General features: G+C 34.0%; 45 protein-coding genes and 2 long non-coding RNA genes across 66 annotated transcripts; 25 read left to right on the top strand and 22 right to left on the bottom strand.

Moving 5' to 3' along the window:
* Positions 1 to 42,760: 42,760 nt before the first annotated feature.
* Positions 42,761 to 43,098, top strand: LOC135132995 (uncharacterized). Its single transcript, XR_010281130.1, has 2 exons — positions 42,761 to 42,949; positions 43,007 to 43,098. It is a non-coding gene; the product is annotated as an uncharacterized LOC135132995 (long non-coding RNA).
* An 85,131-nt stretch (positions 43,099 to 128,229) lies between these two features.
* LOC135132291 (runt-related transcription factor 3) lies at positions 128,230 to 174,495 on the bottom strand. 2 transcript variants are annotated; one of them, XM_064060329.1, is made up of 5 exons: positions 174,002 to 174,495; positions 164,793 to 164,906; positions 145,798 to 145,917; positions 134,118 to 134,330; positions 128,230 to 129,432 (listed from the first exon to the last, which is right to left on the bottom strand). In XM_064060329.1, the coding sequence occupies exons 1-5, from the start codon at positions 174,417 to 174,419 to the stop codon at positions 128,825 to 128,827; spliced, it is 1,473 nt and encodes a 490-aa protein (XP_063916399.1). In that variant the 5' UTR covers positions 174,420 to 174,495; the 3' UTR covers positions 128,230 to 128,824. The 2 variants fall into 2 exon arrangements, with proteins under 2 accessions (XP_063916399.1, XP_063916400.1); XM_064060330.1 differs by having other exon boundaries at positions 145,798 to 145,902.
* Positions 174,496 to 214,052: 39,557 nt separating this feature from the next.
* LOC135132203 (L-dopachrome tautomerase yellow-f2-like) lies at positions 214,053 to 215,657 on the top strand. Its single transcript, XM_064060205.1, has 4 exons — positions 214,053 to 214,377; positions 214,424 to 214,687; positions 214,738 to 215,201; positions 215,250 to 215,657. Exons 1-4 carry the CDS (start codon positions 214,110 to 214,112, stop codon positions 215,592 to 215,594), a joined length of 1,341 nt encoding a protein of 446 aa, XP_063916275.1. The 5' UTR covers positions 214,053 to 214,109; the 3' UTR covers positions 215,595 to 215,657.
* A 13,807-nt stretch (positions 215,658 to 229,464) lies between these two features.
* On the top strand, positions 229,465 to 231,746 carry LOC135132405 (segmentation protein Runt). The gene is made up of 3 exons (XM_064060484.1): positions 229,465 to 229,972; positions 230,800 to 230,967; positions 231,071 to 231,746. The coding sequence occupies exons 1-3, from the start codon at positions 229,525 to 229,527 to the stop codon at positions 231,553 to 231,555; spliced, it is 1,101 nt and encodes a 366-aa protein (XP_063916554.1). The 5' UTR covers positions 229,465 to 229,524; the 3' UTR covers positions 231,556 to 231,746.
* A 55,166-nt stretch (positions 231,747 to 286,912) lies between these two features.
* On the bottom strand, positions 286,913 to 288,769 carry LOC135131834 (pyruvate kinase-like). The gene has a single exon (XM_064059684.1). It carries the CDS (start codon positions 288,767 to 288,769, stop codon positions 286,934 to 286,936), a length of 1,836 nt encoding a protein of 611 aa, XP_063915754.1. The 3' UTR covers positions 286,913 to 286,933.
* Positions 288,770 to 316,373: 27,604 nt separating this feature from the next.
* LOC135132339 (kinesin-like protein Klp10A) lies at positions 316,374 to 318,254 on the top strand. The gene is made up of 3 exons (XM_064060408.1): positions 316,374 to 316,430; positions 316,529 to 316,642; positions 316,690 to 318,254. The coding sequence occupies exons 1-3, from the start codon at positions 316,388 to 316,390 to the stop codon at positions 318,246 to 318,248; spliced, it is 1,716 nt and encodes a 571-aa protein (XP_063916478.1). The 5' UTR covers positions 316,374 to 316,387; the 3' UTR covers positions 318,249 to 318,254.
* Positions 318,255 to 327,212: 8,958 nt separating this feature from the next.
* On the top strand, positions 327,213 to 327,455 carry LOC135131833 (uncharacterized). The gene has a single exon (XM_064059683.1). The coding sequence runs from the start codon at positions 327,213 to 327,215 to the stop codon at positions 327,447 to 327,449; it is 237 nt and encodes a 78-aa protein (XP_063915753.1). The 3' UTR covers positions 327,450 to 327,455.
* Positions 327,456 to 327,767: 312 nt separating this feature from the next.
* LOC135132149 (macoilin) lies at positions 327,768 to 346,630 on the top strand. 2 transcript variants are annotated; one of them, XM_064060125.1, is made up of 7 exons: positions 327,768 to 328,008; positions 328,370 to 328,819; positions 335,624 to 335,863; positions 335,920 to 336,274; positions 344,958 to 345,239; positions 345,443 to 345,749; positions 345,796 to 346,630. In XM_064060125.1, exons 1-7 carry the CDS (start codon positions 327,929 to 327,931, stop codon positions 346,008 to 346,010), a joined length of 1,929 nt encoding a protein of 642 aa, XP_063916195.1. In that variant the 5' UTR covers positions 327,768 to 327,928; the 3' UTR covers positions 346,011 to 346,630. The 2 variants fall into 2 exon arrangements, with proteins under 2 accessions (XP_063916195.1, XP_063916196.1); XM_064060126.1 differs by having other exon boundaries at positions 327,769 to 328,008; positions 344,958 to 345,197.
* A 3,839-nt stretch (positions 346,631 to 350,469) lies between these two features.
* Positions 350,470 to 353,339, top strand: LOC135132512 (activating signal cointegrator 1 complex subunit 2). Its single transcript, XM_064060634.1, has 9 exons — positions 350,470 to 350,653; positions 350,699 to 350,773; positions 350,820 to 350,879; positions 350,926 to 351,252; positions 351,299 to 351,711; positions 351,758 to 351,943; positions 351,990 to 352,136; positions 352,243 to 352,770; positions 352,823 to 353,339. Exons 1-9 carry the CDS (start codon positions 350,567 to 350,569, stop codon positions 353,298 to 353,300), a joined length of 2,301 nt encoding a protein of 766 aa, XP_063916704.1. The 5' UTR covers positions 350,470 to 350,566; the 3' UTR covers positions 353,301 to 353,339.
* Positions 353,340 to 353,391: 52 nt separating this feature from the next.
* On the bottom strand, positions 353,392 to 367,647 carry LOC135132226 (HEAT repeat-containing protein 6). The gene is made up of 8 exons (XM_064060241.1): positions 367,462 to 367,647; positions 367,177 to 367,413; positions 366,434 to 367,132; positions 360,948 to 361,135; positions 359,808 to 360,896; positions 359,453 to 359,762; positions 353,709 to 353,924; positions 353,392 to 353,659 (listed from the first exon to the last, which is right to left on the bottom strand). The coding sequence occupies exons 1-8, from the start codon at positions 367,609 to 367,611 to the stop codon at positions 353,414 to 353,416; spliced, it is 3,135 nt and encodes a 1,044-aa protein (XP_063916311.1). The 5' UTR covers positions 367,612 to 367,647; the 3' UTR covers positions 353,392 to 353,413.
* Positions 367,648 to 371,439: 3,792 nt separating this feature from the next.
* On the top strand, positions 371,440 to 523,321 carry LOC135132977 (G protein-coupled receptor kinase 1). The gene is made up of 14 exons (XM_064061195.1): positions 371,440 to 371,807; positions 414,890 to 414,966; positions 426,911 to 426,984; positions 474,336 to 474,437; positions 481,691 to 481,765; positions 481,982 to 482,043; positions 482,164 to 482,215; positions 498,597 to 498,954; positions 499,009 to 499,150; positions 499,201 to 499,375; positions 499,434 to 499,534; positions 499,584 to 499,746; positions 513,056 to 513,463; positions 520,841 to 523,321. The coding sequence occupies exons 1-14, from the start codon at positions 371,695 to 371,697 to the stop codon at positions 521,003 to 521,005; spliced, it is 2,067 nt and encodes a 688-aa protein (XP_063917265.1). The 5' UTR covers positions 371,440 to 371,694; the 3' UTR covers positions 521,006 to 523,321.
* On the bottom strand, positions 523,144 to 528,488 carry LOC135131832 (uncharacterized). Its single transcript, XM_064059682.1, is given in 14 exon segments — positions 523,144 to 523,448; positions 523,497 to 523,700; positions 523,753 to 524,076; positions 524,125 to 524,340; positions 524,386 to 524,739; positions 524,945 to 525,097; positions 525,167 to 525,169; positions 525,236 to 525,303; positions 525,349 to 525,703; positions 525,748 to 525,936; positions 526,001 to 526,530; positions 527,823 to 528,086; positions 528,162 to 528,378; positions 528,423 to 528,488. Coding segments are annotated over 14 exon segments (3,042 nt in total). The 3' UTR covers positions 523,144 to 523,349.
* On the top strand, positions 524,735 to 526,646 carry LOC135132978 (UDP-N-acetylhexosamine pyrophosphorylase-like protein 1). The gene has a single exon (XM_064061196.1). The coding sequence runs from the start codon at positions 525,068 to 525,070 to the stop codon at positions 526,517 to 526,519; it is 1,452 nt and encodes a 483-aa protein (XP_063917266.1). The 5' UTR covers positions 524,735 to 525,067; the 3' UTR covers positions 526,520 to 526,646.
* A 228-nt stretch (positions 528,489 to 528,716) lies between the features above and the next one.
* Positions 528,717 to 529,235, bottom strand: LOC135132135 (cytochrome c oxidase subunit 6A, mitochondrial-like). Its single transcript, XM_064060101.1, has 2 exons — positions 529,097 to 529,235; positions 528,717 to 529,021 (listed from the first exon to the last, which is right to left on the bottom strand). The coding sequence occupies exons 1-2, from the start codon at positions 529,203 to 529,205 to the stop codon at positions 528,783 to 528,785; spliced, it is 348 nt and encodes a 115-aa protein (XP_063916171.1). The 5' UTR covers positions 529,206 to 529,235; the 3' UTR covers positions 528,717 to 528,782.
* Positions 529,236 to 529,279: 44 nt separating this feature from the next.
* On the top strand, positions 529,280 to 529,702 carry LOC135132136 (gem-associated protein 7-like). The gene is made up of 2 exons (XM_064060102.1): positions 529,280 to 529,388; positions 529,439 to 529,702. The coding sequence occupies exons 1-2, from the start codon at positions 529,280 to 529,282 to the stop codon at positions 529,648 to 529,650; spliced, it is 321 nt and encodes a 106-aa protein (XP_063916172.1). The 3' UTR covers positions 529,651 to 529,702.
* A 57-nt stretch (positions 529,703 to 529,759) lies between these two features.
* LOC135132021 (uncharacterized protein CG7065-like) lies at positions 529,760 to 544,912 on the top strand. Of its 3 annotated transcripts, none has more exons than XM_064059936.1 (11): positions 529,760 to 529,882; positions 530,204 to 530,310; positions 530,646 to 530,954; positions 531,003 to 531,173; positions 531,222 to 531,498; positions 531,609 to 531,852; positions 531,920 to 532,313; positions 532,374 to 532,771; positions 537,857 to 538,439; positions 538,492 to 538,740; positions 543,776 to 544,912. In XM_064059936.1, exons 2-11 carry the CDS (start codon positions 530,245 to 530,247, stop codon positions 544,808 to 544,810), a joined length of 3,726 nt encoding a protein of 1,241 aa, XP_063916006.1. In that variant the 5' UTR covers positions 529,760 to 529,882; positions 530,204 to 530,244; the 3' UTR covers positions 544,811 to 544,912. The 3 variants fall into 3 exon arrangements, with proteins under 3 accessions (XP_063916006.1, XP_063916005.1, XP_063916007.1); XM_064059935.1 differs by having other exon boundaries at positions 531,558 to 531,852; XM_064059937.1 differs by lacking the exon at positions 530,204 to 530,310 and having other exon boundaries at positions 531,558 to 531,852.
* A 2-nt stretch (positions 544,913 to 544,914) lies between these two features.
* LOC135132041 (ragulator complex protein LAMTOR4 homolog) lies at positions 544,915 to 545,495 on the bottom strand. Its single transcript, XM_064059960.1, has 2 exons — positions 545,387 to 545,495; positions 544,915 to 545,339 (listed from the first exon to the last, which is right to left on the bottom strand). The coding sequence occupies exon 2, from the start codon at positions 545,330 to 545,332 to the stop codon at positions 545,054 to 545,056; it is 279 nt and encodes a 92-aa protein (XP_063916030.1). The 5' UTR covers positions 545,333 to 545,339; positions 545,387 to 545,495; the 3' UTR covers positions 544,915 to 545,053.
* Positions 545,496 to 550,707: 5,212 nt separating this feature from the next.
* On the bottom strand, positions 550,708 to 553,330 carry LOC135132031 (amyloid protein-binding protein 2). The gene is made up of 5 exons (XM_064059946.1): positions 553,055 to 553,330; positions 552,663 to 553,009; positions 552,393 to 552,617; positions 552,011 to 552,346; positions 550,708 to 551,827 (listed from the first exon to the last, which is right to left on the bottom strand). The coding sequence occupies exons 1-5, from the start codon at positions 553,184 to 553,186 to the stop codon at positions 551,158 to 551,160; spliced, it is 1,710 nt and encodes a 569-aa protein (XP_063916016.1). The 5' UTR covers positions 553,187 to 553,330; the 3' UTR covers positions 550,708 to 551,157.
* A 55-nt stretch (positions 553,331 to 553,385) lies between these two features.
* Positions 553,386 to 554,254, bottom strand: LOC135132040 (type-1 angiotensin II receptor-associated protein). The gene is made up of 4 exons (XM_064059959.1): positions 554,123 to 554,254; positions 553,932 to 554,078; positions 553,702 to 553,885; positions 553,386 to 553,650 (listed from the first exon to the last, which is right to left on the bottom strand). The coding sequence occupies exons 1-4, from the start codon at positions 554,159 to 554,161 to the stop codon at positions 553,526 to 553,528; spliced, it is 495 nt and encodes a 164-aa protein (XP_063916029.1). The 5' UTR covers positions 554,162 to 554,254; the 3' UTR covers positions 553,386 to 553,525.
* Positions 554,255 to 554,404: 150 nt separating this feature from the next.
* Positions 554,405 to 555,869, bottom strand: LOC135132037 (ribokinase-like). The gene is made up of 6 exons (XM_064059956.1): positions 555,769 to 555,869; positions 555,532 to 555,712; positions 555,353 to 555,485; positions 555,022 to 555,306; positions 554,849 to 554,976; positions 554,405 to 554,799 (listed from the first exon to the last, which is right to left on the bottom strand). The coding sequence occupies exons 2-6, from the start codon at positions 555,582 to 555,584 to the stop codon at positions 554,481 to 554,483; spliced, it is 918 nt and encodes a 305-aa protein (XP_063916026.1). The 5' UTR covers positions 555,585 to 555,712; positions 555,769 to 555,869; the 3' UTR covers positions 554,405 to 554,480.
* On the top strand, positions 554,600 to 558,944 carry LOC135132036 (short-chain specific acyl-CoA dehydrogenase, mitochondrial-like). 2 transcript variants are annotated; one of them, XM_064059955.1, is made up of 7 exons: positions 554,600 to 554,690; positions 557,365 to 557,461; positions 557,518 to 557,663; positions 557,715 to 557,973; positions 558,018 to 558,308; positions 558,356 to 558,525; positions 558,567 to 558,944. In XM_064059955.1, exons 2-7 carry the CDS (start codon positions 557,425 to 557,427, stop codon positions 558,864 to 558,866), a joined length of 1,203 nt encoding a protein of 400 aa, XP_063916025.1. In that variant the 5' UTR covers positions 554,600 to 554,690; positions 557,365 to 557,424; the 3' UTR covers positions 558,867 to 558,944. The 2 variants fall into 2 exon arrangements, with proteins under 2 accessions (XP_063916025.1, XP_063916024.1); XM_064059954.1 differs by lacking the exon at positions 554,600 to 554,690 and having other exon boundaries at positions 557,282 to 557,461.
* LOC135132039 (uncharacterized) lies at positions 556,018 to 557,208 on the top strand. The gene is made up of 5 exons (XM_064059958.1): positions 556,018 to 556,420; positions 556,466 to 556,632; positions 556,678 to 556,756; positions 556,805 to 557,014; positions 557,063 to 557,208. The coding sequence occupies exons 1-5, from the start codon at positions 556,136 to 556,138 to the stop codon at positions 557,135 to 557,137; spliced, it is 816 nt and encodes a 271-aa protein (XP_063916028.1). The 5' UTR covers positions 556,018 to 556,135; the 3' UTR covers positions 557,138 to 557,208.
* On the bottom strand, positions 558,912 to 561,229 carry LOC135132025 (hexamerin-like). Its single transcript, XM_064059941.1, has 3 exons — positions 561,108 to 561,229; positions 560,097 to 561,061; positions 558,912 to 560,044 (listed from the first exon to the last, which is right to left on the bottom strand). The coding sequence occupies exons 1-3, from the start codon at positions 561,193 to 561,195 to the stop codon at positions 558,986 to 558,988; spliced, it is 2,112 nt and encodes a 703-aa protein (XP_063916011.1). The 5' UTR covers positions 561,196 to 561,229; the 3' UTR covers positions 558,912 to 558,985.
* Positions 561,230 to 561,418: 189 nt separating this feature from the next.
* Sec6 (Secretory 6) lies at positions 561,419 to 563,796 on the bottom strand. Its single transcript, XM_064059940.1, has one exon. It carries the CDS (start codon positions 563,663 to 563,665, stop codon positions 561,437 to 561,439), a length of 2,229 nt encoding a protein of 742 aa, XP_063916010.1. The 5' UTR covers positions 563,666 to 563,796; the 3' UTR covers positions 561,419 to 561,436.
* Positions 563,797 to 563,974: 178 nt separating this feature from the next.
* Muc (midline uncoordinated) lies at positions 563,975 to 566,334 on the top strand. 2 transcript variants are annotated; one of them, XM_064059951.1, is made up of 6 exons: positions 563,975 to 564,375; positions 564,453 to 564,807; positions 564,862 to 565,060; positions 565,115 to 565,451; positions 565,561 to 565,860; positions 565,908 to 566,334. In XM_064059951.1, the coding sequence occupies exons 1-6, from the start codon at positions 564,257 to 564,259 to the stop codon at positions 566,035 to 566,037; spliced, it is 1,440 nt and encodes a 479-aa protein (XP_063916021.1). In that variant the 5' UTR covers positions 563,975 to 564,256; the 3' UTR covers positions 566,038 to 566,334. The 2 variants fall into 2 exon arrangements, with proteins under 2 accessions (XP_063916021.1, XP_063916020.1); XM_064059950.1 differs by having other exon boundaries at positions 563,976 to 564,375; positions 564,862 to 565,451.
* Positions 566,335 to 566,389: 55 nt separating this feature from the next.
* On the bottom strand, positions 566,390 to 590,105 carry Brun (brunelleschi). Its single transcript, XM_064059938.1, has 7 exons — positions 589,820 to 590,105; positions 588,513 to 589,661; positions 587,719 to 588,456; positions 577,836 to 578,817; positions 577,445 to 577,776; positions 577,186 to 577,393; positions 566,390 to 566,636 (listed from the first exon to the last, which is right to left on the bottom strand). Exons 2-7 carry the CDS (start codon positions 589,627 to 589,629, stop codon positions 566,447 to 566,449), a joined length of 3,567 nt encoding a protein of 1,188 aa, XP_063916008.1. The 5' UTR covers positions 589,630 to 589,661; positions 589,820 to 590,105; the 3' UTR covers positions 566,390 to 566,446.
* Positions 590,106 to 590,165: 60 nt separating this feature from the next.
* On the bottom strand, positions 590,166 to 592,454 carry LOC135132027 (ATP-dependent DNA helicase PIF1). Its single transcript, XM_064059942.1, has 2 exons — positions 591,621 to 592,454; positions 590,166 to 591,559 (listed from the first exon to the last, which is right to left on the bottom strand). The coding sequence occupies exons 1-2, from the start codon at positions 592,339 to 592,341 to the stop codon at positions 590,373 to 590,375; spliced, it is 1,908 nt and encodes a 635-aa protein (XP_063916012.1). The 5' UTR covers positions 592,342 to 592,454; the 3' UTR covers positions 590,166 to 590,372.
* A 188-nt stretch (positions 592,455 to 592,642) lies between these two features.
* LOC135132029 (tRNA (uracil-5-)-methyltransferase homolog A) lies at positions 592,643 to 594,748 on the top strand. Its single transcript, XM_064059944.1, has 7 exons — positions 592,643 to 593,044; positions 593,090 to 593,242; positions 593,292 to 593,455; positions 593,504 to 593,908; positions 593,962 to 594,193; positions 594,236 to 594,425; positions 594,488 to 594,748. Exons 1-7 carry the CDS (start codon positions 592,703 to 592,705, stop codon positions 594,715 to 594,717), a joined length of 1,716 nt encoding a protein of 571 aa, XP_063916014.1. The 5' UTR covers positions 592,643 to 592,702; the 3' UTR covers positions 594,718 to 594,748.
* Positions 594,720 to 596,428, bottom strand: Shps (sheepish). The gene is made up of 5 exons (XM_064059681.1): positions 596,309 to 596,428; positions 595,841 to 596,265; positions 595,569 to 595,792; positions 595,085 to 595,525; positions 594,720 to 595,032 (listed from the first exon to the last, which is right to left on the bottom strand). Exons 1-5 carry the CDS (start codon positions 596,421 to 596,423, stop codon positions 594,720 to 594,722), a joined length of 1,518 nt encoding a protein of 505 aa, XP_063915751.1. The 5' UTR covers positions 596,424 to 596,428.
* Positions 596,429 to 596,864: 436 nt separating this feature from the next.
* On the top strand, positions 596,865 to 604,139 carry LOC135132245 (juvenile hormone esterase-like). The gene is made up of 6 exons (XM_064060268.1): positions 596,865 to 597,109; positions 602,118 to 602,243; positions 602,302 to 603,007; positions 603,062 to 603,394; positions 603,446 to 603,578; positions 603,633 to 604,139. Exons 1-6 carry the CDS (start codon positions 596,894 to 596,896, stop codon positions 603,814 to 603,816), a joined length of 1,698 nt encoding a protein of 565 aa, XP_063916338.1. The 5' UTR covers positions 596,865 to 596,893; the 3' UTR covers positions 603,817 to 604,139.
* Positions 604,140 to 608,451: 4,312 nt separating this feature from the next.
* Positions 608,452 to 615,863, top strand: LOC135132032 (juvenile hormone esterase-like). The gene is made up of 7 exons (XM_064059947.1): positions 608,452 to 608,664; positions 608,708 to 608,833; positions 608,881 to 609,586; positions 609,634 to 609,812; positions 609,857 to 610,004; positions 615,486 to 615,618; positions 615,669 to 615,863. Exons 1-7 carry the CDS (start codon positions 608,488 to 608,490, stop codon positions 615,796 to 615,798), a joined length of 1,599 nt encoding a protein of 532 aa, XP_063916017.1. The 5' UTR covers positions 608,452 to 608,487; the 3' UTR covers positions 615,799 to 615,863.
* On the bottom strand, positions 615,824 to 623,515 carry LOC135132023 (centrosomal protein of 131 kDa). Its single transcript, XM_064059939.1, has 7 exons — positions 623,436 to 623,515; positions 623,275 to 623,391; positions 623,096 to 623,228; positions 617,880 to 618,707; positions 617,605 to 617,833; positions 617,452 to 617,556; positions 615,824 to 617,402 (listed from the first exon to the last, which is right to left on the bottom strand). Exons 1-7 carry the CDS (start codon positions 623,493 to 623,495, stop codon positions 615,878 to 615,880), a joined length of 2,997 nt encoding a protein of 998 aa, XP_063916009.1. The 5' UTR covers positions 623,496 to 623,515; the 3' UTR covers positions 615,824 to 615,877.
* Positions 623,516 to 623,680: 165 nt separating this feature from the next.
* On the top strand, positions 623,681 to 924,619 carry LOC135132035 (TWiK family of potassium channels protein 7-like). The gene is made up of 6 exons (XM_064059952.1): positions 623,681 to 623,818; positions 633,433 to 633,630; positions 896,456 to 896,632; positions 915,708 to 915,950; positions 915,997 to 916,282; positions 924,146 to 924,619. The coding sequence occupies exons 2-6, from the start codon at positions 633,435 to 633,437 to the stop codon at positions 924,549 to 924,551; spliced, it is 1,308 nt and encodes a 435-aa protein (XP_063916022.1). The 5' UTR covers positions 623,681 to 623,818; positions 633,433 to 633,434; the 3' UTR covers positions 924,552 to 924,619.
* LOC135133075 (uncharacterized) lies at positions 896,829 to 897,455 on the bottom strand. 3 transcript variants are annotated; one of them, XR_010281142.1, is made up of 3 exons: positions 897,372 to 897,455; positions 897,129 to 897,324; positions 896,829 to 897,072 (listed from the first exon to the last, which is right to left on the bottom strand). It is a non-coding gene; the product is annotated as an uncharacterized LOC135133075 (long non-coding RNA). The 3 variants fall into 3 exon arrangements; XR_010281143.1 differs by having other exon boundaries at positions 897,129 to 897,319; positions 897,372 to 897,452; XR_010281144.1 differs by having other exon boundaries at positions 897,129 to 897,297; positions 897,372 to 897,449.
* On the bottom strand, positions 902,357 to 904,413 carry LOC135132028 (glutathione hydrolase 1 proenzyme-like). The gene is made up of 6 exons (XM_064059943.1): positions 904,346 to 904,413; positions 903,772 to 904,299; positions 903,289 to 903,724; positions 903,055 to 903,245; positions 902,773 to 903,013; positions 902,357 to 902,725 (listed from the first exon to the last, which is right to left on the bottom strand). Exons 1-6 carry the CDS (start codon positions 904,348 to 904,350, stop codon positions 902,363 to 902,365), a joined length of 1,764 nt encoding a protein of 587 aa, XP_063916013.1. The 5' UTR covers positions 904,351 to 904,413; the 3' UTR covers positions 902,357 to 902,362.
* Positions 924,620 to 933,793: 9,174 nt separating the features above from the next.
* LOC135132081 (kinase suppressor of Ras 2) lies at positions 933,794 to 956,086 on the bottom strand. Of its 3 annotated transcripts, XM_064060010.1 has the most exons (12): positions 955,799 to 956,086; positions 955,479 to 955,749; positions 955,101 to 955,430; positions 944,807 to 945,097; positions 944,374 to 944,759; positions 944,100 to 944,217; positions 943,834 to 944,057; positions 935,323 to 935,682; positions 935,137 to 935,270; positions 934,951 to 935,085; positions 934,773 to 934,902; positions 933,794 to 934,713 (listed from the first exon to the last, which is right to left on the bottom strand). In XM_064060010.1, the coding sequence occupies exons 1-12, from the start codon at positions 955,946 to 955,948 to the stop codon at positions 934,561 to 934,563; spliced, it is 2,682 nt and encodes an 893-aa protein (XP_063916080.1). In that variant the 5' UTR covers positions 955,949 to 956,086; the 3' UTR covers positions 933,794 to 934,560. The 3 variants fall into 3 exon arrangements, with proteins under 3 accessions (XP_063916080.1, XP_063916079.1, XP_063916081.1); XM_064060009.1 differs by having other exon boundaries at positions 943,834 to 944,217; XM_064060011.1 differs by having other exon boundaries at positions 943,834 to 944,217; positions 955,203 to 955,430.
* A 5,025-nt stretch (positions 956,087 to 961,111) lies between these two features.
* On the top strand, positions 961,112 to 962,810 carry LOC135132675 (peptidyl-prolyl cis-trans isomerase sig-7). The gene has a single exon (XM_064060841.1). The coding sequence runs from the start codon at positions 961,312 to 961,314 to the stop codon at positions 962,755 to 962,757; it is 1,446 nt and encodes a 481-aa protein (XP_063916911.1). The 5' UTR covers positions 961,112 to 961,311; the 3' UTR covers positions 962,758 to 962,810.
* A 4,543-nt stretch (positions 962,811 to 967,353) lies between these two features.
* On the top strand, positions 967,354 to 975,664 carry LOC135132070 (prohormone-2-like). The gene is made up of 4 exons (XM_064059997.1): positions 967,354 to 967,576; positions 968,614 to 968,697; positions 974,592 to 974,916; positions 975,059 to 975,664. The coding sequence occupies exons 1-4, from the start codon at positions 967,459 to 967,461 to the stop codon at positions 975,483 to 975,485; spliced, it is 954 nt and encodes a 317-aa protein (XP_063916067.1). The 5' UTR covers positions 967,354 to 967,458; the 3' UTR covers positions 975,486 to 975,664.
* A 10,058-nt stretch (positions 975,665 to 985,722) lies between these two features.
* Positions 985,723 to 986,863, bottom strand: LOC135133010 (ankyrin-1-like). Its single transcript, XM_064061235.1, has 3 exons — positions 986,826 to 986,863; positions 986,207 to 986,779; positions 985,723 to 986,165 (listed from the first exon to the last, which is right to left on the bottom strand). The coding sequence occupies exons 1-3, from the start codon at positions 986,860 to 986,862 to the stop codon at positions 985,750 to 985,752; spliced, it is 1,026 nt and encodes a 341-aa protein (XP_063917305.1). The 5' UTR covers position 986,863; the 3' UTR covers positions 985,723 to 985,749.
* Positions 986,864 to 986,924: 61 nt separating this feature from the next.
* Positions 986,925 to 1,000,823, top strand: LOC135132033 (mitogen-activated protein kinase kinase kinase 7-like). 2 transcript variants are annotated; one of them, XM_064059949.1, is made up of 8 exons: positions 986,925 to 987,105; positions 987,161 to 987,460; positions 987,510 to 987,689; positions 987,738 to 987,989; positions 988,842 to 989,063; positions 989,201 to 989,276; positions 1,000,246 to 1,000,436; positions 1,000,489 to 1,000,823. In XM_064059949.1, the coding sequence occupies exons 1-8, from the start codon at positions 987,025 to 987,027 to the stop codon at positions 1,000,711 to 1,000,713; spliced, it is 1,527 nt and encodes a 508-aa protein (XP_063916019.1). In that variant the 5' UTR covers positions 986,925 to 987,024; the 3' UTR covers positions 1,000,714 to 1,000,823. The 2 variants fall into 2 exon arrangements, with proteins under 2 accessions (XP_063916019.1, XP_063916018.1); XM_064059948.1 differs by having other exon boundaries at positions 1,000,243 to 1,000,436.
* Positions 1,000,824 to 1,009,598: 8,775 nt separating this feature from the next.
* LOC135132126 (forkhead box protein N2-like) lies at positions 1,009,599 to 1,024,754 on the top strand. Of its 2 annotated transcripts, none has more exons than XM_064060088.1 (4): positions 1,009,599 to 1,009,726; positions 1,016,064 to 1,016,455; positions 1,023,199 to 1,023,705; positions 1,023,759 to 1,024,754. In XM_064060088.1, the coding sequence occupies exons 2-4, from the start codon at positions 1,016,147 to 1,016,149 to the stop codon at positions 1,024,236 to 1,024,238; spliced, it is 1,296 nt and encodes a 431-aa protein (XP_063916158.1). In that variant the 5' UTR covers positions 1,009,599 to 1,009,726; positions 1,016,064 to 1,016,146; the 3' UTR covers positions 1,024,239 to 1,024,754. The 2 variants fall into 2 exon arrangements, with proteins under 2 accessions (XP_063916158.1, XP_063916159.1); XM_064060089.1 differs by lacking the exon at positions 1,009,599 to 1,009,726 and adding an exon at positions 1,010,177 to 1,010,524.
* A 157-nt stretch (positions 1,024,755 to 1,024,911) lies between these two features.
* On the top strand, positions 1,024,912 to 1,028,111 carry LOC135132125 (RINT1-like protein). The gene is made up of 9 exons (XM_064060087.1): positions 1,024,912 to 1,025,109; positions 1,025,171 to 1,025,567; positions 1,025,617 to 1,025,852; positions 1,025,911 to 1,026,084; positions 1,026,135 to 1,026,528; positions 1,026,578 to 1,026,803; positions 1,026,858 to 1,027,192; positions 1,027,253 to 1,027,776; positions 1,027,835 to 1,028,111. Exons 2-9 carry the CDS (start codon positions 1,025,436 to 1,025,438, stop codon positions 1,028,046 to 1,028,048), a joined length of 2,235 nt encoding a protein of 744 aa, XP_063916157.1. The 5' UTR covers positions 1,024,912 to 1,025,109; positions 1,025,171 to 1,025,435; the 3' UTR covers positions 1,028,049 to 1,028,111.
* Positions 1,028,112 to 1,028,373: 262 nt separating this feature from the next.
* LOC135133013 (nuclear RNA export factor 1-like) lies at positions 1,028,374 to 1,040,759 on the top strand. Its single transcript, XM_064061238.1, has 10 exons — positions 1,028,374 to 1,028,543; positions 1,028,595 to 1,028,845; positions 1,028,892 to 1,028,978; positions 1,029,025 to 1,029,459; positions 1,029,516 to 1,029,625; positions 1,032,194 to 1,032,230; positions 1,032,280 to 1,032,693; positions 1,040,089 to 1,040,262; positions 1,040,316 to 1,040,449; positions 1,040,496 to 1,040,759. The coding sequence occupies exons 1-10, from the start codon at positions 1,028,492 to 1,028,494 to the stop codon at positions 1,040,593 to 1,040,595; spliced, it is 1,794 nt and encodes a 597-aa protein (XP_063917308.1). The 5' UTR covers positions 1,028,374 to 1,028,491; the 3' UTR covers positions 1,040,596 to 1,040,759.
* Positions 1,040,760 to 1,040,836: 77 nt separating this feature from the next.
* Positions 1,040,837 to 1,110,251, bottom strand: LOC135133015 (glyoxylate reductase/hydroxypyruvate reductase-like). 4 transcript variants are annotated; one of them, XM_064061244.1, is made up of 6 exons: positions 1,109,838 to 1,110,251; positions 1,041,951 to 1,042,063; positions 1,041,782 to 1,041,903; positions 1,041,539 to 1,041,728; positions 1,041,037 to 1,041,491; positions 1,040,837 to 1,040,979 (listed from the first exon to the last, which is right to left on the bottom strand). In XM_064061244.1, exons 1-6 carry the CDS (start codon positions 1,110,219 to 1,110,221, stop codon positions 1,040,861 to 1,040,863), a joined length of 1,383 nt encoding a protein of 460 aa, XP_063917314.1. In that variant the 5' UTR covers positions 1,110,222 to 1,110,251; the 3' UTR covers positions 1,040,837 to 1,040,860. The 4 variants fall into 4 exon arrangements, with proteins under 4 accessions (XP_063917314.1, XP_063917312.1, XP_063917313.1 ...); XM_064061242.1 differs by lacking the exon at positions 1,109,838 to 1,110,251 and adding an exon at positions 1,109,401 to 1,109,495; XM_064061243.1 differs by lacking the exon at positions 1,109,838 to 1,110,251 and adding an exon at positions 1,108,719 to 1,108,766.
* Positions 1,085,279 to 1,093,677, top strand: LOC135132942 (serine/arginine repetitive matrix protein 1). Its single transcript, XM_064061161.1, has 4 exons — positions 1,085,279 to 1,085,299; positions 1,089,378 to 1,089,537; positions 1,092,433 to 1,092,640; positions 1,092,707 to 1,093,677. The coding sequence occupies exons 1-4, from the start codon at positions 1,085,279 to 1,085,281 to the stop codon at positions 1,093,587 to 1,093,589; spliced, it is 1,272 nt and encodes a 423-aa protein (XP_063917231.1). The 3' UTR covers positions 1,093,590 to 1,093,677.
* Positions 1,110,252 to 1,110,632: 381 nt separating the features above from the next.
* On the bottom strand, positions 1,110,633 to 1,112,756 carry LOC135133014 (pyruvate kinase-like). Of its 2 annotated transcripts, XM_064061239.1 has the most exons (6): positions 1,112,381 to 1,112,754; positions 1,112,105 to 1,112,328; positions 1,111,240 to 1,112,058; positions 1,110,966 to 1,111,188; positions 1,110,761 to 1,110,917; positions 1,110,633 to 1,110,713 (listed from the first exon to the last, which is right to left on the bottom strand). In XM_064061239.1, exons 1-6 carry the CDS (start codon positions 1,112,484 to 1,112,486, stop codon positions 1,110,701 to 1,110,703), a joined length of 1,542 nt encoding a protein of 513 aa, XP_063917309.1. In that variant the 5' UTR covers positions 1,112,487 to 1,112,754; the 3' UTR covers positions 1,110,633 to 1,110,700. The 2 variants fall into 2 exon arrangements, with proteins under 2 accessions (XP_063917309.1, XP_063917310.1); XM_064061240.1 differs by lacking the exon at positions 1,110,633 to 1,110,713 and having other exon boundaries at positions 1,110,757 to 1,110,917; positions 1,112,381 to 1,112,756.
* A 319-nt stretch (positions 1,112,757 to 1,113,075) lies between these two features.
* Slob (Slowpoke binding protein) lies at positions 1,113,076 to 1,129,339 on the bottom strand. Of its 4 annotated transcripts, XM_064060596.1 has the most exons (7): positions 1,129,256 to 1,129,296; positions 1,129,095 to 1,129,162; positions 1,128,972 to 1,129,042; positions 1,122,306 to 1,122,491; positions 1,121,958 to 1,122,258; positions 1,121,431 to 1,121,909; positions 1,113,076 to 1,113,268 (listed from the first exon to the last, which is right to left on the bottom strand). In XM_064060596.1, exons 2-7 carry the CDS (start codon positions 1,129,146 to 1,129,148, stop codon positions 1,113,163 to 1,113,165), a joined length of 1,197 nt encoding a protein of 398 aa, XP_063916666.1. In that variant the 5' UTR covers positions 1,129,149 to 1,129,162; positions 1,129,256 to 1,129,296; the 3' UTR covers positions 1,113,076 to 1,113,162. The 4 variants fall into 4 exon arrangements, with proteins under 4 accessions (XP_063916666.1, XP_063916665.1, XP_063916667.1 ...); XM_064060595.1 differs by having other exon boundaries at positions 1,129,095 to 1,129,339; XM_064060597.1 differs by lacking the exon at positions 1,113,076 to 1,113,268 and adding an exon at positions 1,120,334 to 1,121,257 and having other exon boundaries at positions 1,129,095 to 1,129,339.
* Between the last annotated feature and the right edge of the window lie 367 nt (positions 1,129,340 to 1,129,706).

The following is a 1,129,706-nucleotide window of genomic DNA, read 5'->3' as shown; positions in this document are numbered from 1 at the left end:
TCTCGGTTTCTAGACTTCTTTACATTTTTCAGTTCTTCATTTCTTGGATTTTTGTGTATTTCAGGTTTTTGTTTCTTCAAAATTTCAATTATTTAAATTTTCATTTTTCGATTTTTCGATTTTTTGTTTTTTTGATTCCTCAATTTTTCAGTTTTTCGTTTCTTGAATTTTTCCATTTTTTGATGTTGCGATTTGTCGATCTTTCGATTTTTGACTTATCGGTTTTAGATTATCGATTTTTCAATTTTTCGATTCTTCAAAAGTTTTAGATTTTTAGAGATCTCACTTTTGCGGGATTTAAATTTTTCGGTTTTTCTATTTTTAGATTTTTCGATTTTTCGACTTTTTGATTTTCTGATTTTTCGATTTATGGAATTTTGGCTAATCCGAGTTTTCCATTTTTCAATTTTTTGACTTCTCGGCTTCGATTTTTCAATTTTTTCAAGTTTCATTTATTCGATAATTCCATTTTTCAATTTTTCGATCTTTTAAATTTTAAATTGTTAGATTTTTGAATTTTTCAATTCCTCAACTTTTCAAAATTTCAGATTCGGGATGTTTCAGTTTTTCTTCGATTTTTCAATTTTCCAATTTTTCGATTGCTGACTTTTGCGGTGTTCAGATTTTTCGATTTTTCGATTTTTTGATTTTTCGATTTTCGCTTTTCCGATTTATCGATTTATCGAATTTTGGCTAATTCGACTTTTCTAGTTTTCAATTTTTCAACTTTACGACTGCGACTTCTCAATGTTTTCAAGTTTCATTTTTTTGATAATTCAATGTTTCAATTTTTCTAATTTTTCTTTTTCGATTTTTTGAATTTTAAATTTTTATATTTTTTAATTTTTGAATTTTTCGAATTTTCAATTTTTCAAAATGTCAGTTTTGGAATGCTTCATTTTTTCTTCGATTTTTCAATTTTCCGATTTTAGATTTCTCACTTTTGCGGTCTTTCGATTTTTCGATATTTCCATTTTTCGATTTTCCGATTTTTCAATTTTTTGATTTTTCGATTTTCCGAGTTTTCGATTTTGGATTTTTTTATTTTTCAATTTTTCGACTTCTCGACCCCGATTTCTCAATCTTTTCACGTTTCAATTTTTCGATTTTATCTTTTTTGATTTTTTGAATTTTAAATGTTTGGATTTTTGAATTTTTCAATTTTTCGATTTCTCAATTTTTCAAAACTTGAGTTTTGGGATGTTTCAGTTTTTCTTCGATTATTCGATTTTCTGATTTTTCGATTCTCCAATTTTTCAATTTTTTCATTTCTAAAGTTTCCGTTTTTTAATTTTTCAATTTTTTGACTTCTCGACTCCGATTTATCGATCTTTTTATGTTTCAATTTCTCGATATTTCAATTTTTCAATTTTTCGATTTTTTCTTTTCAATTTTTGAATTTTTCACTTTTTCGATTTCTCAAGTTTTCGAAATTTCAGTTCTGGGATGTTTCAGTTTTTCTTCGATTTTTCAATTTTCCGATTTTTCGATTTACCGACGTCTCAATTTTTCCTCAGTTCAGTTTTCGAATTTTTCAATTCAATTGATCGATTTTTCGATCACTCATTTTTTGGATTTTCCAATTTTTCAATTTTTCAATTTTTCGATTTTTTAAATTTTAGATTTTTTCAATTATTCGATTTCCCAATTTCCCGATTTTTTATTTTTTCGATTTATGAATTTTTGGATTTTTCAATTTCTCCATTTTTCGGTTTTTTGATTTTTTCATATTTCCGATTTTTCAATTCTTCAATTTTTCGACTTCTCAATTTTTTAAAATGTCAGTTTTGGGATGTTTCAGTTTTTCTTCGATTATTCGATTTTCTGATTTTTCGATTCTCCAATTTTTCAAATTTTTCATTTTTAAAGTTTCCGTTTTTTAATTTTTCAATTTTTTAACTTCTCGACTCCGATTTATCGATCTTTTCATGTTTCAATTTCTCGATATTTAAATTTTTCAATTTTTCGATTTTTTCTTTTCAATTTTCAATTTTTCACTTTTTCGATTTCTCAAGCTTTCGAAATTTCAGTTCTGGGATGTTTCAGTTTTTCTTCGATTTTTCAATTTTCCGATTTTTCGATTTACCGACGTCTCAATTTTTCCACAGTTCAGTTTTTGCATTTTTCAATAATTCGATTCTTCAATTGATCGATTTTTCGATCTCTCACTTTTTGGATTTTCCAATTTTTCGATTTCTCGAAATTTTAAATTTTTGATTTTTCAATTTTTCAATTTTTCGGTTTCTCTAGATTTCGATGCTTAATTTTAAAATTGTTCAATTTACCGATTTTTCAATTTTTCAATATTTCGATTTTTTCTTTTTCGATTTTTTAAATTTTAGATTTTTCGATTTTTGAATTTTTCAATATTCGATTTCCTACTTTCCCGATTTTTCATTTTTTCGATTTTTGAATTTTTGGATTTTTCAGTTTCTCGATTTTTCGCTTTTATTGATTTTTTTCAGTTTTTCGATTTTTTAGTTTTCGATTTTTTGATGTTTCGATTTCTCAAATTGTAAAATTTTTTAATCCAAGTCTTGGATTTTTCAAATTATCGATTTTCCGACATCTCTGATTTTCGATTTTTAAAATTTTTCGGCTTTTCGGTTTTTCGATTTCTGGATTTCTTAACTTGTAGATTTTTGAATATTTCAATTTCTCGATTACTCAAGTTTTCGAAATTTCAGTTCTGGAGTGTTTCAGCTTTTCTTCGATTTTTCAATTTTCCGATTTTTCGATTTACCGACGTCTCAGTTTTTCCTCAGTTCAGTTTTTGAATTTTTCAATCCAGTTGATCGATTTTTCGATCTCTCAGTTTTTGAATTTTCCAATTTTTCAATTTTTCAATTTTTCGATTTTTGAATTTTTCGGTTATTCGATTTCCCAATTTCCCAATTTTTAATTTTTTTCGATTTTTGAATTTTTGGATTTTTTAGTTTCTCGATTTCTCGCTTTTTTGATTTTTTTTTTGAGTTTTCTGATTTTTCAATTTTTCGATTTTTTGATGTTTCGATTTCCCGAATTGTAAAATTTTTTAATTCAAGTTTTGGATTTTTCAAATTATCGATTTCCCGACATGTCTGCTTTTCAGTTTCTCGAAATTTCTGTTTTGGGATGATTCAGTTTTTCTACGATGTTTCAGTTTTCCGATTTTTCGATTTCCCAATTTTTCGACATTCCAGTTTTTAAATTTTTCAATAATTCAATTGATAGATTTTTCTATTTTTTAGTTTTCAATTTTTCAATCTTTCGGTGTTTCGATTCCTCCATTTTTTCATTTTCCGATTTTTCGACTTTTAGATTTTTTGTTGTTTGAATTTATCGATTGTTCAGTTTTTCGGTGTTTTCACTTTTTCAGTTTTTCGATTTTCTAAATTTTTCGATATTTTGATGTTGTGATTTTTCGATATTTCTACTTCTCGGTTTTAGATTTTCGGTATTCAATTTTTCAATTTTTCCAAAATTTTTAATGTTTGTATTTCTCACTTTTGCGGTGTTTAGAATTTTCGTTTTTTTAAATTTCAGATTTTTCGATTTTTGAATTTTTCAAATTTTCGAAATTTCAATTTTTCTTACATTTTTCAATTTTCCGATTTTTCGGTTATCCAATTGACCGATTTTTCGATTTACTTTTTCAATATTTCGATTTTTTAAATTTTCCGTTGTTCGATTTTTCAATTTTTCAATCTTTCGGTATTTCAAGTTCTTCATTTTTCAATTTTTTGATTCTCCGATTTTTCGACTTTTAGATTTTTTGGTGTTTCAATTTCCCGATTTTTCAATTTGTCGATTTTGATTTTGTGTATCTTTAAATTACAATTAATAATCTGAGGTCCTTCATTGGTCAATGCAAATTCTAGATCTACCGCATCGATCAATTTTAGGTCGCGTTTTAACAAATTGTTAAAATAATCAAACTAAACAATTCTTTTGACGTTAACTGCACTAATTTTGAATTTGTAAATAGAACTATTCAAATTAAAACAATTCATTAGGTCTTAAGATTATGGGGTCTAAATTCAGAACGATCTAAAAATAATAAATTTTTAATGAGAAAACTGCAGATTTTGAGTAGAGAAACCACTGTGTATACTAAACGTAACTCTAAGAGTGACACAATGAATTAAATTTTGCGAATTAGAGTGAATTTTTGGTTTAGTAGCCATTGTCCAACACAAAGTCTAGATCTACCAAACGTATCAATGTTTCGTCCCGTTCTCAAGAGAAAAATATAAACATTTAAAATTATTAATATGAAGGTCATGAATGAGAAAATAAACGCTAAGAAAATTGGTTCAAGATATGTTACTTCGACAGAACTTCCCTCGCTCCTAAACTACACGATTGTAATAAAGTCACAAATCCACAAGGTAAGTTGATTGATTTATAAGTATTTGAACAGAAGTAAGTAGGTCAGAGAAGCCATTTACGATAACAAAGTAGGTTATGCACCAAAAACGTCAAACACTAGCCTACTTTAGGCGTTAGCACGTAACTAAAATCTCTCTTGGGTTGTGGTTCCAGTTTTATTCCATTCGTGTGAACACCCGTCGCCTACCACGCGTCCCGCTACCCATTATTAACAGCAAAAGCCATCACTTTTTCACCCACTTCACCCAAAACCTCTATCACATCCCACCACTTGTACTCGAAAAACCTAAAAGGCTGCCGCTTCAATAATTGGCCATTTACCTCCGCCCGCATGAATTTTTGATCGAAATTCCCTCCGACAAGACTATAAAAACTCCCTCGTAGGTGTAAGCGAGCATCCCGAAACAGAGACAGCACCACTATCCATTAGCAAATTGCAATCCATCCATGGTTTGATTTAGGACACCGTACTTTTTGCGAAGCTTATTAGGTTAACATAGCCAACTTTTCCCTCCGGCTGATATAAACCGGGCACGGCTCGCCGCTAACTACTCGCTAATTTGTTTGTTTTTCCACCACCGACATCCCCGCCGCATCATCGACGCCGCCTCACTTTTCGTACAACTCCATCTGTTCGGTAAACCTGTATAGAAACCATACGCGCAGACATAATCGATCGGAAACGGTGTCGATCTTCGCTGCTCGATATTATTGGACGGTTCCACCCCCGAAGTCCTCGAAATTATAAATCGGGGCCGAGGGACCAACACAAATACGTATTTAAATTAAAATATTTACAAAAGCAAATGAACGGCGCTGGAAGAGAGCGCCGTTCCTTTGACGAGGCCGGGGCGGGGGCGGGAGGGGCGCAGACATGCAAAGAACTGAATTGTTTGAAGAAAGACCAAAGGACGCAACTTGACAAATTCGGTTTGCATTCCTGCTCGGAATTTCCGCGTGACTTGGAATGGTGGAGCTGCGGGAGCCCCCGAGATTTATCATTTCAACCCCTTGCTGATCGAAAAGGGAAATGTATTGAGTTGCGTTCGGGCGGGACGGCGGGCGGGGGCGGGGGCCCATCTAATATCGGAGGAGTCGGGTTTTATTTGGCAAATTTGAAGACAGTCGTGGGCGGCGAGGGCTAATTGAAAAAATTGGTCTAAAGAGTTTAGACAGTACTTCCCTCGCTGTCGGAAACTTGACGACTGCATGCCTATTGTGTTTTTTTTCTCATTACATTTTTGTAGTGGGAATTTAAAAAAAAATTGCGATGACGTCATCAACATTTTTGCAAGGACACGTATATCAGTTGGGATAGATGTAGTGTAATACTAAGAATAAAATTATTATATTCTCAAATTTTCGGGAAAATGAATTGGGTCGTTTTGAATATTGATTTGTAATAATCAATAAAATAACGAAACAATTTACTCACGTATACGTATTAGAGGCAACTGAAAATCGTGCATGTATAAACATTCTTAATTTAAGATGACAGGCGTAACAGCATACGTGAGAGTCAAACAGAGAAACTGTAAACAAAACGACCATCGGTTTTATTGCTTCGACTTCCGCTTATTATATAAAACATTGGGTTTTATTTTAATTCTTGACGGTGAAATTCACAATTGGTTGATTATAAACATGTCTATTTCACATTCGCGGAACCAAGTGAGCGCATAAAACAAATGCAGGTCTGTAATGTTAAAGTCGATGTAAATAAGCGTGCTACCCTTATGTTTCAACCGAGTTTTTCCTTTAACAAATTTTGTGTCTACCAAATTGGGTTGGTTGGGGTGTAATACTAATAATAAGTGTTGCCTTTAATTTAATCAATAAAATAAATTGACTTCATTAATTTTTTTGAACCACCTCTTAAGAAAATCTAAAAAATATGAATGGAATGATAAATCACAAGTACAAACTCATCATATTTTTTGCATTTTAGATAGGATTTATTCAGCAAAATTTAAGGGTGACGTCATAAATTTTTTTAGGAGGGATGAACAAATACATTTTGAACAAAAGTTTACCATGCTTATAATAACTTTAGAATATTCCCAAGATTTCAAAGCATTCGGTTTTGTAATTCCTGATTAAATCGATAAAATAAATTCACGCCTTCATTAATTTTTTTGAGTCACCCTGCATATGCAAATCCAAAAATATGAATGATAAATCACAAGTACAGACTCATCATATTTTGTACATTTTAGATACGATTTATTCGGCAAACTTTTGAGCTGACGTCATCAGTTTTTTGTAGAAGATAACCAAATATATTTTGACTAAAAATTTATTATGCTCTTTATAACCTTAAAACATCTGCAAGATTTCAAAGAATTCGGTTTTGTAGTTCCTGATTAAATCAATAAAATAAGTTTACGCATTCATTAATTTTTTTGAGTCACCCTGTATATGCAAATCGAAAAAATTTGAATGGAATGATAAATCACAAGAAGAGACTCACCATATTTTGTACATTTTAGATAGGATTTATTCAGCAAAATTTTGTGGTGACGTCATAAATTTTTTAGGGGGGACGACCAAATACGTTTTGATCAAAAATTTACCATGCTTATGATAATTTTACAATATCTTCAAGATTTCGAAGCATTCGGTTTTGTAGTTCCTGAGTAAATCAGTGAAATAAATTTACGCTTTCATTTATTTTCTTGAATCACCCTGTATATGCAAATCCAAAAAATATGAATGGAGTGATAGATCACAAGTACAGACTGATCATATTTTGTACATTTTAGATATGATTTATTCGGCAAATTTTCGAGCTGACGTCATCAAGTTTTTGGAGGGGATAAGCAAATATATTTTGACTAAACATTTATTATGCTCTTTATGACCTTAAAACATCTACAAGATTTCAGAGCATTCGGTTTTGTAGTTCCTGATTAAATCAATAAAATATATTTACGCATTCATTAATTTTTTTGAGTCACCCTGTATATGCAAATCCAAAAAATATGAATGGAGTGATAGATCACAAGTACAGGCTCATCATATTTTGTACATTTTAGATATGATTTATTCCACAAACTTTTGAGCTGACGTCATCAAGTTTTTGGAGGGGATAAGCAAATATATTTTGACTAAACATTTATTATGCTCTTTATGACCTTAAAACATCTACAAGATTTCAGAGCATTCGGTTTTGTAGTTCCTGATTAAATCAATAAAATATATTTACGCATTCATTAATTTTTTTGAGTCACCCTGTATATGCAAATCCAAAAAATATGAATGGAGTGATAGATCACAAGTACAGGCTCATCATATTTTGTACATTTTAGATATGATTTATTCCACAAACTTTTGAGCTGACGTCATCAAGTTTTTGGAGGGGATAAGCAAATATTTTTTGACTAAAGATTTATGATGCTCTTTATAGCCTTAAAACATCTGCAACATTTCAAAGCATTCTGGTTAGCAGATTAAAAATTAAATTTCAAAATGTTGTTTTATAATTTTGATTTTTTTTCCAAAAATCTGGACGTTTCGGGTGAAAAGTCGATTCAGAGTTGTAAACTACATGTGTAGGACTATGTTATTTTATACAATTGAAAACCCATTTACTATGTACAATTTTGAAGTGACGTCATCGCATTAGTGGTGGGGATGATTAGACAAATTTTGGTTAGCGTTTTACCATCTACATGATATTCTTAATATAAGTACAAAATTTCACAACAATCGGTCGAGTACTTTCGGAGATTATCTGTCTAATAAAATCCGGGACAACAGACGGACAGACGGACAGACGGACGGACAGACAGACGGAAATGGGAGACCTATTTCTTCGTCTTCTAGGGGTCATGAAAGATCGAGAAAACGTAAAAGTAGAGAGTCGGCCGACGGACTCGATTACAATACTTCCTTTGCTTACGCTCGGGAAGTAAAAACTGTGTTCGAATCATAGACGGTGGCGTTACCTATCAGGCTGACCGCAGACAGACAGAAATCATAAACCTCTTCTCTGTATTCAGCGAGCTCCCAAAGTTAAGGAAGCCTCAGATTAGCTCTTCCTTTATTCATTAAGTAACGCTCTCGTAGTAAAAACTGTTGATGTACTCCTACTTCAAGAACAACGTTTGTAAATTTTCCAACGACATAATCCCTCTCCCACGCCAAAACGGAGCACCCCAAAATTTATTTTTTTAATAACGTGAAACTCCTAAATCCCTCTCCTCGCGACGTGCAAAAACGCAGCAAGGATAAATTTGTCAAGAGACGCACTTAAAAAATTATTAAAGCCGAAAGGACACTAATTGAATTCATTCCAGTTCTCATCTTGATTATGTTGATTTAGAGAGCGAAAAAAAAGGCGGAAAAATCCGCCTTAACTCTGATTAAACCTATTCAAACAGCACTCTTTGTTTACTAATTGCTTAACTGGCATCGAGGGTCAGGAATATTAGTAGCTCTGGGTTATTTTAAATCAATATGACCGTGTAAGGGCGGAAAGGTCCCTCGAGTTTAATACCGTCAAAACAATCGGCTCTTGCCTGAAGAAATACCGATAAGTCGGGAGAGTGTTGGCTTAAGGCCGCGGTTGATAAGGTGGATAATTAAAGTTCTGTTGCTGGCTTTCCACTGATTGGTCAAAAATTGTGTAAAAATCGGGGCTGCAGGATCAAGCTGGTCAATAAATTCCTGAAATCCAATCTAACATGAGTTTAAGAATGTAAAATCGATGTTACAGCATCTATTTAAATAACCGTGAAAATTAAGTGCAAAATTTTCAAAATTTTTCCAAAAAACTGGCTAAAATGTGTTCAAACCATTGAGAATTGTTATCAAATTGTAGATAATTTTTCGCTAAAAAAGAATCTTCAATCGTCGTCAATGCATCAATTTAAATAACCTTGAAAAGTGTGTCTAAAATTTTCAAAATTTTTCCAAAAAAGTAGTTATAATGTGCTCAATCTATCAAAAATTGGCGTCAAATTGTAAATAATTTTGCATTAATTAAGCATAGAAAATCACTGTTGCTGCATCTTTGCAAATAACGGTGAAAAGAGAGTCTAAAATTTTCAAAATTTTTCCAAAAAAGTGGCTAAAATGTGTTCAATCCAATGAAAATTGGTGTCAAGTTGTACATAATTTACTGCTAAATAAGAATCTGAAATCGCCGTCATTGCATTCATCCAAACAGACGTGAAAGTTGAGTCCAAAATTTTCAAAATTAAAAAAAAAATGGTTAAAATGTGTTCTATCCACTGAAAATTGTTATCAAATTGTAGATAATTTTTCGCTAATTAAGAATCTAAAATCGCCGTCACTGCATCTATTCAAATAAACGTGAAAAATGAATCCAAAATTTTCAAAATTTTTCCAAAAAAGTGGTTAAGATCTGTTTAATCCAACAAAATTTGGTGTCAAATTGCAGATAATCTTCCGCTAATTAAGAATCTGAAATCGCCGTCACTGTATTCATTCAAATACATGTTAAAAATGAGTCCAAAATTTTCAAAATTTTTCCAAAAATGTTCTTAAAATGTGTTTAATCGATCGATAATTGGAGTCAAATTTAGATAATCTTCCGATAATTAAATTCTTGTAATGGCCGTCATTGCATCTGCTCAATTAAACATGAAAAATGAGTCCAAAATTTTTAAAATTTTTCAAAAAAAGTGGTTAAAATGTGTTCAATTCACTGAAAATTGGTGCGAAGTTGTTGTTAATCTTCCGCTAGTTAAGAGTCTGAAATCGCCGTCACAGCATTCGTTCAAATAAACGTGAAAAATGAGTTCAAAATTTTCAAAATTTTTCCAAAAAAAGTGGTTAAGGTTTGTTTATTCCAACAAATATTGGTGTCAAATTGTAGATAATCTTGCGCTAATTAAGAATCTGAAATCACCGTCATTGCATCTGTTTAAATAGCCGTGAAATTTGAGTGTAAAATTTTCAAAATTTTTCCAAAAAAGTGATTAAAGTATGTTCAATCGACTGAAAATTGGTGTCAAAATGTAGATAATCTTCCCCTAATTAAGAATATGAAATTGACATCAGAACATCTATTCGAATAAACATGAAAAGTGAGTCCAAAATTTTCAAAATATTTCCAAAAAAGTCGTTAAAATGTGTTTAATCGAGTGAAATTTGGTGTCAGATTGTAGACATTCTTCGGCAAATTAATGATCTGAAATTTTCGTCAATGCATCTACTTTAATAACTGTGAAAAGTGAGTCTGAAATTTTCAAAATTTTTCTAAAAAAGTGCATAAAATGTGTTCAATCCATTAAAAATTGGTGTCAAATTGTAGATAATCTTCGGCTAATTAAGAATCTGAAATGCCCATAATTCTATCTGTTCAAACAAACGTAAAAAATAGTCTAAAATTTTCAAATTTTTTTCAAAAAAGTGGTTAAAATATGCTCAGTCAACTGAAAATTGGTGTCACATTGTAAATAATCTTCGGCTAGTTACAAATATGAAATCGCCGTTATTGCACCAATTCAAATAAACTCGAAAACTGACTCCAAAATTTTCAAAATTTTTCTAAAAAAGTCGTTAAATTGTGTTTAGTCGACAAAAAATTTATGTCAAATTGTGGATAATCTTCCGCTAATTAAGAATCAGAAATCGCCGTCACTGGATTTGTTCAAATAACCGTGAAAAGTGAGTCTAAAATTTTCAAAATTTTTCCAAAAAACTGGTTAAAATGTGTTAAATCCACTGAAAATTTTTGTCAAATTGTAGATAATCTTCCCCTAATTAAGAATATGAAATTGCCGTCAGAGCATCTATTCGAATAAACATGAAAAGTGGGTCCAAAATTTTCAAAATTTTTCCAAAGAAGTCGTTAAAATGTGTTTAATCGAGAGAAATTTGGTGTCAGATTGTAGACTTTCTTCGGCTAATTAAGAATCTAAAATTGTCGTCAATGTATCTACTCAAATAACCGTGAAAAGTGTGTCTAAATTTTAAAAAAATTTCAAAAAAACTGGTTTAAGTGTGCTCAATCGACTGAAAATTGGTGTCAAATAATGGATAATCTACCGCTAATTAAGGATCTGAAATCGCCGTCACTGCATTCGTTCAAATAACCGTGAAAAGTGAATGTAAAATTTTCAAAATTTTTCCAAAAAAGTGGTTTAACTGTGCTCAATCGACTGAAAATTGGTGTCAAATAATAGATAATCTACCGCTAATTAAAAATCAAAAATCGCAGTCACTGCATTTGTTCAAATAACCGTGAAAATTGAGTCTAAAATTTTCAAAATTTTTCCAAAAAAGTGGTTTAACTGTGCTCAATCGACTGAAAATTGGTGTCAAATAATAGATAATCTACCGCTAATTAAAAATCAAAAATCGCAGTCACTGCATTTGTTCAAATAACCGTGAAAATTGAGTCTAAAATTTTCAAAATTTTTCCAAAAAAGTGGTTAAAATGTGTTCAATCTACTGAAAATTTATGTCAAATTGTAGATAATCTTCACCTAATTAAGTATATGAAATTGACGTCAGAGCATCTATTCGAATAAACATGAAAAGTGAGTTCACAATTTTCAAAATTTTTTACAAAAAAGTAGTTAAAATTGTGTTCGATCGAGTGAAATTTGGTGTCAGATTGTAGACTTTCTTCGGCAAATTAAGAACCTGAAATCACCTTCACTGTATCTATTTAAATAAAAATGAAAAGTGAGTCTAAAATTTTCAAAATTTTTCCGAAAAAGTGGTCAAAATGTGTTCAATCCAACGAAAGTTGGTGTCAAATTGCAGATATCTTCCCGCTAATTAAGAATCTTAAATAGCCGTCACTCCATTCATTCAAATAGATGTTGGAAATGAGACCAAAATTTTCAAAATTTTTCCAAAAAAGTCGTTGAAATGTGTTTGATCGAAGGATAATTGGTGTCAAATTGTAGATAATCTTCCGATAATTAAAATTCTGAAATAGCCGTCATTGCATCTGTTAAAATAAATGTGAAGAATGAGTCCAAAATTTTTCCAAAAAAGTGGTTAAGATCTGTTTAATACAACAAAAATTGGTGTCAAATTGTAGATAATCTTCGGCTAATTAAGAACCTGAAATCACCTTCACTGTATCTATTGAAATAAAAATGAAAAGTGAGTCTAAAATTTTCAAAATTTTTCCGAAAAAGTGCTCAAAATGTGTTCAATCCAACGAAAATTGGTGCCAAATTGTAGATAATTTACCGCTAACTAAAAATTTGAAATCACTGTTATTGCATTCGCCCAAATAGACGTGAAAAATGAATCCAAAATTTTCAAAAATTTTCAAAAAAGTGGTTAAAATGTGCTCGATTCACTGAAAATTGGTGCCAAGTTATAGCTAATCTTCCGCTAGTTAAGAGTCTGAAATCACCGTCAGAGCATTCGTTCAAATAAACGTGAAAAATATGTTCAAAATTTTCAAAATTTTTCCAAAAAAGTGGTTAAGGTTTGTTTAATCCAACAAAAATTGGTGTCAAATTGTAGATAATCTTGCGCTAATTAATAATGTGAAATCACCGTCATTGCATCTATTTAAATAACCGTGAAAATTGAGTCTAAAATTTTCCAAATTTTTCCAAAAAAGTGATTAAAGTACGTTCAATCGACTGAAAATTGGTGTCAAATTTTAGATAATCTTTCTCTAATTAAGAATTTGAAAAGGCCGTCAATGCATCTATTTAAGTAAACAAGAAAAGTGTGTCCAAAATTTTCAAAATTTTTCCAAAAAAGCAGTTAAAATGTGTTCAATCCAACGAAAATTAGTGTCAAATTGTAGATAATTTACCGCCAATTAAGAATGTGAAATCGTCGTCACTGCATTCACACTAATAGACGTGAAAAATGAGTCCAAATTTTCAAAATTTTTCCAAAAAAGTGGTTAAGATCTGCTTAATTCAACAAACTTTGTTGTCAAATTGTAGATAATCTTCCTCTAATTAAGAATTTTAAATCGCCGTCACTGTATTCATTCAAATAGATGTTAAAAATGAGTCCAAAATTTTCAAAATTGTTCCAAAAAAGTTGTTAAAATGGGTTTAATTGATCGATAATTGGTGTCAAATTGTAGATAATCTCCCGATAATAAAATCCTGAAATCGCCGTTATTGCATCTGCTCAATTAAAGATGACAAATGAGTCCAAAATTTTCAAATTTTTTCAAAAAAAAACGGTTAAAATGTATTCAATTCACTGAAAATTGGAGCGAAGTTGTAGTTAATCTTCCGCTAGTTTCCGCGAGTTTGAAATCGCCGTCACAGCATTCGTTCAAATAAACGTGAAAAATGTGTTCAAAATTTTCAAAATTTTACTAAAAAATTGGTTAAGGTTTGTTTAATCCAACAAAAATTGGTATCTAATTGTTAATAATCTTGCGCTAATTAACAATCTGGAATCACCGTCATTACATCTATTTAAATAACCGTGAAAAAAGAGTCCAAAATTTTCAAAATTTTTCAAAAAAAGTGGTTAAAATGTGTTCAATCCACTGAAAATTGTTGTCAAATTGTAGATAATTTTCCGCTGATTAAGAATCTAAAATAGCCGTCACTATATTCATTTAAATAGACGTGAAAAATGAGACCAAAATTTTCAAAATTGTACCAAAAAAGTAGTTAGAATGTGTTCAATTCATCGATAAATGGTGTCATTTTGTAGATAATTTTCCGCCTATTAAAAATCTGAGATTACAGTCACTGCACCTATTCAAATAACCGTGAAAAGTGGGTCTAAAATTTCCAAAATTTTTCCTAAAATGTGGTTAAAATGTGTTCAATCCGTTGATAATTGGTGTCAAATTGTTGATAATTTTCCGCTAATTAAGAACTTAAATCGGCGTCACTGTCTTCATTCAAATAGATGTTAAAAATGAGTCCAAAATTTTCAAAATTTTTCCAAAAAAGTTGTTAAAATGTGTTTAATCGATCGATAATTGGTGTCAAATTGTAGATAATCTTCCGATAATTAAAATCCTGAAATCGCCGTTATTGCATCAGCTCAATTAAACATGAAAAATGAGTTCAAAATTTTCTCAAAATTTTTCCAAAAAAGTGGTTAAAGTACTTTCAATCGACTGAAAATTGGTGTAAAATTTTAGATAATCTTTTTCTAATTAGGAATCTGAAAAGGCCGTCAATGCGTCTGTTTAAGTAAACGTGAAAAGTGAGTCCAAAATTTTCAAAATTTTTCCACAAAAGTAGTTAAAATGTGTTCAATCCAACGAAAATTAGTGTCAAATTGTTGATAATTTTCCGCTAATTAAGAATCTTAAATTGCCGTCACTGTTTTCATTCAAATAGATGTTAAAAATGAATCCAAAATTTTCAAACATTTTCAAAAAAAGTTGTTAAAATATGTTTTATCGATCGATAATTGGTGTCAAATTGTAGATAATCTTCCGATAATTAAAATTCTGAAATCGCCGTCATTGCATCTGTTCAAATAAACGTGAAAAATGAGTCCAAAATTTTCAAAACTTTTCAAAAAAAGTGGTTAAAATGTGTTCAATTCACTGTAAATTGGTGCGAAGTTGTAGATAATCTTACGCTAATTAAGAATCTGAAATCGCCGTCACAGTATTCGTTCAAATAAACGTGAAAAATGTGTTCAAAATTTTCAAAATTTTTCCAAAAAACTGGTAAAAGTGTGTTCGATCGACTGAAAATTGGTGTCAAATTGCAGATAATGTTCCGCTAATTAAGATTCAACAGTTGCCGTCACCGCATATATTGAGATAACCGTGAAAAGTGAGTCCAAAATTTTCAAAATTTTTCCAAAAATGTGGTTAAAATGTGTTCAATCGACTGAAAATTGGTGTCAGATTGTTGATAATCTTTCGCTAATTAAGAATCGGAAATCACCGTCACTGCATCTATTCAAATTAACGTGTAAAGTGGGTCTAAAATATCCAAAAATTTTCCAAAAAAGTGGTTAAAATTGGTATAATCGACCGAAAATTGGTGTCAAATTGTAGATAATCTTCCGCTAATTAAGAATATGAAATCGTCGTCACTGCATCTATTCAAATAAATGTGAAAAGGGAGTTTAAATTTTTCAAAAAAGTGGTTAAAATGTGGTCAATAGCTGGGCTCACTTTTCACGTTAATTTGAAAAGGTGTCGTGATTGAGATAATTCCCAAACGTATAAATACTGATTAATTACAAAAGAAAAACCTGAATGTATAAGAATAACATAATACACTTAAATTATGTACCAAACTTTGGGAAAAAAAATCGTCACAAAACAATGAATGAATTAAATTTTGCCTTGAAACACAAAAAAACAACTGAGTCAAGCAGTTCCCATTCTACTTTGGCATTTTCTTCGGTCGCTCAAAAATCTTATGTATTTTCGTATCAACCCGTACGAGCAGTAATATATCGGGGGTGGCTTGAGGCGCATTAAAGGCAAACACAGATGAAAAGTAATCACATCAGACGATCGTCGGCAGCGCGACGAAACAAAAAAATATAAGACAAGGGAGAAAATCTCCGCGTCGGTTTCTCGTTTCTCATCAAACATTCATCGTTTATTAATACAAGAGGGGCGCAAAATGGCGACAATGGATTCCAACGGGGTGAGATCGAAGGTTCGCCATCAATCAGATTGATAACAAGCGGAAGTGACGTAACCAACACCTCCAGCAGCTCCAACAAAAGATCGCGTTGATGGATGAACTAGCAGAAATCACCTCGCCATTGTTGATAACATGATAAATCTGCTCCGAAACGAAAATGAACTTTTCTGGAGAAGGATTAGGCGAATTCCGGGTAATTTCGGTGTAATTGAAAAGCGCGTGTTCGGGTTTTCTTTTTGTAATTAGACCGGAATTGTCCTAAACGCGTCGACGACCCGCGAGTTTCCTTTTTCTAACTTCGTGAAGCCGCCCCCGCCCCCGGCCAATCAGCAAATTCCGCTTCGCAAAATTTCAACATTACAAAGCTCGGGATTTTTTCCCAATGATCCATTTAATCCCGATTGTAGCGCGACTACCGAAAATGCACTAAATCGTTCCGCACTCAATTTACAGTTCATTCAATTCCAACCCTTTCTTTCGCTGAGACAAAGAATTCAAATGCATCCCCCGAAGAATTGGACCACTTTAAATAATTGTTATTCTTTGCTAATGTTCATCGGCGGAGATTAAACGAAAAAAAGGGGCTGAAGCGCCGCCGCCCACCGCCCAGGACCTTCAATTAGACCGCATAAACCAACCTGTCCGACGCGGTAATAACAATAAAAGTTAACGACCCTTCGCAGGTATTCGCTTAATTTTAATAGGGCTCTTTTGGCCGGTGTCCTCGTAAAGCAGGGACGCATTGTCTTCGTAATGGAAACTATTTTAACTACTTTGGCTTCTTGGCGATTAGCAGGGCGCCTTTAATAAGTCATCGTAAAATTTTATTGATCCTTAAACCACCGTTTAAGGGTTGTAACTCATTCCCGGCCGGAGCGGGCCAGAAAAAATGGATTTTAATTACGCGGCGATCCGCTTTTTATCGACGAATGTTGGGGTGCTGCTCGGAGGGATGTTTTCGCTAATTACTCAAAGGCTCTTCGCATTTTCAGACTTTTCATAGAGCTCATTTCGCACTAATTAATTAATAAGCGGATTTTTCGGCCCGATATCGCAGCGAAAATCCTTCCGCTCGGAATAAAATTTCTTCCCTAGACATAAGTATATTCTTGGTCATAATCCTAACGACCAATCTTGCGAGAGTGAGAACTGGGAAGCATCGCTCTAAACGCGCCCATTAAAGCGAACATCAAAGCCGACCTATAATAACCCAGAATTACCATAAAGAACTAGGAATCCATATTTGAGGCAGTTTGTTGGCGCCCGCTACTCATATCTCGTTTCCGGCGTTCCAATAAATCGTTCCGTTGTCTTCTAACAACAGCAATCTAGTTAAAACATAGGAATGACCAGGAGACAACCCATAACTGCGGATAATCTCGATGGCCATCAATAAGTTTCACGAAGATTTCATCTGAGGGTCAGCGGATTCCGTCCTATCTCATCTCGAACTAGGAGTATCTGGCGTCTTTATCTGGAAGAGGCCACTTTAATACGGTCAGTTTAATATCGAGTGGATCGGCGCAAGTTTTATCGATTGCTGGCCAGAGACGTCTTCGGAACTTCACGAGCTCGACCAGCGAAAATTCTGGACGGAAAAATTACAACGGTGCTGAAAATAGTAATCATGATATGTCCAATTACCATTTATAACGTTTCAGTTTTACGATTTTTCAGTTTTGAAATCACTCATCAATTTTTCGACTTTTGAAATTCCTATTTCTTGATTTTTCGACTTTTCATTGTTTCGATTATTTCAATTTTTTGATTTTTCAATTTTTCAATTGTTGACGCGTCTAAATTTCTATTTTTCGATTTTTCAATTCCTCGATAAATCGATATTTTGATTTTCCCACTTCTCGATTTCCCGAATTTTTCAGTTCTTCAATATTTCAATTTCGCTGGTTTACAATAATTCGATTCTTAAAGTTTTCGATTTTTTTTGACACTGCAGTTTCTGGATTTGTCAATTTTTCGATTTTTCAGTTTCTCCGCTTTTCGAATATTTAAATTTTTGGTTTTCCAAATTTTTGAATTTTTGATATTTTGACCTCTGGGTTTTGTATTTTTCGGGTTTTCTTTTTTCGATTTTTGCAAGTTTTGTTTTTTCAATTTTTCAATTTTTCGGTTTTTAAATTTTTCAATTTTTCCATTGATCGAGATTTCGATGTTTTGATTTTTTCATTGTTCGATTATTCGTTTTTTCAGTTTTTCGATTCTTCAAATTTTTTTCATTTTTTAATTTTTCTATATTTTTGTTTTGGGTTTTTCCAGTATTTCTAGATCTTTCGATTCTTCGTCATCTCAGTTTTAGATTTTTCGGTTTTTCAATTTTTCAATTATTAGCTCTTGAATTTTTCGATTTTGGTCGATTTCGATTTCTCAATTTTTTGGTTTCTCAATATGTATTTCGATTTTTTGACTTCTCGACTTTTCGACTTCTCGATTCGTCGATCTTTTAATTTTTTCAGTTTTTTAATTTTTCGGTGTTTCGAATTTTAAATTTATCGATATCCCATTTTTTCGCCATTTCAGTTTTGCAGTTTTTCAATTTCTCGATATTTTAACTTCTAAATTTATAAAGTTTAAAAGTTCTTGGTTTCTCGATTTTTTAATTTTTCAGTTTTTCGATATTTCTATTTTTTCAGTTTTTCGAATTTTTAAATTTTAGATTTTCCAGATTTTTGAAGTTTCGATTTGTTAACTTCTGGGTTTTCTATTTTTCGGTCTTAAATTTTCCAATTTTCCTATTTTCTAATTTTTCAATTTTTCGATTGATCGAGATTTCGATGTTTTTCGTTATTTTAGTTGTAGGTTTTTCAGTTTTTCCGATTTTTTGATGTTCTGATTTCTCGATTTTTCGATTTTTTGACTTCTCAGTTTTAGTTTTTTCGCTTTTTAGTTTTTTAAAATGATTTTTAATTTAAAATTCTGTAATTTTTCAATTTTTAACTTTGCGATTTTTCGATTTTGGTCTGCTTCGAATTCTCAATTTTTCGATTTTTTGACTTCTCGACTTTTCGACTTCTCAATTTGTCGCTTCGTGATGTTTCGTTTTTACGATGTTTCAGTTTTTCAATTTTTTGATGTTTCGATTTTTCGATTTTTCGACTTTTCGATTTTACAATTTTCCAATTTTCGTCGATTTTTCAATTTCCCAATTTTTCGTTATTTCAGTTTCGGAATTTTTCAATTTCTCGATTGTTCAGAAGTTCTTCAAATTCTCAGTTTTCCCATTTTTTTTCGATTTTTTAAGTTTTGTATTTTTGATTTCTAGATTTCTTTTTTTTTCGATTTTTCGATATTTTAATGTTCGATTACTCGATTATTCAATTTTTCGATTCTTAAATTTTTTGATGTTTCAATTTTTTAATTTTTGATTTTTCCATATTTTCAGCTCTTCGATTTTTCAATTCCTCCATTAATTGATTTTTGATTTTTCCATTTACTTGTTCGATTTTGCGATTTTTTGATATTTTAACTTAATTATATTCTTAAAATTTAAAATTTTTCGATTTCTCGATTTTTCGAATTCTCAGTTCTTAGATATTTCTATTATTCAGTTTTTCAAATTTTTAGATATTTTAGTTTTGTTTTTTTCAGTATTTAGATTTTTCGGTTTTTCAATTTTTCGATTTTCAAAATATTTGATTTTTCGTCGATCGACGTTCTCAAATTTAAAAATTTCCAATTTTTCAATTATTAGCTTTCCGATATTTCGATTTTGGTCTATCTCAATTTTTCAATTTTTTGCTTTCTCAATGTTTTGATTTTTTGACTTTCCGATTTGTCGATCTTTTGATGTTTCTTTTTTGCAATGTTTCAGTTTTTCAACTTTTTGATGTTTCGAATTTTCCCAAATTTTTCGTCATTTCAATTTTGGAATTTTTCAATTTACAGAATGTTCATGTTTTGGATTTTCGATTCCTCAGTTCTCGTGTTTTCTATGTTTCGACTTTTCAATATTTTTGAGACAATAAAAAACATTTTCGATTTTTTATTTTCTCAATTTTTCAATTTTTCGATATTTTAACTTCTAAATTTATAAAATTTGTCAGTTCTCGATTTCTCGATTTTTCAGTTCTTCGATATTCCTATTTTTTAATTTTTTCATATTTTAAAATTTTTGATTTTCAAGATTTTTGATGTTTAGATTTTTTCGGTTTTCAATTTTTCGGTTTTAAATTCTTCAATTTTTCACTTTATCGATATTCTAATTTTTCGATTTCTTGATTGATCGAGATTTCGATGTTCCGATTTTTGTAATATTTTATTATTCGATTTTTCAGTTTTTCGATTCTTTATTTTTTCCATTTTTCATTTTTTCGTTATTTTAGTTTTGGGTTTTTTCAGTTTTTTTGTTTTTTTGATGATTCGATTTTTTGACTTGTCAGTTTCAGATTTTTCGGTTTCGGTCTATTTCGACTTTTCAATTTGTCGTTCTTCTGGTGTTTCGTTTTCCCGATATTTCAGTTTTCCCATTTTTCGATGATTTGATTGTTAAATTTGTCGATTTCCCAATTTTTCTCAATTCAGATTTTTCAATTTCTTGATTGTTCGGTTCATCAGATTCTCAGTTTTCCGATTTTTCTTCTTTCGATTTTTTAAATTTCGGATTTTCGATTCCTCTATTTTCCTTTTTTTCGATTTTTCGATTTTTTAATTTTTCGATATTTCGACTTTTCGTTTTTCAGTTCTTTAATTTTTCGATTCTATAGTTTTTCGATGTTTCAATTTTGCAGTTTTTGACTTTAAATTTTCAGTTTTTCGATTTTTCAGTGCCTCGATTTCGCTCGATTTTCGACTTTACGATGTTTCAGTTTTGGGATTTTGCAATAATTCGATTGTTTAATTTCAATTTTTCAGTTTTCAATTTTTCAATTTTTCAATTTTTCGAGGTTGCAATTTCTCGGTTTTTCAATATTTCCATATTTTAACTTCTAAATTTTTAAAATCAAAAATTCTTTGATTTCCCGATTTTTCAGTTCTTCGATATTTTATTTTTCAGTTCTTCGAATTTTTAAATTTTCTCTATTTTCCAAATTTTTGATATTTCGATTTTCTGACTTCTGCGTTTTCTATTTTTCGGATTTTCAATTTTTCGATTTTTGAAATCTTTGATTTTCTCAATTTTTCAGTTTTGTGATTCAATTTTTCGATCTCTCGGTAGATCGAATAATCGAAAAATCGAGAAAATGAAAAATCGAATATTCAATCGAACAATCATTAAAATCGAAGTTTCGATCTATCGAGAAATTTTTGATTTTTAATTTTTGAAAATTTTCAATTTTTCGGTTTTTCAATTCCTCGATTAATTGATTTTTCGAGTTCTCAATTTTCCGATGTTTCAGTTTGCGGTTTTACAATAATCCGATTTTTTAACTTTTCCGATTTTTCGACTTTTCACTTTCCGGTTTTTTACTTTTTCTTCGATTTTGTGATTTTTTACATTTTACATTGTTGAACTTTACAATTTTTCAATTTGTTCATGCTGCCATTACTCGATTTTTCCATTTTTTGATATTTTAGCTTCAAAATTTTCCGATTTTTCGATTTTTCAGTTCTTAGATATTTCTATTTTTCAGTCTTTCGAAATTTGAAGTTTCAGATTTTCCAAATTTTTTATGTTTCAATTTTTTAACTTCTGGGTTTTGTATTTTTCGATTTTTTTCAATTGTCGGGTTTTTAAAATTTAAAATTTTTCAGTTTTTCGATTTTTCGATTTTTCGACTTCTCGATATCAGATTTTTCGATTTTTCAATTTTTAGATTTTCAAAATAATTCATTTTTCGATTTTTCAAAGTAGCGATGTTTTTTAATTTAAAATTTTCCAATTTTTCAGTTTTTAATTTCTCAGTTTTCCGATTTGGCCTATTTCGGTTTCTCAATTTTTTGAATTCTCAATATCCATTTTTTGATTTCTCAATTTGTCAATCTTTTGATGTTTCGTTTTCCATTTTTTCAATTGTTGGGCTTTTAAAATTTAAAATTTTTTAGTTTTTCGATTTCTCGATTGATCGAGATTTCAATATTTCGGTTATTCGATTTTTTTATAAACTATTTATTTATTTATTTTATTTATTTCTCAATGTTTCAGTTTTTCAATTTTTCGATGTTACGATTTTTTCATTTCTGGGTTTTTAGATTTTTCTACTTTTCCGATTTTCGATTTTCCGATTTTCCAATTTACGATTTTCCAATTTTTCATCATTTCAGTTTTGGAATTTTTCAATTTCTCGATTGTTCAGTTCTTTAATTCTTCAATTGTCAAATTTTCCTTTTTTTGACCTTTTAAGTTTGGATTTTCGATTCCTCAATTTTTCGGTTTTTCGATTTTTCGACTTTTCAAATTTTATTTCTATTCCTCGATTTTCGGTTATTAAAATTTTTCGTTGTTTCGATTTTTCAGTTCTCCGCTATTTCTATTTTTCATTTTATCAAACTTAATTTCTGATATTTCAGTTTCTTAATTTTTCAATTTTTCGATTTTTTTAAATGTTAGATTTTTCAATTATATATAAAACAATAATAAATAAAGTATGACAATCCATAGAACGGTCTTTACAAAAAACAGTATAGTTGATGGGAAAAACAACCAAAATGACAATGGATTGTCGCCCCTGTCGATTGTTATTTTTTCGGTTTCGCGTCTTTCTAGTTCGACCGAGATCAGCTAGACCCCCCGCCTCCGCCTCGTTAATCCCCCTGGCCAGAATTTGACCGCGAGCCGTGCGAGCTTATCGCCACTTCCCGAAAGTTTAAAATTCAGACGAATCGAGTGCTTTTTACCGGACAAGGGAAGTGAATTTACAATTTGGCTACGAGGATCTTTTTACATCATCGCCAGCTGTCCATCCCCACTGGATTTGTAAGTTGATTCCGGCTTTGTGAAAAGGGACGACAAGTGAATTTTAATACGGCCGTGTCTTTCTTCGGCTCGAGCCCCGAAAATGACAACTCGTAAAAAAAGAGCCCCGACAAAGTCTGATCGAATAATTAGACTGCGATGGCCGCAATAAAATTAGGAATTCTCTTCGGGCTTTGGACGTCGGTTGCCAGGCGACGCTGGCCCTAACATCGATACGAGGATGTTCGATTCACAGATTAGACCTATTTTACACATTTCAATTGCTAATCGGCCCTTCCGGATTATGTACATATGCACTTTCTCACCGCCGACGACAAATGTTAACGCAATTACCCAAATTGGGGGAACGCGGCCTTCGAAGACCGGAAGAAGGTGTCACGAGGTGGAATTTTTGAAACTAGAAAAACCAAGGACACGGAATCACTCAAATTCGTCCTTTGGACCTTCCAGGTCGACTGACTTCTGTATCAGACAAATAAAAATGCTAAAATAGATATGTCGAAGTTACAAAACTTAAACCAGGGCCAATAGCAAGACCGGATTTAATTCTATCGTTTGTCTTTTCCAAGCCACTAACAACCTAAGAAAATCGAAAAACGAAAAATCAAAAATTGAAAAATTTCCAAAATTTTGAAATGTTGATAAATTCAGAAAACGAAAATTTGAAAACACGATATCTTTAAAAACCGAAAAAAAATGTAAAACGAAAATTTGAAAACACGATATCTTTAAAAACCGAAAAAAAATGTAAAATTCAAAAAATCGAAAAATTGAAAAATCAAAATTGAAAAAAATTGAACAATCGAGAAATCGGAACTTCGAAACACAGAGAAAAAATTAAAAATAGGAAAATCGAACAATTAAAATATGTTCCACCTCTGGTGAATTCAACACTCCTAATTATGCAAGCAGCTATAGTGACAGTTTTTGTGAGACATCAAATATTTTTAAAATAATCCATGGATTATATTTTGTTTTTTCCAAGCCACTAACGACCTTTTTTAATTTAATCCTAAAAATCTTCAGGTCATGATACTATAAAAGGATATGAGAAAATCGAAAAATTGAAAAATTCCCTAAATTTTGAAATGTTGACAAATCGAGAAAACGAAAATTTGAAAATACGATATCTTTAAAAACCGAAAAAAAATGTAAAATTCAAAAAATCGAAAAATTGAAAAATCAAAATTGAGAAAAATTGAACAATCGAGAAGTCGAAAAAAAAAAGGAAAATAGAGGAATCGAAAATCCGAAATTTAAAAAATTGAAACAAGAAAAATCGGAAAATTGAGAATTTGATGAACTGAACAATCAAGAAATTGAAAAATCTGAATTGAGAAAAATTTGGAAATCGGCAAATTAACAATCAAAACATCGAAAATTGGGAAAATCGGGATATCGAAAAGTCCAAAAATCGAAAAATCGAAACATCGAAACATTGAAAAACTGAAATATCGGGAAAACGAATCATCCGAAGAACGACAAAAAACGAAGTCGAAATAGACCAAAACCTAAAAATCTAAAACTGACAAGTCTACAATTGGAAACATCAAAAAAACGAAAAAACTGAAAAAACCCAAAACTAACATAACGAAAAAATGAAAAATGGAAAAAATAAAGAATTGAAAAATTAGAAAATCGATAAAGTGAGAAATTGAAGAATTTAAAACCGAAAAATTGAAAAACCGAAAAATAAAAAACCCAGAAGTTAAAAAATCGAAGCATCAACAATATTGAAAATCCAAAATTTAAAAATTCCAAAAATTGAAAAAATAGAAATATCGAAGAACTGAAAAATCGAAAAATCGAGAAATTAAGAACTGTCAAATTTTATAAATTTAGAAGTCAAAATATCGAAAAATTGAAAAATTGAGAAAATACAAAATCGAAAATGTTTTTTATTTTTTCAAAAATATTGAAAAGTCGAGAAATAGAAAAAACGGGAACTGAGGAATAGAAAATTCAAAACATGAACATTTGAGAAATTGGAAAATTCCAAAATTGAAAAATTTGGGAAAATTCGAAACATTGCAAAAAGAAACATCAAAAGATCGACAAATCGGGAAGTCAAAAAATCAAAACATTGAGAAAGCAGAAAATTGAAAAATTGAGATAGACTAAAATCGAAATATCGGAAAGCTAATAATTGAAAAATTGGAAAACTGTAAATTTGAGAACGTCGATCGACAAAATCGAAAAATCAAATATTTTGAAAATCGAAAAATTGAGAAACCGAAAAATCTAAAACCGAAATGACGAAAAATCAAAAGATCGAGAAATCGAAGAATCGAAGAATCGAAACATTGAAAAATCGAAATACTGAAAAAAAACTCAAAACTAAATTATCGAGAAACTGAAAAATGGAAAACAAATGCAAAATGGGAAAACTGTGTCAGACAAATAAAAACCTTTTGTCTTTTCCAAGCCACTAACGACCTTTTTTAATTTAATTCTAAAAATCTTCAGGTCATGATATTATAAAAGAATCTGAGAAAATTGAAAAATTAAAAAATCCAAAAATTGAAAAATCCCCAAAATTTTGAAATGTTGACAAATTGAGAAAACGAAAACTTGAAAATACGATATCTGTAAAAACCGAAAAAAAATGTAAAATTAAAAAAATCGAAAAATTGAAAAATCAAAATTGAGAAAAATTGAAAAATCGAGTAATCGGAACTTCGAAACACAGAAAAAATTAAAAATACGAAAATCGAACAAATAAAATATGTTCCACCCCTGGTGAATTTAACACTCCTAATTATGCAAGCAGCTATAGTGACAGTTTTTGTGAGACATTAAATATTTTTAAAACAATCCATGGATTCTTCCAATGCAATTCAATTATTAATTGTAACAATAATCATCTGGACTTCATTTTTCCAATCTTAATTATTGTTCCTTCTCTTGATTAGTTGAGGAATATCCACAACATCCTTCTCTAAGAAAGAACACAATGATTAATTATTTCTCTGTCACATTTTTTTCTTGATCGAACTGTTTTCAGGGGTTTAGAACGTGAAAAAAGTTGCAGTTTTATCACAGAAAAGGGAAAAAAAATTCTTCTAGCGAAAAATGTGTCACTATTTACGTCAACGTTCACAAAATCTCTCCCCCCACCCCCCGTGACGTCATCCCTTTTTCGCCGGGAGTAAAACTACAAAACGCTTGCTCCTCAAATACCGCCACTTTCGCAATTTCCTCTCTCAAGTATCTCCCTCGCGAAAAAAAAACGAGACCCAGTTGGCCACCTAATCCAATCATCCTCCCTCGGCGTCCTCCTTATTGATTTAATAAAGAAATGATCGGCAACAAAGCGCGCCTAATTATCAGTGTAGATGACGGCGCATCCCCGGAAAAATCGCCCCGGACTTAATTCTTCACGTTCCGGGATTTCCGCCTTGGAAATTCGGTTTGGTATCGCACCGCACGCGCCATTAACGAATTTGAAAAATATGCCCTCCGTTATTCCGAGGGAGAAGCTGCCGCTTTTCGCGGAGCGATAGTTACACGAAAATAGTTTCGGTTATTTCAAAAATTTAAGGGCGCGCCGGATGTACAGGAAAAAGCAATCTTCGGACGCGTCAGAGGCTTTCATTATTCAAAATTGCTTATTTTAACGTGAAATGTTAACGAGGTTGTTTGAATTATGGAGGAGGTAATTAAAGGCGAAATGAATTATAATAAGGTGCACAAAGGGGCGATTGGTGGGTCGCTCGTTAGGCGCGAAAGAACAAGGACCTGGGTTTGTGCTGGATGGGTGCCATGGTTACCTTGCGACATACATAACAAAGAAACACCAACCCCCAACTTGACTTAACCTGACGTGATCTGACCTGACCTGAGATTATAGACAATCGACAAGCGAATTATGCGAACTTTCCACCCGGATTCTGCCAAAACCTTTCCTCCACCACCATCAAAACAATCGCCATTAGCCAGCTAAAGAACTAGCAATAAATCGTCCGACTAATACGAAAAGTTAGCTTTATAGTCGCGGTCGATAACGCGGGAAATCAAATTTCCAAATAACAAATATCCCACTTCTGAGTTGTTTGTCGGTGAACCGACCATCCGTCCAGACTGTGACTTTCCTGTCGTTCCGACGGCGGGCGCGCCACCGTCTAACCCCGTCAACATTTAAGATAAGGGGTTCGGGGCCGATTGGTTGTAAGATCGAGTGCCGGCCATTCGGTGACCCCTCCGAAAATACATTATAAGGGTCCGGTTTGATGTCCGTTCCAGTTTTTTTACAAGCACCCTTTAACAAATGATTTTTATTAGGCGCCGGCGGCTGCGTGCTGAAAATTTTATATGTTTATTTAAAAAAAGAGGCGAGGATCGGCGGCGGTTTTTGCGTGTTGGCGGAGGCCTGCGTCTATATTATTTATTTTCCGACGGAAACGTCACCTTCTTTTGTAATGTTTCTGCTTTATCTCTCGTAAAATGTGCTCGGTTGGATACGGACTTGATTCTTCTGCATCTGCGACCCTTAGAAATATAACAATATTTTCGGGAGTCGCAAGGGATGCGGAGCTCATTTCGGGTTAGGGCGGGGGCGGCGGAGTGGGAGCGGGCAGGTAGGGTGGTTGCAATAGCGGCGAGGTCAAAAGGGTGTAGTGCGTTTACTGAAGAGATGGAGTGATCACTAAATTTCTTTGAGATCTACATTTATTTTATCATTTTACAGAATCAGCGAACATAATCTTCGTTAAAATTAGATATTTTACTAAATTGTCGGCCGAAAAATTTTTCCTTTTGTCTGTTAGGACATTTTTATGCCTAGACACGCTGTTAAAGGATAATATTTAAAATTAGAAATTTCAGTGGATTTGGTTTCATTTTTAAATCTTTCTCTACATTGGATTTTCTACAAGGTTAAGCTCTTCGTACCCGGTACTTTTTTGTAAAAATTTCTGTTTTTTTTTTAATCTGTAGGGACCTCGGAAATCTCTGGTGCCTTGGGTTTGAAAAAAAAAAAAAAACTCGAGAATTTTAGAAATTACTGTTTTTTTCTAAGAATTTGAAAGAATTTCAGGGGCTCCAAGGTTTTAATTGTGGAAGATTTAGAGGAGTCCCTAAAACTATTCGTGTTTTCTTTTTGAAATTTTGATAAAAATTTCAGGGACCACTTGCTTTTGAAATAAAACGGAAAGTGTCTTACAAATGTTTAAAACAACTTGAAAAACAGATTCTTAAGGGTCTCTGGTGTCTCGTTTAGAAGGATTTAGAAGAATTTCGCTAACCCCTGATGTTTTATTTTTCGAAGAATTTGAAAAAAGATTCTCCGAAATGTCTGTTTTTTTTTTAAGAATTTGAAGGAATCTTGGGAATCCTAGTGGGTTTTTTTTTCTGGAGAATTTGAAAGAATGTCGGGAATCTTCGATGTCTTGTGTTTCAAAGAATTTGAAAAAATCCTTGGTTTCTTGTTTTTGAAACAACAAAGGAGATTTTCAGGAAATATTGTTTTTTTTTTGAGAACTTGAAAGAATTTCAGGGACTTTAAGCGTTTTATTTTTTAAAAAATTTGAAAAAAAGATTCTTAAGGGTCTCCGGTGTCTTGTTTTGACAGATTTAGAAAAATTTCGCTAACCCCTGGGGTCTTATTTTTGGAAGAATTTTAAAAAATATTCTCGGAAATTTCTGGTGATTTTTTTTTTAAGAATCTGAAAGAATCTCGGAAATCCCTAGTGTTTTTTTCTGAAGAATGTGAAAGAACGTCGGAAATCTCCAAAGTCTTGTATTTGAAAGAATTTGAAAAAATCCTTGGTGTCTTGATTTTGAAAAAATAAAAAAGATTTTCAGGAAATATTGTTTTATTTTTTGAGAATGCTTCAAGTGTTTTATTTTTGAAAGATTTAGACGAATCTCTAGAACCCCTGCAATTTGAAAAAAAATTCTTAAGGGTGTCTGGTATATCGTTTTGAAAGATTTAGAAGAATTTCGCTAACCTTCGAGGTCTTAATTTTGAAAGAATTAAAAAAAGACTCTCGAAAATTTCTGGTGATTTTTTTTTTAAGAATTTGAAAAAACGTCGGGAATTTCCGATGTCTTGTGTTTGAAAAATTTGAAATAATACTTGGTGTCTTGATTTTGAAAAAATAAAGGAGATTTTCAGGAAATATTGTTTTATTTTTTGAAAATTTGAAAGAATTTCTGGAGCTTCAAGTGTTTTATTTTTAAAAGATTTAGAAAATCTCTGGAACCTTTGGTATTTTATTTTTGAAAGAATTTGAAAAAAAGATTCTTAAATGTCTCTGGTGTCTTGTTTTTTAAAATTTAGAAGAATTTCGCTAATCCCTGGGGTTTTATTTTTGAAAAAATTAAAAAAAAAGATTCTGAGAAATTTCTAGTGATTTTTTTTTTAAGAATTTTAAAGAATCTCGGGAATCCCTAGTGTTTTTTTTTTTTCTGAAGAATGTGAAAGACCATCTAGAATCTCCGAAGTCTTGTATATGAAAGAATGTGAAAAAATCCTTGGTGTCTTGATTCTGAAAAAATAAAAGAGATTTTCAGGAAATATTGTTTTATTTTTTGAGAATTTGAAGAAATTTTAGGGGCTTTAAGTGTTTTATTTTTGCAAGATTTAGAGGAATCTCTACAACCCCTGGTGTTTTATTTTTGAAAGAATTTGAAAAAAAAGATTCTTAAGTGTCTCTGGTGTCTTGTTTTGAAAAATTTAGAAGAATTTCGCTAATTCCTGGGGTTTTATTTTTGAAAAAATTAAAAAAAAAGATTTTCGGAAATTTCTGGTGATTTTTTTAAGAATTTGAAAGAATCTCGGTAATTCCTAGTGTTTTTTTTTTTCAGAAGAATGTGAAAAAACGTCGGGAATCTCCAAAGTTTTGTATTTGAAAAAATTTGAAAAAATCCTTGGTGTCTTGATTTTGAAAAAATAAAGGAGATTTTCAAGAAATATTGTTTTATTTTTTGAGAATTTGAAGGAATTTCGGGGAGTTCAAGTGTTTTATTTTTGAAAGATTTAGAGGAATCTCTAAATCCCCTGGTGTTTTATTTTTGAAAGAATTTGGAAAAAAAGATTCTTAAGTGTCTCTGGCGTCTTGTTTTGGAAGATTTAGAAAAATTTGGCTAACCCATGGGGTTTTATTTTTGAAAGAATTTAAAAGAGGATTCTCGGAAATTTTTAGTGATTTTTTTAAAATGATTTGAAAGAATCTCGGGAATCCCTAGTGTTTTTTTTCTGAAGAATGTGAAAGGACGTCAGAAATCTCCGAAGTCTTGCATTTGAAAGAATTTGAAAAAATCCTTGTGTCTTGATTTTGAAAAAATAAAGGAGATTTTCGGGAAATATTGTTTTATTTTTTGAGAATTTGAAGAAAATTCGGGGACTTCAAGTGTTTTATTTTTGAAAGATTTAGAGGAATCTCTAGAACCCCTGGTGTTTTATTTTTGAAAGAATTTGAAAAAAAGATTCTCAAGTGTCTCTGGTGTCTTGTTTTGAAAAATGTAGAAGAATTTCGCTAACCCCTGGGGTTTTATTTTTGAAAGAATTAAAAAAAAAAGATTCTCGGAAATTTCTGGTGATTTCTTTTTAAGAATTTGATAGAATCTCGGGAATCCCTAGTGTTTTTTTTTCTGAAGAATGTGAAAAAACGTCGAGAATCTCCGAAGTCTTGTATTTGAAAGAATTTGAAAAAATCCTTGGTGTCTTGATTTTAAAAAATAAAGGAGATTTTCAGGAAATATTGTTTTATTTTTTGAGAATTTAAAAGAATTTCAGGAGCTTCAAGTGTTTTATTTTTGAAAGATTTAGAGGAATCTCTAGAACTCCTGGTCTTTTATTTTTGAAAGAATTTGAAAAAAAGATTTTTAAGTGTCTCTGGTGTCTTGTTTTGAAAGATTTAGAAGAATTTTTCTAACCCCTGGGGTTCTATTTTTGAAAGAATTTAAAAAAAGATTCTCTGAAATTTCTGGTGATTTTTTTTTAAGAATTTGAAAGAATTTCGGGAATCCCTAGTGTTTTTTTTTTCTGAAGAATGTGAAAGAACGTCGGGAATCTCCGAAATCTTGTATTTGAAAGAATTTGAAAAAATCCTTGGTATCTTGACTTTGAAAAATTAAAGGGGATTTTCAGGAAATATTGTTTTATTTTTTAAGGATTTGAAGGAATTTCAGGGACTTCAAGTCTTTTATTTTTAAAAGATTTAGAGGAATCTTTAGAACCCCTGGTGTTTTATTTTTTAAAGAATTTGAAAAAAAGGTTATTAAGTGTCTCAGGTGTCTTGTTTTGAAAGTTTTAGAAGAATTTCTCTAATTCCTGGGGTCTTATTTTTGAAAGAATTTAAAAAAGATTCTCGGAATTTTCTGGTGATTTTTTTTTAAGAATTTGAAAAAATCTCGGAAATCCCTAGTTTTTTTTTTCTGAAGAATGTGAAAAAACGTCGGGAATCTCCGAAGTCTTGTATTTGAAAGAATTTGAAAAAATCCTTGGTGTCTTGATTTTGAAAAAATGAAGGAGATTTTCAGGAAATATTGTTTTATTTTTTGAGAATTTGAAGGAATTTCAGGGTTTCAAGTGTTTTATTTTTGAAAGATTTAGAGGTATCTCTAGAATACCTGGTGTTTTATTTTTGAAAGAATTTGAAAAAAAGGTTATTAAGTGTCTCTGGTGTCTTGTATTGAAAGATTTAGAAGAATTTCGCTAACCCCTGGGGTTTTATTTTTGAAAGAATTTAAAAAATGATTCTCGGAAATTTCTGGTGATTTTTTTTAAGAATTTGAAAGAATCTCGGGAATTCCTAGTGTTTTTTTTTTGAAGAATTTGAAAAAATTCTTGGTGTCTTGTTTTTGAAAAAATAAAGGAAATTTTCAGGAAATGTTGTTTCTTTTTGAGAATTTGAAAGAATTTTAGAGGCTTCAAGTGTTTTGTTTTGAAAAATTGAGAGGAATCTCTAGAACTTCTGGTGTTTTATTTTTCAAAGAATTTGAAAAAAGGGTTTTCAGTGGGTCTCTGGTGTCTTGTTTTGAAAAATTTAGAAAAATTTCGCTAACCCCTGAGGACTTATTTTTGAAAGGATTTAAAAAAAGATTCTCGGAAACTTCTAGTGATTTTTTTTAAGAATTTGAAAGAATCTCGGAAATCTCAAGTGTTTTTTTTTTCTGAAGAATTTGAAAGAACGTCGGGAATCTCCGATGTCTTGTTTATTGTCTTGTGATGTCTTGATTATTTTAATTGATATGTCTCTGTTTTTAATTTTTAATTAATTTTTAATTTTTAATTTGTTTTGTGTCTAATTATTTATGTAATGTAATCGATTACTTTGCTATGACGTGCAAAAATGTATACATGTTGTATATGTTTTTATGAAATATATTATTATTATTATTATTGTTGTATTTGAAAGAATTTGAAAAAAAATAAGAATTTTCAAAAAATATTGTTTTTTTGAAAATTTGAAAGCATTTCAGGGGCTTCAAATGTTTTATTATTGAAAGATTTAGAGGAATCTCGAGAACTCCTAGTATTCAAGTGTTTAATTTTTGAAAGATTTAGAGGAATCTCTAGAACTTCTGATGTTTTATTTCTGAAAAAATTTAAAATAAGTTTCTCGGAAATTTCTGGTGACTTTTTTTTAAGAATTTGAAAAAATCTCGGGAATCCCTAGGGTTTTTTTTTCTGAAGAATGTGAAAAAACGTCGGGAATCTTCCAAGTCTTGTATTTGAAAGAATTTGAAATAATCCTTGGTGTCTTGATTCTGAAAAAATAAAGGAAATTTTCAGGAAATATTGTTTTTTTGAAAATTTGAAAGAATTTCTGGAGCTTCAAGTGTTTTATTTTTAAAAGATTTAGAAAATCTCTGGAACCTTTGGTATTTTATTTTTGAAAGAATTTGAAACAAAAATCTCGAGCATGTTTGGTTTTTTGAAAGAATTTAGAAGAATCTCTGGAACTCCTGGTGTTTTATTTTTGAAACAATTTGAAAAAAAATTCTTAAGGGTGTCTGGTATCTCGTTTTGAAGGATTTAGAAGAATTTCGCTAACCCCCGAGGTCTTATTTTTGAAATAATTAAAAAAAATTCTCGAAAATTTCTGGTGATTTTTTTTAAGAATTTGAATAAATGTCGGGGATCTCCGAAGTCTTGTGTTTGAAAAATTTGAAAAAATCCTTGGTGTCTTGATTTTGAAAAAATAAAGGAGATTTTCAGGAAATATAGTGTTTTTTCGAGAATTTGAAAGAATTTCAGGAGCTTCAAGTGTTTAATTTTTGAAAGATTTAGAGGAATCTTTAGAACTTCTGGTGTTTTATTTCTGAAAAAATTTAAAATAAGTTTCTCGGAAATTTCTGGTGATTTTTTTTAAGAATTTGAAAAAATCTCGGGAATCCCTAGGGTTTTTTTTTCTGAAGAATGTGAAAAAACGTCGGGAATCTTCCAAGTCTTGTATTTGAAAGAGTTTGAAATAATCGTTGGTGTCTTGATTCTGAAAAAATAAAGGAAATTTTCAGGACATATTGTTTTTTTGAAAATTTGAAAGAATTTCTGGAGCTTCAAGTGTTTTATTTTTAAAAGATTTAGAAAATCTCTGGAACCTTTGGTATTTTATTTTTGAAAGAATTTCAAACAAAAATCTCGAGCATGTTTGGTTTTTTGAAAGAATTTTGAAGAATCTCTGGACCTCTGATGTTTCTATTTTTATTTTTTTGAATAATTTGAAAGAATCAGGATAATTTGTTTTTTGAAAGAATTCACAAAAGAATTCAGGAGCACCGTTTTTTTTCAGGAAGATTTTGAAAGAATCTCAGGGGTCTTCATGCACATTTCGACCCATTTTTGACGATTTTCGAAATTTAACTAATTAGTAGATTTGTGTTAACCTAAGTTTAATTCTAATATTTCAAAAGAAAACGAAAAATGATAATATGGCGTTGAAAATCTTGCTCTAAATTATAAACGTTTAAGTATATTTTAGAAAGAATTGCTGGTTGCATTTAGGTCAACAAATGGCGCTTAACTCAAATTTGTCTGTCGTACAACATTCCACCTTAACGTGATAATCCCGATATGTGAACCGTGCTCGAAAATAGTTTTCAACTTTCGGCAAATAAACCATCACGTAACCATCGCGACGCTAAATGCCCTGCATCTCGTCATACCATTAAAATAACAAAGTCTGCAATGTTGTTAATGGAATGTTAATTATGATGCCGGTGACACATTGTAGCGAATTCCAGCACTTGCGCGCACGATATGATCGGTCGGCCCCTGAAAACCAGCCACAAACCCCCAAAACACCCCTAAATATTAGCGATGAGTTCATATTTGTTGCATACCTTCGTGCATCCGGCGACAAATATGCATTATCGGCGTTACCCCAACTATAAATTCGCCGGAAAGATCGATCCGCGCCGAGAATTCAAAATTAAAAAAAGCGTATTATATTCGTAGAATTGTTATTGTGGAGCGCTTCAAGGACCTGCCTTAATTCCAACATTCTTCTCTCATTGCATCAACGATCTCTCGTGCGTGTCAAATGTGTAACCTACCGTTTAATAAACCTGTTGTCGCCGCGCTAATTTCGTAAAAAGCCCAGCACCAACACGAAACAATCAACCGGAAACTGCGCCAGCCAAGTTTGTTTAATTGACGTCAAAAGCGCCCTCTGCGGAGCAATAACCTGCGTCTTAATTACCCTCTAATGAACACCTCATTCCGTGCCCGCTTTCTTACTCTTTATTGCTTCGAGCATACAACTAACTTATGTATATTGATTTATATTGTTATTGTTATGGGAAGGGTGAACGGGAAGTTGCCCTCAGCAAACTTCCGCTGTTTTGGGGTACTTAATTACACGTGTTAGAAAGTTGAAGAGATAATGAAGGGTCGTTAGCGGGTAAGCACTTTTCAGGTTTGAACGGTTTATTCGATTTTTCAGAAGTTTCACATGGTTGGCGGTTAAGACGTGTAGATGATTTCTTCCTCGTAGTAGGAGTAGTCGGAGTTGTTGCTGTTGGTTGAGGGGGATGTGTTTTCTAAAAGTTTGCTAAGTAATTGTACTTAATTAAGTCAGGGAATGTGTACTTACGTGCTACGGTTAGTTGTAACATTAGCAATAAAATTAGTAGATTGATTATGGTGTTTTTCATTTTGTTTGTTTGATGGTGTTTTGTTTAGTGTGACTTGTTTTAATACCGGGGGAAATTTATATGTTCTGGTGGAGATAACGCAACTCATGTTTTATCCTCCAGTCACTTTGTTATCGGTTTGTCTTATTTTACTAGGCTGTTTCATTTATCGGATGTATTTATGTGTTTTGTCCGACTGTAGGTTAAAAGGTGACTAATTCTACAAATACGATTGTCATTTCTCATATTTGCACTCCAAATTTTTATTTCGGTGTAAAATGCTTGTTTTAGACGTTCTCCAGCTATACTATACCTAGTTTTTAAAAAATAACGTACTCCTACACGTGTCGTTTATGAATCCGTATTGAGTTTTTACCACATTTCTGGAAAAATGCAAAATTAATTTTGACGTTTTTTAACCGAATGTTTTGAAAATGCAAATGTTTTAAGGTCATCGTCGCATGACTCCACAGTTGTGTTTTTCAATGCATTCAGTTTCTATCATTGCTTATACAGGGCGACCCAAAAAAATAATGAGCCAATCAAGAGGTTTCACCTTCTTTAAAAAAGACATTTAGGGACCCCGAGAAGGTTTCTTTAAAAAAAAAGACAGTTTGCTTCACCGAGAAAATTTTAGAACCTTAAAAAAGACAGTTGGGGCTCCTTAGAAGGTTTTTTCTTCTTTAAAAAGACATTTGAGGCTCCCGAGAAGATTTCTTTTACTTAAAAATATAGTTTAGGCCCCCGAGAAGGTTTTACAATCTTAAAAAACACAGAAAGTTTCATTTTCTTTAAAAAGGACAGTTGGGAATTCCGAGAAGGTTTCTAAAAAAAAAACAGTTGGGCCCCTCGAGAAGGTTTCACATTTCAAAAAAAAAGCAGTTGGGTCTTTCGACAGGGTTCATCTTCTTTAAAAAGAACAGCTGGGATCCTCGAGGAGGTTTTAGAATATTAAAAAAGACAATTGGAACCTCCGAGAAGGTTTCATCTTCTTAAAAAAAAAAAAACAGTTGGAGTTCCTAGGAAGGTTTCATCTTCTTAAAAAAAAAAAAACAATTGAGACCCCTGAGAACGTTTCACCTTGTTTTAAAAAAGACAGTGGGGGACCCGAGAAGGTTTCATATTACTAAAAAAAGTCAATTGGGCTCCCCGAGAAGGTTTCACGTTCTTTTTGAGAAAACGTGAAAACCTTCTCGGGGGTCCCAGATTCTTTTTTTTATAAAAAAAGTGAAGATTTCTCTTCTTTAAAGAAGCTGGAATTTTTCTTGGGGGCTCAATTGCTTTTTTTTTTAAGAAGATGAAACTCTCTCGAGGGCCCAAATTGTTTTTTTTTTTAAGAACTTGAAATCTTTTCGGGGACTCAACTTATTTTTTAAGACAGTAAAACCTTCTCGGGCACTCAAACTGCCTTTTTTTTAAGAAAAAGTAACCTTCTCGAGGGCCCCAATTGACATTACTAAAGAAGATAAAACGTTCTCGGGGACCCAAACTGTCCTTTTTTGAGAAGAAGAAACCTTCTCAGGGGCTTCGATTGTCCTTTTTAAAGAAAATGAAACCTTCTCGCAGGGCTAAAGTGTCTTTTTTTAAGAAAAAGAAACCTTCTCAGGAGGCCCAATCGTTCTTTTTAAAGAAGATAAAACGTTCTCGGGGACCCAAACTGTCATTTTAAGAAAAATAAACCTTCTCAGGTGCACCAATTGTTCTTTTTAAAGAGGGTGAAACCTTCACGGAAGCCCAAAGTGTGTTTTTTAAGAAAAAGAAACCTTCTCACGGGCTCCAGTTGTCTTTTTTTAAAGAAGATGAAACCTTCTCGGGAGCCCAAATTGTATTTTATAAGAAAAAGAAACCTTCTCAGGGACTCCAATTGTTCTTTTTGAAGCAGATGAAACCTTCTCGGTGACCCAAAGTGAGTTTTTTTTATGAAAAGGAAACCTTCTCGGGGACCCAAAGTGTCTTTTTTAAGAAAAAGTAACCTTCTCAGGGGCTCATATTGTCCTTTTTGAAGCAGATGAAACCTTCTAGGGTGCAAAAAGTGAGTTTTTTTTTTTATGAAAAGGAAACCTTCTCGGGGGTCCAAAGTGTCTTTTTTTAAGAAAAAGTAACCTTCTCAGGGGCTCCAATTGTTCCCAACTATATTTAAGATAGTAAAACCTTTTCAGGCACCCAAAGTAGTTTTTTTTTTTTTAAGAAAAAGAAACCTCCTCAGTGGCTCCAATTGTCCTTGTTGAAGCAGATGAAAACTTCTCGGGGACGCAAAGTGAGTTTTTTTTTTATGAAAAGGAAACCTTCTCGGGGACCCAAAGTGTCTTTTTTTAAGAAAAAAAAACTTTTTCAGTGGCTCCAATTGTTCTTTTTGAAACAGATGAAACCTTCTCGGGGGCCCAAAGTGAGTTTTTTTTATGAAAACGAAACCTTCTCGGGGAAAAAAGTGTCTTCTTTTAAGAAAAAGTAACCTTCTCAGGGGCTTCAATTGTTCTTTTTAAAAGATGAAACCTTCTCGGGGGTCCCAACTATATTTAAGATAGTAAAATCTTCTCGGGTAACCAGTGTTTTTTTTTTAAGAAAAAGAAACCTTCTCAGTGGCTCCAATTGTCCTTTTTGAAGCAGATGAAACCTTCTCAGGGGCCCAAAGTGACTTTTTTTTATGAAAAAGAAACCTTCTCGAGGACCCAAAGTGTCTTTTTTTTAAGAAAAAGTAACCTTCTCAGGGTCTCCAATTGTCCTTTTTGAAGCAGATGGAACCTTCTCGGGGGTACCAACTATATTTAAGATAGTAAAACCTTCTCGGGTAACCAGTGTTTTTTTTTTTAAGAAAAAAAAACCTTCTCAGTGGCTCCAATTGTCCTTTTTGAAGCAGATGAAACCTTCTTGGGGGCCCAAAGTCAGTTTTTTTTTTTTTATGAAAAGGAAACCTTCTCGGGGACCCAAAGTGTCTTTTTTTTAAGAAAAAGTAACTTTCTCAGGGTCTCCAATTGTCCTTTTTGAAGCAGATGAAACCTTCTCGGGGACCCAAGTGTGTTTTTTTAAGAAAAAGTAACTCTCTCAGGGGCTCCAATTGTTCTTTTTGAAGCAGATGAAACCTTCTCGGGGACCCAAAGTGAGTTTTTTTTATGAAAAGGAAACCTCGGGGAACCAAAGTGTCTTTTATTAAGAAAAAAAACCTTCTCAGTGGCTCTAATTGTCCTTTTTGAAACAGATGAAACCTTCTCGGGGACCCAAAGTGAGTTTTTTTTTATGAAAAGGTAACCTTCTCGAGGAAACAAAGTGTCTTCTTTTAAGAAAAAGTAACCTTCTCAGGGGCTCCAATTGTTCTTTTTAAAGAAGATGAAACCTTCTCGGGGGTCCCAACTATATTTAAGATAGTAAAACCTTCTCGGGTAACCAATGTTTTTTTTTTAAGAAAAAGAAACCTTCTCAGTGGCTCCAATTGTCCTTTTTGAAGCAGATGAAACCTTCTCGGGGGCCCAAAGTGACTTTTTTTTAAGAAAAAGAAACCTTCTCAGGAGGCCCAATTGTTCTTTTTAAAGAAGATAAAACGTTCTCGGGGACCCAAACTGTCTTTTTAAGAAAAATAAACCTTCTCAGGTGCACCAATTGTTCTTTTTAAAGAGGGTGAAACCTTCTTCGGGGCTTAAAGTGTGTTTTTTAAGAAAAAGAAACCTTCTCACGGGCTCCAATTGTCCTTTTTAAAGAAGATGAAACCTTCTCGGGAGCCCAAATTGTGTTTTATAAGAAAAAGAAACCTTTTCAGTGGCTCCAATTGTCCTTTTTGAAACCGATGAAACCTTCTCGGGGCCCCAAAGTGAGTTTTTTTTTTATGAAAAGGAAACCTTCTCGAGGACCCAAAGTGTCTTTTTTTAAGAAAAAGTAATCTTCTCGGGGGCCCAAAGTGAGTTTTTTTTTTTATGAAAAGGAAACCTTCTCGGGGACCCAAAGTGTCTTTTTTTTAAGAAAAAGTAACCTTCTCAGGGTCTCCAATTGTCCTTTTTAAAGCAGATGAAACCTTCTCGGGGACCCAAAGTGTGTTTTTTTAAGAAAAAGTAACCTTCTCAGGGGCTCCAATTGTTCGTTTTGAAGCAGATGAAACCTTCTCGGGGACCCAAAGTGAGTTTTTTTTTTATGAAAAGGAAACCTTCTCGGGGAAACAAAGTGTCTTCTTTTAAGAAAAAGTAACCTTCTCAGGGGCTCCAATTGTTCTTTTAAAAGAAGATGAAACCTTCTCGGGGGTCCCAAAGTGAGTTTTTTTTATGAAAAGGAAACCTCGGGGACCCAAAGTGTCTTTTTTTAAGAAAAATAACCTTCTCAGTGGCTCTAATTGTCCTTTTTGAAACAGATGAAACCTTCTCGGGGACCCAAAGTGAGTTTTTTTTTTATGAAAAGGCAACCTTCTCGAGGAAACAAAGTGTCTTCTTTTAAGAAAAAGTAACCTTCTCAGGGGCTCCAACTGTTCTTTTTAAAGAAGATGAAACCTTCTCGGGGGTCCCAACTATATTTAAGATAGTAAAACCTTCTCGGGTAACCAGTGTTTTTTTTTTAAGAAAAAGAAACCTTCTCAGTGGCTCCAATTGTCCTTTTTGAAGCAGATGAAACCTTCTCGGGGGCCCAAAGTGACTTTTTTTTATGAAAAGGAAACCTTCTCGAGGACCCAAAGTGTTTTTTTCAAGAAAAAGTAACCGTCTCGGGGGCCCAAAGTGAGTTTTTTTATGAAAAGGAAACCTTTTCGGGGACCCAAAGTGTCTTTTTTTTAAGAAAAAGTAACCTTCTCAGGGTCTCCGATTGTCCTTTTTGAAGCAGATGAAACCTTCTCGGGGACCCAAAGTGTGTTTTTTTAAGAAAAAGTAACCTTCTCAGGGGCTCTAATTGTTCGTTTTGAAGCAGATGAAACCTTCTCGGGGACCCAAAGTGTCTTTTTTTAAGAAAAAAAAACCTTTTCAGTGGCTCCAATTGTCCTTTTTGAAACAGATGAGACCTTTTCGGGGGCCCAAAGTGAGTTTTTTTTATGAAAACGAAACCTTCTCGGGGAAAAAAGTGTCTTCTTTTAAGAAAAAGTAACCTTCTCAGGCGCTCCAATTGTTCTTTTTAAAAGATGAAACCTTCTCGGGGTCCCAACTATATTTAAGATAGTAAAACCTTCTCGGGTAACCAGTATTTTTTTTTTAAGAAAAAGAAACCTCAGTGGCTTCCAATTGTCCTTTTTGAAGCAGATGAAACCTTCTCGGGGGCCCAAAGTGACTTTTTTTAATAAAAAGGAAACCTTCTCGAGGACCCAAAGTGTCTTTTTTTAAGAAAAAGTAACCTTCTCGGGGGCATCAAGTGAGTTTTTTTTTATGAAAAGAAATCCTTCTCAAGGACCCAAAGTGTTTTTTTTTTTTTTTAAGAAAAAGTAACCTTCTCAGGTTCTCCAATTGTCCTTTTTGAAGCAGATGAAACCTTCTCCGGCACCCAAAGTGTGTTTTTTTAAGAAAAAGTAACCTTCTCAGGGTCTCCAATTGTCCTTTTTGAAGCAGATGAAACCTCCTCGGGGACCCAAAGTGTGTTTTCTTAAGAAAAAGTAACCTTCTCAGGGGCTCCAATTGTTCTTTTTGAAGCAGATGAAACGTTCTCGGGGACCCAAAGTGAGTTTTTTTTATGAAAAAGAAAGCTTCTCGGGGACCCAAAGTGTCTATTTTTAAGAAAAAAAAACCTTTTCAGTGGCTCCAATTGTCCTTTTTGAAATAGATGAGACCTTCTCGGGGGCCCAAAGTGTGTTTTTTTTATGAAAACGAAACCTTCTCGGGGAAAAAAGTGTCTTCTTTTAAGAAAAAGTAACCTTCTCAGGCGCTCCAATTGTTCTTTTTAAAAGATGAAACCTTCTCGGGGTCCCAACTATATTTAAGATAGTAAAACCTTCTCGGGTAACCAGTGTTTTTTTTTTTTTTTTAAGAAAAAGAAACCTTCTTAGTGGCTCCAATTGTCCTTTTTGAAGCAGATGAAACCTTCTCGGGGGCCCAAAGTGACTTTTTTTTATGAAAAAGAAACCTTCTCGAGGACCCAAAGTGTCTTTTTTTAAGAAAAAGTAACCTTCTCGGGGGCCCAAAGTGAGTTTTTTTTATGAAAAGTAAACCTTCTCGGGGACCCAAAGTGTCTTTTTTTTAAGAAAAAGTAACCTTCTCAGGGTCTCCAATTGTCCTTTTTAAAGCAGATGAAACCTTCTCGGGGACCCAAGGTGTGTTTTTTTAAGAAAAAGTAACCTTCTCAGGGGCTCCAATTGTTCGTTTTGAAGCAGATGAAACCTTCTCGGGGACCCAAAGTGAGTTTTTTTTTTATGAAAAGGAAACCTTCTCGGGGAAACAAAGTGTCTTCTTTTAAGAAAAAGTAACCTTCTCAGGGGCTCCAATTGTTCTTTTTAAAGAAGATGAAACCTTCTCGGGGGTCCCAACTATATTTAAGATAGTTAAACCTTCTCGGGTAACCAGTGTTTTTTTTTTTTTAAGAAAAAGTAACCTTCTCAGTGGCTCCAATTGTTCTTTTTGAAGCAGATGAAACCTTCTCGGGGACCCAAAGTGAGTTTTTTTTTTGAAAAGGAAACCTTCTCGGGGACCCAAAGTGTCTTTTTTTAAGAAAAAAAACCTTCTCAGTGCTCCAATTGTCCTTTTTGAAACAGATGAAACCTTCTCGGGGGTACCAATTGTCTTTTTTTTTAAGAATATAAAACCTTCTCGGGAGTCCCAATTGTTTTTTTTTTTTTAAAGACGATGAAACTTTCTCGGAGATTCCAAATATTTTTTCTCGCGTTGCAGACTGCTTTTTTTACGAAAAAGAAGCCTTCTCAGGGGCCTCAATTGTCCTTTTCGAAATAGATGAGACCTTCTCGGTTGTCTCAATTGTTTTTTGTAATTAGGGTGAAACCTTCTCAGGGGGGCCTATTGTCTTTTTTAAAGAACGTGAAACTTTCTGGGAGTCCAAACTGTCATTTTTTTTCTAAGTTGAAACCTTTCATTTTTCTTACACTATGACTTTTTACTCCAAAAAGAATATATCAATATATAAAAAAAGGAAAAACAAATTTTATAAATTTTCAGAGAGGTAGGATTAGTTGGACTGTACTTCAGGGGCAAGAGAAATTCTGTCGAAATAACTTTCGACTATTTTTTTTCACTTTGGACAACGAAAGTTCTTGGTTTTTCTAGCACAAACGACGTCGCATTTCCGACTTATCCTCCTTCGTATTATGATTATTAAAAAAATTGATCAGTTCAAGTAATCGGTTCGCTAGTTCCGAAGTCAAAAAAATCCACCGCCGCCATTCGTTAAGTGCGCCCCATTATCCATCGCTCACATTACATATTCAAAAAGCTCCTTCCCCCCTGCGTCCCATTTCCGTTCACTTTCTCAGTTTATTGACCCAATTTCCGGGCGCTCTATCATTCCGGGTGAGTCTGTGGAGTGGTATCGCGGCTGCTCGGGTTCATATCTGGGTCTGAGGTGGCCATGAAGGGGTGGCGTTGGCGGTGTCGTGATCCCAGGCGGCGGCGGTCGGTGGTGGCGGCGGGGCGCAACGCCTTAACGCGGTGTCGACGACAGCTGCTCCGACTAGCGACAGATGTTCTCAGCAGGCCGCCCCAGCGAACCGAAATATAAATACGCCGCCGCCGCGGCCGCCCCCGCTCGCTTCATATAGAGGGAAAAATTAAAGATGTGGAGGGCATAAATCGCGCAGAGGGTGATGACAATGTACGAAAATAGAACAATAAAATGGTGGAAAGTTGCCTGGAAATATACAGTCAAATGTTTGCATAATGGAGGGGGTTCGTTTATGGTGTATTGTTTTGTTTTATTGGGTTTTTTGCATGGTTGAACAATGAATTATTTGGTTTTAATTGGTGGTAATGTTTGGAGTTGACACAGAATTTATTTTTATGGAGGTTTTATTTATTGACGTTATGATAAAAGGAGGCGAGGGTTTTAAACGTTTATAGTTTATGTCGCAAAGTTAAAAGTAGGTTGATGGGTGAACAATTGAATATGTCGCTAAAATTTAGGGTTTTTGCCATTTTTGTGTTGGTCTTGGCCATGCTGTGGGGCCAAGTTGTCGCACAAGGTAAGGTTTTTTGGCAAATAATTTTAATACGAATTATATTTAAAGATGTTTTTTTAGATAACGTTAACAACACAGGTCCTGTTACGTTTCCACCCAATTAAACGTGGCGCTAATTAAACCACAACAAAAATAAAAAACTTATAATTCTATATTTTATCGTTTATATTTTCAATCTCCGTCTTTCAGTTTCTACAAAAAGTCTTCACAAATCTGGAATGAAGTTATCGATTTTTTTTCTTAAAGAAAGAGTTTGGGACCCGAGAAGATTTTATAATTTTAAAAAAGTTAATTGGAACCCCTGAGAAGGTTTCACTTTGTTTAAAAAATGACAGTTGGGTTCCCCGAGAAGGTTTTACAATACATATTGAAAAAGACAGTTGGGACCCCTGAGAAGGTTTCATCTTCCCTAAAAAGACAATTAGGGCCCACGAGGTTTTTTTTTTAAGGACAGTTTGGGACCCGCAAAAGGTTTTATAACCTTAAAAAAGATAGCTGGAACTCCTGAGAAGGTTTCACCTTATTTAGAAATAGACAGTTAGGGTCCCCGAGAAGGTTTTAGAACCTTAATAAACACAGTTGAGACCCCTGAGAAGGTTTCACATTCTTACAAAAAGACAGTTGGGACCCCTGGGAAGGTTTCACATTCTTACAAAAAGACAGTTGGGACCCCCGAGAAGGTTTCACAACCTTAAAAATGGCATTTGGCGCCCACGAGAAGGTTTTACATTTTTAAAAAAGCTCGTTGGGACCCCTGAGAAGGTTTCACAGTCATAAAAAAAGAGATTTGGCGCCCCCGAGAAGGTTTTACATTTTTAAAAAGACAGTTGCGATCCCTGAGAAGGTTTCAGATGCTTACAAAAAGGCGGTTTGGAACCCCCGAGAAGGTTCCGCAGTCTTAAAAAAAGACATTTAGCGTCCCTGAGAAGGTTTTACATTTTTAAAAAAGACAGTTGGGACCCCCGAGAAGGTTTCGCAGTCTTAAAAAAAGACATTTAGCGTCCCCGACAAGTTTTACATTTTTAAAAAAGACCGTTGGGACCCCTGAGAAGGTTTCACAGTCTTAAAAAAAGAGATTTGGCGCCCCCGAGAAGGTTTTACATTTTTAAAAAAGACAGTTGGGACCCCCGAGAAGGTTTCGCAGTCTTAAAAAAAACATTTAGCGTCCCCGACAAGGTTTTACATTTTTAAAAAAGACAGTTGGGACCCCCGAGAAAGTTTCACATCCTAAAAAATTCCATTTGGCGACCCCGAGAAGGTTTTACATTTTTAAAGAAGACCTTTGGGGCCCCTGAAAAGGTTTCACAGTCTTAAAAAAACAGATTTGGCGTCCCCGAGAAAGTTTTACATTTTTTAAAAAAGACAGTTGGGATTCCCGAGAAGGTTTCACATTCTTAAATAAAGACATTTTAGACCCCCGAGAAGGTTCCGCAGTCTTAAAAAAAGATATTTAGCGTCCCCGACAAGGTTTTACATTTTTAAAAAAGTTGTAGTTAAAAATGCAGTTTTTTAAAAGAAATCCATAAACTTGTCCAATTTCAATGGGCCATTCTTGAAAAATGGTAGGAATTATCCAAAAAATGAAGTCGAAAGTAACTTCAGGAGATCGAAATGTAGAAGAAAATGCCTATAGTTAATCTTCGAAGGTGACTGAAAAATGCCAAAACTTTCGTGATTGAAAAACTCGGGATTTTAAAAAATTGTCTAAAAATCTTAAATAAGTTCTAGAATATAGACTTCGACGTCCTGATTTTAAAAATATTACTTATTACTCTTGTATTATCGGGGCAAGACTTTAGAAATATGCGGTTTGGAATGCAATTTTAAAAAAAAAAAAAATTCGAAAAACTGCTCATTTCTATGGGCGATTCTGGAAAAGCGGTAGGTGTTATGGAAAAAATGAGCCCGGAATAACTCCTGGAATTCGAAATATGAAAGAAAATGTCTTTAGTTAAGTACCGAAGATAGTCAAAAAATCCCAAAGCTTTTCCAAAACATCATTTTAGTCATTTTTTTGGAAACATTTTGAAAATTATATTTCGATTTTCGCAATTTTTCAGTTTCAAGTTCCCCAATTTTTCAGTTTGTTAATCCTTTAATGTTTAGATTTTAATTTTTCAAATTGTCAATTTTATGATTTTTCAATAAATCCATTTTTCGATTTTTTAGTTTTTGAATTTTTATTTTGATTTTTCCTTGTGCAAGTCTTTTTTTTAGTTTGAAATTTTTGGATTTACAAATTTTGAATTTAAAGTTCTAAATTTTCGAATTTTTCGATTTTTTTGATTTTCCGATTATTGGACATTTCAAGTTTTTGTTTTTTTGAGTTTTATCGATTTTTCATTTTCTTGATTTTTCATCAATTTTTAGATTTTTAATTAAAGAGACTGAAGAAATTGAATCCTATAATTTGTAAGTTTTAATTTTTCGAATTTTCAATTTTGTTTTTTCATTAAAAACATTTTTCAATTTTTTACTTTTTTGAGTGTTATTTTACTATTTTTTGATTCGCAGCTTTTCAATTTCAAGTTTTGAATTTTTCGATTTTCCAATTTTTGCGATTTTTAATTTTTTTTTTTTTTAATTTCTCGATTCATAATTTCTCTTTTTTTATTTTTTCAGTTTTACAATTTATAGATTTTCTAATTTTGAGATTTTTTTTTGTATTTGCAATTTTAGAATTTAAATGTATATTAAAATTTTTCAAATTTGCTATTTTTTGATTTTTCGAATACTGGAAGTTTTAATTTTTTGTTTTTTCACTGGTATCGAATTTTCAGTTTCTTAATTTTTCTGTTATTCATTTCGACAATTTTTGAAGTTGTTTTATTTATAAATTTTTCGATTTTATAATTTTTTGATATTTTTATTACTAGATTCTGAAATTTTTTGATTTTTAAATTTGTAGATTTTTAATTATTCAAAATATCGATCTTTTTGCCGATTTTTAGTCTTTCTTTTTTTCAGCACAAAATTTTGGATTCATTTTCTAATTTTTGATTTATCGAATAAAATTGTCTTTTTTATTGTGAAATTTTGAATTTAAAGTTTTAAATTTTCCAATTTTTCGATTTTTTGATCTTCCCATAATTGGGCATTTTGAGTTTTTCTTTTTTGAATTTGATCGATTTTTCAGTTTCTCGATTATTCAATGATTCATTTCGTCAATTTTTGAAGTTTTGAATTGTTCAAGGAAGATTTCAATTCGTTTAAAATAAAAAAATACAACTGAGGCCTCTGAGTAAGTTTCACCATCTTTAAAAAAATTTCGAAATCGATTTCATTTCTACAGAAATTCCTTAGCTCTTGAAGTTTAGTCCAACAAATCTGGCTTATTTAAAATATTATAAAATACAAATACTAGGTACTTAAAAATTTTTGGGATGACAGAAAAATGACCTCCAAGATTTTCTGGCCCCTACTGTATTTTAACCAGAAAACCAACGGGAAACGTGTAGATATTCTCTAAAATATATAATATATATTATAAATTGTCGAGATGACGTCATTCTATTTATTGTTGGTGGAGACGTTTAGCCAAATTGTGGTAAAATTTGATAACAATCGGTCTAGTAGTTTCGGAGATTGTCTGTCTAAAAAATCCAGACAGATGGAAACGGAGACCTATTTTTTCGTACTCTAGGGATCATGACACGTCGTGACAATATAAAAGCAGTCCGTCGTCCACTGGACTCGATTACAACACTTCCTTAGCTTACGTTCAGTAAAAATATTTTGATTCAGAGTTGGCTATTACACGTTTTGAGAAACATCCTAAACATTTCCCCTTCTGCGACGACGTTATCCCGCCCTAATGGCCCAATTTCCGAAAAGTCCCGTTTTTGCCGCAACACTCGCAATTAAAATAATCGGCCCGATTGACCGGAAGTGCGTATCGGCGTCACGTGACCGGTCCTGCGGCCACTTCCATTGGCCAAATCGCGCCATAATCACGTCGCCGTGATTCGCATCGGCAGCACTCTCCTACAATTTCTTTCGTACGTAACACGATGCGACCTGCGGCCGGGGGCGGGCGCCGCCGCCGCCAAAGAAACGAATAATTGTAGTCATTTATTTGACGCGTTTGAATACGTGTGGGGCGGCGGCAGACGAGAGGCCTCACAATTGCGTAGCGCGCAAATAAATGACAATCAGTAGCTCATTGCGCCTTAATGAGAAATTGTTCGAAATCTTTATAGTATATTGCAGGAGGCTTTGAAATATAACCCCTATTCGCGCGAGGCACGGCCCGGATGACCCCTACGTCCAAGCACATAGGGTCGAGAATCGCGTTCGCACCATATAAACATATTCCGCTCTGTACGAGACGTAAAGCTTGGAGAAGCCGGTAAAAGCTTAGAAAGCTGCCTGAAAGCTCGTGCTGTTAATTAATAATTACTGACAAGTTGCTCTTCCTTTGCCTTAGTCCGTTCTACTGTCGGTGCGAGGCTGCAATTAAGAGCTGATTTAATTAACAGTTTGCCGCACGGTTGCTCCCTTATAATTTAATAGCCGACGTAAGAAGCGGAGGATGTGGGTCAGACGCAGGATAAAGATCAGCGGCGGCATTATTTTATTATTTTCTTTCGAGACATCCAAAAATTTTGCTCTTTTCAGTCGCGACGGGTAGCAGGCGGATTCATAAACCACACATACAGGAGTAAATAACTTTATAAAATTTAACCTATATTTACGTAAATACAACATGAACACACTAATAGAAGTTGCTTTCAGGTCTTGGATCTACCATCATCTGTACCATTGGTTGCTGCACCACATTCTCCCTCACCGTGGGGAACAACACCGGCCCCCTGTCGTCACCTAAACCCCAAAACAATAATAACAATAATAACCGTAACCCACCAACTTACTCTGCGCCCGGACGTAGAAAAAGCAAGCGAACAGCACCAATGCCACGATGAACTTGTACATTTTGCCGTGTTTGTACGTGTTTGTACTAAGGGTAAGTCTTGATCGATGACTGACAAGCTCCTGTTCGTCCGAAGCTAAATATAGCGATCGACGAGGCCAAGACATTTTTTGAATGAATCGAACGGTAGTAACCTTCAGGAGTTATTGATGATTATGCGGTCATGTGCTGAATGAGAACTGATCTAGAAAATAGTAATAACCCTGTAGAAAGGTAATAACATAAAGCTATTATTTTCTAATTAGCGGGCAATGGAATATCGCACACGTGACTATGCTAATTCGAAAAGGGAAAAATGTCGGCGGTGCTGTGAATGTCATTGTCTTTGAAAGTTTGGTGTCATTGCAGTTAATTGGCGGAGGTAACGGTATGTCGGTGCGCCGCCGGATACGGTGTGAAGATTTTGAAAAAACGGGTGAAAGCTATTTTTGTGCTTAGTAGGCGGAGAAGGAAAATTGTGTGTGGAAGTGTAGGTTTGGTGTTTTAAAAAATAGTTTTCGGGCTCCGCGTTAGGATCGTTATTATTTTCTATTAAGATGAATGATCACCGTGATGGATTTTTTTGTATAAATTATGTAGGGTTAAATATCAAAGTGTGCTGATATATTTTTTTAAGTGTAAATGACATTGGAGCCTTGAAGGAACTGGCACTGTTAGCTTTTTTTTTCCTTTTTTTCCATTTTATCAAATTTATCGTGAGGCTAACCTAATTAATAATCTACAAATTACTTCTAATTACCACCTTAACGTTTGTTAATTTATGCGTTCTTACTCCTGCAACCATTATCTGACATTGATAAACTAGTGTGACTTTATTATTTATCGTTTCTTTACAAAAAAGTGAAGTTTAGTGTATAACAATTTGCATATTGATAACTGAATTACTAAATTTATTGAAAAATTTGGGTTTTGGAAAAATTCTCTAAAAATTATTAGAAAATTCTGTTATATAGACTTCAACGTGCTGATTCCAAAAATATAGTGTTTATATAGCATCGGGGCCAGATTTTAGAAATATTTAAATATACATATTAGGTGTTATCGAAAAAGTAAGGCCGAAATAACTCCTGTATTTTGAAATAGACGGGATAATATCTATGGTTTTTCCAAAATGTCGTTTTAATCTTTTTTTTTTGAAAAATTTTGAATTTCCCATTTTCATAACTTTTCAGTTTATTAATCCTATAATTTTAGATTTTCAAATTTACGATTTTTTTACAAATATATTTTTCGATTCATCAGATTCTCGTTTGTTATTTTTTCAGTTTTACAGTTTGTAGATCTTCTATTTTTTTGTTTTTAAAGTTTTTTTTATTTTGAATTATTTGGATTTGCAATTTTGGAATTTGAAGTTTAAACTTATTTAATTTTCGAATTTTTCGAATTTCCGATTTGCGATATTTAAATGTCATTTTGATTTTCGCATTTTTTCAATTTATTAGTCATATAATTTTTAGATTTTAGTTTTTTGAATTTTCAATTTTATCGTTTTTCGGTTTTTTACTTTTTGGACATTTATTTTGCTATTTTTTGATTCGCGGTTTTCAATTTTAGGTTTTGAACTTTGCATTGTTTTAAATTTTTGCGAATTTTAATTGTTTCATTTTAACAATGTTTTCTAAGGAAATTTTTGGATTTGCAATTATTTAATTTAGATTTTAAAATTTTTGAGTTTTCCTATTTATTGATTTCTCAGTTACTGAAAATTTCAATTTTTTTTTCCATTTTTGACGATTTTTCAGTTACTTGGTTTTTCAGTAATCATTTCGACAATTTTTAAAGTTATGGATTTATTAATTTTTTGATTTTAAAATTTGTTGATTTTTAATTAAATAGTTTAAAGAAATTGTATTTCGATTTTCGCAATTTATCAATTTCAATTTTTAATCCTATAATTTTTAGATTTTAATTTTTCGGGATTTTTAATTTTGTTATTTCAATAAATCCATTTTTAGATTTTTTAGTCTTTGGATTTTTTATTTTGCTACTTTTTGATTCATAGTTTTTCAATTTTAGGTTTTAATTTTGGAATGTTTTCTATTTTTGCGAACTTTAAATTTTTGTTTTTTTTAATTTTTCGTTTTATGGTTCCTTGTTGTTTCCTTTTTCAGTTTAACAATGTATAGATTTTCTAATTTAGATTTTTTTTTAATTTTTGGATTTGCAAATTTTGATTTTGAATTTTAAAATTGTTGAATTTTCATGTTTTTAATTTTTCAATTACTGAAAATTTCAATTTTTTTTTTCACTTTTATGGATGTTTCATTTTCTTGATTTTTCAATTTAATATCAATTTTATACATTGTCTTATGTTAATTTCTCGATTTTGAAATTTTCTGATTTCTGAATTGGTAGATTTTTAATTAAATAAATTGAAGAAACTGTATTTCGATTTTCGCGATTTGTCAATTTCAGATTCCTAAATTTTTCAATTTTTAATGCCATAATTTTTAAATTTTAATTTTTGGAATTTTCGAATTTATGTTTTTAATTTTTTAGTTTTGGATTTTTATTTTGCTATTTTTGATTAGCAGTTTTTTAATTTCAAGTTTTAAAATTTTCGATTTTTCAATTGTTGCGAATTTTAATTTTTGTTTTTTAATTTTTCGTTTTTTGAGTCTCTTGTTTTCTACTTTTTGAGTTTTACAATTTATAGATTTTCTAATTTTTCGTTCATTGAGTTATTTTTTTTATTTTGAAATTTTTGAGTTTTTGTCAATTTTGAATTTGAAGTTTTAAATTTTCGAATTTTTAGTTTTTTCGATTTTCCGATTATAAGCATTTCAAGGTTTTGAATTTTGGATTTTATCCATTTTTCAGTTTCCTAATTTTTCGGTTATTCATTTCGTTAATTTTTGAAGTTCGAAGTTTTCAATTTCGATTTTATAATTTCTTGATTTTGATTTTTTTGTAGAATTTTAATTAAATAAATTAAAGAAACTGTATTTCGATTTTCGCAATTTGTTAATCCTACAATTTTTAGATCTTAATTTTTAAAATTTTCAATTTTAAGTTTTCTCAAGAAATCAATTTTTTCATTTTTTAGTTTTTAGATTTTTATTTTGCTATTTTTTGATTCGCAGTTTTTCAATTTCAAGTTTTAAACTTTTCGATTTTTCAATTGTTGCGAATATTAATTTTTGTTTTTTAATTTTTCTATTTTTGAGTTTCTTGCTTTGTTACTTTTTCAGTTTTACAATTTATAGATTTTCTAATTTTTCGTTCATTGAGTTATTTTTTTTATTTTGAAATTTTTGAGTTTTTGTCAATTTTGAATTTGAAGTTTTAAATTTTTGAATTTTTAGTTTTTTCGATTTTCCGATTATAAGCATTTCAAGGTTTTGAATTTTCGATTTTATCCATTTTTCAGTTTCCTGATTTTTCGGTTATTCATTTCGTTAATTTTTGAAGTTCGAAGTTTTCAATTTCGATTTTATAATTTCTTGATTTTGATTTTTTTTTTTTGTAGAATTTTAATTAAATAAATTAAAGAAACTGTTATTTCGATTTTCGCAATTTGTTAATCCTACAATTTTTAGATCTTAATTTTTAAGTTTCAATTTTAAGTTTTCTCAACAAATTAATTTTTCGATTTTTATTTGGCTATTTTTTGATTCGCAGTTTTTCAATTTTAATTTTTGAATTTTTTTCTTCGATTCAGTTTCTCGTTTTTTACATTTTCAGTTTTACAATTTGCAGATCTACTAATTTCCCGTTTTTTATTATTTTTTTTTTTTAATTTGAAATATTTGAATTTGCAATTTTGGACTTGTGAAACCTTCTCGGGGGTCCCAACGGTGTTTTAAAAAAATGTAAAACCTTCTCGGGGGCCCCAAGCGTTTTTTTTAACAAATTTTATAATTTTCAGAGAAGCAGGATTTGTTGGACTGTCCTCCAGAAGCGAGGGAAGTTCTGTCGAAACAACTTTCGATCAGTTTTTTTAATCTCTTTTCACCGCAAATATAATAAATTTTAATAATTGTCGCACCTTCGTGATTTTTTGCCACCCAAAAAACTGTCCATGCTCGCCGCCCCCACTAATCACTCTCCGCCGCCGCCGACCTCCGCCCTGAAAAAATCTCGGCAATTACCTTCTCCTCCCGCCAGAATCCGCGAGCGATTTTCCCTTTTTAAAAATTTGCATCGGAAGTGTCTATACGGAGGTGTATCAGAAGGCGGAAACGCGAGGGAGCCTCGCATCCGCTAAAGACTCGGCTGGTTTACCTATAAACTACCCTTAATTCCGACATCCCTCTAAATTACAATCCCCATTCTTCCAGCTTACTTTATTTTCCCTTTACCTCGCAGGGGTAACTAAATAACCGGCCCATTATGCCCTGATGGAGGGCGCGCCGAAAGAGGCCCTTTTTACCAGACGACATTAGATTCCCCAATCCCCGATGCGCAATATATGATCCTGCAGAACTGCCGGATTTACATATACATGTGTTTTACGGACCAATTGCTTGTGTTTTGGGCTTCGCTCTTTTGATTTTAATTTCGTTTTATGGCTCTAAATCTTTGTTTCGAAGGCGGCGAGGAGGGATTTTATTATACGGGACGGCGGCGGTGTCGCGTGCAGGAAGGAATATTTTATGGTTTCGGAGGCGAGGTGTAACTTTTTATGTTAACGACATCACACTGGCTGGGGAAATTAGTCACCTTGGAGAGGAGATACGACAATGAGACTTCTTGACATTTACCACTATTATGTTTATTTTCAATTAACATTTAAACATACTTTTGTTAAATAAACCTAAATACATGTTTTTCGTATTCATAACCTTATCAAGTCGCAGTAAAAATAGAAAAATAGTGTACAGTCACAAGTGTTCGAAATCTCTAAAATTAAAATGAAAGTGTTGTTACTTTTAATTTTGGCCGCATCTATACTTGCCGTATCTCAAGCATGGACGTGTAAGTCATTTATCGCTGATCTCGCTTGCCTTCATTATTTTAATCCTAGATTATGACGACTACTACGACAGTGATGAAAGTGAAAGCAATGAAATTGAAACAACCACACCTAAAAAGGTAGTTCCTACTCGACAGTCATTTTTTAGCCGCATTAAACATTTTTTTGGATAAATATAAAATATTTTATTTTACTCTGTTAAAAATAAAATTTTGTTACTAATTTTACTAGTGTTTTTTCGAAAAATAATTTAAAGCTCACGTGACTGGAATTGACGTTGTTTGGCCTTAACCTAATAATAAAGAACTCGTGTTTACCCGAAATGTTGAATATTCATGACTGTTTATCTTTATGGTCTATAAGTGTAAGCTTACAAAAATTGCTATTTTCTAAGTTGTAGACAACTCGAGCGAACACGATGAAACTCCTTTTTTTGATATTTTTGGGAGTTTCTGTTTGTGTTGTGGTCAACGGATGGATAGGTGGTGAGTTTCTGTCAACTGATTTTTTTTAAATGGAATTTTTAGATTATACCGACATACCTGAATATGAAAGTAACGATTGTACACAAACTTCAAAAAAATCAAGTGCTGGAAATATTTTGCCTCAGGTCAAATATGTGTGTGGGGTGGTTATCATAGTCAAATATGTTTTACACGCATTTATATATTAAAGAGTATGTTAATAAACAAAAAACTTGACTAAAATTTATTTATTCGCCCCTCCAAAGAAGCAGTGATGTTATCTCCAAAAATTATTAAAAACTGTGAAAATATACATTTTACTGGAATTCTATTGATTTGTCAATCAGTATCCAAAATTCAACCAAATCCAAATCCGTCAAATTTTCAAAGAAATGTGTTTTAACCGTATCCATTTTCATCCATTTCGACCTCCAGAAATAATTTTCAGCCTCATCCTTGGATAAATACTACCATTTTTCCAGAGTCACACATTGAAATAGGACGGTTTTTTGTTTTATTTAAATTTGTTGTTTTTTTGTTTATAGATTTTCCGTTTCTTAACTATTCCATTTTTCGATTTTTTATTTTTTTCCGATTTTTGGAGTTTTAACTCCTTTCTTGTCGTAATATAGAACACGTATAAGCGTCGGTGTCGGTGTCGGTCTCTTTCTTCAGTTTTTAGATTGTACAAATTCTCGGTTGTTTGATTTTTAATTTTTCGAATTTTCCGCTTTTTAATTTCTTCAATTTTACAATTTTTACACCATGATTACAAGAGAACATTGAAAATAGCGCTGCACCTGAAAAAAACGTCTTTGCGAAGTAATTTAAGATTAGGGAAAATAATCCAAAATTGTGTACTTGAATAGGTACATGTTTTTTTGTTGAAAAGGCGAAAAATTAAAAATAGAGAAAATGAAAAATTAGAATTCAGATTTTGAAAAATTAAAAATTCACAATTTTAAAAATCAAATACATAATTAGAAAATGGAAAAGTTAAAAAATTCAAAACTTCAAAAATTGACGAAATGAATAATTGAAAAATCAAGAAACCGAAATATCGATAAAAACGAAAACACAAAAAACAAAATTCTTAACCCCGCAAGAAGGTTTTACATTTTTAACAAAAGACAGTTGGGACCCCCGAGAAGGATTTACATTTTAAAAAAAGACCGTTGGGACCCCCGAGAAGCTTTCACATTCTTAAATAAAGACATTTGGCCCCCCGAGAAGGTTTTACATTTTTAAAAAAGACAGTTGGGGCCCACGAGAAGTTTTCGCATTCTTAAATACAGACATTTGGGTCCCCCGAGAAGGTTTTACATTTTTAAAAAGGACCGTTGGGACCCCCGAGAAGCTTTCACATTCTTAAATAAAGACATTTGGCCTCCCCGAAAAGGTTTTACATTTTTAAAAAAGGCAGTTGGGACCCCCGAGAAGGTTTTACATTTTTAAAAATGACAATTGGGACCCCCGAGAAGGTTTCACATTCTTAAAAAAAAATACATTTGGCGCCCCCGAGAAGGTTTTACATTTTTAAAAAAGACAGTTCGGACCCCCGAGAAGGTTACACATTCTTACTAAACGACAGTTGGGGCCCCCGAGAAGGTTTTACATTTTTAAAAAAGACCGTTGGGACTCCCGAGAAGCTTTCACATTCTTAAATAAAGACATTTGGGCCCCCCGAGAAGGTTTTTCATTATTAAAAAAGAGTGTTGGGACCCCCGAGAAGCTTTCACATTCTTATTTAAAGACATTTGGGCCCCCCGAGAAGGTTTTACATTATAAAAAAAGACCGTTGGGACCCCCGAGAAGCTTTCACATTTTTAAATAAAGACATTTGCCTCCCCCCCCCCGAGAAGGTTTTACATTTTTAAAAAAAACACTTGGACCCCCCGAGAAGGTTTTACATTTTTAAAAAAGGCCGTTGGGACCCCCGGGAAGTTTTCACATTCTTAAATAAAGACAAATGGGTCCCCCGAGAAGGTTTTACATTTTTAAAAAAGACCGTTGGGACCCCCGAAAAGCTTTCACATCCTTAAATAAAGACATTTGGCCCCCCGAGAAGGTTTTACATTTTTAAAAAAGACAGTTGGGACCCCCGAGAAGGTTTCACATTCTTACTAAACGACAGTTGGGGCCCCCGAGAAGGTTTTACATTTTTAAAAAAGACCGTTGGGACCCCCGAAAAGCTTTCACATTCTTAAATAAAGACATTTGGCCCCCCGAGAAAGTTTTACATTTTTAAAAAAGACAGTTGGGACCCCCGAGAAGGTTTCACATTCTTACTAAACGACAGTTGGGTCCCAAGAGAAGGTTTTACATTTTTAAAAAAGACCGTTGGGACTCCCGAGAAGCTTTCACGTTCTTAAATAAAGACATTTGGGCCCCCCGAGAAGGTTTTTCATTATTAAAAAAGAGTGTTGGGACCCTCGAGAAGCTTTCACATTCTTAAATAAAGACATTTGCCCCCCTCTCTCCCCCCGAGAAGGTTTTACATTTTTAAAAAAGACAGTTGGGACCCCCGAGAAATTTTCACATTCTTAAATAAAGACATTTGGCCTCCCGAGAAGGTTTTACATTTTTAAAAAAGACAGTTGGGACCCCCGAGAAGGTTTCACATTCTTACTAAACGACAAATGGGTCCCCCGAGAAGGTTTTACATTTTTAAAAAAGACCGTTGGGACCCCCGAAAAGCTTTCACATCCTTAAATAAAGACATTTGGCCCCCCGAGAAGGTTTTACATTTTTAAAAAAGACAGTTGGGACCCCCGAGAAGGTTTCACATTCTTACTAAACGACAGTTGGGGCCCCCGAGAAGGTTTTACATTTTTAAAAAAGGCCGTTGGGACCCCCGGGAAGTTTTCACATTCTTAAATAAAGACAAATGGGTCCCCCGAGAAGGTTTTACATTTTTAAAAAAGACCGTTGGGACCCCCGAAAAGCTTTCACATTCTTAAATAAAGACATTTGGCCCCCCGAGAAGGTTTTACATTTTTAAAAAAGACAGTTGGGACCCCCGAGAAGGTTTCACATTCTTACTAAACGACAGTTGGGTCCCAAGAGAAGGTTTTACATTTTTAAAAAAGACCGTTGGGACTCCCGAGAAGCTTTCACGTTCTTAAATAAAGACATTTGGGCCCCCCGAGAAGGTTTTTCATTATTAAAAAAGAGTGTTGGGACCCTCGAGAAGCTTTCACATTCTTAAATAAAGACATTTGCCCCCCCCTCTCCCCCCGAGAAGGTTTTACATTTTTAAAAAAGACAGTTGGGACCCCCGAGAAATTTTCACATTCTTAAATAAAGACATTTGGCCTCCCGAGAAGGTTTTACATTTTTAAAAAAGACAGTTGGGACCCCCGAGAAGGTTTCACATTCTTACTAAACGACAGTTGGGGCCCCGGAGAAGGTTTTACATTTTTAAAAAGACCGTTGGGATCCCCGAAAAGCTTTCACATTCTTAAATAAAGACATTTGCCCCCCCCCCCCGTGAAGGTTTTACATTTTTAAAAAAGATAGTTGGGATCCCCGAGAAGGTTTTACATTTTTAAAAATGACAATTGGGACCCCCGAGAAGGTTTCACATTCTTAAAAAAATACATTTGGCGCCCCCGAGAAGGTTTTACATTTTTAAAAAAGACAGTTGGGACCCCCGAGAGTTTCACATTCTTAAATAAAGACATTTGCGTCCCCCCGAGAAGGTTTTACATTTTAAAAAAAGACCGTTGGGACCCCCGAGAAGCTTTCACATTCTTAAATAAAGACATTTGCCCCCCCCGAGAAGGTTTTACATTTTTAAAAAGCCAGTTGGAACTCCCAAGAAGGTTTCACTTTCTTAAAAATAGACATTTGGGGCCCAGAGAAAGTTTCACATTTTTAAAAAAATTGGTCGCAAGTTGTTTGGATAGAACTTCCCTCGCTCCTGAAGTACAATTAAACATATCTAGCATTTTCATCAACACGTATATATCTACTTGGATTGGTGCATTAGTGTATATGTAATACTAAAAATAACAGTATTGTATTCCCAAAATTTTCTGGGAAAATGGAGTGAGCCATTCCTGATCCCCTGTATAAGCAATTCCAAAAAATATCAATGGAATGATAAATCACTTCGTCATGTTAGAAAATCATTACAGTACAATAAATGCAACTTAAATATTTACTGTCAGAACGTTAGGGAGTCTTTCTCTAGCCCCGCCCACCCGCTCTTTATTTTCTTAGGAATAGGTCATATGCTAAAATCAGTTCTATCTTCGCAAGTAATAGCACCGCCCACCCGCCCTTTATTTTCTCAGAAAGTATATCACTTGACAACAGCAATCTTATCTCAGCATATACTAACCCCGCCCACCCTCCCTTTATTTTCTTAGAGACTAGGTCCTCTGCCAAAATCAGTCGTATCATGGCAAGTACTAACCCCGCCCACCCACCCTCTTTTTTCTTAGAGGATATGTCATCTGCCAAAATCAGTCTTATCATGGCAAGTACTAGCCCCACTCACCCGCCCTTCATGTTCTTAAAGAGTAGGTCATTTTCCAAAATTATTCTTATCTCGACAAGTAAGTACTATCCTTGCGCATCCGCCCTTTAAAGTATGTTATTTAACATCAGTCTTATCTTAGCAAATACTAACTCCGCCCACGCACCCTTTATTTTCTTAGAAAGTAGGCAAAGATCTGGACGTTTTGGATAAAAACACAACACGGCTTCATAAACTACATGTATAGGACTATGTTATTTTATACAATCTAAAGCCCATTTACTATGTACAATTTTGAAGTGACGTCATCACATTGTTCGTGGGATAGGATTTTAGTTAGTGTTTTACCAACTACAGTATTCTACAGATATTAGATTTCTTCATGATATAAATACAAAGTTTGGCAACAAGTGGCTCAGTACTTTCGGAGATTGTCTGTCTAATAAAAATCCGGGACGGCAGACAGACGGACAGACGGACAGAATGAGCGACGGTAACGGGAGACCTATTTTTTCGTACTGTAGGGGTTATTAAAGGTCGAGAAAACGTACAAATAGAGTCTGCCGACGGACTCCATTACAAAAAATTGAGTTTTAATAAAAACTTAACTGAATTTCTTTATTTTTCCAAACAGTTTTGGATATTTCAACAATGTAAGTTTCGATGCCTCCAGGATTTTGAGTATTCTTAGTATAATATCTAATTTATACAATTTTAAGAATAAATTATTAATTTTTATCGAAGATTCAGGTTTCCAAAAATAACGATTTCAGCATATTTTGGAAATCAAGAAATCGTTCTACCACTTTTAAATTCTCAGGTCTTTAGAAAGGGCTGAAATATTTTTAATAGCAAAATTAAACATTATTTATATCTAATTTCGTTCTTTTTATAAGTTGTAGGTTTTTAATAAATTTGTGATCATGACTTTTTGTCCAAATATCTGTATTATTTTTATATTTTAGAACGTTCAAATATTGTTTTTTTTTTTTTAATAAAAATTTATTCTTATAATTTTGGGGCCAGTTTATAGAATATTTTTATAGAGATTAAGTTAATGGTGCATTTAAGGAGGTGCAGGATCGGTCACATGGTATTAATGCCGCATTGAAAATTTAACTGCAATGAAATATTTAAATGAGCTTAGAGAATTATATATAATATTTCAAAGCATCCGTTTTTGCAGTTTCAAAGTTAAATTAAAAAGTCTAGGGTGAAAACTGATGATTAGCCAAATTTTGGTTAGCGCTTTGCCATCTATATACCATTCCTAATCTACATATAAAATTTGACAACAATTGGTGCAGTAGTTTTAGAGATTACGCGCAATAAAAATCACTTTGAACCATTTTTGATGGTATCTATTTTTTGCAAACCATGATTTTTCATGTGGATTTTTATAAATAAATAAAACCCTTATCCCCTTTGTGTTTGACGATAAAAATCCCTAAATCCCCTCCCCGCCGCCGTCGGAATTCTCCCTCCGCGCTCAGATCTCATCTTGTTTTGTTGATAAACAATAATGAATTAATAAAGGCGTATGATATTAAGTCGGCATAAATTTAGTCTGATAAAGGGTATGGAATCATAGGAGCGTAAACAACGGAGACAGAATTAGGGAAAAGGGGACAGGCAAGGATAAGGGATGAAAGGCCGAGAACGCGGGAAGAGCAAGGGGTCGAGGGATGTAGCTCAAGCGACAATAAATCAAGACTTGGATTTAATTAAATCTTGCATTGAAGTTACGCGGGTGGCCGCTCGCCGCGCTGCGGTGCACGATAAAGATGGAGCACCGCCTGACGGAGAGGGATTATTGCCTTTTTACGGCACGACTACGACAGATTAGCGAACGGGTAAAGACGGACCTGATAACTTTATTGCCACATAAGCGGCGGCGACGATTACGCAAAAAACACCCTGTATGTCTGATAAAGTGCCGCCTCTCAAAGACTTTCGTTACCAACGCCCCCGCCCCCGCGATCTCCATATATCCGATCCCGGCTTCGGAATTTTTGATTTCCGCATCTCCGACGCTCTCTAATTATTATCCACGGCTCACCGCCCCCGTTAAATCCGAAAAATTCCGCCTTATTTATCCGTCTGTGCTCCCCCATCTGCGATATTGGCAATCAGTTAAAAAGTGGCACAAGTATTAGCAAGATCAAAGTTATTTGGTCAATCGCTTCTCGTTGAAGACGTCTCGAGACATCAAAGCCGTTCGGCCGGGCTGCGTATCCCGAGATCCTCAAAAGGGCTGAAAATCCCTAATAAATTCTCGCATCCGCTTAAGATTCCCGGAGTATGTCCGCGGCTAATCAACACCCTCGCGCCCTCGCCGGCTTAATTGAGGCTTTGATTTATAGAAGATTTGATCTGCGTCTGGCTGCAGGTCAAGAGGACGAGGATAAGTGGGGAGATATATTGCAACTCCTTCGTCCATGCATCATCCTCTCCTGAGAGCGCGGAATGATATATGCGTCGGGGAGCAATTTAGCAATTGGACTTGCGAGACGCATGGGCCGATTGGTACAACGTTTGGGGCATTAATTAAGACAGCGGCTGAGTTATGGATTCTTGGGAGGATACTTGGGGCTTCTGCTACTCACTCGCAACAAAAACATCAACAGTCGTCAGAGAGAAAATATTCAAGATAATCAAGCTAGAAACACAGAACTGATATCCTGAACGGGTTCATAGACAACTCCTAACCCAATTGTGTGAAAAACAGAACTGGCAACGAATCATCAAAATCCTCAAGTTCGGCTAGGGGAGAAGAACAGAACTCGGTGACAGCAAGTACGTTGACATTAACGACATAAGTACCCCGGAGTACCCAAACCTTCGACTAATCTTAAATAGTCAGTTACAAATTTGACCTCTGCTTCGTACACCACCGGTATCCGACAAAAAATCTCTGACAATGTTACCCACCAAGACCCAGAGTTCTACCACTACTCAGTGACTGTCACCAGTACTACCTCTAGTAAGTCAAAGTCGTACCCCCGTCAAGCACTAAAGCACTCTATTTATTTTATTATAAATTAAGTGCCAATGAAATATTTTTAACTTGAATGGAGTTCTTCATAGACAACCCATTTTACAAGATAGTACTAGTGTTATTTTCGTATGACACTTTGTGACAGTTTCCAATGAAATTCGCACCTTTATCAAAGTCCTGAGTACCATTCCTTCCCCCCCATGTGCCTAAATCAGGGGTGCCACTTTATTAAGACCCTAGATTCCAGAGAAGTGGCACCGAAGACATGTCGTCGCCTGAGAACTTGTTTGATCTACAAACCAGAGCGCTCTTAGGCCAATGTCGACTTTAAGCGTGCAGAAGCGATTTGGTTGATTTGGACTATAATTTTTTGTACATATTTAGATGGTTTTATTTTGTATGATGTTGTTACGAAAGAACCCATACGCCGCCCCGGAACGACGCCTATGGGTTCTAGTATGTACGGAGATGATGACTCATCGGCGGCGTTCGTTAAAGAAAAGCCTAGAAACGGCAGTCGCGATGGACAATCAAGAAAGACCTCGACTGTGGAACTTCTAGAAGGGAATTATGGCTTTAATTTTGCTCCGGAATTATTTTGTACATAATCGCTGTGTATTTAGTCGTGTACATTTGTGTTACTGAGAAATAAATTGTTGAGTTTTACACACGCCGATTTTTAGTCACTGATCAATCGTAACAACACTTGGAAAAAAAAATTAAAAATTTTGAAAATTCGAGAAATCTAAAAATCGAAAAATGAAAAATCGAAAAATCGAAACCCCAAATTTGAAAAATGGAAAAATTGAAAAATCGGATGATTGAAAAATCGAAACATCGAAAAACTGAAAAATCGAAAAACCGAAAAGTTAAAAATGAAAAATTGATAAATCGGTTTGAACAATCACAACAACCAAATCTCGATAAATCGAGAAATAAAAAAATTTAAAAATGGAAATATTGAGAAATGGAAGATCAAACGATCGAGAAATCGAAAAATCGAAATATCGGAGAACTGAAAAAAAAAATCTAGAAATCGAAAAATCTAAAATTTATAAATAGAAAAAGTGAAAAATCGAAAAAGTAAAAATATCGACACAGCGAAAAATTTAGAAGTCAAAATCGAAAAGTGGAAGAATTGAAATATTGAAAAATCCCAAAACCGAAATATCGAAAAAACTGAAAAATGAAAGAAAAACTGAAGTATGGAAAGACTTAAATATCCAAAAGGTAAAAATCTAAAAAGTTCAAAAATTGAGAAATCGAAAAATCGCAATTAAAAAAAAAATTGAAAAATCAAAAACCTGAAAAATCGAAAAATTGAGAAATTGAAGAACTAGAGAATCGAAACAGTCAAATGTCAAGAAATGGGAAAATCAAAACATCGATTAATTGACGATTCGAAAAATTGAGAATTTAGAAAGTCAAAAATTGAAAATGGAAAAATCGAAATATGTATTTAAAAATCTGGAAAATTGGAGACGACAAAAGTTGAAAAAACGTAAAACTGGAACATTGGAAAATTGGAAATCGAGAAATTGTATAATCGAAAAATTGAATAAGAAATAATCTGAAAAATCCCGAAACTGAAATTTCGAAAAATTGAAAAATGACAGAAAAACTGAGAACAGAAAAACTGAAAAATCTAAAAAATAAAATTTCCAAAAACTGAAAAATTGAAAAATTGAGACATCAAAAAGGCAAAAAAGTGAAAAATTGAAGAATTGAAATGAAAAATCGAAAAACTGAGAGTTTATAAGTATCAAATTTGAAAAATTAAAAAATCCAAATATTTAAAAATCAAATTGAAGAGCAGAAAAATTGGAAAAACGTAAAATTGAAGTATCAGAAAATTGGGAATTCGAAAAATAAAAATCGTAAAATTGAAAAACAGAAAAATTGTAAAATTGGAAAATTGAATATTCAGTAAAATGAAAAATCCCAAAACTGAAATATCCAAATACTGAAAAATTAAAAAACTGAAAAATTGAGAAATCGATAAATCAAAAATGTGAAGTCGAAAAATTGAAACCTTCAAAAAATCGAAAAATTGAAAAATCAAAAATCTGAAAAATCCAAAAATTGAAGAATGGAAGAACTGGAAAATCGGAAGAGTCGAAAGTCAAGAAATGGGAAAATCAAAACATCGATTAATTGAAAATTCGAAAAATTGAGAATTTAGAAAGTCAAAAATTGAAAAATCGACAAATCGAAACATGTACTTATTTAAAAATCGGGAAAATTGAAGAGGACAAAAGTTGAAAAAACGTAAAACTGGAATACCAGAAAATTTTAAATCGGGAAATTGTAAAATCAAAAAACTGAATAATAAATAATCTGAAAAATCCCAAAACTGAAATTGGAAAAACTGAAAAATGAAAAAAAACTGAAGAATGGAAAAACTCAAAAAATCTCAAAAATGAAATATCCAGAAACAGAAATTAAAAAATTGAAAAATTGAGAAATCGAAAAGGCAAAAAAGTGAAGTGGAAAAATCAAAACCTTAAAAAATTGAAAAACTGAAAAAACAACAACCGAAAAAATTGGAAAATTGAAGAATTGAAATGAAAAATTGAAAAACAGAATTTATAAGTGTCAAATTTGAAAAATTTAAAAATCGAAATATTTAAAAATCGAAAAATTGAAGACCAGAAAAATTGGGAATTCGAAAAATGCTAAATCGTGATATCGAAAAACTGAAAAATTGAGTATTAAATAAACTGAAAAATCCCAAAACTGAAATATCCAAAAACTGAAAAATGAAAGAAAAACTGTAGTACGGAAAGACTTGAATATCCGAAAGCTAAAAATCTAAAAAGTTCAAAAATTGAGAAATCCAAAAATCGAAATTAAAAAAAAAATCTAAAAATTGAAAAATCAAAAACCTGAAAAATCGAAAAACTGAAAAATTGAAGAACTAGAAAATTGAAACAGTCGAATGTCAAGAAATGGGAAAATCAAAACATGGATTAATTGAAAATTCAAAAAATTGAGAATTTAGAAAGTCAAAAATTGAAAAATCGAAAAATCGAAATATGTCGGAAAAATTGCAGAGGACAAAAGTTGAAAAAACGTAAAACTGGAACATCGGAAAATTGAAAGTCGAGAAATTGTAAAATCGAAAAATTGAATAATAAATAAATAATCTGAAAAATCCCGAAACTGAAATTTCGAAAAATTGAAAAATGAAAGAAAAACTGAAGAACAGAAAAGCTGAAAAATCTCAAAGACGAAATATCCAAAAACTGAGAAATTAAAAAATTCAAATTTGAGAAATCAAAAAGGCAAAAAAGTGAAAAATTGAAGAATTGAAATGAAAAATCGAAAAACTGAGTTTATAAGTGTCACATTTGAAAAATTTAAAAATCGAGATATTTAAAAATCGAAAAATTTAAGAGCAGAAAAATTGGGAATTCGAAAAATTCAAAATCGTAAAATCGAAAAATCGAAAAACTGAAAGATTGTAAATGAAAGAAAAACTGTAGTATGGAAAGACTTAAATATCCAAAAGTTAAAAATCTAAAAAATTCAAAAATTGAGAAATCCAAAAATCGAAATTAAAAAAAAATCTAAAAATTGAAAAATCAAAAACCTGAAAAATCGAAAAATTGAAAAATTGAAGAACTAGAAAATCGAAACAGTCGAATGTCAAGAAATGGGAAAATCAAAACATCGATTAATTGAAAAATTGAAAATTCGAAAAATTGAGAATAAAAAAGTCAAGAATTGAAAAATCGAAAAATCGAAATATGTCGGAAAAATTGCAGAGGACAAAAGTTGAAAAAACGTAAAACTGGAACATCGGAAAATTGAAAATGGAGAAATTGTTAAACCGAAAAATTGAATAATAAATAAATAATCTGAAAAATTTCGAAACTGAAATTTCGAAAAATTGAAAAATGAAAGAAAAACTGAAGAACAGTAAAACTGAAAATTCTCAAAGACGAAATATCCAAAAACTGAGAAATTAAAAAATTCAAATTGGAAAAATCAAAACCTTAAAAAATTGAAAAATTGAAGAATTGAAATGAAAAATCGAAAAACTGAGTTTATAAGTGTCACATTTGAAAAATTTAAAAATCGAAATATTTAAAAATCGAAAAATTTAAGAGCAGAAAAATTGGGAATTCGAAAAATTCAAAATCGTAAAACCGAAAAACTGAAAAATTGTAAATGAAAGAAAAACTGTAGTATGGAAAGACTTAAATATCCAACAGTTAAAAATCTAAAAAATTCAAAAATTGAGAAATCCAAAACTCGAAATCAAAAAAAAAATCTAAAAATTGAAAAATCAAAAAAACTGAAGAATGGAAAAACTGAAAAATCTCAAAAATGAAATATCCAGAAACCGAGAAACTAAAAAATTGGAAAACTGAAAAATCAAAAACCGAAAAAATTTGAAAATTGAAGAATTGAAATGAAAAATCGAAAAACTGAGAGTTTATAAGTGTCAAATTTGAAAAATTAAAAAATCGAAATATTTAAAAACCGTAAAATTGGGGAGCAGACAAATTGGAAAAACGTAAAATTGAAGCATTGGGAATTCGAAAAATTGAAAATCGTGAAATTGAAAAAATTAAAAAATTGTAATATCGAAAAATTGAAACCTTAAAAAAAATCGAAAAACTGAAAAATCAAAAACCTGAAAAATCGAAAATTGAAGAACTGGAAAATCGGAACAGTCGAAAGTCAAGAAATGGGAAAATTAAAACATCGATTAATTGAAAAATCGAAAAATCGGAAATTTAGAAATTCAAAAATTGAAAAATCGAAATATGTATTTAAAAATCATAAAATTGAGGGATACAAAAGTTGAAACAACGTAAAACTGAAACATAGGAAAATAGAAGGCTATAACATCCTGAACGGATTCATAGACAACTCCTAACCCAATTCTGTGAAAAACTGGCAACGAATCATCGAAATCAACGACGTTCTTCATAGGCAACCCATTTGACAAGATAGTACTAGTGTCATTTTCGTATGGCACCGAAGACATGTCGTCCCCTGAGAACTTGTTTGATCTACAGACCAGAGCGCACTCAGGCCAATGTCGATTCTAAGCGTTCAGAAGCTTTCTGCGGAAAATAGTTGTTTGGTCGGATTTTATAATGAACAAGTGAACATTTTCGGTACATATTTAGATGGTTTGATTTACAAATATAATACCACGTGATAATCCAATGAATTTTTTTGGGGGGAAATGTAGTTGTTTTTATGTTTTGGAAACATTGTCTTCTACTTTGTATAGATTTTTAAATGTTTTTAGTGACGAATTTTTGTGCTTATTTTCGATACATTGTATGATATTGTTACGAAAGAAACCCATACGCCGCCCCGGTACGACGCCTATGGGTTCTAGTATGTACGGCGATGATGACTCATCGTCGCTGTGTATTTAGTCGTGTAAATTTGAGTTACTGAAAAAAAATTAAAAATTAAACTAATCGAAATTTTGAAAATTCGAGAAACCTAAAAATCGTAAAACAAAGATGTCAAGAAATCGAAACAAAAAAATCGTGAAACCAAAAAATTGGAAAATAGAAATTTCGAAGAATTGAAAATCGAAAAATTGAAATAACAAAAAATGGAAAAAATGAGAAATTTGAAAATCTAAAATTTAAGAACCGAAAAACGAAAAATCCAAAAATCGAGACTCCAAATTGAAAAATCGAAAAATTGAAAAATCGGATAATTGAAAAATCGAAACATCGAAAAACTGGAAAATCGAAAAACCGAAAAGTTAAAAATGAAAAATTGATAAATCAAAAAAATTAAAAGTTGAAATACTGAGAAATCGAAAGATCAAAAGATCGAGAAATCGAAAAGTCATCAAGTCGAAAAATCGTAATATTGAAGAACTAAAATGAAAAACCTAGAAAACGAAAAATCCAGAAAATTTTCCGATATTCCAGTTTTACGTTTTTTCAACTTTTGCCCTCTTCAATTTTCCCGATTTTTAAATAGGTATTTCGATTTTTCAATTTTTCAATTTTTGATTTTCTAAATTATCAATTTTTCGAATTTTCAACTAATTGATGTTTTGATTTTCCCATTTCTTGATTTTTGACTATTTCGATTTTCCAGTTCTTCAATTCTTCAATTTTTCGATTTTGTAGGTTTTTGATTTTTCAATTTTTCAATTTTTTTAAGGTTTTGATTTTTAGACTTCACTTTTTTGATTTTTTAATTTCTCAACTTTTGGATATTTCAGTTTTGGGATTTTTCAGTTTTTCTTTAATTTTTCAATTTTTCCAAATTTCAGTTTTGGAATTTTTCAGTTTACTTATTATTCAATTTTTCGATTTTACAATTTTTCAATTTTACGATTTTTAAATATTTCGAATTTGACTTTTATAAACCCTCAGTTTTTCGTTTTTTCATTTCTTCAATTCTGCTTTTTTTTAATCCTTTTGGTTTTTAATTTTTCAATTTTTTAAGGTTTTGATTTTTCCAATTCACTTTTTTGATTTCTCAATTTTTCAATTTTTGAATTTCTCAGTTTTTGGATATTTCATTTTTGAGATTTTTCAGTTATTCCATTCTTGAGATTTTTCAGTTATTCCATTCTTCAGTTTTTCTTTAATTTCTCAATTTTTCGAAATTTCAGTTTTGAAATTTCTCAGATTATTTATGATTCAATTTTTCGATTTTAAATTTTCCGATGTTTCAGTTTTACGTTTTTTCAACTTCTGTATTCCTCAATTTTATGATTTTTAAATATATATTTCGATTTTTCGATTTTTAAATTTTTGACTTTTCTAAATTTCCAATTTTTCGATGTTTTGATTCTTCCATTTTTTGACTTTCGACTGTTTCGATTTTCCAGTTCTTCCATTCTTCAATTTTTCGATTTTTCAGATTTTTGATTTTTCAATTTTCCGACTTCACATTTTTAAGGTTTCTAATTTTTCAGTTTTTGGATATTTCAGTTTTGGGATTTTTCAGTTATTTCATATTCAATTTTTCGATTTTACAATTTTTCAGTTTTTCAATTTCACGATTTTGAATTTTTCGAATTCCCAATTTTCTGATGTTTCAATTTTACGTTTTTCCAATTTTTCTGCTCTTCAATTTGATTTTTAAATATTTGGATTTTAAAATTTTCCAAATTTGACACTTTTAATTGAAAATTCGAAAAATTGAGAATTTAGAAAGTCAAAAATTGAAAAATTGAGAATTTAGAAAGTCAAAAATTGAAAAATCGAAAAATCGAAATATGTATTTAAAAATTGGGAAAATTGAAGAGGACAAAAGTTGAAAAAACGTAAAACTGGAACATCGGAAAATTCAAAATCGAGCAATTGTAAAATTGAAAAATTGAAAAATGAAAGAAAAACTGAACAGAAAAACTGAAACGAAATATCCAAAAACTGAAAAATTGAAAAATTGAGAAATCAAAAGGCAAAAAAGTGAGAAATTGAAGAATTGAAATGAAAAATCGAAAAACTCAGGGTTTATAAGTGTCAAATTGAAAAATTTTAAAATCCAAATATTTAAAAATCAAATTAAAGCGCAGAAAAATTGGAAAAACAAAAAATTGAAACATCAGAAAATTGGGAATTCGAAAAATTCAAAATCGTGAAATTGAAAAACTGAAAAATTGTAAAATCGAAAAATTGAATATGAAATAAACTGAAAAATCCCAAAACTGAAATATATATATGAAATAAACTGAAAAATTAGAAATCGATAAATCAAAAATGTGAAGTAGAAAAATTGAAACTTAAAAAAAAAATCCAAAAATTGAAAAATCAAAAACCTGAAAAATTGAAGAATGGAAGAACTGGAAAATCGAAACAGTCGAATGTCAAGAAATGGGAAAATCAAAACATCGATTAATTGAAAAATTGAAAATTCGAAAAATTGAGAATTTAGAAAGTCAAGAATTGAAAAATCGAAAAATCGAAATATGTCGGAAAAATTGCAGAGGACAAAAGTTGAAAAAACGTAAAACTGGAACATCGGAAAATTGAAAATGGAGAAATTGTTAAATCGAAAAATTGAATAATAAATAATCTGAAAAATTCCGAAACTGAAATTTCGAAAAATTGAAAAATGAAACAAAAACTGAAGAACAGAAAAACTGAAAAATCTCAAAGACGAAATATCCAAAAACTGAGAAATTAAAAAATTCAAATTTGAGAAATCAAAAAGGCAAAAAAGTGAAGTGGAAAAATCGAAACCTTAAAAAATTGAAAAATTGAAGAATTGAAACGAAAAATCGAAAAACTGAGTTTATAAGTGTCACATTTGAAAAATTTAAAAATCGAAATATTTAAAAATCGAAAAATTTAAGAGCAGAAAAATTGGGAATTCGAAAAATTCAAAATCGTAAAATCGAAAAACTGAAAAATTGTAAAATCGAAAAATTGAGTATTAAATAAACTGAAAAATCCCAAAACTGAAATATCCAAAAACTGAAAAATGAAAGAAAAACTGTAGTATGAAAAGACTTAAATATCCAAAAGCTAAAAATGTAAAAAGTTCAAAAATTGAGAAATCGAAAAATCGAAATTTAAAAAAAAACAAAAAATTGAAAAATCAAAAACCTGAAAAATCGAAAAACTGAAGAATGGAAGAACTGAAAATCGAAACAGTCGAAACTCAAGAAATGGGAAAATCAAATCATGAAAAATCGAAAATATGGAAATTTAGAGAAGTTAAAAATTGAAAAATCGAAAAATCAAAATATGTATTTAAAAATCATAAAATTGAGGAATATGTACAAAACTTGAAAAAACGTAAAACTGAAACATCGGAAAATTGAAAATCGAGAAATTGAAAAATGGAGAAATTGTAAAATCGAAAATTTGAATAATAAATAATCTCAGAAATCTCAAAACTGAAATTTCGAAAAATTGAAAAAATGAAAAAAAATTGACGAATGGAATAACTGAAAAATCTCAAAAATAAAAATTCCAAAAACTGAAAAATTCAAAATTTGAAAAATTGGGAAATCAAAAAGTCAAAAAAGTGAAGCGGAAATATCAAAACCAAAAAAATTGAAAAATTAAAGAATTGAAGAAATAAAAAATCAAAAAACTGAGAGTATATAAAAGTCAAATTTGCAAAATTGAAAAATCGAAATATTTAAAAATCGTAAAATTGAAGAGGAGAAAAATTGGAAAAACATAAAATTAAAACATCGGAAATTTGGGATATCAAAAAATTGAAAATTGAGAAATCAAAAAATAAAAAAAGTGAATTGAGAAAATCAAAACCTTAAAAAATTGAAAAATCAAAAACCAAAAGGATTGAAAAATTGAAGAATTGAAGAAATGAAAAATCGAAAAATTGAGGGTTTATAAAAGTCAAATTTGAAAAATTTAAAAATCGAAATTTTTAAAAATCGTAAAATTGAAGAGGAGAAAAATTGGGAAAACATGAAATTGAAACATCGGAAAATTAGGAAGTCGAACAAAACAGAAATATCCAAAAGCTGAGAAATTAAAAAATTAAAAGAGTGAACTCTAAAAATCAAAACCTTAAAAAAAAGAAGAATTGAAAAATCAAAAACCTGAAAAGTCGAAAAATTGAAGAATTGAAGAAGTGGAAAACCGAAATGGGAAAATCAAAACATCGATTAATTGAAAAATCGAAAAAATGAGGGTTTATAAAACTCAAAAATTGAAAAATCGAAATATTTAAAAATTGTAAAATTGAAGAGGAGAAAAATTGAAAAAGCGTAAAACTGAATCATCGGAAAATTGGGAAATCGAAAAACTGAAAATTGAGAAATTGAAAAATTGAGAAATTATAAAATTCAAAAGTTGAATACTAAATAAACTGAAAAATTGCATAACTAAAAATTCAAAAAATTGAGAATTCGGAAGTTGAAAAAGCAAGAAATCGAAAAGGGCGGGTGGGCGGGGCTAGTACCTGTTAAAGTAAGACCGATTTTGGCAAATGACATACTCTCTAAGAAAAGCGAGGACGGGTGGATGGAATTTTTCAAAAATAGAACACCAAAGTTTCCCAAAATTGTTTTACATACTTAATTTACAAAAAAATCTCTAAGCACTCCCAGAATGGGTATCCAAGAATCCTCCGAATTAAAAGACTTTTTCCAATTCATAAAAAATAAAACACTAAGAGCTCAAAAAAACACCAGATTCCTTTAAATTTATCCGAAAAATAACATCAGGCCATTTTCCAGACACCTGGTATAAGTTGTGACCTGATCTGACCTGACCTGAGCCGCCATGACCTAACAAGCATCAAGACTTTAGACTGATTTTTCTGTGTCGCTTTTCAGTAGCCTCGTTAGTTGCCTTAACTATTTTCGTACTCGTAACGTTCATAATCACTAATTCAAAAAAAGCTCAAACAGTTTAACGTGACATTTCGCCAACAATGATTTTATCACCGCCCAAGCGCAACTAAACAAACAGCCTTTATTCCCGGCACACCGGCACCCTTCAACCAAATCCCGTTCGCGCCCTTCCTCCCATTAGTTACCACCCGACCATGTGTTGCTCCGTAAAAATAATTTACGAGCGCTTTCGACGCGTCCATATTTTCTTATCTCCAAGGTAATGTTTCTTGTATCGGGGACCGCTCGCCCGGCCCTAAATATGTAAATAACTAACCCATTCTTTCCCGAATCGAACAGCGGCATTTAAGAGGAAGCGCTCCGTAATTTCCTGTTTTTAATACACGCCGGCATTTTTTATCGGCGCCGCGTCGCAAAAGTGGAAAGTTCGCAGGTGGGGCGCGCCGCCGTCTGAAGACGAGCGGATTTATTTAATTAGCACTTCGCTCCCCCAGAATTTAATGCATGATAATGAATATATGATAAGGGTAGGCTGTATATTTACCAGGTCGGTTCAAGTTGCTCTTTTGGGAGTTGAATTCAATTGCAACCCTTTGAAATGCGTCTTCGGCATCGAATTACCGCCCCCGTCTTCGCAGCGGCTTTGAAACCCGACGCACGATACTAATTAGGACGACGCCGCGACGCTGGCATATTTCAGGGCGGGGGGGAAGATGACCATGAAACAAACAACGCGACGCTGGCGAAATTTCAGGCGAGAATGGTGGCGCAGCTCGCTGCGCTCGCTGCAATGCGCCACTTTTCCGATACCACTTATATGTTTTTATATTTCCAATAACACCACCACCGTATTTCACCCCCCGAATTTTAATTTCGCCCGACGATATTTCTTGGCACTCTTTTCGAAACGCCGTAGTTTGCATACGTTATCGTGGAGCTACCACAGTGTCTAACCACCAGCCGCCAGAATGAACACTCTCCCAGCGGAACAGTGCAGAACGTCGGCCCTTCGGCGACGATTCACACTCGACAGAGCCACTCCTCGAAACATGGGGTAGTTTTTAATTAAGGCGACACAACGAGAGCGTTAAGAATTCCTGGGATTCCAGACTGTTTTAATTGTGTTACGATTAGTCGGCTGTCCTTTTCGGGGCTCCAAGACGCCGAGGTTGCGAGAAGGAGGGCTGGAACACACATAAAGAAGAGCTAACGAGGAATTCCAAGAAATGCAAATATGCATTTAATTAGCGTTATTAAATTATAAATTCGGACGGTCGACCAGAGGGTTGTTAAGTAACCGACGGCGGGAAGGGGTGGTGAGGAGGGAGGGGGGGTTGTTGCGAAGACGTGTACTTATTAGCTAATTTTTTCTATTTCACGTGATTTTTGCTACATGTGGCGAGTACCCTCGTCTGAAGAAACGGACTTAAGAAAACCAACTAGAGGAGGTATAACAACATTTTATTTTTTCTATGATAATTTCAGTCAGAATTTTTCCTTTTTTTGACGTTTGCCATCACGTGGTTTTTGACAGAGATACACACCAGAAGTACTTGACCATGACAATGATAATTTTTTATAACATAACGCACTCCCCCATTTCTGGTTTATGAATCAGTGTTAGTCTTTACCTAGAAATCCTTATTTTTGAAAAGAATAGAAATAAATAACAACATTTTACACTTTTAGTAACAAAATCGAGTGCTTTGAAATGTTACAAACGTTTTAAAGTTATTATCTTAAAATTTTGTCGAATAAATGTTATTTAAGTTTTTAGATTTCCCCCTTTTTCGAATTTTCAGTTTGTCTGCTTTTTTATTTCTCAATTTTTTAAGTGTAGATTTCCCAGTTTTTCGATATTTAAGTTTTGGGATTCTTCAATTTCGACTCTTCAATTTCCCGATTTTTCATTTTCGTAATTTTCAATTTCCGAAGTTCATTTTTACGATTTTTCAGTTTTTCGTTTTTTAAATTTTTTAATTTTTGACGTTTCTAAATTTTCAATTTTCGATTTGTCATGTCCTCGATTAATTGATTTTTTAATTTTTTTTTCCTTGATTTCTCGACTTTTCAATGTTTTCAGTTTTTCCATGTTTCAGTTTTGGGATTTCTTCATTTTGAGAATCTTAAATTTTTCTTCAATTTTTCCACATTTCAGTTTTGGAATTCTTCAGTATCTCGACTAGATTTTCCGATTTTTTACTTTTTTGGTTTTTCCATTTTTCAATTTTTATAACTTTTATATTTTTCGATTTTTTTAAGCCCGATTTCTCGATCTTTCAATTTATCGATATTTTAATTTTTCAATTTGTGAAATTTCTTGATTTCTTGATTTTTTACTTTTTTCGATTTTTAATTTTTCCTTTATTTAAACTGTTAGGTAAAAAGATTTTCCGTTTTTTGGATTTTTTGATGTTCTAATTTCCAGATTTTTCAATTTTTCCATGTTTTTTTTGAATTTTGAAAATTTTGCGATCTCTAAGTTCTTGGATATTACGGTTTTTTCTCGATCTTTTGGATTTTCGACTTCTCGATTTTAGATTCTCAGTTTTTCAATTTTCCGAATTTTCTATTCTCCATTTATCGAGAGTTCGATTTTTCGTTTTATCGATGTTTTTTGGTTTAAAACTTTGCAATTTTTCAATTTTTAACTTTTCGATTTTGGCCCATGTAGGTTTCTTAATTTTTCGATGTTTCGATTTTTTTTTGGTTCTCCATTTTTTCCATTTTTCGATTTTTAGATTTTTGATATTTTAATTTCTTAATTTTTCGATTTCTCGATTTTTCAATTTTTAGTTTTTTTTGATGCTTCGATTTCCGAATTTTTCGATGTTTTATTTTCTCAATTTTGAAAATTTTTTATTTTTTGATTTCTCAATTTTTCGGGTTCTCGATTTTAGATTTTCGGTTTTTCAATTTTTTTATTCTTCTATTCTCCATTTATCGATATTTCGATGTTTCGGTTATTTAGAGTTCGATTTTTTGATTTAAAATTTTTTATTTTCCGATTTTTCGATTTTGGTCTATTTAGATTTCTATATTTTTGGAGTTTCAATTTTTTAGTTTTTCTATTCTTCAATTTTTCCATGTTTAAGTATTAGATTTTGAAATTTTTGAGTTTTTAAATTTCTCGATGTTTTATTTTTTCAGTTTTGAAAATTTTTGACTTCGATTTCTCAATTTTTCGACTTTTCTCTTCTTCGTTACATCGTTTTTTTTTCGATCTGTCGATTTTTCGACTTCTCGATTTTAGATTTTAGGTTTTGCTATTTGTCGATTTTTCAATTTCAGATTTTTGATTTGTTTTTGCAATTTTTCGAATTTTTGCAATTTCAATTGCTCAATTTTTCGATTTCTCAATTTTTTACTTTTTCGTTTTTCATTTTCAATTTTTAGATTTTGAAATGTTTCAATTTTTAGAATTTTTTAAGTTTCGATTTCCAGATTTTTCAATTTATCAATGTTTTTTGGTTTAAAATTTTTCAATTTTTCAATTTTTAAGTTTCCGAGTTTGGCCTATTCAGTCTTTTTAATTTTTCGATTTTTGAGTTTTTCGAATTTCCAATTTTTTTCATTTCAGATTTGGAATTTTTCAATTTCTTGATTTTTCAGTTTTTCGATTCTCCATTTTTCCATTTTTCAATTTTTGGATTATAAATTTTTCATTTTCGATTTCTCGGTTTTTCGATTTTTCAATTTTCAGATTTTTTATGTTTCGATTTCTCAATTTTTTTTAAATTTTTAATTTTTGGATTTTTCTATTTTCTGATTTGACGAGGTTTCGATATTTCTATTTTTTATTGTTCGATTTGTCAATTTTTTTTAAATTTTTGATTTTTGGATTTTTAGATTTTTCAATTTTCTGATTTGACGAGGTTTCGATATTTCTATATTTTATTGTTCGATTTTTCGATTCTTTGGGTTTGAGCCAATTGATTTTTTCGAATTTCCACTTTATCGTTGTTTCAGTTTTTCGATTTTTAAATTAGGTATCTCTAGATTTTTTTATTATTTAATTTTTTGATTTTTCGATGTTCCGATTTTTCAATTTTTCGATTTCTCGACTTCTCGAATTCTCGCCTTCTCGATGTTTCAAGATCTCGATTTTTCAAATTCTCAGTTTTCAATTTTTTACCTCTTCGATTTTCCAATTTTTTGATGTTTCGATTTTTCAATTTTCTATTTTTTCAATTTTTCAAGTTCTTAACCTTTGGATTTTCGACTTCTCGATTTTTGATTTTCTGTGTTTCCATTCTTCGATTTTTTAATTTGTCGATTTCTCCATTTCTCCGAGATTTTGATAAATTTTTAAATTTTAAATTTTGGATTTTCGATTTTTGGGTTTTTCAATTTTTCGATTTTTTGACATTTCAGTTTCCCAATTTTTCGATTTTTTGATTTCTGGACTTTTCGATTTCTCGTCCTCGATTTTTGATGTATCCATTTGTCTATGTTTCAGTTTTTGAATTTTTGGATGTTTCGATTTTTCAATTTCTCGATTTTCCGAAATTTCGACTTTTCGATTTTCCATATTTTCGGTGACCGATTTTTGACTTTTTTAAATTTACAATTTTCCTGTATTCCAGTTTTTCGATTTCTCGATGTTTCGATTTCTCAGTTTTTCGATTTTTCGATTTTCGGCCAACCAAACTTTTCGAATTCCCAATTTTTCATCGTTTCAGTTAGGGAATTTTTCAATTTCTCGATTTTTCAGTTTTTTGGTGATTCAATTTTCCCATTTTCCAATTTTTCAAATTAAATTTTGGATTTTCGACATCTCGACTTCTCGGTTTTTCAATTTTTCGATTTTTTATGTTTGGATTTTTCAATTTTTTGGTTTCGTCTCTTCGTTTTTCGAATTTTTGATTTTTGGATTTTTCGATTTTGCAATTTTTCGATTTTAGATTTTTCGATTTTTCAATTTTCCGATCTTCCATTTGACGAGGTTTCGATGATTCTATTTTTTTATTGTTCGATTTTTCAATTTTTTGATTTTAGGCAAATTGTTTTTTTCGAATTTCAACTTTATCGGTGTTTCAGTTTTTCGATTTTTAAATTTTCTAGATTTTTTTATTTTTTCGATTTGTCGATGTTTCGATTTTCAATTTCTCGGTATTTGAGTTTTTCGATTCTTCAATTTTCCATTTTATCAATTTTTCAAGTTTTTAACTTTTGGATTTTCGTTTTCTTTTGATCTTTCGACTTTCCGATTTTTGATTTTTTGTGTTTCCATTCTCAATTTGTCGATTTCTCCATTTCTCCGAGATTTTGATAAATTTTTGAATTGTAAAATTTGGATTTTCGATTTTTGATGTATCGATTTGTCTGTTTCAGTTTTTGAATTTTTGGAAGTTTTGATTTTTCAATTTCTGGATTTTCCGAAATTTCGACTATTCGATTTTCCATGTGACCGATTTTTGAATTTTTCAAATTTACAATTGTGTTCCAGTTTTTCCATTTTTCGATGTTTCGATTTCTCAGTTTTTCGATTGTTCGAGTTCTCGTTTTCGATCCTTTGAGTTTCGATTTCTCGATATTTCAGTTTCTGAATTTTATGATGTCTCGATTTTTCAATTTTTTCAGTTTTTCATTTTCTCGACTCTTCAAGTTTTCATTTTTTCGATTTACCAATTTCAAATGTGGCATTTTTTAATTTCTCGGTATTTCGGTTTTTCGGATCTTCAATTTTCCGGTTTTTATTTTTTTTTTAAATTTTGTGTTTTCGATTTCTCAATTTCTCGTTTTTTCGATGGCGCAGTAAAGAAATAATTCAAGTTCGTGGTGGCTTTTCTAAACAATTCGGCTACTTGAATCCAATATTTGGGGCCTTCCCTTTGGCGAAATTTTGAGTCAGGTGTCTTGAAATATGGATTTGCAATTATAAGCCCTCGCCTCGGGCGCACTTTATGATAAATATTCAACAGTGTTTGCTGTGTACACCGCCTCTAAAATTATCCATCAAGTTGTAAGTTCGCGTTAATCCCCTAACACACATCAGAGTTGGCCATACTCCGTCTTAATCTTGAGCGTTGCCATGAATATATAAACCCTAAAATGCTCGTATAAAGACCATCCCGTCTCATCTATGAGAATGGTCTCGGAGAAAAGGAAAACTCCAGCGCGAAAGTTACCGTCTAATAAGCTTGTTTGTGCTAAAGAGGCGGCCGCCTTTTACTGCTCCTTACTAATTTTAGACCATTTGCTTATTAAAATGGGCCCGCCTTTAGTTTTATTTTCTTTCCCGCTCGCTCGGCTCGTGCTTTATGGCTCGCTTAACGGGAAAGAATCACCTTAAGTGGCCCTCGTCTCCAATTACGCTGAAATTACTCGAGTGTGTGTGTCTGCGCTGTTTGTAAACATGAGGCGATTAATCAAATTCCGATCTGTTGGGAGGTTTAATGGACAGGGCTTCGCTCACGATTTTAATAAATGGTGTTATTAGCGAGTCACGGGGACTTGTTAAAAAGTGTCGGATGTTGGCGAGCCTGTCGACAACAGATGCCGATTTGTTTCATTTTCTTAGCCGACAGATATCAATCCATCTTTCTCTGTTGAGATCCTGATGGGGCGATTAATCACTTTCGGGGGCGACAAGTATTGCTTCAGATCGAGGTGTAATTAAGTAAAATAGGTATTTTTAGGAGCGGGAGGCGGAGGAGGCTCGAATTGCGCCCCTACGCGAAAAGCCACCGAGTCACAGTGTAGGGGTGGAAAAGTAGCCTCTAGTGTCTTTTCTTATAATGGTTTAATTAAATTTCTTAGAGGATGGCACTAGCCCCACCCGTCCACCCTATATTTTCTTAAATAATATGTCATTTGCCAAAATCAGTCTTATTTTAGCAGGAACTAGCCCCACCCACCCACCCTTTCTTTTCTTACATGGTATATCATCTGCCAAAATCTGTCTTACCGTAGCAGGATCTAGCCCCGCCCACCCACCCTCACTTTTCCTAGGTTGATTATCATTTGCCAAAATCAGTCTTATCTTAGCAGTGACTAGCCCCGCCCACCCACCCTCACTTTTCTTACAGGGTATATCATCTGCCAAAATCTGTCTTAACTTAGCAGGATCTATCCCCGCCCACCCACCCTCACTTTTCCTAGGGCGATTGTCATTTGCCAAAATCAGTCTTATCTTAGCAGTGACTAGCCCCACCCACCCACCCTCACTTGTCTTATTTCGAGTACTCGTTTCTTTGATAACGGCAACCGTTTTTCCGGAATCGACCGTCGAAATATGGAAATTTTTGAAAATCCCCAAAAATTTCGCGTTTCGTACCGATTTCTTCGAAAATGTCGCTCCGCGACCATCAACAAGCTATATTTTTGGAATCAGCACGTCGAGATCTACATCCCTGAATTTTCTCAGAATTTTTAGACGACTTTTTTAAAAGTGAAAATTTTTCAATGGTCCCCCCTTCTTCAAATTTCGCCAAAATTTTGACATTTTCGAAACCTAACTGAGTACATTTTCTTGTAGATTTCGAGCCGTAGAACTCACTTCCGATCTCGATATTTAGATAGCTTAAACCGTTTTTCCAGAATCGAAGGTTGAAATATCGAAATTTTTGAAATTTCGATTAATTAGGCATTTCGTACCGATTTCTTCGAAAATGTCGCTCCGCGACCATCAACAAGCTATATTTTTGGAATCAGCACGTCGAGATCTACATCCCTGAATTTTTTCAGAATTTTTAGACGACTTTTTTAAAAGTGAAAATTTTTCAATGGTCCCCCCTTCTTCAAATTTCGCCGAAATTTTGACATTTTCGAAACCTCACTGAGTACATTTTCTTGTAGATTTCGAGCCGTGGAACTCACTTCCGGTCTCGATTCTTTGATAGCTGCAACCGTTTTTCCAGAATCGACGGTTGAAATATCGAAATTTTCGAAATTTCGATAAATTGGGCATTTCGTACCGATTTCTTCGAAAATGTCGCTCCGCGACCATCAACAAGCTATATTTTTGGAATCAGCACGTCGAGATCTACATCCCTGAATTTTTTCAGAATTTTTAGACGACTTTTTTAAAAGTGAAAATTTTCCAATGGTCCCCCCTTCTTCAAATTTCGCCGAAATTTTGACATTTTCGAAACCCAACTGAGTACATTTTCTTGTAGATTTCGAGCCGTTGAACTCACTTCCGGTCTCGATTCTTTGATAGCTGCAACCGTTTTTCCAGAATCGACGGTTGAAATATCGAAATTTTCGAAATTTCGATAAATTGGGCATTTCGTACCGATTTCTTCGAAAATGTCGCTCCGCGACCATCAACAAGCTATATTTTTGAAATCAGCACGTCGAGATCTACGTCCCTGATTTTTTTCAGAATTTTTAGACGACTTTTTTAAAAGTAAACATTTTCCAATGGTCCCCCCTTCTTCAAATTTCGCCGAAATTTTGACATTTTCGAAACCTAACTGAGTACATTTTCTTGTAGATTTCGAGCCGTAGAACTCACTTCCGGCCTCGATTCTTTGATAGCTGCAACCGTTTTTCCAGAATCGACGGTTGAAATATCGAAATTTTTGAAATTCCGATAAATTAGGCATTTCGTACCGATTTCTTCGAAAATGTCGCTCCGCGACCATCAACATGCTATATTTTTGGAATCAGCACGTCGAGATCTACATCCCTGAATTTTTTCAGAATTTTTAGACGACTTCTTTAAAAGTGAAAATTTTCCAATGGTCCCTCCTTCTTCAAATTTCGCCGAAATTTTGACATTTTCGAAACCTAACTGAGTACATTTTCTTGTAGATTTCGAGCCGTAGAACTCATTTCCGGCCTCGATTCTTTGATAGCTGCAACCGTTTTTCCAGAATCGACGGTTGAAATATCGAAATTTTTGAAATTTCCATAAATTAGGCATTTCGTACCGATTTCTTCGAAAATGTCGCTCCGCGACCATCAACAGGCTATATTTTTAGAATCAGCAAGTCGTGATCTACGTCCCTGAATTTTTTCAGAATTTTTAGACGACTTTTTTAAAAGTGAACATTTTCCAATGGTCCCCCCTTCTTCAAATTTCGCCGAAATTTTGACATTTTCGAAACCTAACTGAGTACATTTTCTTGTAGATTTCGAGCCGTAGAACTCACTTCCGGCCTCGATTCTTTGATAGCTGCAACCGTTTTTCCAGAATCGACGGTTGAAATATCGAAATTTTTGAAATTCCGATAAATTAGGCATTTCGTACCGATTTCTTCGAAAATGTCGCTCCGCGACCATCAACATGCTATATTTTTGGAATCAGCACGTCGAGATCTACATCCCTGAATTTTTTCAGAATTTTTAGACGACTTTTTTAAAAGTGAAAATTTTCCAATGGTCCCCCCTTCTTCAAATTTCGCCGAAATTTTGACATTTTCGAAACCTAACTGAGTACATTTTCTTGTAGATTTCGAGACGTAGAACTCACTTCCGGCCTCGATTCTTTGATAGCTGCAACCGTTTTTCCAGAATCGACGGTTGAAATATCGAAATTTTTGAAATTTCCATAAATTAGGCATTTCGTACCGATTTCTTCGAAAATGTCGCTCCGCGACCATCAACAGGCTATATTTTTAGAATCAGCAAGTCGTGATCTACGTCCCTGAATTTTTTCAGAATTTTTAGACGACTTTTTTAAAAGTGAACATTTTCCAATGGTCCCCCCTTCTTCAAATTTCGCCGAAATTTTGACATTTTCGAAACCTAACTGAGTACATTTTCTTGTAGATTTCGAGCCGTAGAACTCACTTCCGGCCTCGATTCTTTGATAGCTGCAACCGTTTTTCCAGAATCGACGGTTGAAATATCGAAATTTTTGAAATTCCGATAAATTAGGCATTTCGTACCGATTTCTTCGAAAATGTCGCTCCGCGACCATCAACATGCTATATTTTTGGAATCAGCACGTCGAGATCTACATCCGTGAATTTTTTCAGAATTTTTAGACGACTTCTTTAAAAGTGAAAATTTTCCAATGGTCCCCCCTTCTTCAAATTTCGCCGAAATTTTGACATTTTCGAAACCTAACTGAGTACATTTTCTTGTAGATTTCGAGCCGTAGAACTCATTTCCGGCCTCGATTCTTTGATAGCTGCAACCGTTTTTCCAGAATGGACGGTTGAAATATCGAAATTTTTGAAATTTCCATAAATTAGGCATTTCGTACCGATTTCTTCGAAAATGTCGCTCCGCGACCATCAACAGGCTATATTTTTAGAATCAGCAAGTCGTGATCTACGTCCCTGAATTTTTTCAGAATTTTTAGACGACTTTTTTAAAAGTGAACATTTTCCAATGGTCCCCCCTTCTTCAAATTTCGCCGAAATTTTGACATTTTCGAAACCTAACTGAGTACATTTTCTTGTAGATTTCGAGCCGTAGAACTCACTTCCGGTCTCGATTCTTTGATAGCTGCAACCGTTTTTCCAGAATCGACGGTTGAAATATCGAAATTTTTGAAATTGCTATAAATTAGGCATTTCGTACCGACTTTTTCGTAAATGTCGCTCCGTGACCATCAACAGGCTATATTTTTGGAATCAGCACGTCGAGATCTACGTCCCTGAATTTTTTCAGAATTTTTAGACCACTTTTTTAAAAGTGAAAATTTTCCAATGGTCCCCCCTTCTTCAAATTTCGCCGAAATTTTGACATTTTCGAAACCTAACTGAGTACATTTTCTTGTAGATTTCGAGCCGTAGAACTCACTTCCGGTCTCGATTCTTTGATAGCTGCAACCGTTTTTCCAGAATCGACGATTGAAATATCGAAATTTTTGAAATTGCTATAAATTAGGCATTTCGTACCGACTTTTTCGTAAATGTCGCTCCGTGACCATCAACAGGCTATATTTTTGGAATCAGCACGTCGAGATCTACGTCCCTGAATTTTTTCAGAATTTTTAGACCACTTTTTTAAAAGTGAAAATTTTTCAATGGTCCCCCCTTCTTCAAATTTCGCCAAAATTTTGACATTTTCGAAACCTAACTGAGTACATTTTCTTGTAGATTTCGAGCCGTAGAACTCACTTCCGATCTCGATATTTAGATAGCTTAAACCGTTTTTCCAGAATCGAAGGTTGAAATATCGAAATTTTTGAAATTTCGATTAATTAGGCATTTCGTACCGATTTCTTCGAAAATGTCGCTCCGCGACCATCAACAAGCTATATTTTTGGAATCAGCACGTCGAGATCTACATCCCTGAATTTTTTCAGAATTTTTAGACGACTTTTTTAAAAGTGAAAATTTTTCAATGGTCCCCCCTTCTTCAAATTTCGCCGAAATTTTGACATTTTCGAAACCTCACTGAGTACATTTTCTTGTAGATTTCGAGCCGTGGAACTCACTTCCGGTCTCGATTCTTTGATAGCTGCAACCGTTTTTCCAGAATCGACGGTTGAAATATCGAAATTTTCGAAATTTCGATAAATTGGGCATTTCGTACCGATTTCTTCGAAAATGTCGCTCCGCGACCATCAACAAGCTATATTTTTGGAATCAGCACGTCGAGATCTACATCCCTGAATTTTTTCAGAATTTTTAGACGACTTTTTTAAAAGTGAAAATTTTCCAATGGTCCCCCCTTCTTCAAATTTCGCCGAAATTTTGACATTTTCGAAACCCAACTGAGTACATTTTCTTGTAGATTTCGAGCCGTTGAACTCACTTCCGGTCTCGATTCTTTGATAGCTGCAACCGTTTTTCCAGAATCGACGGTTGAAATATCGAAATTTTCGAAATTTCGATAAATTGGGCATTTCGTACCGATTTCTTCGAAAATGTCGCTCCGCGACCATCAACAAGCTATATTTTTGAAATCAGCACGTCGAGATCTACGTCCCTGATTTTTTTCAGAATTTTTAGACGACTTTTTTAAAAGTAAACATTTTCCAATGGTCCCCCCTTCTTCAAATTTCGCCGAAATTTTGACATTTTCGAAACCTAACTGAGTACATTTTCTTGTAGATTTCGAGCCGTAGAACTCACTTCCGGCCTCGATTCTTTGATAGCTGCAACCGTTTTTCCAGAATCGACGGTTGAAATATCGAAATTTTTGAAATTCCGATAAATTAGGCATTTCGTACCGATTTCTTCGAAAATGTCGCTCCGCGACCATCAACATGCTATATTTTTGGAATCAGCACGTCGAGATCTACATCCCTGAATTTTTTCAGAATTTTTAGACGACTTCTTTAAAAGTGAAAATTTTCCAATGGTCCCTCCTTCTTCAAATTTCGCCGAAATTTTGACATTTTCGAAACCTAACTGAGTACATTTTCTTGTAGATTTCGAGCCGTAGAACTCATTTCCGGCCTCGATTCTTTGATAGCTGCAACCGTTTTTCCAGAATCGACGGTTGAAATATCGAAATTTTTGAAATTTCCATAAATTAGGCATTTCGTACCGATTTCTTCGAAAATGTCGCTCCGCGACCATCAACAGGCTATATTTTTAGAATCAGCAAGTCGTGATCTACGTCCCTGAATTTTTTCAGAATTTTTAGACGACTTTTTTAAAAGTGAACATTTTCCAATGGTCCCCCCTTCTTCAAATTTCGCCGAAATTTTGACATTTTCGAAACCTAACTGAGTACATTTTCTTGTAGATTTCGAGCCGTAGAACTCACTTCCGGCCTCGATTCTTTGATAGCTGCAACCGTTTTTCCAGAATCGACGGTTGAAATATCGAAATTTTTGAAATTCCGATAAATTAGGCATTTCGTACCGATTTCTTCGAAAATGTCGCTCCGCGACCATCAACATGCTATATTTTTGGAATCAGCACGTCGAGATCTACATCCCTGAATTTTTTCAGAATTTTTAGACGACTTTTTTAAAAGTGAAAATTTTCCAATGGTCCCCCCTTCTTCAAATTTCGCCGAAATTTTGACATTTTCGAAACCTAACTGAGTACATTTTCTTGTAGATTTCGAGACGTAGAACTCACTTCCGGCCTCGATTCTTTGATAGCTGCAACCGTTTTTCCAGAATCGACGGTTGAAATATCGAAATTTTTGAAATTTCCATAAATTAGGCATTTCGTACCGATTTCTTCGAAAATGTCGCTCCGCGACCATCAACAGGCTATATTTTTAGAATCAGCAAGTCGTGATCTACGTCCCTGAATTTTTTCAGAATTTTTAGACGACTTTTTTAAAAGTGAACATTTTCCAATGGTCCCCCCTTCTTCAAATTTCGCCGAAATTTTGACATTTTCGAAACCTAACTGAGTACATTTTCTTGTAGATTTCGAGCCGTAGAACTCACTTCCGGCCTCGATTCTTTGATAGCTGCAACCGTTTTTCCAGAATCGACGGTTGAAATATCGAAATTTTTGAAATTCCGATAAATTAGGCATTTCGTACCGATTTCTTCGAAAATGTCGCTCCGCGACCATCAACATGCTATATTTTTGGAATCAGCACGTCGAGATCTACATCCGTGAATTTTTTCAGAATTTTTAGACGACTTCTTTAAAAGTGAAAATTTTCCAATGGTCCCCCCTTCTTCAAATTTCGCCGAAATTTTGACATTTTCGAAACCTAACTGAGTACATTTTCTTGTAGATTTCGAGCCGTAGAACTCATTTCCGGCCTCGATTCTTTGATAGCTGCAACCGTTTTTCCAGAATGGACGGTTGAAATATCGAAATTTTTGAAATTTCCATAAATTAGGCATTTCGTACCGATTTCTTCGAAAATGTCGCTCCGCGACCATCAAGAGGCTATATTTTTAGAATCAGCAAGTCGTGATCTACGTCCCTGAATTTTTTCAGAATTTTTAGACGACTTTTTTAAAAGTGAACATTTTCCAATGGTCCCCCCTTCTTCAAATTTCGCCGAAATTTTGACATTTTCGAAACCTAACTGAGTACATTTTCTTGTAGATTTCGAGCCGTAGAACTCACTTCCGGTCTCGATTCTTTGATAGCTGCAACCGTTTTTCCAGAATCGACGGTTGAAATATCGAAATTTTTGAAATTGCTATAAATTAGGCATTTCGTACCGACTTTTTCGTAAATGTCGCTCCGTGACCATCAACAGGCTATATTTTTGGAATCAGCACGTCGAGATCTACGTCCCTGAATTTTTTCAGAATTTTTAGACCACTTTTTTAAAAGTGAAAATTTTCCAATGGTCCCCCCTTCTTCAAATTTCGCCGAAATTTTGACATTTTCGAAACCTAACTGAGTACATTTTCTTGTAGATTTCGAGCCGTAGAACTCACTTCCGGTCTCGATTCTTTGATAGCTGCAACCGTTTTTCCAGAATCGACGATTGAAATATCGAAATTTTTGAAATTGCTATAAATTAGGCATTTCGTACCGACTTTTTCGTAAATGTCGCTCCGTGACCATCAACAGGCTATATTTTTGGAATCAGCACGTCGAGATCTACGTCCCTGAATTTTTTCAGAATTTTTAGACCACTTTTTTAAAAGTGAAAATTTTTCAATGGTCCCCCCTTCTTCAAATTTCGCCAAAATTTTGACATTTTCGAAACCTAACTGAGTACATTTTCTTGTAGATTTCGAGCCGTAGAACTCACTTCCGATCTCGATATTTAGATAGCTTAAACCGTTTTTCCAGAATCGAAGGTTGAAATATCGAAATTTTTGAAATTTCGATTAATTAGGCATTTCGTACCGATTTCTTCGAAAATGTCGCTCCGCGACCATCAACAAGCTATATTTTTGGAATCAGCACGTCGAGATCTACATCCCTGAATTTTTTCAGAATTTTTAGACGACTTTTTTAAAAGTGAAAATTTTTCAATGGTCCCCCCTTCTTCAAATTTCGCCGAAATTTTGACATTTTCGAAACCTCACTGAGTACATTTTCTTGTAGATTTCGAGCCGTGGAACTCACTTCCGGTCTCGATTCTTTGATAGCTGCAACCGTTTTTCCAGAATCGACGGTTGAAATATCGAAATTTTCGAAATTTCGATAAATTGGGCATTTCGTACCGATTTCTTCGAAAATGTCGCTCCGCGACCATCAACAAGCTATATTTTTGGAATCAGCACGTCGAGATCTACATCCCTGAATTTTTTCAGAATTTTTAGACGACTTTTTTAAAAGTGAAAATTTTCCAATGGTCCCCCCTTCTTCAAATTTCGCCGAAATTTTGACATTTTCGAAACCCAACTGAGTACATTTTCTTGTAGATTTCGAGCCGTTGAACTCACTTCCGGTCTCGATTCTTTGATAGCTGCAACCGTTTTTCCAGAATCGACGGTTGAAATATCGAAATTTTCGAAATTTCGATAAATTGGGCATTTCGTACCGATTTCTTCGAAAATGTCGCTCCGCGACCATCAACAAGCTATATTTTTGAAATCAGCACGTCGAGATCTACGTCCCTGATTTTTTTCAGAATTTTTAGACGACTTTTTTAAAAGTAAACATTTTCCAATGGTCCCCCCTTCTTCAAATTTCGCCGAAATTTTGACATTTTCGAAACCTAACTGAGTACATTTTCTTGTAGATTTCGAGCCGTAGAACTCACTTCCGGCCTCGATTCTTTGATAGCTGCAACCGTTTTTCCAGAATCGACGGTTGAAATATCGAAATTTTTGAAATTCCGATAAATTAGGCATTTCGTACCGATTTCTTCGAAAATGTCGCTCCGCGACCATCAACATGCTATATTTTTGGAATCAGCACGTCGAGATCTACATCCCTGAATTTTTTCAGAATTTTTAGACGACTTCTTTAAAAGTGAAAATTTTCCAATGGTCCCTCCTTCTTCAAATTTCGCCGAAATTTTGACATTTTCGAAACCTAACTGAGTACATTTTCTTGTAGATTTCGAGCCGTAGAACTCATTTCCGGCCTCGATTCTTTGATAGCTGCAACCGTTTTTCCAGAATCGACGGTTGAAATATCGAAATTTTTGAAATTTCCATAAATTAGGCATTTCGTACCGATTTCTTCGAAAATGTCGCTCCGCGACCATCAACAGGCTATATTTTTAGAATCAGCAAGTCGTGATCTACGTCCCTGAATTTTTTCAGAATTTTTAGACGACTTTTTTAAAAGTGAACATTTTCCAATGGTCCCCCCTTCTTCAAATTTCGCCGAAATTTTGACATTTTCGAAACCTAACTGAGTACATTTTCTTGTAGATTTCGAGCCGTAGAACTCACTTCCGGCCTCGATTCTTTGATAGCTGCAACCGTTTTTCCAGAATCGACGGTTGAAATATCGAAATTTTTGAAATTCCGATAAATTAGGCATTTCGTACCGATTTCTTCGAAAATGTCGCTCCGCGACCATCAACATGCTATATTTTTGGAATCAGCACGTCGAGATCTACATCCCTGAATTTTTTCAGAATTTTTAGACGACTTTTTTAAAAGTGAAAATTTTCCAATGGTCCCCCCTTCTTCAAATTTCGCCGAAATTTTGACATTTTCGAAACCTAACTGAGTACATTTTCTTGTAGATTTCGAGACGTAGAACTCACTTCCGGCCTCGATTCTTTGATAGCTGCAACCGTTTTTCCAGAATCGACGGTTGAAATATCGAAATTTTTGAAATTTCCATAAATTAGGCATTTCGTACCGATTTCTTCGAAAATGTCGCTCCGCGACCATCAACAGGCTATATTTTTAGAATCAGCAAGTCGTGATCTACGTCCCTGAATTTTTTCAGAATTTTTAGACGACTTTTTTAAAAGTGAACATTTTCCAATGGTCCCCCCTTCTTCAAATTTCGCCGAAATTTTGACATTTTCGAAACCTAACTGAGTACATTTTCTTGTAGATTTCGAGCCGTAGAACTCACTTCCGGCCTCGATTCTTTGATAGCTGCAACCGTTTTTCCAGAATCGACGGTTGAAATATCGAAATTTTTGAAATTCCGATAAATTAGGCATTTCGTACCGATTTCTTCGAAAATGTCGCTCCGCGACCATCAACATGCTATATTTTTGGAATCAGCACGTCGAGATCTACATCCGTGAATTTTTTCAGAATTTTTAGACGACTTCTTTAAAAGTGAAAATTTTCCAATGGTCCCCCCTTCTTCAAATTTCGCCGAAATTTTGACATTTTCGAAACCTAACTGAGTACATTTTCTTGTAGATTTCGAGCCGTAGAACTCATTTCCGGCCTCGATTCTTTGATAGCTGCAACCGTTTTTCCAGAATGGACGGTTGAAATATCGAAATTTTTGAAATTTCCATAAATTAGGCATTTCGTACCGATTTCTTCGAAAATGTCGCTCCGCGACCATCAACAGGCTATATTTTTAGAATCAGCAAGTCGTGATCTACGTCCCTGAATTTTTTCAGAATTTTTAGACGACTTTTTTAAAAGTGAACATTTTCCAATGGTCCCCCCTTCTTCAAATTTCGCCGAAATTTTGACATTTTCGAAACCTAACTGAGTACATTTTCTTGTAGATTTCGAGCCGTAGAACTCACTTCCGGTCTCGATTCTTTGATAGCTGCAACCGTTTTTCCAGAATCGACGGTTGAAATATCGAAATTTTTGAAATTGCTATAAATTAGGCATTTCGTACCGACTTTTTCGTAAATGTCGCTCCGTGACCATCAACAGGCTATATTTTTGGAATCAGCACGTCGAGATCTACGTCCCTGAATTTTTTCAGAATTTTTAGACCACTTTTTTAAAAGTGAAAATTTTCCAATGGTCCCCCCTTCTTCAAATTTCGCCGAAATTTTGACATTTTCGAAACCTAACTGAGTACATTTTCTTGTAGATTTCGAGCCGTAGAACTCACTTCCGGTCTCGATTCTTTGATAGCTGCAACCGTTTTTCCAGAATCGACGATTGAAATATCGAAATTTTTGAAATTGCTATAAATTAGGCATTTCGTACCGACTTTTTCGTAAATGTCGCTCCGTGACCATCAACAGGCTATATTTTTGGAATCAGCACGTCGAGATCTACGTCCCTGAATTTTTTCAGAATTTTTAGACCACTTTTTTAAAAGTGAAAATTTTCCAATGGTCCCCCCTTCTTCAAATTTCGCCGAAATTTTGACATTTTCGAAACCTAACTGAGTACATTTTCTTGTAGATTTCGAGACGTAGAACTCACTTCCGGCCTCGATTCTTTGATAGCTGCAACCGTTTTTCCAGAATCGAAGGTTGAAATATCGAAATTTTTGAAATTTCCATAAATTAGGCATTTCGTACCGATTTCTTCGAAAATGTCGCTCCGCGACCATCAACAGGCTATATTTTTAGAATCAGCAAGTCGTGATCTACGTCCCTGAATTTTTTCAGAATTTTTAGACGACTTTTTTAAAAGTGAACATTTTCCAATGGTCCCCCCTTCTTCAAATTTCGCCGAAATTTTGACATTTTCGAAACCTAACTGAGTACATTTTCTTGTAGATTTCGAGCCGTAGAACTCACTTCCGGCCTCGATTCTTTGATAGCTGCAACCGTTTTTCCAGAATCGACGGTTGAAATATCGAAATTTTCGAAATTTCGATAAATTAGGCATTTCGTACCGATTTCTTCGAAAATGTCGCTCCGCGACCATCAACAGGCTATATTTTTGGAATCAGCACGTCGAGATCTACGTCCCTGAATTTTTTCAGAATTTTTAGACGACTTTTTTAAAAGTGAAAATTTTCCAATGCTCCCCCCTTCTTCAAATTTCGCCGAAATTTTGACATTTTCGAAACCTAACTGAGTACATTTTCTTGTAGATTTCGAGACGTAGAACTCACTTCCGGCCTCGATTTTTTGATAGCTGCAACCGTTTTTCCAGAATCGAAGGTTGAAATATCGAAATTTTTGAAATTTTGATAAATTTGGCATTTCGTACCGATTTCTTCGAAAACGTCGCTCCGCGACCATCAACAAGCTATACTTTTGGAATCAGCACGTCGAGATCTACATACCTGAATTTTTTCAGAATTTTTAGACGACTTTTTTAAAAGTGAAAATTTTCCAATGGTCCCCCCTTCTTCAAATTTCGCCGAAATTTTGACATTTTCGAAACCTAACTGAGTACATTTTCTTGTAGATTTCGAGACGTAGAACTCACTTCCGGCCTCGATTTTTTGATAGCTGCAACCGTTTTTCCAGAATCGAAGGTTGAAATATCGAAATTTTTGAAATTTTCATAAATTAGGCATTTCGAACCTATTTCTTCGAAAATGTCGCTCGGCGACCATCAACAAGCTATCTTTTTGGAATCAGCACGTCGAGATCTACATCCCTGAATTTTTTCAGAATTTTTAGACGACTTTTTTAAAAGTGAAAATTTTCCAATGGTCCCCCCTTCTTCAAATTTCACCGAAATTTTGACATTTTCGAAACCTAACTGAGTACATTTTCTTGTAGATTTCGAGCCGTAGAACTCACTTCCGGTCTCGATTCTTTGATAGCTGCAACCGTTTTTCCAGAATCGACGATTGAAATATCGAAATTTTTGAAATTGCTATAAATTAGGCATTTCGTACCGACTTTTTCGTAAATGTCGCTCCGTGACCATCAACAGGCTATATTTTTGGAATCAGCATGTCGAGATCTACGTCCCTGAATTTTTTCAGAATTTTTAGACCACTTTTTTAAAAGTGAAAATTTTCCAATGGTCCCCCCTTCTTCAAATTTCGCCGAAATTTTGACATTTTCGAAACCTAACTGAGTACATTTTCTTGTAGATTTGGAGACGTAGAACTCACTTCCGGCCTCGATTCTTTGATAGCTGCAACCGTTTTTCCAGAATCGAAGGTTGAAATATCGAAATTTTTGAAATTTCCATAAATTAGGCATTTCGTACCTATTTCTTCGAATATGTCGCTCCGCGATCATCAACAAACTATATTTTTGGAATCAGCACGTCGAGATCTACATCCCTGAATTTTTTCAGAATTTTTTGACGACTTTTTTAAAAGTGAAAATTTTCCAATGGTCCCCCATTCTTCAAATTTCGCCGAAATTTTGACATTCTCGAAACCTAACTGAGGACATTTTCTTGTAGATTTCGAGACGTAGAACTCACTTCCGGCCTCGATTCTTTGATAGCTGCAATCGTTTTTCCAGAATCGAAAGTTGAAAAATCGAAATTTTTGAAATTTACATAAATTAGGCATTTCGTACCTATTTCTTCGAAAATGTCGCTCCGCGACCATCAACAAACTATATTTTTGGAATCAGAACGTCGAGATCTACGTCCCTGAATTTTTTCAGAATTTTTAGACGACTTTTTTAAAAGTGAAAATTTTCCAATGGTCCCCCCTTCTTCAAATTTCGCCGAAATTTTGACATTTTCGAAACCTAACTGAGTACATTTTCTTGTAGATTTCGAGCCATAGAGCTCACTTCCGGTCTCGATTCTTTGATAGCTGCAACCGTTTTTCCAGAATCGACGGTTGAAATATCGAAATTTTCGAAATTTCGATAAATTAGGCATTTCGTACCGATTTCTTCGAAAATGTCGCTCCGCGACCATCAACAGGCTATATTTTTGGAATCAGCATGTCGAGATCTACGTCCCTGAATTTTTTCAGAATTTTTAGACGACTTTTTTAAAAGTGAAAATTTTCCAATGGTCCCCCCTTCTTCAAATTTCGCCGAAATTTTGACATTTTCGAAACCTAACTGAGTACATTTTCTTGTAGATTTCGAGACGTAGAACTCACTTCCGGCCTCGATTTTTTGATAGCTGCAACCGTTTTTCCAGAATCGAAGGTTGAAATATCGAAATTTTTGAAATTTTCATAAATTAGGCATTTCGAACCTATTTCTTCGAAAATGTCGCTCGGCGACCATCAACAAGCTATCTTTTTGGAATCAGCACGTCGAGATCTACATCCCTGAATTTTTTCAGAATTTTTAGACGACTTTTTTAAAAGTGAAAATTTTCCAATGGTCCCCCCTTCTTCAAATTTCACCGAAATTTTGACATTTTCGAAACCTAACTGAGTACATTTTCTTGTAGATTTCGAGCCGTAGAACTCACTTCCGGTCTCGATTCTTTGATAGCTGCAACCGTTTTTCCAGAATCGACGATTGAAATATCGAAATTTTTGAAATTGCTATAAATTAGGCATTTCGTACCGACTTTTTCGTAAATGTCGCTCCGTGACCATCAACAGGCTATATTTTTGGAATCAGCATGTCGAGATCTACGTCCCTGAATTTTTTCAGAATTTTTAGACCACTTTTTTAAAAGTGAAAATTTTCCAATGGTCCCCCCTTCTTCAAATTTCGCCGAAATTTTGACATTTTCGAAACCTAACTGAGTACATTTTCTTGTAGATTTGGAGACGTAGAACTCACTTCCGGCCTCGATTCTTTGATAGCTGCAACCGTTTTTCCAGAATCGAAGGTTGAAATATCGAAATTTTTGAAATTTCCATAAATTAGGCATTTCGTACCTATTTCTTCGAATATGTCGCTCCGCGATCATCAACAAACTATATTTTTGGAATCAGCACGTCGAGATCTACATGCCTGAATTTTTTCAGAATTTTTAGACGACTTTTTTAAAAGTGAAAATTTTCCAATGGTCCCCCCTTCTTCAAATTTCACCGAAATTTTGACATTTTCGAAACCTAACTGAGTACATTTTCTTGTAGATTTCGAGCCGTAGAACTCACTTCCGGTCTCGATTCTTTGATAGCTGCAACCGTTTTTCCAGAATCGACGATTGAAATATCGAAATTTTTGAAATTGCTATAAATTAGGCATTTCGTACCGACTTTTTCGTAAATGTCGCTCCGTGACCATCAACAGGCTATATTTTTGGAATCAGCACGTCGAGATCTACGTCCCTGAATTTTTTCAGAATTTTTAGACCACTTTTTTAAAAGTGAAAATTTTCCAATGGTCCCCCCTTCTTCAAATTTCGCCGAAATTTTGACATTTTCGAAACCTAACTGAGTACATTTTCTTGTAGATTTCGAGCCATAGAGCTCACTTCCGGTCTCGATTCTTTGATAGCTGCAACCGTTTTTCCAGAATCGACGGTTGAAATATCGAAATTTTCGAAATTTCGATAAATTAGGCATTTCGTACCGATTTCTTCGAAAATGTCGCTCCGCGACCATCAACAGGCTATATTTTTGGAATCAGCATGTCGAGATCTACGTCCCTGAATTTTTTCAGAATTTTTAGACGACTTTTTTAAAAGTGAAAATTTTCCAATGGTCCCCCCTTCTTCAAATTTCGCCGAAATTTTGACATTTTCGAAACCTAACTGAGTACATTTTCTTGTAGATTTCGAGACGTAGAACTCACTTCCGGCCTCGATTTTTTGATAGCTGCAACCGTTTTTCCAGAATCGACGGTTGAAATATCGAAATTTTTGAAATTTTGATAAATTTGGCATTTCGTACCGATTTCTTCGAAAACGTCGCTCCGCGACCATCAACAGGCTATATTTTTGGAATCAGCACGTCGAGATCTACGTCCCTGAATTTTTTCAGAATTTTTAGACGACTTTTTTAAAAGTGAAAATTTTCCAATGGTCCCCCCTTCTTCAAATTTCGCCGAAATTTTGACATTTTCGAAACCTAACTGAGTACATTTTCTTGTAGATTTCGAGACGTAGAACTCACTTCCGGCCTCGATTTTTTGATAGCTGCAACCGTTTTTCCAGAATCGACGGTTGAAATATCGAAATTTTTGAAATTTTGATAAATTTGGCATTTCGTACCGATTTCTTCGAAAACGTCGCTCCGCGACCATCAACAAGCTATACTTTTGGAATCAGCACGTCGAGATCTACATACCTGAATTTTTTCAGAATTTTTAGACGACTTTTTTAAAAGTGAAAATTTTCCAATGGTCCCCCCTTCTTCAAATTTCGCCGAAATTTTGACATTTTCGTAACCTAACTGAGTACATTTTCTTGTAGATTTCGAGACGTAGAACTCACTTCCGGCCTCGATTTTTTGATAGCTGCAACCGTTTTTCCAGAATCGAAGGTTGAAATATCGAAATTTTTGAAATTTTCATAAATTAGGCATTTCGAACCTATTTCTTCGAAAATGTCGCTCGGCGACCATCAACAAGCTATCTTTTTGGAATCAGCACGTCGAGATCTACATCCCTGAATTTTTTCAGAATTTTTAGACGACTTTTTTAAAAGTGAAAATTTTCCAATGGTCCCCCCTTCTTCAAATTTCACCGAAATTTTGACATTTTCGAAACCTAACTGAGTACATTTTCTTGTAGATTTCGAGCCGTAGAACTCACTTCCGGTCTCGATTCTTTGATAGCTGCAACCGTTTTTCCAGAATCGACGATTGAAATATCGAAATTTTTGAAATTGCTATAAATTAGGCATTTCGTACCGACTTTTTCGTAAATGTCGCTCCGTGACCATCAACAGGCTATATTTTTGGAATCAGCACGTCGAGATCTACGTCCCTGAATTTTTTCAGAATTTTTAGACCACTTTTTTAAAAGTGAAAATTTTCCAATGGTCCCCCCTTCTTCAAATTTCGCCGAAATTTTGACATTTTCGAAACCTAACTGAGTACATTTTCTTGTAGATTTGGAGACGTAGAACTCACTTCCGGCCTCGATTCTTTGATAGCTGCAACCGTTTTTCCAGAATCGAAGGTTGAAATATCGAAATTTTTGAAATTTCCATAAATTAGGCATTTCGTACCTATTTCTTCGAATATGTCGCTCCGCGATCATCAACAAACTATATTTTTGGAATCAGCACGTCGAGATCTACATCCCTGAATTTTTTCAGAATTTTTTGACGACTCTTTTAAAAGTGAAAATTTTCCAATGGTCCCCCATTCTTCAAATTTCGCCGAAATTTTGACATTCTCGAAACCTAACTGAGGACATTTTCTTGTAGATTTCGAGACGTAGAACTCACTTCCGGCCTCGATTCTTTGATAGCTGCAATCGTTTTTCCAGAATCGAAAGTTGAAAAATCGAAATTTTTGAAATTTCCATAAATTAGGCATTTCGTACCTATTTCTTCGAAAATGTCGCTCCGCGACCATCAACAAACTATATTTTTGGAATCAGAACGTCGAGATCTACGTCCCTGAATTTTTTCAGAATTTTTAGACGACTTTTTTAAAAGTGAAAATTTTCCAATGGTCCCCCCTTCTTCAAATTTCGCCGAAATTTTGACATTTTCGAAACCTAACTGAGTACATTTTCTTGTAGATTTCGAGACGTAGAACTCACTTCCGGCCTCGATTCTTTGATAGCTGCAACCGTTTTTCCAGAATCGACGGTTGAAATATCGAAATTTTTGAAATTTCGATAAATTAGGCATTTCGTACCGATTTCTTCGAAAATGTCGCTCCGCGACCATCAACAGGCTATATTTTTGGAATCAGCACGTCGAGATCTACGTCCCTGAATTTTTTCAGAATTTTTAGACGACTTTTTTAAAAGTGAAAATTTTCCAATGGTCCCCCTTCTTCAAATTTCGCCGAAATTTTGACATTTTCGAAACCTAACTGAGTACATTTTCTTGTAGATTTCGAGCCGTAGAACTCACTTCCGGCCTCGATTGTTTGATAGCTGCAACCGTTTTTCCAGAATCGACGGTTGAAATACCGAAATTTTTGAAATTTCGATAAATTAGGCATTTCGTACCGATTTCTTCGAAAATGTCGCTCCGCGACCATCAACAGGCTATATTTTTGGAATCAGCACGTCGAGATCTACGTCCCTGAATTTTTTCAGAATTTTTAGACGACTTTTTTAAAAGTGAAAATTTTCCAATGGTCCCCCGTTCTTCAAATTTCGCCGAAATTTTGACATTTTCGAAACCTAACTGAGTACATTTTCTTGTACATTTCGAGCCGTAGAACTCACTTCCGGTCTCGATTCTTTGATAGCTGCAACCGTTTTTCCAGAATCGACGGTTGAATTATCGAAATTTTTGAAATTTCGATAAATTAGGCATTTCGTACCGATTTCTTCGAAAATGTCGGTCCGCGACGATCAACAGGCTATATTTTTGGAATCAGCACGTCGAGATCTACGTCCCTGAATTTTTTCAGAATTTTTAGACGACTTTTTAAAAGTGAAAATTTTCCAATGGTCCCCTTCTTCAAATTTCGCCGAAATTTTGACATTTTCGAAACCAAACTGAGTACATTTTCTTGAAGATTTCGAGCCGTAGAACTCACTTCCGATCTCGATTCTTTGATAGCTGCAACCGTTTTTCCTGAATTGAAATATCGAAATTTTTGAAATTTTTATAAATTAGGCATTTCGTACCGATTTCTTCGAAAATGTCGCTCCGCTACCATCAACAAGCTATATTTTTGGAATCAGCACGTCGAGATCTACGTCCCTGAATTTTTTCACAATTTTTAGACCACTTTTTTAAAAACCTGAACGATACACAGTTGATTAAATTTTGGTCAAATATTGTCGGATGCGCCGGTTCCGCGTTTTTCTCTAGATAATTAGGTCTTTAATTGCGCCGGCTGCAATAAAAGAATCCTCGAAAAGAGTTCTTTTTCTGTCGGTTCCTGCAGCGTCCACCCGTCATCCTCCCCACGCAATCGCCCGTGATGGATCCGTGCTTGAGCTTTTGGGCAATTAGGCCTCCGCTCCATCTCGCATCGTCTTTAAAAATAATCCATTCCCCGGGCTCATTTATTATTAGTAAAGGAGAGCAAAAAGCATTTTTACATTAGCCAGAAAGCCAGCTGAATATGTAATCAGATGCCAGTGAGTGAAGCCAAAATCAAAAGAAGTGCTCTTAAATAAACATGAGATGCGCCGTTAAGAATAAATCACTTTTTTTCGGCAGGAGGAAATTCGGCCTTCAATCCGCGTCTTGACTCGGATCGATCCGCCATTAAAAACGCAAAAACTCCCCGCTTTGTTGCACATACACGCCGGATTAAAAATCATGAAACGGGGGATCGTGACAGAAGCGACGCAATTACAAATCCCGTATTATCCTTCCCGGATTCTTCCGGCTGCCACTTAAGGAGAATTAAAAACTAAGCGAGCTACGTCGAGATCAATGCGCGTTCCATGGCAACCCTCAAAGTCACTTAATGAAACAAGATTTTTCACGACGGAGCACCCGGATTTTTGGCGGAAACGGTTAATTGGGCGTGCGGGAAAGTTCGTCTAAAAACTAATAAGTGGACGAAATTTTATTTATAATTTAACTAATTGAAATCGTAAATTTTTTTCCAACAACACTACTTACGACCAGTTACAAACAATATTCCTCCCCTTCCAAATTACCAATTTCCCCCACCCCGCCCGATCAGATTAGACCGTCGTATTTCAGCAAAACGTGTTAAATGAGTAGGCCTGGGATCGTATCTGGAATCAATTTATGTTGGCAATATTGCATATTTGTGTTTCTTCCGGGAGATCCAAATATCAAGGCAGCTCGAAACCTCGGCTTGTGAATATTACATCGCGCGAGATGTACCAGTTTTTTATCGCCGCCGCCCCCACGATCCCGCCGCTATTATACATTTTTCCGAAATGATCGCTCCTTTAATTTCGGGAGTAATGGACGGTGCGGACGGAGTGGAGTGCTAATTTGGTTTTCTAATATTTCGTTGCGTTTTGTATTTAGCGACCTGCAACCCTTCTCATTAATTAGTGTAACTCCACCCGAGGGACTACTGATTCCTCCCTTTCTTAAGGACGCTTAATATTAAGACGCCCGACAAATGCCGACGCGTTGCGCAATTTTCACCTGAAGAAGCCGGATGGCACATTTGGTGGCGGCGATGGGGGCGTGGGCGGCCGCAGGGAGGGGGCGGCAGATTTCGGCACGACTCGGGGGAGAAGTGGCGGTGCACCCACTTCCCGGGTTTGCGTTATGTACGACAACAACAAGAATTTAGTTTTTTCAATGCTAAATAAGTATTTTTCTAAATTTTTCCTCTTGTTTGTTAAGACATTTTTATACCTAGAGTGGGTTGCATTTTTTAATGCCAAGCTCTTGGTACCCGGTATTTTTTCAAAAGTATCTATCTATGGCAAAATGGGTTTTTGTATAAGCCAAATTATGTTTGAGATGCTTTTATTGGACACTGTGGAGTCAACGAATCTTTCTTTTTCTCGTCAAAATGATCGCAATAATATATTGCCGCTTCTTGTTAGAACAGGTTCTGGAGACAGTGGATCCTCAAATGAGCTTTAAAAAATACTTTCTTTACGTTGGAAATTAAATCATTGACATCTTCATGTTGAATCCGGAGAACTTCAGCTACTAATTTCGCTCCTTGGTCAGATAACATATGAACAATTCATCACAATTGAAGTTAGGGCGGGCGGGTGGGGCTTATTTTTAACTTTTTTTTTTCTTAACATATATTCATATATAATATCCCTTCTATATCAAATTTTGTAGGTATATTAAAAATATGATGTATATAGTTCAACCAAAATTTGGCTAATCATCCCCACCAACAATTTGATGACGTCATTACAATGAACTGTATTTTAAAATGATTTAAATGTTAAACAAAAATATACTTCTATGCTTGTAGTGTACGAAATCGCTTTCAGTTTTTTTCGCTAAACGTTCAAATTTTCGCAAAATTATTTGCAAGGTATAATAACGTTATATCGTATTATCGAGGAGAACGACGACCTTCGGTTTTGGGTTCGATGCTTTGATCATATAAGTAAGCTCGTAATGTTTCCAAATTTTTATCATTTTTTCTAAAAATTAGTCATCAGTACTTGCTAACATAAGAGTGATTTTGGCAGATGACATACCTTCTAAGAAAAGACAGGGTGGGTGGGTGGGGCTAGTACCTGGTAAGATAAAACTGATTGTGGCAAATAGCATATTCTCTATGAGAAAAGAGGGCGAGTGGGCGGAGCTGGTACTTGTTAAGATAAGACTGATTTTGGCAAATCACATACCTTCCAAGGAAAGAAAGGGCGGGTGGGCGGGGCTAGCACTTGCTAAGATAAGAGTGATTTTGGCAGATGACGTACCTTCTAAGAAAAGACAGGGTGGGTGGGTGGGGCTAGTACCTGGTAAGATAAAACTGATTGTGGCAGATAGCATATTTTCTATGAGAAGAGAGGGTGGGTGGGTGGAGCTAGTTCCTGCTAAGATAAGACTGATTTTGGCAAATGAAATACCATCGAAGAAAAGAGAGGGCGGGTGGGCGGGGTTAGTACCTGCCAAGATAAAACTGGTTTTGGCAAATGAGATCCTTCTAAAAAACGAGAAAGTGGGTGGGTGGGGCTAGCACCAACTAAGATAAGATTTTGGCAAATGAGATACCCTCTAAGAAAAGAGAGGGTGGGTAAGCGGGGCTAGCACCTGCTAAGAAAAGAGTGATTTTGGCAAATGAGATAGCTTCTAAGAAAAGAAAGGGGGGGTGGGCGGGGCTGACACCTGTTAAGATAACAGTGATTTTGGGCAAATGACATATCTTCCAAGAAAAGATAGGGTGGGTGGGTGGTGCTAGTACCTACTTGCTAAGATAGAAATGATTTTAACAAATAGGGCATCCTCTAAGAAATTTAATTGAATCATTGTAAGTAGAGAAACTACTACTACTCCAAAGCACTTTCAAATTTTGGCAAACGTGAATGCCTAGAACTTTAAAACTGTTTTAAATTAAAAAAAAAAAATAGAACACCGAAGTCCCCAAAATTCTTTTAAATAATTTACAAAAAAAAAAATACTCCATGGGCTCTCAAAATGATACACTATGGGTACCCAAGAGCCTCCTGACTGAAAAAAAATCATTGCGGCATTCAAAACTTCTTCAAATTCATAAAAAATAAAACAGGAAAAGCTCAAAAGTTCATCCAGTAACAAAACACTAGATTCCTTTAAATTTATCCCAACTAAAACACCAGGGGAGCTAAAATTAACTGCGAACATTTCGAACATAGGGTTTTGAAAACTTTGACAATTTTTGATAGATCAAACATTTTAAACTGAGTGTTATTTTTTTTATTAATTTGGTGTCATAAAAACATTTAAGAAAGAACGGTCAGCAAGGTACTTAGTTTTTATTATAGTAATTTTCAAGATCTCCCTCTTAAAGTAAATTAGTGTGAAAAAATAAACCACTAAAAGGCGAGCGCAACGAGCACGTTAAGGATGTTTCAGTTCCAAAGACATCACTGATCAGAAACAAACGTCAAACTCACATTTTTAGAGAATAACAAAATTTTTCTTAAAGATTTAGGAATACATGAATAATTTTTTAAAGTACCGTTTAAAGTGGTCACTGCGTTCCCATTTAACTCACATTTTTAGAGAAAAACAAAATTTTTCATAATGATTTAGCAATGCATGAATAATTTTTTAAAGTACCGTTTAACGTGGTCGCTGCGCTCCCATTTTAAGTCTTCTTACTTAAGTGAACTTCCGAAAGGCGAGCGTAGCGAACATTTTCAGTGATCATAAACACTCTTCAAATTAAGGTACCTAATATTTTTAAATTTTTGACTCTTTTTTCAAGCTTTTTTTGTCCCCTTTTGTTGTCTCCTTGTTTATCGTTTTTTTTTTCCTTTTTTGTGCCGTTTTTGTGTCACCTTTAATTTTGTTATCATTTTACTGTCGCCGTTTTTCCGTCTTTTTCCTTACAAAATGAAAAGAATCTAAAATCTGCCCTGTTTTGAAGTCCGGTGATTTAAGTTAAAAATTATAGACTGATTTTCTTCGTTTCCAATTTTTTTTTTTTATTTTCGAATTAATTTTACATTCTATCTATCTATCCGGTTGTGAAAAGTTATTTTAAGATATTTAGCAAAATCAGTTTTATCTTATCAAGTACCAGCTTCGCCCACCCGCCCCTTAAAGTCTAGAAGTTGACATTTGACAAAATCGGTCCTATCTTGCCAACTACTAGCTGCTAGAAAGTATGCCATTTGGCAAAATCAGTCTCATCTTGGCATATATTTGCCCCGCCCACCCGCCCTTTAATTTTCTTAGAAGCTACATCATTTGCCAAAATCAGTTTTATTTTGCTAAGTACTAGCTACTGAAACTATTTTATTTTTGTTTTACCTATAATTTTTCTTAAGGTGCCCTCTCTAGGCTCCCTTCCCCTACCTATATAATAGCAAAATTGTTCTTAATAATTTAGCTTGTCAAGAAACCCAACAAATATATTTTTTAATTACATCTGAACGTGCTCGCTGCGCTCGCATTTTAATCCTTTTTTTTTTCAGGTCACAAAAATGCAGGAAAAAGTTTCAGGGACGTTTTTGGGGTTAGAAAGTAATAATAAATTTCTAAACTTAAAAAGACACACCCTTAGAATAGGATCGCAGTGAGAACATTTAAATTGCTAAAGTCAGATTTTAGCAGATAATCACAAACAGGTTATTATCAGAAAACAAAATTTTTTTTTAATTGTTCAAAGAACCGGAATTTGTTGGACTGTGTACTTCAAGGGATAGAGAAGTTCTATTTAAATAAAACCTGGACGTGCTCGCTGCGCTCGCATTGTAGACGTTATTTTTGTTTAAGTTTCGTCTTAGAATTATTCAAGAAAGACTTTTAGCGATGTTATTGTTTGGGTTAAATTGTAATAATAAATCTCTAGATTTTAAAACACACCCTTATAAAATAAATACATTTTTTTGGAAATAATTTAGCTTCTCAAATACAGTAGTGAACTAAATACTTTTAATAACACTTGCACATGCTCGTTTCGCTCGCATTGTATTTTTTTTTTACAATTTAGTTTCATCCAAATGCTTAGAAAAGAATTTTAGAGAAGCTTTCTAAACAATAAATCTCTCTATAATTCAAAAAGAAACTTATAAAATGCGAGCGTAGCGAGCACATTCAGGCTGCTGATTTTTTTTTTAATTAATTTGGTGTCATAAAGACATTTAGGAATGAACGGTCAGCAAGGCTACTTAGTTTTATTGTAATAATTTTCGACATCTCCCTGTCAAGGTAAATCACTCTGAAAAAATCAACCACTAAAGGGCGAGCGCAGCGAGCAGATTGAGGATGTTGCAGTTGCAGAGACATCAGTGATCACAAACAATCTTCAAACTCACATTTTGAAAGAATAAAAAAATTTTTCTTAATAACTTAGCTTCTCAGAGATACCAATAACTAAGTACATGAATAATGTTTTAAATTACCCTTCAACGTCCTCGTTGCGCTCACATTCTCAGTCTTCTGAAAGGCGAGCGTAGCGAGCATGTTCAATGATCATAAATAATTTTCAAATTCATATTTTTAAATTTTTGGCCCTTTTTTCGAGTTTTTTTGTCCCCTTGTTTATCGTTTTTTTTCGTCTTTTTTTTGTGCCGCTTTTGTATAGCCTTTAATTTTTGCTGCCTTTTTGTACTTAATTTTTTGGTATTGCCTTTTTTTAGAGATTACAGAGTAAATCATTTGCCAAAATCAGTCTTATCTTAGCAAGTACTAGCCCCGCCCACCCACCCTTTATTTTTTTAGAAAGTAGGTCATCTGCCAAAATCATTCTTATCTTGACAAGTAGCTGCCAAGCTATTTTTTTCAAAACTACCTATCTATGGGAAAATGGTTTTTTGTATAAGCCAAATTTTGTTTGAGATGCTTTTGTTGGAAACAGTTTTGAGCATCGACGATGCATTTTGACACTGTGGAGTCAAATTCCATAATAACCTAAAATGTTTCATTTAATTTAGAATTACACAACAAAATTATGAATAGCAATAAATGAAGCTTTTTTATATCGTCAAAATGATCGCAATAATAAGTATATATATTGCCGCTTCAATCCATGAACCCCATATTGTCAGAACAGGTTCTGGAGGCAATGGACAATCCGGTAAGGCTTGGATCCTCAAATGAAATTTTCTATGTAGGTATATTAGAAATATCATATAGATGGTTGACTGTTAACCAAAATTTGGCTAATCATTGCCACCAATTTGACCACCTTATTCCAATGAATCGTATTTTAAAATGATTTGAATGTCATACAAAAATATATGTACTTCTATACTCGTGGTGTACGAATCCGCTTTCAATTTTTTCGATAAACGTCCAAATTTTCGCAAAAATATTTGCAAGGTATAATAACGTTATATCGGTTCGATATCTTGTGCACATAAGTAAGCTCGTAATGTTTCCAAATTTTGATCATTTTTTCTAAAAATTAGTCATCAGTACCTGCTAAGATAAGACTGATTTTGGCAAATGACATACCCTCTAAAAAAAGAGAGGGTGGGTGGGCGGGCCTAGTGCCTGTTAAGATAAGACTGATTTTGGCGAATGACGTACCCTCTAAAAAAAAATAGGGTGGGTGGACGGGCCTACTACCTGCTAAGATAAGACTAATTTTGGCAAATAACATATCTTCTAAGAAATTTAAATAAGTTATTATAAGAAAAGACACTTCTTTTTTACACTAGAGGCTCCAAAGCACTTTCAAATTCTTTTCAAACAGCAATACCTAGACCCTTAAAATTCTTTTAAATGTTACAAAGAAAAGACGGGGTCCAAAAATGGAACACCGAAGCCTCCAAAATTCTTTTAAATAATTTACAAAAAAAAACCCTCCTTGGGCTCCCAAAATACACCATGGGTACCCAAGGGCCTCCCGAATAAAAAGAAAAACACTGCGGCATTTAAGACTTCTTCAAATTCGTAAAAAATAAAATACTGTAAGCTCAAAAGTTTTTTTCCAGTTCATTCAGCAACAAAATACCAGATTCCCTTAAACGTTAGCACCGCCCACCCATCCTCTGTTTTCTTAAGGGTATGTCATTTGCCAAAATCAGTTTTATCTTGACAGTCACTAGCCCCGCCCACCCGCCCGGTATTTTCTCAGGGCGTATGGCGTTTTCCATAATCAGTCTTATCTTAGCAAATACTAGCCCCACCCACCAGCCCTCTATTTTTTCAGAGGATTGTCATTTACCAAAATCAGTCTTATCATTTTTCAAAGAACCGGAATTTGTTGGACTGTACTTCAAGAGCGAGGGAAGTTCTTTTTTATCAAACCTGAACGTGCTCGCTGCGCTCGCATTCTAGACGTTATCTTTTTTTAGTTTAGTGTCAGAATTATTCAAGAAATATACTTAGCGAAGTTATTGTTTGGGTTCAGTTGTAATAATAAATCTCATAGCTTCCCAAAGACCGTAGAGAACTAAATACTTTTAATAACACTTGCACAATTTAGTCTCATCCAAAAATAATTTTAGCAAAGCTCTCTCAACAATAAATCTACCTATAATTTAAAAAGAAATATTTAAAATGCGAGCGTAGCGAGCACATTCAGCCTGCTGGAGCCTCTTTGACGTTAGTATTCACACACATTTCCAAAACTGATCATTTTTAACAGTAAAAAATTCTTACATTAATGATGTTTCCCAGAGGAATACCGACGAATAATTTTGAATACCACCTAAATGTGCTCGCTGCGCTCGCATTCCGAATGTTCTTTATTCATTAATTTGGTGTCATAAAAACATTTAGGAATGAACAGTCTGCAAGGCTACTAAGTTGTTATTATAATAACTAATTTTCAACATCTCTCTGTCAATCACTCTGAAAAAAAAGGGCGAGCGCAGCGAGCAGATTGAGGATGTTTCAGTTCCAGAGACATCAGTGATCACAAACAATCTTCAAACTCACATTTTGAAAGAATAAAAAAATTGTTCTGAATAACTTAGCTACTCAGAGATACCAATAACTGAGTACATGAACAATGTTTTAAATTACCCTTCAACGTGCTCGTTGCGCTCGCATTCTCAGTCTTATTTAAATGAACTTCCGAAAGGCAAGCGTAGCGAGCATGTTCAGTGATCATAAATAATCTTCAAATTCATATTTTTAAATCTTTGGCCCTTTTTTCGAATTTTTGTCCCCTTGTTTATCGTTTTTTTTCGTCTTTTTTTTGTGCCGCTTTTGTATCGCCTTTAATTTTTGCTGCCTTTTTGGACTTAATTTTTTGGTATTGCCTTTTTTTAGAGTTTACAGAGTAAATCATTTGCCAAAATCAGTTTTATCTTAGCAAGTACTAGCCCCGCCCACCCACCCTTTATTTTTTTAGAAAGTAGGTCATCTGCCAAAATCAGTCTTATCTTGGCAAGTACTAGCCCCGCCCACCCACCCTTTATTTTCTTAGAAAGTAGGTCATCTGCCAAAATCCTTCTTATTTTGGCAACTACTAGCCTCGCCCACCCACCCTTTATTTTTTTAGAAAGTAGGTCATCTGCCAAAATCAGTCTTATTTTGACAAGTACTAGCCCCGCCCACCCGCCCTTTATTTTTTTAGAGGTCATGTTATTCGGCAATGAGTCTTATCTTGACAAGTCCTAAAACTATTTTTTTATAGTGTTTCTTACTTCTTTTGGCAAAATTTATCACTAAAGAAATCTGACCTGACCAAACCTAATCTGACCCGCCATGACCTGACAAACATCAGGTGACCACTCAAACTGTGAGGGAAGTACCGTGTAAATTCTATAGACCGTCTTTTCTTTGTGCCGTTTTTGTGTCACCTTTAATTTTAGCTGCTTTTTTGGTCTTTTTTGCATCGCTTTTTGTGCCGTTTTTGTATCACCTTTAATTTTTGCTGTCTGTTTGGACTTAACTTTTTGATGTTGCCTTTTTTAGAGTTTAGAGAGTAAATCATTTACCAAAATCAGTCTTATATTATTAAAAGTACTAGCCCCGCCCACCCGCCCTTAATTTTTTGAGAAAATAGGTCATCTGCCAAATCAGTCCTATTTTGGCAAGAACTAGCCCCGCCCACCCGCCCTTTATTTTTTTGAGGTCATGTTATTTCCCAACATCAGTCTTATCTTGGCAAGTATTAAAACTATGTTTTTAATACTTTTTCTTACTTCTTCTTTTGACCAAATTTATCACTAAAGAAATCTGACCTGACCTGACCTGACCTGACCCGCCATGACCTGACAAACATCAGGTGACCACTCAAAATGTGAAGGAAGTACTGTGTAAATTCTATAGACCGTCTTTTTTGTGTCGTATTTGTATCGCCTTTAGGGTTTTTTGGATCGCTTTTTTTTAGAGTTTTTGTTGTCATTTTTCTGTAGCCTTTTTTTTGGCTTTTTGTTACAAAATAGAGAGAATCTAAGATCTGTCCTGACGTGAAGTCAGGTGACTGATTTCCCTCCTTTCCAATATTTTTCTAACATTTTCGAATTAATTTTACATTCTATTGTGAAAAGTTATAGAACAGGGAATCAGCATGGTTTTTAAATTGTAAATCAACAACAACAAACATTTAGCAAAATCAGTCTTATCTTAACAAGTACTAGCCCCGCCCACCCACCCTTTATTTTCTTGGAGCGTAGGTATTTTCCCAAATTCAGTCTTAGTTTTAGCCCGCTTTAGGCTCCCTTCCCCTATATAATAGCAAAATTATTCTTAATAATTTACCTTGTCAGGATACCAATAAATAATTTTATAAATTACACCTGAACGTGCTCGCTGCGCTCGGATTTTAATCATCTTTTTTCAGCTTTAATCTCACAAAAGTACAGGAAAAAGTTTCAGCAACGTTTTTTGTGTTCCAAAGTGATAATAAATTTCTAGACTTAAAAAAACACACCATTAGAATAGGAGCGCAGTGAGCACGTATAGATTGCTAAAATCTCACTAATTTTAGCAGATAATCACAAACATTTTTAGAATTCACAATTTTAGAAAATAAAAAATTCTCTTATACTTACAGAGTTTGGTTTATTTAACTTTTTTGACAAAAATTATTACCAAAGAAATCTGACCTGACGAAACCAAGCCTGACTTGACCCAGCATGACTCAAGTCACCGCTCAAAGTGTGAGGGAAGTATTGTATAAATTCTATATACCGATTTTTTAATAGGTAATTAATAAAATTACCTGACGGATCATTGATAAAACATGCCACTGATACAATATTATTTTTATCTATTACTTATTTATTATATAGGTATAGTAAATTTCTTATGATGGTCTTCTTTATGAAATAAGGAAATTAGTTTGCTTGGTATCTTTAGTAAGATTTTTTTTATTTTTTTATTTTTCAAAAATTTATATAATTTATGTACTTAATTAATTTCACAACTAGTTTTCCCATTTGAAATGTGCAACATTAATAATAATTTATACTCACAATTTTCCCACAAGCTTTACAGAACAATTCGCCCTTTTCTATTTCAAAAACGTCTTTGTTTTTCGCCAAATCCCTTAACTTGTCCTTTAAAGACAATTTGACTAAGCATTTTTAAAAATGGCACAAAATTCCAGATGATAAAAAATTTTTAAAACCCACCTAGCTGTGAAATAAAATTTGTTTTTTGATGGTTTACGCAGAAAAATAGATTTGGGTCATTGAATTGTCTTCATTTTGCTAACGGAATTCTCCTGACCCTTTAACCCAAAACTCGGGTTGTATTATCTTTCTTTACATTACCTACCGTAAATAGTAAATATAACCTTCACAGGAACATGTACCTAGGGGTTTAGAAAATTCAGATTTTAGAACAAAATAGTTATAATACACAACTTTCATTCAAATTGAAAGTCATTTCCGCTAGAATCCGCTCTTTATATACCTACAAGTATATAAGTGGCCGAGAAAATCAAAGTTGCGTCCCCAAATTATCGACCCTCCAGCAAATTTCTCCAATCTTACACCGGATCTTTGTCCCGTCCAAACCCAACCGCGTCGCAGCAGGAAGGACTTCCAATAAAAATGTAATAATCGACCACATGCGTAAACCGCAAGGAAATCAACCAATCAGTGCGACGAAATCAAACCGCAGCCACGCCCTGCTAACCGCAAAACCAACCGCAAGACGAGGTGCGTCTAGACGCCAATTTACCTCCGTCTTAATTCGACGGCCGCATCAAACCGAATCGAACGAAAAACCCATTGGCCAAGACCAAACAAACGCGCATCGAAAACACATATACTTGCACCTAATTACGTCACGGGCCCGGCGACGCTCCTAATTAGGTGGACGCAGCGCTCTCTGGTAAAGAAGGGGCGAACTCGCGAACTTCTTAAAGATTTTCAGAGGACGCAGAAGAAATGCGTCTTGACGCCGCCTCAAGGACGCGAAGAGGCGACCTTCGGGCGGCGGCGACGACTCACCAAAAGCAACCGACGCGCGTGGAAATGGGGCGGCGTTTTTGGTGACGATTTTTCTGGTTTCGGAAAATGCGGCCGTGGCTCGGGGGCGGCGAAACAGAAAAGTGCAGCGGCAGCGCTCGCAAAAAATCAATACGGCCGGAGGCGGCCGAGCGGGTCCGATCGCGGCGTGGAGCGCACTTTTCCATCGACGTTTGTAAGAAGTGCTGTAAGAAAAGTGCGAGTTTGCGTTTCTGGCGGCAGAGTGCGCCGCCGTCGCGAAAAAAACGCCTGCTGCGATGAGGAATTTTGCGGTTTCTTTGAATGGTTCCGTTTGAAGATGTATCGAAGGCTGTCTTTGTTCTTGCCTGTGTTGAAGTGAAAAGGGTTTATGCTCGAATAAGCGAGTTATTGAAATGTTGCGTTGATTTTAGATTCCAAGGAAGCGTAAATTAATTTTAGAATAAGGCGCTAATTAAATTTCGTTGAGTGTGTATAATGGCAGACGACGCGTTCCGATACGTGTGCCTGATAAAATTAGGGCGGGGATTGGGGGCTTTTTTCGGGGTTTAGTATGAAACGGATCGCTGAAAGCTGAAAGAACCGTTTTTGAACGTTGGAGATAATTCCGGTTTTGACTAATGCTAAAACTGAGTATTTCAGCTGAAAGTGAAGTCTTCAAGCTCTCTCCTAATTAAAACATTATGTATTGGCGTAATTTGGAATCGAGTCTTCTTTGGAAATCAGTTGGCAAGTCTGATAAATGTCAACAAGTCACAATGTAAAAGCAAATTATATATTTAAAATGGCTATTTAGGCAAAATATAGGGTGATATTTGTAATCTATATGACAAAGTTTTTAATTTAAAAAAGTCGATCTATAGAATTTATCTACACAGTACTTCCCTCACACTTTGAGCGGTGACCTATATACTTAATGTTTGTCAGGTCATGGCAGATCAGGTCAGATATCTTTGGTGATAATTTTTGTCAAGAACTTAAAGAAGCTAAATTATTTATAACAGAATTTTTATTGTTTCAAATTGTGACTCCTAAAAACGTTTGTGATTATCTGCTAAAGCTGAGGAGACTCTAAGAATATAAACTAAATTTTTTAAGTCTAGAGATTCATTATTACTTTGGAACCCAAAAAAATGTCGCTGAAACTTTTTGCACTTGTGAGAATAAAAGTGAAAACGATGATAAAAATGCGAGCACGGTGAGCACGTTCAGGTGTAATTTAAAAAAATATTTATTGGTATCCCTGACAAGCTAAATTATTTAAGAATAATTATGCTAGTATACATAAAAAGGGAGCCTAGAGCGGGCACCTTGAAAAACAGTATAAAAAAATAGTTTTAGCACTTGCCAAGATCAGACTGATATTGCCAAATAACAAGAAAACAAAGGGTGGTGGGCGGGGCTAGTACTTATTAAAATAAGACTAATTTTGCTAAATGGTTTTTTTTAGTCTAGGGATATATTATTACTTCGGAAGCCAAAAAACGTAGCTGAAATTTTTTCCTGCATTTTTGTGAGAAGGAAGCTGACAAAAGACGATTAAAATGCGAGCGCAGCGAGCACGTTCAGGTGTAATTTATAAAATTATTTATTGTTGTCCCTGACAAGCTAAATTATTAAGAACAATTTTGCTAATAGATATAGGTATAAAGGAAGGAAGTCTAGAGCGAGCACCTCAAGAAAAAGTATAAAAAAAAATTAGTAGGTACCTACGTGGTAAGATAAGACTGATATTGCCAAATAATATACCCTCTAAGAAAATTAAGGGCGGGTGGGCGGGGCTAGTACCTGCTAAGATAAGAGTAATTTTGGCAGATGAGATACCTTCTAAGAAAAGAGAGGGTGGGTGGGCGGGGCTAGTACCTGCTAAGATGAGACTGATTTTGGCAAATCACATAGCTTCTAAGAAAAGTGTAGGTGGGGGGGTGGGGTTAGTAGCTGCTTAGATAAGACTGATTTTGGCAAATGAGATACCCTCTAAGAAAAGAGAGGGTGGGTGGGCGGGGCTAGTACCTGCTAAGATAAGAGTAATTTTGGCAGATGAGATACCTTCTAAGAAAAGAGAGGGTGGGTGGGCGGGGCTAGTACCTGCTAAGATAAGACTGATTTTGGCAAATCACATAGCTTCTAAGAAAAGTGAAGGTGGGGGGGTGGGGTTAGTAGCTGCTAAGATAAGACCGATTTTGGCAAATGAGATACCCTCTAAGAAAAGAGAGGATGGGTGGGCGGGGCTAGTACTTGCTAAGGTAAAACTGATTTTGGCAAATGGCATATCCTCTAAGAAAATAAAAAGCGGGTCGGCAGGGCTACCACCTGTTAAGACAAGACTGATTTTGGCAAATAACATATCTTCTAAGAACAGAGAGGGCGGGTGGGCGGGGCTAGTACCTGATAAGATAAGACCGATTTTGGCAAATGAGATACCCTCTAAGAAAAGAGAGGGTGGGTGGATGGGGCTAGTAGGTACCTACTTACCAAGATCAAAATAATTTTGCCAAATGGGAGCGCAGCGAGCATGTTAAAGGACAGGTTAAAAAAGTATTTATGAATTGGTGTTTCTGAGAAGCTAAAATAATTAAGAACAGTTTTGTTATTCTTCAAAAATGTGAGTTTGAAGATCGTTTGTGATCGCTGACGTCTCTGGAACTGAAACATCCTGAACGTGCTCGCTACGCTCGCCTTTCAGTGGTTGATTTTTTCAGAATAGTTTACCTTGTCAGGGAGATCTCGAAAATTATTAAAATAAAAATGTTGAAAAAGTGAATCTTGAAACAGTTATTTTTTTTTAAGTAGGTAGGTAATAAGTCTATATTTAGGCAGCTTGGCTGAAATTCTTTTTAAGCATTTTTGCATTAGATAAATTGTAAAAAAAAGATTTAGAATGGGAGCAAAAGGAGCACGAGCAAGTGTTATTAAAAATAATTCGCTACTCTCCTTGAGAAGTTAAATTATTTATAAAAAAATGTATTTGTCGTATAAGGGTGTGTTTTTAAAATCCAGAGATTTATTATTACAAATGAGCCCAAACAATAACTTCGCTAAGAGTCTTTCTTGAATAATTCTGAGACGAAACTTTGAAGAAACAACGTTTAGAATGCGAGCGCAGCGAGCACGTTCAGGTTTTATTTAAAAAGAATTTTTCTCGCCATTGAAGTACAGTCCAACAAATTCAGATCCTTTGAAAAATTAAAAAAAAACTGATTTCTGATAACCTTTCAGCATTTGTCATGGTCGGTCAGGTTAGGTTGGGTCAGCTCAGATTACTTTGGTGATAATTTTTGTTAAAAATTAAAGCAGCTAAATTATTTATAAAGGAATTTTTTATTGTCTAAAATTGTGAATTCTAAAAATGTTTGTAATGATCTGCTAAATTTAGGGAGATTCTAGCAATTTAAACGTGCTCGCTGAGCAAAGTCATTTAATAGATAAGGTTGCCACATTGGGATGCTACGTCACAAGGGGCTCAATCAAGTGACCGCTTCTACTTCGCAAATTTCAATCCTGTGTAAAGAACAATTTAATAAACCTCAAGAAAAATGTTCTGCTGCCAGTAGAACTTGAAAATAACAAATGTGACACTATTATCTGATTTTTTTATGCAAAAAAATCTGAAAATCTGCATTTACTGGTTTACTGTTTTCTTTCTAGTAATATATCAAAATATTTCATTTTAGCTTAAACACAAATAAATGTATTATTTTTTTTTTTTTTTAGGCAAACACCACTTTAATTCACTGTAATATTAAACTTGTGAAAATATTACAACTAAACATTAACACTACTGGTAAGTAAAAATACATAAAATTTTATAATAATTTTTATTTACATACTACATCAAACAGTTTTAGCTAATTTTTTAAATTTTTTATACTTTTGTTCATTTTCAGATTTATTATTTAATTCTGCTTAAAGTTCTCTGTTTTAAAAAAGTCCTTGTGATTTCTTCTGGGAGCTCCACCATATTTTTTAACAAATTGGTCATCCGAGTAACAATTTTTTTCTTAAAACGAACCAAACGTCAGAATTAGCGGTACAGATCGTACAGATTAAAGGCATCAGCTGATCGGTCACACCAACTCAAAATTACAAGTTACTAAAAATTCCCAAGTAATACCAACCTCATTTTGACGTCACATGGGGCTGACACCTCTCCTCCCCCGTAAGCGATTTTGCCCACATACTCGTACTTGCTCGCTGAGCTCCTATTATAAGGATGTGATTTTTAAGTAGATAAAGAGATTTATACTATGGAACTCAAAAAATGTTGGTAAGACTTTTTTCTGCACCTGCCTCAAAATAAAGCTGAAAAAAGACGATTAAAATGCGAGTGCAGTGAGCACGTTCAGGTGTAATTTAAAAAATTATTTATTGGAGTCCATGACAAGCATAATTATTAAGAACAATTTTGCTGTTATACCGGGTGTCTGTAAAATAGCGAATTAACTATCCCCTACGCTTTTAACATTCAAGTGGTAAGTCTAAGAAAAATAGTAAAAAAATTCCTTCTCACATTTTGGTGGAGTTATAATGATTTTAAAATTGGATCTTTTGCTACATTTAACAACTATACACATTAATTATCACAATAACTAGTATTACTAGTAATACAACTTTTAGTTAATACACTTGTGCAAAATTGTTATCCAAAAAGAAGTAAAAAATATAGGTACTTATTATTTTAATAGAAAATGATAAAAATTCAATAACGTTTCGAAAAAAAGCAAAACCAATGAGAGACACACGAGATTTTTTTGTAAACTATTTGAAACAATTTTGGGGGACTTTGGTGTTTTATTTTTGGAAAATTCTGACCTGACTTGTTTTTCAGTTAATTTTAGAACCCCGTTTTTCTTCTGAAAAATTTAAAACAATGTTGAGGTTCTAGGTATTTCTGTTTGAAAGTGCTTTGGACCCTTTAGTATCTTTTCTTATAATAATTTAATTAAATATCTTAGAGGATACGTCATTTGCTAAAATCAGCATTATCATAGCAGGTACTAGTTCCACCCATCCGCCCTCTATTTTATTATAGGATACGTCATTTGCCAAAATCACTATTACCTTAGTAGGTGCTAGCCCCGCCCACCCACCCTCTCTTTTCTTAGAAGGTATCTCATTTGCCAAAATCAATCTTTACTTGCCCCGCCCACCCACCCTCTCTTTTCTTAGAAGGTATCTCATTTGCCAAAATCACTTTTATCTTAGCAGGTATTAGCCCCGAACACCCACCCTCTCTTTTCTTAGAAAGCATCTCATTTGCCCAAATCAATCTTCTCTTACCAGATACTAGTACCACCCACCCACTCTCTCTTTTCTTAGAAGGTATCTCATTTGCCAAAATCACTCTTATCTTAGCAGGTATTAGCCCCGCCCACCCACCCTCTCTTTTCTTAGAAGGTATCTCATTTGCCAAAATCACTCTTATGTTAGCAGGCATTAGCCCCGCCCACCCACTCTTTGTTTTCTTAGAAGGTATTTCATTTGCCAAAATCACTCTTGTGTTAGCAGGTATTAGCCCCGCCCACCCACCCTCTCTTTTCTTAGAAGGCATCTCATTTGCCAAAATCACTTTTATCTTAGCAGGTATTAGCCCCGCCCACCCACCCTCTCTTCTCTTAGAAAGTATCTCATTTGCCAAAATCACTCTTATGCAAGCAGGTATCAGCCCCACCCACCCACCCTCTCTTTTCTTAGAAAGTATCTCATTTGCCCAAATCAATCTTCTCTTACCAGATACTAGTACCACCCACCCACTCTCTCTTTTCTTAGAAGGTATCTCATTTGCCAAAATCACTCTTATCTTAGCAGGTATTAGTCCCGCCCACCCACCCTCTCTTTTCTCAGAAAGTATCTAATTTGCCAAAATCACTCTTATGTTAGCAGGCATTAGCCCCGCCCACCCACTCTTTGTTTTCTTAGAAGGTATTTCATTTGCCAAAATCAATCTTCTAGTACCATCCACCCACCCTCTCTTTTCTTAAAAGGTATCTCGTTTGCCAAAATCAATCTTCACTTGCCCCGCCCACCCACCCTCTCTTTTTTTAGAAGGTATCTCATTTGCCAAAACCACTCTTATCTTAGCAGGTACTAGCCCCGCCCACCCACCCTCTCTTTTCTCAGAAAGTATCTAATTTGCCAAAATCACTCTTATCTTAGCAGGTATTAGCCCCGCCCACCCACCCTCTCTTTTCTTAGAAGGTATCTCATTTGCCAAAATCACTCTTATCTTAGCAATTACCGATGACTAAATTTTTTTTATACATAATGTACCGCCATTTTCCAGACACTCGGTATAGTAAAAAGCAGTGGTGTAAATGACATTAAGACATGTAAAGGAGGTGCCGTCCGCAGACATTTAGACAATATGAAGTATATTCAAAGCAAATAACCAAGACGAAAAAAATTATTATCAGTTTACTTACTTAACTTCGATTGTTTATGTTTATACATCAAAAGAATAATTATCACGTAGAAATTTGTTTAATTTGAATAATTTGCCTCCTCGAAACAGAAAAGTAAAATTATTAATTAAGCCACGATAGAACAAAATCTTTTGAATATGATTATTATTATTCTTATTTTATCATAATAAAATGAAGACGTGAATGAGATTTGATCAATAATAAGTTTTTAATAAACTTTAAAAAAATGATAAAATTTTATTTTATTTGATAAAATACATTTGAAGCACACAACTAACGGGATAAAATGTCTTTCATCACTAGGTAATAGCAATCTGAAGCTCAAGTGTTTAGGTACTCGTAATTTAAAACAAATAGCGATAACGCCTGTCTAGATTGTATACGTGAGAGTGAAACAGAGAATCTAAACTGAAAGATATTTTCTACGATTTGCAATAACCGGATCACACTCCGATGGTTCAGACTTTTTTATTGCTCCTTCTCCGCTTATTAAATAAAACATTGCTTTTTTATTTTGATTTTCCATATTGTTTAATTCAGATTTGGTTAATTATAGTTTGTCTAAGTCTAGGGGAGACAAAAATAAACACGTTCGTATTTTTACATTTTCAACAAAATCAAGATATATTCGTAAACCACTAGTGATTATCCAAATTTTCGTTAGCGTTTTACCATCTACATGATAGTCCTGATACACATATAAAATTTAACAACAATCGGTCTAGTAGTATCGGAGATTATCTGTCTAAAGAAATCCAAACAGACGGCAGACAGACAGACAGACGGAAACGAGGACCCATTTCTCCGTAGGAGTCCATACGTCTATACGGAATTCTACGTCGAAGTTTGAAGTCTGGTTTTCCTTTAAAGAACCGAAGCCGTAATTAACCAATAAAAACCGTTAAATGTTAGTTAATCTGCAATAAACGACGATTTAGAAGTCACTTTACGCCTGCAAGCACCGTAACACAAGAAAAGCATTCAGCTCTTTCCACTCATTTGCTTTTTATGCAGTGTTTATGTTTCGCTTATTTATCTTTAATTCATACACGAAAAATGCTTGTTTTTCCTCTTTCATTTTTCGTAGCCACAAAACACGCTTTTTAAGGTTGTTATGAGATACTTCGGCTAATAACGGTTCCCAAATATTCGTAAATTTAAAACTCGAGTAAAATTTTACTCACCTAATTGCACGTATCAATGACGTGCAAAAAACGCTAAAAACAAAGCTGAGAGCGTTTCACCCGCTCTTTTTATACTTCAACGCAACAATTTCTACAAGTCTCCGTAAACTAGAAAAATCGAAAAATTGTCTGCATTATTTTCATTCATCACAGGTCGCAAAAATGCCATCGATTTCGCGGAATGAGGTAATGAGTGTGTCGAGCCGGCCCTCCCTTCGAAAAAAATCGCTCAGCGAGGGTAGTAATTTGGGTGAGCACGTGCTGGTGTCGAACTAAATGTCTCATTTCCACGCAGCCAGTATATTAGGTTTAATCGACATTTGGATGGCCATTATAGCCTACTAATTAGTGGTGGCAGGTGTACCGTATAGCGACCAACAGGGGCTGTAAAATCTGGATACGCAATTACATTACTATACTACGACGGGATGAGTTACAGTCGAACGCCGGCATTATTAACAATTTGTTTATTCAGTGCATGTGCCAATATGGCCGCCGAAATGCGCTATTTGGCGTCAGTGACGTCACGGGAATGGTGATGGGGTTTTTTGCTCTGCGACATGGGTTTTTCAGTCTAATTTTGTATGTATATTAGAAATATCGTGTAGATGGTTAAATGCTAAGCAAAATTTGGCTAATCAACAATTTGATGACGTTATTTCAATGAATTGTATTTTACTCCTATACTTGTGGTGTACGAATCCGTTTTCAGTTTTTTCGTCAAACGTTCAAAAACATTTGCAAGGTATAATAACGTTATCTTAGAAAATCAAACCACCTAGCTCCCCTCCACAAAATTTCTTAATAAAATCCCCAAAGCAACTTGGAGCCAAAGCACAAACACAACCCGAAATTTTTCTCCCATTCCGCGGCAACAAGTTCCACTTCCCCTTCAGACATGCATCTCCATCCCGAAGTTCGCAGACAGCTCCATACCCTCGTTAACCCGAAACAAAAACCAGAAACTTTCTCAATATTTCTGCTCTCTCCATAAGACCGTGCACAAAGCCTGTTTACACTCCCGTAATTTGTTGCGGCATTTACTCAAAACGCGTCAGGATCTGAAGGGGTCGCCGTCGCCCCCGCATTCCTTTATTTTTCGTTCGTTCCGTTTTTGCTTTGAGTTCCGTTGTCCCTTTTCTACTTTTCGCCACAAGCGGTCAATTCCGGAAAAGTTCCGCGGCGTTATTCGTTGAAAGGATCTCGCTGCCGTTTCACTTTGTTTTTATCCGGAAACTCGGCGAAGAGAAATTCCCCGAATTGCGAGCAAATCATCTGAAGTATTTATGTAACAATTTTAATGCATAGTTTTAAGTTCGAAGGATGCCGAAGCGAGCAGACCGGATTCTTTGGATATTTATTTATCGTTGTTTATTTGGCGCTTGTTGGCGAGGCTTTTTCGAACAGGTGCGGAAATGCCGGCTTGAACAGAGCGGCCGGATGGAAATTGTTTCGGGATATAAATTTGGGTTATGTGTAGTTTTCAATTTGAGGGACGATTTTTCCAAAAAGGATAAATGCTATTCTTTGTGTGAGGCTTTAGCTGGCCTCTCAGTGAATTTCAGGTATTTTCCAAAGATATTAAAAAAAAAGTCAAGTCACTACTGTCACTTAATTTTTTAAAATCAGAGATAGAGTGTTCCACGCAGATGCTAGTCCTTTTTTACGGCCAATAAAAACTGTCCTATTTCATTGGGTGATTTCTGGAAAAATGGTAGGCGTTATCGAAGGAATGAGGTCGAAATCTACAAAAAATATATTTAACTAAATTTCGAAAACGGTCGAAAAGAATTGAGCTTTTGAGTCAGGTCAGGTCATGTCAGGTCAGGTTGCCTAAAAATCCCCAAAAAATTCTTGGAAATAGGTGTACATTTGCTGATTCAAAAAATATACCGTGTTTATGGTGGCAAGCAAGATTTTAGAATTTAGAAATATCCAAAATTTTCATAACATGAAAAATTGAGTTTTCGAAAAAGTACCTACCTAAAAATTCCCAAAAAATTCTGAGATATAGATCTCGACGTGCTGATTCTAAAAATATAGCATGTTTATGGACACGGAGCAATATTTCAGAAATATCCAATTTGGAATTAAATTTTTTTGAAAATCCTGAAAATTTGGTCTTTCCAGTTGGCGATTTTGGAAAAAATTGTAGGACTTATCGAAGAAATGACGCTGGAAGTAAAATCTTAGAGGTCGAATCCTACAAGAAAATGTCTTTAACTCGGTTTTCAAAATGGTCGAAAAAGGGTCAAAAATTTTCATATGAAAAATTGAGCTTTCGAAAAAGTTGCTTAAAAATTTCAAAAAAAATCAAGGACATAAATCTCGACGTTCTGATTCAAAAACTACAGCGTGTTTAGGGTCCCGGGACAGTATTTTAGGGACATCTGCTTCGAAATTCAATTTTTTTGAAAATTCTGAAAATTGCAACATGGTTGGCGATTCTGGAAAAATAGTAGGAGTTATTGAAGAAATAGAGCCGAAAGTAACATCCAGAGTTCGAAATCTACAAAAAAACTGCTTAAAATCTATTTTCAGAGTGGTCGAAAAGGGGTCGAAATTTTCATAAAAGTGCAGTATTTAAAAATTAATCGTTTGTAAAAGTTGCCTAAAAATTCCAAAAAAATTCTTGGATATAGATTTCGATGTACTGATTCGAAAAATATAACGTCTTTTTGACACCGGAGTATGATTTTCGCTCAAATTTTTCAAAAATCTCAAAATTGCCACATTTCGGTTAATGATTCCGAATCCAACTTCTGGAGGTCCAAATGTACAAAAAAAATCTCTCTGGTTAAGTTTAGTGAAGGTGGTGGAAAAATTCGGAAATTTTCACGAAGATAAAATTTTTGTTTTAAAAAAGTTGTCAAAAAATCTTCAAACAATTTTTTAATATAGATTTCGACTTGCTCATTCCAAGAATACAGCGTGTCTATGATCCCAGAAAATTCAGTTTGAAATATAATTTTTAAAAAATCGAAAAAACACAATATTTCTGTAGCCCCACCCGCCCACCCGTTCTTTATTTTTTTTTTTCTAAAATAAGAAGTAAAGTTTATAGTAAATAATACAAAAAATTTAGAATTCGCGCTTTTTTTAACAATCTGCGTTCCATTATTTCTCTTTGCACTCTATCAAAGAACATATAATTAACCCCGCCCACCCACCCCGCCTCTATTTCAGTGATTAATTTTATCTAATCAGAGTGAAAGGTAGACCTCAATTGAAGAGAGATAAAATCGTTAGAATGAGAGCAGCGTGGGTGGGCGGAGCTAGTACCTGCTAAGATAAGGCTGACTATGGCAAATTAAATACACTTTAAGCAAAGAGAGGGCGGGTGGGCGGGGCTAGTATTTGTTAAGATAAGATTGATTTTTTTTACTTTGTTTACATTCTAATTCTATTTGTTTCCACTCTCAGTCTACGGAAAAATATATAATCAACCCCGCCCACCCAAGCTCCTCCCACTCTACAGAAGAATATACAATTAACCCCGCTCACGCTCCCCATTTGACTGATTAATTTTATCTGCTCTGATTGAAAGGTGCATCTTATACTAAAGAGTAATAAAATTAGTCGTTGCAGGAAGAAGAGGGCGGGTGGGCGGGGCAAGTACTTGCTAAGTTAAGTCTGATTTTGGCAAATGACATACCCTCTAAGAAAATAGAGGGCGGGTGGGTGAGGTTAGTATTTGTTAAGATAAGACTGAACAATATTAAGAATAATCACAGGAATGAAGAGGGGGTGGATGGGCGGAGCTATTACTTGCTTATAAAAATAAGACTGATTGTGCCAAATTACGTGCCCTCTAAGATAAGTTAAGATAAGACTGATTTTGATCAATGACTACAATATATAAAAATTTCTTGAATGTTTAGATTTTTTTACTTTTGGGTTTTTGTATTTTTCGATCTTTCAATTTTTCGGTTTTAAATCTTTCAATTTTCAATTTTCCGATTTTCTAATATTTCGATTTCTCGATTAATCAAGATTTCGATGTTTCGATTTTTTTATTGTTTGGTTATTATTCGATTTTTTAGTTTTTCGATTGTTTATTTTTTTGTTTTTCAATTTTTTGTTGTTTCAATTTTGAGTTTTTTTTTTATTTTTTCAATTTTTTGACTTCTTAGTTCTAGGTTTTTTAATTTAAAATTTCCTATTGTTTCGTTTTCTCGATTTCCAGTTTTTCAATTTTTCAATTTTTTGATGCTGCGAATTCTCGATTTTTAAAATTTAAAATTTTTGGATTTCTCGATTTTTCAATTTATCAGTTCTTTCTATTTCTATCTTCAGTTTTTAGAATTTTTAAATTTTGGATTTTCCAAATTTTTGACGATTCAATTCATTTGGCTTCTGGGTTATGTATTTTTCAGTTTTTCAATTTTTCGATTTCCAAAGATTTCGATGTTTCGATTTTTTGATTGTACGATTATTCGATTTTGCAGTTTTTCGATTTTTCATTTTTTCCATTTTTGAATTTTTCGATATTTTAGTTTTGAGTTTTTCAGTATTTCGAACTTTCAATTTTTTGTTTTTTTGGTGTTTCAATTTTCCGATCTTTCGATTTTTCGACTTATCGATTTTCGATTTATCGATTTTTCAATTTTTAGATTTTCAAAATATTCGATTTTGCGAAGTATCGATGATTTTATTTTAAAATTTTCCAATTTTTCAATTTTTCACTTTTCCGATTTTGGCATATTTCGGTTTCGCTATTTTTTGAATTCTTTTAGGATTGTCCATTTTTCGGTTTTTGATTTTTCAATTTTCCAAGTTACGATTTCCCAATTTTTCGTCGTTTCAGTTTTGGAATTTTTCAATTTCTCGATTGTTCAGTTCTTTAATTCTTCAATTGTACGATTTTTCTTTTTTTTTATATTTTAAGTTTGGATTTTCGATTCCTCAGTTTCTCGGTATTTCGATTGTTCGACTTTTCAAATTTTATTTCCATTCCTCGATTTTCCGATATATAAACTTTTAGTTTCTATTTTTCAGTTCTCCGATATTTCTATTTTTCAATTTATCAAAACTAATTTCTGATTTTTCAGTTTCTTAATTTTTCAATTTTTCGATTTTTCAAGTTTTCGTTTTTGTCGATTGATGTTTTTTAATTTAAAATATTCCAATTTTTTAATTATTAGTTTTTCGAATTTTCTATTTTGGTCTATTTCTCAGTTTTTTGGTTTCTCAATATTTCAATTTTTCGACTTCTCGATTTGCCGATCTTTTCATGTTTCTTTTTCTCGATGTTTCAGTTTTTCAATTTTTCCATTTTTCAATATGTATTTCGATATTTTAACTTTAAATAGTTTTTAAAATCTAAAATTCTTTGATTTCTCGATTTTTCGGTTCTTCGATATTTCTGTTTTTCAGTTTTTCGAATTTTTAAATTTTCTCAATTTTCCAAATTTTTGATATTTTTCTTGATTGTTCATTTTTTAATTCTTTGATTTTCCTAGTTTTCATTTTTCCAATTTTTCTTTTTTTCAATCGTTTAAGCTTGGATTTTCGGTTTCGCAATTTCTCGGTAGTATTCACTGGAATGAAGAGGGGGTATATGGGCGGAGCTATTAACAAGTTAAGCTTAGCCCCACCCACCCACGCATTTTTTTCTGAAATAAACAATAAATGTCAGAGCAAATAGTAAGTATACACAATATTAAGACTAATCTCTGGAATGAAGAGGAGGGTGGGTGGGCGGAACTACTGCTTACTTATAAAAGACGTTTTTTTTTTAATTTTTTTTACATCCTAATTCTATTAGTTCCCAATGTAAGTCTACGGAAAAATATATAATTAAACCCATCCACCCACCCTCTTACCACTATACAGAAAAATATGTAATCAACCCCGCCCACCATCCCCGCCTCCATTTCACTGAATTTTGTCTGATCTGATTGAAAGATGCATCTTATACTGAACAGTAATAAAATTAGTCATTAGAGGAAGAAGAGGGCGGGTGGGCGGGCCTAGTACTTGATAAGATAAGACTGACTTTGGCAAATCACATACCCTCTAAGAAAATAGAGGGTGGGTGGGTAGGTGGAGTTAGTATTTGTTAAGATAAGACTGATTTTGATAAATGACTGAACAATATAAAGAGTAATCACTGGAATGAAGAGGGGGTGGATGGGCGGAGCTATTAAATGCTTATAAAACACTCTATAAAAAAAAGTTAAACTTAGCCCCACCCACCCACCCATTTTTTTTTCTTCTGAAATAAAAAATAAATGTAGCAATTAGTATCGCAAAAAAAGTACGATTAGAATCTTTTTTTTTTTTTAACAGCCTATATTCTATTACTATTCCCAACCCCCAAGCCCACCCTTATTTGAATGATTCATTTTATCTAGTCCGAATGAAAACTGGATCTTATACTCAACAGAAATAAAATTGTTAGAAGGAAAACAACGCGGGTGGGCGGAGCTAATACTTGCTAAGATAAGATGACTTTGGTAAATGACATATCTTCCAATAAAATAAAGGGTGGGTGGGCGGGGCAAGTACTTGCAAAATAACACTGATTGTGTCAAATTACATGCCTTCTAAAAAAATAGAGGGTGGGTGGGCGGGGCTACTGGTTGCTTATAAAAGACTCTTTTTTTCTCCTTTTTTACATCGTAATTCTATTAGTTCCCACTTTCAGTCTGCGGAATATTGTTTAATCAACCCCGCCTACCCACCCTTCTCTCACTCTACAGAAGAATATGTATTTAGCCCCGCCCACCCTCCCCGCCTCCATTTCACTGATTAATTTTACCTGCTCTGATTGAAAGGTGCATTTTATACTGAACAGTGATAAAATTAGTCGTTAGAGAAAGAGGAGGGTGGGTGGGCGGGGCTAATACTTGCTAGAAAAGACTGAATTTGGTAAATGACATACCTTCCAAGAAAATAAAGGCTGGGTGGGCGGGGCAAGTACTTTCAAGATAAGACTCATTGTGTCAAATGCCCTCTAAGATAAGTTAAGATAATTCTGTTTTTGGTAAATGACTGAACAATATTAAGAGTTATCTCTGGAATGAAGAGGGGGTGGGTGAGTGGTTTATAGCTTACTTATAAAGGACTGTTTTTTTTACTTTTTTTACATCCTAATTCTATTAGTTCCCACTCTAAGTCTTCGGAAAAATATATAATTAACCCTACCCACCCACCTTCCTCCCAATCTTCAGAAAAATATGTAATTAATCCCGCCCACCCTTCCCGTCTCCATTTTACTGATTAATTTTATCTGCTCTCATTGAAAGGTACATTTTATACTGAACAGTAATGAAATTAGTTGTTAAAAAAAGAAATGGGTGGGTGGGGGGGACTAATACTTGCTAAGGAAAGACTGACTTTGGTAAATGACGTACCTTCCAAGAAAATAAGGGTGGGTGGGCGGGGCAAGTACTTGCAAAATAAGACTGATTGTGACAAATTACATACCTTCTAAAAAAATAGAGGGTGGGTGGGCGGGGCTATTGGTTGCTTATCGAAGACTCTTTTTTTTACTTTTTTACATCCTCTATTAGTTCCCACTCTCATTCTGCGAAAAAATATATAATCAATCCCGCCCACCCACCCTCCTCTCACTTTACAGAAAAATATGTAATTAATCCTGCCCACCTTCCTCACCTCCAATGCACTATTTAATTTTAACTGCTCTGATTGAAAAGTGCATTTTATATTGAACAGTAATAAAATTAGTCATTAGAGGAAAAAGAGGGTGGGTGGGCGGGGCTAATATTTGCCACGAAAAGACTGCCTTTCGTAAATTACATACTTTCTAAGAAAATAAAGGGTGGGTGGGCGGGGCAAGTATTTTAAGGTACAACTGATTGTCTCAAATTACATGCCCTGTAAATAAGTTAAGATAAAACTGTTTTTGGTAAACGACTGAACAATATTAAGAGTAATCTCTGGAATGAAGCGAGGGTGGGTGGGTGGGGCTATTGTTTGGTGCAATTTATATAGAACAGTAATAAAATTAATTAGTCGTTAGAGGAAGAAGAGGGCGGGTGGGCGGGGCTAGTACTTGCCAAGACAAGACTGATTTTGGCAAACGACGCTAATAAAGTAAAAAGGGGATTACACTGATAAACACTGGAATCTAGACAAAACGCTAAAACTAACCCCACCCATTACGTCCGCTTTTGAATTTCATTGGTTTTTACTTCCCGAGCGTAAGCAAAGGAAGTATTGTAATCGAGTCCGTCGGCCGACTCTCTACTTTTACGTTTTCTCGATCTTTCATGACCCCTAGAAGACGAAGAAATAGGTCTCCCATTTCCGTCTGTCTGTCCGTCTGTCCGTCTGTCCGTCCGTCTGTCCGTCTGTTGTCCCGGATTTTATTAGACAGATAATCTCCGAAAGTACTCGACCGATTGTTGTGAAATTTTGTACTTATATTAAGAATATCATGTAGATGGTAAAACGCTAACCAAAATTTGTCTAATCATCCCCATCACTAATGCGATGACGTCACTTCAAAATTGTACATAGTAAATGGGTTTTCAATTGTATAAAATAACATAGTCCTACACATGTAGTTTACAACTCTGAATCGACTTTTCACCCGAAACGTCCAGATTTTTGGAAAAAAAATCAAAATTATAAAACAACATTTTGAAATTTAATTTTTAATCTGCTAGCCAGAATGCTTTGAAATGTTGCAGATGTTTTAAGGCCATAAAGAGCATCATAAATCTTTAGTCAAAAAATATTTGCTTATCCCCTCCAAAAACTTGATGACGTCAGCTCAAAAGTTTGTGGAATAAATCATATCTAAAATGTACAAAATATGATGAGCCTGTACTTGTGATCTATCACTTCATTCATATTTTTTGGATTTGCATATACAGGGTGACTCAAAAAAATTAATGAATGCGTAAATATATTTTATTGATTTAATCAGGAACTACAAAACCGAATGCTCTGAAATCTTGCAGATGTTTTAAGGTCATAAAGAGCATAATAAATGTTTAGTCAAAATATATTTGCTTATCCCCTCCAAAAACTTGATGACGTCAGCTCGAAAGTTTGCCGAATAAATCATATCTAAAATGTACAAAATATGATGAGCCTGCACTTGTCATTTATCACTACATTCATATTTTTTGGATTTGCATATACAGAGTGACTCAAAAAAATTAATGAATGCGTAAATATATTTTATTGATTTAATCAGGAACTACAAAACGGAATGCTCTGACATCTTGCAGATGTTTTAAGGTTATAAAGAGCATAATAAATGTTTAGTCAAAATATATTTGCTTATCCCCTCCAAAAACTTGATGACGTCAGCTCGAAAATTTGCCGAATAAATCATATCTAAAATGTACAAAATATGATCAGTCTGTACTTGTGATCTATCACTCCATTCATATTTTTTGGATTTGCATATACAGGGTGATTCAAGAAAATAAATGAAAGCGTAAATTTATTTTACTGATTTACTCAGGAACTACAAAACCGAATGCTTCGAAATCTTGAAGATATTTTAAAATTATCATAAGCATGGTAAATTTTTGATCAAAACGTATTTGGTCGTCCCCCCTAAAAAATTTATGATGTCACCGCAAAATTTTGCTGAAAAAATCCTATCTAAAATGTACAAAATATGGTGAGTCTCTTCTTGTGATTTATCATTCCATTCAAATTTTTTCGATTTGCATATACAGGGTGACTCAAAAAAATTAATGAATGCGTAAATTTATTTTATTGATTTAATCAGGAACTACAAAACCGAATGCTTTGAAATCTTGCAGATGTTTTAAGGTTATAAAGAGCATAATAAATTTTTAGTCAAAATATATTTGGTTATCTTCTACAAAAAACTGATGACGTCAGCTCAAAAGTTTGCCGAATAAATCGTATCTAAAATGTACAAAATATGATGAGTCTGTACTTGTGATTTATCATTCCATTCATATTTTTGGATTTGCATATGCAGGGTGACTCAAAAAAATTAATGAAGGCGTGAATTTATTTTATCGATTTAATCAGGAATTACAAAACCGAATGCTTTGAAATCTTGGGAATATTTTAAAGTTATTATAAGCATGGTAAACTTTTGTTCAAAATGTATTTGTTCATCCCTCCTAAAAAAATTGATGACGTCACCCTTAAATTTTGCTGAATAAATCCTATCGAAAATGCAAAAAATATGATGAGTTTGTACTTGTGATTTATCATTCCATTCATATTTTTTAGATTTTCTTAAGAGGTGGTTCAAAAAAATTAATGAAGTCAATTTATTTTATTGATTAAATTAAAGGCAACACTTATTATTAGTATTACACCCCAACCAACCCAATTTGGTAGACACAAAATTTGTTAAAGGAAAAACTCGGTTGAAACATAAGGGTAGCACGCTTATTTACATCGACTTTAACATTACAGACCTGCATTTGTTTTATGCGGTCACTTGGTTCCGCGAATGCGAAATAGACATGTTTATAATCAACCAATTGTGAATTTCACCGTCAAGAATTAAAATAAAACCTAATGTTTTGTATAATAAGCGGAAGTCGAAGCAATAAAACCGATGGTCGTGTTGTTTACAGTTTCTCTGTTTGACTCTCACGTATGCTGTTACGCTTGTCATCTTAAATTAAGAATGTTTATACATAAACGATTTTCAGTTGCCTCTCATATTACACTGATATTACTAGACAGCGGATTTCTGTCGGGCTACGTCACGATTATAGGTGGGGACGCGCTGGATCGCCGGGACTCAGTAGCGGGTGATAGATAATCACTGAATTTAATCAGTACTAATTCCATAAATATAATTAACGATTTATTAATCAAACGGCTAAGTAAATGAGAGCGGGAATTAACAGCAGAGTGCAACGAAACAGCGTTATTCTAATCTCAAATAAACGAAGTGCAGTCCGTAACTGCAATGAATTCGCATCCCGTACGAGCCGTACCGAGTTTGGCCTTGCCTAACCGGACAGAAATTCGCTCTCTACATATTACACACCGACGTCGTATACGTGAGTAAATTGTTTCGTTATTTTATTGATTATAACAAATCAATATTCAAAACGACCCAATTCATTTTCCCGAAAATTTGGGAATACAATAATTTTATTCTTAGTATTACACTACATCTATCCCAACTGATATACGTGTCCTTGCAAAAATGTTGATGACGTCATCACAATTTTTTTTTAAATTCCCACTACAAAAATGTAATGAGAAAAAAACACAATGGGCATGCAGTCGTCAAGTTTCCGACAGCGAGGGAAGTACTGTCTAAACTCTTTAGACCAATTTTTTGATTAGAAATTCAAAGTGGCCCCGCCCACCCACCCGATTTTCCTTGTGGTCACTCATTTTATTGGTCAAAAAAGGGGTTTTATATTGATAAACATTTGAATCTACACAAAAAGATAAAACTAACTCCATCCACCTCAGCTTTTGGATTTCATTGGTTTTTTTGATTGGATGAAGACTGAATTTTATTATGTCAAATGGCCGAACTAGACTTACAAAATTCAAGGTGACCCCGCCCACCCACCCGGTTTTCTTTTTGGTCACTCATTTTATTGGACGAAAACTACATTTCATATTAAATAACAGTGGAATCTAGTAATCTAAACGAAAAGGTAAAACTAGCCCCACCCACGTCCGCTTGTGAATATCATTGGTTTTTTGATTAGAAGAAAACTGAATTAAATTTTGGCCCCGCCCACCCACCCGGTTATAATTCTGGTCACTCATTTTATTGGACAAAAAAGGGATTTTATATTGATAAACATTTGAATCTAGACGAAAAGGTAAAACTAACCCCATCCACCTCCGCTTTTGGATTTCATTGGTTTTTTTGATTGGATGAAGACTGAATTTTACTATAAAAGACTGTTTTTTTTTTTATTTTTTTACATACTAATTCTATTAGTTCCCACTCTAAGTCTACGCAAAAATATATAATTAGCCCCGCCCACCCACCCTCCTCCCACTGTGCAGAAAATATTTAATTAACCCCGCCAACCCTCCCCGCCTCCATTTCACTGAATTTTGTCCGCTCTGATTGAAAGGTGTAACTTATATTGAACAGTAATAAAATAGTCATTAGAAGAAGAAAAGCGTGGGTGGGTGGGCGGGGTTAGTATTTGCTAAGATAAGACTGATTTTGGCCAATGACATATCTTCCAACAAGAGAGAGGGTGGGTGGGTGGGGCTAGTACTTGCTAAAATAAGACGGAACAATGTCAGGACTAGTCACTAGTAAGAATTATCGAAATAACTTCTGGAAATCGAAATGTATAACCACTGAATGTGGCTTTCCATTATTTTCTGTGGTAGAAATAGCAAATTAATTTTGTAAAAAGAGAGATAGAGTGTTCTATGCAAATGCTGGTCCTTCCCTGACAGAAAAGACATCAACACAGTTAACGAAACTCCTAGATATTTATTTAAGTTTAAGATGGACTTACCTTAGATTCCTTATTATAAACTTCACACTGTAGCTGAGAGAACAGAAGCACGCACTATGTTTTACGCTGAAAAATTATAACCTTTTTTTTTAAGAAAAACGTACAAATAGTTTTAATATCTTTAGAAGCACTGGTGTAAATTTTCCTTTGTTTGGATTCGAGGGATGCGAAATGAGCACACCAGATCCTTTTGTATATTTATTTATCGTTGTTTATTTTACATTTCCCAACAGAAATTGTTACGTAACAGGTATTATAATGCTGGCTTTATTAACTCGCTTTTTACACAGGGACTAAGCATATTGTACAGGCTTAAAGCTATAACGGCCACGATTAGTCGACGTCAGTCGAGCAAACATGTGGCTTTCTCTGTACATGACATGTCCTAACTTATACACTGGGAGATATACAACAGGGTCTTAGCCTAGACTTATCGATTGCACATCGTTAATTGCACAGGGGCGGCCGACGGCCAATTCAGGTAAAGGGCAACTCTTAAATTCCCGGCCATAAATTTGATTTTATAGGTAATTTGTACACTGGCAAGACTGAAATATGACTAGCTTTTGTGAGTTCGTTACTAGAGAACGGATTGCGTTTAAATCGTTAAACTAGTATGTATGAAAGTGTCAATTCTCACTTAAGATTCAAAAAAACCAAAACTGTGTGTATATTTTTCTATTTAAACGCAACCCTATCAATTTTTCCCTCAGAATATATGCACGTAGACGTAAACTCCTCCCACCCGCGCCTCGCCCCGCCCCGTCACTATTGCACCAATCACATCACTAGTACGGCCGCCACACCACCGCGTCGCCGCTCTGTCCCGGCCCCCTCTGCCCCCCGTTCGTCGTCAGGCGCCCGTCCTCCTGGCGCGCCGCCGCCGCCGCGCACGTGCCGTTGTTGCTCAGGAGCAAATCCGTGCTGCCGTTCATCTGGCGCTGGTTCGTCGTGCTCAGCTGATCCATCACGCTCTGGAGGTCGTTGTGGCTCTGAGCCGAGTGCGAGTGCAGCGAGTGGAAGTTGTGGCTCTGGTTGGCCGCCGAGTAGAGCTGCGAGTAGAGCAGGCTGGCGGGCAGGACGGGGTAGAGGGAGTTGTTGCAGTTGCCCGCCGAGTACGACGCCGACGTCACGTTCTGGTGGAGGGGGAAGTTGGCGGTGTTGTGGTTGGCGCCGAGCGCGCTCTGGGAGAGCAGCTCGTCCTGGACGGGGCTCTCGGCGGCGCTCGAGTTGTCGGAGAGCGAGCGCGGCCCGGAGAGGGGGAAGTCGGCGTGGTTGGAGGAGTAGCGCGGCACGAGGAGGGAGGAGCCGGCGGACTGGGAGTGGTTAGCGTGCGGCTGGGAGGAGACGAGGCCGAGGTGATGGTCGAGCTCGCTGGCGGAGGCGTCGGGGAGCACTGAAACAGACAAAGTGACTATTAGTTGGGGATTTTTTTCAGTAAAAAAAATATGGCTTGGAACAACTTAGAAATTGTTAAATAGTTTCATAATAAAAATAATAATCATGGAAAAATTTCACTTTTGGAAATATTTTTTTGTTGAAAAATTAAAAATCGAGAAAATGAAAAATTAAAAATCAAGAAAATGAACACAAGGATCGAGAAACTTTAAAAGTTTAAAACTAAAAACTGAAAAATGTAGAAGTTGAAAAAACAAAAATTTGAAAAATTTTAAACTGCAAATCAAAAAATTGCAACGTTGGAAAATTGATGAAACCAGAAAATTGGAAAACTGAAGAAATGAAAAATTGAAAAATGGCGACAAATAAAAAAAAAAGAAAACTAGGAAAATGAAAATCTGAAAATTGTAAAATCCAAAAATTTAAACTGAAAAATTGAAAACCGAAAAACTAAAAATCGGAAGAATGAAAAAATTGAAGAAATGAGAATTAAAATATCAAAAATTGAAATAAAAAAAATCAAATGGCTAAACACTGAAAAATTAAAAAATTTAGAATAGAAAATGGAAGATTATGCGGAAAAATGAAAATCATAAAAACGAGGAAATGAAAAATTGAAAAACAAAAAAAAAGCAAAGGAAAAACTGGAGTAAACGAATAATAGAAAAACAAAAAATTGTTAAAATCGAGAAATAAAAAATTGAAAATTCGAAAAATTTAAAATTGAGATGTCGGATAATTGCAAATAAAAAATTGAAAATCTGCAAATAATCTGAAAACACGGAAAATAAATCGAAAAATCGGAAAATAAAAAAACAGACACTGAAAAAACGAAAATATGACACATTTTAAACTGAAAACGCAAATCAAAAAATACAAAAATCGAAAAATTGCAATGTTGGAAAATTGATGAAACCACAAGTTGAAAAAGTGAAGAAATGAAAAACTGAAAAGTGAGAAAATAAAAACAATAAATAAATGAGAATCAAAATATCTAATACTGAAACAAAAAAATCAAATAATCATAAAAACGAGGAATTGAAAAATTGAAAAAAAATCCAAAAATTGAGAAATTTTAAATTGCAAATTGCAAAAAAATTGCATTATAAAATTCGAAAAACAAGAAAAATCGAACAATGGAATGAAAAATCCGAATACGAAAATTCGAGAAACCGAAATCGAAAACTTGAAAAACCAACAATTTAAAATTGAAAACTCGAAAATTTTAAAAATTTGTTATTTGAAAAAGCAGAAAATTGCAAACTGTGTCACTGAAAATGGAGAAATATTAAAAAATTTAAAAATTGAAAAACCAAAAATTTAAAATTGAAAATTGGAAAAATTCAAAATCCAAAAAATCGAAAAAATGAAACTGAAAAATCAAAATTTCCAAATAAAGAAAAATCAAAACATTTTAAACTGAAGGGAACGCGAAAATTACATCGAAAAATCAGAAAACAAAAAATCAAAAAACTGAAAAATTTAGAAATTGAAAAAACGAATATCTGAAAAATTGTAAACTGAAGACTCGAACAACTGCAAATCAAGATATACGAAAATCGAAAAATTGCAGTTTTGGAAAATTGGCGAATCGATAAGTTAAAAAATTGAAAAGAGGAAAAAAATTAAAAGTGAGAAAATGAAAACCTGAAAATTGTAAAATCGGAAAAGTGAAACTAAAAATTGAAAACCGCGAAACTTAAAATCGGGAAAATGAAAAAATTGAAGAAACGAGAATTAAAATATCAAAAATTAAAACAAAAAACAAACCAAATAAGAAAAAATTGAAAAATTAAAAAAATAGCGAATAGAAATTGAATTATAATGAAAAACGGAAAAATTGAAAAAAGGACAATTATAAAAACGAGGAATTGAAACATTGAATAAACAAAAATTAAAATATCTAAAAATTGAAAAGTTTAAATTAAAAACTTACAACAAAAAACTAAAAACTAGAAAAATCGAACATTGAACTGAAAAATCCGAATATGAAATGAAACTCAAATGGAAAATTTGAAAACCCAAAAATTTAAACTGAACGCTGATAAATTTAAAAAATTCGAATTTGAAAACCCAGAAAATTCCAAATTGACCAACTGAAAATATAAAAACTAAAAATTGAAAAACCAAAACTGGAATGACGCAATAAGTGAAAAATTAAATATCACAAAACAGAAAAAATAGAAAATTTAAATTTAAAAATTAAAAAGTTGAAAAATCGAACCATTGAAAAATTTAGAATTGAAAACTTGAAAAATTGCCAAGCAAAATCTGGAGTAAACGAAAAACCGGGAAGCAAAAATCGTTAAAATCGGCAAATAAAAAATCGAGAACTCGAAAAGTTTTAAATTGAAAAGTCGGAAAATTGCAAATCAAAAAAATGAAAAACTGTAAACTTAAAAAAAATTGAAAAATTTTAAATTGAAAACACGAAAAATAAATCGAAACATCCAAAAAATAAAAAAAACAAAAACTGAGAAAACGAAATACTGAAAAATTTAAAGTTGAAAGAAACGAAAATTTGAAAAATTTTAAACTGAAAACTCGAACAATTGTCAATCAAAAAATAGGAAAATCGAAAAATTGCCATGTTGGAAAATTGATGAAATGAAAAATTGAAAAACTGAAGAAACGAAGAACTGAAAAGTGCAAAAAAGAAATAAAAAAGTAAATCTGAGAAAGTGAAAATCGAAAAATTGAAAAAAGAAAAACTTAAAATCGAGACAATGATTGAATTGAAGAAACGAAAATTAAAATATAAAAAATTGAAACAAAAAAAAATTTGATAGTTAAAATTGAAAAATTTAAAAATTGCGAATTGTAAATGAATTAATTGGAAATCTAGAAAAATCATAAAAACGAGGAATTGAAAAACCGAAAAAACGAAAAATTAAAATGTCTAAAAATAGAGAAGTTTCAAATTACACACTGATAATGAAAATCGAAAATCTAGAAAAATCGAACGATGTAATGAAAAATTGCAATATCAAAATACGAGAACCTGGAATCAAAAACTTGAAAACCCAAAAATTTGAAATTGAAAATTCGAAATTTGGGAAAGCAGAAAATTGCAACTTGAGCAAATAAGAATGGAAACACTGAAAAACCGAAAAATTCAAAAATTTAAAAGAGAAAACTTGAAAACTTGCAAAATAAAAATCGAAAAAAGAAATCATCCAAATAATGAAAAAATCAAAACATTTTAAATTGAAGGAAACGTGAAAATTAAATCGAAAAATTAAAAATAAAAAATAAAAAAACAGAAATTTAGAAGTTGAACGAACAAAAATTGGAGAAATTTTAAATTGAAAAATTGAAAAAATAAATAAAACAAGAATTAATATTGTGAAATTGGAAATTTAAAAACTTAAAAAATTGAAAAACAAAAAATTGTCTGTCGCTTTCAATTCTAAATTTTTCAATTTTTCGACTTTCTAATTTTTCCATTTTCTCGATAATTTTGTAATTCTTCAAATTTTTAAAAAACTCAAAGAAGGAAAAATTAAGATTTTTAAAAATAGGAAAATAAAAAAAAATCAGTGGTGGGAAATTGAGGAAACCAAGAATTGAAAAACTGAAGGAACGAAAAACTGAAAAGTGGAAAAAAAAATTAAATTAAAACTGAGAAAGTGAAAATCTGAACATTGTAAAATCGAGCAACTGAAACTGAAAAATTGAAAACCGAAAGACTACTAAAAATCGAGAAAATGAAAAAATTGAAGAAACGATAATTAAAACATCAAAAACTGAAACAAAAAAAACAAATATCTAAAAATTAAAAATTTAAAAATTGAGAAAATCATAAAAATGAAGAACTGAAGAACTGAAAAAATGAAAAATAAAAAATCCAAAAATGGAAAACCCGAAAATTTTAAAAATTCGAAATTTGAAAAAGCAGAAAATTGTTAGAAAATTGCAAACTGAGCAATTGAAAATGGAGAAACTGAAAAATCAAAAAAATCAAAAATTTAAAAGTTGAAAATTCAAAATTATAATATTGAAAATTCGAAAGATTGAAAATTCAAAAATGAAAATCTCGAAAAATTGCAACGTAAAAATTTGCAAAAAAAAAATCGAAAAAAGGAATCATAAGAAAGAAACTCAAAAAATAAATCGAAAAATCTGAAAAATTACACAATCAAAAAAGTGAAAAATTTAGAAGTTTTTCGTCTATGGCTTTACCAATTTGCGTTTTCGATTTTTCAATGTCTCGATTTTTTCGAGTTTTCAATTCTAAATTTTTCAGTTTTTCGACTTTCGCATTTTTCATTTTTCTCGATTTTTTAATAACTTAGTAATTTTGTAAAAATTCAAACACAGATCCCTAAAATTCCCCATATTTCCTAATTTGGACCTCCTAAATACGAATCCAATCTCAAAATTGACCCATCTTTTCATTTTCTCTCTGGAAACAATACCTCGAACAAACCTGCAAAAACCATAAAAAACCAACAGAGTGCTGTGCATTGGAAAACCCGATCCGCCCAAACCCATAAACGCATCACCCTGGCCCCCTTCCAGAAATATCGAAAACACCAAACGTCATAATTCGCACAATTAAAACCGTGCATTGGCAAACATTCAAACTTTTATGACCCCATCCGGATTTAATAGCCGAAACGTGTTTACACGTTATTTACTATTTTTCGCTACAAAAAAAAAAAAACATTTCAACATACTCACATGAGCTGACATTGGACGTTGAACCGAACGCGTCTTGCGTCGACGACTGGTCCGGCGTGGCCCCCGAGAAGCCCAGGGCCGGAGTGTTGAACTGCGACGCCGTGGGCGCCGCACAGGATCCCAGCGTGCTGGGGGTGAAATAGGGTGAGTACGCCCCTGCCGCTCCGTAGCCCCAGTGCGAGTTCGTACTGCTCAGCCCGAATTGCGGCATATCTGAAAAAAAGCGGCTACAGCAAGGTGGAAAATAAGAGGTGGGGTCGTTCCACCAGCATACTGCGTGACGTATAACTATATGAAATTTCTTAAAAACGTGGCGTAATTTAGGCGGTCGTTGCGAATTATGATAAAACAAAGTCAAGGTGGTAGGGGACAGGTGGAATCACGACCCTTGCACACTTGATTACGTGTGAACGTAGCGTTAAAAATAACGGACGCTATTGGAATTATTTTGCGTGGGGTAATTTCTGGGTCATGTGACGGCAAACAATGACACCGGGACACTTGATGAAACGCAATGCCGGTTTTATGTGCAGTATTGTCGGCCATAAACAGCACGCAGAAGTGAATATTTGTCGATAATTTGCGAGTATTCCAATAACGTTAACAAAACAAACGATTCGAAAAGTAAAGCAAAAAGCAATTAAGGGTGTGGGGACAAAAAATCTGCACAAATTTTAATTTACCGAAAATCGAGTTAGCTTTGAGAAAAATGACGGTTGACGTTATGACATTTTTTGACAGTTGTTAAAAATTGTTATGCCTAGTTCCTCTTGAAAGTTTCAATATTTTTTGTAATAATGGAACACTTAAATGAAAATGATCGCCGATCTGTGATTGCCGAATTTTATAGAAGGCATATGCATTTAAAAAAGTCATTCACCGTTAATCACTTCTTCCAAATGGGGATGTCAAAAAGGACAACTTATAGCATTTGCAGAAGAGTAGAGAATGGGAATTCGGTAGAAAGACAAGTAGGAAGCGGAAGACCAGCAAGAAAAATGCCCCAGAAGAAGAGAGAAGCCTTAGTCAATCAAAGTCACGGTAAACTTGGTGTTTCACTAAGAAAGCTTGGACGTAAATTTAACATTGACAAAAAATATGTTAGCAACATATTAAAGGAGAATAATGTCAAACTTGCAACGCGAAAATCCGCCCCCAAATATTCAGAAAAACAACAGTTGGAACAAAAACGAAAATTAAGGCATCTTTTTGAATCCGCTTTTTCACCCTCAAATGGAACTGAAATAATCATCGATGACGAATCCTACTTCACTTTTGATGGTAGCGATACTGCTAACAATATACATTTATATTGCAAGGAAGGAGAAGAAGTAGATGATAAAGTGAAATTCAAACGTCATAAAAAATTTCAGTCCAAGTTGTTGGTCTGGTTGGCCATTTCTTCACGTGGACATTCGACTGCGTTTATTTGCCCATCTGGAAATTCTGTTAATGCAGATATTTATGAAAAACAGTGCGTTAGGTCTCGACTTGTCCGCTTTATAAGAGAAAAGCATTCGGATGGCAATTTTGTATTTTGGCCAGACATGGCAACAGCTCATTACGCAGCTAACGTTATTGCTGCATATAATGAGTTAAACATTCCTTTTATCCCTAAGGACAAAAATGTTCCCAACGTACCTCAACTACGCCCAATTGAACGTTTTTGGAGAAACCTAAAGAGGAATGTGTACGAAAATGGATGGGAAGCGTCGACACATGCAGAATTAAAGAAGCGTATACTGCTGGAAATACGGCAAACAAAAATATCGGCTTTTACAAATTTAATGCGCCGTGTTAAAACAAAAATTCGTAAAGCAAGCAGATATGGTGCAGATTGTGTTCTTTAAAGTTGTTGTTATAAATGTTGTTGATCACGTTATTAATACCTGGTTTTATAATACAGCTATTGTAGTTTGAAATTTGTGCAGATTTTTTGTCCCCACACCCTTAATTCGTTTTTGCGGGTTCGGATGGATTCAATAACATGTGGACAAAACACAGGTCTGATAGGTTTTATAAAAACGATAGGTCTGGTGGAGAATGACAGAGCTGCGGGTGGCACGGTCGATATGCTCATCAACTATATTACCCACACGGACAAAGTACACTCGATGTCGATACGGCAGTAGGCGTATTAACATACAAACCCGTTTTCGATGGGAGGAAATAAATGTTGACGAATGGATTATAAGGAATCAGGAGCAAAAAAATGAAAAAAGGTTTTTAAGAAGACGGCCCTCTATACGTAAATGTAGTGGAGCTCGCGAAACGAGCGACACGTTACTTAAATTTTTACTAACATTTTTGATCTTTTTAAAGTGTAATATAGGTGAAGATAAGCTTGATAAAGATTTTATAAGTATACTAATCGAGTCCATCGGGCTACTTGCAACTTACATGTTTTCTTGACGTTTCATTCCCATCTGTCGGTCTGTTTGTCGTCTGTGTGAATTTTATTAGACACATAATCTCCGAAACTACTGGACCGACTGCTGTCAAATTTTGTATGTATATTAGGAATATTATGTAAAATCTCTAACCAAATTTTGCCTTATTATCCCCACCAATCAAACCTTATAATTTTTCTAAAAAATTTTTCAATTTCTCGACTTTGAAAATTTTCAGTTCTTTGTTTCTTCAATTTCAGGATATATAATTTTTCAATTTTGTAATTTTTCGTTTTCTCAATTTTTCAAGTTCTTGATTTTCAATTTTTAGATTTTTCAAAGTTTTTATTTTATATCTTTTCGTTTTTTCATTTTTTTTTTAGTTTCATAATTTTGCAAATTTTTGATTTTCTGATTTGGAAAATTGAAAAATCGAGAAATGGGAAAAGGAAAAAATTAAAAATCGAAGAACTAAAACATTCGTAAAACTGAAAAAATGAAAAATTACAAAATCAAAAAAGTACAAAAATGAAGAATAGCAAATCGAAGAACTGAAGAAACGAAAAATGGAGAAATAAAAATCGAGAAAAATTAATGAATAGAAGAATTGGAAATAAAACGCGAAAACGATAAATTGGAAAAATCAAAAATTGTAAATTAAAAAAATGATAGAATTGTCAAAATTGTCTTTGATTTTCAATATTTCGATTTTTGAATTTTTCGTTTCTGCAATTTATCAAGTTTTTGATTTCGAATTTTTAGAATTATCAAAGTTTTTATTTTAGGCTTTTGTTTTTGATTTTTCAGTTTTACAATTTTTAAATTTTCGATTTTTTGAATAGGAAAGTTGAAAAATTGAGGAATTGGAAAATGAAAAAATTAAAAATCGAACGACTAAAACAATCGTAAAACTGAAAAAAGGAAAAATTGCAAAATCAAAAAAGTGGAAATTCGAAGAATTGCAAATCGAAGAAACGAAAAATAGAAAAGCAAAATTCGAGAAACTTAAAAACTGAAAAAAATTAATGGATAGAAAAATTGGAAATAAAACGCGAAATCAAAAATTTGAATTCAAAAATTAGAGAATCGCCAAAATTGTCTTTGATTTTCAATATTTCGATTTTTGAATTTTTCGTTTCTGCAATTTATCAAGTTTTTGATTTCGAATTTTTAGAATTTTCAAAGTTTTTATTTTAGACTTTTGTTTTTCATTTTTGATTTTTCAGTTTTACAATTTTGCAAATTTTCGGTTTTTTGAATAGGAGAGTTGAAAAATTGAGAAATTGGAAAATGAAAAAATGAAAAATCGAACAACTAAAACAATCGAAAACCTGAAAAAAGGAAAAATTGCAAAATCAAAAAAGTGGAAAATTGAAGAATAGCAAATCAAAGAACTGAAGAAACGAAAAATGGAAAAATAAAAATCGAGAAAAATTAATGAATAGAAAAATTGGAAATAAAACGCGAAAACGATAAATTGGAAAAATAAAAAATTGTAAATTAAAAAAATTATAGAATTGTCAAAATTGTCTTTGATTTTCAATATTCCGATTTTTGAATTTTTTGTTTCTGCAATTTTTCAAGTTTTTGATTTCGAATTTTTAGAATTTTCAAAGTTTTTATTTTAGGCTTTTGTTTTTGATTTTTCAGTTTTACAATTTTTAAATTTTCGATTTTTTGAATAGGAAAGTTGAAAAATTGAGAAATTGGAAAATGAAAAAATTTAAAATCGAACAACAAAAACAATTGTAAAACTGAAAAAAGGAAAAATTGCAAAATCAAAAAAATGGAAATTCGAAGAATTGCAAATCGAAGAAACGAAAAATAGAAAAGCAAAATTCGAGAAACTTAAAAACTGAAAAAAATTAATGGATAGAAAAATTGGAAATAAAACGCGAAATCAAAAATTTGAATTCAAAAATTAGAGAATCGCCAAAATTGTCTCTGATTTTCAATATTTCGATTTTTGAATTTTTCGTTTCTATTTTTCAAGTTTTTGATTTCGAATTTTTAGAATTTTCAAAGTTTTTATTTTAGACTTTTGTTTTTCATTTTTGATTTTTCAGTTTTACAATTTTGCAAATTTTCGGTTTTTTGAATAGGAGAGTTGAAAAATTGAGAAATTGGAAAATGAAAAAATGAAAAATCGAACAACTAAAACAATCGAAAACCTGAAAAAAGGAAAAATTGCAAAATCAAAAAAGTGGAAAATTGAAGAATAGCAAATCGAAGAACTGAAGAAACGAAAAATGGAAAAATAAAAATCGAGAAAAATTAATGAATAGAAAAATTGGAAATAAAACGCGAAAACGATAAATTGGAAAAATAAAAAATTGTAAATTAAAAAAATTATAGAATTGTCAAAATTGTCTTTGATTTTCAATATTCCGATTTTTGAATTTTTTGTTTCTGCAATTTTTCAAGTTTTTGATTTCGAATTTTTAGAATTTTCAAAGTTTTTATTTTAGGCTTTTGTTTTTGATTTTTCAGTTTTACAATTTTTAAATTTTCGATTTTTTGAATAGGAAAGTTGAAAAATTGAGAAATTGGAAAATGAAAAAATTTAAAATCGAACAACAAAAACAATTGTAAAACTGAAAAAAAGAAAAATTGCAAAATCAAAAAAGTGGAAATTCGAAGAATTGCAAATCGAAGAAACGAAAAATAGAAAAGCAAAATTCGAGAAACTTAAAAACTGAAAAAAATTAATGGATAGAAAAATTGGAAATAAAACGCGAAATCAAAAATTTGAATTCAAAAATTAGAGAATCGCCAAAATTGTCTCTGATTTTCAATATTTCGATTTTTGAATTTTTCGTTTCTATTTTTCAAGTTTTTGATTTCGAATTTTTAGAATTTTCAAAGTTTTTATTTTAGACTTTTGTTTTTCATTTTTGATTTTTCAGTTTTACAATTTTGCAAATTTTCGATTTTTTGAATAGGAAAGTTGAAAAATTGAGAAATTGAAAAATGAAAAAATTAAAAATCGACCAACTAAAACAATCGAAAAACTGAAAAAAGGAAAAACTGCAAAATCAAAAAAGTGGAAAATTGAAGAACAGCAAATCGAAAAATTGAAGAAACGAAAAATGGAAAAGTAAAAATCGAGAAACCTAAAAATTTGAAAAATTAATGAATAGAAACATTGGAAATAAAACGCGAAAACGATAAATTGGAAAAATCAAAAATTGTAAATTAAAAAAATTATAGAATTGTCAAAATTGTCTTTGATTTTCAATATTTCGATTTTTGAATTTTTCGTTTCTGCAATTTATCAAGTTTTTGATTTCGAATTTTTAGAATTTTCAAAGTTTTTATTTTAGACTTTTGTTTTTCATTTTTGATTTTTCAGTTTTACAATTTTGCAAATTTTCGGTTTTTTGAATAGGAGAGTTGAAAAATTGAGAAATTGGAAAATGAAAAAATGAAAAATCGAACAACTAAAACAATCGAAAACCTGAAAAAAGGAAAAATTGCAAAATCAAAAAAGTGGAAAATTGAAGAATAGCAAATCGAAGAACTGAAGAAACGAAAAATGGAAAAATAAAAATCGAGAAAAATTAATGAATAGAAAAATTGGAAATAAAACGCGAAAACGATAAATTGGAAAAATAAAAAATTGTAAATTAAAAAAATTATAGAATTGTCAAAATTGTCTTTGATTTTCAATATTCCGATTTTTGAATTTTTTGTTTCTGCAATTTTTCAAGTTTTTGATTTCGAATTTTTAGAATTTTCAAAGTTTTTATTTTAGGCTTTTGTTTTTGATTTTTCAGTTTTACAATTTTTAAATTTTCGATTTTTTGAATAGGAAAGTTGAAAAATTGAGAAATTGGAAAATGAAAAAATTTAAAATCGAACAACAAAAACAATTGTAAAACTGAAAAAAAGAAAAATTGCAAAATCAAAAAAGTGGAAATTCGAAGAATTGCAAATCGAAGAAACGAAAAATAGAAAAGCAAAATTCGAGAAACTTAAAAACTGAAAAAAATTAATGGATAGAAAAATTGGAAATAAAACGCGAAATCAAAAATTTGAATTCAAAAATTAGAGAATCGCCAAAATTGTCTCTGATTTTCAATATTTCGATTTTTGAATTTTTCGTTTCTATTTTTCAAGTTTTTGATTTCGAATTTTTAGAATTTTCAAAGTTTTTATTTTAGACTTTTGTTTTTCATTTTTGATTTTTCAGTTTTACAATTTTGCAAATTTTCGATTTTTTGAATAGGAAAGTTGAAAAATTGAGAAATTGAAAAATGAAAAAATTAAAAATCGACCAACTAAAACAATCGAAAAACTGAAAAAAGGAAAAACTGCAAAATCAAAAAAGTGGAAAATTGAAGAACAGCAAATCGAAAAATTGAAGAAACGAAAAATGGAAAAGTAAAAATCGAGAAACCTAAAAATTTGAAAAATTAATGAATAGAAACATTGGAAATAAAACGCGAAAACGATAAATTGGAAAAATCAAAAATTGTAAATTAAAAAAATTATAGAATTGTCAAAATTGTCTTTGATTTTCAATATTTCGATTTTTGAATTTTTCGTTTCTGCAATTTATCAAGTTTTTGATTTCGAATTTTTAGAATTTTCAAAGTTTTTATTTTAGACTTTTGTTTTTCATTTTTGATTTTTCAGTTTTACAATTTTGCAAATTTTCGGTTTTTTGAATAGGAGAGTTGAAAAATTGAGGAATTGGAAAATGAAAAAATTAAAAATCGAACAACTAAAACAATCGAAAAACTGAAAAAAGGAAAAATTGCAAAATCAAGAGTGGAAAATTGAAGAATAGCAAATCGAAAAATTGAAGAAACGAAAAATGGAAAAGTAAAAATCGAGAAACCTAAAAATTAGAAAAATTGATGAATAGAAAAATTGGAAAAATCAAAAATTGTAAATTAAAAAAATTATAGAATTGTCAAAATTGTCTTTGATTTTCGATATTTCGGTTTTTGAATTTTTCGTTTCTGCAATTTTTCATGTTTTTTTTCGAATTTTTAGAATTTTCAAGGTTTTTATTTTAGACTTTTGTTTTTCATTTTTGATTTTTCAGTTTTACAGTTTTGCAAATTTTCGATTTTTTGAATAGGAAATTTGAAAAATTGAAAAATTGGAAATTGAAAAAATTAAAAATCGAGCAACTAACACAATCGAAAAACTGAAAAGACGAAAAAGTGGAAATTCCAAGAATTGCAAATCGAAGAAACGAAAAATAGAAAAGTAAAATTCGAGAAACTTAAAAACTGAAGAAAATTAATGGATAGAAAATTGAAAAAAAACGCGAAATCGATAAATTGGAAAAATTAAAAATTTGAATTCAAAAATTATAGAATCGCTAAAATTGTCTTTGATTTTCAATATTTCGATTTTCGATGTATATTTCGTTCTTTCGTTTTTTTAATTTTTCGTTTCTTGAATTTTTTGATTTTTTAGTTTTACAATCTTGCAAATTTTCGATATTTTGAATCGGAAAATTGAAAAATCAGGAAATTGGAAAATGGATAAATTAAAAATTGAGGAATCAAAACAATCGAAGAAACGAAAAATGGCAGTCACAATTGGGAAACTTAAAAATTTTAAAAATTAATGATTACAAAAATTGGAAAAAAATTGCGGAAGCGATAAATTGGAAAAAGCAAAAATTGTAAAATCAAAAATTTATGAAATCATCAAAATTGTGAAGTCGAAAAACTGTGCCATTGAAACAACGAAAAATTGAAAAATTCGAAAAATTGGAAAAATGGAATAACGAAAAAATCTAAAATTAAAAAAGTGAATTTTTTTAAAAAACTTTTAATTATTATTACATATTTGAAAATTTAAATATCCAATATTTGTAAAATCGAAAGATTGAAAAATTCAAAAATAAAAACTCGAATTGTCAAAAAACTGAAGAAAACAAAAAAAATTAAAACTTGAAAAATTGAAGAAACGAAAAATTGAAAAAATAGAAATTGAAAAAAGGAAATATTAAAAATTCCAGAATTGAAAAATCTAAAAATTGAAAATCGAAAAACTGCAAATCGAAAAATTGAGAAATCCAAAAATTGAAAAAATTCACATTGAAAAAATAAAGAAAATGAAAAACCGAAACAAAAAATTTCAAACCTTTAAAATTATAGACTGAAAACTCGCGAAATTGAAAAACTGCATATCGAAAAATTTTAAATTTTCAAATTGGAAAAAGAAAAATCAAAATCAAAATGTTGAAAAATCTAAATCAAAACGTTGAAAAATTTAAACAACGGAAATGAAAAACCGAAACGAAAAAGTGCAAACTCGTAAAATTAAAGACTGAAAATTTGCAAAGTCTAAAAATTGAAACATTCAATATTTGTAAAATTGAAAAATTCAAAAATTCAAAAATGAAAACTCGAACTGTCCTAAAATTGAAGAAAACCAAAAAAATCGATAAATTGAAGAAACAAAAAATCAAAAATCGGAAGATGAAAGAACGAAAAATTAAAAATTGAAAATCGAAAAACTGCAAACCGCAAAAATTGAAGAATCCCAAAAATTCAAAAACTTCACATTGAAAAAACGAAACGAAAAATTCCAAACTTGAAAAATTAAAGACTGAAAACTCGCGAAATTGAAAATCAAAAAATTGCAAAATTCAAAAATGAAAACTCGAACTGTCGCAAAATTGAAGAAAACAAAAAAAATGAAAAATCGAATGATTGAAGAAACGAAAAATTGAAAAAATTGAAAATTCCAAAAATTGAAAAATTTCACTTTGAAAAAATAAAGAAAATGAAAAACCGAAACGAAAAATTGGAAACTTGGAAAATTAGAGACTGAAAACTCGCGAAATTGAAAATCTAAAAATTAAAACAGCCAATATTTGTAAAATCAAAAAATTGAAAAATTCAATAATGAAAACCCGAAAAACCGTAAAATTAAAGAAACAAAAAAAAACTAAAAATTGAGGAACGAAAAATTGAATAAATTGAAATTGTAATAATCTAAAATTGGTAAAATCGGAACATTGAAAAATGGAAAAATTGAAAAAATAAAGAAAATAAAAAACCGAAACAAGAAATTTCAAATCGAAAGTTTGAACAAATGATTAATTTAAGAATTGAATATTTGAAAAATTAAAAACTGAAAACTTGAGGAATTTTAAATCGAAAAATTGCAAAATCTAAAATTAGAAGAAACAAAAAAAAATGAAAAAATTGAAAAATCGCAAACGAAAAAGTGAAGAAACGAAAATCTGAAAAAATTAACTTGAAAAAACAAAAAATTATAAAATTGAAACGAATAAATGAAAAATTGAAAAAATGAAAAACTGAAACGAAAAATTGCAAATCGAAAAATTGAAGTAATGAAAATTTGAATTATCGAAAACTTGAAAAATTTCAAACTCTAAAAAGTGAAACACCCAAAATGTGTAACGAAAAACTGAAAATTTTAAAAATAATAACCCAATTTGTCGTAAAATGAAAGAAACCAAAATAAAATATAAAATCAAAAAATTTAAGAAACGAAAAATTGAAGAAATTGAATTTGTAAAAAACAAAAAATGTTAAAAACATTGAAAAATCGAAAAATTGTAAAAATAGAGGAAAAACCAAAAGGAAAAATTTCAAATGGAGAATTTGACGAAATCAAAAATTTAAAAAACCGAAAAATTGATAAATTAAAAATTGAAAACTCGAGGAATTTTAAATCGAAAAGTTGCCAAATTTAAAATTTGAAGAAACAAGACAATGAAAAATTTAAAAATCGCAGATGGAAAAACTGGAGAAGTAAAATTGAAAAAAAAAGATAAAATCGAAATACTGAAAAATCGAATAAATGAAAAAGTAAAGAAAACGAAAAATTGCAAATCGAAAAATTGAAGAAATGAAAAATAGAAAAACCCAAAAACCTGAAAAATTACAAAATCTAAAAGTGAAGCACCCAAAATTTGTAAAATCGAAAAACTGAAAAATTTATAAATGAAAACACTAACTGTTGTAAAATGGAAGAAACCAAAAAAAATTAAAATATTGAAATTGTAAAAAACAAAAATGATAAGATTGAAAAATCGAAAGATTATAGAAATAAAGAAAATAGAAAACCGTAAGAAAAAATTTCAAATCGTAAATTTGACGAAATGAAAAATTAAAAACCGAAAAATTGAAAAATTAAAAAGTTAGGAATTGTACAAAAGTAAGTCTAAACTCCACAGATGTAATTCTGATTGTTTGATATGGGGACATGTTTCGTTGACTAACTGTCTTCATCTTCAGCCTCATTTTTTGAAATAAATTTTGTTAAATTTTACGTATGTTTCTCCTGTGGTGTGGATGTCAGTTTGATATAAAATTAAAAACTCGAGGAATTTTAAATCGAAAAATGGCAAAATTTAAATTTTGAAGAAACAAAAAATAAAAAATTGGAAAATCGTAAATGGAAAAATAGAAGAAACGAAAAGCTAAAAACAACGGAAAAACATCCAAAATTTGTAAAAGCGAAAAACTGGAAAATTTTAAAATGAAAACCGGAACTGTCGTAAAATCAAAGAAACAAAAAAAAAAGAAAATAAAAAAAAAATTAAGAAACAAAAAATTGCAAAATCTAAAATTTGAAGGAACGAAAAAATGAAAAATTATAAAATTAAAGTATTGAAAAATCGAATAAATGAAAAATTAAGAAAATAAAAAACCGAAACGGAAAATTACAAATCGAAACAAAAAAAATTGTGTTTATGTAAAAACTACTTTGTTAAGTTTAAAAAAAATGCAAAAGACTCACTTATTATGAAACAAATGTAGAATGTTTTTTGAAACCACAGACACACCTTCAGACTCCTTAACTAAATTTTTTTCACCTAATGTTAAAATTTTGAGCTTCAAATTTCGACTGGAACTCAACCAAACCAAAAAGGTGTTGAAATCTCCCCAGACCGGATTTTCCGCCCCAATCCTTGAAAAAATCCACCCCGCTGTCACTCTCCAGCCTGGCTCCGGCGCTAATTTAATCATGCCGCCGCTTTTTTCCTAATTGTTTTTAATTATAATTCGCCGCGAGTGTGGCGGCGGCGCGGGGGCGGACGCATCCAAACAGAATCCACTAAATCTTACGATCTCATTTCCGGCCACCCCTTTTATTATTCCACCGGGAAAAGCACTCCGAATGAAAACAAAAACTCATTCATTACAGCTGTAAACAGAAATGCAAACAAACTAAATGATTTGAATGCAAAGTATTTAGCGCTCAGCCGCATCCCGGACTCGGTTCGACCGGATCGCGTTTTTGCCGTTTTTGAAGGAGGAGCAAAAACTAATAAATACCGGACTTACTGTTGCAGTTTCCGATTGGCGGCATCCTGAAGCCCGACAAAGGGTCCGATGCGGCGAAAGGAAAGGGCCGCTGGCCGAAAGCGAAATGAAATTGCTGCTGCTGCCCTAAAAGAGAAAGCACTATATTAAAACTGAGTACTGTCCTGCTCTAAGGTTGTCGGGGGCTCCGGAGATCTGAGGAAACAAGAACAACGAGGTACTGAATTTGAGAAAAAAAAAAAAAACGATAAGGGCGGGTTACGCTGGAGTAAGTTTGGGAGATCCGGTAAAAAGCGGGAAAAAAGGGCTGGATGGGGTGTGTGCAGTATAAATCATAGAGCTCCTGGCAGCAGCCGTCGTGTGGAGCATTAAGAAACCGCAAGACTTGTACGCCAGATAGCAACTTGGCAAAACTTTGTGCCAGTTTGTTCTGAATTGCTACAAACTTGCTGCAATATTAGTTCGCTTCAACCTTAAAAGGATACACTTGCGAGCGGGATCGCGTGTACATACCGAGAGGCCCTTCTAAACACGTACATGGGATTAGTTGTCCTGCAGGATATCATGTTTGATGGGTTGGGGTTTTTGAGATTTTCGTGCTGGGTGAGATGAAGGTCCTGGTTTTTGTGAAGGTTGAAATCCTGCTCAAATGTGCACTTTTAACGCTCAAAATTTGGTTGTTATATGTTTTAACACTTCTACTACTGGCCTCCACATTTAAATGTAAACTTTGTTAGTGGTATTTATTTGAAACAAAATTCCTGCTGAATGTCAACAAAATTCCAGCTGGATATCCTGGTCGGACATTTTTAATTATTATTTTATTTACTGCTGGCACCATTTTGCCCAGCAGGACACAGGAATTGAATGTTTTAAAAAATATTTTAATAAAGTAGCAGGAATTCGGGCATATATATATGGTGGACCCTGATTTGCAATTTAAAATTTACTGCAAATTAAAGATCTAAGTTAAAAAGTAAAAACAAGAAAACTGCAGTCATTACAAAAAAAAATCCTGCTAGATGTTTTCGTAGAGCCTCAGCAGGATAATAATGATGCTTACATAAAATTTTTAAATAAAAGCAGGAATTTTACTATATAAAATAATTTCGTTTCAAACACAGAAAATTATTTTTTTCTAATATGTAGGGACTTCAAAATAGAAATTGCAGGAATTCCCTTCTATATGGTGGCACTTGATTTACAATTTAAATCAAAAAGTTTTGACGTTTTCCCTGCCAATTTATTACACAGTAAAAAATTGAGTTGAAATATTAAAACAAGAAGAATACGGTATTCGATAGAAACAGAATTCCTGCTGGATATCCTCGTAGGGCTAACTTTAATTATTATTTTTATTTGATTTATTTCTTGCAACTCTCCAGAAAAACATTTTTATAGAATAGCAGAAATTTTGCTCTATAAAATAATTTTGATGCTCAAAATTTGGTTGTTAATATATTAAAACAGAAATTTGTATTTATATATTCGAAACAAAATTCTTGCTGGATGTCAACAAAATTCCTGCTGGATGTTCTCATTGGGATAATTTTAATTATTAATTTATTTACTAGCAGCACCATTTTTCCTAGCAGGAGGTAATTGGATACTTAGGAAAATATTTATATAAGACAGCAGGAATTTAACCGTAGATATAAAATAATTTCGTCTCGGACGTCAACACAGAAAACTGTTTTTTCCAATATGTAAAAATATTCAAAAATAAGTTGCAGGAATTCCCTTTTGTGTGGTACCACTTGATTTACCATGTAAAGCAAAAAGAACAAAGGTAGAATTTTTCCCTTCAAATTTAAGTTAAAGAAAAATTAAAATTCCTGCTGATTCCTGCTGGATATTCTCGGAGGGCTAATTTGAATTCTTACTTTTATTTCATTTAGTACTCGCACCATTGTATCCAGCTGAACAAATTGGATGTTTAGAAAAATATTTTTATAAAATAGCAGGAATTTTGCTTCATAGAAAAATTTTCTAACTCAGTTCAAACACAGAAAGCTATTTTATCGTATGTATACCTAATTTTGAAAAATAAGTTGCAGAAATTGGGTCGCGAAAACGATATTTGTTTTAAATAAAATTCCTGCTGGATGGTCTTGTAGGACTAATTTTAATTATTATTTTTTATTTTTATTTCATTTACTAGTGACACCATTATATTCAGCAGGAAGTAATTGGATGCTTATGACAATATTTTTTATAAAATAGCACGAATTTTGCTCCATAAAATAATTTCGTCCCGGATTTAACAGAAAATTATTTTTTCCAATATGACAGGTCCTTCAAAAAATAAGTTGCAGGAATTTCCTTATTTTGGTAGCACTTGATTTACCATTTAAAGCAAAATTATTAAAGGCTAAAGAGCTGAGTTAAAAATATTAAAACAAGAAAACGGTTTTCGTTAGAAACAGAATTCCTGCAGAGCTAATTTTAATTATTATTTTTAATTTATTGAGTTCTCGCATCATTATATTTCAGCTGAACAAACTGAATGCTTAGAAAAATATTTTTATAGACTAGCAGGAATTTTGGTTTATAAAATAGCAGGAATTTCAGTTTGTAAAATAGCAGGAATTTTGGTTTATAAAATAGCAGGAATTTCGGTTTGTAAAATAGCAGGAATTTTGGTTTACAAAATAGCAGGAATTTCGGTTTGTAAAATAGCAGGAATGTTGGTTTACAAAATAGCAGGAATTTCGGTTTATAAAATATTTTTGTCACTCGCTCCAAACACAGAAACCTATTTTTTCGTAAGCATACCTAATTAGTTTACAGGAATTGCGGATTTCAAGAAAACTGTAGGTTTTTGTTTTGAAGAAAATTCCTGCTGGATATTCTCGTAGGGCTAATTTAAATTATTATTTTGCATTTTTGTTTTACTCACCACTGGCACCATTATACTCAGCAGGAAGTAATTCGATGTTTAGAAAAATGCTTTTATAGAATAGCAGGAATTTTGCTCTATAAAATAATTTCGTCACACAACAAAATTCCTGCTGAATATCCTCGCAGAATTTATTTAAATTATTACGTGTATTTTATTTAGTACCGACATCAATATATAGAGTTGTACATAATTGGATGTTTATAAACTTATTTATAGCAGGAATCTAGCTCTATAAAATAATTTCGTCACACGGTCCAAACACATAAATCTATTTCTCCGTACGCACTCCTAATTTCGAGAAAAATAAGTTTCAGGAATTCGGTCATTTATTGAGGATTAAAAATCTAAGCTTAAAATAAAACCAAAAAAAAATATTTGCTCTAAAGAAAATTCCTGCTGGATATTCCCGTAGGGCTAATTTTAATTTTTATTTCAAAATTTTTTTTATTTGCTTTATTCTATTTACTAAAGACACCATAATACTCACCAGGAAGTAATTGGATTCTTAAGAAAATATTTTTATAAGATTTAGAGGAATTTAACAGTATAAAATTATTTCGTCTCGGACTTCAATCACAGAAAGATTTTTCATTCAAGTTTATTGCAAATCAAAGAACCGAGTTCAAAAGATTAAAACAAGGAATCCGTATTGGGTAGAAAAAAATTCCTGCTGGATATCCTCGCAAGATTAATTTTAATTATTACTTGTATTTTATTTTTTACTGGCATAAATTTATACTTACATATATGTACATAGTTGGATGTTTATAAACTTATTTTTATAGAATAGCAGGAATTTTGCTCTATAAAATAATTTCGTCACACGGTCCAAACACAGAAACCTATGTTTTCGTACGCATACCTAATTTCGAAAAATAAGTTGCAGGAATTCGGTCATTTATTGAGGATTAAAGATCTAAATTTAAGATAAAATCAAAAAAATTCTATTTGTTTGCAAGAAAATTCCTGCCGGATCTTCCTGTATGACTAGTTTAATTTTTATTTCTCTTTTTTTTATTTAGTAGTGGCACCATAATAGTCACCAGGAAGTAATTGGGTTCTTAAGAAAATATTTTTTTAAGATAGCAGGAATTCAACTGTATAAAATTATTTCGTCTCGGACTTCAATCACACAAAGATTTTTCATACAAATTTATTGCAAATCAAAGAACCGAGTTAAAGATATTAAAACAAGAAAACAGTATTGGGTTGAAACAAAATTCCTGCTGGATATCCTCGCAGGATTAATTTTAATTATTACTTGTATTTTATTTAGTATTGGCATCAATATATACTTACATATATGTACATAGTTGGATGTTTATAAACTTATTTTTATAGAATAGCAGGAATTTTGCTTTATAAAATAAATTCGTCTCAACCATTTAAAAAAAATAAGTTGCAGGAATTCCATTTCATGCTTTATTTAAACAAGAAAACGGTATTTGGTAGAAACTGAATTTTTTTAGCACCATTATTTTCAGTTGAAAAAATTCGAAAATTCGATTTTTAGAAAAATGTTTTTATAGAATAGCAGGAATTCTGTTCTATAAAATAATTTCGCCACGCAGTCCCAATACAGCAAATTATTTTTTTATGTGTACCTAATTTGAAATTGCAGGAATTCGGTCAATTATTGTAGATTAAAGATCTAAGTTTAAAATAAAATCAAGAAAAGTAGAATTATTTCAAAGAAAATTCCTGCTGAATGTTCTCGAAGAACTATTTTAAATTATTATTTTTCAGTTTTACTGCAGGCACTATTATACGCAACACGAAGTAACTGAATGCTCAACAAATAGTTTTATAAAATAGCAGGAATTTTACTCTATTAAAATAATTTCGTCTCGGATCTCAAACACAGAAATTAATTTTTTCCAATATGTAGAGATTTTCAAAAAATAAGTAGCAGTAATTCCCTTTAATGTGGCAGCAGATCGCAAATTAAAGAGTTGAGTTAGAAAAGATTAAAACAAGAACACGGTATTTGGTAGAAACGGAATTCCTGCTGGATATCCTCGAAAGACTAATTTTAATTATTACATTTGTTTTATTTAGTTTTAGGACCATTATGTTCAGTTGAAAAAATTCGAAAATTCGATGTTTAGAAAAATGTTTTTATAGAATAGCAGGAATTCTGCTCTAGAAAATAATTTCGTCACGCAGTCCCAATACAGGAAATTATTTTTTCATATGTGTACCTAATTTTGAAAAATAAGTTGCAGGAATTCGGTCAAATATTGCAGATTAAAGATCTAAGTTTAAAATAAAATCAAGAAAAGTAGAATTATTTCAAAGAAAATTCCTGCTGGATGTTCTCGAAAAACTGTTTTAAATTATTATTTTTCATTTTTATTTTAGTGACGACAAGCACAATTATACTCAGCTGGAAGTAACTAAATGCTCAACAAATATTTTTATAAAATAGTAGGAATTTTGTTCTATTAAATAATTTCGTCTCGGATCTCAAACACAGAAAGTTATTTTTTCCAATATCTAGAGATTTTCAAAAAATAGGTTGCAGGAATTCCCTTTAAAGTGGTAGCAGATTGCAGATTAAAGAGCTGAGTTAGAAAAAATTAAAACAAGAAAACGGTATTTGGTAGAAACGGAATTCCTGCTGGATATCCTCGCAGGACTAATTTTAATTATTACTTTTATTTCATTTAGTTTTAGCACCATTATATTCAGTTGAAAAAATTCGAAAATTCGATGTTTAGAAAAATGTTTTTTTACAGAATAGCAGGAATTCTGATCTATAAAATAATTTCGTCACACAGTCCCACTACAGGAAATTATTTTTTTCATATGCGTACCTAATTTTGAAAAATGAGTTGCAGGAAGTCGGTTAATTATTGCAAATTAAAAATCTAAGTTTAAAATAAATCAACAAAAGTTTAATTGTTTGAAAGAAAATTCCTGCTGGATGTTCTGGAAGAACTATTTTAAATTATTATTTTTTATTTTTATTTTAGTGACTAAATAGCAGAAATTTTACTCTATAAAATACTTTCGTCTCGGATCTCAAACACAGAAAGTTGTTTTTTCCAATATGTAGAGTTTTTCAAAAAATAAGTTGCAGGAATTCTATTTAATGTGGTAGTAGATTTCAGATTAAAGAGCTGAATTAGAAAAAATTAAAACAAGAAATCGGTATTTGGTAGAATCAGAATTCCTGCTGGATATCCTCGCAGGACTAATTTTAATTATTACTTTTATTTTATTTAGTTTTAGCACCATTATATTCAGTAAAAAAAAATCGAAAATCGAAAATTCGATGTTTAGAAAAATGTTTTCATAGAATAGCAGGAATTCTGTTGTACCTAATTTTGAAATGTTCCTACCTAATTTTGAAAAATAAACTGCAGGAATTCGGTCAATTATTGCAGATTAAAGATCTAAATTTAAAATAAAATTAAGAAAAGTTTAATTGTTTAAAGAAAATTCCTGCTAGATGTTCTCGAAGAACTATTTTAAATTATTATTTTTCACTTTTATTTTAGTGACGACAAGCACAATTATATTCAGCAGGAAGTAAATACCAGGAATTTTACTGTATAAAATAATTTCGTCTCGGACCTCCAACACAGAAAGTAAGTTTTTCCAATATGTAGAGTTTTTCAAAATATAAGTAGCAGTAATTCTCTTTAATGTGGTAGCAGATCGCAGATTAAAGAGCTGAGTTAGAAAAAATTATAACAAAAAAAACGGTATTGAGTAGAAACGGAATTCCTGCTGGATATCCTCGCAGGGCTAATTTTAATTATTACTTTTATTTTATTTAGTTTTAGCACCATTATATTCAGTTAAAAAAAATCGAAAATTCGATATTTAGAAAATGATTTTATAGAATAGTAATATAATTTTGAAAAATAAGTTGCAGGAATTCGGTCAATTATTGCAGATTAAAGATCTAAGTTTAAAATAAAATCAAGAAAAGTTTAATTGTTTCAAAGAAAATTCCTGCTGGATGTTTTTGCAGGACAAATTTTACTAGTGACACTATTATATTCAGCAGGAAGTAACTGAATGCTTAAAAAATATTTTTGGAAAATCGCTGGAATTTTACTGTATAAAATAATTTTGTCTCGGGGATCAAGCACAAAGTAGCAGGAATTCCTTTTTGTGTAGTGGCACTTGATTTGGAATTTAAAGCAAAAGGTAGAACTTTTCCCTTCAAATTTATTACAGATTAAAACGCTGAGTTAAAAATATTAAAACAACAAGCACGAAAACGGTATTCGTTAGAAACCAAATTCCTGCTGAAAATTCTCACAGGGCTTATTTTAATTATTACTTTCAGTTTATTTAGTGCTCATTGTATCATTGTAAAAAAATATATACAAAAGCAGGAATCTCAGCTGCGCCTCCCCCTAAAAACACACCGCCGCCCCCGCCCGCCGCCCCACGTCACTCTGTCAGCGCCAGAATATTCCGCTTTAATCAGGCCCCCCGTAATAAACAGCATTAAAATTACACAATAGCTGCGACACATAATCAACCATGTAAAATAATTACGGCAGGAAACGTTTCGCACGAAATAATTACATTTCCTGCGAGTATATATTAATTAACGTCTGCAGCAGTTGGTATCAGCAGGAGGTGACGGAGTGTAGCAGGACGAGATCTCCGCCACGACAGCTGGACACTTTCCTGCTGACAAGTATTAGATTGGCGGTCTGGGGTGAGAAACGAGACACTTGCGACCCTCGCTGAAAGGTTTTCGCTGCAGGAGAAAAAGTTTAATTATAGGACGGAGTCTTGGACCTTTTTTCACCTGTTGCGCCCGAGATAAGGGGAAAACGGCGTCTTATTTACTGGCGCATTCTTCACCTTAAATAACTCGGTGTTGTGTCTAAGAGCTGCAGGAATTCGGGGTTTCGAGTGCGGCAGGAATTTGATTTTTACGTCGACAGAGATAACTGAGGGTTCTTTGTTATTACTTGAAAAAATAGACAAAATGTGAGGTGATGGAAGTTCGGGTTTTTTGTGGAGATAAGACTATTCTTCTAGCTTTGGGGGATTAGGAAAAAGTGGAGTGGAACGGGAGTGAATATTCATCACGAGAATTTGCCTAAATTCGCAAGAGCTCTACAGCTGAATTAATGAATTGAATTGGTTGATTAATTAATTAGAACCAGCTCATCTGCGCGTGTTCGGACCCTTTTCCAACTATCCTGCTGAGGATACTTCATTTACATCAATTCAAGATCATTACAATAGACTCCGTGGGATGCACCAGCGGTTGCGGTGAAAAAAACTGGAGGAGGGATTCCATTTCAGGTAATGGCAGCAGGAATTTTCAACTTCCGCGTTATTAGTTTACGCAGCAGGAATTTTATAACAAAACTTGTACATAATATTTCAATCATCGTCGAATCCTTGTCAAGACTTGAACACAAAAATAATAATAAGCTTAAGAGCTCGATTTTTGCGGTTTGCGCCATAAAGCTCCCCCCAGGAAATTCCTGCTGCGTCGTTTTCGAAAATTTCCCGCCGCCGCCCGCCGCAGGCCACCAGCGGCGGGCGATATAAAAATTACGACGGCCCGATGCGAGCTGCCAACGTAAACACCGTAAAATTTCAAGAGCAGGATGGGCTTTGTGGATACATTTCAAAGGCGGTGCCGCCGGATTCGGAGGTTCTTAATTGTGTTAAATGGCGGAAAAGTATGGGTACATGCAGGCTGCGAGGGTAGCGAGACAAAGAGACCCACCGCAGCCGGAAAAAATGGAAAGGCTGACGTTTGATGGGAGTTTTAAGCGTTCGGGTGGCTCGGGTGACATGCACCATGTGGACGGAGTTAGGCGTCGTGTGCGTGTGAAAAATAAACGAGAAGTGAGATGTTATTGTGACGGAATATGGCACGTTGATGCATGTTTGGAGGGTTGTGCGGAAGGAGACGTCAGGTAGTTGGGGTTTGGGAAGGAGTATGGGATTTTTTGGGGACGAATTTGGGGTTTTGTTGGAGATTGAAATTATTTTTTCTATAGCAGGAATTTTTGTCTTATTAATATTGATGCACATATACTTACTTAAAACCAGCAAGAATTTCATTGATTAATTTTATAAAGAAGTAGTGGGTGTATACTAAATTTCTGCTAAATGGGATATGAATTTTTCAGTTTGCAGGAATTTCACATATTGTGAACAGTCTTCTAATTTTCAGTCTTATTATTGTCAATGCATTTTAGTAAGTAAATTGTAAAATTTAGCTTATTGTGTTTACAGTCGTCTATAACCTTCCTGAACAAGAAACAGCAGGAATTCGAGAATTGAAATGGTTGAAATAGTCATGTTTTGTATTTTAGAACGGCAACTCTTTATTTAATACACAGGTTAAATATTTTTTTTTTAAATCTGTACTGCTGCTATAACCTGCAGGAATTGACATTACTAGAATTGAAATTTAGGTCCCTCAACTTTGTTCAGTGCATTGATATCTAAAACCAGCAGGAATTCTGACATGCAGAATTTAACTGTAACAAACATCTAAAATATTTGTTCCGAAAAATGTATTTTTCCATGTCGCCATATATCAGATTTCTTCAAAGAAGAATAAATTTTTTCAGTTTGCAGGAATTTTACTAGACTATGAACCGACTTTTATAATTTTCAGTCCTATTAATTTTAATCCATTTTAGTAAGTAAATTGGAAAATTTAGCAAATATTGTTTTCAAAATCGTCCAGAATTTTCTTAAACAAGAAACAGCAGGAATTTCAGAATTACAATCGTTGGAATTGTCATGTTTTTGTGTTTTTTATCTAATATTTTGCAGCGGCAACTCTTTTATTAATACACAGCATTCATAAAATAATTTTTAATTTTTTATCAAATTTGAGTACTACTACTATAAGCTGCAGGAATTGAGCTTAGTAAAATTGAAATATAAGTGTCTGCCGTAGAAAAAAGTATATATTCCATGCACTTTACTCATATGAGTCCTCCTCGACTTTATTCAGTGCATTGATATCTAAGATCAGCAGGAATTTCGAAATTCAGGATTTAATTGTAACATATTCATTAATATTTAGTCCAGTCCTGTGTGTAAAATTGTCACAAGAAAAAATCAGATAAAATATTTGTCCTAAATATGTATTTCTCGATGTCCGCACATACAGATTTTTGCAAAGATGAAGAGACATTTTTCAGTTTGCAGGAATTTTACTAGACTGTGAACCGTTTTTTATAATTTTTAATCTTATTAATTTTAATCCAGTTTAGTCAATTAATTGGAAAATTTAGCAAATATTGTTTTCAAAATCGTCTAGAATTTTCTTAAACAAGAAACAGCAGGAATTTCAGAATTACAATCGTCGGAATTGTCATGTTTTTGTGTTTTTTATCTAACATTTTGCAGCGGCAACTCTTTTGTTAATACACCGGATTCAAAAAATAATCTTTAATTTTTTATCATATTTGAGTACTCCTATTATGAGCTGCAGGAATTGAGCTTACTAAAATTGAAATATAAGTGTCTGCCGTAGAAAAAAGTATGTATTCCATGCACTTTACTCATATGAGTCCTCCTCGACTTTATTCACTGCATTGATATCTAAGATCAGCAGGAATTTCGAAATTCAGGATTTAATTGTAACACATTTATTAATATTTAGTCCAGTCCTGTGTGTAAAATTGTCACAAGAAATAATCAGATAAAATATTTGTCCTAAATATGTATTTCTCGATGTCCGCACATACAGATTTTTGCAAAGATGAAGAGACATTTTTCAGTTTGCAGGAATTTTACTAGACTATGAACCGTTTTTTAAAATTTTTAGTCTTATTAAGTTTAATCCAATTTAGTAAGTTAATTGGAAAATTTAGCAAATATTGTTTCCAAAATCGTCAAGAATTTTCTTAAACAAGAAACAGCAGAAATTTCAGAATTACAATGTTTGGAATTGTCATGTTTTTGTGTTTTTTATCTAATATTTTGCAGCGGCAACTTTTTTATTAATACACCGGATTCATAAAATAATCTTTAATTTTTTATCATATTTGAGTACTACTACTATAAGCTGCAGGAATTGAGCTTACTAAAATTGAAATATAAGTGTCTGCCGTAAAAAAAGTATATATTTCATGCACTTTACTCATATCAGTCCTCTTCGACTTTATTCAGTGCATTGATATCTAAGATCAGCAGGAATTTCGAAATTCAGGATTTAATTGTAACACATTCATTAATATTTAGTCCAGTCCTGTGTGTAAAATTGTCACAAGAAAAAATAAGATAAAATATTTGTCCCAAATATGTGCTTCTCGATGTCCGCACATATCAGATTTCTGCAAAGATGAAGAGGCATTTTTCAGTTTGCAGGAATTTTACTAGACTATGAACCGTTTTTTATAATTTTTAGTCTTATTAATTTTAATCCAATTTAGTAAGTTAATTGGAAAATTTAGCAAATATTGTTTTCAAAATCGTCTAGAATTTTCTTAAACAAGAAACAGCAGGAATTTCAGAATTACAATCGTTGGAATTGGCATGTTTTTGTGTTTTCTTATCTAATATTTTGTAGCGGCAACTCTTTTATTAATTCACCGGATTCATAAAATAATCTTTAATTTTTTATCATATTTGAGTACTACTACTATAAGCTGCAGGAATTGAGCTTACTACAATTGAAATAGAAGTGTCTGCCGCAGAAAAAAGTGTATATTTCATGCACTTAACCCATATGAGTCCTCTTCGACTTTATTCAGTGCATTGATATCTAAGATCAGCAGGAATTTCGAAATTCAGGATTTAATTGTAACACATTCATTAATATTTAGTCCAGTCCTGTGTGTAAAATTGTCACAAGGAAAAATCAGATAAAATATTTGTCCTAAATATGTATTTCTCGATGTCCCCACATATCAGATTTTTCAGTTTGCAGAAATTTTACTAGACTATGAACCGTTTTTTATAATTTTTAGTCTTATTAAGTTTAATCCAGTTTAGTAAGTTAATTGGAAAATTTAGCAAATATTGTTTTCAAAATCGCCTAGAATTTTCTTAAACAAGAAACAGCAGGAATTTCAGAATTACAATCGTTGGAATTGTCATGTTTTTGTGTTTTTTATCTAATATTTTGCAGCGGCAACTCTTTTATTAATACACCGGATTCATAAAATAATCTTTAATTTTTTATCATATTTGAGTGCTAATGCTATAAGCTGCAGGAATTGAGCTTACTAGAATTGAAATATAAGTGTCTGCCGCAGAAAAAACTATATATTTCATGCACTTTACTCATATCAGTCCTCTTCGACTTTATTTAGTGCATTGATATCTAAGATCAGCAGGAATTTCGAAATTCAGGATTTAATTGTAACACATCCATTGAGATTTTGTCCAGTCCTGTGTGTAAAATTGTCACAAGAAAAAATCAGATAAAATATTTGTCTTAAATATGTATTTCTCGATGCCCGCACATATCAGATTTTTCAGTTTGCAGGAATTTTACTAGACTATGAACCGTTTTTTATAATTTTTAGTCTTATTAAGTTTAATCCAGTTTAGTAAGTTAATTGGAAAATTTAGCAAATATTGTTTTCAAAATCGCCTAGAATTTTCTTAAACAAGAAACAGCAGGAATTTCAGAATTACAATCGTTGGAATTGTCATGTTTTTGTGTTTTTTATCTAATATTTTGCAGCGGCAACTCTTTTATTAATACACCGGATTCATAAAATAATCTTTAATTTTTTATCATATTTGAGTACTAATACTATAAGCTGCAGGAATTGAGCTTACTACAATTGAAATAGAAGTGTCTGCCGTAGAAAAAAGTATGTATTTCATGCACTTTACTCATATGAGTCCTCTTCGACTTTATTTAGTGCATTGATATCTAAGATCAGCAGGAATTTCGAAATTCAGGATTTAATTGTAACACATCCATTGAGATTTTGTCCAGTCCTGTGTGTAAAATTGTCACAAGAAAAAATCAGATAAAATATTTGTCTTAAATATGTATTTCCCGATGCCCGCACATATCAGATTTCTGCAAGGATGAAGAGACATTTTTCAGTTTGCAGGAATTTTACTAGACTATGAACCGTTTTTTATAATTTTTAGTCTTATTAAGTTTAATTCAAATTAGGAAGTTAATTGGAAAATTTAGCAAATATTGTTTACAAAATCGTCTAGAATTTTCTTAAACAAGAAACAGCAGGAATTTCAGAATTACAATCGTCGGAATTGTCATGTTTTTGTGTTTTTTATCTAATATTTTGCACCGGCAAATCTTTTATAAATACATCGGATTCATAAAATAATCTTTAATTTTTTATTATATTTGAGTACTACTACTATAAGCTGCAGGAATTGAGCTTACTACAATTGAAATAGAAGTGTCTGCCGTAGAAAAAAGTATGTATTTCATACACTTTACTTATATGAGTGCTCTTCGACTTTATTCAGTGCATTGATATCTAAGATCAGCAGGAATTTCGAAATTCAAGATTTAATTGTTACACATTCATTGATTTTAGTCCAGCCTTGTGTGTAAAATTGCCACAAGAAAAAATCAAATAAAATATTTGTCCTAAATATGTATTTCTCGATGTCCCCACATATCAGATTTTTCAGTTTGCAGGAATTTTACTAGACTATGAACCGTTTTTTATCATTTTTAGTCTTATTAAGTTTAATCCAATTTAGTAAGTTAATTGGAAAATTTAGCAAATATTGTTTTCAAAATCGTCTAGAATTTTCTTAAACAAGAAACAGCAGGAATTTCAGAATTATAATGGTTGGAATTGTCATGTTTTTGTATTTTTTATCTAATATTTTGCAGCGGCAGCTATTATATTAATACAACAATTTTGTAAAAAAATCTTTAATTTTTTTTTTCATATTTGAGTACTATTCCTATAAGCTGCAGAAATTGAACCTACTGAAATTGAAATTTAAGTGTCTTTCCTAGGACACTTTTTCCTAGAAAAAAGTAAATATTTCATGCGCTTTATTTATATGAATCTCCTTCAACTTTTTCCAATGCACAGATATATAAATCCAGCAGGAATTTCGACATTCAGAATTTAACTGTAACATATTTATTAATATTTCATCCAATTTCACTGTAAAGTTCTCATGAGAGAAAATCATCTACAAAAAAGTCTTTTTCGAAGTCGGCATCTATCAAGTTTCTGTGAAATGGAAGAGAAATTTTCAAGTTTGCAGGAATTTTTCTAGAATGTGAGCCGTTTTTTGGAATGTGCAGTCTTTTTACTTTCAACGCATTTTAGTTCGTAAATTGTAAAACTAGTAAATATTGCGTCCACAATCGTCTATAACTTTATTAAACAAGAATCAGCAGGAATTCCAGAATTATATTCATTGAAATTTTCATGCTTCGGTGTGTTTCACATATCATTTTGCAACGGCAACTCTTTAGTTGATACAACGGTTTCATAAAAAAATCTTAAATTTTTTTTTATATATTTGAGTACTGTTGCTATAAGCTGCAGGAATTGAACTTCCTGAAATTGAAATTTAAGTGTCTTTCCTAGAAAAAAGTAAATATCTCATGCACTTTATTTATATGAACGCCTTTTAACTTTTTCCAATGCGCAGATATATAAATCCAGCAGGAATTTCGACATTCAGAATTTAACTGTAACATATTTATTAATATTTCGTCCAATTTTACTGTAAAGTTCTCATGAGAGAAAATCATCTACAAAAAAAGTCTTTTTCAAAATCGGCATCTATCGAATTTCTGCAAAATGGAAGAGATATTTTTAAGTTTGCAGGAATTTTTCTAGAATATGAACCGTCTTTTGTAATGTTCAGTCCTATTACTTTCAACGCATTTTAGTTAGTTAATTGTAAAATTTGGGAAATATTGCGTCCATAGTCGTCTATAAATTTTCTTAAAGAAGAAACAGCAAGAATTCAAGAGTTATAATCGTTGAAATTGTCAAGCTTTTGTGTGTTATATATAAAATATTTTACAGCGACGACTCTTCTACTAATATTCCGATTTTATAAAAAAAACTTAATTTTTACTTCCCGAGCGTAAGCAAAGGAAGTATTGTAATCGAGTCCGTCGGCCGACTCTCTACTTTTACGTTTTCTCGATCTTTCATGACCCCTAGAAGACGAAGAAATAGGTCTCCCATTTCCGTCTGTCTGTCCGTCTGTCCGTCTGTCCGTCTGTCCGTCTGTCCGTCTGTCCGTCCGTCTGTCCGTCTGTCCGTCTGTCCGTCCGTCTGTCCGTCTGTCCGTCTGTTGTCACGGATTTTTATTAGACAGATAATCTCCGAAAGTACTCGACCGATTGTTGTGAAATTTTGTAGTTATATTAAGAATATCATGTAGATGGTAAAACGCTAACCAAAATTTGTCGAATCATCCCCACCACTAAAGCGATGACGTCACTTCAAAATTGTACATAGTAAATGGGTTTTCAATTGTATAAAATAACATAGTCCTACACATGTAGTTTACAACTCTGAATCGACTTTTCACCCGAAACGTCCAGATTTTTGGAAAAAAAATCAAAATTATAAAACAACATTTTGAAATTTAATTTTTAATCTGCTAACCAGAATGCTTTGAAATGTTGCAGATGTTTTAAGGCTATAAAGAGCATCATAAATCTTTAGTCAAAAAATATTTGCTTATCCCCTCCAAAAACTTGATGACGTCAGCTCAAAAGTTTGTGGAATAAATCATATCTAAGATGTACAAAATATGATGAGTCTGTACTTGTGATCTATCACTCCATTAATATATTTTGGATTTGCATATACAGGGTGACTCAAAAAAATTAATGAATGCGTAAATATATTTTATTGATTTAATCAGGAACTACAAAACCGAATGCTCTGAAATCTTGCAGATGTTTTAAGGTCATAAAGAGCATAATAAATGTTTAGTCAAAATATATTTGCTTATCCCCTCCAAAAACTTGATGACGTCAACTCGAAAGTTTGCCGAATAAATCATATCTAAAATGTACAAAATATGATGAGGCTGTACTTGTGATCTATCACTCCATTCATATTTTTTGGATTTGCATATACAGGGTGACTCAAAAAAATTAATGAATGCGTAAATTTATTTTATTGATTTAATCAGGAACTACAAAACCGAATGCTTTGAAATCTTGCAGATGTTTTAAGGTTATAAAGAGCATAATAAATTTTTAGTGAAAATATATTTGGTTATCTTCTACAAAAAACTGATGACGTCAGCTCAAAAGTTTTCCGAATAAATCGTATCTAAAATGTACAAAATATGATGAGTCTGTACTTGTGATTTATCATTCCATTCATATTTTTGGATTTGCATATGCAGGGTGACTCAAAAAAATTAATGAAGGCGTGAATTTATTTTATCGATTTAATCAGGAATTACAAAACCGAATGCTTTGAAATCTTGGGAATATTTTAAAGTTATTATAAGCATGGTAAACTTTTGTTCAAAATGTATTTGTTCATCCCTCCTAAAAAAATTGATGACGTCACCCTTAAATTTTGCTGAATAAATCCTATCTAAAATGCAAAAAATATGATGAGTTTGTACTTGTGATTTATCATTCCATTCATATTTTTTAGATTTTCTTAAGAGGTGGTTCAAAAAAATTAATGAAGTCAATTTATTTTATTGATTAAATTAAAGGCAACACTTATTATTAGTATTACACCCCAACCAACCCAATTTGGTAGACACAAAATTTGTTAAAGGAAAAACTCGGTTGAAACATAAGGGTAGCACGCTTATTTACATCGACTTTAACATTACAGACCTGCATTTGTTTTATGCGTTCACTTGATTCCGCGAATGTGAAATAGACATGTTTATAATCAACCAATTGTGAATTTCACCGTCAAGAATTAAAATAAAACCCAATGTTTTATATAATAAGCGGAAGTCGAAGCAATAAAACCGACGGTCGTTTTGTTTACAGTTTCTGTGTTTGGCTCTCACGTATGCTGTTACGCCTGTCATCTTAAATTAACAATGTTTATACATACACGATTTTCAGTTGCCTCTGATACGTAGGTATACGTGAGTAAATTGTTTCGTTATTTTATTGATTATTACAAATCAATATTCAAACGACCCAATTCATTTTCCCGAAAATTTGAGAATATAATAATTTTATTCTTAGTATTACACTACATCTATCCCAACTGATATACGTGTCCTTGCAAAAATGTTGATGACGTCATCGCAATTTTTTTTTAAATTCCCACTACAAAAATGTAATGAGAAAAAAAACACAATAGGCATGCAGTCGTCAAGTTTCCGACAGCGAGGGAAGTACTGTCTAAACTCTTTAGACCAATTTTTTGTTATATTTTAGTAATACTGCTATAAGCTGCAGGAATTGAGCTTGAAAATTAAGTGTCTCTCTTAAAAAAAATTAAATATTTCATGCACTTGATTAATATGAGCCCTCTTCAGCTGTTGTCCATACACTCGAATCTGAAACCAGCAGGAATTTCGACATTCAGAATTTAACCGTAACACGTCTATTAATGTTTCGTCTAATTCCTCTGTAAACTTGACATAAAAGAAAACCTTCCACAAAAAAGTGTGTTTTTCGAAATCGGCTTCTATCGTATTTCTGCAAAATGAAAGAGAATTTTTCTTAAGTTTGCAGGAATTTTACTAGAAAATTAACCGTCTTTTGTAATGTTCAGTCCTATTACTTTCAACGCATTTTAGTTAGTTAATTGTAAAATTTGGGAAATATTGCGTCCACAATCGTCTATAAATTTTCTTAAAGAAGGAACAGCAGGAATTCAAGAGTTATAATCGTTGAAATTGTCAAGCTTTTGTGTGTTATATAGAATATTTTACAGCGACAACTCTTCTACTAATATTCCGATTTTATAAAAAAAAATAATTTTTTGTTATATTTTAGTAATACTGCTATAAGCTGCAGGAATTGAGCTTGAAAATTAAGTGTCTCTCTTAAAAAAAATTAAATATTTCATGCACTTAATTAATATGGGCCCTCTTCAGCTGTTGTCAATACACTCGAATCTGAAACCAGCAGGAATTTCGACATCCAGAATTTAACCGTAACACATTTATTAATATTTCGTCCGATTCTTCTGTTAACTTGTCATAAGAAAAAACCATCTACAAAAAAAAATGTATTTTTCGAAATCTGCTTCTATCAGATTTTTGCAAAATGAAAGGGATTTTTTTTAAGTTTGCAGGAATCTTACTAGAAAATTAACCGTCTTTTGTAATGTTCAGTCTTATTATTTTCAACGCATTTTGGTTAGTAAATTGTTAAAATTTGGGAAATATTGCGTCCACAATCGTCTATAAATTTCTTAAACAAGAAACAGCAGGAATTTCAGAATTGCAATCGTTGTAATTCTCGTGCTTTTGTACGTTTTATAGAATATTTTACAGCGAGAACTCTTTTACTAATTCCTCGGTTTCATAAAACAAATATTTTTTTTTTGGTTCATTCGAGTACTCCTGCTATAAGCTGCAGGAATTGAAGTTATTAAAATAGAAATTTAAATGTCTCTCTTGGAAATGTAGAGACAATTCTTTTTAATAGGTACCCACCTGAATTTTTTATTGAGTAAATTTCGATAAATTGCAGGAATTGAGTTCCCTAAGAAAACATGAACTTAAATATCTGATCCACTACACAATCGTATTGTTAAATGCAGGAATTGTAAACCACCAAGAATTTTTTCAATTTTTTTTTCAGCCCAGTTAAAAAATAAGTTATCAATCAGCAGGAATTTTTCCGAACAACTAAACGAATGAATTATCGCACGACTACAAACCACCAACGTGATGTCAAAGCAATTAATCAGCAAAATACGCAGTGTAATTTACGTGTTTCAATTGCAAATTGCGGCCATGTTCCACCTTAATATTTGACTTGAATGCATGGATTTATAACGTAACTAGCATTGAATCGATCGTTTAATACCTAGTTTTCAATGAAATATTCAGTGTGGAAAATCATGCCGCCGCCGGACGATTGATGTTTATCGCCTGCCTAAACCCAAAGCACAAACCCCAAAAGTGTTAATTTGAAGCTTCACAATCCCAAATTCTCAATTTTTAGAAAGTTAATATAATGTCACTTGTCGTCACATGAGAGCGGCATTAATCGCACCCCACTCACTTGTTTTCGACCTCGGCTCCCTGGGCCCGTCCACCGTGACCTTGATCGCCTTGTTGTAGGTGGCCACCTGCGGCGGGCTCGTCGAGACCATGATCGTGAGCGTGAAGCTCTTCCCTGGAACAAAATCGAAATCGAATTAGATCCCTCGGAGGCGGCGTAGCGTGTCGGCGGCGGCGGCGGTCCGGGCTAGTTAACACTTACACGAATGCCGGAGGTGGCGGCTTAAAAGCGGCTAACCGGGGACCTGACCGCGAGCCGGGTTCGTACCAGCCGGCGGCCGGCGGCGGTGGCGGCGGCATCGCGTGACGCTCTCACCGACTCCACTCCTGCGGTACACCCGCGCTGTTATGTGCACCGGCCGGCGGCACGCGAACGTCTCGTCATTTTTCCGACAAGTGTGTAGGAAAAACGCACGGGGGCGGCGGACGAAAATCGATGCGTTCCAACTTGGCCGGGATGGCGGTGGCGGTGTGTTTGAGGTATCACACAAACCCTAATGGCCGGGTTAAACACATCAAGTAGTGTGCATTTTTCAGCCAGGGGCGGCGCTTCCCGGAATATTTTCCAAAAAAACGGAAATCGCGGAAAAAGGGGATTTCGCTGAATTAGTCGCAGAGTCGTCAAATCCATCAAGGTGGAATCGCTAATTCCGGATTATCAGATGATTATTTCAAGCCCGGGCCGTCTCCCGTTAATTACTTCTCGGCGTCTCCAGATTGTGCCCTTATCTCGAAGATATCTTCCAGTTTGTCAATGATTAATGGTCCGGAGGCGGGAGATGTCGCGGTGATGGGGTTATATCGATTCGTTTTGCGGAATTAAGCCGATCTAATCATCATCGGAGGGAGCATTAAAATTGATAACGGCACAAAGTGCATTAGTAAAACCAGATTAAACAAAAAGCTCTGAAAAAGGAGCTTCCACCGGCAATGATCAAAATAAATATTGGAGAGAAACACACACAAAGCCGGCCAGTAATCCGGTCGACCAACAAGCGGGAGCCTAGTTCATTTCACCATGTAAAACGCAATCGATTATGTACACTTTTGGATTTATTCGGCGGACGGTTTAATGAGTTTCGCGGTGCGCCGTACTGCTGAATACAGGGGCGGGGAACGCGACGGGACAACACGCAGGACGGCCCAGAGTGGTCGCAGGAAATTTAAATGGAAATTCGGACCAAGGGACGGGTTAGACGTGGACATGGGGGAGGCGGCGGACGGACTTGAGAGGAATCTACCGAAATCACCAAGAAAACTTTAATGTCGTTATTTCATAGAGAAGACCATCATAAGAAATTTACTATACAAAAAAATAATATTGTAACAGTAGCATATTTTATCAATGATTCTTCAGGTAACTCTATTAATTATTAAAAAATCGATATATAGAATTCATACAGTACTTCCCTCACACTTTGAGCAGTGACCTGATGTTTGTCAGGTCATGGTGTTGTTGATTTACAATTTAAAAACCATGCTGATGTTCTATTCTATAACTTGTGTCGGTGTCGGTGTCGGTGTCGGTGTCCATGTCGACGGTCTATAGAATTTACACAGTCGTAACACAGTTGAGCGCTCAACTGATGTTTGTCAGATCAGGTTTGATCAGGTCAGATTTCTTTAGTGATAAATTTTGTCGAAAGAAGAAGTAAGGAAAATTATTAAAAAAAATAGTTTTAGTATTTGCCAAGATAAGACTGATATTGCCAAATAACATGACCTCTAAAAAAATAAAGGGCGGGTGGGCGTTTTTTGAAAAATAAATAAATAAATAAATAGTGTTGTTGTAGATTTCATGCCAAAAAAGCTTAATTTTGAAATTTTTTGTGTCCTCAATTTTCGATTTTTCAATGTTTCGATTTTATAATTTTTTGTTTTTCCAGTTTCAGTTGAATCAATTAATCGTTTTTTTTGTTTTTGGATTTGCCATTTTTCAATTTTTTTTTTATTCAGTTTACGTCTTCGAATCTTCATTTTTAAATTTTTCAGTTTTCCGATTTTCCAACTACATGAGTTTTCAATTTTACCATGTTTCATTTCTTTAATATTTTGAATTGCAATTTTTCGATTCGGTTTTTTATTTTCTTTGTTTTTAAATTTTTCGGTTTTTCAGTTTTGTGATTTTATAATTCTTTTTTCAATGTGAAAACTTTCTATTTGTGGATTTTCCAATATTTAGATTTTTTTTCGTTTTTTTCCAATCTTAGATTTTTAATTTTTCAATTTCAAAAATTTAGAAATATTCGATTTTACAATTTCCCTGTTTTCCAATTTTTCGTTTCGATTCTTTTTTCTTGTTTCCAATTTTCCGATTTATTTTTAAATTTCTCATCTTTTAGTTTTTCAGTGTATCAATTTTTCGTCTTTCAGTTGTTCGATTTTTCAATTTTTCAACGTTTGGAATTAAAAAAATGGAAAAATTGCAAAACTGTAAAACAGAAAAATCAAAAATGAAAACTGAAAAATCTAAAACTTGAAAAATTGAAGAAACGAAAAATTCAAAAATCGAAAGAATAAAATTAAAGACATCGGAAAATCGGATAATTGGAAATCCAAAAATTACAAGTTTGAAAAATGAGCAATTGAAAAATCAAAGATTGAAAATTTGAAAAACTGAATTAACCAAAAATTATTAAATCGAAAGAAACATTGAAAAAAATAAAAATAAAATAATAAAGCCAGAAATTGTAGTAGAAAATCGTAAAAAAGAAAATTAAAAATTGTGAACTTGAAAAAACCGGGAAACGACAAATTGAAAAATTAAAAAATTAAAAATCGAGAAACTTTGGTTTAATTTTAAGTTTAATTAAGCCCCGCCCACCCACCCGTCCGTTCTCTCTTTTTTCTTCTGAAATAAGAAAAAAATTTTTAGACATCCTAGATTCTACTAGTTTCCATTCCCATTCGACGGAAGAATACTATTAGCCCCGCCCACCCACCCTTCTCCGTTTCAGTGATTTATTTTATCTGGTCGGAATGAAAGGTGGATCTTTAGTATAAAAAAAAATCCAGGGACTGAAAAATCAAAGATTGAAATTTTGAAAAATTAAATTAACGAAAAATTATAAAATCGAAAGAAACATTGAAAAAATAAAAAGGAAATAATTGTAGTAGAAACTTGAGAAAAACTAAGGAAACGAAAAATTGAAAAATCGAAAAATTAAAATTTAAGAAACTGAAAATCAAATAATGAAAAATTGCAAAACTGGAAAAATTGAAGCTGAAATAACAAAAATGAAAAAACCGAGACATATACATTGAAAAAATTAAAAAAAAATGATAAAAGGAGAAATTGTGGTAGAAAACCGGGAAAACGAAAAATTAAAAATCAAGAAAGTTTAATTTAGTTTTAAGTTTAACTTAGTCCCGGCCACCCACCCGTCCGTTCTCTTTTTTTTTTAATAAAAAATAAATTTTTTCGACATCCTAGATTCTATTAGTTTTCCATTCCCATTCGACAGAAGAATATTATTAGCCCCACCCACCCACCCCGCCTCCGTTTCAGTGATTTATTTTATCTGGTCGGAATGACAAATGGTGGATATTTAGTATAAAAAAATCGAGGGACTAAAAAATCAAAGATTGAAAATTTGAAAAATTAAATCAACGAAAAATTATAAAATCGAAAGGAACATTGAAAAAATAAAAAGGAAATGAAAAAATCGAAAATTGTGGTAGAAAATTGAGAAAAACTGAGGAAGCGAAAAATTGAAAAATCGAAAAATTAAAATTTGACAAATTGAAAATCGAATAATGAAAAATTGTAAAACTGAAAAAAATTGAAGCTGAAATAACGAAAAATTATGAAGCCGAAACAAAAAGAAAATAATAAAACGAGAAATTGTGGCAAAAAATCGGGAAAAGGAAAATTAAAAATCACGAACTTGAAAAACGGAGGAACGAAAAATTAAAAATCGAGAAACTTTAATTTAATTTTAAGTTTTAACTTAGCCCCGCCCAACCACCCGTCCGTTCTCTTTTTTTTTTCTTCTGAAATAAGAAATACATTTTTTAGACATCCTGGATTCTATTAGTTCTCATTCCCATTCGACACAAGAATATTATTAGACCCGCCCACCCACCCCGCCTCCGTTTCACTGATTTATTTTATCTGGTCGGAATGACAAATGGTGGATATTTAGTATAAAAAAAAATCGAGGGACTGAAAAATCAAAGATTGAAAATTTGAAAAATTAAATTAACGAAAAATTATAAAATCGAAAGGAACATTGAAAAAGTAAAAAGGAAATAAAAAAATCAAAAATTGTGGTCGAAAATTGAGAAAAACTGAGGAAACGAAAAATTGAAAAATCGAAAAATTAAAATGAGCAATTGAAAATGCAATAATGAAAAATTGTTACACCGAAAAATTGCAAAACTGAAAAAATTGAAGCTGAAATAACGAAAAATTATGAAACCGAAACAAAAAGAAAATAATAAATTGGAAATTGTGGTAAAAAATCGGGAAAAAGAAAATTAAAAATCGCGAACTTGAAAAACGGGAAAACGAAAAATTGAAAAATCAAAAATCGAGAAACTTAAATTTAATTATATATATTATTATAAGAAATAAATTTTTCGGACATCCTAGATTACACTAATTTCCATTCCCATTAGACACAAGAATATTATTAGCCCCGCCCACCCACCCCGCCACTGTTTCAGTGATTTATTTTATCTGCTCGGAATGAAAGGCGGATTTTATACTAAACAGAAATAAAATCGTTAGATGAAAGCAGTGCAGGTGAGCAAAACAAAACTAATTTTGGCAAATGATAGAACCTCTAAGAGAATAAAGGGTGGGTGGGCGGGGCTATTACCTACCAAGGTAAGACTGATTTGAGCAAATAACACTCTCTAAGAAAATAGAGGGCGGGTGGACAAGATTTTTATTTTTATTAAAATCTCCTATTTTTTTTTAGAATAGCTATTTACACTTTAACAATAAAAAATTATGTAAAAACTCTATGATAATTTCTGTGAAATTCATATATCAACGTTTTCAGAAATCGGGCGGGGCTATTATTTGCTTATAAGTATAAGACTCAGTAAGGAAAAGTTAGCCCCGCCCACCCACCCCTCTGTTCCGTTTTTTTTTCTTCTGAAATAAGAAATACATTTTTTATACAAGAAATTAAGTCTTTACTTTTTTATATAAAACAGTTACGATTAGCGCTTTTTTACGTTTTTCACATCCTAGATTCTACTAGTTTCCATTTCCATTAGACAGAAGAATATTATTAGTTCTTCAATATGAAAATACTGACATACACAAAACAAATTTTACTAAAGATACCAGGCAAACTTTAATTTCCTTAAGCCATATTTTGTCTTTTTTACTTTTATTTTTTTTACTTGATAAGATAAGACTGATTTTGATAAATGACATATCCTCAAAGAAAATAAAGGGTGGGTGGGCGGGGCTAAAACTTGCTAAGATAGAACCGAACAGTGTTAAGAGTAGACACTGGAATGAAGAAAGGGTGGGTGGGCGGGGCTACTGCTTGCTCATAAAACTAGAAAAAAGCTAAACTTAGCTCCGCCCATCTCTCTTCCCCATTTCACTGACATTTTACTTCTCGAGCGTAAACGAAGGAAGTATTGTAATCGAGTCCGCCGGCCGACTCTCTACTTTTACGTTTTCTCGACGCTTCATGACCCCTACCCCTATTGTGTTGAGCACAAGTTTAAATTTTTTGAAATTGTAACTCTTAGGTGGATATTTACTTTTCTCCCATAAGCTCTTTTTCTTTAAATCTCGACGTTTTCGGCAGAAATTTAATCATTTTAATCGTGTTTTTCGAACAAAATGCAAATTTAGAACGATTCTTGAAGCATTAAAATTTTCTATAAATTCGATAAAATGCACAAACCATGTAAAATAATTTCACTCTTGGCTGTTACAGAGATTTGTCTTTAATTAAGAGCCAATGAAATTATCACTCATTTTATTGGTTGTGGATTTTATATTGACAAGCAATTGAAAACTAGACAAAAAAGTCAAAATAACTCCACCCACCTCCGCATCTGGATTTTATTGGTTAATTTTATTCAGTATGAGATAAAAATTGAATTTGGTACATATTGTGAAGTACTTGCGAAATAAGACCTCTAAGAAAATAGGCGGAGCTACTATTTGTTAAGATTAGAGTGATTTTGGTTATTGGATGAATAATCTCTGGTGGGTGGGGCTATTGCTTGCTTATAAAAGACTTGGTTTTTTACTTTTTTTACATCCTAATTCTATTAGTTTCCACTCTCAGTCTGCGGAAATATATATAATTACCCCACCCACCCTCCCCGCCTCCATTTCACTGATTAATTTTATCTGCTCTGATTGAAAAGTGCATTTTATACTAAACAGTGATAACATTAGTTGTTAGAGGAAGAAAAGGGTGGGTGGGCGGGGCTAATACTTGCTAAGATAAGACTGATTTTGGCAAATGACACTAATAAAATAAAAAAAGGATTTCACACTGATAAACGTTGGAATCTAGACAAAAAGCTAAAATTAACCCCTCCCATTATGTCCGCTTTTGAATTTCATTGGTTTTTTGATTAGAGGGACAGTTAATTTAATTGTGTCAAGTAGTCGAGTCTACGCTTAAAAAAATTTAAAAAGTGGCCCCGCCCACTCACCCGGTTTAATTCTGGTCACTCATTTTATTGGACAAAAAGGGGGTTTTATTATGATAAACATTAGAATCTAGACGAAAAGGAAAACTAACCGCACTCACCTCCGCTTTTGGATTTCATTCGTTTTTTTGATTGGATAAAGTCTGAATTTTACTATGTCAAATGGCGAACTAGATTTACAAAAATTAAAAGTGGCCCCGCCCACCCACCCGGTTTTTTTTTCTGGCCAATCGTTTTATTGGACGAAAATTGCATTATATATTGAATTACAATGGAATCTAGTAATCTAGACAAAAAGCTAAAAAAAAATTTCAAACACTGTTAAAGAACTTTTAACACATTTAACGGTTATAGGAGACACAATTTTCAATAATATTTTTGGAATTTACTTGATATTTCTGCCGTTGAAAATGACAAAATCTAATTTCTAAAAGAATAAAATACTTGCTCATTTTCCTCTCTTTATATTCTAATAATAATAATTTTTCATGAATTAACGAACAAAAAATATTATTTTTTATATCTATAGGTACTTGTTAGTGTTTAAGACTTCATCGAGGAAAACCTTCAAAAACCTGAAATCGCGTTTCATTTACTCGACCTTTTCCATCAAATCCACCCCCGAATTTCCACCAAATCAGTTCTTCACGGTCCACACACCCCACCCTCACCACCCCCCTCCTCCTTCCACCCCCAAAACCCCCAAGACGTCCGTCTTATCGAAATCTTCCCCGGCCTCCGGTGACTTGAACGCCAGCAAAGAAAACCCCCTTCGCGATTTCTCCGTCGGACTACTGCGCGCATGGCTGAAAAATGGAAAACCCGCCTCGCGGAAAACCAGCTTGTCGCGGAAAAGTGTCAACAGATTATAAAAGTTAATCCGGCGTAAAATGAGCTGTTTGTCTGACGGCAGGCACCCTTTTCATTTCTCGTCACGAAATTAAACCGACAACTCGACTGATACGATTCCGTTTAAAAATAAAGTTTGAGCAGGGATTAGCGCAAAACGGACGTTTTTCCAGCTGTTGACACAACCGGAGCGCCCAATCGGGCCGCGACCGGACTAATTGCCCGATAAGCTCCTGGAGGCGCCCTCAATATTTCACAAGAAACGCCTGCATTTTGAAAAATTCAGCGCGAGGGGGCGGACCTGTTGCTGCGTATTTTCCACGAAAAAACTGATAATTAGCCGGATTATTCATGGGGTCGAGGGCTGATCAATGAGAGCGTGAATTATTTAAATATCGTGCATACACGAGGCGCTGTTTCTGGCGGTGGTGGCTCAAACAGAGTTAAAAAGTGGAGATGGCCGGTTTGATTACGCAGATCAAAGAGTAGTGGATGTGATTGGAATGCGCTTCGGAATGACACGTCAAATGTGTGGTCGATAGATCAAAGGGTTGAAAAATGCACAACTAAATAATCAGTTATTGTGTACAATCAGCAATAACCATTACATGATTAAAAGCTTTGTCGTGGAAGCTTTATATTAGGATGTGAATTGAATTGCGGCTTGTTTAAAAATGTTGGGCTTGCGGTCCGCCGCACCATTTCGCGCATACACAAGATGAACTTGTAATAAATCCGGCCAACGTTTTGGTTTTTCCGGGGAATAAAAAAATGGGATGATTATACAGACTTTAATTTTAATTTTTATTCCAGATTTTTATTTTTGCTAAGTCAAGGGTCCGCTCTCAGCTCGGTACGATTTACAATTTTCTATAGTGACGTCGCGATGTGTATAAATTATGATTTTTAAAATATATTCAGTCCAAGTTTACATATCGCTAATGCATGAGAACTTTGCGCTTCATATGCGAATTAGCGGAGACTTTGCATACATAAACTCCATTAAAATGTTATTTCAGGCTTTAATAAGAGCAAAAGTTTCAGCTCGTGTGAGTGGAAACTCGTCTAGATTTTAAAATCGTCACGTGGTGCATACAACGGGCACTGTTTTAGTCGTTTTGGTTGGTTTACAAGATGACAGATAAATTTCATTTCGCTTTAACCGGTGATGCTTATAATCTGAACGTGCTAATAGTCGAATTTTTTCGAAGTATAGACATAAAAAGGCGAAGTTAAACATGTACTGAGAAATTGAGATTTGTCCTACTACATTTTAAGAATGTGAAACCTTCTCGACGGCACCAAGTGTCTTTTTTTTTAATAAGGTAAAAGATTCTTTTTTTTTCTAGTAACGGAGCTGTTCAAGGTTTTGGTTTAAGTCCACTGCTAATGACAATTTTCTGTAACGAGTTAATCGTGTACACTATTATGCAATTTGGCTAAACACAAGAGGAATAGCTAGGTGCATAGATTAGATCCCTGGGTTATAATTTCCTCGATATTCTCTATTAGAACGATATAACCTAAACTCGTTGGAGAAGTTGTCAAGAAGTTTGTGCTTGTATCCCGTTCGACGGCACATTTCGACTCCGCTTTCCGGCGGCCATGTTTCTTAAATGGCGGTTATAAAATGTAAATTGTCGAAGAAGTGTGTTGGTTTAAGTTATGGTCGTCGCGGTGTCAACAAGTGTCCCGTCGCCGCCTCCGTCGGCGTGAACTCACCTCTTCCGCTCCTTCCGACGAACCTCAAATCGTTGAACTTGGCCACCTGGTTCTTCATGACCGCCGTCGAGTTCCTCAGCTCCGCACAGTAGTTCTCGTCGTTGCCCGCCCGCACCGTCACCACCGTGCCGTCCCCGACGTCCCCCAGCGCCACCACCTTGAACGCCACCGGCAGCGTCTTGTTGGAGCGCCAATGCGGCGGCAACACCGTGCACACGAACAGCGGACTCCCCGTCCGGATGAGCTCCCCCGGGTGCTCCGAGAGGAAGTCGTTCAGCGTCCTCTCCGCCAGGATGTCGGACGTCATCTTCGTGTAGGTGTCGTTGATGACGCTCGTGCCCTCCGGCGAGGCCGCCGCCCCCGGCGCCGTCCCCGAGCCGGCCGTCAGGTGCATCGTGGGGTTCCACTCGCCGAACATCACCGCGCCATCGTCGGCGGACCCGCGTCCCGTTGCCAGGCAACGCACCGTCGAGTCCGTGCGGTAAATGCCCACTTCTCGCACTACATGTCACGCGTGCACTATTCGCCGCGAATTTGCCCAAACTAAAGGCTTTAACAGTGTGTTGTTGATTAACTACCGAAAACACGCGGCCGCCCCCGCCGCCCCCCGCAAGACAAGGATAACCGGAGACACGTCGCGGTTTGGCCCGCACTCTTGCGCTTGATAACCCTTCGTTTATCGCGACAGAGACGCACTCCGGCCCGACGGGGACGCCCTGCGCCGCCCCACGGGCCAGACGGAGACGGAGCGACGCGATTAAAGCTGAAGCCAACGTAAAGGGGTACGGACGGGAGAGAGACGGGCGAAGCGGGCCCGGCGAGCGAGAGGGAGAGGGCGAATTTGCGGTTGCGGCGGGCCGGGCCTGGCGGTAATAAAGGAGCGAACTATATAAATTGGCGTAGGAGTGACAAGAACGCGGTTTGTCGAAGGCGGCGCACGCGTCACATATGCTGGATGGGCGCCAAACGCGATCGCCGCCGCCGCCGCCGACGGACCGACCGGCATGTGCTCGTCTTCGCTGGCGGCTAACCGGAGATGCCGTCATCCGCCGCCGACGCCGCCGACGCGACGAGCACGAGGTCGTGCCGATGGGGTTGCCACAACCGCACTGTTTGTGTGTGTCGGCGCGGGCGTGCGGCGACGCGTGGAGGTGGAAGGATAAAAATGGATAGGTGAATGAATGGGACGAAATGTAAACATTTTTTGCGGCGGGGGCGGCTGGACGAGGGCGCGAGATCGCCGCCGCTTTGTTAATGGCAGGGGAGCGATGAATGGACGCCGACGGAATTTTCTACGATTTCATAAATAAATCAACTTTTTCGATTTTCGAACGATTTTCAAAATTTTGAGTAATCTTATCAGAGACGTAACGTAGAGTTAATTGATAAATTTCATCATTACTCTAAACAGCGTTCACACAGGCTAACTTGACACTCAGCACATTTTTATTAAGTAGATTACGACATCAAAATTTTGGTGTGAATGGATGAACAATTTTTGGTGGAAATTTATCAGGCACAGTTTAGAATTCTTTAAAAAAAAACACTCCTTTAAATTCTTTAAAAAATAAATCACTAGGGATTTCAAAATACTAAAAATTTTCAAATTTGATTTTTGCTTTTATTTTTAACGAATCTATAAAAATCGATATTTCTTGTAAAAATCACGCGACGAGGACGAGGGAGCCGACAGGGGGTGTAATTTGCCGAAACCAGTCTTAACGAGTTCGCGAAACCGGAAATATGTCTCTTCGATTATTAATTATTATTATTAATTAAAGATGAATAATGAGTGGTTTCTGAAAAAAGTCTTTTGGTTTGAGCTGGATAAAGTGTTAAAGTGACGTTTAAACGGTTTTTGAAAAACATTCTTCTCTTCTTGTGGTAAGTTTGTACCGCATGTGTTTTATTACGATTTGTACAATTAAGTACATCACAAACACTTAGAAATCAGGCAAACAAATACAGAATCTTGGAAAAATTGTAAAATTTAATTTTGTGGATTTAATTTTTTTATAACCCCTATAAGCTAAAATAAAGAACTGCCTACTGTAAAAGTAGATAAAGGAGCATGCTATATAGATGTTTCAAGTGCATTTTTCTGTTATGAGTAATTTTAAAAAAATGGTCGAAGCTGTTTCGAAAAATTATTTGATGTATATGCAATTGTTATGTAGACGAGGCTCAACATCTCCCTAGATACGATCCTGTCTAAAAGTGACAAAATATGAAAGTACCAAGTCGCCCTATAGACTCGGTTACTATACTTCTTTAGTTTACGCTCGATAAGTAAAACAACTTGAAAGTGTTTATGTTTACACATCAGAAGAATGCCACGTGGAAATTAATTTGATTTGAATGAGTTTGTCACCTCAAACCAGAGGATTAAAATGGTTAAGTAATTCTTATTTAATCCTTATTAAATCAAGACATTTGTATTTTCGGGAAAATGGGGCGACTCGTTAATTTGATTAAAAAAAAATGGGAGAGTGATTTAATATTTTCTATCTTGGTACAGAATAATCCGATTTAAACAATAAAAAAATGTATAATAATAATAAACAAAATCAAGATATATGTTCGTAAACTTCAAGTACATTCCAGTGACTACCCTTAATATTGTTCAGTTCTACCTTAACAACTTTTAGCCCCGCCCACCCACCCTTTATTTTTTTAAGGGATATGTGATTTACTAAAATTAGTCTTTTCTTATCAAGTTCCAGAAACGCCCACCCGCCCTCTATTTTCTTAGAAGATATATCATTTACCAAAATCAGTCTTATCTTAGCTGCACTAGCCCCGCCCACACACGCTGCTGTCATTCAAACGATTTTATCTCTGTTCAATGGAAATCCACCTTTCATTCTGGCTACATAAAATGAATCACTAAAATGAAGGCGGGGTGGGTGGGCGGGCTTAATTATTATATGTTCTTTTGTAGAGTGGGAATAGGAACTAACAGAACGTAGACTGCTAAAAAAAGAAAAACACGCTAATCACAATTTTTTTGTTATACTATGTGATGTAAGATGTACAGGTAGGAGGCGGGGCTAAATTTAATTTTTTTCTAGTTTTATGAGCAAGCAGTAGCCCCGCCCACCCACCCCGTCTTCATTTCCAAGGACGACTCTTAATATTGTTCAGCCTTATCTTATCAAATACTAGCCCCGCCCACCCACCCTTTTTTTCTTAGAGACTATGTCGTTTACCAAATCAGTCTTACAAGTAGTAGCCCCACCCCCTGTTTTCTACTTTCTCCGAGGCTATGAAATTTGCCACAATCAGTCTTATCTTAGCAAGTACTAGCCCACCCACCCTTTAGTTTTTTAGAGATATGTGAATTACCAAAATCAATTCTATCTTAGCCTTTACACCCGTTTTTTATCTTCACAAGTACTAGGCCCTCCCACCAGCCTTTTCTTTTCTTAGAAGGTATGTCATTTGCCACAATCACTTTTATCTTAGCAAATATTAGCCCCGCCCACCCACCCTTTGTTTTCTTGGAAGGTAAGTCATATTCCAAATCAGTCTTATCTTATCAAATACTAACCCCACCCACCCACCCCGCCTCCATTTCAGTGATTAATTTTATCTGCTCTGATTGAACGGTGCATCTTTACTGAACAGTAATAAAATTAGTCGTTGGAGGAAGAAGAGGGTGGGTGGGCGGGGCTAATACTTGCAAAATACGACTGATTGTGTCAAATTATATGCCTTCTAAGAAAATACAGGGTGGGTAGGCGGGGCTATTGGTTGCTTATAAAAGACACTTTTTTTTACGTCCTAATTCTATTAGTTCCCACTCTTAGTTTACGGAAAATATATAATTTGCGTCCCACTCTACAGAAGAATACATAATTAACAACGCCCACCCACCCCGCCACCATTTCAGTGATTAATTTTATCTGCTCTGATTGAACGGTGCATCTTTACTGAACAGTAATAAAATTTGTCGTTGGAGGAAGAAGACGGTGGGTGGGCGGGGCTAATACTTGCTAAGAAATGACTAACTCTGTAAGAGACATACCTTCCAAGAAAATAAAGGGTGGGTGGGTGGGGCAAGTACTTGCAAAATACGACTGATTGTGTCAAATTATATGCCCTCTAAGAAAATACAGGGTGGGTAGGCGGGGCTATTGGTTGCTTATAAAAGACACTTTTTTTTAATTTTTTTACGTCCTAATTCTATTAGTTCCCACTCTTAGTTTACGGAAAATATGTAATTTGCGTCCAACTCTACAGAAGAATAAATAATTAAACCCGCCCAGCCACCCCGCCTCCATTTTAGTGATTAATTTTATCTGCTCTGATTGAACGGTGCATCTTTACGGAACAGTAATAAAATTTGTCGTTGGAGGAAAAAGAGGGAGGGTGGGCCGGGGTTAATACTTGCTAAGAAAAGACTGACTTTGTAAGGGACATACCTTCCAAGAAAATAAAGGGTGGGTGGGCGGGGCAAATACTTGCAAAATAAGACTTATTATGTCAAATTATATGCCTTCTAAGAAAATACAGGGTGGGTGGGCGGGGCTATTGGTTGCTTATAAAAGACACTTTTTTTACTTTTTTACATCCTAATTCTATTAGTTCCCACTATCAGTCTACGAAAAAATATATATAATCAAAATCTGCCCACCCACCCTCCTCTCACTCTACAGAAGAATATGTAATTAACCCCACCCACCGTCTCCGCCTACATTTCATCGATTAATTTTATCTGCTCTAATTAAAAGGTGCATCTTATACTGAACAGTAATAAAATTAGTCGTTAGAAGAAGAAAAGGGTGGGTGGGCGGGGCGAAAACTTGTTAAGAAAAGACTGACTTCGATAAATGACTTACCTTCCAAGAAAACAAAGGGTGGGTGGGCGGGGCTAGTCCTTGCTGACATAAGACGGAACAATATTAGGAGAGATCACTAGTAAGAGTTATTGAAAAAAGATTTTTTTGTAAAGTAAGAATGCTAGGTAACCAATAGAACGTAGGTTGTTAAAAAATCGCGTTAATCGTAATTTTTTTGTTATACTATTTGTTATAAGATTTATTTCTTATATCAGAAGAAAAAAGTAAGAGAACGGGTAGGTGGGCAGAGCTAAACTTAACTTTTTTTTGCAATATGGAGTCTTTTATAAGCAAGCTTATCAAGTACTAGCCCCGCCCACCCACCTTTTATTTTCTTAGAAAGTATGTCATTTACCACAATCAGTCTTATCTTAGCAAGTACTAGCCCCGCCCACCCACCCTTTATTTTTTTAGAGATACGTGAATTACCAAAATCAATTCTATCTTAGCCCTTACATCCTTTTTTTCTTAAAGGGTACGACATTTGCCACAATTAGTCTTATCTTAACAATTACTAACCCCGCCCACCCACCCTTTGTTTTCTTGGAAGGTAAGTCATATGCCAAATCAGTCTTATCTTATCAAGTACTAGCCCCGCCCACCCTCGCTGTTCTCATTCTAACGATTTTATTTTTGTTCAATATGAGATCCATCTTTCATTCGGACTAGTTAAAATAATAAATCACTGAAATAGAGGCGGGTGGGTGGGCGGGGTTACTTTATGTTATTTGTAGAGTGGGAGTGGGGTGGCAACTAATAGAACGTAGACTAATAATAATAAAAAAAAACGCTAATCGTAATTTTTTTGTTGTACTATTTGTTATGTTACTTTTTTTGCGTTCTAATTCTATTAGTTTCCACTCGCAGTTTACGGAAAAATATATAATTTGCGTCCCACTCTACAGAAAAATAAATAATTAAAAACCCGCCCACCCACCCCGCCTCCATTTTAGTGATTAAGTTTATCTGCTCTGATTGAACGGTGCATCTTTACTGACCAGTAATAAAATTTGTCGTTGGAGGAAAAAGAGGGAGGGTGGGCGGGGTTAATACTTGCTAAGAAAAGACTGACTTTGTAAGGGACATACCTTCCAAGAAAATAAAGGGTGGGTGGGCGGGGCAAATACTTGCAAAATAAGACTCATTGCGTCAAGTAAAGGGTGGGTAGGCGGGGCTAGTACTTGCTGAGATAAGACTGATTTTGGTAGATGACTTAGCTTCCAAGAAAACAAAGGGTGGGTGGGCGGGGCTAGTATTTGCTAAGATAAGAGTGATAGTGGCAAATGACATACCTTCTAAGAAAAGAGAAGGCTGGTGGGCTGGTTAAGATAAGACTAGGTAGTTGTGGCAAATGTACCCTTTCAGAAAAAAACGGGTGTATGGGTGGAACTAAAACTTGCTAAGATAAAACTGAACAATATTAAGAGTAGTGACTGAAATGAAGAGCGGGTCGGTGGGTGGGGCTATTGCTTGTCTGTAAAAGACTCTGTAGGACAATGTTAAACTTAGCCCCACCCACCCGTTCTCTTTTTTTTCTCAAATAAGGAATAAATCTTATAGCAAATAGTATAAAAAAAAATATATGATTAGCGTTTTTTTTCTATTTTTATTAGCCTACGTTCTATTAATTCCAATTCCCACTCAACAAAATAACATATATAATTAACCCCGCCCACCCACCCGCCTTCATTTCATAGATTCATTATTTTATCTAGTCCGAATGAAACGTGGATTTTATACTCAACAGAAATAAAATCGGTAGAACGAGAACAGCGCGGATGGGCGAAGTTAGTACTTGCTAAGATTAGGTAGATTTTGGTAAATAACGTACCGACAAAAAAAAGTTGGGTGGTAAAATTTGATAAAATGGGACTGAACAATAATAAGAGTCGTCAATGGAATGAAGAAGGGGTGGGTGGGCGGGGCTACTGTTTGCTCATAAAACTAGAAAAAAGTTAGACTTAGCCCCACCTACCCACTGCTTTTCTCATTTTTTTTCTGCTGAAATAGAAAATAAATCTTATAGCAAATGGTAAGTAAGTATATCAAAAAAATTACGATTACCGTTTTTTTTCATAACAGTCTACGTTCTATTAGTTCCCATTCGCACTCTACCAAAAAACATATAATTAACCCCGCCCACCCACCCCATCTCCATTTCAGTGATTCCTTCAATCTAGTCCGAATGAAGCATGGATTTCAATTGAACAAAGATAAAATCATTAGAATGAGAACAGCGCGAATGGGCGGAGCTAGTACTTGCTAAAATAAGACTGATAGTGGCGAATGACATACCTTCTAAGAAATTAGAAGATGGGTGGGCGGGGCTAGTACTTGATAAGCTTGCTTATAAAAGACTCCATATTGCAGGAAAAAGTTAAGTTTAGCCCTGCCCACCTACCCGTTCTCTTACTTTTTTCTTCTGATATAAGAAATAAATCTTAAAACAAAAAAATTACGATTAACGCGATTTTTTAATAACCTACGTCCTATTGGTTACCTACCATTCCTACTTTACAAAAAAATCTTTTTTCAATAACTCTTGCTAGTGACCTCTCCTAATATTGTTCCGTCTTATGTTATCAAGGACTAGCCCCGCCCACCCACCCTTTGTTTTCTTGGAAGCTAAGTCATCTACCAAAATCAGTCTTATCTTAGCAAGTATTAGCCCCGCCCACCCACCCTTTATTTTCTTGGAAGGTATGTCTCTTACAAAGTCAGTCATTTCTTAGCAAGTTTTAGCCCCGCCCACCCACCCTCTTCTTCCTCCAATGACTAATTTTATTACTGTTCAGTAAAGATGCACCGTTCAATCAGAGCAGATAAAATTAATCACTAAAATTGAGGCGGGGTGGGTGGGTGGGGTTAATTATTTATTTTTCTGTAGAGTGGGACGCAAATTATATATTTTTCCGTAAACTGAGAGTGGGAACTAATAGAATTAGAACGTAAAAAAAGTAACATAACAAATAGTACAACAAAAAAATTACGATTAGCGTTTTTTTTAATTTTTATTAGTCTACGTTCTATTAGTTCCCACCCAACTCCCACTCTACAAAATAACATAAAAGTAACCCCGGCCACCCACCCACCTCTATTTCAGTGATTTATTATTTTAAATAGTCCGAATGAAAGGTGGCTCTCATACTGAACAGAAATAAAATCGTTAGAATGAGAACAGCGAGGGTGGGCGGGGCTAGTACTTGATAAGATAAGACTGATTTGGCATATGACTTACCTTCCAAGGAAACAAAGGGTGGGTGGGCGGGGCTAGTAATTGTTAAGATAAGACTAGTTGTGGCAAATGTCGTTCCCTTTAAGAAAAAAAGGATGTAAGGGCTAAGATAGAATTGATTTTGGTAATTCACATATCTCTAAAAAACTAAAGGGTGGGTGGGCGTGGCTAGTACTTGATAACATGCTTGCTTATAAAAGACTCCATATTGGAGGAAAAAGTTAAGTTTAGCCCTACCACCTACCCGTTCTCTTACTTTTTTCTTCTGATATAAAAAATAAATCTTATAACAAATAGTATAACAAAAAAATTACGATTAACACGATTTTTTAACAACCTACGTTCTATTGGTTACCTAGCATTCTTACTTCACAAAAAAATCTTTTTTCAATAATTCTTACTAGTGACCTCTCCTAATATTGTTCCGTCTTATGTCAGCAAGGACTAGGACTAAGTACTAGCCCCGCCTACCGTTCATCTTCCATTCAGACCAGAAAAAATGAATCACTGAAATAAAGGCGGGGCGGGTGGGCGGTGTTAGGCTGTTGAAGAAGAAAAAAAAAGCACTAATTGTTGTTTTTTTTTTAATATATTCTGTATTTTTTTGTTAACTATCATGTATTCAGCGTAATTACTCTTAATTAACATGGTTTTGTCAAGGTGCGGTCCATTGTCTCTAATTTAACGGTGAAAACTCTGTGTTTGTGTGATTTCTCTAAAGCTTTCCAAAATTTTGCTTTGATGGAATTTTATTTACAAACTCGTTATCAGTATGGAGTACCACAAGGGTCGGTCCTCGGACCGCTCCTCTTAAATATATATGTTACAGCTAATATCCGAAATACGTTATTATGCATAATAACTAGATATTTTAGGAATTATGCGTAATAACTAAACTTGTCAGTTATTATGCATAAAAACCGGAAACATTAGGAATTATGCGTAATAACTGAATTTTTCAGTTATTATGCACAATAACGGAAACGTTTAGGTAATATTGATAATAATTAACAGAGGAACAGGAATTAGGCATAATATTAGTCATTAAGTATATTGCCTAATAGGCCAGGGCCGATAATTTTTGAGAACAAAAAAATTTAGAACAGGATGATACCCATTGGAAAAGGAAGAAAATATAACAAAAATAAAAGGAAACATCATTTACGGGCGATCTGAGGTTGGGAAGTGGAAGAGGGTGAGCTTTTAAGGGTAGAAAACGGTTTATCGCGATTTCTGGCAAAACTACAAGTCCTATCGAAAAAAATTAAATGGCAAAGTTCTAGGTAATAAAAGGATCTACAACTTTTGTATTTAGACTTTTTTTAAATAACCTCAAAATTTATGTGAAAAATGCAAATAACTGAGTTTTTGCTTTTTTATTTTTATATCCCACAAAAAAGTTTTTTTTTCACGAAATTTGGTGAAAACTTACCTATTTATCTCCCAAAATCACTGTAATTTTTTTGATTCAAAATATTTATTTTTCTCCCTTATTTTGATTTAATATCGAAAAACCACTTTAATTTTCAATCGAAAATTCTCACGTCAAAATGTTTGCTTTTTTAAAAAAATCGGTGTGCTTTTGGTTCGTTGAAATCTCTACTTTCTGATGGTGTAAAAAAGTATACATTACTCTGGCAAATTTTCACAGGAAATCCAAAAAAACGAAAAACTCGAATTCGAATTTTTTTTTTATCATGTAAAATTTTGAGCTGTTTATTAAAATTTACACTTAGTGTAGTAACTTATTTGGTTGTTAATTATAGTAGTATATTTCGATTTGCAATTTTTTAATTTATCAATGTAACATGAAATATTACGTTTTTCGAGTAATTAAAGTGTACATTTTAATAAATAGCTCCAAATTTTTGAATTCGACTTTTTTCGTCCTTTTGCATTTCCTGTGAAAATTTGCCATAGTAATGTGTAATTTTTTTTACACCTTCAGAAACGAGAGATTTCAGCTAACAAAAAGCACACCGATTTTTTTAAAAAGCAAATATTTTGACGTGAAAATTTTCAATTGAAAATTAGGGTGGTTTTTCGATATTAAATCAAAATAAGGGAAAAAAATAAATATTTTGAATCAAAAAAATTACAGTGAGTTTGGGACATAAATATGTAAGTTTTCACCAAATTTCGTGAAAAATTTTTTTTTTGTGGGAGATAAAAATAAAAAACCAAAAACTCGGTTATCTGCATTTTTCGCATAAATTTTGAGTAAAGAAAGTGTTAATACAAAAGTTGTAGATGTTTTTATTACCTACAACTTTGCCATTTAACTTTTTGCGATAGGACTTGTAATTTTGCTGGAAAACGTGATAAACCGTTTTCAACCCTTAAAAGCTCAGCCTCTTCCCCTTCCGGACCTCAGATCGCCCGTAAATTATTTTTCCTTTTATTTTTGTTATATTTTCTTCCTTTTCCAGTGGGTATCATCCTGTACTAATTTTTTTTTCACTTTTTACCATTTTCAAAGGCTTAGAACATGTCCAGCTGATTTCAAAAAAACGGGACAAGATGAGCAATTCAGGTTCTCATAGATCGAAAAGCAATGGGAATATGACGTTTATATAACTGTAATTTGTCCTTTTTTTTTTAAATCAACTGTACATGTGATATGTAGGGGAAAGCGAGGCAGGGTGGGTAGCTTTTTGGAAAATATTATGCATAATTCCTGTTCCTGTGTTGGTTATTGTCAATATTACCTAAACGTTTCCGTTATTATGCATAATAACGGATTTCGGATATTAGCTGTAACATATACATAAACAAGATCACATAAGAAATTACATCCAAATATGTTGAGTTACATGCAATAATAATGATAATAATAATAATATTAATAATGATTAATGCATGTCGTTGCTGAATGCCGGTCATTTCCGGGTCAGCGGTGGCTTCTAAAAATAATAATAATAATGGTAATAAATGCGTTAGGACCCGATTTTTGCGATTAAGAGTAAAAAACTGGGGTTTTATAGGGCTCAACCTTGGAGAGGGCCGGCCCCGAAACCAGCCAAAAGTGTACAACACCTCGTCGCCAGACCGCCCACTCCTCACCATTTTTCCGCAGAACTCTTCGTGCTTTATTACTGCGCCACAGCCAACCGCCCATTTTCCCCAAAAGAAAACATTCCCCGAACTTATGGCCCATAAACCCCAAACAGCCACCGATTCGGAGTTCGCTTAAAAAATCATAACGAAGCGATCTCGTGACAGTCCGTCGTTCCGGCCACCCCCGGCCGACCTCGCCTGCTTACCGACCCTTCTCTAAAATTATCCAACTCTATGCATAATGAAATCGGACGTGGTGTCGATGGCGAAACTAAAGGATTCTGGACAACATCTGCGATTTGGGAAACGAGCCGCATTATCCGTTCTTTAGCGGAGGCCGGCACGCCAAATCCGATCTTAAATCAAGTCTGAATAAGACTTTAAAGCTGCATTTTTGTGCAGCGTGTCCACCCCAGCGGTTGTTAGTTTAATTACTGGGGTAAAGCGGCGGCCCGGCCGCCATTCGCGGCGAGCGGACAATTACCCCGACTCGAGAAAAACCCCCGCGTGATTTTTCTCGTCTCGGAAAAATCGGCCGCTGGATTGAACGCCGACGGTTTTTTGTTCGCGGCCGCCCCTCGTACTTTCCGCCTCCATAAATAGCGCTCGTTCGTGTGGGCCGTCACGTGACCTCGCCCCATTAAACATTCACCTTCGGCTCGCGGAATCCCGGAACGGTTAATTTCCCTAAACAGCGAATTATAAAATCTCTGTCTAAATTATGTTTGTAATAAAACCCCGGCGGCGTTTCGCCTCGTCGCGATGAGGGTTCGGACGTAAAGTAAGGGCGGATTTAACCGGCCACTGTCCAAGGGGTGAATATATGAAGCAAGGGTTGAAAAGTACACTGTTAGTGGGAACGGCTTCTGCTGGAAATTCCGGAGGAGCGGCGGTATTCCTTGGAGTTAAAAATAGCGGCTTCGTTCGGGGGCGGTTTTTGGCGCTCGGAGATGGGGAGGATGGGCAGATAATACTTTGCAGCGGAGGGGTGGAAACGGAAGGGTCAGCACGATCGGGGTCTTGGAATTAATATACGACTTGCGCCGCGGAATGTCGTATATTTGGGGTAATTGCACATACGTCATGGGTGTTGTTTGCGTGGGGGAGGGGGCGGATATTGAAAGGGGGAAGAGCTGGTAACGAGGGTTTGAATCCGGCGAGGGCCGAAAGGGCTAAACGGCGAATCCGAAAACGAACTTTGAGCAAAATTAAATCAATAAAATTTAAAAAAAAATCATTTATTTACCAGTTTCTACAACAATAATTGACACAATAGCATTAATTATTAAATTAAAATACGTTACTTTGTCAGTCGAAGATTTTCAAATGATTCTATGATGTTTAACAGACAAAAATGAGGAAAAAACAGAAGACAATTTCTTTGGTTGATTGAACTGTTTTCAGGGACTCAAAACCTGAACAAAGTTGCAGTTTGATGTATAATACATCTATATTAATATTAGTCTATCATAAAAAAAAGAAAAAAAAAGTTATACATACTTCCTCTAGTGAGTCCCATTAAGACATAGACCTGAGAACTTGTTTGATCCACAGACTAGAGCGCACTCAGGCCAAAATCGACTCTAAGTGTTCAGAAACGATTTGATCTATAAGCAATGTCCTGTGATCTGATACACATCCTAACCGAATTTTTGGACTTTGTAATTTCTTAATTTTTCAATTACTCGATTTTCAGTTTTTCGGTTTCTCAATTTTCCGATGTTGCAGTTTTACGTTTTTGAAATATTTCAATTTTTGACTTTTATTAATTGTCAATTTTTCAGTTTTTCAATTCTTCGATTTTTAGATTTTTCAGGTTTTTGATTTTTCAGTTTTTCTATTTTTGAAGGTTTCGATTTTTCGACTTCACTTTTTTGATTTTTCGATTTCTCAATTATCCGATGTTTCCATTTTAATTTGTTTTTCGATTTTTCATTAATTCAATTCTTCAATTTTTCAATTTTTCAATTTTTGATTTTTCGACTTCAGTTTTTTGACTTTTTCATTTCTCAATTTTTCACTTTTTTAGTTTCTCAGTTTTTGGATAGTTCAGTTTTAAGATTTTTCAGTTTTTCCATTCTTAAGTTTTTCTTTAATTTCTAAATTTTTCGAAATTTCAGTTTTGGGATTTTTCAGATTATTAATTATTCAATTGTTCAATTTTATAATTTCGCAACTTTTCAGTTTCTTAATTTTTTATTATTCGTTGTTTCAGTTTTACGTTTTTTCAATTTTTTTCCTCTTCAATTTTACGATTTTTAAATATTTCGATATTTCAATTTTCCGATTTCTTGACTTTCGACTGTTTCGATTTGAAAGTTTTTCGATTCTTCGATTTTTCGAATTTTCGAGTTCACTTTTTTGATTTTTTCGATTCCTGAATTTTTCAATTTTTTAATTTCAGTTTTTGGATATTTCAGTTTTTCCATTCTTCAGTTTTCCTTTTATTATTCAATTTTTCTCCTCTTCAGTTGTACGATTTTAAATATTCCGATTTTTCGATTTTTCAACTTTTGACTTTTCTAAATTCTCAATTTTTTGATTTTTCAATTAATGGATGTTTTGATTTTCCCATGTCTTGACTTTAGAGTGTTTCGATGTTCCAGTTCTTCAATTTTTCAATTTTTCAGTTTTTTAGTTTCTCAGTTTTTCGAAATTTCAGTTTTGGGATTTTTCAGATTATTAATTATTCAATTGTTCGATTTTATAATTTTCCAATTTTTCAGTTTCTTAATTTTCTATTTTCCGATGTTTCAGTTTTACGTTTTTTCAATTTTTTTCCTCTTCAATTTTACGATTTTTAAATATTTCGATATTCCAATGTTTGACTTTTATAAACTTTTCGATTTTTCAATTAATCGATGTTTTGATTTTCCCATTTCTTACTTTCGACTGTTTCGATTTGAAAGTTTTTCGATTCTTCAATTTTTCGAATTTTCGAGTTCACTTTTTTGATTTTTTTCGATTCCTCAATTTTTCAATTTTTTAATTTCAGTTTTTGGATATTTCAGTTTTTCATTCTTCAGTTTTTCTTTTATTATTCAATTTTTCTCCTCTTCAATTGTACGATTTTTAAATACTCCGATTTTTCAATTTTTCAACTTTTGACTTTTCTAAATTCTCAATTTTTTGATTTTTCAATTAATGGATGTTTTGATTTTCCCATTTCTTGACTTTAGACTGTTTCGATGTTCCAGTTCTTCAATTTTTCAATTTTTCAGTTTTTTAGTTTCTCAGTTTTTCGAAATTTCAGTTTTGGGATTTTTCAGATTATTAATTATTCAATTGTTCGGTTTTATAATTTTCCAATTTTTCAGTTTCTTAATTTTCTATTTTCCGATGTTTCAGTTTTACGTTTTTTCAATTTTTTTCCTCTTCAATTTTACGATTTTTAAATATTTCGATATTTCAATGTTTGACTTTTATAAACTTTTCGATTTTTCAATTAATCGATGTTTTGATTTTCCCATTTCTTGACTTTCGACTGTTTCGATTTGAAAGTTTTTCGATTCTTCAATTTTTCGAATTTTCGAGTTCACTTTTTTGATTTTTTCGATTTCTCAATTTTTTAATTTCACAGTTTTTGGATATTTCAGTTTTGAGATTTTTCAGTTTTTCCCTTCTTCCGTTTTTGTTTCATTATTCAATTTTTCTCCTCTTCAATTGTACGATTTTTAAATATTCCGATTTTTCGATTTTTCAACTTTTGACTTTTCTAAATTCTCAATTTTTTGATTTTTCAATTAATTAATGTTTTTTTTGATTTTCCCATTTCTTGACTTAGAGTGTTTCGATGTTCCAGTTCTTCAATTTTTCAATTTTTCAATTATTTAGATTTTTGATTTTTCAATTTTTCGTTTTTCAAGGTTTCGTTTTTTCGATTTCACTTTTTTGACTTTTTCATTTCTCAATTTTTCAATTTTTTAGTTTCTCAGTTTTTGAATAGTTCAGTTTTAAGATTTTTCAGTTTTTCCATTCTTCAGTTTTTCCTAAATTTTTAAATTTTTCGAAATTTTAGTTTTGGGATTTTTCAGAATATTTATTAATCAATTTTCGATTTTATAATTTCCCAATTTTTCAAATTCTTGATTTTCAATTTTCAATTTTACGATTTTTAAATATTTCGGTTTTTCAATTTTTAACTTTTAAAACTTTTCGATTTTTTGATTTTCCGATTTCTTGACTTTCGACTGTTTCGATTTGAAAGCTTTTCGATTCTTCAATTTTTCGAATTTTCGAGTTCACTTTTTAGATTTTTTCGATTCCTCAATTTTTCAATTTTTTAATTTCAGTTTTTGGATATTTCAGTTTTTCCATTCTTCAGTTTTTCTTTTATTATTAAATTTTCCCCTCTTCAATTGTACGATTTTTAAATATTCCGATTTTTCGATTTTTCAACTTTTGACTTCTAAATTCTCAACTTTTTTATTTTTCAATTAATCGATGTTTTGATTTTCCTATTTCTTGACTTTAGACTGTTTCGATGTTCCAGTTCTTCAATTCTTCAATTTTTCAATTTTTGGGTTTTTGATTTTTCAATTTTTTTTTAAGGTTTCGATTTTTCGACTCCTCTTTTTTGATTTTTTCGATGTTTCAGTTTTAGGGTTTTTCAATATTTTGATTCCTCGACGTTTCGATTTTTGACTTCTGGATTTTTTGGTGTGGCAATTTTTTTACTTTTTTGATTTTTCAGTTTTTCGATTTCTCGATTTTTCATTTCAGATCTTAGATATTTCAAATTTTCGATTTTTCAATGTTGTGATTTCCCGATTTGTCAAGATTTGGATGTTATCGATTTTGGTCTACTTCGATTTTTCAATTTTTCGATTTTTTTAAATTTTGGAGTTTCGATTTGTGTTTTTCGGTTTTTAAATTTTGGATTTTCAAAATTTTTGAAGCCGATAATTGAAAAATCGAAAAAAGCGAGTAATCAAAAAATCGAACGATCCAAAAATTGAAAATTTAAAACTAAAAAAATTGAAGAAGCGAAAAATTGAAGAATCGAAAAACTGAAAAATCAAAAATTTTAAAAATCCAAAAATTGAAAAATCGAAAAATCGAAAGATCGGGAAATCGACACACCAAAAAACTGAAAAATCTGACATTTAAAAATTAGAAAAATGAAGAAATAGAAATACTGAAAAACTGAAAAATCGAAAAATCAAAAAATCTAAAAATTTAAAATTTAAAATATAGAAAAATTAAAGAGTGAAAAATTAAAAAATCGGGAAATTGAGATATCAAAAATATCGAAAAATCAGAAGGTCCAGAAATCGAAAAAGTGAAAACTTGAGAATATCGAAAAATTGAATCTAAAAACTGAAAAATCCCAAAACTAAAATATCAAAAAAATTGAGAAAATTAAAAATTGGAAAATTGAAAAATCAAAAAACTAAAACATCCCGAAAAATTGGGAAATTTAAAAATTGAAAAACCTAAATATCGAAAAAAATCAAAAAATCTGAAACTTGAAAAGTCGAAAAATTGAAAAACCGCGAAATCAAAACATCGAAAATTTGAAAAACTGAAATATCGAAAAGTCGAAAATGAAAAATTTTAAATGAAAAATTTTAAATTAAAAATTACCAAAGTAACATCAAAAGAATCGATAAAATGAAGAATTCCAAAAAAAAATAAATATCGAAACATCCAAAAATTTAAAAAAAGTCGAGAAATTGAGAAATTGAAAAGTCGAAAAATATCGAAAAATGGAAATACCCCAAAATCGAAAAACCCCAAAGTTAAAAAAAAAAATTTAAATTTAATAAAATATCGATAAATAGGGAAAGCGAAAAATTGAAAAATTGAAAAACTGAAAAAACTACCATTTAAAAATTGGAAAAATTAAGACAGAAATATTAAAGAATTGAAAAATAAAAAAATCGAGGAATCGAGGATTCCAAAAAATTAAAATAATAGAAAAATTGATGACCAGAAAAATTGAAAAATCGAATAATTGAGATACCAAAAAATCAAAAAGCAGAAAATCCAGAAATCGAAAAATTGGAAAATCGAGAAAAATTGAAGAATCTAAAAACTGAAAAATTCCAAAACTGAAACATCAAAAATTTGAGAAATATAAAAATTGTAAAATCGAGAAACCGAAAAATCGAGAAATCGAAAAATTCTAAATTTAAAAAATCCAAAATTTGAAAAATTGGAAAATCGAGGAATCAAAAAACTAAAAAATCGAAAAATCTATCACTTAATTAATAAGCGGAAAAGTCTAAAAATCGAGAAAAGGGAGAAATAAAAAAATCGGAACATCCAAAAATTGAAAAAATGGAACATCCAGTAATAAAGAAATTGAAAAGTCGAGAAAAAATAGAAATAACCCAAAACCGAAAAATCGAAAAGTTACAAATTGATAAATTGCAAACTTAAACATAAAACATTGAAAAATTTAAATAAAAAAAATCGATAAATGGAAAAAAATAAAACATCAAAAAATTGTGAAATCTAAAAATTAGAAAATCAAAAAACGGAATAATCAAGAAATCGCAAAATTATAATTTTAAAAATTGGAAAATTACGGAGTCAAAAAACTAAAAAATGGATAAATTCCAAAACTGAAATACGAAAAATCTAATAATTGAAAAGTTGAAAAGTCGAAAAAGCGAAAAGAAATCAAGAAATCGAAACATCCAAAATTTGAAAAACCGAAACATCGAGTTATAGAAAAATTTAACAGAAGATTTTTCGGTTTTCAATTTTTTTAATTATATATATATATATATATTTCGATTTCTCAATTTTTCGGTTTTAGGGGTACGATTTTTTTGTATCGATTTCTTGCCATCTTTGTTTTGTCGATTTTTACAATTTTTCGATTTTTTAGAGTTGTCGATTTTTCAAGTTTTCGATTTTTCAAAATTTGGAATACTTTAATTTTAATTTTTTTTCTCGGTGTTAATATTATACAATGTATCGAAAACAAACACCAAAATTTGTCACTAAAATCGAAAAAAAAAATTTTAAAATCGAAAAATTGAAAAATCAAAAACTGACAAATCGAAGAACTTGAAAAGCCGAAAAGTCGAAAAATTGAACTGAAACATCGAAAAATCGAGAAATACGTCGAAAAATCGGAAAATCGAAAAGTTGAAACTGAATAATTGAAAATCAAAAAGAGATTTGAACAAAGCGAGAAATCAAAATATCGAGACATCCAAAATTTGAAAAACTGAAACGTCGAGAAATCGAGTCTTATTTAAATTATAATTTCTCGATTTTTCAATTTTTTGGTTTTAGGATTTTCTTATGTTTCGATTTCTTGACATCTTTGTTTTTCGATTTTTAGATTTCTGGATTTTCGATTATTTTAATTTTTCATTTTTTTTCTCAGTATTCATTTAAAAATTCATACAAAGTAGAAGACAATGTTTCCAAAACATAAAAATAACTACATTTTCCCGAAAAAAATCCACTGGATTATTACGATTTCAGCAATATTGTTAATTTAAAACGTTTTGATAGTAAAAAACACAATTACAGTATTCATTCTTAGTTAAAGAAAAAAATAGTTGCATGTCAAAATCGAGTGAAACATGTGACACGTGGTGTTATATTTGTAAATAAAGCCATCTAAATAAATTATAGTCCAAATCAACCAAATCGCTTCTGAACGCTTAGAGTCGACAATGGCTTGAACACGTTCTGGTTTATAGATCAAACAAGTTCTCAGGCGACGATATGTGTGCGGATTTGTGCCTGCATATATATTATCCTCTATATCCATTAGACTCATTAGAGAAATAAATCATGTAGGCCGGTGCCGAAGTGTGATCTCCTAGCCACCTGTGTTTACCCAAGATTTGGAGGTGAACGGCACGCTGCCAAAGTCGCTCTAGACAAAATAAAATAAATAAACCCCGATGAATTACGTGTTGTTGGCCACCCTGTAGAGTGGAAACACGTGAGTTGCCCAACTTCCGGATCGGTGGGTGGTCGCCAAACCTTCAGATGTTTCCGAGTTATTAAACGAGAACAGATGGCGCTGTGCGAGGTGGCTCGATTATGAAATTAATTGGGCGATCAGTGAGGTTTTCTACGATTGCGGAGTTGGTACGCGTGGGACTTGACAAATTGCTCTGATCCTTATGGACCATTTATTTTAGTTGTGAAATGTGTCATTTTTAGCGCGACTTTGCCTTGCCGCCTGTTGAACACGTGACAAATTGGGTTTTAACGAATTGCGAACACGGCTAGGGGAAGGAAAGCCGGGAGAAAGTGACCCTTTATTTACTTCGGGGATTTTTATTTCGGAGGTTGTCACACGATGACAAATTTATATTCGGCGGTCTACGTTTTCGCAGCTCTGTGCTCGTTCATTTTCTTTGATTTCTTTCAATCGGTTGGCAGGCCTGCCCCGGCACGTGCTCAAAAATTAACGCCGATGTGTCACGTACCGCTGCATTATTCATCGCGGAGTAGGCCGTGAACACGTCCTTTGGACAGATGGTCATGTGACTGCAAAGTGGACACGTGCTTTATTGGCATCGATTTGATTGGAGGAGCGCGGAAAAATTCAGTCGATACGTAAACCAGCGGCATGCATGACATGTGTGTCGTGTTGCGCCGCCGTTGCACAGATGGCGCTTGATGCACAGTTTTTTCGTTGCGTGGGGGAAAGGGGTCGGGCGGCGGGAGCGAGGCGGTCGGTCTAGTTTGGGTTTGCGATTTGATCTTTGGGGGTTGCGGGTCAGTGTTACCAACCGCCGGCAGGCGGGGAGGGGGCGGGAGCGTTTATGACAGTTTGTAGTTCTGGGATTCCGAGAAAATAAAAAACGAGACGGGGTTTGAAATTGGAAATTAAATGTGTCGAACGAGTGAATAAAGGACGTTTTACGCATTGTGCGATATATATTAGAAAACAATTTTCGAAGGTCAACTCGACAGAACTTTCCTCGACTATGAATTTTAAAAAATTATAAAATTTGATTTTGCGGTTTTCGAAAAATCGAAATCCGAAAAGTTGAGCAATAAAATGTCGAAAACTTGAAAAATCCAAATTGAAAAATTCCCTAAATTGAAATATTGAACAATTGAGAAATCCAACACTTGAAAAATCAAGAAATCTGAAAATAGATGTCGAAAGATTTAAGAATAATAAAACCGAAGCGTCAAGAAAGCGAAACAACAAAAAATTGTAAAATCAAAAAATTAAAGATTTGAAAAAATCAAAAAAATGAAAAATCGAAGAACTGAAAAATCGAAAAGTCGACAAATGGAAAATTCGAGACAACGAGAAATCAAAAGATAATTTAAAAGTCGAGAAGTCGAAAAATATCGAAAAATAGAAATGACCCAAAATCGAAAAATTCAAAATTTAAGACTAAAAAAATCGAAAAACTGAAAAGTCAAAAATTTTAAATTTCAAAAAATTGAAAATTAAGCATCGAAGAACTGAAAAGTCGAAAAATCGAAACAGTGAAAATTGGAAGTTTGAAAAATTGAAAAATCTAAAATTAAAAAATCGAAAATCCGAAAAATGGAGAAATCGAAAATTCCAGATTTTAAAAAATCATAAAACTGAAAAAGTGAAATATTGAAAATCAAAAAACTAAAACATCCAGAAATATCCAGAAGTTAAAAATTGAAAAATTAGAAAAATTAAGAAATATAAAAATATTAAAGAACTGAAAGAGAAATGGAAAAATCTAAAATTTAAAAAATTGAAAAATTAAAATATATAAAAATTGAAGACTTGAAAAATTGAAAAATCGAGAATTTGAAATATCAAAAAAATCGAAAAAGCAGAACATACAGAAATTGAAATTGTGAAAAATAAAGGTATCGAAAAGTCAAAATATCGTAAAATTGGAAAATAGAGAAAAAGTCAAGAATCTAAAAACTGAAAAATCAAAAAACTAAAACACCAAAAAATTGAGAAATCTAAAAATTGGAAAATTAAAAAATCAAAAAACTGAAACATCGAAAAATTTAAAAAATCCAAGCTGAAATCGTAGAAGATTGGGAAATCTAAAAATTGAAAAATCGAAACCCAAAAAAACTAGAAAATCGAAAAATCTAAAACTTGAAAAGCCGAAAAGTCGAAAAATTGGAAAACTGAAACATCGAAAAATCGGGAAATAGAAAAGTTGAAAACGAAAAATTGAAAATTAAAAATTAGAAAAAATTAAAAAATTTAGAATAAAAAAAAATCAATAAATTGATGAATTCTAAAATGAAATGACGAAAAATGTTGACCCTGGAAAAATCGAAAAGAGCAAGAAATCATAAAATCGAAACATCAAAAAATTGAAAAACTGAAACGTTGAGAAATCGAAAATTTGAAAAGTTGAGAAGTCGATATAAATATTGAAAAATAGAAATACCCCAAAATTGAAAAATCCAAAAGTTAAAAATTGAAAGATTAAAAATTTAAAGCTAAAAAAATGAACACTGTTAAATTTAAAAAAAATCGATAACTAGGGAAATCGAAAATATGAAAAATTGAAAAATCCAAAAATTTTAAAAATCGAAAATTTGAAAAACCGAAAAATCAAAAACAGAGAGGTCGAAAAATCGAAAGTGAAAAATTAAAATATAGAAAAATTAAAGACTTAAAAAATTGAAGAATCGAGTAATTGGAAAATCAAAAAACCAAAAAATTTAGAAATCGAAAACTTGAATAGGAAAATTGAGGAACCAAACAACTAAAAATTCTATACATTGAAAAATTCCAAATATCGAAAAACGAGAAATGGAAAATTCGGGACGTCGAAAAATCGGGAAATCGAGAAGTCGAAAATGAAAAATTGGAAATTAAAAATTACAAACATTAAAAATTTCAAAAAAAAAAATCGATAAATTGAAGAATTCCAAAACTGAAATGGCGAAAAATTTGGAAATTGAAAAATCGAAAACTAATAATCCGAAAGGCAAAAATCGAAAAAAACGAGAAACAAAAAATCGATACATCCAAATATTTGAAAAAACTCGGGAAATTGAGAAATTGAAAAGTCGAAAAGTCGAAAAATATCGAAAAATGGAAATACCCCAAATCGAAAAATCCGAAAGTTAAAAAATAAAAAATTGAAAATTTAAACCTAAAAAAATGAAAAATTGAAAATTTAATAAAATATCGGTACGTAGAGAAAGCGAAAATTTGAAAAAACTGAAGAATCAAAAATTTTAAAAATCGGAAAATTGAAAAACCGAGAAGTTGGAAAATCAAAGGATGGGGAAATCAATCGAAACATTAAAAAACTGAAAAATTTAAAATTTAAAAAAATGAAAAATAAGAATATAGAAAAATTGAAGACTTGAAAAATTCAAAAATCGAGAAAAATTGAAGAATCTAAAAACTAAAAACTGAAAAATCAAAAAATTGAATAATCTAAAAATTGGAAAATCAAAAAACCGAAAAATCGACAAATCAAACATTTGAATTGGAAAATTGAGGAACCAAAAAACTAAAAATTCGATACATTGAAAAATTCCAAAACTGAAATTACGAAAAATTGGGAAATTGAAAAACTGGGAAACTAAAAAATCGATAACTCTAATAATCCAAAAGCCAGAAATCGAAAAACCGAAGAAAGCGAGAAACCAAAAAATCGAAACATCCAAAAAAATGGAAATACCGCAAATCGAAAAATCCGAATATTAAAAAATGAAACATTGAAATTTTAAAACTAAAAAAATGGAAAATTCAAAATTTAATAAAACATCGATAAATAGAGAAAGCGAGAACAAACAAGTGAAAATCAAAATTTACAAAAAATTAAAAAATTTAAAATCAAAAAAATCAATAAATTGTCGAATTCCAAAACTGAAATGAGGAAAAATTGGGAAATTGAAAAAATCGAAAAATCGAAACATCAAAAAATTTAAAAAACTCGAGAAATTGAGAAATCGAAAAATTGAAAAATTGAAAACTGAAAAATCGAAAATTTTTAAGATCGAAAATTTGAAAAACCGAAAAATCAAATACTGAGAAGTCGAAAAAGCGAAAGATGGGAAAATCGAAACATCAATAAACTAAAAAATTAGAAAAACTGACAAATAGAAATATTGAAGAAATCGAAAAATCTAAAATTTAAAAAAAAAATAAAATATGGAAAAATTGAAATATCAAAAAAATCGGAAAAGCAAAAAATCCATAAATCGAAAAAGGGAAAAATCTAGAAATTTTCGATGTTTTGATTTTTCAGTTTTCCGATTTCTCAATTTTCCGTTTTTTCGATTATTCGACTTTCCGTTTTTTCAATGTTTCAATTTTTCGAGCTCTCGAGTTCTAGTTTTCTCGATTTGTCGATTTTCCAATTTCTCAAATTTTTGTTTGGTTGTTCATTTTCGATTGTTCGAATTTTCAATTTTCGGTATTTAGATTATTCGGTTTTTCGATTTTTCGAATTTTTATTTCGATTTTTCGATTTTTGGAATTCTCAGTTTTTCGTTTTTCTTTTCGATTTTGGATTTTTGAATTTTTCGAGTTTTCGAAGTCTCAGTGTTACGTTTTTCTAATTGTTAGATTTTCGGAATGTCCAAGTTGTTTTTTCAATTTTCCTGATCGATTTTTGATTTTGGAATTTTTGAAATTTTTATTTTCGAAAAATTTGTTGTGAAATTCTAATTTTTTGAAATTATTAAAAATTACGATATTTCAATGGACGACTCTGGAAAATGGTAGAAAATGAATAATGGAAGAAATGTTGGAAAAATTTCACTTTTGAAAAAACTGAATAAAAATCACCAAAAAATTCTGGGATATAGATCTGGACGTGCTAATTTAAAAAATACAGAAATGTTTTCGAAATAGTCGGTTTGAATTTGAAATCGGGAATAGAGTGCTGTACGCAGACGCTGGTCGTATCACCTTCCCAGATAGAGTCCTCACCGCAGATGCCAGCCTTTCTCTCCTAATTCCCGTTCATTATTGATTTTCGATTCAGTCGGCCGCTGCGTTTTTCAGCCCAGTGGTCGTCATCGATGTTTTTAGTGGAATTGCATGTCAACTCAATAATGGATGGCGCGCTCTAAACCGTTGTATATTTTAGAGGAGTTTAGTGTGATTTTGTGTTATTTTGGTTTTATTTACCGAGCTAACTGCGCTTAATATTCATGCGGTTTAGTGTAATTTGTGTTGACGGTCTCTTGTCAGGCGTGCAGTCGTCCTTAACTATCGCGTCCATTATTAACTCTAATTCACGTTTCTGTTATGAGCGCGACCATAAATAAATAAATCGCCAATCGATTAGGGATGCATCTGGCTTGAAAAATGCACACGCTGACTTGGTGCGACAACAACGCTCCGGTGTTTCTCGGTTGGCGACCCTGGACTGCATTGTGCTCGTCCTCGCAATCTTCTGCTTCGGTGCGTCGATTGTGCACTCGCAGAAACATCCACGGGGGACGAAGAAATGTTTGCGTCTGAGTTTCATCGCATTTGCATTAATTAGGGGATGCAGTGCGAGCATTTATTATTATTATGACAAACAATACGGTGCAGTCTTTTTCACCACTCTGTACACTACAAAGCGGGTTGGCAACACGTAAATGAAAAATAAAAATCCCCCGCGTTGTCACTTCCTGGGAGTGATGGGCAGATGCTCTCCGGAAAAATTCATCGCGAACGTTGAGCCCAATTAAACCCAATTAAATGGTAATAAATGATTTCGGACGTTTACAACCCTTTACCATATGTCCGTTGGGCGGACGCTTCTCTTAAATTAATGCCAGGATCCTGGAAATGGGTCAACGGGCTACAAATGCCCGAGACGTAAAGCCCACTAAAAATTCCTAATTATTATTTAGAAGCGCACCATTAAACACGTGCGACGTACCATTTGGTGGCCGAAGGTCTCGACATGCATGTTTGGTTGCATAACTCGGCATAATCCATCTCGAGATGATTTTCTTGTTCTTTAAGTTTTATTAAGTTTTTCGATCAATCTATCGACACGAGTACCCCAAGAGCGATGCGTCAGGTTTACCAATCGCCATCCATATTCCCCTAGGTGTCAAGGCGCACCGCTCCGGCCGCTTCTCATTAAAACACTGTCCAAGCTGCAATTAGTTTCACGGACTACAAATTGCGTTATTCGTCTTTGCCATTCCGCAGTTTAAATCGTTTAGGTGCCGCCGTCGACATCGGCTGATCGATTCCGGCAGTCTTGTGTGTGTGCGATGGGGTTTTTGAGCTCGTGTTGTTGGCCGCCGGAATCACCCCCGGGGTGGGGCGGCGAGGGCGCCCCCTGCGGTGGGTAACTGGCCAGCGTGCCCTCATTAGCGTGTGCGATTCGGGAAGGGTACAGTTTTATCATGTGTTGCAGGGAATGTGGGGCGGAGAGATTTCGAACGGGTTATCGGCGGCGGCGGCGGGATTGTCACCGCCGCCATCGTCATCACGATCGTCATTATTTTTACTTCCTGAGCGCAAGCTGAGCGTTTCATGACCTGTAAAGTGCGAATAAAGTGTCTCCCGTTTCCGTCTGTCTGTCTGTCTGTCTGTCTGTCTGTCGTCTGTCTAGATTTTTATTAGACAAATAATCTCCGAAACTAGTAGATCGATTGTTGTCAGATTTTATATGTGTATTCTGAACATCATGTAGATGGTAAAACGCTAACCAAACTTTGTCTAATCATCCCCACCAATCATGTTATGACATCACTTCAAAATCCTACATAGTAAATGAGTTTTAAATTGTATAAAATATAAATATCCCCTCCAAAAAATTGATGACGTCACCTCAAAATTGTGTAAAGAAAAAAGTCAAATCGAAAATGCTGGATATATTTCATTGTATTTTAGGTGCGAGGAAAGTTCTGTGGAAACAACTTTCGACCAATTTTCTTCTCAATTAACCTATTTTTGAAAAATTGAGAATTCGAAAAAAAATCGAGACACCGAAAAATGCAGAACCAAAAACTTGAAAAATTGAGAAATTGGGAATTCGAGAAATTGTGAAATTGAGAAATCAAAAAAATTGAATTCGAAAACACAAAAAATTGAAACAAAAGCAAAAATTTGGAAAATCAAACAATCTAGAGATTGAAAAATCGAAAAATCGACAACTGGGAATTCGAAAAATCGAAAATCTAAAAATCGAAATCGATATATCTAAAATTGAAAATTCAAACAATTGAAAAATGAAAAATTGAGAATTCGAGAAATTGAAAATCGGCAAATTGAAAAATGCAGAATCAGAAAATGAAGAAATTGAGAATTCGAAACATCGAGAAGACAAAAAACTAAAATTCCATTACTCAAAAAATTGAAACACCGAAAAAACCAAAAATTAAGAATTCGAAAACCAAAGAAGCAAACATTTGGAAAAATCAAAAATCGCGAAATCAATAAAAACTCGGAAAATTGTAAAAGCTTGGAAATTCGAAACACTGAGAAATCGGAAAATCAAACAATTGAACAAACGAAACACCCACAATTTGAAAAATCGAAAAATTCAGAAAACCGCAAACAATCGATAAATCAAACAATCTAAACATTGAAACACTGAAAAATCGAGAACTGAGAACTCAAAAAATAAAAAAAAAACGAAAAATCGAACATTGAAATCAAAACAATCGGAAAAAACGAAAAATCGAAAATTGACAATTCGAGAAATGGAAACATCGAAAACTGGAAAAATCCAACAATTAAAAAGCGAAAAGAAAAACTAAAAACCTGAGAATTCGAAAAATCGAAAAACGAAAATGAAAATTCGAAAAATACACATTTTGAAAAATGAGTGATCGAAAAATGCAGTCAGAAAATGGAGAAATTGAGAAATCGAGAACTCGAGAAATCGAAAAATTGAACATTCGAAAAATCGAAAAATTAAGACATTGGAAATTCGAATAATCGAAAAATGCAGAACCAAACAAAAAATTGAGAAATTGAGAAAACTAGAACTCTCGAGAGCTCGAAGAATTGAAACATCGAAAAGACGGAAAATCGAACGAAAAACTGAAAATTTGAAAAATCAAAAAGTCAAAAATTTGAAAATCGAGAAATCGGGATATTGAGAAATCGGAAAACTGAAAAATCAAAATCGAATAAACGAAAAAATAGAGAAATTGAGAAATCGAGAAATTGATAACGGAGATATGAAAATGTCAAAAAATGCTGAATCGAAAATTTAAAAAATTGAGAAATTGGGAAATCGAGAAATCGGGAAAATATTGAGGAACTGAGAAATTTACAATTGGAGAACTCGAAAAATTCAAACATTGAAAAACCGAAAAATTAAACAATCGAAAAACGAAAACTGAAAAATCAAAAAATTGAAAATTCGAAAAACCGCGAAATCGAATAATCTAAAAGTCAAACAATTAAAAAAACGAAAAATTGAGAACTGGAAAAATCGAAAAATCGATAAATCAAAGAATCCAAACAGCGCAAAGGCGAAAAATCGAGAATTGAAAACTCAAAAAATCGAAAATCGAAAAAAATAGTAAAATTGAGAAATTGAGCAATTGAGAACTCGAGAAAACGAAAAATTAAGGATTCGGAAAATTAAAAAATTGAGAACTCGAGAAATCAAGAGATTGACAATCGAGAAAGAGAAATTTCGAAAAATGCAGAACCAAGATTTTGAAAAATTGAGAAATTGGGAAATTGAGGAATTGAGAAAACTAGAATTCGAGAACTCAAAAAATGGAAACATCGAAAAACTGACCAATTGAACCACCGAAAAAACGAAAACGAACAGAAATCCAAAAAAATCGAAAAAAAATTGAGAATTCGAAAAATCGAGAAAGTCAAAATTGAAAAATGCAAAATCGGAAAAAAATAAAATTGAGAAATTTGGCAACTGATCACCCGAGAAAACGAAAAACCAAAACATTGAGAACTCGAGATATCGAAATGTCGAAAAATGCAGAATAAAAAATTTGAAAAATTGAGAAATTGGGAAATCGAGAAATCGTGAAATTTATTGAAAAATTGAGAAATGTATAATTTGAAAACTCGAAAAATTCCAAACATTGAAAAACCGAAAAATTGAACAATCGAAAAAACGAAAACTTAAGAATTCGAAAAATCGAAATTTCGATAAACCAAAGAAACAAAAGTTTCAAAAATCCAAAAATCGAAAATCCAGAAATCGAGAAACTGAATACTCGAAAAATTGGAAAATCAAATAATTGAAAATTCGAAAAATCGAGAAATCGAAAAATTGAAAAATGTAGAATCAAAAATTTGAAAAAAAACTAGAATTCGAGAACTCGAAAAATTGAACAATCGAAAAAATGAAAACTTAAAATTCGAAAAATCGAAAAAGCTAAAATTTCAAAAATCCAAAAATCGAAAATCGAGAAATCGAGAAATTGAGTACTCGGAAAATTGGAAAACCAAAAAATTGAAAATTCGAAAAAATGAGAAATTGAAAAATTAAACAATTGAAAAAACGAAAAATTGAGAATTTGATAAATCGAGAAATTAAAATTCGACAAATTGAAAAATGCAAAATCGGAAAATAGCAAAATTGATGAAAATGGGCGAAAAGGGACGAAAAAGGACAAAATAGGACGAAAAAAGACGAAAAAGGACGAAAAGGACGAAAAAGGAAAAAAAGGATGAAAAGAACGAAAAGTAGGATAAAGGACGAAAAAGGACGAAAATGACGAACAAGCATGAAAAAGGACGAAAAAGGAAGAAACAGGACGAAAAAGGACGAAAAAGGACGAATAGTAGGAAAAAGGACGAAATGGACGACAAAGGACGAAAAGGACGAACGAGGACGAAAATGACGAACATGGACGAAAAAGGACGAAAAAGGACAAAAAGACGAAAAAGTAAAGATTTTAAAAATCTAAAAATCGAAAATCGAGAAATCGAGAAGTTGAGTACTCGGAAAATTGGAAAACCAAAAAAGCGAAAATTCAAAAAACCAAGAAAACGAAAAATTGAAAAATTAATCAATTGAAAAAACGAAAAATTGAGAATTTGATAAATCGAGACATTAAAAATCGACAAATTGAAAAATGCAGAATCGGAAAATAGCAAAATTGAGAAATTGGGCAATCGACAACCCGAGGGAAAAAAAAGTAAAAAAACTGAGAACTCGAGAAATCGGGAAATTGATAGTCGAGAAATCTAAATGTCAAAAAATGCGGAATCAAAAATTTTGAAAAATTGAGAAATTGAGCAAACGAATAAACGGATACTTAAGAATTCGAAAAATCAAAAAATAAAAATCGCCCATTGAAACATATTAATTTTTGGAATTAAAAAAAATAATGCATAACCTAATATTTCGAAAATGTTCCTCCCTGAAGATCAGCACTCTACATTTTTTATACTTTTGGAATTAGCACGCCTAAATGGTGTCCCATAAACGCCGCCTCCGACTAAATCGAAAATCAATAATGCAACTAATAAAACGAGAACGACGAGCATCTGCGTTGAGCACTCTATCCCGGAAGTCGAGCGGAGGGGCAACGACAACCATCTGCGTCAAGCACTCTATCCCCGATTTTCAACCCAAAGACGCAAAATTTTAGTTTTTTGCGTCCGTGCGGGTAAACACCTGACCCACGCATGCATGAACTCCGGCAGCGCTCATCAAGAAAGCAAATAGAGGTAGTTTTTTCGTCGACGCAAATCTGTGTTTGCCCTGTTCGATGATTCCAATTATTTTCGAGCATCCTTGCACAAAAAGCACCATAAATCCCATTCTTCTTGGCCTAAGCAAACAGAAAAATCGGCGGATCGCAGACAATACGCCGCCTGCAATCCAGGTCGGATTTTTTGGGTTGACAAACCGAAGTATAATGGATTAAGGGCCCGTTAACGAGGACAATCGAAACCTCGAGGACTCTCCGAGAAGAACGGAAACATAGAAACTCAACCGTTTCGGTTCGGACATAGTCAAGCGTGAAAAGGCGAGGGGATGTTTTCATAATATTTTTTATGCGCTGGTAGCGCCCATGTGCGAAAGTGGATGGTCGTATATCAACAAGCCGACGTGTGCCCACTTGGCTTTGTCCAACGGTTGGAGTCATTATCGCCCTAGGGCGCGATACGAGCTTATAACACACATTGCGTAATTGTCAATTTTTAGCTGCTAGAAAACGAAAAAGTAGGACCTCCATTTGCGCGTGAGAAAAATGAAACGGAACACTAAAAACCCGCGATCCGTTTTCGTGCGCGTTATTCACACATGTGTGAGTCCGATTCTCAATTCTCCCCGTGCCATATTTTCCATTTTTAATGGAAACACAAAACCGGTGAATACTTAAAGAATAAATCAAGTCCGGGTAAATATTGAAACAAGTCTTCCGCTACTCCAGTTTCAAATAGGAATGTTTGCTTACTTTATGTTATTGAATCGGATTTTTATTTGGGCCGAGAACCCGGGGCTGTTAGACGGTGAGTGTTTGCTCAAGTAGGGGGCTGTTTGAGGGCCATTCTGGCCGGGACGGTCGGTCCACAGTAGCCGAATGTTCATAAAAGAAAATGCCGCAAGCCCTTTAGTTTTGGTAGTAGGTAACTATTGTATCAATTGCGAACAATTGGAGCGGAGTCTAGGGGCGAAGGGAGGGTCGTTTGAGCTCGCCGAAAGTAAACGGAGGATGTCTTGAGAATGACCAGGGTAATATAGTTTTATTACATTATAAAACAATATAATGGGGCGGATGGTGATGGTTTATGGGGGGTGAAAGCGGCGGCTGCGGTCGCCGGGTATTTGGGGGCAGTAAAATTCAGGTGCTGAAATCTGGGACGCGGCCGGGTTCCCAGCGGTAAACGGTTCCGAATTTAAAAAAAATCGGCAGAAAGTTGTGTAAAACAATTCCTGCTTCTTTTAAAAATTATAAAAATAGATTTTGAGAAATTTTACTAGTTGGGGCTCCGAGGTTTTACCTTCTTAAAAAAAAACAGTTGGAATTCCTGAAAATGTTGCTCGGAACTTCGCTCGCCCCTGAAGAGGAGCTCAATAATTTTCGGTTTTTCAAAAATTATTAAAAAAAATATTTTCTTTTTATAATGATCTCTGTAAAGTATAAAGCAGTGGCTTAAATGACACTCCCGCAACTTTTTTGACTTGAATTTTCAGTTCTCCAATTACTCTATTTTTTGTTTCTTCAGATTTTCGATTTTTCGATTTGCAATTTTTCGAGTAGGTAATCCAGTTTAAATTTATCAGATTTTCAGTTTCTCATAGCTTTTGAATTTTTTGATTTTTAAATTTTGCAATTTTTTGTTTCGATTTTATATTTTCTGCATTTTTTCAGTTATTTATTCCAGTGTTCCAATTTTATCATTTTTGTTTTGTCAATTTTAATTTTTTCAATTTTTCGTATTTTCAGTTTGTGGATATGCGATTTTGCAATATTTTGACTTAAAATTCTCTAGTTTTCAGTTTTTTGTTAATAATCAATTTTCCGATTTTTAATTTTTCGTTTTTTCAATTTTAGAATTTTCAGTTTCTCAATTTTTCATTTCTTCAATCTTTTAATTTAGGATTTGTCGTTTCGGCTTTTCTTCGTCATTTTTTCAATTTTTCGGTTTTACAATGTTCTGATTGTACAAGTTTTCTTTTTCCACAGTTGAATTTTTTTTCCGTTTTCAATTTCTCGATTTTTCAAGTTTTAGGTTTTTCAATTTTTCGTTTTTTCACTTTTTGATTTACAATTTTTCTAGTTTTTCTTTAAGTATGTATCTAATAATTATGATTTTGAAAATTTTTCACTTTTTTAATTTTACAATTTTAGAATATTTCTATTTCTCAATTACATATTGGATTTTAAATTTTTTTCATATAGGTATTCGATTTTTAATTTTTCGTTTTTTCGATTTTTCAATTTTTATTTCTTCAATTTTTTGTTTTAGCATTTTTCGCTTCGGCTTTTTCTTTATTTTTTTCAAAATTTCAGTTTTACAACATTCTGATTTTGTAGGTTTTCTTTTTTCAATGTGAAATTTTCAATTTTTGGATTTTTGCAAATTTTCGATTTTTCAGCTTTTAATTTTTTAATTTTCCGTTTCTTCAATTTTAAATTTTTCTTAGTTTTCTTTTTCAATTTTTCAATTTTTCAACTTTTAATAGATCTTTTAATTTCTCGTTTTTTCAATTTTAGATTGTTTTGTTTCACGAATTTTAATTTTAGATTTTTCAATTTCACGATTTTTCATAAGGATTTTTAGTTTTGGTTTTTTCTTAATTTTTTTCAAAATTTCGGTTTTACAGTGTTCTTGTTTTAAAAGTTTTCTTTTTCAATGTGAAATTTTTGAATTTTTGAATTTTTGAATTTTCAATTTTCTTTCATCTTTTAGATTATCTAATTTTTCGTTTTTTCAATTTTAGGTTTTTTAGTTTCCCGATTTTCAGTTACTCAATTCTTCAATTTTTGCTTTAGCATTTTTCGTTTGGTTCTTTTTCTTTGTTTTCAATTTTCGTTTTTACAATGTTCTGATTTTATTAGTTTCCTTTTTTCAATTTGAAAATTTTCTGTTATTAAATTTTTCAGTTTTTCGATTTTTCTACTTGCAGATTTTTTAATTCTTCATTTTTTCAATTACAGATTTTTCGCTCTTTTGATTTTTCAGTTTTTCGTCTCTTCGATTTTTTGATTTAGGATTTTTCCTTTCGGTTCTTTTCTTTTATTTTTTCAAAATTTAGGTTTGTATGTTCTGATTTTATAAGTTTTCTTTTTCAATCTGAAATTTTTCAATTTTTGGATGTTTCAGTTTCCAATTTTTCGATATTTTACGTTTTAGATTTTTTAATTTTTGGTTTTTTCAATTTTAGATTTTTCAGTTTCACGATTTTTCAATTTTTGATTTAGGATTTTTCTTTTCGGTTTTTTTTCTTTATTTTTCTATTTTGCGGTTTTACGATGTTCTGATTTTATTAGTTTCCTATTTTCAATTTGAAATTTTTCAGTTTCTCCATTTTTCAGTTTTCATTTGGTCAATTTTTTAATTTAGGAATTTTCGTTTCAGTTTTTTTTTATTTTTTCAAAATTTCGGCGCTACAGTGTTCTGATTTAATAAGTTTTCTTTTTCAATGTAAATTTTTTTAATTTTTGGGTTTTTCAGTTTTCAATTTTTCATCTTTTAGATTATCTAATTTGTCGTTTTTTCAATTTTAAATTTTCTAGTTTCACAATTTTTCAGTTACTCAGTTCTTCAATTTTTGATGTAGGATTTTTCGTTTCTGTTTTTTTATTTTTTCAATTTTTCGGTTTTAGAATGTTCTGATTTTATTAGTTTCCTTTTTTCAATTTGAAATTTTTCAATTTTTGGATTTTTCAGATTTATCGAATTGCAATCTTTTCGTTTGGGTTTTTTAAGTTTTAGATTCTTTAATTTTTCATTTTTTTTTGATTTAGCATTTTTGGTATCGGTTTTTCTTCATTTTTTTTTAATTTTGGGTTTACAATGTTCTGATTTTGAAACTTTTCTTTTTTAAATGTGAAATTTTTCAATTTTTGGATTTTTCAGTTTTCAAATTTTCGATTTTTTATCTTTTAGATTTTTTAATTTTCCTTTTTCAATTTTAAATTTGTCAGTTTTACGATTTTTCAATTTGTCATCTTTTCAATTTTTGATTTAGGGTGTTTCGTTTCGGTTTTTTCTTTTTTTCATTTTTTTTCGTTTTACAATGTTCTGATTTTATTAATATTCTTTTTTCAATTTTTCAATTTTTCAACTTTTACATTTTTTAATTTTTCGTTTTTTTTTTATTTTAGATTTTTTAGTTTCACGATTTTCAAGTTCTCATGTCTTTCGTTTTTGATTTAGAATTTTTAATTTCGGTTTTTTTTTTATTTTTTCAAAATTTCGGTATTAAAGTGTTCTGATTTTGGTTTCTTCTTTCAATGTGAAATTTTTCAGTTTTTCGATTTTTCAATTTTTCTAGTTTTCATTTTAAACTTGTGTCTAATATTAAGTATAATTTTTTTTTTATTTTTTCAATTTTAGGATTTTAGACTTTTTCCATTTTTCAATTATGGGATTTTAAAACTTCTTCATTTATTCGATTTTTCAGTTTTTAATTTTTACTGTCTCGATATTTAATTTCTTAATTTTTCGACCTTTCATTATTACAGATTTTCAACTTTACCGTCTTGATCATGCTATAATTTTTCGGTTTTAAAATTTTTCGTTTCATTTTTTTTTATTTTCTGTTTTTCAATGTTTCAATTTTTCATTTCTTCAGTTTTTCGATTTGCAGTTTTTCAATTTTCCGCTTTTTTGATCCGATTTTTAAATCGATTGCAAAAATGATTTTACAAAATTTTGAGATGACGTCATCAAATTTTTGGAAAGGATGAACAGGTGAATAATGAGTTAAGACTAACAGTTTGTCATATTTTGTAGTTGCTAGGTTAAATTCCACAATTTTGCTGTGCTAAATAGAAAACCGGAAACGGGAGACCTACTTTTTCGTATTACAGGCGCCGTGAAAACAGTTGTTGCTCCGTAGTCCCAGGACAGGCGTCTGCGTAATTTACAGCCCAATTTAAGAACGTACTAAAGGAGGTTGTCGCCGGCGCCGGTACGGCACGGGAACACAAAACCCCGTCCGGCCCTGCCCTCACGTGGCTCGGGCGGCCAGCCGAGCACGCCAGGCCGGGTCCAGGGCAAATATTGACACGTTCGGTAATGAACGGATTCGTGGCTCTTAGTGGGAGCTGTCAAACGGTGTCGAACGTCGCGATCAAACACGTCGATTTTGTGTTATGCAAACGAGCGTCGGTCCGGCAAAAAAGCGCACAATGAGGGAGGAAGGGTAATAATAAATGAGCGGGTCCTCGACAGGCATCACTCTCTCAGACCATTACCTAAACGGAAGTTCGCCTTTATGTGTGGGTGTTCGTGCTAACCTGCGCTTCCGGTTGCGCCCATGTGCGCTCACTATCATTAACATCGTATCACTCATGCCCACGATTTTTACCTAATTTATTTACGGGCAATTATTAGGTCGTTACGGAAGGGTGGAACGAGGGGAGCGGAAATCGCGCTGCGAAAGTCGCCGTTTTGGTTACACATACACTCGTTGCCTCAGTTGGCTGTGCTTTCAATTTTTACTTACCGAGAGTAAAGTAGGCTGTACTTTTGCGTTTTCTCGACTTTTCGTGACCCCTAGAGGACGAAAAAGTAGGTGTCCGCTTTCGGCTGTTTTAATATAATCTCCGAAACTACCAGACCGATTGCTGTCAAATTTTATATGTGTAGATGGTCAAATGTCAAACAAAATTTGGATAAAGTTATGTACTAGCCCCGCCCACCCACCCTCTGTTTTCTTAATATAAAATAAATAATTTGAATTAAGGACGAGTCACCCCAATTTCTCGAAAATGTGAAGAATACGCACGTCTTTATATTAATAATAATAATGTTAATAATAATAAACTTAAAATTATAATATTCAGAATATTTTGTTCGATTGTGGTTTAGTTAATAATTTTAGTCCTGTTTTGAGGAGACAAACTCATTCAAATCAAACTAATTTCTACGTGACATTCTTTCGATGTACAAACATAAATAAATACTTGAGCTTCAGATTGCTATTACCTAGTGCTGAAGGACAAGGGGTGTTATCTATTGCCTCTGGTTTTTACTTTACAGCGGTTATCACAAAACAAAAATCGTAAAATCAAATTTTATAATTTTTGAAAGAGCCGGATTTGTCGGATTATATTTACATCCTTCGACCAGATCAAAGGTCGTCTCGTGTCTAATTTTTTTTTGTCACTTTTTATGTCACTTTTCCGTGAACCTTTTGGTAGTATTTTTGTCACTACCTTTGCTTTTCGCACTTCGTTCTCCTGTTTTTTGTTGCCTTTTTCATCATTTCTGTTGTTTCTTTATCAATTTTTTTTAGTTTTTTGGTTGCCTTTTTTGGTGTGTTTTGTCACTTATAAAAGTGATGAATGAACATGAAATAATGAATAATCATTGTTTCTTTTTTGTGTTTTTGTCGCTTTTTATGTCGCGTAATTTTTTAACATTTTGTCGCCTCTTTTCCGGGTTTTTTGTTGTCTTTTCTTCCACTTTTTTCCTTTTTTTGTTGTCGCCGTTCAATCAATTTTTGTCATTTTTGTCCCTTCTTTACTGCTTTTTGGTCGCTTTTCTAGTCTTTTTTTATTTTTTCTTGTAGTTTTTTCCTCACTTTTTCATCGTTTTTTTAATTTTCTTTTATCGCCTTCTTTGTTCCTTGATTTTTTGGCGCTTTTTTATCCCTTTTTCCCTGTGTCATTTTTCATCGTCTTCTTTATTGTTTCTTTATTGCCTTTGTCTCTCACTTTCGTTGCTTTCTTTGTGACTTTTTTCGCTTTGTCTTTAATTGCGTTTTTTGATGTTTTTTCTGTTGCCTTTTTTTGCCTCTTTTTTCGCTTTTTTATCCCTTCTTTTCGTCCTTTTTCTTTCGTTTTTTTGACTTTTCTGTTTTGATGATGATGTTTATTAACGGTCAAAATTTTTTTAGTTTTGTAGTGTTTTCGTCTCATTTGTTTATTATCGCCTTCTTTTGTTGAATTTTTTCCTCATCCATTTGTTGTCTTTAATTTTGCTGTTTTTTCCTTTGTTTCGTTTTTCGTTCCCTTTTGGTTGGCCATTCTCTCGTTTTTTTGTCATATTTTTGTCGTTAGTTTCTTTATTAATTCTTGTTCCTGGTTTTCTCAATTTTTAATCCCCTTTACTTTTGTTGCCTTTTGCGTTCTTTGTCCCTTTTTTTCGTTTTTTCTAGATTTTGCGTCTTTTTCTGACACTTTTTGTGGCCTTATTATCTGCTGTTTTTTTGTCATTTTTTTAGTAGCCTTTTTTGTGTTCTTTTTCACTTTTATTAAATAATTTTTGTCGTTTTAGCACTTTTTTGGTGTTCTCTTCTTTTATCGCTTTTTATGTCGCTTGATTTTCTAGCTTTTTTGTCACCATTTCTATTTAACGTTTTCTCAAATGTCGTTTTTTGTGGTTTATATTATTATCACCTTTTTTGCCCCCTTTTTTGTCATCTTTGTTTGTTTTTTTTTTTGATCGCTTGTTTCTTGTCGCCTTCGTCTCTTGTCGTTTTTTTCTTCATCTTTTTTTTCTTTGCTTCTAAATCATTTTTTGTTGCCTTGTTTTTATTAACTGCGTTTCATATTGTTTTTTTTTCGTTTTTTCATTTCTTGTTTTTGTATTTTTTGTCGCTTTTCTAATCTCCTTTTTGTCACTTTTTATACTACTTTTTGTCGCCCCTTTTTATTCCTTTTACATGGCTATTTTTTACTATGTTGCTTCCCTCTTTTCCGTTTTTTTTGTTGTCTTTTCTTCCACTTTTTTCCTTTTTTTGTTGTCGCCGTTCATTCAATTTGCGTCATTTTTTGTCCCTCCTTTACTGCTTTTTGGTCGCTTTTCTAGTCTTTTTTTATTTCTTCTTGTAGTTTTTTTCCTCATTTTTTCATCGTTTTTTTTTTTGCTATCTTTTATCGCTTTCTTTGTTCCTTGATTTTTTGGCGCTTTTTTATCCCCTTTTCCCTGTGTCATTTTTCATCGTCTTCTTTATTGTTTCTTTATTGCTTTTGTCTCTCACTTTCGTTGCTTTTTTTTGTGACTTTTTTCGCTTTGTTTTTAATTGCGTTTTTTGATGTTTGTTCTGTTGCCTTTTTTGCCTCTTTTGTCGTCTTTTTATCCCTTGTTTTTCTAAATCTATTTTTCTCTGTGTCATTTTTCATCGCCTTCTTTATTGTTTTTCTGTCTCCTTTGTCATTCATTTTCGTAGCTTTTTGTTTTTCTTTTGTTCCTTTGTTGCCTTCTTTTCGGTTTTTTATTGTTTCTTTTAGTCTCTTTTTCTATTGCTTCTTTGACACTTTCCTTGGTTACTTTTATATGATCTGTTTTGTAGCGTTTTCGCCATAATTCTTTTTTATCGTTTTTTGTAGCTTTTATTGCTGAATTTTTTCTTCTCCTTGTTTGGGCATTTTTTGTCGCTTTTTTTATGTTGCCTTCTTTATCAGTTTCCTGTTTTTTTGTCTTTTTTTGTCACCTTTTTATGTCACGCTTTTTCTTTTTTTTTTCTTTTTTTTTGCAGTATTTTTTAACCTTTGTTTACTAGCTTTTTCTTTCGTCTTTTTTTAATTCTTCTTTTTGGACTTTCAAGCACTTTTTATACCTTTTGTCTTTTTTCCATTTTATTCTTTTGTTTGTTGTGTCTGTTCATTTTTTTTTGTCTCTTCTTCGCCGTTTTTTGGTCATTTTCCTACTCTTTTTTTATTTGTTGTCGCTTTTTTCCTCACTTTTTTATCGCCTTTATTTTCTTCCATTCTTTTGTCGTCTTCCTTGTCCCTTATATTTTTTACTTTTTTAAACCTTTTTTTTACTGTCATTTTTCATCGCCTTCTTTATTGTTTGTTTTTCTGTCGCCTTTGTTCTTCATTTTCGTTGTATTTTTTGTTGGCTTTTTTGTAAGTGTTCTCGCCTACTTCTTAATTGCGTTATTTGTTGTTTCTTTTTTGCCTCTTATTTCGTTTTTTGTGTCGCTTTTTTTTAACACTTTTTTTTGTTGAATTTTGTTCTCCTCTTGTTTTTGCGCATTTTTTTCTTCTTTTTTTTTTGGTATTTTTTTTGTTGGTTTTTTTATCACTATTCTTTTTTGTATTATTTTTGTTGTCTTTTTTGCCACCTTTTTATGTAGCTTTTTGTCACGTTTTTTCTCTTTTTTGTTGTTTCTTTGCCATATTTTTTAACATTTCTTGAGTAGCTTTTGCGTTTGTCTTTTTTAAATGCTTCTTTTTGGATCTTCAAGCGCTTTTTTGCGTTTTTTGGTTTTTCCCACTTTATTCCTTTTTCTGTTGTCTCTGTTTATTTTTTTGTCGTTTTTTGTCTCTTATTTACCGTTTTTTGGTTGCTTTTCTACTATTTTTTTATTTCTTCTTGTCGTTTTTTCCTCATTTTTTGTAGCTTTTTTTGTTGTCTTTTTATTTTTGTCTTTATTTTTGTTGGATTTTATGTCAGCTTTTTATGTAGATTTTTTATGTTTGTTCTCTTTATTGTTGTCTTCTTAATAGCGTTTTCTTTCGTCTTTTTTATTGCATTTTTGTGTCTTTTAATGACTTTTTTTGCGTCACCTTTTTTCGCTTTTATTGTTTACTTTTCTTGTCGTTTTTCATGTCCTGACTAATTGTTAATCGCCAGATTATACATAAAATCTTACATGTATTGGCTGAAATAAATATTTATATTTATTAATAAGGAGTTATTATTAGATGTTAAGATATTTAAGAATCTGAATTTGTTTGGTTATACATATTTCACGACCAAGGGAAATTCTGTCTAAAAACGTTTTTTTTTTTTCCATTAGTATTCTGTTCCCATTTCGCGATCCGTCAACAATAACAGAAGTCCATTATTACCCACAAGCAAATTAATTCAATTCTTTTAAAAATCCTCGCATTTTATTACCCAACGCCTCTTATAAATCCGATTAATAAACACAATTTCGCAATTTATTTACAAACAAACCTTGGTCGCTAAATATTCAGTTGTATTTCCAACCTTCGAACTTTCCCCGTCGCTGCACCCTAAACTTTTGGCAGCCACTCGTACGAAACAATCGCCCCTTTATCTATGCCACTTGATCTCAGGGTAATGCCGTGTAGTTCTTTATACATACTGATGCAACGAATGGATCGATGCCGCTCCAGCTACATAATTCCCCATTAAACTGCAGCCAACTTGATCCGGCTAAACTATTCAAAAAACTCAAGGCCACAAAAGTACCACTCGTTCAATATATTACATAAACTAAAACGCATAATCATTGGTAATTATGTACACGATCAACAAGTTCAAGGCGAAGATGATGCCATCACGACTGAGTAGTACCGTAAGGATAGTGGAAAATTTAAATTTAAATCGTCGTTGTTTACTTAAAAAGAAATCAATCGAGGAGTGTGGTACCACATGACTAAAAAAACTGGAAAATTTAGTGGTACTGATTGATAACAGATTTCCAAATAGTAACCCCACTATCGGTTCTGGGTAACCAAAGTCGAAACGAGTCAGTTGATTAGTACCACTCTATCAGTGCACACAGCGACCATGAACTTTTTAGCGTCACTTCTTATCCTACTTGGTACTTTTTCCGTAATTTCAACCCGAGGGTTACGGGAAGAATTCACCTGGAGTCGCATTTCGTACGACTGGCCTGCAGGCACACCGCCACGCTTCGGGGGCGGCGAAATCTCGTTCCCGAGGGGCAGGTACGACCGGACAACTGGACGGACCACCACAAGGCGCTCCAGTACTTCTAGACCAACGGGCAGCACCACCTCCAGACCTGACACAAACGATGCTTATTACATTTACCGTAAGTACCACCGTGTGTCCAATAGGTGTGACGGTACCCGTTGTAGAGAACAACATCCCTATGGGTGCCAACGTCTGGAACGAGAAACTCTTCATCACGGTACCGCGTCGCAGGGTTGGGGTACCATCCACTTTGAACTACATTTGGGTGAATAGTTCGCAGCACCATAACGTACCGTTGAAACCGTACCCGGATTGGGAGAGCAACTCGTTGGAAGCCAGTGGGGATAAATTCGTGTCGGTGTACCGAGTGGCGGTGGATGGGTGCGACCGGTTGTGGTTTGTGGATACGGGACGCATCGAAACACCCGGTACGACCAAGGTACGACGGTATAATTGGTTTTGATGGCTTCGGTTTTAGGGAATCCGGATCAAATACAACCCATTGCTTTGGTGATTATGGATTTGAAGACGGATCGGGTACTTCAAAGACACGTTTTTAATTCGTCGGTACTACGATCTGGAACGAGTTTAGCGAGCGTTACTGTGGATGTGGAGGACGACAAGTGTGGCGATGCTTTTGCTTATATACCAGATTTGGGAGGGTTTGGACTTATCGTTTATAGCTTGAGGGAGGATAGAGCTTGGAGGTTGAACCACAACTACTTCAGTTTTGAGCCTGTAGCTGGAGAGTTTATGATCGGAGGGCACCGATTCCAATGGAACGATGGTATTTTTAGTATAGCTTTGTCCGACTTGAAGTCCGATGGGCACAGAGACGCCTATTTCCACTCCATGGCTGGGTTTAACCAATACAGAGTGTCGACGAGGGTTCTACGAAACGAAACTCTATCCACAAGGTCGTACCACGATACGGATTTCGAGGTTGGTACTTCTCGGGGGTAACAAATAGTACTTAAAATTGAATTGTAGCACGTTGGTAGCCGCGGCCCCCTCTCCCAAACGTCATCGTCCGACTTACACAAAACCCATGGTATTCTCTTCCTGGGTTTAGTCAACCAGAACGCTCTCGCCTGCTGGAACATCGCCACTCCGCTTTCAGACATCTCCATCGTCCACAAGAACGACGAAACCATGATTTACCCCAGCGACGTCAAAGTCTCCGGCGATACCATCGTGCTTCTTACCAACACCATGCCCGTGTTCCTGTATGGTACCCTCGACTACGACCGCACCAACTTCCGGGTCTGGGTCGAGTCCGTGGACATGGCCATCCGAGGCACGAAATGCGACAAGTCCAGACGCTCTAAATCCTGAACTTGAACCAGAACGTTTTGTATTATGTATTTTTTTTTAATTTGGATTAAAGTCTTCGCTTTTTGTGTGTGCATTGATTTTTGCGCCATAAATCGGGAATGAATCGGACGAGTTTAGTGAACGATATCCGATCACCATAAAACTGTCTCTATCTTATTCGATTCCGGTAAAACCTCAGTAAAACAGTGCATAGTCTGCGAAATCTGCTCATATATCGCGGGCCAATCTTGATCCCGGCTTTTGGCTTACCAGAAATCGCGCCCGGAATGGATTCCTCCGGAACTACAAGAAGAGAGGTTTTATTGGGAGGATCGATTCGGCGGGGAGAGGAAAAACAAAAGTGCAGGTTACGTAAGATTTAATCGGAGTTGGAGGAATAAATAAGGAAATTTTGTTTTTGAATATATTAAGTGGCTCAGATAAGTCGTGACACAAAAATAGTGATAAGTTCTGGAATTAATAGTGATAAAGTTGTTATTCTTTAATGTTGATGATAAAAGTGTCGTGTTAGTTTGCCGCTCGATTTAAAATGCGCTGAGATGTAGCTGTGTAGTTTTGTGCCGCCTTTCGTTAAAACTTCTTTTATGTTATGCATGGATGACTGTTTCCGTCCAACTCTAACTAGAATTTGTCTAATTATCGCCAGTAAAACTTGGATGACGTCATCTCAAGATATTATGCACACAAAATAACATATTCTGTATTTGTGCTTTATTAGTCCGGTTATTTTTTACCTTTGAAGTCTAGATTTTTAGAAAAAAAAAAATCAAGCCAAATTATAAAATCGATTGCTCTGAAATTTTGCATTAAAAAAAATTTTGTTTTTTTTGTCGTCTTTTCGTCGTCCTTTGTCATCGTATTTTTATTACCTTTTTTGTCACTGCTTTTCACCTTTCTCTAGCCACTCTCTTGAGGCCTTTTTTACATTCTATAATCTTTTTTTAACCTTTTTCATCTTTTTGTTATTACCTATTTTTGTCTCCCTTTTAGTCTTTTTTAATGCTTTTTTGTTTTTGTTTTTTTATCGTTTCTTCTTCGATTTTTTTGGCAATTTGTTATTTTACTTGCGGCTTCGTTTTGTTTTATTCTCTTTTTCACCTTTTATTTTGTAAATTATTTTGACGTGTTTTCAGGTTTTTTAGTAGCATTTTAAATGTTTCTCACCGTTTTTTGTCCATTTTTGTGAAGTTTTTGCTACTTTTTTGACTTCGTTGTCTTTTTTGTCGATGTTTTTGGCTGTTTTTTAATTACATTTTTTGTCGATACTTTCTTTTTGTTAATTTCTTTGCCGTCCTTTCTTTATTGTATGTTTTATTCTCTTTTTCATGGTCTTTTTTTAAGCCTTTTTTTGTTTTTTTGTTCGTTTTTCTCCTGATTTTTTTCGGCAATTTTTTATCATTACCTCTTTTTCGTCGCTTTGTTTTGTTCTATTTCGTTCTTTGTCTTTTTGGTTTAGTTTTCTTTCTGACTAATTTTATTATAGTTTTTATTTCCCATTTTTTGCCGTTTTTTCACTCTTTCTTGACACAATTTTTTTATTGCTTTTCTCTTTTTTGTTTCTTTTTTACCGCTTTTCTTTCACCTTTTTCCCATTTGTATGGTCTTTTTTTCAACCCTTTTTTTTTGGTCGTCTTTTTCTTTTAATTTTTATTTTGCAATTTTTTGTAATTCTGTTCTTCCCACTTATTTTGTTTTTTCCCTTTTTAGTTAATTTTTCTTTGACGAATTTTAATTAGTTTTTAATGTTTTTTATCGTTTTTATTCCCTCTCCTTCTGGACTTTTTCCACATTTTTTAGCTTTCTTTCTCGTTTTTGGCGCCTTTTTTTTACCCTTTTTTTGATCTTGTTATTTACCGTTTTTTAACGTGAATTTTTGTGGTCCTTTTTTTATTGCAATTTTTGACGCTTTTTTTGACACCATTTTTTGATCACGTTTTTCCCTTTTTGTTCTCTTTTTCATTGCCTCCTTTTTGCCTTTGTTGTATTTTTTTACTTGCCGCTTTTTTGTTGCCTTGTTTTGTTCTATTTTGTTTTTTGTCTTTTTACTTTAATTTTCTTTATGACGAATTTTATTAGTTTTTTAATTTTCTTGTACCGTTTTTATTCCCACTTCTTCTGGACTTCTTCCACATTTTTTGGATTTCTTTGTATCTTTTGTCGTTGTTTTTTGGCTATTTTTTATCACATTTTTGTCGATACTTTTTTTTTGATATTTTTCGTCCCTTTTTTGACACCGTTATTATTAATCGCTTTTTCCTCTTTTTGTATCTTTTTACGGCTTTCTTTTGTCTTGTTCTCTTTTTGATGGTCCTTTTTTACCTTTTTTGATCGTTGTTTTCTTTAATTCTTTTTTGTCCATTTTTTGCAAATTTTTTTCTTGCCGCTTTTTTTTGCTTTGTTTTGTTCTAATTTGTGTTTTGCCTTTTTACTTTAGTTTTTTTTTGACAAGTTTTATTAGTTTTTTAATGTTGTTTTATCGCTTTATCCCCCCTTTTTCTGCACTTTTCCCACATTTTTTGGACGTTTTTACAGTTTTTGCTGCCTTTTTTCACCCCTTTTAGGACACCTCATTTTTTCGTCTTCTCTTTTTTATTTTTTTACCCTTTTCTTTTTCGTCTTTTTTGTCACTTTTCTCCTCTCTCTCTTTTTGGTGTTTTTTTTGTTGTTGCATATTTTAGCCGTTTTGTTTTCTGTTTTTTATAGATTTTTTTTTGGAATTTTTGTTTTTTTTTTAAAGGAGACGAAAAAAGGTTGATTCCCTTTTATATATATTTTTTTGTTGCCTTCCTTTTTTGTCTTATTTTTGTACGCTTTTTTTGGTGTATTTTTATCTATCTATCATTCTTTTTTTGAGGATTTTTTGACGTTCCTTCTTTTGACATTTTTTTGTCATCCGTTCTATAGCGTCTTTTTCGCGTTTTCTTGCCGCTTTTTTTGCCCTTTTTGTTTATTTTTTATCGCTTTTCTTTAGTCTTGTTCCCTTTTCATGGTCTTTTTTTAAAGCCTTTTTTGCCTTTTTTGGTCATTGCTCCCTTTTATTTTTTTTGCAATTTTTTTGTAACTTTTTCTATTTTCTTCTTTGCCTTTTTGATCTAGGACTAAGGACTAAGGATTAAGGACTAAAAACTAAGAACTAAGGACTAAGGACTAAGGACTAAGGACTATGGACCAAGTACCAAGGACTAAGGACTAAGGACTAAGGACTAAGGACTAAAAACTAAGGACTAAAGACTAAGGACTAAAAACTAAGTACTAAGGGCTAAGGACTAAGGACGAAGGACTACTAAGGACGAAGGACTAAGGGCTAAGGACTAAAAACTAAGGACGAAGGACGAAGTACCACTAAGGACGAGCGACTAAGGACTAAGGACGAAGGACTACTAAGGACGAGCGACTAAGGACTAAGGACGAAGGACGAAGGACTACTAAGGACGAAGACTAAGGACTGAGGACGAAGAACGAAGGACGAAGGACTAAGGATTAAGGACTAAGGACTAAGGACGAAAGACTAAGAACGAAAGAGTAAGGACTAAGGACTAAGGATTACGAACTAAAAACTAAGGACGGAGGACTACTAAGGACGAAGGACTACTAAGGACAAAGGACTACTAAAGACGAAGGACTAAGGACTAAGGATTAAAAACTAAGGACGAAGGACGAAGGACTACTAAGGACGAGCGACTAAGGACTAACGACGAAGGACTAACGACCACTAAGGACGAAGGACGAAGGACTACTAAGGACGAAGGACTAAGGACTGAGGACGAAGAACGAAGGACGAAGGACGGAGGACGAAGGACGAAGGACGAAGGACGAGGGACGAAGGACGAAGAACGAAGGACGAAGGACGAAGGACGAAGGACGAAGGACGAGGGACTAAGGACCTTGGACTAAAGACCTTGGACTAAGGACGAAGGACTAAGGACGAAGGACTAAGGACGAAGGACTAAGAACTAAGGACTAAAAACTAAAGACGAAGGACGAAGGACGCCTATTTTTTTAGTCCTCTCTTTTTATCGTTTTTTTTTTAACTTTTGTCTTTTTTGTTTTTTTTTGCATTTTTTGGCCGACTTTTGACGCTTTTTTGACATCATTTTCTTTATCACTTTTGCTCACCTTTTTTGTTTCTTTTTTTGTCACCGGTCTTTCATCTGTCTTTATTGTATTTTTCATGTTTTTTTTTGCCCCTTTGTTCAGCCGCTTTTTGGGGCATTTTTTAATTGGGTTTTTAGCCTGTTAATATTTTAGCCTTTTTTTGTAATTTTTTTAAATCTTTTTTTGGCATTTTTGTCGCTTTTTACAGCTCTGTTTTTGTTCCGTTTTCTTCTTCGCCTTTTATTTTGTTTTTGTCCATTGTGGATTTTTCATCGCTTTTTTGGACTTTTTGTCTTTGTGTTTCGTTGCACCTCTTTTTGTCCCCTTTTTTATAATCTTTTTTAAGTTGCCTGTCTTTTTCGCCTTTTCTTCATCATTCGTTAATTCAGAATTTTTTCGCCATTCTTTTAATGCTTTTTTTGCGACATTTTTGTCGCTTTTTTTTCATTCTTGAGGACTTTTTTGACGTTTTTTTTTACTTTGTTGGTCGTCCATTTTTTTTTGTTGCTTTGTGTTGTTCCATTTTCTTTTTCACCTTTTATTTTGTAAATTTTTTGGCAAATTTTTCACTGTTTTTATTTGGCGTTTTTTACTTTTTTTACCGTTTTTGTTTTATTCCATTTTGTGGACTTTTTAGGGGCTTTTTTAACTTTTTTCATGTTTTTTTAAATTATTGCCGGTTTTTTTCGCTTCCCATTTTATTACGTGGATAGCCTAGATACCCAAAAAACAGGAATTGTTGTTTTTATATTTAGGAAGTGTTATTTTTAATAAATGTAATGTTTCAAGTAAATTATCAATAATAGTTAACAGTTGCAAATAAATAGTTAACTATTCTAATAATTTGTTATGAGTTCTTGGGATATGACTAATAATTAATAAACGACAATGTTTAAAAAGTAATTTGCATAAGAATGTAAATTAACTATTTTATGAAATTATAGTTAATAATAGTTAGCTGTAAGAGCAATTTTTTACAATTTATTATAATTTGACACTTTAATGCTGGTTACTAAATATTTTGACTGAGAATACAATTGAACCAACTATTTTGACAAGTGTGGTTTATCTAAAATTAACTATCACACAACTATTTATTATTTATGTTGTTTTCAGAAGTTATAATATGTTAAGTTGAGGGTAGAGCATACAACCTTCAAGCGTTGAACTAATGCCAATCACCCAACAAAAAAAAAATGATTAATTTAATTATAATAATTAACTGCAGCAAAGCTAGTACAAATCCGAGCTGACGTTTATTTCAAGTCCAATAATAGTTAAACTAAATAACTTAGAAATTTTTATTCTAAGCAACAAAATAACACACAGAGAACAGAAAGTAACGTACACAAAACGCAGTTTCCCCTCTGCAAACTTTTGAGTACCTCTGCGTCGTCTGCGAAACACCGCCGAGGATGTTCCTTGATAAATGCGAAGATAAGGCACCAGTTTAGTGTAACAATGCGGCTGCGGAGGTATCACGGCTCTGTCGTCCCCCATTGATCACGAGATTGCGATCCTCAAGCGGGAATTGATTCATTTTGGTACACCAAGACTTTATTCGCTACCTTCTTTAAAACCGTTTCCGTCCTAACGAAAAAATCGCCGCCAATGCATACCAAACGCGGAATAAAGAACGCAAATCTGCGACCCCGTCCGGAATTTCCCTCCCTCATCCGTTAATTACTCGGCGTCTTACATTAGTGGAATTGAAAATGCGGACGTTTCCGGCCTCATTAACAAAACAACGCAAGCATCGGAAAAAAGTGCCATCCCGGAAGAATCCGACGCGACGTCACCGCCGCCACCGTAAAAACCCTAGCTGACGCAAGGAATATTTGATGTGTATCCTCCTTCCGGAGATCTGTTAAGTTCTGCCTTCTCCGGAGAGATCGCAAGCACTGTCAGATAATTAATTCATGTTTCTACCCAAGTTGGAGAGGCTTTCGATCATCCAAACTAAACAACTAATTCGGGAGAGGGGGAGGGTGGCCGGTTCATCCCCTTTATGTTGATCTGTTGCTTTGGTCGGTTATTACACTGTTTGTTGCGTGCGGGACGGAGAGGAGCGGGGCGGAAAGAAAATCTCGGTGATTTATTCGTCCTTGGTATTAGAAAACGTTTTTGGTGATGGATTAATGGGTGTGGTGTGATGGTAAAGTTGACCTAATTTGCTTAGCAAAATTTTAAGATCACGTCATCCAGTTTTTGGGGGGGATGGTTTGTCATCTACAATTTAAGAAGTATCAGTTCATGGTTTAGAAGATTGTTTTGTTCTATTTTTTCATATTTGGATTCTGTTACCCCACCTAGTATTAATTATAATTTCTTAAAATAGTTAATTTTCATTCTTGTGCATTTTTTTTTATTATGTTCTAAAAATTCATGATAAATTGTTAGAATAGTTAACTATTTATTTGCAACTGTTAGCTATTATTGATAATTTACTTACATGGGTGGTTAGAAATGAAATTTCGTAATATAAAGAGCTTAGTATTTCAAGGTTGTTACAAGCTCTACCCTCAACTTAATATTAAATATAACTTCTAAAAATAACACAAAAAACAAATAATTGTGTGATAGTTAATTGTAAATAAAGCACACAGCTGTAAAAATTGTTGTATCAATCTTTTGACAGTTAAAATAATAACTACCCTTAACGCATAAAATTACAATAAATTATGAAACATTGCTTTACAGCAACAAAATATTAACTATTATTTCATGAAATAATTGATTCTCTGATTTATGCAAATTATTTTTCACATATTGTCGTTCATAAGTCTTATCCCAACAACTCATGATACAGTTTCAAAATAGTTAACGATTTATCAACAACTCTTAGCTATTATTGATAACTTATCTAGTTATTTTAAAATGAAATTTGCCAATACAGATTCAAAGCATCTAAAGTTTTTGTAAGCATTGAAGGTTATAATGTAATAATATAACTCCTGCAAACAAAATAAATAAGAAATAATTGTGTGATAGTTAATTTTAGATAAAACACACTCATGTAAAAATTGTTGAATCAATCTTGTTATCAGTTAAAATAGTGACCAGCGTTAAAGTATCAAATTATAAAACATTGCTTTTACAGCCACCGAATATTAACTATAACTTCATGAAATAGTTCATTCTCTGTCGAATGAAAATGTTTTTTTTTTATATTGTCGCTTGTTAGTCATACCCTAAAAACACATGATAAATTATTAGATTAGTTAACTATTTATCAACAATTGTTAGCTATTATTGATAATTTAGTCATTAAGAAATGAAATTTGCAATACAGGTTCAAAGTATCTAAAGTTTTTGTATGCATTGAAGGTTATATGTTCTAGTCTCAATACAATAATATAACCCCTGCAAACAAAATAAATAAGAAATAATTGTGTGATAGTTATTTTTAGATAAAACACACTCATGCAAAAATTGTTGAATCAATCTTGTTATCAGTCAAAATAGTAACCAGCCTTAAAGTATCAAATTATAAAACATTGCTTTTAGAGCCACCGAATATTAACTATAATTTCATGAAATAGTTAATTCTCTTACTTATGAAAATGATTTTTTTAATATTGTCGTTTATTACTCATACCCTAAGAACTCACGATAAATTGTTACAATTGCGAACTATTTATCATCAACTGTTAGCTATTATTGATAATTTATCTAGTTATTTAGAAATGAAATTTGCCAGTATCTACAGATGCAAAATATTTAAAGTTTTTATAAACATTGACATTAAAGTAATGCTTGAAAGTTATATTTTCTACTCGCAATATAATACTATAACCTCTGCAAACAAAATAAATAAGCAATAATTGTGTGATAGTTAATTTTAGATAAAACACATTCATGTAAAAACTGTTGTATCAATCTTTTTATCAGTCAAAACAGTATCCAGCATTAAAGTATCAGACTATGAAACATTGCTTTTACAGCCACCGAATATTAACTATAATTTCATGAAATAGTTCATTCTCTTTTTTATGAAAATTATTTTTTTTAATATTGTCGCTTGTTAGTCATACCCTAAGAACTCACGATAAATTTTTACAATTGTTAACTATTTATTAACAACTGTTAGCTATTATTGATAATCTAGTCATTTAGAAATGAAATTTGCCAATACAGATTCAAAGTATCTAAAGTTTTTGTAAGCATTGAAGGTTATATGTTCTACTCTCAATATAATATTATAACCCCCGCAAACAAAATAAATGAGAAATAATTGTGTGATAGTTAATTTTAGATAAAACACTCATGCAAAAATTGTTGAATCAATCTTGTTATCAGTCAAAATAGTAACCAGCCTTAAAGTATCAAATTATAAAACATTGCTTTTAGAGCCACCGAATATTAACTATAATTTCATGAAATAGTTAATTCTCTTACTTATGAAAATGATTTTTTTAATATTGTCGTTTATTACTCATACCCTAAGAACTCACGATAAATTGTTACAATTGTTAACTATTTATCAACAGCTGCTAGCTATTATTGATAATTTAGATATTTAGAAATAAAATTTGCTAATACGGATTCAAAGTATCTAAAGTTTTTATAAACATTGGCATTGGAGTAATGCTTCAAGTTTATGTGTTCTACTCTCAGTATAATATTATAACCTCTGCAAACAAAATAAATAAAACATAATTGTGTGATAGTTAATTTTAGATAAAGCACACTCATGCAAAAATTGTTGAATCAATCTTGCTATCAGTCAAAATAGTAACCATCATTAAAGCATCAAATTATAAAACATTGCTTTAAGAATCACCGAACATTAACTATAATTTCATGAAATAGTTAATTCTATTTCTTATGAAAATGATTTTTTTAATATTGTCGTTTATTACTCATACCCTAGGAACTCACGATAAATTGTTACAAATGTTAACTATTTATCAACAGCTGCTAGCTATTATTGATAATTTAGTTATTTAGAAATGTGATTTGCCAACACAGATGCAAAGTATCTAAAGTTTTTATAAACATTGGCATTGAAGTAATGCTTCAAGTTTATGTGTTCTACTCTCAGTATAATATTATAACTTCTGCAAAGAAAATAAATAAGACATAATTGTGTGATAGTTAATTTTAGATAAAACACACTTATGTAAAAATTATTGAATCAATCTTGTTATCAGTTAAAATACTAACCATCATTAAAGCATCAAATTATAAAACATTGCTTTAAGAATCACCGAACATTAACTATAATTTCATGAAATAGTTAATTCTATTTCTTATGAAAATGATTTTTTTAATATTGTCGTTAATTACTCATACCCTAGGAACTCACGATAAATTGTTACAAATGTTAACTATTTATCAACAGCTGTTAGCTAGTATTGATAATTTAGTTATTTAGAAATGTAATTTGCCAACACAGATGCAAAGTATCTAAAGTTTTTATAAACATTGGCATTGAAGTAATGCTTCAAGTTTATGTGTTCTACTCTCAGTATAATATTATAACCTCTGCAAACAACATGAATAAAACATAATTGTGTGATAGTTAATTTTAGATAAAACACACTCATGTAAAAGTTGTTGAATCAATCTTGTTTTCAGTCAAAATAGTAACCATCATTAAAGCATCAAATTATAAAACATTGCTTTAAGAATCACCGAACATTAACTATAATTTCATGAAATAGTTATTTCTATTTCTTATGAAAATGATTTTTTTAATATTGTCGTTAATTACTCATACCCTAGGAACTCACGATAAATTGTTACAAATGTTAACTATTTATCAACAGCTGGTAGCTATTATTGATAATTTAGTTATTTAGAAATGTAATTTGCCAACACAGATGCAAAGTATCTAAAGTTTTTATAAACATTGGCATTGGAGTCATGCTTCAAGTTTATGTGTTCTACTCTCAGTATAATATTATAACTTCTGCAAAGAAAATAAATAAGACATAATTGTGTGATAGTTAATTTTAGATAAAACACACTCATGTAAAAATTGTTTAATCAATCTTGTTGTCAGTCAAAATAGTAACCATCATTAAAGCATCAAATTATAAAACATTGCTTTAAGAATTACCGAAGATTAACTATAATTTCATAAAATAGTTAATTATTTTTCTTATGAAAATGATTTTTTTAATATTGTCGTTCATTACTCATACCCTAAGAACTCACGATAAATTGTTACAAATGTTAACTATTTATCAACAGCTGTTTGCTATTATTGATAATATAGTTATTTAGAAATGAAATTTGCCAATACAGATTCAATGTATCTAAAGTTTTTATAAACAATGGCATCGGAGTAATAATTGAAGGTTATATGTTCTACTCTTAGTATAAAATTATAACCTCTGAAAACAAAATAAATAAGAATTAATTATGTGATAGTAAATTTTAGACAAAACACACTCATGTAAAAATTGTTTAATCAATCTTGTTATCAATCAAAATAGTAATCATCAATAAGGCATGAAATTATAAAACATTGCTTTAAGAATCACCGAACATTAACTATAATTTCATGAAATAGTTAATTATTTTTCTTATGAAAATGATTTTTTTAATATTGTCGTTAATTACTCATACCCTAGGAACTCACGATAAATTGTTACAAGTGTTAACTATTTATCAACAGCTGCTAGCTATTATTGATAATTTAGTTATTTATAAATGTAATTTGCCAACACAGATGCAAAATATCTAAAGTTTTTATAAACATTGGCATTGGAGTAATGCTTCAAGTTTATGTGTTCTACTCTCAGTATAATATTATAACCTCTGCAAACAAAATAAATAAGACATAATTGTGTGATAGTTAATTTTAGATAAAACATACTCATGTAAAAATTATTTAATCAATCTTGTTATCAGTCAAAACAGTGACCAACTTTAAAGTATCAAATTATAAAACATTGCTTTCACAGCAACCGAATATTAACTATAATTTTATGAAATAATTAATTCTCTTTCTTATAAAAAATATGTTTTTAATAATGTCGCTTATTAATCATATTCCAAGAACTCATGGCAAATTTTTAGAATACTCTTACCTATTATTAACAACTTAATTAGATATTTATAAAAGATTTTTTAATGTGGATTCATTGCATCTAAAGTTGTATTAACTATCAAAACGTCAGGACTGGTGAAGGTGTAAAAATCGCAACAAAGTATCGTATGAAAGTTAATTTTACTCAAAGCTCGCATATATAAAAATTGTGTCTAAATTATTGCCAAAGAAAATAATTGAATATCAATTATAGTTACATAAAATATATAACTGCCATTTATTTAGCTAAATCTGAACTTATCGTTAATTAACAATAAAAAAACTAGTTATGTCCGTAACGTAATGTAATGAATTACGTGGACATTAAAGACTAATATTGTTAACAGTTAAAAGTAAAATTTTAACATCAAGTAGCAAAATATAGTTAATTATAAAACTGACAAATTATATTTTAACCCAAATTTAGAATTTCTGAATTAACTATTGAAATAGTGACAATTGTGTTTCAGCTAGTTATAGCCAAAATATACTGAAACAAAACGTAATTTTTTATGTTTACGTTGATTATTTTTTATTTATTTTTGATAGTTATAATGATGAAACTTTTGTGCAATTGGCCGCTGAAATACTAATCTCTGCATAAAACTCAAAGGAAATGTTACATTTAACACTAGTGTAAATGATAATATAGCACGTAATACATTTAATAATTATAGTTAAAACTCGAGTAAAAATTGTTACAGACGCATTATAGGACGAAACTGCAGTCCATTATCAAACATATTTCTCATCACTGTTTTAGCAACACATTAACTACATATAATTGATTAGTTATTTATAGATAATGTTGTTCCCTGCTACACCAATCTGTTCACAACTTGTGATCTACTTATTTTTTTAATTACTTTTATTCGATAAACCCAACTCGGAACTAGCACACCGCCAACTTCTAAAAAAAAATCTTTCGCAACTTTCGATCCATTTCGCAACCGTTCCTCCATTAATAGGGTGAGAAAACTTTACTACCGCTATATCGTTTTTTAATGTTTCGGCCAAAATTAATCACATATACACAACTGCTAATCCAAGGTAATCCGGCCCAAAATAGATTTTACGGCCCCATAGTTTCCCCCTGTCTTCCCAAATATAGCCCGTTTACTTTTTCATCGCGCCTTCACACAAAATTCGCCCTCTCAAAACAACGAAAAATCAATCACGGCCCCAACAAACGAAAAAGCACAACACATGTGTAAAACATTACGTCATATCCAAACGTCGCTCATTGATTTATCCTTCAAGGGTGAAATGCAGCTTGTCGTTATTAGTAATCTCGCATTAAGGGTGTTTTACCCCCAAATCTTCCCCATAAAAAACACTCCCGGATTTATGCGAATAAATCTGCCCCTATCGATTCCGCACGTCACGAGCCACAAAAAAAACACGAAATCTGCACAGCGCGACAGGGGGCGAGTTTGGGTCATTTCCGATTTTTCGTTTACAGGAGTGACCTTCATTTATGTAATTATTAATCGATTGGAATAAAATTCAGTGCGTGATCGATTCACGCACGCCAACTTTAAAGAATAAAATAATTATAGTGAAATAGTCGCGGTTAGCTGCGATCCCGGAAAAGCGCCGAAAAGCGTCCCAGCCGTCGTTGCAGTCGTCTGGATCTCATCGCATCGTCTCTGAAAACAACCGAAAGTAGCTGAGTGGAGTGGGGATGAGGGGGTGGCTTGGTGTGTGGCATGTCAGGGGAGGGACTAACCACGGCTAGGCCTCAAAAACCACGTCTGGGATTGGCTACGTTGCGTCTCTGTCTGGCGCGAGGCGAGGTTGAGGGCGTCCTTGTCGCGCCGAAACAGAAGCACATCGAGCATCGCTCGCTCTCTGTCCCGGTTACACCTCAACAAAACCCAACTAGCTTTCTTCATCACCTCATTTGGATGCGCCAGGGGCGGAGCGGGGATTTTCGCGGGCCCCGGGAAAAATCCGCGCTGTGACGCGGTTTGGGATCGATACAGCGGTTTGTTTATTCCAAAAAAAAAAAAAATGGAAAATTGATTTCGAAAAAAACTGAAAACAGAGTGTTTAGAAAAGATGCGACTTGATTAATTAATTAATTAATTATTGGAATTTATGCGATATTTGGTTGGTGCTGCAATATGAAATTGGGTAATGATAAATAGTTGGAATTTTTTTTTTTAGAAATTTTGTTTTTTTGGGTGCTAACTACAGTAATCACGATTCATTTTGATTTTTAATTACTAATTAAGTACGGTTAATTGCGAAAATTATAATTGGGGTTCTTGCAAGGTAATTGGAGTTTGGTCCGGGGCCCCGCGTGCATCGGCCGCCGGCGCCCAGTCCGGCCCTGCCCCCGGCTCACTCAATGTATCAAATCGTACGTCTCACTTCAACAACCGCTCTCGATCCCCTGATCTCTGTCAAATGCAAAACTGTATCACCTCTCGCTTTCGTGCACGCAGCCCCCGTATTTTTTCTCCTTCTTCTAGTCAACAAGACGTCGTCCGTCCTCGTCCGCATCTCCTCGTCCGGCTCGCTCCCTCTCTCTCCTCCGCTTTGTAAAAGTCGGACCCCAGCAAGGGTCACATCTGTCCCTTTCTATCGCCCATTATAAGGCGACAAATCACATCGCTCTCTTTCATTCAACGTACCTATTTATGCCCCATAAAAACTACCCTCCTTCGGTTGGAGCGGGGGTGCTAAATATCACCGAACGGAAAAAGTTCCCAATTCAGTCCGACACCGGCAACTCCAAGTGCAGCACCGTTTAAAAATAGCGCGTCAGTGTGACGAGTGAGTGCGGCACCCATGCATTTGCCCATCAACGCCCAGACCCCGTCGATCATGGACATGTACACAAGCTTGCAAGAGACCCTGCAGGAGTACCACGGCGAGCTGGTGCAAACGGGCAGTCCGGCGGTTCTGTGCAGCGTGTTACCCTCGCACTGGAGGTCCAACAAAAGTCTACCCATCGCGTTTAAAGTAGTGGCTCTGGACGAAGTACGCGACGGTACCACGGTCACGCTCAAGGCGGGAAACGACGAGAATTACTGCGCGGAATTGAGAAACTGTACGGCAGTGATGAAAAATCAAGTGGCCAAATTCAACGATTTGAGGTTCGTGGGCAGGAGCGGCAGAGGAAAGTCCTTCACGTTGACCATCACCATCAGCTCGGACCCGTATTACCAAATCGCCACGTACAACAAAGCGATCAAAGTGACGGTGGATGGGCCACGGGAACCGAGGACCAAGTCGAGTAAGTACTTGTATAGTACCCATAATGGAATAGTGGCACCGATTTTGTAACGAGAGTGGTGTGTAAAAGGAGCGTGCCAAAGCGGATCATCGTAGCTGCAATAGTAACCGAGATAGTAACAGTGCTAACTTTAGCACCATTGCAAACGGGGCTATCCGGAAGATTTTTGAAAGCGGCAAAATCGCACTATTAATAAGAGGGCCACCGCGAATAAGAGTGCGGGCGCGGAACCAGTCAACAACCCACGATAGACCGGTTTTTAATTTTCCAAGTTTAAAAAAAAATAAAAAAATTGCTTTTGGTGCTACGGAAACGGATTTTTCCTACTGGAAACTTTGTCAAGTGTTGTAGAAGTGTCTATAATTTCGATTGACGCTAATTTTTTTATCGTGGGGTTACTTTCGCGTTTTCAAAAATTTCCAAAAAAGTGTTTCGTTTCCGATTTTTGTGACTCTCGCTTCGTTGAGAGTGCTAACCGGCCCGCGGTTCGCATCTTCCGTGTTTCCCACTCGCCGGCAATTTCCCGCTAATGTTTAATAAACACATCTAAACCGTCCCATCAGCATATGTACAAAGTAAACAAATAAAAACGGTAACGACTTTCTGGTTTGTCGGCATATTAAGTATAGTCAACAGCCGTAAAGTTTTTACGGTTATCGCAATCGAATTCAAACATTTAAATCAGTTTTATTGGACATATGCTCGACATTCGGGTAAATTTAGTATCAGAATAAAGCCAAGAATAAAACCGTTGTATAAACACCCCTGCGTTCTGGTTGCGTTGCGAAAGCGCTGTTTACAACCCTAAATTTACGATTTTTTTACAGGTTACCAATATGGGTACGGCTTGCCGGGGATGCCTGGCGGCTTCAACCCCTTCCTGCTCAACCCCGGCTGGCTGGACGCCGCCTACATGACTTATACGTGGCCGGACTACTTCAGAAGTAGGGCTAACGTTCCGGCTCAAGCGAATTTACACGCGTCCTTGATTAAAGGTAGGTTCACAGTGCTCAAAAAAAAATTTGAGCAAAAAGTGCTAAGTCGAAGTGAAGACAAAACTCCACGTTCTCCAGATTTTTCACCTCTTGTTTTTTCCAGGTGCCACCCAGCTGCCGCCCAACGGCGACTTCTACCTGCCCCCGCAGCCGCAGTTCCACCCGCCGCCCAACTTCCTCCCGCCCAACGGGCTCGTCCCCCAGCTGCCCCTCAACGAGCCGTCCCTCCTGCGGCCGTCCCTGGGTCCCATGGACCAGCTCAGCCTGCGGATATCGCCCGTGTCCAACAGCCAGAGTCCCACGGCCCAGGAGACCAAAATCCACTCGACCGTCGACCAGTCGACGTCAGAAAACTCGGACGACGAGGACATCGACGTGGTGAAGTCGGCGTTCGTTCCCATCAAGCCCGGGACGCTGATCCTGCAGGAGGTGCAGCACCCGGACTCGACTGTCCAGGATAAAGAGCTGAAGAAGAGCGAGTTGAAGGCGCCGAGTGCCAAAAGTATTAAGAGTCTGGTGGAGGAGAAGAGTACGAAGATTCACGGGCAGGATATCACGGCGGCGAAGAGTGTGTGGAGGCCGTATTAGGGTGGTACCGGTGCAATATGTATATTTGTAAATAGGGTAATTTATTGTAAATATGTACAGGTGGGGTGTAAATAGGATGTGTTAGGGCTTGGAGAGTTTAAGAGAGTAAGTACTGCAATTGTGATAGCAGGTACTTAGAGGTACTTATAGACTTTAGATATTTTTGTACAAAATGCTCCTTTATAAGGGTCTAGACGAGAATAAAGTCATTACTGCCAAGTGAGGGAAGTGTTTGATTTTGGGGGTTGGGTGGAGTGGGGTTTTGTGGAAGCGGAGTACCGACGGTAAGTACTTTTATTATTTTTTTAATTATTTTTTATTTCTTTTGTTACTGATTTATCAGAAACAATCTACTTAAATCGTGTTTTAAAAGACATGAAAACAATCATGGTAGTACCTGGAAAATTTTAATGTTTAATAAAACCGATTTTAAAATGTATATAGTGTGATAAAACTGATCGAAATTTTCCAAAAAAAAAAACAAACTAATTTTAAAGTGCTTCAGTTAGACTTGATTGAAAAGATTTTGTTGTTATGGTACTACACATCATATTTACTTTTGCTTTTACGATTAAAGCAATAATTTATCAAATTTAAGTACCTAGTAAAATGTTTTTATTATTTTTGTTCAAAGCAATTATTTCAAGGAAAATTTGTTTGATTATAATAGTTAAATTTTCTATGCAGTAGTACCAAAAGTTTTTTTTTTGAGTTATTTTTTATCTATTAATTAATTATATCATACTTGCTACCCTTGCGCTTTATCGGAAACTAATAATGTGTTTATTTAAATGATAATTTTCTAGAGAAACGAAATTTCTATTTAAAAAGGGAAGTGTTTAAATAAATACAGCATATCTAACACAAAATTTAATTACTCTTTATTTCATAATCATAATATATGTCGACTTTTACACATCAGGATTTAAAGACAGGAAGTACTGAAGTACCATTTTTGATTCTGTAAAAATAAAATCAACGAGTTCTTCTAAAAAATTGATAACATTATACAACAACAAAGTACTTCTGGAGAATGTTGTGTCTTAAAAAAATAGGAACGATCATGGTACTACCGGAAAATTAATGTTTAATAAAACTGAATCTAAAATGGAGATAGTGTAATAAAATGGTTGGGAATTGAAAAAAGAATAGTTAAAAGTACTTGAATTGAGCATTGAAAAATGTTTGCTATCAATGTGGTACTCCACATTATACTTTCTTTAAATGTAAATATAATAAATTATTTTTACTAATTCAAGACTGAAGTATGTAGTAACCATGCTTTCACTAGTTTGTTTCAAAGCAATAATTTCAATGAAAATTTGTCTGATTATGGTGGTACCAGTAAAATTTTGCATCAGTAGTACCAAAAGTTAATTTTTATACGTTGTTTCTCGAATCGTCGTAAACTAATACTGGATTTTAGCAGAAAATTCAATAAAACTGGTAAAAAACGAAGTAGTACCAGTTGTAATATTTTTCTGGAGGGCAAAATTTCGAATCAAGTAGGACAGGGTTTAAAAAATAATACAGCAAATCTAAAATGCTTAAGACACAAAATTCAGCAAATTAAGTTATTCATTAACATTAAAGGCAAGAAGTACCTAAATTACTATTTTTAGTTCTGTTAAATTAAAATCAATAAGTTTAAAAAAAAATTATAACATTGCACAACAACAAAGTATTTCTTGGGAGTATTTCTTGTGTTTTTGAAAAAAAAAATAGGAACGATCATGGTAGTACCTGGAGGATTGATGTTTAATAAAACTGAATCTAAAATGGAGAAATTGTGATAAAATTGTTGGAAATTTTGAAAAGAAATATTTGAAAGTACTTAAATTAGACATTGAAAAGATTTTGTTCTTAATGTGGTACTACACATAATACCTCTTTCTAATTTAAATAAAACAATTTTTTTAATCAAGAAATAATTCTGAGATTTAAGTAGTAACCACGCTTTCATTATTTTTAAGACAAAGCAATAATTGCATTGAAAATTTGTTTGATTATGGTGGTACCAGTAAAATTTTGCATGCAGAAGTACCAAAAATTAATTCGTACGAGTAATTTCTTGAATTATCGGAAACTAATAATAGATTTTAAAGGAAAATTTTGAAAAACTGGTAAAAGACGAGGTAGTACCACTCGTAAATAATATTTCTGGAAAACGAAATTTCCACTCAAACAAGGCAATATTTAAAAAAATACTACATATATATAAAACGACGCAAAATTAAGTTAATGTTAAGTTAAGTATTTCTTGGAAAACGTTGTGTTTAAAAAAATGATAACGATCTTGGTAGTACCTGAAAGATTAATGTTCAATCAAACTGAATCTAAAATAGAGATATTGCGATAAAATTGTTGGAAATTTTAAAAAGAAAAATGTAAAAGTACTTGAATTAGCGATTAAAAAGATTTTGTTTTTCATGTGGAACTACACGTACTACTCCTTTTTAACTTAAATAGAACATATTATTTTTACTCACCCAAAAAATAATTCTGGGATTTAAATAGTAACATGCTTTCGCTATTTTTGTTACAAAAGAATAATTTCAATGAAAATTTGTTTAACTATGGTGGTACCAGTAAAATTTTGGATGCATTAATACTCAAAACTAAATTTGTTTAAGTTATTTTTTTTATAATCGGAAACTAATTGTAATGAATTTTAGTAGACAATTTTTAAAAACTGGTAAAAATCGAGGTAGTACCAGCTGTAATATTTTTTCTGGAAAACAAAACAATATTTTTATATAAAATGGTTCAAACACAAAATTAAGTTAATGTTTATTTCATGAGCATAATGTATGTCGAGGTTTAAACAACAGTACTTAAAGACAAGAAGTACCTAAAGTACCATTTTTGGTTATGTAATAGTAAAATGAAGAAGTTTTTCCAGAAAAATATAATAACACTACACCACAACAAAGTAGTTCTTGATAAAAATTGTTGTTTTTGAAAAAAATCTGAGCGATCTTGGTAGTACCTGGGAGATTAATTTTTAATAAAACTGAATCTAAAATGGATATAGTGTGATAAAATTGATGAAAATTAAAAAAATCTGATTGGACTTGATTTTGTTTCTGTTGTGGTACTACACATAGTACCCCCTTTTAATTTAAATAAAGCGAATTATTTTTACCGACTCAAGAAATAATTCTGAGATGTCAGTAGTAACCACACTTTCACTATCTTTATTATAAAGCAGTACCAAAAAGTAATTTTTTTTAGTTCATAATGATAATTTTGAAAATCTACAGTGAAAGATGAAATAGTACCAGTTGTTATATCTTTTCTGGAAAACGAAAATTCGAATCAATCAGGGCGGTGTTTAAAAAATACAGCATATCTAAAATAGTAAAGACACAAAAGTAAGTTAAAGTTTATTTCGTAATCATAATATATGGGAAGTTTTGAACATCAATATCTAAAAATAAGAAGTACCTTAAGAACCACTTTTGGTTTTATAGTAAAATAACCACGTTTTTCTAAAAAAAAGATAAAATAACACAAATAAATATTTCTTGGAAAATCATGTGTTTTCGAAAAAATAGGAACCATCAAAGTAGTACTTGGAAAATTTTAATTTGTAATAAAACTGATTCTAAAACGGGACAGAGTGTGATAAAACTAAGGAAATTTTGTGTGAGAAATCTCTAAAAGTACTTCAACTAGACATTAAAAAAATGTTGTTTATACGGTACTACACATCGTATTCCTTCTTAATTTAATTAAAATAAATGACTTAAATAGAAATAATTCTCAAAGTTACGTGGTTAATAAGCTTTGATTATTATTTTTATTACAAACCAATAATTTAAAAGAAAATTTGTCCAATTATGGTAGTACCAGTGAAATCTTCATCCAAAAGTACCAAAAAGTAACTTTTTTGGGTTCATTTATAATTTATCGGAAACTAAAAATATGTTTAAATGATAATTTTGAAAATCTACAGTAAAAGATGAAGTAGTACCAGTTGTCATATCTTTTCTGGAAAACGAAATTTCGAATCAATCAAGACGGTGTTTAAAAAATGCAGCATATCTAAAATAGTAAAGACACAAAAGTAAGTTCATGTTTATTTCGTAATAATAATATATGGAAAGTTTTGAACATCAATATTTAAAAATGAGAAGTACCTTAAGAACCACTTTTGGTTTTATAGTAAAATAACCAAGTTTTTCTAAAAAAAAAGATAAAATAACACAAATAAATATTTCTTGGAAAATGATGTGTTTTCGAAAAAATAGGAACCATCAAAGTAGTACCTGGAAAATTTTAATTTGTAATAAAACTGATTCTAAAACGAGACAGAGTGCGATAAAACTGAGGAAATTTTGAGTGTGAAATCTCTAAAAGTACTTCAACTAGACACTAAAAAAATGTTGTTACTATGGTACTACACATCATATTTCTTCTCAATTTAATTAAAATGAATAACTTAAATAGAAATAATTGTCAAAGTTAGGTGGTTCATATAATTTTATAATTATTTTTATTACAAACCAATAATTTAAAAGAAAATTTGCCCAATTATAGTAGTGCCAGTGAAATCTTCATCCAAAAGTACCAAAAAGTAACTTTTTTTGGTTCATTTTTAATTTATCGGAAACTAAAAATATGTTTAAATGATAATTTTGAAAATCTACAGTAAAAGATGAAGTAGTACCAGTTGTCATATCTTTTCTGGAAAACGAAATTTCGAATCAATCAGGGCGGTGTTTAAAAAATACAGCATATCTAAAATAGTAAAGACACAAAAGTAAGTTAATGTTTATTTCGTAATCATTATATATGGAAAGTTTTGAACATCAATATTTAAAGATAAGAAGTACCTTAAGAACCACTTTTGGTTTTATAGTAAAATAACCAAGTTTTTCTAAAAAAAAAGATAAAATAACACAAATAAATATTTCTTGGAAAATGATGTGTTTTCGAAAAAATAGGAACCATCAAAGTAGTACCTGGAAAATTTTAATTTGTGATAAAACTGATTCTAAAACGAGACAGAGTATGATAAAACTGAGGAAATTTTGTGTGCGAAATCTCTAAAAGTACTTCAACTAGACACTAAAAAAATGTTGTTAATATGGTACTACACATCGTATTCCTTCTTAATTTAATTAAAATGAATGGCTTAAATAGAAATAATTGTCAAAGTTAAGTGGTTAATATGCTTTATAATCATTTTTATTACAAACCAATAATTTAAAAGAAAATTTGCCCAAGAATGGTAGTACCAGTGAAATTTTCATCCAAAAGTACCAAAAAGTAATTTTTTTGGGTTCATTTTTAATTTATCGGAAACTAAAAATATGTTTAAATGATAATTTTGAAAATCTACAGTAAAAGATGAAGTAGTACCAGTTGTCATATCTTTTCTGGAAAACGAAAATTCGAATCAATCAGGGCGATGTTTAAAAAATACAGCATATCTAAAATAGTAAAGACACAAAAGTAAGTTAAAGTTTATTTCGTAATCATAATATATGGGAAGTTTTGAACATCAATATTTAAAGATAAGAAGTACCTTAAGAACCACTTTTGGTTTTATAGTAAAATAACCAAGTTTTTCTAAAAAAAAAAGCTAAAATAACACAATTAATATTTCTTGGAAAATGATGTGTTTTCGAAAAAATGGGAACCATCATAGTAGTACTTGGAAAATTTTAATTTGTAATAAAACTGATTCTAAAACGAGACAGAATAGGACAAAACTGAGGAAATTTTGTGTGCGAAATCTCTAAAAGTACTTCAACTAGACACTAAAAAAATGTTGTTACTATGGTACTACACATCATATTTCTTCTCAATTTAATTAAAATGAATAACTTAAATAGAAATAATTGTCAAAGTTAAGTGGTTCATATAATTTTATAATTATTTTTATTACAAACCAATAATTTAAAAGAAAATTTGCCCAATTATGGTAGTACCAGTGAAATCTTCATCAAAAAGTACCAAAAAGTAACTTTTTTGGGTTCATTTTTAATTTATCGGAAACTAAAAATATGTTTAAATGATAATTTTGAAAATCTACAGTAAAAGATGAAGTAGTACCAGTTGTCATATCTTTTCTGGAAAACAAAAATTCGAATCAATCAGGGCGGTGTTTAAAAAATACAGCATTACTAAAATAGTAAAGACACAAAAGTAAGTTAATATTTATTTCCTAATCATAATATATGGGAAGAATATTTAAAAATAAGAAGTACCTTAAGAACCACTTTTGGTTTTATAGTAAAATAACCAAGTTTTTCTAAAAAAAAAGATAAAATAACACAAATAAATATGATTCTAAAGCGTGACAGAGTGTGATAAAACTGAGGAAATTTTGCATGAGAAATTTCTAAAAGTACTTCAACTAAACATTCAAAACATTTTGTTAATATGGTACTACACATCATAGTCGTTCTTAATTTATTTAAAATAAACGACTTTCACTGAGTAATAAATATGTATTTCTCAAATTTAAGTGGTTAAAATGCTTTTATTATTATTTTTATTACAAACCAAAATTTAAAAGCAAATTTGTTCGATTATGGTAGTACCAGAGAAATTTTCATCCAGAAATACCAAAAAGTAATTTTTATGAGCTATTTTTTTATTTATCGGACACTAGTAATGTGTTTAAATGATACTTTTTGAAAATATATGGTAAAAGACGAAGTAGTACCAGTTGTTACATTTTTTTTCTGGAAACGAAATTGCCAATCGACGTATTTAAAAAAATGTAGCATATCTAAAACAATGAAGACACAAAATTAAATTTATGTTTTAGTTTTAGACTTCAATATCTAAGAATAAAAAGTACCATAAGTACCACTTTTGGTCCTGTAGTAGTAAAATTAATGAGAATTAAAAAAAATGGATAGAATTACACAAGTACATAAAAACTGAAAAATGTTATTTTTGAAATGTTTTCAAGAACAACATTTGGAAACTATCATAGTAGTACCTGGAAGATTTTAATATTTAAAATTAAAAATTCTAAACCGAACATAGTGTGATAAAACTAATAGAATGGATAGATCTGAGATTTTCTTTTACCATTTTATTGAAAATTTGTTTATGTGTGGTGGTACCAATCAAATTGTGCATGCAGTAGTACTAAAAATTGATGTAAACTTAGTTCAAAGCTCATCAGTGATGGTCCTAACTACACAATAATTTAAAACGTATTTAATTGTTATTAATTTGAAGAAAAATCGAAGCAATATGGCCACAGTACTACTCAGGGTATAGTACCACACCCGTACGCAATTTATAGCCTGTGTGCATCTCCGCTTATAAATGCCGTCCACTCCAGCCACGTTTCAGCAACATGCATTATTCACAAATTTAGTACCCGCAGTACCACCCATTACCGCACCGCAGCCCATCCGCCGCCCCCATAACCGTCCATTCTCGCACCGAAACTGCAACTTTGTGCCACTCGCCCATCGAAAAGCAATTTTAACCTCTTCACCTGCAAAACTAGTAATAAAATCAATACCCAACAGCACCGTCTCGTAATTTTCCGCTCTCAGTTTTATGACATTCGCGTGAATTCCTATGAGGTGTCCGTCATACTGTCCCACCGTAACGAGGTCCACCCCGGCCCCACAAAAGCTCCAGCCGTCCATGAAATTCGATGAAATGTGACGGACCGCGCGCACATGCGACCACGCGACCGATCAACCGATCTCTGAGTTTTTGCAATCGAGCGATCCGCAGCAAAAAAATTGTACACTACGTTTTCATTATCATTATTATTATTATTATTTATGTGGGAGTTGTAAATCAGAAAATGTGACGCTGCGTCCACGCGCCCGATCCGGCGCCTTTCCCCCGAAAAGTTTTTTTATTTTAATAAGGGCCCCCGCTGGAAGTTTTGATACGTGTGCACCGGAGTGTGAACGCATAAAAGGGCTGCGACATAAACACACTCGGCGACAGCCCCCATTAATCATACGCGGAGGACTCGGGGGGCCAAATGCGGACCCGATCGACTCATACACGAGGAATCACAGCTGTTACTCGCCCTATTGTACGCTTGTTCACCGACTTAGCTAAATATATAGGGTGAGATTTGGGATTTATGTCCAGATATTGATTTATCGCACACCCCCTCGAAGCCACCGAAACGGGAGACAATCGGAAGAGTGGATGGGGGCAGAGGGCAGTTAGGGTTGGAAGCGGCGGATTAAGTCGGCGGGGTGGTACCTGTCGGGTACGGGTTTGGATTACTCAAGTCGGGGTGTTACCGCAAAGACGAATTTGATGTGTCGAGATTGGGGAAACAGGTACTGAAAAATTGAGTCGGTACTGTAAAGTGTATTTGTTTATTTAGAAGTACCGTTGGCTGGCGAATCGACTAAAAAATATGTAGCTGTGTCATGTTATTATAGTTAATTATTATTAAAAAAAAATCTGTAACTTTTGAAAAACCAAGTGTTTTATGTAATATTTCAAATTATTATATAGGAGTACCGTTGGTACTTTTCTTCCATGAAACAAACAACTAAGCCACTGAATCTTATTTTCGTCGAAAACTTAAAAATTCTGTATTACGCAATTTTTGGTCGGTTTTGTAATTAATTATTCACATGTAGTACTAATACAAGGACTGAAGCAGAATTCAATAAGAATATTTTCTCTTGATCTGTTTACGTAGTTGTAATTTTTTGATCTAGAAATCTTACTTCTCAAAATATAAAAAATCAAAAAAATGGTACCGGTACTATCTCATGTTTTGTCATCTCTTCACACTTTTTCACATAAACAGATCATAAGTTTAGAAATAAATCAAAAAGCGACCCATAAAAACCAAAAAGTACGACAAAAATAGTAAGTAGTACCGTAAAATTGAAACATGAAAAATCAAGTAATCGAAAAATTGAGAAGTCGCCCAAAATCGAAAAATTAATCTTTAAAAAATTCTAGATTTTTAAAAAATCAATAAACTGAAAAATTGACAATTTTTTAAAAAGTTGAAAAATCGAAAATCAAATAAAGATCGAGAAATCGAAACATCAAAATATTGAAAAATCTCAAATTTCAAAATTGGAAAAATTGACAATTAGAAAAATCGAAGAACTGCTTAATCAAAAAAATAGAGGAATTGAAAAATGTGTCTCTTAAAAAATGGAAAAATTAAAATACCGAAAAATAATTAATCGAAAAATCCCAAAATTTAAACATTGAAAAATAGGAAAGAAACCCTAGAAATTGAAAAATTGGGAAACTGAAAAATTGAAAGATCAAAAAATTGAAATAACCCAAATTGCAGAATTCTTAATTGAAGAATTTAAAATAAAATGGATAAATCGAAAAATGGAAAAATTGAAAAATTGAAAAATTAAAAAAAAATAAAAATCGGAAAATTTAGAATTTTAAAAATCTAAAACTGAAAAACTGAAAAATCGAAAAGTCTAGAAGCTGAAAACTAGACTAAAATCGCAAAAATTAATCATTGAAAAATTCAAAAGTAATAAAAATTCGATTAATCGAAAAATCGAAAATTGAACAATCGCAAAATCGAAACATTGAAATCTCGAAAAATTGAAAACTGAAAAATTTTAAATAAAAAAAACAATCGAAAAACTGTACAATCGAAATCTGAAAAATTGGAAAATTTAAAGGAAATTGAAAAATCCAAAAATAAAATATTTTCAAAAACAAAAACCTGAAAAATGTAATACAAAAAAGTCGAACAACCGAAGGATTGAGTAATCAAAACATCAAAAAATTGAAAAACCTTAAATTTAAAAATTGGAAAAATTAAAATATCGAAAGATCGAAAAATCGCGAAATAGAAACGTCAAAACTGAAACTTTGAAAAATTGAAAAGTCGACAATCGAAAATTTAAAAAATCGAAAAATTGAAAAGTGAAAATCCCTAGAAATCTTAAAAATTGAATAATTGGAAAACTGAAAAATTGAAAAATTAAAAAAATTAAAAATCGAGAACTTGAAATAGCCCAAAAGCGAAAATTTCTAATTAAAGAATTTAAAATAATAAAAAAACTAGATAAATCGAAAAATCGGGAAATTGAACAATCGAAAAATCGAAACGTCGAAAAACTGAAACATGAAAAATCAAGAAATCGAAAAATTGAGAAGTCGCTCACAATCGAAAAATTAATTTTTGAAAAATTCTAAATTTTTAAAAAATCGATAAATCGACAAATAGGGAGATTGAACAATCGAAACATCGAAATCTCGCAAAATTTAAAGATCGATAAACTGAAAAATTAACAATTTTTTAGAAAGTTTAAAAATCGAAAATCAAATAAAGATCGAGAAATCGAAACATCAAAATATTGAAAAATCTCAAATTTCAAAATTGGAAAAATTGACAATTAGAAAAATCGAAGAACTGCTTAATCAAAAAAATAGAGGAATTGAAAAATGTGTCTCTTAAAAAATGGAAAAATTAAAATACCGAAAAATAATTAATCGAAAAATCCCAAAATTTAAACATTGAAAAATAGGAAAGAAACCCTAGAAATTGAAAAATTGGGAAACTGAAAAATTGAAAGATCAAAAAATTGAAATAACCCAAATTGCGGAATTCTTATTTGAAGAATTTAAAAAAAAAATGGATAAATCGAAAAATCGAGAAATTGAAAAATTGAAAAATTAAAAAAAATAAAAATCGGAAAATTTAGAATTTTAAAAATCTAAAACTGAAAAACTGAAAAATCGAAAAGTCTAGAAGCTGAAAACTAGACTAAAATCGTAAAAATTAATCATTGAAAAATTCAAAAGTAATAAAAATTCGATTAATCGAAAAATCGGAAAATTGAACAATCGCAAAATCGAAACATTGAAATCTCGAAAAATTGAAAACTGAAAAATTTTAAATAAAAAAAAACAATCGAAAAACTGTACAATCGAAATCTGAAAAATTGGAAAATTTAAAGGAAATTGAAAAATCCAAAAATAAAATATTTTCAAAAACAAAAACCTGAAAAATGTAATACAAAAAAGTCGAACAACCGAAGGATTGAGTAATCAAAACATCAAAAAATTGAAAAACCTTAAATTTAAAAATTGGAAAAATTAAAATATCGAAAGACCGAAAAATCGCGAAATAGAAACGTCAAAACTGAAACTTTGAAAAATTGAAAAGTCGACAATCGAAAATTTAAAAGATCGAAAAATTGAAAAGTGAAAATCCCTAGAAATCTTAAAAATTGAATAATTGGAAAACTGAAAAATCGAAAAATTAAAAAAATTAAAAATCGAGAACTTGAAATAGCCCAAAAGCGAAAATTCCTAATTAAAGAATTTAAAATAATAAAAAAACTAGATAAATCGAAAAATCGGGAAATTGAACAATCGAAAAATCGAAACGTCGAAAAACTGAAACATGAAAAATCAAGAAATCGAAAAATTGAGAAGTCGCTCAAAATCGAAAAATTAATTTTCGAAAAATTCTAAATTTTTAAAAAATCGATAAATCGAAAAATAGGGAGATTGAACAATCGAAACATCGAAATCTCGCAAAATTTAAAGATCGATAAACTGAAAAATTAACAATTTTTTAGAAAGTTTAAAAATCGAAAATCAAATAAAGATTGAGAAATCGAAACATCAAAAAAATGAAAAATCTCAAATTTCAAAATTGGAAAAATTGACAATCAGAAAAATCGAAGAACTCCAAAATCAAAAAAATTGAGGAATTGAAAAATTGATCTCTTAAAAAATCGAAAAATAATCGAAAAATTCCAAAATTTAAACTTTGAAAAATAAAAGTAAACAAATCGAAAATTTGCAAAATCGAAAAATTGAAGACTTAAAAACCCGAGAAACTGAAAAATTGGAAAACTGAAAAATTGAAGATTTGAAAAACTGAAAAATCAAAAAATTGAAATAGCCCAAAATTGAAGAATTTAAAAATCAAAGTTTTAAAAATCTAAAACCGAAAAACTGAAAAATCGAAAAGTCTAGAAGCTGAAAAGTCGAAAAATCGAAAAATTGGGAAATTGATTAATCGAATAATTGAAAAACTGAAAAATAGGTAAGTAGAAAAATTGAAAAATTAAAATAAAATGAAAAATCGGGAAAACCAAAAATTTTAAAAATCTAAAATCAAAAATCGAAAGATTGAGAAGTCGAAATGTTGAAAAGTCAAAAACTGAAACAACGAGAAATCGAAACGTCAAAAATCGAAAAATCGAAACTTCGAAATCTCGAAAAATTGAAAAATCGATAAACTGACAAATTTTTAAAAAGTTGAAAAATTGACAAACAGAAAAATCGGAGAACTAAAAAATCGAAAAATAGAGGAATAGAAAAATCTGTAATTTAAAAAATCGAAAAATTGAAGAATCGAAACATGAAATAACCAAAAAATCCAAAAAATTGAAAATTCGAAAACCTGAGAAATCGAAAAATTGAAAAATTGGAAGTGAAAAATTGAAGAATTGAAAAACTAAAAAATCGAGAAGTCGAAAAATCAAAAATTGAAATAGCCCAAAATCGAAAAATTAATAACTGAAAACTGTAAATAAAAAAAAAACAACCGAAAAGCTGAACAATCGAAAAACTGAAAAACTGGAAAATTTAAAGAAAACTGAAAAATCCAAAAATCAAATATTTTCAAAAACAAAAAACTGAAAAATTTAATATAAAAAAGTCGAAAGCCGGAGGATTGAGAAGTCGAAACATCAAAAATTTAAAAGCCTAAAATTTAAAAATCTGAAAAATTAAAATATCGAAAAATCGAGAAATCGAAACGTCAAAACTTAAACTTTGCAAAATTGAAAAGTCGACAATCGAAAATTTAAAAAATGGAAAACTGAAAAATCGAAAAATTGAAAAATTGAAAAATCGAAAAAATGAAAAATCGAGCCTAAAATCGAAAATTCCTAATTAAGGAATCTGAAATAATAAAAAAAACTGTATCAATCGAAAAATCGGGAAATTGAACAACCGACAAATCCAAACGTCGAAATCTAAATAAATGGAGAAATCGAGTACCTGAAAAATTGAAAAATCGGTAAGTAGAAAAATTGAAAAATTAAAAGAAAATGAAAAATCCGAAAACCTAGAATTTTAAAACTAGAAAATTTAAAAAATCGAAAAACAAAAATCGAAAGATCGGGAAAGTCGAAAAATGGAAAAGCAGAAAAGTCGAAACATTAAAATATCGAGAAATCGAAAAATTTAAATAGCCTAAAATCGAGAAATTAATTATTGAAAAATTCAAAATTTCTAAAAAATTCCGTAAAACTACACAATCGATAAATCGAGAAATCGATTACTTGAAAAATCAGTAAGTTGAAAAATTGAAAAATTAAAAAAAAGATCGACAAGTCAAAAATTTGAAAAATTGAAGTATCGAAAAATCGAAACATGAAAAATCGACAAATCGAAAAATCGAAAAATCGAGGAATTGAAATCGCCTAAAATCAAAAAATTAATCATAAAAAAATTCAAAATTTTAAAAAATAAATCTAAAATTTCAAAATTGACAAATGGAAAAATTGGAGAACCGTAAAATGAAAAAATAGAGAAATCAAAACTATAATTTAAAAAATCGGAAAATTAAAATATCGTAAAATTGAAGAATCGAAACTTCAAATCATCAAAAGACCGAAACTTTGAAAAATCCCAAAACTGAAATTTTGAAAATAATTAACAAAATCGAAAAATCTAAAAATTGGAAAACTGAAAAACTGAAAAATCGGGAAATTGAAATAACCCAAAATCCAAAAATTTTTAATTGAAGAACTTAAGAACGATAAATCAAAAATTTGGGAAATTGAAAAATCGGAACGTAGAAATCTCGATAAATCGAGAAATCGAATAATTGAAAAATTGAAAAATAGAATGAACAATTGAAAAATTAAAAAAAATGAAATATCGAAAAAACCTATAATTTGAAAAATAAAACATTTGAAAAATCTAAAACCGAAAAATCGAAAGATCGAGAAGTCGAAAAGCTGAAAAGTCGAAAAATTGGAAAGTAAAAGTCGAAAAATTGAAAAAAACCGATAAATCGAAAAATCGGGAAATGAACAATCGAAATATCGAAACATCGAAACCACGAAAAATCGATAAACTGAAAAATTGAGAATTTTTTTGAAAAACCGAAAAATCAAAAGATCGAAACATCAAAAAATTTAAAAATCTAAAATTTCAAGTTTGGAAAGATTGACAAACAGAAAAATTGGAAAATTTAAAAATAAAAAAATAGAGGAATCGAAAAATCTATAATTTAAAAAATCAAAAATTAAAATACCAAAAAATTGAAGAATTTGAGAAGTCAAACAATCGAAAAATTGAAATAGCCCAAAATAGAAAAATTAATAGCTGACAAATTTTAAATTAAAAAAATCCATAATCGAAAAACCGGGAAACCGAGCAAACGACAAACTAAAACAAACATATCTCGATTTTTCGATCACGAGAAAGTAAAAAACTGAAAAATTAGAAAATTTAATAGAAATTCAAAAATTCAAAAATCCATAATTTTAAAAACCAAAAAATTGAAACATTAACAAAAATAGAGAAAACGAAACATCAAGAATTTGAAAAATCTAAAATTTAAAAATTGGAAAAATTCTGCCAAAAGGACGCAAGATTGGTGGTATCGTGGAAGTTTTGAATATACTTTATACCTATAGTTAGTTGCAGCTGTTGTCGAAACGTGGTAAATAAAAAAATAAAATTATAAAAGTGAAATATAACTTTGGCAAATTATTAAAAGGACGCAATATTGATACATAGGTGTGTCTATACATGTATATGACATAAGAGCCACAATTGCTTTTGAATAATTATGTCAGTCATTTGATTCAAACGCACACCATCCTAATGAGCCAAATTGGCTCCCGCTGGCCTCCACATTTCAAATTAAAACCCAATTACGCCACTATCCTTAATCAAAATGGCACGTTTTGTCCCATCTCTATCCGACCACTCCGCCTTTTTAATTTCGAATAGCTGCCACCGATTTTTATCAAAGAGATCCCAGACACCGACACGAAAAACGTAGCGCTTTAATTAAAAAATTATTAAGTGTTCTGACAGTGCGAAATGTAGTAATGAACGGACACGCTGCAAAAATCGCACGTTACTCAAATTTAAAATAAAATTAATTGAAAAAATAATGAATATTCATAAAAGTTTCATTGACTGACACGTTTCGCACTTCAAAATAAATTGCTCAAATCTGCTGTTGTATTTTTTAGTGTCTAGACGATGCAATTTTTATAATAAATTATTACTAGCATGCATATTTCATTTTTAGAGTTAGTTGTCGACGCGAAAAGGAGTGACGTGGTCCTTCGAGCCGGATATAGGTAGCGAAGAACGAAATTCGAAAGTTTTGTTGTCGGACGAATCGTCAACGCCACTTACAAACTGCGGGGTTGCATGTTTCATATTGGTCCTTCGAGCCGGATCGTCAAAAATCGCCCCCCGCCGGTCGAAATCACGGCCCTCCGCCCCAATTATCGGATCGCGCCGAACGAAAACAAACACACGGCAGCGAAAATTAGCAAAGCCGAACACAAAAACAGGAGCAAAATAACGCGGCGCAAAAATCGATTCATTACAAGCGGGCAAAGCCGCCGATATTTGCAGGGTTTGATTGGGCAGGTAGCCTAACTTGATTAGCGATTAGGGCGATTGTGACGCGAACTCAAAGGCGTAATTAGCAGGGCGGCTCGGCGAGAGCGGGCCGCCGCCGCCGCCCCCGGAGCGTGCACGCGACGGAGACGGGCGCTGCCGACGTGCCGCCGCCGGACGCCGATGTTCGGGAACGTATAATCACATGTTGTGCTCCACCGACTGCACACTGCCGGCGGCGGCGATTCTGCCCCTACGGAGGACCTTTATAAAGGCCAATTTTGGCGTGAATGCGTTTATTAACTCGCCAGAAACCGCGGACCCTGTTAAAATTCATGTGTAGTGTGGATATTTTGTCACTTTTATTAAAATAAAAGCAGCGGCGGCGACTATTTTTACTTAGTACGACGTTTCGTGTCGTCTAGAGTCCGGAAAAAGTGGTCTTCCGTTTGAAATTCAACAATATTTTTGCTAGCGACGATCTAGAGCGTTTGTTTTTAGAACGCTTGACAGGGGATTATCGTCCGAAAAATTATCATCGCAAAACTAAAAATCCGCCCGAAATAACCGCACCTCCTGCCAAAATATCTGGGAATCGAACCAAAACGCAAACCCGACCACAAGTCCGCTATTTGGCGTTTTATTAGCCGCACACATTTCACCCAACTTTACTCAAATTCTCGCACCGATAAACCAAAAATAGCCGATTATTCGCGACTTCCTCCCGAAATAGCCCCATCCATAACCGTGCTTTGACAAATCCTCAAAAATCCCGTTCTCACGGCCCGGATGAATGGCCCCGAAGCCATCTACACACCACAGAAGAGCCCAACAAAAACATTAATAAATCAAAACGCAAGAAAGCGTTGCGTAAGGTCAGAAAGCGGTGAAAGAAACGCGGAGAATGGAGTTTTGAAGTGAGGTGGCGAAGTCGGAATTTCTGCATGGACATCCCAGGTTCTATTCGATTCCTTTCCGGTGAATTGAACCGCAACGCGTAATGAGATTTATTATCGAAGGAATCTCCAAATATTTATTTAGGGGGTGACATTTGCTACAAAGGAGTCGACTCGGGCTGGAGGCGCTCAATGGGCGAATTTATCGTCGGAGATGAACACTTGTGCCGGCTTGAATGGAGAATGAAGAAGTGAATTCTTGAAAGGAGAAATTAAGAAAGGATCGGGGACCGGGTGCTGAGTATTTCGCCAGGAAGGCAACATATCACGCTAAAATAATGTAGTAGGACTTAATCCGTTCATGCTACACATGCCCCCAGGAATTAATATTACAATTTTGGCGATTAAACGTTATTTACAAACATAGTCCCAATTGTCTATGAATCCGTGTTCTAGACAGCCAGATTTTTGAAAAATCAAAATTGTACAGTTTTTCAACTTTCGATTTCTCCATTTCTCGACTTTTCGATGTTCGATATCTCGATTACACAATTTTTCAATATTTCAGTTTTAAAATTTTTCGACTTTGCTATTTTTCTATTTAACGATTTGTCAATTATTCGATACATTCATTTTTTAAATTTTCGATTTTTCGATTTTTCAATGTCTCGAAGTGAACATTTTGGCAAATTCGAAAATGCTTCAAAATATTTGGGTCTAACATCAAATTTTCAAGGTATCTAAAAATTTGTCTTTAGTTTTGGGGGATTTAGGCCCGACAAATGGCAAAATAGACGCAACGTCTGGTTTTCTTTGAGATCTACATTTATTTTGTTATTTTACATAATCCGCGATCCTAGTTTTCGTTAAAATTTGCATCACAAATTAGATATTTTTTTTATCTTAACAAATACTAACCCCGCCCACCCGCCCTTTATTTTCTTAAAGAATAGGTTATATGCCAAAATTAGTTTTAGCTTGTCAAATACTAGCCCCACCCACCCGCCCTTTATTGCCTTAGAGAATAGGTGATATGCCAACGTCAGTTTTGTCTTTCCAAGTAGTAATTATTTGAATTTGACGTGATTTTTATCCTTATAAAGCTCTTAAGTTTTGGAAATTTCAGACTATTGAAAAAGCTACAATTTCTAAAAAAAAATTGTGAAATTTCTGAAAAAATCCGGGGGACTTTGAGAGAAACGAAGAGAAACCGATAGAATTTGGAAGAACACTAGATAAATATGAAAAAATCCAAAAGAATCCGGGAGAATCTGAAAGAATATAGAACAAAACGAGAGAATACTAAAAATTCCAAGAGAATCTGAGAGAATTGGAAAGACTCCAAAAGAATCCGGATGAGTCTGAAAGAATCTGAGAGACTCCGGAAACATTTGAAAATGACGCAAAAACCCGAGAGGACATGAAAGAATCGCGAGAATACGAGAAAATGCTAAAGAATAGGGAAAATCCAAGAGAATCGGAGAGAATTCGGGATAATTCGAGAGAATCCGAAGGAATTTGGGAGAATATGGAGTAATGCGAGAGAACACGGAAAAACATGATAGAATACGAAAACATCCAGACGGATGGGTGGGGCTTATCTTTTTTTTATTTAAAACATATAGTTTTCTTTGAGCAACACTATCACTGAGGAACACGTTTCACATGGTAATTCGTGTAGAAAAATACGGATTTTGCAGTTAGGCTCCGCCCCCTCCCAACTAACGTCGAACAAAGAAAAATCGTCACAATTGAGATAGGGTGGGTGGGTGGGGCTTATGTTTCCTTTTTTTTTTTCTTCTTAACATACATAGAGTTTACTTTAATACAAGAAACTATAAACTCTCTACAAATTTGTCCTTTTAAACATGTTTTCAGTTTCTTGTCGTGAAAAAAAGTACATACATATTTTAAGAAAAAAAGGCAAAATACAAACCCCGCCCACCCGCCCTCATCTCAATTGTGATAATGATTTTATTCGTTGTGTACCGAAGGGCGGAGTTTATTGCAAAATGTTTAAGAAACTACCATGAAAGCATGTTTTTAAGTAACATGTTGTTGAAAGGAAACTATATATGTTAAGTAAAACAAGTCAAACATAAGCCCCGCCCGCCCACCCCAGTCTCAATTATGACGAATTTTTCATTGGTTGTCAAACCGAGGGGCGGAGCGTAATTGTAAAATCGATGTTTCCCCACAAAAATTGACCATTTTAAACGTTTTAAATATATTGTCATGAAAAGATTGTTACGTTATCCAGAAAAAAAGCAAAATTTAAGCTCCACTTATTCACCGCTGTGAAATTCTAGAAAATTGTTATATTTCATATTGTAAATTGTGAAAAAATGGTGGCAATTTTTCAGAAAATGTCAAGACGAAAATAACTTCTAGAAATCAAAATGTACAAAAAAACTCTTTAGTTAATTTTCGAAAAAATGTATATTGAAAAAATTGAAATTTTGAAAAAGTTACCTAACAATCCACAAAAAAATCTGGGGTATAGATCTCGATGAACTGAGTCCAAAAACATACAGTTTTGATGGTTTCGGTTTAAAATCTGCGAAATATTTGCTATGAAAATCCCGTTTTTTAAAATCCTATAAATTGTTATTTTTTATGTTGTAAATTCTGGAAAAATGGTCGCCACGAAATGTACAAAAAATCTATTTTTAAAAAAGTTCTCTAAAAATTAAGAAAAAATTCTGGGATCCTGAACTCGGCGGCTGATTTGAAAAACATTGAGTTTCAATAATCCTGGATACAAATTTGCTATAGGTATATTCGATAAGAAAACCCAATATTTTTAATTTCTAAAAAATTGTTATATTTGATATTGTTAATTGTGGAAAAATTGTGTCAAATTTCCAAGAAATGAAGACGAACAAAATTTCTGGAGATCGAAATGCACAAAAAAAAACTCTTTAGATAATTTTCGAAAAAGGATAAAAAATTTCATTTTGAAAAATTGAGCTTTAAAAAAGCTACCTAAAAATCCACAAAAAATTCTAAAATGTCTATGCACACCAGATGATAGGATTAATTTTGATATTCGCGGATCAAGATTTAAGAAATATTTGGTTTGAAAATCAAATTTTTTAAAAATCCTAAAACCTGCTACATTTCGTATTGTAAATTCTGGAAAAATTGTGGCAATTTTCGAAGAAATGAAACCGAAAATAACTTCTGGATAATTTTCGGAACTGTTCGAAAAACAATCAAAAATTTAATTTTGAAAAAATGAGATTTTGAAAAGTCATCTAAAAATGCACAAAACCAACGTCCAACAAAGAAAAATCGTCACAATCGAGATAGGGTGGGTGGATGGGGCTTATGTTTCCTTTTTTTTTCTTCTTAACATACATAGTCTTTACTTCAACACAAGAAACTGAAAACATGTTTAAAATGGTAAATTTTATCCCCCACACTTCTCTACAAATTTGCCATTTTAAACATGTTTTCAGTTTCTTGTCGTGAAAAAAAGTATGTACATATATTAAGAAAAAAAGGCAAAATACAAACCCCGCCCACCCGCCTTAAGCTCAATTGTGATAACGTTTTTATTCGTTGTGAGCCGGAGGGCGGAGTTTATTGCAAAATTTTTAAGAAACGACCATAAAACATGTTTTTAAGTAACATGTTGTTGAAAGGAAACTATATATGTTAAGAAAAACAAGTCAAAAATAAGCCCCGCCCGCCCACCCCAATTTCAATTGTGATGAATTTTTCATTCGTTGTCAGACCGAGGGGCGGAGCTTAATTATAAAATCGATGTTTCCCGACAAAAATTTACCATTTTAAACGTTTTAAATATATTGTGAAAAGATTGTTACGTTATCTAGAAAAAAGGCAAAATTTAAACTCCACTTATTCACCGCCGTAAATTGTGAAAAAATGCTGGCAATTTTCCAGGAAATGAAGACAAAAATAACTTCTAGGAATCAAAATATACAAAAAAAAAACTCTTTAGTCAATTTTCGGAAGTGTTCGAAAAAATGTATATTGAAAAAATTGAAATTTTGAAAAAGTTACGAAGTCTCGATGAACTGATTCCAAAAATACAGTTTTGATGGTTTCGGCTTAAAATCAGCGAAAAATTTGGTATAAAAATCGTGTTTTTTAAAACCCCATAAGTGGTGATATTTTATATTGTAAATTCTGGAAAAATGATCGCCACGAAATGTACAAAAAAAACTCTTTTTAAAAAAGTTCCCTAAAAATCCACAAAAAATTCTGGGATGTAGAACTCGACGGCTGATTTTAAAAACATTAAGTTTCGATGATCCTGGATAAAAATTTGCTAAATATTCGATAAGAAACCCAATATTTTTAATTTATAAAAAATTGTTATACTTGATATTGTAAATTGTGGAAAAATTGTGGCAATTTTAGAAGAAATGAAACCGTAAATAACTTCTGGAAATCGAAATGTATAAAAAAAAAACTTTAGATAATTTTCGGAACTGTTCAAAAAGGATCAAAAATTTCACTTTGAAAAAAATGGGCTTTAGAAAAGTCACCTAAAAGTTCATAAAAAATTCTGAAATATATACGTACACGACATGATTCAATTAATATAAAATCTTGATATTCCCGGATCAAGGTTTGAGAAATGTTTGCTATGGGTTAAAAAAATGAACAATTTGGCAAAACCGCAGAAAATTCCAGAAAAATTTTGGGAGATACATTTCAACGAGCTATCGTATATTACAAAAAAATACACGTTCTCTGAAACGAAATAAATGTTTTCTCATTACAACATCCACAAAGTAACGTTTTTGAACAACCCAATCGGCTTAATTTCCCTTGGCATCGTTTCCATACGCACTACATATCCACTATTCCACAGAAGCGCCCCACTAAACCCCAACTCACAAAACGGTCCACCGCTTTGGTCTAGCGGCTTGCCCTGCTATTATTATTAGCAAACTTGGTCGAAATTCGCAGAGGTAACACCACTCGCAAGCCGACCCTTCGCACCTGCCAAAACCGCCCCCGACACCCCCTCGATCGCCTCGCCGCCGCCGCCGCCGTCCCTCCGCCCCAGCGCGCGATTTTTCCGCGAAAAAACAACCGGCCTCCAATAGACTCACTTAGCATACACCTCATCTTGTTCCTCGGGATCGCAAGGGTCGTATTTTCCCCATCTCGGCGTGTACCCCCTAATGTTTCGTTTCCCTCGCACATGACCCCGCTGAAGTGATTTGATTAACAATATGTGTTATACTAGATCTGAAGTGTTCGGGATTGATAGACGGAGAAGGGGCTGTTTGTACGGTTTTATTTATTAAGGGTGTAATCATGGAAGTTTAGCGTGTTGTTTTCTCAGATAAAGAATCCCGAGTTCCGGCGACTTCATTAAAAGTGAAACGGTTCGCAGTTCCCGGTAGTCTCCAATTAGCTCATAAAATCACAGACGTATAGAAAACGAAACGAGATTTACGGCGGTTGTCAGTTTCGCCCAAATTTCTATTTCATTAGGTCAACCATAAACCAGTATTGGGACACTTTTGGCCAGGAAGAGTCGTAAAGTCGTTTGGAAAGTAGGTTAAACAGACCCCCGTTGGCACAATAGCGGACTGTTGACGGACTCACTTATTCTTCTCACAGTTGAATTGATTATTTACAGTTTTACTTTCCGTGAAGATGATCGATGTATGAAATATTGGCGTTTTTGTGCGTCCGTAGACAAGCCATAATGGGTGCGTACGAGGAAACGAACCTCGACGGGTGTAAACAAGAACATCGCTTAAAAAAACAACTTGATGGCTTTGACAAATTTCCCACGTCACACTCGTCATACCCATATGGGTGCCCTAACGCGGTTTGTCACGGTTTAGGAATTTTTATTATGGTTGTTGGATTGGAAGGGGCTGGATTGAAATGTTAGTTTGACGTGTGACTATGGGCAAGTGGGGAGAAAGTAGAATACTTACCTATTTCGATCACAGAATATTCTGTCTATTCGAAAATTATTTTAACCGACTTTTTTCTACTCATCCTGTATATAACATCACAAAATAGTATAATGTGATGATATATCCAGACACTAGTTTTTGCCTATTTGGATAATTATTTTTGATCATGAGTGTCATTTTTGCATTTTTTCGACCTATCATACTTTTTTCAGCCTATTTTAATTTTTCTGCCTGTTTTGTACAATAGCACTGTTTCTTGCGAAGGTCACTTTTAATATTTTCGGTACTATGAAGAAAGATAATTTTAATACTTATTAAAAAAACGGTCTATATTTATTGTCTAAAAGTGTGAATTCTAAAGTGTTTGTAAGTATCTGCTAAAGTTGGGGAGAATCTAGCATTCTAAACATGCTCGCTGCGCTCGCCTTGATTTTTTCAGAGTAATTTACTTTGACAAGGAGATCTCGAAAATATTATAATAAAAACTAAATAGTTTGCTGACCGTTCATTTCTAAATTAATTAAAAAAAGAACATTCCGAATGCGAGTGCAGCGAGCACATTTAGGTTGTAATCAAAATTATTCGTCGGTGTTCATAATTTTTCAGTGTTTAAAAAATGAATCTTGAAAATGTCTGTGAATACTAAAATAAAAGAAACCCCATCATCCTGAACATGCTCGCTACGCTCGCATTTTTATACTTTGTTTTTTTAAAGTAGTAGGTTTATAGAGATTTATTATTTAGACATATTATATTAACATACAATTCGTTAAAATGAGGTCATCAAATTGTTAGTGAGAATGATTAGCCAAAAATGATACTTCTAATTTGACAGTTTTAATGTATTTACAAAATTTTGTCTAGTGTCTAACAAAAATTAAGACACTAACTAGACAGACAGACAGACATACAGACCAACGGACAGACAAACGGAAACGGGGAACTACTTTTTTAGTACTGTAAAGGTCCTGAACTTCTAAAAAACATAAAAGGGGTCATTCGTCCTATGGACTCGATTACTAACTACACTTATCCTACGAACATCGACGAAGACTATTCATTTAAAAAAAAATAAAGGGTGGGTGAGTGGTCGGGGCTACTATTTACCTGTCAGTTTTATCTTAACAAATACTAGCCCCACCCACCCGCCCTCTCTTTTCCTATAGTGTATGTAATTTGCCAAAGTCAGTCTTATCGTAGCAAGTACTAGCCCCGCCCACCCACCCTTCATTTTCTTGTAAGGTACATCATCTACCAAAATCAGTCTTATCATAACAAATACTAGCCCCGCCCACCCGCCCTCTCTTTTCCTAGAGTGTATGTAATTTGCCAAAGTCAGTCTTATCGTAGCAAGTATTAGCCCCGCCCACCCACCCTTCATTTTCTTGTAAGGTACATCATCTACCAAAATCAGTCTTATCTTAGCAAGTACTAACCCTGCCTACCCGCGTTGTTCTCATTCTAATGATTGTATTTCTGTTCAGTATGAGATTCATTCTGGTTAGATAAAGTGAATCACCGAAATGAAGGTGGGAAGAGTAGGCGGGGATAATTATATGCTCTTATTAAGATCAGACTAATTTTGGCAAATTACATACCTTCCATGAAACTAGAGGGTGGGTGGGCGGGGCTAGCACTTGCTAAGACAAGACTAAGTTTGGCAAATTACATACACTCTAGGAAAAGAGAGGGTGGGTGGGCGGGGCTAGTATTTGTTAAGATAAGACTGATTTTGGTAAATAACTGAACAATACTAAGAGTAATTATATATACTAGCATGAAGAGGAGGTGGATGGGCGGGGCTATTGGTTGTTTGTAAAAAACTCGGTAAGACAACGTCAAACTTAGCCCCACCCATCCACCCGTTTCCTCCTTTTTTTCTCTCCTGAAGTAAAAAATAAATCCCATAGTAAATAATATAACAAAAAAAAAATACGATTAGAGCTTTTCTTTTGGTTTTTTAACAGATAACGTTATATTCATTCCCATTCCCACTCTACAAAAGACATGTAATTAACCCCACCCACCCACCCCTTCTCCATTTCAGTGATTCATTTTATTTGGCCTAAATAAAAGACAGATCTCATACTTAACAGAAATAAAATCGTTAGAATGAGAAGAGCACGAGTGATTTTGGTAAATGGCATACCCTCTAAGAAAATAAAGGGTGGGTGGGTAGTTAGGGCTACTACTTACCTAACAGTCTTATATTAACAAATACTAGCCCCGCCCACCCACCCTCTATTTTCGTGGAAGGTATGTCATTTGCCAAAATCAGTGTTATCTTAGCAAGTTCTAACCCCGCCCACCCACCCTGCTTTTTCTTATAAGATATATTATTTACCAAAATCAGTTTTATTTTAGCAAGTACTAACTATGAAATCCACTTTTCATTCTGATTGATAATATGAATCACTGAAATGAAAGTGGGTAAAGTGGGCGGGGCTAATTATATGTTCTTATTAAGATCAGACGAATTTTGGCAAATGACATACCTTCCATGAAAATAGAGGGTGGATGGGCGGGGCTAGTACTTGTTAAGATAAGACTGATTTTGGCAAATCACATACACTCTATGAAAAGAGAGAGCGGGTGGGCGGGGCTAGTATTTGTTAAGATAAAACTGATTTTCGTAAATGACTGAACAATATTAAGAGTAATTACTATAATGAAGAGGGGGTGGATGGGCGGGGCTATTGCTTGCTTGTAAAAAACTGAAAGAAAAGATTAAACTTAGCCCCACCCACCCACCCGTTGTCTACTTTTTTTTCTCCTGAAGTAAAAAATAAATCCCATAGTAAATAATATAACAAAAAAAAATACGATTAGGGCTTTTTATTTACATAATTAATTCTCATTCCCACTCCACAAAAGAACATACAATTAACCCCGCCCACCCACCCTGTCTCCATTTCAATGATTCATTTTATCTAGCCTAAATGAAAGATAGATCTCATACTGATTTTGGTAAATGACATACCCTCTAGGAAAATAAAGGTTGGGTGGGCGGGGCTAGTACTTGCTAATACAAGACTGATTTTGGTAAATGACATACTCTTGAACAAAATAAAGTGTCGGTGGGCGGGGCTAAAACTTGCTAAGATAGAACTGAAAAATATTGAAAATAGTTACCGGACTGAAGAGAGGGTGGGTGGGCGGTACTACTGCTTGTTCATAAAACTAGAAAAAGGTCATCTTAGCCCCACCCACCCGTTTTCTTTTTTTCTTCTGAAATAAAAAATAAATCTCATAGCAAATAGTATAAAAAAAATACGATTAGAGCTTTTTCTTTTTTTAACAGCTCATGTTCTATTAATTCCCATTCTCACTTTACAAAAGAATATATAATTAATCCCGCCCACCCACCCGTCTCGATTTCAGCGATTCATTTTATCTAGCCTAAATAAAATCGTTGGAAAGTCGGGTGGGCGGGGCTAATACTTTCTAAAGTAGGACTAATTTTGATAAATGACATACACTCAAAGAAAATAAAGGGTGGGTGGGCGGGGCTAGTACTTGCTACGATAAGACTGATTTTGGCAAATCACATACCTTCCACCAAAATTGAGGGTAGGTGGGCGGGGCTAGTACTTGCTCAGATAAGACTGATTTTTGCAGACGCCATACCCTCTGACGAAATAGCGGGTGGGTGGGCGGGGCTAGTACTTGCTAAGAGAATACTGATTTTGGCAAATCACATACCTTCCACCAAAATTGAGGGTGGGTGGGCGGGGCTAGTACTTGCTCAGATAAGACTGATTTTTGCAGACGCCATATCCTCTGACAAAACAGCGGGTGGGTGGGCGGGGCTAGTACTTGCTAAGAGAATACTGATTTTGGCAAATCACATACCTTCCACCAAAATTGAGGGTGGGTGGGCGGGGCTAGTACTTGCTCAGATAAGACTGATTTTTGCAGACGCCATATCCTCTGACAAAACAGCGGGTGGGTGGGCGGGGCTAGTACTTGCTAAGAGAATACTGATTTTGGCAAATCACATACCTTCCACCAAAATTGAGGGTGGGTGGGCGGGGCTAGTACTTGCTCAGATAAGACTGATTTTTGCAGACGCCATATCCTCTGACAAAACAGCGGGTGGGTGGGTGGGGCTAGTACTTGCTAAGAGAAGACTGATTTTGGTAAATGACATACTTTCACAGAAAAAAACTTTCTAAAATAGAACTGAAAAATATTTAAAGTAGTCACCGGACTGAAGAGAAGGTGGGTGGGCGGGACTACTGCATGTTCATAGAAGTAGAGAAAGTTAAACTCAGCCTCGCCAACTCTTTTCGCCATTTTATTGAATTATTTTATTTAGTGTAAAATGGGAGTTGACTTCTATTTTGACAACAGGAGGAATCTAACATTTAAAACAAAATTGTTAATGACTTTATCCAAATTAGTAGAATGACCAAGAGACAAATGCTTGACTGAAAATGCTTGCAAATGTATCAACTATCAGTTGAATGCTGTCCAGGAATTGATTCTCAAAAGTCACTGCAGGGGGAATGATCGCAATATTTTTTTTTTTGAAAAAATTTTAAAAATTTTTGGGGTCTCACTTTACATTTACGCTAATAAACATAAATAAAATGAATAAGAATTCTTAAGAAGATACTACTAATCAGCGCTAAGTGCGTTAAACATATTATAATCCTGTGAGAATATTTTTTTTGGGATTTTGAAATAGCGCGTGATTACTCATGGATCTTTGTTTCAGAGGAATACATTTATTAAAGATTGAAGACAAAATTATCTGAAGATTTTGAACTTCCTTACTGTGGGTATACGTTTTGTTAGATTGATCTACAACTTGTCAAAATCTGCTTTTGTAAGCGAAATATTTTGGCACTATTGAATCCTTATAATTTTTCGATTTTTTTCCATTTTGTTCATCCGCAGAAGACCGAAATTCCGCATCTAGTTGTCGTGGCATGTACGTCGAAATAAACGCGCATCGTTTTCGCCCATTTCAATGTATCAAAAACGTATTAAAACCCTTTGTGCGTCTCGTTTCATAAAGGATACAAGAGACCGGAAGCCGAAGGTGGCTAGATGTGTGGATTAAACAAAGCGACAAAGCTGTCTCAATCGAGCGATTCAGCCGGGTAAAATATGACACTGTCGGATTTGGATCTTGTAAGGCCGACGAATTAAAAAGGAAACACGAATGAAAGGGTGCGATTTTATTTCGTCGTGTTGGCACTTCTGTGGCCGTCACGATATCAACAGCCTTTGAGCTGCTCCTTGTATTATAACAGCGCTTTTATACACTGTCATGACGATTGTTGATGATGTGAAGGGGCTTTTTTCATACCGTTCTACATTTAGCGCTAATACGAAAAATTAAATTAAATTCGGACAGGCGCACGGAAAGCTCGCGCCAGCCGGCTCCCCTGCATCTCATTTCCCCGAAATCTCTTTCATCGTAACGACGCCGTCATTGTTTCCTGCGACTCGCAGACAAGGGACGCGCATTGTGAGTGCTCCCCTCGGATGGCGGTCCTTCCATACCCGGTCTTGGCCGAGGTGGTTGCTCAGTGGGAACGTTGCGGCCTGCCCTGGGGCGAGCGTCCACGCGCCCCAAATCCGCCACCGACTCGGTCTCACGGGGTGACTCATGTGCGATGGGGATCTGAATGCGCCGAGATCGCCCGATATCGCCCCACGAGCAATAATGAAACACAACAGAAGCCGATCCGGCGGTGCATATTAAACGCGAGATATTATTTCTCGGGGGTTAATTGGACGCAGGGGCGGCGACTGGACAGATTTTGGACCGTTTTGACGATAAATGCGCCTTTGGATTTCGTTGTTTGGGGCTGAATGAGGTGTGTACAGGTGTTTATGGCTCGGACCTTGAAATTACCTCGGCGCGTGGAGAATTCTTAGCTGGGTTGTAAATTTTGAAAGTGGGACACGTCCGAACACAAATGGCGTATTCATGCTGGCAGCAATCAGCCCCTAATATATCTCCTTGGGCCCGGTGCCGTCATGATCGCTTGTCTTGGGGTCTACGGTGAATATTTGCATCAACAAACGCCAAAATGAACGATTAGAAAATAGCAAAAAATCTTAAACACAAATGTGGCACCTCGACACAATAGCTCAAACTTTTCAAAAGGTCATTTTTTTCAAAATGAAATTTTTTATCCTTTCTCGAACAGCTCTGAAAATTATCTAAAGGTGTTTTATACATTTCGAAGTCCAGAAATTTTGTTCGTCTTCATTTCTTGGAAAATTGACACAATTTTTCCACAATTTATAATATCAAATATAACACTTTTTAGAAATTAAAAATATTGTGTTTTCTTATCGAATATTTAGCAAATTTTTATCCAGGATCATCAAAACTCAATGTTTTTAAAATCAACCGTCGAGATCTATACACCAGAATTTTTTGTGGATTTTTAGATAACTTTTTCAAAATTTCAATTTTTCCAACATACATTTTTTCGAACACTTCCGAAAATTATATAAAGAGTTTTTTTTTTGTACATTTTGATTCCTAGAAGTTATTTTCGTCTTCATTTCCTGGAAAATTACCACCATATTTCCACAATTTACAATATGAAATATAACAATTTTCTAGAATTTCGTGGCGGTGAATAAGTGGAGCTTAAATTATGCCTTTTTTCTGGATAACGTAACAATCTTTTCACGGCAATATATTTAAAACGTTTAAAATGGTAAATTTTTGTCGGGAACATCGATTTTGTAATTAAGCTCCGCCCCTCGGTCTGACAACGAATGAAAAATTCGTCACAATTAAGACTGGGGTGGGCGGGCGGGGTTTATTTTTGACTTGTTTTACTTAACATATATAGTTTCCTTTCAACAACATGTTACTAAAAACATGTTTTCATGGTAGTTTCTTAAGCATTTTGCAATAAACTCCGCCCTTCGGCTCACAACGAATAAAAACGTTATCACAATTCAGATGAGGGCGGGTGGGCCGGGTTTGTATTTTGCCTTTTTTTCTTATTATATGTACGTACTTTTTTTCACGACAAGAAACTAAAAACATGTTTGAAAGGGTAAATTTGTAGAGAAGTGTGGGGGATAAAATTGACCATTTTAAACATGTTTTCAGTTTCTTGTGTTGAAGTAAAGGCTATGTTTGTTACGAAGAAAAAAAAAGGAAACATAAGCCCCACCCACCCACCCTATCTCAATTGTGACGATTTTTCTTTGTTCGACGTTGGTTTTGTGGATTTTTAGGTCACTTTTCAAAATCTCATTTTTTCAAAATGATATTTTTGATCCTTTTTCGAACAGCTCCGAAAATTATCCAAACAAGTTTTTTTTATACATTTCGACCTCCAGAAGTTATTTTCGGTTTCATTTCTTCGAAAATTGGCACAATTTTTCCAGAATTTACAATACGAAATGTAGCGGGTTTTAGGATTTTAAAAAAATTTGATTTTCATACCAAATATTTCTTAAATCTTGATCGGCGAATATCAAAATGCTATATTAATCCTATCATCTGGTGTGCATAGACATTTTAGAATTTTTTAAGGATTTTTAGGTAGCTTTTAAAGCTCAATTTTTCAAAATGAAATATATTATCCTTTTTCGAAAATTATCTAAAGATTTTTTTTGTTCATTTCGATCTTCAGAAATTTTGTTCGCCTTAATTTCTTTGAAAATTACCACAATTTTTCCACAATTTACACTATCAAATATAACAATTTTTTAGAAATTAAAAATATTGGGTTTTCTTATTGAATATTTAGCAAATTTTTATCCAGAATCATCAAAACTCAATGTTTTTAAAATCAGCCGTCGAGTTCTACATACCAGAATTTTTTGTGGATTTTTAGGGAACTTTTTTAAAAAGAGTTTTTTGTACATTTCGTGGCGACAATTTTTCCAGAATTTACACTATAAAATATCACAATTTATAAAATTTTAAAAAACGGGATTTTCATAGCAAATATTTTACAGATTTTAAACCGAACCCATCAAAACTGTATGTTTTTGGAGTCACTTCATCGAGCATTTTTTGTGGATTTTTAGAAAACATTTTCAAAATTTCAATTTTTTCAATATACATTTTTTCGAACACTTCCGAAAATTGACTAAAGATTTTTTTTTTTTTGTACATTTTGATTTCTAGAAGTTATTTTCGTCTTCATTTCCTGGAAAATTGACACCATTTTTTCACAATTTACAATATGAAATACATATAACAATTTTCTAGAATTTCGTGGTGGTGAATAAGTGGAGCTTAAATTTTCCCTTTTTTTGGATAACGTAACAATCTTTTCACGCCAATATATTTAAAACGCTAAAAATGGTAAATTTTTGTGGGGAAACATCGATTTTACAATTAAGCTCCGCCCCTCGGTGTGACAACCAATGAAAAATTCGTCACAATTAAGACTGGGGCGGGCGGGCGGGGTTTATTTTTGACTTGTTTTACTTAACATATATAGTTTCCTTTCAACAACATGTTACTTAAAAACATGTTTTGATGGTAGTTTCTTAAGCATTTTGCAATAAACTCCGCCCTTCGGCTCACAACGAATAAAAACGTTATCACAATTCAGATGAGGGCGGATGGGCGGGGTTTGTATTTTGCCTTTTTTTCTTAATATATGTACGTACTTTTTTTCACGCCAAGAAACTGAAAATATGTTTGAAAGGGTAAATTTGTAGAGAAGTGTGGAGGATAAAATTGACCATTTTAAACATGTTTTCAATTTCTTGTGTTGAAGGTAAAGGCTATGTTTGTTAAGATGGAAAAAAAGGAAACATAAGCCCCACCCACCCACCCTATCTCAATTGTGACGATTTTTCTTTGTTTGACGTTGGTTTTGTGGATTTTTAGGTGACTTTTCAAAATCTCATTTTTTCAAAATAAAATTTTTGATCCTTTTTCGAACGGCTCCGAAAATTATCTAAAGAGGTTTTTTTATACATTTCGATCTCCAGAAGTTATTTTCGGTTTCATTTCTTCGAAAATTGGCACAATTTTTCCAGAATTTACAATACGAAATATAGCAATTTTTAAGATTTTTACAAAATTCGATTTTTATACCAAATATTTCTTAAATCTGGATCCGGGAATATGAAAATGCTATATTAATCGAATCATCTGGTGAACATAGACGTTTCAAAATTTTTTGTGGATTTTTAGGCAACTTTTTAAAGCTCAATTTTCTCTAAATGAATTTTTTTATCCTTTTTCGAAAATTATCTAAAGAGTTTTTTTTGTTCATTTCGACCTCCATAAATTTTGTTCGTTTTCATTTCTTGGAAAATTGCCACAATTTTTCCACGATTTACAATATCAAATATAACAATTTTTAGAAATTAAAAATATTGTCTTTTCTTATCGAATATTTAGCAAATTTTTATCCAGGATCATCAAAACTCAATGTTTTTAAAATCAGCCGTCGAGTTCTAGATTCCAGCACAATTTATAGGATTTAAAAAAACAGGATTTTCATACTAAATATTTTGCAAATTTTAAACCGAAACCATCAGAACTGTATGTTTTTGGAGTCAGTTCATCGAGATCTATACCCCAGAATTTTTTGTGGATTTTTAGGTAACTTTTTAAAAATTTCAAATTTCGTATACCTACTTCCGAAAATTAACCAAAATTTTTTTTTGTACATTCTGATTCCTACAAGTTATTTCCGTCTTCATTTCCTGGAAAATTGCCACCAATTTTTCACAATTTACAATATGAAATATAACAATTTTCTAGAATTTTGTGGTGGTGAATAAGTGGAGCTTAAATTCTGCCTTTTTTCTGGATAACGTAACAATATTTTCACGACAATATATTTAAAACGTAAAAAATGGTAAATTTTTGTGGGGAAACATCGACTTTACTATTAAGCTCCGCCCCTCGGTCTGACAACGAATGAAAAATTCGTCACAATTGAGACTGGGGCGGGCGGGCGGGGCTTATTTTTGACTTGTTTTACTTAACATATGTAGTTTCCTTTCAACAACATGTTACTTAAAAACATGTTTTCATGGAGATTCTTAAGCATTTTGCAATAAACTCCGCCCTTCGGTTCACAACGAATAAAAACATTATCACAACTGAGGTGAGGGCGGGTGGGCGGGGTTTGTATTTTGCCTTTTTTTCTTAATATATGTACGTACTTTTTTTCACCACAAGAAACTGAAAACATGTTTAAAAGGGCAAATTTGTAGAGAGGTTTCAGTTTCTTGTGTTGAAGTAAAGTCTTTGTATGTAAAGAAGAAAAAAAAGGAAACATAAGCCCCACCCACCCACCCTATCTCAATTGTGACGATTTTTCTTTGTTCGGCGTTAGTTAAGAGGGGGCGGAGCTTAACTGCAAAATCCGTATGTTTCTAAACGAATTACCATGTGAAACATGTTCCTCAGTGATGGTATTGCACAAAGAAAACTATATGTACTAAATAAAAAAAGATAAGCCCCACCCATCAGTCTGGATTTCCATTCGTTGTCAGACTGAGGGGCGGAGCGTGATTGTAAACTGCATGTTTTCTGTTTTAAACATGTTTTAAGTTTCTTGTTGCGTAAAGAATACTGCGAATATTAAGAAGAAAAGGCGAAATATTATTATTATTATTATATACATAAATTTTTGACCTTTCCACAAGCACGAATGAAAATTTTCAAAAAAATTGCATTTGTTAATTTCTGAATTTCTTTCAGGTTCTCTCGGATTTTCTCGGAGTCTCTGGGATTCTTTCGAATTCGACCTGATTCTCTCGAATTCTTTCCAATTCTCTTGGATTTTTTAGTATTCTTTCGAATTGTTCGCGGAGTTACGCGGATTCTCTTTTCTCCGATTTTTTTGGATTTTTTCAAATTCTTTAGTATTCTTAGGTATTATATCGGTTTCTCTTTGTTTCTCTCAAAGCACTTTTTTTGGATTTTCCGGATTTTTTCAGATTCTCTCGAATTTGTTGAATTCTATCAGATTTTTTCGTATTCTATCATGTTCTTCCGAATTCTCTCGCACTACTTTATATTCTCTGAAATTCTTTCGGATTCTCTCGAATTATCCAGAATTCTCTCCGATTCTCTTGGATGTTTCCGTATTCTTTAGCATTTTTTTTTATTCTCGTGGATTTTTTCATATCCTCTCGGATTTTTGCGTCATTTTCAAATGTTTCCGGAGTCTCTCAGATTCTTTCAGACTCATCCGGATTCTTTTGGATTCTTTCGAATTCTCTCAGATTCTCTTGGACTTTTTAGTATTCTCTCGTTTTGTTCTATATTCTTTCAGGTTCTCCCGGATTCTTTTGGGTTTTTTCATATTCTCTAGTGTTCTTCCGTATTCTATCGGTTTATCTTCGTTTCTCTCAAAATCCTCCAGATTTTTTTAGAAATTTTACAAAATTTTTTTTAGAAATTGTAGCTTTTTCAATAGTCTGAAATTTCCAAAACTTAAGAGCTTTATAAGTATAAAGATCACGTGAGATTCAAATAATTATTTGAATCTCAAATGACCTTTACAAGTATGGAAGTTTGACAAGTTTTCTCCTTTAACATTGTGTGATGTTGAGAGATCCTTTTCTAGGTATAAAAATGTCCCAACAGACAAAAGAAAACATTTTTCTGGCGAAAATAAAAAAATACAAGTAGTAGTACTTGCCCATGTAAGACTGATTTTGGCAAAGGACCTATACATATTCTTTAAGAAAATAAAGGGCGGGTGGGCGGGGTTACTATTTGCTAAGATAAGACTTGTTCCGGAACATCCACACGATATACTTTTCGATTTAGCTCGTCGAAATTTATCTACCACAATTTTACTGGATTTTTCTGCAATTTTGACAAAAAGTTCATTTGTAACACCCTAGTATTTTAATTTTTTTAATTTCTTCAAGCACCACAAAATTATCAAAAAAATTACGTTTGTAAATTTAGACTTGTGGAAGTTTTTCAAGAATTTATTTTTTACGAAAATCCAGCAAATGTATTTTTTTATGAAACCTTCCCGGTGGCTCCAAATTTTTTTTTTATGTTAAACCTTCTCAAGGTCCACAAACGTATTTTTTTTTTAATGTGAAACCTTCTCGGGGGTCCCAACTGTCTCTTTTTAAGAATGTGAAACCTTCTCTATTTGTTGGACTGTACTTCAGAAGCCAGGGAAGTTCCGTAGAAATAACTTTCGACCAATTTTTTCGATTAAAAACTGTCACTTTCCGACCTAAATGAAAAATTCTGGCGGTCTTGTCAGTTGTGCAACAAGGCAAAAGTCTCGATCTTGCCGCCCCCGCCTTTGTTTATCCGCCCCTCGGTGTTAATGAAGCGCCCCCGGCCCCCAATAATCCACTTAAAATTCTGCGGTCGCTTCCGTTTTAATTGGATTAAACGAAGCAGGAAAGAATCGGCGATTGCCGCGAAAACGGGAAATCGAGAGGGCCCTCCATTTGTTCGTTGTCTGCCGGAAGCGGCGGCGGCGGCGGCGGCGAACTCTTTCAAGTGATAAGTAGCTAATTTGTTAAACAGCCGTTTCATCCACTTATATCCCCGGATTTATTACGGGGCGAAGACAAAACAAGGCGCTTAAGAAAATCCCGAGAGCTGGATAATTGATTCGCGTCTGACGGGGGCTCGTTCCACTCTTTGGAAATCACCACTTCCAATATTCAAACCACGAACTCGGCGAGCGATGCAGAAATTTTATTTATTTGCCCGCAGCAAGAGTGCTTCTATTATCAACTCAAAGAAGATATAACCAATTTATTCGAGTGGGAAGAAGTTTATTCGATTCGGGGGCTCCATTTGCGCGCCAGAATTTAATAACTTGCTACTTTTAGGGAAAAAGGATCGGACACGACTAAGACAAGAACGAATTTTCGAAGCAGATTCGAGTATACGATCTTGTGCTTCTACGGGACACTGCTTTCAACGGATCTTTGACTAAAAACCCTACGGTTATAAATTTTTCAAAATTGGAATTGCGAAATGACAAATTGAGAATGCTATTTTTGCATCCGTTTAAAGTTTTAGGGTTTCACGGCGTGCAGAATTTGCAGCCGGGCTCTAAATTTTCCCCTAGGAAAATCGTAAAAACCAGCTTTTCACACTAAACGAGCGCCCGTGTAGTAGCCACCAGGTTTTATGAAACCAAATTAAAATCAGAGAGGATCAATATAGCTCCATTGCTTGCATTAGCCCGTTTTATTGAGTAGATAGTTAATGCAGTGTTGTTTTAATTCAATCAGAAAACTGACGGAAATCATAATAACGCTGCACGCAACAGAGCTTTCATCGGACATGCGAAACGAAAAACAGAAATTGGCGTTTCGTTTCTATGCGAAAAGTTGCAACTTTAATAAATAACCCTCTGGAGTGGAAAGAAGTAGAGCACTCCACTTAACCGCTCGGTCACATAATCTCCAATAAAGTGACCATAGTTCCGAATAACTGCAACCGATAAGGCTAAGAACTGTACCAAACTGGTCCCACATCTAAACGGTCCATCTCTGCGAAAATTTCCTCAAAGTTTGACGCTCGGACACGGTCTGGGTTGAAAATTACTACCACCCTGGGTGACGTGCAGACAAGTTCGCTCGAGGACCGTCTCCAGCTTATCTCCGTCCATTTCACATCAAGTGAACTGGGATTAAAGTTTTGGACGTTGTCCGAGCTTTTATTTTATTTTGATTCTTATTTTATTTGGTGGAAGAAGTAGTATGGCGCTATAAAGGGGTCGGAATGGACCGTTGGGGACGCAGCGCAGGGGCGGACTCCAGAATAGGAAAATAATAATAATGGTGATTATTTGTGTCATAAAAGCGGAATTATTTTTGACGCAAAGTGCAGACTTGGTGGATCTTTAAATGTCACATCGTTTTGACTCTTCTCCGACCTCACCGACGGCGAAATCGGCGCGATCATGCACGTCCTGGACTTCTCCCCGATGAAGGAGTCCCGGAGGATCTTCGTCAAGATGCTCTCCCGCCAACAAACTCTTGTTAAAATCGGCGCCTTCGATTCTCGTCGGCTTGTTAGACTTGGAGTTGTCAGCACCACGTTCGTTCCCGGCCAAGTCAATCAAAGAAAATTTGCCTTCGAGTTGTCTGGTGTTAGCCCGACGAAGAATTATCTGGAAGACGGCGTGGGACCTCGACGAGTTGGCGTTAGCGGACGTTTGTCCCCACGTCCTCTCCAGACTACCTTTCTTAATAAAGTCCATAATGTCGTCGACTTTGTTGACGGTGCGTTCGGTGAGACCCACCACCTGCACCACTTGTTTACCATCCTCTAACACCCTCAGTCGTTGCTTCTTGGCAAGGAGGTCATAAGCGATTTTGCCGTAGATCTCGAAGAAGCTTGCCGACACCACCAGGTTCTTATCACAGTGAGGAGGTTGGCAGAGGAATTTGAAGACGTCAGCGGCGACTAAAGCGTAGATGCCGTTTTTGAAGTTCTGCTGCTTGTCTTTGAACTCGCCCCCCATGGTACCTTGTCTTACCAGCCCCCGTTTGACCATGCGCGAAGCACGTAGCCATTCCCCCTCGAAGATGGTCTTCACCTAAGGCTGCGCTGTGAAAGTTTGTTTACATTGGCGGTGGGGTTGCGGATTTTGTTGTTTCTGATGGAGAGAAAGAACGAGTTCATTGGATAACTAGATACTTTTATGTTTTCTCGACGTTTCATGACCCCTGATTATTTATTAAACAACTCCGACTTGTTTTTGAAGTGGTTTGAAAGAATCTCGGGGACTCCTTGTGTTTGGTTTTGACGTGGTTTTAAAGAGTCCCAAAGATACCTTGCCTTGTTTTTGAAGTAATATGAAGGAATCTTGGAAACTTCTTGTGTTTTTGAAGTGGTTTGGAACAATCTCAAGGACCACCTTTGTTTCGAACTTGAAGTGGTTTTGAAAGAATTTCGGGGGCTCCTTGTGTTTGGTTTTTGAAATGGTTTGAAAGAATCTCAGGAGTCCGTCGTCTTGTTTTTGAAGTGATTTTAGAGAATCTCAGGGATTCCTCGTCTGGGTATCGAAGTAATTAGAAAGACTCTCGAGAACTCCTTGTGTTTTTGAAGCGGTTTGAAAGAATATTAAGGACCCCTTTTTTGTGTATTTGAAGTAGTTTGAAAGAATCTCACGGATCCCTTGTCTTGTCTTTAAAGTGGTTCGAAAGAAGCGGGGTGGGTGGGCGTGGTTAATTATATGTTCTTTCGTTAAAGGAAACTACTAGAACGTAGGCTGTTTTGAATTTGAAGTAGTTGAAAGAATTTCGAGGATCCTTTCTGTTATATTTTTCAAGTTGTTGGAAGAATCTTAGGGATTCCTTGTCTTGTTTTTGAAGTATTTTGAAAGAATCTCGGGGGCCCCTTTGTTTTGTTTTTGAAGTGGTTTTAAAGAATCTCAGGGATTCCTTGTCTTGTTTTTGAAGTAGTTTTAAAGAATCTCAGGATCCCTTGTCTTGTTTTTAAAGTAATTAGAAATAATCTCGGAAACGTCTTGTTCTGTTTTTGAAGTAGTTTGAAAAAAATCTAATATTGTTCAGTTCTATCTCAGCAAGTGATTGCCCCGCCCACCCACCCTCTAGTTTCTTGGAAGGTATGTCATTTGCCACAGTCAGTATTATCTTAGCGAATACTAGCGCCACCCACCCACAAATCTCAGGGATTCCTTGTCATGTTTTTGAAGTAGTTTGAAGATTGTCAGGGATCCCTTGTCTTGTTTATGAAATAATTTGAAAGAATCTCCGGGACCCCTTGTGTTTTGTCTTTGAAGTGGCTTGAAAGAAAATTAGGGACTTTTTTGCTTTATTTTTGAAGTAGTTTGAAAAAATCTAACATTGATCAGTTCTATCTCAGCAAGTTATAGCCCCGCCCACCATCCCTTCATGTTCTTAAAGAATAGGTCATTTACCAAAATCAGTTTTATCTTATCAAATACTAGGCCCGCCCACCCACCCTCTGTTTTCTTGGAAGGTATGTCATCTGCCACAATCAGTCTTATCATATCAAGTACTAGACCCGCCCACCCACCCTCTGTTTTCTTGGAAGGTAGGTCATCTGCCACAATCAGTCTTATCTTAGCGAATACTAGCTCCACCCACCCACCCTTTATTTTTTTAAAGAGTATGTCATTTACCAAAATCAATCTTATGTTATCAAGTATTAGCCCCGCCCACCCACCCTCTGTTTTCTTGGAAGGTATGTCATCTGCCACAATCAGTCTTATCATATCAAGTACTAGACCCGCCCACCCACCCTCTGTTTTCTTGGAAGGTAGATCATCTGCCACAATCAGTCTTATCTTAGCGAATACTAGCTCCACCCACCCACCCTTTATTTTTTTAAAGAGTATGTCATTTACCAAAATCAATTTTATGTTATCAAGTATTAGCCCCGCCCACCCACCCTCTGTTTCCTTGGAAGGTATGTCATCTGCCACAATCAGTCTTATCTTATCAAGTATTAGCCCCGCCCACCCACCCTCTGTTTTCTTGGAAGGTATGTCATCTGCCACAATCAGTCTTATCTTATCAAGTACTAGACCCGCTCACCCACCCTCTATTTTCTTGGAAGTTAGGTCATGTGCTACAATCATTCTTATCTTAGCGAATACTAGCTCCACCCACCCACCTTTTATATTCTTGAAAAGTATGTCATTTACTAAATTCAGTCTTATCTTAGAGGTACTAGCTCCGCCCACCAACGTTTTTCCCATTCTAATTTTTTATATCTATTCACTTGAGATCCACCTTTCATTCGGACTAATTAAAATGAATCACTGAAATGGAGGCGTGGTGGGTGGGCGTGATTAATTATATGTTCTTTCGTCAAAGGGAACTACTAGAACGTAGTCTGCTTTGAATTTGAAGTACTTGAAAGAATCTAGAGCACCCTTTGTATTATGTTTCTGAAGTTGTTTGGAAGAATCTTAGGAATTCGTTGTTTTGTTTTTGAAGTGGTTTTAAAGAGTCTCAGAGACCACCTGTCTTGTTATTGAAGTAATTCGAAAGAATCTCGGAAACCTCTTGTGTTTTTGAAGTGGTCTGAAAGAATCTCGGGGGCACCTTTGTTTTGTTTTTGAAGTGGTTTGGAAGAATATCAAGAACATCTTCTGTTTTGAACTTGAAGTACTTTTCAAAGAATCTCAAAGACCCCTATTGTGTCTGATCTTTTAAAGTAGTTTCAAAGAATCTCGGATACCCATTGCGTCTGGTTTTTGAAGTAGTTTCAAAGAACTTCGGGGGTCTCTGTATTGTTTGGTTTTTGAAGTAGTTTTAAAGAATCTCGGGGACTCCTTTTGTTTTATTTTTGAAGTGGTTTGCAAGATTCTTAAGAAACCCTTTTGTTTTGAATTTGAAGTAGTTTACAAAGAATCTCAGAGACCCCTATTGTGTCTGATTTTTTAAAGTAGTTTCAAAGATTTTCGGATACCCCTTGTGTCTGGTTTTTGAAGTACTTTGAAAGAACTTTCGAGATCTCTGTGTTGTTTGATTTTTGAAGTGGTTTTTTAGAATCTCGGGGACCCCTTTTGCTTTATTTTTGAAGTGGTTTGCGAAATTCTTAAGAAATCATTTTGTTTTGAATTTGAAGTACTTTTGTAAAAATCTTTGGGACTCCTTGTGTTTTGTTTTTGAAGTGGTTTTAAAGAATCTCAGGGATTCCTTTTCTTGTTCTTGAAGTAGTTTGAATGAATCTCGGGGATCCCTTGTCTTGTTTTTGAAGTAGTTAGAAAGAATCTCGGGAACTTCTTTGTCTGTTTTTGAAGTGGTTTGAAAGAATCTCAGAGATCCCTTGTCTTGTTTTTGAAGTAATTAGAAAAAATCTCGGAAACGTCTTGTTCTGTTTTAGAAGTGGTTTGAAAGAATCTCGGGGAATCCTTTTGGTTTGTTTTTGAAGTAGTTTCGAAGAATCTCAAAGACCCCTTTTCTTTTGCTTTTGAAGTGGTTTGAAAGAAAATCAGGGGCTTTTCTTTTATTTTTGAAGTAATTTGAAAAAAATCTAATATTGTTCAGTTCTATCTCAGCAAGTTACAGCCCCGCCCACCCACCCTTTATTTTCTTAGAGAATATCTCATTTGCCAAAATCAGTCTTATCTTATCAAGTACTAGCCCCGCCCACCCTCCCTCTATTTTCTTGGAAGGTATGTCATTTGCCACAGTCAGTCTTATCTTAGCGAATACTAGCGCCTCCCACCCACCAATCCCAGAAATCCCTTGTCTTGTTTTTGAAGTATTTTGAAAGAATCTCAAGGATCCCTTGTCTTGTTTTTGAAGTAATTTGAAAGAATCTCGGGGGTCCTTTTGTTTGGTTTTTGAAGTGGTTGGCAAGAATCTTGAGAACCCCTTTTGTTTTGCATTTGAAGTAGTTTTGAAAGAATCTTGGGGTCCCTTTTTTTATTTTAAGTAGTTTTGAAAGAATCTCGAGGACCCCTTGTGTTTTGACTTTTGAAGTGGTTTGAAAGAATCTCGGGAACCTCTTGTGTTTTTGAAGCGGTCTGAAAGAATTTCGGGGGCCCTTTTGTTTTGTTTTTGAAGTGGTTTGGAAAAATTTCAAGAACCCCTTTTATTTTGAATTTGAAGTAGTTTTCAAAGAATCTCAGAGACCCCTATTGTGTCTGATTTTTTAAAGTAGTTTCAAAGATTCTCGGATACGCCTTGTGTCTGGTTTTTGAAGTACTTTGAAAAAACTTTCGGGGTCTCTGTGTTGTTTGGTTTTTGAAGTGGTTTTTTAGAATCTCGGGGACCCTTTTTGTTTTATTTTTGAAGTGGTTTGCAAAATTCTTAAGAAACCCTTTTGTTTTGAATTTGAAGTACTTTTGAAAAAATCTTTGGGACTCCTTGTGTTTTGTTTTTGAAGTGGTTTTAAAGAATCTCACGGATTCTTTGTCTTGTTTTTGAAGCAGTTTGAAAGAATCTCAGGGATCTCCTTTCTTGTTTTTGAAGTAGTTGGAATGAATCTTGGGGACCTTTTTTGTTCTATTTTTGAAGTGATTTGAAAGAATCTCAAGAATCCCTTGTCTTGTTTTTGAAGTAATTAGAAAGAATCTCGGGAACTTCTTTGTCTGTTTTTGAAATGGTTTAAAAGAATCCCTTGTCTTGTTTTTGAAGTAATTAGAAAAAAACTCGGAAACGTCTTGTTCTGTTTTTGAAGTGGTTTGAAAGAATCTCGGGGAACCTTGTGGTTTGTTTTTGAAGTAGTTTCGAAGAATCTCAAGGACCCCTTTTCTTTTGCTTTTGAAGTGGTTTGAAAGAAAATATGGGGCTTTCTTTGTTTGATTTTTGAAGTAGTTTGAAAAAAATCTAATCTTGTTCAGTTCTATCTCAGCAAGTTTTAGCCCCGCCCACCCACCCTTTATTTTCTTAGAGAATATGTCATTTGCCAAAATCAGTCTTATCTTATCAAGTACTAGCCCCGCCCACCCACCCTCTAGTTTCTTGGAAGGTATGTTCTTTGCCACAGTCAGTCTTATTTTAGCGAATACTAGCGCCACCCACCCACCAATCTCAAGGATTCCTTGTCTTGTTTTTAAAGTAGTTTGAAAGAATCTCAGAGATCCCTTGTGTTTTGTTTTTGAAGTGGTTAGCAAGAATCTTGAGAACCCCTTTTGTTTTGAATTTGAAGTAGTTTTGAAAGAATCTTGGAGATCCCTTGTTTTGTTTTTGAAATAGTTTTGAAAAATCTCAGGTATCCCTTGTCTTATTTTTGAAGTAATTAGAAAGAATCTCGCAAACTTCTTGTTCTGTTTTTGAAGTGGTTTGAAAGACTCTCGGGGACCCCTTGTGTTTTATTTTTGAAGTTGTTGGCAAGAATCTCAAGGACCCCTTTTTTTATTTTAAGTGGTTTTGAAAGAATCTCGAGGACCCCTTGTGTTTTGATTTTTGAAGTGGTTTGAAAGAATCTCAGGGATCCCTTTTCTTGTTTTTGAAGTAGTTTGAATGAATCTCGGGGACTTTTTTTGTTCTATTTTTGAAGTAGTTTAAAAGAATCTCGGGGATCCCTTGTCTTGTTTTTGAAGTAATTAGAAAGAATCTCGGGAACTTCTTTGTCTGTTTTTGAAGTGGTTTGAAAGAATCGTAGGTATCCCTTGTCTTGTTTTTGAAGTAATTTGAAAGAATCTCGGAAACTTCTTGTTTTGTTTTTGAAGTAATTTGAAAGAATCTCGGGGACCCTTTTGTTTTGTTTTTGAAGAGGTTTGGAAGAATTTCAAGGTCCCCTTTTGTCTTGAATTTGAATTATTTTTGAAAGAATCTCAGCGGTCCTTTGTGTTTTGTTTTTGAAGTGGTTCGCAAGAATCTTGAGAATCCCTTTTGTTTTGAATTTGAAGTAGTTTTCAAAGAATCTTGGCGATCCCTTGTTTTGTTTTTGAAATAGTTTTGAAGAATCTCAGGTATCTCTTGTCTTATTTTTGAAGTAATTAGAAAGAATCTCGGGAACTTCTTGTTCTGTTTTTAAAGTGGTTTGAAAGACTCTCGGGGACCCCTTGTGTTTTATTTTTGAAGTTGTTGGCAAGAATCTCAAGGACCCCTTTTTTTATTTTAAGTGGTTTTGAAAGAATCTCGAGGACCCCTTGTGTTTTGATTTTTGAAGTGGTTTGAAAGAATCTCAGGGATGCCTTTTATAGTTTTTGAAGTAGTTTGAATGAATCTCGGGGACCTTTTTTGTTCTATTTTTGAAGTGGTTTTAAAGAATCTCGGGGATCCCTTGTCTTATTTTTGAAGTAATTAGAAAGAATCTCGGGAACTTCTTGTTCTGTTTTTGAAGTGATTTGAAAGAATCTCGGGGGCTCCTTGTGTTTTGTTTCTGAAGTGGTTGGCAAGAATCTTAAGGACCCCTTTTTTATTTTAAGTAGTTTTGAAAGAATCTCGAGGACCCTTTGTATTTTGATCTTTGAAGTGGTTTGAAAGAATCTCAGGGATTCCTTGTTTTGTTTTTGAAGTAATTTGAAAGAATCTTAATAACTTCTTGTTCTGTTTTTGAAGTAGTTTGAAAGAATCTTGGGGATTACTTGTTGCACTTTTGTAGTACACCCAAGAAAAATTCCTCGTTTCTCACTGGTGAGAAGTTTGCGAACCGACTCGATTCCTCCTGGTCCGACTTGTCAACTTGGTCTTGTGGCGGTGCTATTTTCCGGTGAAAATGCGAATTTCGAGCGCTGCGTCGAGCCCCGGAGCGCCGCTGTATTATGCATGTAAAGGGCGTCAGTCCGGGCATTCCGGGGCCGGTCAGGTGGCATCGGCTCGGCGGCGGCGTCCAGTCCTGAGGCGCTGCCGCTCATTAAGTCACGGAAGCCGGGCGCTCGCAATTTCCCATCGCCAAATTAGGGCCGTGACCGGAGTGCACGCCGCCGGAATGAAGAAATTGTCTCCTCCGCCGCCCCCGGCCTCCATTGTGCGTAGATGCTGCAACGTTGCACTTTTCGGCGCAATCGACGCCACTCTGCGGCTACCTGGCCGCCGTAAAAAGCGGCTGCTTTATTGCGGGGAAAGTCCGGCCGGATTGCCGGTAATTATATTTAAAGTAGGTTGGGGTGGTAAATCATAACTCGCTTGTGAAAGCTGACCCCTTTAATCGGAGCCCGAGATGGATTCTGAGGGAATTTTATATTTTTATTGCTCTTTGAAATGTGCCGACCGGTAGCGCGCGAGCTACTGCTCGGGACCGACGATTTTATGTGGGGGCCGTAAAACTACCCAAGTTCAAAAGTTTTATTAAGCTGGACAGGGTGGCTTTTTTAATGGGGCACGATTTATAGCGTTTGTTCAGTTTTGCAAACGAAGGAGATGACAGCGGGGCATAATAAAGTTTTATTTACAAGAGGCCGGGACTGGATTTTTTAGATTTGACTTTTTACGGGAGAAATATAATAATCAGATGAAGTAGTTCGTAGTTCTGGCTGTCCATCGCGGCCTCGTCGGCTCCCTTTGTCCCTTGATCACTCCGCCCCGTTAAGAAGCTACCATCCAGAGCGTAAACACCGAAAGGGTTAATCCAATTTGCCTCCTTTGCGGATTTCACTAAACTACCCAAACATACACTTTCATCCTGTTATGACGACAGAGACATTATTAACCGGCTGCCAAACATCGGCCCCGAAAAATCCAGGTATAAAACCTCCGTTTGCCATTAGACACCCCTGGAACTCGATATGGGTAATTCGCCTCTAATGGCTTATCCTGAACAGAATTACATCTAGTCGAAGGGCATTATGCCAGCATCTTAATAGACACCTTAGGCTATCTAAGAGTCATAGGGCCCTGCGCCCTTCATAACCACTCGAGCAATCAGGATCTTATTGCGTCATAGTTGCTCCCTTCGACCTTTAATAGACCGTATCTGCTTAATAGCGGACCAAGTTTGGACATCTAATCGCACTTTCACTTTTTCGGAGAACTAACGGAATTGCACAATTTTATGGCAACCCTTTCGGTGGGGCTTTTCGGGGACAAAAGTACGGTTTTTTAGAGGGGTTTTATGGGGGCGAACGGTAAAAAAGTGGATTTTTAAAGCCGCAATAGAAAAACTATAATAAATCGTGCTTTATGGTCTAACTGTATGAAGAGACCCAGCTAGTTTTTGTGCTATTAAGTTGTCTTTGGGGTGATGAAGGCGGATAAAAGGGTTTTACTTTTCAACGTTGTAAGGAATGTCCATTTATTTTGTTATTAATTTCTACTCTCTTATTTTGAGCTTCCACAAAAGTCTAACCTGAATCCTTTTTGTTTCTCAATTTTATCAACGATCTGAGTTATTTCAGAAATTTCGGAATCCTCGCTGAGTCAAGTCTTAGAATTTAATAATAAACTCGATATTTTGAAAGGTGAATCTATAAATCATTTTAATATTCAAATTTGAGAATTAAAAGCCGAGTTGATGAACAAAATCGGAAAATTCCAAGAATTCATTCAGATACAAAACATTTCGGTTACCAAATCAGATGTTTTACATGTAGACCATATCCCAAACATTGATAAATAAAAAAGCTAAATTACATCAAAGTTACAAAAAATGGAAACTTACAGGATTATAATATATTTAATGTACTTAAGGTTAATATCAAGTATTTTCTTAAGGATGCTAATGCTAATTTTGAATTTAAAAAAAAAAAAATATAATGATGTTTCAGAATCAATTCCTAGACAGCCTTCAACTGGTAGCCAATTCAATTCCCATTACACTAAACAAAATAAGTCAGTGAAATAGAGAAAGAAGGTGGGCGGGGTTGAGTTTGGCTTTTTTTATGCCCCGCCCACCCACCACTTTTTCATACCAATTACTACTCTTAATATTGTTCAGTTCTATCTCAGCAAGTTGTAGTACCGCCCACCCACCCGTTATTTTCTTAGAGAATATGTCATTTACCAAAATCAGTCTTATCCTATCAAGTACTTGCTGGAGTTTTTCTTGGGTATAGTACAATATGTACAAATATATCAAGAATGCAACAAGTAACCTAGTTTGTAGCTCATTTTCTTGAAAAAAAAAACAGTTTTTCTTTTTTCGTTTATTGGTGCTCGGCCCTCTAGCCGAGAGTATTTACTACTTCAAAAAACAAACATAAAAGGTTCCAGAAATTCTTTCAAAAACAAAAAAAAACAGTTAAAAAAAAACAAAACAAAATATATCCCTGAGATACTTTCAAACTACTTCAAAAACAAGACAAGGAACCCCTGAAATTGGTGGGTGGGTGGCGCTAGTATTCGCTAAGATAAGACTGGCAAATGACATATCTTCCAAGAAACTAGAGGATGGGTGGGCGGGGCTAGTATTTGATAAGATAATACAGATTTTGGTAAATTATATATTCCCTAAGAAAATAAAGGGTGGGTGGGCGGGGCTATCACTTGCGGAGATAGAACTGAACAATATTAATTTTTGTTCAAACTACTTCAAAAACAAAGCAAAAAAGTCCCTAATTTTCTTTCAAGCCACTTCAAAGACAAAACACAAGGGGTCTCCGAGATTCTTTCAAATTACTTCAAAAACAAGACAAGGGATTCCTGACATTCTTCAAACTACTTCAAAAACATGACAAGGAATCTCTGAGATTGGTGGGTGGGTGGCGCTAGTATTCGCTAAGATAAGACTGATTGTGGCAGATGACATACCTTCCAAGAAACTAGAGGGTGGGTGGGTGGGGCTAGTACTTGATAAGATGAAACTGATTTTGGTAAATGATATATTTCCTAAGAAAATAAAGGGTGGGTGGGCGGCGCTATCACTTGCTGAGATAGAACTGAACAATTTTTTTTTTTTTCAAACTACTTCAAAAACAGAACAAGACGTTTCCGAAATTCTTTCTAATTACTTTAAAAACAAGACAATGGATCCTGAGATTCTTTAAAACTACTTCAAAAACAAGACAAGGAATCCCTGAGATTCTTTAAAACCACTTCAAAAACAAAACACAAGGAGTCCCAAAGATCTTTTCAAAAGTACTTCAAATTCAAAACAAAAGGGTTTCTTAAGAATCTTGCAAACTACTTCAAAGATAAAACAAAAGGGGTCCCCGAGATTCTTTAAAACTACCTCAAAAACCAAACAACACAGAGACCCGCAAAGTTCTTTCAAACTACTTCAAAAACCAGACACAATGGGTATCCGAGATTCTTTGCAACTACTCTAAAAAAAAAATCAGACACCATAGGGGTCCCTGAGATTCTTTGAAAACTACTTCAAATTCAAAACAAAAGGGGTTGTTGATATTCTTCCAAACCACTTCAAAAACAAAACAAAGGGGCCCCCGAGATTCTTTCAAAATACTTCAAAAACAAGACAAGGAATCCCTAAGATTCTTCCAACAACTTCAAAAATGTAACACAAAGGATCCTCGAAATTCTTTCAACTACTTCAAATTCAAAACAGCCTACGTTCTAGTAGTTTCCGTTTACGAAAGAACGTATAATTAACCACGCCCACCCACCCCGCCTCCATTCCAGTGATTCATTGTATTTAGTCCGAATGAAAGATGGATCTCACACTGAATAGATATAAAAAATAGAATGAGAAAAGAGTGGGTGGGTGGGGCTAGTACCCCTGAGATAAGACTGATTTTAGTAAATGACATACTCTTTAAAAAAATAAAGGGTGGGTGGGTGGCGCTAGTATTCGCTAAGATAAGACTGATTTTGGCAGATGACATACCTTCCAAGAAAATAGAGGGTGGGTGGGCGAGTCTAGTACTTGATAAGATAAGACTGATTTTGGTAAATGACATATTCTTTAAAAAAATAAAGGGTGGGTGGGTGACGCTAGTGTTCGCTAAGATAAGACTGACTTTAGTAAATGACATACTTTTTAAAAAAGTAAAGGGTGGCTGGGTGGCGCTAGTATTTGCTAAGATAAGACTGATTGTGGCAGATAACATACCTTCCAAAAAAACAGAGGGTGGGTGGGCGGGGCTAGTATTTGATAAGATAAAACTGATTTTGGTAAATGACCTATTCTTTAAGAAAATAAAGGGTGGGTGGGCGGGGCTATAACTTCCTGAGATAGAACTGAAAAATAATAATTTTTTTTCAAACTACTTCAAAAGCAAAAGAAAAGGGGTCCTTGAGATTCTTCGAAACTACTTCAAGAACAAACCACAAGGGTTCTCCGAAATTCTTTCAAACCACTTCAAAAACAGAACAAGACGTTTCCGAGATTTTTCTAATTACTTCAAAAACAAGACAAAGAATTCCTGAGATTCTTTAAAACCACTTTAAAACAGACAAAGGAATTCCCGAGATTCTTTCTAATTACTTCAAAAACAAGACAAGGGATTCCTGAGATTCTTTAAAAGCGCTTCAAAAATAGAACAAAAAAGGTTCCCGAGATTCATTCAAACTACTTCAAAAACAAGAAAAGGGATCTCCGAGATTCTTTCAAACTACTTCAAAAACAAGACAAGGAATCCCTGAGATTCTTTAAAACCACTTCAAAAACAAAACACAAGGTGTCCCAAATATTTTTTCGAAAGTACTTCAAATTCAAAACAAAAGGGTTTCTTAAGAATCTTGCAAACCACTTCAAAAATAAAACAAAAAGGGTCCCCGAGATTCTTTAAAACTACTTCAAAAACCAAACAACACAGAGACCCCGAAAGTTCTTTCTTCTTTCAAACTATTTCAAAACCCAGACACAATAGGTATCCGAGATTCTTTGAAAACTACTTCAAATTCAAAACAAAAAGGGTCCTTGAGATTCTTCCAAACCACTTCAAAAACGAAAAAAACGGGCCCCCGAGATTCTTTCAGACCATTTCAAAAACACAAGAGGTTCCCGAGATTCTTTCAAATTACTTCAAAAACAAGACAGGTGGTCTCTGAGATTCTTTCAAACTACTTACTTCAAAAACAAGACTACGAATTCCTAAGATTCTTCCAACAACTTAAAAAATATAACACAAAAGATCTTCGAAATTCTTTCAACTACTTCAAATTCAAAACAGCCTACGTTCTAGTAGTTTCCTTTAACGAAAGAACATATAATTAACCACGCCCACCCACCCCGCCTCCATTTCAGTGATTCATTTTATTTAGTCCGAATGAAAGATGGATCTCATACTGAATAGATATTAAAAATTAAAATGAGAAAAGTGTGGGTGGGCGGGGATAGTACCCCTGAGATAAGACTGCTTTTAGTAAATGACATACTCTTTAAAATAATGAAGGGTGGTTGGGTGGGCCTAGTACTTGATAAGATGAGACTGATTTTGGTAAATGACATATTCTTTAAGAAACTACAGGGTGGGTGGGCGGGGTTATAACTTGCTGAGACAGAACTCAACAATATAAAGAGTAGTGACTGAAATGAAGAAGGGCAATGATTTTTTTTTGTTATACCATTTGCTATAATATTTATTTTTTGTCAGAAAAAAAAATGTGTGAGTGGGCGGGGCTAAGTTTAACTTTTTCTTCCGAGTTTTTCAAAAATCTTTCGAAAATGAATTTTTATAGAAAACATTTTCGGCTTCATTTCTTCGAAAATTCCATTTTCCAGAATCGTTAGAATGTAACAATTTTTGGACATTTAAAAAAATTTATTTTCAAACCGAATTATTCGAAAACATTTCTTCAGGAGCGTCAGAACGTCGAAATTTTTTAAATTTTTTGACCATTTTTCAGAGTGGATTGATCTGCACGTGTAGAAATTATTTTCGGATTTACTTCTGTGAACATTCCAACAATTTTTCCAAGAACGATAGAACGAAAAATGATAACTTTGGAGATATTAAAAAAAATATGTTTCTTAAATTTTTCGATTTGGAATTTTTCGGTTTTTCATTTTTTTTTCCTCACTTTTTCAAGTTCTTGATTTTTATTCTTCATTGTTCCGATTTTTTAGTTTTCATTTTCTCTATTTTATATCACAAATTGAACAATCGAGAAACTGAAAAATCTAAATTTGAAAAAACGAACAATTAAAAAATTTAAAAGTTTAAAACTCGTGAAGTTGCAAATCTAAAAATTGGAACATCCAAAAGTTGGAAAATGGAAAAACCGAAAAATTTAAAAATGAAAATTCGAACGAGTTGCATGTTGTAAAAGGAACAAAAAAATGAAAAATTGAAAAATTGGAAGTCGAAAACTTGAAGAAACGAAAAATTTTAACAGAATTAAAATTTATAAAACAAATGTTATAAAGTCAATAAATTGTAAAATGAAAATAAAAAACCGAAATGAAGGTTTGAAGAAAAAATGCAAATAATTGTAGGTACATATAAACAAAAATAAATGAAAAGTTGAAAAATCACATATTGAGAATTTAAGAAACAAAAAATTGAAAAAAATTAAAACTGTTAAAATAAAGAAAATAAAAAACAAACGAAATATTGCAAATCGAAAATTTGAAGAAATGCAAAATGAAAAATTGAAAAAATAAAGAAAATAAAATACCGGACCGAAAATTTGAAGAAATGAAAAATGAAAACGGAAAAAATTGCAAAATTTAAAAATTAAAGAAACAAAAAAATGAAAAATTAATAAATCGCAAATCAAAAAATAGAGGAAACGAAAAAATGAAAAAATAAAGAAAATAAAATGCAAACGTTGGAAAATTTAAACTTGAAAATTGAAAATTTGTAAACCGAAATTTTCGAAAATCTTTTACCAAGGGCCTCAATGCGAAATATTTTTTGAATTAACCCATCAACATATACATTTTCCAGAATTCTTAGTCAATTTTTCAAAAATCTCAATTTTTCGGCCCTTTCTCGAGCACCCTTCGAAAATCACTTAAACACATTTTCTTATAAATGTACACTTCATGTTATTTTCGCCTTCATTCCTTTGAAAATCTCAACAATTTTTCCAGAGTCGATAAAATCAATCATGACAATTTTTGGAATATTTCAAAAATATCATTTTCTAACTGAATTTTATCTAGTTTATCGTCTAAATGGGTTTTCCTGAATTGTTTGAACATTTGTAGTCAATTTTTATAAAATTTCAATTTTTTAATAGACCTCACAAACATTTTTTTGAAAAATGAATTTTTTGAGGTTTTGTCGACCAACCTTCGAGATTTTCTTGTGGCATTCGGCTTATAGAAATTATTTTCGCCTTCGTTTCACAAATGAAATTTTCCATTATGTATTTTCCCTTATGAAAATTTCGACCCATTTTTTGTGTATTTGAAGTAGTTTGAAAGAATCTCACGAATCCCTTGTCTTGCCTTTAAAGTGGTTCGAAAGAAAATCAGGGACTTTTTTTGTTTCATTTTTGAAGTAGTTTGAAAAAATCGAATATTGTTCAGTTTTATCTCAACAAGTTATAGCCCCGCCCACCCACCCTCTGTTTTCTTGGAAGGTATGTCATCTGCCACAATCAGTCTTATCTTAGCGAATACTAGCGCCACCCACCCACCCTTTATTTTTTTAAAGAGTATGTCATTTACCAAAATCAGTCTTATCTTATCAAATACTAACCCCGCCCACCCACCCTCTGTTTTCTTGGAAGGTATGTCATCTGCCACAATCAGTCTTATCTTATCAAGTACTAGAAAAAAATGAAAACCGAAAAAATTGAAAAATATAAAAATTAAAGAAACAAAAAAATGAAAAATTAATAAATCGCAAATCAAAAAATAGAGGAAACGAAAAAATGAAAAAATAAAGAAAATAAAATGCAAACGTTGGAAAATTTAAACTTGAAAATTGAAAATTTGTAAACCGAAATTTTTGAAAATCTTTTACCAAGAGCCTCAATGCGAAATATTTTTTTAATTAACCCGTCAACGTATATATTTTCCAGAATTCTTAGTCAATTTTTCAAAAATCTCAATTTTTCGGCCCTTTCACGAGCACCCTTCGAAAATCACTTAAACACATTTTCTTATAAATGTACACTTCATGTTATTTTCGCCTTCACTCCTTTGAAAATCTCAACAATTTTTCCAGAGTCGATAAGATGAATCATGACAATTTTTGGGATATTTCAAAAATATCATTTTCTAACTGAATTTTATCGAGTTTATCGTCTAAATGGGTTTCCCTGAATTGTTTGAACATTTTTAGTCAATTTTTATAAAATTTCAATTTTTTAATAGACCTCACAAACATTTTTTTGAAAAATGAATTTTTTGACGGTTTGTCGACCAAGCTTCGAGATTTTCTTGTGGCATTCGGCTTATAGAAATTATTTTCGGCTTCGTTTTACAAATGAAATTTTCCACTATGTATTTTCTCTTATGAAAATTTCGACCCATTTTTTGTGTATTTGAAGTAGTTTGAAAGAATCTCACGGATCCCTTGTCTTGCCTTTAAAGTGGTTCGAAAGAAAATCAGGGACTTTTTTTGTTTCATTTTTGAAGTAGTTTGAAAAAATCTAATATTGTTCCGTTTTATCTCAACAAGTTATAGCCCCGCCCACCCACCCTCTGTTTTCTTGGAAGGTATGTCATCTGTCACAATCAGTCTTATCTTATCAAGTACTAGACCCGCCCACCCACCCTCTGTTTTCTTGGAAGGTATGTCATCTGCCACAATCAGTCTTATCTTATCAAGTACTAGAAAAAAATGAAAACCGAAAAAATTGAAAAATATAAACATTAAAGAAACAAAAAATGAAAAATTAATAAATCGCAAATCAAAAAATAGAGGAAACGAAAAAATGAAAAAATAAAGAAAATAAAATGCAAACGTTGGAAAATTTAAACTTGAAAATTGAAAATTTGTAAACCGAAATTTTCGAAAATCTTTTACCAAGGGCCTCAATGCGAAATATTTTTTGAATTAACCCATCAACATATACATTTTCCAGAATTCTTAGTCAATTTTTCAAAAATCTCAATTTTTCGGCCCTTTCTCGAGCACCCTTCGAAAATCACTTAAACACATTTTCTTATAAATGTACACTTCATGTTATTTTCGCCTTCACTCCTTTGAAAATCTCAACAATTTTTCCAGAGTCGATAAAATGAATCATGACAATTTTTGGAATATTTCAAAAATATCATTTTCTAACTGAATTTTATCGAGTTTATCGTCTAAATGGGTTTCCCTGAATTGTTTGAACATTTTTAGTCAATTTTTATAAAATTTCAATTTTTTAATAGACCTCACAAACATTTTTTTGAAAAATGAATTTTTTCAGGGTTTGTCGACCAACCTTTGAGATTTTCTTGTGGCATTCGGCTTATAGAAATTATTTTCGGCTTCGTTTCACAAATGAAATTTTCCACTATGTATTTTCCCTTATGAAAATTTCGACCCATTTTTTGTGTATTTGAAGTAGTTTGAAAGAATCTCACGGATCCCTTGTCTTGCCTTTAAAGTGGTTCGAAAGAAAATCAGGGACTTTTTTTGTTTCATTTTTGAAGTAGTTTGAAAAAATCTAAAATTGTTCAGTTTTATCTCAACAAGTTATAGCCCCGCCCACCCACCCTCTGTTTTCTTGGAAGGTATGTCATCTGCCACAATCAGTCTTATCTTATCAAGTACTAGAAGAAAATGAAAACCGAAAAAATTGAAAAATATAAAAATTAAAGAAACAAAAAAATGAAAAATTAATAAATCGCAAATCAAAAAATAGAGGAAACGAAAAAATGAAAAAATAAAGAAAATAAAATGCAAACATCGGAAAATTTAAACTTGAAAATTCAAAATTTGTAAACCGAAATTTTCGGAAATCTTTTATCAAGGGCCTCAATGCGAAATATTTTTTTAATTAACCAGTCAACATATATATTTTCCAGAATTCTTAGTCAATTTTTCAAAAATCTCAATTTTTCGGCCCTTTCACGAGCACCCTTCGAAAATCACTTAAACACATTTTCTTATATACACTTCATGTTATTTTCGCCTTCATTCCTTTGCAAATCTCAATAATTTTTCCAGAGTCGATAAAATCAATCATGACAATTTTTGGAATATTTCAAAAATATCATTTTCTAACTGAATTTTATCGAGTTTATCGTCTAAATGGGTTTCCCTGAATTGTTTGAACATTTTTAGTCAATTTTTATAAAATTTCAATTTTTTAATAGACCTCACAAACATTTTTTTGAAAAATGAATTTTTTGAGGGTTTGTCGACCAAGCTTCGAGATTTTCTTGTGGCATTCGGCTTATAGAAATTATTTTCGGCTTCGTTTCACAAATGAAATTTTCCACTATGTATTTTCCGTTATGAAAATTTCGACCCATTTTTTGTGTATTTGAAGTAGTTTGAAAGAATCTCACGGATCCCTTGACTTGCCTTTAAAGTGGTTCGAAAGAAAATCAGGGACGTTTTTTGTTTCATTTTTGAAGTAGTTTGAAAAAATCTAATATTGTTCAGTTTTATCTCAACAAGTTATAGCCCCGCCCAGCCACCCTCTGTTTTCTTGGAAGGTATGTCATCTGCCACAATCAGTCTTATCTTAGCAAGTACTAGAAAAAAATGAAAACCGAAAAAATTGAAAAATATAAAATTAAAGAAACAAAAAAATTAAAAATTAATAAATCGCAAATCAAAAAATAGAGGAAACGAAAAAATGAAAAAATAAAGAAAATAAAATGCAAACGTTGGAAAATTTAAACTTGAAAATTGAAAATTTGTAAACCGAAATTTTTGAAAATCTTTTACCAAGAGCCTCAATGCGAAATATTTTTTGAATTAACCCATCAACATATATATTTCCAGAATTCTTAGTCAATTTTTCAAAAATAATCAATTTTTCGGCCCTTTCTCGAGCATCCTTCGAAAATCACTTAAACACATTTTCTTATAAATGTACACTTCATGTTATTTTCGCCTTCATTCCTTTGAAAATCTCAACAATTTTTCCAGACTCGATAAAATCAATCATGACAATTTTTGGATTATTTCAACTGAATTTTCTAACTGAATTTTATCGAGTTTATCGTCTAAATGGGTGTCCCTAAATTGTTTGAACATTTTTAGTCAATTTTTATAAAATTTCAATTTTTTAATAGACCTCACAATCATTTTTTTGGAAAATGGATTTTTTGACGGTTTGTCGACCAACCTTCGAGATTTTCTTGTGGCATTCGACTTATAGAAATTATTTTCGGCTTCGTTTCACAAATGTATTTTCCCTTATGAAAATTTCGACCCATTTTCAACAATTTAAAAAATTTAACTAAATACATTTTCTTGTAGATTTCGAGATGCGGAAGTCACATCCAACCGTATTTTTTCGAGAACTGCAACCGTTTTTCCAGAATCGAAATTTAAAAATAAAATCGAAATTCACTCTGAATATTTCTAAAATATTGCTCTGTGAGTCTAAACAAACTATATTTTTGGAATCAGTACGTCAAGATCTATGAGTCTGATTTTTTTTCAAAATTTTAGACGACTTTTTCAAAAGTGAAATTTTCGACGATATCAAAATTTCGACCCAATTTCGAGGATTTTGGAATTCTAACTAAAAATAATTTCAAAAAATTCCAATTTCACACCGAATTTTCCGAAAATGTTGCTCGGCTACTATAAACACGCCATATTTCGGAACTTTTTGAGAATTTCTAGACCACTTTTTCAAAAATGAAATTTTCCTCTCAAAATTTGTCAAATTTCAAAGAAAATTTTAAACCCACTTTTACGACCACTTTATTCTTAACTCGGAGACTCGTTACAAGGTAGGACGCACCGCCTCGTTCTCAGGCCTCGTGTCATACTCCGACGCAAACACCACCTCCATGCTGTTCCTAAACCCAACATTCCCCTTCGTCCCGAAGACGATAACCACCGCATCCCCAGCCCTAATATACCCATTGACCTTCCCGAACGTCATCCCCAGCTGCATATTCCTCTCCATGTTCTCGTCGAACGAAACCCCGCTCTTCAACACATAGAAAATCGGAATCACCCCCTTGTACAACATCAGCTGCTTGGCGATCCTCCCGAACCTCGTCAACGCTATAATCGGACACCTCGGTCTGAACATCGAGATCAGCTTCCCCGATCTACCGCTCGTCGTCAACAGAATAATCGCAGCGGCGTTGCTCTTGAAGGAGGTGTCCACCGCCGCCATCGCCACCGAGATCACAGGCTCGATAGGCGGCGGCTTGAGGTGCACCAAGTCGTCGAAGAGCTGTCTCTGGTAAACAGCGCTCTCGGCGGACTTGCACACCAGGCAGATGGCCTCGAGGAGGTCCGGGTCCGGGGGGAGCAAGAGCGAGTCGACGCCGTCGATGACGGTGTTGGCGATGTCGTTGACGATGGACTTGGTGACGGAGTGACAATCGATGGACGACATCACCGGCTTGGATTGCTTGTTGCACTTCGCCACGATGGACTTCTGCAAAATGAAGACGTTCTCCTTGGAGGTCATGATGAGTTTTTCGCCGTTGATGAGCACTCCGTCGACTTGTTTGAGGACGTCGTCGAAGACGTCGACGGCGGAGACGTGCTCGACTTTCACGAAGACTAGAATAGTGGGGCCGAAGATTTCTTTAGCGGCTTGGATTTTACCAGGACCGACGAGGATGATGTCCACGTCGCACTTTTCGTGGATTTTGATGAGTTTGTCGTTGGATTCGGTTTCAGGGATTAGGGGGACATTCGGGATCTTGACGGAGAGGTTGTCGCTTAGGATCCCGGCTCGATCGACGATGCAGTTGATGATGTCGCGGGCGATTTCGTAGGCGGAGAGCCGGATTTTGTCGGGTCCGAGAATCAAGTTATCTCCAGGTTTCACCACGTCGGAAATTTTGTCCCAATTGACGTAGATGTACTCCCCACTGACTTTATTCTGGAATTGTTTGTCCCCGGTGACTTTAGTCTTTTGACCCTTCTCCAACTGGATTTCCGTCATGGGTCTGAGTACCTTCCCCGTCATGATCTCCCTATCCGTCACCTCCAACGCGATCGCCAAAGGATACACCCGTCCGATTTTCTTCCCGAACTCCGCGTTCACGTCATTAATCAAACCTATCATCTCCTGGAGTTCGCCTACGGTGAAGTAGTCCAACCGCAGCACCGCCACCGTCATCCCCGCCCTCAAGAAGGCGTCCAGCGTGTCCACGGACACTTTCGGCGGCACGACCACCGCCAGCTGCGTCAAGCGTTTCCGCTTAGGCTTCGATCTGTCGTTCAGAGTGCTCAGATGCTCTAAGAAGTTGACGGCGTACGCCGCCTCCAGCTGGTTGTTCAGGATTTTCCCGTTCGCCGTGCTGTGGAACTCGATCATCCAGGGTAGTTTGGGGCACTCCCCGTTTCCTTGTACCATAGTGGTCTGCATTTTCGCTGGAATTTTGAAAGGCTTGGTCGAACTGTCACTGCCAGGAGTGACACGAGACGTGTCGATAATGCAGCCGGGAAGGGAAAGGGTCGCGTGCGCCCCCTCAATCATATCGCACCCTCTAATATCCTGCGACGGCCTTGATAATGCAACAACACCCCCGAACTTCGGATCGCATGCATAAGTAAAGCGCAAGATGGACGTTAAATATTGATGGCGGACCATGCAAATTTTTGCAGGGGGCGAGAAAGGGCGGCGATTATGACGGCAACGGGCTGGAAGTGTTGTACTTCACTTACTAAATTAATATTGGTCTTGTTCGAAAACTCAAGTAATTTTCATAAAGTTCTTTTTTCGTTTTTCAATTTAAAATATATAGATTAATTCACAGAAATGTTTAAAATCCGTTTATTTAGGACAATAGAGAAAGCAGGTCAGGTCAGGTCAAGTGAGGTAAGAATCTCGGGGACGTCAGGTGTTTCGGTTTTAAAAGAATCTCGCGAACCACCAGTGCAGTGTTTTTGAGATAATTTGAAAGAATCTCGGACGCCCATGGTGTCTCAGTTTTTAAGAGAATTCGAAAAAATCTCGGGGACTCCAAATGTACTATTTTCGAAATAGTTCGATTGAATCTCGAGGATCAATAATGTCTTTACTTTGAGATAAGTTAAAAAGAATCGGGAAAACCCAAAATCTCTAATTCCAAAAAGAATTTGAAAGAATCTCGTCTTTTTTGTTGATATCGTCCTTTGAAAAGTACAAATCTATGCAAAATACGACTAATTTTCGACCAATTTTCAACAAAATTTTCGAAATTTCACCAAATGGATTTTCTTGTAGATTTCGGGCCGCACAAGTCAGTTCCGCTTTCATTTCTTCGATAACTCCAATGGTTTTTCCAGAAGTATTCTTTGAACAGTACAAATCTATGCAAAATACGACCAATTTCTGACCAATTTTCAACGAAATTTTTGAAATTTCACTAAATACAATTTCTTGTAGATTTCGTGCCGCAGAAGTCATATCCGTTTTCATTTCTTCGATGACTCCAATGGTTTTCCCAGAATCGTCCTTTGAAATATTCAGAAATATGCTAAATAACCCCAATTTTCCATCAATTTTCAACAAAATTTTCGAAATTTCACTTAATGCATTTTCTCGTAGATTTCGGGCCGCAGAAGTCATATCCGATTTCATTTCTTCGATAACTCCAATGGTTTTTCCAGAATCGTCCTTTGAAATATTCAAAAATATGCAAAATTTCGCACCAATTTTCAACAAAATTTTCGAAATTTCACTTACTACATTTTCTTGTAGATTTCGGGCCGCAGAAGTCATATCCGTATTCATTTCTTCGATAAATCCAATGGTTTTTCCAGAATCGTCCTTTGAAATATTCAAAAATACGCAAAATTTCCCACCAATTTTCAACAAAATTTTTCAAATTTCACTTAATACATTTTCTTGTAGATTTCGGGCCGCAGAAGTCATATCCGTTTTCATTTCTTCGATAACTCCAATGGTTTTCCCAGAATCGCCGTTTAAAATATTCAAAAATGTGCAAAATAACCCCAATTTTCCACTAATTTTCATCAAAATTTTCGAAATTTCACTTAATACATTTTCTTGTAGATTTCGGGATGCAGAAGTCATTTCCGTTTTCATTTCTTCCATAACCTCTTTGGTTCTCCCAGAATCGTCCTTTGAAATATTCAAAAATACGCAAAATTTCCCACCAATTTTCAACAAAATTTTCGAAATTTCACTTACTACATTTTCTTGTAGATTTCGGGCCGCAGAAGTCATATCCGTTTTCATTTCTTCGATAAATCCAATGGTTTTTCCAGAATCGTCCTTTGAAATATTCAAAAATATGCAAAATTTTCCACCAATTTTCAACAAAATTTTCGAAATTTCACTTAATGCATTTTCTTGTAGATTTTGGGCCGCAGAAGTCATATCCGTTTTCATTTCATCGATAACTCCAATGGTTTTCCCAGAATCGTCCTTTGAAATATTCAAAAATATGCAAAATAACTCCAATTTTCCACCAATTTTCAACAAATTTTCGAAATTTCACTTGATACATTTTCTTGTAGATTTCGGGCCGCGGAAGTCATATCCGTTTTCATTTCTTCGATAACTCCAGTGGTTTTCCCAGAATCGTCCTTTCAAATATTCAAAAATATGCAAAATAACCCCAATTTTCCACCAATTTTTAAAAAAATTTTCGAAATTTCACTTAATGTATTTTCTTGCAGATTTTGCGACGCAGAAGTCATATCCGTTTTCATTTCTTCGATAACTCCAATGGTTTTCCCAGAATCGCCGTTTAAAATATTCAGAAATATGCAAAATAACCCCAATTTTCCACCAATTTTCAACAAAATTGTCGAAATTTCACTTGATGCATTTTCTTGTAGATTTCGGGCCGCAGAAGTCATATCCGTTTTCATTCCGTCCATAACTCCAATGGTTTTCCCTGAATCGTCCTTTGAAATATTCACAAATATGCAAAATTACCCCAATTTTTCATCAATTTTCAACAAAATTTTCGAAATTTCACTTAATACATTTTCTTGTAGAATTCGGGCCGCAAAAGTCATATCCGTTTTCATTTCTTCGATAACTCCAATGGTTTTCCCAGAATCGCCGTTTGAAATATTCAAAAATATGCAAAATAACCCCAATTTTCCACTAATTTTCAACAAAATTTTCGAAATTTCACTTAATACATTTTCTTGTAGATTTCGGGATGCAGAAGTCATTTCCGTTTTCATTTCTTCCATAACCCCTTTGGTTCTCCCAGAATCGTCCTTTGAAATATTCAAAAATATGCAAAATTTCCCAACAATTTTCAACAAAATTTTCGAAATTTCACTTACTACATTTTCTTGTAGATTTCGAGCCGCAGAAGTCATATACGTTTTCATTTCTTCGATAAATCCAATCGTTTTTCCAGAATCGTCCTTTGAAATATTCAAAAATATGCAAAATTTTCCACCAATTTTCAACAAAATTTTCGAAATTTCACTTAATACATTTTCTTGTAGATTTCGGGCCGCAGAAGTCATATCCGTTTTCATTTCTTCGATAACTCCAATGGTTTTCCCAGAATCGTCCTTTGGTCGTATTTTGCATAGATTTGTACTTTTCAAAGGACGACTCTGGGAAAACCATTGGATTTATCGAAAAAACGAAAGCGGGAATGACTTGTGCTGCCCTAAAACTACAAGAAAATATATTTAGTGAAATTTCGAAAATTTTGTTGAAAATTGGTCGAAAATTTTGCATTGATCTGTACTTTTCAAAATGACGATTCTAGGAAAACCATTGGAGTTATCGAAGAAATGAAAACGGATATGACTTCTGCGGCCCAAAATTTACAAGAAAATATTTTAAGTGAAATTTCGAAAATTTTGTTCAAAATTGGTGGAAAATTGTTTTTTTTTTTAATATTTCAAAGGACGATTCTGGGAAAACCATTGGAGTTATCGAAGAAATGAAAACGGATATGACTTCTGCGACCCGAAATCTACGAGAAAATGTATTAAGTGAAATTTCGAAAATTTTGTTGAAAATTGGTGGGAAATTTTGCATATTTTTGAATATTTCAACGGACGATTCTGGGAAAACCACTGGATTTATCGAAGAAATGAAAACGCATATGACTTCTGCGGCCCGAAATCTACAAGAAAATGTATTAAATGAAATTTCGAAAATTTTGTTGAAAATTGGTGGAAAATTGGGGTTATTTTGCATATTTTTGAATATTACAAAGGACGATTCTGGGAAAACCATTGGAGTTATGGAAGAAATGAAAACGGATATGACTTCTGTGGCCCGAAATCTACAAGAAAATATATTAAGTGAAATTTCGAAAATTTTGTTGAAAATTGGTGGGAAATTTTGCATGTTTTTGAATAATTCAAAGGACGACTCTGGGAAAACCATTGGATTTATCGAAGAAATGAAAACGGATATGACTTCTGCGGCCCGAAATCTACAAGAAAATGTATTAAGTGAAATTTCGAAAATTTTGTTGAAAATTGGTGGGAAATTTTGCATATTTTTGAATATTTCAAAGGACGATTCTGGAAAAACGATTGGATTTATCGAAGAAATGAAAACGTATATGACTTCTGCGGCTCGAAATCTACAAGAAAATGTAGTAAGTGAAATTTCGAAAATTTTGTTGAAAATTGTTGGGAAATTTTGCATATTTTTGAATATTTCAAAGGACGATTCTGGGAGAACCAAAGGGGTTATGGAAGAAATGAAAACGGAAATGACTTCTGCATCCCGAAATCTACAAGAAAATGTATTAAGTGAAATTTCGAAAATTTTGTTGAAAATTGGTGGAAAATTGGGGTTATTTTTGAATATTTCAAAGGACGATTCTTAGAAAACGATTGGATTTATCGAAGAAATGAAAACGGATATGACTTCTGCGATCCGAAATCTACAAGAAAATGTATTAAGTGAAATTTCGAAAATTTTGTTGAAAATTGGTGTGAAATTTTGCATGTTTTTGAATATTTCAAAGGACGATTCTGGGAAAACCATTGGAGTTATCGAAGAAATGAAAACGGATATGACTTCTGCGACCCGAAATGTTTAAGAAAATGTATTAAGTAAAATTTCGAAAATTTTGGTAAAAATTGGTGGAAAATTCAGGTTGTTTTGCATATTTTTGAATATTTCAAAGGTCGATTCCGGGAAAACCATTGCAGTTATCGAAGAAATGACAACGGATATGACTTCTGAGGCCTGAAATCTACAAGAAAATGTATTAAGTGAAATTTCGAAAATTTTGTTGAAAATTGGTGGAAAATTGGGGTCATTTTGCATATTTTTGAATATTTCAAAGGACGATTCTGTGAAAACCATTGGAGTTATCGAAGAAATGAAAACGGATATGACTTCTGCGGCCCGAAATCTACAACAAAATGTATTAAGTGAAATTTCGAAAATTTTGTTGAAAATTGGTGGGAAATTTTGCATATTTTTGAATATTTCAAAGGACGATCCTCGGAAAACCATTGGATTTATCGAAGAAATGAAAACGGATATGACTTCTGCGGCCTGAAATCTACAAAAAAATGTATTAAGTGAAATTTGGAAAATTTTGTTGAAAATTGGTGGAAAATTGGGGTTATTTTGCATATTTTTGAATATTTCAAACGACGATTCTGGGAAAACCATTGGATTTATCGAAGCAATGAAAACGGATATGACTTCTGCGGCCTGAAATCTACAAGAAAATGTATTAAGTAAAATTTCGAAAATTTTGTTGAAAATTGGTGGGAAATTGGGGTTATTTTGTATATTTTTGAATATTTCAAAACACGATTCTGGAAAAACCATTGGAGTTATCGAAGAAATGAAAGCGGATGTGACTTCTCCGGCCCGAAATCTACAAGAAAATGTATTAAGTGAAATTTCGAAAATTTTGTTGAAAATTGGTGGGAAATTTTGCATATTTTTGAATATTTCAAAGGACAATTCTGGGAAAACTATTGGATTTATCGAAGAAATGAAAACGGATATGACTTCTGCGGCCCGAAATCTAAAAGAAAATGTATTAAGTGATATTTCGAAAATTGTGTTGAAAATTGGGGTTATTTTGCATATTTCTGAATATTTCAAAACACGATTCTGGAAAAACCATTTGAGTTATCGAAGAAATGAAAACGGATATGACTTCTGCGGCCCGAAATCTACAAGAAAATGTATTAAGTGTATTTTCGAAAATTTTGTTGAAAATCCATTTCTTCGATAACTCCAATAGTTTTTCCAGAAATCTGTGCAAAATACGACCAATTTTCGACCAATTTTCAACAAAATTTTCGAAATTTCACTAAATATATTTTCTTGTAGATTTCGGGCTGCAGAAGTCACTCTCGCTTTCATTTTTTCGATAACTCCAATGGTTTTTCCGGAATCATCCTTTGAACAGTACAAATTTATGCAAAATGTGACCAATTTTCGACCAATTTTCAACAAAATTTTCGAAATTTCACTAAATAGATTTTCTTTTAGATTTCGGGCCGCACAAGTCACTCCCGCTTTCATTTCTTCGATAACCCAAAATCTCTAATTCCAGAAAGAATTTGAAAGAATCTCGTGAACTCCAGGTGTTTCATTTTTGAAAGAATTTGGAAAAATCTGGAGAACCTCCAGTATATTATCTTTGAGATAGTTTGAAGGAATTTCGGAGGCCCCTTGGTGAATTACTGTAAAAAAACACTGAAAGACTCTCGGGCACCTCTAGTGTACTAATTTCGAAATGGTGTGAAAGAATCTCAGGAAATCCCTGCTTTCTTACTTAGGAAAACCTGATAGAATCTCGGGAATCCCAAATGTTTTGTTTTTGAGATAATTAAAAAAAAAATCGACGGCCACTGGTGTGTTAATATTAAAAGAATTTGAAAGAATCTGGTGGACTCCCAGTATATCTACTGTTTTTGAAATAATTTGAAAGAATCTAATAAAATGAAAAAAAAAAAAAATGGAACCCCTGGTGTCTTAATATTAACAGAATTTAAAAGAATCTCATATACCTCTAATGTTCTATTTTTGAAAGAATTTGATGTAAACAGAATTTATCTAAGGAAATGAAGTTATCGTCTGTGTTGCAGCGGCGAGAAAAGTTCTATAAATATACAACTATAAAACAATTTTTTAATTTCGAAAGACTTCAATAATTCGCCAGCTTCAATTATTATTGTTTTTTATTATTCATTATGATTCTTGTGATACCAATTATATCGAACATTTTCTTTCACCGACGGCTAACCAGTCATTTTACAATCGTCACAAATTTCGAGAAAGTTCCTAACACCGGATATAAATAAATATACCAGGACAGCAGAGAGTGTATTATCGACAAAATACTGAACGGTTTATTTTGCAGGATTTAATTTTTCAGAGGTTTGATAGTGGCCACTTAATTTATTTAATTAATATCCACTCCATACGACGAGCTAACTTTATTGACCCCTCAATTATTTAAACGTTGTGTATTTAGCACCAATTGATTTTACTATTCGCACACTGTCTCCCGTAAAACTTCAAAAATAGACCGACTTGTCGAAATTCCGTCAACAACGCCGTTTTTCGCCTCAAGCTTAATCGAACAAAGACCTCAGCCATCACCAAAGCCAAAAATTTTCCCGTGAACCGCCTCCCCCAACCTCCGCAAACACGGCGCTTTTTATAATCACAGCAGGCCGTGCCGGCCCCCGCCCGCCGCTCCCGGCGAACTTTTGTAAAGACTTTATAATCTGCAGCGTTCGTAGCCAACTGTCGGTCATTAAAACCGAAATGGACCGCACTTTTTCACCGAATTTCGGGCAACAAAGGGTCGGCACGTGTTCTCTTCAAAATTTAACTGTGCTCGCTGACGTCCACCGTGGAAAATTAAAAGTGACGTCACTGAATTATAAATTATGCGGTGGATAAAGGACAACGGAAAAAACTCATCCATACATCGACGGAGGCATCAGTGCTGCGCGTCGACGATTTACGAGCCATTATGGACAATGCCGGTTCGATGATTTGGTGTTATGGGGGCGGCGGACGCTGGGGCGAGGTTAACAACAAAATATTCGCCGGGAGATGGGGCGGAAAATTTTTAGACCGGGGGCGGGGGCCGCGTTACGACTTGTGGGAAAATGTGTCCTTCTTGGTATTAGTTGACAATTAACAATGACTTCCCGCCGCCATACATCTATGCAGACAGCCTTTATCTGTCTACATCTGCAGACTGATCTATGTGACACTTCGGTCGCTTTTGGTAAATCGCCAACCACAAAGCAGTGGCCATCGCGAGAGCGTCTAATTGCCCTTAACAGGGCCATAAAGCGATGAACGCCCTTTATCGAGAAAAATTCTCCACGCGTTCCAAAATAGAGGAAGATTATGTTCGAATAAAAGTGTGAAGAGCGTGACGGCCTTACGTCGGGGGGTTTAAGGCTGGATGTTGGCCTCACTGCTCTATGAAGATGTTAAGTAGGCCATTTGTCATGTCAAGAAAACGGTGGGTGGCACAGGAAACTCAACTACAAAGGACATCACGACTATTATTTACATTCAGGCTTGCCAGCATTAATGCACTCGTTCTCGAGCACTTGCCAACCGTTAATTAGTTTTAGGGGATTTCGTGCTCGGATAGACGCCTACGCAAGCCGGCAAAAAATCGCCATTCATCGGGAAAACTCGAGATGGCGGTATTAGTTTTTAGGTAACAGGATACGCCATTATCGCGTACTTAGAGGCCTAATATCTCCTTTGAGGGTCTATCAAAGAATCTCTAAGCTCCGGTGAACGCTTTCATGTAATGTACACCTAATGGGAAAATGAGACCCCGGCACCACCTGAACGGAATTCGCCCGTTTTCGGCGGCGGCGGTGGCGGCGGCTGTGTACACTCACAATCTACTGCAGTCAACTTGCCGTTAAACACAGCTTTTATCGCAATTTTCCTTATCATTTCACGCCTACTTTATTAAAAATCTTGTAAAATATGACATTATCAGTGTGGTTTAATCACTTTTGTTTTTTCTCGACGTTTCATGACCCCTAGAGTACGAAAAAGAGAAAATTTTCAAAAAGTCTGAACTTATTGTACTGTACTTCGGGAGCGAGGGAAGTTCTTCGACCAATTTATTTCTTTTAAAAATAACTCAGTAGAGCGGGGACACTTTATTATTTCAAATTATTTCAAAATCAAATTATTTTGGAAATAAGGCACCAGGGGTCCCTGAGATTCTTTGCAAATTCTTTTAACATTGAGACACCATGGACCCCAGATTTTTTCAAATTACCTCAAAAACAAACATCAGGAGTCCTCGGTATTCTTTCCGATTCTTTAAAAATAAGACTCCGAGATTCTTTCAAACTTTTTTAAGATTGAGACACCAGAAGCTTCCGATTTTTTTTCAAAATATCTCAAAAACAAGACACTAGGAGTCCCCGAAATTCTTTCAGTTTTTTTTACTTAAGAAAACAGGGACTTCCGAGATTATTTCAAACTATTTTGAAAACTGGATATTAGGGGCCGTCGAAATTCTTTTAAATTCTTTTGGAAATGAAAAACCGGGAGTCCCAGAGATTTTTTCCAAATTATTTCAGAAACAAAACACCAAGGGTCCTCGCAATTCTATCAGATTCTTTTAAAATTAAGACTCTAGGAGACTCCAAGATTCTTTCAAACTTTTTTAAGATTGAGACACCAAAGACCTAAGATTTTTTTTTAAAATATCTCAAAAACAAGACACTAGGAGTCCCCGAAATTCTTTCAATTTTTTTTTACTTAAGAAACCAGGGACTTCCGAGATTATTTCAAACTATTTTGAAAACTGGGAGTACCAGAGATTTTTTCCAAATTATTTTAGAAACAAAACACCCAGGGTCCTCCCAAATTCTATCAGATTCTTTTAAAATTAAGACTCTAGGAGACTCCAAGATTCTTTCAAACTTTTTAAGATTGAGACACCAAAGACCTAAGATTTTTTTTCAAAATACCTCAAAAACAAGACACTAGGAGTCCCCGAAATTCTTTCAGTTTTTTTTTACTTAAGAAAACAGGGACTTCCGAGATTAATTCAAACTATTTTGAAAACGGGATATTAGGGGCCGTCGAGATTCTTTTACATTCTTTTAGAAATGAAAAACCGGGAGTCCCAGAGATTTTTTCCAAATTATTTCAGAAACAAAACACCAAGGGTCCTCGCAATTCTATCAGATTCTTTTAAAATTAAGACTCTAGGAGACTCCAAGATTCTTTCAAAATTTTTTAAGATTGAGACACCAAAGACCTAAGATTTTTTTTTAAATATCTCAAAAACAAGACACTAGGAGTCCCCGAAATTCTTTCAGTTTTTCTTTTACTTAATAAAACAGGGACTTCCGAGATTCTTTCAAACTATTTCAAAAACGGGATATTAGGGGCCGCTGAAATTCTTTCAAATTCTTTTAGAAATGGAAAACTGGGAGTCCCAGAGATTTTTTTCAAATTATTTACCAGAAACAAAATACCAAGGGTTCTCGCAATTCTATCAGATTCTTTTAAAAATAAGACTCTAGGAGACTCCGAGATTCTTTCAAACTTTTTTAAGATTGAGACACCAGAGGCCTGGGATTTTTTTTCAAATTATCTCAAAAACTAGACACTAGGAGAATCCGAAATTGTTTCAGGTTTTTTTAATTAAGAAAACAGGGACTTCTGAGATTATTTCAAACTATTTCAAAAACGGTAAAATAGGGACCGTCGAAATTCTTTCAAATTCTTTTAGAAATAAAGAACCGGGAGTCCCAGAGCTTTTTTCCAAATTATTTCAGAAACAAAAGACCAAGGGTCCTCACAAGTCTCTTAATAAGACTCTAGAAGACTCCGAGATTCTTTCAAACTTTTTTTAAGATTGAGACACCAGAGACTTCCGATTTTTTTTCAGATTATCTCAAAAACAAGATACTAGGAGTCCCCGAAATTCTTTCAGGTTTTTTTAATTAAAAAAGCAGGGATTTTCGGAATTATTTCAAACTATTTCACAAACTGTAAATTAAGGGCCGTCGAAATTCTTTCAAATTCTTTTAGAAATGAAGAACCGGGATTCCCAGAGATTTTTTCCAAATTATTTCAGAAACAAAAGACCAAGGGTTCTCGCAATTCTATCAGATTCTTTTAAAAATAAGACTCTAGGAGACTCCGAGATTCTTTCAAACTTTTTTAAGATTGAGACACCAGAGGCCTACGATTTTTTTTTTTCAAATTATCTCAAAAACAAGATACTAGGAGTCCCCGAAATTCTTTCGGTTTTTTTTTTAATCAAGAAAACAGGGACTTCCGAAATTATTTCGAACTATTTCAAAAACGGTACATTAGGGGCCCACGAAATTCTTTTAAATTCTTTTAGAAATGAAAAACCGGAAGTCTCAGAGATTTTTGCCAAATTATTTCAGAAACAAAACACCAGGGGACCTCGCAATTCTATCAGATTATTTTAAAAATAAGACTCTAAGAGACTTCGAGATTCTTTCAAATTTTTTAAGATTGAGACACCAGAGGACTCCAGTTTTTTTTTTAATTATCTCAAAAACAAGATATTAGGACCCCCCAAAATTCTCTCAGGTTTCTTTTTATTAAAAATACAAGGACTTCCGAAATTATTTCAAACTATTTCAAAAACGGTACATTATGGACCCCCGAAATTCTTTTAAATTCTTTTCGAAATGAAAAACCGGGAGTCCCAGAAATGTTTTCCAAATTATTTCAGGAACAAAACATTAAGGGTTCCCATAATTCTAGCAGATTCTTTTAAATATAAAACTCCGAGATTCTTTCAAATTTTTTAAGATTGAGACACCAGAGGCCTACGATTTTTTTTTTCAAATTATCTTTTAAAAATAAGACTCTAGGAGACTTCGAGAATCTTTCAAACTTTTGTAAGATTGAGATACCAGAAGCCCTCGATTTTTTTCAAATTATCTCAAAAACAAGACACTAGGAGTCCCCGAAATTCTTTCAGGTTTTTTTTACTTAAGAAAACAGGGACTTCCGAGATTATTTCAAACTATTTCAAAAACGGTACTTTAGGGGCTCCCGAATTACTTTTAAATTTTTTTAAAGGAGGAGTCCCAGAGATTTTTTCCTAATTATTTCAGAAACAAAATACCAGAGGTCCCCGCAATTCTATCAGATTCTTTTAAAAATAAGACTCTAGGAGACTCCCAGATTCTTTCAAACTTTTTTAAGATTCAGACACCAGAGGCCTCCGATTTTTCTTCAGATTATCTCAAAAATAAGACACGGGGGGCCCCCGAAATTCTTTCAAGTTTTTTTTTTTTAATTAAAAAAGAAGGGACTTTCGAAATTATTTCAAACTTTCAAAAACGGTAATTAGGGGCCCTCGAAATTCTTTTAAATTCTTTTAGAAATGAAAAATCGGGAGTCCCAGAGATTTTTTCCTAATTATCTCAGAAACAAAACACCAGGGGTCCTCGCAATTCTATCAGATTCTTTCAAAAATAAGACTCTAGGAGACTCCGAGATTCTTTCAAACTTTTTTAAGATTGAGACACCAGAGGCCTCCAATTTTCCTTCAGATTATCTCAAAAATAAGACACTAGGAGCCCCCGAAATTCTTTCAAGTTTTTTTTTAATTAGAAAAGAAGGGACTTTCGAAATTATTTCAATCTATTTCAAAAACGGTAGATTAGGGGCCTTCGAAATTCTTTCAAATTCTTTTAGAAATGAAAAACCGGGAGTCCCAGAGATTTTTTCCAAATTATCTCAGAAACAAAACACCAGGGGTCCTCGCAATTCTATCAGATTCTTTTAAAAATAAGACTCTAGGAGACTCCGAAATTTTTTAAGATTGAGATACCAGAGGCCTCCGATTTTTTTTTTCAAATTATCTCAAAAACAAGACACTGTGAGTCCCCAAAATTCTTTCAATTCTTTCATTTTAATTAAGGAAACAGGGACCTCCGAGATTATTTCAAACTATGTATTTAAAAAATGGTACATTAGAAGATTCCGAAATTCTTTTAAATTCCTTTAAAAATAAAAAACTGGAAATCCCAGAAATTTTCTCCAAATTATTTCAAAAACAAAACACCAAGCATCCTCGCAATTCTACCAAATTCTTTTAAAAATAAGACTAGGGGACTCCGAGATTCTTTCAAATTCTTTTAACATTGAGACACCATAGACCCCCAATTTTTTTTAAATCACCTCTAAAAAACAAACACCGAAAGTCCTCGAGATTCTTTCAGATTCTTTGAAAATAAGACACTAGGAGTCCCCGACAATCTTTGAAATTCTTATCAATGTAGATAAAACACAAGGGGTCTCCGAGATTCTTTCAAATTCTTTTAACATTGAGACACCATGGACCCTTATTTTTTTTTTAAATCATCTCAAAAACAAACACCAAAAGTCCTCGAGATTCTTCCAGATTCTTAAAAAATAAGACGCTAGGAAACTCCGAGATTTTTTCAAGTTTTTTTTTAAAATGAGGAACCAGAGTCCCCCGAATTTTTTCAAAAATATCTCAAAAACAAGACAATGTAGATAAAACACAATGGGTCTCCGAGTTTCTTTCAAATTCTTTTAACATTAAGACAACAGGAGTCCTTGAGATCCTTTCAGATTCATTTAAAAATGGATAAAATAGAGGAAGTCGCCAACTTTTTTTTAAATTATCTTAAAAATAAGCCACTGTGGGTCATGAAATTTCTTCAGATTCTTTTATCAATAAAACACCAGGGGCTTCCGAGGCTCTTTCAAGTCATTTCAGAAAAGAAACGAAAATTCTTTCATATTAAAAAAAAACACAAAACACTCGTAAGATTCTTTTATAAGAAAAACACCAGTGCAGCAAATTCTTTCAGTGAAATACCACTTTTTAATATTTGACGGAATACAATTTTAATAGTAATTCAGTGCACGGATCTCGTACACTAAAAACTGTCAATGTTCGGAACAAAATTTCACATTTAATTTCATTATAGTGCACAAAATATTCTAATTATCACCAAACACTAACATTTCAAGCACTAAATATGTGAAAACTACGCCGTTTTGCACCATAAACCGCCCAAATATTTAATTACCCCGATTAATAAAACCTTGCAGCAAAATCCGTCGCTTTAACTGCAAAAATGCCCCCTCTAAATAATTCCCCGTGAGAAAGCTTCCCAACATCGTTTTCCGTTTTTTGACAACAGTGAAATATTAAAAGTCTCCATTAACCGCCGTCCATTATTGATACCTCTCCGTCACTAAAACAATTCATCGTCACTATCGCCCTCCTCATAATCGCACCCCGTGTAAATCCTCCCTAATTAATTAAAACCGTCCCGCCCTAAACGCTGCTCTTAATTTGCGCCGAAATTTAAAACTCGACTAATTCACAAATAATTTTTTCAGCGACCCGGCTTAGCCCAAACCCAGATTTAAATTCTTAAATACGGTCACAATGAAAATTCGAGGCAAAAACGAGAAACACGATATCAAATATCCTGTAAGCTTTTAAATCTGATTTCACGGACAATTGCCTTGTAAATCCGAGTTATCTGATACATTTATTTATATGCGATTAAAATGGAAATATCCTCTTACTGACATCGAGGTCCTGGATGACCCAGCCGAAGAAACCCAAAAAGCTTATTTGTGTGAGAACGCAGCTTTGTCCGGAAGTGTGCCAGACAATGGATCAAAGCCGCCGCTGGCCTTAGCTTCGATATTACATATTTTTCGAGATTCGCTCTATTCATAATTCACCAGCTGAGCTGTCAATCAACACGAAATTGTGTAACGGAAAAGCAACCGAATTATGAGCAACATTGTTTCGAGCGAGTGATCACTTGATCAGGCTCGGACTAGTTGTGTTTGTGTTGGAGCCTCTTTCCCTTATTGCCTCCCTGCAAGCCCTGTCACCGCTAAGGTAAACCGAACATACCTAAAGACCAACCCCTTCGGTTGCAAGCCCACCGTTTGATTGTGTGAATAGAGCCGGAGGGTCGGTGCTCTTCATTCAAACAGATGTAAATAAATAAGGGCCGATAATGCAGACATGGGGGGAGCTGCTTTTTATGGCCTAATTAAAACGTTTCCCGGCGATGACGTCGATATGAAGCGGATCGGATCGGAATAATGAAACTTCAGAAGTTGAAGTTGAGGGATGAAGTTGTGGCGCGAGTGAGGGATTTGTGCTGCGCTCTGGCGGACAGGGAGAGAAGTTAGTGGAATTATAACCTTCACAGGTTTCTATACGTCTCTGAGTAAGCGGAAAGTAGAAATCAGTAATTCTAGTATTGATTATAAATGTAGAAAATTTTCAGTTATTATTATAAACAGCTGCATCATTGTTTAAGTATATTATAGTTGGACAACCTATACGGACAATCACTTTCCCATGTAGAAAAGAATGAACATATATTTTACATCTCACTCGCTTCACCATAGATAAATAATACTACGTAAAATAGAATGCAAACTCGGCTGTAATGCGTGTCCCAGGTTTGTGTCTAGGCTTATGTACCGGCCACATAATAAGAGATAGCACTGATAGCAGTGAAGTATTTTTTTCCAAAAATTACTTGGCGACAACTTCCACAGCCAATTTTAAGAAACAATAAAAAAACTAATGTCATTTATGATTAGTATAAAAGTGTCATTTGTGTGATTATACGTGATAACAAAGCGTAAAATATGAAACTATGCAGTGTTTTGAAATGTCTAAACACTAAAATTAGCAAACGCCATCGTTTTCCCAACCCCTACAAATACAACGAGCGTTTTAAAATTTGGTTGGAACGGACAGCAAAGGCAAATTAGATCCCATGAAAATATATAAAAATGGATATTTTCTTTGCGATGTACATTTTAAAGAAACGGATTTTGGCCCCAATCAAAAACTTAAAAATACTGCTATTTCTACAATTCAAATTATGCATGGTAAATATTTGTGTGCAAGTGAATCCCATAGATAATTTTTACAATAATTTCAGATAATATGAACTACTCCGAAAGACACACCCATGATCCCGTAAACCCTATTTCTATACTGGATTCTCAAAAATTTTGTACTGAAGTATCTCGAAATTCCAGAGAAACCCTAAACGAAACTTTAAACCAAGAATCTTCTCGAATACTAAATTTACATTCAAATTCTAGGAATATTTCGCGTACAGCCCGTAGAAACAAAATTAAGGTAGCTTCGTATCGCCAACGATTGAAATTATACTCCAAATTTGAAGTAAAATTAGAAAGCAAAATTTTAAGTCAGGATGCTATAAATTTTTGTTTATCACAATTAAAAAGACGAAATGTCAAACCAAAGGGTCGCAGGTTTACCACTGAAGATAAATTATTTGCATTAATGTTTTATAAACAGTCTGGGAGATGTTGTAGAAAAATGAGACAGATTTTTGCACTGCCTTCACGTCAAACAATTATGTCTATGTTGAACAAAATTCCAGTAGACGTTGGTATAAACAAAATAATTTTCGACAATCTTAAAGAATCTGCTTCAAAATTAAATAACCAAGATAGAATATGTGCATTAATTTTTGATGAAATGTCCATAATGCCCCACATAGACTGTGACAAATATACGGATACATTTTTCGGATTTCAAAATTTTGGATTTGAACAAAATTTACAGATAGCAGATCATGTTCTTGTTTTTTTCATTCGCGGAGTGTTTAAAAAATGGCAACAGCCAATATAATTTGCATTTTCTTTTTCGTCTACAAAATCTTACATATTGACAACTATTATAAAAACTCTGGTTGAAAAAATACAAAATTGTGGATTCAAAATTCTGGTTACAATTTGTGATCAAGGCCAACCAAACCAAGCAGCTATAAATTCTCTGCTAAATGAGTCGAAACAACGTTATATACATAAAGGGATGGAACCTAAAAGAAGAATTTTATTAGGGGATCAAGAAATTATTCCATTATATGACACGCCTCATTTAATTAAATGTATTAGGAACAATCTGCTTACTAAAAATTTAGTGTGGAAAACAAGCGAGGAAATTTTGGTTGCAAATTGGAAACATATAATCGATGCGTACTACAGTGATCAACCATGTGGAGAATTACGGGCTCTATACAAAATTACGGATCTCCACGTAATTCCGGAAAAAATTCAAAAGATGAAGGTGTGCTATGCGACACAAGTTTTGAGTCACTCAATGGCATCGACTATTACGCTATTGGTTAAATCTAGTAAATACAAATTTAAAAATAATTAACTGATTCATTTACAATTTAATTTTACAGCCGAATGCAGTTTAACACACGAGGCAATGGGAACAGCACGAATTATAAAATTTTTTGACAAGCTCTTCGACAGTGTAAATGGCCGTACTTTTCAACCATGGTGCAGAAAATCATTTTCTGGGGGCGTATTTAAATCTTCTGGTCATAAACATTTTTGGAAGGAAGCTATCAAAATTTTGGGTGATATGTATTTCGTCGATGAGGCCGGAAAAATGGTAGTACCTCCGTGTATAAAAAACTGGATTGCAACGTTAGAAGGTTTTGTGGATTTACATACAATTTTAGTAGAACAGAGCAGGTGCAAATATTTTTTACCTAGATGTTTAAATCAAGATGTTATTGAAAACTATTTTGGCAAAATCAGAAGTCAAAGAAATCGAGCAACTAATCTAACGGCAGCCCAATTTAAGGAAAGTTTCAAATCTCTATTATTACGGAATTTTTATAGTTCAAATTCAGTGGGCGCAAACTGCGAGAAAACGAACATACCGGATTTATTTCATATTAAAGGACTTGTGGATAAAAACATAAATCAACCTTCAGTAAATGAAACGAGTTACGAAATTTTAAACGTGAATATGTACATTTCAAAACTGTCTCCATATAATTTAGAAAAAGATCTTCATAAAAGTATTGTTGGTTATGTGTCTGGCTGGGTTGCGAAAACATTAAGAAATTTGAAGTGTGAATATTGTAAAACCCAAATTTTAAACAATTTTTCGGAAGACGAATAATGTTACAAATTAATACGTATAAGAGAATACAATTGTAATAACAGAAAATTGCAATATTGTAAGTTAGATTTTATTAAAACATTAACAGAATTTATAATATTTCAAGAATCATTTTAAACAATTGTACATCTTTCGACAACATCAAAAACAAAATTTCGTTTATAGTATCTCATCATGTCAAATTTTCGTTTCATTGTGAACATAAGGAATTAATTGAAAGTGAAATATGTAATAAAATTATATATTTAACAATTTTTACGTTTGTAAAAGGTTTGAATTTAATTTTAAGCGGTCGCGATACAAGAGTTTCCACACATAAAAATGCATTATATCAAAATGCTTGTATAATGTACCAAAAAAAATTAAAGTCAAAAAATCGTAGACAATACTAATAAATTGTATATTATTCTACTCTGTGTTTTTGATATTATTAGTGATAATAAAAATAAAATATTAATTATAAAATATGCAGCAATGAGGCATCTAGTAGTTCATGCTTTAGCACCGGCCACAAGGCACCAGGGGGCGTTTATTGGGACCAAAAATCAAGTGGGAGTTTGCATTCTATTTACGTAGTATTATTTATCTATGCGCTTCACTATGAAGTGGCGGTACCTTACGAAAGGGAAAAAAATAGTCTGTAAGCTCGTGATGTCGATAAGGTAGTAAACGGATGTATTAGTCAGTACGTTGTACGGGGAGCAGTCACAAAATAAGCAAACGTATGTTGAGGAGTTGAGGACTTTACATATATGTAATATATTTATATGTAGTGCATACCTGTTTCATGTGTGTGATAGCACGTATATTTGCACAAAAACAAATAAAGGTTAAGGTAACAAAAATTTAACGTTATCGCGGTATATTATCCATGAACTGCATGGCTAACAAATATGCGTCCCTTTGACCACTTTAAAGCGACAAAATTAAGGGGACTCGCTAGACGAGGTATAACATTTTTTTGGTTTTTTATATGAAAAAAATGATATTAATATAGATGTATCATACATCAAACAGCAGCTTTTTTCATATTCTAGAGCGCAGACACCAGTTCAATCAACTAAAAAAAATGGCTGAGAAATATCGTAAAAAAAGCACCATTGTATGTTTTCTTTTCAAGTTTTTTTAGTCATAACCATCATAGAATCGCTTGAAAATTCGCACATGGATAAAACATCACTTTTTACAGGGCGCAGAGTCATTAAATGTTTGTTAGTGGTACAATTTGTTTAAATAATAATGTGTTTATTAAAATCAAAATATACCACAAATTAATGCAAAATACGTCGAATAATTTTAACAGGAATATCAGAGGAAAGTTAATGATCTATTGGTTAGCAGAGTTTTTAACAAAAACTAACAATTATTGAAAAAAATGGGTATCAATTCGACAGAATTTGAGCCGTTAGTTCGGTACTTTGCCGATAGGAGCGCCACGAAAATTTACGGAAGCGACTTTCCAGGTAAAACCCTTATCGCCTGCTCTACCATAAGCTGATTGTTAGAGTTCTCGGCTGATTTTTCTAATTAATTTCAAGGAACTCAGTTTTATAACAAGCCGCCAGGACCGGCCGTAGTAATCTATTGTTAAGGAAATTAACTTTTACGCAATGAGATACTATCATAAAACCGAATTAAAACTGGGGAACTGTAATAATTTTACTCCACTCAGGATCCTGAATTCAATACACATGATTACTAAAAATTCATTGTAATATTATTGTTAATATATATTTTGCTTTCTTAATTAATAAAACTAATAAACATATTTATAATAATAATAAAAAATATATAAAATACAGCTTTTGTTTAACACGTATAAGTAGCTAAGTCTATCTACTACTTATCCCAGAAAGGAGGTGTTTTAAAAAAGCTCTACGCCCAGTAACTTCTCCCTTCATTGTTTACTCGAAAAAAGTGCTCGTATATGTTTTCATTTGCCGAGAGATCATTTTCAAAATATATTTATAATAAAAATATTCAAGTCTTGGTGATGAAAAATGTACTCCTAATAAATTATTAAAGTACATAAAAAAATAGAAACAAATTTTATTTATTTAAAAAAAATCTCTCGCAAAGGCAGGTTCCTCTTTCTTCTTGAATCAATTATTTCGGGCAATAATGCGCCAAAGTAAAATCTGCCAAGTTTATCTGCCATCTTTTTACATATATTTCTTCGTCTTTATAAATGTTTTCTCTATTTATTCTTTTGGGTGTCCATACAACAAAATAAACTTGTGAAATACCCGTAACAAGCATTGGGCTTGAAAGTAGTAATCATGATTTTTTTTTAGTTTCAATTCTCTGTCTGTCAATGTACAAAATTTGATTTTTTTTTCTAACCGCTTCTTCGGGAGACGAATCTTGCGATTTTGAAGGGCATTTAATTTCGATTAATGCACTCCTATCCTCTAGAACCCTACATTGATTAAATACATATAGATAGACCCATGCTATTGTTTGGAGCGAACAGGCCAACGGCCGGCGAACAAGAGATGGCGCACCAACAGTCGGCCGTCAAACGCCGGCGAAAAGCTTGGACACCAATCGCGCGCGTAGATAACCCAAATCGCAGCAACAATACATTTAATAAAGCTACCACTCGACAGAGGGCGACGAAAACAATGTGTAAAAAACTCATAGTAACCATTTATATAATTTGCAACGTTGCCAGATGAGCCTAGCACAACTTTGCCGTTATTTCTAGTCGATTAGATTTTATTTCGTTTAAAAGTTTCTGGTGAATAAATGGAATTATTATAATGAATAAACAATACAAACAAATTATTACTTGTTATTTTAAATATTTGTGTTGATGAAAACATAAATGGTAATTAAAGTTATTCTAAATACGGTCCGGTCCGGTAGCTCAAATTTTACAGTACGAGTAATATGTTTCAGGACGAGTAGGTAGCCGAGTCTTTAATTTCGAAAAGAGTTACCGGACGTATGTTGTTATGTATTTTATTTCATACTGTCAACATACTTTTTTATTCGATAATATTATTATTATTTTGAGAAAAAATCCAAATCGAGTCACTTTTTCTGACATCGTTAGCAACCGCTCTTTGGTAAATGTTTTAATTTGTTTATTCGTGCAAATCAGCATCATATGTTTAAACACATAGTACTTATAACACTTTACAGGACTTATTGTTTTGTATAATCCGACTCGATGGACGAATGTTTTGTGCCATCCGTCTCGAAGGACCAATGTTTGTGCAACTCGGCTCGTCCTACCAGTATTTTTTGTAATCTGGTTGATACGACAATGTGATACCGAATTGTACTTTGATATTGCTCCAAGGACCTTTGTTTTCTTGCGTGCGAGATAATAGACAGCGTTCGGTTTCGATGTTTAATACAGGACGGTTACAGAAGTACTAAATTTACATTTGTATTTACAATAACAGGTAAAGCAAAAGAGACCCAAAAGGGTCAGTGGCCGCTTCCGGAAATGGAAGACTTGTCCTTTTTGGCCACGGAGGTAGAAGAGTGTCTCTTCTACCTCCGTGTTTTTGGCTCAATTTTATCGGACTTGTCCGTTTTTTTTATTTTACCGGAATAGTTCGATCCAGTAAAACGTCAAACTTGACATAGTATGAAGTAAAATAAATAAATTTTATGATGTAAATACAATTAAGTGTATCGATAATAATTCGCTACTGAAAATTTATTGAAATATAATTTGTGTTAAAAAAAGATTTTTGTGGTTTTATGGTTTATTAAATGTAATTAAAATAAATAATATCAAGAACTTGTATTATATATCAAAAACATTCATTGTAAATAAGAAAATTATGTAAATAAACCATAAAACCATACAAAATTTTCCTGCGACCTCTATTCAAAATCCCAGTTTACCAATAGGAATTAAGGCACAAAGATGTTTCACTGAATTTATTACCGATTTTTCAAGAAAAGTATGCTTATAAGCCTATAAGCGTCTAATGGGTTAAAACAACAAATAATAATCACAATTTATTTGTTTTATGTGTTCATTACAATAATCCCATTTATTTACCAGAAACTTCTAAATGAAATAATATCTGGTTGACGAGAAATATCCGCAAATTTGTGTTAGGCTCATCTGGCAACGTTTTCGGTAGGTAGGTATCAATGGAATAATGCGATTAGGTATACTGACCGTTTTAAGGAGTGCTCGTCCAATAGTGCGTAAACTAAAAGATTTGGTAATTTTCTTGGAAGAGTTTGTTTCTTCAATGAAAATTTATGGTTTTTAATTCTTCGGCCGCTTGAAAGTCTCGCCATGTGAAAATAGATTATTTGATAACCTGTTTCGTAATAATTGTAAATACGAACAAAAGCATATTTGCATATTCTAAACAACTGGCCATATCGATTCCAAACTTGTACAGATATGTTTTTTATTGTTTCTGTTTTCAATGAAATAAATTTTATTTGCAAAATACCTAATGTCTAACGAGATATCACGCATACATACTACCCCATTTACTATATTTTCAATCTGTGCATTTTTCGCTTCATTCGTAGGAGCCAAGTAAGAAGTATCAGTGAGACCGGCGGACTTTCAATAGCTCGTAAATGAAAAGATTTAGTAAAGTTTCCTAGAACAGTCTGTCTCTTCATAAAGAAATTTAGACATTTTTAGTAAATTATGTTAATAAACCATAAAACGACAAAAATCTTTTTTTAACACAAATTATATTTCAATAAATTTTCAGTAGCGAATTATCGATATACTCAATTGTATTTACATCATAATAGTTATTTATTATACAAGCGGTTAAAGTGAATGTTTAATGAGCGGCCAGTTTAAGGCGAGAGCGGCGTATGCCGCGAGCGCCTTAAGACCACGAGTTACACATTCATTTTAACCGCGAGTGTAATACAAACTTTTATTCAATTTTGACAACCCCAAGTCCCAAATTGTGAAAAAATTGGTGATTCAAAGTTCACATTCGAGAAACGTCAGAATTGACAGCGACCAAATAAAAGTTTTATATGCGTAGAATTTAGGTTACAATATCAGGTGTGTGTGTGTAGTATGTGACTCTGGCGACGGTGTTTGTTTATTTTAAGCAAACTAAAATTATCGAAAAATTGCAAAATAATGCAAGATTCCAACGGCAAAACTTGCTCCCAAAAAAGAGCAAATCAGAAAGTGTATCAAAAGTTCCTTAGATGGAAAGAGCAGCAAGGCATTGGAGAAATTACAGAAATGGTAACCATGGTTTTAAAACAGCAAAATAAAAATTTTATTTCGCTAGCGGTTTAAAAATTTTATGGTGCTACCGGATAAACCAAAGCTTTAGTGGCCTACTGACGGCAAAATAAACGTTTGTTTACATGTCAAAATTGAATAAAATTTATTTATTTTACTTTATACTATGTCAAGTTTGACGTTTTACTGGATCGAACGATTCCGGTAAAATCAAAAAAACGGACAAGTCCGATAAAATTGAGCCAAAAAGGACAAGTGTTCCATTTCCGGAAGCGGCCACTGACCCTTTTGGGTCTCTTTTGCTTTACCTGTTATTGTAAATACAAATGTAAATTTAGTATTTCTGTAACCGTCCTGTATTAAACATCGAAACCGAACGCTGTCTATTATCTCGCACGCAAGAAAACAAAGGTCCTTGGAGCAATATCAAAGTACAATTCGGTATCACATTGTCGTATCAACCAGATTACAAAAAATACTGGTAGGACGAGCCGAGTTGCACAAACATTGGTCCTTCGAGACGGATTGCACAAAACATTCGTCCATCGAGTCGGATTATACAAAACAATAAGTCCTGTAAAGTGTTATAAGTACTATGTGTTTAAACATATGATGCTGATTTGCACGAATAAACAAATTAAAACATTTACCAAAGAGCGGTTGCTAACGATGTCAGAAAAAGTGACTCGATTTGGATTTTTTCTCAAAATAATAATAATATTATCGAATAAAAAAGTATGTTGACAGTATGAAATAAAATACATAACAACATACGTCCGGTAACTCTTTTCGCAGTACTCGTTTCGAAATTAAAGACTCGGCTACCTACTCGTCCTGAAACATATCACTCGTACTGTAAAATTTGAGCTACCGGACCGGACCGTATTTAGAATAACTTTAATTACCATTTATGTTTTCATCAACACTAACAAGTATTTAAAATAACAAGTAATAATTTGTTTGTATTGTTTATTCATTATAATAATTCCATTTATTATTATAATATATTTGCTTATCCCCTCCAAAAAATTTATGACGTCAGCTCAAAAGTTTGCCATATAATCCTATTTAAAATTTACAAAATATGATGAGTCTCTTCTTGTAATTTATCATTCCATTCATATTTTTTGGATTCGGATATACAGGTTGACTCAAAAAATTTAATGAATGCGCAAATTTATTTTATTGATTTAATCAGGAACTACAAAACCGAATGCTTTGAAATCTAATGTGAAAAAAAACATAATAGGCATGCAGTCGTCACGTTTCCGATAGCGAGGGAAGTACTGTCTAAACTCTTTAGACCAATTTTTTTGATTTTCCCATTTTTCCATTTCTCAATTTTTCAATGTTTCAGTTTGGGATTTTTTCACTGTTTCGATTCTTTAATTTTTCTTCCATTTTTAGGTTTTTCAATATTTCAGCTTTGGAATTTTGCAATATTTCGTTTCTTCAATTTTTCAAAATTTTGATATTGTTTTCTCGGTTCTTAAATTGTTCGATATTTTAATTTTTCAGTTTTTAAAGTTTTAGGTTTTTAGATTTCTCACTATCTCGACTTTTCGATTTTTCAGTTCCATGATTTTTCAATTTGTCGAATTTTTAAATTTTAGATTTTTTGTTCTCGATCTTTTTGAGTTTTCAGGCTTAGATTTTTTTTGTTGTTTAATTCTTGGATTTTTAAAATTTTTGTTTTTTAAATTTTCCTATTTATCAACTTACTGGGATTTCAATGTTTTGATTTTTTGATTGTTCAATTTCTCGATTTTTTGAATTTTTAGTTTTGATACGATTTTTTTTTCAAAAGTTTTCAGTTTTTCAGTTTATTAACTTTACGATATTTCAGTTTTACGATTTTAAAATTTTTTTATTTTTCAGTTTTCAATTTTTGAGGTTTCTAAATTTTTCGATTAACTGATTTTTTGATTTTCCCATTTCTCTATTTCTTGATTTTTCAATTCTTTCTTCAATTGTGATTTTTCAGTTTTACGATTTCTGGATTTTTCAATGATTCAGTTTTGGATTTTTTCACTTTTCCGATTCTTCAATTTTCTTTCCATTTTTCAGTTTTTCAAGATTTCAGTTTTGATTTTTTCACTTTTCCGATTTTTCAATTTTCCTTCCATTTTTTAGTTTTTCAGTATTTCAGTTCTGAGATTTTGCAATGTTTCGGTTTTTCAATTTTTCCATTTTTTGATGTTTCGATTTCTCGGTTTTTCAATTTTTCGATAGGTATTTTAATTTTTCAATTTTTAAGTTCTATATTTTCCGTAAATTTTTTTGTTTTCCTTGATGTTTTGATTTCTCGATTATTCGATTTTTCAAGTCCTCGGTTTAGATTTTTTGGTTTTCCAATTCTTCGATTTTTAAATTGTTCAATTTCTCGAAAAATCTAGAAATTTAAACATTAAAATATGGAAAAGTTGAAAAATTGAGAAATTTAAATATAAGACAATCGAAAAATTGAAAAATCGAAAGTATAAAAAACGAAAAACTGAAAATCCAAAAATAAAAAATCAAAGAATCGAAGTATTGAAAAATATCAAAACTGAAAGAAATATTCAAAAATTGAGAAATCGAAAAACCAATGAAGCGAAGTCGAAAAATCGAAAAATTAAAGAACTGAAAAATCGAAACTTTGTGAAGTGGGAAATTCAAAAATAGATTAATTGAAAAATCAGAAAACTGAAAATTTAACGTAAAAATTTGAAAAATTGAAAAATTTAAAGACTGAAGAACTGAAAAGTAAAAAAATCGAGAAATCGAAAAATCTAAAATTTAAAACATTGAACAATTAAAATATCGCAAAATTGAAGAATCGAGAAATCCAATTCAATTTAAAAAATTGAAAAATTGAAAAATCGGGACATTGAAAAATTGGAAAATCCAGAAATTGAAAAGCTCAAAAGAAAAAAATCAATAAACCGAGAAATCCAAAAATCGAAACATCGAAAAATTCAAAACTGAGACATCGAAGAAACGAAATATCGGAGGATCGAGAAATTGAGGAGTCGGAGGCCGAAAAGGAAAGTTAAAAACTGAAAAATTGAGCAATCGAAGTATAAAACAGTCGCAGAATTGAAAAATTTAAAGTTTACAATAAATTGAAAATCCAAAAAGTAAAAAATCGAGAAATCAAAAAAAATCCATAAATTCAAAAATCGAAAAGTCGAAAAATTGAAATTTTGAAAATCTCATAACTGAAAGAAATATTCAAAAAATTGACAAATTAAAAAACTGGAAAATTGAGAAATCGAAAATCTAAAAAAGCAAAATCGAAAAATCGTAAGCTTAAAATATCGAAAAATTGAAGAATTGAAGATGTGAAAAATCGAAGTCCAGAAATGGAAAAATAAAAAAAAATACTTTAGAAATCGGAAAACTGAAAATTTAGAAACGTGAAATTTGAAAAATTGAAAAATCCAAAAATAAAAAAATCGAGAAATGGAAAATTTGAATAATGGAAGAATTGGAAAAGCCCAAAATTGAAAGATTGAAAAATTGAGACATTTAAAGTTGAAAAATTGAGAAATCGAAAAGCCGAAAAATCTCAATAGCGTATTTATAAATCACAAGATCAGGACTATGCTACATTTTAAAATTTAAATAACACTATTAATTGGAAAATGTTGATTTTTTTCCAAAAATCTTGACGTCTAAGGTGAAAACTCGACACGGATACATAAATCATCCCATCGGTTGAAGAACGTTGGGTAGGTGCACTGACGTCGGTGTTATATCCCGAGAGGGGCCCGGTACAAGTATACCCAATAAAATGGAACAGGTAAAATAAAGCATCAAACATGATTATTTTTATACTAAAATTCTGAAGTTTATAAATTGCACACTTTATTTATTTATTTATTTATTTTATCTTGTTTTCGAAATATAATAAATATTTCAAACAATGTCTGTAACTTATTTTAATGTAAATTATATTCATGTGGTTGACAAAATCAGATGTAATATTAGTGTGATTTTGACCTTATTCTAGATTTTATTACAGCAGAACGGCGTATCCTTTTTAAATTTTAGAAGTTACGGAAACTAGTTCAAGAAACAATTAGTTATCTCGTTTTTTTTGGAACAAAATCTACCAAAACGTCGGATAACAGTAATTGTTTTTCATAGAAACAAACAGTCTTCAAAGCAGCCTTTAACAACTCGATATTAGAGACATGCCTCTTAAGTTCTTAATGCGTTTCTTTCTGTCTTGTAATTATTTGTAATGTCAACGCCGAAAGTTTATGTCATTCTGTTATTTACTTTGAATATATATTTTCATTTTGTGTTAATATTTTTGTAACACCACGAATCTAAATTTTACTAAATCTTGTAAAACTAAACAATTATACCAGTTTAAAAACCCTTGGAAAGTTTCTGTCAGTAGTAAAATAAAAATAGGCGTCAAATTCATTTAAATACATTTCTTTCGTATCACGTTATAACGCGTTGCTTCATATTTTTTATGTCAAGTATATTTTCATATTTTGTACATATATGTTTATACACATTACTGTTTACGTAACAATGTTAATTATGGATTTATGGATAACTCCTCGTATAAAGCTGAATGAAGGGTGTTTGCCTTTGCTAATGTTTGATGGCGCCATCTGATGTACAGTAAAATAAACCTAATACGTTGGCTCACTGCAGTGAAAATGCGCGTTGACGAAAAATTTGTCCCACGCCCCCTGGATTCCTTGTCCTAAAGCTCACTATTTAGGCGAAGTAAAATTTGTATTAGGTTGTCCAACTATAATATACTTAAACAATGGCTGCATTTATTCTCATTGATTAGGTGCATTCGGCGAAATCCAATCCAATTCCTTCAATTTTTCGAATTTTCAAGACAATCGGTTGAGTAGTTTCTGAGATTATTTGTTAAATAAATAATCCAGGGTCATGAAACGTCGAGAAAACATAAAAGTTCCAGTCATCCAATGAATTCGTTCTTTCTCTCCACTAGAAACCCTAAAACCCGCAGCCCCACCGCCAATGTAAACAAACTCCCCCACACCCCTCCCCCAGCCCTCTTATTACTTGTTATGGCAATCCCAAAGTTTGGTCAATACCCGTTTTCCGATCTCTCCGTTCCGCCACCATGTTCTTCAACAAGTATTTCCACAATGCCGCCGACTCCAGAGGTAAGCCGCCATCCTAGCAACCTCCCATCACTCCCTCCCGTCAATCAAGTGAGTGATTTCGGCTCCAAAATTTGACGCACCATTAACTCTTTTGACAGTGGGAAAAATGTTCCCGTACGTTCTGCAAGACAAAGAGACGGCCATCCGGCGCTCCCTCGAGGACACCCACTCCCCCACCCCTCGCTTGAGAAGAACCATCACCACCCCCCAACGTGAGTACCCCCACGAATAGTCCCATTGCCTCAGCGACGCGTTTCAGAGTCGCCGTCGCCGCCGGACACGCCCCCGAGGTCCCCCAAGCCCAAGAAGGAGTCCATCTTCGACTTCAAGTCAGAAGCGGCGAAGAAGGTGGAACTCATCGCGAAGAGCCGCGACGAGCGGCGCCAGAAGCTGGCCGACGAGAAGGCCATAAGAGACCAGATCGGGGTGCACGAGCACACCAACCCCTACTACGAGTTCGCGCGGATGATCCAGGAGTTTAAGAGCACGCTGGAGTTTCACCCTCTGAAGGAGACAGACGGCGTGGTGGAGAACCAGATCACGGTGTGTGTGCGGAAGAGGCCGCTGAACGCGCGCGAGAAGAACCGGAACGAGGTGGACGTGGTCACCGTGCCCACGAAGAACCAGATGGTGGTCCACGAACCCAAACACAAAGTCGATTTAACCAAGTATTTAGACAACCAGCACTTTCGGTTTGACTACGTCTTCGACGAGAGCTGCAGCAACGAAACCGTGTATAGATTCACGGCGCAGCCTTTGGTGAAGACCATCTTCGAGGGGGGAATGGCCACGTGTTTCGCGTATGGTCAAACGGGGGCTGGAAAGACGCATACCATGGGGGGCGAGTTCAAAGGCAAGCAGCAGAACTTCAAAAACGGCATCTACGCTTTAGTCGCCGCTGACGTCTTCAAATTCCTCTGCCAACCTCCTCACTGTGATAAGAACCTGGTGGTGTCGGCAAGCTTCTTCGAGATCTACGGCAAAATCGCTTATGACCTCCTTGCCAAGAAGCAACGACTGAGGGTGTTAGAGGATGGTAAACAAGTGGTGCAGGTGGTGGGTCTCACCGAACGCACCGTCAACAAAGTCGACGATATTATGGACTTTATTAAGAAAGGTAGTCTGGAGAGGACGTGGGGACAAACGTCCGCTAACGCCAACTCGTCGAGGTCCCACGCCGTCTTCCAGATAATCCTTCGTCGGGCTAACACCAGACAACTAGAAGGCAAATTTTCTTTGATTGACTTGGCCGGGAACGAACGTGGTGCTGACAACTCCAAGTCTAACAAGCAGACGAGGATCGAAGGCGCCGATATTAACAAGAGTTTGTTGGCGCTGAAGGAGTGCATCCGAGCCCTCGGGAAAAAAGGGAAACATTGTCCGTTCCGCGAGAGCATTTTGACGAAGATCCTGCGGGACTCGTTCATCGGGGAGAAGTCCAGGACGTGCATGATCGCGCTGATTTCGCCATCAGTGGGGTCCGTAGACCACACGCTCAACACTCTGAGGTACGCAGACAGAGTCAAGGAATTAGTAGCCAACGATTTCTGCTCCGGGGAGTCAGAGGAAAGTCAAAACGATATGGACCTCCTCTCCATGGAGGACGAGCTTTTGGAAAACAGCAGAAACGTCATCGACAGTTGTGTCTACTTCCACAAGATGGCTTGCCAGTTGTACGACAGCAGCAAGCAGGCGGGGTACAGTAAGTATGAGTTTGCCAAGAACTGGAAGAATTTGCTGAGGGAGATGATTGATGTGCAGAAGATTGCCTACGTTAAGGCGGCGGAGTTTTGCGAGATGTTGGAAGATGAAGCTTGATTGTGACATGGCAATAAATTTTAATAAATTATTTATTAAAGGTTGTTTATGTTTAAAGATCCACCAACTCTGCACTTTGTGCTAAAAACGCAATATTTTTATATTAATAGGCAACACAAAATACACAAAAATGTTCGTTAATATTTCTTATAGTTATAAATTAATCCCCAAAATTCTTTCAATTATTTCATTTTAATTAAGGAAACAGGGACTTCTGAGATTATTTCAAACTATTTAAAGAATGGTACATTACGGGTTTCCAAAATTCATTTAAATTCCTTTCAAAATAAAAAGCCTGAAGTCCTAGAAATTTTTTCCAAATTATTTCAAAAACAAAACACCAAAGATCGTCGCAATTCTATCTAATTCTTTTAAAAATATGACTAGAGGACTCTGAGATTCTTTCAAATTCTTTTAACATTGAGACACCATGGACCCTCAATTTTTTTTTAAATCATTTCAAAAACAAACACCAAAAGTCCTCGAGATTTTTTCAGATTCTTTAAAAATAAGACGCTAGGAGACGCCGAAATTTTTTCAATTTTTTTTAATGAGAAACCAGAGTCCCCCGAATTTTTTCGAAAATATCTCAAAAACATGACACTAGGAGTCCCCAACATTCTTTCAAATTCTTATCAATGTAGATAAATCACAAGAGGTCTCCGAGATTCTTTCAAATTCTTTTAACTTTGAGACACCATGGACCCTCAATTTTTTTTTAATCATTTCAAAAACAAACACCAAAAGTCCTCGAGATTCTTTCAGATTCTTTAAAAAAAAGACGCTAGGAGACGCCGAAATTTTTTCAATTTTTTTTTTTATGAGAAACCAGAGTCCCCCGAATTTTTTCGAAAATATCTCAAAAACAAGACACTAGGAGTCCCCAACATTCTTTCAAATTCTTATCAATGTAGATAAAACACAAGAGGTCTCCGAGATTCTTTCAAATTCTTTTAACATTGAGACACCATGGACCCCCAATTTTTTTTAAATCATCTCAAAAACAAACACCAAAAGTCCTCGAGATTCTTTCAGATTCTTTAAAAATAAGACGCTAGGAGACGCCGAAATTTTTAAAATTTTTTTTATAATGAGAAACCAGAGTCCCCCGAATTTTTTCGAAAATATCTCAAAAACAAGACACTAGGAGTCCCCGACATTCTTTCAAATTCTTATCAATGTAGATAAAACACAAGAGGTCTCCGAGATTCTTTAAAATTCTTTTAACATTGAGACACCATGGACCCTCAATTTTTTTTTAAATCATTTCAAAAACAAGCACCAAAAGTCCTCGAGATTCTTTCAGATTCTTTAAAAATAAGACGCTAGGAGACGCCGAAATTTTTTCAATTTTTTTTTTTTTAATGAGAAACCAGAGTCCCCCGAATTTTTTCGAAAATATCTCAAAAAAAAGAGACTAGGAGTCCCCAACATTCTTTCAAATTCTTATCAATGTAGATAAAACACAAGAGGTCTCCGAGATTCTTTCAAATTCTTTTAACATTGAGACACCATGGACCCTCAATTTTTTTTTAAATCATTTCTAAAACAAACACCAAAAGTCCTCGAGATTCTTTCAGATTCTTTAAAAATAAGACGCTAGGAGACGCCGAAATTTTTTCAATTTTTTTTTTTAATGAGAAACCAGAGTCCCCCGAATTTTTTCTAAAATACCTCAAAAACAAGACACTAGGAGTCCCCGACATTCTTTCAAATTCTTATCAATGTAGATAAAACACAAGAGGTCTCCGAGATTCTTTCAAATTCTTTTAACATTGAGACACCATGGACCCCCAATTTTTTTTAAATCATCTCAAAAACAAACACCAAAAGTCCTCGAGATTCTTTCAGATTCTTTAAAAATAAGACGCTGGGAGACGCCGAAATTTTTAAAATTTTTTTTATAATGAGAAACCAGAGTCCCCCGAATTTTTTCGAAAATATCTCAAAAACAAGACACTAGGAGTCCCCGACATTCTTTCAAATTCTTATCAATATAGATAAAACACAAGAGGTCTCCGAGATTCTTTAAAATTCTTTTAACATTGAGACACCATGGACCCTCAATTTTTTTTTAAATCATTTCAAAAACAAACACCAAAAGTCCTCGAGATTCTTTCAGATTCTTTAAAAATAGGACGCTAGGAGACGCCGAAATTTTTTCAATTTTTTTTTTAATGAGAAACCAGAGTCCCCCGAATTTTTTCGAAAATATCTCAAAAACAAGACACTAGGAGTCCCCGACATTCTTTCAAATTCTTATCAATGTAGATAAAACACAAGAGGTCTCCGAGATTCTTTCAAATTCTTTTAACATTGAGACACCATGGACCCTCAATTTTTTTTAAATCATTTCAAAAACAAACACCAAAAATCCTCGAGATTCTTTCAGATTCTTTAAAAAAAGACGCTAGGAGACGCCGAAATTTTTTCAATTTTTTTTTAATGAGAAACCAGAGTCCCCCAAATTTTTTCGAAAATATCTCAAAAACAAGACACTAGGAGTCCCCAACATTCTTTCAAATTCTTATCAATGTAGATAAAACACAAGAGGTCTCCGAGATTCTTTCAAATTCTTTTAACATTGAGACACCATGGTCCCTCAATTTTTTTTTAAATCATTTCAAAAACAAACACCAAAAGTCCTCGAGATTCTTTCAGATTCTTTAAAAATAAGACGCTAGGAGACGCCGAAATTTTTTCAATTTTTTTTTTTAATGAGAAACCAGAGTCCCCCGATCTTTTTCGAAAATATCTCAAAAACAAGACACTAGGAGTCCCCGACATTCTTTCAAATTCTTATCAATGTAGATAAAACACAAGAGGTCTCCGAGATTCTTTCAAATTCTTTTAACATTGAGACACCATGGACCCTCAATTTTTTTTAAATCATCTCAAAAACAAACACCAAAAGCCCTTGTGATTCTTTCAGATTCTTTAAAAACAAGACGCTAGGAGACGCCGAAATTTTTTCAATTTTTTTTTTAATGAGAAACCAGAGTCCCCCGAATTTTTTCGAAAATATCTCAAAAACAAGACACTAGGAGTTCCCGACATTCTTTCAAATTCTTATCAATGTAGATAAAACACAAGAGGTCTCCGATATTCTTTCAAATTCTTTTAACATTGAGACACCATGGACCCTCAATTTTTTTTTAAATCATTTCAAAAACAAACACCAAAAGTCCTCGAGATTCTTTCAGATTCTTTAAAAATAAGACGCTAGAAGACGCCGAAATTTTTTCAATTTTTTTTTTAATGAGAATCCAGAGTCCCCCGAATTTTTTCGAAAATATCTCAAAAACAAGACACTAGGAGTCCCCAACATTCTTTCAAATTCTTATCAATGTAGATAAAACACAAGAGGTCTTCGAGATTCTTTCAAATTCTTTTAACATTGAGACACCATGGACGCCCAATTTTTTTTTAAATCATTTCAAAACAAACACCAAAAGTCCTCGAGATTCTTTCAGATTCTTTAAAAATAAGACGCTAGGAGACGCCGAAATTTTTTCAATTTTTTTTTTTTAATGAGAAACCAGAGTCCCCCGAATTTTTTCGAAAATATCTCAAAAACAAGACACTGGGAGTCCCCAACATTCTTTCAAATTCTTATCAATGTAGATAAAACACAAGAGGTCTCCGAGATTCTTTCAAATTCTTTTAACATTGAGACACCATGGACCCTCAATTTTTTTTTAAATCATTTCAAAAACAAACACCAAAAGTCCTCGAGATTCTTTCAGATTCTTTAAAAATAAGACGCTAGGAGACGCCGAAATTTTTTCAATTTTTTTTTTTAATGAGAAACCAGAGTCCCCCGAATTTTTTCTAAAATACCTCAAAAACAAGACACTGGGAGTTCCCGACATTCTTTCAAATTCTTATCAATGTAGATAAAACACAAGAGGTCTCCGATATTCTTTCAAATTCTTTTAACATTGAGACACCATGGACCCTCAATTTTTTTTTAAATCATTTCAAAAACAAACACCAAAAGTCCTCGAGATTCTTTCAGATTCTTTAAAAATAAGACGCTAGAAGACGCCGAAATTTTTTCAATTTTTTTTTTTAATGAGAAACCAGAGTCCCCCGAATTTTTTCGAAAATATCTCAAAAACAAGACACTAGGATTCCTTAACATTCTTTCAAATTCTTATCAATGTAGATAAAACACAAGAGGTCTCCGAGATTCTTTCAAATTTTTGTAACATTGAGACACCATGGACCCTCAATTTTTTTTTTAAATCATTTCAAAACAAACACCAAAAGTCCTCGAGATTCTTTCAGATTCTTTAAAAATAAGACGCTAGAAGACGCCGAAATTTTTTCAATTTTTTTTTTTAATGAGAAACCAGAGTCCCCCGAATTTTTTCGAAAATATCTCAAAAACAAGACACTAGAAGTCCCCAACATTCTTTCAATTTCTTATCAATGTAGATAAAACACAAGAGGTCTCCGAGATTCTTTCAAATTCTTTTAACATTGAGACACCATGGACCCTCAATTTTTTTTTTAAATCATTTCAAAACAAACACCAAAAGTCCTCGAGATTCTTTCAGATTCTTTAAAAATAAGACGCTAGGAGACGCCGAAATTTTTTCAATTTTTTTTTTAATGAGAAACCAGAGTCCCCCGAATTTTTTCGAAAATATCTCAAAAACAAGATACTAGGAGTCCCCAACATTCTTTCAAATTCTTATCAATGTAGATAAAACACAAGAGGTCTCCGAGATTCTTTCAAATTCTTTTAACATTGAGACACCATGGACCCTCAATTTTTTTTTAAATCATTTCAAAAACAAACACCAAAAGTCCTCGAGATTCTTTCAGATTCTTTAAAAATAAGACGCTAGGAGACGCCGAAATTTTTTTGAATTTTTTTTTTTAATGAGAAACCAGAGTCCCCCGAATTTTTTCGAAAATATCTCAAAAACAAGACACTAGGAGTCCCCGACATTCTTTCAAATTCTTAGTAATGTAGATAAAACACAAAGGGTATCCGAGATTCTTTCAAATTCTTTTAACATTGAGACACCATGGACCCTCAATTTTTTTTAAATCATCTCAAAAACAAACACCAAAAGCCGTTGAGATACTTTCAGATTCTTTAAAAACAACACGCTAGGAGACGCCGAAATGTTTTCAATTTTTTTTTTATGAGAAACCAGAGTCCCCCGAATTTTTTCGAAAATATCTCAAAAACAAGACACTAGGAGTCCCCAACATTCTTTCAAATTCTTATCAATGTAGATAAAACACAAAGGGTATCCGAGATTCTTTCAAATTCTTTTAACATTGAGACACCATGGACCCTCAATTTTTTTTAAATCATCTCAAAAACAAACACCAAAAGCCGTTGAGATACTTTCAGATTCTTTAAAAACAACACGCTAGGAGACGCCGAAATGTTTTCAATTTTTTTTTTATGAGAAACCAGAGTCCCCCGAATTTTTTCGAAAATATCTCAAAAACAAGACACTAGGAGTCCCCGACATTCTTTCAAATTCTTAGTAATGTAGATAAAACACAAAGGGTATCCGAGATTCTTTCAAATTCTTTTAACATTGAGACACCATGGACCCTCAATTTTTTTTAAATCATCTCAAAAACAAACACCAAAAGCCGTTGAGATACTTTCAGATTCTTTAAAAACAACACGCTAGGAGACGCCGAAATGTTTTCAATTTTTTTTTTATGAGAAACCAGAGTCCCCCGAATTTTTTCGAAAATATCTCAAAAACAAGACACTAGGAGTCCCCAACATTCTTTCAAATTCTTATCAATGTAGATAAAACACAAGAGGTCTCCGAGATTCTTTCAAATTCTTTTAACATTGAGACACCATGGACCCTCAATTTTTTTTTAAATCATTTCAAAACAAACACCAAAAGTCCCCGAGATTCTTTCAGATTCTTTAAAAATAAGACGCTAGGAGACGCCGAAATTTTTTCAATTTTTTTTTGTAATGAGAAACCAGAGTCCCCCGAATTTTTTCGAAAATATCTCAAAAGCAAGACACTAGGAGTCCCCAACATTCTTTCAAATTCTTATCAATGGAGATAAAACACAAGAGGTCTCCGAGATTCTTTCAAATTCTTTTAACATTGAGACACCATGGACCCTCAATTTTTTTTTAATCATTTCAAAAACAAACACCAAAAGTCCTCGAGATTCTTTCAGATTCTTTAAAAATAAGACGCTAGGAGACGCCGAAATTTTTTCAATTTTTTTTTAATGAGAAACCAGAGTCCCCCGAATTTTTTCGAAAATATCTCAAAAACAAGACACTAGGAGTCCCCAACATTCTTTCAAATTCTTATCAATGTAGATAAAACACAAGAGGTCTCCGAGATTCTTTCAAATTCTTTTAACATTGAGACACCATGGACCCTCAATTTTTTTTTAAATCATTTCAAAAACAAACACCAAAAGTCCTCGAGATTCTTTCAGATTCTTTAAAAATAAGACGCTAGGAGACGCCGAAATTTTTTCAATTTTTTTTTAATGAGAAACCAGAGTCCCCCGAATTTTTTCAGAAATATCTCAAAAACAAGACACTAGGAGTCCCCAACATTCTTTCAAATTCTTATCAATGTAGATAAAACACAAGGTCTCCGAGATTCTTTCAATTTTTTTTAACATTGAGACACCATGGACCCTCAATTTTTTTTTAAATCATTTCAAAAACAAACACCAAAAGTCCTCGAGATTCTTTCAGATTCTTTAAAAATAAGACGCTAGGAGATGCCGAAATTTTTTCATTTTTTTTTTTTAATGAGAAACCAGAGTCCCCCGAATTTTTTCGGAAATATCTCAAAAACAAGGCACTGGGAGTCCCCAACATTCTTTCAAATTCTTATCAATGTAGATAAAACACAAGAAGTCTCCGAGATTCTTTCAAATTCTTTTAACATTGAGACACCATGGACCCCCAATTTTTTTTTAAATCATTTCAAAACAAACACCAAAAGTCCTCGAGATTCTTTCAGATTCTTTAAAAATAAGACGCTAGGAGACGCCGAAATTTTTTTCAATTTTTTTTTAATGAGAAACCAGAGTCCCCCGAATTTTTTCGAAAATATCTCAAAAACAAGACACTAGGAGTCCCCAACATTCTTTCAAATTCTTATCAATGTAGATAAAACACAAGAGGTCTCCGAGATTCTGTCAAATTCTTTTAACATTGAGACACCATGGACCCTCAATTTTTTTTTAAATCATTTCAAAAACAAACACCAAAAGTCCTCGAGATTCTTTCAGATTCTTTAAAAATAAGACGCTAGGAGACGCCGAAATTTTTTCATTTTTTTTTTTAATGAGAAACCAGAGTCCAGCGAATTTTTTCGAAAATATCTCAAAAACAAGACACTAAGAGTCCCCAACATTCTTTCAAATTCTTATCAATGTAGATAAAACACAAGAGGTCTCCGAGATTCTTTCAAATTCTTTTAACATTGAGACACCATGGACCCTCAATTTTTTTTTAAATCATTTCAAAAACAAACACCAAAAGTCCTCGAGATTCTTTCAGATTCTTTAAAAATAAGACGCTAGGAGACGCCGAAATTTTTTCAATTTTTTTTTAATGAGAAACCAGAGTCCCCCGAATTTTTTCGAAAATATCTCAAAAACAAGACACTAGGAGTCCTCAACATTCTTTCAAATTCTTATCAATGTAGATAAAACACAAGAGGTCTCCGAGATTCTTTCAAATTCTTTTAACATTGAGACACCATGGACCCTCAATTTTTTTTTAAATCATTTCAAAAACAAACACCAAAAGTCCTCGAGATTCTTTCAGATTCTTTAAAAATAAGACGCTAGGAGACGCCGAAATTTTTTCAATTTTTTTTGTTTTAATGAGAAACCAGAATCCCCCGAATTTTTTCGAAAATATCTCAAAAACAAGACACTAGGAGTCCCCGACATTCTTTCAAATTCTTATCAATGTAGATAAAACACAAGAGGTTCCCGAGATTCTTTCAAATTCTTTTAACATTGAGACACCATGGACCCTCAATTTTTTTTTAAATCATTTCAAAAACAAACACCAAAAGTCCTCGAGATTCTTTCAGATTCTTTAAAAATAAGACGCTAGGAGACGCCGAAATTTTTACAATTTTTTTTTAATGAGAAACCAGAGTCCCCCGAATTTGTTCGAAAATATCTCAAAAACAAGACACTAGGAGACCCCAACTTTCTTTCAAATTCTTATCAATGTAGATAAAACACAAGAGGTCTCCGAGATTCTTTCAAATTCTTTTAACATTGAGACACCATGGACCCTCAATTTTTTTTTAAATCATTTCAAAAACAAACACCAAAAGTCCTCGAGATTCTTTCAGATTCTTTAAAAATAAGACGCTAGGAAATGCCGAAATTTTTTCAATTTTTTTTTTTAATGAGAAACCAGAGTCCCCCGAATTTTTTCGAAAATATCTCAAAAACAAGACACTAGGAGTCCCCGACATTCTTTCAAATTCTTATCAATGTAGATAAAACACAAGAGGTCTCCGAGATTCTTTCAAATTCTTTTAACATTGAGACACCATGGACCCTCAATTTTTTTTAAATTATTTCAAAAACAAACACCAAAAGTCCTCGAGATTCTTTCAGATTCTTTAAAAATAAGACGCTAGGAAACGCCGAAATTTTTTCATTTTTTTTTTTTTAATGAGAAACCTGAGTCCCCCGAATTTTTTCGGAAATATCTCAAAAACAAGACACTAGGAGACATTTTTTCAAGATCTTCTCAATGTAGCTAAAACACAAGAGATTTCTGAGAATCTTAAAAATTCTTTTAACACTGAAACGCCAAGAACTTCCGAATTTTTTTCGAATTATCTCAAAAACAAGAGGTGCCTGAGAATCTTTCAAACTGTTTTAGAAGCAGTAGACGTACCAGGGATCCCCGAGACAGTCTTAGGTACGCAGACAGAGTCAGAAGAGAGTCAAAACGAGATGGACCTCCTCTCCATGGAGGACGAGCTTTTGGAGAACAGCAGAAACGTCATCGACAGTTGTGTCTACTTCCACAAGATGGCTTGTCAGTGGTACGACAGCAGCAAGCAGGCGGGGTACAGTAAGTATGAGTTTGCCAAGAACTGGAAGAATTTGCTGAGGGAGATGATTGATGTGCAGAAGATTGCCTACGTTAAGGCGGCGGAGTTTTGCGAGATGTTGGAAGATGAAGCTTGATTGTGACATGGCAGTAAATTTTAATAAATTATTTATTGAAGGTTGTTTACGTGTAAAGATCCACCAATTCTGCACTTTGTGTTAAAAATGCCACATTCTTTTTTAAATGAGATATGCAACACATAGTACACAATCACAATTAATTAATATTTCTTAGTTATAAATTAATCCTATACGTTAGACCACAATCACTGAAGACAAATTCATGTTTGTGGTTGTCGAAATCCTGGTATTTTTGTCTTGAAGAATTTTGCGGTTTTTCGATTTTACCCTTTTCGTTCGCTCCGCCTCTGCGTTGACGTTTCCGTGGCGTCATCTCTCGGCGCCCGCCCGAACTATTCAAGTTGACAACAAAAGACATTTTACCGCAAAAGCGAAGTTTTTGTGACGAAAATTCCATGAGACATCCGAGTTTTTTCGCATTTTATCTCTGGGAGTGAGTCGACTACGCGTTTCCAAGCATTGGTTCGGTCTGAATTATGAAGAGACGAAACTATGAGATCGGTAAGATGAGAAGACCCATGAAAAGGAACAAAATCACCGAAGGGATTTACGGAAGGTACGTTTCCGCGTCGGAATGTGACAATCCACGTGCCGAAATCTCCCGACACCTCACAGTCTAAGCGGACTCGTCCCATATGTCTTTCAAAATGGCTGGTTGCCCCAAACAAAGCCCCAATTTCGAAATTCCGGAGAAGCTCCTGAGGGAAAGGGGTGTCTAGGCGCGCTCGGCGGGGCGCCCGCGGCGCCCCCCTCGCCCCCAAAGACGTGACATAGGTTAGGAGGCAGCTGTCAAAACACATTTATTTTTATCTCGATAAGCCAGCAGCGTAACGCTGGATTATGTACATTGCAAAGACCCCCAATTACGTCACGCATTACGAGCGCACGACGACTCTGACGGGATTGTTTTTTTGCAGCACTATCCTTTACCTCAGGTTCCTCGTCGTCTGGGCGATGGTGATTCTGGCCGATTTCATCCTGGAGTTCCGATTCGAGTTCCTGTGGCCGTTCTACTTGCTGCTGCGCTCGGTTTATGACTCCTTCAAGTACCAGGGTCTGGCCTTCTCCATATTCTTCGTGTGTATAGCGCTCACGTCGGATATGCTGTGCTTCTTCTTCATCCCGGTCCATTGGCTCTTTTTCGCCGCCAGCACCTACGTGTGGGTCCAGTACGTCTGGCACACAGACAAGGGCATTTGTGCGCCTACTATAATCCTGTGGGTGCTTTTCGTGTACCTGGAAGCGGCTGTGAGGTTACGGGACGTCAAACACATGCCCGGACACCTGGACCTGTGTAGGCCCTTCGCCGCGCACTGTATAGGCTACCCCGTCGTTACCCTAGGATTTGGGTTTAAATCATATGTAGGGTAAGCCCCAAATTATTTTCTCTTAAATATAATCATAATCATAAACTCCCAATCAGTTGACGTTTCGGCGGGAATTTACAGTTCCATAGTCGGTCCGTTTCCATTTTTTCACAAAAACGTCAACCCAACAATGTTTTTATTCAAGTAGGAAGCAGGTGTTTACTCGGTTAAATATGCAAATTACCCGTTTTCGTGTCACTAATGAAAAAGAACGGACGTAAGAGAATTGTAGTGAAAGGTGCGGACCCACTTCCAGATGATTTATTTTTATTGTAAAACAAATGTGTGTTTAGGGTATTTTATTTATAGAAACATCTGCTATATTTTTATCGGAACGTTTGCGTTTGCTTCGACAGGTATAATGACGTCATTGAAGCTTCCTTCGCCTGCTTTATTGCATCCATTAGCGAAGCAGTTTTGTTCGAATTTTATTGATAAATATTTTAAGATAGTTTCGCGAATTCGCCAGTCCAAGGTTACGGAAACATCATAATAAATACGAAAACAGTATTCTCGTTACCGTTATAAGCGACAAAAGTGTCACAAATCGACAAAAGAACGGAACTCGAACACGCAAGATGTTGTCCGATTTAGTAAACTTTAACATGTTTGCATACACATCGTAAAATTTGATTGCAGCTGTTATTGGCGTTCTTAAAAAAGGTTTAAAAATATTAGAACGGTTTTATTCTCTGCACATTGTCGTTAAATAAACAAGGAAACAATTAAAACAACATTGGATTTTTTTGTGAATGTTGAAATTTATTTTTAAGATAATAATGTTGGCAACGCTTTCCTTGTTCAGTTTGACAGATATGGTGTTAGGAAATCCAGGCTTCACCCCATTGTTTATTAAGTTATAACTAAGGTTTCTGGATGTCTTTATTTAAGTATTAATAATTGAGCGAAATTTTCGCGCTTAAAATTCATACCCTCGTGGACTCGAAAAACGGGAGGGGTTTAATATTTTCTTACAGGTTTAATAGTTTAACTTTTTCTTATAGAGTCTTTTATAAGCCAGCAATAGCTCCGCCCATCCACCCCCTCTCATTTCAAACCAAAATCAGTCTAATCTTAACAAATACTAGTCCCGCCCACCCACCCTCTCTTTTCTTAGAATGTATGTAATTTGCCACAATTAGTCTTATCTTGTCAAGTACGATTTTATCTCTCTTCAATTGAGATCTACCTTTCATTCGGACTTGACAAAATGAATCACTGAAATCGAAACAACGAAAATTCGAGAAAACCGAAAATTGAAAAATCGTAAAATTAAAACTCAAGAACCTGAAAAATCGAAAAATTGGAAATTGACAGAAGCGAAAAGTTGAAAAATCGAAAAATTCGAAAATTTGATAATCTAAAAATTCAAAAATTTAAAGTTGTAAACTCAAAAAATTGCATATCGAACAACTGAACTTATCTTATTAATAAACCTTACGAACGAACGAAAAATTGCAAAAACTAAAAATTAAAATATTTGAAAGTTGAAAAATCGAGTACTCGAAAAATTGAAAACCGAAAAGTTGCCGAAACTAAGGATTGAAAAACGAAAAATCACAATTTCTAAAATTGAAAAATCGTCAAATCGAAAAATTGAAAATCAAAACTTGCAAATCGAAAAACCGAAGAAGCGGAAAGTATTCAAAAGTGGGAAAATCGGGAAAAGAAAAATTTGGGATTCACAGCTCAAAAAATCGCATATGGAAAAGTTGTAAACCGAAAAGTTGAAAAAACGTGAAATTCAAAAATTAAGCTCATTTTTAAGTAATTTTAGATTTTTCAATTTTTCGATTTCTTCATTTATTTTCGATTGCCATCTGGGTTGTTCAATTTTTCGAAATTTGACGTTTTCAAAATTTCCATTTCTCGATTAATCGATTTTCCGGTTTTTTGTTATTTCGACTTTTTGGTTTTAGATTTTTTGGTTTTTCAATTTTTTTGATTCTTCAATCCCTTGAGTCCTCAAATTTTCAATTTTCCGAATTTTTCGAGCTCGCAGGTTTGCCATGTTTCAGGTTTACGATTTTTCGATTTTTTTATTTTTAAATTTTGTCAATTTATTTTTCAAATTTTGACGTTTTCAAAATTCCCATTTCTCAATTTCTCGATTTATCGATTTTCCGGTTTTTTGATTTTTTGATATTTCGACTTTTTGCTTTTAGATTTTTCGGTTTTTCAATTTTTTTGATTCTTCAATTCCTTGATTCCTCAAATTTTCAATTTTCCGATTTTTTCCAGTTCTCAATTTTGCGATGTTTCAGGTTTACGATTTCTCAATTTCTCGATTAATCGAATTTCCGGTTTTTTGATTTTTTAATATTTCGACTTTTTGGTTTTAGATTTTTCGGTTTTTCAATTTTTTTGATTCAATTCCTTGATTCCTGAAATTTTTTCTTTATTATTACTATTATTATTAAGTTCGCATATATTTGTATTTTTGTTCCCATTAGGACGTTAAATGTCTGTGGGAAAATTAACTACCATTATTATTATTATTATTAATTTTCAATTTTCCGATTTTTTCGAGTTCTCAATTTTGCGATGTTTCAGGTTTACGATTTTTCAATTTTTTTATGTTAAAATTTTCTCAATTTATTTTTCAAATTTTGACGTTTTCAAAATTCCAATTTCTCGATTTCTCGATTAATCGATTTTCCGGTTTTTTGATTTTTTGATATTTCGACTGTTTGGTTTTAGATTTTTCGGTTTTTCAATTTTTTTGATTCTTCAATTCCTTGATTCCTCAAATTTTCAATTTCCCGATTTTTTCGAGTTCTCAATTTTCCGATGTTTCAGTTTTGCGATTTTTCAATTTTTTTATTTTAAGTTTTTTTCAATTTTCCGAAGTTTCAGTTTTTCAATTCTTCAATTTTTCGATTTTTCAGGTTTTGATTTTTCAATTTTAGGTTTTTGGACTTTTCGATTTTTTTCAATTTTCTTGATTCTTCAGTTCCTTGATTCCTCAAATTTTCAGTTTCCCAATTTTTTCATTTTTCGAGTTCTCAAGTTCTGATGTTTCAGTTTTACGATTTTTCAATTTTTTTTTAATTTTTCAATTTTTCGATTTTTGTGGTTTCCGAATTTCAGTTTTTTCGATTTCTCAATTTGTCGATTAATCGATTTTTTGATTTTAGGACTTTTTGATTTTTCGACTCGATTTCTCAACTTTTCGATGCTTCAATTTTTCGTTTTTTTAAATATTCGATTTTTCGACTTTCCGATTTTTTACTTTTTCCAATTTTAAATTTTAGATTTTGTTGCTCCGATTTCTCGATTTTTCAGTTTTTCGATTCTTCAATTTTTCGATTTTTAAATTTTGGATTTTGCAATTTCTCAACTTTTAACATTTTTGATTTTTCGATTGTTCAAATTTTGGATTTTAAAATTTTTCAATTTCTCAATTTCTCGATTAATCTATTTTCTGTTTTTTCGACTTCTCGGTTTTTCAATTTTTCGATTCTTCAGATTTTGGATTTCCCGAATTTTTCATTTTTCGAGTTCTCAATTTTCCGATGTTTCAGGTTTTCGATTTTTCAAATTTTAGGTTTTTTAAATTTTCGATTTTTGGACTTTTCGATTTCTCGATTTTTCAATTTTTCGATGTTTCTGTTTTGAGATATTTCAATTTTTCGATTTCTCAAATTTTTTATTTTTTCCATTTTTAAATTTTAGAGTTTTCAGTTGTTTGACTTTTTGATGCTCTGATTTTTGGAATTTTTCAATATTTCGATTCTTCAATTTTTCGATTTTTCGAGTTTTGGACTTTTTGATTTTTTCAATTTTTTTTATTCTTCAGTTTCTTGATTCTTCAAATTTTCAATTTCCCAATTTCTTCATTTTTCAAGTTCTCAAGTTTCTGATGTTTCAGTTTTATGATTTTTCAATTTTTTTAATTTTTCTATTTTTCGATTTTTGAGGTTTCTGAATTTCAGTTTTTTCGATTTCTCAATTTGTCGGTTAATCGATTTTTTGATTTTCTGACTTCTCGATTTCTCAATTTTTCAATGCTTCAATTCTTCAATTTTTCGTTTTTATAAATATTCGATTTTTCGACTTTTCGATTTTCTGATTTTTAGCTTTTTCCAATTTAAAATTTTAGATTTTGTTGCTCCGATTTCTCGATTTTTCACTTTTTCGATTTTTTAAATTTTGGATTTTGCAATTTTTCAACTTTGAACATTTTTGATTTTTCGATTGTTCAAATGTTGGATTTTTAAATTTTTCAATTTCTCGATTAATCTATTTTCTGGTTTTTCGACTTCTCGGTTTTTCAATTTTTCGATTTTTCAGGTTTTCGATTTTTCAATTTTTCGGTTTTTAAAATTTTCGACTTTTGGACTTTTCGATTTCTCGATTTTTCAATTTTTAGATGTTTCTGTTTTGAGATTTTCAATTTTTCGATTTCTCAAATTTTTTATTTTTTCCATTTTTAAATTTTAGAGTTTTCAGTTTTTTGACTTTTTTATGCTCCGTTTTTTGAAATTTTTCAATATTTCGATTCTTCAATTTTTCGATTTTACAAGTTTCTGATGTTTCAGTTTTACGATTTTTTATTTTTTTTTAATTTTTCAATTTTTCTATTTTTGAGGTTTCTGAATTTCAGTTTTTTCGATTTTTTGATTTTTTGACTTCTCGATTTCTCAACTTTTCAATGCTTTAATTTTTCAATTCTTGAATTTTTCGTTTTTTTAAATATTCGATTTTCCGATTTTCCGATTTTTTACTTTTTCCAATTTTAAATTTTAGATTTTGTTGCTACGATTTCTCGATCTTTCAGTTTTTCAATTCTTCAATTTTTCGATTTTTTAAATTTTGAATTTTGTAATTTTTCAATTTTTAACATTTTTGATTTTTCGATTGTTCAAAGTTTGGATTTTAAAATTTTTCAATTTCTCAATTTCTCGATTAATCTATTTTCTGGTTTTTCGACTTCTCGGTTTTTCAATTTTTCAAGTCTTCAGATTTTGGATTTCCCGTTTTTTTCATTTTTCGAGTTCTCAATTTTCCGATGTTTCAGTTTTTCAATTCTTCAATTTTTCGGTTTTTTAAATTTTCGATTTTTGGACTTTTCGATTTTTCAATTTTTCGATGTTTGTTTTGGGATTTTTCAATTTTTCGATTTCTCAACTTTTTTATTTTATCCATTTTTAAATTTTAGATTTTTCAGTTTTGTGACTTTTTGATGCTCCGATTTTTGGAATTTTTCAATTTTTCGAGTTTTAACTTTTTAGAATTTTTTGATGTTTCGATTTCTGTATTTTTCAATTTTTCAATTCTTCAATTTTTTGGTATTTTAATTTTTAAAATTTCATTTTTTTCGTTTTCTCAATTTTTAATTTGCTCGAAATTTCTTCTATTTTTCTATGTTTCAGTTTTTCAATTTCTCGATGTTTCGATTTTTTTATTTGCCAATTTTTCGCCATTTCACTTTTGGAATTGCTCATCGCAGTAGTGAAGAAGCCAAAAATTGAAAAATCTAAAAACTGAAAAATCGAAAAATAGAAAAAACAAATAATCGAGAAATCGAAAAATCGAAACATTAGAAACTCGAAACAACGAACAGTCGAGAAGTCGATTAGAAAAGTAGAAAAATAAAAAAAAGAAAAGTTTAAGAACAAAAAAATGGAGAAATCCAGAAAAATTGAAATATCAAAAATTGCCAATTGCAAAAGTGAAGAAGCCGAAAACCAAAAAATCTAAAAATTAAAAATCAAGAACCTGAAAAACCCAAAAATTGAAAATTTAAAAATCGAAGAAGCAAACGGTGAAAAATCGAAAAATTCAAAAATTTGATAATTTAAAAATTCAGAAATTTAAAACGGAAAACTTGAGAAATTACAAATAAAAAATTAAAGAAGCGGAAAACTGAATAACTGAAACAACCAATGAATAAGTGAAGGAAAGAAAAATTGGAAAGACTAAAAATGAAAAAATTTAAAAATTGAAAAATCCAAAAAATGTCAAACAGAAGAAGCAAAAAAGTTAAAGAAGCGAAAATTGAAAAATTAAAGCACTTGCTAAAATAAAACTGATATTGCCAAATGGCATACCCTCGAAGAAAATAAAGGGTGGGTGGGCGGGGCCAATACTTGCCACGAAAGACTGATTTTGCCAAATGATATATCCTCTACCCATCATTTTCGTAGAGGGTATGGAGCCTCTAGTGTCTTTTCTAATAATAATTTAATTAAATTCTCTCTCTTTTCTTAGAAGTTATGTCATTTGCCAAAATCATCCTTATTTTAGCAGGTGTTAACCCCTAAAATTCCGCAAAATCAATTTTAATAATTTTGCAAACAGTATTTGTTGGACTGTACTTCAGGCGAGGGAAGTTCAGTCGAAATAATTTTCGACCAGTTTTTTTGTATGTGATGTAGGGGTTTCGCAGACCGGGTAAAGAGTATAATATGCGGCAGGTTTTTCAGACTTTGAAATGTGGAGTGTAAGAACTTGTGTATTTTAAAATAAAATTTTAAAAACTTGAACATAAATATAACAAATCAGATAACAGCAATTTAGCAGAACAGGAAATTAAAAAATAAAGTGCCAACATGCGTTGCCTTTTTTATATATATAATTTTAGTTTTTTTGCGTCATTATCACCTCAGCCAATCAAACGCAAACATAATTAATCTCATAAACATAAAACAAATGATCAAACTTCTCGACGAATTAGCTCCACATATTCGAAAATAGCCCACTAATGGCTCACGAACCGCTTATCTCGCCCTTATTAAACTTCACCGTCCCCAAACATGCAACCCCTCGCACACTTCTCACATTCCCCAACTCTGCCCCCAGATACAGGATGCGGCAACGACGACAGCGCGACGTCGCGAAAGAGAACGAGTTCTACATGCAGCTGATGCAGCAAGCGCTGCCGCTGGACGCGGTGGCGCCGCCTCCCGCCGCCCAGCAGCCGCCCCCGGAGCAGCCAGCCTCCACAGCCATCGTACCTGCCCCCGTACAAAACGCCAAAGTGCACAGCCACAGCAGCGGCGGCAAGCTGCACCAACACCCCCACCCCCACCACCCGGACAGGTACCACAAATTCGCGCAATATTTTCTCTACGATCATCAATGTGTTTGTTTTGCAGGAACGGGCACGTGCCGAACGGGACGATAGCCAACGGCGTGCACCCGACGTCGCGGGCGCACCACAGGAAGTCAGTGGACAAGTGTAGGGAGCACGAGGACGCGCACAGACACGCAGACAGACAGCGACAGAGCGCGCACGCGCACACGAACGGCGCGGCGGTGGGAGCCGGCGCCGAGGAGGCGGCGCAAGAACACGAACAGCGGGCGGCGGCGGCGGCGCGGCGGAGGGAGAAGAAGGAGCAGGACAAGGAGCGGGAGGCGGCGGAGTACCTGCAGAAGCTCGAGGCCGACGCGAAGAGGCTGAGGGCGGATCTGCAGAGCAGCAGGGCGAGCGAGCAGGAGCTGAGGTTGCAGGTGGGTCCATAACTAGGTTTAGCCGGAAGTGACAGCCACATTTTTGTTTCATTTTTTTATTTTTTTTATTATTTTATTTTTGTCGAATAAGACAGGGAGAGAGTAAGACTGATTAGGGAAACAGATAAGAGTGACTAGGGAAACAGATAAGACTGACTAGGTAAACAGAGGCTGCATTATTTTATTATTATTTTTATACATGGTAAGAAGTTTAAGGTCACAGTTATATTAAATAACTGCTAATTGTGTCGTTTCATAAACATTTCAATGGTGTGATAATTGTTTGTAAACACAGAAACGACTGTTTTAATTGGTTTTTATTGCTCATAAATGCTCAAGGTTTTATATTTTAATTTTCGTTTAGAGAGTATAAACATGAACGATGAAAAGTTCGAAATTGAGGTTATGTTACGTTAGATAGGTTAGAAAGACAGTACAAATTTTTGAAACGGAAGGCTGATTTTGTGTTCCAGTAGGTTAGCTAGCAGTAGGTTTTTTACATTTTATTTGATAAGCATTCCATTATATGATAAGGTGCGACCTGTAAAGGTCGATTTATAAACTTGCCGCTGACGTAGCTGTTAGCCGTTGACGTTGCCGTAAGATAAATACGCAGCGAAGGTCCGTTGACGTTCGAGATGACCAACTTTTAACTTTCTTAACAACAAGAAAGGAAAAGCATGTTTAAAATGGTAAATTTTTGTAGGAAAGTAGTGATTTTGCAATTAGACTCCGCGTCTCGGCTTACGACGAATAAAAAAAATCATCAGAATTGAGATAGGGTGGGTGGGCGGGGCTTATATTTTGCCTTCTTTTTCTTAATATACAGAGCCATCTTTTCACAACAAGAAACTTAAAACATGGTTAAAATGGTAGGTTTTTGCAAGGAAATATGGATTTTTTTATACAAATTTTCCATTTTAAACATACTTTAAGTTTCATGTTGTGAAAAGAAGTCTACATATATTAATACAAAAAGGCAAAATTTAAGCCCGCCCACCCACCCTATCTCGATTGTGATGATTTTTTTTATTTGCCTGCAAAATACTTATTTCTTTACAAGAAATTAAAAATGTTGTTCAAAAAATACTATGAATACATATTAAAGAAAAAAAGGCAAAATATAAATCCCCGCCCACCCACCCTATCTCAGTTGTGATATTTTTTTTTATTAGAAACTTAAAACATGTTTAAAATGGTAAATTTTTGTAGGAAAGTCTCGATTTTGCAATTAGACTCCGCCTCTCGGCTTACGACGAATAAAAAAAAAATCATCAGAATTGAGCTAGGGTGGGTGGGCGGGGCTTATATTTTGCCTTCTTTTTCTTAATATACAGAACCATCTTTTCACAAGAAGAAACTTAAAACATGGTTAAAATGGTACATTTTTGCAAGGAAATATGGATATTTCCTTATACAGATTTTCCATTTTAAACATGTTTTAAGTTTCATGTTGTAAAAAGAAGTCTACACATATTTAAACAAAAAGACAAAATGTAAGCCCGCCCCCCACCCTATCTCGATTGTGATGATTTTTTTTATTTGCCTTTATTTGCCTGCAAAATACTTATTTCTTTACAAGAAATTAAAAATGTTGTTCAAAAAATACTATGAATACATATTAAAGAAAGAAAGGCAAAATATAAATCCCCGCCCACCAACCCTATCTCAGTTGTGATATTTTTTTTTATTCTTAGAAACTTAAAACATGTTTAAAATGGTAAATTTTTGTAGGAAAGTCTCGATTTTGCAATTAGACTCCGCCTCTCGGCTTACGACGAATAAAAAAAAAATCATCAGAATTGAGCTAGGGTGGGTGGGCGGGGCTTATATTTTGCCTTCTTTTTCTTAATATACAGAACCATCTTTTCACAAGAAGAAACTTAAAACATGGTTAAAATGGTACATTTTTGCAAGGAAATATGGATATTTCCTTATACAGATTTTCCATTTTAAACATGTTTTAAGTTTCATGTTGTAAAAAGAAGTCTACACATATTTAAACAAAAAGGCAAAATGTAAGCCCGCCCCCCACCCTATCTCGATTGTGATGATTTTTTTTATTTGCCTTTATTTGCCTGCAAAATACTTATTTCTTTACAAGAAATTAAAAATGTTGTTCAAAAAATACTATGAATACATATTAAAGAAAGAAAGGCAAAATATAAATCCCCGCCCACCAACCCTGTCTCAGTTGTGATATTTTTTTTTATTCTTAGAAACTTAAAACATGTTTAAAATGGTAAATTTTTGTAGGAAAGTATCGATTTTGCAATTAGACTCCGCCTCTCGGCTTACGACGAATAAAAAAAAATCATCAGAATTGAGATAGGGTGGGTGGGCGGGGCTTATATTTTGCCTTCTTTTTCTTAATATACAGAGCCATCTTTTCACAACAAGAAACTTAAAACATGGTTAAAATGGTACATTTTTGCAAGGAAATATGCATATTTCCTTATACAGATTTTCCATTTTAAACATGTTTTAAGTTTCATGTTGTAAAAAGAAGTCTACACATATTTAAACAAAAAGGCAAAATGTAAGCCCGCCCCCCACCCTATCTCGATTGTGATGATTTTTTTTATTTGCCTTTATTTGCCTGCAAAATACTTATTTCTTTACAAGAAATTAAAAATGTTGTTCAAAAAATACTATGAATACATATTAAAGAAAGAAAGGCAAAATATAAATCCCCGCCCACCAACCCTATCTCAGTTGTGATATTTTTTTTTATTCTTAGAAACTTAAAACATGTTTAAAATGGTAAATTTTTGTAGGAAAGTATCGATTTTGCAATTAGACTCCGCCTCTCGGCTTACGACGAATACAAAAAAAAATCATCAGAATTGAGCTAGGGTGGGTGGGCGGGGCTTATATTTTGCCTTCTTTTTCTTAATATACAGAACCATCTTTTCACAAGAAGAAACTTAAAACATGGTTAAAATGGTACATTTTTGCAAGGAAATATGGATATTTCCTTATACAGATTTTCCATTTTAAACATGTTTTTTATTTGCCTTGAACCAAGGGGGCGGAGCTTAACTGCAAAATACTTATTTCTTTACAAGAAATTAAAAATGTTGTTCAAAGAATACTATGAATATATATTAAAGAAAGAAGGGCAAAATATAAATCCCCGCCCACCCACCCTATCTCGGTTGTGATTTTTTTTTATTCTTAGAAACTTAAAACATGTTTAAAATGGTAAATTTTTGTAGGAAAGTATTGATTTTGCAATTAGACTCCGCCTCTCGGCTTACGACGAATAAAAAAAAAAATCATCAGAATTGAGATAGGGTGGGTGGGCGGGGATTATAATTTGTCTTCTTTTTCTTAATATACAGAGCCATCTTTTCACAACAAGAAACTTAAAACATGGTTAAAATGGTACATTTTTGCAAAGAAATATGCATATTTCCTTATACAGATTTTCCATTTTAAACATGTTTTAAGTTTCATGTTGTAAAAAAAAGTCTACACATATTTAAACAAAAAGGCAAAATGTAAGCCCGCCCACCCGCCCTATCTCGATTGTGATGATTTTTTTATTTGCGTTGAACCAAGGGGGCGGAGCTTAACTGCAAAATACTTATTTCTTTACAAGAAATTAAAAATGTTGTTCAAAGAATACAATATATATATAATGAATATATATTAAAGAAAGAAGGGCAAAATATAATTGACACCCCAACCAACCTATCTCAGTTGTGATGTTTTTTTTTTATTCTTAGAAACTTAAAATATGTTTAAAATGGTAAATTTTTGTAGGAAAGTATCGATTTTGCAATTAGACTCCGCCTCTCGGCTTACGACGAATAAAAAAAAATCATCAGAATTGAGATAGGGTGGGTGGGCGGGGCTTATATTATGCCTTCTTTTTCTTAATATACAGAGCCATCTTTTCACAACAAGAAACTTAAAACATGGTTAAAATGGTACATTTTTGCAAGGAAATATGGATATTTCCTTATACAGAGTTTCCATTTTAAACATGTTTTAAGTTTCATGTTGTGAAAAGAAGTGTACACATATTTAAACAAAAAGGCAAAATGTAAGCCCGCCCACCCACCCTATCTCGATTGTGATGATTTTTTTTTATTCGCCGTGAACCAAAATACTTATTTCTTTACAAGAAATTAAAAATGTTGTTCAAAGAATACTATGAATATATATTAAAGAAAGAAGGGCAAAATATAAATCCTCGCCCACCCACCCTATCTCAGTTGTGATATTTTTTTTTATTCTTAGAAACTTAAAACATGTTTAAAATGGTAAATTTTTGTAGAAAAGTATCGATTTTGCAATTAGACTCCACCTCTCGGCTTACGACGAATAAGAAAAAAATCATCAGAATTGAGATAGGGTGGGCGGGGCTTATATTTTGCCTTCTTTTTCTTAATATACATAGCCATCTTTTCACAACAAGAAACTTAAAACATGGTTAAAATGGTACATTTTTGCAAGGAAATATGAATATTTCCTTATACAGATTTTCCATTTTAAACATACTTTAAGTTTCATGTTCTGAAAAGAAGTGTACACATATTTAAACAAAAAGGCAAAATGTAGGCCCGCCCACCCGCCCTATCTCGATTGTGATGATTTTTGTATTTGCCTTGAACCAAGGGGGCGGAGCTTAACTGCAAAATACTTATTTCTTTACAAGAAATTAAAAATGTTGTTCAAAGAATACAATGAATATATATTAAAGAAAGAAGGGCAAAATATAATTGACCCCCCAACCAACCTATCTCAGTTGTGATGTTTTTTTTTTTATTCTTAGAAACTTAAAATATGTTTAAAATGGTAAATTTTTGTAGGAAAGTATCGATTTTGCAATTAGACTCCGCCTCTCGGCTTACGACGAATAAAAAAAAAATCATCAGAAGTGGGGCTTAATCTTTGGCTTTCGTTTTTTCTTAACATACATAGTATTCTTTGAACAACACAATACTCGAAAACATGTTTTTAATTTTTCGTAGAGAAATAAGGATTTTGCAGTTAAGCTCCGCCCTCTTGGCTCACGACGAATAAAAAAATCATTACAATTGAGATAGGGCGGGTGGGTGGGGTTTATATTTTGCCTTTTTTTTTCTTAATATATATAGTCATCTTTTCATAACAAGAAACTTAAAACATAATTAATTGATTTTTACAAGGAAACATGGATTTTGCAATTATGGGGCGAAATGTATTGCAAAATCGATATTTCCTTATACAAATTTTCCATGTTAAACATATTTTAAGTTTTATGTTGTGAAAAGAAGTCTACACATACTAAAACAAAAAAACAAAATGTTGTGATGATTTTTTTATGCGCCGTTAAGCAAGGGGGCGGAACTTAACTGCAAAATACTTATTTCTGTACAAGAAATCAAAAACATGTTTTGAGTATCGTGTTGTTCAAAGAGTAATATGTACATTAAGAAATAAAGTAAAATATAAACCCCGCCCACCCACCCTATCTCAATTCTGACGATTTGTTTTATTCTTAGAAACTTAAAACACGTTTAAAATGATAAATTTTTGTAAGAAATTATGGATTTTGCGATTAGGCTTAATCTTTAGCTTTAATTTTTTCTTAATATGCATAGTATATGTCTTACATGGTAATTTCTTGTATAGAAATAATTAGGTTTTTGCAGTTAAATTCCGCTGCTTTGGCTCTCGACGATTAAAAAAAAAAATCAGAAGTGAGACAGGGCGGGTGAGCGGGGCTTACATTTTGCTTTTTGTTTTTTTTTCTTAATATCATAGCCATCTTTTCACAACAATAAATTTAGTATATGGTTAAAATGGTACATTTTTGCAAGGAAATATGGATTTTGCAATTATGGGGCGGAGTCTAATTGCAAAATCGATATTTCCTTATACAAATTTAAAATTTTAAACATGTTTTAAGTTTTATGTTGTGAAAAGAAGTCTACACAAATTAAAACAAAAAGACAAAATATAAGCCCGCCCACCCGCCCTATCTCCATTGTGATGAATCTTATCTGCAAAATACTTATATCCTTACAAGAAATTAAAAACATGTTTTCGAGTATTATGTTGTTCAAAGAATACTTGTAGAATTGTGTATTAAGGAAAAAAGCCAAAAAATAAATCCCGCCCACCCACCCCTTCTCAATTCTGATGATTTTTTTATTCTTAGAAACTTAAAATACGTTTAAAAATGGTAATTTTTTGTAAAGAAATGGATTTTGTAATTAGAGTCCGCCTCTAGGTCTGCCGACGAATGAAAACTTCGTTACTATTTAGATCAGGGCAGGTTTCGGTGGAGCTTAATCTTGTAATTTTTCCTTAATATACATTGTATTCTTTGAACGATGCGATACTCAAAAACATGTTTTTAATTACCTGTAACGAAATAAGTACTTTGCAGTTAAGCTCCGCCTTCTTGGCTCACGACGAATAAAAAAATCATCACAATTGGGATAGGGTGGGTGGGCGGGGCTTATATTTTGCCTTTTTTCTTAACACACGCAGTCGTCTTTTCAGAACAAGAAACTTACAACATGTTTAAAATGGTAAATTCTTGTAGACAAGTATGGATCTTGCAATTAAGCCCCGCCCCTCGATCTGACAACGAAAAAAAAATTCGTGACAATTGAGAATTGAGATCAGGGCGGGTATGGGTGGGGCCTAACAAAAACAAGCATTTTTCAGTTAAGCTCCGCCCTCTTGGCTGAAGACGAATAAAGAAAATCATCATAATTGAGATAGGGCGGGTGGGCGGGGCTACATTTTGCCTTTTTTTCTGAATATCTGTAGACTTATTTCGACGAAATGTTGTGAAAGTCCCTAATATTCTAACCCTTTCAAAGGTTTTAAGGATTTCAGGGATGCCAAAAACTAAGGACAACAAGGATTTCAGGAATTTAAAAAAATTAAAAAAAGGTAGAGAAGCCGGTAATTTAAGAATTCTAAAGGGATTTCAAGGATCTCAAAAATTCCGAAGATCCGACAGATTGTAAATATTTAAAAATTGGAAAGATGATAAAAATTTTAAAGATATAAAAATATTTAAAATTCTAGAGATACTGAAGTATCTAAAAGTAAAGAAAATCTGAAAAGTCTAAAGATTATAGAAATTGAAGAAATTTTAGGCTTTATAAAACTTTTATGCTTTCTTTAATTTTTATAAATTAGAGATTCTAAAATTCTTCAGTCTATAAATTTTAGAAAATTAAAAAAAAATTAGAAAGTGAAGGGAAAATGTGCTAGACCTAGAAATCTTGCAAATATTGGAAAAGGTTGAATTTCAAATTTCTGGTATAACTAATTTTAGAAATTTAGGAAAATATGGAAATTTTGAAAAACTTGCAAATTACGAAAATTCCCAAAAATTCAAAGAAAATAAAAAAATATTAACTCTCGAAATTTCAAAAGTTTACACAATCTTAAGATTGTAGATATTCTAAAAATCGCAAAGTTTCCAAATGTTTAAAATATTTAAGAGGTTTCAAACCTTTCAAAAATTCGAAAGACTCGATACATTCCAAAAATCTTAAAAATTTTCATACACTAGAATCTGGGAACTGTAGATACCCCAAAGATGCTAAATAAACCAAAGTTTTAGGTTCTAAATAGAAGAAACATCCAACAAAATCTTCAAAATTGTAAAAAAAAATTAAAAAAAAAAAGGTAGAGAAGCCAGCAATTTAAGAATTCTAAAGGGATTTCAGGGATTTCAAAAATTCCGAAGATCTGACAGATTGTAAATATTTAAAAATTGGAAAGATGATAAAAATCTTAAATTTATAAAAATATTTAAAATTCTAGAGATACTGAAGTATCTAAAAGTAAAGAAAATCGGAAAAGTCTAAAGATTATAGAAATTCTAGTGATTCTAGATTCTAGGGGGTTCTAAAGATTCCAGACTTTCCAGGGGTTTGAAAGATCCAAAAAATATAAAAGCTTTCACGGATTGCAGACACTAGAAATGTTCTAAGTATAAAAAGATCCAATAAAATCTTAGAAATTTTAAAGAACCTGGGGTACTAATGGTCCTATTATATTTCCTTGTAAAAATGTACAATTTTAAGCATGTTCTAAGTTTCTTGTTGCAAAAATAGCTATGTATATCAAGAGAAAAAAAAAAGGGATAGTATAAGCCCCGCCCACCCACCCTATCTCAATTGTGATGATTTGTTTTTATCCGCTGTGAACCAAAGGGGCGTAATTTAACTAGAAAATACTTATTTTTTTTTCAATAAATTAAAAACATATTTTTGAGTATCGTGTTATTCAAAGAATAAATATGGCAAAACTTGAACATCAAAGTTACTACTTGGCACGGAGCTTATAAATGACAGTTTTCAGCTCTAAAAGCAACGTCAGCGGTGAATAACAGCAACTGCAACGGCAAGTTTATAAATCTCACTTAAGTACAAAATTTTCGTTTTTTTTAGTTTTATAGTTTATTTTTATATTTTCGGGTAAATCTTTATGTAGAGGCAAAATTAAATATATATTTTTTTAAATTGCATTTTATTAAGATCTGCTTTCCTGCTCCTAGTCCAACTAAAATAAAACAGAAGCCATAAGAACCAATTAGACTAACTTATATTGTTTCCGTAATGATTTCTCTTCTCTCTCATCTTCCGTTTCTTTCTTGTAACAATCACACTCGTGATTAAAGTACCTACTTTCGTCCCGCGATACATGCATGCAATTCCAGGTCGCCGCGCTCACGACAAGCGAAAAAGTGATCAAAGGCGAGCTGTCAACGATGCAGCGCGAGATCGAAGACCTACAACAGAGGTACCAAAGCGCGATCAGTTCTCGTGCTTCCGACAAACAGACTATCAGCAACCTGGAACGAAGAGTAGCCGAAGAAAGACGAACGCGATGTAACCTAGAATCGCAATTAAACCAAGAACGCAAAAGCAGAAAACAAGAGGAGGCCAGAGCGGCACAAGTAAGAATCCAAATGCGAAAACAGAGGGCGCTAGTGAAAGCTGTAAGCTTTGGCATTGGTATTTCGGGGTATTTTGGCAATGGGACTAACCCGCAGTGCTGCCAACAGCAGAAAAGCGCGACTTTCGCTTTCCTGCTGGTGGCAGCTCGAAATCAGTCGAGTTTTACCTAACAACTAAAGTAGCGTCTAGTTTTTGCCACCGCAGCCTCGGTGCCCCAAATGTCTTTGGTTCCGTTTTTCCGCAGGTGGTGGCGCAGTCGTCGCGCGGCGAGTGCACGGAGGCGTGCCGCTCCCGGCGGCGCGAGCTCGAAACCGAGCTGGGGGAGTGCCGCGCCGCCAAGCACTGGGCCGAGGAGCGGTACGCCGCCCTCGAGCGCGAGAACGCCGCCCTCCTGGACCAGCTCCGCGACATGGACATACTCATGACAGCCCTTTCGGCCATGCAGGAGAAGAACGCCCACCTGGAGAACTCGCTGTCGGCCGAGACGCGGATCAAGCTCGACCTGTTCAGCGCGCTGGGGGAGGCGAAGCGCCAGCTGGAGATCCGAGAAAGTGAGTGCTTAAGTCGCCTCGACCCGACTTAACTGGGTTGTTGCAGGCTCGAACCGGACGCAGGAGCGCGAGATCGAGGAGCTGAAGAGCAAGATCGCGCAAGTGCTGGCCGTCATGCCGAACGACAGTTTCGGGGGCCCGGCGCCCTCCAGTAACATGTCGCGGGTGCGCCTGGCCGAGAGCCCCCCCGGATCGACCCTGGACCCGAACGCCACGGCCTACACGCCCAAGAGCTCCCTGGTGGCCTCCACGGAGGCCTAGACCGACTCCGTACTGATCCCGGTATAGACTGCTACTGATTTGTTGCGTTGAGGCGCGGATTTCGTAATAGTCTCGTTTAGTAGCTTATTTAATGTGATATAATTTATGAGCGGTACCTTGTCGAGGCAAGCCCTTCGTTTTTGTTGGTTTAGTTAAGCGTAAAGGTACTGAGTTTTCTGACAGTTGGTCGCGATCGGCTGTTGATCTCTGTTTTGGTTTTTGTCCTTCCTGTCGAACCTGAGCTCTCGAGTGCCGTTTTGTTTGGTTCGCTGTAACCTACTAACAAGAATACGAGTTTCTTTTCGGAAGTGCCGTTAACCGCTGTTGGGTTTTGTTTTATGTGTTAACAAGAGGTGATAATTTCGGAAGTCAAAAAATGTACTTAATATATTTTTTTAATTGTTTTAGTTGAGACATTGTTTTCTTTTTATTACAAATACAGTAATAGTTCTTTTTTAAGTTTTTTTTTTTGTTTTTATTTTCGTTCCTTTAAGCGAACAACTTTGTCGGATGCGTGCTATTATTTATTTGCCATATTTATTTTTCCTTATTTTGTAAAGTGGTATTTATTTTTTTACTGTTGCAACTTTATTTCGTAAATAAACACTATTACAGCTTTATTTTTTCTTTCGCATTTTCGTTCTGCTAGAGTAAGGATTTTTGTGCGACGAAGGCAAAGTGTACCAACGCAAACAACGCCACCTAGCGTCCCGAATTCGTACCGACATTTTGTCGTTGCACGGTTTCGGTTTTTGCGGTTTTACGATGGTACACCCCGCCTTCCGTTCTCTTAATTTCCTCGAAATTCTATTCACGATTAAAGTAGGCAGTACATGTTACGAAGTTTTGTCAACTCATAAAGTTGGTATGATGGTCTTTCTGCTCTATGTGTTTTGAGAAATGAACATTTCGAAAAAAATACAAAATTAACCACAAAATAAATATTGGCTCACAGCCGTTGCGCAAAACGTGTCTTAATCACTCCCGCAACCCCCTTTCGGTGACAAGACAAAATTACGAGGTCCTAAAAGGCAGCCTCGGCTCCTAAATTTGCGCATGCGTCACATTTTGTCATATATAGGCAACCAATAATACGACGATAGGAATTATTAACGCATTTTTTTAAAGTTTTATAAACTTTAATAGCTATTTAACAAACAAGTTTGTTAATAAAGGCGATTAATAATCGAGATATTTTAACGCGCGAGGAACGAGCGCGTTAATGGTCGAGATTATTAATCGCCAATTAACAGTCGAGTTAGTTGCAATACTTTTCCGGTGATCGCAATTTTAAAAAAATTACTGAAAATTCAAAATATGAGTTATGCAACCCAACATACAAGTGAAATTTTTTATGAATAAACATGTCCAAATCATGACGAATGCATAAAGTGGATCGAAACATAGAATACTTTGGCCATAAGCGTGCTATTGAGCCTTTTTGGGAAATTTCTGAAAAGGATGCGAGTAATACGAATTCCGAATACCTTACAACCAGCTTTCCGGCGCACCAAGCAACAGAGTCATCGTAGGTTTTTTGGTAAAGCATTTTGCTTCTTTCTGGAAGTAAATTTAGTGACCCCACATTTGCGTTTTCTACTTCCGGAAGAGTTAAAGAATCCATTTCTATGCAAATTCCCGTTTTGAATCTTGATTTGGGAAATTTTTGACATTCAGAATTATGACATTTCACGTAAGGACGTGTATATCTGGTTGCCTAAAATCATGTACTAATAGCCCCTATTAATGAACGATTTTCGTACATAAATCATGCATTAATCGTGTCATTAATAAACGATCACCGGAAAAAAGAATTAATACAATGCAAGACCATCTATTATACACGTATTAATTAGATGCACAAGTGAAATAGTATTCATACACTTTCATTCATTAAAAAAACTTAAACGCTTTTCACAAAATCGATTTGTTTTATTACAATTAATTTATTTTAAAATTTATTTAATTTCTTTCACACTTTACCAATAATAAAATAGTTTGTTTATTAACCCAATAAAGTTCATAATAAAATGAAAAACCAAGGAACACAATTTAAAAATTTTATGGCAGATTTAAAAACATAGGTTTTCTCAATCGTGGACATCAAAAACGTAATTTTATGTAATTATCTTTTATTTTCTTCGTTTATGATTGAATTTCATCACTCACAAACCAAAAGTATTAGTGGAAATTAAAGTAGAACCCTAAGACTATTTTCACCACAAAAATCATCTCTGAGTTTTCACCCTTACAAAAGTTAACATGGGGTCTAAAATTTAACATGGGAATCCCTATGACCACTTTTAAGAAATATACACCGAAATGAAACCTTTGATTCCTACCGCACTTCAAGTAACTTCGAAATTTTCTCTGGCCATGGTTCCCCCAACGATGTTCCCCTTAAGGTTCCCCCTCACCGAGGAGTAGTAAGTAGTAAGTAGCTTAAATGGGAAATGTAGTAAAGTTTGAATTTACCACGTAAATATTTAACGCATGCGCAGATATAGGATAGTCCAGTCAAAATAGACAAAAAAAAATCATAACTTAGCCAAAATTCGCATAGAGCTGAAAATTGGTATAGACGTTAAACAAACCATTACCAATAAAATGTCAAAAATCCCCTTCGATCCTACTTCTGCAAAAAATTTTATCCAAGGTCAAAGGTTAAAAATTCAGGTTTTTCCCATTTTTCTCTGACACCGTAAGTTTTATCGTAAAAATAGGCTAGACAAAAGTTGTAGATCATACAATTCTCTACAAAAATTGTTCCAATACTTTTTTTCGTACAAATCACCATTCGTGAGATATCGCGATTTTAAAAGTTGAAAAATTCATATTCTACATAATATACAGCCTGTATACGTCTCACTTCATTTCAATGCTATGTGAAGAATTTACAGCTGCTGGTATTTCAATAAAACAAGCTGATAATGATGCTAATGTCCTTATAATTGAAACAGCAATAGAACAATTCAAAAGACCAAATACAACTGTCGTCGTTGGTGAAGATGTTGATCTGTTGATATTACTGACTGCACGGACTCCAATTGATAAAATTATTTACTTTTTGAATCCTGGGAAAGCTTAAGTACAATCAACAATATATTCATCACAAAGTTTGACTGTATATCCAAAATGTAAAACTCATATTTTACTTTTGCATGCAATAAATTGTTGCGATACTACATCAGCCATTTTTAAGAGAGGTAAAACAGCAGTTTTTAAATTGTTAGAAAAACGTAATGATTTAATTGATTGCGCAGAAATATTTACAAAGATTGACTCTTCTCCACATGACATCGTCAAAAATGGAATTCGTTTTCTTCTTGTAATGTATCATACATTACATAATGGTGCTCCAAAAAAAATTGATTCCATAGACAAGTATAGATATTTAAGGTTTGTAACATCTGTATGGAACAATAAAACAGTGCAGTTGTTTTGTCTGCCTCCAACATCTGCTTCTGCATTTCAAAACACTTGTATCGTGTGTATTATCAAGTTCAAATGTGGCTAGGCAATGAGCTGGACCCAGAAGAATGAGGTTGGAAATTAAGAGATAATTTTTTGGAACCAATTCAAACCCTACTCCCGCCTGCTCCAAAAAAAAACTGCTTAATACTATTTTTTGAACCTGCAAGACGGATTGTAGTAAGAATTGTGGCTGTCAAAAAGTGGGATTATTTTGTTCGCCAGTATGTATCAATTGTCAGGGTCAGACTTGCTCTAATATTGAATCAAATCCAACAGATGATAATACTTATGATATCAATGAAGAGACAACTGATCCATCTCTTTTCTTAGAACGGCGTACAGAAATTCTGCAAGGAGAAGAAGAAGAAAGTGAAGATGAAGAAATAATTGTTGAAGTAAATAATAAAACTTAGAAGAAATCAACCTGTTCCACTTTGAACATTAGCAATAGTACGATTCTTTCAATGAATAGGATGCGATCTGTATACTGATCAAATTTTTATTTCTTTATCACACTAGATCGTGGAGTATGCCTACTGGGGAAGCCACGTTAAAAAAATGCGCCAAGTACCTTACCTCATAGGTGGTGCGGAAATGTGTGCATATTTTGAAGAAAATGACTTTTTCAACTCTTAAAATCGCAATATCTCATGAATGGTGATTCGTACGAAGAAAAGTATTGAAACAATTTTTGTAGAGAATTGTATGATCTACAATTTTTGTCTGACCTATTTTTACGATAAAACTTACGGTTTCAGAAAAAAATGGGAAAAACCTGAATTTTTGACCTTTGACCTTGGATAAAATTGTTTGCAGAAGTAGGATCGAAGGGGATTTTTGACATTTCATTTGTAATGGTTTATTTAACGTCTATACCAATTTTCAGCTCTATGCGAATTTTGGCTAAGTTAAATACCTATTTTGACTGGACTAGGAGCCGAGGCTGCTTTTTAGGATCTCGTACAAAATTAGGTTGGCACAGTTTCAAAGTTTCAAGTGCCAACGTAGCGCCGACAAAGTCACCAGTGACAACTTGAATTAAAAATCCGTGATTATTCCAACAGATTTCACAAAATTATGCAATGGAAGAGTTATCAGAAATCGTAAAAAACTTAGAATTGGAGAACGAAGAAGACTGCACGGACTACGAATACATCAACGTGTTCAAGGTACGTGGTTGCGAAAAGCGAAAGATGACTTAACCTCACTTTCAGAACCCCAATAAATTGCCAATAAACCAAATTCATTTAGAGAAAACGGACATAGAGCTGCGTAGAGACGCCCCTTGGGTGAGTTTCAAACCGCTCGCGACCCTTTCAGAAACAGCCGTTTTAGGACTCATCCTCGTCAGCGGAAACATGTTTCGAGCGCAAAAAGCACACAATTCCGGCTTTGGTATTACGAAACACAAACACGACAATCCAGTAACTCATTTTTGTAGAGCCGGAGTTGGCTGCCGGAGTCCGTGCGTTTCCACAAGTACGAGCCCTACAACTTCACCATGACCAAAGAAAATACGTCATTCGTCAAAAACAACAAGTTATTTTTACAAAGTTTACACTACCTGTTAAGTTGCAACTACCACCAGTTCTGGTGTTTTGTTTTGTTTGAACCGAAAGTAAGCCTGAGTTTGCATAGTTTTCTCCTAAGTCCTGTTGCGCCTCACTTGATTAAGAATCTGGATGAGGAGCAGGCGTCGGTGTATTTAGCAGTATTTTCGCAGTTTCGCAGGGTCTATCAAAGACTTGTGACGTTCCAGGAGACTGAGGTTTGTCTGTGTCGTTCTAGAGTCACCTAGTGACTTGTTTTTTTAGAGTGAATTTATGGCGGATAGCGTAGGTCTCAAATTTTTACTAGATAAGAAACTACTTAATCTCCCTATAGTTATAACTTTGATTATTTTGTACCACGAGACGAATTTAGAGTTCGTGAATGACTTAGTTGGTTTGTATTTTAACGAAAAGTCGGTGTTTCGTGATAAAGAGATTGAGGAAATGTTGGACCAAGTCGTTTTGACTTTAGAGATGGTTGGAGGCCACGTTTGTGGTTTTGAACCTGATGCTGTGATAGTACCTATAGCTGTGGAAGAAAAACCTCCAGTATTTAATCCTGGGTGGGTTTACTCAGTTGTTGATTATTTATTAAACACAATGTCTGCATTACACATGTTGTTGAAATTTTACAAGTCTGCAATGAGCGTAGCGTTGGCGAAAGGAATCCCCTATAGGTAATTAGTCCACGACTGAAACCACCTATACACCATTCGTTTCAAGGTTATCATTCACATACGAGAAAGTTTTCTACCAGTTGTACGACTACGTCAACGAAAGACCAGAGCTCGAGCGAAACCCGAAACTAGCCGAAATTATTTTCGAAGAAATAGCTTTATCGAGGTCGGAATTTATCGACATTTACAACACTTTCGTGTCGTATTGTCTGGACAAAACGCTGGAATTTAGGTAACTCGTTACCACGACCCAAACAAAACTACAGTTCGTTTTTTAGCGGCGACCCTCTACACCAAGAGGAATTCGTCGAAATTTACTTAAAACTGATGACTTCCGCTCTCGAGGATGAGTATTTTATCTGTGATTACCACGAACGCTACGATGTGGGGTCTCACAACGAGATGTTCAGTAGCTGTACTGAGTTGTATCCTTGAAGTTTGAATTTGGCGCTTAGTTTATGATTGGTCGAAATTTAAAATGACGTCACTTTCATTATTTTTCGACTCAATTTTTTTCCTCAACTTGTACAGAGACCAAACCCGGACTGACTACATCTTAAGTTGCATTACTTGTCTGCGCAGACACAACAGACTATGGAAAACGCTAAAATCGGAACTGGGTACACTCAACAAAGCTATCGAGAAGTACGCACGCTCGAAGAAAGTTAGGACCGACGTCCAGGAAAATGGGTACGAGGAACAACCAGTATCCAACGGCGTGGAAACTCTTTTCGTGCCCCCAAGCGACGACGATATAGAAAATTCGATCAAAATCGTAGTGGACATGTTTCCGCATTTAGGGGACGGTTTCGTGCTGCAGTGTCTCGAAGCGTACAACTACGAACCCAGTGACGTCATCACCGCCATCCTCGAGGAGAACCTCCCCCCTCACTTAGTCGACATTCCATTCGATCAAATCCGCATCCCCCCCGAGCCACAACCCGAGCAACCAATCCTGGCCTACCGTGGCAAGAAGCAACAAGAATTCGACGACGCGCTGAAGCTCCTAAACGACAAGAAAGACATGAAGGAAATAAAGACATTCATTTTGGACGGAATGTAAACCGTAGTCACCACCACAACCACCAACTAATTTTTTTTTTTTTGTTAGACAATACACGAACGCCTACGACGACTACGATGACGAGTTCGACGACCGCCTCGATGACGGCACCGTGCCGGTGCCCGACCACGGCACCGAGGACATCCTCAAGTACAACCCGAACTACGACGACGTGGTGAGCGACACCAGCTACTCCGAGAACGAGTACGACGAGCAGGGGCAGGTGTTGACGGCGCCCGAGGTCAAGCCCCGAGGCAAAGGCAACTTCTGCGAGGACCCGGCGGTGGTGCGCGAGCGGATGGAGGCGCGACGGAGAGTCCAAGGTCGCGGACACCACTCGGGCGCCAAACCCAAAGCGCCCGCTCAAGGACAAAAGGACGTGGTGGGTAAGCCGAAGGGTCAAGGACAAGAGAAGAACGTGCTTCAGAATAGACACAAGAAGGGCGTGCACAAGAGCAGTCGCGCCAACCACAATCGCAAGAGCGGGGCGCAGTGGAAGCGCAACAAAGGCATGCTGCCCTCCTAACCAGGTTTGATTTTATCAACTGAATAAAAATTTGAGTTGTTGGGTTGGTATCATTCCAAGTCATAAAAATATACTTCCTTTAATAAATAATAATAATAATAGAGTACATCGTTTTAAAACCCAGGTTTTAAAATGTATAAAAGAGATTCTAGGACGGTTTTCTCTTCAGTGTTTAAGTTTGAACTAAAGTCGGCAATGTACGTACGCGCGTCGAAAAGCACTGTAGACTTCTCGGGTAACAATCTATCCCAGACTCGCTTCATTTGTGACTGTAAGTGGTCCGAGTTCACGCTGTCTTTGATTAAGGTTAAGTCGTCTTTTGTGAGTAGTGTGATGAGGTGCCCCAAGGTCAAACAAATCTGAAATTTTTGTTATATGCAATTGACACAACGGTTGTTTTAGTCTTACTTGTTCGACTAAATTGTCGCGGTGTTTGTACTCGTTGAAGTCCTCCATGTTTTGTGACGTTTCTAGGGCTTTGATTAGTGACACCCAAATCGGTTGGTAGTACTGTCTGTAGAACTGTCGTTTCGTGGGTGTGGATAAGGCCACAGCCGCGTTGATTCGTACTTTGAAGTTGCGAAAATTGACCACCAAGTCCGTCAAAGCCGTGAACACTTTTTCCTGTTGGAATTAAACCAATTGTCATTCTAGCATGGCTACGTTATGTCATAGTTTAAATTACATGATGGTCGAGGAGTCCTCGACTTATGTTGGCAACAGTGTTTGTTTCTAACTAGGAATAAAATTAACTGCAGTAGAAAAACTGTCATAATATTTTTAACGACGCGTTTTAGGCCACACGAATTACAGTTCGTCGTCTGAGAACTCGTTTGATCTACAAACCACAGCGCACTCACGCCAATTTCGACTCTAAGCGTTCGGAAACGATTTGATTTATAAGCCGTGATCCGTGATCTGATACACATCTTAACCGGTTTTCTATTTGTTCAGGTTTCGATATTTCGACTTCACTTTTTTGATTTTTCGATTTCTCAATTTTTCAATTTTTTAATTTCTCAGTTTTTGGACATTTTAGTTTTGGGATTTTTCAGTTTACTTGTTTTTCAATTTTTTGCAGGTTTTTGATTTTTCAATTTTTCGATTTTTTACGGTTTCGATATTTCGACATCACTTTTTTGATTTTTCGATTTCTCAGTTTTTCTTTCATTTTTCAGTTTTTCGATATTTCAGTTTTGGGATTTTTCAATACTTCTGTTCTTTGACTTTTTCATTTTTTGACTTCTGGATTTTTCGATGTGTCGACTTTTAACTTTTTCGATTTTTAAATTTTAGATTTATTTCTCAATTTTTTGGTATTTTAATTTTTCAAGATTTAAAATTTTTGATTTTTCGATTTCTCGATTTTTCATTTCAGCTCTTCCATATTTTAATTTTTCAAAAGTTTCGATTTCTTAATCTTTCGATTTTTCGACTTCCCGGTTTTAGATTTTCTGATTTTCAATTGTTGTTTTTTCGAATTTTTGATTTTTCAATTTTTCAAATTTAACATTTTTGATTTTTCAATTTTTCAAATTTGACATTTATAGACTGTCAATTATTCGATTTTTCAATTATTCGATGTTTTTATTTTCCCATTTCTTGACTTTCGAGGGTTTCAATATTCCTGTTCTTCAATTCTTTAATTTTTCGATTTTTCATTTTTAGTTTTTTTCAAGTTTCGATTTTTCGATTGCTCAATTTTTCCACTTTTTAGGTTCTCAGTTTTTGGATATTTCAGTTTGCGGATTTTTCAGGTTTTCCATTTTTCTTTCTTTTTTCAGTTTTTGGATATCTCAGTTTTGGGCCTTTTCAATATTTCGATTCTTCGACTTTTCGATTTTTGACTCCTGGATTTTACGATGTGTTAATTATTTTACTTTTTTTAATTTTTAAAATTTTAGATTTTTCGATTTCTCGAGTTTTCATTTCAATTCTTCGATATTTCAATTTTTCAAGTGCTTCGATTTCTTAATTTTTCGATTTTTCAACTTCCAGGTTTTAGATTTTCTGTGTTTCAGTTGTCGTTTTATCAATTCTTCGATTTTCAAATTTCAGATTTTTTAGTTTTTTGATGTTTTAATTTTTCAAATTGAAAATTTTAGATTTTTCGATTTTTCATTTTAGTTCTTCGATATTTCAATTTTTCAAGTTTTCGAATTTTTCAAATGTTTCAAGTTCTTAAATCTTTTGATTTTTCAACTTCCCGGTTTTAGATTTTCTGTTTTTCAATTGTCGTTTTATCAATTCTTCGATTTTCAAATTTTAGATTTTTTGATTTTTCGATTTTTCATTTTAGTTCTTCGATATTTCAATTTTTCAAGTTTTCGAATTTTTCAAATGTTTCGAGTTCTTAAATCTTTTGATTTTTCGATTTTCCGGTTTTAGATTTTCTGTTTTCAATTGTTGTTTTTTCAATTGTTCGATTTTCAAATTTTAGATTTTTCAGTTTTTTGATCTTTTAATTTTTCAACATTGAAAATTTTAGATTTTTTGATTTTTCGATTTTTCATTTTAGTTCTTCGATATTTCAATTTTTCAAGTTTTCGAATTTTTCAAATGTTTCGAGTTCTTAAATCTTTTGATTTTTCGATTTTCCGGTTTTAGATTTTCTGCTTTTCAATTGTTGTTTTTTCAATTGTTCGATTTTCAAATTTTAGATTTTTCAGTTTTTTGATGTTTTAATTTTTCAATATTGAAAATTTTAGATTTTTTGATTTTTCGATTTTTCATTTTAGTTCTTCGATATTTCAATTTTTCAAGTTTTCGAATTTTTCAAATGTTTCGAGTTCTTAAATCTTTTGATTTTTCGATTTTCCGGTTTTAGATTTTCTGTTTTTCAATTGTCGTTTTTTCAAATTTTCGATTTTTCAATTTTTTAAATTTGACATTTATAAACTGTCAATTTTTACAATTAATCGATGTTTTGATTTTCCCATTTTTTGACTTTCGAGGGTTTCGATTTTGCTGTTCTTCAATTCTTTAATTTTTCGATTTTTCATTTTTTAGTTTTTTAAAGGTTTCGATTTTTCGACTTCACTTGTTGGATTTTTCGATTGCTCAATTTTTCGACTTTTTAGGTTCTCAGTTTTTGTATATTTCAGTTTTCGGACTTTTCAGTTTTTCGATAAGTCAGTTTTGTGATTTTTCAATATTTCTATTCTATTTCTATTCGATTTTTAACTCCTGGTTTTATATTTTCTGTTTTTCAATTGTCATTTTGTCAAATTTTCGATTTTTTAATTTTTCAAATTTGACTTTTATAAACTCTGAATTTTTTGGTTTTTCAATGAATCGATGTTTTGATTTTCCCATTTCTTGACCTTCGAGTGTTTCGATTTTCCTGTTCTTCAATTCTTTAATCTTTTAATTTTTAAGTTTTTCGATTTTTTAAGGTTTCGATATTTCGACTTCACAACATTTCAGTTTTGGGATTTTTCAATTTTTCGAGTCGTCAGTTTTTCTTTCATTTTTCAGTTTTTCGATATTTCAGTTTTGGGATTTTTCAATATTTCTGTTCTTGGACTTTTCCATTTTTGATTTCTGGATTTTTCGATGTGTCGACTTTTTACTTTTTCGATTTTTAAATTTTAGATTTCTCAATTTTTTGGTATTTTAATTTTTCAATATTTAAAATTTTTGATTTTTCGATTTCTCGATTTTTCATTTCAGCTCTTCCATATTTCAATTTTTCAAATGGTTCGATTTCTTAATCTTTCGATTTTTCGACTTTCCTGTTTTAGATTTTCTGTTTTTCAATTGTCGTTTTTTCAAATTTTCGATTTTTAAATTTTAGATTTTTCAGTTTTTTGATATTTTAATTTTTCAATATTTAAAATTTTCGATTTTTCGATTTCTGGATTTTTCATTTCACTTCTTCGATGTTTCCGCTTTTCAAGTTTTCGAAGTTTTCAAACGTTTTGATTTCTTAATCAATCGCTTTTTCAAATTTTCGATTTTTCAATTTTTCAAATTTGACATTTATAAACTGTCAATTTTTCGATTTTTCAATTAATCGATGTTTCGATTTTCCCATTTCTTGACTTTCGAGGGTTTCGATATTCCTGTTCTTCAATTCTTTTTTTCGATTTTTCATTTTTTAGTTTTTTTAAGGTTTCGATTTTTCGACTTCACTTTTTGGATTTTTCGATTACTCAATTTTTCAACTTTTTAGGTTCTCAGTTTTTGGATATTTCAGTTTTCGGATTTTTCAGGTTTTCCATTTTTCAGTTTTTCTTTCATTTTTGAGTTTTTGGATATCTCAGTTTTGGGATTTTTCAATATTTGGATTCTTCGACTTTTCGATTTTTGACTCCTGGATTTTTCGATGTGTTAATTATTTTACTTTTTCGATTTTTAGATTGAAGATTTTTTAATTTTTAAAATTTAAAATTTTTTGATTTCTCGATTTTTCAGTTCAGTTCTTCGATATTTCAATTTTTCAAATGTTTCGATTTCTTAATCTTTCGATTTTTCGACTTTCCTGTTTTAGATTTTCTGTTTTTCAATTGTCGTTTTTTCAAATTTTCGATTTTTAAATTTTAGATTTTTCAGTTTTTTGATATTTTAATTTTTCAATATTTAAAATTTTCGATTTTTCGATTTCTGGATTTTTCATTTCACTTCTTCGATGTTTCCGCTTTTCAAGTTTTCGAAGTTTTCAAACGTTTTGATTTCTTAATCAATCGCTTTTTCAAATTTTCGATTTTTCAATTTTTCAAATTTGACATTTATAAACTGTCAATTTTTCGATTTTTCAATTAATCGATGTTTCGATTTTCCCATTTCTTGACTTTCGAGGGTTTCGATATTCCTGTTCTTCAATTCTTTTTTTCGATTTTTCATTTTTTAGTTTTTTTAAGGTTTCGATTTTTCGACTTCACTTTTTGGATTTTTCGATTACTCAATTTTTCAACTTTTTAGGTTCTCAGTTTTTGGATATTTCAGTTTTCGGATTTTTCAGGTTTTCCATTTTTCAGTTTTTCTTTCATTTTTGAGTTTTTGGATATCTCAGTTTTGGGATTTTTCAATATTTGGATTCTTCGACTTTTCGATTTTTGACTCCTGGATTTTTCGATGTGTTAATTATTTTACTTTTTCGATTTTTAGATTGAAGATTTTTTAATTTTTAAAATTTAAAATTTTTTGATTTCTCGATTTTTCAGTTCAGTTCTTCGATATTTCAATTTTTCAAATGTTTCGATTTCTTAATCTTTTCTTTTTTCGACTTCCCGGTTTTAGATTTTCTGTTTTTCAATTGTCATTTTGTCAAATTTTCGATTTTTCAATTAATCGACGTTTTGATTTTCCAATTTCTTGACCTTCGAGTGTTTCGATTTTCCTGTTCTTCAGTTCTTTAATTTTTTGATTTTTCAACTTTTCGATTTTTTAAGGTTTCTATTTTTCGACTTCACTTTTTGATTTTTCGATTTTTCAGTTTTTAGATATTTCAGTTTTAGGTATTTTCAATATTTCAATTCTTCGGCTTTTCTATTGTTGATTTCTGGATTTTTCGATGTGTCTACCTTTTTACTTTTTCGATTTTTCATTTTTTGGATTTTTAAATTTTAGATTTGTCAATCTTTTTATATTTTAATTTTTCAATTTTTCGATTTGTTAATTTTTCATTCCCGATTTATCGAGATTTGATTGTTCAGGTTTTCGATGTATCAGTTTTTCAATTTTTTATTTTGGCCTATTTCGGTTTCTCACTTTTTCCAGTTTTCCATTTTTTCGTTTTTTCATTTTTCCGCTTTTCCAATTTTTGAACTTTTAACTTTTTGTTTGTCGATTTCTCTATTTTTCGACTTCATCACTTTTCGATTTCTCGTTCTTCTGATCTTTCAACCTCTCAATTTTTCGAATTTTTAAGTTTTTTGATTTCTCGATTTATCGAGATTTGGATTTTTCGATATTTTGATTGTTAATTTCTCAATTGTTCGACTTTTCGTTATTCGGTTTTTAAATTTTAGATTTTTCAATTTTACATTTTTTCAATTTTCTGATGTTTCGGTTTTACGATTTTTCCAGTATTAGATTTCTCGATTTTTCGATTATTTGCTTCTGAACGCTTAGAGTCTCTAATATCAATAATAGTGGTTTTGCAAAATCAGCCTGTATGTCGCATCTATATTAATCTATGTACTACTTACTTGCCAATTCCCGGCCATTTTGAAAATCGACGCATTCTTCATAGTGTTACCAATCGCATAACACGAATTCCACCGCACCTTCATATTTGACCCCGACGTGCAATTTTTGACCAAAACCCCAATCCCGTCCTCCGCCGCCTCTCTAAACCCCCCGTCTTCCACCAAATCATCCCCAATCAGCTGCAACAAATTCCCCAGCGCCCTCACCGCATTCATTTTAATTTTATCGTTATCATTAGACGCCCTAATCGTCGCTTGTAACAACTTCAAAATCAAACCATCCGGAAACTCCTCCATCAAACCACAACACCTACAACACCGTTACTCCAAAACTCAAACATAACCTCAAACTTGCCTATTCAAGACTAGCGCGTCGCTCAAATTCCCCAAAGCCCACGAACACTTCACCCTCACCGTGAAATTCTCATCCTGCAACACCCTGTATATCGTTTCGGCCGTGTCCACCACGAACCCCGCGTCCTCCCTCAAACTCGGGTAGAGCACGCAGATCGCCAACGCCCTCACAGCCGCCCCTCTCACACTATTCTCGTCGTCGCGACTACAAGCGAACAGCAACGTCACGCAAAGAATCTGCCTGTCACGTGACAACTGCTCGAAGGCTTCGGGTCCGACGCTACCGAGACAATCGCACCCGATGGCCCTCAAAATCGAGTGTTGCTCATTCTGTAAAAGCTTGGTCAACGAACTTGTGAGTAGAGTCTGCCAGAACGACAAGCACAAACTTGAAGAAAAAGTTTGCTTGCTCTCCTGGAGAAAGCAGCGGCTCATGGCCTGCCCGATAAAATCGACGGCGCGTCCGGCGTGCAGTTGCACGTCAACGTATTTGCTTGTCAACGATACGTCCAAAGCTTTAGTGACTTGAGTCATAGATGGCGCTAATAAAGAATCAAAGTAGTTGCGACTGATCACCGAAATGATTTGAAGCGACTCGAGTTTGACGGGTGTGGGGACTGTATTGTCACAGTCCAAGTTATAAAAGCAACGTTCTAACAACCAGGGGACGTTTGGGTCTTGGGGTTGTTGCTCTTCGTCCGACGAAAACTCGGCGAAGTCGAAACTGTCGTCCGAGTTCGAGTTGGCGCCTTTTTGTTCTTTCGTTTCGTTAGTTTTCTTAGTGAAGGCGTCTTTGGTTTCTGGAATGAGGGGCTCGGAGGCTAGGACGCACCCCAGGACGATGAGTGCAGTCACTTGGACCGTGGAATCTTTATGGTAGATGAAAGGTTTGACGTTTCTTATGACCCTGGTTATGAGACCGGGCCCCAAACGGTGGTAGGGGGTGGCCTGCACTAAAGCCGCGAAACACTTGAGGACTAGTGTGAGAACGGGAACCGAGAGGGCGCTCAGCGATAAACTCAGACACTTGTGGAGTTCTTTGATTGTCAATCCGACTATTACCGAAAATGGCGTAAAAGCTAAATTGTCTCTGAAACATAAAAATAGTTAAGGGGAATGTCGTGCGACTGACGGTAAGTACCCTTTCTCTGCTTGTGCCAGATAGAGTTTGCACGACGATAATAAAATCAAGAGGGCGTTTAAAGCCGCCATGCGACCTCTGTTGGACGTTTCTTTAAGCGTGCACGTGAGCAGGTGGTGCTTGCTGGTGAGGGGGTTCTCCGGGACGAAGCTGGACCAAAACGAAAAAATCGTGGTCTTTTCGGTTAACTGAAAATATTGCCAATTCTGAATCAAACATGTTAAAATTTAAAGGTTGTTAAAAAATAAACAGCCAATCAGATTTACGAATTTAACTCGTTACTATGGAAATTTGCAATTTAACACCCTTTAAATTTAACAGGTTTGATTCAGAATTGCCCCTATTAGGGCCAGTACCTGTTAAGATAAGAGTGATTAGCAAATGAGAAACCCTCTAAGAAAAGGGAGGGTGGGTGGGTGGGCGGGGCTAGTACCTGATAAGATAAGAGTGATTGGCAAATTAGAAACCCTCTAAGAAAAGAGAGGGTGGGTGGGCGGGGCTAGTACCTGATTAGGTAAAACTGATTTTGGCAGATGAGATCCCTCAAAGGAAAGAGAGGGTGGGTGGGCGGGCTTAATAGCTACTCAGATAAAACTGATTTTAGTAGGTACTAGTCCCACTCGACCACTATTTTATTAGAGGGTATGTAATCTTAAAAGTCTTATCGTAGCTAGTGGCTGCTCAGATAAAATTGACTTTGGCAAATGAAATACTTTCTAAGAATAGAGAGGGTGAGTGGGCGGGGCGGGCCTGGTATCTGCCAAGGTAAGAATTTAAAAAATTTCTGGTTTTCTTAGTGTCTTTTCTTAATTTAAAAGAATCTTGGTGGTCTCTAGTTTTAATGTTGAAAAATTTGAAAGAATCTTAGGTAATATTTTTTTAAGAATATCGGGACTGGAGTCTTGGTGTTTTACTTTTAGATAATTTGAAAGAATCTCGACGATCGCTGGTGTTTTGTTTTTAAAAGAATTTTAAAAAATCTCGGGAACACTTGTTTCTTATTTAAAAAAAAATTGAAAGAATCTTGGGAGTCTCTGGTGTTTTATTGTAGAATAATTCTGAGATTCTTCGATATTTTATTTAAAAAAAAGCTGAAGAATTTTACAGCTTCCCATTTGCCAAAATCACTCTTATCTTAGCAGGTACTAGCCCCGCCCACCCACCCTCTCTTTTCTTAGAGGGTTTCTAATTTGCCAATCACTCTTATCTTATCAGGTACTAGCCCCGCCCAAAATTCCTAAATCTACCCGAAATGTGATGAGTTTTTACTTGTGATTTGTCATGATATTCATATTTTTCAAATTCGCTTAAACAGGGTGACTCAAAAAAAATTAATGAATGCGTGAATTTATTTTGATTTAATCAGGAACCGCCAAACCGAATCCTTTGAAATCTTGGAAATGTTTTAAAGTTTTCATGTATGGCAGATTTTTGATGAAAATGTATTTGCTCTCCCCCTCTAAAAAATGATGACGTCGTTTCAAAATATTGCTGAATATATCCATCATATCTTAAATGTTCAAAATATGATGAGTCTGTACTTGTGATTTATTTTTAATATGTATATAATTAATATTTTTTAAATTAGCTTGTACAGAGTGTCTCAGAAAAATTAATGACTGTGTTGTTAAAAATAAATATCTAATCAGATTTAGGAATTAAACTTGTTCCTTAGAAATTGCGATTTAACATCTTTTAAATTTAACAAGTTTTTACAATAGGCACAAAATCTGTCTTATCTTCGCCAGTGCTAGCCCCGCCCACCCGCCCTCTGTTTTCTCAGGAGGTATAACATTTGCCAAAATCAGTCTTATTTTAGCAAGTGCTAGCCCCGCCCACCCACCCTCGGTTTTGTCAAAGGGTATGGCGTCTGCCAAAATCAGTCTTATCTGAGCTAATACTAGCCCCACCCACCCGCCCCTATTTGCTCAGACGATATGTTATTTGCCAAAATAAGACTTATCTTAGCAAATACTTCTGAAAAAATAAAGGGCGAGTGGGCGGGGCTAGTACTTGCTACCATAAGGCTTATTTTGGCAGAGAACATATCCTATGAAAAAATAGGGGGCGGGTGGGCGGGGCTAGTATCTGGTAAGATAAGACTGATTTTGGCAAATCATATACCCTTTAAGAAAGTAAAGGGTGGGTGGGCGGGGCTAATACTTGCTAAGACTTATTTCGGCAAATGATATATCCTCTGAGAAAATAGGGGGCGGGTGGGCGGGCCTAGTACTTGTTAAGATAGAACGGATCTTGCCTCGATTAATCTTGTAAAAACTTGTGAAATTTAAAGGTGTTAAATTGCAAACTTCCATAGTAACGAATTAAATTCCTAGATCTACCCGAAATGTGCAAAATGCGATGAGTTTTTACTTGTGATTTATTTTTAATATATAATTAATATTTTTTAAATTTGCTTATACAGTGTCTCAGAAAAATTGTTGATTGTGTTGTTAAAAAATAAATATCCAATCAGATTTAGGGATTTAACTCGTTACTATAGAAATTTCAATTTAACACCTTTTAAATTTAACAAGTTTGTACAAGATTCGTAGGACAAAATCAATTTTATCTTAACAAATACTAGGCCCGCCCACCCGCCCCCTATTTTCTCAGAATATATGACTCGTTACTATGGAAATTTGCAATTTAACACCCTTTAAATTTAACAGGTTTGATTCAGAATTGCCCCTATTAGGGCCAGTACCTGTTAAGATAAGAGTGATTAGCAAATGAGAAACCCTCTAAGAAAAGGGAGGGTGGGTGGGTGGGCGGGGCTAGTACCTGATAAGATAAGAGTGATTGGCAAATTAGAAACCCTCTAAGAAAAGAGAGGGTGGGTGGGCGGGGCTAGTACCTGATTAGGTAAAACTGATTTTGGCAGATGAGATCCCTCAAAGGAAAGACAGGGTGGGTGGGCGGGCTTAATAGCTACTCAGATAAAACTGATTTTAGTAGGTACTAGTCCCACTCGACCACTATTTTATTAGAGGGTATGTAATCGTAAAAGTCTTATCGTAGCTAGTGGCTGCTCAGATAAAATTGACTTTGGCAAATGAAATACTTTCTAAGAATAGAGAGGGTGAGTAGGCGGGGCGGGCCTGGTATCTGCCAAGGTAAGAATTTAAAAAATTTGTGGTTTTCTTAGTGTCTTTTCTTAATTTAAAAGAATCTTGGTGGTCTCTAGTTTTAAGGTTGAAAAATTTGATAAGATATTTTTTTAAGAATATCGGGATTGGTGTTTTACTTTTAGATAATTTGAAAGAATCTCGACGATCGCTGGTGTTTTGTTTTTAAAAGAATTTTAAAAAATCTCGGGAACACTTGTTTCTTATTTAAAAAAAAATTGAAAGAATCTTGGGAGTCTCTGGTGTTTTATTGTAGAATAATTCTGAGATTCTTCGATATTTTATTTAAAAAAAAGCTGAAGAATTTTACAGCTTCCCATTTGCCAAAATCACTCTTATCTTAGCAGGTACTAGCCCCGCCCACCCACCCTCTCTTTTCTTAGAGGGTTTCTAATTTGCCAATCACTCTTATCTTATCAGGTACTAGCTCCGCCCACCCACCCACCCTCCCTTTTCTTAGAGGGTTTCTCATTTGCTAATCACTCTTATCTTAACAGGTACTGGCCCCGCCCACCCACCTCCTCTTTCCTTAGACGGATCTCATCTGCCAAAATCAGTTTTACCTTATCAGGTACTAGCCCCGCCCACCCACCCTCTCTTTTCTTAGAGGGTTTCTACTTTGCCAATCACTCTTATCTTATCAGGTACTAGCCCCGCCCAGCCACCCACCCACCCTCCCTTTTTGTAGAGGGTTTCTCATTTGCCAAAATCACTCTTAGCTTCGCATATATTAGCCCCGCCCAACTTCTCTTTTCTTATAGAATATGTCATTTGCCAAAATCGATCTTACATCAGCAGGTACTAACCCCGCCCACCCGCCCTCTATTTTCTTAGAGGGATCTGATTTGTCACATCAGTCTTATCCTAACAGTTGCAAAAAAGGAGAGGGTGGGTGGGCTGGTACCTGCTAAGATAAGAGTGATTTTGGCAAATGAAATAGCTTCTAAGAAAAGTGAGGGTGGGTGGGCGGGCCTAGTATCTGCCAATGTTAGACTGATTTTGGCAGATGAGATCCCCCTAAAGAAAGAGGGGGTGGGTGGGCGGGCCTAGTAACTGCTAAAATAAGAGTGATTTTGGCAAATGAAATAGTCTCTAAAAAAGAGAGGGTGGGTGGGCGGGGCTAGTCGCTGCTCAAACAAAACTGATTTTAGGAGGTACTAGCCCCACCTGACCACTATTTTCTTAGTGGTTCGAATATGAAAATAATTATTTGGCGATTGAAATTTTCAGGACAACAATAAAATCAATACATCAATAAATAAATAAAAATTTTCATCCAAAAATTTCGTCCGATGCAACGAAATACCAAGAGAACAAACTGATTTATTTTTTCAAAAAATATTTTATTGATTAAATCAAACATGGCTTACCTTATTTTTCCGAAATTTTGAGAATTCAAAACAAATTGATATAATGTGTCCTTGCTAAAAAATGTTGATAATAAATTAGGTTTTTTTGACTGTAATTCAGAGGCCAGGGAAGTTCTATCTAAACAATTTTATCTGATAGTTTTCAGGCTCGAAGGATTGCAACTTTTGACAGATTTTGGATTTACATTCTTTGATTAAAAAAATCATACTAAATTCGCAAAACCAACCTTTTTCATATTATAACAGATTTTGAATTTCGTTAATCTCTTGAGAAGAAAGTTAAGATCTTCAAAAACAGCAATTCACAAAAAAATTCTTCGTTTTTAACTGTTTATTTCAACTCAGATAAAATCATTTGCGTTAATGTCAATGAAAAAGTTCTCTGAGTGTCTTTCAATTCATTTTCAACATATTTCTTCTTAAAGAAAAAGGGAGAACTACGTCACTGCCATGAGAAAAAAGTCAAAATTTTTTGTTAATATCCTGATTGTATTCCTCGAATTTTTATACCGAGATGTTTTGACTAAACTGTAAAAAGTGCTGTTTCAATGAGCGATTTTGGAAAAAAAAAACAAAGAATTTCAGAAGAAGCCAAGCTGAAAATGACTTCTGGATATCGAAATCTACAAAAAAATGTCTTTAACTCATTTTTGGAAGTAGTTGAAAAATAGTCGAAAATGTTAAGTGCGAAAATCAGTCTTATCTTATCAAATACTGGCCCCGCCCACTTACCCTCTGTTTTCTGAGAGTATATCATTTGCCAAAATCAGTCTTACCTTAGCAATTTACTAGGCCCGCCCACCCGCCCTTTATTTTCTTGGAAGGTATGTGATTTGCCAAAATCAGTCTTATCTTATCAAATACTAAAGGGTGACGTTTGAATACCGACTGCGGCACTCTATACACTTCCAATCAAACTTAACTGTCAAGTCGAAAGTGTCAAATTTAGTCAACATAACCTCAAATTTTCAAAAAATGCTAATTTTACCTTGACGGTATGCAAAAACAGCGCTAAAGCGGCTTGCCGCAGGCGCCCACTCATCACAGCTAGTTTAGCCGCGGTGCCCCCTTCAGTGTCAGAGAAATCCGATTCGCTGGTTCGCACCCCGTTACCAAAACTACTGTAACCGTCCTCCGTAGTGGTGTTCACACTCGTGGCGGGAGTGTACCCCCCGCCGTCGTCGCCCCACTTTTCCGACTTCTTGACTTTCATTACGGCGGCTTGAGTTTTAGGTTTTCTGTGTTTAGTCATCTTGCCCCCTTTCTCTCTAGGGACTGTACTGACTTCGGGGATACTCAGCGGCGACGGCATTAGCTTCTGGGGTTTCATAAATTCAACACCCGCAATTCCGAGGAGCATATATGACTTAATCACCCCCAGAATGAGCCCCAATTTGCTTGAGAGCAAGTCAGGTTGCTGCCTAATAATATTCTGCAAGCCACGAATACACACTATATATAGTTTAATATTGGTAACTCTGTTTGTGACTATATTATTCATCAGGTGCCCCAAAAACACGTCAAAGCATGTCTGAAACTCAAGCGACGAAGTTTTGACGGGTTTGGCATCCTCCACCGGAATCGTACAAGCCTCCAGACATTGTAGAGCACAAAAAGCCACCTCTGGACTCTTCTCGTTTCTGGCGAAACTCATCAAATGGGTGTTTTTGATCACCTCACCAATCAACTACAAGTCAAATTTTAAACGTGCTAACACAGCTTGTGGCTTACCCCATGTCCCGTGAAGCCCCGCAACAACGCATCCAAAGCCGCTAAAACCTCGACATCGGTGCTCTGCCCCCGCAGCGCCTGCAGACACCACAAAACCGCCATCGTGAGCGTGCGACCGTCCACCACCACCTTCTGTCGGGTCACCAGATTCGTAATCAAGTGGCAGCATTTCAGAACGAGCTCTAGGTCTTCAGGGGTGATTAAAGCGCAACACTGATTCACCAAAAGTACGGCTTTCTACAAAAAGGGGTGACACAAAAGTGAGGTTATATCACTTAAACTTACTGTGCGGTTCGTCACCACGGTGTACTTGTAACTGAGGGCGTTTAGCTCGTTTAGGGTTGAAATGATGACGTCGCGGTCGTTTTTGGTGCGAGCTAAAACCAACTGGGAGATTTTTGTTGACAGGGTGTTGAAAGTGTCAAGCGACGCCATGCTTGAATTGACAGATGTCAATGCGGGTGTGCGGCGTGGACGAAACTGAGGTTAGACGCCGACTTTAAAATAACACAGAAGTTCTCAAACTTGTAAAATTGCCGCGTGATGCACCAGCCCCGTAGCTACGGGGGGGCAAGAGGGGGCTGAGCCCCCCCTAGCAGTTGTGGTTGCCCCCCCTGGAAGACTTATACATTATAAATTTCAAATTAGTAATAAAATTTCAATATAATGCCGATTGCCGAAGCATATTAACTGGCCCCACCCGCCCCACCTTTATTTTCTTACAGGGTATATTATTTGGCAATATCACCCTATAAAAAAATGAACATGTCACATTTTATTCCATAGCCTACTATGTACTTGAGAAAAGTCAAAAATATTATATGGATTTTCTAAAAATTGAGCTTTTATTGAAATGGACAAAAAATAGACAAAAAATTGTGAGATGTAGATCTCGATGAGCATAATCAAAAAACATAAGGTCTTGATGGTCTCAGACCAAGATTTTTCAAAAATTCGGTTCCAAAGTCGACATTTCAAAATTTCTCAAAAATTACATTTCTTTTGGCGGCTCTGGAAAAATTGTACGAATTTTCGAAAAAATAAAACCAAAAAAAAAACATTTGGAGATCGAAATCAATAAAAAGATCCCTTCTGCTAGTTTTCGAAAATGCGTGGGAGAAGTCAAATTTTTTCTATAAATTTTCAAAAATTGAGCTTTTGTTGAAATTGGCTAAAAATCTACAAAAAATTCTGAGATGTAGATCTCGACGAGTTTAGTCAAAAAACATAAGGTCTTGCTGCTATTCGGTTTCCAAGTCGACTTTTTAAAATTTCTCAAAAATTATATTCCTGTTTCTTTTGACGATTCTAGAAAAATTTTACAAATTTTCGATCAAATAAAACCAAAAACAACATCTGAAGATTGAAATAAATAAAAGAATGACATTTGGTAATTTTTGGAAATGCTTAAGAAAAGTCAAAATTTATTTACCTAGTTTTCAAAAATTGAGCTTTTGTTAGAGTTGACAAAAAATTCTGAAATATAGATCTCGATGAGCTTAATCGAAAAACATGTTCATGCTCCCGGAGCAAAATTTACGAAATATTGGGTTTCTACCTAAAATTTCTAAAAAATCTCAAAAGTGACTTAAAAAAAAGTTATTTCTTTATGCGATTGTGGAAAAATTCCACGAAATATCAAAAAAATAAAACCAAAAATAACATCTGTAGATCGAAATCAATAAAGCGATCCCTTTTGCTAATTTTCGAAGATGCTTGGGAAAAGCCAAAAAATGTATATGGATTTTCAAAAATTGAGCTTTTGTTGAAATTAACAAAAAATCAACAAAAAATTCCGATATGTAGATCTCGATGAGCTTAATCCAAAAACATAAGGTCTTGATGGTCCCAGACCAAGATTTTCGAAAAATTCGGTTTCAAAGTCGACATTTCAAAATTTCTCAAAAATTACATTTCTTTTGGAGGCTTTGGAAAAATTGTACAAATTTTCGAGAAAATAAAACCAAAAACAACATTTGGAGATCGAAATCGATAAAGAGATCCCTTTTGCTAATTTTCGAAAACGGTTGGGAAAAGTCAAAAACATTTTATGGATTTTCAAAAATTTAGCTTTTGTTGAAGTTGACTAAAAATCCACAAAAAAATCTGAAATGTTGATCTCGACGAGCTCAATAAAAAACCACAAGGTCTAGATGGTCCCAGATCAAGATTTTCGAAACATTCGGTTTCAAAGTTCAAAAATTACATTTCGTCTGGCGATTGCTGAAAAATTTTACGACTTTTCAACCAAATAAAACCAAAAACAACATCTGGAGATCGAAATCAATAAAGGAATCCCTTTCGGTAATTTTTGAAAATGCCTGGGAAAAGTCAAAAAATTTATATGGGTTTTCAAAAATTGAACTTTCGTAAAAGTTGACAAAAAATTCTGAAATATAGATTTGGACGAACTTAAAAAAACATGACAGGTTCATGGTTCCGGATCAAAATTTTCGAAATACTCGGTTTCGAGCTCGAATTTTCAAAATTTCTCAAAAATTACCATATTTCTTTTGGCGATTGTGGAAAAATTGTACGAATTTTCGAAAAAACAACCAAAAACAACATCTGGAGATCGAAATCAATAAAGGAATCCCTTTTGGTAAACTCGAACGTGCTTGAAAAAAGTCAAAAATTTGATACAGGTTCTCAAAAATTGCCATATTTCTTCCGTCGATTCTGGAAAAATTGTAAGAATTTTCAAAAAAATTGAATTCAAAACGATTTTTGGAAATCGAGATGAACAAAGGAGTCTCTTTTGATAATTTTTGAAAATGCTTGGGAAAAGTCAAAAATTTTATATGGGTTTTCAAAAATTGAACTTTCGTAAAAGTTGACAAAAAATTCTGAAATATAGATTTCGACGAGCTTAAAAAAACATGACAGGTTCAAGGTTCCGGATCAAAATTTTCGAAATACTCGGTTTCAAGCTGGAATTTTCAAAATTTCTCAAAAATTACCATATTTCTCTTGGCGATTATGGAAAAATTGTACGAATTTTTGAAAAAACAACCAAAAACAACATCTGGAGATCGAAATCAATAAAGAAATCCCTTTTAGTAATTTCGAACGTGCTTGAAAAAAGTCAAAAATTTGATACAGGTTCTCAAAAATTGCCATATTTCTTCCGTCGATTCTGCAAAAAATGTAAGAATTTTCAAAAAAATTGAATCCAAAACGATTTTTGGAAGAAATCGAGATGAACAAAGGAATTCTTTTGGTAATTTTCGAAAATGCTTGGGAAAAGTCAAAAATTTTATATGGGTTTCCAAAAATTGAGCTTTTGTTAAAGTTGACAAATAATTCTGAAATACACATCTCGACGAGTTTAAAAAAAAAAGACGAGTTCATGGTTCCGTAACAAAAGTTTCGAAATATTTGGTTTCGAAGTCGGATTTTTAAAATATGTACTAAACATGCAAAAAAATAAACTCAAACAAACTGGATGTTACCTATATGGCCACTACACAAATTTTTGGATGCAGTACAGCTGTTTGTGAATCTACATTCTCTGTTTTAACCAGCATTTTAACCAAGTACCGTACTAATTTTTTGGACTTCGACAGGTTTTTACGAAAATTTAGCGTAAAAAATCGACGTTTCCGATTATTTTAATGTTCTTTCGAATATAAAAACTCAGAAAAAATAAAGTAGTTATCTGAGTGTATTATTAAAATATAAATATTTACGTGAAGCACCCTCTGTCGACAAACTTGCCCCCCCCCGAATAAGTTTTCTAGCTACGGGGCTGTGATGCACGTTATATAAAACCAGTCCTTAACCTTGACGGAGTGAATTTTGTCTTGCGCTTGAATTATATTGTTGAAAAAAAATTAGCAATTAATGCAGTTTGTCAGTTTGTGTCATTTGTGTGACTTGTGATTACATCTGCATTTTGAGTACTTCTGACTGTCATGACTGATCTATCTAGGGACTTCTTGTTTATCAAAAGTAACCAAATTTGACGCATTTAAGTTGGTTGACCAGATCCGGCGCTGTCAGGGCGGCAACCATGAAGTCCCGAAACTTGAAAAAAAGTATTCACGGGGGCTTTGTTTGTGATTGCGGTTGTCTTCACTGGACTCTCGTGCGTCCTCGAGACGCCTCTGATTCTTCAGTTGTTTGCCGCGATGTCCTCCAGTCGCAGACTTTCTCTAGGGTTACCAATCTCGGTTGGTGCTCCTGTTAACAGCTGTTCCTCTCTTCTGACATCCCAACAGCTGTTCGGGCCACGCCTGCGCACATCACTCCTCCACAGCCCCAAACTCCGTCCAATCAGTCGCTGCTAGAGTTCCGGCGGTTGCGAATCGGGATCCTCGTTCCCTTGATGATCCAGGGACGGAGCGCTGAAATTGATCACCCGACGCGCATTCCTCTCGTGTCTCGATGCCGAATTATGTAATTGAATGGGGGCCGTTATGTAAGGACGAGCGGTGAGCGCGCGCGGCAGGTGTTGGTGAGCAGTGCGAAGTGTTCCGAAATATGTTTATTTGAGCGGAGTGAGGTGCAAGCTGCAAAATGGCGGACTTAGAGGCAGTGCTGGCCGATGTCAGCTATCTCATGGCCATGGAGAAGAGCAAGTGCACGCCAGCTGCGAGGGCCAGCAAGAAGATTGTGCTGCCCGACCCCAGGTGAGTCACCAAGGTCGTTCACCCTGGGGCGGCGAGCCGGCGAGCGGCCGGGGGCTGCCGGGCCACCGGAAGGGGGTTGCAGCCGGCTTCTACATTATCCGACAAAGCGGAATTTATTAAGGAATTAAAAACTAAACTAATTAACGAAAAGGGTTTACCCAGTGTGGTCTGGGTTTTGGTTGCACTGACAGCTGAAGATTTACCCAATAAGAGACCTTTGCTCTTATTTTTTTCATTTTCGACATGTGAAAGTCGTTAGATTTACCATCACTTGCGTTATCTGGTAAAGTTCAAATAAGTTTCGGCAAATAGCGAAATTACCCAAATTATAGGTTTTATCTAAATATCATTACGAAATAAATTTGCCACGATTTATACACTGTTTGCCCCCCGATTATTTCGCCAGTACCTAGCAGTAAAACGAAATTTTTATCAATACGAGCGATTTCGTGCTAAGTAGGTTGATCTAAGTGAGTGTTTATTATAACGAAAGTGAGGCTTTCTATCGTGGGTTTGTTGTGACGACAATTTGTAAAAAACCCGCAAGTACTTTTTACAAGTGAATCCAGCCCGCTTTCTCAATAACCCTGAGTCGGACCGGCCTGAAACCACGTCTCAAACTTATATTTTGAACTCGAGCATGCCAGCAGTTTCGTTGACATTCTGTGTGGTTTTTCGACGAAGATGATTTCATTGTTTAAATTTCAAACAATGTTTCATAAAATTGTAAACACGGTCGTTGTAAATTAGTACGCGTTGTCCTTAAAAATATGGTTTACGACGTTGTGCTGACCTAGCCCACCCAAACTGCGACGAAATCGGGTCTAGACAATCGTGTAATAATTGACCTGACTTCATTATAGGACCGAAATCTACACATCTGAACTCTAATTTTTTAAATAAATGATCGTCTCGTATGCTCCATTCATTTGTAATTTTTTTTTTCATTTCGTTGTTTAAATTTTCAACTTTTTGTGTAAAACATGCTCTACTAGGTTGTGCTGACCGTTTGAACATTAAATCATAACCAAACTCTGAGAAACTTCTTTCCAAAATGACTTTTTTAAATCAGGTCATAATTAGTAGTTTCGTTTGCTCAGAATATTTGTAATTTTGGAAATTTCTGACTTCATTGTCTTTTGTCCCCTCAAAATTTTATCTATTTTTTGCTTCTCGAGCGTAAACGACTCTCTACTTTTACTTACGTTTTCTCGATCTTTCATGACCCCTAGAGTATGAAGAAATAGGTCTCCCGTTTCCGTTTGTCCGTCTGTCTGCCGTCCTGATTTTATTAGACAGATAATCTCCGAAAGTACTGGGCCGATTGTTGTCAAATTTTGTATTTCTATTAGGAATATCATGTATTCATGTAGATGGTATAAAATTTGTCCAATCATCGCCACCAATAATGTGATGATGTCACTTCAAAATTGTACATAGTAAAGAATAAAAATCAGTCTTATCTTAGCAAGTACTAGGCCCCCCCACCCACCCCTTATTTTCTCATAAGATATGTCATCTGCCAAAATAAGACTTATCTTGGCAAGTACTAGCAGGTATAACACTCTGAAAAAAAAAGGACGAGTGAGGGGGCTAGTACTTACTAACATAAGTCTTATTTTGGCAGATGACATATTTTATGAAAAAATCGGGGGCGGGTGGGCGGGGCTAGTACCTGGTAAGATAAAACTGATTTTGGCAAAAGACATGTTCTCTGAGAAAATAAGGGGCGGGTGGGCGGGCCTAGTACTTGTTAAGTTAAAACTGAATTTGAACGAGTTAAATTCCTAAATTTAGCCGAAATGTGATGAGTTTTTACTTGCGATTTGTCATCGTATTCATATTTTTCAAATTTGCTTAAACAGGGTGACTCAAAAAAAATTAATGAATGCGTGAATTTATTTGGATTTAATCAGGAACCGCCAAACCGAATTCTTTGAAATCGTAGAGATATGTTTTAAAGTTTTCATAAGCATGGCAAATTTTTGATTAAAATCTATTTGCTCATCCCCCTAAAAAATTGATGACGTCATTTCAAAATATTGCTGAATCCATCCTATCTTAAATGTTCAAAATATGATGAGTCTATACTTGTGATTTATTTTTAATATATAATTAATATTTTTTAAATTTGCTTGTACAGAGTGTCTCAGAAAAATTAATGACTGTGTTGTTAAAAATAAATATCTAATCAGATTTAGGAATTAAACTCGTTCCTTAGAAATTGCGATTCAACATCTTTTAAATTTAAGAAGTTTTTAAAATAGGGACAAAATCAGTCTTGTCTTGACCACTGCTAGCCCCGCCCACCCGCCCTCTCTTTTCTTAGAAGGTATCTCATTTGCCAAAATCAGTCTTGTCTTAGCAAGTGCTAGCCCCGCCCACCCGCCCTCTGTTTTGTCAAAGGGTATGGCGTCTGCCAAAATCAGTCTTATCTGAGCAAATAGTAGCCCCACCCACCCGCCCCTATTTTCTCAGACGATATGTGATTTGCCAAAATAAGATTTATCTTAGGAAATACTAACAAGTACAACCCTCTGAGAAAATAAAGGGCTAGTGGGCGGGGCTAGCATTTGCTAAGATAAGTCTTATTTTGGCAGACGACATATCTTATGAAAAAATCGGGGGCGGGTGGGTGGGACTAGTACTTGTCAAGATAAAACTGATTTTGCCCATATTAATCTTGTAAAAACTAGTGAAATTCAAAGGTGTTAAATTGCAAACTGTTAAGCAACGAGTTAAATTCCTAAATCTACCCGAAATGTCATGAGTTTTTAATTGTGATTTGCCATCGTATTCATAGTTTTCAAATTTGCTTAAACAGGGTGACTCAAAAAAATTAATGAATGCGGGAATTTATTTTGATTTAGTCAGGAACCGCCAAACCTAATCATTGGAGATGTTTTAAAGTTTTCATAAGCATGGCAAATTTTTGATCAAAGTCTATTTGCTCATCCCCCTAAAAAATTGATGACGTCATTTCAAAATATTGCTGAATATGTCCATCCTACTTTAAATGTTCAAAATATGATTAGTCTATACTTGGGATTTATTTTTAATATATAATTAATATTTTTTAAATTTGCTTGTATAGAGTGTCTCAGAAAAGTTAATGACTGTGTTGTTAAAAAATAAACATCCAATCAGATTTAGGAATTTAACTGGTTCCTTAGAAATTGCTATTCAACATCTTTTAAATTTAACAAGTTTTTAAAATAGGGCCAAATCAGTCTTATCTTGGCCAGTGCTAGCTCCGCCCACCCGCCCTCTGTTTTCTCAGAAGGTATAGCATTTGCCAAAATCAGTCTTATCTTAGCAAGTGCTAGCCCCGCCCACCCGCCCTCTGTTTTGTCAAAGGGTATGGCGTTTGCCAAAATCAGTCTTATCTGAGCAAATAGTAGCCCCACCCACCCGCCCCTATTATTTGCTACCATAAGGCTTATTTTGGCAGATAACATATCCTATGAAAAAATATGGGGTGGGTGGGCGGGGCTAGTATCTGGTAAGATAAGACTGATTTTGGCAAATCCTGTATCCTTTGAGAAAATAGGGGGCGGGTGGGCGGGCCTAGTACTTGTTAAGATAAAACTAATTTTACTCCTATTAATCTTGTAAAAACTTATGGAATTTAAAGGTGTTAAATTGCAAACTTCCAAAGTAACGAGTTAAATTCCTAAATCTGCCCGAAATGTGCAAAATGTGATGAGTTTTTACTTGTGATTTATTTTTAATATACATATAAATAATATTTTTTAAATTTGCTTATACAGTGTCTCAGAAAAATTGTTGATTGTGTTGTTAAAAAATAAATATCCAATCAGATTTAGGGATTTAACTCGTTATTATAGAAATTTCAATTTAACACCTTTTAAATTTAACAAGTTTGTACAAGATTCGTAGGGCAAAATCAGTTTTATCTTAACAAATACTAGGTCCACCCGCCCGCCCTAGTTTCTCAGAATATATGATTTGCCGAAATCAGTCTTATCTTAGCAAGTGCTAGCCCCGCCCACCCGCCCTCTGTTTTGTCAAAGGGTATGGCGTCTGCCAAAATCAGTCTTATCTGAGCAAATAATAGCCCCACCCACCCGCCCCTATTTGCTCAGACGACATGTTATTTGCCAAAATAAGACTTATCTTAGCAAATACTTCTGAAAAAATAAAGGGCGAGTGGGCGGGGCTAGTACTTGCTACCATAAGGCTTATTTTGGCAGAGAACATATCCTATGAAAAAATAGGGGGCGGGTGGGCGGGGCTAGTATCTGGTAAGATAAGACTGATTTTGGCAAATCATATACCCTTTAAGAAAGTAAAGGGTGGGTGGGCGGGGCTAATACTTGCTAAGACTTATTTCGGCAAATGATATATCCTCTGAGAAAATCGGGGGCGGGTGGGCGGGCCTAGTACTTGTTAAGATAAAACTGATTTTGCCCATATTAATCTTGTAAAAACTAGTGAAATTCAAAGGTGTTAAATTGCAAACTATTAAGTAACGAGTTAAATCCCTAAATCTACCCGAAATGTGATGAGTTTTTACTTGTGGTTTGTCATTGCATTAATATTTTTCAAATTTGCTTAAACAGGGTGACTCAAAAAAATTAATGAATGCGTGAATTTATTTTGATTTAATCAGGAACCGCCAAACCGAGTCCTTTGAAATCTTGGAGATGTTTTAAAGTTTTCATAAGCATGGCAAATTTTTTATCAAAATCTATTTGTTCATCCCCCCCTAAAAAATTGATGACGTCATTTCAAAATATTGCTGAATATATCCATCCTACCTTAAATGTTCAAAATATGATGAGTCTATACTTGTGATTTATTTTTAATATATACTTAATTAATATTTTTTAAATTTGCTTGTACAGAGTGTCAGAAAAATTAATGACTGTTATTAAAAATAAATATCTAATCCGATTTAGGAATTAAACTCGTTCCTTAGAAATTGCGATTTAATGCCTTTTAAATTTAACAAGTTTTTACAAGTTTAATAGGGACAAAATAAGTTTTATCTTGGCCAGTGCTACCCCCGCCCACCCGCCCTCTGTGTTCTCAGAAGGTATGGCATTTGCCAAAATCAGTCTTATCTTAGCAAGTGCTAGCCCCGCCCACCCGCCCTCTGTTTTGTCAAAGAGTATGGCGTCTGCCAAAATCAGTCTCATCTGAGCAAATACTAGCCCCAGCCACCCGCCCCTATTTGCTCAGACGATATGTTATTTGCCAAAATAAGACTTATCTTAGCAAATACCTCTGAGAAAATAAAGGACGAGTGGACGGGACTAGTACTTGCCACCATAAGGCTTATTTTGGCAGATAACATATCCTATAAAAAAATAGGGGCGGGTGGGCGGGGCTAGTATCTGGTAAGATAAGACTGATTTTGGCAAATAATATACCCTTTAAGAAAGTAAAGGGTGGTTGGGCGGGGCTAATACTTGCTAAGATTTATTTCGGCAAATGATATATTCTCTGAGAAAATAGGGGGCGGGTGGGCGGGCCTAGTACTTGTTAAGATGAAACGGATTTTGCCTCGATTAATCTTGTAAAAACTTGTGAAATTTAAAGGTGTTAAATTGCAAACTTCCAGAGTAACGAGTTAAATTCCTAAATCTACCCGAAATGTGCAAAATGTGCTGATTATATATTTTAGATTTGCTTAAACACGGTGACTCAAAAAAATTAATGAATGCGTGAATTTATTTTATTCATTTAATCAGAAACTGCAAAACCGAATTCTTGGAAATCTTGGAGATATTTTAAAGTTTTCATAAGCATGGTAAATTTTTGATCAAAATGTATTTGCTCATCCCCCCTAAAAAATTGATGACGTCATATCAAAATATTGCTGAATAAATCTTATCTTAAATGTGCAAAGTATGATGAGTCTATGCTTGTAATTTATTTTTAATATATAATTAATATTTTTTAAATTTGCTTATACAGAGGGTTTCAGAAAAATTAATGATTGAGTTGTAAAAAAATAAATATCAGATTTAGGGATTATAACTCGCTATTAGTGACAGAAATTGCAATTTAACACCCTTTAAATTTAACAAGTTTTTACAATTTTAATAGGTGCAAAATCAATCTTTTCTTAGCAAGTGCTAGCCCCGCCCACCCGCCCTCTGTTTTCTCAGAGGGTATGGCGTCTGCCAAAATCAGTCTTATCTTACCAGGTACTAGCCCCACCCACCCGCCCCGATTTTCTCATAAGATATGTCATCTGCCAAAATAAAACCTATCTTAGCAAGTATTAACAAGTACAACCCTCTGAGAAAATAAAGAGCGAGTGGGCGGGGTTAGTACCTGGTAAGATAAGACTGATTTTGGCAAATGACATATCCTATGAGAAAATAGTGGGCGGGTGGGCGGGGCTAGTATCTTATAAGATAAGACTGATTTTGGCAAATCGTATATCCTCTGAGAAAATAGGGGGCGGGTGGGCGGGCCTAGTATCTGATAAGATAAGACTGATTTTGACAAATCGTATATCCTTTGAGAAAATTGCTCCTCCTATTAATCTTGTAAAAACTTATGAAATTTAAAGGTGTTAAAATTGCAAACTTCCATAGTAACGACTTAAATTCCTAAATCTATCCGAAATGTGGAAGATGTGATGATTATATATTTTACATTTGCTTATAAAGGTGGCTCAAAAAAATTAATGAATCCGTGAATTTATTTTAATCATTAATCAGGAACTACAAAACCGAATCCTTTGAAATCGTGGAGATGTTTTAAAGTTTTCATAAGCCTAATAAATTTTTATTAAAAATGTATTTGCTCATCCCCCCTAAAAAATTGTTGACGTCGTATCAAAATATTGCTGAATATATCTTATCTTAAATGTGCAAAATATAGGTCTAGTATTTGCCAAAATCAGTCTTATCTTAGCAAGTCCTAGCCCCGCCCATCCGCCCCATATTCTTCATAGGATATATCATTTGCCAAAATCAGTCTTATCTGAGCAGGTATCAGTCCCACCCACCCGCCCCTATTTTCTCAAAGGATATGTCATTTGCCAAATTAAGACTTTTCTGGGCAAGCACTAACGAGTACAATTCTTTGAGAAAATAAAGGGCGAGAGGGTGGGGCTAATACTTGCCAACATAAGTCTTATTTTGGCACATAACATTTCCGATGAAAAAGTAGGGGGCGGGTGGGCGGGGTTAGTACCTGGTAAGATAACACTGATTTTGGCAAATGACATATCCTATGAGAAAATAAGGAGCGAGAGGGCTTGTTAAGATAAAACTAATTTTGCTCTTATTAATCTTGTAAAAACTTATGAAATTTAAAGGTGTTAAATTGCAAACTTCCAAAGTAACGAGTTAAATTCCTAAATCTGCCCGAAATGTGCAAAATGTGATGAGTTTTTACTTGTGATTTATTTTTAATATACATATAAATAATATTTTTTAAATTTGCTTATACAGTGTCTCAGAAAAATTGTTGATTGTGTTGTTAAAAAATAAATATCCAATCAGATTTAGGGATTTAACTCGTTATTATAGAAATTTCAATTTAACACCTTTTAAATTTAACAAGTTTGTACAAGATTCGTAGGGCAAAATCAGTTTTATCTTAACAAATACTAGGTCCACCCGCCCGCCCCCTAGTTTCTCAGAATATATGATTTGCCGAAATCAGTCTTATCTTAGCAAGTGCTAGCCCCGCCCACCCGCCCTCTGTTTTGTCAAAGGGTATGGCGTCTGCCAAAATCAGTCTTATCTGAGCAAATAATAGCCCCACCCACCCGCCCCTATTTGCTCAGACGACATGTTATTTGCCAAAATAAGACTTATCTTAGCAAATACTTCTGAAAAAATAAAGGGCGAGTGGGCGGGGCTAGTACTTGCTACCATAAGGCTTATTTTGGCAGAGAACATATCCTATGAAAAAATAGGGGGCGGGTGGGCGGGGCTAGTATCTGGTAAGATAAGACTGATTTTGGCAAATCATATACCCTTTAAGAAAGTAAAGGGTGGGTGGGCGGGGCTAATACTTGCTAAGACTTATTTCGGCAAATGATATATCCTCTGAGAAAATCGGGGGCGGGTGGGCGGGCCTAGTACTTGTTAAGATAAAACTGATTTTGCCCATATTAATCTTGTAAAAACTAGTGAAATTCAAAGGTGTTAAATTGCAAACTATTAAGTAACGAGTTAAATCCCTAAATCTACCCGAAATGTGATGAGTTTTTACTTGTGGTTTGTCATTGCATTAATATTTTTCAAATTTGCTTAAACAGGGTGACTCAAAAAAATTAATGAATGCGTGAATTTATTTTGATTTAATCAGGAACCGCCAAACCGAGTCCTTTGAAATCTTGGAGATGTTTTAAAGTTTTCATAAGCATGGCAAATTTTTTATCAAAATCTATTTGTTCATCCCCCCCTAAAAAATTGATGACGTCATTTCAAAATATTGCTGAATATATCCATCCTACCTTAAATGTTCAAAATATGATGAGTCTATACTTGTGATTTATTTTTAATATATACTTAATTAATATTTTTTAAATTTGCTTGTACAGAGTGTCAGAAAAATTAATGACTGTTATTAAAAATAAATATCTAATCCGATTTAGGAATTAAACTCGTTCCTTAGAAATTGCGATTTAATGCCTTTTAAATTTAACAAGTTTTTACAAGTTTAATAGGGACAAAATAAGTTTTATCTTGGCCAGTGCTACCCCCGCCCACCCGCCCTCTGTGTTCTCAGAAGGTATGGCATTTGCCAAAATCAGTCTTATCTTAGCAAGTGCTAGCCCCGCCCACCCGCCCTCTGTTTTGTCAAAGAGTATGGCGTCTGCCAAAATCAGTCTCATCTGAGCAAATACTAGCCCCAGCCACCCGCCCCTATTTGCTCAGACGATATGTTATTTGCCAAAATAAGACTTATCTTAGCAAATACCTCTGAGAAAATAAAGGACGAGTGGACGGGACTAGTACTTGCCACCATAAGGCTTATTTTGGCAGATAACATATCCTATAAAAAAATAGGGGCGGGTGGGCGGGGCTAGTATCTGGTAAGATAAGACTGATTTTGGCAAATAATATACCCTTTAAGAAAGTAAAGGGTGGTTGGGCGGGGCTAATACTTGCTAAGATTTATTTCGGCAAATGATATATTCTCTGAGAAAATAGGGGGCGGGTGGGCGGGCCTAGTACTTGTTAAGATGAAACGGATTTTGCCTCGATTAATCTTGTAAAAACTTGTGAAATTTAAAGGTGTTAAATTGCAAACTTCCAGAGTAACGAGTTAAATTCCTAAATCTACCCGAAATGTGCAAAATGTGCTGATTATATATTTTAGATTTGCTTAAACACGGTGACTCAAAAAAATTAATGAATGCGTGAATTTATTTTATTCATTTAATCAGAAACTGCAAAACCGAATTCTTGGAAATCTTGGAGATATTTTAAAGTTTTCATAAGCATGGTAAATTTTTGATCAAAATGTATTTGCTCATCCCCCCTAAAAAATTGATGACGTCATATCAAAATATTGCTGAATAAATCTTATCTTAAATGTGCAAAGTATGATGAGTCTATGCTTGTAATTTATTTTTAATATATAATTAATATTTTTTAAATTTGCTTATACAGAGGGTTTCAGAAAAATTAATGATTGAGTTGTAAAAAAATAAATATCAGATTTAGGGATTATAACTCGCTATTAGTGACAGAAATTGCAATTTAACACCCTTTAAATTTAACAAGTTTTTACAATTTTAATAGGTGCAAAATCAATCTTTTCTTAGCAAGTGCTAGCCCCGCCCACCCGCCCTCTGTTTTCTCAGAGGGTATGGCGTCTGCCAAAATCAGTCTTATCTTACCAGGTACTAGCCCCACCCACCCGCCCCGATTTTCTCATAAGATATGTCATCTGCCAAAATAAAACCTATCTTAGCAAGTATTAACAAGTACAACCCTCTGAGAAAATAAAGAGCGAGTGGGCGGGGTTAGTACCTGGTAAGATAAGACTGATTTTGGCAAATGACATATCCTATGAGAAAATAGTGGGCGGGTGGGCGGGGCTAGTATCTTATAAGATAAGACTGATTTTGGCAAATCGTATATCCTCTGAGAAAATAGGGGGCGGGTGGGCGGGCCTAGTATCTGATAAGATAAGACTGATTTTGACAAATCGTATATCCTTTGAGAAAATTGCTCCTCCTATTAATCTTGTAAAAACTTATGAAATTTAAAGGTGTTAAAATTGCAAACTTCCATAGTAACGACTTAAATTCCTAAATCTATCCGAAATGTGGAAGATGTGATGATTATATATTTTACATTTGCTTATAAAGGTGGCTCAAAAAAATTAATGAATCCGTGAATTTATTTTAATCATTAATCAGGAACTACAAAACCGAATCCTTTGAAATCGTGGAGATGTTTTAAAGTTTTCATAAGCCTAATAAATTTTTATTAAAAATGTATTTGCTCATCCCCCCTAAAAAATTGTTGACGTCGTATCAAAATATTGCTGAATATATCTTATCTTAAATGTGCAAAATATAGGTCTAGTATTTGCCAAAATCAGTCTTATCTTAGCAAGTCCTAGCCCCGCCCATCCGCCCCATATTCTTCATAGGATATATCATTTGCCAAAATCAGTCTTATCTGAGCAGGTATCAGTCCCACCCACCCGCCCCTATTTTCTCAAAGGATATGTCATTTGCCAAATTAAGACTTTTCTGGGCAAGCACTAACGAGTACAATTCTTTGAGAAAATAAAGGGCGAGAGGGTGGGGCTAATACTTGCCAACATAAGTCTTATTTTGGCACATAACATTTCCGATGAAAAAGTAGGGGGCGGGTGGGCGGGGTTAGTACCTGGTAAGATAACACTGATTTTGGCAAATGACATATCCTATGAGAAAATAAGGAGCGAGAGGGCTTGTTAAGATAAAACTAATTTTGCTCTTATTAATCTTGTAAAAACTTATGAAATTTAAAGGTGTTAAATTGAAAACTTCCAAAGTAACGAGTTAAATTCCGAAATCTGCCCGAAATGTGCAAAATGTGATGAGTTTTTACTTGTGATTTATTTTTAATATATAATTAATACTTTTTAAATTCTCTTATAAAAAACTGCCTCAGAAAAATTAATGATTGTGTTGTTAAAAAATAAACATCCAATCAGATTTAGGAATTTAACTCGTTACTTTGGAAGTTTGCAATTTAACACCTTTAAATTTCACAAGTTTGTACGAGATTCTTAGGGCAAAATCAGTTTTATCTGAACAAATACTAGCCCCGCCCACACGCCCTCTCTTTTCTCAGAGGATGACGTTTTTGCTAAAATCAGTCTTTCTGATCAAGTACTAGCCCCGCCCACCCGCCCCTGTTTTCTCGGAGGATATGTTATTTGCCAAAAGAGTCTTATCTGAACAAGTACTAGCCCCACCCACCCGCCCCTGTTTTCTCAGAGGATATATTATTTGCTAAAATAAGACTTATCTTATCAAGTACTAACAAGTACAACAACCCTCTGAGAAAATAAAGAGCGAGAGGGCGGGGCTAGTACTTGCTAACATAACTCTTATTTTGGCAAATGACATCCTATGAGAAAGTAGGAGGCGGGTGGGTGGGGCTAATATTTGATAAGATAAGACTTATCTTTGCAAATCATATATCCTCAGAGAGAATAGGGGGTGGGTGGGCGGGCCTACTACTTGTTAAGATAAAACTAATTTTGCTCCTATTAATCTTGTAAAAACTTGTGAAATTTAAAGGTATTAAATTGCAAACTTCGATAGTAACGAATTAAATTCCTAGATCTACCCGGAATGTGCAAGATATCCATTAAAAAAAAAGATTGGGAATTGCACTCTCTTGTCAGAAAAATAAAGTTATTTTTCTTTTGCAAGGATTTATTAAACCCACGTAACAATATAATTAATATTTTTTAAATTTGCTTATACAAAGTGCCTCAGAAAAATTAAAGATTGTGTTGTTAAAAATAAACATCCAATCAGATTGAGGAATTTAACTCGGTTACTATAGAAATTGCAATTTAACACCTTTTAAATGTAACAAGTTTGTACAAGATTCTTAGGGCAAAATCAGTTTTATCTTAAGAAGTACTAGCCCCGCCCACCCGCCCCCTATTTTCTTATAGGATATGTCATTTGCCAAAATCAGTCTTATCTGAGCCAGTATTAGCCCCACCCACCCGCCCCTATTTTCTCAAAGGATATGCCATTTGCCAAATTAAGACTTTTCTGAGCAAGTATAGTGAACCAAGAGTTATAAGGTTATATGGCCATCATAAAATCATCCCATTGTGTCGAAGTTAAGTTGTTTACAATAGAAAAGGTTTTAGGGTCGTAAATAACGTGTCCACTGCAGCTCGACTGGCTCTTCTGGTTTCGTTCAGGGGCGGCTTTCACTAAATATGAAAATCCACCACTCCACTATTTCTTTACTACCTGCAGCCCCTGAAGGTTCCGAAATAACCACTCGCTTTGAAAGCCGGCCCTGTTAAATATGAGCAAGAAATGTTTAGAAGATGATTTATTGCCAACCGGTAAGCTTAGTAAGAACCACACAAAGGGGGTATTTATTTGCGGTCAACTACTTTTATGATGGCCATATAACCTTATAGCTCTTGGTTCACTATACTAATAAGTACAACTCTCTGAGAAAATAAAGGGCGAGAGAGTGGGGCTAATACTTGCTAACATAAGTCTTATTTTGGCAAATGAAATATCCTATGAGAAAATAGTGGGCGGGTGGGCGGGGCTAGTATTTGACGACGTAACACTGAATTTGGCAAATCATATATCCTCTGAGAAAGTAGGGGGCGGGTGGGCGGGCCTAGTATTTATTAAGATCAAACTGATTTTTCCCCTATTAATCTTGTAAAAACTTGTGAAATTTTGAAGTCTTAAATTCCTTCCGAGTTAAATTCCTAAATCTACCTGAAATTTTTTCTAAATTTTTTGGGCTTTCTTTGTGATTTTTTGACGAAGATGATTTCATTGTTTAAATTTTAATCAACGTTGTGTATAAAAATTGCTCCACTACGTTGTGCTGACCGAACCTTGAAACGACGCAATTTTTCTGAAACTTTTGAACATAAAATCACACCTAAACTTTGACAATTTTTTTCTAAAACTACATTTTTAAATCGGCTCATAAACAATAGTTTTGTTGTGATTTTTCGACGAAGATGATTTAAATTTTAATCAAAATTGACTTTAACCATCCTTGAAACCACGCAAACTTTGCTGAATCATTTGAACATAAAATCACACCAAAATTCTGACAATTTTTTTTCTAAAACAGCTTTTATAATTTTGTAAATTCTGACTAAAAACAAATTTAATAGTCGGTTTTGTGAAAATTGTTCTACTTTTTTCGTGACGGTTTCTTAATTTAGACGTTTTAATATTGATTTGGCTTAATCTTGAACCGCTGTCATTTATTGATTATCGTCTATTTTTAAAAAGTGGGTGAAGTGCGATTTTTTTTATCAACGAACATAATCCCATTGTTGTCGCATTGTTTTGAAAATCAACTTACACACATGTTAAATGAATTATTTAGGTACTATTTCTGAGTTTCTAGAAATCTTGTGCCAAACTCTAAAAATTACCCTCATCTAGCAAAACCAGCAAAGGTACTCCTCCAGCTTTTATGGATTATAAAAAGCTTATGATTCATTTCCTCACTCATGGTTAATAAAACTCCGCATCATCTGTTGCCCACTTTATTTAATTACGAATTTCCATAATAACTCATCTCGTTTCGCGGAATCCAAGATTTCGTCCCCGGCAGATAAGCAGCCATCTGGCGCTCCTCAGGGGTCGATACTGAAAACACTCTTTTCGCTTTATATGATAATGACATCACTCTGTCCGTTTCGCCACAAGTTTGATTCCAGACCACAACAAAGCGCGAGCGCGTTATCTCCAATTCTACGAAAACTCGAACAATAGTAATTACAGGCCCGTATCTATAAATTTTTCTCGTTTGGCGCGGTGTCTCCGGTGGAGATAAATTGGCTGCGAGGGTTGGGAAAGAATCAAATGTGCTCCATTTTCATGACATCTTTTGTAATGACATAAAGGGAAACACCATACAATGAAGTTATTGTACCTATTTTAGTAGTGTTGGAACACAATGGAATGACAACCGCAACAAGTACAATGCTTCTGTGCATACGTTCCCGTTTTGCGGCTTCATGCAATTTTTCGCCTTATTGTTCTTAGATGATTCACGTCATTGTCCAAAACTAGCTGTCAATCGTACGAACACAACAACACAATTTGTCTACTTAGCGCCGACATTATTATTATTTTGTTTTCGAATTGTTTGTTTATTATCGCTTAGGTAAAAATTGCTTCCATCCATAAACAGCTTTGATGTTTGACGTTCGCGAAATTCGCTGTTTACTCTTTTTTGTAGGAGAGCGTTCGTCGAAATTAAAATCGCAATTCGGCTAAAGCAAATATGGACTTTTACTAGAAAGCGTTCTCATTTTCCGCAAACACGCCAATAATGCGAGCTTTAAACAAACCGCAAGTGATGTCAAATGAGGTGCTAATGGTGCTAATAAATTCAGCGTTTTGATCATTTGCATAATTAAGCGGCTGGAACGGGTTCTTTCCGGCAAAAACGGTGACGCGTGTTTTCGGGAACGAACGACTCGTCGAAGCGTGTTTGTTTTTTGATAAGTCGAACTGAAAAAAGCCCTGTATTCGTTCGTACGATTAACAATAATAGCTTCGAGGTCAAGCTATATCGTAGTCTTTTTTTGAATAATTTAGGGTTCGGAGTTTTCCCGAACTTCGCGTTCATAAATCTTCCACAAGAATAAAGACCCCACGAAACAATAAACTCCCTAACAAACGATAATGAGTGTTCAGAATTCAATATTTATTTCGTCGGGTCATGCACGACCCGCTTATTTTTTCGGTTTTTCGTGACAACTCTTTCCGCGTTTGGCTCTAATTGGGTTCATGACTTGTCTGTTTAGCGTTGCCACATGTAAATAAAACAGTGCGATTTTTCCGGCGTCGTTTATTTATTTTTCGTTTTATCGTCTTGTGTGCACATAAAAGGAGTTGTTCAAACTCAATTTATGCAGATAAAAGCCCCGTATCTGTAAAGTTTCAAGTGTCTACTTTATATTTATGATTAAATTTCAGAAGCTATAAATAACGGAGTATCTGTTCTGTCTATTTTTGACAATGTCGGAACTCGGAGATGTTTATGCGTGTCTTTCGCGGCGGAATTGATCGGCGGAGGCGACGGAGGGGACTCGCTAGAGGAGGTATAACAATGTTTTCATTTTCGCGATGATAAAATAATATTGATGTAGATGTATTATGTATAAAACTGCAGATTTTTCCATGTTCTAAGCCCCTGAAAACCGTTTAATAAAAAAAAATTCGTCTTTTTTGTGTGTGAAACGCAGAATCGCTTGCAATTACCCACACTGACAGAGTAACGTATTTTTAATTTTTTTCTTTTATTAAATTTTAAATACTTGATTAAAGTCAAAATATGCCATAAATTACTTCGAAATACGTCGATTGAACATTTTGTGATGCGGTTATTAATTTTTTGCAAGTCACTTCCGGCCTCATTTCTTCGATAACTCCAATCGTTTTTCTAGGATCGCCAATTGAAATATCGCAATTTTTAAAAATTTCAAAAAATTGGAGTTTCAGATCGAATTTTTCAAAAATTTTGCTCCGTGACCCTAAACACACTATATTCCTGGAATTATTTTTTTTATTCTTGTGTTTTTTGATTTTGGAATATCGATTGAATTTCCCGAGACTTCAATGTGAATTTTTCAATTAACCCATTCGCAATTTTTCGTTTCGGTTTTTTTTCCTTTACTTCAGTTTCTCAATGTTTCTTCATTCCAGTGGTTACTCTTAATATTGTTGAACCATTTTCCAAAATCAGTATTATCTTTACAAATACTAGCCCCGCCCACCCACCCTCTCTTTTTTTAGAATGTATGTGATATGCCACAGTCAGTCTTATCTTAAAAAAATTCTAGCCCCGCCCACCCACCCTCTTTTTTCTTAGAATGAATGTAGTTTGCCACAGTCAATCGTATCTTAGCAAGTACCAGCTAAATATCGAAACCGACATTTCTGAAATCAAACATTCAAACATTCGAAAAATAAAAAACTGCGAATTAGAAAAATCGAGAAATTGAGAAATCGGGAACTCGAAAAATTGAAACATTAAAAAACCGAAAAAACGAAAAATTTTGAATTCGGAAAACCAAAAATTTGGAAAAATCAAAAATTAATCGATACATTAAACAATCTAAACATTGAAAACCCGATAAATCGAGAATTGAGAACTTGAAAAAACGAAATATTGAAAACTGAACAATCGAAGGAAACGAAAAATCGAAAATTGGGAACAGGAAATCGAAAAATCGAAAAAATGCAAAATTTTAATTTCGAAAGTCGAGAAGTTGAAAAATTGGAGATCGAAAAATGCAGAGCCACAAAAATTGAGAAATTGAAAATTCCAAAAATCGAAAAATGCAGGACCAAACAAGAATTTGAGAAATTGGGACATCGTCAAATCGAGAAAACCGAACTTGAGAGTTCGAAAAATTGAAACATCGAAAAACGGAAAATCGAATAATAAATTGGTGTCTAATTGTAGAAAATCTTCCGTTAGTTACGATTGTGAAATCGGCGCTACGATATCTGGTCCAATAAACACGCAAAATGAATTCAAAATTTTCAAAAATTTTCCAAAAAAGTGGTTAAAATTGGTTCAATCGACCGAAAGTTGGTGTCAAATTGTGGATAATTTCCGCTAGTTACGATTCTGAAATCGCCGCCACGATATCTGGTCAAATAAAGACGAAAAGTGTATTCAAAATTTCCAAAAAAGTGGTTAAAATTGGTTCAATCGACCGAAAGTTGGTGTCAAATTGTAGATAATCTTCCGCTAGTTACGATTCTTAAATCGTCGCCATTATATCTGGTCCAATAAATACGCAAACTGAATTCAAAATTTCCAAAAAATTTCCAAAAAAGTGGTTAAAATTGGTTCAATTGACCGAAAGTTGGTGTCAAATTACAGATAATCTTCCGCTAGTTACGATTCTGAAATCGCCTCCACGATATCTGGTCCAATAAAGACGCAAAGTGAATTCAAAATTTCCAAAAATTTTCCAAAAAAAGTGGTTAAAATTGGTTGAATCGACCGAAAGTTGGTGTCAAATTGTAGATAATCTTCCGCTAGTTACGATTCTGAAATCGCCGCCCCCGATATCTGGTCCAATAAACGCGCAAAGTGTATTCAAAATTTCCAAAAAAGTCGTTAAAATTGGTTCAATCAACCGAAAGTTGGTGTCAAATTGTTGATAATCCTCCGCTAGTTACGATTCTGAAATCGCCGCCACGATATCCGGTCCAGTAAACACGCAAAGTGAATTCAAAATTTCCAAAAATTTTCCAAAAAACTGGTTTAAATTGGATTAATAGACCGAAAATCGGTGTTAAATTGTAGATAATCTTCCGCTAGTTACGATTCTGAAATCTCCGCTACGATATCTGGTCCAATAAACACGCAAAGTGAATTCAAAATTTCCAAAAATTTTCCAAAAAACTGGTTAAAATTGGTTCAATCGAGCGAAAGTGGGTGTCAAATTGTAGATAATCTTCCGCTAGTTATGATTCTGAAATCGGCACCACGATATCTGGTCCAATAAACCCGCAAAGTGAATTCAAAATTTCCAAAAATTTTCAAAAAAAGTGGTGAAAATTGATTCAATCGACCGAAAATTAGTGTGAAAAGATTATGAAAAATGCGATTAGAAAAGGAGCGAAAAAGGGCGTCAAATAAAGACAAAAAAGGGCGACAAAAGAGCAACAATATAGGAAAAAACTGGAAAAAAGGCGATAAAAAAGGTAGATAAATAATTTGAGACAAAAAAGTCCACAAAAAATTCAGATCAACGAAAATGCGATACATAAAGCGGGGTCAAAAAAAACGACATGAAAAAGTAACAAAATAAAAATTTCATTTTTGATTCTTCAATTTTACAATTTTTGCAAATCCCAAATCGAAGAAATAAAGAAAGGAAAAACTGAAATTCTGAAAAACTAAAAATTGAGAAACTTAAAATGGAAAAAATGAATAATCGAAAAATTGGAAAGAAAAAAGAATGGTCAAAATTGAAAAAAGTCGAAAAACTGTATTATTGAAAAATCTGAAAATCCAAAAGTTGGAAAATCGAAAAATTGCAAATCCAAACACTGAAAAACTGAACAATTGAAAAAATAAAGAAAAAAACCGAAACGAAAATTGCGAATAAAAAAATTACAAAAAATTAAAATCAAAAATTGCAAAATCAAAAAATCGAAGAAACAAAAAACAATGAAAAACTGACGAAATTAAAAAAAACTACTACCATTTTCGAAAATTACGAAAAAATTAGAGTAAAAAAAAAACGAGAGAAAAGATTATGAAAAATGCGATCAGAAAAGGAGCGAAAAAGGGCGACAAAAAAGCAACAATATGGCGAGAAACTGGAGAAAAGGCGACAAAAAAGGTAGACAAATAATTTGAGACAAAAAAGTCCACAAAAAATTCAAATCAAACAAAAGGCGGTACATAAAGGAAAGTAAAAAAAAAACGACATGAAAAAGTAACAAAATAAAAATTTCATTATTGATTCTTCAATTTTACAATTTTTGCAAATTCCAAATCGAAGAAATAAAGACAGGAAAAACTGAAATTCTGAAAAACTAAAAATTGAGAAACTTAAAATGGAAAAATGAATAATCGAAAAGTTGGAAAGAAAAACGAATGGTCAAAATTGAAAAAAGTCGAAAAACTGTATTAAAGGCAACAAAAAAGGAAGAAACTGGGAAAAAAGGCGATAAAAAAGGGGAGTGAAAAAAACCGACATGAAAAGGTAACAAAATAAAAAAAATAATCGTGTCTGACAGAACATAGAAAATACGTCAGACGACAAAAAAAGGTCCCCAAAAAAACAAAGGGGAGGGGAACTCAAGAAAAAAATCGATAAAAAAGGAGCCAAAAATAGAGGCAACGGAATCCACAAAAAAAAAACAACCAACGAAAACAGGGAGTCATTAAAAAGCGATGAAAAAGTCACAAAAAAATGCGAGAGACGATAAAAAAGAGACAAAGAAAGGCTACAGAAAAAGTAACAAAAAAGGCTACAAAAAACATATACATATGTAGAAACCAAAAAGAACGTCAAAAATTGAAAAAAAATAAGGAGAATAAACCAAGGAAAAAAAGGAGAAAAAAATAGTAAGGACAAAAAATGTAACAAAAAAGAAAAAACCGCACCCAAAGAAACGCAATAGAAAAGGTTACAAAAAATTCAAGAACGACAACAAAAAATCCAACAACCACGACACAAAAGCTAAAATCAATGATAAAAACTACAAAAAAAAGGGCCAAATAAGAACCAGCAAGGGTTACAAAAAAACAACAAGAGGTCAAAAAGACAAAAAGACGCGACCAAAAAAAAAACGACAAAAGTAGGAGCACAGAGGCCATAAAAAATTGGACCACAAAAAGCCAATAAAAAACCGATAGAAAACGTCATAAAAAAATGCGAGAAAAGCGATTTAATTGTGACAAAGAAGGGTTACATAAAGAGTAACAAATAAAAACAAACAACAGCAAGAAAAAAGTAAAAACGACGTCAAAATGAGGTGCGCGGGGCTGAGTATAGCTTTTTCTAGTGTTAAGAGAAAGCAGAAGCCCCGCCCACGAATCCCCTATTCATTCCAATGACTACTCTTAATATCGTTCAGTCTTATATTAGCAAGTTAGAGCCCCGCCCACCCACCCTCTATTGTCTTAGAGGATATGTTTTTTACCAAAATTAGTCTTATCTTAGCAAATACTAGCCCCCCCCCCCCTAACCGTGCTGTTCTCATTCTTACGATTTTTATTTCTGTTTACTGTAAGATCCAAATAGAATCACTGAAATCGAGATGGGGTGGGTGGGCGGGGTTTAGGCTTTTAAGAAAAGAAAATAAAACCGCTAATCCTAAAAATTGCAAAAAATGAGGACAATAAACCAAGGAAATAAAAGGAGAAAAAAAACAGTAGGGATAAAGAAGTTCAGATAAAAGACAAAAAATGCAACAAAAAGGAAAAAAACGGCAGACAAAGTAACGCAATAGAAAAATTTACAAAAAAAACACAAAAGAGTGACAAAAAAAACCGAAAATAAATGACACAAACTACAAAAAAACTGAATAAGAACAAAAATGGGCTACAAAAAAACAAGAAGAGGAAAAAGACAAGAAAGATGGGACCAAAAGAAAGACGACAAAAATGGAGTAAAAAAACCAAAAGAAAACATAACTATAACAGCAAGAAAAAAGGCAAAAAAGGCATCAAAACGGGGGACAATCGACAAAGAATTACCATAAAAACCAGACAAAAAAATACGAACAAAAAAGTATACAAAAAATCTGACAAAAAAATTTGCCGCTTTCTAAAAATTCAATAATAAATTTATCTACTTGTAGAGGCCACATGTTTCCGTGTCCTTCGTGATTTAAAGAAATAAACGTTAAAATATGACTGAAAGTCTGACAACTAATTGACAGATTAATTAATTCAGCAAAGAGTCAAATGGAGCGGCACATTAATAAACGAACTTCATAGTAGATCATTTATTATAACACCCTGTATAAGTACTATAACCTTAAACCGTTTACAAGATTTCAGAAAAGTTGGTTTTATAGTTACTAAGTTAAATAGTAAAACACTGTAATATAATTTTTATTATTGACAAAAAATCTGGACCTAGAAACAACAAATACGGAAAAAGTTCTGGACTTCCTCAAGGATCTAACTTGAATCCGTTTAACCGCGGTATTAATTGTGTTCGCCGACGATGGTAAAAATTTCAGTGGTTTAAATGTGAACGACTGTTTATCTTCAAGAACAGCGCAACAAAATATATAAATGCTGCTGGAATAATAACTAATAACGACAAAACTAATTTTTAACATAATTAAGCGACTTTTCCTAATGGCAATAAATAGCAACAACAATAACCCGGTCCGCCTTCTCGCCCACTCCCCGCCACTCGACTTCCATTAAAAACTGCATTAGATCGCCGCCGACCACTCGAGATTCGCCGGACCCCACGCACGCTCCGCAGACCTTCCCTCGCCGCTATTTACGACTCTATTACGCCGCTAATCCAAAACAAACAACTACATCCATCAACCGCAAATAAACAAAAGCGAAATTTCGTACGACCGGCGAGGGAAAAACAGCGATCGCGATTAGCACGCATCAAACGGTCATTTCCATAATAACGAGCGCCGTTGGCGTGTAAAATAAAACCAGAGGTGCTCCGGAAAATTAGATAATTAGGTTAATTTATAAGTGCAGGAAATAATTCGAGGCGCTGGGGACGCGATTCGGAAACGACGAAAATGGAAACACCGGAAAACGAGGGGGCGACGAGTGTGCGTTTTCGTGCTCGATAAGCCGGAACGGGGGCACGTTTTGACGTCAACGGAGTGGAGGGAGCGTTCGTTATCTTATCACCTGAGAATGCGGAAAGTGGTCGCATAACAACATGTTAAGTGTGTAAAAGTGAGCCAGAAGTTCCACCATGTCGAACATTGCCAGAATTTGCACGAAATTAATTCAAATGAGTCGGGTGTAAACAGCCCGAGGAAGTGTGCTTTTTGAGAATTACTCCCAATTATAAAACGTTATTACAGGAAGTCCTATAATGGCCGTATCACTCACCGCAGACCCTTCCCTCCGCCCAATTTCGACTTTTACTTTTAACGCATAATTGAGTTTCGAAATTGCGTTATCGATCCAGCGGAACAAACCCGGCCCGAACCGAAATAGAGGGACCAATAAAGTTTATTGTCGTTCTATTTGCAATACTAATTGGATGTATGTAAAATTTTCTCCAGTATTCAGTTCGCACATTTCCACGTCCAATTTTAGCTCGCGCGCCTCTCGAAAAATAAATTAAGAAAACGGACTTTAAAACCGTACGTGTTGATAAAACATTCGCTCAACTTTGAATTAATTGCGAACGTTTGAAGATGAAGTGGTGTTTTTCAAAGGAAATACCTTAAATTAGCTTTATCAACACTAGACAAACAGAATCGTGTAGTTTGAGTACACACGGTAATTACCATAATATTTGCGCTTGCATATTCATAATTACGAGCAAACAGACAGCGGTGACGAGCTGACGTACGCGGAAATAGCGCACATTTTTTCGAGCGGATCACGAACAGAGATCTGCTGATTTATGCGCGCCTTAAACGTGGAAGGGATTGCCGTAATCAGTAGCTAGCTATGTAGTGACGTCACTGCGTTTAAGGTGGAACGCTAAACGACAGGCAAGTTTCAACTGAATTGAATTGTTTTAATCTGAATGTTTTATTCTTCGAGTTTTTTTCTTCAAAACTACGCCACTTGCTGGAAGATTCACAAATAAATGACTGCGAATTTTTTGAAATTTTCAAAAATTGCGATATTTCAATGGGCTTAATTTCAATTTAGTTAATTTCAACAATCGTTTTTTCGGTTGTTCAAATTTTCGGTTTTTCGATGCTTCGAATTCGAATTTTTGATTCTGCATTTTTCGGAAATTCGATTTCTCGATTATCAATTTTTAATTTCTCGATTTTTCGAATTCCCAGTTATTCATTTTTTCAATTGTATAATTTTTCGATTTTTCCATTTGTCGATTTTTCCCATTCTTAATTTTTTGCTTTTTTAATTGTTTGATTTTTGGATTATTCGATTTCGCAATCTCTCCAATTTTCAATTTTTTGACGTTTCAGTCTTACGAATTCTCAATTTCACGATTTCTCGATTTTCAATATTTAGATTTTTCAATTTTTTGATTTTTCGAATTTTCGATGTTTCGAATTCTCAATTTTTCGTTTTTTCGAATATTTGCGGTCGATTAAACCAATTTTAACCACTTTTTGGAAAATTCTTGGAAATTTTGAATTCACTTTGCGTGTTTATTGGACCAGATATCGTGGCGGCGATTTCAGAATCGTAACTAGCGAAAGATGATCTACAATTTGACACCAACTTTTGGTCGATTGAACCAATTTTAACCACTTTTTTGGAAAATTTTTGGAAATTTTGAATTCACTTTGCGTGTTAATTGGACCAGATATGGTGGCGGCGATTTCAGAATCGTAACTAGCGGAAGATTATCTACAATTTGACATCAACTTTCGGTCGATTGAACCTATTTCAAACACTTTTTTGGAAAATTTTTGGAAATTTTGAATTCACTTTGTGTGTTTATTGGACCAGATATCGTGGCGGCGATTTCAGAATCGTAACTAGCGGAAGATTATGTACAATTTGAGACCAATTTTCGGTTGATTATACCAATTTTAACCACTTTTTTGGAAAATTGTTCGAAATTTTGAATTCACTTTGGGTGTTTATTGGACCAGATATCGTGGCGGCAATTTCAAAATTGTAACTAGCGAAAGATTATCTTTCGGTCGATTCAACCAATTTTAACAACATTTTTGGAAAATTTTTGGAAATTTTGAATTCACTTTGCGGGTTTATTGGACCAGATATCGTGGCGGCGACTCCAGAATCGTAACTAGCGGAAGATTATCTACAATTTGACACCAATTTTCGGTCGATTGAACCAATTTTAACCACTTTTTTGGAAATTTTGAATTCACTTTGCGTGTTTATTGGACCAGATTTCGTGGCGACGATTTCAGAATCGTAACTAGCGAAAGATTATCTACAATTTGACACCAACTTTCGGTCGATTGAACCAATTTTAACCACTTTTTTGAAAATTTTTGGAAATTTTGAATTCTCTTTGCGTGTTTATTGGACCAGATGTGGTGACGGCGATTTCGAAATCGTAACTACCAGAAGATTATCTACAATTTAACACCAACTTTCGGTCGACTGAACCAATTTTAACCACTTTTTTGGAAAATTTTGAATTCACTTTGCGGGTTTATTGGACCAGACATCCTGGCGGCGATTTCAGAAACGTAACTGGCAGAAGATTATCCACAATTTGACACCAACTTTCGGTCGATTGAACCAATTTTAACTTTTTTGGAAAATTTTTGGAAATTTTGAATTCGCTTTGCGTGTTTATTGGACCAGATATCGTGGTGGCGATTTCAGAATTGTAACTAGCGGAAGATTATCCACAATTTGACACCAACTTTCGGTCGATTGAACCAATTTTAACTTTTTTGGAAAATTTTTGGAAATTTTGAATTCGCTTTGCGTGTTTATTGGACCAGATATCGTGGTGGCGATTTCAGAATTGTAACTAGCGGAAGATTTTCTACAATTTGACACCAATTTTCGGTCGATTAAACCAATTTTAATCACTTTTTTGGAAAATTTTTGGAAACTTTGAATTTACTTTGCGTCTTTATTGGACCAGATTGAATGGCGGTGATTTAAGAATCGTAACTAGCCGAAGATTATCTACAATTTGACACCAACTTTCGGTAGATTGAATCAATTTTAACCACTTTTTTGGAAAATTTTTGGAAATTTTGAATTCAAAAAATCTAAAAAGTGAAAATCAGAAATTTGAAAAATTCAAGAAACGAAACATTCAAAAAGCGGAAGATTAAAAAATTGAGAAACTTAAAAATCGAAAAAGTGCAAAGTCGAAAAAACCAAATATGTATTGCAAATCGAAATATTGAGCATTAAAGAAATCGGAAAATCGGATAACTGGAAATCAAAAAATTTCAGAATTGAAAAATTTTAAATTTGCAAAATCAAGGAATTGAAAAATAAAAGATTGAAATAATTTTTTGTGGATTCCTTGGCCTTATTTTTTCTTCCATTTTTATTTCTTGCTTTTCACGATTTTTCCCCGTTTTTGTTTCTATTTTTATATTTTTTATCGTCTTTTCTTTGGTCTTATCGCATTTTTTGTTATTTTTTCAATCGTTTTTTTCTTGACTTCTATTTTTTGTCGCCGATTTTTTGTGGTTCTTTTCTGTATCTTTCTTTGTCATCTTTGTCGCATCCTATCTGTTCTACCGTTTTCTAACTCTCTTTTTTTATTGCCATTTTTTTGGCCCCCTTTTCGAGCACTTTTTGTCCCTATTTTTTTATCTCCCATTTATAGTGCCTTTTCTCGGTTTTTCCCCTTTTTGTTTTTTTTGTTGTCGGTTTTTGTCTTTGTTTGCTGTCATTTTTCGTCAGTTTTTTGTGAAAATTTTGGTTATTTTTCGAAAAAGTAAAGACAGAAAAATTGAAAAATCCAAAAATTGAACAATTTCACATTGGAAAAAACTATAAAATGAAAACACCGAAAAAGGGAAAAATTGAAAAATTAAATATTCTGGAGATTCGAATCACAAAACCGAAATCGTGAAAAAAACGAAAAATTTGAAATTGGAAAAATAAAACAAAATCGGAACACTGAAGAACTAAAAATTTAAAACTCGTAAAATTACAAATCGACAAAACTTAAAACTGAAATATTCAAAAGTTGCAAAATCGAAGAACTGAAAAATGTAAAAGTGAAAACTCTAATCGCATATTTTAAAATTGAAGAAACAAAAAAAAATGTAAACACTGAAAATGAAAAAACGTTTTAAATCGAAAAATTGCAAATCGAAAAACTGAAGAAACGAAAAACCGAAAAAAGTAAAATTTAAAAACAAACAATTATAAAATAGAAACATTAAAAATTGAAAAAATTAAAACCGAAATGAAAAATTGCAAATCGAAAAATTTAAAAATTCAAAAGTTGGAAAATCGAAAAACTGAATTATTTAAACTTAAAAACTTGGAACAAAAATGTGTTACTTAAGTCACTGGTTTTTACTTTATAGAGGTTATCAATCAGAAGAAAACAAAAATCGCAAACAACTTTAATAATTTTCCAAAGAAGCGGGATTTCTAATAAAACTTTACACACTTTTTAGCACGTGTTTTGAGGTTATCATCAGCCTGAAAGATCTCTAACAAAAACGTTGTCAAAATGTGCTGAGTGAGTCCCATTTAAAACATCAACTTCACACATTATAATATCAACTTCAAATATTATAGTGATTGGCTAGTGAAAGAGCGCCAGAGGGCAAACCCCTCCCCATCGATTAAAATATCCAATAACACCGCCATTAAAAAGCAAGTAAAGCCCCCAAATCCTATAATTGCCTCCCGAAATAACCTCATTACTCGCGATCGAGGGCGCTCCCCATCAACCCCTCCCGCATTTCTTTCCCGAACATCAAACGCGGAATTCGATTAGAACTCCCATCAAAGTCGGCCGGCGCGGTTTGATATCGTATTATTCGAAAGAAGGGCGCTTCCCACCCCATCCTTTTAAACTCCTTGCTGCCCGTCCACGAGACGCCCGCCTTTCTCCACTCGCTGGCGCCCTCCTCCGCACCCACACTAACAAAGAAATTCCTCGAAGAGCACCGAAAGTAAAACAAACGCTCCGTGCGCTATTTTGGGCGCGGGATTGTTTGGATTATAATGTGTAAATGGTGAGTGGCACGCAGTCTGTTGACAGTTCTGGCATGGCGAACAATCCGCTAAAATTAATTCTCGATCGCGGCTAGTTTTTTGAAACAATGTAAGTGGCGATCGATCGAGTAATTAGTCTGGAGCAAGCTGAGCTGTCGGTTCTTTGAAACTCGCTGTTGCGTGTTTAACTTGGAGCATAACGCGATCTTTCATAAAACTGATAATTAATAACGCAAGTTCGAGACTGGCGATAATAAATCTCGGAAGTTTCGGGTCGTGGAGGAATTTTCGGGAGGCTGCGGTTTGCGGAACGAGCGAAACGCAGCGCTTCCGGAAAACGGTTTTACGAACGGTTATTGAAAAATCTGGCTAGGGTGTCATTGAGTGGATGAAGACCAATGCGTCAGCGATTTATCTTTGGAAGGAGAATCGAGCCGGGGGAATGTGTTCAGGAATTCCAATATTTTAATTAGACCATCGCTGGATAATCAAGCCCACGGAATTAATCCCGAAATTCCAGAACTCGAAACAAGTCGAATTTCAATTTTACGGAATTATTTAAAAGCAGCTTTGTAATATATACATAATAGTTGCAGCTTCGAATGATTTTAACAATAACAAATAAGTCCAAAGTTCAGGCATCTGTGCGTTAGCTTAAAATCTTGTTTGATATTAACGTCATTCTGACATCAGAATTGGTGCTATAAGAGTCGCATTATGAACTTTGATAATAAAGCTAAAATGTTGATTAAGAAATTTAATATTTGCACCGAGGCAAATGTTTCTTTCGTTCCGGAGTTATATAAACCGTAAAAAATATTTGAGGCGTGTGTTGCGTAAGCGCGGTTATTGAAATTTTTTTTTAAGGAGGCCTGACGCAACGAATGAGAATAAAACTGGTGAAACAAGTGCCAGTAATGATGGCTAATATTTTAAAAAGGCCCCAGTGTAAAAATACATTTTTCAGTTTTTTAATTTCGTTATTTTTTTCAATTATTCAATTTTTTTTATTGTTTCGATTTTATAATTTTTTGTTTTTCAAATTTTGCTGTTTTCGGTTTTCGTTTCTTCAATTTTTCGATTTGCGATTTTTCAGTTTTCATTTTTTTTCAATTTGTAGATTTTGCAATTTTTCGATTTAAAAGTTCTCGAGTTTTCAATTTTTCGTTTCTCCAATTTTTCTATTTTTCAAGTTGTCATTTTTTTGTGTTTCTTAAAATTTTACGATATGCTACTTCAGTTTTTATTTTTAAATTTTTCAGTTTTTCGATTTTCCAACTTTTGAATATTTCAATTTTTAGGTTTTGCAATTTTTCGATTTGTAATTTTACGAGTTTTCAATTTTTAATTTTTCGATTTTTCGATTCTCCAGTTTTTCGTTTCTTCAATTTCTAAATATTGCAATTTTTTTATTTAAAATTTACTGGAGTTTTCAATTTTTTGATTCTTCAGTTTTTTATTTCTTCAAATTTTCGATTTGAAATTTGTGGTTTCGGTTGTTCATTTTCTTTCTTTTTACAATTTTTCTATTTTTCAATGTCCGCTTTATAATTTTTCGACTTTTCGATGTCCGCTTCATAATTTTTTGTTTTTCATTTTCAATTATTCGTTTCTTCAATGTTTCGATTTGCTATTTGTCAATTTTTTCCGAGTTTTCATTTTAAAATTCTTTAGTTTTCCGATCTTTCAACTTTGAGATATTTTAATTTTTGGTTTTTTCAGTTTTAGATTTTTCAAATTCTCCATTTTTCGTTTCTTCCATTTTTGATTTGCAGTTTTCTAGTTTTCATTTTAAATATGTAATAATAATTATATTTTTAAAATGTTTCACTTTTTCAGTTTTACGATGTTCGAATTTTTCCATTTCTCGATAATAATTAATGTTTTAAATTTCTCAAAAATTTGTTACATGTAGACGAAAAAAAATCCTAAAATCAAAATCTACAAAAGATTTCTTTTGGCAATTTTCAAAAATGGTTGAAGAAAAGCCGGAAATTTTTTAAGGACACAGTTTTTTTATTTTTCCATTTTTAATCGCATTTTTCATAATCTTTTCTCTCGTTTTTTCTTGACTCTAATTTTTTGGTAATTTTCGAAAATGTTTGAAGAAAAGTTGAAAATTTCTTAAAAATGTAGCTTTTTTAATGTGTTAATTTTTCATTTTTTTGTTTCTTCGGTTTTTTGATTTTGCAATTTTTGAATTTCAATTGTTAATTTTGTAATTTTTCCATTCGAAATTTTTCGTTTCGGTTTTTTTCTTCATTTGTTCATTTGTTCAGTTTTTCAATGTTTCGATGTGCGATTTTTCAATTTTTTTTCTTCTATTTTTATATTTTGCAATTTTTTGATTTGCATCAATTTCACTAGTTTTTCAGTTTTGAAGTTTAAAATTTTGGATTTTTCAGTTCTTCATTTCTTCAATTTTTTGTTTTGCAATTTTCCGTTTCGGTTTTTTATTTTCTTTATTTTTCAATTTTTCGATTTTTCAATGTCCTGATTTTATAATTTTTCTTTTTTCAATGTACAATTTTTCGTTTTTACAATTCCTGATTTTAAGTCCCCCGATTTTTCAGTTTTTGTTTTTTGCAATTTTTCTAGTTTTCATTTCTTGAAAAATTCAATGAAAATCGAAAAATTGAAATATCAAAGAACTGAAAAATCGAGAAATCGAAATATCTAAAATTTAAAAAAATCGAAACATAATATTGAAAAATCTAAAACTTAAATAAATCGCAAAATTTTTAAAAAGTAAAGTTTAAAAATTGAAAAATGAAAATATTGAAAAGTACGAAAATTGAAAAATCCCAAAACAACATCGGAAACTTGAGAAATCGAAGAAAATAGTGAAATCAGAAAGACGAAAAATCGAAAAATTGAAGGATCAAGCAATGGAAACGTCAAGAAATCCAAAATTCAAAAAATCGAAAAATGAAAATATCGAAAATTTGAAAAATCCAGAAACTGAAAAGTTACCAAAATTGAACTGTTGAAAAATGGAGAAATCGAAAAACGAGATGTTGAATCGAAAATTTGAAAAATCGAAAAATCCCAAAGTCGAAAAACTGAGGGACCAAGTAATCGAAATTAAAAAATTGAGACATCGAAATCTCGATAAATCAGGAAATCGAAAAATTTAAATTCCCAAAAATTGAAAAAACGAAACATCGAAGTATCCAAAAAATCGAAAGATCGAGCAATCGAAGCGTTAAGAAATTTAAAATTTAATAAATCAAAAAATGATAAAAATCGAGAATTTGAAAAATACAGAAATTGAGAAATTGTCAAAATTGAACTGTTGAAAAATTGAGAAATCGAAAATGGACAAAATTCGTAAAATTTTGAAATAAAATTTGTCGAGATGTCGAAGAATCAAAAATTTGTAAAATCGAGAAATTGAAAATACATATTAAAAAATTTAGAGTCGCGAAATCGAAGCATCAAGGAGTCTTAAAATCGAAAAATGGAAAAATGTAAAATTAAAAAAATCGACGAATTGAAAAACTGAAAAACGGGGAAATTGAAAATACCAAAATTGAAATGTCGAAAAATTGGAGAAAAGAAAAATCCGAGAAACCAAGAAATCGAAATATCGAGAAGTCGAAAATCAAAAAATTGAGGAATCGATATGGTTCAAAATAATAAAAATTGAGGAACTCAAAATTGAAAAATCTAAACCTCAACAAATCGAAAAATTAAAAAACTGGAAAATCTAAAATTAAAAAAGTCGCAAAATTTTAAAATAAAAAAAAAATGAAAAATTAGAGAATCGAAAAATTTAAAAATTTGCATCAATTTCACTAGTTTTTCAGTTTTGAAGTTTCAAATTTTGGATATTTCTCAATTCTTCATCTTTTCTCTCGTTTTTTCTTGACTCTAATTTTTTGGTAATTTTCGAAAATGGTCGAAGAAAAGTTGAAAATTTCTTAAAGATATAGTTTTTAATGTGTTAATTTTTAATTTTTTGTTTCTTCGGTTTTTTGATTTTGCAATTTTTGAATTTCAATTGTTAATTTTGTAATTTTTCCATACGAAATTTTTCGTTTCGGTTTTTTTCTTCATTTGTTCAGTTTTTCAATGTTTCGATGTGCGATTTTTCAATTTTTTTTTTCTTCTGTTTTTATATTTTGCAATTTTTTGATTTGCATCAATTTCACTAGTTTTTCAGTTTTGAAGTTTAAAATTTTGGATTTTTCAGTTCTTCATTTCTTCAATTTTTTGTTTTGCAATTTTCCGTTTCGGTTTTTTATTTTCTTTATTTTTCAATTTTTCGATTTTTCAATGTCCTGATTTTATAATTTTTCTTTTTTCAATGTACAATTTTTCGTTTTTACAATTCCTGATTTTAAGTCCCCCGATTTTTCAGTTTTTGTTTTTTGCAATTTTTCTAGTTTTCATTTAAATATATCTTGAAAAATTCAATGAAAATCGAAAAATTGAAATATCAAAGAACTGAAAAATCGAGAAATCGAAATATCTAAAATTTAAAAAAATCGAAACATAATATTGAAAAATCTAAAACTTAAAAAAACCGCAAAATTTTGAAAAAGTAAAGTTTAAAAAATTGAAAAATGAAAATATTGAAAAGTACGAAAATTGAAAAATCTCAAAACAACATCGGAAACTTGAGAAATCGAAGAAAATAGTGAAATCAGAAAGACGAAAAATCGAAAAATTTAAGGATCAAGCAATGGAAACGTCAAGAAATCCAAAATTCAAAAAATCGAAAAATGAAAATATCGAAAATTTGAAAAATCCAGAAACTGAAAAGTTACCAAAATTGAACTGTTCAAAAATGGAGAAATCGAAAAAACGAATACTCGTAAAATTTTGACATAAAATTTTAGAAAACGAAAAACGAGATGTCGGATCGGAAATTTGAAAAATCGAAAAATCCCAAAGTCGAAAAACTGAGGGACCAAGTAATCGAAATTAAAAATTGAAACATCGAAATCTCGATAAATCAGGAAATCGAAAAATTTAAATTCCCAAAAATTGAAAAAACGAAAAATCGAAGTATCCAAAAAGTCGAAAGATCGAGCAATCGAAGCGTTAAGAAATTTAAAATTTAATAAATCAAAAAATGATAAAAATCGAAAATTTGAAAAATACAGAAATTGAAAAATTGTCGAAATTGAACTGTTGAAAAATTGAGAAATCGAAAATGGAAAAAATTCGTAAAATTTTGAAATAAAATTTGTCGAGATGTCGAAGAATCAAAAATTTGTAAAATCGAGAAATTGAAAATACATATTAAAAAATTTAGAGTCGCGAAATCGAAGCATTAAGAAGTCTTAAAATCGAAAAATGGGAAAATGTAAAATTAAAAAAATCGACGAATTGAAAAACTGAAAAACGGAGAAATTGAAAATACCAAAATTGAAATGTCGAAAAATTGGAGAAAAGAAAAATCCCAAAGTCGAGAAACCAAGAAATCGAAATATCGAGAAGTCGAAAATCAAAAAATTGTGGAATCGATATGGTTCAAAATAATAAAAAATGAGGAATTCAAAATTGAAAAATTTAAACTTAAATAACCGATAAAATGAAAAATTGAGAAATCTAAACATCAACAAATCGAAAAATTAAAAAACTGGAAAATCTAAAATTAAAAAAGTCGCAAAATTTTAAAATAAAAAAAAATTGAAAAATTGGAGAATCGAAAAATTTAAAAATTTGCATCAATTTCACTAGTTTTTCAGTTTTGAAGTTTCAAATTTTGGATATTTCTCAATTCTTCATTTCTTCAATTTTTCGTTTTGCAATTTTCCGTTTCGGTTTTTTATTTTCTTTATTTTTTCAATTTTTCGGTTTTTCAATATTCTGATTTTTCGATTTTACAATTTTAGATTTTCAGTCCCCCGATTTTTCAGTTTTTGTTTTTTGCAATTTTTCTAGTTTTCATTTAAATATATCTATAATAGAGTAATAATTATAATTTTATTTTTTTTACTTTTTCAGTTTTACGGTTTAAGAATTTTTCCATTTTTCAACTATTGGATTTAAAATTTTTCAATTTTATAATTTTTGGAAAATTATAAGATCGAAAAACATTGAAAAAAACTAAAGGATTATGGTATAAAGTAGAGAAACTGATAATTAAAAAATCGGGAAATTGCAAAATAAAAATCAATAACTTGAAAAATTGAGGAAATGAAAAAATGAAAATTTGTAGTATCGAAAAATTGCAAAATGGAGAAATTGCAAATCTAAAAATTGAAAAAGTGAAAAAATTAAAGTTGAAGAAGCGAAGAAATCTTTGAAAAATCTAAAAATTGGAAATGAAGACCTTAAAAAATTGAAGAAACGAAAAATTCAAAAATCGAAAGATTAAAATTGAGAAAGTTACAAATCACAAAAGTACAAAATCGAAAATCGGATAACTGGGAATCCAAAAATTGCAAAATTGAAAAATTAAAAAATGAACAATGAAAATAAAAAAATCGGGAAAATACAAAAACAAGAACTTGAAAAATTGAGAAAATGAAAAAATGAAAAATCGAAAAATTAAAATTGAGAAACTGGAAAACCAAAAATTGAAAAACTGTAATATTACCGAAAAACTGCACCATTGAAAAATTGCAAAGTGAAAAATTTGAAGTCGAGAAATTGAAAAGTCGAAAACATTAAAGCTGAAAAATAGAAAAATTATGATATGAAAAAATTGTAAAATCTAAAGAAACATTGAAAAAATAAGAGAAATGAAAAACCAGAAATTGTGACATAAAATAAAGAAAATCAGGAAAATAAAAATCAATAATTTAAAAAAATCGGGAAATGAAAAAATGAAAATTCCAAAAATTTGCAAAATGGAGAAATTTCAAATCGGAAAATCGAAGACACGAAAAATTGAAAAATTTGGAAGCCGAGAAATCGAAAAATGAAAAACTGTAATATCGAAAAACGAAAAAATTGCAAAATTTGAGGATATATTGAAAATTTAAAAAATCAAAAAATCGAAAAATGGAAAAACTTGGAAGTCGAGAAATTGAAAGAATGGAAAAATTAAATTTTGCGAATTTTACTTTTTTATGATGATTCATTTTTGGAATTTGCGCTTTCAAGTACCGCGAAAATATATTTAAAGCAGATAGCCAAAGGGATGAAATATCCCCTCAGGCTTTAATTTTGCTTGAAAAACACCAAAAAAAAAAAGAAAAGTTAATTTTAAATTCTAACAGTACCACCAGTACCACCATGCAGAATATTTTAAATAAGGAAATCAATAATGGGCCTCAGAAAAGGATCACGGAACACGATCTCTTAACAACAATTCTCCCATTGGTTCAGACTCTATTTTTTCGTTCCGATTTCGGAAAAATCGGAATGCACTCCGCATCCAGGCGGAGTTAATTCCCCATTACGCGCTCAAGCGCTTCCGAAACGTTACGTAACGAACGCAGGATGTTTGTTGGCTTTGTGCCTGACGTCTGATGGAAAAAAAAGGGAAAAGTCGTCGTCGTTCGGTTCTGCTGGTGCAGTTTCGAACGGGGTCGATACGTTTATTTATTGCGCCGAGGAGGCCGTTGCGAGCGGACGTGAGAAGAATTCTTCCAGGAAAGAGGAAGAGAGGGCTCTTGACCTTGTTTTTTTGTCGGTCGGAGGTGCTTTCAGCGCGTATGTCGCGGGTCCTTTTCAATTAAAGTTGGCTGCCAAGGAGGAAATAGTGGCTTTGTTTTGGGGGAGGAGAATTATTGCGGCTTTTTGTGCGCTGGAAAAGTGTCAGAAAGTAATTTCGTTCGGAAATGGAAAAGCGGAGACGTCGGAATGGGAATGCGGAGGTTTAGGTTTTCTAAAACGGGAAGAAAAGGTACGTGGGAATCGAGTCCATCGGGCGACTGGCCACTTTCTTGGTTTCTCGACGTTTCGGGATCTCTCGGTACCGTCGGTCTGTCCGTCGGGCGTCTGTGTCGATTTTTATTAGACACGTAATCTCTGAAACTACTGGACCGATTGTTGCCAAATCTTATATGAATATTAGGAATATCATGTAAAATTTGGCTAATCATCTCCAAAATTTACAATAATAAATTCGTGTTTAATTTCATAAAATAAGATACTCATTCAAGTCCGACTCACTCCATTTTTATAAAATTTGGGAACACAGTTCGAAAATCGAAACATCATAAAAGTGGAAAATCGAAAAATTGAAAAATCCAGAACCTGAAAAATTCCCAAAATTGAGAAATCGAAAAACCGAGATGAGAAATCGAAAATTTGAAAAAACGAAAAACTGAAATACATACCAAAAAAATTTAAAGTCGCGAAATCGAAGGATCAAAAAATCGTAAAATGTAAAAGTTGAAAAATCAAAAAATCGAAGAATTAAAAATTGAAGAATCGAAAAATGGTAAAGTCGAAAAACCGAGAAATCGACTTAAAAACAAAAAAATCGAAAAATTGAAATATCTAAAATTTCAAAATTCCAAAAATTGATATACATCTGTATCAAATAACTTAAAAATGGAGAAATCGAAACATCAGAAATTCGAAAAATTAAAACATTGAAAAATATCCAGAAACTGAAGAATTCCCAAAATGGAAACGTTGAATAATCGAGAGATCGAAAACTTGAAAAATGGAAAAACTGAAATACATACCAAAAAAATTTAAAGTCGCGAAATCGAAGGATCAAAAAATCGTAAAATGTAAAAGTTAAAAAATCAAAAAATTGAAGAATTAAAAATTGAAAAATCAAAAAATGGTAAAGTCGAAAAACCGAGAAATCGACTTAAAAACAAAAAAATCGAAAAATTGAAATATCTAAAATTTCAAAATTCCAAAAATTGATATACATCTGTATCAAATAACTTAAAAATGGAGAAATCGAAACATCAGAAATTCGAAAAATTAAAACATTGAAAAATATACAGAAACTGAAAAACTCCCAAAATTGATGCGTTGAATAATCGAGAGATCGAAAACTTGAAAAATCGAAAAACTGAAATACATACCGAAAAAATTTAAAGTCGCGAAATCGAAGGATCAAAAAATCGTAAAATGTAAAAGTTAAAAAATCAAAAAATCGAAGATGGTAAAGTCGAAAAACCGAGAAATCGACTTAAAAACAAAAAAATCGAAAAATTGAAATATCTAAAATTTCAAAATTCCAAAAATTGATATACATCTGTATCAAATAACTTAAAAATGGAGAAATCGAAACATCAAAAATTCGACAAATTAAAACATTGAAAAATATCCAGATACTGAAGAATTCCCAAAATTGAAACGTTGAATAATTGAGAGATCGAAAACTTGAAAAATCGGAAAAACGAAAATTTGTAAAATTTTGAAAATCGAAAAACCGAGATTTCGATAAATCGAAAAATTGAAATACGTATTAAAAACTGCGAAGTCGCAAAATCGAAATATTAAAAAATTGTATAATCGAAAAATGGGAAAAAATCTAAGAATCGAAATAATGAAATCGAGAAATTGAAAAATCCCAAAACTGAAATGTGGAAAAATTGAAAAATCGAAATATTGGAGAATCGAAAAATAGTAAAGTCGAAAAATGGAGAAATCGAAAAATCGGTGAATCGAAATGGCCTAAAGTAGAAAAAATCAAAATTGAAAAATCTATACCTACATCGAAAAGCTGAAAAATCGAGAAATCGAAATATCTAAAATTTAAAAAAATCGAAACATAATATTGAAAAATTTAAAACCGCAAAATTTTGCAAAAGTAAAATTCGAAAAATTGAAAAATCAAAATATTGAAAAGCACGAAAATTGAAAAATCCCAAAACAACATCGAAAACTTGAGAAATCGAAAAAAATAGTGAAATCAGAAAGACGAAAAATCGAAAAATCGTTTAATATAGAAATCGAAGGATCGAGCAATCGAAACGTCAAGAAATCCAAAATTAAAAAAATTGAAAAAGGAAAATATCGAAAATTTGAAAAATCCAGAAACTGAAAAATTGCCAAAATTGAACTGTTGAAAAATTGAGAAATCGAAAACTTAAAAAAAACGAGATGTCGAATCGAAAATTTGAAAAATCGAAAAATCCCAAAGTCGAAAAACTGAGGCACCAAGTAATCGAAGTTAAAAAACTGAAACATCGAAATCTCGATAAATCAGGAAATCGAAAAATTTAAATTCAAAAAATTGAAAAAACGAGAAATCGAAATATCCAAAAAATCGAAAGATCGAGCAATCGAAGCGTTAAGAAATCTAAAATTTAGTACATCGAAAATTTGAAAAATACAGAAATTGAAAAATTAACAAAATTGAACTGTTGAAAAATTGAGAAATCGAAAACTTAAAAAATCGAGAAATCGAAAAAACGAAAATTCGTAAATTTTTGAAATAAAATTTTAGAAATCAAAAAACCGAGACTCGAGGAATCGAAAATTTGAAAAATCAAAAAATTGAAAATACAGATTAAAAAATTTAAAGTCGCGAAATCGAAACATCAAAAAGTCGTAAAATTGAAAAATGGAAAAATGTAAAATCAAAAAAAAAAAAATCGAAAGAATTGAAAAACTGAAAAATCCATAAATTGAAAACACCAAAATTGAAGTGTCGATAAATTGGAGAAAAGAAAAATCCCAAATTCGAGAAATCGAGAAATCGAAATGAAAAATTGAAATATCGAGAAATCGAGAAGTCGAAATTCAAAACATAAAAAATTGAAAAATTTAAACATAAAAAACTGATAAAATGAAAACTTGAAAAATGGAAACATCGAAATCTCGATAAATATGAAAATCCAACAATTGATTAATCGAAAAATTTAAAAGCCCAAAAATTGAAAAACTGAATAATCAAAAATTTCAAAATTCGAAAAATTCAAATATCGAAGAACTGAAAAATCGAGAAATCGAAATATCTAAAATTTAAAAAAATCGAAACATTAAATTCAAAAATCTAAAACTTAAAAAATTGCAAAACTTTGAAAAAGAAAAATTCGAAAAATTGAAAAATCAAAATATTGAAAAGCACGAAGATTGAAAAATACTGAAACATCGAAAAAAATAATGAAATCGAAAAATCGAAGGATCAAGCAATCGAAACCTCAAGAAATCTAAAATTCAAAAAATCGAAAAACGAAAATATCGAAAATTTTAAAAATCTAGAAGCTGAAAAATTGCCAAAATTGAACTGTTGAAAAATTGAGAAATCGAAAATTTAAAAAAATCGAGAAATCGAAAAAACGAAAATTCGTAAAATTTTGACATAAAATTTTAGAAATCGAAAAACCGAGATGTCGAGGAATCGTAAATTTGCAAAATCGAAAAATTCAAAAATCGAAAAACTGAGATATCGAGAAATCGAAATTAAAAAATTGAAACATCGAAATCTCGATAAACCAGGAAATCGAAAAATTTAAATTCCAAAAAATTGAAAAAACGAGAAATCGAAATATCCAAAAAATCGAAAGATCGAGCAATCGAAGCGTTAAGAAATCAAAAATTTAATAAGTCGAAAAATGAAAATATCGAAAATTTGAAAAATACAGAAATTGAAAAATTGCCAAAACAACATCGAAAACTTGAGAAATCGAAGAAAATAGGTGAAATCAGAAAGACGAAAAATCGTATCACATAGAAATCGTAGAAGCAAAGGATCGAGCAATCGAAACGTCAAAAAATCGAAAATTTGAAAAATCCCGAAAATTTGAAAAATCCCGAAACTGAAAATTTGCCAAAATTGAACTGTTGAAAAATCCAAAAGTCGAAAAACTGAGATACCGAGAAATCGAAATGAAAACATTGAAACATCGAAATCTGGATAAACCATGAAATCGAAAAATTTAAATTTGAAAAAACTGAAAAAACGAGAAATCGAAATATCCAAAAAATTGAGAGATCGAGCAATCGAAGCGTTAAGAAATCTCAAATTTAATAATTCGAAAAATGAAAATATCGAAAATTTGAAAAATTCAGAAATTGAAAAATTGCCAAAATTGAACAGTTGAAAATTTAAGAAATCGAAAAAGGAAAATTCGTAAAATTTTGAAATAAAATTTGTCGAGATGTCGAAGAATCGAAAATTTGTAAAATCGAAAAATTGAAAATACATATTAAAAAATTTAGAGTCGCGAAATCGAAGCATCAAAAAGTCGTAAAATCGAAAAATGAAAAAATGTAAAAATGTAAAATAAAAAAAATCGAAGAATTGAAAAACTGAAAAACGGAGAAATTGAAAATACCAAAATTGAAATGTCGAAGAATTGGAGAAAAGAAAAATCCCAAAGTTGAAAAACCAAGAAATCGAAATGGAAACATTGAAATATCGAGAAGTCGAAAATCAAAAAATTGAGGAATCGACATGATTCATAATAAAAAAATTGAGGAACTCAAAATTGAAAAATTTAAACTTAAATAACCGATAAAATGAAAAATTGTGAAATCAAAACATCAAAAAATCGAAAAATTAAGAAACTGGAAAATCTACAATTAAAAAAATCGTAAAATTTTAAAATAACATAAAATTGAAAAATTAGAGAATCGAAAAATTTAAAAATTTGAACTTAAAAAAGTGATAAAATGAAAACTCGGTAAATCGAAACATCAGAAATCGAAAAATGGATTATTTAAAAAATAAAAATTGAATTGAAAAACTGGAAAATCAAGAAATTGAAAAATCCCAAAACCGAAATGTCGAAAAATTGGAAAATCGAAAAAACTGGAGAATCGTGAAATTGATAATCGGAGAAATCGAGAAATTCAGAATTGAAAAATTGATATCGAAATCTCGATAAATAGATAAATCCAAAAATTGAAGAATGAAAAATCGAAAAACTGAATAATCGAAAAATTTAAAAGCCCAGAAATTGAAAAAGCTAAAATTTCAAAATTCGAGAAATCGAAACATCAAATAATCAAAAATTAAAAAGTTGAAGAATTGAGAAGTCGAAAACTTGAAATATGGAGAAATCGAAAAAACGAAAATTTTGAATATCGAAAAACCGAGATTTCCAGAAATCGAAAAATTGGAATAAATATTAAAATCTTTGAAGTCGCGAAATCGAAGCATTAAAAAATCGTGTAATCGAAAAGTGGAAAAATGTAAAATTTCAAAAGAAAAACTGAAAAATCGAGAACTTGAAAATTTTCGAAACTGGAATGTTGTGAGAAATCGATAAGTTGATAAATTTCAACTTAAGCAATTGATAACATAAAAAATTGAAAAATCGAAACATCGAAATCTCAATAAATCGGAACATCGATGTTCGGGAACTGAAAAATCCAAAAAATTGAGAAATCGAAAAAATGAACATTCCTAAAATTTTGAAAATCTTGAAAATCGAAAAGCTGAGATTTCGAGAAATCGAAATTGAAAAACTCAAACTTCGCAAAATCGAAACATCAATAAATCGAGAAGTCGAAGTTGAAAAATTGAAAGATTGCAAAATCGAAAAAAAAAATGGAGAAATCGAGAAGTCGAAAAATCGTAAAATTGAGTAATCGAAATGGCCCAAAAGGAGAAAAATCGAAGAATTCAAAGTTGAAAAATTTGGACTTTAAAAACTGATAAAATGTAAATTTGAAAAATGGAAACACCGAAGTCTTGATAAATCGGGAAATCAAAAAATTGGAAAATTTAAAACCCCAAGAATTTAAAAATTGAAAATTCGATAAATCAAAACATAAAAAAATCGAAAAAATGGGAAAATTGGAAAATCTGAAATTTTAAAAATCGCAGGATCTTGAAAAGGACCAAAATTGAAAAGTCCCAAAATTTGAACACCGAAAACTTGAAAAAATCGTAATCGGGGAATCGGAAACACGAAAAATTTAAAAATAAAAAATGGATTAATGAAGAATTTGAAAAAATGAAAATTAAGAAATGGAAAAACGGAAAAAGCTATAAATCGCAAAGTCAAAAAATCTAGAAATCGAAATTGAAAATCTGAAACTTCGCGAAATCGAAGACAATCGAGACATCAAGAACCCGAAAAATTGAGGAATCTAAAAATTCAAGATTAAAATATTTAAACGCAAAAACTGATAAAATGAAAAATCGATAAATCGGGAAATCGAAAAATTCAAAAAATGAAAAATCGAAAAACCGACAAATCGGAAAACTGAAAAAATTCTAAAATTTCAAAATTTGAAGTATCAAAAAATTGGAGAGTACCAAAATTGAAAAATGCCAAAACTGAAGTATCAAGAATTCGGAAATCGAAGAATTGAGAAATCGAAAAGTTGAAAAATCGAGATATCGGAAAGACGAAAAATCGAAAAATAAAAAAATTTATTAATGCAGAAATTGGGAAATCGGAAAAAAAAGAAAATTAAGAATTGAAAAACTGAAAAATCGAGAACTTGAAAATTTTCGAAACTGGAATGTTGTGAGAAATCGATAAATTGATAAATTTCAACTTAAGAAATTGATAACATAAGATATTGAAAAATCGAAACATCGAAATCTCAATAAATCGGAACATCGATGTTCGGGAACTGAAAAATCCAAAAAATTGAGAAATCGAAAAAATGAAAATTCCTAAAATTTTGAAAATCTTGAAAATCGAAAAGCTGAGATTTCGAGAAGTCGAAATTGAAAAACTCAAACTTCGCAAAATCGAAACATCAATAAATCGAGAAGTCGAAGTTGAAAAATTGAAAGATTGCAAAATCGAAAAAAAAAGTGGAGAAATCGAGAAGTCGAAAAATCGTAAAATTGAGTAATCGAAATGGCCCAAAAGGAGAAAAATCGAAGAATTCAAAGTTGAAAAATTTAGACTTTAAAAACTGATAAAATGTAAATTTGAAAAATGGAAACACCGAAATCTTGATAAATCGGGAAATCATAAAATCGAAAAATTTAAAACCCCAATAATTTAAAAATTGAAAAGTCCCAAAATTGGAAAGACGAAAAATCTAAAAATAGAAAAAAATTGATTAGTGAAGAATTTGAAAAATTGAAGAATCAAAAAATCGTCAAGTCGAAAAACTCGAGACATCGAGAACCCGAAAAATCGAAAAATTGAAAAATGAAAAGTCTAAAAACCGAAAAATCGGAAAACTGAAAAAATTCTAAAATTTCAAAATTTGAAAAATTGAGAATTGAAGAACTTAAACGTCGAGAAATCGCAATATCCAAAAATTAATAAATCGAAATTAAGATATTAAAAAATTGGAAGAGTACCATAATTGAAAAATCCCAAAACTGAATTGTATCGAGAATTCAGAAATCGAAGAATTGAGAAATCGAAAAGTTGAAAAATCGAGAAATCGGAAAGACGAAAAATCCAAAAATCAAAAAATTAGTTAATGCAGAAATTGGGAAATTGAAAAAAAGAAACTTAAGAATGCCAAAAATTGAAAAATTTTAAGGTCGAAAAATTGAAGAATCGAAAAATTTTAAAATCGTAAAACTGAAATATCGGAAGATCGAGAAAGCGAAAAATAAAAAAATCGGGAAATTGAATTACCAACAAATTGAAGAGTCCGAAAACGAAAATATGGAAAAATTTAGTTGTCGGAAACTAGAGAAATTGAGAAATTGAAAAATTGAAAATCGCGAAGTCGAAAAATTGTTATTTAATTTTTTTTTCAAACATCTCGAGGTTTCTATTAAAAATTCAACCGGGATCCATCAACCGCAAAAAATAATTAAATAACTGGGAAGATATTTCGCCATTCAAACGGACACAGACATTTCATTCCGAGGTTTCGTCTTGTGTCATTATTAAATCGTCAATATTCGTGAATTTATGCGAGTGCCTGTTGGATCAGATTGATGTCCGTAATAAATTTATTAAACACAGATTACTTTGTGTCAAAAAAATCAATCTAGTATGCGGTTTAAAATAAAAAAGTCTCGTACTCCCTAACGTAATGTCGTTTAGATTTTTCCGGCAAAAACCCACTTCCACTGCTTTCGCAGCATCCACAACGTGTTCAGGAATGTTGTTATTGCTATTAATTAATTCTTTGTTAAAATGTGTTTACCACGGAGGAGTGAGCACCTTTTGAGCACCTACGTACCAGCGAATTACATTTTTTAGCACAAGATTGTAAATAATCTACAATGTTCTAAACAAACTAAGTTGTAGTTTTTAAATATTGTTCGCAATGGGTTTGCGGCGTGGTGGGCGCGTGTGCGCGTCCTTGGCGACCTTTGACTCGACCAGATCCATCTGGAAGTGGGAATATTAAAAAAGGTATGTCGGAATTGTTATTAATCTGTTTGACGTAGACGCCCCGCCACCGAAGATGATTATAATGAAATACAGCACCGCCGTTTGTAAGTCAATGCTATTGTTGACGTCATTCGAACACCTCTCGAATGTTACGAAAGGTGTACGGCACGTCTACCGGATTCGAGCCGCTGTGTCGCGCTTTGGTTCCTCTTGTAGGAAATTAGAACGCGGCCGAGAACAGTCGTCGGGGTTATGAATGAAATGTGGCCGGGGATTAAACTGTCTAGGGAGCCCCGCAATCGGGAAAATAACGAATTATGGCGAATTCATGCGGCGCCAAATCAGCGAATATTGCGTTTGTTTAGCTTTTAATAAGCGATTACGCGGAAATGAAGCCGCTTCCTCGAACTGCCGGCAGAAGACTAACCAATCGAAAACGCCAAAAGTGTCGAAAGGCAAAACTTAATTAACTCGTGCGTCTTTGTTCCAGCGTTCGCAGCGTGATGCACAAGTATCTGGAGAAGAAGAACGAGGTGAACTTCGACAAGATCTTCCATCAAACGTTAGGTAAGTCCGGAAGTGAAGTGTTAAAGTCGCAGACGCTTTTCAATTAATTTGTTCGGGGGCGGCGTTTCGCAATTATCGAGTTTTTCGACGTTGCGCCAGACTTTGTTTAAAATGAACAAGCAGAATTCATCCTCACCTCTGAACGAAATTCCAAACAATCGCCCGACGTCCCACACACGTCCCGAAAAATTCCCGTCAATTATTCACCCCGCAAAACATACGTACCGCCGATTTAACACCTCCCACAACGCCCAAACGACCATTCGGTTCGTCTCGATGCGGATTTTCGCGAGCTGTGGCAATTCGCAATTAGCCGAACCTTAAAATGGCCAGAGGAAACGAAAACGTCCCGTCACTCCCGAAATAAATCGGGTTTTAACGAGAGCGAAATGGACATCGAAAAAACAAACTTGGCAGGACTGGGGGCGGTGTGTGCTCCTCAAGGATAACGATCCGGACGAGGTCCTGAATTTTCATACTGACAAATTTCAAAAAAATTCTTGAGGCTCTTGAGACACTTTCTGGGCCTGACTTCTCATCCAGGAGCTTCGAATTAGTAGAGACGGAATTTTCAGGGAGCTAACTTGCAATTGAAGAGCACATTTTTTCCGTCAGTTATCCGTTTTTCCTGAAATTTCAACCGGAAATGCGCATTTTTCGAATCCGGATTTTTTTTTTGAGTTTAGAAGTTTATTACTCCGAAACGAAAAGACGTAGCCATTCGAGCTTGATGTCGATCGATTGTCTGAAATTTCTGAGTCCCGGTGGTCAATTTTCAACCAAGATTCTCTATTCGTTTGCGTTCCCTAGAAAGACATATGGAATCGTGTCATTTTTCAGACTATTAAGTAACTGAAAATTTTCAAAAAAAGTCATGAGGCTCCCGAGTGATTTTCTGAGCCTGAATTCTTATTCAGAAAGTTCGAATTAATGGAGACGGCAATTTTCAGGACATTGAGTTTCCGCATAAACGTGATAGCCTGAAATGATCCAAATCCGAAAATTTGACGATGTGCAAAAACTTTAAAAAATGAAAATTTTCAAGTCGACTTGAAATTGCGGATTCGAGCTAACTTGAAATTGAAGAGCACATTTTTTCCGTCAGTTACCCGTTTTTCCTGAAATTTCAACCGGAAATGCGCATTTTTCGAATCCGGATTTTTTTTTTGAGTTTAGAAGTTTATTACTCCGAAACGAAAAGACGTAGCCATTCGAGTTTGATGTCGATCGATTGCCTGAAATCTCTGAGTCCCGTTGGTCAATTTTCAACCAAGATTCTCTATTCGTTTGCGTTCCCTAGAAAGACATATGGAATCGTGTCATTTTTCAGACTATTAAGTAACTGAAAATTTTCAAAAAAAGTCATGAGGCTCCTGAGTGATTTTCTGAGCCTGAATTCTTATTCAGAAAGGTCGAATTAATGGAGACGGCAATTTTCAGGACCTTGAGTGTCCGCATAAACGTGATAGCCTGAAATGATCCAAATCCGAAATTTGACGATGTGCAAAAAACTTTAAAAAATGAAAATTTTCAAGTCGACTTGAAATTGCGAATTCGAGCTAACTTGAAATTGAAGAGCACATTTTTTCCGTCAGTTACCCGTTTTTCCTGAAATTTCACCCGGAAATGCGCATTTTTCGAATCCGGATTTTTTTTTTTGAGTTTAGAAGTTGATTACTCCGAAACGAAAAGACGCAGCCATGCGAGCTTGATGTCAATCGATTGCCTGAAATTTCTGAGTCCCGGTGGTCAATTTTCAACCAAGATTCTCTATTCGTTTGCGTTCCCTAGAAAGATATATGGAATCGTGTCATTTTTTAGACTATTAAGTAACTGAAAATTTTCAAAAAAATCATGAGGCTCCTGAGTGATTTTCTGGACCCGAATTCCTTTTCAGAAAGTTCGAATTAGTGGAGACGGCAATTTTCAGGACCTTGAGTGTCCGCATAAACGTGATAGCCTGAAATGATCCAAATCCGAAAATTTGACGATGTGCAAAAAACTTTAAAAAATGAAAATTTTCAAGTCGACTTGAAATTGCGGATTCGAGCTAACTTGAAATTGAAGAGCACTTTTTTTTCCGTCAGTTACCCGTTTTTCCTGAAATTTCACCCGGAAATGCGCATTTTTCGAATCCGGATTTTTTTTTTTTGAGTTTAGAAGTTTATTACTCCGAAACGAAAAGACGTAGCCATTCGAGCTTGATGTCGATCGATTGCCTGAAATCTCTGAGTCCCGTTGGTCAATTTTCAACCAAGATTCTCTATTCGTTTGCGTTCCCTAGAAAGACATATGGAATCGTGTCATTTTTCAGACTATTAAGGAACTGAAAATTTTCAAAAAAATCATGAGGCTCCTGAGTGATTTTCTGAGCCTGAATTCTTATTCAGAAAGTTCGAATTAATGGAGAGGGCAATTTTCAGGACCTTGAGTGTCCGCATAAACGTGATAGCCTGAAATGATCCAAATCCGAAAATTTGACGAAAAAAAAAAGGAAAAATGAAAAATTTAGATCGACCTGAAATTCTATATTCTAGGTAACTGGCAATTCAAGAGTACATTTTTACAATCAGTTATCCGTTTTTCCTGCAATTTTACCCGGAAACGTGCATTTTCCGGATCCAAAAAACTTTTTTTTGAGTTTAGAAGCTCATAACTCCGAAACGGAAAGACGTAGCCATTCGAGCTTGATGTCAATCGATTGCCTGAAATTTTTGAGTCGCGATGGTCAATTTTCAACCAAGGTTCTCTATCCGTTTGCGTTCCAGAGAAAAATATAGGGAACGATGTAATTTTTCAGACGGTTAAGTTACTGAAAATTTTCAGAAAATTCAGGAGGCTACTGAGTGATTTTCTGAGACCGAATTCTTGTTCAGGAGGTTCGAATTAGTAGAGACGGTAATTTTCAGGAAGTTGGGTGTCGGTATAAGCGTGATGGTCTGAAATGATCCAAATCCGAAAATTTGACAATGTGCAAAAAAAAATGAAAATTTTCAAATCGACCTGAAATTCTGGATTTTAGCCAACTTGAAATTGAAGAGTACATTTTTTCCATCAGTTACCCGCTTTTCGTGAAATATCACCCGGAAATGCGCATTTTCCGGATCCGAAAAGCTGAGGCGGTGCCCAAAATGGTAAATCTTCGTAGAGAAATATATTAAATATGATGGCAAAATATATGTATATGTAATTTTCTTTTCACAACTGAAAACAAGTTCAAAATGGTAAAATTTTGCAGGGAAATGCCGATTTTGCAGTAAATCTCCGCCCCCTGGCTCACGACGAATAAAATATAATCATCACAATAGAGGTGGGGTGGGTGGGCGGGGCTTATCTTTCGATTTTTGTTTCTTTTTTAAAGTTGGCAATCTTGCTTCCATAACAAGAAACTTGAAACATGGTCAAAATGATAAATTTTCTTAGAGAGATGTGTTTAAAAGAAAAAAGGGCAAAATATAAGCCCCGCCCACCCGCCCTCGTCTCAATTCCGGTGAATTTTTCATTTCTTGTCACACCGAAGGGAGGAACGTAACTGCAAAATCGATATTTTGCTACAAAATGTAACATTTTGATAAGGTTTTGAGTTTTTAGTTATGAAAAGAAGATGTACAGATAGAAAAACAAAGCAAAATGCAAGCCCAGCCCACCCGCCCTATCTCAGCTCTGATGTTTTTTTTATGCATGGGCGGGGTTTATATTTTGCCTTTTTTATGTATACGTAGTTTCTTTTTTCATCACAAGAAACTAAAAACAAGTTAAAAAGGGTAAAATTTTGTAGGAAAATTGCGATTTGCAATTAAGCTGCGCCCCCTGGCTCACGACGAATAAGATAAATTCATCACAATTGAGATGGGGTGGGTGGGCGGGGCTAATCTTTGACTTTTGTTTCTTTCTTAATGTTGGTAATCTTCCTTCCACAAGAAAATACTTGAAACATGGTCAAACTGGTAAAGTTTCGTAGAGAAATATATTAAATATGAAGGCAAAATATAAGCCCCGCCCACCCACCCTCATCTAAATTCCGATCAATTTTTCATTCCTTGTCAGACCGAGGGGCGGAGGGTAACTGCAAAATCCATATTTCCGTACAAAATTTTACATTTTCATAAGGTTTTGAATCTTAGTTGCGAAAAGAAGACGTACAGTGAGAAAAACAAAGCAAAATCCAAGCCCCGCCCACTCACCTTATGATTTTTCTATGCATGGGCGGGGCTTATGTTCTCCTTTTTTTTATGTATACGTAATTTTCTTTTCACAAGAAGAAACTGAAAACAAGTTCAAAATGGTAAAATTTTGCAGGGAAATACGGATTTTGCAATTAAGCTTCACCCCATAGCTTACGACGAATAAAATAAAATCATCACAATTGAGGGGGGGTGGGCGGGCGGGGCTTATCCTTTTACGTTTGTTTCTTTCTTAATGTTGATAATCTTCTTTCCACAACAAGAAACTTGAAACATGATCAAAATGGTAAATTTTCGTAGAGAAATATATTAAATATGAGGGCAAAATATAAGCCCCGCCCACCCGCCATCGTGTTAGTTCCTATGAATTTTTCATTCCTTGTCGGATGGATGGGCGAAGCGTAATTGCAAAGTCCGTATTTTCCTACAAAATTCAACATTTTGATAAGTTTTTGAGTCTTTAGTTGTGAAAAGAAGACGTACAGTGAGAAAAACCAAGCAAAATGCAAGCCCCGCCCACCCACCCTATCTCAGCTCTGATGAATTTTTATGCATGGGCGGGACTTATATTTTGCTTTTTTTATGTATACGTAATTTTCTTTTCACAACAAGAAACTAAAAACAAGTTCAAAATGGTAAAATTTTGCAGGGAAATACGGATTTTCAATTAAACTTCACCCCGTAGCTCACGACGAATAAAATAAAATCATCACAATTGAGGTGGGGTGGGTGGGCGGGGTTTATCTTTTTATTTTTGTTTCTTTCTTAATGTTGGTAATCTTCCTTGGACAAGAAGAAACTTGAAACATGGTCAAAATGGTAAATTTTCGTAGAGACATATACTTTTAAAAACCGGCAAAATGTAAGCCCCGCCCACCCGCCCTCGTGTTAATTCCCATGGAATTTTCATTCCTTGTCAGACCGAGGGGCGGAGTGTAGTTGCAAAATCAATATTTTCCCACAAAATTTGACATTTTGTTAAGTTTTTGAGACTTTGGTTGTGAAAATAAGACGTATAGTGAGACAAACCAAGCAAAATGCAAGCCCCGCCCACCCGTCCGATCTCAGCTCAGATGATTTGTTTATGTATGGGTGGGGCTTATATTTTGATTTTTTTTTTATGCATACGTAATTTTTTTTTCACAACAAGAAATTAAAAGCAAGTTTAAAATGGTAAAATTTTGCAGGGAAATACGGATTTTCAATTAAGCTTCGCCCCGTAGCTCACGACGAATAAAATAAAATCATCACAATTGAGGTGGGGTGGGTGGGCGGGGTTTATCTTTTTATTTTTGTTTCTTTCTTAATGTTGGTAACCTTCCTTGGACAAGAAGAAACTTGAAACATGGTCAAAATGGTAAATTTTCGTAGAGACATATACTTTTAAAAACCGGCAAAATGTAAGCCCCGCCCACCCGCCCTCGTGTTAATTCCCATGGAATTTTCATTCCTTGTCAGACCGAGGGGCGGAGTGTAGTTGCAAAATCAATATTTTCCCACAAAATTTGACATTTTGTTAAGTTTTTGAGACTTTGGTTGTGCAAATAAGACGTATAGTGAGACAAACCAAGCAAAATGCAAGCCCCGCCCACCCGTCCGATCTCAGCTCAGATGATTTGTTTATGTATGGGTGGGGCTTATATTTTGATTTTTTTTTATGTATACGTAATTTTTTTTTCACAACAAGAAATTAAAAGCAAGTTTAAAATGGTAAAATTTTGCAGGGAAATACGGATTTTCAATTAAGCTTCGCCCCGTAGCTCACGACGAATAAAATAAAATCATCACAATTGAGGTGGGGTGGGTGGGCGGGGTTTATCTTTTTATTTTTGTTTCTTTCTTAATGTTGGTAATCTTCCTTGGACAAGAAGAAACTTGAAACATGGTCAAAATGGTAAATTTTCGTAGAGACATATATTTTTTAAAACCGGCAAAATATAAGCCCCGCCCACCCGCCCTCGTGTTAATTGCCATGAATTTTTTATTCCTTGTCAGATCGAGGGGCGAAATATAATTACAAAATCCACATTTTCCTACAAAATTTGACATTTTGTTAAGTTTTTGAGACTTTGGTTGTGAAAATAAGACGTATAGTGAGACAAACCAATCAAAATGCAAGCCCCGCCCACCCGCCCTATCTCAGCTCTGATGATTTGTTTATGTATGGGTGGGGCTTATATTTTGATTTTTTTTTATGTATACGTAATTTTCTTTTCACAACAAGAAACTAAAAGCAAGTTCAAAATGGTAAAATTTTGCAGGGAAATACGGATTTTGCAATTAAGCTCCGCCCCCTGGCTCAGGACGAATAAAATAAAATCATCACAATTGAGGTGGGGGTGGGTGGGCGGGGTTTATCTTTTTATTTTTGTTTCTTTCTTAATGTTGGTAATCTTCCTTGGACAAGAAGAAACTTGAAACATGGTCAAAATGGTAAATTTTCGTAGAGACATATATTTTTTAAAACCGGCAAAATATAAGCCCCGCCCACCCGCCCTCGTGTTAATTCCCATGGATTTTTCATTCCTTGTCAGACCGAGGGGCGGAGCGTAATTGCAAAATCCACATTCCCGTACAAAATTTAACATTTTGGTAAGGTTTTGAGGTTTTAGTTGTGAAAAGAAGACGTACAGAGAGAAAAACAAAGCAAAATGCAAGCCCCGCCCACCCACCCTATCTCAGCTCTGATGAATTTTTATGCATGGGCGGGACTTATATTTTGCTTTTTTTATATATACGTAATTTTCTTTTCACAACAAGAAACTGTAAACAAGTTCAAAATGGTAAAATTTTGCAGGGAAATACGGATTTTGCAATTAAGCTTCGCCCCGTAGCGTACGACGAATAAAATAAAATAATCACAATTGAGGTAGGGTGGGTGGGCGGGGCTTATCTTTTTATTTTTGTTTCATTCTTAATGTTGGTAATCTTCCTTCCACAAAAAGAAACTTGAAACATTGTCAAAATGATAAATTTTCGTAGAGACATGTGTTTAAAAAAACAGCAAAATATAAGCCCCGCCCACCCGCCCTCATCTCGATTCCAATGAATTTTTCATTACTTGTCAGACCGAGGGGCGGAGCGTAACTGCAAAATGCATATTTCCATATAAAATGTAACATTTTGACAAAGTTTTGAGTCTTTAGTGGTGAAAAGAAGACGTACAGTGAGAAAAACAAAGCTAAATGCAAGCCCCGCCCACCCGCCCTATCTAAGCTTTGATGATTTTTGTATGCACGGGCGTGACTTATATTTTGCCTTTTTTTTTAAGCACAATACGCAATATTCTTTTTAACAAGAAACAGAAAACAAGTTCAAAATGGTAAAATTTTGCTGGAAAATACGGATTTTGCAATTAAGCTCCGCCCCCTGGCTCACGACGAATAAAATAAAATCATCACAATTGAGGTGGGGTGGGCGGGCGGGGCTTATCTTTGGCTTTTGTTTCTTTCTTAATTTCTCTCTCAATTCCGATGAATTTTTCATTCCTTGTCAGACTGAGGGGCGGAGCGTAATAGCAAAATCCGTATTTGCTGGCAAAAATTTACCATTTTGATAAAATTTTAAGTTGTGGAAAAAAGACTACGTATATAAACAAGCCAAATGCAAGGGAGAAAGATATATGGAACGGTGTCATTTTTCAATTTGAGGATGACATGAAAAAATGAAAATATTCAGATGAACTTGAAAGTGTGGATCTGACTAACTTGACATTGAATTTCATTTCTGCCATCAACGCATTGGTTAATTTTCAGGCAGGATAATAATATTACCTTGCATTGTCTAAGAGAATTTGCCATTTAGAGGACAAAATTAACAAATGGATTTAACAAAATTGAAAAATATATAAAATATGTAACGCTGTGAAATGGGATGCATAGGTAGGGTCCCATATACTCGTACTTACATAATGCACATAACAAAAAAACCGTTTGTGTAGATCATTGATCAACGAAATGAATGAAAAGGACCAAGATTGGAACCCTGTCGAACTCCAGAAGTAACTGAAATATTATTTTTAATTAATCTAAAGCTCAAGTGTAATCAGTGCAAACCACATCAGCATGACGTCGCATATCAACGGTTTGACTTAAGTATTGCGTAAATGCGGCTATATTACTGACCGTAAACCGACCACTAACAAAACCACGTTGATTGGGAGAGACGTATGTCTTAACATTGCTATAATTTACGACGTATAAACATTTTAGAAATATTGATAACGTAACTGATGATACGCAGCTTTTTAGTAAGTTTCCCGGTCCAGCGTGTGAGGTAAGCGGCACAAGTCCGTCTCGCTATCAGACGACCGCTCGCCTTTCATACCGTGCCCGACTGCCACTCGGCTCGTGCGGATGCGGTGTCGCGTGAGCGGCACGCCCGCGCTCCCTACACATAGCGCACCCGACTCCTTCCTCCGCCCTTGAAGCTCAACTTTAATCCGACGTAATGTTTAAATAACCTTCGCGAGTGCTATCGCTTTATAAGTGCGTCAAAAGTAGTAAAAAAAAAGCTTTTAAGCCTCTCCTCCAGGTCTCGTGGAAATACAGCCGTCAGGCTCTGTTGGTGCGGAACGCGGCATTACTAAATCAAGTGCATGCATTCATCAAAACGTCGGCTATTAATAGAAACCCGCGTAAAGTGGGGCGCGTTTTCGTTTTTTCGCGAACTTCTTCGGTTTCCGGAGTTATTGGATTGCAGATGTTTTATGCACCGGCTTCATGGGATATTTAGGGAATCCTTCAATCTGGCGCGGAATTGAGAGAAGATTGGAGGACGGAGGAGGTATCGATTGGGTCGTGGGAAGGCGAGATTTTCTTAATGTGGGGTAAGCGCGAGCGGAGAAAATACAAGAATTAGGGAAATTCGGGACGGTGCATATTTTAGCGAGGAACTTTCGAAACGCGATGATGATGAAGTTTGTCCGCTTTTTTCGCTCGAAGTTCGAATTAGGTCCGGTAATCCCGAAACAATTCGACTTTCGGTTTTTCGTGGCGGGACCGTAAAAATGGCGGATTCGCCGGGTCCGGCTCCTCTAACAACCATGTTTGTTGTTTTCCCCGGAACGCGATAAAACCCGTAATGTCCTCGTTACCTCCGTCTCGAGCTGCACCATCTCCAAACGACGTCCATTCCTTGCCATCATTACACTTTCGTTCCCTTCCACTTTCCTCCGGTATTCAGATTGTCGACGACGACGACTCCGAGTCTGTTCTCTAATCGATGTCGAGATGATTGATCGAGAAGTCGAAGATTTAGCCCCGATTCGAGAAAAATTAACCGTTTGAGGCGCGTTTGGCTTCCCCTTGTTGCGTATCTATTGACGTCCGGCAAGGTCAACACATCTGGTCCGAGCAATTCCATCTAATTAACCGGACAAGTGCTGATACGGACCGCTTGACTCGTGTCGTATTTTCATTCGATCGAGTTCTATTTATAAAGAGTTAGAAGCGGGGTTAACGAATGTGAGATTTAATTGAATTTTAATGGAACATGGCGGGCCGGCGTTCCGATTGGACGACGGCGACATTGTCTTGCACAAATTCCCCCGTTTTTGACCATAACGTCCAACTTCCAACCCCATTTCGAGATTAAAGTCGACAACCTAAACGATCAACCCACTACTAATTTACTAGATGAAAGCCTCAGGCTCGAGACGCGTTATTTAACGCTGGATTTGCAATCAATTAAACCATCTCATCACGTACGACGTACCCAAATCAGAAATGCTGCGATTTTAATTCGAACAGCGATTACCTGCAGACGTGTCGCGAAGACCGCCAACATTAACGACGTTGAAGAATTCCAGATGTGTCAGTCGTGACTCACCAGACTTTATGCTAAAAAATCGCCTGGTCGGTGCGTAATTTCGTTACGTGGGGTCTGCGTACATTTGCGCTTGTCAGTCTGGAGATAATTTATTTCGAGAGGTTTATTTGCCGGCTGGAACACGTGTTAACCTAAATTTCGTCGATACGTAGCCGTGGGGCCGCAATAAAGCACGTAAACCGACGCGCCGTGCAGCCGAAACCGGTTGCACGTCGGGGAAACCGATCGCACGTCGCAGCAGCAGTTTCGTTCAACGCATCGCATTAAGGGAAACCGGTTTGTCGTTGCCGTCGCTGAGTGTGTGTGTGTGTGTGTACGTCGGCGGTATATCGGACGAGATAATAGATTTCCGAGCGCCGAAAAATGTTATTCCAGCAATATCAGGTCCTTTATTGAAGGCATTTTAGATTCAGGACGGTCTCTTATTTACATGATCTAGTCAAATGCGATTTTCCTGTATCTTTATAACGGGAATTCAGGACACGGCCCTTGTGCAAACAGCGCACCCGGCAACCCTTTCCCGGTCCGGCGTCCCCTCCGTCCTTGTTTTTCTAACACCCGACTCGCTAATTATCCCCGAAAAAATAAAGAAAGTCCGTTAAAAGAATAAGAGCCAATTAGCACATTTCCCGAGAGGAAAAAACATAACGAGGTCCCTCATTTTTTTGATTTAAACACGCGTTCGCCCCTTTTATAAACGTAATGATTACTGGCAGCGTAATCTCGCCCGAAATAAAAAAGAATAAAAACGTCCGCGGAGAGACGCAGAAACTCTATCGAAATCCCAAATCCCATTTGCTATATTGGACGACGTCACGGCGGAACAAAAAAAAACGGGAAGAATGTCTAGGAGGTCCGTCGACCCCTCCGCTAATTGATGGGGGCGCCTTTGGAAAATTGCCTCCGGCCCGAATTTGCGTGCGTATAAAAACGGGCGTTTTTCCTCATTTGGTGCGCGGAAGTTTTTCGCCACTCTCGCAATTGGCGGCGGTTTTTGCGTCCCCGAGGGGTCGTTCCCCGATAGTGGAGATTGCCACACTTAAATTGCTTTTAATGTTTAAATAGGTAATAAGTGGAGCTAAGCAGGTCCTATTAAAACTTCGATGCGGTAACATTAAACTTTCAGATGGCTAAGGAACGGCTCGATTGGTTGGCGCGGGGGCGGCGGCTCACCAGAAGTGATAATTAATCTCGGGTGATTTTCGCTTTGACATTCGAGATATTATCGATTGAACGAAGAGATTCCGCAGGAAATCCGACATCTGGGCATCAGCGCCGATAATAACCTCCTTTCAGAGATAATTAGATACGTTCCAGGAAAACCTAAGGGAGGACGCGCGATTGACGAGCGCACTGGAACAATTTTCCACGATTCGCAGGCACAATCGTTCCGAGATATGAAGTTTGTTGGCGAACAACTTCGCGTTATTATTATAATGAAGGGAGGCTTCATTATTTCGGAGGGTCGTTATCTCGAATGACATGTCTGCGGAAGGGTTTTAATAACGACGGAGCGTTTTTAGGACAAGTCCCGCTTAATATTGCGCGTAAACCGATTCACCGTAGCAGGTGAAACCGGTTTCGCGGCGATGCAGCCGATCGCACGTCGCTTGACATACCGATGTGTGGCGTGCAACACGTAGCGCTTTAAAAGTCGCTCCAGACCGGCTGCCACCCGGAGAAATATCGCCCATTTAATAAGACCGTTTTTAAAAACAGCAGCCCCGTCCGGAGCCTTAAAACATTTGAGGAATGTAGAAAAAGCAATTTCGTTAACGTCCGCTGTTGCAATATTTCATCGGTCGAGCAACCCCGGACCGTTTCGTTCCGTCCAACATGTGGGTGTTATTTTCCTCGAAATGCAAATATTAAAATTTTATAGTCGACTCGTCCCGTCGTTTCACAATCGATTAATTTCTTTTTCTTTCCAGGTTATCTATTATTTAAGGATTTTTGCGAAAACCTGTCCGAAGTTCCCGTGCCTCAGCTTCGCTTCTACGAAGAGGTGAGTAAATGGCTTTTCGAACCGAATTAATCGGAATTTAAACCGGGCGTTTTTGCATTCGATTGCGTCATTACACTTAATTTGTTATTGTAATTTCGAATAATAGAAATCATCTCGGCGTGGTCGGGCTTGTTTATGCAAATCGGGAAGGGTTTGTTTCGAGGGCCGCTTGACCTTTCCACCGAAAGAGATCCGTTTCCATCGAAAAAGTACGCCGAAAATTGCGGTAACCCAATAACAGTCCATCGCTGGTTCCATGTTTATTTTATGTGTGTTTAGATTGTCCGCAAAGTGGGTTTACGGAGGTCGGATAATCGTATTTCGAGTGGAAAACTATACTCGGGGTCTAAATAATACACAACCCGAAGTAATTGCGCAACCGACAGTCCAAAAAGTGCTTCCGTGTGCCATAAACCGACGCTCCGTAAGGCGCAACCGATTCGTCGTAGGTGAAACCGGTTCCGCGTCGAGCATCTTGCGACTAATTAAATCCTCAAAAAAGCAATAACCGTTTGGAAGTTTTAAGTAATATATTCACGACGACACTCCCGCGTAATTCCCTCCGACGAATTGAATTATAATTTCGACGTGACGTCTCCGGGAGAAGGAGGGAGCGCCCCGGATTACTTCGCACGTATAATTATCCGATGATGCGATCGCGTAAGCCGCAAACGAGAAGGCAATTTCTCAAAGAAGATTGCTTAGTTAACTGACAGAGGAGCGACGCGTCAATCTAGGTGAAAAAGGCGACGATAATGTACGTTTTATGTTTTTCCTTATCGCCGCGGCGCCGACGAAACTCGAAACTAGACATCGAAATTCGGCTTGATTGATACCCGCGTCTTCGACGTCTCAATTACGCGCCGGAATGCCTAAATACGTGACCTTTATAACGTCGACGAATCGATGCCGGAAGAGACGTCGATCAAATGGCAAGTCGATCAACCTCTCGACTTTTATTATCCATCATAAAAATCCATTACAAAATTGCCGGAGCTCCGCGACGACCCAATCAAACGCGGGAAGGGATGGAATTAATTCCGAAGGCAATTTGTTTTCGGGTTTTTATCGACCGTGTTTCGGCTACAGCTGTGCGAAGTTCGCCTGGAACACGTGCCCCGCCGACACGGAAATTTCGAAGTAGTTTTAATTAAATTCGAGGGTATTGATCCTGTTTTGGGCGCTAGTTTGGCTGCTGATCCACGCGTGCAAGAGGGTGCGTCTTGGCCGGGTCACAAACTACGTAAACCGATCGCTCGTAAGACTGCAACCGGTTGCTCGTCCCTGCACTTCCTCAATCGCGTGATGTCTCGTCGGGACTTTAACAAGACAACTAGTTTGTAACAAAGCGGTCATAAACCGACGGCTCGTAGTGGCTGAAACCGGTTTCGCGTCGCAGAAACCGACTCGCCGTCGAACACGCTCCAGTGCGCCGAGAGCGGCGACCCGTGCCTTTATCTCTCAAGAAATAAACCATTCTTTTAGTTCCGCCCCAATTCCGCTCACGTCTCCTCCGATAAACCCGCACCGAAGAAAAAATCCTCTCAAATCGCCCGCTTTCGTTTGATTACCGGCGTGGATTTTTACACCGGAATTAACTTAAACGAAGCCATCTCGACCCGCAGTCCCGGCGGATTAAAGCCGGCGCGTTTTTCAGCGTTGTCTCGTCGTCTTCTTTGATTCCTCTTTTCTGGTGGTGCGTGTCGGGAAGCGGGCACATCATAGTCGGCGAGGTGCCGTGCGTGATGCACGTGACGCTTTCGTCACGTCAGCCGACGGCGAATGATGTCAGGTGAGATAAGTCACGTGGCGTCGGTTAACTAACCGCCGTACGGACTCTTGTAGTTGGACGCCGTCCGTCCCGACGCGTTATTGATCCGGCACAGGTGGATGGAGATGATTTTGAATGGATAATTTAGATGGGTTTTCAACAGGTTGGTGTTTTTGTTTGTGTTGTGGCCAGTACGGGTTTCGGGCTCCGCCTCTCTTCGAATTAGTTGGAGAAGGGGGGAAATGGGCGGTTATATCGACAGCTCCGCCTAGTTTTTAAATTTACATAAGAATTTAACGCTTTTATGTCACAATTGGCTTTGTGTGCGAATTGAGAAAAGGAAATGTTGAAGAAAAGCGGCGGAAATCCCCCCTTTGTGGAAAATTCTGGAAATTCCCGCTGCGTGGCGGAGCGAATTAAAAGGAGGCGCTAAACGGAGCTCAGTCTAAATAAAACTCCTCTTAAAATCGAGATGTTTTCTTTGTTTCTTTCCTTTTTAATTTTGTTCGGGCGCCCATTATTTTTATTTGGATTTCGCTAACAGATTAGACGGTCTCGGGAGCTGTTTACATTGGCCGGAGTTTACAAAAAGCGAAATCTCATTCATAAACAGAGGCCTAGCTCCCCGAAAATAACCTCAAAAGAGACAAACGAACCTGGATTTATCGCTGTTAAAGTAATGAGGTCCCATACGCGTCAAGATAGCCAATCTAAATGCCGGGGTGAAAGGGAGAGACAGAAGGAAGAGAATGAACTTCACTTACCGAGATTAGATCCGACTTTCGCCCTAGGTGCAAGAACCGCATAAAATGAGAAGAACCATAAACGTACGAATAAATAGATAAAGCCCGGGGTATAAAAAGATAAAAACCAGGAAGAACTATGAAAACAAACAGCGTCTGGTTTATGGTGTGCTCGAAAATCTCCCGACTGTATTTTATCTGTGGAAAAAAATGAGAATCTGTGTCTCGTCTGAAAAATTTTTATATAATACTAGCACCAGTCTTAATTCCCGAAGCTCGCTGACGTAACACTCGCGAATTCCAAATAAACAAGCCGAAGTAATAGTAAAAAATACATAAACATCGGGAGCGCGTTTTTTCACGTCTGCCAGAGCTTTTCGATCGGAATGCAACACATTTTCGAATAAAATTAGTTGGTTTAATTCGCGATTTTCCGGATGACTCACTCCGAATTCCCCTTTTGATCTTTTCGCGATTGCAACAATACACGGCGAGGAAATCTCGTTATGAATCGGTGAACGTTTCATGTTGATGTTGATCTAGAATCCGCTTCGAGAAAAAGAAATTGTCCGCTATTTATTTTAATTAATAATTCAATCTCTTCGAGAAGCTGTTTTACGGAATGAAAATTGAAGGCTATTTTCATCAAGTTCGAGCTTATCTCGCCGGAGTCTGGACATTTCATCACGAAACAATGACGGCTCGGGGCTATAAAGTCTAGGAAGATTTTAGCGATTTCTATCCGGGATCTCGTTAAAACGGATAAGGAATGAGTGTGTCGGATGGTAACGATGCACCGTAAACTTGAATGATTGTAGACGTTGTAATTCATCTCGGCGTTTTAACGACGAGGATGTTAATTGAAATTTTAGGGAGATTAAGTGGGGCAGGTGAGAGGCGGGCAACCAGTAATACACGTGCGGGGTGGATTATACATACACGTTATAATTTCGAGTGAATGTTGCATGTACACCGAACAAGAAAAGTGAATATTATATTGACGTCCGCGCTAATGAGATAGTGTCACGTGATAACCGGCATGCGTCAGTTCCGCTGTTTATAAACAATAAACACGCCTTATAGAATAATATCACTTTTTAATTAGTTTAATTGCGGACTTTGCATTTTTTCCAGGAATTGATCTATTTTTCGACACGAATTTTTTACTGATGGACACGTCGACACGAATGTAAAGTGGGAGCGATTATTTTTATGTCGGTGTTTTCGCCGACGGGAATTTTTAACGCTGAAGTTTCGGAATAAAAGGGCAATTAGAAGAACCGCGCCGTTATTATTTATAAATAAGGGGAGTTTTTAATTTGCTGGGAAAGCTACAGAGCGAAAGGCTCGACCTGGGAACGAACACGTGTTCCCACTAACGAAAATTAATATCTGATAACGTTATTCTCGATATTAATAACGGGGATATTTACCCTTAGCCGTGCATAGTTTACATTGTTTGTGTACTTTGGGCGACAATCGGGATCGCGTGATTGGGGAGCCGAGAGTGCGATGCGTTCCCGTGTTGTGTGTGCTAAGAGAAATTTAGCAAGTTTTCAAACTAGTTTTTGAATCAGTGCAAATATTTGAATATCGCAAGTTAAAAGCTGCCGCATATTATGCGCTTTACCCAGTCTGCGCTGTACAAATAATAAATTCGGAGTTGGCGGGTCCACGAGCGTATGATTTTTTTTTAGTTTAAATGCCATAAGTGAATTATATTAGTAATCCCCCGGATGTCTGGAAAATGGCAGATTAACTGTTCAGTACGTTATGTACGGGAGTTTCGGGAGTTCCAAACCTCTGGAATCTATAGAACGTCTAGAACCTCCGGAATCTCTAAATGTCTGTAGACTCCCTAGAAGTTTAATAATCCCTAAAATACATATAATATCTATAGTATATCTAGAATCTCTTGAATTTCCAGAATCTCGAGAATCTTTAGTAACTTTATAATTCCTAAAATCTCTAGAATCTCTAGAATTTCTAGAAACTCTAGTTTTTTTTTTATCTCGGGAATCTTTGGAATCTTTAGAGTATCTGGAAACTCTTGAATTTATACAATCTCTGGAATCCCTGGCTTCTCCTGAATTTATAGAAGCTTTATAATCCCTAAAATATGCAGAATCTCTTGGTTTAGTGGATTTCTGGAAATTTAGTACCTCTACAACCTCCTGAATCTTTAAAATCTATAGAATGTCTATAATCTCTGGAATTTCTGAAATCTATGGAATCTCCGAAATTCCTTGAAATTCTTGAATTTCTTCAATGTCTTGAATTTTTCAAACCTCCATAATCTCATTAATCTCTAGAATCGTTAGTATCATTGGATTTCTAGACTCCTTAAGATCTTCAGTCTGTTTAAATTCTTTGGAATCTTTGGAATTTCTAGAAACTCTAGGGTCTCCGAAAGCTCTAGTAGCTTTATAATCTCTAAAGTTTATAGGACATCTGGAATCTATAGAATGTCTAGAACCTCCGGAATCTCTAAATGTGTGTAGACTCCCTAGAAGTTTAATAATCCCTAAAATATATAGAATATCTAGTATATCTATAATCTCGAGAGTCTCTGGTATCTGTGAAATTTCTGGAATCGCTTGAATTTCCAGAATCTCGAGAATCTTTAGAAAATTTATAATTCCTAAGATATATAGGATCTTCAGAATTATTAGATTTTTAGAATTTTTAGGATTGTAGATATAACGTCTCTAAAATCTCTAGAATCTTTAGAATTTCTAGAAACTCTAGATTTTTTTATCTCGGGAACCTTTGGAATCTTTAGAGTATCTGGATTCTCTGGAATCTATTGAATTTCTGCAATCTCTGGAAAATCTTGAATATCTAGAAACTCTTGAATTTATAGAATCTCTGGAATCCCTGACTTCTCCGGGATTTATAGAAGTTTTATAATCCCTAAGATACGTAGAATCTCTTGGATCAGTAGATTTCTAGAATTTTTGGTACCTCTAGAACCTCCAGAATCTCTATAACCTCTAGAATCGTTGGTATCATTAGGTTTCTATACTCCTTAAGATCTTTAGTCTGTTTAAATTCTTTGGAATCTTTGGAATTTCTAGAAACTAGGTTCTCCGAAAGCTCTAGTGGCTTTAAAATCTCTAAAGTTTATAGAATCTCTGGAATCTATAGAATGTCTAGAACCTCCGGTATCTCTAAGAGTCTGTAGACTCCCTAGAAGCTTAATAATCCCTAAAATATATAGAATATCTATAGTATATCTAGAATCTCGAGAGTCTCTGGAATCTGTGAAATTTCTGGAATCGCTTGAATTTCCAGAATCTCGAGAATCTTTAGAAACTTTATAATTCTAAAACGTGTAGGAAATTTAGAATTATTAGATTTTTAGAGTTTTTAGGATTGTAGATGTAGCGTCTCTAAAATCTCTAGAATCTTTAGAATTTCTAGAAACTCTACATTTTTTTTTTTATCTCAAGGACCTTTGAGATCTTTGGAGTATCTGGATTCTCTGGAATTTATTGAATTTCTGCAGTCTCTGGAAAATCTTGAATATCTAGAAACTCTTGAATTTATACAATCTCTGGAATTTCTGGCTTCTCCGGAATTTATAGAAGCTTTATAATCCCTAAAATACGCAGAATCTCTTGGATCCGTAGATTTCTGGAATTTTTAGTACCTCTAGAATCTCCAGAATCTTTAAAATCTGTAGAATGTCTATAATCTCTGGAATTTCTGAATTCTGTGGAATCTCCGAAATTCCTTGAAATTCTTGAACTTCTTCAATCTCTTGAATTTTTCAAATCTCTAAAATCTCTATAATCCCTAAAATCGTTAGTTTCATTATATTTCTAGACTCCTTAAGATCTTTAGTCTGTTTAAATTCTTTGAAATCTTTGGAATTTCTAGAAACTCTAGATTCTCCGAAAGCTCTAATAGCTTTATAATCTCTAAAGTTTATAGAATCTCGGGAATCTATAAAATGTCTAGAAACTCAGGAATCTCCAAATGTCTGTAGGCTCCCTAGAAGTTTAATAATCCCTAAAATATATAGAATATAGTATATCTAGAATCTCGAGAATCTTTAGAAACTTTAATTCCTAGAATATATAGGACTTTAGAATTATTAGATTTTTAGAGTTTTTAGGATTGTAGTTATAGCGTCTCTAAAATTTCTAGAATCTTTAGAATTTCTAGAAACTCTGGATTTTGTTTTATCTCGAGGACCTTTGAGATCTGGAGTATCTGGATTCTCTGGAATTTATTGAATTTCTGCAGTCTCTGGAAAATCTTGAATATCTAGAAACTCTTGAATTTATACAATCTCTGGAATTTCTGGCTTCTCCAGAATTTATAGAAGCTTTATAATCCCTAAAATACGCAGAATCTCTTGGATCAGTAGATTTCTAGAATTTTTAGTACCTCTAGAATCCCCAGAATCTTAAAAATCTGTAGAATGTCTATATTCTCTGGAATTTCTGAAATCTGTGAAAGCTCCGAAATCCCTTGAAATTCTTGAACTTTTTCAATCTCTTGAATTTTTCAAATCTCCAGAATCTCTATAATCTCTAGAATCGTTAGTATCATTAGATTTCAAACTCCTTAAGATCTTTAGTCTGTTTAAATTCTTTGAAATCTTTGGAATTTCTAGAAACTCTAGATTCTCCGAAAGCTCTAGTAGCTTTATAATCTCTAAAGTTTATAGAATCTCGGGAATCTATAAAATGTCTAGAACCTCCTCAATCTCCAAATGTCTGTAGACTCTCTAGAAGTTTAATAATCCCTAAAATATATAGAATATCTATAGTAGGTATATCTAGAATCTCGAGAGTCTCTGGAATCTGTGAAATTTCTGGAATCGCTTGAAATTCCAGAATCTCGAGAATCTTTAGAAACTTTATAATTCCTAAAATATATAGGATCTTTAGAATGATTAGATTTTTTAGAGTTTTTAGGATTGTAGATATAGCGTCTCTAAAATCTCTAGAACCTCTAGAATTTCTAAAAAATTTTTTGGGAACTTTTGGAATCTTTAGAGTATCTAGATTCTCTGGAATCTATTGAATTTCTGCAATCTCTGGAAATCTTGAATATCTTAATAAGTTTATTAGTGCATAAAAAACTACAGCGGTTTTTGCATAAGTCAAGATACAAAATTAAAATTTAATACATTTAAATTGAAAACTACAACACATCATTTAGAAACTCTTCAAAGGTGTAGAAAGCCTTTGAGAGCAAATACTGTTTCAAAGTAATTTTGAATTTACGCATGGACAGAGTTTGCACGTCAAATCTGTGAAATTCCGAAATCCCTTGAAAGTCTTGAATTTCTTCAATCTCTTTAATTTTTCAAATATCCAGAATCTCTATAATCTTTAGAATCGTTAGTATCATTAGATTTCTAGGTTCTTTAAGATCTTTAGTCAGTTTAAATTCTTTTTAATCTTTGGAATTTCTAGAAACTCTAGGTTCTCCGAAAGCTCTAGTAGGTGTATAATCTCTAAAATTTATAGAACCTCTGGAATCAGTGGATTCTAGAATCTCTGGAATCTATAGAATGTCTATAAGTACCGGACTCTCCGGAATCGCTGGAATCTGTGAAATCTCATGAAATTCTTGAACCTCTAGAATTTTTAGAGTTCCTAGAATCTCCAGATTCTCTAAAATTTCCGGAAACACTAGAAACTTCGTAATCCGAAAAATATATACAATTTCTAGAATCACTAGATTTCTAGAATCTTCAAAATATCTAGAATCTGTAGATTTGTTCAAGTTCATTCAGCAACAGAACACCATTCCATTCCCTTCATTTTTATCACTTTGCAGCGGACAAAGTTTGGCCCAACTGCAACCTTTTTAAAAATTTAAAAAAATTCAAATTTCAATCTGAATTTTTCGAAAATATTGTCCCGTCACCCAAACACGCTATATTTTTGGATTCACATCGTCAAGTATTTTTTGAGAATTTTTTGAACGACTATACTAGCCCCGCCCACCCGCCCTCGTTTTTCTTAGAGTGTATGTAATATGCCACAGTCAGTCTTATCTTAACTAATACTAGCCCCGCCCACCCGCCCTCGTTTTTCTTAGAGTATATGTGATATGCCACAGTCAGTCTTATCTTGGCAAATACTAGCCCCGCCCACCCGCCCTCGTTTTTCTTAGAGTGGATGTGATATGCCACGGTCAGTCTTATCCTAGCAAGTACTAGCTCCACCCACCCCCGCTGTTCTCATTCTAACGACTTTATTTCTGGTCAGTATAAGGTCCACTTTTCGTTCTGGCTAGATAAAATGAATCGCTGAAATGAAGGCGGGGTGGGCGGGCGGGGTTAATGATATTTTCTATTCTAGAGTGGCAATGGGAATGGAATTAGTAAAACGTAAGCTGCTAAAAAAAGAAAAAAAAGCGCTAATTGTATTTTTTTTTTGTTATAAGTCATAAGATTTATTTTTTATTTTAGAAGACCAAAAATGAGAAAACGGGTGGGTGGGTGGGGCTTAGTTAATTTTTTCGTGCAGAGTCTTTTATACGCAAGCAATAGCTCTGCCCATCCACCCCCTCGTCATTCCAGTGGTTACTCTTAATATTATTCAGCCATTTACCAAAATCAGTCTTATCTTAACAAATACTAGCCCCGCCCACCCACCCTCTCTCTTTTCAGAGTGTGCGTAGTATGCCACAGTCAGTCTTATCTTAGCATTTACTAACTCCGCCCACCCCCTTTGTTCTCATTCTAACGACTTTATTAATGTTGAGTATAAGGTCCACATTTCATTCTGGCTAGATAAAATGAACCACTGAAATAAACGTGGGGTGGGTGGGCGGGGTTAATTATATATTCTTTTGTAGAGTAGTAATGGGAACTAACAGAACGTACACTGCTTAAAAAAAGAAAAAAGAAGCTCTAATCGTATTTTTTTGTATACTAATTGTCATAAGATTTATTTTTTATTTTTAAGACTAAAAATGAGAAAACGGGTGGGTGGGTGGGGCTTAGTTAACTGTTTCGTACAGTCTTTTATAAGCAAGCAATAGCTCCGCCCATCCACCCCCTCTTCATTCCAGTGATTAGTCTTAATATCAATCTTATCTTAACAAATACTATTAATTTTATTTGTATAAAAAAAAACCCTCGGGCAATTAATTATCAAAGCTAGTACATAGTAAGATAAGACTGAATTTGGCAAATAACATACCCTCTAAGAAAAGAGAGAGTGGGTGGGCGGGGCTAGTGTCTGTTAAGATAAGAGTGATTTTGGAAAATGAGATACCTTCTAACAAAAGAGAGGGTGGGTGGGCGGGGCTAATACCTGCTAAGATAAAACTGATTTTGGCAAATGAGATACCTTTTAAGAAAGGAGAGGGCGGGTGGGCGGGGCTAGAATCTGCTAAAATAAGAAATTTAAGTAAAATTATTATAAGAAAAGACACTAGAGGCTCTAAGGCACTTTCAAATTCTTTCCAAACAGGAATACCTAATACCTCAAGATCTAACTTTGTAAGTGTATAAAATTCGAAAGATTTAACAGATTCCAAATTTTTAAAAATTGGAAAGATGATAAAGAACTTAATGGTCTAAAAATATTTAAAATTCTATAGATACTGAAGCATCTAAAACTAATGAAAATTTGAAAGCTCTAAAGATTATAGAAATTCTACTGACTTTAGACTTCTAATGTTCTAAATATAAAAAAGATCTAATCAGATCTTAAAAATTTTATTGGAATTGCAGAAATTTTAGGATTTATAAAACTCCTAGTGCCAAAGTGTTCAAAATTTCCATAGATTGGGAAGACTCTAAAGATTATAAAGGGTCTAAAGATTCTTAAGACTCAAAGGGGTCAAACGCTAAAATTCTGTTTCCAATACTTCAACGATTCTAAAGGTTCTAGAAAAATTCCAAAAAGCCAGATTCTAAAACTTGTAAAGATCGCGTTAACTCTTAAAATGCCAAAGATTTTAAAAATTCCAACGACTTTAAAAGAAAACAAAAATCTTAAAGATCTAAAAATCGTAAAGATCGGAAAAATGCTTTCTTTAATTTTTATAACTTAGGAATTCCAAAAATTCCAAAAAATTACACTCTCGAGGTGTATAAATTTTAGAAAATCTGAAAATCTGAAAAATGTGGTAGAGCTAGAAATTTCAAAATCTGGTGCCTGTTAATTTTAGAAATTTTGGAAAATCTGAACTTTCTGGAAATTTTGAAAATTTTGCAAATTACGAAAATTCCCAACGGTTTCAAATCTTTCAAAAATTCTGAAAACTCGATACATTCTAAAAATCTTAATTTGCGAATTGTAAAGACCCCAAATATTCAACAGAATCTTAAAAATTGCAAAGATCTTGGAAGTATTAATATTGCTAAAAATTATAAAGATTCTGAACTTTATAAAATTTCTAGTAATTCTGAAGTATTCAAAATTCGCAAAGATTGTTAAGACTTTAAAGACTCGCAAAACTGTAAGATTCTAAATACTCTAAGGACTCAAAGGTTCAGATTCCAAAGATTCCAAACAAAACAAAAATTCTAAAAATCGTAAAACTCTTTTTTTGTTTTCGGCTTTCAGCTTTCAGAAAAGCGAAAAGCGTCCGCGACCATCGAAGCCCTAAACAAAGGCCCAAATAAATTAAAAAGCTCGATTCGCCCCGTTCCGGTCTCGTGTTTTACGACTCTCGCACAAAAACCGACCTATTTCATAAAGCGCAACAAAAAGCCGCCGATTCCCGCTCTTCCCATTTTTTTTCGGGGATCACGACCGCACGTCGCGCTAACCTACTTGTAACATCCGCAGCTTCCTTATCCAACATTTAACCCCTCGCAGGTCCGTAATTTACGGCGTAAGTCGGTGCATGAAATACGGGACTCTTCGCGGAACAATGGTGTCGATCGTCGTGTATCACGCCGGATTGCGGTGCCCATAAATTCCGGGATAGAAGGGTTATCTGGGACCCGATCGTGTTTGCGTCGCCCGCTGCATTTAGATAAAGTCGAGTGCGTATGCTTTTTCGCCAATCAGCGATAAGCCAAATGCGTAAATTGGCGTGATTTATTGCTCGACCTTCGAAAATTTTTTTTGACGGATTTGGCGCAGTCGGCGGGATTACGTCTCATTACCTCCCGCAAGCGGCGCGCCGACGGCGCGCCGCCCCCGCGCCTGCCGCCAACTGATACTATTGAGTCGTGGATTGAAATTCGGCACAAACCGCGAACGCGTTGCCGCCCCCTGAATTATTAACCAGACGTGTAGTGCGGTGCGAACCGTTCTCTCCATTATTAAGCGCCCGCCGGAATTAAAGCGTTGACCTGTGCGTCTGTGTACCGTTAAAAACTCGTAAATATTGCATGTCCTATTAACGCCGGCACGCCGCCTCCGGTCGCTCTTCTCGCACACGGCCGGAAGAAGTGACCGGTGGCGGCGTCATCCGAACCTCAATTTGCGCTAATGTGGGGGCAAATATTTGCGAAAAGCCGGAGATGTTTGCGCAGTCGTTCGATCGACGAAAAAATTCAGTTTAATTTGTGGGGGCGACCGCCACCGGAGAACAGTCGGATCGTGTTTTAGTGGGGGTCGAGATTAATTAACGACGATCCGAGTGTCACAATTCCAATAATGCCGACTGAATTATTTCGGTTATTCCATGGCGTCATTTTCGGGATGTTCCCCCTCCTTATTACCTCCTTATCAATTTTTTAAAGCTCGGGCCATCAATTCGGCCGACATCTGAGCCATCATTCACACACCCGGTCCCGGAAAAAAAGTATTTTAGTATTCCGGTTGAAAGGAGGATGCGGCGCTATCATAAATCGGATCGAATATTACGTTATCATCTATACAAATCCCTCCCGGAGGAGGATATGTCAAATGTGATTTTTCGGGAGGAGGAAGAAGACGATGACGGCGCTGTTGCCGAAAGTGGATAATTGCGGGGAGTTGGTCCGGTTTTGGTTCGACAAAGGAGACGAGGGGATTAGTGGGAGAAGGATCAGGGAGCTGACAGCGGAAGTAATTGAAGAGGAAGTAGTTGGATTGGGGCTAACGGTCAAATTTGAATTTGTCGCTGGCGTTAATTTAAAACTTGAATTAAATCCGCTTACGTACCATTTTACTATAACACTGAAGTCAGTAGACGTAATAGTAACATAGTATATAAGTGGAGCGAGCGTGACGTGCAGAGCTCGCATAGCTCGCGACCCACTGACACAGTAAAATAGCCGATAATAATAATTAGAGGAAATTTTGAGCGGCTGGAATTATTTCCATTTTAATTCGGCAAGAGAACGCAGAGATTAAGTCGGAACAAAAGGGATGGAGGGGGAGTGACAGCGGAATTAATTGAAAAGGAGATAGTTGAAATTTGTGTATAAAAAGCCGTCTAAACGGAACGTGATTGTTACTGACAGTTTAAATGGAAGGTGCTAATTAAGTGCAATTAATGTTTATTCACTTGCAGAAAATCGCCGATAATTAAAGATAATTATCACCTTTTACCCACTGATTAGGCGTAATTGACGCTCAACTACAAACTAACTAATCTTTTGTTGTCGCAGCAAGCGGTGCGAGATTAAGGGGAGTCGCCGGAGAAGGTGTAACAATTGTGATATTTTCTAGATATTGTCATAGAGATGTGGCCCCAATTTTTATATATTAAGAAAAAAAGGCGAAGATTAAGCCCCACCCACCCAACCCGATCTCAATTGTGATGAATTTTTCATTTGTTGTCACAGCAAGGGGCGGAGCATAATTGCAAAATTCAACCCCCCGACACACGATGCATAAAAAAATCATCAGAATTGAGACGGGGTGGGTGGGCGGGGCTTATATTTTACCGTTTTTTTCTTAACTTACGTTTCCTCCTTTTCACAACAAGAAACTTAAAACTAAGTAAATTTTTTGGGGGATGACAATATACATTATAGTTTTTTTTTTTTTTAAACACAACATTGAAAAAAGTAACCCACCCACCCGCCCTATCTCAATTGTGATGTTTTTTTTTATTCGTCGTGAGCCGGACGGCGGAGCTTAATTGCAAAATTCTCGTTTTACCGCATGTGAAACATGTTTTAAGTATCGCGTTGTAAAAAGAAACTATGTATTAAGAAAAAAATCCAAATTAAACCCCGCCCCCACCCGAGACGGTTTCAATTATGGCAAATTTTTCATTCGTTGTCATACCAAAGGGTGGAGTGTAATTGCAAAATCCATATTTCCGTCTAAAGGTATTTTCAAATGTTCTCATTTTCTTGTTGTAAAAAGAAGAATACATATGTGTATTTAGAATAAAAAAAAAATTAAGCCCCGCCCACCCACCCGTGTCTCAAATGTGATGATTTATTTTATTCATCGTGAGCCGAAGGGCGGAGCTTAATCGCCAAATTCTCGTTTTTCTGAAAGTGAAACATGTTTTAAGTATCATGTTATAAAAAAATAACTATAAATATTAAGAAAAAAAAAAGCCAAAGATTAAGCACCGCCTACTCAAGACGGTCTCAATTAATTATGATGAATTTTTCATTCGTTATCAGACCGAGAGGTGGAGTGTAATAGCAAAATTTTAAAAATTTGGAAAAATTCAAATTTCACAGCGTATTTTCGGAAAATATTGCTCTGTGACACTGAACACGTGATATTTTTGGAATTTGGAAAAAAACATAAATTGAGCAATGTAAATATCGAAATCGGTTATCTAAAATCGACAAATTGAAAAATGCGGAATCTGAAAATGAATTAATAGAGACAAGCCAAAAAATATAAAAACTGACAATAGAAAAATCGGGAAATTGAACAATGCAGAATAAAAAATTTTGATAAATTGACAAATTGTGAAATCGAGAAATCGTGGAAGTGAGAAATCAAAAAGTAGAATTCGAGAACTCAAAAAATTTAAACATCGAAAAACCGAAAAAACGAAAAATTTAGAATTGGAAAAACCAAAAAAGCAAAAATTCGGAAAAATCGGAAATCGAAAAACGAAAGTTCAAAAAATTTTAAAAACTTGGAAAATGAGGAAATTGTAAAACTTGGAAATTTGCAAAATTGAAAAATTGAAAAATCAAACAATTGTGTAAACGAAACACTCAGAATTCAAAAAATAAAAAAAATCAGAAAATCACAATAAATCGATAAACATGGGAAACCCGATAAATCGAGAATTCAGAACTCAAAAAAAACGAAATATTAAAAACTAAACACTCGAAAAAAACGAAAAATCGAAAATTGGGTACTGAAGAGACATAGAAAATCGAAAATTCGAGAAGTCCAAAAACCAAAAAGAAAAACGAAAAACTGAGAATTCTAAAAATCAAAAATTTGCAAAATCTAAAAATCGAAAATTCGAAAGATCGCGAAATCGAATAATCCAAAAATCAATCAATCTAAACATCGAAAAATTGAGAATTGAGAATTCGAAAAATCGAAAAATTAAAAATTGACAAATTGAAAAATGCAGAATCGGAAAATAGTGAAATTGAGAAATTGGGCAATCGAGAACTCGAGAAAACGAAAAATTGAGAATTCGGAAAATCAAAAAATTAAAAAACCCAAAACTTGTGCAATCGAAAAAGCGAAAACTTCGGAATTCGAAAAATGGAAAATCGAGAGATTGAGTACTCTGAAAATTGGAAAACCAAAAAATTGGAAATTCATAAAATCGATAAAATGCAGAACCAAACAAAAATTTGAGAAATTGGGAAATCGACAAATCGAAAAATTTGAACTCGAGAGCTCGAAAATTTGAGAATTCGAAAAATCAACAAATTAAAAATTTGAAAAATCTGAAAATTCAAAATCGGGAAATTGAGAAATGGGAAAATTGAAGAAATATCGCAAAATCTAATAATCCAAAAGTCAAACATTAAACAAACGAAAATTGAGAATTGGAAAAATCGATGAAATCAAACAATCTAAACATCGAAAAATCGAGAATTGAAAACTCAAAAAATCGAAAATCGGAAAGAAAAATCGAAATATCGAAAATCGTAAATTCGAACAATCGAAAAAATGAAAAATTGAAAATTCGAAAGATCGCGAAATCGAATAATCCAAAAATCAATCTAAACATCGAAAAATTGAGAATTGAGAATTCGAAAAATCGAGAAATTAAAAATTGACAAATTGAAAAATGCAGAATCGGAAAATGCAAAATAGTGAAATTGAGAAATTGGGCAATCGAGAACTCGAAAAAACGAAAAATTGACAATTCGGAAAATCAAAAAATTGAAAAACCCAAAAATTGTGCAATCGAAAAAACGAAAACTTCGGAATTCGAAAAATGGAAAATCGAGAAATTGAGTACCTTGAAAATTGGAAAACCAAAAAATTGTAAATTCATAAAATCGATAAAATGCAGAACCAAACAAAAATTTGAGAATTCGAAAAATCGAAAATTCGAAAAAACAAAAAATTAAAAATTTGAAAAATCTGAAAATTCAAAATCGGTAAATCGGGAAACTGAAAAATCGGAAAATTGAAGAAAGATCGCGATATCAAACAATCTAAACATCGAAAAATCGAGATTGAGAACTCAAAAAATCGAAAATCGTAAATTCGAAGATTCGAAAAAATGAAAAATTGAGAATTCGAAAATCGAGAAATTAAAAATTGACAAATTGAAAAACTGCAGAATCGGAAAAGAGCGCAATTGAGAAATTGGGCAATCGAGAATTCGAGAAATTGATAATCAAGAAATCGAAATGTCGAAAAATGCAGAACCAAAAATTTGAAAAATTGAGAATTTAGGAAATCGAGAAATCGTGAAATTGAGAAATTGAGAAAAATTGTACGATCGAAAAAACTTCAGAATTCAAAAAATCGAAAATCGAGAAGGTGAGCACTCGGAAAATTGGAAAACCACAAAATTGAAAATTAGAAAAATTGAGAAATCGAAAAATTGAAAAAATGAAAAATTGAGAAATCGAAAAATCGATAAATTGAAGAATCGGAAAATAGTGAAATTGAGAACTGTAGAAATCGAGAAATCGAAATATCGAAAAATGCAGAACCAAAAATTTGAAAAATTGGGAAATTGTGAAATCAAGAAATCGTGAAATTGACAAATCAAAAACTAGAATTCGAGAACTCATAAAATTGAAACATCGAAAAACCAAAAAATTTGGAAAAATCGAAAATCGAGAAATGAATACTCGGAATAATTGAAAAATTTGGAAAATTGGAAATTTGGAAAATCGAAAAATTGGGAAATTAAACAATCGAATGAACGAAACACTGAGAATTCGAAGAATCGAAAAACCAAAATGAAAATTCAAGAAATCGGACAATCTAAAAATCGAAAATTGAAAATTCCAACAATCGAAAATTGCAAATTTTAAATTTCGAAATTCGAGAAATTGGAAAGTGAGATAAAAAAATGCAGTCAGAAAATGAAGAAATTGAGAGGTCGAGAACACGAGAAATTGAATATTCGAAAATCAGCACATTGAAAAAGCGAAAAATCGAAAAGCAAAAATTTCAAAAATCCAAAAGTCGAAAATCGAGAAATTGAATAGGTACTCGGAAAATTGGAAAACTAAAAAACTGAAAATTAGAAAAATCGAGAAATCGAAAAATTGAGTAATTAAACAATTGAAAAAATGAAAAATTGAGAATTCGAAATGAGAAATTGTGCAATCGAGAACCCGAGAAAACGAAGAATCAAAAAATCGAGAACTCGAGAAATCGTAATCTCGAAAATTGCAGAATCAAAAATTGGAAAAATTGAGAAGATGGGAAATCGAGAAATCTGGAAATTGAAAAATTAAGAAAGCTAGAATTCTAGAACTCGAAAAATTGAAACATTGAAAAACCGAAAAATTGTTCAATCGAAAAAACGAAAATTGCGCACTCGGAAAACTGGAAAACCAAAAAATTGAAAATTAGAAAAATCGAGAACTCGAAAAATTGAATAATTAAACAATTGAGAATTCGAAAAATCGGGAAATTAAAAATCTACAAATTGAAAAATGCAGAATTGGAAAATAATGAAATTGAGAAATTGGGCAATCTAGAACCCAAGAAAACAAAAAATCAAAAAATTGAGGACTGGAGAAATTGAGAAACCGAAATGGCGAAAAATGTAGAATCGAAAATTTGAAAAATTGAGAAATTGGCAGATCGAGAACTCGAGATAACGAAAGATTCAGAATTCGATAAATCAAAAAATTGAGAACTCGAGAAATTAATAATTGAGAAGTCGAATTGTCGAAAAATCCAGAATCAAAAATTTGAAAAATTGAGAAATTGGGGAATCGAGAAATCGGAAAATTCAGAAAACTAGAATTCGAGAACTCGAAAAATTGAAACATTGAAAAACCGAAAAATTGTTCAATCGAAAAAACGAAAATTGCGTACTCGGAAAACTGGAAAACCAAAAAATTGAAAATTAGAAAAATCGGGAAATCGAAAAATTGTATAATTAAACAATTGAAAAAAATTGGTCTAAAGAGTTTAGCCAGTACTTCCCTCGCTGTTGGAAACGTGACGACTGCATGCCTATTGTGTTTTTTTTCGCAGTAGATTTCATATATTTTTTTTTGAGTTACCCGGTATATGCAAATTCAAAAAATATGAATGGAATGATAAATTACAAGTACAGACTCATCATATTTTGTATATTCTAGATAGGATTTATTCGGCAAACTTTTGAGCTGACGTCAACAAGTTTTTGGAGGGGATAACCAACTATATTCTGACTAAAGATTTATGATGCTCTTTATAACCTTAAAATATCTGCAAGATTTCAAAGCATTCGGTTTTGTAGTTCTTGATTAACTCAATAAAATATATTCACGCATTCATTAATTTTTTGGAGTCACCCTGTATATAGAAATCCAAAAAATATGAATGGAGTGATAGATCACAAGTACGGACTCATCATATTTTGTACATTTTAGATATGATTTATTCCACAAACTTTTGAGCTGACGTCATCAAGTTTTTGGAGGGGATAAGCAAATATTTTTTGAGTAAACATTTATGATGCTCTTTATAGCCTTAAAACATCTGCAAGATTTCAGAGCATTCGGTTTTGTAGTTCCTGATTAAATCAATAAAATATATTTACGCATTCATTAATTTTTTTGAGTCACCCTGTATATGCAAATCCAAAAAATATGAATGGAGTGATAGATCACAAGTACAGACTCATCATATTTTGTACATTTTAGATATGATTTATTCCACGAACTTTTAAGCTGACGTCATCAAGTTTTTGGAGGGGATAAGTAAATATATTTTGACTAAACATTTATTATGCTCTTTATGACCTTAAAACATCTGCAAGATTTCAGAGCATTCGGTTTTGTAGTTCCTGATTAAATCAATAAAATATATTTACGCATTCATTAATTTTTTTGAGTCACCCTGTATATGCAAATCCAAAAAATATGAATGGAGTGATAGATCACAAGTACGGACTCATCATATTTTGTACATTTTAGATATGATTTATTCCACAAACTTTTGAGCTGACGTCATCAAGTTTTTGGAGGGGATAAGCAAATATTTTTTGAGTAAACATTTATGATGCTCTTTATAGCCTTAAAACATCTGCAAGATTTCAGAGCATTCGGTTTTGTAGTTCCTGATTAAATCAATAAAATATATTTACGCATTCATTAATTTTTTTGAGTCACCCTGTATATGCAAATCCAAAAAATATGAATGGAGTGATAGATCACAAGTACAGACTCATCATATTTTGTACATTTTAGATATGATTTATTCCACGAACTTTTAAGCTGACGTCATCAAGTTTTTGGAGGGGATAAGTAAATATTTTTTGACTAAAGATTTATGATGCTCTTTATAGCCTTAAAACATCTGCAACATTTCAAAGCATTCTGGTTAGCAGATTAAAAATTAAATTTCAAAATATTGTTTTATAATTTTGATTTTTTTTCCAAAAATCTGGACGTTTCGGGTGAAAAGTCGATTCAGAGTTGTAAACTACATGTGTAGGACTATGTTATTTTATACAATTGAAAACCCATTTACTATGTACAATTTTGAAGTGACGTCATCGCATTAGTGGTGGGGATGATTAGACAAATTTTGGTTAGCGTTTTACCATCTACATGATATTCTTAATATAAGTACAAAATTTCACAACAATCGGTCGAGTACTTTCGGAGATTATCTGTCTAATAAAAATCCGGGACAACAGACGGACAGACGGACGGACAGACGGACAGACGGACAGACGGACGGACAGACGGACAGACGGACAGACGGACAGACGGACAGACGGACAGACGGACAGACAGACGGAAATGGGAGACCTATTTCTTCGTCTTCTAGGGGTCATGAAAGATCGAGAAAACGTAAAAGTAGAGAGTCGACCGACGGACTCGATTACAATACTTCCTTTGCTTACGCTCGGGAAGTAAAAATGAATAAATTGAGAATTCGAAAAATCGGGAAATTAAAAATCGACAAATTGAAAAATGCAGAATCGGAAAATGGTGAAATTGAGAAATTGGGCAATCGAGAACCCAAGAAAACAAAAAATTGAGGACTGGAGAAATTGAGAAACCGAAATGGCGAAAAATGTAGAATCGAAAATTTGAAAAATTGAGAAATTGGGAGATCGAGAACTCGAGATAACGAAAGATTCAGAATTCGATAAATCAAAAAGTTGAGAATTCGAGAAATCGAGAAATTAATAATTGAGAAGTCGAATTGTCGAAAAATGCAGAATCAAAAATTTGAAAAATTGAGAAATTGGAGAATCGAGAAATCCGAAAATTGAGAAATTGAGAAAACTAGAATTCGAGAACTCGAAAAATTGAAACATCGAAAAACCGAAAAATTTAAAATTCGAAAAATCGAAAATCGAGAAATGAATACTCGGAATAATTGAAAAATTTGGAAAATTGGAAATTTGGAAAATCGAAAAATTGGTAAATTAAACAATCGAATGAACGAAACACTGAGAATTCGAAAAATCGAAACATCCGATAAATCACAAAGAATCGAGAATTCAGAACTCAAAAAAAACTGAAATATTGAAAACTCGAAAATTGGGATCTCGAGAAATGGAAAATTAATTCGAAAAAGTGAAAATTTGAAAAATCCAAAAATCAGAAATAAAAGAAACAAAAACTGAGTATTCGAAAAATCGAAAAACCAAAATGAAAATTCCAACAATCGAAAATTGCAAATTTTAAATTTCGAAATTCGAGAAATTGAAAAATGAGATCAAAAAATGCAGAGTCAGAAAATGAAGAAATTGAGAAATCGAGAACACGAGAAATTGAAAATTCGAAAATCAGCACATTGAAAAAGCGAAAAATCGGAAAGCAAAAATTTCAAAAATCCAAAAGTCGAAAATCGAGAAATTGAGAAACCGAAATGGCGAAAAATGTAGAATCGAAAATTTGAAAAATTGAGAAATTGGGAGATCGAGACCTCGAGATAACGAAAGATTCAGAATTCGATAAATCAAAAAGTTGAGAACTCGAGAAATCGAGAAATTAATAATTGAGAAGTCAAATTGTCGAAAAATGCAGAATCAAAAATTTGAAAAATTAGGAAATTGGATAATCGAGAAATCGGAAAATTGAGAAATTGAGAGAACTAGAATTCGAGAACTCGAAAAATTGAAACATTGAAAAACAAAAAATTGTTCAATTGACAAAACGAAAACTTGAAAAATCCAAAAATCACTGAAATGAATAGGGGTGGGTGGGCGTACTTAATATGTTCTTTTGTAGAGTGGGAAGGGAACTAATTGAACTAAAAAAAAGGAGAAAGCGGGTGGGCGGGTGGGGCTAAGTTTACCTTTTTCTTACAGAGATTTCTATTAGCAAGCAATAGCCCCGCCCACCCACCCTCACTTTCCTTAGGGTGTATATAATTTGCCACAGTCAGTCTTATCTTAGCAACACCCGCGCTATTCTCATTCTAACGATTTTATTTCTGTTGAGTATAAGATCCACCTTTCATTCAGATCATATAAAATTCACTGAAATGAAGACTGGGTTCCGAAAATATTGCTCCGTTACCAGAAACACGTTATATTTTTTAATTTTTTCGATTTTATGAAATATGTATTACTGGTTGCATTCAGGACAGCAAATACCGCCTGTCATCCATCCTTCCACCCCAAAGTCGTCCCGTCATTCAAATCAACCACCCGGTGCAAATCTTGACATCCGTATGCCACGTCCCCATCCCCACCTCCATCCGCCAAAAGCTAAACAACCCCCGCCCCCTGTCAAACTTTATGAATGAGCGCCGCAGCCCCCACATTCCAAACCCCTAATTAAATTTGCATTTGCTTACGGAACATTTACACCTACTCCTCATTCGATCCTAAACTGTATTCAAAGCGACTGCCGTAATTCGCAATTTGCCCTCTCGAATGCAAGAAATACGAGCCGACTCTCCACCTTCAATAGCCAATTTATCAGCGTCGGCAAATTTACAGCGCATAACCACAATAGCCTCTGATTAATCCGGAAGCTCGCACCTAAAAGTTGATAATTTGTGGCGTCGTTAAGGCAGATTTCTTGCATGAGTAAGACATAAAAAGACCACTCAATAAACCGTTCCGACACGGTACCACCTGTCGTAAATTTAATAATACCACCTTTGTTTACATTCGCGGCGCGAGACCAGTGGCGGAGAAAAACCCCGACCGAACCTATTTTCGACGTAAATCGGCGTTCGGCTCCCTCGGGAACCTATCCCGGCGTCGCGCCGCCACTGCCTCCCGCATCCAATCGCCGGGAATAGCTCTCCTGTTTGCCGGTTGCTTGTTTTAGTACATTGTATGCCCGCGAAATTTGCTGGTGTTCGTTTCTAGCAATTGCCGCCAAGTCGTCCGTTGCAAGAACAATATTTTTGTCGTTCTCCTGTTGGAGTTTTATGCCGCCATAAAGTGTAGAATGTCGGTTTTACGGCGTTGCGTGGTGGTGCGGGAACGGAGAGTTTATTTTTGCGCGGATAATGCTGAATACAGGTAATTGCGCGCATAAAGCTGCGAAAATAATGTGCGGAGAGGCGCTCCTCGAGAGGACAGTTCGTAATTTTGGCGGCGGCGCGTGGGCGGCGTATGGGGTTTAAAAAGGAAACTTCGTAATGAGAGTGGAGGTGAATTTTACGGGTTATGTGAGAGTGTGTCTTTAACGAGGGACACATTTGCCGGGGGCGGCTGGGAGGTGCGGGGGCGGCGGTAATGGCGGGGACGGCGTAAGCCGGGTCTGGAAAATGAGGAGAAAGTTGGCCGGGTTGATGGGTATTAGCGACTAGACATATAAATTGTGGCTATAATCACTACTGTAGTTGTGGTTTATGAATCCGCCGACAGACAAACAGATTAAAATACTTCCTGAGCTTATGCTCGAGAAGTAAAAACAAAACTAAGAACTAAAAACTGGAACAATGAAATGATTGAAAACTCGAAAAATTAAAAAATCCAAGGCTAAAAAACCAAAAATTTCAAATTCAAAACTCGAAAAATTCAAATTTTCGAAAGTAGAAAAGTCAAAAACGTGCTTATAAAATGAAAAAATCGGAAAACTTAAAAAAATTAAAATTATGACACTGAAAAAACGGAAAATGAAAATATCTAAAAATCAAAAGACTGTAAAATAGGAAAAGATCGAAGATTGTAGCGCGATCAGTACCCCTAGCGCCCTCTGTCACGCCCACGCACCACCACTACCCTGCCGCAGCACCCCGGTACTCGCTCGCTCCCTTACCAGAGGGCGGTGCGCCCTTTCACTCCCACGCGACGCATTTCTAGCCGCCTTTACATAGGACCCGAGCGGCCAGATTCGGCAAGTTTTTCCATCTGCGAACTTCACAGCTCATTTGCGTATCACCTTGCATCCGAGGGGTCTTGGAGGTCCAAATCGAGTAGTAAGTCGGCTTGAGTATCAGCGGCGTATCCGAGGGGTCCCGCAGGTCCGGCCGTGGAAAAACGCTCCGGGTGTTCGCGAGTGTACGAGTTATCAGGACTGTTCGTCCGCGGAGTGACCATTTTTAAGAACTCGTGTAACCAGTCTATGTCTATGCAGTGTATATACTATGTTTTGTTGAATAAAGTTTTTACGGAATAAAGACGTGTTATAAAAAGTGGCGCCCAACTTAGTGGCACGAAGAAGGCGTCTGTTATAAAAAGTGACGCCCAACGAAGCGGCTCGAAAACGACCACAATTTCGCGAAAAACGAAGATTCCGACGCGAAGAAGTCCGCGAACCAACATCGGGATGACGATTCAAATGTCCGCAGAACAATTCAACGAACTGATAAACGGCATCAGGGATGTCGCGAGGCCCCGAGAAGCCGATCTGCACCCATCTTCAGGGACGAGACACTTCAGCCATTGCCCGGCCCGGTTCAACGGCTCCCGCAACGCCTCGAGTGTAGAGGAATTTATTACAACCGCGAGCCTGTACAAGAGGTTGGAGAAAATTAGTGACGAAGACGCCCTAGAAACTCTACCGATCCTGCTACGCGAGGAAGCGCTGACGTGGTGGAACGGAGTAAGGAATTCCGTCAACACATGGCCAGCCGCAGTCCAACTAATCAGGGACGCCTTCGCCCCGAGAGCCCCGAACCACCGCCTGTTCAAGGAGATATTCAACGAACCTCAGGGGGACGAGGTCTCCACCGACGCGTACATCACGCGCCAACGCGAACGGCTGTCGCGGATGTCCCGGCAGCTGGACGAACAGTGGCAGATGGATATCCTCTACGGACTGCTGCGACGTAGACTTAGAGACCGCATCGCCCGTACGGAAGTGGACACCTTCGCAGATCTCCTCCACAAGGCCCGCGCCGTCGAAGAGAGCGAGCGAGAAGGGAAAAACTCGCACGCGAAACCAAATGGTAAGGGCCCCAAAGCAGACGAAAACCGAAGTCGCGGCCCCAGACTCCGCTGTGACGTCTGCAGAGCTTTTGGCCACGACACAACCGCTTGCCGCCGGAGACCACGAGGACCTGCCCCAGCTCCCGGACCGGCAACCCGGACGCCCGCTGAGCCAGTGCGTTGTTACGGTTGCAACGCCCCGGGGGTGTTTAGAAGAAATTGCCCCACCTGTAACACGACCGACGCCAGCCAACCCGCACGCAACATGGCATTCTGTGCGCTGAGGTCCGGCACGATCCAACCACGGTCCCGCCCGGCAATCCACATAAAAATCGCCGGAGAAGAAGGCACCGGCTACCTCGATACGGCCGCGTGCAATAGCGTGGCCAGCGCTACATTGTACCGCCACCTGATAAAAACGGGACACAAAGCAAGGACGGAAAACGTGATCGCCACCCTTGCAGACGGCACGAGCAAGCACCTGCAGGTGCCGGCCGTCACGACCAAGGTAGGCGTACAAGGACGACACGTAGAAACCACCTTCATCGTGTTGTCCGACTCTTGCAACACCCGCACCCTGCTGGGCGCGGACTTCATAGAGGACGCGAGAATCATCCCCGACTTGGCGAGACGACGGTTCTATTTTGGCGGCGACATCACGCGGACCTACCCGTTCGTCGACGTCGACGGAGCCGAGGCGCCCGCCAGAAAAGGAGTTCCCACGACCATAAAAGAAGTTCGAATCACACAATCGGAACCCATGGAAGCGGGAGACATCGAAGAAGGCTACGGGCCCCCGCCACCAGCACCGCCGAAACGCGATACCTCCAAGGGACTGGTAACCCCCCACGGCATATGGACCACGTATCAGGCTCCGTACGCGACGGAACACATGTGGGAAGACGCGGAGACCGCGATGACGACGGGCGAAATGGACGAATACGAAATGGGCCTCTTCCCCGACGGGCCCCGGCGACTGTTCATAACATCTCTGCACCTGCAAGCCAACGAAGGCACCGGGTTCACCGAACCGACCCGCGCGAAGTTTGACGACTTGGTGGATGACTTCGCCGACGCTTTTGAGGCGCACGGCCCGCCTACCCCATACGCCGAGCATCGCATCGACACAGGCGACCACGCCCCGATCGCGGTGCCTCCTTATCAGCTGAACGCCACGAAAAAGCAATTGCTCAAGGAGGAAGTGGAGAAGATGATCCAGGCTCAAGTAATAGAGGAATGCGATAGCCCTTGGGCAGCCCCCATCGTCCTCATCCCTAAGAAAGACGGCTCCGTGCGACCGTGCGTCGACTATCGGAAGCTGAACGCCGTCACTCGCCCAGACGCCTACCCACTGCCGAGGCTAGACGATCTCCTGCACTCCGTCGGCCCCATTGGTTGCATGAGCACCCTTGACCTCCAGGCCGGATACTGGCAGATCCAAATGCGACCAGAGGACCGGGACAAGACAGCTTTTATCTGCCCCTTCGGGTTGTTTCGCTTCCGGCGACTGCCCTTCGGCTTACGGAACGCTCCAGCGTCGTTCCAGCGCCTCATGGACCGGTTCAAGTCTGGGTTACCTAACCTTACGCTGTTGGCCTACTTGGACGACCTAATCGTCATCTCCGCTGACGAAGAAAGCCACCTGGAGCACCTGAGGGAGGTCTTCGAAAGGCTCCGCACGTTCAAACTCCGGGTCAACCGAGAGAAATGCCAATTTGGATGTCACGAGGTACGATATCTAGGGCACGTCTTGTCTCCCGCCGGAATCGCAGCGGACCCCAATAAGGTACACGCCGTTACGCAGATGGCGGCGCCCCGAAACGTCAAGCAACTGCAATCCTTCATCCAAACGTGTTCATGGTTCAGGCGATTCATCACCGCCTTCGCCACGGTCGCTAAACCCCTCTGCTCCCTCCTAAAGAAAGATGCCACATGGCAATGGAACTCCGCCCACCAAGAAGCGTTCGAGGAACTGAAGCAGCGATTGGCCGACGCCCCCATCCTGCGACAAGCCAACCCCGAAGAACCGTTTGTCTTGCGCACGGACGCAAGCGCTTACGCCCTAGGAGCGGCTCTACTCCAGGGGGAGGGCCCGGAGGAGCGCCCGATCGAGTACGCAAGCCGCCTGCTCACGAACCACGAGCAGAATTACACCACCACGGAGCGCGAAGCCCTCGCCATTGTCTGGGCCGTGCGAAGATTCCGTGGGTATCTAGAAGAATCCTCAACCGTGGTCATCACCGACCATCAGCCCCTCCGATGGCTGATGACATTAAAGACACCGACCGGACGTCTAGCGAGGTGGGCACTGCAGCTGCAGCCGTACCACCTGACCATCGAATATACGCCCGGTAAGGCCAACGTAGTAGCAGACATGTTGTCACGACCCCACCTACCCGAGGTGGCCATCGACTCCGTAGAAGTGGACCTCCCCACACGTAAAGCCAACGAACTACGAAGCGAGCAGCGCAAGGACGAAGAAATTAGGAAGATTATGGACGACCTGGTCCACGCCCAAGCCGAGATTTCCCAGCAGTGGACCTCTCGCGGCTACCTACTCAACCAAGGGGTTCTTTACCGATACTCTCAAGATGGAGAGAGTGAGGAGGCTCAGCTAGTAGTCCCCAAACACGAACGACCCCGAGTACTGGCCGAGTACCACGACTCACCCACCGCCGGCCACTATGGCGTCGAAAGAACATACTATCGGATCAAGCGAAGATACTATTGGACGGGTATGCGACGATATATTACCGACTACCTGAAGGGATGTATCGACTGCCAACGCTACAAAGCCCCAAATCTGAAGCCCGCTGGCCTACTACAAACCCCAGCAATGGGACACCGCATAGAAGTACTGGCCGTGGACCTATTTGGCCCACTGCCCCCAACCAAAGAACACCACCGATGGGTCCTCATCGTAGAGGACTATGCAACCGGATGGGTAGAACTCTTCACTTTGGCTGAAGCCAGCGCCGAAGCCTGTGCCACTACCTTGGTAACGGAGATGTTCCTCCGATACGGTATTCCCCGTCGTATCGTGAGCGACAATGGGACCCAATTCATAAGCGCGGTAATGCAGAAAATTACTTTTTGCTTAGGTATCACCCAGAGCTTCACCCCTGTATACCACCCCGAGGCCAACCCCGTAGAGAGAAAAAACCGCGACCTGAAAACGCAGCTCGCCATACAGATTGGCAACCAGCCCCACGAAAATTGGGACGAGAAGATACCCTCCATTCGCTTCGCCATGAACAGCGCATGGTGTAGCGGCACCGGGTACAGCCCAGCGTACCTAATGTTTGGCCGAGACCTCCGCACCGTAGATGACGTCACGCACGACCTCCGCGCAATCACCCTCCGCGAGAACTTCGTACCAGAGGCCACACCGCTGTTACTCACCTTGGACGAAACCTTGAAACGAGCTCGGGAAATACACGAGTCCGAGCAAGACCGGCGAAAACGCGACCAGGACCGTCACCGAAAAACAAGCACCGCTTATGCCCCCGGAGATTTGGTGTTAGTCAAAACACACCGATTGAGTAGGGCCTCCCAGGGGTTCACGTCAAAATTCGCCCCCAAGCAAGACGGACCATACGTGGTCTTACGAAGGCACGGCCCCACGAGCTACGAGATCGCCGCCCACCAACAGCCCGATGTAGTGCTAGGGCTCTATCACGCCTCTGACCTTGTTCCGTACCAACCTCCCACGCAGGAAGCCACCCAGCCCGTGCCACCGGTACAACCCTTGCGACGACGAGGCCGCCCCAGAAAGATCCAGCAGGACCAATAGGCGGGGACGCACCCTATGGTCCTGAGGGGGAGACTGTAGCGCGATCAGTACCCCTAGCGCCCTCTGTCACGCCCACGCACCACCACTACCCTGCCGCAGCACCCCGGTACTCGCTCGCTCCCTTACCAGAGGGCGGTGCGCCCTTTCACTCCCACGCGACGCATTTCTAGCCGCCTTTACATAGGACCCGAGCGGCCAGATTCGGCAAGTTTTTCCATCTGCGAACTTCACAGCTCATTTGCGTATCACCTTGCATCCGAGGGGTCTTGGAGGTCCAAATCGAGTAGTAAGTCGGCTTGAGTATCAGCGGCGTATCCGAGGGGTCCCGCAGGTCCGGCCGTGGAAAAACGCTCCGGGTGTTCGCGAGTGTACGAGTTATCAGGACTGTTCGTCCGCGGAGTGACCATTTTTAAGAACTCGTGTAACCAGTCTATGTCTATGCAGTGTATATACTATGTTTTGTTGAATAAAGTTTTTACGGAATAAAGACGTGTTATAAGATTAAAATATTTCAAAGTCGAGAAATAATTTTAAATCGAAAACTCGGAAAATTGCAAAAGAAAAATCGAAAAATTCAAAAGTTCAGTAGTAAAAAATTAAAAAAATGTTCAAGTCAGTAACTTCTAAAATCGGAAAATTGTAAAATAAAAACCGAAAACTTAAAAATCAAACAATGGGAAAATTGAAAATTTTCGAAAGTAAAAAAATGGGAAATTCAGAAGTTGAAATATCAAAAAATTACAAATCGAAAAACTCCAAAAAATATAAAAGTTGCAAAATAGAAATCGAAATTAAAAATGAACTAATTGAAAAATGTGAAAAATAGAAAATTGGAAAAACGTGAGATCTCGCTAAAAACGAAAAGATTAAAATATCCAACAATTGTAAAATTCGAATGTGGAATCGAAAATTTGAAAAAACAAATAATGAAATTTTAAAATATTTCGAAATCGAAAAATTAAAATTCGAAAAACTGAAAAATTATTAAAATTATGAAATCGTAAAATTCAAAATAGCAAAAAACTGAAAAACGAAACGAAAAATAAATGAAATAAAAAATTGAAAAATTCAAAATTTCGAAAATAAAAAAACAAAAATGTAAAATGAGAAAATTTCGACATGAAAATCAGAAAACTAAAAAAATCGTGACAATTGAAAAATGTAGGAAAACGAAGATCGAAAAATTAAAAATCGTGACACTTACAAATTGAAAAATGAAAAATGTCAAACGTAAATTAAAAAAATGGAAAAACTGAAATATTCAAAAGTTGAATCGATCAACTGAAAAAACGGCAAATGAAAATATCTCAATCAAAAAATCGGAAAATTGAAAACTACAAAAATTGCAAAATAATCGAAAAACCAAAAATTTCAAATTGAAAAAACTGAAAAATCAAAAGTAGAAAATTAAAAAAAATTGCAAGTCAAAAATTTCTAAACTTGGAAAACTGCAAAATAAAAATCGAAAGTTTGAAATTTTCCGAAGTTGAAATCTAAAAATTTAAAATTATAAAATTCGAAAATTCTAGAGCAGAAATATCAAAAAATTGCAAATTGAAAACTTCTAAAATATAAAAGTCGCAAAACAGAAATCGAAAAACAAAAAAAATAAGTGAAAAATGTGAAAAATAAAAAATTTGAAAATCAAAAATCAAAACATTGAAAAAACAAAAATGAAAATACATATCTAAAAGTTAAATAAACAGCAAAATCTAAAACTGAAAAATCGAAAAATTCAACATTGAAATTAAAACATTTGACATTGAAAACTCGCAAAATTGCAAAATAGAAATAGAAAAACTAAAAAATTGTAAGTCAAAAACATTTAAAATCGGAAAATGGCAAAGTAAATGAAAACCGAAAAACTTAAAAATCAAACAATGGAATAATTGAAAAGTCGAAAGATTGAAAATTTCGAAAGTTGATAAACCAAAAATTTAAAATTTTTTTCGAAAAATTCAAAAATTCCAAAGTAAAAAATAAAAAAATTAAAAAATGCAAATCGAAAACTTGTCAAATAGGAAAATTTCAAAGTTAAAATCTGAAAACTACAAAGAATCAAAAGTGAAGTAATCGAAAAATGTGTAAAATAGAGAATCCAAACATTCAAAATCGAAAAACTTAGAAATTGAAAATACGAAAAATTAAAATATCAAAAAATCAAAAATTTCGAACGTAGATCAACATTGTTGAATGGAAAAACTGAAATATTCAAAACTTGAATCGAAAACTGAAGAAACGGTCAATGGAAGTATCTAAAAATCAAAAAACTCTAAAATTGGAAAACACCGAAGATTAAAATATTTCAAAGTCGAGAAATAATTTTAAATTGAAAACTCGGAAAATTGCAAAAGAAAAATCGAAAAATTCAAAAGTTCAGAAGTAAAAAATTCAAAAATTTTCCAAGTCAGTAACTTCTAAAATCGGAAAATTTAAAAAATAAAAATCAAACAATGGAATAATTGAAAGATTGAAATTTTAGAAAGTAAAAAAAATCGAGAATTCAGAAGTTGAAATATCAAAAAATTACAAATCAAAAACCTCCAAAAAATATAAAAGTTGCAAAATAGAAATCGAAAAATGTGAAAAATAGAAAATTGGAAAAACGTGAGATCTCGATAAAAACGAAAAAATTAAAATATCCAACAATTGTAAAATTCGAATGTGGAATCGAAAATTTGAAAAAACAAATAACGAAATTTTAAAATATTTCCAAATCGAAAAATTAGAACTCGAGAAACTGGAAAATTGATAAAATGAAAAACTAAAATACAAAATTGTAAAATCGTAAAATTGAAATAGCAAAAAACTGAAAAACGAAACGAAAAATAAATGTAATAAAAAATTGAAAAATTCAAAATTTCGAAAATGGAACAACAAAAAATGTGCGTGTAAAATGAGAAAATTTCGACATGAAAATCAGAAAACTAAAAAAATCGTGACAATTGAAAAATGTAGAAAATTGAAGATCGAAAAATTAAAAATCGTGACACTTACAAATTGAAAAATGAAAAATGTCAAACGTTGTAAATCAAAAAATGGAAAAACTGAAATATTCAAAAGTTGAATCGAACTGAAAAAACGGCAAATGAAAATATCTCAATAAAAAAATCGGAAAATTGAAAACTCGCAAAATTGCAAAATAGAAATAGAAAAACCAAAAATTCAGATGTAGAAAATTAAAAAGAAATGTAAGTCAAAAACATTTAAAATCGGAAAATGGCAAAATAAATGAAAACCGAAAAACTTAAAAATCAAACAATGGAATAATTGAAAAGTCGAAAGATTAAAATTTCGAAAGTTGATAAACCAAAAATTTAAAATTGAAAAAACTTGAAAAATTCGCATTCGTAAGTAAAAATATCAAAAACTTCTATAAATATAAAAGTTGGGAAATAGATATCGAAAAACAAAAAAAGTGGAGAATGTGAAAAATAGAAAATTGGGAAATTAAAAATCAAGAAATTGAAAAAAAATCTAAATTTAAATAATCAGAAAATTCGAAATACTGAAAAATTGAAAAATCAGTAATTAAAATTGATATATGTTACATTGAAAACTCGTAAAATTGCAAAATAAAAATATTTATTTATTTATTTAACAGAGAAAAAAAGTTGAAAAACCGAAAATTTAAAATTCCAAAGTAAAAAATAAAAAATTGCAAATCGAAAACTATTAAGAATCAGACCGTGAAGTAATCGAAAAATGTGTAAAATAGAAAATCCAAAAATTCAAAATCGAATTGAAAAAACGAAAAATTAAAATATCAAAAAATAAAAAATTTCAAACGTAAATCAACATTGTTGAATGGAAAAACTGAAATATTCAAAACGGTAAATGGATATTTCAAAATCGAGAAATAATTTAAAATTTTAAAGTTGCAAAATAAAAATCGAAAAACTAAAAAATCTAAACAATGAAATAGTTGAAAGATAGAAAAATTGAAAAATTCAAAATTTGAAAAACCAAAAATTAAAAATTGAAAAATTCAAAAATAGAAAATTAAAAAAATTTGCAAGTCAAAAACTTCTTAAATCGAAAAATTGCAAAATAAAATCCGAAAAACGTAAAAATCAAACAATGGAATAATTGGAAAACTAAAAAATTCGAAAATTCAGAAGTAGAAATAACAAATTTGCAAGTTGAAAACTTCTAAAATATAAAATTAGGAAAATAGAAATGGAAAAACGAAAAAAAATAAAATTAAACATAGAAAATTGGAAAATTGAAAATCAAGAAATTGAAAAAACCAAAATATCTAAAAGTTGAACAATCAAAAAAATCGAAAAACTGAAAAATTGATAAATCAAACATCAAAATTGAAATATTTTTGATTGAAAACTTGCAAAATTGCAGAATAAAAATAGAAAAACTAAAAAATTCAGAAGTTGAAAAACCAAAAGTTTAAAATTCAAAACTCGAAAAAGTCGAAAATTCCAAAGTAAAAAAACTTGTTAAATAGGAAAATTTCAAAATAAAAATCGGAAAACTACAAAGAATCAAAAGTGAAGTATCGAAAAATGTGTAAAATCCAAAAATTGAAAAAATTCAATACATTCAAAAGTTGAAATATCTAAAAATTGTTAAATGGTAAAATTAATATAGCAAAAAATTGTAATATTTAAAAGTTGATAAAAAAATTGATAAAAGTGAAAAATTCAAATTCATCAAAATTATGAAATTTTGAATTGAAAACTCGAAAAATTGCAAAATAATAGAAAAACTAAAAATCGAACAATGGTATAAATTAAAAAACGAAAAATTAAAAAATTCGAAAGTCGAAAAACCAAAAATTCTAAATTGAAAACTCAAAAATTTCAAAAATTCAGAAGTGGAAAAATAAAAAAATTGCAAATCCAAGATTTTAGAACAGGAAAATTTAAAAATAGAGATCGAAAATAAATGAAAAATGGAAACTACAAAATTGACAAAGATTGAAAAACCGAAAAATTAAATATCAGTCAAAAATTCTAAAGTTGAATTGAAAAATTAGAAAAACGAAAAATGAAAACATCTAAAAATTTAAAAATTGGAAACATCGAAAGACTGAAAAATTGAGAAAACCAAAAATTAAAATATTTCAAAATCGACAAATTTTAAATTGAAAACTCAAAAATTTGGAAAATTGAAATCGAAAAACGAAAACATACAAAAGTGAAAAACTAAAAATTTAAAATTAAAACTCGAAAAACTCAAATTTCGAAAGTGGACAACTAAAAAAATATCAACAATGAAATCATTGAAAAATGTGCAAAATATAAAATCGAAAAATTAAAATTCCAGAAACTCTGCAAAATAAAAAAATAAAAATTCGAAAAGTAGAAATTAAATCGTAAAATTAAAATATCGAAAAATTGCAAAGTTCAAAAGTTGAATCGAAGATTTGGAAAAACGAAAATGAAGTTGTTTAAAATCGAAAAAGTAAAAGTAAAAAAAGCGAAAATTTCAAATTCGAAATCAGAAGAATAAAAAAATGCGAATCGAAATCTAAAATAGGAAAATTTCAAAAGCAAAAATCAGAAATTTAAATTAAGAAACCAATAAATTAATGAAAAGAAAAGAAAAAAAAAATGCGAACATTCAAAAATAAAACGAAAATATCAAAAAATTGAAAAAACGAAAAATTAGAATGTTTCAAAAATGAAACGAAAAATGGAAAATAGAAAATCGACGAAGATTGAAAAAGCGAAAAACTAAATTACAAAATTTGAAAAATCCAAAAATTCAAAAGTTGAATTGATAAATTGAAAATACAAAAATGAAAATTTCAAAAAATTGAGAAATTGGAAAAATCGAAAATAAAAATATATCAAAATCCACATAGTGGAATGAAAAATCGGACTATAAAAAGTCGAGAAATTGAAATCGAAAACTTGAAAACCCAAAAATTTTAAATGGACAAATTCCGAAATTAGAAAGTTGAAAAATCAAAAATTTTAAACTGAAAAATCGAATAAAGGAATCATGAAAAGTCTGAAAAATAGAGAAAATGAAAAACTAAAATATCCAAATAATGAAAAATGAAAATATCCAAATAATGAAAAATGAAAACATTTTAAATTGAAGGAAACCCCTAAAATAAATCGAAAAATCAGAAAATAAAAAATGAAAAACTGAAAAATTTCGAAACTGACGAAAATTTGAGAAATTTTAAACTGAAAAATCGAAAAAATAGATAAAACAAGAATTAATCTTGTGAAACTGAAGATTTAAAAATTTGAAAAACTAAAAAATCGAACATTGGAATGAAAAATCGGAATATAAAAAATCGAGAAACTGAAATCGAAAACTTGAAAACCCAAAAACTTAAAATGGACAAATTTCAAAATTAGACAGTTGGAAAATCAAAAATTTAAAATTGAAAACTCGAAAAATTGCAAGGCGAAAACTAAAATTAAAATGGAAAAAAGGAATCATGAGAAGTTTGAAAAATGGAGAAAAAATACTCAAATAATGAAAAATCTAAATATTTTAAATTGAAGGAAACGTGAAAAATCAGAAAAATAAAAAATCAAAAAACTGAAAAATTTCGAAACTGACTGACGAAAATTTGAGAAATTTTAAACTGAAAAATTGAAAAAATAGATAAAAGATGAATTAATCTTGTGAAACTGAAGATTTAAAAACTTGATAATTTAAAAAACTAAAAAAATCGCATAGTGGAATGAAAAATCGAAATATAAAAAATCGAGAAGCTGAAATCGAAAACTTGAAAACCCAAAAATTTTAAATGTACAAATTCCGAAATTAGAAAGTTGAAAAATCAAAAATTTAAAATTAAAAAATCAAATAAAAGAATCATGAAAAGTCTGAAAAATGGAGAAAATGAAAAATTAAAATATCCAAATAATGAAAAATCTAAATATTTTAAATTGGAGGAAACGCGTACAATAAACGAAAAACCAGAAAACAAAAAAATCAAAAAACTGAAAAATTTCGAAACTGACGAAAATTTGAGAAATTTAAAACTGAAAAATCGCAAAAATTGACAAAACAAGAATTAATCTTGTGAATCTGGACCTTTAAAAACTTGAAAATTTGAAAAACTAAAAAATCGAACTTTGGAATGAAAAATCAGATTAAAAAAATTGAGAAACTGAAATCGAAAATCCAAAATTTAAAATTGAAAAATTCCAAAATTAGAAAAATGGAGAAACCCAAAAACTGAGATATCCAAAATAATAATGAAAAATCAAAACATTTTAAATTGAAGGAATCGCGAAAAACAAATCGAAAAATCAGAAAAATAAAAAATCAAAAAACTGTAGAATTTAGAAAAATTTGAAAGTGAAAATCGAAAAAATTAACAAGAATTAATATTCTAAAACTGAAAATTTAGAAACTTGAAAAATCGAACAACGGATTGAAAAATCGCAATATCTAGACACTGAAAACTCGAAAATTTAAAAATTCGAAATTTGAAAAAGCAGGAAATTGCAAATCGAACAAGTGAAAATGGAGAACCTGAAAAATCAAAAAATTCAAAAATTAAATCCAAAAATGGAAAATTCAAACAATTGCAACCAGAAAGCTTGCAAAATAAAAATCGAAAAAAGGAATCGGAAGAAGTCTAAAAAATGGAGAAATAATGAAAAATCAGAAAAATAAAAAATTGAAGACTTCAGACTTAAAAATAAAATTAAAATGAAAAATTAGAATGTTTCAAAAATGAAATAAAAAATGGAAAATAGAAAATCGACGAAGATTGAAAAAGCGGAAAACTAAATTTCAAAATGAAGAATTAAAATTTCCAAAACCAGAAAAACCGAGAAATTGCAGACGAAAAACTAAAAAACTGTAATATGAAAACAAGGAAAAATATTATTTATGTTTTTATTTTGTACCAGCTGTTAGAAGTCAACTGTTTGGCTTTTTTTTTGTAGACAAACAAGTCTTTTATCCACCGGTAGATAAAGAAGTCGTTTATCAACTGTTCAGTCTGTTGTTTGTATTTTTATTTCCTCATTATTAGATATTTCCGACTGTTCGTCTTCCTGGTCCTCCCATCCCTCTTCTTCGAACTTTCTACCTCTTATTCTACCGTGTTCGATGTTCAATATCTCTTGATTCGGAATTATTTTAAGACATCTTACAAAAGCAACTTATGTTAAAATAGTCCACTAAAGAAACCCGTCAATGTCACACCATCGAGACACCGATCCACCCCTCCACGCACCACTAAAACACCCCAAATCCGTCTTTTAAAACCTCCACTCATCACATCCCAACGTCCCAGAGCACCCGCCTCCCACACCCGCCCCTAATCCCCCACGTCCGCCGATAATTCAATTGTCCTCCAGCGTCGCGTCATCTGCGCGCGGCACGATTAAACCTGTCACAGATTTGTTGGAAAATCTGGCGGAAGGTCACGAGCCATCCATCCAACCCATCCAGGAATCCAATAAGACGCCGATCTTTTTGACGCATTTTATTGTAATGTATGTGGAGGCGCGCGCCATCTCGTCGAAATCGGCCATCTTCTCGTTAGCTCCGTGAACTCGAGGTCTTATTTTATTACGGTGTCAGGTCGCCGACGCCTCTCCAGGGCCGGATCGCGACCGACCCGACTGCGCCATTTCTGCGACTGTGTTTATCGAGGAATCAAATCAAATTTGTCTTCGACTTATTTAGTTTTTTGTCTGATTTTTTCGTCGCTATTGACAAACAGGCAGCGGAATTTCTCGAGCGAGAAAAAGCTGATATTTTGTGGAAGCGAAAGACGAGATAGTTGTAAGGAGGCAATAAAAAGTTTTATGTCGAGATGTAGATAAGACTTTGAAAAGTTCTATTTCGGCGGAAAAAGTTTCGGTTTCTTGTAATGAGATGTTTAGACAGCTGAAAATATTTGCCACGGCGCATTCGCCAGATTTTCATTCCGGGTAATCGAAGGGGGCGGATTAATCGGATTAGGAATTATAAAATTTGGCGCTAATTGCTTTGAACTTTGGTAATAAAAATCGAGCGCAAAGTCCGCTAATTACAACGTTTGCTTTGGGAGATCACAGGACATCCAAAAATAGGATTCTTTCAAACATTTTGATTCGGGCCAATAAAATCTACGTGTTTGAAGCCACTAACTAACATCCTACCTGTTATACAATTTACAACGTAATAATTATTGACATTGGAGTCCTCAACCGCCAAAGACAAGCGCCAAATTTAAATACTCGATGGCGATAAAAAAATTTGATTCACTACAGCTCGTCGCCTGAGAACTTGTTTGATTTACAGACCAGAGCGCGCTCAGGCCAATGTCGACTCTAAGCGTTCAGAAGCGATTTGGTTGGTTTAGACTATAATTTCTGCGGGAAATAGTTGTTTGGTCGGTCTTTATAACGACTAAGTGAATATTTTTGGTACATATTTAGATGATTTTACAAATTTCGTTTAACTAAGAATTAATTCTTTATTTGTGTTTTATGCTAGCAAAACATCTTAAACTAAGAATATTGTTGAAATCGTAATAACCCAATGGGTTTTTTTCCGGAAAAAATGTAAAATTTAAAAATCGAATAACGAAAAATCGAGAAATCGAAACTCCCAAATTTAACACATCGAAACATAGAAAAACTGAGAAATCGAAAAATCACAAGATCAAGAAATCGTGGAGTCGAAAAGTCGAACTGAGAAACCGAACTAGGTCAAACTCGAAAAATCGAAAAGTTGAACAATTTATAAATTGAGAAATTGAAAGGTCCAAAGAACGAGAAATCGAAAAGCGATGAAGTCGAAAAATAAAGAAATCGACAAACAAAATGTTAAAAGTCGAAAAATTGGAAAAGCGGAAAAATCAAAAAACGAATAAATGGAAAAATTGCAAATCGGACGACCGAAAATGATGAAACTGAAAAAAAATCAAAAATCGAAAGCCGAAAAATCAAAAATTTAAAACTGAAAATTCGAATAATTGAAAACCAAAAACGGAAAACTAGAAAATTAAAATATCTAAAAATTATAAAACCGAATGCACGAAAAAAGAAATCGAAAACCGGAAAAATAAAAAACCAAAAATTGACAAAACGAAAAACTGAAAAAATTTAGAAGTTAAGAAACGAAAATTTGAAAAATTTTACATTGAAAACTCGAACAATTGCGAAGTGGTGAAACAAAAAACTGAAAACCTGAAAACAGCAATAAAAAAAAATTAAAATGAGAAAGTGAAACATCTGAAAATTGTGAATCGAAAAACTAGAAATTGAGAAAATAAAAATTGAAGAAACGAAAAAAGGAAAAATCATGAAATGAGGAATTTAAAAATTGAAAAAAACGAACAACTGAAATCGAAATTCTGAAAACCCAAAAATTTATAATTGAAAATTCGAATATTTTAAAAATTCGAAATTTAAAAATCAGGAAATTGCAAATTGAGAAAATGACGATGGAGAGTCTGAAAAATCGAAAAATTAAAAAATTAGAAAGTTGAAAAATCCAGAATTTAAAATTGAAAATTCAAAACTGGAAAACTCGAAAAATCCCAACGCGAAAACTAGCAAAATAAAAACGAAAAAACAAAAATCGTTAAAATCGAGAAATTTTAAACTGAAAAACTCGGAAAATTGCAATTCAAAAAACTTAAAACACGAAAAAGATATCGAAAAATCGGAACAATAAAAAACAAACACTGACGACGAAAAACTGAAAAATTTAGAAGTCAAAAAAAAAACACGAAAATTTGAAAAGTTTTAAACAAAAAACTCGAACAAATTGGCGAAGCAGACGACTGAAAAACTCAAAAAACGAAAAACTGAAAATGGAATACACGAATAAAAAAATTCAAAATGAGAAAAATTGAAGTTAACAAATTGAAAACCGAAAAACTAGAAATTGAGAAAATGGAATATTGAGGAAACGGAAATTAAAATATCAAAAAATTGGAAAATCGAAAAATTAAGAAGTTTAAAATTGCAAACTTATATGAAAAATTGGAATATAGAAAATCGAGAAACTGCAATCGAAAAGTTGAAAACCCAAAAATTTAAAATTCTAACTCGAAAATTTGAAAAATCAAGAAATTGCAAATTGAGAAACTGGCAATGGAGAATTTGAAAAACCCAAAAATTCAAAAAATAGAAAGTTGCAAAATAAAAAATTTAAAATTGAAAATTCGAAAAACTGAAAATTCAAAAATGGAAAACTCAAAAAATTGAACAATTTATAAATTGAGAAATTGACAATCAAATTGTCGAAAAATCCAAATCTCGATAAATCGAGAAATCAAAAAACTTAAAAATTCAAAAAATTGAGAGATTGAAAGGTCCAAAGAACGAAAAATTTAAAAGTGATGAATTCGAAAAATGGAAAAATAGAGAAATCGACAAACGAAAAGTTACAAGTTGAAAAATTGGAAAAGCGGAAAAATCAAAAAACGAATAAATGGAAAAATTGCAAATCGGACGACCGAAAATGAAGAAACTGAAAAAAAATCAAAAATCGAAAGCCGAAAAATCAAAAATTTAAAACTGAAAATTCGAATAATTGAAAATCAAAAACGGAAAACTCGAAAAATTGCAGCGCAAAAACGGAGAAACTAGAAAATTAAAATATCTAAAAATTGGAACATTAAAAAATTGAAAAATCGAAACACTGAAAAATTTAAAACTGAAAACTCAAGAAAAAACTGGTGAAAACGAAAAACCGAAAAACGAGAAATAAAAAATCGAAAATTCGGAAAATTTAAAACTGAAGACTCGGATAATAATTGCAAATCAAAAAACTGAAAATCTGTAAACCTAACAATTAAAAAATGGAAAAATTATAAAACCGAAAGCACGAAAAAAGAAATTTGAAACCGGAAAAATAAAAAACCACAAATTGACAAAACGAAAAACTGAAAAAATTTAGAAGTTAAAGAAACGAAAAGTTGAAAAATTTTACATTGAAAACTCGAACAATTGCGAAGTGGTGAAACAAAAAACTGAAAACCTGAAAACAGGAATTAAAAAAAATTAAAATGAGAAAGTGAAAAATTGTGAATCGAAAAACTAGAAATTGAGAAAATGAAAATTGAAGAAACGAAAAAAGGAAAAATCATGAAATTGCAAATTGAGAACATGACGATGGAGTGTCTGAAAAATCGGAAAATTCAAAAATTAGAAAGTTGAAAAATCAACAATTTAAAATTGAAAATTCAAAAATGGAAAACTCGAAAAATCCCAACGCAAAAACTTGCAAAATAAAAACGAAAAAACAAAAATCGTTAAAATCGAGAAAAAAAAAAACAAAAATTAGAGAAATTTTAAACTGAAAAGTCCCCAAACTAAAATTTCGAAAAACTGGCGTAATTCGTGTGGCTTGTAATATTTTGGTAAATCTAGTGTCAATTTGTCGAAAGTAAAACGCGTTCTAGTTAATTTTATTCAAACACTGTTGCCAACATAAATCGAGGAGTCCTCACCATCATTTAATTTAAACTATGACGCTTCTCTATGTTCTCTGGTAATAATTCGCCCTATAACCCACTATAAATTAACGTTATACGTAAATACGGCGATGAAAAATAAATAAATTCGGGCAATTTTTTCGATAATGACGGGAGAACGGATCCCATTATAGTTCCGCTCACACACAATTTTTTTTTTAATTAAACCGATCGTGTAAAACCCCCGTAATCCTTTCGGGATAATCACGTGGCAAGCGATTCCCTAATATTTCCGGCCAGACGCAGCCATCTCACATAATCAGCAAATTACGGGCCATAAAGAAGGTCGCCAAAACAAAATTTCGGATAATGGAAACCGTAACTCACAATTATGAATCGGCGACCAAAAATTCTTACCTAACTAAGCGGGGAGTCGATCTCCTCGTGACTAACAACGCAGGCATGTTTTTGTTTGGCGTTTTTCGGCAATTGTGTAAGAAATTCGTTGGCCGGGCCGCAAAAAAAGCGATCGTTCTTGACTTATGGCGTTTTTATTGTCGTGTCGACACGTGTGCGGCCATCAAGGAAATTCGCAATTGAGGAGCGCTTTTTCCTATTTTTAAGTGTTGTTAATTATGGCGTTTGTTAGAAAAAAAATGTTGCTATAATTAGTGGATCTAAATTTATTGACTAGGAAAAGAGTGTGGAATTTCCGTTGTGGTGTTTTCTATTTTTTTGGGTGCCAGTTTGCGAAGTTGTGAAGCGCTGAGTGAAAATTTACCAGCTGGAACGTAATCCCGATGGATAAGTTTTAAGTCCTGGGGGATTGAAACTGATCCGATTCAAATTCGGGGAGCAAAGAACGGAAACATGATCCAGAAGTACTCAAAATTTAATGAATTAGATGAAGGAAGAAGGGGTGAACAAGAAGCCGAAGAGTGGTAGACGCTGGGAACTAGGATGTTAACAATTAAGTGAATCATTTAATAAGTCGGTGGTTTGGTGACGCTGCTAAAATTCTAGAAAATGTTTTCATTATGCATCAAATTTGAATAACATTTATTGCGCTAAATTGTGAGGTGACGTCATCAAATTGTTGGTGGGGATGCTTGGACAAATTCTAGTTAGCGTTTTACCATCTACACGATACTTATAATCTACATCTAAAATTTGACAAAAATCGGTTTCTCGATCTTGCAAATTTTTCGATTAATCGATTTTTGGAGTCCTCTATTAAATTTTTTTCATGATTTACAATTAATTTTTATTCTGCATTATTTCGACTTTTCAAATTAGAATTTCTCTGTTTTGAAATATTTCCATCTTTCGCTTTTTTGGATTTTCAGATCTTGGTTTTAACAATCTTTTGATTTACAAATTTCAAATTTTCCGGTTTTTCAATTATGTAATTCATCGTTGTTTTGAAATTTTCCTACTTGTTTCCGATTTGGATTTTTAAAAATTTTTCTACTTTCGAATATTAGAATTTTTCGAGTTATGAATTTGAAATTTTTCGATTTTTCAACCATTCCATTGTTCGTTTTTTTAGTTGTTCGATTATTTTGCAATTTCTCGAGCTTTCAAATTTTTTTATCAACTTTTCGGATTCTTGATTTGTAATGTTTTGAATTTTGCTTTAGAAAATTTCCTATTTTAGATTTCGATTTGCATTTATTGATTCTTCTAATTTCGAATTTTTCGAGTTTTGAATTTGAAATTTTCGTTATTTCTTTACTTTTTTCGATTTTTTAGTTTTTCCATTAGTTTTCATTTTTTTTTCATATTTTCATTTTTCGTTTTTCTAAATTATCGATTCAACTTTTCAATTTTATGATTTAACATTTTTTTTATTTTTCTACTTTTCAAAGGTTCGATTTTTTTTTAATACTTTAGTTTTTTGTTTTTTCAATTTTGCAGGTTTCCTCGATTTTTAATTTTTCGATTATTTTATATGAAACACAATTTTCAATTATTTCATTTTTGATTTTTTTAGTCGTTGCTTTCGAAATTTGAATTTTATTATGCAATTTTACGAGTATTCAATTTAAAATTTGTGGATTTTGATATATTTTTATTTTCGATTTTTCCAATTTCTCAATTTTTTGAAATTTTCATTTTCGTATTTTGAATTTATCAATTCAACTTTTGAATTTTTGGATTTTTCAAATTTTGAAATTTAGTTTTTCGCTTTTTCAATCTTCGTCGATTTTCTATTTTCCATTTTTTGTTTCATTTTTGAAACATTCTAATTTTTCATTTTTATTTTATTTTTAAGTCTGAAGTCTTCAATTTTTTATTTTTCTGATTTTTCATTATTTCTCCATTTTTTAGACTTCTTCCGATTCCTTTTTTCGATTTTTATTTTGCAAGCTTTCTGGTTGCAATTGTTTGAATTTTCCATTTTTGGATTTAATTTTTGAATTTTTTGATTTTTCAGGTTCTCCATTTTCACTTGTTCGATTTGCAATTTCCTGCTTTTTCAAATTTCGAATTTTTAAATTTTCGAGTTTTCGGTGTCTAGATATTGCGATTTTTCAATCCGTTGTTCGATTTTTCAAGTTTCTAAATTTTCAGTTTTACAATATTAATTCTTGTTAATTTTTTCGATTTTCACTTTAAAATTTTTCTAAATTCTACAGTTTTTTGATTTTTTATTTTTCTGATTTTTCGATTTATTTTTCGCGTTTCCTTCAATTTAAAATGTTTTGATTTTTCATTATTACTTTGGATATTTCAGTTTTTCAGTTTCTCCATTTTTCAAACTTCTCATGATTCCTTTTTTCGATTTTTAGTTTTCGCGATGCAATTTTTATAATTTTCAATTTTAAATTTTTGATTTTTCAACTTTCTAGGTTTGGAATTTTTCAATTTTAAATTTTTGGCTTTTCAAGTTTTCGATTTCAGGTTCTCGATTTTTTTATTCTGATTTTTCATTCCAATGTTCGATTTTTTAGTTTTTCAAATTTTCATGTTTTTAAATCTTCAGTTTCACAAGATTAATTCTTGTTTTATTTATTTTTTCGATTTTTCAGTTTAAAATTTCTCAAATTTTCGTCAGTCAGTTTTTTTGTTTTATTTTACGCGTTTCCTTCAATTTAAAATGTTTGATTTTTCATTATTTGGATAATGATTCATTTTCTCTACTTTTCAGACTTCTCATGATTCCTTTTTCGATTTTTCAATTAAAATTTTTGATTTTTCAACTTTCTAATTTCGGGATTTGTCCATTTTAAATTTTTGGGTTTTCAACTTTTGGATTTCAGTTTCTCGATTTTTTATATTACGATTTTTCATTCCACTATGCGATTTTTTTAGTTTTTCAAATTCTCAAGTTTATGAATTTTCAGTTTCACGACATTAATTCTTGTATCATAAATTTTTTGATTTTTCAGTTTAGAATTTCTCTAATTTTCGGTCGTTCAACTTCTAAATTCTTCAGTTTGATTTTTTATATTTCTGATTTTTCGATTTATTTTTCACGTTTCCTTCAATTTAAAATATTTAGATTTTTCATTTTTCGACTATTTTAATTTTTCATTTTCTCCATTTTTCAAACTTCTCATGATTTCTTTTTTCGATTTTTATTTTGCAAGTTTTCGCGTTTCCATTTTTTGGGTTTTCCATTTTTGAATTTTCAATTTTAAATTTTTTATTTTGCAACTTTCTAATTTTTGAATTTTTCAGATTTCGATTTTTGAAATTTTCGAGTAAGGATTTAAAATTTTTGGATTTTCAACTTTTCGATTTCGGTTTCTCGATTTTTTTATATTCCGATTTTTCATATTATTATAAGTTTGCAATTTTAAACTTCTCAATTTTTCGATTTTTCAATTTTTTGATATTTTAATTTCCATTTCCTCAATTTCTAGTTTTTCGGTTTTCAATTTTTTAGCTTCAATTTTTCGATTTACAATTTTCAGATTTTTCACTTGCTCATTTTTAATTTTTTTATTCCTGTGTTCCATTTTTCAGTTTTTCGTTCGTTTTGTCAATTTTTGTTTTTTTATTTTTCCGATTTTTCGATTTCTTTTTCGTGTTTTCAGTTTTTTGATTTACAATTTTCCGAGTTTTCGGTTTTATATTTCTCGAATTTTCGTTTTTTTTTCTCGATTTTAACGATTTTTGTTTTTTCGATTTTTTTGCAATTTTCTGAGTTTTCAATTTTACATTTTTCAATGTTTCGATTTTTCAACTTTTTAATTTTTCAATTTTTAGATATTTTGATTTTTCAGATTCTCCATTTTTCAGGTTTCTCACGATTCCTTTTTTCCATTTTTGAATTTTCAATTTTAAATTGGTGATTTTTCAACTTTCTAATTTTTGAATATTCCGATTTTTCAGACTCTCATCGTCAGTTTCTCAATTTGCAATTTCCTGATTTTTTAAATTTCGAATTTTTAAAATTTTCGAATTTTCTATTATAAATTTTTGGGTTTTCAAGATTTCGATTTCAGTTTCTCATTTTTTTTTATATTCCGATTTTTCATTCCATTTTTTTAGTTTTTCGTTTTATGATTTTTCCTTTTTTCATTTCTTCAATATTCATTTTCTCTATTTCTAGTTTTCGATTTTCAATTTTTTAGTGTCAATTTTTCGATTCACAATTTTCAGATTTTTCAGTTTCTCATTTTATTTTTTTTTTTATTCCTGTTTTCAGGTTTTTAATTTTTTTCATTCATTTTTCAACTTTTCGTGTCTTTAACTTCTAAATTTTTTCTGTTTTTCGTTTTGTCAATTTTTGGTTTTTTATTTTTCCGATTGTTTGATTTCTTTTTTTGTGCTTTCACTTTTATAATTTTTCCATTTTTTAATTGTCAAGTTTACAGATTTTCAGTTTTTTGATTTGCAATTATTATCCGAGTCTTCAATTTTAAATTTTCCGAATTTTCGGTTTTTTATTTCTCGTTTTTCGGTTTTTCGTTTTCACCAGTTTTTTCTTGAGTTCAGTTTTAAATTTTTTAATGTTTCGATTTTTCAGTTTTTACTATTCCAATTTTTAGATATTTTAATTTTCTAGTTTCTCCGTTTTTGCGCTGCAATTTTTCGAGTTTTCCATTTTTTGGTTTTCAATTATTCGAATTTTCAGTTTTAAATTTTTGATTTTTCAGTTTTTGATTTTTGATTTTTTTTCAGTTTCTTCATATTCGGTGGTCCGATTTGCAATTTTCTGATTTTTCAAATTTCGAATTTTTCAATTTTTGAGTTCTCAATATTAAATTTTTGAGTTTTCAACTTTTCGATTTCAGTTTCTCGAATTTTTATATTCCATTGTTTGATTTTGTTGGTTTTTCGATTTTTATTTCATGTTTGTAACTTAAAATTTCTCGATTTTTAGATATTTTAATTTCTCGTTTTTTTCAATTTTTCAGTTCCTCGTTTTTTGATTTTTCCTTTTTTCCTATTCATTTTCTATTCGCAATTTTTAATTTTTTCAATTTTTAGTTATTTCATTATTTCGTTTTCTCGATTTTTAGTTTCTCGGTTTTTAATTTTTCAGTTTGAAATTTCTATTTTTCAGTCTTCAGTTTCTCAGTGGTATTTTTTTTATTCCTTTTTTCCACTTTTCCGTGTTTCGTTTCTTCAGTTTTTCAATTTTTAGGTTCATCAATTTTCCAAGTTGGCAATTTTTCGATTTTCCAATTTTTTTGTTTGCGATTGTTCCAGTTTTCATTTTAAAATTAAAATTTCGGTTCTTTCAACTTCTAAATTTCCCAATTTTTCGTTTTTTCAGTTTTTGGTTTTTCATTTTTCCGTTATTTCGATTTATTTTTCGAGTTTTGAAATTAAAATTTTTCAATGTTTCAATTTTTCGAGTTTTCAATTTGAAATTTTTCAATTTTTTGGTTTTTCAACTTTCAATTTTTTTAATTAGATTTTCATTAAGTCTTGATTTTTAATGTTTCATTTTCTCAATTTTTAATTTCTCAGCGCGGTTTTCGAAAAACTGAAAAAGCGACAAATCGAAATTCAAAAATTAAAAAAGGTAAGAAACGAAAAATTAAAATTTCTAAAAATTTGAAAGTTGAAATGTTAAAAATTATCAGCTCGAATATTTTCAAAATAAAAATCGAAAAATTGAAAAATAAAAATTTTAATGAAAGACTGGAAAAATAAATCGAAAATTGAAATAATTGTAATTTAAAAAACGGGAAAATGGTAACACCAAAATCGCAAATTCGAAAATAAAAAAAGTGTAAAACTTTAAATTTGAAAGCCCGAAAAATTTAATAATTTAAAATTGAAAATTCGAATAATTGCACATCAAAAAATGAAAAATCGGAAAAATGAAAAATCGAAAAATTTCTAAAATAGGATAAATTAAAGTCGGAAAACTATAAATAATAAAGGAATAATTCGAAAAAATACCACACTTAATCCATGATTGAAGGTGATATTTTTAAATCCGAAACAGTTTAACTTAAATCTTTTCAGTCGAGCGAATTAAAAAAAAAACGCTTTGGACAAATTAACTCATACGAGGAGTTAAGTTTGTAAGACCCGCAAAACTCCCCCTTTCCGTGCGTGTTTTTCTCCCACCGTAAGCCATCCCCTCGACAACCACCAGACACAACACCGCTCCCTTTTAATCTTCAATCTCGAGCCCGCCGCCTTCGATTTTTCCCCCGCCGCCGCCGCCGTCATTGTGGGTTTTAAAAGTGAAACCGGCTCGTTCCTCCACGACCCCGCGAAAAAATCACTTTGGAGGCGGAAGCTGCATGCAAATTTCCACTCCAATCTAAAATCCCCCGACCGTTGACTAACGTTCCGTGAATCTACACGCTCGCATTTCTTGCCGTAATGATAAACTCATTTCGGGAGTTCCGAGCAACTTCGGTGTCTTGCGGTGCACTTGATCCGATTACGTCGCCCCGATTGTCATTCACGTTTTGTTTGCAGATAAAGGCTTACGAGAAGCTCGAATGCGCCGAAGATAGGATGAAGCAGGCGAGGGATATCTATGATAACTTTATCATGAAGGAGCTGCTGGCGAGGTCACACGTAAGTTTTTTTGTGTGCGTGTGTGTGTTGTATAGTTGTGGTTTATGAATCCGCCTTTATTTTTTACCCAAAACATGTGGATTTTTGCTTTCTGAGCGTAAGATGGCTAGTTTTGTGTTTTCTAGACGTTTCATGACCCCTAGAGTGCGAAAAAATTGGTCTGCTGTTTCCGTCTGTCTGTCTGTCTGTATATCTGTCTGCCGTCTGTCCGAATTTTATTAGACAGACTTATTTAGAAGTTTTTATTTTATACTCTTTCGGTTTTTTTTTTGATTGGAAAATCAGAAAAGATTGAAAAATAGAAAAATTGAAAATAGAAGAACTTAAAATTCGAAAATCGAAAAATTATACAACGTCAACATTGGAAAGTCGAAAAATAGTAACTTTGCCTTTTATTTTTCGTTTTCTCATTTTTTTTTTAATTTTCATTTTCTCGATTTTATATCACAATTTTTCTTTTTGTCATTTCCTTTCTTTTTTCAATGTTTCTTTCGACTGTCTAATTTTTCGTTTATTAAATTTTTCAAATTATCTATTTTACAATTTTTGGATTCTCTATCATCCAATCTTCCGATTTGCTTTAATTTTCAAAATTTCGATTAAAAAAATATTAGGTTTTTTCAAGTTTTTTTCTTAAATTTTTGAAGCACTTGATTTCCAATTTTTTGATTTTTCGAAGTTTTTATGTTATAATTTTTCTTTTTTTCATTTTTGATTTTTAAATTTTTACAATTTTGAAATTTTTCCAGTTTTTGATTGGAAAAGTTGAAAAATTGGACCTTTCATTTTTATTGTTCAGTTTCTTTATTGTTTCAATATTTTTTCGATTTTTTTATTTTTCTTTACTTAATTTTACAATTTTTGGACTTCTCTATTGTGCGATTTTCCGATTCCTTTAATTTTTGTCTTCCACTTTTTGAATTTTTCCATTTAACAATTTTGAAAATTTTTCGGTGTTTTGATTCGAAAGGTTGAAAAATTGAAAAATTAAAAATCGAAAAACCAAATAACCCCAAAAATTTAGCAAATCGGAGAAAGAGGAAAATCGGAAAATCGAAGAATTGAAGAAACGAAAAATTGAAACGTTGAAAATCTAAAAATCGAGAAACTTGAAAACCTAAAAAATTAATTAATGGAAAAATTGGAAAACCCAGAAATTGTAAAAAAAGGTGTAACTTTGATTTTTATTATTCATTTTCCCGATTTTTTAATTTTCATTTTTCTCCATTTTATATCACAATTTTTAGTTTTTTCGTTCCCTTTATTTTTTCATTTTTTTTTCGATTTTATAATTTTTCCTTTTTTCAGATATTTAATTTTGCAATTTTTGGATTGGATTTTACAGTATCTCACCTTTTCGATTTCTCAATTTTTCGTTTATTAAATTTTTTATTGATTTTCAATTTTAAGATTTTTCAAAGTTTTCATTTGTATTCTTTCGTTTTTTCATTTTTGATTTTACAATTTTGGAAAATTTCCGGTTTTTTCATTCGAAAAATTGAAAAAGCGAAAAATTGAAAAATAGTAAAAATTGAATAAACAAAAAAAACCCCAAAAAATGAAAATCGGAAAAAAGAGGAAAATCAAAAAATTGAAAATCGAAGAACTGAAGAAACGAAAAATTGATGAATCGAAAAATTTGAAAACGTTAAAATTGTCAAGTAAAAAAATTGTAACTTTGATTTTTATTTTTCATTTTCCTTATTTTTTTTTTATTTTCCTTTTCTCGATTTTATTTCACAATTTTTCGTTTTTTCATTTCCTTTATGCTCCAATGTTTCTTCAATTTCTATGTATAATTTTTAGTTTATTCAATTTTCTGAGTTTTCAGTCTTCGATTTTTCAATTCCTCGGTTTTCCAATTTGAAATTTATCAGTTTTTTTTGGATTTCTGAATTTCCCGATTTCTTTAATTTTCAAAATTTTGATTTTACAATTTTCGTTTTTTTGGATTTTGCACTTTTCTGGTTTTTAAGTTTTTCAGTTTTTAATCTTCCGATTTTTTAGATTTAAGAGTTTTCATTTCATTTTTTTTTTTCGTTTTTTTTATTTTTGATATTTAAATTATACAATTTTGAAGTTTTTCTATTAACTATAAATTGCAAAATCGAACCAATGGAAAATCGAAAGAACTGAAGAAACGGAAAATTGAAACATTGAAAAATTAAAAATCGAAAAAGCTTATTGAATCGAAAAATTGGAAAATTCCAAAATTGTGAAATCGAAAAATTATAGAACGTCAAAATCTGTAGTTGAAAAATTGGACCTTTGATTTTTATTGTTCAGTTCCTTTATTTTTTCAATGTTTTTTTCGATTTTGTATTTTTTTTACTTAATTTTTTAAAATTTTGAGTTTTACAATTTTTGAATTTTTCTATTATCCCATTTTTCGTTTTCGTTTCTTGAATTTTCCAAATTCTTGTGTTCCAATTTTTAGATTTTTCCATTTTTCAATTTTGAAAATTTTCCGGTTTTTTGATTCGAAAAGTTTGAAAAATCGAAAAACTAAACGAAAATTTCAAACACTGAAAACTAAAAAATTGGAAACTTAAAAATCGAAAACAATTAATAAATCGAAAAATTGGAAGAAGAAAAAACGAATTGAATGGAACAATTGGATAATCCAGAAATTGTAAAATCGAAAATTATAAAGGCGAAAAAGTGTATATTTGATTTTTATTATACATTTTCCAGATTTTTTTTTATTTTCATTTTCCCGATTTTTTATTTTCCATTTTCAGGATTTTATACCACAATTTTTTGTGTTTTCATTCCCTTTTTCGATTTTATAATTTTTCCTTCATTCAGATTTTCAGTTTTGCAATTTTTGGATTTCGGTGTCCCATTTTCCGATTTTTTTAATTTTCAATATTTCAATTTAACAGTAACTCATTTTTTCGATTGTTCAATTTTTCGTTTCTTAAATTTTTAATTGATTTCCAATTTTAAAATTTTTCAAAGTTTTCGTTTTTGATTTTACAATTTTGGAAATTTTCCTGTTTTTTGATTCGAAAAGTTGAAAAAGCGAAAAATTGAATAGAAATCGAAAAAACAAAAAAAAAATGAAAATTGGAAAAGAGGAAAATCGAAAAACAGTGGGAAACCAAAAAATTGAAAATCGAAGAACTGAAGAAACGAAAAATTGATGAATCGAAACATTTGAAAGAAGAAAAAACGAATCTAAGAAAAAAAATAGATAGAAAATAGAAAATTGTAAAATCGAAAATTTACAAAACGTCAAAATTCTAAAATCAAAAAATTGTAACTTTGATATTTATTTTTCATTTTCCCAATTTTTTAGTTTTCCTTTTTCCGATTTTCAATTCCTCGGTTCTCCAAAGTGATATTAATTTATGAGTTTTGCAATTTTTGGATTTCTGAATTATCCGGTTTTCCGATTTCTTCCATTTTCATGATTTTGATGTTACAATTTGGTTTTTTTGGATTTTGCATTTTTCCGGTTTTTAAGTTTTTCAATTTTTATTTCCAGTTTTTCGTTTCTTCAATGCATCAAGTTGTTGACTTCCAATTTTCCGATTTCTCAAAGTTATCATTTAATTTTTTTTCGTTTTGTAATTTTTTATATTTAAATTAAAAATTGGAAAACTCCAAAATTGTGAAATCGAAATATTTTAGAACGTCAAAATTCAAAAGTTGAAAAAGTGGAACTTTTATTTTTCTTGTTCAGTTCCTTTATTTTTTCAATGTTTTTTCAATTTTGTAATTTTTCTTTACTTCAATTTTCGAATTTTCAATTTTACAATTTTTGGGTTTCTCCATTGTCGGAATTTCCGATTTCTTTAACAAATTTTCCGGTTTTTTGATTCGAAGAGTTGAAAAATTAAAAATCGAAAACCCAAAAAACCCCAACAATTGAGAAATCGACGTAAGAGGAAAATCGAAAAAAGTGGAAAATCGAAAAATTGAAAATCGAAGAACTGAAAAAACGAGAAATCGAAATATTGAAAAAGTGATAAACTAGAAACTAAAAAATCGAAAAAGATTGTAAAATCAAAAAACTGAAAAACTATAAATTGCAAATTCGAACCAATGGAAAATCGAAAGAACTGAAAAAACGGAAAATTGAAACATTGAAAAACTAAAAATCGAAAAAGGTTATTAAATCGAAAAATTAGAAAACTCCAAAATTGTGAAATCGAAAAATTATAGAAAGTCAAAATCCCGAAGTTGAAAAATTGGAACTTTGATACTTCAATTTTTTAAATTTTCAATTTTACAATTTTTGGATTTCTCCATTGTCTGATTTTCCGATTTCCGTAAAAATTTTCCGGTTTTTTGATTCGAAAGGTTGAAAAATTAAAAATCGAAAAATCAAAAAACCCCAACAATTGACAAATCGACATAAGAGGAAAATAGAAAAAAGAGTGGAAAATCGAAAAATTGAAAATCGAAGAACTGAAGAAACGAGAAATCGAAATATTGAAAAAGTAATAAACTAGAAACTAAAAAAATTGAAAAAGATTGTAAAATCAAAAAACTGAAAAACTATAAATTGCAAAATCGAAGCAATGGAAAATCGAAAGAACTGAAGAAACGGAAAATTGAAACATTGAAAAATTACAAATCGAAAAAGGTTATTGAATCGAAAAATTGGAAAACTCCAAAATTGTGAAATCGAAAAATTATAGAACGTCAAAATCCCAAACTTTAAAAATCGGAACTTTGATTTTTATTGTTCAGTTCCTTTATTTTTTCATTGTTTTTTTCGATTTTGTAAGTTTTCTTTACTTCAATTTTTTAAATTTTCAATTTTACAATTTTTGAATTTCTCCATTGACTGATTTTCCGATTTCTTTAAAAATTTTCCGGGTTTTTGATTCGAAAAGTTGAAAAATCGAATAATTGAATAATAGAAAAATTAAAAATCGAAAGACCAAAAAAGCCCAAAAATTGACAAATCAAAATAAGAAGAAAATCGAAAAAAGTGGAAAATCGAAGAACTTAAGAAACCAGAAATCCAATTGTTGAAAAACTAAAAAACGAGAAACTAAAAAATGGAAAAAAATCGAAAAATTGGAAAAAAGAAAGAACGAATCCAATTGAAGAATTGGAAAACCCCCAAAATTGGAAAATCGGAAAATTATAGAACGTCAAAATTGTGAAGTGAAAAAAATTGTAACTTTTTTCGTTTTCCCGATTTTTTAATTTTCGTTTTCTCAATTGTATATCACAATTTTTGGTTTTTTCATTAATTAAATTTCTCAAATTTTCTATTTTGGAATTTTGGATTTCTTAATTATCCGATTTTCCGATTTCTTTAATTTTCAATATTTCCATTTTACAGTAGTTGGTTTTTTCAATTTTTCACTTTTTCGACTTTAAAATTTCTCAAGTTTTGATCTTCCAATTTTTGAATTTTAATTCTTTCTTTAATTCTTCAAGTTCTTGGTTTCCAAGTTTTAGATTTGTAAAAGTTTTCATTTTATACTTTTTTGTTGTTTCATTTTTCAGTTTTCGATTTTACAATTTTGAAATTTTTGATTTGAAACGTTGAAAGATCGAATAATTGAAAAATAGAAAAATTAAAAATCGAAAAACCAAAAAACCCCAAAAATTGACAAATCGAAATAAGAGGAAAATCGAAGAACTGAAGAAACGAAAAATGGAAATATTGAAAAACTGAAAAACGAGAAACTAAAAAATCGAAAAAAATCGAAAAATTGGAAAAAAGAAAGAACCAATCCAATTGAAGAATTGGAAAACCCCCAAAATTGGAAAATCGGAAAATTGTAGAACGTCAAAATTGTGAAGTGAAAAAAATTGTAAGTTTTTTCATTTTCCCGATTTTTTAATTTTCATTTTCTCAATTTTATATCACAATTTTTGGCTTTTTCACTACTTAAATTTCTCAAATTTTCCATTTTGAAATTTTTGGATTTCTTAACTATCCGATTTTCCGATTTCTTTAATTTTCAATTTATAGTAGTTGGTTTTTAAATTTTTCACCTTTTCGATTATAAATTTCTCAGTTTTTGATCTTCCAATTTTTCAATTTTAATTCCTTCTTTAATTCTTCAAGTTCTTGGTTTCCGAGTTTCAGATTTTTAAAAGTTTTCATTTTATACTTTTTTGTTGTTTGATTTTTGAGTTTTCGATTTTACAATTTTAAAATGTTTGATTCGAAAAGTTGAAAAATCGAAAAATTGAAATTATAAGAACAGAAGAAACTAAAAATTGAAACAATGAAAAACTAAAAATCAAGAAACTTACAAAATCTAAAAAAATCAATGAATCTAAAAATCGGAAGGAAAAAAAACCTTATAAAACTAAATATCCAGAAATTCAAAAATTAAAAATTGAAAAATTGAATAAATGAAAAAAAAATCGTAAAATTGCAAAAAATAAAAAAAAAATAAAAATTATTTTCATTATTGCATATTCAAAATTAAAACAAGAAAAATCAAAAATTGAAAAATTTTACATTAAAAAACGAAAAACTAAAATCAGAATACTGAAAAACCGAAAAATTGAAAAAAAAAATCCGAAACTAAAAATACAAATTAAATTTTGAAAAATTATAAAATGGGAATATTGAAAAATCGAAAAATTGTGAAGGTAATTATTAAAAAAGGCGAAAAATTGTCAAAATAAAAAAACGAAGCAAAAAATTAAATAGTCGAAATTTTGAATAAATAAAAACTGAAAAAAAAACCGAAACGAAAAATTGAAAGCTTAAAAATTGAAAACTTGAGAAATTTTAGATCGAAAAATTGCAAAATCGAAAAGTGAGAAATTTAAAAAAGAAAACTCGAAGAAGTCGCAAAATGGAAGAGACAAAAAAATGAAACATTGTAAAATTGGAAATCAAAAAATTTAAGAAACCAAAAATTGAAAAAACAAAAAATTATAAATTGTAGAAGTAATAAAAAAAACGAAGCGAAAAATTGCGAAATCCGAAAATTGAAAGACTGAAAAATTTAAACTTGAAAACTCAACAAAATTAAAATGAGAAAACTGAAAAGTCGAAAAATTCAAACCAAAAAAGCTGCTGGAGTGTTATTTACACCACAGGGTTTAGTTTTACAGAGGTTTTAAAAAACAAAAATCGCAAAATTATTTATGATTTTTCAAAAAAGTTGGATTTGTGGGCGTACTTCAAGAACTAGGGAAGTTCTGTCAAAATAACCTTCGACCACGTTTTTTTTAAATACCCATTTCGGGTCGCCACACCGTCGTCTCTGTACCGCTTTTATCAAGATTGCCGTTGAGAAGTTCGGTGATTTTTCTTGCAGGACTACTCGAAGGAGTGCCTCCAGCACGTGCAGAAACACCTAATGAAGAACGACGTTCCAGTCACACTGTTCGAGGTGAGAACGTCGACGAGATGAATTCCCGGCTTTTTTTCTCGGCTCTCGGGCACGACCACTGAATTCTAATTAAAACTTTTTCCATTACTCGAACGCCACTGTTATTCTAAATATGACACGGCGACACCCATTAACATTCCGCTCACGTCCCATCGAGAAAAAAAGACGGCTTTTATTCGACGCGACGCACTGATACACGGCTCTTCTTTATTCCAGCCTTACATAGAAGAAATTTATAACCATTTAAGGGACGAGCCGTTCAAGAAATTTTTAGAAAGGTGAGAATAGGTAACGTTAGTTTTGTTTTTTATTTACTTTGTTTTTTTGAGGGAGGAAGGAGTTTTGACTTTTGTTTAGTGAAAAGGGGGCCTTGTACAAGTTGATTTTTTTTGTTTCAGCGAGAAGTACACTAGGTTTTGTCAATGGAAAAATTTAGAGTTAAATATACAGGTGAGTGTTTGAGCGGTGAACCCCTAGAGTTGTCTGTAGTGCGGCAAGTTTAACCCTTGATTACCACATATATTAATTTCGAATATTATTCATTGTTTTTAAGTTTTTATTCGTGGTTATTTCTATTTTTTGTTGAAAAATTGAAAAACCGTAAAATTTCAAATAAAAAATTGTGAATGGAAACTAGAAAAACTAAAAATTGGAATAATTGACAAATCGGAAAATTTGAAGAACTGAAAAATCGAAAAATTTGAAATCGAAAACACCAAAAATAAATCTGAAAATAAAAAAAAAACAAAAATTGAATAGCGAGAAAATGAAAAATGGAAAAACAGAAAAAATTAGTAATGAAAAAAATGCAACTTTGAAGAATTTAAAACTGAAAACTCGAAAAATGGGACAATTGAAAAAATGTGAAAACCTGAAAACTGAAGACCGAAAATTGAACAATTTTAAATTAAAAACTCGAAAAATTGCAAGTTGAAAATTTATAAAACAGAAAAATTGCTAAATAAAATTCAAACAACTGAAAAATCAGTAATTAACAAAAAACAAATGTGAATTAAAAAATTGTAAAATCGAAAAATTGCAAAATAAAAATAGAAAAGGTGAAAAACCAAAAATTTGAAGAATTTAAAATAGAAACTCAAAAAAATTACAAATCAAAAAACTGGAAAACCGAAACATTCAAAAGCCGAAAAATAGAAAAATGAAAATTTGTAAAACAGAAAGTTTGCAAAATAAAACTTAAAATACCAACAACATTGAAAATCGGAAAAACGAAAAATTGAAAAGTTGAAAAATGGGCTAAATTGCAAACTCGAAAAACTAAAAAATCAATTATTAATAAAAAAACGCAAATTAAAAAATTGTAAAATCCAAAAATTGCAAAATAGAAAATCAAAGAACTGGAAAATCGAAAAATTAAAAAGTAGAAAAACCGAAAATTTGAAGAATTTAAAATTGAAACTTAAAAAATTGAAAAACAAAAATGAAATGATTGAAAAAGTCGAAAATGGATAAACTGAGAAATCAAAAAATCGAAAAACCAAAAAATTCAAAAGATGAAAAATCGAAAAAAGAAAATTTGTAAAATAAAACAAAAAGATTGCTAAATTAAACTGGACATAAAAAATGGAAAATCGATAAATTAAAAATCGGAAAAACCAACTACCCAGAAATTCAAAAATTGAAAAACCGAAAAGCTGAAAAAAGGGTTAATTAAAAAAATTAAAATCGAAACACTAAAAAATAGTGATTGAAAAATCAAAAAATCAAAAAAAAAGTTGAAAAATTCAAAATCAAGCCGAAATGTGAAAAATCAAAAAAAAGAAAAACCAAAAAATATAAAAAAAAAGTTGGGGAAACCGGAAAATCGAGAAACGAAAAATCTAAAATTGAAAACCGAAAAAATTGTAATATAGAAATTATAAAATAGAAAATCTGAAAAATCAAAATATTGAAAACTTGAAAAATTTCAAAACAAGACTCGAAAAACCGAAAAATCAGTTACTAATAAAAAAAATGAAAACAGAAAAATAAAAAATCAAATAACTGGAAAATTGAAAAATTGAAAAGTAGAAAAGCCGAAAATTTGAAAAATTTAAAATTGGAACTCAAAAAAATTGCAAATCAACAATGAAATGAACCGAAAAATGGAGGAACTGAAAAATAAAAAAAAATCAAGTTGAAAAATCGATAAATTGAAAATTCAAAATCGAAACACTAAAAATATGGAATGATTAAAAAATCAAAAAATCAGAAAATAGTAAAGTCGGAAAACTCAAAATCAAGCCGGAATATGAAAAAAAAAGTTGAAAATTCAAAAGACTGACAACTCGAAGAAAAGCAAATCGAAAATTGAAAAACTGCAAGATAAGATTTGAAAAACCGAAAAATTATAAAAAAATAAATGTAAATTAAAAAATTGTAAAATCGAAAAAATTACAAAATTAAAAATCGAGGAATTAAGAAATCGGAAAAAAAATGATAACTGGAAAATCGTAAAGTAGAAAAACCGAAAATTTGAAGAATTTAAAATTGAAATTAAAAAATCCAAAAATTGAAAAATCGAGAAAAGAAAATTTGTTAAACAAAGATCGCAAAATAAAACTCGAAGTAAAAAATGGACAACGATAATTTGAAAATCGAGAAAGCTAATATCCGAAAAGTTCAAATGTTGGAAAACCGAAAATTTAAAATTGAAAACTCGAAAAATTGCAGATCTAAAAATTAAAAAATCGAAAAGTTGAAAAATAAAAATCGAGACACTAAAAAATGGAATGATTGAAAAATCAAAAAATCGGAACGAAACCGGAAAAAGAAAAATCGAAAAAGTCAAAATTAAGCCGAAATGTGAAACACAAAAATGATATGAAAAAACAAAAAAGTTGAAAATCGTAAAATAGGGAAACCGAAAAATCTAAAATTGAAAACCCGAAAAATTGTAATAACGAAATTATTAAATTGAAAATTTGGAAAATCAAAGGATTGCAAATCGAAAATTTGTAAAATGAAAATATTGTAAAATAAGATTTGAAAAACCAGAAAATCAATTATTAATGAATTAAAAAATTGTGAAATCCAAAAATTGCAAAATAAAAATCGAATGATGGAGTCATGAAGAAATCGGAAAAATAAAAAATTAAATAACTGGAAAATCGAAATATTGAATTGAAACTCAAAAAATTACAAAAGTCGAAAAATGGAGAAAATTAAAAAAATGAAAAATCGAAACATTCAAAAGCCGAAAAATTCAAAAATGAAAATTTGTACAACAAAAAGTTTGCAAAATAAAACTCGAAATACCAAAAACTTCAAAGTCGAAAAATTGAGAATCGGAAAAACGAAAAACCGAAAAATTGAGAAGCTGAAAAACCGAAAATTTTAAATTGAACTCGAAAAATAAGTCGGAAAATGAAAAATCCAAAAATTCAATATCAAGAAACCGAAAAAAGGAAAGACAAAATTTTAATAATGCAAAAAAATTTGTAAACCAAAAATTGCTAAATAAAATTCGAAAAAACTGGAAAATCAATCATTAACAAAAAAATATGAATAAAAAAATTGTAAAATTGAAAAATTGCTTAATAAAAATCAAATAATGCAGTATTTGAGAAATCGGAAAAATACAAAATCAAATAACTGGAAAATCGAAAAATTGAAGAGGAAAAAAATAAAAAATTTGAAGAATTGCAAATTAATAATGGAATTATCGAAAGATCAAAAAAATGAAAAACTGAAAAAACAAAAAACTGAAAAACCGAAACATTCAAAAGCTGAAAAATCGAAAAATGAAGATGTGTAAAACAGAAAGTTTGCAAAGGAAAACTCGAAATACCAAGAAAACTAAAAATTAGAAAAACGAAAAACCGAAAAATTCAAAAATTGGAAAACCGAAAATTTTAAATCGAAAATTAGAAAGAAATTCGGAAAATGAAAAAAATCAAAAATTCAACATCTGCAAAACTGAAAAATTTAAAGAATTTAAAATTGAATCTCAAAAAATTGTAAATCAATAATAGAATTATTGAAAAATCAAAAAAAAATTGAGAAAATGAATACTCAAAAAATTGAAAAACCGAAAAATTCAAAATCTGAAAAATCGAAAAATGACAATTTGTGAAACAAAAAGTTTGCAGAGTAAAACTCGAAATACCAAAAAATAAAAAATCGGAAAAGCGAAAAACCGAAAAATTCAAAAATTCAAAAACCGAAAATTTTAAGCTGAAAACTCTAAATAAAATCGGAAAATGAAAAAAATAAAAAAATCAACATCAGCAAAACTGAAAAATGGATAAACTGGTAATTTTAATAGCGAAAAACCGAAACTTTGAAGAATTTAAAACTGAAAACTCGAAAAATTGCAAGTTGAAAATTTGTAAAACAAAAATTACTAAATAGTATTCGAAAAACTGGGAAATGAATAATTAACACAAAAAAATGTAAATTAAAAAATTGTAAAATTGAAAAATTGCTAAATAAAATTCGAAGAATGGATTATTGGAGAAATCGGAAAAATAAAAAATCAAATAACTGAAAAATCGAAAAATTGAAGAGGAGAAAAATCGAAAATTTGATGAATTTAAAATTGAAACTCAAAGAAATAGCAAATCAAAAATGAAATTATTGAAAAAACCGAAAAATACAGAAACTAAAAAATCAAAACCTGAAAAACCGAAACATTCAAAAGCTGAAAAATCGAAAAATGAAAATTTGTAAAACGGAAAGTTTGCAAAATAAAACTCGAAATACTAGAAAAATTTAAAATGGATAAATTAAAAATCGGAAACATGAAAAACCGAAACATTCAAAAGTTGAAAAACGGAAAATTTTAAATTGAGAACTCGAAAATAAATCGGAAAATGAAAAAATCCAAAAATTCAACACCAAGAAAATGGAAAATGAAAAAACAGAAAAATGTAAAAACTCTAGAATTTAAAACTGAATGCTCGAAATTGAAAAATGTGAAACCCTGTATACTGAGGGAAATCGAGAAATTGAACAATTTTAAATTAAAAGCTCGAAGAATTCCAATTTGAAAATTTATACAATAGAAAAATTACTAAATAAAATTGGAAAAACTGAAAAATCGATAATTAACAAAAAAAAGTTAAGTAATTAAAAAATTGTAAAAGTAATTGAGAAATCGGAAAAATAAAGATTCAAATGACTGGAAAACGGAAACATTGAAAAGTAGAAAAACCCAAAATTTGAAGAAATTAAAATTGAAACTCAAAAAAATTGCAAATAAAAAGAAATGAAAATCCGAAAAATGCAAAAGTTGAAAAATCGAAAAATGAAAATTTGCAAAACAGTAAGTTTTCAAAATAAAACTGGAAATACTAAAAAATGGAAAATCGATATTTCAGAAATCGGAAAAGTTAAAAAATCGGGAAAAAAGTCGAAAAATTCAAAATCAAGTCGAAATATGAAAAAACAAAAAAGTTGAAAAATCAAAAGATTGAAAATTCGAAAAATTACAAAATAAAAATGGAGTAATTGAGATTATTGAAAAAGCTGGAAAATGCAGCAACTGAAAAATAAAAAATGTAAAAACCGAAAAATTCAAAATTTGAAAAATCGAAAAAAGAAAATTTGTAGAACAGAAAGATTGCTAAATAAAACTCGAAATAAAAAATATAAAATGGATAAATTAAAAATCAGAAAAACGAACAACCGAAAAATTCGTAAGTAGAAAACCGAAAATTTAAAATTGAAAACTAGAAAAATTGCAAATCAAAGAATTAAAAAATCCCAAAATTGGAAAATGGGTTAAATTACAAAATAAAAATCGAAACACCAAAAAATGGAATAATCAAAAAATCAGAAAGAAAGAAAAATAGGAAAACTCAAAATCAAGCCGAAATATGAAAAAACAGAAAAAATGTGAAAAAAAAAGTTGAAAATTCAGAAGATTGAAAACTCAAAAATTGAAAATCTATAATTGAATAAATTGCAAAATAAAACCAAAAACTCAATTATTAATTAAAAAAATACAAATTAAGAAATTGTATGACAGAGAAATTACAAAATGAAAATCGAAGAATGGAGTAATTAAGAAATCGAAAAATCAAATAACTGGAAAATCGAAAAATTGAAAAGTAGAAAAATCGAAATTTTGAAGAATCGAAAAAAGAAAATTTGTTAAACAAATATTGAAAAATAAAACTCCAAATAAAAAATGGAAAATCGATAAATTGGAAAAGCGAAAATTTTAACTTGAAAACTCGAAAAATTGCAAATCTAAAAATTAAAAAATCGAAAAGTTGAAAAATGCAAAGTAAAAATCGAAACACTAAGAAATGGAATGATTGAAAAATCAAGAAATCGGAAAAAAGAAAAATCGAAAAATTCAAAATTAAGCCGAAATGTGAAGAACAAAGAAGATATGAAAAAACAAAAAAGTTGAAAAATTGTAAAATGGGGAAACTGAAAAATCCAAAATTGAAAACCCAAGAAATTGTAATAACGAAATTATTAAATCGAAAAGTTGAAAAATCAAAAGATTGAAAACTCGAAAAATTGCAAATTGAAAATTTCTAAAATTGACAAATACCGAAATAAGATTTGAAAAACCGAAAAATTAATTATGTATTAATAAAAATTATAAAATCGAAAAATTACGAATTAAAAATCGAATGATTTATTTTTCTGAATTAAGAAATCGGAAAAATAAAAAATCTAATAATTGGAAAATCGAAAAATTGAAACTCAAAAAAATTGCAAATCAAAATTGAAATAATTGAAAAAGCGGAAAAATGTAGAAGGGAAAATTAAAAAAAATGAAAAACCGAAACATTCAAAAGCTGAAAAATTGAAAAATGAAAATTTGTACAACAGAAAGTTTGCAGAATAAAACTCGAAAAATGGAAAATCGAAGAATTAAAAATTTAAAAACCCGAAAAATTCCGCAATAAAGATCGATAAACTAAAAAATGGAATGATTGAAAAACCAAAAAATCGGGAAAAAAAAAATCGAAGCCGAAACATGAAAAAACAAATACATAAGTTGAAAACCAGAAATTCGAGAAACTAAAAAATCGAAAATTGAAAACCCAAAAATTAGAATGAGAAAATTATAAAATCGAAAAGTTGGAAAATGAAACTTTGAAAAGTCGAAAATTAGCAAATTGCATTTGTAAAATTGAGAAATTGATAAATAAAATTCGAAGAACTGAAAAATCAACTAATTATTATTAATAAAAAAAAAATGAACATAAAAAAATTGTAGAACCAAAAAAATACAAAATCAAAATTGAGCGATTAAGTAATTAAGAAATCTGAAAAATAAAAATCGAGGAAAAAGGAGAAACTGGAAAATTTAGAAGCAGAAAAGTTGCAAAATAAAGTTCGAAATACTAAAAAATGCCAAATTTGAATAAAGGAAAATTGAAAAGTTCAAACAAAGAAATTGCAAAATGGAAAAACAAAATAATTTGAAGTCGAAAACGCTAAAAATTGCAAAATCGAAAAAATTATAAAATCCAAAAATGGAATAACTGAAAAATCGCAAAATCATATCGTAAATTCCAAGAGAAAAATATAAAATCGAAAAGTTGAAAAATCAGGAAAATTGAAACATAAAAACTGGAAAACTAAGAAATGGGATGATTGAAAAATCAAAAATATCGAAAAAATTCAAAATCAAGCTGAAATATATATATAGAACAGTTCGAAAATTGAAAAACCGACAAATCGAAAAAACTGAAAACACCAAAAATGAAAAGTTGAAAAATTATAATGGAAAAATTGAACAATTAAAAATAATAATTGAAAAACCAAACATTAAATTATCTAAAAATTGAAAATTCGAAAAAAATCCAAAAATCGGCAAATTGAAAAATCAAGAAACTTAAAAATGGGGCGGTTGAAAAATCAGAAAGTCGAAAAACTGAGGAATCTTAAAATTCAGAAACTGAGAAATAGAAAAATTCAATTTTGAATACTTAAAAATTAATAATGAACAAACTGAAAAATTGAAAAAACGAAAAATTAAGCTTTTTGAAAATTGCAAAATGAAAGTCGGACAGTGGAACAACCGAAAAAGTACAAATTGTAAAATCGAGAAACTTAAAATTCTATAAATTAAACAAATGAAAAATCGGAAAGTTGAAAAATTTGAAATTGAAAACTCGAATAAAGGCAAATCAAAAAATTGAAAAATGGAAAACTGAGCTGTCGCAAGATCGAGAAACTGAAAAGTTTGAAAAATCGGAACTCAAAGAATTGGAAGATCTATGTAATAAAAATCGAACAGTAGAATAATGGAAAAATCGTAAAATCGGAAAACTGAAGATTCTATGTATAAAATTTATAAACCACACCATACAAGTTATTGAAATTTCCGCCAGTTTGGATTCAATTCGCCGCCGCCGTTCTTTACCGTGAAACTAACGCATCAACATATCGAAACTAATTCATCTCGATTGATTTTTTCCTAAAGAGAACCGACTGGCCACCATCGGAATATCTCTCGCGGCACCGCATGAATAAGTTATTACCCGGTGGAGAGGCCGTCCACATTTGCATAATTCGCCAGCAGAATCCCTCCGAGTTATTTGTAAAGATTCCTCGATGTGACGTTCGGAAAACTGCCAGTGCAATTTCCTCCTCCAAATTTAGCCAAGCCGCTTTTTCCTCCGTCGCTATCGCGTCGTCGGCCTCTTCGTGCGCCACGACCATAACTCATCGTAAAACTCATTATCGGGGGGCTCGTATTGTTACCGTACGTGGCCACTTTCCCAACCAGACACAACTTCTTATTCATCGGCCGGCTCGTTTTTATTCATTAGCTCGTTATTGGGGTTAACAGTGAGATACCGAGTCGGTACTCGACTCCTTCGCGAACTAAACCCGTAAAATAAATACGCCCTTCAGGCGCACGACCCGTAAAAGCGCCATAATTTTTAAACCGATCGATATCACCCGTAAATATTTGTTTTATTTGGAATATTTCAAGTTCGGAGGCGATCTGGCGTGTTGTTTACACGATGTATTTTTAGGAGTCGTTATGTCAAACGTGCTAGGTGGAAATACCGTACGCTATGAATATTTATTTATTCATGGGGTGATTTACGGCGGGGGGGTATTGTGTTGGGGAATTTTTTACTTTACTCCGACACGACACGAACAAACAGGAAATCAAATATTTAACCGACTCGATACGGATATTTACTTACACAAATCCCGACGGAAACAACAATTTACTTTCCATTTTCAAAGAGTTCTAATCAAAATTCACCTTGTTCGCGACGATCGCACGGATATCGGAGATAATCAGCCCATCAGTATTCCTTCCGCGCCTTTTTAAAACCCTTACCGATATTTTTTAGACGGGGAGAGTGATCCGCACGGCTCCGGTGTCGCCATCATTTACAACGATCCAAGAGACTTTATTTATTGAGCGGTAGTCGAAATTTAGTGACGGGCGACGGGAATTTTTCATGCGGTGTCGCTCTATTTGAAATTGTAATGACGGCGAAAATAACGAGCGCCGAAATAAAACGCGTTTCCGGAATTGAGTTTTCGGCCGGAACGCGGAAATGGCGCAGTCGGTAGGATGCGATCGAGCAAAGTCGCAAAAAATTAAATACAATAGTTTTGTTACAAAAAATAACTAGAAAATTGGCAAAAAAAATTAAGTAAGCTTATTGGAGATGTAAGAAACAGTTGTATTATGAAGAAGATTATGTAAGAAGCGAATCAAGAGCTAAAATAAGACTTTTTAATTTTGTATATGGAAATAAGTATTTTGCAGATAACATTCACCACAATTGAGATAGGGCGGGTAGGCAGGGCTTATATTTTGCCCTGTTTTTCTTAATATACATAGCCATCTTTTTACAGGAAGAAACTTAGAACATACTTAAAATGGTTCATTTTTGCAAGCAAATTTGGATTTTAGTTTAGTGGAGTCTAGTTGCAAAATCTATATTTCCTTATACAAATTTAAAATTTTAAACATATTTTAAGTTTCATGTTATGAAAAAAAGTCTACACATACTAATAATAACAAATCAAAATATAAGCCCGCCCACCCGCCCTATCTCAATTTTGGTGAATGTTATCTGCAAAATACTTATTTCCTGACAAAAAATTAAAAACAATTTTTTGAGTACCGTGTTGTTAAAGGAATACTGTGTATATTAAGAACAAAAGCCAAAATATAAACCCCGCCCACCCACCCCGTCTCAATTGTGATGATTTTTTTATTCTTAGAAACTTAAAACACGTTTAAAGTAGTAAATATTTGTAAGGAAATGGGGATTTTGCAATTAGGCTCCGCCCCTAGGTCTGTCAACGAATGAAAACTGCATTACTATTTAGATCAGGGCAGGTATGGGTGGGGCTTTGATTTTTTCTTAATATGCAAAGTATTCTTTGAACAACACGATACTCAAAAATTTTTAATTTCTCCTAGAGAAATAAGGATTTTGCAGTTAAGCTCCGCCTTCTTGGCTCACGACGAATTAAAAAAAATCATTACAATTGAGATCGGGTGGGTGGGCGGGGCTTATATTTTGCCTTTTTCTTCTTAATATACATAACCATCTTTTCGCCACAAGAAACTTAGAACATGGTTAAAATGGTACATTTTTGCAAGGAAATATGGATTTTGCAATTATGGGGCGGAGTCTAATTGCAAAATCAATATCTCCTTTTACAAATTTATAATTTTAAACATATTTTAAGTTTCATGTTCCTAAAGAAGTCTACACATATTAAAACAAAAAGGCAAAATATAAGCCCGCCCACCCGCCCTATCTCCATTGTATTTAATCTTATCTGCAAAATACTTATTTCCTTGCAAAAAAGAAGTATCGTGTTGTTAAAGAAATACTGTGTATATTAAGAAAAAAAGCCAAAATATAAACCCCGCCCACTCACTCCATCTCAATTGTAATGATTTTTTTATTCATAGAAACCTAAAACACGTTTAAAATAGTAAATTTTTGTAAGGAAATATAGATTTTGCAATTAGACCCCGCCCCTAGGTCTGTCAACGAATGAAAACTGCATTACTATTTAGATGAGGGCAGGTGTGGGTGGGGCTTATTCTTTGGCGTTTTTTTTGTTAATATACATAATATTCTTTGAACAGCACGGTACGCAAAAACATGTTTTTAATTTCTTGTAGAGAAATAAGGATTTTGCAGTTAAACTCCACCGTCTTGACTCACGACGAATAAAAAAAATCATCACAATTACGATAGGGCGGGTGGGCGGGGCTTACATTTTACCTGTTTTTCTTAATATGTGCAGACTTACTTTGATAGCAACAAACTTAAAATATAACTAAAATGGTAAATTTTTGTAGTAATAAACTTAAATTGCCCACTTTTCTTGTATAACCCTTTAAATAGGGCAAAAGTTGAATATGTATAATATGTATAATAAGGAAAAATAGAAAAATATAAACCCCGCCCGCCCACCCCATCTCAATTGTGATGATTTTTTTATTGATAGAAACTTAAAACACAATTAAAATGGAAAGTTTTTGTAAGGAAATATGGATTTTGCAATTAGGCTCCGCCCCTACGTCTGTCAACGAATGAAAACTGCATTACTATTTAGATCAGGGCAGGTATGGGTGGGGCTTTGATTTTTTCTTAATATACATAGTATTCTTTGAACAACACGATACTCAAAAATTTTTAATTTCTCCTAGAAAAATTAGGATTTTGCAGTTAAGCTCCGCCTTCTTGGCTCACGACGAATAAAAAAAGTCATTACAATTGAGAGAGGGTGGGTGGGCGGGGCTTATATTTTGCCTTTTTCTGCTTAATATACATAGCCATCTTTTCACAACAAGAAACTAAAAATATGGTTAAAATGGTACATTTTTGCAAGGAAATATAGATTTTGCAATTATGGGGCGGAGTCTAATTACAAAATTGATATTTCCTTTTTCAAATTTAAATTTTTGCACATATTTTAAATTTCATGTTGTGAAAAGAAATCCAGACATGTTAAAACAAAAAGACAAAATATAAGCCCGCCCACCCGCCCTGTCTCAATTTTGATTAATCTTATCTGCAAAATACTCATTTCCTTACAAGAAATTAGAAACATGTTTTTGAGTATCGAGTTGTTCAAAGAATACTATATATATTAAGAAAAAAAGCCAAAAATATATACAACACCTCAATTGTGACAATTTTTTTTATTATTAGAAACTTAAAACACGTTTAAAATGGTAATTATTGGTAAGGGAATAGGGATTTTCCAATTAGGCTCCGCCCCTACGTCTGTCAACGAATGAAAACTGCATTACTATTTAGATCAGGACAGGTATGGGTGGGAGTTTAATTTTTTCTTAATATACATCATATTCTTTGAACAACACAATACTCAAAAACATGTTTTTAATTTCTCCTGGAGAAATAAGGATTTTGCAGTTAAGCTCCGCCTTCTTGGCTCACGACGAATAAAAAAAAATCATTACAATTGACACAGGGTGGGTGGGCGGGGCTTATATTTTGCCTTTTTCTTCTTAATATACATAACCATCTTTTCGCCACAAGAAACTTAGAACATGGTTAAAATGGTACATTTTTTCAAGGAAATATGGATTTTGCAATTATGGGGCAGAGTCTAATTACAAAATCGATATTTCCTTATACAAATTTAAAATTTTAAACATTTTAAGTTTCATGTTGTGAAAAGAAATCTACACAAACTAAAACAAAAAGACAAAATATAAGCCCGCCCACCCGCCCTATCTCTATAGTGATGAATCTTATCTGCATAATACTTATTTCCTTACAGGAAATTATAAACATGTTTTTGAGTATCGTGTTGTTAAAGGAATACTGTGTATATTCAGAAAAAAAGCCAAACTATAAACCCCGCCCACCCACCCCATCTCAATTGTGATGATCTTTTATTCTTAGAAACTTAAAACACGTTTAAAATAGTAAATATTTGTAAGGAAATATGGATTTTGCAATTAGGCTCCGCCCCTAGGTCTGTTAACGAATGAAAACTGCATTACTATTTAGATCAGGACAGGTATGGGTGGGAGTTTAATTTTAATAATAATATACATCATATTCTTTGAACAACACAATACTCAAAAACATGTTTTTAATTTCTCCTAGAGAAGTAAGGATTTTGCAGTTAAGCTCCGCCCCCTTGACTCACGACGAATAAAAAAATCATCGGAATAGAGATAGGGTGGGTGGGCGGGGTTTATATTTTATCTTTGTTTTTTTTCTTAATATACATAGACATCTTTTCACAACAAGAAACTTAAAACATGATTAAAATGATACATTTTTGTATGGAAATATGGATATTTCCTTATACAAATTTTCCATTTTAATCATGTTTTCCGTTTTATGTTGTGAAAAGAAGTCTACACATATTAAAATAAAAAGACAAAATGTAAGCCCGCCCACCCGCCCTGTCTCGATTGTGATGATTTTTTCTGTCCACTGTGAACCAAGGGGGCGGAGCTTAACTGCAAAATACTTGTTTCGTTGCAAGAAATTAATAACATGTTTTTGAGTATCGTCTTGTTCAAAGAATACTATGTAAATTAAGAAAAAAAGAAAAATATAAACTCCACCCACCCACCCCATATCAATTGTGATGATTTTTTTAATCTTAGAAACTTAAAATACGTTTAAAATGGAAAATTTTGGTAAGGAAATAAGGATTTTGGAGTTAAGCTCCGCCTTCTTGGCTCACAACGAATAAAAAAAATCATTACAATTGAGACAGGGCGGGTGGGTGGGGCTTATATTTTGCCTTTTTCTTCTTAATATACATAGCCATCTTTTCACAATAAGAAATTAAAAACATGGTTAAAATGGAACATTTTGACAAAGAAATATGGATTTTGCAATTATGGGACGGAAACTAATTTTAAGTTCCATGTTCTAAAAAGAAATCTACACATATTAAAATAAAGAGGCAAAATGTAAGCCCGCCCACCCGCCTTGTCTCAATTGTAATGATTTTTTTATTCGCCGTGAACCAAAGGGGCGGAGCTTAACTGCAAAATACTAATTTTTTTACAAGAAATTAAAAAGATGTTTTCGAATATCGTCTTATTCAAAAAATACTATGTATATGTATTAGGAGAAAAAAGACAAATATTAACCCCGCCCACCCACCCCATCTCAATTGTGATAATTTTTGTATTCTTAAAACTTAAAATACATTTAAAATGGTAAATTTTTGTGAAGAAATATGGATTTTGTAATTAGACTCCGCCTCTAGGTCTGCCAACGAATGAAAACTTCATTGCTATTTAGATCAGGGTAGGTTTGGGTGGAGCTTAATCTTTTGTTAAATTTTTCCTTAATATACATAGTATTCTTTCAATAACACGATTCTCAAAAATATGTTTTTAATTTCTTGTAACGAAATAAGTACTTTGCAGTTAAGCTCCGCCTTCTTGGCTCACGACGAATAAAACAAATCATCACAAATGGGATAGGGTGGGTGGGCGGGGCTTAAATTGTGTCCTTTTTCTTAACATACGCAGTCGTCTTTTCAGAACAAGGACCTTGAAACACGTTTAAAATGGTAAATTCTTGTAGACAAATATGGATCTTGCAATTAAGCCCCGCCCCTCGATTTGACAACGAATGAAAAATTCGTCACAATTGAGAATTGAGATCGGGGCGGGTCTGGGTGTGGCCTAATCTTTTGGCTTTATTTTTTTCTTAATACACTTGGTATTCTTTCAACAACATGATATCAAAAACAAGAATTTTTCAGTGAAGCTCCGCCCTCTTGGCTGAAGACGAATAAAGAAAATCCTCACAATTGAGATAGGGCGGGTGGGCGGGTCTACATTTTGTGTTTTTTTTCTTAATATCTGTAGACTTATTTCGACGAAATGTTGTAAAAGTGTCAAATATTCTAACTCTTTCAAAGGTTTTAAGGCTTTCAAGGATGCCAAAAACTCTTAAGGACTACAAGGATTTCAGGAATTTAAAAAAATGAAAAAAAACTAGAGAAACCGGTAATTTAAGAAATCTAAAGGGATTTCAGGGATTTCAAAAATTCCGAAGATCTGACAGATTGTAAATATTTAAAAATTGGAAAGTTGATAAAAATCTTAAAGATCTAAAAATATTTAAAATTCTAGGGATACTGAAGTATCTGAAAGTAAAGAAAATCTGAAAAGTCTAGAGATTATAGAAATTCTAGTGATTCTAGATTCTAGAGAGTTCTAAAGATTCCAAAGTTTCCAGGGGTTCGAAAGATGTAAAATCTTAGAAATTTTAAAGAACCTGGGAGTACTATTGATCCTAGAAATTGAAGAAATTTTAATACTTTTATTCTTTCTTTAATTTTTATAAATTAGAGATTCCAAAATTCTTCAGTTTATAAATTTTAGAAAATTTGAAAAATTTAGAAGTGAAGGGAAAATGTGCTAGACCTAGAAATCTTGCAAATATTGGAAAAGGTTGAATTTCAAATTTCTGGTATAACTTGGAGCTTGATAATTTTAGAAATTTAGAAAAATATGGAAATTTTGAAAAATTTGCAAATTACGAAAATTCCCAAAAATTAAAAGAAATTAAAAAAATATTAACTCTCGAAATTTCAAAACTTTACACAATCTTAAGATTGCAGACCCCAAAGATGATAAATAAACTAAAGTTTTATGTTCTAAATAGAAGAAACATCCAACAAAATCTTCAAAATTGTAAAAATCTTGGAAGCATCCTAGAAATTATAAAATTTCTAATAATTCTGAAGTACCCAAAATTTCGAAAGATTGTTAAGACTCCAAGGACTCTGAAAACTCTAAAGAATCAAACGTTAAAAAGGTTTTTTAAATTTTGTTCCAAATATTTCAAAAATGTTTATAAAACGCATGATTCCAAAGACTCTAAACGAAACAAAAATCTTAAAAATCGTAAAAATGATTATTTTACACATTTTAGAGATACGAAAAATTTCAAAGATTTAAAGACTCTTGGGGTCTATTAATTTTAGAAAATGTGGAAATATCTAGAAAGTGTGAAAAATCTGGACGACTTAGAAATCTTGAAAACTGAGGGAAATGTTGAATTCTGGCATATCGGAAGACTGATATTTTAACATTTAGAAAGTCTGGAAGTTCTGAAAATTTAAAAAATTCTGCTAATACTAAATTTATGTGCCCCGCCCACCCACCCTCTCTTTTCTTAAAATTTATGTCATTTGCCAAAATCGGTCTTATTTTAGCAGCTACTAAAAATGTAACATTTTTTGTATATTGGGAAATTTTTCAGATATTTAGCTAATTTTAAAAGTGTGACTGCTTCCGAATCACTCCCTAACATGATTTTTATCGGGCGACTACGTGACCAATTGACACAGAATTTCCCTAGCCTGGAAATATTTACATTTTCCGACTTAAAATCTTGTTTGATTGATTTTAAAAGATCCAGATCATTATTGTAGATTTCTTCTTAAGATAGCTCTGCTGCGGCTCAGTTAAACCGACTATAACGATATTTTCGATGGCGCAGTCGGTCAGATGCATTCCAAGAACGCCGTCATCGCGGTTTACACAATAAGCACCGTAAGCCCTGCCTACAGCCGCTTGAATAATGTACTTTTTGATGTCGGTCGGAAATGAATCCGGCCCGCCCGATCCGAACAAAAAGCCGGAAAATTGTATGAAATTTCGCCGCAACCAAAATACTTCCACATTGTTATTCAAATAAATCCGCGAATTATATTCTTCAGTTCCCATAAATAAACTCTAAATATACGCAATTGTGTTCCGTCCGGGTTCGAGCCCCAATTACGCTTAAAAAAAAAAAACGGAATTTATCTCCCGAAAAACGATTCCGTCCTAAGTAAATATTTTACGTTCGAAATTAATTTGCGGACATTAAAGAATTAAGACTGTTGTTTCGCGTCGCAGCTGACCATGAACGACTTCAGCGTCCACAGGATAATAGGCAGGGGCGGCTTCGGCGAGGTGTACGGCTGTCGGAAGGCGGACACGGGGAAGATGTACGCGATGAAGTGTCTGGACAAGAAGAGGATAAAAATGAAGCAAGGGGAGACGCTGGCGCTGAACGAGCGCATCATGCTGTCGCTGGTCAGCACGGGCCAGGATTGTCCCTTCATAGTCTGTATGACGTACGCGTTTCACACCCCCGACAAGCTCTGCTTCATCCTGGACTTGATGAACGGCGGCGACTTGCACTACCACCTCAGTCAGCACGGCGTCTTCAACGAGTCCGAGATGAAGTTTTACGCCGCCGAAGTGATATTAGGTGAGACGATCACCCCGAGCGTCGCACCCCAAAACCATAAACCGTGCGTTTCAGGTTTGGAACATATGCATAGGAGGTATATTGTATATAGAGATTTAAAACCTGCAAATATTCTATTAGACGAACACGGCCATGTTCGGATATCAGATTTAGGTCTAGCCTGTGATTTTTCGAAAAAGAAACCCCACGCTAGCGTGTAAGTACGCCACCCCCACCCGCCCACCAGACTAACCCGTCACTCCACAGAGGAACTCACGGTTACATGGCACCGGAAGTGCTGTCGAAAGGCACGGCGTACGATTCCAGTGCGGACTGGTTCAGTTTCGGCTGCATGTTGTACAAATTACTGAAGGGCCATTCGCCTTTTCGTCAACACAAGACCAAAGACAAGCACGAGATCGACAGGATGACACTGACAATGGTAAACACGGGGCGGGGAGCCCTCACACACGCCGCATTAATCGATCGTTGCTTTCCAGAACGTCGAACTTCCCGATTCGTTCAGCAAAGAACTGAAGTCCTTACTCGAAGGGCTGCTGCAAAGGGACGTCGATAAAAGACTGGGCTGCAAGGGCAACGGGTAAGGGAGGGGGACGTGTGCGTGGTGTGTGGCTGAAGGGTTGTTTCAGGGCGGACGAAGTGAAGGAGCACCCGTTCTTCGCGGGGATCGACTGGCAGCAGGTATATTTGCAGAAGTACACGCCGCCGCTGATACCGCCGAGGGGGGAGGTGAACGCGGCGGACGCCTTCGACATCGGGTCGTTCGACGAGGAGGACACGAAGGGGATCAAGGTAAAAATGATAGTGTATAAGGCGGGATGAGAATTGAGAGGGCGGGACGACAATTTGACATTGTGTGTCGCAGTTTTTTTTTTTCTGAATCCGGCTCGGTACCTTATTCTATACCTTTTTAAAGGGACCTCGAAAAAAATTAAAGTAAAGTCGGGGTAAAATTTACGAGGGTCGGGTCAAAATTTTGGTCCTTGGAAACGGCTTTTTAGGTATTTGCGCACTTATCCGAGTTACAGTAGAAACTACCTTTGGTCATTTTGTAGAACTTACTCTAGGGACCAAGTTTCCTTTGATTGTTCAGGTCACAGTTGCAAATTTTGGTCTTTTTTCCCCCGAATTTTGTTTTCCGGGTTCACTGTAAAAATGCTCCTTGAGAAATTTCGCCCAATCTTTTGATTCCAATCCGACTGTGTACTTTATTTTAAACCTTCTTAATGAAACCTCGAAAGGAATTAAGATAAAGTCGGGTCAAATTTTGCGAGGGCCAGATCAACGTTTTTTCTCCCTGAAAATCAGACTTTTAGGTATTTGCCGCCTTATCTAAGTTACAGTAGAAACTATCTTTGGTCATCCTGTAGGATTTACTCTAGAGACCAAGTTTCCTGTGATTGTTCGAGTCACAGTTGACAATTTTGGTCTTTTTCCTCGGAATTTGGTTTTTCGGGACCACCATAAAATGCTCCCTGCGAAATTTCGATGATTATTTTGAGTCAAATACGTCTTGGTACTTTATGTTATACCTATTTAATGAAATCTCGTAGGGAAATAAGATGAAGTCGAGTAAAACTTTGCGAGGGCCAGATGAATATTTTTCTCCCCGGAAATCGGATTTTTAGGTATTTGCGGCCTTATCCGAGTTACAGTAGAAACTAGCTTTGGTCATTCTATAGGGTTTAATCGAGGGACCAAGTTTCCTTTGATTGTTCGAGTCACAATTGAAAATTTTGGTCTTTTTTCCCCGAATTTTGTTTTTCGGGTTCACTGTAAAAATGCTCCTTGAGAAATTTCACCCAATCTTTTGAATCCAATCCGACTGTATACTTTATTTTGAACCTTCTTAATGAGACCTCGAAAGGAATTAACATAAAGTGGGGTCAAATTTTGCGAGGGCTAGATCAACGTTTTTTCTCCCTGAAAATCGGACTTTTAGGTATTTGCCGCCTTATCTAAGTTACAGTAGAAACTATCTTTGGTCATCCTTCAGGATTTACTCTAGAGACCAAGTTTCCTGTGATTGTTCGAGTCACAGTTGACAATTTTGGTCATTTTCCTAGGAATTTGTTTTTTCGGGACCACCATAAAATGCTCCTTGTGAAATTTCGCTGATTATTTTGAGTCAAACACGTCTCGGTACTTAATTTTATACCTATTTAATGAAATCTCGTAGGGAAATAAGATGAAGTCGAGTAAAACTTTGCGAGGGCCAGATCAATATTTTTCTCCCTGGAAATCGGATTTTTAGGTATTTGCGGCCTTATCCGAGTTACAGTAGAAACTAGCTTTGGTCATTCTATAGGGTTTAATCGAGGGACCAAGTTTCCTTTGATTGTTCGAGTCACAATTGAAAATTTTGGTCTTTTTTCCCCGAATTTTGTTTTTCGGGTTCACTGTAAAAATGCTCCTTGAAAAATTTCGCCCAATCTTTTGATTCCAATCCGACTGTGTACTTTATTTTGAACCTTCTTAATGAGACCTCGAAAGGAATTAAGATAAAGTGGGGTCAAATTTTGCGAGGGCCAGATCAACGTTTTTTCTCCCTGAAAATCGGACTTTTAGGTATTTGCCGCCTTATCTAAGTTACAGTAGAAACTATTTTTGGTCATCCTGTAGGATTTACTTTAGAGACCAAGTTTCCTGTGATTGTTCGTGTCACAGTTGACAATTTTGGTCTTTTTCCTAGGAATTTGTTTTTTCGGGACCACCATAAAATGCTCCTTGTGAAATTTCGCTGATTATTTTGAGTCAAATACGTCTCGGTTCTTGATTTTATACCTATTTAATGAAATCTCGTAGGGAAATAAGATGAAGTCGAGTAAAACTTTGCGAAGGCCAGTTCAATATTTTTCTCCCCGGAAATCGGATTTTTAGGTATTTGCGGCCTTATCCGAGTTACAGTAGAAACTAGCTTTGGTCATTCTATAGGGTTTAATCGAGGGACCAAGTTTCCTTTGATTGTTCGAGTCAAAGTTGAAAATTTTGGTCTTTTTTCCAGAATTTTGTTCTTCAGGTTCGCTGTAAAAATGTTCCTTGAGAAATTTCACCCAATCTTGATTCCAATCCGACTGTGTACTTTATTTTAAACCTTCTTAATGAGACCTTAAAGGAATTAAGATAAAGTGGTGTCAAATTTTGCGAGGGCCAGATCAGCGTTTTTTCTCCCTGAAAATCGGACTTTTAGGTATTTGCCGCCTTATCTAAGTTACAGTAGAAACTATCTTTGGTCATCCTGTAGGATTTACTCTAGAGACCAAGTTTCCTGTGATTGTTCGAGTCACAGTTGACAATTTTGGTCTTTTTCCTAGGAATTTGTTTTTTCGGGACCACCATAAAATGCTCCTTGCGAAATTTCGCTGATTATTTTGAGTCAAATACGTCTCGGTACTTAATTTTATACCTATTTAATGAAATCTCGTAGGGAAATTAGATGAAGTCGAGTAAAACTTTGCGAGGGCCAGATCAATATTTTTCTCCCCGGAAATCGGATTTTTAGGTATTTGCGGCCTTATCTAAGTTACAGTAGAAACCATCTTTGGTCATTCTGTTGGATTTACTCCAGGGACCAAGTTTCTTTGATTGTTCGAATCACAATTGAAAAGTTTGCTCTTTTTTCCCCGAATTTTGTTTTTCGGGCGCATTGTAGAAATGCTCCTTGTGTAATTTTGCAGAATATTTTGAGTCCAATACAACTGTGTACTTCATTTTGGACCTTCTTAATGAGACCTCAATAGGAATTATCAAATTTTGCTTGGGCCAGATCAACATTTTGCTGTCCGAAAAACGGATTTTTAGGTATTTGCGGCCTTGTCCGAGTTACAATAGAAACCACCTTTGGTCATTCTGTAGGATTTACTCTAGGGATCAAGTTTCCTTTGACTGTTCGGGTCACAATTGGAAATTTTGGTCTTTTTTCCTCGAATTTTATTTTTCGGGTTCACTATAGAAATGCTCCTTGTGAAATTTCTCTGAATACTTTGAATCCAATACGACTCGGTCCTTGATTTTATACCTTTTTGATGAAATCTCGAAGGAAAATAAGATATAGTCGGGTCAAATTTTGCGAAGGCCCTATCACCATTTTTCTCTCAGGACATCCCCGGAAATCGGACTTTTCGGTATTTGCGACCTTATCTGAATTACAGTAGAAACTAGCTTTGGTCTTTTTGTGGGTTTTACTACAGGGACCACGTTTCCTTTGATTGTTTGGTTATAATTGAAAATTTTGGTCTTTTTTCCCCCAAATTGTGTTTCTTGGGTTTATTTTAGAAAAATTCCTTGTGAAATTTGGCTGAATATTTTGAATCCAATACGGTTCGGTAAAGTGATTTTATACCTTTTTAATGAAATCTCGAAGGGAAATAAGGTAAAGTCTGGTCACAGTTTGCAAGGGCCGGATCTACGTTTTTCTCCCCGAAAAATGGATTTTTAGGTATTTGTGGCCTTATCTGAGTTCCAGTAGAAACTGGCTTTGGTCATTCTGGAGGATTTACTTCAGGGACCAAGTTTTCTTTGATTGTTCGGGTCACAATTGAAAATTTTGCTCTTTTTCTCTCGAATTTTGTCTTTCGGGCTCACTGTAGAAATGCTCCTCGAGAAATTTTGCACAAAATTTTGAGTCCAATACAACTGTGGACTTCATTTTGGACCTTCTTAATGAGACCTTAATAGGAATTAAGATAAAGTGGGATCAAATTTTGCGAGGACCAGATCAACATTACGGTGCCCGAGAAACCGATTTTAGGTATTTGCGATCTTATCCGAGTTACAGTAGAAACCACCTTTGGTCATTCTGTAGGATTTACTCTAGCGACCAAGTTTCCTTTGATTGTTCTGGTCATAATTGAAAATTTTGGTCTTTTTCCCCCGAATTTTGTGTTTCGGGTTCACTGTAGAAATTCGCTGAATATTTTGAGTCCAATACGATTGTGTACTTTATTTTGGACCTTCTTAATGAGACCTCAAAAGGAATTAAGGTATAGTGGTGTCAAATTTTGCGAGAGCCAGATCAATATTTAAGCCCCGAAAAACGAACTTTTACATATTTGCGAACTTATCCGAGTTACAGTAGAAACTAGGTTTGGTTATTCTGTAGGGTTTACTGTAAGGACTAAGTTTCCAATGATTTTTCAGGTCACACTTGAAAATTTTGTTTTTTTCCCTGGGTTTTGTATCCCGAGTTCATTTTAAAAATGTTCCTTGGTAAATTTCGCTGAATCTTTCGAGTCTAAACCGTCTCTGACCTTTATTTTTGTACCTTTTTAATAAGATCGCCACGGGATTTTCCGGTAAAGTAGGGTCAAACGTTTCGAGGACCAGATCAACATTTTTCTCTCCGGTAATCGGATTTTCAGGTATTTGCGACCTTATCCGAGTTACAGTACAAACTAGATTTGGTTATTCCATAGGGTTTAGTGTAGGGACTAAGTTTCCAATGATTTTTCAGGTCACAGTTAAAAGTTTTGTTTTTTTTTCCCTGGGTTTTGTATTCCGAGTTCATTTTAAAATGTTCCTTGATAAATTTAGCTGAATCTTTCGAGTCAAAACCGTCTCTGACCTTTATTTTTGTACCTTTTTAATAAGATCACCACGGGATTTTCCGATAAAGTAGGGTCAAACTTTTCGAGGGCCAGATCAACATTTTTCTCTCTGGAAATCGGATTTTTAGGTATTTGCGAACTTATCCAAGTTACAGTACAAACTAAATTTGGTTATTCTATAGGGTTTACTGTAGGGACTAAGTTTCCAATGATTTTTCAGGTCACGGTTGAAAATTTTGGTCTTTTTTCCCTGGGTTTTATATCCCGAGTTCATTTTAAAATGTTCCTTGATAAATTTAGCTGAAGCTTTCGAGTCCAATCCGCCTCTGCCCTTTATTTTTGTACCTTTTAATGAGACCTCGAAGGGAATTTAATGTCAAGCCGGGTCAAATTTTGTAAAAATCCGAATTCAAAATTTTTCTCCCCAAAAATGGGACTTTTAGGTATTTGCGACGTTATCCGAGTTGCAATAAAAACTAGCTTTGGTCATTCTATAGGATTTACTGTAAGGACCCAGTTGCCATTGATAATTCGTATCATAGTTGAAAATTTTGGTCTTTTTCCCCTTTGTTTGGGTTCCGGATTCATTTTAGCAATGTTCTTTGATAAATTTCGCTTAATCTTTCGGATCCAATCCGTCTCTGCCCTTTATTTTTGTACCTTTTGATGAGACCTCGAAGGGAATTTAATGTCAAGCCGGGTCAAATTTTGTGAAAACTGGATCAAAATTTTTCTCCCCAAAAATCGGACTTTTAGGTATTTGCGACGTTATCCGAGTTGCAATAGAAACTAGCTTTGGTCATTCTATTGGATTTACTATAAGAACCCAGTTTCCATTGATAATTCGTATCATAGTTGAAAATTTTGGTCTTTTTCCCCTTTGTTCAGGTTCCGGATTCATTTTAGAAATGTTCCTTGATAAATTTCGCTTAATCTTTCGGGTCCAATCCGTCTCTGCCCTTTATTTTTGTACCTTTTGATTAGACCTCGAAGGGAATTTAATTTCAAGCTGGGTCAAATTTTGTGAAAACCGGATCAAAATTTTTCTCCCCAAAAATGGGACTTTTAGATATTTGCGACGTAATCCGAGTTACAATAGAAACTAGCTTTGGTCATTCTATAGGATTTACTATAAGGACCCAGTTGCCATTGATAATTCGTATCATAGTTGAAAATTTTGGTCTTTTTCCCCTTTGTTCAGGTTCCGGATTCATTTTAGAAATGTTCCTTGATAAATTTCGCTTAATCTTTAGGGTCCAATCCGTCTCTGCTCTTTATTTTTGTACCTTTTGATGAGACCTTGAAGGGAATTTAATGTCAGCCGGGTCAAATTTCGTGAAAACCGGATCAAAATTTTTCTTCCCAGAAATCGGACTTTTAGGTATTTGCGACGTTATCCGAGTTACAATAGAAGCTAGCTTTGGTCATTCTATAGGATTTACTCTAGGGACCAAGTTTCCATTGATAATTCGTACCGTAATTGAAAATTTTGGTCTTTCCCCTTTGTTTAGGTTCCGGATTCATTTTAGAAATGTTCCTTGATAAATTGCACCGAATCTTTCGAGTCCAATCCGTCTCGGACCTTTATTTTTGTACCTTTTTAATGAGATTTGCAAGGGAATTTATGGTACAATAGGGTCAAACTTTGTGAGGGCCGGATCAACATTTTTCTCCCCGAAAATCGGATTTTTAGGTATTTGCGGCCTTATCCGAGTTACAGTAGAAACTAGCTTTGGTCATTCTATAGGGTTTAATCGAGGGACCAAGTTTCCTTTGATTGTTCGAGTCAAAGTTGAAAATTTTGGTCATTTTTCCCAGAATTTTGTTTTTCAGGTTCGCTGTAAAAATGTTCCTTGAGAAATTTCACCCAATCTTGATTCCAATCCGACTGTATACTTTATTTTAAACCTTCTTAATGAAACCTCTAAAGGAATTAAGATAAAGTGGGGTCAAATTTTGCGAGGGCCAGATCAACGTTTTTTTCTCCCTGGAAATCGGACTTTTAGGTATTTGCCGCCTTATCTAAGTTACAGTAGAAACTATCTTTGGTTATCCTGTAGGATTTACTCCAGAGACCAAGCTTCCTGTGATTGTTCGGGTAACAGTTTACAATTTTGGTCTTTTTCCTAGGAATTTGGTTTTTCGGGACCACCATAAAATGTTCCTTGTGAAATTTCGCTAATTATTTTGAGCCAAATACGTCTCGGTACTTGATTTTATACCTTTTTAATGAAATCTCGTAGGGAAATAAGATGAAGTCGAATTAAACTTTGCTAGGGCCGGATCAATATTTTTCTCCCCGGAAATCGGACTTTCAGGTATTTGCGCCCTTATCCGAGTTACAGTAGAAACTAGCTTTGGTCATTCTATAGGGTTTAATCGAGGGACCAAGTTTCCTTTGATTGTTCGAGTCAAAGTTGAAAATTTTTGTCTTTATTCCTAGAATTTTGTTTTTCAGGTTCGCTGTAAAAATGTTCCTTGAGAAATTTCACCCAATCTTGATTCCAATCCGACTGTATACTTTATTTTGAACCTTCTTAATGAGACCTCGAAAGGAATTAAGATAAAGTGGGGTCAAATTTTGCGAGGGCCAGATCAACGTTTTTTCTCCCTGGAAATCGGACTTTTAGGTATTTGCCTCCTTATCTAAGTTAGAGTAGAAACTATCTTTGGTCATCCTGTAGGATTTACTCTAGAGACCAAGTTTCCTGTGATTGTTCGAGTCACAGTTTACAATTTTGGTCTTTTTCCAAGGAATTTGGTTTTTCGGGACCACCATAAAATGCTCCTTGTGAAATTTCGCTGATTATTTTGAGTCAAATACGTCTCGGTACTTGATTTTATACCTATTTAATGAAATCTCGTAGGGAAATAAGATGAAGTCGAGTAAAACTTTGCGAGGGCCAGATCAATATTTTTCTCCCCGGAAATCGGATTTTTAGGTATTTGCGGTCTTATCCGAGTTACAGTAGAAACTAGCTTTGGTCATTCTATAGGGTTTAATCGAGGGACCAAGTTTCCTTTGATTGTTCGAGTCAAAGTTGAAAATTTTGGTCTTTTTTCCCAGAATTTTGTTTTTCAGGTTCGCTGTAAAAATGTTCCTTGAGAAATTTCACCCAATCTTGATTCCAATCCGACTGTATACGTTATTTTGAACCTTCTTAATGAGACCTCGAAAATAATTAAGATAAAGTGGGGTCAAATTTTGCGAGGGCCAGATCAACGTTTTTTCTCCCCGGAAATCGGACTTTTAGGTATTTGCCTCCTTATCTAAGTTACAGTAGAAACTATCTTTGGTCATCCTGTAGGATTTACTCTAGAGACCAAGTTTCCTGTGATTGTTCGAGTCACAGTTTACAATTTTGGTCTTTTTCCAAGGAATTTGGTTTTTCGGGACCACCATAAAATGCTCCTTGTGAAATTTCGCTGATTATTTTGAGTCAAATACGTCTCGGTACTTGATTTTATACCTATTTAATGAAATCTCGTAGGGAAATAAGATGAAGTCGAGTAAAACTTTGCGAGGGCCAGATCAATATTTTTCTCCCCGGAAATCGGATTTTTAGGTATTTGCGGTCTTATCCGAGTTACAGTAGAAACTAGCTTTGGTCATTCTATAGGGTTTAATCGAGGGACCAAGTTTCCTTTGATTGTTCGAGTCAAAGTTGAAAATTTTGGTCTTTTTTCCCAGAATTTTGTTTTTCAGGTTCGCTGTAAAAATGTTCCTTGAGAAATTTCACCCAATCTTGATTCCAATCCGACTGTATACGTTATTTTGAACCTTCTTAATGAGACCTCGAAAATAATTAAGATAAAGTGGGGTCAAATTTTGCGAGGGCCAGATCAACGTTTTTTCTTCCTGGAAATCGGACTTTTAGGTATTTGCCGCCTTATCTAAGTTACAGTAGAAACTATCTTTGGTCATCCTGTAGGATTTACCCTGGAGACCAAGTTTCCTGTGATTGTTCGTGTCACAGTTGACAATTTTGGTCTTTTTGCTAGGAATTTGGTTTTTCGGGACCACCATAAAATGCTCCTTGTGAAATTTCGCTGATTATTTTGAGTCAAATACGTCTCGGTACTTAATTTTATACCTATTTAATGAAATCTCGTAGGGAAATAAGATGAAGTCGAGTCAAACTTTGCGAGGGCCAGATCAATATTTTTCTCCCCGGAAATCGGATTTTTAGGTATTTGCGGCCTTATCCGAGTTACAGTAGAAACTAGCTTTGATCATTCTATAGGGTTTAATCGAGGGGCCAAGTTTCCTTTGATTGTTCGAGTCACAATTGAAAATTTTGGTCTTTTTTCCCCGAATTTTGTTTTTCGGGTTCACTGTAAAAATGCTCCTTGAGAAATTTCGCCCAATCTTTTGATTCCAATCCGACTGTGTACTTTATTTTGAACCTTCTTAATGAGACCTCGAAAAGAATTAAGATAAAGTGGGGTCAAATTTTGCGAGGGCCAGATCAACGTTTTTTCTCCCCGGAAATCGGACTTTTAGGTATTTGCGGCCTTATCTAAGTTACAGTAGAAACTATCTTTGGTCATCCTGTAGGATTTACACCAGAGACCAAGTTTCCTGTGATTGTTCGAGTCACAGTTGACAATTTTGGTCTTTTTCCTAGGAATTTGGTTTTTCGGGACCACCATAAAATGGTCCTTGTGAAATTTCGCTGATTATTTTGAGTCAAATACGTCTCGGTACTTGATTTTATACCTTTTTAATGAAATCTCGTAGAGAAATAAGATGAAGTCGAGTCAAACTTTGCGAGGGCCAGATCAATATTTTTCTCCCCGGAAATCGGATTTTTAGGTATTTGTGGCCTTATCCGAGTTACAGTAGAAACTAGCTTTGGTCATTCTATAGGGTTTAATCGAGGGACCAAGTTTTCTTTGATTGTTCGAGTCAAAGTTGAAAATTTTGGTCATTTTTCCCAGAATTTTGTTTTTCAGGTTCGCTGTAAAAATGTTCCTTGAGAAATTTCACCCAATCTTGATTCCAATCCGACTGTATACTTTATTTTGAACCTTCTTAATGAGACCTCGAAAAGAATTAAGATAAAGTGGGGTCAAATTTTGCGAGGGCCAGATCAACGTTTTTTCTCCCTGGAAATCGGACTTTTAGGTATTTGCCGCCTTATCTAAGTTACAGTAGAAACTATTTTTGGTCATCCTGTAGGATTTACCATAGAGACCAAGTTTCCTGTGATTGTTCGAGTCACAGTTGACAATTTTGGTCTTTTTCCTCGGAATTTGGTTTTTCGGGACCACCATAAAATGCTCCCTGCGAAATTTCGCTGATCATTTTGAGTCAAATACGTCTCGGTACTTAATTTTATACCTATTTAATGAAATCTCGTAGGGAAATAAGATGAAGTCGAGTAAAACTTTGCGAGGGCCAGATCAATATTTTTCTCCCCGGAAATCGGATTTTTAGGTATTTGCGGCCTAATCCGAGTTACAGTTGAAACTATATTTGGTCATTCTATAGGGTTCAATCGAGGGACGAAGTTTCCTTTGATTGTTCGAGTCAAAGTTGAAAATTTTGGTCTTTTTTCCCAGAATTTTGTTTTTCAGGTTCGCTGTAAAAATGTTCCTTGAGAAATTTCACCCAATCTTGATTCCAATCCGACTGTATACTTTATTTTGAACCTTCTTAATGAGACCTCGAAAGGAATTAAGATAAAGTGGGGTCAAATTTTGCGAGGGCCAGATCAACGTTTTTTCTCCCTGGAAATCGGACTTTTAGGTATTTGCCGCCTTATCTAAGTTACAGTAGAAACTTTCTTTGGTCATCCTGTAGGATTTACTCTAGAGACCAAGTTTCCTGTGATTGTTCGAGTCACAGTTTACAATTTTGGTCTTTTTACTAGGAATTTGTTTTTTCGAGACCACCATAAAATGCTCCTTGTGAAATTTCGCTGATTATTTTGCGTCAAATACGTCTCGGTACTTAATTTTATACCTATTTAATGAAATCTCGTAGGGAAATAAGATGAAGTCGAGTAAAACTTTGCAAGGGCCAGATCAATATTTTTTTCCCCGGAAATCGGATTTTTAGGTATTTGCGGCCTTATCCGAGTTACAGTAGAAACTAGCTTTGGTCATTCTGTAGGATTTACTCTAGGGACCAAATTTCCTTTGATTGTTCAGGTCATAATTGAAAATTTTGGTCTTTTTCCCTCGAATTGTGTTTTTCGGGTTCACTCTAGAAATGCTCCTTGTGAAATTTCTCTGAATACTTTGAGTCCAATACGAGTCGGTCCTTGATTTTATACCTTTTTGATGAAATCTTGAAGGAAAATAAGATAAAGTCGGGTCAAATTTTGCGAAGGCCCGATCACCATTTTTCTCTCCGGACATCCCCGGAAATCGAACTTTTCGGTATTTGCGACCTTATCTGAATTACAGTAGAAACTAGCTTTGGTCTTTTTGTGGGTTTTACCACAGGGACCACGTTTCCTTTGATTGTCCGGTTATAATTGAAAATTTTGGTCTTTTTTCCCCCGAATTGTGTTTTTGGGTTTATTTTAGAAAAATTCCTTGTGAAACTGGGCTGAATATTTTGAATCTAATACGACTCGGTAAACTGATTTTATACCTTTTTAATGAAATCTCGAAGGGAAATAAGGTAAAGTCTGGTCAAAGATTGCAAGGGCCGGATCTACATTTTTCTCCCCGAAAAATGGATTTTTAGGTATTTGTGGCCTTATCCGAGTTACAGTAGAAACTGGCTTTGGTCATTCTGGAGGATTTACTCCAGAGACCAAGTTTCCTTTGATTATTCGAATCACAATTGAAAAGTTTGCTCTTTTTTCCCGAATTTTGATTTTCGGGCTCATTGTAGAAATGCTCCTTGAGTAATTTTGCAGAATATTTTGAGTCCAATGAGACCTCAATAGCAATTAAGCTAAAGTGGGATCAAATTTTGCAAGGGCCAAATCAACATTTTGCTGTCCGAAAAACGGATTTTTAGGTATTTGCGGCCTTAAATTTCACTGAATCTTTCGAGTCTAAACCGTCTCTGACCTTTATTTTTGGACCTTTTTAATAAGATCGCCACGGGATTTCCGGTAAAGTAGGGTCAAACTTTTCGAGAGCCAGATCAACATTTTTCTCTCCGGTAATCGGATTTTCAGGTATTTGCGACCTTATCCGAGTTACAGTACAAACTAGATTTGGTTATTTCATAGGGTTTAGTGTAGGGACTAAGTTTCCAAAGATTTTTCAGGTCACAGTTGAAAGTTATGGTTTTTTTTCCCTGGGTTTTGTATCCCGAGTCCATTTAAAAATATTCCTTGATAAATTTCGCTGAATCTTTCGAGTCTAAACCGTCTCTGACCTTTATTTTTGTGCCTTTTTACTAAGATCACCACGGGATTTTCCGGTAAAGTAGGGTCAAACTTTTCGAGGGCCAGATCAACATTTTTCCCCCGTAATCGGATTTTCAGGTTTTTGCGACCTTATCCGAGTTACAGTATAAACTAAATTTGGTTATTCCATAGGGTTTAGTGTTGGGACTAAGTTTCCAACGATTTTTCAGGTCACAGTTGAAAATTTTGTTTTTTTTTTCCCTGGGTTTTGTATCCCGAGTTCATTTTAAAAATGTTCCTTGATAAATTTCGCTGAAGCTTTCGAGTCCAATCCGTCTCTGCCCTTTATTTTTGTACCTTTTAATGAGACCTCGAAGGGAATTTAATGTCAAGCCGGGTCAAATTTTGTGAAAACCGAATTCAAAATTTTTCTCCCCAGAAATCGGACTTTTGGGTATTTGCGACGTTATCCGAGTTACAATAGAAACTAGCTTTGGTCATTCTATAGGATTTACTATAAGGACCCAGTTGCCATTGATAATAATTTGTATCATAGTTGAAAATTTTGGTCTTTTTCCTTTTTGTTTGGGTTCCGGATTCATTTTAGAAATGTTCCTTGATCAATTTCGCTTAATTTTTCGAGTCCAATCCGTCTCTGCTCTTTATTTTTGTACCTTTTGATGAGACCTCGAAGGGAATTTAATTTGAAGCAGGGTCAAATTTTGTGAAAACCGGATCAAAATTTTTCTCCCCAGAAATCGGACTTTTAGGTATTTGCGACGTTATCCGAGTTACAATAGAAACTAGCTTTGGTCATTCTATAGGATTTACTATAAGGACCCAGTTGCCATTGATAATTCGTATCATAGTTGAAAATTTTGGTCTTTTTCCCCCTGGATTTTGTTTTCCGGGTTCATTTTAGAAATGTTCCTTGATAAATTTCGCCGAATCGTTCCTTTATTTTTGTACCTTTTGATGAGACCTCGAATAGAATTAAGGTAAAATATTTCTCTTCATTTTTTGTCGGTCACGAAAGTCCAATTCACCTCCGATCAAACCCTACCCGCCCTTCCTCGCTATCGAAGTGTGGTCCCTTAAAGACACACCTCGATCCGCTTGTTGACATTGTATGAATTACGGCAGGAATTTGCTTTCGTCGCCATGTTCGACTCCCGCTTCATGTCTTCGTTCCGCCCCCAATCGATTTTTCCTTCGTTTCCTCAAAAAATTTTTCCTCAGCTAACCGACGCCGACCAGGAGCTCTACAAGAACTTCCCGCTGGTCATCTCCGAGCGGTGGCAGAACGAAGTCGCCGAGACCGTCTTCGAGACCATCAACTTCGAGGCGGACAAAGTCGAGCACAAGAAGAAAGCCAAGCAGAAGAAGCTCTTCGACCTCGACGAGAAAGAGTCCGACTGCATCCTCCACGGCTACATCAAGAAGCTCGGCGGCCCGTGGACGTCCAACTGGCAGATGAGGTACGCGAAGCTGTACCCCAACCGGCTCGAGCTCCACCCGGACTCGGCCAAGCCGGAGATGGTGTTCATGGACCAGGTGGAGGAGGTCAGTCCCGAGCTCGTCCAGGTGAAAAACGAAAACTGCATCGTCGTCAGGATGAGGGACGGCAAGATCGTCCTCACGAATCCGGTAAGTCGGCAAATGTGTGTCGTGTGCAAGTGGCGGTGCATATTTTAACTCGGTTTTAACGGCCGGGGGCGGCGTGAAAAATGGCGCCATCAAATTTTATGGTGAGTGCTGGAAAGGGTTCGGGCGCGGAGGTTTATTGATGTCGAGTGCAAACAGGGGTATCGATATGGTTATCAAAAAGTCAACGATGACTGAGTGAAATCTGAACGATTTGTGTTTATCTAGTCGCTGCAGGGTTCGTCAATGCGAAAACAATTGGGTTGGATCGATTTTTTTTTAGAGCGGGAAAACTAGCTGGCGCCTTGTATATAATATAGTCAAATTAGATATCGCCGATAAACAGCCAGAAGCGTTTGGAATAACAGAGATTGTTATTTCAGGAGAAAACTGCAACGCTTCAGTTAACGAAGTAACAGAAATAATTATTAAGGTCACTTCAGTCGTGCGAACTTCAACTGAACCTGAAAACTGTTATTTCAGTAAACATCAATTCACTGTTGGTACGTGTGATGCTCCATTTTAAATTCGTAGGCGGCCATTTTTTCCGCACTCCTGAATGGGTTTTAGATATGAATGAAATTCAAAATAACCGACGATCGCGACCTTTGATAACATTCCAACGAACGTTGGCCGCTGATACTATTACTGATAGAAATTCGGATTTAGTTGTGTTTATATAAAATTTGCAATTCAAAGCGGGATTGATCGATGACGGGCACGTCGAAGCGCGGCTTTTTATTCATGAATCGCTGACAGTTTTGACGTTTGATGATCAAGCTGCGACGTGCCGCGTTTTTTCGCGGCCGAGTCGACCACGGTGTTTGTTGGATTCGAGGCGGATTAAAGCGGAACGAACGACGCCGATATAAAAATGCGAATCTTAATCATGCGTATCGAGTTGCATTGACATTTGTTTGACATTTCGAGTAGCGTTTTTAAGGCGCCACTTCAATCCAGAACTCCGGGACAATTAATTAATTCAATCTTAATAAATCAGTGTGACGCAACCGGCCATTAGTAGATTGAAATGCGACGTACAGATGCCATTAGCATTCTGGATATTAATTTGAGCGAATTCGACGCAATGACAAACTAATCTGGGCAATTGCTGGCTGGAGGAACGACGCTACGTACTTAGGGACTTTTTTGTTTTGGGATTTTTATGTCATTGATACTGGCAGCGCCACCTTTGCTTTTTCGGTAGTAAATACATAGCGTGACGTTTATTTGAAAATTGCTAGTGTGAATTGCATAAGTTTACAAAGTGTTGTAAATCCAGTTTCGTGCATTCAAAGCAGATGAACTTTCGTTTCTAATTTCATAGTGTCGCTTGTTTCGGAACATTAACTCGAAATTTGTTGCTTGCTTTGAAATTACCAATTACACAGCTGACGAACGAATTGGTGAAATCCTGCATTCAGGGCGGATTGAGCCGTGTGATCAGAAACGAACGACTGAGAATGTTGGCAGTACTTAAAAAAAAATGTGAACTTTTCGTACGTTTATGTTGGCAAAACGGAAGTAACTATGTGACACAACGTCAATCGTAATTTGCGATAAATTTAGGTTATAGACTCAGTCATCTCGGTCAATTAATTTTATTGAAAAAACTGATGACGTCATCGCAAAATTGTGTAAAGAAAAACTCAACTCGAAAATGCTGGATATGTTTCATTGTACTTTAGGTGCGAGGGAAGTTCTAGTAAAAACTTCCAACCAATTTTTCTAGTCATGACAAAGCAGTAGCCCCGCCCACCCCCCCTTCTTCATTCCAGGTACTAATCTTAATATTTTTCAATCCTATCGTAGCAAGTACCCACTAGCCCCTCCCTCCTACCTTTTATTTTCTTAGAGGGTGTGTCATTTGTCATATCAAGTCTTATCTTAGTAAGTACTAACCCCGCCCACTTACCCCTTCTTCATTCGAGTGACTAGTCTTAATATTGTTCAATTTTATCTTAGCAAGTACGTACTACTCCCTCTCACCCACCATTTATTTTGTTAAAAAGTTATTTGCCATATCAGGTCTTATCTTGACAATTACTAGCCCCGCCCACCCACCCTTAATTTTCTTGGAAGGTATGTGATTTGCCGAAATCAGTCTTAACTTAGCAATGTAAGATCCACCCTTCATTCTGACCACATAAAAAAAGTATCACTGAAATAGCGACGGGTGGGTGGGCGGGGTTAAGGTTCTTCTCTTCTCGTGGAGCTCAAATGTAGTTTTTTTAATTTTTTGGAAACAATTTTCGACCAATTTTTTTTTTTTAAGTAATTTGAAAAAATCTCTGGGACCTGTTTTGTTTTGTTTCTAAAGTAGTCTTAAAGAATGTCGGGGACCACTGTCATTTGCCATATCAAGCCTTATCTTAGTAAATGCTAGGCCCGCCCGCCCACCCACCCTTTATATTCTTAGAGGTATGTCATTTACCATATCAAGTCTTATCTTGACAAGTACTAGCCCCGCCCACCCACCCTTTGTTTTCTTGGAAGATATATCATTTACCAAAATCAGTCTTACCTTAGCAATGCAAGATCCACCCTTCATTCTGACCACATAAAAAGTGTCACTGAAATGGGGATGGGGTGGGTGGGCGGGGTAAAGTTCTTCTCTTCTCGGGGGACCCAAATATAATTTTTTTATTTTTTTTTGAAAATGTTGGATATTTTTCATTGTACTTTGGTACGAGGAAAGTTCTTTCGAAACAATTTTAGACCACTTTTTTCTTTGAAGTAATTTGAAAGAATCTCTGGGACCTCTTTTGTTTTGTTTTTTAAAATAGTATTAAATATTTTCGGGGACCTCTCGTGTGTCGGGTTTTTGAAGTAGTGTTAAAGAAAGAATCTCAGGGATCACTGGCATTTGCCATATCAAGTGTTATCTTAGTAAGCACAAGCCCCACCCAGCCACCCTTTTTTCATTCGAGTAACTAATCTTAATATTATTCAATCTCATCTTAGCAAGTACCTGACTCCCCCACACCCTTTAGTTTGTTAGAGGCTATGTCATTCGCCATATCAAGTCTTATCTTGACAAGTACTAGCCCCGCCCACCCGCCCTTTATTTTCTTTGAAGGTATATCATTTACCAAAATTAGTCTTACCTTAGCAGTGTAAGATCCACCCTTAATTCTGACCACATAAAAAGTGTCACTGAAATGGAGACCGGGTGGGTGGGCGGGGTAAATTTCTTCTCTTCTTCTCGGGAAACCCAAATGTAATTTTTTTTTTCGAAAATGCTGGATATCTTTCATTGTACTTAGGTGTGAGGGAAGTTTTTTCGAAACAACTTTGGACCATTTTTTTTCTTTGAAGGAATTTGAAAGAATCTCGGGGACCACTGTCATTTGCCATATGAAGCCTTATCGTAATAAGTACTAGCCCCGCCCACCCACCCACCCCTTCTTCATTCGAATGACTAGTGTTCAAACTTATTTTAGCAAGTACCTACTAGTCCCTCCCTCCCACCCTGTATTTCTTAGAGGGTATGTCATTTGCCATATCAAGCCTTATCTTGACAAGTACTAGCCCCGCCCACCCACCCTTTGTTTTCTTGGAAGGTATGTGATTTGCCAAACTCAGTCTTAACTTAGCAGTGTAAGATCCACCCTTCATTCTGACCACATAAAAAGTATCACTGAAATGGGGATGGCGTGGGTGAGCGGGGTAAGGTTCTTCTCTTCTCGGGGAGCTCAAATGTAGTTTTTTTAATTTTTTGAAAACAATTTTCGACCAATTTTTTTTTTTTAAGTAATTTGAAAAAATCTCTGGGACCTGTTTTGTTTTGTTTCTAAAGTAGTCTTAAAGAATGTCGGGGACCACTGTCATTTGCCATATCAAGCCTTATCTTAGTAAATGCTAGGCCCGCCCGCCCACCCACCCTTCATATTCTTAGAGGTATGTCATTTGCCATATCAAGTCTTATCTTGACTAGTACTAGCCCCGCCCACCCACCCCTTGTTTTCTTGGAAGGTATATCATTTACCAAAATCAGTCTTACCTTAGCAATGTAAGATCTACCCTTCATTCTGACCACATAAAAAGTGTCACTGAAATGGGGACGGGGTGGGTGGGCGGGGTAAAGTTCTTCTCTTCTTCTCGAGAAACCCAAATGTAATTTTTTTCAATTTTTTTCGAAAATGTTGGATATTTTTCATTGTACTTTGGTACGAGGGAAGTTCTTTCGAAGCAACTTTAGACCAACTTATTCTTTGAAGTAATTTGAAAGAATCTCTTTTGTTTTGTTTTTAAAGTAGTCTTAAAGAATCTCGGGGACCTCTCGTGTGTCTGGTTTTTGAAGTAGTGTTAAAGAAAGAATCTCAGGGATCACTGTCATGTGCCATATCAAGTGTTATCTTAGTAAGCACAAGCCCCGCCCACCCACACTTTCTTCATTCGAGTAACTAATCTTAATATTATTCAATCTCATCGTAGCAAGTACCTGACTCCCCACACCCTTTATTTGTTAGAGGGTATGTCATTCGCCATATCAAGTCTTACCTTGACAAGCACTAGCCCCGCCCACCCACCCTTTGTTTTCTTGGAAGGTATATTTACCAAAATCAGTCTTACCTCAGCAGTGTAAGATCCACCCTTCCTTCTAACCACAAAAAGAAAAGTATTACTGAAATAGGGAAAGGGTGGGTGGGCGGGGTAAAGTTCTTCTCTTCTTCTCGGAGGACCCAAATGTAGTTTTTTTAATTTTTTTCGAAAATGCTGGATATTTTTAATTGTACTTAGGTAGAAGGGAAGTTCTTGGGAAACAACTTTCGAACAATTTTTTCCTTGAAGTAATTTGAAAGAGTCTTGGGGACCTCTCGTGTCTCGGATTTTTGAAGTGGTGTTAAAGAAAGAATCACGGAAACCCTTTTTGTTTTGTTTTTGAAGTAGTTTTAAAGAATCTCGGGTATCCCTTGTATCTGGATTTTGAAGTAGTTTTAAAGAATCTCGGGCACTCCTTGTGTCTGGTTTTTGAAGTAGTTTCAAAGACTCTCGGGAATCTCTTTTGTTATGTTTTTGAAGTAGTTTTGGAAATCAAGGGTATCTCTTGTGTCTCATTTTTGAAGTAGTTTGAAAGAATCTCGGGGACCCCATTTTTTTGTTTTTGAAGTGGTTTTTAAGAATCTCGGTTACCCCTTGTGTCTGATTTTTGAAGTAGTTTTAAAGAATCTCGGGAACCTCTTGTGTGTCTGATTTTTGAAGTAGTTTTAAAGAATCTCAGGGATCTCTTGTGTGTCTGATTTTTGAAGTAGTTTGAAAGAATCTCCGGGGCCCTTTCTTTGTTTTTGAAGTAGTTTTTAAGAATCTCGGGTACCCCTTGTGTCTGATTTTTGAAGTAGCTTGAAAGAATCTCGGGACTCCCCGTGTCTGGTTTTTAAAGTAATTTTAAAGAATCTCAGGGACCTCTTATGTGTCTGAATTTTGAAGTAGTTTTAAAGAATCTCAGGGACGTCTTGTGTGTCTGGTTTTTGAAGTAGTTTTAAAGAATCTCGGGGAGCTCTTGTGTGTCTGATTTTTGAAGTAGTTTTAAAGAATCTCAGGGACCTCTTGTGTGTCTGATTTTTTAAGTAGTTTTAAAGAATCTCAGGGACGTCTTGTGTGTCTGATTTTTGAAGTAGGTTGAAAGAATCTCGGGGACCTTTTTTTTTTGTTTTTGAAGTAGTTTTTAAGAATCTCGGGTACCCCTTTTGTCTGATTTTTGAAGTAGAATAAAAGAATCTCGGGACGCCCTGTGTCTGATTTTTGAAGTAGTTTGAAAGAATCTCGGGGACCCTTTTTTTGTTTTTGAAGTGGTTTTTAAGAATCTCGGCTACCCCTTTTGTCTGATTTTTGAAGTAGTATGAAAGAATCTCGGGACTACCTGTGTCTGATTTTTGAAGTAGTTTTAAAGAATCTTGGGGACCTTTTGTGTGTCTGGTTTTTGAAGTAATATAAAAGAATCTCGGGACTCCCTGTGTCTGATTTTTGAAGTAGTTTTAAATAATCTCAGGGACCTGTTATGTGTCTGATTTTTTAAGTAGTTTGAAAGAATCTCGGGGACCCTTTTTTTGTTTTTGAAGGGGTTTTTAAGAATCTCGGCTACCCCTTTTGTCTGATTTTTGAAGTAGTGTGAAAGAATTTCGGAGCCCCCTGTGTCTGATTTTTGAAGTAGTTTTAAAGAATCTCGGGGAGCTCTTGTGTGTCTGATTTTTGAAGTAGTTTTAAAAAATCTCGGGGACCTGTTGTGTGTCTGATTTTTGAAGTAGTTTTAAAAAATTTCAGGGACCTCTTGTGTCTCTGATTTTTGAAGTAGTTTGAAAGAATCTCGGGAACCCTTTTTTTTTGTTTTTGAAGTAGTTTTTAAGAATCTCGGGTATCCCTTTTGTCTAATTTTTGAAGTAGTATAAAAGAATCTCTGGACGCCCTGTGTCTGATTTTTGAAGTAGTTTGAAAAAATCTCGGGGACCCTTTTTTTGTTTTTGAAGTGGTTTTTAAGAATCTCGGTTACCCCTTTTGTCTGATTTTTGAAGTAGTATGGAAGAATCTCGGGGACCCTTTTTTTTTGTTTTTGAAGTAGTTTTTAAGAATCTCGGGTACCCCTTTTTTCTGATTTTTGAAGTACATAGTATAAAAGAATCTCGGGACTCCCTGTGTCTGATTTTTGAAGTAGTTTTGAATAATCTCAGGAACCTCTGATGTGTCTGATTTTTTAAGTAGTTTGAAAGAATCTCGGGGACCCTTTTTTTTGTTTTTGAAGTGGTTTTTAAGAATCTCGGGTACCCCTTTTGTCTGATTTTTGAAGTAGTTTTGAATAATCTGAGGGACCTCTTATGTGTCTGATTTTTGAATTAGTTTTAAAGAATCTCGGGTACCCCTTGTGTCTGATTTTTAAGTAGTTTGAAAGAATCTCGGGATTCCCCGTGTCTGGTTTTTGAAGTAGTTTTAAAGAATCTCAGGGACCTCTTATGTGTCTGATTTTTGAAGTGGTTTTAAAGCATCTTGAGGACCTTTTGTGTCTGGTTTTTGAAGTAGTTTGAAAGAATCTCGGGGACCCCTTTTGTTTTGTTTTTGAAGTAGTTTGAAAGAATCTCATATCTGATTTTTGAATTAGGTTGAAACAATCTCGGGGACTCCTTTTGTTTTATTTTTGAAGTAGTTTGTAAGAATCTCGGTGCCGCTTTTAACTTTTGGAGTAGTTTTCAGGTGGTTTTCATGTATAGAAATAAGTAGTCTTTAGTGAAATAAGAGAAAAAAGTTTATTATTTTAGTACTTTGGTTTCGGTCACTAGATCTAGTTCCTTACCATAAAGTGAAAGTCAAAATACTGTATTAATTTGTAATTTTCGTTTAATTTGAATTTGAATAATTTAATTGTTTGAAACTTTGTTGTGTTTTCAGGACGAAATAGGCCTAAAAGAATGGCTTACGTCACTCAAGTCTGCTCACAAGCTGTCTCAGGAGTTACTCGGTTCCATGGCGAAGAAGGCCGGGAAGATCTACGGAACGGATTCGAACAATAAAAATGCGATAATAGCGGCACATCGTAACACAAACGGTAACTAAAAAGCGAAGAGTCCTGCAGTGAAGAGGGAAAGAGTCAATGCGGGCTACAAGCGATTTCGCGAAGATAAAAATTTCTTGCAATGTCTAGGCACTATTGTTGTTGCTCCCTATTTTTTATTAGTTTATGTTTTAATGTAAGTTTAAAAAGGATAAGATAATTTCTCCTCGCAACATTTATATATTGAAGTACGTTGCGGATTTGTATTAACTTAAATTCATGACAAGTGTATTATCGTTATTTATATTATTTATGCGAATAGAATTTTGCTTTGAGCAGGTACTTGTAATGGTAGTATCATTTGCGAGCTGTTCTGGGAACGTAGCAGCAAAAACGCACATTCCAATCGATCTTTTCACAAATCTAGTCAACACAGGACAAACCGGAGAATCAAACTATTTTTTTATTCGATTATTGAATTGTTACGTTGTCAGAACGGTTCCTTTTTATTTCTATTCTGTTTCTAATTTATTCGTTGGGAACGGATCAGCGAGCGCGGCGAGCCGCGCTCGCCGATTTCTTGTCGACACACTGTATATTCCTGAACAGAGATGTTCGTCTCACTGGTACCAACACCAAGCTAATAAGTCACTAGAATAGCTTGTATGCCAGCTGCACTATCTGTAAATACTTGCTTGTTTCAATTATTTAATTTTACCTAGGGTAAAGCTGGCGGCGGCCGCTGCGACGGCCGCCGCCACCGCTTTTTCGTTAAGATTCAATCAAATATTTTGTACATTTTTGTATATATTTCGATTAATTTCGTGTGAAAATGGTGATTTATTTTCCTCACTTGTTATTAAATTGTTGAGAGATTTTCATCTCGTAAATGTAGAAGAATTTTCTTCCATCTCAGTGTGAAAACCGCTTCAAAATTTCTTTCACCTTTCGCCGCGCGCGCGCTCCGCCGCCCGGACTAGGGATTTTCGGGCGGCGGCGCGCGGCCGTCGCGAAAACGTCGCATAACCACCGTGTAAAAAGTGTTTTTTATCGATTTTTATTTTCATATGCGCTAGGCCTTTACTAGGTTAACTGTCGTCAAGTATCGATCATTTTTAAAACGCCTCACTGCCCAAGTCGGTCGGATTTTAAAAGCGACCGATACCGCCTGTGCGTGAAAATGTACATTTTTGTATAGAGTGTGATCTAGATGTTTGTGCCATTGTATCCGGGATAATTTTTTTAACGACTAACCAATAACCAGATGGCAAAGAAAAGTCTCGTCGTCTTGCCACCGAGTACCGGTCGGTGGCCCGGAATCCCCCAGATGTCGTTGTTGTGCCAAATTGAAACAAACAGTTGGCAGCGCTGCCCCCGACCCGGTACTCCATGAGATGAACAATCACTAGCATCAATGTTTAGGACAGCAATATAGTTGTTTTCGTGTCTAGTAATTTAAGGTTGGTAGCGTTAAGGTGCGTTCACACACTTTCGGCCGATTACTTAAACCGACGCACACTAGCGCCGCCTACATCACCGTTTTGTAATTTTTATAATTTTTCTACGACAAACAAATCAGTATTGTTGGGTCCGGCGCGGACTCCTCAGTCCCTTCATCGATACGAAGGAGTCGGCGCGAGCGTAGATACGTAGCCATATTGTAACCCTAAATTAGCTTAGGACACCTTTTGCGGGAACTCCGAGCCCTTGGTTCGGCAAAAGGGTCATCTGTGTTGCTCGCGCCGACCTGCGGCGACCACAAAGCGACAATCAGTACGACGTATTGTTCCGATTACGAACACAAGTCGCTGAGACGCAGAAACCGACGCGTCGTTGCACAGAAACCGGTTGCACGACTCTGCGATAACCGAACAGTATTCGCTTCACTGCCGAAGTCACAACAATCAAAACAGGAAAACGATGCTTCAAAATCAACCTCACGCACAAAACCGAAACCGACGCGACAAACCGGTTTCACGTAAGCAACCAAACGACGTCCCAGTGGCTTGTGCGACCAGTCGAAAGATCTCAGTTCAAGTGATAGAAACGTGTGATAGTAAGGAAGTGGTCGAGGAGTTGGCGCCCGACCGCTGAATTCGGGTAGTTTTATATATTTTTTTATTTTCGGTTCGAGAATGAATGTGTTTACAATCCAATACAAAAAGTACGGTATTCTAAATAATCAGTAGGTTGGACAATGTATCAGATAGGACAATTTATTAACTTGGTATCGTCTCATCGAGTCATGCAGTAACTGTGGATGTATAGTAATTATTTAAACAAACAAAAATAGATATTGATACCTCTTTAAGTTAGTTTTTAAGTTATTAGATGTCAATGTTGTACATATTGCATTAAAGTCACGTTTATAGACTCAACCGACTTTGACTGAACAGTGTTGCCAAATTAGCGAGTTTTAATACCCTGTAGGATTTCCACTAAGTTGGGGTCGACTTTTTTTGCGTACAATTTTCGTGTGAGAGCTTCAAAGTCTGCAGTTTCAATCTGAAACACCCAAATAAACAATTTTTATTAATTAATTGGTAGTGGCACCTCATAGCATGGGTCGGTCCGACGATCCGGCAACTGCGCACAATACTCGGGTGCCAAAAGTCGCTCACAGAGGGCGCACAAACCACAAAACGTCTTAAAATCAATGACGTCATCGTCGCCCCAACCAATCAAACCGTGAAAATAGTTTTGTTGCTTTGGCGTCATTGGTTTACCCATCATGAGATTCAAAGCACTCTGGATTTCCTTCAAACACAACTAACATCGTGTTGCCAACTTTATAAAAAATAAAACTTACTTTCCCTATGAGTTTTCGTTCCGTTTTAACCTCCACATCGTCCATTTTGAACTTGTTGAAAATACAATTGTATAAGAGTTTACGGGGGCTCGAAATCACCACGTTGTTTTGCACGTACTCCAAGGGGGTCATGGTTTCCAAAGTCCGACTGTCTAAAGGCAATTCAAACCGCGCGCTTGATCGCGAAAAAACGCGCGGCAAAGACAACCACAAACCAGCGTTAACAGGGGGCACCTTCAGCTCGTTCTGGACTTTAGTTAGGGCTTCACAGTGACTTTTGTCTTTCGGGATGGTTTTTAGAGCCTCCTGGAGAGCGGTGCGCCTCTACAACCCCCAATTATTCACACAATCACCAAAAATAAAAATTTATACTTTCAAATTAAATTCATTATCGATTACTTCCTCGTTCAGTTCGCGCCGCAGCTGTTTTAAAATTTCCACGTCCAAAAACGAGTCCACGTCCCAGCATTTCGACGCTCTAGCCGAACTTTTCGCTCTGTCAATAGTCTCCTGGAGCTCATCTGACGTGATAGCGACTAGCGAAGGCCTGGCGCTCGTGTTGTGTGAGTCGGGACCGATTGTGGCCACCTTTAAACCCTCTTACATGAACAATAACACCAATAAATGTCTTACTTGTGTCTCCGGGTCAATCGAGGTTTGAAAAGCCGGGGGCTCCCTGGACGCGTCCCGTTTCTTGCGTCGTTTTTTCCCCCGCCGCTTGATACACTCGTCCTCCACTTCTTCATCGTCGGACTTTTTTTCCTCGGGTTTGGGGACCTCTTCGCTTTCTTTTGGTTTCTTTTTTAGGGCTTTTTGGGACGAAGGGGTTGACGACCTTGACACTCCCGGGTTTGTCAGTAGGTGCGTCGGGGACTTGGTTTTCGGTGAAGCGTTTTCCTCGAAGCTGGCCACTCGAGTGGGGACGCGCTGGATGCGGATGATGGGGGGCTCCTGGAGCGAGGAGCTGCCGTGCCATGACAGCGTTTCCTAAAGTGTCAATTAACCAGGGTAGGGTCATCGACGTCAAACACCACGTAGTCGATTAAATTAAATAAAATAAAAATCAAGAATCGTGTAGTACGATGAAGATACAACAACACGTTTTTTCTGCACCGATTGGTCCAAAAATGGATATTTATTAATTGATTGCGACTTAAAATTGTTGTTGGAAGTTTGGTTATGCGTACGCTACCCCGCCCCGAGTGACACTGTTGACACTGTTGACAGTGTTGACACTTGTTATTTGACAACCGCCAGCCGTCAAAATGTGTTTAGCTGGCACCTCGTATTCAAATCCGAATAATCCGGTGACACGATGGCAAATCTCGAAGAATTCGAAATAAAACTGAAGCAGCTCAACCAAGAACACCTTTTACAATTTTTCCCCAGTTTTAGTGATGAAGAGAAAGAAAACTTCCTGCAACACCTCCAAAGCCTTGATTTAGACGAGTGCACAGGTTTGTTCGAAAGAGCGAAGAAGTACATGACCCACACCCCCCAAACCGACGACATGAAACCCATTCCACCGTCTCAGTTCGAAGCCGAAGAAAGCTGCGACTCCGAAACGCTAAAAAAGTACCGAAACTTGGGTCTAACCGCGATCGCAGACGGACAAGTCGGAGTGCTCTTGATGGCCGGGGGGCAAGGCACCAGACTCGGCGTCACCTACCCCAAAGGCATGTACCCCATCGGGCTCCCCTCGGGCAAAACCCTGTTCCAAATCCAGGCCGAGCGCATCCGGAGGGTGCAACACCTCGCGAAGAAACACACCGGGAAAAGCGGGAAAGTGACGTGGTATATAATGACCAGCGGCCCCACGGACGAAATGACCGACTCGTTCCTCAAAGACCACAACTTCTTCGGGTTGAACTCGGATGATGTGGTTCAGTTCAAACAAGGCCTGCTGCCGTGCTTCGACCTCGACGGGAGAATACTTCTCGAAGCCCCGAATCTAGTGGCGCTCGCGCCCGACGGCAACGGCGGGATTTACCGCGCTTTGGAAAAAAACGGCATCCTCAAAGACATGCGGAGGCGGGGCGTCAAGTACATCCACGCCCACAGTGTTGACAACATTTTAACAAAAGTGGCCGACCCGGTTTTCGTCGGGTATTGCATCGACAAAGGCAGCGATTGTGGCGCCAAGGTCGTGAAAAAGGCGGGGCCTACAGAGCGCGTAGGCGTGGTCTGCCAAATCAACGGGCGGTTCCAAGTGGTCGAATACAGCGAAATCTCGGAAGAAACCGCCCACTTGCGGGACGAAAAAGGCAACCTGATTTACAGCGCCGGGAATATTTGTAACCATTTTTTCGCTGCGAGTTTTCTCGAAAAAGTTAGTAACGAGTTCGACAAAGAGCTGAAGTTGCACGTAGCGAAGAAAAAAATCCCTTTTGTGGGTGGAGATGGGGGCGTGGTGAAACCGACGACGCCCAATGGGATCAAAATCGAAAAGTTCGTGTTCGACGTGTTTCAGTTTAGTGATAGGTTCGTCACGTGGGAGGTGCCAAGAGGGAGTGAGTTTAGTGCAATGAAGAACGACGATGGGGTGGGGAAGGACTGTCCTAAGACTGCTCGCGAGGACTTGTTGGCTTTGCATAGGACGTATATTGAGGGGGCGGGGGGCGTGGTTATGTCGCGCGAGGTGGAAATCTCGCCGTTGTTGTCGTACGAAGGGGAGGAGCTTGAAAGTCGCGTCAAAGGTAGAGTGTTCACGGAGCCAACCGTGTTGTTGGGGGAGGAGGAAATGAGTATTAATGGCGGCGAGGAATAACACGGCCCCGCCTACTTATTGTATATACACGTACTCACGTACTACTTACGGTGGTGGTTCTATTCCAGTTGTACATAATCGCTATTAATTTATACACACGTCACTAAACAATGAATAAATGACCAAACTGTGTTTTATTGAGGGCGTCAGGGTTGGGCACTATTTGAACTACTTGTAATTGAAATACAGTATTTGAAATACAATTGTATTTTGTAATTTGTATTTCAAATACATGACACAAATGTATTTTGTATTTTGTATTTCAAATACATTTTAACTTGTATTTTTGTATTTTCAATTACTTGAAATACATTTTATCAAACTACTCATTACAACAGTTTTGCGATCGTGTATGTTCGTGTACTTCGAGAAGTAACAGGATATTCTATGGTTGTAACCAAGGTTAGTTAATAGAGAATATAAATCTATTAAATGACTTTGGGTTGTAACAGAGAACATAGAGAAGCGCCATAGTTTAAATTAAATGACGGTTGAGAACTTCGCAATTTATGTTGGCAGCAGTGTTTGGTTCTAACTAATAGGAATATAGGAATAAAATTAACTAGAAGAAATGTCACAATATTTTTAACGACGCGTTTTACTTTCGACAAATTGACACTAGATGGACATGGAATGTAACATACAGGGCCAACCAAAGACTTCAAATATATAAAGACCGGCGATAAAACGAAAAAGCTGAAGCTAACCGGTCGCCATTTTGGATGTGACCGAAACCGCGGGAAGTTTAAAATCGTATACAATCGACTTCATATGAATAGTGAGTTTGCACACTATACACACACAAACTAATAAACTTCAACAACACTATAATTGCTGAATCTTAAATGCACGGAAACACGATCAAAAGAACCAAAGAAACTGTGATCACATCCACGTCACAACTGAAAGTGATACATAAAAAAGAAATAGGTTATGGGTATGGGTAGTTGCGGTGTTATTAGTGACAGAAAAGTAACAGCAATGGCGGCGATTTCTGTTGACAGAACTGCTTCACGAAATACAATAGAATTTAGGGTGACAGCCAGTCTATATATATTTGAAGTCTTTGGGGCCAACTTATAAAGATAGTGAAAGAATTCTGACAGTTAACTTTAAAATTTTTATGAACGAGCTTCTATCAAAATTTTATTTTTGCCACTGTTCTGAACATATTTTGTATTTTTAAAAGTATTTGAAATACTATTTTGTATTTTGTATTTCAACTACAAGACATAAATGTATTTTGTAATTTGTATTTCAAATACATTAAATTGAAGTATTTTGTATTTTGTATTTCAATTACAGTGGAAAGTGTATTTTGCCCAACCCTGGAGGGCGTGTACCTGGCTGTGACTCCGCCTCAAATCGAGGATGAGGAGGGTCTTCTCTCGAATCTGATTGGTGGAAAGGGGGTCAGGCGTGACGCAGCGTCTGGAACCGGACGCCCTAGTGGCCGCACTCGCTAAAGTGGGGGCGGGGGTTAAAGGCCGCGAATCCGTGTCAGTGTAACGCCGGAAAAGTTCCTCAGGGACACTCTCAACCCCCTTTTGAATCGGCTTAAGGGTGTCTTTAGTCACGCTTTGAAACTGCTCCAAGCCCACTCTGATCGCCTCGATTTCTTCCGCCAGAAGCAAATTTTTACCATCTGATGCCTAAAAATCCTGTTTTATCCCGTGCCAAACATTTTTTCCAATTACCCAGGAATCTTTCGCCTTTTTTAGGAGTTCTTTCGCTTCGTTGTCCGTCGGGTGGTTGCATAAAAGCGAACAGCCGTACGGATAAGGGTTGTAGAGACCGGCAAAGGGTTTTAGGACGAAGGGCGCAGGACGTGCTATCGCCCTTAATTGGATTCTTGACACCTTAAAGGGGATATTAAGGGGTGACTACAAAAGGGGTAACGTACCGGTTCTCGCCTGTAGATTTTTTTTGTAGGGCTGGCGATCAACCCAGTTCTTGAGGTTCGGCTCATTTTTCGAACCTAGCAACAAAGTATGGGTTTATATCGATTTAATAACGCTAGAGTGTCGGGTTTAACCCCTAAAAGACACAATAAGGGTGAAAATGTGGTGGAGAGCGTGGTTTTATACACTTCCGGATTCCCATAAGGTGATTATTGATCCGTATCACCTTACTAAATAAGGGTCACTTCCAGTGTTTTAGTATTAATTTATTATTGATACAAAAATGAAACACTCTGTAACTTCTACCAAGGTTTATTAATTTATTAATCAAAAATTACACAGAACTAGAACATTTAACTCATTTAATGGTGATCATCCTCGTAGCCGTCGGGCAGTGCGTTGGTGTGAGGATTATGGAAAAGGCTGTGGTTCCCGTCGCCCCATGGGAACCTCTTGGAACGCAGCCTCAGGTAGTCATACTTGACGAAAGGTGGCCTCTCATGGCCCTCATTCACGTGCGCCAGATAGCAATTAACAGCGCACAGCCCAATCGCTGGCAATGCAAGGAACAGAGAAATGTTCTTCCAAATCTTGAAGCCCCCTAGAAGGGAAGGAATGGTTATGTAACACCTTTAACCTAACTTTACATTGAACACAAAATCGCCTGAAACAGTACCTTCGTGGCCCCCGCTAACCGCCGATGGACCCTCCACTCGGGGGCCCGCAGCCCTACGGGCGGAGGTTTGCAAAAATCTTCGCACCGAGTGATTAATAAGGGCGGCCATTTTTTACTGATAATTTTGACGTTGACAGGCAAGGGCGCCAACTGAGTCACATAACCTCAAACCTCAAGTTTGAAATGGCACAAGGGAGTAAAATTGAAGTAAAGTCGGACTCGGAGACCGAGGAACAAGAAGCGATGGCTTTTATGCGCGAGCGGTATTTATATTTATTGTCGAATTTGTGTGGTATTTATGTAATTTTTTGTGTTTTCTTGTGTTAATTTGGTTGGTTTTAGTGGCAGGTATGGGGGAGTGTAATGTTACCATGTACGAAAACACGAATGTGAAATGCCACATAAAAGCCGTCGATTCGAATTTCGGGAATGTGATTGTTGAGAATTTAGTGACTCCGTTGCCTGTCCCCATCAACAAAGCGATTTTACGAACTAACGACATTATTTCGATGGAATTCACGTGCGATTATGCGAAAATCATGAACAAGTTTTGATTAAGCTTGTCGTTTATTTCTATGTTTATTAATAAATAAAAATGAAAATGTGTCGATTGTGTTTGTTTTTAAAGTTTGGGGTTTGTTTGTGTCGTTAGGTTGGCACGGGTCATCGAGCAAATGTCATTTACCTCTTCAATGGCTTGAGTGAAAATCGTCAAATTCGTGCAAAATCCGCCCCAAAACCGGAAATTTGGAGCACCCGAGTCAACCCGAGACGCTTCAACCCCAGGTGAGCCAAACCCCCGTTTCCGGGTTCCTTTTCCAGGTAAAGTCCCAAAATCTCGTGTTTAACGCTCTTACGTTCTCCCGAACATGTTTACTTTTATTTTTTGAACAAATTATTTACTTTGCCCTCATTTCGCAATGCAATAATTGCAAACATTTCGATTATTGATTGATTTTCAAAATGAGCAGCAATGATGGGAGGCCATCTTGTGTTGTGCTTGTGGCGGGAAATTTGAATCGTCCGAACCACGGTAAGTTACACTTTAAAACTGAACGACCCCCCTTTCGCCAAATCAACCATTGATGCCGTGATTTTCTTTTCCAGAGAAGTGATTTAGTTAAGAAGTGTTTGTAGTGAATTGTGATATGGAACCCATCGCTCCGGGCACCGAAGATGAACCCCCCGTAAATTTTTCAGCCTCGACCAAACAGGTAAAAAAGTAGTCAAATCATTCTTAATGTTTGATTTATTTTCGCTCAGGTAAGTATTGTACTATTGCGCGCCAAGGAACGCCTCCTTTTTTTGATTTTTCCAAAAGACGCGGTTGTTGTGGGTGATTTGTGGTAGTTTCCTTTTGTACCAAATTGTGGCATTTCGCCACAATTGTCGCGCGTGACGTGAAGCGCTTCAACAAGCTTTGTTGAAAACTATTACACTGTTTGAAAATAGAATCGATGTCCGAAAATAAAGTACTGCTTTCTCTGATGACTCTTATTGATGCTGGTTCGTGTTTTCGCTACGCAGTTCTCATGCTTGGATTTTCCAGGAGAAGGAACGGGAACGCTTGCTCAACGTCAAAGCCGTTCTACCGAACGGTAAATATGGCAACGTGTTCGAGTTCAAGTACATCAATGGGACGGAGCACTGGTACTGCAACGCATGCGCGTGCCCCGTCATGGGTTGGGTCTTCCACCATGAAAACGGCAAGCGACACTCGATGGCCTTGGGGAACCAAAACCCTGAGAGATTCCCATCGCTGTCTGAAGTGGACGAAACCCCAACAATCCAAATCGCACCCGGAGAACCCGTGCCCCCGGGCTTCGAAGGACAAATCGAGAAAGTCGCCTTGATACAAGTAAAATCGACTAGATTGTTGTATCATCGTACTATTCATGATTTTCAGGAGCGGCTCGACGTGTTTAACGTAGGCCCTTTGGTGGCTTTGGAGTATTTACTAGAATTGAGGGACTACGATGCGACGAAGGAACCGACTTATTTGTGCATCCTGTGCGACAAAAAGGGGGATCCCAGGACGGTTTTGACACACCTGGCGAGCTACAAGCATATTCTACAGGTACGACCGACGAAACTTTGGTTGGTATCACTGTCTTTGTTTTTCTAGTATTTACAGAAGCACTTTCCTACTTGTTACCGAGCGTTGGCTCCCTACATGACCAAACAATACAAGAGAAATTGGCAAATCGCGCTCCACGAAATCGCCGAAGCGATTGAAAAGAAATTCGGACGATTAAAACCGCTTCCTGTCGATGCTGACAAGTACGAGAAGGATCCCGTCCACTATTTAGAACTGATAGCGAAAGGGCGGCACTTTTCCGAACTCTCGGGGTACACTTTTGAAGAGTTAGTCAATAAAAACGAACTAACTAAAGTCCATGAAGGTAAGAAACGCGTTTCGTTTACTTTCTAAAAAAATTACGTTTTTTACGGATTTTTTTAGATGATGTAATTGATAAGTATGGTTACAATAAAGCGAATCTTCCCCAAACAGCTCAGAGGAAGAAAAGTCCTTCCCCTCCGGTCGTCGCCAACCCGATTAAGAAAATCCGGCATTGCGGGCCGAGTTCTAGCGCCGCCCCGGCTACTAGTATCCGTCGCCGTTCATTGTCGAGCGTTTCGAGTATCACTAGTAGCGATATGAGCGACTACGACGAGCCCAAGGAGAAGAAACCCAGCAAGAGGACGAGGTCCAGGTCGCCCCACAGGAACCGCAGTAGAAGTCCTTATAGCAGACGGTAATTTGCAAGAGTGTTGCGAAAGTGGCGCAGTCGGTAGGATTAATTTTCGTTTCGTTGTACCCAGATACGAGCGACGATCGCCTCCACCACGTAAAGAAAACTATTATCGTCGCGACGACCGCGACTACACCCGCGACCGCGAACGCAACTTGATGCCGTGGGAAAAATCCAACTACCGCCGCCCCAAATCCCCGGTTCTTCCGTCCAAATCCAAGACGGACAAGCTAGACGAATACAAGAAGTTGTGTAAAGCGATCGATAACGACATGGAGCGCGTCCTCAAGAACCACAAGAAGAACCCAGAGAAGCACCCGCAGTACAACGACGAGTGGAAGAAGTTCTGGAATAAGCGCTACAAGGAGCTGCAGGCCGAGGCGAAGGACGTGTCCACGCACGACTTCAAGCCGGAGTGGATCGAGTTTTGGAACAAGCGCATGATTGAGCTGCACCAGGAGGAGGTAAGACCGTGGGGGTCGTGGTAAAGCGTGACCGTAAAGTGTGACCTGGGTGGTTTTAAGGTGAAGGTGAAGAAGGACGCGTTGAGGAAGAGGTTGGGGCTGCCGGAGGAACCCCAACCGATTTGTTTCAAAATCATGGGGAAGAAAAAATTCGAGACTAAAGGGAGTCCGATGGGTAATAAGCCGGTGCCGCCGTCGGCGATGCCCGACCACGACCCCGAGGTGATCGTGATTGACGATAGGGACGACGATAAGGGGTCTAGGAGGTCGCATAGCCCGTGGGAGGACGAGCCGGTGGTCAGAGTGTCCAGGGAGAAGAGTAAGAGTAAGAGCAGGGATAGGGATAGGGATAGAAGTAGGGACTTGAGTCGGGAGAGGGTCGAACGGACCACGTCGAGGGAGAGGTCGGTCAGGAGCCCCAGGAGAGTTGAACGGGAGCGATACAGCAGAAGTCCCAGGTACCTATAATTTGTTCACTAAAGGTCGATTTACAAACTTACCGTTGGCGTTGACCAATCAAATTGCGGGGGTGTGTAGTGCTGCCAACGTAAAGGAAAATCCCCTAAAATACGGACCATTTTTCGGGTTGACTTAATATTAAGCCATTTAAAAATTCATCTCAATTGAGCTTGCAATGGATATGGGTGGGGCTTAAGTATTGAGTTCTTTTTTCTTGTTTCATTTTTTGAACAACACGATACCCAAAAACGTGTTTTTTATTTCTTCTAGGGAAGCAAGGATTTTGCATTAAGCTGAATCACGACGAATAAAAAAAATCATCAGAATAGAGATCGGGCGGGTGGGCGGGGCTTATATTTTATATAATATAATGCACATTAAGATAAAGCGGCAAAATATAAACCCCGCCCACCCACTCCGTCTCAATTGTGATGATTTGTTTTATTCTTAGAAACCTAAAACACTTTTAAAATGGTAAATTTTTATAGGGAAATATCAATCTTGCAATTAGGCTCCGCCCCTCGGTCTGATAACGAATGAAAAATTCATCACGATTGAGATCGAGACGGATGGGTGGGGCCTTTCATTTGGTTTTCTTTTTTCATTAATTCATGTAGTTTTTTTTTTTTTTTGTATAACGCGATTACTTAAGAACATATTTCACATGGTGATTTCTCGTAGAAAAATAAGGATTTTACAATTAATCTCCGCTTCTCGACTTACGATGAATAAAAAAATTCATCAGAATAGAGATAGGGTGGGTGGGCGGGGCTTATATTTTGCCTTTTTTTTTCTTAATATACATAGCCATCTTTTCACAACAAAAAACTTAGAATATGATTAAAATGGTACGTTTCTGCAAGGAAATATCGATATTTCCTTATACAAATTTTCCATTTTAAACATTTTAAGTTTCATGTTGTGAAAAGAAGTCTAGACGTATTGAAACAAAAAGAAAAAATATAAGCCCGCCCACCCGCCCTATCTCAATTGTGGCCAAGTTTAACTGCAAAATACTTATTTCTTTACAAGAAATTAAAAACATATTTTTGATTACCGTGTTTAACGAATACTATATACATTAAGAAAAAAAAGTAAAATATAAACCCCGCCCACCCACCCCATCTCAATTGTAATGATTTTTTTATTCTTAGAAACCTAAAACACGTTTAAAATTGTAAATTTTTGTAAGGAAATATGGATTTTGCAATTAGACCCCGCCCCTAGGTCTGTCAACGAATAAAAACTGCATTACTATTTAGATGAGGGCAGGTGTGGGTGGAGCTTATTCTTTGGCTTTTTTTTTTAATATACATAATATTCTTTGAAGAACACGGTACGCAAAAACATGTTTTTAATTTCTTGTAGAGAAATAAAGATTTTGCAGTTAAGCTCCGCCCTCTTGGCTCACGACGAATGAAAAAAATCATCACAATTGCGATAGGGCGGGTGGGCGGGGCTTACATTTTACCTGTTTTTCTTAATATGTGCAGACTTATTTCGATAACAAAAAACTTAAAATATATCTAAAATGGTAAATTTTTGTAGTAATCAACTTAAATCCCCCACTTTTCTTGTACAACCCTTTAAATATGGCAAAAGTTGAACATCAAAGTTACTATTAAGGGCAACTTGAGTATCGTGTTGTTCAAAGAATCCTATATATGTATAGTAAGGAAAAATAGAAAAATATAAACCCCGCCCGCCCACCCCATCTCTATTGTGATGATTTTTTTATTGATAGAAACTTAAAACACAATTAAAATGGAAACTTTTTGTAAGGAAATATGGATTTTGCAATTAGGCTCCGCCCCCTCGGCTCATGACGAATAAAAAAAATCATCACAATTGAGATCGGGTGGGTGGGCGGGTCCTATATGTCGCTTCTTTTTTTTTTTTTTTCTTAATAGACAGCCATCTTCTCACAACAAGAAACATAGAACATGGTTAAAATAGTACATTATTGTAAGGAAATATGGATTTTGGCATTAGGGGCGAAGTCTAATTGCAAAATCGATATTTCCTTGTACAAATTTTCAATTTTAAACATATTTTAACTTTCATGTTGTGAAAAGAAATCTACACATATTAAAATAAAAAGGGAAAATATATATATAGGGTGGAGTTTAACTGCAAAATACTTATTTTTTTACAAGAAATTAAGAACATGTTTTCGAGTATCATGTTATTCAAGGAATAATATGTATATTAAGGAAAAAATCAATCTATAAATCCCGCCCACCCATTCCTTCTCAATTGTGATGATTTTTTTATTCTTGGAAACGTAAAATACGTTTAAAATGGAAAATATTTGTAAGGAAATATGAATTTTGCAATTAGACTTGTGTGTGTAGTCATCTTTTCACGACAAGAAACTTAAACATGCTTAAAATGGTAAATTTTGATAAGGAAATATCGATTTTGCAATTACGCTCCGCCCCTCGATCTGACAACGAATGAAAAATTCATCACGATTGAGATCGAGAGGGATGGGTGGGGCTTCTCTTTTGTTTTGTTTTTTTCCATTAATACATGTAGGGTTTTTTTTATTTAAAACGTATTTCACATGGTGATTTCTCGTAGAAAAATAAGGATTTTACAATTAAGCGCTGCTCCTCGGCTTGCGACGAATAAAAAAGAATCATCAGAATTGAGACAGGGCGGGTGGGCGGGGCTTATATTTTGTCTTTTTTTTTTTTCTCTTAACATACATAGCCATATTTTCACAACAAGAAACTTAAATTATTGTTAAAATGGTACATTTGTGAAAGGAAATTCTAAGCCCGCCCACCCACCCGATCTCAATTGTGATGATTTTTTTTATTCGCCTTGAACCAAGAGGGCGGAGCTTAACTGCAAAATACTTATTTCTTTAGAAGAAATTAAAAACATGTTTTTGAGTATCATGTTGTTCAAGGAATTCTATGTATAGTAATCAAAAAAGCCAAAATATAAACCCCGCCCACCCACCCCATCTCCATTGTGATGATTTTTTTTATTCTTAGAAACTTTAAACACGGTCAAAATAATAAATATTTGTAAGGAAATATGGGTTTTGCAAGTAGGCACTGCCCCTAAGTCTGTCAACGAATGAAAACTTCATTACTATTTAAATCAGGGCAGGTATGGGTGGAGCCTAATCTTTGGCTTTATTTTTTTCTTAATATACATACTCGTAGTATTCTTTGAACAAAAGATGTTTTTAATTTCTCGTTAAGAAATAAGGATTCTGCAGGTAAGTTCTGCCCCTTGGCTCACGACGAATAAAAAAAAAATCATCAGAATAGAGATAGGGTGGGTGGGCGGGGCTTATATTTTGCCTTTGTTTTTTTTCTTAATATACATAGCCATCTTTTCACAACAAGAAACTTAGAATATGGTTAAAATGGTACGTTTCTGCAAGGAAATATCGATATTTCCTTATACAAATTTTCCATTTTAAACATTTTAAGTTTCATGTTGTGAAAAGAAGTCTAGACGTATTAAAACAAAAAGAAAAAATATAAGCCCGCCCACCCGCCCTATCTCAATTGTGGCCAAGTTTAACTGCAAAATACTTATTTCATTACAAGAAATTAAAAACATGTTCTTGAGTATCGTGTTCAAAGAATACTATGCATATTAAGAAAAAAAGGCAAAATATAAAGCCCGCCCACCCACCCGTGATTTTTCAAATTTTTCAATTTTGCGTTTTCAGTTTTCAATTTTTTATTTTTAATTTTTTGATTTTTCAAATATTTGTATCTTCAGTTTTACGATATGCAATTTTTCGAGCTTTCAACTTCTTAATGTTTCAATTTTTCGTTTCTTCAGTTATAGTTCTTAATTTTCCGTTTTTTAAGATTTTTCAATTTTTCATTCCTCTTTAACTTTTCGAGTATTCAATTATTCAAGTTTTCACTCTCAAAATTATGATTTCTTAACTTCTGAATTTTTCAAACTTTCGTCTGTACAATTTTACGATTTAGAATTTTTCAATTTTTCGTTTCTTCAGTTCCCTAATTTCTGCATTTTAAGTTTTCAACTTCTGAATTTGTCAATTTTTCGTTTGTTCATTTTAGTTTTTAATTTTAATTTCGTTTGTTCAATTTTTAAAATTTACGATTTTTCAGTTTTGGATTATTTTGTATCTTTACTTATGTGAGAGTTTTCAATTGTCGGATTTTTCAACTTTTGAATTTTTACATTTTTCGTTGTCCAGTTTTTAGATTTTAAGAATTTTATGTTTTTAATATTTCAATTTATTACTTTTCAATTCTTCAATAATTGAAAAGTTCAATTCAACGGTTTTGCTTTTTTTGTCGTTAAACATTTATATACACATATTAAAATAAAAAGGTTAATTGGAAGCCCGCCCGCCCGCCCGCCCGCCCGATCTCAATTGTGATGATTTTTTTTATTCGCCGTTAGCCAAGGGGGCGGAGCTTAACTGCAAAATACTTGTTTTTTTACAAGAAATTAAAAACATATTTTTGATTACCGTGTTGTTTAAAGAATACTATATACATTAAGAAAAAAAGGTAAAATATAAACCCCGCCCACCCACCCCATCTCAATTGTGATGATTTTTTTATTCTTTGAAACCTAAAACACGTTTAAAATGGTAAATTTTTGTAAGGAAATACGGATTTTGCAATTAGACCCCGCCCCTAGGTCTACCAACGAATGGAAACTTCATTATTATTTAGATGAGGGCCGGTATGGGTGGGGCTTAATCTTTGGCTTTTTTTTGTTAATATACGTAGAGAAATAAGGACTTTGCAGTTAATCTACGCCCTCTGGGCTCACGATGAATAAAAAAATCATCACAATTGAGACAGGGTGGGTGGGCGGGGCTTACATTTTACCTGTTTTTCTTAATATGTGCAGACTTATTTCGATAACAAGAAATTTACAACATATCTAAAATGGTTATTTTTTGTAGTAATCAACTTAAATCCCGCACTTTTCTTGTACAACCCTTTAAATGGGGCAAAAGTTGAACATCAAAGTTACTATTAAGGGCAACTTGACAACGGAGTTTATAAATGACAATTTTCAACTATAAAAGCAACTGCAACATTAATAAAACCCATTTAATGTAGGAGTCCTCGCCGTCCCGAGCGCTGCTCGCGCGAGCGCAGCTGGGATCGCGACTACAAGCTCAAGGAGTACCGGCGCGAGCGCATCCGCATCATCAGCGAGCTGCCGTGGGAGCGCGACCGCGTCAAGAACTACCGCAACGAGATCCCCGCCTACTACAAGCCGCCGGCGGTGATGCGCGACGTCACTCGGGAGCCGGTGCTGTCGCCGCCGCCCGCCGCCGCGCCCGTCGAGGAGGACGACGACGGCGAGATCAACGTGGTGGCGGTGCTGCGCCTGCTCACCGCGCTGGAAGAGAAGCTGGGCTCGCTCGGCCCGAAGATCATCGACCTTCTGGCGCAGGCGCTGGCCATGGAGAAGAGCGAGGCCAACAGCTCGGAGAACCTCCTCGACAACGAGGTGAATTGCGTCATGTTCGAGACGGTCAAGGAGAAGTTGAAGGGGCAGCTGCTGGCCGGGTTGGTCGAGCCCATCCAGGAGAAGGCGTTCAAGAACGCGATCAAGAAGACGGCGAGTCTGATACACATGGCGGGGGAGAGGAAGAAGGAGAAGGAGAAGAGCGCGCCGAAGGTGGACCCGGTGAAGGTGAGTGGGGGAGTTTGGTGTGCGCGGTTGGTTAATGTTGTTGTTGTTGAAGGTGCCGGGGGTGGGGACGGTGGACAAGGCGGCGATCGCGAGGCAGATTGCGAACGCGCTGGTGCTGCAGGGGAAGACGGATGTGACGCAAGCGGAGTTGGAACAGCTGATCAATGCGGTGGTGGGGATGGCGGAAGCGAGCAAGAATTCGAACAAGCCAATCACGACGGCCAATTTCTTGGAGCAGATATCGAAGGCGGGGAAGGAGAAGGAGAAGAGTCCCCCGAAGGAGATACGACCGACGGTGACGGTAATGATACTCACAATTTTTTTTCTACGTCCTGACGTCCTCTCCAAAATGTCATTAGTAAATATTATTTCAGTTTTATAAAATAATATACTCCGTCACATGTGGTTTATGAATCCGTGTTCAGTTTTTAATAAAAAAAAATTGGTCTAAAGAGTTTAGACATTTTTGTAGTGGGAATTTAAAAAAAATTGCGATGACGTCATCAACATTTTTGCAAGGACACGTATATCAGTTGGGATAGATGTAGTGTAATACTAAGAATAAAATTATTATATTCTCAAATTTTCGGGAAAATGAATTGGGTCGTTTTGAATATTGATTTGTAATAATCAATAAAATAACGAAACAATTTACTCACGTATACGTATCAGAGGCAACTGAAAATCGTGTATGTATAAACATTCTTAATTTAAGATGACAAGCGTAACAGCATACGTGAGAGTCAAACAGAGAAACTGTAAACAAAACGACCGTCGGTTTTATTGCTTCGACTTCCGCTTTTTATATAAAACATTGGGTTTTATTTTAATTCTTGACGGTGAAATTCACAATTGGTTGATTATAAACATGTCTATTCCACATTCGCGGAACCAAGTGAGCGCATGAAACAAATGCAGGTCTGTAATGTTAAAGTCGATGTAAATAAGCGTGCTACCCTTATGTTTCAACCGAGTTTTTCCTTTAACAAATTTTGTGTCTACCAAATTGGGTTGGTTGGGGTGTAATACTAATAATAAGTGTTGCCTTTAATTTAATCAATAAAATAAATTGACTTCATTAATTTTTTTTGAGCCACCTCTTAAGGAAATCTAAAAAATATGAATGGAATGATAAATCACAAGTACAAACTCATCATCTTTTTTGCATTTTAGATAGGATTTATTCAGCAAAATTTAAGGGTGACGTCATCAATTTTTTTAGGAGGGATGAACAAATACATACAAAGGGTTGTACAAGAAAAGTGGGGGATTTACGTTGATTACTACAAAAATTTAACATTATAGATATGTTTTAAGTTTCTTGTTTTCGAAATAAATCTGCATATATTAAGAAAAACAGGTAAAAAGTGCGCCCCGCCCGCCCGCCCTATCGCAATTGTGATGATTTTTTTTATTCGTCGTGAGCCAAGAGGGCGGAACTTAACTCCAAAATCCTTATTTCTCTACGTATATTAACAAAAAAAAAAGCCAAAGATTAAGCCCCACCCATACTGCCCTCATCTAAATGATAATGAAGTTTCCATTCGTTGGTTGACCTAGGGGCGGGGTCTAATTGCAAAATCCATATTTCCTTACAAAAATTTACCATTTTAAACGTGTTTTAGGTTTCTAAGAATAAAAAAATCATTACAATTGAGGGGGGTTTATATTTTACCTTTTTTTCTTAATGTATATAGTATTCGTTAAACACGGTAATCAAAAATATGTTTTTAATTTCTTGTAAAGAAATAAGTATTTTGCAGTTATGCTCCGCCCCCTTGGCTAACGGCGAATAAAAAAATCATCACAATTGAGATCGGGCGGGTGGGCGGGCTTCAATTTAACATTTTTATTTTAATATGTGTATATAAATCTTTAAAGACAAAAAAAGCAAAACCGTTGAATTGAACTTTTCAATTATTCAAGAATTGAAAAGTAATAAATTGAAACATTAAAAACATAAAATTCTTAAAATCTAAAAACTGGACAAGGAAAAATGTAAAAATTCAAAAGTTGAAAAATCGGAAAATTGAAAACTCACATAAGCAAAGATACAAAATAATTCAAAACGGAAAAATCGTAAATTTTAAAAATTGAACAAACGAAATTAAAATTAAAAACTAAAATGAAGAAGCGAAAAATTGACAAATTCAGAAGTTGAAAACTTAAAATGCAGAAATTAGGGAACTGAAGAAACGAAAAATTGAAAAATTCTAAATCGTAAAATTGTACAGACGAAAGTTTGAAAAATTCGGAAGTTAAGAAATCATAATTTTGATAGTGAAAACTTGAATAATTGAACGAACGAAAAATTAAAATTTAATTGGAAATTTCAGAAGTTGAAAAATCGAATAATTGAATACTCGAAAAGTTAAAGAGAAATGAAAAATTGAGAAATCTTAAAAAACGGAAAATTAAGAACTATAACTGAAGAAACGAAAAATTGAAACATTAAGAAGTTGAAAGCTCGAAAAATTGCATATCGTAAAACTGAAGATAGAAATATTTGAAAAATCAAAAAATTAAAAACAAAAAATCGAAAACTGAAAACGAAAAATTGAAAAATTTGAAAAATCACGGGTGGGTGGGCGGGGTTTATATTTTGACTTTTTTTCTTAATATGCATAGTATTCTTTGAACAACACGATACTCAAGAACATGATTTTAATTTCTTGTAATGAAATAAGTATTTTGCAGTTAAACTTGGCCACAATTGAGATAGGGCGGGTGGGCGGGCTTATATTTTTTCTTTTTGTTTCAATACGTCTAGACTTCTTTTCACAACATGAAACTTAAAATGTTTAAAATGGAAAATTTGTATAAGGAAATATCGATATTTCCTTGCAGAAACGTACCATTTTAACCATGATTTAAGTTTCTTGTTGTGAAAAGATGGCTATGTATGTTAAAAAAAGGGCAAAATGTAAGCCCCACCCACCCACCCTATCACAATTCTGATGATTTTTTTTATTCATCGTAAGTCGAGAAGCGGAGATTAATTGTAAAATCCTTATTTTTCTACGAGAAATCACCATGTGAAATATGTTCTTAAGTAATCGCGTTATAAAAAAAAAAAAAACATGTATTAAAGAAAAAAGAAAACCAAATGAAAGGCCCCACCCATCCGTCTCGATCTCAATCGTGATGAATTTTTCATTCGTTATCAGACCGAGGGGCGGAGCCTAATTGCAAGATTGATATTTCCCTATAAAAATTTACCATTTTAAAAGTGTTTTAGGTTTCTAAGAATAAAAAAAATCATCACAATTGAGACGGGGTGGGTGGGCGGGGTTTATATTTTGCCGCTTTATCTTAATGTACATGATATTTTATGAACAACACGATACTCAAAAACATGTTGTTAATTTCTTTCAAAGAAATAAGTATTTTGCAGTTAAGCTCCGCCCCCTTGCTTAACGGCGAATAAAAAAGATCATTACAATTGAGACAGGGCGGGTGGGCGGGCTTATATTTTGTCTTTTTGTTTTAACTTGTGTAGACTTCTTTTCACAACATGAAACTTAAAACATGTTTAAAATGGAAATTTGTATAGGAAAATATCCATATTTCTTTGCAAAAATGTACCATTTTAACCATGTTTTAAGTTTCTTGTTGTGCAAAGATGGCTATGTATATTAAGAAAAAAAACAAAGACAAAATATAATGCACGTCTGTAATGTTAAAGTAGATGTAAATAAGCGTGTTACCCTTATGTTTCAATCGAGTTTTTACTTTAAAAAATTTTGTGTCTACCAAATTGGGTTGGTCCAATGTAATACTAATAATAAGTTTTGCCTTTAATTTAACCAATAAAATAAATTGACTTCATTAATTTTTTTGAGCCACCTCTTAAGAAAATCTAAAAAATATGAATGGAATGATAAATCACAAGTACAAACTCATCATATTTTTTGCATTTTAGATAGGATTTATTCAGCAAAATTTTGGAGTGACGTCATCAATTTTTTAGGGGGGAAGAGCAAATACATTTTGATAAAAAAATTACCATGCTTATGATAACTTTAAAACATCTCCAAGATTTCAAAGCATTCGGTTCTGTAATTCCTGATTAAATCAATAAAATCAATTGACGCATTCATTAATTTTTTTCAGTCACCCTATATATGCAAATCGAAAAAATATGATTGGAATGATAAATCACAAGTACAGACTCATCATATTTTTCACATTTTAGATAGGATTTATTCACCAAATTTTAGCGTGACGTCATCATTTTTTTTAGGGGGGATGAGCAAATAAATTTTGATAAAACATTTACCATGCTAATGACAACTTTAAAATATCTCCAAGATTTCAAAGCATTCGGTTTTGTAGTTCCTGAGTAAATCAGTAAAATAAATTTTGCGCATTTATTAATTTTTTTGAGTCACCCTGTATATGCAAATCCAAAAAATATGAATGGAGTGACAAGTACAGACGCATCATATTTTGTACATTTTAGATAGGATTTATTCGGCAAACTTTTGAGCTGACGTCATCAAGTTTTTGGAGGGGATAACCAAATATATTTTGACTAAAGATTTATGATGCCCTTTAGAGCCTTAAAACATCTGCAACATTTCAAAACATTCGGGTTAGCAGATTCAAAATTAAATTGCAAAATGTTGTTTTATAATTTTGATTTTTTTTCCAAAAATCTGGACGTTTCGGGTTAAAACCCAATTCGGAGTCGTAAACTACATGTTTAGGACTATATTATTTTATACAATTTAAAACCCATTTACTATGTAGAATTTTGAAGTGACGTCATCGCATTAGTGGTGGGGATGATTAGACAAATTTTGGTTAGCGTTTTACCATCTACATGATATTCCTAATATAAGTACAAAATTTCACAACAATTGGTCGAGTACTTTCGGAGATTATCTGTCTAATAAAAATCCGGGACGGCAGACAGACGGATAGACGGACAAACGGACAGACAGACGGAAATGGGAGACCTATTTCTTCGTCTTCTAGGGGTCATGAAAGATCGAGAAAACGTAAAAGTAAAGAGTCGGCCGACGGACTCGATTACAATACTTCCTTTGCTTACGCTCGGGAAGTAAAAAAAAGTATAATTTTCAATTTAACTTTGAAACTCGAGACACGCTCAAATCGGAAAACTGAAGAAACAAAAAAATGAAAACTTGAAGAAATTGAGGGAAGTTCCGTCGAAATAACTTTTTTTTTTCAGTTTTATTCTGAGAGGTATTGTCCCCAATGTCGTTAATGAATATCACAAAAAGTAACGGTCCTAAGTTGGATCCCTCAAGCAAACCAGAACATTACATTCAAAAACCACGAAACTTAGTAATGAAGTTTTTCGTTAACAGATCCAACAAGTGGCAGCCCCCGAACCCGAAGTGATGAAAACCCCCGAGAAGACCACCCCCAACAAAGACATGGAGGGCTTGTCCGACTCCGACTTGCAAACCCTCCTCCAGAACTTCAAAGACCTTTCCACCGAAGAGCAGCACGGTCTCATCAACTACCTGAAGAAACTGGAAGCTCGGGAGCCCGACCGGGTCGAACGACTGCGCAAATTCGTCAATCTCGGCGGCAACCAGAAACCCGAGAAGCAAGAAGAGAAGAAAACCGGCAGAGAAAGTCCGTTTTCGAACCGCATGGGTAGCGTGAATCCGAGCGTCGAAGAAACCGCCCCCCGGAAGTTCGGCGAAATGTCGCCGAAGAAAGACGAGCACCAGCCGAAGCTGCCGCTCGACTCCGACGAGGACGACTACACTTTCGAGGACGTGGCGAAGGCGGCGTCGAAGAACGTGAAGCAGAAGGAGCTGGAGAAGGAGCGCGAGATCGTGGAGGAGAGCATGAAGTTCGAGGCGAAGAAAGAGGAGCTGAATTTGGACGACACGAAAGCGATCATATCGAATATTATGAGTAATATTAATAAGACGGAGGCGGCGCAGGGGAATCTTTTGGGGTTGTCGGTGAGTTCGGCGGACTTCGCCAAGACGCTGAACAGCATTCCGGTGAACATGGCCAGTCTTGCCAACATCGTGGGGAGCGTTCAGAGTTTGACGAACAGTAAAGCGGGGATTCCGGCGACGAGCACGAGTGGGGGGAATTTCGGGGGGTTCCCGCAGGAGCAGAGGCAGTTTCAAGGACAGCAGCAGCAACAGGGGTACCAACCGAGGCCGAGCGCGCCCTACGGAGTCAATTACCCGCAGAATCCGTATCAGAACAGGCCGAACGTGACGTACCCTCTCGATAAGGCGAAAGTGACGTACCCGAACTACGCCATCTACGGACAGGGCAACCCAGGGGGGGAGCAGAGGAGGGTGAACCAACCGGGCTTCCCCCCGAACAATCAGTATGGAAATAACAGAAATAATTATAATAACCGATGGTAGATTTAGTTAAGTTAGGTTAAGAGTTGACATATTTTTTAATGGATGTATGTATTAAGTTGCGCGTAAACGCACCTAAAAATAAACTTTGCAAAAGAAACCCAACGAGACATCGACACATTTATTTATTCAAAGTATTTAACAAAATATACAAATGATAGAGTGAGAAACCGATCGCCCCCACGAGAATAACGATCTGCATGTACTTCATTTTCGTACAGTATAAAATAATATCCATGTTGACGTTTACGCTACGACGGGATTGTCGCTAGTGAGGGTCTTCTTCACCACGTGCACTTTGCGGTTAGACAAGCAGATGACGTAGCAGTGTTTGTCGTAGGTGATCGAGAGTTTCTTGAAACTTTCGTCGGGGAATGCAGCCTTGTCTACGTACGACGTTAGGTTTATTAAACCCATTATAATAACAGCCGCTTTTTCGTCATTCTCCAGGTCGCCGGACGAGGCCAAAACAGCCCCTTCTTCGTTCAGGAGAAGATAACCTGTTTGACCCGGAATTCGATCCATTGTTAACCTATACAAAATGAGGTTAGGCGGAATTTTGGTCGAGGGGGCACTTACGCTTCGGCTGCAGACTCCGAGCCAAACTGTTCATGTTAAATTTACGACTTTAGGTTGTGTTCGGGTCGCCACAGCCGATAAATGTCACTTGTCAGTTTGACAGTTCTCGCTGCCTCGAATTCCCACGAGTTCGAAAAAGCAACACATAACCATTGTTTAAGTCGGTTTAAGTATATTATAGTTGGACAACCTAATACAAATTTTACTTCGCCTAAATAGTGAGCTTTAGGACAAGGAATCTAAGGGACGTGGGACAAATTTTTCGTCAACGCGCATTTTCACTACAGTGAGCCAACGTATTAGGTTTATTTTACTCTAAATCAGATGGCGCCATCAAACATTAGCAAAGACAAACACCCTTCACTCTGCTCTTATACGAGGAATTATCCATAAATCCATAATTAACATTGTTCCGTAAACAGTAATGTGTATAAACATATACGTACAAAATGTGAAAATATGCTTGACATAAAAAATATGAAGCAACGCGTTGTAACGTGATACGAAAGAATTGAATTTAAATGCATTTGACTCCTATTTTTATTTGACTATATCTGAAGACTGACAGAAACTTTCCAAGGGTTTTTAAACTGGTATAATTGTTTAGTTTTACAAGATTAAAGTAAAACAAGATTTTAAGTAAAATGTAGATTCGTGGTTTTACAAAAATATTAACACAAAATGAAAATATATGTTCAAAGTAAATAACAGAATGACATAAACTTTCGGCGTTAACATTACAAATAATTTCAAGAGAGAAAAAAACGCATTAAGAACTTAAGAGGCATGTTTGTAATATCGAGTTGTTAAAGGCTGCTTTGAAGACTGTTTGTTTCTATGAAAAACAATTTCTGTTATCGGACAAAAATACGAGATAACTCATTGTTTCTTGAACTAGTTTCCGTAACTTCTAAAATTTAAAAAGGATACGCCGTTCTGCTGTAATAAAACCTAGAATAAGGTCAAAATCACACTAATATTACATCTGATTTTGTTAACCACATGAATATAATTTATATTAAAATAAGTTACAGACATTGTTTGAAATGTTTATTATAGTTCGAAAACAAGATAAAATAAATAAATAAATAAATAAAATGTGCAGTTTATAAACTTCAGAATTTTAGTAAAAATATAATCATGTTTGAAGCTTTATTTTGTCTGTTCGATTTTATTGGGTGTGTTGGGCCCCTCTCGGGATATAACATCGACATGAGTGCACCGACCCAACGTTCTTCAACCGATGGGATGATTTATTACTTCCGTTATGCTGGCCCTACACACAGCGATTTGGTTTTCAGATTTTCGGCTAGATCTGCACAGTGACATAGAGTATTTTGTTCACGCGAGCATCAAAAATATTACCCCGAAAGCACTTCTTCAAGTGTTATTTTTTTTAAGATGTCATATTTGTCAGCGTTTCCAAAATTTTCTTCTTTGCACAGGTCAACTAATTTTTCGTAAACCGCATTTTAAAATTTTTGTTATTGTATTTTTTACTTTTTAATTTTCTAAGGCATGAAAAAAGCCCATATAGGTTTCTATGAATTTATTAACGAAATCAACTGATAACTTGCGCGCCATTTTGTGTTAATTAACACCAATAGTGATTATGATAATTTTATAATTATCATTTTAATGAAATTGTGTTCTTCACTTCGCGAACGACAGCAAACAATTTAAAATTACCGCTAGTCAAGCACCTGAAAATCCATCTCTCCCAAATATGTCTTTCTTGGCACGATTTGTAATCCGAAGTCTCCCTCCACATGCAATTTTTCGTCGCCTGAGAACTTGTTTGATCTACAGACCAAAGCACACTCAGGCCAATATCGGCTTTAAGCGATTTATCTATAAACCGATATTCGTTAGAATTGATGTGATACACATCCACTACGAGGAACTAACCCATTTCGACCATTGGACTTTACAACGAATAAGTGAACAAAGTTCTTGAACAACTTAACGATTTAATACATAATGTTCCCGAATGACAAAATTTACATTTCAAATTGTATTATCAAATGGTAAAACACTCACCAAAATTTGTCACGAACAATGAAATGACGCAATCTCCAAATTTTACAATAGTAAAATTGTAGTTTGGCCCCGTTTACGGTTTATGCATCCGTGTCGAGTTTTCACCTTAGACGTCAAGATTTTTGGAAAAAAAAATCAACATTTTCCAATTTATAATGTTATGTATTTAAATTTTAAAAAGTAGAATAGTCCTGATCTTGTGATTTATACCTAAATACGCTATTGGGATTTTTCGGCTTGTCGATTTCTCGATTTTTCGACTTTAAATGTCTCAATTTTTCAATATTTCAATTTTGGGCTTTTCCGATTCCTCCATTCCTTAAATTTTCTATTTCTCGATTTTTTTATTTTTCGATTTCTCAATCTTACGATGTTTCAATGATACGATTTCTCAATTTTTGTCCTCTTCAATTTTACGGTTTTTAAATATTTCGATTTTTCAATTTTTCAAATTTTCACGTTTCTAAATTTTCAGTTTGCCGACTTCTAAAGTATTTTTTTTATTTGTCCATTTCTGGATTTCCTAAAGTTTCGATTTTTCACATCTTCAATTCCTCAATTTTTCGATTTTTTAAGATTACGATTTCTCAATTTTGCTTTTTTAGCTTTTCGATTTCTCAATTTTCCAATTTTTTAATTTCTCAATTTTTTGAATATTTCTTTCAGTTATGAGATTTTTCAATATTTCAATTTTTCGATTTTTCGATTTTTGAATTGATGGATTTTTTTTGATTTCTCGCTTTTTTCCTTTTTGGATTTTCAATTTATTGTAAACTTTAGATTTTTCAATTCTGGGACTGTTTAATGCTTCGATTTCTCAATTTTTAAACTTTTCGATGTTTTAATATTTCATTTTTTAAAATTCTAGGTTTTTCGATATCTCGAGTTTTCAGTTCTTCTATATTTCAATTTTTCATTTTTCGATTTTTTGAATTTTAATTTTTGATTTTCCAGTTTGACTTTTTTAAAATTTTTCGATTATTCAATTTTTTAATTTCTCAATTTATCGAATTCAGATGTTTCGTTGTTTTGATTGTTCAATTTCTCAGTTTTTCAATTTTTAACTTTCCTTTTCGGCTTCCGACTCCTCAATTCTCGATCCTCCGATTTTTCGATTTCTCGAAATCTCAGTTTTTGAATTTTTCGATGTTTCGATTTTTGGATTTCTCGGTTTTTCGATTTTTTTCTTTTGAGCTTTTCAATTTCTGGATTTTCCAATTTTTCAATGCCCCGATTTTTCAATTTTTCAAATTGAATTGGATCTCTCGATTCTTCAATTTTGCGATATTTTAATTATTCATTGTTTTAAATTTTAGTTTTTTCGATTTCTCGATTTTTTGACTTTTCAGTTCTTCAGTATTTAAATTTTTGAATTTTTCAAATTTTTGCGTTAAATTTTCAGTTTTCTGATTTCTCAATTAATCTATTTTTGATTTTCCCACTTCTCAAAATTTCGATTTTTCAGTTCTTCAATTCTTCGATTTTTCGACTTCGCTTTATTGGTTTGTCGATTTCTCAATTTTTGGATATTTCTTTCAGTTTTGATATTTTTCAATTCTTCGATTCTTTCATTTTTCGATTTCAAGATTTTTCTATTTTTTATTTTTGGATTTTCGGTTTTTTGTTTTTTATTTCAATTTCTCAATTTTTCAACTTTTCCATATTTTAATTTTTAAATTTCTAGATTTTTCGGTTTCTCGAGTTTCCAGTTCTATATTTTAATTTTTTAAATTTCCGAATTTTTAAATTTTTTGAGATCTCAATTTATTGAGATTCGGATGTTTCGATGTTTTGATTATTCAATCTCTCGCTTTATCAATTTTTCCATATTTAAGTTTTCGATTTTTCGATTTTGGCCTATTTCGGTTTCTCAATTTTTTGATTTTTCGACTCCTCGATTTTTTTGTCTTTTGATTTTTCGATTTCTCGATGTCTCAATTTTTGAATTTTACAATGTTTCGATTTTTCGATTTGTTGGTTTTTCGATTTTTTGCTTTTCGGTTTCTCGATTTTTCGATGTTTCGATTTTTGGTTTATCCGATTTTTCAATTGTCCAATTCGACTTCTCGATTCGTTGATTTTTCAGTTCTTCAATTTTTCTATTATTTAGGTTTTTGTTTTTCACTTTTTCGATTTTTTAAGTTTGCGATTTTTAGACTCTGCTTATTTGACTTTTCTGTTTCTCAATTTGTTAATTTCCTGATTTTTTGATATTTCGTTCAATTTTGTGATTTTTCAGTTTTTCGATTTCTCAATTTTAACTTTTCAATTTTTAAATTATTAATTTTTTTCGATTTTTTGAGTTTTCAGTTCTTCTATATTTCAATTTTTCAATTTCTCGATTTTACAATTTTTCCATATTTGAATTTTTTAGTGTTTTAAATTTTCGATTTCGAGGATTTACTGCGTCACAGTTGTCATCAGTCATTACTCATAAAGAACGATTATTGCTGTGCGTTAAAATGCCTACATACTGATAAGCACGTACATACAAGACACATTTAAGGCTGTTTTAAGTCTGCTAGATATAATTTTTGCAATTTTAAATTTATTTCTTGATGTCTAAATCGTATATATTTAAATGGTGATGAATATTTTGTGATACAATCTTAGGATAAAATGCATTTTAGTTTCAAAGATAATATGTATTTAATGATTTGACTACTCTTAATAAAAAAAAATACGTAAGAAGATGTTCATATTGAATTAATTTGGTGTTCATAGTTTGATGATAACTCATAGTTATTCTGGAGGCAATTTAGATGACTTGTTACTTATTAATTAAAGTAGTGGTCGTTTAATTTCGTACCTTTAAAGTGGACGAAGGGACGCATATTTGTTAGCCATGCAGTTCATGGATAATAGGTATACCGCGATAATATTAAATTTTTGTTACCTTAACCTTGAAACAGGTATGCACTACATATACATATATTACATATATGTAAAGTCTTCAACACGTACGTTTGCTTATTTTGTGACTGCTCCCCGTACAACGTAGTGATTAATACGTCCGTTTACTACCTTATCGACATCACGTGCTTACGGACTATTTTTACCCCCTTTCGTAAGGTACCGCCACTTCATAGTGAAGCGAGTGAGATGTAAAATATATATTCATTCTTTTCTACATGGGAAAGTGATTGTCCGTATAGGTTGTCCAACTATAATATACTTAAACAATGACTTAACTGAGTGTTTTGTCGTAAAATCACAAAACCGCGCACAAACAAAATGACAGGTGGGAGTTTTCGCCACTAGATGGCGACAATAAAGCAACCTTTAAGATAAATGCGGTATAATTGCGTAACAAAAAAGTAACTATGCTTATCGTAAAAATATCAATCACAATCTATTCAACAAAAAATAACTGCATGATTAATATGAGATTTGTTTGATGAGTAAATCTAAGTTACATAATAAAACGCTACGTTCGAGGAGGCTGCGCCGCTCAGTGACCAATCCAGTCCGTGATTTTGACGTTGTGCCTCCCGCTCTACAGTATTAAAATTGCAAGTGACTTGTCCCACAAAAGCACTGGATTCGTAATACTGGAAATTAAAAGCACCTAAAACATTTGCACATTGAGATTCACGTCAGGAATGTCCAAGCAATATCACAGATTTTTCTAAAGACGCGAAAGTTGAAAATTTTCAACCAAAAAAAAACAATAATAAAAATTTGGGACAAACAAGATTGGCAGCATCGTTTGATATTTCGGTGACTAGACTTCAGCACATGCCCAAGAACTTATCGATGATCTCTCTGAGCGGCAAGATCTCCTCGACGTGCACCGGCGGCTTGGACTGCGCCCTCAGAATATTCCAATCGCGCATTTTCAGAGTGTACAAAATCACGTTCGACTGATCGCACAGCTTCGAGTACACGTTGATCAGCCCCCGGTAGTCGTACTCGAAGCCCGAGTACGTCTCCCCGAACAAGTTCATGTTGATCTCCATCGAACGCATGTAGAGTTTCTCGGCGTCATGGTGCCGCTTCATGTGGTAGTTGTAAAGGGACGCCAGATGCCCGATACTTAACCCCACTTCGTAGTCGGCGCTCCCCAGCAACTCCTCCTTGATGGCTATGGCTTTCAAGTGCATCGCTTCGGCCTGCTCGAACTGACGCATACTTTGGTACAGCCGCCCCAGATTCCCGTAGTGCTTAGCCGTTTGCACGTTCTTCTCCCCGAAGGCTTTGCGAGACAGAGTTAACGCAGTCTGGTGCAGTTCTTCAGCCTCTATTAGGAATTTTTCTTGTAGATGGGAGTTGTTACCCTCGCGCATGTCCAACGCGATTTCCTCGAGGATGAGCGCCTTCACGCGCTTCGCGGACGCCAACATTAGGTGGTTGCTGGGCAAAATGCGCTCCATGAGACGAATCGAGCGGTCCGCGTTTTCCCTAAAACAAAATCGGTGCCCCCGCAGGGATACGCCACTGGAATTACTGTCATTATTCATAACACTAAATCCCAACAAAAGTCACCAGATCTAGTTGCTTAGTACGACGCGATTGGCAACACTGCGTTTGACAGATTTTGAACTTTCAAATTTCTTTCATTAATTTTAGTTTTTGGGGGCTTACCTCGCGGCGTAGAACCTCCCCGAGCTGTACTCGTTGACGTAGAGCGCGTACGCCATGTCCTCGTGTGCCAACGCCAGGTGGATATTATTTTTTTCGAAGACGTCCATTCGAATCTGTAGCGACCTCTCGTAGACCTTGACGCTCTCCTGAATCGAGTCAAAATTGAGTAAGTAGAACCCGTAATCGAGTAAAGTGTCTGAGAAATGTGGGTGACCGTCGATTTCGTAGATCTCAGACGCTAGGTTAACCGCTTGACGGATGAGAAGGCCTGCTTGGTTGAAACGACGCTTGACGACGCAAGCCCTGGAGGCCTGTCTCAAGACTTCTATTATAATCCTGGAACCACCACCTGTAATCCGTGTCTCTCTCGGTCCCCCCTTACCTAGGTGGAAGTTTATCGTTGAGTAACATCAGCGCTTTTTTAGACCACGCAAATGATTCGTCATATTCGCTCCGGTGGAAGTAGAGAGTAGAAAAATTAGCATACAATCCGGCCAAATTAGGCACCGCGTTCATTTCCTCCAGCTTTTCGATGACTTGCAAAGCGGAAGTGAAGGTATTTTCGGCCGATTTGAACTCGCAGTAGATCGTTTCTGCGTAAATCCGTCTAAAATCGTCACGTTATTTTGGTCGTGGTCGGGTTTAGTCGTACCTGTGGTAGCACTGCAGGCACTTCCGCAAAACCTCCGCCGTCTGCGCCTGCTTCCTGCACAGCTCCTCGGTTATTGTCAGGATCTTGATACTGTAGTCGTACCAGCCCCCTTCGTTGAAAAAACTGCCCACTTGAATCCCCACGCTGACGGCCTTTTCCGGGTCTTTGTGTACGTATTTGGAAAAGTCCTGGATGAGCTCGTCGGGGACGTTCGAGCCGTGGTTGATCAAGCCTTGAAAACTCTTTAGTAGCTTCACGCGCTTGTGTTTTATCGTCAGCATTCGAATGAAAACTTCCAGTTCGCTGAATTCCACAGCGAGAAGGCACGACCGTTTCTCGAGGAACATCTACAACGATCTGATTAGGCTAAGTTTAAATAAAGACGCACTTACTGTGTAATAAAAATCGAAGAGGACATTGTCTGGAAGGGATCTGAACTCTTTTTTGCAAAATTTACACACTGTAACACAATCTTTGACAGCTAGTTTGACGCAGATGTCGTAAAGAGACGGGGGGCTTTTCATTTTTGGGGGGACTTCGACGGCTGCGGGGACAATATTGGACTACTTTTAATTGGCCTAATCACAACATTAATAGCAGCTGATAACACTGAATAACATTGACCAGCTGAGAATACAAACACTGCAGATTTCTAGGTTATCGACGACAAGTGACGACACAGCGCGACCTAGCGGAAATGGACTTTATAAATTACGAATCGTATTAAGAAATCAATATTATTATTGAACAACAAACAAAAATAACGTATGAGTAATTACATTTATACATACAAATAATGGCTTATACTGTATTATAAAATATATTAGTGAAGTGAGCCTATAAAATATTCGTACTTTTGGTTACTAGATTTGTTGGGCGCCGGAGAAATCGTACGAGCCCCCTTGCGACGACGACCGCGGCACGGTCCTATCGATGTCTTCGTAACTAGACTGCTGCTGGTTGCCCCCGAACAACCCCGACAGCGCCCCTATTAACACTCGCATTAGTAAAAATAAAAAAAAATCGCTTCAATCCGCACCTTCCGAGCCAGACCTCTCCTCTAAATTCTTAATTAAAACAATAGTACTAAAAGGCCGAATTATTAAGTGTAAGATACACATGGCTGCAGAAAATTTCTCTCGTGCGGCTGCCGCACCACTCGGATAACTCATAACCAACAACAAAATGTCTAGGAATATGGAAACCCCATTAACTACGATTGCCTGCAAACGATTTTATAAAAACTAAACAATCAAGTTGCGCTTTCACCATTTGCATCGGTTCCTCGCTGTCTGGCTGATATATACTCCAAACGAGGAACAGTATGAGAAAGAAATTGTAAAACAGAAAAGCCGAGGAGCTCCAATACCCCATCGAACTGAGGGCGATGAAAACAAAATGCGCTAAAAACAAAACCTAAAAAATTTATTAAATGGGGCTGACACTTGCGAAGCACGCACCTTCAAGTTAAAGTTTCTTATAGGCGGCAAAGACGGCATTTTATTCAAATTATTACGTCTAATTCTATCAACAAAATTAAAAATCCAAAATAAACTTGTCACTTTGACATTACTTATGTCAAATCGAGGTACCAACCGTTTTCGGTTTTCACGATATAGATTCCTAACTTACCGACTTCAACCCGATTGACGTAAGGTTTGAGGTTATGTTCGTTACGTTTACAAGATTCCAAAACATAACAATCCCCCGAAGGTGAAACCACCACAAGGTATAAAATTAAATTAAACCAACCCCCGCTTTTATTTAAACATAACCACAATGGCAACTCACACGTCACCTAAGTACAAAGCGCTAACTTTACAGAGGACATTTATCCAGGATTTCCTTTCCAGGGAAACTAATTTGGGTCCCCGACCTCGTCACGCTATCAGAGGCTATAATACACGCACTCTCGAGCACCTTTGCCATCGGAAGGTCGGGCTTAGTGGCCAACAAAAACGCAAAAGCCCCAATAAATGCATCCCCAGCTCCTGTGGAATCCACGCACCGGACACTGGGACAACTAAGGTACAAACACTCAGTTTTATCCACGTAGAGGGTCCCTTGCGCCCCCAGAGTCAACACGACGCTTTTACACCCCTTGGAAAGTAAAAACCTGGCAGCTGTTTCGGCCTCCCTACAAAGTGAAACTCAAAACCATGATTAAAAAACAAAACAACGAATACTTTTTTGTTGTCACTGGTAGTCCTGTGAACAGCTCAGCTTCAGTTTCGTTTACACAAAAAATCGTCGGTAGTGTTAAAATCCGTGCGTCGTAGTCACTGAGCCCTGGCGCTCCATTTAAAACCGACACCTAAAACACCCCTTCAATGTCACTCTGTAACCACGTCCCGCTTACCCCTTCACACAACTCCAGAGCCCTAACCGCGACTTCCACTGAGGTTTCTAGTTGTAAAACTAGTACGGCAGCCGCACTTATCTCACTTTTCGCTTTTTCCACGTCTAGGGGGCTCAGTTGAGTGTTGGCCCCCGCCACTATCACGATTTGGTTGTCGCCGGTTTCAGCCACCGTGATTTGCGCAATCCCGCTTGAAAAATTCGGCGTCTTTTGGACATATTTAGTTTCAACTTTTTGTTCTTTTAAGTTGGCGATGTATTTGTCGCCCCATAAGTCCTCGCCGACCTGGAATACCCGTTTTAGAAAAGTAGTGACAAAGGGGGGGTAGTACTCGAGCCACTAGAGTCGTTTGGCCCCCTAGTTTGGCAGCAGCGACGCACTGATTGGCCCCTTTTCCTCCAAAGTTCGTAACGAACTGAGTGCCGTGAATAGTTTCACCCTTTTGAGGGAGACGTGGCGCATAACTAAGAACACAATTTGTAGTTTGTGGGGGCGCGAAATGGGGTTTACCTGACGAAATCAATCATGCAAGACCCCACAACTACGATAGATTGGGACGTCATTTTGAGTTTGTTGTGTTATCTGTGGGTTATCTCAATGACCTCGCACGAGTGGGGTAAGTAGGGGAATTACGCGCGAAGATCTAAATCTGGTGTTTGTTATCCCAAATGTGGATGGGGAGTGACATAACCTAAAAACCGATAGTTAGAATTTGGGGTAAAGGCACAAAATCGATGAATTGGGTACTTGGTAGCCATTTGGGTGCCGGTTTTTGCGTTTTTGTGTGTTCAATACAACCACTTTGATGGAAATTGTCTGGAAAAGTTTGACTGAAAGTGACATTTGACGGCGACGGTGGCGCCCTCTGACACTCTTTTTCGCTCATTTTTTATTTCCGAAGCTGTAATTAGTGTAATTATGGTGTAATTTCATAACAAGACGAGCAGCTCGTGCCTTTTACGATAATCTAGTGGGGAAAATTGCGTTTTTCCGAGTTTTCGCGTATTTTCGCTGGCGGTGCAGCGCCCTCTGCCAGTTGTCACTTGTCAACTTGTTGCGCATCTGTCATTGCCCTAACCTCCAACTTTATTTATTTTCACTGCAAATATGAGTCATGGCTAAATTTCCGAATTTCCTAATAATCGCGGTTTTGTTATCAGCGGTAAAGTGTACGGACGTTGGTGCATGTTTGAGCGAAAATCCGTGCGTCTGCGACATCGACGAATACAACAAAATCGACTTGACGCAAGTGGCGCAACAGCTCAAAGACGACGAATTCCTCGAAGACTTCGACGGCGCCGGCAACAGCGTCTATTTCCGGGGTTGCAAAGATGGGACTTTCAACGCCACGGCGCGCAAGTTGCACGTGAACAGCACGAATCCGGTGTTCTCGGGATCGGTGAGTCCCAGCTCTGGTTCGACTCCAACTCACGCTTTGTTGTAGCTGATGATAGTCAACACCACGTACGTGACTTTCAATTATACGAATGGAACGTTTTACAACACGACGGCGTTCAATGGGGTGCAGGTGGGGAAGAGTGCACAGATTAAGTTCACGGCGGTCGAGGGGCAGAAAAGCTCGCACCAGATCGTGTACAAGAGCGGCGAGAAGTAAGTGGTTTTGGGGGTGAAACGAGGGTTAATGGTTGGTTGCAGGGTCATCGCGAGGATCGAGTTGCTGTGTTCCGCGTACGACAAGTCGTTCATTAAACTGATTAATGCAGAGGGGACTGATGTGAGTATGGGGTTGGTTTGGTTCCGGAAAATTTTGATTTTGTTGTAGCCTACGTTGACGTTTACGTCGCGATATGCGTGCGTGATTACGCACCATCCAGGCATGAGCACGGGGTCAGTGTTCCTGCTGATATTTTTTATTTCTGTGGTAGTTTATCTTGTCGGAGGTTGCCTAATATTGTACTTTATACGGGGAGCGAGGGGGCTGGAAATGATCCCCAATATTGACTTCTGGAGGAGTTTGCCAGGACTGATGAAAGTACGTTTGTTAACTCATTGTCACCCTAATTTTAATTTTTTTTTCTAGGATGGCATTATTTTCCTCTTCAGTGGTTGCAGCCCAACCGCAATCACGACCCCCGAAACCTACGATAGAATTTAACGTTTCTTAGGTTGTTTGACTGATTGTACTTTTGTTTGTATAAATTTATAAATAAAGTTACTTAAATTAAATAGACTTTAATGTCACGTGACCCAGCCCCTTCCATCGTTAATCATATTTAAATCCTCGTCCACAACCTTGAAACTCATTATCATGACTTATCAACTTGAACAAAAAATGTGAAGTGCCCATTTGATAATGCGTGTTTAATTTTTCCATTATTACAGTAATGATAATCAGGAGATACTCAAGGCCACTTGTAGACCACGCGTGCGACATAAAGAACCATGTCCATGAAAAAAATTCTGAAAGTCATCCTCAATGGTAAGTTAGTTACAATGCAGAGGTTAAGACAGTCAGTGACCCTAAAACATTCACAGAGGTTCCAAACAAGCGCAGCTTCAGCCTCCACACTCTCTCCCCGGAGCACCGCCTACTACAAAAAACCTGTCGCGACTTTGCTGAAGCCGAGCTGAAACCAATCGCCGCGCAGCTAGACAAAGAGCACAAATTCCCAGCCCAACAAGTATAACTAGCTAATAACTACTATATTGTTACACTTGTACCAACCCCCTAGATCGAAAAAATCGGCGACTTGGGTCTGCTGAAGATCAACGTGTCGGAGCAATATGGCGGCTGCGGCCATGACACTCTCGCCGTGGCGGTGGCCGTGGAGGAAATCGCGCGTGGTTGCGGAGGCACGGGCTCCATCGTCTCCATCCACAACGCTCTATACAACGGCTTAGTCAATCGAGTCGGGACGCAGGAGCAAAAGGAGGAGTTTCTCGGACGGTTTACGGGTGGCGACTTGGGTTGCTTCGCTTTAAGCGAGCCAGGTACGTATGCCGCTTACCCACACTAGCTTGAATCTGAGTCGTAGAGGCCGGTAGTGACGTCAGTGCCGTGTCCACCACAGCGACGCTCTGCGGCGACTGCTACGTCCTCAATGGTACCAAATCATGGGTGACCAACGCCCCTGTAGGTAAAGCGGCCGTGGTTTTCGCCACCGTCGACAAAACCCTCAAACACAAAGGAATAACGGCATTCTTATTACCACTCTCGTCAAACGGGGTTACGTTAGGTAAAAAAGACGAGAAACTAGGAATTAGGGCGTCCCCCACTTGTAACTTGATTCTGGACGAAGTGGAAGTCCCCAAGGATAACGTTTTGGGTAATAGGGGTCTTCAGTGTTTACTGGTTTAGTGACTTTTGTTTTAGGGGAAGTCGGTGGGGGGTTCGTTTTGGCGATGACCCAGTTGGACTACGCGAGGGTGGGGATAGGGGCGCAGGCTTTGGGGATCGCGCAAGCCGCCTTGGAGCTCGCAGTGGCGTTTTCGAAACACAGGAAGACATTCGGACAACCCATTAGTAGTTACCAAGCGGTCAAAGTAAGATTTTAGGTTAGGGTTGAATCAGTTGGTGATTTTAGTTACGGTTGGCAGACATGGCGGTGAGGTTGGAAGCGGCGCGGTTACTAGTGTGGCGAGCGGCGGCGTTGTGTGACAGACCCGCCAAGTCCACCAAGGAGTCGTCGATGGCGAAGTTGGCGGCGAGCGAGGCGGCGACTTTTATCACACATGGGGCCATCCAGATTTTAGGGGGGATGGGGTATGTGAGCGATATGCCAGCAGAGAGACACTATCGGGACGCCAGGATCACCGAAATTTACGCAGGGGTTAACGATATCCAGAAACTTCTAATAGGGGATGCGGTCATTCAAGAAAATTAATTGGGGGTGCGTTACTTATGATATTTTTGTACACAAACAGTGATATTCATGCTTTATAAATATATTGATACAGGGGAACCAATCGTACAATATAGTATAACCAAACGAAAATCCCTAGATTATGGTTCGTTTTGGGCTTGCGACGAGTTCAATTCGTCTACATTCTTGTGATAAACCACGACTTCCTGGAAACGGGAGTTGGGTACTTTGAACTCCGAACTGACAATAGCGCGGTCGAACGGGAACCCGAAGGCGTAGTTGTCGATGTAGTTCATTCCCGTACCAACCCTATGGAAATAATAGTTCTGTTGCACCTCGGCACGTCCCGGTGCTTGGTACTTGTTCACGATGACGTAAACCTGGAAGACTTGTCCTTCGCGCTTACCCTTGGGTAACAAAAGTCGGTTCGGGAAGCCATAAAACGCCTCACTCGAGTCCAACTGGAATTGCTCAGTGTTGCCAATCGCGTCGACTACCTTTTGATACAAGTCCCTAGAAGTGGTACGATCCGGTACGAACCAATACAGCTGTCTCGAGTTTCTTTCAATCCGGTTTTCGCCCGTTTGGAGTTGGTACTTGAAGACGTCCAGTTCGATGAAATTCATACGATTTTGGTCGATTTCGATAACGCGTCCGTACTCGTCGAATTTGGGGCCCAGGTACACCCGAACTATCGCCTCTTCGCTTTTGTCCGACTTCACGCTAATTCGGTAGGTGAAAGGCTTGTGGTTGAGGCGCTGTTGCCGGATTTTCACCTTGAAAGAACCCCACGTTTCGTTTGGAGCGTTGTACACAGCGTTAGTCACATCAGAGTCGAACGAATCAAAGTACGTTAATAAGCGATCAAAGTCGACTTTTTCGACCTTCACACCAGGGAAGTAGAGCTCGTTGTAGGTGTAAGGGGGTAAATAGAGTTTGTAGAGTTGGAAGTGGAGGACGATGCGTTTGTAAAGTTGGTAGAAGGCGGGGTCACGCTGAGCCGTTTCGAAGTGTTCTAGGGCAGATGGCGCCACTTTGTATTTGTTTAGAGGTTGGTATGAGTACCCCAGGAGGTGACGGGCGTAGATTTGCCATGGTCCGTAGAAATTGGGGTGGACGGAGTCCGGGTTGGACTCGATCAAGTTACCCAGGAGGTCAATCTGGTCTGACGCTAGCAAGTCAATGTATTTGCCGTCTTTCTGTAAAAATCTGGGTTATAGGGGAGTTTAATGGTTGCAAGGTGGGGTTTACCTTGAAGATGTACCCAGCGTCGATGGAGTCCCGCAGGCGCTTTTCTATGTCCTGGATTTTTGTATAGGCGAATCCGTAGCGACTCTTGAAGGTCCAAGATTGCCCGTAATTGTAATACGTTTCGGTGAGTTTGGCGTAGTTGGGTCTGTTTGGAAAAGCCAGCCCGTTGGGGTACCGCAAAGAGGAGTAGTACCCATACTTGAAGGGTTCTTCGTAGTTGAAAAACTCGATCTCCCCTTGGTCGTTAGACAAACGTTCGAGGTAGTACCTTGCTAGAAGCTGCTGATACAAATAGTAGTACTGTTCCCCACGTCGGTCGTTTTTGAGTTTGAACTCCACCCCGTCCATCCAGAAGGGATAATAAATGTTGCAGTAGTAGTAAAAGGCGTTAAGACCAACATCTTCCAGGTAGTACGACAGCGACTGTTCTTTGTTTAAGTTGAGGTAGTACCCCGAGTAGTTGGAATAAATCGTGTACGTCTTAGTACCACCGTTGTACTGTTGTTTGTACCTCAGCGCCTTCTCTATATCCTCCCCGTTGAAAAAATAGTACGGATAAATCTCGTAAATTGGTGGCAACACAAAACCGAAAGTATCATCCCGGTGCACCAAAGCAGTCGAAAACGAATACAAAAACAACCCCTCGTTCACGTTGTTTCTAGCCCAAATTGCCGTTTTATACAGCGTGTTGAAGTCTCTAGCGTAGTAGAACAGTTTGAACAGAGTGATAGCCTGCTCCAGGTGCGCTTGATAGAATAACGAGAAGATCTCACCCCTTGGTAGCAACCCTTGTTTGTACAACCCCACGAACTTCTTCACCGCCGTGGAATTAATATAGGCGTCAATGTTGTCCTCGATCGAGTACGTCTTGGAGATTTTCAGGTGCTCGGCATCGTTGTCGGGTTGATTAATAAACTGGAAGAGGTGCAGAAGGTCGCGTTGCCGCTCCAGGAAGAGCTTGTCGGCTGAATGAGTGTTAGATTTTGGTCTTGAGGGGGTGTGGATACTTACAAACTTTGAATTTTCGTTGACCTACGCCGTATTCGGGTTCGATGGAGAGCGCGGTGCCGAGGCACACCAGAAGAATCAGAACTTTCATGGTGGTGTGCAGCTGAAAGGCGACGGTGGCTTATATAAGTCGGTGACTCCACGCTTTGATACCCTCTCTTATCTTGTTTGTTAGTTTTAAAAATACGTTGTTGTGATTGATTTTAATGAATGAGTGCGTAAACATGATAAAGGGTTGTTTTGGAGTGTCAACAGACGCTCGGTGTGTTAATGCTATGTCCGCACAGTGTGAAGAGGGGAATCGCTAAAGAAGATTTATCTCGATACATTCTTTAATTATTAAAAACATTAAGGTTAACAAGTTTGGGGAAAACTAGCGTCCGGAAAACGCTGCTTTGGTGCGTCATCTTGACTTTGGGCAAGTGTGCCACCTTATCACGTATGTCCGACCTCGCCAAGTCCCCTCTCAGACTCAACAACCTCAGCAGATGATCCTCCATGATATCGGGATACTTCTCGACGATCCGGTGCAGTTCAAACGATAACATATCGTCGTCGCTCTTGAGCACTTCCGTCAACAAAATCACAGTTTCGAAGGGATCATCACCCTCCAAACTACACAAAGTGTCCAACAACTTCCCTAACTGTTTCGCTTCTTTCACGATTTTTGCAGCCGCTTGGACACTCTCTTCGTAGGTCTTGAAAGACACCCTTTTTGATAACAGAGCGGTTAAATACCGTTTGGAAACTAAAGCACGAGCTTGATGGACGATGAATTTGTAATTAGGTTCGCTTAGTCGGTTGTAGTCTAGGAAATAATCGTCCAACGTGGCGCAAATCGTGTCTACGGGAAGAGTGGTACCCAACCAGCGCGTGTTGAACAACTCGTCGAAGTGTTTATCCAAATCCATGCACAATTCCTCTAGGAGATAGTCGCCTGCGTCGTTCCTCAACTGGATGAAAGTGGCGCGTAGTTTGCTGAAGTTCTCCCCGAGGAGTGGAGGGCTTGATGAAGTCCAGTACTGCTTCTCGAGTTGAGTACCCAATTCGTTCAATTGGAGACAGTTGTTGATGATGATGATCATGTATTGGGTGAAATAAGGGACTTGTTTTCGGTCCTCGAAGTACTTGGTTTTGAAGTCGAAGACTGCCTTCCCGTACGACTCTCCATAGTTGATGATTTGTTCGATGCTCACGATTAGTACTTTGCACGTCATTTCGGTACTGATGGTGTTGGAGACTTGGAGGTTTTGGTCGATCATTTGAAAGATGATTATGGGGGCGGCGGTACGTGAGTAGTTGTCGGAAGTGGGTTCTACGTCCGACCTCCACTCTTGTTCTTCAGAGGTTAGAGTGTTCCGCATCCATTCTATGTAGTTGGCTTCGATGTTCTTCAAGTAGTCGCTTTCTAGGTGCTCCATCACGGCTTGTGGGAGTAGAGGGCCTAAGTTTTTCGTGTGTTCGAATAAATCCGGGTGTCCTAGTAGCTCGAAACCGTGGTAGGTTTTGTTCACCCATGATAATACAGTCACGTATTCGTTACCTTGGAGCCCGTTCTGAATCACTTCTTGTAGGTGCCGCGACAACGAATTGTGGTACATTTGGATGTACTTGTCGATGATGTTGTAACGTGGGGGGAAGCAAGGTACACACAAAGTCTTCACCACTCGGAGATCCTCCAAGATTAGTTGCCGCGTCAACTCCAAGTACCGAATCAACCAGTGTTTGTTATCTTCTCGTTCGTCAACTTGCGTACCTTCGACTCTCGTCGCCACCGACTTCTCCAACACTTCGAACGCCATTTCTTTCCATTTCTTAGGCCGCCCCGGCGGCAAAAACCCCGTGAGCTTCCCCTGCTTCACCGTCTCCTGATCCGTCTTCTCCTCCCGCTCTATGATCCTCAACGCCGTCACAATCACCGTCGGCTCCTTCCTCACCGTGTTCAACGTCCGCGACAAAATCAACCTCAACTGCTTCTCCAAGATATTCGACAACGTCTCCACGTCGGCGAAATACGCCTTCAACATGCTCTTGTCGTGCGGCGACTGATTCGGCAGCTTGTGCAACTCGTACAACAAATCGTCCCTCGAGTTCTCCAAGTCGCGTAGACACTGATGCGTGTGCAGCAACTTGCCTTCGTTGATCCACTGCTTGGTCTTCTCCACGCTCTCCGGCACCGTGAAGATGTGCTTCAGGTTCTCCCTCGCCGTCACGTACTGCGAGTGCCGCATGTTCTCGTCGCGCACTTGGTTCAACTGGTTGCACAACTGGGGCACCTCCGAGAACAAGCCGAACATCTTCTTGAGGCTGGAGTCGATCTCGCGCACGTCTTCGAGGCAGCAGTGCAGCTGGTTGAGCCCGGTGCGGACGCCGTCGAGCTGCTGCTGCATGGCGGACTTGAGGAGGGCCTCCACCGAGTTTTTCTTGCGGGTGAGGCGCCGCTTGAACTGGTCCACTTTCTCGAGCTGGCCGGGCCGCTGGAACATGTTGATCACGTGCGTGGTGGCGGAGGTCTTGGCGGTGGCTTCGAGCTCCCGCATGGTGGACTTGCAGTCGGCCATAAAGGGGCTGTAGGTGGACGTAACCTAAAACGTCGGGAGGTTTTGACACTTGACAGATGTGTCAATTGTCAATCAGGTGAAGATGGGGTGTCTTGTGGGTTGCGTATTCACGATTTTTTTAATTTTCAGCGGGACTTGATAAAAAAAAACTTGCTTGACTCACGCAAACCCAGGTACAGAGATTAATTCAATGAATTTTAATCTGGAAGTGACGTTTTTAACGTTAAAAAATGCAAAACATTGTAGGGTGTTTTGTGTTTGGTTTTGTGGGGTTGGTGGTCATGCGGGATTATATAACTGGTTGCATAATCGCGCAATTTTTTTCGGTTTTTGTTGCACTTCGGGACCAATTTCCTGCCTTCGGCGCTCCACGTTATCTCTCCACCTCTCCGTTGCAAGCCCCGCCGCCTCCCCCGCTAGGACGCCGACGCGCCGTCAAAAACGTGTGATTTGCACGTCACAGTCACAGCTTTCTGTCGTGAAAGTCTTTTAAATGACCTAGACGACTCGAGCCGCTGCAAGTCGCCCTCTGCTCTCAGGAGAACACCAAAAATCTTCCTATTATCACTTCGTAAGTTACTTTAAGCCAAGATGTTGCGGTCGGTCGTCGTGCGAAGCGAACTCGTCAAAGGCACCTTGAGGAAGGCCGTTCGTGCCAACTTGGTCCGAAACCTGTCAGTCGTTATCACGAAAAGGAAAAACCACCACAGGTAGGGCCCCATTCACCCCCTTTACATAAATGGGCTATTTTTACCGAGTTTGCGTAACCATAACCTCACTTTTTTAGGAGTCTTCTGAGAGAACACAGGCCGCTGGAATGGCAGGGCCCTTCCGTCAGCTTGGCGCGGCGCTACGCAACCGACTACCCCGCGCACACGAGGGTGCTGCTGCCAGCGCTGTCCCCGACGATGGAACTAGGGACCATCATCAGCTGGGAGAAAAAGGAGGGCGACAGACTGAACGAGGGGGACTTGCTGGCGGAAATCGAAACCGATAAAGCCACCATGGGTTTCGAGACTCCAGAGGAGGGCTTCCTGGCGAAAATTTTAGTGGCGGCGGGCACCAAGGATGTCCCCATCGGGAAACTAGTCTGCGTGATTGTGGAAAACCAGGCGGACGTTGCCGCCTTTAAAGACTTCAAGGTAATTTCTTAATTACGCAATTGTGATAACTAGAACGTCAATGTTTCGTTACAGGACGACGCCGCCGCCGCGGCGCCCGCCAAGCCGGCCGCGCCACCGGCCCCCGCGCCCGCCGTCGCCGCCCCCACACCCCCTCCAGCCCCGGCGCCACCCACGGTGCCGCCGCCGTCGTCGGCCCCCAGCGACCGCGTCTACGCCAGTCCCATGGCCAAGCGGCTCGCCGAGCAGCGCAATATACGCCTCCAGGGTACAGGTACTGGACTTTACGGCTCCATAACGTCCGCAGATCTTGATAAGTTGGCGGCAGCGCCACCCCCAGGTGCTCCGGCGGCGGCGAAGGCGCCGTCAGCGCCCATGCCCGCCAACGTCCCCAGCGGCGCCCCCTACGTCGATATTCCCGTGACCGGAATGAGGGGCACCATCGCCAAGAGACTGCTGCAGTCCAAGCAGACAATACCCCACTATTACCTATCGATCGAGTGCAACGTGGACAAACTACTCAAGTTGAGGGCGCGCTTCAACAAGAAGCTGGAGAAGGAGAAGGTGAAGTTGAGTGTGAACGATTTTATTGTGAAGGCGGTGGCGATGGCGTCGAAGAAGGTGCCCGAGGCGAATTCGGCGTGGATGGACAGCGTGATCAGACAGTAAGTGCGGACATTTAATGTTAAAAAAATTAAGTTGGCAATGCATTGACAGTTATAACTGTCAAATAGCCTACTAGACAATTTTGTAAAAGTAGCCCCGTTATTTTAGGTACTCTTCTGTGGATGTTAGCGTGGCCGTGTCGACCGACCGCGGCCTACTCACCCCCATTGTGTTCGGCGCCGACTCCAAAGGCGTCATCGACATTAGTAAAATAGTTAAAGGTTTGGCGGCCAAGGCCCGCGAGGGCAAACTCCAGCCTCAGGAATTCCAAGGTGGTACCATCAGCGTGTCAAACTTAGGCATGTTCGGTGTCGATAATTTCTGTGCCATTGTAAACCCCCCACAAAGCTGTATATTGGCGGTGGGCACCACCCAGAAACGCTTGATTGCGGACGAGTCAGAGAAAGGGTAAGTCTTTAAGGGTCAATTTACGCCCAATTAACTCCCGTTTGTAGATTCAGACAAGCTGAATTCATGACGTTTACGATAAGCTGCGACCATAGAGTGGTGGACGGGGCGGTGGGTGCCCAGTGGCTGAAATGGTTGCGTTCCTTCATAGAAGACCCCGAAACGATGATCCTCTAAGTTATTATAGGTTAAGTGCGTCATTCATTTCATGAGTTCGGGAGGTGTACCGTAGCAAGTCATTTCATGTCTTCCAGAACTTGGCCGTTCGTGTAAGTCGGGATCCCTCCATCTGTATATTTTTGCATTTAAGGTTGAGTTTACGCGAGGGGAACGGTTTTGGAGGATACATTTCCTGTTCATTTATCGTTTGTCGCGTTGTGGAGACTTCAGAATATCGCTCTTTATAAAAGTTGGCATTCTTTGTTGAAAACTGTATTTATGTATTTAAGTATAAATAAAACTATTGTACATAGAGCGCGGCGTTTTTGCATAACCCCGACCCGGTGTGTGTGAGGGGGAATGAGACGTCTTTTCGAATGCGTAAGTGTATTGTTTACAATATAGCTAGCACCTAATCCTACTTAAGTCAATTTACAAGTACATTCACCGGCGGCGTGAACCTCCAAACGTGACCGTTTGAGGGTAAACAAGGGACCGTTGTGGCGTTATCGGGCGACGAACATTGAATGTCGATCTTGTACTGTCCGGGCGTGAAAAAAATTACGTTGCACTCGTGCTGCGCCCTCCCTTGGGGTTCCAGCTCCTCCATAATTTTCCTACAAGACGATTAAGACTTCACTACATCGTAACTTTTTACTTCCCGAGCGTAATCGAGTGAGTCCGTCCGTCTGTCTGTCTGCCGTCCCGATTTTAATTAGACAGATAAGAAAACTAGGATAATCTGAGTCAAAAAGCTACACATATTAGACTACTCTCGATATTTCATAACGCCTAGACAAGGCCGTAGATAGGGGGATGCTGAGCCTCCCCTAGATCTAGACAAGTTATAATTAACCAAATGTGAATTACAACAAAAAGTGGAAGTCAGAGCAATTAAAAAGTCGGGACCGTCGGCACTGTGATCCGGTTATAGCAATTCATAGAAAACATCTTTTTAGTTTAATTTCTGTTTTCACTCAAACATTAGATACATATTTTTATTTTAGCTTAAAATGGTTGCCACAAAACAATAAAATTCGCAAAATCAAATCTTTTCATTTTTCGAAAGAGCTGGATTTGACAAGCTGTACTTTATGAGCGAGGGAAATTCTGTCAAAGTAATCTTCGATCAATTTTTCTAGTTATACGAGCAAGCAGTAGTCCCGCCCACCCACCCTTTTTTTTTCTTGGGGCATGTCATTTACTAAAATCAATCTTATCTTAAGGGGACTCGCTAGACGAGGTACAATATTTTTTTGTCATACATCAAACTGCAGCTTTTTTCATATTCTAGGGCGCAGAGGCCAGTTCAATCAACTAAAAAAATATGGCTGAGAAATATCGTAAAAAAGCACCATTTTATGTTTTCTTTTCAAGTTTTTTGAGTCATAACCATCATAGAATCGCTTGAAAATTCGCGCATGGATAAAACATCACTTTTTACAGGGCGCAGAATCATTAAATGTTTGTTAGTGGTACAATTTGTTTAAATAATAATGTGTTTATTAAAATCAAAATATACCACAAATTAATGCAAAATACGTCGAATAATTTTAACAGGAATATCAGAAGAAAATTAATGATCTATTGGTTAGCAGAGTTTTTAACCAAAACTAACAGTTATTGAAAAAAATGGGCATCAATTCGACAGAATTTGAGCAGTTAGTTCAGTACTTTGCCGATAGGAGCGCCACTAAAATTTACGGAAGCGACTTTCAGGTAAAACCCTTATCGCCTGCTTTACCATAAGCTGATTGTTAGAGTTTTCGGCTGATTTTTCTAATTTATGGCAAGGAACTCAGTTTTATAACAAGCCGCCAGGACCGGCCGTAGTAATCTATTGTTAAGGAAATTAACTTTTACGCAATGAGGTACTATCATAAAACCGAATTAAAACTGGGGAACTATAATATTTTTACTCCACTCAGGATCCTGAATTCAATACACATGATTACTAAAAATTCATTGTAATATTATTGGTAATATATATTTTGCTTTCTTAATTAATAAAACTAATAAACATATTTATAATAATAATAAAAAATATATAAAATACAGCTTTTGTTTAACACGTATAAGTAGCTAAGTGTTTCTATATTATTATCTTATATTTTGGCTTTTTTGATTAGTATACATAGTATTCCTTGATCAATACGATACTCAAAAATATGTTTTTAATTTCTTGTAAAGAAAAAAAATATTTTGCAGTTAAGCTCCGCCCCCTTGATTTATGACGAATAAAAAAAATCATCACAATTGAGATCGGGTGGGTGGGCGGGCTTACAATCTCCTTTCACAAATGCACTATTTTAACAATGATTTAAGTTCTTGTTGTGAAAAGATGGCTATGTATATTAAGAAAAAAAAAGGCAAAATATAAGCCCCGCCCACCCACCCTGTCTCAATTGTGATGATTTTTTTATTCGTCGTGAGCCAAGAGGGCGGAGCTTGACTGCAGAATCCTTATTTCTCTACGAGAAATTAAAAACATGTTTTCGCGTATCGTATTGTTCACAGAATATAATGTATATTAAGAAAAAAATAATGTCAAATATTAGGCCCCACCAATACCCGCCCCAATCTCAATTCTCAATTGTGATGAATTTTTCAATTCGTTCTTAGATCGAGGGGCGGGCCTTAATTGCAAGATCCATATTTATCTACAAGAATTTACCATTTTCAAAGTGTTTTAAGTTTCTCAGAATAAAAAAATCATAATCATCACAATTGAGACGGGGTGGGTGGGCGGGGTTTAAATTTTGCCGCTTTATCTTAATGTACATGGTATTTTTTGAACAACACGATACTCAAAAACATGTTTTTAATTTCTTGCAAAGAAATAGGTGTTTTGCAGTTAAGCTCCGCCCCCTTGCTTAACGGCTAATAAAAAAGATCATTACAATTGAGACAGGGCGGGTGGGCGGGCTTACATTTTGCCTCTTTATTTTAATATGTGTAGACTTCTTTTCACAACATGAAACTTAAAACATGTTTAAAATGGAAAATTTGTATAAAGAAATATCCATATTTCTTTGCAAAAATGTACCATTTTAAACATGTTTTAAGTTTCTTGTTATGAAAAGATGGCTATGTATATTAAGAAAAAAAAACAAGGCAAAATATAAGCCCCGCCCACCCGCCCTATCGCTATTCTGATGATTTTTTTTTATTCGTCGTGAGACAAGGGGCAGAACTTACCTGCAGAATCCTTATTTCTTAACGAGACATTAAAAACATCTTTTGTTCAAGAAATACTACGAGTATGTATATTCAGAAAAAAATAAAGCCAAAGATGAGGCTCCACCCATACCTGTCCTGATCTAAATAGTAATGAAGTTTTCATTCGTTGGCAGACTTCGGGGCGGTGCCTAATTACAAAATCCATATTTCCTTACAAATATTTATTATTTTGACAGTGTTTAAAGTTTCTAAGAATAAAAAAATCATCACAATTGAGATGGGGTGGGTGGGGGGGTGGGGTTATATTTTGGCTTTTTTGATTAATATACATAGAATTCCTTGAACAACACGATACTCAAAAACACGTGTAACCCTAATTTCTCTTTCTTTTGCCTAAATGTGCTTGTTGGCTAGTGTCTATTTAAATTTGGTCTAAATTCAAAGATAATTTTCTCAAAAAAACCTCTTTGGCTGTCCCAAATGTTTCTACATCCATGACAGGATTTTCTAAAAAATATTTAAACTATAATCGCAGTCGGGACCAGCATACGTAAATTTTTTTACGACATATTTTTTTACGAATACTTTGTCTAAGACGAGCTTGTTTTATAGACGAATAATATTTTTTTGTTATTAAACCAGGACCGTTTTAATCACAATATATTTACTTATTCCCTCTAAAAAATTGATGACGTCACCTCAAAATTTTGCTGAATAAATCCTATCTAAATTGTATAAAATATGATGAATCTCTTCTTGTGATTTATCATTCCATTCATGTTTTTTGGATTTACATATACAGGATGACCCCAAAAATTAATGAATGCGTAAATTTATTTTATTGATTTAATCAGGAACTACAAAACTCAATGCTTTGAAATCTTGCAAATGTTTTAAGGTTATAACGAGCATAATAAATTTTTAGTCCAAATATATTTGCTTATCCCCTCCAAAAAATTGATGACAGCTCAAAAGTTTGCCGTATAATCCTATTTAAAATTTACAAAATATGATGAGTCTCTTCTTGTAATTTATCATTCCATTCATATTTTTTGGATTCGGATATACAGGGTGACTCAAAAAATTTAATGAATGCGCAAATTTATTTTATTGATTTAATCAGGAACTACAAAACCGAATGCTTTGAAATCTAATGTGAAAAAAAAACATAATAGGCATGCAGTCGTCACGTTTCCGATAGCGAGGGACGTACTGTCTAAACTCTTTAGACTAATTTTTTTGATTTTCCCATTTTTCCATTTCTCAATTTTTCAATGTTTCAGTTTGGGATTTTTTCACTTTTTCGATTCTTTAATTTTCCTTCCATTTTTAGGTTTTTCAATACTTCAGCTTTGGAATTTTGCAATATTTTGTTTCTTCAATTTTTCAAATTTTTGGTATTGTGTTTTCTCGGTTTTTAAATTTTTCGATATTTTAATTTTTCAGTTTTTAAAGTTTTAGGCTTTTAGATTTCTCACTATCTCGACTTTTCGATTTTTCAGTTCCATGATTTTTCAATTTGTCGAATTTTTAAATGTTAGATTTTTTGTTCTCGATCATTCAATTTTCTGAGTTTTCAGGTTTAGATTTTTTTTGTTGTTCAATTCTTGGATTTTAAAAATTTTTGTTTTTTAAATTTTCCTATTTATCACCTTACTGGGATTTCAATGTTTTGATTTTTTGATTGTTCAATTTCTCGATTTTTTGAATTTTTAGTTTTTGATACGATTTTTTTTTCAAAAATTTTCAGTTTTTCAATTTATTAACTTCACGATATTTCAGTTTTACGATTTAAAATTTTTTTATTTTTCAGTTTTTAATTTTTGACGTTTCTAAATTTTTCGATTTTTCAATTTTTAAATTTTTTTGATTTTCCCATTTCTCTATTTCTTGATTTTTCAATTCCTTCTTCAATTGTGATTTTTCAATTTTACGATTTTTGGATTTTTCAATGTTTCAGTTTTGGATTTTTTCACTTTTCCGATTCTTCAATTTTCTTTCCATTTTTCAGTTTTTCAAGATTTCAGTTTTGAATTTTTTCACTTTTTCGATTTTTCAATTTTCCTTCCATTTTTCAGTTTTTCAGTATATCAGTTCTGAGATTTTACAATGTTTCGGTTCTTCAATTTTTCCATTTTTTGATGTTTCGATTTCTCGGTTTTTCAATTTTTCGATAGATATTTTAATTTTTCAATTTTTAAGTTCTAGATGTTCCGTTAATTTTTTGTTTTCCTTGATGTTTCGATTTTTAAATTGTTTAATTACTTCCCGAGCGTAAGCAAAGGAAGTATTGTAATCGAGTCCGTCGGCCGACTCTCTACTTTTACGTTTTCTCGATCTTTCATGACCCCTAGAAGACGAAGAAATAGGTCTCCCATTTCCGTCTGTCTGTCCGTCTGTCCGTCCGTCTGTCCGTCCGTCTGTCCGTCTGTCCGTCTGTTGTCACGGATTTTTATTAGACAGATAATCTCCGAAAGTACTCGACCGATTGTTGTGAAATTTTGTACTTATATTAAGAATATCATGTAGATGGTAAAACGCTAACCAAAATTTGTCGAATCATCCCCACCACTAAAGCGATGACGTCACTTCAAAATTGTACATAGTAAATGGGTTTTCAATTGTATAAAATAACATAGTCCTACACATGTAGTTTACAACTCTGAATCGACTTTTCACCCGAAACGTCCAGATTTTTGGAAAAAAAATCAAAATTATAAAACAACATTTTGAAATTTAATTTTTAATCTGCTAACCAGAATGCTTTGAAATGTTGCAGATGTTTTAAGGCTATAAAGAGCATCATAAATCTTTAGTCAAAAAATATTTGCTTATCCCCTCCAAAAACTTGATGACGTCAGCTCAAAAGTTTGTGGAATAAATCATATCTAAAATGTACAAAATATGATGAGTCTGTACTTGTGAACTATCACTCCATTAATATTTTTTGGATTTGCATATACAGGGTGACTCAAAAAAATTAATGAATGCGTAAATATATTTTATTGATTTAATCAGGAACTACAAAACCGAATGCTCTGAAATCTTGCAGATGTTTTAAGGTCATAAAGAGCATAATAAATGTTTAGTCAAAATATATTTGCTTATCCCCTCCAAAAACTTGATGACGTCAGCTCGAAAGTTTGCCGAATAAATCATATCTAAAATGTACAGAATATGATGAGCCTGTACTTGTCATTTATCACTCCATTCATATTTTTTGGATTTGCATATACAGAGTGACTCAAAAAAATTAATGAATGCGTAAATTTATTTTATTGATTTAATCAGGAACTACAAAACCGAATGCTTTGAAATCTTGCAGATGTTTTAAGGTTATAAAGAGCATAATAAATTTTTAGTCAAAATATATTTGGTTATCTTCTACAAAAAACTGATGACGTCAGCTCAAAAGTTTTCCGAATAAATCGTATCTAAAATGTACAAAATATGATGAGTCTGTACTTGTGATTTATCATTCCATTCATATTTTTGGATTTGCATATGCAGGGTGACTCAAAAAAATTAATGAAGGCGTGAATTTATTTTATCGATTTAATCAGGAATTACAAAACCGAATGCTTTGAAATCTTGGGAATATTTTAAAGTTATTATAAGCATGGTAAACTTTTGTTCAAAATGTATTTGTTCATCCCTCCTAAAAAAATTGATGACGTCACCCTTAAATTTTGCTGAATAAATCCTATCTAAAATGCAAAAAATATGATGAGTTTGTACTTGTGATTTATCATTCCATTCATATTTTTTAGATTTTCTTAAGAGGTGGTTCAAAAAAATTAATGAAGTCAATTTATTTTATTGATTAAATTAAAGGCAACACTTATTATTAGTATTACACCCCAACCAACCCAATTTGGTAGACACAAAATTTGTTAAAGGAAAAACTCGGTTGAAACATAAGGGTAGCACGCTTATTTACATCGACTTTAACATTACAGACCTGCATTTGTTTTATGCGTTCACTTGATTCCGCGAATGTGAAATAGACATGTTTATAATCAACCAATTGTGAATTTCACCGTCAAGAATTAAAATAAAACCCAATGTTTTATATAATAAGCGGAAGTCGAAGCAATAAAACCGACGGTCGTTTTGTTTACAGTTTCTTGTGTTTGGCTCTCACGTATGCTGTTACGCCTGTCATCTTAAATTAACAATGTTTATACATACACGATTTTCAGTTGCCTCTGATACGTAGGTATACGTGAGTAAATTGTTTCGTTATTTTATTGATTATTACAAATCAATATTCAAACGACCCAATTCATTTTCCCGAAAATTTGAGAATATAATAATTTTATTCTTAGTATTACACTACATCTATCCCAACTGATATACGTGTCCTTGCAAAAATGTTGATGACGTCATCGCAATTTTTTTTTAAATTCCCACTACAAAAATGTAATGAGAAAAAAAACACAATAGGCATGCAGTCGTCAAGTTTCCGACAGCGAGGGAAGTACTATCTAAACTCTTTAGACCAATTTTTTTTAGATTGTTCAATTTCTCGATTTATAAATTTTTCAATTTTTCGGTTTACCGATTTTTTTCATTTAAAATGTTTCAATTTTTCAATTACTAAGTTTTCGATTTTTCAATTTTGGTGTAATTTGAAAACGGTATTAATAATACATTTAGGCGAAGAAACTAATAGAACGGGCTTGATAAGCCTTGTTTGCTCTACAGTGTCTAAATTGTGTTTGAATAATATAATTAAGACCCACCACTGACCCGGAAATGACCGGCATTCAGGCAAGACTTCTATCATTACGGGTACTAAGACCAAGTAATGATATGCATTGATTAGATTAACAGAACAACTTTCGAGATTCTAGAATTACAGCATACAAATTAGTCTGCTATTATTCTCTAATCTCACCCCATCCCCAAAAGTCCAGCGTAACTACCGACCATTTATCCGCGCATCAGATGAAAAGTGACCTACACTACTCTGACCTACTGGTGCTAATCTAATCTGACTGACATGATCAGACTGTTCAAGAAACTTACGAACAATATGACATGTTCCTAACAAAACAGCTTTTTGAATTTTGACAATTATTGAATCATTCAAATGCAAAGACTTTAAATTCTCAACTAAGCTATTTGGAACTACACCTACATTAGAGATAACTAGGGGTAGAATTGAAATTTTTTTAAGATTCAACATGGATTTCATTTCTATTGATAATTGTAGATATTTTGAAATCTTGGTGTCGTATGTTTGAATAATGTTGTTTGTGTTAGGAATAGCAATGTCAATGAGAATGGCTTCGTTCGTGTGTTTTTTGATAAGTATGATGTCTGGTCTGTTAGCTGTAATGTTTAAGTCTGTAAGTATTGTGCGATCCCAGTATAATTTGTATTTGTTATTTTCAAGGAATGGAGACGGAATGTAAGTGTAATAATAATAATAATAATAATAATAATAATTATTAATATTATTGATAAGTAAGACCCACACTTATTATTATTAATATTATTATTGTACATTATTATTATTGTACATTGGCTAACAGGTTTTTTAAAACCCAATTACAAGCCAAGTTAAAACATGTTAGTATATTGATTTCATCAGTTTAAGCACAATTGCAGCTATACTACTGCAAGTCCCAGTTAGGTGAGCTCAGATAATAATTATAAAATACAATAAGTACTATTATGTATACTCTTAAAATGTAATGAAACCATGAATAATTTTCTATTAGGCACCAGTGTTGGTGTTTAACCTCTTTGTACTGTCATGTATGAAAACATCTTTTTAATTGATTCAGCTTGCAGTTAAAAATATCAACATCTTTCTCAACGCTGCAGTAGCTGAGTATCATCTGATTTAGAGGCGAAAACATAAGCATATTAGTTCTAGCACGAAGTGGCTGAAAAATATGATGATACCGGCAGTTGATTCTAGGTGTATGTAAAGAAATTTGATTGAAAATATATTTACATTCAATTATATTTTGTATTATTTTAAATAAAATTACCGATGCTTGCATGGATCTTCTGATAAGAAGACTTTGTAAAGCGAAACGAGATAGTAGCAGGTCCTGTGGAAAGTTACGAATAGGATAAAAACCATCTACAAAGAATGCACAAAACTTCAAAAAGCGTCTTTGAATCTTTTCTAGATCGGAACAATATATTTTATAGCATGGAGACCAGATTGTAGATGCATATTCAATTTTACTGCGAACAAAGGCGATATAGAGTGTCATGATTGTGGAGGTGTCATTAAATGATTTGGAGTTACGAATAACGAAACCTAGACACTTATAGGCATCATCTGAAATTTTTTTTATATGACATGAAAACGATAATTTAGCGTCAAATGTTACCCCAAGATCATTGACGACATTAGGTCTATTCAAGATAACATCATCTATGCTATAATGATAATTTACTTTGTATTCATTTCTAGTAAATGACATAACATAACACTTAGTTTTATTAATATTCAAATGATTTAGGGTACTCCAATTTAATATATTTTGTAAGTCCTGCTGTAACATTGAACAATCAGATGTATTTTTTATTTCATGGTAAATCTTAAGGTCATCAGCATATAACAGATGTTTAGTATGAAGTGTTTCCGTGATGTCATTTATATATAAAACAAAGAGGAGAGGTCCAAGAACTGACCCTTGTGGTACACCAGATGATTGGGTAAATGTGTAAGAAGTAAAACCCCTATAATTCACATATGTAGACCTATTAGATAAATAAGAATTTAGTAAAAGAATAAAAGAGTCTGAGAATCCAAAACATTCAAGTTTATCAAGGAGCAATGTGTGATTAATACTATCAAACGCTTTGGAGAAATCCAGATATATAACGTCCACCTGATTACCTCTATCAAGGCATTCGGATATATATTGAGTTTTAGATAAAAGGTTTGTGACTGTAGATCTTTTATAAATGAATCCATGCTGATGTTCGGATATAATTTTGTTCATATGGAACGCTATTAAGTCTGATATGATAAATTCAAATATTTTGGCAAAATTACACATTATAGAGATTGGTCTATAGTTCTCAACCAAACATTTGTCACCTTTTTTGAAAACGGGGCATATACGTGTCAATTTAAATATATCTGGATATCTACATGTGTTTATTATTAAATTGAAAATCTTACACAATGGTTTGGCAAAAATATATGCACAATCCTTAATCATAAATGCAGGTATAAAGTCTGGTCCAGCTGTCATGGATGTTTTTAATCGCTTAATTGCCTTGAGTACATCATTTTCTTCTATTTTATTAATATTTAGACAAGAGTTATGTAGAACTTCATGTTGGAGATTATTGTAGTTAGTTGTATCCTCGGTTATATCATTATGATCTTTATACGTTGATGCAAAGAATGATGCAAATAAATCTGCAATGTTTTGCGGATCGGTGTGTTCTTCATTATTATAGGTGAAACAATGTGGTAGATCAGAAAATTTCCTTTTGGAGTTAACAAAAGCCCAGAATTTATTTGGATTTGTTTTTATGCTTGCTTCCATAGACTCAACACATTCGTTATATGCTTTAGCAGCATCTCGTTTAAATTATCTCGAATATTAAAATTAATATGTCAAAAGAATACGAGAAATGATTATTCTGTGCTGAAGGTATGTTGTGGGCCGCCAGGTAGATTTAAAGAAGAATTGCTGGTTGCGTTTAAGGCCCAATTCAAACTTGTCTCTCGTCTAGCGTTCCCCCTTAACAATTACTAGTCCCGCCCACCCGCCCCTCTAGTTTCTTACGGGGTATGTAATTTGCCACAGTCAGACTTATCTTAGCAAGTACAACTAATTATATAGTTGCCCCAATTTTTCTTTTTAGGTTAAGTTGTTTTAAATATCACGTTACGAATCGAATCAGTTTCTCCAACACGAAGAAAAAATATCGTAACAAGGCCGACTAAGATCTAATAACTTTCTAATGAATAGACAAACCTGTAATTCCAGCCAAACTTACTTTGTCGTTCCTGTGGTGGCCAACCTGGTCTCCATCCTATAATTAACCGTTCCATTCTCATAATCCTGATAAAACTGAACCGACAACGATAAATGATTTAAAACCTTGTCTAGACTATTGGTGACCAAAATCTTCAACTCGAGACAATCCCCAGCCTCGCACGTCACTTCCTCCTGAGGTCTGACGGCATCCTCATTAATCACCACCTCTGCAACACCCCCTGACGTCACAAACCATCAGTCGCGCATTCAAAACTCACCCCAAAGCAGCGGCGACATTCTAACCTCGTCCAACATGTCGTTGGTCAGAGTGATTCCTTTAAGGGACGCTTTACCCCTCGTGTCGGTCCCCAGCAAGTGCCACCTTAAGTCGACGAGATTGGCGATGTGCTCCGAACAAATCCGATCTAAATCACCGCTCGCTAGATTTTCGCCGGTATCGAGTTTGGACAAAGGGCACCGTTTCACCGGTACGGGGACTCTGCAACTCTCGTGTCCCTCGATCAACATGGTCTTGGAAGGTGTATACTGCAACTCCATCTCTTGAGAAGTTAAATTCGCGACGTCCAACACCAAGTAGAACTGAGTATTCCTACAACAAGACGAAAGTGAACACCTGGGGATCGCTTCCAAGACTCTCTAGAGATTTACGTTTCCGCCGGAAGCACGTCCCAGTTCGTTACGTGCAGCGACGGCACCGTCTCCATAGTCAGAAACACCGAACAGCACCTACAATACGCCGCCTGCAAGCCCGGGCCGCCGCTATACCGAATTTGCAGCTGCCCCTCCACCACCGCCGCCGCCTGCTGGTTGATCGGCAGCTGCGGCAGCTGGAGGGTCGCACTCATACTCGAGTGCCCCGAGTTCGACGAGCGGAAGCTCGAATTCACGTTCCTATGGAAGCTGCTGCTCGGGGAGTTGAGTCTCGACGGCAGCGACCCCGGCCCCGAGATGCTGCTACTGAACACCCCGCTGCTGAACTCGTTCGCTGTTCCCCCCGGCACCAGGAAGCTGCCCGCCGCGTACAGGTACAGCGTCAGACTGGCGGCGCAGCCCGGCTTCAGCGGCAGCTGACTCAGCAGGTTCTCCTTCGACCAGGTGAACATCTGCTCCTGCAGGCCCGGCTCGAGCACCGTCTGCATGGTGATCTCCAGCATCTCCACGTCGACGTGGCCGATGTTGGTGATGGTGACGGTGCACTCGGCGCTCTCGCCGTGGTGCAGGCTGACGCTCGCCGACGTGACGACGTTCTCGTAGTCGTGGAACGAGGAGAAGGTGGAGCTTTGGGGGAGGGAGGTCTTGACGTCGAGGAGGGGGAGGGAGGGGACGATCTCGACTTCGTAGTGCGGGGGGAAGCCGGCCATGTGGCGCAGGCGGCAGTTGGATTTGACGCCGAGGGTGTGGGTGCTGTAGCCTTGGAGCTGGAGTTGGCCTTCGCTTTCGCGGGGGGTGCCGTGGAGGGTGATCACGCTGGGGGGCGAGCCGGAGGGGGAGAGGACGACGGTTTCGGGGAGGGACTCGAAGACGACGCCGGAGGTGAGGAGGCGCATGTCGGAGACTTTGAGCTCGAAGGGGAGGGGGTTGGAGAGTTTGAGGGTGACCTCGCAGGGCTCGTTCTCCACCCAGAGGAAACCTGGAACGGGAGAGATTTTGCTGAAATTTAATGCTATTTGTTTCAAAAAAAGATTAGGTATTCATAACTACGAGGGTTGACATTTTGCCCTTTTTAGAAATTTTCAAAAATTCGCATTTCCTACCGATTCTTTATATTTTGTCCATTTTTTCTTAATATATGAAGTTTTTTTTCCTAACAAGAAACTGACAACATGTTTAACTATCCTGTTGTTGAAAGAAAATTATTATTATTAATTAATATATTATTTATTATTAAAAAAAAAAATTAAGCCCCACCCACCCGCCCCATCTAAATTGTGATGAATTTTTCATTCCTAATCAGACCGAAGGGCGGAGTTTAACTGCAAAATCCTCACTTCTCGACGAGAAATTATCATATGAAATATGTTTTTACATCAATATTTCTCTGAAAAATTCTACATTTTTAAAAACATTTCATATGGCAATCTCTTGTAAAGAAGTGAGGATGATGCACACTAAACTTCGCCCTTCAGCTCATGATGAATAAAACATTCATCACAATCGAGAAAGGGTGGGTGGGCGGGGCTTATTTTTTGTCCATTCTTTATTACTATACGAAGTCGTCTTTTCGTTACAACAAACTGACATGTTTAGCTATTTTGTTGTTGAAAGAACACTATAAATTAAAAAAAACCAAACAAAAGTTAAGCCCCACCCACCCACCCGGATCTCAATTGTGATGAATTTTTCATTCCAAATCAGACCGAAGGGCAAAGTTTAATTGCAAAATCCTTGTTTCTCTACAAGAAATTATCATATGAAATATGTTTCCACACCAATATTTCTCAAAAAAATTCTGGCCTTTTAAAAACATGTTTCATATGGCAATTTCTTGTAGAGAAATGAAGATGTTACAAACTAAACTTCGCTATTCAGCTCATCATTAATAAAATATTTATCACAATTGAGAAGGGGTGGGTGGGTGGGTGGGGCTTATATTTTGTCCATTTTTTCTTAACATCCGAAGTCTTCTTTTCCTAACAAGAAACTGACAACATGTTTAACTTTCCTGTTGTTGAAAGAAAACTCTATATATTAAAAAAAAAACATTAAAAAATTAAGCCCCACCCACCCGCCCGATCTCCATTGTGATGAATTTTTCATTCCCAATCAGACCGAAGGGCGGAGTTTAATTGCAAAATTTTCATTTCTCTACAAGAAATTATCATATGAAATATGTTTTTTCAGCAGTATTTCTCAAAAAAATTCTACCCGTTTAAAAACAAATTTCATATGGCAATTTCTTGTAGAGACATGAGGATATTGCAAACTAAATTTCGCCCTTTAGCTCATGATGAATAAAGCATTCGTCAGAATTCAGAAGGGGTGGGTGGGCGGGGCTTATATTTTGTCCATTTTTTCTTAACATCCGAAGTCTTCTTTTCCCAACAAGAAACTGACAACATGTTTAACTTTCCTGTTGTTGAAAGAAAACTCTATATATATATATATAAAAAAAAACAAAAGTTAAGCCCCACCCACCCACTCAGATCTCAATCGTAATGACCTTTTTATTCCTAATCAGACCAAAGGGCGGACTTTAATTGTCAAATCCTCATTTCTCTACAACAAATTATATGAAATATGGCAATTTCTTGTAGAGAAATCAGGATATTGCAAACTTCTTCAAATTTCGGCCAAATTTTGACATTTTCGAAACTAAATACATTTTCTTGTAGATTTCGAGCTCTAGAACTCACTTCCGGCATCGATTCTTTGATAACTGTAAACGTTTTTCCAGAATCGACCGTTGAAATATCGAAGTTTTCAGAAATCTTCAAAAATTCGCATTTCGGACCGATTCTTTCGAAAATGTTGCTCCGTGACCATCAACACGCTATATTTTTGGAATCAGCATGTCGAGATCTACGTCTCTGAATTTTTTAACGGTCCCCCCTTCTTCAAATTTCGCAAAAATTTTGACATTTTCGAAACTCAACTAAATACATTTTCTTGTAGATTTCGAGCTCTAGAACTCACTTCCGGCATCGATTCTTTGATAACTGCAACCGTTTTTCCAGAATCGACCGTTGAAATACCGAAATTTTTAGATATTCTCAAAAATTCGCATTTCGTACCGATTCTTTCGAAAATGTTGCTCCGTGACCATCAACACGCTATATTTTTGGAATCAGCATGTCGAGATCTACGTGGCTGAATTTTTTCGCAATTTTTGGACAACTTTTTCAACATTGAAATTTTTTAACGGTCCCCCCTTCTTCAAATTTCGCAAAAATTTTGACATTTTCGAAACTCAACTAAATACATTTTCTTGTAGATTTCGAGCTCTAGAACTCACTTCCGGCATCGATTCTATGATGACTGCAACCGTTTTTCCAGAATCGACCGTTGAAATATCGAAATTTTTAGAAATTCTCAAAAATTCGCATTTCGTACCGATTCTTTCGAAAATGTTGCTCCGTGACCATCAACACGCTATATTTTTGAATCAGCATGTCGAGATCTACGTCTCTGAATTTTTTCGCAATTTTTGGACAACTTTTTCAACATTGAAATTTTTTAACGGTCCCCCCTTCTTCAAATTTTGCAAAAATTTTTACATTTTCGAAACTTAACTAAATACATTTTCTTGTAGATTTCGAGCTCTAGAACTCACTTCCGGCATCGACTCTTTGATAACTGCAACCGTTTTTCCAGAATCGACCGCTGCAATATCGAAATTTTTAGAAATTCTCAAAAATTCGCATTTCGTACCGATTCTTTCGAAAATGTTGCTCCGTGACCATCAACACGCTATATTTTTGGAATCAGCATGTCGAGATCTACGTCTCTGAATTTTTTCGCAATTTTTGGACAACTTTTTCAAAATTGAAATTTTTTAACGGTCCCCCCTTCTTCAAATTTCGCAAAAACTTTGACATTTTTGAAACTCAACTAAATACATTTTTTTGTAGATTTCGAGCTCTAGAACTCACTTCCGGCATCGATTCTTTGATAACTGCAACCGTTTTTCCAGAATCGACCGTTGAAATATCGAAGTTTTTAGAAATTCTCAAAAATTCGCATTTCGTCGCGATTCTTTCGAAAATGTTGCTCCGTGACCATCAACACGCTATATTTTTGGAATCAGCATGTCGAGATCTACGTGGCTGAATTTTTTCATAATTTTTTGACAACTTTTTCAACATTGAAATTTTTTAACGGTCCCCCCCTTCTTCAAATTTCGCAAAAATTTTGACATTTTCGAAACTCAACTAAATACATTTTCTTGTAGATTCCGAGCTCTAGAACTCACTTCCGGCATCGATTCTTTGATAACTGCAACCGTTTTTCCAGAATCGACCGTTGAAATATCGAAGTTTTTAGAAATTCTCAAAAATTCGCACTTCGTACCGATTCTTTCGAAAATGTTGCTCCTTGACCATCAACACGCTATATTTTTGGAATCAGCATGTCGAGATCTACGTGGCTGAATTTTTTCATAATTTTTTGACAACTTTTTCAACATTGAAATTTTTTAACGGTCCCCCCCTTCTTCAAATTTCGCAAAAATTTTGACATTTTCGAAACTCAACTAAATACATTTTCTTGTAGATTCCGAGCTCTAGAACTCACTTCCGGCATCGATTCTTTGATAACTGCAACCGTTTTTCCAGAATCGACCGTTGAAATATCGAAGTTTTTAGAAATTCTCAAAAATTCGCACTTCGTACCGATTCTTTCGAAAATGTTGCTCCTTGACCATCAACACGCTATATTTTTGGAATCAGCATGTCGAGATCTACGTGGCTGAATTTTTTCATAATTTTTTGACAACTTTTTCAACATTGAAATTTTTTAACGGTCCCCCCCTTCTTCAAATTTCGCAAAAATTTTGACATTTTCGAAACTCAACTAAATACATTTTCTTGTAGATTCCGAGCTCTAGAACTCACTTCCGGCATCGATTCTTTGATAACTGCAACCGTTTTTCCAGAATCGACCGATGAAATATCGAAATTTTTAGAAATTCTCAAAAATTCGCATTTCGTCCCGATTCTTTCGAAAATGTTGCTCCGTGACCATCAACACGCTATATTTTTGGAATCAGCATGTCGAGATCTGCGTCTCTGAATTTTTTCATAATTTTTTGACAACTTTTTCAACATTGAAATTTTTTAACGGTCCCCCCTTCTTCAAATTTCGCAAAAATTTTGACCTTTTCGAAACTCAACTAAATACATTTTCTTGTAGATTTCGAGCTCTAGAACCCACTTCCGGCATCGATTCTTTGATAACTGCAACCGTTTTTCCAGAATCGACCGTTGAAATTTCGAAATTTTTAGAAATTCTCAAAAATTCGCATTTCGTACCGATTCTTTCGAAAATGTTGGTCCGTGACCATCAACACGCTATATTTTTGGAATCAGCATGTCGAGATCTGCGTCTCTGAATTTTTTCATAATTTTTTGACAACTTTTTCAACATTGAAATTTTTTAACGGTCCGCCCTTCTTCAAATTTCGCAATAATTTTGACATTTTCGAAACTCAACTAAATACATTTTCTTGTAGATTTCGAGCTCTAGAACTCACTTCCGGCATCGATTCTTTGATAACAGCAACCGTTTTTCCAGAATCGACCGTTGAAATATCGAAATTTTTAGAAATTCTCAAAAATTCGCATTTCGTACCGATTCTTTCGAAAATGTTGCTCCGTGACCATCAACACGCTATATTTTTGGAATCAGCATGTCGAGATCTACGTCGCTGAATTTTTTCATAATTTTTTGACAACTTTCCCAAAATTGAAATTTTTTAACGGTCCCCCCTTCTTCAAATTTCGCAAAAATTTTGACATTTTTGAAACTCAACTAAATACATTTTCTTGTAGATTTCGAGCTTTAGAACTCACTTCCGGTATCGATTCTTTGATAACTGCAACCGTTTTTCCGGAATCGACCGTTGAAATATCGAAATTTTTAGAAATCCTCAAAAATTCGCATTTCTCTACAAGAAATTATCATGTGAAATATGTTTTTACATCAATATTTCTCTGAAAAATTCTACATTTTTAAAAACAATTTTTTGTAGAGAAGTGAGGATGGTGCACACTAAACTTCGCCCTTCAGCTCATGATGAATAAAACATTCATCATTATCGAGAAGGGGTGGGTGGGCGGGGCTTATTTTTTGTCCATTCTTTATTACTATACAAAGTCGTCTTTTCGTTACAACAAACTGACATGTTTAGCTATTTTGTTGTTGAAAGAAAACTATATATTAAAAAAAAAACAAACAAAAGTTAAGCCCCACCCACCCACCCGGATCTCAATCGTGATGAATTTTTCATTCCAAATCAGACCGAAGGGCGGAGTTTAATTGCAAAATCCTTATTTCTCTAGAAGAAATTATGATATGAAATATGTTTCCACATCAATATTTCTCAAAAAAATTCTGGCCTTTTAAAAACATGTTTCATATGGCAATTTCTTGTAGAGAAATGAAGATGTTGCAAACTAAACTTCGCTATTCAGCTCATGATGAATAAAATATTTATCACAATTGAGAAGGGGTGGGTGGGTGGGGCTTATATTTTGTCCATTTTTTCTTAAAATCCGTAGTCTTCTTTTCCTAACAAGAAACTGAAAACATGCTTAACTATCCTGTTGTTGAAAGAAAACTCTATATATTAAAAAAAAACAATTAAAAAATTAAGCCCCACCCACCCGCCCGATCTCCATTGTGATGAATTTTTCATTCCCAATCAGACCGAAGGGCGGAGTTTAATTGCAAAATCTTCATTTCTCTACAAGAAATTATCATATGAAATATGTTTTTTCAGCAGTATTTCTCAAAAAAATTCTACCCGTTTAAAAACATATTTCATATGGCAATTTCTTGTAGAGACATCAGGATATTGCAAACTAAATTTCGCCTTTTGGCTCATGATGAATAAAGCATTCGTCAGAATTGAGAAGGGGTGGGTGGGCGGGGCTTATATTTTGTCCATTTTTTGTTAACATCCGAAGTCTTCTTTTCCCAACAAGAAACTGACAACATGTTTAACTTTCCTGCTGTTGAAAGAAAACTCTATATATTAAAAAAAAAACAATAAAAAAATTAAGCCCCACCCACCCGCCCGATCTCCATTGTGATGAATTTTTCATTCCCAATCAGACCGAAGGGCGGAGTTTAATTGCAAAATCTTCATTTCCCTACAAGAAATTATCATATGAAATATGTTTTTTCAGCAGTATTTCTCTGAAAAATTCTACCCGTTTAAAAACATATTTCATATGGCAATTTCTTGTAGAGACATCAGGATATTGCAAACTAAATTTCGCCCTTTAGCTCATGATGAATAAAGCATTCGTCAGAATTGAGAAGGGGTGGGTGGGCGGGGCTTATATTTTGTCCATTTTTTCTTAACATCCGAAGTCTTCTTTTCCCAACAAGAAACTGAAAACATGCTTAACTTTCCTGTTGTTGAAAGAAAATTCTATATATTAAAAAAAAAACAATAAAAATTAAGCCCCACCCACCCGCCCGATCTCCATTGTGATGAATTTTTCATTCCCAATCAGACCGAAGGGCGGAGTTTAATTGCAAAATCTTCATTTCTCTACAAGAAATTATCATATGAAATATGTTTTTTCAGCAGTATTTCTCAAAAAAATTCTACCCATTTAAAAACATATTTCATATGGCAATTTTTTGTAGAGACATCAGGATATTGCAAACTAAATTTCGCCCTTTAGCTCATGATGAATAAAGCATTCGTCAGAATTGAGAAGGGGTGGGTGGGCGGGGCTTATATTTTGTCCATTTTTTCTTATCATCCGTAATCTTCTTTTCTTAACAAGAAACTGAAAACATGCTTAACTATCCTCTTGTTGAAAGAAAATTCTATATATTAAAAAAAAAAAACAATAAAAATTAAGCCCCACCCACCCGCCCGATCTCCATTGTGATGAATTTTTCATTCCCAATCAGACCGAAGGGCGGAGTTTAATTGCAAAATCTTCATTTCTCTACAAGAAATTATCATATGAAATATGTTTTTCAGCAGTATTTCTCAAAAAAATTCTACCCATTTAAAAACATATTTCATATGGCAATTTCTTGTAGAGACATCAGGATATTGCAAACTAAATTTCGTCTTTTAGCTCATGATGAATAAAGCATTCGTCAGAATTGAGAAGGGGTGGGTGGGCGGGGCTTATAGTTTGTCCATTTTTTTTTAACATCCGAAGTCTTCTTTTCCCAACAAGAAACTGACAACATGTTTAACTTTCCTGTTGTTGAAAGAAAACTCTATATATTAAAAAAAAAACAATAAAAAATTAAGCCCCACCCACCCGCCCGATCTCCATTGTGATGAATTTTTCATTCCCAATCAGACCGAAGGGCGGAGTTTAATTGCAAAATCTTCATTTCCCTACAAGAAATTATCATATGAAATATGTTTTTACATCAGTATTTCTCTGAAAAATTCTACCCGTTTAAAAACATATTTCATATGGAAATTTCTTGTAGAGACATCAGGATGTTGCAAACTAAATTTCGCCCTTTGGCTCATGATGAATACATTCGTTAGAATTGAGAAGGGGTGGGTGGGCGGGGCTTATATTTTGTCCATTTTTTCTTAACATCCGAAGTCTTTTTTTCCCAACAAGAAACTGACAACATGTTTAACTTTCCTGTTGTTGAAAGAAAACTATATATATATAAAAAAAAAATAAAAGTTAAGCCCCACCCACCCATCCGGATCTCAATCGTAGTGAGTTTTTTATTCCTAATCAGACCAAAGAGCGGAGTTTAACTGCAAAATCTTCATTTCTCTACAAGAAATTATCATATGAAATATGTTTTTTCAGCAGTATTTCTCAAAAAAATTCTACCCGTTTAAAAACATATTTCACATGGCAATTTCTTGTAGAGACATCAGGATATTGCAAACTAAATTTCGCCCTTTAGCTCATGATGAATAAAGCATTCGTCAGAATTGAGAAGGGGTGGGTGGGCGGGGCTTATATTTTGTCCATTTTTTCTTAACATCCGAAGTCTTCTTTTCCCAACAAGAAACTGACAACATGTTTAACTTTACTGTTGTTGAAAGAAAACTCTATATATGTATTAAAAAAAAAACAAAAGTTAAGCCCCACCCGCCCACCCGGATCTCGATCGTACTGAGTTTTTTATTCCTAATCAGACCAAAGGGCGGACTTTAATTGTCAAATCCTCATTTCTCTACAACAAATTATATGAAACATGGCAATTTCTTGTAGAGAAATTAGGATATTGCAAACTTCTTCACATTTCGGCCAAATTTTGACATTTTCGAAACTTAACTAATTGCATTTTCTTGTAGATTTCGAGCTTTAGAAGTCACTTCCGGTATCGATTCTTTGATAACTGCAACCGTTTTTCCAGAATCGACCGTTCAAATTTCGAAATTTTTAGAAATTCTCAAAAATTCGCATTTCGTACCGATTCTTTCGAAAATGTTGCTCCGTGACCATCAACACGCTATATTTATGGAATCAGCGTGTCGAGATCTACGTCCCCGAATTTTTTCGCAATTTTTAGACCACTGTTTTAAAAGTTTTTCTTAAAATACATAGTATTCTTTGAACAACACGATACTCAAAATGTTTTTAATTTCTCGTAGAGAAATAAGGATTTTGCAGTTAACCTCCGCCCGTTCGGCTCACGACGAATAAAAAAATCATCACAATTAAGACAGGGTGGGTGGGCGGGGCTCCATTTTGCCTTGTTTTTTCTTAATATGTGGAGACTTATTTCGGCAACACGAAACTTAACCCTAAATTATGTTGGTATTGAATTTATCACTAAAATGTCAAATGCCAATTTGTCAATTTGTCAGGGCTCGATTTTGAAATTCGAAGTTGTATTAAAGAACACCATCAACACTTACCCATTTTGGATTGGCTCCCGGTGCTCCTCCTATCCAGACTCCCGAAGTGAATCGGCGTGAACAGGAACGGTCCCGTATCCTGCTTCACCGCCTGGATTTTCCTCGGCTGCAAATGCGGCTGAAGATTCCTCAAAACGTAGGAATGACACAGCGGAATGTTCGTCAAATTGGCCGGCGGGATGACAATCCCGTTGTCGAGCACCAGGGGCACCGGGGACCCCTCGCACTGCGACGACAGCGCCTGCAGTTGTATGCACAACTCCTTCTGTTCGGTGGGGGTTAAATGCGACCACATCGTCTGCAAAAGAAACGTCATATGACGGGTAGCCAAAGCCGAGTGACCCATTCTTTTGGCAGCGACCACCAGTTCTTGCAACAACTGAATCTGGAGCACCGGCCACCCTTGCTCGACTTCGCGCATTTCCGCAGGGTCGAGCGAGAGTCGGTGTCCCGGCAGACTCTGCAACATGAGGTTGTAGCACCGGTTCCAGTTGGGGGCGGGGTTTTGCGGAGAAACGTATCTAGTCGCGGCCAATCGTTGACAGAAGGCGGCCTTCCGAGTAAACCCGATCTGCGTATAGAGTTCCGCTAGGGTCTCGAATCGTTGGATTTTCTCCTGTTCCGAAAGCGTCAGGTTGATATAGACGACATTCTGGAGAAAACTGGCGGCTTGTAGGGAGTGGTTTTGCTCGACTGCGATCCGCGCTGCTTTAAAACTAGCCTCAGTTTCCACTATCCCTATATAAAAAAAATTGTTAATATAACCTTTGGAATGACGTTTCAAGGACACTCACCGGCGTTCTGATACTTGCTATAGTGAATAATGGCTTCTCTATACCGTTTCGAAATATCTTCCGGTGCCAGCGTATTCGGGATTGAGGCCTTCCGGGCCCCCACGTCGATGCTACTCACCACCACCGTCTTCTTCGGGGACGAGCCTTCCTGCAGACTCGCGTTTCGTTGCAAAGGGACACTCCTCTGCATCTCCGGGTACAACACAAGCGCCGACGCCGCACACAGACCTTCGTACGCCGCCCCCAACCACAGCCAATCGTTCACCGTCTTCAACGTATCCGCCGCGTTCCCGTAGTACGTCAAACTCTCCGCCAGCAACCCCGCCTGCAAACACAAATCCCCCAAATGCTTGGTCATCCTCCCCGTACACTTCTTCTTATTATTCCGCGACTCCATATCCAGCCCCACGAAATCCTTCTTCTCGAAAGGCGCCAACAACAAAGACACCCGTTCGAGCTTCTCCCGTGACCGCTCCAGCCTCTTCGACTCCAGCACCCAGAACAGCGAATTAATAAACTCCACGATTTGGGTTTCAAGGTCGGAACACGGTGCCGCTTCGTCGTAAAACAGCCCCCGGGTCTTGAAGTTGCTGGGGGTCGTGAACTTCTCGATTGTTTGTTCCGCGGGGCTGCCACTACTGTCGCTGTTCGGGCTCGAGGTGGACGTGTCCGAAGAACTACCCCCTTCTTTCGTGGGCCCGAAAAGTATGCACCGCGAGTCGAACAACGTGCTCGTGTACTTGACTTTGAGACTCTCGTGGACGCGGCAAATCTCGTTCAGTTCTTGTTGGGAGTCGTACTTTCCCAGCGAGATGAGCCCCAAGAGGCGCCGGTGGGTTTGGAAGTCCCCCCAGTCGTTGTTCTCCACGGGGTGCTCCTTCACGTATCGGACTAAAATGGTGCGCACGTTGCCAGTCGAGTCGGTTATTCGGACCGACGTCAGTTTGGAGATTCGGTCGTAGAACTTGACGAAGGTTTTGGGCTTGAGTTGGGAGCCGATGTGGCGGATGAGCACCAGGAGAGCGGCGTGGTCGTGCGAGTACTGTTCGTAGTCTGGGTGAGACATGTTCGGCTCGCTGGTACTGCTGGATAAGATGTAGCTTACAGAAGAACGCATTTGGGTGGCTGGGGGGCTCCTACATTTTTAGCCTACGGGAAAGGGGCGGATTACACTTTGTCGCACTACGGGCAGTCAATACGGTGAAACTTAACCCTAGTTGCATATAAAAGTATCATAACGGGATTTTCAAAACGAAATTAAATTTCTAGGTTAGGTTTCACTAAAGGTGTAATTTTGCAATTTTTACCAAGTTTGGGGTCTTTTCGGCTAAAACGGGCCTGTTTCACTTGCGTGAGTACGTGAAGGAGTCCTAGGTGCGAGTTTCAAGCAAAGGGGGGCGTAACAGCTGCACTTGTAACGTCAGTGGAAATGTTTGAGGTTATGTTACGTTGTATTTTAAAGTTTTGCGCAAGATTTATTGATGTTTTTGAAACGTTTTTTATACAACGTGTTTACAAATTGACCCTAAATTTATTATAACTTTTGACTTAACTCAACTGAAAAGAAAAGTATACGTAACCTCACTTTTTACTTATGTTACCTTGATTTACGACAATCGACAATATTAAATCATAAATAATAATAAGTCGTCCTACTTTTATATCTTTTATCATTTATTTGTATAATAAAAAGTTAAAAAATAAATTGCGGACGTTTTTTCGCGACCGACCAAAAAGCGGCCATTTATTCGCGTACACCGACAACCGTCTCTGGTAGGTTCGCTATGACGTATCATTAAAAAATCTGCTACTACAACCTAAATAAAAAAAGAGTGAAAATAATACTCATGGGGTAAACTCTTAGTTAATCATGACTAGGGGTTTGTTCATTGCTTTTGAATTAATTCCCAATCGTCTTACGATTTTCTTTGCTTTATTCTCTTTGCGTCCCAAAGGAATCAGCCTCATACTCTCCATTTGCAGGTTCAGAGTCCTGTAAAAGTCCAGGACGCTTTCGTTAGCCCACACTTGTGTGGCTTTAAAATCCAAAACCCTCAAAGTATCCAAACTCTGAGCTCTGCTCAAAGCGACGTATGCCTGTCCCGCTTCAAACACTTTACCCAGCGACATTTCCACGCAATCCAAAGTCAACCCTTGCGATTTATGTATAGAAAAGGCCCAAGCTAGTTTCAGAGGGACTTGTTTTCGGGTGAGAGTGACACCGTTGGCTGTTTTGACATGCCAGCGTTCGTGTTTGGTGATATATTCTTTATTCCGGAATTGAACGACTGGCAGACCGTCGTGGAAGGATTTGACGACGCCGCGCGCTCCGTTTACTAACCCCGTAGCAAGACTGATGTTTTTGAGGAGCATAACTTGAGCCCCCACTTTCAGTTCCAGTTTTTGTGGAACCGTCGTCCTCTGGTCGATCTGTTTACCCAAATGTGGATCTGAGTCCTCAGCTGTAAAAACGAACTTTTCTCCACTGAGCGCCTCGAGTTTCGACTCGTTAATAACATTAGCGTCGCCCGTGTGCGAACACAATCTTGTCGCTAGAATCCCGTTTTTTTCGATTTTTTGTCTAGACGTTTCGGCCAGTCGTCGCGCCATCTCTTCAGGAACTCGTCCGATTCTTACGTGGTTTAAAATTTTTATAAATTCGTCGTCGTTCTGTCTGTGGACGCGCTTGAGTTCGTACGTGGATAATCTACACCTACTCCAGGCTTCCGTTTGGAAACAAAACTTCATAGAAGTTTTATCTTTTGCGACAGGGGGTAGCTGGAAAAAATCTCCACATAGTATGAGTTGAATCCCTCCAAAGGGTTGCTCGTTTCGGCGAATTCTCCTCGCCACGGTTTCGATTTTTTCGAAAAAGGAACCATCGACCATCGAGATCTCGTCAATAATTAAGTGTTTGCATCTACGCCAAATCGTGACAGCCCCCGGACGCGACGCCAACTCGATACTGCGTTCCAGGGTGGCTTCGCCGCCCCCGATCCCAGCGAACTGGTGCAGAGTGATTCCCCCAATGTGACACGCAGCGACACCTACCAAAAACCAAAATCAGTCTGTCAGGTTTGACAGTTGTCAAAAATCCAGTGCACCCACCTGTAGAAGCCGTAGCCATGGTCACATCCGGGGGCAAAGCCCCGATCACCCTCCTCAACAAATAACTCTTTCCTGTGCCCGCACTCCCCGTGAAAAACACGTTCCTCCCGGTCAAGCACGCCTCCATCACCTCCTTCTGCTCAATATCCAGCGGCTCGTCTGGAATCGGCGACGCAGAGTACAACTTCTTCGAAGCCGGAGCCTTCTCCCCGTCCCTCGGGCTCAACTTCCGCTTCTTGCTCAGCGGCGACGGCGTCGTGTCCGTGCCCCTCGACGCCTTCGCCCGCGCCCTGTCCACTTCCACGGAAGTCACGGGACTGATTTCCTCGAACTGTTTGGGTTTGTTCGACAATAATTGGGTCCGCAGCGACGTGTTGGCGCCCCCCACGGACTTCTCGCCCGTCATTTTCACGAACATGGTGCGCAGGAACATGAGCAGGTGGTTGGGGGGCGCGTTGGACAGGAACATGGTGCACCGGATCTCCTGGAACTTGATGGAGGCTTTACCTTCGTTCATGAATTTTTTGTGGACGCAGATTCCTTTGAGTTGGAGCTTGACGGGGGCGGCTTTGGGGGCGGTCACTTCGACGAAGATCTGGCGGGCTTCGTTGCGAATCAGACGGAGGAAGGCGGTTTTTTCGGAGAGCTTGCGGTGGACGACGCCTTGGGGGTTGAGCCACTCGATGTTGACGGTGCAGGAGAGGGTGGTTTCGTTGTCCATGGCGAAATAACGGGGGTTTTAGTCACGGGAAGTGGTTTAGTTTAAAAACGACAACGTCAACACAACCCCTTGTTGTGGTGGTGTAAATTTTAAAATAGTGACAGCTAATGCTGCCAAGCGGTAGAAAGAGACGCAACGATAAAAATTGTAGGTGTTAGAGAGAGATCAAAGCAGATGTTTTGATGGTTGGAAAACGTAGCTAAATTCCCCTAACTCGTAGCTTGGAGTGAAAAGAGACACAACTAGACAATTCTTTTGTGACAAAAAGAGATAGTAGATAAAATACGTTGTCACACTGTTTTTAGTTAAATTTCCCCAAGTTTGCATCACGTTGGTCGAATTAGTTGAGGTTAAGTTTACCATGGAAGAAGTCGAAGAAGGGGGCCCCAAAACCGAAGAATTGCCGGCTGAAGCACCCTCTGAACAAATAAAGGAAGAAAATGACCCGTACGCCTACCTGGAGCGGCAGGATTTCTCCTCGGAAAAATTCAAAATCGAAATAAAAAATCTCCCCAAGATCTATGGGATCAACGAATTTCGGAAACTGCTCAACACTAAACTGAAGTTGAATTCGACGAAAATAAAAGCGCCGAAAAGGAATAGTCATTATGCTTTCGTGTGTTTTCGTAGTGATGAAGACAGGGAAAAGGCGATTGAGACTCTGACGGGGTTCAAATGGAAAGGGAAACAACTGCAGGCGATTGTAAGTTATTCCGTTAATAAGCGACTTGCTATTGTTGGTTTTTAGAGGGCTAAACCGTCGCCGGACCCTTTGGTTAAAAAACGAAAAGAAAATTCGGAAGAAGGCCCTAATAAGAAGGTTAAACTGGACACTAGGAGTCAAGAGGAGATGTTAAAATCGTCGACTATTCCACTGGGGGATGTACCTTACGAGGACCAAGTAATCACCCATTTTTCTTTAATAACTTACTACATAGTAAAAATTATAGTTAAAAACAAAACAAGAGGAAGCTAGAAATATCCTAAAGAGGTTAGGAACCGAACTGGCTCGCCTAAACCCGGAGTTACGACAGTGGTTAAATGACCAAAAAGCCAAACACGACGGGCTTCCTTGTGAACTACTCGACATACGACACGCCGAAGACTACGACGGGTAACCCCCACACTTCTCAAAAATAATTTAATTGTAAAAATCGTCTAGATACCGCAACAAATGTGCATTCACCGTTGGAATCGACGACCAAACCCAGCTGCCAACCGTCGGTTTTAGAATAGGGAGTTACGCGAACGGCGTGACGGGGGTTGGCACCATTGAAACACTCAGACACATTCCAGAGCCAACTAAACTCGCGGTGCGACTTTTCCAAGATTACGTCAGATCATCAGACTTTCAAGTTTTCAATGCTGAGGACCACAGCGGCTATTTTCGCCAACTCATGGTGCGAACAGCCCCCGACCAAATCATGCTAGTTGTGGGAATCCACCCCCAGGACCTCTCCCCCGACAAACTCGCTGCTTTCAAAGCTTCTTTAGTCAGTTTTTTCACACAGGGGGCCGGCAAAGACGCGAAAATCACGTCCTTGTATTATCAATCAATCACGAAAAAGTGTGTCCCCATTGTTTTAATTTTTGCAAAATGGTTGATAAATTTGGTTGTAGAGTCGCCGGAGAGACTCCAGAGGGCGCTGAGCACCTGTGGGGCGACACACACATTTGTGAGTCGCTACTGGGACTCAAATTCAAAGTGTCGCCTCAGGCTTTTTTCCAAATTAACACAAAAGGGGCCGAGATTTTATATAAGTCGATAATCGAGTTGGCTGCGCCGAGTGACAGTTCGACGATTTTGGACGTGTGCTGTGGAACGGGAACTATTGGGTTATGTTTTGCCAAGGTGGGTTGGTGTTAAGCAGTGTCGCCAACTGTTTTGTTGTAGAAGTGTCAAAAAGTTTTAGGCATTGAAGTCGTCCCTCAGGCTGTTCTGGACGCCAAAGAGAACGCCAAATTGAACGAAATCGACAACAGCGAGTTCTTTGAAGGCAAAGCTGAGGAGATTTTAGGGTCTGTGTGTTACAGGGCTCTGAGTGACGTGGTGGCGGTTGTGGATCCGCCGCGGGCGGGGCTTCGTAAGTCTAGCGTGATTGGTCTAAATTAATTATGCTGGTTTCTGATTGGTTAATATTTACAGACCAGAAAGCCGTACTGCAGATCCGCAAAGTCCCCAAAATCTCCCAACTGGTCTACGTTTCGTGCAATCCAGCGGCGGCTTTGAAAAATTTTATAGACATAGGGCGCCCCGCGTCCAAGACGCTGCACAACGAGCCTCTAGTGCCCATCAAGGCGGTGGCCGTGGACATGTTTCCGCACACCCGACACTGCGAGCTCATCATCACTTTTAAAAGATTCGACAAACTGTAACGTTATTTTAATAAAATGTTTCTTAAACGAGTGTTTATGTTAAATTTGCGCCACACGAGGAGTAGTAGAACGACTCCGAACAACGTGGAAACTTGGTAGTGGGGATTGAGCATCTTTCTGTAGATGTTGTCGTAGAATCTCATGCGTTTCCTGATCAGTGTGGAGTTGGGGGTGAGGGTGCCCATGTCGCTGACTGTCAGTAACGCCGGGTGCATGTCATACAAAACTTCGGTTGCTGCGCGGTACCCAGAAATGACGGCCCCGCAGATGGTTCCGTACCACTCCATGGAGGTTTCAGCGCCGGCCCAAAACACCCTTTTAGAAAATTGGTGCCCGATTATTTGAATTTGGCGCCGAGTTTAGTTACCGTTTCATGGAACTGCTGATGTGTTCGACGTCTTCGTGGCTATTGAAACAACACATGGGGCTTGCGGTCCATTTGCGTGCTGCGAGTTGCAGCGGCTGGAGGGTGGGGGCCCCCAGATACTGAGCTAGTTCTTGTAGAAAACCCATCTGCTCTTGGATTCTATTTGGGGTGAAATAGCCGCTTAAAGCCGCATTGTTTTGGACTATGTTGTTAAAACAGCAAATAATGGGGCACTTTGGGGGTCCTTCTCCATCTAGGATGTAGATGTCGCCCGAAAAACCCTCTTTCCACCAAAACGGGTACTGGTAAGAAACTACGAACTTCCATAAAGTTCCACAGACCACACTGCGTAGAGCTCGAATTTTGGGGGCTGGTAGATGCGGGAGAAAATTGATGGTGGAGATGGCTGGGGGTGCAACGGCCACTACTACGTTCCTACTACTACGAAAACGTGAGAAAAGTCGCTTATTTGGGTAAAACGTACCGAAAAGTACCGCGACTGGAGTCAATCTCCACGTTGTACTTGTTGGTTTTAATCTGGAGAACTTTGGTGTTAACGTGTAGGGTGATGGTGTCCCTGAGCAAAGTCGCGATTTTGTTGCAGATGTCTTGAGCCCCATTTCGTATCCTCAGCTCGTGTAAACCATCGAGGTCCAGCTGGTTGGCGATTCCATGGGTAGAAGTACAAAAGAAAATGTAAAAACCCACCTAGTGCGACAACAATAGGGTTAGCAGACATTTCAAATTTTCCACTACCGTCAGATTTCGAGCGTCTACTCCACAGTGCATTAGAATCAAAGACCTCACTATAATTTTATTAATATCGTGGCTCAAGTGCTCCTCTATAAAATCCTGCATCTTCCTGGACGCCACTTCTTTCTCTAGCGACTTCCTCAAACACAACTTCTCGATTTTCGCCGCAAATGCAGCCATTTCTAGTTTGGCTGCTGAACTACAAAACCCCCACGGGTTGCGTCGATTTCGTCTATACAGCCGCCCTTCGGCGTTAACGACGATTTTTCCGACGTCGCTTCTTTGCTCGGTTTGAATCTCCAGCTCCTGGAGAAGGTCCAAAAGCGGCGTCTGCTGCGAACTTATCCATTGACCCCCCAAGTCGAACGACCTGAAGGTCTTGTTTTGCACTAGGAGGGGTGTGGAGAGGACGCGACCGCCGATTTTGTCTAACTGAAAGAATGGGGGTGAGGAGGAACCCTGGGGTTTTACCTGTGGCTTCGAGGACGGTCACAATGAGGGAGGGGTTCTTCTGGAGCAGGGAGTAGGCGGTGGTGAGTCCAGCCACCCCGGCCCCTACTACAACCACGTCGGCGTCCAAATCCATTTGAAAAATTTTGACTGGCAGCTGCCACTGTCCCGTCAAAACTTACAAATTTTTAATCAACAAGTGTTGGAAAAACGGGTGCGACGCGACTACCCACCCACCCACCCGCCGCCAGAACGTTCGAGAAGCCCCGGCCGTAGGAAAGTTTTACCAATATAATTTATTTAAATTGTCACGCCTTGAATACCGGCCAATTTTCCAATTTGGCGAATTGCGCTCAATTGGGAATTTTCCGAGTGCGGCAATTAAATTTTTCAAATAAGCGGCTTTGTGGGTCAGCGCGGATTTATGGCCGCCCCCGGAAGCCGCGTCCTTGACCACGCCGCCCCGCTGCTGCGCCGGCCGCCGCCTTCCCGGCCTTTATCGCCGTTTCGGCGCGAATTATTCAATTAAGCCCCATTCGGGCCAGTCTATAAAAGCCGGCGACGGCGCGTCCTCCCCAGTTTCAGGTCGCGCCGCCAGAGTGCAGCATGTACGGAAAACTGGTGGTCGTCGTCCTCGTCGGCGCCGTGTGCAGCCTCCCGAGTCCCGATTCCAGAGCCACGAAGAGTGTCGACAAGCCCGTGGTGAAGACGCCGCTGGGGCAGGTGCAGGGGTCCGTGCTGGCGTCGCGGATGGGAAAGCAGATTTTTTCCTTCAGGGGGGTGCGGTATGCGAAGGCGCCGGTGGAGGAGCTGAGGTTTCAGGTATTTAAACTAAATTAAAACAATTTGGCCATTGTTTAAGTATATTATAGTTGGACAACCTAATACAAATTTTACTTCGCCTAAATAGTGAGCTTTAGGACAAGGAATCCAGGGGGCGTGGGACAAATTTTTCGTCAACGCACATTTTCACTGCAGTGAGCCAACGTATTAGGTTTATTTTACTCTACATCAGATGGCGCCATCAAACATTAGCAAAGGCAAACACCCTTCACTCTGCTCTTATACGAGGAGTTATCCATAAATCCATAATTAACATTGTTCCGTAAACAGTAATGTGTATAAACATATACGTACAAAATCTGAAAATATGCTTGACATAAAAAATATGAAGCAACGCGTTGTAACGTGATACGAAAGAATTGAATTTAAATGCATTTGACTCCTATTTTTATTTGACTATATCTTAAGACTGACAGAAACTTTCCAAGGGTTTTTAAACTGGTATAATTGTTTAGTTTTACAAGATTCAAGATTAAAGTAAAACAAGATTTTAAGTAAAATATAGATTCGTGGTTTTACAAAAATATTAACACAAAATGAAAATATATGTTCAAAGTAAATAACAGAATGACATAAACTTTTGGCGTTGACATTACAAATAATTACAAGAGAGAAAAAAACGCATTCAGAACTTTACAGGCATGTTTGTAATATCGAGTTGTTAAAGGCTGCTTTGAAGACTGTTTGTTTCTATGAAAAACAATTGCTGTTATCGAAGATTTTGGTAGATTTTGTTCCAAAAATACGAGATAACTAATTGTTTCTTGAACTAGTTTCCGTAACTTCTAAAATTTAAAAAGGATACGCCGTTCTGCTGTAATAAAATCTAGAATAAGGTCAAAATCACACTAATATTACATCTGATTTTGTTAACCACATGAATATAATTTACATTAAAATAAGTTACGGACTTTGTTTGAAATGTTTATTATAGTTCGAAAACAAGATAAAATAAATAAATAAATAAATAAAATGTGCAGTCTATAAACTTCAGAATTTTAGTAAAAATATAATCATGTTTGAAGCTTTATTTTGTCTGTTCGATTTTATTGGGTGTGTTGGGCCCCTCTCGGGATATAACATCGACATGAGTGCACCGACCCAACGTTCTTCAACCGATGGGATGAATTATTACTTCCGTTATGCTGGCGCTACACACAGCGATTTGGTTTTCAGATTTTCGGCTAGCTCTGCACAGTGACATAGAGTATTTTGTTCACGCGAGCATCAAAAATATTACCCCGAAAGCACTTCTTCAAGTGTTATTTTTTTTAAGATGTCATATTTGTCAGCGTTTCCAAAATTTTCTTCTTTGCACAGGTCAACTAATTTTTCGTAAACCGCATTTTAAAATTTTTGTTATTGTATTTTTTACTTTTTAATTTTCTAAGGCATGAAAAAATCCCATATAGGTTTCTATGAATTTATTAACGAAATCAACTGATAACTTGCGCGCCAGTTTGTGTTAATTAATACCAATAGTGATTATGATAATTTTAAAATTATCATTTTAATGAAATTGTGTTCTTCACTTCGCGAACGACAGCAAACAATTTAAAATTACCGCTAGTCAAGCACCTGAAAATCCATCTCTCCCAAATATGTCTTTCTTGGCACGATTTGTAATCCGAAGTCTCCCTCCACATGCAATTTTTCGTCGCCTGAGAACTTGTTTGATCTACAGACCAAAGCACACTCAGGCCAATATCGGCTTTAAGCGATTTATCTATAAACCGATATTCGTTAGAGTTGATGTGATACACATCCACTACGAAGAACTAACCCATTTCGACCATTGGACTTTAAAACGAATAAGTGAACAAAGTTCTTGAACATCTTAACAATTTAATACATAATGTTCCCGAATGACAAAATTTACATTTCAAATTGTATTATCAAATTACACTCTCCAAAATTTGTCAAATTTTACAATAGTAAAATTGTAGTTTCGCCCCGTTTACGGTTTATGCATCCGTGTCGAGTTTTCAGCTTAGACGTCAAAATTTTTGGAAAAAAAAATCAACATTTTCCAATTTATAATGTTATTTAAATTTTAAAAAGTAGAATAGTCCTGATCTTGTGATTTATACCTAAATACGCTATTGGGATTTTTCGTCTTGTCGATTTCTCGATTTTTCAACTTTAAATGTCTCAATTTTTCAATATTTCAATTTTGGGCTTTTCCTATTCCTCCATTCTTTAAACTTTCTATTTCTTGATTTTTTTATTTTTCGATTTCTCAATCTTTCGATGTTTCAATGATACGATTTCTCAATTTTTGTCCTCTTCAATTTTACGGTTTTTAAATATTTCGATTTTTCAATTTTTCAAATTTTCACGTTTCTAAATTTTCAGTTTGCCGATTTCTAAAGTATTTTTTTTTATTTGTCCATTTCTGGACTTCCTAAAGTTTAGATTTTTCACATCTTCAATTCTTCAATTTTTCGATTTTTTAAGATTACGATTTTTCAATTTTGCTTTTTTAGATTTTCGATTTCTCAGTTTTCCAATTTTTTAATTTCTCAATTTTTTGAATATTTCTTTCAGTTATGAGATTTTTCAATATTTCAATTTTTCGACTTTTCGATTTTTGAATTGACGGATTTTTTTGATTTCTCGATTTTTTACTTTTTGGATTTTCAATTTATTGTAAACTTTAGATTTTTCAATTCTGCGACTGTTTAATGCTTCGATTTCTCAATTTTTAAACTTTTCGATGTTTTAATATTTCATTTTTTTAAATTCTAGGTTTTTCGATATCTCGAGTTTTCAGTTCTTCTATATTTCAATTTTTCAATTTTTGGATTTTTTTAATTTTAATTTTCGATTTTCCAGTTTTTCTTTTCTAAAATTTTTCGATTATTCAATTTTTTATTTTCTCAATTTATTGAATTCAGATATTTCGTTGTTTTGATTGTCCAATTTCTCAATTTTTCAATTTTTAACTTTCCTTTTCGGCTTCCGACTCCTCAATTTCTCGATCCTCCGATTTTTCGATTTCTTGAAGTCTCAGTTTTTGAATTTTTCGATGTTTCGATTTTTGGGTTTTTCGGTTTTTCGATTTTTTTCTTTTGAGCTTTTCAATTTCTGGATTTTCCAATTTTTCAATGTCCCGATTTTTCAATTTTTCAAATTTTTGCGTTAAATTTTCAGTTTTCTGATTTCTCAATTAATCTATTTTTGATTTTCCCACTTCTCAAAGTTTCGATTTTTCAGTTCTTCAATTCTTCGATTTTTCGCCTTCGCTTTATTGGTTTGTCGATTTCTCAATTTTTTGATATTTCTTTCAGTTTTGATATTTTTCAATACTTCGATTCTTTCATTTTTCGACTTCAAGATTTTTCTATTTTTTATTTTTGGATTTTCAGTTTTTTGTTTTTTATTTCAATTTCTCAATTTTTCAACTTTTCCGTATTTTAATTTTTAAATTTCTAGATTTTTCGGTTTCTCGAGTTTCCAGTTCTATATTTTAATTTTTTAAATTTCCGAATTTTTAAATTTTTTGAGATCTCAAATTATTGACATTCGGATGTTTCGATGTTTTGATTATTCAATCTCTCGCTTTATCAATTTTTCCATATTTAAGTTTTCGATTTTTCGATTTTGGCCTATTTCGGTTTCTCAATTTTTTGATTTTTCGACTTCTCGATTTTTCGACTCCTCGATTTTTTTGTCTTTTGATTTTTCGATTTCTCGATGTCTCAATTTTTGAATTTTACAATGTTTCGATTTTTCGATTTGTTGGTTTTTCGATTTTTTGCTTTTCGGTTTCTCGATTTTTCGATGTTTCGATTTTTGGTTTATCCGATTTTTCAATTGTCCAATTCGACTTCTCGATTCGTTGATTTTTCAGTTCTTCAGTTCTTCAATTTTTCTATTATTTAGGTTTTTGTTTTTCACTTTTTCGATTTTTTAAGTTTGCGATTTTTAGACTCTGCTTATTTGACTTTTCTGTTTCTCAATTTGTTAATTTCCCAATTTTTTGATATTTCGTTCAATTTTGTGATTTTTCAGTTTTTCGATTTCTCAATTTTAACTTTTCAATTTTTAAATTATTAATTTTTTTCGATGTTTTGAGTTTTCAGTTCTTCTATATTTCAATTTTTCAATTTTCGGAATTTTTAAATTTTCGATTGTCCAATTTTTTTTTTATTTTTCGATTTTCCAATTTTTCGATGTTTCGATTTTTGAATTAACTGATTGTTCAATTTCTCGATTTTTAAATTTTAGATTTTCCAATTTTTATTTTTTTGATTCTTTTATGTTTCGATTTCTCGATTTTACAATTTTTCCATATTTGAATTTTTTAGTGTTTTAAATTTTCGATTTCGAGGATTTACTGTGTCACAGTAGTCATCAGTCATTACTCATAAAGAACGATTATTGCTGTGCGTTAAAATGCCTACATACTGATAAGCACGTACATACAAGACACATTTAAGGCTGTTTTAAGTCTGCTAGATATAATTTTTGCAATTTTAAATTTATTTCTTGATGTCTAAATTGTATATATTTATATGGTGATGAATATTTTGTGATACAATCTTAGGATAAAATGCATTTTAGTTTCAAAGATAATCTGTATTTAATGATTTGACTACTGCTAATGAAAAAAATACGTAAGAAGGTATACTGCGATAATATTAAATTTTTGTTACCTTAACCTTGAAACAGGTATGCACTACATATACATATATTACATATATGTAAAGTCTTCAACACGTACGTTTGCTTATTTTGTGACTGCTCCCCGTACAACGTAGTGATTAATACGTCCGTTTACTACCTTATCGACATCACGTGCTTACGGACTATTTTTACCCCCTTTCGTAAGGTACCGCCACTTCATAGTGAAGCGAGTGAGATGTAAAATATATATTCATTCTTTTCTACATGGGAAAGTGATTGTCCGTATAGGTTGTCCAACTATAATATACTTAAACAATGATTTGGCGAATTTCGTTCGTAATGGATGTGGTGGGTTTAGCCACCTGTTCCTGTCGACAAGTGGGACAACCTCTACAACGCGACGCAAGATGGAGCGCTGTGTCCACAGCCCACTGATGAGCCGACTGCAGAAGACTGTCTTTTCCTTAACGTGTACACGACGAAAGTAAGTCACGTGGGTGTGGGGACCAGCGTCTGCGTTAAACACTCTATTCGGGTTTTAGCTTCCGAAGGGGACCGACCAGCCTAAGCGGCCTACTTTAGTGGTGATCCACGGTGGCGCTTTTTATAGCACAGGCGGCTCCAGCAACTGGGAGGGTCCTCAGTACCTTCTAGACCAAGACATCGTCCTCGTCACATTCAACTACCGTCTGGGTACTTTAGGTTTCTTGAGTACCGGCGACAAAGAAGCTCCTGGTAATAACGGCCTTAAGGATCAAGTAGTGGTTTTGAAATGGGTAAAGGATAATATCGCCGCCTTTGGCGGCGACCCAGACTCAGTTACCCTGGTGGGCTTCGGGTCCGGCGCCCTCAGCGTCACTCTCCACTTAGTATCACCCTTAAGCAAGGGGTTGTTCCACAAAGCCATCATCATGAGTGGCTCCGCCTTCGGGCAGATGCCCATCCCTGAAAACCAGTTGGACCTAGCCAAAAAGCAAGCCAAGATTTTGGACTGTCCCGACGATACTTCGGCCAACATCGTCAAGTGCTTGAAGGGGAAGACGGCCGACGAGTTAGGGGATTCGCAGCCGAAGTTTGTGGAGTTCGGGGATGATCCGATTTACATTTGGAAACCCGTGGTGGAGGGGGATTTCGGACAGGAGAGGTTTTTGACGGGGCACCCTATCGAACTGGTGGAGAAAGGCGAGTTTGAGAAGGTTCCAATAGTGGTGGGGACCACGACGGACGAGTTTGCAGCCAGAGCCTTCCGTATGTCTTATTATACTCTATCAAAACGACTTTAACTGACTTGGAATTTTCTAGATGTTTTAGCCAACGAGACTTTGAAGAAGCAGTTAAGTGAAGGCTTTGACAAAGTTGCTCCTATTGCGTTTCTGTACGAACGAGATGGGGACCATTCGAAGACTGTCAGTGAAGGACTGAAGAAGTTTTATTTGAATGATAAGGCGTTAGATAACTCGTCGTTGCCGGGCTTGACGCAACTGTACGCCGACGCGCTCACCGGATTTGGGGTCAACAGAGCAGCCGAGTTGTTGTCGGAGAAAAGTAACGAATCGGTTTACTACTACAGGTTCAACTACAAAGGGAAATTTAGTCACTTTTATTTACCCGAAAGCAACAGCACAATTCCTTTTGGTACGTACTTACTTACACAAGTAGAATTTTTCTTTGATTTTTTTCTAATAGGTGTTGTGCACAACGACGACCTCATTTATCTTTTCTACATCCAGAAGCTATTCCCTCTCAACAAAGACACCGATCCTGAAGTCCAAACCGTGAACAAGCTTACCACACTGTGGGCTAACTTCGCCAAAACCGGGTAAGTCTCGATTCATACTTGTTTCAGTGATGATTGTCTGGTTTTTCGTTCCAGAAACCCGGTCCCTGAGACTAGTGACAAGCTCGACAACATCAAGTGGGAACCGTACACCACCAAAGACCAGAAATACCTCGACATCGGCAACAAGCTAGTCCTCAACGAGAAGTTGTACGAGAAGCGCTACGCCGAATGGGCGAAACTCTTCCCTTTGTCTCAGTACACCGAGAAGAAATCGTAAATTCAAATGGACTTTTTACTTACTCGCCGATTTCTTCCTCTAAAAATAGTATTTATGAGTTTCGATCAAATAAATCTTCCGTCATGTTAACGTCGTCGTAAATTTAAGTCTGGAAATGGCAATTCGGATTTACGAGATTTGGATTTTTATTCGTTATTAGCGACAATGTGCTTTTTCAACAGCGTGCCCTTCATATTTCACATTTCGTATCGATCGTGGGCTTTGAATGGTTTGTTTTAGTTAGAGGTGGATGCTGGTGTAACTTATTTTAGGGTTTTTAGTGCTCTAGGTGTAATTAAATGCGAATAAATGGGTGCTAAACATTCTACTATTTTTAGTTGTAACCTTAGATGCAACCCCCTTTCAACTAACCACCTTCCAGCCACAGGTAAAACTCAGCGTCCCGTCTCACCCCCAGGCTCTTTTAGTTAGACAACCGGTGGTCACATCCTTTTCACCCTTCTTCTTGTTAAAAGCTCAACCTGCAGGCGTTCTGCGTGAGCGGTCAGTGGATAAGCTCCCCTTTCGAGCTTCTCCAGACACATTTACGCCACTTATTTACTCTTTTAACATTATCTAGTCGTACTCGGGCACCATTTTTCGTTGAAAATGCAAAATAGTAACTATGCAACATTGTTTTCAAACGAAATCAAAACATTATTTTCAGGTATTGATTTACTGAATAGATTTAATTAAACTAATATAAACATCAAACGGGATGTTTTTCAGCGTCTGTCTCACTTTTTGTGTTTTAATAATCATGTTAAAAATTCATCAGAACGGTGTGTAAACAGCCCCGTAGCTACAGGGGGGCAAGAGGGGGCTGAGCCCCCCCTAGCAGTTGTGGTTGCCCCCCCTGGAAGACTTATACATTATAAATTTCAAATTAGTAATAAAATTTCAATATAATGCCGATTGCCGAAGCATATTAACTGGCCCCACCCGCCCCACCTTTATTTTCTTACAGGGTATATTATTTGGCAATATCACACTACCGTTGATGTTGACCGTATAAAAAAATGAACATGTCACATTTTATTCCATAGCCTACTATGTACTTGAGAAAAGTCAAAAATATTATATGGATTTTCTAAAAATTGAGCTTTTATTGAAATGGACAAAAAATCGACAAAAAATTCTGAGATGTAGATCTCGATGAGCTTAATCAAAAAACATAAGGTCTTGATGGTCCCAGACCAAGATTTTTCAAAAATTCGGTTCCAAAGTCGACATTTCAAACTTTCTCAAAAATTACATTTCTTTTGGCGGCTCTGGAAAAACTGTACGAATTTTCGAAAAAATAAAACCAAAAAAAAAACATTTGGAGATCGAAATCAATAAAAAGATCCCTTCTGCTAGTTTTCGAAAATGCGTGGGAAAAGTCAAATTTTTTTTATAGATTTTCAAAAATTGAGCTTTTGTTGAAATTGGCTGAAAATCTACAAAAAATTCTGAGATGTAGATCTCGACGAGTTTAGTCAAAAAACAAAAGGTCTTGCTGCTATTCGGTTTCCAAGTCGAATTTTTAAAATTTCTCAAAAATTATACTCCTATTTCTTGTGACGATTCTAGAAAAATTTTACAAATTTTCGATCAAATAAAACCAAAAACAACATCTCAAGATTGAAATAAATAAAAGAATGAATTTTGGTAATTTTTGGAAATGCTAAGAAAAGTCAAAATTTATTTAGTTTTCAAAAATTGAGCTTTTGTTAGAGTTGACAAAAAATTCTGAAATATAGATCTCGATGAGCTTAATCGAAAAACATGTTCATGCTCCCGGAGCAAAATTTGCGAAATATTGGGTTCTACCTAAAATTTCTAAAAAAATCTCAAAAGTGACTTAAAAAAAAGTTATTTCTTTATGCGATTGTGGAAAAATTCGACGAAATATCAAAAAAATAAAACCAAAAATAACATCTGTAGATCGAAATCAATAAAGAGATCCCTTTTGCTAATTTTCGAAGATGCTTGGGAAAAGTCAAAAAATGTATATGGATTTTCAAAAATTGAGCTTTTGTTGAAATTAACAAAAAATCAACAAAAAATTCCGAGATGTAGATCTCGATGAGCTTAATCCAAAAACATAAGGTCTTGATGGTCCCAGACCAAGATTTTCGAAAAATTCGGTTTCAAAGTCGACATTTCAAAATTTCTCAAAAATTACATTTCTTTTGGCGGCTTTGGAAAAATTGTACAAATTTTCGAGAAAATAAAACCAAAAACAACATTTGGAGATCGAAATCGATAAAGAGATCCCTTTTGCTAATTTTCGAAAACGGTTGGGAAAAGTCATAAACATTTTATAGATTTTCAAAAATTTAGCTTTTGTTGAAGTTGACTAAAAATCCAAAAAAAAATCTGAAATGTTGATCTCGACGAGCTCAATCAAAAAACACAAGGTCTAGATGGTCCCAGATCAAGATTTTCGAAACATTCGGTTTCAAAGTTCAAAAATTACATTTCGTTTGGCGATTGCTGAAAAATTTTACGACTTTTCAACCAAATAAAACCAAAAACAACATCTGGAGATCGAAATCAATAAAGGAATCCCTTTTGGTAATCTCGAACGTGCTTGAAAAGTCAAAAATTTGATACAGGTTTTCAAAAATTGCCATATTTCTTCCGTCGATTCTGGAAAAATTGTAAGAATTTTCAAAAAAATTGAATCCAAAACGATTTTTGGAAATCGAGATGAACAAAGGAGTCTCTTTTGATAATTTTTAAAAATGCTTGGGAAAAGTCAAAAATTTTATATGGGTTTTCAAAAATTGAACTTTCGTAAAAGTTGACAAAAAATTCTGAAATATAGATTTGGACGAGCTTAAAAAAACATGACAGGTTCATGGTTCCGGATCAAAATTTTCGAAATTCTCGGTTTCGAGCTCGAATTTTCAAAATTTCTCAAAAATTACCATATTTCTTTTGGCGATTGTGGAAAAATTGTACGCATTTTCGAAAAAACAACCAAAAACAACATCTGGAGATCGAAATCAATAAAGGAATCCCTTTTGGTAATCTCGAACGTGCTTGAAAAAAAGTCAAAAATTTGATACAGGTTCTCAAAAATTGCCATATTTCTCCCGTCGATTCTGGAAAAAAAGTTAGAATTTTCAAAAAAATTGAATCCAAAACGATTTCTGGAAATCGAGATGAACAAAGGAATCTCTTTTGGTAATTTTCGAAAATGCTTGGGAAAAGCCAAAAATTTTATATGGGTTTTCAAAAATTGAACTTTCGTAAAAGTTGACAAAAAATTCTGAAATATAGATTTGGACGAGCTTAAAAAAACTTGACAGGTTCATGGTTCCGGATCAAAATTTTCGAAATACTCGGTTTCGAGCTCGAATTTTCAAAATTTCTCAAAAATTACCATATTTCTTTTGGCGATTGTGGAAAAATTGTACGCATTTTCGAAAAAACAACCAAAAACAACATCTGGAGATCGAAATCAATAAAGGAATCCCTTTTGGTAATCTCGAACGTGCTTGAAAAAAGTCAAAAATTTGATACAGGTTCTCAAAAATTGCCATTTTTCTTCCGTCGATTCTGCAAAAAATGTAAGAATTTTCAAAAAAATTGAATCCAAAACGATTTTTGGAAGAAATCGAGACGAACAAAGGAATTCTTTTGGTAATTTTCGAAAATGCTTGGGAAAAGTCAAAAATTTTATATGGGTTTCCAAAAATTGAGCTTTTGTTAAAGTTGACAAAAAATTCTGAAATACACATCTCGACGAGTTTAAAAAAACATGACGAGTTCATGGTTCCGTACCAAAATTTTCGAAATATTTGGTTTCGAAGTCGGATTTTTAAAATATGTACTAAACATGCAAAAAAATAAACTCAAACAAATTGGATGTTACCTATATGGTCACCACACAAATTTTTGGATGCAGTACAGCTGTTTGTGAATCTACATTCTCTGTTTTAACCAGCATTTTAACCAAGTACCGTACTAATTTTTTGGACTTCTACAGGTTTTTACGAAAATTTAGCGTAAAAAATCGACGTTTCCAATTATTTTAATGTTCTTTCAAATATAAAAACTCAGAAAAAATAAAGTAGTTATCTGAGTGTATTATTAAAATATAAATATTTACATGAAGCCCCCTCTGTCGACAAACTTGCCCCCCCTGAATAAGTTTTCTAGCTACGGGGCTGTGTGTAAACTCCGTTTTAGCTTTCGAAATTTAGTTGGTTTGTGGCGAGGATTTAGTATTGTTGTAGCAAAGGAGAATGTCAGAACATACACAAACTCTATTTTATGTTGCGGTTTTCTCCTTTGATTATTAAATTGTTGGTTTAGTCTATAAATAAGGTATCAAAGATATTGTTAGCTTTGGCTTAAATATACCACCGTTGTGTAGTGCTTTGAAGCGAGTTTCATTTTCTCGATTCGATGTTGCACTGACATCTAATTATAATAGAGATATATATCTGGGCGGACTATTGATTATTACGTACATGTGAAAGTGAGCAATTGTGTTAGAAATGAATCTTCTAGGCTCGTCTATAATTTTGTTAAAATATGTAAACCAGTCCCAATTAATAACATGGAATTGCCTGAGTACATAAATACCCAATAATCGCACTTCCAAGTACTCAAGGTGATAAGATAAATATTCATGCAACGTAAACAACAACGTTACTTGAAAAAGTTCGCTCGAACATGAAGCATTTCGTGATTTTTCTGCTATTTGCAGCCACCCACCAACAAAGTCCTCAGGTCACCACCCCCCTTGGAGACATCGTGGGCTCGCTATTAACAACACGTCTCAACAAAACCATTTATGCCTTCAGAGGTATACGATATGCCCAGGCACCCGTTGGGGAGCTACGATTCAAGGTAAGAACATTTTCACACAGATTTACATAACTATAGAAAGTAGCCCCCGGTGCCTGTCGAAAAATGGTCAACTGTGTACAACGCCACCACCGACGGTCCAGTCTGCCCCCAACCCAGCGACGACCCAATTTCCGAAGACTGTCTCCTCCTCAATGTTTACACCACACAAGTAGGTCGATGTCACTCAATTAACATTAATACCATATTTATCTGTAGCTGCCAGATGGTGGTACCAATCCTAAGCGACCAGTCATCGTTTTTATCCATGCTGGTGGTTTTTACAGTGGTACAGGTCGTAGTGACTGGGCAGGGTCACAGTACTTCCTTGACCAAGACATAGTACTAGTTACGATTAATTATCGTTTGGGTTCTTTAGGTTTTATGAGTACCGGCGAGGACGTACCGGGGAATAACGGTCTGAAAGATCAGGTAGTGGCATTAAAATGGGTTCGTGATAATATTGGGGCTTTCGGCGGGGATTGTGACTCTGTTACGTTGTTTGGGTACAGTGCAGGGGCTTGGAGTATCAGTTTGCATTTAGTTTCACCCATGTCCCAGGGGTTGTTCCATAAAGCTATCCTGGGGAGTGGATCGGCGATTGGTCAATTCGACTTACCCCGTAATCAGCTGGACTTGGCAAAAAAGCAGGCCCGCTTTGTCGGGTGTCCTGATAATGGTACGGTCAACGACATGGTCGCTTGCTTGAAAAAAGTACCAGCTGAGACACTCGGGAATACTTTGCCAAGATTTTCCGAGTTCAATTATGACCCCATTATTATTTGGTACCCAGTAATCGAAGACGACTACGGTCAAGAGCGCTTCCTGTCCGACGACCCCGTCGCTCTTTTCCAAAAGGGCAACTTTTCCAACATCCCCATCGTCACAGGAATAACCCTCCAAGAATTCGGCTACGAAGCCTTCGGCAAGTTCTCACCCCAACACAAACACAACAATTAACACAAATTCCAGATATAGTAAACAACGCAACTTTGCTAAGTCTTCTTAATAACGACTTCGAAACGTACGCCCCGATCGCTTTTCTTTACGAACGGGGGACAGCAAAGTCCAGGAACATCAGTGCGGCCCTCAGGAAATTCTACCTGTGCGACCAACCCCTAACAAACGCATCCCTTTCAGGACTATCACAAGTAAGTCTCCAACTTCCCTGGCGGCATTCTCATCACGATTTTAGATCTACGCCGACTCAATCATCGGATATCCTGTCAACAAGCTCGCGAATCTAATATCGGAAAAAAGTTCGCAGAAAGTTTATTATTACGAATTTACATACAAGGGGCGCTATAGCCACTTCGTTCTTCCAGGAACTAACGAGACTTGGGGTACGTAGAACGTGGTAGCATTGTTTAAGTATATTATAGTTGGACAACCTAATACAAATTTTACTTCGCCTAAATAGTGAGCTTTAGGACAAGGTATCCAGGGGGCGTGGGACAAATTTTTCGTCAACCCACATTTTCACTGCAGTGAGCCAACGTATTAGGTTTATTTTACTCTACATCAGATGGCGCCATCAAACATTAGCAAAGGCAAACACCCTTCACTCTGCTCTTATACGAGGAGTTATCCATAAATCCATAATTAACATTGTTCCGTAAACAGTAATGTGTATAAACATATATGTACAAAATATGAAATTATACTTGACATAAAAAATATGAAGCAACGCGTTGTAACGTGATACGAAAGAATTGAATTTAAATGCATTTGACTCCTATTTTTATTTGACTATATCTTAAGACTGACAGAAACTTTCCAAGGGTTTTTAAACTGGTATAATTGTTTAGTTTTACAAGATTAAAGTAAAACAAGATTTTAAGTAAAATGTAGATTCGTGGTTTTACAAAAATATTAACACAAAATGAAAATATGTGTTCAAAGTAAATAACAGAATGACATAAACTTTCGGCGTTGACATTACAAATAATTACAAGAGGGAAAAAAACGCATTAAGAACTTTAGAGGCATGTTTGTAATATCGAGTTGTTAAAGGCTGCTTTGAAGACTGTTTGTTTCTATGAAAAACAATTGCTGTTATCCGACATTTTGGTAGATTTTGTTAAAAAAATACGAGATAACTAATTGTTTCTTGAACTAGTTTCCGTAACTTCTAAAATTTAAAAAGGATACGCCGTTCTGCTGTAATAAAATCTAGAATAAGGTCAAAATCACACTAATATTACATCTGATTTTGTTAACCACATGAATATAATTTACATTAAAATAAGTTACGGACATTGTTTGAAATGTTTATTATAGTTCGAAAACAAGATAAAATAAATAAATAAATAAATAAAATGTGCAGTTTATAAACTTCAGAATTTTAGTAAAAATATAATCATGTTTGAAGCTTTATTTTGTCTGTTCGATTTTAATGGGTGTGTTGGGCCCCTCTCGGGATATAACATCGACATCAGTGCACCGACCCAACGTTCTTCAACCGATGGGATGATTTATTACTTCCGTTATGCTGGCCCTACACACAGCGATTTGGTTTTCAGATTTTCGGCTAGCTCTGCACGGTGACATCTTAGATCATATAATAAATAGATACCAATACTCAAACTGAAAGGTGTGACTAGTCATGAAGCTATCTGTTGTCGTTTTCTACGTCAAGGGAAGTAGTATAATGCTATCCTTGTGTGATCACCACATCTTCATCTTTGTTATATGCATTTCATCTGTATATGTCTATTTCACTTCCATCGTTGTACCGCACCAGCGCAACAAATCGTTTTTGACAGATGTTTCTTCTAACCTCTCTTTCGAGTTGTTGTACAAAAAACAATTTTAGAGTTTAGAACAAAGATCCTATTTTAAGTGATGTAGTCATAAAGGATCACAATTGCTGCCCAATAATTTACTATTGCTTTCGTTATCTACTGTGAATTATTTATAAAATCAAGCTGTCAACATCTTTCTTCCGAAGTTAGTTCAGACATACTTCCTAAAATTTAGGCGCGCAAAATTCAAATAGTGATCAGGCAAGGATAGCTTCATTGTAATCCTTCCATGCACGAGAGAGATGTGTGACAGGAGGATGTCGTCACAGGCTGTCCTAGGGAAAGAACACGGCATGGTGGTATCTATTTATTATATGATCTAAGAGTGACATAGAGTATTTTGTTCACGCGAGCATCAAAAATATTACCCCGAAAGCACTTCTTCAAGTGTTATTTTTTTTAAGATGTCATATTTGTCAGCGTTTCCAAAATTTTCTTCTTTGCACAGGTCAACTAATTTTTCGTAAACCGCATTTTAAAATTTTTGTTATTGTATTTTTTACTTTTTAATTTTCTAAGGCATGAAAAAATCCCATATAGGTTTCTATGAATTTATTAACGAAATCAACTGATAAGTTGCGCGCCAGTTTGTGTTAATTAATACCAATAGTGATTATGATAATTTTATAATTATCATTTTAATGAAATTGTGTTCTTCACTTCGCGAACGACAGCAAACAATTTAAAATTACCGCTAGTCAAGCATCTAAAAATCCATCTCTCCCAAATATGTCTTTCTTGGCACGATTTGTAATCCGAAGTCTCCCTCCACATGCAATTTTCCGTCGCCTGAGAACTTGTTTGATCTACAGACCAAAGCACACTCAGGCCAATATCGGCTTTAAGCGATTTATCTATAAACCGATATTCGTTAGAGTTGATGTGATACACATCAACTACGAAGAACTAACCCATTTCGACCATTGGACTTTAAAACGAATAAGTGAACAAAGTTCTTGAACATCTTAACAATTTAATACATAATGTTCCCGAATGACAAAATTTACATTTCAAATTGTATTATCAAATTACACTCTCCAAAATTTGTCGAATTTTACAATAGTAAAATTGTAGTTTCGCCCCGTTTACGGTTTATGCATCCGTGTCGAGTTTTCAGCTTAGACGTCAAGATTTTTGGAAAAAAAATCAACATTTTCCAATTTATAATGTTATTTAAATTTTAAAAAGTAGAATAGTCCTGATCTTGTGATTTATACCTAAATACGCTATTGGGATTTTTCGTCTTGTCGATTTCTCGATTTTTCAACTTTAAATGTCTCAATTTTTCAATATTTCAATTTTGGGCTTTTCCGATTCCTCCATTCTTTAAATTTTCTATTTCTTGATTTTTTTATTTTTCGATTTCTCAATCTTTCGATGTTTCAATGATACGATTTCTCAATTTTTGTCCTCTTCAATTTTACGGTTTTTAAATATTTCGATTTTTCAATTTTCAAATTTTCACGTTTCTAAATTTTCAGTTTGCCGATTTCTAAAGTATTTTTTTTTATTTGTCCATTTCTGGACTTCCTAAAGTTTAGATTTTTCACATCTTCAATTCTTCAATTCGATTTCTCAGTTTTCCAATTTTTTAATTTCTCAATTTTTTGAATATTTCTTTCAGTTATGAGATTTTTCAATATTTCAATTTTTCGACTTTTCGATTTTTGAATTGACGGATTTTTTTGATTTCTCGATTTTTTACTTTTTGGATTTTCAATTTATTGTAAACTTTAGATTTTTCAATTCTGCGACTGTTTAATGCTTCGATTTCTCAATTTTTAAACTTTTCGATGTTTTAATATTTCATTTTTTTAAATTCTAGGTTTTTCGATATTTCGAGTTTTCAGTTCTTCTATATTTCAATTTTTCAATTTTTCGATTTTTTTAATTTTAATTTTCGATTTTCCAGTTTTTCTTTTCTAAAATTTTTCGATTATTCAATTTTTTATTTTCTCAATTTATTGAATTCAGATGTTTCGTTGTTTTGATTGTCCAATTTCTCAATTTTTCAATTTTTAACTTTCCTTTTCGGCTTCCGACTCCTCAATTTCTCGATCCTCCGATTTTTCGATTTCTCGAAGTCTCAGTTTTTGAATTTTTCGATGTTTCGATTTTTGGGTTTTTCGGTTTTTCGATTTTTTTCTTTTGAGCTTTTCAATTTCTGGATTTTCCAATTTTTCAATGTCCCGATTTTTCAATTTTTCAATTTTTCAAATTTTTGCGTTAAATTTTCAGTTTTCTGATTTCTCAATTAATCTATTTTTGATTTTCCCACTTCTCAAAGTTTCGATTTTTCAGTTCTTCAATTCTTCGATTTTTCGACTTCGCTTTATTGGTTTGTCGATTTCTCAATTTTTGGATATTTCTTTCAGTTTTGATATTTTTCAATACTTCGATTCTTTCATTTTTCGACTTCAAGATTTTTCTATTTTTTATTTTTGGATTTTCAGTTTTTTGTTTTTTATTTCAATTTCTCAATTTTTCAACTTTTCCGTATTGTAATTTTTAAATTTCTAGATTTTTCGGTTTCTCGAGTTTCCAGTTCTATATTTTAATTTTTTAAATTTCCGAATTTTTAAATTTTTTGAGATCTCAATTTATTGACATTCGGATGTTTCGATGTTTTGATTATTCAATCTCTCGCTTTATCAATTTTTCCATATTTAAGTTTTCGATTTTTCGATTTTGGCCTATTTCGGTTTCTCAATTTTTTGATTTTTCGATTTCTCGATGTCTCAATTTTTGAATTTTACAATGTTTCGATTTTTCGATTTGTTGGTTTTTCGATTTTTTGCTTTTCGGTTTCTCGATTTTTCGATGTTTCGATTTTTGGTTTATCCGATTTTTCAATTGTCCAATTCGACTTCTCGATTCGTTGATTTTTCAGTTCTTCAGTTCTTCAATTTTTCTATTATTTGGGTTTTTGTTTTTCACTTTTTCGATTTTTTAAGTTTGCGATTTTTAGACTCTGCTTATTTGACTTTTCTGTTTCTCAATTTGTTAATTTCCCAATTTTTTGATATTTCGTTCAATTTTGTGATTTTTCAGTTTTTCGATTTCTCAATTTTAACTTTTCAATTTTTAAATTATTAATTTTTTTCGATGTTTTGAGTTTTCAGTTCTTCTATATTTCAATTTTTCAATTTTCGGAATTTTTAAATTTTCGATTGTCCAATTTTTTTTTATTTTTCGATTTTCCAATTTTTCGATGTTTCGATTTTTGAATTAACTGATTGTTCAATTTCTCGATTTTTAAATTTTAGATTTTCCAATTTTTATTTTTTTGATTCTTTTATGTTTCGATTTCTCGATTTTACAATTTTTCCATATTTGAATTTTTTAGTGTTTTAAATTTTCGATTTCGAGGATTTACTGTGTCACAGTAGTCATCAGTCATTACTCATAAAGAACGATTATTGCTGTGCGTTAAAATGCCTACATACTGATAAGCACGTACATACAAGACACATTTAAGGCTGTTTTAAGTCTGCTAGATATAATTTTTGCAATTTTAAATTTATTTCTTGATGTCTAAATTGTATATATTTATATGGTGATGAATATTTTGTGATACAATCTTAGGATAAAATGCATTTTAGTTTCAAAGATAATATGTATTTAATGATTTGACTACTGCTAATGAAAAAAATACGTAAGAAGGTATACTGCGATAATATTAAATTTTTGTTACCTTAACCTTGAAACAGGTATGCACTACATATACATATATTACATATATGCAAAGTCTTCAACACGTACGTTTGCTTATTTTGTGACTGCTCCCCGTACAACGTAGTGATTAATACGTCCGTTTACTACCTTATCGACATCACGTGCTTACGGACTATTTTTACCCCCTTTCGTAAGGTACCGCCACTTCATAGTGAAGCGAGTGAGATGTAAAATATATATTCATTCTTTTCTACATGGGAAAGTGATTGTCCGTATAGGTTGTCCAACTATAATATACTTAAACAATGGTGGTAGTATTTTTGTGAGTGTCGTAAATTTTAACAGGCCCCGTCCACCACGACGATCTAATTTATCTCTTTTATATTTTACCTTTGTTTCCTTTCTTTAACGAGGATTATCCGGAGAGGGAAATGGTCGAGAAGCTAACTCTGTTATGGACTACTTTCGCCAAAACCGGGTATTGGATTTTGATAATGGTGATGTTGGGTTGATTGTTTATTGTTTTAGTAAACCGATCGCGGGGGTTGAGTGGGAGGGGTATAATGCGTCGACGAGGAAGTATCTGGAGATTGGGGAAGAACTGAGCGTCAAGGAGGGGCTGCATCGGGAGAGATACGAGTTCTGGGACAGTCTTTAAGTCAATAAATTGTATCGACTTAGTCTGTATATTTTATTAGAATAAAGTTAAATTGTAATGTAAAAGTTGTAAAATTATACTACTTGATTAGATATTCCTTTCTTTGTTGTTCCAACATGTTCTCCAAATATGAACACTTTTCTTGCAAGGCTTTGTGGTCTCGGGTTAGTTCCTCCAGGACTTCGTCTTTCCGCGCAATTGCAACCTTCACTCTGGAATATAGTTGTTGTATCTCGTTTTCTCTGGAATTCTTCACCGTCGTCAACTCCATTTCCAACCCTTCCATCTCCCGCTTTAACTCGTTCTTCAAAATCTCCCTCATCGCTTCTCTTTCGTCTTGTAGCTTCACAGTTGCCGCTTTTGACACCTCCAACTGACCCTTCAAGTGTTCAATTGTCGCTCTAAGACTAATAATCACGTCTTCTTCATCCACTAGTTTCTTCTTAACCTCGAGATATTTATTTTTAGCTTCTTTCTCGCTCTCTTCCAAATCCGCAATCTCCTTGTCGTACTTTTCCCGTAGTCTCTTGATCCTATTTTCCGTCGACTGTTCCAGCTGGGTTTTCGTTTCACTGGCTTCTGATTCCAGTCGCTCGATCACGCTCTCGATCTCTTTGTCTCTTTCTCGTCTACATTGCTCTCTAATCAAGGCTTCTTTCTCCGCCAAAAGCACGGTTTGTTGCTTCTTGTAGTTGTTTTGCCACGTCTCCATCTCCAAGCTCGCCGTCTCTTTAACCAACTTAATCTCATTGGCATGCCTCCTAATCACCATCTGTAGTCTCTCTTCAAAATCCTCCTGTGCTTGCTTTATCCCTCTCTCTTTCTCATTATTCGCCAGAACCTCCCTCTGCTCGCACTCCGCAATCCTCGCCGCGTGATCCCCCAGCAGCCTCCTTCTCTGCTCCTGCAACCCCTTCTCTTCCGCTTCCACCATCTTCTCGTACCTCACCCTCATAACCTCCCTCTCGTGCGCCAACGCCTTCTCCCGCTCCTCCACCAGCTGCACCCTCAACGCCTCGCACTGCTCCTGCGTCCTCCTCGCGTTCTTCAACTCCAGATCTTCGATCTCCTTGCGATGCAGCATCCGCAAATCCGTCAACTCCTGCTGCTGCCTCTTCTCCAAGTTGTGCAACTCCGGCTCTATACTTTTCACAGTCAACTCCTTGATCTTCTGCGTCTTGGAATCGATCCATCTCTCCCGTCGCAACTTCTCCCCGGCAGCCGCCATCTCCTTGACTTTCTGCATCTCGACGTGGTTCTTGTGCTCGATGGCTTTGAGGTTGGATTGGTGGCGCTCCTCGAGGGATTTCATTTCGGAAACGAGACCTTCGCACTGTTGGTTGAGGGATTTCTTGTCGTTGATCAACTGGTCGATGAACTTCTGGTGGCGCTTGATCGTGGCTTCGTAGTCTTCCTTCTGGGTTCGGAGGGTGTGTTTGAGGGTTTGGTCGGTTTTTTTCGTGGAGGTGACGATTTGAGCACGGAGGGAGGAGACTTCGGATTGGAGGAGGGCAATGGAGGACGATTTTTCTTTGAGTTTGAGGGACAAGGAGACGATTTGGTGGGCGAGTTCTTCGGGGGTGAAAGTCAACAAGTCTTCGAGTCTGCAGACAAGTCGAAGTAGCAAAAGTGTCAAAAGTGTGACCGTCTCACCTCGGTATTGTGTCTAATTTGATTTTTGGTCGTTCTTCGACTTTGACTTCGGTTAGGGGTTTGGAGCAGCTTCTGTCCACTTCGTCTAGAAACGAAAGAAGCTCCCTGGAAATGTTAAGTCAGTGGAAGTACTAAACAATATTAAGTGACTACTTATAGTTTGACGACGAGTGAATAGAAGTGTGAGTTTTGGTGTTATTGTCGTGTTCAGACACAACAATGTTAGGTTTCACATTTTTGATAGTTTGGTCTGACTCTAAAATCGTTTTCTGAGAATCCGAAAACTTGGTATCTTCATTTTTGTGATCTTCCACGGTCAATGGTAACGGTTGACCCGAAATCTCTGAATCAACCAACTGTTTCATCGTTTCCATCTTCAACTCTGCAAAAAACGATTATCAAAAAGAACCCCCAAAACGCGATATTACGTGATTTCTTATCTTCGTCTTCGAGAACTTTCAAAATGGCTGCGATGTCGTCGTAAGTCGGACTATTAGGGGTCGTTTCGGTATCGTGTTGAGGAACATCGTGCGAAATATCGACCCCAGTCAAAGACATGCTCTTCTCCAATTCATCTATGTTGTTCAAAAAATCCAAGAAATTCGTCTTCTTCTCGGGTTTCTTCGACAACCAAGTCTCGACTTCGTTGTTTTCGCAACTCTCTGCATAATCCGGATCCGCTCTAATCGGAGTCGCCGTAAATTTAACCTTGGGTTTAGGCGAAGCTTTGGTTTTTTTCTTGGGACTTTTATCTTCAACGTTTCGGAAGAAATTGTCAAACTTCTTCTCGCTGTCGTCCTTGAAGAGATCGTCGATGTCTAGGTCACTCAAGTTGGGGATTTGTTTGGGATCTTCCCATTCCGCTTCTGTGTCTTCGTTCTTTTCGTCTATCCAGTTCTGGATGTGGAGCTTCTGCACGTCGTCTCGTTCGTCTTTGTCGTTTTGGCTGACGTCGTCCAACGTTATTAAATTGATAGCTGAATCGTCACTGGGAGCCTTCTCGATCTTGTTGTCTGCACTTTTCTCGCGCTCTTTGTCGTACTTTAGGGTCAAATAGTCGTGGATGGCGCTGACACCTGGATCTTCGGTCTTAGACGAGTCGGGTTTTTTGGGGAGAGGGGGTTTAGAAACGACCCCCGGAGTAAGAAGACGCTCTTCTTTAGTTTCTTCGCTTTTACTCCCGGAATAATTCCTCCAGGACTTGATCGGTTCGGACAGTAAATTTTTGAGGAGAGCAGCCGACGATAACGATTCGTCTGGAAATTTGATATTTGTTTTTAACAGCCACCTGGGATTAAACGGGCGTAAATACTTTATGGTTCTTTCTAGTAAACTTGCGGTTGTTTTAATGGACGAAATTAGAGTGTTTGTTCAATAAAATTATTTATGTATTTGTGAGTCATTTTGAAGTTTATGAGGAAATCAATGGGAGGCCCGTGTGGGGGTGGGGTGGATGTCGTCATTATGTTCGATAAAAGTCTACTTTATCGCATGTGAAATATATATGTTTAATGGTGGAGTGAGAGTTGGGAAGTTCGTCGGGAATTTAATTTAAAGAAGTTGGAGTTAAGTTTATGTGCGTAGTGCAAAAATATTATTTGTTGGAGATGAGGGAATTCCAGATATTCGGGAACTCGAACTATGTCTGGAGGTCAGCCTGAAATAATTCCGGGAACGTGAGCTGTATACTCGAAATCCGCAAAACGCAGCCCCGTAGCTACGGTGGGGCAAGAGGGGGCTGAGCCCCCCCTAGCAATTGTGGTTGCCCCCCCTGGAAGACTTATACATCATAAATTTCAAATTAGTAATAAAATTTCAATATAATGCCGATTGCCGAAGCATATTAACTGGCCCCACCCGCTCCACCTTTATTTTCTTACAGGGTATATTATTTGGCAATATCACCCTATAAAAAAATGAACATGTCACATTTTATTCCATAGCCTACTATGTACTTGAGAAAAGTCAAAAATATTATATGGATTTTCTAAAAATTGAGCTTTTATTGAAATGGACAAAAAATCGACAAAAAATTCTGAGATGTAGATCTCGATGAGCTTAATCAAAAAACATAAGGTCTTGATGGTTCCAGACCAAGATTTTTCAAAAATTCGGTTCCAAAGTCGACATTTCAAAATTTCTCAAAAATTACATTTCTTTTGGCGGTTCTGGAAAAATTGTACGAATTTTCGAAAAAATAAAACCAAAAAAAACATTTGGAGATCGAAATCAATAAAAAGATCCCTTCTGCTAGTTTTCGAAAATGCGTGGGAAAAGTCAAATTTTTTTTATAGATTTTCAAAAATTGAGCTTTTGTTGAAATTGGCTAAAAATCTACAAAAAATTCTGAGATGTAGATCTCGACGAGTTTAGTCAAAAAACATAAGGTCTTGCTGCTATTCGGTTTCCAAGTCGACTTTTTAAAATTTCTCAAAAATTATACTCCTATTTCTTTTGACGATTCTAGAAAAATTTTACAAATTTTCGATCAAATAAAACCAAAAACAACATCTGAAGATTGAAATAAATAAAAGAATGACTTTTGGTAATTTTTGGAAATGCTTAAGAAAAGTCAAAATTTATTTAGTTTTCAAAAATTGAGCTTTCGTTAGAGTTGACAAAAAATTCTGAAATATAGATCTCGATGAGCTTAATCGAAAAACATGTTCATGCTCCCGGAGCAAAATTTACGAAATATTGGGTTTCTACGTAAAATTTCTAAAAAATCTCAAAAGTGACTTAAAAAAAAGTTATTTCTTTATGCGATTGTGGAAAAATTCGACGAAATACCAAAAAAATAAAACCAAAAATAACATCTGTAGATCGAAATCAATAAAGAGATCCCTTTTGCTAATTTTCGAAGATGCTTGGGAAAAGTCAAAAAATGTACATATGGATTTTCAAAAATTGAGCTTTTGTTGAAATTAACAAAAAATCAACAAAAAATTCCGAGATGTAGATCTCGATGAGCTTAATCCAGAAACATAAGGTCTTGATGGTCCCAGACCAAGATTTTCGAAAAATTCCGTTTCAAAGTCGACATTTCAAAATTTCTCAAAAATTACATTTCTTTTGGCGGCTTTGGAAAAATTGTACAAATTTTCGAGAAAATAAAACCAAAAACAACATTTGGAGATCGAAATCGATAAAGAGATCCCTTTTGCTAATTTTCGAAAACGGTTGGGAAAAGTCAAGAACATTTTATTGATTTTCAAAAATTTAGCTTTTGTTGAAGTTGACTAAAAATCCACAAAAAAATCTGAAATGTTGATCTCGACGAGCTCAATCAAAAAACACAAGGTCTAGATGGTCCCAGATCAAGATTTTCGAAACATTCGGTTTCAAAGTTCAAAAATTACATTTCGTTTGGCGATTGCTGAAAAATTTTACGACTTTTCAACCAAATAAAACCAAAAACAACATCTGGAGATCGAAATCAATAAAGGAATCCCTTTAGGTAATCTCGAACGTGCTTGAAAAAAAGTCAAAAATTTGATACAGGTTCTCAAAAATTGCCATATTTCTTCCGTCGATTCTGGAAAAATTGTAAGAATTTTCAAAAAAATTGAATCCAAAACGATTTTTGAAAATCGAGATGAACAAAGGAGTCTCTTTTGATAATCTTTGAAAATGCTTGGAAAAAGTCAAAAATTTTATATGGATTTTCAAAAATTGAACTTTCGTAAAGTTGACAAAAAAATCTGAAATACAGATTTGGACGAGCTTAAAAAAACATGACAGGTTCATGGTTCCGGATCAAAATTTTCGAAATACTCGGTTTCGAGCTCGAATTTTCAAAATTTCTCAAAAATTACCATATTTCTTTTGGCGATTGTGGAAAAATTGTACGAATTTTCGAAAAAACAACCAAAAACAACATCTGGAGATCGAAATCAATAAAGGAATCCCTTTTGGTAATCTCGAACGTGCTTGAAAAAAAGTAAAAAATTTGACACAGGTTCTCAAAAATTGCCATATTTCTCCCGTCGATTCTGGAAAAAATGTAAGAATTTTCAAAAAAATTGAATCCAAAACGATTTCTAGAAATCGACATGAACAAAGGAATCTCTTTTGGTAATTTTCGAAAATGCTTGGGAAAAGCCAAAAATTTTATATGGGTTTTCAAAAATTGAACTTTCGTAAAAGTTGACAAAAAATTCTGAAATATAGATTTGGACGAGCTTAAAAAAACATGACAGGTTCATGGTTCCGGATCAAAATTTTCGAAATACTCGGTTTCGAGCTCGAATTTTCAAAATTTCTCAAAAATTACCATATTTCTTTTGGCGATTATGGAAAAATTGTACGAATTTTCGAAAAAATAACCAAAAACAACATCTGGAGATCGAAATCAATAAAGGAATCCCTTTTGGTAATCTCGAACGTGCTTGAAAAAAAGTAAAAAATTTGACACAGGTTCTCAAAAATTGCCATATTTCTCCCGTCGATTCTGGAAAAAATGTAAGAATTTTCAAAAAAATTGAATCCAAAACGATTTCTAGAAATCGACATGAACAAAGGAATCTCTTTTGGTAATTTTCGAAAATGCTTGGGAAAAGCCAAAAATTTTATATGGGTTTTCAAAAATTGAACTTTCGTAAAAGTTGACAAAAAATTCTGAAATATAGATTTCGACGAGCTTAAAAAAACATGACCGGTTCAAGGTTCCGGATCAAAATTTTCGAAATACTCGGTTTCGAGCTGGAATTTTCAAAATTTCTCAAAAATTACCATATTTCTTTTGGCGATTATGGAAAAATTGTACGAATTTTCGAAAAAACAACCAAAAACAACATCTGGAGATCGAAATCAATAAAGGAATCCCTTTTGGTAATTTCGAACGTGCTTGAAAAAAGTCAAAAATTTGATACAGGTTCTCAAAAATTGCCATATTTCTTCCGTCGATTCTGCAAAAAATGTAAGAATTTTCAAAAAAATTTAATCCAAAACGATTTTTGGAAGAAATCGAGATGAACAAAGGAATTCTTTTGGTAATTTTCGAAAATGCTTGGGAAAAGTCAAAAATTTTATATGGGTTTCCAAAAATTGAGCTTTTGTTAAAGTTGACAAAAAATTCTGAAATACACATCTCGACGAGTTTAAAAAAACATGGTTGCGTACCAACAGTTTCGAAATATTTGGTTTCGAAGTCGGATTTTTAAAATATGTACTAAACATGCAAAAAAATAAACTCAAACAAATTGGATGTTACCTATATGGCCACTACACAAATTTTTGGATGCAGTACAGCTGTTTGTGAATCTACATTCTCTGTTTTAACCAGCATTTTAACCAAGTACCGTACTAATTTTTTGGACTTCGACAGGTTTTTACGAAAATTTAGCGTAAAAAATCGACGTTTCCAATTATTTTAATGTTCTTTCAAATATAAAAACTCAGAAAAAATAAAGTAGTTATCTGAGTGTATTATTAAAATATAAATATTTACATGAAGCCCCCTCTGTCGACAAACTTGCCCCCCCCGAATAAGTTTGCTAGCTACGGGGCTGGCAAAACGCACATGACGTCATCGATTTTTCGGACTGGACGTCGTCGGTTAACATCTAGTACTCAAACGAATGTTCCTTGAAAGTTGCAATCCATTTAGGAACATATGAGTTTGTTAAGTTAATCGCCCACCCACCTTGAACGCTCTCCAGACTGTCAATACTCTGCTCCCTCGTCGAAACCCTCGAATTCAACCTATTAAGGTAACTACTGGGAAGATACTCAGCCGAAAAGGGTCGTTTACTCTTGAAATCTCCGTCGCCATCATCCTGCAACAAAAATCTCGTCCTGAGCACCTCCGCCATCAACCCTCACCTTATTCAGCGCCAGAAGGGGCACTGCTGACACAGGCCTCGAATAGAACCTCGTCAACATCGAGCTCTTCGAGCTCGCCGTGCTCGCCTTGCTCGGGGGTCTCGCCTCCAAACAAATCTAAAAAAAATCATTAAAACCTAAACAAACCAGCGCCCACCCACCTTGCCCCCGTCCAGTCGCAGCACCCCGTTATCATCCCGCTTTAATTGTTTTCCCGACATAACTCCAAACGTCAACAAACACTCACAACAAACATCGCCATGGCAACCGCTCGTTAGCAGATGGCGCCACTCTCCAGCAGTCGCTACCGCGCCACTTCGAAAAGTAAATAAATAGCGACTAATTAGCGCGTGCAACAAATAGGAGCAGTTCGGGGGCGGCGGGTCCGAACTGCAGCGTCCGAGCGCGGCGGCGGCGTCGCTCGAGCGTCAGTTGTTCCGCGCGCGGCGCCCGAGAGCGACGTCCAGCGTCGCGACGCTCCGTGATGCCGACTAGCGATTTGCGAGAAGCGCAGTGAGTGGCTTAGCTGTGGTCATCGCTCGCAGTGAGTGCTTTCTTCTTGGTGTTTAGATTAGGGGGTGATTGATGGGGGCGGGATTTCGGGGACGACTTGGCGATTTTATTGGGGGAGTTGTGGGCGGTTTTGAATTATGGAGGCACTCTCTTCTACCTAGGAAAGTGGAGGATTAATCGCGGGATTTTCTCGGATACTTGAGGTTCAACGAGGGTAGTTTTTTAGAGATCAGGTGGAGCCGGAGTGTATTATGTATGGTGGCTTGGGCGGAAATGGGTGTAAGAAGGGCGTTATTACGGATGAGGGAAGTTCGGCCGTTTGGCGAGACTTGAAAAATTACGTCACGCGCCGGGTTTACGTCATCGACTCTATTAAACTTTGATTCTTACACATCTTTCATTAATAACGATACTAAAAAAATGTTAATTTTTACGTGTTCAGAATCTCTGCACCTTGTCCGGTTCATAAAAACGCACTTTTCCCAACGGTCCCTCTGATTTAATTAAAATTAAAACGCAAAGAGTTCCCGTATGCCGTTGGCATCCTAACGAGCAACATTGTGTACAAATTGCAATATCTCTTGTCGTCCTTTGGGACCTTCCCCGGGATTCCTCCGCCTCTATCGTTCCGACAACATAAAAGACGTCGTATTAATGGCACTGACATTGCAGTTTTCAACTCTCTAGTTTTCCCATTATAGTTTTAAAACGGTTTCAAAGTCGCTCGAACTCTCCAAAGTGGAGTTCGGAGCAGAGGAGCGGCGTTCCTCGATCAAGAGAGCTTTTTAAAAACTGAGATTTTATTTATTCAAGAGATTATTGATTCCGTCGGGCGTGAAATGAGAGAATCAACACGAAACTCGAGAGGAGTTAAAAAAATATGAGTGGGAGAAATGAAGGCTGCGTATGAAAACACGGTTAATGCGAAGGGACCCGGAATTCGCTCTTGATTTTATTTTGAGTCGAAATAGCCGGATAATGTGCTGACTTAATGTCATTGGCGAAAACGCAGAATAACGAGGATGCACGCTGGACCCCTGAGGAGCCCAACTCGACATAACTGATTTAAACGAAATCGTTTGAGAAATTTAATCCAAACTTTAGTTTCCGGTTTGAAACTTTTTTCGACGGAAGCGTCGAGATGGGATATAATTTTTAAATGCATTAATTTAAAAAATTATGAAAAAAAATCTAGGGCGAGAGGAGTAAAAATGAAAACATGTTAAATGCGAAAATGGTGGAGGCGCCGAGCAAAAAGTATCAAAAAAATTCTAGGACGACACTGGAGCTAAATTAAAACGTACTAAATGCAAAGCGCGCTAGGCAGAAAATGTGCCGACTTAATGTCATTAACGAAAACGCAGAATAACAAGGCTTCAACCTGGACCCTTGAGGAGCTCAATCTCTCGATCTAACAACTTCAAGCGAAATCCACGCAGATTAAAAAATAAACAACGACCCTTTGAGAAATTTAAAGCCAGAATTTTTGAGCAAGTTGAAAACTTCATTTTTGTCCATCATTTGAAGAAATACGACAATAACCACATATTCGTGAACTTCAGAAAATCGCTGTTGAACCGATTTGAGAAGTTTAATTTTTGTACAAAAATGGTGGAAGCGCCGAGATCGGAACTATTTTTTAAAGGAATTAAGTAATTAAAAAATGATTTAAAACATCTAGGACGAGAATGTCACTAGAGAAAACGCAAGACCGCACGCTGAACCCCTGAGGAGTCCAATCTGGACATAACAGCTTTAAACTAAATCCACTCAGATCAAAAAATAATCAACGACCCTTTGAAAAATTTAAACCTAACTTTAGTTTCCGGTTTAAAACTTCAATTTTTTTCCATCATTTGAAGAGGTACGACGACAATAAGCACATATTTGTGATCCTCAGAAAATCATTACCGATTTGACAAATTTTATTTATTTTTTTTATATTTTGTGTTTTTTTCTTAATGTACATAGTATTCTTTGAACAACACGACACTCAAAAATATGTTTTTAATTTCTTGTGAAGAAATAAGTATTTTGCAGTTAAGCTCCGCCCCCTTGATTCACGGCGAATAAAAAAATCATCACAATTGAGATAGGGCGGGTGGGCGGGGTTTATATTTTGTCATTTTTTCTTAATGTACGTAGTATTCTTTGAACAACACGATACTCGAAAACATGTTTTTAATTCCCTGTAAAGAAATACGTTTTTTGCAGTTAAGCTCCGCCCCTTTGTTTCACGGCGAATAAAAAAAATCATCACAATTGAGATAGGGTGGGTGGGCGGGGTTTATATTTTGTCATTTTTTCTTAATGTACGTACTATTCTTAGAATAACAGGATACTGGAAAAATGTTTTTCATTTCCTGTAAAGAAATAAGTATTTTGCAGTTAAGCTCCGCCACTCACGGCGAATAAAAAAAATCATCACAATTGAGATAGGGTGGGCGGGCGGGCTTACATTTTGCCTTTTTGTTTTAAAATGTGTAGACTTCTTTTGACAACATGAAACTTAAAACATGTTTAAAATGGAAAATTTGTAAAAGAAATTCGATTTTGCAATTAAGCTCCGCCCCATAAAAGCAAAATTTTTATTTCCTTGCAAAAATGTACCCTTTTAACCATGTTTTAAGTTTCTTGTTGTGAAAAGATGACTATATATATTAAGAAAAAGAAGGAAAAATATAAGCCCCACCCACCCGCCCTATCGCAATTCTGACGATTTTTTTTTATTCATCGTAAGCCGAGGGCGAAGCTTAATTATAAAATCTTTATTTTTCCACGAGAAATTAGCATGAGAAATATGTTCTGCAGTAGTCGGGTTATAAAAAAAAAACTAAATGTATTACATAATTAAAAAAGAAAATCGAAAGAGAAGCTCCACCCATTCGTTGACACACCGAGGGGCGGAGTCTAATTGCAAAATCTATGTTTCCTTATACAAATTATCCATTTTAAACATGTTTTAAGTTTCTTGTTGTGAAAAGAAGTCTACACACATTAAAACAAAAAGGCAAAATGTAAGCCCGCCCACCCGCCCCATCTCAATTGTGATGATTTTTTTTATTCGCCGTCAACCAAGTGGGCGGAGCTTAACTGCAAAATACTAATTTCTTTACATAAAATTAAAAATATGGTTTTGAGTATCGTGTTATTCAAACAATACTATGTATATTAAGAAAAAAATCGAAAAATCTAATAATTAAAAATGAAAAGCCAATATATCGGAAAATTGGAAAGTCGAGGAATCGAAACAGCAAAAAACTGCAAAATTCACACATCTATTATTTAAAAACCGAAAGATTGAAAAATTCCAAAATTGAAATGACGAAAAGTTTGAAAATCGAAAAATTCAAAATCGAAATGTCAAAGGATCGAGAAATTGAAATATGAAAAGCCGGAAAATCGAAAGATTGAAAACAGCAAAAAAATACGAAATCGAAAATCAAAAGATCGAACAATCGAAACATCAAAAAATCGAAAAAGTGAAAAATTCTGAAATTCAAAAATTACCAAAATTGAAATGTCGGAAAACTAAAAGATCGAAACATTTATATTTAAAATATAAAAATTAAAAAATTCGAAAAATAGAACTAACGAACGACTGAAAGAGCGAAAAATCGAAAATTGTAAAATTTAGAAAAACAGAAAAATCAAAACATGGAAAAATTTAAGAATCAGGAAATTCAAAAATCGAAGTCGAAAAATCAGAAAACAGAGAAATCAAAAAATCGAAAATTGAAATTTAAAAAAACTGAAAAGTGAAAAATCGGAAATTCGAACATCTTTAGATCGTATGGTCATTCCATCATCATTTCATCAGTGGATCTCTTGATCTTCCAATTTTTGAATTTTTGGGCTTTAATTTGAAACTTTTACATTTTTCTAAATTTCGATCATTGGACCTGACATGACCTGACCTGACCTGACTTGACTTGACCTGGCCTGGCCTGACATGTTTTCACCACATGAAACTTAAAACATGTTTAAAATGGAAAATTTGTATAAGGAAATATCGATTTTGCTATTAGGCTCCGCCCCATAATTGCACAATTTATATTTCCTTGAAAACATGTACCATTTTAACCATGTTTTAAGTTTCTTGTTGTGAAAAGATGACTATGTATATTAAGAAAAAGAAGGAAAAATATTAGCCCCGCCCACCCGCCCTATCGCAATTCTGACGATTTTTTTTATTCATCGTAAGCCGAGGGGCGGAGCTTAATTATAAAATCCTTATTTTTCCACGAGAAATTACCATGTGAAATATGTTATTCAGTAGTCGGGTTATACAAAAAAAACTAAATGTATTAATTAAAAAAGAAAATCAAAGGAGAAGCTCCACCCATCCTTCTCGATCTCAATCGTGATAAATTTTTTATTCGTTGGCAGACCGAGGGGCGGAGTCTAATTGCAAAATCGATATTTCCCTATACAAATTTACCATTTTAAACATGTTTAAAGTTTCTTGTCGTGAAAAGATAACTACACATATTAAGACAAAAAGGCAAATTGTAGGTCCGCCCACCCGCCCCATCTCATTTGTGATGATTTTTTTTATTCGCCGTCAACCACGTGGGCGGAGCTTAACTGCAAAATACTAATTTCTTTACATGAAATTAAAAACATGGTTTTGAGTATCGTGTTGTTCAAATAATACTATGTATATTAAGAAAACTCAAATGGAAAAATCTAATATTTAAAAATGAAAAGCCAATATATCGGAAAATTGGAAAGTCGAGAAATCGAAACATCAAAAAATCGAAAAAGCGAAAAATTCTGAAATTCAAAAATTCCCAAAATTGAAATGTCGGAAAACTAAAATATCGAAACATTTAAATTAAAATACATATTGAAAAACCAAAAAAATGAAAAATATAAAAATTCAAAAATTCGAAAAATAGAACTAACGAAGGACTGAAAAAGCGAAAAATCGAAAATTGTAAAATTTAAAAAACTGAAAAATCAAAACATCGAAAAATTTAAGAATCAGGAAATTCAAAAATCGAAGTCGAAAAATCGGAAAACCGAGAAATCAAAAAATCGAAAATTGAATTTTAAAAAACTGAAAGAATTTCATCAGTGGATCTCTTGATCTTCCAATTTTTGAATTTTTGAACTTTTTAATTTGAAATTTTTCCATTTTTCTAAACTTCGATTTTTCTATATTTCGACAATTGGACCTGACATGACCTGACCTGACCTGACCTGGCCTGGGCGGACTTGTTTTCACCACATGAAACTTAAAACATGTTTAAAATGGAAAATTTGTATAAGGAAATATCGATTTTGCTATTAGGCTCCGCCCCATAATAGCAAAATTCATATTTCCTTGCAAAAATGTACCATTTTAACCATGTTATAAGTTGTGAAAAGATGACCATGACTATTAAGAAAAAGAAGGAAAAATATAAGTCCCGCCCATCCGCCTCGATCTGAATCGTGATGAATTTTTCATTCCTTGTCAGATCGGGGGGCGGGGCTTAATTCAAAATCTATATTTCCTTATACAATTTGTCCATTTTAAACATGTTTTGAGTTTCTTGTTGTGAAAAGAAGTCTACACACATTAAAACAAAAAGGCAAAATGAAAGCCCGCCCACCCGCCCCATCTCAATTGTGATGATTTTTTTTATTCGCCGTGAATCAAGTGGGCGGAGCTTAACTGCAAAATACTAATTTCTTTACATAAAATTAAAAACATGGTTTTGAGTATCGTGTTATTCAAACAATACTATGTAGATTAAGAAAACTCGGGAAATCGAAAAATCTAATATTTAAAAATGAAAAGCCAATATATCGGAAAATTGAAGAATCGAAAAATTGGAAAGTCGCGAAATCGAAACAGCAAAAAATTGAAAAATTCACAATTCTATTACATATTTAAAAATCGAAAAATTGAAGAATCGAAAAATGAAGGATCGAAAAAATGAAAATCGAAAAACTGAAAAATTCCCAAATTTAAATGACGAAAAGTTGGAAAATCGAAAAATTCAAAATCGAAATGTCAAAGGATCGAGAAATTGAAATATGAAAAGTCGAAAAATCGGAAGATTGAAAAACAGGAAAAAAATACGAAATCGAAAATCAAAAGATCGAACAATCGAAACATCAAAAAATCGAAAAAGTGAAAAATTCTGAAATTCAAAAATTCCCAAAATTGAGATGTCGGAAAACTAAAAGACCGAAACATTTAAATTTAAAATACATATTGAAAAATCAAAAAACTGAAAAATGCAAACAATTAAAAAATTCGAAAAATCGAAAAATAGAACTAACGAAGGACTGAAAGAGAGAAAAATCGAAAATTGTAAAATTTAAAAAACTGAAATTTAAAAATCAGGAAATTCAAAAATCGAAGTCGAAAAATCGGAAAACAGAGAAATCAAAAAATCGAAAATTGAAATTTAAAAAACTGAAAAAGTGAAAAATCGGAAATTCGAACATCTTTAGATCGTGTGGTCATTCCATCATCATTTCATCAGTGGATCTCTTGATCTTACAATTTTTGAATTTTTGGGCTTTAATTTGAAACTTTTCCATTTTTCTAAATTTCGATATTTCTATATTTCGTTCATTGGACCTGACATGACCTGACCTGACCTGACTTGACTTGACCTGGCCTCGGCTGACATGTTTTCACCATATGAAACTTAAAACATGTTTAAAATGGAAAATTTGTATAAGGAAATATCGATTTTGCTATTAGGCTCCGCCCCATAATTGCAAAATTTATATTTCCTTGAAAACATGTACCATTTTAACCATGTTTTAAGTTTCTTGTTGTGAAAAGATGACTATGTATATTAAGAAAAAGAAGGAAAAATATTAGCCCCGCCCACCCGCCCTATCGCAATTCTGACGATTTTTTTTATTCATCGTAAGCCGAAGGGCGGAGCTTAATTATAAAATCCTTATTTTTCCACGAGAAATTACCATGTGAAATATGTTATTCAGTAGTCGGGTTATACAAAAAAAACTAAATGTATTAATTAAAAAAGAAAATCAAAGGAGAAGCTCCACCCATCCTTCTCGATCTCAATCCTGATAAATTTTTTATTCGTTGGCAGACCGAGGGGCGGAGTCTAATTGCAAAATCGATATTTCCCTATACAAATTTACCATTTTAAACATGTTTAAAGTTTCTTGTCGTGAAAAGATAACTACACATATTAAGACAAAAAGGCAAATTGTAGCCCCGCCCACCCGCCCCATCTCATTTGTGATGATTTTTTTTATTCGCCGTCAACCAAGTGGGCGGAGCTTAACTGCAAAATACTAATTTCTTTACATGGGATTAAAAACATGGTTTTGAGTATCTTGTTGTTCAAAGAATACAATGTATATTAAGAAAACTCGGGAAATGGAAAAATCTAATGTTTAAAAATGAAAAGCTAATATAAAGGAAAATTGAAGAATCGAAAACTGGAAAGTCGAGAAATTGAAGCAGCAAAAAATTGAAAAATTTACAAATCTATTATCTAAAAACCGAAAATTTGAAAAATCGAAAAACGAAGGATCGAAAAACTGAAAATCGAGAAACTGAAAAATTCCAAAATCGAAATGTCAAAGGATCGAGAAACTGAAATATGAACAGCCGAAAAATCGAAACATTGAGAAATCGAAATAGGCCAAAATCGAAAAATCAAAAGATCGAAACATTTAAATTTAAACTACATTTTGAAAAATCAAAAAACTGAAATTTGAAAAAATTCAAAAATTCGACAAATCGATAAATAGAACTAACGAAGGACTGAAAAATCAAAACATCGAAAAATTGAAGATTTGAAAAATTCAAAAATCTAAAATTTAAAAAAACTGAAAAAGTGAAAAATCGGAATTTGGAAGATCTTTAGATCTTATGGTCATTCCATCATCATTTCATGTGTGAATATCTTGATCTTCCAATTTTTGGACTTTTTAATTTGAAATTTTTCCATTTTTCTATATTTCGATCATTGGACCTGACATGACCTGACCTGACCTGACTTGACCTGATCTGACTTGACCTGATCTGACTTGACCTGACTTCTTTTCACCACATGAAACTTAAAACATGTTTAAAATGGAAATTTTGTGTAAGGAAAGTGTTCTAAGTTTCTTGTTGTCAAAAGATGACCATGACTATTAAAAAAAAAAAAGAAAAAATATAAGCCCCGCCCACCCACCCTATCTCTATTCTGATGAAAAGAGAAGCCCCACCCATCCGCCTCGATCTGAATCGTGATGAATTTTTCATTCGTTGTCAGACCGGGGGGCGGGGCTTAATTACAAGATCCATAATTGTCCAGAATTTACCATTGTAAACATGTTTTAAATTTCTTGTTCTGAAAAGACGACTACGTAAAATAAGAAAAAAGGCAAAAAATATAATATTTGATAAATTTTATTTTTGTATAGAAATGGTGGAAAGATCGAGATGGGAACGAATTTTTAAATGCATTAATTTAAAAATTTGAAAAAAAATCTAAGTAGTTAAAATGGAAACGTATTAAATGCGAAAATGGCTAAAAATATCAAAAAAATTCTAGAACGGGAAAGTTAAATTAAAACATACTAAATGCGAAGCGGACTTGACAGATAACGTGCCGACTTAATGTCACTAGCGAAAACTCCGAATAACAAGGCTGTCCGCTGGACCCCTGAGGAGCCAACCTCTCGACCAACCAACTTCACCCGAAATCCCCCAGATTAACACAAAAACCATCGTTTCCGACGCTTAAACCCCGAATTTTTTCTGTTTTACTCACGAATTTTTCTTGCAGACGCCCTCAAAGACGTGTCAATCACACAAAGCTCCAAACCCCGACCTTGCAGCGTCGTATTTAATTAAAATTCATTTTCCGAAATTCCTGGCGACTCTAAATACGCCCCCCAGCTCCTCCAGCCCCCCTAATTCAAAAATCCCCGCCGGCATTATTTAAAACAATTCCGCTCACAACAAGACAAATCCCCGCCATTTCTCATCATCAATTCTCCAGCGACGACGTGTAAAAAATTCACGGTCCAGGACCGTACCGGAATGCGGATCACGGGCGAAAAAGTGATTTGCGGCCTCCCGGAGCCCGGTCGGTAATTGAATTATCGGGGGGGCGCGGGGGCGGCGTCATTAAACCGCCTATTAACTCGAACGTGAACGAAATTTGGGGATTTTCGGGCCCAAGCTGGCGACAAAAGAACCGCGGTGGATAAATCGCCAAAATGAATTTTTATGGTCGGCTATCTGCGTTATTTCGCATCGTAATTGTTTTATTTTTGCGGATGAGTGGACGGGATTAGGGGATTTGGGGATTGGGGGTCCGAGTGTGGGATCGGGGGCGGGTTTCGCGCGCCAGCGACAAGTTTCTTTTATTCGTTCGTTAGAAGTTGGCTTAATCAAATTTAGTTAAATGGGAGCAAGTTGGAGGTCTTGGAGAGTTGGGGATGTATTTCCATTAGGAGTTTAGCTTTGTTCTATTGTTGCGAGGGGATCGTGATGCAAAAACAGGTACACGACGAACTATTAACGACATCGAGAATCGAACAAAACGTCAACACACAAACCCACACAGCGAAACTTATGCAACTTTAAATACACTAATGTATAGTTGGTTGCATGTTTGATATACACCGCTGAATGGTTGGTTGCATATTTTACTTTTTTGGTAGAGATGGAGGACGGCGGCGGTCGCCGCTGCACCACCGCCATTTTCTGCGGTCGGACGGGCCTTCTGGTCCTCATGACGGGCTACGCCTTCCTGGGGGCCCTCTTATTCAAGTCTCTGGAAGGCGGCAACGAGGGCGACGTCCCGGTTCATGTACAACGCAGCAGAGAGGATTGTCTCCGCGAGCTCTGGTTAATTACAGGTCAGTGGTGATTAAAATGCGACTTCTGAACTGGGTGATTGCGCCGCCACTGCGCCGCCGCTTAAACCAAATAATTGGGCTAATTGAAAAGGCGACAAATCACAGCAGTTTGCTTTATTTATGTCAACCACATGTCGCTGTTGTTAAATATGAACGGATTTGATTAGAGCTCCTAAAAGATAAAATATGTAAGACATTGTGTTACTTCGTCGTAAGCACTACAAGTTCGCTCGCTAATTAGAATGTATTAATTAGCCGGCTTCCACTTAACATTACCGCTCTTGAGTATCGGTAAATGAGACGTATATTACTTTTTTTTCGGTCTGAAGATGGAGTTCTAAGGCTTAAGACGATCTAGCTCCTTAATTATTGAGGCTCGTTATTTCATCCAACTTTGCTTGGATCGTTTTAGTTTCGATTCTTAATTAATGTGAGTTTGCTTTGAAATGCGCTTGTTTGTTTCGCTGGAGGTAAGCTTATTAGGACTTTAATTTAAGGTGCATTTTAATTAACTTGCTGTCACGTGATTTGGAACGTGGATTTCCCTTGCAAATTTTTACGGTCCTTCACTATTCGATTACGTCCATCTTCCGTCCAATTACGCCGCCCCCAGCCCTTTTCAAAAATTTAACTTTAATCGCCACCTTAACCCAATTACCTGCCCCTTTTAGCACCGTTGTCGTAGTGCACCTTGACTCCGCTTAATTCCCTTAAGGTGGCTACGAAATTGTCTTGTTTTGTTTCGCTACCGCTAGGTGGCTCTGACCGCAGTCCTCCAAGGAGGAAAAAATACTTTGAATATTACTTCAGATTCGTTACTTTGATGAAATGTTCGAGTCGTCCACTGTTGTTTTTTTAATAGGCAGTTTTAATGTTTTTTTTTGAAAATTTTTGGAAAATATATATTTTCACAATTTTTTAAATCATTTCAAGGAGTAGATATGACAAAAATGAGCTTAGAATATAAATGTACGAAGAATTCTCTTTAAACCAATATTTTTTTTCCTTTTTCATTGCTGCCGATTCAACAATTTTTGGAAATTTTTTGAAAAATTTTGAAAACACATTTTGTCACTTTTTCGGTTGCTGGAATAGAAAATAAAAATAACGTCAAATTATTAATCTGCAAAGATTTTTCTCTATTATTTAATCCATTTTTTCGTTTGAAAAAAGAAAATTTTTTCACAATTATTATTGTTATTTCAAGAAACAGAACAAAAATTACCTCAGATTGTGAATCTCAGAAGAATTCTCTATAAATCAGTATTTTTTCTTTTCGGATCGCTGTCATTTTAACAATTTTTGGATTTTTTTTGAAAAATTTTGGACACATATTTTGTCACTTTTTATTGGAGTAAAAATAAAGTATCGTCAAATTATTAATCTGCAATGAAAGAAGACCATTTTAACGGTTTTTTGGAAAATTTTTGGAAAATATTTTCACACTTTTCTAAGTTATTTCAAGGAATAGAACAAAAACGACCTCAGATTGTGAATCTACGAAGAATTCTCTATAAATCAGTTTTTTTTTCTATCGCATAATTACCGTTTTGACTATTTTTGGAAATTTTTTGAAATATTTTCAAAACATATTTCGTCACTTTTCTCTGTTGTTGGAGTAGACAAAATAAAAATAAAGTCAAATTATTCATCTGCAATGAATTCCTTATAACTTAATCCATTTTTTTCTATGAAAGAAGACCGTTTTAACATTTTTTGGAAAATTTTTGTAAAATATTTTCACAATTTTCTAAGTTATTTCAAAGAATGGAACAAAAATGACCTCAGATTGTGAATTTACGAAGAATCCTCTATAAATCAGTATTTCTTCCTTTAGCATAGTTGCCGTTTCAACAATTTTTGGAAATTTTTTGAAAAATTTTAAAACATATATTGTCATTTTTCTTCATTGATGGAATAGGCAAAATAAAAATAACGTCAAATTATTAATCTGCAAAGAATTTTCAATTACTTAATCCATTTTTTTCTTTTGAACGAGGACCATTTTAACGCTTTTTGTAAAATTTTTGGAAAACATTTTCACAATTTTATAAGTTATTTCAAAAAATAGAACAAAAATTACCTTAGATTGTGAATTTACGAATAATTCTTTATAAACCAGTATTTTTTCCTCTCCTATAGCTGTCATTTTAACAATTTTTGAAAATTTTTTGAAAAATTTTGAAAACATATTTTGTCATTTTTCTCGGTTGTTGGAGAGGCAAAATTAAAATATCGTCAAATTACTAACCTGCAAGAATTCTCCATTACTTAATCAATTTTTTTCATTTGAAAGAAGACCATTTTAACGTCTTTTGGAAAATTTTTGAAAAGATTTTTACATTTTTCAAAGTCATTTCAAGGAATGGAATAAAAATTACCCCAGATTGTGAACCTATGAAGAATTCTATAAATCCGTATTTTTTCTTTTCTCGTGGCTGTCATTTTAACAATTTCTGGAAATTTTTTGAAAAATTCTGAAAATATATTTTGTCACTTTTTCAGTTGTTGGAGTACACAAAATAAAAATGACGTCGAATCATTAATTTGCGAAGAAATCCTTAATCCATTTTTTCCTTTGAGAGAAAACCATCTTAACGTTTTTTGAAAAATTTTTGGAAAACATTTTCACAATTTTCTAAATTATGTCAAGGAATACAACAAAAATTACCGCAAATTGTGAATCTACGAAGAATTCTCTATAAATCAATATTTTTTCCTTTCGCACAGCTGTTATTTTAACAATTTTTGGAATTTTTTTGCAAATTTTGAAAATACATTTTCTGACTTGTCTCAGTTGTCGGAATAGACAAAATAAAAATGACCTCAAACTATTAAGCTGCAACCAACTCTCTATTACTTAATCTATTTTTCCTTTGAAAGAAGACCATTTTAACGGTTCTTGAAAAATTTTTGGAAAATATTTTCAAAATTTTATTATTTCAAGGAATAGAACAAAAACTACCTCAGATTGTGAATCTACCAAGAATTCTCTATAAATCAGTTTTTTTTCCTTTCGCATAACTGCTGTTTTAATAATTTTTGGAATTTTTTTGAAAAATTTTTAAAACATATTTTGTCACTTTTCTCAGTTATTGGAATAGGAAAAGTAAAAATAACCTCAAATTATTAATCTGCAAAGAAATTTCTATTACTAAATCCATTTTTTCTTTTGAAAGAAGGCCATTTTAACGTTTTTTGGAAAATTTTTGGAAAATATTTTCATCTTTTTCTAAATTATTTCAATGAATAGAATAAAAATGACCGCAGATTGTGAATCTATGAAGATTTCTCTACAAATCAGTATTTTTTCCTTTCGTATATCTGCCGTTTTAACAGTTTTTGTTTTTTTTTTTGAAAAATTTTGAAAACATTCTTTGTCACTTTTGTCAGTTGTTGGAATATCTAGGAAAAGTAAAAATTACGTCAAATTATTAATCTGCAAAGAAATTTATATTACTTAATCCATTTTTTCTTTGGAAGAAGACCATTTTAACGTTTTTTTTTGAAAAATTTTTGAAAAATATTTTCATCATATTCTAAATTATTTCAAGGAATAGAACAAAAATGACCTCAGATTGTGAATCTATGAAGAATTCTCTATAAATCATAATTTTTCCTTTTGCAGTTTTAACAATTTTTGGAAATTTTTTGAAAAATTTTGAAAACATATTTTGTCACTTTTCTCGTTTGTTCGAATAGGCAAATAAAAATAACGTCAAATTATTAATCTGCAATGAATTATCTATTACTTAATCCGTTTTTTCATTTGAGAGACCATTTTAAGTTTTTTTTTGGAAAATATTTTCACAATTTTCTAAATTATTTCGAGTAATATAACAAAAATGAGCTTATATTATGAATCTGCGAAGAATTCTTCATGGACCAATATTTTTTTCTTTCGTACAGCTGCCGTTTTAACAATTTTTGGAAATTTTTTGAAACATTCTGAAAACGTATTTTGTCATTTTGCTCGGTTGTTAGAATAGGCAAAATTAAAATAACGTCAAATTATTAATCTGCAAAGGATTCTCTATTACTTACTACATTTTTTCCCATGAAAGAAGACCATTTTAACGTTTTTTTTTTGGAAAATATTTTCTCAATTTTCTCTGATATTTCAAAGAATGGTACAAAAATTACCTCAGATTGTGAATCTACGAAGAATTCTCTATAAATCAGTATTTTTTCCTTTCGCACAGCTGATATTTTAACAATTTTTGGAAATTTTTTGACAAATTTTTAAAACATATTTTGTCACTTCTCTCGGTTGTTGGAATAGGTAAAATAAAAATGACGTCAAATTATTAATCTACAAAGAATTCTCTATTATTTAGTTCATTTTTTCCTTTGAAAGAAGACCATTTTAACGGTTTTTTGGAAAATTTTTGGAAAATATTTTCACAATTTTCTAAGTTTTTCTAAAGAATATAACAAAAATGACCTCAGAGTGTAAATCTACGAAAAATCCTTTATAAATCACTATTTTTTCCTCTCGTATAGCTTTCATTTTAATAATTTTTGGAAATTTTTTGAAAAATGTTGGAACCATTTTGTCAGTTTTCTCGATTGCTGGAATAGGCAAAATAAACATAACGTCAAATTATTAATCTGTAATGAATCTTCTACTACTTAATCCATTTTTTCTTTTGAAAGATCATTTTAACCATTTTTTGGAAAATTTTTGGAAAATATTTTCACAATTTTTTTAGTTATTTAAGGAATAGAACAAAAATGACCTCAGATTGTGAATCTACGAAAAATTCTATATAAATCAGTATTTTTTCCTCTCGTATAACTGCCGATGCCGTTTCAACAATTTTTGTAAATTTTTTGAGAAATTTTTAAAACATATTTTGTCATTTTTCTCGGTTGTTGGAATAGGTAAAATAAAAATGACGTCAAATTATTAATCTGCAATGAATATTTTGTTACTTAGTCCATTTTCCTTTGATAGAAGACCGTTTAACATTTTCTGGAAAATTTTGGAAATCATTTTTCTAATTTTCTCGGTCGTTTGCAGACACAATTTGAATAACTATTACTTGAGATTCGGTACTTTGAAGAAATATTCTTGTAGCCCAGTGGTTTTTTCTTTTGGCAATTCAAACGATTTTTTGGAAAATTTTTGGAAAATATATTCACCGTTTTCCAAGTTATTTCAAGGAGTAGAACAAAAATGATCACAGATTGTAACTCTGCGACGAACTCGATAAAACAGTATTTTTTTCCTTTCGCGTAGCTGCCGTTTTAACAATTTTTGGAAATTTTTTGAAAAACTTTGAAAACACATTTTGCCACTTTTCTTGTTTGTTGGAATGGGCAAAATCAAAATGACTTTAAGGTTTAAATCTACGAAGAATTTTCTTTAACTTAGTCACTTTTTCATCTGATTGAATCCCATTTTAACGTTTTTTGAGAAATTTTTGGAAATTATTTTTTCGGTCTTTGCAGAGACAGTTTGAATATTTCTTCAGATACGTCATTTTGAACAATTGTTCTAGTAACCCAGTGTTTTCTTTTCTTTTGAATAGACAATTAAATCTTTTTTTGGAAAATTTTTGAAAAATATTTTTACCAGTTATTTCAAAGAGTAGAATAAAAATGACCTCAGACTGTACATCTACGACAAACCCTCTCTAGACTTCAGTATTTAGTTGCCATTTTAACAATTTTTGGAAATTTTTTGAAAAATTTGGAAGCACATTTGGCCACTTTTCTCGGTTGTTGGAATGAGCCGAATCAAAATAACGTCAAAGTTTGAACCTACAAAGAAGTATCTTTCACTTAGTACCTTTTTCTCTTGATTGAAGTCCATTTTAACGTTTTTTGAAAAATTTTTGAAACTATTTTTATAATTTTCTTGGTTTGTGGAGAGAGTTTAAATATTTCTTCAGATTCCTTACTTTGAAGAAATGATCTAGTAACCCAGTGTTTTTTCTTCGATTGGAGACCATTTTAACGTCTTTTGGAAAATTTATGGAAATTAATTTTCCAATTTTCACTCTGTCGTTTGCAGAGAGTTTATATATTACTTCAGATGCGTTATTTTGAAGAAATGTTCTACTGGTCCAAAGTTTTTTTACTTTTGAATAGGCAACTTCAATCTTTTTTTGAACATTTTTGGAAAATATTTTCACCATTTTCGAAGTTACGTATTTCATAGAATATGACAAAAATGACCTCAGATTGTAAATCTAAGCAGAAATCTATAGGTCAGTATTTTGGCTATTTGCAAAGTTACCGATTTAACAGTTTTTGGAAATTTTTGAATATTTTGAAAACACATTTTGCCACTTTTATCGGTTGTTAGCATGGATAGAACCAAAATAAGGTCAAACTACTTTTCCTTTGAATGAAGTTCATTTTAACGATTTTTGTAAAATTTTTGGAAATAATTTTTCTAATTTTCTTGGTCGTTTGCATTATTTTGAAGAAATGTTCTAGTAGTTGAGTTTTTTTTTACTTTGGAATAGGCAATTTAAAACTTTTTTTATTTTCACCATTTTCTAAGTTGTTTCAAGGAGTGGAACAAAAATGACCTCAGGTTATATATCTATGAAGAATTCTCTACAAAACAGTATTTTGCCCTTTCGCATACCTACTTGCTGTTTTAACAATTTTTGGAAATTTTTTTGAAGAATTTTGAAAACATCTTTTTTCGTTGTTGGAATGTGCAGACTCAAAACGACACGTCAAATTGTTAATCTACTAAGAACTCTCTATAACTTCGTATTCTGTTTTCCATTGACCCTATTTTAACGTTTTTTGGAAAATTTTTGGAAAGTATTTTTCTAATTTTTTGCTCATTTGCAGAGACAGTTGGATTTTAATTTAGATTAGTTACTTTGAACAAATGTTTTGGCAGCCCAGTGTTTTTTCTTTCATTGGAATAGACAATTTCAAACTTTTTTTTGAAAATTTTTGAAAAATATTTTCACCATTTTCCAAAATATTATATAGGAGTAGAGCAAAAACGAGCAAAATCTACGAAGAACTCTCATTCAAATCAGTATTTTTTCCTTTCGCATAGCTACCGTTTTAACAATTTTTGAAAATTTTTCGAAAAATTTGAAAACCGATTTTGCATTTTCTTAGACGTAATCAAAATGACGTCAAATTATGACACCAAGTTCTCTATAACCTAGTCCCTTTTACTTGCTGATCGTAAGCAAGCCACCCACTTTTCCCTTTACAGCCAAAATCCACGCAGTCGCACGCGAGTTATCGAAGTTGGCGACGATACTTTTCGTGGGCCAAACGTCGTCACGACGAAGAGTGATTTTCCCGAAAACGCCACGATTAATGTTCACGTGTCCGCCTTAACGATATGTCGTCCCTTTTGTTTTTGGGCTTGGGGCGGCGGGCGGCCGCCCCCATAAATTGGATCCGGAGAAAAAGTCTTGCATGATGTCGGGCGCGTTTAAAAAGTGAAACAGCAGTCGCCTTGTTAGCGGTTGTTTCCAGTCGGTGACAGCACGCCGACCAATTCAAAGAATAAAACATACACAGCCAAGTGAAAAATGAGACTTTTTATAGGTAGAAAGCTGACACTTTATCATTACGAGGTACAAAGCGGGCGCAGGACGCTTATTTATGTCATCGTCTTCGCTTCTTTCGGGCTATTAATGAGGACGTTGCGATCTCTGCGGAAGGAGAGGGGGATTTTAATGAGGATTAGGATTCGGATTTTTGCGGAGACACTCGGTGGCGCCTGTAATGGTCTGGTCAAATATTTACGGGCTCTAATTAATTACTTGAATTACGAATTTATGCAAAGTTGAAAGGTAAAGTGTGGACACGGCGCCCGAGGGTTAATTACTTAAATTTATTTATGAATCGGTGTTTGTTTGCTTTTCACGGGCTTTGGGTGGTGGAATGTGTTTTTTTCGCGCCAGGTTTGCGTCGTCACCAATTTTCCGGTCTAAATTTGGCTGTCGGCAATCTCGGCTGCAATTAATCTTAACCTACGTATAATTAAAAAGTACGCTCACTTTCAAAGTATTTACAGGGGCGTTCGTTAAAACTTTGACTTATAGCCGGAGAACATGTACCGGTAATAAAAAACCGGGGTACGGCTGGGGGTGGTTTCTGTAAATATTTATAAACGGAGATAATCGTCGGTGTACAGATTGTGTCGTAAAAAATTTACAAACCCTTATCGCGCAAATTTTCCCCAGTCGCTCCCGTAGTTACTTAATCATCGAACGATAGCATCGTTCCGTTATCGTTTAAAATACGCAGTGCCATTTCGGGGCGCGATTACAATCAAACCGTAATTTTATAGTTTGGCATGTTTAACTTAATCGAAAATCCATGAAGTCAAGGCCACGCCACACACGTCTTTGATTGATTGCTCGCTTTGTTATTGTGAGCCGAAAATAGAGCGCAGATCTCATTTTTTAAAAATTTCGATATCAGGAGTGGGATGCAACATTACGCGCAATCACTCTCGCTCGTGCCCGCGTACATAAATATTTCGGGTTTTAAGAAGACGTAAAAGTATTTTATGGGTTGGGAAGGGCCGTAAAAAGATTTTCGAGGGTCGTCGTAATATCGGAATAATAAACAGGAACGGGTAGTGTATTATGAGAATAGCAGATATGCTATAAACTGATTTATGTGTTCGGAGGATGATTCGAGAAAGCAGGATCCAGAGGAGAAATTAAAATGTAATTTTTTTGTCTCTGCGGAAAAATTAATTGTTGTTGACTTTCGCGATTCAAAGGCTTGGAGGAGATTTGCGGAGAATCAACAAAGGAGGAAAAATTGTAATGAAACGGTTTCAATTATGGGGTTCGAAGAGGGCTGTTATTTTATGAGAGGAAAGAAAACAGTCCTGGGACTTTCGCCAAAACTTGCACCAGGGCTCGTCAAAAATATTCAGTTTCGTACACACGGCGCTCCTTCCGGAGCACTTGACTCCACAAAGGTCAAAGTTGAGCTATTTAACGCAACTTTATTTGCAAACCCCCGCCGGGCCGTAATTTCTCATAATCCACTACCCTCGCTCAAAATTGAAATTCCTCACTAGTTTCCTTAGTGTCGCTATTAATCCCTCCCATTTTTTAGCCGGACCAAAAATTCTTGCTCAATTTGACAAACTGAAAGCCCGAGAAAACACATAATAGCCCTAATGGTGATGCGAAACGTCTTGAAAATGGCATCCGCCGCATCCGGCGATCCATCAATATATTATGCTTAGCTATTAGTCCACAACAATGGCCAGAAAAAATCGCCTTGAATGAAAATCATCGCCGGAATTTCGTAATTAATGGAGAAATTCGTGGCACCGGCGGCGGCGACGCGGGAAGCAGGGCCGGATTAACGCCTAAAAAGTTGCAAATTATGCGCGAACCGGTCGGTTATTATTGCGCCATCAATTTTCGCCTGCAGCCAATAAACATGCTAATGGGGCCGGGGTAAATTAAAAGTCGAGGAGGTGTCGGAGTGACGGCGCCCTTAAAAAGAAGGGCTAAGCTAGAAATAAATAAGGGCGAGGGTGGGCGCTGGGTGGATGGGGACGAAACGAGGAGATAATTTGCGTTAAGAAACCTTAACGAATTTTTAACTAGGAACATATTCCGGCTTAGTTCCAGCAGCAGTTAGAAAATGAAATTTGACTGATTTTATAACAGAGAAAATCCAAAAATTTTCCAAAAAATATGTTAAAATAGACCCTTTCAAAGGAACAAAAGGGCTAGTTTGTTGAGAATTCTTTGTAGATCGACGTTCTTTTTTCTGGTCATTCCAATAATAACTGGCAAAATACATGTTTTCAAAATTTTGAAAAAATTTCCAAAAAATGTTAAAACGGGAGCTATGAAAACGGATAAAATACTGAGTAGATTTGCAATCTGAGGTCGTTTTCGTTCCACCCCTTAAAATATGTATCTTAGAAAATGATGAAAATATTTTTAAAAAATTTTCAAAAAAAGTTTTAAATTGTCTATTCAAAAGAAAGAAAAAACACTGAGCTACTAAAACATTTCTTCAAAGTAACTAATCTGAAGTAAAATCTAAGTATCTCTGTAAATGAGTAATAAATTAGGAAAATACTTTCCAAAAATTTCCGAAAAAACGTTAAAATGGTCTTCATTTAAAAGAAAAAAGTATTAAGTTATTGAGAATTCTTTGTGAATTAATACGTCATTTTGATTTTCGACAACTGAAAAAAATACTAAAACATTTTCAAAATTTCTCAAAAAATTGACAAAAATTGTTAAACGGCAGCTATGCGAAAAGAGAAAATACTGATTCATAAAGTTTTTCGTATATTTATAGTCTGACGTCAACTTCGTTCTACTATTAAAAAACGGTGGAAATATTTTACAATATTTTTCAAAACAAGAAATATACTGGGGTAGTCGAACATTTCTTCAAAGTGACGAATCTAAAATAATATTCAAACTGTCTCTGCAAACAACCGAGAAAATTAGAAAAATAGTTTCCAAAAATTTTCAAAAAATTGTTAAAATGGACTTTTCTCCAAGGAAAAATAGGGCTAAGTTCTAGAGAATACTTCGTAGATTAATAATAATTTGACCTTATTTTGATTTTGCCTATGCCAATAACCGAGAAAAGTGGCAAAATATGCTTTAAAAATTTTTCAAAAATTTTCCAAAAACTGCTAAAACGGCACCTTTGCGAGAAGCCCAAATACTGATCCATTGATTTCTGCTTAGATTTACAATATGAGGTTATTTTTGTCCTATTCTTTGAAATACTTAACTTGGAAATGCTGAACATAATTTTTCAAAAAAAGGTTGAAGTAGCCTATTAAAAAAAAAAAACCTTTAGACTACTAAAACATTTCTTCAAAATAACGCATCTGAAGTAATATTTAAACTCTCTGAAAACGACAAAGAGAAAGTTAGAAAATTAATTAATTTTCAAAACTTTTCCAAAAAAACGTTAAAATGGTCTTCATTCAAAGGCAAAAAGGGCGAAGTAACAGAAAGTTCTTTGTATATTAATACTTTGACGTCATTTTGATTCTGTCTATTTCAAGAACCCGAAAAGTAGCAAAACATATATTCAAATTTTTTCAAAAAATTTACAAAAATTGTTCAAATGGCAGCTATGCGAAAGGAAAAAATAATTATTTAAACAGAGAGTTTTTCGTAGATTTACAACCTCAGGTCACTTGTGTTCTACTCCTTGAAATAACTTGGAAAATGGTGAAAATATTTTCCAAAAATTTTCAAAAAAAATGTTTAAATTGCCTATTCAAAAGAAAAAAAAAAACACTGGGTTACTAGACCATTTGTTCAAAGTAAGGAATTTGAAGAAATATTTAAACTCTCTCTACAAACCGAACAAATTAGAAAAATAATTTCAAAAAATTTTCCAAAAAACGTCAAAATGATCTTCAATCAAAGGAAGAAGGGATTAAGTTAAAGAGAATTCTTTGTAGATTCAAACTTTGATGTCATTTTGATTCTGTCCATTCCAACAACCGAGAAAAGTGACAAAATATATTTCCAACATTTTTCAAAAAATTTCCAAAAATTGTTAAAATGTATTTAGAGGAAAAAATACTGGTTTATAAACAATTGTTGGTAGATTCACATTCTGAGGTAATTTTTGTTCTATTCCTTGAAATAACTTAGAAAATAGTGAAAATATTTTCCAAAAATTTTTCAAAAACCGTTAAAAAGGTCTTAATTCTTTCAAAGGAAAAAATGGATTAAGTCTAATAGAGAATTCTTTAGAGATTAATAATTTGATATTTGTATTTTCCCTGTTCCAATAACCGAGAAAAGTGACAAAATATCTTTTAAAAATTTCTCAAAAAAATTCCATAAATTCTTAATATAACAGCTATGCAAAAGGAAGGAAAAAATACTGGTTTATAGAGAATTCTTCGTAGATTCACAATCTGAGCTAATTTTTTATTCTATTCCTTAAAATAACTTTGAAAATTGTGAAAATATTTTCCAAGAATTTTCCTAAAAACCTTAAAATGATCTTCTTTCAAAGGAAAAAATGGATTACGAAATGAAATAGTTCAAAAAATTTCCAAAAATTGTTCAAATGGCAACTAAATACTGAACTCTAGAGAGGGTTAGTTGCAGATTTACAATCTGAGGTCATTTTTGTTCTACTCCTTGAAATAACTTGGAAAATGGTGAATATATTTTCCAAAAATAAAAAAAAAATGGTTTAAATTGCCTATCAAAAAAAAAACCACAGAGCGACTACAACATTTCTTCAAAGTACCCAATATGAATTAATATTCAACTTATGTCTGCAAACGACCGAGAAAATTAGAAAAATAATTTCCAAAAATTTTCCAAAAAACGTTAAAATGGTCTTCAGTCAAAGGAAATAATGGGCTAAGTTAAAGCGAATTTTTTGAAGACTAAATTTTGACGTAATTTTGATTCTACCCATTGCAACAACCGAGAAAATTGGCAAAATGTGGTTCCAAAATTAAAAAAAAAAAAATCCAAAAATTCTTAAAACGGCAGCTATGTGAAACGAAAAAAAAAGAGCAATGGGCAGCTAAAACATTTGTCCAAAGTAATGAGTTTGAAGTAAAATTCAAACTGTCGTTGCAAATGACCCAGAAAATTGGAAAAATAATTTCAAAAAATTTTCCAAAAAACGTTAAAATCGTCTGCAATCAAAGGAAAATGGACTAATAAGTGTTAAGTGAATTCCTTATAGATTAAAACTTTGACGTCGTTTTGATTCTGCCTGTTCCAACAACCGAGAAAAGCGTCAAAATGCGTTTTAAATATTTTTCCAAAAATTTCCAAAAATTGTTCAAATGGCAGCTATGCGAAAATAAAAAATACTGATTTAAACACAGAGTTTTCGTAGATTTACAATCTCAGCTCACTTGTGTTTTACTCCTTGAAATAACTTTGAAAATGGTGAAAATATTTTCCAAAAATTAAAAAAAAATTCAAATTGTCTATTCAAAAGGAAAAAAAAACACTGGGTTACTAGAACATTTCATCACAGTAACGAATCTGAAGAAATATTTAAACTTTCTCTACAAGTCGAGAAAATTAGAAAAATGATTTCCAAAAATTTTCGAAAAAACATTAAAATGGTCTTGAATCAAAGGAAAAATGGATTAAGTTAAAGTGAATTCGTTATAGACTAAAACTTTGACGTCGTTTTGATTCTGCCCATTCCAACAACCAAGAAAAGCGTCAAAATGCCTTTTAAATATTTTTCAAAAAATTTCCAAAAATTGTTAAAATGGCAGCTAGGCGAAAGGAAAAAATACTGATTTAAACAGAGAGTTTTTCGTGGATTTACAATCTCAGGTCACTTGTGTTCTACTCCTTGAAATAACTTGAAAAATGGTGAAAATATTTTCCAAAAATTTTCAAAAAAAAAGTTTAAAGTGCCTATTCAAAAGAAAAAAAAAAAAACGCTGGGTTACTAGACAATTTCTTCAAAGTAAGAAATTTGAAGGAATATTTAAATTCTCTCTACAAACCGAACAAATTAGAAAAATAATTTCAAAAAATTTTCCAAAAAACGTCAAAATGATCTTCAATCAAAGGAAGAAGGGATTAAGTTAAAGAGAATTCTTTGTAGATTCAAACTTTGACGTCATTTTGATTCTGTCCATTCCAACAACCGAGAAAAGTGACAAAATATATTTCCAACATTTTTCAAAAAAATTCCAAAAATTGTTAAAATGGCAGATATACCAGAGGAAAAAATACTGGTTTATAAACAATTGTTGGTAGATTCACATTCTGAGGTAATTTTTGTTCTATTCCTTGAAATAACTTAGAAAATTGTGAAAATATTTTCCAAAAATTTTTCAAAAACCGTTAAAATGGTCTTAATTCTTTCAAAGGAAAAAATGAATTAAGTAATAGAGAATTCTTAGGAGATTAATAATTTGATATTTTTATTTTGCCTGTTCCAATAACCGAGAAAAGTGACAAAATATCTTTTAAAAATTTCTCAAAAAAAATCTATAAATTGTTAAAATAACAGCTATGCAAAAGGAAAAAATACTGGTTAATAGAGAATTCTTCGTAGATTCACAATCTGAGGTAATTTTTGGTCTATTCTTTGAAATAACTTAGAAAATAGTGAAAATATTTTCCAAAAATTTTTCAAAAACCGTTAAAATGGTCTTAATTCTTTCAAAGGAAAAAATGGATTAAGTCTAATAGAGAATTCTTTAGAGATTAATAATTTGATATTTGTATTTTCCCTGTTCCAATAACCGAGAAAAGTGACAAAATATCTTTTAAAAATTTCTCAAAAAAATTCCATAAATTGTTAAAATAACAGCTATACAAAAGGAAAAAATACTGGTTTATAGAGAATTCTTCGTAGATTCACAATCTGAGGTAATTTTTGTTCTATTTCTTGAAATAATTTTGAAAATTGTGAAAATATTTTCCAAAAATTTTCCAAAAAACCTTAAAATGGTTTTCTTTCAAAGGAAAAAATGGATTACGAAATGAAATATGTAGTTAAAAATTTCCAAAAAATTGTTAAAATGGCAACTAAATACTGAATTTTAGAGAGCGTTTGTTGTAGATTTACAATCTGAGGTCATTTTTGTTCTATTCCTTGAAATAACTTGGAAAATGGCGAATATATTTTCCTAAAATTTCCAAAAAAATGGTTTAAATTGCCTATCCAAAAGAAAAAAAAACTGAGCTACTAGAACAATTCTTCAAAGTCCCGAATCTGAATTAATATTCAACCTGGGTCTGCGAACGACCGAGAAATTTAGAAAAATGATTTCCAAACTACATTAAAATTATATTCAATCAAAGGAAAAATGGACCGAGTTAAAGAAAATTCTTTGTAGATTAAAATTTTAAAGTCATTTTAATTCTGCCCATTCTAACAACCGTCAAAAACGTCAAAATGTCTTTTAAATATTTTTCAAAAAAAATTCCAAAAATTGTTAAAATGACAGCTATGCGAAAGGAAAAAATACTGATAAACAGAGAGTTTTTCGTAGATTTACAATCTCAGGTCACTTGTGTTCTACTCCTTGAAATAACTCGGAAAATGGTGAAAATATTTTCCAAAAATTTTCAAAAAAATGTTTAAATTGCCTATTCAAAAGAAAAAAAAAAAACACTGGGTTACTAGACCATTTGTTCAAAGTAAGGAATTTGAAGAAATATTTAAACTCTCTCTACAAACCGAGAAAATTAGAAAAATAATTTCAAAAAATTTTCCAAAAAACTTTAAAATGGTTTTCAATCAAGGGAAAAAGGGACTAAGTTAAAGAGAATTCTTTGTAGATTCAAACATTGACGTCATTTTGATTCTGCCCATTCCAACAACCGAGAAAAATGACAAAATATATTTCCAAAATTTTTCATAAAATGTCCAAAAATTGTTAAAATGACAGATATAGCAGAGGAAAAAAATACTGGTGTATAAAGAATTGTTGGTAGATTCACAATATGAGGTAATTTTTGTTCTATTCCTTGAAATAACTTAAAAAATTGTGAAAATATTTTCCAAAAATTTTTCAAAAACCGTTAAAATGGTCTTAATTCTTTCAAGGGGAAAAATGGATTAAGTAATAGAGAATTCTTCGGAGATTAATAATTTGATATTTTTATTTTGCCTGTTCCAATAACCGAAAAAAGTGACAAAATATCTTTTAAAAATTTCTCAAAAAAAAATACATAAATTGTTAAAATAACAGCTATGCAAAAGGGGAAAATACTGGTTAATAGAGAATTCTTCGTAGATTCACAATCTGAGGTAATTTTTGTTCTATTCCTTGAAATAACTTTGGAAATTGTGAAAATATTTTCCAAAAATTTCCCAAAAAACCTTAAAATGGTCTTTTTTCAAAGGAAAAAATGGATTACGAAATGAAATATGTAGTTCAAAAAATTTCCAAAAATCGTTAAAATGGCAACTAAATACTGAATTCTAGAGAGCGTTTGTTGTAGATTTACAATCTGAGGTCATTTTTGTTCGACTCCTTGAAATAACTTGGAAAATGGCGAATATATTTTCCAAAAATTTTCAAAAAATAAGTAAAAATTACCTATTCAAAAGGAAAAAAAAAACACTGAGTTACTAGAACATTTCTTCACAGTAACGAATCTGAAGAAATATTTAAACTCTCTCTACAAACCGAGAAAATTAGAAACATAGTTTCAAAAAATTTTCCAAAAAACGTTAAAATGGTCTTCAATCAAAGGAAAAAGGGACTAAGTTAAAGAGAATTCTTTCTAGATTCAAACTTTAACGTCATTTTGATTCTGTCCATTCCAACAACTGAGAAAAGTGACAAAATATATTTCCAAAATTTTTCAAAAAAATTCCAAAAATTGTTAAAATGACAGATATACCATAGGAAAAAAATACTGGTTTATAAAGAATTGTTGGTAGATTCACAATCTGGGGTAATTTTTGTTCTATTCCTTGAAATAACTTTGAAAATTGTGAAAATATTTTCCAAAAATTTTCCAAAAAACCTTAAAATTGTCTTCTTTCAAAGGAAAAAAATGGATTACGAAATGAAATAGTTCAAAAAATTTCCAAAAATTGTTAAAATGGCAACTAAATACTGAATTCTAGAGAGGGTTTGTTGTAGATTTACAATCTGAGGTCATTTTTGTTCTACTCCTTGAAATAACTTGGAAAATGGTGAATATATTTTCCAAAAATTTTCAAAAAAATGGTTTAAATTGCCTATCAAAAAAAAACACTGAGCTACTACAACATTTCTTCAAAGTACCCAATATGAATTAATATTCAACTTGTCTGCAAACGACCGAAAAAATTTAGAAAAATAATTTCCAAAAATTTTCCAAAAAACGTTAAAATAGTCTTCAGTCAAAGGAAATAATGGCCTAAGTTAAAGCGAATTTTTTGAAGACTAAATTTTGACGCAATTTTGATTCTACCCATTTCAACAACCGAGAAAATTGGCAAAATGTGTTTCCAAAATTTTTTAAAAAATTTCCAAAAATTCTTAAAACGGCAGCTACGCCAAAGGAAAAAAAAACAATGGGCTACAAAGTAACGAGCTGGAAGTAAAATTCAAACTGTCGTTGCAAACGACCGAGAAAATTGGAAAAATAATTTCAAAAAATTTTCCAAAAAACGTTAAAATCGTCTTCAATCAAAGGAAAATGGACTAATAAGTGTTAAGTGAATTCCTTATAGATTAAAACTTTGACGTCGTTTTGATTCTGCCTGTTCCAACAACCGAGAAAAGCGTCAAAATGGGTTTTAAATATTTTTCAAAAAATTTCCAAAAATTGTTCAAATGGCCGCTATGCGAAAGGAAAAAAATACTGATTTAAACAGTTTTTCGTAGATTTACAATCTCACGTCACTTGTGTTTTACTCCTTGAAATAACTTTGAAAATGGTGAAAATATTTTCCAAAAATTTTCAAAAAAATGTTTAAATTGCCTATTCAAAACGAGAAAAACACTGGGTTACTAGAACATTTCTTCAAAATAACGAATCTGACGAAATATTTAAACTTTCTCTACAAATCGAGAAAATTAGAAAAATGATCTCCAAAAATTTTCCAAAAAACTTTAAAATGGTCTTGAATCAAAGGAAAAATGGACTAAATTAAAGTGAATTTTTTATAGATTCAAACTTTAACGTCGATTTGATTCTGCCTATTCCACCAACCGAGAAAAGGGTCAAAATGTGTTTTAAACATTTTTTAAACATTTCCAAAAATTGTTAAAATGGCAGTTATGCGAAAGAAAAAATACTGATTTAAACAGAGAGTTTTCGTAGATTTAAAATCTCAGGTCACTTGTGTTCTACTCCTTGAAATAACTCGGAAAATGGTGAAAATATTTTCCAAAAATTTTCAAAAAAATGTTTAAATTGCCTATTCAAAAGGAAAAAGACACACCGGGTTATCAGAATATTTCTTTAAAGTAACGAATCTCAAGAAATATTTAAAATAAATAATAAATAAAATTATTTGTAAAAATTTTTCAAAAAACGTTAAAATGGGCTTCAATCAAAAGAAAAAGGGACTAAGTTAAAGAGAATTCTTTGTAGATTCAAACTTTGACGTCAATTTGGTTCTGCCTATTCCAACAACCGAGAAAAGTGGCCAAATGTGTTTCCAAATTTTTCAAAAAATTTCCAAAAATTTGTTAAAATGGCAGTTAAATACTGAATTCTAGAGAGAATTTATCGTAGATTTACAATCTGAGGCCATTTTTGTTCTACTCTTTGAAATAACGTAGAAACTGGTGAAAAAATTTTCCAAAAAAAATGGTTAAATTGTCTATTCAAAAAAAAAAACGCTGTGTTACTAGACCACTTCTTCAAAGTAAGGAATTTGAAGAAAAATTTAAACTCTCTCTACAAATCGAGAAAATTAGACAAATAATTTCAAAAAAATTTCCAAAAAACGTTAAAATGGTCTTCAATCAAAGAAAAAAGGGACTAAGTTAAAGAGAATTCGTTGTGGATTCAAACTTGGACGTCATTTTGATTGTGCCCATTCCAACAACCGAGAAAAGTGGCCAAATGTGCTTCCAAATTTTTCCAAAAATTTCCAAAAATTGTTGAAATGGCAACTAAATACTGAATTCTAGAGATGGTTTGTTGTAAATTTACAATCTGAGGTCATTTTTGTTCTACTCCTTGAAATAACTTGGAAAATGGTGAATATATTTTCCAAAAATTTTCAAAAAAATGGTTTAAATTGCCTATCCAGAAGAAAAAAATTCTGGTACTGGAATATTTCTTCTTCTACCGAATTTCAAGTAATATTCAAACTGTGTCTGCAAAGGACCGAGAAAAATGATTTCCAAAATTTTCCAGAAAATGTTAAAATGGTCTTCTTTCAAAGAAAAATGCACTAAGTAACAGAAAATTCATTACAGATTATTAATTTCACGATATTTTAAGTTTGTCCATTCCAACAAACGAGAAATGACCAAATTTTTCGAAATTTTTCAAAAAGTTTTCAAAAATTGTTAAAATGGCAGCTATGCGAAAAGAAAAAATACGGATCTATAGAGAATTCTTTGTAGATTCAGAATCTGAGGTCATCTATGCCTCGAAATAACTAAAAATATTTTCCAAGTTTTACAAAGGTGATTTCTTTCCAATACTTTTTTAAAATTCGACCTATTTTTGATTATTTACGAAATTTAACTAAATAAATTTTCTTTTTTCTCAATTGGCCGTTGAAATAACGAAATTTTGGAAATTTCGACAATGTTGTTCGATAAACATGAAACACACTATATTTTTGGAATAAGCAAGTAAAGGTCTATATACCCTAGAATTGTTTGTCGATTTTTAAACAACTCTTTCAAAGGAGAAATTTTTCTATATATTAAGAGAAAATGTGCACTCCTTGGAAAATCTCGATTTCTAAACAAAATGGTCAAACAGTACAAACTTGAACCAACATAATTATCGCTCAGTAAATCTGAAAACAGGCCTCACAAAAAGCAAGCAGAAACGTCCTAAATAAACTCAATTTATTACAAAATTTACTTAAAAGATGCCGTCTTCTGTATTTTTACAACCGCGTAAAACAAGCCGCGACATTTGTTCAAGAAAAACATAAAAAATGCCAAAAACTCGTGAAAGAATTTACTTAAAGGAGACAACATCGCGTGCGACACATAATTCCCAAACCTGAGCGTTCTCCGAGATTCCAGCCCAAACCTAAACTAAAACCGCGCCACGAAAGTCCTCTATTTTTCCCGTTTTGAAATTTAGACAATCCAGCCAGTGTGTTTAATTAACGCAGAATGCCGAGAACTCGCTCCTGCGAAGCAGACGCCAACAATTTGACGAGAAAACTATTTTATTTCCGCGGCATAAAATAGAAAACCCAACGAAGCGCACTCCCAATTTCGTCCCACCTTTCTGTTTTTCGCCGCCGACAACGTCAAATAACTTCCGCGCCGTCCCCGATCGTCCACCTGCTCTCGACGCCCCCTGATTTATCCGCACTACTCCGGATTTAGTGTTCAATAACGTCCGGCGTTATTTTTTCTTCCGGATTATGGAGATCTCGTGCGAGTGCCTCTGTCGACGTTATTGCATAATTGAACGCCCGGACGCGATTTATTAAAATCGCCCCGGAAATAAACGAGTTTTAGCGGCTCTTCGATGTTGTGCACGGAAAGTTTATGTTGCTGGGTAATGTAGTGTGAGGGATTGAGAGCAATACGACGAGAAAATTCCCTCACACAGTCGCGTTCCTAAAAACGATAAAATTTAATCGATTCCGGGAATAATAAGGGCCATAATTTCGAGAGACGAGCCGGCTCTGATTCAAAGAAAACATGCGAACGGCTGCTGGACGGGTTCCAGGCCCGATGGAAAATTGAAACGGGAATTTATAAAGGCGGTAAGCTTATTAAAAGAAAGCTGTTTAATTAAAAGTTGACTGGTGATTGTCGGAAAGGGGGCTAATTAGGCAACCGGGCCATGATTATTCCGATTTAGGGCCACGACTGGCCCAATTTTTGTGTCTGTGAGGTACCGAAAACTTTCAGAAATAGCCATCCACGATTAATTATTCAGAGTATCGCGATTCTTGACATACACAATAAGGGCATCCATGTTTTATGAGGGCCGCAGGCTTGTATGCACTAGGTCCATTGTTTGCGGAAGGTGCGGTGAATGTGGACAGAATTCGGCGCTGAAATAGTTTGCACTGAAGCCCTAAGAGCACGAAACCATAGACGCTAAGACCTGCATTTTGTCTGCAACAACAATAAAAGGATTAAAGTCTCAGACTTGCACAGGACTTAAACTACTCGGAGAAGATCCTCGCTTAACGTAAACTCATTAACTCGAACTGATGGGCGGCGATATCGAAGCGAACCAGTCCGAAGTGGGGTTTCCAGCTCGAGAACTGACGCTGACGAGTTTCCACTTACAAGAATTTTAAACACCGGGGGCTGACGCGACGGCTAACAAACAATTCGTAATTAGTAGAGGGCGGATTTTAAGTGCACGATTTTGTAAAATAGAATGCTAAAATATGCACGGATTTTCATAAAGTGGTAATTTTTTTATTTTAGAATTCGTGCTTTTTAATATTTGATTGCATTTATAATAATGCAGACTGTTACATATGATAATTTTATATAAAATATGTACAATTACTAAATTAAATTTTAATTTTACGACGTCAAGTAGCCCCCAAGCCTTAACAGAATATCATCAAATAACAATAAGTCTCTCGGTACACAATTCGCTGTGAGAGGAATATCCCAGAATAAATGTTCAAAATTCAAGTTGTAAAACACATTTGAATTCATCGGCCGAATCGAAACATTAACTGTAGCTACGTTGGCTGCTATTTTTCCAGATTGTCCTCCAACCGTCATTCTGCATGCCAGTAGCGGCTGGTGGGTCAAAATTTCGGGTCGGCCAAATATTTTGAGTCTACACCTTGGTGTTATATATTTTTGTAATGTATGGCTACTACTCATTAACCACTGACATTTTACGTGCCAGGATGTACAAAACATCTCAAATGTTTCGATCTGTTAAAATAATTTTTTATAGGAAATTGACAATGTCAGTTTGATTCCAAATACTATTAATCCTTAATTCTACTTGTTCTGCTTTATCATTAATTGAGAACCACCGAAACATTATTTTTACTGAGTTCCCCGTCGACCGGCGGCTATACGGCTTGCCGACCCCGGACATCCACAATTAAATAATAATAATTAAATAATGACATGCAGTTAAAAAATATAAAAAAAGTAATAATAAAAGTACCAACTGTTAACTATCTTCATTTACATTTATTTTTTTTAATGTATATGACAAATTGTCAAATAAATTAATTGAATAATTGAAAAATTAAAATGATTTAAAACTTTAAATTCGTTTCTGAAATATCTGAAAACGCTTAGATGCTAAAAATACAGAAAAAGCGCATTTATGTTGTAGCTAAGTTATGTACGAAAAATAAAATTTTAGATAATTTAATGTAATTTTTTTCGTTTATTATTCATACACAGAAAAATGTATTAAATCGACAATTATTATTAAAAAAAAATAGTATGCACTGAAGAACATCGAAGCCGTTATTGTTTTGTAATTTGGTTAGCTATCTTAAATATTAAGCGTTTTAAAAACTAAATTCGCGTTGCTGGGTACGGCGAAGGAGGATTTCGCCGGACCTGGCACAACATACGTTCCGCCAGGTCTTTGTCTACTACAGTGTACTAGACAAAGAGAACGATGAAACCGTAAGCTGCTACGAAGTCGAAACATCGAGCATAATGCATTCCTGGGTACGGCTTGCCGAAATCTCGCCGGCAAAGCGTGTTTATCAGCATTTAAAATTAGCAACAAATGCTTTATTTTGTACCTACAATATAATAAAATATATTTTTAATATATATGGTCTATCCTAACGTACATTCAAACTTTATTTCTTTTTTTATTTTCTAATTTCAACGCTTACTAAGTATTTTAAAATGACTGGTACGGCGTGGCCGACCCTGCCGCCCCTGACCAGCCGCCCCTGCTGCATGCAGTAAGTAACTGGCACTTAGTTACTTCGAAAAGCTAATTAATTTAGAAATGATCCCTGCATCGATATTCAAAGTTTCCACCTAAAACTTGAGCAACATTTATTAAGTCTTTCAAAGCATCGATCCAGGCGGCCACTTTTTCTCAATACGACAAGTTACATAATCTAAATCATGATAAATTAGTTTGCACTGTTCTTCAGATTTAATTATGGAGGCTGCGGCATCTCAGAACTTTTTTGGGCGAAATTACGCTGAGCAGACAGAAGTTCATAAAAAATTCATTAACAATTTTTTTAAAATTCAAGTGTTTAGTTTTTATGTATACTTGGATATCCTATTAGTAAATTTTTAACGTAACTCCTACGAGAATCGCGGGTTTAACATACATAGGCAACCCACAATACGAGGAAACTTTTTACCCGTTAAGTTAAAAATTGATCTAAAGTTTTTTAAATTTCCTGCTTCCCTACGAAAAACAGATGAAACAAGTCAAGTTTCTGCTAGAAAATGTTTGTTCTAGTAAATTTGAAACTTCAAAAAGTGAGGTTAGGCTGCTGAGCATTTGTATGAAAAATTGGTCGAAACTTGTTTCGACAGAATTACTTCGAAAACCAGACGCAAGGGATCCCCGAGATTCGTTCAAACTACTTGAAAAATCAGACACAAGAGATACCCGAGATTCTTAAAAACTATTTCAAAGATAAAACAAAATGGGTCCCGAGATTCTTTAAATCTACTTCAAAAACAGAAGAAGTCAAGGAGATTTTTTTCAAGGTACTTCAAAAATCGTACACAACGGGTCCTCGAGATTCTTAAAAACTACTTCAAAAACAAAACAAAAAAAAGGTTCCCGAGATTCTTTCAAACTACTTCAATAAATATAAGCAAGGGGTACTCGAGATTCTTTAAATCTACGTCAAAAACAAAAGGGGTCGTGGAGATTCTTTCAAACTACTTCAAAAACCAGACACAGTATCCGAGATTCCTAAAAACTACTTCCAAAAAAAAACAAAACAAGACACACAAGAAGTCCCCGAGATTCTTTAAAACTACTTTAAAAACAAAAGGGGTTCCCAAGATTCTTTCAAACCACTTCAAAAATCAGACAGAAGGGGTACCAGAGATTCTTAAAAACTACTTCAAAAAATCAGACACAAGGGGTACCAGAGGGTCTTAAAACTACTTCAGAAACAAAATAAAAGGTGTTTCCGAGATTCTTGAAAACTACTTCAAAAACGAAACAAAAAGGTTCACGAGATTCTTTCAAACTACTTCAAAAACTAGACACACAAGAAGTCTGCGAGATTCTTTAAACATACTTCAAAAACAAGAGGGGTCAACGATTTTCAATGAAATTACTTCAAAAATCGGACACAAGGGATCCTCAAGATTCTTTAAAACTACTTCAAAAACAAAAAAAAAAAGATCCTGAGATTCTTTCAAACTACTACAAAAACTAAACACACAAGAGTTCTCCGAGATTTTTTTTAAACTACTTCAATAAACATACGCAAGGGGTACCCGAGATTCTTTAAAACTACGTCAGAAAATAAAGGGATCCTGGAGATTCTTTCAAACTACTTTAAAAACAAAAGGGGTTCGGAAGATTCTTTCAAACTACTTCCAAAATCAGACACAAGGGGTTCCCGAGATTCTTAAAACTACTTCAAAAAACCAGACACAAGGGGTACCAGAGATTCTTAAAAACTACTTCATAAACAAAATAAAAGGTGTTTCCGAGATTCTTAAAAACTACTTCAAAAACAAACCGAAAAAAGTTCGCGAGATTCTTTCAAACTACTTCAAAAACTAAACACACAAGAGTTCTCCTAGATTTTTTAAACTACTTCAGTAAACATGCGCAAGGGATACTTGAGATTAATTAGAACTACGTCAGAAACAAAAAGGGTCCTGGAGATTCTTTCAAACTACTTCAAAAATCAGACACGAGGGGTCCCTAAGATTATTTAAAACTACTTCAAAAACCAGATACACGGGGTATCCGAGATTCGTAAAAACTACTTCAAAAACAAGACTCACAAGAGGTCTCCGAGATTCCTTGAAACTACTTTAAAAACAAAAAGGGGTTCCCAAGATTCTTTCAGACTAGTTCAAAAATCAGACACAAGGGGTTCCCGAGATTCTTAAAACTACTTCAAAAAACCAGACACAAGGGATACCAGAGATTCTTAAAAACTACTTCATAAACAAAATAAAAGGTGTTTCCGAGATTCTTAAAAACTACTTCAAAAACAAACCGAAAAAGGTTCGCGAGATTCTTTCAAACTACTTCAAAAACTAAACACACAAGAGTTCTCCTAGATTTTTTTAAACTACTTCAATAAACATACGCAAGGGATACCCGAGATTATTTAGAACTACGTCAGAAACAAAAGGGGTCCTGGAGATTCTTTCAAACTACTTCAAAAATCAGACACGAGGGGTCCCTAAGATTATTTAAAACTACTTCAAAAACCAGACACAAGGGATATCCGAGATTCGTAAAAACTACTTCAAAAACAAGACGCACAAGAGGTCTCTGAGATTCTTTAAAACTACTTTAAAAACAAAAGGGGTACCCAAGATTCTTTCAAACTGCTTCAAAAATCAGACACAAGGGGTTCCCGAGATTCTTAAAACTACTTCCAAAAACCAGACACAAAGGGTACCAGAGATTCTTAAAAACTACATCAAAAACAAAACAAAAAAGGTTCCCGAGATTCTTTCAAACTACTTAAAAAACTAGACACACAAGAGTTCTCCGAGATTTTTTTTAATTACTTCAATAAACATACGCAAGGGGTAACCGAGATTCTTTAAAACTACGTTAGAAACAAAAGGGGTCCTGAAGATTCTTTCAAACTACTTCAAAAATCAGACACGAGGGGTCCCCAAGATTATTTACAACTACTTCAAAAACCAGGCACAAGGGGTATCCGAGATTCGTAAAAACTACTTCAAAAACAAGACGCACAAGAGGTCTCTGAGATTCTTTAAAACTACTTTAAGAACAAAAGGGGTTCCCAAGATTCTTTCAAACTACTTCAAAAATCAGACACAAGGGGTTCCCGAGATTCTTAAAACTACTTCAAAAACAAAACAAAAAAGGTTCCGGAGATTCTTTCAAACTACTTAAAAAACTAGACACACAAGAGTTCTCCGAGATTTTTTTTAACTACTTCAATAAACATACGCAAGGGGTAACCGAGATTCTTTAAAACTACGTTAGAAACAAAAGGGGTCCTGAAGATTCTTTCAAACTACTTCAAAAATCAGACACGAGGGGTCCCCAAGATTATTTACAACTACTTCAAAAACCAGGCACAAGGGGTATCCGAGATTCGTAAAAACTACTTCAAAAACAAGACGCACAAGAGGTCTCTGAGATTCTTTAAAACTACTTTAAGAACAAAAGGGGTTCCCAAGATTCTTTCAAACTACTTCAAAAATCAGACACAAGGGGTTCCCGAGATTCTTAAAACTACTTCAAAAACAAAACAAAAAAGGTTCCGGAGATTCTTTCAAACTACTTAAAAAACTAGACACACAAGAGTTCTCCGAGATTTTTTTTAACTACTTCAATAAACATACGCAAGGGGTAACCGAGATTCTTTAAAACTACGTTAGAAACAAAAGGGGTCCTGAAGATTCTTTCAAACTACTTCAAAAATCAGACACGAGGGGTCCCCAAGATTATTTACAACTACTTCAAAAACCAGGCACAAGGGGTATCCGAGATTCGTAAAAACTACTTCAAAAACAAGACGCACAAGAGGTCTCTGAGATTCTTTAAAACTACTTTAAGAACAAAAGGGGTTCCCAAGATTCTTTCAAACTATTTCAAAAATCAGACACAAGGGGTTCCCGAGATTCTTAAAACTACTTCAAAAACAAAACAAAAAAGGTTCCCGAGATTCTTTCAAACTACTTAAAAAACTAGACACACAAGAGTTCTCCGAGATTTTTTTTAACTACTTCAATAAGCATACGCAAGGGGTAACCGAGATTCTTTAAAACTACGTTAGAAACAAAAGGGGTCCTGAAGATTCTTTCAAACTACTTCAAAAATCAGACACGAGGGGTCCCCAAGATTATTTACAACTACTTCAAAAACCAGGCACAAGGGGTATCCGAGATTCGTAAAAACTACTTCAAAAACAAGACGCACAAGAGGTCTCTGAGATTCTTTAAAACTACTTTAAGAACAAAAGGGGTTCCCAAGATTCTTTCAAACTACTTCAAAAATCAGACACAAGGGGTTCCCGAGATTCTAATAACTACTTCAAAAACAAAACAAAAAAGGTCCCCGAGATTCTTTCAAACTACTTAAAAAAACTAGACACACAAAAGTTCTCCGAGATTTTTTTTAACTACTTCAATAAACATACGCAAGGGGTAACCGAGATTCTTTAAAACTACGTTAGAAACAAAAGGGGTCCTGAAAATTCTTTCAAACTACTTCAAAAATCAGACACGAGGGGTCCCCAAGATTATTTAAAATACTTCAAAAACCAGACACAAGGGGTATCCGAGATTCGTAAAAACTACATCAACAACAAGACACACAAGAGGTCTCCGAGATTATTTAAAACTACTTTAAAAATAAAAGGGGTACCCAAGATTCTTTCAAACTACTTCCAAAATCAGACACAAGGGGTGCCCGAGATTCTTAAAACTACTTCAAAAAAACAGACACAAGGGGTGCCAGAGATTGTTAAAAACTACTTCAAAAACAAAATAAAAGGTGTTTCCGAGATTTTTAAAAACTACTTCAAAAACAAAACAAAAAAGGTTCCCGAGATTCTTTCAAACTACTTCAAAAATCAGACACGAGGGGCTCCAAGATTATTTACAACTACTTGAAAAACCAGACACAAGGGGTATCCGAGATTCATAAATCTACTTCAAAAACAAGACACACAAGAGGTCTCCAAGATTCTTTAAAACTACTTTAAAAACAAAAGGGGTTCCCAAGATTCTTTCAAATTACTTTAAAAATCAGACACAAGGGGTTCTCGAGATTCTTAAAACCACTTCAAAAAACCAGACAAAAGGGGTACCAGAGATTCTTTCAAACTACTTCAAAAATTAGACACACAAGAGTTCGCCGAGATTTTTTTAAACTACTTCAATAAATATACGCAAGGGGTACCCGAGACTTTTTAAAACTACGTAAGAAACAAAAGTGGTCCTGGAGATTCTTTCAAACTACTTCAAAAATCAAACACGAGGGGTACCCAAGATTTTTTAAAACTCCTTCAAAAACTAGACACAAGGAGTTCCCGAGATTCTTAAAACTACTTCAAAAAACCAGACACAAGGGGTACCAGAGATTCTTAAAAACTACTTCAAAAACAAAAAAAGGTTCCCGAGATTCTTTCAAACTACTTCAAAAACTAGACACAAGAGTTCTCCGAGATTTTTTAAAACTGCTTCAATAAACATACGCAAGGGGTACCCCAGATTCTTTAAAACTACGTCAGAAACTAAAGGTGTCCTGGAGATTCTTTCAAACTACTTTAAAAACAAAAGGGATTCCCAACATTCTTTCAAACTACTTCAAAATTCAGACACAAGGGGCTCCCGAGGTTCTTAAAACTTCTTCAAAAAACCAGACACAAGGGGTACCAGAAATTCTTAAAATCAACTCAAAAACAAAATAAAAGGTGTTTCCGAGATTCTTAAAAACCACTTCAAAAACAAAACAAAAAAGGTTCCCGAGATTCTTTCAAACTACTTCAAAAACAAAAGGAGTCAACGAGATTCAATAAATTACTTCAAAAATCGGACACAAGTGGTTCTCTAGATTCTTTAAAACTACTTCAAAATTCAGACACAAGGGGCTCCCGAGATTCTTTTAAAACTTCTTCAAAAAACCAGACACAAGGGGTACCAGAAATTCTTAAAATCAACTTCAAAAACAAAATAAAAGGTGTTTCCGAGATTCTTAAAAACTACTTCAAAAACAAAACAAAAAAGGTTCCCGAGATTCTTTCAAACTACTTCAAAAACTAGACACACAAAAGTTCGCCGAGATTTTTTTAAATTACTTCAATAAATATACGCAAGGGGTACCCGAGATTTTTTAAAACTACGTCAGAAACAAAAGTGGTCCTGGAGATTCTTTCAAACTACTTCAAAAATCAAACACGAAGGGTACCCAAGATTATTTAAAACTCCTTCAAAAACCAGACACAAGGAGTTCCCGAGATTCTTAAAACTACTTCAAAAAACCAGACACAAGGGGTACCAGAAATTCTTAAAAACTACTTCAAAAACAAAAAAAAGGTTCCCGAGATTCTTTCAAACTACTTCAAAAACTAGACACACAAGAGTTCTCCGAGATTTTTTAAAACTGCTTCAATAAACATACGCAAGGGGTACCCGAAATTCTTTAAAACTACGTTAGAAACAAAAGGGGTCTTGGAGATTCTTTGAAACTACTTCAAAAATCAGACACGAAGGGTCCCCAAAATTATTTAAAACTACTTCAAAAACCAGACACAAGAGGTATTCGAAATTCGTAAAAACTACTTCAAAAACTAGACACACAAGAGTTCTCCGAGGTTTTTTTATACTACTTCAATAAACATACGCAATTTAATATAATTACTTATATGCACAAGGCAGGAATTTTCAACATCTTCTCTAGTGTTTAGTTGGTTATTCTTTGAAGGATTTTTCTTTTGTTGGTTTGGTTTTGTTTATAATTTATAAATGTCTTATTAAATGTTTTTTTTTTTATAACAGCTTGTTTCATTAGTAATAATGCACAACGATTAATTATTGCTGGTTGTTATGGTTATTGTCCTAAAAAAAAAGTAAGCCGGAGGTATTCACGCAGTGTTGCCAATTTTACTTATAAAATGAGGTTTTTGTCCTAATCTACATGATAAAATAGTTCCTGGGCCGTACGAACAATATACAACATATTTAAAGCACATAACTAACGGGATAAAATGTCCTTCAGCACTAGGTAATAGCAATCTGAAGCTCAAGTGTTTATTTATCTTTATGCATCGAAAGAATGTCACGTAGAAATACGCGTTACGATTCTTAGAAAACGAAAGAAAAATTAACAAATAATGGCTCAACGACTTAAACATGACAATATACGAAAAAAAAAACAGGTCCTGCGAAGCGATCCCGTTACCAAAAGTCACCAAATTTTGTCCCAACTTCTCCCATTCCGTTTTGGCCCGTTCATGCAATCCGGAAATTAAACCTTGTCCAAACAATAAATAATGTTTCGTCCGGCGGTGCATTATTTATCCTCGGCGTGGCCGCGGCAGATGCAATCACGCCTCGTCCGAGAACACATTTTCCGTTTTTCCCGCTTTCCCATTGTGCCTTTGTGCGTTCCATTGTCGTGGTAAAATCGCACCGTCCGCCGCTAATCAACTCGGTTAATAACACTTGCGAAAGCGCCATCAGGATTTATCGCACCTGGACGCGATAAAACTTGGCCGACTTCGAAGAGATTCCAAGAGCTTAAAAGTTAGCCGGGGGCCGTAAATAACGCACTCTGCACCCCGTGGGCGGCGATGGCCATCGGGGGCGGCGCAATCTCGTTATTGTCATCGCGGCTTATTTATAGACGCTGCGCCGGAAATCTCGCTAATAAAGCCTGGCTGTCAATAAAGCCCCAACCTGGCCGCACTTCCACAATCAGAAATAACAAGAAACGGGCTTTTTTGGCCTCGATTCGGCCGATCGATCGGCGATAAACAAAAGACGCGGAAATACATCTCTATTTGACGTCAGAAGCACTGTTTGTGTTGTGCGGACAACGTTCTCGGATGTAGTGCTGACTATTGGGTTTCTTTGTCTCATTTATTTTATACGAGATGTATCCGTTACTTTATTTCTGTCAAAGGAAGATGACACCGGTCTCAAAGAACGAGAAGTTCAATTAAATCAGGCTGTCACGTGCAGCATCAAACGGGAAACTGCAAGGCCGGATTTCGACGAACGACTAAATAAAATAAACACAAGTCGGCAAGAATAAATAGTGCGGAAGGTAATCTCGTTTGCGTATTGCTTCCGGATGTCTTGACAGCGCCTGCCCACGTTCGGATAATTAATTTCGGGGGTTTACACCGCGCTCTGAATAAATCATAGGTTGTTGCTGCGTTTTTTCCGGCCGGCCTTGCTTAGGCTTCGCGGTACTGGCAGGTGATAATTCCTACGGGCTCCCACGAGATTGGGTCACAAGGGAATTACAGAGAGGCTGGCAATTCCCCCAGGTTTCTTACAACGAACTTGAGGAATATATTGCCACGAAGTTAAAGACGCTGGAACATGGAAATTGAACCACTTGATCTGCTTCTACGAATCCGAGACGCTCCAAGTACACTGGAATGTGTTTACAGTGCTCCAAGTAGATAATTTAGAGGGAAAATTATTTTAGATATCATTTGAGGGTGGAACGTTTACCTAAAATATGGGAATTTTCTGAGATTCTAATTACCCTCTCGTTCATTAAAATGTACAGTTAACCTAAGCTCTAACCTTGGGGTCCGTCGACCGACTCTCTCCTTTTACGTTTTCTCGACCTTTCGTAACCCCTAAAGTACGAAGAAGTAGGTCTCCCGCTTCCGTCTGTCCGGATTTTTATTTTTTCCGAAATGGCTGGACCAATTTTTGTCAAATTTTATACGTGTATTATGAATATCATCTAGATGGTACAACGCTAACCAAGATTTGTCATCCCCACCAATAATGAGTCAATTTATTTTATTGAATAAGTTAAGAACCACTCACTCTATTTTCTCAGAAAATTTTGGGAATACAATACTGTTATTTTTAGCATTATACCTGCACCAATCGAAGTTGATTTACGTGTGCTTGCAAAAATGTTGATGACGTCATTACAAAATTGTGTAAAGTAAAAACTCAGCTCGAAAATCCTGGATATGTTTCATTGTACTTCAGGAGCAAGGGAAGTTCTGTCGAAACAACTTCCAACCAATTTTTTAATTTACAAATTTTCGATTTTACAGTTAGCTCGATTTGTCAATTTTTAAATCGTTTATTCAGTTTGTAGATTTTCCAGTTTTTCGATTTTTAATATTTCGGTTTTCAAATTCTCCATTTGTGAATCTTTGTTTCTTCAACTTTTCGAATTTACAGTTTTTCAATTTTAGGTTTTCTAGTTTTAGTAAAATTAGATTGAATTTTACAATTTTTGGATATTTTAATTTTTTGATTTTGTAATTTTGCGATTTACCATATTTTTGGTTTTGCAATTTTTCGATATTTCAATTTTAAATTTTTCAAGTTCTCAATTTGTTAATGTTTCGTTTTCCCAGTTTCTAATTTTTAATTTAATTCAAAAAGAACAAATTTATTAAAACTGAAATTTTCACGATTTTACAGTTTTCGGATTTTTCAATTTGTCGTCTCTTCAGTTCTTCCATTTGCAATTTTTCGACTTTTCAATGTTTTCCGATCTTTTAGTTTGTCGATTTTTCAATCTTTCGATTTTTCAATTATTTTGTAATTTTTCGATTTTTCAAAAATTTGCCGAAATGTTTCATTGTACTTTAAGTGCGAGGGAAGTTCTGTCGAAATAACTTTACACCAATTTTTTTTAAAGTAATTTGAAAGACTCTGCAGGACCTCTTTTATTTTGTTATTAAAGTACTTTGAAAGAATCTTGGTGATCCTTCTTCTTGTTTTTAAAGTAATTTGAAAGAATCTCACGGATCTCTTGGGTTTTGTTTTAGAAGTGGTTTGAAAGAAACTCGGGAGCTTTTTGTTTTGTTTTTGAAGTAGTTTAAAAGAATCTCGGGAACCCCTTGTGTCTGATTTTTGATGTAGTTTTGGAGAATCTAGGGAACCCCTTTAATTTAGTATCTGAAGTAGTGTTTAAGAATCTCGAGTACCACTTTTGGTTTGTTTTTGAAGTAGTTTTTAAGAATCTCAGATACCCCTTGTGTCTGGTTTTTGAAGTAGTGTTTAAGAATCTCGGGTACCCCGGGTGTCTGGTTTTTTGGAGTAGTTTTAAAAAATCTCAGGGATCCCTTTTGTCTGATTTTTTAAGTAATTTGTAAAAACTTCGAGGACACCTTTTGTTTTTGAAGTAGTTTTAAAGAATCTTGGAGAGGTTTTGTGTGTCTGGTTTTTGAAGTACTTTAGAAGCATCTCGGGAACCCTTCTTGTTTTGTTTTGTTTTTGAAGTAGTATTTAAGAATCTCGTGTATTCCTTGTGTCTGATTTTTGAAGTAGTTTTAAAGAATCTTGGAGATTTCTTGTGCATCTGGTTTTTGAAGTAGTATGAAAGAATCGCGGGGACCCCTTTTGTTTTGTTTTTGAAGTAGTTTAAAAAAATCTCGGAGATCCCTTGAGGATGAAAAAGGACGAAAAGGACGAAAGAAGACGAAAAAGGACAAAAAGGACGAAAATGGATGAAAAATCACGAAAAGGACGAAAGAGGATGAAAAAGGACGAAGAAGGACGAAAACGACGAAGGGCGATAAAGGCGTGAAGGACGAAGGACGAAAAGGACGAATTACGAAAAGGACGAAGGACGAAAAGGACGAAGGACGAAAAGGACGAAGGACGAAAAGGACCAAAAGGACGAAAAAAAGTTTTTGGTTTCTTCAATTTTTCGATGTTTTAACTTTTGCATTTTTTAATTTTTTCCGTTTTTTAACTTCTGAATTTTTAAATTAAAGGACGAAAAAGGATGAAAAATTACGAAATGGACCAAAAAGGACGAAAAGGACGAAAGAGGACGAAAGGGGACGAAAGGGGACGAAAGAAAACGAAAAAGAACAAGTAAGGATGAAAAAGGACGAAATAGGACGAAAAATGTCGAAAAAGACGAAAAATGTCGAAAAAGACGAAAAGGACGAAAAAGACGAGGAAGGACGAAAAAGCACAGAAAGGACGAAAAAGGACAAAAAGGACAAAAGAGGATGAAAAAAGACGAAAGAGGATGAAAAAGGACGAAAACGACGAAAAAGAATGAAAAATTACGGAAAGGACGGAAAGGACGAAAAGGTCGAAGAAGGACGAAAAGGACGAAAGAGAAAGAAAAAGGATCAAAATGGACGAAAAAGGATAAAAAATTACGGAAAGGACGAATAGGACGAAAAAGGACGAAAAGGGCGAAAGTGGATGAAAAAGGAGGAAAAGAACGAAAAGGACGAAATAGGATGAAAAAGGACGAAAACGACGAAAAGGACGAAATAGGATGAAAAATTACGGAAAGGACGAAAAGGACGTACAAGGATGAAAAATTACGAAAAGGACGAAAAAGCACGAAAAGGAAGAATAAGGACGAAAAGGACGAAAGAGGATGCAAGAGGACGAAAAGGACGAACAAAGATGAAAAATTACGAAAAGGACGAAAAAGGACGACAAAGGACGAAAAGGACGAAAAAGAACGACAAAGGACGAAAGAGGACGAAGGAGGATGAAAAAGGACGAAAACGACGAAAAGGTTGAAAAAGGACGAAATAGGACGAAAAAGGACGCAAAAGGACGTAAGAGGACGAAAAAGGACGAAATATGACGAAAAAAGGGCGAAAGGGACGAAAAAGGACGAAAACGACGAAAAAGAATGAAAAATTACGGAAAGGACGGAAAGGACGAAAAGGTCGAAGAAGGACGAAAATGACGAAAGAGGATGAAAAAGGACGAAAAGGACGAAAGAAGACGAAAAAGGACAAACAGGACGAAGACTGACGAAAACGACGAAGGGCGATAAAGGCGAAAAGGACGAAGGACGAAAAGGTCGAAGGACAAAAGGACGAAGGACGAAAAGGACCAAAAGAACGAAAAAGTTTTTGGTTTCTTCAATTTTTCGATGTTTTTAACTTTTGCATTTTTAATTTTTTCCATTTTTAACTTTTGAATTTTGAAAATTTTCGATTGTTTAATTTATATATTTTATTTTCAAGTTTTTCGATTTTTTTTTTTGGTTTTTTAATTATGTACTCTAGTTTTCTATTTTCATTTTGCAATTTTTCGATTTTTCAATTTTTCTTTCCTTCAAATTTCCAATTTTAGAGATTTGTAATTTTTCGATTTTTCGTCTCTCGATTTTTTTTTTTAACTTTGGAGTTTCTTCATTTTTAGATTTCTCCTTTTTTATTTTGCAGTTTTCAAGTTTGCAATTTTTAGTTTCTTCAATTTTGCAAATTTTCGATTTTTCAATTACTCCAGTTTTCTATTGTTTTGTTTTTCGGTTTTTATTTTACAAGTTTTCTTTAATTCTTCCATTTTCAAAATTTTAGACGATTTAATTTTGTTTTTTTCAAATTTTCAATTTTTAATTTTTGATTTCTCGATGTTTTCGATGTTTCAATTAATTACTGCAATATTCGATTTTTCAATTTTTAGACAACAAGAAAAATTGGTCTTCGAGCACAAGTCTTAAAGTTTAATGAAACATTTTTCTCCACGTTTTGGGACTTGTACTATACGAAAAGTCGGTCATATCCGAAACTACTGCACTGATTGCTGGAGAATTTCGGCTGTTCTTTAAGACTATCATGTAGATGAATAAACACCAAAGATTTGATGACACCATCTCAAAATTTTACGAAAAACGTCTCTAAACAAAAGTGGACCAATTTTGTTTCAGTCAGATCGTTGTTATGAATTGTCACTCTTAATTTTTGAAACATTCATCAATACATACTTTGATAATGAACTAATTTTACCACACTTTGATCACTATCTTCTAACAAGGGGAGATTATACTAATCCAGTCTTGTTTCGTTATCAGAAACCAATTCAAAAAGAATAGTTTTCAATAATTTTTCCAAAAAAGAACTTTAAAAGTAGCCAGTCGATTAATTAATAAGTGCAGATTCGTAATGCTGACACAATTTCGGTCCAGATACATGTCTTTCAGAGAAAAATTTAACAACTTTGAAATTTTGTGTTAAGCTACTGGAGTTTCAAAATTTCTGATTTACTATTTTTTCTGGAATAGGTATAAAATTTCCAATCGAAATTTAGTAAAATTTCTGCGAAAATAGCCACTCTTATATTTAAATAGTCCTTTCAGGGTAACGAATCAGTGGTTATTTTCTTCATATCCCGTCAGACAATGGAAAAAATTGGTCTAAGGAGTTTAGACAGTACTTCCCTCGCTGTCGGAAACTTGACGACTGCATGCCTATTGTGTTTTTTTTTTCTCATTACATTTTTGTAGTGGGAATTTAAAAAAAAATTGTGATGACGTCATCAACATTTTTGCAAGGACACGTATATCAGTTGGGATAGATGTAGTGTAATACTAAGAATAAAATTATTGTATTCCCAAATTTTCGGAAAAATGAATTGGGTCGTTTTGAATATTGATTTCTTATAATCAATAAAATAACGAAACAATTTACTCAGGTATACGGCGCCGGTGTGTAGTATATAGAGAGCGGATTTCTGTCGGGCTAGGCAAGGCCAAACTCGGTACGGCTCGTACGGGATGTGAATTCATTGCGGTTGCGGACTGCACTTCGTTTATTTGAGATTAGAATAACGCTGTTTCGTTGCACTCTGCTGTTAATTCCCGTTTTCATTTACTTAGCCGTTTGATTAATAAATCGTTAATTATATTTATGGAATTAGTACCGATTAAACGTGACGTAGCCCGACAAAAATCCGCTGTCTAGTAATATGAAAGGCAACTGAAAATCGTTTATGTATAAACATTCTTAATTTAAGATGACAAGCGTAACAGCATACGTGAGAGTCAAACTGAGAAACTGTAAACAAAACGACCATCGGTTTTATTGCTTCGACTTCCGCTTATTATATAAAACATTGGGTTTTATTTTAATTCTTGACGGTGAAATTCACAATTGGTTGATTATAAACATGTCTATTTCACATTCGCGGAACCAAGTGAGCGCATAAAACAAATGCAGGTCTGTAATGTTAAAGTCGGTGTAAATAAGCGTGCTACCCTTATGTTTCAACCGAGTTTTTCCTTTAACAAATTTTGTGTCTACCAAATTGGGTTGGTTGGGGTGTAATACTAATAATAAGTGTTGCCTTTAATTTAATCAATAAAATAAATTGACTTCATTAATTTTTTTGAACCACCTCTTAAGAAAATCTAAAAAATATGAATGGAATGATAAATCACAAGTACAAACTCATCATATTTTTTGCACTTTAGATAGATTCAGCAAAATTTAAGGGTGACGTCATCAATTTTTTTAGGAGGGATGAACAAATACATTTTGAACAAAAGTTTACCATGCTTATAATAACTTTAAAATATTCCCAAGATTTCAAAGCATTCGGTTTTGTAATTCCTGATTAAATCGATAAAATAAATTCACGCCTTCATTAATTTTTTTGAGTCACCCTGCATATGCAAATCCAAAAATATGAATGGAATGATAAATCACAAGGACAGACTCATCATATTTTGTACATTTTAGATACGATTTATTCGGCAAACTTTTGAGCTGACGTCATCAGTTTTTTGTAGAAGATAACCAAATATATTTTGACTAAAAATTTATTATGCTCTTTATAACCTTAAAACATCTGCAAGATTTCAAAGCATTCGGTTTTGTAGTTCCTGATTAAATCAATAAAATAAATTTACGCATTCATTAATTTTTTTGAGTCACCCTGTATATGCAAATCGAAAAAATTTTAATGGAATGATAAATCACAAGAAGAGACTCACCATATTTTGTACATTTTACATAGGATTTATTCAGCAAAATTTTGTGGTGACGTCATAAATTTTTTAGAGGGGACAACCAAATACGTTTTGATCAAAAATTTACCATGCTTATGATAATTTTAAAATATTTTCAAGATTTCGAAGCATTCGGTTTTGTAGTTCCTGAGTAAATCAGTAAAATAAATTTACGCTTTCATTTATTTTCTTGAATCACCCTGTATATGCAAATCCAAAAAATATGAATGGAGTGATAGATCACAAGTACAGACTGATCATATTTTGTACATTTTAGATATGATTTATTCGGCAAATTTTCGAGCTGACGTCATCAAGTTTTTGGAGGGGATAAGCAAATGTATTTTGACTAAACATTTATTACGCTCTTTATTACCTTAAAACATCTGCAAGATGTCAGAGCATTCCGTTTTGTAGTTCCTGATTAAATCAATAAAATATATTTACGCATTCATTAATTTTTTTGAGTCACTCTGTATATGCAAATCCAAAAAATATGAATGGAGTGATAAATGACAAGTACAGACTCATCAAATTTTGTACATTTAAGATTTGATTTATTCGGCAAACTTTCGAGCTGACGTCATCAAGTTTTTGGAGGGGATAAGCAAATATATTTTGAATAAAAAATTAATTATGCTCTTTATGACCTTAAAACATCTGCAAGATTTCAGAGCATTCGGTTTTGTAGTTCCTGATTAAATCAATAAAATATATTTACGCATTCATTAATTTTTTTGAGTCACCCTGTATATGCAAATCCAAAAAATATTAATGGAGTGATAAATTACAAGTACAGACTCATCATATTTTTACAGTTTAGATAGGATTTATTCGGCAAACTTTCGAGCTGACGTCATCAATTTTTTGGAGGGGATAAGCAAATATATTTTGACTAAACATTTATTATGCTCTTTATAACCTTAAAACATCTGCAAGATTTCAAAGCATTCGGTTTTGTAGTTTCTGAGTAAATCAGTAAAATAAATTTACGCATTCATTAATTTTTTTGAGTCACCCTGTATATGCAAATCCAAAAAATATGAATGGAGTGATAGATCACAAGTACAGACTCATCATATTTTGTACATTTTAGATATGATTTATTCCACAAACTTTTGAGCTGACGTCATCAAGTTTTTGGAGGGGATAAGCAAATATTTTTTGACTAAAGATTTATGATGCTCTTTATAGCCTTAAAACATCTGCAACATTTCAAAGCATTCTGGTTAGCAGATTAAAAATTAAATTTCAAAATGTTGTTTTATAATTTTGATTTTTTTTCCAAAAATCTGGACGTTTCGGGTGAAAAGTCGATTCAGAGTTGTAAACTACATGTGTAGGACTATGTTATTTTATACAATTGAAAACCCATTTACTATGTACAATTTTGAAGTGACGTCATCGCATTAGTGGTGGGGATGATTAGACAAATTTCGGTTAGCGTTTTACCATCTACATGATATTCTTAATATAAGTACAAAATTTCACAACAATCGGTCGAGTAGTTTCGGAGATTATCTGTCTAATAAAAATCCGGGACGGCAGACGGACAGACGGACGGACAGACGGACGGACAGACGGACGGACAGACGGACAGACGGACAGACAGACGGAAATGAGAGATCTATTTCTTCGTCTTCTAGGGGTCATGAAAGATCGAGAAAACGTAAAAGTAGAGAGTCGGCCGACGGACTCGATTACAATACTTCCTTTGCTTACGCTTGGGAAGTAAAAATATGACTTAGGACGGTTCAGATTTTGTTTGTTTTGTTCATAAGTCAAGGTGTTTAAAGAAATATGTTATTAACATTTCTGAACATTTCTGAAAACAGATTTTTATTTTGTTATTATCTCGGCGCCTCCACCTTTGTTGCATAAACACTTTTTAAGTTTAGAAAAATATCTAATTTGTTATGCAAATTTTGAGGAAGATTATGTAACCGACCAATCGCCTCCACACACGTACCCTGGACCAGTAGTACGCATGCGCAAATCTCCTTAACTACGGCCCTCCAAGCTCAGCCGCACCTGGTTCGTTTTTGCCTTGAGAAATCAGCTTCTAATTCACTCTCTGCGGTATATCACATAGTCGGAACCAACGAAATAAATTTCAATACCTCCACAAAGGGTGCCTCACCTCCGGTAATCCCCGTAATTAACTTTCCGGCTCCCCGACAACTTGCGCTTTGAATAAATACATCACCGATTCCGGCGGCGTTTTTTCGCTCGCCATTGTTTACTCCAAATCCCCGGCCCCCCTAATCCACCTCGTCCCGCGGCATGAAAATGTATGAGTTGCATTAGTTGCAGAAATCCACCGCCGGCCATAACTTAGAGCCGAGCGTTTTCCGCACAAACCTGTCGCTTTTCCACCTATGCGGCCCCGGCTTTGACAAATCGTCGCAATAGGCGACGCAAGTCCCTCGAGCGCGTCTCAACCTGATTATTTCCTTTGTTTTTGCGTTCTTTTACAAGTCGCCCGAACCGGCGGAGCGTGACGAACTATACCAGCGCGAAAAAAGCGGCGTTATTGTTTTAGTGGCGAAAAGACAAAGGAGCTCCTCGGATAGTGCGCTGGCGCCCCCGGATCCTGCGACCTTGGGCCGCTTTCGTCGCGGGAATCGAAAATCGCGATAAAAACGCGTAGGCCTCCCAGATTCAACAGGTCCTCGATGCAAATACGTGTGCGGCTCGGCACGGGGCCGCGGAAGCGCACGTTTTTACTCGGAAAATTCAATTTGGGGGTAATTACGCCGCAAAAGATCCAGAATAAACAGGGATCGCCATCGGTGTAACGCTATATCTCACGCACCGCATCACCAACAATAAACAAACAATAATAACGACAACTCTACCACCTATACACATACACTATCAGCACTAGGTCGAGTCTAGGCGTCGCGATAAAAATATTTCCGCGTCCCGGATCCGCAAAAACCGCCAACTAAAAGCGTAATTTATCGCCCCCATGCATCATTTATCCCTCGCGGCGCCCATTTTTATGCATTTGTTTCCCCACCAACATGTTAAAATCAAATTACTGCGAAATCCAGTTGAAACCAATTCCTTGCTGAAATTACAACGTTGCACAATCGCAGCTGACTGATTTATGGATCTGCACTGATGGATGATAAAAGCGTCGAATTGAACATTTTCGAATTGAACATGACGGGCTCCGGCCGAATCTGCGCTTCCATTAAGCGAAATTTATTCCGGCGGAGCAGACGAGAGGTGTGTTTCGGATTTCGCGTACCAAGCCACTGACAAGCACGGACTATATTCATAAACAAAGGACCGGGAGACCCGGAATAAGGGCAATAAAATCGACTTTTTACGTAAGTTCGTTACGCGGCAAATCTGGACCGCGTCGACCCGTTTTTTCGGTCAATATTTCCGCGGTTTAGGGGTGCATGATAGCGGGGTTGTGGCGACGGTTTGTGTTTTTTAATGATACATTTTTTGGGATTTGTGGACAACTATGGACTTGTAATTTCTCTACACAAGTTTGGCATTTTTAGATCCTTATAAATATAAAACACCTCGGGGATGATAAATAATTTAAAACATATGGAACAAGCACATATTAGAGCGAAGATAAATAATAATTTGCTGCGGGGCGATTTGACGATTGCAAACTGTTTGCATGAAGATGACATTTTCCGTCTTATTTGAAGAGATATGATGAAAATAAGCACAAATTCGTAATCCTCAGAAAAATTCTGCTGAAATGACCTATTTTAGGAACGATTTGACCAATTTTAAAGTTTCTATGTAACAGTGTAGAGTAAGATACTTCTGAACGAAATAACAAAACAAATAAAATTTTGAAACTTTTTCGGACCGATTCGACGATCTATAATTTTTTCATAAAGACGTTATTTTCTCATTTATTGTCTGACGGGATATGACGAAACTAACCACTGATTCGTTAGCCTCAAAGAATTGTTTATAAGAATGACAATTAATAAATTTTGATTGAAAATTTTATATTTCAGAAAAAAAAAATCAAAATTGCTCAACTTCTCTGAAAGACATAGGAAATTTTTATGTTTTTATGTTTTTTCGACGTTTTATAACTCCTAAAATAGAAAAACAGGTACATCATTTCCGTCTGTCTGTCTGTCGTCAGTCCAAATTTTTATAAAACAGATAATCTCCGAAACTACTGCACCAATTGGTAAATATTATTTAAATTTTATAAAATAAGATACTATTGCATTTACGATTTTTGTTTTTCAATAGGCAGATTCAATAATTTTTGGAAAATATTTTCCCCAGTTTTTACATTATTTCACGGTGTAGAATAAAAATGATCCCAGATTGTTAATCTGCGAACGACTTTTCATAAATATTTCTTTTTTTGTACAGCTGCCGCTTTAATAATTTTTCAAAATTTTAGAGAAAACTTTGAAAAAAATATTTGGACAATTTTCTAGGTTGTTCTAACTAATGGCACTAAAATTACACCGAATTATTAATCTAGAAAGAATTCTCTAGAGCTTAGTTTATTTTTTCCTTTTAATAAAGACCATTTTAACGTTTTTTGAGGATTTTGGTGTTTGAGGTATTAAGAATTTTGATGTTTTGAAGATTTGAAGATTATGGTGTTTTGAGGATTTGAGGATTTTGGTGCTTTGAGGATTTGAGGATTATGGCGTTTTGAGGATTTGAGGATTTTGGTGTTTTAACCATTTGACGATTATGGTGTTTTGATAATTTGATGATTTGAGGATACGATGTTTTCAGGAATTGAGGATTAGGTACAGTGTTTTGAGGATTTGAGAATTACAGTGTTTTAAGGATTTGAGGATTATGACGTTTTGAGGATTTGAAAATTATGATCTATTGAAAATTTGAAAATTATGGTGTTTTGAGGATTTGAGGATTATAGTGCTTTAAAGATCCGAGGATTTTAGTACTTTGAGGATTTGAGGATTATGGTGTTTTGAGGATTTGACGATTATAGTGTTTTGAGGATTATGATGTCTTGAGGATTTGAAGATTATGGTGATTTGAGGATTATAATCATTTGAGGTATTGAAGATTATAGTGATTTGAGGATTTGAGGATTACGGTGTTTTGGGGATTGTGAGGATTTGAAAAATATGATCTATTGAAAATTTGAAGATTATGGTGTTTTGAGGATTTGAGGATTATAGTTTTTAAAAGATCCGACGATTTTGGTACTTTGAGGATTTGAGGATTATGGTGTTTTGAGGATTTGAAGATTATGGTGTTTTGAGGATTATAGTGATTTGAGGTATTGAGGATTATAGTGATTTGAGGATTTGAGGATTACGGTGTTTTGGGGATTGTGAGGATTTGAAAAATATGATCTATTGAAAATTTGAAGATTATGGTGTTTTGAGGGTTTGAGGATTATAGTTTTTAAAAGATCCGACGATTTTGGTACTTTGAGGATTTGAGGATTATGGTGTTTTGAGGATTATGTTTTGAGAATTTGACGATTCTGGTGTTTTGAGGATTATGATATGTTGAGGATTTGAAGATTATGATGTTTTGAGGATTTAAGAATTACGGTTTTTTTAAGGATTTGAGGATTATCACGTTTTGAGGATTTGAAAGTTATGATCTTTTGAAGATTATGGTGTTTTGAAAATTTGAGGATTATAGTGTTTTAAAGATCTGAGGATTTTGGTACTTCGAAGATTTGAGGATTATGGTGTTTTGAGCATTTGACGATATGGATGTTTTGAGGATTTTGGTGTTTTGAGAATTTGACGATTCTGGTGTTTTGGGGATTTCAAGATGATGATCTTTTGAGGATTTGAAGGTTATGGTGTTTTGAGGATTATAGTGATTTGAGGATTTAGTGATTTGAGGATGACGGTGTTTTGAGAATTTGAGGATTATAGAGTTTTGACGAATTGAGAACTTTGATGTTCTGAGGATTTGAAGATTATGCTTTTTTGAGGATTATGGTGTTTTGAGGATTTGGCGATTTGGATGTTTTGAGGATTTGAGGGTTATGGTGTTTTGAGGATTTGAGGGTTATGGTGTTTTGAGGACTTGAGGAATATAATGTTTTGAGGAATTGGATGTTTTAAGGATTTGAGGATATTGGTACTTTGAGGATGTGAGGACTATGGTGTTTCGAGGATTTGGATGTTTTGAGGATTTTGACGATTTTGGTGTATGAAAATTTGATGATTATAATGTTTTAAGGATTCTGATGTTTTGAGGATTTCAATATTATGATGTTTTGAGGATTGGAAGGTTATGGTGTTTTAAGGATTTTAGGATTATAGTTTTTTGAGGAATTGAGGATTACGATCTTTTGAAAATTTAATTCGGATGTTTTGAAGATTTAAGGAATATCCTGGTTTGAGAATTTTGATGCTTTGAGAATTTGAGGATTATGGTGTTTTGAGAATTTGAGGAATATTTTGTTTTGAGGATTTGGACGTTTTAAGGATTTGAGGATATTGGTACTTTGAGGATGTGAGGATTATGTTGTTTTGAGGATTTGGATGTTTTGAGGATTTTGACGATTTTGGTGTATGAGAATTTGATGATTATAATGTTTTAAGGATTCTGATTTGAGGATTTCAATAATATGATGTTTTGAGGATTGGAAGGTTATGGTGTTTTAAGGATTTGAGGATTATAGTTTTTTGAGGAATTGAGGATTACGATCTTTTGAAAATTTAATTCGGATGCTTTGAAGATTTGAGGAATATCCTGGTTTGAGAATTTTGATGCTTTGAGAATTTGAGGATTATGGTGTTTTGAGAATTTGAGGAATATTTTGTTTTGAGGATTTGGACGTTTTAAGGATTTGAGGATATTGGTACTTTGAGGATGTGAGGATTATGTTGTTTTGAGGATTTGGATGTTTTGAGGATTTTGACGATTTTGGTGTATGAAAATTTGATGATTATAATGTTTTAAGGATTCTGATGTTTTGAGGATTTCAATATTATGATGTTTTGAGGATTGGAAGGTTATGGTGTTTTAAGGATTTGAGGATTATAGTTTTTTGAGGAATTGAGGATTACGATCTTTTGAAAATTTAATTCGGATGCTTTGAAGATTTGAGGAATATCCTGGTTTGAGAATTTTGATGCTTTGAGAATTTGAGGATTATGGTGTTTTGAGAATTTGAGGAATATTTTGTTTTGAGGATTTGGATGTTTTAAGGATTTGAGGCTATTGGTACTTTGAAGATGTGAGGATTATGTTGTTTTGAGGATTTGGGTGTTTTGAGGATTTTGACGATTTTGGTGTTTGAGAATTTGATGATTATGGTGTTTTGAGGATTCTGATGTTTTGAGGATTTGGGGATTATGATGTGAGGATTTGAGGATTACGGGGTTTTGAAGATTAATAGGATGTTTTGAAGATTTGAGGATATTGGTACTTTGAGGATTTGAGGATTATGGAGTTTTGAGGAACTGAGGATTTTGATGTTCTCAGGATTTGTAGATTATGATGTTTTGAGGATTTGAGGATTTTGATGTTTTGCGGATTTGACGATTATGGTGTTTTAAAGATCTGAGGATTTTGGTACTTTGAGGATTTGAGGATTATGGTGTTTTGAGAATTTGACGATTTGGATGTTTTGAGGATTTTGACGATTTTGGTGTATTAGAATTTGATGATTATGGTAATAATAATAATAATAGTGCTTTATTACGCCGAAAGATGTAAAGGCATTACATAAAGTACATAACAAAATATTAACATAACAATTCATATTAACATAATAGTAACAATTTGCGACATTCTTTCTTGAAGGCGTTGAGGGAGATACCAAAAAACTCTAAAGTGTTGCATTCGTTAGCAATCATCAAAACGCTATTTAGAGGCGAATGTAATGCATAATTCGTTTTATGAACTGGTATAAAAAACAGCCTAGGCGTACGAACCTTACGGATTGACACATTAAGACCTACCAACGCTAGCAATATGGGGGCTTCAATTAAACCATTTAATAATTTAAAAAGAAAACATAGTTTGTGATACTTACGACGATTTTCTAGTGTATGTACTGACAGATAAGATGCAACAAGGTCTGTATCTGCTAACACAATACCATCACCACACAACTTATATTTGACATATTTTAAAAGTTTGACTTGGACAGCTTCAATTCGGCTTATGTGAGTGATATAAAACGGTGACCAGTTGACACAATTGAATTCCAATATCGATCGGACTAACGAATAGTATAATATCAGAATGGTTCTGATGTTACTGAAGTTCACCGTCCACCGCTTTAAACACTCCAAAAGTTTTCTACCTCTAGAAACAACATATTCACAGTGACTGACGAAAGATAATTTAGTGTCTAAATAGATACCCAAATCCTTGGCATTGCTAACTATGTCTAGGGGCGTATTTTCTAGTAGGTACAATGGAACTGAGGGACGACTTTTGCGACTAAAGCACATTGCTTTGCATTTTTTAATGTTAAGAGACATATGATTGAGTTTACACCAATCGTTAAGACATATAAGATCATTTGTCAAAGTATTTATGTCATACATGGAATCAATCTTCTTATATAACTTCAAGTCATCTGCATACAGTAAGGAATTTGAGTTGAAATTCAAGCAGATATCGTTAATGAAGATATTAAATAAAAGTGGTCCTATAACCGAGCCTTGAGGAACTCCAGATGTTGATTCGTAGGTAGATGACTTGAACTTCATTAATTGTACAAAATGTAGACGATGACTGATATAAGATTGAATCCATGAAAGTAAAGGATCACGAACGCCGTAGAGTAGAAGTTTGTGTATCAAAATGGTGTGATCAACAGAATCAAACGCCTTGTGGAAGTCTGTGTAGATGCAGTGAACTTCCGAACCGTCCTCAATTGCATTAAAAATATCATTTATGTATACAAAGAGATTAGATTCAGTTGATCTACCAGAACAAAAACCATGTTGTGACACACTGATTACGTTTCTAAAAGAATCACTTATGAAACTGGACACAATGTTTTCAAAGATTTTCGATAGAACTGAAATTATACTAATCGGTCGATAGTTTTCAATGTCTTGCTTATTGCCAGATTTAAAGATTGGTACCACACGTGCAGATTTCCACAAGTCAGGAAATTTTCCCGAACTTATTGAAATAGAGAAAATTCGTGTTAGTGGTATAACCAATGAATCTCTGCAGTTATAAAAAAATGTTGGAGGTAACTCATCTGGCCCAGCACCCTTGTTTAAGTTTAGAGCATTAAGTTCTCTTGCTACCAAATCTTCCGTGATATGCACAGAGCTGATGTCAACAAATGAGTCAATTGTGTAAGGATAGTTATAATTACTACTACTGCTGGTATTATTTGTATATACGGAAGAAAAAAAACTGGCAAACGTATCAACTATGTTTTGAAACCCGCAAACATCAATACTTTTATAAATCATTATATTTGAAAAGTCGCAACTGTTTTTTACACTCTTAATAAAATTCCAAAAATGTTTTGGGTTAGAGTTGATTTGAGATTCGGTGTTCTTAATAAATTTGTTGTAACAGCAAGCGATTTCTTGTTTACATTTGGCTCTAATTAAACTGAAATTATAATAATCTCTGATATCACGGCTTATTTTATAACGACGATGTAATTTGTTCTTCTCAATCACTAACTTTCTAGTTTCATGGCTAAACCAAGAGGGAAAATTTTTACTTTTAGATTTCCGGATTGGTATAAAATTATCACAAATGAAATACAAACACTGGTAAAAGTCATCTACAATATCACATATGTCATTATCGCTACTAATAAAATCCCAGTTAAAGTTAAACAGGAAAGAATTGATGGCATTATAATCACAGTTTCTGAAATCACGATAGGTATCACAAAATGTATCACCGTAATAATTACAGTTACAGTCAGATATCACAAATTTAAGAGGTGGATGAAACTTATCCACCTTTACAAACTCACCAGTACGACTTACAGTAAGACTATCACAGTTGGAAAAACAAAGGTCAAGAATATTATTATTGCAGTTGGCAATATTGTTAAATTGACAAAGATCGCATGACGCAAAATTGTAGCATATGAGAGTCTCTTTTTCTGATTTAATATTAGTTGGAGTCAAACCTATTGTCTCATCATCTTGAATCCATTGTATGCCAGGCAGATTGAAGTCTCCTAGAACAAAAATCGTATCGGCCAAGTTGTTGTAACATATAGTTTTGAGATTGCCAACATAATCGGCATAGACAGCAAGTGAAACGTCTGGTGGGAGATAAACAGCACTGAAAATAAAAAATCTGCTGTTGACTTGCAACCTAATCCATATATCTTCGACTGAAGAAGGGATGTACAATTTGCTGGATAAAAGATTTTTCCTAACTGCTATCAGGACACCACCACCTATAGATTTTTCACTATTGTTTGATGAACGGTCATTCCTGTACACGACATATCGGTTATCAATAAATTCACTATCATCGATGTCTGGATGAAGCCATGTTTCTACCAAAATAATGACATCAAAGTTCTCACTCAAGCACGATACATAACAATCGGTCAGTTTTGTTCGCATACCGCGCACATTTTGAAAATACACCGTTAGATGGTCTATGTTATGGTTTCTTCTTCTACTGCGTCTAGAAAATGTTTGCGTTCCTTAGAAACTGAAAAGTCATCCTTATTTTTTGATGGGAAAAATCTGCGAACTACCACCCCTTGAGGCCAGATTTGAGGATTCAATATATCGTTAGATTTAGACTGAGGAATACTAAGTTTAAAAGAGCTATAACTTCCCCCTTTAGAGGGTAACTTTGAACATTTGAAATTTTGGAGATTAATCTCTGATTTCAGACATTCTTCCACTTGACTCGACGTCATGTCAGGATCAATTCGGCCAATATAAAAATGGTGCATTTTTTCTACGCCCCGGAGTGATGACGAAGTAGCGGGTTTGACCCCATTGATAATTTTAGGTTTCCTGTCTGCAAAATTCTGTTTTTTTCGTTGATATCTTGGGAAAGTGAAAGTATTCTTATCATTAACAGGAGAACCTTCCACAGATAAGACACTTGCTTTTTCAATCCTTTTATCAGTCAAGTCTGCTGTTTTATCACCAACTACAGTTTTTCCTGGAGAAATATCGTTAGAAGGAATTTCAGTGCTGTTCCCGGATTTGATGAAGTGCTGCTGATTACATGCCGAAAGATGCTGAGTCACATGAGAATAGGACACACCTGGAACGCTGACTTTGTTAGAGCTTGTTAGCAACTTTATTAGGTCAATATTGGTCGATTTGACGGCATCCAGTTCCTCTCGAATTCTAGTTATTTCATCAAACAGGACCGAAGTTTCATGCTGCACAATATTTTTGACTATAGCGCCAAATGCATCACTTTTTAAGAACTTGATAACGACGTCACTGTCATCTTGCGTATCTTGCGTTTGTTTGCAACAAATAACTTGCTCACTATTTAAAACAATTACATTTAAACGTTCAACACACTTCGGATGAAACACTCTTTCACAATTTACACATTTAGGCCCCTTCACGGCTTTGACCCTACAGTGTAGACATACAAGAGCGTTAGAAGACATGTTCACACCTTGAACAACTTCTGTTACCCCAATGGTGTTTTGAGGATTATAATGTTTTGAGGATTTGAAGATTATGATGTTTGGAGGATTTGAAGGTTATGGTGTTTTGAAAATTTGAGGATTATATTGTTTTGAGGAATTGAGGATTACGATCTTTTGAAGATTTAATTCGGATGTTTTGAAGATTTGAGGAATATCCTGGTTTGAGAATTTTGATGTTTCGAGAATTTGAGGATTATGGTGTTTTGAGGATTTGAGTAATATGATGTTTTGAAGATTTGGACATTTTGAGAATTTTGACAATTTTGGTGTTTTGAACATTTGAGGATTATGTTTTGACGATTTGAGGATTATGGTGATTAGAAGATTCGAATATTTTGGTGTTTTAAAGATTTAATTAGGATGTTTTGACTATTTGAGGGTTATTCTGGTTTGAGGATTGTGGTGTTTTGAGGATTATGTTTTGAGGATTATGTTTTGAGGATTTGAAGATTATGGTGTTTTGAGGATTATAGTGATTTGAGGATTTGAGGATTACAGTGTTTTGAGGATTTGGGATTGTGATGTTCTGAGGATTTAAAGATTATGCTTTTATTTGAGGATTTGAGGATTATGGAGTTTTGAGGATTTGAGGATTTTGATGCTCTCAGGATTTGTAGATTACGATGTTTTGAGGATTTGAGGATTTCGATGTTCTGAGGATTTGAAGGTTATGGTGTGTTGAGGATTTGAAGATTATGATGTTTTGAGGATTTAAGAATTACGGTGTTTTAAGGATTTGAGCATTATGACGTTTTGAGGATTTGAAAATTATGATCTATTGAAGATTTGAAGATTATGATGTTTTGAGGATTTGAAGATTATGGTGTTTTGAGGATTACAGTGATTTGAGGTATTGAAGATTATAGTGATTTGAGGATTTGAGGCTTACGGTGTTTTGAGGATTTGACAATATGGTGTTTTGAGGATTTTGGTGTTTTGAGAATTTGACGATTCTGGTGTTTTGAGGATTATGATATGTTGAGGATTTGAAGATTATGATGTTTTGAGGATTTAAGAATTACGGTGTTTTAAGGATTTGAGGATTATCACGTTTTGAGGATTTGAAAATTATTATCTTTTGAAGATTATGGTGTTTTGAAAATTTGAGGATTATAGTGTTTTAAAGATCTGAGGATTTTGGTACTTCGAAGATTTGAGGATTATGGTGTTTTGAGTATTTGACGATTCTGGTGTTTTGGGGTTTTCAAGATTATGATCTTTTGAGGATTTGAAGGTTATGGTGTTTTGAGGATTATAGTGATTTGAGGATTTAGTGATTTGAGGATGACGGTGTTTTCAGAATTTGAGGATTATGGAGTTTTGACGAATTGAGAACTTTGATGTTCTGAGGATTTGAAGATTATGCTTTTTTGAGGATTATGGTGTTTTGAGGATTTGACGATTTGGATCTTTTGAGGATTTGAGGGTTATGGTGTTTTGAGGATTTGAGGGTTATGGTGTTTTGAAAACTTGAGAAATATAATGTTTTGAGGAATTGGATGTTTTAAGGATTTGAGGATATTGGTACTTTGAGGATGTGAGGATTATGTTGTTTTGAGGATTTGGATGTTTTGAGGATTTTGACGATTTTGGTGTATGAGAATTTGATGATTATAATGTTTTAAGGATTCTGATGTTTTGAGGATTTCAATATTATGATGTTTTGAGGATTGGAAGGTTATGGTGTTTTAAGGATTTGAGGATTATAGTTTTTTGAGGAATTGAGGATTACGATCTTTTGAAAATTTAATTCGGATGTTTTGAAGATTTGAGGAATATCCTGGTTTGAGAATTTTGATGCTTTGAGAATTTGAGGATTATGGTGTTTTGAGAATTTGAGGAATATTTTGTTTTGAGGATTTGGATGTTTTAAGGATTTGAGGCTATTGGTACTTTGAATATGTGAGGATTATGTTGTTTTGAGGATTTTGACGATTTTGATGTATGAAAATTTGATGATTATAATGTTTTAAGGATTCTGATTTGAGGATTTCAATAATATGATGTTTTGAGGATTGGAAGGTTATGGTGTTTTAAGGATTTGAGGATTATAGTTTTTTGAGGAATTGAGGATTACGATCTTTTGAAAATTTAATTCGGATGTTTTGAAGATTTGAGGAATATCCTGGTTTGAGAATTTTGATGCTTTGAGAATTTGAGGATTATGGTGTTTTGAGAATTTGAGGAATATTTTGTTTTGAGGATTTGGATGTTTTAAGGATTTGAGGCTATTGGTACTTTGAATATGTGAGGATTATGTTGTTTTGAGGATTTTGACGATTTTGATGTATGAAAATTTGATGATTATAATGTTTTAAGGATTCTGATTTGAGGATTTCAATAATATGATGTTTTGAGGATTGGAAGGTTATGGTGTTTTAAGGATTTGAGGATTATAGTTTTTTGAGGAATTGAGGATTACGATCTTTTGAAAATTTAATTCGGATGCTTTGAAGATTTGAGGAATATCCTGGTTTGAGAATTTTGATGCTTTGAGAATATGAGGATTATGGTGTTTTGAGAATTTGAGGAATATTTTGTTTTGAGGATTTGGATGTTTTAAGGATTTGAGGCTATTGGTACTTTGAAGATGTGAGGATTATGTTGTTTTGAGGATTTGGGTGTTTTGAGGATTTTGACGATTTTGGTGTATGAGAATTTGATGATTATGGTGTTTTGAGGATTCTGATGTTTTGAGGATTTGGGGATTATGCTGTTGTGAGGATTTGAAGATTATGGTGTTTTAAGGATTTGGGGATTTTAGTCTTTTGAGGATTTGAGGATTACGGGGTTTTGAAGATTAATAGGATGTTTTGAAGGATTTGAGGATATTGGTACTTTGAGGATTTGAGGATTATGGAGTTTTGAGGAATTGAGGATTTTGATGTTCTCAGGAATTGTAGATTATGATGTTTTGACGATTTGAGGATTTTGATGTTTTGAGGATTTGACGATTATGGTGTTTTAAAGATCTGAGGATTTTGGTACTTTGAGGATTTGAGGATTATGGTGTTTTGAGAATTTGAGGAATATTTTGTTTTGAGGATTTGGATGTTTTAAGGATTTGAGGAATTGGTACTTTGAGGATGTGAGGATTATGTTTTGAGGATTTGAGGATTTTGATGTTCTGAGGATTTGCCGATTATGGTGTTTTAAAGATCTGAGGATTTTGGTACTTTGAGGATTTGAGGATTATGGTGTTTTGAGAATTTGACGATTTGGATGTTTTGAGGATTTTGACGATTTTGGTGTATGAGAATTTGATGATTATGGTGTTTTGAGGATTATGATGTTTTGAGGATTTGAAGATTATGATTTTTGGAGGATTTGAAGGTTATGGTGTTTTGAGGATTTGAGGATTATAGTGTTTTGAGGAATTGAGGATTACGATCTTTTGAAGATTTAATTCGGATGTTTTGAAGATTTGAGGAATATCCTGGTTTGAGAATTTTGATGTTTCGAGAATTTGAGGATTATGGTGTTTTGAGGATTTGAGTAATATGATGTTTTGAAGATTTGGATATTTTGAGAATTTTGACAATTTTGGTGTTTTGAACATTTGAGGATTATGTTTTGACGATTTGAGGATTATGGTGATTAGAAGATTCGAATATTTTGGTGTTTTAAAGATTTAATTAGGATGTTTTGACTATTTGAGGGTTATTCTGGTTTGAGGATTGTGGTGTTTTGGGGATTTGAGGAATATGGTGTTTTGAGGATTTGAATGTTTTAAGGATTTGAGGATATTGGTACTCTGAGGACGTGAGTATTATGGTGTTTTGAAGATTCGGATGTTTTGAGGATTTGAAGATTATGACGTTTTGAGTGTTTGAGTATTTTGTTGTTTTGAAGATTTAATTAGGATGTTTTGACGATTTGATGTTTTGATAATCTGAGAATTGTGGTGTTTTGAGGATTTGAGGATTATGGTGTTTTGGGGATTTGAGGATTATGGTGTTTTGAGGATTACAGAAATAGAACAAAAATGTCCTCAAATCTACGAAAAACTCTCTATAAATAACTATTTTTTCCTTCCGCATAGGTGCCGTTTAAACAAATTTTTAAAATATATTTTCCAACTTTCTTGTTTGTTAGAATAGGCAAACTCAAAATGACGTCAAATAATTAATCTACAAAGAATTATCTACCAACCAGTCCTTTTTTCCTTTTAAATGCGACTATTTTAACATGCCTTTTTGAAAATTTTTGTAAATTCTTTTTCTAATTTTCTCTGCGTTAACGAGACAAATCAATCAAATTTCATTTTCTTTTAACTGCTGATGCAGTAATGCTTGTAATCTGAACGTGCCAATAATCAAATTCTTTCGAAGGATCAACATAAACAGTTGAAGTTAAGCATGTACTGAGAAACTGAGAATATGTACATTTTTACCTCGATTGTCTGCATAGTACCCCATTTATGAGACCCGTGTCCCCTTGGAATTTGCATCCCCGCCACACAAAGGTTGAATTTTCCAAAGAAGAGGGATTTGTTTCTTGTATGTCGCCAAATAAGGAAGAAATTAATTTTTTGTTTTGGCACCTCCACCCGTTTTCCACAAAATCTGAAACTCGCTTAAGTCCTCCCGGAAAAGCATCTGTCTGAACCAAAATTTTCTCAGGATTAAGAATCTGTGGTTATTTTTCTGCTGTGTCATTTTGCTCATAAATCAAACTATTTAAAGAAATTAGGACTCCTCCTTAAATAGAAAATATTTAATCGAAATTTTTATTTGTCATTTTTCTATAAAAGTTAACAAAATCGCGAATCCGTATTTACTTTCATCATATCTCTCCGCATAAAGGGTAAAAATTCGCTGGCAAATTGATCCGCAAACACAAAGCAGCGAAAAAAGTGCACGGATCATTTCGAGAGCGAATGCACCTACAACGCTGTGTTCTCCAGCATTCAGTTCCCACAGAAGTCTCCGCAAAGCAAGTAAAACGAGCGCTTTTTTCGCATTTCAGTTAGCTATTTCATCGAGCAACTTCGCCGGGAAATCCCACGTATGACGCTTCGCATTGAAAACTTGTAATAGAAATCTCGAATATGTCTATTCTCCATCAAATCCAATATCGTAACGGCCCCCGGCGGAATAATCCGTCCGTGAACATCACATTCGCGCAAATATCGTCGTGTCCTCATTAACGGCAATATTTTCGCAGATCGATGGCTCCCCTCATCCCTTAATCCGCCCTTATTGTGCACGATTAGACACTAATAAGTCGCAATAGGAAGAACTCCGAGATACATATCCCGGGCCAGATTAGCCGCGAAAGTAACAATCCCCCGGGGACGCGCCGCATATTTCATGCCACTTTTCCTAGTTTTAGTTGCGAAGTTTAACAGCTGCGCAGCTGCGCTTAAAAGTTTAATTGTTGCCATATTTCGTGTCATTCGGCTGCCGGTGGATTTATTCGGATCGAGGACGCGCAAATGGCGCAGTCGGGCGGATTCGAAAAAAACCGCGTTGATCGATCTCCCGGTAAATAAATAATCCCGCGAAACAATGCATGGATTCTTAGAAATCATCCCGGTAATGCAGTATCGATTCCGGCGGAAGCGGCGTCAAAGCACAAAACCGTCCCTCGCCGGATTAACTGACATTCCGGGTATTTATAAACGAGCGTTTCAAATTATCGCAAAACAAATGTTTGACATCAGTTTCTGAGCTTTCCATTTACACAATTGTATATTTAACGATTCGGGGGGAGCGGGGGCGGCGACTGGCGTTGACTTGCAGCCATTTATCTTCCAGTGTTCATTTTATGCAGCTCGTGTCAGTTCGTGTCCGCGCTGACGGCTTTTAATTGTCGGTAAAATAATCAGCCGACACTTTCGATTAATCATTATCGCCGTATTGATTGGCAGCTCAACTAATTTTATGGCATTGTTTGATTTCGAGCGGCTCATTTAGGTGTTTATTTTAGCGGTTTTACGTGTCGGGATCCGTTCGACTGATCACGCCGTATTTTTCGTCGGTCTTAATAGCAAATCGATATCTCGCCGCAGACGGACGTCTGATGGACTTTTGACATTTGCACACTAGTGGATGGCATGTTCGACACGGGCCTGCACTTAGGGCGGCGGTCGGCGGCGTGTCGATTAATTAAACATAGGGCGCGCCTAATTTGATGCCAATTTCGGTTGTCTGTTTAGATTTTTATGGGGCGGAAAGCCCGAAATGCAACTTTCGTGTTTTTTCGAGCTCTTGGGGGAGTTCCGTGACGTACGCAATACTGAAACATTGCGAGCGCTTATTTTTGTGCCCCCTTTGGCATCCCAGCGGGTTTGGTACTAATAGCGCCGATTACGAATGGGGTTGTGCGAAAAAATGACCAACAAGTTTGCGCGTCTTCCTGGTTAATGTATTCTATTCATTTTTACAAAAATAATTTACTGTAAAACCGGAAGGCGGAATCGCGTTTTTCGGAATAAATTAGCCGAGATGGATGAATGTTTCACAGTTTTTTGCTTTCCGAGCGTAAGCGTTTTGTTATTTTGTTCAGATGTCGAGATATGCATACATAAATATTTATGTGTACAATCTTTACTTGAAATGTTTTTTGAATTCTTTAAATAAATATTTTTTAATTATTTATTATCGCGGCACCTCCACGATTTTAAATAAGATAAATCAAACAGTTTCGCAGGATCACGAAACTCTCGTCCAATAATGAAAAAAATTAAAAGTCGGATAGCCCTAAAGCAAATTTTTGTCGTCGTTCAAATTTATGCCTGTTTTGTTGTTTCATTCAGAGCTCAAGGTCAAGGTATTTAAAGAAATATGTGATTCCTTCTGGGATACAAAATCTCTTAGTGAAATATCTGAAAAATTATTATTAAAGTATTTTTTAATTTTTTATAATTCCGGCGCCTCCACCTTCCTATAGAAAACTTACATTGTTCACGAACAAGTCAGGATTCTTAAAGAAATATTTTCTCTGACGAACTCTGAAATAAATATTTTAAATTTTTTTTTTTGTGTTATCCAGACGCCTTCACAATTTTTTCACGAGCACTTAAATTGATCAAGTTGTTCCGAAAATGGGTCATCCTTAGCAGAACTTTTCTCGGGATCACGGATCATTAAGAAATTTCGATAAGAGATTTTATATTTTAGAAGGTGTCATATATTTCTTTGAATGGTTGATTTCTGAACAAAATAACAAACAAATTTCAATCAACATAAATAAATTGTTTTCGACAATTTGACCATTGACAATTTTTGACATAAAGATTGACCTACTTTTCTCTTTTTTTTTGTGACGAAATTAGACGAAAATAGCCACGGGTTCGTGATTTTGGAAGAATTTCATTTAAAAACGTACACTCCTCAAAAAAATGAGAGAACGGGTGGGTGGGCGGGGCTAACTTTAACTTTTTCCTGCAGGATTTTATAAATAAGCAATAGCTCCGCCCATTCACCCCCTCTTCATCCCAGTCATTACTCTTAATATTGTTTGGTTTGATGAAAGTTATTAGGAATTCCTGTTTTTCGGAGAATTTCAGTTAAAATCGATCTCTTAAGTCAATTTTAATTAATATAATTTTTGTACAAAAATGGTGGAGGTGCCGAGATAACAAAAATTTGAAAGCAGTTTTTTTTCTAATTTTTTAAGAAATTTCGACAAGAGATTTTATATTCCAGAAGGTAGGTAGGATATTTTTTAAATAATTTGATTTCTTAACAAAACAACACAATATTTTCATCCAAATTTGAATCAAAATTGTGGACCAATTTAGCGATCTATAATTTGTAAGCACTTTTTTCTCTCTTATTTGATGGGATTTATTAAAAATAACAACGAATTTTTGTTTTTTTCAGAAAATTTCTATTCAAAACGACCTCTTCTCAGGATGACAAAAATTTGGATTTCTTAAGAAATTTCGACAAGAGATTTTATGTTTCAGGAGTCACATATTTTTTAAATAATTTGATTTCTTAACAAAATAAGACCACAAACCCAAGTTTGAATCAACATAAATAAATTGTTTTTAAATCAACTTGGCGAACGATAAATAATTTTTTCCATTGAAACCCTTTTTTTTCTCTCTTATTTGATGGAATTTGATGAAAATAAACAGGGATTCGTCTTTTTTGGAGATTTTTTGTTATGAACGATCTCCTTTCAAGTCGATTTTAATTGATTTAATTTTTGTATAAAAATGGTGGAGGCGCCGGGATAATACAATTTTTAATTAGTTTATTTCGAAATTTCTTAAGAAATTTTGGTTAGAAATTTTATAGTTCAGAAGGGGTATCATATTTTTTAAATAAGATGATTTCTTAACAAAATAACAATAATAAATAAATAAATAAATAACAAACTTTTCTCTTTTATGTGACGAAATTGGATGAAAATAACCACGGATTCGTAATTTTGGGAGAATTTCAATCAGAAACGATCATTGCTCAGATCGATGTTAATTGGTTTAATTTTATATTATATATAATTTTTAAAAATGGTGGAGGCGCCGGGATTACAGAAATTTGAAATTACCTTTATTTCAAAATTCCTTAAGAAATTTTACATTTTAGTTTAGCTTGTTAGCTTTTTTCTAGTTTTAGTGGGCAAGCAGTAGCCCCGCCCACCCACCCCTCTCTTCATTCAACTTTATATTGTTAGTAAGTTTTCGCTCCGCCCACCTAACATTTTATTTTCTTGGAGGCTGTCATTTACCACAATCAGTCTTATCTTAACAAGCATTAGCCCCACCCACCCACCCTTATTTTCTTAGAAGGTAAGTGATTTACCAATATCAGTCTTACATTGGCAGGTACTAGTCCCGCCCACCCTCGCTGTTCCCATACTAACAATTTTATTTCTGTGCAGTATACCCATCTTTCATTCCGCCTAGATAAAATCAATCACTGAAATGTAGGCGGGATGGGTGGGCGGGGTTAATTATATGTTCTCTTCTAGAGATTTCTTATTTCAAAAGAAAGAAATTAGAGAACTGGTAGGTGGGCGGGGCTAAGTTTAATTTTTTCCTACAGTCTTTGATAAGCAAATAATAGCCCCGCCCACTCACCCTCTCTTCATTCCAGTAATTACTCTTAATTTATTTTTTATAATAGAACAAAGAAATGACAGGACGGGTGGGTGGGCGGGGATAAGTTTAACTTTTTCCTCCAGAGTCTTTTATAAGCAAGCAATAGCCCCGCCCACTCACCCCCTCTTCATTCCAGTGATTACTCTTTATTTATTTTTTATTATAGAACAAAGAAATGACAGAACGGGTGGGTGGGCGGGGATAAGTTTAACTTTTTCTCCAGAGTCTTTTATAAGCAAGCATTAGCCGCGCCCACTCACCCCCTCTTCATTCCAGTGATTACTCTTAATTTATTTTTTATTACAGAACAAAGAAATGACAGAACGGGTGGGTGGGCGGGGCTAAGTTTAATTTTTTCCTCCAGTCTTTTATAAGCAAGCATTAGCCCCGCCCACTCACCCCCTCTTCATTCCAGTGATTACTCTTAGTTTATTTTTTATTACAGAACAAAGAAATGACAGAACGGGTGGGTGGGCGGGGCTAAGTTTAATTTTTTCCTCCAGAGTCTTTCATCAGCATGCAATAGCCCCGCCCACTCACCCTCTCTTCATTCCAGTGATTACTCTTAATTTATTTTTTATTACAGAACAAAGAAATGACAAAACGGGTGGGTGGGCGGGGATAAGTGTAACTTTTTCCTCCAGAGTCTTTTTTTATAAGCAAGCAATAGCCCCGCCCACTCACCCCCTCTTCATTACAGTAATTTCTCGTAATATTGCTCACGCATTTACCAAAATCAGTCTTATTTTAACAAATACTAGCCCCGCCCATCCACCCTTTATTTTCTTAGATATGTAATTTCCCAATTTCAGTTTAATCTTAGCAAGTACTAGCTCAGCCCACCCGCGCTTTTCTCATTGTAAGGATTTTATTTCTGTTGAGTAAAGATCCACCTTTCATTCATAAATTGTTTGTTGGTCAGTTTATTGATCCATAATTTTTTCCATAAAGACCTTTTTTCTCTTTTATTTGATGGAATCTATTGAAAACAACCACGGATTCGTGTTTTTCAGAGAATTTCTGCTCAAAACGATCTTTTTTAGGCCAATTTTAATTGATTTAGTTTTTGTATAAAAATGTTGGAGGCGCCGGGATAATAAAAATTTAGAATTTAATTTATTTCAAAATTTCTTAAGAAATTTCGATCAGAAATTTTATATTCCAGACGGAGTCACATATTTTTTAAATAGTTTAATTTCTTAACAAAATTACACAGCAAACACAAATTTGAATCAACATAAATAAATTGTTTTTGGATCAATTTGGCGATCTATAATTTTTTCAATGAAGACCTTTTTTCTCTCTTATTTGATGAAATTTATTGAAAATAACTACGGATTCGTGATTTTGGGAGAATTTTCGTCAAGAACGACCACTTCTCAGTTCGATTTTAATGGATTTAATTTTTGTATAAAAATGGTGGAGGTGCTAGGATAATAAAAATTTGAAAGTAGTTTACCTTTTAAGAAATTCAAGAAGAGATTTTATATTATAGAAGGTGTCATATTTTTTAAATAATTTGATTTGTTAACAAAATAAGATAACAAACACAAGTTTGAATCAACATAAATAAATTGTTTTAGATCAACTTGGCGACCGATAATTTGCTCTCTCTTATTTGATGGAATTTGATGAAAATAATTAGGGATTCGTGTTCTTCGAAGATTTTTTGTTAAGAACGACCTCCTTTCAAGTCGATTTTTACTGATTTAATTTTTGTATAGAAATAGTGGAGGCGCCGGGATAAATAATAACGAAACAAAATTAAAAATACTTTATTTCAAAATTTTTTAACAAATTTCCGACCAGAAATTTTACATTTTAGGGCCAAGTATAGCTTTTTAGCTTATTTCTAGTTTCAATGAGCAAGCGGTAGTCCCGCCCACCCCTCATTTCAGTGACAATACTTGATACTGTTGTCTCATCTTAGCAAGTTTTAGCTCCGCCCACCTAACCTTTATTTTCTTATAGGGTATGGCATTTACCACAGTCACTCTTATCTTAACAAGTATTAGCCCCGCCCACCCACCCGCTTTTCAATCCAGTGACAACTCTTGATAATGTTCAGTCTTATCTTAGAAAATTTTAACTCCGCCCACCCACTCTTTATTTTCTTAGAAGATAAGTCATTTACCAAAATCAGTCCTATCTTAGCCGGTACTAGCCCCGCCCATCTTTGCTGTTCTCATTCTAACGATTTTATTTCTGTTCAGTATGAGATCCATCCTTCATTCGGGCTAGATAAAATATATCACTGAAAAGGAGGCGGGGTGGGTGGGCGGGGTTAATTATACGTTCTCTTGTAGAGTGGCAATAGGGACTAATAGAACATATCCTGTTAAAAAAAACGCTGGTCATACTATTTGTTTAAAATTTATTTTAGAAGAAAAAAATAAGAGAACGGGTGGGTGGGGGGGCTAAGTTTAACTTTCCCTAGTCTTTTAGAAGCAAGCAATAGCACCGCCCACTCACCTTCTCTTCACTCCAGTGATTACTCTTAATGTCTTCATATTGTTCAGTCATTTACCAAAATCAGTTTTACTTAACAAATACTAGCCCCGCCCACCCGCCCTTTATTATCTTAGAAGGTAAGTCAAACAAAATCAGTCCTATCTTAGGACATAATAGCCCCGCCCACCCTCGCTGTTCACATTGTAACGACTTTATTTCTGTTCAGTATGAGATCCACCTTTCATTCAGGCTAGATGAAATGCATCACTGAAATGGAGGCGGGGTGGGTGGGCGGGGTTAGGTCTAATTTTTACTTACAGAGTCTTTCATTAGCAATCAATAGCCCCGCCCACTCATCCGCACTTCATTCCAGTGATTTCTCTTAATATTATTCAGTCATTTACCAAAATCAGTCTTATTTTAACAAACACTAGCCCCGCCCACCCACCTGCTATTTTATTAGAGTGTATGTAACTTGCCACAATCAGTGTTTTCTTAACAAGTACGTGCCCCGCCCACCCACCCTTTCTTTTCTTAGAAGATATATCATTTCCCAATATCAGTCTTATCTTAGCAAGTATTAGCTCCGCCCACTCGCACTTCTCATTTTAAGGATTTTATTTCTGTTGAGTAAAGATCCACCTTTCATTAATAAATTGTTTTTTGGTCAGTTTATTGATCCATAATTTTTTCCATACAAACATTTTTTCTCTTTTATTTGATGGAATTTATTGAAAACAACTACGAATTCGTGTTTCTCAGAGAATTTTTGCTCAAAATGACCTCTTTTTAGACCGTTTTTAATTGATTTAGTTTTTGCATAAAAATGGTGGATGCGCCGGGATGACAAAAATTTAGAATTAATTTATTTCAAAATTTCTTAAGAAATTTCGATCGATATGTTTGAATCAACATAAATGAATTTGTTTTTGGATCAATTTGGCGATCTATAATTTTTTCAATAAAGATTTCTTTTCTTTCTTATTTGATGAAATTTGTAGAAAATAAGTACGGATTCATGAGTTTGGGAAAAGTTTCGTGAAAAATGACCACTTCTCAGATCGATTTTAATGGATTTCATTTTTGTGTAAAAATGGTGGAGGCGCCGGGATAAAAATTTAAAAATAAGTTTATTTCAAAATTTCTTAAGAAATCTCGGCAAGAAATTTTATATTCCAGAAAGAATCACATATTTTTTATATAGTTTGATTCCTTAACAAAATGACACAAGAAACACAAAGATGAAACAACATAAATAAATTATTTTTGGATCAATTTGGCAAACGATAATTTTTTGCATAACGGCGCTCTTTTATCTCTTACGTAACGGGATTTGATGAAAATTACTAGAAATTCCTGCTTTTCGGAGAATTTCTGTTAAAAACGACCTCTTTTCAACCCGATTTTAATTAAATTTTTGTGCAAAATGGTGGAGGCGCCGGAATAACAAAAATTTAGAATTAATTTATTTCAAAATTTCTTAAGAAATTTCGATCGATTTGTTTGAATCAACATAAATAAATTGTTTTTGGATCAATTTGGCGATCTATAATTTTTTCAATAAAGACCTTTTTTCTCTATTTGATGAAATTTATTGAAAATAACTACGGATTCATGATTTTGGGAAAATTTTCGTCAGGAACGACTACTTCTTAGATCGATTTTTATGGATTTAATTTTTGTGTAAAAATGGTGGAGGCGCCGGGATAAAAATTTAAAATTAGTTTATTTCAAGATTTCTTAAGAAATTTTATAATACAGAAAGAGTCAAATTTTTGTTTAATTAGTTTGATTTCCAAACCAAATAACCCCAAAAAACACAAATATGAAACAACATAAATAAATTATTCTTGGATCAATTTGGCGAACGATAATTTTTTGCATAACGGCGCTCTTTTCTCTCTTACGTAACGAGATTTGATGAAAATTACTAGAAATTCCTGCTTTTCGGAGAATTTCTGTTAAAAACGACCTCTTTTCAACACGACTTTAATTAAAGTTTTGTACAAAATTGTGGAGGCGCCGCAATAACAAAAATTTAGAATTAATTTATTTCAAAATTCCTTAAGAAATTTCGATCGATATGTTTGAATCAACATAAATAAATTGTTTTTGGATCAATTTGGCGATCTATAATTTTTTCAATAAAGACTTTTTTTCTTTCTTATTTGAAGAAATTTGTAGAAAATAAGTACGGATTCATGATTTTGGGAAAAGTTTCGTGAAAAATGACCACTTCTCAGATCGATTTTAATGGATTTAATTTTTGTGTAAAAATGGTGGAGGCGCCGCGATCAAAATTTAAAATAAGTTTATTTCAAAATTTCTTAAGAAATCTCGGCAAGAAATTTTATATTCCAGAAAGAGTCACATATTTTTTAAATAGTTTGATTTCTTAACAAAATAACACAAGAAACACAAATTTGAAACAACATAAATTATTTTTGGATCAATTTGGCGAACGATAATTTTTTGCATAACGGCGCTCATTTCTCTCTTACGTAACGGGATTAGATGAAAATTACTAGAAATTCCTGCTTTTCGGAGAATTTCTGTTAAAAACGATCTCTTTTCAACCCGACTTTAATTAAATTTTTGTACAAAATGGTGGAGGCGCCGGAATAACAAAAATCTAGAATTAATTTATTTCAAAATTTCTTAAGAAAATTCGATCGATATGTTTGAATCAACAGAAATAAATTGTTTTTGGATCAATTTGGCGATCTATAATTTTTTCAATAAAGCCTTTTTTTCTTTCTTATTTGATGAAATTTGTAGAAAATAAGTACGGATTCATGATTTTGGGAAAAGTTTCGTGAAAAAGACCACTTCTCAGATCGATTTTAATGGATTTAATTTTTGTGTAAAAATGGTGGAGGCGCCGGGATAAAAATTTAAAATAAGTTTATTTAAAAATTTCTTAAGAAATCTCGGCAAGAAATTTTATATTCCAGAAAGAATCACATATTTTTTAAATAGTTTGATTTCTTAACAAAATAACACAAGAAACACAAATTTGAAACAACATAAATAAATTATTTTTGGATCAATTTGGCGAACGATAATTTTTTGCATAACTTCTCTCTTTTCTCTCTTCCGTAACGAGATTTGATGAAAATTACTAGAAATTCCTGCTTTTCGGAGAATTTCTGATAAAAACGACCCCTTTTCAACCCGACTTTAATTAAATTTTTGTACAAAATGGAGGAGGCGCCGGAATAACAAAAATTTAGAATTAATTTATTTCAAAATTTCTTAAGAAATTTCGATCGATATGTTTGAATCAACATAAATAAATTGTTTTTGGATCAATTTGGCGATCTATAATTTTTTCAATAAAGACTTTTTTCTTTCTTACTTGATGAAATTTGTGAAAAATAACTACGGATTCATGATTTTGGGAAAATTTTCGTGAAAAATGACCACTTCTCAGACCGATTTTAATGGATTTAATTTTTGTGTAAAAATGGTGGAGGCGCCGGGATAAAAATTTAAAATAAGTTTATTTCAAAATTTCTTAAGAAATCTCGGCAAGAAATTTTATATTCCAGAAAGAATCACATATTTTTTAAATAGTTTGATTTCTTAACAAAATAACACAAGAAACACAAATATGAAACAACATAAATAAATTATTTTTGGATCAATTTGGCGAACGATAATTTTTGGCATAACGGCGCTCTTTTCTCTCTTCCGTAACGGGATTTGATGAAAATTACTAGAAATTCCTGCTTTTCGGAGAATTTCTGTTAAAAACGACCTCTTTTCAAGCCGATTTTAATTAAATTTTTGTATAAAATGGTGGAGGCGCCGGAATACACAAAAAATTAGAATTAATTTATTTCAAAATTTCTTAAGAAATTTCGATCGATATGTTTGAATCAACATAAATAAATTATTTTTGGATCAATTTAACGATCTATAATTTTTTCAATAAAGACTTTTTTTCTTTCTTATTTGATGAAATTTGTAGAAAATAAGTACGGATTCATGATTTTGAGAAAATTTTCGTGAAAAATGACCACTTCTCAGATCGATTTTAATGGATTTAATTTTTGTGTAAAAATGGTGGAGGCGCCGGGATAAAAAATTTAAAATAAGTTTATTTCAAAATTTCTTAAGAAATCTCGGCAAGAAATTTTATATTCCAGAAAGAATCACATATTTTTTAAACAGTTTGATTTCTTAACAAAATAACACAAGAAACACAAATATGAAACAACATAAATAAATTATTTTTGGATCAATTTGGCGAACGATAATTTTTTGCATAACGGCGCTCTTTTCTCTCTTACGTAAGGGGATTTGATGAAAATTACTAGAAATTCCTGCTTTTCGGAGAATTTCTGTTAAAAACGACTTCTTTTCAACCCGACTTTCATTAAATTTTTGTACAAAATGGTGGAGGCGCCAAAATAACAAAAATTTAGAATTAATTTATTTCAAAATTTCTTAAGAAATTTCGATCGATATGTTTGAATCAACATAAATAAATTGTTTTTGGATCTATTTGGCGATCTATAATTTTTTCAATAAAGACTTTTTTTCGTTCTTATTTGATGAAATTTGTAGAAAATAACTACGGATTCATAATTTTGGGAAAATTTTCGTGAAAAATGACCACTTCTCAGATCGATTTTAATGGATGTAATTTTTGTGTAAAAATGGTGGAGGCGCCGGGATAAAAATTTAAAATAAGTTTATTTCAAAATTTCTTAAGAAATCTCGGCAAGAAATTTTATATTCCAGAAACAATCACATATTTTTTAAATAGTTTAATTTCTTAACAAAATAACACAAGAAACACAAATATGAAACAACATAAATAAATTATTTTTGGATCAATTTGGCGAACGATAATTTTTTGCATAACGGCGCTCTTTTCTCTCTTACGTAATGGGATTTGATGAAAACTACTAAAAATTCCTGCTTTTCGGAGAATTTCTGTTAAAAACGACCTCTTTTCAACCCGACTTTAATTAAATTTTTGTACAAAAAGGTGGAGGCGCCGGAATAACAAAAATTTAGAATTAATTTATTTCAAAATTTCTTAAGAAATTTCGATCGATATGTTTGAATCAACATAAATAAATTGTTTTTGGATCAATTTGGCGGTCTATAATTTTTTCAATTAAGACTTTTTTTTCTTTCCTATTTGATGAAATTTGTAGTAAATAACTACGGATTCATGATTTTGGGAAAAGTTTCGTGAAAAATGACCACTTCTCAGATCGATTTTAATGGATTTAATTTTTGAGTAAAAATGGTGGAGGCGCCGGGATAAAAATTTAAAATAAGTTTATTTCAAAATTTCTTAAGAAATCTCGGCAAGAAATTTTATATTCTAGAAAGAATCACATATTTTTTAAATAGTTTGATTTCTTAACAAAATAACACAAGAAACACAAATATGAAACAACATAAATAAATTATTTTTGGATCAATTTGGCGAACGATAATTTTTTGCATAACGGCGCTCTTTTCTCTCTTACGTAACGGGATTTGATGAAAATTAGTAGAAAGTCCTGCTTTTCGGAGAATTTCTGTTAAAAGCGACCTCTTTTCAACGCGATTTTAGTTAAATTTTTGTACAAAATGGTGGAGGCGCCGGAATAACAAAAATTTAGAATTAATTTATTTCAAAAATTTCTTAAGAAATTTCGATCGATATGTTTGAATCAACATAAATAAATTGTTTTTGGATCAATTTGGCGATCTATAATTTTTTCAATAGACTTTTTTTCTTTCTTATTTGATGAAATTTGTAGAAAATAACTACGGATTCATGATTTTGGGAAAATTTTCGTGAAAAATGACCACTTCTCAGATCGATTTTAATGGATTTAATTTTTGTGTAAAAATGGTGGAGGCGCCGGGATAAAAATTTAAAATAAGTTTATTTCAAAATTTCTTAAGAAATCTCGGCAAGAAATTTTATATTCCAGAAAGAATCACATATTTTTTAACTAGTTTGATTTTTTAACAAAATAACACAAGAAACACAAATATGAAACAACATAAATTAATTATTTTCGGATCAATTTGGCGAACGATAATTTTTGCATAACGGCGCTCTTTTCTCTCTTACGTAACGGGATATGATGAAAATTACTAGAAATTCCTGTTTTTCGGAGAATTATTAATTATTTCTGTTAAAAACGACCTCTTTTCAACCCGACTTTAATTAAATTTTTGTACAAAATGGTGGAGGCGCCGGAATAACAAAAATTTAGAATTAATTTATTTCAAAATTTCTTAAGAAATTTCGATCGATATGTTTGAATCAACATAAATAAATTGTTTTTGGATCAATTTGGCGATCTATAATTTTTTCAATAAAGACTTTTTTTCTTTTTTATTTGATGAAATTTGTAGAAAATAAGTACGGATTCATGATTTTGGGAAAAGTTTCGTGAAAAATGACCACTTCTCAGATCGATTTTAATGGATTTAATTTTTGTGTAAAAATGGTGGAGGCCCCGGGATAAAAATTTAAAATTAGTTTATTTCAAAACTTCTTAAGAAATCTCGGCAAGAAATTTTATACTCCAGAAAGAATCACATATTTTTAAATAGTTTGATTTCTTAACAAAATAACAGAAGAAACACAAATATGAAACAACATAAATAAATTATTTTTGGATCAATTTGGCGAACGATAATTTTTTGCATAACGGCGCTCTTTTCTGTCTTACGTAACGGGATTTGATGAAAATTACTGGAAATTCCTGCTTTTCGGAGAATTTCTGTTAAAAACGACCTCTTTTCAACCCGACTTTAATTAAACTTTTGTACAAAATGGTGGAGGCGCCGGAATAACAAAAATTTAGAATTAATTTATTTCAAAATTTCTTAAGAAATTTCGATCGATATGTTTGAATCAACATAAATAAATTGTTTTTGGATCAATTTGGCGATCTATAATTTTTTCAATAAAGACTTTTTTTCTTTCTTATTTGATGAAATTTGTAGAAAATAACTACGGATTCATGATTTTGGGAAAATTTTCATGAAAAATGACCACTTCTCAGATCGATTTTAATGGATTTAATTTTTGTGTAAAAATGGTGGAGGCCCCGGGATAAAAATTTAAAATAAGTTTATTTCAAGATTTCTTAAGAAATCTTGGCAAGAAATTTTATATTCCAGAAAGAATCACATATTTTTTAAATAGTTTGATTTCTTAACAAAATAACACAAGAAACACAAATATGAAACAACATAAATAAATTATTTTTGGATCAATTTGGCGAACGATAATTTTTTGCATAAAGGCTCTCTTTTCTCTCTTACGTAACGGGATTTGATGAAAATTACTAGAAATTCCTGTTTTCGGAGAATTTCTGTTAAAAGCGACCTCTTTTCAACCCGGCTTTAATTAAATTTTTGTTCAAAATGGTGGAGGCGCCGGAATAACAAAAATTTAGAATTAATTTGTTTCAAATTTCTTAAGAAATTTCGATCGATATGTTTGAATCAACATAAATAAATTGTTTTTGGATCAATTTGGCGATCTATAATTTTTTCAATAAAGACTTTTTTTCTTTCTTATTTGATGAAATTTGTAGAAAATAAGTACGGATTCATAATTTTGAGAAAATTTTCGTGAAAAATGACCACTTCTCAGTTCGATTTTAATGGATTTAATTTTTGTGTAAAAATGGTGGAGACGCCGGGATAAAAATTTAAAATAAGTTTATTTCAAAATCTCTTAAGAAATCTCGGCAAGAAATTTTATATTCCAGGAAGAGTCACATATTTTTTAAATAGTTTGATTTCTTAACAAAATAACACAAGAAACACAAATATGAAACAACATAAATAAATTATTTTTGGATCAATTTGGCGAACGATAATTTTTTGCATAACGGCGCTCTTTTCTCTCTTACGCAACGGGATTTGATGAAAATTACTAGAAATTCCTGCTTTTCGGAGAATTTCTGATAAAAACGACCTCTTTTCAACCCGACTTTAATTAAATTTTTGTACAAAATGGTGGAGGCGCCGGAATAACAAAAATTTAGAATTAATTTATTTCAAAATTTCTTAAGAAATTTCGATCGATATGTTTGAATCAACATAAATAAATTGTTTTTGGATCAATGTGGCGATCTATAATTTTTTCAATAAAGCCTTTTTTTCTTTCTTATTTGATGAAATTTGTAGAAAATAACTACGGATTCATGATTTTGGGAAAAGTTTCGTGAAAAATGACCACTTTTCAGATCGATTTTAATGGATTTAATTTTTGTGTAAAAATGGTGGAGGCGCCGGGATAAAAAAAATTTAAATTAGTTTATTTCAAGATTACTTAAGAAATTTCGGCAAGAAATTTTATATTGCAGAAAGAGTCTCATTTTTAATTAGTTTGATTTCCAAACAAAATAACACAAGAAACACAAATATATATGAAACAACATAAATAAATTATTTTTGGATCAATTTGGCTAACGATGATTTTTTTGCATAAAAGCGCTCTTTTCTCTCTTACGCAACGGGATTTGATGAAAATTACTAGGAATCTCTGTTTTTCGGAGAATTTCTGTTAAAAACGACCTCCTCTCGAGCCCATTTTAATTAAATTTTTATAAAAATGGTGGAGGCGCCGGAATAACAAAAATTTTAAATTAGTTTATCTCATAATTTCTTAAAAAATAACTACGAATTCATATTTTTCTGAGAATGTGTGTTCAGAACGACTTCTTCTTGGGTCGATTTTAACTAATTTAGTTTTTGTATAAAAATGGTGAGGCGCCGGGATAACAAAAAATTTTGACAAGAGATTTTATGTTCCAGAAAAGTCATCATTTAATCAGCATAAGTAAACTCATACTGGAGCGTTAAAACTTGGAGGCGCCCTTCCACTTTACCTGTAGAATTCTCGTAAAGTGATTTGCGTCGTTGAACAAATTCGCCCCCGAAATAACAGTCTCGGTTGCGAGTTATACCTTATGCAAACGTTTTTAGCGTCAAAGCTTCTCGTCTTGCACAATTTCCTCCGACAAAGCCGGCGAAACCTCTCATGAACTCTCATCAGAATTACAAGTTGCCAGAGTTTGCCTTTCTACACTCTAATAGCGGCAAGTTTAATGCGTGCGTTCGCGAACATTAACCTCGAATGCGATATCCCGGCTCCCGCTATCCCGCGGCGTGATTAGCAGTCGTCTGGCCCGCGTGGCTCGAAAGTGACCGCCAGCCGCCGCCGTTTACCGACTTTCCCCGCTTTGATGTTTATTTATTCGCATTCCCGACAATTATAACGCTGGAAAATCCGGCAACTCCGCGTAATTGCTTCGAGATGCGGGCGCTCCACCTATAATGGGTTACGTAACATTATCATTACCCCAGATGATGAATTCGTTAAAGAAGGTCGTTATCTCTGTCTCCGGCGCACAAAGCCGACTCCAACCAGGTCAAATAATTAGAGGCGAAATTTCCAATGCGCGGGCTTAGAGGGCCATAAAAATGAATGATGATGATGTTTATTCGGAACATCGAGCGATCGAAGCGAAATTACGAAGAAACGTTAATAAAATTATTAAGAAGGGGTCGCGAACGGGTCACGAAGTCACTAATGAATTATCGACCTGAATTGGGGCTCTTCCTGATTGTTTTAGCTCCGCTTCCGCCTAAGATGTCTCCGCGAACGCTGGTTCACGTTGCAAACAGCCACAACGAGACCGCTCTGGGTGTAATCACGCCCTGATTACGGGCGTGGCGGGCTCGTAATCACGCCGAACAGGACAAAACACGAACATTCCGTAATCTCGAGAAAATTCCGCAAAAATTACCCCGGGTCGTGCCCGGAAGAACCTGCATCCGCGAATGACTAAGTGCTAAGAAAATAGAAGACTGTGACCTCGAAGGTGATTCATTATCAGTACGAGTCGAGGCCGCGTTACACAAACACCGCTCCAACAGTAATTACGATCGCATTCGTATTACGCGCACTATGTAATTTAGAAGATAAACAGATAAGTGTTTATTTTGCGACGGGAGACATCGACGTGTCGACTCGACAAACACCGCAATAAATAAATAATAATATTTACCTGCTTCTATACCCCAAATTGCAATTTAATGCCCGCCGTAGCTACGTTTCCCTCTTTTCCACTCCCTGGGCGCAAAAAGCGTCGCTTTGTTTTATCCAAGTGGCCGTCACCCTCCGAATGAAAATTTAAACCAAAATAACAATAGCGCGAGTCTCGACAAAAGGAAATTAATATTTTAGAGAATAATTAACAAAAATCCAAGCAAAGCGATTAAACCGGAGATAATAGGACCCCGGGGAAAATCGGAAAACGGGCAAACGCCAACCAAAACCCGAATTAGTTTATTGTTATCGAAGTTACAACTATCAAGCTCACAACTTTCAATTACTTAGCCGCCTTTGTTCGCCTATCGTGCACTAACAGTAAAATTGCGGATGCTACAAGCTAATCCTAGTGAAGGTGGGCGTAAGTCAGGATTTACGCCGCGCCTAACTTACAATCCGGCGCCGTAAAACCCGGTTTTGAATTAAAAATTTACGCGCACGGTGGTTTGAATTAGGTTTTTAAAAACTTGCCGAGTTGCAGGAGACTCGTAAGTTTGAGGAAAATTTTGCGTCAGAATTTTAACGCTAAGCAGAAACAATTGCGTCTTTTTAAACATTCTTCAAATGCTCTAATGGTCCAGGATATCAACATGTCAATAGAGGATTTTCGGAAAAAACTTGAAAATTTATTAGTTAAGCTAACGATTGCTCAGACTGATGGAAATAATGGGGTAATCGAAATCTTAAACTAAATTAATGAGAAGTTGGCTATAAATGCTTTTGCGAACGGTTGACAGAATCCTGAGTTCCATATGATTATAAAAGCACGAACTTATTCCAAATTAAACGAAGTAATTGGTGGATCCAAAGATGAAAATGCTTCTAAACAGTCAAGGCAAATTTTCAGTTTGCATAGAGGCAATTATAATAGCAAATTCAGATTTAGAATTCCTGTTTTTCCAGAGTCCTCTCAAGTCGATTTTAATTGATTTAATTTTATTATAAAAATGGTGGAGGCGCCGGGAGAAAAATTTAAAATTAATTTATTTCAAAATTTAAAATTCAGAAATTTTAACAAGTTTAATCGAAATGCTAATCGTGAAAATTTCGGAAATAATCAAGCAAAAAATAAAGAATTTTTTGTAGATTTCCATCTTTTGAAATTCTTTTCGGCTTCATTTCGTCCAAAATTCCTATAATTTTTCGCTTCTTCTCAAACAACTTTGAAAATTACTAAAAGAGAATTTCTTGTAGATTTTGACCTCCACAAGTTATTTTTAGGCTCATTTCTCCGAATGTTTTACTATTTTTTTAAATCGTCAGTATAAGAAGAATAAATTTTAGGACTTCTTGTATTCAAATCTCAAACTGAATATTTCAAAAAAATTACGGCATTTGTGGATTTTTGGGCAACTTTTTCAAAAACATTTTTTTTTATTCTAGGAATAAAATATAAAATTTTGGCCTCTTGCGCAGTTTTGAAAATAATCGAAAGCTACGTTTTGCAAACTTTCATTTTCGGCTTCATTTCATCAAAAATCGCAATATTTTTAAGAATTTTTATGTAAATTTCAAAATTTCCAAAAGTTATTTTTTTGTTTCTTCGGAAGTTCTAGCACTTTTTTTTAAATCGCCAATATAAAAATCAAATGTTTTAATGTGAAAAAGTTGCCCTACTACTATAAAATTATCCAAGTGGACGAGGATTTAACCGTTTTTGGTAATAATTTAGCAAATCAAATAATAATTTAATTAAAGTTTTGGAAAGAACGGGATCAGTTACTTAATTTAAAATTAAATTTAAAAAAAATGTGATCTGTGCCCACATTTTAAAAAAATTAATAAAACATCGAGATGTAGTAAAACATTAAATTTAAACTAAGGAAAAAGTTAAACTTAGACATTTCCACCCATCCATTATGTCGTTTTTTTCTCTGAAATAAAACATTAATCTTATAGCCAATAGTACAACAAAAAAGTAACGATTGGCTCTTTTTTCCCCTTTTTTACAGTCTAGGTTCAATTAGATCTCATTTCCACTCTACAAATGAAAAATTGAATACAGAAATATCGTAAAATTTAAGTATTGCAATCGACAAATTGCAGGAACGAAAAATAAAAAAAATTACAAAATAAAAAATTAAAATATCTAAATATTGAAAAATCCAAAAATTCTGAAAACTGAGAACTTGATTTCGAAAAATTGAAAAATTGAAATACGGAAAATTAAAAAGTGCGGATTGAATGGTCGAAAAAATTTAAAAACCAAAATTGAAATACTTAAAAATTGAAGAAGCGAAAAATCCAAAAATTTCCATACGAAAGGCAAAAATTGAAAAATCAAGAAACTGAAAATTTGATCAAACGAAACATTCAAATGACTAAAAATAGAAAGGCCAACAAATTGAAATTGAAAGTCGAAAATTCGAAATATTGTAAAATCGAAAAATTGAAGAAACGAAAAATTTGCAAAAATTACAAATCCAAAAATTAAATGTCGAAATATGTAATGATGAAACAAATAATTAGAAATTAGAAAAATTAAAAATTGAAAAACTGGAAAAGTTAGAAACATGAAAAAAGAAAAATTTTAAAACCGAAAACTCGAAAATTGTAAAATTTAAAATTTATAAAAACGAAAAATTCAAAAATCGGAAAATTAAAATTGAAAAACTCAAAAATCCAAAAAATGGATATTGCGTAAAATTACAATCAATAAAAATTTAAAATTGACAAATGGAAAAATTGTAAGACCGAAATGTCGTAAAATATAAAAATTGCAATCGACAAACACCAGGAACTAAAAATCGAAAAATTGACAAAATGAAAAATTAAAATATCTAAATACGGAAAAATAAAAAAATTGAAATTCGAAAAATTGAAGAACTGAAAACTCGAAAATTAAAAAGGCGAAACTGAAAAATCGAAAAAATGAAACAACGAAAAATTGAAGGAGCTAAAAATCCAAAAATTGGAAAATCTTAAGATAAAAACTCGAAAAATTCGAAATATTGTAAAATCGAAAAATTGAAGACACGAAAAATTTTCAAAAATTAAAAATCCAAAAATTAAATATCGAAATGTGTAATGATGAAACAAATCATTAGAAATTAGAAAAATTAAAAATTGAATAGTTGAAAAAATTAAAAAGATGAAAAAAGAAACATTTAAAACCGAAAACTAGAAAAATTGTAAAATTTAAAATTTATCAAAACGAAAAAATTGAAAACTCAAATATTTTTATTGGTCCGCATTAAGAAAATCTGTAGAAAATTTTATACACAGCCGTGACGAATGTTAACGATTTAAATATTCAAAACCAAACATTCAGCGAAGAAAAATGTGTGCACACATTTTAAATAAATTAATAAAACATCGAGATGTAGTAAAACATTATATTTAAAAAAAGGAAAAAAATCATTAACAAATGCTGTAAAAGGTCTTGACAAAAAATGTTTAAGTCATGGGGGCCAAAAACGGGACGAAAATTCTGCAAAAATAATAATATTACAAAAAGTGTGTTGAAAATAGAGGACAAAAAGTCAACAAAAAAGGAAACTACAGAAATCACCAGAAACTTAAAAAAACAAGAAGTCTACAAAAGTGCCAAAGAATTCGAAAACGCAGGACAAAAAAATATAAAAAGCCACAATAAAAATGAGTAAAAAAAGAGGGATGAAAAGAAGAAAAAAAACATAAAATTTGACAACCATCAGCCTGACTGATCGCTAACCAAAAATTATTATCTATGCATCCCCACCAAAATGTTGATGACGTCACCTAAAAACAGTGCTAAGTGAATACCGTTCGCAATTTATATAAATGTGCATAAACGTAACGTCCTGTAATAAAGTGCCTTCAGGTGTCACATTTTTCCAAAATCGGTAATTATTTTCCGGCCTAATAAAATTATCCCCGATTTGCATGTCGGCTAATTAAAATTAACGTAGGTTTTAATTTTATTTCCTCGTTGCGTGTAAATAAAGTTCGAACGGCGGCAATTCGATCGTCATTACAGTTTAACAATATCATCAACGGCCCCTGAATAAATAATAAATTCCATTCAGAGTGTAGATAATGTGATGGGCCGGATAAATAAATTAGTGTCTGAAATGTATTCCCGTCCTCTCGAAATCAATCAGCCCGAAATCCGCGCACCGATCAAACCCCGGCGACCGCATAATGACTAAATAACGAACCCCAAAAAAACGTCCGTCATTAACGGCTAGCGGCCGCTCCTTGTCCCCGCTAATGACACCTCCAGAAGTTATTAATACCGCGCACCTCCCACGTGCCCGTAAAATTTAATCAGAACCGATAAGCGCAACTCCATCCGACGTCACGACCTAATCAAATATTTCCCCACGTTTCCGCTCCGTTACCAGCCGTTATCTTTCAGCAACATGTTGTCCTGAAGGAGCTCTATTCTCCATACACTCGACTCGATTCTGGATTAGTCCCCCAAAGCTCTCTTCGCACTCGAGTCACCTCGCCGTAATTGGAGCCGGGATTTACGGAAACGCCAAATTTTTTCCTCCTTCGGGCGTAATCAGGCAGGAAATGTTCGACAACAAAAATTAATTTCCGCGAGGCGATAGCCCATTTAACTTTAATTATATCCCTTTGTTCTTTTATTATTTTGAGCGAAATTAATTTGGGCGTTTAGCGCAATTAAACGGGTTAAGATCCGAGCGGGGACCTCGTCATCTTATCGCGGACTCCATGAAGCGTTAACGGCTTTAACGATTATCTCTGATTTATTGTCGAATCGATATTTTAATTATCCGGCCGCCGACGACGGTTTGTTCAGCCGCCGCCGACTAAATATAATAATAATAATATTAACTGCATGATTTCGTCCCGAACCCATCCCTTATTAGTTCGGAGAAAAAGCCAAAAACGGCTTCGTTTATCGCCCCCTCGTGGAATAAATTCGTAAAACGGTAGGGTTGAAACGCGATTTATGTATAATTTCTGGGGTCGTAAAGCGAATAACTTGCTAATATTTCGTGTCGCATTCATCATCGCGCGACAGTTGAGCATTTATGTAATGAACTTTTGTTAATATATCTCACTTTATCCTCATTTGCTTGCACCAGAGCTCGAAAACGTTTGATTTACAGGTAAGAAAACTCGGGGGATGATTGATGAGAGCGATACGAGCATCTTTAGTCGTTTGGAGTGCTCAAAGGATCTCCAGGTCGAATTTATCACGTCGAACGCAGACGTTGTAATTATGGCCGGAGGAGGATTGTCGCAGACGCACTGACCCTCGAATCTTATCGCGGGGCTGGATAAAACGTGTTGACGGTGCTCCCGAGTGATGGAGAACGGTATGGACATCCCGGGAACACGCACGCCACCGTGTGTGAATTATGGCATTATCAGACCTTATCGCGGCATCGGCAAGCACGCCACGGCGTGTTTGTTCAAGGGCCCGGGTCGTGATCAGCGGGTTCGTAATTAACACAAAAAGGGAAGAAACGGAGGGTTAAGTGCAGGTAGCGGGATTTATTGGCGGGATCTTTATGCATGGCTGGATCGGGATCGATAATTGCCAAAGGGTTCCTGGCAGGATGGCCAAGTGATGGTCGTCTATTGGTAAAACACACGTTTTCCCAAAAACTGAGATTTTGTAAATTTCATTTTATTACGAAGAAATTCAATCAAATTAGCTCGTAATGGATAGTGAAAATAGATAATATTTGAATTGTTGAGATTCGTCACATTTATGTACAAAATTTTCTACAGCTTTTCTTAATCCTAAGCAATAAAAATTATTTGTCGAATTTCTAGATCATTTGAACATCGTTTTTCACCACTAAAGATTGTAAACAACACATTGAATATCTGTAGACTGCAGTTTCGACCTCATTAGGTCCCATCAGTACAGTATTTTTCAACTGTAGTGATGTATTGATGGTATAATAACAGGTTTTCCGTCTAACAAGGGGTGACGCCACTGACGACAGGTGTAATCGAGCGTCCGGCGGGGTTTTTGTCCGAGAAATAGCTGTTTCAACTCTCTGCTCTATAAGCTGTCATTGATTAAATTTTAGGTTAAGTCTAGACATACTTCACAACGTTTACAAAAATCAAAGCCAGCTTGATGAGGTTTTTAATTGAACACCTGATATATCATTGTTCACGATTATCAAAATCAGTCTAATTCTTAGCAAGTATTTTTTAATTTATTTAAACAGTTTCGGACAAGACCTTTTGTAGCATTGTTTCAATTATTTTTTGTCCCCTGTTTTTGTATTGTTTGTCACTTTTTTCATGGACTTTTCGTTTTTTTTTCATTTTCTTCTTCGTATCTTTTTTATGACCTTTTTCTCATTTTGTTTTTTGTCCTCTGCTTTTGAACGCCTTTTTGAACATTCTTTTTTGTTAAATTTTTGTCGTGTTGTTCTTGTATCGTTTTTTTTTGTTAATATTCTTGTTGCATTTTTGACGTATTTAGTGATTTTTTATTTTGGCTTTTTTCGCCGTTTTATTTCTTGTCTCTTATTCTCTTAATTTTTATTAATAGACTACTATTTTCAATTTCTGGTCATGATTTTGATCAACGCGTACATCGAGAGTTTCAACAGTCGCTACAAAGACTTAAACACCAAGCTTATGGTAACTTACAAAACAGACAAACTTGTCAAAAAAATAAACGATCTGGCACAAGAGTACCGAGTTTTGGGGGAAACTGTGACCATTTTTTCCGAACTTTCGCTGAAGAAGACTGCTTTTATGCCTATTTATCGATTACTCTGCGAACGCTTTTTCTGGGGGTAAGTGCCAGTAATTACCAAAACTCCCCTCACTATTTTCATTTTAGTACTTTTTTTTGACAATGATTGTGTCAATTCAAGAAACTATCCAACAAGCTAAACGTTTCGTCGATTTGTGTTTCCAGCTTCAAGAGCAGTGTCACCAGGACCACAAACACGTAAAAGCTCTGTCCAAGCTGTTGAAGCACGCCAAGAATTTCCAACCCGAGTTTACCGCACAGGGGTTTTTTAATTTAAACAAGCACGTGGTTTTTGGGATTATTGGCAACGTGGCGACGTACGTTATTATTACGCTTCAGTTAAGCGAAAGCGAACAGAGATTTCCTGGAGCATAAAGGTCAATTTATACGCTTGTCGCTGACGTTGCTGTTCGACGTTGACGTTGCCGTTGGAAGTAGGCTCCGCCCCTCGGTCTGACAACGAATGAAAAATTCTTTGAACAACACAGTTCTCAAAAATATGTTTTTTTACTTCTTGTAGAGAAATAAGTGTTTTGCAGTTAAGCTCCGCCCCCTTGGTTCACGGCGAATAAAAAAATCGTCAGAATAGAGATAGGGCGGGTGGGCGGGGCTTATATTTTGGCTTTTTTTTATTAATATACATAGCCATCTTTGCAAGGAAATATGGATTGTTCAATTATCGGGCGGAACCTAATTGCAAAATCTATATTTCCTTATACAAATTTTCCATTTTAAATATGTTTTAAGTTTCATGTTGTGAAAACAAGTCTACATATATTAAAACAAAAAGACAACAAGTAAGCCTGCCCACCCGCCCTATCTCAATTGTAATGATTTTTTTTATTCGCCGTGAACCAAGAGGGCGAAGTTTATCTGCAAATTATTATTTCTTTACAAGAAATTAAAAACATGTTTTTGAGTATCGTGTTGTTCAAAGAATACTGTGTAGATTAAGAAAAAAACACAAAATATAAACCCCACCCACCCACCCTATCTCAATTGTGATGATTTTATTTTATTCTTAGAAACTTAAACACGTTTAAAATGGTAAATTTTTGTAAACTTCATTACTATTTAGATCAGGGCAGGTTTGGGTGGGGCTTAATCTTTTAATATGATTTCAAACACATATCTTACATGGTAATTTCTTGTAGAGAAATAGTAACGATTTTCCAATTAAGCTCCGCCCCTCGGCTTACGACCAATAAAAAAAATATATCAGAATTGAGACAGGGCGGGTGGGCGGGGCACATATTTTGCCTTCTTTCTTAATTTTTTTGATAATATACATAGTATTCTTTGAACAACACAATAATCAGAAACATGTTTTTAATTTCTCGTACAGAACTAAGGATTTTGCAGTTAAGCTTCACCCTCGACTTACGACCAATAAAAAAAATCATCAGAATTGAGATAGGGCGGGTGGGCGGGGCTTATATTTTGCTTTTTTTTTTCCTTAATATGTGTAGTCGTCTTTTCCCAACAAGAAACTTAAAACATGTTTAAAATGGTAAATAGGGAAATAACGATTTTGCAATTACGCTCCGCCCCTCGGTCTGACGACGAATGAAAAATTCATCATGATTGAGATCGAGACGGATGGGTGGGACTTCTCTTTTAGTAGTTTTATTTGTATAACACGATTACTTAAGAACATATTTCACATGGTAATTTCTCGTAAAAAAATAAGGATTTTACGATTAAGTTCCACCCCTCGGCTTACGACGAATAAAAAAAAATCATCAAAACTGAGACAGGGTGGGCGGGCGGGGCCTAAATTTTGCCGCCTTATTACAACAAGGTACATTTTTGCAAGGAAATATGGATTTTGCAATTATAGGGCGGAGTCTAAATGCAAAATTGACATTTCCTTATACAAATGTTTCATGTCGTGAAAAGAAGTCTACACATATTACAACAAAAAAGGCAAAATGTAAGTGTATTTTTTTGTGGACTTATTGTTGTTTTCATCCCCTTTTTTAACGCCTTTTTAAAGTTTTTTTGTACCGTTTTGTTGCTCTCTATTGTGGGTGGCAGTGGATGGCGTTTGTAGCCCCTTTTTAGTTATTTTTGTCGTAGCTTTTTTCCCCAGTTTTTTATATTTTTTGGACTGTTTTCGTATTTTCCCTCGTTTGTTGTTCTTTGCGCCTTTTTTATCATCTCGTTTTTGTCGAATCTTTCTGTCGCATTTTTTTGTAGCGTTTTAGGTCCCTGGTTTTAGTAATTTTTGCGTCTTCTATTTTCTTATTTTTTTGTCAATGTTTTATCGACTTATTGCCATTCTTTATTTTCATGTTTTTGTACGTTTTCATAGTCCCTTTTTGTGACTTTTTGTAATCGTCTTTGTTGTTTTTCTTGTCCTATTTGTAGAATTTTTGTAGCATTTTTTGATGTTTTAGCAGTTTTTTAAATATTTTTGTCCTCCGTTTTTGTGCTTTTGTCGTTTTTATGATTTTTTTGTCCTTCATTTTATTTTATTCTTCGTGCTTTTTTTACTGCTTTTTTGTCACTTTTTGTGGTTTCAGTTTTCGTCCTCTGTTTTTAACGTCGTTTTGTATTTCTTTTTATTTTTATTTTTGTCGTTTTGTAAACTTTTTGTGTTTCTGTCCATTCTTTATTGCCTTTTTTTGTCACGTTTTCTAATTACCTTTTGTGTTGATTTTTTCTCTTCCGTTTTTAACGTCGTTTTGTAGATTCTTTTTTAATGAATTTTTATGGTCTTTTTTTTATTTTCCTTCTCTGATTCACATTTTTTATTGCCTTTTTGGTCTCCGTTTTTGGTCACTTTTTGTCCTTGCTTTTTATGACTTTTTGTCCACTAGTTTCTTATTTTTCGTCGCTTTTATGTGGACTTATTGTCATTTTTTATTTTCTATTTTCTGCCTTTTATATATCCTTTTCTCGCACTTTTTGTAATCATCTCTCTTTGTTTTTTTGTCTTTTTTTATGCTACTTTGTAGAATTCGTATAATTTTTTGGTGCTTGTAGCAGTTTTTTAATGGGTTTGTTCTTTTGTCGAATTTTTATGGATTTTTCGACCTTTTTTATTTTCTTCTTCGTGCCCATTTTACGGCCTTTTTTGACGACTTTTTGTCCTCTGTTTTGAACGTCTTTTCTGTCGCTTTTTTTTGACTCGCTTATTTTAGCGAGTATTTTGTCGTTTTTTGTATTTTTTGTTCTTTTGTTACGTTTTGTAATCACCTTTTGTGTTGATTTTTTGTCTTCCGTTTTTAAAGCCTTTTTGTAGATTTTTTCCCTTCTGTTTCCATATTATTTGTCGCTTTTTTGTGAGCTTTGTGTGTTTTTTTGTTTATATTTGTCATTTTTATTATCTATTTTCTGCATTTTTATCATCTTTTTTACCATTTTCGTGTAATCTTTTTTCGTATTTGTGTGTTTTATCGCTTTTTGTGGTGTTTTTTTTTTCACTCTTTTTTGTGACACGTAATATAGATTTTCTTTTATTGATATACACACAAATAATACAACCAAAATTCTTGGCCTCATTTGGTTTAACCACACGAGTTGCCACTGCTTACAGCGACTTTAAAAGGGCCAAGTTTTCGGTAAAAGAGCGAGCTGAGCCGGCTACATCCGTAATTGTCGTAAATCGAGTGGGCGGCGCACATCTGTCGTGTCGCGTTTGAAATTCCGGAAAAATCCGAAACAAAGCCTCTTGTGGCTTAATATCGGCAACAAGTTCCCACACAACTTTCGAACTTAAAACGAAGTTTCATGTGTCAACTGATAGCTTTTACGTTCGAAACAAAGCAAACAAACGGCGAAGTTTTTATTGTGTTCTCGCTCAGAAAACAAGTTTGTGGATATGACGTGCATCAAAAGCGCGCCGCTTCCAGAATGATCGAGCTTCGTCCGTCGAATCGACGAAGCTCGCCGTTTTCGAATTACCTCCGAGATAATAACTTTAGTAAAAAGATTCTTATTTAAACTTTGTTTGCGCGACTTGTTGCTCGCAAATTGCGGAACGTCGTTTTGTCGATTTGATAAATTACGCCCTAAATTTGACTGTAAACTCATATCGCGCGTTTCGACGTTTGTTTTGTTATTTTTCTCGCGGCGCGACGGTTTAATTAAATTTGCTGATAACATAAATTACGTTGTTTAGGAAATGAATACATCGCACGCGAGAGCTTTTTAGATTGTTTTAAATCGGCGTTTTGAGGCGGGAATTCCCGCCTTGTTGGAGTTTGTAATTGATGTAAAGCGGGCATTGTTGGTAAGATTGGGGCTTATTGTAATTAACGATGTTCGGAAAACATGGGAATTGGGCGCGGAGTGATGGTCGTACTGTATAAGGGCAAGTTTTAAAGTTTATGCATTATTTAGATGCAAACTTTACACTGATATTGTTACCGACACTATGAACTTTTCACGAGATTCCATTCTCGCCGCACTTGGAAACTTCTTCCGCTTTACTTATCGGCTTCCTTGGCTTAATTATTCAGATGAGCTTCATCGATATGGCGAGGGAATTGAAAGCTCGGACCGAGATTGTGACCCTCCATTTTCGGGCTTTAATATAAATCTAGTACATTCAGTACAGACTTGCCGCTGTCTCAACCCCCACAAAATCACTTTACTCCCTTCTTCCACAGTTCCACATCCCAACCGTAGCCAAAACCAGCACAATTTTTTACAAACATCTAAAAAATAATTAAATTAGAAATTGAGGATATATTTTCAACTCCGCTAACTCGTCAAGACTGGTTGGGGTATATTACATCTCCTCCCGACCCCCGAATAACTTCCGAAATATGAAGTGTATATGTCGTAACAAAATTTTGTCATCATCGAATTTTTAGCAAATGTGAATGTGTGTAACGCAAGAATTAAACAATAAAAAAATATAATGATATTAATAATAAACAAAATCAAAGTGGATTCGTAAACCACAATTTTTCAAATTTTCAATCTTCGATTTTCTCAGTTCCTTGATTTTCCAATTTTTAAAATTTTCAATTTTGCAATTTTTTGAATTCCAGATTTTCCGATATTTAGTTTTTTCGATTTTTGAATTTTTCGTATCTTCAATTATTCGAGTTTTCACTTTACATTTTTGCAATTTTTATATTTTTTGATTCGAACAGTTGAAAAATCGAAAACTTAAAAATCGAAAAACTAAAAAATTGTAAAAAATTGAAAAATTATAAAACTGGAAAAGGGAAAAATTACAAAATCGAAAAAGTGGAAAATCGAATGAATGAAAATATTTTAAAATCGAGTGAAAAATGGAAAAATCGTAAACTCAAGAAATGAAATATTTAAAAAATTATTATTATTTTTATTACATATTTAAAATGAAGATTTGAGAATTTGCAAATCAAAAATTAAAGAAACAAAAAATTGAAAAATCATGAAACTAAAAAATCTAAACTCGAAAAAACGAAAAATCAAAAAACTCGAAGATGGAAAATATCGAAAAATTGAGAAGCGAAAAATTGCAATTCGAAAAACTGAAAATTTTAAAATAGAAAAATTTCAGATTGAAAAAAGAAAAAGCATAAAATGAGTACAGGGAGAAAATTTGGGAAAATAAAGGAAACGAAAAACCGAAACGAAAAATTGCAAAGCGAAAAATTGAAGACATGAACAATTGAAAAGTCGAAAAATTGAAAACTCGTCAAATTATATATCGCAAAATTTGCAAAATCTAAAATATTACATATCCAAAAGTTGGAAATGAAAAAATGTTTAAATAAAAACTCGAAGGATTGCATATAGTAAAATTTAAGAAACTAAAAAATGAAAAATTGAAAAATTGCAAAATAAAAAATAGAAGAAATGAAAACCGGAATAAATTAAAATTAAAAAACAAAAAATTATAAAATTGAAACATTCAAAAATTGAGAAAATAAAGAAAATAAAAAACCTAAACGAAAAAATGGAGAAACAGAAATCAAAATGAAGTTAAAGTCCAAAAAGTCCACTCGAAATGAAAATGTTCAAAATTTAGTAGCCGAAAAATGGAAAAATTGTAAATTGAAAAAGTGAAATATTGTAAAAATGATTAGTCTTATTACATATTTAAAAAGAAAACTAGAAAATTTCAAATCAAAATTTAAAGAAACGAAAAATTAAAAAAACTGAGAGATGAAAAATCGAATTATTTACACCAGAAAAATTGCAACTGGAAAAATTGGAACATCCAAAAATTTGAAAAACTTCACAATGTAAAAAGGGAAATTAAAGAAACATAACACTGAAAAACCGAAAAACTGGAAATAAATAGAAAAAATGAAGAAAATAAAAAACCGAAAAAAAATTGCAAATCGAAAAAAATTGGTCTAAAGAGTTTAGACAGTACTTCCCTCGCTGTCGGAAACTTGACGACTGCATGCCTATTGTGTTTTTTTTCTCATTACATTTTTGTAGTGGGGATTTAAAAAAAAATTGCGATGACGTCATCAACATTTTTGCAAGGACACGTATATCAGTTGGGATAGATGTAGTGTAATACTAAGAATAAAATTATTATATTTTCAAATTTTCGGGAAAATGAATTGGGTCGTTTTGAATATTGATTTGTAATAATCAATAAAATAACGAAACAATTTACTCACGTATACGTATCAGAGGCAACTGAAAATCGTGTATGTATAAACATTCTTAATTTAAGATGACAGGCGTAACAGCATACGTGAGAGTCAAACAGAGAAACTGTAAACAAAACGACCATCGGTTTTATTGCTTCGACTTCCGCTTATTATATAAAACATTGAGTTTTATTTTAATTCTTGACGGTGAAATTCACAATTGGTTGATTATAAACATGTCTATTTCACATTCGCGGAACCAAGTGAGCGCATAAAACAAATGCAGGTCTGTAATGTTAAAGTCGATATAAATAAGCGTGCTACCCTTATGTTTCAACCGAGTTTTTCCTTTAACAAATTTTGTGTCTACCAAATTGGGTTGGTTGGGGTGTAATACTAATAATAAGTGTTGCCTTTAATTTAATCAATAAAATAAATTGACTTCATTAATTTTTTTGAACCACCTCTTAAGAAAATCTAAAAAATATGAATGGAATGATAAATCACAAGTACAAACTCATCATATTTTTTGCATTTTAGATAGGATTTATTCAGCAAAATTTGAGGGTGACGTCACGGATGAACAAATACATTTTGAACAAAAGTGTACCATGCTTATAATAACTTTAAAATATTCCCAAGATTTCAAAGCATTCGGTTTTCTAATTCCTGATTAAATCGATAAAATAAATTCACGCTTTCATTAATTTTTTTGAGTCACCCTGCATATGCAAATCCAAAAATATGATTGGAATGATAAATCACAAGTACAGACTCATCATATTTTGTACATTTTAGATACGATTTATTCGGCAAACTTTCGAGCTGACGTCATCAAGTTTTTGGAGGGGATAAGCAAATATATTTTGACTAAACATTTTTTATGCTCTTTATAACCTTAAAACATCTGCAAGATTTCAGAGCATTCGGTTTTGTAGTTCCTGATTAAATCAATAAAATAAATTTACGCATTCATTAATTTTTTTGAGTCACCCTGTATATGCAAATCCAAAAAATATGAATGGAGTGATAGATCACAAGTACAGACTCATCATATTTTGTACATTTTAGATATGATTTATTCCACAAACTTTTGAGCTGACGTCATCAAGTTTTTGGAGGGGATAAGCAAATATTTTTTGACTAAAGATTTATGATGCTCTTTATAGCCTTAAAACATCTGCAACATTTCAAAGCATTCTGGTTAGCAGATTAAAAATTAAATTTCAAAATGTTGTTTTATAATTTTGATTTTTTTTCCAAAAATCTGGACGTTTCGGGTGAAAAGTCGATTCAGAGTTGTAAACTACATGTGTAGGACTATGTTATGTTATACAATTGAAAACCCATTTACTATGTACAATTTTGAAGTGACGTCATCGCATTAGTGGTGGGGATGATTAGACAAATTTTGGTTAGCGTTTTACCATCTACATGATATTCTTAATATAAGTACAAAATTTCACAACTATCGGTCGAGTACTTTCGGAGATTATCTGTCTAATAAAAATCCGGGACAACAGACGGACAGACGGACAGACGGACGGACAGACGGACAGACGGACAGACAGACGGAAATGGGAGACCTATTTCTTCGTCTTCTAAGGGTCATGAAAAATCGAGAAAACGTAAAAGTAGAGAGTCGGCCGACGGACTCGATTACAATACTTCCTTTGCTTACGCTCGGGAAGTAAAAATTGTAAAAATAAATAAAGTCAAAAACCGAAACTAAAATTGCAAATCGAAAATTTGAAGAAATGAAAAATTACTAAATCGAGAAACTGAAAAATTATGAATTTTACATCGAATAATTGCAAAATCTAAAAATTGAAGAAACAAAAAAAATAAAAAATTGAAAAAATTGAAGAAACGAGAAACTGAAACAATTTAAATTGAAAAACAAAAAGTTATTATAAAATCGGAACAGTGAAAAACCGAATAATTGAAAAAATAGAGAAAATAAAAATCGAAACGAAAAATGCCAAAATCGAAATTTGAAATTCGAAGAACTGAAGAAACGAAACATAAAACCCGAAAAAAAATTAATGAATCGAAAAATTGGAAAGAAAAACCAATCGAATTGAAAAATTGAAAAACCCAAAACTGTAGAATGGAAAAAGTATAGAATCGTCAAAATTATGAAGTCGGAAAACTGTAAGTAAAATAAATTAAGAAAAATTGAAAAATTAAATATTGGACAATTGAAAAATTAAAAGTCGAAAATTAAAAATCGAAAAACTGTAAGCGAATAAATGAAAACGTTTTAAAATCCAATAGCTGAAAAATGGAAAAATCGTTAAAAAGTAAAATATTTTAAAAATTATTATTTACATGAAAATGAAAACTAGAAAAATTGCAAATCAAAATCTGAGGAAACGAAAAATTCAAAAACTTCACAGTGAAAAAAGAAAAATTAAAAAATCATAACCTTGAAAAACTGAAAAATTGAAAAAATGAAAATAAAAAACCGAAAGAAAAATTGCAAATCGAAACATTGTAAAAATAATAAACTGAAATGAAAAATTGCAAAGCGAAAATTATTTAAAGAAATGAAAAATTAATGAATCGAAAATTTAAATATAAAACTCGAGAAATTTTTCATCGCAAAATTCCACAATCTAAAAATTAAAGAAACAAAAAAATCAAACAACGAAAAATTGCAAATTGAAAAATTGAAATTCGAAGAACTGAAGAAGCGAAAAATTGAAAAAAAAATCGAAAGTTGGATAGAAGAGAAACAAATCCAATTGAAAAATTGGAAAACACAAAAACTATAGAATCGAAAAAGTCCAGAGTCGTCAAAATTGTAAAGTCGAAAAACTGTAATGGAATAAATGAAAAAATCCAATAACTAAAAATAGAAAAATCGTAAATAAAAAATTGAGGAAACGAAAAAATTGGAAAATCATGAAACTGAAACATTTTAAATTGAAAGATTGCACATTGACAAAGCAAAAATTATAAAATCAGAACATTGAAAAACGAAGCAATTGAAAAAATAAAAAAAAAATTTAATAACGAAACGAAAAATTGGAAATAAAAAATGAAAACCTGAAAAATTCAAAAGTTGAAAAATTGAAAAACTCAAAATTGAAAACTCCTAAAATTGCAAACCGATAAATTTACAAAATCTAAAAATTGAAACATGCAAAGTTGAAAAATCGAGAAACTGATCTTTTTTTAAATAATTAAAGAAACAAAAAACAAGAAAAATTAAAAAATTGCAAATCGAAAAATTGAAGAAACGAACAATTGAAAAAATTGAAATTGAAACAACAAAACAATATAAAATCGAAACTTTGAAAAAGTGAATACTTGGAAAAATAAAGAAAATAAAAAACCAAAACGAAAAATTGCAAATCGAAAAATTGAAAAATTCAAAAGATGGAAAATTGAAAAACCGAAAAAATTGAACACAAAACTCGAAAAATTAAAAAATGCAAGTCGCAAAAGTTATTTATTTATGCTGTGGTATATCACATTGACGGAATAAACGAAATAGATTTCAATATTAATAATTTTATAACTCCTCTATAATATAATCTAATTTGTATTAAAATAGATTTTTTTTGACACTCGGTCCCAGTTGCCTCATCTGACAATCCGCCCCCGACAATAAGTTTGTCTACCTCAAACCACTTAAGCCCATCTTGGAGGTTTTATTAGGGCTCCATTACAACCCCCGAATCGGTGAGTGCATCTCGACTTGATTTATTGGCCCATCGGTGTATCTCGCGCCCATAACACATGCTAATTACACTCTTTCGCCCGCCGTGATGTAATAATAATCATTTTTCACTCGAAAAAAATCCCTCCGAGCTACTTCGAACCCCGTTATAGGAGACCCTAATCAATCACCGCCGGCTTTTTATTTGAATTCAAATTCGGGCGGATCGTGCGATGGGCTGACACCGTTCGGGGAAAAGTTTTTCATAGTTAACACATAAAGCGTCCTTTCTTACGGGAGTCGTCTCAGTTTTTGTATTCCTTTCGGTGCGCTAAAACGAATTAATGCGGAGCTGTGAATTAAAAATCTAGTTGAAGGCGACTAAGTCGAGTTAGGCCGTCAAATTGATTTCCAGTCGGTATTAATAAATCCATTTGTGCTGACGTTGATTTTAACTGGGAAGACCATAATTACATTAATAATTTATCTCCGAAGGACGATTTGAATTCGGGGAATGTGTTTAATAATTCGAATAGTTTAATTAGACCGGGGATGGAATTAATTCTGAGATTGCCGAAGTCGAAAGGTCTCGAAGAATCGGTTTGATTGACATGCGAATAGTTATTAAGAAATTTAATATTTTCTGTGGGGTAAATGTTTCTTCGTTCCGGAGTTATATAACGCGAATGCGTTAGCAATAAAAAGTATATGGGACGTGTGTTGCGTAAACGTGTTGTTAGTTTATTGAATTTTCTCTAGACTCGGGAAATCTGACGCAAGGATTGACAATAAGCTCGTGGAACAAATGTAATAATTGTGGTTTATATCGTCAAAAATTCCGTGGCGCAAAAAAAAAATAAAAAAAATTGTCGGTTATTCCTAGTCGTGTCTGGTGATTTTGACGTTTTGTGTTTAAAGCAGACGTGACTTTCTCCCCACATATTGTCTTCGGAATTTATACCGTGTCTTATGCAGTCGTTCCTTGTGATAGGGATGCTATAAATTCAGATCGATCTTGAGGTGGCGGCTCAAAAAAAGGTCGTTACTTAAAATAGGTCAGCGAATTATTAATTTCGTGAACGACGTCAACAGTGGTTGTTTCGATTTAAAAAAAAGCAAATTTTAATAACTCATATCGGGAGTTGTTAAAAGTGGAATGGATTTTATTTTTTTGATGATTTTGCAGATGTCAATACATGCTGTGGTGCTTTTTACGATAAAACCTTTGATATTATTGGTAAATACGTTCCGTCGACACAAAGTAAACAACTTAACTTTCCTTTATGGAGCGCAAAGCACTTAGAAGATATAATAAATACGAAAACAAAGCCAGCGATAAATGTGAATCGAAATCTGAATGTGTTCGAGGTTTGGTTACTGATCTTAAGAAGCAAATCAAGTTGAAATATACTGAATGACATTAGAAATGCAACACCGAGAAGTGGCAAAATTAATCTTTAGTAAAGTTCAAATTTCAATAAAAAATTCGTCGCAAATGAAATCGGGCGGGGCATAATTTTTTTATTTTTAAGTATCGTGTTATTGAAAAAAACTATATACATTAAGAAAAACATGTCAATGATTAAGCCCCATCCACCCACCCTATCGCAATTCTGGTGAATTTTTTATTTGTTGTCATATTGAGGGGCGGAGCTTAAGTGCAAAATCCATATTTCTCTACAAAAAAGTACCATTTTAAATATGTCTCAAGTTTCTTTTGACTTTCTTTTCGTAATATAGACAGTGTTCTTTCAACAATAAAATACTACAGTTTTACAACAAAATCAAGATATAAATACTACAATTTTTATTTTTCTAAATTTTTGTTCTTTTTCTCACGATCTCCTTTTGCTTTTGAGAGATTAAGAATATTCAATCCCAATCTTTTTCTCATAATAGTAGTTTCTACAATACGATCATGACTCAAACATTTGAACTTTGCATTTAAGCTCCGCCCCTCGATCTCATAACCAATAAAAAATTCGTCACAAATGAGATTGGGCGGGTGGGTGGGGCAAATTTTTTTATTTTTTTTTTTTCTTAGTATGTGTAGTTTTCTTTCAACAACACGGTAATCACATGGTAATTCCTTGTAGATAAATATGAACTCTGCATTTAAGCTTTACCCCCCGTCTCACGACGAATAAAAAATTAATCAGAAGTGAGATGGGGCGGGTGGGTGGGGTATATTCTTTGATTTTTTTTCGTAATATACTAGTCTTCTTTCAACAGTAAAATACTTCAAATATCATAGGGTGAATTTGAGAATAGAATTATGTTTTAAGTATCGTGTTATTGAAAAAAAAAAACTAGATACATTAAGAAAAACATGTCAATGATTAAGCCCCACCCACCCGCCCTATCCCAATTCTGGTGAATTTTTCATTTGTTGTCATATTGAGGGGCGGAGCTTAATTGCAAAATCCATATTTCTCTACAAAAATGTACCATTTTAAATATGTCTCAAGTTTCTTTTGACTTTCTTTTCGTAATATAGACAGTGTTTTTTCAACAATAAAGTACTACAGTTTTACAAAAAAATCAAGATATGGATAATAAAATTTTTATTTTTCTAAATTTTTGTTCTTTTTCTCACGATCTCCTTTTGCTTTTGAGAGATTAAGAAAATTCATTCCTAATCTTTTCTCATAATAGTATTTTCTACAATTCGATCATGACTCAAACATATGAACTTTGCATTTAAGCTCCGCCCCTCGATCTCGTAACCAATAAAAAATTCGTCACAAATAAGATCGGGTGGGTGGGTGGGGCATAATATCTTTTTTTATCTTAGTATGTGTAGTTTTCTTTCAACAACACGTTAATCACGTGGTTATTTCTTGTGGACAAATATGAACTCTGCATTTAAGCTGCGCCCCCCGTCTCACGACGAATAAAAAAAAATCACAATTGAGATGGGGTGGGTGGGTGGGGCTTATCTTTTGATTTTTTTTTTCGTAATGAACTAGTCTTGTTTCAACAGTAAAATACTTAAAATATCAAAGGGTGAATTTGAGATTAGAATTGTTTTCAGTGTCGTGTTGTTGAAAAAAACCTACATACATTAAGAAAAACATGTCAATGCTTAAGCCCCACCCACTATCTCAATTCTGGTGAATTTTTTATTTGTTGTCATATTGAGAGGCGGACCTTAATTGCAAAATCCATATTTCTCTACAAAAATGTACGATTTTAAATATGTCTCAAGTTTTTTTGACTTTCTTTTCGTAATAGAGACAGTGTTTTTTAAACAATAAAATACTACAGTTTTACAAAAAAATCAAGATATGGATAATAAAATTTTTATTTTTCTAAATTTTTGTTCTTTCTTTCACGATCTCCTTTTGCTTTTGAGAGATTAAGAATATTCATTCCCAATCTTTTTCTCATAATAGTATTTTCTACAATACGATCATGACTCAAACGTATGAACTTTGCATTTAAGCTCCGCCCCTCGATCTCATCACCAATAAAAAATTCGTCACAAATGAGATTGGGCGGGTGGGTGGGGCATATTTTTTTAATTTTTTTTCTTAGTATGTGTAGTTTTGTTTCAACAACACGGAAATCACATAGTTATTTCGTGTAAATAAATGTGAACTCTGCATTTAAGCTTCACCCCCCCCCCGTCTCACACGACGAATAAAAAAATTAATCACAATTGAGATGGGGTGGGTGGGTGGGGCTTATCTTTTAATTTTTTTTCGTAATTTCCTAGTCTTCTTTCAACAGTAAAATACTTAAAATATAGGATTAATTTGAGAATAGAATTATGTTTTAAGTATCGTGTTGAAAAAAAATAACTACATACATTAAGAAAAACATGTCAATGCTTAAGCCCCACCCACCCGCCTTATCTCAATTCTGGTGAATTTTTTATTTGTTGTCATATTGAGGGGCGGAGCTTAATTGCAAAATTCATATTTCTCTACAAAAATGTATAATTTTAAATATGTCTCAAGTTTCTTTTGACTTTCTTTTCGTAATATAGACAGTGTTCTTTCAACAATAAAATACTACAGTTTTACAAAAAAAAATCAAGATATGAATACTAAAATTTGTGCTTTTTTAAATTTTTGTTCTTTTTCTCACGATCTTTTTTTGTTTTTGAGCGATTAAGAATATTCATTCCCAATCTTTTTCTCATAATAGTATTTTCTACAATACGATCATGACTCAAACGTATGAGCTTTGCATTTAAGCTCCACCCATAGATCTCATATCCAATAAAAAATTCGTCACAAATGAGATCGGGCGGGTGGGTGGGGCATATTTTTTTTATTTTTTTTCTTAGTATGTGTAGTTTTGTTTCAACAACACGGAAATCACAAAATCACATGGTTATTTCGTGTAGATAAATGTGAACTCTGCATTTAAGCTTCACCCCCCCCCCCCCCCCCGTCTCGCACGACGAATAAAAAAATTAATCACAATTGAGATGGGTGGGTGGGTGGGGCTTATCTTTTAATTTTTTTCGTAATTTCCTAGTCTTCTTTCAACAGTAAAATACTTAAAATATAGGATTAATTTGACAATAGAATTATGTTTTGAGTATCGTGTTGAATAAAAATAACTACATATATTAAGAAAAACGTGTCAATGCTTAAGCCCCACCCACCCACCCTATCTCAATTCTGGTGAATTTTTTATTTGTTGTCATATTGATGGGCGGAGCTTTATTGCAAAATCCATATTTCTCTACAAAAATGTACGATTTTAAATGTGTCTCAAGTTTCTTTTGACTTTCTTTTCGTAATATAGACAGTGTTTTTTCAACAATAAAATACTACAGTTTTACAAAAAAATCAAGATATGAATACCAAAATTTGTATTTTTTTAAATTCTTATTCTTTTTCTCACGATCTCCTTTTGCTTTTGAGAGATTAAGAATATTCAATCCCAACCTTTTTCTCATAATATTATTTTCTACAATACGATCATGACTCAAACGTATGAACTTTCCATTTAAGCTCCGCCCCTCGATCTCATCACCAATAAAAAATTCCTCACAAATGAGATCGGGTGGGTGGGTGGGGCATAATTTTTTATTTATTTTTTTTCTTAGTATGTGTAGTTTTCTTTCAATGACACGGGAATCACATGGTAATTTCTTGTAGATAAATGTGAACTCTGCATTTAAGCTTTACCCCCCCGTCTCACACGACGAATAAAAAATTAATCACAATTGAGATGGGGTGGGTGGGTGGGGCCTATCTTTTTATTTTTTTTTTTCGTAATGTACTAGTCTTGTTTCAACAGTAAAATGCTTAAAATATCATAGGGTGAATTTGAGAATAGAAGTATGTTTTAAGTGTGGTGTTGTTGAAAAAAAAAAAAATTCCATACATCAAGAAAAACATGTCAATGCCTAACCCCAACCACCCGCCCTATCTCAATTCTGGTGAATTTTTCATTTGTTGTCGTACTGAGGGGCGGAGCTTAAGGGCAAATTCCATATTTCTCTACAAAAATGTACCATTTTAAATACGTCTCAACTTTCTTTTGACTTTCTTTTCGTAATATAAACAGTGTTCTTCCAACAATAAAATACTACAGATTTACAAAAAAATTAAGATATGAATACTAAAATTTTTATTTTTCTAAATTTTTCTTCTTTTTCTCACGATCTCCTTTTGCTTTTGAGAGATTAAGAATATTCATTTCTAATCTTTTTCTCATAATAATAGTTTCTACAATACGATCATGACTCAAACGTATGAACTTTGCATTTAAGCTCCACCCATTGATCTCATATCCAATAAAAAATTCGTCACAAATGAGATCGGGTGGGTGGGTGGGGCATATTTTTTCTTTTTCTTAGTATGTGTAGTTTTCTTTCAACAACACGGTAAGGACAATATAATTTCTTATAGATAAATATGAACTTTGCATTTAGCCCCCCGTCTCACACGACGAATAAAAATATTAATCACAAGTGAGATGGGGCGGGTGGGTGGGGCACATTCCTTAATTTTTTTCGTAATATACTAGTCTTCTTTCAACAGTAAAATACTTCAAATATCATGGAGTGAATTTGAGAATAGAAGATGTTTTAAGTATCGTGTTATTGAAAAAAAACCATATACATTAAGAAAAACATGTCAATGATTCAGCCCCACCCACCCGCCCTATCTCAATTCTGGTGAATTTTTTATTTGTTGTCATATTGAGGGGCGGAGCTTAAATGCAAAATCCATATTTCTCTACAAAAATGTACCATTTTAAATATGTCTCAAGTTTTTTTGACTTTCTTTTCGTAATGTAGACAGTGTTCTTTCAACAATAAAATACTACAGTTTTACAAAAAAATCAAGATATGAATACTAAAATTTGTATTTTTTTAAATTCTTGTTCTTTTTCTCACGATCTCTTTTTGCTTTTGAGCGATTAAGAATATTCATTCCCAATCTTTTTCTCATAATAGTATTTTCTACAATACGATCATGACTCAAACGTATGAACTTTGCATTTAAGCTCCACCCATAGATCTCATATCCAATAAAAAATTCGTCACAAATGAGATCGGGTGGGTGGGTGGGGCATATTTTTTTATTTTTTTTCTTAGTATGTGTAGTTTTCTTTCAACAACACGGTAAGGACAATATAATTTCTTATAGACAAATATGAACTTTGCATTTAGCCCCCCGTCTCACACGACGAATAAAAATATTAATCACAAGTGAGATGGGGCGGGTGGGTGGGGCACATTCCTTGATTTTTTTCGTAATATACTAGTCTTCTTTCAACAGTAAAATACTTCAAATATCATAGAGTGAATTTGAGAATAGAATATGTTTTAAGTATCGTGTTATTGAAAAAAACTATATACATTAAGAAAAACATGTCAATGATTCAGCCCCACCCACCCGCCCTATCTCAATTCTGGTGAATTTTTCATTTGTTGTCATACTGAGGGGCGGAGCTTTATTGCAAAATCCATATTTCTCTACAAAAATGTACCATTTTAAATACGCCTCAAGTTTCTTTTGACTTTCTTTTCGTAATATAGACAGTGTTCTTTCAACAATAAAATACTACAGTTTTACAAAAAATCAAGATATGAATACTTAAATTTTTATTTTTCTAAATTTTTGTTCTTTTTCTCACGATCTCCTTCAAATATCAAAGGGTGAATTTGAGAATAGAATTATGTTTTAAGTATCGTGTTGTTGAAAAAAAAAAAACTATATATACTAAGAAAAAGGTGTCAGTGATGAAGCCCCACCCACCCGCCCTATCTCAATTCTGATGAATTTTTCATTTGTTGTCTGATTGAGGGGCGGAGCTTAATTGCAGAATCCAAAAAAAAATATGTTTAAAGTATTTTCTTGTAAAAAAAAGATTAGGTATATTAAGAAAAAAAAGACTAAATGTAAGTAAGGGAAAAAACGGAGGTTTTGGAAAAGTTGCCTAAAAATTCGCAAAAAAATCTAGGATATAGATCTCAACGTGCTGATTCGAAAATTATAGCGTGTTTATGGTCACGGATTACGATTTTAGATATATTCGCTTTGATATTTTCAAAATATGATAATCTGGGCAGACAAGAATGCAGAAACAATCGTGTTTGTGCAGGAATGGTACAAAAAAATTCGTAAATTTTTACATCTCGCTCAATACTCCGTTCCTCCTGTCAGCGGCACGTCCTAGTCTGAATTGGTGGCTCAATTTAATATCGAACGTTTCGAACGAAAACAACGGAAGCCGTAATTGTTAATTTCAACAAGACGTAAACAACTCCATGAATTTTTTATAATCGCAACTGAATATCGAGTTACATGAAACCTCAACTACCACAAATTTGTTATGTTAACTATGTCATAGTAGCTCTTCATAATCCTCGTCTGCACTACTACCCATGTTAATACACGTTATGTGTGAACACCCTCCGCCGCCACCTGCGCCTCGCCACCCGACGCCGCCCCATCAAAAATCAGCACGTTTCCCCGTCTTCCCGACCATGCAAGTACACCCCCTCCGGCCCCGTTCCAACTTTACTTGTAAAATTCAATTCTCGCTCGCTCCGCACCTGCGGCAAACGTCCTTCAATGTCTTCCTCTTAAAATCAAAACCTCGAGCATTCCCCCTAATAAGCGGCAACAATTACGTGCTCACGGCGACTAACTTCACACACATGCACCGAATCGCAATTTCCCTCGAAATTCCACCCGAACAATCCTCCATTACCAGGAGTGGTTTTTTACGCTTCTCCCGACCGGAGAGAGCGTTCCGATCGATGGAAGAAATCACGCCGAAATATGTAAATTAAATAAAACGCTTCCGCTTAAACAAGCTCACAAAGGAAACGCGAATTTACACATGTGTCAGCAGTCGCAATGATCGATGGAGTACTCGAGAACGCTGCAATTAGCGGATTGTTTGTGCAATTAATCATCCGGGGCGTGTTTTACAATGAGAAAACGAAACGGCTGCTACAATTATTAATTGAGTTGTGGTTAGTCGCGGAGATTTGTAGACGGTTGAGTGTTTGGCGGGAAAACGGGCCAATCGGGAGGGAGAGCGCGGGCATGTGACGCTCAGCCGCCAATCGCGCGGGGCCACGTGACGCGCGGTTCAAACGCACCAATCCCGCTGCGCTGAAGTAAATAAAGTAATTAGCTTGCAGTCTAGCGTGCCGGGGTACTTTTAGCGTTTTTATCTATGAAAGGAGCGTCGAATTTTTGCGCTAGATTAACACGTCGGCTTTCGTGAGGGCGCGCTGTGTCATAAATCATAAGCGTTATGTAGTGGTGAATTTGCATCAGGGTTGACTCCGGTTCATAAGAATTTAATTATAACGCAGCGTGTTTTGTTTTAAATAGATTTATGTGGGGAATTTTTATGCATAAATTGTAGGTTTTATGGCCGGACGTAAATATTGTAATTATACACGAAGGCTGTATTAATTGCGGATACAACTGGCGGTTTTATGTTTAATTGTTGTATCGATTTCTTATCTAAACGCGGCATGCACTAATTATAAAAAATGGCTTTAAATGAATAATGACGATATTCCAGTCGTGTGAGGCAATATTAATGTAGGAACTGTGAAACGAACGCGTTAGTTTTTATGTTTTTTTAATAAAAAGGTGCATAATTAGGAAAGATAAAAGGAACATAAAACGTTTACTATCCATAAACGCTGTAAAACAATACGCTACGTCATGGGACACGCGCGAGTTCGAAACTGACCTTGAACCGAATAAATATAGTCAAATTCCGCTATACCGACGTTATACTGAATTATTTCGTTTCCCCCAAACAACAATAGTTTGATGTAATGGTCTCGTTACGCAGTGATTACACTCTGGCTTCCATTATGTGGCACTGTTATTAAATGATTAAATCGATTTTGCGTCCAACAATTTCGAAATTCTCTATTTAAAAGAAATTTAATGGAAGCTTTTATTCATAATAAATAGATTTAGACGTTCGAGATGACTCAAAAGAATTTCCGTTCAGAAATCCGAGGCAGAAAAATTGAAGGATATAATCGAGGTATTACGTAGCTTATATTTTACTTTTTCTTTCAGACAGCTTTCATTGTATTGAGCGGCCACTAATCTGACAAATAAGGAGCTTATAAACCTTCCGCCGTTTAATAAATACGTGAAACTGAAGCCTCGTCTTAAGGAAATAAAAAAGGAATTTTAAATTATGTGTTAGAAGGGTACTTGCAATCAGGAAGTTGATGAGGAGGTCGGCAGTTTGCATATTTTGGAAGACAGACTGGCGTAGTAGGGCTACAGAAAACAGTGAAATTGATAATATACACGAAATTGGTTTTATCAACCCCAAAAAATCATTTATTTAAATGCTGATTTTTCGTTAATAAATTATTGGGCTCTTTATTTCGGGGTCAGGAATCTAGAATTTCTTTGCAATTTTTTTAAAGAAATTACTTTAAAATAAATTTTTGTTTCGGCGCCTCCACCATTTTATATAACTCTTCAACTTCTCCAAAATGTTTCTAAATCGGCTCATTTTTTCGTAAAATTTATCAAGTTAACTAATATGACTTTGTTTTTGCCATATTTCTTCAAACACTTAAAAAATATATTTTATGTATAAAATTAAAGTTGGTGAAATTCGTTCGAAAAATAACTAAATTTATCTTGAGTAAAATCGCAATTGAGGTAGGACGGGCGGGCGGGGCTTATATTTAGCCCTTTTTTTCTTAATGTACCTAGTCTTTTTTCACAACAAAATACATATTTTAGATGGTAAATTTTTGTAGACAAATATGGATTTTGCAATTAAGCTCCACCCTCCGATCTGACAACAAATGAAAAATTCATCAGAATTGAGATAGGGCGGGTGGGTGGGGCTTCATCATTGACATGTTTTTCTTAGTGTATATAGTTTTTTTTTTCGATGACACGATACTTAAAACATAATTCTAATCTCAAATGCACCCTTTAATATTTTAACTATTTTAGTGTTGAAAAAAATTGTGTTTAATTTTTTTATTCATCGTGAGACGTGGGGGAGGAGCTTAAATGCAGAGTTTATATTTCTCTATAAGAAATTACCATGTGAAATATGTTTTAAGTACCGTGTTGTTGAAAAAAAAAAACTAAACACACTAACAAACAAACAAAATTAAGCCCCACCCACCCGCCCGATCTCAATTGTGACGAATTTGTTATTGGTTATGAGATCGAGGGGCAGAGCTTAAATGCAAAGTCTATGTGTTTAAGTCACGATCGTATAGTCGAAAATACTACTACTAGATAAAGATTGGGAATGAATATTTTTAATCTTTCAAAAACAAAAGGAGATCGAAAGAAAACATTTTTGTAAAGAAATATGGATTTTGGAATTAAGCTCCGCCCCTCCATCAGACAAAAAATGAAAAATTCATCAGAATTGAGATAGGGCGGGTGGGTGGGGTTTCATCATTGACATCTTTTTCTTAGTTTATATAGTTTTTTTTTCGATGACACGATACTTAAAACATAATTCTAATCTCAAATGAACCGTTTAATATTTTAACTATTTTACTGTTGAAAAAAACTGTGATTAATTTTTTATTCATCGTGAGACGTGGGGGAGGAGCTTAAATGCAGAGTTTATATTTCTCTATAAGAAATTACCATGTGAAATGTGTTGTAAGTCCCGTGGTGTTAAAAGAAAACTACACATATTAAGGAACAAAAAAAAATTAAGCCCCACCCACCCACCCGGTCTCAATTGTGACGAATTTTTATTGGTTATGAGATCGAAGGGCAGAGCTTAAATGCAAAGTCTATATGTTTGAGTCACGATCGTATTGTAGAAAATACTACTACGAGAAAAATGTTGGAAATGAATATTCTTAATCTCTCAAAAGCAAAAAGAGATGGAGAGAAAATTTTTTTGTAGAGAAATACGGATTTTGCAATTAAGCTCCGCCCCTCAATCAGACAACAAATGAAAAATTCATCAGAATTGAGATAGGGCGGGTGGGTGGGGTTTCATCATTGTCATCTTTTTCTTAGTGTATATACTTTTTTTTTTCTGACGACACGATACTTAAAACATAATTCTAATCTCAAAGGCACCCTTTAATATTTCAACTATTTTACTGTTGAAAAAAATTGTGTTTAATTTTTTTATTCATCGTCAGACGTGGGGGAGGAGCTTAAATTCAGAGTTTATATTTCTCTATTAGAAATTACGATGTGAAATATGTTTCAATTACCGTGTTGTTAACAGAAAACTACACATTTTAAGAAACAAAAAACATTAAGCCCCACCCACCCACCCGGTCTCAATTGTGACGAATTTTTATTGGTTATGAGATCGAGGGGCAGAGCTTAAATGCAAAGTCTATATGTTTGAGTCACGATCGTATTGTAGAAAATACTACTACGAGAAAAATGTTGGAAATTAATATTCTTAAACTCTCAAAAGTAAAAAGAGATGGAGAGAAAAATGTTTTGTATAGAAATACGGATTTTGTAATTAAGCTCCGTCCCTCAATCAGACACCAAATGAAAAATTCATCAGAATTGAGATAGGGCGGGTGGGTGGGGTTTCATCATTGTCATCTTTTTCTTAGTGTATATACTTTTTTTTTCTGACGACACGATACTTAAAACATAATTCTAATCTCAAATGCACCCTTTAATATTTCAACTATTTTACTGTTGAAAAAAATTGTGTTTAATTTTTTTATTCATCGTTAGACGTGGGGGAGGAGCTTAAATCCAGAGTTTATATTTCTCTATTAGAAATTACCATGTGAAATATGTTTCAAGTACCGTGTTGTTAAAAGAAAACTACACATTTTAAGAAACAAAAAAAATTTAGCCCGCCCACCCACCCGGTCTCAATTGTGACGAATTTTTTATTGGTTATGAGATCGAGGGGTAGAACTTAAATGCAAAGTCTATATGTTTGAGTCACGATCGTATAGTCGAAAATACTACTACGAAAAAAAGATTGGGAATGAATATTTTTAATATCTCAAAAGCAAAATGAGATCGAAAGAAAACATTTTTGTAGAGAAATATGGATTTTGCAATTAAGCTCCGCCCCTCCATCAGACAACAAATGAAAAATTCATCAGAATTGAGATAGGGCGGGTGGGTGGGGTTTCATCATTGACACCTTTTTCTTAGTGTATATCGTTTTTTTTTCTGACGACACGATACTTAAAACATAATTCTAATCTCAAATGAACCGTTTAATATTTTAACTATTTTACTGTTGAAAAAAATTGTGATTGATTTTTTATTCATCGTGAGACGTGGGGGAGGAGCTTAAATTCAGAGTTTATATTTCTCTATTAGAAATTATCATGTGAAATATGTTTCAAGTACCGTGTTGTTAAAAGAAAACTACACATTTTGAGAAACAAAAAAAATTTAGCCCCGCCCACCCACCCGATCTCAATTGTGACGAATTTTTTATTGGTTATGAGATCGAGGGGCAGAGCTTAAATGCAAAGTCTATATGTTTAAGTCACGATCGTATAGTCGAAAATACTACTACGAGAAAAAGATTGGGAATGAATATTTTTAATCGCTCAAAAACAAAAGGAGATCGAAAGAAAACATTTTTGTAGAGAAATATGGATTTTGAAATTAAGCTCCGCCTCTCCATTAGACAACAAATGAAAAATTCATCAGAATTGAGATAGGGCGGGTGGCTGGGGCTTCATCGTTGACATCTTTTTCTTAGTATATATAGTTTTTTTTTCGAGGACACGACACTTAAAACATAATTCTAATCTCAAATGAACCGTTTAATATTTTAACTATTTTACTGTTGAAAAAAATTGTGATTAAGTTTTTTTTCATCGTGAGACGTGGGGCAGGAGCTTAAATGCAGAGTTTATATTTCTCTATAAGAAATTACCATGTGAAATAAGTCCCGTGTTGTTAAAAGAAAACTACACATATTAAGGAACAAAAAAAATTAAGCCCCACCCACCCACCCGGTCTCAATTGTGACGAATTTTTATTGGTTATGAGATCGAGGGGCAGAGCTTAAATGCAAAGTCTATATGTTTGACTCACGATAGTATTGTAGAAAATACTACTACGAGAAAAATATTGGGAATGAATATTCTTAAACTCTCAAAAGCAAAAAGAGATGGAGAGAAAAATGTTTTGTATAGAAATACGGATTTTGTAATTAAGCTCCGCCCCTCAATCAGACACCAAATGAAAAATTCATTAGAATTGAGATAGGGCGGGCGGGTGGAGCTTCATCATTGACATCTTTTTCTTAGTGTATATAGTTTTTTTTTCTGACGACACGATACTTAAAACATAATTCTAATCTCAAATGCACCCTTTAATATTTTAATTATTTTACTGTTGAAAAAAATTGTGTTTAATTTTTCTTTCATCGTGAGACGTGGGGGAGGAGCTTAAATCCAGAGTTTATATTTCTCTATTAGAAATTACCATGTGAAATATGTTTCAAGTACCGTGTTGTTAAAAGAAAACTACATATTTTAAGAAACAAAAAAAATTAAGGCCCACCCACCCACCCGATCTCAATTGTGATGAATTTTTTACTGGTTTTGAGATCGAGGGGGAGAGCTTAAATGCAAAGTCTATGTGTTTAAGTCACGATCGTATAGTCGAAAATACTACTACGAGAAAAAAATTGGGAATGAATATTTTTAATCTCTCAAAAATAAAAGGAGATCGAAAGAAAACATTTTTGTAGAGAAATATGGATTTTGCAATTAAGCTCCGCCTCTCCATTAGACAACAAATGAAAAATTCATAAGAATTGAGATAGGGCGGGTGGGTGGGGCTTCATCGTTGACATCTTTTTCTTAGTATATATAGTTTTTTTTCGAGGATACGACACTTAAAACATAATTCTAATCTCAAATGAACCGTTTAATATTTTAACAATTTTACTGTTGAAAAAAATTGTGATTAATTTTTTATTCATCGTGAGACGTGGGGGAGGAGCTTAAATGCAGAGTTTATCTTTCTCTTTAAGAAATTACCATGTGAAATATGTTGTAAGTCCCGTGGTGTTAAAAGAAAACTACATATATTAAGGAACAAAAAAAAAATTAAGCCCCACCCACCCACCCGGTCTCAATTGTGACGAATTTTTATTGGTTATGAGATCGAGGGGCAGAGCTTAAATGCAAAGTCTATATGTTTGAGTCATGATCGTATTGTAGAAAATACTACGACGAGAAAAATGTTGGAAATGAATATTCTTAATCTCTCAAAAGCAAAAAGAGATGGAGAGAAAATTTTTTTGTAGAGAAATACGGATTTTGCAATTAAGCTCCGCCCCTCCATCAGACAACAAATGAAAAATTCATCAGAATTGAGATAGGGCGGGTGGGTGGGGTTTCAACATTGACACCTTTTTCTTAGTGTATATAGTTTTTTTTTCTGACGACACGGGACTTAAAACATAATTCTAATCTCAAATGAACCGTTTAATATTTTAACTATTTTACTGTTGAAAAAATTGTGATTAATTTTTTATTCATCGTGAGACGTGGGGGAGGAGCTTAAATGCAGAGTTTATATTTCTCTATAAGAAATTACCATGTGAAATATGTTGTAAGTCCCGTGTTGTTAAAAGAAAACTACATATATTAAGGAACAAAAACATTAAGCCCCACCCACCCACCCGGTCTCAATTGTAACGAATTTTTATTGGTTATGAGATCGAGGGGCAGAGCTTAAATGCAAAGTCTATATGTTTGAGTCACGATCGTATTGTAGAAAATACTACTACGAGAAAAATGTTGGAAATGAATATTCTTAAACTCTCAAAAGCAAAAAGAGATGGAGAGAAAAATGTTTTGTATAGAAATACGGATTTTGTAATTAAGCTCCGCCCCTCAATCAGACACCAAATGAAAAATTCATCAGAATTGAGATAGGGCGGGCGTGTGGGGCTTCATCGTTGACATCTTTTTCTTAGTATATATAGTTTTTTTTTTCGAGGACACGATACTTAAAACATAATTCTAATCTCAAATGAACCGTTTAATATTTTAACTATTTTACTGTTGAAAAAAATTGTGATTAATTTTTTATTCATCGTGAGACGTGGGGGAGGAGCTTAAATGCAGAGTTTATATTTCTCTATAAGAAATTACCATCTGAAATAAGTCCCGTGTTGTTAAAAGAAAACTACACATATTAAGGAACAAAAAAAATTAAGCTCCACCCACCCACCCGGTCTCAATTGTGACGAATTTTTATTGGTTATGAGATCGAAGGGCAGAGCTTAAATGCAAAGTCTATATGTTTGAGTCACGATCGTATTGTAGAAAATACTACTACGAGAAAAATATTGGGAATGAATATTCTTAATCTCTCAAAAGCAAAAGGAGATGGAGAGAAAAATTTTTTGTAGAGAAATACGGATTTTGCAATTAAGCTCCGCCCCTCAATCAGACAATTGAAAAATTCACCAGAATTGAGATAGGGCGGGTGGGTGTGGCTTCATCATTGACATCTTTTTCTTAGTGTATATAGTTTTTTTTTCGACGACACGACACTTAAAACATAATTCTATATTTATTAAAAAAAAACCGCACATACTAAGAAACAAAAGAAATTAAGCCCCACCCACCCGCCCGATCTCAATTGTGACGAACTTCTGACTGGTTGTGAGATCGAGGGGCGGAGCTTAAATGCAAGGTCGATAAGTTTGAGTCATGGTCGTAAAATACTATTTTGGGAAAAAGATTGGGAATGAATATTCTTAATTTTTCAAAAGCAAAAGGACATCGAGAAAAAAGAACAAAAATATAGAAAAATAAAAAATTTAGTATTCACAACTTGTTTTTTTGTAAAATTGCAGTATTTTATTGTGGAAAGAACACTGTCTATATTACGAAAACAGAGTCAAAAGGTAAGCACCACCCACCCGCCCCATTTCAATTGGGATTATTTTTTTTATTCATCGTGAGACTGGGGGCGGAGCTTACATGCAAAGTTTATAATTCCCTACAAAAAATTACCACGTGAAATATGTTGTAAGTATCCTTTTGTTGAAAAAAACTACTCATACTAAAAAAAAAACAAAAATTTTTTTTCGAAATTTAGTTAAACATTTTCTTGTAAATTTCGACTTCTAGAAGTTACTTTCAGCCGCATTTCTTCGATTGCTACCACCATTTTTCCAGAATCGCCAACTGAAATGTGCCAATTTGCCAATTTTTAGTATTTTTTGAAAAAATAAAGAGTCACACCCCATATTTCTAAAATCTTGGTCCGGGACCATAAACACGCTACATTTTTCGAATTAGCACGTCAGGATCTACATTCCAGAATTTTTTGGAGTATTTTTACGCCCCTTTTTTCGACTATTTTGAAAATTTAGTTAGTCATTTTTTTATAGATTTCGGGCTGTAAAAGTCACTTTCGGCCTCATTTCTTCGATTGCGCCAATTATTTTTCTAGAATCGACATTTGAACTGTGCCAATTTTTATCTTTTGAAACAAATTACTAAAATAAATTGCTGTCCCGGCGCCTCCACCAATTTTACATAAAACTTACACTTGCCCACAGTGTCGAAAATTGCTCATATTTTTGTGAAAAAAGTAAGAGTGGATCAAATTGGTTCGACAAATCGCCCAACACCTTGATTCAAATCGCTGCTTGTTTTTTATTTTATTTAAATACCTCGAACTTCGAAACGACGCATTATTTTTTCAAGATAACACGCGTTTGAAATTTCTTTTCAATTTCTTAAATTAAATATTTCTGCACGTCTACAATTTTTGAACGAAACAGCGAAATTGCTCAAACCGCTCCCAGATATAATAATTCTTCTCATAAATCGCCCCAGGACGGCAAACATGTGCCTATCTTCCCCGTTTTTCTTCCAACAACCGGAAAAACCCCTCTTCCGCAACTTGTCGAAGATTATCTTGCAAGACATGGTTTTAAGCGCCTCGTTCAACAATAACACAGTTAGAACGCCACCGCCGCGCCGAGAGCCATTCCCGAAAGCCCCCGATAGCTGTCTGCGCCCGTTTTAAACATCCCTTTACATCCACTTTCCATAAAATTCCCTCAACTCGTCGCGCCCGTCCAGTGTCAACCATAACGTGATTTCGGCTTTATTTTCATTTTATAGTTCCTGTAGGATAACAGCCCTCCGTCCATCCCATCCTCGACTCAATAAAACTCAAGAATTCTCCGTTGCCGTAAAATAAAATAGGCCGATTCGGTTTTTATTCGGCGCTTTCATCTCCAAGTGCACTATTTTATTTTATGTAGTACAAAACAGCGGCCGTTCCGTCGGCGCTCGCAGAGGTGGCTGCCGGTAATTGTCGCAATTTCGCAGCAATCGGATTGATAATTCGAGACCCGAGCTGCCTTGAAAGGTCTCCGAGGATTTGGCGGCAGTGTTGCTTGTCTCGGTGTTTCGAGATCATTTGTAATTCTGGATCCGGCAGGTTTACGTTTGATCCGAAGATTTATCTTTGCAGGTTTTGGACTGCTTATCTCTTAAGCGGACGTGTCGGGGTATAGTTTTCGCGTTGAAATCGCTCATCGTGCTTGTCTTCATCAATCATGGGAGAAATCATTGCTTTGCATCTGTTTGGCGGTGGGTGGAGTGATGTATTTAACTCATACAGTGGTGTCGCTTGGCTGGCTGCGTTTGTTGCGGGAGCGAGATCGTCTGTCTCAAAATTGGAAAGAGACGACCGCGTTAGCGCCTATTTTTGAAACTGTCGACGCCGCACTCGAAGTCTTACTCCAGCCCGCTCGATTTATCACCGGGACTTAATTTCGTGAGACATTGAGCAAAAATGGAAAAATTCGCCGATTATGTTTACGTCCCATCGCGTTTTATTATTAAGTCCATTCGTTTCGATTTTACGTACGAGCTTGAACCGACAAAGTTAATAAGCGTCGTTTAACCGCTAAAAAAAGTTCGTTACTTTGCCACACATGTCTATAAAACAAGTAATCAAACGCAATGTAAATTTTTATTCGGTACTTTGAAGTCGTCATTCCGGAATGGAACAAATGCATCCGCAATATTACTCCTCTGGAAGCTTTCTGTACACATACATTTACGGTTCGACCGCAATATAACATCATGGCTGCCATCATCAAACAACTTTCCACAACTATTCCAACTTTTCGCTGTATGAAGCTATAATTTGGAGCCGAAGTGGTTTGTTTTATACATTCATGCGAATACGTTCGCTGAGTGGATGTGTTCCTTACGCTTATGCATTGCTAAATGTTTGGGGGCTGCATTTATTCTAATGAAAATCAGCGGGAACGTAACATCACTTCAGCGGGTCAAAAAAGAGGAAGATGAATAATAAACGACGCTATCTCTAGTTGCCGCCAGATTTAATGCACCAAAAGTAGACGCTGTTTTCGCGAGTAAACACGATAAGACGACACCTAAAAAATCTTTGAAATTAGGGGTTTTAAAATTTATTTCCGCAGCGAAAAAATGAAAAAATTATGATCGCTAAATCGGCCCCAAACAAATTATTTATTTGTTTTCAAGGTTTAAAATAAATATTTTTTAATTTGTGTTGTCCCGGTCAGACTGAAAATTATTTATTTGTGAGAATTCTGTCATTTTGTTGGAAACTCAAGCAAAACAAAACGAAGCCTTGACATTGTTCTATTATCCCCGCAGCTCCACCATTTTTATCCTTTTTGTTTATTTTGAAGGATTCATGATTCTGAGAAAACTTCGGAAAAAATAAACCATTTCCAGAACAACCTGAGAAAGTTTTTGTAAAATTGGTGGAGGCGCCGGGCCAATAATTTTTTTTTTTTTAAGAAATTGTAAAGAAATCCTAGGTGAACTAAGATGTCTTACTAGATAGAGTATGTTTCTTTAAATATCTGAACATCTGACGAAAATTATCAAACAAGCTGCAAATTGAATCAAGATTCATCTAAAATATTTTTCAAGTCAATTTATGTAGGTACTCTTGATTTTTTCATAAAACAGATTTTCCTGTGTTATTTGAAGAGAAAACATTCGTGATTTTTAATAAGTCATTTTCAGGACTATTTGGGAAAATTTAAGATTTTATAAAAATGGTGAAGGCGCCGGGACAATAATTTGTTTTACAGACATTTCAAGAAATTATAAAGAACTTCTAGATGGAACAAGATGTCTTGCTAGAAATAATATAATTCTCTGAATATCTGAACATATGACGAGATTTTATCAAACAGGCTGCAATTTGAATCAAGACTAATATAAACTATATTTCAAGCCAATTTATCTACTATAGCTTTTTCCATAAAACAGATGTTGCTGTGTTATTTGAAGATATGTGACAAAAAAAGGAAGACATTCGTAATCCTGCGAAAATTTTCCAGAAAATAAGCCATTTTCAGAACAATTTGGCAAAATTTAAGATTTTGTAAAAATGGTGGAGGCGCCGGGACAATAATTTGTTTTACAGACATTTTAAGAAATTATAAAGAACTTCTAGGTGGAACAAGATATCTTGCTAGAGGTAATATAATTCTCTGAATATCTCAACATATGACGAGATTTTATCAAACAGGCTGCAATTTGAATCAAGACTAATATAAACTATATTTCAAGCCAATGTATCCACTCTAGCTTTTTGCATAAAACAGATGTTACTGTGTTATTTGAAGAGATGTGTCAAAAAAAGGAAGACATTCGTAATCCTGCGAAAATTTTCCAGAAAATAAGCCATTTTCAGAACAATTTCGCAAAATTTAATATTTTGTAAAAATGGTGGAGGCGCCGGGACAATAATTTGTTTTACAGACATTTCAAGAAATTATAAAGAAATTCTAGGTGGAACAAGATATCTTGCTAGAAATAATATAATTCTCTGAATATCTGAACATATGACGACAATTATCGAACAAGCTGCAATTTGAATCAAGATTTATATAAACTATTTTTCAAACCAATTTATCCACTCTAGCTTTTTCATTAAAAAAGATGTTACTATGTTATTTTAAGAGATGTGACAAAAAAAGGAAGAAATTCATGATTCTGCGAAAATTTTCCAGAAAATAAGCCATTTTCAGAACAATTTTGGAAAATTTAAGATTTTGTAAAAATGGTGGAGGCGCCGGAACAATAATTTGTTTCACAGACATTTCAAGAAATTATAAAGAAATTCTCGGTGGGGCAAGATATATTGCTAGAAATAATATAATTCTCTGAATATCTGAACAAATGACGAGAATTATCAAACAGGAGGCAATTTGAATCAAGATTTATACAAACTATTTTTCAAGCCAATTTATCCACTCTAGCTTTTTCCATCAAACAGATGTTACTGTGTTATTTGAAGAGATGTGACAAAAAAGGAAGAAATTCGTAATTCTGCGAAAATTTTCCAGAAAATAAGCCATTCTCAGAACAATTTGAGAAAATTTAAGATTTTGTAAAAATGGTGGAGGCGCCGGACAATAATTTGTTTTAGACATTTCAAGAAATTATAAAGAAATTCTAGGTGGAACAAGATATCTTGCTAGAAATAATATAATTCTCTGAATATCTGAACATATGACGGGAATTATCGAACAGGCAGCAATTTGAATCAAGATTTATATAAATTATTTTTCAAGCCAATTTATCCACTCTAGCTTTTTTCATAAAACGGATGTTACTGTGCTATTTTAAGAGATGTGACAAAAAAAAGAAAGAAATTCGTTATCCTGCGAAAATTTTCCAGAAAATAAGCCATTTTCAGAACAATTTTGGAAAATTTAAGATTTTGTAAAAATGGTGGAGGCGCCGGACAATAATTTGTTTTAGACATTTCAAGAAATTATAAAGAAATTCTAGGTGGAACAAGATATCTTGCTAGAAATAATATAATTCTTTGAATTATTGAACATATGACGGGAATTATCGAACAGGCTGCAATTTGAATCCTGATTAATATAAACTATTTTTCAAGGTAATTTATCAACTCTAGCTTTTTCGATAAAATAGATGTTACTGTGTTATTTGAAGAGATGTGACAAAAAAAAGGAAGAAATTCGTAATATTGCGAAAAATTTCCAGAAAATAAGTCATTTTCAGAACAATTTGGGAAAAATCAAGATTTTATAAAAATGGTGGAGGCGCCGGGACAATAATTTGTTTTACAGCCATTCCAAGAAATTGTAAAGAAATTCTAGTTGGAACGAGATATCTTGGTAGAAATTATGTAATTCTCTAAATATCTTAACATATGACGAGAATTTTCGAACAGGCTGCAATTTGAATCAAGATTTATATAAACTATTTTCCAAGCCAATTTATCCACTCTAGCTTTTTCCATAAAACGGATTTTCCTGTGTTATTTGTAGAGATGTGTCAAAAAAAGGAAGAAATTCGTAATCCTTCGAAAATTTTCCTGAAAACAAGCCATTTTCAGAATAATTTGGAAAAATTTAAGAGTTTGTAAAAATGGTGGAGGCGCCGGGACAATAATTTGTTTCATAGACATTTCAAGAAATTATAAAGAAATTCTAGGTGAAACAAGATATCTTGCTAGAAATGACATAATTCTCTGAATATCTGAACATATGACGAGAATTTCGAACAGGCTGCAATTTGAGTCAAGATTTATATAAACTATTTTTCAAGCCAATTTATCCACTCCAGCTTTTTCCATAAAACATATGTTACAGTGTTATTTTAAGAGATGTGACAAAAAAAACGAAGAAATTCGTAATCCTGCGAAAATTTTCCAGAAAATAAGCCATTTTCAGAACAATTTGGGAAAATTTAAGATTTTGTAAAAATGGTGGAGGCGCCGGAACAATAATTTGTTTCACAGACATTTCAAGAAATTATAAAGAAATTCTAGTTGCAGCAAGATATATTGCTAGAAATAATATAATTCTCTGAATATCTGAACAAATGACGAGAATTATCAAACAGGAGGCAATTTGAATCAAGATTTATACAAACTATTTTTCAAGCCAATTTATCCACTCTAGCTTTTTCCATAAAACCGATGTTACTGTGTTATTTGAAAAGATGTGACAAAAAAAACGAAGAAATTCGTAATCCTGCGAAAATTTTCCAGAAAATAAGCCATTTTCAGAACAATTTGGCAAAATTTAAGATTTTGTAAAAAGGGTGGAGGCGCCGGGACAATAACTTGTTTTACAGACATTTCAAGAAATTATAAAGAAATTCTAAGTGAAATAAGATATCTCGCTAGAAATAAAATGCTTCTCTGAATATCTGGATATCTGACGAAAATTATCAAACAAGCTGCGATTTGACTCAAGATTCATATAAACTACATTTCAAGCCAATCTATCCACTCTAGTTTTTTCATAAAACAAATGCTACTGAGTTATTTAACGAGATGTGACAAAAAAGAAAAAAATTCGTGATCCTTGGAAAATTTTCCAGAAAATAAGCCATTTTCAGAAAAATTTGGAAAAGTTTAAGGTTTTGTAAAAATAAATATAATTTCAAGAAATTATAAAGAAATTCTAGCTGAACTATGATATCTTGCTAAAAAAAGTATGTTTCTCTGAATATCTGAATATCTGAAGAAAATTATCAAACAAGCTACAATTTAAATCAAGATTCATCTAAAATATTTTCAAGTCAATTTATGTACTCTTGTATTTGAGGAGATGTGACAAAAAAAAGGAAAAGATTTGTGATTCTTAGAAAATTTTCCAGAAAATAACTCATTTTCCGAACAATTTGGGACAGTTTAAGGTTTTGTAAAAATAGTGGAGGTACCTGGCCAATAATTTGTTTCACAGACATTCATTTCAAGACATTATATAAAAATTCTGAATAAAATAAGATATCTAGCTAGAAGCAATGCATTTCTTTGAATATCTGGATCTCTAAAGAAAATTATCAAGAAAATTGCGATTTGAATCAAGATTCACTGCGCTATTTTTCAAACCAATTTCATCTACTCTAGCTATTTCCATAAAACAGATGCTTCTATCTCATCTGAACAGATATCACAAAAAAAAAGATGACTCGTGATCCTGAGACAATTTCCTAAAAAATGAACTATTTTGAGAACAATTTGAGAAAATTTAAATTTTTATAAAAATGGTGGACGCGCCGGGCCGATAAATTTGTTTTCCAGACATTTCTTGCACGAAATTAAAAAGAAATTCTAGGCAGAATAAGATATCTTGCTAAAAATAATATGTCTCTTCGAATATCTGGACATCTGAAGCAAATTATAAAATAAATTGCAATGTGAATTAAGATTCAATGAGCTATTTTTTGAACCAATTTGATCTAATCCAGCTTTTTCCATAAAAACAGATGTTTTTCTGTTATTTCAAGAGATATGGCAAAGAAAAAAGAAAGAACTCGTGTTTCTAAGAAAATTTTCGGAAAAATAAGGCATTTTCAGAACAATTTGGGGAAGTTTAAACTTTTATAAAAATGGTGGAGGCGCCGGGCCAATAAATTGTTTTACAGACATTCATTTCAAGACATTATATAAAGATTCTGGGTAAAATAAGATATCTAGCCAGAAGTAATGTGTTTCTTTGAATATCTGGAATTCTGAAGAAAATTATCAAGCAAGTTGAGAACTGAATCAAGATTTATTGAACTATTTTTCAAACCAATTTCATCTACTTCAGTTTTTTCAAAAAACAAATGTTTCTTTGTTATTTCAAAATATATGGCAAAGAAAAAAGAAAGGACTCGTGTTTTCAAGAAAATTTCTGGAAAATGAGTCATTTTCAGAACAATTTGGGAAAGTTTAAACTTTTATAAAAATAGTGGAGGCGCCGGGAAAATAAATTGTTTTACAGATATTCATTTCAAAACATTATATAAAAATTCTGGATAAAATAACATATCTAGCTAGAAGTAATGTGTTTCTTTGAATATCTGGACATCTGAAGCAAATTATCAAGCAAGTTGAGAATTGAATCAAGATTTATTGAACTATTTTTCAAACCAATTTCATCTACTTCAGATTTTTCAAAAAACAAATGTTTCTTTGTTATTTCAAAATATATGGCAAAGAAAAAAGAAAGGACTCATGTTTCCAAGAAAATTTCTGGAAAAATGAGCCATTTTCAGGACAATTTGGGAAAGTTTAAACTTTTATAAAAATGTAGGAGGCGCCGGGCCAATAAATTGTTTTACAGACATTCATTTCAAGACATTATATAAAAATTCTGGACAAAATAAAATATCTAGCCAGAAGTAATGTGTTTCTTTGAATATCTGGAATTCTGAAGAAAATTATCAAGCAAGTTGAGAATTGAATCAAGATTTATTGAACTATTTTTCAAACCAATTTTATCTACTTCAGTTTTTTAAATAAACAAATGTTTCTTTGTTATTTCAAAATATATGGCAAAGAAAAAAGAAAGGACTCGTGTTTTCAAGAAAATTTCTGGAAAATGAGCCATTTTCAGAACAATTTGGGAAAGTTTAAACTTTTATAAAAATAGTGGAGGCGCCGGGAAAATAAATTGTTTTACAGACATTCATTTCAAGACATTATATAAAAATTCTGGACAAAATAAAATATCTAGCCAGAAGTAATGTGTTTCTTTGAATATCTGGACATCTGAAGCAAATTATCAAGCAAGTTGAGAATTGAATCAAGATTTATTGAACTATTTTTCAAACCAATTTTATCTACTTCAGTTTTTTCAAAAAACAAATGTTTCTTTGTTATTTCAAAATATATGGCAAAGAAAAAAGAAAGGTCTCGTGTTTCCAAGAAAATTTCTGGAAAAATGAGCCATTTTCAGAACAATTTGGGAAAGTTTAAACTTTTATAAAAATGGTGGAGGCGCCGGGCCAAATAGTTGTTTTACAGACATTTCAAGACATTATAAAGAAATTCTAGGTGAAATAAGATATCTAGCTAGAAGTAATGTGTTTCTTTGAATATCTGGAATTCTGAAGAAAATTATCAAGCAAGTTGCGAATTAAATCAAGATTTATTGAACTATTTTTCAAACCAATTTCATCTACTTCAGTTTTTTCAAAAAAAGAAATATTTCTTTCTTATTTCAAAATATATGACAAAGAAAAAAGAAAGAGCTCGAGTTTCTGAGAAAATTTCCTAAAAAATAAGCCATTTTCAGAACAATTTGGAAAAGTTTAAGTATTATAAAAATGGTGGAGGCGCCGGACCAATAAATTGTTTTACAGACATTCATTTCGAGACATTATACAAACATTCTGGATAAAATAAGATATCTAGCCAGAAGTAATGTGTTTCTTTGAATATCTGGAATTCTGAAGAAAATTATCAAGCAAGTTGCGAATTGAATCAGGAATTATTGAACTATTTTTCAAACCAATTTCATCTACTTCAGTTTTTTCAAAAAACAAATGTTTCTTTCTTATTTCAAAATATATGGCAAAGAAAAAAGAAAGGACTCATGTTTCCAAGAAAATTTCTGGAAAAATGAGCCATTTTCAGGACAATTTGGGAAAGTTTAAACTTTTATAAAAATGGAGGAGGCGCCGGGCCAATAAATTGTTTTACAGACATTCATTTCGAGACATTATATAAAAATTCTGGATAAAATAAGATATCTAGCCAGAAGTAATATGTTTCTTTGAATATCTGGAATTCTGAAGAAAATTATCAAGCAAGTTGAGAATTGAATCAAGATTTATTGAACTATTTTTCAAACCAATTTCATCTACTTCAGTTTTTTCAAAAAAGAAATATTTCTTTCTTATTTCAAAATATATGACAAAGAAAAAAGAAAGAACTTGAGTTTCTGAGAAAATTTCCTAAAAAATAAGCCATTTTCAGAACAATTTGGAAAAGTTCAAGTATTATAAAAATGGTGGAGGCGCCGGACCAATAAATTGTTTTACAGACATTCATTTCGAGACATTATATAAAAATTCTGGATAAAATAAGATATCTAGCCAGAAGTAATGTATTTCTTTGAATATCTGGAATTCTGAAGAAAATTATCAAGCAAGTTGCGAATTGAATCAGGAATTATTGAACTATTTTTCAAACCAATTTCATCCACTTCAGTTTTTTCAAAAAACAAATGTTTCTTTCTTATTTCAAAATATATGGCAAAGAAAAAAGAAAGGACTCATGTTTCCAAGAAAATTTCTGGAAAAATGAGCCATTTTCAGGACAATTTGGGAAAGTTTAAACTTTTATAAAAATGGAGGAGGCGCCGGGCCAATAAATTGTTTTACAGACATTCATTTCGAGACATTATATAAAAATTCTGGATAAAATAAGATATCTAGCCAGAAGTAATATGTTTCTTTGAATATCTGGAATTCTGAAGAAAATTATCAAGCAAGTTGCGAATTGAATCAAGATTTATTGAACTATTTTTCAAACCAATTTCATCTACTTCAGTTTTTTCAAAAAAGAAATATTTCTTTCTTATTTCAAAATATATGACAAAGAAAAAAGAAAGAACTCGAGTTTCTGAGAAAATTTCCTAAAAAATAAGCCATTTTCAGAACAATTTGGAAAAGTTTAAGTATTATAAAAATGGTGGAGGCGCCGGACCAATAAATTGTTTTACAGACATTCATTTCGAGACATTATATAAAAATTCTGGATAAAATAAGATATCTAGCCAGAAGTAATGTGTTTCTTTGAATATCTGGAATTCTGAAGAAAATTATCAAGCAACTTGCGAATTGAATCAGGATTTATTGAACTATTTTTCAAACTAATTTCATCTACTTCAGATTTTTCAAAAAACAAATGTTTCTTTGTTATTTCAAAATATATAGCAAAGAAAAAAGAAAGGACTCGTGTTTCCAAGAAAATTTCTGGAAAAATAAGCCATTTTCAGAACAATTTGGGAAAGTTTAAACTTTTATTAAAATGGTGGAGGCGCCGGGCCAATAAATTGTTTTACAGACATTCATTTCAAGACATTATATAAAAATTCTGGATAAAATAAGATATCTAGCCAGAAGTAACGTGTTTCTTTGAATATCTGGAATTCTGAAGAAAATTATCAAGCAAGTTGCGAATTAAATCAGGATTTATTGAACTATTTTTCAAACCATTTTCATCTACTTCAGTCTTTTCAAAAAACAAATGTTTCTTTGTTATTTCAAAATATATGGCAAAGAAAAAAGAAAGGACTCGTGTTTCTAAGAAAATTTCTGGAAAAATGATCCATTTTCAGAACAATTTGGGGAAGTTTAAACTTTTATAAAAATGGTGGAGGCGCCGGGCCAATAAATTGTTAGAAGTAATGTGTTTCTTTGAATATCTGGAATTCTGAAGAAAATTATCAAGCAAGTTGAGAATTGAATCAAGATTTATTGAACCATTTTTCAAACCAATTTCATCTACTTCAGTTTTTTCAAAAAACAAATGTTTCTTTGTTATTTCAAAATATATGGCAAAGAAAAAAGAAAGGACTCGTGTTTCCAAGAAAATTTCTGGAAAAATAAGCCATTTTCAGAACAATTTGGGAAAGTTTAAGTTTTGTAAAAATGGTGGAGGCGCCGGGACAATAATTAGTTTTACAGATATAAAATATTTTACTAAAAATAATGTGTTTCTATGTATATTTATTTTTCGAAAAAAAAAAACAAAAACAAGGAAAAGTTCATGATTTCAGAAATTTTCCAGGAACAGTGAGCAAATTTTTAAGTTCTATTTAAAAATTGTGGAGAGATCGGGGCAACCATTCATTTTAAAATTATGTCTTTAAATAGCTTGAAAAATAAGCAACTTATGAAAACATGTAGATTTAAAACAATTTTAGAGCGATCTTAAGTTTTTACAAAAAATTACTGGAAGCGTCGAAAAAAAATTTAAGAAATAAATATTTATCAAGAATTTCAAGACGAAATAACAGATTTTAAAAGAAATCACACATTTCCTTAAATAACTTAATACCTGACAGAGCAACCAAAAAAGTAGAGACTTGAGCGAAGATAAATCATCCTTTCGTCGGATCGATTTGCTCGAATTAATTTTTTCCACGCAAACACAGTTTTCTTCGTAACTTAAAGAAACACTGAGAAAATTTCCGGCTCCGGTTCGTGCACATTTACAACAAACTATGGATTTCGTTAAATACCGTTCGTCAACGAGTCGCGCTAAAATTAATATCGTAATTAAGTATTTATAATATTACATCGGTGATAAACAGTCTCAGCATCTAAAAACCCGTGAAACTTTCATCGGGGGTTAAAATCTCATTAAACCCCGTCCCCGTGTCGAACGCCAGACATCCGAATGCATTTTAGCTAAACATTAATTTCGCGTTTAACAACATTGCGAATTCATAATGACAACCACTCAGCCGTCCCACACAGCATTAAATTGTTAATTGAGAAAGTAATTTTCCGCTCATAATCGAATCATTTCCGTAAATACGAAAAGTATAATCTTTGTCGAAATTGCTCGGGATTAATTAAACACCCACATCAAAGTAAACCCCGTACAAATAGGCAAATGTTTCCACAAAGAGTCGGTACTTGTCAAATGGAGGTAATTATTGTTGCGCCGAGGTTATATTTGCATTTTAATTCGTCCGAGCGCCATCTGGCGCGCCGCAGAGGGAAGATGTTTCGTCAACAGCGACTTGATGAAAGTTTTTGTGCGCTTTGTGTGAAGGGGGCTTAATTGGGTGTCACTTGTTTGATTAGTTTGATTTTTAGGCGCAAATTGGATAACAAGAAACCTCGCCTGATTGTTCGGGAGGAATAAAGCCGAGCCACCTTTACAGGAATAATTAAGAGCCAAGGGACAATCGTCCGTGATATAAACCCATTCGAATTAATTTGGGTGTTTACGGTCAGCACACTTTCGCCGACTCGAACACCCTTCAAAGAAGCGCAAAAATCGCCGAAACTTCCGCTGCCAATCTCGCTTAATCGAATCGTTCGGCGGCGCCGCTCCGGAATCGAATTAGTCCGAACTACAAACGACTTCCGAGTTAGTTTGTTTCCGACATTTTTCGTGGCGATAATTCGCGCAAACGAGCTTGGGCCGGGTGCGGGATTTGATCCGCGCATTCGTCATTTCGGACTTATCTTTTAATTGCGAGGCTCCATTTAAATGCAATATTTAAAATAAGACATTTATTGCATAGCGAGATGGGGGCGATAGACACGCGAAAGCTCACCTCGCCGCTCGGAATTTTTCGTGTCAACCCCTTTCGGGAAAAACTGTCAAGATACATATTAATGTCGCGATAAACGCCGACAAATTCGGGTTTATTGTGGGCTGTTAGGGAGGGCATAAACACGCCGCCGTTAAAATGCTGCAGGAATTAGACGAGGGTGTAATTGGGGCAGTCGTTTCGCACCTACGGGGAAATGGGGCGGCGGCGAGCGTGTCGAACACGGTTTTATTGTAAGGAATAAAAGAAAAATTTAAATAAGTGATGTCAAATAATTACAGCGAGGGAGGCTTATAAAAAATTCGTTTGTTAAAAACTGGCGCCCGAGCGAAAATTCGGTAAAACATTCAGATCGGATTTCTTTGGCACGCCCGTCTTTAAACAGTAAAAAGCGAACTCGACAAAAACCCTAAATCGCGTTAATCCCGCCCCTGCTCACTTACTCGGAGTGCTACTTAGACAAACACATGCATTTTTAAGCTCCCTTTGATTTACCCTCTTCCAAACCCACGCCTCTCCTAATGGAGACGTCCAGGTTCCATTTCCGAGGTTAATTTCATAAGACTCGACCCAAACTTCCTAGTTACTTCCGTTGCGCTTAGTTGGCGCCCCCGGATCGCGTGACTACCAACAACGATGCAACTTGACCCCGACAAAAACACCAACAATAAGCGATTGACAGGTTGACAGATCGGGCGCCACGCGCGCGGTGTACATAACCTCGATTACCCATCGATCGGCCAGTTTCCCATCGATCATCCCATGCCATTTCCAAACCGAATTAGCGACGACAATATAACTAATGAGCTCCGGAAATTAATTAATAAACCGCATTTTCGGTAATTATTTCGGCGCTCTTGATTAAAACGCATTATTGATACTACAATCAACATGGCCGCTAAAAATCCAAGATGGCGGCGGCGTTATTTACCCCTGTTGCTCATTGTTAATGGACTCTGCGGCCGGAGAAGTTCGCAGCGCTTGATTAAATTTGCCGAATTTGCGCGAAATTAATGGCCACGTCAGGATTCGATAATTTGGGGATGCGTCGCCCACACGCAAAAATAAAAACACTCGCCTCAATTAAAATTAAAAGGATTATTGATTAATCAAAAGCGGATCCGCTTTTAATCCGACATCAAATCCAGAATTTCTTTTAATTGTGTTCGGATTTTTATTCGGGGCGCTTTTGTTCGGATGCGAGTATCTCTTGTGTCGCGTTTAAATTAACATATCATGTTTTACGAAGTGACGAAGCTTATGAGAAATGACGGTGCTTTGTACGCATTTTTTCAAATGGAACGCGAAAGTCTCTGAATCGCGTGTCAGGTATAACTTGCTGAAGTGTCGGGGGACGTTTGTTAAATAATTTAGCAGAAATTGGACGGAGGCGCCATTTATTTCAATTTATTTATTCATCTCGTGACATGGAAATGATTTTTAGTCAAGAGCGGAGACACGAGTGGCTCAAGATCGCTCCAAAACGCACCCGGCGGTTCATAACTCAGATTTATTTTTAAATTTGGCGCCAGAACGTGACGTATTTACCACAATTTATCTACTACTGGTTTTACAGTTTCCAAGCTAAAAACCCCACGATGACGCTATTAGTTTACATTTCGTCGCCTGAGAACTTGTTTGATCTACAGACCAGTGCGCACTCAGGCCAATATCGACTTTAAGCGTTCAGAAGCGATTTGGCTGATTTTGACTACAATTTGTGCGGCAAATAGTTGTTTGATCAGATCTCACAAGGAATAAGTGAACATTTTCGTACACATTTAGATGGTTTTATTTACAAATATAATATCACCTGTCACCATGTTCACTCGATTTTGACATGCAACTACTTTTTTGTTTAACTAAGAATTAATAGAAATATAGAAGAACTAAAAATCGAAATATCGAAATATCAAAAAATCGAAAAAATGGAAAATTCAAAAATTTAAAAACCGAAAAACGAAAAATCGAAACTCCAAAATTTTAAAAATCGGAAAATTGAAAAATTGAATAATTAAAAAATCCGATAAGTAAAAAATCGAAAGATCAAAAGATCGAGAAATCGAAAAGTCGTTCAGTTAAAAAATCTAAAAATTGAGAAACCGAAATAGGCCAAAATCGAAAAAACGAAATGTTAAAAGTTGAAAAATTGCAAAATCGAAAAATCTAAAAGCGGAAAAATAAAAAAACGAATAAACGGAAAAATGGAAAAACGGAGAAAGCGAATAGAGAAAACTGTTAAATCGAGAAAATTTGCAATCAACATATTGAAAAATAGAAAAATTTAACAAATGAAAAATTAAAAATTCGAAAATTTGAAAAAACGAAAAATTGAAAAACCGAAAATCTACAACTAGGAAGTCGAAAAATCGAAAGATCAAGAAATCGAAACATTTGAGAAATTCGAAAACATGAAAAATTGAAATATCGAAAAACTGAAATGAAAAATTGAAATATCAAAAAATTAAAAAATCCGAAATTTAAAAAATGAAAAATTGGAAAATCGAAAAAGTAAAGAAATCGAAAAGTCGAAGAATCGAAATTATGAAAAATCCTAAAACTGAAATATCCAAAAACTCAAAAAATGAAAGAGAAACTGAATGGAAAAACTGAAAAATCCCAAAACTAAAATATTCAAAAACTGAGAATCTATAAATTGAAAAATTGAGAAATCGAAAAATCAAAAAAATTAAGTCGAAAAATCTAAATCTTAAAAAAAATCCAAAAATCAGAAACCTGAAAAATCGAAAAATTGAAGAATTGAAGAACCGGAAAATCGAGACAGTCGAAAGTCAATAAAATGAAAAATCATAAGACCCATTCAACGAAAAATCGAAAAAGTCAAACATTGAAAAATTGAAAAATCGAAATATTTAAAAATCGTAAAATTGAAGAGGAGGAAAATTAAAAAACGTAAAACTGAAGAGGAGGAAAATTGAAAAAAAGGAAAACTGAACATCGGAAAATTGAGTAATGGGAAAATTGAAAATCGAGAAATTGAAAAATTGAAAATTTAAAGAAAAACTGAAGAATGGAAAAACCTAGAAATTAGTCAAAAAAGTGAAATCAAAAAATCAAAACCTCAAAAAATTGAAAAATTGGAAAATCAAAAACCTTAAAAATTGAAAAATTGGAAAACTGAGAGTTTATGAAAGTCAATTTTAAAAATGAAAAAATCGATATATTTAAAAAAATTTAAGAGGAGGAAAACTGAAAAAACGTAAAACTGAACATCGAAAAATTGAGAATTCGAAAAATTGTAAAATCGAAAAATTGAATAATAAATAAACTGAAATTTGAAAAATGAAAAAAAACTGAGAAATCTCAAAACTGAAATATCCAAAAACTGAGAAATTAAAAATTGAGAAATTGAGAAATTGAAAAATCAAAAAACTTGAAAAATCGAGAAATCTAGAAAATGAAAAATTTTAAATTCGATCAAGAAATCGAAACATAAAAAATCGTAAAACCGGAAAATTGAAAAATCGAAAAATTGAATAATAAAATAAACTGAAAAATTCCAAAACTGAAATATCCAAAAATTGAAAAAATAAAAGAAAAGCTGAAGAATGGAAAAACCAAAAAATCCCAAGGCTAAAATATCCAAAAGCTAAGTATCTAATAAATTGAAAAATTGAGAAAACGAAAAATCAAAAAATTAAGTCGAAAAATCTAAATCTTAAAAAAATCCAAAAATCAGAAACTTGAAAAATCGAAAAATTGAAGAATTGAAGAACTGGAAAATCGAAACAGTCGAAAGTCAAGAAAAACAAAAATCGAAATATTTAAAAATCGTAAAATTCAAGAGGGGGAAAATTAAAAAACGTAAAACTGAAGAGGAGGAAAACTGAACATCGGAAAATTGAGTAATGGGTAAATTGAAAATCGAGAAATTGAAAAATTGAAAATTTAAAGAAAAACTGAAGAATGGAAAAACCTAAAAATTAAAAATTGAGAAATCAAAAGTCAAAAAAGTGAAATCAAAAAATCAAAACCTCAAAAAATTGAAAAATTGGAAAACTGAGAGTTTATAAAAGTCTATTTTAAAAATGAAAAAATCGATATATTTAAAAAAAATTAAGAGGAGGAAAACTGAGAAAACGTAAAACTGAACATCGAAAAATTGAGAAATCGAAAAATTGTAAAATCGAAAAATTGAAAAACAAATAAACTGAAATTTGAAAAATGAAAAAAAACTGAGAAATCCCAAAACTGAAATATCCAAAAACTGAGAAACTAAAAAATTGAGAAATTGAGAAATTGAAAAATCAAAAACTTGAAAAACCGAGAAATCTAAAAAATGAAAAATTTTAAATTCGATCAAGAAATCGAAACATAAAAATCGTAACCGGAAAATTGAAAAATCGAAAAATTGAATAATAAAATAAACTGAAAAATCCCAAAACTGAAAAAATAAAAGAAAAGCTGAAGAATGGAAAAACTAAAAAATCCCAAGACTAAAATATCCAAAAACTAAGTATCTAATAAATTGAAAAATTGAGAAAGCGAAAAATCAAAAAAGTGAAGTCGAAAAATCGAAATCTTAAAAAAAATTCAAAAATTGAAAAATCAGAAACCTGAAAAATCGAAAAATTGAAGAATTGAAGAACTAGAAAATCGAAACAGTCGAAAGTCAAGAAAAGAAAAATTAAAACACCGATTAATTGAAAAATCGATGAATCAAACACTTGAAAAATCGAGAAATCTAAAAAATGAAAAATTTTAAATTCGATCAAGAAATCGAAACATAAAAAATCGTAAAACCGGAAAATTGAAAAATCGAAAAATTGAATAATAAAATAAACTGAAAAATCCCAAAACTGAAATATCGAAAAACTGAAAAAATGAAAGAAAAACTGAAGAATGGAAAAACTAAAAAGTCCCAAGACTAAAATATCCAAAAACTGAGTATCTAATAAATTGAAAAATTGAGAAAGCGAAAAATCAAAAAAGTGAAGTCGAAAAATCGAAATCTTAAAAAAAATCCAAAAATTGAAAAATCATAAACCTGAAAAATCGAAAAATTGAAGAATTGAAGAACTGGAAAATCGAAACAGTCGAAAGTCAAGAAAAAGAAAAATCGAAACATCGATTAAACAAAAAATCGAAAAATTGAGAATTTAGAAAAGTCAAAAATTGAAAAATTGAAAAATCGAAATATTTAAAAATCGTAAAATTGAAGCGGAAAAAAATTGAAAAAACGTAAAACTGAAACATTGGAAAATTGAGAAATTGAAAATTTTAAAATCGAGAAATTGAAAAATTGAGAAATTGTAAAATCGAAAAATTGAATAATAGATAATCTGAAAAATTCCAAAACTGAAATTTGGAAAAATAGAAGATTTCAAAACTGCAGAATGGAAAAATTAAAAAATTGCGAAATCAAGAAGTCAAAAAACCAAAACCTCAAAAAATTGAAAAATTGGAAAATCAAAAGCCTAAAAAATTGAAAAATTGAGGAATTGAAAAAATGAAAAACCGGAAAACTGAGAGTTTATAAAAGTCAAATTTGAAAAATAAAAAAATCGAAATATTTAAAAATCGTAAAATTGAAGAGGAGGAAAATAGAAAAAACGTAAAACTGCACACCGGAAAATTGAGAAATTGTGAAATTGAAAAATTGAAAAATTGAGAAATTGTAAAATCGAAAAATCAACTGAAAAATCCCAAAACTGAAATTTCGAAAAACTGAAAAATGAAAAAAAGAACAGAAATCCCGAACAAGAGAAATTAAAAAATTGAGAAATTGAGAAATCGAAAAATCAAAATCGTAAATTCGAAAAATCGAAACCTTAAAAAATAAAAAAATTGAAAAATCAAAAACCTGTTAAAATCGAGAAATCTGAAAATCGAAAAATTTTAAAAATCTAAAAACAAAGATGTCAAGAAATCGAAACATAAGAAAATCGTAAAACTGAAAAATTGAAAAATCGAAAAATGTACAATTTTAAAAATCCAAAAATTTTAAAATAGAAATATCGAAGAACGAAACATCCAAAAATCGAAACATCAAAAAACCGAAAAACGAAAAATCGAAAAGTCTAAAATTATAAAAACTGAAAAATTAAAAAATCTGAAATTTAAGAATTGAAAAATTGAAAAATCGAAAATGTAAAGAGATCGAAAAATCCAGAAGTCAAAAATTGAAATATTGAAAACCAAATCTGAAATATCCAAAAATGCGAAAATGAAAGAAAAACTGAAAAATCCCAAAACTAAAACATACAAAAACTGATAATCTAATAAATTGAAAAATTGAGAAATCGAAAAATCAAAAAAGTGAAATCGAAAAATCGAAATCTAAAAAAAATCCAAAAATTGAAAAATGAAAAACCCAAAAAAATCGAAAGATTGAAGAATTGAAGAACGAGAAAATCGAAACAATCGAAAGTCACGAAAAGGAAAAATCAAAATATCGAAAACATTAATCGAAAAATCGAAAAACTGAGAATTTAGAAAAGTCAAAAGTTGAAAAATTGAAAAATCGAAATATTTAAAAATCGTAAAATTGAACAGGAGAAAAATAAAAGAAACGTAAAACTGAAACATCGGAAAATTGAGAAATCGAAAAATTGAAAATCGAGAAATTGAAAAATTAAAAGAAAGTAAAATCGAAAAATTCAATAATAAATAATTTGAAAAATTCCAAAACTGAAATTTCGAAAAATTGATAATTTAAAGAAAAACTCAAGAATGGAAAAACTGAAATCTTTAAAAATTTTAAAAGTGAAGTCAAAAAATCAAAACTTCAAAAAATTGGAAAATCAAAAACCTAAAAATTAAAAAAAATGACGAATTCAAGAAATAAAAAATCGGAAAACTGAGTTTATAAAAAATCGCAATATTTAAAAATCGTGAAATTGAAGAGTAAGAAAACTGAAAAAACGTAAAATTGAACATCGGGAAATTGACAAATCGAAAAATTGAAAATCGTGAAATTAAAAAATTGAGAAATTGTAAAATCGAAAAATTGAATAATAAACGAAAAATCCCAAAACTAAAATTTCGAAAAACTGAAAAATGAAAAAAATTTTAAGAAATCCCAAAACTGAAATAACCAAAAACTGAGAAATTAAAAAACTGAGAAATTGAAAAATCAAAAACGTAAAGTCGAAAAATCGAAACCTTAAAAAATAAAAAAATTGAAAAATCAAAAACCTGAAAAATCCAGAAATCTAAAAATCGAAAAATTTTAAAAGTCTAAAAACCAAGATGTCAAGAAATCGTAAAACCGAAAAATTGAAAAATCGAAAAATGTAAAATTTTAAAAATCCAAAAATTGAAAAATAGAAATATCGAAGAACTAAAAATCGAAACATTAAAAAATCGAAAAAATGAAAAATTAAAAAATGTAAAATTCAAAAGTCGAAAAAAAAAGGCGAGAACGAAAGGTTATAAATTGAAAAGGCTATAAATGGAAGTTTTTCAATTTATAACTTTTCATTCTTGATTCAGTTTTGTTAAATCGGGAAAATGAACAATCTAAATCTCCATAAATCGGAAAATCAAAACATTGAAAAATAGAAAAATTTTTAAAATGAAAAATTAAAAAATCGAAAAAACGAAAATTTGAAAAACAGAAAATCTAAAACTAGGAATTCGAAAAATCAAAAGATTAAGACATCCAAACCTTTGAAAAATTCGAAAACATGAAAAACAGAAATATCGAAGAACTGAAATGAAAAATCGAGAATTCAAAAAGTCTAAGATTTTTAAAATTTAAAAACTAAATTGTCAAAAAATTGAAAAATCTGAAATTTAAAAATCGAAAAAATAAAAAAATCGAAAACTCGAATAAACGAAATATTGAAAAATCACAAAACTGAAATATCCAAACACTGGGAATCTAAAAAACTGAAAAATTGAGAAATCGAAAAATCAAAAAGTGAAGCAAAAAAATCTAAACTTAAAAAAAAAACAAAAAAAGAAAAATCAGAAACGTGAAAAATCGAAGAATTGAAGAACTGGAAAATCGAAACAGTCGAAAGTTAAGAAAAAGTAAAGTCAAATCATCACTTAATTGAAAAATCGAAAAATTGAGAATTTAGAAGTCAAAAATTGAAAAATCCAAATATTTAAAAATCGTAAAATTGAAGTGGAGAAAAATTGAAAAAACGTAAAACTGAAACATCAGAAAATTGAGAAATCAAAAAATAGAATGATAAATAATCTGAAAAATTCCAAAACTTAAATTTCGAAAAATTGAAGAATGAATGAAAAACTGAAAAATCTCAAAACTGAAATGTCCAAACATTTAAAAAAACATTAAAAATTAAGAAAACAAAAAGTCAAAACAGTGAAGTCAAAAAATCAAAACCTTAAAAAATTGAAAAATCAAAAACCTAAAAAACTGACAAATTGAAGAATGGAAAAATCGAAAAACTAAGAGTTTATAAAACTCAAAATTCAAAAATCGAAATATTTAAAAAAACGTAAAACTGAAATAAAACTGAAACATCGGAAAATTGAGAAATCGATAAATTGAAAATCGTGAAATTCAAAAATTAAAGAAAATCTGAGAAATCCCAAACTGAAATATCCAAAAATTGAGAAATTAAAAAATTGAGAAAGTGAAACATCAAAAACGCGAAGTCGAAAAATCGAAACCTTAGAAAATAGAAAAATTGAAAAATCAAAAACATGAAAAATCGAAAAATTGAAATTGAAAAACTGAAAAATGGAATATAAAAATTCAAAAATTGAATAATAGGAGTAATAAATAAAGTGAAAACCAATTCTTTCCCTTTGAAATTGTAGTCGAAACCGGTTAGGCTGTGTATCAGATCACGGACCATCGCTTATAGATCAAATCGTTTATGACCGCTTTTAGAGTCGACATTGGCCTGAGTGCACTCTGGTCCGTCGATCAAACAAGTTCTCAGCCGCCGATAAATCCAATCCGCGTCCGGCCAGCGTGAGCCAACAACCCACCGATCGCGCCGCCTCCACCTGAACAAATTGCTTGATTGACGCCGCCACCCCTCCCCGGTCCTAATAAACACGAACGTCTCCGCCATGACAACCCCTGTCTTTTAACTAGGAAATAAGCGTCACGTCGGAATCCATCTCGATTTTTCCCCGAAATTTATATCCCCGGCCGTCGCTTCGCCCCGTGACTGTGACAAAACGCGGGGGCGTCTGATCTCGTCTTTTTAACGCGCCGTGAAAAATGGGAATATCGGAAATCCCGTCCTCCATCTTGATCCGGCGGCCATGTTGATTTTTTCCCGCTTCCGTGATGAATGTCTTCGGCTATGCAAAGTTAATCGCTTTTGAATCGATCAGACGGGCCGAACGTTGCGAATGACCGCTCTAATTCGGTAGAGGAAACAGGAAGGACTCATTCAAATTCCTGAACGATTAGGGTTCAACCACCTGTGTCTTTTCGACGTGAAAAATGCGCGAGGGGGATAATTTAAACGGGTTCGATTAAAGAGGGGGTTAATTGAAGGCTTTTATCTCTGCGTTAGCGGCAAGGGGGCTGTAATTGGAAGGAATTAGGACGAGGACCCTCCGGAGGTGTTTTCATGGAGTGGGTTTCGATTTGCTAGGAAGTGATTGACTTTTTCGAGTTAATATCGGAGGTGATTGTGCCGCTAGATCGGACGTCGATCTTAATTTGTTTCTGTTATGGATGGAGAGGCTTTCGGGAATTAACTCGTTTTGTGCACGCTCGACTCGGTTTGAATTTGGCGCCGGATCGTGACGTTTGTGACGTCGACGCTCTAATTCATCTACTACGATAATTAGCGAAACGACGACGCGTGTGTTGACCCGGTTCGTCAAAAACGGGCGCACTACACCTAAAGAATTTTTTTCGAGGTAAATGAAGCGACGTGGCCTTTGTAGCGGCAACAAACGCCTGTTTTCTTTATGATATTTAACAAAAACACAGCCGCTAGAGAAAATCGGATCTAAAATAAATATCGGGACCGCAGCCCCAAAGGCCAGCTGCTCACTTAGCAGAAGGGATTTAGCCGAGCTCGCACGATTCTATTTATCATCTGTATTTGAGGCAGTGTTTTGACAGACGGCAGGGCCTGTGCAAATATGTAACAAGGGCTTGACTTCATGAATATTTCCGTACAACGCAGTAGCAGAAATAAAAAGAGCGCACGACTTATCAGTAGTTCGGGTGACAAGTGCGAGGTCTTTGTGTGTCGGAATAAAATCCGAACGGTCGAGTTATTTATGGAAAATGGCGTTCAGTTTCTATTCGTTGGGCGAAAGTTTATTCGAGGAGGTATTGTGGCCGTTGATAGTTTACGGCTATCGGATTCGAATGCTATGCATAGAAAGGGTTCGCCAGTGGCTGCGGGGTCACGTTTTTAGTTAATTTCGTCGCAGAGTATCGATCGCGCCACACAAAAACCGACCGAATGCATAGAAAATCGCAATTAGTGAAAAGCGTGACGTCACGCGACAAAAACGAGCTCGGCCTAGCGTCTCAATTACAGGCGTACGGCAAATTTACGACGACCCCGACCTAATAACGCAGTTAGTTATGTATTTAGCGTAATAAGCGGTCCCGAGCGTCGCCGGAACACGGCATAATTTCAATTTCAATGGCACGACTACACAGCTCTCCGCGGATGTCGGTGACACCGGAATCCGGCGGCCGATCGAATAATAAAATTACCTGTCTTAATATTTGCGGAGGATCGCTCTAACGACTTGCAAACAGATGCTCCAACTCCAACAATGGTCCAGCAACAATCCCCGAACTTTAACAATTACAAAGTTGCGCATCTCCCGGTCATCCAAACAAACCGACCAAGTCGGATCCCGATTATCCCGCTTCGAACGTCGCCTCAATTGGAAGTGTCGAGCTTGTTTCCAGATTTTTATTGGTGCGTGTCTGTCGTGAATATTACACAAGCGGTTTTATGTACGCGAATGAAACGGAGATAAAAAGAGGCATAAAGATGTCGATCGCGGTCTTGCGGGACGTGAAATATTGCGGGAGTTTCCTTTATTGTCCGGATGGTGCATTCGGAACGAGATTAACCCTTTCCTGTGTCGCTCAGCGACGTCCAACGTTTGTAGAACACTCGCCATCAAGGTCAACACACACCCCCTCCGCGCGCCAAGTCGAAAAAGACGCCTCCTCCGGATTAAGCAATTAGTAATTTTAAAGCCGTACGCTAACATTAATCCCCAGGCATCTCCCGTAATGGAGACCTTAATCTCGCGCTGCGATATAATGACGAAAACAGATGGCGTTGGTTTTCGCAACACTTTCCGGGGTTACACTCATCCGAGGAAGGGAATGACAGGCCAAGACATCTTGCGAAAATGAAATTGTACGCAACGAGAATATTAAACGAATTTACACGGTCTCATTTTAGGGGGAGTCCCACGACAAATCCACCAAACACGCCGGATTAATTGACTCGTGCCTCCCCTCCGGCGCCATGGGAGTGGGGGCCGCTTCGCCTACTTTGACTATATCCAAGCCACGCCTTTTTGAGGACATGCTGCGGGTAAATGCGATATGTGGCGGCGGTCACTTATAATCAACGGAATGGACTCACGGAGGCATTTCGAGTGAATTTGCGGCGCTGGAAGTCATTGTGTGCAGATAGAGATCGGTCGTGTACAGAAGTGGACGCATTACTATAACCGAGTTTAATAACCAAAGTTTCGGCGAGCCGGTCAACCCTTCCGACCGAGGTTTAATTGCGTCGAGCGAGAAGGTTGCTTAATTCCTGATTGTTTATGGGACATGGCGAGCGCCGTGGTGGGGAGTGAGGCGCAATGGCGCTGGAGGGGAGACAAATTACACATTTTTGATATATTTCTTGACACTTCTAGTCTCCATTTGAAGGTAAACGACTCCGGCATTGTTGTTGTATCAAGAAAAAGTCATTTAAAAACACCCACTCTTCTCTTTCCGAGCATTTCGCCATCCGTTTCCCCGATAAGACTAATTCCAAACCTCCCGAAGATTATCCGAATTCATAGAAAATTAAACACGAGCACGAAAAAATCCCCAACAAAGCCCGCTCCGTTAATGGCCACCTCTTAAACTCCCGATCCTCTCCCCATTCTTCCATCCTAATTATTTCGAAAATCGAAAATCCGCCTCCATTATCCGAACGGAAATCGTGATCAATTTCGCAAAATAGCGTTTTCTTTTACACATAATATCCCAAACGTGCATCTTAAACATTCTAATTCCTCCGCGAAATATAAACCCGTCTCGTTGACTGGAAAAACTCCGGCCGAAATAGGATTTAGCCGGAGCCCCCCGGCGATACGAACAGCTTTTAAATTACCATTTTAAATCAGGCGGCGGCGAACGCACGTACGAGCGATAGAAAAGCCATCAAACACCTGCACAGTAGACCGGAGCCGCTCCGGGCTAACCTACCGGAATGCACCGGAGTCGACGACGACGCCGAGCAGTGATTAGAGAAGCAAACGTCAAACGGGGGGCTATTTATAGGTGGCGCTGGCGGAGACGGCGTTTGCATGTTTAGACGGAGACGGCACGTACGGTATTGACGACGCCATCAATACGCGGGAGGCTCAAAGGACGGAGTTACAAACTTCGAATTCGCAAAAATTTCTGGTATTCTTTTGACATATTAATTTTAATATTCGAGATAAATATTATATTATTCAAACACAATTTAAACACTGTAGAGGAAACAAGGCTTATCAAGCCCGTCTATTAGTTTATTCGCCTAAATGTATTATTAATACCGTTTTCAAATTACACCAAAATTGAAAAATCGAAAACTTAATAATTGAAAAATTGAAACATTTTAAATGAAAAAAATCGGTAAACCGAAAAATTGAAAAATCTATAAATCGAGAAATTGAACAATCTAAAAATTAAACAATTTAAAAATCGAAGAATTGGAGAACCAAAAAGTCTAAACCGAGGACTTGAAAAATCGAATAATCGAGAAATCAAAACATCAAGGAAAACAAAAAAATTAACGGAAAATCTAGAACTTAAAAATTGCAAAATTAAAATATCTATGGAAAAAATGAAGAACCGAAACATTGCAAAATCTCAGAACTGAAATACTGAAAAACTGAAAAATGGAAGGAATATTGAAAAATCGAAAAAGTGAAAAAATTCAAAACTGAAATATTGAAAAACTGAAAAATGGAAAGAAAACTGAAGAATCGGAAAAGTGAAATATTCCAAAACTGAAACATTGAAAAATCCAGAAATCGAAAAATTGAAAAATCACAATTGAAGAAAGAATCGAAAAATCAAAAAATAGAGAAATGGGAAAATCAAAAAATCAGTTAATCGAAAAATTGAAAAATTTAGAAACGTCAAAAATTGAAAACTGAAAAATAAAAACATTTAAAAATCGTAAAGTTAATAATTGAAAAGCTAAAAATTTTTGAAAAAAAAAATCGTATCAAAAACTAAAAATTTAAAAAATCGAGAAATTGAACAATCAAAAAATCAAAACATTGAAATCCCAGTAAGTTGATAAATAGGAAAATTTAAAAAACAAAAATTTTTAAAATCCATTAATTGAACAACAAAAAAAATCTAAGCCTGAAAACTCAGAACATTGAATGATCGAGAACAAAAAATTTAAAGCTTAAAAATTCGACAAATTGAAAAATCATGGAACTGAAAAATCGAAAAGTCGAGATAGTGAGAAATCTAAAAACCTAAAACTTTAAAAACTGAAAAATTAAAATATCGAAAAATTTAAAAACCGAGAAAACACAATATCAAAAATTTGAAAAATTAAAGAAACGAAATATTGCAAAATTCCAAAGCTGGAATATTGAAAAACCTAAAAATGGAAGGAAAATTAAAGAATCGAAACAGTGAAAAAATGCCAAACTGAAACATTGAAAAACCGAGTTTATTCGCCTAAATGTATTATTAATACCGTTTTCAAATTACACCAAAATTGAAAAATCAAAAACTTAATAATTGAAAAATTGAAACATTTTAAATGAAAAAAATCGGTAAACCGAAAAATTGAAAAATCGAGAAATCGAGAAATTGAACAACCTAAAAATTAAACAATTTAAAAATCGAAGAATTGAAAAACCAAAAAATCTAAACCGAGGACTTGAAAAATCGAATAATCGAGAAATCAAAACATCAAGGAAAACAAAAAAATTAACGGAAAATCTAGAACTTAAAAATTGAAAAATTAAAATAGCTATGGAAAAATTGAAAAACCGAGAAATCGAAACATCAAAAAATGAAAAAATCTCAGAACTGAAATACTGAAAAACTGAAAAATGGAAGGAAAATTGAAAAATCGAAAAAGTGAAAAAATTCAAAACTGAAATATTGAAAAACTGAAAAATGGAAAGAAAACTGAAGAATCGGAAAAGTGAAAAAATCCAAAACTGAAACATTGAAAAATCCAGAAATAGAAAAATTGAAAAATCACAATTGAAGAAAGAATTGAAAAATCAAAAAATAGAGAAATGGGAAAATCAAAAAATCAGTTAATCGAAAAATTGAAAAATTGAAAAATTTAGAAACGTCAAAAATTGAAAACTGAAAAATAAAAAAAATTAAAAATCGTAAGACTGAAATATCGTTAAGTTAATAAATTGAAAAACTGAAAATTTTTGAAAAAAAAATCGTATCAAAAACTAAAAATTCAAAAAATCGAGAAATTGAACAATCAAAAAATCAAAACACTGAAATCCCAGTAAGTTGATAAATAGGAAAATTTAAAAAACAAAAATTTTAAAAATCCATTAATTGACAAGGCTTATCAAGCCCATCTATTAGTTTATTCGCTTAAATGTATTATTATTAATACCGTTTTCAAATAACACCAAAATTGAAAAATCGAAAACTTAATAATTGAAAAATTGAAACATTTTAAATGCAAAAAATCGATAAACCGAAAAATTGAAAAATCTATAAATCGAGAAATTGAACAATCTAAAAATTAAACAATTTAAAAATCGAAGAATTAGAAAACCAAAAAGTCTAAACCGAGGACTTGAAAAATCGAATAATCGAGAAATCAAAACATCAAGGAAAACAAAAAAATTAACGGAAAATCTAGAACTTAAAAATTGAAAAATTATAATATCTATGGAAAAATTGAAAAACCGAGAAATCGAAACATCAAAAAATGGAAAAATTGAAGAACCGAAACATAGCAAAATCTCAGAACTGAAATACTGAAAAACTGAAAAATGGAAGGAAAATTGAAAAATCGAAAAAGTGAAAAAATTCAAAACTGAAATACTGAAAAACTGAAAAATGGAAGGAAAATTGAAAAATCGAAAAAGTGAAAAAATTCAAAACTGAAATATTGAAAAACTGAAAAATGGAAAGAAAACTGAAGAATCGGAAAAGTGAAAAAATCCAAAACTGAAACATTGAAAAATCCAGAAAGCGAAAAATTGAAAAATCACAATTGAAGAAAGAATTGAAAAATCAAAAAATAGAGAAATGGGAAAATCAAAATATCAGTTAATCGAAAAATTGAAAAATTGAAAAATTTAGAAACGTCAAAAATTGAAAACTGAAAAATAAAAAAATTTAAAAATCGTAAAACTGAAATATCGTAAAGTTAATAAATTGAAAAACAGAAAATTTTTGAAAAAAAAATCGTATCAAAAACTAAAAATTTAAAAAATCGAGAAATTGAACAATCAAAAAATCAAAACATTGAAATCCCAGTAAGTTGATAAATAGGAAAATTTAAAAAACACAAATTTTAAAAATCCATTAATTGAACAACAAAAAAAATCTAAGCCTGAAAACTCAGAACATTGAATGATCGAGAACAAAAAATTTAAAATTTAAAAATTCGACAAATTGAAAAATCATGGAACTGAAAAATCGAAAAGTCGAGATAGTGAGAAATCCAAAAACTTAAAAGTTTAAAAACTGAAAAATTAAAATATCGAAAAATTTAAAAACCGAGAAAACACAATATCAAAAATTTGAAAAATTGAAGAAACGAAATATTGCAAAATTCCAAAGCTGAAATATTGAAAAACCTAAAAATGGAAGGAAAACTAAAGAATCGAAACAGTGAAAAAATGCCAAACTGAAACATTGAAAAACTGAGTTTATTCGCCTAAATGTATTATTAATACCGTTTTCAAATTACACCAAAATTGAAAAATCGAAAACTTAATAATTGAAAAATTGAAACATTTTAAATGAAAAAAATCGGTAAACCGAAAAATTGAAAAATCGAGAAATCGAGAAATTGAACAATCTAAAAATTATACAATTTAAAAATCGAAGAATTGGAAAACCAAAAAGTCTAAACCGAGGACTTGAAAAATCGAATAATCGAGAAATCAAAACATCAAGGAAAACAAAAAAATTAACGGAAAATCTAGAACTTAAAAATTGAAAAATTAAAATATCTATGGAAAAATTGAAAAACCGACAAATCGAAACATCAAAAAATGGAAAAATTGAAGAACCCAAACACTGCAAAATCTCAGAACTGAAATACTGAAAAACTGAAAAATGGAAGGAAAATTGAAAAATCGAAAAAGTGAAAAAATTCAAAACTGAAATATTGAAAAACTGAAAAATGGAAAGAAAACTGAAGAATCGGAAAAGTGAAAAAATCCAAAACTGAAACTTTGAAAAATCCAGAAATCGAAAAATTGAAAAATCACAACTGAAGAAAGAATTGAAAAATCAAAAAATAGAGAAATGGGAAAATCAAAAAATTAGTTAATCGAAAAATTGAAAAATTGAAAAATTTAGAAACGTCAAAAATTGAAAACTGAAAAATAAAAAAATTTAAAAACCTTAAAACTGAAATATCGTAAAGTTAATAAACTGAAAAACTGAAAATTTTTGAAAAAAAAATCGTATCAAAAACTAAAAATTTTAAAAATCGAGAAATTGAACAATCAAAAAATCAAAACACTGAAATCCCAATAAGTTGATAAATAGGAAAATTTAAAAAACAAAAATTTTAAAAATCCATTAATTGAACAACAAAAAAAATCTAAGCCTGAAAACTCAGAACATTGAATGATCGAGAACAAAAAATTTAAAATTTAAAAATTCGACAAATTGAAAAATCATGGAACTGAAAAATCGAAAAGTCGAGATAGTGAGAAATCTAAAAACCTAAAACTTTAAAAACTGAAAAATTAAAATATCGAAAAATTTAAAAACCGAGAAAACACAATATCAAAAATTTGAAAAATTGAAGAAACGAAATATAGCAAAATTCCAAAGCTGAAATATTGAAAAACCTAAAAATGGAAGGAAAACTAAAGAATCGAAACAGTGAAAAAATGCCAAACTGAAACATTGAAAAACTGAGTTTATTCGCCTAAATGTATTATTAATACCGTTTTCAAATTACACCAAAATTGAAAAATCGAAAACTTAATAATTGAAAAATTGAAACATTTTAAATGAAAAAAATCGGTAAACCGAAAAATTGAAAAATCGAGATATCGAGAAATTGAACAATCTAAAAATTAAACAATTTAAAAATCGAAGAATTGGAAAACCAAAAAGTCTAAACCGAGGACTTGAAAAATCGAATAATCCAGAAATCAAAACATCAAGGAAAACAAAAAAATTAACGGAAAATCTAGAACTTAAAAATTGAAAAATTAAAATATCTATGGAAAAATTGAAAAACCGAGAAATCAAAACATCGAAAAATGGAAAAATTGAAGAACCGAAACATTGCAAAATCTCAGAACTGAAATACTGAAAAATGGAAGGAAAATTGAACAATCGAAAAAGTGAAAAAATTCAAAACTGAAATATTGAAAAACTGGAAAATGGAAGGAAAATTGAAAAATCGAAAAAGTGAAAAAATTCAAAACTGAAACATTGAAAAATCCAGAAATCGAAAAATTGAAAAATCACAATTGAAGAAAGAATTGAAAAATCAAAAAATAGAGAAATGGGAAAATCAAAAAATCAGTTAATCGTAAAATTGAAAAATTTAGAAACGTCAAAAATTGAAAACTGAAAAATAAAAACATTTAAAAATCGTAAAGTTAATAAATTGAAAAACTAAAAATTTTTGAAAAAAAAATCGTATCAAAAACTAAAAATTTAAAAAATCGAGAAATTGAACAATCAAAAAATCAAAACACTGAAATCCCAGTAAGTTGATAAATCGGAAAATTTAAAAAACAAAAATTTTAAAAATCCATTATTTGAACAACAAAAAAAATCTAAGCCTGAAGACTCAGAACATTGAATGATCGAGAACAAAAAATTTAAAATTTAAAAATTCGACAAATTGAAAAATCATGGAACTGAAAAATCGAAAAGTCGAGATAGTGAGAAATCTAAAAACCTAAAACTTTAAAAACTGAAAAATTAAAATATCGAAAAATTTAAAAACCGAGAAAACACAGTATCAAAAATTTGAAAAATTGATGAAACGAAATATTGCAAAATTCCAAAGCTGAAATATTGAAAAACCTAAAAATGGAAGGAAAATTAAAGAACTGAAACAGTGAAAAAATGCCAAACTGAAACATTGAAAAACTTAGTTTATTCGCCTAAATGTATTATTAATACCGTTTTCAAATTACACCAAAATTGAAAAATCGAAAACTTAATAATTGAAAAATTGAAAAATCTATAAATCGAGAAATTGAACAATCTAAAAATTAAACAATTTAAAAATCGAAGAATTGGAAAACCAAAAAGTCTAAACCGAGGACTTGAAAAATCCAATAATCGAGAAATCAAAACATCAAGGAAAACAAAAAAATTAACGGAAAATCTAAAACTTAAAAATTGAAAAATTAAAATATCTATGGAAAAATTGAAAAACCGAGAAATCGAAACATCGAAAAATGGAAAAATTGAAGAACCGAAACATTGCAAAATCTTAGAATTGAAATACTGAAAAACTGAAAAATGGAAGGAAAATTGAAAAATCGAAAAAGTGAAAAAATTCAAAACTGAAATATTGAAAAACTGAAAAATGGAAAGAAAACTGAAGAATCGGAAAAGTGAAAAAATCCAAAACTGAAACATTGAAAAATCCAGAAATCGAAAAATTGAAAAATCACAATTGAAGAAAGAATTGAAAAATCAAAAAATAGAGAAATGGGAAAATCAAAAAATCAGTTAATCGAAAAATTGAAAAATTGAAAAATTTAGAAACGTCAAAAATTGAAAACTGAAAAATAAAAAAATTTAAAAACCGTAAAACTGAAATATCGTAAAGTTAATAAATTGAAAAACTGAAAATTTTTGAAAAAAAAAAATCGTATCAAAAACTAAAAATTCAAAAAATCGAGAAATTGAACAATCAAAAAATCAAAACACTGAAATCCCAGTAAGTTGATAAATAGGAAAATTTAAAAAACAAAAATTTTAAAAATCCATTAATTGAACAACAAAAAAAATCTAAGCCTGAAAACTTAGAACATTGAATGATCGAGAACAAAAAATTTAAAAATTCGACAAATTGAAAAATCGAAAAGTCGAGATAGTGAGAAATCTAAAAACCTAAAACTTTAAAAACTGAAAAATTAAAATATCGAAAAATTTAAAAACCGAGAAAACACAATACCAAAAATTTGAAAAATTGAAGAAACGAAATATTGCAAAATTCCAAAGCTGAAATATTGAAAAACCTAAAAATGGAAGGAAAATTAAAGAATCGAAACAGTGAAAAAATGCCAAACTGAAACATTGAAAAACTGAGTTTATTCGCCTAAATGTATTATTAATACCGTTTTCAAATTACACCAAAATTGAAAAATCGAAAACTTAATAATTGAAAAATTGAAACATTTTAAATGAAAAAAATCGGTAAACCGAAAAATTGAAAAATCGAGAAATCGAGAAATTGAACAATCTAAAAATTAAACAATTTAAAAATCGAAGAATTGGAAAACCAAAAAGTCTAAACCGAAGACTTGAAAAATCGAATAATCGAGAAATCAAAACATCAAGGAAAACAAAAAAATTAACGGAAAATCTAGAACTTAAAAATTGCAAAATTAAAATATCTATGGAAAAATTGAAGAACCGAAACATTGCAAAATCTCAGAACTGAAATACTGAAAAACTGAAAAATGGAAGGAAAATTGAAAAATCGAAAAAGTGAAAAAATTCAAACTGAAATATTGAAAAACTGAAAAATGGAAAGAAAACTGAAGAATCGGAAAAGTGAAAAAATCCAAAACTGAAACATTGAAAAATCCAGAAATCGAAAAATTGAAAAATCACGATTGAAGAAAGAATTGAAAAATCAAAAAATAGAGAAATGGGAAAATCAAAAAATCAGTTAATCGAAAAATTGAAAAATTGAAAAATTTAGAAACGTCAAAAATTGAAAACTAAAAAATAAAAAAATTTAGAAATCGCAAAACTGAAATATCGTAAAGTTAATAAATTGAAAAACTAAAAATTTTTGAAAAAAAAAATCGTATCAAAAACTAAAAATTTAAAAAATCGAGAAATTGAACAATCAAAAAATCAAAACATTGAAATCCCGGTAAGTTGATAAATAGGAAAATTTAAAAAACAAAAATTTTAAAATCCATTAATTGAAAAACAAAAAAAATCTAAGCCTGAAAACTCAGAACATTGAATGATCGAGAACAAAAAATTTAAAATTTAAAAATTCGACAAATTGAAAAATCATGGAACTGAAAAATCGAAAAGTCGAGATAGTGAGAAATCTAAAAACTTAAAACTTTAAAAACTGAAAAATTAAAATATCGAAAAATTTTAAAACCGAGAAAACACAATATCAAAAATTTGAAAAATTGAAGAAACGAAATATTGCAAAATTCCAAAGCTGAAATATTGAAAAACCTAAAAATGGAAGGAAAATAAAGAATCGAAACAGTGAAAAAATGCCAAACTGAAACATTGAAAAACTGAGTTTATTCGCCTAAATGTATTATTAATACCGTTTTCAAATTACGCCAAAATTGAAAAATCGAAAACTTAATAATTGAAAAATTGAAACATTTTAAATGAAAAAAATCGGTAAACCGAAAAATTGAAAAATCGAGAAATCGAGAAATTGAACAATCTAAAAATTAAACAATTTAAAAATCGAAGAATTGGAAAACCAAAATGTCTAAACCGAGGACTTGAAAAATCGAATAATCAAGAAATCAAATAATCAAGGAAAACAAAAAAATTAACGAAAAATCTAGAACTTAAAAATTGAAAAATTAAAATAATAATGGAAAAATTGAAAAACCGAGAAATCGAATCATCAAAAAATGGAAAAATTGAAGAACCGAAACATTGCAAAATCTCAGAACTGAAATATTGAAAAACTGAAAAATGGAAGGAAAATTGAAAAATCCAAAAAGTGAAAAAATTCAAAACTGAAATATTGAAAAACTGAAAAATGGAAAGAAAACTGAAGAATCGGAAAAATGAAAAAATCCAAAACTGAAACATTGAAAAATTCAGAAATCGAAAAATTGAAAAATCACAACTGAAGAAAGAATTGAAAAATCAAAAAATAGAGAAACGGGAAAATCAAAAAATCAGTTAATCGAAAAATTGAAAAATTGAAAAATTTAGAAACGTCAAAAATTGAAAACTGAAAAATAAAAAAATTTTAAAATCGTAAAACTGAAATATCGTAAAGTTAATAAATTGAAAAACTAAAAATTTTCGAAAAAAAAAATCGTATCAAAAACTAAAAATTTAAAAAATCGAGAAATTGAACAATCAAAAAATCAAAACACTGAAATCCCAGTAAGTTGATAAATAGGAAAATTTAAAAAACAAAAATTTTAAAAATCCATTAATTGAACAACAAAAAAAATCTAAGCCTGAAAACTCAGAACATTGAATGATCGAGAACAAAAAAATTAAAATTTAAAAATTCGACAAATTGAAAAATCATGGAACTGAAAAATCGAAAAGTCGAGATAGTCAGAAATCTAAAAACCTAAAACTTTAAAAACTGAAAAATTAAAATATCGAAAAATTCAAAAACCGAGAAAACACAATATCAAAAATTTGAAAAATTGAAAAAACGAAATATTATTGCAAAATTCCAAAGCTGAAATATTGAAAAACCTAAAAATGGAAGGAAAATTAAAGAATCGAAACAGTGAAAAAATGCCAAACTGAAACATTGAAAAACTGAGTTTATTCGCCTAAATGTATTATTAATATCGTTTACAAATTACACCAAAATTGAAAAATCGAAAACTTAATAATTGAAAAATTGAAACATTTTAAATGAAAAAATCGGTAAACCGAAAAATTGAAAAATCTATAAATCGAGAAATTGAACAATCTAAAAATTAAACAATTTAAAAATCGAAGAATTGGAAAACCAAAAAGTCTAAACCGAGGACTTGAAAAATCGAATAATCGAGAAATCAAAACATCAAGGAAAACAAAAAAATTAACGGAAAATCTAGAACTTAAAAATTGAAAAATTAAAATATCTATGGAAAAATTGAAAAACCGAGAAATCGAAACATCGAAAAATGGAAAAATTGAAGAACCGAAACATTGCAAAATCTCAGAACTGAAATACTGAAAAACTGAAAAATGGAAGGAAAATTGAAAAATCGAAAAAGTGAAAAAATTCAAAACTGAAATATTGAAAAACTGAAAAATGGAAAGAAAACTGAAGAATCGGAAAAGTGAAAAAATCCAAAACTGAAACATTGAAAAATTCAGAAATGGAAAAATTGAAAAATCACAGTTGAAGAAAGAATTGAAAAATCGAGAAATAGAGAAATGGGAAAATCAAAAAATCAGTTAATCGAAAAATTGAAAAATTGAAAAATTTTGAAACGTCAAAAATTGAAAACTGAAAAATAAAAAAATTTAAAAACCGTAAAACTGAAATATCGTAAAGTTAATAAATCGAAAAACTAAAAATTTTTGAAAAAAAAATCGTATCAAAAACTAAAAATTTAAAAAATCGAGAAATTGAACAATCAAAAATTCAAAACACTGAAATCCCAGTAAGTTGATAAATAGGAAAATTTAAAAAACAAAAATTTTAAAAATCCATTAATTGAACAACAAAAAAAATCTAAGCCTGAAAACTCAGAACATTGAATGATCGAGAACAAAAAATTTAAAATTTAAAAATGCGACAAATTGAAAAATCATGGAACTGAAAAATCAAAAAGTCGAGATAGTGAGAAATCTAAAAACCTAAAACTTTAAAAACTGAAAAATTAAAATATCGAAAAATTTAAAAACCGAGAAAACACAATATCAAAAATTTGAAAAATTGAAGAAACGAAATATTGCAACATTCCAAAGCTGAAATATTGAAAAACCTAAAAATGGAAGGAAAATTAAAGAATCGAAACAGTGAAAACATGCCAAACTGAAACATTGAAAAACTGAGAAATGGAAACATGGGAAATTCAAAAAAATTGGTCTAAAGAGTTTAGACAGTACTTTCCTCGCTATCGGAAACGTGACGACTCTTTTAGAGGATAGGAGTGCATTAGTCGAAATTAAATGCTCTTCAAAATCGCAACATACAATGGTGCTTTTTTTACGATATTTCTCAGCCATATTTTTTTAGTTGATTGAACTGGTCTCTGCGCTCTAGAATATGAAAAAAGCTGCAGTTTGATATATGATACATCTATATTGATATCATTTTTTCATACAAAAAACCAAAAAAAATGTTATACCTCGTCTAGCGAGTCCTCTTAATCCCTAGAAACAACAGTTGTTATGAGCGACCCTCGACCCGCCAGCCGTCACACTAACCCCCGTATTACGCATAATAACGAGATCGATTAGGCATAAACAACATCGAAAGGGTTAATGGGCGGATCCGTCCTCGCCGAACAGAACGCACGTGGTAATCCCGTCGATTTATGCCGGGATTAGAAGTTGAATGGGCCTTAATACACCTGCGTCCTGTCCTGGAGCGTCAGTGGCTCGCATTCCGCAGAAAAGTCGGCCAATTTCCGGCGGTCTAATATTATGCCATTAAATGAATCTAAGGTTAAAGTCCCTAAACCGCGCGACCCTTCTCAACCTGTTTGATCTTCTTAACCCTGATCTGAATAAACCGACCCTTAATCCGGAGGCAGGCTGCGTTGTCCATTGACAGAGACAAAGCGATGTTTGACACGACGTGGCCGTAGCTCACTTCACTCACACGGAATAAGGGATGCACGCGGGCGATATTGATGGCGACCGGATCGGACTCGATGGACGAGGGCCGTAATTTAGGGCGATGGGAAATGGACTAATTTATGGGCGACTGGGCAGCTGGATGGGAATTTTAAGATTTGGCACCATATCAGGAACGTTAACCCTAAAGATTCTGTCGATCCGTTTATCGACTGCCGCACTTCCACGACCCCAAAAAACCAAAATACCGTAATGTTTAGACCCTCACCCCCTCCCCCTTTATCCGTTAATTAGATTAGTGTAACGGATCCGCGACTGATCCCTTCCCCGCCCCCGCGACCCTTTTCCGCCCCTGACTAATGGACACCGGTCAACCGTTAAGGGTAAACAAGCCAAATAAATGACCTACTCGATCAAATCCCGGTGACGTCGCCGAATAATCCCTTAAACCCGCCCCTCACGCACTTATTAGTTTTCATCAAGCCGCCAAATCCCCACGGAAGAGGTGTCGACGGCGACTCCGTCAAAAACAACAACAACAACTCTTCCAGAAAAAGTCGAAACAATCAACACAACCAGATACGTCGAAAATCGCCCCCGCCCCTAATTAGAGTTTAATTAATTCGCGATTTTAATTGGGCTCGGCTTGTAAATTAGAGAAGCAGTGCTCTGTGCCGCTCGTCGGCCCGGAAGGGTGACAAATGTGGTGCAGCGTGACGTCACGTCTGGACGAGGCCGCTTTCATAGAGCGTACGTAGAAGCTTAATTAACGCATAATTACGCTAGTGATCACATTCGGGCCACTCGGACGCTGTTAAAGGAGAATTAGTGGCGCGGAGGAAATGAATTTTTTCGGGTTGCGCCAAATGGCATATTTTTGTCTGTTTTATGGCGTAATTAAAGAGGAGTAACAAAATATATACACACGGTCGGTAATGGTCTCGATTTTCAAGCTATCCAAATTTTGTCTACTGTTTATGGATATTTATTTGTCTAGTGTATTGAGTGAGTGTGTCGTAAAGTTCGCTAATTGAATTAAAACAGTTAGAACGACGCCCCCTAGCCCTCAGTGAATCAAACAAAGCAAAGTATCTGCGACGAATGCGAAAGTTGGCAATTAGCACTCGCATTCGTGGCCATTAAACTCTAGATTGATTTCTCAATTAGTTGCCGGCTCTATTATCATTATAAATTCAAAGCCATGTAACCGCGTTAGATGTCAGCAATTTAACTTTTGTAAGTGAATCAAGCATACACTCAAACTACTCCCTTCTAAACCAGATAAGCACAAATGACCGCACTTAGAGCGCTGATAAGCCTGCGGAATAATTAACGTGCGAGTCTTAATTAAAATAATTCGATTCTGAGTCGGACGAGAAAAGAAAACGGAGAGTCGATAGTTGGCGGGGCCAATGAGATCTACCGACCCCTTTCAAAGAGAAACTAATATAAAACAATTTTCGAACGGAATTCTAAGCGCGAACTTCGCACAACTTTACCAATATAAAGCATGGAATAAGAGATAAAGCCGGGCAGCGGCGCTTAACGGATGAAATTTAGGGGAGAATACAGAGATTGGTAGCACTGATTGCGGAAAAATTCACTCGTCACGGCGCGGAACGTTTTTCATTCTTGAGGAGCCGGGATCTCGGCGGAATTTTTAACGCCAAAGTCTGAAAACAATGGGTTTTTTTGTGGTTTTATTAGTTGTGGGATGCGCTGACCTGAAGATAATTTATTTGGATTTGTGGTGCGTGGATATGTGGAAAATTTAAATTGACGGTGAGTTTATTAATAAACATTAAACAGTAACAATAGCGGAATAGAATATTCATATTTGTGCAAACAGGAATAGGGTTTGGGGCGAGCAGAATCAACAATGCAAAAATTATTTCAAAATAACAAAACAATTTTATGGCTGGATGCACCATAAAGTGTACCGTTATAATCATGGGTGTCCGCATTTAAAATTCGAGTAACTAAATTTGCGGATGTCACACGACAAAAATGAGCTCGATTTCGAAAACGCAATAGCAACCTTCACTCCCGAAAATAGTTGTTCTCCCTCGAATTCTTCACCGTTGTCAACTCCCTCTCCAACCCTTCCATCTCCCGCTTGAACTCATTCTTCAAAATCTCCCTCAACTCCCCTGTTTCTCGCTCTCTTCCAAATCCGCAATCTTCTTCTCGTACTTCCCCCTTAGTCTCTTTATTCTATTTTCCGTGGGCTGTTCAAGCTGGGTTTCGGTTTTTTTCAAGTAGTTGGAAAGAATCTCGGAGACTACTTGTATCTTGTTCTTGAAGTAATTTGAAAGAATCTCTAGGATCCCTTGTATTTGATTTTTGAAGTAGTTTGAAAGAATCTCGGGAATCCCTTGTGTTCGATTTTTGAAGATGTTTGATAGAATCTCGGAGATCCCTTCTGTTTTTGTTTTTTTTTTTTTGAAGTAGTTGGAAAGAATCTCGGGGACCACTTGTATCTTGTTCTTGAAGTAATTTGAAAGAATCTCTTTGATCCCTTCTTTGATTTTTGAAGTAGTTTGAAAGAATCTCGGAGGTCCCTTGTGTGTGGTTTTTGAAGTAGTTTGAAAGAATCTCGAGGATCTCTGGTGTCTGGTTTTTGAAGTAGTTTGAAAGAATCTCTGGGATCCCTTGTTTCATTTTTGAAGTAGTTTAAAAGAATCTCGGGGATCCCTTTTGTTATTGTATTTTTTTGAACTAGTTGGAAAGAATCTCGGCGACCATTTGTGAAATAATTTGAAAGCATCTCTAGGATCCCTTGTATTTGATTCTTGAAGTAGTTTGAAAGAATCTCGGAGATCCCTTCTGTTTTTGTTTTTTTTTTGAAGTGGTTGGAAAGGATCTCTGGGATCCCTTGTATCTTGTTCTTAAAGTAATTTGAAAGAATCTTTGTGATCCCTTCTTTGATTTTTGAAGTAGTTTGAAAGAATCTCGGGGATTCCTTGTTCTTGATTTTTGAAGTGGTTTGAAAGAATCCTGGGGATCCTTTCTGTTTTTGTTTTTTTTTTTTTCAAGTAGATGGAAATAACAACAAGGACCTCTTGTATCTTGTTCTTGAAGTAATTTGAAAGAATCTTCGAGGATCCCTTTTGTTTTTGTATTTTTTTCAAGTAGTTGGAAAGAATCTCGGCAACCACTTGTATCTTATTCTTGAAGTAATTTTTAAAAATCTCTGGGATCCCATGTATATGATTTTTGAAGTAGTTTGAAAGAATCTCGGAGATCCCTTCTGTTTCTGGTTTTTTTTTTTGAAGTGGTTGGAAAGAATCTCAGGGACCACTTGTATCTTGTTCTTGAAGTAAATTGAAAGAATCTCTTTGATCCCTTCTTTGATTTTTGAAGTAGTTTGAAAGAATCTCGGAGGTCCCTTGTGTGTGGTTTTTGAAGTAGTTTGAAAGAATCTCGAGGATCTCTGGTGTCTGGTTTTTGAAGTAGTTTGAAAGAATCTCTGGGATCCCTTGTTTCATTTTTGAAGTAGTTTAAAAGAATCTCGGGGATCCCTTTTGTTATTGTATTTTTTTGAACTAGTTGGAAAGAATCTCGGCGACCATTTGTGAAATAATTTGAAAGAATCTCTAGGATCCCTTGTGTTTGATTCTTGAAGTAGTTTGAAAGAATCTCGGAGATCCTTTCTGTTTTTGTTTTTTTTTTTGAAGTAGTTGGAAAGGATCTCTGGGATCCCTTGTATCTTGTTCTTAAAGTAATTTGAAAGAATCTTTGTGATCCCTTCTTTGATTTTTGAAGTAGTTTGAAAGAATCTCGGGGATTCCTTGTTCTTGATTTTTGAAGTGGTTTGAAAGAATCCTGGGGACCCCTTCTGTTTTTGTTTTTTTTTTTTTTCAAGTAGATGGAAATAACAACAAGGACCTCTTGTACCTTGTTCTTGAAGTAATTTGAAAGAATCTTCGAGGATCCCTTTTGTTTTTGTATTTTTTTCAAGTAGTTGGAAAGAATCTCGGCAACCACTTGTATCTTATTCTTGAAGTAATTTTTAAAAATCTCTGGGATCCCTTGTATATGATTTTTGAAGTAGTTTGAAAGAATCTCGGAGATCCCTTCTGTTTTTGTTTTTTTTTTTTTGAAGTAGTTGGAAAAAATCTCTACGATCCCTTGTATTTCATTTTTGAAGTAATTTGAAAGAATCTCGGGAATCCCTTGTGTTCGATTTTTGAAGTAGTTTGATAGAATCTCGGAAATCCCTTCTGGTTTTGTTTTTTTTTTTTTTGAAGTAGTTGGAAAGAATCTCGGAGACCACATGTATCTTGTTCTTGAAGTAATTTGAAAGAATTTCTGTGATCCCTTCTTTGATTTTTGAAGTACTTTGAAAGAATCTCGGAGATCCCTTCTGTTTTTGTTTTTTTTTTTGAAGTAGTTGGAAAGAATCTCGAAGACCACTTGTGTCTTGTTCTTGAAGTAATTTGAAAGAATTGCTGTGACCCCTTCTTTGATTTTTGAAGTAGTTTGAAAAAATGTCGGAGATCCCTTCTGTTTTTGTTTTTTTTTTGAAGTAGTTGGAAAGAATCTCTAGGATCCCTTGTATTTCATTTTTGAAGTAGTTTGAAAGAATCTCGGGAATCCCTTGCGTTCGATTTTTGAAGTAGTTTGATAGAATCTCGGAAATCCCTTCTGTTTTTGTTTTTTTTTTTGAAGTAGTTGGAAAGAATCTCGGGGACCAATTGTATCTTGTTCTTGAAGTAATTTGAAAGAGTTTCTGTGATCCCTTCTTTGATTTTTGAAGTAGTTTGAAATAATGTCGGAGATCCCTTGTTTTTGGTTTTTTTTTGAAGTAGTTGGAAAGAATCTCGAAGACCACTTGTGTCTTGTTCTTGAAGTAATTTGAAAGAATTTCTGTGACCCCTTCTTTGATTTTTGAAGTGGTTTGAAAAAATGTCGGAGATCCCTTCTGTTTTTGTTTTTTTTTTTGAAGTAGTTGGAAAGAATCTCTAGGATCCCTTGTATTTCATTTTTGAAGTAGTTTGAAAGAATCTCGGGAATCCCTTGCGTTCGATTTTTGAAGTAGTTTGATAGACTCTCGGAAATCCCTTCTGTTTTTGTTTTTTTTTTTGAAGTAGTTGGAAAGAATCTCGGGGGCCAATTGTATCTTGTTCTTGAAGTAATTTGAAAGAATCTCTGTGATCCCTTCAGTTTGAAAGAATCTCGGGGGTCCCTTGTGTCTGGTTTTTGAAATCGTTTGAAAGAATCTCGAGAATCACTTGTGTCTGGTTTTTTAAGTAGTTTGAAAGAATCTCAGGGATCCCTTATTTGATTTTTGAAGTTTTTAAAAGAATCTCGGGGATCCCTTTTGTTTTTGTATTTTTTTGAACTAGTTGGAAGGAATCTCGGCGACCACTTGTATCTTGTTCTTGAAGTAATTTGAAAGAGTTTCTGTGATCCGTTCTTTGATTTTTGAAGTAGTTTGAAATAATGTCGGAGATCTCTTGTTTTTGTTTTTTTTTTTGAAGTAGTTGGAAAGAATCTCTAGGATCCCTAGTATTTCATTATTGAAGTAGTTTGAAAGAATCTCGGGAATCCCTTGTGTTTGATTTTTGAAGTAGTTTGATAGAATCTCGGAAATCCCTTCTGTTTTTGTTTTTTTTTTTTTTTTTGAAGTAGTTGGAAAGAATCTCCGGGACCAATTGTATCTTGTTCTTGAAGTAATTTGAAAGAATCTCTGTGATCCCTTCAGTTTGAAAGAATCTCGGGGGTCCCTTGTGTCTGGTTTTTGAAATCGTTTGAAAGAATCTCGAGGATCACTTGTGTCTGGTTTTTGAAGTAGTTTGAAAGAATCTCTGGGATCTCTTATTTGATTTTTGAAGTATTTAAAAGATTCTCGGGTTTCCCTTTTGTTTTTGTATTTTTTTGATCTAGTTGGAAAGAATCTCGGCGACCACATGTATCTTGTTCTTGAAGTAATTTGAAAGAGTTTCTGTGATCCCTTCTTTGATTGAAGTACTTTGAAATAATGTCGGAGATCCTTTGTTTTTGTTTTTTTTTTTTGAAGTAGTTGGAAAGAATCTCTAGGATCCCTTGTATTTCAGTTTTGAAGTAATTTGAAAGAATCTCGGGAATCCCTTGTGTTCGATTTTTGAAGTAGTTTGATAGAATCTCGAAAATCCCTTCTGTTTTTGTTTTTTTTTTTTTTGAAGTAGTTGGAAAGAATCTCGGCGACCACTTGTATCTTGTTCTTGAAGTAATTTGAAATAATCTCTAGGATCCCTTGTATTTGATTTTTGAAGTAGTTTGAAAGAATCTTGGAATCCCTTGTTTTGGATTTTTGAAGTAGTGTGAAAGAATCTCGGAGATCCCTTCTGTTTTTTTTTTTTTTTGAAGTAGTTGGAAAGAATCTCGGAGACCACTTGTATCTTGTTCTTGAAGTAATTTGAAAGAATCTCTGTGATCCCTTCAGTTTGAAAGAATCTCGGGGGTCCCTTGTGTCTGGTTTTTGAAATAGTTTGAATGAATCTCGAGGATCACTTGTGTCTGGTTTTTGAAGTAGTTTGAAAGAATCTCTGGGATCCCTTGATTGATTTTTGAAGTATTTAAAAGAATCTCGGGGATCCCTTTTGTTTTTGTATATTTTTGAACTAGTTGGAAAGAATCTCGGCGCCCACTTGTATCTTGTTCTTGAAGTAATTTGAAAGAATCTCTAGGATCTCTTGTATTTGATTTTTGAAGTAGTTTGAAAGAATCTTGGGAAACCCTTGTGTTGGATTTTTGAAGTAGTGTGACAGAATCTCGGAGATCCCTTCTGTTTTTGTTTTTTTTTTGAAGTAGTTTGAAAGAATCTCTAGGATCCCTTGTATTTGAGTTTTGAAGTAGTTTGAAAGAATCTCGGGAATCCCTTGTGTTTGATTTTTGAAGTAGTTTGAAAGAATCTCGGAGATCCCTTCTGTTTTTGTTTTTTTTTTTGAAGTAGTTGGAAAGAAACTCGGGGACCACTTGTATCTTGTTCTTGAAGTAATTTGAAAGAATTTCTGTGATCCCTTCTTTGATTTTTGAAGTAGTTTGAAATAATCTCGGAGATCCCTTCTGTTTTTGTTTTTTCTTTTGAAGTAGTTGGAAAGAATCTCAGGGACCACTTGTATCTTGTTCTTGAAGTAATTTGAAAGAATCTCTGTGATCCCTTCAGTTTGAAAGAATTTCGGGGGTCCCTTGTGTCTGGCTTTTGAAATTGTTTGAAAGAATCTCGAGGATCACTTGTGTCTGGTTTTTGAAGTAGTTTGAAAGAATCTCTGGGATCCCTTATTTGATTTTTGAAGTATTTAAAAGAATCTCGGGGATCCCTTTTGTTTTTGTATTTTTTTGAACTAGTTGGAAAGAATCTCGGCTACCACTTGTATCTTATTCTTGAAGTAATTTCAAAGAGCTTCTGTGATCCCTTCTTTGATTTTTGAAGTAGTTTGAAATAATGTCGGAGATCCCTTGTTTTTTTTTTTTTGAAGTAGTTGGAAAGAATCTCTAGGATCCCTTGTATTTCATTTTTGAAGTAATTTGAAAGAATCTCGGGAATCCCTTGTGTTCGATTTTTGAAGTAGTTTGATAGAATCTCGGAAATCCCTTCTGTTTTTGTTTTTTTTTTTTGAAGTAGTTGGAAAGAATCTCGGGGACCAATTCTATCTTGTTCTTGAAGTAATTTGAAAGAATAACTGTGATCCCTTCAGTTTGAAATAATCTCGGGGGTCCCTTGTGTCTGGCTTTTGAAATTGTTTGAAAGAATTTCGAGGATCACTTGTGTCTGGTTTTTGAAGTAGTTTGAAAGAATCTCTGGGATCCCTTATTTGATTTTTGAAGTATTTAAAAGAATCTCGGGGACCCCTTTTGTTTTTGTATTTTTTTGAACTAGTTGGAAAGAATCTCGGCGACCACTTGTATTTTGTTCTTGAAGTAATTTGAAAAAGTTTCTGTGATCCCTTCTTTGATTTTTGAAGTAGTTTGAAATAACGTCGGAGATCCCTTGTTTTTGTTTTTTTTTTTTTTGAAGTAGTTGGAAAGAATCTCTAGGATCCCTTGTATTTCATTTTTGAAATAATTTGAAAGAATCTCGGGAATCCCTTGTGTTCGATTTTTGAAGTAGTTTGATAGAATCTCGGAAATCCCTTCTGTTTTTGTTTTTGTTTTTTTTGAAGTAGTTGGAAAGAATCTCGGGGACCAATTCTATCTTGTTCTTGAAGTAATTTGAAAGAATAACTGTGATCCCTTCAGTTTGAAATAATCTCGGGGGTCCCTTGTGTCTGGCTTTTGAAATTGTTTGAAAGAATTTCGAGGATCACTTGTGTCTGGTTTTTGAAGTAGTTTGAAAGAATCTCTGGGATCCCTTATTTGATTTTTGAAGTATTTAAAAGAATCTCGGGGACCCCTTTTGTTTTTGTATTTTTTTGAACTAGTTGGAAATAATCTCGGCGACCACTTGTATTTTGTTCTTGAAGTAATTTGAAAAAGTTTCTGTGATCCCTTCTTTGATTTTTGAAGTAGTTTGAAATAATGTCGGAGATCCCTTGTTTTTGTTTTTTTTTTGAAGTAGTTGGAAAGAATCTCTAGGATCCCTTGTATTTCATTTTTGAAGTAATTTGAAAGAATCTCGGGAATCCCTTGTGTTCGATTTTTGAAGTAGTTTGATAGAATCTCGGAAATCCCTTCTGTTTTTGTTTTTTTTTTTTAAGTAGTTGGAAAGAATCTCGGAGACCACTTGTATCTTGTTCTTGAAGTAATTTGAAAGAATCTCTGGGATCCCTTATTTGATTTTTGAAGTATTTAAAAGAATCTCGGGGATCCCTTCTGTTTTTGTATTTTTTTGAACTAGTTGGAAAGAATCTCGGCGACCACTTGTATTTTGTTCTTGAAGTAATTTGAAAAAGTTTCTGTGATCCCTTCTTTGATTTTTGAAGTAGTTTGAAATAATGTCGGAGATCCCTTGTTTTTGTTTTTTTTTTGAAGTAGTTGGAAAGAATCTCTAGGATCCCTTGTATTTCATTTTTGAAGTAATTTGAAAGAATCTCGGGAATCCCTTGTGTTCGATTTTTGAAGTAGTTTGATAGAATCTCGGAAATCCCTTCTGTTTTTGTTTTTTTTTTTAAGTAGTTGGAAAGAATCTCGGAGACCACTTGTATCTTGTTCTTGAAGTAATTTGAAAGAATCTCTGGGATCCCTTATTTGATTTTTGAAGTATTTAAAAGAATCTCGGGGATCCCTTTTGTTTTTGTATTTTTTTGAACTAGTTGGAAAGAATCTCGGCTACCACTTGTATCTTATTCTTGAAGTAATTTCAAAGAGCTTCTGTGATCCCTTCTTTGATTTTTGAAGTAGTTTGAAATAATGTCGGAGATCCCTTGTTTTTTTTTTTTTGAAGTAGTTGGAAAGAATCTCTAGGATCCCTTGTATTTCATTTTTGAAGTAATTTGAAAGAATCTCGGGAATCCCTTGTGTTCGATTTTTGAAGTAGTTTGATAGAATCTCGGAAATCCCTTCTGTTTTTGTTTTTTTTTTTTTGAAGTAGTTGGAAAGAATCTCGGGGACCAATTGTATCTTGTTCTTGAAGTAATTTGAAAGAATCTCTGTGATCCCTTCAGTTTGAAAGAATCTCGGGGGTCCCTTGTGTCTGGTTTTTGAAATTGTTTGAAAGAATCTCGAGGATCACTTGTGTCTTGTTTTTTAAGTAGTTTGAAAGAATCTCTGGGATCCCTTATTTGATTTTTGAAGTATTTAAAAGAATCTCGGGGACCCCTTTTGTTTTTGTATTTTTTTGAACTAGTTGGAAAGAATCTCGGCGACCACTTGTATTTTGTTCTTGAAGTAATTTGAAAAAGTTTCTGTGATCCCTTCTTTGATTTTTGAAGTAGTTTGAAATAACGTCGGAGATCCCTTGTTTTTGTTTTTTTTTTTTGAAGTAGTTGGAAAGAATCTCTAGGATCCCTTGTATTTCATTTTTGAAATAATTTGAAAGAATCTCGGGAATCCCTTGTGTTCGATTTTTGAAGTAGTTTGATAGAATCTCGGAAATCCCTTCTGTTTTTGTTTTTGTTTTTTTTGAAGTAGTTGGAAAGAATCTCGGGGACCAATTCTATCTTGTTCTTGAAGTAATTTGAAAGAATAACTGTGATCCCTTCAGTTTGAAATAATCTCGGGGGTCCCTTGTGTCTGGCTTTTGAAATTGTTTGAAAGAATTTCGAGGATCACTTGTGTCTGGTTTTTGAAGTAGTTTGAAAGAATCTCTGGGATCCCTTATTTGATTTTTGAAGTATTTAAAAGAATCTCGGGGACCCCTTTTGTTTTTGTATTTTTTTGAACTAGTTGGAAATAATCTCGGCGACCACTTGTATTTTGTTCTTGAAGTAATTTGAAAAAGTTTCTGTGATCCCTTCTTTGATTTTTGAAGTAGTTTGAAATAATGTCGGAGATCCCTTGTTTTTGTTTTTTTTTTTGAAGTAGTTGGAAAGAATCTCTAGGATCCCTTGTATTTCATTTTTGAAGTAATTTGAAAGAATCTCGGGAATCCCTTGTGTTCGATTTTTGAAGTAGTTTGATAGAATCTCGGAAATCCCTTCTGTTTTTGTTTTTTTTTTAAGTAGTTGGAAAGAATCTCGGAGACCACTTGTATCTTGTTCTTGAAGTAATTTGAAAGAATCTCTGGGATCCCTTATTTGATTTTTGAAGTATTTAAAAGAATCTCGGGGATCCCTTCTGTTTTTGTATTTTTTTGAACTAGTTGGAAAGAATCTCGGCGACCACTTGTATTTTGTTCTTGAAGTAATTTGAAAAAGTTCCTGTGATCCCTTCTTTGATTTTTGAAGTAGTTTGAAATAATGTCGGAGATCCCTTGTTTTTGTTTTTTTTTTGAAGTAGTTGGAAAGAATCTCTAGGATCCCTTGTATTTCATTTTTGAAGTAATTTGAAAGAATCTCGGGAATCCCTTGTGTTCGATTTTTGAAGTAGTTTGATAGAATCTCGGAAATCCCTTCTGTTTTTGTCTTTTTTTTTTAAGTAGTTGGAAAGAATCTCGGAGACCACTTGTATCTTGTTCTTGAAGTAATTTGAAAGAATCTCTGGGATCCCTTATTTGATTTTTGAAGTATTTAAAAGAATCTCGGGGATCCCTTTTGTTTTTGTATTTTTTTGAACTAGTTGGAAAGAATCTCGGCTACCACTTGTATCTTATTCTTGAAGTAATTTCAAAGAGCTTCTGTGATCCCTTCTTTGATTTTTGAAGTAGTTTGAAATAATGTCGGAGATCCCTTGTTTTTTTTTTTTTTTTGAAGTAGTTGGAAAGAATCTCTAGGATCCCTTGTATTTCATTTTTGAAGTAATTTGAAAGAATCTCGGGAATCCCTTGTGTTCGATTTTTGAAGTAGTTTGATAGAATCTCGGAAATCCCTTCTGTTTTTGTTTTTTTTTTTTGAAGTAGTTGGAAAGAATCTCGGGGACCAATTCTATCTTGTTCTTGAAGTAATTTGAAAGAATAACTGTGATCCCTTCAGTTTGAAATAATCTCGGGGGTCCCTTGTGTCTGGCTTTTGAAATTGTTTGAAAGAATTTCGAGGATCACTTGTGTCTGGTTTTTGAAGTAGTTTGAAAGAATCTCTGGGATCCCTTATTTGATTTTTGAAGTATTTAAAAGAATCTCGGGGACCCCTTTTGTTTTTGTATTTTTTTGAACTAGTTGGAAAGAATCTCGGCGACCACTTGTATTTTGTTCTTGAAGTAATTTGAAAAAGTTTCTGTGATCCCTTCTTTGATTTTTGAAGTAGTTTGAAATAACGTCGGAGATCCCTTGTTTTTGTTTTTTTTTTTTTGAAGTAGTTGGAAAGAATCTCTAGGATCCCTTGTATTTCATTTTTGAAATAATTTGAAAGAATCTCGGGAATCCCTTGTGTTCGATTTTTGAAGTAGTTTGATAGAATCTCGGAAATCCCTTCTGTTTTTGTTTTTGTTTTTTTTGAAGTAGTTGGAAAGAATCTCGGGGACCAATTCTATCTTGTTCTTGAAGTAATTTGAAAGAATAACTGTGATCCCTTCAGTTTGAAATAATCTCGGGGGTCCCTTGTGTCTGGCTTTTGAAATTGTTTGAAAGAATTTCGAGGATCACTTGTGTCTGGTTTTTGAAGTAGTTTGAAAGAATCTCTGGGATCCCTTATTTGATTTTTGAAGTATTTAAAAGAATCTCGGGGACCCCTTTTGTTTTTGTATTTTTTTGAACTAGTTGGAAATAATCTCGGCGACCACTTGTATTTTGTTCTTAAAGTAATTTGAAAAAGTTTCTGTGATCCCTTCTTTGATTTTTGAAGTAGTTTGAAATAATGTCGGAGATCCCTTGTTTTTGTTTTTTTTTTGAAGTAGTTGGAAAGAATCTCTAGGATCCCTTGTATTTCATTTTTGAAGTAATTTGAAAGAATCTCGGGAATCCCTTGTGTTCGATTTTTGAAGTAGTTTGATAGAATCTCGGAAATCCCTTCTGTTTTTGTTTTTTTTTTTTAAGTAGTTGGAAAGAATCACGGAGACCACTTGTATCTTGTTCTTGAAGTAATTTGAAAGAATCTCTGGGATCCCTTATTTGATTTTTGAAGTATTTAAAAGAATCTCGGGGATCCCTTCTGTTTTTGTATTTTTTTGAACTAGTTGGAAAGAATCTCGGCGACCACTTGTATTTTGTTCTTGAAGTAATTTGAAAAAGTTTCTGTGATCCCTTCTTTGATTTTTGAAGTAGTTTGAAATAATGTCGGAGATCCCTTGTTTTTGTTTTTTTTTTGAAGTAGTTGGAAAGAATCTCTAGGATCCCTTGTATTTCATTTTTGAAGTAATTTGAAAGAATCTCGGGAATCCCTTGTGTTCGATTTTTGAAGTAGTTTGATAGAATCTCGGAAATCCCTTCTGTTTTTGTTTTTTTTTTTAAGTAGTTGGAAAGAATCTCGGAGACCACTTGTATCTTGTTCTTGAAGTAATTTGAAAGAATCTCTGGGATCCCTTATTTGATTTTTGAAGTATTTAAAAGAATCTCGGGGATCCCTTTTGTTTTTGTATTTTTTTGAACTAGTTGGAAAGAATCTCGGCTACCACTTGTATCTTATTCTTGAAGTAATTTCAAAGAGCTTCTGTGATCCCTTCTTTGATTTTTGAAGTAGTTTGAAATAATGTCGGAGATCCCTTGTTTTTTTTTTTTTGAAGTAGTTGGAAAGAATCTCTAGGATCCCTTGTATTTCATTTTTGAAGTAATTTGAAAGAATCTCGGGAATCCCTTGTGTTCGATTTTTGAAGTAGTTTGATAGAATCTCGGAAATCCCTTCTGTTTTTGTTTTTTTTTTTTTGAAGTAGTTGGAAAGAATCTCGGGGACCAATTGTATCTTGTTCTTGAAGTAATTTGAAAGAATCTCTGTGATCCCTTCAGTTTGAAAGAATCTCGGGGGTCCCTTGTGTCTGGTTTTTGAAATTGTTTGAAAGAATCTCGAGGATCACTTGTGTCTTGTTTTTTAAGTAGTTTGAAAGAATCTCTGGGATCCCTTATTTGATTTTTGAAGTATTTAAAAGAATCTCGGGGACCCCTTTTGTTTTTGTATTTTTTTGAACTAGTTGGAAAGAATCTCGGCGACCACTTGTATTTTGTTCTTGAAGTAATTTGAAAAAGTTTCTGTGATCCCTTCTTTGATTTTTGAAGTAGTTTGAAATAACGTCGGAGATCCCTTGTTTTTGTTTTTTTTTTTTGAAGTAGTTGGAAAGAATCTCTAGGATCCCTTGTATTTCATTTTTGAAATAATTTGAAAGAATCTCGGGAATCCCTTGTGTTCGATTTTTGAAGTAGTTTGATAGAATCTCGGAAATCCCTTCTGTTTTTGTTTTTGTTTTTTTTGAAGTAGTTGGAAAGAATCTCGGGGACCAATTCTATCTTGTTCTTGAAGTAATTTGAAAGAATAACTGTGATCCCTTCAGTTTGAAATAATCTCGGGGGTCCCTTGTGTCTGGCTTTTGAAATTGTTTGAAAGAATTTCGAGGATCACTTGTGTCTGGTTTTTGAAGTAGTTTGAAAGAATCTCTGGGATCCCTTATTTGATTTTTGAAGTATTTAAAAGAATCTCGGGGACCCCTTTTGTTTTTGTATTTTTTTGAACTAGTTGGAAATAATCTCGGCGACCACTTGTATTTTGTTCTTGAAGTAATTTGAAAAAGTTTCTGTGATCCCTTCTTTGATTTTTGAAGTAGTTTGAAATAATGTCGGAGATCCCTTGTTTTTGTTTTTTTTTTTGAAGTAGTTGGAAAGAATCTCTAGGATCCCTTGTATTTCATTTTTGAAGTAATTTGAAAGAATCTCGGGAATCCCTTGTGTTCGATTTTTGAAGTAGTTTGATAGAATCTCGGAAATCCCTTCTGTTTTTGTTTTTTTTTTTTTGAAGTAGTTGGAAAGAATCTCGGGGACCAATTGTATCTTGTTCTTGAAGTAATTTGAAAGAATCTCTGTGATCCCTTCAGTTTGAAAGAATCTCGGGGGTCCCTTGTGTCTGGTTTTTGAAATTGTTTGAAAGAATCTCGAGGATCACTTGTGTCTTGTTTTTTAAGTAGTTTGAAAGAATCTCTGGGATCCCTTATTTGATTTTTGAAGTATTTAAAAGAATCTCGGGGACCCCTTTTGTTTTTGTATTTTTTTGAACTAGTTGGAAAGAATCTCGGCGACCACTTGTATTTTGTTCTTGAAGTAATTTGAAAAAGTTTCTGTGATCCCTTCTTTGATTTTTGAAGTAGTTTGAAATAACGTCGGAGATCCCTTGTTTTTGTTTTTTTTTTTTGAAGTAGTTGGAAAGAATCTCTAGGATCCCTTGTATTTCATTTTTGAAATAATTTGAAAGAATCTCGGGAATCCCTTGTGTTCGATTTTTGAAGTAGTTTGATAGAATCTCGGAAATCCCTTCTGTTTTTGTTTTTGTTTTTTTTGAAGTAGTTGGAAAGAATCTCGGGGACCAATTCTATCTTGTTCTTGAAGTAATTTGAAAGAATAACTGTGATCCCTTCAGTTTGAAATAATCTCGGGGGTCCCTTGTGTCTGGCTTTTGAAATTGTTTGAAAGAATTTCGAGGATCACTTGTGTCTGGTTTTTGAAGTAGTTTGAAAGAATCTCTGGGATCCCTTATTTGATTTTTGAAGTATTTAAAAGAATCTCGGGGACCCCTTTTGTTTTTGTATTTTTTTGAACTAGTTGGAAATAATCTCGGCGACCACTTGTATTTTGTTCTTGAAGTAATTTGAAAAAGTTTCTGTGATCCCTTCTTTGATTTTTGAAGTAGTTTGAAATAATGTCGGAGATCCCTTGTTTTTGTTTTTTTTTTTGAAGTAGTTGGAAAGAATCTCTAGGATCCCTTGTATTTCATTTTTGAAGTAATTTGAAAGAATCTCGGGAATCCCTTGTGTTCGATTTTTGAAGTAGTTTGATAGAATCTCGGAAATGCCTTCTGTTTTTGTTTTTTTTTTAAGTAGTTGGAAAGAATCTCGGAGACCACTTGTATCTTGTTCTTGAAGTAATTTGAAAGAATCTCTGGGATCCCTTATTTGATTTTTGAAGTATTTAAAAGAATCTCGGGGATCCCTTCTGTTTTTGTATTTTTTTGAACTAGTTGGAAAGAATCTCGGCGACCACTTGTATTTTGTTCTTGAAGTAATTTGAAAAAGTTCCTGTGATCCCTTCTTTGATTTTTGAAGTAGTTTGAAATAATGTCGGAGATCCCTTGTTTTTGTTTTTTTTTTGAAGTAGTTGGAAAGAATCTCTAGGATCCCTTGTATTTCATTTTTGAAGTAATTTGAAAGAATCTCGGGAATCCCTTGTGTTCGATTTTTGAAGTAGTTTGATAGAATCTCGGAAATCCCTTCTGTTTTTGTTTTTTTTTTTTAAGTAGTTGGAAAGAATCTCGGAGACCACTTGTATCTTGTTCTTGAAGTAATTTGAAAGAATCTCTGGGATCCCTTATTTGATTTTTGAAGTATTTAAAAGAATCTCGGGGATCCCTTTTGTTTTTGTATTTTTTTGAACTAGTTGGAAAGAATCTCGGCTACCACTTGTATCTTATTCTTGAAGTAATTTCAAAGAGCTTCTGTGATCCCTTCTTTGATTTTTGAAGTAGTTTGAAATAATGTCGGAGATCCCTTGTTTTTTTTTTTTTTTTGAAGTAGTTGGAAAGAATCTCTAGGATCCCTTGTATTTCATTTTTGAAGTAATTTGAAAGAATCTCGGGAATCCCTTGTGTTCGATTTTTGAAGTAGTTTGATAGAATCTCGGAAATCCCTTCTGTTTTTGTTTTTTTTTTTTTGAAGTAGTTGGAAAGAATCTCGGGGACCAATTGTATCTTGTTCTTGAAGTAATTTGAAAGAATCTCTGTGATCCCTTCAGTTTGAAAGAATCTCGGGGGTCCCTTGTGTCTGGTTTTTGAAATTGTTTGAAAGAATCTCGAGGATCACTTGTGTCTTGTTTTTTAAGTAGTTTGAAAGAATCTCTGGGATCCCTTATTTGATTTTTGAAGTATTTAAAAGAATCTCGGGGACCCCTTTTGTTTTTGTATTTTTTTGAACTAGTTGGAAAGAATCTCGGCGACCACTTGTATTTTGTTCTTGAAGTAATTTGAAAAAGTTTCTGTGATCCCTTCTTTGATTTTTGAAGTAGTTTGAAATAACGTCGGAGATCCCTTGTTTTTGTTTTTTTTTTTTTTGAAGTAGTTGGAAAGAATCTCTAGGATCCCTTGTATTTCATTTTTGAAATAATTTGAAAGAATCTCGGGAATCCCTTGTGTTCGATTTTTGAAGTAGTTTGATAGAATCTCGGAAATCCCTTCTGTTTTTGTTTTTGTTTTTTTTGAAGTAGTTGGAAAGAATCTCGGGGACCAATTCTATCTTGTTCTTGAAGTAATTTGAAAGAATAACTGTGATCCCTTCAGTTTGAAATAATCTCGGGGGTCCCTTGTGTCTGGCTTTTGAAATTGTTTGAAAGAATTTCGAGGATCACTTGTGTCTGGTTTTTGAAGTAGTTTGAAAGAATCTCTGGGATCCCTTATTTGATTTTTGAAGTATTTAAAAGAATCTCGGGGACCCCTTTTGTTTTTGTATTTTTTTGAACTAGTTGGAAATAATCTCGGCGACCACTTGTATTTTGTTCTTGAAGTAATTTGAAAAAGTTTCTGTGATCCCTTCTTTGATTTTTGAAGTAGTTTGAAATAATGTCGGAGATCCCTTGTTTTTGTTTTTTTTTTTGAAGTAGTTGGAAAGAATCTCTAGGATCCCTTGTATTTCATTTTTGAAGTAATTTGAAAGAATCTCGGGAATCCCTTGTGTTCGATTTTTGAAGTAGTTTGATAGAATCTCGGAAATCCCTTCTGTTTTTGTTTTTTTTTTAAGTAGTTGGAAAGAATCTCGGAGACCACTTGTATCTTGTTCTTGAAGTAATTTGAAAGAATCTCTGGGATCCCTTATTTGATTTTTGAAGTATTTAAAAGAATCTCGGGGATCCCTTCTGTTTTTGTATTTTTTTGAACTAGTTGGAAAGAATCTCGGCGACCACTTGTATTTTGTTCTTGAAGTAATTTGAAAAAGTTCCTGTGATCCCTTCTTTGATTTTTGAAGTAGTTTGAAATAATGTCGGAGATCCCTTGTTTTTGTTTTTTTTTTGAAGTAGTTGGAAAGAATCTCTAGGATCCCTTGTATTTCATTTTTGAAGTAATTTGAAAGAATCTCGGGAATCCCTTGTGTTCGATTTTTGAAGTAGTTTGATAGAATCTCGGAAATCCCTTCTGTTTTTGTTTTTTTTTTTTAAGTAGTTGGAAAGAATCTCGGAGACCACTTGTATCTTGTTCTTGAAGTAATTTGAAAGAATCTCTGGGATCCCTTATTTGATTTTTGAAGTATTTAAAAGAATCTCGGGGATCCCTTTTGTTTTTGTATTTTTTTGAACTAGTTGGAAAGAATCTCGGCTACCACTTGTATCTTATTCTTGAAGTAATTTCAAAGAGCTTCTGTGATCCCTTCTTTGATTTTTGAAGTAGTTTGAAATAATGTCGGAGATCCCTTGTTTTTTTTTTTTTTTTGAAGTAGTTGGAAAGAATCTCTAGGATCCCTTGTATTTCATTTTTGAAGTAATTTGAAAGAATCTCGGGAATCCCTTGTGTTCGATTTTTGAAGTAGTTTGATAGAATCTCGGAAATCCCTTCTGTTTTTGTTTTTTTTTTTTTGAAGTAGTTGGAAAGAATCTCGGGGACCAATTGTATCTTGTTCTTGAAGTAATTTGAAAGAATCTCTGTGATCCCTTCAGTTTGAAAGAATCTCGGGGGTCCCTTGTGTCTGGTTTTTGAAATTGTTTGAAAGAATCTCGAGGATCACTTGTGTCTTGTTTTTTAAGTAGTTTGAAAGAATCTCTGGGATCCCTTATTTGATTTTTGAAGTATTTAAAAGAATCTCGGGGACCCCTTTTGTTTTTGTATTTTTTTGAACTAGTTGGAAAGAATCTCGGCGACCACTTGTATTTTGTTCTTGAAGTAATTTGAAAAAGTTTCTGTGATCCCTTCTTTGATTTTTGAAGTAGTTTGAAATAACGTCGGAGATCCCTTGTTTTTGTTTTTTTTTTTTTGAAGTAGTTGGAAAGAATCTCTAGGATCCCTTGTATTTCATTTTTGAAATAATTTGAAAGAATCTCGGGAATCCCTTGTGTTCGATTTTTGAAGTAGTTTGATAGAATCTCGGAAATCCCTTCTGTTTTTGTTTTTGTTTTTTTTGAAGTAGTTGGAAAGAATCTCGGGGACCAATTCTATCTTGTTCTTGAAGTAATTTGAAAGAATAACTGTGATCCCTTCAGTTTGAAATAATCTCGGGGGTCCCTTGTGTCTGGCTTTTGAAATTGTTTGAAAGAATTTCGAGGATCACTTGTGTCTGGTTTTTGAAGTAGTTTGAAAGAATCTCTGGGATCCCTTATTTGATTTTTGAAGTATTTAAAAGAATCTCGGGGACCCCTTTTGTTTTTGTATTTTTTTGAACTAGTTGGAAATAATCTCGGCGACCACTTGTATTTTGTTCTTGAAGTAATTTGAAAAAGTTTCTGTGATCCCTTCTTTGATTTTTGAAGTAGTTTGAAATAATGTCGGAGATCCCTTGTTTTTGTTTTTTTTTTTGAAGTAGTTGGAAAGAATCTCTAGGATCCCTTGTATTTCATTTTTGAAGTAATTTGAAAGAATCTCGGGAATCCCTTGTGTTCGATTTTTGAAGTAGTTTGATAGAATCTCGGAAATCCCTTCTGTTTTTGTTTTTTTTTTAAGTAGTTGGAAAGAATCTCGGAGACCACTTGTATCTTGTTCTTGAAGTAATTTGAAAGAATCTCTGGGATCCCTTATTTGATTTTTGAAGTATTTAAAAGAATCTCGGGGACCCCTTTTGTTTTTGTATTTTTTTGAACTAGTTGGAAATAATCTCGGCGACCACTTGTATTTTGTTCTTGAAGTAATTTGAAAAAGTTTCTGTGATCCCTTCTTTGATTTTTGAAGTAGTTTGAAATAATGTCGGAGATCCCTTGTTTTTGTTTTTTTTTTTGAAGTAGTTGGAAAGAATCTCTAGGATCCCTTGTATTTCATTTTTGAAGTAATTTGAAAGAATCTCGGGAATCCCTTGTGTTCGATTTTTGAAGTAGTTTGATAGAATCTCGGAAATCCCTTCTGTTTTTGTTTTTTTTTTAAGTAGTTGGAAAGAATCTCGGAGACCACTTGTATCTTGTTCTTGAAGTAATTTGAAAGAATCTCTGGGATCCCTTATTTGATTTTTGAAGTATTTAAAAGAATCTCGGGGATCCCTTCTGTTTTTGTATTTTTTTGAACTAGTTGGAAAGAATCTCGGCGACCACTTGTATTTTGTTCTTGAAGTAATTTGAAAAAGTTCCTGTGATCCCTTCTTTGATTTTTGAAGTAGTTTGAAATAATGTCGGAGATCCCTTGTTTTTGTTTTTTTTTTGAAGTAGTTGGAAAGAATCTCTAGGATCCCTTGTATTTCATTTTTGAAGTAATTTGAAAGAATCTCGGGAATCCCTTGTGTTCGATTTTTGAAGTAGTTTGATAGAATCTCGGAAATCCCTTCTGTTTTTGTTTTTTTTTTTTAAGTAGTTGGAAAGAATCTCGGAGACCACTTGTATCTTGTTCTTGAAGTAATTTGAAAGAATCTCTGGGATCCCTTATTTGATTTTTGAAGTATTTAAAAGAATCTCGGGGATCCCTTTTGTTTTTGTATTTTTTTGAACTAGTTGGAAAGAATCTCGGCTACCACTTGTATCTTATTCTTGAAGTAATTTCAAAGAGCTTCTGTGATCCCTTCTTTGATTTTTGAAGTAGTTTGAAATAATGTCGGAGATCCCTTGTTTTTTTTTTTTTTTGAAGTAGTTGGAAAGAATCTCTAGGATCCCTTGTATTTCATTTTTGAAGTAATTTGAAAGAATCTCGGGAATCCCTTGTGTTCGATTTTTGAAGTAGTTTGATAGAATCTCGGAAATCCCTTCTGTTTTTGTTTTTTTTTTTTTGAAGTAGTTGGAAAGAATCTCGGGGACCAATTGTATCTTGTTCTTGAAGTAATTTGAAAGAATCTCTGTGATCCCTTCAGTTTGAAAGAATCTCGGGGGTCCCTTGTGTCTGGTTTTTGAAATTGTTTGAAAGAATCTCGAGGATCACTTGTGTCTTGTTTTTTAAGTAGTTTGAAAGAATCTCTGGGATCCCTTATTTGATTTTTGAAGTATTTAAAAGAATCTCGGGGACCCCTTTTGTTTTTGTATTTTTTTGAACTAGTTGGAAAGAATCTCGGCGACCACTTGTATTTTGTTCTTGAAGTAATTTGAAAAAGTTTCTGTGATCCCTTCTTTGATTTTTGAAGTAGTTTGAAATAACGTCGGAGATCCCTTGTTTTTGTTTTTTTTTTTTTGAAGTAGTTGGAAAGAATCTCTAGGATCCCTTGTATTTCATTTTTGAAATAATTTGAAAGAATCTCGGGAATCCCTTGTGTTCGATTTTTGAAGTAGTTTGATAGAATCTCGGAAATCCCTTCTGTTTTTGTTTTTGTTTTTTTTGAAGTAGTTGGAAAGAATCTCGGGGACCAATTCTATCTTGTTCTTGAAGTAATTTGAAAGAATAACTGTGATCCCTTCAGTTTGAAATAATCTCGGGGGTCCCTTGTGTCTGGCTTTTGAAATTGTTTGAAAGAATTTCGAGGATCACTTGTGTCTGGTTTTTGAAGTAGTTTGAAAGAATCTCTGGGATCCCTTATTTGATTTTTGAAGTATTTAAAAGAATCTCGGGGACCCCTTTTGTTTTTGTATTTTTTTGAACTAGTTGGAAATAATCTCGGCGACCACTTGTATTTTGTTCTTGAAGTAATTTGAAAAAGTTTCTGTGATCCCTTCTTTGATTTTTGAAGTAGTTTGAAATAATGTCGGAGATCCCTTGTTTTTGTTTTTTTTTTTGAAGTAGTTGGAAAGAATCTCTAGGATCCCTTGTATTTCATTTTTGAAGTAATTTGAAAGAATCTCGGGAATCCCTTGTGTTCGATTTTTGAAGTAGTTTGATAGAATCTCGGAAATCCCTTCTGTTTTTGTTTTTTTTTTAAGTAGTTGGAAAGAATCTCGGAGACCACTTGTATCTTGTTCTTGAAGTAATTTGAAAGAATCTCTGGGATCCCTTATTTGATTTTTGAAGTATTTAAAAGAATCTCGGGGATCCCTTCTGTTTTTGTATTTTTTTGAACTAGTTGGAAAGAATCTCGGCGACCACTTGTATTTTGTTCTTGAAGTAATTTGAAAAAGTTCCTGTGATCCCTTCTTTGATTTTTGAAGTAGTTTGAAATAATGTCGGAGATCCCTTGTTTTTGTTTTTTTTTTGAAGTAGTTGGAAAGAATCTCTAGGATCCCTTGTATTTCATTTTTGAAGTAATTTGAAAGAATCTCGGGAATCCCTTGTGTTCGATTTTTGAAGTAGTTTGATAGAATCTCGGAAATCCCTTCTGTTTTTGTTTTTTTTTTTTAAGTAGTTGGAAAGAATCTCGGAGACCACTTGTATCTTGTTCTTGAAGTAATTTGAAAGAATCTCTGGGATCCCTTATTTGATTTTTGAAGTATTTAAAAGAATCTCGGGGATCCCTTTTGTTTTTGTATTTTTTTGAACTAGTTGGAAAGAATCTCGGCTACCACTTGTATCTTATTCTTGAAGTAATTTCAAAGAGCTTCTGTGATCCCTTCTTTGATTTTTGAAGTAGTTTGAAATAATGTCGGAGATCCCTTGTTTTTTTTTTTTTTTTGAAGTAGTTGGAAAGAATCTCTAGGATCCCTTGTATTTCATTTTTGAAGTAATTTGAAAGAATCTCGGGAATCCCTTGTGTTCGATTTTTGAAGTAGTTTGATAGAATCTCGGAAATCCCTTCTGTTTTTGTTTTTTTTTTTTTGAAGTAGTTGGAAAGAATCTCGGGGACCAATTGTATCTTGTTCTTGAAGTAATTTGAAAGAATCTCTGTGATCCCTTCAGTTTGAAAGAATCTCGGGGGTCCCTTGTGTCTGGTTTTTGAAATTGTTTGAAAGAATCTCGAGGATCACTTGTGTCTTGTTTTTTAAGTAGTTTGAAAGAATCTCTGGGATCCCTTATTTGATTTTTGAAGTATTTAAAAGAATCTCGGGGACCCCTTTTGTTTTTGTATTTTTTTGAACTAGTTGGAAAGAATCTCGGCGACCACTTGTATTTTGTTCTTGAAGTAATTTGAAAAAGTTTCTGTGATCCCTTCTTTGATTTTTGAAGTAGTTTGAAATAACGTCGGAGATCCCTTGTTTTTGTTTTTTTTTTTTTGAAGTAGTTGGAAAGAATCTCTAGGATCCCTTGTATTTCATTTTTGAAATAATTTGAAAGAATCTCGGGAATCCCTTGTGTTCGATTTTTGAAGTAGTTTGATAGAATCTCGGAAATCCCTTCTGTTTTTGTTTTTGTTTTTTTTGAAGTAGTTGGAAAGAATCTCGGGGACCAATTCTATCTTGTTCTTGAAGTAATTTGAAAGAATAACTGTGATCCCTTCAGTTTGAAATAATCTCGGGGGTCCCTTGTGTCTGGCTTTTGAAATTGTTTGAAAGAATTTCGAGGATCACTTGTGTCTGGTTTTTGAAGTAGTTTGAAAGAATCTCTGGGATCCCTTATTTGATTTTTGAAGTATTTAAAAGAATCTCGGGGACCCCTTTTGTTTTTGTATTTTTTTGAACTAGTTGGAAATAATCTCGGCGACCACTTGTATTTTGTTCTTGAAGTAATTTGAAAAAGTTTCTGTGATCCCTTCTTTGATTTTTGAAGTAGTTTGAAATAATGTCGGAGATCCCTTGTTTTTGTTTTTTTTTTTGAAGTAGTTGGAAAGAATCTCTAGGATCCCTTGTATTTCATTTTTGAAGTAATTTGAAAGAATCTCGGGAATCCCTTGTGTTCGATTTTTGAAGTAGTTTGATAGAATCTCGGAAATCCCTTCTGTTTTTGTTTTTTTTTTAAGTAGTTGGAAAGAATCTCGGAGACCACTTGTATCTTGTTCTTGAAGTAATTTGAAAGAATCTCTGGGATCCCTTATTTGATTTTTGAAGTATTTAAAAGAATCTCGGGGATCCCTTCTGTTTTTGTATTTTTTTGAACTAGTTGGAAAGAATCTCGGCGACCACTTGTATTTTGTTCTTGAAGTAATTTGAAAAAGTTCCTGTGATCCCTTCTTTGATTTTTGAAGTAGTTTGAAATAATGTCGGAGATCCCTTGTTTTTGTTTTTTTTTTGAAGTAGTTGGAAAGAATCTCTAGGATCCCTTGTATTTCATTTTTGAAGTAATTTGAAAGAATCTCGGGAATCCCTTGTGTTCGATTTTTGAAGTAGTTTGATAGAATCTCGGAAATCCCTTCTGTTTTTGTTTTTTTTTTTTAAGTAGTTGGAAAGAATCTCGGAGACCACTTGTATCTTGTTCTTGAAGTAATTTGAAAGAATCTCTGGGATCCCTTATTTGATTTTTGAAGTATTTAAAAGAATCTCGGGGATCCCTTTTGTTTTTGTATTTTTTTGAACTAGTTGGAAAGAATCTCGGCTACCACTTGTATCTTATTCTTGAAGTAATTTCAAAGAGCTTCTGTGATCCCTTCTTTGATTTTTGAAGTAGTTTGAAATAATGTCGGAGATCCCTTGTTTTTTTTTTTTTTTTGAAGTAGTTGGAAAGAATCTCTAGGATCCCTTGTATTTCATTTTTGAAGTAATTTGAAAGAATCTCGGGAATCCCTTGTGTTCGATTTTTGAAGTAGTTTGATAGAATCTCGGAAATCCCTTCTGTTTTTGTTTTTTTTTTTTTGAAGTAGTTGGAAAGAATCTCGGGGACCAATTGTATCTTGTTCTTGAAGTAATTTGAAAGAATCTCTGTGATCCCTTCAGTTTGAAAGAATCTCGGGGGTCCCTTGTGTCTGGTTTTTGAAATTGTTTGAAAGAATCTCGAGGATCACTTGTGTCTTGTTTTTTAAGTAGTTTGAAAGAATCTCTGGGATCCCTTATTTGATTTTTGAAGTATTTAAAAGAATCTCGGGGATCCCTTTTGTTTTTGTATTTTTTTGAACTAGTTGGAAAGAATCTCGGCGACCACTTGTATCTTGTTCTTGAAGTAATTTGAAAGAATCTCTAGGATCTCTTGTATTTGATTTTTGAAGTAGTTTGAAAGAATCTTGGGAAACCCTTGTGTTGGATTTTTGAAGTAGTGTGACAGAATCTCGGAGATCCCTTCTGTTTTTGTTTTTGTTTTTTTTTTGAAGTAGTTGGAAAGAATCTCTGGGATCCCTTTTATTTGAGTTTTGAAGTAGTTTGAAAGAATCTCGGGAATCCTTTGTGCTTGATTTTTGAAGTAGTTTGAAAGAATCTCGGAGATCCCTTCTGTTTTTGTTTTTTTTTTTTTGAAGTAGTTGGAAAGAATCTCAAGGACCACTTGTATCTTGTTCTTGAAGTAATTTAAAAGAATCTTTGTGATCCCTTCTTTGATTTTTGAAGTAGTTTGAAAGATTCTCGGGGATCCCTTCTGTTTTTGTATTTTTTTCAAGTAGATGGAAAGAACAACAAGGACCTGTTGTATCTTGTTCTTGAAGTAATTTGAAAGAATCTCGGAGTCGCATGATTAGGAGCAACTAGGACCTGCTGAACTAGAGTGGGAAAATTTTAGACCGTTTGGATTCGGGCACCAACTCCTCTGGGTGGAACCATCTATCACCCTGGCTGAGGCGGTTTGCAGTCAACCCCCAGATTAAGAAGACTTTAATTTCTTCGATAATTCGTTTGTAAATATTTTGCTAAATGTATACAAAATATTCACAATTACTTGATTAAGTATCAGCCAAACAAGAATCCTAGTGACATTTTTACGACTCTCTAGCCGCCCGAAACCGTAACAATAAAAATTGCGCGTTATGCCGGCGCCGTTTAGTGGTCCATTAAAAAAACACAATTCCAGGTGCAAACGGCAAAAGCGGAATATAAATTCCCGATTAAGCCCGAAAAGAAAATTCCATAAAAATAAAACATAGCATAAAGCGCATAGGAGCGCGTTTAACCCCAATAATAGAAGCAGTCAAGAGCTCTAATAGCGTTCCCCTCGTGAACGAAAAGAAAATTAAAGAAACTCGAACCGTTTAAAAAGCTCGCACCAAAGAAAACAAATCATCCCTCGACTAATCCTCCCCCGACTTTTCCTCAAATAAACTAATTTAAATTTCCCGTCTGTGTCCATCCTGATTCATCAAAACCCTTTGTTCTATTTAAACCCGCTTTTAATAAATTGCAACAAAGTGCCACTTAAATATTCATGAATCCGCCTGAATATTTATGCGGCGAATTCCAGCCGGAAAAACTCTACCTGCCCTTTCAATAACCTCCGATTGAGCCCATAAGGGTCGGCACGTGAGCCGCGGCTAAATAATTAAAACGAGCCGTGACGTCACTGCCCTTTTTCCTTATTAATAAACACGCCCCTGCTGTCAAAGCGTGCAGGAATTTCCGTTGAATAGTAATGAATTTTTCGGACATGTTTACCCTTTCGGGGGGGCGCGCGGCTGTACTGGATATAGACTGTGTCTTTTGTGGGGCAGACCTTAAAAGTGCGAATTGCAATTGCTTTTCAAAGCGACGGCGACAAAGGGAATGGCGCATGTAATTTGCCTCTGGAGGACTGCAGCGAGGAAAGTGGGAACGTTGCAGGAAATGAAATCTGTTTGCTTCAGGAGTGGTACTTTTGAAGTTGTGCGATCTTTGAGGAGTGACGGAGGCGAGGATCATTATGAAGTCGCGCATTTAATTTGCCGTTTTATTGGAAGAGGGGAAACTTCGAATGCGCAGTGGATACAAAAAATTAAACATGATCTTTACTAGACGTTTCACGACTCCTAGAGTACGAAAAATAGGTCCCCCGTTTCCGTCTTGGAAATTACAACAAACGAACCTCCGACCAATTTTTTCCTACGTTTCTACAACTGCAATCTTATATAAGCCCAGCCGTCAATAAAAGCACATTTCCGCCAACGAGATATGAATGTTGAATCTGCGCAATATGCGGAAAAATGCGAGCCAAGTGAATAACGGAAATGTTTGCCGTTAAACGTTCTTCGAACTAGAACCCAATATTATTTTTTCTAAAAGTCTCGGTTGATTCGTTCCTTTGACGCAACCTTGCTCAAAATGAGCACCACTCTTTAATCTGAAGTTAAGACCCGGCGGCCGCCTCAACACCCCAGAAACAGCGACTTCCCTCTCCCGAAATGAGCAACATTTTTTAATCTAACCTTAAGACCCCATCCCTCGCCCTTAATATCCCGAAACCGCTGAACCAAGCCAGAATGTGACCATACCATCTGTTCGAAATTTACTTCACCCCGCAAAAACGCTCACGCAACACCTGAAGTACATCCCCCGATGAATAAAACAACGACATTAGCTGGCGTTCGAGGGGGCGCAAACTGTCATCCACCCCATTACACGCATTCCACGTGATAAGAAAAGTATTTACCTGCGCCACATCGGGATGTTCGGCATACTTCCGGAAAAACGGGCGGAATCGATATCGCGCCCGCCGGAATGGAAACAATAAAAAATTTAACGACGTCCTCCGCCAAACCGGCACGCGTTCACCACCGATTCGCGAAGAATTTAAATTAGCCGGTGCAACAGTCCGGGATGAAAGAGACGTTCTGGCGGGAATCGTCGAAATTCGGCACGTAAAAATGGGGGTGCGAAATGCAAATCGGGGCGAAAATAGACGCGCATTATGTTATCGCGGGCTTTAATTAAAACTTTCACCTGTTTAGTGGGGGTTTTGTTTGCGTAAACGCTTGATAAAGTGAGATCGATTGTGTGCGATGTAAAAATTGTGATTTCCGGGATTCACGGTGTTGTGTTTACGGGAGATAAGCGCGGATTTATGGTAACGAGGCCGCCGGAAGGGCACTCATTTTTTTCGTGCATTATGGGGAAATTATTAAGATAAGCTTGTTAATTAATTTAAGAAAATTGGCCGCCTTTGTTGGTGGGGTGTGATGGAATTTTTAATTTCGGGACTGCGTTAGGAGCTCTTATTTCATAACTCTGGCACTGTATTACGTGCGCCTCGCGTATTTCTCACTGGAGATCAGGTAACCCGCGTTTTATTTTAAATTAGGCTTTTATGTCGGGCGAAGATCGCACTTTTCGTCGTTACATTATGCAAAAGACTATTTTTATCAGGTTTATAAACGGCTATGCATCGCTAGTGGTGACAAGTGACGTCAAAAAATGTGACAAAAATTCCGTATTGACTAGTGTTCTAATTCAAAATTAAATATTTTCACAACGGATTGAGGGGGAATTTAGAACGGATGCTACTTAAGACCTAAAGAATTATTATATTTATTATTATAACATAATTCGAATAGTTCAACTTATACTTAAAAAAAAAGAATAATTAATTATATCTTAATTACACATTATGTTGTAAGTCATTTTATAATTTGAAAAACCAACCAACCACTCTCTGAGGCGTTTCATGTAGGTACATGATGTTTGATAGTTTATTTCTTTCTCTTTTTCTATATAGCGCGGCGTTACTCGCCAATGTTGAGACCGGTCTCGGTGACCTCGACACCGACACCGACACCGACACCTATTCTGGCGCGCGTCGTATACGTGTTCTATATTACGACAAGAAAGGAGTTAAAACTCCAAAACAATTGGGGCCCCTGGGAAGATTTCATATTATTTAAAAAAATTACACATGGTGCCTCTGAGAAGGTTTCACATTCTTTAAAAAAATACACTTGGACCCCACGAGAAAGTTTCATATTCTCCAAAAAAATAACACTTGGGGCCCTCGAGAAGGTTTCACAATTTTCAAAAAAATTACACTTGGGGCCCCTGGGAAGGTTTCACATTTTTAATCATTTTAATCAAAATGACAGTTGGTGCCGATGAGAAGGCTTCAGATTCTTTAAAAAGAATGACACTTGGAACTCCCCCATGAAGATTTCACAATCTTAATCAAAAAGACAGTTGGAGCCCCCGAGAAGGTTTCACATTCTTCAAAATAATGACACTTGGGGCCCCTGAGAAGGTTTCACAATTTTCAAAAAAATGGCACTTAGGGCCCCTGAGAAGGTTTCACATTCTTTAAAAAAAGACACTTGGACCCTACGAGAAGGTTTCACATTCTCCAAAAAAATAACACTTGGGGCCCCCGAGAAGGTTTCACATTCTTCAAAAAAATGACACTTGAGGCCCCGAGAAGGTTTCACATTCTTCAAAAAAATGACACTTGGGGCCCCCGAGAAGGTTTCACATTCTTCAAAAAAATGACACTTGGGGCCCCCGAGGTTTCACATTTTTAATCAAAAAGACAGTTGCAGCCCCCGAGAAGGTTTCACATTGTTTAAAAAAATGACACTTGGGCCCCCGAGAAGGTTTCACATTCTTCAAAAAAATTACACTTGCGGCCCCCGAGAAGGTTTCACATTGTTTAAAAAAATGACACTTGGGCCTACGAGAGACATTTGGGGCCCCCGAGAAGGTTTCACAATTTTCAAAAAAATTACACTTGGGGCCCCTGAGAAGGTTTCACATTTTTAATCAAAAAGACAGTTGGGGCCTCCGAGAAGGTTTCACATTCTTCAAAAAAATTACACTTGGGGCCCCCGAGAAGGTTTCACATTCTTCAAAAAAATTACACTTGCGGCCCCCGAGAAGGTTTCACATTTTTAATCAAAAGACAGTTGGAGCCTCCGAGAACGTTTCGGATTCTTTAAAAAAATGACACTTGAGGCCCCGAGAAGGTTTCACATTCTTCAAAAAAATTACACTTGGGGCCCCCGAGAAGGTTTCACATTCTTCAAAAAAATTACACTTGGGGCCCCCGAGAAGGTTTCACATTCTTCAAAAAAATTACACTTGCGGCCCCCGAGAAGGTTTCACATTTTTAATCAAAAGACAGTTGGAGCCTCCGAGAACGTTTCGGATTCTTTAAAAAAATGACACTTGAGGCCCCCGAGAAGGTTTCACATTCTTCAAAAAAATTACACTTGGGGCCCCTGAGAAGTTTTCACATTCTTTATCAAAAAGACAGTTGGAACCCCCGAGAAGGTTTCATATTCTTTAAAAAAAATTACACTTGGGGCCCCGAGAAGTTTTTACATTCTTCAAAATAATGACACTTGGGGCCCCTGAGAAGGTTTCACAATTTTCAAAAAAATGGCACTTAGGGCCCCTGAGAAGGTTTCACATTCTTTAAAAAAAGACACTTGGACCACACGAGAAGGTTTCACATTCTCCAAAAAAATAACACTTGGGGCCCCGAGAAGGTTTCACATTCTTCAAAAAAATGACACTTGGGGCCCCCGAGGTTTCACATTCTTGAAAAAAATTACACTTGGGGCCCCCGAGAAGGTTTCACATTGTTTAAAAAAATGACACTTGGGCCCCCGAGAAGGTTTCACATTCTTCAAAAAAATTACACTTGCGGCCCCCGAGAAGGTTTCACATTTTTAATCAAAAGACAGTTGGAGCCTCCGAGAACGTTTCGGATTCTTTAAAAAAATGACACTTGAGGCCCCCGAGAAGGTTTCACATTCTTCAAAAAAATTACACTTGGGGCCCCTGAGAAGGTTTCACATTCTTTATCAAAAAGACAGTTGGAACACCCGAGAAGGTTTCACATTCTTTAAAAAAAATTACACTTGGGGCCCCCGAGAAGTTTTTACATTCTTCAAAATAATGACACTTGGGGCCCCTGAGAAGGTTTCACAATTTTCAAAAAAATGGCACTTAGGGCCCCTGAGAAGGTTTCACATTCTTTAAAAAAAGACACTTGGACCACACGAGAAGGTTTCACATTCTCCAAAAAAATAACACTTGGGCCCCCCGAGAAGGTTTCACATTCTTCAAAAAAATGACACTTGAGGCCCCGAGAAGGTTTCACATTCTTCAAAAAAATGACACTTGGGGCCCCCGAGAAGGTTTCACATTCTTGAAAAAAATTACACTTGGGGCCCCCGAGAAGGTTTCACATTGTTTAAAAAAATGACACTTGAGGCCCCCGAGAAGATTTCACATTCTTCAAAAAAATTACACTTGGGGCCCCTGAGAAGGTTTCACATTCTTTATCAAAAAGACAGTTGGAACCCCCGAGAAGGTTTCACATTCTTTAAAAAAAATTACACTTGGGGACCCCAAGAAGTTTTCACATTCTTCAAAATAATGACACTTGGGGCCCCCGAGAAGGTTTCACAATTTTCAAAAAATGACACTTGGGGCCCCTGAGAAGGTTTCACATTCTTAATCAAAAAGACAGTTGGAACCCCCAAGAAGGTTTCACATTCTTCAAAAAAATTACACTTGGGGCCCTCGAGAAGGTTTCACAATTTTCAAAAAATGAGACTTGGGGCCCCTGAGAAGGTTTCACATTCTTTAAAAACAGACACTTGGACCTCACGAGAAGGTTTCACATTCTTCAAAAAAATTACACTTGGGGCCCCCGAGAAGGTATTTCACAATTTTCAAAAAATGTCACTTGGGGCCCCTGCGAAGGTTTCACATTCTTTAAAAAAAGACACTTGGACCTCACGAGAAGGTTTCACATTCTTTAAAAAAATTACACTTGGGGCCCCCGAGAAGGTTTCACATTTTTAATCAAAAGACAGTTGGAGCCTCCGAGAACGTTTCGGATTCTTTAAAAAAATGGCACTAGGGCCCCCCACGAAGGTTTCACAAACTTTAAAAAAAATGACACTTGGGGTCCCCGAGAAGGTTTGAAATTATCAAAAACAAAACAAATTGGGGCCCCTGGAAAGGTTCCTGATTCTTAAAAAAAGACAATTGGGACCCCCGAGAAGGTTTCACATTCTTTAAAAAATGACACTTGGGGCCCCCGAGAAGCATTCACATTTTTATTCAAAAAGACAATTGGGGCCTCTGGGAAGGTTTCTGATTCTTAAAAAAACACAATTGGGGCCGCCGAGGTTTCACATTTTTTCAAAAAAGACACATGTATACAGGGTTTTTTTTAATGGAACACTTATATTCTCTTAGAGAGTATATCATTTACCAATAAACGATCTGCCAAAATCAGCCTTACCTTAGAAAGGACTAGCCCCGCCCACCCGCCCTTTTCTCATTGTGACGACAAATTTTATTTCTGTTCAGTATAAGATGCACCTTTCATTCAGAGCAGATAAAATTAATCACAAAAATGGAGACGGAGTGGGAACATAGAATGTAAGCTGTACAAAAGTGAAAAAATCTCCAAATTTTTTGTTGTACTGTTTGCTATAAGATGTATTTGTTATTTCGGAAGAAGAAAATGCCAGTATGGGTGAGTGGGTGGGGATGACTAAGTTTAAATTTTTCCCATTTTTTACTTCATTTGGATGTTTTATTAATTCATTTAAAATGTATATATGCATACAGGGTGTTTTTCAAATGGAACACTTCTAGTTTATGAGAGGGTATATCATTTTCCAATAAAACATCTGCCAAAATCAGTCTTACCTTAGCAAGTACTAGCCCCGCCCACCCGCCCCCTTCTCATTGTAACGACTAATTTTATTTCTGTTCAGCATAAGATGCACCTTTCATTCAGAGCAGATAAAGTTCATCCATGAAATAGAGGCGTGGTGGGTGGGCGAGGTTACATATATATTCCTCTATAGAGTGGGAGTGGGATCTAATAAAATCTACGCTGCAAAAGTCATTCTTATCTTATCAAATACTAGCCCCGCCCACCCGCCCCCTTCTCATTGTAACGACTAATTTTATTACAGTTCACAAAATGACACTTGGCGTCCCTGGGAAGCTTTCAAGTTCTTAGAGAGACAATGGGGACCCCCGAGATTTTCGTTTTGTGGATAACTTCTATAAAGCAAAAAAAACTACTAGCGTAATTAACACCCCACGGTCCGCACAAGTGTGGACAGTATAAAATATACAGTCATGCTGTCAATGTCATTCCACTGTTACAAATTATGAAACACCTTTACGTCTTGGAAGCTTAGTCATTTAGTTGTGTTATTTTTGACACTACGGGCATGTTGACACTACATGGGACGTGATAATTTCTTCAAAATTCAAGCGTCAATGTGACAATAAAGACTACATGAAAATTTTGAAAGTGACACAAAAAATGTTGATATTCTCAATTTTTCCGTACATGCTTAACTTTGACTGTTTATGTTTATACTTCGAAAAAATTCGACAATTAGCTCGTTCCGATTACAAGCATCAGCGATTAAAAGAAAATGGATGTTTTTACGGGTTCATAAAACACAAAATTTAAGGAACACTATTCGACCATAATTTGATCGATAAGGTAGGTCTACAATTTGCATTGAGCAACGAATGAACCGGATTAACTGAAATTTACTATAAAATCAAAATTGAAACCTAGAGGGTCCCTTTTAGAAACACACTACACATTTACAGGGGCGTCTTCAGTTAAAATCGCAGAATTATACCGAAAAATGTAGTTACCTGTGAAGAATTTCCACCCTGGTAGAACTTGCCAGAAATCGATAAGTACACAATTAAATGACTGCAAATGTTGTATTAAAAAGCACACACTCGCTTTTTTACACTTTTTCTGCAATATTTTTGCTATTTTCTTCAGAAAAAGTTCTAGAAATCGAAGACCAGTTAACTTGATCTGATCCAACCCGCCGCACAACTGTCAAAAAAATACAAGGATAGTCCTACCATGTGGATGAACTGTTCTTTGTCTCTTGTCATTTTGTTAAATAATTCTTAAAAAAAACGCATTCAGTTCATTTACTTTGTATGAAAACTATACCTAGATGCTATTTACATCTTTTTATAACGTTTAAATCAACTGTTTGTTGTAGCCCCTACAAGAGATCAATTAAATATCAATATTGCCCCACCACTTGGATAAACTAGTCGTTTATGAGGACTCAAAAGTCAAAATATACATAATCAAAATACACAGTCAGACACATTTCTAACGGCAGCTAAATAAAACACGACGCTTGTGCAGCCCCCTTCAAACGACCGTTTTTTTATGACAATTATCCCGGCGCACCCCCGTTTTCGCCCCCGACCCAAACGACAGCGGATTAACGTTAACTCGAAACATCCAAAAAACATTATATTTTAATTCCGTTACAAATTAGGAGCACGACTGAAACGAGCGTAATTTATTTAATTAAAATACAAAGACACGCAACGCGAACCGCAGAAGCTTTCCCTCTTTAAATTTGTTTTTGTTGAGAACCGCAAAAAGTTCCTCACATCCTTTTTGTCAGTAGATGCGTTTCAAAGTAATGTCCGTTCCGCCCTCTCTTCCGGAAAGAAGAATTGCAAAAATTTCGTTAAGCGGATTCGACGTCCCACGTTTGCTTTTTGTAAAATTTTAATTCTGCTGTGGCACGCGAAAATCGTTGCTTACCTCAGACCGCGAGGGTGGAAGAGTTCGGAGCGAGGGAAAGTTGTCGGTGCCAACCCTCGCGTCAAGCTTAGTCTGCTTATATACACACGTTAATCATTCGGATTAACAAGTCCTTACACACTTGATCCGATTCGAGTGACGTTAAGATCCATAAGCACACATTTAGCTAATATGCCCCACTAATATTTCATTAGTTAGCCCCTCACAAAGTACGCGCGCTTTTAATGATCAATATTACAGTATTGACTAATGTTTCTCGGAGCTCTAGCCCCCATAACAATGCTTTTAACAAGCACGAGGTCGCGGTGTGGCTTCGCGAGGCGAAGGAGTGACACAGCTTTAAATTCGAGCCGAAGTTTATCAGTTTCTTTTGCACTGTTTGATTACAAGTGTAAGTTGATAGCATTGTGTTCCACATTGAAATCTCATAAAAACGAGGGGAAAAGTTATGTACTTTGACTTGGGCCTTTAATATCTTTAGCGTCTCGAGAACATCATGGCGGAGCCGAATTTTCATGATTTTCGCAGTATACTGAAACTTTTTTATGATACATGGCTTTATAATGAAATTTGGTTCCTACGCGGAGGAGGAAAGATTGAACAGTTAAGAGTTCTTAATAAAAGAGAAGTTTGTATGGGATCGGAGGAGGGAATAACTCCGGCGCGTAACGAAGTGAAACGAAAATAAATCAGCAGACGTGGGATGTGTGACGAGACTTCGCCAAATATCGGAGTTCTAATACGACGAAAATGAGTGTGGGCTTCGATTTTGTCGACAATGTGACACTTGCTGCACTAATTGAGCATTAGTGATATAATAAAATAAAACATCTTCTTTAAGTAGTTTTGGGTTGTCAAAAATTACGATTTTTTTGGAGAATTTTGGGCTTTTTTGGTTATTTCATGCCATTCTTGGGGTGTTTCAATCGATAAAGTCAGGTTGGATTAGGTCAGGGCAAGTCAGGTTAGACTAAGTCAGGTCCAGTTAAGTCAGGTCAGACCAATGGACACTGTTAGTAGTCGATCAACTGAATACACTCATTGACCTGACTTTTATTCGGAAATGTACTCGGTCAGGTCAAGCCAACTCAGGTCAGATTAGATCTGGTTAAATAAGATCAGGCCAGGGTTTTTCGAGTTTTCAATTTTAAACCTTTAAATTGTCTGTTCTTTCAGTTTCCCCATTTATGCAAGTTTTCAATAATTTAATTTATTTTAAATTCTGCAAGTTTCCAGTTTATTTATCAACTTTTTAATTTTCATACTTGCAGTTTTTCACTTTCTTGATTTTTATTTCAAGTTTTTAAATTTGAATCTCTCAATTTTGTAATTTTAGACTTCTCAGCTTTCAGTTTTTATTGTGGACTTTTTCGATTTTTGAATTAATGATTTTTTTAGATATTCATTTTGAAATTTTTCTGTTTTTTCACAGGTTTGTGAATTGTCTAAACTTTCGAATTTTTCATTTTCTCGGTTTATTTCAACTCTTTGTTGTTTCAGGTTTTCGATTTTCCAGTGTTTTGACTTTTTTAAAGGTTCAATTTTTTAGTTTTTGGATTTTTATTTTTGAAGTTTCACTTACGATCTCTGTTTTGGATTTTCGCGGTTTCTAAATTATTCTATTTTTTGATTTGCAATTTTTCAAGTTCTTCAAAATTTCGGTTTTTAACTTTTGGAGTTTTCAATTTTTTAGTTTCTTGATTTTTTGTTTTTCCGATTTTCAATTAAGTTTCCCATTGTTCGATTTTTCAGTTTCTCGATCTTCCGAACCGACAATTGTTAGCTACATATTTTAAATTTTCGTTGTTTCAAATCATCATTTTCTCGACTTTTCATTTTTCGGTTTTCTATTTTTCCGATTTTTTAACGAAACTGAAAAACCTAAACAATTATAAAACTGGAACATTGAGAAAAATCGAAAAATTGTAAAAATAAAAAACCGAAACCGAAAATTGCAAATCGGAAATTTGAAGAAATGAAAAATTAGAGAATGGAAAAATTGAAAAATTAAAAATTGATAATAATCTTCAGAACAGCGAAACCTTCGAATCTCCATTATCCTCATATCCTCAGAAAACCATAGTCTTCAAATTCTCGAAAGAGTAATCCTCAAAAAACATTAATCCTCAAATCCTCAGAACACCAAAATCATCATCTACTCTGAACACCAGAATCCTTAAAATCTTCAGAACACCAAAATCATCATCTACTCAGAACACTAGAATCCTCACATCCTCAGAACAGCATAATCCTCAAATCCTTAGAACACTAAAATCATCAAATCCTCAAAACACCAGAATCCTCAAATCCGCAGAACAGCATAATCCTCAAATCCCCAGGACAGCATAATCCTCAAATACTCAAAACACCATAATCCTCAGAACACTATAATCCTTAAATCCTCAGAACAGCATAATCCTCAAATCCTCAAAACAACATAATCCTCAAATCCTCAGAACACCAGATTCATCATCTTCTCAGAACACTAGAATATGCAAATCCTCAGAACTCCATTATCGTCAAATCCTCAAAACACCATAATCCTCAAATCCTCAGAGCACCAGAATAATCTCCTCAGAACACTAGAATCCTCAAATCCTCAGAACAGTATAATCCTCAAATATTCAGAACAGCATAATCTCCAAATCTTCAAAAGATCATAATAGTGAAATCCTCAGAACAGCCGAATCCTCGAATCCTCAAAACATCAGAATCCTCAAAAGCCTTAGAACACTGGAATCCTCAAATGCTCAGAATACCATAATCGTCAAATCCTCAGGACACCAGAATCCTCAAAATCATTAGAACAGCGAAATCCTCAAATCTTCAGAACTCCATAATCCTCAAATACTCAGAACACCAAAATCCTCAAATCTTCAGCACACCATAATACTCAAATGTTCAAAACACCATAATCCTCAAATCCTCAAAACACCAGAATCCTCAAATCCTCAGAACACCATAATCTTCAAATACTCAGAACGTCAGAATCCTCAAATCCTCAGAACAGTGACATCAACAGATTCTCAGAACAGCATAATAATCAAATCGTCAAAACAGCATAATCCTCAAATCCTTAAAGAGCATAATCCTCAAATCCTCAGAACACCATAATCCTCAAATCCTCAGAACACCAGAATCCTCAAATCCGCAGAACAGCAAAATCCTCAAATCCTCGGAACTCCATAATCCTCAAATCCTCAGAACACCTAATCCAGAAATCCTCAGAACACCAGAATCCTCCAATCCTTAGGACAGCATAATCCTCAAATCCTCAGCACACCAAAGTCCTCAAATCTTCAGCACACCATAATACTCAAATCCTCAAAACACCATAGTCCTCAAATCCTCAAAACACCAGAATCCCCAAATCCTCAGAACACCAGAATCCTCAAATCCTCAGAACAGCGAAATCCTCAAATCCTCAGAACACCTAATCCAGAAATCCTCAGAACACCAGAATCCTCAAATCCTCAGGACAGCATAATCCTCAAATCCTCAAAACACCATTATCCTGAAATCCTTAGAACACCATAATCCTCAGATCCTCAAAGCAGCTTAATCCTCAAATCCTGAAAACACCATAATCAGAACTCCAAAATCCTCAAATCCTCAGATCTCCAGAATCCTCAAATCCTCAAACGCTCAGAACACAAGAATCCTCAATTCCTCAAAACACCAGAATCCTCAAATCCTCCCTCAGAACTGCATAATCTTAAGAAATTTTAAATCGAAAAATTGTAAAATCTAAAAACTGAAGAAAAAAAAAATTTTAAATGAAAATCACAAATCGAAAAAATTGTAAAATCGAAATTGAAAAAGCGAATAACTGAAAAAATAAAAAAATAAAAAACCGAAGCAAAAAATTGCAACTCGGAAAATTGTAAAAACCCAAAATTGCAAAATTCAAAAGTTGAAAAACCGAAAAATTTAACATTAAAAACTCGAAAAAATTTTTAACATCCAAAAATTGAGAAATGGGATATTTCTAAAATCGTTAAATTGAAAAAGTAAAAAATTGTATTTTAATTATTATTACATATTTAAAATGAAAACTAGGAAAGCTGCAAGTCAAAAATTGAAGAAACGAAAAACTGAAAAATCTCAAATTTAAAAACCAAAAATTCCAAATCCAAAAAAGAAAAATTATAAAATTGGGGTATTGAAAAACGAAAAGTTGAAAATAAAGGAAAATAGACCCCGAAACGAAAAATTGCAAAATCCGAAAATTGATGCATACAAAAAATTTAAAAAACGAAAAGTAAAATACTGAAAAATGAAACCCCGAAGAGTTGCATGTTGAAAAGTGAAGATAAAAAATATATAAAATTGAAAAATTGAAAAGCGAAAAATTGTAAAAATAAAGAAAATGGAAAACCGAAACGAAAAATTGCAAATCGAAAAACTGCATAAACGAAAAACTAAAACATCGAAAAACTGAAAATCGAGAAACTTAAAAATCGAAAAAAATAGTGGACAAAAAATTGGAACAAAGAAAAAATGAATCGAATCGATAAATTGGAAAACTTGAAAATTGTAAAATTGAAAAATCAAAATTCTGTAACTTTGAAAGATCGAAAAATTGAAAAATCGAATAATTGGAAAACAGAAAAATTCTAAAATCGGAAAAAATGCAAATCGAAAAGTTGAAAAATCAAAAATTGAAAAATTTGCAAAATTCGAGTCAAAAAGTCACTTCAAGGGCCAGGTAAGTTCAGTCGAACTACCCTCCGACCAATTTTGATAATTATTGTTGTTACTCTTTCCAAGCAGACGTCGCGGTTTGTTGGCACAGCCGGTCCGCCCGCCGCCGGTATTTTTCCGCCCCCGACTCCGTCAACACAGCGCCAACTTCATGAATAACCACTCCCATTGAACGAAACCTTGAATAATCAACAATTTCAAAACCAAACATCTGTCCGGCTTCCCACAACACCCCGAGTCTCGCGTTTCGCCCCCGGAAGCGGCCTCGGCGGCATGTTTTCTTGTATAATTCATCCCCGATCCGGCGTAATTGTTCGCGGATCGGTCGAGCATGTCGGGGTCGCCGTAAAAATTTTACGACCCCACCGAAAGATGCTCGTTAATTCACGAACCTGTCTAATTGCAGGTCGGGCCGGGGAAAACGCTGATTGGGGTCTAGATATGTGATAAATTTTGCGTGCGTCAGCTGGAACTCTCGTCGCAAATTTCATTTGGAGGAGGAGAATGGGGAACTTGGTTATGGATATCCTACTTGGGATTGAGTTTTCAGCCGGACAATCATTTGAATGGGCGCTAAACTCGATTCTCTGGAAGCGCGGACGTAATTCGGGGAATTTAAGCGCTGCTGGGATTTTTAAAGGGGATTTGGTGCAAGGTGGAGAGGACTCGAGTGGTGGTTAGTGCAGTCGCTGCACTTGGGGACGCGGTTGTTGGTAAGGGCGTCGCGACGCCGGGATTTCAAGGCGCTTGCGATTGTAAGGGGCTACACTTAACCGAGTCGAAAAAGAACATACTGGAGTTGTATGATAATTAAAGACAATTTGACAACTGAAAAAGCGAAATTAAAAACTCCAAAAATCACAAATCAAAAAATCGAAAAATAAAACAACTGAAAACTTGAGAAATTGTAAATCTAAAAATTAAAATTGAAAAAAGGAAATATTCAAAAATGGGTTCACCAAGAAACCGCGAAAACCGAATAACAGATATTTTAAAATCTAGAAACTACAAAAGCGAAAAATTTTAAATTCAAAGTTCGAAAAATTGCAAACAAATATTTTAAAAAAGTAAAAATAAAAAATTCAAATGTTGAAAAATCAAAATCTTTAAAACTCGAGAAATCGCAAATCGAAAATGGGGTAATTTAGAAACCGGGAAAATCGAGAAACCAAAAAGTCGAAAAATTAAAATTAAAAATTCGAAATATGTATTGCAAATATAAAAATTTTAAAATGGAAAAAATCAAAAATCAAAAAACCGAAAACTAGGAAAATTGAAAAATCGAAAGGTGCAGTAATTGAGAAACCGGGAAAATCGAAAAACTAAAAATATAACTAATTTAAAATTGAAAACTCAAAGAATTTCAAATCAATAACTTGTAATTTTTTTTTAAATGGCAAAAATTACAAAAAAAGAACGCGAAAAACTAAAAAATGAAATAATTAAACAATCGAAAAAATATTAAATCGAAAAATGGAACATTAAAAAACAAAAAAGCTGAAAACCCCAAAAAGTTAAAAACGGAAAATATGAAGAATTTAAAGTTGAAAACTCGAATAATCGCAAACAAAAGATATAATAATTGAGAAAAAATTGAAAATCGGTCGAAAATTTCCTGAACGGAAAAATCTAAATTGAAAACTCGAAAAGTCACAAATCGAAAAATAAAGGATAAGTATAAGATCGAAATACTAGTAAGTAAGTAAGTAAGTAAGTAAGTAAGTATTTATTAATGACCGTTAGGGTACATAAGTCAAGTCAGATGAAATTACAATATAAAGAGTTTAAAATTATACAATTTACAAGATAATTCAAATCGAATGGTAAAAACTACACAGGACATCGCTACAATTTAAAAATTCATCGAGAGAGTAAAATGCGTTTTTTAATAAAAAATTTCTTATAGTACGGCTAAATTGCGAAAAAGGTAAGTTAGCAATACGTTTCGGTAATTTATTGAATAATTTGGGCCCATAATAATTGATGGCATTTCTACTTCTACCTACACGATAGAATTCGGTGTAAATGCTATGGGTAGATCTCGTGATTAATGACATATTTGTGAGATTATTATAAGTGGTGAGATTAGACTTCACATATAATAAAGCATATAAAATATAAAGACAGGGCACGGTGAGAATACTTTTTTCTTTAAAATAATTTTTAACACAAGCTCTGTAAGATAGACCTCCAATAATTCGAACTACTCGGCGCTGCAATTTAAAAACGGTTTTTAAATGACTGCTGTGGCCCCAGGTTATAATGGCATAGCTAAAAATACTTTGAAATAAAGAGTAGTATATCATCATAAGGATCTGCTCACTAACCTCATATTGTAAATTCCTAATAAGAAAAGTTGATTTGGACAATTTTTTACAGATATCAATGACGTGATTATCCCAGCATAATTTCGGGTCCAGTGTCACACCAAGAAATTTGACACACCTCGGATTGTCAATCTCAGAAATGTAACGAAGGGAAAACACCATTTTTTGAGTTTTCAGTACATTAAGCGTTAATCTGTTTGAAGTAAACCATTCACTAGCAGCATTAATATCTTGTTCCATCCTGTCCAAGAGAGACGGGATGTCTGAGTCCACACTATAGCAAGTAGTGTCATCCGCAAAAAGTATGATTTTATTGTCTAGATGTTTAGCCAAGTCGTTAATGTATAACAAAAAGAGCAACGGACCTAAAATCGAGCCTTGTGGCACTCCTATGTTAACTATTGTCATTTCGGAGTATACATTATTAAACAGAACAACCTGCTGGCGATTGTGGAGAAAACTAAAAATAAGCTGTAAGGCTCCATTTGACAATCCGTACAACTCAAGCTTGTTTATTAGAATGTTGTGATTAATACTATCGAAAGCTTTTGATAGATCACAAAATGTGCATCCTAAGAATTGTTTTGTTTCGAAACAGGTAATGACCTCATCAACAAGCCTATTAATAGCCATGGTTGTACTTTTGCCATGTTGGAAACCAAATTGGCGTTGGTTCAATATGTTTTGTTTAGTAACGTATTCCTCAAGTTGTTTAAGCATAATCTTTTCTAAAATTTTCCCAAAAATAGGCGTTATAGAGATTGGTCTATATTTATCAACATCATCTACGTTGCCCTTTTTGTGGATAGGGATTACTTTGGTCACCTTGAGACAGGATGGGAAAAGATTTTCATTAATACACCGATTGATCAATCTTGTGAGTGGAACTAGAATGAGATTCTTAATATTCCTAACAATGGTGATACTTATGTTGTAGTAGTCCTTACTTTTCTTTTTTTTGATGGAATCAATTGTATCTCTTACTTCATTAAATGTTATCTCTCTGAAATTGAAAACAGAGTTCACCGGAGTCAAATTTTTGTGCATTAGCTGAATTGGATCCGTATTTGATAATTTTAAATTATTCTCCAAATTATGTGGGATATCACCAAAAAATGTAGAGAAGTCCTCCGCAGTCAGTTTTTCTGAATAATTATTGCTACTAGCCAATCGTTTGCTATTGATTAATTTCCAGCTGTCCTTTGCTACATTAGTAGAATTTTTAATTAGGTTGTCATTAAAGGTTTTTTTTCTTTTCTTAACTTCGGTTCTAAACAATTCTCTATATTTTTGAAAATAGGTCACAAAAGTTGGGTCATTAGGATTTTGATTGTGTAATTCGTGTAGCAGGTCTACATTTTGTTTCATTTTATGTAATTTCTCATCATACCAGTAAATATCATCCTTTTTAACATTTTTTATTCTTTTTACTTTTATAGGAAAGGCCATGTTTACTTTATCAGAAATTAATTTGGTGAATAAGTTAAATTTGGTATTTGTATCAAGTCCAGCATCATTGATAAAATCAAAATTGCAATCACTAATAATATTAAAAAAATTAAAGAATCCTACTTCCGTAAAAGGTTGATATGATACAACTTTCGAGCAGTCTTTTGACTTATGACGATTATATGGAATTTCTACAGTAGCAGCACGATGGTCAGATAAATGAGTCTCCATGACCTGGTGCCTACAATCATGTGCGATATTTGTAAGTATATTATCAATACACGAATTTGCTCGCGTGTTCTCAAAGATTAGAGGTCTCAAATTATAAGATTTTAAAAAGTTAAGGAACTCTAGAGTCTGTTTGGTTTTGCGGTCAAAATGTATGTTAAAGTCTCCATTAATAATAACATCTGAATCGATTATATTGATAAAATTAAATAAATTAGTCAAATTAGAGTATAAAACTTCCAGATTGCCTTTTGGTGCTCTGTATACAGTTATTATGATTAGTTTGGGTTTATTAACTTTAATGGCTGCAAGCTCAATGTCAATTACATTACAAAACTTTGAAACATCAATAACTTGGTATTTAATTTTATCGTTTACTAGTATCACAACACCGCCATAACCATTATCTTTCCTGGTATAGGCAGAGGCTATCTTAAAACTACCCAATTTTAATAAATCCAACTCATAGTTTGTTAACCAATGTTCTGTAAAACATAAAACATCATAAGATTCTCCAATGTTATGTAAAACTACCTCTACTTCATCAACTTTGTTCCTAATCGATTGTACATTTAAATGGAAAATTGAAAAATAGCTATCACTAACTACCGCTTTACTCGTTAATTTTTTTAAAATGAAAAAACTTGCGAACACATGCTCCTACAGGCCAGATGTTGGGATCCAGGGCTTTTCCGAAATTGTCAGCATATACAGACAGCTTGAAAGATGAATATTCGCCTTTGTGTTTAGCTTCCAGTTCCTCGCATTTTGCTTCGGGAAAATGAGATTTAACAAACGTTAGTACGTCTTCCTTTTTGGTATCAGGGTGTAACCTATAAACATGCAGATCCATTAGTTTTGGTATAGCTTTCAAACTGCAACCTGCAGCAGCGAAACAACCAACTACAGCTTTACGTTTTTTCTTCTCAACTAGATTCCATTCATCATTATGGCGTTTTGGAAGAGCCTTTGGCTGTACTTTCATTGTGGGCTGTATAGATTTTATGTTGGGTGATGACATCACAGGACTTTTTGATGACATTGCAGGACTTTTAGATGACATCGCAGGACTTTTTGATGACATCGCAGGACTTCTTAAACCTTTGACAGAAACTTTGACAGAACTTCCACCATTTTCCTTGTTTACCTTTTGCTTATCTTGCTTAGCAGCGACTGGTGTGATAGAGGACTGGGAGAGTTTTTGCCGTTCTTTTTCCAGTTGTTCTAGAAGGCAAATTTTTTCTTGTAGGAGATCGATTTTAGACCGTAGTTCTTCAATGATCACATCTTTCTGCTGCATGACATACTTAAACATGGTCGCATCAACTGGTTCAGTGATGTTTGATAAATCGATGATATCATTTGGCTCAGGAGTAGTGTCTTCGGTAAACGGAGAACAGGGTCGATTACAGCACAATATAACATCTTCAGAATTGAACTTCCCTTTACTGAGCAACTTTCCACAACTTGTGTGATAATAAGACAAACAAACATTGCATTTTACACCACTTATTAAACTGGCTTTACACTTTTTGCATTTCATTTTTAATCGAGTAACTTGCAACGCGTCCACACTTTACGAGCTCTCGACTACTACTACTAAAAATCACTGAAAAAAATTGACAAGTTGAAAAACTAGAAAATCAAATAATTGCAAAAAAGGTCAAAAATTAAGAAAATTCAAAAACTGCAAAATGGAAATTCGAAAGCTTCGAAAGTTGAAAAACCGAAACTTGAAGAATTTAAAGTTGCAAACTCGAAAAACTGCAAGTAATTTAGAAACCGGGAAAATCGAGAAACCAAAAAATCGAAAATTTAAAATTGAAATCTCGAAAATTTGCCAATTTAAAAATTTTTAAATCGAAAAAATGAAAAATTCAAAAATCGAAAAAATGAAAAATTCAAAAGTTGAAAAATCAAAAATTTGAAATCCCGAAAACTTGCAAATCCAAAAAATGGAGTAATTGAGAAACCGAGAAAATCGAGAAATAGAAAGTGAAAAATCGAGAAATAGAAACTGAAAAATCGAGAAACCAAAAATTCGAAATATGTATTGCAAATATAAAAATTTTAAAATGGAAAAAACAAAACTCAAATAGAAAAATAGGAAAATTGCAAATCGAAAGTAATTGAGAAACCGGGAAAATCGAGAGATAGAAATCGTGAAATCGAGAAACTAAAAAAATAACTAATTTAAAACTGAAAACTCGAAGAATTTCAAATCAATAACTTGTAAATTTTTTTGACAAAAGAATTTTCTCGATTTTCGTGTCTTCACATTTTCGATTTGCAATTTTTCAGTTTTTAACTTTTTTTGTTTCTTCAGTCTTTAGATTTTACAATTATTTTATTTAAAATTTCTGGAGTTATCACTTTTTAATTTTTCAATTTTTTTTTTAATTATACGATTTTAGAATTATCCCATTTCTCAGTTTCCAGATATTAAAAGTTTTTTATTTAATTTTTCAATTTTTCGACCTCTTCGAATTTACGATTTTTGAGTTATACAGTTTTTTGATTGCTTGTTTCGATTTTCAAATTTCTCGATTTCAAGTATTTCAATGTCTCAATTTTTCGTTTCTTAAGTTCTTCGATTCTCAATTTTTGATTTTAAATTTTTCTACTGGGCAGGTTTCCGTTTTTTCAGTCCTTCGATTTTTAAATTTTTGAAGTTTCAACTTTTCGAATAAAAAAATGCAAAAATTGCAGAATCGTAAAATTGAAAAATCAAAAATGAAAAAATACAAAGTGAAAACTGAAAATTCTAAAAATTGAAATGAAGAACTTGAATGAAAAATTGAAGAAACGAAAAATTCAAAAATCTAAAGATTAAAAATTGAAATTAAGGGAATCGGCAAATCAAGTAACTGAACACCCAACAATTGCTTGAGTTCACGATGGGTGAAGACGCGTCTCCGGACGCTCCTGACATTGTAACAGAAAAGCAGTGTAAAAAATGTAACCAAACTGTTATTAGTGCGCTAGTTAAATGTGTTACATGTAGTGTATGCTATCACAAAAGTTGTGCTAAAATTCTCAATGAACGGAAAAAAATATTCAACATATTATCTGAAAATGAAATGGAATGTGTACATCACAATAATGCTTCGTCAAGTCATTTCACTTCTGACAATAAGTCTCATCAGAACTCATCTTATGAAGACACGGAAAGTTTGCTGGATCTAAAAAATATCAAGGTGGAAGATGCTGTAAGAAACATTGTGGCTGAAGCACTCGCCCCGCTGCTGCAAGAAATCAAGTACCTCAGAGAAGAAGTGAGAAACCTAAAGGTCAGTAATGTTGACTTAGTGAGGATGCTGAAAAATGCACCAAATAATGGAAATTCCAAAACGTCCACATGGAACAAAAACAATTTTTTAGACGCGCCAACAAATAAAAACTCAGTACCTGATAGAGGTTTTTCTAACCAGCTGCGTGAACCGTCGATTAGTAATTATTTTTATTCTAACGCTTCGGAAAAAATAATACCCATATCTTCCCAATATAATGAGCAAGAAGTAGGAAATAAGACCTCAGAAAAATTTACCACGAATCATGATTCGAGTACATCATTTCCAACTTCATTTTCGTTAGTGTTAAACAAAGAAAAACAGACATCCAGAAGAGAAGAGCATATACCCAAACCCACTAAAAAAGATGATCCAGGTAAAACATATTCGTTATCTTCATTAAACGAAAAGCCACAGGAGGACTTTCAAACTGTAATTTCCAAGAAAAACAAACGGAAATTTATTCGGGGAAGAGCGGAGGCATCCCCAAACTCAGGGCTGAGAGCTGTTCAGCGAAAAGCTTACGTTTACGTAGGAAATTTAATGCTTGACACTGAAGAAAAAGATCTTACCAATTTTCTAAAATCAAAGTTTCCAAATAGAGAATTTTTAATTGAAGCGCTATCCAAACGAGATAATGCCAAAAGTATCTCATTTAAGGTGACATTGGACCAAGAAATTTTTAATGAGTGTCTCAAAGAGGATCTATGGCCAAGTGGAATAATCGTCAAAAAGTTTTATTTTTTAAAGAAGGAGACAGCTACTGCTCACCAAACTTCAAGCGCAACAATGAGTGTAACGTAAATTCAAATATTCATATATCATTTGCCAATGTTAATGACAATAATGTTAAGGTCTCTGAAATCAGGTTAACTAAGCCATTAAATTTAGAAAAGAGGAAAAATAATTTTACATTGTGTAATTCAAATGATTCTGTTATAAATCTTTTTCAGCTGAACATTCAAAGCCTTAGCAACAAAATTCTTCAAACGAATACATTTCTGCAGGCTGATCAACCGCTTGATATTCTGTGCATCAATGAGCACTGGTTACAAGAGGATCAGTTAGGTGTCTGTTTATTTGAAAACTATACGTTATTGTCACATTTTTGTCGACGCGAACATATACATGGTGGTGTAAGTATATTTGTCCATAACTCTGTTTTACCTTTATGTAAAACTTTAAAGGTCGAAAGATATTGCAAAGAAATTCATGCTGAATTTGCAGCTATTAAATTTAGAAATTTTAACATAATTTCTCTCTACAGATCCACTAAAGGTAGTTTCGACATATTCCTGCTACAATTAGAATTATTATTAACTGAAATGTGTAAAAAAAATGAACTAATTATTATTTCTGGTGACTTTAATACTCACTTTAATTTAAATGATAATCAAGTGCAAACGTTAAGGTATCTCCTAAGGTCGTTTGATTTAAAAGAACTTATTACTTCCCCAACTAGAGGCAAAAACTGCCTGGACAATATCTTCACAAACTTGTCCGCAGATAAATATTTAGCAACCGCTTACAACCCTGGACTATCTGATCATGCTGGTGTTTGTATTACATTTATGACTTCCAAAATAAATACAGTAAAAAAGGAAATAACACATCGTCCTGTAACACAATTAGGTTTGTTTAAATTTTATAATCATATGGAACAAGTAAATTGGGACTTTGTAGATAATAATACTTTAAATTGTCAAGAGAAGTTTGACACTTTTTATAAAAAAATTGTAAATGCCGTAGAAATTTGTTTCCCTTTAAAAACATTTAGAACCACGAACATAACAAAAATAAAAGGGAGTTGGTTTACGGAACGACTTAGGGTGATGAGGGAACAGGTTAAATTTTATTGTGAACTTGCTAACCAAAATCAAATCAGTGCAGCTTATCTTAAACATCAAAAAAAATTATACGCTAAAGAATTGGCTAAAGCAAAAAAATCTTACAATGACAATTGTATTAATAATTCTTTGAATAAGCAAAAAGCAATGTGGCAGATTATAGATTCTGAAAGCAAAATAAAGAGTATTGAAAGTACAAACATTATCTCATGTGAAGATTTTAACAATTACTTCATAAATTTGAGTTCAAATTTGCAGGGAAATATTCCAACACTTGGACAAGATTTCCGATCGTACTTAACTTCAGATTACGATGCAAGTTTCACTTTTAAGGCTGTCACTTTTAATGAAGTCCGTGATATAGTTTCAAAAATGAAAAATTCTAAAAGTAAAGATACGGATAATATATGCATATTAATGTTAAAAACAATTTTAAATCTAATTGTTATTCCAATGACAAAGGTAATAAACCACTGCATACAAGAGCATACGTTTCCAATACAACTAAAAGTAACTAAAGTTGTACCGATTCTTAAAAAACAAGGGGATATTAATTCCACAAAAAATTACCGTCCCATCTCATTGGTTCCAATATTTGGTAAAATATTTGAAACGATATTGAAAAATCAGTTAAGCGAATTCTTTGAAAGTTTATCACTCTTCAATTATTCACAATTTGGTTTCCGCAATAAGAGATCAACAACTCTAGCTACAAATTCGTTATGCTCGGAGATACTAAGGGCTTTCGAACAAAAACAAAATTCTTTATTAAGTGTATTTGATTTGCAAAAAGCATTTGACACTGTTTGTCATGATATATTATTATACAAGTTAAAATATTATCTTCGTTCTGAAAACAGCTTAAAATTGATCAGATCTTATTTGACTGACAGACAACAATATGTATATTTCAATAATTCAGCATCATCTAAGCAAAAATTAGTTGCAGGAGTGCCGCAGGGGTCAGTGCTTGGGCCATTTTTATTTTTGGTTTACATTAATGATATATCAAATCTAACTTTAGATGGTAAATTGGTTTTATTTGCAGATGATACGTCAGTTTTAATTTCTGGGAAAGATATATACAGAATAAATGAAATGTCAAGTGAAGCCGAAACACAAATAAGTAATTGGTTCTCAGCGAACAAATTGTTAGCCAATAAAGACAAAACGCAACATTTACTTTTTTCACTTTCAAGTGAGATTAATAAAAATGACTACGTAAAATTTCTTGGTTTCTATCTTGATGGGAAATTGACCTGGGAGATTCATATTGATCATATGTTAAAAAAATTGGCAACTAAATTATTTCTGCTCCGTAAGCTTTATAGTGTTGTTTCTCAAAGTATTCTTATTACTGCTTATTTTGGCACAATTCACAGTATTATCTCTTATGGTATACTCATTTGGGGTCATTCTGCTCATGCTGGAAGGATATTCGCTTTTCAGAGAAAATGTGTTAGGGTTATTGGTGGACTCGGATACAGAGAAGATTGTCGACAATTGTTTACAAAATATGGTATTATTACAGTTCCGTGTGAATTTATATTGCAATGTCTTTTATTTATTTATCAAAACCAAGCGAATTATGGCTCTGGCGAACATGAATACGCCACTCGGTATAGGCATTTGTTGCGAAATGATTTCATTAGACTTAAAAGATCTAAAAATAGCATTGCTCACTATTGTGTGGAATTTTACAACGCGGTACCTACTGCAATGAAAAAGGCTAATCTCAATCAATTTAAAGTATGTATTAAGAAAATACTGATCCAAAATGCATTTTTCTCGTTTGAAGAATTTTTTCAATTTATGAAATCAATGCAAAACTAATGTGCTTTTCCTTTGTTACTTATGATTTAGTATTAAGCTTTTGTTAATTATTTTATGACGTGTGTAAATATTTTGTATGGTAACACAAATATATATTACTATTACTATTACTATTACTATTACTATTGGAAAATTTAAAAATTGGAAAATCAGGAAATTGAAATATGAAAAATTGAAAATTTGAAAAATTGAATAAACGAAAAACTATAAAATCGAAATAATCATTGAGAAAAGTTAAAGAAATGAAAATACGAAAAACTGTGATTTAAAATCGAGAAAATGAAAATTAAAAAATCGGGAAAATGAAAAATAAACCTCAAGAATTGAAAACTGAGAAAAATCGAAAAATTTAAGATTGAGAAACTGAAAAATGGAAAAATTGCAAATCGAAAAATTGAAAAATTGAGAAAACAAGTTGAAAAAACGAAAATTAAGAAAAAAATAAGCGAAAAATGGGAAAATTGAAAAATTAAAGAAAATAAAAAATGAAAAATGTGATATTAAAAAATTGTAAAATCGAAAAAAAAAGAAAAACGAAAAATTGTGAAATCAAAAAATTGGTCTTTTTTTGGCATCTAGATTTTTTGGAAAATATTTTAAAGTGGCCCCTAGAGCACGAAAAAATATCTGTTTCGTTAACTAAAATTGATGACGTTAACTCCAAAATTTACAATAGTAAATTATAATCGAAACATCAAAATATCAACGACTGAAAAATCCGGAGATTAAAGAGTTTCAAAATTGAAATGTTAAAAAATCGAAAAATGGAAAAAATTTTAAAATCTAATAACCGAGATATCAAGGAATCGAAACATCAAAAAATCGTAAAATCGAAAAATCAAAAAACTGAAAAATAAAAAATTTAAATATTCCAAAAATCGAAAAATAGAAGTAGCGAACAACTGAAACATTGAAAAATCGGGAAATCGGAGATCGAAAAGTCTACAATTTTAAAAATTTAAAAGTCGAGAAATAGAAAAATTGTAACATCGAAAAATTAAAAAACTGAGACATCGAGAAATCGAAATATCAAAACATAGAAAAATCGAGAAATACAAAAGTAAAGAAGTCGAAAAATCGAATCATTGATGAGTCGAAATAGCCCAAAATCGAAAATTTGAAAGATTTAAGGTTAAAAAATTGAACATCAAAAATTTCAAAAATTTTTAACACGTTTGAAGCTTTTTGTGGTGAAAAAAGAATCACAAGATAATTGCTTGTAGAGAAACGAGAATGTTGCAATTAAGCTCCGCCCCCGGACTCACGACGAATAGCAAATCATCACAACTGAGATAGGGCGGGTGGGTGGAGCTTATATTTTTTTTTTAATATACGTATTAAACCCACCTGCCCTGACCTAAATAGTAATGAAGTTTTCATTCGTTGGCAGACCTAGGGGCGGAGCCTAATTGCAAAATCCTTATTTCCTTACCAAAATTGACCATTTTAAACGTGTTTTAAGTTTCTAAGAATAAAAAAACATCACAATTGAGATGGGGTGGGTGGGCGGTGTCTATATTTGGTTTTTTTTTTAATATCTCTACATAGTATTTTTTTAACAACACGAAATTCAAAAACATGTTTTTAATTTCTTGTAAAAAATAAGCATTTTGCAGTTAAGCTCCGCCTTCTTGACTCACAACGAATATAAAAAAATCACCACAATTGAGATTTTTTGTTCCTTCAGTCTTTAGATTTTACAATTTTTCTATTTAAAATTTCTGGAGTTATCACTTTTTAATTTTTTAGTTTTTCATTCTTTAATTTTTTATTTCTTCAAATTTCCAATTTGCCATTTTTGTTTCGGTTTTTCATTTTCTTTGTTTTCACAAAAGTTTGGGTTTTAAAATGTTTAATTTTTTCAATTTCAATTTTTTGCTTTTTTTTCGTTTCTTCAGTTCGAGAATTTTCAGTTTTCCGAATTTTCAATCTTCGACTTGCAATTTTTCTAGTTTTTATTTTAAGTGTTTAATAATAATTACAATGTTCACAATTTTTTTTTAATTATACGATTTTAGAATTATTCCATTTCTCAATTTATAGATATTAAAAGTTCTTTATTTAATTTTTCAATTTTTCGACCTCTTCGAATTTACAATTTTTGGGCTTTACAGTTTTTTGATTGCTTGTTTCGATTTTCAAATTTCCCGATTCCTAGTATTTCAATGTTTCGATTTTTCGTTTCTTAAGTTCTTCGATTCTCAATTTTTGTTTTTAAATTTTTGAAGTTTCAACTTTTCGAATAAAAAATGCACAAATTGCAGAATCGTAAAATTGAAAAATCAAAAATGAAAAAATACAAAGTGAAAACTGAAAATTATAAAAATTGAAATGAAGAACTTGAATGAAAAATTGAAGAAACGAAAAATTCAAAAATCCAAAGATTAAAAATTGAAAATAACGGAATCGGCAAATCAAGTAACTGAACACCCAAAAACTGGAAAATTGAAAAATTGGAAAATCAGGGAATTGAAATATGAAAAATTGAAAATTTGAAAAATTGAATAAACGAAAAAGTATAAAATCGAAATAATCATTGAGAAAATTTAACGAAATGAAAATACGAAAAACTGTGATTTAAAATCGAGAAAATGAAAATTAAAAAATCGGGAAAACGAAAAACAAACCTCAAGAACTTGAAAACTGAGAAAAATCGAAAAATGTAAGAATGAGAAACTGAAAAATGGAAAAATTGCAAATCGAAAAATTGAAAAACTAAAGAAAACAAAAACATGAAAAATGTGATATCAAAAAATTGTAAAATCGAAAAAAAAAGAAAAACGAAAAATTGTGAAATCAAATAATGGTCTTTTTTTGGCATCTATATTTTTTGGAAAAAAAAATGTATAGCAAAATTTTATAGCAATATTTTAAAGTGGCCCCTAGAGCACGAAAAAATATCTGTTTCGTTAACTAAAATTGATGACGTAATCTCCAAAATTTACAATAGTAAATTATAATCGAAACATCAAAATATCAACGATCGAAAAATCCGGAGATTGAAAAGTTTCAAAATTGAAATGTTAAAAAGTCGAAAAATGGAAAACTTTAAAAAATCTAATAATCGAGATATCAAGGAATCGAAACATCAAAAAATCGTAAAATCAAAAAATCGAAAAATCAAAAAACTGAAAAATAAAAAATTTAAATATTCCAAAAATCGAAAAATAGAAGTGGCGAACAACTGAAAAATTGAAAAATCGAGAAATCGGGAATCGAAAAGTTTTAAAAATTTAAAAGTCGAGAAATAGAAAAATTAAAAAACCGAGACATCGAGAAATCGAAACATCAAAACATAGAAAAATCGAGAAATACAAAAGTAAAGAAGTCGAAAAATCGAATCACTGATGAATCGAAATAGGCCAAAATCGAAAATTTGAAAGATTTAAGGTTAAAAAATTGAACATCAAAAATTTCAAAAATTTTTAACACGTTTGAAGCTTTTTGTGGTGAAAAAAGAATCACAAGATAATTGCTTGTAGAGAAACGAGAATGTTGCAATTAAGCTCCGCCCCCGGACTCACGACGAATAGCAAATCATCACAATTGAGATAGGGCAGGTGGGTGGGGCTTATATTTTACTTGTTTTTAATATACGTATTAAACCCACCTGCCCTGACCTAAATAGCAATGAAGTTTTCATTCGTTGGCAGATCTAGGGGCGGAGCCTAATTGCAAAATCTTTATTTCCTTACCAAAATTGACCATTTTAAACGTGTTTTAAGTTTCTAAGAATAAAAAAAACATCACAATTGAGATGGGGTGGGTGGGCGGGGACTATATTTCGGTTTTTTTTTAATATCTGTACGTAGTCTTTTTTAACAACAAGATATTCAAAACCTTAATAATTGCAAATCGAAAAATGGAGTAATTGAGAAACCGGGAAAATCGAAAAACAGAATTCGTAAAAGAGAGAAACAAAAAAATCAAAAAAATTCAAAAGTCCAATAATTGCGAATCAAAATATTGAAAAATGGAAACAGAAAACTCGAAAAATTGCAAAGCCAAAGTCGAGAAATAGAAAAATCTAAAAACTGTAAGATCGAGAAACTGAAAATTTGACAAATTTAAAATTTGAAAACTAAAAACCTCGCAATTTAAAAGTTTTGAAGTCGAAAAAATTCAAAATTCAAAAGTTAAAAAATTAAAAACTTGAAACTAATAAGACTTTCAAATCGGTAACTTGTAAAATGGCAAAAATTACAAAAAAACACGCGAAAAACAAAAAAATGAAAACCCCAAAAAGTTAAAAACGGAAAATATCAAGAATTTAAAGTTGAAAACTCGAATAATCGCAAATTAAAAGATATAATAATTGAGATAAAATTGAAAATCAGTCAAGAATTAAGAAAATTCAAAAACTGCAAAATGGAAACTCGAAAGCTTCGAAAGTTGAAAAACCGAAACTTAAAGAATTTAAAGTTACTAACTTGAAAAACTGCAAATTGAACAAGGAGTAATTGAAAAGATATTGAAAAATTGAAATGCTAAAAAATCGAAAAATGGAAAAATTTTTAAAATCTAATAACCGAGATATCAAGGAATCGAAACATCAAAAAATCGTAAAATCAAAAAATCGCAAAATCAAAAAACTGAAAAATAAAAATTTAAATATTCCAAAAATCGAAAAATAGAAGTGGCGAACAACTGAAAAATTGATAAATCGAGAAATCGGGAATCGAAAAGTCTACAATTTTAAAAATTTAAAAGTCGAGAAATAGAAAAATTGTAACATCGAAAAATTAAAAAATTGAGACATCGAGAAATCGAAACATCAAAACATAGAAAAATCGAGAAATACAAAAGTAAAGAAGTCGAAAAATCGAATCACTGATGAATCGAAATAGGCCAAAATCGAAAATTTGAAAGATTTAAGGTTAAAAAATTGAACATCAAAAATTTCAAAATTTTTTAACACGTTTGAAGCTTTTTGTGGTGAAAAAAGAATCACAAGATAATTGCTTGTAGAGAAACGAGAAGGTTGCAATTAAGCTCCGCCCCCGGACTCACGACGAATAGCAAATCATCACAATTGAGATAGGGCGGGTGGGTGGAGCTTATATATTTTTTTTTAATATACGTATTAAACCCACCTGCCCTGACCTAAATAGTAATGAAGTTTTCATTCGTTGGCAGACCTAGGGGCGGAGCCTAATTGCAAAATCTTTATTTCCTTACCAAAATTGACCATTTTAAACGTGTTTTAAGTTTCTAAGAATAAAACAAACATCACAATTGAGATGAGGTGGGTGGGCGGGGTCTATATTTTGATTTTTTTTTTAATATCTCTACGTAGTATTTTTTTAACAACACGAAATTCAAAAACATGTTTTTAATTTCTTGTAAAAAATAAGCATTTTGCAGTTAAGCTCCACCTTCTTGACTCACAACGAATATAAAAAAATCACCACAATTGAGATTTTTTGTTCCTTCAGTCTTTAGATTTTACAATTTTTCTATTTAAAATTTCTGGAGTTTTCACTTTTTAATTTTTCAGTTTTTGATTCTTTAATTTTTTATTTCTTCAAATTTGGAATTTGCAATTTTGGGTTTCGGTTTTTGATTTTCTTTGTTTTTACAAAGTTCGGGTTTTATAATGTTTTATTTTTTCAATTTCAATTTTTTACTTTTTTTTCGTTTCTTCAGATCAAGAATTTTCAGTTTTCCAAATTTTCAATCTTCGACTTGCAATTTTTCTAGTTTTTATTTTCAGTGTGTAATAATAATTACAATTTTCCCAATTTTTTTTTTTTTTAATTATACGATTTTAGAATTATCCCATTTCTCAGTTTCTAGATATTAAAAGTTTTTTACTTATTTAATTTTTCAATTTTTCGACCTCTTCGAATTTACAATTTTTGGGCTTTACAGTTTTTTGATTGCTTGTTTCGATTTTCAAATTTCTCGTTTCTAAAGTTTAAGGTTTCCGTTTTTTCAGTCCTTCGATTTTTAAATTTTTGAAGTTTCAACTTTTCGAATAAAAAAATGCAAAAATTGCAGAATCGTAAAATTGAAAAATCAAAAATGAAAAAATACAAAGTGAAAACTGAAAATTATAAAAATTGAAATGAAGAACTTGAATGAAAAATTGAAGAAACGAAAAATTCAAAAATCTAAAGATTAAAAATTGAAAATAACGGAATCGGCAAATCAAGTAACTGAACACCCAAAAACTGGAAAATTGGAAAATTTAAAAATTGGAAAATCAGGGAACTGAAATATGAAACATTGAAAATTTGAAAAATTGAATAAACGAAAAACTATAAAATCGAAATAATCATTGAGAAAAGTTAAGGAAATGAAAATACGAAAAACTGTGATTTAAAATCGAGAAAATGAAAATTAAAAAATCGGGAAAATGAAAAACAAACCTGAAGAACTTGAAAACAGAGAAAAATCGAAAAATTTAAGATTGAGAAACTGAAAAATGGAAAAATTGCAAATCGAAAAAATTGAAAAACTAAAGAAAACAAAAACATGAAAAATGTGATATCAAAAAATTGTAAAATTGAAAAAAATAGAAAAACGAAAAATTGTGAAATCAAAAATTGGTCTTTTTTTGGCATCTATATTTTTTGGGAAAAAAAAATTTATAGCAAAATTTTATAGCAATATTTTAAAGTGGCCCCTAGAGCACGAAAAAATATCTGTTTCGTTAACTAAAATTGATGACGTAATCTCCAAAATTTATAATCGAAACATCAAAATATCAACGATCGAAAAATCCGGAGATTGAAAAGTTTCAAAATTGAAATGTTAAAAAGTCGAAAAATGGAAAACTTTAAAAAATCTAATAATCGAGATATCAAGGAATCGAAACATCAAAAAATCGTAAAATCAAAAAATCGAAAAATCAAAAAACTGAAAAATAAAAAATTTAACTATTCCAAAAATCGAAAAATAGGAGTGGCGAACAACTGAAAAATTGAAAAATCGAGAAATCGGGAATCGAAAAGTCTACAATTTTAAAAATTTAAAAGTCGAGAAATAGAAAAATTAAAAAACTGAGACATCGAGAAATCGAAACATCAAAAGATAGAAAAATCGAGAAATACAAAAGTAAAGAAGTCGAAAAATCGAATCACTGATGAATCGAAATAGGCCAAAATCGAAAATTTGAAAGATTTAAGGTTAAAAAATTGAACATTAAAAATTTCAAAAATTTTTAACACGTTTGAAGCTTTTTGTGGTGAAAAAAGAATCACAAGATAATTGCTTGTAGAGAAACGAGAATGTTGCAATTAAGCTCCGCCCCCGGACTCACGACGAATAGCAAATCATCACAATTGAGATAGGGCGGGTGAGTGGGACTAATATTTTACTTTTTTTTAAAATACGTATTAAACCCACCTGCCCTGACCTAAATAGCAATGAAGTTTTTATTCGTTGGCAGACCTAGGGGCGGAGCCTAATTGTAAAATCCTTATTTCCTACCAAAATTGACCATTTTAAACGTGTTTTAAGTTTCTAAGAATTAAAAAAACATCACAATTGAGATGGGGTGGGTGGGCGGGGTCTATATATTTTTTTTTTTTAATATTTGTACGTAGTATTTTTTTAACAACAAGATATTCAAAAACATGTTTTTAATTTCTTGTAAAAAATAAGCATTTTGCAGTTAAGCTCCGCCTTCTTGACTCACAACGAATATAAAAAAATCACCACAATTGAGACAGGGCGGGTGGGCGGGCTTATATTTTGCCTGTTTATTTTATTATGTGTATAACGAAATATCGATTTTCCAATTAAGCCCCTCCCCATAATTGCAGAATCCATATTTCCTTGCAAAAAGTACCATTTTAACCATGTTCTAAGTTTCGTGTTGTGAAACATGGCTATGTATATTAAGAAGAAAAAAGCAAAATATAAGCCCCACCCACCCGCCCTGTCTCTATTCTGATGAAGCCAAGTGGCGGAGCTTAATTGCAAAATCCTGATTTTTCTACGAAAAATCACCATGTTCTTAAGTAATCGTGTTATACAAAAAAAATTAATTTTGAGATGACGTTTCAATTTTTTCGGAAAGGATACATTTTTTACGATAACCAAGATTTCAGTCCATTCAGTTTTGCAGTTTGAAATTAAATTGCAAAATATTGTTATAAAATTGTGATTTTTTCCCCAAAAATCGATATTCCTAATAAAAAATATACTTACGCAATTTGACAACAATCGGTCCGATAGTTTCTGAGATTGCGTTTCTAATAAAAATTGACACAGATGCCAGACAGACAGACAGACAGACAAACGGAAACGGGAGACTACTTTTTTCGCACTCTAGATGGACTCGTTCACAATACTTCCTTAGCTTACGCCTGAAAAGTAGCTAGTGGAACGAGCAAGGCCGAGGGTAGGTAGACGCTCACGTGTAGGTTAATTCGCTCTTAATGAATTAATCAAACGACTTTTCGGCTCCGGCTAAGCCCGCCCTCGACCGACTCACCCGAAATCGGCTAAACCGCCTAATACAAAGTGGATCTTCCGCTCGATTTGGCTTTCCAGCCGCCAGAACCTATGGTAATAACCTTTCCATCACACTCGAGAGACCGTGTCACTTGCCAATAACGAAGTGACTCCTCGGTGGAAGTTTCACGAAAAATTGCCTCCCCATGTCTTTCTATTACGAATCCATCGCAAAGTTATCACTTCGAGCCGGAATCGCTGTCACCTCCATCACGGTCATAGTTTCAAGCAGGCAGAGCGACTCCCTTCAATCGGGAATGTTAACCCCGTCGTAATTAAGTCGCTCCGTCAGGATATGTAAGCCTGTCCGGCCGCAATCCTCCCATATCCACATTTCTTTCCGGTTCACGCCGTCCCATGAATTATTTATGGGATGCGAACACGAATTTCCACGTAACGCCGGCACAATACCACCTCTTTACCGTTTAAATTGTACGCCTGCATCCGGAAAAGTGCTTGGTAAATATGCATCCTCCCGTGGCGGAAAAGTCGCCCTCGCGAAACAAGTTGCTGTGTTTGGAAAGGGGATTTGGAAAACTTGTTGAGTCGGGAGACTTGGAGGAAAACCGCTATGTATAGGTTATTTATGCGAAATTTAGACACAGATGCGGCGGTGTACCGAGATTTTTACTGTTTAAATATTTATGGAGGTTATTGAGAACGTCAACTTGGCACCGACCAAAGCGACACTACCTCGAGAAAAAAAAAAAACTCGAGTAAAATTAAAGAACTTTTTTATCAAAAGTGATCTAAATGATTTTACACTTTTACAACTCCATCTGTTCGGTAAACGAAGTATTTTAAATAATAGGAAGGTCATCATCACGTAATTACAATAAAAATATTGAAAACTCTAAACTAAAAACTCGAAAAAATGCAAAATCGAAAAATTGCAAAACCAAAATTGAAAATTAGAATAATTGAAAAATCCGAAAATCAAAAACCGAGAGACTGAAAGATCGAGATACTAAAAAATGACAAATTTAAAATTGAAAACTGGAAAAATTGTAAATCTAAAAATTTTTAAGTAAAAAAAATTAACAATTCAAAAGTTGCAAAAACTTAATAATTGCAAATCGAAAAATGGTAGAGTAGTTGAGAAACCGGGAAAATCGAAAAACAGAATTCGTAAAAAATGAAAAATTGAAAAGTTAAAAATTAAAAACTTAAAACTCTGATAAAACTTTCAAATCGGTAACTTGTAAAATGGCAAATATTACAAAAAAAAAGGACGCGAAAAACTAAAAAATGAAGTAATTAAACAATCGAAAAAATATTAAATCGAAAAATGGAACATTAAGAAACAAAAAATCTAAAAACCCCAAAATGTTAAAAACGGAAAATATGGAGAATTTAAAGTTGAAAACTCGAATAATCGCAAATCAAAAGATCAATAATTGAGAAAAAATTGAAAATCAGTCGAAAATTTCCAGAACTGAAAAATCTAAATTGAAAACTCGAAACATCACAAATCGAAAAATAAAGGATAAGTAGAAGATCGAAATACTAAAAATCACTGAAAAAAAATTGACAACTTGAAAAACCATAAAATCTAATAATTGCAAAAAAAGGTCAAAAATTAAGAAAATTCAAAAACTGCAAAATGGAAACTCGAAAGCTTCGAAAGTTGAAAACCGAAACTTAAAGAATTTAAAGTTGCAGACTCGAAAAACTGCAAATTGAACAAGTAGTAATTGAAAAGATATTGAAAAATTGAAACTTTCGAAAGTTGAAAAATTCGAATAAGAAATCGGAAAATCACAAATGAAAAAATTGTAAAACGAAAAACAGAGAAATCGTCAAATCGAGTAACTGAAAACGGAAAAATAAAAATTTTAAATTGAAATATCGAAAAAATCGAAATACGTCTTAGTTTACATGTTATAAAAAAATTCAAAATTTGAGAAATTGCAAATCAAAAAACTGAAAAATCGAAAAATCAACGAACTTTTAAAAATTTAAAATTGAAAACTCGAAAAATTACAAATATAAAAGTTTTTAAATAAAAAAAACAAAAATTCAAAAGTTGAAAAATCAAAATGTTGAGAAATCGAAAAGGTGCAAATTGAAGTGGAGTAATCAAAAAACCAAAAATTCTGAAAATTTTAAATTTAGAACTCGAATAAATGCAAATCAAAATATTGAAAAATCTAAATTAAAACCTCGAAAAATTGCAAAACCAAAATCGAAAATTAGAATAATTGAAAAGTCCGAAAATCAAAAACCGAGAGACTCAAAGATCGAGATACTAAAAAATGACAAATTTAAAATTGAAAACTGGAAAAATTGTAAATCTAAAAATTTTTAAGTGAAAAAAATTAAAAATTCAAAAGTTGCAAAAACAAAAAGTTGAACATTTATTAATTGCAAATTGAAAAATGGAGTAATTGAGAAACCGGGAAAATCGAAAAACAGAAATCGTAAAAGAGAGAAACAAAAAAATAAAAAAAATTCAAAATTCCAATAATTGCGAATCAAAATATTGAAAAATGGGAACAGAAAACTCCAAAACTTGCAAAACCAAAGTCGAGAAATAGAAAAATCTAAAAACCGTAAGATCGAGAAACTGAAAAATTGACAAATTTAAAATTTAAGACTTTCAAATCGGTAACTTGTAAAATGGCAAAAATTACAAAAAAAAGGACGCGAAAAACTAAAATATGAAATAATTAGAAAATCGAAAAAATATTAAATCGAAAAATGAAACATTAAAAAACAAAAAAACTGTAAACCCCAAAAAGTTAAAAGCGGAAAATGTGAAGAATTTAAAGTTGAAAACTCGAAAAATCGCAAATCAAAAGATATAATAATTGAGAAAAAATTTAAAATCAGTCGAAAATTTCCTGAACTGAAAAATCTAAACTGAAAACTCGAAAAATCACAAATCGAAAAATAAAGGATAAGTAGAAGATCGAAATACAAAAATCAAGACACTAAAAAAAATTGACAACTTGAAAAATTAGAAAATCAAATAATTGCAAAAAAAGGTCAAAAATTAAGAAAATTCAAAAACTGTAAAATGGAAATTCGAAAGCTTCGAAACTTAAAGAATTTAAAGTTATAAACTCGAAAAACTGCAAATTGAACAAGTAGTAATTGAAAAGGTATTGAAAAATTGAAACTTTCGAAAGTTGAAAAATTCGAATAAAAAATCGGAAAATCACAAATGAAGAAATTGTAAATCGAAAAACAGAGAAATCGTCAAATCGAGAAACTGAAAACGGAAAAATAAAAATTTTAAATTGAGATATCGAAAAAATCGAAAAATTTTTTAGTTTACATGTTATAAAAAATTCAAAATTCCAGGTAAATTGCAAATCAAAAAACTGAGAAATCGAAAAATCAACAAATTAAAAATTTTAAATTGAAAACTCGAAAAATTGCAAATAAAAAGTTCTTAAATAAAAAAAAACAAAAATTCAAAAGCTGAAAAATCAAAATGTTGAGAATTCGAAAACGTGCAAATTGAAGTGGAGTAATCAAAAAACCAAAAAGTCCGAAAATTTTAAATTTAGAACTCGAATAAATGCAAATCAAAATAGTGAAAAATCTAAATTAAAAACTCGAAAAATTGCAAAACCAAAATCGAAAATTAGAATAATTGAAAAATCCGAAAAATCAAAAACCGAGAGACTGAAAGATCGAGATACTAAAAAATGACAAATTTAAAATTGAAAACGGGAAAAATTGTAAATCTAAACATTTTTAAGTAAAAAAAATTAAAAATTCGAAAGTTGCAAATACAAAAGTTGAAAACTTAATCATTGCAAATCGAAAAATGGAGTAATTGAGTAAATCGAAAAACAGAAATCGTAAAAGAGAGAAACAAAAAAATCAAAAAAATTCAAAATTCCAATAATTGCGAATCAAAATATTGAAAAATGGAAATAGAAAACTCGAAAAATTGCAAAGTCAAAGTCGAAAACTATAAAAATCTAAAAACCGTAAGATCGAGAAACTAAAAACCTTGTAAATTTAGAAGTTTTGAAATCGAAAAAGTGAAAAATTCAAAAGCTAAAAAATCAAAAACTTAAAACTCTAATAAGACTTTCAAATCGGTAACTTGTAAAATGGCAAATATTACAAAAAAAAGGACGCGAAAAACTAAAAAATGAAGTAATTAAACAATCGAAAAAATATTAAATCGAAAAATGGAACAATAAGAAACAAAAAAACTGAAAACCTCAAAAAGTTAAATACGGAAAATATGGAGAATTTAAAGTTGAAAACTCGAATAATCGCAATCAAAAGATATAATGATTGAGAAAAAATTGAAAATCGGTCGAAAATTTCGTGAACTGAAAAATCTAAATTGAAAACTCGAAAAGTCACAAATCGAAAAATAAAGGATAAGTAGAAGATCGAAATACTAAAAATCACTGAAAAAAAATTGACAACTTCAAAAACTAGAAAATCAGATAATTACAAAAAAAGGTCAAAAATTAAGAAAATTCAAAAACTGCAAAATGGAAACTCGAAAGCTTCGAAAGTTGAAAACCGAAACTTAAAGAATTTTAAGTTGCAGACTCGAAAAACTGCAAATTGAACAAGTAGTAATTGAAAAGATATTGAAAAATCGAAACTTCCGAAAGTTAAAATTCGAATAAAAAATCGGAAAATCACAAATGAAAAAATTGTAAATCGAAAAACAGAGACATCGTCAAATCGAGAAACTGAAAACGGAAAAATAAAAATTTTAAATTGAGATATCGAAAAAATCGAAAAACTTCTTAGTTTACGTGTTATAAAAAAATTCAAAATTCGAAAAATTGCAAAAACTGAGAAATCGAAAAATCAACAAATTAAAAATTTTAAAAATTTTAAATTGAAAACTCGAAAAATTACAAATACCAAAGTTCTTAAATAAAAAAAAAAACAAAAATTCAAAAGCTGAAAAATCAAAATGTTGAGAATTCGAAAAAGTGCAAATTGAAGTGGAGTAATCAAAAAACCAAAAAGTCCGAAAATTTTAAATTTAGAACTCGAATAAATGCAAATCAAATTAATGAAATATCTAAATTAAAACTCGAAAAATTGCAAAACCAAAATCGAAAATTAGAATAATTGAAAAATCCGAAAAATCAAAAACCGAGAGACTGAAAGATCGAGATACTAAAAAATGACAAATTTAAAATTGAAAACTGGAAAAATTGTAAATCTAAACATTTTTAAGTAAAAAAAATTAACAATTAGAAAGTTGCAAAAACAAAAGTTGAAAACTTAATCGTTGCAAATCGAAAAATGGAGTAATTGAGTAAATCGAAAAACAGAAATCGTAAAAGAGAGAAACAAAAAAATCAAAAAAATTCAAAATTCCAATAATTGCGAATCAAAATATTGAAAAATGGAAATAGAAAACTCGAAAAATTGCAAAGTCAAAGTCGAAAACTATAAAAATCTAAAAACCGTAAGATCGAGAAACTAAAAACCTTGTAAATTTAGAAGTTTTGAAATCGAAAAAGTGAAAAATTCAAAAGCTAAAAAATCAAAAACTTAAAACTCTAATAAGACTTTCAAATCGGTAACTTGTAAAATGGCAAATATTACAAAAAAAAGGACGCGAAAAACTAAAAAATGAAGTAATTAAACAATCGAAAAAATATTAAATCGAAAAATGGAACAATAAGAAACAAAAAAACTGACAACCTCAAAAAGTTAAATACGGAAAATATGGAGAATTTAAAGTTGAAAACTCGAATAATCGCAATCAAAAGATATAATGATTGAGAAAAAATTGAAAATCAGTCGAAAATTTCCAGAACTGGAAAATCTAAACTGAAAACTCGAAAAGTCACAAAACGAAAAATAAAAGATAAGTAGAAGATCGAAATACTAAAAATCACTGAAAAAAAATTGACAACTTGAAAAACTAGAAAATCAAATAATAATAATAATAATAATTAATAATAATTCCATTTATTAACGGCAATAAAGCTGTTACAGAGTAAAATAAAGACAAAAACTAAAATAAACAGAAACGCACAAATAATTGCAAAAAAAGGTCAAAAATTAAGAAAATTCAGAAACTGCTAAATGGAAACTCGAAAGCTTCGAAAGTTGAAAACCGAAACTTAAAGAATTTTAAGTTGCAGACTCGAAAAACTGCAAATTGAACAAGTAGTAATTGAAAAGATATTGAAAAATTGAAACTTTCGAAAGTTGAAAAATTCGAATAAAAAATCGGAAAATCACAAATGAAAAAATTGTAAATCGAAAAACAGAGACATCGTCAAATCGAGAAACTGAAAACGGAAAAATAAAAATTTTAAATTGAAATATCGAAAAAATCGAAAAACTTCTTAGTTTACGTGTTATAAAAAATTCAAAATTCGAGAAATTGCAAATCAAAAAACTGAAAAATCGAAAAATCAACAAATTTTAAAATTGAAAACTCGAAAAATTACAAATACAAAAGTTCTTAAATAAAAAAAAAACAAAAATTCAAAAGCTGAAAAATCAAAATCTTGAGAATTCGAAAAAGTGCAAATTGCAGTGGAGTAATCAAAAAACCAAAAAGTCTGAAAATTAGAAATTTAGAACTCGAATAAATGCAAACCAAAATAGTGAAAAATCAAAATTAAAAATTCGAAAAATTTCAAGTTTAAAAATTGTAAAATCGAAAAATTGCAAAACCAAAATCCAAAATTAGAATAACTGAAAAATCAGAAAATCAAAAACCAAGAGATTGAAAGGTCGAGATATTTAAAAAATAACAAATTTAAAATTGAAAACTCGAAAAATTCTAAATCTAAAAATTTTAAACTGGAAAAATGAAAGTTTAAAATTTGAAAAAACGGACAGTTGAAAACTCAATAATTACAAATCGAAAAACGGAGCAATTGAGAAACCCGGAAAATCGAAAAACAAAAAGGGGGAAATACAAAAATTAACAAAATTTTAAATTCAAAATTTGAATAATTACGAATCAAAATATTGAAAAATCGAAATTGAAAACTCAAAAAATTGTAAAGCCAAAGTCGAAAATAGAATAATCGAAAAACCGTAAGATTGAGAAACTGAAAAATTGACAAATTTAAAATTAGAAAACCAAAAACCTTACAAATTTAAAAGTTTTGATACCGAAAAAAATGAAAATTTAAAAGTTAAAGAACCAAAAACTTGAGAACTCTATTAATTACAAATCGGGAACTTGTACAATAGGAAAATTACAAAAAAAGACTCGAAAAACAACAAATTAAATAATTAAAAAATCGAAAATATATAAAATCAAAATATGAAAAGTCGAGAAAATGATGATTTGAAGCAACAAAAATTTAATGTATGTACCTAAAAACTGAAAAATATAAATCGACAAGTAAGAAATCGGAAGATTGAGAAAATGAAAAATCGAGAAACTCCAAAACTGAAAACTCTAAAAGCTAAAAAGCGTAAATTTGAAGAAAATTCAAACTCAAATAACTGAATCAATCGAAAATTTCAAAAATCTACAAACACGAAAAATTGCAAATCAAAAAATTATAAACCGAAAACTCCCAAAATAAAAATCGAAAAACTAAAAAATTAAAACTTTAAAAAGTTTTAAATTAAAAATAAAAAAATGGGAAATAAAAAAACTGGAAAACTGATAAATCGTCGAATCGAGAAACTGAAAGGTCGATAAACTGTGGAAATAAAACATTGAAAAATTTGAAAATGAAAACTCGAAAAGTCACAAATCGAAAAAAATAGAATTTGAAGCAACGAAAATTTATGTACCTAACAATTGACACTTGAAAAAATTATAAAATATAGGTAATTATTGCAAAATAAAAATCGAAAACTGAGAAATCGTAAAATCGAGAAACTGAAAAATCGAAAATTTGCAATTAAAAAGCCAACAATGGAATAAATAAAAATCGGAAAAATAAAACATCAAGAAATAAAAAAATTGAAAAGTCCAAAAGTTAAAAAGCGATAATATGAAGACTTAAAGTTGAAAACTCGAGAAATCCAAATCAAAAGATAGAATCACTGAGAAACCGCGAAAAACACCAAAAATTGCAAATTGAAGTCATCCAAAATAAAAATCGAAAACAAAAAAATTAAACTTTGAAAAATTTTAAAGTAAAAACTCAAAAAGTCAGGAATCGAAAAAAAGAACAAGTATAAAATCGAAATATTAAAAATCAAGACACTGGAAAATTAAAAACTTGAAACTTTAAAAAGTTCAACTACACCAAAAAAATTAAAAATTTGTAAGTTGAAAATTAAAAATTTCAAAATGAATCTCTAAAAACAAAAAAAATCAATAATTCAAAAATCCAAAAAGTGTACAATTAAAACTGAAAGCTGAAAAATCGAAAAATCAAGAAATTGGCAATCAAACACTGGAATAATCGAAAAACCCGAAAAATAAAAAAACGAAATTGCAAATCAAAAAAATAGAAGCCAAGAAATCGTAGAATTGAGAAACTCAAACCTTAAAAAAGAAAAATAAATCGAAAAAATTACAAAATTGACAAATTTTAATTTGAAAAATAAACCAAATACTTAAAGAATTTAAATTCCCCCAATTTTGGTTTTCCAACTTTTTTTTAAATTTTTCGGATTTTCAAATTTTAGATTTTTCAGTTTTTTGATGTTAAAATTTGTCGATCTTCCGATTTTCTCAACTTTGTATTTTACGGATTTTCAATGTTTCGATTTCTCAGTTTTTCGATTTTTGGAATTCTCTGACTTAACCCTATCTGACCTGATAACACTTCATGAAAAATGACATGAGAGTATGCTAATATGCGATCTGCAAAAATCAGCCTTATCTTAGCAAGTACTAGGCCCGCCCACCCGCCCTTTCGTCATCCTAAGGACTAATTTTATTTCTGTTCAAGATAAGATGCATCTTTCATTCAAGGAAAATAAAATTATTCATAATCACTGAAACAGAGGGCGGGTGGGTGGGCGGGGTTAATTATATGTTCTTCTGTAAAGTCAGAGTGGGAACTATAACTTTTTTGTTGTACTATTTGTTACTAGTTTTAAATTTAGTTTTCTTACTTCATCTGGATGTTTTATTAATTCATTTAAAATGTATATATGTATACAGGGTGTTTTTCAAATGGAACATCTCTATTTTGTGAGAGAGTATATCACTTGCCAATAAATGGCCTGCCAAAATCAGTCATATCTTAGGAAGTTCTAGCCCCGCCCACCCGCCCACTTCTCATTGTAACGACAAATTTTATTTCTGGTCAGTATAAGTTGCACTTTTCATACAGAGCAGATGAAATTTATCACTGAAATGGAAGCGGGGTGGGTGGGCGGGGCTAATTATATGTTTTTCTGTAGAGTAGTAGATAATCCTTCTTATATTACCTGTTAGCGTTGCTTCTACTGGGCGATGATTTTCTAAATTAATTAAAATTCTTTTTACAGAATACCAAGCGTCTGATTCGATTGATCTTCCAGAAACATCACTAAAGTATTCTCTTGCAAACAAGAAAAACAAAATTTGAAATTATAATTTCGTTATAAATAAAAATAATCCGCCGGGGGCACAACCCCGAATAAAAAAACATCCCGCCCAGTGCTCCGGCTCTCCCGGTCCGTTTCATCTTCCACTGCACAATCTCGAACTGAGGGCCTAATTTCCCACAAGTTGGATAGCTTCAAACCATAACCCCCCGCCAAACTTTGCCTAACAACAACCCTGACATTCGTAACTTCTTCCCGGTTTCCACCAATCAAAAATAACTTTGTCGAAACGCCATAAAAACTTTTGTCGCTCCCGGCCGGGCAACTGAATAAAAGATTTTCCGCTAGATCGAAAAGATTTTTTCGATTTCGCTCGACGTGTCGGATTGATTCCATTATGCTGCAAATGAAATATTCAAAGTATTGCCTTGCGCCAATTTCGCTTCGTTTACCGAATATTAGTACACAAAGCGGAATCGTCGATACCGAATGCGTGACACACTGCAAAGCTCCGTCGCGTGCTGTCTTGCGAAAGCCCCACGTGCTATTTTTAACAATGGGAATGCGAGCTTTGCCGGGTAGGCAACCAACATTGCGCCGATTGAATTGACCGGTCGCGATTAATGCACGCAGGGCTGAAGATCTATGCCGCGTTTTATCATCGCGGCCCTCGCAATTACGCAAAATAATAGGTTTAGTTGAACCGCTGGAGCACTAGCGTTGTTAGTTTTAGTTGGACGGGCTTTTGATTGGGAGAGCGGGATGACGTCCCGGCTGTTCCTGTTCCTGTTCTGCGATGCCCATTAATATTTAATTCAATATAATCTGCGCATAGCGAGCTGGCAACAAGTTTAAGCGGAATGGCACGTACTTTAAACGCGACCTTATGAATATATCATCGGGGGGTGAACTGGGAAGCGCGTACCAACCTCCGGCGGGCTAAGTGGATGGAAGAGCGAAGCGAGCCGCCCCCAAATACTGTCACGAATTTAAATAAATATTTACAACAGAACGATCTTTTTTTATGAGTGTGTTTTTGTTGTTGGGAGATTCTTCCCGAAATTCGTCCTGAACCATCAATTTTAACTTATATGGAACAAAATTATAATTATAGTTTGATAGGAGGGTAATGATTACTTTGTACGATCTTTTAAAAATTTCCACACTCTTATTTCCTTTGTAATGTAACATAATTAAAGATCGAATGCTATCATCTTCAAAATTAAGTTGTCTTTCATACATTACTTCGACTCGATAAATTTTCTCTTGTAATCTGTATTTTAGTTCTAAAAGTTGTCTTTTCATTTAAAGTGTTACAAAGAAACTCACATCCTTAAACTGTGACAATTGCAGAGAGTGTTACAAATTAAACAATTTACGTATACAGGGTGTTTATTAAATGGAACACCTATATTCTCTTAGGGAGTATGTCATTTGTTAATAAACGATCTGCCAAAATCAGGCTTATCTCGACAAGTACTAGCCCCGCCCACCCGCCCTCTTCTCATTGTAACGATTAATTATATTTCTGTTCAGTATAAGATGCACCTTTCATTCCGGGCAGATAAAATTAATCACAAAAATGGAGAGGGGTGGGTGGGCGGGTTAAATGTATGTTCTCCTGAAGAGTGGGAGTGGGAACATAGAACCTAAGGTGTACAAAAGTGAAAAAAATCGCCAATTGTAACTTGTTTTTGTACTGTTTGCTATAAGATGTATTTGTTATTTTGGAAGAAAAAAATGCCACAATGATTGGGTGGGAATGACTAACTTTAATTTTTTCCAAAGTTTTAAATTTAATTTTTTACTTCATCTGGACGTTTTATTAATTCATTTAAAATGTATATATGCATACAGGGAGTTTTTCAAATAGAACACTTCTATTTTATGAGAGAATGTATCATTTTCCCATAAAAGATCTGTGTTACCTAGGCAAATGCTGGCTCCGCCCACCCGCCCTTTTCTAATTGTAACGACTAATTTTATCTCTGTTCAGTATAAGATGCACTTCTCATTCAGAGCAGATAAAATTAATCACAAAAACGGAGACGGGGTGGGTGGGCGGGTTTAATTATATGTTCTCCTGAAGAGTGGGACTGAGAACACAGAACCTAAGATGTACAAAAGTGAAAACAAAATTCGCCAATTGTAACTTTTTTGTTGTACTATTTGCTATAAGATGTATTTGTTATTTCGGAAAAAATGCCACTGTACGTGGGTGGGAATGATTAAGTTTCACTTTTTCCAAAATTTTAAATTTAATTTTTTACTTCATTTGGATGTTTTATTGGTTCACTTAAAATGACATATATGCATATATGGCGCCCCCACAAGGTTTCACATTTAAAAATAAAAGACACTTGGGGCCCCCGAGAAGGTTTCACATTTAAAAAAAAAATGACACTTGGGGCCCCCGAGAAGGTTTCACATTCTTCAAAAAAAAAGACACTTCGGGCCCCCGAGAAGGTTTCACACTTTTCAAAAAAATGACACTTCGGGCCCTCGAGAAGGTTTCACACTTTTCAAAAAAATGACACTTCGGGCCCACGAGAAGGTTTCACATTTTTCAGAAAAATGACACTTGGGGCCCCCGAGAAGGTTTCACATTACAAAAAGACACTTGCCCCCCCCCCCCCCCCCCGAGAAGGTTTCACATTAAAAGAAAAGATACTTGGGGCTTGAAGAAGATTTTACATTCTTAATCAAAAAGACAATTGGAGTACCCCAGAAGGTTTCACATTCTTTAAAAAAATAACACTTGAGGTCCCTGAGAAGGTTTCACATTTTTTAAAAACTGACACTTGGGGCCCTGAGAAGGTTTGACGTTATTAAAAAATATATTTGGGGCCCCTGAGAAGGTTTCTGATTTTTAAAAAAATACATACAATTCCAAACCCCAAGAAGGTTTCACATTGTTTAAAAAAAAATGACCCTTGGGACCCCCGAGAAGGTTTCACACTTTTCAAAAAAAATGACACTTCGGGCCCCCGAGAAGGTTTCACATTTAAAAAAAAAATGACACTTGGGGCCCCCGAGAAGGTTTCACATTACAAAAAGACACTTGCACCCCCCCCCCCAGAAGGTTTCACATTAAAAAAAAGATACTTGGGGCTTGAAGAAGATTTCACATTCTTAATCAAAAAGACAATTGGAGTACCCCAGAAGGTTTCACATTCTTTAAAAAAATAACACTTGAGGTCCCTGAGAAGGTTTCACATTTTTTAAAAACTGACACTTGGGCCCTGAGAAGGTTTGACGTTATTAAAAAATATATTTGGGGCCCCTGAGAAGGTCTCTGATTTTTAAAAAAATACATACAATTCCAAACCCCAAGAAGGTTTCACATTGTTTAAAAAAAAATGACCCTTGGGGCCCCCGAGAAGGTTTCACACTTTTCAAAAAAAATGACACTTCGGGCCCCCGAGAAGGTTTCACATTTTTCAGAAAAATGACACTTGGGGCCCCCGAGAAGGTTTCACATTAAAAAAAGACACTTGGGCCCCCCAAGAAGGTTTCACATTCTTTAAAAAAATAACACTTGGGGTCCCTGAGAAGGTTTCACATTTTTTAAAAACTGACACTTGGGGCGCTGAGAAGGTTTGACATTATTAAAAAAAATTGCACTTGGGGCCCCCGAGAAGAATTTACACTTTTCAAAAAAATAACACTTCGGGCCCCCGAGAAGGTTTCACATTCTTTAAAAAATGACACTTGGGGCCCCCGAGAAGGCTTCACATAAAAAAAAAGACACTTGGGCCCCCGAGAAGGTTTCACATTTTTCAAAAAATGATACTTCGGGCCCCCGAGAAGGTTTCACACTTTTCAAAAAAATGACACGTCGGGCCCACGAGAAGGTTTCACATTTTTCAAAAATATGACACTTAGAGCCCCCGAGAAGGTTTCACATTAAAAAAAAAGACACTTGGAGCCCCCCGAGAAGGTTTCACATTAAAAAAAAAAAGATACTTGGGGCTTCAGGAAGATTTCACATTCTTAATCAAAAAGACAATTGGAGTACCCGAGAAGGTTTCACATTCTTTAAAAAAAATAACACTTGAGAAGGTTTCACATATATAATCAAAAAGACAGTTGGAGCCTCCGAGAAGGTTTCGGATTCTTTAAAAAAATGGCATTAGCCCCCCCCCCCCCAAGAAGGTTTCACAATCTTTAAAAAAATGACACTTCGGGTCCCCGTAAAGGTTTGAAATTATTAAAAACAAAACAAATTGGGGCCATTGGAAAGGTTAATGATTCTTAAAAAAGACAATTGGGACCCCCGAGAAGGTTTCACATTCTTTAAAAAATGACACTTGGGGCCCCCGATAAGGTATCACACTTTTCAAAAAAATAACACTTGGGGCCCCCGAGAAGATTTCACATTTTTCAAAAAAATGACACTTGGGGCCCCCGAGAAGGTTTCACACTTTTCAAAAAAATAACACTTGGGGCCCCCGAGAAGGTTTCACATTCTTCAAAAAAAAAGACACTTGGGGCCCACGAGAAGATTTCAGATTTTTCAAAAAAATTACACTTGTGGCCCCCGAGAAGGTTTCACATTATAAAAAAAGACACTTGGGCCCCCGAGAAGGTTTCACATTCTTCAAAAAATGATACTTCGGGCTCTCGAGAAGGTTTCACATTCTTCAAAAAAAAAGACACTTCGGGCCCCCGAGAAGGTTTCACACTTTTCAAAAAAATGACACTTCGGGCCCACGAGAAGGTTTCACACTTTTCAAAAAAATGACACTTCGGGCCCACGAGAAGGTTTCACATTTTTCAGAAAAATGACACTTGGGGCCCCCGAGAAGGTTTCACATTACAAAAAGACACTTGCCCCCCCCCCCCCCAGAAGGTTTCACATTAAAAAAAAAGATACTTGGGGCTTGAAGAAGATTTTACATTCTTAATCAAAAAGACAATTGGAGTACTCCAGAAGGTTTCACATTCTTTAAAAAAATAACACTTGAGGTCCCTGAGAAGGTTTCACATTTTTTAAAAACTGACACTTGGGGCCCTGAGAAGGTTTGACGTTATTAAAAAATATATTTGGGGCCCCTGAGAAGGTTTCTGATTTTTAAAAAAATACATACAATTCCAAACCCCAAGAAGGTTTCACATTGTTTAAAAAAAAATGACCCTTGGGACCCCCGAGAAGGTTTCACACTTTTCAAAAAAAATGACACTTCGGGCCCCCGAGAAGGTTTCACATTTAAAAAAAAAATGACACTTGGGGCCCCCGAGAAGGTTTCACATTACAAAAAGACACTTGCACCCCCCCCCCAGAAGGTTTCACATTAAAAAAAAGATACTTGGGGCTTGAAGAAGATTTCACATTCTTAATCAAAAAGACAATTGGAGTACCCCAGAAGGTTTCACATTCTTTAAAAAAATAACACTTGAGGTCCCTGAGAAGGTTTCACATTTTTTAAAAACTGACACTTGGGCCCTGAGAAGGTTTGACGTTATTAAAAAATATATTTGGGGCCCCTGAGAAGGTCTCTGATTTTTAAAAAAATACATACAATTCCAAACCCCAAGAAGGTTTCACATTGTTTAAAAAAAAATGACCCTTGGGGCCCCCGAGAAGGTTTCACACTTTTCAAAAAAAATGACACTTCGGGCCCCCGAGAAGGTTTCACATTTTTCAGAAAAATGACACTTGGGGCCCCCGAGAAGGTTTCACATTAAAAAAAGACACTTGGGCCCCCCAAGAAGGTTTCACATTCTTTAAAAAAATAACACTTGGGGTCCCTGAGAAGGTTTCACATTTTTTAAAAACTGACACTTGGGGCGCTGAGAAGGTTTGACATTATTAAAAAAAATTGCACTTGGGGCCCCCGAGAAGAATTTACACTTTTCAAAAAAATAACACTTCGGGCCCCCGAGAAGGTTTCACATTCTTTAAAAAATGACACTTGGGGCCCCCGAGAAGGCTTCACATAAAAAAAAAGACACTTGGGCCCCCGAGAAGGTTTCACATTTTTCAAAAAATGATACTTCGGGCCCCCGAGAAGGTTTCACACTTTTCAAAAAAATGACACGTCGGGCCCACGAGAAGGTTTCACATTTTTCAAAAATATGACACTTAGAGCCCCCGAGAAGGTTTCACATTAAAAAAAAAGACACTTGGAGCCCCCCGAGAAGGTTTCACATTAAAAAAAAAAAGATACTTGGGGCTTCAGGAAGATTTCACATTCTTAATCAAAAAGACAATTGGAGTACCCGAGAAGGTTTCACATTCTTTAAAAAAAATAACACTTGAGAAGGTTTCACATATATAATCAAAAAGACAGTTGGAGCCTCCGAGAAGGTTTCGGATTCTTTAAAAAAATGGCATTAGCCCCCCCCCCCCCCAAGAAGGTTTCACAATCTTTAAAAAAATGACACTTCGGGTCCCCGTAAAGGTTTGAAATTATTAAAAACAAAACAAATTGGGGCCATTGGAAAGGTTAATGATTCTTAAAAAAGACAATTGGGACCCCCGAGAAGGTTTCACATTCTTTAAAAAATGACACTTGGAGCCCCCGATAAGGTATCACACTTTTCAAAAAAATAACACTTGGGGCCCCCGAGAAGATTTCACATTTTTCAAAAAAATGACACTTGGGGCCCCCGAGAAGGTTTCACACTTTTCAAAAAAATAACACTTGGGGCCCCCGAGAAGGTTTCACATTCTTCAAAAAAAAAGACACTTGGGGCCCACGAGAAGATTTCAGATTTTTCAAAAAAATTACACTTGTGGCCCCCGAGAAGGTTTCACATTATAAAAAAAGACACTTGGGCCCCCGAGAAGGTTTCACATTCTTCAAAAAATGATACTTCGGGCTCTCGAGAAGGTTTCACACTTTTCAAAAAAATGACACTTCGGGCCCACGAGAAGGTTTCACATTTTTCAAAAATATGACACTTGGGCCCCCCGAGAAGGTTTCACATTAAAAAAAAAGATACTTGGTGTTTGAGGAAGATTTCACATTCTTGATCAAAAGTACAATTAAAGTACCCGAGAAGGTTTCACATTCTTTAAAAAAATAACACTTGGGGTCCCTAAGAAGGTTTCACATTTTTTAAAAACTGACACTTGGGGCCCTGAGAAGGTTTGACAGTATTAAAAAAAATACTTGGGGCCCCTGAGAAGGTTTCTGATTCTTAAAAAAATACAATTCCAACCCCCGAGAAGGTTTCACATTGTTTGAAAAAAAAATACACTTGGGGCCCCCGAGAAGGTTTCACATATATAATCAAAAAGACAGTTGGAGTCTTCGAGGTTTCGGATTCTTTAAAAAAATGGCACTAGGCGCCGCCAAGAAGGTTTCACAATCTTTAAAAAAATGACACTTGGGGTCCCCGAGAAGGTTTGAAATTATTAAAAACAAAACCAATTGGGGCCCTTGGAAAGGTTCCCGATTCTAAAAAAAGACAATTGGGACCCCCGAGGAGGTTTCACATTCTTTAAAAATTGACACTTGGGGCCTCCGAGAAGCTTTCACATTTTTAATCAAAAAGACAATTGGAGCCCCCGAGAAGGATTCAAATTCTTTGAATGAGTAGCAGTTGGTTCCCCCTAGAATGTTTGACATTATTAACAGAAAAATCAATTGGGGCCCCTGGGAAGGTTTCTGATTCTTAAAAAAACACAGTTGGGAGTCCCGAGATGGTTTCACATTTTTAAAAAAAGACACATGTATACAGGGTGTTTTTTTAATGGAACACTTATATTCTCTTAGAGAGTATATCATTTACCAATAAACGGGCTGCCAAAATCAGCCTTATCTTAGCAAGTACTAGCCCCACCCACCCACCCTTTTCTCATTGTAACGACAAATTTTATTTCTTGCACCTTTCATTCAGAGCAGATAAAATTAATCACAAAAATGGAGACGGGGTGGGTGGGCGGGGTTAATTATATGTTCTCCTCAAGAGTGGGAGTGGGAACATAGAACGTAAGCTGTACAAAAGTGAAAAAAAAGTCGCGAATTGTAACTTTTTTGTTCTATAAGATGTATTTGTTATTTCGGAAGAAAAAAATGCCAGTGGGGGTGAGTGGGTGGGAATGACCAAGTTTAAATATTTCCCAAGTTTTAAATGTAGCTTTCTTACTTCATCTGGATGTTTTATTAATTCATTTAAAATTTATTTTTCAAATGGAACACTTCTAGTTTATGAGAGAGTATATCATTTTCCAATAAAAGATCTGCCAAAATCAGTCTTATCTTCGCAAGTACTAGCCCCGCCGACCCGCCCTCTTCTCATTGTAACGACTAATTTTATTTCTCCTCAGTATAAGATGCACCTTTCATTCAGGGAAAATAAAATTAATCACTGAAATAGAGGGGGGTGGGTGGGCGGGGTTAAATATATGTTCTTCTATAGAACGAGAGTGGGAACTATAGTAGAATCTAGGCTGTAAAAAATGTGAAAAAAGGGTCAACCGAAACTTTTCTTTGTTGTACTATTTGCTATGAGATCTACTTCTTGTTTCAGAAGAAAACAAAGCCAGTATTGAGTTTAACTTTTTCCAAAATTTCAAATTTAGTTTTATTACTTCACCTGGATGTTTTATTAATTTATTTATAATCTATATATGTATACAGAGTGTTTTTCAAATGGAACACCTCTATTTTGTGAGAGAGTATATCATTTTCCAATAAAACATCTGCCAAAATCTGTCTTATCTCAGCAAATACTAGTTAGGTTTATTTATCACTTTTTTCGTCTTTCATGCTTCCAGTTTTTCAGTTTCTTGAATTTTCAAATTCAAATTGAAATTTGTCATTTTTCAATTTTTTTATTGCAATTTTCTATTTCTCGATTTTTAAATTTTTCAGCTTTTAGTTTTTGTTGTGCATTTATTCGATTTTTGATTTATTGATTTTTTTCTTTTTCCATTCTAATTTTGAAATTTTTCTGTTTTTACAAGTTCCTGATTCGCAATTTTCCGAGTTTTTGAGTTTTCAACTTTTCAATTTTTAATTTTCTCGGTTTATTACAAGTTTTTGATGGTTCAGGTTTTCGATTTTTCAGCGTTTTGATTTCTAATATTTTGATTTTTTACTTTTCCGTTTTTCCCATTTGTGCCTTTTCAAGTTTTTACTTTAATAAAGATATGTAGAATAAAGATATTAAAATTTTTTAATATCTTTATTCTACAATTTTTCGACTATTCAACTTTCCAATTTCTCGATTCGAAGATTTCTCAGTTTTTCAATTTTGATTTTCAATTTTTTTAGTTTCAGTTGTTTTCAGTTATTTGAGTTTTCAATTTTAAACGTTCCGCTTTTCTGGATTTTCAATTTTACGTTTTCTGTTTTTCGATTTTCGCCATTTCTTAATTATTCTATTTCTTGATTTGCAATTTTTCAAGTTTTTAACTTTCAGTTTTTCAAACTTTCGCCTTTTAACTTTTCGAGTTTTCAGTTTTTAGTTTCTTGATTTTTTCAGTTTCTCGATCTTCCGATTTCTTAGTTGTCGATTCATATTTTTTAATTATTTTTAGTTTTTCTAGTCTTCTTTTTTAATTTCTCTGTTTTACAAGTTACTACTTTGAAATTCTTCGAGTTTTCAATTTTTTGGTTTCTCGATTTTACGATTTTTATTTCTGGGTTTCTCAATGACTCCATTTTCGGGTTTTCAAATTTTTGATTTTTCAACTTTTGAAAAAAAGTTATATTTTCTTAGAAAGTATGTCATTTGCCAATAAGAGATCTGCCAAAGTCAGTCTTATCTTAGCAAGTACTAATCCCGTCCACCCAGCCTCTTGTCATTGTAACGACAAATTTTATTTCTATTCAGCACAAGATACACCTTTCATTCAGAGCAAATAAAACTAATCATTGAAATGGAGGCGAGGTGGGTGGGCGGGTTTAATTATATGTTCTTTTATAGAGTGGGAGTGGGAACTAATAAAACCTAAGCTGCAAAAAAGTGAAAGAAAAGTGCCAATCGTAACTTTTTTGTTGTACTATTTGATAAAAGATTTATTTCTTATTTCAGAAGAAAAAAATACCAGAAATTTTAAATTTAATTTTTTACTTCATTTGGATGTTTTATTGGTTCATTTAACACTCAAAAAATCGAAAAATGAAATATTTGAAAAATCAGAATAATCGAAAAATCGACAAATTAAAAATTGGAAGCCTGAAAAATTAAAAATTTGTAAATTTTAAGAAATGAAAAGTTGAAAAACTGCAAAATAAAGACCGAAAAACTAAAAATCAAACAATGAAATAATTGAAAACAGGGAAGATTAAAAATCGAGACACAGAAAAATTAAAAAGTTAAAAAACCGAAAAATTGAAGGAATGAAGAACTGAAAAATTAAAAGTGGAGAAACGAAATATACATTAAATAATCGAAAAACTAAGAAATTCAACAGAAAAAAATTGGTCTAAAGAGTTTAGACAGTACTTCCCTCGCTGTCGGAAACGTGACGACTGCATGCCTATTATGTTTTTTTTTCGCAGTGGATTTCAAAGAATTCGGTTTTGTAGTTCCTGAGTAAATCAATAAAATAAATTTACGCATTCATTAATTTTTTTGAGTCACCCTGTATATGCAAATCCAAAAAAAATCAATGGAGTGATAAATCACAAGTACAGACTCATCATATTTTGTACAGTTTAGATAGGATTTATTCGGCAAACTTTCGAGCTGACGTCATCAATTTTTTGGAGGAGATAAGCAAATATATTTTGACTAAACATTTATTATGCTCTTTATAACCTTAAAACATCTGCAAGATTTCAAAGCATTCGGTTTTGTAGTTCCTGATTAAATCAATAAAATATATTTACGCATTCATTAATTTTTTTGAGTCACCCTGTATATGCAAATCCAAAAAATATGAATGGAGTGATAAATTACAAGTACAGACTCATCATATTTTTACAGTTTAGATAGGATTTATTCGGCAAACTTTCGAGCTGACGTCATTAATTTTTTGGAGGGGATAAGCAAATATATTTTGACTAAACATTTATTATGCTCTTTATAACCTTAAAACATCTGCAAGATTTCAAAGCATTCGGTTTTGTAGTTCCTGATTAAATCAATAAAATATATTTACGCATTCATTAATTTTTTTGAGTCACCCTGTATATGCAAATCCAAAAAATATGAATGGAGTGATAGATCACAAGTACAGACTCATCATATTTTGTACATTTTAGATATGATTTATTCCACAAAATTTTCAGCTGACGTCATCAAGTTTTTGGAGGGGATAAGCAAATATTTTTTGACTAAAGATTTATGATGCTTAAATGACTCCTTAAAACATCTGCAACATTTCAAAGCATTCTGGTTAGCAGATTAAAAATTAAATTTCAAAATGTTGTTTTATAATTTTGATTTTTTTTCCAAAAATCTGGACGTTTCGGGTGAAAAGTCGATTCAGAGTTGTAAACTACATGTGTAGGACTATGTTATTTTATACAATTGAAAACCCATTTACTATGTACAATTTTGAAGTGACGTCATCGCATTAGTGGTGGGGATGATTAGACAAATTTTGGTTAGCGTTTTACCATCTACATGATATTCTTAATATAAGTACAAAATTTCACAACAATCGGTCGAGTACTTTCGGAGATTATCTGTCTAATAAAATCCGGGACAACAGACGGACAGACGGACGGACAGACGGACGGACAGACGGACGGACAGACGGACGGACAGACGGACGGACAGACGGACGGACAGACGGACGGACAGACGGACGGACAGACGGACGGACAGACAGACGGAAATGGGAGACCTATTTCTTCGTCTTCTAGGGGTCATGAAAGATCGAGAAAACGTAAAAGTAGAGAGTCGGCCGACGGACTCGATTACAATACTTCCTTTGCTTACGCTCGGGAAGTAAAAAACAACGAAAAACTAAAAAATCGGAAAATGTAAGATTTGAAAAATCAGAGTAATCGAAAAATCGAGAAATTGAAAAATTGGAAACATTGAAAAATTGAAAATTTGCTGAAATGAGAAAAAGACCGAAAAACTAAAAATCAAATAATGAAATAATTGAAGAGAGGGAAAATTAAAAATTGAGATACAGAAAAATTAAAAAGCTGAAAAATCGAAAAACTGACAAATTGAAAAATTAAAAAATTGTACAATTTTGAAAACGTAAAAATGGACAAAGAGAAAATCAAAAATTTAAAAATTGAAAAGTTAAAAAACCGAAAAAATGAAGAAATGAACTGCAAAATTAAAAGTCGAGCAACGAAATAGACATTAAATAATCGAAAAACTAAGAAATTCAACAGAAAAAAAAACAACGAAAAACTTAAAAAACGAAAAATTGTAAAATAAAACGAAAAACTAAAAAATCGAAAGATGGAAGATTTGAAAAATCAAAATAATCGAAAATCGAGAAGTTCCGAAAGAAGAAGAAATAAAAAGTTGAAAAACTGCAACATAAAGACCGAAAAACTAAAAATCAAATAATGAAATAATTGAAAATCGGGAAAATTAAAAATCGAGATACAAAAAAATTGAAAAGTCAGAAAATCGAAAAAACGACAAATTTAGAAATTGAAAAAAGAAAAAATCGTGTAATTAAAAAATCGAAGAATTGAAGAAATGAAGAATTTAAAAATTCAAAATCGAAAAATTCCGAAATAAAACCAAAAAACTAAAAATGGGATAATCTATTAACTGAAAACATGGAAAATTTAAAATTGAAATATAAAAAATCGTAGTTGCGAAAACGTAAAAATGAAAAAAGGAATATCTACGTTAAACAATTCAAAAGTAAAAAATTCAAAAGAGAAAAAAATGCAAAACCCCAAGAAATGAAAAACTGTTAAAAAGACGGAAAACTTAAAAATCGAAATTTGGAATGTTGGAAAAATCGAAAAATTCAAAAATTGCAAATTGTGCAAAATTTAAGAAACACAAAGTTGAAAAACTGCAAAATTAAGACCGAAAATCTAAAAATCAAATAACGAAATAATTGAAAACACGGAAAATTAAAAATCGAGAAATTGAAAAACTGAGAAGTTGCAAATATAAAAATTCATAAAATTTCGAAAATGTAAAAATGAAAAAAAAAATAGAATAATTAAAAAATCGAAAAATTGAAGAAATGAAGAATTGAAACATTAAAATTCTGAGAACAAAAAATTGCAAAACTTCACCCGCCCTCTTCTCATTGCAACCACAAATTTTATTTCTGTTCAGGATAAGATGCATTTATCATTCAATGAAAATAAAATTAATTACTGAACTAAAGGCAGGGTGGGTGGGCGGGATTAATTATATGTTCTTCTATAAAGCGAGAGTGGGAACTATAGTAGAATCTAGACCATAAAGAATGTGAAAAATGGGTCAACCGTAATTTTTTTGTTGTACTATTTGCTATGAGATTTACTTCTTGTTTCAGAAGAAAACAATGTCAGTATGGGTGGATGAGAATAATTAAATTTAACTTTTTCCGAAATTTCAAATTTAGTTTTCTGACTTCATCTGGATGTTTTATTAATTGATTTAAAATCTATACATGTATACAGGGTGTTTTTCAAATGAAGCACCTCTATTTTCTTAGAGAATATATGTGATTTAAAGATCTGCCAAAATCAGTCTTATCTTATTAAATACTAGCCCCGCCCACCCGCCCTCGTCTCATTGTAAAGACCAATGTTATTTCTGTTCAGTATAAGTTGGACCTGTCATCCACAGCAGATAAAGTGAATCAAAAAATGGAGGCAGGGTGGGTGGGCGGGCTTAATTATATGTTCTTCTGTTAAGTGACAGTGGGAATTATGGAATCTAGGCCATAAAAGTAAAAAAAAACGCTAAGTTTAACTTTTTCTTACAGAGTCTTTTATAAGCAAGTACTAGCCCCGCCCACCCACCCTCTTCTTATTGTAAGGACTAATTGTATTACTGTTCAGTATAAAATGCACCTTTCAATCAGAGCAGATAAAATTATTCACTGAAATGGAGACGGGGTGGGTGGGCGGGGTTAACTATTGTTCTTCTGTAGAGTGGGAGCTTCCAAAACTTTGATGACAAGTTTTATTGCGATTTGATTAAGTGATCCAAGTATACAATAGAAATCTTCTTTATTCAGCATCCACTGACGAACGGATAGTTCAATTGGGGTATTTTTCTCTAAGAATCCTAAAAAATCTCAGGGGCCGTTCCTGTTTTTTTTTTTAAGAATGTGAAATGCACATGGAATCACTAGGGTATTAAAGACGTGAAACAATTTCATGGACCTCTAACGTCTTTCTTATAAAGATTGTGAAAGAAAATTGGAGTCCCCTAGTGTGTTTTTTAGAATGTAAAACATTCATGGTGGCAACAATATCAAGAGTGCTTAATGCGATTTTTTAAGAATGTGAAAGAATCTGGGGGATTCTTGGTGTCTTTGTTTAAAGAATAGGTAAAAAGCCGGGAATCCTAATGTAGCAGACTTGAGAGACCTGAGATATTCTCCAAAAGGAATAATTTATTACAAAGTTGATTTAAATGACGAAGATCTAAAGTTGCCGCAGAAATCAAACAAGATTTATTGTTAGGACTGAAAAGAATTTACGAATACTCAGGCGTTTTTTATATTATTCTACTCGCTTCAAGAAAGATCTAAATTAAATTATTACAACAATTTTTTTGATAATGAAAATCCGAGTGCAATATATAATAATATAAAATATAAATATAATAATAATATAATTTTACATTTTTAGGTTTTTCCTGTATTTGGTTGATATTTCGGCCAGAGCTGTGTAGGCGACATTATTTTTGATTAGTTGACTCGCAACCTCCATGTATATACATATTTGTTTAAAAGGAAGAGAACCCCAAGCACTCTATTCTTGTAATATATGTCTGTGCTTCCAGTGTTTGCTGAAGCACCAACACTGCACATTGAAGCCACTTAGCCAAGTACTGAATAACTCGATTTTACCCCGACGTTTTGCTCACTTTTTACTTTCCGAGCGTAAGCAAAGGAAGTATTGTAATCGAGTCCGTCGGCCGACTCTCTACTTTTACGTTTTCTCGATCTTTCATGACCCCTAGAAGACGAAGAAATAGGTCTCCCATTTCCGTCTGTCTGTCCGTCTGTCCGTCCGTCTGTCCGTCCGTCTGTCCGTCTGTCCGTCTGTCCGTCTGTCCGTCTGTCCGTCTGTCCGTCTGTCCGTCTGTCCGTCTGCCGTCCCGGATTTTTATTAGACAGATAATCTCCGAAAGTACTCGACCGATTGTTGTGAAATTTTGTACTTATATTAGGAATATCATGTAGATGGTAAAACGCTAACCAAAATTTGTCTAATCATCCCCACCACTAATGCGATGACGTCACTTCAAAATTCTACATAGTAAATGGGTTTTCAATTGTATAAAATAACATAGTCCTACACACGTAGTTTACAACTCCGAATCGACTTTTCACCCGAAACGTCCAGATTTTTGGAAAAAAAATCAAAATTATAAAACAACATTTTGAAATTTAATTTTTAATCTGCTAACCAGAATGCTTTGAAATGTTGCAGCTGTTTTAAGGCTATAAAGAGCATCATAAATCTTTAGTCAAAAAATATTTGCTTATCCCCTCCAAAAACTTGATGACGTCAGCTCAAAAGTTTGCCGAATAAATCGTATCTAAAATGTACAAAATATGATGAGTCTGTACTTGTGATCTATCACTCCATTCATATTTTTTGGATTTGCATATACAGGGTGACTCAAAAAAATTAATGAATGCGTAAATATATTTTAATGATTTAATCAGGAACTACAAAACGGAATGCTTTGAAATCTTGCAGATGTTTTAAAGTTATAAAGAGCATAATAAATTTTTAGTCAAAATATATTTGGTTATCTTCTACAAAAAACTGATGACGTCAGCTCAAAAGTTTGCCGAATAAATCGTATCTAAAATGTACAAAATATGATGAGTCTGTACTTGTGATTTATGATTCCATTCATATTTTTGGATTTGCATATGCAGGGTGACTCAAAAAAATTAATGAATGCGTGAATTTATTTTATCGATTTAATCAGGAATTACAAAACCGAATGCTTTGAAATCTTGGGAATATTTTAAAGTTATTATAAGCATGGTAAACTTTTGTTCAAAATGTATTTGTCCATCCCTCCTAAAAAAATTGATGACGTCACCCTTAAATTTTGCTGAATAAATCCTATCTAAAATGCAAAAAATATGATGAGTTTGTACTTGTGATTTATCATTCCATTCATATTTTTTAGATTTTCTTAAGAGGTGGTTCAAAAAAATTAATGAAGTCAATTTATTTTATTGATTAAATTAAAGGCAACACTTATTATTAGTATTACACCCCAACCAACCCAATTTGGTAGACACAAAATTTGTTAAAGGAAAAATTCGGTTGAAACATAAGGGTAGCACGCTTATTTACATCGACTTTAACATTACAGACCTGCATTTGTTTTATGCGCTCACTTGGTTCCGCGAATGCGGAATAGATATGTTTATAATCAACCAATTGTGAATTTCACCGTCAAGAATTAAAATAAAACCCAATGTTTTATATAATAAGCGGAAGTCGAAGCAATAAAACCGATGGTCGTTTTGTTTACAGTTTCTCTGTTTGACTCTCACGTATGCTGTTACGCTTGTCATCTTAAATTAAGAATGTTTATACATGACGTCATCACAATTTTTTTTTAAATTCCCACTACAAAAATGTAATGAGAAAAAAAAACACAATAGGCATGCAGTCGTCAAGTTTCCGACAGCGAGGGAAGTACTGTCTAAACTCTTTAGACCAATTTTTACTTCCCGAGCGTAAGCAAAGGAAGTATTGTAATCGAGTCCGTCGGCCGACTCTCTACTTTTACGTTTTCTCGATCTTTCATGACCCCTAGAAGACGAAGAAATAGGTCTCCCATTTCCGTCTGTCTGTCCGTCTGTCCGTCCGTCTGTCCGTCCGTCCGTCTGTCCGTCTGCCCCCGGATTTTTATTAGACAGATAATCTCCGAAAGTACTAGACCGATTGTTGTGAAATTTTGTACTTATATTAAGAATATCATGGAGATGGTAAAACGCTAACCAAAATTTGTCTAATCATCCCCACCACTAATGCGATGACGTCACTTCAAAATTGTACATAGTAAATGGGTTTTCAATTGTATAAAATAACATAGTCCTACACATGTAGTTTACAACTCTGAATCGACTTTTCACCCGAAACGTCTAGATTTTTGGAAAAAAAATCAAAATTATAAAACAACATTTTGAAATTTATTTTTAATCTGCTAACCAGAATGCTTTGAAATGTTGCAGATGTTTTAAGGCTATAAAGAGCATCATAAATCTTTAGTCAAAAAATATTTGCTTATCCCCTCCAAAAACTTGATGACGTCAGCTCAAAAGTTTGTGGAATAAATCATATCTAAAATGTACAAAATATGATGAGTCTGTACTTGTGATCTATCACTCCATTCATATTTTTTGGATTTGCATATACAGGGTGACTCAAAAAAATTAATGAATGCGTAAATATATTTTATTGATTTAATCAGGAACTACAAAACCGAATGCCCTGAAATCTTGCAGATGTTTTAAGGTCATAAAGAGCATAATAAATGTTTAGTCAAAATTTGCTTATCCCCTCCAAAAACTTGATGACGTCAGCTCGAAAGTTTGTCGAATAAATCATATCTAAAATGTACAAAATATCATGAGCCTGTACTTGTCATTTATCACTCCATTCATATTTTTTGGATTTGCATATACAGAGTGACTCAAAAAAATTAATGAATGCGTAAATATATTTCATTGATTTAATCAGGAACTACAAAACGGAATGCTCTGACATCTTGCAGATGTTTTAAGGTTATAAAGAGCATAATAAATGTTTAGTCAAAATATATTTGCTTATCCCCTCCAAAAACTTGATGACGTCAGCTCGAAAATTTGCCGAATAAATCATATCTAAAATGTACAAAATATGATCAGTCTGTACTTGTGATCCATCACTCCATTCATATTTTTTGGATTTGCATATACAGGGTGATTCAAGAAAATAAATGAAAGCGTAAATTTATTTTACTGATTTACTCAGGAACTACAAAACCGAATGCTTCGAAATCTTGAAGATATGTATTTTAAAATTATCATAAGCATGGTAAATTTTTGATCAAAACGTATTTGGTCGTCCCCCCTAAAAAATTTATGATGTCACCACAAAATTTTGCTGAAAAAATCCTATCTAAAATGTACAAAATATTGTGAGTCTCTTCTTGTGATTTATGATTCCATTCAAATTTTTTCGATTTGCATATACAGGGTGACTCAAAAAAATTAATGAATGCGTAAATTTATTTTATTTATTTAATCAGGAACTACAAAACCGAATGCTTTGAAATCTTGCAGATGTTTTAAGGTTATAAAGAGCATAATAAATTTTTAGTCAAAATATATTTGGTTATCTTCTACAAAAAACTGATGACGTCAGCTCAAAAGTTTGCCGAATAAATCGTATCTAAAATAAACGACGATAAAGATTTTCCCTTAATTTGAAACAATGGCCGACATGGCAAATGTTGGGGTCTCGTGGGCCTGACGCATTTGTTTGTTTTAGCTGAGTCAAGGGACTGAATAAAATCACGGCGATGGCAGCCGGGGTTACCTGGCCGTGTAAACTTCAGCAAACATTTTTGCAGGGGTGGGATGCAAAATTTTAAATATGCGCCAACTTTTAACGAGCCGTGTTGCAAGGGTTGTTTCTTTAATAAGTCGGAGTCAATCCGCAGAATGGGGGCAAATATTTGTCATTCCGAGGGCGAGATTTCAAGTTCGGAGGTCCGCGCTCCTGGGGGAGCCGTCCACCGCCGCGGCTAAATGTTGACGATTCCAACTTTCGCCGAGATATAAACAGGATTATTTTTTAAATTGGATTTCTTTCTTTGCGAGAAATCGGAAATATGTTTGGGAGGACTAGAAGGAAGAATTATACACTTTTAATGTCTCATTAGCATCACAATGGCACTTGATGTCTTTTCTGCTGAACATAACTCGTACTAACTGCGGACTTAAATGATTTAATTTGATATTTAAATTTTTATTGTGACGCTGCTGCAGCGCAGCTCAAACTTCCTGAAAATACTCCATCCAAATTAATCTTGCCGGGTTCTTTGTGTCAAAAGCACAATGATTCAATCTATTGTTGCCTAATCATAAATCAAAACTTTAATTTCCGGCGAATGCGCAATTTCATTATTTCGGTCTAAGTGCTACCTGCATGCGATAAATGAATTCTGATTAATTTCAGAATTAAACCGAACCACTTGCATTACTATTTACCGAACCCTCGCCCTCCGGGTTAAACCACGTGGACATCCGCCTGCGAATGGCCCGATCCACTTCCCCAAACAAACCTACAAATCGCGACATTATACCCCGCCCCCGAATTTTTACAACCCTCATGAAAATTTTATAGATTCCTCCCTTAAGTTTAATTAGCTCATAAGGCGATCAACGGGCTCGTCTAAAACGAGAAACGCGACCTCGAGATGAGATTTCCAGTTTATGTTTCTATAAGAGAAAATTTATTTGCTCGCGAGATGAAAGAAATTTCTTAATACGATGTTACTGGAGCTCTCAGGAGATGAAAAACATTCAATATGATAAGTCTACTATATAAATATGTGGTTGAGAAATCGGTTCGCCGGTTCGGCGTTTTTCCCCGTCGAATAAACCCGGAACTTTGAGCGAAATAATTCAATTTTAGATGAGCGGACGCTTCTGATGACAGCGGACTCGTTATAGAATAGACGCTAGATTATTTAGAGGCGGGAGAGCATTTTTCATTATCGTCGGCTAACTGAGTTACGCGAATTAAAGACGCGACGAGCTCGAAACGACCGCCTGGCTTCATTAAACGGCGGCGGGACGGCGGGAGTAGGCCGAGAATGACGCTGACGTCACGCGTTTGGCGCCACTTTCAAATTTCAATGTTTAAATATAAATATAATTGTCATTTATAAATTGCAAAAATTATTTTTCATATTTTGTATTTAAAAATTGTAAATAATATTAATTATGTTTAAATATTATTTAATTATATCGTGAAAATTTATAGCTTTGATCGACCAACTTCAATCGTTTTGAAAATTTCCCCAAAATTTAAACTTTCTCGAGTAAACGAATCACGGAACCTAATAAATTAAAACTGAAGTCCTACTTAGTTTTCGGTCCTTTTAGGAAAAATATCCATTTTCTTTCGTGTTTACAGCACCAACACAACACATTTTCCCTAATATTTGTTAATAATAAATTAGAAATTCGCGAATTTGCTCTACTTTTATGCCAAAAGGACGCGACGATCTTGTTGCCATCAAACAGAAATTAAAACTGAACACGAAGGACCGAAAAACGTGACCTTTGGACAGATAGCTCACGTGACAGTGAGGTCATCGCATGTCACGATGAGATTGCAAAAATTATTTTTCATATTTTGGCGGCGAAATTAAGACATTTTCAGGATTAACTTAACAATATTTAAATAAATGGTTTTGTTTTTAATAACATCATGTTTTTAGCAAAACGGTTTTCGATTTGATTATCATATATTAATAGTTACTTACCATATTTGAGCATTATAAATAATATTAATTATGTCTAAATTATATTTAATTATATCGTGGAAATGTATAGCTTTGACAGATCAATTTCAACCGTTTCGATTTTTTTTCCAAAATTTAAACATTGTCGAGTAAACGAATCTGGGAATCCAATAAATTAAAACTGAAGTCCCCCGTTTTCAGTCCTTTTCGAAAAAATATCCATTTTCTTTCGTGTTGACAGCACCAACACAACACATTTTCACTAATATTTATTAATAATAAAGAAAACTAACTCTATTAATTAAAAAAGAAAACCAAAAGAGAAGCCCCACACATCCATTTCTATCTCAATCGTGACGAATTTTTCATTCGTTGTCAGATCGAGGGGCGGAGCGTAATGGCAAAATCGATATTTTCCTATACAAATTTACCATTTTAAACATGTTTTAAGTTTCTTGTTGTGGAAAGATGACTACACAATCATATTAAGAAACAAAGGCAAAATTTAAGACCCACCTACCCGACCTCTTTCAGTCGTGATGATTTTTTTATTCGTCGTGAGCCAAGAGGGCGGAGCTTAATTGCAAAATCCTTATTTCTCAACAAGAAATAAAAAACATGTTTTTGAGTATCATGGTCAAGGAATATTGTGTGAACTAAGAAAAAAACGAGCCAAAAATTAAGCCCCACCCATATCCATCCCAAGCTCAATTGTGATGAATTTTTCATTCGTTGGAAAACCAAGGGGCGGAGCCTAATTGCAAAATCGATACTTTCCTACAAAAAATTACCATTTTGAAAAGTTAAACTATGGAAAAGTTGAAAAATTGAGAAATCGAAGTATGAAACAGTCGAATAATTGAAAAATCTAAAGGTTAAAAAACGAAAAATTGAAAATCCGGAAAACAAAAAGTCGAGAAATCGGAAGATCCGGAACTCGAAATACAAAATAATCCCAAAACTCAAGTATCGAAAAAATGAAAAATAGGAGAATAATTGAAGAATCGAAAAACTGAAAAATCACAAAATTGAACGAAACATTAAAAAATTGGTAAATTAAAAAATTGAAAAATTGAATAATCGAAAAGTCAAAAAAGCAAAGTTGAAAAATTGCAGACTAAAAAAATCAAAAACCTGAAAAATCGAAAAATTGAGGAACTGAAGAACTGAAAGATCGAAAAATGGGAGAATCAAAAAGTAGATTAATTGAGAAATCGGGAAACTTAAAATTCAGAAACGTCAAAAAGAACTGAAAAATCTAAAATTCTAAAAATCCAAAAATCCAAAAATCCAAAAATCCAAAAATCCAAAAATCAAAAAATCCAGATATCCAAAAATCTAAAAAATCCAAAAATCCAAAAAATTTGGATTTCTCAATTAATCTACTTTTTGATTCTTCCATTGCTCGATCTTTCATTTCTTCAGTTCCTCGATTTTTCGATTTTTCAGATTTTTGAGTTTTTTAGTCTGCAATTTTTCAACTTCGCTTTTTTGACTTTTCGATTATTCAATTTTTCAATTTTTTAATTTCCCAATTTTTTGATGTTTCGTTCAATTTTGTGATTTTTCAGTTTTTCGGTTCTTCAATTTTTCTCCTATTTTTCATTTTTTCGATACTTGAGTTTTGGGATTATTTTGTATTTCGACTTTTCGATTTTTCGAGTTCCGGATTTTCCGATTTCTCGAATTTTTGCTTTCTGGATTTTCAATTTTTCGTGTTTTAAACTTTAGATTTTTCAATTTTTCGACTGTTTCATACTTCCAATTCTCAATTTTTCAACTTTTCCACAAATTCAAAAATCTACAAATAAATCTAAAACATGCAAACGGAATATCGATAAATCGAAATCTGAAAAAATTTTAAAATTCGGAAAATCGAAAAATTTAAATATAGAACAACTGAAAACTCGTGAAATCGAAAAATCTAGAATTTTAAAAATGAAAATTAAAATATCGAAAACTGAAAAATTGATAAATCGAAATATAAAATGGTCGAAAAAGTTAAAAATCAAAAATTTAAAAAACAAAAAACTAAAAATCCAAAAAATAAAAAATCGAAAAATCCAGTAGTCGAAAACGAAAACGAAATATTGAAACAATTCCAAAACTGGAAGAAATATCCACGAATCGAAAAAAAAATTGGAAAATTGGAAAATCGAAAAACCAAAAAACAACGTCGAAAATTCGAAGAATTGAACTGAAAAATCGAAATTTTGAAAAGCCGAGAAATGGGAAAATCAAAAATAGATTAATAGAGAAATCGGAAAACTGAAAATTTAGCAACGTCAAAAACGTGAAAAATTAAAAAATCTGGAAATTGTGAAAATACAAAAAATCTGGAAATTTTAAAAATTCCAAATAATCTAGAAATTTTAAAAATTTCAAAAAATCTGGAAATTATGGCAAATCCAAAATTCTGGAAATTTTGAAAATTTCAAAAAATTTGGAAATTTCGAAAAATCCAAAAAACCTGGATATTTTGAAAATTTCAAAAAACCTGGAAATTTCGAAAAATACAAAAAATCTGGAAATTTTGAAAATTTTAAAAAATCTGGAAATTTTGAAAAATCCAAAAAATCTGGAAATTTTGAAGAAAAATCCAAAAATTCACAAATCCAAAAATCTAAAAATCTACAAATCTAAAACATGGAAATGGAATATCGATAAATCGAAATCTGAAAAAATTTTAAAATTCGGAAAATTGAAAAATCTAGAATTTTAAAAATGAAAATTAAAAAATATCGAAAACTGAGAATTTGATAAATCGAAATATAAAATAGTCGAAAAATTTAAAAATCAAAAATTTAAAAAACGAAAAATTAAAAATCCAAAAAATAAAAAATCGAAAAATCCAGTAGTCCAAAACGAAAACGAAATATTGAAACAATTCCAAAACTGGAAGAAATATCCACGAATTGAGAAATAAAAAAATTGGAAAATTAGGAAATCGAAAAACCAAAAAACAACGTCGAAAATTCGAAGAATTGAACTGAAAAATCGAAATTTTGAAAAGCCGAGAAATGGGAAAATCAAAAATAGATTAATTGAGAAATCGGAAAACTCAAAATTTAGCAACGTCAAAAACGTGAAAAATTAAAAAATCTGGAAATTGTGAAAATACAAAAAATCTGGAAATTTTAAAAATTCCAAATAATCTAGAAATTTTAAAAATTTCAAAAAATCTGGAAATTATGGCAAATCCAAAATTCTGGAAATTTTGAAAATTTCAAAAAATCTGGAAATTTCGAAAAATCCAAAAAACCTGGATATTTTGAAAATTTCAAAAAACCTGGAAATTTCGAAAAATACAAAAAATCTGGAAATTTTGAAAATTTTAAAAAATCTGGAAATTTTGAAAAATCCAAAAAATCTGGAAATTTTGAAGAAAAATCCAAAAATTCACAAATCCAAAAATCTAAAAATCTACAAATCTAAAACATGGAAATGGAATATCGATAAATCGAAATCTGAAAAAATTTTAAAATTCGGAAAATTGAAAAATCTAGAATTTTAAAAATGAAAATTAAAAAATATCGAAAACTGAGAATTTGATAAATCGAAATATAAAATAGTCGAAAAATTTAAAAATCAAAAATTTAAAAAACGAAAAATTAAAAATCCAAAAAATAAAAAATCGAAAAATCCAGTAGTCCAAAACGAAAACGAAATATTGAAACAATTCCAAAACTGGAAGAAATATCCACGAATTGAGAAATAAAAAAATTGGAAAATTGAGAAATCGAAGACCCAAAAAACAACGTCGAAAATTCGAAGAATTGAACTGAAAAATCGAAATTTGGAGAAGTCGAGAAGTGGGAAAATCAAAAATTGATTAATTGAGAAATCGGAAAACTCAAAATTTAGCAACGTCAAAAACGTGAAAAATTTAACAATCTGACAAAAAATTTGGAAATTTTAAAAATTCCAAATAATCTAGAAATTTTGAAAATTTCAAAAAATCTTGAAATTTTGAAAATACCAAAAATCTGGAAAATTTCAAAATTCCAAAAAATCTGGAAATTTTGAACATTCCAAAAAATCTGGAAATTTTGAACATTCCAAAAAATGTGGAAATTTTGAAAACACCAGAAAATCTGGAAATTTTGAAAAATCCAACAAATTTGAAAATTTTGAAAAACCAAAAAATTTGGAAATTTTGAAAGTTTCAAAAAATCCAGAAATTTTGAAAAATCCAAAAAATTTGAAAATTTTGAAAAAAAATCCAAAAATCTAAAAATCTACAAATTTAAAACATGGAAACGGAATATCAATAAATCGAAGTCTGAAAAAATTTTAAAATTCTGAAAATCGAAAAATTTAAATATAGAACAACTGAAAACTCGAGAAATCGAAAAATCTAGAATTTTAAAAATGAAAATTAAAATATCGAAAACTGAAAAATTGATAAATCGAAATATAAAATAATCGAAAAATTTAAAAATCAAAAATTTAAAAAACGAAAAACTGAAAATCCAAAAAATAAAAAATCGAAAAATCCAGTAGTCGAAAACGAAAACGAAATGTTGAAACAATCCCAAAACTGGAAGAAATATCCACGAATTGAAAAAAAAAATTGGAAAATTGAGAAATCGAAGAACCAAAAAACAACTCGAAAATTCGAAGAATTGAACTGGAAAATCGAAGAAGTCGAGAAGTGGGAAAATCAAAAATAGATTAATTGAGAAATCGGAAAACTCAAAATTTAGCAACGTCAAAAACGTGAAAAATTTAACAATCTGGAAATATTGAAAATACGAAAAAATCTGGAAATTTTAAAAAATCCAAATAAGCTAGAAATTTTGAAAATTTAAAAAAATCTGGAAATTATGGAAAATTCAAAATATCTGGAAATTTTGAAAATTTCTAAAAATCTGGAAATTTCGAAGAATTCAAAAAATCTGGAAATTTTGAAAAATAAAAAAAATCTGGAAATTTTGAAAATACCAAAAATCTGGAAAATTTCAAAATTCCAAAACATCTGGAAATTTTGAACATTTCAAAATATCTGGAAATTTTGAAAAATCCAAAAAATCAGAAAATTTTGAAAAACTAAAAAATTTGGAAATTTTGAAAATTGCAAAAAATCTGGAAATTTTGAAAAAAAATCCAAAAGTCCAAAAATCCAAAAATCCGAAAATCTAAAAATCTAAAAATCTACAAATCTAAAACATGGAAACGGAATATCGATAAATCGAAATCTCAAAAAATTTTAAAATTAGAAAAATTGAAAAATTAAAATATAGAACAACTGAAAACTCGAGAAATCGAAATCGAAATCTAGAATTTTTAAAATGAAAAATTAAAATATCGAAAACTTGAAAAATTGATAAATCGAAATATAAAACAGTCGAAAAATTTAAAAATCTAAAATTTAAAAACCGAAAAACTGAAAATCCAAAAAATAAAAAATCGAAAAATCCACTAGTCGAAAACGAAAACGAATATTGAAACCATCCCAAAACTGAAAGAAATATCCAAGAATTGAGAAATAAAAAAATTGAGAAATCGAAGAAACAAAAAACGCGAAAATTCGAAGAATTGAAGAACTGAAAAATCAAAATTTGGGGAAGTCTAGTAGAAGTGAGAAAATCAAAAGTAAATTAATTGAGAAATCTAAAAACTGTAAATTTAGCCACGTCAAAAACGTGAAAAATTCAAAAATCGGGAAATCGATTTTTACAACATTGAACAATTATTAAGAAATCGCAAAATTGAAAAACCAAGAAATCCAAACATCAAAAAATAAAAAAAAATCGAAATTCTAAAATCTAAAAATTGAAAAACTGAAAAATCGACAATCGAGAAATCTAAATATCGAGATATCGAAAAATTAGAGGATCGAGAAATCGAGGAGTCGAAAGCCGAGAAGAAAATATAAAAACTGAAAAATTGATGAATCGAGAAATCGAACAACCAAACATCTAAATTCGATAAATCGAGAAATCAAACAATTAAAAAAAAAATTGGAAAATCGAGAATTGAAAAATTGAGATATAAAAGAAATGAAAACTCGTGAAATCGAAAGCTTCGAATTTTAAAAATTGACCAATTAAAACATCGAAAAGTTGGAAAATTGAGAAATCGAAGTATAAAAGAGCCGAAAAATTGAAAAATCCAAAGTTTAACGAAAAATTGAAAATCGAAAAAGTAAAAAATAGAGAGAAATCAAAAAATCCAGGACTCGAAAATCGAAAAGTCGAAAAGTCAAAAAACTGAAGAATTGAAGTGAAAAATCGAAACTTTGGGAAGTCGAGAAATGGGAAAATAAAAAAAAGATTACTTCAGAAATCAGAACACCGAAAATTTAGAAACGTTATAATTTGAAAAATTGAAAAATCGTAAAATTGAAGCGGACAAAAATTCAAAAATCTAAAAATCTACTAATCTAAAACATGGTAACGGAATATCGATAAATCGAAATCTCAAAAAATTTTAAAATTAGAAAAATTGAAAAATTAAAATATAGAACAACTGAAAACTCGAGAAATCGAAATCGAAATCTAGAATTTTAAAAATGAAAAATTAAAATATCGAAAACTTGAAAAATTGATAAATCGAAATATAAAACAGTCGAAAAATTTACAAATCTAAAATTTAAAAAACGAAAAACTGAAAATCCAAAAAATAAAAAATCGAAAAATCCACTAGTCGAAAACGAAAACGAATATTGAAACAATCCCAAAACTAAAAGAAATATCCAAGAATTGAGAAATAAAAAAATTGAGAAATCGAAGAACCAAAAAACTCGAAAATTCGAAGAACTGAAGAACTGAAAAATCAAAATTTGGGGAAGTCTAGTAGAAGTGGGAAAATCAAAAGTAGATTAAGTGAGAAATCTAAAAACTGAAAATTTAGCCACGTCAAAAACGTGAAAAATTCAAAAATCGGGAAATCGATTTTTACAGCATTGAACAATTATTAAGAAATCGCAAAATTGAAAAACCAAGAAATCCAAACATCAAAAAATAAAAAAAACTAAATTCAAAAATCTAAAAATTGAAAAACTGAAAAATCGACAAATCGAGAAATCTAAATATCGAGATATCGAAAAATTAGAGGATCGAGAAATCGAGGAGTCGAAAGCCGAGAAGAAAAGACAAAAACTGAAAAATTAATGACTCGAGAAATCGAACAAGCCAAACATCTAAATTCGATAAATCGAGAAATCGAAGTATAAAAGAGCCTAAAAATTGAAAAATCCAAAGTTTAACGAAAAATTGAAAATCGAAAAAGTAAAAAATAGAGAGAAATCAAAAAATCCAGGACTCGAAAATCGAAAAGTCGAAAAGTCAAAAAACTGAAGAATTGAAGTGAAAAATCGAAACTTTGGGAAGTCGAGAAATGGGAAAATAAAAAAAAGATTACTTCAGAAATCAGAACACCGAAAATTTAGAAACGTTATAATTTGAAAAATTGAAAAATCGTAAAATTGAAGCGGACAAAAATTCAAAAATCTAAAAATCTACTAATCTAAAACATGGTAACGGAATATCGATAAATCGAAATCTCAAAAAATTTTAAAATTAGAAAAATTGAAAAATTAAAATATAGAACAACTGAAAACTCGAGAAATCGAAATCGAAATCTAGAATTTTAAAAATGAAAAATTAAAATATCGAAAACTTGAAAAATTGATAAATCGAAATATAAAACAGTCGAAAAATTTAAAAATCTAAAATTTAAAAACCGAAAAACTGAAAATCCAAAAAATAAAAAATCGAAAAATCCACTAGTCGAAAACGAAAACGAATATTGAAACCATCCCAAAACTGAAAGAAATATCCAAGAATTGAGAAATAAAAAAATTGAGAAATCGAAGAACCAAAAACTCGAAAATTCGAAGACTTGAAGAACTGAAAAATCAAAATTTGGGGAAGTCTAGTAGAAGTGGAAAAATCAAAAGTAGATTAATTGAGAAATCTATAGACTGAAAATTTAGCCACGTCAAAAACGTGAAAAATTCAAAAATCGGGAAATCGATTTTTACAACATTGAACAATTATTAAGAAATCGCAAAATTGAAAAACCAAGAAATCCAAACATCAAAAAATGAAAAAAAAATCGAAATTCTAAAATCTAAAAATTGAAAAACTGAAAAATCGACAAATCGAGAAATCTAAATATCGAGATATCGAAAAATTAGAGGATCGAGAAATCGAGGAATCGAAAGCCGAGAAGAAAAGATAAAAACTGAAAAATTGATGACTCGAGAAATCGAACAAGCCAAACATCTAAATTCGATATATCGAGAAATCAAACAATTAAAAAAAATTGGAAAATCGAGAATTGAAAAATTGAGATATAAAAGAACTGAAAACTCGTGAAATCGAAAGCTTCGAATTTTAAAAATTGACCAATTAAAACATCGAAAAGTTGGAAAATTGAGAAATCGAAGTATAAAAGAGCCGAAAAATTGAAAAATCCAAAGTTTAACGATAAATTGAAAATCGAAAAAGTAAAAAATAGAGAGAAATCAAAAAATCCAGGACTCGAAAATCGAAAAGTCGAAAAGTCAAAAAACTGAAGAATTGAAGTGAAAAATCGAAACTTTGGGAAGTCGAGAAATGGGAAAATAAAAAAAAGATTATTTCAGAAATCAGAACACCGAAAATTTAGAAACGTTATAATTTGAAAAATTTAAAAATCGTAAAATTGAAGCGGACAAAAATTCAAAAATCTAAAAATCTACTAATCTAAAACATGGTAACGGAATATCGATAAATCGAAATCTCAAAAAATTTTAAAATTCGATAAATTGAAAAATTAAAATATAGAACAACTGAAAACTCGAGAAATCGAAATCGAAATCTAGAATTTTTAAAATGAAAAATGAAAATATCGAAAACTTGAAAAGTTGATAAATCGAAATATAAAACAGTCAAAAAATTTAAAAATCTAAAATTTAAAAAACGAAAAACTGAAAATCCAAAAAATAAAAAATCGAAAAATCCACTAGTCGAAAACGAAAACGAATATTGAAACAATCCCAAAACTAAAAGAAATATCCAAGAATTGAGAAATAAAAAAATTGAGAAATCGAAGAACCAAAAAACTCGAAAATTCGAAGAACTGAAGAACTGAAAAATCAAAATTTGGGGAAGTCTAGTAGAAGTGGGAAAATCAAAAGTAGATTAAGTGAGAAATCTAAAAACTGAAAATTTAGCCACGTCAAAAACGTGAAAAATTCAAAAATCGGGAAATCGATTTTTACAGCATTGAACAATTATTAAGAAATCGCAAAATTGAAAAACCAAGAAATCCAAACATCAAAAAATAAAAAAAACTAAATTCAAAAATCTAAAAATTGAAAAACTGAAAAATCGACAAATCGAGAAATCTAAATATCGAGATATCGAAAAATTAGAGGATCGAGAAATCGAGGAGTCGAAAGCCGAGAAGAAAAGACAAAAACTGAAAAATTAATGACTCGAGAAATCGAACAAGCCAAACATCTAAATTCGATAAATCGAGAAATCGAAGTATAAAAGAGCCTAAAAATTGAAAAATCCAAAGTTTAACGAAAAATTGAAAATCGAAAAAGTAAAAAATAGAGAGAAATCAAAAAATCCAGGACTCGAAAATCGAAAAGTCGAAAAGTCAAAAAACTGAAGAATTGAAGTGAAAAATCGAAACTTTGGGAAGTCGAGAAATGGGAAAATAAAAAAAAGATTACTTCAGAAATCAGAACACCGAAAATTTAGAAACGTTATAATTTGAAAAATTGAAAAATCGTAAAATTGAAGCGGACAAAAATTCAAAAATCTAAAAATCTACTAATCTAAAACATGGTAACGGAATATCGATAAATCGAAATCTCAAAAAATTTTAAAATTAGAAAAATTGAAAAATTAAAATATAGAACAACTGAAAACTCGAGAAATCGAAATCGAAATCTAGAATTTTAAAAATGAAAAATTAAAATATCGAAAACTTGAAAAATTGATAAATCGAAATATAAAACAGTCGAAAAATTTAAAAATCTAAAATTTAAAAACCGAAAAACTGAAAATCCAAAAAATAAAAAATCGAAAAATCCACTAGTCGAAAACGAAAACGAATATTGAAACCATCCCAAAACTGAAAGAAATATCCAAGAATTGAGAAATAAAAAAATTGAGAAATCGAAGAACCAAAAACTCGAAAATTCGAAGACTTGAAGAACTGAAAAATCAAAATTTGGGGAAGTCTAGTAGAAGTGGAAAAATCAAAAGTAGATTAATTGAGAAATCTATAGACTGAAAATTTAGCCACGTCAAAAACGTGAAAAATTCAAAAATCGGGAAATCGATTTTTACAACATTGAACAATTATTAAGAAATCGCAAAATTGAAAAACCAAGAAATCCAAACATCAAAAAATGAAAAAAAAATCGAAATTCTAAAATCTAAAAATTGAAAAACTGAAAAATCGACAAATCGAGAAATCTAAATATCGAGATATCGAAAAATTAGAGGATCGAGAAATCGAGGAATCGAAAGCCGAGAAGAAAAGATAAAAACTGAAAAATTGATGACTCGAGAAATCGAACAAGCCAAACATCTAAATTCGATATATCGAGAAATCAAACAATTAAAAAAAATTGGAAAATCGAGAATTGAAAAATTGAGATATAAAAGAACTGAAAACTCGTGAAATCGAAAGCTTCGAATTTTAAAAATTGACCAATTAAAACATCGAAAAGTTGGAAAATTGAGAAATCGAAGTATAAAAGAGCCGAAAAATTGAAAAATCCAAAGTTTAACGATAAATTGAAAATCGAAAAAGTAAAAAATAGAGAGAAATCAAAAAATCCAGGACTCGAAAATCGAAAAGTCGAAAAGTCAAAAAACTGAAGAATTGAAGTGAAAAATCGAAACTTTGGGAAGTCGAGAAATGGGAAAATAAAAAAAAGATTATTTCAGAAATCAGAACACCGAAAATTTAGAAACGTTATAATTTGAAAAATTTAAAAATCGTAAAATTGAAGCGGACAAAAATTCAAAAATCTAAAAATCTACTAATCTAAAACATGGTAACGGAATATCGATAAATCGAAATCTCAAAAAATTTTAAAATTCGATAAATTGAAAAATTAAAATATAGAACAACTGAAAACTCGAGAAATCGAAATCGAAATCTAGAATTTTTAAAATGAAAAATGAAAATATCGAAAACTTGAAAAGTTGATAAATCGAAATATAAAACAGTCAAAAAATTTAAAAATCTAAAATTTAAAAAACGAAAAACTGAAAATCCAAAAAATAAAAAATCGAAAAATCCACTAGTCGAAAACGAAAACGAATATTGAAACAATCCCAAAACTGAAAGAAATATCCAAGAATTGAGAAATAAAAAAATTGAGAAATCGAAGAACCAAAAAACTCGAAAATTCGAAGAATTGAAGAACTGAAAAATCAAAATTTGGGGAAGTCTAGTAGAAGTGGGAAAATCAAAAGTAGATTAATTGAGAAATCTAAAAACTGTAAATTTAGCCACGTCAAAAACGTGAAAAATTCAAAAATCGGGAAATCGATTTTTACAACATTGAACAATTATTAAGAAATCGCAAAATTGAAAAACCAAGAAATCCAAACATCAAAAAATTAAAAAAAAATCGAAATTCTAAAATCTAAAAATTGAAAAACTGAAAAATCGACAAATCGAGAAATCTAAACATCGAGATATCGAAAAAATGAAGGATCGAGAAATCGAGGAGTCGAAAGCGGAGAAGAAAAGACAAAAACTGAAAAATTGATGACTCGAGAAATCGAACAATTAAAAAAAAATTGGAAAATCGAGAATTGAAAAATGGAGATATAAAAGAACTGAAAACTCGTGAAATCGAAAGCTTCGGATTTTAAAAATTGACCAATTGAGAAATCGAAGCATAAAAGAGCCGAAAAATTGAAAAATCCAAAGTTTAACGAAAAATTGAAAATCGAAAAAGTAAAAAATGGAGAGAAATCAAAAAATCCAGGACTCCAAAAATCTAAAAGTCGAAAAGTCAAAAAACTGAAGAATTGAAGTGAAAAATCGAAACTTTGGGAAGTCGAGAAATGGGAAAATAAAAAAAAGATTATTTCAGAAATCAGAACATCGAAAATTTAGAAACGTTATAATTTGAAAAATTGAAAAATCGTAACGGACAAAAATTGAGAAATTTATAAATCGAACGTCACTTGTATAAAATCCGAACGGAACCAGACCCGGCCGAGCTCCTCGTCGCGCCCCTCGTTAACTCGGTGTTTTTGACCGCTTATGAATGTCGCGCACACAAACCCCCCAACCGTGACGCCGCACCACCGTGTATTAATTATTTCGCTCCATTCGAATTTATCTCCTCCGATCAGCATTCAAACGCCATAATAAACACTCTCATCAAACAAATCGCTTTTAAATAACAGCTTTGTCATCACTCGAACCCGAACCGTCGATAACACCGGCAATGAAAGCCGCGGTTCCATTTGGCATCCTGTGCATAATCGGCAGCTCACTATCGTGGGACTTGATGCAAATAGGGGTAACCGCCCTCGCACAGCCCGAGCTAAATTAAAGTCAACTATTTCAGGGGAAGTATGCGCGCTTTGACCGCTTCGACGGCATGTGTCGCGGCTACAAAGGGATTAAAATTTTCTTCAACTATTACGGGGTGAAGAACATAGGGACCAAACTGTACATGAACTCCACCATCACCGTCACGGAAGACATAAAGCACCCGCCCACGGTAATAATAATAATAATGATAATAAAGGGAAGTGGTATTGCGATTACGCAACGAGTTGTAGATGACGCTGGGGATAAAGAGGTGTCGGTCGAAGGAGAATCTGGACACTTGTGAGGACTTCCACCAGTTCACGACCAAACAGTACTGCAAACTCGTCCAGTCGGACTCGGAACTGTGGAATCCGTTCTTCGCCACGATCGTGCCCAAGTGGAAGTGCCCGATCAAGAAGGCTAGTAGCATAGATTAATGTAAATGCGACATACAGGGCAAAAACTTGTTTCACTACCACTCGTCGCCTGAGAACTTGTTTGATCTAGAGACCAGAGCGCGCTCAGGCCAATGTCGACTCTAAGCGTTCAGAAGCGATTTGGTTGGTTTGGACTATAATTTCTGCGGGAAATAGTTGTTTGGTCGGTTTTTATAACGACTAAGTGAATATTTAGATGATTTTACATATTTTGTGTTTTATACTAGCAAAACGTCTTAAACTAAGAATATTGTTGAAATCGTAATAACCCAATGGATTTTTTTCGGGAAAATGTTTTGGAAACACTGTGTTCTATTTTGTATGATTTTTTAAATGTTTTTAGTGACAATTTTTGTGGTTGTTTTCGATACACTGTATGATATTAACAGTGAGAAAAAAAAATGAAAAATTCAAATTATCGAAAATTCGAAAAATCGAGAAATCTAATAACCGAAAAATCGAAAAATTAAAAATTGAACAATTTATAAATTGAGAAATTGACAATCAAACTCTCGAAAAATCCAAATCTAGATAAATCGAGAAATCAAAAACCTTAAAAATTCGAAAAATTGAAAAATTGAGAGATTGAAAGATCAAAAGAACGAAAAAATTGACAAATCGAAAAATTGAAAAACAGAACATCTAAAACCAGAAAGTCGAAAAATCGAAAGATTAAGAAGTATTGAAAAATTAAAATAAATTAAAATATCGAAAGATTGAAAAATCTAAAATTAAAAAATCCAAAAATTGAAAAATCGAAAAAGTTAAAAGGTAGACACATCGAAAAATCCAGAAGTCAACAATAGAAAAGCCCAAGAATTGAAATATTGAAAAATCCTAAAACTGAAATATCTAAAAACTGAAAAATCGAAAAATCAAGAGTGAAGTCGAAAAATAGAAACCTTAAAAAATCGAAAAACTGAAAAATCAAAAACCTGAAAAATCAAAAAATTAAAGAACTGAAGAACAGGAAAACCGAAACACTCGAAAGTCAAGAAATGGGAAGATCAAAACATCGAATAATTGGAAAATCGAAAAATTGAGAGTTTATGAAAGTCAAATTTGAAAAATTAAAAAATCGAAAATTTAACAAATGCAAATATCTAAGAACTGAACTGAAAAATCGACAAATCAAAAGATCTAAAATTTTCAAAATTAAAAAATCTAAAATATAAAAATAGAAAAATAGAAAAATCGAAAAAGTAAAACAATAATCAACACATCGAAAAATCCAGGAGTAAAAAATCGAAAAGTCGAAGAATTGAAATATTGAAAAATCCCAAAACTGAGATACCGCAAAACTGAAAAATGAAAGAAAAAACTGGAAAATGGAAAACCTGAAAAATCCGAAAACTGAAATATCCAAAAACTGAGAACCTAAAAAGACGAAAAAATTCAGAAACGTCAAAATTTGAAAATGTTGAAGAACTGAAAAATCTAAAATTCTAAAAATCTAAAAATTCAAAAATCCAGAAATCCAGAAATCCAAAAATCTAGTAACCCAAAAATCCAAAAAATTTGAAAATACCGAAAATTTAGAAAAATCCAAAAAATCTAAATTTTGGAAAATTCAAAAAATCTGGAAATTTTGAAAAATCCAAAAATATCTGGAAATTTTGAAAATACGAAAGTCTGGAAATTTTGAAAATTCAAAAAAATCTGGAAATTTCGACAATTCCAAAAACTGGAAATTTTGAAAATACCAAAAAATCTGGATATTTTGAAAACTTCAAAAAATCTGGAAATTTTGAAAATTCCAAAAAATTTGGAAATTTTGAAAAATTCAAAAAATCTGGAAATTTTGAAAATATTGAAAATTGAGAAACCGAAATAGGCCAAAATCGAAAAATCGAAAAGTTAAAAATTGAACAATTTATAAAAAACGAAAAAATGGAAATCTGGAAAAACTGAGAAATCGAAACAGGCCAAAATAAAAAATTGAAAAACTGATAAATCGAAAACCTGAACAACCAAATCTCGATAAATAGGGAATGAAAAATTAACAAATCGGAAAATTGAAAAACAGAACATCTGACACCAGGAAGTCGAAAAATCGAAAGATTAAGAAATATTGAAAAATTAAAATATCAAAAGATTGAAAAATCTAAAATTTAAAAATCCAGAAATCGAAAAATCCAGAAGTCAACAATAGAAAAGCCGAAGAATTGAAATTTTGAAAAATCCTAAAACTAAAATATCTAAAAATTGAAAAATCGAAAAATCAAAAGTGACGTGAAAAATAAAAAACTTAAAAAATCGAAAAATTGAAAAATCAAAAACAAGAATATTAAAAAAATTAAAGAACTGAAGAACAGGAAAACCGAAACACTCGAAGGAAAATCAAAACATCGATTAATTGAAAAATCGAAAAATTGGGAGTTTATGAAAGTCAAATTTGAAAAATTAAAAAACAGAAAATCTAAAACCGGGAAGTCGAAAAATGAAAAAATTAAGAAATCGAAACATTTGAAAAATTGAAGAGCTGAAATGAAAAATCGAGAAACCGAAAAATCCAGGAGTCAAAAATCTAAAAGTTGAAAAATCGAAATATTGAAAAATCCCAAAACTGAGATATCGAATAACTGCAAAATTAAAGAAAAACTGAAAAATGGAAAACCTGAAAAATCCGAAAACTGAAATATCCAAAAACTGAGAACCTAAAAAGTCCAAAAATTGAGCAATTGAAAAATCCAAAAGTGAAGTCGAAAAGAATCGAAACCTTGAAAAAACTAAAAAATGAAAAATCGAAAAATTAAAGAATTGAAGAATAGAATATCGAAACCCTCGAAGTCAAGAAATGGGAAAGTCAAAACATCCATTAATTGAAAAATCAAAAAATTGAAAGTATAATTGATTCAAAAAATCTGGAAATACTGAAAATTTTAAAAAATCTGGAAATATTGAAAATTTTAAAAAATCTGGATATTTTGAAAATTCCAAAAAATCTAGAAATTTAGAAAAATCTAAAAATATGGAAATTTTGAAAAATCCAAAAAATCTGGAAATTTCGAAAATAAAAAAGAATCTTGAAATTTTGAAAATACCAAAAAATCTGGAAATTTTGAAAATACCAAAAATCTGGAAATTTTAGAAAATCCAAAAAATCTGGAAAACTTTGAAAATTCCAAAAAATCTGGAAATTTTGAGAATACTAAAAATCTGGAAATTTCAAAAATTCCAAAAAATCTGGAAATTTTTAAAATACCAAAGAATCCGGAAATTTTGAAAATTCCAAAAAAGCGGAAATATCGAAGAACTGAAATGAAAAATCGAGAAATCGAAAAATCTAAAATTTTATACATTGAAAAATTAAAATATCAAAAAACTGAAAAATGTAAAATTTAAAAATCGAAAAATTGAAAAAATGATAATTGAAAAACAGAAAATCTAAAATCCGGAAATCGAAAAATCGGAAGATTAGGAAATCGAAACTTTTGAAAAATTAAAATATGGAAGAGCTGAAATGAAAAATCGAGAAATTGAAAACTCTAAAAAACCAAAAAATTGAAAAATCTAAAATTTAAAAATCGAAAAAGTAAAAAGTCGACACATCGAAAAATCCAGAAGTCAAAAATGGAAATATTGATAAATCCCAAAACTGAAATATCGAAAAACCGATAAATGAAAGAAAAACTGAAGAATCGAAAAACTGAAAAATCCCAAAACTAAAATACCCAAAAACTGAGAACCTAAAGAATCGAAAAATCGAAAAATTGAAAAATCAAAAACCTGCAAAATCGTAAGATCATAAAATTGAATAATAAGTAAACTGAAAAATCCCGAAACTGAAATCTCCAACAATTGAGAAATTAAAAAAATTGAAAAATTGAATAATCGAAAAGTCAAAAAAGTAAAGTTGAAAAATTGCAGACTAAAAAAATCAAAGACCTGAAAAATCGAAAAATTGAGGAACTGAAGAACTGAAAGATCGAGAAATGGGAAAATCAAAAAGTAGATTAATTGAGAAATCGGAAAACTTACAATTCAGAAACGTCAAAATTTGAAAATTTAGAAAATATTGAAGAACTGAAAAATCTAAAATTCTAAAAATCTAAAAATTCAAAAATCCAAAAATAAAAAAATCCAGAAATCCAGAGATCCAAAAATCTAAAAACCCAAAAATCCAAAAAATATAAAAAATTAAAAATGGATTTTTTTTTAAATTCAAAAAATCTGGAAATTTTGATAATTCCAAAAAATCTGGAAATCTCGAAAAATCCAAAAAATCTGGAAATCTAGAAAAATCCAAAAAATTTGGAAATTTTGAAAACCCTAATAAAAATCTGGAAATTTTGAAAATTCCAAAAAATCTGGAAATTTCGAAAAACCAAAAAATCTGGAAATTTTGAAAATTCCAAAAAATCGGAAATATCGAAGAACTGAAATGAAAAATCGAGAAATCGAAAAATCTAAAATTTTAAACATTGAAAAATTAAAATATCAAAAAACTGAAAAATCTAAAATTTAAAAATCGAAAAATTGAAAAAACGACAATTGAAAAACAGAATATCTAAAACGCGGAAGACGAAAAATCGAAAGATTAAGAAATCGAAACTTTTGAAAAAGTAAAATATGGAAGAGCTGAAATGAAAAATCGAGAAATCGAAAAATCTAATAAACCAAAAAATTGAGAAATCTATAATTTAAAAATTGAAAAAGTAAAAAGTCGACACATCGAAAAATCCAGAAGTCAAAAATGGAAACGTCGAAGAACAGAAATATTGAAAAATCCCAAAACTGAAATATCTAAAAACTGAAAAATGAAAGAAAAACTGATGAACTGAAAAATCGCAAAACTGAAATATCCAACAACTGAAACCATAAAGAATCGAAAAATTGAGAAATCGAAAAATCAAAAAAGTGAAGTCGAAATATCGAAACCTTAAAAAGTTCGAAAAATTGAAAAATCCAAAACCTGCAAAATCGTAAGATCGAAAAATTGAATAATAAGTAAAGCGAAAAATCCCAAAACTGAAATGTTCAAAAACTGAGAAATGAAAAAATTGAAAAATTGAGAAATCGAAAAATCAAAAAGTGAAGTTGAAAAATCGAAACCTGAAAAAATAGAAAAATTGAAAAACCAAAAAACCTGAAAATCAATTAATCGACAAATAAAGGGTTTATAAAAAACAAAAATTGAAAAATCGACATATTCAAAAATCGTAAAATTGAAGACAAAAATTGAAAACCGGAAAATTGAAAAATTGAGAAATTGTAAAATCCAAAAATAGAACAATAAATAGGAGTAAACTGAAAAGTCCCCAAACTAAAATTTCGAAAAACTGAGAATTCGAAAGTTAAAACAGCAAGAAATTATGGTCGAAACCGGTTAGGATGTGTATCAGATCCTGGATCATGGCTTATAAATCAAATCGTTTCCGAACGCTTGGAGTCGACATTGGCCTGAGTGCGCTCTGGTCTGTAGATCAAACAAGTTCTCAGACGAGTCCTCAACTATGACGTTTCTCTATGTTCTCTGCTAGTAGCGAGTAGTGTGAACATGGCGGTGACGTCACCACCACATTCAACCTACTCGGATTATTATAATCAGCGTGAATTTTCGCTGCGTTAACTCTCCATTAATTCCAGGGGGTTTACAAGTCCATCAACAGCAGTTTTGACGTGACCGCCTTTTTATTGTTCCCGGTAGATGAATGGTTCTGGAGGGTGCGGGGCGACATGTTCGACGGTCAAACCGGCAAGCGAATCATGTGCGTTATCTTGGAGTCCAAAGTGATGTTTAAAAATAAGCCGTGACGTTCCTGGGTCATTTTTTACTGAATAAATTATGTGAAAAGATTTCTCTTTTTTTTTTCGTAAGCTGGTGAAAGAAAATCCGGACAAAAGTTTTAATTGCGGATCAAGTGAGGGCGTTTTGTGAAAAATGGAATCGAGATTAAAGGAATTCGCTCCATTGAAATTTATGTTGAATGCGAGGATTGGAGGTTAATTAGTGACGTCACTGAGGCTGGCGATCGGGTAAACAGGAGTAATGGAATATTTAATTGGAGTTGGCAGGACTGACTGTGGCATGTTTCTGATAAATTAACAATTGTATTGTATAGTGCGCTTCGTTATTTGATCGATTTCAAGGTCCACGGTTTGGTTCGAAGGGAGAAATGTGGAGTTCTGTGTGTGTTCTATACAAACACACAGATTCGGTTGAATAAGGAGCTGGGAGTTATTTTATTGCGAGTTTTGTCTCCCTTGGAAAAAAATATAACCCGATTTAAGCTGAAAAAGTCGCGTTATAAAACCCCATCGAGCGAGTTATTAAAACAGTACGCTGCTAAATATGAGAAAGAACGGCGAAAAGCTAAAGCGCGATGAAGTGGAGAATAAGGCGAAAAGTTAATTTATTTTAAGTTTCTATAGACCATCGCACCCAATATTACACGCAAGGGTAGCTTTTCATTAAAATTATGTCAATTTTAAATGAGGTTAAAAATCCACCCCGGTAAGTATGCAGCCAATAATACTAAAACATGAATTGTGAATTTGCTTCCCTAACATGAGCGTTGAATATTCACGACCGTAACTCATTGTTGACAATGTCGCAGATTTAATTAGGCACTGAGTACCAACTTGGGGAAAATAATATTTCACGTAGGCGCCATAATCGCGCGTTCACAATCTAAATTTTCCTAAATTTTCGACATATTTAATGCAACACGAAAACGTATATCAGACAGCGTCGCTAAATTTTCATGAACCCCTTAATTCAGACGTCAGATTTACGTCGGAAATTCGTTAGCGCGACATTTTTCCACCTTCACTGATTCCGACGTAAAGTGACATCCGCATCTGGGGGAATTTCGTTTAGCCAACGGAAAAAACACGTGTCGCGCGTTACCAACTGCATCCCGGCCTTCGTTGCAATTCCGCGTTAATTATCTCTAAATTTCCCGCAGGATGGCGGCGATTCCCCCCGATCCCTATCTTGTCACATAAAGGCGCAATTACCTCGCCTAATAGAGACTTTTTCGTGTTGGCCAGCCCGAAATCCCCGAACTATACAACTTGTTAATTTCGCCCCGTCCAAGGGTTGAAAAGGGTACAATTAATTGTGAACGAGTCACCGCGGGGATGTTAATCTCGTCACGTGACAAAACGAATTCGTACTATAATTAATTACGGAAATGAAACCCCGTCGAACTTAATTGGGCGGAAGATGGCGCTGCGCTACGTCCAGCGCTAAATTCAAACGCGCCCTAAATCGTTGACTGCGGCAATAAAACGACATGACTTACGACGGACCGTAAAAAAGAGCGCCGCCACCGCGCAAAATAGCCACCCCTGGGACAGCTCGGCATACTTTTATTTTTTTAATGGCGAAAAAATGTTCGCGCTGTTTGCTCCGCTTTGTCTTTTATTTCGTTTATTATGTATAGTAGTTTGATCCGGCTCGCGGGACCACGCGGATTAATCAAGGCCGCTCTTAAAATTAACCGGGATTCATTATTCCGGGTCGTAATTTTTGGCATTGGCCGTTTTTGCGGGCTCTAATCCTGGCGGCGGCAATCTGGGCTGGATTTAATTTTGACTAAAGTCATCCTAATTGCATCGACGGGGTGACTAAGATGAAATAGCACCGGCAAGGGTGGCTTCTGTTGGAGTTAATTCGGTTTTCATCTTATGAGGAAGTTCGACGGAGGCATAATGGCGCCGAGCGGAGCAATCATATTTTTTTCAATTTAATTGGATACACGGGAGCGCGGACGACTTTCTTATTTAATTTTTATTAAATGGAGCCGGGGAGGGTCGTGTTTTTGCGAAAAACGGAACGAGAACATGTTGGAGAGGAAACGGAGGGGTGTGATGGCGCGACGAAAAAACTGATGGGAGGATTAGTTCTCGTGCAACGGGGTAATATTTTCACTGGAATCCGGCTCGAAGGACAAAAAGAATATATGCTGCTATTCTTTGTTCGGATTTATTTTTACTCTGTGGTCTGCCACTAGGAGAATGTTTCTTCTGTAATGGATTTTATTAGAATGGGAGAGAATCACCCAAGAGAATAACAATAATCATATGGACACCCAAAAACGTTTACGACGCGCGCTGGAATAGGTGTCGGTGTCGGTGTCGATTAATATTTACTTGATGTGTTGTAGAGGCTACAACAGTTGATTTAAACATTATAAAGCGATGTAAATAGCACTTAGTTATAGTTTTTCATACAAAGTGAATGCACTGAATGCGTTTTTTAAGAATTAATTAACAAAATGACAAGAGACAAAGAACAGTTCATCCACATGGTAGGACTATTATTGTATTTTTTTGACAGTTGTGCGGCGGGTTGGATCACATCAAGTTAACTGGTGTTCGATTTATAGACCTTTTTCTGAAGAAAATATCAAAAATATTGCAGAAAAAGTGTAAAAAAGTGAGTGTGTGCTTTTAAATACAACTTTTGCGGTCATTTAATTGTGTACTTACCGATTTTTGGCAAGTTCTACCAGGGTGGAAATTTGACACTGGTAACTAAATTTTTCGATATAATTCTGCGATTTTAACTGAAGACGCCCCTGTAAATGTGGGGCGTGTTTCTAAAAGGGACCCTCTAAGCTTCAGTTTTGATTTTATAGTAAATTTCAGTTAAAAATCCGGTCCATTCGTTGCTCAATGCAAATTGTAGACCTACCTTATTGATCAAATTATGGTCGAATAATGTTCCTTAAATTTTATGTGTTTTATGAACCCGTAAAAACATTCATTTTCTTTTAATCGCTGATGCTTGTAATCGGAACGAGCTAATTGTCGATTTTCTTCGAAGTATAAACATAAACAGTCAAAGTTAAGCATGTACGGAAAAATTGAGAATATCTACATTTTTTGTGTCACTTTCAAAACTTTTATGCAGTCTTTATTGTCACTTTGACGCTTGAAGTTTGAAAAAATTATCACGTCACATGTAGTGTCAACATGCCCGTAGCGTCAAAAATAACACAACTAAAAGAATAAGGTTTCAAGACGTAACAGTGTTTCATAATTTGTAACAGTGGAATGACATTGACAGCAAGATGTTCTGAACATGACTGTATATTTTATACTGTCCACACTTGTGCGGACCGTGGGGTGTTAATTACGCTAGTAGTGTTTTTTGCTTTATAGAAGTTATCCACAAAACGAAAATCTCGGGGGTCCCAATTGTGTTTTCTTAAGAATCAGAAACCTTCCCAGGGGCCCCAAGTGTCATTTTGTTAAAGAATGTGAAACGTTTTCGTGTGGCTAGTACTTGATAAGATAAGAATGACTTTGGCAGATCTCTGATTAGCAAATAACTCACTCTCTCAGAAAATAGGAGTATTCTATTAAAAAATATCCTATATACATATATACATTTTAAATGAACCAATAAAACATCCAAATGAAGTAAGAAATTAAATTTAAAATTTTGGAAAAAGATAAACTTAACCATTCCCATCCACCCATTCTGGCATTTTTTTCTTCTGAAATAAGAAATATATTTTTTTTTTTTTAAATAGTAGAACAAAAAGTTACGATTGGCACTTTTCTTTCACTTTTTTGCAACCTAGATTTTATTAGATCCCACTCCCACTCTATAGAGGAATATATAATTAACCCCGCCCACCCACCACGCCTCTATTTCATGGCTAAACTTTATCTGATCTCAATAAAAGGTGCATCTTATACTGAAGAGAAATAAAATTAATCGTTACAATGACAAGAGGGCGGGTGGGCGGGGCTAGTACTTGCTAACATAAGGGTGATTTTGGCAGATCGTTTATTGGTAAATGGTATACTCTAAGAGAATATAAGTGTTCCATTAAAAAAAACACCCTGTATACATGTATCTTTTTTTAAAAAATGTGAAATCTTCTCGGGGGGCCCAATTGTGTTTTTTTAAGAATCAGAAACCTTCCCAGGGGCCCCGATTTTTTTTTTTTTTGTTAATGTCAAACCTCGGGGGAACCAAGTGCCATTTTTTCAAAGAATCTAAAACCTTCTCGAGGGCTCCAATTGTCTTTTTGATTTAAAATGTGAAAGCTTCTCGGTGGCCACAAGTGCATTTTTTTTTAAACAATGTGAAACATTCTCGGGGGTCCGAATTGTATTTTTTTAAGAATCAGAAACCTTCTCATAGGCCCCAAGTATTTTTTTTTAATAATGTCAAACAGGGCTCCAAGAGTCAGTTTTTGAAGAATGTGAAACCTTCCCGGGTGCTCCAATTGTCTTTTTGATTAAGAATGTGAAATCTTCCTCAAGCCCCAAGTGTCTTTTTTTTTAAGAATCTGAAACCTTCTTATGGGCTCCAACTGTCGTTTTGATTAAAAATGTAAAACCTCGGGGGCCCCAAGTGTAATTTTTTTGAAAAATATGAAACCTTCTCGGGGGCTCCAAGTGTCATTTTTTTGAAGAGTATGAAACCTTCTCAGGGACCCCAAGTGTTTTTTTTATGTAAAACCTTCCCGGGGGGCCCAAATGTCTTTTTTTTTGAAAAATATGAAACCTTTTCTGGGGCCCCAAGTGTAATTTTTTTGAAGAATGTGAAACCTTCTCGGGTTGGCCCAAGTGTCATTTTTTTGGAAAAATGTGAAACCTCGGGGGCCCCAGGTGTCTTTTTTTTTTAAATGTGAAACCTTCTCGGGGGCCCCAAGTGTCATTTTTTTGAAGAATGTGAAACCTTCTCCACGGGGCCCAAGTGTCATTTTTTTGGAAAAATGTAAAACCTCGGGGGCCCCAGGTGTCTTTTTTTTAATGTGAAACCTTCTCGGGGGCCCCAAGTGTCATTTTTTTGAAGAATATGAAATCTTCTCAGGGACCCCAAGTGTAATTTTTTTTAAAGAATGTAAAACCTTCTCCCGGGGGTCCCAAGTGTCTTTTTTTTTGAAGAATGTGAAACCGTCTCGAAGGCCCCAAGTGTCATTTTATTGAAAAATGTGAAACCTCGGGGGCCCCAAGTGTCATTTTTTTGAAGAATATGAAACCTTTTCAGGGACCCCAAGTGGTATTTTTTTTAAAGAATGTGAAACCTTCTCGGGTGCTCCAATTGTCATTTTTTTGAAAAATATGAAACCTTCTCGGGGGCCCCAAGTGTCATTTTTTTGAAGCATGTGAAACCTTCTCGGGGGCCCCAAGTCCCTTTTTTTGAAGAATGTGAAACCTCGGAGGCCCCAAGTGTCATTTTTTTGAAAAATGTGAAACCTTTTCGGGGACCCCAAATGTAATTTTTTTGAAGAATGTTAAACCCTCTCGGGGGCCCCAAGTGTCTTTTTTTTTTGAAGAATGTGAAACCTTCTCGAAGGCCCCAAGTGTAATTTTTTTGAAAAATGTGAAACCTCGGGGGCCCCAAGTGTCTTTTTTTTAATGTGAAACCGCGGGTGCTCCAATTGTCATTTTTTTGAAAAATATGAAACCTTCTCGGGGGCCCCAAGTGTTTTTTTTTAATGTGAAACCTTCCCGGGGGCCCCAAACCCCCTCTTTTGTAAATGTGAAACCTTCTCGGGGGCCTCAAGTGTCATTTTTTTGAAGAATGTGAAACCTTCTCGGGGGCCACAAGTGCCATTTTTTTTGAAAAGTGTGAAACCTTCTCGGGGGCCCTAAGTGTAATTTTTTTGAAGAATGTGAGACCTCGGGGGCCCCAAGTGTCTTTTTTTTAATGTGAAACCTCGGGTGCTCCAATTGTCATTTTTTTGAAAAATATGAAACCTTCTCGGTGGCCCCAAGTGTTTTTTTTTTTTTTTAATGTGAAACCTTCCCGGGGGCCCCAAACCCCCTCTTTTTGTAAATGTGAAACCTTCTCGGGGGCCCCAAGTGTCATTTTTTTGAAGAATGTGAAACCTTCTCGGGGGCCCCAAGTGTCATTTTTTTGAAAAGTGTGAAACCTTCTCGGGGGCCCTAAGTGTAATTTTTTTAAAGAATGTGAAACCTTCTCATGGGCCCCAATTGTCATTTTTTTGAAGATTATGAAACCTTCTCAGGGACCCCAAGTGTTATTTTTTTAAAGAATGTGAAACCTTCTCGGGTGCTCCAATTGTCTTTTTGATTAAGAATGTGAAATCTTCCTCAAGCCCCAAGTGTAATTTTTTTTAAAGAATCTGAAACCTTCTTATCGGCTCCAACTGTCGTTTTGATTAAAAATGTGAAAGCTTCTCGGAGGCCCCAAGTGTCTTTTTTTTAATTGTGAAACCTCGGGGGGCCCAAGTGTCATTTTTTAGAAGAATGTTAAACCTTCTCGGGGGACCCAAGTGTCATTTTTTTGAAAAGTGTGAAACCTTCTCGGAGACCCCAAGTGTCATTTTTTTTTTAAGAATGTGAAGCCTCGGGAACTCCAGTTGTCTTTCTCTAGAATGTCTAGAACCTCTAGAATCTTTAGGATCTCCAAAATTTCTAGAACCTTTAAAACATGTAGAATTTCTAGAATCTCTGGAATTTTTGGAATCTCTAGAATTCCTCGAATGTTTATAATCTGCAGAATTTTGAGCATTTCCAGACTTTCTAGAGCTTTTAGATTGTTTAAAACCTCTAGAGCGGCTAGAATCTTTAGAATGTCTAGAATTGCTGGAACTGCTGTGGATTTCTTGGAACTTTTGGGATCTATAGAATCTCTACAATGGTTAGAATTTCTAGAATTTTCGGGATTTCTCGAATCTTTAGAATCTCTAATCTCTAGAAGTGATGGAACAGCTAGACTCTAAAACTTTGGATTTCTTAAAATCTTAGGATCTTTAGAATCTTTAAAATATCTAAAACCTCCATAATCTCTAGAATCTCTAAAATCACTAGAAGTTGTAGAAACTTTAAAATTTCTAGAATTTTTCGGATTTGTAAAATATTTCGAAGCTTTAGAATCTCTAATCCCTAGAATTACTGGAATCGCTTGAGTTGGATTTCTTGGAGTCTTTAGAAGCATTAGAATTTCGGGAATCTTTAGCAACTCCAGAATTTTCTAGAACCTCTAGATAGATGCTCTAAAATCACTAGCATCTTTAGAATTTTTAGAATATCTAGAATTTCTGGAACGGTAAACTCGAAAACTTCGGATTTCTTGGACGCTTTAGAATGTTTAACAGCTTCAGAATCTCGAAAATTTCAAGAATTTTTAGGATCTTTAGAGTCTCTCGAATTTTTGGAATTTGTGATATTTCTTGAATCCTTAGAATCTCCAGAATCTTTTCCCTCTCCATAATTTTCTCTAGAATGTCTAGAACCTCTAGAATGTTCAGGATCTCCAAAATTTCTAGAACTTTTAAAACATGTAGAATCTCTGGAATTTTTGGAATGTCTAGAATTCCTCGAATCTTTATAATCTGCAGAATTTTGAGCATTTCCAGACTTTCTAGAGCTTTTAGATTGTTTAAAACCTCTAGAGCGGCTAGAATCTTTAGAATCTCTAGAATTGCTGGAACCGCTGTGGATTTCTTGGAACTTTTGGGATCTATAGAATCTCTACAATGTTTAGAATTTCTAGAATTTTCGGGATTTCTCGAATCTTTAGAATCTCTAATCTCTAGAAGTGATGTAACAGCTAGACTCTAAAACTTTGGATTTCTTAAAAGCGTAGGATCTTTAGAATCTTCAAAATTTCTAAACCTCCAGAATCTCTAGAATCTGCTAAACTCTAAACCCTTGACTTTACTGGAATTTTTAGAATCTCCAAAATCTTTAACAAACATCTACAGAATCACCAGGATCCTCATAATCTCTAGAATTTCTAAAATCTCTAGAACTTGTAGAAATTTTAAAATTTCTAGAATTTTTCCGATTTCTAAAATGTTTCGAAGCTTTAGAATCCCTAGAATTACTGGAACCGCTGGAATTGGATTTCTTGGAGTCTTTAGGACCACTAGAATTTCCTCTAGAAGCTCTAAAACCACTAGAATCTCTAGAATTCTTAAAAAATCTAGAATTTCTGGAACGGTAAACTCTAAAACTTTGGATTTCTTGAACTCTTTAGAATTTTTAACATCTTCAGAATCTCGAAAATTCCAAGAATTTCTAGAATCTTTAGTCTCTCGAATTTTTGCAATTTTTAGAATTTATTGAGTCCTTAGAGTCTCTTGAATCCTTAGAACTTCTAGAATCTTTTGCCTAATTTTCTCTAGAATGTCTAGAACCTCTAGAATCTTTAGGATCTCCAAAATTTCTAGAACCTTTAAAGCATGTAGAATTTCTATAATCTCTGGAATTTTTGGAATTTCTAGAATTTCTCGAATGTTTATAATCTGCAGAATTTTGAGCATTTCCAGATTTTCTAGAGCTTGTGGATTGTTTAAAACCTCTAGAGCGGCTAGAATCTTTAGAATGTCTAGAATTGCTGGAACCGCTGTAGATTTCTTGGAACTTTTGGGGTATATAGAATCTCTACAATGTTTAGAATTTCTAGAATTTTCGGGATTTCTTGAATCTTTAGAATCTCTAATCTCTAGAAGTGATGGAACAGCTAGACTTTAAAACTTTGGATTTTTTAAAATCTTAGGATCTTTAGAATCTTTAAAATCTCCAAAAACCTCCAGAATCTTTAGAATCCCTAGAATTTTTGGAATTTTTAGAAGTGTTAGAATCTCTAAAATCGCTGTTAGCGCTAAACTCTAAACCCCTGAATTTATTGGAATCTCTTCATAATCTCTAGAATCTCCAAAATCACTAGAACTGTGTAGAAACTTTAAAATTTCTAGAATTTTTCGGATTTCTAAAATATTTCGAAGCTTTAGAATCTCTAATCCCTAGAATTACTGGAATCGCTTGAGTTGGATTGCTTGGGGTCGTTAGAACCATTAGAATTTCGGGAATCTTTAGCATCTCTAGAATTTTCTAGAACCTCTAGATAGATGCTCTAAAATCACTAGCATCTTTAGATTTTTTAGAATATCTAGAATTTCTGGAACCGTAAACTCGTAAACTTTGGATTTCTTGGACGCTTTAGAATGTTTAACACCTTCAGAATCTCGAAAATTTCAAGAATTTTTAGGATCTTTAGAGTCTCTCGAATTTTTGGAATTTTTGATATTTCTTGAATTCTTAGAATCTCCAGAATCTTTCCCCTCTCCATAATTTTCTCTAGAATCTCTAGAATCTTTAGGATCTCCAAAATTTCTAGAACCTTTAAAGCATGTAGAATTTCTAGAATCTCTGGAATTTTTGGAATGTATAGAATTCCTCGAATGTTTATAATCTGCAGAATTTTGAGCATTTCCAGACTTTCTAGACCTTTTAGATTGTTTAAAACCTCTATGAAATCTTTAGAATCTCTAGAATTGCTGGAACCGCTGTGGATTTCTTGGAACTTTTGGGATCTATAGAATCTCTAAAATGTTTAGAATTTCTAGAATTTTCGGGATTTCTCGAATCTTTAGAATCTCTAATCTCTAGAAGTGATGGAACAGCTAAACTCTAAAACTTTGGATTTCTTAAAATCGTAGGATCTTTAGAATCTTCAAAATTTCTAAAACCTCCAGAATCTCTAGAATCTGCTAAACTCTAAATTTTTCTGGAATTTTTAGAATCTCCAGAATCTTTAACCAACATCTACAGAATCACCAGGATCCTCATAATCTCTAGAATTTCTAAAATCTCTAGAATTTTTCCGATTTCTAAAATGTTTCGAAGCTTTAGAATCCCTAGAATTACTGGAACCGCTTGAATTGGATTTCTTGGAGTCTTTAGGACCACTAGAATTTCCTCTAGAAGCTCGAACACCACTAGAATCTCTAGAATTTGTGTAATTTTTAGAATTTATTGAGTCCTTAGAGTCTCTTGAATCCTTAAAACTTCTAGAATCGTTTGCCTAATTTTCTCTAGAATGTCTAGAATCTTTAGAATCTCCAAAATTTCTAGAATCCTTAAAACATGTAGAATTTCTAGAATTTTTAGCATTTTCAGACTTTCCAAAGCTTTTAGATTATTCAAAACCTCTAGAGCGTCTAGAATCTTTACAATCTCTAGAACTGCTGGAACAGCTGTGGATTTCTTGGAACTTGTATGATCTGTAAAATCTCTAGAATCTTTAGAATTTCTAGAACTTGTAGAAAATTTCTAAAATTTTTCAAAGCTTTAGAATCTCTAATCGTTAGAATTACTGGAACCGCTTGAGTTGGATTTCTTGGAGTCTTTAGAACCATTAGAATTTCCGGAATCTTTAGCATCTCTAGAATCTCCCAGAACCTCTGGACGCTCTAAAACCACTAGAATCTCTAGAATTTTTAGAATATCATGAATTTCTGAAACCGGTAAACTCTAAAACTTTGAATTTCTTGGAGTCTCTCGAATTTTCGCAATTTTTAGGATTTCTTGAATCCTTAGAACTTCTAGAAACTTTCTTATAATTGTTATTCTTGTCCTTCATTGCCTGAAGAATCTCGTTAAGAAAGTGGGCGAAACGTCTCCGTGTTATTGACTGAAAACCTTCGATTCTACAACTTGATATTGCTTTGGCGCCAAAAACTATCTAATAAAACTTTAGGGGAATTTGCGTTTTTAAAACTGGAATAGAAGAATCATGACTTCTTTACTTATTCACGAAGTATTAACTAGAGATCATCGACACGTGTTCCACTTCATACAACCCGCCAAAACTGAAACGACAAAACTTTCCTCAGGAAATCCGAAATCAGATATTAACCATCGCGCGCGGAAATTGATTCCGCACACAAATAAGCGAAAAAACCGGAATAAATCACCCTCTACACAAAGTTGCAATTACAAACCGTTTCGTTTTTAGCCCCCATACATAGCCACTGCACCCGAATACAAAAACAGCTCTGAGAATGACGAATGGCTTTACTTTAGCGAGATTTGATAAAGTTAAAACATTCTCGCCATCGTAAACATCTGTTCTTTATAACACCACTTAAAATCCCGACCATCTGGCAGCGATCATTAAACGTCTGAGAGTCGACAACATAAAATTTTAAATCAGTTGATACTCAAACTCAAACTCAAAGAGTTAAAGCGACAAGATCGACAGCGCTGCGATAAATTAGTGCTCCAAGCGAGCACAATAATTAGCGGTATTTACCTAGGAAGAAGCCGACACAATAATGACATTACGATAACGCTTGTTCTGCATTAACAAGATATTCAGGTTGACTCCCAAACAACCTGACTAAGCGTCGACGTACAATCGCACGCAAATGTTTTGAGCCTATGGGCGGATCGTTTTTGCCTGCCCTCACCGAAGAAGGCGGTCCAAATCCTTCAAGGGCAGAATTTGTAGGTAGGCTCAAACTACAACGAAATTTACATTTGGTAAGAAGTATTTATGACTCACACCAGTTCTCTCAAATTTGTCGGAGAAGATTTAGCAGGTAGTTGTTCCCATAAAATAATGGTCACTTTCGTTCGTGAGTAACGATGGTCCGGACAGGAATTATTTTGCTTTCTAACATCTTTCGACCAATTGTTCCGTATACAAAATTTCATCACTTTTTCCAATAAAATACTCTTAAATGTTCATAATAAATAAATAATTAAAAAAAAAAACGATATTGTCGAGTGTCTTAAATGTATAAAATATGATGAGTTTTTATACTTGTGATTTATCACTGCATTAATATCTTTTAGATTTGGTTATACAGGGTGTCTCAAAAAAGTTAATGACTGAGTCAATTTATTTTATTGAAGAAATCAAGAATAGCAAAATTGAATACTTTGAAATATTGTAGATGTTTTGAAGTTTTTGTAAGCGTGGTAACTTTTTCGAAAATTTGAATGCGCAAAATCAAAAATCGGAAAAAATGAAATTCACAAATGCAAAAAACAGAAAATCGAAAAATACGAATCGTAAAAATTAAAAAAAATAAAATGGCTAATTAAAAAATCGAAAATTCAATGAATCAAATACCTAGGTCGATCGAAAAGTGGAAATTCACAAACCTCAAAAATCGAAAAATCGAAAATTGAAAAAAGGGAAAACCAAAAAATCGAAAAGTAATATTGAAAATTATAAAATCAAAAACAAAATTAAAAAAAATCGGAAATTAAAATAATCAATATATATGAAGTAGAAAAAATTGAAAAGCCTAAAAACTGAAATGAACAGAAAAATCGAAAAAGCAAAAAATTGGAAAAACAAAAATTCGAAAAATCTAAAATCGAAAAAGTGGAAAATCGAAAATCTGAATAAAGAAACTTGGAAATTCTGAAAATTGGAAAATCGAAAACCAAAAAATCGGGAAGTAACAAAATTGAAGTCTAACAGTTGAGAATAGAAACATTGAAAAACCGAAAATTATAAAAATCGACAATGGACAAATTTAAATTGAAAAATTGAACATGGAAAAATCCATGAATTGAAAAATCGAAAATTCGACTACTCAAATTTTCTAAAAATCGAAAAATCATAAAACTGAAAAATCCAAAATTCTAATCATCGAAAGTCTGAAAACTGAAAATCGAAAATTCTGAAAAGCGGAAAATAGAATATCGAAAAATTTAAAAGGAAGAAAATTGAAGTCTAAAAACCGAAGAATGGAAAAATTAAAAATCAAAAATTCGAAAAATGAAAACCGAAAAATTCAAAGATTTTTAAAGAAAATCGAAAAATCAAAAATCTGAAAATTGAAACTCGAAAATTTGGAAAATCGAAAAGTAAAAAAATTGAAGTCTAAAAGCTGAAAAATGGAAAACTGAACAAACGAAAATTCGAAAATCAAATATCGAAAAATCGAAAAGCCGAAAAATCGAAAATTTGATAAATCAGATATGCGAAAAACAGAAAATCTGAAAATACAAAACTGGAAAATCAAAAATCTAAAAATGGAAAAACCGAAAATCGAAAATTCAATGAATCTAATACGTAGGTCGATCGAAAAACTGGAAATTCACAAATCTGAAAAATCGAAACTTTGCAAGATTGAAAAACCGAGAATTGAAAAATCAAAAAACCGAAAATTCGAAAATTCATAATATTGAAAACTCTAAAAGTCGCCAATTCAAAAATCAAAAAATTGGAAAGTAAGATAATCGAAAAATCGAAAAGTAAACAAATTGCAAAGCCTAAAAACTGACGAACAGAAAAATCGAAAAATCGTAAAATCAAAAAGTGGAAAATCGAAAACTGGAAATTGAAAAATCGAAGATTGGAAAATCGAAAAATCGAAAATCGGAATATCGAGAATCGACAAATTAAAAAACCGAAAAATCGTAAATTAAAAAATCGGAAATCGAAAAATGAAAAAAAAAACAAAATTCAAAAATCGAATAATCCAAAACTAAAATAATAGAAAAGTGGAAAAGTAAAAATTGCAAAGTCTCAAAACTGACGAACAGAAAAATCGAAAAATCAAAAAAAATCGAAAAATATCTAAAAATGGAAAATCGGAAAATGGAAAAACCGAAAAATTGAAAATCGAAAACTCGAAAATTCGATGAAACAAATACTCGAAAAAACGAAAAGTAAAAAAAATTGCAAGGCCTAAAAATTGAAAAATCAAAAAATCGGAAAAATGAAATCGAAAAAACGACGATCGAAAAAAAATAAAAAAATCGGAAAGTAACAAAATTGAAATCTAAAAGCTGAAGAAGGGAAAATTCTAAAAAGCAATAATCGAAAAAAGCAAAATTAAAAATTGAAAATTTGAAAAATGGAAAATCGACAACTCGAATATCGAGATTTTGAAAAATCGTAAAAATGATAATCGAAAAATCGAAATGCTCAAAAATCGAAAATTCGATTAATCAATATTCTAAAAATCGAAAAAACGGACACAAATCCACAAATCTGAAAAATCGAAAATCGAAATATGAAAAATTAAAAAACCGAAAAATTGAAAAATCCCAAATCGAAAAATGGAAAAACCGAAAATTCAAAAATCAAACTATCGGAAAGTAAAATAATCGAAAAATGGAAAAATAAAACAAATTGCAGAACCATAAAAACTGAAACAAACAGAAAAATCTAAAAACCACAAAAGCGGAAAAACGAAAATCGAAAAATCGCAAATCGAAAAATCGTAAAATCAGAAAATGGAAAATCGAATAATCGAAAGTTGAAAAATCGAAGGTCGAAAAATAAAACAACCGAAAAATGGAAAATTTAATGATTAATGGAAAATCGAAAAATCGAGAATAGAAGAATTAAAAAACCGGAAAATTGAAAAATCGAGAATTCAAAAATCAAAAAAATCGGAAAGTAAAATATAATCGAAAAATGCAAAAATCTAAAAACGGAAAGACGAAAAATCGAAAATTGAAAGAATGGCAAATCAAAAAATCGAAACATCGAAAAATCAAAAAAACGAAAAATTAAAAAATCGAAAAACGAAAAAACTGAAAACTCGAAAATTCAAAATACCGCAAACTTGAAAAATCAGAAAATTGGAAAGGAATAAAATCGAAAAGTTGATAGAAAAATGGAAACTGAAAAATCTAAGGTATTTATAAAATTAAAACTAATTCAGAGTAAGTATTTATAAAATTAAAACTAATTCAGGGTAAGAATTTGGTCAACACGTAAATTTCGTTGTAGTTTGAGCCTACCTACAAATTCTGCTCGTGGACGATTTGGACCGCCTCCTTCGGTGACGACAGGCAAAAATGATCCGCCCATAGGCTCAAAACATTTGCGTACGATTGTACGTGAATTTCGTTTCGACTATATAAAAATCTAGGTTTATTAATTCCGTGCCACGTAAATAACGCAGTCTATATAATTAAGTTAGAACGGCTTATCGCTATAGCTGAAATATGAGCCCAACGCGTGAGTTTTCCTCACCACTCAGTCGCTAATTTGTCGAGAAGCCGCCACCTGGTCCCCCAGACCTAACTCGCTGTTTATCATAATGGATTTGATCGCTTCCACGTCCCGTTATTGGCTCCCGCGTAAACTCGCGATTTTACTATCGACTGCGCCACTTTTACGTCCCACAAAAATTTTATTTCCCCCGCAATACGAAACAACGCCGTAATGAATGAATCCTCCGAGATAAGCATCACTTAATTTCTGCGTTAATTAATTTCGCTTCCGGATCATTTTTTCGAGTAATCACGTAGCACATCCGGGTAATTAATTCCGCCGAATCTGCCTCCATTAGGGAAATTACTAGGGTTTGTTGTTGCAGAGCGGCTGAACGTGCTGTACGAGAAGAACTGGACGCGGCTGGTCACCGAGCAGCTGAAGAGGTTCGAGAGGGCCGTGGTGGAGGCCGGCAAGGCGGACGGGGCCTCTAATCCTGGGGCGCCTCATTGGACATTCGGCGGAGCGCTTTTATACTCTCTCACGCTGCTCACGACAGTCGGTAAGGAGATTTGAGGATTCTTTCAATTATACTTGACGTTGAAGCCGCCGACACTTTGTGGGGGTTTACACTGTTTCCAATAAGTGCGAGGTGGCGGATTTGCCGAGGAAAGGCAAGCGGGATAAACGGAGGGTGTTCTGGGGATTAGGCGGGCTGGAAAATACAACACAGAGGGAAAATTCGAAAAAAAACTCTCAAGATCTGGATTTTTAATGTCTTGGTTGGTACACCTTGCTTTATCGAGGTACTTCCGCTACTCTATAGTGTGATAGTGGCACGTGGCCGTGCCTCATTGTAAAATTTATTTTCTACACTAGGGAGATTCGATTCACTCTTCACCACCACCACTGAACTGAACGCCATAAACGATTCCCGCAATAACACAAAGGGCAATTATGGCAGCGATGGCAAAAATAAACAGTCTCGAGAATTGCTTAAGTCTAAAACAAAAAAAAAAAACGCGTTAAAAAAAATACAAAAGTCGATTCTCACTTACTTGGTTTCCATTTTCAAAAATCCCAACTTGTTACCAGTATTTTTCGGTATAAACTGGACAATCAGTTTAAAACTTTGTATAATTTAATTATTTACGTCATCTTCAAAATCCCTGCTATCAATCATGAGATATTATCTCAGGCTCCAAGAGATTTACAAACCAGATCCACCTGATAAGACAAGATTACAAATCTGATCTGTAAAAATAGAATCAGGTTTATTCAAAAATAAAAATTAAACTTACTTTTGTAAATTCGAATGCAGCGATGATTATTTCGAGAACGCACTCAATCTGACACGAAAGTGCTTTTAGGGAAAATATTTAAAATGCGAAAACGTTATTGCGTGAAAATACAGTTATTTTGTTTTGTGTACACAGAGCTGAGATAAGAAAACGTGTCTAATTTTTTTAAATATTTGAGTATTAAAAGTGTCAGACTGTAAAAACATTAAGAATCGTAATTCTGTTTGATTAAATCAACAATGGGATGTTCCGAAAATTTTCCGTTACACAGAAGTGTTTTTGCATTTTGAGCGGCTTGATTAAATTCGGTTTATCAGGGAAATTTGAGTGGTTTGTTGATTTGTTGCACAATTTTTCACACACCGGAATTAAGTAAAGTCTGATAAATAAAAGAACAATCGCATTTTTTAGACATTATATTGGTGATAAAATGTCATGAAAACTGGAAAAATGGAAAATTCGAAAATTAAATTAAAAATCCGGAAAATGTATAACCTTGAATTTTTTGAACATTTTTAGACGACTTTTTCAAAAATAAAATTTTCCACAAAGCAAATTTTGACCTATTTTCGACGATTTAACTAAATACATTTTCTTGTAGATTTCGGACCGCAGAAGTCACTTCCGGCCTCATTTCTTCGATAACTCCAACTGATTTTCCAGAATCGCCCATTGAAATATCGCACTTTTTCAAAAATACCACTATGTATTTAAAAATAAGAGATTTTGAACTATTTTTTATTTTTCAATTTTTAATTTATTCAATTTATCAAAATTTCGATCAGTTAATTTTGGTTTTTTCGATTCCTCTGTATTTCACATTTTATATTTTTTAATTGTTAGTGTCTCAATTTTTCCATTTTTCTGTTTCATTTTTCTGATTTTTCGAATTTTCAATTATCGTGATTTTTTAGTACATTTTTGGATTCTTTAATTCAGTTTTTGAATTTTTCAATCTTTAATTTTTCCAATTTTTCGATTTTTTTGTTTTTGAATTTTTTCATTTTCTGATTTTTCAATTATTCCAATTTTCATTTTTTTTTTTTCGATTTTTTCGATTAGTCCTCTTTTCAATTTTTCGATTTCTCAATTTTTTATTTTTCAATTTTTCCGGTTTTCGCTTTTTCGATGTATTTTCAGAGTTTTCAATTTTTTAGTTATCATAATTTTGACTTCGGTTTTTCAGTTTTTCAGATTTTCAATTTTTCGATATTCCATTTTTTTAATTTTTCTATTCCAATTTTGAGCTTTTCATCCCTGTTTCAATTGTTGATTTTTCGATTTTTCGATATTTCACTATTTTTAGAATTCCCAGTTTTAATTTTGTGTGATTTTAAATTTTTGGATTTTTGGATTTTTTGATTTCTCAATTTGCAATTTTTTTAATTTTTATATTTTCGAATTTTTGTATTTTTAATTATTGGATTTTGTATTTTTTTTTAATTTCAATTACTCCATTTTTCGAATTTTCTATTGAAATTTTGATCAATTGAAAAAATTAAAAATTGAAAAATGAAATCATTGAAGCCTAAATCAGTTAATTTTTGATTTTTCGATTTCTCAGTTCTTCAATTTTCAGTTTCTCAATTTTTCGATGTTTTCTTTATCAGATTTTTCAATTTTTTGAATTTTTTAGTACATTTTCCGATTTTTAATTCAGTTTTTGAATTTCTCAAACCTTAATTTTTCCAAATATTTGATGTTTTAATTTTCCAATTGTTTCATATTATGATTTTTCAATTATTCCGATTTTCATTATTTTTTACTTAATCGATTTTTTCGATTTGTCCATTTTTCAATTTTTTAATTCCTCAAGTTTTTCCATTTTTCACTTTTAGATTTTTTCCGATGTTCACTTTATCGATACTTTAATTTTCATAATTTTGGTTTCTTAAATTTTCGATTTTTCAGATTTTCAATTTTTCGATTATTCATTTTTTTGATTTTTCTGTTCCAATTTTCAAATTTTCACCCCTTGAATTCTCTGATGTTAAAATTTATGATTTTTCGATTTTTCAGTATTTCAATTTGCAACTTTTAAATTTTCCGAATTTTCGATTTTTGGAATTTTGATCATTGCATTTTTCGATTTATTAATTGTTCGATTTTGGAATTTTTTTATTTTCAATTATTCCATTTTTTTATTCTCAGTTCTTTAGTTTTCTCGAATTTCAATTCCATATTTCATTTTTCGATTTATAAAAATTCCAATCTTTAATTTTTGATTTTTTGGTTTTTTCGTATTTCACCTTTTTATATTTTTCAATTTTTTGAATTTTCAATCCTTCGATTTTCAGTTTCTCAATTTTTTTAATTTTTCGATGTTTCATTTTCCGATTTTTCAAATTTTCAGTTTTCAAATTTTTCGAATTTTTAATTTTTTTTTTTATACATTCTTCGATTTTTTAAATTAGTTTTCCAATTTCTCAATTCTTACTTTTTCCAATTTTTTGGTTTTTCAAATTTTTCATTTTCTGATTTTTTTATTTTTTCGATTTGTCCACTTTTCAATTTTTCGATTTCTCAATTTTTGATTTTTCGGTTTTTCACTTTTAGATTTTTCCGGTTTTCACTTTTTCGATATTTTAATTTTTAGAGTTTTCAGTTTTTAATTATCATAATTTTGGTTTTTTTATCGATTTTCGATTTTGCCATTTTTTTTAATTTTCTATTTGAATTTTCAAATTTTCATCGTTTCAATTTTCTGTTTCAATTTTTGATTTTTCGAATTTTTATTTTTAGAATTCTCAATTTTAATTTCATGTGATATTCAATGTTTCGATTTTTCAATTTTCAATATTTAAAATTTTCAATTTTTTGGATTTTTAATCATTGGATTATTTCTCAGGTTTCAACTATTTTTTCATTTGAGAATTTTTAATCTTTTCAATGTGTCAAAATTTCAATCGCCTAATTTTTGATTTTTCCATTTCTCCGTATTTTACATTTTCTATTTTTTAATTTTTAGAATTTTCATTTATTCGATTTTCAATTTTCAGTTTCGCAGTTTTTTAATTTTTCGATGTTTCATTTTTCCGATTTTTTAATTCAAATTTTGAATACATATTTCAATCCCTACTTTCTCCTTTTTTTGACTTTTTTAGTTTTTCAATTTTTTCATTTTCTGATTTTTCTGTTTTCATTTATTTATTTTTTATTCGATTTGCCCACTTTTTAATTTTTCGATTTTCCAATTTTTGATTTTTTTGGTATTTCCGTTTTTCACTTTTAAATTTTTCCGGTTTCCAGTTTTTCGATATTTTAATTTTTAGAGTTTTCAATTTTTTAATTATCATAATTTTGACTTCTTAAATTTTTGATTTTCATAATTTTAGGTTTTTCAGATCTTCAATTTTTCGATTTTCCATTTTTTAATTTTTCTATTGCAATTTTCAGATTTTCATCCCTGTTTCAAGTTTTCATTTTTCGAGTGTTCAATATTTCACTTCGATTTTTTATTTTTAGAATTTTTGGATTTTTCAATTTGCAATTTTTTAAATTTTTCGACTTTTTAATTGGATTTTGGAATTCTTATCATAATTTTGGTTTCTTAAATTTTGGATTTTCAAAATTCTCGATTTTTCAGATTTTCAATTTTCGATTTTCTAATGTTTTAATTTTTGATTTTTCAATTTTTCAATATTTCAATTGGAGTGTTTTATCTACAGAATTCTCAAGTTTAATTTTATGTGATTTTCAATTTTTCGATTTTTCAATTTGCAATTTTAAAAATTTTTCGAAATTTAAATTTTTTAATTATTCAATTTTGAAATTTTTTCATTTTTAATTATTCCATTTTTCGAATTTTCAGTTCTTTCATTTTTTCAGGTTCAGTTATTTGATTTCCCAGTTTTTATTTAATTTTTAGAAGTTCCATTTCTTCAGTTTTCAATTTTTAGTTTCTTAATTTTTCAATTTTTCCATGTTTCACTTTTCCGATTTTTCAAATTTTCATTTTTGAATTTTCTGAGTTTTCAGTTTTTGTTTTTTTTGTGCATTTTTCGATTTTTTAATTCAGTTTTTAAATTTTTCAGTCCTTACTTATTTTCTGATTTTTTAGTTTTTCAATTTTTTTCATTTTCTGATTTCTCAATTGTTCTAATTTTCATTTTCTTTTTTCGTTTTTTAGTTTTTCGCTTTTAGATTTTTCCAGTTTTGACTTTTTTGATATTTTAATTTTTAGAGTTTTCAATTTTTAATTTTCATAACTTTGGTTTCTTAAATTTTGGATTTTCAAATTTTCGATGTTTCAGATTTTCAGTTTTTCGATTTTTCCATTTTTTCTATTTTCTATTCCAATTTTCTGATTTTCATCCCTTCAGTTATCAGATCTTTCAATTGTTCCATTGTTTTCTCAATTTTGGATGTTTCTATTTTTCCGTATTCCTATTTTTTTATATTTCCGTGTTTCCATTTTTCCCATTTTTGAATTTTTAATTTTTAAAATTTTTCAAAAATGTTTCCAATTTTTAATTTCATACTTTTTGACTGTTCCTTCGGAAATTCCACTTTTTTCTTTTTTTTTTTAATTTTTTAGTTATTCCAATTCTCAAATGTTCAATTCTCAATTTTCCAATGTTTCAATTTCGCCATTTTTTATTTTGTAGAATTTTTAGTTTTTCAATTCATTCATTTTTCATTCTCCCGTTTTTTAAATTATAATTTTCCTAATTTTTCAATTTTTCGATTCAATTTCCCAGTTTCCAAAATTTCGAAATCTGCAAAACCGTCCAATTTAGTCAGTTTTTCGGTTATATCTCTTAATTTTTTGAGAACTTTTTCTAGACATTTTTTTTAACATGAAATTGAAATAGGAAAACGTGATTAAAAGTGTCATCGTTCTGTTTGATTGCATCAACAATGGAAACATTCCCAAATTCTTGAATAACATCGACTTTATCAAACACCTTTGAGTGCTTTGTTGATTCGTCGCAAAATTTAAACACACTAAATTAACCTCAGTCCTATAAATAAAACCACAATCGCATATTTTAGCCACTATATTGTTGATAAAACATGACACAAACAAATAAAAACCACAATTGATAAGACACTCCAGTGACCGTTGAAGTACCACCCGTCGTACTATAGACGTAATCTTCGCCACCCCCCCTCCTTGGATCAAAACTACCATACAAAGTACCACCCTCCCTAGAAATGGAGGTTATGGTATTAAAACCATCAGCCGGTCCCGCTTCGGTCACATTATGCCCAATCTCGATTAGAGCATCTATGAAATCCTGTGAGTACCCTTCCTCCAACAGTACTTGCATTGGAAACAGCTGGTGGTGCAACCTCTTATCAACAACAGCATCCTTAACAGTGTAATTAAACCACAAATTCTTAATCATGATCTAAAACGACAAAATTAACCCCCAAGCAACCGAAAAACAAGTAGTACCGATGCCACCGTCGTGATAATCTTGGTACCTCCAGACCCACCAACCACGAGTCGAACATCCCCATTGCCATCCACCACGATCGAGGGATTCATGGACGACATGGGTCTCTTTCCTGGTACTATATAGTTACTGGGGGACGGCGGTACCCCGTACACATTATCAAACCCCGGCGACGAAAAATCATCCATTTGGTCATTCAAAATAATCCCGGTACTCGCAGACGCAAATCCAGCCCCAAAACTACCAAAAATTAGACAAATCAAGCAAATTTCGCTACCTACTCGTAGTTGATGGTACTAGTGACGGAAACCGCGTCTCCATTGGGTGCCAACACACACAAATTAGCGGTACCATGGTCCAACGGCTGCGTCACATTCGCTCCGTAGTACCCTGGATCTTCAGACGTCTGGTTGTCAAAAATGAGGGCTCGGAGTTCTTGTGCAAAGGTTGTTGATGTCAATTGGTTGACTATCTACAAGTACTATTTAGAAGGGTTCGGTTCAAGTGGTACTCACCTCAGTGACGTCGACGAAATCGGGATCGCCGAGTTCAGTGCGTTTGGCGAAGCCGAATTTGAAAGCCTCGATGACGCGTTGCCAGTTGGTGACCGAGGTGGGGTCAGCGGGGTCGAGGAAGTCGCTGAGGATGGTCATGATGAGCCCGAGGATAAGCCCGGAGCCTGGGAGAGGGGTGGCGTGGAGGGTTTGGTTGAAGGGGAGTTGGATTGGGATGGGGGTTGACCACACAGGGGCGTAATTTTGGAGGTCTTCTTCAGTGATGATTCCACCTTTGGCTTGGATGTCTTTGACGAAGTCTGAGGTTAGAGTACCGTTGTAGAGGACGTCGGCGCCGTTTTCAGCTATCAGTTCCAAGGTTTTAGCGAGACGAGGTCGAGTGATTTTTTCGGTTTCTGCATACGTTTGGTTTGTCGCTGCTTTGATAAAAATCCCCCTAAAAAGTCGAACTGTGGAATTAGTTTTAAGGTACGACTTACGTACCGAAGAATGTCGTCCTTCATTATGTCTTCTTTGTAGGTATCGGTAACCGCCGCCAGGTACTTCGTCACCGGGATTCCCTCATTACACAAATCTATAGTCGGTTGTACCAGATCCTTCCAAGGTACTCCTCCTCCGTACTTATTGTAAGCCTCCCAATACCCCTTGAGTTCTCCCGGTACCGCCACCGCCAGTCCCCCTCTGATCGCAGAATCTTCGTCTTTCCCAAACATCGTCTCGTTGGCTTTCTCCGGTGCTACTTCTCTAGCAATCAAGAAGTCGCTCTTACCCCCATCTTTTATATATATGTTCATGAGAAAACCCCCTCCGAGACCCATGCAGTTGGGTACTGAAACTCCTTCGCAGAACAGAGCAGCGATTGCTGCGTCCACGGCAGTACCGTTTTTCTTTAAAATGGAAGTACCGATCTGGGCACAAGCGGGGCCGTTGCTTATCACAACCCCAGTGGCGGTTTCTTCAGGTCGGGTGGTACCCAGTAGAGTTAAGACGAAAAAGAAGGCTTGAAGAAACCTAAAACATTGTTAAGAAAGATTGTAACTTTTTGGTGAACAAGTACCTCATCTTGGTAAAGAACACTATGGAAAATAACGAATGAAGTGCGAGGGCAGCTATTTAAATCTTATGGTGATAAGATTTAATCAAACAATTCAAATTTTTTTATAGGACTTGTCCATAAAATTTGATAAGATAACAAATTTTGCGTCTTGTACAATTTCATGGAAACAAATGAAGTGTGTGTGCAGCTGTGGGACTCTTGCATTTTTTCCACAAAACTTACAAAAATATTAAAAAAGATGTAAATTGTGTATAGTTGGCAACATCAACGCGTTCCTTGTAGAATTTGACAGTTATCAGTTTTCATTTTTGTTTTTTTTAGTACATTTTTCGATTTCTTAATTCAGTTTTCCAATTGTTTGATATTTTTAGTTTTTCATTTTCTGATTTTTCGATTTTTCCAATTTTCATTTTTTTTTATTTTTTCGATTTGTCCACTTTTCAATTTTTCGATTTCTCAACTTTAGATTTTTGGTTTTTCCGTCTTTCACTTTTAGATTTTTCCGGTTTTCACTTTTTTGACATTTTAATTTTTAGAGATTTCAATTTTCAAGTATCATAATTTTAGTTTATCAATGTTTGGATTTTCAAAATTTTCAATTTTTAGATTTTCCATTTTTTTGATTTTTCTTTTCCAATTTTCAAATGTTCATCCTTTCAATTTTTGATTGTTCAGTTTTTCAATATTTCACTTCGATTTTTTATTTTTAGAATTCTCAGTTTTAATTTTGTGTAATTTTAAATTTTTCGATTTTTCAATTTGCAATTTTTCAAATTTTTCAAATCTTCAATTTTTGAATTTTTGATCATTGTATTTTTTGACTTCCATTTATTCCGTTTTTTGAAATTTCCGTTCTTTAATTTTATCAGATTTCAATTATTTTTTCAATTTATCAAAATTTCTATCACTTGATTGTTGATTTTTCGATTTCTCCGTATTTCACATTTTCTATTTTTTAATTTTAAGAATTTTCATTTCTTGAACTTGCAATGTTCAGTTTCTCAATTTTTCGATGTTGCATTTTTCCGATTTGCCAAATTTTCATTTTTTAATTTTTCAAATGTTCAATGTTTGTTTTTTTTTTAGTACATTTTTCGATTTCTTAATTCACTTTTTGAAGTTTTCAGTCCTTTCTATTTCCAATTGTTTGCATTCTCGTTTTTTTTATTTTTTCGATTTTTTCGATTTGTCCAACTTCTTATTTTTTTATTGTTCCGGTTTTCAGTTTTTCCAAATTTTAATTTTTACAGTTTTCAATTTTTAACTATCATAATTTAGGTTTCTTAAATTTTGGATTTTCAAAATTTTCGATTTTTCAGATTTTCAGTTTTTGGATTTTAATCATTGGATTTTTCGACTTTTAATTATTCGATTTTGAAATTTTTTTAAGTTTTAATTATTCCATTTTTCGATTCTTCATTTTTTTAATTTTCTCAGGTTTCAATTATTTTTTCATTTTGTCAAAATTTCAATCAGTTAATTTTTGATTTTTCGATTTGTCCGTATTTCAAATTTTTTTTAATTTTTAGTTTCTTAATTTTTCAATTTTTCCAATTTTTCAAATTTTCATTTTTGAATTTTCCCAATTTTGAATTTTTGTTTTTTTTTATACATTTTTCGATTTTTTAATGCAGTTTTTAAATTTTTCAATCTTTACTTTTTCCAATTTTCTGTGTTTTTAGTTTTTCAATTTTTTCATTTTTTGATTTCTCAATTGTTCCAATTTTCATTTTTTTTTAATTTTTTTGATTTCTCAATTTTTGATTTTTCGATTTTTTCATTTTTTTGATTTTTTATTCCAGTTTTCAGATTTTCATTCTTTCAATTTTTCAATTACTTGATTTTTTCGTGTTATCAATATTTGATTTTTCGTAATCCCATTTTTCAGTTTTTTAATTTAGGATTTTCAGTATTTGGACATTTTCTGACTTTTTAATTTTTAATATTTATTTTTCGAATTTTATATTATTCAGTTTTTCTATTTTTTAACTTCTTTTTTTTATTTTTTATTTTTTTCAAGTATTCCATTTTTTATCTTTTCGATTTTTTGAATGAGGTTTTCGATTTATTTGTTAGTTTTTCAATTTTTCGATTACTCAATTTTTGTTTGTTCAGTTTTTCCGTACTTCATTTTTTCGATGTAGAACTTGAAACTGATTAAAAGTATTTCAATTTTTAATTTTTTCAATTTATCAAAATTTCAATCGCTTAATTTTTGATTTTGGATTTCTCCGTATTTCACATTTTCTATTTTTTAATTTTTCAATTTTCAGTTTTCAATTTTTCAATTTTTCTGAATTTAATTTTTCCGATTTTTAAATTTTTATTTTTTTAATACATTCTTCGAGTTTTATTTCAAAGTGTGAATTTTTCAATCCTTCCTTTTTCTGTTTTTTTTTTTATTTTCCAATTTTCCGATTTTTTCACATTTCGATTTTTCAATTATTCATTATTTTTTAATTTTAAGAATTTTCATTTCTTGAATTTGCAATGTTCAGTTTCTCAATTTTTCGATGATGCATTTTTCCGATTTGCCAAATTTTCATTTTTTAATGTTTCAAATTTTCAATGTTTGTTTTTTTTTTAGTACATTTTTCGATTTCTTATTTCACTTTTTGAATTTTTCAGTCCTTACTATTTTCAATTGTTTGCATTTTCGTTTTTTCTAATTTTTCGATTTGTCCAACTTCTTATTTTTTTATTGTTCCGGTTTTCAGTTTTTCCAAATTTTAATTTTAAGAGTTTTCAATTTTTAATTATCATAATTTAGGTTTCTTAAATTTTGGATTTTCAAATTTTTCGATTTTTTAGATTTTCAGTTTTTGGATTTTAATCATTGGATTTTTCGACTTTTTAATTATTCGATTTTGAAATTTTTTAAGTTTTAATTATTCCATTTTTCGATTCTTCATTTTTTTAATTTTCTCAGGTTTCAATTATTTTTTCATTTTGTCAAAATTTCAATCACTTAATTTTTGATTTTTCGGTTTGTCCGAATTTCAAATTTTTTTTAATTCTTAGAAGTTTCAATTCTTCAATTTTCAATTTTTAGTTTCTTAATTTTTCAATGATTACGATTTTTCAAATTTTTATTTTTGAATTTTCCCAATTTTCAATTTTTGTTTTTCTTTCATACATTTTTCGATTTTTTAATGCAGTTTTTCAATTTTTTCATTTTTTGATTTCTCAATTGTTCCAATTTTAATTTTTTTTTTATTTTTTCGATTTCTCAATTTTTGATTTTTCGATTTTTTCATTTTTTTGATTTTTTATTCCAGTTTTCAGATTTTCATCCTTTCAATTTTTCAATTACTTGATTTTTTCGTGTTCTCAATTTTTTATTTTTCGTATTCCCATTTTTCAATTTTTTAATTTAGGATTTTCAGTATTTGAACATTTTCTGACTTTTTAATTTTTTAATATTCATTTTTCTAATTTTATATTATTCAGTTTTTCTATTTTTAACTTCTTTTTTCGATTTTTAATTTTTTTCAATTATTCCATTTTTTATTTTTTCGATTTTTTTAATGAGATTTTCGATTTGTTAGTTTTTCAATTTTTCGATTACTCAATTTTTGTTTGTTCAGTTTTTCCGTACTTCATTTTTTCGCTGTATCAATTTTTAGGATTTTAAATTTTTCACTTTTTCGAAATATCAATTTTTCAAGCTTTTGAATTCTCAATTTTTGAGTTTTCGATTTTTTGGTCTTTCACTTTCGTCGATTCTTTAATTTTTAGAGTTGTCATTTTTATATTTTTGGAATCAGCAGAATTTTTTTTAGCCAACTTTTTTAAAACTTGAAACTGTTACATTGAACGTGATTAAAAGTATTTCAATTTTTAATTTTTTCAATTAATCAAAATTTCAATCACTTCGATTTCTCCGTATTTCACATTTTCTATTTTTTAATTTCTAGAATTTTTAATTTTTCAATTTTTCAATATTTCATTTTTCCGATTTTTCAATTTTTGTTTTTTAATACATTCTTCGATTTTTTATTTCAGTGTTTGAATTTTTCAATCCTTCCTTTTTCTATTTTTTTTATTTTCCAGTTTTCCGATTTTTTCACATTTCGATTTTTCAGTTATTCAGCCCGATTTTTTTATTTTTAGAATTTTCAATTTTTATTTTGTTTAATTTTAAATCTTTCAATTTTTGGATTTTTGATCAATAGATTTTCGTTTTTATAATAATTCGATTTTGGAATTTTTCACTTTTTCAGGTTTCAGGTATTTTTAACTTTTTATTTATTTATTTATTTATTCCATTTTTCGAATTTTCTATTTTTGTTTTTTTTTTCAGTGCATTTTTCTGCTTTATAATTCAGTTTTTGAATTATTCAATCCTTTTTTCCAATTTTTTGATTTTCCAATTTTCGATTTTCCAATTTTCGATTTTTTTACTTTTTCCATTTTTTTTTTCGATTTGGCCACTTTCCAATTTTTCGATTTCTCAGTTTTTGATTTTTCGCTTATTCCGTTTTTCTTAATTTTAGATTTTTCCGGTTTTCACTTTTTTGACATTTTAATTTTTAGAGATTTCAATTTTCAAGTATCATAATTTTAGTTTATCAAAGTATGGATTTTCAAAATTTTCAATTTTTAGATTTTCCATTTTTTTGATTTTTCTTTTCCAATTTTCAAATGTTCATCCTTTCAATTTTTGATTTTTCAGTTTTTCAATATTTCACTTCGATTTTTTATTTTTAGAATTCTCAGTTTTAATTTTGTGTAATTTTAAATTTTTCAATTTTTCAATTTGCGATTTTTAATTTTTAGAAGTTTCAATTCTTCAATTTTCAATTTTTAGTTTATTAATTTTTCCATGTATCACTTTTCCGATTTTTCAATTATTTTTTTTAATTTTCCCAATTTTCAATTTTTGTTTTTTTTTTGTACATTTTTCGATTTTTTAATTCAGTTTTTAAATTTTTCAATGTTTACTTCTTCCAATTTTCTGTTTTTAGTTTTTCAATTTTTTCATTTTTTGATCTCAATTTTCCGTTTTTTTAGTTTTTCAATTTTTTCATTTTCTGATTTCTCAATTGTTCCAATTTTCATTTTTTTGATTTTTTCGTTTTCTCAATTTTTGATTTTTCGATTTGTCGTATTCCCATTTTTCAATTTTTTAATTTAGGATTTGAACATTTTCTGACTTTTTAATTTTTTAATATTCATCTTTCGAATTTTATATTATTCAGTTTTTCTATTTTTTAACTTCTTTTTTCGATTTTTATTTTTTTTTCAATTATTCCATATTCCTTTTTTTTCGATTTTTTTTAATGAGATTTTCGATTTATTTGTTAGTTTTTCAATTTTTCGATTACTCAATTTTTGATTGTTCAGTTTTTCCGTACTTCATTTTTTCCATGTATCAATTTTTAGGATTTTCAATTTTTCAATTTTTCGAAATATTAATTTTCCAAGTTTTTGAATTCTCAATCTTTGAGTTTTCAATTTTTTGGTCTTTCACTTTCGTCGATCTTTAAATTTTTAGAATTATCATTTTTATATTTTTGGAATCAGCAGAATTTTTTTTTTGGATTTTTAATTTTTTCAATTAATCAAAATTTCAATTATTTAATTTTTGATTTTTCGATTTCACCGTATTTCACATTTTCTATTTTTTAATTTTTAGAATTTTTAATTTTCCGATTTTTCAATTTTTGTTTTTTTAATACATTCTTTGATTTTTTATTTCAGTGTTTGAATTTTTCAATCCTTCCTTTTTCTATTTTTTTTTATTTTCCAATTTTCCGATTTTTTCACATTTCGATTTTTCAATTATTTTTAGAATTTTCAGTTTTTATTGTGTTTAATTTTAAATCTTTCAATTTTTGGATTTTTGATCAATGGATTTTCGATTTTATAATAATTCGATTTTGGAATTTTTCAATTTCTGAATTCAAGTTTCAGATATTTTTAACTTTTTATGTATTTATTTATTTATTTATTACATTTTTCGAATTTTCTATTTTTGTTATTTTACCAGTGCATTTTTCTGCTTTATAATTCAGTTTTCGAATTATTCAATCCTTTTTTCCAATTTTCAATTTTTTGTACTTTTTCATTTTTTTTTTCGATTTGGCCAATTTCAATTTTTCGATTTTTCGCTTATTCCATTTTTCTTAATTTTTTTTGATTTCCACATTTTCGGTTTCTTAAATTTTCGATTTTTCCAATTTTTTTGATTTTTATATTCCAATTTTTCATTCCTTCAAATTTCTGAAGTTTCAATTATTTAATTTTTTGGTTTTCCCAATTTTTGATTTTTCGATTTTTCCGTATTCCTATTTTTTTATTTTACCGTGTTTCCATTTTTCGTTTATAATGTTCATTTTTCGATTTTTATATTTTCGGGCTTTGTATTTTTTAACTTTCTGCGTTTACAATTTTTTCGGGTTTTCATTTTTTTTTCAGTTATTTCATTTTTTATTTTTTCAATTCTTCGAATGAGTTTTTCGATTCGTCGATTTTTCAATTTTTCGATAACTCAATTTTTGATTGTTAAATTTTTCCGTATTTCACTTCTGCGATATTTCAATCTTTAGGAGGATTTTAAATTTTTTAATTTCCATATTTTCAGTTTTTTTAACGATTTGACATTTCCGATTTTTGAATTTTTCAAGTTTTTGAATTCCCAATTTTTGAGTTTTTCATTTTTTGGTATTTTACTAAAGGATCTTTAAATTTTTAGATTTGTCATTTTTCATCTTCCACTTTTTCGATTTTTGAATTTTTCGATTATTCATTTTCGTTAGATTTTTCAATTTCAAATTTTGAATTTTCTGTTTTTCGGCTTTACGATTGTTTCAATTTCGGAAGTTCTCCATTTTCAATTCTCCAGCTTTTCAGATTTTAATTTTTCTGATTTTTCACTTTTTCGATTCAATTTCCCAATTTCAAAAATTTCGAAACCTTCAAAATCGTCGAATTTCTGATTTTTCTATTAGTCAATGTTTCTATTTTTTCAATTTTTTTGAATTTTCAATTTTTGAATTTTTCAATTTCCCAATTTCTCATTTAACCTTTAAAAAATGGAAGAATTTAAAAAGTAAAAAAATCTAGAAATTGAAAAATCAACAACTCCAAAAATCAAAAATTAAAAAATCGAAAAAAAAATTTTAAAAATGATAATGAAACCACTTATAAAGCAAATCCACATTATGTAATAATAAATGTTTTGTAAATGGAATATTTTGAAAAATAATGGATAAAGTGTAAGTGCATCGATTAAAATCTTTAAGGTGACAAGATTAGATCAAACAAACATTTATGTACAAGATTTATCCATTTTGTACATTTTGAATTCGATAAGATAAAAACAGAATCCAAAAGATAATTACAGTAAAATAACTGTCAAAAAAGCGTCAAATAGCTGCAATGCCAACATTATTATTAAAAAAAAAATGCACTGCCAACTAGAGGTTTTTTTCATCATATTTTACTACTTCCACAGTATTCCACAGTATTTTTCAGGCTTTCTCTTTTTGAACTTTCCGATATTTCACTTATTTCATTTTAAAATTTTTCGATGTTGCAATTTTTGATGTTTCAAATTTCCGATGTTCAAGTATTTCGGTTTTTCAATTTGTCAGTTTTTTAATGTTCTTTTTGAATTTTTAATTTTTAAAATATTTGAAATTTTCATTTTTGTTTTTTTTTTTTTTGTACATTTTTCGATTTTTTTATTCAGTTTTTGAATTTTTCAATCCTTGCTTTTTCCAATTGTTCGATTTTTTTAGTTTTTCAGTTTTTTCATTTTCTGATTTTTCGATTTTTCCAATTTTCATTTTTTCGATTTCTCAACTTTAGATTTTTTGGTTTTCCGTCCTTCGCTTTTAGATTTTTCCGGTTTTCACTTTTTTGACATTTTAATTTTTAGAGTTTTCAATTTTCAAGTATCATAATTTTAGTTTCCCAGTGTGGATTTTCAAAATTTTCGATTTTTTAGATGTTCAATTTTTCGATTTTCCATTTTTTTGAATTTTCTATTCCAATTTTCAAATGTTCATCCTTTCAATTTTTGATTTTCCAGTTTTTCAATATTTCACTTCTTATTTTTAGAATTCTCAGTTTTAATTTTGTGTAATTTTAAATTTTTCGATTTTTCAATTTGCAATTTTAAAATTTTTCAAATTTTCAATTTTTGACTTTTTAATCATTGTATTTTTTGACCTCCATTTATTCCATTTTTTGAAATTTCCGTTTAATTTTATCAGATTTCAATTATTTTTAAATTTTTTAATTTTTTATTTTTTCAGTTTATCATAATTTCTATCACTTAATTTTTTAATTTTTCACTTTTTCGAAATATCAATTTTTCAAACTTTTGAATTCTCAATTTTTGAGTTTTCGATTTTTTGGTCTTTCACTTTCGTCGATTTTTAAATTTTTAGAGTTGTCATTTTTATATTTTTGGAATCAGCAGAATTTTTTTTAGACAACTTTTTTAAACCTTGAAACTTGAACGTATTTCACATTTTCTATTTTTTAAATTTTAGAACTTTTAATTTTTCAATTTTCAGTTTTCAATTTCTCAATTTTTCGATTTTTCAATATTTCATTTTTCCGATTTTTCACTTATTCCAAATTTCTGTTTTTTTATTTATTCGATTTTTTCGATTGGTGTACTACTCAATTTTTCAATTTCTTAATTTTTCGATCTTCCATCCTTCCATTTTTTTTTCTATTCCAATTTTCAGATTTTCATCTTTTCAATTTTTAATTTTTTCAATTTATCAAAATTTCAATCAATTAATTTTTTATTTTTCGATATCCCCGTATTTCACATTTTCTATTTTTTTGATTTTTAGAATTTCTATTTCTTCAATTATCAATTTTCAGTTTCTCATTTTTCCAATTTTTTCGATTAGTTCAATTTTTGATTTTTCGGTTTTTCCGTTTTTCACTATTAGATTTTTCCGGTTTTCACTTTTTCGATATTTTAATTTTTAGAGTTTTCAATTTTTTAATTACCATAATTTTGGCTTCCTAAATTTTGGATTTTCAAATTTTCGATTTTTCAGATTTTTAATTTTTCGATTTTTCTATCTTTTTGTTTCCGTTCCAATTTTCAGATTTTTATCCCTTCAACTTTCAGATGTTTTTGATTTTTCGATTTTTCAATTCGCAAATTTTAAAATTTTTCAAATTTTTAATTTTTGCATTTTTCATCATTCGATCATTTTTTCAATTTATCAAAATTTCAATCACTTAATTTTTAACTTTTTGATTTCTCCGTATTTCACATTTTTTAATTTTTCAAATTTTTCCAGTTTTGTTGATTTTCCAGTTTTCTGATTTTTTCACTTTTTAATTTTTCAGTTCACCCATATTTTTTTAATTTAGTTTTGTTTACTTTTATATCTTTCAATTTTTGGATTTTTGATCAAAGGATTTTTCGACTTTTTAATTATTATTATTCGATTTTGGAATTTTTCAATTTTTTAATTTTCAGTTATTCCATTCTTCAAATTTTCAGTTTTTTAATTTTCCGAAGTTTCAATTAGTATTTCACTTTCCAATTTTAATTTTTTCAATTTTAATTTTTAGAATTTTCAATTCTTCAATTTTTTATTTCCAGTTTCTGAATTTTTAAATTTTTCGAACTTTCAATTTTTGGTTTTTTTTTAATCCATTTTTATGCTTTTTAATTCAGTTTTTGATTTTGCCAATCCTTTTTTCCAATTTTTGGATTTTTCAGTTTTCCGATTTTTTCACTTTTCATTTTTTCATTTATTACTATTTTCAATTTTCAGATTTTCATTCCTTCAATTCTCGAAAGTTGCACCTATTAAATTTTTTTGTTTTCCCAATTTCTGATTTTTATAATTTTTCCGTATTCCCATTTTTTGCTTTTTTAAATTTTCATTTTCTGATTTTTTTTATGTTCATTTTTCGATTTTCATATTTTTCGGGTTTTCTATTTTGTAACCTCATGCATTTAAAATTTTTCCAGTTTTTCATTTTTTTAATTTTTTCGAATGTTTTTCGATTTGTCAATTTTTCGATTTTTTTATTACTTACTCAATATTTTATTGTTCAGTTTTTCCGTATTTCACTTTCTCGATATTTCAATTTTTGGATTTTAAATTTTTCGACTTTTTAATTCCATATTTCCAGTTTCTTACCGTCGCGATTTTTCCGTTTTCCCAATTTTTAAATTTTTAGATTTGTCATTTTCTTATTTCCAAAATTTTAGAGTTTTCAATTTTTCAATTTTACCGATTTTTCAGTTTTTCTATTTTTCAATTACGCAGTTATTCGATATTTTAATTTTTTCATATTTTCATTTCTTCAATTTTCTAATGTTTCAATTATTTAATTTTTTGATTTTCCCAATTTTTGATTTTTCGATTTTTCCGTGTTCTCATTTTTTTGTTTTTCCGTGTTTCCATTTTGGATCTTTTAATTTATAGTATTTTGAATACTTGAACTTGCCGATTTTTCACTTTTTCAAATTTTCATTTTCTGACTTGAATTTTTCGATTATTCATTTTCGTTCGATTTTTTAATTTTAAATTTTTGAAATGTTTCAAATTTTTTATTTTCTATTTTTCGGCTTTACGATTACTTTACTTTCGGAAATTCCAATTTTTTAGTTTTTTGAATTTTTCAGTTATTCCAATTTTCAAATTTTCAATATTCGATTTTCTGATGTTTCAATTTTTCCATTTTCTATTTTGTAGAATGTTCAGTTTTTCTGATTTTTCGATTATAAATTTTTTACTGAATTTTTAACTTTTGAATTTTTCAATTTCCCTACTTCTCAGTTAACCTCTAAATTGTTCGATCAAAATTTAAAATATTTCTAAACCATTCAATTGCCGGTTTTGCTTATGATCGATTTGTTAATTTAGATTGTTGGGTAATTACTTCAATTTTCTATTGTTCAACGAAAGATGTCCTTCGAAAAATCGAAAAATTTGAAAAACGAAAACTCAAAAAATTGAGAACCTGAAAAACTGAGAAATTGAGAAATCTGGAAATTAAAAAATGAAAATGTAAAAAATAAAAAAAATCTTATCTTGTTAATGGAACTTTATGAAAAATGAGTGCAAGTGCATCAATTAAAATCTTTAAGGTGACAAGATTAAATCAAACACACATTTATGTACAAGATTTATCCATTTTGTACATTTTGAATTTGATAAGATGTCTTGTGTAATTTTTTATGAACAGATGACGTATATCTATGGCTATGCGATTTGATAAAACAAACGACTGTCAAAAAAGTGTCAAATAGCTGCAATGCCAACATATTTATTTTAAAAATAAATTACCCACCCTACAAGAGAAGTTTGTCCCGCTTACCTCAAAATTATGAAAGCATTTCTAACCTCACTCTTGTTCTCTTCAGGTTACGGCCGCCTCTCCCCCCGCACGGCCCTCGGCAAAGTCGTCGCCGTGCTCTACGCCCTCGTCGGCGTCCCCCTCATGCTCATCCTCCTCTCGGCCCTCGGCGCCATGCTGGCCACCGGAGCCCGAAAGGCCTACTCGAAACTATGCTGCCACACCGACAGCGGCAAGAAGAGTCCTTCAGTGGGCTACCACAAGGCGCCTTCCAGCCCCTCGGGTAAACTGTACTGCAAAACCCACGAAGGTGCGTCTTCCCCCCGATCGCCACCATACTCACCCCTCTGTTGCAGACTCCGCCTCGATCCAGATCGCCTCTTCCCACAGCACCCCCAACCACGTCTGCAAGAACAGCTACCAGTACGTGGAGCACGGGGAGATCCCCAAGCGGACGGTGTTGGCGACGGTGAAGGCCAGCCACGCCAGGGGCCGCTGCAGGCAAGGCCAAGTCAGACAGATGCTGGCCGACACCTCCCTCTGTCCGGCGCACAGTCACGGAACACCGACGAAGAGCTCGCTAATCATAGGGTCGACGTCGGACGTGGACGACGCCGACGAAGGGGACGAGGGCGAGCACGTGTAAGACAGCGACCAGAGGCGGCTCGTCAATTCTTGCATTTTGTGAAGTTTTAACGACGAGCCGCCGCTGAAAGTACCAACAAAAAAATCCAACTGAACACGAGAAGATGTTCAAAATTCCTGCATTGTTGCCAAATTTTGGTCATTTTCTTGTGAAAGTTAGTGAGTACTTGCTAAGATAAAACTGATTTTTTCAAATCTAAGAAAAGAGAGGGTGGGTGGGCGGGGCTAGTAATTCCTAGGATAAGACTGATTTTGGCAAGTGACATACTTTCTAAGAAAAGAGAGGGCGGGTGGGCGGGGCTAGTACCTGCTGAGATAAAACTGATTTTGGCAAATGACACTTTGTAAGAAAAGAGAGGGTGGGTGGGCGGGGCTAATACGTGCTAAGGTAAAACTGATTTTGGCAAATGATGTACCCGAGAGAGGGCGGAGCATATTGCTTCTTACTTGATTCATGTCTGGATTTTCATGAAATATCCAAGAACTGAAAATCGAAAAATGAAACATGAGAAAATCGAAAAAATGTAAAATTCAAAAGTTCTAAAATTTAAAAATCGAGAAATCGAAACTCCCAAATTTAAAAAATCGGATAACTGAAAAATCGAAACATCGAAAGACTGGAAAATCGAAAAATCGAAAAATCAAAAGATCAAGAAATCATGGAGTCGAAAAGTCGAACAACTGAGAAACCGAAATAGGCCAAAATCGAAAAATCGAAAAATTGAGAATTGAACTATTTATAAATTGAGAAATTGATAATCGAAATATTGAAAAGTCTAAATCTCGATAAATCGGGAAATCAAAAAACTTAAAAATTCGAAAAATTGAAAAATTGAGAGATTGAAAGATCAAAAGAACGAGAAATCGAAAAGTGATGAAGTCGAAAAATCGAAAAATAGAGAAATCGACGAACAAAAAGTCAAAAGTTGAAAAATTGGAAAAGCGGAAAAATCAAAAAACGAAAAAATGGAAAACTGGAAAAACTGAGAAACCGAAATAGGCCAAAATAAAAAATTGAAAAACTGATGAATCGAAAACCTGAACAATCAAATCTCGGTAAATCGGGAATGAAAAATTAACAAATAGAAAAATTGGAAAACAAAACATCTAAAACCAGGAAGTCGAAAAATCGAAAGATTAAGAAATATTGAAAAATCGAAAAAGTAAAAAGGTAGACACATCGAAAAATCCAGAAGTCAAAAATAGAACAGCCGAAGAATTGAAATATTGAAAAATTCTAAAACTGAAATATCTAAAAACTGAAAAATCGAAAAATCAAAAAAGCGAAGTCGAAAAATAGAAACCTTAAAAAATCGAAAAATTGAAAAATCATAAACCTGAAAAATCAAAAAATTAAAGAACAGGAAAATCGAAACACTCGAAGGTCAAGAAATGGGAAAATCAAAACATCGATTAATTGAAAAATCGAAAAATTGAGAGTTTATGAAATTTGAAAAATTAAAAAATCGAAAATTTGACAAAATGACAATTAAAAAACAGAAAATCCAAAACGGGGAAGTCGAAAAATCAAAAGATTAAGAAATCGAAACATTTGAAAAATTCGAAAACGTGAAAAATCGAGAAATCGAAAAATCTAAAATTTTAAAAATTAAAAAATCTAAAATTTAAAAATCGAAGAATTGAAAAATCCCAAAACGGAGATATCCAAAAACTGAAAAATGAAAGAAAAACTGAAAAATGGAAAACCTGAAAAATCCTAAAACTGAAATATCCAAAAACTGAAAACCTAAAAAATCGAAAAATTGAGCAATCGAAAAATCCAAAAAGTGAAGTCGAAAAATCGAAACCTTAAAAAAATTAAAAAATGAAATATCTAAAAATTAAAGAATTGAAGAACAGGAATGTCCAAAACTCTCGAAAGTCAAGAAATGGGAAAATTGAAAAATCGAAAAATTGACTGTTTATGTCAAATTTGAAAAATTGAAAAATCGAAAATTTGAAAAAACGACAATTGAAGATAGAAAATCTAAAACCGAGAAGTCGAAAAATCGAAAGATTAAGAAATCAAAACATTTGAAAAATTGAAATGTGGAAGAGCTGAAATGAAAAATGGAGCAATCGAAAAATCTAAAATTTAAAAATCGAAAAAGTAAAAAGTCGATACATCGAAAAATCCAGAAGTCAAAAATGGAAAAGTCGAAGGACAGAAATTTGAAAAATCGCAAAACTGGAATATCGAAAAACTGAAAAATGAAAGAAAAACTGACGAATCGAAAAACTGAAATATCCAAAAACTAAGAACCTAAAGAATCGAAAAATTGAAAAATCAAGAACTTGCAAAATCGTAAGATCGAAAAATTGAATAATACGCAAACTGAAAAATCCCAAAACTGAAGTGTCAAAAACTGAGAAACTAAAAAATTGAAAAATTTGGAAATCGAAAAATCAAAAAAGTGAAGTTGAAAAATCGAAACCTGAAAAAATGGAAAAATTGAGAAACCAAAAAACCTGAAAAATCAATTAATTGAAAAATCGACAAATAAAGGGTTAATAAAAGTCAAAAATTGAAAAATTGAAATATTTAAAAATCGTAAAATTGAAGAGAAAAACTGAAAACCGATAAATTGAAAAATTGAGACATTGTAAAATCCAAAAATTGAAATATCTAAAAACTGAAAAATCGAAAAACCAAAAAGTGAAGTCGAAAAATGCAAACCTTAAAAAATCGAAAAATTGAAAAATCAAGAAAATTAAAGAACTGAACAACAGGAAAATCGAAACATGGTCAAGAAATGGGAAAATCAAAACATGGATTAATTGAAAAATCGAAAAATTGAGAGTTTATGAAACTCAAATTTGAAAAACTAAAAAATCGAAAATTTGACAAAATGACAATTGAAAAACAGAAAATCTAAAACCGGGAAGTCGAACAATCAAAAGATTAAGAAATCGAAACATTTGAAAAATTCGAAAACGTGAAAAATTCAAATATCGAAGAACTGAACTGAAAAATCGAGAAATCGAAAAATCTAAAATTTTCAAAATTAAAAAATCTAAAAATATAAAAACAGAAAAATTGAAAAATCGAAAAAGTAAAATACTCAACACATCGAAAAATCCAGGAGTCAAAAATCGAAAAGTCGAAGAATTGAAATATTGAAAAATCCCAAAACTGAGATATCGAAAAACTGAAAAATGAAAGAAAAAACTGGAAAATGGAAAACCTGAAAAATCCGAAAACTGAAATATCCAAAAACTGAGAACCTAAAAAGACGAAAAAATTCAGAAACGTTAAAATTTGAAAATTTTAAAAATATTGAAGAACTGAAAAATCTAAAACTCCAAAAATCCAAAAAATTTGAAAAAAATGAAAATTTGGAAAAATCCAAAAAATCTGGAAATTTTGGAAAATTCAAAAAATCTGGAAATTTTAAAAAATCCAAAAAAGCTGGAAATTTCGAGAAATCCAAAAAATCTGGAAATTCTGAAAAATCCAAAAAATCTGGAAATTTTGAAAATTTCAAAAAATCTGGAAATTTTGAAAAATCCAAAAAATCTGGAAATTTTGAAAAATTCAAAAAATCTGGAAATTTTGAAAAACCAAAAAATCTGGTAATTTTGAGAATTCAAAAAAATCTGGAAATTTTTAAAAATCTCCAAAAAATCTGGAAATTTTGAAAATACCAAAGAATCTGGAAATTTTGAAAATACTAAAAATTGAGAAACCGAAATAGGCCAAAATCTAAAAGTTAAAAATTGAGCAATTTATAAATTGAGAAATTGACAATCAAAATATCGAAAAATCCAAATCTCGGTAAATCGAGAAATCAAAAAACTTAAAAATTCGAAAAATTGAAAAACTGAGAAATTGAAAGATCCAAAGAACGAGAAATCGAAAAGTGATGAAGTCGAAAAATCGAAAAATAGGGAAATCGACAAACAAAAAGTTGAAAGTTGAAAAATTGGAAAAGCGGAAAAATCAAAAAACGAAAAAATGGAAAACTGGAAACACTGAGAAACCGAAATAGGCCAAAATAAAAAATTGAAAAACTGATAAATCGAAAACCTGAACAACCAAATCTCGATATCGATAAATCGGGAATGAAAAATTAACAAATCGAAAAATTGGAAAACAGAACATCTAAAACCAGGAAGTCGAAAAATCGAAAGATTAAGAAATATTGAAAAATTAAAATATCAAAAGATTGAAAAATCTAAAATTTAAAAATCCAAAAACTGAAAAATCGAAAAAGTAAAAAGGTAGACACATCGAAAAATCCAGAAGTCAAAAATAGAAAAGCCGAAGAATTGAAATATTGAAAAATCCTAAAACTGAAATATGTACAAACTGAAAATTCGAAATATCAAAAAAATGAAGTCGAAAAATAGAAACCTCAAAAAATCAAAAAATTAAAGAACTGAAGGACAGGAAAATCGAAACACTCGAAGGTCAAGAAATGGGAAAATCAAAACATCGAATAATTGAAAAATCGAAAAATTGAGAGTTTATGAAAGTCAAATTTGAAAAATTAAAAAACCGAAAATTTGACAAAATGACAATTGAAAAACAGAAAATCTAAAACCGGGAAGTCGAAAAATCAGAAGATTAAGAAATCGAAACATTTGAAAACTTGAAAAATTCAAAAATCGAAGAACTGAACTGAAAAATCGAGAAATCGAAAAATCAAAAATTTTCAAAATTAAAAAATCCAAAATATAAAAACAGAAAAATTGAAAAATCGAAAAAGTAAAATAATCAACACATTGAAAAATCCAGGAGTGAAAAATCGAAAAGTCGAAGAATTGAAATATTGAAAAATCCAAAAACTGAAATATTCAAAAACTGAGAACCTAAAAAGACGAAAAAATTTAGAAACGTCAAAATTTGAAAATTTTAAAAATATTGAAGAATTCTAAAAATCTAAAAATCCAAAAATCCAGAAATCCAAAAGTCTAAAAACCCAAAAATCTAAAAAAAAATTTTGAAAAATTCAAAAAAATCTGGAAATTTTGAAAAATCAAAAAATCTGGTAATTTTGAAAATTCAAAAAAATCTGGAAATTTCGAAAATTCCTGAAACTGGATATTTTGATAATACCAAAAAATCTGGGAATTTTGAAAAAACAAAAAAATTTGGAAATTTGGAAAAATCCAAAATATCTAGAAATTTTGAAAAACTAATAAAATCCGGAAATTTTAAAAATTCCAAAAAATCTGGAAATGAAAATATCAAAGAATCTGGAAATTTCGAAAAACCAAAAAAATCTGGAAATTTTGAAAAACCAAAAAATCTGGAAATTTTGAAAATTCCAAAAAATCTGGAAATTTCGAAAAATTCAAAAAATTGAAAATTTTTGAAAATTCCAAAAAATCTGGAAATTTTAAAAAATCCAAAAAATCTGGAAATTTTCAATTTTTTTTAAAAGTGGAGATTTTGAAAAATTAAAAAAAAATCTGGAAATTTTGAAAAATCCAAAAAATCTGGAAATCTTGAAAATACCAAAGAATCTGGAAATTTTGAAAATACCAAAAAATCTGGAAATTTTGAAAATACTAAAAATTGAGAAACCGAAATGGGCCAAAATCGAAAAGTTAAAAATTGAGCAATTTATAAATTGAGAAATTGACAATCTAAATATCGAAAAATCCAAATCTTGGTAAATCGAGAAATCAAAAAACTTAAAAATTCGAAAAATTGAAAAACTGAGAGATTGAAAGATCCAAAGAACGAGAAATCGAAAAGTGATGAAGTCGAATAAAATGTAAAAATCCAAAAATTGAAAAATCGAAAAAGTGAAGTCGAAAAATAGAAACCTTAAAAAATCGAAAAATTGAAAAATCAAAAACCTGAAAAACCAAAAAATTAAAGAACTGAAGAACAGGAAAACCGAAACACTTGAAGGTCAAGAAAAACTGAAAATTTGACAAAATGACAATTGAAAAACAGAAAATCTAAAACCGGGAAGTCGAAAAATCAAAAGATTAAGAAATTGAAGAATTGAACTGAAAAATGGAAAAATCGAAAAACTGAAAAATCGAAAAAGTAAAATAATCAACACATCGAAAAATCCAGGAGTCAAAATTGAAAAGTCGAAGAATCGAAATATTGAAAAATCCCAAAACTGAGATATCGAAAAACTGCAAAAAGGAAAATCTGAAAAATCCAAAAACTGAAATATCCAAAGACTGAGAACCTAAAAAGTCGAAAAACTGAGCTATCGAAAAATCCAAGATGTGAAGTCGAAAAATCGAAACTAAAAAATGAAAAATCAAAAAATTAAAGAATTGAAGAACAGGAATATCGAAACCCTCGAAAGTCAAGAAATGGGAAAGTCAAAACATGGATTAATTGAAAAATCTAAAAATTGACAGTTTATAAATGTCAAATTTAAAAATTTGAAAAATCGAAAATTTGACAAAATGACAATTGAAAAACAGAAAATCTAAAACCGGGAAGTCGAAAAATCAAAAGATTAAGAAATCGAAACTTTTGAAAAATTCGAAAAGGTAAAAAATTCAAATATCGAAGAACTGAACTGAAAAATCGAGAAATCGAAAATTTTTAAAATTAATAAATCTAAAATTTAAGATACGAAAAACTGAAAAATCGAAAAAGTAAAAAATCGACATCGAAAAATCCAGGAAAAAAAAATGGAAAAGTCGAAGAATCGAAATATTAAAAAATCCCAAAACTGAGATACCGAAAAACTGAAAAATCGAAAAATCAAAAAAGTGAAGTCGAAAAATAGAAACATTAAAAAATCGAAAATTTGAAAAATCAAAAACCCGAAAAATAAAAAAATTAAAGAATTGAAGCACAGGAATATCGAAAGTCAAGAAATGGGAAAGTCAAAACATCCATTAATTGAAAAATTGGAAAATCGAAAATTTGAGAAAACGACAACTGAAAAACAGAAAATCTAAAACGGGAAGTCGAAAAATCGAGAGATTCAAAAATCGAAACATTTGAAAAATTGAAATATGGAAGAGCTGAAATGAAAAATCGGGAAATCGATAAAACTAAAATTTTAAATATTGAAAAATTAAAATACCAAAAAATTGAGAAATCTAAAATTTAAAAATCGAAAAAGTAAAAAGTCGACACATCGAAAAATCGAGAAGTCAAAAATGGAAAAGTCGAAGAACAGAAATATGTATTGAAAAATCCCAAAACTGAAGTATCGAAAAACTGAAAAGTGAAAGAAAAACTGACGAGTCGAAAAACTGAAATATCCCAAAAGTGAGAATCTAAAGAATCGGAAAATTGAGAAATCGAAAAATCAAAAACCTGCAAAATCGTAAGATCGAAAAATTGAATAATAAGTAAACTGAAAAATCCCAAAACTGAGAAATTAACAAATTGAGAAATCGAAAAATCAAAAAAATGAAGTCGAAAAATCGAAACCTGAAAAAATAGAAAAATTGAAAAACCAAAAAACCTGAAAAATCAATTAATTGAAAAATCGAAATATTTAAAAATCGTAAAATTGAAGAAAAAAAACTGAAAACCGAAAAATTGAAAAAGTGAGAAATTGTAAAATCCGAAAATTGAATAATAAATAGGAGTAAACTGAAAAGAAAACTAAAATTTCGAAAAACTGAGAATTCGATAGTTGAAACAATTATGGCTTATAAATCAAATCGTTTCCGAACGCTTAGAGTCGACATTGGCCTGAGCGCGCTCTGGTCTGTAGATCAAACAAGTTCTCAGACGACGAACTGTAATTCGTGTGACCTGAAAGTAAAACGCGTCGTTAAAAATATTATAACATTTTTCCTATTGTAGTTAATTTTATTCCTAGTTAGAAACAAACACTGTTGCCAACATAAATTGATCAAAATTTGGAAAAATTACGAGGAATTTTGAACATCTTGATTATTATTTATTGTTGTTGTCAGGTTGTGCACGCACGACACGCCGTCCCGCGTGCCCCTCATCTGGCGCTCCGCCGACAGCGACGGCACGCCGCCCCCAGCATCATCGTCATCACCGTCAGTGCCTGCCAGTCTCGTTCTACTTATATTTTTCTCGTACGTGTGCCTGGGAGCGGCCGCGTTCGCCACCGCCACCGGCTGGAGCTTCCTCGACGCCACGTACTTCTGCTTCATCGCCCTCTCCACCATCGGCATCGGAGACAAGCTGCCCCAAGGCGGGGACACCCACGCCCAGCTGCAGCTGCTGGCGTGCTGTTTATACCTGTTCCTCGGACTCGTCGTCGTCGCGATGTGCTTCAGTCTAGTGCACGAGGAGATCTCGACCAAGTGCAAACATATCGCCAGTAACATGGGACTGTTGAGACACTAGTGACTGTTGTTTATATTTGGAAGTGCGATTTTCGAAAGCGGAATCAAATAATAAAATATTATGCGAAACGGGGAGTTTTATTGTTTACCTCTGGCGCGAGGGGACTCGCTAGACGATATATAACATTTTTTTGGTTTTTTGTATGAAACAATGATATTAATATAGATGTATCATACATCAAACTGCAGCTTTTTTCATATTCTAGAGCGCAGTGACCAGTTCAATCAACTAAAAAAATATGGATGAGAAATATCGTAAAAAAAGCACCATTGTATGTTTTCTTTTCAAGCTTTTTGAGTCATAACCATCATAGAATCGCTTGAAAATTCGCACATGGATAAAACATCACTTTTTTCAGGGCGCAGAGTCATTAAATGTTTGTTAGTGGTACAATTTGTTTAAATAATAATGTGTTTATTAAAATCAAAATATACCACAAATTAATGCAAAATACGTCGAATAATTTTAACAGGAATATCAGAGGAAAATTAATGATCTATTAGTTAGCAGAGTTTTTAACAAAAACTAACAATTATTGAAAAAAATGGGTATCAATTCGACAGAATTTGAGCAGTTAGTTCAGTACTTTGCCGATAGGAGCGCCACTAAAATTTACGGAAGCGGCTTTCCAGGTAAAACCCTTATCGCCTGGTCTACCATAAGCTGATTGTTAGAGTTCTCGGCTGATTTTTCTAATTTATGGCAAGGAACTCAGTTTTATAACAAGCCGCCAGGACCGGTCGTAGTAATCTATTGTTAAGGAAATTAACTTTTACGCAATGAGGTACTATCATAAAACCGAATTAAAACTGGGGAACTATAATATTTTTACTCCACTCAGGATCCTGAATTCAATACACATGATTATTAAAAATTCATTGTAATATTGTTGTTAATATATATTTTGCTTTCTTAATTAATAAAACTAATAAACATATTTATAATAATAATAAAAAAATATATAAAATACAGCTTTTGTTTAACACGTATAGGTAAGTAGCTAAGTGTATCTACTACTTATCCCAAAAAGGAGGTGTTTTAAAAAAGCCCTACGCCCAGTAACTTCTCCCTTCATTGTTTACTCGAAAAAAGTGCTCGTATATGTTTTCATTTGCCGAGAGATCATTTTCAAAATATATTTATAGTAAAAATATGCAAGTCTTGGTGATGAAAAATGTACTCCTAATAAATTATTAAAGTACATAAAAAAATAGAAACAAATTTTATTTATTTTAAAAAAATCTCTCGCAAAGGCAGGTTCCCCTTTCTTCTTGAATCAATTATTTCGGGCAATAAAGCGCCAAAACAAAATCTGCGAAGTTTATCTGCCATCTTTTTACATATATTTCTTCGTCTTTATAAATTTTTTCTATATTTATTCCTTTGGGTGTCCATACAACAAAATAAACTTGTGAAATACCCGTAACAAGCATTTGTCCCTGGACTTGAAAGTAGTAGTCATGATTCTTTTTTTAGTTTCAATTCTCTGTCTGTCAATGTACAAAATTTGATTATTTTTTTTTCTAACCGCTTCTTCTGGAGACAAATCTTGCGATTTTGAAGGGCATTTAATTTCGACTAATGCACTTCTATCCTCTAGAACCATGTCTGGACTAGCAGCCAAGTAAGGAAATTGTTTTGAAATAAAAAGGCCACACCGTTCAGTTTTTATATTTTTATTTATTTCAAAATATTTGACAGCTTTTTCCTCATTTTGCTGTCCATAGTATGTATGACTATTACCTCTAAATGTACTGTACAACAGAGACTCCACAGTTTTAGCTATAGCTGTAGTCGGTCTAAGTTTGTAAATACGTCCAAAATTTGAAGCCGTAACCCTAATTTCTCTTTCTTTTGCCCAAATGTGCCTGTTGCCTAGTGTCTATTTCAATTTGGTCTAAATTCAAAGATAATTTTCTCAAAAAACCTCTTTAGCTGTCACAAATGTTTCTACATCCATGACAGGATTTTCTAAAAAATATTTAAACCATAATCGCAGTCGGAACCAGCATACATAAATTTTTTACGACATATTTTTTTACGAATACTTTGTCTAAGACGAGCTTGTTTTATAGACGAACAATATTTTTTTGTTATTAAACCAAGATCGTTTTAATCACAATATATTTACTTATCCCCTCTAAAAAATTGATGACGTCAGCTCAAAAGTTTGCCGTATTGGATTTCTTTGGATCCTTATTCTTGATTCTTGACATTTTTGTAATTTTAGTGTTTTTGGAATTTTTGAAATTTATTTATTTTCGGATTTCTTTGAATTCTCGAAATTCTTGGAATTTTTGGGATCGTTGGAATTCTCGACATTCTCGAATTTCTGGAATTTTTGTAAATCTAGAAAATCTCAGATTTCTTGAATCTCTCATGTTTTCTGCATCTTTTTATCTTTCTATTTCTCCAATTTTTTGGATTTCTTTGGCTTGTGACGTTTCTTGAGTTTCTAGTAGGATTGTTTACGTTTCTTGGATTTTTTAATTTCTTAGTTCTATTGGATTTCAGGATTTTTAAAAATTCTAATAAATCGAAGAAACACCTGAATAGTCTTGGAGAGAAATTTTAAAAATTTCAATATAGTGGAAAAAACCTAAGTTTTGAACCAATGATCCAAGAGTTCCACATTTGTAAAAATTCTCAGTTTGTTACAATGACAGTGACATTTTTACAAGCTGTTCCAAAAATGACACAAAAAAAAAATCCCTGACCAAAATAATTTGCTGAAATACGATCCGCAACGTCACTTTTCAGTGTTGACAGATATTATTTTACGCTGTCAATTAAATATAGTTGACAGTAATGTATACAGCACAATTTGGCAGCGTCGGTAGTGGTACAGTAGAAAAAATAGTATAAATAACTCGTTCATAAGGCCATTGAGGCACTCATCCTTTATATAACTCGCGGCTTCGCCGCTCGTTCTATAAACTTGGATTCGTGCCTCAATATTTGCCTTATGAAACTCGTTCTTTAATATACTATTAATTATCATAGCGAAATAAAGATTTTGCAGTTAAGCTCCGTCCCCCTTGATTCACAATGAATAAAAAAATAATCACAATCGAGACAGGGTGGGTGGGCGGGGTTTATATTTTGTCTTGTTTTTCTTAATATACATAGCCATTTTTCACTACAAAAAACTTGAAACATGGTTAAAATGGTACATTTTTTCAAGGAAATATGGATTTAATTACCGGGCGGAATCAAATTGCCAAATCGATATTTCCTTATACATTTTAAACATGTCTTAAGTTTCATGTTCTGAGAAGAAGTCTACACATATTAGAACAAAAAGACAAAATGTAAAAGTATATCTAGGGTCTCTAGTTACAACTATTTAAAATTTATAAAATTTGATGAGTCTCTTCTTGTAATTTATCATTCCATTCATATTTTTTGGATTCGGGTATACAGGGTGACTCAAAAAATTTAATGAATACGCAAATTTATTTTATTGATTTAATCAGGAACTACAAAACCGAATGCTTTGAAATCTAATGTGAAAAAAAACATAATAGGCATGCAGTCGTCACGTTTCCGGTAGCGAGAGAAGTACTGTCTAAATTCTTTAGACCAATTTTTGTGATTTTCCAATTTTTCCATTTCTCAATTTTTCAATTTTCAGTTTGGGTTTTTTTCACTGTTTCGATTCTTTAATTTTGCTTCCATTTTTAGATTTTTCAATATTTCAGCTTTGGAATTTTGCAATATTTCGTTTCTTCAATTTTTCAAATTTTTGACATTGTGTTTTCTCGGTTTTTAAAATTTTCGATATTCTAATTTTTCAGTTTTTAAAGTTTTAGGTTTTTAGATTTCTCACTATCTCGACTTTTCGATTTTTCAGTTCCATGATTTTTCAATTTGTCGAAATTCTAAATTTTAGATTTTTTGGTCTCGATCATTCAATTTGCTGAGTTTTCAGGCTTAGATTTTTTTTGTTGCTCAATTCTTGGATTTTTAAAATTTTTGTTTTTGAAATTTTCCTATTTATCAACTTACTGGGATTTCAATGTTTTGATTTTTTGGTTGTTCAATTTCTCGATTTTTTGAATTTTAGTTTTTGATACGATTTTTTTTTCAAAAATTTTCAGTTTTTTAATTTATTAACTTTACGATGTTTCACTTTTACGATTTTTAAATTTTTTTATTTTTCAGTTTTCAATTTTTGACGTTTCTAAATTTTTCGATTAACTGATTTTTACTTCCCGAGCGTAAGCAAAGGAAGTATTGTAATCGAGTCCGTCGGCCGACTCTCTACTTTTACATTTTCTCGATCTTTCATGACCCCTAGAAGACGAAGAAATAGGTCTCCCATTTCCGTCTGTCTGTCCGTCTGTCCGTCTGTCCGTCTGTCCGTCCGTCTGTCCGTCTGTCCGTCCGTCTGTCCGTCCGTCTGTCCGTCTGTTGTCCCGGATTTTTATTAGACAGATAATCTCCGAAAGTACTCGACCGATTGTTGTGAAATTTTGTACTTATATTAAGAATATCATGTAGATGGTAAAACGCTAACCAAAATTTGTCTAATCATCCCCACCACTAATGCGATGACGTCACTTCAAAATTGTACATAGTAAATGGGTTTTCAATTGTATAAAATAACATAGTCCTACACATGTAGTTTACAACTCCGAATCGACTTTTCACCCGAAACGTCCAGATTTTTGGAAAAAAAATCAAAATTATAAAACAACATTTTGAAATTTAATTTTTAATCTGCTAACCAGAATGCTTTGAAATGTTGCAGATGTTTTAAGGCTATAAAGAGCATCATAAATCTTTAGTCAAAAAATATTTGCTTACCCCCTCCAAAAACTTGATGACGTCAGCTCAAAAGTTTGTGGAATAAATCATATCTAAAATGTACAAAATATGATGAGTCTGTACTTGTGATCTATCACTCCATTCATATTTTTTGGATTTGCATATACAGGGTGACTCAAAAAAATTAATGAATGCGTAAATTTATTTTACTGATTTACTCAGAAACTACAAAACCGAATGCTTTGAAATCTTGCAGATGTTTTAAGGTTCTAAAGAGCATAATAAATGTTTAGTCAAAATATATTTGCTTATCCCCTCCAAAAAATTGATGACGTCAGCTCGAAAGTTTGCCGAATAAATCCTATCTAAACTGTAAAAATATGATGAGTCTGTACTTGTAATTTATCACTCCATTCATATTTTTTGGATTTGCATATACAGGGTGACTCAAAAAAATTAATGAATGCGTAAATATATTTTATTGATTTAATCAGGAACTACAAAACCGAATGCTCTGAAATCTTGCAGATGTTTTAAGGTCATAAAGAGCATAATAAATGTCTAGTCAAAATATATTTGCTTATCCCCTCCAAAAACTTGACGACGTCAGCTCGAAAGTTTGCCGAATAAATCATATCTAAAATGTACAAAATATGATGAGTCTGTACTTGTCATTTATCACTCCATTTATATTTTTTGGATTTGCATATACAGAGTGACTCAAAAAAATTAATGAATGCGTAAATATATTTTATTGATTTAATCAGGAACTACAAAACCGAATTCTTTGAAATCCACTGCGAAAAAAAAACATAATAGGCATGCAGTCGTCACGTTTCCGACAGCGAGGGAAGTACTGTCTAAACTCTTTAGACCAATTTTTTGATTTTCCCATTTCTCTATTTCTTGATTTTTCAATTCTTTCTTCAGTTGTGATTTTTCAATTTTTCGATTTCTGGATTTTTCAATGTTTCAAGATTTCAGTTTTGAATTTTTTCACTTTTTCGATTTTTCAATTTTCCTTCCATTTTTCAGTTTTTCAGTATTTCAGTTCTGCGATTTTGCAATATTTCGGTTTTTCAATTTTTCCATTTTTTGATGTTTCGATTTCTCGGTTTTTCAATTTTTCGATAGGTATTTTAATTTTTCAATTTTTAAGTTCTAGATTTTCCGTTAATTTTTTTGTTTTCCTTGATGTTTTGATTTCTCGATTATTCGATTTTTCAAGTTTGTTCAACAGTCTTCTAGTTTCTGAACAGAAAAACCTTGAAGAACCTTCTGAAACGTCATTTTTTTCCTACATTTTCATATTGTAAAATCTCTCAATTACAGCTCTATGTCTTTCAGAAAAATTCCGTCATGGTTTCCATATTCTTTAGATTCTGATGCCCAGGTGTTGTTATCTTTTCCTATCTTCAGTTGGATTTCGTCTCTAATTTCACTTCTGATTCTCTAATCTTCTAGAATTCCTTTCGAATTTACCCTTCACGATGATCCAAAATAATCTCCTTTTCAGCTAAAATCTTCTAGAACTTTCGTCTAGTTCTATTTCTGTTCGTTCTAAAACAGAATTGTTCTAGACTGTGTGATTCAATTCCATAGTTTTTCTAAAATTTCAAGGAAGATTCACATTTTCGACCCTTTTTTCATGCCTTTCTGCCCTATGGTATCTCAATTCACCAACAGAATATTCTAGAAACTCGTTGGAACTGTGTCAATTTATTTATTTTTTTAACTTTAATCCTGTACAATTATATTTCTACTCTTCTCATTATTTCATATACAAAAACTGTGAAGAACCTACCAAGAACGTGGTCAAGAACCTCTTTTTTCAGTTTAAATGCAGAAATAAACTTAGATTAAAATGTTCTAGAACTTTCCTGAGACTTCGCCAGTAATCTTCTTTCTTCAATTCTGTTCAACAGTTTTCTAGTTTCTGAACAGAAAAACCTTGAAGAATTTTCGGAAACCTTATCTTTTTCTTAGTTTTTCCTATTGTAAAATCTTGGGTCTCAATTACTGCTTTATTTCTTTCAGAAAAATTCCATCATTATTCCCTTATTCTTTAGATTCTAAAGCCCAGGTGTTGTTATCTTTTCCTATTTTAATAATCTCCTTTGTCAGTTAAAATCTTCTACAATTTTTGTCTAATTCTATCTCTGTTCGTTTTAAAACAGAATTCTTCAAAATATGGGCTTCAATTCTAAAACTGTTTTAAAATTCACATTTTCCACCGTTTTTTCATGCCACACTGCTGTATAGTAGCTCAATTCACCAACAAAATATTCTAAAACATCCTTGGAACTGTGTCAATCTTCTTTTTTAACTTTAATTCAGTACTAGAACATTTTTCTACCGTTTTCACTGCTGATATGAAAACATTGAAGTTCAAATTTTATTATCTCTTCCTATTTTCAACTGGAATTCTTCTCAAACGTCACTTCTTGTTTTCAACTGCATTCATACTTCCTTCTAGAATTCTTCACGCAATTCATTCCTCTATAACTGGATATTTCTGTTAGTCTTCGTTTTCAATCTAAATTTTTCTAAATCATCATCTTCATGTTCTCAAATGGTTTAAAATTTCCGGGAATTTTTCCATTGTCCACTCTTTCTTGGTAGTCGTTGTGTTTTATACTGTCTTATTTCACCAGTGGATTATTCTAGAAGCCTCGCAGACAATCTTTTGTCTTTTCTTTCTTCAATCATGTACAACAGTCAAAATTTTTCTTGTTTCCAAATACAGAAGCCTTGATTTTTTACACTCTCCTGTTCTGGAATCTCTTGAAATCATATTAACCACAACTTCTCTCTTCAACCCCAAATTCCCCTAATTTATTAACTTTACGATATTTCACTTTTACGATTTTTTAATTTTTTTATTTTTCAGTTTTCAATTTTTGACGTTTCTAAATTTTTCGATTAACTGATTTTTTGATTTTCCCATTTCTCTATTTCTTGATTTTTCAATTCTTTCTTCAATTGTGATTTTTCAATTTTTCGATTTCTGGATTTTTCAATGTTTCAGTTTTGGATTTTTTCACTTTTCCGATTCTTCAATTTTCTTTCCATTTTTCAGTTTTTCAAGATTTCAGTTTTGAATTTTTTCACTTTTTCGATTTTTCAATTTTCCTTCCATTTTTCAGTTTTTCAGTATTTCAGTTCTGAGATTTTGCAATGTTTCGGTTCTTCAATTTTTCCATTTTTTGATGTTTCGATTTCTCGGTTTTTCAATTTTTCGATAGGTATTTTAATTTTTCAATTTTTAAGTTCTACACAGAGACTTTAATATGTATAGACCGGCTATGTGGCCTAAAACTTGAAGCCGGCAGTCGCCATATTGCTTAGTCCCAAAATCGCGCCAAATTTAAAATCTGGACAATTTCAAAATTAATTTATTATATTTTTGCCGAACATTTTCTCCTCTAATCAGTTCTGTTTTTAATGCACATAATTAATTTATTAAAATGTGACTCACTCATGTTTTTATCTAAGTATTTCCGTCGCGTCAAAAAAATGGTTAAATTTATGAAAGAAATGTAAGCCTATACTTCTCAATGTCAATGTGAATAATTTTGTTAAGATTTTTTTTGCATTGACCAAGTCGAAGTTTTGTTTAATTACTTTTTCTGCATGTCTACAAATAGTTTTTAAAAACTCAGACGGTACAGTTAAAGCATTATTTACATCTTTAATTAATATTACCCCCGCTTTATGTGACATATCATTGTCAATAAGCAAATCTATACACTCTGTACAATCTAAATTGACTTGAATTTGTTTCGCACAAAAACCTGCTATATAATCTACAACATGTGTAGAGTGCTCATTAAGTGATGAATTTTCAGAGGTAAGTCCAACGTTTTCCGTTTGAATTAAAACTTCTCTTACTGAAACGTCGTCCAACTCATTTGGCTCTATTTCACAATTCCCTAGGACATTTGGGCTGAGTGGAGATAGTTCCAGTTATAGGTTAAGTTGTTCAGAATTGACAGAAAGGGACCAGCAATGGCGGCGTTTCCTGTGTACACAACTGCTTCAAGAAAATACACTAGAATTTAGGGTGATAGCCGGTCTATACATATTAAAGTCTCTGGTTCTACATTTTCTGTTAATTTTTTTGTTTTCCGTGATGTTTTGATTTCTCGATTATTCGATTTTGCAAGTTCTCGGTTTAGATTTTTTGGTTTTCCAATTCTTCGATTTTTAAATTGTTTAATTTCTCGATTTATAGATGTTTTAATTTTTCGGTTTACCGATTTTTTTCATTTAAAATGTTTCAATTTTTCAATTTTGGTGTAATTTGAAAACGGTATTAATAATACATTTAGGCGAATAAACTAATAGACGGGCTTGATAAGCCTTGTTTCCTCTACAGTGTTTAAATTGTGTTTGAATAATATAATAATTATCTCGAATATTAAAATGAATATGTCAAAAGAAAACGAGAAATGGGGAAAAAATAACACTCGTTTTGTATTTGTATAATAGTTTATTTACCCTAATCCCTTAATAATGTACATTGACTGCAGATCAGAATGTATAAGTATGGGATCAAGATCGGAGCGACAAATAACCGTTCCAGCAATTATTGCCCCGCCCTGGACATATCATTGTAAATTGACTAGAGTGACAGAAACATTTTGGGAATGCATTTCAACATATGTACACCGTCGTGGAGACTCGACACTTCCATATTTACATACACTATTTACAACAATGTTGGCAAAAATAATTTAACGACAGTCGAAAGTGCAGTTACCACTCAGTCGGAAGAAAAAAAAAAAAAATCGCAACTACCAACTGCACGCCAAAATACAAAAAGGATGGGCTCGTCGCCTAACCTCAAACGTCAGGAAATAAAAACAGGCACTATTCTACCACTGTTCATTTGACAAAAAAAGACTCCTTTTCGATCGATTTGGTTAACTCCGCTTAAATAATACTCTGAAACACGACAACTCAAAAATAAAATATTGCGGTTACACTATACTTTAAGATCACAGTAAAATGCAATACTGGGAAAAAACCGGTCAGAATCGCCCACGTACCTCGCGGTGGGCGATTATGACCTCCGAGAGCTCCTCGTTCATAACAACTCTTCGCTTCGTCACGACTTCAATAATTTAAAAAATAGATCATAAGCACATTCTTCCATCGCACATACATTTGTACACGGTTTTGCTTAGCCAAAACCTTCAAGGCAAAATTGCACACATAGAGGGGTTTTTTTCGCTCATTAAAACACCGATTCGGCCGACCGAGACAGGTGAATCGGGTGAGAGGGACTGCGCGCTAGCCGCTTCTTCGGCAACTTGTCGAAGAAGTTCGCCAGTCGAACGAAATCCGGCCGGTCCTCCTCGCGAAACGACCAACACAGCATCAATATATCCTAAAACGACGACGAAAATTGCGTCACAATTCATCCAGGTAAACCCACCATGGACTCACCTTAACGTCTCGAGAAGCTTGGAGATTTGCTAAAGGCTGCTTCATACCCTTACCCACCTGCCAGATTATTGCCTCGGGTGGTTGCGTTTTAAAAGGCCACTCGCTGCACAACAACTCGTACCACACGGTCCTAAAACCCACTTTAAACTCTACATAGTTACAAAATTTTCTCTAGTACCCGAAAGCGTAAACATCCGACGACTTGCTGAAAGGCAGCTCTTCAGCGTGCAATTGATGAGCGTGCAGTTTTCGGATAATTTCAGGTGATAAGTAGCACAGCCAACCGGGAGGTATCCACAAACTGTCGTTTTTGCTGAAACATACACAATCAACAAACAACTAAGGCGACTTTCGCTTGAAATACCGATTCCCGAAACACAGTTTGGTCACGCTGAACAACCCAAAGTCCGTAATGACGACCTTCCCGTTATCTAAAAAAATGTTTTTGCTTTTCAAATCTTTGTGGATGATGCCGCGCGCGTGCAAGTAGCCCATTCCCTGGAAAAAAGTTGGCGTTTACCGAACAGATGGAGCGATGGTGTGGGCGTACCTGCGAGATCTGCTGCGCCACCACGGTCGTTTTGTTCATGTTGAACTTGTCCTTCCTCAGGTGGAGGTGCGTGTATAGGGTCATCCCCTTGCTCAGGCTCGTCACGATGGCCAGCTTCGGGGGCTGCATGCACGCCCCCATGAACAAAATGACGTTTTCGTGGCGCGTCTTCCTGAACATCGAGACCTCGCTTTTGAATTGCTCGAGCGCCTTCTCGTCGTTGAGGTGGCTCATGTTGAGCACCTTGACGGCGACGTCGCCGTGCCAGTAGCCGCGGTACACGGTGCCGAAGCGGCCCGTGCCGATGACGTCGCCCATTCGCAGCTCCTCGTACGGGATGTCCCATTCCCTCATCGACATCTGCAACCATGTTGTTTTGTTATCTGGTTGTCTCAACCTAACCTCAAAAATTCGTTGTCTCATATTTTTGGCGTGGTTTTGACTGATTAAAGGCGCTATTTTGACTACTACTTGCTTATAAAAGATTCTGTACGAAAAGTTAAACTTAGCCCCGCCCACCCACCCGTCCTCTCATTTTTGTCTTCAGAAATAAGAAATAAATGTTTTAGCAAATAAGTAGTACAACAAAAAAATTACGATTAAGGCTTTCTTTAACAGCTTCCGTTCTATTAGAAAAGAACGTATAATTCATTGATTTTGGATGTTGTAATTCACATTTGGTTAATTGTAACTTGTCTAGATCTAATGGAGGCTCAGCATCCCCTAGCCTCCCCCTAGCTAGGGGTTATGAAATATCGAGAAAATATTAAAGTACCAAATTGCCCGATGGACTCCATTACTGTACGTCCTTGGGTTATCCTCGATAAGAAAAACAACTTGGAAGTGTTAATGTTTATACATCGGAAGAATGTCACGTAGAAATTAGTTTGATTTGAATGAGTTCGTCCCCTCAAAATAGAGGATTAAAAATATGAAGTAGTAAACTAAAATCGACAAAATGTTCTGAATATCATTATTACAACTCTTATTAAATAAAGACGTTTGTATTTTCGTCAATTTTTGGAATTAAAAGTTTTTTCATTTTTCAAATTTTCCATTTTCGGGATTTTAAAGTTTTTGATTTCTCGATTTTTCCAATTCTGGATTTCCGAATTTTTCTATTTTTCAGTTCTTCAATTTTTCGATTTTCCAGGTTTTTGATTTTTTAAATTTCAGAGTTCTGGATTTCTCGATTTTTCATTTTGATTTTTGAAATTTTGGATTTTTAGATTAAAAAATTTTCAAATTTTCGATTTTTTGATGTTTCGTTTCGTCCCTTTTCGATTTTTAAGTTTGTCAATTTTTCGAATTTCAAAATTTTCGATTTTTCAAATTTTCAGTTTCTCAATTTTATTTATTCTTCGATGTCTCGATTTCCCGATATTTCAGTGTTACGATTTTTCAATTTTTTGATTCGTCGATTTTTGGGTTTAAAAGTTTTTTCATTTTTCAAATTTTCCGTTTTCGGGCTTCCTAAGTTTTTGATTTCTCGATTTTTCCAATTCTGGATTTCTCGATTAATCGACTTTACGCCTTTTCGATTTCGATTTCCCGATTTTTGGGTTTCGATTTCCCGATTTTTCGATTTTTTGATTTTCTCATTTCTAAATTTCTCGACTTTTTGGTGTTTCCATTTCTCGATTTTCCAGGTTTTTGATTTTTTAAATTTCAGAGTTCCAGAGTTCTGGATTTCTCAATTTTTCATTTTGATTTTTGAAATTTTGGATTTTAAGATTAAAAAAATTTTCCAATTTTCGATTTTTTGATGTTTCGGTTCTTCGACTTCTCCCTTTTCGATTTTTAAGTTTGTCAATTTTCCGATTTTCAACATTTTCGATTTTTCAAATTTTCATTCTCAATTTTATTTATTCTTCGGTTTCTCGATTTCTCGATATTTCAGTATTACGATTTTTCAATTTTTTGAATCGTCGATTTTTGGACTTCACAGTTTTTTCATTTTTCAAATTTTCTAATCTGGATTTCTCGATTAATCGACTTTATGCCTTTTATCTCCCGATTTTTGGATTTTATCATTTCTAAGTTTTTCGACTTTACAATGTTTCCATTTCTCGATTTTTCAGTTAATCAATTTTTCGATTTTTCAGGTTTTTAATTTTCCAATATTTTGATTTTTACTTTTTTGTGTCTCATTTCTCAGTTTCTCGATTTTTCGATTTTTTAATTTCTCAGTTTTTCAATTTTTCGATTTCTAAAATTTTCTATTTCTCCATTTTTTGACATTTCAATGTCTTTATTTTTTGATTTTCCATTTCTCGATTTCCCGACTTTTTGATGTTTTGATTTCCGAATTTTTCTATTTTTCAGTTCTTCAATTTTTCTATTTTTCCAAGTTTTTGATTTTTCAGTTTTTTTCATTTTTTAAATTTCAGAGTTCCGGATTTCTCGACTTTTCATTTTAATTTTTGAAATTTTTGATTTTAAGATTAAAAAATATTAAAATTTTCGATTTTTTGATGTTTCGGTTCTTCGACTTCTCCGTTTTAGATTTTTAAGTTTGTCAACTTTTCGATTTTCAAAATTTTCGATTTTTAAAATTTTCGATTTTCCAAATTTTCAATTTTTGCATGTTTTGACATTTGAATTTCTTTATTTTTTGATTTTCCCACTTCTCGATTTCCCAACTTTTCGATGTTTTGATTTCCGAATTTTTCTATTTTTCAGTTCTTCAATTTTTCCATTTTCCAAGTTTTTGATTTTTCAATTTTTTTGATTTTTTAAATTTCAGAGTTCCGGATTTCTCGACTTTTCATTTTGATTTTTTGATGTTTCGGTTCTCGACTTCTCCGTTTTAGAGTTTTAAGTTCGTCAATTTTTCGATTTTCAAAATTTTCGATTTTTCAAATTTTCAATTTTTGCATGTTTTGACATTTCAATTTCTTTATTTTTTGATTTTCCATTTCTCGATTTCCAGACTTTTTGATGTTTTGATTTCCGAATTTTTCTATTTTTTAGTTCTTCAATTTTTCTATTTTTCCACTTTCCAAGTTTTTGATTTTTCAGTTTTTTTTGATTTTTTAAATTTCAGAGTTCCGGATTTCTCGACTATTCATTTTGATTTTTGAAATTTTTGATTTTAACATAAAAAAATTTTCAAATTTTCGATTTTTTGATGTTTCGGTTCTTCGACTTCTCCGTGTTAGATTTTTAAGTTTGTCAATTTTTCTATTTTCAAAATTTTCGATTTTACAAATTTTCAATTTTTCCATGTTTTGACACTTCAATTTCTTTATTTTTTGATTTTCCCATTTCTCGATTTCCCGACTTTTAGATGTTTTGATTTCCGAATTTTTCTATTTTTCAGTTCTTCAATTTTTCTATTTTTCCATTTTCCAAGTTTTTGATTTTCCAATTTTTTTGATTTTTTAAATTTTACTTTAAGATTAAAAAATTTTCAATTTTTCGATTTTTCAAATTTTCAATTTTTGCATGTTTGACATTTCAATTTCTTTATTTTTTGATTTTCCCTTTTCTCGATTTCCCTACTTCGACGTTTAGATTTACGAATTTTTCGATTTTTCAGTTCCTCAATTTTTCTATTTTTAAATTTTCCAAGTTTTTGATTTTTTAAATTTCAGAGTTCCGGATTTCTCGACTTTTCATTTTGATTTTTTAAATTTTAGATTTTAAGATTAAAAAATTTTCAAATATTCGATTTTTTGGGGTTTCGGATCTTCGACTTCTCCGTTTTAGATTTTTAAGTTCGTCAATTTTTCGATTTTCAAAATGTTCGACTTTTCAAATTTTCAGTTCCTCAATTTTATTTATTCTTCGATTTCTCGATTTCCCGATATCTCAGTATCACGAGTTTTCAATTTTTTGGTTCTTCCATTTTTCGATTTAAATTTTTTTTTATTTTTCAAATTTTCAATTTATTAGTTTTTGATTTCTCGATTTGCGACTTTTCGACTTCCATTTCTCGATTTTTCGATTTTCCATTTGTTCAATTCTTCAATTTTTCAACTTTTGATTTTTTACTTTGTTGATTTTTCAATTTTCAATTTCTCGTTTCCTCAGTTTCTCAATTTTTCGATTTTTTTGTTTCGATTTCTCAATTTTTTAATTCTTATTCTTCATTTTTTTGATATTTTTATTGTTCAGGTATTTAAATTTTTAATTTTTCGATTTGTAGATTTCTCAATTTTTTAATTTTTTGTTTTTTGATATTTCGGTTTTAAATTTTCAAATTTCGGACTTTTTGATGTTTCAGTTTGTCGATTTTGGATTTTTCAATTTTGCGATTCGTGGATTTATCGAGATTTCGATGTTTCGATTTTTCAATTTCCCGTCGAAGTCGAAATAACCCAAACAAAAAATTAAAAACTGAAGAATTTTAATTTCAAAAATCGAAAAATTGAAAAATGAAAAAATCGGGAAATTGAACAATCGAAATCTCGATAAAGAAATTGAAAAAATTAAAATTAAAAAATTCGAAAAATTGAAAAATCGAAAAATGAAATATTTTAAAAATCGAAAGATCGACAAATCGAAACATTAACAGAAAAGAAAAATATAGAAGTTAAAAAAGTTAAAGTGAAAAAATTAAATCATCGAAAAATTAAAAAATCTAGAAACTCAAAAATTCCGAAAACTGAAATACTGAAACTTTGAGAAATCGAAACATCAAAAAAACAAAATCGAAAAATGTAAAATTTAAATAATAATCGAAAACTGAAAAATCAAAAAACGGGAAATCGAAAATTCCAAAATTTGTAAAATTGAAACTGAAAATTCGAAAAATTGGCAAATTCAAAAACTTAAAAATCGTAAAGCCGGAAAAACGAAAAACCGAATAACTGAAAAATTGTAACATCGAGAACTCAAAAAATCGAAATAACCCAAACGAAAACTAAAGAATTGAAAAAATCGATAAATCGAGAAATTGGAAAATTCAAAAAAATTGAAATCATCATTTTTTTATGAGCGAATACATTTTGATCAAAAATTTACCATTTTTGAGTCACCTGTATATGCAAATCCAAAAAATATGAATGGAATGATAAATCACAAGTACAGACTCATCATATTTTGTCCAATTTACTTTTGGAGATTATCTGTCTAATAAAAATCGGAACGGCAGACAGACGAACAGACAGACAGACAGACGGAAACGGGAGTCGGCCGACGGACTCAATCACGATACTTCCTTTGCTTACTCTCGGGAAGTCAAAACCATCAGAATTCAGATATGGCGGGTGGGCGGGGCTTATATTTCGCCTTTTTTTCTGGGGCGGAGCCTAATTGCAAAATCGATATTTCCTTACACAAATTTTCCATTTTAAACACGTTGTAAGTTTCATGTTGCGAAAAGACGTCCACACATATTAAAACAAAAAGGAAAAATGTAGGCCCGCCCACCCACCCTGTCTCAAGTGTAATGAATTTTTTTATTCACCGTGAACCAAGAGGGTGAAGTTTAACTGCAAAATACTTATTTAGAAATTAAAAACATGTTTTTGAGTATCGTGTTGTTCAAAGAACACTATGAAAATTAAGGAAAATAGGCAAAATATAAACCCCGCCCACCCACCCCATCTCAATTGTGATCAAATTTCTTGTGGAGAAATACGGATTTTGCAGTTAAATTTCGCTCCTTTGGCTCTCAACAATTAAAAAAAATCATCACAATAGCGATAGGGCGGGTGGGCGGGGCTTATATTTTGTTTTTTTTTTTAATATATGTAGTCGTCTTTTTAGAACAAAAAACTTAAAACATGTTTAAAACTGTAAATTCTTGTAGACAAATATGATTTGCAATTAAGCCCCGCCCCTCGATATGACAACGAATGAAAAATTCGTCACAAGTGAGAATTAACAGCTCGGGGGGTATGGGTGGGGCCTAATATTTGACTTTAGAACACGATACTAAAAAACATGTTTTTAATTTGTCGTACTGAAATAACGGTTTTGCAGTTAAGCTCCGCCCTCTTGGTTCACGATGAATATAAAAATCATCAGAATTGAGATCGGGTGGGTGGGTGGGGCTTATATTTTGCTTGTTTTTCTTAATATACATAGCCATCTTTTCACAACAAGAAACTTAGAACATGGTTAAAATGGCACATTTTTGCAAGGAAATATGTATTTTTCAATTATGGGGCGGAGCCTAATGGCAAAATCGATATTTCCTTACACAAATTTTCCATTTTAAACACGTAAGTTTCATGTTGCGAAAAGAAGTCCACACATATTAAAACAAAAAGGCAAAATATAAACCCGCCCACCCGCCCTGTCTCAAGTGTGATGATTTTTTTTATTCACCGTGAACCAAGAGGGCGGAGTTTAACTGCAAAATACTTATTTCTCTGAGAGAAATTAAAAACATGTTTTTGAGTATCGTGATGTTCAAAGAACACTATAAAAATTAAGAAAAATAGGCAAAATATAAACCCCGCCCACCCACTCCACCTCAATTGTGATGAAATTTTTTGTGGAGAAATAATACGGATTTTGCAGTTAAATTCCGCTCCTTTGTCTCAACAATTAAAAAAATCATCACAATAGTGACAGGGCGGGTGGGCGGGGCTTATATTTTGCTTTTTTTTTAATGTACGTAGTTATCTTTTCAGAACAAGAAACGTAAAACATTTAAAATAGTAAATTAAGCCCCGCCCCTCGATTTGTCAACGAATGAAAAATTCGTCACAAGTGAGAATTAACATCGGGGCGGGTATGGGTGGGGCCTAATATTTGACTTTACTTTTTTCTTAATACACATAGTAGTCTTTGAACAACACGATACTAAAAAACATGTTTTTAATTTCTCGCAGAGAAATAAGGATTTTGCACTTAAACTACGCCCTTTTTTCTCAAGACGAATAAAAAAAAATCATCACAATTGAGATTTTGCTTATATTTTGCTTTTTTTTTTCTTAATATACATACCCATCTTTTCACAACAAGAAACTTAAAACATAGTTAAAATGATACATTTTTGCAAGGAAATATGGATTTTGCAATTGTGGGGCGCGATATTTCCTTATATGTACTAATTTTCCATTTAAAACAAGTTTTAAGTTTCTTGTTGTGATAAGAAATCTACACATATTGAAACAAAAAGAAAAAAACAAAGAATATATGTAGGTTTATTAAGAAAAAAAGGCAAAATATAAACCCCGCCCACCCACCCTATCTCAATTGTGATGAAGTTTCTTGTAGAGGAATAATAAGGATTTTGCAATTAAATTTCTCTCCTTTGGCTCTCGAAAATTAAAAAAAAATTGTCACAATAGAGACAGGGTGGGTGGGCGGGGCTTATATTTTGTTTTTTTTTCTTAATATACCTAATCGTCTTTTCAAAACAAGAAACTTAAAACATGTTTAAAACGGTAAATTCTTGTAGACAAATATGGATTTTGCAATTAAGCCCCGCCCCTCGATCTGACAACGAATGAAAAATTCATCACAAGTGAGAATTAACATTGGGGCGGATACTAAAAATCATGTTTTTAATTTGTCGTAGGTAAATAAGGCTTTTGCAGTTAAGCTCCGCCCTCTTGGCTCACAATGAATATAAAAATCATCAGAATTGAGATCGGGTGGGTGGGCGGGGCTTATATTTTGCCTGTTTTTCTTAATATACATAGCCATTTTTTCACAACAAGAAATTTAAAACATAATTAAAATGGTACATTTTTGCAAGGAAATATGGATTTTGCAATTGTGGGGCGCGGTATTTCCTTATACTAATTTTCCATTTCAAACACGTTTTAAGTTTCTTGTTATGAAAAGAAGTCTACACATATTAAAACAAAAAGGCAAAATGTAGGCCCGCCCACCCCCCCTATCTCAATTGTGATGATTTTTTTATTCGCCGTGAATCAAGAGGGCGGAGCTTAACTGCAAAATAGTTATTTCTTTACAAGAAATTAAAAACATGTTTTTGAGTATCGTATCGTTCAACGAATACAATGTATATTAAGAAAAAAATTGTGATGACCTTTTTTATTTTTAAACGCCGCAAATAACGACGAAAAAGCCTTTTTATGCTGAATATCATTCAAAATTACAATCGAAAAGTACGGTGTCGGAATTTTCTTCACCGAAAGGATACGAATTTCGTAAAAAAACACTTAGGGCCCTGCGATGTTCGAATAAATAAATTAAGGAACGATTAAAAGTCAAAATTTGAAATTTAAAAAACCCAAAAGAAGGCATGTGGTCTTTGGTAACTAATATCTCTTGTGGTGTCCCAGTTTGAATTCAAATTTCGCGCCTACAAGAAAAAGCAACGTCGCGAAACGGGCGGCGGGTCGACTTCTCCAAGTTATCAGTTTGTAAATATTTTAAAAGAATTAGCACACTTAATACATAATCCTATTTTTGTCCAACAAATCTTCTTAAAAAAATAAACTCATCAGTAGAAGGTGTTTGAAAATATAAAAACAGTTTGTTATTTTTTTTGTTCGTATTTTCACACTTTGTTATTTCAATTGCGACTACTATAAACATCAAATTTTTGAGGTTAGCGCGATCAATTTCAACCCCACTTACGCTGTTCTGCCTCGGCCAGCGGTGGCCGTCGGTGACGGTCTCCGTGTCCGACACCTGGCTCTCCTGCGAGTCCACCCGCACCGGCGTCCGCTCTGAGTCTGTGCTCGCCCCAGAAGCCGATGGCGTGCGGTTCGCCGGGAGGTGTGCGACCACGACGTCGTGGTGGTGCGCGTTCACCGGGTGCGTCTCGACCGTGAAGTCGTTCGGCTCGCTCTGCGACAAATCTGCCAACAAATTCGTTACAGCGTCTACCAATCTCGTCGTACCAGGAAAGTGGAACTGTTGTTGTTTCTGACTAGCGTGGGGTGTCGGTATGCTCTGCACGGCGGGACTGGAAGGGGTTGAGCTGTTGCAACTCGACGTGTTCGAGCTGGAGTCGGGGGGCTGCAATCAACACCTGATTTAGCAGAACCTAGTGCGTCATCCGGCGAAAAAATAACCAGACGACTGTGTACACAGTTTAGATAACGTGTTTATAAATCCACGTGTTGAGTCGGATTTGTTTAGCAAACTTTCGCTGATTTAGCGACTTCTACCCACCGGAAACTGCGGAATGTTGATCGAGGGCTGCGGGTGCGACTTCTTCCTCCTGTTGAAGTTGATGATGTTCTTCGTGTTGCTCGCTTTGCCCATGATTGGAGACGAGAAGAACTGGCCGTCGCAAGATAGTTTTTTCTTGAACTCGTCGAGGAACTCCGGCGGGAGGCCGCACGACGGCGTCACCCTCTCCTCGCAGTCCCGGTGACAGGTGTACTTGCACTCCTTGCACTTCAACCCCGTGCCGAAATAAATCTGCTTCTGGCAGTAGCCGCACGTCGCCATCATCTTGAACGTCTTGGTGAACCTGTGGTTGATCTGGTGCGTCATGTTCCTCACTACGGGAGTAGGGGTCCGGGGGGACTTGGGCACTTGTAGACTCGTCGCGGCTGAAACCTCACCTCAATACGGCCCTCCAACCACCCGATTTACTCACATTTGTAGCTATTGTCGTCGCTGTCCGTCCCTGCGTTGTACGGGGGCGACTTAATCGGACTAGTCAGGATCGGACTCGGCGAATCCGTGTCGGGACCCGGCTCGGTGGGCAAGCGCGACCTCTTCCCCGACGGCTTCTCGGAATTGACGATCTCCCCGTTGTCGCCCTTGGCCAACTGCGACTCGTGCGACTTGCTCTTCGTCAAGGGGAAAGAGTCGGCCAACAAAGCCGCACTCTGGATGCCGGTGAGGTGCTTGCGTCGCGGCGGCGGCGTCGTCGGAAACTTCATTCCTAGAAGGCGGCGAATGGTCAAACGATCGAGACTAAGGGCCGGTTTATCAATGCTCAGTTAAAAGTGTCTGTTAAGTAACTCTCAGATAAGGGTAACCAGCAGTTAACGGAGGTAAAGTGTTTATCACTGCACGATGTTTCTTCCAGTTTCGTAGCTCGAAGTTTAGTTGGTAACGCTCACCCCACTGGAAATGAGTTGTGATTGGTCAGCTCAAAACTACCCCGACCTTGAAAGTTCCATCAGATTCGATCCGCTGTCGGTATTCAACGATTGTATATCGCGTTTCACGTGATCAATCATGAAAAAGCAAAATTTAGCATTAGAAAAAAATTGGTCTCAAGAGTTTAGACAGTACTTCCCTCGCTGTCGGAAACTTGACGACTGCATGCCTATTGTGTTTTTTTCTCATTACATTTTTGTAGTGGGAATTTAAAAAAAAATTGCGATGACGTCATCAACATTTTTGCAAGGACACGTATATCAGTTGGGATAGATGTAGTGTAATACTAAGAATAAAATTATTGTATTCCCAAATTTTCGGGAAAATGAATTGGGTCGTTTTGAATATTGATTTGTAATAATCAATAAAATAACGAAACAATTTACTCACTTATACGTATCAGAGGCAACTGAAAATCGTGTATGTATAAACATTCTTAATTTAAGATGACAGGCGTAACAGCATACGTGAGAGTCAAACAGAGAAACTGTAAACAAAACGACCATCGGTTTTATTGCTTCGACTTCCGCTTATTATATAAAATATTGGGTTTTATTTTAATTCTTGACGGTGAAATTCACAATTGGTTGATTATAAACATGTCTATTTCACATTCGCGGAACCAAGTGAGCGCATAAAACAAATGCAGGTCTGTAATGTTAAAGTCGATGTAAATAAGCGTGCTACCCTTATGTTTCAACCGAGTTTTTCCTTTAACAAATTTTGTGTCTACCAAATTGGGTTGGTTGGGGTGTAATACTAATAATAAGTGTTGCCTTTAATTTAATCAATAAAATAAATTGACTTGATTAATTTTTTTGAACCACCTCTTAAGAAAATCTAAAAAATATGAATGGAATGATAAATCACAAGTACAAACTCATCATATTTTTTGCATTATAGATAGGATTTATTCAGCAAAATTTAAGGGTGACGTCATCAATTTTTTTAGGAGGGATGAACAAATACATTTTGAACAAAAGTTTACCATGCTTATAATAACTTTAAAATATTCCCAAGATTTCAAAGCATTCGGTTTTGTGATTCCTGATTAAATCGATAAAATAAATTCACGCCTTCATTAATTTTTTTGAGTCACCCTGCATATGCAAATCCAAAAATATAAATGGAATGATAAATCACAAGTACAGACTCATCATATTTTGTACATTTTAGATACGATTTATTCGGCAAACTTTTGAGCTGACGTCATCAGTTTTTTGTAGAAGATAACCAAATATATTTTGACTAAAAATTTATTATGCTCTTTATAACCTTAAAACATCTGCAAGATTTCAAAGCATTCGGTTTTGTAGTTCCTGATTAAATCAATAAAATAAATTTACGCATTCATTAATTTTTTTGAGTCACCCTGTATATGCAAATCGAAAAAATTTGAATGGAATGATAAATCACAAGAAGAGACTCACCATATTTTGTACATTTTAGATAGGATTTATTCAGCAAAATTTTGTGGTGACGTCATAATTTTTTTAGGGGGGACGACCAAATACGTTTTGATCAAAAATTTACCATGCTTATGATAATTTTAAAATATCTTCAAGATTTCGAAGCATTCGGTGTTGTAGTTCCTGAGTAAATCAGTAAAATAAATTTACACTTTCATTTATTTTCTTGAATCACCCTGTATATGCAAATCCAAAAAATATGAATGGAGTGATAGATCACAAGTACAGACTGATCATATTTTGTACATTTTAGATATGATTTATTCGGCAAACTTTCGAGCTGACGTCATCAAGTTTTTGGAGGGGATAAGCAAATATATTTTGACTAAACATTTATTATGCTCTTTATGACCTTAAAACATCTGCAAGATTTCAGAGCATTCGGTTTTGTAGTTCCTGATTAAATCAATAAAATATATTTACGCATTCATTAATTTTTTTGAGTCACCCTGTATATGCAAATCCAAAAAATATGAATGGAGTGATAGATCACAAGTACAGACTCATCATATTTTGTACATTTTAGATATGATTTATTCCACAAACTTTTGAACTGACGTCATCAAGTTTTTGGAGGGGACAAGCAAATATTTTTTGACTAAAGATTTATGATGCTCTTTATAGCCTTAAAACATCTGCAACATTTCAAAGCATTCTGGTTAGCAGATTAAAAATTAAATTTCAAAATGTTGTTTTATATTTTTGATTTTTTTTCCAAAAATCTGGACGTTTCGGGTGAAAAGTCGATTCAGAGTTGTAAACTACATGTGTAGGACTATGTTATTTTATACAATTGAAAACCCATTTACTATGTACAATTTTGAAGTGACGTCATCGCATTAGTGGTGGGGATGATTAGACAAATTTTGGTTAGCGTTTTACCATCTACATGATATTCTTAATATAAGTACAAAATTTCACAACAATCGGTCGAGTACTTTCGGAGATTATCTGTCTAATAAAAATCCGGGACGGCAGACGGACAGACAGACGGACGGACAGACGGACAGCCAGACGGAAATGGGAGACCTATTTCTTCGTCTTCTAGGGGTCATGAAAGATCGAGAAAACGTAAAAGTAGAGAGTCGGCCGACGGACTCGATTACAATACTTCCTTTGCTTACGCTCGGGAAGTAAAAGTATTGGAAATTAAAAATGAAAAAGTAGGTACACCTATAAATAAATACACAGAGATCGAAAAAGAAATTAGTCAAAGTTGGCCATCCACGAAAAGGCGTTTGTCTTAGTTTAAAATAATTTTTTATTAATCGTCACGTCGACAAAAGTAATTTGCACTGTTATCAAACGAAATTAAAGCTTTTTTGTTGTTAGAATCTTCAGAAATGGGATAAATTTTACACAAAATTGGAAAACGGTGATTTTAATTCATTCTTATGTGTTTGAAAAGTAGGCGTCATAATTCTAATTTTAAACTGTCAATTTGACATTTAAAAAAAAAAATTAAATTACCCTACCACCGTGATTACGACAAACGCCTTGTCGTGCATGGCCTACTTCGATTGATTTCCTTTTCGATCTCGCGGTATTATTAGATAGGTTTTTAATTTTTGGTACAATCGCACGCAAATGTTTTGAGCCTATGGGCGGATCATTTTTGCCTGTCGTCACCGAAGGAGGCGGTCCAAATCGTCCAAGGGCAGAATTTGTAGGTAGGCTCAAACTACAACGAAATTTACGTGTTGACCAAATTCTTACCCTGAATTAGTTTTAATTTTATAAATACCCTATCTAAAATGTTCAGAATATGATGAGTCTATACTTTTTGATTTACCATTCCATTAATATTTTTTGAATTTGTTTATACAGGGTGACTCAAAAAAAATAATGACTGAGTCAATTTATTTTATTGAAGAAATCAAGAATTGCAAACACGGACATTGTTTGAAGTGTATTACATTTCAAAAAGCAAAAAAAATGTTCAGTTTATAAACTTCATAATTTTGGTTTAAAGTTTATCAATCATATTTGACGCTTTATTTTATCCGTTCCATTTGTTATCCTTTACAGCTTTGTTGTGACCACTGAATTATACAAAGAGTAAATTTTGAAATGGAACGAAAGTCGAAGAATACTTTCAAAGCCACGATCAAAATGTATTTGCTTATCTTCGCCAAAAAATGCATGACGTCATCGCAAAATTTGATATGATGAGTCTATACCTTTTTATTAGATTTTTCAGTTTCCATTTTTCTATCAACTTTTCGATTTTATTACTTTCCAATTTTCTGATTTTTCAAGTTTGCGGTATTTTGAATTTTCGAGTTTTCAGTTTTTTCGTTTTTCGATTTTTTAATTTTTCGTTTTTTTGATTTTTCGATGTTTCGTCTTTCCATTTTTAGATTTTTGGATTTTTCTGTTCGTCAGCTTTTCGACTTTGCAATTTTTTTGCATTTTTCGATTATATTTTACTTTCCGATTTTTTTTATTTTTGAATTCTCGATTTTTCAATTTTCCGGTTTTTTAATTCTTCTATTCTCGATTTTTCGATTTTCCATTAATCACTAAATTTTCCATTTTTCGGTTGTTTTATTTTTCGACCTTCGATTTTTCAACTTTCGATTATTCGATTTTCCATTTTCTGATTTTACGATTTTTCGATTTGCGATTTTCGTTTTTCCGCTTTTGTGGTTTTTAGATTTTTCTGTTTGTTTCAGTTTTTATGGTTCTGCAATTTGTTTTATTTTTCCATTTTTCGATTATTTTACTTTCCGATAGTTTGGTTTTTGAATTTTCGGTTTTTCCATTTTTCGATTTGGGATTTTTCAATTTTTCGGTTTTTTAATTTTTCATATTTCGATTTTCGATTTTTCAGATTGGTGGATTTGTGTCCGTTATTTCGATTTTTAGAATATTGATTAATCGAATTTTCGATTTTTGAGCATTTCGATTTTTCGATTATTATTTTTACGATTTTTCAAAATCTCGATATTCGAGTTTTCGATTTTCCATTTTTCAAATTTTCAATTTTTAATTTTGCTTTTTTCGATTGTTGCTTTTTAGAATTTTCCCTTCTTCAGCTTTTAGATTTCAATTTTGTTAGGTTCCGATTTTCCACTTTTCGATTTATTTATTTTTTTTCGATCGTGGTTTTTTCGATTTTCATTTTTCCGATTTTTTGATTTTTCAATTTTTAGGCCTTGCAATTTTTTTACCTTTCGCTTTTTCGAGTATTTGTTTCATCGAATTTTCGATTTTTCGGTTTTTCCATTTTCCGATTTTCCATTTTTAGATATTTTTCGATTTTTTTTGATTTTTCGATTTTTCTGTTCGTCAGTTTTCTATTATTTTAGTTTTGGATTATTCGATTTTTGAATTTTGTTTTTTTTTCATTTTTCGATTTCCGATTTTTTAATTTTTCGATTTTTCGGTTTTTTAATTTGTCGATTCTCGATATTCCGATTTTCGATTTTCCAATCTTCGATTTTTCAATTTCCAGTTTTCGATTTTCCACTTTTTGATTTTACGATTTTTCGATTTTTCTGTTCGTCAGTTTTTAGGCTTTGCAATTTGTTTACTTTTCGATTATTTTACTTTCCAATTTTTTGATTTTTGAATTGTTGACTTTTAGAGTTTTCAATATTATGAATTTTACGTATTAGATTCATTGAATTTTCGATTTTCGGTTTTTCCATTTTTAGATTTTTGATTTTCCAGTTTTGTATTTTCAGATTTTCTGTTTTTCGCATATCTGATTTATCAAATTTTCGACTTTTCGGCTTTTCGATTTTTCGATATTTGATTTTCGAATTTTCGATTGTTTAGTTTTCCATTTTTCTGCTTTTAGACTTCAATTTTTTTACTTTTCGATTTTCCAAATTTTCGAGTTTCAATTTTCAGATTTTTGATTTTTCGATTTTCTTTTTAAATCTTTGAATTTTTCGGTTTTGATTTTTCGAATTTTTGATTTTCAATTTTTCCATTCTTCGGTTTTTAGACTTCAATTTTCTTCCTTTTAAATTTTTCGATATTCTATTTTCCGCTTTTCAGAATTTTCGATTTTCAGTTTTCAGACTTTCGATCATTGGAATTTTGGATTTTTCAGTTTTATGATTTTTCGATTTTTAGAAAATTTGAGTAGTCGAATTTTCGATTTTTCAATTCATCGATTTTTCCATGTTCAATTTTTCAATTTAAATTTTGCGATTTTCAATTTGTTCATTGTCGATTTTTATAATTTTCGGTTTTTCAATTTTTCTATTCTCAACTGTTAGACTTCAATTTTGTTACTTCCCGATTTTTTGGTTTTCGATTTTCCAATTTTCAGAATTTCCAAGTTTCTTTATTCAGATTTTCTATTTTCCACTTTTTCGATTTTAAATTTTTCGAATTTTTGTTTTTCCAATTTTTTGCTTTTTCGATTTTTCTGTTCGTTTCAGTTTTTAGACTGCAATTTTTTTGCATTTTTCGATTATATTATCGAAATTAAAAAATCGGAAATCGAAAAATGAAAAAAAAAAAAAACAAAATTCAAAAATCGAATAATCCAAAACTAAAATAATAGAAAAGTGGAAAACTAAAAATTGCAAAGTCTCAAAACTGACGAACAGAAAAATCGAAAAATCAAAAAAATCGAAAAATATCTAAAAATGGAAAATCGGAAAATGGTAAAACCGAAAAATCGAAAACTCGAAAAATCGAAAATTCGATGAAACAAATACTCGAAAAAGCGAAAAGTAAAAAAAATTGCAAGGCGTAAAAATTGAAAAATCAAAAAATCGGAAAACTGAAAATCGAAAAGTGGAAAATCGGAAAGTGACAAAATTGAAATCTAAAAGCTGAAGAAGGGAAAATTCTAAAAAGCAACAATCGAAAAAAGCAAAATTAAAAATTGAAAATTTGAAAAATGGAAAGTCGAAAACTCGAATATCGAGATTTTGAAAAATCGTAAAAATGATAATCGAAAAATCGAAATGCTCAAAAATCGAAAATTCGATTAATCAATATTCTAAAAATCGAAATAACGGACACAAATCCACAAATCTGAAAAATCGAAAATCGAAATATGAAAAATTAAAAATCCGAAAAATTGAAAAATCCCAAATCGAAAAATGGAAAAACCGAAAATTCAAAAATCAAACTATCGGAAAGTAAAATAATCGAAAAATGGAAAAATAAAACAAATTGCAGAACCATAAAAACTGAAACAAACAGAAAAATCTAAAAACCACAAAAGCGGAAAAACGAAAATCGCAAATCGAAAAATCGTAAAATCAGAAAATGGAAAATCGAATAATCGAAAGTTGAAAAATCGAAGGTCGAAAAATAAAACAACCGAAAAATGGAAAATTTAATGATTAATGGAAAATCGAAAAATCGAGAATAGAAGAATTAAAAAACCGGAAAATTGAAAAATCAAGAATTCAAAAATAAAAAAAATCGGAACTTTGCAATTTTTACTTTTCCACTTTTCTATTATTTTAGTTTTGGATTATTCGATTTTTGAATTTTGGTTTTTCTTTCATTTTTCGATTTCCGATTTTTTAATTTTTCGATTTTTCGGTTTTTTAATTTGTCGATTCTCGATATTCCGATTTTCGATTTTTCAATTTCCAGTTTTCGATTTTCCACTTTTTGATTTTACGATTTTTCGATTTTTCTGTTCGTCAGTTTTTAGGCTTTGCAATTTGTTTACTTTTCGATTTTTCGATTATTTTACTTTCCAATTTTTTGATTTTTGAATTGTCGACTTTTAGAGTTTTCAATATTATGAATTTTCGAATTTTCGGTTTTCCTATTTTTCGATTTTTGATTTTTCCATTTTTCGGTTTTTTGATTTTTCAATTCTCGGTTTTTCAATCTTGCAAAGTTTCGATTTTTCAGATTTGTGAATTTCCAGTTTTTCGATCGACCTACATATTAGATTCATTGAATTTTTGATTTTCGGTTTTTCCATTTTTAGATTTTTGATTTTCCAGTTTTGTATTTTCAGATTTTCTGTTTTTCGCATATCTCATTTATCAAATTTTCGATTTTTCGATATTTGATTTTCGAATTTTCGATTGTTCAGTTTTCCATTTTTCAGCTTTTAGACTTCAATTTTTTTACTTTTCGATTTTCCAAATTTTCGAGTTTCAATTTTCAGATTTTTGATTTTTCGATTTTCTTTTTAAATCTTTGAATTTTTCGGTTTTGATTTTTCGAATTTTTAATTTTTTAATTTTTCCAATTTTCTTATTCTCAATTTTTCAAATTTTTGATTTTTATTTGTCTTTTTCCCCTTTTTAAATTTAATTTTCTCGATTTTATTTCATAATTTTTCATTTTTTCAATGCTTCTTTCAATTTTATAATTTTTCGTTAATTCATATTTTCAAATTTACAATCTTTGATTTTTCAATTTTTCGATTTTCCAATTTTTAAATTTTTCAATTTTGTAATTTTTGAATTTCTCAATTATCCGATTTTGCGATTTCTTTAATTTTACAATATTTCGCTTTTTTCGTTTTCGCACTTTTTCGATTTTTCAGTTTCTCAATTTTTAATCTTGCAATTTTTCAAATTTTCGTTTCTTCAATTTTCAGGTTCTGTATTTCCTGTTTTTAGATTTTTCAAAGTTTTCATTCTATACATTATCGTGTTTTCATTTTTGTTTTTTCAATTTTTCGATTTTCCAGTTACTTAATTTTCAATTTTTTAGATTTTCCATGTCTCAATATTTCAAGTTTAATTGTTCGTTTTCTCCATTTTGAAATTTCATTTTCTCGATTTTATTTCACAATCTTTCACTTTTTCAATGCTTCTTTCAATTTTATAATTTTTTGTTTATTATTCAAGTTTTCAAATTTCCATTCTTTGATTTTTCAATTCATCGATTTTCCAATTTTTTAATTTTTCAATTTTGCAATTTTTTAATTTCCCAATTCAATTTTCCGATTTCTTTAATTTTCAACATTTCGATTTTACAATATTTCGGTTTTTCGATTTCGCACTTTTTCAATTTCTCAATTTTTCGTTTCCACAATTTTCCATGTTCTTAATTTCTGTTTATAGATTTTTCAAAGTTTTCATTTTATATTTTTTCGTTTTTTCATTTTTGTTTTTTTATTTTGTCGTTTTGCAATTTTTCGATATTAATATTTTTCATATTTCGATTTTTCAATTTCTCAATTTCTATTTTTCAATTCCTCGATTTTCGAATTTTTTAATTTTTTAATTTTGTAATTTTTGAATTTCTCAATTATCCAATCTTCCAATTTCTTTAATTTTCAATATTTAGCTTTTACAATATTTCGCTTTTTTCGTTTTTTTCAGGTTCTGTATTTCCTGTTTATAGATTTTTCAGTTTTCATTTTATACCTATTAATTTATTCATTTTTGATTTTTCAGTTTTTCGATTTGCAATTTTTTCTACTTCATATATATTGATTATTTTAATTTCCGATTTTTTTTATTTTCGTTTTTGATTTTTTTAATTTTCAATATTACTTTTCGATTTTTCGGTTTTCCCGTTTTTCAATTTTCGATTTTTCGATTTTTGAGGTTTGTGAATTTCCACTTTTCGATCGACCCAGGTATTTGATTCATTGAATTTTCGATTTTTTAATTAGCCATTTTATTTTTTTGACTTTTACGATTCGTATTTTTCTATTTTCTGTTTTTTGCATTTGTGAATTTCATTTTTTCCGATTTTTGATTTTGCGCATATTAATCAAATTTTCAAAAAAGTTACCATGCTTACAAAAACTTCAAAACATCTACAATATTTCAAAGTATTCAATTTTGCTATTCTTGATTTCTTCAATAAAATAAATTGACTCAGTCATTAACTTTTTTGAGACACCCTGTATAACCAAATCTAAAAAATATTAATGCAGTGATAAATCACAAGTATAAAAACTCATCATATTTTATACATTTAAGATAGGATTTATTCTGCAAAATTTTAAGGTGACGTCATAAAAATAAATTTATTTGGATTTGTTAGGTTATGTTGCCACTAACTGGTGGATAACGCTTTAACTGACAGTTTAAACTGTTACTTTAACTTAACTGCGCATTGATAAACCGACCCTAACCACGGGACATGCGTTTACGACAACTTCGACAAAAGCGGTTCGGTTCTCGTCGGCCACGTCCGACAAGGGTCACATGAATTTAGTGCAGACCAAACCAAAACAAATCGAACTGGGAGGTGGTGAACCACGCAAATGCATGACGATCATTCCAAAATAACAATTTAAGTGACGATTTAAATCCCATTTGAACAAATTCGCTCACCTGACCTTGAACCCCACGCCACCGACCCGTACCCTGCGCAACCCGTAAACCCCAGGAACATGCTACCCATGCGTACCTTTCCCCCTGGTTTGGGGCGGGGGAGTAAGGGGAGGCCCAAGCACACAGTGAGCATTCAGAGAATTGATGCTAGACACAGAGGAGGAGGGAGGGATCGCACCTCCGCGACTGTTGAACACACTTAAACTCTCCTCGGACGGGACCGAGGCCCTGGCGGCCCGCGAGCGCCCCGTCCGCGGCGACAGCCCCCCGACTGGCGGCACCGGCGCCGCGACGGGCGCCGCCGGCGCCGCCAGCGTCTTCATCGTCTGCTGCTTCTCGCCGCGGTCCCACGAGTCCCAGTACAGGTTCATATCCGAGTTTTCGTTCTCCCCCTTCTTCAAGACATCTGCGAAACACAAGGTTAGTACAACGAGGGGCACGCGGCGAGCCGCACCTGTGTAGCGCTTCAGGTTGTGGAGGGCGCGGCACAGCCGGTTGAGCTCCTCGGGGGGCGCGTGCTCGTTGAGGATCATCCTCAGCTCGTGCTCGGACTTCTCCTGGAGCTCCTCGATGGTGGCGATCCGGTCGCAGATGCTCTGGATGGAGGCGGCGTTGAGGCCGACCACCTGCAGCCACTGGCGCAGCGACGGGATGTGCTCGACGTCTTTGTCATGTACTTTTAGCTTGGTGACGAGTTGGTTCGAGAAGAGTTTGATGAGTTTGCCCTGAAAATGGGGTTTTGAGGGGCGGTTTGGCGGTGCGGGGTTGGGCTACCTCTAGGGTTCGGATCTCTTGTTGGGTCAGTTCCGCGCTGGTCGCACATTGTGTCCGGAGCCCCTCTAAGCGTTGAGCAGAAACATCAATCATGGATTGAATTATGTGAAGCTCTTTCCTTTCCTGCTCCGTCGCGTCCGCATCGGCCATTACCAATATCACAGTACAGTTACGGGCTAATATTTACATTTATGAATAACATATATATTTACATATCACTATTTTTACAGTTTTTACAGCAAATTAGCGCTGGATTTTTATTCAATCCGATTCTTGTCATCGGCCATCTTTAAACTGAGTGACAGTTTACCGACGGGGTGACAGCGACGGCCGCCAAATTCAAAAAAAGAACAACTGTCACACAAAAAAAAACATTTTACGAAAATTCCGTGAAACAGTCAACTGGTGCGATAGTCCAAACGTGGATTTATCTCTGCACTTGTCGTTTTAATTGTCCGATTTACGAAAAAATCACACTCATTTTTCGACTCAATCGACACACCGGCTGGCCATAGATTAATATAGATGCGACATACAGGCTGATTTTGCAAAACCACCCTTATTGACATTGGAGTCCCCAACCGCCAAAAACAAGCGCGAAATTTAAATAGTTTTTGCATATTTTGTTTAACTAATAAGAATTAATTCTTTATTTGTGTTTTATTCCAAAAAACGTTTTAAACTAAGAATATTGTTGAAATCGTAATAACCCAATGGACTGTTTTAGGGAAAATGTTTGGAAACACTGTTCTATTTTGTGCGAATTTTTAAATGTTTTTAGTGACAATTTATATGATATTAACAGTGAGAAAAAAAAAGAAAAATTCAAAAATCTAGAATTCAAAAACCGAATAACGAAAAATCGAGAAATCGAAAAATCAAAAGATCAAGAAATCGTGGAGTCGAAAATTCGACAATTGAGAAACCGAAATAGGCCAAAATCGAAGGGAAAAATAGGGAAATCGACAACAAAAAGTTAAAAGTTGAAAAATTGGAAAAGCGGAAAAATCAAAAAACGAAAAAATGGAAAACTGGAAAAACTGAGAAACCGAAATAGGCCAAAATAAAAAATTGAAAAACTGATAAATCGAAAACTTGAGCAATCAAATCTCGATAAATCGGGAATGAAAAATGAACAAATCGAAAAATTGAAAAACTGAACATCTAAAACCAGGAAGTCGAAAAATCGAAAGATTAAGAAATATTGAAAAATTAAAATATCAAAAGATTGAAAAATCTAAAATTTAAAAATCTAAAAATTGAAAAATCGAAAAAGTAAAAAGGTAGACACATCGAAAAATCCAGAAGTCAAAAATAGAAAAGCCGAACAACTGAAATATTGAAAAATCCTAAAACTGAAATATCTAAAAATTGAAAAATCGAAAAATCAAAAAAGTGAAGTCGTAAAATGGAAACCTTAAAAAATCGAAAAATTGAAAAATCAAAAACCTGAAAAATCAAAAAATTAAAGAACTGAAGAACAGGAAAATCGAAACATTCGAAGGTCAAGAAATGGGAAAATCGAAACATCGATTGATTGAAAAATCGAAAAATTGAGAGTTTATGAAAGTCAAATTTGAAAAATAAAAAAATCGAAAATTTGACATAATGACAATTGAACAGAAATTCTAAAACCGGGAAGTCGAAAAATCAAAAGATTAAGAAATCGAAACATTTGAAAAATTCGAAAACTTGAAAAATTCAAATATCGAAGAACTGAACTGAAAAATCGAGAAATCAAAAAATCTAAAATTTAAAAACTTAAAAAAACTAAAATTGAAAAATCGAAAAAGTAAAATAATCGACACATCGAAAAATCCAGGAGTCAAAAATCGAAAAGTCGAAGAATCGAAATATTTAAAAATCCCAAAACTGGGATATCGAAAAACTGAAAAATGAAAGAAAAACAGAAAAATGGAAAACCTGAAAAATCCGAAAACTGAGAACCTTAAAGATCGAAAGTCAAGAAATGGGAAAATCAAAACATCGATTAATTGAAAAATCGAAAAATTAACCGTTTATAACAATGTCAAATTTGAAAAATTGAAAAATCGAAAATTTGAAAAAACGACAATTGAAAAATAGAAAATCTAAAACTGGGAAGTCGAAAAATCGATAGATAAATAAGAAATCAAAACATTTGAAAAATTCGAAAACTTAAAAAACGGAAATATCGAAGAACTGAAATGAAAATTCGAGAAATCAAAAAATCTAAAATTTTAAATATTGAAAAATTAAAATATCAAAAAACTGAAAAATCTAAAATATAAAAATCGAAAAATTGAAAAAACGACAATTGAAAAACAGAAAATCTAAAACCCGGAAGTCGAAAAACCAAAAGATTAAGAAATCGAAACATTTGAAAAATTGAAATATGGAAGAGCTGAAATGAAAAATCGAGAAATCGAAAAATCTAAAAGTTTAAATATTGAAAAATTAAAATACAAAAAATTGAAAAATCTAAAATTTTAAAATCCAAAAATTGAAAAATCGAAAAAGTAAAAAGGTAGACACATCGAAAAATCCAGAAGTCAAAAATAGAAAAGCCGAAGAATTGAAATATTGAAAAATCCTAAAACTGAATAATCGAAAAATCAAAAAAGTGAAGTTGAAAAATAGTAACCTTGAAAAATCGAAAAATTGAAAAATCAAAAACCTGAAAAATCTATAAATTTAAAAAACTGAAGAACAAGAAAATCCAAACAAAACATCGATTATTGGAAAAATCGAAAAATTGAGAGTTTATGAAAGTCAAATTTGAAAAATTAAAAAATCGAAAATTTGGCAAAATGACAATTAAAAAACAAAAAATCTAAAACCGGGAAGTCGAAAAATCAAAAGATTAAGAAATCGAAACATTTGAAAAACCCAAAAACTTGAAAAATTTAAATATCGAAGAACTGAACTGAAAAATCGAGAAATCGAAAAATCTAAAATTTAAAAAATTAAAAAATCTAAAAATGAAAAATTGAAAAAGTAAAATAATCGACACATCGAAAAATCCAGGAGTCAAAAATCGAAAAGTCGGAGAATCGAAATATTGAAAAATGAAAGAAAAACTGAAAAATGGAAAACCTGAAAAATCCGAAAACTGAAATATCCAAAAATTAAGAACCTAAAAAGACGAAAAAATTCAGAAACCTCTAAATTTGAAAATTTAAAAAATATTGAAGAACTAAAAAATCTAAAATTCTAAAAATCTAAAAATCCAGAAATCCAAAAATCTAAAATCCCAAAAAACCAAAAAAATTGAAAAAACCGAAAATTTAGAAAAATCCAAAAAATCTAGAAATTTTGGAAAATTCAAAAAATCTGGAAATTTTGAAAACTCCAAAAAATCTGGAAATTACGAAAAATCCAAAAATCTGGATATTTTGAAAAATCCAAAAAATCTGTTAATTTTGAAACTTCCAAAAAATGTGGAAATTTTGAAAAATCCAAAATATCTGAAAATTTCGAAAATACCAAAAACTGAAATTTTTGAAAATACCAAAAAATCTGGAAATTTTGGAAAATTCAAAAAATCTGGAAATTTTGAAAACTCCAAAAAATCTGGAAATTTCGAAAAATCCAAAAAATCTGGGAATTTCGAAAAATCCAAAAAATCTAGGAAATTTTGAAAAATCCAAAGTCTGGAAATTTTGAAAATTTCAAAAAATCCGGAAATTTTGAAAAATTTAAAAAGTCTGGAAATTTTGAAAAATTCAAAAAATTTGGAAATTTTGAAAAACCAAAAAATCTGGAAATTTTTAAAATTCCAAAAAATCTGAAATTTTCGAAAAATCCAAAAAAACTGGAAATTTTGAAAATTTTAAAAAATCTGGAAATTTTGAAAAATTCAAAAAATCTGGAAATTTTTTTGAACTTTAAAAAAAACTAAAAAATGAAAAACCAAAAAATTAAAGAATTGAAGAACAGGAATATCGAAACCCTCGAAAGTCAAGAAATGGGAAAATCAAAACATCGATTATTTGAAAAAACGAAAAATTGCCAGTTTATAAATGTCAAATTTGAAAAATTAAAAAATCGAAGATTTGAAAAAACGACAATTGAAAAACAGAAAATCTAAAACCGGGAAGTCCAAAAATCGATAGATTAAGAAATCAAAATATTTGAAAAATTCGAAAACTTGAAGAACGGAAATATCGAAGAACTGGAATGAAAAATCGAGAAATCGAAAAATCTAAAATTTTAAACATTGAAAAATTAAAATATCAAAAAACTGAAAAATCTAAAATTTAAAAATCGAAAAATTGAATAAACGACAATAGAAAAAGAAAATCTAAAACCGGAAATTGAAAAATCGAGAAATCGAAAATTCTAAAATTTTAAATATTTAAAAATTAAAATATCAAAAAACTGAAAAATCTAAAATTTAAAAATCGAAAAAGCAAAAAGTCGACACGTCTAAAAATCCAGAACTGAAATATCCAAAAACCGAAAATGTAAAGAATCGAAAAATTGAGAAATCGAAAAATCAATAAATTGATGTCGAAATATCGAAACCTTAAAAAAATCGAAAAAATGAAAAATCAAATACCTGCAAAATCGTAAGATCGGAAAATTGAATAATTACTTAACTGAAAAATCCCAAAACTGAAATGTCCAAAAACTGAGAAATTAAAAAATTGAGAAATCGAAAAATCAAAAAAGTGAAGTTGAAAAATCGAAACCTGAAAAAATAGAAAAATTGAAAAACCAAAAAACCTGAAAAATCAATTAATTGAAAAGTCAACAAATAAAGAGTTCGTAAAAGTCAAAAATTGAAAAATCGAAATATTTAAAAATCGTAAAATTGAAGAGAAAATAATTGAATAATAAAATAGATGAATTCGAAAGTTGAAACAGCAAGAAATTATGGTCGAAACCGGTTAGAATGTGTATCAGATCACGGATTATTATTATTATTCCTAAAGTCGCGATCTTTTCTATAGAACCACTCCCTAGTGTAAATTTTCAAAATTTGTTTGGTGTAAGTGACCTTGACGGGTTTCTGGGGGAAAACATATGTGTCAAAAATTTGACAGGTTAGATGGCCCTATTGTCAATGTAGATATTTTATTTTAATAAATAGGTGAACAGAACATACAGTCTGCATGGGATACAGTGCGGCATAGCTGAGGGCAACCGAAACATTCGTGTTGTGCTAATTTCGATTGCCATGTCAACTACCGCTACCAACCGCGTTCGGCGTAAAGTACTAGATGACAGGGCTACCAACTTGACTTTTTATCGAGTGGTTCCGTAGAAATGACCGCTACTGTAGTTAGAAACAAACACCGTTGCCAACGTCAGTCGAGTAAACTTGACCCTTCTCTATGTTCTCTGATCCCCGCTTCCCGACGCCACCAAATGTCACCTGTCACCCAAACAACAAACTCAAAAATTGTCTCTGCAGCCCCCACAACCACAAACCGCCGCACACTGATGCCAAAACCCACCAAAAACCGTAATTCCGCTGCACCTTTCACCACCACAACCTCCTAATCCGCCCTAACCTCACCTAACCTAAAATGTCGGTCGTAGTGGAAACCACCCTCGGCGACATCACCGTGGACTTGTACATCAAGCGCCGCCCCCGCGCCTGCCTCAACTTCCTCAAACTGTGCAAAATGAAGTACTACAACTACAGCCTCTTCCACACAGTCACCAGAGGCTTCATCGCGCAAACCGGCGACCCCACGGGCAGCCGCACCGGCGGCGAGTCCATCTTCGGCGTCATCGAAGGCCCCGTCAAGCGCTACTTCGAGCCCGAAATCAACCCCAGAATCAAGCACACCACAATGGGTTTAATCTCGTTTGTAGGGAACGAAGACAACATGGTGGGGTCCCAGTTTTTTTTCACCCTCGGGAGCGACCTGACGTACTTGGATGAAAAACATTGCGTGTTTGGGGAGGTGGTGGAAGGAGTGGACGTGCTGGAGGTGATCAATGAAGCTATCTGTGACACGGATGACCGACCCTATCAGGATATAAGAATCACGCATACGGTGGTTCTGGATGACCCGCTGCCGGATCCTGAGGGATTGCGAGCCCCGTCGCGGTCGCCGTCACCGAGCGCGGAGCGGCTGAAAGGAGGCCGGATCGCGCCGGATGAAGAAATTGACGAGACTGCGGGAAAAACGGCGGAGGAAGTGTGTGAGATGATTGCCGACAGGGAGGCTAAAGCCAGAGCTACGATACTAGAGATGGTGGGGGATATTCCCGACGCGGAAATGGCGCCCCCCGAGAATGTTCTATTCGTTTGTAAATTAAATCCAGTGACGAACGACGACGACTTGGAGATTATTTTCAGCAGGTTTGGCAAAATTAAGTCTTGCGAGGTGATCAGGGATAGAAAAACCGGGGACTCGTTACAGTACGCATTCGTCGAGTTCGAGGACCAGAAATCGTGCGAAGACGCCTATTTTAAGATGGATAATGTGTTGATTGATGATAGACGGATTCACGTGGATTTCAGCCAAAGTGTGTCCAAAGTCAAGTGGCTGGGGAAGGGGCGCGGGGTGCGAAATTACGGGGAAAAAGACGCCGATTTGGGTAGAGGGGAGTACCACAAGAATGGCGAACGAAAGAAAGTCGAGAAAAAAAAAGAACTCCGGAAGGAATACAAACGGGATAAAGACGACTACAGTAGAAGAAACAGGGATAGAAGACATGAAGATCGTGAAAGAGACAGATATAGGGCAAACCTTGACAGACACCGCGACAGGAAAAGAGACAGATCGAGGTCTCCTAAGTACAAAACAAGCGACTTAAAACGAAAGCAAGAACGAAGACAGAAAAAGCGCAACGTTTCACACTCCAGTGAGTCAGACAGAGAGAAAAAGTACAAATCGCACAAGGAGAAGACGAAGAAGAGCAAAAGACGGAAGGAAGAAACGAGTTCGGAGAGCGAGCACGAGAAACGCAAAAAGAAGAAGTCGAAAAAAAGGAAAAAATACAGTTCTGATAGCTCGTAATTTTCAATCTTGACTGTCAATTATGTAAATAAAGTTTATTGCTTTTAATCAAAGTTTTAATTAAAACGCCACTCACTCAGTCTTGGACGTGCTGAATTATTCATGTTTTTGTCGAAAGTGTCGCAAAATTAGAAAAAATTGATAAGAAATTAATAACCTGTCTGGAAGTGGCACAGCGCGAGAAAAAATTGATGGCCATTTTGATCGAGGTGACTGACCAATGGCGACGTGCATTTTACGACATGTGACAAAACGATTAATCTGCATTGGTTATTCATCGATCAGTTACCCAATTACGTTCAGGTGTTTGATGTAATATTGGTTGCCTATCCCCTTGTTGTTTGTATTTAAGGGAACTTGCTAGACGAGGTATAACATTTTTTTGTTTTTTTGTATGAAAAAATGATTTTTATATAGATGTATCATACATCAAACTGCAGCTTTTTTCATACTCTAGAGCGCAGAGACCAGTTCAATCAACTAAAAAAATATGGCTGAGAAATATCGTAAAAAAGCACCATTTTATGTTTTCTTTTCAAGTTTTTTGAGTCATAACCATCATAGAATCGCTTGAAAATTCGCACATGGATAAAACATCACTTTTTACAGGGCGCGGAGTCATTAAATGTTTGTTAGTGGTACAATTTGTTTAAATAATAATGTGTTTATTAAAATCAAAATATACCACAAATTAATGCAAAATACGTCGAATAATTTTAACAAGAATATCAGAGGAAAATTAGTGATCCATTGGTTAGCAGAGTTTTTAACAAAAACTAACAATTATTGAAAAAAATGGGTATCAATTCGACAGAATTTGAGCAGTTAGTTCAGTACTTTGCCGATAGGAGAGCCACTAAAATTTACGGAAGCGACTTTCCAGGTAGAACCCTTATCGCCTGCTCTAGCATAAGCTGATTGTTAGAGTTCTCGGCTGATTTTTCTAATTTATGGCAAGGAACTCAGTTTTATAACAAGCTGCCAGGACCGGCCGTAGTAATCTATTGTTAAGGAAATTAACTTTTACGCAATGAGGTACTATCATAAAACCGAATTAAAACTGGGGAACTATAATATTTTTACTCCACTCAGGATCCTGAATTAAATACACATGATTACTAAAAATTCATTGTAATATTATTGTTAATATATTTTTTGTTTTCTTAATTAATGAAACTAATAAACATATTTATAATAATAATAAAAAATATATAAAATACAGCTTTTGTTTAACACGTATAAGTATCTAAGTGTATCTACTACTTATCCCAGAAAGGAGGTGTTTTAAAAAAGCCCTACGCCCAGTAACTTCTCCCTTCATTGTTTACTCGAAAAAAGTGCTCGTATATGTTTTCATTTGCCGAGAGATCATTTTCAAAATATATTTATAATACAAAATATGTATGCGAGTCTTGGTGATGAAAAATGTACTCCTAATAAAATTATTAAAGTACATAAAAAAATAGAAACAAATTTTATTTATTTTAAAAAAATCTCTCGCAAAGACAGGTTTCTCTTTCTTCTTGAATCAATTATTTCGGGCAATAAAGCGCCAAAGCAAAATCTGCCAAGTTTATCTGCCATCTTTTTACATATTTTTCTTCGTCTTTATAAATTTTTTCTACATTTATTCCTTTGGGTGTCCATACAACAAAATAAACTTGTGAAATACCCGTAACAAGCATTTGTCCCTGGACTTGAAAGTAGTAATTATGATTTTTTTTTAGTTTCAATTCTCTGTCTGTCAATGTACAAAATTTGATTTTTTTTTTCTAACAGCTTCTTCGGGAGACAAATCTTGCCATTTTGAAGGGCATTTAATTTCGACTAATGCACTCCTATCCTCTAGAACCCTGTCTGGACTAGCAGCCAAGTAAGGAAATTGTTTTGAAATAAAGACACACCGTTCAGTTTTTATATTTTTATTTATTTCAAAACACTTGACAGCTTTTTCCTCACTTTGCTGTCCATAGTATGTATAACTGTTACCTCTAAATGTACTGTACAACAGAGACTCCACAGTTTTAGCTATTGCTGTAGTTGTTCTAAGTTTGTAAATACGTCCAAAATTTGAAGCCGTAACCCTAATTTCTCTTTCTTTTGCCCAAATGTGCCTGTTGCCTAGTGTTTATTCAATTTGGTCTAAATTCAAAGATAATTTTCTCAAAAAAACCTCTTTGGCTGTCACAAATGTTTCTACATCCATGACAGGATTTTCTAAAATATATTTAAACCATAATCGCAGTCGGAACCAGCATACGTAAATTTTTTTACGACATACTTTTTTACGAATATTTTGTCTAAGACGAGCTTGTTTTATAGACGAACAATATTTTTTTGTTATTAAACCAAGACCGTTTTAATCACAATATATTTACTTATCCCCCCTAAAAAATTGATGACGTCACCTCAAAATTTTGCTGAATAAATCCTATCTAAATTGTATAAAATATGATGAGTCTCTTCTTGTGATTTATCATTCCATTCATGTTTTTTGGATTTGCATATACAGGATGACCCCAAAAATTAATGAATGCGTAAATTTATTTTATTGATTTAATCAGGAACTACAGAAATCAATGCTTTGAAATCTTGCAAATGTTTTAAGGTTATAAAGAGCATAATAAATTTTTAATCAAAATATAATTGTTTATCCCCTCCAAAAAATTGATGATGTCAGCTCAAAAGTTTGCCGTATAATCCTATTTAAAGTTTACAAAATATGATGAGTCTCTTCTTCTAATTTATCATTCCATTCATATTTTTTGGATTCGGATATACAGGGTGACTCAAAAAATTCAATGATTGCGCAAATTTATTTTATTGATTTAATCAGGAACTAGAAAACCGAATGCTTTGAAATCTAATGTGAAAAAAAAAATAATAGGCATGCAGTCGTCACGTTTCCGATAGCGAGGGAAGTACTGTCTAAACTCTTCAGACCAATTTTTTTTATTTTCCCATTTTTCCATTTCTCAATTTTTCAATGTTTCAGTTTGGGATTTTTTCACTGTTTCGATTCTTTAATTTTCCTTCCATTTTTAGGTTTTTCAATATTTCAGCTTTGGAATTTTGCAATATTTCGTTTCTTCAATTTTTCAGATTTTTGATATTGTGTTTTTCCGGTTTTTAAATTTTTAGATACTTTAATTTTTCAGTTTTTAAAGTTTTAGGTTTTTAGATTTCTCACTATCTCGACTTTTCGATTTTTCAGTTCCATGATTTTTCAATTTGTCGAATTTTTAAATTTTAGATTTTTTGTTCTCGATCATTCAATTTTCTGAGTTTTCAGGCTTAGATTTTTTTTGTTGTTCAATTCTTGGATTTTTAAAATTTTTGTTTTCTAAATTTTCCTATTTATCAACTTTACTGGGATTTCAATGTTTTGATTTTTTGATTGTTCAATTTCTCGATTTTTTGAATTTTTAATTTTTGATACGATTTTTTTTTTCAAAAATTTTCAGTTTTTCAATTTATTAACTTTACGATATTTCAGTTTTACGATTTTTAAATTTTTTTATTTTTCAGTTTTCAATTTTTCACGTTTCTAAATTTGTCGATTTTTCAATGTTTCGATTAACTGATTTTTTGATTTTCCCATTTCTCTATTTCTTGATTTTTCAATTCTTTCTTCAATTGTGATTTTTCAATTTTTCGATTTCTGGATTTTTCATTGTTTGAGTTTTGGATTTTTTCACTTTTCCGATTCTTTAATTTTCTTTCCATTTTTCAGTTTTTCAAGATTTCAGTTTTGAATTTTTTCACTTTTTCGATTTTTCAATTTTCCTTCCATTTTTCAGTTTTTCAGTATTTCAGTTCTGAGATTTTGCAATGTTCCGGTTCTTCAATTTTTCCATTTTTTTCAATTTTTCGATAGGTATTTTAATTTTTCAATTTATAAGTTCTAAATTTTCCGTTAATTTTATTGTTTTCCTTGATGTTTTGATTTCTCGATTATTCTATTTTTCAAGTTCTCGGTTTAGATTTTTTGGTTTTCCAATTCTTCGATTTTTAAATTGTTTAATTTTTAGATTGTTCAATTTCTCGATTCATAGATTTTTCAATTTTTCGGTTTACCGATTTTTTTCATTTAAAATGTTTCAATTTTTCAAGTATTAAGTTTTCGATTTTTCAATTTTGGTGTAATTTGAAAACGGTATTAATAATACATTTAGGCGAATAAAGTAATAGACGGGCTTGAGAAGCCTTGTTTCCTCTACAGTGTCAAAATTGTGTTTGAATAATATAATAAGGATGTCGGGTAGTCGTCTATTCCAGCGCATCAGGTAGATTAAAAGAAGAATTGCTGGTTGCGTTTAAGGCAACAAATGGCGCCCAATTCAAACTTGTCTCTCGTCTAGCGTCCCTTAAATTTACAGAAAAAATGTGTCCATCAAGCGCAGACACCCAGCCGGAAGAATTCGTCGCAGTCGTGCAAAAATGCATATTCCACCCCCGCAATAAAACCTCCCCCATTTGCAGGCAAATTCGTCCAATTCCCGGCGCCGAGTCTGTCTTAATTTTTCTTTTTTCGTCCTGACTCGGTATTAAAATGGGGAAGCGTGCGTGGTTTTTTCCCACTTCCCACCCCCGGGGCGATGCGTAGTAGACGTGCCGCCCACGTTAGCACCATTCAAACGTCGCTACTCGACCGGCCGGGTTTTCAGTAGTTTTCAGCGCTTCAGCCAGGACGGACGCGCTATGGAGCTTAGGTGGAGCATAAGATGGGCCACTCTGGCCTCATGTCTGGTGCTGACCCTCGCCATCCCTGCCTCCTTGGTCGAAGAGATTAAGGCCAGCGAGATGAGGGACAACAAAGGTAAGTAGGACGATTTCCCGAATATCGATACGGTTTTGTATTTTTTGGGATGACCTTGCGGGGTTGGAAGTCGATAATTGTAATAAATGTATCAAGGGGGACGGAATTTTTTTTATTAACTAGCAAAATTCTTCGTTGTTTCATACTCAGTTTCACTAAATCGTAATAAATATGCTGAAGCAGGAGTGCATCAAGGGTTGGTTCTGAAGCCTCTACACTTTTTATCATTCATAAGTGATCTCCCAAATCTGTTTTTAAGTGTCTTTATTAATGATATTTCGAATTTTGAAGCTTGAAAAATTTAATTCGGTCATCAATTTCACCCAAGTCGCAATAAATATGCAACCAAGAGGACACTGGAGGACTATATTTTTATATGTATGTAATTTTTTTTTGTATCGTCAAGTTGGTGTATTCAAATTTCGGACTCATAAATGTCAAAAAACAAACAAACCAAAAATCCCCGAAAGCGCCCAGCAACAGGTCTGCAGCCAATCGATCCCGAATCTGTTGCATATTCCGAGTTTCATTACCCGACGTCCTACTAATGAATTGTTAAAGCACATAATGAATAAGCGGAGCCCAAAAAGTCGTAAATTTCCCCAAAGCCTCTCCAGATTTATTAGAGCGTGTCGGCTCGACCTTCAACCTCCCCGTAAAAGCCACTTCAAAAGATAGAAAAGTAGATTCGATGTGAAAGCTTTTCGCTGTTGTCATTAGACGAGTGATTGAATTATCTCCTCGAGAGGTGGAAGATGGTGCTGTGACGACCACTCTTGCGATTAGTTTTATTAAGCAGACAGGCTTACCAACCGCTGGTGTTTTTAAAGCATTTGGTTATTGACGTTTTTGAAATGAGCTATTAGGGAGATAAGGTCGTTTGCCAACCACTCGAGATTATTTATATATTTTAAAAATAGAACCCCTTAAATCATGTCGGTATCGTAATTAAACAAAATGTACTCATAATGGTCAATAAAGTGTTATCTTGTTGACACGACTGACAACGTAAAGTAATTAAAAGCACTTTGTTACAGTGAAAAGGGCGCAATTAAGCAACGGGGAAGAACACGATAGGGCAGATGTGCCCTATTTCAACAAACCAACAGCAATCAAAAGAGGTGAGTTCACTATTTGTTTTATCTGTGTTGGTAACGGTGCGTCCGGTCAGGCAATTATCGGCAATTTGCTTTCAATATAGATCGTAGAAAATAAACGACGTGATATAACTCGGCACGTGGTTGGCCGGATGCCGTTACGTAAATACACCGCATAATTAAAGTAACACAGCACCTGGGTTAATTAACCCTTTTGTTGGAAAACGTGCCAGTGTGAAGCGGGTTTAGTTACTAATCGTAATAACGCACACCTGCCAACTAAACAAAACCAACAAAACGGACTTTGGTGGAGGCGCCGGGAAAATACCAAACAAGTTTTTCGTGGTTGAAATGTCAAGGGTAACATAAATGTCAAGGTGAAGTCAATCAAGGAAACAAATTTTATTAACGACCCTCCCGTCGTCGTACTTCGGATGAAATTACTAATTGCTTGTTTGTCTTGATTTCACCCATTGTAAAACCGACTTTTTATATAACCTAATTTCACCCAATAAAACTAAACCCACTGCTAACTTTTCTATTTAATAAACATTAAATTCCACCCACGACTTTATGCAGGAATATCATCCTTTTAGTAGCAGATAAAGGAGTTCGTAAAAGTTTTCCAATTTATAGGTTCGTGCTCGAGGGCTTAATTCCACCGCAACAAGTTTTCTTAGTCGCTTTTTCGCCTCACCTTCGACTCCTTTTTTTTTTTGTGGAAAATCTCGACGCAGCGTCGGTCATTAAGGTTTATGTAGCTTCCACTATGAGCCATAAAAGCGCCAATAAATGGGCCACAATAAAAGCAAAAGTGTCATTAATAACGGTTTTATTCGCTGTCTGCGGATTGTCTTCGTTCGGACGGGTTTGCGGGAGAGGAAATTGCGGAATTCCTGCTGCAGACTGGTGGGGGTTTTCCTGCTGGGGGTCACGGGCGTGTGTGAATTATGTAATGCTTCAGTCGAGGGGGTTGGAGAAACCGAGCGACGTGATGTTATGGGGTTTTAGGATGAGTGGATTGGAGTGGAAGGTGTCTGGTGGGAGGTTTACTTGGTGAGGTTAAGGGTGTAATCGAGTCCATCGGGGTGTTTTCTCGACGCTTCGTGACTACTGGAGTACGAAAACATAGGTCTCTCGGTTTATTTAAATTTTATAAAATAACGTACTCCTCCATTTGTGGTTTATGAATCGATGTTAAATTTTTATACTAGATATCGAGATTTTTCCAGTTTTGGGATTTTTCGATTTTTCGGCTTTTCGATTTCTCAAGTTTTGAATTTTCCGATTTTTCGATGTCTGGATTTCTCATTTTTTCAGTATTTTGATTTATGGAATTTTAAATTTTTCGATATTTTAAATTTTAGATATTTGGATTTCTGGATTTTTCATTTTTCAATTTTTCTATTTAATTTTCCGAATTTTTTATTTTCAGATGTTTCGAATTCTCGATTTTCTGATTTTTGGACTTCTCGCTTTTAGGTTTTCCAATTTTGCAATTTTTCGGTTTTTAAAATTTTTGATATTTCGAGTTTTCGACTTGTCGGTTTTTCAATTTTTCTATTTTTTGATGATTTAATTCTCGCATTTTTAAATTTTTTGATTCTTCAATTTCTCGAAATTTTAATTTCTCAATGTTTCGGTTCTCCGATATCTCTATTTTTCAATTTTCCCAATTTTTTGATTTTTGAAATTTCTAAATTTTCGATCTTAAATTTGTCATTTTTTCGATTTTTTGATGTTTTTTAATTTCTTGATTTTTCCCTTTTTGGATATTTTAAATTTTAGATGTTTGAATTTCTCGCTTTCTAGATTTTTATTTCTCGATTCTTTAATTTTTCGAATTTTCAGTTTTGGGATTTTGCAATTTTTTGTATTTTTCAATTTCTCAGTTTTTATTTCTCACTTTCAGTTTTGGGATTTTTCGACTTTTCGACTTTTTAATTTTATAATTTTCCGATTTTTTGTTGTTTTTTTTTCCGTGTTTATCAATTTTTTTGATTTCTCAATTTCCCGATTATTTTAATTTCTCGACTTTCGGCTTCTCAATTTTTTGATTTTCGAAATTTTAAATTATTCGATCTTAAATTTTTCAATTTTTGGCTGCTCCAATTTCTCTATTTTTTAGTTTTCCGATATTTTAATTTGTCCATATTTTAAATTTTTGATTTTTGGAATTGTCAATTTTAATATTTTAGTTTTTTTATTTTTCGAATTTTCTAATTTTAGATTTTCCAATTTTTTGATGTTTCGAATTCAGATTTTTTTTAATTTTTCGACTTCTCGGTTTGAGTTTTTTCAGTTTTTCTATTTTTTGATTGTTAAAATTTATGATTTGTCGACTTCTCCACTTCGATTTTGCAATTTTTTGATCTTTTGATTCTCGCACTTTTGAATTTTTTAATTCTTCAAGGTTTCAGTTCTCCGATTTTTCTGTTTTTCACTTTTTTTATTTTTCGGTTGCGGGTTTATCACTTTTTTGATTTTTCAATTTCTCGATTCAGATTTTTGATTTTTGAAATGTTAAATTTTTCGAAGTTAAATTTTTGCATGTTGTCAATTTTTTGATGTTCTAATTTCTCGATTTTTCTCTTTTTCGATATTTTAATTTTTCATTATTTTAAATTTTAGATTTTTGAATTTCTCGAATTCTCAATTTTCATTTCTCGATTTTTCAATTTTTCGAGATCTTAATTTTTCTATTTTTCATTTTTTAATTTTCCGATTTTTTGATGTTTCGGTTTGTGGGTTTATCATTTTTTTTATTTTTCTGTCTTTCGATTTTACGGTTTTCAATTTTTCGAATTTTGAAATTTTCCACTTTTTATTTTTCAACCTTTTGATTTCCCAATTTTTCAGTTTTTCGATTTCTCCATTTTTCGATGTTTCATTTTTGGGTTTTTTTGGTTCTTCGATTTTTCGACTTTTCGAATTTCTCAATTTATTGAATTTTTGAATTTCCGACTTTGATTTTTCAACATCTGGATTTCTCGATTTTTCAGTATTTTGATTTTCGAAATTTAAAATTTTTCAATCTTAAATTCGTCAATTGTTCAATCTTTGGATATTTCAATTCCTCAATTGTTCTCTTTTTCGATATTTTATTTTAGATTTTTCGATTTTTCAATTTTCCGATATTTCAGTTTACGATTTTTCAATTTTTCGATTCTTCAATTTTTCAGTTTTTATCACTCCTAAAGTTTCAATTTTTCGATTTCTCGATTAATCGACTTCTAGACTTTCGATTTTTCGATTCTTGATGATCCCATTTCCAAATTTCTCGAATTTCCAGTTTTTCAATCCTTCAATTTTTCAAGTTTTCGATTTTTCGTGATTTCATTTTTGGGATTTTTCGATTTTTTGACTTTTCGACCTTTCGATTTGTCGATTTTTCAATGTTTCAAATTTTTAAATTTTCGACTGTCGATTTTTCGATGTCTGGATTTTTAGATTTTTCAATATTTTGATTTATGAAATTTTAAATTTTTCGATGTTAAATTTTTTAATTTGTTAATTTTTGTTGTTTCAATTTCCCGACTTTTCAATTTTTCGATATTTTAAATTTTAGATTTTTGGATTTCTCGATTTTCCAGGTTTTCAGTTTTTCTATTTATTTAATTTTTCGATTTTTTTTAAATTTTAAATATTCCAATTTTTTAATGTTTCCAATTCTAGATATTTTGATTTTTCAGTTTTTCAATTTTTCGATTTTTAAAATGTTTAAATTTTTGATTTTCTGATTTCCCAATTTTTCAATTTTTTGATTCTTCAATTTTTCGACGTTTCAATTCTCCTATTTTTGTGTTCTTCAATTTTTCGATTTTACTTTCGATTTTTAGATTTCTGGATTTTTCAGTTTTTTGGATTTTTGCTATCTTAGATTTTTCAATATTTTGATGTTTCAATTTCTCGATTTTTCTCTTTTTCGATATTTTAAATTTTAGATTTCTGATTTCCCAATTTTCCGATATTTCAGTTTTACGATTTTTCAATTTTTCGCTTTGTCGCTCTTAAAATTTCGATTTTTCGATTAATCGACTTTTAGACTTTAGATTTTTCGATGTTCCTATTTCCCGATTTCTCTATTTTCAGTTCTTCAGTCCTTCAATTTTTCATTTTTTCGATTTTTTATTATTTCAATTTTTTGATTTTTCAAATTTTCCATTTCTGGATTCGGATTTTTTGCTTTTTTGATTCCTAAATGTTTTAATTTCTTGACATTTCAGTCCTTCGATTTTTCTGTTTTTTCAATACTTCAATTTTCCAGTTTTTCGATTTTTAAAATTTTCGATTTTTTGACTTCGATCTCTCGATTTTTCAATTTTTCGATATCTCGGTTTGTTGATTTTTCAATTTTTTTACTTAAGAAATTATAGATTTTTCGATGTTATATTTTTCAGTTTTTCGATTTTATGATGTTTCAATTTCTCATTTTTTTAATTTTTCTGTTTCAATTGATCGAGAATTCGATGTTTGAATTTACAAATTATTCGATTTTTCGATTTCTCGATTTTTCAATTTTTTGATGTTTCGATTTCTGGGTTTATGAATTTTTTGATTCTTTAATTCCTAAATGTTTTAATTTCTTGATATTTCAGTCCTTCGAGATTTTTCTGTTTTTCAATCCTTGAATTTTTCAAATTTTCGATTTCTCGATTTTTCAATTTTTTGATTTTCAGATTTGTAAATTTTTTGATTCTTTAATTTTTGAATATTTTAATTTCTCCATATTTCAGTTCTTCGATTTTTCTGTTTTTCGATTTTCGATTTCTCGATTTTTCAGTATTTTGATTTTTTAAAATATGTATACATTTTTCGATCGTAAATTTTTCAATTTTTCGATGTTTCAATTTCTCGATTTTTCAATTTTTCTATGTCTCAATTTATCGAGACATTTTACGATGTTTCAATTTACAAATTATTGGATTTTTCCAATTCTCGATTTCTCGATTTTTAAATTTTTCGATGTTCCGATTTCTGGATTTATAAATTTTTTGATTTTTTAATTCCTTTATGTTATTGTTTTAATTTCTTGATACATATTTCAGTCCTTCGATTTTTTTTCAATTTTTCGAATTTTTAAGTTTTCGACTTTCGAATTCTCGATTCTTTAATTTTTTGATTTATTAAATTTTGCATTTTCCGATTTTTCAATTTATCAAGAATTCGATGTTTCAGTTTACAATTATTCGATTTTTCGGTTTTCCGATTTTTCCGATTTTCGAGTTTAAAATTTTTGGATTTTCCAATTTTTCGATGGTTCAATTTCTTAGTTTTTCGACACTTCAGTTTTGGTATTTTTCAATTCATCTATTTTTCGATTTAATTTCGATTTTATAAATTTAAGATTTTTCGTTTATTCGATTTTTCGTTTTTTTGATTTTTCAGTTTTTCGGTGATCAACTTTGATTCCTTAAATTATATATTTTTCAATTTTGCGACTTTTTGATGTTTAGATTTCCAGATCTTTAAATCTTTTAATATTCCAGTTTTTCACTTTTTCGAATTTCCGATTTCTCGACATCTCGGATTTTCTAGTTTTTAAATTTTTTGACTTTTCGATTTCGATTTTTTAAATTTCAGATTTCTCATTTCTTTGATTTGTTTTTTTTTGATATTTCAATTTTTCGAAAAGCATTTTTTTCCGTTGATTATCTGCTTTCAATACGTATTTCATATTGTCCGCAAAATAATCGCAAAAAAAATATAATTTGTCAAAGAAGCGGGATTTGTTGACTTGTACTTTAGGGACCGGGGAAGTTCTGTCGGAATAACCTTCGACCAAATTTTTATTGATTAAAATAAAAAAACGAATACCTCAAGGGTCCAAGTTGAAGCCGCGCCACTTTTTAATCTTCATAAGTGATCTCCACCAAGTAACTATAACCCTTAGGAACCCATCAAACTCGTTGTTCCAGGGACCAACAACCTGAAGAACCCCACCCCCGACCAACAGACCCTCAGCGAATGGGAACAGGAGCAGAACATGTACCAGAACCCCGACAGCCTCGCCAACATCCAGTCCAGCCTCTACAACAGCGACACCCCCTACGACGACAAGTCCATCGCCGAGTACGAGAAGGGCTTCCACTACGGCACCAACAAAGACAAGCTCGACGAAGCCCTCGAGAACGCCGTCCTCAAGTCCGAACTCTACGGCGACCCATCCCCCTTGAATCAATACCGGTACTACAACGGCGAGGACCGTCGTCGGAGAAGGCGTCGGGACGCCCGGAAGATCAGGTACGTGCGGTAGCAACAGGTAAGAGCGGCGCCTGGATCGATAGGGTTTGCGTCACTGTCGCTACAACAAGTGCTATCGATCGGGGGCGGCGCACTCCGCCCGATTGGGCGGCTTTTTAATTAGGCAAATGGGGGGTCGCAGGCTGGACGGGCGCTTCAAGCGCGACATCGACCTCACCCCCGAGGAGATCCTCACCATCCTGACCCTGTACGAAAACGAGCGCCAGAGCGGCTACCGGCCGTGGCCGATGGAGGGCGAGCCCCAGGCCGACGAGATCGAGGAGGAGGAGAACTGGATGGACGCGCCCGTGTACCCGCACGCCACCGGCCACAACGACGTAGCTTCCGGATACATGTACGACGAGAAGGCGTTCGAGAAGCGCGGCCGATGGGGCGGCTTCGCCGACGCGAGGAAGAAGAGGTTCATGGTGGCGAAGAAGAGGAACGACCCGACCAGGGAGCTGCGGTATTTGAACGGGCCCAACAAGAACGACTACTACACGCTGTCGCAGCTCTTGAGCAACCAGCGCGAGCCGAACGTACCGTTGTACCATCGGCTAGTTTTGTAAGTTAGGGTAAACGAGCTCATATCGCGTTTTTGAATCGTTTAAAGTCTATCTGTGTTACTAGTTTATTGATGTTTGTATGTTTTATGGGATTGTAACTTCAAAGTCAGTCAGTATAACGTTTACGTATTTATTGAATGTTGTATAACGTAATATTAAATAAATTGTGCATACTGATGTGGTATTTGAGTTTCATTTGGGGGTGGGGGCGGAAAATGGTCAATAAAATCGAAAAGTGGATTTTTATTGGAGGAGAGTGTGATCAATCATTTTAACGACTACTCTTTTAATATTGTTCCGTCTTATCAAGGTAAGTACTAGCCCCACCCACCCGCCCTTTGTTTTCTTAGAAGCTATGTCATTGGCCAAAATCAGTTTTATCTTAGCAAATGCTAGCCCCGCCCACCCGCCCTCTATGTTTTTAGAAGATATGTCATTTGCCAAGATCAGTCTTATCTTAGCAAGTTCTAGCCCCGCCTAAGATAGATCTTTCATTAAGATTACATAAAACCAATCATTGAAATGGAGACGGGGTGGGTGGGCCAAACTAATTATACTCTGAGTGTTAGTGGAAACTAATAGAATCTGAAAATCGAAAAAAGTAAAAAAATTGGTCTAAAGAGTTTAGACAGTACTTCCCTCGCTGTCGGAAACTTGACGAGTGCATGCCTATTGTGTTTTTTTTTCTCATTACATTTTTGTAGTGGGAATTTAAAAAAAAATTGTGATGACGTCATCAACATTTTTGCAAGGACACGTATATCAGTTGGGATAGATGTAGTGTAATACTAAGAATAAAATTATTGTATTCCCAAATTTTCGGGAAAATGAATCGGGTCGTTTTGAATATTGATTTGTTATAATCAATAAAATAACGAAACAATTTACTCACGTATACGGCGTCGGTGTGTAATATCTAGAGAGCGGATTTCTGTCGGGCTAGGCAAGGCCAAACTCGGTACGGCTCGTACGGGATGCGAATTCATTGCGGTTGCGGACTGCACTTCGTTTATTTGAGATTAGAATAACGCTGTTTCGTTGCACTCTGCTGTTAATTCCCGTTCTCATTAACTTAGCCGTTTGATTAATAAATCGTAAATTATATTTATGGAATTAATACCGATTAAACGTGACGTAGCCCGACAAAAATCCGCTGTCTGGTAATATGAAAGGCAACTGAAAATCGTTTATGTATAAACATTCTTAATTTAAGATGACAAGCGTAACAGCATACGTGAGAGTCAAACAGAGAAACTGTAAACAAAACGACCATCGGTTTTATTGCTTCGACTTCCGCTTATTATATAAAACATTGGGTTTTATTTTAATTCTTGACGGTGAAATTCACAATTGGTTGATTATAAACAAGTCTATTTCACATTCGCGGAACCAAGTCAGCGCATAAAACAAATGCAGGTCTGTAATGTTAAAGTCGATGTAAATAAGCGTGCTACCCTTATGTTTCAACCGAGTTTTTCCTTTAACAAATTTTGTGTCTACCAAATTGGGTTGGTTGGGGTGTAATACTAATAATAAGTGTTGCCTTTAATTTAATCAATAAAATAAATTGACTTCATTAATTTTTTTGAACCACCTCTTAAGAAAATCAAAAAAATATGAATGGAGTGATAAATCACAAGTACAAACTCATCATATTTTTTGCATTTTAGATAGGATTTATTCAGCAAAATTTAAGGGTGACGTCATCAATTTTTTTAGGAGGGATGAACAAATACATTTTGAACAAAAGTTTACCATGCTTATAATAACTTTAAAATATTCCCAAGATTTCAAAGCATTCGGTTTTGTAATTCCTGATTAAATCGATAAAATAAATTCACGCCTTCATTAATTTTTTTGAGTCACCCTGCATATGCAAATCCAAAAATATGAATGGAATGATAAATCACAAGTACAGACTCATCATATTTTGTACATTTTAGATACGATTTATTCGGCAAACTTTTGAGCTGACGTCATCAGTTTTTTGTAGAAGATAACCAAATATATTTTGACTAAAAATTTATTATGCTCTTTATAACCTTAAAACATCTGCAAGATTTCAAAGCATTCGGTTATGTAGTTCCTGATTAAATCAATAAAATAAATTTACGCATTCATTAATTTTTTTGAGTCACCCTGTATATGCAAATCGAAAAAATTTGAATGGAATGATAAATCACAAGAAGAGACTCACCATATTTTGTACATTTTAGATAGGATTTATTCAGCAAAATTTTGTGGTGACGTCATAAATTTTTTAGGGGGGACGACCAAATACATTTTGATCAAAAATTTACCATGCTTATGATAATTTTAAAATATCTTCAAGATTTCGAAGCATTCGGTTTTGTAGTTCCTGAGTAAATCAGTAAAATAAATTTACGCTTTCATTTATTTTTTTGAATCACCCTGTATATGCAAATCCAAAAAATATGAATGGAGTGATAGATCACAAGTACAGACTGATCATATTTTGTACATTTTAGATATGATTTATTCGACAAATTTTCGAGCTGACGTCATCAAGTTTTTGAAGGGGATAAGCAAATATATTTTGACTAAACATTTATTATGCTCTTTATAACCTTAAAACATCTGCAAGATGTCAGAGCATTCCCTTTTGTAGTTCCTGATTAAATCAATAAAATATATTTACGCATTCATTAATTTTTTTGAGTCACCCTGTATATGCAAATCCAAAAAATATGAATGGAGTGATAAATTACAAGTACAGACTCATCATATTTTGTACAGTTTAGATAGGATTTATTCGGCAAACTTTCGAGCTGACGTCATCAAGTTTTTGAAGGGGATAAGCAAATATATTTTGACTAAACATTTATTATGCTCTTTATGACCTTAAAACATCTGCAAGATTTCAAAGCATTCGGTTTTGTAGTTTCTGAGTAAATCAGTAAAATAAATTTACGCCTTCATTAATTTTTTTGAGTCACCCTGTATATGCAAATCCAAAAAATATGAATGGAGTGATAGATCACAAGTACAGACTCATCATATTTTGTACATTTTAGATATGATTTATTCCACAAACTTTTGAGCTGACGTCATCAAGTTTTTGGAGGGGATAAGCAAATATTTTTTGACTAAAGATTTATGATGCTCTTTATAGCCTTAAAACATCTGCAACATTTCAAAGCATTCTGGTTAGCAGATTAAAAATTAAATTTCAAAATGTTGTTTTGTAATTTTGATTTTTTTTCCAAAAATCTGGACGTTTCGGGTGAAAAGTCAATTCAGAGTTGTAAACTACATGTGTAGGACTATGTTATTTTATACAATTGAAAACCCATTAACTATGTACAATTTTGAAGTGACGTCATCGCATTAGTGGTGGGGATGATTAGACAAATTTTGGTTAGCGTTTTACCATCTACATGATATTCTTAATATAAGTACAAAATTTCACAACAATCGGTCGAGTACTTTCGGAGATTATCTGTCTAATAAAAATCCGGGACGGCAGACGGACAGACGGACGGACGGACAGACGGACGGACGGACAGACGGACAGACAGACGGAAATGGGAGACCTATTTCTTCGTCTTCTAGGGGTCATGAAAGATCGAGAAAACGTAAAAATAGAGAGTCGGCCGACGGACTCGATTACAATACTTCCTTTGCTTACGCTCGGGAAGTAAAAACTAAGTTGTGTGGTTCGTCTTGAAAACAGAACACTCTGTATACTTGAAAATAATTTTAGTGTATGAATTCCTTTTTCTTTTTCTGATAATTACTGAGTTACTTCTTGTCAAAATATAAATCAATTCTCATTGTACAGTGGATAAAATAAGTCAGTGAATGGTGAAAGAAAGTAGGCGGAGCTAACTGGCTTTTTTCCACAGTCTTAGAAATAAGCAGTAGCCCCGCCCACCCACCCCTCTTCATTCTGGTGACTACACTTTTAATATTGTTCCGTCTTATCATAACAAGTGCTAGCCCCGCCCACCCGCCCTCTATTTTTTCAGAGGATATGTGATTTGTCAAGATCAGTATTATCTTAACAAGTTCTAGCCCCACCTATTCGCGCTCTTCTCACTCTAACAACTGATTTTGTTTCTGTTCAGTATAAGACAGATTATATAAAACCAATCACTGAAATGGAGGTGGGGTGGCTGGGCGGGGCAAATTATATACTGAGTGTAGTGGAAACTAATAGAATCTGAGATCCGAAAAAAACAAAGTTGTGTGGTTCGCCTTGAAAACAGAACACTCTGTATAGTTGAATATAATTTTAGTATATGGTCTTCAAAAAAATTCTTTTTTCTCTTTCTGATAATTACTGGGATACCTCTCGTCAAAAAATAAATGAATTGTCATTTTACAGCAGGTAAAATAAGTCAGTGAAATGGAGAAAGGAAGTGGGCGGAGCTGACTATAGCGTTTTTCGACAAAGTCATACAAGCAAGCAGTAGCCCCGCCCACGCACCCCCACTTCATTCTAGTGACCACTCTTTTAATATTATTCCGTCTTATCTTAACAAATACGAAGCCCGCCCACCCGCCCTTTATTTTTTGGAAGCTATGTGATTTGCCAAAATCAGTCTTATCTTAGCAAGTGCTAGCCCCACCCACCCTCAATTTTTTAGAGTATATGTCATAAAATAGATCTTTCATTTAAATTACATAAAACCAATCACTGAAATGGAGGTGGGATGGGTGGGCGAGGCAATTTATATTCCGAGTGATAGTGAAAACTAATAGAATCTGAGATCCGAAAAAAACAAAGTTGTGTGGTTTGCCTTGAAAACAGGACACTCTGTATAGTTGAATATAATTTTACTATATGGTCTTCAAACAATTCTTTTTTCTCTTTCTGATAATTACTGAGATACCTCTTGTCAAAAAATAATTCAATTCTCATTTTACAGCAGATAAAATAAGTCAGTGAAATGGAGAAAGGAAGTGGGCGGAGCTGACTATAGCTTTCTTCTACGAAGTCTTACAAGCAAGCAGTAGCCCCGCCCACGCACCCCCACTTCATTCTAGTGACTACTCTTTTAATATTGTTCCGTCTTATCTTAACAAGTACTAAGCCCGCCCACCTGCCCTTTATTTTCTTAGAAGCTATGTCATTGGCCAAAATCAGTTTTATCTTAGCAAGTGCTAGCCCCGCCCACCCGCCCACTATTTTTTCAGATGATATGTGATTTGCCAAAATCAGTCTTATTCTAACAAGTTCTAGCTCCGCCTACTCGCGGTCTTCTCACTCTAACAACTAATTTTATTTCTGTTCAGGATAAGATAGATCTTTCATTTAGATTATATAAAACCAATCACAGAAATGGAGGTGGGGTGGGTCGGCGGAGCAAATTATATACCGAGTGATAGTGGAAACTAATAGAATCTGAGATCCGAAATAAACAAAGTTGTGTGGTTCGCTTTGAAAACAGAACACTCTGTATAGTCGAATATAATGTTAGTACATATATGGTCCTCAAAGAATTCTTTTTCTCTTTCTGGTAATTACTGAGATACCTCTCGTCAAAAAATAATTCAATTCTCATTTTACAGCAAATAAAATAAGTCAGTGAAATGGAGAAAGGTAGTGGGCGGAGCTGACTATAGCTTTTTCTACAAAGTCTTAGAAACAAGCAGTAGCCCCGCCCACGCACACCCTCTTCATTCTAGTGACTACTCTTTTAATATTGTTCCGTCTTATCATAGCAAGTACTAGGCCCGCCCACCCGCCCTCTATTTTTTAAGAGGATATGTGATTTGCCAAGATCAGTCTTATCTTAGCAAGTTCTAGCCCCGCCTACTCGCGCCCTTCTCACTTAACAACTATTTTTATTTCTATTCTGGATAAGACAGATCTTTCATTTAGATTATATAAAAGCAATCACTGAAATGGAGGTGGGGGGTGGGCGGGGCAAATTATATACTGAGTGGTAATGGAAACTAATAGAATCTGAGATCCGAAAAAAACAAAGTTGTGTGGTTCGCCTTGAAAACAGAACACTCTGTATAGTTGAATATAATTTTAGTATATGGTCCTCAAAGAATTCTTTTTCTCGTTCTGATAATTAATTACTGAGATACCTTCAATTTTTTTTTAGATTTCTGGATTTCTGGATTTCTCGGATTTTCAGTTTTTTTTTTGTTTTTGCTATCTTAGATGTTTCGATCTTTTGATGTTTCAATTTCTCAATTTTTCTCTTTTTTGATATTTTATTTTATATTTCTGGATTTTTCAATTTTCCGGTATTTCAGTGCCACGATTTTTCAATTTTTTGATTCCGCAGTTTTTCAATTTTTGTCGCTCTTAACATTTCAATTTTTCGATTTCTGGATTAATCGACTTTTAGACTTTCGATTTTTTTGATGTTCCCATTTCCAGATTTACCAATTTTTCAGTTTTTCAATCCTTCAATTGTTTGATTTTTTAAAGTTTCGAATTTTTGACTTTTCGATCTCTCGACTTTTCAATTTTTCGATTTCTCGATTTATCGAGATTTCGATGTTTCAGTTTACACATTATTCGATTTTTCAATTTTTAAAATTTCCCGATTTTTCGTTGTTTCAGTTTTGGGATTTTTCGATTTTTTGACTTTTCGACTTTTCAGTATTTTGATTTATGAAATTTTAAATTTTTCGATGTTAAATTTTTCAATTTTTTGATTGTTGTTGTTTCAATTTTCCGACTTTCAAAATTTTCGATAATTTGAATTTTAGATTTTTGGATTTCTGAATTTTCCAGTTTTTCAATTTTTCTATTTATTTAATTTTTCGATTTTTTTAATTTTAGATATTCCAGTTTATTAATGTTTCGAATTTTTCAGTTCCTTTCTTCGATATTTGAATTTTTCAAGTTTTCGAATTTTTCAAATGTTTCGATTTCTTCATCTTTTGATTTTTCGACTTCTCGGTTTTAGATTTTTCAATTTTTCGATTTTTAAAAATTATGATTTTTTGATTCCCGCATTTTTAAATGTTTTAATTCATCAGTTTCTCGATCTTTTAGTTCTCCGATTTTTCTATTTTTCAATTTTTCCAATTTTTAAATTTTACTTTCGATTTTTCGATTCCTGGTTTCTTAATTTCTCGATTTTTCAGTTCTTTTAATTTCTGCAAACTCAAATTTTTCGATCTTTTGATATTTCAATTTCTCGATTTTTCTCTTTTTCGGTATTTTAAATTTTAGATTTATTGTTTTCTCAATTTTCCGCTATTTCAGTTTTACGATTTTTCATTGTCATTGTCCAATTTTTCATTCTCATTGTCCAATAGATAAAATAAGTCAGTGAAATGGAGAAAAGAAGTGGGCGGAGCTGACTTTGACTTTTTTCCACAGTCTTACAACCAAGCAGTAGCCCCGCCCACCCACCCCCTCTTAATTCCAGTGACTACTCTTTTGATGTCGTTCCGTCTTATCTTAACAAGTACTCGTCCCTCCCACCCACCCATTTATTTTTTTAGCAGCTATGTGATTTGCCAAAATCAGTTCTATCATAGCACATGATAGACCCGCCCACTCTCCCTCTCTTTTTTTAGAGGATATGTCATTTGCCATCAGTCTTATCTTAGCAAGTTCTAGCCCCGCCTACTCGCACTCTTCTCACTCTAACAACTAATTTTATTTCTATTCAGTATAAGATACATCTTTCAGTTAGATTACATAAAACCAATCCTGGAAATGAAGGACGGGTGGGTGGGCGGGGTTAATTACATTCTAAGTGGTAGCGGAAACCAATAGAATTTAAGATCCGAAAAAAAAAGATAATCATAACATTCTTTATTATATTATTTGCTATAAGGTTTATTTCTTATTTAAGAATATATAAAAATATAATATATTAAAATATTTTGAGTATTCCGTTTGAAAAAAACTAAGTTGTGTGATTCGCCTTGAAATTAGAACACTCTGTGACTACTCTTAATGTTGTTTAGTCCTATCTTGGCAAGTTTTAGCCCCGCCCACCCACCCTTTTTTTCTCCAAGGAATATCATTTACCAAAGTCAATCTTATCTTAACAAGTACTAGTAAATTTCAGATTTGTAACTGGCGGAAGATTATCTAAAATTTGACTCCAGCGGTTGGTTGATTGAATCAATTTTAAGCATTTTTTGGAAAATTTTTGAAAATTTTGAAATCACATTTCGGGTTTACTGGAACAGATATCGTTACAGCGATTTTGGATTTATAACTAGGAGAAGATTATCTACAATTTGACTCCAATTTTCGGTCCATTAAACAACATTTCACCATTTTTTTGGAAAAATTTTTTAAAATTTTGAATTCACTTTTCGTGTTTATTGCAACAGATATCATAACAGCGATTTCGGATTTGTAATCGGGGGAAGATTATCTACAATTTGACACCAATTTTCGGTTGTTTGAACAAATTTTAAGCATTTTTTTTGGAAAATTTTTGTAAATTTTGATTACACTTTTCGTGCTTATTGGAACAGACATCGTGACGGCGATTTCGGATTTGTAATTGGGGGAAAATTATCTACAATTTGACTCCAATTTTCGGTCGATTGAACCAACTTTAACCATTTTTTTGGAAAATTTTTGAAAATTTTGAATTCACTTTTCGTGTTTATTGCAACAGCTACCACGACGGGGATTTCGGATTTGTAACTGGGGGAAGATTATTTACAATTTGACTCCAATTTCCGGTCGATTAAACCATTTTTAACCATTTTTTTGGAAATTTTTTTAAAATTTTGACTTCACTCTTCGTGGTTATTGCAACAGATGTCATAACGGCAATTTCAGATATGTAATTAGGGGAAGATTATCCACAATTTGGCTCCAATTTTCGGTCAATTGAGTCAATTTTAATAATTTTTTGGAAAATTTTTGAAAATTTTGAGTTCAGTTTTCGTGTTTATTGCAACAGAGATCTTAATGGCGATTTCAGATTTGTAACTGGGGAACGTTTATCTAAAATTTGACACCAATTTGAAGTAATTTTTTGGAAAATTTTTGAAAATTTTGAATTTAGTTTTCGTGGTTATTGCACCATATGTCATAACGGCGAGTTCAGATATGTAATTAGGGAAAGATTATCCACAATTTGGCTCCAATTTTCGGTCGATTGAATCAATTTTAATAATGTTTTTGGAAAATTTTTGAAAAATTTGAATTCACTTTTCGTGTTTATTGCAACAGAGATCTTAACGGCGATTTCAGATTTGTAACTGGGGAACGTTTATCTACAATTTGACAACAATTTTAAGTATTTTTTAGAAAATTTTTGAAAATTTTGAATTTAATTTTCGTGGATATTGCAACAGATGTCATAACGGCAATTTCAGATATGTAATTAGGGGAATATTATCCACAATTTAGCTCCAATTTTCGGTCGATTGAATCAATTTTAATAATGTTTTTGGAAAATTTTTGAAAAATTTGAATTCACTTTTCGTGTTTATTGCAACAGAGATCTTAACGGCGATTTCAGATTTGTAACTGGGGAACGTTTATCTACAATTTGACAACAATTTTAAGTATTTTTTGGAAAATTTTTGAAAATTTTGAATTTAATTTTCGTGGATATTGCAACAGATGTCACAACGGCGGTTTCAGATATGTAATTAGGGGAAGATTATCCACAATTTGACACCAATTTTCATCGATTGAACCCACTTTAGCCATTTTTTTGAAAAATTTTTGGAAATTTTGATTTCGCTTTTCATATTTATTGGAACAGATATCGTGACGGCGATTTCGGATTTGTAATTGGCGGAAGATTATCTACAATTTAGCACCAATTTTCAGTGGACGGAGCCAATTTTAACCATTTTTTTGGAAAATTTTGGAATCATATGTTACTTTTATTTCAGTAGGTGTCGTGAAGGCAATTTCGGATCTTAACTGGTAGAAGATTATCTACAATTTGACACCAATTTTCGGTCGGTTGAACCGATTTTAACCATTTTTTTGGAAAATTTTGGAATCAAATTTTACCTTTATTTGAATAGATGTCGTGAAGACGATTTGGGATTTGCAATTGACGGAAGAGTTTCTACAATTTGACACTAGTTTTCGGGCGATCGAACCAGTTTTAACCAGTTTTTTTTTGGAAAATTTTTGAAAAATCGAAAAATAAAGGGGGGCAGATGTATTCGCATTTTTCTCTGCTAATTCAAGAGATACTTAGAAAATAATCACAGATTCATAATTCTGATAAACTTTCTGACTAGTTAGACACCTTTCAGACCCATTTTAAAAATTTGAAAAAACATCGTGATAGAAAAAACTCATGACTCATGACTATTTTTTTTTATTCGAACTTCACCTCTCCTGTCCCACTCCGCCCTCTTTGCTCCTCGACAACTGCCTCCCTTTCACCTGCTGCTCCGCTTTCCTCTCCGCAACCCGCTCCTTCGCCTTCCTCAGGAACCGAAGAACCGAAAGAAGCTGAACCAGCGGATTCGGCCTCCTGGACCCCTCGTGCAAATACTCATAAACGTGTCGATTCCCATGACTCTGGGCCACCTTCTCTGGAGTCCGATTCGTCTGGTCCACAACGTCCGCTCTCGCCCCATTCGTCACCAGGAAGATCGCGAGCTCCAGAAACCCCGTCATAGCCACAAAGTGGAGGCAATTCCGACCCGTCCGCTCATCCACCAGGTTCACGTCGACGCCGTTGTCGAGAAGAAGCGCCACGAAGTGGATCTGCTCCATGGTGTGGCAGTGGAGGACGGTCTCTGAATGGTCGTTATTTCGGCTGACTTGGGGCTACACTCACCGAAAAAAATGTGGAGAATCCTCTGCGACTCCAGAGTCATGTCGACGCCGTAGCGCAGCAGCGTTTCCGCGATGTGGAGGTCCTCGACGCGGGTGATGGCCACGGAGAGCGGGCTCTCCTGGAAGACGTCCCAGACGTTGGGGGAAGCGCCGGCTTTGAGGAGCGTGACCACGAGTTTGTCGTATTGGCGTAACACGGCGATGTGCAAGGGGGTGCGGCCTAAGATATCCCGGAGGTTGATGTCGACGCCGTTGTTCAGCAACAATAATAAGAAGCTTCGGCAGTTGAAGAGGCAGGTCAGGTGTAGGGGGGTGTAGCCGGCGAAGGTCTTCACGTTCAAGTCTGGTGTGCTGTGCTGGAGGACGTGGAGCCCTAAGTCGGCGTCGTTGCGTTCGGCCAACATGTGGAGTGGCGACACTCCGACTTCTCTGTTCACGAACGACGGCCGCGCCCCCTTTTCCAAGCACCGGTAGATTTCAGGCACGTTCTGCGTTTGCACAGCCACGAAAAACTTGTCTTGGAGGCGCTGTTTCTCCACCCGAGACAAGCGCTTTTGGTTGACACTGGGGCTCGCTGAAGAGGAAAATCGCTAAGTGTGGAATGTCGAATGTAGACTTACGTTTTAAGTCGGGGGGAGATTTCCTGACACCAGACATTTTCAAATTAGTGACATTTCGCGCCACTTTTCACACTAACCTAGGGACTTTCACGCTCCCACGTCCCGTCACTCTCTTGACGGATACCTAACCGAGTAATATTTATCCAAAATTTCGAACCCAGGGCTGTCTTTCCCCAAATATGTGATTACCAGACCTTCGATGGCGACTCCGGAAAATGAGGGCAGCTTAAATCACTACCCCGTTGAGGAAATCGAGTACAACGAAATCGAACGGCTCGAGGTAACATTACATAAAAACCCCTTCAAGATCGCGACCGGAGCCCCTCGTGTTGCAGGCCGTGGGCGAAGGCAGCTTCGGAGTCGTTTACAAGGGAATCTGGCGCGACGCCTACGTGGCAGTAAAAAACATCGTCTCCGAGAACGACAAAGAGGCCTTCATCGTCGAGGTGCGCCAGCTGTCTCGGGTCAAGCATGAGAACATCGTCAAGCTGTACGGGGCGTGCACCAAGCCCCCCAACATCTGCCTCGTCATGGAGTACGCCGAGGGAGGCTCTCTCTTCAACATCCTGCACCACGCGCCCAACGTGCACTACACGATGGCCAACGCCATGGCCTGGTTGCACCAGTGCGCCAAAGTAACCCCATTCCGTCCCCCAATACCCCTTTCTATTATTTGTCTCGTAGGGCGTCGAGTACCTGCACGGAATGAAGCCCAAAGCGCTGATTCACCGGGACTTGAAACCCCCCAATTTGTTGTTAATCAACGGCGGGACGTTGCTGAAAATATGCGACTTTGGGACGGCGGTGGACAAGACTGCGATCATGACCAACAACAAGGGGTCCGCGGCCTGGATGGCCCCAGAGGTATTAGTGTCTTTGATTACTCACAAGTTATAATAACGGAGTTTCAAGGTGTTCGAAACGTCCAACTACACAGAAAAGTGCGACGTTTTTAGTTGGGGCATAATTCTGTGGGAGGTTGTCTCAAGGCTTAAACCGTTCTTTCACATCAAAGAGTCGGGGTATCCGTCGGCTTTTATGATCCTGTGGGCCAAGCACAACGGGGCGAGGCCCCCCTTGATCCGAAATTGCCCCCCTCCAATTGAGAAACTGATGACACAGTGTTGGGATCAACAAGCGGCCAACAGGCCCAGCATGGAACAGGTAACTCACATTTAACTCAATATTTATGCGTTTTTTTGTAGCTTTCACAAGACGTCGTAGTGTAAAGGTGAGTACTTCAGGGGGCTGCTTTGACGTAAGTGAGGTTAGGTTAGTTTTGGTGGATATTTGTTGTTAAAACAACACAAACGGTGTAACTATTATGAAAGTGATAGAAATTGGCTTGAGTTGTAGTGTATTTTAGGCTTTTTTGGCCAAAATTGGAAATTGTAAAAAGTGAGGTTATGTAGTTGTTTCGGTTTTTTGTTGAACATGTTGTGCAGCGATTCTTACGAAAGTACAAATCAATTAAAATTGACTGTCTTGGCCGGTGTGGGGAGCACTGTGCCATTTTTTTACGATGTAATACGAAAATGAGTGTTTCAAGAAATTGAGGTTATGTCATCACTATTATGAAAAAACCAAAAACCAAACGAGTAAAATATTATTGGAACGAGTGAAAAACTCAACAAAACTCAACATTTGCAACTTGTACGACTGTTTGCATTATTTTCTGAACATTGTTGGAAAATGAGGTTATGTTCACTCGATTTTTTTAATTTGATTGTTTTTCGACATAACGAAAATAAACCTGGTTTAAATTATCGTCGGATCTTAAAACAATTTAAATTGTTGGTTTTCGTTACCGTGGGGGTCGTTTTTGCCCCTATAATCGTCGAAAATGATTTTGCAACAAGTGAGGTTAGGTTGAATTTTTCTATCCAGAGTGGTTAAAATCGCCCCAAATTGCTACGATTCGACGTGGTCCACCAACAAGTTCGCTCTGCGTGCGTTTTCTTCGCACTGAATGAGTATTTAAAAAGTGAGGTTATGTGACAAAAATCTGCTTTTCAGATCGTGAAGAAAATGGAGGTGATCTGCTCGTTGTTGCCGGGCGCCGAGGAGCCCCTGCAGATCATCGACGGCGACGAGGTAATCTACGAGATGGAAGAGTACGAGGTGTACCCCGACGAGGTGGATCAGTTTCCTGCTAGCACGAACGGCGACAACGGGGTGACCTCCTTGCCGCAGCCTACCTCCGACATGCTGCTGCCCCTCAGCGTGGAGGTCGAGCCGGTACGTGTCGCTTCTTCGCAAAAATAAATAAATAAAAAAGTGGGGTTATGTCACTTGCGTGACGCAACAGCCTTTTTTTAGCGCGCCGTGATGCATTCGGTGATTGTCTTTGATTGATTGCTCCCGTTTGGTTGCAGAACCCGTGGGAACTGAAAGATTGCGACATGCAGCTCCGGACCATGCCCGGCTTCGACAAGATGGTGCCAAAGCACGGTAGGAGCCCGATCACAATCGCATTTAAATATAGTGCTCGGGAGAGCATTGGCTTCTTCTCGCATGAGTCAGGCGGTCTTCGAAAAAAACACGCATATATTACGGGTCAGGTGTTGGGGCTATAATTTTTATTTGTCGCAGCGTTAGTCACACGCGCTATTTCGTCGAATAAAAATAAGATCAAAGCCGAGTCGAGTCGGCTTGTCTGCACGGCTTCGCCGCGGTATTTTTATCACTTTGTGACCTTAAAATTCGCTCGGGTCCGGCGCTTTAGGCTCCATTTGGCCGAAATTCGGTTTACTCCCCCTAGATACGTGCGCTGCGCCGGTTGTGAAGCGGCGAAACGAAGGGGCATCTGTTTTTAGAAGCGGTGACTCAGCCAGACGGATTTAGACGAGTTTGTTTAGTTGGAAGTTTCTTGATCGCCTGGAGGCAGGGACGGACGCGGCTAAAATTGGCCGCCGGCCTCGGACGGGACGGCTGATTGATGGGCGAGTGCGAGCGACGAAAGCCGCGACGTCGTCGAAGTCGTGATTAAGTCGAAGTAAGCGGTTCGGTAGTTGCGACGATCGGCGAGCGGCCCCGGTCCGCCTCTGCTGGAGCCCACTCTGCCTTCTCCGTATCGCTATTTCAGTCGCACCCATGCGATTGTGCGTCCCGATGCCAGTTCCTCTCCAGCGGCTGCTAGTCTCGGGTACAGCTTGCAGTTTTTCGAGTGGCCCCCGAACATAAACAAACGCATCGTCCGCCAGCATGTTTCTCGGCGTCTGAGAGCCCTCGGAATTCCACGCACACATTTTCGCACAAAAAAAATTCAATAACACAGAGGTCGAAGAGAAAAATGTGCGACTGTCCGACGGCCAGCGTGTTCACCACGCACGAGACCCACCGAAGCTGGATCATATTCAAAGAGTGCAAGACTGAAAACGGTAAAGATTTCGCTTTTGTGTTTTATATTTACATAATAACCAACCCGGACAAGATCAAAAATAAGTTCGGCCACAATCTTCTTAGTCACGTTTTTATTTTTGAAAGGACGGACGTGCAATTAATCGAGTGATGTAATGTCGTGGAAGCGGCACTCCGGAAGTGCAGCCGAGGCGGACGGACACCTGGACGATGGAACGGAAAGACAGTAATTACCATCCCCCTTGATACGTCCCTTGCTAATCGTAGGGTGCATGTTTGTGTGAAATTCCTCTGTGAGTAAGCGTTTTCGGTTTGCGTTTCTTTGTTTGTTTTTCTGGGGAGATCAGGTGCGCGTTTTGCGGGCCGAGGCCCGAATCGAAGGAGTTCATAAACACGGAACTTTTTGCGGGATGACGGGACGAAGGTCTTCTATTTTTTCGTTGAGTTATTCACGAGAGTGTCGGGTGATTTTAGCAAAAGATGAATGGGTGAGAGGTTCGGCCGGCGATAGGTCGACGCTAACGAAAATAACAATGGAAGAAGTGATGCGGGAGTCGTATTTCGAGGGGAAAATTTATGAAGGCCGGCTCGGCTTAATCATTCACAGGAGTATTTCCGGTGTACGTAAGGGTTTTAATTAATAAAGACGGCGCACGTGGTGTTTGGTCGAGGGAAACGACGGGAACCTTTACGTGGACGCAAAAATTGGAAATTTATATTTTAAATATTCCTCAAACTTTCATCATCTGACAGTTTTTGGTGTTACCAGATTTTTCCAGAAATGTCGAAATAGGGTGTCCTTATTTCTCGTGTAGCAGGGATTTTCTGCGATAGTTAACAACGCACAATTTTGAACTGTCTTATTTTAAGGCACATAAACATGTGACTCTTATTTTCAAAGAAATTTGTGTACCCGGAATTGTTCTAAAGAAAAAATACATTAATGCGAGCGCAGCGAGCACGTTTAGGAATTATTAAACATTAGTTACTATATCGTGTCCCCGTGAAGCTAAACTATTTTTAGATGACATTTTCTAACGATTTAGGATTTTTTCCTGGTTCATTGACAGTCTCCCTATAAATTTTACTTATTCAAAAATTATTGTTGATTACTATTCGTGCTTGCAGCTACCGCATTGTGAACGTCCTTTTTTACTTAATTTGTTCTCTTAAAAGTGTTCACGTCGTTGTGAAACTGCTTGGATCTAATTTATTAAAAAAAAAAAAACTGCTATAATGCGAGCGCAGCGAGTTTGTTCAGGTTTTTCTAAGCCCATCAACTTCAGTGTACTTGATATTCACCTTTTATAAGCAAGAAAAAATCTTTGTACTTATACCGGGTGTCTGAAAAATGGCGAATTAAACTCTCCGCTACGCTCTTAACAATCAACTGGTAAGTCTGGGAAAAATTGTAAAAAAATCTTTTGAACTTTTAGTGTTTTATCTTTTATGAATTCGAAAAAGTCTTGAGTGCCGCGGTTTTTTTTTTTTTTTTTTTCTGGAAACTCTTGGGTACCCATGGTGTCGCCCATTGAAATTTTTTTGTAAATTATTAAAAACAATTTTGGGGGACTTTGATGTTGTGTTCTATTTTTGGAAAATTCTAACCTGACCTGTTTTTGAGTTAATTTTAGGACTTTTTTTTCTTTTTGGAAAATTTAAAACTATCTTGAGATTCTAGTTACTGCTATCAGGCGCTGATATAGGATTTCGTTTGTGGGGGGGGGGGTAATCTCCCAGAAATTCGTTTTAAACAAAAAAATTTATAAAATTTTAGCTAGTATATTCTTTTTCACATAACATGGGTGACATTTGGTTTTTTTCATTGCACGTATAGTGTACAGTAGAACCTCGATAATCCTAATTAATTGGGAAAAAGGTGTGTTCGGATTAACGTTAACGATTTGTTCGGATCAGCGATGTTCCCAAAAATTTGAAAGGGAAATGAATAACAACTGAAAACAAACTTCAAGAAATAAACCTAAATTTTATTAAATAAAATTAAAGGATTCTTAAGCAACAATGGATTCTAAAAAAATGTTAACATTCTAAAAAAATATTACTCCGTGACCATAAACACGCCATCTTTTTGAAATCAGCACCCCGGGATCTATACCCTGAATTTTTTCAGAATTTTTAGACGAATTTTTCAAAAATGAAATTTTCCATTATGTATTCGTATTACCCCCATTATGCAAATTTCGGCCCATGCTCGACGATTTTCGAAATTTAACTAAATATATTTTCTTGTAGGTTTTGGGCCTCAGAAGTTACTTCTGGCTTCATTTCTTCGATAACTTAAACCATTTTTCCAGAATCGTCCAGTTGAAATATCGCAATTTTAAAAAATTTCGAAAAATTTAAATTTCACAGCGAATTTTCCGAAAATATTGCTCCGTTACCATAAACATGGTATATTTTTGGAATCAGCACGTCGGGATATATATCCCTGAATTTTTTAAGAATTTTTAGGAAACTTTCAAAATGAAATTTTTCTCGTGCAAATTTCGACCCATTTTCGACGATTTTCGAAATTTAACCAAATACTTTCTCTTGTAGATTTCCGGTCTCATTTCTCCGATAACTTCATCCTTTTTTCCAGAGTTAGTTAATTAATTCAGTGCATTGAAATATAGCAATTTTTAAACATTTCAAAATATTCCATACAACATAACAGAAAGATCTTGCGTCATTTTTCGAAGTACATAGATGCATGTTTTCAAGTTCAGTTCGGATTGTAGAGTTTTTGTTCGGATTAAAGAGGCATCGACTCCAAATAGCCTCTGTTGGGATTACTGGATGTTCAGATAATCGTGAATTCGGATTAAAGAGGTTGTACTGTATCTACAAAATGAAATGCGATTTCAAAATTTTGAAATTGGTCAAAATAATAAAGAACCTCGGTCGTGTGTCAGGGGGGAACAATTGCACCCATTGCCCCCCCCCCTGGATCCGCGCCTGACTGATATTTAGAAAGAATTTGAAAGGGCTTTTCTAGTATCATTTCTTATAATAATTTATTTAAATTTCTCAGACAATATGTCATTTGTCAAAATCGCGCTTATTTTACTACTAGCCCCGCCCACCCGCCCTCTATTTTCTTAGAGGGATCTCATTAGCCAAAATCAAGTCTTATCTTAGCAAGTGTTAGCCCTCTAACAAAATAAAGGGTAGGTGGACCTGCTAAGTTAAGAGTAATTTTGGCAGATCAGATACCCTCTAAGCAAAGAGAGGGTGGGTGGGCGGGGCTAGAATCTGCTAAGATAAGAGTAATTTTAGCAGATGAGATACCCTCTAAGAAAAGAGAGGGTATCTCATTTGCCAAAATTATTCTTATCTTAACAGGTACTAGCCCCACCCACCCACCCTCTCTTTTCTTAGAAGGTATCTCATCTGCCAAAATTACTCTTACCTTAGCAGGTATTAGCCCCGCCCACCCACCCTCTGTTTTCTTAGAAGATATCTCATCTACCAAAATTACTCTTATCTTAGCAGGTACTAACTAGCAAGTGTTAGCCCTCTAACAAAATAAAGGGTAGGTGGATCTGCTAAGTCAAGAGTAATTTTGGCAGATGAGATACCCTCTAAGAAAAGAGAGGGTGGGTGGGCGGGGCTAGTATCTGCTAAGATAAGAGTAATTTTAGCAGATGAGATAGCTTCTAAGAAAAGAGAGGGTGGGTGGGCGGGGCTAGTATCTGCTAAGATAAGAGTAATTTTGGCAGATCAGATACCCTCTAAGCAAAGAGAGGGTGGGTGGGCGGGGCTAGAATCTGCTAAGATAAGAGTAATTTTAGCAGATGAGATACCCTCTAAGAAAAGAGAGGGTATCTCATTTGCCAAAATTATTCTTATCTTAACAGGTACTAGCCCCACCCACCCACCCTCTCTTTTCTTAGAAGGTATCTCATCTGCCAAAATTACTCTTACCTTAGCAGGTATTAGCCCCGCCCACCCACCCTCTGTTTTCTTAGAAGATATCTCATCTACCAAAATTACTCTTATCTTAGCAGGTACTAACTAGCAAGTGTTAGCCCTCTAACAAAATAAAGGGTAGGTGGATCTGCTAAGTCAAGAGTAATTTTGGCAGATGAGATACCCTCTAAGAAAAGAGAGGGTGGGTGGGCGGGGCTAGTATCTGCTAAGATAAGAGTAATTTTAGCAGATGAGATAGCTTCTAAGAAAAGAGAGGGTGGGTGGGCGGGGCTAGTATCTGCTAAGATAAGAGTAATTTTGGCAGATCAGATACCCTCTAAGCAAAGAGAGGGTGGGTGGGCGGGGCTAGAATCTGCTAAGATAAGAGTAATTTTAGCAGATGAGATACCCTCTAAGAAAAGAGAGGGTATCTCATTTGCCAAAATTATTCTTATCTTAACAGGTACTAGCCCCACCCACCCACCCTCTCTTTTCTTAGAAGGTATCTCATCTGCCAAAATTACTCTTACCTTAGCAGGTATTAGCCCCGCCCGCCCACCCTCTCTTTTCTTAGAGGGTATCTCATCTGTCAAAATTACTCTTATCTTAGCAGGTATTAGCCCCGCCCACCCACCCTCTCTTTTCTTAGAAGATATCTCATCTACCAAAATTACTCTTATCTTAGCAGGTACTAACTAGCAAGTGTTAGCCCTCTAACAAAATAAAGGGTAGGTGGATCTGCTAAGTCAAGAGTAATTTTGGCAGATGAGATACCCTCTAAGAAAAGAGAGGGTGGGTGGGCGGGGCTAGTATCTGCTAAGATAAGAGTAATTTTAGCAGATGAGATAGCTTCTAAGAAAAGAGAGGGTGGGTGGGCGGGGCTAGTATCTGCTAAGATAAGAGTAATTTTGGCAGATGAGATACCTTCTAAGAAAAGAGAGGGTGGGTGGGCGGGGCTAGTATGTGCTATGATAGGAGTAATTTTGGCAGATGAGATACCTTCTAAGAAAAGAGAGGGTATCTCATTTGCCAAAATTATTCTTTACTTAACAGGTACTAGCACCACCCACCCACCCTCTCTTTTCTTCGAAAGTATCTCATCTGCCAAAATTACTCTTATCTTAGCAGGTATTAGCCCCGCCCACCCACCCTCTTTTTTCTTAGAGGGTATGTGCTAAGATAAGAGTAATTTTGGCAGATGAGATACCCTCCAAGAAAAGAGAGGGTGGGTGGGCGAGGCTAGAATCTGGTAAGATAAGAGTAATTTTAGCAGATGAGATACCCTTTAACAAAAGAGAGGGTATCTCATCTGCCAAAATTACTCTTATCTTAGCAGGAATTAACCCCGCCCACCCACCCTCTCTTTTCTTCAAAGGTATCTCATCTGCCAAAATTACTCTTATCTTAGCAGGTATTAGCCCCGCCCACCCACCCTCTCTTTTCTTAGAGGGTATGTGCTAAGATAAGAGTAATTTTGGCAGATGAGATACCCTCCAAGAAAAGAGAGGGTGGGTGGGCGAGGCTAGAATCTGGTAAGATAAGAGTAATTTTAGCAGATGAGATACCCTCTAACAAAAGAGAGGGTATCTCATCTGCCAAAATTACTCTTATCTTAGCAGGCATTAACCCCGCCCACCCACCCTCTCTTTTCTTAGAAGGTATGTCATCTGCCAAAATTACTCTTATCTTAGCACATACTAACCCCGCCCACCCACCCTCTCTTTTCTTAGAGGGTATCTCATCTGCCAAAATTACTCTTATCTTAGCAGAAATTAACCCCGCCCACCCACCCTCTCTTTTCTTCAAAGGTATCTCATCTGCCAAAATTACTCTTATCTTAGCAGGTATTAGCCCCGCCCACCCACCCTCTCTTTTCTTAGAGGGTATGTGCTAAGATAAGAGTAATTTTGGCAGATGAGATACCCTCCAAGAAAAGAGAGGGTGGGTGGGCGAGGCTAGAATCTGGTAAGATAAGAGTAATTTTAGCAGATGAGATACCCTCTAACAAAAGAGAGGGTATCTCATCTGCCAAAATTACTCTTATCTTAGCAGGCATTAACCCCGCCCACCCACCCTCTCTTTTCTTAGAAGGTATGTCATCTGCCAAAATTACTCTTATCTTAGCACATACTAACCCCGCCCACCCACCCTCTCTTTTCTTAGAGGGTATCTCATCTGCCAAAATTACTCTTAACTTAGCAGGTCCACCTACCCTTTATTTTGTTAGAGGGCTAACACTTGCTAGTTAGTACCTGATAAGATAAGAGTAATTTTGGGAGACGAGATACCTTCTAAGAAAAGAGAGGGTGGGTGGGCGGGGCTAGTATCTGCTAAGATAAGAGTAATTTTGACAGATGAGATACCCTCTAAGAAAAGAGAGGGTGGGTGGGCGGGGCTAATACCTGCTAAGATAAGAGTCATTTTGGCAGATGAGATACCTTCTAAGAAAATAACGGGCGGGCGGGCGGGGCTAGTACTTGCCAAAATAAGATTGATTTTGACAAATGGCATAGCTTTGAAGAAAATGACGGGTGGGTGGGTGGGGCTAATACTTGTCAAGGTAACACTGATTTTGCCAAATCATATACCCTCTACCTTTCATCTTATTATGTGTGTCATTTGCGGAAATCAGTTTTATCTTAGGAGGTACTAGCCCCGCCCACCCACCCAACCTCTAATTTGTTAGAGGGATCTCATTTGCCAAAATCAGTCTTTCTTAGTAAGTACTAGTAATTTTTAATAATTCCTGAACAAGCTCGCTGCGCTCGCACTCTACCCTGTGGGCTCTTGATTTTCTAAATGTCTGATCTTCTAAATTAAATTGCCCTAAAAACAAATTTTTAAAATGCGGGCTCAGTGAGCACAATTGAAATTTCTATAGTTCCATCAACTTCAGTACGACTTTCGTAATTGTAGAACTTTTTGAAAGTAACTTTTTTTGGAGAAGGAAAATTCTTTGTAATTTAGCTTCTCCTGGACATTGATGAGTAATTTTCAAATAATTCCTGAACCAGCTCGCTGCGCTTGCATTTTAAGTATAGGTTTTAGATTCTCTAAATGTCCGATGCGAGCGCAGTGAGCACGTTCAAATTTTAATATCACTTTTTTTCAAATAAGAAAAAAAATCTTTGTTAATAACTTAGCTTCTCGGGGACATTGAAGAGTAGAAATTTTTAATAGTACCTGAACGAGCTCGCTGCGCTCGCATTCTAACCTATAGATTCTAGATTTTCTAAATATCTCATGAAATTAAATTGCCCTAAAAAGAAATTTTTAAAATGCAAGCTCAGTGAGCAAAATTAAAATTTCTACAGGGTGTTTCTTTTATTTGATACAACCCCTGTAAATTTTTTATTCTTAAAGATAAACCTTTGAGCAAATGTATCATTTTACAAGATCTATGTGGTGGCAACTTCACATTTATATTATCACTTCCGGTAGAACCGGAAATGACATCAACTTTATTTTTTTTTATGGAACACTAGGTATATTTTTTCATAAATGGAAAGACTGATTTTTTCTAAAAATCAAAGACAACCAATATTTCTAAAATCAATACTTAAAAAGTTATTAAATAAAATACACGAAAAATTCATATTAATTGATGGCAATCTAGTAGCTTGAAAAATTGACGCTTATGTCATTTATTCACATAGGTGATCTTTTAATATGATACAAATTTGGTCAAAGAACGATATGTTTATTTTTTAAAATAAAAAAATTACGGGGGTTGTATCAAATAAAAGAAACACGTGGTATAGTCCCATCAACTTCAATAAGAATTTCTAATCGTAGAACTTTTTGAAAATAACTCTTTTGGAGAAGGGAAAATTCTTTGTTTGTAATTTAGTTTCTCCTGGACATTGATGAGTATATCTACAGATTTTAGGTTCTCTAAATGTTCGACGCGAGCGCAGTGAGCACTTTCAAATTTCTATAGTCCCATCAATTTCAGTAGACTTTCGTAATCGTATACCTTTTTGAAATCCACTTTTTTTTTAGTAAGAAAAAACTTTTTGTTAATAACTTACCTTCTCGGGGACATTGGAGTGTAGAAATGTTTAATAATTTTTTTTTCGCTGCGCTCGCATTCTAACCTATGACCTCTAGGTCTTATGAAATTAAATTGCTACGACTTTTTTAATCCTATACCTTTTTGAAATTCACCAAGTAAGAAAATAATCTTCGTTTATAATTTAGCTTATCAGATACATTGATGAGTACTTTTCAATAATTTCTAAACGTGGGCCTAGTACTTGCCAAAATAAGACTGATTTTAACAAATGGCATACGTGCGAAGAAAATAAAGGGTGGGTGGGCGGGGCTAATACTTGCCCAGATAAGACTGATTTTGCCAAATGATATACCCTCTCCCATTCATTTTCTTAGAGGGTATGTCATTTGGCAAAATCAGTCGTTTCTTAGTAAGTACCAGCCCGTCCACTCGCCTTTCATTTTTTTAGAGATTAGGTCATTTGCCAATATTAGTCTTATCGTAGCAGGTACTAGCCCCGCCCACCCACCCTTTCTTTTCTTGGGGGTATGTTATTTGCCAAAATCAGTTTTATCTTAGCAGGTATTAACCCCGCCCACCCCCCCTCTATTTTCTTAGAGGGATATCATTAGCCAAAATCAGTCTTATCTTAGCAAGTGCTAGCCCCCTCAGAAAATAAAGGTGGGTGGAGCTAGTGCTTGCCAAGATAAGGCTGATATTGCCCAATAACATACCCTCTAAGAAAATATAGGGCGGGCGGGGCTAATACTTGCCAAAATAAAACTGATTTTGCCAAATGGCATAGCTTCGAAGAAAATAAAGGGTGGGTGGGCGGGGCCAATACTTGCCAAGATAAGATTAATTTTGGCAAATGATATACCCTCTACCTTTGATTTTCTTAAAGGGTATGACCTTTTTGAATTCCACATTTTTTTAAGTAAGAAAAAATTCTTTGTTAATAACTTACCTTCTCGGGGACATTGAAGAGTAGAAATTTTTAATAATTCCTGAACGAGCTCGCTGCGCTCGCATTCTAACCTATGGATTCTGTGTCTAATAAAATTAAATTGCTTTAAAAACAAATTTTTAAATTGCGAGCGCAGTGAGCACGTTCACTTTTTCTAGCCCCATTAACTTTTTTTATCGTAGACTTTTTGAAATTCACGAACTAAGAAAATAATCTTCGTTTATAATGTAGCTTTCTAGGCATATTGACGAATCCTAATTTTTTTTTTTTAATTTAGTGGCAGAATTACATTTTTTTTTTTTATTAAAAAAAAACGTTAATTTAAACTTCAAAGTAACGTAACTTCACAACAATGTTTCATTTTGTTTTTATATATATAAAAAAAACACTGTAGTGAGCTATTGAGGATTTGTGTATCGAAAAAATTCGTCCAAATTTGACAGAATAAGAAAAGATTTTCCAGAGACGTAGTGTGTAATTCAACAAGTGTGTAATAATGGTTATTCCTCACGCGGAAATAGTTTGCAACACTCGCCTACGACTCGCACGGCAAATTAGGTGTCCTGTAATTGAGTCAAGGTAAACAGCATCTAATTTTATGTTTTCGTGGCATGTCGAAACTTGTAGAATACGAAAATATCGATTGAAGTCTAGGTTCAGATTACACCATTGTAAAACAACCAAAATTTGTCAATTGATTTTCTCTAAAAAAAAGTTTGGAATTAACTTGTGAAAACACAAATCGAGTGTTTTCAAAACATGAAATGATTCGCTTAAAAAACCCGCGTTATGTAAATCTCCTGCACTGAATTACTCGCAAAAACAAATGTGATTCGCGCAACTCCAGCGATTTATTTACCCTGGCAATTTCCGAAACCGCATCTCTAATTTTCGACCTACAAACAACAATATTGCCTTTCCAAAAAGCACATCTGCTCTTATATTTGTGTACTCAACAGTAAAATCGTCCTTACCACTCCGCTATTATTAACTTATTACCGCGAACTCCTCCGTTACGATAATAGATCTCAAGTCGTCGCAGTCACCCCATCGTCGTCAAAACACAATCAAATTTTTAGTAGCCCACGCAGCGAACCGCATGTTTGTCTTCCCCGAAAGCTGGCATCAGTTCAACGTTCCTTCCTTGTTTATAGCAGCGCTTATTTACGTATTTTTTCCATAAGCAGGTTCCAAAAACACGACGGTAGAAGCGGGAATACAGAGCACGAAGACCACGCCAGATGGTACCGACCCCGATCTGGACGAAGTGTACCTCCTGCTCGAGCCGCACCTCCGGCCCGCCACCCCCGACAACGAAAACCCCCAATCGGTGGCGCTGTTCGACGAGCACAAGCAGCTGGCGCAGGAGTACTTCAAGGTAACTCGAAGGCACCCGGTTTATTCGTTTCAAAAACAATGACGTGATGCAGATTCAGACTGAGATGGCGTACCTGTCGCAGAAGAAGGACAAGCTCCTGGCAGAGCAGTCGCAGGAGCAGCAGACGCAGAGGAAGGTCCTGAAGGATTTGCAGGCGGAGAAGGAGTCGCTGGTGCTCGTGCGGGAGTTGCTGAGCAAAAATAATAACGCGGCGAGGAGTTCGCTGGACAACTGGGTGATGGTGCCCAGGGAGGGTGATAACAATAATACTAACTAAGTGGTGTGATTTTTATCCAAGTGACTCTATTCAGAGTGTTTGATACTGTATATTTTGTTAAGCTCAATTTTTTATATGTGTATATAGTTATGATTAAAGTATCGAGTAAGCGCTGGTGGTTTTTTTTAACGGGATTTACCCGTATGGTGATAGCGGAGGTAAGACAAAGAACCAGGTGCATGCGAGGCCAGGTGTATGATAAAATTATATAACTTGCACCCCCATAGTGGAAACGCGCTGGTGCGGAATGAAAGGAAATGGACTGTGGGGAAGTTGTTATTTCAGGGTTTTATGAGCGCTTACGGGATTTTTATTGCATGGAATCGACATTCTTAAAGAGACGAACAACTGTTTGGTTAAGTTTTGCCGCCTTGTTGGAATAAAGTCCATAAAGAAAATTCAGATCAGTTTTAACGACGTTGTTTGACATCCTTTCAGACTGGTTTTTTTCCGATAGCCGTGGTGGAAATAATACAAACTATCTGTGGTTAAATTACAATTATCGACTTTTGCCGCCTTGTTCAATTGAAAATGAAAAAGTAAGCGTAACATTCATCAGAGATAAGCGGCAAATTTATCAACGTCAAACAATAAATTTCCAAAAAGATCTCATCGATTTGGTGAAGTACCGAGAAACGACACGATACTCAAAAACATGTTTTTAATTTCTTGTAAAGAAATAAGTGTTTTGCAGTTAAGCTCCGCCTTCTTGTTTCACGGCGAATAAAAAAAATCGTCCCAATTGAGATAGGGCGGGTGGGCGGGCTTACATTTTGCCTTTTTGTTTCAAAATGTGTAGACTTCTTTTCACAACATGAAACTTAAATTATGTTTAAAATAGAAAATTTATATAAGGAAATGTCCGTTTAGCAATTATACTCCGCCCCATAATTGCAAAATTCATTTTTCCATGCAAAAATGTACCATTTTAACCATGTTTTAAGTTTCTTCTGAAAAGATGGCTATGTATATTAAGAAAAAAAAAAGATAAAATATAAGGCCCGCCCACCCACCCTATCTCAGTTGTGATGAATTTTTCATATATTGTCACCCCGAGGAGCGGATTTTAATTGCAAAATCGATATTTTCCTACAAAAATTTATCATTTTTAAATGTTTTAAATTTCTTGTAAAAAGATGGCTATGTATATTAAGAAAAAAAAAAAAGTAAAATATAAGCCCCGCCCACCCGCCCTATCTTATTTGTGATGAATTTTTCATTTATTGTCACCCCGAGGGGTAGATTTTAATTACAAAATCGCTATTTCCCTACAAAAATTTATCATTTTAAACATGTTTCAAGTTTCTTGTTTTGAAGAAGAAAATACGTATATTAAAAAAAGAAAAGGTAAAATATAATAATACAGCTTACGGTCGCGAATTTTGGTCAATTTTGCATATTGTTATAGTTTTTTAATCGTCCATCAATTATTAAATTTAACGTTTTACTTCGAGATTTTTTTTAATGGTTCATCAAACATTTTTTTTTTTTGTTTAATTGTTTGACATATCCTTTAAAACTGGCTTTTTCTGTAGCCGTGGTGGAAATAATACAAACTACCTGTGGTTAAATTACAATGATCAACTTTTGCCGCCTTCTTCAATTGACATTTATAAGCAAATTCTCAAACTAAAACATTTGCCATAGAGAAAATCCAAAAGTAAGCGTAACATTCATCAGAGATAAGCGGCAAATTTAACAACGTCAAACAATAAATTTCCAAAAAGATCTCATCGCTTTGGTGAAGTACCGAGAAACGACACGATACTCAAAAACATGTTTTTAATTTCTTGTAAAGAAATAAGTGTTTTGCAGTTAAGCTCCGCCCTCTTGGTTCACAGCGAATAAAAAAATCATCACAATTGAGATAGGGCGGGTGGGCGGGCCTACATTTTGCCTTTTTGTTTTAAAATGTGTAGATTTCTTTTCACAACATGAAACTTAAATTATGTTTAAAATGGAAAATTTGTATAAGGAATATCTACTTTGCAATTAGGCTCCGCCCCATAATTGCAAAATTCATTTTTCCATGCAAAAATGTATCATTTTAACCATGTTTTAAGTTTCTTGTGAAAAGATGGCTATGTATATTAAGAAAAAAAAGATAAAATATAAGCCCCGCCCACCCACCCTATCTCAATTGTGATGAATTTTTCATATATTGTCACCCCGAGAAGCGGATTTTAATTGCAAAATCGATATTTTCCTACAAAAATTTATCATTTTTAAATGTTTTAAATTTCTTGTAAAAAGATGACTATGTATATTAAGAAAAAAAAAAGTAAAATATAAGCCCCGCCCACCCGCCCTATCTTATTTGTGATGAATTTTTCATTTATTGTCACTCCGAGGGGTAGATTTTAATTGCAAAATCGCTATTTCCCTACAAAAATTTATCATTTGAAACATGTTTCAAGTTTCTTGTTTTGAAGAAGAAAATACGTATATTAAAAAAGAAAAGGTAAAATATAATAATATAAATTACGGTCGCGAATTTTGGTCAATTTTGCATATTATTATAGTTTTTTAATCGTCCATCAATTATTAAATTTAACGTTTTACTTCGAGATTTTTTTTAATGGTTCATCAAACATTTTTTTTGTTTTTTTGTTTAATTGTTTGACATATCCTTTAAAACTGGCTTTTTCTGTAGCCGTGGTGGAAATAATACAAACTATCTGTGGTTAAATTACAATTACCAATTTTTGCCGCCTTGTTGAATTGACGTTTATAAGCAAATTCTCAAACTAAAACATTTGCCATATAAAAAATATAAAAAGTAAGCGTAACATTCATCAAAGATAAGCGGCAAATTTAACAACGTCAAACAATAAATTTCCAAGACGATCTCATCGATTTGGTTAAGTCCCGAGAAACAACACGATACTCAAAAACATGTTTTTAATTTCTTGTAAAGAAATAAGTGTTTTGCAGTTAAGCTCCGCCCTCTTGGTTCACAGCGAATAAAAAAATCATCACAATTGAGATACGGCGGGTGGGCGGGCCTACATTTTGCCTTTTTGTTTTAAAATGTGTAGACCTCTTTTCACAACATGAAACTTAAATTATGTTTAAAATGGAAAATTTGTATAAGGAAATGTCTATTTAGCAATTATACTCCGCCCCATAATTGCAAAATTCATTTTTCCATGCAAAAATGTACCATTTTAACCATGTTTTAAGTATTTTGTGAAAAGATGGCTATGTATATTAAGAAAAAAAGGTAAAATATAACCCCCGCCCACCCACCCTATCTCAATTGTGATGAATTTTTCATTTATTTTCATCCCGAGAGGCGGATTTTAATCGCAAAAACGATATTTTCCTACAAAAATTTATCATTTTTAAATGTTTTAAGTTTCTTGAGAAAAGACGGCTACGTATATTAAGAAAAAAACGATAAAATATAAGCCCCGCCCACCCACCCTATCACAATTGTGATGAATTTTTCATTCATTGTCACCCCGAGGGGCGGATTTTAATTGCAAAATCGATATTTCACTACAAAAATGTATCATTTTAAACATGTTTTAAGTTTCTTGTTGTGAAAAGATGGCTATGTATGTTAAGAAAAAAAAGGTAAAATATAAGCCCCGCCCACCCGCCCTGTCTCAATTGTGATGAATTTTTCATTTATTTTCACCCCGAGGGGCGGATTTTAATTGAAAAATCGCTATTTCCCTACAAAAATTTATCATTTTAAACATGTTTTCAGCTTCTTGTTTTGAAGAAGAAAAGGTAAAATATACTAATATAACTTACGGCAGCGAATTTTGGTCAATTTTTGATATAGTTTTAACGACGTTTTACCTAGAAATTTGTTTTTTAATCGTCCATCAATTACTAAATTTAACGGTTAACCTAGAGATTTTTTTTAATGGTTCATCAGCTCTTTTTTTTGTTTAATTGTTTAATATACCCCTTAAAACTGACTTTTTCTGTAGCCGTGGTGGAAATAATACAAAATATCTGTGGTTAAATTACAATTATCAATTTTTGCCGCCTTGTTCAATTGACGTTTATAAGCAAATTCTCAAACTAAGACATCTGTCATAGATAATGCAAAAAGTAAGCGTAACATTCATCAGAGATAAGCGGCAAATTTAACAACGTCGAACTATAAATTTCCAAAGATATCTCATCGATTTAGTTAAGTACGGATGAGCCGATGACATGCGACAGAAACACACTTGATAAAATTTGTGAATTTTGAAAGCTATGAACTCAAATCTACAACTTACGGTCACGAATTTTGGTCAATTTTTGGTATAGTTTTAACGACGTTTGAGTTCGAAATTTGTTTTTTAATCGTCCATCAATTGTTAAATTTAATGGTTAGCCTAGAGATATTTTTAATGCTTCATCAGATATTTTTTCTGTTTAATTGTTTGACATATCCTTTAAAACTGGCTTTTTCAGTAGCCGTGGTGGAAATAATACAAACTATCTGTGGTTAAATTACAATTATCAACTTTTGCCGCTTTGTTGAATTGACGTTTATAAGCAAATTCTCAAACTAAAACATTTGCCATAGAGAAAATGCAAAAAATAAGCGTAACATTCATCAGAGATAGGCGGCAAATTTAGCAACGTCGAACAATAAATTTTCAAAGATATCTCATCGATTTAGTTAAGTACCGATGAGCCGATGACAGGTGGCAGAAACACACTTGATTAAATTTGTGAATTTTGAAAGATGTGAACTCAAATCTACAACTTACGATCACGAATTTTGGTCAATTTTTGATATAGTTTTAACGACATTTTGCCTGGAAATTTGTTTTTTAATCGTCCATCAATTACTAAATTTAACGTTTAACCTAGAAATTTTTTTAATGGTTCATCAGATATTTTTTTTGTTTAATTGTTTGACATATCCTTTAAAACTGGCTTTTTCTGTAGCCGTGGTGGAAATAATACAAACTATCTGTGGTTAAATTACAATTATCAACTTTTGCCGCTTTGTGAATTGACGTTTATAAGCAAATTCTCAAACTAAAACATTTGCCATAGACAAAATGCAAAAAGTAAGCGTAACATTCATCAGAGATAAGCGGCAAATTTATCAACGTCGAACTATAAATTTCCAAAAAGATCTCATCGATTTGGTGAAGTACCGAGACACAGCACGATACTCAAAAACATGTTTTTAATTTCTTGTAAAGAAATAAGTGTTTTGCAGTTAAGCTCCGCCCTCGTGGTTCACAGCGAATAAAAAAATCATCACAATTGAGATAGGGCGGGTGGGCGGGCCTACATATTGCCTTTTTGTTTTACAATGTGTAGATTTCTTTTCACAACATGAAACTTAAATTATGTTTAAAATGGAAAATTTGTATAAGGAAATGTCCGTTTAGCAATTATACTCCGCACCATAATTGCAAAATTCATTTTTCCATGCAAAAATGTACCATTTTAACCATGTTTTAAGTTTCTCGTGGAAAGATGGCTATGTATATTAAGAAAAAAAAGGTAAAATATAACCCCCGCCCACCCACCCTATCTCAATTGTGATGAATTTTTCATTTATTTTCATCCCGAGAGGCGGATTTTAATTGCAAAATCGATATTTTCCTACAAAAATTTATCATTTTTAAATGTTTTAAGTTTCTTGGGCAAAGATGGCTACGTATATTTAGAAAAAAACGGTAAAATATAAGCCCCGCCCACCCACCCTATCTCAATTGTGATGAATTTTTCATTCATTGTCACCCCGAGGGGCGGATTTTGATTGCAAAATCGATATTTCACTTCTAAAATGGATCATTTTAAACATATTTTAAGTTTCTTGTTGTGAAAAGATGGTTATGTATGTTAAGAAAAAAAAGGTAAAATATAAGCCCCGCCCACCCGCCCTGTCTCAATTGTAATGAATTTTTCATTTATTTTCATCCCGAGAGGCGGATTTTAATTGCAAAAACAATATTTCCCTACAAAAATTTATCATTTTAAACATGTTTTAAGTTTCTTGTTGTGAAAAGATGGCCATGTATATTAAGGAAAAAAAGGTAAAATTTAAGCCCCGCCCACCCGCCCGATCTTAATTGTGATGAATTTTTCATTTATTGTAAATTGCTATTTCCCTACAAGAGTTTATCATTTTAAACATGTTTTCAGCTTCTTGTTTTGAAGAAGAAAATACATATATTAAAAGAAGAAAAGGTAAAATATACTAATATAACTTACGGCAGCGAATTTTGGTCAATTTTTGATATAGTTTTAACGACGTTTTACCTGGAAATTTGTTTTTTAATCATCCATCAAGTAGTAAATTTAACGTTTTACTTCGAGATTTTTTTAATGGTTCATCAGATATTTTTTTTGTTTAATTGTTTGACATATCCTTTAAAACTGGCTTTTTTGTAGCCGTGGTGGAAATGATACAAACTATCTGTGGTTAAATTTACAATTATCAACTTTTGCCGCCTTGTTTAATTGACGTTTATAAACAAATTCTCAAACTAAAACATTTGCCATAGAGAAAATGCAAAAAGTAAGCGTAACATTCATCAGAGATAAGCGGCAAATTTAACAACGTCGAACAATAAATTTCCAAAGACATCTCATCGATTTAGTTAAGTACCGATGAGCCGATGACAGGTGACAGAAACACACTTGATTAAATTTGTGAATTTTGAAAGCTGTGAACTCAAATCTACAACTTACGGTCACGAATTTTGGTCAATTTTCCATGTAGTTTTAACGACGTTTCACCTGGAAATTTGTTTTTTAATCGTCCATCAATTTCTAAATTTAACGTTTAACCTAGAGATTTTTTTAATGGTTCATCAGATATTTTTTTTGTTTAACATCTTTGACATACCTTTTAAAACTGGCTTTTTCTGTAGCCGTGGTGGAAATAAAACAAACTATCTATGGTTAAATTACAATTATCAACTTTTGCCGCCTTGTTCAATTGACGTTTATAAGCAAATTCTCAAACTAAAACATTTGCCACATAGAAAATGCAAAAAGTAAGCGTAACATTCATCAGAGATAAGCGGCAAATTTAACAACGTCGAACTATAAATTTCCAAAAAGATTTCATCGATTTGGGTAAGTACCGAGAAACAACACGATACTCAAAAACATGTTTTTAATTTCTTGTAAAGAAATAAGTGTTTTGCAGTCAAGCTCCGCCCTCTTGGTTCACAGCGAATAAAAAAATCATCACAATTGAGATAGGGCGGGTGGGCGGGCCTACATTTTGCCTTTTTGTTTTAAAGTGTGTAGACTTCTTTTCACAACACGAAACCTAAAATATGTTTAAAATGGAAAATTGGCATAAGGAATATCCACTTAGCAATTATGCTCTGCCCCACAATTGCAAAATTCATATGTACCATTTCAACCATGTTTTATGTTTCTTATTGTGAAAAGATGGCTATGTATATTAAGAAAAAAAAAGGTAAAATATAAGCCCCGCCCACCCACCCTGTCTCAATTGTGATGAATTTTTCATTTATTGTCACCCCAGGGGCGGATTTTAATTGCAAAATCGATATTTCCCTACGAAAATTTATCATTTGAAACGTATTTTACGTTTCTTGTCGTGGAGCAGAAAATACATATATTAAAAAAAGAAAAGGTAAAATATAATAATATAACTTACGGAGGCGAATTTTGATCAATTTTGTATATTGTTTTAACGACGTTTTACCTCGAAATTTGTTTTTTAATCGTCCATCAATTACTAAATTTAACGTTTAATTTAGAGATTTTTTTAGTGGTTCTTCAGATTTTTTTTTGTTTAACTGTTTAACATATTCTTTGAAAATATCTTTTTCTGTAGCCGTGGTGGAAATAATACAAACTATCTGTTGATAAATTACAAACATCACCTTTTGCCGCCTCGTTCAAATGACGGTTATAAACAAATTCTCAAACTAAAATATTTGTCATGCAGAAAATGCAAGAAGTCAGCACAATATTCATCAGAGATAAGCGGCAAATTTATCAAAGTCAAACTACAAATTTCCAAAGATATCTATCTCATCGATTTAATTAGGTACCGATGAGTTGATGACAGGTGGCAGAAAAATACTTGAATAAATTTATAAATTTTGAAAGCTGCGTATCAAATCTACAAATTTCGGCTTCAAATTTTGATCAATTTTTCTAATACTTGGTGTTGGCGATGTTTTACGTTGAAATTTTGTTTTAATCGTCCATCAGATACATATGTATTGTTTTGTTTAATTGTTTGATGTATCCTGTCACAATGGACTTTTTCTACAGCCGTGGTGGAAATAATACAAACTATCTGTTGATAAATTACAAACATCACCTTTTGCCGCCTTGTTCAAATGACGGTTATAAACAATTTCTCAAACTAAAATATTTGCCATGCAGAAAATGCAAAAAGTATTAATTTCCAAAGATTTTTCATCGATTTAATTAAGTACCGATGAGCCGATGACAGATGACAGACTTGACTAAATTTAACTTTCGCCCCCAAATTTTGATCAATTTTTTATATAATTTTAACCACGTGTCATATAAAAAGTCAACTATTCGTTTATAAATTTTCCCTTAATAAACAAATATTGTTTAATATTTATCCCTAATGTCTGTAATTACTGTTTTATTTAACCATTAATCATTTTCCGTTACTAACGACAGTTCGGCCACTTTTGTTTATCCACGTTTCGAAAATTGCACTAAATTGTGCAACCGCCACGTCACTTCCGGTCAATCCCGGCCTCCACCCCCACCCCCACTTCACCTCCCCCGCGCCGCCCCACGAAAATAAGGAAATTAAAAAATCGGCAGTCTAATTTATTACCCCGTTAATAATTAATCGTCGGAAACCCCTTCGGCCGCGTCCGCCGCCCCGACCCTTTCCGATCGTCGCGTGTCCGGTTGAAAGTTGCGTTTTTGTCGGAGCCTCGTCGCGGTGCACCACCTCTGCGGTAATGCCAGAAATCCGCGTCCGCGAAAAACGAAAAAAACCCAAAAATTAAAAAAAAACAGTGCCTTCAGTGCCCCAACTCGCCCCAGCGCTGCGCCACAGGTAAGCCTCGTCCCTAAGTTGGCAACACGTTCAATTTTGACACTTCGGCACGGCCTGCTTCTCAAAATCGCATGAATATTTAAGTCCGTGAGTAAACACGGGAATCGCGTGGCTTTCACGTTTCACCCCCGATTTCGGCGAGTGTTCTTGGAACTGTCCAAACAAGCGCGAATGAACGAGCGCTCGATAAAATCAATTGCCAATTTGGCGCCCAAATTGAGCGGCCGGGGAATCGGGGAATTGGGCCCGGGGGAGCGGAATTGGGCCCCGGGGACGTGGAGTGCGCGGCCGACGTGTGATCGCTAATTGCGGTGCTCGGGGGAAAACGGCGGGTAATTGGAGAGTGCTTACTGGAAAGACCTGCTTTCCGGGAAAATCGATGGGACATGATTAGTGATTGTGGGAATTTAATGGGTCGTGAATGCGGTTTTGACGCGGTTTGTGGCGAAGGGGTGCCACCCGGGTGGCGGGCTCCATTGTGCTCAACTTTCGCGAATGTCGAAATTTGTTAGTGGAGGATCGGGGGCGGCGAAGTTGTTGGGCCGAGGAGAGTGTGCGGCGCGAGTTCGGGTTAAGTATAATGCTTTTAGTACCTCTATTATTCTTATACGTAAACAGGAGTCCAACGTTAAGATCGATAATTCTAATAACATTTAATAGTGGTCTTTGTGACAACGCATCAAGATTATAAAATGTGTATTTACTGGAAGCACACTTATGGGGGTGGTTATTTTCTGTGCGATGGGTGCTTATTAAAATTAATTTCGCTCAGCTAAACGACTTGGAAGGGATTTGAAGGTGAGCTTATACATTTACTTTATAATTTAACGTAGAAATTCTACTGACTTCAAAATTGTTCTAAAAAGAAATGGCGCTGAAACTGGAATCCCTAATATTTTCTAATTACTAAGTTTCCGAACGTTCGAAATTTTCGACACACTTTATTATTATCATGTTGGTAAAAAAGCTACCATAATCCTCTCCAAAAAAATCGTGACGTCATAAGACCTATTACCGGCTTTATTTTTATTTTACATTATACAACATTGGAATGGCGATACATCGAAAAATCAAACAATTTTAAAAATCAAAAAATGTAAATTTAAAAAAATTGAAGAATTGAAAAACTGAAAAATCTCAAAACTGAAATATTCAAAAATTGTGAAATCGAAACATTAAAATATCGACAGTATTTCAAAATCGAAAAATTAAAATTTGAAAAATTTAAAAATCTAAAATTAAAAAACATTAAAAAATTAAAATACGAAAAATCGGGAAATTGAACGATCAAAAAAGCGAAACAATGAATCTCCATAGTTTGAAAAATTTTAAAATCTAAAAATTCGAAATATGTACTGTATTGAAAATTTAAAAAATCAAAGAACTGAAAAATCGGGAAATTAAACCGAAAAATTCAAAATTCAAAAAACTCGAAAAATGTGAATTTTAAAAAATCAAAAACAAAAGTCGAAAACTCAAAAAAATGGAAAATCAGAAAACCGAAAAGCCGAAAAATCGAGAAATCGAAACACTGAAATATTGAAACATCGAGAAATAGAGAACTCGAGAAGTCAAGAAGTCGAAAAATCGATAAATCAAACTATTCCAAAATCGAAAAATTAAGAAATTTAAAAATCTGAATTAAAAAAAACGAAAAATTGGAAAATTAAAAAATCGAAAAACCGGGAAATTGGACAACTAAAAAAAGAAAAATTTTAAAATCGAAATATGAATTGAAAATTTAAAAAAATCGAAGAACTGAAAATCGAAAAATCGGGAAATCAAATCGCAAAGTGTAGAATCTAAAAATCGAAAATTTAAAACTTCGAAAAATTGAAAAATGGGGACATCAGAAAATTTAGAAATCGAAGCATGGAATAACTGAAAAGTTGAAACATCGAGAACTCCAAACATAAAAATATCGAGAAATTAAAAAATCGAGAAAAGTCAAAAAGTTGAAAAATCCATAAATCGAAATATTCCAAAATCGAAAAATTTAGAATTGAAAAATTTATAAATCTGAAATTAAAAAAATAAAATAACGAAAAATCGGGAAATTGAACGATCAAAAAATCGAAACATCGAAACGTCAATAAACCGAAAAATTGAAAATTCGAAAACTTGAAAAATCGAAAAATTGAGAGATCTAAAAATTGATGAATGTATTGAAAATTTCAAAAATCGAAGAACTGAAAAATCGGGAAATGAAATCGAAAAATGTAAACTTTAAAAAGCTGGAAAGATCGGGCAATTGAATCATCAAAAAATCGAAAAATCAAAATATCGAATAATTGAAAGATGCAGAAATTGAAAAATTCCCGAAAAGTTGAGAAATCGAAAACTTGAAAAACCGACAGACGGAGAAATTTGAAAAATCAAAAAATGTGGTATTAAAAAATTGAAAAAGTGAAAAATCAAAGAAACGAGAAATCGAAAAATATGAATTTTAAAAAATCGAAAAATTGAAAAACCGAGAAACTGAAAAATCCCAAAACTGAAATCTTCAAAAATTGTGAAATCGGAAAATTGAAGTCGAAACCACAAAAAATTGAAAAATTAAAAAATCGAAAAGCCCAAAAATTGAAAAACTGAAAAATTAATACATCGAGAAATCGAAACATTAATAAAATATCGAGAAATTGGGAAATCGAAAAATCGAGTAATCTAAATATTCCAAAACCGAAAAATTAAAAATTGAATATTTTGAAAACGTAAAATAAAATAAAAAACGGATAAATTGAAAAAATTAAAAAAACAAAATTCGGGAAATTAAATACTAAAAAAATGGAAACAACGAAATTTCGATAAATCGAAAAATTGAAAATAAAAATCCAAAATTTGAAAAATTTTGTATTGAAAATTATAAAATTCGATAAACCGAAGAATCGAAAAATCGGGAAATCAAATGGAAAATTATAAAATTTAAAAAATCGAAAAATGTGAAATTTAAAAAATCGGAAAATGTAATATTAAAAAATTTAAAAATCGAAAAACTGAAAAATCAAAAAAACGAGAAAAACAAAAATTTGGAGAATTGAAAAACTGAAAAATCAAGAAACTAAAAAATCCCAAAACTATAATGTTCAAAAATTTGAAAATCAAAAAATGGAAAAGCCGAAAATTCGAAAAAGCGAGGAATCTAAACATCGAAAAGTTGAGAACCCAAAATATCGATAAATTGAAATATTCCAAAATCGAAAAATTAATAATTGAAAATTTAAAAAAAATCGATAAACTCATTAATTAAAAAAACGAAACTTCGGAAAATTGAACAATAAAAATAATCGGAATTTTGATAAATCGAAAAATATTAAAATCGGAAAATTGAAAGATCCTAAAATTTGAAATATGTATTGAAGATTAAGAAAATCGAAGAACCGAAAAATCGGGAAATCAAATCGAAAAATGTAAAATTTAAAAACTAAAAAAAAATTAAAATTTCGAAAAATATTGAAAAATTAAAGAATGGAGAAATCGAAACATTGAAAAATCAGAAAATCGAGAATTCGAAAAATCGAGGACATGTTGTGGTATGGAAAAATTGAAAAGCTCCAAAATTGACAAAAATTCAGAAATCGAAAAACAAAAAATCAAAAACCTAAATAAGAAAACTGGAAAAATTGATAAATCGAAAAATTTAAATACTAGGAAACTGAAAATTTGAATAATCGGATAATCGAAGCATCGAAAAACCGAGAAATCAAGAAATTGAAAAGTCGAAAAATCAAAAAGTGGGAAATTAAAAAATTTCAAAAAAGAAAAAAAGAAATTCGAAAAATTGAGTTGGAAAATTGATAAACCGAGAAATTGAAAAATTGAGAAATCGAAAAATCGAAAATTTTGAAAAAAGTCAAAACTGAAAAATCGAAAAATTGAAAAATCGGGAATTCAAAAAATCGAAAAATCAAAAACTTAGAAACCTCAAAAATCAAAAAATCCAAAAATTGAAGAATCGAAATACTATTGAAAAATCGAAAAATCGGGTAATCCAAACATCCAAAATCCGGAAAATCAAGAAATTGAAAATTCGAAAAGTGGCAAAATCGAAAATTTTAAAATGCTATATATTAAAAAATCAAAAACCTGAAAAAAGAAAAATTTATAAATGAAAAATTGAAAATTTTGAAAAAACCCCAAAACTTAAACATCGAAAAATTCGAAAATCGGGAAATCAAGAAGGTCGAAAAATCGAAAATTTAGAAATGTCCAAAATCAAAAAATTGAAGAATCGAAATATTGAAAAATCCGAAAACTGATAAATCCGTAAATCGAAGAATTGAAAATTCCAAAAATTAAAAAATCGAAGAATTGAGAAAAAATAACTGGGAAACTAAAAAATAGAAAAATCGTGTAATGGAAGCATCGAAAAACCGGGAAATCAACAAATTGAAAAGTCAAAAAATCGAAAAGTGGCAAAATCGAAAATTTAAAAAAAATTATATATTAAAAAGTCAAAAATCTAAAAAAAAACCTGATAAATCGAGAAATTGAAAATTTGAATAATGGAAAAATAAAAAAAAACAAAAATCGAAAAATTGAGAAAAATTTAAGAACAGGAAAACTGAAAAATCGACAATTCGGGTAATCGACACATTGAAAAGCCAGGAAATCAGCAAATTGAAAAGTCGAAAAATCGAAAAGTGGAAAAATCAAAAATTTTAAAAATCTACGTATTAAAAAATGAAAAACCTGAAAAAAAAATTGATAAATCTAGAAATTGAAAAATTGAAAAATGGAGAAATCAAGAAGTCGAAAAATCGAAAGATTAGAAACGTCAAAAATCGGGAAATCCAGTAAATCGAAAAATTGAAAATTCCAAAAATTGAAAAATCGAAAAATTGGGAAATGGAAAAATCGAGAAATCAAAAAGTCAAAAAATCGAAAATGTTGAAACGCCAAAAAGTGAAAAATCGAAAAATTGAAGAATCGAAATATTAAAATCAGACCGTCGAAATTTAGAAACACCAAAAATTGAAAAATCGAAATATTGAAAAATCCCAAAACTGAAATATCGGAAAATTGGTAAATCGGAAAATTGAAAAAGCGAAGAAAATTCGCAAAAATTGAAAAATCGACAATTAGAAAAAATAAAAAACTGAAAAATCAAGAAATCAGTTAATTGAAAAATCGCAACATTGGAACATCAAAAAATTCAAAAATCGGGGAATCTTAAAGTCGAAAAATAAATAATTTAGAAACGCCAAAAAGAAAAATCAAAAAATTGAAGAATCGAAACATTGAGAACTGAAACTGAAATATCGGAAAATTGAGAAATTGAAAAATTGAAAATTCGAGAAATTGCAATATCGAAAAATTGAAGAATCCGCAACCGAAATATCGAAACATTGAAAAATTGTTAGACGATTTTGATTACCTTTTCCAAAAATCTCAATGTCTAGGATAAAAATTCGAGACGAATTCATAAACCACAAGTTCGGGACTATTTATTGTATACCCGAACACTTTTTATTTAAATAAATTCTTTTGAAACTACAGAATTGTGTCATCTTTTATCAAAATATATTACATATTTAAAAAATTATGGACTGCTGGTTAAACCCTTAAAGTGACACATCGTGATGACTAACATATTGTTCTCATAGTATTTCCACTTTAACTTTTACTGTTTTACATAGACTGACCTCTCTGTAACATTAAGACAAATTAATTTTATTTCTAGTTATGATAGTTCGTCAAGTAATTTGAACATAATATTATACTGAAAAAGTTTTCTTTCAAACTTTCACTTTCAAAATTGTGAAATTTCGGAGCGCCATTTTGCCGCGATTTGCTAATCGTGAATGTTTAACGATAATGAACCTCCGCCGCCTCCCCCAAGCGAATTCGTCTAAATACCGCCACACACAGTCAATCACCCGCCGCCCCCTCCAGCCCCCGCCCCCCACATTTCCACCCTCCGCGTTAACTGGCACTTAGTAAAATTCAATCAAATTTATTGCCATATCGATGTAATCCGGCCGGTGGGAACCCGACAGGTGCTCGCCGGCTCGAGGGGCTGCAGCGGGGCGCGACGCCCCTGCCCCCGCCCCCGCCCCACATGTCGCACACATGTGTAATTCGTAATTCCGCCATGCAATTATGATTTTTTCATTTGATCGGCCGATGACGATCCGGATAGCCGTAGTCCATTAAAAGGGATGCCGCCGCCCCCTCCCCCGGGAAAATTATTGATCGCAGACAGTTCTGGTGGTCATTTGATGACGTCACGGCGGTCGAATCGACCGATTTTCACATTTTCTCGCAACGACACCGTTTCGCGGAAAGCGCGATGGTGCGAGTGGTTTTTGCGCGTTTTCTGACCGTTGCTCTCCTTCAGGATGGCGAAGAGGAAGAGTAGGGGGAGGAACGAGGAGGAGATGTGACTGCGATTAACGGATTTGCTCACTCAGACGCTCAAAAATGAAACTGGACATCTGTAAGAAGATGGACGATTTACAGGAGAAAATGGACGTCTCCGGCGAGAAGGAACTGTTTTTTCAAGTGTGCTCAAGCGATAAGGAGAAGAAGGGGGAGAAGGTGTTCGATGTGTTGCAGAATGTGCCTGTTATTGCTCAAAATTCCGAATTTTTGCCGGACGTTCAAAGTTGTATCGAGATTGACTCGAGCAGTGTCATCAGTATACCGGAGAACCAGATTGTGAAGATACAGTACCATGGGGAGGACGGAGTGGTCAACACGGAGTACATCGTCAACGAAGAAATCCTCCAGGTTAGTCAATTTTTTTTTTACACATATTTCGTTCTTTCTTCTTTCTATTCTTTGTTCAATCTCCTACTTTTAGTTTCCTTTGTTCTTTGTCAAGTCTGTTATTTTTGCGCAGAAAATTTTTCACCGATTTTTTAAAACTTTTTTTCTATTATTATTTCCATGTACATATATTCAAACATAAACTGAGTGCGTCAGAATTCAGAAAAATCACCTTTTAAGTATGAAAATGGCTGTAAACTATATTTCGAAAGGGGTCCCCTAGATCCTTCAAACTACTTCAAAAACTAGACATCCTTTCAAACTACTTCAAAAACAAAACACAATAGGTCCCCGAAATTTTTTCAAACTACTTCAAAAACTAGATACAACGGGCCCGCAAGATTCTTTCAAACTACTTCAAAAACAAAACACGAGAGGTCCCCGAGATTCTTTCAAATTACTTCAAAAACAAAGCACAAGAGGTCCCCGAGATTCTTCAAACTACTTCAAAAACCCGACACAAAGGGTCTCCGGAATTATTTCAACCTACTTCAAAAACCAGACACAAAGGGTCCCCGAGATTCTTTCTACCTACTTCAAAAACCAGACACAAAGAGTCCCCGAGATTCTTTCAAACTACTTCAAAAACAAAATACAAGAGATCTCCGAGATTTTTGCAAATTACTTCAAAAACAAATCACAAGAGGTTCCCGAGATTCTTTCATACCACTTCAAAAACCAGACACGAGGGGTCCCCGAGATTCTTTAAAACTACTTCAAAAACAAAAGACAAGAGGTCCCCAAGGTTCTTTCAAATTACTTGAAAAACAAAGCACAAGATGTCCACGAGATTCTTTCAAACTATGTACTTCAAAAACCAGCCACACGGGATCCTCAAGATTCTGTCTACCTACTTCAAAAACCAGACACAAAGAGTCCCCGAGATTCTTTCAAATTACTTCAAAAACAAAACACAAGAGGTTCTCGAGATTTTCTCAAATTACTTCAAAAACAAAACACAAGAGATCCCCGAGATTCTTTCAACCTAACTACTTCAAAAACTAGTCACAAAGGGTCTCCGAGATTCTTTCAAACTACTTCAAAAACCAGACACAAAGAGTCCCCGAGATTCTTTCAAACTACTTCAAAAATAAAACACAAAAGGTCCCCGAGATTCTTTCAAATTACCTCAAAAACAAAACACAAGAGATCCCCGAGATTCTTTCAACCTAACTACTTCAAAAACTAGTCACAAAGGGTCTCCGAGATTCTTTCAAACTACTTCAAAAACCAGACACAAAGAGTCCCCGAGATTCTTTCAAATTACTTCAAAAACAAAACACAAGAGGTTCACGAGATTTTTTCAAATTACTTCAAAAACAAAACACAAGAGATCCCCGAGATTCTTTCAAACTAACTCCTTCAAAAACCAGTCGCAAAGGGTCCTCGAGATTCTGTCTACCTACTTCAAAAACCAGGCACAAAGAGTCCCCGAGATTCTTTCAAATTACTTCACAAACAAAACACAAGAGGTTCTCGAGATTTTTTCAAATTACTTCAAAAACAAAACACAAGAGATCCCCGAGATTCTTTCAAACTAACTACTTCAAAAACCAGTCGCAAAGGGTCCCCGAGATTCTTTCAAACTACTTCAAAAACCAGACACAAAGAGTCCCCGAGATTCTTTCAAATTACTTCAAAAACAAAACACAAGAGGTTCTCGAGATTTTTTCAAATTACTTCAAAAACAAAACACAAGAGATCCCCGAGATTCTTTCAAACTAACTACTTCAAAAACCAGTCACAAAGGGTCCCCAAGATTCTTTCAAACTACTTCAAAAACCAGACACAAAGAGTCCCCGAGATTCTTTCAAACTACTTCAAAAATAAAACACAAAAGGTCCCCGAGATTCTTTCAAATTACTTCAAAAACAAAACACAAGATGTCCACGCGATTCTTTCAAACTATGTACTTCAAAAACCAGTCACACGGGATCCTCGAGATTCTGTCTACCTACTTTCAAAACCAGACACAAAGAGTCCCCGAGATTCTTTCAAATTGCTTCAAAAACAAAACACAAGAGGTTCACGAGATTTTTTCAAATTACTTCAAAAACAAAACACAAGAGATCCCCGAGATTCTTTCAAACTAACTACTTCAAAAACCAGTCACAAAGGGTCTTCGAGATTCTTTCAAACTACTTCAAAAACCAGACACAAAGAGCTCCCGAGATTCTTTTTACCTACTTCAAAACCCAGACACAAAGAGTCCCCGAGATTCTTTCAAATTACTTCAAAAGCAAAACACAAGAGGTTCTCGAGATTTTTTCAAATTACTTCAAAAACCAGTCACAAAGGGTCCCCGAGATTCTTTCTACCTACTTCAAAAACCAGACATAAAGGGTCCCCGAGATTCTTTAAAAGTACTTCAAAAACCAGTCACACGGGATTCCCGAGATTCTTTTAAAGTAGTTCAAATACAAAATACCAGGGGCCCTGAGATTCTTTCTAACTACTTCAAAAACCAGACACAACGAGTCCGCGAGATTCTTTCAAACTACTTCAAAAACCAGACACAAAGGGACCCCGACATTCTTTCAAACTACTTCAAAAATAAAACAAAAGACGTTCCCAAAATCCTTCAAACTACTTCAAAAACCAGACACACGGGATACCCGAGATTCTTTCTATCTACTTCAAAAACCAGACACAAAGAGTCCCCGAGATCTCAGATTCTATTAGTTTCCACTACGACTCAGAATATAATTAGCCCCGCCCACCTACCCCGCCTCCATTTCAGTAATTTGTTTTATCTAATCTACATGAAAGATGTATCTTATACTAAACAGAAATAAAAATAGTTGTTAGAGTGAGAAGAGCGCCAGTAGGCGGGGCTAGCACTTGCTAAGATAACACTGATGTTGGCAAATCACATATGCAAAAAAAAATAGAGGGCGGGTGGGCGGGCCTAGTACTTGCGACGATAAGACGGAACAATATTAAAAGAGTAGTCACTAGAATGAAGAGGGGGCGGGTGGGCGGGGCTAGTGTTTGCTAATAAGACTCTGTAGAAAAAAGCTAAAGTCAGCTCCGCCCACTTCCTTTCACCATTTCACTGACTTACTTTATTTGCTGTAAAATGAGAATTAAATTATATTTTGACGAAAAGTTTCTCAGTAATTATCAGAAAGATAAATAAATTCTTTGAGGACCATATACTAAATTATTTTCAACTATACAGAGTGTTCTGGTTTCAAGGCGAACCACACAACTTAGTTTTTTCTGATCTCAGATTCTATTAGTTTCCACTACCACTCAGAATATAATTTGCCCCGCCCACCCACCCCTCGTTCATTTCATATGTGAATTAAATGAAAGATCTATCTTATACTGAACAGAAATAAAATTAGTTGTTAGAGTGAGAAGAGCGCGAGTAGGCGGGGCTAGAAATTGCCAAGATAAGACTGATTTTAGCAAATGGCAATCCTCTAAAAAAAATAGAGGGCGGGTGGGCGGGGCTATCACTTTCTATGATAAAACTAAATTTGGCAAATCACATAGCTTCTAAAAAAATAAAGGGCGGGTGGGCGGGCCTAGTACTTGCTAAGATAAGACGGAACAATATTAAAAGAGTAGTCACTAGAATGAAGAGGGGGTGGGTGGGCGGGGCTACTGCTTCCTTGTAAGACTGTGGAAAAAAGTCAAAGTCAGCTCCGCCCACTTCCTTTCTCCATTTCACTGACTTATTTTATCTGCTGTAAAGCGAGAATTGAATCATATTTTGAAAAAGAAAGAGAAAAAAGAATTCTTTGAAGACCATATACTAAAATTATGTTCAACTATACAGAGTGTTGTTTTCAAAACGAACCACACAACTTAGTTTTTTCAAATGTAATACTCAATATATTTTTATATATTCTGAAATAAGAAATCATCTTTTGGAAAATAGTATAACAAAGAAAGTTACGATTATCATTTTTTTTTCGGATCTTAAATTCTATTAGTTTCCGCTACCAGTCAGAATCTAATTAGCCCCGCCCACCCTCCCGGCCTCCATTTCCGGGATTGGTTTTATGTAATCTAACTGAAAGATGTATCTTATTAGAAATAAAATTAGTTGTTAGAGTGAGAAGAGCGCGAGTAGGCGGGGCTAGAACTTCCTAAGATAAGATTGATTTTGGCAAATGACATATCCTCTAAAACAATAGAGGGAGGGTGGGCGGGGCTATCATTTGCTATGATAAAACTGATTTTTGCAAATCACATAGCTTCTAAAAAAATAAAGGGCGGGTGGGCGGGACTAGTACTTGCTAAGATAAGATGGAACAACATTAAAAGAGTAGTCACTAGAATTAAGAAGGGGTGGGTGGGCGGGGCTACGGCTTGTTTATAAGACTGTGGAAAAAAATCAAAGTCAGTTCCGCCCACTTCTTTTCTCCATTTCACTGACTTATTTTATCTACTGGACAATGAGAATTGATTTAAATTTTGCCTAGAGGTATCTCAGTAATTATCAGAAAGAGAAAAAAGAATTCTTTGAGGACCATGTACTAAAATTATTTTCAACTATACAGAGTGTTATGTTTTGAAAGCGAACGACACAACTTTGTTTTTTTTTTCGGATCTCAGATTCTATTAGTTTCTAGTTTCCACTACCACTCATAGTATAATTTGCTCCGCCCACTCAGCCCTCCTCCATTTCAGTGATTGGTTTTATGTAATTTAAATGAAAGATCTATCTTATACTGAACAGAAATAAAATTAGGTGTTACAGTGAGAAGGGTGCAAGTAGGCGGGGCTAGAACTTGCTAAGATAAGACTGACCTTGGCAAATGACATGTCGTCTAAAAAAATAGAGGGCGGGTGGGCGGGGCTGGTACTTACTAAGATATGACGGAACAACAGTGAAAGAGTAGTCACTACAATGACGAGGGGGTCGACGGGCGGGGCTTCTGCTTACTTATAAGACGCTATAGAAAAAAGCCAAAGTTAGCTCCGCCCATTTCCTTTTTCCATTTCACTGACTTATTTTATCTGCTGTAAAATGAGAATTGAATTATATTTTGCGAAGAGATATCTCAGTAATTATCAGAAAGTGAAATAAAAATTCTTTGAGGACCATATACTAGAATTATTTTCAACTATACAGAGTGTTTTGTTTTCAAGGCAAACCACACAACTTAGTTTTTTCAAATCGAATAATTATATATTTTTATATATTCTGAAATAAAAAATAATTCTTACAGCAAATAGTATAACAAAGAAAGTAATGATTTTTTTTTACTTTTTTCGGATTTCAGATTCTATTAGTTTCCACTACCACTCGGAATATAATTAGCCCCGCCCACCCACCCGGTCTCCTTTTCAGTGATTGGTTTTATGTAATCTAAATGAGAGATGTATCTTATACTGAATAGAAATAAAATTAGTTGTCAGACTGAGAAGAACGCGAGTAGGCGGCGCTAGAACTTGCTAAGAAAAGACTGATGTTGGCAAATGACATATTTTCTAAAAAAATAGAGGGCGGGTGGGCGGGGTTAGCACTTGATAAGATAAAAGTGATTTTGGCAAATTATATAGCTTCTAAGAAAATAAAGGGTGGGCGGGCTGGGTTAGTACTTGCCAAGATAAGACGAAACAATATTAAAAGAGTAGTCACTAGAATTAAGAGGGGGTGGGTGGGCGGGGCTACTGCTTGCCTATAACACTGTAGAAAAGTCGAAGGTCAGCTCCACCCACTTCCTTTCTCCGTGTCACTGACTTATTTTATGTACTGAAAAGTGAGAATTGAATTCTATTTTGACAAGAGGGAGAATCTAAGGTTTCAAACAAAGTCAACAGTTTTTTTTATACAATTATATTATTTCAGGCCAAGTTGTTCCAATTTTCTTGAAATTTTTTAGCAATGGAAAAATCACAGTAGGATTATTATTAAAATCTGGGTCCCAGTAATTTGTGGAGAGGTAAATAAAAATGCACACTTTATTGTTGTATAAATAAAATTGGGTTTTAATATTCAGAGTTTATAAAAAAATAAATTATAACAATTTTCAAGTGTCATAATGCAACTATAGTACGTTTAGGTTTTATAGTAGTAATAATTGATTCTAGAGGTACCTAGAGAGAGTAACCCATAAAATGCGAGCGCAGCGAGGTTCCTATAATTCCATCGATATTGATAAGACATTTTTGAAGTTCACTTTTTGAACAACAACGAAATCTTGTATCATAATTTATCTTCACGGGGACGCCATGAGTTATTTTTAGTAATACCTGAACGTGCTCGCTGCGCTCGCATTCTAAACGTGGCTGTTCTTTTTTAATTCGTAAGAACTTTACGAAAAAACTATCACAAAATCGCAAAAACTTAACTAGAACAAAGTTGTAAAAGAAGAATGTCGTAACTTTGTGGAGAGATAAATAAAATTAGATTTGAATCTACAGAGTGTTTATAAAAGTAATCAAATTATAATAATTTTTAAATTTCGATTTTTCAGTTTTATCAAATAGAACATCATGTATTTTAGTAGTGTATCTTTTTTTTTGTTTATCTCTCCATAAATTTTTTTGATGGATATAATATATAATAGATAAAATAAAAATAATTCAGCTGGATTGATAGCTATACTGACAAACTGTAAACATTGCAGTCATTTCCACTTCCGATAAATTTCCTTCCGACTATTCACTCTCAGCCCCAAACTCTTTAATTCCTTATACATTGTATTTTTAGAACAGAAACAACCGTCTCTGAACCCTTTCAGGTCCACCTCACCAACCAAAACCTGGAAGCCAATTACCTCGACATTAACGAAGACCAAATAATTTATAATCCCTCGAATGCCACGACATACGATGACCCCACGAAAACGATCGAATTGACCTCCAAGGAAGCAAGTCCAGACGAACTCAACACGAACATTCAAACGACGTCGATCCTCAGCCCCAAAAGCGAAGGAGAGGAAATGCCCGAGACCGACCTGACGAGCCTCAACTGGCTGCACAACATCACGAACATCATGGCCGTCCCCAACCTGCCCACCCCTCCCGTCTCCCCCAAACCCAAGAAAAAATCCAACTCCAACCAAGAGGACCTCACCATCAACATCAACTACTACAAGAAGAACGGCGACAAGAAGCCGCCGTTCTCTTACGCCACCCTCATTTGCATGGCCATGGGCAAGAACGGGAACAAGATGACGCTGTCGGCGATCTACCACTGGATTAGGGAGAATTTTTTGTACTATAGGAAGGCGCATCCCAGTTGGCAGGTGAGCGCTATCTCTCCGTCACCGTCTCCTTCTAACACACGTTTTTGGTTTAGAATTCGATCCGACACAATCTCTCTTTGAACAAATGCTTCGTCAAGGTGGCGCGCTCCAAGGACGAGCCCGGCAAGGGCGGGTTCTGGAAGCTGGACCTCGAGCGGCTGGAGGAGTCCCGGCGCTCCAAGCGCCGGTCGAGTTTGACCGTGCGCGTGCCGCGCAACCGGGACGCCCCCCACAAGCCCGTGCGCAAGGCCCGCAGGTACAGGCCGCCCCAGAGCACCGGCGAGCGCAAGCACAACATCCTGTCCAACATATCCATCTGCGGCGAGACCGACGTCGAGAACTGCGACGACGACGACGACAAGGAGAAGGGCAAGCCCGACGACAAGGAGGTCCAGGTGCCCAGCCAGAACGTGATAACCGAGCCGGTCAACCAGCTGCTCCCCGAGGACGAGCTGACCGGCTTGCTGCTGGCCACCAACGGCTGGGACGAGTGCCAGCTCGAGCTGCTCGACTCGTTGCTCGATTCTTTGTAATCTTCATGTTTTTACACAGAGTGGTTTGTGCCTTCTTGTGTAGCACTGTGTGAATTAGGTTGTCGTTAGGCGACTTTGTGTTAACTTTTGTACAGTTGCTCGAAACTCTTCCGTCCATTATCTGAGATAGTCTTAGAGGATAAATATTTTAATATATTGTATTGTTAAGAGTGAAGCGAGTCCGTCCTGCTCGGACGCGGGCGGCTGCCGGCCCCGGCGTGCTTCAATGTTAATAATGGCCGGGGGCGGACACCGCCCGCGAACCGACGCCTGTTTGTATCATACACTAGATTTATAATTATTGGTTCTTTTTCGGTGATCCTAGAGTTAAGTTCTGGGTCTAGTCTTAGTTGAGATCTCTACTTTACCGAACGGTATTTTTTGTATTTAAAGTGAAAATAGGTTGTAATAGATTTTTGAACAAACTGTAAAAATGTATTCTAGTCTTTTGCAATATTTGTAATTTTACACAGTTTGCTCAAATGTGCTAAACAATGATTGTATTCTGACCTTCAATAGAAGTGAACTGTATGGTGTAGTTTTAAATAAAACACCAGCTATTACAAGTAACGCTGCTTTCAACAAAAACCCCAACAACAATAGGCCACTCTGTATATACCCAACGAGATCACTGGGTATAGTACATTGGTCTCTGACTTTGACAGAAAAACCCCCAGAAAATGTTTACAATTCCAATTAATTACCGTACAGTCGGGTATTTATCATTATAAATGAAATTTAAACATCACTTACGGATATATGCAGACGAAAACCCCTTTTCCGCTACTCGCACGTCCAATTTTTCCGAAAAACAATAAACTTTTAGTGCTTTTCTCCCGTGCCATTGGCAACGAACATCTGGAAAAGTGAGGTTAGACCCGATTGTCAACAGGTTTTCTTATTTAATTTTCGGTAAAATATTCACTTTTCAGATGATTTTCAACACGTAATGACAAACACACACAACAAGTGTTCAATATTAAGGTCTGCAGTGACTTTTTGAAGTACTAAATCACCAATCAAACTTTGCCTAAAATCGTAAAAAAAACGACCTACGTGTCTTTCTCAAGTATTTCAGATCATACAATCTGCTGCAGAAGTGATAATACAACACCACCGCTAAATATTCTATCAACCTCTGAAACCCCAAAAAAAGTGAGGTTATGTGCCACATCTTGTGGTTAAAGACATGCTAAGATGAGCTCAGTCGAACGACAGGAAAAAATCAAAGAACTCGACGAAAAGTACGGAGCGGATTTGCTCGATTACGAAAAATGCAAAGAAATCTACAACAATTTGAAGAAGGAAAAGTCTGACATAGAAAAACAGGTTGACTATTTTTCGTGCAATTATTTTGTCACTATTGACACTTTTCTAGTTAAATTTGCGAGACGAGTCGTCCCTGGTTGGCAAAATAGTCAAAGATGCAGAAGTCGTTGGTGAAAAAACCAAACTACACATCGAGCGGTCAGAAAACGTGATTGAAGAAATAAGAGTCAATTTAGTCGAGGTTGAAGATGTCAGGAGAGACGTGCAGAAACGTCTGGACAAACTGCACGCCTTACAAACCACCCATCAGTACATGAAGGTCGTTGATAGGATTGAATTTCTGAGGTTGGTCAGCCTGTTTCAGCAAAAATAATAAAAAACCCTGTCATGTTTCATATTTTAGTGATGAGTTGGAGCGCGAGGTTAAGAAAAAAGACGACGAGCAGTGCGCCACCATTTTCGCCAATTTGTGCGAAGTTAGCCGAAATTTGACGGATTTCCACGGTGCCAACTTGAAGAAGTACCTCAAGGACACGCTACACTACTGGCACAACATACTCAAAGAGAAACTGTCAAAGTACGTGCCACGTGTCGCTATACTTCTTCACTATTGGCTGCATGTTTCAGGGACTTTGACGACATAATGAAAGCCTTGAAGTGGCCGTTCGTCAACGCCAACTTCAGTCTACAAACTCCTTCCTCTAATAATATTTTAAAATTACAAATCGTGGCTGAGTATCTGCTCCAGATTGAGCTTCCGAGCGAGACTGTGGACCCCCTGATCACTTCGGCGCTCTTGAGTGACTTTCCGCCTCTTTGTTTACCCGTTTCGCTTTTAATTCAGCCTTTGAAAAAACGCTTTTTGTATCATTTTTATGGGACTCGTCAGACGAATCGTTCTGATAAGCCCGAGTGGTATTTTACGCAAATACTGACCTGGATTAGGGACCACGCGGATTATTTAACTAAGTGGGTGCAACCCGTGATTGATAAACTAGGGTTGCATCACATCGACGCTAAAGTAATTAATTAATTTTGGTTGGAAATCTAGTGACTTTTGTTTTTTATAGTTGGAATTTATCAGGGGTCTTGTGCAGCTAGCAGTCGAGAAATTGTACTCAGACTTGCCGAATTTACAGTTCGATGATTTTACCTTTTCTCATTCCATAGATGAAGCGTTAGGGTTCGATAAAGAATTACGTGAAACTTACAGCTATCCAGCCACACAACCCAGTATTCTAGCGGTTTTAACACAAGCTAAAGTCATAGTCAAGTGGATGGCTATGGAAAAAAAATGTACTTGGGTTAAGTTGGCTAAAACTAAATCCCCTAGTAAAAATGTCATTTCAGACGCTACTGAAAAAATGGACGCGATGTTTTCGTCAACGACCGTCGACCCGTTCGAGCCTCTAACCTATGATATCGAAGATTTAAAAATAACGACTTGCGCAGACGCTTTTATAACCCTTCTGCAAACCATAACCGAGCGCTACGAGTCCTTACCGCAACCAGGCCACCGGTTGCAATTTCTAGAACTCCAACTAGAACTTCTGGATGATTTTAGAATAAGATTAGTCCAGTTGGTGAACGCAGAAACCGAGAACATAGTGGAGTCGAAGGTGGCCATGATTGCGAACACGATCTACTACGTGGAGAACGTTCTCGCGGATTGGGGAGCTATGTTGGTACATAAACCAATGAAAACGCGCCACTTGTTCGCTTTTCATTCATTGTCTTCATTTTAGCACTATTTGAACCTATACTATTACAAAAATCAACACAACGAGCACAAACCGCCAGCGTCTCCGAGCGGCTCCGACGACTACGACCCGACTGACCTTGAAAATGAAACCGTCTTCGGAGAAACGTTGTCTCTGTATAGACACATGAGGCGCGACTTGTTGCTAAATTTATCCGACTACGTGATGTTAGAGGTTAAGTCTCAGTGTAAAATGTACCGACGGGAGCGCTGGTCCTCCATGAAAGTCGGTAAAGACATCAAGGGGCTGTCTCTCACGCCTTCAGCCTGCCCCGTTTTTGAAATCGTGGCAAAACGCCTACACCAACTCCAGAAAACTCTAGCTTCTAAGTTATTCACCATAGTTTGGAGATCAATCGCACACCAATTAGATACTTTCCTCTTCGAGGATTTAGTTATGGATAATAGGTTCAACGACGGGGGGGCCCTCCAACTCAAGTACGACGTCACAAGAAATCTCCTGCCTTTATTCTCGCAGTTCACGGAAAGACCCGAAAGCTATTTCGTTCAGTAAGTGTGCGCAAAAAGCGGGAAATTTTAAAACGTTTCAGGTGTTTTGTTTGATTAGGTTACTGGAAGCTTGTAGTTTGTTGAATATTACAAAAGGGTCAGCTTTGTTGCTACGAGAGACGTTGTTGGCGCTAGAAGGGGCCACGGGGGTGGAGGATACGAGGCCTCAGGCTTTGAAGGAGATCGGAGTCGTGCAGTTCTCACCACACATGGCTGTCAAAATTCTGAATCAGAGGACCGATATTACTGTTAACAGGATGGATGTTGATTAATTTATTGCATTTATTTAAGCGTTGTTGTTGGAGTAATTTTGTAATAAAGGCTTTTGTTATTAATTGTTGCTTAAATTTAGTGTGGGTCACTGTGTATATATCAAAACGAATCGCTGTGTATATATTGTAAGACGTAAGTGTTGTCACTAGAAAAGTCCCTAGATTTTTGACGTTTCCACTAAAATTGCTATTTGTGTCGTTTATATCAACTGAGGGTGAAAATTCGGGATGAAATAACGTAATAATCGTCATCCGCTCTTGTATTTTCCGTGAAATTTCGCCACAATTCCCTCCCGAGTTGGTGTTTTTCGCCGCGTGTGTTGGCACCCCTGCCTTACATAATGGCGTTTTGTTAATGGCGTAAAGGTGTTCAAGAATCTCGAATAAAAAAGAAACTTGTAAACGCCACTATTTGCCGTTTTTCGTTCGTCGTAGTGACCGCAATGTCCAAAGGGGGCAAATTCAACAAACCAACATGGAAAAGTCAATACAGCGGTGAGTTTCCACGTCCATTTGTCCCCCGTTACAAAGTGCGTCATTTCCCAGAACACGATTTTCGTGGCGGTGGCGATACCCGAAAAGTAATTTTCAAGACGAATAAACACAAAAAGGATAACAGAGACTGGGTGTCGGCGGGCAGATCCTACCTCCAAGATGAAGACATCGACATGGGGGGCTCCTCTGGGGGCGGGCGCTACTCGAAGAAGTTCTACAAAAGAGACAAGAAGCGGGGCACGCCGCCCCCTAACCACAAACGCAGGTTAATGGAAGGCCCCATGAGCTGGTTTCGTGTAACGGTGAGTAATAAATTCGCAAAAAGCGAGGTTATAGTGGTTGTTTTAGTTGCCGTTTGGAAACAAGTACGAGAAGTCGTTCGTCCTGAAGACGCTTTTAGATAAAATCCAGCCGCTGCCGCTGTGGCCGATCACGGTGAGTACCCCCTTTGCCTAGTGTGTTGATAATAAAGTTTGTACAGTGGAAAGTGAACGGGCACGTAGTGACGTTCTTCGTCGACGATTTCAAAGTGGCGGAGAAGCTGAACGACCTCGATCGCCAGATTCAGATGCCCGATGGGTTCAAGTTGTTGGTGAAGGTGCACAATGGGATACCCAACGTGGATGTGAACGAGGATTTGAAGGAGAAGATTAAGCTCACGATGGCGAAGAGATACAACGCGCCGAATAAAGCGTTGGACTTGACAAAGTTTCATGCAGATCCTGATTTGCAGGATGTTTTTTGTGCGCTGTTTAAGCCGGTCGTGTTTTTGACTGTGGTGGAAATCATAGCGGAGAATATTCCTGAAATTGAGGCCATTAATTTGTTTGATAATAAAATCGCTAATTTGTCGTTCTTAAAGAAGGTTAAGGAGAAGCTGCCACATTTGAAGATTTTACACATAGGGAATAATAAGGTGGGTGGATTTTGGGGGGGTTGGAGTGGGGGTTTTTTGGTAATTTTGGTTTATAGTTTAGGGATATTTCAATGTTGGACCCTTTCATTGGATTACCGATTGTTGATATAGTGTTGAATGGGAATCCACTGTGTTCCAAGTACAAGGATCAGGAAGCCTACATCGGGTAAAGTAGACCTAATTTTTATTTCAACAGATGTTGATGACTTGGTATGGTGTAGCAGCAGAGAAGTATGATTGAGAGAAAAAGAGGTTTTTTAAAAATTTTGCGTATCGCTAAACATGGCTGTTGTCCACCATTTTGTACAGAAAACTGATTTAAACATGATACACAATTATGAGGAGTATTTTTTATTTTTTCAGTTTCTGCAATAATAATCACAATTCATCACTAAAATGTAACCAATAATAGTTTTAAAGCAGTGAAAATATTCAAACAAGTACGATTTCAACAAGATTTTTTTTCATTGTGAGTTTATAAGTTCAGTTATTTTCTTTCTCATAAATAGACAAAGAGGAGAGTACAACGCACGTGGAGTTTAAACTAAGTCTGACAATTGTGTACAAACAGCATGCAAGATTTTTGCTGTAGAAAGGAGCAAAGTGGATTTACCACAACAACCCATCTTGGAGTACCGCAAGTCAAGCACTTGTGTGTTACAAAAACCCAGTGACCAGCAACTAGGTTTGAGTGGAATTTTCCACGACATTAACAGTGGCCTCCTCGTTGAACAAAATTACTCTTGTCGAGTTTTTAAATTCAATTCAAGATTGTAGATCTTGTTGAAATCGTGTTTATGAAAAAAAAAAAAAATTTGAATAGTTTTTGTGAACTGCTACAATTTTGACTAAGTTACAACACATTTTAATGACGATTTGTTGGTTTTTTATTTTGTTTAAAGCAGAAGTTTTCACTATTGTTACAACACTACTCATAATTTTGTTTTATTTGAAATCAGTAATCAAAATTTGCGATTGTTGGGTTGGAAACAGCCGTGTTGTTTGATTTTTGTGGCGTGTAAAGCATTTGTAGATTTTTAGTGAGGTAGAGGGGGTACACTTTTAAAACGGTTGCTGTCTGGTGGATCGTTGGAAAAAAATCGCTAAAACAATCAAAATTTTCTTTCAAAAATATTTTTTATCAGAGATTCAGTGGCATTGAGTGAATTTTATTGGTTGTGTTTGCGCAACATGGAAGATCTAATGAGTTGTCAGGTTGGCAACATTTAAAATTTTATTATGGCATACCTGATTGTCAAGTGCAAATTTTGGGCACCAGGTCATCTTCTCATCGTGTTTGTTACGGCCGCTTTATGTCACAATTAACAACAAGTGACATGATATCATTGCTGCCAATAATTCAGAATTGCCAACAAAAAAATTTGGCTCAATCCGTTAAATATTTGTTCATAAGATACAAAATGGCGGATTTTTCAACAAGTCTTGATATTTCCATATTTCCTGTCATCATGAAGTCACTTATTTAATTTTTGAAGTATTTTAGTTAATTTTGTTTTGTGTTTCTACCTTTTTAATGTAATATTCAACGTTTGTGACATTTTCTTCATCAGAGGTCAACTGTTCTTTTTTAACATTAATTTTGTGCATTAAATTGTCAATTTGGTAACACTATAAAATCATGTGGTAACCCTGGAGGTGCCAACTTCTTACTGAAGCAGGGTATAAATGTAGTATCCTGTCGCACCTGCAGGGGATGGAACTTTTGCTTCTATTCACATTAGTTTAGTGACTTTTGTTCATTGGTTGTTGACACTGTCTCCAAAATTAAAAAATCACTATCAACTTTTTAGAAATTTTGACATTAAAGACGAATTGACATTTCTAGGTTTTTTTTTACATGAAAAAAGTGATTTTTTAGTTTTAGTTGACCAGTAACACGAACAAAATAGTCCATTTTGACTGTCACTAGATGTTTTAGTCTTCATATCGACCAGTTTTTACTAAAAAGTGTGAAATTATAGACTTCAAATTGACTCCCAAATATTGGTTGCGATTTTTTTTTGTCACGTTGCCAACGTGTTTAAAATTGTATGATGGCATACTTGATTGTCAAAAGAAATTTAGAGCACCAAGTCATCTTCTCATCACACGTCTGTAAGGCGCTCTTGTCAAAGTTGACAACTGTGAACTGACATGTTGACATTGCTGGCTCTAATTCAGAATTGCCAACACAAAAATTTACGTTGATCCATTCATGGCCGACTTACTAGTCCATCCATTATCATTCTAGGTTAATAATTTCGAACTATTGACAGATGACAGTAATAACGAAGTTACAAGTTGACATTAGAGGTTATAAAAAAATTCAGGAGTAATATTTATTAGGAGGTTCTTGATAGAGTACTTCTTTGTTGGTATTAGGTTATGTGTCCATGTTGTTTTCTACATATTTCCATGTGACGTCACTTTCTTCTATATAAATCGCCTTTTTTACATAAATACTATATACTGATAAAATTCACTCCAGACACAACAATTACGCTACAAGCAAATTTCCAAAACCAACTTGATCACGCCAGTACCACCACCATCCCTCCCTCCACCCCGTTGCTTTACCCCTACCACCAGCTCGTCTCAGCTCGTGGTACCGGTCGCACGCACCACCTCTCAACTTCCATTTTGACTAAAACCTCTTCTTTTTCATCTGACTTAACTGAGCAAACCTTCACCTTCATTGTGCTAACACCTTCGGGTCACTCTTCTCTTTCCGCAGTGAAGTCCGCAAGCGCTTCCCGAAAGTAATGAAACTGGTAAGTACCCTCCCCTTTGTACGTCCGCACCCAACCCGCTCTGTTCAAGGACGGAATCGATCTACCTCCTCCAATCAGTTTCGATATATCCGAAGAAGTCCACCTGCCGCCAAACCTACAAACTTTCTTGGTCAGTCAAGACGGCGAATCCATCGTGCGCCAATTCCTCGAACAGTATTTTACCATTTTCGATTCGGAGAACCGGCAGCCGCTGCTGCAGGCGTACCACGAAAGCGCCTTGATGTCGATGACGATGTCGTACCCGTATGGGCAGAGAGATAAGAGCGGCAGCTGGCTGAACTGGTACACGACGGATAACAGGAATATAATGAAAGTGCAGGACCCGGAGCGGAGGCAGAGGTTGCTCAAGCAGGGGCACGTGGCGGTGGTGCAGTTCCTACAGGAGATGCCGCAAACGAAGCACGATATACACAGCTTCACGGTGGATTTGGTGATTTTTACGGTGAGTACGGTCATTGTTTAAGTATATTATAGTTGGACAACCTAATACAAATTTTACTTCGCCTAAATAGTGAGCTTTAGGACAAGGAATCCAGGGGGCGTGGGACAAATTTTTCGTCAACGCGCATTTTCACTATAGTGAGCCAACGTATTAGGTTTATTTTACTCTAAATCAGATGGCGCCATCAAACATTAGCAAAGGCAAACACCCTTCACGCTGCTCTTATACGAGGAGTTATCCATAAACTCCATAATTAACATTGTTCCGTAAACATATGTGTACAAAATATGAAAATATACTTGACATAAAAAAATATGAAGCAACGCGTTGTAACGTGATAAGAAAGAATTGAATTTAAATGAATTTGAGGCATATTTTTATTTGACTATATCTGAAGACTGACAGAAACTTTCCAAGGGTTTTTAAACTGGTATAATTGTTTAGTTTTACAAGATTAAAGTAAAACAAGATTTTAAGTAAAATTTAGATTCGTGGTGTTACAAAAATATTAACACAAAATGAAAATATATGTTCAAAGTAAATAACAGAATGACATAAACTTTCGGCGTTAACATTACAAATAGTTACAAGAGAGAAAAAAACGCATTAAGAACTTAAGAGGCATGTTTGTAATATCGAGTTGTTAAAGGCTGCTTTGAAGACTGTTTGTTTCTATGAAAAACAATTGCTGTTATCGGACATTTTGGTAGATTTTGTTCCAAAAATACGAGATAACTAATTGTTTCTTGAACTAGTTTCCGTAACTTCTAAAATTTAAAAAGGATACGCCGTTCTGCTGTAATTAAATCTAGAATAAGGTCAAAATCACACTAATATTACATCTGATTTTGTTAACCACATGAATATAATTTACATTAAAATAAGTTACGGACATTGTTTGAAATGTTTATTATAGTTCGAATACAAGATAAAATAAATAAATAAATAAATAAAATGTGCAGTTTATAAACTTCAGAATTTTAGTAAAAATATAATCATGTTTGAAGCTTTATTTTGTCTGTTCGATTTTATTGGGTGTATTGGGCCCCTCTCGGGATATAACACCGACATCAGTGCACCGACCCAACGTTCTTCAACCGATGGGATGATTTATTACTTCCGTTATGCTGGCCCTACACACAGCGATTTGGTTTTCGGATTTTCGGCTAGATCTGCACAGTTAAAACTTTTTGCACACAGAGTATTTTGTTCACGCCAGCATCAAAAATACTACGCCGAAGGCACTTCTTCAAGTGTTATTTTTTTTAAGATGTCATATTTGTCAGCGTTTCCAAAATTTTCTTCTTTGCACAGGTCAACTAATTTTTCGTAAAAAGCATTTTAAAATTTTTGTTATTGTATTTTTTACTTTTTAATTTTCTAAGGCATGAAAAAATCCCATATAGGTTTCTATGAATTTATTAACGAAATCAACTGAAAACTTGCGCGCCATTTTGTGTTAATTAATACCAATAGTGATTATGATAATTTTATAATTATCATTTTAATGAAATTGTGTTCTTCACTTCGCGAACGACAGCAAACAATTTAAAATTACCGCTAGTCAAGCACCTGAAAATCCATCTCTCCCAAATATGTCTTTCTTGGCACGATTTGTAATCCGAAGTCTCCCTCCACATGCAATTTTTCGTCGCCTGAGAACTTGTTTGATCTACAGACCAAAGCACACTCAGGCCAATATCGGCTTTAAGCGATTTATCTATAAACCGATATTCGTTAGAGTTGATGTGATACACATCCACTGCGAAGAACTAACCCATTTCGACCATTGGACTCTACAACGAATAAGTGAACAAAGTTCTTGAACATCTTAACGATTTAATACATAATGTTCCCGAATGACAAAATTTACATTTCAAATTGTATTATCAAATTACACTCTCCAAAATTTGTCAAATTTTACAATAGTAAAATTGTAGTTTCGCCCCGTTTACGGTTTATGCATCCGTGTCGAGTTTTCAGCTTAGACGTCAAGATTTTTAGAAAAAATAAATCAACATTTTCCAATTTATAATGTTACTTAAATTTTAAAAAGTAGAATAGTCCTGATCTTGTGATTTATACCTAAATACGCTATTGGGATTTTTCGTCTTGTCGATTTCTCGATTTTTCAACTTTAAATGTCTCAATTTTTCAATATTTCAATTTTGGGCTTTTCCGATTCCTCCATTCTTTAAATTTTCTATTTCTTGAATTTTTTATTTTTCGATTTCTCAATCTTTCGATGTTTCAATGATACGATTTCTCAATTTTTGTCCTCTTCAATTTTACGGTTTTTAAATATTTCGATTTTTCAAATTTTCACGTTTCTAAATTTTCAGTTTGCCGATTTCTAAAGTATTTTTTTATTTGTCCATTTCTGGATTTCCTGAAGTTTCGATTTTTCACATCTTCATTTCCTCAATTTTTCGATTTTTTAAGATTACGATTTTTCAATTTTGCTTTTTTAGATTTTCGATTTCTCAATTTTCCAATTTTTTGAATATTTCTTTCAGTTATGACATTTTTCAATATTTCAATTTTTCGACTTTTCGATTTTTGAATTGATGGATTTTTTTTGATTTCTCGCTTTTTTCCTTTTTGGATTTTCAATTTATTGTAAACTTTAGATTTTTCAATTCTGCGACTGTTTAATGCTTCGATTTCTCAATTTTTAAACTTTTCGATGTTTTAATATTTCATTTTTTAAAATTCTAGGTTTTTCGATATTTCGAGTTTTCAGTTCTTCTATATTTCAATTTTTCGAATTTTAATTTTTGATTTTCCAGTTTTTCTTTTTTAAAATTTTTCGATTATTCAATTTTTTAATTTCCCAATTTATCGAATTCAGATGTTTCGTTGTTTTGATTGTTCAATTTCTCAGTTTTTCAATTTTTAACTTTCCTTTTCGGTTTCCGACTCCTCAATTTCTCGATCCTCCGATTTTTCGATTTCTCGAAGTCTCAGTTTTTGAATTTTTCGATGTTTCGATTTTTGGATTACTCGGTTTTTCGATTTTTTTCTTTTGAGCTTTTCAATTTCTTGATTTTCCAATTTTTCAATGCCCCGATTTTTCAATTTTTCAAATTGAATTGGATCTCTCGATTCTTCAATTTTGCGATATTTTAATTATTCATTGTTTTAAATTTTAGTTTTTTCGATTTCTCGATTTTTTGACTTTTCAGTTCTTCAGCATTTAAATTTTTGAATTTTTCAAATTTTTGCGTTAAATTTTCAGTTTTCTGATTTCTCAATTAATCTTTCTTTGATTTTTCGACTTCGCTTTATTGGTTTGTCGATTTCTCAATTTTTGGATATTTCTTTCAGTTTTGATATTTTTCAATACTTCGATTCTTTCATTTTTCGACTTCTAGATTTTTCTATTTTTTATTTTTGGATTTTCAGTTTTTTGTTTTTTATTTCAATTTCTCAATTTTTCAACTTTTTCACATTTTAATTTTTAAATTTCTAGATTTTTCGGTTTCTCGAGTTTCCAGTTCTATATTTTAATTTTTTAAATTTACGAATGTTTAAATTTTTTGAGATCTCAATTCATTGAGATTCGGATGTTTCGATGTTTTGATTATTCAATCTCTCGCTTTATCAATTTTTCCATATTTAAGTTTTCGATTTTTCGATTTTGGCCTACTTCGGTTTCTCAATTTTTTGATTTTTCGATTTCTCGATGTCTCAATTTTTGAATTTTACAATTTTTTGATTTGTTGGTTTTTAGATTTTTTGCTTTTCGGTTTCTCGATTTTTCGATGTTCCGATTTTTGATTTATCCGATTTTTCAATTGTCCAATTTTTTAAATTCTCGACTTCTCGATTCGTTGATTTTTCAGTTTTTCGATTATTAAATTCTAGATTTTTATTTATTTTTTTTTTTTTATTATTTTTTGATGTTTGGATTTCTCCATTTTTCAGTTTTAGGATATTTTAACTTTTCAATGTTTTAAATTTTAGATTTTTCGATTTTTTAGTTCTTCAATATTTTTTTATTTTTCAAATTTTGACGTTTCTGAATTTTTAGTTTTCGGATTTCTCAATTAATCTATTTTTTTATATTCCCATTTCTCCACTTCCTAAAGTTTCGGTTTTTCAGTTCTTCAGTTCTTCAATTTTTCGATTATTCAGGTTTTTGATTTTTCAATTTTTCGATTTTTTAAGTTTGCGATTTTTAGACTCTGCTTTTTTGACTTTTTTGTTTCTCAATTTTTTAATTTCCTAATTTTTTGATATTTCGTTCAATTTTGTGATTTTTCAGTTTTTCGATTTCTCAATTTTAACTTTTCAATTTTTGAAATCATTAATTTTTTTCGATTTTTTGAGTTTTCAGTTCTCTATATTTCAATTTTTCAATTTTCGGAATTTTTAAATTTTCGATTGTCCAATTTTTTTTTTTATTTTTCGATTTTCCAATTTTTCGATGTTTCGATTTTTGAATTAACCGATTGTTCAATTTCTCGATTTTTAAATTTTAGATTTTCCAATTTTAATTTTTACTTCCCGAGCGTAAGCAAAGGAAGTATTGTAATCGAGTCCGTCGGCCGACTCTCTACTTTTACGTTTTCTCGATCTTTCATGACCCCTAGAAGACGAAGAAATAGGTCTCCCATTTCCGTCTGTCTGTCCGTCTGTCCGTCCGTCTGTCCGTCCGTCTGTCCGTCTGCCCCCGGATTTTTATTAGACAGATAATCTCCGAAAGTACTCGACCGATTGTTGTGAAATTTTGTACTTATATTAAGAATATCATGTAGATGGTAAAACGCTAACAAAAATTTGTCTAATCATCCCCACCACTAATGCGATGACGTCACTTCAAAATTGTACATAGTAAATGGGTTTTCAATTGTATAAAATAACATAGTCCTACACATGTAGTTTACAACTCTGAATCGACTTTTCACCCGAAACGTCCAGATTTTTGGAAAAAAAATCAAAATTATAAAACAACATTTTGAAATTTAATTTTTAATCTGCTAACCAGAATGCTTTGAAATGTTGCAGATGTTTTAAGGCTATAAAGAGCATCATAAATCTTTAGTCAAAAAATATTTGCTTATCCCCTCCAAAAACTTGATGACGTCAGCTCAAAAGTTTGTGGAATAAATCATATCTAAAATGTACAAAATATGATGAGCCTGTACTTGTGATCTATCACTCCATTCATATTTTTTGGATTTGCATATACAGGTGACTCAAAAAAATTAATGAATGCGTAAATATATTTTATTGATTTAATCAGGAACTACAAAACCGAATGCTCTGAAATCTTGCAGATGTTTTAAGGTCATAAAGAGCATAATAAATGTTTAGTCAAAATATATTTGCTTATCCCCTCCAAAAAGTTGATGACGTCAGCTCGAAAATTTGCCGAATAAATCATATCTAAAATGTACAAAATATGATCAGTCTGTACTTGTGATCTATCACTCCATTCATATTTTTTGGATTTGCATATACAGAGTGACTCAAAAAAATTAATGAATGCGTAAATATATTTTATTGATTTAATCAGGAACTACAAAACGGAATGCTCTGACATCTTGCAGATGTTTTAAAGTTATAAAGAGCATAATAAATGTTTAGTCAAAATATATTTGCTTATCCCCTCCAAAAAGTTGATGACGTCAGCTCGAAAATTTGCCGAATAAATCATATCTAAAATGTACAAAATATGATCAGTCTGTACTTGTGATCTATCACTCCATTCATATTTTTTGGATTTGCATATACAGGGTGATTCAAGAAAATAAATGAAAGCGTAAATTTATTTTACTGATTTACTCAGGAACTACAAAACCGAATGCTTCGAAATCTTGAAGATATTTTAAAATTATCATAAGCATGGTAAATTTTTGATCAAAACGTATTTGGTCGTCCCCCCTAAAAAATTTATGACGTCACCACAAAATTTTGCTGAATAAATCCTATCTAAAATGTACAAAATATAGTGAGTCTCTTCTTGTGATTTATCATTCCATTCAAATTTTTTCGATTTGCATATACAGGGTGACTCAAAAAAATTAATGAATGCGTAAATTTATTTTATTGATTTAATCAGGAACTACAAAACCGAATGCTTTGAAATCTTGCAGATGTTTTAAGGTTATAAAGAGCATAATAAATTTTTAGTCAAAATATATTTGGTTATCTTCTACAAAAAACTGATGACGTCAGCTCAAAAGTTTGCCGAATAAATCGTATCTAAAATGTACAAAATATGATGAGTCTGTACTTGTGATTTATCATTCCATTCATATTTTTGGATTTGCATATGCAGGGTGACTCAAAAAAATTAATGAAGGCGTGAATTTATTTTATCGATTTAATCAGGAATTACAAAACCGAATGCTTTGAAATCTTGGGAATATTTTAAAGTTATTATAAGCATGGTAAACTTTTGTTCAAAATGTATTTGTTCATCCTTCCTAAAAAAATTGATGACGTCACCCTTAAATTGTGCTGAATAAATCCTATCTAAAATGCAAAAAATATGATGAGTTTGTACTTGTGATTTATCATTCCATTCATATTTTTTAGATTTTCTTAAGAGGTGGTTCAAAAAAATTAATGAAGTCAATTTATTTTATTGATTAAATTAAAGGCAACACTTATTATTAGTATTACACCCCAACCAACCCAATTTGGTAGACACAAAATTTGTTAAAGGAAAAACTCGGTTGAAACATAAGGGTAGCACGCTTATTTACATTACATTTTACTTTAACATTACAGACCTGCATTTGTTTTATGCGCTCACTTGGTTCCGCGAATGTGAAATAGACATGTTTATAATCAACCAATTGTGAATTTCACCGTCAAGAATTAAAATAAAACCCAATGTTTTATATAATAAGCGGAAGTCGAAGCAATAAAACCGATGGTCGTTTTGTTTACAGTTTCTCTGTTTGACTCTCACGTATGCTGTTACGCCTGTCATCTTAAATTAAGAATGTTTATACATACACGATTTTCAGTTGCCTCTGATACGTATACGTGAGTAAATTGTTTCGTTATTTTATTGATTATTACAAATCAATATTCAAAACGACCCTATTCATTTTCCCGAAAATTTGAGAATATAATAATTTTATTCTTAGTATTACACTACATCTATCCCAACTGATATACGTGTCCTTGCAAAAATGTTGATGACGTCATCGCAATTTTTTTTTAAATTCCCACTACAAAAATGTAATGAGAAAAAAACACAATAGGCATGCAGTCGTCAAGTTTCCGACAGCGAGGGAAGTACTGTCTAAACTCTTTAGACCAATTTTTTTCTACATGGGAAAGTGATTGTCCGTATAGGTTGTCCAACTATAATATACGTAAACAATGGTACGGTGGTAGGAGTGACAGGGTTTGACTGAGGTGGTACTGTTGCAGCCGCAAATGATCGTGCTGACGGTCACGGGGATGTACAAAGAATTGAAAACCGGGCACAAGGTGCCGCCGACGAGGTCGTTCTTCCGGACGCTGGTGATAGTACCGGCGGGTACTGGGTTTTGTATAAGCAACGAGACGTTGCACGTCACGAACGCGACGGAGGACCAGGCGAAGGTGAAAAATCGTCACCATCATCATCATTATTGTTATTATTATTGTTTTTGTAGAACTTGTTTAAAATCGTGGTACCGGCGGTGCCCGCGGCAGCACCGTCTGCGCCTGCGCTGGACGACAGCACGAAGCAGCAGATGATCGGGGCGATGTCCGAGCAATCAGGGATGAACATAGAGTGGTCGAGGAGGTGAGCGAGTCGCGTGTCGGGGGCGTTAATTGAATTTGGGTTACAGGTGCCTGGAGGAGACCCAGTGGGACTACACGAGGGCAGTGGGGGCCTTCACCGACGCGCAGAAACAAGGACTAATTCCACCTGAAGCATTCGTAAAATAGGCCTACTTTATGTTAATACTTTTATAAACCTCTATGTTATTTCTTTTAAGCCATCGAGTACTTTTTTATTGTGTAAATATTTTCTATTGTTGTGGCTGTACATAGGTGAATCATAAGTTTGAACGGCGTTAGCGTTATTTTTTTAATAAATATTTATGAAAGTGTTGGGTGTTTTGCGGATGGACCAATCTCGGTATGGTGGAGAGGCAAGTGGGCGGAGTCGGGTCAATAAAAACCAAAGTCGTGTGCAAAAGTTTTGATTCAATTAACAAACTGGGGTGAACATTTCCTCGCCGCCTAGGCCTCGCAGTATGTTTTGTGCTGTAAGTTCCGCCATGGCGTTGCGGGTGTTCTCGGTGGCGCTACCCAAATGCGGGATTAGAACTTCAAAATAAAACGCACTCTCACTAAACGATTTTTTTTTTCAAAGGGTGTACTTACCGACGTTTGGTAACTTAGCCAATTCGTTGTCTGGAGGTAGTGGCTCTGGGGTCATCACGTCCAGCCCCGCCGCAAAAATCTTACCTCCTTTTAAAGCCCTCACCAGAGCGTCCTGGTCCACCACGTCCCCCCTACTTATATTAACAAAAACCGCACTACTTTTCATCTTCCCGAAAATTCCATCATTGAACATCAGCTTCGTCTCGGAGGTCAGCGGACACGAGACTATCACAAAGTCGCTTTCTTTGACCAGGGTGTCCAGAGAGACGAAGGTGCACCCCAAATCCGTCCCTTCAGGCTTCTCGCGATGTCCCGTATACAAGAACTTGCCCACGGAGAACCCTTTCAGCCTCTTCACGATAGCTTGGCCTATCCCCCCCAGTCCTACAATCCCGACCGTCGATCCCACAATGTCCTTCCCCAACATCCAAGTCAAACCAGGGGTCCATTCGTTCCTGAAAAACCTTTATTAGTTACACTGTCACCATCTGCATGGTCGTACTTTTCGATCTTCAGACGACCTTCGTGGAGCCGCCTGGAGGCGCCTAGTGCTAAAAGAACAGCGATGTCGGCGACGGCGTCATTCAAAACCCCCGTAGTGTTACCCAGCTTCACTCCGCGCTTTTTTAATTCAGGGACGTCGATGTGGTTGACTCCGGCCGACATAGTCCCAACCGTCTTCATCTGAGGACCTGAAACGGTGTGAATGCACGTCGACTACCAAGCTACTCATACCAAATTTTACCGGCTTTGTCCAGGATTTCGGCGTCCAGCTTTTGCGAAGTCGCCCAGAACAAAGCGTCCACTCCTGCCGCCTTTTCCAGGATCGAGGCACGGGTGTAGTCCTTGGTCCTTATCACCTCGCACCTGCAACGTCACCTTTACCGACTCGAGTGCGACTTTAGGGCACTTACTGTCGCTCCAAAATGTCGAAGGCCACTTGGGGGATCGAAGGATTCGTCATTAAGACCTTGGGCCGCTGCATCGTGACGCTATTGTCTTGACTAATACACCGTCTACACCGCAACTGCAACGGTTTTACGTAACTCAAATTATCTTATCTTCACTATCAACTACTTCAATACTAAAAACAACCGATTCATCTAGTTAAGTCCTACACAGAAGCGTATTAAGCGCTATAAAAAGGTGATAAATCCTCTGATTTAGCTCTGGAATTTTAGCCGATTTACAACAATGAGCTAATCGCTCAATTTCACTTACATTAGCGAAAGATAATCGTATTAAGTTCAAGGATATGTTGATGCGGTGATTACAATTACGGAATGTTTGTGTAAATACTAGGGTTACGCGGTGGCGCCATCTGATATCGGTGTTAATTTTCCTTCCGCCCAGATAATTCTTAATTATAATTGGTGTAAACACGCGGTCTAGTTTTCACTGGTTGCGAACCATTATTTAACGTAAACACACGAGTGTGCAAGATTTTTTGCACAACCTTGACCTTATCTATGTAAATCGCTAATCAGCGCACTCATCCTGTCCTACATTCGTTTTTTCAGACACTTGGTTTATTTTTCGATCGTAATTCGAGGTTAATGTTATTTTCTTAAAAGTTAACACCTTGGATATTTTCGCGAACAATCGGTTCCCGAAAACGATAATCCGAGTAAACATGGTCATGGGAAAGTCGATAATTTCGGGAATTTTCCGTAGTTTGCTAACTTCATTTCCGGTTGGTTTAATAGGACTTGCGTCAATTACGTTACCGTAAACATAAATCGAGAACTGGTTTGCACAAATCAAGTCTAATTGAAATGCAAACGACTCAATTATATTGCTTAACATAATTCAGATTTGTTGTTGTCAGAAATGGAAAAATTGAAAAATCACAATTGAAGAAAGAATTGAAAAATCAAGAAATATAGAAATGGGAAAATCAAAAAATCAGTTAATCGAAAAATTTAGAAACGTCAAAAATTGATATATATATATAATAAAAATTTAAAAATCGTATCAAAAACTAAAAATTCAATAAATCGAGAAATTGAACAATCAAAAAATCAAAACATTGAAATCCCAGTAAGTTGATAAATAGGAAAATTTAAAAAACAAAAATTTTAAAAATCCAAGAATTGAACAAAAAAAAATCTAAGCCTGAAAACTCAGAATTTGATAAGATAAGACTGATTTTGGCGCTTTTGACATTTTCGACCATTTTTTCAACTATTCTCAAGTATAACAAAAAAAGTTACAACTAGTGCTTTTTTTTAGTTTTTTCACATCCTAGATTCTGTTATTAGTTTCCACTCCCATTCGACAGAAGAACATAATTAGCCCCGCCCACCCACTCGGCCTTCTTTACACTGATTAATTTTATCCGATCTGAATAAAATCAATATTTTTATATTGAACAGATATAAAATTCGTCGTTAAAATCGGAAGAAAGGGAGTGGTCGGGGCTAAGACTTGTTAAAATAAGACTGACTTTCGCAAATGACATATCCTATAAGACACTAGAGGGTGGGTGGGCGGGGATAGACTTGATAAGATTAGACTCTTTTGGCAAATAACATATCTTCCAAAAAATACAGGGCGGGTGGGTGGGGCGAGTACTTGCTGCAATAAGACTGATTTTGGCAAATGACATATACTGTAAGAAACTAGAGGGTGGGTGGGCGGGTCTAGTATTTGATAAGATACGACTGATTTTGGCACTTCTGATATTTTCGATCAATTTTTAACTCTTTTCCGACAGTTTTGGCTTCGTTTCTTCGGAAATTTCTGCCGTCTTTCCAAAATCGCTGATTGAAATATAGCAGTTTTTAGTTTCATCAAAATAGCTCGAAATAAAAATTTTGTAGCGCTTGTTTTATTTTGTCACCTCCTAAATTCTATTATTATTTTCCACTCCCACTTGACAGAAGTTTATAATTAGCCCCGCCCACCCACCCTGTCTGCTTTTCAGTGATTTATTTTATCAGATTTGAATGAAGATTAACAAAAAATTTTGAGATGCAAATCTCAACGTGCTAATTCGAAGAATATAAGAGTTTTTTGTTCCAGAGCAAGCTTTTTTAAATATTCGGTTTAAACATTTTTTTTTTATGATCCTGAAAATTGCCATTCGTGAGTTCGCGATTCTGCAAAGATTGTACTGAAAAATTAAGTTTTGACAAAATGGCCTAAAAGTCCACAAAGAGTTCTGGGATATCGAGATGTCGATCCCAACGTGCTGATTTGAAAAATAATCGAGTTTTTATGGTTCTAGACAAGATTTTTTTAAAGATTCGGCTGCAACGTCAAATCTTTAAAAATTCCAAAATTTCCAACATTTCAATTGTATTTTAGTTTGCACTCTCACGCGACCGAAGAACATAATTAGCCCCGCCCACCCACCCTGTCTCCCTGTCAGTGATTGCTTTTATCAGAATGGAATGAATGATCTTATACCGAACAGAAATAAAATTAGTCGGTAGAATTAGTAGAAGGGGTGGACGGGGCTAGTATTCTTCCTAAGATAAGACTGATTTTGGTCAATGAAATTATAGCTTCCAAGAAAATTGAGGGTGGGTGGGTGGGGCTAGTATTTGGTAAGATAAGACTGATTTTGGCAAATGACATACCTTCCAAGAAAACAGAGGGTGGGTGGGCGGGGCTAGTATTTGATAAGAAAAAACTGACTTTGGCACTTCTGACATTTTCGATCAACTTTTAACTATATCCGAAAATTAGTTGAAGACATTTTCTTGTAGATATCGATATCCAAAAGTCAGTTTCGGCTTCATTTCTGCGGAAATTCCTACCGTTTTTCCGAAATCGCTGACTGAAATACAGCAGTTTTTACAGATTCGTCAAAAGAGCTCGGTATAAAAATTGAGATTTTGAAGAAATGGCCTAAAAGTCTACAACAAGTTCTGGGTTATCGAAATATCCATCCCAACGTGGTGATTTGGAAAATATAGCGACCAAAATTGTTTAAATATTCGGCTCGAACGTCAAATCTTGAAAAAATTCCAAAATTTCCAACATTTCATTGGCGATTCTGAAAAAGTGGTAGGAATTTTCTAAGAAATGAAACCTAAAATAATTTCCAGAAGTTGAATTCTACAAAAAAACGACCAGCTAATTTTTACAGGGGGTCGGAAAATGATCACACAATTCACAACACTTGTACTGAAAAATTGAGCGTTTGAAAAAAATAACCTAAAAACCTACAAAAATTTTTGGGATATCGATCCCAAGTGCTGATGTGAAAAGTATAGCGTGTTTATGGTTTCGGACCAAAATTTTGAAATATTGGACTGGCATGTCAAATCTTTAAAAAAATCCAAAATTTTCAACATTTCAATTGGCGATTTTGAAAAAGTGGTAAGAATTTTTTAAGAAACGAAACCTAAAATAATTTCTAGAAGTTGTTTTCTACAAAAAAAAGCGTCCAGCTAATTTTCGCAAGTAGTCGAAGAATGATCAAAAATTTCACAACATTGGTACTGAAAAATGAGCTTTTGAAAAATGGCTTAAAAGCTCACAAAATGTGTTAGAATATCGAGCTATCGATATGTCGATTCCAACGTGTTAATTTTAAAAATATAGCGGCCCAAAATTTTTGAAATATTCGACTCGAACGTCAAATCTTTAAAAAATACCAAAATTTCCGACATTTCAATTGGCGATTCTGAAAAAGTGGTAGAACTATTCTAAAAAATTAAACTTAAAATAATTTCTATAAGTTGAATTCCACAAAAAAATTGTCCACCTAATTTCCAAAGGTGGCCGAAAAATGATCAATAATTTCACAACATTGGCACTGAAAAATTGAGCTTTTGAAAAAATGGCCTAAAAGCCCACGAACAGTTCTGAGGTATCAAGATATCGATCCCAACGTGCTGATTTGAAAAATATAACGTTTTTATAGTTCAGGATCAAAATTTTTGCAACATTCGTCTGGAAGATCAAATTTCTAATAAATCCCAAAATTTCCAACATATCAATTAGCAAATTTTTGAAAAGTGGTAGGATTTTTTAACGAAATGAAACCAAAAATAACTTGTGGGGATCGAGATCTAGACAAAAATAAACGTCTTTGGCTAATTTTCGAAAGTTGTGTTCAAAATTACATGTAAAATTCACTTTTTTTTTAAGAATAAAATTCTTAAGAAGGAAAAATATGAATAAAAATCCAACTTTTAGAAATCATAAATATTATTTTTTTATGGAAACGGATACGAATTGAGGTTCAAAATTAGTCCAAAATAATTTAGACAGAACTCTCGTGGTGTCTGAAGTACCTACACTTAATTTTGCATGCATGTAAGTGAAAAAATATATAAGTAATAATAAAAAAATGACTTTCGAGAACAAAAAATCTAAAATTTAAAAATTCCACAAATTGAAAAATCATGGAACTGAAAAATCGAAAAGTCGAGATAGTGAGAAATCTAAAAACCTAAAACTTTTAAAACTGAAAAATTAAAATATCGAAAAATTTAAAAACCGAGAAAACACAATATCAAAAATTTGAAAAATTGAAGAAAGAAATATTGCAAAATTCCAAAGCTGAAATATTGAAAAACCTAAAAATGGAAGGAAAATTAAAGAATCGAAACAGTGAAAAAATCCCAAACTGAAACACTGAAAAATTGAGAAATGGAAAAATGGGAAAATCAAAAAATTGGTCTAAAGAGTTTAGACAGTACTTCACTCGCTATCGGAAACGTGACGACTGCATGCTTATTATGTTTTTTTTTCATATTATATTTCAAAGCATTCGGTTTTGTAGTTCCTGATTAAATCAATAAAATAAATTTGCGCATTCATTAAATTGTTTGAGTCACCCTGTATATCCAAAAAATATGAATGGAATGATAAATCACAAGAAGAGAACATAAAACTCAAAACATGTTTAAAATGGAAAATTTGTATAACGAAATATCGATTTTGCAATTGGATTCCGCTCCTTAATTGCAAAATCCATATTTCTTTGTAAAAATGTACCATTTTGACCATGGTTCAAGATTCTTGTTGTGAAAATATGGCAATGTATATGTAGAAAAAAAAAGACAAAATATATCTAGGGTCTCTAGTTGTAACAATTTAGGTTAACACCGTAGTGTCACCATGGCGGAAGGAATATATCCTCCCCTCCCCGACTGTCACTTATATGTCAAGTTAATTAAACTTTAGGTTATAACTTGACTCTGACATGTGTCATTCTATTTTGACACTTCAATGTAGTGGCTAAAGCTTCACAATTTTGACACTTGTAACAGGAGGGGCTAAATGTACCACTACCGACGCTGCCAAATTGTGCTGTATACATTACTGTCAACTATATTTAATTGACAGCGTAAAATAATATCTGTCAACACTGAAAAGTGACGTTGCGGATCGTATTTCAGCAAATTATTTTGGTCAGGGATTTTTTTTGTGTCATTTTTGGAACAGCTTGTAAAAATGTCACTGTCATTGTAACAAACTGAGAATTTTTACAAATGTGGAACTCTTGGATCATTGGTTCAAAACTTAGGTTTTTTCCACTATATTGAAATTTTTAAAATTTCTCTCCAAGACTATTCAGGTGTTTCTTCGATTTATTAGAATTTTTAAAAATCCTGAAATCCAATAGAACTAAGAAATTAAAAAATCTAAGAAACGTAAATAATCCTACTAGAAACTCAAGAAACGTCACAAGCCAAAGAAATCCAAAAAATTGTAGAAATAGAAAGATAAAAAGATGCAGAAAACATGAAAGATTCAAGAAATCTGAGATTTCCTAGATTTACAAAAATTCCAGAAATTCGAGAATGTCGAGAATTCCAACAATCCGAAAAATTCCAAGAATTTCGAAAATAAAGAAATTTCAAAAATTCCAAAAATACTAAAATTACAAAAATGTCAAGAATCAAGAATAAGGATCCAAAGAAATCCAATACGGCAAACTTTTGAGCTGACGTCATCAATTTTTTGGAGGGGATAAGCAAAAATATATTTTGACCAAAAATTTATTATGCGCTTTATAACCTTAAAACATTTGCAAGATTTCAAAGCATTGGGTTCTGTAGTTCCTGATTAAATCCATAAAATAAATTTACGCATTCATTAATGTTTGGGGTCACCTGTATATGCAAATCCAAAAAACATGAATGGAATGATAAATCACAAGAAGAGACTCATCATATTTTATACAATTTAGATAGGATTTATTCAGGAAAATTTTGAGGTGACGTCATCAATTTTTTAGAGGGGATAAGTAAATATATTGTGAATAAAACGGTCTTGGTTTAATAACAAAAAAATATTGTGCGTCTATGAAACAAGCTCGTCTTAGACAAAGTATTCGTAAAAAAATATGTCGTAAAAAAATTTACGTATGCTGATCCCGACTGCGATTATGGTTTAAATATTTTTTAGAAAATCCTGTCATGGATGTAGAAACATTTGTGACAGCCAAAGAGGTTTTTTTGAGAAAATTATCTTTGAATTTAGACCAAATTGTAATAGACACTAGGCAACAGGCACATTTGGGCAAAAGAAAGAGAAATTAGGGTTACGGCTTCAAATTTTGGACGTATTTACAAACTTAGACCGACGACAGCAATAGGTAAAACTGTGGAGTCTCTGTTGTACAGTACATTTAGAGGTAACAGTCATACATACTATGGACAGCAAAGTGAGGAAAAAGTTGTCAAGTGTTTTGAAATAAATAAAAATATAAAAACTGAACGGTGTGGCTTGTTTATTTCAAAACAATTTCCTTACTTGGCTGCTAGTCCAGACAGGGTTCTAGAGGATAGGAGTGCATTAGTAGAAATTAAATGCCCTTCAAAATCGCAAGATTTGTCTCCCGAAGAAGCGGTTAGAAAAAAAAATAATCAAATTTTGTACATTGACAGACAGAGAATTGAAACTAAAAAAAGAATCATGATTACTACTTTCAAGTCCAGGGACAAATGCTTGTTACGAGTATTTCACAAGTTTATTTTGTTGTATGGACACCCAAAGGAATAAATATAGAAAAAATTTATAAAGACGAAGAAATATATGTAAAAAGATGGCAGATGAACTTGGCAGATTTTGCTTTGGCGTTTTATTGCCCGAAATAATTGATTCAATAAGAAAGAGGAACCTTTCTTTGCGAGAGATTTTTTTAAAATAAATAAAATTTGTTTCTATTTTTTTATGTACTTTAATAATTTATTATGAGTACATTTTTCATCACCAAGACTTGCATACATATTTTTATTATAAATATATTTTGAAAATGATCTCTCGGCAAATGAAAACATATACGAGCACTTTTTTCGAGTAAACAATGAAGGGAGAAGTTACTGGGCGTAGGGCTTTTTTAAAACACCTCCTTTCTGGGATAAGTAGTAGATACACTTAGCTACTTATACGTGTTAAACAAAAGCTGTATTTTATATATTTTTTATTATTATTATAAATATGTTTATTAGTTTTATTAATTAACAAAGCAAAATATATATTAACAATAATATTACAATGAATTTTTAGTAATTATGTGTATTGAATTGAATTCAGGATCCTGAGTGGAGTAAAAATATTGTAGTTCCCCAGTTTTAATTCGGTTTTATGATAGTACCTCATTGCGTAAAAGTTAATTTTCTTAACAATAGATTACTACGGCCGGTCCTGGCGGCTTGTTAGAAAACTGAGTTCCTTGCCATAAATTAGAAAAATCAGCCGAGAACTCTAACAATCAGCTTATGGTAAAGCAGGCGATAAGGGTTTTACCTGGAAAGTCGCTTCCGTAAATTTTAGTGGCGCTCCTATCGACAAAGCACTGAACTAACTGCTCAAATTCTGTCGAATTGATACCCATTTTTTTCAATAATTGTTAGTTTTTGTTAAAAACTCTGCTAACCAATAGATCATTAATTTTCCTCTGATATTCCTGTTAAAATTATTCGACGTATTTTGCATTAATTTGTGGTATATTTTGATTTTAATAAACACATTATTATTTAAACAAATTGTACCACTAACAAACATTTAATGACTCTGCGCCCTGTAAAAAGTGATGTTTTATCCATGTGCGAATTTTCAAACGATTCTATGATGGTTATGACTCAAAAAACTTGAAAAGAAAACATACAATGGTCGTCTAGCGAGTCCCCTTAAGGCACATTATCGTGATACATATCTAGGAGTCACAAATTCAGAAACACGTAAAGCGCCTGAAATGCACGCAACCCAAAATACACGTCCGAACAATTCTCTTCAGTTTTCAGGTTTACGTTGTTTCGTTTTATGTTATGCCACATTGTCTCAAGATTTTTAAAAAGGAAATAAGTTACTTGATTCAAACAACAAAGAATTTACACTGAGGTTAAATACAATCAAAATAAAAATCAGTTGGTCTCGGAAACGCTTAGCGTAGAGCGGCACCGTCGAGAATAAATGTTCAAATCAAGCCGCAAAAATACTATTAATTATTATTATTATTCAAAATTCGATCTTGTCGCCCACCCCTCGCTCGTAATATCCGCCAATCTATTTACCTCCGCGCGATAAGATAAATTTTCCAGGTGAGTCGGACGAGTATGGAAGGAAGCAGATGGTCGCGACAGGTTTGGCAGATGCACCGCACCTGTCCGGGTCTAACAGTCCACCTGTGCCGGTTAAACAGGCGTGCAAACACAACCTGCCTAAACTACCCATCGCCTTCCCATCATCATTACGTTATTATCTCGATGGTATTCACCTGTGCCGTGTCGCAGCCGGTCCTAATTGAAACAATAGATTTTTACGATAGGACGGGCGCATCTGCCTGGGCCACCGGGCGACGCGACACACACATTACTCCGATCTGCTGGTGCTAACCTGTCTGAAATTTCGCAATAGCTCGATAGCCCTTGGTGGCGCCCGACCGCTCCACGAGATCGAAGCGGATGTGAGATGGAATTTGATTATTACGCGGTTATGACCATTACTGTTAGTCCAAGGTCGTTTGCACCGCTTTTTGTTTATAAGACTTTAGCCTTTCAGTTAATGAGTTGTTTATCAAATAAACAACACGTGCGACACCTGTTAATTCGCCGTCATGACCACGTCACGACCGTCGACGTTCGGCGGCGGTCCCGGGGGTTTTCCTGGCGAGTGTGGGCCGTGGGAGCCTCCTCGCTGAGGATAACCGGTAGGCAGAAGTTGGCCGCCTGACCATATAAGCGCGCGGCCGCCTGGCGCCAGATGTTGATCTGCAGCAGCCGCTGCCGCCGTCTACTTGGGAACACCACCTGCAGCGAGCGGAGTCCGCATTCCAAATACGGCATTCACGCCAAAAACGGATGAAAATCCACGAGGGGATCGCCGAGATTGAAAAAGGGAAAATGTCGTTAATTATGTTGTTTGGCATTGGGAAACTATCTCAGTTATTTTAATTAATGAGTCGCGTCGACGTGGAATCGGGGCCCATTAATATTTATGGGCTTTTTGCTTTAGAAATCGGAGATTTTCGAAGCGATTTTGCAGTGTAGTGGAAACCGTTTCGACAAGACGTAATTTAATTGGTCTTCGTGCGACTTTTTGCATTCTGCAGGATCCGTAAAAGGCCGCGTCGTGGCTCTATTTTTCAAATAAACTGGCACTTATAAACTTGCCGTTCAACTTTTGCCGTTGGGGTTGTAGAAGAAAAGTAGAGGATTTAAGTTGATTACTACAAAAATTTATCATTTTAGACATATTTTAAGTTTCTTGTTCGAAATAAGTCTACACATATTAAGAAAACAAGGCAAAATGTAGCCCCGCCCACCCACCCTGTCTCAATTGTGATAATTTTTTTTATTCGTCGTGAGCCAAGAGGGCGGAGCTTAACTGCAAAATCCTTATTTCTCTACGAGAAATTAAAATCATGTTTTTGAATTTCGTGTTGTTCAAAGAATACTTTTTCATTTGTTGTCAGATCGAGGGGCGGGGCTTAATTGCAAGATCCATTTTTGTCCACAAGAATTTACCATTTTAAACATGTTTTAAGTTTCTTGTTTCGAAAAGACGACTCCGTATATTAAGAAAAAATAAAATATAAGCCCCGCCCACCCACCCTGTCGCAATTGTGATGATTTTTCTTTTAATCGTCGAGAACCAAAGGAGCGGAATTTAACTGCAAAATTCTTATTATTTGTCTGTAAGAAATTACCACGTTTATATTTTACGTTTTTTTCTTAAAATACATAGTATTCTTTTGACAACACTGTACTCAAAAACGTGTTTTTAATTTCTTGGAAAGAAATAAGTATTTTGCAATTAAGCTCCGCCCCCTCGGTTCACGGCGAATAAAAAAAATCATCACAATGGAGATAGGGCGGGTGGGCGGGCTTATATTTCGCCTTTTTGTTTTAATATCTGCAGACTTCTTCTCACAACATAAAACTTAAAACATGTTTAAAATCAAAAATTTGTATAAGGAAATATCGGTTTTGCAATTAGGCTCCGCCCCGTGAATGCAAAATCCATATTTCCGTGCAAAAATGTACCATTTTAACCATGCTCTAAGTTTTTTGTTATGAAAAGATGGCTATGTATGTTAAGAAAAACAAAAGGCAAAATATAAGCCCCGCCCACCCACCCTATCTCAATTGTGATAATTTTTTTTTTATTCGTCGTAAGCCAAGGGACGAAGCGTAATTATAAAATCCATCTTTTTGGTACGAAAAATTACCACGTGAAATACCTTCTTAACTAATCGTGTTATATAAAGAGAACTAAATGTATTAATTAGAAAACGAAACTAATAGAGAAGCTCCACCCATCTGTCTTGATCTCTATCGTGATGAATTTTTCATTCGTTGTCAGACCGAGGGGCGGAGCATAACTGCAAAACCGATATTTCCTCACAAAAATGTACCATTTTAAACGTGTTTTGAGTTTCTAAGAATAAAAAAAATCATCACAATTGAGACTGGGTGGGTGGGTGGGGTTAATATTTTCCCTTTTTTTCCTAATATCCAAAGCATTCTTTGACTAACACGATACTCAAAAACATGTTTTTAATTTTTTTTTAAGGAAATAAGTATTTTGCAGTTAAGCTCCACCCCCTTGGTTCACGGCGAATAAAAAAATAATCACAATCGAGACAGGGCGGGTGGGCGGGGCTACATTTTGCCTTGTTTTCTTAATATGTGTAGATTTATTTCGAACAAACTTAAAACATCTTTAAAATAGAAAATTTGGATAAAGAAATCTCGATTTTGCAATTCGGCTACACCCCGTAAACGCAAAATCCATATTTCCTTGCAAAAATGTACCATTTTAACCATGTTTCTAGTTGTGAAAAGATGGCTATATATACTAAGAAACAAAAGACTAAATATAAGCCCCACCCACCCACCCTATCTCATTTCTGGTGATTTTTTTTATTCGTCGTAAGCCGAGGGGCGGAGCTTAATTGTAAAATCCTTATTTTTTTAGGAGAAATTACCATGTGAAATAAGTTTGAACAACACAATACTGAAGAACATGTTCTTAATTTCTTGTAAAGGAATAAGTATTTTGCAGTTAAGCTCCGCCCCCTTGGTTCACAGCGAATAAAAATCATCACAATTGAGATAGGGCAGCGGGTGGGCGGGCTTACATTTTGTCTTTTTGTTTTAATATGTGTAGACTTCTTTTCACAACATAAAACTTGTTTCAAATGGAAAATGTGTGTAAGGAAATATCAATTTTGCAATTCGGGTCCAATGTACCATTGTAAGCATGTTTCTTGTTGTGAAAAGATGGCTATGTATATTAAGAAAAAAAAAACTAAATATAAGCCCCGCCCACCCACCCTATCTTATTTCTGGTGATTTTTTTTTTATTCGTCGTAAGCCGAGGGGCTTATAGTTTTCCTGTTTTTTTTCTAACATACATTGCCGTTTTTTCACAACAAGAAACGTAGAACATGGTCAAAATGGTACATTTTTGCAAGGAAATATAGATTTTTCAATCATGAGGCGGACCATAATTGCAAAATCGATATTTCCTTACACAAATTTTCCATTTGAAACAAGTTTTCTGCTGTACACATATTCAAACAAAAAAGCTAAATGTAAGCAATTTTTCGTCATTTTTATTTCAGAATTTTTCAATTGCGCGTTTTCTCAGTTTTTCGAATCTTCAATTTTCCGACTTTTCAGTTTTTATATTTATTTAATACATATTTCGATTTTTAATTTTTAGATTTTGGGATTTTTCAGTTTTTTATTCTTCAATTTTTCAATTTCGGGATATTTCACTTTTTTAATTTTTACATTTTTTGAAATTTCACTTTTTGACATTTCTAAATTTTCAATTTTTCGAATTCTCGGTTTTTCAATTTGTGGGTTAATCGATTTTTTGGGTTTTTCGACTTTTCGGGTTCTCGATTTTTTTGATTTTTCAAGTTTTCAGTTCTTCAGTTTTTCGGTTTGTCAATTTTTCGATTGTTAAAATTTGTGATTTATCTATTTTTCAGTTATTGAACCTTTATATTTTTCAGTTTTTCAACCTTTTTTTTTATTGTTCAATATTTCAGTTTTTAATTTTTCAACTTTGGGCTATTTCGATTTCTAAATTTTTCGGTTTTTTGATTTCTCGACTTCTCGAATTCTCGATTTCTCGATCTTTTGAATTGTCGTTTGTCCATATTTTACTTTTTCAATTTTTCGATTTCCCAATTTTTCGTCATTTGTATTTTGAAATTCTTCAATTTCGCGATTTCTCAGTTTTTCAATTCTTCAATTTTCAGATTTTTCAGTTTTTAGATTTTTTTAGTACATATTTCGACTTTTAATTTCAGATTTCCAGATTTTTCAGTTTTCTTATTCTTCAATTTTTTAATTTCGGGTTATTTCAATTTTCGATTTTAAATTTTTATGATTTTCAATTTTTAACTTTCTAAATTTTCGATTTCTCGATTTCTCAATTTTTGGATTAATCGTTTTTTGGGTTTTTCGACTTTTCGAGTTCACAATTTTTTCATTTTTCAGCTTTACAGTTTTTCAATTTTTCGACCGCAAATTGAAGTCAAATTGCAGATAATCTTCCGCCAGTAACATATCTGAAATCGCTCTTACGATATCTGTTCCAATACACAAGAACAGTGAAATCAAAATTTCCAAAAATTTTCGAAAAAAATGGTTAAAATTTGTTCAATCGACCGAAGATTGGAGTCAAATTGGAGATAATCTTCCTCCAGCTACAAATCTGAAATAGCCGTAAGGATGTCTGTTCCAATAAACACGAAAAATTCATTCAAAATTTTCAAAAATTTTCCAAAAAATGATTTTTCGTTTTTTCAATTTTAGATTTCTCAGTTTCTCGATTTTTCAATCTTTCATTTCTTTAATTTTAATTTGCAGTTTTTCTAGTTTTCGCTTTAAATATATTTTCAATTTTGCAATTTTAGAATTTTTCCATTTTTCAATTATATGTACTGGATTTTAAATTTTTTGCATTTATTCAAGTTAATTTTTCAATTTCTCGATATTTAATTTTCTTTTACAATTTTTCGATATTTCAATGTAATGTTTTTCGTTTCGCTTATGTTGAGTTTTCCAATTTTTCGATTGGATTCATTTTTTCTTCTTTCCAATTTAGTGATTTTTTTTTCGATTTTTAACTTTCTCGCTTTTTAGTTTGTAAATGTTTCAATTTTTCGTCTCTCGCTCTTCTGCTATTTTTCTTTTCTTCAGTTTTTGGGTTTTTAAATTTTCCCGATCTCTTGGTATGTCGATTTTTCAATTTTTCGATTTTTCAAAAAATTTCCAAAAAAATGGTTAAAATTGGTTCAATCGACCGAGAATTGGTGTCAAATTGTAGATAATTTTCCGCCAATTACGAATCTGGAATCGCCCTAACGATATCTGTTCCAATAAACACGAAAAATGAATTCAAAATTTTCAAAAATTTTCCAAAAATAATTAAAATTTGTTCAATCGACCGAAAATCGGAGTCAAATTGTAGATAATCCTTCGCCGGTTAGAAATCTGAAATCTACTAGTGCTTGTTAAGATAAGATTCATTTTGGTAAATGACATACCCCCAAAGAAAATAAGGGGCGGGTGGGCGGGGCTATCACTCTAAACATATTTTTTAACTTTCCGGAAAAATTAAAATGGAGATGAATTAAACCGATTTCGCAAATGAGCCCGGCAGCAGACAGAACACGGAAATGCGCAGCCCATTTTCTGCAATCCGCGTACGGACAACTAAAGACGCAACAACCCATATGCATTAAATTCGCAGAAATCACGAAAACAATCAACACCACAACCGTTAAACCCAGCAACCCAGCACCGGCCAGATGTCCACATCCACCGAAACCGCGTCCCAAGCCAACAATAGGTGATCTGAAATTGTTTTCTCCACGTTTCGATCGCCGCGTAAACATTTCTTCGCTCCGTAACGGTGAACGGCGGCGGTCGCTATTTGCAGAATTTCTCAGAACAGATGTTCCATCTGATGTTAATTGGTTTTCAACGGATCCGCGAATGCGTTATTTTCGATTGAACAGTTACGACATCGCGACAAAACCTCTCTCCTCGACCCCGCCGAGCTGGCAAATTTCGTCGTCTTCGTTTATTCCAAGTCGGCGCGCCGCGACGCCTCCGCCAAGGCGTGGGCGTCGCGAAGAATCGGCTCGCGAAGCGTCTCGCCAGGTGTTCGCTCCACACAACGGCGGCGTATGTAAATATAAAGCGTCGGCGGCGTCAAAGTGGCGCCGGCCGCGCTGAACCTTCGCCGCTCACTCATTCCTCCTGTCACCGACACAATGCACGATAAAATTAGCCGCGCTGGTCGGCCCGAGGAGGCATCGGAATGTGGTCAAATGGGCTGCCTGGACGAGGCAAAAAACGCACGCGGAGGCGGCGTTTCGCGTTGAAATTTTTCGGGAATCCGATCTGTCGAGTTCGTCGGCGGCGGCGCGAAGCCACATGCCCCGGCAGCAGCCGCATTTCCGGCCGTCGTAAAACGCCATCCCGCCCACGTGCTTCCTCGTTGCGCATAAACAAATAAGCAAAGGAAACGACGCACATTTGACGAAAAACGCGCCTTCAATCAGACCAACCTGGCCAGGTAGCTCGCGATAAAGCCTCGTAAGGTCAGACGGACGCAACAGGTGTCTCTTCGCGGCCGCCGCAGGCGGCGAACGGCAATTTAGACAGGTGCCGATCGCACAGGTGATGCTATCGCCGTCCCCTGCGCCGGCGACGGCGAACCGTAGCGAAGGAACCAATTAACTCCCGCCGGTTGTTATTATTTTAATTGCTGAATAATTAGGCTGACGCCTCGGCGGGTTATCGGCGGCGCGGCGCGGGAGGTCGGGCTATCGGTGCACGGGGTCGCCGGGTGACATTTACTCGCGAGACGAGGTATAACATTTTTTTGGTTTTTTCTATGAAAAAATGATATTAATATAGATGTTTCAAACATCAAACTGCAGGTTTTTTCATATTCTAGAGCGCAGAGACCAGTTCAATCAATTAAAAAAATATAGCTGAGAAATTCGTAAAAAAGCACCATTGTATGTTTTCTTTTCAAGTTTTTTGAGTCATAACCATCATAGAATCGCTTGAAAATTCGCACATGGATAAAACATCACTTTTTACAGGGCGCAGAGTCATTAAATGTTTGTTAGTGGTACAATTTGTTTAAATAATAATGTGTTTAGTAAAATCAAAATATACCACAAATTAATGCAAAATACGTCGAATAAATTTAACAGGAATATCAGAGGAAAATTAATGATCCATTAGCAGAGTTTTTAACAAAAACTAACAATTATTGACAAAAATGGGTATCAATTCGACAGAATTTGAGCAGTTAGTTCAGTACTTTGTCGATAAGAGCGCCACTAAAATTTACGGAAGCGACTTTCCAGGTAAAACCCTTATCGCCTGCTTTACCATAAGCTGATTGTTAGAGTTCTCGGCTGATTTTTCTAATTTACGGCAAGGAACTCAGTTTTATAACAAGCCCCCAGGACCGGCCGTAGTAATCTATTGTTAAGGAAATTAACTTTTACGCAATGAGGTACTATCATAAAACCGAATTAAAACTGGGGAACTATAATATTTTTACTCCACTCAGGATCCTGAATTCAATACACATGATTACTAAAAATTCATTGTAATATTATTGTTAATATATATTTTGCTTTCTTAATTAATAAAACTAATAAACATATTTATAATAATAATAAAAAATATATAAAATACAGCTTTTGTTTAACACGTATAAGTAGCTAAGTGTATCTACTACTTATCCCAGAAAGGAGGTGTTTTAAAAAAGCCCTACGCCCAGTAACTTCTCCCTTCATTGTTTACTCGAAAAAAGTGCTGGTATATGTTTTCATTTGCCGAGAGATCATTTTCAAAATATATTTATAATAAAAATATGCAAGTCTTGGTGATGAAAAATGTACTCCTAATAAATTATTAAAGTACATAAAAAAATAGAAACAAATTTTATTTATTTAAAAAAAATCTCTCGCAAAGGCAGGTTCCTCTTTCTTCTTGAATCAATTATTTCGGGCAATAAAGCGCCAAAGCAAAATCTGCCAAGTTTATCTGCCATCTTTTTACATATGTTTCTTCGTCTTTATAATTTTTTTCTATATTTATTCCTTTGGGTGTCCATACAACAAAATAAACTTGTGAAATACCCGTAACAAGCATTTGTCCCTGGACTTGAAAGTACTAATCATGATTCTTTTTTTTAGTTTCAATTCTCTGTCTGTCAATATACAAACTTTGATTATTTTTTTCTAACCGCTTCTTCGGGAGACAAATCTTGGGATTTTGAAGGGCATTTAATTTCGACTAATGCACTCCTATCCTCTAGAACCCTGTCTGGACTAGCAGCCAAGTAAGGAAATTGTTTTGAAATAAACAAGCCACACCGTTCAGTTTTTATATTTTCATTTAATTCAAAACACTTGACAGCTTTTTCCTCAGTTTGCTGTCCATAGTATGTATGACTGTTACCTCTAAATGTACTGTACAACAGAGACTCCACAGTTTTACCTATTGCTGTCGTCGGTCTAAGTTTGTAAATATGTCCAAAATTTGAAGCCGTAACCCTAATTTTTCTTTCTTTTGCCCAAATGTGCCTGTTGCCTAGTGCCTATTTCAATTTGGTCTAAATTCAAAGATAATTTTCTCAAAAAAACCTCTTTGGCTGTCACAAATGTTTCTGCATCCATGACAGGATTTTCTAAGAAATATTTAAACCATAATCGCAGTCGGAACCTGCATACGTAAATTTTTTTACGACATATTTTTTACGAATACTTTGTCTAAGACGAGCTTGTTTCATAGACGAACAATATTTTTTTTGTTATTAAACCAATACCGTTTTAATCAGAATATATTTACTTATCCCCTCGAAAAAATTGATGACGTCACCTCAAAATAAATCCTATCTAAATTGTATAAAATATGATGAGTCTCTTCTTGTGATTTATCATTCCATTCATATTTTTTGGATTCGGATATACAGGGTGACTCAAAAAATTTAATGAATGCGCAAATTTATTTTATTGATTTAATCAGGAACTACAAAACCGAATGCTTTGAAATCTAATGTGAAAAAAAACATAATAGGCATGCAGTCGTCACGTTTCCGATAGCGAGGGAAGTACTGTCTAAACTCTTTAGACCAATTTTTTTGTTTTTCCCATTTTTCCATTTCTCAATTTTTCAATGTTTCAGTTTGGGATTTTTTCACTGTTTCGATTCTTTAATTTTCCTTCCATTTTTAGGTTTTTCAATATTTCAGCTTGGGAATTTTGCAATATTTCGTTTCTTCAATTTTTCAAATTTTTGATATTGTGTTTTCTCGGTTTTTAAATTTTTCGATATTTTAATTTTTCGGTTTTTAAAGTTTTAGGTTTTTAGATTTCTCACTATCTCGACTTTTCGATTTTTCAGTTCCATGATTTTTCAATTTGTGGAATTTTTAAATTTTAGATTTTTTGTTCTCGAAAGTCATTTTTTTTATTACTTATATATTTTTTCACTTACATGCATGCAAAATTAAGTGTATATAGGTACTTCAGACACCACGAGAGTTCTGTCTAAATTATTTTGGACTAATTTTGAACCTCAATTCGTATCCGTTTCCATAAAAAAATAATATTTATGATTTCTAAAAGTTGGATTTTTTATTCATATTTTTCCTTCTTAAGAAATTTATTCTTAAAAAAAAAGTGAATTTTACATGTAATTTTGAACACAACTTTCGAAAATAACCCGAAGACGTTTATTTTTGTCTAGATCTGGATCTCCACAAGTTATTTTTGGTTTCATTTCGTTAAAAAATCCTACCACTTTTCAAAAATTTGCTAATTGATATGTTGGAAATTTTGGGATTTATTAGAAATTTGATCTTCCAGACGAATATTGCAAAAATTTTGATCCTGAACCATAAAAACGTTATATTTTTCAAATCAGCACGTTGGGATCGATATCTTGATACCTCAGAACTGTTCGTGGGCTTTTAGGCCATTTTTTCAAAAGCTCAATTTTTCAGTGCCAATGTTATGAAATTATTGATCATTTTGCGGCCACCTTTGGAAATTAGGTGGACAATTTTTTTGTGGAATTCAACTTATAGAAATTATTTTAATAAGAATAGTTCTACCACTTTTTCAGAATCGCCAATTGAAATGTCGGAAATTTTGGTATTTTTTAAAGATTTGACGTTCGAGTCGAATATTTCAAAAATTTTGGGCCGCTATATTTTTAAAATTAACACGTTGGAATCGACATATCGATATCTCGATATTCTAACACATTTTGTGAGCTTTTAAGCCATTTTTCAAAAGCTCATTTTTCAGTACCAATGTTGTGAAATTTTTGATCATTCTTCGACCACTTGCGAAAATTAGCTGGACACTTTTTTTTGTAGAAAACAACTTCTAGAAATTATTTTAGGTTTCATTTCTTAAAAAATTCTTACCACTTTTTCAAAATCGCCAATTGAAATGTTGAAAATTTTGGATTTTTTTAAAGATTTGACATGCCAGTCCAATATTTCAAAATTTTGGTCCGAAACCATAAACACGCTATACTTTTCACATCAGCACTTGGGATCGATATCCCAAAAATTTTTGTAGGTTTTTAGGTTATTTTTTTCAAAAGCTCAATTTTTCAGTACAAGTGTTGTGAATTGTGTGATCATTTTCCGACCCTCTGTAAAAATTAGCTGGTCTTTTTTTTGTAGAATTCAACTTCTGGAAATTATTTTAGGTTTCATGTCTTAGAAAATTCCTACCACTTTTTCAGAATCGCCAATGAAATGTTGGAAATTTTGGAATTTTTTCAAGATTTGACATTCGAGCCGAATATTTAAACAATTTTGGTCGCTATATTTTCCAAATCACCACGTTGGGATGGATATTTCGATAACCCAGAACTTGTTGTAGACTTTTAGGCCATTTTTTCAAAATCTCAATTTTTATACCGAGCTCTTTTGACGAATCTGTAAAAACTGGTGTATTTCAGTCAGAGATTTCGGAAAAACGGTAGGAATTTCCGCAGAAATGAAGCCGAAACTGACTTTTGGATATCGATATCTACAAGAAAATGTCTTCAACTAATTTTCGGATATAGTTAAAAGTTGATCGAAAATGTCAGAAGTGCCAAAATCAGTCTTATCTTACCAAATACTAGCCCCACCCACCCACCCTCAATTTTCTTGGAAGCTATAATTTCATTGACCAAAATCAGTCTTATCTTAGGAAGAATACTAGCCCCGTCCACCCCTTCTACTAATTCTACCGACTAATTTTATTTCTGTTCGGTATAAGATCATTCATTCCATTCTGATAAAAGCAATCACTGACAGGGAGACAGGGTGGGTGGGCGGGGCTAATTATGTTCTTCGGTCGCGTGAGAGTGCAAACCAAAATACAATTGAAATGTTGGAAATTTTGGAATTTTTAAAGATTTGACGTTGCAGCCGAATCTTTAAAAAAATTTTGTCTAGAACCATAAAAACTCGATTATTTTTCAAATCAGCACGTTGGGATCGACATCTCGATATCCCAGAACTCTTTGTGGACTTTTAGGCCATTTTTTCAAAACTTAATTTTTCAGTACAATCTTTGCAGAATCGCGAACTCACTAATGGCAATTTTCAGGATCATAAAAAAAAAAAATTTTAAACCGAATATTTCAAAAAGCTTGCTCTGGAACAAAAAACTCTTATATTCTTCGAATTAGCACGTTGAGATTTGCATCTCAAAATTTTTTGTTAATCTTCATTCAAATCTGATAAAATAAATCACTGAAAAGCAGACAGGGTGGGTGGGCGGGGCTAATTATAAACTTCTGTCAAGTGGGAGTGGAAAATAATAATAGAATTTAGGAGGTGACAAAATAAAACAAGCGCTACAAAATTTTTATTTCGAGCTATTTTGATGAAACTGTAAAAACTGCTATATTTCAATCAGCGATTTTGGAAAGACGGCAGAAATTTCCAAAGAAACGAAGCCAAAACTGTCGAAAAAGAGTTAAAAATTGATCGAAAATATCAGAAGTGCCAAAATCAGTCTTATCTTATCAAATACTAGACCCGCCCACCCACCCTCTAGTTTCTTACAGTATATGTCATTTGCCAAAATCAGTCTTATTGCAGCAAGTACTCGCCCCACCCACCCGCCCTGTATTTTTTGGAAGATATGTTATTTGCCAAAAAGAGTCTAATCTTATCAAGTCTATCCCCGCCCACCCACTCTCTAGTGTCTTATAAGATATGTCATTTGCGAAAGTCAGTCTTATTTTAACAAGTCTTAGCCCCGACCACTCCCTTTCTTCCGATTTAAACGACGAATTTTATATCTGTTCAATATAAAAATATTGATTTTATTCAGATCGGATAAAATTAATCAGTGTAAAGAAGGCCGAGTGGGTGGGCAGGGCCAAGTATGTTCTTCTGTCGAATGGGAGTGGAAACTAATAACAGAATCTAGGATGTGAAAAAACTAAAAAAAAGTACTAGTTGTAACTTTTTTTGTTATACTTGAGAATAGTTGAAAAAATGGTCGAAAATGTCAAAAGCGCCAAAATCAGTCTTATCTTATCAAATTCTGAATTTTCAGGCTTAGATTTTTTTTGTTGTTCAATTCTTGGATTTTAAAAATTTTTGTTTTTTAAATTTTCCTATTTATCAACTTACTGGGCCTTCAATGTTTTGATTTTTTGATTGTTCAATTTCTCGATTTATTGAATTTTTAGTTTTTGATACGATTTTTAAATTTTTTTGTTTTTCAGTTTTCAATTTTTGACGTTTCTAAATTTTTCGATTTTTCAATTTTTCGATTAACTGATTTTTTGATTTTCCCATTTCTCTATTTCTTGATTTTTTCTTCAATTGTGATTTTTCAATTTTTCCATTTCTGGATTTTTCAATGTTTCGGTTTTGGATTTTTTCACTTTTCCGATTCTTCAATTTTCTTTCCATTTTTCAGTTTTTCAAGTTTTCAGTTTTGAATTTTTTCACTTTTTCGATTTTTCAATTTTCGTTCCATTTTTCAGTTTTTCAGTATTTCAGTTCTGAGATTTTGCAATGTTTCGGTTCTTCAATTCTTCCATTTTTTGATGTTTCGATTTCTCGGTTTTTTGTCTGGATTCATTCATCCAGTCCGAAGAACTGTCGACGTCATGTCAATTTATTTAACACTGGCGATGTCTCAAGGATTACTCAATCGCTTAAAAACTCACACGTGTTTTTCTTTCCCCCTGCGCCGCTCGAAGGAACAAAAAGCCACATCTGCGTTCAAGTGCTCTTCCTATTGACACTCTTCCTCTTCATGGAACTGCCAGTTCACGTGGGCGGGTCCCATCTCCTCGTCTGTCTCGGTCAAGCCGCTAATGAGGGTCAGACCCATCTACCTGCCGCTTTTACCCGGATAGCCCCACCGAGATCGATACCTGCACCAGGTGGTGCCCCGCCGCACGGAGCCATATTTCCCAATTCGATAAGCCCGAGTGGCGACATATGCCGGCGTTATGATAAATTGATCGAGTCAAGTTCAGCTCGCGACCTTTGCGCTCATCTGGCGTCTGTGGTGTTGATCAGGCGTTGTTGTCGATTAAGAGAATTTCGTAATTTATGGCCGGACTGCAGTCGAAATTTTCACTCGGGCCACCTGAGCTCCGCAGCGTTTATGTGCGACTTGTCGGCGCCGTAATTATTAACTTCCATTATCCGGAATTCGACTCGTATTGTCTGGGTCGTGTTCTCTTTGTTGCGTGGTTAAAAAGTCGAAATGACTAAGATAAATGCAATCCGAGGCGCATAAAGATGCTGGGAAGGAAGCGATGCATCTGCAGTCTTAAGGTCGATTTATAAACTTGTCGCTGACGTTGGGTTTTCAACCAATCAAGCGGTAGTGTGCTGCCCTTTTTTGCGATTAGGCTCCGCCCCTACGCCTAACAACGAATGAAAAATTTCATCACAATTGAGCTTGGGATGGATATGGGTGGGGTTTAATTTTTGGCTTGGTTTTTTCTTAATATACATAGTATTCTTTGAACAACACGATACTCACAAACATGTTTTAAATTCTCGTACAGAAATAAGGACTTTGCAGTTAAGCTCCGCCCTCTTGGCTTCACGACTAATAAAAAAATTATTACAAATGAGAGAGGGCGGGTGGGCGGGGCTTATATTTTGCCTTTTTTTTTTCTTAATATACACAACCATCTTTTTACAAGAAACTTAGAACATTTTTGGAACGAAATATGGGTTATCGATATTACCTTATATAAATTTTTCATTTTAAACATGTTTTAAATTTCATGTTATGAAAAGAAGTCTACACATTAAAACAGAAAGGCAAAATGTAAGCCCACCCGCCCACCCTGTCCCAAATGTGATGATTTTTTTATTCGCCGTGAACCAAGGGGGCGGAGCTTAACTGCAAAATACTTATTTTATTACAACAAATTAAAAACATGTTTTTGCGTATCATGTTGTTCAAAGAATACTATGTATATCAAGAAAAAAAGGAAAATATTTACCCCGCCCACCCACCCCATCTCAATTGTAATGATTTTTTTATTCGCTGTGAACCAAGGGGGCGGAGCTTAACTGCAAAATACTCATTCCTTTACAAGAAATTAAGAACATGTTCTTCAGTTTTGTGTTGTTCAAGGAATACTGTGTATATTAAGAAAAAAAGGCAAAATATTGTGATGATTTTTTTATTCTTAAGAAGTTAAAAAACTAACTTTAGTCACGCCCACCCTTTTTTCTCCACTCCACTAACTTATTTTATTTAGCGTAAAATGGAAATTGAAAAACAACATTATTTATTCTCAAAATTTTCTGGGAAAATGGAGTGAGCTGTTCGTGATTTCCCAATTTTTCGATTCTTCAATTTTCCGATTTTAAATTTTTTTAATTTTTTAATTTTTGACGTTTCTAAATTTTCGATTTTTGGATTTCTCGGTTTCTCAATTTCTCGGTTAATCGATTTTTTGGGTTTTTCGACTTTTCGAGTTCTCAATTTTTTGATTTTTCAGGTTTGCAGTTTTTCGGTTTCTCAATTTTTCGATTTTTCAGTTTTTCAACTGTCAATTTTTCTATTTATCGATTTTTTTATATTTTTAATTTTTCAATTTTTCAATTTTGTGATTTCTCAGTTTTTGGATTCAATTTTTAGATTTTTAAAATACATATGTATTTCGATTTTTAATTTTTAAATTTTTCAATCTTTGGATTTTCTGATATTTCGAATGTTCGACCTTTCGGTTTTTCGTTTCTCAATTTTGTTCATTTTTCGATTTCTCAATTTTCCGATTACTTAAGAACATATTGGGAAATCGAAAAATTGAAAAACTAAAACATCGAAAAACGACACATCAAAAAAGAAATCGAGAATTCAAGAAGCCGAGAAATCAAAAAATCGAAAAATTTAGAAATCGAAATAGCAAAAAATTGAAAAATTAAAAACTGAAATATCGAAAAATCGAAAAATTGGTCAGTGGAAAATCCGAAAAGCTGAAAAATTTAAAATTTGAAGAATTTAAAAATTGAAAAATCAAAAAACAGAGAAAAGTCAAAAAGCCCAAAAATTGATTAATCCTGAAATCGAAAAATCGAAAATTAGAAACGTCAAAAATTGGGAACCACAAAATTTTAGAAAATTGGAGAATCCAAGAGCCGAAGTCGATAAATCGAAACATCGAGGAAACAAAAAGTCGAGAAGTCGAAAAATTGAAAAATTGGGAAATCGAAATAGCCTAAAATCGAAAATTTATATTCTGAAAAATTGAATAATTAAAAATTGTAAAAACATCGATAAATAGAAAAATTGACAATCGAAAACTGAAAAGTTTAAAAATTTAATAACCAAAAATTTAAAAACTGTAAACCTGAAAATTAAAAAAATTGAGAATTCGAAGAAAAATCCAAAAAACAGATTAATCCAGAAATTGGGAAATCGAAAAATCGAAAATTTACAAACGTCAGAAATTCAAAAATCCAAAAAATTTAAAATCTAAAAATTGGAGAATCGAATAATTGAAATATCCCGCAATTGAAAGATCGAAGAATGAAAAACTGAAAAATCCGAAAATCTGAAAATTAAAAATCGAAATATGTATTAAAAAAATCGGAAAATTGAAAAATTCCAAAATAGACATGAAAAATTGGAAAATCGAAAAATTGAAAAACTAAAACATCGGAAAACGACACATCAAAAAAGAAATCGAGAATTCAAGAAGCCGAGAAATAAAAAAATCGAAAAATTGGACAGTTGAAAATCCGAAAAATCGAAAAGCTGAAAAATTTAAAAACTGAAGAATTGAGAATTTGAAAAATCAAGAAACCGAGAACTCGAAAAGTCAAAAATTGAAAAATCAAAAAATTTTAAAATTGAAAAATTGGAGAATCCAAGAGCCGAAGTCGAAAAATCGAAACATCGAGAAACGAAACAACAAAAGATCGAGAAGACAAAAAGTCGAAAAGTCGAAAAATTGGGAAATCGAAATGTCCTAAAATCGAAAATTTACATTCTGCAAAATTGAATAATTAAAAATTTAAAAAAACTATACATAGAAAAATTGACAGTTGAAAAACAGGAAAATTTAAAAATTTAATAACCAAAAATTTCAAAACTGAACCCAAAAAATAAAAAAATTGAGAACTCTAAAAATCAAAAAGCCCAAAAAATAGATTAATCCAGAAATTGAGAAATCGAGAAATCGAAAAATGGAAAATTTACGGACGTCAAAAAATTTTAAATCTAAAAATTGGAGAATCGAAAAATTGAAGTGTCCGGAAATTGAAAAATTGAAGAATGAAAAACTGAAAAATCCGAAAATCTGAAAATTAAAAATCGAAATATGTATTAAAAAAATCTAAAAACTGAAAAAGCGGAAAATTGTAGAATCGAAAAACTGAGAAATCGCGAAATTGAAGAATTCCGAAATAGAAGTGAGGAAAAATTGGGAAATCAGGAACAGCTCACTCCATTTTCCCAGAAAATTTTGGGAATAAATAGTGTTTTTTCTTGTTTTATGGGCAAGCAGTAGCCCCGCCCTCCCACTTCGTTCCCGTGACTACTCTTAATATTGTTCAGTCCTATCTTAGTAAGTTTTAGCCCCGCCCACCCACCTTTTTTTTCTTAGAGAATATTTCATTTACGAAAGTCAGTCTTATCTTAACAAGTACTAGTAGATTTGAGATTTGTAACCGGCGGAAGATTATCCACAATTTGACTCCAATTTTTGTTCCATTGAACAAATTTTAACCATTTTTTTGGAAAATTTTTGAAAAGTTTGAATTCACTTTTCTTGTTTATTGGAACAGATATCGTAAAGGCGATTTCAGATATGTAACTGGCGAAAGATTGTCTGTAATTTGACTCCAATTTTCGGTCGATTGAACAAATTTTAATCAAGTTTTTGGAAAATTTTTGAAAATTTTAAATTCACTTTTCGTGTTTTTTGGAACAGATAGCGTTACCGCGATTTCAGATTTACAACTGGCGGAAGATTATCTACAATTTGACTCCAATTTTCGGTCGATTGAATAAATTTTAAAATTTTTTTTGGAAAATTTTAAAAAATCGGAAAACTGAAAACTTATTGAAAAATCGAAAAATTGAAAAATCAACAAACTAAAAGAAAAAAATTGAAAAACCCAAAAACCGAAGAAAAGAAAAAAGCAAAATAGAAAAATTGCAAATGGAAGAACTCGAGACACGAAAAATTGAAACATTGAAAAACTAAAAATCGAGAAAGTTGAAAATCAAAAAAAAATCATTCAATTGGAAAGAAGAAAAATGAAAAACATAACATTTAAACATCGAAAAATTGAAAAATTAAATGTCGAGAAATTGAAAACTCACGTTTAAATTATGATTATTACATATTTTAAGCGAAATCTAGAAAAACTTCAAATTAAAAATTAAAGAATCGAAAGTTCAACAACCGAAAAATTGCAAATCGAAAAATTGAAAAATTTCACACTGAAAAGAGAAAAATTAAAAAGCAAAACATTGAAAAACTGGAAATTTCGAAAAACCAAAGAAAATAAAAAATTCGGAACATTCGAAAATCCAAAAATGTAAAAATAAAGAAAATTGAAAACCGAAACGAAAAATTGCAAATCGAAAATTTGAATAATTCAAGTCCAAAAAGGCTGTGTATTATTTTGTAGAGGCTGCTATAAAAAGAAAAAAAAGCTCTAATCGTATTTTTTGTGTTACATATACTATTTGCTGTAAGATATATTTTTTATTTCAGAGAAAAAAGCGTGGGTGGGCGGGGCTAAGTTTGACTGTTGTTATAGTCTTTTATAAGCAAGCACTAACTCCGCCTATCTACCCCCTCTTCATTCTAGTGATTACTCTTAATATTATTCAGTCATCAGTCTTCTCTTACTAAGTACTAACTCCACCCACCCGCGCTGTTCTCATTCTAACGATTTCTGTTTAGTATAAGTTCCATCTTTAATTCAGATCAGATAAAATGATTCACTGAAATGGAGACGCGGTGGGTGAGCGGGGTTAGAAAATTTTGACCCTTTTCCTTGTTTCTCCAATCGTTTTCCAGAATATCACAATTTTTCATAATTTCAAAAAAGTCGAATTTCGCACTGAATTTTTCGAAAATGTTGCTCCGGTTCGGTTTATAGAGGTTATATTCTATATACATACAAAATTTGCCAACAATCGGTCCAATAGTTTCGGAGATTATGTGTGTATTAAACATTGAGACAGACGACAGACAGACAGAGCGATCAGCTCGATTACTATACTCGGCAAAATATCCTCCGACTTCTGCTTTAACCCACTCCCAGCCGCACCATTTCCCTTCCACGTTTGAGTCATCGCCGTTTAATCCGCCATCGTCGCAGCCTTCTTCCTCTTCCCCAGGCCGAACTTTCCATCCGTTCGCAACAATTACGACCCGGCCAGATGTTCGGCCGTAATCTAATAGTTAACCTAAACAGAGGAGTCAAGTGCACATCTGGGATTCCTCGCAGCCAGTAGGCGTCTCGCACATCTGTTCCGGCGGCGGCGGCAGCGTTGATCGTATCGTTTCCGCCGCCTTTCGGTCCGGTCCTTCTCGGAATGGATTCTGTTGTCGGGCAGAGCGCGTCTAGCTGACGCCAAGGAGCGGCTCTCCGCCAGACCTCTTTGTCTCGGCGTTCCTTTTTTCACGCCACGAAAACCCAGATCACCGTTTCCCGGGTTTAGATTCTCACAATAATAATAATACATACTACTAGTGCGTTCAGGAAGATGGTGCGCCGCCTCATTATCATCGGTTAATTCGGCGTTTAGTACCGCCACACCCCGGTACACCTGTGCAAGCCCTCGACGGGCGCCCCCTTTTCCCTTCCGCCCCAACGACAGGTGTCTTCCACCTGCCCCCGGGCTCGCCGATTTCGTCGCGCAGATACCATTGGCAACCCGTCCGCTAATTACTCCATTAACATTCCTCTCCCGTCCCCCAAACAAACAAATAAATATCACCTCGTAAACAAACAAAGCGTCCTCCCGCCCGCCCGCCCACCACCTCCTGGCGCCAAATTCGCACTTAATCCCCTTTTAGCGGCAACGAGCCGTTAACTGCATCGTAAATCCGAGTTGCGTCAAACGCTTTTCCTGCAAACGTCACCGATTATTTTCGACAAGGTAACAATGCAGGCCCAAACGGCACCTGTGCCGAGCTATTTCGAGACCTCCTCCTCATCTGGTGACGTCAGCCTTATCCTCAAACAAATCGAAAACGAATCCGTGCGGGAGGGACGAGGAATGCACAGATGCGGTCCCGTAAATCAGCGTTTTTGATCCGGGAGATCCTCGTAGAATGGCGGCTATTTTTGGGTTCGGTTTGCGGTGGATTTATTAAAACGTTTTGTGTGTTTTGCGTTTCTATTAGCGACGTGTTAATTTGTTTTGTACGCTTTAAACCGGTCGTTTGCACCAGAAATTGGCGGCTTTACGACGGACGACGAGGTTTCGGTAAATAAACATCGTTGATGGAGGTGGGAAAAGGCGGAGGACGGAGGATTGGGCTCTGTGCGATTTTTCGCGGGTTTGGCGAGGGAAATTGCGCCCCCGGAGACGGGTGTAGCAGTGGCGACGCGTGAGGTTTAACCCGAAATCTTGGCATCATTTTACGTTTTATAAATTAAACTAGTCCGTCTTTTAAAATTTTGGATTTTTACAAAGCTCAAAAAGTCATTCAGACGAACGATAACCGTTTACATCAAAAAATCCTAACGCACGTTCTTGAATTTCGACACTAGTACAATAGCAAGAGATATTTACAACTTAAGTTGTCGCGCGCCGGTAATCCCCGGATGTTAGAAAGCAAAATAATCCAGATCCGGACAGGGACCATCGTTACTCATGAATGAAAATGACCATTATTTTACGAGTACAACTACCTGCTAAATCTTCTCAAATAAATTCCAGTGAACTGGTGTGAGCCATAAATATTTCTTAACATTGTACTATTGTCCGTCTCGTTAACGTCCATAAAACGAAAATTTCCTTGATTTGCTGATGTTCCTGTTTCATCGTTGCCTCGGAAGGCCAACTCTTGCTTACCAAGAACATTGATTAAATATGTATTTAATCAATGCCAAGAAGTATCGTATTCTCGAACAATCAATTTTTTGGTTTCTCGACTTCTTGATTTTTGGATTTTTCGATTTTTGACTTTTCAATTTTTCTATTTTAAGACTTGGATTTTTCGATTTCTAAATTTTTTACTATTTCGATCGTCAAATTTTATATTTCTCGATTTCTCAATTTTTTGATTTTTCAATATTCCAATTTTTACAATTTTTGAACTTTAGATTACTCGATTTTTCAGTTTTTTGATGTTTCGATCTATCGATCTTTGGTTTTTTCGACCTCTAGATTTTAGATTTTGCGGATTTTCAATTTCACCACGTCAAAATTTTTAATTATTCGATTTATCGTTTTTTTCTAAATTTAAATTTTTCAGTTTTTCAATTTTTAACTTTTCCACTTTTGGATTTTTGGTATTTCGATTACTCAATTTTTCGATTTTTCGGCTTCTTGATCTTTTGATGTTTCGTTTTTCGGTGTCTCAATTTTTCAATTTTTGGTGTTCCTAAATTTTCGAGTTTTCGATTTGTCAATTTCTCGATTAATCGATTTTTCGATTTTTCGATTTCTCGATTTTTGTTATTGTTCAGGTTTTTGATTTTTCAATTTTTTGTATTTTTAAAATAAATTCTATTTATTGCTTTTCCATTTTAGGCCATTTTGATTTCCCAATTTTTCAATTTTTCGACTACTCAACTTTTTGATTTCTCATACATATTTCCATTTTTCGACTTCCACTTTTCGATTTTCCAGTTTTTCGGTCTTCCGATTTCTCGATTTATAGTTTTTTTTATTTCTTAATTTTCAATTTTTCAAGTTTGGGAGATTCGGATTTCTAAAATTTTCAATTTGTTTACTTCTCGACTTTTCGATTTCTCGACTTCTTGATCTTTTGGTTTTTCGATTCTTCAATTTTTCGATTTTTCAGATTTTTGGTTTCTGGATTTTTCAACCTTCGATTTCTCAGTTTCTCGAAATTTCAGTTTTTTATTCTTGAATTTATCGATTTTCAATTTTCCGATTACTCAACTTTGTTCAGTTTTCGATTTTAGAATTTTTTGATGTTTCTAAATTTCCGAATTTTCTATTTCTCGGTTTCTCATTTTCTGAATCAATCGATTTTTTAGTTTTTTGACTTTTCGATTTCACGATTTTTTTATTTTTCAGGTTTTGTATTCTTCAATTTTGCGATTTTTCGGTTATTGAATTTATGAATTTCTCAGTTTTTCGATTTTTCAATTTTTCAAATTGTGCAATTTTTCAATTTATTGATTTTTTTTTAAATTTTAAATTTATCAATTTTTAATTTTTCAATTTTGGGCTATCTCGATTTATAAATTTTTCGATTTTTTAAATTTGCGACTTTTCAGATTTTCGGTTTCTCGATTTTTCAACTTATGATTTCTCAATTTTTCGATATTCATTTTCAAGATTTATCAGTTTTTTATTCTTCAATTTTTCCATTTCTCGATTTTCAATTTTCGATATCCCAGTTGATTTCCATTTTAAATTTTTTTGATTTTTCAATTTTTGATATTTCTAAATTTTCGATTTTTCGATTTCTGTGTTTCTCGATTTCTGGATTAATAGATTTTTTGATTTCTGGATTTTCGATTTCTTCTTGATTTTTCAGGTTTTCTGTTCTTCGATTTTTCGGTTTTTCTATTTTCCCATTTTTAAAACTTGTGATTTTTCGGATATTACATTTTTAAATTTTTCAGTGTTTTTTAATCTGTAAGTATTTTTTTAATTTTAAAGTATTCAAATTTTCAGTTTTTAATTTTTCGATTTTTCAAATTTGACCAGTCGATTTTCCCATTTTTCGAAAACTCAATTTTGTCATTTTTCAATTTCTATGTTTTTGGATGTTTCAGTTTTAGGATATTTCAATTTTCGATTCCCCAATTTTCGATGTTTCAATTTTTGACGTTCCTAACGATTTTTCGAGTTCTTGGTTTTTCAATTTGTGGATTCATCGATTTTTTGGTTTTTCAACTTTTGCATTTCTCGATTTTTTGATTTTTGAGGTTTTCAGTTCTTCAATTTTTTCGAATTTTAAAACTTGGAATTTTTCAATTTTTTGGTTATTAAATTTTCAAATTTTTTCAGTTTTTCGATTTTTCATTTTTTCAACTGTTCAATTTTTCTATTTATTGATTTTTTTTTAGTATTTAATTATCCAATCATTTAGTCTTTAATTTTTCCGACTTCCCAATTTTTCGATTTTTTGACATCTCGACTTTTTGGTTTTTTGGTTGTTTTGTTTCTCGATGCTTCAATTTTTGTTTCAGTTTTAGGATATTTCAATTTTTCGATTCTCCAATATGTCGCCTTAAATTTTTTTGATTTTTCAATTTTTGACGTTTCTAAATTTTTTACGATTTTTCGATTTCTCTGTTTCTCAATTTCTGGATTAATCGACTTTTTGGTTTTTCGACCTTTCGATTTCCCGATTTTTTATTATTCAGTTTTTCGATTTTTAAAAATTGTGACTTCGTTCGGATAATAAATTTTTTAATTTTCAGTTTTTCGATTCATCAGTTTTTTAATTTTTGAAGTTTCTAATTTTTCAATTTTGGGCAATTTTAATTTCTTTATTTTTCGATTTTTGCTTTCTCGGCTTTTTGAATTCTCGATTTTTCGATCTTCTGAAGTGTTGTGTCTCGATGTTTTAGTTTTTCAATTTGTCAATTTCCTAATTTTTCGTCATTTCTATTTTGGAATTTTTCGATCTCACGATTTCTCAGTTTTCCATTCTTCAATTTTCCGGTTTTTCAATTTTTTTCGGTTATTTCTTATTTTTCAGTTTTTCGATTTTCCAAATTTTCGTCATTTCTATTTTGGAATTCTTCAATTTCGCGATTTCGCAATTTTTCGATTCTTCAATTTTCTGATTTTCCAACTTTCGGAATTTTTTATTTTTTATTACATATTTCGATTATTTTTTAGAATTTTTAACCTTTCGATTTTTTGATGCGTCGAATTTTCAATCTTTCGACTTTTTTGATTATTCAATTTTGTTCATTTTTCGATTTCTCAGTTTTCCGATGTTTCAATTTTGGAATATTTCAATTTTTCGTTTTCAAAAATTTTGATGTTTCTAAATTTTCTATTTTTCGATTTCTCGGTTTCTCAATTTTTGGATTCACCGATTTTTTGGTTGTTCGACTTTTCGATTTCAAGATTTTTTTGGATTTGCCGGTTTTCAGTTTTTCAATTTTTCGGTTTTTCAATTTTTTGATTTTTAAGATTTGTGATTTTTCGATTGTTCAATATTTCAGTTTTTAAATTCTCAATTTTGGGCTATTTCGATTTCTAAATTTTTTGATTTCTCAGCTTTTCGAATTGTCGATTTCTCGATCTTTTGATCTGTTGTCTCTCGATATTTTAGCTTCTCAATTTTTCAATTTTCGATTTCCCAAATTTTCGTCATTTTTTCAGAATTTCGATTTTTTGATGTTTCGAATTTTCGATGTCTCGATTTTTCGATTACTAAATTTTGTTCATTTTTCGATTTCTCAGTTTTCCCATGTTTCAGTTTTAAGATATTTCAATTTTTCGATTTTTTGAAGTTTTTCGATTTCCCGATTTTTGTTTTCAGGTATTCAGTACTTCAATTTTTCAATCTTTCGATTTTTTGATGTTTGGAATTTTCGAATTTTCGGTTACTCAATTTTATTCAATTTTCGATTTCTCAGTTTTCCGATGTTTCAATTTTAGCGTATGTATTTCAATTTTCCGATGTAAAAATTTTGATTTTTCAATTTTTGACGTTTATAAATTTTCGATTTTTCGATTACTCGGTTTCTCAATTTCTGGATGAATCGATTTTTTCGTTCTTCGACTTTTCGAGTTCCAGATGTTTTGGATTTTTCAGGTTTACACGTCTTCAATTTTTCGATTGTTAAAATTTGTGATTTTCCGATTTATCAGTTATTAAATTTTTAAATTTTTTGATTTTTCAGTTTTGGGCAATTTCGATGTCTAAATTTATCTACAGGGTGTTATTGAAACGTACGTACAACAAAATGGACAGCTCTTCGCGAAGTCTAAGAAGTCGGAAAAACTTATTTTGTGTTATCAAAATTGTAAGGGGAAAATTAACCCTTTTCCAACCTTTTTAGACGCTACTGAAGGATGATAAATAGGTAAAATTAATCTATTTTAGTAAATCCTAGCAACTGTAATAATCAAACATTTGTCAAGATTAAATGTTGCTATAGAAACGAAAGATGATCTTTTTGTCAGAGGCGTACAACGAATTTGGACATAAATTTTAATAAATTTTATCTCTAAAAGGAGAACACTTTTACCTGAACTTTTTTAACTTTTAGCACCCATACTTCGAGACCAATTGCCGATTTTATTTTGTATGTATGTACCTTTCAATAACAGGCTGTATTTTTTGATTTCTCGGCTTTTCGAATTCTCGATTTCTCCATCTTGTGACGTATCGTTTCTCGATGTTTAGTTTTTGAATTTTTCAAGCTTGCAATTGCTCAATTTTGTGTCATTTTTATTTTGGAATTTTTGTATTTCGGGATTTCTCACTTTTCCGATTTTTTAGGTAATTATGTAATTAAAAATATATATATTATGATATAATTTTCATTTAATTTAAGTCTATTGTTCTTAACATTTTCATTGCAATTTTTTAAAAGTTCTTTAGAACCTTGTTGCTAAATAATTTCTCTGGACCAGTACGCATGCGCAAATCTTTACCTAAGGCCCTCCTTACTCGACCGCACTGGCTCCTTCCTACATTGAGAAATCAGTTTCTACTTCATTGTCTTGGCGTTATGAACAACACAAATTTCAATCGTACTGATTTTATTTACAGTAATCCAGTTCATTTGTGTAGTCACTATGAGTGACTATCATCTGCCGAGCCGCCCCTGCTCTCCCACTCTGCGTGTGTTTTCTGAGACAATCCGGCGGTATTATTTTAGCGGCCAGCTGTGCCCCATAAAACACAGCCGGGCTCGAATTCGGTGATTGATACCGACGCATTCACCCACTCGTCGTCGCCTAAAATTACCCGCTTTTTACACCTGTTTTTGCACCTGTCGCCGCCCCTGGTGGGTCGGGGGCGCTCGGCGCCCATGGGACGTCCCATCGGCGTGTAGGTGTGAGATGCGGCGACCGCGCGCCACTGGCTGGATCAGTGACCGTGGCCAGCTGGCGCCAGAGTCGCGCCATAAATAATACCGCACAAGTAGTGCTACAACGGAGGAATGCCACCGACCAGATGGTCGCCTGTCGGCTGCCGGCGGCGCCGTTTGCACCACGAGAGCGCGCGGATTTGGCCGCCGCCACATAACGTCACCGCTCCATCTGTTCGGTAATCGGACTGGCGTTCCAAAAAGCCATGAAAAATCTCGGCATTGCTTAATCCAGAAGATAATAAGCCCGTACGGGCGGTCTTGGCGGCGACAGTCATTAACAGCCGTTATCTCGATGTCACTCATAAAAGAGCAAGATAAAGGCGAAAGCAATCGCATTGTCTGTTCATGTTTCTGACGAAAATAGAACCGGCTTAAGGACGATTTGTAAATTTATCGGGCGACGCTTCCATTGAATTAATTTCGTTTTGTTTTTCGAGGTTTGCCGTTCTGGAGCCAGAAAATTGCGTAGTCTGGCGTGATTTGTAGGAAATGAAATCGTGCACATTTCCCACGTCGCGTTGGCTCGTTATCTACGATTATGTAATTAACAATCGCTGCAAGTACACGGTTTTGAAGGTCGCCTGCAAAGACACTTTCTAATGCGAGGCCCAGGTGGCGCCTATTTATGTGAAAACTAAGACCTAGTGCTGGAATATTCCACCCTCCACGTGATAACTTCAAAAATGAAAGCCCGCCCACCCACCCTATCTCAATTGTGATGATCTTTTTTTATTCGCCGTGAACAAAGAAGGCGGAGCTTAACTGCAAAATACTTATTTCTTTACAAAACATTAAAAACATGTTTTTGAGTATCGTATTGTTCAAAGAATACTATGTTAATTAAGAAATAAAGGCAAAATATTTACCCCGCCCACCCACCCCATCTCAATTGTGGTGATTTTTTTGTTCTTAGAAACGTAAAACATGTTTAAAATGGTAAATTTTTGTAACGAAATATGGATTTTACAATTAAGCTCCGCCCCTCGGCTTACGACGAAAAAAAAATCATCAGAATCGAGATAGGGTGGGTGGGCGGGGCTTATATTTTGGCTTTTTTTTCTTCATATACATAGCTCATCTCTTCACAACAAGAAACTTAGAACATGGTTAAAATGGTACATGGTACATGGATTTTGCAATTATGTGGCGGAGCCTAAACGCAAACTCGATATTTCCTTATATGGACAAATTTTCCACTTTTAAATACCTTTTAAGTTTCATGTTATGAAAAGAAGTCTGCACATATTAATAAAAAAAAGGCAAAATGAAGGCCCACCCACCCACCCTATCGCGATTCTGATGAACTTTTTTATTCGCCATGAACAAAGAGGGCGGAGCTTAACTCCACAATACTTATTTCTTTACAAGAAATTAAAAACATGAGTATCGTGTTGTTCAAAGAATTCTATGTACATTATGCACATATTCAAACGAAAAGACAAAATGTAAGCCCGCCCACCCACCCTGTCTCAATTGTGATGATCTTTTTTTATTCGGCGTGAACCAAAGGGGCGGAACTTAACTGCAAAATACTTATTTCTTTACAAGAAATTAAAAATATGTTGTTGAGTGTTGTGTTGTTCAAAGAATTTATTCTACGTATATTGAGAAAAAAAAGGCTAATTTTTCGATTTTTTGATTCTCGGCTTTTCGAATTCTCGATTTGTCGGTCTTTTGATGTGTCGTTTCTCGATGTTTTGGTTCTTCAATTTGTTAATTTTTCGATTTCCCAATTTTTGGTCATTTCTTTTTCGGAATTTTTCGATTTTGCGACTTCTCAGTTTTTCGATTCTTTAATTTTCCAATTTTTCAGTTTTTAGATTTTTTTTATACATATTTCGATTTTTAATTTTTAGATTTTCGGATTTTTCAGCTTTTTGTTCTTCAATTTTTCAATTCCGAAGATTTTAAATTTTTTTGATTTTCCAATTTTTGACGTTTCCTTACACAAATTTTCCATTTGAAACAAGTTTTATGTTGTGAAAAGAAGTCTATACATATTAAAACAAAAAGACAAAATGTAAGCCCGCCCACCCGCCCTATCGCAATTGTGATGATTTTTTTTTATTCGCTGTTAACCAAGGAGGCGGAGCTTAACTGCAAAATACTTATTTCTTTACAAGAAATGAAGAACATGTTCTTCAGTATCGTGTTGTTCAAAGAATACTGTGTATATTAAGAAGAAAAGGCAAGATATTGTGATTATTTTTATTCTTAAGCACTTAAAAAAACAACTTTAGCCACGCCCACCTTTTTTCTCCATTTCACTAACTTATTTTATTTAGCGTAAAATGGAAATTGAAAAACAGCACTATTTATTCCCAAAATTTTCTGGAAAAATTAAGTGAACTGTTCCTGATTTCCCAATTTTTCGTCACTTCTATTTCGGAATTTTTCACTTTCGCGACTTCCTAGTTTTTTGATTCTTCAGTTTTCCGATTTTTCAGTTTTTAGATTTTTTTAATACATATTTTAGATTTTCGTCAATTTTTGACGTTTCTGAATTTTCGATTTTTCGATTTCTCGTTTTCTCAATTTCTGGATTAATCGATTTTTTGGGTTTTTCGACTTTTCGAGTTCTCGATTTTTTGATTTTTCAAGTTTTCAGTGCTTCAATCTTTCGGTTTTTAAATTTCGCGATTGTTAAAATTTGTGATTTTTCCATTTTTCAGTTATTAAACTTAAAATTTTTCGGTTTTTCGATTTTTCAGGGTTTCAACTGCCCAATTTTTCGATTTTTCAATATTTCAGTTTTCCAGTTTTTCAATTTTTGGATTTCCCAAATTTTCGTCGTTTTCCAATTTCGCGATTTTTCAGTTTTTGGTATCAATTTCGCCATTTTTCAGTTTTTGGTATCAATTTTCCGATTTTTCAGTTTTTAGATTTTTTTAATACATATTTCGACTTTTAATTTTTAGATTTCGGGATATTCAGTTTTTGGCGTTTCTGTATTTTCGATTTCTCGGTTTCTCAATTTCTGGAATAATCGACTTTTTGGGTTTTTCGACATTTCGAGCTCTAGATTTTTTGATTTTCCGGTTTTTGAATTTTTCCATTGTTAAAATTTGTGATTTTTCCATTTTTCAGTTATTAAACTTTAAAATTTTTTTCCGTTTTTCGATTTTTCAGTTTTTCAACTGTCCAATTTTTCAATATTTCACTTTTCAATTTTTCAATTATGAGCAATTTCGATTTCTAAATTTTTCGATTTTTTGATTTCGCGGTTTTTTGAATTCTCGACTTCTTGATTTTTAGTGTCGTTTCTCGATGTTTTAGTTTTTTAATTTTTCAATTTTTCGATTTCCCAATTTTTCGTCATTTTTCAATTTCGCGATTTTTCAGTTTTTGGATTAAATTTTCCGATTTTTCAATTTTTGACATTTCTAAATCTCGAATTTTCGATTTCTCGATTTCGCAATTTCTGGATTAATAGATTTTTTCGGTTTTTCGATTTTTCGAGTTCTCGATTTTTTGATTTTTCAAGTTTTCAGTTCTTCAATTTTTCGGTTTTTCAATTTTTCGATTGTTAAAATTTGTAATTGTTCCATTTTTCAGTTATTAAACTTTAAAATTTTTCGGTTTTTCGATTTTTCAGGTTTTCAACTGTCCAATTTTTCCTTTTTTCATTATTTCAGTTTTTAATTTTTCAATTATGGGCTATTTCGATTTCTAAATTTTTCGATTTTTTGATTTCTCGACTTTTTGAATTCTCGATTTCTTGAGCGTGTGTCGTTTCTTGATGTTTTAGTTTTTCAATTTTTCGATTTCCCAAATTTTTGTCGTTTTCCAATTTCGCGATTTTTCCGTTTTTGGTTTCAATTTTCCGATTTTTCAGTTTTTAGATTTTTTTAATACATGTTTCAATTTTTGATTTTTAGATTTTGGGATTTTTCAGGTTTTTTATTCTTGAATTTTTCAATTTCGGGATCTTTCAATTTGTCAATTCTCCAATTTTTCGATTTTAAAAGTTTTTGATTTTTCAGTTTTTGACGTTTCTGAATTTTTGATTTCTCGGCTTCTCAATTTCTGGAATAATCGACTTTTTGGATTTTTCGACTTTTCGAGCTTTCGATTTTTTTATTTTCCGGTTTTTCAATTTTTCGATTGCTAAAATTTGTGATTTTTCCATTTTTCAGTTATTAAAGTTTTAAATTTTTCGGTTTTTCGATTTTTCAGTTTCTCAAGTGTCCAATTTTTCAATATTTCAGTTTTTAATTTTTCAATTATGGGCAGTTTCGATTTCTAAATTTTTCGATTTTTTGACTTTTCGGCTTTTTGAATTCTCGATTTCTTGAGTTTTAGTGTGTCGTTTCTCGATGTTTTAGTTTTCCAATTTTTCAATTTTTGGATTTCCCAATTTTTTGTCATTTTTCATTTTCCCGATTTTTCAGTTTTTGGATAAAATTTTTCGATTTTTCAATTTTTTGATTCTTCAATTTTTCAATTTTGGGATATTTCAATTCGTCGATTCTCCAATGTTTTGATTTTAAATTTTTTTTATTTATGATTTTTTGACGTTTCTAAATTTTCGATCTTTTGGGTTTTTCGACTTTTCGAGTTCTCGATTTTTTTATTTTTCTAGTTTTCGATTGTTAAAAGTTGTGATTTTTCCAATTTTCAGTTTTTAAGCTTAAATTTTTCAGTTTTTCGATTTTTCAGTTTTTCAACTGTCCAATTTTTCGATTTTTTCAATGTTTCAGTTTTTAATTTTTCAATTTTGAGCTATTTCGATTTCTAAATTATTATTAATCGATTTTTTGGGTTTTTCGACTTTTCGAGTTCTCGATTTTTTGATTTTCGATTGTTAAAATTTGTGATTTTTCTATTTTTTAGTCATGAAGCTTTAAAATTTTTCAGTTTTTCAATGTCCAATTTTTAGATTTTTCAATATTTCAGTTCTTAATTTTTCAATTTTGGGGTATTTCGGTTTCTAAATTTTTCGATTTTTTTTTATTCTTCGGCTTTTTGAATTCTCGCTTTCTGAATCTTTTGATGTGTCGTTTCTCGATGTTCTAAATTTTTCAGTTTCCCAATTTTTCGTCATTTCTATTTTGGAATTTTTCAATTTCGCGATTTCGCAATTTTCCGATTTTTCAACTTTCAGATTTTTAAATTACATATTTCCATGTTTAATTTTTAGATTTTTCAATCTTTCGATTTTCTGATATTTCGAATTTTCGATCTATCAATTTTTCGATTACTCAATTTTGTTCATTTTTCGATTTATCAGTTTTCCGTTGTGCAGTTTTAGAATATTTAAATTTTTCTATTTTAAAGTTTTTTGATTTTGCAATTTTTGACGTTGCTAAATTTTCGATTTTTCGTTTTCTCAGTTTCTGGATTAATTGATTTTTTTTCAGACTTTTCGAGTTCTCGATTTTTTGATTTTTGAAGTTTTCAGTTCTTCAATCTTCCGGTTTTTAAATTGTGCGATTGTTAAAATTTGTGATTTTTCCATTTTTCAGTTATTAAACTTTCAAATTTTTCGGTTTTTTAATATTTCAGTTTTCGAATTTTTCAATTTTTTGATTTCCCAATTTTTCGTCGTTTTCCAATTTCGCGATTTTTCAGTTTTTGGTTTCAATTTCCCGATTTTTCAGTTTTTAAATTTTTTAAATTCATATTTCGATTTTTAATTTTTAGATTTTGGGATTTTTCGGTTTTTTATTTTTGAATTTTTCAATTTCGGGATATTTCAATTTGTTGATTCTCCAATTTTTCGATTTTAAAAGTTTTTGATTTTTCAGTTTTTGACGTTTTTGAATTTCCTATTTCTCGGTGTCTCAATTTCTGGAATAATCGATTTTTTGGGTTTTTCGACATTTCGAGCTCTCGATTTTTTTATTTTCCGGTTTTTCAATTCTCCGATTGTTAAAATTTGTGATTTTTCCATTTTCAATTATTAAACTTTTAAATATTTCAGCTTTTCGATTTTTCAGTTTGTAATTTTTCAATTATGGGCAATTTTGTTTTCTAAATTTTTCGATTTTTTGATTTCTCGGCTTTTTGAATTCTCGATTTCTTGATCTTTGATGTGTCGTTTCTCGATGTTTTAGTTTTTCAATTTTTCAATTTTTGGATTTCCCAATTTTTCGTCTGTTCAGAAATTTTTCAGTTTTTGGATTAAATTTTCCGATTTTTCAATTTTTAGAATTTTTTAAATCATATTTCGATTTTTAATTTTTAGATTTTAGATTTTGGGATTTTTTAGTTTTTTATTCTTCAATTATTCAAATTCGGAATATTTTAATTTGTCGATTCTCCAATTTTTGACGTTTCTAAATTTTCGATTTTTTAATTTCGCGGTTTCGCAATATCTGGATTAATCGATTTTTTCGGTTTTTCTACTTTTCGAGTTCTCGATTTTTTGATTTTTCAAGTTTTCAGTTCTTCAATTTTTCAGTTTTTAAATTTTTCGATTGTTAAAATTTGTGATTTTTCTATTTTTCATTTTTTTAACTGTCCAATTTTCCGATTTTTCAACCATTCAATTTTAATTTTTCAAATTTGGGCTATTTCGATTTATAAATTTTTCGATTTTTTGATTTCTCGGCTTTTCGAATTCTCGATTTCTCAATCTGTGTTGTTTCTTGATGTTTTAGTTTTTTTTATCAGTTTTCGATGTCCCAGTTTTTCGCCATTTCTATTTCGGAATTTTTCAATTTAGCGGTTTCTCAGTTTTTTGATTTTTCAGTTTTTTTATTCTTCAATTTTTCAATTTCGGGATATTTCAATTTGTCGATTCTCCAAATTTTAGATTTTTCGCTTCGCCCCTCGTTCTGACAACAAATGAAAAATTCATCACGACTGAGATCGAGAAGGATGGGTGATGCTTCTCTTTTGGTTTTGTTTTTTAATTATCACATTTAGGGTTGGTTTATATTGTTGTTAATTTCTCCTAAAGAAATAAGGATTTTGCAGCTAAGCTCCGCCTTCCTGGCTTACGACGAATAAAAGAAAATCATCACAATTGAGATAGGGCGGATGGGCGGGGCTACATTTTGCGTTCTTTTCTTAATATGTGTAGGCTTATTTCGACAACAAGAAACTTAAAATATGTCTATATGCGGACTTATCAGGACTTACAACCACGATAGAACTCCCAGAGCTTCCTCTGTGCCGGCAGCATAACCAACCGATTTTAAACCGCCCATATTTTCGGCACTGATGAATGAAGTGTGTTTTAAATCTTTCACTTCGACCACGACGGATACCAAACCCTGCCGAACAAACACAACCCGCTCTCTAATAAATAACAAAGCTCGTCAGTTTCGCGCCGACCTGCAGACATCAAAAATTCAGGACCGCCTTCGCCAATTTGTAGATTTTACTGGCGTGACAATCGAAACCGCCATAAAACGGCCCACTTGAAACCTTTCCACTTATTTCTATTCAGAGTCCGGGCCGGTGAAGGGGCCTGCCTGCTCCGAAGCCGAGGATTGTTATGGAAAATAGGTGGATCCTTTTACGACGGTTGCGGTGCAAACGTCATAAAAATCCCGAGTTGGTCAATTACCTCTTCGTTATTTATTGAAATACTGTGCCCGGCTGGAGAGTAGTAGGTTGTAATTTACAAGTATTTTTGGGCAGGAAGTGGCGTTTAAAAAGGGCGCGAGGCAAGTGCATCTGGCTTCCGGTCTGTGTGGGGCGGAATTGGGTCGAATGTGTTTTTTAAGTTTCCGAGTCGATTTTTACTGGGAGGGCTGGTGAAAAAACTCTCAAATGCCACTGAAATACGAAAAAATAAAGCAACGAAGAAAAACATGTCAAAAAAAAAAGACAACTAAAAACGACACAAAAACAAAAAACTTCTCAAAAGCCATTAAAATGCAACAGAAAAAGACACCAAATCAGGAAAAGAGGTGATAAAAAAGACAAAAAAAGAGAAAAGGGCCAAAAAAGCAACAACAAAAGGCCGACAAAAAGGAGGTGAAAAGAAAACGAAGGGAAAAAACGACACACAAGGGGACCAAAAAGTGTCACAAAAAACCCAAAAACATCGACTTTACAATTTTGACGATTCTATGATTTTTCGATTTTTCAATTTTTGGGTTTTCCAATTTTTCGATTCATGATTTTTTTCGATTTTGAGTTCCCCAATGTTTCAATTTTTCGTTTCTTCGGTTCTTCGATTTGCAATTTTTCTTTTTTTAATTTTTAGAATAAAAAACTGGAAACATTGCAAGATTGAAAAATCAAAAATGGAAAAACAAAAAGCATAAAATGCAAACGATTAAAAATTAAGAAACCTAAAAATCGAAAAAACGAAATATGTATTGTAAAATCTGAATAAGTATTGAAAATTAAAGAAAACGGAGATATTGTACTCCCAGTTTAAAGTGGTTTTTATGACAAGACAGTAAACATTATCACCTCATTATTACCCCACGACGGACAATGAGTTGAATAATAAAGTACGGCCCTTGCAAGGAACTGACCACTTTCTTATTTATGGTTAGGGATTTACTCCATTGTCCCATCATCAACTTCGACACAATGAACCTATCATAAAAACCTCTTTAAACTGGGAGTGCAATACTAGGAAATCCAAAAATTGCAAAATTGAAAAATTCGTTCAATTTTTTTTTTGGTAAAAATGATAAAATTTTATTTTGCGAACATTTATTTATAATAACCTCTATGCATACAAACAAATACAAACAATACCAGTAACAGTGTAAGAAACTAAATGGGTTTTGGCACCCTATATTCTGGACATTTGGAAAATCGGACAATATAAAAATTTTGAGATCGAAAAAATTCGATAATGAAATATCAAACAAAGGAAAAATGAAAAACCAAAAATTGAAAACTGATTCATTAAAAATTAGCTAATTGAGAAATTAAAAAAATAAAAAAAATACAAAATTGAATAAATATAAAAATTAAAAATTTAATCATTTAATTTTTAAATTGAAATGAAAAATCGAAAAATTGCGAAACTATAAAATTAAAAAATCAGAAACATGAAATTCGAAAAACTGTAAAATCAAAAATTGAATACTTGAAAAAAGGGGCGACAAAAACAAGACGCATGGAAAAAGGTGGAAAAATGGTGAGACAGAAGATCGATAAAAGGCGCCAAAAATCGGCAAAAAAACAACTAAAAAATAGAAAGTACAAAAAAACGATCAAAACCGACAAAAAAAGGAACCAAAGAAGAGGAAATAAAAAGGCAACCAAGAACTAAGCGAAGAAAAATGCAGAAAATATATGGTTAAAAATAGGACAAAGAAAACGTGAGAAAGACAAGGGAAAATGTGTAGAAAAAAACGCGATAAAAAGAAAAGTGAAAAAACTCTCAAATACCACTGAAATACCAAAAAATATGGCAATGATAAAAAAATAGAATAAAAAAGCGGCCAAAAACACGAATAAAAAAACAGGGAAAGGGGCAATAAAAAAAGAAGGAAAGGGTCAAAAAGGCAACGAAAAAGGAGGTCAAAAGAAAACGAAAAAAAAAACGACACACAAAGGGACCAAAAAGTGCCACAAAAAACTTCAAAAACAAGACAAGAAAAGACGCCTATAAAAGGCACCAAAAAACACGCTAAAAATCAGAAAAAAAAAAACAAAAATAGAAAGTACAAAAAACTATTAAAAACGACAAAAAAATGCACCAAAGAACAGGAAATATATAGTCAAAAAGAGGGCAAAAAACATGATAACACGATAAAAAAAAACATGGAAAAAGGTAAAAAAAGCGGACAAAAATGAGACAGAAAGGCCATAAACGGTACAAAAAAAACACACCAATAATTGAAAAAAAAAACAAATAAAAAATAGAAAGTACAAAAAATTACAAAAAAAAAACGACAAAGAAGGACAAATAAAAAGGCAACCAAGAACTAAGTGAAGAAAAATGCAGAAAATATATGGTTAAAAAGAGGACAAAAAAAAAAACGTGAGAACGGCAAGGGAAAATGTGCAGAAAAGAACGCGATAAAAAAAAGAATTACAAAACTCTCAAACGCCACTGAAACACGAAAAAATAAGGCAACGATAAAAAAAATAAGAATAAAAAGTGGCAAAAAAGATGAATAAAAAACAGGGAAAGGGGCAATAAAAAAGAAAAAAAGAAGAAGAAGAAGAAAGGGGGCAAAAAAGGAGGTCAAAAGAAAATGAAAAAACAAACGACACACAAAGGGACCAAAAACCAAAAAGTGCCATAAAAAAACTCCAAAAACAAGACAAGAAAAGACGACAGAAAGTGAAAGAAGGCGACAGACAAGCCAATAAAAAAAGATGAAAAAAGGTGTGAAGATTGTGTTAAAAAAGCGGGCAAAAAATGAGACAGAAAGGATACCAAAAAACACCAATAAAATTGTAAAAAAACAACTAAAAAATAGAAAATACAAAAAATGAAAAAAAAACGACAAAGAAGGGGAAATAAAAAGGCAACCAAGAACCAAGTGAATAAAAATGCGGAAAATATGTGGTTAGAAAGAAGAGAAAAAAACGTGAGAAGGACAAGGGAAAATGTGCAGAAAAGAACGTCACAAAAAAATAATTTTTAAAAATTCCCAAATGCCAGTGAAATGCGAAAAAATAAGGCAACAAAAAAATGTGAAGAAAAATTGGCAAAAAAGACGAATAAAAAAGACAAGTAAAAAACGACAAAAAAGAGACACAAAACAAAAAACTTCTTAAAGGACATTAAAATACAACAGAAAAAGGCACCAAAACAGGGAAAGAGGCGGTTAAAAAGGAAAAAAAGAGAAAAGGGCCAAAAAAACAACAAAAAAGACGGTAACTCCTTTTTGAAAAGGCATGGAAAAAGGTAGAAAATTTGTGTTAAAAAGAGGACAAGAATGAGACAGAACGGCGATAAAAGGCACCAAAAAACACGCCAAAAATCGGCAAAAGAAACTTGTAAAAAATACACAATATTAAAAAAAAAACAATAATAAACGGAAAAAAAGAATCTCCAAAGAGGAAATAAAAAGGCAACCAAGAATTAAATGCGAAAAATATATGGTTAATTACAAGACAAAAAAAAAAGTCAGAAAGACAAGGGAAAATGAACAGAAAAAAAAGTGCAAAAATCTAAAAATTCCACTGAAATACGAAAAAATAAGGTAACAAAAAAAGTAAAGAAGAAAAAGTAGCAAAAGACGAGTAAAAAAAAAACAAAAAACTTGTCAAAGGCCATTAAAATGAAACAGAAAAAGGCACCAAAACAGGGAAAGAAGCGGTTAAAAAGGAAAAAAAAGAGAAAAGGGCCAAAAAAACAACAAAAAAGACGGTAACTCCTTTTTGAAAAGGCATGGAAAAAGGTAGAAAAATTATGTTAAAAAGAGGGCAAGAATGAAACAGAAAGGCGATAAAGGCACCAAAAAAAAAACGCCAAAAATCGGCAAAAGAAACTAGTAAAAAACCGAATAAAAAACGACAAAAAAAAAGCTCCAAAGAGGAAATAAAAAGGCATCCAAGAATTAAATGCGGAAAATATATGGTTAATAACAAGACAAAAAAAAACCGTCAGAAAGACAAGGGAAAATGGACAGAAAAAAAGTAAAAAAAAGTTCTAATGCCACTGAAATACGAAAAAATAAAGTAACAAAAAAAGTGAAGAAGAAAAAGTGGCAAAAGATGAATAAAAAAAAAAACAAATAAAAAACAACAAAAATAAAAAACTTGTCAAAAGCCATTAAAATGAAACAGAAAAAGGCACCAAAACAGGGAAGGAGGCGGTTAAAAAGGAAACAAAGAGAAAAGGGCTAAAAAAACAATTAAAAAGACGGTAACTCCTTTTTGAAAAGGCATGGGAAAAGGTAGAAAAATTATGTTAAAAAGAGGTCAAGAATGAGACAGAAAGGCGATAAAGGCACCAAAAAACACGCCAAAAATCGGCAAAAGAAACTAGTAAAAAAAAAAACGAATAAAAAACGACAAAAAAAGAAGCGCCAAAGAGGAAATAAAAAGGCAACCAAGAATTAAATGCGGAAAATATATGGTTAATTACAAGACAAAAAAAAAAAAAAAACGTCAGTAAGACAAGGGAAAATGGACAGAAAAAAGTAAAACAAATCTCAAATGCCACTGAAATACGAAAACATAAGGTAACAAAAAAAGTGAAGAAGAAAAAGTGGCAAAAGATGAATAAAAAAAAAACAACTAAAAAAACAAATACAAAAAACTTGTCAAAGGCCATTAAAATGAACCAGAAAAAGGCACCAAAACAGGGAAAGAGCCGGTTAAAAAGAAAAAAAAAAGAGAGAAAAGGGCCACAAAAAGCAACAAAAAGGTGGCAAAAAGGTAAGCGAAAAAAACGACATACACACAGGAACAAAAAAGTGACACAAATAACTTGAAAAACAAAGGGGGCGACAAAAACAAAACAAAAAAAGAAGCCAAAAAAGAGCAAACAAGAACAAAGAAAGGTGATAAAAAATGGACAAAATAAGGCAATTAGAGAAAAGGGCAAAAATGAACACAAAGAACGTTTAAAAAACAAACAACAACGATAAAAACACGACAATGTGGAAAACAGGCAATAAACAGCGAGAAAAATTGTTTGAAAAAGAGGTCAAAAAAATGTGATAAAAATTACACTGAAGAATTGGGAAAAAGCAACAAAAACAATTAAAAAACGACGAAAAAAGCCGCCAAAAGAAGCAATAAAAATGCAAAACATAAGCGGAGAAAAATGGGGAACGAAATATGACTAAAAAGAAAACAACAAACGTGACAAGGCCAACCAAAAAAAAGGGCAAAAGAAAATAAAGACGAAAAAGTACAAAAAAATCTCAAAAGCCACTAAAATGCAAGAGACAATTAACAAAGCGACAAGAAAAAGGCTTCAAAAAGAGGATAAAGTGAAAAAAGCATTAAAAAAATATAAGTGAACAAAAAGAAACAGAAAGCGACCAAATAAAGGAAGACCAAAAAACCATACCAACGGCGACACGAGTTTAAAGGAATCTTGAACATCTTTTTTTTTTCAGAATGTGGAATTTTTTTTTTACATTAACTTACAGATGTTATAACACAAAACTAAAAATGGCAGAATCAAATTTTATAAGTAATTTATATAGGAAGCCGGAGGGAAGCTTTGTTTAACTTTATTTTTCCCAAAGTGATTAAAAACAAGTCAGTTTTGGCAATTCGTCCATTGAAACACCACGCATCAGGAAGCTGCAATTACGGAAGCATTGTTTTCGCCGTTGTCAAAACAAAGCCCCCACGACCCCGCCGCCGCGCCGCCCCTGATTACCACCGCGCCTCTTATCTCCTCCCGTCAACTGGCACTATCAACTCCGGCGAAAAAAATTGGTCTAAAGAGTTTAGACAGTACTTCCCTCGCTGTCGGAAACTTGACGACTGCATGCCTATTGTGTTTTTTTTTCTCATTACATTTTTGTAGTGCGAATTTAAAAAAAAATTGTGATGACGTCATCAACATTTTTGCAAGGACACGTATATCAATTGGGATAGATGTAGTGTAATACTAAGAATAAAATTATTGTATTCCCAAATTTTCGGGAAAATGAATTGGGCCGTTTTGAATATTGATTTCTTATAATCAATAAAATAACGAAACAATTTACTCACGTATACGGCGCCGATGTGTAATATCTAGAGAGCGGATTTCTGTCGGGCTAGGCAAGGCCAAACTCGGTACGGCTCGTACGGGATGCGAATTCATTGCGGTTGCGGACTGCACTTCGTTTATTTGAGATTAGAATAACGCTGTTTCGTTGCACTCTGCTGTTAATTCCCGTTCTCATTTACTTAGCCGTTTGATTAATAAATCGTTAATTATATTTATGGAATTAGTACCGATTAAATTCGGTGATTATCTATCACCCGGCGATCCAGCACGTCCCCCCCTATAATCGTGACGTAGCCCGACAGAAATCCGCTGTCTAGTAATATGAGGGGCAACTGAAAATCGTTTATGTATAAACATTCTTAATTTAAGATGACAAGCGTAACAGCATACGTGAGAGTCAAACAGAGAAACTGTAAACAAAACGACCATCGGTTTTATTGCTTCGACTTCCGCTTATTATATAAAACATTGGGTTTTATTTTAATTCTTGACGGTGAAATTCACAATTGGTTGATTATAAACATGTCTATTTCACATTCGCGGAACCAAGTGAACGCATAAAACAAATGCAGGTCTGTAATGTTAAAGTCGATGTAAATAAGCGTGCTACCCTTATGTTTCAACCGAGTTTTTCCTTTAACAAATTTTGTGTCTACCAAATTGGGTTGGTTGGGGTGTAATACTAATAATAAGTGTTCCCTTTAATTTAATCAATAAAATAAATTGAATTCATTAATTTTTTTGAACCACCTCTTAAGAAAATCTAAAAAATATGTATGGAATGATAAATCACAAGTACAAACTCATCATATTTTTTGCATTTTAGATAGGATTTATTCAGCAAAATTTAAGGGTGACGTCATCAATTTTTTTAGGAGGGATGAACAAATACATTTTGAACAAAAGTTTACCATGCGTATAATAACTTTAAAATATTCCCAAGATTTCAAAGCATTCGGTTTTGTAATTCCTGATTAAATCGATAAAATAAATTCACGCCTTCATTAATTTTTTTCAGTCACCCTGCATATGCAAATCCAAAAATATGAATGGAATGATAAATCACAAGTACAGACTCATCATATTTTGTACATTTTAGATGCGATTTATTCGGCAAACTTTTGAGCTGACGTCATCAGTTTTTTGTAGAAGATAACCAAATATATTTTGACTAAAAATTTATTATGCTCTTTATAACCTTAAAACATCTGCAAGATTTCAAAGCATTCGGTTTTGTAGTTCCTGATTAAATCAATAAAATAAATTTACGCATTTATTAATTTTTTTGAGTCACCCTGTATATGCAAATCGAAAAAATTTGAATGGAATGATAAATCACAAGAACAGACTCACCATATTTTGTACATTTTAGATAGGATTTATTCAGCAAAATTCTGTGGTGACATCATAAATTTTTTAGGGGGGACGACCAAATACGTTTTGATCAAAAATTTACCATGCTTATGATAATTTTAAAATATCTTCAAGATTTCGAAGCATTCGGTTTTGTAGTTCCTGAGTAAATCAGTAAAATAAATTTACGCTTTCATTTATTTTCTTGAATCACCCTGTATATGCAAATCCAAAAAATATGAATGGAGTGATAGATCACAAGTACAGACTGATCATATTTTGTACATTTTAGATATGATTTATTCGGCAAACTTTCGAGCTGACGTCATCAATTTTTTGGAGGGGATAAGCAAATATGTTTTGACTAAACATTTATTATGCTCTTTATAACCTTAAAACATCTGCAAGATTTCAAAGCATTCGGTTTTGTAGTTTCTGAGTAAATCAGTAAAATAAATTTACGCATTCATTAATTTTTTTGAGTCACTCTGTATATGCAAATCCAAAAAATATGAATGGAGTGATAAATGACAAGTACAGACTCATCATATTTTGTACATTTTAGATATGATTTATTCCGCAAACTTTTGAGCTGACGTCATCAAGTTTTTGGAGGGGATAAGCAAATATTTTTTGACTAAAGATTTATGATGCTCTTTATAGCCTTAAAACATCTGCAACATTTCAAAGCATTCTGGTTAGCAGATTAAAAATTAAATTTCAAAATGTTGTTTTATAATTTTGATTTTTTTTCCAAAAATCTGGACGTTTCGGGAGAAAAGTCCATTCAGAGTTGTAAACTACATGTGTAGGACTATGTTATTTTATACAATTGAAAACCCATTTACTATGTACAATTTTGAAGTGACGTCATCGCATTAGTGGTGGGGATGATTAGACAAATTTTGGTTAGCGTTTTACCATCTACATGATATTCTTAATATAAGTACAAAATTTCACAACAATCGGTCGAGTACTTTCGGAGATTATCTGTCTAATAAAATCCGGGACAACAGACGGAAATGGGAGACCTATTTCTTCGTCTTCTAGGGGTCATGAAAGATCGAGAAAACGTAAAAGTAGAGAGTCGGCCGACGGACTCGATTACAATACTTCCTTTGCTTACGCTCGGGAAGTAAAAATGGTAGAATCAAATTTTAAAAGTAAACTACTTATATAAGAAGCCGAAGGAAAAGCTCTGTTTAACTTTCCACTTTTTCCCAAAGTGATTAAAAACAAGTCAGTTTTGGCAATTCGTCCATTGAAACACCACGCATCAGGAAGCTGCAATTACGCAAGCATTGTTTTCGCCGTTGTCAAAACAAAGCCCCCACGATCCCCCCGCCCCGCCGCCCCTGTTTACCACAGCGCCTCTTATCTCCTCCCGTCAACTGGCACTATCAACTCCGGCGAAAAAAATCCAAAAGCAAAAATCGCCACCCCCACCCCGCCACCCCGTCGCCCATCGCTCCCCGTGACCTCCGCCCGGTTCCGCTAAACCCGCTCCGAGATTATTAGGTCTCTCTCTTTATAATCCCGCGCACCTGCTGCCAGAAGCACGCATTCCAAACCCAGCAAGACTGTTACTTCTCACACTAACAGCGGCGAGACAGCTGGCGCCAACACAGGGCGCCCACACCCCTCCTATTCACATTTACTACACACCATTTCATGTCAACTCGATCTCCGACTTAGTACAGCTCGGACCCGCAAGCCGACCAGACCTCGTACCATGATGACGAACGGACCTCGCGCCGCCTTCCCCGTGGACTACGCCGAGGTGCACTCCCCGACCGACTCCAGCGAGGACAGCGTCGAGGTGAAGGTCTCCCCCATCGCGCTGCGGAACAAGCGGAAATGCGCCGAGCCGCGCAAGGTCCAGGACTTCCTCGGGCCGCTGAAGAAGCGCGTCTGCCTGCAGGTGCGCGCCGAGAGCGAGGGCCGCCCCTTCCGGCCGTGGAGCCCGCCGCCGCCGGGCTTCTTCCGCCCGCCGTCGCCGCCCAAGGAGCCGGTGGCGCTGGTCAAGCGCGAGGAGGCGCCGCGCGTGCCGGCGCACCCCGCGCCAGCGCTCACCCCCGCCGAGGCCGAGCGCGAGATCCTGCGGACGGTGGAGGCCTTCCCCGGCCTGGGGCGGCGCGAGCAGCGCAACTACAAGAACATGACGCGGGAGCGGCGGATCGAGGCCAACGCGCGGGAGCGCACCAGGGTGCACACCATCAGCGCGGCCTTCGACACGCTGAGGAAGTCGATCCCGTCGTACTCGCACAACCAGAAGCTGTCCAAGTTGTCGGTGCTGCGGATCGCGTGTTCGTACATCATGACGTTGTCGAGTGTGGTGAACGGTGACGAGGAGGCGACGACGGAGTGCGTGGACCTAGTGACCAAAACCATCCAGCGCGAGGGGAAGTTGCGCAAAAAGAAAGACGACAACGACTAGTTGACCTGGTGCTGTTCCTGTATAGACTTTGTACTTACTGTAAATATTTTTTTCATCTATTTATTTCAACATGACGACTTAACTTTGATGAGTGTTTCATTTGTTTTGCGGTCCCGGGACCCGGAGGGAGGATAGCCGGTGCAATGTCAGGTGTGCAGTAAATTTCGTTTCGTGTTTACTACCACTTCTTTCGGGATAATTGGGTTGAGCGATCGCACAGATGCCGGGAATCGATGCCAAATTCCTTGATAATTGATCGGAAAATGGGACGCGAGTGCTTCTGGCGCTTCTTTCGTAATTGGATGCATATCTGGACCGGCTGTTTAAATATTATTCCACTATTTAAATTAGTTTGGTTTTAATTTATGATAAAATATGTGTTGTTTGGAGGAATTTACACGTTTCCATAATTTAAATAAAGAGAGTAGTTTTTAAAAATGTTAATCGATTTGATAAGTGGCGTCGCAGATCGATGTAAACAAAGTGCAAATGTGGATTGGAAATCATTTTGTTTTTGAACGGTGACGCAAACCGAAAGATTGGCGGAAAAATAAACACCGGAAAAGTAAAAGTAAGAAAACACCAGGTTTAACGGCGTCGAAGAGAAAAGTGCGATCGCATTCAAGTGTGTAAAGGGGTGTTTACACGTCGAAAATAAAACCAAAAAATATGTTTTAATCTTTCGTTAAAAACTTCTTACGTTGTCTTGTTTATAAACATGTTCATTCAAGCCGGTTGTATATTTTACACTTCATTATGATAATGGCCGGGATTAGTCCAAGCCCACTCGCACAAAATTCTCATAATCGCGAATTTTTCTCGGAATTCTCGATTTAACTGCAATTGCAAACTTAATGGGTCAATTTTTATAATCACTCGGTATAAAACCTCAAGGTCCGGACATTCATAATTATATAACACAAACAACTAAAATCTCGTACCTACGCTGATAATAAAGTGAACGAGAATGAGAAAAAACGTCATTAAAGCACTGTGCGCAATTTAACAGCAACGAAAATAAACATGGTGTCAACAATCAGTAAAATACCTTAATTAAATTTTACAAGATGATAATAATAACAAAAAAAAAAAGTAAATAAGCCGACTGGAGTCGATTGCTTCGTGGGTAGGCAACCAGTTATACAGTGACGTAATGACAATTGCCTAAATCAATCATCACATGCGGATGTTATATGAAGAGTTTGGGTTTCCGTAGTGGAATGAGTGCAACTGACGTCACAAAATGGAGCCACAATTTTTTAATCAACCACAACAGAACTCTAAAGGCTTCAACTTTCCAGACGTAAGCTACGAAAGTGTTAAAATAAAGACCATCCGGGGAACGGCGATTTCGATATTTTCTCGACGTTTCATGAGCCCTAGAGAATGTAAACGTAGGTCCCCATTTCCGTCTGTCGTCTGTGTTGATATTTATTAGTCAGATTATCTCCGAATCTGTGAAAAATAACATATTCCTGTTGTACTTTACGAATCCCCTTTGATTTTTTAAATATATTTGCTCATCACCTCCAAAAAATTGATGACGTCATCTCAAAATTTTGTAGAATAAATTTTACCCAAAATGTGCAAAATATGAGTTTTTACTTGTGATTTATCACTGCAAGAGAAGTTCTGTCGAAACAACTTTCGACCAATTTTTTCTAGATTTACGAGCAAGCAGTAGTCCCGCCCACCCACCCCTTCTTCCTTCCAGTGACTACTCTTCATATTGTTCAGTTCAGATCCACTTTTTAATATGGCTAGATAAAATGAATCATTGAAATGAAGGCAGGGTGGGTGGGCGGGGTTAATTATATGTAATTGCAAAATCCATGTTTCCTTGCAAAAATGTACCATTTTAACCATGTTTTAAGTTTCTTGTTGTGAAAAAATGGCTATGTATGCTAAAAAAACAAAGGCAAAATGGAGCCCCGCCCACCCACCCAATCTCAATTGTGATGATTTTTTTTATTCATTGTGAGCCAAGAGGGCGGAGCTTAACTGCAAAATGGTTATTTCTCAACGAGAAATTTAAAACATGCTTTTGAGTATCGTGTTGTTCAAAGAATATTATGAAAATTAAGAAAAAAATGAACTCAAAGATTAGGCTCCACCCATATCCGCCGCGACCTCAATTCTCAATTGTGATGAATTTTTCATTCGTTGTCAGATCGACGGGCGGGGCTTGATTGCAAGATCCGTATTTATCTACAAGAATTTACCATTTTAAGCATGTTTTCAGTTTCTTGTTTTGAAAAGACGACTACATATATTAAGAAAAAAGGAAAAATATAAGCCCCGCCCACCCACCCTATCGCAATTATGACGATTTTTTTTTAATCGTCGATAGCCAAAGGGGCGGAGTTTAACTGCAAAATAGTAATGAAGTTTTCATTTGTTGGCAGACCTAGGGGAGGGGCCTAATCGCAAAATCCATATTTCCTTATTTTCTTACAACCTTTCATTCGGACTACAGAAAATGAATCACTTACAAACGAACATATAATTCTTCAGAATCAACCATTAAAATATCGAAATTTTTGAAATTTTCAAAAATTCGCATTTCGCAGCGATTTTTTCGAAAATGTTGCTTCGTGACCATCAACATGCTATATTTTTGGAATCAGCGTGTCGAGATCTACGTCCCTGAATTTTTTCATAATTTTTGGACAACTTTTTCAAAATTGAAATTTTTTAACGGTCCCCCCTTCTTCAAATTTCGCAAAAATTTTGACATTTTCGAAACTCAACTAAATACATTTTCTTGCAGATTTCGAGCTCTAGAACTCAAATCCGGCCTCGGTTTTTTCATAACTGCAACCGTTTTTCCAGAATCGACCGTTAAATTATCGAAATTTTTGAAATTTTCAAAAATTCGCATTTCGCAGCGATTTTTTCGAAAATGTTGCTTCGTGACCATCAACATGCTGTATTTTTGGAATCAGCGTGTCGAGATCTACGTCCCTGAATTTTTTCATAATTTTTAGACAACTTTTTTAAAATTGAAATTTTTTAACGGTCCCCCCTTCTTCAAATTTCGCAAAAATTTTGACATTTTCGAAACTCAACTAAATACATTTTCTTGCAGATTTCGAGCTCTAGAACTCAAATCCGGCCTCGGTTTTTTCATAACTGCAACCGTTTTTCCAGAATCGAGCGTTAAAATATCGAAATTTTTGAAATTTTTAAAAATTCGCATTTCGCAGCGATTTTTTCGAAAATGTTGCTTCGTGACCATCAACATGCTATATTTTTGGAATCAGCGTGTCGAGATCTACGTCCCTGAATTTTTTCATAATTTTTAGACAACTTTTTCAAAATTGAAATTTTTTAACGGTCCCCCCTTCTTCAAATTTCGCAAAAATTTTGACATTTTCGAAACCCAACTAAATACATTTTCTTGCAGATTTCGACCTCTAGAACTCAAATCCGGCCTCGGTTTTTTCATAACTGCAACCGTTTTTCCAGAATCGACCGTTAAAATATCGAAATTTTTGAAATTTTCAAAAATTCGCATTTCGCAGCGATTTTTTCGAAAATGTTGCTTCGTGACCATCAAAATACTATATTTTTGGAATCGGCGCGTCGAGATCTACGTCCCTGAATTTTTTCATAATTTTTAGACAACTTTTTCAAAATTGAAATTTTTCAACGGTCCCCCCTTCTTCAAATTTCGCAAAAATTTTGACATTTTCGAAACCCAACTAAATACATTTTCTTGCAGATTTTAGAGCTCTAGAACTCAAATCCGGCCTCGGTTTTTTCATAACTGCAACCGTTTTTCCAGAATCGACCGTTAAAACATCGAAATTTTTGAGATTTTTAAAAATTCGCATTTCGCAGCGATTTTTTCGAAAATGTTGCTTCCTGACCATCAACATGCTATATTTCTGGAATGAGCGTGTCGAGATCTACGTCCCTGAATTTTTTCATAATTTTTAGACAACTTTTTCAAAATTGAAATTTTTTAACGGTCCCCCCTTCTTCAAATTTCGCAAAAATTTTGACATTTTCGAAACCCAACTAAATACATTTTCTTGCAGATTTCGACCTCTAGAACTCAAATCCGGCCTCGGTTTTTTCATAACTGCAACCGTTTTTCCAGAATCGACCGTTAAAATATCGAAATTTTTGAAATTTTCAAAAATTCGCATTTCGCAGCGATTTTTTCGAAAATGTTGCTTCGTGACCATCAAAATGCTATATTTTTGGAATCGGCGCGTCGAGATCTACGTCCCTGAATTTTTTCATAATTTTTAGACAACTTTTTCAAAATTGAAATTTTTCAACGGTCCCCCCTTCTTCAAATTTCGCAAAAATTTTGACATTTTCGAAACCCAACTAAATACATTTTCTTGCAGATTTTAGAGCTCTAGAACTCAAATCCGGCGTCGGTTTTTTCATAACTGCAACCGTTTTTCCAGAATCGACCGTTAAAATATCGAAATTTTTGAAATTTTCAAAAATTCGCATTTCGCTGCGATTTTTTCGAAAATGTTGCTTCGTGACCATCAACATGCTATATTTTTGGAATCAGCGTGTCGAGATCTACGTCCCTGAATTTTTTCATAATTTTTAGACAACTTTTTCAAAATTGAAATTTTTTAACGGTCCCCCCTTCTTCAAATTTCGCAAAAATTTTGACATTTTCGAAACTCAACTAAATTCATTTTCTTGCAGATTTCGAGCTCTAGAACTCAAATCCGGCCTCGGTTTTTTCATAACTGCAACCGTTTTTCCAGAATCGACCGTTAAAACATCGAAATTTTTGAAATTTTCAAAAATTCGCATTTCGCAGGGATTTTTTCGAAAATGTTGCTTCCTGACCCTCAACATGCTATATTTTTGAAATCAGCGTGTCGAGATCTACGTCCCTGAATTTTTTCATAATTTTTAGACAACTTTTTCAAAATTGAAATTTTTTAACGGTCAAAAATCTTCAAATTTCGCAAAAATTTTGACATTTTCGAAACTCAACTAAATACATTTTCTTGCAGATTTCGAGCTCTAGAACTCAAATCCGGCCTCGGTTTTTTCATAACTGCAACCGTTTTTCCAGAATCGACCGTTAAAATATCGAAATTTTAGAAATTTTCAAAAATTCGCATTTCACAGATTTTTTCGAAAATGTTGCTTCCTGACCATCAACATGCTATATTTTTGGAATCAGCGTGTCGAAATCTACGTCCCTGAATTTTTTCATAATTTTAAGACAACTTTTTCAAAATTGAAATTTTTTAACGGTCCCCCCTTCTTCAAATTTCGCAAAAATCTTGACATTTTCGAAACTCAACTAAATGCATTTTCTTGCAGATTTCGAGCTCTAGAACTCAAATCCGGCCTCGGTTTGTTCATAACTGCAACCGTTTTTCCAGAATCGACCGTTAAAATATCGAAATTTTTGAAATATTTAAAAATTCGCATTTCGCAGCGATTTTTTCGAAAATGTTGCTTCCTGACCATCAACATGCTATATTTTTGGAATCAGTGTGTCGAAATCTACGTCCCTGAATTTTTTCACAATTTTTAGACAACTTTTTCAAAATTGAAATTTTTTAACGGTCCCCCCTTCTTCAAATTTCGCAAAAATTTTGACATTTTCGAAACTCAACTAAATACATTTTCTTGCAGATTTCGAGCTCTAGAACTCAAATCCGGCCTCGGTTTTTTCATAACTGCAACCGTTTTTCCAGAATCGACCGTTAAAATATCGAAATTTTTGAAATTTTCAAAAATTCGCATTTCGCAGCGATTTTTTCGAAAATGTTGCTTCGTGACCATCAACATGCTATATTTTTGGAATCAGCGTGTCGAGATCTACGTCCCTGAATTTTTTCATAATTTTTAGACAACTTTTTCAAAATTGAAATTTTTTAACGGTCCCCCCTTCTTCAAATTTCGCAAAAATTTTGACATTTTCGAAACTCAACTAAATGCATTTTCTTGCAGATTTCGAGCTCTAGAACTCAAATCCGGCCTCGGTTTTTTCATAACTGCAACCGTTTTTCCAGAATCGACCGTTAAATTATCGAAATTTTTGAAATTTTCAAAAATTCGCATTTCGCAGCGATTTTTTCGAAAATGTTGCTTCGTGACCATCAACATGCTATATTTTTGGAATCAGCGTGTCGAGATCTACGTCCCTGAATTTTTTCATAATTTTTAGACAACTTTTTCTAAATTGAAATTTTTTAACGGTCCCCCCTTCTTCAAATTTCGCAAAAATTTTGACATTTTCGAAACTCAACTAAATACATTTTCTTGCAGATTTCGAGCTCTAGAACTCAAATCCGGCGTCGGTTTTTTCATAACTGCAACCGTTTTTCCAGAATCGACCGCTAAAATATCGAAATTTTTGAAATTTTCAAAAATTCGCATTTCGCAGGGATTTTTTCGAAAATGTTGCTTCGTGACCATCAACATGCTATATTTTTGGAATTAGCGTGTCGAGATCTACGTCCCTGAATTTTTTCATAATTTTAAGACAACTTTTTCAAAATTGAAATTTTTTAACGGTCCCCCCTTCTTCAAATTTCGCAAAAATTTTGACATTTTCGAAACTCAACTAAAAACATTTTCTTGCAGATTTCGAGCTCTAGAACTCAAATCCGGCGTCGGTTTTTTCATAACTGCAACCGTTTTTCCAGAATCGACTGTTAAAATATCAAAATTTTTGAAATTTTCAAAAATTCGCATTTCGCAGCGATTTTTTCGAAAATGTTGCTTCGTGACCATCAACATGCTATATTTTTGGAATCAGCGTGTCGAGATCTACGTCCCTGAATTTTTTCATAATTTTTAGACAACTTTTTCAAAAGTGAAATTTTTTAACGGTCCCCCCTTCTTCAAATTTCGCAAAAATTTTGACATTTTCGAAACTCAACTAAAAACATTTTCTTGCAGATTTCGAGCTCTAGAACTCAAATCCGGCGTCGGTTTTTTCATAACTGCAACCGTTTTTCCAGAATCGACCGTTAAAATATCGAAATTTTTGAAATTTTCAAAAATTCGCATTTCGCTGCGATTTTTTCGAAAATGTTGCTTCGTGACCATCAACATGCTATATTTTTGGAATCAGCGTGTCGAGATCTACGTCCCTGAATTTTTTCATAATTTTTAGACAACTTTTTCAAAAGTGAAATTTTTTAACGGTCCCCCCTTCTTCAAATTTCGCAAAAATTTTGACATTTTCGAAACTCAATTAAATACATTTTCTTGCAGATTTCGAGCTCTAGAACTCAAATCCGGCCTCGGTTTTTTCATAACTGCAACCGTTTTTCCAGAATCGACCGTTAAAATATCAAAATTTTTGAAATTTTCAAAAATTCGCATTTCGCAGCGATTTTTTCGAAAATGTTGCTTCGTGACCATCAACATGCTATATTTTTGGAATCAGCGTGTCGAGATCTACGTCCCTGAATTTTTTCATAATTTTTAGATAACTTTTTCAAAAGTGAAATTTTTTAACGGTCCCCCCTTCTTCAAATTTCGCAAAAATTTTGACATTTTCGAAACTCAACTAAATACATTTTCTTGCAGATTTCGAGCTCTAGAACTCAAATCCGGCCTCGGTTTTTTCATAACTGCAACCGTTTTTCCAGAAGCGACCGTTAAAATATCGAAATTTTTGAAATTCCTAAAAATTCGCATTTCGCAGCGATTTTTTCGAAAATGTTGCTTCCTGACCATCAACATGCTATATTTTTGGAATCAGCGTGTCGAGATCTACGTCCCTGAATTTTTTCATAATTTTTAGACAACCTTTTCAAAATTGAAATTTTTTAACGGTCCCCCCTTCTTCAAATTTCGCAAAAATTTTGACACATTCGAAACTCAACTAAATACATTTTCTTGCAGATTTCGAGCTCTAGAACTCAAATCCGGCGTCGGTTTTTTCATAACTGCAACCGTTTTTCCAGAATCGACCGTTAAAATATCGAAATTTTTGAAATTTTTAAAAATTCGCATTACGCAGTGATTTGTTCGAAAATGTTTTTTCCTGACCATCAACATGCTATATTTTTGGAATCAGCATGTCGAGATCTACGTCCCTGAATTTTTTCATAATTTTTAGACAACTTTTTCAAAATTTTTAACGGTCCCCCCTTCTTCAAATTTCGCAAAAATTTTGACATTTTCGAAACTCAACTAAATACATTTTCTTGCAGATTTCGAGCTCTAGAACTCAAATCCGGCCTCGATTTTTTCATAACTGCAACCGTTTTTCCAGAATCGACCGTTAAAATATAGAAATTTTTGAAATTTTTAAAAATTCGCATTTCGCAGTGATTTGTTCGAAAATGTTGCTTCCTGACCATCAACATGCTATATTTTTGGAATCAGCGTGTCGAGATCTACGTCCCTGAATTTTTTCATAATTTTTAGACAATTTTTTCAAAATTGAAATTTTTTAACGGTCCCCCCTTCTTCAAATTTCGCAAAAATTTTGACATTTTCGAAACTCAACTAAATACATTTTCTTGCAGATTTCGAGCTCTAGAACTCAAATACGGCCTCGGTTTTCTCATAACTGCAACCGTTTTTCCAGAATCGACCGTTAAAATATCGAAATTTTTGAAAATTTCAAAAATTCGCATTTCGCAGCGATTTTTTCGAAAATGTTGCTTCGTGACCATCAACATGCTATATTTTTGGAATCAGCGTGTCGAGATCTACGTCCCTGAATTTTTTCATAATTTTTAGACAACTTTTTCAAAATTGAAATTTTTTTACGGTCCCCCCTTCTTCAAATTTCGCAAAAATTTTGACATTTTCGAAACTCAACTAAATACATTTTCTTGCAGATTTCGAGCTCTAGAACTCAAATCCGGCCTCGGTTTTTTCATAACTGCAACCGTTTTTCCACAATCGACCGTTAAAATATCGAAATTTTTGAAATTTTCAAAAATTCGCATTTCGCAGCGATTTTTTCGAAAATGTTGCTTCCTGACCATCAACATGCTATATTTTTGGAATCAGCGTGTCGAGATCTACGTCCCTGAATTTTTTCATAATTTTTAGACAACTTTTTCAAAATTGAAATTTGTTAACGGTCCCCCCTTCTTCAAATTTCGCAAAAAGTTTGACATTTTCGAAACTCAACTAAATACATTTTCTTGCAGATTTCGAGCTCTAGAACTCAAATCCGGCGTCGGTTTTTTCATAACTGCAACCGTTTTTCCAGAATCGACCGTTAAAATATCGAAATTTTTGAAATTTTCAAAAATTCGCATTTCGCAGCGATTTTTTCGAAAATGTTGCTTTGTGACCATCAACATGCTATATTTTTGGAATCAGCGTGTCGAGATCTACGTCCCTGAATTTTTTCATAATTTTTGGACAACTTTTTCAAAATTGAAATTTTTTAACGGTCCCCCCTTCTTCAAATTTCGCAAAAATTTTGACATTTTCGAAACTCCACTAAATACATTTTCTTGCAGATTTCGAGCTCTAGAACACAAATCCGGCCTCGGTTTTTTCATAACTGCAACCGTTTTTCCAGAATCGACCGTTAAAATATCGAAATTTTCAAAAATTCGCATTTCGCAGCGATTTTTTCGAAAATGTTGCTTCGTGGCCATCAACATGCTATATTTTTGGAATCAGCGTGTCGAGATCTACGTCCCTGAATTTTTTCATAATTTTTAGACAACTTTTTCAAAATTGAAATTTGTTAACGGTCCCCCCTTCTTCAAATTTCGCAAAAATTTTGACATTTTCAAAACTCAACTAAATACATTTTCTTGCAGATTTCGAGCTCTAGAACTCAAATCCGGCCTCGGTTTTTTCATAACTGCAACCGTTTTTCCAGAATCGACCGTTAAAATATCAAAATTTTTGAAATTTTCAAAAATTCGCATTTCGCTGCGATTTTTTCGAAAATGTTGCTTCGTGACCATCAACATGCTATATTTTTGGAATCAGCGTGTCGAGATCTACGTCCCTGAATTTTTTCATAATTTTTAGACAACTTTTTTAAAAGTGAAATTTTTTAACGGTCCCCCCTTCTTCAAATTTCGCAAAAATTTTGACATTTTCGAAACTCAACTAAATACATTTTCTTGCAGATTTCGAGCTCTAGAACTCAAATCCGGCCTCGGTTTTTTCATAACTGCAACCGTTTTTCCAGAAGCGACCGTTAAAATATCGAAATTTTTGAAATTCCTAAAAATTCGCATTTCGCAGCGATTTTTTCGAAAATGTTGCTTCGTGACCATCAACATGCTATATTTTTGGAATCAGCGTGTCGAGATCTACGTCCCTGAATTTTTTCATAATTTTTAGACAACCTTTTCAAAATTGAAATTTTTTAACGGTCCCCCCTTCTTCAAATTTCGCAAAAATTTTGACACATTCGAAACTCAACTAAATACATTTTCTTGCAGATTTCGAGCTCTAGAACTCAAATCCGGCGTCGGTTTTTTCATAACTGCAACCGTTTTTCCAGAATCGACCGTTAAAATATCGAAATTTTTGAAATTTTTAAAAATTCGCATTACGCAGTGATTTGTTCGAAAATGTTTTTTCCTGACCATCAACATGCTATATTTTTGGAATCAGCATGTCGAGATCTACGTCCCTGAATTTTTTCATAATTTTTAGACAACTTTTTCAAAATTTTTAACGGTCCCCCCTTCTTCAAATTTCGCAAAAATTTTGACATTTTCGAAACTCAACTAAATACATTTTCTTGCAGATTTCGAGCTCTAGAACTCAAATCCGGCCTCGATTTTTTCATAACTGCAACCGTTTTTCCAGAATCGACCGTTAAAATATAGAAATTTTTGAAATTTTTAAAAATTCGCATTTCGCAGTGATTTGTTCGAAAATGTTGCTTCCTGACCATCAACATGCTATATTTTTGGAATCAGCGTGTCGAGATCTACGTCCCTGAATTTTTTCATAATTTTTAGACAATTTTTCCAAAATTGAAATTTTTTAACGGTCCCCCCTTCTTCAAATTTCGCAAAAATTTTGACATTTTCGAAACTCAACTAAATACATTTTCTTGCAGATTTCGAGCTCTAGAACTCAAATACGGCCTCGGTTTTCTCATAACTGCAACCGTTTTTCCAGAATCGACCGTTAAAATATCGAAATTTTTGAAAATTTCAAAAATTCGCATTTCGCAGCGATTTTTTCGAAAATGTTGCTTCGTGACCATCAACATGCTATATTTTTGGAATCAGCGTGTCGAGATCTACGTCCCTGAATTTTTTCATAATTTTTAGACAACTTTTTCAAAATTGAAATTTTTTTACGGTCCCCCCTTCTTCAAATTTCGCAAAAATTTTGACATTTTCGAAACTCAACTAAATACATTTTCTTGCAGATTTCGAGCTCTAGAACTCAAATCCGGCCTCGGTTTTTTCATAACTGCAACCGTTTTTCCACAATCGACCGTTAAAATATCGAAATTTTTGAAATTTTCAAAAATTCGCATTTCGCAGCGATTTTTTCGAAAATGTTGCTTCCTGACCATCAACATGCTATATTTTTGGAATCAGCGTGTCGAGATCTACGTCCCTGAATTTTTTCATAATTTTTAGACAACTTTTTCAAAATTGAAATTTGTTAACGGTCCCCCCTTCTTCAAATTTCGCAAAAAGTTTGACATTTTCGAAACTCAACTAAATACATTTTCTTGCAGATTTCGAGCTCTAGAACTCAAATCCGGCGTCGGTTTTTTCATAACTGCAACCGTTTTTCCAGAATCGACCGTTAAAATATCGAAATTTTTGAAATTTTCAAAAATTCGCATTTCGCAGCGATTTTTTCGAAAATGTTGCTTTGTGACCATCAACATGCTATATTTTTGGAATCAGCGTGTCGAGATCTACGTCCCTGAATTTTTTCATAATTTTTAGACAACTTTTTCAAAATTGAAATTTTTTAACGGTCCCCCCTTCTTCAAATTTCGCAAAAATTTTGACATTTTCGAAACTCCACTAAATACATTTTCTTGCAGATTTCGAGCTCTAGAACACAAATCCGGCCTCGGTTTTTTCATAACTGCAACCGTTTTTCCAGAATCGACCGTTAAAATATCGAAATTTTCAAAAATTCGCATTTCGCAGCGATTTTTTCGAAAATGTTGCTTCGTGGCCATCAACATGCTATATTTTTGGAATCAGCGTGTCGAGATCTACGTCCCTGAATTTTTTCATAATTTTTAGACAACTTTTTCAAAATTGAAATTTGTTAACGGTCCCCCCTTCTTCAAATTTCGCAAAAATTTTGACATTTTCGAAACTCAACTAAATACATTTTCTTGCAGATTTCGAGCTCTAGAACTCAAATCCGGCCTCGCTTTTTTCATAACTGCAACCGTTTTTCCAGAATCGACCGTTAAAATATCGAAATTTTTGAAATTTTCAAAAATTCGCATTTCGCAGCGATTTTTTCGAAAATGTTGCTTCGTGACCATCAACATGCTATATTTTTGGAATCAGCGTGTCGAGATCTACGTCCCTGAATTTTTTCATAATTTTTAGACAACTTTTTCAAAATTGAAATTTTTTAACGGTCCCCCCTTCTTCAAATTTCGCAAAAATTTTGACATTTTCGAAACTCAACTAAATACATTTTCTTGCAGATTTCGAGCTCGAGAACTCAAATCCGGCCTCGGTTTTATCATAACTGCAACCGTTTTCCAGAATCGACCGTTAAAATATCGAAATTTTTGAAATTTTCAAAAATTCGCATTTCGCAGCGATTTTTTCGAAAATGTTGCTTCGTGACCATCAACATGCTATATTTTTGGAATCAGCGTGTCGAGATCTACGTCCCTGAATTTTTTCATAATTTTTAGACAACTTTTTCAAAATTGAATTTTTTTAACGGTCCCCCCTTCTTCAAATTTCGCAAAAATTTTGACATTTTCGAAACTCAACTAAATACATTTTCCTGCAGATTTCGAGCTCTAGAACTCAAAACCGGCGTCGGTTTTTTCATAACTGCAACCGTTTTTCCAGAATCGACCGTTAAAATATCGAAATTTTTGAAATTTTCAAAAATTCGCATTTCGCAGCGATTTTTTCGAAAATGTTGCTTCGTGACCATCAACGTGCTATATTTTTGGAATGAGCGTGTCGAGATCCACGTCCCCGAATTTTTTCATAATTTTTAGACAACTTTTTTAGGATAATTGAAAATTCGAAAAATCGTCGAGAAACCGAAAAAGCAAAAAATCGATTAATCGAGAAATGGAAAAATTTAATATCAAAAAGTCTTAGAGAATATGTCAATTTGAAATTTTATCATTTTACACCCATTTTAACTCCAAACAAAATCAGAATTTCGTTCAGCAATTTTTTCTTAAAAAAAAAAATACATAACACAAAAATCACAAATCATTGCGACGTATCAGCTTTTCTTCAAACTCCCCGAGTCCAATCAAGATTTATCGCCGCCGAAATATTTATTGTCCCGGCGCATCCGCCGAAAGTCAATACCGGCAACCTTAAGAAAGGTCCTCTTCCGCCCCCATAACTTATTCACCACACTCGCCTCCAACTCGCAACAAAAATCCGACCCAACTTAGAAACATAATTACCAAACTCCTCGGAAATTTCTTCGACCAATTAATTACACGTTAATTTTATGGCCCGCCTATTTAAACCCACCCCGACCCCGAACTATTCATTCCCGCCATGACCGAACTGCGATACTTCAGCGGCGTCGTCTTCATGCTGAAACTGTCCTTCTTGTACCCCGTCGACACGAAATCGAAACTCGGCACGGGTTTATACTTTGTCTGGGGATTCTTTTACGCCGCCTCGTTCGTAACGACGTTCGTCCAATGCGCCGTTTATTTGTACAAAACCCCCTTCGACTTGATAGAGGAGTCCATGGTGATAATGAACACGGGTGAGTTGGTATAATTTCCGAAAAAACAACCCAGAAATTCCAGTTATATACTTTTCGTTGTTCGTCAACTTCACGTTTTTGTTCGTGAAACGACGAAAATTAGTCGAGCTGGTGGTTAACATTAATGCGAATTTCGTGAATGGGAGCGATAACAAAGTCGAGGAGATTACGATGGAGAGGGCGGCGAGGATCTCGGACAAGTTTGCGTATTTTTGGGCCTTGAATTGTGTCGTTAGTTGTTTAATGCCGACGATATCGTCACTACTGAGTGGTAACATGTATTAATATTTATTATTAAAATTGCTAAATTTATCGCACTATTAACAAAAATTGTAGACAGCTACCCATTCTTGAGTGGATTCCATACGACACCCAAAAATCGCCCCTTCGTTTCGCAATAACCTACATCTGGCAAGTTTTCTGTTTGACGAATCTAGGGGCGATTTACGCCGTCCTCGATTTAGTCTTTCCGTGTATTTCAGTCGTGATGGGTCAACAATTCAAGATTTTGTCCAGCAACTTCACGAACAACATAAACAAAACCCTTGTCGAATCGGGGGTGCCAATCACCCCCAATTTCACCCCTGAGACTCTCAACGAAATCAAGTCGGACGAATTTCAAAAACAAAATTTCCGCTACTTTAGAAAAAACATAAAACACCACCAGATTTTGCTGGAATATTGTGACGACCTCAACGACATTTTGAGCACTTTTCTCATGGGAAAAATTTCCGCTGCCATTTTCAACACGCTTTTCATGGCTTTTAGCTTGATCACGGTACCGAAAACCCACGCTTAAAATCCAACTAACTCGATTTTTCCAGACGGGAAACCACGCCATGATTTTCGGACTCGCGAGCTACGTTATGTCCGTGACCATCGAGCTTTTCATTTACACGTACAGCGGGCAGATTTTAACCCAGGTATCGACAACATTTTTTCTACGATTTGTTATCATTGTTTTTTTTTAGAGTGCGGACGTTCTGTGGCCGCTGTACGAAAGCCAGTGGTATTTATGCGACTTGAACTACCAGCGGACGTTCAACATTGTACAAATGCGAGCGTCGAAAATGGTGCACACCAAAGCCGGGAATTATTTCTCGATGTCCGCTTCGTCTTTTATAACTGTAATAAATTTGCTATGGATTTTATTGCTGTAGTAAGTTTGGGATTTTCAGTTTATGAAGGCCTTGTGTTCGTATGTTGCTCTGCTGAAGGAGCTTACGGAACGAGGGCGATAAATCTAATTACGATACTTACGAGATATTTAAATTTGAAATTGCCACTACACAGATGCACCAATTGTATGGAACTGTGTTGTATTTATCGTAGTCAAGGACGTGTAATTTAGATTACGCGATAATAATAGTTTTTACTGCAATAAACATGATATTGCAAAAAAAATAACACAAACAGGATATTTTTGTAAAAATTAGTGGAACATCTGTCATTAAGGTGCGACCATGTGGTAGGTAGCAATAAGGGAGAAAAGCAAATAAGGCCCTTTCAACAGCCCGCACGTAGCGGCAGAACGCCCTTAATTTCGTACACGTTTGTTAGCTCAAGCGCCTGCATATTAGCGAAGACTTAATTTTCAGCAAACATCGCACAATCGGAAATGCAGCCCCAATTACCCCCTGTTTATTTATTGTGTTTAAATTAGTTGTTATGTATGTGAAAAGTCCCCATATACGTGCACACGTGCAATGTTGGTTGCCTACACCACATTATAAACACACTACAAATATTAATTATTTTTGTATTTATTTAAACAATTTACGTCGTTTTCTGCTTAATTAAAGTACGCACAATCAATTTACAACAATTGCGTTCTTTTAATAATTGTTAAAAAAATTTCACAAAATGTTTCTGTAGAATCTACCACCAGAATTGGCAAAGTTATACACAGATTTACATTAAAACACGTAATGAAAGAACTTACCAGTGGCGTTTTTCTTGTCTTGCGGTTTTAAACAATTAACTCGGCAACAATACACCGTTTTTAAAAATTATTCTAGGTTATGTTCACCACCAACCCATCACCTGTCAACACCAAAATTCACTAAATCCGGGACAAGTTCTACGTTCAAAAACGTATTTGAATTGATTTAATTTGACAACAAAGTGTAGTCGATTTTCATAAAAATGGACAACGACACAACCTAGACATGATATAATTGAAAACAAATTAATTTGTTCATTTTTGTCGAAATCATGTCCTTATGTTGGCACTGCTCATAATAATTTTGACGTTTGTTTGTGTATTGCTGGTTGCATAGATACAAAAAGCATGTTTGAATTAATTAAAATTACATAAATCACGTTTATTTTCATTTCAGTTATAATTATAAATAAACAAATCGGTGCAAGGGTACTTACAGCCACCTCGTTCTCCAACTTATGACAACTGTGCTCTTCCGGAGGTCTCTCGAAGTAATTATGTTCCCTAGCAATTCTCTCAACATCCCCTTTTCGTCTGGGGACAGTCCCCATCACGAGCGACCTCCCGAGAAAATCCCCCTTGACGAAGTGCTGCTCGCACACATGATAACTATCACACTTGAGAAAACTGTCCGGAATTTCGCAAAATTGTTTCCACTGGCGTCGAACGTGGGGGTCACGGGGGAACTTAAAAAAGCGCATGTTGACTCTGTTTGAGTAGTAGGCGCTCCTGCAGTGGGGTACTTTGCACGATATTTTCAGGCGAGGGGGTGGTTCTAGGTTGTACTTGCGAAGAATTTCCGGGCTTGGCCCCCAATCCATTGAGCGTCTAAACAAAAATAAATACTGTACACGTACGGAGGAGTGGATTAGAAAGTTTTTAGAAACGAATTTGGTAAAAATCGTGCACCAGTTTTGAAATTATTGGAGGTTATGTCTACTACCAACGTATCAATTGTCAACATCAAAAAGTCACTAAAGGGGCAAAAATGTTGAAACTGGTACTCCAACAAAGGTCTTTAGCTGAATAACCAAGTTTAGTGCGAAATTGTATGATAAAATAATTTATTTTATACGTTACACTGTGTTCACAATTGTGCCATTTCAAAATTCTCTGGTGAGTTTTAGTTTATCGGTTTTGTACACCTGACAATCGTAGTTGACATCACATTATCGTGTGTATTTCTGGTTGCATACCAATTTATTTTTGTAAAACTTAAAAATACTAATTAATTTATTGTATCAATTTTATTTATTAAATATTAAAACAAAAGGTCGTTTCTGTCCACATAGACCCCACGTCACTTGACGGTTCTGAAAAAACCACTTTAATTTCAGCCAATTCACTCTTAAAAACTTACAATAGCGTAAGAGTGTTGGTGGAGCCCGCCCCTTGATGGAATCCCGTGACGATAACCACCAAATCCCCGTTCTTAACAAAACCCAACTTCTTCCCAAAATCCACTCCAGCTTGTATTCTTACTTCGACAAGTTTGCGCCACTCGGTTGGAGTCTCACCTAAAAATTTCAACAGTCACACAAGTCAAACAAAGTTATTGTTCCAACCCTCAAAGAATAGAGGCAAAATCCCCCTATGCAGATGCAACTGTCTTGCCACTTGCTCGTTCCTAGTCACCGCAATAATAGGACACTTGGGTCTATATTTGGACAACAACTGCGCCGACTTTCCCGTTTTCGTAATAACAATAATGGCAGAAGCTAAAGAATTCATTGATGCTTCAACCGTGGCTACTGCAGTCGTTTGAACTACATCCAGCGGCAGAGACACCTATAACCCTATGGTGGAAAAGTCAAACCTTAAACCCACGGACTTACTCACCCCTCGGGTTAAGTCACTGAAGAGCTGCTTCTGCCAAATCGCCGCCTCCGCCTCTTGACATATACTGGCCATGGTTTTGACGCACTCCACCGGATACAACCCTTTCGCCGTCTCCCCCGCTAGCATGACGCAGTCGGCCCCATCCAACACCGCGTTCGCCACGTCCGAGCTCTCGGCCCGGGTGGGTCGTGGTCGGTCCACCATGCTCTCCAGCAAATGGGTCGCTATAACAATAGGCTTCCCGACTTTGTTGCACCTAGCCACGATGGCTTTCTGCGCTAGGAACACCTTCTGGAAGGAAATTTCCATCCCCAGGTCACCCCTATCGATTAAAATACCGTCGGCGCAGTCGATGATCTCGTCCATGTTCTTCACCCCTTGAGTGTTTTCGATTTTGGCGATCACGCGAATGTTGCTGTCACCCAAGACGTTTCGAATCTGGCGCACTTCTTCAGCGTTTCGGGTGAACGAAGCGAAAATGCAGTCAACCCCTTGTTGGACCCCGAATTTCAAATCAGATTTGTCTTTTTCGGAAACCGTGGGGAGGTCTTTTTCGACCCCTGGAAGGTTCACGCCTTTGCTGCTCCCCAGCATGCCGCCGTTGCTCACAGTGCAGAGGATTTTGTCTTGGGTGACGGTCTCGCAAGTGAGGGTGATTAACCCGTCGTCGATGAAAATTTGGTTGCCGGGTTTGAGTACTTTGGTGATGTTTGTATAGTCGACGTAGATGGTGTCTTTGCTTCCTTTAGTTGAGAAGGTGGGGTCCGTCGTGACTGTTATTTTGTCGCCTTTTTCGAGTTTGACTTCTGCTGACATTCCCTGATAGGGGTTTGTAAAGTGGTACGACGGTGGTACTAATGCTTACCCCTTCGAGGAGTCCGGTGCGGATTTCGGAGCCTTTGGTGTCGATGGCGATGGCCAGGGGGTAAGTGCGGCCGATTTTTTTGCTGTAGTTGGCAACGGCTACTCTCAAGTTTTTGATTAAATCGGCGTGGTACTCATGCGTACCGTGCGAAAAATTCAACCGGGCGATGTTCATCCCGGCTTCCATCATTTTTTCTAGGATGGATGGGTCCCGGCAAGCCGGGCCTTCGCAAATTCGTTAGGTTTAATCAACGAGGTACGTAGCGTACCTACTCACCTATAGTGCAGACGATGCCGCTCAGTCGGATGTACTTCGGCTGCGCCTGAATTTCCAGATTACTGATGTAATCCAAGAAAGTTTTTTTCGCAATTTGGGAACTCATCGTCACTTCGAAACTGGGACAAGTTGTGTATTGAATCTATTTTTAACGAAGCGCTGCTGTAAACACTCCAATTAATACTCGATTTGTTTGCAATGGTTATTACTGGGTAGACGTAAATCACGAGTTTTGTCTTCGATGTCCAAGACTCGTTTGACAGAGGTTCGGTGATATTGAGCGATGACCCGTGATTAACACATGTAAGAAGTGCGTGTTATCGCTGATAGCGGGTCCATCGATCCAACTCAAGTGTTTACTTTCTTATCTAATGGAGATACGACAAATCGGTGAAAAGCTAATCGTGCTTCCTGAAATGTTTGTACTTGTTATGTAACAATAAAAACAACCTTTGTGATTATGTGCCTTTTTAATTAACGACTGTTTCATAGTTTCATGCTTGTTACATGTGCGTCTGCTTTCACTTTGAAGGAAGGTTATACCTCGGTCACAACCTTGGAAGGTCACGAGAAGCTACCATAGCGCCACCTTTCACTTAAAAGCGCCGACGGTCGATTGTGGCTCCACCTTGCGTCCAAGGCCAGCGGCGTTTTCGGGACTTCCAGGTGATTAATAAAAGTCGTAAAAATTCGTGAATGGTTTATTGAAATACGTAACAATAGAAATAATACCCTACAAGTAAACGAAAGACTCGTTCTAGTTAAATATATTGCATTTGACATTATCCGTGATTGTCGTATAACAATTTCACAAAAACCTTACGTCCATATTTGACGGAACCGAAGCGTTTGATTTGAATTTTTCTTCGTTTAAAGATTAAAGGCAATCTACAAAATAAAACGGTTTACAAAATTGACGGTCACTTTAGGACGGTAATGGATATGTTTCTGCCATAAGTATTGCCTCGACTAGTCCTAAGGGACGGCCATTTCCTATACAAAATCTAAAGTGGGATCTATAAACTTGCTGGTGAGGTTAAAGTTCCCGCTGACGTTGCTTTAAGGGTTGAAAATTGTCATTTATAAACTTTCGATATTGTTGTCGAAATAAGTCTACACATATTAAGAAAACAAGGCAAAATGAAGGCCCGCCCACCCACCCTATCTCAATTGTGATGAATTTTTTTATTCGTCGTGAGCCAAGAGGGCGGAGCTTAACTGCTAAAACCCTTATTTCTCTACGAGAAATTAAAAAATGTTTTTGAGTATCGTATGCTTCCAAAAAAATTATGTATATTAAGAAATAGTATTTTGCAGTTAAGCTCCGCCCCCTTGGTTCACGGTGAATAAAAAAAATAATCACAATTGAGATAGGGTGGGCGGGCTTACATTTTGACCTGGCTTTTGGAGCTGAAAGTTGTCAGTTATAAACTCTGTTGCCAAATTGCCGTTAATAGTAACTTTTGCCGTATTTAAAGGGGTTGTAGAAGAAAAGTGGAAAATTTAAGTTGATTACTACAAAAATTTAACATTTTAGACATGTTTTAAGTTTCTTGTTCGAAATAAGTCTACACATATTAAGAAACAAAGGCAAAATTTAGCCCCGCCCACCCACCCTGTCTCAATTGTGATGATTTTTTTTATTCGTTGTGAGCCAAGAGGGCGGAGCTTAACTGCAATGTATTTATTTCTCTACGAGAAATTAAAAACATGTTTTTGAGTATCGTGTTGTCCAAAAAAATTATGTTTATTATGAAATAGTATTTTTCAGTTAAATTCCGCTCTCTTGGTTCAGAGTGAATAAAAAAAATAACCACAATTGAGACAGGGCGGGTGGGTGGGGTATATATTTTGCCTTTTTTCTTTATATATATATTATTCTTTTAACAACACTATATCGAAAACATGCTTTTAATTTCTTGTGAAGAAATAAGTACTTTTCTAGTTAAGCTCCGCCTTAACGGTTAACAGCTAATAAAAAACAATCATCACAATTGAGACAGGGCGGGTGGGCGGGGCTAAATTTTGCCTTTTTGTTTGACGTTGCTTTTAGAACTGAAAATTGTCAGTTACAAACTCCGTTACCAAATTACCGTTGATAGTAACTTTGATGTTCAATTTTTGCCGCATTTAAAGGGGTTGTAGAAGAAAAGTGGAGGATAAGTTGATTATTACACAAATTTACTATTTTAGACATGTTTTAAGTTTCTTGTTCATAATAAGTCTACACATATTAAGAAAACAAGGCAAAATTTAGCCCCGCCCACCCACCCTGTCTCAATTCTGATGATTTTTTTTATTCGTCATGAGCCAAGAGGGTGGAGCTTAACTGCAAAATTCTTATTTCTCTACGAGAAATTAAAAACATGTTTTTTGAGTATCGTGTTGTTCCAAAGAAATTATGTTTATTAAGAAATAGTATTTTTCAGTTAAATTCCGCTCCCTTGGTTCACAGTGAATAAAAAAAATAATTACAATTGAGATAGGGCAGGTGGGCGGGTTATATATTATGCCTTTTTTCTTAATGTATATAGTATTATTTTAACAACATGATACTCGAAAACATGTTTTTTATTTCTTGTAAAGAAATAAGTATTTTTTCAGTTAAGCTCCGCCCCCTTGGTTAACGGTTAATACAAAAAAAATCATCACTATTGGGACAGGGCGGGTGGGCGGGCTTACAATTTGCCTTTTTATTTGACATTGCTTTTGAAGCTGATAACTGTCATTTATAAACTCCGTTGGTAATTAGCCATTGATAGTAAGTTTGATGTTCAACTTTTGACGTATTCAAAGGAGTTGTAGAGTTTCTTGTTGCCTAAATAAGTCTACACATATTAAGAAAACAAGGCAAAATGTAGCCCCGCCCACCCTCCCTATCTCAACTGTGATGATTTTTTTTATTCGTCGTGAGCCAAGAGGGCGGACCTTAACTGCAAAATCCTTATTTCTCTACGAGAAATTAAAAACATGTTTTTGTTCGAAATAAGTCTACACATATTAAGAAACAAAGGCAAAATTTAGCCCCGCCCACCCACCCTGTCTCACTTGTGATGATTTTTTTTATTCGTCATGAGCCAAGAGGGTGGAGCTTAACTGCAAAATCCTTATTTCTCTATAAGAAATTAAATACATGTTTTTGAGTAGTATCGTGTTGTTCCAAATAAATTATGTATATTAAGAAATAGTATTTTGCAGTTAAGCTCCGCCCCCTTGGTTCACGGTGAATAAAAAAAAAGTGTCTACCAGAACTTACCATTTTAAACATGTTTTAAGTTTTTTGTTCTGAAAAGACGACTACGTATATTTAGAAAAATGGGAAAATATAAGCCCCGCCCACCCGCCCCGTCTCAATTGTGATGATTTATTTTATTCGTCGTGAGCCAAAAGGGCGGAGCTTAACTGTAAAATCCATATTTCCTTACAAAAATTTACCACTTTAAATGTGTTTTAAGTTTCTAAGAATAAAAAAAAATCATTACAATGGAGATGGGGTGGGTGGGCGGGGTTAATATTTTGGCTTTTTTTTAATGTACATAGAATTCTTTGAAGAACACAATACTCATGTTTTTAATTTTTTGTAAAGAAATAAGTATTATGCGGTTAGGCTCCGCCCTCTTTGTTCACGGCGAATAAAAAAATCATCAGAATTGCGATAGGGTGGGTGGGCGGGCCTTCATTTTCCTTTTATTTTCTTAGTATGTGCAGATTTTTTTCACAACATGAAATTTAAAACATGTTTAAAATGGAAAATTTGTATAAGGAAACATCGATTTTGCAATTAGGCTCGGCCCCATGATTGTAAAATCCATATTTCCTTACAAACATGTACCATTTTAACCATGTTCTAAGTTTCTTGTTGTGAAAAGGCGGCTATGAATGGTAAAATATAAGGCCCGCCCACCCGCCCTATCTTAATTCTGATGATTTTTTTTTATTCGTCGTAAGCTGAGAGGCGGGGCTTAATTGCAAGATCCATATTTGTTTACAGGAATTTACCATTTTAAACATGTTTTAAGTTTTTTCTTCTGAAAAGACGACTACGTATATTGAGAAAAGAGGGAAAATATAAGCCCCACCCACCCGCCCTATCTCTATTGTGATGATTTTTCTTATTCGCCATGAATCCAGGGGGCAGAGCTTAACTGCAAAATCCATATTTCCTTACAAAAATTTACCATTTCAAATGTTTTTTAAGTTTCTTGTTCTGAAAACACAACTACGTATAGTTGCGGCCCCCAAAAGTGGACGATTTTTCGTTGTCATGGAATTTTTTGAATTTTTAAATTAATGTAAGTCTGGCTCTTACCAGTGGCGCAGTATTTTTGAATAAACAACATGTCAAATTTGACAAATTTTGTCATTCGAACGCCCACAATTTGAAGATACATTTACAATAGAGAAAATTGTGGAGCACTTTTGGGGGCCGCAACTGTACATTAAGAAAAAACGGAAACCATAAGCCCCGCCCACCCGCCCTGTCTCAATTGTGATGTTTTTTTTTTAATCGTCGAGAACCAAAGGAGCGGAATTTAATTGTAAAATCCGTATTCCCTTACAAAAAATTACCATTTTAAATGCGTTTTAAGTTTCTAAGAATAAAAAAATTATCACAATAGAGATGGGGTGGGTGGGCGAGGTAAATATTTTGCCCTTTTTCTTTTAATTTACATAGAATTTTTTTAACAACACGATACTCATGCTTTTAATTTCTTGTAAAGAAATAAGTATTGTGCAGTTAAGCTCCGCCCTCTTTGTTCACGGCGAATAAAAAAAATTATCAGCATTGAGATAGGGTGGGTGGGCGGGCCTTTATTTTGCCTCTTTGTTTTAATATGCGTAGACTTCTTTCCACAACATGAAATTTAAAACATGTTTAAAATTGGAAATAGCGATTTTGCAATTAGGCTCGGTTCCATGATTGCAAAATCCATATTTTCTAACAAAAATGTACCATTTTAACCATGTTTTAAGTTTCTTGTTGTGAAAAGACGACTTTGTATATTACGATTAAGACAAAAATAGAAAAATATAAGCCCCGCCCACCCACCCTATCTTACTTCTGGTGATTTTTTTATTCGTCGTAAACTGAGGGGCGGGGCTAAATTGCAAGATCCATATTTGTCTACAAGAATTTACCATTTTAAACATGTTTTAAGTTTTTTGTGCTGAAAAGACGACTACTTATGTTGGGAAAAAAGGCAAAATATAAGTCCCGCCCACCCGCCCCATCTCAATTGTGATGATTTTTTTTTAATCGTCGAGAGCCAGAGGAGCGGAATTTCAATGCAAAATCCACATTTCCATAGAAAAACTTGCCATTTTAAATGTGTTTTCAGTTTCTAAGAATAAACAAATCACCACAATTGAGATAGGGTGGGTGGGCGGGGTTAATATTTTGAATTTGTTTTCTTAATGTACATAGAATTCTTTGAACAACACGATACTCATGTTTTTAATTTCTTGTAAAGAAATAAGTATTGTGCAGTTAAGCTCCGCCCTCTTTGGTCATGGCGAATAAAAAAGTTCATCAGAATTGCGATAGGGTGGGTGGGCGGGGCTTCATTTTGCATTTTATCTTTTTAATATGTGCAGACTTCTTTCCACAACATGAAATTTAAAACATGTTTAAAATTGGAAATTTGTATAAGGAAATAGCGATTTTGCAATTAGGCTCGGTTCCATGATTGCAAAATCCATATGTCCTTACAAAAATGTACCATTTTAATAATGTTCTAAGTTTCTTGCGGTGAAAAGACGGCTATGTATATTAAGACAAAAATGGAAAAATATAAACCCCGCCCACCCGCCCTATCTTAATTCTGATGATTTTTTCATTCGTCGTAAGCTGAGGGGCGGGGCTTAATTGCAAGATCCATATTTGTATGCAAAAACTTACCACTTTAAACATGTTTTAAGTTTTTTGTTCTGAAAGGACGACTACGTATATTAAGAAAAAAGGGAAAATATAAGCCCCACCCACCCGCCCTACCTCAATTGTGATGATTTTTTTTTATTCATCGTAAGCCGAGGAGCAGAACTTAATTGTGAAATCCTTATTTTCTACGAGAAATTAAAAAAAAAATCCAAATGAGAAACCCCACCCGTCCGTGTCGATCTCAATCATGATCAATTTTTCGTTGTCTGACTGAGGGGCGGAGCGTAATAGCAAAATCGATATTTCCCTATATAAATTTACCATTGTTAACATGTAAGTTTCTTGTTGTGAAAAGATGACTGCACATATTAAAAAAACAAGGAAAAATGTAGCCCCGCCCACCCACCCTATCTCAATTGTGATAATTTTTTTTAATCGTCGAGAGCCAAAGGAGCGGAATTTAATTGCCAAATCCATATTTCCTTACAAAAATTTGCCATTTTAAATGTGTTGTCAGTTTCTAAGAATAAAAAAGATCATCACAATTGAGATAGGGTGGGTGGGCGGGGTTAATATTTTGGCTTTTTTTTTCTTAATGTACATAGAATTTTTTGAACAACACGATACTCATGTTTTTAATTTCTTGTAAAGAAATAAGTATTGTGCAGTTAAGTTCCGCCCTCTTTGTTCACGGCGAATAAAAAAGTTCATCAGAATTGCGATAGGGTGGGTGGGCGGGCCTTCATTTTGCCTTTTATTTTCTTAATATGTGCATACTTCTTTTCACAACATGAAATTTAAAACATGTTTAAAATGGAAAATTTGTATAAGGAAACGTCGATTTTGCAATTAGGCTGGTCGCCATGATTGTAAAATCCATATTTCCTTACAAATATGTACCCGCCCTATCTTAATTCCGATTTTTTTATTCGTCGTAAGCTGAGGGGCGGGGCTTAGTTGCAAGATCCATATTTGTTTACAAGAATTTACCATTTTAAGCATGTTTTAAGTTTTTTCTTCTGAAAAGATGACTGCACATATTAAAAAAAACAAGGAAAAATGTAGCCCCGCCCACCCACCCTATCTCAATTGTGATTATTTTTTTTAATCGTCGAGAGCCAAAGGAGCGGAATTTAATTGCCAAATCCATATTTCCTTACAAAAATTTGCCATTTCAAATGTGTTGTAAGTTTCTAAGAATAAAAAAGATCATCACAATTGAGATAGGGTGGGTGGGCGGGGTTAAAATTTTGCCTTTTTTTTTCTAAATGTACATAGAATTCTTTGAACAACACGATACCCATATTTTTAATTTCTTGTATAGAAATAAGTATTGTGCAGTTAAGCTCCGCCCTCTTTGTTCACGGCGAATAAAAAAGTTCATCAGAATTGCGATAGGGTTAGTGGGCGGGCCTTCATTTTGCCTTTTATTTTCTTAATATGTGCATACTTCTTTTCACAACATGAAATTTAAAACATGTTTAAAATGGAAAATTTGTATAAGGAAACGTCGATTTTGCAATTAGGCTGGTCGCCATGATTGTAAAATCCATATTTCCTTACAAATATGTACCCGCCCTATCTTAATTCCGATTTTTTTATTCGTCGTAAGCTGAGGGGCGGGGCTTAATTGCAAGATCCATATTTGTTTACAAGAATTTACCATTTTAAACATGTTTTAAGTTTTTTCTTCTGAAAAGATGACTGCACATATTAAAAAAACAAGGAAAAATGTAGCCCCGCCCACCCACCCTATCTCAATTGTGATTATTTTTTTTAATCGTCGAGAGCCAAAGGAGCGGAATTTAATTGCCAAATCCATATTTCCTTACAAAAATTTGCCATTTTAAATGTGTTGTAAGTTTCTAAGAATAAAAAATATCATCACAATTGAGATAGGGTGGGTGGGCGGGGTTAATATTTTGGCTTTTTTTTCTTAATGTACATAGAATTCTTTGAACAAGACGATACCCATATTTTTAATTTCTTATAAAGAAATAAGTATTGTGCAGTTAACCTCCGCCCTCTTTGTTCGCGGCGAATAAAAAAGTTCATCGGAATTGCGATAGGGTGGGTGGGCGGGCCTTCATTTTGCCTTTTATTTTCTTAATATGTGCAGACTTCTTTTCACAACATGAAATTTAAAACATGTTTAAAATGGAAAATTTGTATAAGGAAATATCGATTTTGCAATTAGGCTCGGCCCCATGATTGTAAAATCCATATTTCCTTACAAACATGTACCATTTTAACCATGTTCTAAGTTTCTTTTTTTATTCGTCATAAGCTGAGGGCGGAGCTTAATTACAAGATCCTTATTTCTCTGCAAGAATTAAAAAACAAGCCTAAAATTAAGCCCCACCCATATCCATCCCAAGCTCAATTGTGATTGTCGAATTAGTGTTAAGTGTCTCCCCGACTTTAGGCGATTTTCCTTCAAGTTGGCATCACTGCACACTATCGCAGTTTGATTGGTTGAAAACCCAACTTTCAACGGCAACGTCAACGGCGAACAGTAACGTCAGCGGCACGTTCATAAATCGCCCTTAAGTGGAGTGGGAGTTAAAGCTACCTTAGAAAGTACTAGCCATAGTAAGACAAGTAGTTGAATGGTGTTACGTCTCCAGTTTAGACAGTTTGAAGCAACTAATTCGGACACAGACTTAATTATTGCTAACCCTACTCAAGTTAATAAAATACGAAGTCGTGCTGTCACTTTGATTTGATTCGATCTGTACGAAAATACATGAATATTTTTAATAGTACGGAAAAGAAATGTTGGTCCAAAATTTGGCCACACATTAACATCCAATTAAAGCCTTAACACAGCACACATTTGCAAAATTGGGAGGCAGCCTTAGCCGCTCTAACTAAACTAAAATCTACAAAGACGATTCTACTACCGATTATCACTGGCGTTATTAGAATCACTATCTTCGTTGTCTTCTTCTATTATATCTTCTAATCGCCTGTCTTCTATTATCACGACTACATCTTTTCTAGAATAAAACTCAGTCTAAATGTCTATCAACGCCAACTACTCAACCCTACACACAGAAACCCTTACCAGACAAACCCTCATGCAAACCACGGATCGAGATCGCGCGAATAGTGCCTTCTGCATGCAAAACCGACAGACACAGTACATCACAATCCCCTTGGTGCGACTTACCGTCTCAAAGGCGACGGCGGCATCGGGTTGCGCACGATCTCCAGCAGCTCGATGACCTCGGGCGGAGTGACGGCCTGGACGATACTGGCACCCCGCAGCTCCCGCAGCTCCACCCCCCGGAACAAGTCGCAGCACACCAGCTCCTCCAGCGTGGGAGTGCGCGTGTTCTGGAAAATGAAGCCCAGCGCGTCGGCCACCTTGGGCGCGCGCTCCAGCTCCAGCTGCAAGTGCGCCGGGCTGGGCGGCTTGGGCAACTCGTACCCCGCGGCCATCTCGAAGAGGAGGTACCCGAAAGCGAGGGTTTCGGGCGCGCTGGGGGCCTTCGGGAGCAGCCCCAACAGCGCGTTCTCTAGGCCGGCGAGACGGGCCACTCCGTTCTGGATTACCACATTCCCGGAGTGCAGATGGTAGAACGGGGGAAAGTAGCGGTTGTGGAGGAAGAGGAGCCCTTCGAGGATCTGGCGACCCAAGCACTGGATCTAGAACGACTTAAGTAACAATAATGTGACGAAATTGAGTGGACGCACCGTCCTGAGAGGGAGTCCGTCTCCTCTGCAGCTGTACTTCTTGTCGTAGTCTTCGTGCCAGGGGCTGGCGTAGATTAGGTCCTTCAAGCTCCCGGACGGATTCAAAGGACTGATAAGAGCGGCGCCGGTGTCCCAGAAGTCCACGTCGAGGATCGGGTGGATGTAGGGGTGCTGCAGGCCCCGGAACAGGTCCAGGAGCGTATCCCTGGTGCTTGATGACGGGTTTAAAGGGCACATGGACGGGACGGGGACTAGAGTGAGGAGGCGTTCGGCTCCCAGCGTCGTATCCTGAACGGAAAACCTGCCAAAACTGTCATTATCGTGATTGGCAGCGGCGTCCCGATTTACCAGTGCTTGTCCGTTCGGGATCCGATCTCCCCCAGCTGCACCTTGAGCTCGTATCGATCATTATTGGACAGGTAGTGTTTGCAGGCCATGAAAACGCCATCCCGGATCTGCTGCTCGGCCCGGAACTTCTCGTTCCCGCCGTCGGTCTTCAGTGCGCTGTATTCGTGCTTGGAGCCCCCGGACGACCTGCAATTCAAACGCGACCTTAAAAACCACCCACTCAAAAACGGCGTTTATTATTTAAGCGACTAAGAAGCGGGGCATGTGTGGGCCGCCTGAATTTTTAATCAGTCGATAATCGATACCGTTTGGAGAACAGCCCCCTCGCGAAGCCTTCCCTCGAGTTCGACTTCCCTTCTTCGCTGCCGCGGTTCTCGGAGCTGTGGCTGCGCTTGCGGAACTCGGCCCTTTTGCTGGCGGCGCTGAGGGCGCACGTGGGGAACTCGGCGGCGCTGTGGGCCCTTCGAGGGGCTTTCTTTTTGCGTCTGGAGCTCGAGCGGGAGGTGCGTTCTTGGTAGAAGCGCTCGTGCCCGATCACCTGGGGCTCTTTTTCTTCTTCTTTCTTGTTGATGTTTTGGTAGAGGTTGAACATGGTGACGGGACGTCGGTGCCGAAGCGACTGAGCCGAAGGGATTTTGTAAGGCTTTAAGGGGATTAAAGCGTAATGAGACTGTGGGGATTCTGCTTTCGTGGTGGTTAATTTATTTAGCTGGACGTGACCTTTAGTGCTTCGGGCAGTGGCGTAAATAGCACCCCCGCAGACCCCGAAATGCAGGGGGGCGCAGCGTCAAAAGGGGCGCAGACCGTGACGTAACCGATATATTTTTTAAAATCTGAAATTTTTAAATTGGAATTGAAAATGAGATGCGGTAAATTAATAGCTATTTAACGAACAAGTTTGTTAATAAAGGCGATTAATAATCGAGATATTTTAAGGCGCGAGAAACGAGTTTTTATATTTTTTCTTTTTCTCAATTTGAAAATTTTCAGTTTTTGGATTTTTCAATTTTTTTGTTTTCAATTTTTCGTTTCTTCAATTTTTGATTTGCAGGTTTTCTAGTTTTTATTTTAGATATGTAATAATAATTATAATTTTTATTAGAGTTCACTTTTTCAATTTTTCGTTTTTGGAATTTTTTAATTTTTCGATCTTTGAATGTTAGTTTTTGGACTTTACATTTTTCGATTTAATTCGTTCTTTGATTCATTAATTTTTTCTCGATTTTTAGTTTTTCATTGTTTCAATTTTTCGTTTCTTCAGTTCTACAGTTTTGTCAAATAAATGTTATATAAATTTAAAAAAAGTAACAGTGAATCCTATGGTTTATGAATCCGTGTTGAATTTTATCCTCGACATCGAAATTTTTGTGGAAAAATAAAACAAAATTGAATTACAATTTTTCGATTTCTTGATTTCTCGATTTTTAGTTTACTTAATTTTTCGATATTTCAGTTTTACAATTTTTCAATTTTTGCCTTTTTTAAATTTTCATTTTTACATTTCTCAATTTCTCTATTAATCAATTCTTTGATTTTTTGATTTTTCCTCTTTCCAATTTATCGATTTTTGAAGTTTTCGTTGTTCCAATTTTGGGATTTTTTAATTAAAAATATTTCACTTTTGTTGATATTTCGATTTCTCGATGTTTCGATTTTTAAAATTTCTGATTTTTCGAATTTTGAATATTTTGATTTATCGTTTTTTTTTAAGTTTAAATATGTATTTCAGTTTTAAATTTTCCGGTTTTTCGATTTCGGGCTATTTCGATTTCTCCATTTCTCGGATCTTTTGATGTCTCAATTTTTTAATTTCGATTTCTCGGCTTTTCCATTTTTCAATTTTTTATTTCTTCAAGTTTTTAGATTTTTAAAATTCTCCATTTTTCGATTTTATGTTTTGTTATGCTTCGATCTCCCGATTTTAACCTTTTTAACGTGTATTCCAATTTTTCGATTTTGGAATTTTCGATTTCTTACATCTCGATTTTTCGTTTTTTCGATTTTAAAATATTTTTACTTTTCGTTCTTTTTTTCGATTTTGAAAATTTTCGATTTCTCGATTTTTCAGTTTTTGATTTTCCAACTTTTGGATGTTTCAAATTTTAGAGTCTGCAAATTTCACGAGTGTTTAGTTTTTAATTTCGTCAATTTTTCGATTTGCAATTTTTCGTGTGGGTTTTTAATTTTCTTTATTTTTTCAATTTTCGGCTTCCAATTTTCCGTTTCTTTAATTTTTCATTTGCAGTTTTTCTAGTTTTCATTTTAATTATGTAACACTCCTAATAATTATAATTTTTAAAGTTGTTCACTTTTTCAGTTTTTCGTTTTTGGAGTTTTTCAATTTTTCGGTGTTTGAATGTCACAGTTTTTGGACTTTACGGTTTTCAAGATTCTATAATTTTTCGATTTTACAATTTTTGGATTTTCCAATTTTTCAATTCGAATGGTTTTTCTTCTTTCCCGTTCTTCGATTCATTATTTTTTTTTAGATTTTTAAGTTTCTCGGTTTTTAGTTTTTCATTGTTTCAATTTTTCATTTTTTCGAGTTTTTAACTTTTCGAATAAACAAAATCGAAAAATTATAAAATAGAAAAATTGTAAAACTGAAAAAGTATAAAATGAAAGCTTCGAAAAATAAAAAAAATGGAAATCAAGAACTTAAAAAATCAAAGATTGAAAATGTAAAAAATTGAATAAACAAAAAATTATAAAATCCAAAGAAACATTGAAAAAATAAAGGTAATGGAAAAATGAAAAATTGAGACAGCCAAAAATATAAAAATCGAGAAATCGAAAAATTTTTTAAATTGGAAAATTGAGATGTGAGAAATCGAAAATTCCAAAAATGGAAAAATTGAAACACATTAAAAAATAAAAATCGGGAAATCGAACCATAAAGATTATAAAAGCGAAAAATGGAAAATTTAAAAAATCGAAAATTTAAAATCTATACTAGAAAAATCGAAAATTTTGAAAATCGAAAAACCAAGAAATTGAAATCGAAAACTTGAGACTTCAAAAGATCGAGAAATTGAAATAGGTCCAAATCGCAAAATTCAAAATTGAAATATTTACTTAAAAATAAGATAAACGGAAAAATCGAAAAACTAAAAAAATCGATAAACAGAAAATTCCAAAAATCGATAAATTGAATACAGATAAAAAAATTTAAAAAATCGAAGTTAAAAAATCGTAAAAACAAATTCCATTCGATTTTCCGTTTTATCGATTTTGCAATTTTTTGTTTTTTCAATTTTTACCAATTTTTTTATTTTCCGATTTTTCAATTAAAAAAAAAAAACACAAAATTAAAAAGTCGAAAAATCGAGAAATGGAAAAATGAAAATTTAGAAAAATCAAAGATTGAAAATCATAAAAAAAATTCAAATCGGGAAATCGGAACGTTAAAAAAAATAAAATCGAAAAATTGACAAATTCTAAATTTAAAAATTCGAAAACTTGAAAAACCGAAAAACTGAAGAAATGAAAAACTAAAAAATCGACAAATTGAAAAACCTCAAAACTGAAAAGTCGAAAAATTGAAAAACCCAAAAATCGATTTCCGGTAAGTCGAAAAATCAAAATTTAAAAAGTTGAAAAATGAAAATATCAAAAAACTAATAAATATAGACATTCTCAAAATTGAAATGTTGAAAAATTGAGAAATCGAAAACTTGAAAAATCCAGAAATCGAAAAAAAGAACGAAAAGTAAAAACATTTTAAAATCGAAAAAACGAAAAATCGAGATGTAAGAAATCGAAAATTCCAAAAATGGAAAAATTGAAACACATTAAAAATAAAAATCGGGAAATCGAACCATAAAGATTATAAAAGCGAAAAATGGAAAATTTAAAAAATCGAAAATTTAAAATATATACTAGAAAAATCGAAAATTTTGAAAATCGAAAAACCAAGAAATTGAAATCGAAAACTTGAGACTTCAAAAGATCGAGAAATGGAAATAGGTCGAAATCGGAAAATTCAAAATTGAAATATTTACTTAAAAATAAGATAAACCGAAAAATCGAAAAACTAAAAAAATCGATAAACAGAAAATTCCAAAAATCGATAAATTGAATACAGATTAAAAAATTTAAAAAATCGAAGTTAAAAAATCGTAAAAACAAATTCCATTCGATTTTCCGTTTTATCGATTTTGCAATTTTTTGTTTTTTCAATTTTTTCCAATTTTTTTATTTTCCGATTTTTCAATTAAAAAAAAAAACACAAAATTAAAAGTCGAAAAATCGAGAAATGGAAAAATGAAAATTTAGAAAAATCAAAAATTGAAAATCATAAAAAAAATTCAAATCGGGAAATCGGAACGTTAAAAAAAATAAAATCGAAAAATTGAAAAATTTTAAATTTAAAAATTCGAAAACTTGAAAAACCGAAAAACTGAAGAAATGAAAAACTAAAAAATCGACAAATTGAAAAATCTCAAAACTGAAAAGTCGAAAAATTGAAAAACCCAAAAATCGATTTCCGGTAAGTCGAAAAATCAAAATTTAAAAAGTTGAAAAATGAAAATATCAAAAAACTAATAAATATAGACATTCTCAAAATTGAAATGTTGAAAAATTGAGAAATCGAAAACTTGAAAAATCCAGAAATCGAAAAAAAGAACGAAAAGTAAAAACATTTTAAAATCGAAAAAACGAAAAATCGAGATGTAAGAAATCGAAAATTCCAAAAATGGAAAAATTGAAACACATTAAAAATAAAAATCGGGAAATCGAACCATAAAGATTATAAAAGCGAAAAATGGAAATTTTAAAAAATCGAAAATTTAAAATATATACTAGAAAAATCGAAAATTTTGAAAATCGAAAAACCAAGAAATTGAAATCGAAAACTTGAGACTTCAAAAGATCGAGAAATCGAAATAGGTCGAAATCGGAAAATTGAAATATTTACTTAAAAAAAAGATAAACGGAAAAATCGAAAAACTAAAAAAATCGATAAACAGAAAATTCCAAAAATCGATAAATTGAATCCAGATTAAAAATTTTAAAAAATCGAAGTTAAAAAATCGTAAAAACAAATTCCATTCGATTTTCCGTTTTATCGATTTTGCAATTTTTTCCAATTTTTTTATTTTCCGATTTTTCAATTTCTCTAAGTTTCTACTGTCAGAATAAACAAACTGGAAAAGTTATAAAATAGAAAAATTGTAAAATTGAAAACTCAAAATGAAAAAACGCAAAAGTATAAAAGCAAAGCTTCGAGAAATCTAAAAACTTGAGAAATTGAAAAAATCGAGGAATTGAAAATGTGAAAAATTGAATAAACGAAAAATTGTGATATAAAATCCAGAAAATGAAAATTAAAAAATCGGGAAAATGATATAAAAAAAAATGAAGAACTTGAAACAACATCATTACGCCCAATATGTTCATTGCGCTACACATAACCTCAATTCCGTCCTTAATGATTCTGTTAAGAATGGATGGCAACAACTTAACAGTGAGATGAAAGAAAATGATAAGTGTGTAATAAAAAAAAACTTTAAAAAAGTTATGCCCCACCAGATGGTCATCGAGATTTGATTCTCTAATTGCCACTAGATATAATCTCTCAACAAGAAAACTGAAATAGATGAAGTAGATCTTCGTAAAAAAATTGATTCATTTGAATTTGTTGCTCTATTAGTATTTCAATGCAAAATTTTAGAAAATGTCAATTTGGTCTCAAAAACTTTACAGAGTTCAAATATTACTTTAGATGAGGCTTGTAAATGGATGGAACATCTAAAAGACAAATTTCAAAGTGTACATGACAATTTTGAACAAATTATTATTATTTGTAAATCTGTGTTATTCGGCGCCACTACTGGTAAACCAGTAATTTCATATTAATTTTATATTACTACGCCACTGGCTTCGGGTGATGGACGGGAGGGAGAGATGGTGAATGAGGGGTTGCTTATTATTGATTCAGGGGGCGACATGTGTGCACATTCTCAGAATTGACAATTTAAATTGATTTATGTATTAAAAATTTAGCGTCTTGCGGTTACTTTAATGGAAACGCAAGCCAGAATATCTTGTTTTATCTAAATCACGAAATTTGACATTACGATGTATTTTGGGTTGCATACTCGACTTTGACGAAAATTATATTTTAAAATAAGTACTATATTCTAAGAAAGATTGTGTTATCGATTCTACTTCGACGGCGTGCGTTCAACGATCTGATACGTTTTATTATTCTGCCTGGGTTCATTTCTTGTGTTTATCGAAGTTTAAATCAAAATAAAAACTCAAGTCGATAATTTCGCCGCATTTATTTTACTTCGAAACTTTTAAAACTGCGCGTCACAAAAGAGTTATTTCCATCAACTTTGAAACCCTCATTTGAACCGTATTCACCCAATTGTCAAAAAGAGCAAACGCCAAAATAAACAGCCCTCAACCTCTCAATCATTCCTCTCGTCTCTGACGTCACTTGTATAACAACCCTTGAAATTTTCATCGCCGGAAATAAAATCGCGCTCCAATAAACCCCCATTCAAGTAATTGAAAGGTGAGAGCTTAACAGCGCCATAAATCCTCCTCTGGAGTCACAACTTCATAAACCTCGTTACGATAACTGTCTTTACGACCCGCTCAAATGGAAAATCAATCGAACAAATAACGATACTGAATCGACAAAAAAATAATCACCTGCATTTTCGTATCCAGAAGACGGCCAGCGCCAAGGCGCCGAGCCCCAGGACCACCAGCGACGCAGACACCTGTGTACCAACAAAGCAACCATTTAAGAAAAACAGCACGAGCTTTGCTCACCCATGGATGGTTTCCGGCCGCCTGCGGCACCTTTTTCGTACCATCAACTTTCATTTTTCATGTTTTCGCTGGACGGTTTTTCGATTGGGTCGAACGTTACATGCCGCGAGCAACAGGACAGAGATAAAGCGATTCATAAAACGAATTACAGGAAAGCTCACTTGGAAGGCTAACACCGGAACTGAAATAAACGCCTGAAAACACGCAAATTGCAAGCACGCATGGTATGAGAGTTGTCGTGGACGACGACCAGTCAATACGAGGGGAGGACGCTTGCGTAGAGGCGAGGGACAAGGGCGCGAATTTGGGACAGGGAAATTACAGGATGTGGGTCAGAGTCGGGTGACGTCACGGGATGGAAAGTGGGTTTAAAGGGGAGGGCTCGAGGAAGTGCAGCGTTCACTGCAGTGGTGCTGTTTGCATTCTTAAGGAACGGGCGAGTTTGAATTAGGCGCCCTTTGGTGTCCTACAAAGCTGTGGTATTATATTCCGAAAATTTTCTGGGAAAATGGAGTTCGTGATTTAATCAATAAAATAAATTTTGAGCCACCTATTTAAACAAATGTAAAAAAATATGAATGCAAAGATAAATCACAAGTAAAAACTCATCAT

This window comes from Zophobas morio, unplaced genomic scaffold (genome assembly GCF_036711695.1).
Source record: "Zophobas morio isolate AGI-343-1 ecotype UQ-CSIRO unplaced genomic scaffold, CSIRO_AGI_Zmor_V1 ptg000021l, whole genome shotgun sequence".
NCBI lineage: Eukaryota > Metazoa > Arthropoda > Insecta > Coleoptera > Tenebrionidae > Zophobas > Zophobas morio.
Note: the sequence above shows the minus strand (reverse complement) of the source record. Positions and strands in the feature narration are given on the sequence as shown.

What these genes read in the sequence shown, in the direction of transcription:
- LOC135132291 (XM_064060329.1), bottom strand. Translation starts at nt 174,419, where the DNA reads ATGTTCGGCGAGTGGAACCCCACGATGCACCTGACGGCCGGCTCGGGG. An exon ending in GGAGCCGAGGTCGAAAACAA is followed by an intron (nt 145,918 to 164,792) that starts GTGAGTGGGGTG and finishes GTTTTAATATAG; the next exon opens with TGCTTTCTCTTTTAGGGCAG. An exon ending in AACGTCCAATGTCAGCTCAT is followed by an intron (nt 129,433 to 134,117) that starts GTGAGTATGTTG and finishes TGTCTGTTTCAG; the next exon opens with TGCTCCCCGACGCCTCCGCC.
- LOC135133014 (XM_064061239.1), bottom strand. Translation starts at nt 1,112,486, where the DNA reads ATGAGTTCCCAAATTGCGAAAAAAACTTTCTTGGATTACATCAGTAAT. An exon ending in GCACCGGACTCCTCGAAGGG is followed by an intron (nt 1,112,059 to 1,112,104) that starts GTAAGCATTAGT and finishes AACCCCTATCAG; the next exon opens with GGAATGTCAGCAGAAGTCAA. An exon ending in TCAGTGACTTAACCCGAGGG is followed by an intron (nt 1,111,189 to 1,111,239) that starts GTGAGTAAGTCC and finishes ATAGGGTTATAG; the next exon opens with GTGTCTCTGCCGCTGGATGT.
- LOC135132245 (XM_064060268.1), top strand. Translation starts at nt 596,894, where the DNA reads ATGTACGGAAAACTGGTGGTCGTCGTCCTCGTCGGCGCCGTGTGCAGC. An exon ending in GTTTGCAGCCAGAGCCTTCC is followed by an intron (nt 603,008 to 603,061) that starts GTATGTCTTATT and finishes GGAATTTTCTAG; the next exon opens with ATGTTTTAGCCAACGAGACT. An exon ending in GCTAACTTCGCCAAAACCGG is followed by an intron (nt 603,579 to 603,632) that starts GTAAGTCTCGAT and finishes TTTTCGTTCCAG; the next exon opens with AAACCCGGTCCCTGAGACTA.
- Brun (XM_064059938.1), bottom strand. Translation starts at nt 589,629, where the DNA reads ATGCGTTCTTCTGTAAGCTACATCTTATCCAGCAGTACCAGCGAGCCG. An exon ending in CGGGAGCCAATCCAAAATGG is followed by an intron (nt 578,818 to 587,718) that starts GTAAGTGTTGAT and finishes CTCCCGTTCCAG; the next exon opens with GTTTCCTCTGGGTGGAGAAC. An exon ending in GCCACCACAGGAACGACAAA is followed by an intron (nt 566,637 to 577,185) that starts GTAAGTTTGGCT and finishes ATCGTCTTGTAG; the next exon opens with GAAAATTATGGAGGAGCTGG.
- LOC135132136 (XM_064060102.1), top strand. Translation starts at nt 529,280, where the DNA reads ATGGCACAAGGGAGTAAAATTGAAGTAAAGTCGGACTCGGAGACCGAG. An exon ending in TTTATTGTCGAATTTGTGTG is followed by an intron (nt 529,389 to 529,438) that starts GTATTTATGTAA and finishes GGTTGGTTTTAG; the next exon opens with TGGCAGGTATGGGGGAGTGT.
- LOC135132081 (XM_064060009.1), bottom strand. Translation starts at nt 955,948, where the DNA reads ATGGCCGATGCGGACGCGACGGAGCAGGAAAGGAAAGAGCTTCACATA. An exon ending in CAACCTGAAGCGCTACACAG is followed by an intron (nt 955,431 to 955,478) that starts GTGCGGCTCGCC and finishes TGTGTTTCGCAG; the next exon opens with ATGTCTTGAAGAAGGGGGAG. An exon ending in CGACGACAATAGCTACAAAT is followed by an intron (nt 944,760 to 944,806) that starts GTGAGTAAATCG and finishes GTGAGGTTTCAG; the next exon opens with CCGCGACGAGTCTACAAGTG.
- LOC135132339 (XM_064060408.1), top strand. Translation starts at nt 316,388, where the DNA reads ATGTTCTTCAACAAGTATTTCCACAATGCCGCCGACTCCAGAG. An exon ending in CAATGCCGCCGACTCCAGAG is followed by an intron (nt 316,431 to 316,528) that starts GTAAGCCGCCAT and finishes CTCTTTTGACAG; the next exon opens with TGGGAAAAATGTTCCCGTAC. An exon ending in AACCATCACCACCCCCCAAC is followed by an intron (nt 316,643 to 316,689) that starts GTGAGTACCCCC and finishes GACGCGTTTCAG; the next exon opens with AGTCGCCGTCGCCGCCGGAC.
- LOC135131834 (XM_064059684.1), bottom strand. Translation starts at nt 288,769, where the DNA reads ATGGTCCGCCATCAATATTTAACGTCCATCTTGCGCTTTACTTATGCA.
- LOC135132977 (XM_064061195.1), top strand. Translation starts at nt 371,695, where the DNA reads ATGGCGGACTTAGAGGCAGTGCTGGCCGATGTCAGCTATCTCATGGCC. An exon ending in AGCTGCTGGCGAGGTCACAC is followed by an intron (nt 474,438 to 481,690) that starts GTAAGTTTTTTT and finishes TTTTTCTTGCAG; the next exon opens with GACTACTCGAAGGAGTGCCT. An exon ending in AAGAAACCCCACGCTAGCGT is followed by an intron (nt 499,151 to 499,200) that starts GTAAGTACGCCA and finishes GTCACTCCACAG; the next exon opens with AGGAACTCACGGTTACATGG.
- LOC135132025 (XM_064059941.1), bottom strand. Translation starts at nt 561,195, where the DNA reads ATGAAAGTTCTGATTCTTCTGGTGTGCCTCGGCACCGCGCTCTCCATC. An exon ending in TCAACGAAAATTCAAAGTTT is followed by an intron (nt 561,062 to 561,107) that starts GTAAGTATCCAC and finishes ACACTCATTCAG; the next exon opens with CCGACAAGCTCTTCCTGGAG. An exon ending in ACGCTGGGTACATCTTCAAG is followed by an intron (nt 560,045 to 560,096) that starts GTAAACCCCACC and finishes AGATTTTTACAG; the next exon opens with AAAGACGGCAAATACATTGA.
- LOC135132126 (XM_064060088.1), top strand. Translation starts at nt 1,016,147, where the DNA reads ATGAAACTGGACATCTGTAAGAAGATGGACGATTTACAGGAGAAAATG. An exon ending in TCAACGAAGAAATCCTCCAG is followed by an intron (nt 1,016,456 to 1,023,198) that starts GTTAGTCAATTT and finishes GAACCCTTTCAG; the next exon opens with GTCCACCTCACCAACCAAAA. An exon ending in AGGCGCATCCCAGTTGGCAG is followed by an intron (nt 1,023,706 to 1,023,758) that starts GTGAGCGCTATC and finishes TTTTTGGTTTAG; the next exon opens with AATTCGATCCGACACAATCT.
- LOC135132032 (XM_064059947.1), top strand. Translation starts at nt 608,488, where the DNA reads ATGAAGCATTTCGTGATTTTTCTGCTATTTGCAGCCACCCACCAACAA. An exon ending in CCCTTTCAGGACTATCACAA is followed by an intron (nt 609,813 to 609,856) that starts GTAAGTCTCCAA and finishes TCACGATTTTAG; the next exon opens with ATCTACGCCGACTCAATCAT. An exon ending in ACTACTTTCGCCAAAACCGG is followed by an intron (nt 615,619 to 615,668) that starts GTATTGGATTTT and finishes TTATTGTTTTAG; the next exon opens with TAAACCGATCGCGGGGGTTG.
- LOC135132027 (XM_064059942.1), bottom strand. Translation starts at nt 592,341, where the DNA reads ATGGACAACGAAACCACCCTCTCCTGCACCGTCAACATCGAGTGGCTC. An exon ending in CATGGCTACGGCTTCTACAG is followed by an intron (nt 591,560 to 591,620) that starts GTGGGTGCACTG and finishes GGTTTTTGGTAG; the next exon opens with GTGTCGCTGCGTGTCACATT.
- Sec6 (XM_064059940.1), bottom strand. Translation starts at nt 563,665, where the DNA reads ATGGCCGACTGCAAGTCCACCATGCGGGAGCTCGAAGCCACCGCCAAG.
- LOC135133010 (XM_064061235.1), bottom strand. Translation starts at nt 986,862, where the DNA reads ATGTCTGGTGTCAGGAAATCTCCCCCCGACTTAAAAC. An exon ending in ATCTCCCCCCGACTTAAAAC is followed by an intron (nt 986,780 to 986,825) that starts GTAAGTCTACAT and finishes TTTCCTCTTCAG; the next exon opens with CGAGCCCCAGTGTCAACCAA. An exon ending in GATTCTCCACATTTTTTTCG is followed by an intron (nt 986,166 to 986,206) that starts GTGAGTGTAGCC and finishes ACGACCATTCAG; the next exon opens with AGACCGTCCTCCACTGCCAC.
- LOC135132041 (XM_064059960.1), bottom strand. Translation starts at nt 545,332, where the DNA reads ATGGATCGAATTCCGGGTCAAACAGGTTATCTTCTCCTGAACGAAGAA.
- LOC135132135 (XM_064060101.1), bottom strand. Translation starts at nt 529,205, where the DNA reads ATGGCCGCCCTTATTAATCACTCGGTGCGAAGATTTTTGCAAACCTCC. An exon ending in GGTTAGCGGGGGCCACGAAG is followed by an intron (nt 529,022 to 529,096) that starts GTACTGTTTCAG and finishes CTTCCCTTCTAG; the next exon opens with GGGGCTTCAAGATTTGGAAG.
- LOC135132226 (XM_064060241.1), bottom strand. Translation starts at nt 367,611, where the DNA reads ATGGCGTCGCTTGACACTTTCAACACCCTGTCAACAAAAATCTCCCAG. An exon ending in CTGGCACAAGCAGAGAAAGG is followed by an intron (nt 360,897 to 360,947) that starts GTACTTACCGTC and finishes TTTATGTTTCAG; the next exon opens with AGACAATTTAGCTTTTACGC. An exon ending in GACGCGCTAGTCTTGAATAG is followed by an intron (nt 359,763 to 359,807) that starts GCAAGTTTGAGG and finishes ACGGTGTTGTAG; the next exon opens with GTGTTGTGGTTTGATGGAGG.
- LOC135132070 (XM_064059997.1), top strand. Translation starts at nt 967,459, where the DNA reads ATGGAGCTTAGGTGGAGCATAAGATGGGCCACTCTGGCCTCATGTCTG. An exon ending in ACCAACAGCAATCAAAAGAG is followed by an intron (nt 968,698 to 974,591) that starts GTGAGTTCACTA and finishes TCGTTGTTCCAG; the next exon opens with GGACCAACAACCTGAAGAAC. An exon ending in CGGGACGCCCGGAAGATCAG is followed by an intron (nt 974,917 to 975,058) that starts GTACGTGCGGTA and finishes GGGGGGTCGCAG; the next exon opens with GCTGGACGGGCGCTTCAAGC.
- LOC135132035 (XM_064059952.1), top strand. Translation starts at nt 633,435, where the DNA reads ATGGAGGACGGCGGCGGTCGCCGCTGCACCACCGCCATTTTCTGCGGT. An exon ending in CGAGCTCTGGTTAATTACAG is followed by an intron (nt 633,631 to 896,455) that starts GTCAGTGGTGAT and finishes TTGTTGTTGCAG; the next exon opens with AGCGGCTGAACGTGCTGTAC. An exon ending in GGGGACGAGGGCGAGCACGT is followed by an intron (nt 916,283 to 924,145) that starts GTAAGACAGCGA and finishes TGTTGTTGTCAG; the next exon opens with GTTGTGCACGCACGACACGC.
- LOC135132125 (XM_064060087.1), top strand. Translation starts at nt 1,025,436, where the DNA reads ATGAGCTCAGTCGAACGACAGGAAAAAATCAAAGAACTCGACGAAAAG. An exon ending in CGGATTGGGGAGCTATGTTG is followed by an intron (nt 1,027,193 to 1,027,252) that starts GTACATAAACCA and finishes TCTTCATTTTAG; the next exon opens with CACTATTTGAACCTATACTA. An exon ending in CCCGAAAGCTATTTCGTTCA is followed by an intron (nt 1,027,777 to 1,027,834) that starts GTAAGTGTGCGC and finishes TTGTTTGATTAG; the next exon opens with GTTACTGGAAGCTTGTAGTT.
- LOC135133013 (XM_064061238.1), top strand. Translation starts at nt 1,028,492, where the DNA reads ATGTCCAAAGGGGGCAAATTCAACAAACCAACATGGAAAAGTCAATAC. An exon ending in ATGGAAAAGTCAATACAGCG is followed by an intron (nt 1,028,544 to 1,028,594) that starts GTGAGTTTCCAC and finishes GTCATTTCCCAG; the next exon opens with AACACGATTTTCGTGGCGGT. An exon ending in TGCCGCTGTGGCCGATCACG is followed by an intron (nt 1,028,979 to 1,029,024) that starts GTGAGTACCCCC and finishes AAGTTTGTACAG; the next exon opens with TGGAAAGTGAACGGGCACGT.
- LOC135132029 (XM_064059944.1), top strand. Translation starts at nt 592,703, where the DNA reads ATGGAAGAAGTCGAAGAAGGGGGCCCCAAAACCGAAGAATTGCCGGCT. An exon ending in GGAAACAACTGCAGGCGATT is followed by an intron (nt 593,045 to 593,089) that starts GTAAGTTATTCC and finishes GTTGGTTTTTAG; the next exon opens with AGGGCTAAACCGTCGCCGGA. An exon ending in TATCAATCAATCACGAAAAA is followed by an intron (nt 593,909 to 593,961) that starts GTGTGTCCCCAT and finishes ATTTGGTTGTAG; the next exon opens with AGTCGCCGGAGAGACTCCAG.
- LOC135132203 (XM_064060205.1), top strand. Translation starts at nt 214,110, where the DNA reads ATGAACTTTTTAGCGTCACTTCTTATCCTACTTGGTACTTTTTCCGTA. An exon ending in CGATGCTTATTACATTTACC is followed by an intron (nt 214,378 to 214,423) that starts GTAAGTACCACC and finishes TACCCGTTGTAG; the next exon opens with AGAACAACATCCCTATGGGT. An exon ending in ACCACGATACGGATTTCGAG is followed by an intron (nt 215,202 to 215,249) that starts GTTGGTACTTCT and finishes ATTGAATTGTAG; the next exon opens with CACGTTGGTAGCCGCGGCCC.
- LOC135132512 (XM_064060634.1), top strand. Translation starts at nt 350,567, where the DNA reads ATGGAAGAGTTATCAGAAATCGTAAAAAACTTAGAATTGGAGAACGAA. An exon ending in AATACATCAACGTGTTCAAG is followed by an intron (nt 350,654 to 350,698) that starts GTACGTGGTTGC and finishes CCTCACTTTCAG; the next exon opens with AACCCCAATAAATTGCCAAT. An exon ending in TTCAGTAGCTGTACTGAGTT is followed by an intron (nt 352,137 to 352,242) that starts GTATCCTTGAAG and finishes CAACTTGTACAG; the next exon opens with AGACCAAACCCGGACTGACT.
- LOC135132036 (XM_064059955.1), top strand. Translation starts at nt 557,425, where the DNA reads ATGTCCATGAAAAAAATTCTGAAAGTCATCCTCAATG. An exon ending in CTTCGCTTTAAGCGAGCCAG is followed by an intron (nt 557,974 to 558,017) that starts GTACGTATGCCG and finishes TCTGAGTCGTAG; the next exon opens with AGGCCGGTAGTGACGTCAGT. An exon ending in GTAGTTACCAAGCGGTCAAA is followed by an intron (nt 558,526 to 558,566) that starts GTAAGATTTTAG and finishes TGGTGATTTTAG; the next exon opens with TTACGGTTGGCAGACATGGC.
- LOC135131833 (XM_064059683.1), top strand. Translation starts at nt 327,213, where the DNA reads ATGGACCTCCTCTCCATGGAGGACGAGCTTTTGGAGAACAGCAGAAAC.
- LOC135133015 (XM_064061244.1), bottom strand. Translation starts at nt 1,110,221, where the DNA reads ATGGATTGGGGGCCAAGCCCGGAAATTCTTCGCAAGTACAACCTAGAA. An exon ending in TTCGACATTTTGGAGCGACA is followed by an intron (nt 1,041,904 to 1,041,950) that starts GTAAGTGCCCTA and finishes GTGACGTTGCAG; the next exon opens with GTGCGAGGTGATAAGGACCA. An exon ending in GGTCGTCTGAAGATCGAAAA is followed by an intron (nt 1,041,492 to 1,041,538) that starts GTACGACCATGC and finishes AAGGTTTTTCAG; the next exon opens with GAACGAATGGACCCCTGGTT.
- LOC135132405 (XM_064060484.1), top strand. Translation starts at nt 229,525, where the DNA reads ATGCATTTGCCCATCAACGCCCAGACCCCGTCGATCATGGACATGTAC. An exon ending in GGAACCGAGGACCAAGTCGA is followed by an intron (nt 229,973 to 230,799) that starts GTAAGTACTTGT and finishes ATTTTTTTACAG; the next exon opens with GTTACCAATATGGGTACGGC. An exon ending in ACACGCGTCCTTGATTAAAG is followed by an intron (nt 230,968 to 231,070) that starts GTAGGTTCACAG and finishes TGTTTTTTCCAG; the next exon opens with GTGCCACCCAGCTGCCGCCC.
- LOC135132033 (XM_064059948.1), top strand. Translation starts at nt 987,025, where the DNA reads ATGGCGACTCCGGAAAATGAGGGCAGCTTAAATCACTACCCCGTTGAG. An exon ending in GGTTGCACCAGTGCGCCAAA is followed by an intron (nt 987,461 to 987,509) that starts GTAACCCCATTC and finishes TTTGTCTCGTAG; the next exon opens with GGCGTCGAGTACCTGCACGG. An exon ending in TCAGCGTGGAGGTCGAGCCG is followed by an intron (nt 989,064 to 989,200) that starts GTACGTGTCGCT and finishes GTTTGGTTGCAG; the next exon opens with AACCCGTGGGAACTGAAAGA.
- LOC135132978 (XM_064061196.1), top strand. Translation starts at nt 525,068, where the DNA reads ATGGCAAATCTCGAAGAATTCGAAATAAAACTGAAGCAGCTCAACCAA.
- LOC135132028 (XM_064059943.1), bottom strand. An exon ending in ATGAAGGACGACATTCTTCG is followed by an intron (nt 903,725 to 903,771) that starts GTACGTAAGTCG and finishes TCGACTTTTTAG; the next exon opens with GGGGATTTTTATCAAAGCAG. An exon ending in TTATCACGACGGTGGCATCG is followed by an intron (nt 902,726 to 902,772) that starts GTACTACTTGTT and finishes TTGTCGTTTTAG; the next exon opens with ATCATGATTAAGAATTTGTG.
- LOC135132675 (XM_064060841.1), top strand. Translation starts at nt 961,312, where the DNA reads ATGTCGGTCGTAGTGGAAACCACCCTCGGCGACATCACCGTGGACTTG.
- LOC135132039 (XM_064059958.1), top strand. Translation starts at nt 556,136, where the DNA reads ATGGCTAAATTTCCGAATTTCCTAATAATCGCGGTTTTGTTATCAGCG. An exon ending in ATCCGGTGTTCTCGGGATCG is followed by an intron (nt 556,421 to 556,465) that starts GTGAGTCCCAGC and finishes GCTTTGTTGTAG; the next exon opens with CTGATGATAGTCAACACCAC. An exon ending in TTAATGCAGAGGGGACTGAT is followed by an intron (nt 556,757 to 556,804) that starts GTGAGTATGGGG and finishes ATTTTGTTGTAG; the next exon opens with CCTACGTTGACGTTTACGTC.
- LOC135132149 (XM_064060125.1), top strand. Translation starts at nt 327,929, where the DNA reads ATGAAGAGACGAAACTATGAGATCGGTAAGATGAGAAGACCCATGAAA. An exon ending in ACCGAAGGGATTTACGGAAG is followed by an intron (nt 328,009 to 328,369) that starts GTACGTTTCCGC and finishes GTTTTTTTGCAG; the next exon opens with CACTATCCTTTACCTCAGGT. An exon ending in CACCCCCACCACCCGGACAG is followed by an intron (nt 335,864 to 335,919) that starts GTACCACAAATT and finishes TTTGTTTTGCAG; the next exon opens with GAACGGGCACGTGCCGAACG.
- LOC135132942 (XM_064061161.1), top strand. Translation starts at nt 1,085,279, where the DNA reads ATGGAAAAAGGTGGAAAAATG. An exon ending in TGGAAAAAGGTGGAAAAATG is followed by an intron (nt 1,085,300 to 1,089,377) that starts GTGAGACAGAAG and finishes ACCACGCATCAG; the next exon opens with GAAGCTGCAATTACGGAAGC. An exon ending in TGGTCTAAAGAGTTTAGACA is followed by an intron (nt 1,089,538 to 1,092,432) that starts GTACTTCCCTCG and finishes ACCACGCATCAG; the next exon opens with GAAGCTGCAATTACGCAAGC.
- LOC135132023 (XM_064059939.1), bottom strand. Translation starts at nt 623,495, where the DNA reads ATGTCGGGAAAACAATTAAAGCGGGATGATAACGGGGTGCTGCGACTG. An exon ending in CAGTCTGGAGAGCGTTCAAG is followed by an intron (nt 618,708 to 623,095) that starts GTGGGTGGGCGA and finishes TCAAATTTCCAG; the next exon opens with ACGAATCGTTATCGTCGGCT. An exon ending in AAATTAGACACAATACCGAG is followed by an intron (nt 617,403 to 617,451) that starts GTGAGACGGTCA and finishes ACTTGTCTGCAG; the next exon opens with ACTCGAAGACTTGTTGACTT.
- Muc (XM_064059950.1), top strand. Translation starts at nt 564,257, where the DNA reads ATGTTGCGGTCGGTCGTCGTGCGAAGCGAACTCGTCAAAGGCACCTTG. An exon ending in ATGGACAGCGTGATCAGACA is followed by an intron (nt 565,452 to 565,560) that starts GTAAGTGCGGAC and finishes CCGTTATTTTAG; the next exon opens with GTACTCTTCTGTGGATGTTA. An exon ending in GCGGACGAGTCAGAGAAAGG is followed by an intron (nt 565,861 to 565,907) that starts GTAAGTCTTTAA and finishes TCCCGTTTGTAG; the next exon opens with ATTCAGACAAGCTGAATTCA.
- LOC135132040 (XM_064059959.1), bottom strand. Translation starts at nt 554,161, where the DNA reads ATGCCGTCTTTGCCGCCTATAAGAAACTTTAACTTGAAG. An exon ending in GCGAGGAACCGATGCAAATG is followed by an intron (nt 553,886 to 553,931) that starts GTGAAAGCGCAA and finishes AATCGTTTGCAG; the next exon opens with GCAATCGTAGTTAATGGGGT. An exon ending in GGAGAGGTCTGGCTCGGAAG is followed by an intron (nt 553,651 to 553,701) that starts GTGCGGATTGAA and finishes GAGTGTTAATAG; the next exon opens with GGGCGCTGTCGGGGTTGTTC.
- Shps (XM_064059681.1), bottom strand. Translation starts at nt 596,423, where the DNA reads ATGGATTTGGACGCCGACGTGGTTGTAGTAGGGGCCGGGGTGGCTGGA. An exon ending in GACCGTCCTCGAAGCCACAG is followed by an intron (nt 596,266 to 596,308) that starts GTAAAACCCCAG and finishes TCTTTCAGTTAG; the next exon opens with ACAAAATCGGCGGTCGCGTC. An exon ending in ATCAGCAGTTCCATGAAACG is followed by an intron (nt 595,033 to 595,084) that starts GTAACTAAACTC and finishes ATTTTCTAAAAG; the next exon opens with GGTGTTTTGGGCCGGCGCTG.
- LOC135132037 (XM_064059956.1), bottom strand. Translation starts at nt 555,584, where the DNA reads ATGACGTCCCAATCTATCGTAGTTGTGGGGTCTTGCATGATTGATTTC. An exon ending in AAACGACTCTAGTGGCTCGA is followed by an intron (nt 555,307 to 555,352) that starts GTACTACCCCCC and finishes CGGGTATTCCAG; the next exon opens with GTCGGCGAGGACTTATGGGG. An exon ending in CTCTGGAGTTGTGTGAAGGG is followed by an intron (nt 554,977 to 555,021) that starts GTAAGCGGGACG and finishes GGGGTGTTTTAG; the next exon opens with GTGTCGGTTTTAAATGGAGC.
- LOC135132021 (XM_064059935.1), top strand. Translation starts at nt 530,245, where the DNA reads ATGGAACCCATCGCTCCGGGCACCGAAGATGAACCCCCCGTAAATTTT. An exon ending in AGAAGTCCTTATAGCAGACG is followed by an intron (nt 531,853 to 531,919) that starts GTAATTTGCAAG and finishes CGTTGTACCCAG; the next exon opens with ATACGAGCGACGATCGCCTC. An exon ending in CGAAGGTGGACCCGGTGAAG is followed by an intron (nt 538,440 to 538,491) that starts GTGAGTGGGGGA and finishes TTGTTGTTGAAG; the next exon opens with GTGCCGGGGGTGGGGACGGT.
- LOC135132031 (XM_064059946.1), bottom strand. Translation starts at nt 553,186, where the DNA reads ATGAAAAGCCCCCCGTCTCTTTACGACATCTGCGTCAAACTAGCTGTC. An exon ending in AACGATAAACTTCCACCTAG is followed by an intron (nt 552,347 to 552,392) that starts GTAAGGGGGGAC and finishes TGGTGGTTCCAG; the next exon opens with GATTATAATAGAAGTCTTGA. An exon ending in GGGAGGTTCTACGCCGCGAG is followed by an intron (nt 551,828 to 552,010) that starts GTAAGCCCCCAA and finishes ATTTTGTTTTAG; the next exon opens with GGAAAACGCGGACCGCTCGA.
- Slob (XM_064060595.1), bottom strand. Translation starts at nt 1,129,148, where the DNA reads ATGAAAGTTGATGGTACGAAAAAGGTGCCGCAGGCGGCCGGAAACCAT. An exon ending in CGGCCGGAAACCATCCATGG is followed by an intron (nt 1,129,043 to 1,129,094) that starts GTGAGCAAAGCT and finishes GTTGGTACACAG; the next exon opens with GTGTCTGCGTCGCTGGTGGT. An exon ending in ACGGACTCCCTCTCAGGACG is followed by an intron (nt 1,121,910 to 1,121,957) that starts GTGCGTCCACTC and finishes AAGTCGTTCTAG; the next exon opens with ATCCAGTGCTTGGGTCGCCA.